At 44.9% G+C, this 1,153,433-nt stretch overlaps 5 protein-coding genes across 8 annotated transcripts in view; 1 reads left to right on the top strand and 4 right to left on the bottom strand.

Annotated features, from left to right (window-relative positions):
* Positions 1 to 237, bottom strand: part of LOC115098500 (thioredoxin H-type-like) — a 159,600-nt gene extending 159,363 nt beyond the window's left edge. The window contains exon 1 of the mRNA XM_029615072.1: positions 146 to 237. The gene's annotated coding sequence lies outside the window, so the exon portion shown is untranslated. The remainder of the gene's footprint in view (positions 1 to 145) is intronic.
* A 26,722-nt stretch (positions 238 to 26,959) lies between these two features.
* On the bottom strand, positions 26,960 to 43,562 carry LOC115098479 (thioredoxin-like). The gene is made up of 5 exons (XM_029615013.1): positions 43,425 to 43,562; positions 33,920 to 34,018; positions 32,652 to 32,711; positions 31,998 to 32,063; positions 26,960 to 27,363 (listed from the first exon to the last, which is right to left on the bottom strand). The coding sequence occupies exons 1-5, from the start codon at positions 43,536 to 43,538 to the stop codon at positions 27,298 to 27,300; spliced, it is 405 nt and encodes a 134-aa protein (XP_029470873.1). The 5' UTR covers positions 43,539 to 43,562; the 3' UTR covers positions 26,960 to 27,297.
* A 126,821-nt stretch (positions 43,563 to 170,383) lies between these two features.
* TXN (thioredoxin) lies at positions 170,384 to 221,714 on the bottom strand. The gene is made up of 5 exons (XM_029614951.1): positions 221,477 to 221,714; positions 201,488 to 201,592; positions 190,891 to 190,950; positions 181,161 to 181,226; positions 170,384 to 170,887 (listed from the first exon to the last, which is right to left on the bottom strand). Exons 1-5 carry the CDS (start codon positions 221,498 to 221,500, stop codon positions 170,822 to 170,824), a joined length of 321 nt encoding a protein of 106 aa, XP_029470811.1. The 5' UTR covers positions 221,501 to 221,714; the 3' UTR covers positions 170,384 to 170,821.
* Positions 221,715 to 221,872: 158 nt separating this feature from the next.
* SPO11 (SPO11 initiator of meiotic double stranded breaks) lies at positions 221,873 to 580,423 on the top strand. 4 transcript variants are annotated; one of them, XM_029614938.1, is made up of 15 exons: positions 221,883 to 222,115; positions 270,961 to 271,093; positions 289,648 to 289,795; positions 321,776 to 321,889; positions 344,422 to 344,510; positions 356,630 to 356,696; positions 413,725 to 413,833; positions 426,671 to 426,754; positions 473,496 to 473,532; positions 480,312 to 480,421; positions 518,529 to 518,628; positions 537,673 to 537,710; positions 567,316 to 567,392; positions 575,327 to 575,438; positions 580,185 to 580,423. In XM_029614938.1, exons 3-15 carry the CDS (start codon positions 289,650 to 289,652, stop codon positions 580,302 to 580,304), a joined length of 1,203 nt encoding a protein of 400 aa, XP_029470798.1. In that variant the 5' UTR covers positions 221,883 to 222,115; positions 270,961 to 271,093; positions 289,648 to 289,649; the 3' UTR covers positions 580,305 to 580,423. The 4 variants fall into 4 exon arrangements, with proteins under 4 accessions (XP_029470810.1, XP_029470798.1, XP_029470789.1 ...); XM_029614929.1 differs by lacking the exon at positions 270,961 to 271,093 and having other exon boundaries at positions 221,884 to 222,115; XM_029614950.1 differs by lacking the exons at positions 270,961 to 271,093; positions 575,327 to 575,438 and having other exon boundaries at positions 221,873 to 222,115; positions 580,185 to 580,335.
* A 12,142-nt stretch (positions 580,424 to 592,565) lies between these two features.
* On the bottom strand, positions 592,566 to 1,126,598 carry SVEP1 (sushi, von Willebrand factor type A, EGF and pentraxin domain containing 1). The gene is made up of 50 exons (XM_029614894.1): positions 1,125,785 to 1,126,598; positions 1,037,963 to 1,038,218; positions 1,031,288 to 1,031,464; positions 982,514 to 982,672; positions 974,449 to 974,628; positions 954,999 to 955,178; positions 928,255 to 928,452; positions 914,086 to 914,204; positions 912,691 to 912,820; positions 908,378 to 908,485; positions 906,787 to 906,918; positions 892,168 to 892,362; positions 887,900 to 888,021; positions 871,403 to 871,511; positions 866,682 to 866,873; positions 864,517 to 864,747; positions 861,136 to 861,297; positions 859,664 to 859,825; positions 853,977 to 854,138; positions 850,101 to 850,192; positions 836,675 to 836,771; positions 834,545 to 834,658; positions 823,641 to 823,754; positions 809,102 to 809,303; positions 803,176 to 803,333; positions 802,523 to 802,724; positions 800,632 to 800,807; positions 792,120 to 792,244; positions 772,985 to 773,108; positions 771,106 to 771,276; positions 764,188 to 764,361; positions 763,643 to 763,762; positions 760,043 to 760,219; positions 756,369 to 756,453; positions 749,655 to 749,846; positions 747,726 to 747,893; positions 714,955 to 715,627; positions 702,384 to 705,181; positions 693,286 to 693,511; positions 689,942 to 690,097; positions 655,796 to 655,859; positions 654,439 to 654,612; positions 644,316 to 644,489; positions 641,466 to 641,639; positions 638,481 to 638,657; positions 628,906 to 629,076; positions 604,814 to 604,909; positions 603,154 to 603,249; positions 598,260 to 598,353; positions 592,566 to 594,477 (listed from the first exon to the last, which is right to left on the bottom strand). The coding sequence occupies exons 1-50, from the start codon at positions 1,126,274 to 1,126,276 to the stop codon at positions 594,447 to 594,449; spliced, it is 11,061 nt and encodes a 3,686-aa protein (XP_029470754.1). The 5' UTR covers positions 1,126,277 to 1,126,598; the 3' UTR covers positions 592,566 to 594,446.
* Positions 1,126,599 to 1,153,433: the final 26,835 nt, after the last annotated feature.

The raw sequence follows: 1,153,433 nt of genomic DNA, 5'->3' as shown, positions 1-1,153,433 counted from the left end.
CGGTCTCAGGTAAACTGGGTGTCAAGCCAGAAACCAAGGAGCAGGCCCTGCCTCAGTGATATGACTTAACTTTCACCAAAGGGGTCCCCAAGCAATTGCCCTGCTTGCCCTTCCCCCGCCTCACACACACTTAAAACCGAGCTACCTCTTCCTTGCTTCCTCAGCATTCCCCCCTCCCCCCACCTAACATTAGGCTCCGCTGTCCCGACTAGGGGGCACCGGAGAAGAGAACATTATTTTCCTTTTGAAAGCCGCCCCTGCACAGCTTTGAGAATAAACCCCCCCACCCTCGCCCTTCCCCCAACCTTAACATCCACCCCTCCCCAAACGTTTCCTCCCTCGTCACACCTTGCCTGCCGCCGTAACACGCACACTCACTCTCTCCAGGAGGAAGCCGAGGGCGGCCCTGCGTCTACAGCCCCGCCCACTCCTGTTGCCATGGCAACAGGAAAGTTCCGCCGGGACAGGAGGGCAGGGGGCGCTGCCCCGATCGGAATTACGGTGGCCCTGCTGCCAGCCGCTGAGCAGAGATGTAGAGAGATGGGTGGTTCAAAACTGGCCTTAACGTTGCTGGATTTGCACTTGCCTGGGGCAGCCGGCGGGGTCTGATAAAATACTGGCCAATTGGCAACTTTGTTCAGAACAAAGAAAAAGACAACATCTGGTGCTCAACCCGTGTGTACACGCTCTCCTAAGGCCAGGGTTGCCAGCTTTAACTCAGTTTATTGTCCAAAGTCACTCCAAAACAAGCTCAGGCATGCTGCTGCTGCTGCAGTTGTTCTCAAGGTCTCTGTGCTCCTCAGGTCTCATTGCTGAAGCTTTCCACTTTGCTGCAGCTGTTCCTGGGGGCGGAAAAATATTTAGAAAACTTAAGCACTAGCCAAAAGTTTTTAGGAGCTGGGATTTTTTTTCTTTTTTTGTTTTGCTTCTAATATTTTTTTTCGTTTGCTCTTTATTTTATCTCTATATTTCTGGGGAGGGTAAGGGTTCTGCTTTTCTTTGTATTCTCCCTCCAGGCACTTTCCCCACCTCTCATACACCCTCCAGATACTTTTCTCCTCTTTCCCCCCACCTCCTTCCTCCAGGTACTCTGTCCTCCTAGCATTCTCTCTTAAGAACATGCCATACTGGGTCAGACCAAGGGTCCATCAAGCCCAGCATCCTGTTTCCAACAGTGGCCAATCTAGGCCATAAGAACCTGGCAAGTACCCAAAATCTAAGTCTATTCCATGTTACCGTTGCTAGTAATAGCAGTGGCTATTTTCTAAGTCAACTTAAGTAATAGCAGGTAATGGACTTCTCCTCCAAGAACTTATCCAATCCTTTTTTAAACACAGCTATACTAACTGCACTAACCACATCCTCTGTCAACAAATTCCAGAGTTTAATTGTGCGTTGAGTGAAAAAGAACTTTCTCCGATTAGTTTTAAATGTGCGACATGCTAACTTCACGGAGTGCCCCCTAGTCTTTCTATTATCCGAAAGAGTAAATAACCGATTCACATCTACCTATTCTAGACCTCTCATGATTTTAAACACCTCTATCATATCCTCCCGCAGCCGTCTCTTCTCCAAACTGAAAAGTCCTAACCTCTTTAGTCTTTCCTCATAGGGGAGCTGTTCCTGTTACGGTCCCGGGCCGTGCCCCGGTCTCTCCACCTACCTCGGGGGCGGCCCGGGCCATTTCGGGGCTTCCTCGGGCCTGCAGGCCCTCCAGCGCGTCTCTCCCTCCTCGGGAGAGACGCCGACAGTCCGGCGCGGCTGGCCCTGCCCCCTGACGCGCATGCGCGGGGAGGACCTCCTCTTAAAGGGGCCAGCGCGGGAAAACCCTCTGTTCTGCTGTGGATGATGTCAGACGCTCTCAGGGTATAAGTACCCTGCATCTAGATCACTCCAGTGCCTTGCAACAAGGTTCCTGGTCTTCGGCCTGCTGTTGCTGCGTTCCTGGTTTGCTCTTCGTCCCGCTTCTGCCTTGCCCTCCTTGCTGGATTGATTCTTCTGGAATCCGACCCCTGGACTGGCTTTGGACCACTCTCTGGACTTCGACCTCTGGTTTGGCTTTGGACCGCTCTCTGGACACCAACCCCTGGACTGGCTTTGGACTGCTCTCTGGACACCGACCCCTGGACTGGCTGCGGACCACTCTTTGGACTCAGACCTCTGGACTGGCTGCAGACCGCTCTTTGGACTCAGACTCCTGGACCGACTTTTGGATTACCTACGACCTGGAGTCATTTCTCACAACTTCCCCCTTTTTCTGTTTATTACTTCTGTTGCTATTTCATTCATACCTTTAAGGACATATTTCTAGAGTCCCAAGCATTTCTTCATAGATTGTTTGTTCTTCCACCTCTCCCATCAGTTTCATCGGATCAGTGTATGAGGGTGGTCCCAGGGCATTTTCTTTGCAATTGCTGTTTCTATTAGCCTCTTTGTCAACCCTCGTACACAGAGGATAATACAACACCCTAAGGCTACTAGAATTCCAGCTACAATTGCTGAAGAGGTCAATACTGAGGCTGCCAGGTGTTTCCATTTCCCAAACCAGTCTTTTAACCATCCCGTGATCGAAGTATCAACTCCAGAGTTTTCTTCCATTTCCTCTGCTAGGATAGTAAAATCGTGTGAGGCCCTGGTGATCGTGCTGTCTGGGACAGTGTTATTGGGGATATAAGTGCAACATTCTTCCCCTATCATTACACACACTCCACCTTTATCAGCTAACATCATGTCCAGGACCATTCTATTTTACCAGGTCATTCTACTGGTGGCCTCTAAGTGTTCTGCAATTCCTCCTACTGCGTCCCATGTGAAGTTAATAAATCTCTGCTGATTGTAGGAAATGTAATTAATCCAATCTACATTCTTATTTATTGTTGTCCACCAAAAGAGGGCGGACTCAAACCCTGCTGCTATCTGGTTCCAGGCCTTGTATTCATCTTGGGCTCCTCTTGGGCCCCCCAATGGAATCTAAATATATCTTGTCATCAAAGGACCCCTTTACCTTGGTATCCCTTTCCAGGCTTAGTAGATCTCTCTGCTCTCTCTTGGACCCCTCTCCTTCTTTCTTAAATGCTAGGGTTGAAGAGAATTTCCAATAGTACAACCATACAAGTGTCAGACCAATTGGAGGGCAATGTAGGTCTTATCATTCTTCCTCCACAGTACCACCACAAGTCTGCTCTGGCTATTTGCAAATTGGAATAATTTCCAACCTCCTTCCACCCTGTTACATTCAAGGTGGTGGTACAGGTACCCAGTTCTCCTATTTGTTGGGTATACATTGACCCCTGCCGTGAGAGGCAGGCAGTGTGGAGGTGCCCGTCGCCCCTGTTTCGGTTTCAGGGCAGGGAATAGGAGGGCCAGAGACTTACAAATGACGTTATTCCAGGCCGTCTCATCCTGATATAAAGCCAGGATACATTCCATTTCTTCTGGGTTGTCATCCCAACCAAAAGGAAATGGCACTATTTGTGCTGTCAGTTTCCCAGAAGTGCAAGCATAACAGTCGCTTTTGTTCAAGGTTTTCACAGTATATTTTACCCACTCCATCCAGGCATTTATTTCTCCACATCCTGTCTCTATCTCAAGAGTTTTCTTAAATCATTAACAGTCATAGACTTTACTACCTTGGGGTCATTTAGGGGTGGTTCAAATGGCTTAACCTCAGGCATGTCTCCCCATGATTGGTTTCTTATTGGTTCCACTAGGATAGTCTTAACCTCTCTGGTGGGTCAGTCCCTGTTACATATGCTCCCAACCCATATGTTCTCTCTACCCAGTCATTGAGTAAGTCATATGTATCTATTTCTCTTCCAGATTTCCGGTTTTATGGTTAATATTAGAGGGTTGCAGTTTAAATTCTCACAGTCATGACTGACACTTCCCCTTATTAGACTTATTGCCTTTCTTAATGTTTTTTCTCGTGCATATGGGGCTGTCCAACTATTAAATCCTGTCATCCACCACACAGCACCCCAGCCTTCGCATGGTGGTCCCCTGGTTAGAAGGGTTGAACGCCCTGGCATTGCTTCTTCTGGGCACATATATATCTCAGAACTAATCATTGCCTTCTGGTTTTCTAAGGCAGTGGTTCTCAACCAGTATGTCGAGACACACTGGTGTGTTACCAAGGGGTGGAAGGTGTGTCACCAAAAATTTGACATGGCAAGCCTATGTTTTCTGTAACAGGCACATGTGCTTGCTGCTTGAGGAGAGTGCTGAGTAAGGAGCTGGTACTTAAAATTCCTCATCACTGCTCCCTGTTGCTGCTTTTCCCTCAACCCTGGCAATGACTGCCACCACCAATCTAAGCCAGAAATGTTGCAGGCATGCTGTATTCTGCCACACCTCTCTCCCCCCCCCCCCCCCCCCCCCCCTTTCCCAGTTTCTTCGCATTTCAGTTTTTCTCTGTATGCTTGTTTATAATTTATGGTCTTTTATTCTGTATTAGATAAGAATCAATCTGCTTGCTGCATGTTTGACAGAGGGGAGGGATTCTGCTAACTAGGATGTAGATTTTGTGCAGGAATCTAGAGCAGCGGTTCTCAACCAGTGTGTCACCAAGCACTGGCAGGTGTGTCGCGGCTCCCATTGTCCCACTGCTCCACTTGTGCTTCCCTTCTCCTCAGGGGCGGGGCCAAAGAATGGAGAGACCTGTGCACCACCGCCAGAGGCGGGGCCGAAGAGCGGAGAGACCCTGCGCACCGCCGGAGGCCAGGCCGATGGCGGCTGGAGAGGCTTTGCACGCCGCCGGAGGTCAGGCCAGTGGCGGCTGGAGAGGCGTTGCACGCCGCTGGAGGTCAGGCCACCAGCGGCTGATAAGCGGAGGCCAGGCTTATTGGGCCAAACAATGAGAATAGGCTCCATGTGAGCTTGTATGCGTCTGTGTGTGTGTGTGTGTGTGGTAGAATGGATGCCTGGGTGCATGAGTGGCAGCTTTGTGTGTGTGTGTGGTAGAATGGGTGCATGAGTGAGAGCTTGTGTGTGTGTGTGTGTGTAGTACAATGGGTGCATGAGTGGCAGCTTTGTGTGTTTGTGTGGTAGAATGGGTGCCTGGATGCGTGAGTGGCAGCTTTGTGTGTGTGTGGTAGAATGGGTGCGTGAGTGGCAGCTTTGTGGGTTGTGGTAGAATGGGAGCAAGAGCATTTGTGTGTGATTTAGAGCTTGTATGTACATGACAGAGCATGAGTGTGATTGAGAGTGAGACTGGTTAGAGGTGATTTGTTTCTGTGAGAGAGAGACAGACTGGTCAGAAAGATGACTGGTGTGTGTGTGTTTGTGTGTGTGTGAGAGAGAGAGAGACAGACAGACTGATCAGGGAGGTGACTGGTGTGTGTATGAGAGAGAGACAGACTGGTCAGGGACGTGACTGGTGTATGTTTGGGAAATACAGAGGGGGTAGATTTTCAAAGAGGTACACGCGTAGGATACGCGCGTACCCCCCGAAAACCTATCCCAAATCCCCCCCGCCGTGCCGAGCCTATTTTGCATAGGCTCGGCGGCGTGCGCAAGTCCCGGGGCTTGCATGGAGAGGCATGCCAGGGGGCGTGTCGGGGGGGCGAGGCGGTCGTGACGCGGCGTTTCGGGGGCATGGTGCAGGCGACGCGATGTTTCAGGGGCGGCGCCGCGGGCGTGTTTTTGGCCCGGGGGTGTTCCGGGGGCGTGGCCGCGCCCTCCGGAACAGCCCCCGGGTCAGGTGATGGTGTGCCAGCAGCCCGCTGGCGCGCGCAGATTTATGTCTGCCTCCAGCAGGCCTAAATCCAGCGATAAAGGTAGGGGGGATTTAGATAGGTCCGGGGGGGTGGGTTAGGTAGGGGAAGGGAGGGGAAGGTGAGGGGAGGGCGAAAGAAAGTTCCCTCCGAGGCCGCTCTGATTTCGGAGCGGCCTCGGAGGGAACGGAGGCAGGCTGCGCGGCATGGCGTGCGCAGCTGCCCAAAATCGGCAGCCTTGTGCACGCCGATCCCGGATTTTAATGGATACGCGCGGCTACGCACGTATCTATTGAAATCCCGCGTACTCTTGTTCGCGCCTGGTGCACGAACAAAAGTACGCGCTCGCACAAAATTATAAAATCTACCCCAGACTACTCAGGGAGGTGACTGGTGTCTGTGTGAGAGAGAGACTGGTCAGGGAGGTAACTGGTGTGTGTGTGTGTGAGAGAGAGAGTCAGAGATTGGTGTGTGTGTGTGTGAGGAAGATATACTAGCTAGGGAGGTTACTGGTCTGTATGAGACAGAGACTGGTTGTAACTGGTTGTGGCCCTAAGGAAGAGGATTGTGAGGACAGACCTTCAGTAGTCACTGCTGCTTCTGGTGAGTGCTATTGGCCTGCAAGGGAAAGGAGTAGGAGAGTTGATGGAGAGGTAAGTAAAGGCAGCTTTTTAAGTTTATTTTCTTGATTGACTGCCATTTTAATTATTGGGTATTATGTGATGTGTCTGCTGTTTTGAAATATTTTATTGATATTTGGACAATTTTTAATAATTTTTATGAGTTTTTAATTGTTGGATGTTATTCTGTTCATCAGCTGTTTTCTAACATTTTTTTTAATTCTTTATTGAATTTTCAATAATGTTATTACAAAATAATTTGCAATATGAAATTTCAGAATATGCATATACTCCAATGTACTTCACAAATAAGAGTAATTAAAGAAGAAAGGAAATATCTTATACTTACATATACATATTCTATATATACTATAAAAAAAAAAGAGAAGCAGTTACATTTTTATGAGCACTATCACAAGAAATTACTAATAGAAAAAAGTAAGTTGTTCTCTTTTTAATTTAATCAGCCGGTGCAACATTCCCAAGTAATGACTTAAGATAATCTGGCTTGGTGAATTAATAATTATGCCCTTTAAGTATAACTAAACATTTGCATGCATATCTAAGTTGAAATTGTCCACCTTTTACAATTACTTCATTTCTTAATGCTAAGAATTTCTTCCTTCAAAATTGTGTTACTCTTAACGAGATCTGGGAAGATCCAGATATTTTGACCATAGAATGTTTTTTCTCTATTTCAAAAGAAGAACTTCAGGACATTTTCTTTGTCAGAGACAAAAGCAAATTTTGCCAACATAGGGCGTTATTTCTAAGGCTATCGCACGCTTGCGCAGGGGACATCGGGGCCGATTCCGTGAAGATGGCGCAGACAGTGAAAAGGTAAGGAGCCTTTTCGCTGCCTATTTCGCGCCGAATAACTACACCTTTTACGATGTAGTTATTCGGCGCGTCACTGGCAGCGATCGCCGGCTAGCACAGGACCGCCCCCCCCCCCCCCCCCCCCGTTTTGCCCCCCGCCCCCTGTTACCACTGGATTTTCTAAGTTCTGCGAACTTAGAAAATCCACCCTCTTTTTTCAGTATTCAACTCCTCCTGTGATTTCTGAAGAAACTCCAAAAATATCTAGAGGTATCCCAGCAATAGATTTGTGTTTATTTAATTCATCATTACTCATCATTATTTGATCTGTATCTTTTTTCTTTGTTGTTGTATTTATATAGAAAGCTTTTACAATCGTGGGCATACATTGCTCAGGTATCTTTAGTATCTGTATAATATAATTCCTAAATAGTTCTACTGGACTCAATTTATCCAGAATAGGAAAATTAATAACCCTGAGATTTAAAGAACGAGAATAATTTTCTATATTTTCAAGCTTTTTCTGAAATTCAACTTCTGATTTTATTTGTTCAGATTGTATTTTTTTCAGCTTGAATCAAGCGTTCCTCCATATTATTAATTTCCTTTTGCTGAGATTCTATAGTTTTGGTGTTTCTTTTCACAACTTTATTGGTTTCATTAACTGCTTCTGTTAATTTCATAATAGATGAATCCAGTTTGGCCATATAATTCCATAACGTATCCATAGTTATAGGGGCTGGTCTTACTATTACATCTCTAGTATTTTTTACTTTAAGTTTTTTCTCAGTATCTTGACATATATTGTAATCTGAACCTTTATCATCTTTTGATGTACTCTCTTCAGTTGGAATTAAAGGAAAACTGGCAGCTCCTCTTGAATCTGATGTTGACAAAGATATTTGCAGGCCTATTTCACTAGGTATCTCTTTAGTTCCTTTTATTACCTCATCACCCTTCTCCAGGTTTCTTGAGTCAACTTGAGATATATCTGGTTTTCCCTGGGGTGTCACCCCTTCTTTTCTAGGCGGCGATGGCATTTCCGGTGCCCCCGGACTTAAAGTGATGTCTTCGACCATTAGAGGTGGTCCCTGGTCTGATTCTGCCCCTATCGTGGTCTCCTCAACGGGGGCTATTTGAGGGGCTCCTAACCATTCTGCCACAGTCCTTTGGCTCTACTCAACAATTGGGGTACTAGAGGAAGGCCTTATTTTGGCCTTTCTCTTGGTGTGGGGCATTCTACCTCACACCTTGAAGCAATAACAGGATCTGGTTACGGAGAGAAGAACGTTTCCTTACTTATAATAAGACTGCTTCTCTTGAATGGAGGACTGAGGAGTTTAAGTAATTCCAGTATAAGTATAAAGTTATGCCTACCAGAGGCTGGATCTATTTCGAATCAGTCAGGAAATCAGTCTATTTAATCAGCGATAAAAGGAATCATAGTTTCTGAGCTCTTCCAAGCAAATCCAGGCGAATCCAGTCAAAGCCGCGCGCCTACGGCAGCTATGCACCAAAGGAGGGCCACTTTTAACCACCGCTTCCGGCCCCTCCTTATGACATTCTCTCAATCAATTGGTCGGTGCTTGTACTCATCAGGGCAGACTCTGGTCTACCCCCGGACTTTCCTCCACCGCACCTGCAAACACCCGAAGCAGCAATGTAAAGGCAACGAACAGTTCAGAAATAGATTCTAGTCTCACCAGGTAATATTCTCCTCTGCCTCCTTGTAACATTTATTAGTATAGTTTTACAATTATTTCTAAGTGGGTATCTATAGCAGCTTGGCTTGCTCTGTTTTTCTAATAGGAGATGTATTAGTGTTTAGGGCCTGGTTAAATATTTGTAGTGGTAAATTACTGTCTTTTCATAAGGAGGGGTATTGTGCCTGCCAGTAAAGAGAGTTTGTTTTGCTTTTACTGAGATGTCATCAGAACCAGAATATCATTTTTTGTTTGGTGAGTTCTGCTCTGCACCGATTTTTGGGGGTCGAGGGGGTTCCCAAAGATGCAGAATGTATATTTACATTTTGCCCCATGATGATCACATGTTCAGTGTGTCACGCATGTAAGAACCATCTGTCAGGTGTGTCCCGGCTGAAAAAAGGTTGAGAACCACTGATCTAGAGCAGTCTGGCTTGCTTTGTTTTTCCAATAGTAAGTGTACTGTGTTCTATATTTACAGTCTTACTTTTTTCATAAGTAAGATTGTTGCTGTTCAAGTCCTGGGTGTTAGTACTCTTATGGTATGGCTGGTATGCTATATTTATTTTATTTATTTATTTATTTATTTGTGTGTTTTTATATACCGAAGTTTGGAACAGGCCTTCACTTCGGTTTACAGAGAAAAACAACTTGTTACAGCAAAATTTCATAACATATGAAACATATACTCATATATTCATGGCATAAAAACCAGTGTTACATTCATGATATATTCATAACATAGAACATTGAAAGTCATAGCATATATGGAACCAGATATAAATATCAATTATAATGTCTAGATAGCTTGTATATAAATTGATCTTTAATTTTACTGTAAGTAGCTTGTTATAAAATTAAATTTTACTATGCAGATTTACTAAAAAGCTTTAACTTTACTATAATTAATATGGAGATATTATGATATTTTATAGTTACATTAATTTTATTAGCAGATGGGTTGGAAATTGGATATGTTTTACTTTACAGGCAGATTTGTTACATTTAACTTTGTTAGCAGAAGGGTGGATATTAGGTACAATTTTTCTTTATAAGCAGATTTGGTAAATGGTGGTTAATGTTGGGTTTGTAATGTTTAATTGTCTGGATTTTTTTCAGTGCTAAGGTTTTTACTCTTGTGAGTATTTGGCTGAGATTTTGTTAGTCAATGCCGTCTTTGTAGGTTTGTTTAAATAGGAATGTTTTGAGTTGTTTTCTGAATAGTTTCGAGTCGTTTTGTAATCTTAGGTTTTCAGGTAGTGAGTTCCACTGTCGAGGTCCGGCTATTGAAGCTGCTCTTTCTCTAGTTGTAGTAAGTCTAGCAGTTGTTACTGGTGGTATGGTGAGCAGAGCCTTGTTCGCTGATTTGGTGACGCGCTGTGGGATATGTTTCTGGAACATGGTGTTTAAGTATTCTTTTTCATTGTTGTATATGTCTTTGTGTATTATGGTAAGTAGCTTGTATTCTATGCGTTTAACTACGGGCAGCCAATGTAGTTCCTTGAGTACTGGGGTAATGTGTTCCGATCTTTTGTGGTTGGTGAGGATTCTCGCTGTGGAGTTCTGCAGTAGCTGGAGAGGACGTGTGGTTGATTTTGGTAGACCTATTAGTAGTGAGTTGCAGTAGTCGAATGTTGAGAATATTAATGATTGAAGAATGGTTCTGAATTCTGGTTGGTTTAGGAGTGGTTTTAGTCTCTTGAGTATTGAGAGCTTGTAGAATCCTTCTTTGGTTTTCATGTTTATATGTTTTTTTAATCTCATTTCAGGGTCGAGCCAGATTCCTAGGTCTTTTACGTTTTCATTAAGCTTGATCATGGATTTATCGATTTGGTTTGATACCTTCTGTTGGTTGAGTTTTTTGTTTTTTTTCAAGCAGTATACATTCGGTCTTTTCTGTGTTGAGGCATAGATTCATGTGATTTAGAGTGTTTTTTATTGTGGAGAGATGAGTGGCGGCTAGTTTGAGGGCATTTTCAACAGTGTTTGTTATGGGGATGAGTAGTTGAATGTCGTCTACGTACATATAGTAAGTGATGTTGAGGCTTGACAGTAGGTGGCATAATGGGAGTAAGTATATGCTGAAGAGAGTGGCGGAAAGGGCTGAGGTACTCCGGTATTGAGAGGAATTATTTCAGAGGTGGCGTTATTAATGTTTACTTGGAATGATCTTTTAGCAGGTTTTCATGGTATTTCACAAAGTGGTTGGCAGGGAAGGACTTTGAAGTACTATTACTGAGGGGAAACCAAAATATGAATATATTTATGGTGAGTTGAAAGGGGAAATTTCCTAACTCTGCTATGTATAAACTCCAGACAAGGTCAGAACTTGCTGAGATTGACAATGAAATGCATGAGAGTTTGTCTGTTTCGAAAAAATGTGTGCTGTATATGTATATCCGTCCCAGATTTCTCACTGATACAGTAAGCAAAGATTAACATTTTTGTGAAAAAAATTATTAATATTTTATAAGCAGTTATTAAAGTTGAAAGAATATTTTATCTTTCTCCTGCATTATTTTCAAAAATAAAATATCTAGGAATTTTTTTTTAATATATCTGTTAAATGTAGTGTGTAATGTGTCATGCACTTGAGTATCATCTGTCGGGTGTGTCATGACAGAAAAAAGGTTGGGAACCACTTTTCTAGAACAAAGGTTCTCAGTCTATTCCTCAATATCTACCCATCCAGTCTTGTTTTCCAGGATATCCACAACTGATATAAGAACATAAGACATTGCCATACTGGGTCAGACCAAGGGTCCATCAAACCCAGCATCCTGGTTCCAACAGTAGCCAATCCAGGCTACAAGTACCTGGCAAGTACCCAAAAACTAAGGATATCCCAGACTACTGATGCCAGTAATAGCAGTGGCTATTTTCTAAGTCAACTTGATTAATAGCAGGTAATGGACTTCTCCAAGTCCTTATCCAAACCTTTTTTAAACCCAGCTACACTAACTGCACTAACCACATCTTTTGGCAACAAATTCCAGAGTTTAATTGTGCATTGAGTGAAAAAGAATTTTCTCCGATTAGTTTTAAATGTGCTACTTGCTAACTTCATGGAGTGCCCCCTAGTCCTTCTATTAGCTGAAAGAGTAAATAACCAATTCACATTTACCCGTTCTAGACCTCTCATGATTTTAAAGACCTCTATCATATCCCCCCTCAGCTGTCTCTTCTCCAAGCTGAACAGTCCTAACCTCTTTAGCCTTTACTCATAGGGGAGCTGTTCCATCCCTTTTATCATTTTGGTTGCCCTTCTCTGTACCTTCTCCATCGCAACTATATCTTTTTTGAGATGTGGCAACCAGAATTGTACACAGTATTCAAAGTGTAGCCTCACCATGGAGCGATACAGAGGCATTATGACATTTTATATTTTATTCACCATTCCCTAATTCCTAACATTCTGTTTGCTTTTTTGACTGCCGCAGCACAATGAGTCGACGATTTCAAAGTATTATCCACTATGACACCTAGATCTCTTTCCTGGGTGGTAGCTCCTAATATGGAACCTAACATCGTGTAACTATAGCATGGGTTGCATGGCCTCCATTTTATGTAAATCTACCTCATGTATATTCATTCTAAATGTCCTAAAAACCAAACAGACTGGACAGGTCCCGAGGACTGATTTAAGGACAACTGTTCTAGAAGTAGGAGGTCATTACATGAGACTCCAAGGAGGTAGACCAGGAGTAGGCAATTCCAGTTGAGTTCCCAAGCCGGTTGGGTTTTCAGGGTATTTACACTGAATTTTCATGAAATGCATTTGTATGCACTACCTTCATTTCTTGCAAATGCATCTCATGCATTGTCATTGAAGATATCCTTGAAAACCTGACTGGCTTGCGGCACACGAGGATCAGAGTTAACTTCCCCTGGGAGAAACTCAGGCATAGCATAAAAATATATGTATTAACAGAAAGAGTGGTGGATTCATGGAATAATCATCCAGTGTAAATGGTATTGGCCAAAACAGCAGAATTTAGGAAATCATGGGTTAAACACGGAGAATGTATGGATGCGACGAGGAAGTGTTGGCAAAGCCTGAGATTGGTTAGGCTGTGCAGTATTGCATCAGGAATGTGCAGACTGGATGGGCCTTATCTGCTATCATTTTCAAAGTTTATGGGTAAATCTCTTTTAAGTTAACTTATTCTCTGCCATAAACAAAATCACACATCCAACATATTGGACTACAATCATATCTGACTCCAGTAGGTGGCAGCAACTCTCCACAGTTCCTTAGTGGTATTGTAGTGTTATATAGATGGATATCAGGGTACAATTGTCAACATCTAGAACAGAAAAAAGAAATTTCAGCATTATAACATAGAACAAATCAAATCTCATACAAAATGAGAATGCAGAAAATCTCCCCTGTAAAGCTGAAGCAGGTCAAGCCAATAAGACTATATCTAGTCTGGGCACTGATTTTGGCAGAACTGCTAGACAAATAGGGAAAAAACTTTCAGAAATCTCCCCACAAAAATCGAAAATGCAAATTCCTTTATGCTTCAAGTAGAAGAAAAAGAAAATCAGAGATACAGAGCCAGAAACTGTTAGCAAACAGAGGGCATTGTGAGTAACCATCTCAGCTGGTTACTCACAACCAGCAACCTTTAATCTGGATAGGCAGCAGCTCTACTGATCAGCCAAAAGAAGACACTTCTTTCGACTGTAGTCGAGTCAGGTTTGGGTAACTTTATTGGCATGACAATTTTACAAGTATTGCCAAAGAAATATATAGAGTGACTAAAACAAAAGGGTAATCTAAACAGTACCTTCCCCACCCCCATGGAAAAGACTTTCTCCTGCTGTCCTGGCTATGACTGGTGGGGTGTTAAAGGTTGCTGTGTTGCAAGGCCTCTAGATGGAGCCTTAGAGGTTGTACTGCTCAATGCCCTCTTCAGTACTGGTTCTCCTATACAGGAATGGGTTCCGGAACCTACCCAGCAAAGTCTCCAAGGGGTAGGGAGGAGAAGCAGGAAAAAATTTAGGATAATCGTCTGGAGGGCTGATGTTATCTTAGAAATAAACAATTCCTGATGAGAAGTTTAACAAGTTTATTTTTACCAAAAAGAAAAGGATTAGAATTAATCTTGTAAACAATACAAGTATTCAGGTCCTTTAGCATGAACCATTGGAATAATATTTCAACAAATTTTGGTTTGGCCAACGTTCTCTCTACCTAGCTTGATGGAAACTCTACCTGGGCAACAACATGCTAAGTGGAGAGAATGTTGGCCAAATCTCCTCTTGGAGTGAGCGTCCTCACTCCGACGGCCAGCAAATCTGCACTAGAGACCACTGTTCTGTCCGTAGGTCTCATGTGGAATGCGAAAGTGGCCCCCAACCCCCGACGCTCATACCTAATCCCCACCCCGAGTTAGTAGGTAGCCCTCCCATAGGGATTCAAATACCTATGTAGGGCATAGGCACTATGATTTGCGAATTTATCGCACGCGGTAAAGTGCTTGGAAAATGAGGCCCTATGTTTGATACCTTTCTTTCATGCAACTGGAAACATATCATCTCATCCCCCACGCACAAGATAGGCAACTGCCTGGACCTAGTATTTGTTAACCCCTCAGGCTTTCACATAAATTATCTTACACTAACATATCTGAAATCCTTGGAGTTACCACTTCCTTATCAACTTCGCCCTCAAACCCAAATCTTGCGATCAAATCGCTCATGGAAACAGTATCACAATCATGTAATGTCATATAGACCCTGTATCTCTTGCAACCAACCTCACTCTGATCCTAGACAAAATCTTCTGTAATTCACTAAAGAACTCTTAGATCTCTGGAACTCCTCCCTTATTTCAACAGTCGACAAACTGGCCCCTCTGAATCCATACTCAACTAAAAGAATAAAATCCGCACAATGGTACAGTACAACACTTCAAACCCTAAAACGTGAGCTGAGAAAATATGAGAGAAAACAGAGGAAAGACGCAACCCACATAAATAAAACCCTGTACAATGACAAACTGACATCATATCAAGAGGCCATTAACGCCACAAAGAAATCCTACATATATAAAAAACAGTCAGCCTCATGAAACAGTCCCAGAGAATTATATACCTCTATTAAGAAGATAATCAAACCAAGCTCGACCTCTTCCACTCTTCCTCCCACCAACCCAGAGATGAACATTGCTGAAATGTTTGCCACTCACTCTACCAACAAAACAGCAATTGTCATTAGCACCTTTAACAAGTCAACTTACGAAGAAGCCGACTGTGATCCGAAAATTCAAGGCCCAACCTGGGAATGCTTTGATGACATTACAACCGAGGATACCACTAAGATCATTGACAACCTGAAACCTCGTCCAACCTCCTTAACCCATGCCATACATCCCTACTCAAATTGATCAAACTGGATATTGCTTCGTTTGTCACTAAATTCATAAACTCATCACTATAACATGGCGTCATCCCTGATATCTTAAAACAAGCCATAGTCTGACCCATAATTAAAAAACCAACAGCGGATCCAACTATCACATCCAACTATTGCCCGGTATCCACCCTATCTTTCATGGCCAAAGGACTAGAAACCTCAGTTCTCCACCAAATCTGCGACTTCATTAATTCAAATAATATCCACAATCAATACCAGTTCACATTCAGGAAACACCACAGTACCAAATTGCTACTTCTAACCAGCTTTGATACAATGAGATGCGGATTCGATTATGGCTCCTCGTTCCTCTTATGCCTACTTGACATCTCTGCCACATTCGACATGGTAAACTATTCCATCCTACTTTCAAGATTGTGCTCCTTCGGGATCACTGGTTCGTAGCTGGCCTGGTTCTCGTTTTACCTTAGCAACAGGACACAACAAATCCAAACTGAATCTTCACCTTCTGTTTGACACCTTTGAGCTCTGGAGTGCCCCAAGGGTCTGCTGTCTCTGCTGCACTGTTTAATGTTTATCTAACCTCACTTTGCCGCACCCTCAGTGACCTTGGAGTACACTATAAAATCTATGCAGATGATATCCTATAGTTTTATTCCTCTCAAGGAAACATGGGTTCTGACTGAAGCTTTCCTTAACAATTGCCTTACAATGATCCAGAAATGGCTACACAGTAATAAATTAGCTCTCACACATCTAAAATGGAAATCATTGTGTTATCATGCCATCCAGTCGTCAACACCCCCAACCATATCACTTTTGATTCTCATTCCATCTCCGTCTCCCAAAGCGTACAAAACTTGGGAGTTACTATCAACCCCTCTCTCTCTATGCGCAACCATATAATAAAAATTACCAACTCCTCCTTCTATAAACTATGCCCTGCTACATCACCTCAAGCCCCTACTCGAATATGCGGATTTCAAAGCGGTCCTTCAATCCCTTCTATTCTCAGGGATTGATTACTATAACGCTGTCCTGATACGCCTATCTCTATATGCCACTTGCCCACTACAAATCATACAAAACTTGGTAGCAAGACTCCTTACTAGTACTTCTAGGCGTGATCACATCTCTCTTGTTATCAAAATTCTCCACTGGCTTCCCATCTCCTACCAAATACAATATAAGCTTACAGTGATCATCCACTCTGCGATACATAACTTAAACTTCCCATGGCTCTCCTCAACAATCAAAATCCAGGCCCCCCCTCCCGACAGCTCAGATCATCCATCTAGATGCTACTAGTCTCCCTGCCTACAAAGCTTACCCATCCAGAGGAAATGTGCATTCTTCTCTGCCAGACCACTACTGTGGAATAGCCTACTAAAGGCAATAAGATATCCCTGAGAATGATCTTTCTTCAAAAGAGCCCTATAAATGTTACTCTTCAAGACAGCATTCCCCCCCAATCTAGATGACAATTGACTATCCACAACTTGTCCCCCTTCAGCTGATGCTACCTAGTCTTCCACCCCTCCCCTCTGACCCCTTAACTCAACCAATCTCATGCCCTTGATGCTTACCTTTCTTCTCCCCCCATAAGAATTTTGTATTGCCCTTCCCATTTTTCCAGTTGCTGTATATGTTTTATATTGTACCCTGCTGAGAACATCTATTTGTTCATTTTTGTACTCTGTTCTGAATGTAGGAAGGGCGGGTAACAAGTGCTTTTAAATAAATAAATACATACATTTGGTCCAAACATTTATTTTTAAACTATTTTTCCCAGGGGTTACATGGACTTGCCTACTGGGATTCACTTTTCTCTCCAGGACCCTCTCTCATAAACAAGCGAGAGGCAGAGGCTATCCCAGTATCCCTTGCTGCTGTCCCTGCTGTGCTCTGTGCTCTGATGGGGAGGGGGCTGTGCATCCTGAACCTGGGAGTTTGTCACTGCTGCAGGAGCTTGGTAAGTGCCCTCTGCTGCTTGTCTCCCCCCTCCCCCCACTACCTTTGTTTTAAATTATCTTAGTTTTGTTTTATTTTAATTTAATTTATTTTATTTTACTTTTGTGTCTGCTCCCAGGGGTAATAGGGTTCCTCATCCACATTACCCAGGTAGAGAGTCCATCAAGCTAGGTTGAGAGAACATTGCACAAATCTCATCTTGGAGTGAGTTTCCTCACTCCGAAGGCCAGCAAATCTTCACAAGAGACCACTGTTCTGTTCGTACGTCTCACTTTGAATGTCAAAGTGGCCCCTAACCCCCTACACTAATACTTAACCCTCACCTCGAGTTACTAGATGGGCCTCCCATAGGGATACAAATACCTGTCTAGGGAGGGGGCACTATAGCAAGTGTCTCTCTCTCTCTCTCTCTCTCTCTCTCTCAAGCCTTTCCACATAGCTGATATCGCAATTTGTGATACACATGCTTATTAGCATAAGGTACACCGCTTTTTGGTATCGCATGCATGAGGCCCTAAGTGTGTATGTATGTGTGTCTGTCTCTTTAGTGATGTCTCTGTTTCAGTAGAGATGTGTTTGTGTCTCTCTGAGTGGCATGTATGTGTGAATCTCTACGTGGATATGTGTTTTTTTCACGGAGTGGGTGTATGTGTGTCTCTCTGAGCAAGGGTGGTGGTGTGTGTGTGCATCTCTCTTTGAGTGGGGGGTTATTGTTTTTCTCTAAGTGTTTATGTATGTGTGTCTGTCTCTTTAGGGATGTCTATGTTTAAGTAGAGATGTGTTTATGTCTCTCTGAGTTGGGTGTCTGTCTTTCTCTCTGAGTGGCATGTATGTGTGAATCTCTATGTGGATATGTGTTTGTATGTGTGTCTTTCACTGAGTGGGTGTATGTGTGTCTCTCTGAACAAGGGTGGTGGTGTCTCTCTTTGAGCAGAGGTGTGTACCTCTGAGCGAGGTGTGTGCCTCTTTGTGAGCGGGGAAGTATGCATCTCTCTGAGTGGGGTGCATGTGTGTGTATCTGAATGGGGTGGATGTGTGGGTGTGCCTCTCTGAGTGAGTGTGTGTGTGTTTGTCTCTCTCTTTGAGTGGGGTTTGTGTTTGTATGTGTCTCTGTCTCTGAGTGGGGGTTTCTGTGTGTGTGTGTGTGTGTGAGTGTGTGTGTCTCTCTCTGAATAGGGAAGTGTATGTGTGTCTTTCACTCTGAGCAGGGTTTGTGTGTTTGTGTCTCCCTTTGAGCAGAATATGTCTTTGAGGATATATGTCTCTCACTCTGAGTAAGGATGTTTGTATGTGTATGTGTGTCTCTCACTCTCTGAGCAGTGCATGTATGTATCTACCTCTAAGTAGGGTGTGTGTGTATGTATGTATGTATATTTGAGTCTAAGTGGGGAGAGAGTGGGTATCTCTCTCGCTCTCTCTCTGTGCAAAGGTGTGTTTGTATCTCTCTCTTTATGAGTGAGTTGTATGTGCATGTCTCTCTCTTTGCGCCAGGGTGTATATGTGTGACTTTTTAAGAGTGGGGAGTGATGGGATTGAGTGTAGGTGTCTTTGTGTGGGGATGGGAGTAGAGGGTATTTGTGTCCTCACTCTGTCCCACTCACACCTCCTCATACACTCTTACTCTCTCTACTTCCCTCCCCTTTCTCACCTCTTTTCTCCGACCCAGCAGTGGCCAATCTTTCATGCAACAAGAGCCAAGAAATCAGAATGCACAGTACAAACAGCCTCATGTTTTCAACAGACAAGGGGTGTGGAGGAGAGGAGGAATATTCCATCCAACAACATCTCTCCTTCTGTCAATCCACCCACCCTGTCCCCACCGGTTTCTCTCTCAGTCCCATCCTGTTCTCAGCAGTCTCTCTCTCAATATCCCCACTAGTTCCTCTCTTTCTCAGTCCCCCAACCCTGGCCTACCAATCTCTCTCTCTCAATCACCTCACAAGTCTCTCTAAGTCCCTTCACCCTGTCACCCCAAGTCTTTCAGTCCTCCCACCTTGTTCCCAGCAGTGTCTCTTTCAATTCCCTTACCCTTTCCCCACCTCTCTTTCTCAGTCCCCCACCCTGTTCCTACCAGCGTCTATCTCGGCAGCCCCAGCATAACATTCCCTACACCACACAAGAGCAATGACAGAGGCTCAGTGGCTCCAAAATTAACATCCCTTCCCTACCCCATGTGCTCTTTTTCTCCCCTCTCATCCTCTGCCCACCACCCGTATCTCCCTGCCCCCACTCCTCTTGCTTTCTCTCTCTCTCTCCTTCTGATCCCTCCCCTCCAGTGCCCTCTCTGACTCTCTCGCATACACCTCCACCATTACCCCGTCTGACTCTCACACACCAGTCTCCACTCCCCCAACTTTTACTCCTTTTCAAGTTACTCCCACCAAAAGCATTCATGCTTACACTATCCCACCTCCCATGTGCCTCTCAAATACTTCCCCCTTCAATCACCATCTCTAACTCTCTCTCCACTCCACATCCATCATCCCTCTAACTTCTAATCTCCCTCCACCCTCTCGCCCACCCCATCTTCTCTTCTGGCTGTTACCCTCTCTCTCTCTCCTTTCATCACTTCAAGCTCTCTCTCTCACCCTCCCTTTCACTTCCACTACCTACAGCTCTCCATTACCCATCCTCACCCTCCTTCCCTCTCTATTCATTCCTTGGCTCCTTGGCTGTCACATCTGCTTATCACCACCTCTGCCCCTCCCTGACACTATTTCTGGTTTTTCATCTCCCCCCGCCACCACCATCACCATCACCACCACCAAATCACCATCTCTGGCTTTCATGCACACATATCCCTCCCCTGGTTTTCTTACAATCCCTCTAGCCTCTACTGTCTTTCCCTGTCCTTTTGAACTCCTTCGAACACCCCCCCCCCCCAATCCAATCCCTGGCTCTCTCATGCCCCTTCACTCTCCCCACATGGCTCTTATACAACACCCTATTCCACTCTCCATCCCTCTACTTCCCCCACCCAAGCCAAGGTCCCCTCATCCCTGTTGCTGAACAGATGGCAATGTGGACTTTGGGGAAGAATAAGGTGCCAGACAATCCAATTTGCTTTGCTGACTTCAGTGAAATGGGGAGGAAAACAATGCCCCCCCCTCCCCCCATCCCTCCATCTTCCCCACCACTCCTCCTTGTGCTCTTCCCCACAATTCTTGCAATATTATTCACCCCTTTTCACATCACTGTCCTCAGAAACTTCACCTCCACTAACATTCACTTCAGGCATTGTTCCCCCAAGTATTCATTATTTATATTCACCCCCTTTCTGTAAGCATTTAGTGCCCCCCCCCCCCCCCAATCCCTTGCCAGAAATTATTCTAGCCTGACTGTAGCTCTGGGTGACTCTCTACTCCAGGTAGCAGGTGGGCTAGGGGGTTTGGCAGGATGGTGAGGGCTGGAGCAGGTAGCTGGCTCTTCTTGGCTGTCCTGTCAGCTCCAGCCACGCCCCCTGTCCTCCACTGCTGCTAATTGCAGATGAAGTGGGGGGGGGGGGAGGAGGAAATAGAACAGAGAAAACCCTCTGATCTCTGCTCCATCCCCTCCCCTCTGTCTCTTCAGCAACTAGCAGCACTGTGAGGTCAGGAGAGGGGGGCTGGAGCAGCATGGCTCTTCTCTGCTCTGTTGTATTGTGCGCGCTTCCTGCTCCAGCCCTTCCCTTCCTGTCCTCTGTAGTGCTGCTCAGTTGCCACACGGCCAGGAGGGCAAGAGCCCCATTATGAACATGAAAGCGCCACAAACAAATTGGCCACCCTTGCTCCACCCCCTCTAACAGTGAGTGCTAGAAGCTGTGTGTTAAAACTGTGCACTGAAATGCAGCACACAGTTCCTTAATATACAGGTTAAAAAATATTTTACTCCAGATGTAGTAAGCTAATGGTACGCTAATGCATCGCGAGTTAAAAATGTACACTGACTGTAAGATGTGCACATAAACCAGAGATAAAATGTGCGCTCAGCACAGACTGAATGCATTTTAAACATATGGGAGTCTCAGCTGTAATTTATGTTTACAAAAGTCATGTTTTCTGTTCATAAATCCCGATTAAAGGTCCCAGTGGCAGAATTTTGGCTTCTGCCCGTAGAATGTCACAAGTATGAGAAACTTTACTCCACCTCTAACCAGGAATAAAATTTCCAGTGCTAAGAAAACCTGGCACATCTCTCCACATTGGAAGGTAATAGTTAATGCATTCATTAGCATGGGATTTCTATAAGATGGCCCTACACAGAACGCACAGTTTTACAGATGCATATTTTGTGTGTAAAACTCCTTGCTGCACTGGGAGTAACATTTGCACACAACCAAAAGTAAAACTGTGCTCTGCTGAATACACCTTATTGATTCAACCTCATAATAAAGATATGGATAAAAAAACCCAAATCTTTAGTGATTTATTTTTAATTGTTCTGGAATGGTCTTGTGTGAAAGTGTTGTCTGATTATGTGATTAAACTATTGGATATTTAGTTCTGCTATGGCATAATTACAAATGAATTGTTTTGGAATTTTGCCTGTGATAACCACAGGCTTACCAGTCTGATTGATAGCTCTCTGCTTCAACGGCAGGGGAAAAAAAACAAAAAAAAAAAACAAAAAACTGATGCTTCACGCATATCCTGCATAGCTTCAACGACAGGGGTGAAGAAAAAAAGGATTCGCAATCACAAAGCGAGGAGTAGCTGGCTTGTTACGGCGGTTACTACCCCAAACCAAATGTGCCTGATACTTCACTTTAAATGCATATCCAGCATGGCTCTCTGCTTCAACGGCAGGGGAGAAGAAAAAAAAACCAACAAGGGCTGTACAACATAGTCTAGGTAAAACAAATAAGCATGGGTGTAGCTTGCTTATTGCGGCGGTTACTGCCCCTACTACCCCTAACTAATCAAGCTAGATATTTCACTTGGATGCAGCTCCATCACTGCTCTCTACATTAATGGTGGGGGTGGAAGGGGAATAGAACAAGGAGCTAAGAGAAACAGATAAGAATGAGAGAAAAAATGTGTGAGGCTTGCTGGGCAGACTGGATGGGCCATTCGGTCTTCTTCTGCCGTCATTTCTATGTTTCTATGTTTCTATGATAGTGTAGGGCCCCACTTGGATCCTTATGAAGGTGTGGCCTTGTATTCATTTAGAAAAGGAGAGAGGAGCAAACTATGTACACCAAAGCACTCTCTTGTGAGGCTGCTGCAATGGTTGTTTCTTGTGTCTGTTATCAGAAAGATTCTTCTAGAAGAATTGTAGATTTTTGATTTGAAAGTCTAAGGCAGGGGTCCCCAAACTGTGGGCCAGATTCTGCCCAGAGAGTTCAAGTTTCTGACTCACCATTTTTTTCCTTTTGGTAGCTGGATCCGGCCTGCAGAAGAAAGATTTTTTTCCTTGGGGGGTTTTCCCCCTTTAGGGGCAGTGGCAGCAGCAAGATTGGTGGGGTTTCCCAGGCCCCACCAGCGGCACCGAAATTCAATGAAAGAGAGGCTGGAGGGGTTTCCCAGGCTCTGCCAGCAGAACCAAAAGACGACAAGTGTGACAACCGATGAAAGGCTGGCAGGGAGGCCTGGCCCCACCAACAGAGTCACGATGCTGGAAACAGGTGCTGGTGAGGAGGCTAGGCCCCATCAGAGGAGCCAGGGTGCTGGAAACAGAGGCTGACAGGGAGGCCAGGCCTCATCAGTGAAGATCAAGGTGGGTGGGGGATATGTGAGATGGAAGGGAATAAATTAGAGGGAAATTGGGAAGGAGGTGAGAGACAGAGTATGGGGTAAAATAAGGGAGAGTCCATGAAAGGAGGGAGGTGGACAGTGAAGGGAGGTGATGGGGGTGAATGAGAAGGGAAGGAGGTGAAATGTGAGTGAAGAGAGAGGATGAGTTGAAGTTAATAAGGGCAGCGAAATTAACCTGAGTGAAGGGAGAGGATGGGGATGATAAAGAGGGGAGAGTGAGGGAGGGAAGGGAGGTGAAAGATGGAAGTTAAGGAGGGGAAGTCAATCAGAAGGAATGAATGGATGAGAGGTGAAAATAAGAAGTATGGGGTGAAAAGGAAGGGAGGGAAGTAAAAGACAAAGGGAGGAGATGTGTGAGAGTGAAAGAAGGGTGTGAGGTGAGAGTGAAATATGGAGGAGAGGAGGGTGTGGGAGGGAGAGCAACAAACACACACACACACATCTATACCTCAGGGGACAGAGTTGCCTTCTTTAGAGAAATCTATAAATATTATAACTGACATTTATGGGGATCCTCAGCTCAGCTTTCTTCCTTTGCCAGCATTTCAAATCAATGATAGGGCCTTCTCCACTTTCTACCCCCTTGGTAGTTTGAAGTGTTCTTGATGGTCCTTCCTCTGAAAGGTTTGGAGACCACTAGTCTAAGGAGGTGGAGGAGTGTTATTTTCCAATCCCCTCTTTCCTGGCTCAATTCAATGTGACATGTATTTGTGGAGATTTAAGAGATTGTTTGATCGATTTTACCTTTAGAGGTCAGAGAAGATTCTTTACTCTGGATCTTCAAATATATTTTTCCACCCATTTTCACTTTTTGTTTGAGAACTTTTTAATTTCTCATCCGGTATCCAGAGTAAGCAGGAGAGAGAAGTGGCAACCACAAGGTGCTTATTTACAGCAAAATAACCATCCAGTATACACCAGAAAGTCAAGGAGGTACTTAACCAGTTGAAAAGAGAAACAGAGGGAGTGGAAGCAAAGAAAAGAATCCAACTAGCACTTCAGTATTACTCCGGTACCTTTTACAAGGAACTCTAATAGTATCCGTTGCACATTGTCCTGATAGCTGGTGGAGGCCCTAAATTTTGGATAAGAATAAGCGGGACCCCAGAAACAGATGAGGGATCACACAGTTGCTGATTTGTTTCTGGATTATGGATTTATCGATGTCAGATTCCTTTTATTGCATAAGTGCTTCAGTAAAGGCTTTATTTTAGAAAACCGATCAAGTATCCCTCTGGTTCTTTTATGTGCATTTAATAACTAATGCACCTAATGCCTTGGGTCCTGAAGGATATCCTCTCCCATCCCCTGACAAAGAATCCACTGGATAGGGCTTGAAGAGAATGTATTAGGCCTGTGTATGTGACTTAGCCCCAGCATCTGTTGTAACTGACCCCGTGGACCTCAGGGTTACAGTAAAGTGGCTTTTGCCAGACCTTAACAAAGCTTGATTTTGATTTTACAGCCCTTTGGAGTGGGATGTACAGTATATATAACATTCATTATTTCAGGTGGTCGCAGCAACAATCTCAAGTCTGTGCTGCTTTGCAAGCCCTTCAGCGGCAGTTAGGACCCACCCATGTGTCAGGGTTGGTACAACCCCCCTCACTCTGTTCTCGCCCCCCCCCCCCCACCACCACCACCACTCTAGATCCCTTTCACCTGGCTGTGGCTAGCTGTGCTTCCTAACTCTTTCTGCTTTAGCTGAATGATGCACTTACTGATCTTCTATAGCCACGCCTCTCCTTCTGTACAACAGATTGATAACTCTCGTTGGTTACACAGCAAGGTTGAGAGTCTAGGCGTACAGTAGATAGATTCACTGAGATAAAACGGAGAAATGTGATAGCCACCAGCCTTACCAAGATCAAGTAGTGCAATAAAATTGCTCTTTAAAAATAAAAAATTCAAAGAGTCTCCTGGATTGGCAGGATTGCAGTTGTTAAAATGAACAATCTCCCTCCGCTCATATTTTTTTATATGTTCCACCCAAATTTTTTTATTTTTTTTTTTTTTTTTTTTTTAGAAACTCAAAAAATGAATTTCTAGCTTTTATTTGGCAAGACAAAAAAAAAGTTAGAGTTGGTTATTTGGCCCTGGTGATTTGCATGTATTACTGGACCATGCTGCTGAAGAGAGTCATATTCTGCACTAATAATAGGATCTCAATGGAAAGAGAACTTCGCGTTGTCAAAACCTTTTTGCTAAGCCTCTTTGGCCTGTAAAAAGTTGAGCAAATTGCTCGCTAAATTTCCCCCTTTCATTTCTGTGGTTTTGGTTGTTGTCTCGGCTATGAAGAAGTTATCATCCTTGCCCTTTCCTCTCTCTCTTCGCTTTGGAGTAATCCTGACTTTCCTTGTCATTTTTCATAGATACATTTTCCACTGTGGTTCTCAGGATGTCTGTGTAGAACTAGCGAACGCTTTGGGGATACTTCCTTTTTTTTCTTTGCATGCTATTTAGGAGAAATTTGATCTTAATAATATTCCTATTTTTCAATATTTACGGCTTAAGGAGTGGGCCATTAAAAAACCAGTGAAAACAATGTGTGGTGGAGGGGGTGACAGTTTTTGAAAAATTGGACCGAAATGCTTCTAGGAATAAAAGTTTGATTTCTTTTATCTATAAAATATTATTGAATGCTGCTTTTAAGGTACTTGATAACCTCAAGGAGGGTTGTGTTTTGTCTGAAAATGAATGGGAAGGTTATATAAAGGGAATTCCATTGGTACTTCTATCCTGGATAATAGGCATATCATTTTTTGATTGTTGGCCCTATGCCCCTGTGAAATTATATAAAATGGATTTTAAAAAGGATCTTCTTTGTTGGAGAGATGTGGGGGATGGGGATTTTATGTTTGGCGGGAGTTCCCTGTTATCACAATATTTTGATCAGAAATTATTTGGTGGTTTTATAAGATTATCAAAGTAAGAATCGTTCTGGACCCAGCGATGGCATTGTTGAATTATAATTTATCAGCTCATTATGCTGATGCCGTTAAGCATCCTACATTCATATGTTCATATGTTGGTAGAGGAAAGGCATCTTAGTGCTTTGCTTTGGAATTCACCATCCAAACCCTCTTTATCCTTGTGAATTCAAAATTTGTGGCATGTCTGTGATATGGAACAGTTAACTCATCAGGTTATGATTCCTAGCCTTAGTCTCAAAAATCTGGAAGCCCTTTTTGGAGTCAATTAGTGAAAAAGACCTGGACCCTTGATTAGATGTATTGGCTTTTTAAAAATTGGTTTTGTTTTGTATGTATTGCTTAAAGTTAGACACAGTCTTATTGAAGGACTTGTCTATGTGAGGGAAAGGAGGAAGGGGGATTTTTTTCTTGAGGTTAATTTTTTTTTAATTTTTGGGAAACTTTCTTGCTTTCTCTGATTGTTCTTATTATTGTTAAGCTTCCAAATAAGGCTACTTTATTTATGTAACTTTTTTTTTTTTTTTACTATGTTTATGCCTATTGTCCTGCTTGTTTTCATCATGTTGGTATAACATTTTTTCAAAGAAAAGAAATACAGAAAATTATTTTTGTGGTGAAGACGAAAGCCATTTTAAAATCACAAAGGCATTGCATCTCAATATAGAAACTACATCTCTGGGCTGGCCTGTGGGCAGCGCTGCACGCCGATACATTGTACGACCTGGGTGTGATTACCAGTTTGGGTCTCCTGCGCTCCAGGTCAGCCGGGAGCATAGGAGACCAGAGTCCCGGGAGGGAGGGGAAGGGGATGTGTGAGGGGAGGGGTCATATTCATTGCACAATGGCAACACCTAGTGGCCCGAGTTAGGGCTCATATTTGCAGGATGCCAGAAAGAGCTGCAGTGTGTGGCCCCTCCCCCAGCTGAGAACTATCACTGCCGTGACTGGACTAAAGCAAGACGGGAAGGGATATAAAAGAAGGGAAAAACCGCCAAGCAGTCATAGATAAAGACTCAGGGCACCAGATTCCAGCCTTGGTTCCAACTGAGCCAGAAAACCCAAGCAGAGAAGGAAGAAACAGCCAGGCTCAATAAAAGGAAACTGTATTTTCTTCCTTGACATATATCACTGCATTTTCAGCTCAATACACCTGTTTACCTCTAATCTCTTTTTAAACATGCAGACAAAAGAAATGATGAATAGCATTTTCAAGAAATTATACAATCACTTGCTTCAAAATGTATTGAATTTATCCCATATCCAGTTCCATCAACATTCCACATCTAAAAAGCGATCAGATTTCTATTTCTTGTGACTACTTTGTAAGGACGAGAAAATAGTGAAAGGGAATTTGCCCGCCTTTCGCTTGGAACAGAGAGAGCATTTCATTGCAGGCAAATGGACGCCGCCCTCGGACTCCAGGATCACTGCAGTCTCCTGAGTTCGCTTTCCAGCTCACTTTTTTCCAATGGTCCTTCGAATTCAGACACCTGTAGAAACATAACAATGTGTGAGATCACCTGGTCATTTTTACAGCAGCATGAAGCGCCCCATGGAATGGTTTCTCAGCACCCCCCCCCCCCCCAAATCTCATTTGCTCAGAAGAGTAATTTTATTGCATTTTGCAGTATATAAGAATGCATAAATAAATACTGTAAATAAGAGCAGTTCTCCTGCTGGTGGCCAATTTGCTTTCTTATCAGATCATGTGGCTCCCTAGGATTTCAATGCAGGGATTTTTTGCCATAATAAAGGCAAAATTTGGGGGCAGCAGGCCTTTTAGCAGGGTCCAGTGCGAGGGACCACATAACTCCAGTTCCTCCATCCCTCCACTGGCTCCCTGTACAATGGCGTATCGAGTTCAAGATTGCAATGCTTATTTATAAACTGTTGAATAATTTGGACAATGCCTGGACAACCTCTATCTTATGGATTTATATACCACCTAGAACATTAAGATCATCTCAATAATGGGAAACCGGAGGTGCCTTCTATGTGCCATGCCCATGTTGTAGACCCTTGGGGAAAGGCCTTCTCCGTTGTTGGTCCTACTTTATAGAACTCCCTTCCTTGTTCACTGAGGGGTAGATGTTCAAAAGTTTGCGGGGACATACATGTGCGCGCGCTACCCAGTGCGCACACATGTACACCCGATTTTATAACATGCGCGCGCAGGGGCACGCATGTTATAAATCAGTCGGCGTGCTTAAGGGGGTGCACTCTAGTGCTCTTTGCATGCGCCAACGCCGCAGGCTTCCCCAGTTCCCCCTAAACTGACCTTCCCACCCTTTCCCCTAACCTTTCCCCCCCCTAGCCCTACTCTAACCCCCTCCCCCCCCCCCCCCCCAATTTCTTATCTAACCTTTTGCACGCACCGGCACGCAATCCTTCAACACAGCGGCAAATAATTTTCCCCACAGTTACAAAATGGGAAATGCCCTTTAGTGCAGCTGGTGCTTTATTTCACAATAGCGCAGAGCCATTTACTGCAAGGGCAGCCAGCTCTCTTTTAAAATCCTGCTTTTTGTGAAAACATTCTGCTGCTTAAGTTCCTAAAATGTTTTCCCGACCTCTACTAGTATTATAGAGACATTTATTATGAAAATATTTAATATCTTACACCCGGCCTCTCGGGAGAATCCTCTAGGATCAAAACATAAAAACCCTCTGAAGAATCAATCAGACAAGCAGTTTAAGAGATCTGCGTGTAAGTGTCCCCATTAAAACAGGGCACAGCATCCACTTTGGACAGGGCAGATACTTCAGAATTGCTTCAGCAAACAAAATGAAAAAACCCCATCAAGATTCATATTTAGATCACAAGTCTTCACATGGTATTTTACAGTCAATCATGGGCACTGTGGGTGCAGGAGGGCTTTCACATTTAAAACTGCCTCAAAATTCTAATAAAGAAAGAATTAAAAAAAAAAAAAAACTGCCTCAAAGTTTATTTCATATGAGATTGCATAAAGGTTGATTAATCATGCTTAACCATTTTTGAAAAAGCAAGACATGATTCAATGCATGCTCAGGAGTGAAAATATATCAAAAATGCTATAATTTTTGGGTAAGATTTCAGGGCCAGGGATATTTATGTGGGACACAAAATTGTAGGGGGTCAAACTTGAGGAATAATAATTAAAAAAAGTTATGAATGATCAGGTTCACAGACAGGAACCAAGGTGTCAATACATTTTTGCAGAGATCTCTCTCTTTACACAGTGAGTTTCTCTTTAAGAAATGTTAAGAGAGAGAAGGGCATAAAGCATGCTCAGTTGGATGCTATTGTTTTACAGCAGCTTGCAGCTTGCAGAGATCTTGCAGAGATCTTGACTCTCTTTACACAGTGAGTTTCTCTTTAAGAAATGTTAAGAGAGAGAAGGGCATAAAGCATGCTCAGTTGGATGCTATTGTTTTACAGCAGCTATATTCAAGGGCAAAACACATGCTCAGTAGAGATGTGAATCTGAATCGGTTCCGATTCACATCGTGAATTTTTTTTCTTTCGGCCCGATCGGGTTTTTTTTAATCTGCTGCACCTGAGCCGATAAACAAAAAACCCACCCCGACCCTTTAAAACAGCTCCCTTAGCTTCCCCCACCCTCCCGACACCCCCCCCCCTCAAAACATTTTAAAATTACCTGGTGGTCCAGGGGGGGTCCCGGGAGCGATCTCCCGCTCTCGGGCCGTCGGCTGCCACTAATAAAAATGGCGCCGATGGCCCTTTGCCCTTACCATGTGACAGGGTATCCATGCCATTGTCCAGCCCCTGTCACATGGTAGGAGTAATGGACGGCCAGGGCCATCTTTAAAAATGGTGCGGGCCATCCAGTGCTCCTGCCATGTGACAGGGGCCGGCCAATGGCACGGATACCCTGTCACATGGTAAGGGCAAAGGGCCATCGGCGCCATTTTTATTAGTGGCAGCCGACGGCCCGAGAGTGGGAGATCGCTCCCGGGACCCCCACTGGACCACCAGGTAATTTCAAAAGGCTTTGGGAGGGTGAGGGAAGCTAAGGGAGCTGTTTTAAAGGTTCGGGGTGGGTTTAGGGGCTGTTTTGTGTGCTGTTTTTCCCGCCATCCCTCAAAACGATAAGAGAACCCCACGAACAATTTTGTGGGGTTTTCCTATCGGTTTCGGGGAGCCCCCGATTTCTGACAACTTTGAAAATATCGTACGATATTTTCAATCGTCAGAAATACAATTCACATCCCTAATGCTCAGTAGTTGGAATAAATGCATATAGCCAGCAGGAAGGTGGGGTTTTCTCAGTAATGCACAGTCCTCCAATGAGGCAGAAATCTGTGCTACCAGCAGGATAGCTGTAGGCTAGAGGCCAGTGGAAATATGAGTGGGTTGCAGGATTCAAGTTGTGGGAACTTTCCTTTTAGATGGATTAATGGACTCCTAAAGCTGTGGAGCTAGAAGAATACTCCTAAAAAAGATTACTTCAAAAACTGGACCCTATCAAGGAAGAAAGTTACAAGTAAGAAAAAGTCTGAACTTTAAGGAGAGGGACTGTGGAATTAGGAAACTCGTCCCTAGATTTATCAAAATGCTAGAGATGTGTATTGTTTTTTTGGGAGGGTTTTCGGTTCGTGGTTTGGTTCAGGTCCCCTGCAGGTAATTTTGTTTCTTCCGCATTCGGGATTTTTTTTTTTTATGGAATTTTCATATTTCGTGTTAGTACGCATGAACGGGACTTAATGTGCACTAACATGGATTTAGTGTGCACAACATCCCAGTAGTGCGCACTAACTGCACTGTAGTATGCAGTAACTACATGTTAGTGCGCATTAAGTCCTGTTAGTGCACCCTACCTAGTTTTCTACTTCCGGAGTTACTGCGCCTTTATAGGACTTAGGGCACACTAACTGGTTGTTACCAATAAGTTAAAAAGTCTCAATTGGGGGGCAGTGTTTTAGCTAGAAGTATGATTCTGCATTCCCATTGGCTATATCCTTCTAAAGAGACAGTTGGAGACAGTCAATGGGAATGCAGAACCATAACTCTAGCTAACGAACTACTCCCCAATTGACACATTTTGTAACTTATTAGTAACATTTTTTGTTAGTGCATTCTAACAACCATTTAGTGCATCCTACATCCTATTAGGTCGCACTAACTCTGGAAATAGAAAACTAGGTAGTGTGCATTGACGGGACTTAATACACACTAACATGTGGTTACTGCACACTACAGTGCCGTCAGTGTGCACTAAGCCTGCATAAGGTTAGTGCGCACTACTAGGACCTAGTGCACACTAACACCATGTTAGTGCGCACTAAGTCCCATTAGTGCGCACTAACACAAAATACGAAAATTCCACAAAATTTTGTGGAATTTTTTTTCGCATTGGGGCATTCTCGAAACATGACAAAATAGACAATTTTGTTGCCATTGTTTATTTCATCAAAAACAAATGCACATCTCTAATAAATATAACAGATATAGCGCCCGTGATTAAAAAAAAGGGGAGGGGCTAATTTCCCCTGCTCCCGCGTTACATAGGTAATTTCCACAAGGTGCGATAAATGTATTGCACCTGCGCTATTTCTGCGGGTGCATTACCAGGAAAAGGCTTTTATTGCAAATGCCGTTCGAAGAGGGAGGGGGGTAGAGAGAGAGACCAATATGTCAATCTACTATTTTTACCACTGTAAGAGGGTGCACTTTTCTCAGTGGGGTTTGGGGCGGTGGGGTAGATTTAGGATGGTGGTTTTACATACAGAGTAGGAGGTACAAACAAGGAGGTACACATCACTGAAGATTTTCTGTCATTTCAATTGATGAAAGGTATAAGAGGAGTTGATTTGTACAATGCACGTACAATGCCTGCGCTTGCATGTTATAAAATCGGGCGTACATATGTGCGCGCCAGGTAGCGCGCATACATTTGAAAATCTACCCCATTGTATTTTAACCATTGTACATTGACTACAGCCTCTGAATAAGCAATTTAGAAATATGAATACATAAATAATCCCAGTGTTAAAAAGAGGGATCTTCATGTGCTGTTTGTTTTTATCTTCCAATCAAATTACTTAAGTCCCTAATACTAGTAGCAGTACTGCTGTTTTGAGGCAGTACCCCTCAAGGTGTCCCTTGACTGTCAGTACGTACCATTATGCCATTCTTGAAGATTTGAACAGTTGATACATCTTTAACATGGTTGTATTGTGCCACCTCCTACAAACAAAGAGAAATGTAAACTGTTTAGATTTGTGCTAAATGATATAGAAACCAAATAAATGCATTAAGATGAGCAAGCCAGGGCTCTCACACACTTTTGTGCAGTTCTATCTGTTGATGTGTGTGCATGCTGGGCAGTAAATTGTACATCTTTCACACTGAATCTGTGCCATAGTATTATTAAGCATTTGTATAGCACATCCCCGATGTGCACTGTGTACTGCTCTCATTCGATTATGGATTTATTTTTTTTTTTAATTTCTGGATTTCTTTGGTATGGCAAATGTTCCTCCAAAGACTGGCACTGAAACTGCCTTATTTTTCCCATGCCAGGTGCTGCGTTAAGAGGGGGAGATGGTAGGCAGTGGGGGCAGTAGCTTAAACAGTAATAGCACAAGAGGAAATCAGAGATGTTGCCATTGGATCTCAGCTGGGGGTAGCCAAGGTGGGGGTTTTTTTTTGTTCTTCCTGGGGAATACATCGGAGCGGGCTGTGTGACCAGGTTACATGTTGGCCGCCTCACACAGCTCAAGATGCAGGCACCTGAGAAACAGAAATTTGTAATTCAATATATCCATAGCTTACCGGCACTTGGTTTTGATTGGCTTCGAAAAACTTTGCATTATGGCAAATAGTACACAAATTCTAAAAAGAAAAAAAAAAAAGAAGGCATTGTTCTTGAGACTGTGAGGAGCCTTTAAAAAAGAAACATTTTGAAATCCCATCCCTCATGAGCTTATGCTACAATGACGCCTTGTGCACCAGCTGCAAAAAATAGAGCTAACTTGAATAAGAGGAACTAGTGCCTATAGACAGTGTTTTTTCTTTGGTCAGGAACTGGTGGATTGATTTTTGTAAAGCAACTTCCCATAGATTGTCATCAGAATGAAAAGAAACTGGCAGTTGATTTAGTGCTGTAAATGAGGGCACACTGTTTCCTTATGGGACAATTGGCACAGTCCTCCAGAGAGAATGTCAGCCTGTCTCTATGATACTGAAGATCAGAGTGTCCTATATGAAAATCATAGAGTCTGAGAATCTATTTTTCCTTCTGTCCCCAAGATAGACAAAAAAGAGAGTTGTGTAAAAAAAAAAAAAAAAGTCATCTCTCTACCCAGTTTTTATAGACTATATATATATATATATATATATATATATATATATATACATCCTTTTTCAATTTTATTTTGCCTGGGAATTTCAATGTTATAACAAAAAAGGTCAATGAAAAAATGACTTTGATATAACGCACAGGTTTCAAAATCAGTGGAAAAGTCAATTTTCCACCGATTTCTTTTTTTGTTCTAACTTTGAAATTCCCAGATAAAATAAAAACTGAAAATGAAGGTCCCTAACTACATAACAAAGTTATTGGTACCCAAAACTGAGATCAGCAGAAAGCAATTTTTGTGCTGAAAAACATGATTTTTGTCTCCACCACCTCCAGTGAGAGGCCGTTCCATGAATCCATCACCCTCTCTCTATAGAAATATTTCCTAAGATTACCCCTGAGTCTATATATCAGATGAGTATTCTTTGACTGTGATGGGGCAGGTGTAAAACTAATTTACTCCAAATTCTTCCACTGAAGGCAGCTGTGTGTGTGCCTTTCCTCATTCTCACTTGCTTCCCACTGTCCCTTTGAGCTCTGTTCATGCAGCAGCAGAAAGCTCTGGATGTAAGCACACACATCCTGCTAGAGATCCCAGCACAAATGGTGCTGCCACTAGGCCATTCAGCTGGCCTGTACCATGGCAGACAATTTAGAACAGCTGAGGAAGTGTAATTAAGCAATTATATGCTACAAGTTTAGATGCTGAACGTTAAACACCCAAATATGCATATCAACTCACAGCAAAATACTGTGCATCCTTCTTGCTTTCATCATTTCCATCCAACGGGTAGTGCACAACCACAAGTGCTGTAGTTCTCAGTGCAGAATTGAAGTCGTCCTAAGCAAATGAAAAAGCAGGATATTATACAAATGCCAGTCCAGCACTGTAAACCACTATTTACTGCCTCCAGATTAACACTTTTGTTTCTTAAAAGTGCCTGAAAGAAAAAGAAAGAAAAAACCAAGCAATGAGGAACCTTATATTTCAGCCAGCCTCAAACTTGTAAATGAGAAAGGCGTCCTCCATGCGCAGGGTAACATTTCCAGGATCTGCGTGGGAGATGCAGGGAGAGCTCTAGACAATCTGCTACCTGAGGCGAGGGATGAGGTAGTGCCCCTTCCTCCCCAAAGCTGGCAGAGGAGTCCCCCTCGGAGTCTGGACCTTTCACTGATTTGAAATGATGGGGAAGGGAGGAGAAGGCCGGGGTTAGGGTTCCCAAACGAGTGCCACCCCATAAATCGGATTGGGCACATGGATAAACCAAACCCCTGCCCGATCCGATGCAGCTGTCAGCTTGATCCTCGGATTTAATCCACATCCCCACCACCCCCAGCCAGCAACAGAAGTTGAGTTTAAGCAAACATGCATCTCCTTTATTTTAATTTTTTAAGTGTATTCATATGTCTATACTGCCAATACCGAGACCCTAGGCCTAGCTCTTACTGCAAGATTGTCCCCATGATAGCAGGAGAAGATGTTGCTTAAAGCCTACACCATTCGTCTCCCCAAAACCATAAAAGAACCTGCAACCTAGCAGCTGCCAGTAACTCCATCCCGCTGGTGGCTGATAAAAGAGTAACAGTTGGCAGGCTATCAGCAGACTCCATCCCGATGATGGCTGAAGAAAGAATGAGGACCAGCAGGCTGCAGCAGAGCCCATCCTGCAGCAGTCAAAGGAGTAGGGGAACATCAGCCTCTAGCAAACTCCATCCTGCTGGCAGCTGAAGAAGAGGCCAATTAGAGAGGAGGAGGCCCTGAGCCTCTTTGTGTGTGTGCGAGAGAGCCTGCGTGTATATGTGTATGTCGGAGAGTGTGAGAGAGAAAGCCTGCCATGTGTGTGTTGGAGAGAGAGCGTGTGTATGTGTGTGTGTGTGTGTGTAAGTGAAGGAGGAAAGAGAAAGCTTGTGTGTGTAAAAGATCTGTGTGTGTGAGAGAGAGAGCCATTGAGTGAGCATGTGAGTGTGAAGGTGTGCATTGTGTGTAAGTGTCAGAGTGAACATGTGTGTGATTGGGAGAGAAAGAGAAAATAAAGTTTGTGCACCTTCTCCCTCCCCTTCCCTCACTAATCTAGGACAATATAGTGTGACTGGAAATCAAATGTTCCCAGGTATGGAGAGTGGAGGATTTTTTTTTTTATCCCTATTAGTTTTAATTATTGGATGTTATTTGATGTATTTGCTGTTTTGAAATATTTAGTTTGATCAAATTTTTTTTTAATTTTAATATGAATTTTCAATTCTATTCAGATGTTTTGAAATATTATTTTTATTAATATGGTTGGTGTTTTATATTTATTGATTTTTTTTTGTTTAATTTTTTATGAGGAATGTTGATATTTCTGGTTTTCCATTGTTGCACAGCATAATCTTTTTTTGTGGCTCCCAGTTCAGTTTTGATCTGTAATTTCTTTTTATTCTTTATCGTCTCTTTATTCAATATGGCTGTTTCTGAGGTGACAACAGAATTTGAAAGTTTGGTGAGGTTTTGTTGGTGAATTATAAGGCTCAACATCATGTCTATTGTTGAGAAACTTTCTGTGGGTGCAGTTTGTGTTACAGAAGTGGAGATGCAGGATTTATATTGAGATTCTGTCCCTTCTTGTAGAGACTTTAGACTTCAGTCTCATATCGACATAGAAGAATTGAAATAACGTAAATGGTTATTTTACTGGGAGGCTGAAATATATATTTTTTTAATTTCACAGAAGGTCCTTGGGTCTTTTTATTATTGTATCTTTTATATGCTTCAAGATGCAACTGCAAGAATACTCACTGGAAGCAGAAAATATGACCACATTACTCCCATGTTAAAGTTGTTACAGTGGTTACTCGTAAAATTCCATATTCAATATAAAGTCCTATGTGTCATTCACAAAATTATTAATATTAAAGATTCCGACTGGTTGGATGCTTACTCTACTCTTTCACATTCCACAACATAATTTCAGATCAGCAAATAAAGGTTTATTAAGAGTACCATCAATCCAAATCGCACATTTAAGTGAAGTTAGAGACAGGTCCTTTTCAATTGCAGGAACCAAATTATGGAATAATACGATGCCTAATGAATACAAGTGCAGAGAGATTTTAAGATCTTTAAAAAGGACCTGAAAACTTGACTTTTGAGAGCAACTCAACACTCTTAACAATTCAGAGATGGAGTCAATGGTACAAATGTGTGGAAGCAGAGATACCTAAGGAAAATAATTGTAGTGTCATTTGTTTTATTTGAATATTTTAATCACTTTTGGGGTTTTGTTGTTGTTTGATTTTATGCATATTAAACTGCCATGATTGTAAACCATAGCAACAGCACACAAACAAACAAACAAACAAATACATATCCAATTTTATAGCAGGAGTGGGGGTGGGGTATGATGTGTGTAAATGTCACTTTGACTTGCCTCCCTGTTGCCATCCCAAATGCTTCAGTCTAAAAATACCACTACTTCCTTTTCAGTCATCACCTTCCCTCCCCTCCCACCACCCCTTCCCTTCCCTCTGTCACTCATCCCCTTTTCTTCTCATTCACTCCCCCTCCTTCCCCTCCCTTTTCCCCTTCCTTTTTCCCACTCATACTACTTTTCCTTCCCTTTCCTCACTCTCATCCTCCTTCCCTCCCACTCACCCCTCTCACCCCCTCTCCTCTCACTCACTCCCCCACTTTCCTTCCTTCACTCACCCCTTCCTTTCCACTTATCCCCACCTCTTCCCTTTCTCTCACCCCTTTCCTTCTCTTCCTTTCATTCACTTATACCTATTCCCTTCCCTTTTAGTCACACCCTGTCATGTGACTCCCCCCTCCCCCCAGGTCATCCTCGTCATCATCTTCTTTCTGCCGGCTGGGTGCAGGTAGGGAGTTACACTTGTAAGTGAGCCCAATGCCCTTAAGTGGATTTTCAGCCTAAGCTCACAATTTCCATAAATGTGGCCACATAAAACAGAGAGACATTTTGGGGAGGGGAGGGGAGTGGAGGGAGGGGGTAAATAAGTATATTTGGATTTGAGGGTTCTGGGAGGGAAATAAAAGCCACAAAAGTGAAGTGGGCGGTTAAATGATGCTTTGTGGATGGAGCAGAGTGGTAATGGAGCGTCTGCAGAGGCTCTGCCACCTGTATTCCCTGAACCTTTTTTTTTTTTTTTGTGCCTGGCCAAATATCTATTTATTTGTTTAATAAAAGTTATGAATTACTTTCCAGATTCCTTTCTTTAATAATGTCTCAAGTACTAGAGATGTGAATCGTGTCCTCGATCGTCTTAACGATCGATTTCGGCTGGGAGGGGGAGGGAATCGTATTGTTGCCGTTTGGGTGTGTAAAGTATCGTGAAAATCGTTAAAATCGTGAGCCGGCACACTAAAACCCACCCCCGACCATTTAAATTAAATCCCCCACCCTCCTGAACCCCCCCAAATGCCTTAAATTACCTGGGGGTCCAGCGGCACACTAAAACCCCCTAAAACCCACCCCGACCCTTTAAATTAAATCCCCCACCCCCAAATGCCTTAAATTACCTGGGGGTCCGTAGCCTTAAATTACCTCCGTAGCGGCGGTCCGTAGCTAAATCGGGGGAAGGGGGAGAGCAGGAAAAGCGGCACACTAAATCGTGTGGTCTTCAGCCGGCGCCATTTTGCAAAATGGCCGCCGCAAAATGGCGGCGGCCATAGACCAAAACGATTCGACGCAGGAGGTCGTTCCGGACCCCCGCTGGACTTTTGGCAAGTCTTGTGGGGGTCAGGAGGCCCCCCCAAGCTGGCCAAAAGTTTCCTGGGGGTCCAGCGGGCGTCCGGGAGCGATTTCCTGCCGCGAATCGTTTTCCGTACGGAAAATGGCGCCGGCAGGAGATCGACTGCAGGAGGTCGTTCAGCGAGGGTTCCGACCCCCGCTGAACGACCTCCTGCAGTCGATCTCCTGCCGGCGCCATTTTCCGACCCCCGCTGAACGACCTCCTGCAGTCGATCTCCTGCCGGCGCCATTTTCCGTACGGAAAACGATTCGTGGCAGGAAATCGCTCCCGGACGCCCGCTGGACCCCCAAGAACTTTTGGCCAGCTTGGGGGGGCCTCCTGACCCCCACAAGACTTGCCAAAAGTCCAGCGGGGGTCCGGAACGACCTCCTGCGTCGAATTGTTTTGGTCTATGGCCGCCGCCATTTTGCGGCAGCCATTTTGCAAAATGGCGCCGGCTGAAGACCACACGATTTAGTGTGCCGCTTTTCCTGCTCTCCCCCTTCCCCCGATTTAGCTACGGACCGCCGCTACGGAGGTAATTTAAGGCATTTGGGGTGGGGGATTTAATTTAAAGGGTCGGGGTGGGTTTTAGTGTGCCGTGTTTTAGTGTGCCGCTGGACCCCCAGGTAATTTAAGGCATTTGGGGGGGGGGGTTTGGGAGGGTGGGGGATTTAATTTAAAGGGTCGGGGGTGGGTTTTAGGGTGTTTTAGTGTGCCGGTTTTCCTGCCCTCCCCCTTCCCTCGATTTACGATTTTTTGACGATAAATCGGGGGAATTGGTATTGTATCGTGGCCCTAACGATTTTGACGATTTAAAATATATCGGACGATATTTTAAATCGTCAAAAAACGATTCACATCCCTATCAAGTACTGGCTGTATTTCAGCCTTTTCAGACTCCCACACAGCAGTTTTATCTAGTTATGTTCAAGAAGGGTTAAGGAAAACATTTGTAGCACTTGTTAAGCCTAATTTCAGTCTAGGAAGAACCCTGACTGGCATGGAGAGAGTGCTGATGTCATTCCTGAGGTTGTCCTTTTGGAACGCTTTCACACACACACACAAACTCTAGCAGGTAGGAAAAATGCACCCTTTTGCTCCAAAAACTCTTGAGAGAGGAAGGATTTGAGAGGACTGCCTACTGGCTCTGTGATGGTGCTGTGCACTGCTGTGCAGAGGGACCTAAACCTGATTCCCAGGTTAGCTGGAGCTGAGGATACCACGGAGGCAGCATTACCCTGCAGGACAGGGAGGGAGACATAGCCAAGGCACAATAGTGACACCTGATGGTCAGGTACAGGGGCCCATGAATGCTCGGCTCTGGAGGGAACTCTGGTGCATGGCCCCCTGGCCAAAGTCTGTTGTTGTAATAACTGGAATTGGGTGAATTTCTTATTCAAAAAGGTGGGTAATAAATCCAAATATTAAATATATAAAGTAAATTGGGAAGGAATATAAAATGGGGGTGAATTCCCCAGGTACTTTTGAATGAAGCTTCAAGTTTAGGCAAAAAAAAAAAAAAGACTGCGAGTGATGAACCGCAGGGGCTGCCTCGTTTTACAGCCGCCCAGAGATTTTCCTGCAGCTTATCCCATTGCTTTTCTATCTGTATGTTATCTAGCTGGTGAGAGCACCCAAACCAGGGGTTCCCAAACCTATTCTGGGGACTCCACGGCCGCCTACAGGTTTCAGGATATTCACAATGAAAGTAAATTTGCATATACTTGGTGTCCGATGTATGCAAATTTATCTTAGGCATAATCAATGTGGAGAACCCAAAAACTCGACTGGCTGTGGGGGTCTCGAGAATGGATTTGGGATGCCCTGACAACAAACTGGCTAAGAGGAACATAGAGACACCCCCCCCCCCCCCCCCCAGCCTTTGGAATTAGTGAACCAGTCTTCCAGAAGCAAAGGGGAACTGAGCTGGATGGTGACCCTCAAGTTAACCTTTTTATTCAGTGGGAGGGGAGAGTTGTGAGTTCATAACCGGTGGGCCATTTAATGCAGGTTGGAAATGAGTGCTGCCTTCTCTTATACTGGGCATGCGTCACAAGCTCCACGTTGAACTTCACCGAGCATACTTACTGTGGCGACTAGTGAGATATTAACGTGGGTAGGCAAAGGAAATGTTTTTAGGGGAGACTGATAGCAATATATACTTTCTGTAGCCTTTTCTCCCCTGTAAGGATTCACATTCCCACCCACTTCTCACAGAAGCCAGGTGGACTCTGGCTGGCAGCCTCACAGCTGAAACAGCCCAGAAGTTTCAGCTAATGTGCCCCTTTAATATTGTGTGGCTGGGTTCCCCCTGGAGTACCACAGGGGCGGCCTGTGCAACCACACAACTCTAAGACCAGCCCTGTGCATATTAATTGCAATACTTTCCAAAAGTACAAAAAAAGGTTTTCTGGCTTCCTTGTTCAAGGGGTTTTCCCATCCTAAGCTTTGCAGTCTTTCTTGTCTGTCTTCTGAATCATTTTCCTGCCACACCCCAATTTTAGCTTTCCTTATGTGTTGCCTCCTTTCTCCATCTCTCCTCCCTCCTGCACCTCCAGGGAAACATTTTCTGAAAACTTAGATGCCAGCCACATTTTTTTTTTTGTTGGGGGGGGGGGGGGGGGAGGGGTGAACCAGAGGAAAATTTCTTTTTCACCATAACTTTGCTTATTTGCTCTTGGTTTTTGTTTTGTCTAATTTTTGCTTTTCTAAGATGTGTCATGTTTTGCTTTTTGTGCTCATGTTTTTGTCTTGCTTATCTCAGTCTTTTTTTTCCCCCCATTTTTGTCTTTATGCTCTCTCCAGCCTTTTCCCTACCCTTTCTCCCTTCTGCCCATTCCCCTTTTTCCTGCCTCACCACATCTTTCCTTGGACCGGCAGCAGCACAGTTTCTCTCCCCAGGTCCTGGGCAGCTGCAGCAACTTTTTTGGGCTCAGGGTGGTGTCAGGCACCAGACCCCCAAATCTTTCTACCCTTCCCACCTCCATTGCCAATATTCTCTCTCTCATCTCACTTTGCTCTTCTTCACCTTCTCTCACCTTTCTCTCACTCGCAACTTACAGCTTGCCTTTCCCACTTTCTGTCTCTCAACTGTATCTAAGCCCTGTACAGTCTATGTCCCTTCTCAGTAAACCACAGTCCTCCATATTCCTCTTTCAGTTCCTTCACTTCCCCCTATTTGTTTTCCCTTCTCTCTTCCCCACTGCTGTCCCCAGCGTCACTCATCCTCCTCCCCCAGCGTCCCTTTAAAGCCTCACTCATCCTCCTTTAGTGTTGTCTCTTCTCCCTTCCTAGCCTCTCTCATCCTCCCCAGTGTGCACACCCTGGGCCCCTATCCCCCTTCCCCAAACCTCCTAAAATTCCAAAATATTCAGAAAAAAATGTATTCAGTGGAATGACATCAGAAGAAATAGTTTAGAAAAGCAGTTAATTAAGATAAAGGAAACACACCCAGTAACATAGTAGGTCTGCCCAGTTACTGCTAAGGATATTTCCCAGATGTCAGCTGTAGAAGCTTGACGCTGTAGGATATCACGCCTTATCCATGTCAGTTTCTGTGGTCTTCCTCTCTGGTTCACCATCATCCCAGGTAGATGAGCAAACAAGTTCCCATACACAAACACCCAACTGCACTCCCCTCTCCCTCATCCCATCTCACCTCCAAGCCCTGCAACAATCCAAGCAATTATCAAAAACAATGAGGTCTTCTATGTCCCCGTGACCTTGCTGAATGGTAACCCACTTGGTTGTTTTGTTTTTTTTTTGGGGGGGGGGAGGGGGCATTGTGGTCTACTGATGATGCTGATGATGAAGGCTATAAAGAGCTAAATTAAAATTGTATATGAGTCATGTCAACTGGGGATGGCCTGAGGAGCTATGACTTTGTTCTGTCATTTTTTATTTTTTTTTATATATAAACCGCTTTGAGCATTTTGAATGAATGGAGCAGCCTATATATTTTAATAAATAAATAAAAGGATACTGCTGGTATCAATGCGATCGATTACCCCATGGCTTCTGTGTCACTAGGTTTACTTGACCTCTAAATCTGTTCCTACCGTTGCCTTCCATATCTCACCTAAATACGTCCATGTTCCATTGCCAGTGCTGCCCTTCAACTCTCCACTGGTAGGCTAGTCCTGAATTTAATTCAACATCCAGGCACTCTTACCAGCAAGCTTTAGCTTCTCCAAAACAGGCAAGGCTGATGTTCAAAAATATCCAGCCTCCCTGTGCTCACTGTTGCTTGGGATTTAGCCAAGGTGTCTCCTTGCAGATTGTCCCAGCCTTTTTTTGAAGTCTGAGGCAGCTTTACCACCCCTGTTTAGGACTGGAATTGCCGCGCTGGGCAGGTTACTCCAGGCTGCTTAGAAACCTGATTCTGTTGTACCCCTGCTGTTAGCAGTGTCACTGCTGAAGTGTGCAGGTTACCCCAGGGTAGTGAAATGCAGAGATGGTACAACTGCATCAAGGAGGATGTACAGAGCAGCAGTGGTAGTACAGCTGCATCAGGCTTCCAGGCAGGCAGGGGTAATCTGTAAAAGCAGACCATGTTTAAAACCCAAACTTCAATGAGCATGAGGCAGCTGGATAATTTTTGAACAACATCCTTGCTAGTTTTGGTGGCTGCATGGAGGTTACAAAACTTGGTGGTGAGAAATTAAAAGAGGACTTGGATGTTGAATTAAACATGGGACTTGTAAGAAATGCCACTTTGTTCTTTTTATTACTGGGTTAAAAAAAATGCAGGGATTGCAACTTGTAAGAGGACAAGATAGCAATATAGAGAGAGAGGTGATAAATTTACAGATTTGAAGGAAATATTAATGTCAATCTTGCTGGTAAATAAAATAAAAGCAGCAAGAGAAAAAAAAAGAATGAAAAAAAGACATTGGCACAAAAGTAAATTCAGCACCATTTCAAGTATTTGTAAATCAGTTGGTACTATGTTGCCTATTGAAATTTGTAATAGCGCAGCTTTGGGATTATCATAACCAACTGAGATAGATGCTCTGGACTCCACGCTTGCATTTGAGTCTAAATTGCAGATCCTGCCGTGCCCATTTGAGAGAGAAATCAAGTATTTGATGCCCAATGCATCAGATGGTTTAGCACAGACTAAAAGCGTGTTAAGGGGCAATGCTCCCATAAACCCCTGGCGCATTGCTTCTTATGTTTAGATGAGATCCAGTAAAAAAGGGTCACATTTTGATTTCATAGAGGGCACTACTTCTTCCCTAGTGCAGAAAGTTAAAGACATTTATTTCATTGGCGGAGTCTCCAGCATTTTAAGGCTTGAATGAAAGAGCTATTGGGGGAGACATATTTAGGCATCCCATTACAATAATGTACTTCTCATTACCGCAAAAGACATTAAAGATGCCTAGCAGCATCGCCCAAGATCTCGGCTCCTGAAGATCTGTGTCAGTGTCAGTGCATCGCCTTTCCCTCAGACTGTTTTGTCCCTCCCAGTGCACCAGAGCTGCCCCCCCCCCCTCCCCCCATCTCCGGCTTACCAGGTTGCGGACCGGCGTGACGGAGCACTGTCCGTCCTGAGCCTGGCACCCGCCGAGGGCTGCCAGGGCGCCGGCGAGCAGCAGCAGCAGCAGAGGCTGGGACTGGGGATTCATGACTGAGGCGAGCAGCGAAGATCCTGAGATACAAATGCCGAGCGCGCCCGGGACTGCCAGCTTTATAGAGCGAGCGGGTGGGGGCGGAGCCAGAGAGCGGCGCCGGGAGGGAGGGGAGGGAGCCCGAGGGCACGGGGGGGCAGAAGAGACCCGAGATCATGGGACGCGGAGAACCAAGTGCCCCGGGATAATGGGAGCCCAAACAAAGGGGGAACGGGGGCACACAAGAGAGACCCGGGATAAAGGGCCTCAGGGGCACATTGAAACATGACGGCAGATAAAGATGGTATGGCCCATCCGTCCATGGCCCTTGGATAACAGGAGGCAATGTGTGTATTGTGTAAGTGACTGAGAGCATGTGGGTGTCAGAGCCTGTATGTGTGTGTGTGTGTGAGCGCCTGTGTGTATGTTTATGTGCCTGTTAGAGCCCATGTGTCACATATAGGCTCTCACAGGCACGCACACACACACATAATATACCTGTGAGGGAGAGGGAACCTGTGTATGTTAGAGAGAAGGGAGTGTGTGAGAGAATGAATCTGTTATTCTGCATGTGTGTGAGAGAGAAGATAAAATGTGGGCATCCCTACCTCCCCTAATCCATGACAATTTCAGGGTGATTAGAAATCAGAAAATCACAGGTATGGAGAGCAGGAGATTTTTTTTAAATCTTATTAGTTTTAATTATTGGGAGTAATCTGATAATTCTGCTCTTTCGAAATATTTAATTTCCTGGTTGGGGGGGGGGGGAATAGAACATTTTTTAATTACTGGATTTTTTATTCATCAGATATTTTGAAATATTTTCTTGGTGTTTGGGAAATGTTATTCTATTCCTTAGCTGTTTTGAAATATTCTTTTTAACAATATGATTTCACTATTATGATTGCTTTATATTTCTTGATTTTATTATTTAATGTTTTATGAAGAATGGTAATGTATCTGTTTTCCCATTGTTGCTCTGCTTATAGAGGTTGGCTTGTTGTGAATTCCAGTTCAGTTCTCAGCACGTTTCTGTTTATACTTTCTGATCTCTTTATTCTGTATTTGGTCAAGATCTCACTGTGTTCTGCATATGCGACCAAGGTGAGGTATTTTGCTAGCATGTAATTTCTGTGTAAGGATTCTCTAGCATCCTGGTTTCCTAATAAGAGCTTTTATTGGTGTTCTAGAGTCTGATGTAATATGTGCAATGTTGCCTTTTCTTAGATAAGGTTGTCAGGGTTGTTCTGGTATGGGAGGTTTACTATATTGTAATTGTAATTCTGTTAGTTCCTGGCTTTCTGAGGGCCAAGCTCACACCCAATACACATTACAAAAAGTCTAATTTCAAACAAGTTCCAAGTGTCTTTTTTGCAGAGCTTTCTGGTTGGCACCACAGCAGTGCATGTAAATATAATATGCATGTTGCAAGTGTATTGCTTCAGAATACTGTACTTGTGAATGTTCTTTTCATGTAAAATTTGTTATAAATGCATAATTTAATTGTGTGTGGCTGTAAAGCGTGTGGGAGTGTATGTGTGTGTGTGTGTGGGGGGGGGGTAGCATATGTAAAAAGGCTGTAAGGTTTACCTAGGGTACCTCCTATCCTTCCCTATCCATGGATTCGGGGAGGGGGGGGGGGCTTGTCAGTTTTTAAAAATATAGGCTGCAGGACGGAGCTGGGCTTTATTTGATAGGCACAGGACAGACACTGAATGAATCGGGAGGGAGGGTGACACAGTAATTTTTCACACAGGGCAGCAAAAAAGCTAGCAGCAACCCTGTTTAGGTGAATATATTTAGCAAGAGACTTGTGTCCCGCTGAATATCCATGACAAATTATCTGGCTAACATTAGTCAGAAACTTGTACACTCACTACTTTTCTGAATATTGACCTTTTTAGTTTTTACTCCTAGTGCTAGTCAATAGGCAGAAGGGATCTGGTTCTGGGACCTGTGTGTGGGATTTATGTGCAGAAAACATGCTTTGCACATATGACATGTTTCTGCACATAGAATATGATTTGTGTGCACAAAACACATTTTGTGTGCTGAAAACATATTTTGAGGATAGTTTTTATGTGTAGAAAGTACACGTAGACCTCAGCTCAAATTTTGAAAGAGGACTTAGGTGCTTTTGCATGCACTTTTACATGTACAACACTCCAGGCAGTTTTCTAAAGCGTATTTACACTTATACTGCTGCCCCGGCAGCCTTGGCCGTTTAATGGGTGCCAGAAGAATTGGGAGGCTTGGGGTTGTTTTGGGAGACAAGGAGGGTGCTGATGAGAGGGTGGGAGGAGCATAGGGAGAGAGGAAGGAGTTCTTATATATTAGGACAAGCCATTAAGCCCGTTAAAACGGGCTACATTAACATTTTTTTTGGATCATTTCCTTCCCCCTCATTCTCCCTCCCACCTCCCCCACTCTCTCCCCTCAGTCACTCCTCTCTCTCCCCCTCCCCCCTCAGTCACTCCCCCCTCCTCCCTCCCTCAGTCACTCCTATCTCCCCCTCCCCCAGTCACTCCCCTCAGTCACTCCCCCCTCCCCCCATTTACTCCCCCCTCCCCCCAGTTACTACCTCTCTCCCCCCCCCTCCCTCCTCCCCTCAGTCACTCCTCCCTCCTCCCTCCCCTCAGTCACTCCTCCCTCCCCCTCCCCTCAGTCAGTCACTCCCCCCTCCTCCCTCCCCCCAGTCACTCCCCCCCTCCTCCCTCCCCCCAGTCACTCCCCTCCTCCTCCCTCCCTCCTCCCCTGAGTCCCTCCTCTCTCTCCCCCCTCCCTCAGTCATCCTCTCTCCCCCCTCCCTCCTCCCCTCAGTTCACTCCCCCTTCCCTCCTCCTCCCTCCCCCCAGTCACTCCTCTCTCCCTCCTCCCTTCAGTCGATCTCCGCCGAAGACCCGGAGCGGCGGCGGCATGCGCGCGAGGGAGGGACAGACTTCCTGGAAGTCTGTCCCTCCCTCGCGCGCATGCCGCCGCCGCTCCGGGTCTTCGGGCCGCCGCTGCCGCCGCTCCTGCCCAGGTCTTCGGGCCGGGGCCGCCGCTGCCGCTCCCGCCGCTCCGGGTCTTCGGGCCGCCGCTCCTGCCGCTCCGGGTCTTCGGGCCGCCGCTCCTACAGCGCCATTTTTATTTTTAAGAGGCACACTGTGACCGACGTGCTCGCATGCGCGGTAGAGCTGCTCTCTACTGCGCATTTGCGGCACGTCGGTCAAGCTTCGTTTATTAGGTAGGATTTTACTTGGCATCTTTGAGGGAGAGGAACTGGACTACCATCTTGGTCTGCCTCCATGTGGCCACCGGTCCAGCTTTCTTCTTTTTATTTTAAATCTGTTGGTACTTATACATCATCATTCTATGAATAGAGCCACATTATCTTAAAGTTATTGGGTACATATAGGTGCCAATATTAAAAAAAACAACAACCCTCCTAAATGTATGCTTGTAAATTAGGTGCCTAAAGCCTAGGTTCATCATTTTGCTATCATTTTTGCATGAATAGCACCCGCGATTAGAAAAAAAACAGGGTGCAGTTAGGAGTTTCCATGTTTTTGGCTGCTCTTGGTGATAGAGAGAAATAAAGAGAGAGACTCTTTATAAGGCTCTCATATTTAGTCATCTATTTATATCACTATAGGAGGGTCGTCTAGTAATTTGAGGTGAGGCTTGGGTGATGGCCTGGACCGGATGGTATACACCCCAGAGTTCTGAAGGAACTAAAAAATGATATTTCAGACCTATTAGTAAAAATTTGTAACTTATCATTAAAATCATCCATTGTACCTGAAGACTGGAGGATAGCAAATGTAACCCCAATATTTAAAAAGGGCTCCAGGGGCGATCCGGGAAACTACAGACCGGTTAGCCTGACTTCAGTGCCAGGAAAAATAGTGGAAAGTGTTCTAAACATCAAAATCACAGAACATATAGAAAGACATGGTTTAATGGAACAAAGTCAGCATGGCTTTACCCAGGGCAAGTCTTGCCTCACAAATCTGCTTCACGTTTTTGAAGGAGTTAATAAACATGTGGATAAAGGTGAACCGGTAGATATAGTATACTTGGATTTTCAGAAGGCGTTTGACAAAGTTCCTCATGAGAGGCTTCTAGGAAAAGTAAAAAGTCATGGGATAGGTGGCGATGTCCTTTCGTGGATTGCAAACTGGCTAAAAGACAGGAAACAGAGAGTAGGATTAAATGGGCAATTTTCTCAGTGGAAGAGAGTGGACAGTGGAGTGCCTCAGGGATCTGTATTGGGACCCTTACTTTTCAATATATTTATAAATGATTGGAAAGAAATACGACGAGTGAGATAATCAAATTTGCAGATGACACAAAATTGTTCAGAGTAGTTAAATCACAAGCAGATTGTGATAAATTGCAGGAAGACCTTGTGAGACTGGAAAATTGGGCATCCAAATGGCAGATGAAATTAAATTGGATAAGTGCAAGGTGATGCATATAGGGAAAAATAACCCATGCTATAATTACACAATGTTGGGTTCTATATTAGGTGCTACAACCCAAGAAAGAGATCTAGGTGTCATAGTGGATAACACATTGAAATCGTCGGTGCAGTGTGCTGCAGCAGTCAAAAAAAGCAAACAGAATGTTGGGAATTATTAGAAAAGGAATGGTGAATAAAACGGAAAATGTCATAATGCCTCTGTATCGCTCCATGGTGAGACCGCACCTTGAATACTGTGTACAATTCTGGTCGCCGCATCTCAAAAAAGATATAATTGCGATGGAGAAGGTACAGAGAAGGGCTACCAAAATCATAAGGGGAATGGAACAACTCCCCTATGAGGAAAGACTAAAGAGGTTAGGACTTTTCAGCTTGGAGAAGAGACGACTGAGGGGGGATATGATAGAGGTGTTTAAAATCATGAGAGGTCTAGAACGGGTAGATGTGAATCGGTTATTTACTCTTTCGGATAATAGAAAGACTAGGGGGCACTCCATGAAGTTAGCATGGGGCACATTTAAAACTAATTGGAGAAAGTTCTTTTTTACTCAACGCACAATTAAACTCTGGAATTTGTTGCCAGAGAATGTGGTTAGTGCAGTTAGTATAGCTGTGTTTAAAAAAGGATTGGATAAGTTCTTGGAAGAGAAGTCCATTACCTGCTATTAAGTTCACTTAGAGAATAGCCACTGCCATTAGCAATGGTTACATGGAATAGACTTAGTTTTTGGGTACTTGCCAGGTTCTTATGGCCTGGATTGGCCACTGTTGGAAACAGGATGCTGGGCTTGATGGACCCTTGGTCTGACCCAGTATGGCATTTTCTTATGTTCTTATGTTCTTATGTTTTGGGGCCAGTTTTGCATGCACAGTCAGACTTACAAACAGCACAGTACCCATCAGTGAAGATTTAATGTGATTTGGAATGAGGAAATGTACACAAAGATGAGATTTCTACAATGCACTCTCACCTTAGCTTAATAAAATTGCTAAAAGTTAGGCCCCTAAATTTAGGTCAGTTATTCATTTGCCTAGATTTAGGCCCCTAAATTAGATGCCTAGTTCTGAAAATCAGTGCTAGGTTCCCAGCCTATTTCCCCTCCCTAGCTCTTTCTCCAAAATACCCACTTTTTAGGCTCCTAAATTTAGGGTCTCAGCACTAGTACATTTTCATAAGGGGTCAGTTTAGGAGGCTTAACTCTAAAAGTTAGGGACCTAAACTCTTTGAAAATTGGCCCCATAACGTTCAATGACTTCATAACATGCCCTAAATTCACTGAAATTTCTGTGGCGATGTTGAACCCTACTGCAACAATAATAATACAGAGTTGAAACCAAAATCTTTGGGGTATTTTTTATGCCAGGGCAGTTTGTAAGTACAACCATGCCTATCAGACTGTGTGTTATTTGGTTTCAGTACATTTCCTGGGAGCTGAAGGCATTTGGACCTTGGCCTTGTGCCTCACAACATACCCCGGGGGCTGCAGGACCTTGTTTATACATTTTAGTGATTGATGCCAGCCTGTGGGTCACAGTTTCAGCCCTGCTAGGTTAAAATACTGGTGTAATGCAGGACCAGAATTGTCCCAAATTATGACCCTCATTGAGCAGCTTTCAAAAGGCAGGTGGTAATAGGTAACTGCTCAAGGTGTACTGTATGCAGCTTGCTGCCCTAATGTATCACCTGCCAAAAACAAAATGCTTTTCAGCAACAGTAGGAGATGAGACCCCACGACTTTTCTCATGTGTGTATATTTATTTATTTATTTATTTTTAATTTTTATATACCGAAGTTCTAGTAGGGACTACAAATCACTCCGGTTTACATAAAACGAAGAACTGCTCAACAGATAGCGGAGCTTTACATGGAACCGTATAACATATGGAACAGTATAACTGGTTGACAATTTAACATAGTGCTAAAGTGATAATATTTTAACTGGTAATAAATAAAGAAATATAATATTATATATAAGAAGTATAACTATTTAACGTAGCAATAAATATAAATATAAGCAATGCCTAATATATATATGAAATAAAGTGAATTAATTGTCCAGTTGCAGATTCTTAAAAGTAGTACTTTTAAGAATCTGCAACTTTTAAGAATCTGTATATGTGGAAACAGTGTACTTAGTAGGGTTCAGAGCCAAATAATCAATTAAAATCATTACATTTGCACTCTTAATCTTGCTTTTTTTTTTTTTTTTAAACATCTATTCTGATGGCAGTGTTCCCACATAGGAACAGGTGCTATGGCTTGTCATTTATTCCCATTATTCATTGCATTTTCTGCCTCTTTCTGTCCATTTTTGTGGCTTTGGGATTCTGCAGTTCTTGGGAACGAGATTTGCAAAACAGAATATGTTAACTTGAAATAAGGCACTTTGAGAAAGTGAACTTGAGGCTGTATCTGCTAAAGTTTCTTAGAATGTGTGCAGATGTTTTTCTTCCTCCTCCACCTAAATGTTTTGATAACTCGAAGAATGGAGACAAGCTGGAGGGGCACCATTGTTTAAGTTTGTATAAAGTCACTTTGCTATCCTGGGAACAGAAGACGGCAGTGATGCTATCACAAAACCGGCACGCAAACTACCTTGACATACAAGTTTCTTCAGGGATAAATCCGCTCAGATTACCTGCCCAAGATTATTTCTTGCTCACGCATAATGCTTTAAAAAGAAGGAAGGAGGGGGAAGAGTAAGGAGGGATTCAGAAATTGTTAACTTCTTGTCACCACTCTCAAGCTGCTATTCAGGCAGAGGGGCTCAATTCAATTTCTAAGTTAAAAACAAAATCCATTCTTCCAAATCTGGATGCGTTCTCAAGCTTTTGAAAGTTATGGGGTAGATTTTCAAACCGCGCGAATTGGCGTACTTTTGCTGGCGCATCAGGCGCAAGCAAAAGTACGCGGGATTTTAGTAGATACACGCGGAGCCGCGCGTATCCGCTAAAATCCTGGATCGGCGCGCGCAAGGCTATCGATTCTGTATAGCCGGCGCGCGCCGAGCCGCGCAGCCTACCCCCGTTCCCTCCGAGGCCGCTCCGAAATCGGAGCGGCCTCGGAGGGAACTTTCTTTTGCCCTCCCCTCACCTTCCCCTCCCTTCCCCTACCTAACCCACCCGCCCGGCCCTGTCTAAACCCCCCCTTACCTTTGTCGGGGGATTTACGCCTCCCAGAGGGAGACGTAAATCCCCGCGCGCCAGCGGGCTGCTAGTGCGCCGGGACGCGACCTGGGGGCGGGTACGGAGGGCACGGCCACGCCCCCGTACCGCCCCGGGCCGTAACCACGCCCCCGGGCCCGCCCCCAAAACGCTGCTGACACGCCCCCAAAACGCCGCGCCGACCGGGCCCGCCCCCGACACGCCCCCCTCGCCAAACCCCGGGACTTACGCGAGTCCCGGGGTCTGCGCGCGCCGGTAGGCCTATTGAACATAGGCACACCGGCGCGCAGGACCCTGCTCGCCTAAATCCGCCCGGATTTAGGCGGATTTAGGTGAGCAGGGCTCTGAAAATCCGCCCCTATATGTATTAATAAGGCCTCACATTCTGATGAAAACCAACATGGTTTGGGAGTCAAACACTTCCATACTTATAGGATACCCAACAGATTGAAAATTATATTGGATCCTCAGAGAAAGAGAAATTGTTCCATGTGCAACAGTCAAAGTGACACTCTCCCAATGACAGAATGCTTTTGGAGGGAGATCTTTCAAACCCTGGGAAGAAAAGCTGAGGGAAAGTAAAACAAAACCACATTACACCCACCTTTAAAGTGTACTTGGTTGGGGAAGGTTTCAGGACACTGGAAAACATAAAAGAAAATCTTCAACAATAGCTTTATTATTTGTTCACAAAACATGGCCAAGGACAACATCAAATCTGTTGTAATTACTGATCAAAGAACGAGAGTATATGTCTATGGACAAAATCAAAGATTATGCATCTGAGAATATGAAAGGAGAATATGCGGTCAGTGACCTTCGTCGATCATAACCATCTTACTCTTATCTTGTAAATGCATATCGGCCTCTATGATTGTAAATAATGTATTCAGGTTATCATTTATTTAAATAATTCCTGCTCCCTCCTTGATTTTAAATGCATATTGACATCTACGCCTGTAAATAATGTTGTTCAGGTTATCGTTTGTTGTTTAACTTCTCACCCACTCCCCCTCATGTTTCCCAGTTTCTCCTTGTTAGCTTTTACACTCTTTTTTCCCCATATAAATTGTTTCATTGTAAAGCCTCTTGCTACGTTATGTTATATGTAAACCGATGGGATGTTCACAACGACTGTCGGTATATAAAACTGTTAAATAAATAAATAAATATAATAAACTAGTAGTAAAAGCTCATTATAAGGACAGGGAAATATTGTGAAGTGCAGGAAGTGCATAATTGAGATATGTGGTAACAGAGGGTGCATGCTGAGCTCGGGTGTGGCAGCAGAGAGTAGATTCACAATTCGGAGAGAGAGGCAGAGCTCAGTTTCCATAGGTGGCAGTGGAAAGTGGATTGGACAATAGAGAAAGAGAAGGGTAGAGCTGGGGAGCAGGGTAGACTTCGAGAGTACAGGGGGAGAGGGGACAGAGCTCAGTTTTTGTACAGAGAGTACAGGGAGGAAGAAGGATGGAGCTGAATTTGTCCTGTGCCTGCATTGCAGTGATGAAGGCACGGGACAACTTTCCTCTTTATTATAGTTAGACTAGTAGAAAGGCCGGTCAAAAATTACAGAAAAAAAGACATGTGCATACTTCCATTCAGTCCCCTCACCCCTGGGAACACCCCTACTCATCCATCTTCCTGACACTCTTATCTATCCCAGCCCAAAGTATGTGTGAGATTCGTATTCCACAAGGAAGCTGTTCCCTGCAACCACCACACTTTCTGTGAAGAAACATTTCCTAAGGTTACTCTTGAATGTACCATCTATGAGCTCATATGATCTCTTGCTCTATAACTTCCTTTCCAAGGAAATATACTTGCTTCATGTACATTATTCATACCTTGGAAGTATTTGAGTTCTTTTTTTTTTTGGGGGGGGGGGGGGGGCAGTGTTCACCTGGACCCTTGTAACACCTCCCCCCAAAAAAAACCCACCCTGAGTTGAAAGTGCTCCTCTTACAGTGGAAGATTTATAGAGTCCCTAAAAGAGGCTCTTTCTCTCTCTTTTGAGAGACTATGAGTGGTAGGGATATTTTAAAATGATACACGTGCACCTGCACACACAATATAAAACTGAGCATATTTTTGTTTGCGTGCCCCAATACGCATGTTATTGTTTATGGGTGCATGCATGCTCCTTTTAAAATGTACTTGTGAGTGAGTAAATTATTTTATTGCACTGTCACATGGGTAGCCTTATGGTTTAAGCTGTAGAGGCTTCTACTGCTAAGTTGTTTTGAAAATAACAGTTTAAAAATTCACCCAGAGTAGATTCACTGTTTAAATAAAAGAAATACAAAAAAAATAAAAGACACTTCTGTTTAGTAAATATAATTTATTAAACTGGCAGATGGGCAAGGTAAGTTCTGTTCTTCTTTAACTACTGGAAACAATTTTAGTTATTTTACATGTAAAACATTTCAAAATGTAAGTATCTTGAATGTAAAATATTTTTTAAACCTTCAAATGTACTTAGTAATATTACTTTAATATTTTCAAAGATATATTTTTTAGAAACTGGTTTCTACAAGGAATTGTAATCTACAGATAAGTCTGAATCATTTTCCTTTTCCTTTTCTTTAAGTTTACTTGTTGCAATGTTCAAACTTTAACTGTAAGAATTGATTTTTTTTGTGTTATTTTATCATTTCAGGTTTCTTTAGGATACTTTAGTAATTCAAGGATTTCATTCAGGTAAGTAGGCTCTAGATTCTTGTATCTAATCCTTTATTAATATGTCTGTTCTGTAATGGTGTCCTCTCTCACTGTTCTCGTGTATTAAGAACATAATAATTCCCTCTCAGCTCTGCTCCCGGTAGCAGCCTCCACGCCTCTTCGCCTCTGCCAGGGCTCCCGAGGCCCATTAGGGGCAGGAGCCCGCCCGCTTTCGTTTTAGCGAGCCGTGCAGAGAAGGCGGAGCAGAAATCCAATTTTAAAAGAAAAAAGGAAACAACTAAAAAAAATCTAAAGGAAGCGACCCAGAATCTCACGCGGTGAGTGTTGCCGCGCCCCCGACAGGCACCCGGCCTATCAGAAGGAGCCATCCGGGACTTTAAATTTTATGAACTCCCCAGCGTCGCGCGCCAGGCGTCGCGCGCCCGAAGGAGCGCGACCTAAGGGGCTTGCCCCTTAGTTTGCCCCTTTGTGAGCCTCTGGTGAGGCTATGGTGAGACTCTAATAGTAACTCATACCATCACTACTTGGCCCTGCCACACTATCCAAATCCAATCACACCTGTACTAGTCAAGCAAGCTTCCAGCGTTCATCCTTCCACACCAGCAATCATCCAGCGCTCATCCCTCCACTCCAGCAATCATCCAGCGCTCATCCCTCCACTCCAGCAATCATCCAGCGTTCATCCTTCCACTCCAGCAATCATCCAGCGCTCATCCCTCCACTCCAGCAATCATCCAGCGCTCATCCCTCCACTCCAGCAATCATCCAGCGTTCATCCTTCCACACCAGCAATCATCCAGCGCTCATCCCTCCACTCCAGCAATCATCCAGCGCTCATTCCCTCCACACCAGCAATCATCCAGCGCTCATCCCTCCACACCAGCAATCATCCAGCGCTCATCCTTCCACACCATCGGTTGTTCATCAACCTCATCAATCCTCTTCACCGAAATCACGAATCAATCTCGCTAATAACCAGCTTTTCCAGTGACTATAAGCTTCAATGTCTATTGGTCTCCTAATTCCAATTCTCCATCAAAGGTCCATTTTCATAAGAAATCCTTCAGTGATTTCACGTCCACCTACCTATAAATCACTCATTCCCATCATGATCTCCCCCCTTACACAGACGCTAGGCCTAGCTCTTTTCTCTCTGATTTTATTGAACGCCCAATCTCTTACTAAAAAAACACTAATACTCAATGACCTTTTACTGGACACAAATCCAGACCTCTGCGCAATAACGGAAACATGGCTTAAAAATACGGACACCGCACTCATAAACCAACTTCCAACTGAAACCCATGATTTCTTCTCTATCCCCAGACAGAAAAAAAGGGGTGGGGGTATTCTTCTCACAGCCAAAAAAGAGCTGAGACTTACACAATTCCCAATATACTCTCCTACAAAAATTGAAGCCGGCTTTTTCAAATCAGACCTTCTGCAAATCATCCTAGTTTACGCCCCGCCGGGACTTCTGGATTCTGACGCCTCTCCCATTCTAGAATTAATAGCGACCAACCTAAACCTTGAGTCTCCAGCCATTATATTGGGAGATTTTAACTTACATGTTGACAACCCCTCTCCCTCTACAAACTGTGAAACTTTCCTAAATGCCATGACCGCCATGGGATTCAAGCAGATAATCAACAATCCCACCCACAGAGCAGGACACACTCTGGATCTCATTTTTGTAAACTCAGGCATCTCACACTCAGCACCACCCATATGCAAATCAGTCCCATGGTCAGACCACGCATTAATCTCCACCACATTTTCGCTGGCACAGTCAAGCAACAAACTCGATCCTCAACCTCAATTTACTTACAGAAATCTTTGTTCATCCGATGAACTTCACGAACACCTTGTCCTAGAACTCCCTCATATAGACATCGCTACTCCCAACTCAGCTCTCCACTCCTGGTCCAACATCACAGTATCGGCAGCAAATAAACTCTGCCCACTGGCAACAAAAAAACCGAAACAAAATGCACCCAAAAAACAACCCTGGTTTAACGAAGAACTTCAAAAACTCAAACATTCCCTCCGACAAAAAGAAAGTAAATGGCGTAAAGCACCATCACCGTCCTCCCTCTCAGCTTACAAACTCGCCCTTCACATATACAAGAGCACTACATTAAAAACAAAAAAGGACTACTACGCTCACAAGATCCATCACCTCATCTTTGATTCAAAAGCCCTTTTTACTTACGTCTCGAACTTAACTCAAGTCAACCCTCCAGACATTCCACTCAACCAAGCGCACAAAAAAGCAGAGGAGTTGGCCATCTTCTTCAGTAACAAAATTTCTAACCTACAATCACAGCTGAAACCGAATACCCTATCTCCACTCAGCACATACCTCCATCACTGCAAAAATATTTCTATACAAGCCTTCGAACCCATTGCAACATCAGAGACCAAATCAGTATTGAAGAGAATGAAACCCTCATCTCACCCATTTGACCATATCCCTTCCAAACTACTGCTGCTAATTCCAGATACCATCTCCAAAACCTTGACTGACATTATCAATTGTTCCTTAGCCCAAGGAATCTATCCAGACGACCTGAAAATTGCTTCTATCAAACCTCTATTAAAAAAACCTAATTTAAATCCCAAAGATCCCTCCAACTTTCGCCCAATCTCCAACCTCCCTTTTATAGCTAAGGTAATGGAAAAATTAGTCAATACCAGATTATCAGAATACCTTGAAGACAACAATATATTATTCCCCACTCAATATGGCTTCCGAAAATCCTTAAGTACAGAATCACTTCTCATTTCCCTGACAGATTACCTAATCATGGGCCTTGATAAAGGTCATGCCTACCTGCTGATACTCCTCGACCTATCGGCCGCCTTTGATACTGTAAATCACTCCCTTCTCCTAAATCAACTAGCAAACATCGGAATAACAGGCATGGCACTTGCCTGGTTCAAATCATTCTTGGGAAACAGAGGATACAAAGTCAAAATACATAACAAAGAATCACAGTTTTATCCTTCCACACTAGGAGTCCCACAGGGCTCCTCTCTTTCCCCCACACTCTTTAACATTTACCTCCTCCCCTATGTCAACTCTTAACCAATCTGAACCTCAAATACTTTCTATACGCAGATGACGTCCAGATTGTCATCCCCATCAAAGAATCCCTCACAAATACTATTAAAATCTGGGAAAACTGCCTTCAAAAAATTGACAACCTCCTCTCCAGTCTAAATCTAATCCTAAATTCTTCAAAAACCGAACTCCTCATAATTTCCCCCGAAAACAGTAACCTCGCCTCTAATCCACCAAGCGGCTTTCAAACAGCACAAGTAAGAGACCTAGGAGCAATCATTGATAATCGGCTAAATCTAAAATCTTTTATTAATCAAACTACTAAGAACTGCTTTCATAAACTGCACGTCTTAAAAAGAATTAAACCACTTTTCCACTTCCACGACTACAGAACAATCCTGCAATCAATAATCTTCTCTAAACTAGATTATTGTAATTCCATTCTATTAGGTCTACCGTCTTCCCACACTAAACCCCTCCAGATGGTTCAGAACACGGCGGCCAGAATTTTGACAAACACAAGAAGAAGAGACCACATATCCCCGATTCTCAAAGACTTACATTGGCTACCAGTTCACTATAGAATCTTATATAAGTCCATTACCACCATCTACAAAGCTTTCCATCAACTCGCTCCACTTAACCTCCAAATCCCATTTAAAAAACATACCTCCGACAGACCAATCAGAGAGTCCTACAGAGATTCACTACAGGCTCCTCCTGCCAAAACCTTTCACCATAAGACTCTCAGAGACAGGGCATTCTCCACAGCAGGACCTACTTTGTGGAACTCCATCCCACCAGAACTGAGACAGGAACCCTGCCTTCCAACATTTAGAAAAAGACTTAAAACTTGGCTATTTAAACAAGCCTTCCCAGATCCGAACTAAATGATAGCAATTTTACAAGAGATAGTAAATTATACAAGGAGACTTCACAGTATAATGTATATAATGTAAATAATGTAATCCTTACAGTTCGGCTCTCTTATTCTTATCTCTCCTCCAAGTTTAAGACCCTTGTTGTAATGTAACTTTTGATCTCCTTGCACTTGTTTATGTTTCCGTTCTCTGTTTGTCACCCCTTGTTACATGTAAACCGGCATGATGTGGTTTCTAACCATGAATGCCGGTATAGAAAAAAACGCAAATAAATAAATAAATAAATAAATAAGAAATTGCCAATCTGGGTCAGACCAAGGGTCCATCAAGCCCAGCATCCTGTTTCCAACAGGGCTCAAACCAGGCCACAAGAATCTGGCATGTACCCAAACACCAAAACAATCCCATGCTACTGATGCCAGTAATAGCAGAGGCCATTCCCTAACACAACTTGATTAATAGCAGTTAATGGACTTTTCCTCAAGAATTAACCAACCCTTTTTTAAAGCCAGCTACAATAACTGCACTAACCACATCCTCTGGCAACAAGTTCCAAGGCTTAATTGTGCTTTGAGTGAAAAAGAATGGGCCAGATTTTATAACATGCGCGTGCAGCCGAGCACGTGTTATAAAATCCAGGGTCGGCACGCGAAAGGGGGTGCACAATTGTGCAACTTCCATGCACCAAGCCGAGCAGCCTTCCTCCGTTCCCTCCGAGGCCGCTCCGAAATCGGAGCGGCCTCGGAAGGAACTTTCCTTCTGCCCCCCCCCCCCCCCCGCACCTTCCCCTCCCTTCCCTTATCTAACCCGCCCCCCAGCCCTAACTAAACTCCCCCCTGACCTTTGTAGAAGAAGTTATGCCTGCCTCTAGGCAGGCGTAACTTGCGCACGCCGGTTCTCCATCCCCCGGCCCAGTGGCTGTTCTGGAGGCCTCGGTCCCACGCTCAGAACGCCCCCAGGTTGGCGCCCCGCCCACTGCCCCCCCCCTTGTTGTGGCGCCTGGCTGTGGTGGGCCGTGGCCAGGCCCCCCTACCTCAATTGGTTCGCTGGCTCGGGGACACACCCCCCCCCCCCGACGAGGCAGACCATGTGCGGCTCACGGCGCACATTCTCCAGCGTCCCTGCAGGCAGCATTGGGCAGAGCGCAGCAGGCTCCGCCCTTTAAAGGGACAGCGGCACGAAAGCCAGGCCGGCTCCGGAAGATGACATCATCAACCCGGGAGATTTAAACCTCTCCCTGGGTTCAGGAAGTTGCCTTTGCAACAATGTCTAGTGGTTTTGCCTTGCTTCCCTTGTGTTCCTGACTTCTGGCTTAACTTCGGACTGATTTGGATTCTCCTGCTCACTGCCTGCCCCGAACCCTTGGTTGTATTCCTGACTTCTGGCTTGACTTCGGATTGTCTTTGGTTTTCTCCTGCTCGCTGCCTGCCCTGGATCTTCGGCCTGGACGTTTGAGTCTGCACCTTGCCGCCGGCCCCGGACCTCTTGCCTGGACTTTGACTCTGTACCTTGCCGCCGGCCCCGGACCTCTTGCCTGGACTTTGACTTTGCACCTTGCCGCCGGCCCCGGACCCCTGGCTTGGACTTTGACTCTGCACCTTGCCGCCGGTCCGAGTTTGGCTGAGTACGCGCCATATACGCCTCAGGGTCCCTTCCATGCGTCTCGCCCCCAGATATATTGGGCCCTTTTTTATCAGTAAACGCCTGGGACTGGTAACCTATCGTCTGCGACTTCCTGCCAGTCTTCAAATCCATAACTCCTTCCACGTCTCCTTGCTGAAGCCATTGATTTCCTCCTCATTCCATGCTGCTCCGCTCAGGCCTCCTGCCGTGGATTCGGATGATGACCTCATCTACCAAGTACGAGAGATTCCGGATGTCCGCCGTAACCATAGACGGTGGGAGTATCTGATTGCATGGGAAGGCTTTGATCCGGAGGAAAATTCCTGGGAACCATCCTCAAATATCTTGGATAAGACCTTACTTCAGAAATTCGATACTACTCATCCTGGTAAACCTGGTCCTTCCAAGAGGGGTCATGAGGGGGGTACTGTTGTGGCGCCTGGCTGCGGTGGGCCGTGTCCAGGCCCCCCTATCTCGATCGGTTCGCCGCCTCGGGGACCCCCCTGACGAGGCAGACCATGCGCGGCTCATGGCGCATATTCTCCGGCGTCCCTGTGGGCAGCATCGGGCAGAGCGTAGCAGGCTCCGTCCTTTAAAGGGACAGCGGCAAGGAAGCCAGGCCGGCCCCGGAAGATGACATCATCAACCCGGGAGATTTAAACCTCTCCCTGGGTTCAGGAAGTTGCCTTTGCAACAAGGTCTAGTGGTTTTGCCTTGCTTCCCTTGTGTTCCTGACTTCTGGCTTGACTTCGGACTGATTTGGATTCTCCTGCTCACTGCCTGCCCCAAACCCTTGGCTTGTATTCCTGACTTCTGGCTTGACTTCAGATTGTCTTTGGTTTTCTCTTACTCGCTGCCTGCCCTGGATCTTCGGCCTGGATGTTTGACTCTGCACCTTGCCGCTGGCCCCAGACCTCTTGCCTGGACTTTGACTCTGTACCTTGCCGCCGGCCCCGGACCTCTTGCCTGGACTTTGACTCTGCACCTTGCCACCGGCCTCGGACCCCTGGCCTGGACTTTGACTCTGCACCTTGCCGCCAGTCCCGAACCTCTTGACTGGACGTCGGCTCCACGCCTAGCTGCCAGCTTCAGACCTTTGGCTTGGACCCCTGACTGTACCTTGCTGGTCTCCCGTAGGGGTAGGTCTGTCGTCGTAACCTAGCCATTCTCTATAGCACCTTCCGGAGGCGAGTTCATCGGGGCTGTTCCTCAGTGAGTACCATTCTTCGTTCCGGACTAAGGGTCCACATACCGTAACACCCCTGGAACGCCCATTTTTTCAAGCTCCAGGACTTACACGCATCCTGGGGCTTGCGCGCGCCGCCAAGCCTATGCAAGATAGGCTCGGCGCACGCAGGGGGAGACAGGGGTTTTTGGGGGTTATGCGCGTATCTTACACGCGTAACCCTTTGAAAATCTACCCCAATTTTCTCCGATTAGTCTTAAATGTGCTACTTGCTAACTTCATGGAGTTATTTAGTGTTTGAAACAAAAGGATTTGCTTTTGTGTGTGTGTTTCTATCACTTTAACAATATGTTAGTGTGCACGTATCTCCAGTTCCACCAAAGTAGCAGCTAGGGGATAGAGTTTGTAAGTGCTGATAGAGAGTGTCAAATCAGAGTCACCCAGAGATGATGAGAAACTTTAGTAGCTTGTAGATGGGGCTAGCATTCATAGCTGTTGAGCATAGGCACCCTTGTATCTTGATCATGTTGTCTCAGGAGCAAACAGATTATTCTTCAGTCTGCTACTCCAACTTTAAATAAAATAATAAGAGATATTATCTCCCTGCAACCATAAATCTTCCACAATCAATGTGTTGCCCTGGTGTGCATCCTGCCGTCTTGTTGAACTAATTAACTAACAAAACAAAAGATAATTATAATATCCTTGGCTAAATATAGTTAAGAGTTGAGTGCGAGTGAGGTATGGGAATAGTAATATGCAGTGAGCATGGCTGAAGACATATGATCAGAGAAAAATCGGGGTTAAGATGAGTACACTGATTTGTTTCCTAATTCAGTCACATGCACACTCTTTCTCCCTGTCACTGCTCAATTATTATTGTTCCTTTAAGTTTCTTTTGTTTCAATATATCTCCAGGAAACTAAATATTTTGTTTCCCTCTATAAAACGTTTTATACAAAGATAGGTTATCAATTGTTATACAGGATTAAAATATGTACTTATAAACAAAGAATGTTAAGATCGCTGGCCACGGAGCCCCCCAGCTGATTCTCTTACCTCCACAACAGAGGCAAATCTGGGGATCCTGGCAGTGGCGGGGAGCCGCTGCCAACTCTGGTTTCCCTTCTCATGCAGCCCTGGGCTGCCCACTGACATCTCCAGTGCGGCTGGAACACCACCAACTTCCTGCTGCACTGAACTGCCCCTTAGGTGCGCGCGCGGCCTTCTACTGATATTTAAAAGGCCCACGGCGGGAATATGCCACCGGACGAAGCAGAAAACCTACGAGAGAGTCGGTTGGCTCTTAGATGATTGAGGGGATGAAAGGGACGATAAGGCCATCGCAGAAAGATTAAACAAATTCTTTGCTGTGGTGTTTACTGAAGATGTTGGGGAGATACCCTTCTGGAGATGGTTTTCAAGAGTGACAATTCAAGTGAACCGAACCAAATCATGGTAAACCTGGAAGATGTGGTAGGCCACATTGACAAACTGAAGAGTAGTAAATTACCTGGACTGAATGGTATATACCCCAGGGTTCTGAAAGAACTAAAAAATGAAATTTCAGACCTATTTCAATTAATTTGTAACCTATCATTAAAATCATCCATTGTACCTGAAGACTGGAAGGTGGCCAATGTAACCCCAATTTGGTGAATAAACATGTAGACAAAGGTGAACCAGTAGATGTGGTATATTTGGATTTTCAGAAGGCTTTCGACAAAGTCCCTCATGAGAGATTTCTAAGAAAACTAAAAAGTCATGGGATAGGAGGCGATGTCCTTTTGTGGATTGCAAACTGGTTAAAAGACTGGAAATAGAGAATTAGATTACATGGTCTGTTTTCACAATGGAAAAAGTTAAACAGGGGAGTGCCTCAGGGATCTGTACTTAGATTGGTGCTTTTTAATATATTTCTAACTGATCTGGAAAGGGGTATGATGAGTGAGGTGATCAGATTTGTGGATGGCTCAAAATTATGCAGAGTAGTTAAATCTCAAGTGGATTGTGATAAACTGCAGGAGGACCTTGTAAGACTAGAACATTGGTTTTCCCAATGGCAGATGAAATTTAATATGGACAAGTGCAAGATTATGCATTTAGGGATAAATTACCCTTGCTGAAATTACACAATGTTAGATTCTATCTTAGGAGATACCACCCAGGAAAGAGATCTAGACTTCATAGTAGATTGAAATCGTCGGCTCAGTGTGCTGCAGCAGTCAAAAAAGCAAACAGAATGTTAGGAATTATTAGGAAAGGAATGGTTAATAAAACTTTGAATGTCAGAATGCCTCTATATCGCTCCATGGTGAGATCACACCTTGAATACTGTGTACAATTCTGGTCTCCACATCTCAAAAAAGATTTAGTTGCACTGGAGAAAGTGCAGAGAAGGGCGACCAAATGATAAGGGGCATAGAATGGTTCTCGTATGAGGAAAAGCTAAAGAAGTTAGGGCTGTTCAGTTTGGAGAAGAGACGAATGAGGGGGGATATGATAGAGGTCTACAAAATCATGAAAGGACTTGAACAGGTTAATGTAAATTGGTTATTTACTCTCAAAGATAACAGAAGGACTAGGGGGCACTCCATGAAGTTAGCAAGTAGCTCATTTAAAACAGATTGAAGAAAATTCTTTTTCACTCAGCACATAGTTAAGTTCTGGAATTCATTGCCAGAGGATGTGGTTATGGTAGTTAATGTAACTGGGTTTAAGAAAGGTTTGGATAAGTTCCTCGAGGAAAAATCCATAAACTGCTATTAATCAATAAGCAACAGTAGTTTGAGATTTATTTAATGTTTGGGTACTTGCCAGGTACTTATGACTTGGATTGGCCACTGTTGGAAACAGGATGCCGGGCTTGATGGACTCTTGGTCTGACCCAGTATGGCATATTTTACGTTATGTTACCTCCATGAATCCTCCAATGCGGTGATGCTAAAAATTAAATGTCACCACCATGGCCCCTACTGCCCTCGGGAAACAGTGCGGCAGCAATATGCTCACCAACCAACCACTGCGGCTCCCACCCCTCGCTGCCTGTCTTCCTCCTGCCTTCACATGCTGCCAGGAGCTCCTCTCACTCCTGCAGGTCAGAAACCCTTTCATTTTTAAATGTGGCTTGTAGCTGCTAATAACAGCAACATGCTGCACCTCTCCCTGGCCCTGCAACCTTAAAAAAAATTCAGCAGCCACACTTCCATGGACCTCCCAGGCTCTCCCAAGCCTAAACCAGCATTGGGCCCATCACAAACCAGGGACCCAGACTCCATAGCAATAGGCCCCTGCATCTCACCAGGACTCCAGGATCTCAGTACCCAGTACAAGGCAGGTAAATATATATATTTTATTTCCCTTTTTAAAGCATCATCACTTCATTTTGTCTATCGGTGATGCCTCTTGTTCCCTGTGCATTCCTTTGGCTCTGGCCACTGCCTTGCCCCACTGTTTTGCAACCTCAAGATAATCAGATATGATCACCCCAACATCTCTTTCAGGGTACAATCTACAGATGGGTTTATTTTGCACATTAATCAAGCAAAGAAAATCCCAATCTAACTTGTTCATAAATGAACAAATCGGGAGAGCATGAGATCATATAATGCATTGACTCCTTGGTATCGTATCAGTGTGTTAAAACTTACATCCAGAAGACCAGGGTTCAAGTCCCACTTTTGCTCCTTGGGAGTAAAGTGACTTGGGCAAGTCACTTTACTCTCCATTGCCTTAGGTACAAACCTAGGACTAGATTCCTCAAAATATTGTATGCGATAGGAAGAGAGGTGAGAGAGAGCCTATCTACAAGGCCCTTGTAGTAGATAGCTATTTATGCTACTATAGGAGGCCCACCTAGTAACTCGAGGTTTAGGTAGGGGTTAGGGGCCACTTTTACATGCAGAGTGAGACGTACGAACAGAACAGTCCAGTCTTGTGAAGATTTGATGTCCTTCAGAGTGAGGAAACTCAGACAACGATGAGATTTGAACAATGTTCTCTTAACCTAGCTTGATGGACTCTCTACCTGGGTAACAGGTATGGTGTCACCCCCTTCCCCAGCCTAATAATGCCCAAAACAGAATTTGTGAAAAAATCATAACTTGCATTATGGGCATATCGAATGATATCACACAGCTTAACACTAATGAAAAAAGGTGTAGTTATTTTCGGCATTAAAACTGCGATATCATGCATTATGGCTTCACAATTTGCGAAGCCAGCCCACATTTACAAACTTCCCACCCCCAACTCCTCCGTAATCCCTCCCCTTTTAAAAATTAGCATTGCATCATGCGTTATGGTGCTTTTCGCATGCGTTAAGGCAAAGATCTGCAATCACACGAGATAAGCATTTGAAAATGACCCCCTTAGTAATTAAGGGTAGTTGGCACTGCATCAGCTAGTTATCCCCATGTTTATTTATTTCCCAAACTGTAAACATTGGGGCCCTTGTTGGTTGCTGTCTGAGTCCAATTTCCCTTTTCTCATTGCTGTTGAAGCAGAGAGCAATGATGGAGTTGCGTCAACAGCATCAAGGCTTATTTGTTAAGGGTAGCAACTGCCACACCAGCAGGTTTCCCTCCAGTTACCCCTATGCACTCTTTTCTTTATTTCCAACCTCTAGACTTTAGGGATCCACAGTGTTTATCCCATGCCCCTTTGAATTCCTTGACTGTTTTCGTATTCACCAGCTGTTCCGGAAAGGCATTCACCACCCTCTCTGTGAAGAAATATTTCCTGACATTGGTTCTGAGTCGTCCTCCGTGCCCCAACCCTTGAGAAGGTGGTTACGAGGTTGGACATTGTGTTCAGATTAAACTATCTAACTGCTTTGAAAAGACATAGACTGCATACATTTGAGCAAATATGGGATAAATATGTCATTTGGAAAAAGCAGCCTTATAAAGCCTATTTTTCTTAGTTTACCTAGTTATTATGCCTCGTTAAATATAGGTACACTGGAGTTTATGATTATACAAGATGACAATGGTGTTATGTTGCTTTTTGTTTTTTTTATTCCTTAGATATTTGTCTTTACAAGCCACTTATTTACTTCTTTGTGTATCCTAACCAAATGAGTCTGTTTTAGAGGGGATTATATTAGCAAAATACCATATTGTGTTATGTTTATATATATTTGAGGCTAACTTGAGCTTTTAATTGTATTTCTGCATACGTTTTTACTTTTACCATTCAGGTGTTTGTCTTTTCTTTTCCTTTCTTTTCTTCTTTCTTCTTCTTCTTCCTTTAAAGGGAGGGGGCTTAGGGGGTATTTGGGGGACAGTGAAGGGAAGGGTTATTGGTGATTTTGGGATGTTTAAGAATATTTGTATGTATGCATTTCTATGAACAAACCTATGCTATGTATATGTCTAACTGGCACTGTGGTTTTGTTTGGTGGAACGTTTTGTTTGAACATTTGGAAAAAGATTAAATAAAATTGTTAATTGAAAAAAAAGGTTGTCTTTACTAAATAGCTGTTGTGTTCGTGCCTATTTTCGTCGTCGCTCCACCCTCTCTACCTTTGTGGCGACTCCCTTCGGCTCAGACGGACAGATGCAACTGTGGCTTCTCTCCACCTCTTGGTCCCGGAATCCCCGGGCTGGCTTGATGCTACGGATCCGCCATGTTCCTGATGATGTAAGGGCGCGCGCACGTGCTCCAGACTTGTACCAGCAAGGGCGCGAACCTCAGGGGCGTTCCCCCGTACTGACGTCATCCGTTTTCAATTTAAAAGGTCTTTGCTAACTACAAACTAGTTAGCAAGGAACTCCATCGGGACTTGCTTTGGCAGTCCACGCTACTTGCAACAACGATCCAAGTCAGCAAGGGGAAATCTTTCTCCACTGCTCGGCCTTTTCAAACTTAGCAGGAGTACCCGCTCCTTGGGGGCTCTGCTCTCTCTATTCTTGATTTCAGATTGTTGGACGGGATCCAGAACTCGCTCCTCGAGGGCCTACGTTCCCGAAGACTCAGAAGACTCCTATTGCCTGGAGGCGATCACAGACATGAACACAGTGAGTCCTGTTACAGACAGGAACCGGTACTCGCTCCATGAGGGCCATTGTTCCTAATCGCTAAGGCTCCCTTCAGTCTAAGACGTTATCGCAGGTATGGAGATCTTGATTTACCATTGCAGATTGCAGATAGGAACCAGTACTCGCTCCATGAGGGCCTATGTTCCTAAAACCTTTCTCATACTCTCTTCTTCCTCAGAAGATATCGCATACCTATATCTTATGGATTACTATTACAGATTAACAGATAGAAACCGGTACTCGCTCCACGAGGGGCCTACGTTCCTAAATCTCTCCTAGCCTCTCTTCTATTCCAGAAGCCATCTCATACACAGTTATTGTGAGTTCTATTTCAGACTGCCTATAGGAACCAGTACTCGCCTGCGGCTCCTGTTCCTGATTACTGAAGACTCTCTGTTGCATATAGAAGACATTAGATATCTACAATTGTGAGCGTACCATCTACCACTGGTTATGCTCTGCATACCCTGTCTACTCACTACCTATAGTCTCTCCTTATAGCTCAGCAACTCAGAGATCGTAATTCCAGTATCAGAGGGACTTCAGCCCTGCCGGGCATATCAGCTCACTACTGCCACCTCTGGTGGTTCTACTTCCAGTCTAATAAAGAACTATCTGTGTTTGTCTCAATACTCCAGCCTAGCCGGTGGTCCCTCTCAGGATCTCCACTTGAGGGCGCTGTCATCTGCCATCGGCCCAGGGATTCACTATTTCTACTAAGTGTACTTCTTACACTAATAGAGCGGTATTATCATCTGCCACTCTGTGGGAGCCAACCTACATCAGACCATACGCCTCTCTCTGTGGAAGCTGATCCATATTAGATAGCTATCTTCCCGTGGGGATCATACAGGTTGCTGGCTCATCTTTCTACAGGAACTAAGCACTAACAGATTGGTACTCCTTAGCAAGATCCGTACAGAGTGCTACTCCGCCCCCTGGCGGGGGATCGCTAACAGATTGCTAACTCCTCCTTCAACGGGAGTATCCAGCAGCCAGATTCATAACAGATTGCTAACTCCTCCCCTCTGGGGGAGCGGATCCATAACAGATTGCTAACTCCTCCCCTCTGGGGAGCAGGTCTCTAACAATAGCCAGGTGAAAATGTAATTAGAATACTGTCCACATGCAGCAATTGATTTCTTCACTCTGCTGTAGAAATACTATACTAGAATACAGAGGAGCCTCTGACACTGGCAATGTTTTGGCAATGTCCACCTGCTTAAGGGGCTAAACAGTGCTGTGACTGTAACAAATAAAATAGATTATCAAAATCTGTCGAAACATAGCAAAAAAATATAGAGTCAATGCCCCCACTCATGGTATGGCAATCAGACAGCAATCTCACATAGCCAAGATGGCTCCAAGGGACCAGCCATTTTAAAATCCAAAAGGGATCCAAGCCAGCCAAAATGATGTCATCCAAGTTCCATCAATCAGATCTAATGGTGGGTAATACAAAGGAAAACAATAAAAGAAAAAAGGAAAACAATTCTAATCATCTAATAAAAAACAGACCAATTTCTTTGGTCTAACCAGGGGGAGCAACAGTTTTCATTTTGTAAATCCACCTTTGTAGCCACAGTGCAGTGTTTGAATGCCACAGAGGCATTCAAACACTGCACGGAGCGGCAGTAGCCACAGAGGCATTCACGGAGTGGGTTACCAGTGGCCAGTAGTTATTGTTCCACCTTCACGGAGCGGAAGGATGGAGGGCTGCTATCTCCAAAAAAAAATAAAAAAAACAAACAAAAAATAATAACAGGGGTGGGTAAGAGTATGGGGTAAGGGTGTGGCCTGCTTGTTACAGCAGTTGCTACCCCTAATTGAGCTGGATGTCACTTGGATGCAGATACGGCGCTGCTCTCTAAATTGGTGGTGGGGTGGAGGGGAATTAGGGCTGGAGGGTACTGGAAGCCAATAGTAACAGGTGGGAGAGAGAAAAAGGGAAATAAAAATGGATAAAGTGCGTAGCTTGCTGGGCAGACTGGATGGGCCGTTTGGTCTTCTTCTGCCGTCATTTCTATGTTTCTATGTATGTTTCTATGTTCAGGTTGAAGCACAACTGAATCGTAGTTATCACCACAAATATTCTTTGGTTTCTCAGGAATCACAAATGTCAGATAAACAGGAGAATGTTGAAATTAATTCCAATGCTCTACAAGAGGAGCCTCAACTTGCCCCCTGTGTATTCCACTCAGATGTTTGAGGATTTATACTTTTATGATATGTTTTGTTTACCCAATATAAAGTACATGACAAAGCACTATTGCAAATGACAAAGGCACCGTTGTACCATTGAAAATTTTTAAAAAACCTACTTCTGTTTACAAAATTCATTGGTAGATGATTAAAATCAATGCTATCATCACCTTCACTAAATGTGAGTTTTAGCATGCTGGTATGATACCAATGAGTCAATACATTATATGGTTGCTTGCTCTTCCTTTGTTTGAGGTTTGTTTTGTGCATACCATGACAGGAATAAACCTTGCTTGTAATCCGGGGTATGTTGGGTACAATCTCAGTTTCTCAAAATACTGGTTATGTAATATCTTAATACTTGCATTGTGCCAAAGAGAACTTACTTCTGGAGTTCGTAGGGTGCAATGCTTATAGGTAACATATCAAGGTGCGCTTGGAAGTTCTTTTTAATCAGGCCAGTGGCACCCAGTATAACATTCAGCCATATTTTCTTAGTCTCTGATTGTATCTCTGAATATCTTAGGGTCTTTTTTTCTCTCCAGACATTGTACAGAAGAGTCACTTGGTACTGTTTGCAATGCTGTTCTTCTATTTTTTTCTTCACCACAATATCTTGCCTTTTTACATCAAATCTATTATTGGTTGGAATGGGAATGTCCCAGGTGATTACAATTTTTTCATTCTCTGCAATTCGGTCAGGGTCATGATCCTAGTATTTTTCTGGTACAGCAATGTTTTAGTGTTTATATAGTTGCCAGTTGATGAGCCATGCTACCTTATTGTGCCTCTCTAAGGCCTTCTGATATGTACACGTCACACCCAGCAATAAGACGTGTAACCATTACCTGTTCTGATTTACAGAATCTGCATTTTTATGTGTTATTGGTCTTTTTTTTTTGTTGACTGTGAACCATTTTGTCCTTAGTCCATTGTCCTGTGCTCCAATGATCAAGCACTCATCTGTAGGTTTAAGTTCACCTATTCTTAGCAATTCCTGTGTCAGATTTTGATCTTCGTATGATTGCTAAAGTAACTCTTTGTATTTCCCTCTGTACTTGTACTTTTGCCAGTTGTTTTCCTTGTTTGCTAGTCTAAGTTTTTTAAGACTTTTCTTCTCTTGTTTTGCAAATTCTGCCACTTCTTTTTCCATGTATGCTGTTCATCGGATGCTTTTCTAAGTTTAAGGATGGAAACTAACTGTGGCTCTTTACTTTTGTATTTTCAGCTCTTCTTAGGAATTTGGGCCTATTGATGCTGTTCACTATGCCTGAAGGTCTATAACAGTTGCTCTGTTTATGCATTCTATGTCTATAAGGCCCATATCTCCTTCAACTCTTGGGATGCAGATTCTCTGCATATGTTGACTTTTATAAATTAGCTGGTGGCCATGGAGGAGTTTTCTAGCTTATATCCAATTGGTCAAGAGCCTTCTGGGGGCAGTCTACAATTCCAAAGCTGCAGTATAGTGCAGGGATTGCAAGTTGATTCATGGCTTTTATCTTATTCTGTGCCGTTTATGCATTTTTCAATAACAATTTCAGTCTCCTGTAGTGCTCTTTGCTGAACTTTTCTCTCAGTGGTTTGTACTGGATTCATTGTTGCACCTTCATTTACTCCTAGATATTTGTATACACCTTCCTTTTCTGTTTTGCTTAGTTTTCCTTTAAGGAAGGGTCACCTTAGCACATTTGTACAGGATCTTGATGTTAGGGATGACAAATTGTCCATCTTCATAATTCAAATGGAGTCTGCCACGGTTACATGTACACATCAGTATAAGAAAATGTACACATTAGTATAAGAAAATAGAAACATGATAGCAGAAAAAGACCTTATTGTCCATCTGCCCAACTAATTCAGCTCTATAATTCCCATCACTTCCTCAAAGATCTCCTGGATATATCCTATGCTTTCTTGAATTCAGATAGTCTTACCTGCCTCATTGTATGTTGATCTCCTGGGTTTCTTCACCCCAAGTGCATGCCTTTAAACTTTTTTGTATTAAAGTTTAGTTTCTAAATACTTGACCATTCCTCAGGCTTTTTTAAGATTTTGCCTAACATTTATACACTATCTGTAGTATCTACCCTGTTACAGATCTTAATATCATCTGTAAAAAGATAACCTTTTCTACCAACCTGTAATATGAAAATATTGAACAGAACCAGTACCAAGCCTGATCCCTGAAGCACTCCAATGATAACCATGCTGTCCTGGCAGTGAGCTCCACTTCTCACTAGGGGTGTGAATCGTGTGATCGATCGTCTTAACGATTGATTTTGGCTGGGGGGGGAGGGAAATCTGATCGTCGTGTTTTGGGGTTTTTTTTAAAATCGTTAAAAATCGTAAATCGGAGGAGGGTGGGAAAACCGGCACACCAAAACAACCCTAAACCCCCCCCCCCCCCACTGGACCCCAGGTAATTTAAAACATTTTGGGGGGGGTTCGGGAGGGTGGGGGATTTGTTTTAAAGGGTCGGGTTGGGTTTTAGGGTTGTTTTGGTGTGCCGGTTTTCCCGCGCCCTATTTAACGATACAATACAAATGCCCCTGACGATAAATCGGGGGCATTTGTATTGTATCTTGCACTCTAACGATTTTGGACGATTTTAAAATTATCTGACGATAATCTTTCAAAAACGATTCACATCCCTACTTCTCACTACCCTCTGTTGCCTATTCAAACAGTTTTAACTTAGTCAACTATCTTAGGTTTCACTTAAACTGTTCAGTTTATTTTTGCACCTCCTGTGTGGGACAGTGTTAAAAGCTTTATTAAAATTCAAGTATACCTTATCCGGTGCACACTCCTAAAATAATTCTTTGGTCAGTCAGGGAAGACATTGGTCAGATTTGTTTGATATTATCTCCCTTTGGTAAAATCCATGCTGTCTTGAATCCTGTAACCCTGTGGATTCAAGATACTCCATTGAACTTTCCTTTAGTAATGACTGCATTTATTTATTCACCCCTGAGATCAGGCTTAAGTGGCCTGTAGTTACCAGCCTCTTCACTATTTCCACTATTATGAAGAGGAACAACATCTGCTCATCTCCAGTTCTCTGGAACCACTCCTTTCTCCAAGGAATTATTGAATAGAACCATCAGTGGACCTGCCATAAACCTTTGTGCTCCTTTGCACATCCTAGGACACTCCCAGCCTCTGGCGGACCACAAACAGACCAGGTTTTCATGAAATCTATATTGAATAATAATTGTGATAGATCTACGTGCACACAGGTTTTCATTTGTTTTTATTTGGTTCAATATGTGTCTCAAAGAAAGGGGCTTTCCAATTTGATTGGCTCTCGCAAAGTATCACGTGTTGAATGGATCCAATGAGCAACATGTTTCTGTTCATCAAAGCAAACAGATCTGTTTAAATGCCTTCCTGTGGCATATCTGGTGCCTTCAGAAGGGCATGGTAAATGGGCACATTTGACCCTTGAGTACAATCTTCAAATTTGTTTCCCTCAAGGCAGGCACCATTGGTGTGCTGAAATACAGCTGTGTCAGGATTTGGGATTTACTGGGTCTTCATGAGAAAGGCTTAATGAACATAAATGTTATGGTTCTGCGCTGCCTCCCCTCCACCGGGGGACCCTGGCAAACTCTGCTCGGAACCGTACCCTCCAGCTCATTTATGGTCCCTGGCCTCTGCCGTTGCAACATGTGATTGACGTTACGTGGGCGCCAGTTCGATTTACGGATGTATGCTTTGACATACCCGGTATATAAATTATGGTATAAAAGAATTTTCAGGAATTTTGTGTGATGATGACACTGGAGAAAAAAGCTGATGTATATACGCCATTGAAGTTTTGGATATCAATGGTCTACGTTTGATTACATTGGAGAATTATATTGGGAAATTCAACTTTCGCGCATTTATAACATAAGTCCCTGAAGAAGCCCCATGAGGGGAGAAACAAAGATCCTTTGTTGGACAATGATGGAAATTTGGTTTGGAGAGTAACAACGATCATGGCGAATATGATACAATGAAAATGAAGTTATTGTAATCTGACATATGCAAAGCATTATAACTTGTTATATTGACTGTTAAAAATTTAATAAGAATTTCTTGCAATCACTATGTTCTGGAGATGTTTTTAATATGTTTTTAGGTGAGTGTGAATGGGTTTGAATGTGGTAGTGAGCATTTTATTGTCTAGATAGAGTAATAAATTAATAAAGTTTGCACATTATTCTAAAAGTGTAGTATTCTTTGTTGAATATAATTGTGTATTTAAAAGGATACATTGTAATTGCATTACCCTATGCGTATATTTACCTATTTGGAAGACATGAGCATATTAATGAAGGTGAGTGCTATATGTGTGTTGACATATAATTGAACTTATATGCTGAGTTTTTTTCAACACCGTTTCTAAAATATACATTTGAAGATATATAAAGACTGATTTTATGTGAAAATCATTTTAAAAATGGTTTATAATGGAATCATGATTATAACATAGCTCATTCCTGTATGAGATAATGGTGATTTGAACCTCATATGAGTATCCTTTTCATATTATTTCATTGTTTGTATGACTGACTCACTTTTCAATTTATTGATTATTCTATAACAGACTTAGACGTCGAAAAGATTAATGTCTTAACTATCAGAATCCCAGTTTTATCTATCAAGCCACAGCCAAATGGTCCTACACATCAATAGATCTAAGCAAATAACAGCATCCAATGCCCCACCTCAAAATCTTCACACACTCCCTCCAAAGTACATACAGGAACATCAAAGCAATGGAAAATACCAGATAACCTTAGAAAAGCCAGCAGCAAAATAGTAGATAAATACTGTCCTGACTAAGAACTGCAGTTGGAACACTGAGAATACTGTCCACGTTGTAATATATATAAAAGTAATTCTCCATAGACTAGCATTAACTACCAAACCAGAATTTAAAAAAATGGATCTAATAAAACACATCTAAATCAGCCTGGTTTGATAAGGAATATAAAATTTTAGGACAAAAAGTAAGAAAAATCTATAACAGAGCATCAAAGAAATTTATTCAGCAGCTGTTTTCATGATCTTAAAGACTATAAGACAACCCTAAAACAGAAAAAGATATAGAATATATGAAGAAAAAATATCTGAAATTTAGGAAGCCATAGACAACAATTCCTTCCAGGACATGTGGAAGGGTCATAAACCTAAAACAAAACCTGATATAGTAACCCAAAATGGAAAAATGTGGACTGAGCATTTCTAGCAGCTCTATAAAGAGATCAGACCTGATGATCTCACACGCAAGAGAAATTAAACTGCTAAAAAGGGCAATCTAAGAATATCAACCACCACTACACATCTCTGTCAATACAGGAAATTAAAGAATGCCTTCAGACACAGCATAAGAACATAAGAATTGCCATACTGGGTCAGACCAAAGGTCCATCAAGCCCAGTATTCTGTTTCCAACAGTGGCCAATCCAAGTCATAAGTACATGGCAAGTACCCAAAGATTAAATAAATCTCAAGCTACTATTGCTTATGAATTAATAGCAGTTTGTGGATTTTTCCTCTAGGAACTTATTCAAACCTTTTTTAAACCCAGTTACACTAACTGCTGTAACTACATCCTCTAGCAATGAGTTCCTGAGCTGAATGAATTCCAGAGCTGAGTGAAAAATAATTTTCTTTGATTTGTTTTAAATGAGCTACTTGCTAACTTCATGGAGTGCTCCCTGGTCCTTCTATTATCTGAGAGAGTAAATAACTGATTTACATTAATTTTTTTAAGTGTTTTCATGATTTTGTAGAATTCTATCATATCCCCAATCAGTCATCTCTTCTCCAAACTGAACAGCCCTAACTTCCTTAGCCTTACCTCATAGGGCAACCATTGCCACTTATCATTTTGGTAGCCTTTCTTTGCATTTTCTCCAGTGCAACTATATCTTTTTGAGATGTGGCGGCTAGAATTGCACACAGTATTCAAGATGTGGTCTCACCATGAAGCGATACAGAGGCATTATGACATCCATTGTTTTATATGCCATTCCCTTCTTAATAATTCCTAACATTATGTTTGCTTTTTTGATCGCCACAGCTGTTGTGATCCGCTGCCCGCGGGCCACCTCCCGCGAGCAGACTCACTCACCCACACCTTGCTTCACCCGATGCGACGGGACGCCGTCGTCAGGCCTCCCATGCGGCTGGGGCCGCGGACTTGATCTCTTCCTTGCGGCCCGGAGGTCGCCCCTGCTCCTTGTTCTCGCCGCAGCTGGAGCCGGAGCCGGGCCTTTCCCGCCTTTCTTCGCGGCATGGAGCTGCCCCGTGTCAGCCTTCGTGGCAGGGAGCCGCGACGCCATCAAGGGGGTCCTCGTGGGACAGCCTGGAGGCTGCCCCGAAGCCTGCCTGCCCGTTTCCTGCTTCTCAGCGCCGCTAAGGCGGTGCAGGCCGCTGTCCGCGGTCCTGCACAGCCAGCTTCCTGCTCCTTCTTAGGCGCCGGCCCGCGCCTTTCTGCCTGATTTAAAGGGCCAGCCACAGGAAGTGTGGCTGACCCCACCTCTAAGTGGACTTACTGTTTCAGCCCTATAAAGGGCTGCTCCATCAGTCTGTTCATTGCCTTGCATCGGAGTATCACCCTTCTGGAGGGTCCTGCCTGCCAGAGCTCCATCAGGCCTTCCTGTCTTCTCCATGGAGTTCCTGGTCAGTTCCTGTTCTTTTGTCTTGTCTTCGTGCCTGAGGTTCCTGTCCAGATGTCCTGTCCAGATGTCCTGTTCTAGATGTTCTGTCCAGATGTCCCGTCCAGATGTCCCGTCCAGGTATCCTGATGTTCCTGCCCTGATCTTCGTCCTGATGTCCTGCCATGATCCTCTACCACCTGATGTTCCTGCCTTCCCAGATGTTCTTCCCTGCGTCTTCGAATGTGCTCCTGGCCTTCTGACCTGTTGGACCTAGGAGTGGCCAACAGGTGGGATTCGTCCCTGCGCTTGGAGCTTCCGTTCCCGCCAGCCATCGGAGCTTCGGATGCCATTGGTCCTGACATCGGAGTTCCTCCTCGCCTGGATCTTCCCTGCACATGTCCCGCTCTCTTCGTGGTCTGTGACCAGCCTTCGGGCTGTGTAGGGCGCGCAGTGGGACAGGGTGGTCCGCAACTCAGTCCCGCGGGTGGGCTGAGTAGGGCACCCTGAGAGACTGTGCAACTGTCCTTCTGCCCAAGTGTCTTCTGTGATGTCTTCGTAGTTCAAGTCTTGCTACAGTTCCTGCCTGGTTCCAGTACCCGAGTCTTGCTACAGTTCCTGCCTGGTTCCAGTACTCGAGTCTTGCTACAGTTCCTGCCTGATTCCAGTACCCGAGTCTTGCTACAGTTCCTGCCTGATTCCAGTACCCAAGTCTTGCTACAGTCCCTGCCTGGTTCCAGTACCATTGTCCTGTCTTCGTGTCAAGGTCCTCGACTGTCCTCTACCTCAGGCCAGGCCTGCTGCTCCATGCTGTTCGCAGCAGGTCCGAAAGGGCTCAGAATGGTCGGAGGACCATTCAACTTCCAACATCCTCGGATGTTGGCCTTGAGAGCTTGCAAGCCTGGTAGAGGGTCAGCCCGCCAGTCACGCTGGAATATGCCGTCAACCCTCGGGTCGGTCCTGGGTTCGCCTGGGGTCGGGCTGAGGCCCAAGGGCACACTAAACAACGCAAGGCCTCGAGGCTGCAACAGAATGTAAGGCCTTCAAGGTTGCAACAGTATGCAAGGCCTTTGAGGCCGACCATGACAGTATGCAAGGCCCTTGAGGCCGACCATGACAACAGCATATTGAGCCGATGATTTCAATATATTATCCACTATGATGTCTAGATCTCTTTCCTGGGTGGTAACTCCTAAGATAGAATCTAATATTATGTAACTATAGCAAGGATTATTTTTTCCTATATGCATCATTTTGCACTTGTCCATGTTAAATTTCATCTGCCATTTGGAAGCCCAATCTTCCAGTCTCGCAAGGTCCTCCTGCAGTTTGCAATCCACAAAAGGACATTGCCTCCTATCCAATGACTTTTTAGTTTTCTTAGAATCCTCTCATGTGGGTCTTTGTCAAACGCCTTCTGAAAATCCAAATACACCACATCTACCGGTTCACCTTTGTCCACATGTTTATTCACTCTTTCAAAAAAATGTAGGAGATTTCTGAGGCAAGACTTCCCTTGTGTAAATCCATGCTGGCTGTGTCCCATTAAACCATGTCCCTCTAAATGTTTTGTGATTTTATTCTTTATAACAGTTTCCATAATTTTTCCCAGCACTGAAGTCAGGCTTACCAGTCTATAGTTTTCTGGATCATCTCTGGAGCCCTTTTTAAATATCGAGGTTACACTGGCCATCTTCCAATCTTCAGGTACAAAGGATGATTTTAATGATAGGTTACAAATTAATTGAAATAGGTCTGAAATTTCATTTTTTTAGTTCTTTCAAAACCCTAGGGTGCATACCATCCGGTCCAGGTGATTTATTTCTCTTCAGTTTGTCAATCTGGCCTACCACATTTTCCAGGTTCACTATGATTTGGTTCAATTCATCTGAATCATCATCCTTGAAATCTGTTTTGGAATGGGTATCTCCCCAACATCCACTTCAGTAAACACCGAAGCAAAGAAATCGTTTAATCTTACCGCAATGGCTTATTGTCCCTAAGTGCCCCTTTAACTCCTCAATCATCTAAGGGTCCAACGGACTCCCTCGCAGGCTTTCTGCTTCAGATATATTTTAAAACTTTTTATTGTGAGTTTTTGCCTCTATGGCCAATTTCTTTTCACATTCTCTCTTAGCCTGTCTTATCAATGTCTTATATTTAACTTGCCAATGCTTATGCTTAATCCTATTTTTTTCTGATGGATCCTTCTTCAAATTTTTGAATGAAGATCTTTTGGCTAAAATGTTTTAGCCATGTTGGCAATCGTTTGACCTTTCTTCCACCTTTCTTAATGCAAGGAATTAATATGGACTGTGCTTCTAGATGGCATTTTTTAACAATGTCCACACCTGTTGCACACTTTTTACCTTTGCAGCTGCACCTTTCAATTTTTTAATCTGTTTTCGGATTTTATCAAACTTTCCCTTTTGAAAGTTTAGTGCTACCGCCGTGGATTTACTTACTGTCCTCTTTCCACTCATTAATTCAAATTTGATCATATTATGGTTACTATTGCCAAGTGGCCCCACCACCGTCACTTCTCTCACCAAATCCTGCGCTCCACTGAGAATTAGAGCCAAGAAAAGCATATAGCCCCAAAAGGATACTAAATGTAATGCTCAAATACAGCAAACGCTAGTAAAATTATTTAATCTGATGCTATTTTCCAGCCATTTCCCTAAAACATGGTCTGAAGGGTTATTTGCATTCATAAATATGGCCCTAACACCAACTCTGACAATTATGGATCTGTGTCAACAGTAACATCAGCAAGCTGTTCTTTTTATTTGTATTTATTTTATATATTTGAATTTATTATCCTCCTTTTTGGAATACAAAATGTACTCAAGATAGTTTATTATACATTTAAATAGTAGCAGATGAGCAAAAGGCCATTTGCAGCTTTACAATAGTGTATACAAATGAATCTGAAACTTCTAATGAGCAACAAAAGTATGCACAGAAGTCAGATTGAATTCTTTTCAATTAAAAAAAAGCCACTGACCACATCTTCACCTTACAGACATTGGTTAAACAGAAAAAATGTGTTTAAATGATTACATACTCCCTTTGTGATATTAGAATACTTCCTGGAACCAAAGTTTTCAAGCACAAAGGGATTACTGTACTGACACAGATGAGGTCAGACTAAGTGTTGCACAGTTTGACAAATCCCAGAAGCTGCTGCAAAGGACTGGTATTTTACCTTTCTAGCTGCCTTTGTATTGTTTCTTTAATTATTGTTGTTCTCCAGGTGTCTCTTAAAAAATGTGTTCACGGGTTTTGTCATTACTAGGTATAGCTGTAAAACCAGTTTCTTTCAAGGAAGTAAAAAAGCTTTAATCAAGAATGAGAAACTGAATGCTGGGCTTTTTTTTTTTTTTTTTTGAAAGATTATCTTTCACCCACTGTTGTCTTTTATTATTTCCTTCAACACCAACAGCACCTCCTTTGGCTCTAAAATCCATCAGCCTTGATCTAGGGATGGGTGGAACCAGTCTGTCCAATACCAGGATTCCCTTCCTCTCCACACTCGAGATTTAAGATACAAACCAGGACTAGAATAGAGCAGGGACAGACATCCAAGGTTCATGACTGAGTCCAAAGCCTAGTACTCCAAGTTTAATGAATGTGATTAATTCTCATATTGCAGCATACTGAGCTGGAATTGTTATGCTACTATTGATTTTAGTAGAAACTTTAATTTTATTTATATATTTATCTAAAAATGTATATAATGTGTAACCAGTAAAATACAATACAATCAGTTTAACATACACAATAAAATCACAACAAAAATCCTATAATACACCAATACAGACTGGACAAACAACCTGCTGACTGCTAACCCTTCAACCACACATCGAACCTTCTCATTCTCCTTCAGTTATATACTCCACCAAATTACACCCCCACCCCCACCCCCTGTTCATCCTGATCAGTCCCCTCACTCAAACTCTTAAAGAAATTTTTGTCTTTTTTTAAATTATTGTTTATTCTGCAATAACACAAAATATTGAGAATATAGCTCTGACAATCTCTGATTATATATTTGTCATAATTACAGAAATATATAACGTCACCATATTTATGGCAAGAAAAAAAAAATATATTCTATGTATGTTCTATTGCAGACTTTTGCCCCTTTTATATCCCCCTCCAAAAAGCAACAAAAACAAAACCAGCAGCAATCTCAAAAAGGACCCCCTCTTATCCCCAACCACTTACCCTCCTGAAATCTTCAGCACGTACACACTCCAAAATATTAGCAAACATTTACCATTCCCAGAATATCAATTAAGAGTGGAGGGTGGTTTCAAACTTGTGGCAGTTCACACTAAAGACAGTAAGCCTGCAAAAGCTATCAAACCAGGAGATGAAGTCAGGAGTGAATATGGTGAGCAGAGTTACACCTGCCTGATATCTGACACATCCTATATCATGATGAATCAGATTTTACATTTTAATCAAACCCACACAAAAGTTACTCAGGGATAGATTATTTGTTATTGTCAGAGTTGTTTCCAGTATTCTCAATATTGAGAAATTACTACTTACCTGATAATTTCCTTTTCTTAGGACAGTCAGATGAATCCAGAACAAGTGGGTTATGCACCTTTACCAGCAGATGGAGACTGAGCTAACTGACGTCACAGTACTTATACCCCTGCAGTGACATCAGCCTGCCAGTATTTTCTTCAAAAGCAAACTTTGGACAGACTAGCAAAAAACTTGATTAAAAACAGATAACCATGTAAATACTCAGCCAACAGGAAGCACTGAGCTCAGGCAAGAAATGTATAATCACTAGTCTAGGGACTGGACTAACACATACCAGTAATCCCTATAACATATAGTCACACAAGAGAACTATAGTTCAATCATTCGGCAGCCAAGGGAGTGAAGCTGGGTTCATCTGACTATCCTAAAGAAAAGGAAATTATCAGGTAAGTAGTAATTTCCCTAATCCCTAATCCCTAACTTCCCTAATCTCTCCCCCCCTCCCTGTTTCCAGTCCCTGACCTGACACCCCCCCCCCCCTCCCTGCTCACCTCTCCCTGCTCCTCCTCCCACCGGATATACTATGTTAATAATCGCCTAGGATAAATCTCTGTTTAAGTCTCGCTACTCTATGGTTTTTAGTTGATTATTTTATCACTCTCCAGTTGTTATCGTTTTTAAATCTTTCCTGTCTTCCATCGCCCATGTTTTTGCTCCCTGTTTAATGTAACTATACCTTCTACTGAGTTGTTAATTGGTTTCCCCTGTTCTAATGTAAACCGGTACGATAAGACCTTGTCTTGAGTATCGGTATAGTAAAAGAATTTAAATAAATAAATAAATAAATGATTTCTCATTTCCTAGCATCCAGTCAGATGAATCCAGAACAAGTAGGATGTACCCAAGCTACTCCCAAATAGAGTAGGAAGCTGCCCGTGGTCCTGTCTAAATCACATGTGCAAAGGCTGTGTCCTTCCAGGCCTGCACATTCACATAGTATTACATGGAAAAAGTGTTAAGGAGGACCACATCACAGTTTAGCAAATGTCACTGGGAGAAAGCAACCTAACTTCTGCCCATGACTCTGCCTGAGCCCTAGTGGAATGAGCCCTAACCTGACTAGGTAACGGCTTGTAGGGGTGTGCATCCGTTTTCGACGAATTGGCGATCCGCAACGTTTTTTGTCCTATCCGTTAAATACGTGGGGAGGCGAAACGCATCGCGACTCCCCACGTATTTAACTTATTATCCGTTTAATTCAGTGTGCCCCATGGCGCGCGCTTTTCTTCGCCCCCATTAGCTACTAGTTACCTATGATTTTCACAAAATGGCAGCGCCCATGCCCTACATTCCGGTATCCATGCCAACCTGTCCGACCCTTTCCTGTGAGTCACTGTGAGTCACTGTGACCCTTTCCTGTGAGTCACTGTGACTCACAGGAAAGGGTCAGACAGGTTGGCATGGATACCGGAATGCAGCGTATCCGCGCTGACATTTTGTGACATGCACTGAATGCAGCCAATCGTGCTGTCATTCAGTGCTCTCTGTCAATTTTACTGATGAGCCAGCACTATATAAACATCAGCACGAGGAGCTATGCACTTATTTCCAGCGATGCTGTGGGGAGGTGGGCTGGGTGTAAGAGAAGGCTGCACTGAGTGATAGGCTAGTTAAGCTAGTTAAGGAAAGAAAAAGCTAATTATTCTTTGTTTTGCTCCAGTGCCAGGGCAGCTAGTCCTGTTTTTTTCAAGCTGTTTATTTTGGTGATCTCTGACTGAGAAGAGAAGCTGTGCTAGGTCAGCTAGGTCAGCCCAACACCATTTAGGGTGTTGGGCTGGCTTGGAGAGATATATTATTTTCAATTTCATCCATTTTTCTGGAGTGACAAAAATTCCAGCTTTTTTAAACTGATTTTTTTTAATTCAAATTACATAGTCTCTCTGTGCACTGGGCTTTACTGGGCAGTTTAACAGACTGAACCTAACTATTGGGTGGGTCTGTGCAGTCAAGTGCCCAGGGAGTCTGCCTCTTTCGTGCTTACAAGCAAGCAGCTTCTGTGTGCACGCCACACACATTAGTGCACAGCCAGGCACCGTGACAGTGGGCAGTGGGTAGTTTTAACAGACTGAACCTAACTATTGGGTGGGTCTGTGCAGTCAAGTGCCCAGGGAGTCTGCCTCTTTCGTGTTACAAGCAAGCAGCTTCTGTGTGCACGCCACACACATTAGTGCACAGCCAGGCACCGTGACAGTGGGCAGTGGGTAGTTTTAACAGACTGAACCTAACTATTGGGTGGGTCTTTGCAGTCAAGAGCCCAGGGAGTCTGCCTCTTTTGTGCTTACAAGCAAGCAGCTTCTTTGTGCACGCCACACACATTAGTGCACAGCCAGGCACTGTGACAGTGGGCAGTGGGTAGTTTTAACAGACTGAACCTAACTATTGGGTGGGTCTGTGCAGTCAAGTGCCCAGGGAGTCTGCCTCTTTTGTGCTTTCAAGCAAGCAGCTTCTCTGTGTGCACGCCACACACATTAGTGCACAGCCAGGCACCGTGACAGTGGGCAGTGTTACTACTCAGTGACATTAAATCCATAATGTCAGGGAAAGAGAGATGTAGTCGAATAATTGGGACTGGCAGAGGAGGCACCTCAAAAGACACTAGTGCAACACCACCAGTACAGCTAAAAAGGCAACTGTCACAATCTAAACCCTTTTGTAGGGGATGGCATTTCCATGCCAAAAAAAATGAAATCTGACCATGATGCATCGTCATCGCCCCCACTTGTTTCTGGCCCTGTAGTTTTGGAGGTGAGGGAAGGGGAGGCAGAGTCATGCCAGACAAAATGTAGACACCCAAAAGCAGCAGGGGGACAGAAGTCTCGACTAACACTTAGTGTTGTCAAGGTAGCACAGTCACTGTTTGTTTCTGATTCAGATGAAGTATCTTCTTGTGTGGGATTCTCATGAGAAACGGAAGAAGTAATAGCTGACGAATCTTCGGTAGAATCAGTTAGTCCTGTCTAGCCTCCACAAATGTGCAGCAGGGGAGAGATGAAAGTGATAATGAGGAGGAGGAAGAGCAGTCAGCACAGGCACAGAGGGTGACTGAGGCCCCCTCTGGCATTGCTTCTCAGGGTGCACCCACTACCTCAGCTCCAGTGCCAGCATCCACCCCCAAGGTGTTAGAGAGGGGAGGATCACGAAAGACATCTGCGATCTGGAGACACTTTAAAGTGATGGAAGACCAGCGTTATGCTCGGTGTAATTACTGTGCCAGGGATATTAGCAGAGGCAAGCAAATGGGACATCTATCTAATTTTGGCATGAACCATCATATGAAGAGGCAACACCCAACAAGATTACTGCCATCTGGGGATGGTGGCAGTACCAGTCGGGGGACCCCTTCCAACCAGTGTGCAGTGGTAGGAAAGCAGCAGAGTCAGCCCACGCCCTCATCCCTTTCTAGCAGTCAGGTGGCAGGCCAGCAGCCCCCTGATATGTGGCAGAAGTGACAATCTACCATGGAGGAAATGGGGTGGAGTGCGGTAACGCTATCCCGGGGTAGGAGGCAGGCAGCCTCAAACGTTGTAACCAGGACCATTGGGGAAATGATTGCCCTTGATGATCAGCCCTTGCAGTTAGTAGAGAATGTGGGTTTCAAGCGTTTTTTGAAGGTCGTACTTCCAAATTACAAAATCCCCTGCAGAACCACATTTAGTATAAAGGTCATCCCCAGCCTGTACAAGCAGTGTCGCAGTCGCATGCAAGCACTGCTAGCTAAGGCAGAGGGAAGAGTGCATTTCACCTGCGATATCTGGACCGCCATGAATGCTGCACACTCTTACCTCTCTCTGACAGCACACTGGTGGGACATGGCTGAGGCAGGGACAGCCAGCAGCTCTATTACTGAAGAAGTATCAGGGTGGAGGTGGGCTTTACTGCACACCCACCTGACGGACCAGGCCCATACTGCAGCCAATATTCTAGCATGCATCAGACAGATGCTGGAGGGCTGGCAACTACACCAGCGAGACAGGAAAACGCAGGCAGGGTTCTTTGTCACAGACAATGGTGCAAACATGGTTAAGGCAATAACTGAAGGGCGCTTTAAGAACATCCGATGTTTTGCACACACTCTGCACCTGGTAGTGAAGTCAGCTCTGGGCTTGGAGTCCAATGACAAAGAGAATGAATACTTGCATAGGTTAATACAGAAGTGCAGGAACATAGCAGCACACTTCCACAGAAGTGTCAAGGCGGGGCAGGTTCTACGACAAAAGCAGACTGATTTGGATATGCCTCACAAGCGTCTCATTCAAGACATTGCCACCCAGTGGAATTCCACCTTTATGATGCTGGAGAGGTTACTGGAGCTGCAGACACCCCTTCATGAACTTTCTGGTACAATGGACATAGGTGTGCAGAATCCCCTAGGGCATCATGATTGGTTAGTCATGAGTCAGCTGGTAAAAATCCTGCAGCCCTTCAAGGATGTCACGGAGGAGCTGAGTTCCAGAAGTGCCACCTTGGCTGACATCATCCCTATAGTTAATTTCCTGGATGAACATTTGGAGGCCTATAAACGGGAAGAGGGAATGACAGTTGAGGTGCTGCAGTGTCTGGACGTTTTGCAGCAGCAAGTGAAAGACAGATTAAGGCCTTTAACAGACGACCACACATACATGCTCGCCTCAGTCTGTGATCCCTGTGTGAAAGGGAAACTCGCCCTACAGTCCAATTGTCTGTCATTTGTGAAGGAGTTGCTGTTAGCAAAAGTCTGTGAACAGGTGCGCCATAGACAGAGACAGATTAGGCTTGAAGCAGAGGTGGAAACAGCAGGCATGTCAGAGAGTTGTGCTGCAAGCCCAAGCAGGAGCAGCACTGTGTCAATGACAGATAGTACCTCCTCCTCCACATCAGAACGTCCAAGGCATGTTGCCCATAAAGATTCATCAATTGTGCAACGGGCAAGAGAGAAAGCAGCTGGCATGAGTGACTCTGAGCCCGCCCAAGCAAAGGAGACCCTAGCACAGCTGTCAGTGACACGGTATCTCTCAGAGTCGATAGAGAAAATGCAGACAGATCCGCTGGCATATTGGGCACACAAGTCCACTGTCTGGCCACACCTAGCCAAAGTGGCTCAGCAATATCTGTTATGTCCACCAACCAGTGTGCCCAGTGAACGTGTCTTTTCAATAACAGGGGATATCATGAGCCCTCACCGCTCAAGGCTGGCACCAGAGTTGATGGAAATGCTAGTGTTTTTGAAAGTAAACCTGCCTTTGCTTGGGTTTCCAAATTTTCCCTGTGAATGGCAAGATGATTGAAAGTAATTCAAAGCCTTGCAGCAGCTCCAACTGCCTCCTATGCTCCAGATAATATAAGCACTGCAGCTCATAGGAAAGGGAACTCTCCCCGGGTGTAGCCTGCCTGGTTCTACCCTCTGACCCATGTTGAACCGCTGTTCCATTTTGAAATCAGCCTCTTTCTATGCCAAGCTGTACTCTGACTGCTTTCCGGCCTACCTGTCTTTTGTCAAGGATATTCTCACACTACAGTACCTGGGAATCCCGGGTACACCCAGCCTGATTTTAAAAGACCAGCGAGAGCCCACTGGACCCCAATGGAAACCCCCCACTTTAGGGGCGAACCCATTCTAGGGAGCCCTTTCCTGCTCATAGGAAAGGGAACTCTCCCTGGGTGTAGCCTGCCTGGTTCTACCCTCTAACCCATGTTGAACTGCTGTTCCATTTTGAAATCAGCCTCTTTCTATGCCAAGCTGTACTCTGACTGCTTTCCGGCCTACCTGTCTTTTGTCAAGGATATTCTCACACTACAGTCCCTGGGAATCCCGGGTGTGCCCAGCCTGATTTTAAAAGACCAGCGAGAGCCCACTGGACCCCAATGGAAACCCCCCACTTTAGGGGCAAACCCATTCTTGGGAGCCCTTTCCTGCTCATAGGAAAGGGAACTCTCCTCGGGTGTAGCCTGCCTGTTTCTACCCTCTGACCCATGTTGCACCGCTGTTCACATTCACCCTCCTCTGTCTCGGCCTTGAAAACTCTCGTATGTATATCAGCTACATCCACCGGATTTTAAAAGACCAGCGAGAGCTCATTGGATGCCAATGGAAACACCCCACTCTAGGGGTGAACCCATTCTAGGGAGCCCTTTCCTGCTCATAGGAAAGGGAACTCTCCCCAGGGCTCCTGTTTGAATATTTGCTACTACCACCAAAATCGGCACCTGCAGATGCTCCACTCCACCCAGGCATAGTTCATCATGTTTCAGGTCCTAGCACTCGTGTTAGACTCCCTGGTCCCTGTTTCAAGATGGGTTGGGTGCACAGTATGCACAGTTGACAGTCCCACCACATGCTGAGCCTCATCTTGTCTTGCCTCCTTGTCTTTCCCTTATCAAACCACAGGGAACTGACTACCTTGGCTCTGCCAGCCTGTCTTGCCCCTATCAACTTTCTGCCACTCTGCCTTGCTGCCAATCACCAGATGACTCACTCAACTCCTTGTGGTGTTATTGCCACTATCATGGTTCTTCAGTGTGTTGGTGCTAGTCTTTCTGCTTGCTATGTTCCCCCTTCATTGTGCTGTAGGATGTCAATGCCACTTGTTTTACCGCTTTGCCTGTTATGCTGCCTTCAAGGGTTCATGCATCTGTTATCGGTGTTCTCTATTGAAGCTGTGGTGTGTTTTTGACACTCTTGCTGCACTCTTGTCTCTTCTGGTACCCCTTTGCACCTTTACAGTGCCTTAGGCTATTCATGCCACTTTGGTGCTACTTTGCCACAGTCTGAGTACCTTGGAGCTCTTTTGTTGTTGTGATGATTGCTCCCCAGAAGTTTCATCAAAATTGATAATAAAACCCCAATTCTGCAGCCAAAAATAGGCTGGAAATCCTTCCCCCATTGACTTTAATGGGAACCAGAAAACGAATTCACATATCAACGTATCGGGGGCGCCATACGTCCGAATGCAACGGAAATGACCCCCGACGAATATGTATCATGAATGCAACGAAAATGTTTTGACTGCACATCCCTAACGGCTTGCCAGCATCAACATTTGCTGTCGTGACTACCTCCTTAATCCAGCAGGCTATTTTAGTCTGCGAGGCCAGTTGTCCTTGTTTAGTACCACCATAAAGGACAAACAGGCAATCCATTTTCCATAAAGGCTCAGTAACCACCAGATACTGGATGATATTTCTCTTGACATCCAAGGGTCGCAACAAGCTATACTCCGTTACGTCTCACTATCTGTACAGAGATGTCAGGGAGATGGATCGATTCAAGTGAAATTCAGTGACAACTTCAGTAAAAAGAAAGGAACAGTACACAGCTGTATCGCCCCTGGAGTCACCCGGAGGAAGGGCTCCCAGCAAGACAAGGTCTGCAGCATGGAAATTCTCTGTACAGAACAAATTGCCACAAGAAACATTGTTTTCAAGGTCAATAACCGCAAGGACAGGTTACGCATCAGTCTAAATGTAGGACCCGCTAAGAAATCCAAGACAAAATTAAGACTTCATAAGGGTACTGGAAACTGCAATGGAGGTCAAAGATGTTTCATTCCTTTCAGGAAATGGGCCACATCAGGATGAGCCGACAAGGAACCACCATTCACCTGGCCCCTGAAACAGGCGAGAATCGCTACTTGTATCTTTAAGGAATTAAGGGCCAAAACTTTATTCAAGCCATCCTGCAAAAATTCCAAAATGAGCAGGATTAATGAGGAAGAGTACCTTGATCCTCACACTAGGCCTCAAACACTCGCCAAACTCGCATATAGGCCAAGGAAGTGGAGAACTTCCTAGCTCTAAGCAAGGTGGAAACCACTGCCACCAAGTAGCCATGTTTCAGCAATCGAGCCCTCTCAATGGCCTTGCTGTAAGACAAAACCAAGTCGGATCTTCATGAATAACTGGACCCCGACTTAGCAGATTCCTATGTTCTGGAAGTTGAAGGGGCAAGTCCCCCCGTAGCTGACGCAAATCCGCATACCAGGGCCTCCTGGGCCAATCTGGAGCAACCAAGAGCACCATCCCTCTGTGGCGCTCGATCCTTTGGATCAATCTGTTCAATTTAGGTTATGGAGGAAAGGCATACAGCAACTTGTCTTCTGGCCACTTCTGCACTAGATCAGCGATCCCCATTGACTTCGGATCTCTCCTGTGACTGAAGAATTGCTGAACTTTCGCATTGCAAGAAGTCGCCGGAGATCTAGGAACGGAGGACCCCAGTGATACAGAATCAGCTGAAACACCTTGTCTGACAAAACCCATTCTCCTGTGCCCAGGGAGGAAAAATATCCTGGGGGTGGAGGGGAATCCCACAGTATTTTGACACCCCCCCCCCCTTGCGGCAAAATATCACTGCGACATCCTCTCATTATTTTTCGTCATGGAAAAACTTTAAGAAAACATAACAAAGCAGGGCACTAAAAAACATGTGATGGTGATCCACTTCACATGGGGCAGCCATCATTTTAAAGAGCATAAAGGGCCAAAATTACACCCCTCAAAGAAATAATTCCCCCCTCAGGGGATCTCCTGAGACCTCTGCTCACTCCCCTGCTACCTCTTGAGGCAGTGTGGACCCTAAAAAATTAAAATAAGTACACTATAGTTGCATAGTGAATCCCCATCCCCCTTCCCAACCAAAGCCTCCCTTTCAAATCCCCCCCCCCCCCCACACACACACACCAGCTGCCACCCCAGCCCCCAGTCCTCCCTTCCCAAAACAGACCAGAATCCCTGGTGCCTAGTAGGCCTCCCTTCCACTCTACTATCACATGGCCTGTCAACGTCATTTTGAAAGATGGCGTCAACCAGTCCAGAGCTAAGGGGTGCTCCAGGCCACTGCTGAACCACCAATGACTTTTTGAGAAAGTACGAGGTGGGGATGGGGGCCTGGGGTTCCCTAGACCCTGGGTCCTCTTTTGATGTAAGGGGAGGAGGAAAGCACCCACTAGGCACTAGGGATTATTTCCTATTTTGGGAAGGGGGGCCGGGGGGAGGGGCCAGGAGATGTCAGCTGGTGCAGAGAGATTTGAAAGAGGGGAATTTGGGTGGAACAGGGGCATTTCAGACAAAAGGGGAGGGGGTTGGGAAGGGGCAAAGTATTGCTTAGCAACTATAAAGCTTTTAGGGTCCATGCCTTAAGAGGCAGTGAGGAGGTGAGAAGACGGTCTCAGGGAAATCCCATGGGGAAATTTTCAACTTTGGGAAGGGTGTAGTTTTGGTCCTCCAGGCCCTTTAAATTTACCACGGGAGCATTGGGATCCATGCTAGCATACTGATGCCTCCACAGTAAAATATATACACCTCCTTCAAAAGCAATAAAATTACGAGGCAGATTTATTTTTAAGTCAGCCGCGTTATTTTATTAGCATAGAATTAGGTATGCATCAGCTGCTTTGTGTGAATTTTGAAAAATTATACTTGCAAATTGCATGCAACGCAGGTAACTATAATGGGGCATGTTTGGGGCCTAAATACCATGCGATATTGTGTGATAAGACTATAGCCCATGAAAAGCAGCATTTATTGTGTGATAAACACTATTTAATGCACATTACAGAGTTATCATGGCTTAGTAAATTTAGGCCTTGATTTGAGCTATTTTTAGGATATGTTAATTCATTATTTCTTTTAGATTTTTAAAAAATATCATGTATTATTGGTTTTGATGTTTTGTATTTGTTTTATACAATGTTTATATCTTTAGGAATGTAATTTGTTTAAAATAATGTCATTTTATCTTGTTATGTTTTAATTTATAGAAAGACGGTCTATCAAATAAGAATTACCATTACTATTAGCATAGAGCACTTGGTCATAGATGCACCTGTGTTGAAGTACTACAATGTCCCCAAGCCTGTTGTGATGCAGAGAGATGCCAGTAAAAATGGGCTTAGATGTTTTTTGATGCAAGAGGGTTAGCCAGTGATCTTTGCTTCTAGGGCATTTACCCCAGTTGATGAGAATTATGTACAAATCAAAAAGGAATGTTTGAGCATTGTGCTTGCCTGCCAACATTTTCATTACCTCTATGGCTGCAAAATAATTACAGCAAAAACTGTACATAAGTCACTGACGACAAACTTCAAGAAGCCTTTATTGTGTGCTCCTAAGCATCTTATTTATTTGATTGAATGATTTATATTTCGCCTTCAAAGCATATTGCATTCAAGTATTGTAGTTTATCTTGCTGCATTACAACCTTGCTGTTCTTTATAAGCCAGACTGAAATGAATATCAGTGATACATTTAGCAAAGTTACAGCCGAATAGGATCCACAGTCCAGTGCAGGGCTTGCACATCTCTGGGTTGGCTGGGTGCAACAGAAATAATTGGACATTGCACAAATCAATCAAACAGATTATCTGAATGTCAGCAGACCAGAGAATGCATCAGATGATACAGCATACTGCAGGAGAAGAGACCTTACAGGTATTGAATTTTGTTCTCCTGAATGGTTGGCCAGAAAAGAAGGAGAAGTGCTAGCTACCTTAAGGAAATACTGGTCATTCAGGGATGAAATCTGTATATAAAATGACATTCTGTTCTAGGGATGTGAATCGTGTCCTCGATCGTCTTAACGATCGATTTCGGCTGGGAGGGGGAGGGAATCGTATTGTTGCCGTTTGGGGGGGTAAAATATCGTGAAAAATCGTGAAAAATCTAAAAATCTAAAAATCGCAAAACCGGCACATTAAAACCCCCTAAAACCCACCCCCGACCCTTTAAATTAAATCCCCCACCCTCCCGAACCCCCCCCAAATGAGTTAAATAACCTGCGGGTCCAGCGGCGGTCCGGAACGGCAGCGGTCCGGAACGGGCTCCTGCTCCTGAATCTTGTTGTCTTCAGCCGGCGCCATTTTCCAAAATGGCGCCGAAAAATGGCGGCGGCCATAGACGAACACGATTGGACGGCAGGAGGTCCTTCCGGACCCCCGCTGGACTTTTGGCAAGTCTCGTGGGGGTCAGGAGGCCCCCCACAAGCTGGCCAAAAGTTCCTGGAGGTCCAGCGGGGGTCAGGGAGCGATTTCCCGCCGCGAATCGTTTTCGTACGGAAAATGGCGCCGGCAGGAGATCGACTGCAGGAGGTCGTTCAACGAGGGTTCTGGCGCCTCGCTGAACGACCTCCTGCAGTCGATCTCCTGCCGGCGCCATTTTCCGTACGAAAACGATTCGCGGCGGGAAATCGCTCCCTGACCCCCGCTGGACCTCCAGGAACTTTTGGCCAGCTTGTGGGGGGCCTCCTGACCCCCACGAGACTTGCCAAAAGTCCAGCGGGGGTCCGGAAGGACCTCCTGCCGTCCAATCGTGTTCGTCTATGGCCGCCGCCATTTTTCGGCGCCATTTTGGAAAATGGCGCCGGCTGAAGACAACAAGATTCAGGAGCAGGAGCCCGTTCCGGACCGCTGCCGTTCCGGACCGCCGCTGGACCCGCAGGTTATTTAACTCATTTGGGGGGGGTTCGGGAGGGTGGGGGATTTAATTTAAAGGGTCGGGGGTGGGTTTTAGGGGGTTTTAGTGTGCCGGCTCACGATTCTAACGATTTATAACGATAAATCGTTAGAATCTCTATTGTATTGTGTTCCATAACGGTTTAAGACGATATTAAAATTATCGGACGATAATTTTAATCGTCCTAAAACGATTCACATCCCTATTCTGTTCAAAGGACCAAAGTCATTATACCCAAGTTACTGCAGAGTTGGTAACATACATATTCTTGCCATATCAGTGGAGAAGCATGTTATACGCAATCACATAATACTCTAAACTGGCCTAATATGCAAGGTGAGTCCAAAGACTTTGTCAGCAATTGTTCTGCCTGCAATGAAAATGCACACAAGCAGCAGAAGGAAATTATAAAGTTGTATGACATACCAAGATAATAAAAAATGGTAGGTATATCACATAGGCATCTGATCAATATATAATAATGAAGAAAAGATGCCCTAATATGCTATACATTATTTATTAGAATACAATTCAATTCCCATAAAAATTACACACAACATGAATACACATGTACATTGTAAAAGTAATCCCATCCCACAACAAACAAATAATCATGCATATGTATATTAAAACAACCACCAATTTCCCCAGACCTAACTAGGACTTGAGTGGAATTATTTACATTTTTCAGGCAGTTAAAGATTACCAAGTTTTTCTATATGCAAGCAGATACTCATGTGGCTTCTAAGTCTGTCAGATGTTCATAATGGCTTCCATCTGATCCACAGGATCCATTTATAACTGTATTTGAAAAGCTGGTTTTAAGGGATTTAGCAGCATTGGAACAATCAGGCCAGTGTTTTCATTTAAATCTTACTAAACCTCAATGATTGGCTATCAATGATCTTAGAAGGGACTCTACAATAGTCATTAAGCCCGCTGACAAAGGGGGGTATAGTAATCCAAAATAGAGCCCAATATGTGGCAGAGGCACTTCATCAATTGGAGATTTGAATTTTTACCATCTGTTATCCAATGACCCTACAGAGGGTATGCAAATTGAGATTTTTGGGATTATTAAAAAAGCAATTGGTCTTAAAATGATAGATAGTAAATTGGGTGATTATTTATATGAGCAAGATACGATCACTCCAGCATTATATTTGGTACCAAAATTCACAAATCTCTTTCTTCACCTCTTGGCCGCCCCATCTCAAAATGCATTGACTGTTTCTTATAACCTTGCATATCCAAAATTGAATCTTATGTGAAGGATACTACAGACTATATTAGACAATTATCCCAGATTCAACATGTACAGTTAAACTTGTGGTTAGTCACGGTGGATATTTCTGCCTTATACATGAGTACACCACAGGATATAGCTGGGTCTATTATTGAGGAACTTCTGGGACAGGCTCAGATATTGCCACAGAAAGCAGAATTCTTAAGTCAGTTGGCAGTCATTACTTTTCGGAAAAGTGTTTTTAGCTTTGAAGGTGACCTTTATTATCAAGTCAAAGGTATTCCATGGGGTCATCCATGGCCCCATCAGTGGCCTGTCTATATGCTGACCGCTTTGAACGGCAACATATATATGGGACAACATTTTGAAAACATGTGGTTATTTGGAAAATATATATTGATGACATTTTTTATATGTGGTCGGGATCACTGGAACATATACATCAATTTATAGAACGGATTAATACTCTTGATGTAAAATTACAATTCAGTTTCCAATATCACCAACAATGTATCTCATTTATGGATTTGCAGATCTATAAGTGACAAGAGAGGTTGGATACTTCAATCTACAGAAAAAGTACAGACAAATGTATACTACTCCATTATGATAGTTTTCATCCGCAGGGCTTAAAGAATAAGATTGCTTCATCTTTGTTCAACTATTGATGAGTTTAAATGTCGCACAGTAGAGTTGATAGAAAGGTTTAAAAAATGGGGCTATAGTCATGCCTATATTAAGAGGGCTTATAAAAGAGTGTTATATGTTAACCGAGATAATTTATTGATATAAACCTCAGCTCTCTAGATTTGTAAGCAGTATTCCATTTGTATTGCATTCAGTAAGCATCAGGTCCATTATTTGTCAAAATTGGGCCATTTTGAGTCATAATCATTTATTTAGAGAACTCCCCATTTTTGCCTTGAAAAAGAATCACTCTTTACGTGATCAACTTACTTCTGCAGTTCTGCCTCCATTATCACAAGGATCTTTTGAGTTGACGGGTCATTTTAAAAGTAAATCCTGTTCTGTTTGTCCTTATGTTTGTGAATATTCTAGTTTTTTTGTTTTGGTTCTGCGGTAGGAGTATAGATTTCCAGCTAGGTATAATTGCCTGACTTCAAGGTGCTATATGCTATAGAGTGTCCATGCAGCCTTCTTTATATTGGTCAGACTAAATGTTGCATTTGGGTGCGGATTCTGGAACATTTGAGTTGTATCTACACAGGAAGAGATACTGTGCCATTAGTCATTTATTGGAAAACTGAGGGTCATCAGATTGACGATTTAAGGTTTTTTTGTTACAGCATGGTGGCAACATTTCTAAAATTCTGATGGAGAGGGAGCGAAGATTCATTTTTGAATGGCAAACTTTGGAACCTCATGGATTGAATCAGGAGTTAGAGTGGAGTATTTTTCTGTAATTTGTTTTAATCTTATTCATTCAGGGGCAGATTTTCAAAGGGGTACACGTGTAAGATACACGTGTACCCCCCGAAAACCTGCCCCAAGCTCCCCCTGCGCGTGCCGAGCCTATGTTGAATAAGCTCGGCGGCGCACACAAGCCCCGGGACGCGGTAAGTCCCAGGGCTTTCCTGGGGGGCGTGTCAGGGGCGTGTCGCGGTGGCGCTTCATCTGGGGATGTTTCGGGGCGTGGCCAAGGCCTCCGAAACTGCTCCCAGGCTGGGGAATCGCACGCTGGCCGGCTGGCGTGCGTAAGTTATGCCTGCCTCAGGCAGGCGTAATTTTTCGAACAAAAGTGTGGGGGGGTTTAGATAGGGCTGGGGGGGTGGGTTAGGTAGGGGAAGGGAGGGGAAGGTGCAGGGGGGTGGAAGGAAAGTTCCCTCCAAGGCCATTCCGATTTCGGAGCGGCCTCGGAGGGAACGGAGGCAGGCTGCGCGGCTCGGCACGCGCAGGCTGCCGATTTTGCACAGCCTTGCGCGCGCCGACCCCGGATTTTAAAGGAATCGCGTGGCTACGCGCATATCTATTAAAATCCAGCATACTCTTGTTTGCACCTGGTGCGCGAACAAAAGTACGCGCGGGCATAGTTTTTTAAAATCTGCCCCTCATTGTTTTGTAAAACATTATTCTTTTGTGATTTGGCTAAATAGGGACTTGTCTGTGGCCACTGTTAGTCGTATGTTCTAAAAAGAAGTGGGACATATTTGCCATTGAAAAGGCAGTGTTCTTTTCTGCATGTCTCAGCATTTTTTGACTGAAATTTGTTTAGCCGGTCGTTTTGGCTGAGATATTTGAAGACTTTAGTCATTGCACTTTACCAATGGAAGCATTGGTTTGTGTTCAGGTAATGAATTGCTTGTTTACCTACATTTAAACCAATTTATGTGATTGAAAACATGGGAACATGGGTTATAATGATTATTTTGGTTTGTTGTAGGTACTGCCTTTTTCAAAAAATGAAGGGATGATGGCTCATTAAAAAGTCAGCATATATCCATTCGTGTATGATCAGCATTTTTATTTATTTATTTACAAGAATTTACTACTCTGCATTCTTTCCAAAACAATTGTTAAACAAATCTTTTTCAGATGAGACCTCTTCCTGGTGTTGCGCGCCTACTCATGGGCCTAGCCGCGAGCAGGTGCTTACCTCTGCGGTGGGAGCCGCCGACGTCTTCACCGCTCCGCAGCCCGGAGGGGCCTTCATTCCCGGTCTAGCCATGACAGGGAGACACCCCCAGCTGCCTTCCCACAGCTGGAGGCCGCCGTCGACATTGGGGCCTGCCCAGAGGCCCAGCTCCTGCTCCTCCACGTTGTGGCAGGGACGCCACCATCCAGGGCCCAGCTTCCTGTTCCTGTCCCTCCTAAGGTGCGAGGCCGCGCCTCTCTTCCTTTTTAGAATATGCTAATTCATTATTTAACTATTAGATTTTTAAAAAATATCATGGATTATTGGTTTTGATGTTTTGTATTTGTTTTATACAATGTTTATATCTTAAGGAATGTAATTTGTTTAAAATAATGTCATGTTTTAATTTATAGAAAGACAGTCTATCAAATAAGAATTACCATTACTATTAGCATAGGGGTAGATTTTCAAAGGGTTATGCACGTAGGTTACGTGTGTAACCCCCGAAAACATACCCCAAACACCCTCTGCGCGCGCTGAGCCTATCTTGCATAGGCTCGGCGGCGCGTGCAAGCCCCGGGACGCGCGTAATTCCCGGGGCTTTCCTGGGAGGGCTTGTCGGGGAGCATGTCGCGGCAGCGTGTGATTCGGGGGCGGGGCCGCAGGCATGGTTCCGGCCTGGGGTGTTTCGGGGGTGTGGCTGAGGCCTCTGAAACAGCTCCTGGGCCGTGGAATCGCGCGCCGGCCAGCTGGCGGCACGCACGTCTTACGCCTGCTTCTGGCAGTTGTAACTTTTAATACAAAGGTAGGGGGGTTTAGATAGGGCTTGGGGGGGGTGGGTTAGGTAGAGGAAGGGGAGGAGAAGGTGCGGGGGGGTGGAGGGAATGGAGGCAGGCTGCGCGGCTCGGCGCACACAGGCTGCCGATTTTGGGCAGCCTTGCGCGTGCCGACCCCAGATTTTAAAGGATTCGCGCGTATCTTTTAAAATCCGGCGTACTTTTGTTTGCGCCTGGTGCGTGAACAAAAGTATGCGCGGGCGTACTTTTATAAAATGTACCCTATAGAGCTCTTGGTCATAGATGTACTGAACAAGAGGACGTTCGGAGGCTCAGGACAGTGGCCCCGGTGTCCATGCAGGGTCTGTAGAAAAGAACCATCCACCTACCTGGTGAAATGACATTTGAAATGACAGGTACCAGCGCACCGTGGATACTGTATATACCCTGTATACCGCTCTATACAGCAAAATGCATTGCGAACGCCTAGCACTTCATTGACGCGCTTTGGAGGCTCGTTTGCCGCCGTTTGGATTTGCTTCTAATTTGAATACTGAATCGAGCGGCTTGTTTATGTATTTATTTATTTATTTAAAGGCTTTTATATACCGATGTTCATGTACTAGTACATGTACTAGTATATACCGTGTCGGTACATACATGTACTAGTACATACATGTACTAGTACATACCACGTCGGTTTACATTGAACCAAAGTGAGCCAAAGTGAACCAAAATGTGTGCGCATCAAACGAGCGGGCGCCTGGCACTGCCGCACTTTTTCTTACGTGTCTGTACTGTATTGGCCCGATAAAGGGCCAGTGCAGGTGTGGCCCTCCTCAGACTCCTCCCCGGGCATTTCCTACAGAGCCCTACAAAAGGGCTCAAACTTCATTCACTCTTCGCCTTGGCAAGGAGCTAATCCTCCTGGAAGCTTCTCCTCTTTGGACTTCTCTGCATTCTGCTCCTGCCCGGCATCTTCGTTCCTTATCATCTCCTGATGTCTGAGTCCTGATGTCCAAGTCCTGATGTTCCAGGTCCTGAGCAACCCGTACCTCCGGAGGTTCCTTGATTTTAAAGTCCGAGTTCCAGATTCCAAGTTCCATGTTTTAATTCAGAGACTGTTCCTGTTCTGACTCCAGAGGATCCAAGGGGTACACCTCGTTCCTGGCCTATGTTGTGTCCAGAGCTTGACCGCTCCTCTCGTGGTCTGCAACCAGCCATCCGGCCGTGTAGGGTGCATGGAGGACAGTGTGGTCCACGACCAGCCTACGGGCTGTGTAGGGTGCCTGAGGGACCTTGTTCACCATGTCTTGTCTTCTCTTCTTCGGTTCCAGTCTCTCCCAGATGAGGTTCCGTCTCACCGCAAGGGCATACCCCACTCGTTCCACAATGGGGAGCGCCCCCTAGCGCTCCCTCCTTCGGATCCAGAACAGCTGGTAGTCGTGCGGTTGAGGTATTTGGAGAACTTGCTGTGTATCTTTACTTTTGTGAGCAATAGTTTGTTAGGGAGTAATGTATGGTGTGCACGCTTATATATTTTTTAAAATAAATAATATTATTAAAAAAAAAGTAATATTGCTAAATGTGTTTTATTGTTTCTTGTAGGGGTGACAGTTTTGAAGTATGGTGATGTGATATGTAAGATTTTTTGAAGCACCACAATGTGATTTATTTACTTGTGTTTATATCCCGCACCCTCCAAAGTTTGGGGTGGGTTACAAATGTACATACATAATAGAGCTTAAAAACAGTAACTAAAAGACAGATTTACATTACATAAATATAAATCTTAATAAAAATGGGTTTGAATATTTGGTTTGAGTAGTTTTTGTGGGGGTCAGTTTGTTGTTTTTCAGGATAGAAAATTAACGTCATCTCATTAATTTTCTTCACAGGTGTTTTATCATTGGATCACATTGTAGACATATTTTGGTCCAATGCAGTTTATATTTGGGCAGATTTCTACATAACTTTGTATGCCAATTGATCTGATATGTTAACCTATGTTGTATTTGTTTGCTGTATGTGGATTAATGTGTGGGTAGGTTTAGTTCCCTGAAGAAGATGGCTGTGTCAGCAAAACTAGGATCCTAGTTGGGACTCGGGAAATTGGGTGATGTTTTAATATACATAATTATGATTGTTTGTTGTGGGATGGGATTACTTTTATGGTGTACCGAGTGATGGTATACAAAAACCAATAAATAAATAAATTAATTGGGTTCATGTTGTTTGTAATTTGTAGAGGAATTGAATAATATTCTAATAAATAATTTATAGTATATTGAGGCGCCTTTTCTTCATTATTGTATGACATACTAATACAGCCTTGCCATATTGTCAGCATGGACTTTTTCAACTATCTGGGAAAGAGTTCCTGTTGATTGCTGATCACTATTCAGACTTCTGGGAAAGCGAACTGCTGTTATACTTTTCTGCGGAAGCCATGATCTCACATGTTGCAAGATACAGTTTGCACATTATGGTCAACAAGATCAAATGTTTTTGGGTAATGGGCCTCAGTTTGCATGCAAATAATGTAAACAGGTTGCTACTGATTAGGAGTTTGAGCATGTTACTGTTTCACCACGGCACTCATAAGCTAATACCAAAACTGAATCTGCTGGGAAAAGTCTGTGCAAAAAGACAAAAAAGGATGGCAAAGACCTGTGGAAAGCTATAATCTATTGGAGAAACTCACCAAAGAAAGGCATGGATTGCAGTTCGGCACAGTACCTGATTTCAAGGACACAGTGATTGAAGAAATCATTGCTAGTAACCAATAAACTACCTGAGCCCTGGGTGATACAAGGTGTAATGAAAAGGTTGGCAAGCCTTTAAGTCAACTTATGATGTATCTGCTAGAGATTTTCCTGAGTTGAATATTGGTGAGCCAATCTGCATGAAACCATTATCAGGAGATTTAATGAGCCAATGGAAACTAAGTACCTGCATGCACTCATATCCGGTGCTCATTGAAGGAATTCTTCCTATGTCATGTGGATCTTTGAGTAGCTGAGCATTCAGCTTCCCAAGGCTGTTGTGGCAGTACATACAAGACCTGTTATAAATATTTTGCTGCCCTGTGTAAACAATTACTGTGCTGCCCCCTTCCCTCCACCCCGCCCCACCTTGATTTATTCCGTATCTGTCCTGGGCCTACAAAAAAAAAAAAAAACAAGTTCCTTCCAACAATCAATATTTTTAAAAACTGATACCCACCACTCCCTCCCCTCCCTGGAACCCATGGTCAAACGAAAGGTATTAGGTACTCTAGGCAAACCTTATAGCCTTGCACACCCACCGAGACACACACAATTAAATTATGCATCAAGCAATAAAATTAAGAGATATAAAACATTATTCATAATATTAAAACCATACTAATAGAAAGAATTAACATGCCAAAATGGCTGACAACATCCAATAATTAAAAAAAACTTACATAAATGTATTCTAATATTTCCCAAACACTAATAAAATATTTCAAAACATCTGGGGGCGGATTTTAAAAGCCCTGCTCGCGTAAATCCGCCCGGATTTACGCAAGCAGGGCCTTGCGCGCCGGCGCGCCTATTTTCCATAGGCCTGCCGGCGCGCGCAGAGCCCCGGGACTCGCGTAAGTCCCGGGGTTTTTTGTCGGGGGCGGGGCTGATCGACGCGGCGTTTTGGGGGCGGGACGCGGCGTTTCGGGGGCGGGCCCAGGGGCGTGGTTTCGGCCCGGGGCGGTCCGGGCGCATGGCCGTGCCCTCCGGAACCGCCCCCGGGTTGCGTCTCGGCGCGCCAGCGGCCCACTGGCGTGCGTGGATTTACTTCTCCCTCCGGGAGGCATAAATCCGTGGACAAAGGTAGGGGGGGGGTTTAGATAGGGCCGGGGGGTGGGTTAGGTAGAGGAAGGGAGGGGAAGGTGAGGGGAGGGAATGGAGGCAGGCTGCGCGGCTCGGCGCGCGCCGGCTGCCCAAAATCGGCAGCCTTGCGCGCGCCCATCCTGGATTTTAGAAGATACGCGCGGCTACGCATGTATCTACTAAAATCCAGCGTACTTTTGTTTGCGACTGGTGCGCCAACAAAAGTACGCGAACGCGCATTTTTTTAAAATCTACCCCCTGATGAATAAAAAATGTAATAATTATTTCCCCCCAAAACAATAAATATTTCAAAACAGCAGAAACATCAAATTATACCCAATAATTAAAAGGAATAAAGATTTTAAAAATCTCCTGATCTCCATACCTGGGATCTTTTGATTTCTGGTCACCCTGCAGTTGTTGAGGATTGGGGGAGGTATGGCTGCACAAACTTTATCTGCTCTTTCTCACACACACACAAAATAACATAATCATTCTCTCACACACTCTGTTTCTCATATACATGCCTATGCTCTTGCACATTTTCCTTCTCTCTCGCATACACAGGCTTTCTCTCCCTCACAGACACATTAAGCGTGCGTGTGTGCCTGTGAGAGCCTATAGTGACACATAGGCTCTCACAGGCACATACACATTCACAGAAGCTCTCATAAATGCACACACACATACAGCCTCTCACACAGACACACACACATATACACTGGCTCTCACATAGGCACAGACACATATGCATGAACACAGATTCTCACAGATATACATGCACACACAGTTTCTCACAGAGACACACACACATGCACACAAGTGCTTACCCAGACATACACACACAGGCTCGCACACAAACACACACACAGCCTCCTCCTCTTCAGGCCATGGTGGGATGAGCACCACCGCGGCCCCTACAGCCTCCTCCTCTTTTCAACTGTGGTCAGATGAGCACTTCCATGGCTCCACGGGCCTCCTCCTCATGTTGGGATATGGCTGGCCTTCCTGTGCTGGGGGAGAAACGAAAACTCTGCACCCACAGGAGAAGTTTTGCACAGGCACACAGGTTAAAAGGAATACTGCTCGCGGCCTCTCCTGATTTTTGGCTGCCAGCAGGTTAGGGTCCACCAAAAGTCAATGGCATCTCCTGATTTTTCGCCACTGGTGGCCCGTGGCTTTTCCTTTTTTCAGCTGCCAGCAGGTTGAGTTCCATCTGCAGCCCCACAGCTGCTCACCGAGGTGTGCCACCCCATGCAAATGCATGGTATGCAAACTTGGTTGTGTCAGCCCTGAGGATACACATAGCTCAACTAAAGAGTCAAGCAATCCTTCCTGTGCAAGTACATACCCAAGGATGGATAGTAGAGAATCTAATGAGAGCTTATTGAAGAGAACCCTGAGCAAACAGGTATACCTGTTAGAAATCTGGGGTCAAGCATTTATTTATTATATTATTATTAAAGGCTTTTATATACCGACTTTCTTGATACAAATCAAATCAACTCAGTTTACATAGAACTAAGCAGTAACTATAACTAACCAATCAACAAGATTTAAAGGAGTAAAAAGTTACATTATAACAAGGATGCCTTAAACTGGGAGTAGGAAGTAAAGAAACGGAGAACGAGGATAAAGAACTATATGCATGGGAGGGAGGCAAGGAGCCTACCTCAAGGTAGCTTGTAAGCGTGATTTAGCATTAATTTATTTATATAGGTGAAGGAAAAGTTCTAAGTCAGGCTGTGGCCAGGAGAGATAATAGTCCACTGATGTGAGACACAGATTAGCAGCTGCATTCACAGAAAAGCCTTGTCTAAATTCACAGTGATTGACACTCAAAGGCTCCTAAAATACCTAATCTGTAGGACATTTTATAATAGAAAGATATGCAAATACTGAATAAAGAAAAGGGAGATGATGAAACAGGTTGATGGTGTCTTGTTATATTTCACTGGTTTCTATTTCCTGTCTCTGTTACTTTAACCTTCTGTGTTGCTTGCTAGGTAATACAACATTTATTAATTGGTATGTTCATAGATTCTGTCCCGCTGTATACGCTGCTGCTCGGTCTCGGTAATATAACATGGTACCTGTTCAGTAGCAGTTTTCAGTTGTCTTTATTTGCATATATGAAACAACTGTAGTCATGGACTTGTAGTTTTGATTTGTCAAAGAAATGTTGGGATGCAAGTCTAGATCTACACTGGGGGATAAGACCAGTCCTGAATCAGCCTATCCTGAAAACAAGAAGCACTAATTCTAAACGCTTTGGCAGTTATTTTTAGTCCTGTGGTAAGGATAGTCCTCCTGCTTGCAGCACAGTGAAGTTTTCATCACAGGCAGGAGGAAAGTATATTTTGATGGCATCAGGTCATTAAAGTCTCAGTGCCATGTTTAACCTTTCAACTGGCTGCTTTCTAGAATATATAGTCCAGACTCTCAGAATAAAACCTACAAGTTCTTGCAGGTGGTGTGATGACAGCTAAACATCCTACGGTCATCTAGTAATTGTAGTTAAAAAAAGAAACAAAAAGTAATAAAAGCTCAGAAAGAATTCAGTTTGCAATGCATATAAGGAAGTGAGATCTGATATTTCTCAAATTACTAATGGGAAAGCAATATCATTACATGACGGGAAAACTAGATGGCAGAATGTAAATTCAGTCTTCAGTTAACTCCCCTCCTCCTACCCCAGGAGAAGCCTCCCTCAGAAAAGGACCCGCAACTTCTAATATGTCTAATATGGTAGGGCTGCACTAACAGGTGATGTCTGAGAGTGGTGTTGGGTGGGCAAGTGTATTTGTAGATGGGATGAATATATGTGTGTGGGGCAGGGTTAGTGGGTAGGGTATATGTGTATGTACAACTGGGGTATGAGTGGAGTAGGGAGGAGCAGAGGCAAAACCTTTTTTTCATTTATTCATTTTGTAGGTCACCATTCTTCATTTGGTTTGTTTCAGATGGAAAAAAAAAGTTTCATGTATTCATTATATTTGTTCATGTGTTCCCTATTAAAGTCATTATGGGGAAGCAATGCAGTGTCTTTTGGGCTCTCAAATTGGGATTTTCCATTCAGTTCTTATGAAACATGTTTGGTGACATCAACAGAAGGGATAAGAGCACGCCAACACACCATGACTGTGTCAATGTGACACAAGTGGCAGGAATAGTCAAAAGCACCATAAAGGAACAAAACAGTACCAGCAGTGGCAGGAATTCTCCAAGGCACTACTCAGGCCTCGTCAGGGATTTCCTCTCTCTGGCTTCTTTCTCCCTAGAGTTTTGTACCAATTTGGTTGATGCCCTTTACTCCTCATTTGGAGAAGCAGTGAGAGTGGCCAGAACATCCCGGGGCTCCGAAAGAGGGTTAAAGGACACCAACAAGTGTGGTAGAGAATCCCCCAAGGCAGCACAAGAGGGGTAAAGTAGCACCAAGAGTGGTGTGAACTAGGGATGGAAAGGGGGGAACATTTTTTTTTGTTTCGTTTTTGAGGGCTTTTTCCCCACAAATTTTGTTTTGTGCAATGTTTATTTTGTTTCTTTAGTTTTTAAAAAAGAAATAAACATTGAAACCCACCAACCCCCAAAAATAGAAAAAAAAAAAAAGAAATGTGCCCCCATCCCTCCCACCTGGAAAAATGCTGAGTCAGGATCCTCCTCAGCTCTCACTTAACCAGTCTGGGTGGGATCCACAGATGATGCTTAGGCCAGGGCCCGGACCCAAGCCTGACCCCATAACCCAGCCCAGAAGTCGAGTCCTGATGCCTGGCCTCTGCTTAGACCAAGGCCTGGACCCAGACCTGACCCCAGGGCTTGGCCAAACCCAGGCCCTTCATCGGGTCATGACCTATGCTTAGGTCCAGGCTTTAGGTCTAGGCCTAGGCCTAGGAACTAAAGTCATGCTCAGGCTTAGGCCAGGAACCCTGCTTTGGGTCTTGGCCTACTCCTTAGGCAACTCATAGGTTGTATGACTGTGCCATTGAGCTGCTTCCTAACTCTGAACCTCCTCATGGCAGGGTGTACCCACTATCAGTCCCGGAGACCCAAGCAATAATGGAATATATCAAGGTGAACTTCGACCGGGGTTCATTTGTCCCTCTACCTCCTCGGCCGGGGTTGTCGTCCTCTTCTTCTTCTCAAAAAGATGGCACCCTAAACCCCTGCATTGATTACAAAGGTCTGAATGTAATTACAAAGAAATATCTGTACCCTTTATCGCTTATCGCTGAGTTAGTTGATCGTCTCTAAGGATCAAGGGTCTTCACTAAGCTGGACCTCCACGGTGCCTATAACTTAATCTAGATTCAGCCTAGGGATGAGTGGAAGATGTCATTCAATATACAAGATGGGCATTATGAGTACCTAGTAATGATTTTTGGGTTATATAATGAACCTGCCATACATTTGGTATTCCAGAGACTGCAAGACAACAAACTACGCGAAGCTAGAGAAGTGTCTTTTCAAAAAAAGAGAGTCTTCCCTTCCTAGGGTACATTGTGTCTAGCAAGGACTTTCACATTGATCTGGATAAAGTCAAAAGTATCCAAGATTGGCCGCAACCCACCGACCTATGTGCCTTGCAAAGATTCTTATGCTTTGCCAACTATTACCAGCATTTCATTCCCAGCTACTCAAAGATTACAGCTCTTCTCACGGTTCTCACTGCAAGGGAGCTGATACTAAAGTATGGTCTCCAGAAGCCATTGCCGCTTTCCACGAATTAAAAGATGCCTTCCTACAAAAACCCTGTCTCTATCATCCTGATCCCACTCGCCCCTTTGTAGTTGAAGTAGATGTGTTTACTCTGGGGGTAGGGGCAGTGTTGAATCAGCACTGGAGAAGGGTGTCCTCCATCCATGCTCTTTCTTTTCACAAAAATTCTCTCATACAGAGCATAATTATGGGATCAGTATCAGAGAAATTCTGGCCGTTAAGCTTGCACTTGAGGAACGGCATCACTAACTTGAAGGAGCACATCATCCCATTACTACACTGATCACAAAAACTTGGAACAGCTCCATCATGCACAATGCTTAAACTCCTATCAGGTCCACTGTTCTCTCTTTTTTGCATGTTTCAACTTTGCGCTACGGTACTGACCACGCACCAAGAACATTTGAGCGAACACTCTATCCCGGTCTTTTCTGACAGAGAATACTCCGGAACCTCCCAGACATATTATTAACTCAGCTCAGATTCTCCTGGCTGCCACCATGCCTGTCCCACCAGGGGAAGATGGTTGTCTCATGCAAACTCTGAGAAAAGATATTAAGATGATCCCATGACTCCCTTGTGCAGGTCATCCTGGATGGGCCCAAATTCTTGATATGTTCCAGCAATACTACTGGTGGCCCCAGAAGCAAAAAGATGTTCAGGCCTACGTGGACTCCTGTTCCACCTGCATTCAGAAAAAACACTTGGCGGGATGCTGCCAGCCCCAGGGAACAAGACCCACTTGTCCACCGATTTCATAGTGGACCTCCCTCTCTCTAGTAGCTGTACAATCATTCCGCTACCTGGACGCCCCACGGCTCTGGAGTTAGCTTGATTTTTCACCTACCATATCTTCCATCTATACAGCCTGCCCTGGAACACTGTCTCAGACCGAGGGTCCCAATTTATGGCCAAATACTGGTGTTCCCTCTGTAAAAAATGTAACATTGCCTTGGATTATACAATGCAAGATATTACAAAAAATGTGATTTTAACCCCCACTTTCAACTATGAAAGAGATGTGATATATCTGTTCACAAAAATCTTTGAACCAAAATAATTATAAAGTGGAAAAGTGGTAATTTCATATATTGACCACTTAAAGCACCATCCTTATGGTTGCCATCTGGTCTAACTTGATCTTATATTCATTAACTAACCATTTTGGATTATACAATGGCATACCACCCCCAAGCGAATGGACAGTCTGAGTGGACCATCTGCACTCTGAAGGGTTTTCTTAGGGCATATGCAAATGACCATAAAGACAACTGGGCATCTCTTCTGTGGTGGGCAGAATTCTCCCACAACTCCCATATCTGCACCGCTAAGGGGTTATCTCCCTCTCAAATCACTATGTCTTAATATATGTCTTAATATAAGAGTGTGACCTATAACCACACTATATGTATGTATATGTATCCATAGGTTAAAAAAAAACCCCTACCTCGATGCAATTACTCTATGTTTTCTATACAAAATAGTGTGTTCAATAATCACACTATCTCACCATACATGAAGTAAACCTATGTGATACCCCGGGTGAATGTCGGTATATAAAAACAAACAAACAAATAAATAAATAAATAATTTGTATATGGGAGGCAACCATCACCACCGCTACCCATTCTGTTGACCGTTCTCTCACCCATGGCCCAGCTGATTGCCCAGGAGCTTCAAGAACTCTGGGTACACAAAAAATGACATGTTCCAGAAGGCAGCCAATAGGGTCAAAAAGACTATGGACATACACCGAAGACCAGCACCACAGTTCAAGCCTGGAGACAAAATTTGGCTCAGCAACCATCACATTCGGCTCCAGATGCCCTCCGTGCACCTTGCTCCCTAATACATCAAGCCATTCTCGGTCCTACGCCAACTGGGTCTAGTAACTTACCAGCTATAGTTATCTGCCACTCTTGGGATCCACAACGTATTCCATGTTTCATTACTAAAACCCCTAATCCTCTCTTGGCCCTTCAGGAGACCACCGAAACCCCCAGAAGTTTCTTCTGAGGACAGCGTTACCCTACCAGGTAAAGGAAATTTTAAACATTAGACAATGTGGAAAGAGATAGAAATACCTTATCTCATGGGAAGGGTGCAGTCCGGAGGAAAACACGAGAGCCTGCCTCCAACATTTTAGATAAGATTCTCCTGAAAGAATTTCACACCATGCATTCCAATAAACCTAAACCCTCAAGGGGGGGGGGGGGGGTTAGAGGAGGGGGTATTGTGTTTGGAGGTTCGCGGGTCCATCGCGTGGACTGCTGCTCTTTCCTCCAGCCCTGGACCCCGGATGCTGGCCACCAACATTGAGGGAGACCACTGTGCTCCATCTGCCTCCTCTGTGGGCTTCCCATGGACTCGCGCCAGGCCCCTGATCCTGGCCTGCTGCCAAAGCTGCTCCTGCTTTAGGCCCCTCCTAGAGGTGTATGCCAACAACGTCCCACTTAAAGGGCCCATGGCGTAAAAACCCCGGAGGCGCCTGAAGATGATGTCACACACTGAGGCCTATAAGAGACCACTTCAGCAGTACTTCCTCACCTTGGCAATAGGTTGTTTCCTTTTAGAAATGCATTGCCTCTACATTCCTGGTTCCTGACTCCTGCCCCTGGTTCCTAATTCTTGCTGTATGCTCCTGAGTTCCCGTGTCTTGCTCCTGGTTCCATTGGCAGTCTGGTTCATCTTGTTTCACATGATGTCTGTGTTCAAATAATGACTTCGAGAAGACTAGGATGTCATCCAGGTAAACTACCACATAGGAGTACAGCAAGTCCTGAAAGATCTTGTTTAACATAAATTGGAAGACTGCGGGGGAGTTGCACAACCCAAAGAACATTACTAAATATTCATAGTGTCTGTCACAAGTGTTAAAGGCAGTCTTCCACTCATCGCCCTTGGGGATACTAATCAGGCTGTACGCCCCCTGAAGATCCAGCTTGGTAAATACTTGTGCACCCTGAAGAATTTCAAAAAGCTCGGAGATCAAGGGAAGAGGGTATCGATTCTTCTTAGTAATAGAATTAAGTCCACAATAATCAATGCAGGGATGTAACGACCCGTCCTTCTTCCCAATGAAAAAGAATCCAGTCCCTGCAGGTGGGGAAGAGGGGTGAATGAAGCCTTGGTCCAAGTTTTTCTTAATGTATTTGGTCATAGCTTCTGTTTCTGGAGCAGAAAGTGGGTATACTCTGCCCCTGGGTGGAACTTTGCCGGGGATCCTGTCTATGAAACAATCATAGGTGCATTAAGGTGGCAGGACCTCAGCCTGCTGTTTACTGTTTACTGAAAAATTCAGCTAATCCAGTATACTGTGGTGACAGCCTGGAGGTCCTGTAGCAACTGACCAAGCTGCAGATACCACAGGCAAGACTTTAGTGCGGTAATGCTCATGACAACTAGATCCACATTTGGCAATTTGCAACATGGCTCAATCGATGCAGGGGTGATGTAACATGAATCATGGCAGGCCCAGGATAATTTAATTGATTGCTTTAAGCAACATGTAAAGGTTGATTTGCTCTCCATGCAAGATCCCTGTTTGCATGGTCATTGGTATTTGTGATGTTTGTAACCTATCCAGCAGGGTTTCCCCGTAAACAGAAGAGATCGAAAGCAGAATGTCCAAGGGAACCGTGGGTATGCAGTAATTTTGGACTAGAGCCTCGTGGATAAAGCTGCCTACAGAGCCAGGGTCCAGAAAGGCAAGTGCATGAACAATAATGTCCTCAAAGGACAAATGCACTGGAACTAACAGTTGTAGAGAGATGCAGGGATGACCTAGGGTGGCCTCTCCCACCAGGCCTATGTCCTTGAGTTTCCTGGCTTGTTTGGAGAATGACTTGTAAAATGTCCTGATGGAGCACAATATAAGCTGAGGTTAAACTTACAGTGCTTTTGCTTTTCTTCTCAGACAGCTTAAAACTATCTACTTGCACGGCTTCTACTAGTACAGATCCTGATTCTGGTGGTGAGTGGACGGCTATAGGACGCTGGAAATTTAGAACAAGATGAATGGAGTGGTGAGCTGAACTTCTCTCTTTGGCCCATTCCTGAAACCTCAGGTCCAGTTGTATAGCTAGGCTAATCAGGCCCTGCAAGGTATCTGGTATATCTCGGGCAGCCAGCTCATCTTTAATATGCTCTGAGAGTTCCTATCGGAAAATCGCAATCAGGCTGTCACTGCTCCACTGAAGTTCAGTGGCCAGAGTGCAAAAATGCACCATATATTCTCCTAGACCCCCGGATGCCTTACCTAATCTGTAAGAGTTCAGATACATTGGAAGTCTTGTGCCTGGGCTCATCGAAAATCTTTTGAAACTCACACAGAAAGTGTGCCAGATCCCCCAGGATCGTTTCATCCTTTCCCAAAAGAGTGAGGCCCAAGCCATTGTGATGCCGCCCAGCAAAGAAAGAATATAAGTCACTTTGACTCAGTCTGTCGGAAACAAAGGTGCTTGCAACTGGAATTGCATCCGACATCGATTGAGAAAGCCTCTACAACTTAGGAAATCCCCATCATACTTCGGAGGCGGAGGCAGGTGAAGCATGGGCATAGCTGGCTGCAAGGCCGATGCTGGGGCCGTAGTTTAACCTCAGCTTATATTATGCTCAATCAGGACATTTTACAAGTCATTCTCCAAACAAGCCAGGAAACTCAAGGACATAGGCCTGGTGGTAGAGGCTGCGCAGCAATGTCCTATTGTGGATCTCTGAAAATAAGAATGCTTAAAGCCACTAGCTGTAGGGAAGTCTTTTTTATTAACTTCACTCACTTTACTGAAAATTTATGGCCATGGTTTCTGAGCTGATTTTGCTGCTGTTGGAGCTGGTGTGCTAGGCCAGCGATGGTGGAGGCAGGAAGTGAGTCCGCCGAGCTCATGGCCTCGGCAAACTGTAATGGATAGCAGGTGTGTGATCCCTAGTGCTGCAGCAGAGTTGATACAGCCCTGAGGGTGAACCCCCGAGGCCTATGCCAGCAGCTGGCAACTGTATCCTGTAGCAGGTCAGTCTGGAGCTTCACCTTTACCAGCTTGCCTCCCCGACGGGTTGAACTCTAGGGTTCTGGCGGCTGGCAGGACTGAGGTGGTGAAAACTAGAGTCCAGAGATACACCAGGGTCAGGGCAGGCTGTGGGCTAACAGAGTCTGATACTGGCCAAGACTGGGGCAGGCAACAAGGAAGAATAGTCCGGTCCAGGCAAGAGGTCAGATCCAGATGGGGAGCAGGAATAAAAGTTCACATAAAAATAACATAGTGGATGTGGTGAATGGATAGAATTAATAGCCATTCTCAAGAGTAAAATTTAGAATTGTATTCCTATGCCAGATAACTCAAACGGATATTTGGCAAGCAGGAAGGTGTTTCAAAAAGTCTGGTAAGTTTAATGAATGTCAAAAGGTTTCAAAAATACCATTCAACAATATTGTCATCGCTTAGCATGGTTTTACATTTTTACTTATTTTCTTTTTCTTGTAGGTACTGCAACATTTCAGAAATTATCAGGAAAGTATTTTGTTTATTTGCTATGTTCTGAAAAAAAACAAAAAACTTTTACATATATGAACAAGAGTCCTTTTCTTATTTCTTATTTTTCCAGGTCCTGCAAAAAGTCTCTGCTTTTATACTTGTAGATAAATAGTTCTGCTACCATATTCACTCAAGTGTCGTATTTCTGTCAACTTGGTGCATTGTCTATGAACTGAGTGTATTTTGTGGCCAGAAAATGTTAATTGATAATGGTGCACCAGACTTAGCTCACTGATCTTTTTTTCTTCAGCACCAAGAAGTTCTCTCGTGATCTCCAGGAACTGGATCCAGTCAGTACCCGTCTCCAGCTTCACAAGAACACAACACACAGCTCCCAGCTCTCTCTCTCACTCATAAAGGGGTGGAAGCTAGATCCGTTTACCTTTTGTATACAAAAGCAACTTTGGCAGTTTCTCAGTCTCACACAGACAAACTAGTTTCTCAAAAACTCACACTCACTGATCCACAATAAATGTCCCAGCAGAAACACTCTCTACTCCATTTTTGTTTTTTTAGGCTACTTGCAAAAATTTGACCTCTTGCTTCTGTTTTGTGCTCCTCCCCCTTTCCTGGGCTTTTTTCTTATCCACCTGGACCCTTTTTCTCTCTGCAGGAGATAGCATTACAACTAAAACTGCTCCTCTGCAACATTCAAAAGAGAACCAAATGTGCTTGCAGCCATTTTCTGCTAGCTCCTTCACCTCGCAGACAGAGGCACAGCCATGATGACCTGCTACAAAATACAATCCCTCCTACAGGGACTGCTTCTGGCCACCAATGCAAGTGCATGAATACAATTTTTCCCCTTATTTACAATTGTAACTCACCTCAAATACAAGTTGTAAGCATGCATAAAACAAATGCCAAATAAATAAAATAAATATAGGAAAAATACCAACACTACAGATGCAGAAACGTACTGAAACGAATTTTAAGAAATCTTATCTCCCTCATATACTTCTTACAACCTCCTGTCATTGGGTAAACCAATATTATCTATGCTCTATTCCTGCATTGCTGACTTCTAAGGCTGTACTTGCCACCTGTTTGCAAGCCTGGCATTATGATAGGGTAATAGGGGCCACCACCTCCCTCTCCATCAGTTTCCTGTGTTCACCCCCCCCCCCCCCCCCCCCCCCATTTCTGCCTCTTTTGTTGTTTTGTTGTAAACCCAGATAATCCAAGGACTCAGACAGCTAAAACAAAAGGAGTAAACAATAACAGGTTCAATAAATGTCACTTTAAAAAGGAGTGAATATACTTTGTTATATGATGATTTTTTTCCCCATTCTGTTGTGCTCATTGCGCCACCTTGTGGTGCACAGTACACAGCTTCCATACTGGACTCTGATCCCTTGACAGGCAGAGTGCATTTTATGTAACTCTCGCCGCATTGTTCTCCCCTGGATTAGACACCTGTTATGCCCAGGAAAGGAATTATCTTATACAGAAGATAAGCAATGCCATGCTGAGTCGATCATTATAGATCAACATCCTGTCTCTGATCCTGGCCACCTGGAAATACCCAGCAATTTCCCATACGAAAGTCTGTTTCATTTGCTCTCCCCAAGAATTAAAAAGTGGAGAAACCAAAGTCTGTCTGGCTAGTCTAAGCCTTGTTTACACTCAGTGATACTTCTAGTCTTAAACCACATTTTCTGGCAACAAATTCCATAGCTTAGATATAGATATACATTGACACAAAAAAACATATTCTTAAATTTATTTTAAATCTGTTACCTGTTAATTTCAGGATATGTCCTCTAGTGGTATTTGATAGAAAAAGGTTATTTACACTATCACTCTCTTCCCTACCACACATAATTTTATAAACCTCTGTTATGTCCTCTTAATCATTAATCCTTTGTAAGAAAGAAGAAGAACCTAAAAGATGTCACATTTTCAAAAGTTTTCTTTAGTTCTGTGTCTCTGATTCACCCTTTTTTGGTTGGGGTGGGAGGTGGGGAGTCGAGGATGGGAGAAGAGGGATTTAGACTTATAGCAGATCTTTCACGTGGCATTATTCATCACTAGTGTACCAGGAGAAAAGCAAGTTTGCTTACCGTAAATGGTGTTTTTCTGTAGATAGCAGGATGAATTAGCCATGCTGTCTGGGAAGTGTCGCGTCGCAACCCCAAGTAGGAGGAGTTTCCTCTGTTAGTCACAGAGCTTTGACACTGTGCAGCTGCGTGGTAGTGTTCCCGCGTGATTCCCTCTCCTCTTCAGTTTCTTTGTAGCCAAGTGAGAGGTAAATTAAAAAACTATGTGTCCTCTGTGTGACTGTCTAGGGAGGAGGGAGGGATCGCATGGCTAATTCATCCTGATATTTACGGAAACACCGTTTACGGTAAGCAAACTTGCTTTTTCCCGTCGATAGCAGGGCTGAATTAGCCATGCTATCTGGGAGTCCCAAGCTCCCGGGTTGTGTCCATGATTATAAGTCTTTGAAGGTTTGGACAGCAACCCTTGGAGTAGTAGACAGTCTCATATGTTTTGAAGTGTCGATAAGACTGCTGTGCCTAGTGCTGCATCAGAAGTCATTTGTTGTTGCAGACAATAGTGGGATGTAAAGGTGTGGATTGATGACCAAGTTGCTGCTTTGCAGATATCTATTAACGGAACTTTGTTCAAGTGGGCAATTGATGCTGCTGTGGTGAGGATCTGGTGCACCTGAGGCTTGTTTTGAAGTTTGATGGAACGTTTATTGTAACAAAAGAGAATGCACTGCGATAACCAACTGGTGATAGTTCTCTTTGACCAGGATCATTTGGATTAAACGAAAGGAACAGTTGAGAAGGTCTCATTGAGTCCTTTGTTTATAATAAACTAGAGCCCTTTTACAGTCTAAGGAATGCAGAAGTTTTTCACGCTCATTGTTATGAGGCTTTGGCATAAATATAGGTAGAGAATTGGTTTGATTGAGATGAAATATAGAGACCACCTTAGGAAGGAAGGTAGGGTGAGGGCGAAGTGTCACCTTGTGTTACCGGGGAGCACTAGGAGAGCGGTCCCCATTAGAGAAAGTGTGCCCTTGGGCCCTGGCACGATCCCTCACCAAGGGTAGGTGTAGCGTGGGCCCGACCCTCAGCCGGACCTGCATGCCTCTGGAACCAATATGTGGAGTATTGGTGATGAACAGTCCTCTGACCGTTCCCGGCCCTTTCGGACCTGCCGCTGGGATGGCAAGAGGCAGCAGGCCGGACTCAAGGCATGGGCAGACGAAGGTTCAAAAACAGACGACGTAGACTCTAAAGCAAGATACTGTAGACATAGACTCTGAAACAAGTAGGAAGGTTGAGACGTTGGCATGGTCCCTCAGGGCGCCCTACACAGCCAGTACCACTGGCCTGGTCACGGACCACCCTGTCCTACACCCGCAGGAGCGGGACCAGCGCAGGAAAGGAAAAGCGTTGCATAAACAGTCCAGGGTAATGTACTGCACACCGGCAGTCTAAAGCGAGTTACTGCACACCGGCAGTCTGAAGCAGGTTACTGCACACCGGCAGTCTAAAGCAGGAGGCTGCACACTGGCAGTCTAAAGTGAGGTTAAAACATCAGGTTCAGGAACAAACATCAAGGAACATCAGGAAACATCAGGACGTGCAAGACACCGGAGACCAAGCTGAAACAAATAACGAAGGCCTGATGGAGCGCTGGAAGAGGAGACATCCAGAATCGTGTAACTCCAATGCAAGGCCAAGCAAGAGTGCTGGAGCAAAGCTTTTATACCCCAGGAGCAGGCAACTCCCTGGGAGGAGTCCAGATGGGCCATCCCTCGCTGGCTCTATAAGAGTGGAGAGGAGCTGTGGGCCCGCCCCTTAGGAGAAGGGCGTGGCCCACACCAGAGCATCCAGGCTGCAGTGGAACAGGCCTTGAGTAGGCCCCAAACAACACTGAAGGCCTCCCAAGCCGTGGAGCAGGATCCGGACAATTGCTCCGGCAAGGCCCTGGCTTCGGAGCGGCCTCCAGAAAAGGTGAGATGCCTCCTGTGGCGCAGCTACAGGAGGAATCGTAACACCTTGTCATGGTAGAATTCCAAATAAGGGGAGTAGTGAACTAAAGCTTGGAGTGCACTGACTTGTCTCGCTGATATGATGGCCACCAATAAGACTGTTTCCATGTCAGGTATTTTATGTGGCTTGTGTCTAATGGTTCAAAGGGAGGAAGCATTAGTTGTTCCAAAACCATGTTCAGGTCCCATGGCACCGGTGGTTTTGTTACCGGTGGTTGAAGTCGTAGCATGCCCTTCATGAATCTGGAGATCAGCGGATGATTAGAAATTGGTAGATCATTATGAGGGTCATGAAACGCTGCTATAGCACTGATATGTATTCGGACTGAAGTGATGGCTAAACCCGCTTCGTAAAGCGTGTGCAGATACTGCAGCAGTTGAGTGGCAGTGGCTGAAAATGGGTCTATGTCCAATTTTGGCAGCGATACCATTTGTCAGTATAGTTGCATCTGGTTGAAGGTTTTCTGGATGCAATAAGGATAAGGATAATAAGGCCCAGGTGGTTTAATATTTTCCATTCAATCTCCACGCCCTGAGATGAAGTGATTGATGCATTGGATGAAGGAGGGAGCCTCCTTCTTGTGTTAAAAGATGTGGAAGATTCTGCAGCGGTATGGGTAGGCGTATGGAAAGTCGCATGAGATACACATACCATGGCTGTCTCGGCCATGCTGAGGCAATGAGTATCATGTCTGCCACATCGTGAATGCATTTCTGAAGAGTCCGAGAAATTAGTGGATTGGGAGGGTAAGCATACATTAAGCCTGGCGTCCATGGAATGAGAAAGGCATGCGGAGCGAACCGTAATTTGCTTGGATAAATGGAGCAAAATGTCTGAATTTGTCTGTTGGCTTCTGTGGAGAAGAGGTCCATTGTGGGGAATCCCTACTATTGGAAAACGCTTAATGCCACCTCTGGATTTAAGGTCCATTCGTGTGGGTGGAAAACCCAGCTTAAGTGGTCTGCCATTACATTGTCGAGATCAGGAAGATAAGTGGCTTGGAGTGATATATGGGCTTTGATTGCCCAGTGAAGTATTCGAGTTGCTTCCTGACACAGTGTCCAGGAACCAGACCCTCCTTGCTTGTTTATGTAAAACATGGCGACTTGGTTGTCGGTGTATACCATGAGATGTGTTCCTTGGACTTGAGCTGAGAAGGTTTGAAGCGCTTTCCAAATGGCCCGTAATTCTAGGAGATTGATTTGGTATATGGTCTCCTGAGGGGTCCATACACCTTGAGTTTTCAGGTCACCTAGGTAGGCTCCCCAACCCTTCCTGGAGGCATCCATCATTAATGTCAACTGATGAGGGGGTAAGCGGAAGGGGGCGCCTGAGGATAGATTGCTGGGGGAGCGCCACCAGCGAATGTCCTCCTTCATTGGATTGGTAATTTGAACTTTGCAGTTGAGGGGCTGCAGGAACTGTGACCATTGAGTCTTTAGGCCCCATTGAAAACATCGCATATGCAGTCTGCTGTGAGGAACCACATAGATGGCTGCTGCCATATGTCCCAGAAGTTGAAGAACTTGGCAAGAACTTGGCATGAAGAATTGGCAAATCCCAGGGTTTGAAGACAGTTGATCGTGCGCAACATATGTGCTCGCAGCGTAGATGGATCCGATGCTACTATTAACCAGTCATCTAGATGGGGGAATATTTGGATCAATAGTTGCCTGAGATGAGCCACTACTACCGCTAGGCATTTTGTGAACACCCTTGGAGCTGAGGATAGACAAAAAGGTAAGACTTTATATTGGTAATGTGTGTTCTGAACTTGAAAACAGAGGTAACGCCGGGAGGATGGGTAAATGGAAATATGGGAGTATGCATCCTTCAGGTCGATGGAACATAGCCAATCATTGGATTGTATCAGTGGCAAGATGTTCTTGAGAGAGATCATCTTAAATTTCTCCTTCTGGATATGTTTGTTGAATAGCCGTAAATCCAGAATGGGACGGAGACCCCCCCCGACTTCTTTGGAATAAGGAAGTATTGGGAATAGAATCACTGATTCTGTTGTTGAAGAGGGATTATTTGTATAGATTTTTGAATTTGCAGATTGGCTAACTCTGCGTTGAGGGATGATGAGTGGGAATATATAGTCCATATTGGAGTAATGTGAGGAAGGGAGGGAACAGTTAGGAAATTCAGGTGATAACCTTCCTTGATGATGTTGATTACTAGAGATGTGAATCATTTTTTGTGTTCATGTCGTTCTTCGTTTTTCAGCCGCCGCAGGAAATGTCGTTTTTTTGCGGTTCAGGGTTTTTTTTTTGTGAAAAACGATTGAGATTTTGCCATTTTTTCACGAAACTTTTCGGACTAGTGCGCACTAATGGGAGTTAGTGCATGCTAATTCCCCGTTAGTGCACACTAACTAAAACCATTAGATTTTGTTAGTTTTTGTTAGTGCATGCTAATGTGAGTTAGTGTGCACTAATCCGAAAAACGAATTTTCGCAAAAAAACAGGAAAATCCCGATCATTTTTTTGGGCTCCCCGAAACATGACAAATTGGACAATTTCATTGAAATTTGACAATTTGGCAAAAACGAATGGACATCTCTATTGATTACCCACTGTTCTGATATAATGGATTCCCAGGTGTTTAGGAAGAATTGAAGATGGCCTCCTATAAATTTTGGTGGTGGTGGCATCTCAAAAAGACGGTGGTGGTTTTTGTTGAGGTGCAGGTGTTTGCTTTGTTACCTTTGTTGTCTAGATCTGCCTCTTGATGGTATAGTCTGGGAGGAATTTCTGGGTGGAGCATAAGGTTGAGGTCTAAATTGTGAATATGGTCTAGATTATGGTCGTGAATAATACCATCTACGGTAAGAAAGATAAAACCTCTGTTGGTTTTTATGTGTATCGGAGGGTGTCGTGAGGGAGAGTACAGCTGCACTCTGCTCTTTCAAATGAGAAACTGTGTCCCCGAACTTGTCTCCAAACAAATTGTCACCCCCACATGGAATGTCGGCCAGTTTGTCATGTTCATCGGGCCGAATTGCACTCGCCTTCAGCCAAGTGAGACGTCTGGCCATTATGGCAGAAGTGGAGGCTCTTGCCGATGACTCAAAGGATTCATTTATAGATCTGAGTAAATGTCAAAGATCCTCTTCTATGTCCAGAAAGGGCTGAGGAAGAGTGTTGTTCTCTGCTAAACAAATTGGGTATAATTTCTGAAGAGATTCATAAAGGTACTGCATTGTATAAAACTGATGGTGCTGTAATCTAGTAGCTAACATAGATGAGTGATACACCTTTTTCCCAAAATCATCTAGACATTTATTTTCACAGCGCGGCAGGGCGTTAGAATGTAATTTGGTACGTTTTGCCTTTGATAGAGCTGATTCCACCACAATGGAGTGATGAGGAAGCTGAGAAGTTTCGTAAATGGTTGAGTTATGCATTTTATATTTGATGTCTATCTTTCTAGAAGTAGCAGTTGTAGAAAAAGGTGTTTTCCAGATGTTAAGTAGGACGTTGTCGAGGACCGAAAGTGGTGGTAAAGCAGTCAGCTCAGGGGGAGTTTCAAAGATTTTCAGGCTCCCCATCATTTCTTCCCTGGGATCAGGAACCTTCCCCATTTCTACTTGAAGGAGGTTACCTATTTTTTCAATACATTTTGCGTAGGTCAGGTCCTCCAGGGAAAATATGGCTCCGGTAGACCTTCCGGCGGGTCAGATGGCATTCCTGTTGAAGAGTTTGAGGAATAGGTAGATAACTGAGAACTAGGGCTTAGTGGCTGGACCGGTGTATGTTCTACATTTGGGTCTGATGGTTCAGTAACTGGTGGTGGAGGCGGAGAATCCTGAGGAGAACCTGATGGTGATACTTGTTTTGATTGCTCTAGATCTTTAAAGAAGGAACTCAAAACTTTAGAAATTTTTGTCATCGCAGAAGCAGCTAAGGTACCTTGAGGAGGGATGTGTAACCATGTCTTAGAGGCTTTTGTTGGAACGGCAGCCAACAAGATATCCTCAGGCGATGTCCTTTTGAGCTGGGTTCTTGGTTGAATGACCGGAGATGGTCTAAAACATTTTGTGAATGGAATCTGCAATGAAGGAGAGCGTCTCTTGGACCAAGATACGGAGGAGAGACTAGAAAAGGAGCGCTCACTCAATGGTGTTTCACCTGAAGAGTGGGATTCTGGAGCAGATAGATTCTCCACATCAATATCTGGGCTTATATTGGAGGCCCTTGGTGAGTCATGAGAATGTTTTCTCTTTTCTGCTCTTTTTTTTGAGGAATGCATTGATGAATGTGTTTGATGCGTCATATGATGGCACTTTTCTTGTATGGTTTGCTTTGGCGGTGCATCATGTTTCTTTTTTGCACCGTGCGCCGATGATACGTCGTGCGTCGATCCATGCACCGTTGATGCGCAGTGCACCGTTGATGCGCCGTGCACCATACGTGTGCCATGGGTCTGCTTTGTCAGCGCTGAAGAATGGGGTTGACCCGACCCAGAGGCCTGTGAGCCGGACGATGCATCTCCCGATCCTTTTTTATGTGGTACTGCCGCCGGAGGCCCGGCTTGTTTGGAAGGCCCTAAGGGTGTGTGAAATGCGTTTCAATTCAGAAGGTCCTAGGGAGGAAGCCCTTTTTGCATGGGCCTTACACTTCTTTGCAGGTCCCAGTGAAGAATGTGCTGACGTCAGCAGGGCATAGGAGCCATCCTCTTGCGCTCCATCTTGGCTGTTCGCTGACGCTGGGCCCGTGGAGACATGCGGCCACAGTCTCTACATGACGCTTGGCCATGGTCTGGGCCTAAGCAAATGTAGCAATAATTATGTCCATCGGTGATGGACATAATTTTGCCACATTGGCAGTATTTAAAGCCTGATGGCTTTGAAGCCATCTGGGATGAAATTTGAGAAAAAACACGAAAAAAAATCACTGAAGAAAAAATTCCTGAGGAAAAAATCGATGTGAGGAAAAAACCCTGCGTGCGATCGGTTCACGGAAAAAAAGAAACTGAAGAGAGGGCCTACTTGGGGTCGTGACACTTCCCAGACAGCATGGCTAATTCAGCCCTGCTATCGACGGGAAACATCATCTTCTGAATCGCAACCCTATTAAAACTTTATTTTGCAAAATCTTGAAGACATTTTTGTGTTCAAAGTTTGTTTCTGTTAGTAATAAATCATGGGGGGGGGGATTATTTTGTTATGTGGCAAAAAAGTTTTGTCTGGTTGTAATCATTTTCAGTTAGAACCCAATTTAGGCACCAAATTTATTTATTTATTTATTTTATTTATTTAGGGCTTTTTTATACCGACACTCATGATACCAATCATATTGTATCGGTTTACAATAAACAGCGGTAAAAACTGTCAAGAATGCTTTATGTTTTTATTTTTATCTTTCTTTTTTATTTTTACCAATAAAACATTCCTTTGAGGGAAAATTATTTCTGCTTCTTTATTGTTGGCTGAAACCACTAGAAAAATATTCCTTTAAGGGGACTTGCCCATTCCTTTATTGATGATATAATCCACTAAGACCAGTACCCTCATTTGCACTCCACATTGGGGGCAGCCAAAAACTTCAAATACATTTTTTATTTCACTGTAATGGCACTGCGGTGCTCTTCATTAAGCAAATCAAATTGGCATAACTGCTTATATAAAAGAAGCCCGAAACACCCAAAGAGTCATTGCTATTAGTGACTGTGTTTAAATGGCCGCAATGTGCCACTCTTAAGCCGGTTTAGACAACGATGCTATCCGGGAGGTCATGCTTGTGTCTTATATATTATTTAAAAGCGGTTGATGTTTGTGTCTTATATATTCTTATATATTATTTAAAAGGGGTTGATGCACAGGCCTTTTTCATATTATTAGTGTCTATTAGTAATAATACCAAAAGCAGGAACATGTTTAGTCACCAGCAACACAGCTCTTCCAGACACCTGTACTCCCCTCTACACCCTCTGACTGAAAGCCCCAGTGCAACAAACATCAGCTCCAGCAACTGGGAGGCAGCATGGGGTATCATCGATGAGTAGGACCTGGATTAAGGAATGATGGGAGGGACAGTTTCTATTTAGGACATCATTTTTTAACATCACCCATAAGAAAGGCAGCAAATACACCAATTTTTCAAAGTGGATATATATGCACGCGTATACTTTGAAAATTATGCCACCAAATCTACCCACAGAAATTACTCCTGCTAAAACATTCATACAAATTTTCTGTAAAAATGTACACTCATACCTTTTAAAATCCAAAAGCATGCACCAAAGTTCCCAGCCCAGGTCCCAGTAATGCATTTGCTCAGTCTGCATAAATTTCCATGCCTACATGGCATATGCACTTAAGTTTACCTGTATATTGGGCAGGCAATTTTGTAAAAGTCAGTTTTTACACATAAAACACTGTTTTATCTACAGAAGTTTCTTTGAAAATTATTCTTAGTTGACTACACCAATTTGTTACTTTCTGCACAACATCCTTTGGCAATATGAACCTGAATTCAACATTTTTCAAACATAAAAGCTTTTTGTATGAAACAACTAGAACAGAGGTGGCCAACTTTGCCACATACAGGCCTGGTTTTCAGGAAATCCACAATGAATACACATGAGGGATTTGCATACAATGGTGGTAGTGCACACAAATCTCATGCAAATTCATTGAGGATAGCCCCGAGAATCCGGCCTGTTTGCAGCACTCGAAGGTCAGGTCTGCCTCCCTCTACTGTAAAGTGTCATAAAACCCCAACCCATTCAGAGCGCACTTTTCACTGCCAAATCAATTACTGTACATGAACCTTTCTCCTCAATGTGGATAGTGTCATAAACAGAAATATGCATAGCCTTTATTTCAGAAACAACAAGTGATGAAAACCTGCAGGGGCATGGCTTTAGGAATGCTTTCTAACACATTTGTAGAAGGGAGTGGTGGGGATTTTTAAATTGCATATTGAGTACATGCTATGTTTCAGTATGATTTTTCCTCATTCTTGAATTCATAGGGTAAGAGGAGGGCAGGGAGGAGAATAGCATGGAAGACATCTTTATGGGTATTTAACCTTAGATAGGACTCTGTTGTGGCATTTTCTGTAGCAAGGCAGTTAAAGGCTGTTGGATATTGGTGATCTCTCCGTTCCAAAAGACTTCCTTCCCCTCAGCAGTTTGGACCAGAGCATAATTGAAGCAGTATTCTAAATTGCTAGGTGACAGCATAATATTCTGTTCTAAATTCTAACTCTAGAAAGTAGGCAAGGAAGAATGGGCTACATAACAGATACAGACCCACGCACGCACACACACACACACACACACACACATACACACACACAAAAGACACATCAACAATAGCAGATTAGCGCACAAATATATTAAGTTTAGGCATCCCCTGGTCAAACTGTATGATTAAATGAATCCCTAAGAAAATATAAGCTGACAATTTCTATAAAGTAAAAGTTAAACATGACATCTTTCAGCAAGTTAATGCAAATGTATTATTTACAATGAGCCTGATTTTAAAAAGCATTTACATGCGTAAAACTAGGTTTTACATGAGTAAATGCACTTTACTCGAGTATGTGTGCTTTTGAAAATTGCTACAATATGTGCCATTGAATTGTCCATAGGATTTGCTCGTGTAAGTGCACTTTACACACGTAAATGGCTTTAGAAAATTGCTCTGACAGTAGTTACATTTACATGTGTAAATCCTTTGAGAATTACCTCCAATGTGTTAAAATCAGCAAATAGTAAACAATGAATATGGCAAGTGGAAACATTTGTACACCCTTCCAGTTAATTCATTACTACTTTTTTTTTTAAAGTTCTTAATAAGGCTCAAAATGTTAATTGACTTGTTAGGCCTTCAATTAGTCAGGAAAAGACAATTCAGAACAAGTACACTGATCCTTCTAACTTCTCAGGGTGTGTTTACTTATCATAAGCGATATTTGTAGATAGCAGGATGAATTAGCCATGATGGGTGACATCAGACCATGCCAAACAGATTCATCTCTCTAGCTCAATTTTTACTACTGAGCATGCACGGGAGTTCCTGTGCATGTGCTGCTTTATGAGATCCACAGTCCATATGTAGAGCTTAGCTTTAGCTATGTAGTCAATTCTCCAGGGACCTAGGTGGGCATTAAACATGGCTAATTCATCCTGCTGTCCACAGGGTACAATGTTTATGGTAAGCAAACATGCTTTCTCTGTCAACAAGCAGGACTGAATTAGCCATGACATGTGGGGAGTCCCAAGATGAGGATTGCACTGTGGAGCACCTACTGAATAAGCAACTTGTCTTCCCTGTGGAGAGTAAATGACTGACAGGCCGATACAGTAAAATGCGCTCCGGCGGAGCGCACTCTTAGCCCCTGGTTGGACGCGTGTTTTCGACGCGCTATTTTTACCCTTTATACAATAAGGGGTAATAGCGTGTGGAAAACGTGTGTCCAACCCCCCCCCCCCCCCCCCCCCCGAAACTAATAGCGCCCGCAACATGCAAATGCATGTTGATGGGCCTATTAGTTATTCCTGTGCCAAGCTGCACATTTTACTTATTCCTGTGCCAAGCTGCACATTTTACTTTCAGAAATTAACGCCTGCCAAAGGCAGGTATTAATTTCAGCCGGCACCGGGAAAGTGTACAGAAAAGCAGAAAAAACTGCTTTTCTGTACACCCTCTGACTTAATATCATAGCGATATGAAGTCGGAGGCCCCAAAAGTAAAAAAAAATTAAAAAAATAAAAAAATAAAAATTTTAAAATTTGCCCGCGGCCCACAGGTTGGAAGACGGATGCTCAATTTTGCCGGCATCCATTTTCCGAACCCATGGTTGTCAGCAGGTAACCGACGCCGGTAAAATTGAGCGTCGGCTGTCAAACCCGCTGACAGCTGCCGCTTCTGTCAAAAAGGAGGTGCTAGGGACGCACTAGTGTCCCTAGCGCCTCCTTTTACCGCAGGCCCTCATTTGAATATTTTTTTTTCTGAATCGCGCGCCCAGGAGAGTGGCCTGGGCGCGCGTTGGGAGAGCGGGCGTTCGCCAGCTCTCCCGCGGGGTTTTCTGTATTATCTTGCCAATGAGCAGGCTGCACAAAACTGTTTGTTAAAAGTTACTGTCAGTCTTTGAGAGAGTACTCAGACAGTAATGGGATGTGAAGGTGTGCACAGACAACCAAATTCCAGCTTTGCAGAAGGGGACGTGACGTCATGCTGTGAGATGGCAGCTTAATCTGTAAGCTCCCACTGACTCCCGACTAATCCGCAGACATCTGCGTCCTACCTAACTAAACAATGCACAAACTGGTACAGCGGGCTTGTCCTAACCCAGAGACATGACGAGCAAAAAGAAAAATCCTGACTTTCAGCAATTCTCCTACCAAAAAGAAGGTAACAAAGATACGGTCAGCCTACCCGAGCGTGAGGACGGGGATCAAGATGGCAGCGAATCGCGCGCCGAAAACCCCAAGCTACATACTTTACACCCCGCACCTCCTGACGAACAAATGTCAGAACACCCGACTAGGGCTGAATTCCGGGACTGGTTTGCCGGTCTGAGAGCCAATATTAAAGCATACCAGCAAGAACTCCTGGCTCATGTCGAAGAAATACGGCAGGACCTCACGTCCCTGGGGCACCTAGTAGACGACATCGACGTGCATCTTGAAGGCCAGGCTGAACAAATAAACACAAATAAAAATTCATGCAATGCTCTCCGTGCTGATAACGCTCAACTAACAGCTAAACTCGCTGACCTGGAAAACAGAGCGCGCAGGAGTAACCTCCGCTTCCGGGTCTTCCCCGAGACGTCGGTGCCGGAAGATTGTCATGCCTTAGATCGAAAATTTTGCTTATTTATGCTGCAGGAGACGCATAAGGCAGATGGATTTGTGCCTCCTGAAATAAACTTTGATCGCGCGCATAGGGCCCTGCGCTCCCCACAGCCCAATCGCCCACGCGATATCATTGTCTGCTTCACAGAGTTTAAAATCAAAGAACGGGTAGCTGCGGCAGCGAGGGAGAGGAATGAATGGACTTGGGGAAACCACAACATTGCCATATTCCCAGATCTCTCATTGGCAACCCTTCAAAATCGGCAATCCTTTCAAGAAATCACATCCTTTCTTCATAGTAAAACTGTGAAATATAGATGGACACATCCATTTGGAGTCTCCTATTTTCTTGATGGTATCACACATAAATGCTTGATCCCTGAAGAGGCCATTCCTAGCCTCAAGGTTCTTGGCTTTACTGTCTCGCAGACATCACAGAAACCTTCCAGATCCACTACTGTCTGCCCTCCCTACCCGGCTTGGCAGCGGGTGGGAAAGCACAACAGCCGACTGCACAGGCAATCCGGGCGTTCTTCTACCAGCCAAGGCCCTACCTAAATTTTTCTCATGTATTCAGTATGAGAAACTCTGGGAGCGCCGGGCTCAGTGCCACTAAGCCTTTCACTTTTCAGGAATATATTTTCTGGTATATATGTAAAAATGTTTCATTGTTTGTTGGACACGGTTGTGCTGTTTAATTCAGTTTTGTTTTCTAAGCTGTAGGTTGGTGGGAGTTGGTGGAGTACCAACTCTCTCCTTCGTGACCACTCTCACTCCCCCGCTTTGGGATGGGAGTAGACCTGCATGGAGGGTACAGCAGGCAGTATTCTTTGGGTTTCCAGGACTGCTATAGTCCTCACAGTGTTCATGCTAATTTTATTGTTACCTTGGTCCTTGGTCTGTCACATCTCCACGCTGCATATTTTTTGCTAGTGGTAGGTCAATTCTTATTTCTCATATCATATCCCCATTAATATATTTCTACGGATCGTTCTCCAGGATTATGATACTTTCACACCATCTGGGGGTACCATAGTTTGTATTCTCTGTTTAATCCTTGGAGCTGATATATTTAACATCTTTCTCATAATTTACCTATTAGTGTTAGTATGGCTATGCTAAAAACTATCCATAAATACCAAAGGCCTTAATGTTCCTCAAAAGCGCTCCCTTTTTTATAAGGAGATAGCAGTTTCCACACCAGACATTGTATTTGCGCAGGAGACGCATCTCACTAGCAGGTACGAATCTCTCATGAAATCATCTAAATTTAACCACCAATTTTACTCTGCAGCTAACAAGTCTGCCAAGTATGCGGGAGTGGGTATCTTGTTTGCGTCGCACCTGGTTGTTTTTGAATGTAAGAAGTGCATCTCGGATCCTCAGGGTCGCTATCTATTGCTCTGTGTTACTATGTATGATTCTGACTTCACATTTCTTAATTTGTATGCTCCTAACAGGGAACAGGCTATTTTCTTTAAGCATCTTCATCACATTATAACTCACCATGCTTCTGGACATTTAATACTGGGGGGTGACTTCAATGTAACCGTGTCCCCCTCCTTAGACACCTCTAAGGGGCATTCCCATACAGCCATGGTCATACCAGAGCTCTTAAAGACCTCTTAACTGAGCATCACTTAGTAGATTCTTGGAGAACTACCTTCCCACACTCACGGTCCTATTCATTTTACTCCAAGCCGCATGATTCCTACTCGCGAATTGACTACCTGATGGTAGACAAAACTCTCTTACATTTGGTCCGCAACCCTGATGAGGGTATAGTCTCCTGGTCCGACCATGTGCCAATTTCTTTGACACTCCAATTACCCAAGAGGGATCATGGCTGTAAATTCTGGAGGCTTAATGACTCTCTTTTACAAGATCCTTCTTTTGTACAGGCCTCTACACGGGTAATTTGTGATTTCTTAATGCTGGCTCAGTTACCTCCCTGATTATGGTGTGGGATTGCTTCAAATCATATATCAGAGGTCACTTTATTTCCCACTCATCCTATATTAAAAAAACAGAGAGAGGCGGTCTGTTCCCTACTGTGGGCTAAGATTGCAGAACTTACTCACCAGCATGTCCAAACAGGATCCAAGCAGATACTAGCTCAGCTTACTAAAACTAGAGATGACTTGCACAGACTAGATTTAGATCATATCACTCATGTATTAAATCTTACCAGACAATTCATTTTGAGGGGGGAAATAAAGATGGCAGGATCTTAGCCCATCAATTAGCAAACCTTCAGAACCATATCTTTAAAATTAAAAATGAGAAGGGTCAAGTTGAATCTACTAATTCGGCCATCACGCAACAATTTCTTAAATTCTATCAAGAATTATATTCTGCTGAATCCTATATTCAGCATTCAGACATAATCCAATATCTCCAATCTCTCACTCTGCCCCATCTCACATTAGAGATGCATGATCGATTAAATGCTAAAATCACAACCCTGGAAATACTCGTCGCCATAAAAAACCTTACAGTGGGAAAGGCGCTGGGACCCGATGGTCTAACAGCCAAATTCTACAAATCCTTTAGCTCTATTCTAGCACCACACTTACAGAGTCACTTCAATTTTTTATGGGGGGGTGGAGCATTGAATCCAGATTCTAATACAGTAGGGATGTGAATCGTGTCCTCGATCGTCTTAACGATCAATTTCGGCTGGGAGGGGGAGGGAATCGTATTGTTGCCGTTTGGGGGGGTAAAATATCGTGAAAAATCGTTAAAAATCGTTAAAAATCGAAAAATCGGCACATTAAAACCCCCTAAAACCCACCCCCGACCCTTTAAATTAAATCCCCCACCCCCCAAATAACTTAAATAACCTGCGGGTCCAGCGGCGGTCCGGAACGGCAGCGGTCCGGAACGGGCTCCTGCTCCTGAATCTTGTCGTCTTCAGCCGGCGCCATTTTCCAAAATGGCGCCGAAAAATGGCGGCGGCCATAGACGAAAAAGATTGGACGGCAGGAGGTCCTTCCGGACCCCCGCTGGACTTTTGGCAAGTCTCGTGGGGGTCAGGAGGCCCCCCACAAGCTGGCCAAAAGTTCCTGGAGGTCCAGCGGGGGTCAGGGAGCGATTTCCCGCCGCGAATCGTTTTTGTACGGAAAATGGCGCCGGCAGGAGATCGACTGCAGGAGGTCGTTCAGCGAGGCGCCGGAACCCTCGCTGAACGACCTCCTGCAGTCGATCTCCTGCCGGCGCCATTTTCCGTACGAAAACGATTCGCGGCGGGAAATCGCTCCCTGACCCCCGCTGGACCTCCAGGAACTTTTGGCCAGCTTGTGGGGGGCCTCCTGACCCCCACGAGACTTGCCAAAAGTCCAGCGGGGGTCCAGAAGGACCTCCTGCCGTCCAATCTTTTTCGTCTATGGCCGCCGCCATTTTTCGGCGCCATTTTGGAAAATGGCGCCGGCTGAAGACGACAAGATTCAGGAGCAGGAGCCCGTTCCGGACCGCTGCCGTTCCGGACCGCCGCTGGACCCGCAGGTTATTTAAGTTATTGGGGGGGGTTCGGGAGGGTGGGGGATTTAATTTAAAGGGTCGGGGGTGGGTTTTAGGGGGTTTTAGTGTGCCGGCTCACGATTCTAACGATTTATAACGATAAATCGTTAGAATCTGTATTGTATTGTGTTCCATAACGGTTTAAGACGATATTAAAATTATCGGACGATAATTTTAATCATCCTAAAACGATTCACATCCCTATAATACAGCAGGAATCACCATCATAGCCAAACCAGGCAGAGACCTCGCTTTATGCACATCATACCGCCCAATTTCATTAATAAACTTAGATCTCAAAATACTAGCCAAAATTCTAGCTGATAGGCTGAATTGTTTCATTGCACAAATTATTCACCCAGACCAGGCGGGTTTCATCCCTGGATGCATGGCCAGTGACAATGTCCGTAAAATCATCAATATTATATGGGGTACTACCCACCAAAAGAAAGCACATTTACTACTGGCCATAGATGCCGAAAAGGCCTTTGACATGATTCACTGGCCTTTTCTATTCCAAACCCTTCAAGCAATGGAATTTGGGCCCTTTTTTCAAAACTAGATTCAGGCTCTTTATAATTCACTATTGGCTAGCCTAACGGCCGATACACTACCCCCTTTCCAGTAAGATGAGGCACGAGTCAGGGATGCCCTCTTTCCCCCTTATTATTTGCTATTTTTCTTGAACCCCTAGCCATTAATATACGGATCAACCCGAAAGTACAAGGCTTTTCTCTAAACTCATATGAATACAAAATGTCTCTTTTTGAAGATGACATTATAATCTCAGTAAGTAATCTCACTGCATCCCTCCCAGAGATAGAAGCTGAACTGGCCCATTTTAGTGCCATATCTGGATTCAAAATCAATTGGGACAAGTCAGAGATCTTGAATATCTCCTGTCCACAGGATATGGTCAATGGATATGGACAATGGACAATGGACAGGATGGACAGTGGACAGGATATGGAAAATGGACAGGATATGGACAATGGACTCTGAAACTTCTAGGTTAAACGTCCAGGTTAAAGCACCTTTTTAAGCTTTAACCCGTACGCCCTTTGGCAATACGTTGTAATACGTTATAACTTCTTCCCGCCTTATCTTCCTTCCAGCTTGTTGCAAGCTTCCAAGTTCTTCTCCCCCTGTTGATTGTAACTTTGACTTATTCCTACCTATTGTTATCTTCGTTCACTTGAATTGTTACTCCAGTTATACCCCTTGTTAAATGTAAACCGATCCGATATGGTTATTTACTATGAAGGTCGGTATATAAAACTGTTAAATAAATAAATAAAATATGGTCCATACCCTGCAAGACTCCCACGCTTTTAAATGGCGCCCTCTAAACTTAAATATCTAGGGGTTTACATTAGCAATAACATATCAGATCTCCTCCAGCTCAACTACACCCCCCTCATTAGGAAAGTTGATATAGACCTAGATAAATGGAACTCTCTCCCTCTCAAGTGGTTGGGCAGACTGGCGACCATCAAAATGAACTTACTTCCTAGGTTCCTATACCTTTTTCATACTCTGCCTGTTTTTGTCAGTAAAGCGACATTGCTACAATGGCAAAGGAAGCTGCTATGTTTTCTGTGGTGCCATTGTCCACCAAGAGTAGTGCAAATGACTCTTTACCAGCATAAGACCTCAGGAGGACTGGGCCTACCTAACCTGACCTGGTACTATGCAGCTGCACAGCTCCGCCCTATAGTCGATTGGCATTGTATGGACATCCCCAAACCGTGGGTGACACTGGAGCAGGAATGGTCAGCTCCGGTGCCTCTCGCTTCTCTCCTTTGGCAACCTAACAAGACCTGGCATGCAAATATATCCCTGACACCTTGCACGTGGCAAACTTTAAACTTATGGAAACAATTGAAATTTAAGTTAGTAGGGAACCATGACTATTTCACTCTGACTTTTCTATTTCACAATACTTCCTTCCCTGCCGGTCTCCCCAACTCGGCTTATACCCTTTGGTATAAGCCGAGGCATTTTGTGTCTCTCACACATTATGCAACAAGGATCCATTCTTCCATTTTTGACGCTACAAGAGAAATATCAACTACCCTCCACGGAATTCCTTTCTTATATGCAACTCCGTCATTTTATACTCCACATCCAGGCCAAAGGCCTCTTGTCGCCTTCGCGTTCTCTGTTTGAAGGATACTGTGCGATTCCTAAAGTACTTAGAGGCCTTATTTCTAAACTCTACAAGATTCTAGTATCTCGACCGTTCACTAAATATGCCCATATGATAGCCTGGGAACTCGATTTGCAACGATCCATCTCTGAAGAGGAATGGTCTATCATATTCTCAAGAATCTCCCATGGAAATATTTCAACTCGGATTATCGAAGCCAATTACAAAATACTCTATCGCTGGCATTTAACACCAACTAGACTGCATCACTGCTACTCAAGTGTTGACTCCCAATGCTGGCGTAAATGCCAACAGCCTGGAACATACTTGCATATTTTATTTATTTTATTTATTTATTTAGAAGATTTATATACCGATGAACGTTGGGAACATCGCATATGTGGTGGGACTGTACCTTCATTCAACCTGTTTGGGCATATGTCTCAACGTTGCTATCTGATCTACTTCATATTCCCTGTACTCTCTCCAAAGAACAGGCAATTTTATTTATCTTTGATGATACCTTCACAGTGCCTACACAAACTCTTATACAACAAATCTGCACGGTTACTAAGATGGAGATAGCGACCACAAGGAAAAGACCCCAACCACCCACCTCAGACGAAATCCTGCGACGTTTAGATGGAGCATGCACTCTCTACCGATTAACAGCGCTGAAATACTATCATCTCTCCAAATTTAATCTGGTTTGGCAACCCTACATTTCCTGGAGACATCTGATCTTTACATCTTTTAAATGAAGTTTTTCAACCTCATATTGACCCTTGATCACACATAATTGGCAGCTGGAGCGACAGATCAATGACTTGACATTTACTTGTTGTGTATAGCATGATAGGGGGAGGGGGGATGATGTACACTATTTCATTTTCAATTGGATGATGCTGTTTGATTCTATGTCTATTGCATATCTTGTTTATCAATGTTTATATTTCACAGCAATAAAAATTGCAAATAAAAAAAAAAAAAATTCCAGCTTTGCAGATGTCTTTGATAGAGACAGATCTCAGATGAGTCACTAATGTAGCCATGGCTCTGACCTGATGAGCCTTGATAAAATCTGTAATCTGTAGACCAGCCAGCACATAGCAGTGCACATTGCACAATATATCTGCTAGCCAAATGGAAATAGTACGTTTGGCAACTGGGATCATAGGCTGTGTTCCTCTTCAAGTAGTGAGCTAGTGCCCTTTTGCAGTCCAGAGTGTGAAGGGCCTTTCTTCTTTATGCACACGAGGTCTTGAATAGAACGCAGGCAATCACTTGATTCAGATGAAAAGTAGAAACCAGCTTGGGAAGAAATTTCGGGTGGGTGTGGAGCACCAGTCTGTTGTGGAAGAACTGAAGATCTAGCTTGTGGAAAAGCAACGACTGAAATTCGCTGACTCTTCTGGCTGAAGTGATAGCCACAAGAAACACCACTTTCCACTATGGGAAACTTCAGTGATGCCGATCCTAATGGGTTGTAAGTGGGTTTCACCAGTTGTGCCAAGACAACTGACATGGTATCTGTTCCCCTTTTTCTTTAAAAAATGAAAACCAATAAACTTTGTTCCATTCAGAATTATTTTAAATTGTTTTAAATCATTTTTGATCTAAAAAATGACCAGTGCACAAGTTATATCTAAAAGTGAAGCAGGGTCTAGTTTTAAAGGCAACATTTTTTTTCTTCAATTGTCAGGTCTGGGAAGCCAGCCAGCGCTTTAAGAGTGATTTATGTCCCAGGCACGGCAGAGTTTCCAGACATTACTTTACAATTAACACCGGACCTAGATAAATAAATAATTCCGTATAACCTTTTGCACCTAAGAAGAAAGATGCTGTAACGTAGTATTGCATTTATTACAATATATTTTAAACATTAGGAGTATTAGAAGCTTCACACACATAAATGTATACATTAAAAATTAGAAAAGTAAAAGTCAACTGTTTCTTTTGTCAATTAGATGGAATTTCTATACTAGATGAAAGCACACAGATGTCTTGACGTAGTGTACTTGAATTTATAAGTAATATTTTTCTGCACATTTATTAGTAACTCACGAGAATAAAGGAAGGATTGCTATGTTAGCCAGTTACTTGCTAATTGTAAATTGTTAAAAGTATACAGCAGAAAAAGGTATATACTAGGGATGTGAATCGTTTTCCATATCGTCTTAACGATAGAAATCGTGTGGCAGGGCAAGAAAATCGTCTTAGGCACGATTTTTTAGTTAAAAAATCGTTAAAAATCGTTTTTTCCGATTAGTGCGCACTAACTGGGAGTTAGTGCGCACTAACTGAAAATGATACAATTTGACACTTTTCAGGTCAGTTAAGGTCAGTTTAGGAATGAATATGTATTCCTATTGGCTGCCCTCTTATTTATTCATGTTACCAAGTTTCCTACTGACAGTATATGGGGGATGGGAAATGGAAACAGTTGGTAGCTTGACAAAACAAGTAATGTGATCAGTCAATGTGACTAGAACTTGTGCCCTAACCCTGATACCAGGGGTATTGTGATCTTCCTGCACACAGTGCCCTATCCCTATTAATACCAGGAGTGTTGTGATCTTCCTGCACACAGTGCCCTATCCCTAATACCAGGGGTGTTGTGATCTTCCTGCACACAGTGCCCTATTCCTGATACTGGGGGTGTTGTGATCTTCCTGCACACAGTGCCCTATTCCTGATACCGGGGGTGTTGTGATCTTCTTGCACACATCCCGGTATCAGGGATAGGGCACTGCATGCAGGAAGATCACAACACTCCTGGTATTAATAGGGATAGGGCACTGCATGCAGGAAGATCACAACACTCCTGGTATTAATAGGGATAGGGCACTGCATGCAGGAAGATCACAACACCCCTGGTATCAGGGATAGGGCACTGTGTGCAGGAAGATCACAATACCCCGGAGGAGTGAGGGTCAGGCAGCTCCCCCCTGTCTGTGAAGCCAGCCTCTCACTAGTAATGCAGGGAGGGAGCTGTCTCAGACTTCACCATCCTCCCCCCCCCCTCACCCACACACCATTCACTAGCTGGGACATGGGGGAAGTCAGGAGTGAGGGTCAGGCAGCTCCCCCCTGTCTGTGAAGCCAGCCTCTCACTAGTAATGCAGGGAGGGAGCTGTCTCAGACTTCACCATCCTCCCCCCCCCCCCCTCACCCACACACCATTCACTAGCTGGGACATGGGGGAAGTCAGGAGTGAGGGTCAGGCAGCTCCCCCCTGTCTGTGAAGCCAGCCTCTCACTAGTAATGCAGGGAGGGAGCTGTCTCAGACTTCACCATCCTCCCCCCCCCCCCTCACCCACACACCATTCACTAGCTGGGACATGGGGGAAGTCAGGAGTGAGGGTCAGGCAGCTCCCCCCTGTCTGTGAAGCCAGCCTCTCACTAGTAATGCAGGGAGGGAGCTGTCTCAGACTTCACCATCCTCCCCCCCCCCCCCTCACCCACACACCATTCACTAGCTGGGACATGGGGGAAGTCAGGAGTGAGGGTCAGGCAGCTCCCCCCTGTCTGTGAAGCCAGCCTCTCACTAGTAATGCAGGGAGGGAGCTGTCTCAGACTGGTATCAGGGTTAGGGCACTGTGTGCAGGAAGATCACAACACTCCTGGTATTAATAGGGATAGGGCACTGTAAGAGATGACTGTAGTAGATTGAATAAAGATCTGATGTTTCTGCTCTCCTCACACCAAACAAAAACAACACACAAGCAGAGAAGCCCTTCTTACAAAGCTGAGGTAGTGAGTTAAGTAGGAGGAAAAGTAAACATACTGGTGCCAGTGTGGCTACTTAAAAAATACACTTACCAACAATCAATTACATATATTTGAACTGTGTACAGTTCCAGCCAGGACCACCTTTCTAAAATGCACAGTGATTGGCAAATTCAACATGCACTAGCATTTCAGGTGCCTGCTAACAAAAATAATAAACAAACAAGTTCTAGTCACGTGAGTGCTGATCATTACATTACTTTTTTTGTCAAGCTTCCAACTGTTTCCATTTCACATCCCCCCAACCATTACCTCAGTATTAGCCTTGGTAACATCAATAGATAAGAGCACAGCCAGCCAATAGGAATACATACATACATATTCATTCCTAAGTGACCTTTACTGACCTGGGAAGTGTGAACACTTTGTTTCATTTTCTGTTGGTGTTCGTTAGTTTCCAGTTCCATTTCCCATCCCCCCAACCATCACCTCAGTGGTAACCTTGGTAACATCAATAGATAAGAGGGCAGCCAGCCAATAGGAACACATATTCATTCCTAACTGACCTTCAGTGACCTGGAAAGTGTTTATTTGTATCATTTTCAGTTAGTGCGCACTAAATCGAGTTAGTGCGCACTAACGGGGAGTTAGTGCGCACTAACTCGAGTTAGTGCGCACTAACACGATTTAACGATTTTTAACGATAAATCGTTAGAATTTCTATTGTATCGTGTTCTATAACGATTTAAGACGATATAAACATTATCGGACGATAATTTTAATCGTTGAAAAACGATTCACATCCCTAGTATATACCGTACATTCAGGATATTTGGGGCTACTGCAGTCCTATTCTGATCACAGCATACCTGAGGCTTGGGCAAAGAATTTTAACTCTTGGTAAGCATTTCTTTGTAATTGTTCTTTTTGTTATCAACCAACTTGATCTGAATTAATTTGATTTAAACAGACTTGGGCCTGGATTTTCTAAGGTCGCAGACCTTAGAGAATCCAGTGGTAATGGGGGGCAGGGGGGGCGAAGCGGGGGGGGGGGGGGGCGGGCCTGCGAAAGCCGGCAGCCATCGCATCAGTGCGGTGCGCTGGCTGCCGGCTTTCGCACCGAATAACTACATCATAAAGGTGTAGTTATTCGGCACGAAACTGGCGGCGATAAGGGTCCTTACCTTTCGCCGCCCCGACTCCTCCTCTTCCAGGACCGACTCCGCCCCATTTAGTGATCGCACACGAAAAGGGACTTTTCGCATGCAAAAAGTCTCTTTTCGCATGCGATCGCTTTTGAAAATGACCCCCTTAGTCTGAATTTATCTGATCTAATCAATTAAATTTATCAATTGAATTTAACTGTATACTTTTCTTATGCAAAATAAAAATATATTCTTCTTTAGAGAATATGTGTCTGACTCATATACATATGAGTGGTTCTGATTTCTTAATAATTAACTGAGCTCAATAAATGCATTAACTCTTAGGAGCTCTAATGTGTTAACTTATGTGACATGATGTTTCTAATGCCAGGAGAGTAACTTTTAATGGGTAATCCGTTAATAACGATTCTCCCCTTAGAGACATCTATCAGGAAAAGGACCCGAGACACAACGTTGAGGTCCCATGGCACAGGAGGTTTTGTGTGCTACAACGCTTTCATAAACTTGGAAACCAAGGGACGAACAGAATTTGAATTATTCGCTACCTGAAGGAGATATGCAGTTATAGCACTAATGTGTACTTTTCACTGATAAAATGCTGAGACCTGATGAAGATAAGAAAAATAAGTAATGAAGCAGTATTGTGCTTTAGGGCCATAGACAAATGGGTCCAGGGCTCCAGTTTAACACCATGAAGAAAAATGCTTCCATTTAAAACTGTATGCTTTTCTGGTGCATGTCTTCTAGTCCAAAATCACAATGTCCTCATCCTTTTTGGAGAGTGCCAGAGAGAAAACTGCTGAGCATTCAACATCCAGGCAATCAGGTTAAGAGAAGCAAGGTTCATATGAAACAGACAACCTCTTTCTTATGTCAGTGACAGATCAGTTCCAAGAGGAATCAGAGGATGGACTGATAACTTGATGACATAGGAAAACCATACTTGCCTGGGCCAAACCGGAACGATGAGCACTCAGCCCAAGACATGATCTGTCTTTGAGAATGCTTTGAATAGCCTCCGCCACTAATGGAAATGGTGAAAACACAGAGTAGATCCGCATCACATTGTATTAGAAAAGCGTCCAGTGCAAGCCTGAATTTGCTTTAAGGAACAGAACAAAACTGGCATTCATATTGCTTTCGGAAGTGAATAGATCAATTGACAGATGATCCCACAGGTTAGACTGCAACTCCAGAGATCACTCGAGGGATAGAAAGATCCTGCTAAGACAGTCTGCTAAAGTGTTGGTAACTCCAGGAAGGCAGACTGCTTGAAGCAAAGCTCCATGTCTGATCACCCATTCACAGATCCTTTGAGACTCCTGGCAAACACACCCAGGATTCCTTGCCTCCATGTTTGTTCCCATAGACCATAGCTACCTGATTTTTCCACAGGAGTGACAGATAGAATATCAGTGATAATATTCTAGGAACCTGGCAACCTTGCCACACTTTCAGGAACTCTACGATCTAACTCCCAAGTATCCCCAGCATTTGCCACCTGGAGATGTGGGAGATGGGTGAATGGTGGGGGTGTATACATGGCAGACTCTCTTAAGATCAGTGCAAGGGTATTAGGCACCCTAGGCAAACTTTACAGCCTTGCGCTTTCTCCTTTGTCGCCCTCACCACACACAATTAAAAATTGAACATTTATAATAAAAGATTGTACATGAAAAAGAACATTCATAGTCTTCTGAGGTAAAAATATCATAAGATGTATATTATTTTTACATGCACTACTGTGATACTAACCAGAAAACTCTGCAAAAAAGCCACTTGGAACCCATATGGTATCAGGCCTATTGCAAAGTGTGTTCAGTATGGACTTGCCTTCAGAAAGACATGAGTAAACAGAATTACAATTAGAAAATAGTAAACCTCCCATACCAAAACAGCACTAAATGCCAGCACTCAAACTGTAACAACCGTTATGTATGAAAAGTTAAAACTGCAAATATTACACCAGATCCTAAAACACCAATACACTTCCTATTAGGAAAACAGAACAAATTAGACTGCTATAGATCACTACAGGTAAATTAATTGGTAGCAGAATATCTCACCTCGTTCACACATAGAGAACACAGAGAGACCCTGACCAAATATAGAATAGAGAGATCAGAAAGTATAAATAGAAACATGCTACGAAGAACTGAACTGAAACCCACAACAAGCTACGTGCAGAACAACAATGGAAAAAAGCAAAACATTATCATTCTGTTGCGTTCGTGCCTGTTCTCGCCCTCGCTCCACTCTCTCTACCTTTGTGGCGACTCCCTTCGGGTCTGACGGATAGATGCTGCCGCAGCTTCTTCTCGCCACTTCTCCCCGGCATCCTCGGGCTGGCCTGACGCTGCAGATCTGCCATGTTCCTGAAGACGTAAGGGCGCACGAATGCGCGTGCGCTCCAGAGTTTGTACCAGCAAGGGTGCGAACCTCGGGGGCATCCCCCCGTAGTGATGTTCTCCTCTTCCAACTTAAAAGGTCTTTGTTTGCTACTACGAATCGAGTTAGCAAGGGGAATACTTCTCTGCTGCTCTGCCTCCACAAACTTACCAAGGGGTACCCGCTCCTTGGGGGCCCTGCTCTCTCTTCTTGATTTCAGATTGCTAGACGGGATCCGGTACTCGCTCCTCGAGGGCCTACGTCCCTGAATGCTCAGAAGACTCCTTACTGCCTGGAAGCGATAGCAGACGTGAACGTTGTGAGTTCTATTACAGATAGGAACCGGTACTCGCTCCACAAGGGCCTATGTTTCTAATCCCTGAAGACTCCCTTCTGTCTAAGACGTTATCGCAGGTACGGAGATCGTGAGTTATTATTGCAGATTGCAGATAGTAACCGGTACTCGCTCCATGAGGGCCCATGTTCCTAAAACCCTTCATAGACTCTCTTCTATCTCAGAAGCTATCGAATATCTATATCTGGTACATTACTATTTCATATTGCAGATAGGAACTGGTACTCGCTCCACGAGGGCCTATGTTCCTAAAAACCCTCCAAAGACTTTCATCTATTCCAGAAGCCATCTCATACACAGATATTGTGAGTTCTTATTCCAGACTGCATATAGGAACCAGTACTCGCCTACGGCTCCTGTTCCTGAATATACTGAAGACTCTCTGTTGCATACAAGCCATTACAGATATCTACAATTGTGAGTATATCATCTACTACTGGTTATTTATTTATTTTATTTATTTAACATTTTTTATATACCGAGGTTCTAGAGACAAAATCACTAAGCACTTCGGTTTACATATAACTATTGAAATGACTAACTTGAGTCTTACAGAGAACAGGAAAGACAGAACTTGGATATTATACATTTAAACTCATAATGACATAGAACCTATAAATAACAGGAACAGTAAAGGATTGGTAGTAAAACATGTAACAGGTGATTGTATGAGAAAAGAGCAATATGAGCTATTATCTGTGGTTGTTTGGGAATGAAAAACATGAAAATATGCATCAGTGGGTAGGAAGGATTAAGATCGAATTAGGCGTAGGCTAGGGAGAAGATCCAAGTCTTGAGTCTTTTTTTGAAAATAATTGGACATTGTTCAAGTCTAAGTTCTGAAGGGAGAGAGTTCCAATGATTCGGGCCGACTGTAGAGAAGGCTCTTTTATTTGAGAATGATTTAATTGGAGGTGTTTTTAGAGAGCCTTTTTGGGCAGCTCTCAACGGGCGGGAGGAAGAATATAGTTGTAAAGGAATCCTGAGGTCAAGAGGGGAGGATTTATATATAGATTTGTGAATGATAGAACAAGTTTTATAGAGAATTCTATATTTAATTGGGAGCCAATGGAGTTTCTTTAGAATTGGAGTGATGTGGTCCCTTTTCTTTGATTTTGTCAGAATCCTAGCTGTGGCATTCTGTAGCATTTGTAGAGGTCTAAGGGAAATCGCTGGGAGACCAATTAAAAGGGCATTGCAATAGTCAATCTTTGAAAATATTATCGCTTGCAGAACTGATCTGAAATCACGGGGGTGAAGTAGGGGTCTGAGTCGTTTTAGAACTTGAAGTTTGAAGAAGCAATCCTTCACTGTATTACTGATGAAGCTTTTGAAATTGAGTTGGTTGTCCATGATGACTCCTAAGTTTCTGACCATGGGAGAAAATGAAGGTGGTGAAATTGGGTGAGAGTTAGAGAGTTGGTAGTTGCCATCATGGGTAATGAGGAGGAATTCAGTTTTATTAGTATTAAGAATTAAACAAAGGTCCGTAAGGAGATTGGAAATGGAAGTAAAACATGAATTCCAAAAATGAAGAGTTTCTTGTAGAGATTTGGTAATTGGAATAAGTATTTGGACATCGTCCGCGTATAGGTAATGGGTTAGATTCAGCTTAGATAATAAGTGACAAAGGGGGAGCAGGTAAATGTTAAATAAAGTTGGAGACAAGGAGGATCCTTGAGGGACTCCTAAAGTGGATCGGATGGGCTGTGATTCATTGTTGTTAATTTTGACTTTATAAAACCTGTCTTGGAGGAAGGATTTAAACCAATTGAGAGCGGTGGATTTGATTCCAATCTCTGTTAGTCGGTCAAGGAGCGTATTATGGTTCACAGTATCGAATGCAGCTGATAAATCAAGAAGGATAAGAAGGCAAGGTTGTTTTTTCTCACGATTGAAGAGAATGTTATCAGCTAGGGAAATTAGTAGGGATTCAGTACTTCGGTTTTTGCGGAAGCCAAATTGTGAAGGTGCGAGAATGTTGTTGTCATTTAAAAATTCAGAAAGTTGATGATTTACTATTCTTTCAAGGATTTTGGCAATAAAAGGGAGATTTGCTATTGGACGGAAGTTAGCTAAATTTTCAGGAGATAGATTTGTTTTTTTTAAAAGAGGTTTCAGAATGGTGAGTTTGAGTGGGGTAGGCACTAAGCCCTGCATTAAGGAGGCATTGATGATTTGAGCTATTGGTTTAGAGATAACTTTGGAACATGCTATGAGAAGGTTGACAGGAATTGAATCAAGGGGGTGGTTATGTATCCAGCATACCCTGTCTACTCACTACCTATAGTCTCTCTCTACAGCTCAGCAACCCAGAGATCACAATTCCAGTATCTGAGGGACTTCAGCCCTGCCGGGCACTTCAGCTCACTACTGCCACCTCTGGTGGTTCTACTTACTGCCTAATAAAGAACTATCTGTGTTTGTCTCCATACTCCAGCCTAGCTGGTGGTTCCTCTCAGGATATCCTCCTGGGGGCGCTGTTATCTGTCATCGGCCCAGGGATTCATCAATTTCCATTTAGTGTTTATTCCTTACACTACTAGAGCTGTATCATACAGACTGCCACTCTGTGGGAGCCAACCCACAACAGATCATTAACTCCGCCTATGGAGTATTACAAATTGCTAGCTCCTCCCCTTGAGGGAGCAGCATTGATCAGATTGCTCATTCCTCCCCTCTGGAGGAGTTAATCCATAACAGATTGCTAACTCCGCCTCCCTGGCAGGGTAATCCATAACAGATTGCTAACTCTGCCCCCCCTGGCGGGATGATCGCTAACAGATTGTTAACTCCAAGCATCAGATCCTGAACAGAGCATCAGATCAATAACAGATTGCTAACTCCTCCCCTCTAGAGGAGCAGATCGATAACACATTCTTTATAAAACAAATAATAAAATCAAGAAATCAATCATACTAATGATGCATTAGAATTAGGGCATCCCGACAGTGAGGTTCCAATAATAAGAAAAGTAGTCCAAGTGCCTGTAACTAAAAACTCACCTGAGCTAAAAAATTCTAACTTATCCCTATCAATTAAAAAGCAGAATGAAAATACAAACAAAAAACAAACTTTGAAATGTTTGTATGCTAATGCCAAGAAGTAAGATGGGAGAATTAGACTGTGTAGCAGTGAATGATAACATAGACTTAATTGGCATCTCAGAGACATGGTGGAGGAGGACAACCAATGGGACAGTGCTATACCGGGGTACAAATTATATCGCAATGACAGAGAGGAGCACCCGGGAGGCGGTGTGGCGCTTTATGTCCGGGATGACATAGAGTCCAACAGGATAAACATCCTGCATGAGACTAATTGCACAATTGAATCTTTATGGGTAGAAATCCCTTGTGTATCAGGGAAGACTATAGTGATAGGAGTATACTACCGTCCATCTGATCAAGATGGTGAGACTGACAGTGAAATGCTAAGAGAAATTAGGGAAGCTAATCAAATTGGTAGTGTGGTAATAATGGGAGACTTCAATTACCCCAATATTGACTGGGTAAATGTATGGAATAAATGACATTTTTATGGAGCAATTGGTTCAGGAACCAACAAGACAGGGAGCAATTTTAAATCTAATTCTCAGTGGAGCACAGGATTTGGTGAGAGAGGTAACGGTGGTGGGGCCACTTGGCAATAGTGATCATAATATGATAAATTTGAATTAATGACTAGAAAGGGGACAGTAAGCATTCCACAGCTCTCGTGCTAAACTTTCAAAAGGGAAACTTTGATAAAATGAGAAAAATTGTTAGAAAAAAACTGAAAGGAGCAGCTACAAAGGTAAAAAGTGTACAAGAGGCGTGGTCATTGTTAAAAAATACCATTCTAGAAGCACAGTCCAGATGTATTCCACACATTAAAAAAGGTGGAAAGAAGGCAAAACGATTACCGGCATGGTTAAAAGGGAGGTAAAAGAAGCTATTTTATCCTAAAGATCTTCATTCAAAAATTGGAAGAAGGATCCAACAGAAGAAAATAGGATAATGCATAAGCGTTGGCAAATTAAGTGTAAGACATTGATAAGACAGGCTAAGAGAGAATTTAAAAAGAAGTTGGCTGTAGAGACAAAAACTCACAGTAAAAACTTTTAAAATATATCCAAAGCAGAAAGCCTGTGAGGGAGTCAGTTGGACCGTTAGATGATCGCGTAAAGATTAAATGATTTCTTTGCTTCTGTGTTTACTGAAGAGGATGTTGGGGAGGTACCCGTACCAGAGAAGGTTTTCATGAGTAAGGATTTAGATGGACTGAACCAAATCACGGTGAACCTAGAAGATGTGGTAGGCCTGATTGATAAACTGAAGAGAAGTAAATCACCTGGACCGGATGGTATACACCCCAGGATTCTGAAGGAACTCAAAAATGAAATTTCAGACCTATTAGTAAAAATTTGTAACCTATCATTAAAATCATCCATTGTACCTGAAAACTGGAGGATAGCTAATGTAACCCCAATATTTAAAAAGGGCTCCAGGGGCAATCTAGGAAACTACAAACCAGTTAGCCTGACTTCAGTGCCAGGAAAAATAGCGGAAAGTGTTCTAAACATCAAAATCACAGAACATATAGAAAGACATGGTTTAATGGAACAAAGTCAGCATGGCTTTACCCAAGGCAAGTCTTGCCTCACAAATCTGCTTCACATTTTTGAATGAGTTAATAAACATGTGGTTAAAGGTGAACCAGTAGATGGAGTGTACTTGGATTTTCAGAAGACGTTTGACAAAGTTCCTCATGAGAGGCTTCTAGGAAAAGAAAAAGTCATGGGATAGGTGGCGATGTCCTTTCGTGGATTACAAACTGACTAAAAGACAGGAAACAGAGAGTAGGATTAAATGGACAATTTTCTCAGTGGAAAGAAGTGGGCAGTGGAGTGCCTCAAGGATCTGTATTGGGACCCTTACTTTTAAGAACATAAGAACATAAGAAAATGCCATACTGGGTCAGACCAAGGGTCCATCAAGCCCAGCATCCTGTTTCCAACAGTGGCCAATCCAGGCCATAAGAACCTGGCAAAATTTGGAAAATTTGCATTTTCAACAAGTTCAACAAATTAAGGCTGAGTTTGAAATGCAGAGGAAAATTGAAAATATTGAGAATTATGCACGTGTCTTGAATCTCAGAATTGTCAATTTTCCTTTTATAAATAAGATCTCTCCTATAGAATTGTTTAGGATGTATATTGAGAAAATTTGGAATATAACTGGTCAGAGTATGTCCACTATTGTAAGGGCATTTTATATAAGTAATACAGTTAAAACAAAGGATCAGGTTCATTTTTCTTATATGTTCATGGTTCCATGAATCGCCTACAGGCAAGTTTTTGTTCATTGTAAACCGGTTTGATTTGTATCTAATGCAAGAAGATCGGTATATAAAAACTAAAAATAAATAAATAAATAAATAAATAAATAAATTTGACACAAGATAATGCTGTAAAAGATTGCAGAGAAAATTTTGACTCCACTATAGATTTGTCTGATCTCCTAGAAAAATCTCAAGATGAAATTGTGGTTGAAAAAACAGGTACTATGTTGGTAACTTTTGCATTTATTTCAGACAGGGATACTATCTTAAAAATTTTTTTCCGCAATAGGTTAAAAACCTTTTACGGGAATAAAATATGGATTTATCCTGATTTAGTAAAAACCACACAAGCTAGAAGGAAGCAGTTTCTCGAATTAAGAGCTAAAGTAAATGGGAAGGGTGGTCATTTTATTCTCTGCTACCCATGTAAATGTACAATAAAACTGAATGGAAAGAATTATCAATTCATTGACCTTCAGCATCTCAGAACCCTTCTGGGAGATTGAAGGAATGTCAGTTAGTATAAATGAAGGGGGTTAGGAACCTACATTTTTTTTTTATACTTATTGCTTAAATAATTGCTCATGGGGTAGATTTTGAAAAACTGCACAATCGCGTACTTTTGTTTGCGCAGCAGGCGCAAACAAAAGTACGCTGGATTTTATAAGATACGCGCGTAGCCGCACGTATCTTCTAAAATCCTGGATCGGCGCGCGCAAGGCTGCTGATTTTGGGCAGCCGGCGCGCGCCGAGCCGCGCAGCCTGCCTCCGTTCCCTCCGAGGCCGCTCCGAAATCGGAGCGGCCTCGGAGGGAACGCTCTTTCGCCCTCCCCTCCCCTTCCCCTCCCCCTCCCCCTCCCTCTACCTAACCCCCCCCCCCCCGGCCCTATCTAACCCCCCCTACCTTTATCCATGGATTTACGCCTCCCGGAGGGAGACGTAAATCCACGCGCGCCATCGGGCTGCTGGTGCGCCGAGACCGGACCCGAGAGCGCAGCCATGCCCCCGGAACGCCCCGGCCCGAAACCACGCCCCGGGCACGCCCCCGAAATGCTGTGCCCCGCCCCCAAAACGCCGCATCATTCGGCCCCGCCCCCGACACGCCCCCTTCCGAAAACCCGGGACCTACGCGCGTCCCAGGGTTCTGCGCGCGCCGGCGGCCTATGGAAAATAGGCACGCCGGCGCGCAAGGCCCTGCTCGCGTAAATCCGGGCAGATTTACGCGAGCAGGGCTTTGAAAATCCGCCCGATAATGTTTAAATGCTTCTCTAAATTTTTCTTTAAAATCTCGGATGTATGAAAAGTGATTCTTTTGAAATATGTAGTATGGATTTGAAAATATGTATAGAGTACTCCACCTATAAAAGTCATTATAGCAAGTAATGTATTGTATTTACATGTTAAAATCATAAATAAACAATTAAAATGATCTGGAAAGAAATACGACAAGTGAGGTAATCAAATTTGCAGATGATACAAAATTGTTCAGAGTAGTTAAATCACAAGCAGATTGTAATAAATTGGAGGAAGACCTTGTGAGGCTGGAAAATTGGGCATCAAAATGGCAGATGAAATTTAATGTGGACAAGTGCAAGGTGATGCATATAGGGAAAAATAACACATGCTATAGTTACACAATGTTAGATTCCATATTAGGTGCTACCACCCAAGAAAGAGATCTAGGCATCATAGTGGATATCACATTGAAATCGTTGGTTCAGTGTGCTGCGGCAGTCAAAAAAACAGAATGTTGGGAATTATTAGAAAGGGAATGGTGAATGGTGAATAAAACAGAAAATGTCGTAAAGCCTCTGTATCGATCTATGGTGAGATCGTACCTTGAAACTGAGTACAATTCTGATTGCCACAGCTCAAAAAAGATTTAGTTGCGATGGAGAAGGATTAGGCCCTCGAGGAGAGAGTATCTGGTTCCAGGGAAAGCTCTGAGAGAGCGAAGGTAACTCACAGTTGTTTGTAGCAGTGAAAGCTTCCAGGCAGTAGAGAATCTTCAGAGTGTCCAGGAACATGGGCCCTCGAGGAGCGAGTACTGGTTCCTATCTGTAATCTGAAAATAAAGAAAAGAGCGAGGTTCCTGAGGAGCGGGTACCTCTGGTAAGTCCGAGAAGGCAGAGTAGCTTGGATCGAAATCCCTTTCATATCCGTATCCTTGCTAACTCCGTTTGTTAGCGTTTTCAAAGATCTTTAATAATTGGAAGCAGATAACGTCATCTCAGGGGGACGCTCCTAAGGTTCGCGCCCTTGCTGGTACAAGAGTCGGGACACACGCACCCTAGGCATCACAACAAGATGGCGAGTTGCAGCGTCGAGTTGGTCCAGGTACGACAGAGGGTAGCGGCATGGAGACGCCGAGGCATCCAGCCGTCCATCAGACCCAGAGGGAGTCGCCACAGAGGTAAAGAGGGCAGAGTGAGGGCGTCGAGCAGCGACGGATGCAACAGTAGCCTTCCTCTGAATGAATGTATGTGTGTGTGTGTGTGTGCATGACTGGTAGCCTTCCTCTGAATGAATGAATGTGTGTGTGTGTGTGTGGGGGGGGGGGGGGGGGGGGTGAATGTCAGCCTTCCTCTGAATGTGTGTGTGTGGGACTGTCAGCCTTCCTCTGAATGTGTGTGTGTGTATGTGGGTGACTGGTAGCCTTCCTCTGAATATGTATGTGGGTGACTGGTAGCCTTCCTCTGAATGTGTGTGTGTGTGGGTGTGTGTATGTGGGTGACTGGCAGCCTTCCTCTGAATGTGTCTGTGTATGTGGGTGACTGGTAGCCTTCCTCTGAATGTGTGTGTATGTATGTGGGTGACTGGCAGCCTTCCTCTGAATGTGTGTGTGTGTGTGGGTGACTGGTAGCCTTCCTCTGAATGTGTGTGTGTGTGTGTATGTGGGTGACTGGCAGCCTTCCTCTGAATGTGTGTGTGTGTATGTGGGTGACTGGTAGCCTTCCTCTGAGTGTGTGTGTGTATGTGGGTGACTGGTAGCCTTCCTCTGAATATGTGTGTGTGTGTGTATATATGGGTGCCTGGTAGCCTTCCTCTGAATGTGTGTGTGTATGTGGGTGACTGGTAGCCTTCCTCTGAATGTGTGTGTGAGTGTGTCTGTGACTGGTAGCCTTCCTCTGAGAGAGTGTGTGTGTGTGTGTGTGTGTGTATGTGGGTGACTGATAGCCTTCCTCTGACTGTGTGTGTCTGTGTGCGATGGGTAGCCTTCCTCTGTGTGAGTGTGTGTGACTGGTAGCCTTCCTCTGAATGAGTGCGTGTGTGTGTGTGACTGGCAGCCTTCCTCTGAATGAGTGCGTGTGAGTGTGTGTGTGACTGGCAGCCTTCCTCTGAATGAGTGCGTGTGTGTGTGTGTGTGTGTGTGACTGGCAGCCTTCCTCTGAATGAGTTCGTGTGTGTATGTGGGTGACTGGTAGCCTTCCTCTGAATGTGTGTGTGAGTGTGTCTGTGTGTGTTTGTGACTGGTAGCCTTCCTCTGAATGAGTGCGCGCGTGCGTGTGACTGGTAGCCTTCCTCTGAATGAGTTTGTGTGTGACTGGCAGCCTTCCTCTGAATGTGTGTGTGAGTGTGTGTGTGACTGGTAGCCTTCCTCTGAATGAGTGCGCGCGTGCGTGCGTGAGTGACTGGTAGCCTTCCTCTGAATGAGTTCGTGTGTGTGTATGTGGGTGACTGGTAGCCTTCCTCTGAGTGTGTGTGTGTGTGTGTATGTATGTGGGTGACTGGTAGCCTTCCTCTGAATGAATGAGTGCGTGTGTGTGTGACTGGTAGCCTTCCTCTGAATGAGTTCGTGTGTGTGTGTGTATATGTGGGTGACTGGCAGCCTTCCTCTGAATGTGTGCGTGCGTGTGTATGTGGGTGACTGGTAGCCTTCCTCTGAATGTGTGTATGTGGGTGACTGGCAGCCTTCCTCTGAATGTGTGTATGTGGGTGACTGGTAGCCTTCCTCTGAATGTGTGGGTGACTGGAAACCTTCCTTTGAATGAGTGTGCGCGCGTGTGGGTGACTGGTAACCTTCCTCTGAATATGTATGTGGGTGACTGGTAGCCTTCCTCTGAATATGTGTGTGTGTGTCTGTGGGTGACTGGCAGCCTTCCTCTGAATGTGTGTGTGTCTGTGGGTGACTAGCAGCCTTCCTCTGAATGTGTGTATGTGGGTGACTGGTAGCCTTCCTCTGAATGTGTGCGTATGTGGATGACTGGTAGCCTTCCTCTGAATATGTATGTGGGTGACTGGTAGCCTTCCTCTGAATATATGTGTGTGTGTGTGTGTGTGACTGGTAGCCTTCCTCTGAATGTGTGCGTATGTGGATGACTGGTAGCCTTCCTCTGAATATGTATGTGGGTGACTGGTAGCCTTCCTCTGAATAGTGTGTGTGTGTATGTGGGTGACTGGCAGCCTTCCTCTGAATGTGTGCGTGCGTGTGTATGTGGGTGACTGGTAGCCTTCCTCTGAATGTGTGTATGTGGGTGACTGGTAGCCTTCCTCTGAATATGTGTGTGACTGGAAACCTTCCTTTGAATGAGTGCGCGCACGTGTGTGTGTGTGTGTGACTGGTAGCCTTCCTCTGAATATGTATGTGGGTGACTGGTAGCCTTCCTCTGAATATGTGTGTGTGTCTGTGACAGCCTTCCTCTGAATGTGTGTGTGTCTGTGGGTGACTGGTAGCCTTCCTCTGAATGTGTGCGTATGTGGGTGACTGGTAGCCTTCCTCTGAATGCATATGTATGGGTGTGGGTGGGTGACTGGTAGCTTTTAAATCTCTGTTAGCGATTTGCTAGGGGGGTTAGCAATCTGTTGTATATCTGCTGCTCGAGTTAGCAATCTGTTATGGAGAAGATGCTTGATGGGAGGAGGAACCTGTAGAGAAAGCTCTGTGTAGCAGGCTCCTGGAGAGGGAGGAGTCAGCAATCTTGTAGTGTCTCAGATATCTTCTTGCTAAGGAGTAGCAATCTGTAATGAATCTGATACAGTTGTGGGTGGATCCCTGGGCCAATGGCAGATGACCACACTCTTGGGAGGATACCCCGAGAGGGCCCACCGGCTAGGCTGGAGTATGGAGACAGACACACATTAGTTCTTTTATTAAGCAGGTTATTAGAAACCACCAGAGGTGGCAGTAGTGAGCTGATATGCCCGGCCAGGCTGTAGTCCCTCAGGTACTGGAACAATGATCCCAGGATGGCTGAGCTGTTGAGAAACTGTAGAAAGTGAGTAGGCAGAGTAAGCAGAGTTCATGAATAGAACTAGATGACAAAACTCACGTAAGATCTCAAGTAAGCTCAGGAGCTGGAAAGGAGTAGGCCCGCGAGGAGCCAGTACCTGGTTCCAGGGAAAGCTCTGAAAGAGCGATGGTAACTCACAGTTGTTTGTAGCAGTGAAAGCTTCCAGGCAGTAGAGAATCTTCAGAGTGTCCAGGAACATGGGCCCTTAAGGAGCGAGGGCCGGTTCCTATCTATAATCTGAAAATAAAGAAAAGAGTGAGGCCCCCGAGGAACGGGTACCTCTGGTAAGGCTGAGGAGGGAGAGTAGCTTGGATCGAAATCCCTTCCGTATACCATCCTTGCTAACTCCATTTATTAGCGTTTTCAAAGACCTTTAAATATTGGAAACAGATGATGTTATCTCAGGGAGACACCCCTGAGGTTCACGCCCTTGCTGTTACAATAGTCAGGACGCACGCACCCTAGCCATCAGGACAAGATGGCAGAGTTGCAGCGTCAAGCCGGTCCAGGTATGCTGGAGGGAAGCGGCGTGGAGACGCCGCGGCATCCAGCCGTCCATCAGACCCGGAGGGATTCGCCACAGAGGTAAAGAGGGTGGAGTGAGGGCGTCGAGCAGCGACGGACCCAACAGTAGCCTTCCTCTGAATGTGTGTGTATTTGTGAATGGTAGCCTGCCCCTGTGTGTGTGTGAATATTTGTGAATGGTAGCCTGTCCCTGTGTGTGTGTGTATATATTTGTGAACGGTAGCCTATCCCTGTGTGTGTGTGTGCGTATATTTGTGAATGGTAGCCTGTCCCTGTGTGTGTGCGTATATTTGTGAATGGTAGCCTGCCCCTGTATGTGTGCGTGTATTTGTGAATGGTAGCCTGTGTGTGTGTGCATTTGTGAATGGTAGCCTGCCCCTGTATGTGTGCGTGTATTTGTGAATGGTAGCCTGTGTGTGCGTGTATTTGTGAATGGTAGCCTGTGTGTGTGTGTGCATTTGTGAATGGTAGCCTGTGTGTGTGTGTGCGTGTTTGCGTGAATTTGTGAATGGTAGCCTGCCCCTGTGTGCGTGTATTTGTGAATGGTAGCCTGCACCTGTGTATGTATGTGTGTCAGTATATTTGTGAATGGTAGCCTGCCCCTGTGTATGTGTGCATGTGTGTGAGTATATTTGTGAATGGTAGCCTGCCCCTGTGTATGTGTGCATGTGTGTGAATGGTAGCCTGCCCCTGTGTGTGTGTATGTATGTGTGTGTGTGTGCTTATGAATGGTAGCCTGCCCCTGTGTGTGTATGTGTGTGTGAATGGTAGCCTGTCTAGGTGTGTGTGAATGGGGGAGTCTCTTCCAAAGGGATGGGCTCCACCTTCACCAGGATGGAACCAGACTGCTGGCACTAACCTTTAAAAAGGAGATAGAGCAGCTTTTAAACTAGAACAAAGGGGAAAGCAGACAGTGCATAGTTCAGAGGGAGGTATCTTCAAAGGATACTAATTACACATTAGAATTAGGGCATCCCAACAGTGAGGATCCAATAATAAGAAAGGTAGTCCAAGTGCCTGTAACTAAAAACTCACCTGAGCTAAAAAGTTCTAACTTATCCCTATCAATTAAAAAGCAGAATGAAAATACAAACAAAAAACAAACTTTGAAATTTATTTATTATTTATTTATTGTTTTTGTTATACCGAGTTTCATGATAGGCATCACATCAACCCGGTTTACAAATAACAAGGAGTGTAAAGCATAACGTAACGTAAAAAACAATATTTTCAATAAGAACCTTGAACTTTAAATACAGTGAATCAGAAATGTTTGTATGCTAATGCCAGAAGTTTAAGAAGTAAGATGGGAGAATTAGAATGTATAGCAGTGAATGATGACAGACTTAATTGGCATCTCAGAGACATGGTGGAAGGAGGATAACCAATGGGACAGTGCTATACCAGGGTACAAATTATACCACAATGACAGAGAGGAGCACCCGGGAGGCAGTGTAGCGCTTTATGTCCAGGATGACAGAGTGCGGTAATAATGGGAGACTTCAATTACCCCAATATTGACTGGGTAAATGTATCATCGGGACACGCTACAGAGACAAAGTTCCTCGATGGAATAAATGATAGCTTTATGGAGCAGTTGATTCAGGAACCGACGAGAGAGGGAGCAATTTTAGACCTAATTCTCAGTGGAGCACAGAATTTGGTCAGAGAGGTAATGGTGGTGGGGCCGCTTGGCAATAGTGATCATAATATAATCAAATTTGAATTAATGACTGGAAGGGGGACAGTAAGCAAATCCACAACTCTTGTGCTAAACTTTCAAAAAGGGAAACTTTGATAAAATGAGAAAAATTGTTAGAAAAAAACTGAAAGGAGCAGCTACAAAAGTAAGAAGTATGCAAGAGGCATGGTCATTGTTTAAAAAAATACCATCCTAGAAGCACAATCCAGATGTATTCCACACATTAAGAAAGGTGGAAAGCAGGCAAAACAATTACCGGCATGGTTAAAAGGGGAGGTGAAAGAAGCTATTTTAGCCAAAAGATCTTCATTCAAATATTGGAAGAAGGATCCAACAGAAGAAAATAGGATAATGCATAAACGTTGGCAAGTTAAATGTAAGACATTGATAAGTCAGGCTAAGGGAGAATTTGAAAAGAAGTTGGCCGCAGAGGCAAAAACTCACAGTAAAAACTTTTAAAATATATCCGAAGCAGAAAGCCTGTGAGGGAGTCAGTTGGACCGTTAGATGATTAAGGGGTTAAAGGGGCACAGAGAAGATAAGGCCATCATGGAAAGATTAAATGATTTCTTTGCTTCGGTGTATACTGAAGAGGTTGGTGGGGAGATACCCGTAACGGAGAAGGTTTTCATGGGTAATGATTCAGATGAACTGAACCAAGTCAATGTGAACCTAGAAGATGTGGTAGGCCTGATTGACAAACTGAAGAGTAGTAAATCACCTGGACCGGATGGTATACACCCCAGGGTTCTGAAGGAACTAAAAAATGAAATTCAGACCTATTGGTAAAAATATCATTAAAATCATCCATTGTACCTGAAGACTGGAGGGTGGCTTATCCCAATATTTAAAAAGGGCTCCAGGGGCAATCTAGGAAACTACAAACCAGTTAACCTGACTTCAGTGCCAGGAAAAATAGTGGAAAGTGTTCTAAATATCAAAGTCACAGAACATATAGAAAGACATGGTTTAATGGAACAAAGTCAGCGTGGCTTTACCCAAGGCAAGTCTTGCCTCACAAATCTGCTTCACGTTTTTTAAGAAGTTAATAAAGATGTAGATAAAGGTGAACCAGTAGATGTAGTGTATTTGGATTTTCCGAAGGCGTTTGACAAAGTTCCTCATGAGAGGCTTCTAGGAAAAGTAAAAAGTCACGGGATAGGTGGCGATGGACTTTTGTGGATTACAAACTGGCTAAAAGACAGGAAACAGACAGTAGGATTAAATGGACAATTTTCTCAGTGGAAGGGAGTGGGCAGTGGAGTGCCTCAGGGATCTGTATTGGGACCTTACTTTTCAATATATTTATAAATGATTTGTAAAGAAATACGTTGAGGGAGATAATCAAATTTGTAGAGGATACAAAATGTTTCAGAGTAGTTAAATCACAAGTGGATTGTGATAAATTGCAGGAAGACCTTGTGAGACTGGAAAATTGGTGATGCATATAGGAAAAATAACCCATAATGTTAGGTTCCACATTAGGAGCTACCACCCAAGAAAGATCTAGGCGTCATAGAGGATAACACATTGAAATCATCGGTTCAGTGTGCTGTGGCAGTCAAAAAAGCAAACAGAATGTTGGGAATTATTAGAAAGGGAATGGTAAATAAAACGGAAAATGTCATAATGCCTCTGTATCGCTCCATGTGAGAGCACACCTTGAAAACTATGTACAATTCTGGTCGTTGCATCTCAAGAAAGATATATTTACAATGGAGAAAGTACAGAGAAGGGCAACCAAAATAAAGGGGATAGAACAGCTCCCCTAGGAGGGAAGACTAAAGAGGTAAGGACTTTTCAGCTTGGAGAAAAGACAGCTGAGGGAGGATATGATAGAGGTGTTTAAAATCATGAGAGGCCTAGAACGGGTAAATGTGAATCAGTTATTTATTCTTTTGGATAATAGAAGGACTAGGGGGCACTCCATGACGTTTATTTATTTATTTATTTAAAAACTCTTCTATACCGTTGTTAAGTTAATTCACCATCACAACAGTTCACAGAAAGGCACAATAAGAAAAACTATAATTGGTATAGATTACAAATTAAACATGTGCCAATATAGAACGGTAACATATTTTAATAATAGAAACTAGTTAAGTAGAAGTTAGCATGTGGTGCATTTAAAACTAATCGGAGAAAGTTTTTTCACTCAACACACAATTAAACCCTGGAATTTGTGTCCAGGTGATGTGGTTAGTGCAGTTAGTATAGCTGTGTTTAAAAAAGGATTGGATAAGTTCTTGGAGGAGAAGTCCATTACCTGCTATTAATTGAGATGACTTAGAAAATAGCCACTGCTATTACTAGCAACAGTAACATGGAATAGACTTAGTTTTTGGGTACTTGCCAGGTTCTTATGGCCTGGATTGGCCACTGTTGGAAACAGGATGCTGGGCTTGATGGACCCTTGGTCTGACCCAGTATGGCCATGTTCTTATGTTTTTATAAGTTCTTGGAGAAGTCCATTACCTGCTATTAATTGACTTAGCAAAAAGTACGTGAATGAAGAGTGAGTGGCTCGCGGGAATGAAGGCTACTACCTGGAGATAATACCCTTATTCAATAATCACACACATAGTTAATGCAACTCCAACATTGCTCTAAGTTTCAACGGCAAGAGGAAATGTGGAAAAAAGGATTTGCATTCACAAAAAAGCGAGAGTAGCTTGCTTGTTATGGCGGTTACTACCCCAAACCAAATAAGCCTGATACTTCACTTTCAATGCATATCCAGCATAGCTCTGTGCTTCAACGGCAGGGGAGAAAGACCAATACTTCACGCATATCCAGCATAGCTCTCTGCTTCAATGGCAGGGGGAATGAAGAAAAGTGGATCTATATACAGACAACAACCAACAAGGACTGAATAACATAGTCTGGGTAAACAAATAAGCATGGATGTAGCTTGCTTATTGCGGCGGTTACTACCCCTAATTAAGCTAGATATTTCACTTAGATGCAGTTCCAACACTGCTCTCTACATTAATGGTGGGGGTGGAAGGGAAATAGAACAAAAAGGTTAATAAGAGCCAAGAGAAACAGATAAGTATGAGAAAAAAAAAAAGTGCGAACCTTGCTGGGCAGACTGGATGGGCCGTTTGGTCTTCTTCTGCCGTCATTTCTATGTGAATGGTAGCCTGTTTCTGTGTGGGTGTGTGAATGAGACCCTGCCTCTGTGTAGGTATGTGCATGCACCACGTATATGTGAATGGTAGCCTCCCTCTGTAGTGGGTGTGTGTATATATGTGAATGTTAGCCTGCTTCTGCGTGGGTGTGTGCATGCACCACATATATGTGAATGGTTGCCTGCCTCTGTGTTCCTGTGGGCATGCACGTGTGTCAGAAACATAGGCAGGCTACCAGTCTGTGCGCCCACGTATGTCTGAATGGTAGCCTGCCTGTGTGGGTGTGCATGCATGGTGGCCTGCCTGTGTGTGTGCACATATGTCTAAACGGTGGCCTGCCTCTCTGCGCAAGTGAACAGTGGCCTGTGTTTTTTGTGTGCATGTGTGTGAATGGTGACCTGCCTTTAGCTGCTTGGGTGAGCGAGTACGCATGAAGAGTGGCCTGTTTCTCGGTTCGCGGCTATGTGAGTGCACTTGTATATGTATCGTGCACGTGAATGGTGGCATGCCTGTGGGAAAGTGTATGTGTGTGCGTGTATGAATGGTGGCCTGTCTCTGGGTGCATCTGTGCGTGTGCCTGAAGGGTAGCCTGCCTCTGGGTGTATGCATGTGAACAGCAGCCTGCCTCTGGGTGGGTGGGTGGGCGTATGCGTGCGCGTGAAAAGCAGCTTACCTCTGCTTGCGCATATTTGTGCTCATGAACAGTAGGCTGACTCTGGGAAAGTGCGCCTATAAGGTAGCCTGCCTCTGGGTGCATGTGTGAACAAGAGCTTGCCTATGTGCATGTGAATGGAAGCCTGTGTGTGAGCATGAAGGGTATCCTGCCTCTGCGTGTGTGTATAATTGTGAACATGTGACTAGTAGCCTGCCTTGGGGTGGGTGGGAGTGCATATGCGCGTGTGTGAAAGGCAGCTTGCCTCTGGGAGCATGCATGCATGCACACACTCATGAAAGGTTGCGTGCCTTGGGGTGGGTAGTGGCGCACATACCCGTGCATGAAAGGTAGCCTGCCTATATATGTGTGAGAAAGGTAGCCTGCCTTTGTGTTCGTGCATTTGTGAATGGTAGCCTGTGTGTATAGATGTGCACATGAATTGTAGCCTGCCTCTGGATGCGGGAATACGTGTGCACGTGAATGGGACCCTGGCTCTGTATGCCTATGTTTGTGTGCACACGCATATATGTGAATGATAGCCTGCCTCTGTATGTATGTCAATGGTCACCTGCCTGTGTTGCTGTGGACCATGTGTGTGTGTCAATGGTAGCCGGCCTCTGTGTGCATGTATGTGTGTGCATGAATGGCAGCCTGCCTGTGGGTGTGTTTCAGAATGCATGTGAGGTGGCCTGTGTCTGGGGGCGTGTATGCGTGTGCATGAATGGTCGCCTGCCTCTATGCATGATTGGTCACCTGCCTGTGTATGTGAATGGTAGTGGCCTTTATGTGTGTGCGGTAGCCCACCTGTGTTTGAATGAAAGCCCACCTGGGTGCATATGTTTTTGAGTCAGAGGATGGTAGCCTGTCTTGGTGCATATGTGCGTCTGCAATGCAGCCTGCCTGGGTGTGTGTGTGGGTGCGCACGCATGTGAATGGTAGCCTTCCTATATGCGTAGGTGTGCCTGCACTTCTGTGTGCGAATGGTAGCCCAAAATGGATGCACAAAAAATGTACCAACACCTAAGCTGTACATGAAGAACGCCCACACTGGACGTACAGACAAGAATGGATGCACACACCGACGCATGTGCCAACACCCTGCAGCAAAACATGCAAATCTATCCCACGCTAAAATGGGAGAAGCCTGGGAGCGGGGTCTAGTCAAATCCTGCTCAACCTGCCATGCCTGTACTATCTCACTTCACAAAGCTACCTAGATATGCAAGTGGGCCAGCCGAATTCCACAGAATCAGACCCTTCCCATGCTTTCCTTTTCGCTTTTTTTTTTTTTTTTTGTAAAGTAAAAATCTTGTATCTGAGCTCAGCCCTCCCTGAGAGCAGGAATGGGTTGCAGCTGGGGGGGGGGGGGGAGAGGGAAAGAGGACTAAAGCCTTCCCTACAGACCTCTCTTGGCCTGCGACCACTAATTTGAATTTAGGTCCACACCAATCAAGGCTACCGGCCTGAAGGCACCCTACATTAACGCAGGAGGCAAGTGGTGCTACATCGACCTCTCTTCTTTCTGGGATCTCCTTTCCAGGTGTTTTTTTTTTTTTTATTTTTTTACTCACAGGCAATCCCAAAGGAAATGCATATGCACCATGTACTGGAGACTGAGAATAGTGGCAGGCTCATATCAGAGCATGATGATATTGCCTTGTTCAGACTCTAGCTGCTGGCAGAAGTATATAAACACACTCGTTGGGACTGACTGCCCCAATACTGAGGAAGCATGGTTTCTTGTTTTCCTAAAATAGGTATATTGGTGGTTTAGAGGCTAATGTAATGTTTGCAGGATCACTTTTTCAGAGTTTTAACTGTGCATGCTGGCGGTTAATGATGTTTTGGAATGGGAGGATTATTACATTCTAATTTAGTTTGCTCATAGCTTTCTGAAGACCAAGCCCACACCCAACATGCATTACCATAGTCCCAATACCATATTTGTTACAAAGGTCTTTTTGGCACTGATGTAGAGTTTTCTGGTTGACACTACAGCTGTGCATGAAAATATAAAACATACATGCTGTTATATTTTTGCAACAAAAGTGTACATTGAATGTTTTTTCTGGTAAAATCTTTTATTGAAAATGCCTAACTTGAAATTGTGTGTGGAGAGGGCCATAGTAGGGGGAAGACTAGGCACACAGCTTTAAGATTCATGGAGGGTGTCTGATATACGTGCCAGTACTGACTCGGATTTGTAAAAATACAAATTAAAAAAACCCAAACAAACCCATTTAAAGGAAAAACAGAATGAGAGGTCAGAACACTAATTAAACAGGGTTGCAACACCCAATGGTGACACACTGGCAGGGGTGCCCATCCCACCCTGGTGAAGAGACCCCATGCAGTGTTGGCATGTGGTAATGCACTGGCAGAGGATGGAGGTGGATCCTGTAGGGGAGGCAGATGTTTTGTGCCCCCAAATGAACTGGAGGCCCACACTACACCTATGTAATAAAAAAAATAAAATATGCACAATTTCTACAAAGCAGATTTTGCTTTGTGATTAGGGTGCTTGAGGTGTAGATTGAGATGGAAAAAATGCATATTCTTCATTTTAGAATAGGGTTGTAAACCATAACAAGATGGAGGAAGATTAGAGGTCTGAATAATTTCTAAATGTACTGTATGCTTTCATACATGTACTTCAGAACAGATCATGCTGATGAAATAGCAACTCAAAACTTTCAATGAAAGATCCTTCATTGTTTTACTTTAATGGTTCTAATGGACTTTTTACCAAAGCCTTTAATACAAAGTTTAGGGTCTATTGAGGAACAATCACTTTATTTTATTTTTTTTTAAGTGAATGAAATCTCATTACCCTACATCGAAAACAAATAGCTGGATGGAATATTACTATCTTTACTTTGATTCTACCTCTTCATAAGAAAGGGTTGCTACTTAAGACATTAAGAACTGAGTGTTAAACTTTTCTAGAAATTGCAGCCTGCTAGGATTAGACCAATAGATTTTGCACTGTATGTCTCAGAACTCCAGCCATGTACATAATACTGGAGATATTGAATTCTCTTACTTTTAAAAGATTAGACATCAGTGAGGGAGTAGTCTCACTTGTTTAATTTTGATCTTTCAAGAGACATACCATAATAGAATAGTGACTGGTCCTCCATTGCAATTGGTCCCGGTTTCAGAAGACCTCAGGGTCATAGAAACTGCAATTGCTTACCTGTAACAGGTATTCTATGACAGCAAGATGTTAATCCTCGCTTGTGGGTGACATCATCTGATGGAGCCCAGCCCAGAAATCTTTTATCAAAGGTTCTAGAAGTTTTGCCCAACATGCTGCTATGTGCATATCCATGCAAGGTCCCCCCGGAAGGAGAATCCAACTCCTTGGAGAGACAGGATTCCTAAGGACAAACATGCTGCTGTCCTAGGAGAACACCTGTTACAGGTAAGCAACTGCACTTTCTCCTAGGACAAGCAGGATGGCAATCCTCACATATGAGTGAAAGCAAAATTGCTTACCTTGTAATAGGTGTTATCCCAGGAAAGCAGGATGTAGTCCTCACATATGGGTGAGGTCACCGACAGCCCAGAGCGGGAAATCTTTCTGTCAAAGTTTCTAGAAAATTTTGACTGGGCCTGAGAGGCCACTGAGCATGCCCAGCATGCCATGATATTCTCTGCCACAGGTGTCTCTCTTCAGTCTCATATGTAGCAAAAGCTTAAGCAAAAATAAAATAATAAAAGGAAGGAAACCCAACTCCACGGGGTGGCGGGTGGGTTCTGTGAGGACTACATCCTGCTGTCCTGGGAGAACACCTATTAACAAGGTAAGCAATTTTGCTTTAGCCCAGGACAAGCAGGATGCTAGTCCTCACATATGGGTGAATAGCAAGCTAGAGGCTGAGTCATTTTGTAGTGAAGCAACAGTGAGGTATTGTTGCTGAATATGAGTCAGCCGAAGATCACAGTAGGTTGGTTGTAGGAGTTGGGATTATACTGGAAACAAGTTCTTTAAGACAGATTGTCCGTAGGCAGAATCTTGTCGTCCCTGCTTGTCCAAGCAGTAATGAGCTGCAAAAGTGTGAAGAGAACTCCATGTTGCTGCTTTACATATGTCAAGGATTGGCACTGAACGATAGTGTGCTACTGAGGTTGACATTGTTCTTACTGAATATGCCTTTACTCGCCCTTGGAGAGGAAGGCCCGCTTTTTCATAGCAAAACTGTATACAATCTGCTAGCCAATTGGATAGTGCGCTTATCCACTGCTTTAACTGGTTTGTTTTGATCATAAGATACAAAAAGTTGATTGGATTTCCTGTGGATTGCAGTGCGGTTTAAGTAAAAAGATAGTGCACGTTTACAGTCCAAGGTATGTAAGGATCGTTCGCCTTGGTGAGAATGAGGTCTTGGAAAGAATGTGAGTAAAACTATGGATTGGTTCAAGTGGAATTCCGTAACTATTTTAGGAAGGAATTTTGGATGTGTACGGAGAACTACTCTGTCATGTAGGAACTTTGTATAGGGTGAGTACGTGACAAGTGCTGTAACTCGCTAACCCTTCTAGGTGATGTAATGGCTATGAGGAAGATAGTCTTCCATGTGAGAAATTTAAGGTCACAGGAATCTATGGGTTCAAAAGGAGAACGCATGAGTTGTTAAAACCAGGTTCAGGTCCCATTCTGTGACTGGAGGCCGAATTGGTGGTTTAAGTTGAGTTAAACCTCTCATAAACCTACTGACAGGAGGTTGTATGGATATTGGTGCATCTCCCATCTTGTGATGTTAAGCTGAGATTGCACTTAAATGTACTCTTACAGATGAAGTCTGGAGGCCAGATTCTGAAAGATGGTATAAGTAGTCGGGCAAGTGAAAGGATCAATATTCTTTTGTCTGCACCACAAAGTAAATCTCTTCCATTTGGAAGAATAGTTCTTTCGTGTGGAAGGTTTACGTGAAGCTAGAAGCACTTGAGATACATTGGATGAAAGATTGAGTGGTTGTAAGATCAAGCTTTCAACATCCATGCTGTCAGGGATAGGGATTGAAGGTTGGGATGGCGCAACAGACCCTGATCCTGAGTTATGAGAGTGGGAGCTACTCCCAGGCGAATTGGATCCCTGACTGAGAGGTCTAGAAGTGTGGGAAACCATACGTGTCGAGGCCAATATGGGGCTATGAGTATCATGGACCCCTTGTCCTGTTGTAGCTTCACTAGAGTTTTGGTTATGAGCGGTATTGGAGGATAAGCGTATAGAAGGCCTGAGTTCCAAGGACGAGCAAAGGCATCCTTGGGTGGCTGGTTCTTCTATTGGTGTAGAGAACAGAATTTGTCTACTTTGTGATTCAGATGCGACGCAAAGAGGTCTATTGCTGGTTGTCCCCAACATTGAAATATCCTGGTCGCTACTGAGGGATCCAGGGACCACTCGTGTGGTTGGAACTGACGACTGAGTCGATCCGCCACTACATTGTGAATGCCTGCCAGATAAGTGGCCCGGAGAAACATTGAGTGGTTCAGGGCCCAACCCCAAATCTGTGCAGCTTCTTGACAAAAGGAGATACGAGTCCGTACCTCCCTGTTTGTTGATATACCACATGGCAACTGTATTGTCCGTTTGGATGAAAACAGTTTTGTGTGAAAGGCAGTCCTTGAACGCATGCAGCACAACGTATAGCTCAAAGCTCCAGGAAATTGATTTGAAATGTTGCTTCGAGTGTTGTCCAAATATCTTGGGTTTGGAGAGTGTCTATGTGAGCTCCCCAACCCAAGGTGGATGCATCTGTAGTTAACGTTATCTGTGGGACTGGTTGCTGGAAGGGTAGGCCCTTGCGCAAGTTGTCCTTGTTTGCCCACAATAGTAGAGATGAACGTAGCTGGTGGGTGACTTCAATTGGAGAATGCAGTGGTTGAATGGCTTGGATCCATTGTGATCGTAAAGTTCATTGGGTTACTCCCATTGCGAGACGTGCCATAGGAGTGACATGAACTGTGGAGGTCATGTGGCCTAGTAAGGTTAGAAATGAATGAGGCTTTGCTGGTTTCTTTGAGTAAAGTGAGTTTGCCAAAAGGGAAAGTGTGTCTGCTCGATCCTCAGGTAGAAAAGCCCTTGAGAGGATAGTGTTCAATTCTGCTCCTATGAATTGAAGCAGGTGAGATGGAGTAAGATGGGATTTTTGGTAATTGATGAGAAAACCCATGGAATGGGAGGACAGTAATTGAGAGAAGTGAGAGCTTGTTGTAGAGATTGACTTCTGATGAGCCAATTGTCTAGATATGGAAACACATGGACACCTTGTTTGTGCAAGTGTGCTGCTATTACTGCCAGACATTTGGTGAACACTCTGGGAGCCGAGGCAAGGCCGAATGGCAATACTCTGTATTGGAAATGTTGTTGACCCACCATGAAGCGCAGGTACTTGCGATGGGGAGGGAATATTGGAAGATGAGCATAAGCATCTTGAAGATCCAGAGAACAAAAGCCAATCTCCTTTTTGAAGAAGTAAAAGCATGGTGCCTAGAGAAGCCATCATGAACTTTTTTCTTCAGAAAATTGTTGAGATTTCTGAGGTCTAGGATGGGACGAAGGCCTCCGGTTTTCTTTGGAATGAGGAAATAACGGGAACAGAATCCTCTGCCTCCGAGACCAGGGTACCGGCTCTACCGCTCTGGCTTTCAGAAGGGTAGATAATTATACTTGTAATTGAAGCATGTGATTTTTGCTGAGATGAAGTTGACTTGGTGGAAAATCTGTGGAATTGAGAGGAGAAGAAATTGAGTTGGCATCCGAGATATTATTGATAGGACCCATTGGTCTGATGTTATTGGTATCCAATCGTTGTAAAATGTGGATATCCAGTCTCCCACTGGAAGTTCTGGCTGAGGGTTTGAGAAAAGGCCGAGTTCTCTGGATGTGGTTTCAAAAACCAGCAGCAGGTCCTGGCTGTGGAGCAGGTTGGGGCCTAGCTGCCCTCTGCTGTCTTGGTTGCGGCCTTTGTTGTGTTCTAGAAGGCCTGTGTCGAGATGCAGGAGGGTAATACCTCCGCTGCCGGTAAAAAGATCTTCTGGTGTCCTTCCGTTGAGGCCTACACCCAGTGTGCGTAGGGGGATCCTGTGGGAGGGAAGAAAGCTGTGTTTCCGTGTATTCTTTTAGCTGAGACAGCATCTTAGATCCTAGATCCGAAAAGGTTGTCTCCCAGGCAGGGGAGATCCACTAACTTATCCTGAACCTCTGGTCTAAGGTCTGAGGCCTTAAGCCATGCCCATCTCCTGGCACTGATGCAGCCACCCTTGAAGCTGTTTCGAAGCCATCATAGGCCGCCCGGACCTCATGTTTCCGGCCTCCAGACACTTGTGGATGATGGCCTGGGCAGTCTCCTGCTATTGAGCAGGGAGAGATGGGACAAATTCTTGAATTTGTTTCCATAAATTTAGTTGGTACTGGGTCATGTAGAGCTGATAGGAAGAAATCCTAGAGTTCAACATGGCTCCTTGAAACACTTTACAACCCAGGGAATCCAGAAATCTATGGTCTTTGCCTGGGGGGTTTGATGAATGTATTCTTGTTCTTTTTGACCTCTTTTGTGCCGATTCCACCACCACTGAGTGGTGAGGAAGTTGTGACTTCTGGTATCCAGAAGTGGATTGCACCAGGTAGGTACTGTCCATTCTCTTGTTTACTGCTGGGCCAGAGCAGGGATGTTACCACAGACAATGTTGTAATTGTAAGAGAACATCATGTATTGGAATGGCTACTACCTGTTTTGGAGGGTCGACAAACTGGAGTACCTCCCAGGTTTGTTGCCTGGTATCCTGCTCTGTTTCTAATTTAAAGGGGATGGAGTCTGCCATCTCCTGTACAAAAGTGGTGAAAGTGAAATCTTCTGGAGGAGATTGCTTTCTGGGATGGGGTGGTGATGGGTCAGACATAAAACCTTCTGATGATGTGTCTGAGCAGTGTCACTCCAAATATCATACTCTGGAGTTTGCTGTGGAGGTACTGAAGTCCTAGGTGGGGGAGGAAGGTCAGAAGGTCCTGGTAAAGGATCTTCAGAAGAGGAGTCCTCCGGCTTATCCTCTCTTGGATTAGATGGTAAAGAATCCAATAAAGCAAAATTGCTTACCTTGTAATAGGTGTTATCCCAGGACAGCAGGATGTAGTCTTCACATATGGGTGACATCACTAACTGAGCCCTAGTGCGGGAAAACTTTCTGTCAAAGTTTCTAGAAACTTTTGACTGGCCCAGTGAGGCCACTGAGCATGCCCAGCATGTTATGATATTCTCTGCCACAGGTGTCTCTCTTCAGTCTCTTATGTAGCAAAGAGCTTTTGCAAAAAAAAAAAAAAAAAATAAAAATAATAAAAAGGTATGAGACCCAACTCCACGGGGTGGCGGGTGGGTTCTGTGAGGACTACATCCTGCTGTCCTGGGATAACACCTAATACAAGGTAAGCAATTTTGCTTTATCCCAGGACAAGCAGGATGCTAGTCCTCACCTATGGATGATTAGCAAGCTAGAGGCTGAGTCATTTTGTAGTGAAGTGTTACTGAAGCATGGCTGCTAAAATAAGTCAGCCGAAGATCACAGCAGGTTGGATGTAGGAGGAGTTTGGGTTAAACTGGAAACAAGTTCTTTAAGACAGATTGTTCATAGGTTGAATCTCATCATCCTTGTTTATCCAAACAGTAATGAGCTGCAAAGATGTGAAGAGAACTCCATGTTGCTGCTTTACAAATGTCAAGAATTGGCACTGAACGATAGTGTTCTACTGAGGTTAACATTGCTCTTACTGAATGAGCTTTTACTCGCCCTTGGAGAGGAAGGCCTGCCTTTTCGTAACAAAATTATATGCAATCTGCTAGCCAGTTGGAAAGGGTATGTTTTCCTACTGCTTTGTTTGGATCATAGGAAACAAAGAGTTGATTGGATTTCCTGTAGACTGCAGTGCGGTTTAAGTTGGAAAGATAGAGCACGCTTGCAATCCAAGGTATGCAAGGGCCGTTCTCCTTGGTGAGAATGAGGCGTTGGAAAGAATGTGGGTAAAATTATGGATTGGTTCAAGTGGAATTCCGTAACTACCTTGGGAAGGAATTTTGGATGTGTACGGAGTACCACTATCATGTAGAAAATTTGTATAGGGTGAGTATGTGACAAGTGCTTGTAACTCACTAACCCATCTAGCTGATGTAATGGCTATGAGGAAGATAGTCTTCCATGTGAGAAATTTAATGTCACAGGAATCTATGGGTTCAAAGGGGAACGCATGAGCCTTGATAAAACCAAATTTAGATCCCATTTTGTGATTGGAGGTCTAATTGGTGGTTTGAGTTGAGTTAAGCCTCTCATAAATCTATGGACAGGAGGTTGTGTAGAGATTGGTGCATCTGCTATCTTGTTATGGCAAGCAGAAATTGCACTTAAATGTACCCGTATAGATGAAGTCTGGAGACCAGATTCTGAAAGATGGTACAAATAGTCTAGTAAAGAAGTTGTAGGGCAAGCAAAAGGATCGATGTTTTGCTTGCACTACACAGTACATCTCTTCCATTTGGGAGCATAGTTCTTTCGTGTGGAAGGTTTACGTGAAGCTATAAGCACTTGAGATATATGGGTTGAAAGATTTAGTGGTTGTAATGTCAAGCTCTCAACATCCATGCTGTCAGATAGGGATTGAAGGTTGGGATGGCGCAATCATCCCTGATCCTGAGTTAGAGTGGGAGCTACTCCCAGGCGAATTGGATCCCTGACTGAGAGGTCTAGAAGTGTGGGAAACCATACTTGTCGAGGCCAATACGGGGCTATAAGTATCATGGACCCCTTGTCCTGTTGTAGCTTCACTAGAGTTTGGTTATGAGCGGTATCGGAGGATAAACGTATAGTAGGCCTGAGTTCCAGGGGCGAGCAAAGGCGTCCTTGGTTGGTTCTTCTGTTTTTGTAAAGAACAGAATTTGTCCACTTTGTGATTCAGGTGTGATGCAAAGAGGTCTATTCTCGGTTGACCCCAACATTGAAAGATCCTGGTCGTTACCGAGGGATCCAGAGACCATTCGTGTGGTTGGAATTGACGACTGAGCCGATCCACTAGTACATTTTGAATGCCAGCCAGATAAGTGGCCCGGAGAAACATTGCGTGTGCTAGGGCCCGGGCCCAGATCTGTGCGGCTTCTTGACAAAGGAGATACGAGCCCGTGCCTCCCTGTTTGTTGATGTACCACATGGCAACTGTGTTGTCCGTTTCTATGAGAACAGTTTTGTGTGAAAGACAGTCCTTGAACGCATGGAGCGAGTAACGTATAGCTCAAAGTTCCAGGAAGCTTATTTGAAATGTTGCTTCGAGTTTTGTCGAAGTGCCCTGGGTTTGGAGATTGTCTATGTGAGCTCCCCAACCCAATGTGGATGCATCTGTGGTTAAAACTATCGGTGGGACTGGTTGCTGGAAGGGTAGGCCCTTACGCAAATTGTCCTTGTTCACCAACCAAAGTAGAGAAGAACGTAGTTGGTGGGTTACTTGAATTGGAGAATTCAATGGTTGGACGGCTTGAATCCATTGTGACCTTAAAGTCCATTGAGTTACTCTCATGGGTAGTAGTGCCATAGGAGTGACATGAACTGTGGAGGCCATGTGGCCTAATAAAATTAGAAACTGATGATCTGTCGCTTGATTGTTTGAGTAAATGGATTGTGCTAGAAGGGATAGTGTCTCTGCTCGATTGTCGGGTAGAAAAGCCCTTGATATAGTGTTGTGTTCAAGTCTGCTCCTATGAATTGAAGTAGGTAAGACGGAATAAGGTGGGATTTCTGATAGTTGATGAGAAAACCCATGGAGTGAAGGAGGGCAATCGTCCGATTTAGAGACGTAAGAGCTCCTTGTTGAGACTGACTTCTGATGAGCCAGTCGTCTAGATATGGGAATAACATGGACACTTTCCTTGTGTAAGTGTGCTGCTAGCACTGCTAGACATTTTGTAAATACTCTGTGAGCAGAGGCTAGTCCGAATGGTAAAACTCTGTCTTGGAAATGTCGATGGCCTACGATGAAGCACAGGTACTTGAGATGAGGAGGGAATATTGGAATGTGAGCGTAAGCATCTTGAAGATCCAGATAAAGCCAATCTCCTGTGTGCAGAAGTGGTAGCATGGTGCCTAGAGAAACCATCCTGAACTTCTCTTTTTTTTTTTAAATTTGTTGAGATTTTTGAGGTCTAGGATGGGACGTAGGCCTCCCGTTTTCTTGGAATGAGGAAATATCTGGAGTAGAATCCTCTGCCCGGCTGTGTCTGGGGCACTGGTTGAATAGCCCTGGCTCTCAGAAGGGTGGATAATTCTATTTGTAATTGATGAAGTTGAGAATTTTGTTGTGGGCAGGAAGTTGGTGGAAATTCAGGTTGTAGCCTCGAGAGACTATGGAGAGTACCCATTGGTCTGATGTTTTATATTTCTACTCAAATTGGATAAATATTACTCTGCCTCCTACTGGCAGGTCTGGCCTGGGGTTCAGGAGGTGGGTCTGTTCTCTGGTCTGATCTTCAAAAACCCACTGCTGGACCAGTTTGTGGAGGAGGTTGTGTGCGGGTTGTTCTGGGCTGTCTAGATTGTGAACGTTGAGTAGGTCTAGAAGGCCTAGTTCTAGCAGGTTGGGCGTAGTACCTCCTTGGTCTGTAATAAGACCACCTAGGGTCTCTTTGAAGAAGGCGCCTAGAGGACTGTGTTGCTGTCTCTTGTGGTAGTTGGGACAACTGTTGTAGGGTCTCTGTGTGATCCTTAAGCTGTTGAACAGCATCCTGGACCTTTACCCCGAACAAATTGTCTGAGACATGGCAAATCTACAAGCTTTTCTTGTACCTCAGGCCTGAGGTCTGAGGCTTTTAACCATGCCCACCTGCATGCTGTGATTCCTGCTGCTGCTGTTCTTGAGGCAGTGTCAAAATTGTCATAAGCAGCCCTTACCTCATGCTTCCCTGTTTCTAGGCCTTTGGTGACTATGGCCTGTGCTGCTTCTTGAAATTGTGCAGGTAGAGAATTTATGAATTCTTCCATTTGTTTCCAGAGATCTCTCTGATACTGTCATATACAGCTGATATGCAGAGATTCTGGAAGATAGGCGTGGACCCTGGTAAATTTTCCTGCCAAGGGAGTCGAGGAAGTGATGATCTTTCCCTGGAGGGGTTGAAGAGGGTGGACAGACATGCTTTGATTTTTTTCTGGGCAGATTCTACCACCACAGACTGGTGGAGCAATTGTGGTTTTTGAAATCCTGGTGCTGATTGCAGTAGGTAGGTTGTATCCACACGTTTGTTTATTGCAGAAACAATACATGGGTGCTCCCAAATACAGTGCTGCAGGTCTAAAAGCACATCATGGATGGGAAATCGCCAATACTTGTTTCAGCGGGTCCACAAACTGTAGAACTTCTAGTGTGTGTCGTCTAGAATCCTGTTCAGATGAAAGTTTGAACGGAATTGTGTCTGCCATGTCTTGGACAAAACTGGAAAAAGATAAGTCCTCTGGTGGGAATTTTTTTCTTGATTCAGGAGGTGAGGGGTCTGACAAAGTCCTCAGAAGAGGTGTCTGTCCCTTGATCATTCCAAGAATCCTCATCATGATCCTGGTAGGGAGTCTTTGGGGTTGACTTGGGTTGCTGGTGAATACCTGATGGTCCAGGTAATGGGTCATCGATGTAAAGTGATGGAGGAACTTGGTGTGTGGGTTGCTGTGGAATTGTGTCGATGACTCTGATATTTTTGTAGGAGACGTTGGAGAAGAGCTAGATCTTGAGGCTCAGTCTCCTCTGTCGATGGTTGCATCGATGAAATAATAGGTGGCATCAATGCAAGTGTGGATACTGATCTTCTCGGCATCGACACTGTTGATGGCGGTACCATTGTCATCGGCACCGATGTGCATAGATCGAAGTCGATGCCGTAATTATTCTAGGCGTCGCCAGAGTCTCCCCTCCTGTCGGTGTCAAAATTGACCCCGGCATCGGTGGTACCACCGGCATCAATGCTGTAAGCATCAGCATACAAGTCGGTACTGAAAGTTGGTCCCTCATAGCCTGTGAAACGGCTTGTTGGATTAGATCGGACAATTCCGGCCACACAACCGCTGGAGTCAGAATGGTTGTGGGCGGTGGCATAGGCTAAGACATGAGATACTGCGCAGTGCCCTGTGGAGAATCTGGTACAGGTACCTGAATCAAAATAGGCCGAGGCATTGAAGGCTCCGAGGTTTCCTGATGCTTAGGCTGCTTTGCCATCGATCCTTCCTGGGAAGCAGATTCTGACATCGAGGGGCTTCGATGTCAGTGTCTACGTTTAGACTTGGTTTTATCGATGGATTTTGTCAACGTTGAAGACGATGAAGGAGACGAACGATCCCCCGCCGGTCCCAGGTGAGGTGTTTTAAGAATTAAGCGCTTAGTCACTCCAGCCGGAGATGACTTCGATGACTGTGAGGGGGATGGTATCAGTTGCAGGCTAAACAGATGTTCCATTTTTTCTAGCCTGGCCTTCCGGTGTCATCTCCACGCATTGTGGACAGTTATTTACTTCATGTTTGTCACAGAGATATAATACACATTCAGTGTGTGGGTCGGTGATTGACATCCTTCTGGCACAAACAGGGCATTTTTTAAATCCTGTCGCCATTTTTCTTCTTTTACTCGATCGACAGCAGTCGATGAGATTATGAGGAGAAAATTTTTTTACTAACAAGTAAAATTGAGACTGGGTTACTTACCAGCCTGTAAGAAAAAGAACCCAAGAGAGATTTTGAGATATAAGTCATACTATTGATATTCTCCAAGTCAAATTTAAGTGTTGAGAGAATCTCAACGGCTCCTGTACCGCGATGCTGGCAGCAGCGTGGAAAAACGAAGACTGAAGAGAGACACCTGTGGCAGAGAATATAGCATGCTGGGCATGCTCAGTGGCCTCACTGGGCCAGTCAAAAGTTTCTAGAAACTTTGACAGAAAGTTTTCCCGCACTAGGGCTCAGTTAGTGACGTCACCCATATGTGAGGACTAGCATCCTGCTTGTCCTGGGATAAATCCTGATATCTTTTCATAAGTATGTTATGTAATGCTGACTCTGTGGATCCTGGAGCCCCAGGAAGAAGTGACACCATTGGTGAAGGCTTCAGCATCGAAGATATTGGTGTCGATGGTTTTCTTGTAGTCACAGATTTTTTTCCCTTTTTTGCATGTGTCGGTGTGAGGGTGAAGATGGGCATAGACATTGAAATAGACATCGGTCAGCAGTGGAATCGATGTCACTGGCATCAGTGTTTCCCCCGGCATTGGCGATGTCACCGGTATCTATGCTGCCATAGTCATCGGTAAGGTTACCGGCGTCAGTAACGTCACCAGCGTGGTTTCCAGAAGTTGGTCTTTTAGGGCTTGCATTACTGCTTCCTTGATGAGGATCGACAAGTCCTGTGGAATGGGTGGAACGGCTGGTGCCGGTGGAGGAGACGAGATCTCCTGTGATGGCTGTATAGGTTGTACCGAAGTAGGCCCGGACGGTAGTGGTGTATCTTTGCCGCTTCACGCTCGGTTTCCCCGGGGAGGGAGGTAACGATAGTGTCGGGGCATGACTATGTCTATGCTTAGGTCTTATTTCGGTTACTGACCTTATCGATGCTGTCGACGGTGTTGGCAATGCTTGATCCCCAGATCCTTCCAGTCTACGTTTCTTCAGCAGGACTTTTTTTGTAACTCCTGCTGGGGATGATTTTGTCAAAGGTGAAGGAAGGAGTTGTAGGTGAAAAAGAAGCTCCATTTTTTCTTGCCTAAATTTCCTTCCCTTCGGCGTCATTTCTTGACATTGGTGGCAGGACAAAATGTCATGTTTTTCACCCAAACAGACGACACACTCTAGGTGTGGGTCTGTGACTGACATGGTCCGATTACAAAATCGGGCATTTTTTAAAACCTGAAGCCATGTCAGTATCGACAGCCGTGGATGAAAACAGAAAATTTGAGAGAAAATTTATCGTTTTTACTAATGTAAAAACGCTATCAATTTCTCACCGTCCGGAGATCCCGTATGGGAGAAAATCTTTGGAAAAAATGACTGTCAGAAGTGAGTAAAGAAACTCACAGGGCTCCTGTCTCTGCGATGCTTACAGCAGCGTGGAAAAACGAAGTCTAGAGTGAGACCCCTGTGGCACAGAATATCATAGCATGCTGGGCATGCTCAGTGGCCTCACAGTGCCAGTCAAAAGTTTCTAGAAACCTTGACAGAAAGTTTTCCCACAATAGGGCTCAGTCAGTGACGTCACCCATATGTGAGGACTAGCATCCTGCTTGTCCTCTGATAATATACACACAACAGCAGACCAATTCCTCTGTTGGTTCTGGGTATAGCTGTAAGTTAATGAGTTTATGCCTTCAGCGTGCTTATTTTGTCTGTTGATTTTGATGAGTCCTCTATACCAGTTTCATCACAGGCAAGCTGAGATGTAGGCATCTGCAGATCTGTACTTGCATGTGAAAATGGTGGCTTTACTCCAGATGTAAGCTCTGAAAGTTCTAGGGAAAGACTTAAACAGCTCCTGTCTTGAGGAAATCCAGGCAGCATTTGCCCTTCCTAGTGATTGCTTCTGTCTGAATATCTACTCAGAAAGATAAAGGGAGAGTATTTGACGAAGCATTAGCAATTGCTCAGAGGTGTTATGATTATGACTGCTGTGCAGACTCCTCACAACCAGAGGCCCCTCCCCCCATGAGCACACTCCGCTAGCTGGCCCGGTCTTCCTTGCCTATCTGCTCTATGTCCAGAACTCCATATTTTACCTCACCTAGCCCATGCCTCAGTCCTTTGGCAGAGTTCCTTCAGGCTCCCTGCTTTAGTCTTCTATTCCTTGCTTTGTGTGCCTGTGGGCATCCTGCTTCCCCACCTTGGTTGGTGGCCTATAGGTCTTTGCTGATCTTGCAGTGTAGGTATTCAGCCATGCCTGCCTTCTTGTCCCCTCCGTCCCTGAATTCCTCTGTTACTGCCCTATTATGCTCCTGCTTCCTTGCCTTGCTGCCTTCAGCCATTGTGTGGTTTCATGTTCAGTGTAATCCTTGTCCTGTCATTGTCTGTCTTACTTGCCCTGGATCCCCTCCCCCAGCTCACGCTTACCTGCATGATATCCTGATTCCACCCATACCTGCATTCAGTTCCAGTATAGCAGACCATACTTACCTGCATTCACATCCACACCTACTGTACCAGTGTTTCCTAAAGTTCACCCTTCTCTACCAGCACCCAGCTTCAGGAATTCTTATGCACCTGGCTCTGGAGACTCTACCCAGCCTCACCAGATCTGCTATTGCTCCCATCCTCCTGTGTCACGTGTGCAGGTGGTATTCACCACACCAAGCTACAGCCCAAAACCATAACAGAGGATCCTCTATCTTAACTCAAATTTCTTATAGGCTCTACCAACACACTTGCTGGAGTTGAAGCAATAAATTAAGGGCTCACTACTCTAAAATATTGCCAATACTTAGCCCCACCCCAACAGATGAGAAAGTGTGGTATGAACTGCATATTTTAATCAATCTTTACAGAACAGAGTACGGTAAATAAGAAAAAGCAACTGCACCACCAATACTCTTCCATCTGCTAGGGGGTAGAGAAGACTGGCTTTAACTGTCACTACATTACTTACTACTAATGTCACAGTAAGTCATGTGCTCTACCTCAATCTGCTGGAAGGGGAACATAACCCAATTTATCTGGACTGGTAGAGTAGGATGAGAAGGAAATTAAGCTTTACCGGTTTGTGTGGCTTCCAAGCACAAGTAGACAGAAGTAATTTAGGATACACGTTTGACATTTTGTTTTACCAAAAATGCAAAGTTAAAATGATTTGGATGCATAGTATTGCTATTACATGATCAGCCTGAGTAAACAGGAAAAAAGTTACAAGCTATTGGATATACAAGTGGCATGTCAGACTACTTATGGAGTTCAAGCCTTCAGTTCATTAACTTTCGCTATCAGGGTATCCTTGTTTGCTCCACGAAATTCATGAACCTATAAGACAAAATATATAAATTCCTGCCATTATGGAAGGCATTAAGATAAACTAGAAGCAACAACTTTACCTAACCGGAGGCCCCAGTTTACTGCAGATTTATCAATTATGTGGAAAATTGCATAATTCTGCATAGTTACATTTAAATTGATATTTTTATTTTATAAAAATAAAAGTTGCTTTCTGGTACATGGCCAGTTTATTTAGCTCTATTAAAAATTGATCTCTTCTCTTTCCCAGATCAGAGGGAAAATTTAGGGAGGAATGGAGGACAGAAGAAAATGAGGGATTCAGGAAAGCCAAAGACCTTCTGAATACTTCCATACCTTTTACTTCCCTTTCCCACCATTTCACTTCAGTTCACTCCCTCTGCTACTCTTGTGAAACAGGATGGCAGCTTTGCGCCACCTCAGGTACATCCCCCTCCCAGCATCTGCTATCATTGCTTTGAACCACATGCCATTCAGATGCCAGCAGGGAGAATGCACTTAATATGCTGCAAGGCTGCCATCCTCCTGTTTTACAGGAGAAGCAGGTGAGTGAGGAGTCGGGGGGGGGGGGGGGGTAATGGTTTAGAAGAGAAGGCTATATCATGCCATTGCCATCAATCAATGGAACACATCCAAGAGCAGTTTACTTAAGACTGGTCAGTTCTGCAGCAAGGCCAAATACTACCCTAAAGCCAAATCCCATTAGATACCACTGTAAACAAATGGTACAGCTTTACAGAATATACACAGTTGAGAATTTTGTATGTTTGAAAACCATGTCCACATGGGCTACTCCTTAATTTCAGTCTCTTATTAGAGCACCTCTTGTTGCATATAGTAATGAGCTGCTGAGCTTTAACATTGCCTTCTCAGCTATGGAATTTATGTCAATTCAAAAAGCTCAATGTACCCAAAATTTGACCTCTGGGAGGTGAATATTTGAGAGTCTAACAGTAAATGTCAAATTGTTTTGGGGCAGGGTAGATTAAAATTAGTCTGTAAATCTTTTGCATGACAAAGCAAATGCACATGGGCCTATACATGTGCATGAGTAGAGATACTGAAATTTTAAATCACACACACACTTCAGTTTGTATGATTTAATACAGTTTAAGAATGCTCCTACTTTTAAAAGTTACTCAAGTAAACCTTCTTAAAGTATCTTACATAGGGCTTTGCCAGCTTTAATGCACATATAATGGAGAAACTACTTACCTGAATTTTGTTTTCCTTAATGTAGACAGATGGACTCAGGACCAGTGGGTTTATGCTCCCCTACCAGCAGATGGAGACTGAGCAAGCTGACTTCACAGTATAACACCCTGCAGTGACCCCAGCCTGCCAAAGCAATTGTGGACAGACTAGAAAAAGTGGATTAAAAAGACATGATTAAGAACAGATAACTAGTACTGTACTTGGAACAACCATAGACACTGACCTCAAGATTCTAGGTACCCCAAGCTAGGGATTGGATGGACACCAGTAATCCCGAGGGAGCCATAACCCCACGGGAGGACTACTGACATTCATGCAGCAGCTGAGGGTGGTAAGCAGAGTCCATCTGTCTACATTAAGGAAAATGAATTTCAGGTATGTAGTTTCTCCATTTCCTAGCATGTAGAAAGCCTCAGGACCAGTGGGTTGTACCAAAGCTACTCCCCAACAGGATGGGAGGCTGCCTGCAGTCAACTCCGCACCTGCAAAGGCTGCATCCTCCTGGGCCTGCACATTCAGCTGATAAAACCTGGAAAAACTAGGGAGGATCATGTCTCAGCTCAGCATATATTGAATGGAGTCAGTCTAACCTCCACCCATGATACTGCCTGAGGACTAATGAATGAGCCCTAACCTGAGTAGGCAACAGCTTTCCAGTTTCCACATATGTAGCCATGACCACTTCCTTAATCCAACAAGCTATGGTAGCCCATAAAGCCAGAACACACTTACTCCCACCATGGAGAACAGGCAATCCATCTTTTGAAAAGACTCAGACCTCCAGATACTGCATGACAAGACACTTAACATCCAAGGAGCACAAAAGGCAAAAAAAAACTCTTCCACATCCCTTACCTTATCCAGGGAAGGCAAGGAGATGAACTGATTCACATGAAAGTAGAGACTATCTTGGGCAAGAAGGATGGAACAGTATGCAGCTGTAACAGTCCTGGAGACACCTGAAAGAACTGCTCTGGCAAGACAAGGATTGCAGCTCAGAAGTCTGATGTACAGCTGAGTGACCAAGACGGCAGCATGAGAGGCTGCTCGGAAAGCTGCTCTCTTGAATTAACTTACTTCATAGAAATGCCTGCAAAAAAGAAGGGTAAACTGCAGGTGTACCCTCCTGAACCTGCATTACCTTCTGGCCAGAAGATTACAGCTTTTGCTGCCTCAATGTCTGAGAAAACAGGGGAGGAACTCCCCACTGTAGTTTAAGGGGGAGCATAATCTCTACCAGGGAGAACCACACTAAGCCCCCATGGATTTTCATCCTCCTCCAGCCCCAACATGGGCCAACTTCCAGGAAGTGGCGCAGTTTGGTGATGTCAAGGAGCCGAAACTATGCCAGTAATGCAGCTCTCCTCAAGCCCATTGGGAGCAAAGGAGGAGTGGATAACGAGAGGAATTATGCCACCTATATCCCCATTAGATTCCGCAGAGGAGGAGCGCAAGATTCTGGAGGTATAAAGAATGGAGGCAACAGGATTATCGATGGTTCGAGTGGGGGTAAGTTACAACTTCCCCCTAAACCGAATGTCATTACCCTGGATAAGTTGTGGGACCTGGTGGCTAGCTTGGGACAGCTAGTCAGATTGTGACTCAAAATTTCTAAAGATGGAAACTGGTTTACATTCTTTATGCCAGAACTTTGGAACCCAAATAAAAGATCTAGAAAATAAGCTGGATACAGTTGAACAAATGAGTCAAATTCAGGCTGTGAACGTTAAAGTAATTAAGGATATTGGAATGCATTCCAAATGATTGGAAATGCTTGAAACCCAATCTAGACATTTAAACTTAAGACTGCTTAATTTCCCCAGAATGTTGGGAGAAGGTATTCAATTTACTCTGAAAATTTTTCACTGAATGTCTAAAATTTGAAGAGTCACAGCTACCGATAATCAATAAAGCTTTTTTCTTAATGAAATCTATGAGAAAACCAGGAGGTGCTCACATAGGAATTATGGACAATTTAACACAGTTTATTGAAAGTTCAGACATAGAAAAGAATTTATTGAATTCACATCCCAAGTTCTGGCATTAGGATACACTTTTGTATTAAGGTATCCTTGTAGATGTAATGTTAAGCAAAAGGATGAGAATTTTGTTTTCACTCTTGTAGAGCAATTAAAATCATTTTTGTATGCTAGAACTGTTAGTCCATCTGGACCAGATCCCACATAGCCATCATTAAACAGAGCCGGCATTCTACGTTAAGCCAGTTTCTTTAATGTTAACTCCCAATAAGTTTTGGTCACATTTTGTTTTAAGCCTTGTTTAAAGCATGTAATGTGAAGGATCTGTGATTGAGTATCCAATGTAATATGAAGTATCCTTTGTTTGCTTGGAAACATTTTATAAAAACCAATAAAGTATAAATTGAAAAAAAAAAAAAAAAGAAGTCTGACGTACAGAAAATATAGCCACCAGTCAACAACCATAAAGAAAGGCTACGCAATGGCTGGAATGTAGGGCCTGCCTAAAAGTCCAACATCAAATTAAGACTCCACAATGAAACTGGTAACCTCAAGGGAGGCCCAAGGTGCTTCACTCCTTTAAACCAAAAAAACCACAGGCTACATCAGAATGAGACAAGGAAATATTCACCAGGCCTCTGAAACAGGCAAGAGCTACAACCTGCACCTTCAAGGAATTAAGGGCCAAGCCTTTATTTAATCCATCCTGCAAACAATTCAGAATGAGAGGGATCTTAACTGAAGGAGGAAGAACACCCCACTCCTCAAGTCAGGCCTCAAACTTTCCAAATCCACACAAGCCAAGGAAGTGGAGAACTTGTGAGCATGGAATAGAGAGAGTGGCAATCACCGCAGAATAACCACCATGCGAGCCCTCTCAAGGGCCAAACCGTAAGTCAGAGTCAAGTCTGATCCTCATGAAGAATGGTCCCTGCTGAAGTAGATCCATGTGCAGTGGAAAAAAGAGGGAGGCCTCCACCAGGAGTCACCAAAAATCCACTTATCATGGATGCCTGAGCCAGTCCGGCACCACCAGGAGTTCTAACCCCACCGTGGCTTTCAAGGGCCACGGAGGAAAGGCATAAAGCGATCAGTCTTCCGACCAGACTTGTACGAGAGCATCTATTCCCCGGGACCATGGATCTCACCTGTGACTGTAGAAGCAAGGAACCTTTGTATTTTGAGAAGTTGCCAGCAGGTTTAGGAACAGAAGGCCCCAGCTGTCCACAATCAACTGAAACACCTCAGCTGACAACACTCACTCTTTTGGGTCCAGACTCTCCCTGTGAGGAAGTCCACTTGTCTTTTCCTGCAATGTGAGAGAGGCAGAGATCTGCAGATGACTTTTGCCCATTCCATCAGCTGGTTTATTTCCTGCAACACTTGCTGGCTCTTGGATCCTCCCTGGCAACTGATATAGGCTACCGTCGTTATGTTGTCTGACATGTGAACCACCTGATTCCACAGCCTGTAGCTGAACTGCAAGCATACCAGCCGTACTGCCTGGGCCTCCAGGTGAGTGATGTTCCAGCGGGACTCTTCGGCATTCCAGCACCCCTGGGATGTTAATACAGACCACGCCAGTGAGGACAAGGGAACTCCCTTTCTCAGATCCTCCTCCTGCAACCACCACTGGAGGCAGGAGTAGATTTCCATTGGCAAATGGAGCTGAACTGCATAATCCTGAGACTGCAGGTTCCAACGAGATAGAGGGTGCTAAAGAGAATGCATATGCACCCTTGCCCACAGCACCGCTTCCAGGGAGGCTGCCATCAAGCCAAGTACCTGTAGGTATAACCACACCATCGGGTGTATAGTGTACAATTGACATCAATCTCTGGATCCTAACTTCTGGTAGGAAAACTGACCTGTCCCATGTTGAACCAGACCACCAGAATCTCTAACTAGGATGGTTGAAGATTGCTCTTGGTCAGGTTCACCACCCAACCGAGCTCCTGCAATGAAGTCACCTTGTGTCACCAGGCCACTCTTCCTGAGACTTGACTCAGCCAGTTGTCCAAATACAGGTGCACCAGGATTCCTTCTTTTTGCAAGGCCACCACTATCACCACCATAATCTTGGAAAACATGCTGGGAGCAGTGGATAGACCAAATGGCAGTGCCCCAACACCACAAAGTGTAGAAAGCAGTGTTCCAATTGGATGGAAATAGAAGGTAAGCCTGACAGATCTGAGGTAGAAATTCCCCAGACTGCACTGCTATTACACAGTGTAAGGTTTCCATTCGAAAATGAGTCATCTTCAAGTGACTATTGACCCTCTTGAGATCCAAGATGAGACGAAAGGAGCCCTCCCTTCTTGGGCACAACAAAATTAATGGAATAATCGCCCCATACTTTGAGATGTGGGCACCAGAACCACAACCCTCAGTCTGAGGAGCCTTCGAAGCATGAACTCCACTGCCTGCTTCTTCTGTGGGGAATGGCAAGGGGACACCATGAACATGTCCCAAGGAATGCTGTGAAATTCTAGTGCCTACCCTTTGCATATCACCTCCAGGACCCACTGGTCTGGATATGATCTCGACCCACCTCTGATAAAAGATGTCCCCCTATTTTCTGTTCTGAAGGTTGTCGGCAAACCTTCCATGGGAAGCTCCACCACCCAAGCCTGCTTGGGACATAAGGACAGACCTACTGAAAGGAAAAGCCTGCCGAAAGGTTGTTCCTCTGTAGGGAGGAAGATGCCTGGAACCCTGGCATATACCAGAGCATCCAGTTTATGAAAATGCAAGCACTCACAGCTGGATCCTGGGAGTACAGGCCTTCTGTCAGACCCCCTTAAAATTTGCCTCTGGGGCATCCCATTCCAGATCAGTCAATTCCTGGATGGCATCCATCACCGGGAAAAAACAAGAGGCTTTATGTAAGGAAACCAAAATGGGATTCTTCCTTGGCTCTGACATAGCTGAGTGTTCCTGGTTCAGATACTGTTTCAAGGTCTGGGAAATCAGGGCCAGGCGTTCATCTCTATGAAAGAACCACATGGTTAGATACAGTTCTAGCCCTGGAGAAATTCAAGTTTCTCCTTTCAAAAAGCTCAAAGCAATCCCCCATAGGAAGATGCACAGCCATCATTTAAGTGTTTTTATATACCAGGATATGTTGGGAACATCTTCCCGGTTCACAGATAACTGAACATAGCAACAGGCTTTACACAGAACGACCAACAAGGTGAACGTTAATAAAGATAACCACGATAAACAAGAGCAAGTAACAATAGGCAATAATGAGGACTAATCTGCTGGAGACTGAGAATACTGGCAGGCTGGGGTCATTACAGGGTTATATATAGTGACAGCTTGCTCTGTCTCCATCTGCTGGCAGGAGAGCATAAACCCACTGGTCCTGAGTCCATCTGTCTAAATGCTTGGAAAGTGAATTAACACACTGCGAGGGACATTCCCAGTTTGCCCAGTCAATATAGGTCTTACAGATCTCTCTGGTTCTTTATCCTGCATGTCCCCCCCGTTAACCCAGACCATTCACCCTATCCTGTAAGCCTTAAAAAGTAATATCTACCTGACAGTGGGCTCAGGGACAATGGGACAAGGAAGAGTCGGGATAGAACAACCACCATCTGGAAGCCCGGGCAGTCAGACTAGCCTGCCTATGCTTCAGTTAGACTCCAGGGCGAATCTGTCATGTCGGACAATGCCAAAACAGTGGCCTACATCAATCGACTGAGGAGCCAGATGTCCCTGGAAATAGACCCCCTAATGGCGTACCTCTGCCAGTAACTGGAGGCAGATGGGGTAGTCCTGGGAAATCTGGTTCCATTGTGACAGTAGGGAATGTTGTAGTGATTACATATGGGCCCTTGCCCATGGTATGACTTCTAGGGTTGATGTCATGAGTCAGAGGACTTTTAGGTAGTCCCATACTGTGGGGAGAGCACCATTCGGTTCTCAACTGGTCCAGTTTCCTTCTCCTTGTAGGGGGAAGAATGACCTTGTCCTGTTGGGTGTCAAACCAGACTCCCAGGTATTCCAGAGATTGGGAGGGCTGCAGACAGCTCTTGATTGTGTTGACAACCCATCCAAGGTTCTCCAGGAGATTGACTGGTCGTCTGATGACTTTCCTCTGGAGATTTTGCCCTGATCAGCCAATCGTTCAGATATGGGTGAATGAGGATTCCTTCTTTCCTCAGTGTTGCCACCACTACAACCATGATTTTGGTGAACATCCAAGGGGCTGTAGCTAGCCCGAAGGGTAGCGATGGTCCAGGATAGTGAAGTGTAGGAAGCGCTGATGATCGTGATGACCTGGATGTGCAGACAGGCTTCTGAGATGTCCAAGAGTCAGAAATTCTCCCGGCTGTACCACCCTTATAACTGAGCGTAGGGTTTCCATGCAGAACTGACTTTAGGTCCAGTATGGGCCAGTACATTCCCTCTCTTGAGGATGATAAAATAGATTGAATAGTGTCCAGTATTGTTGGTGCGAGGGCACCGGTGTTATAGCCTTTAATGCGAGCAATTTGGTTAGTGTGGTTTCCAATGCAGTCCTCTTGGAAGGGGAATGGCAGGGAGATTTCACAAATTTGTCTGGAGGGATGCTATGGAAATCCAGAAAGTATCCCTCTCGAATAATGGTTAGGACCCACTTGTCTGACATTATCTTGACCCATCTTTGGTACAAATCAGTCAAGCCTGTCCCCTATGGCTTCTTCCTGTGGATGGGTGTGTTGATTCTCATTGTGGAGTATGGCTGGGGCCTTGACTTGAGCCAGTGTTTGTTCCGAAAGGACTGGCCCCTGCCTGCGGGGGGGGGGGGGGGGGGGGGGGGGGGGGGGAAGGTGCTTGGTATGTATTCTTGTATGGTCTGAAACTGATACTCTGCCCCTGGATGTTTGGGGAGAGGGGCGTTGGCTTCTCTTGATCTTGTCCTCCGGTAACTGAGGTACTGGAGATTCGCCCCATTTGACGGCTAACTTCTCCAGTTCACTTCCGAACAGGAGGGTTCCTTTAAACAGCATTCTCGTGAGTTTCATCTTGGACTTCGTGTCTGTTGACCAGCTTCGGAGCAAGAGTTCCCTTCTGGCTGCCACAATGATGAGACGCCCCTGGCTGAAGTGCACACCAGATTGGAGGTCACATTGTGAGGAAAAATATTGCTGGTTCTAATGTTTCGGGCGTGGTTGTGTTCCTGGCCTGTGACAAGCATGCGCGTGTCACCATAGCACAGCAGGCAGTGATCTGCAGTGACATAGCTGCTGCCTCAAATGACTGTTTAAGGATGGACTCCTGACGTCTGTCTTGGGCATCCTTGAGTGCCGTTCTTCTATCGACTGGAATGGTAGTGCGCTTTGTGACTGCGCAGACCATGGCGTCCACTTTGGGAAACCCCAGGGGTTTTGGCTGAGGGTTCCAGTGGATATAGGGCTTGTCCTCCAGGGCATTCCATTCCAGATTGATCAGCTATTGTACGGTTTGCAGCAATGGGAAATGGCATGAGGCCTGACCAGAAAAGGTTTTGTCTTTGGCTCCGCTGAGGCACTTGTGTCCGGGATGGCCAGCTCCCAGACACGAGGTCTGGTAGTTCATCTTTGGAGAAGAAATGCATCATGGTTCGGTATGGTTCTGTTCCTGGAGTGATTTCCCCTTCCTCCAGGGAGACTTGGTCTTCCTCAGAGGTGTCCATGTCCCCTAAGGTTAGGCTTCTGTCTGGAGGAGGCATGTGTCTGGGAGGCTGAGAAGGGCCTGGGAGGTTTGGGTCCTCTAGTGGAGGCTGTGGCTTCGGTGGTGCCGATTGTGCCTGGATGAAGGTTTGCAGACCTTTAAAGAATTCCTCCCAGGAAAAGGTTCCTGGGTCTATATCGAACCCAGTGGTATTCTGAGAGCCCTGTCTGGAGAGCTGAGCTGGGGATAGAGAGGTCCAGGGTACTATCAGTGGATCTGGATTCCTGTACTGGCTGGGGGGACCTTGCCCTGGTTCTCCCAGAGCAGTCTTGCACTGTAGGCACAGGGCAGTAGCCTCTTCATGCTGCGTAGCTCTTGTGGCAGGCTAGGCAGAGGGCTTGTGCTTTGGCTTTTTTGGCTGGTGGTGCCATGGTTTGTGCATGTAGGGGCATTCAAACCCGGTCTGTGCGTTTGAGTGTGCCAGGAGACTTAGATATGTGCTCCGGGTGTGCAGGCCAGTATGTGTGCGTGCCGCTGAACTCGTGTGCCTGGCACCTATGCACGTGCTGCTGTGCGCACATGTTATGCGCCCGGCCTGCCGTTGTATGCATGGCTTAGTTAGGTCTCCATGTGGGAGGACCCTCGAGCCGGATCGGGGTCTAGCCTGGATGAGGCTGCTCAACCCGATGGGAGAGACGCCCACAGGGGTCTGTCCCATCGGGGGTGGGGGGGGGAGAAGAGGGAAATACCTTCACCACTGTGCTCTTGTCTTGCACCCGCTACCTCTCAGCCACTCCCTCCTGGGGGCTAAGTCCACGCTGGGAACTGGCTTACCTCTGAAGGATCTCTGAAATCACCTCAGGAATTCGACTGGGGAAGGGGCCCTTAGGTATCACTGCAGGAGAGTGGGGCTCATCTTGTAGAGGTAAGATTTTGAATTTTCTTTCTGGTTTGGATTTCCTAATGCTGAGCAAGTATGTAGAGTCCCAAACTGCTAAGGAGATGGAGAAATACTGAAGGGCAGAGCTTCCTACAGGGGTATATGTAGTGCTGACGTCAGACTGAAATCTGACTCAGTCTCCAACTGCTATCAGGAGCACATTATACCCACTGGTCCTGAGTCCATCTGCTACATGCTAGGAAATGTTTACTTTTTACACTTAAATGAAGCTCTACCATTAGTGATAGTCTACAGTCCAAATTATAGGGTAGTTTAACGGGAAGATGACCAGATTCTTTAAGAAAAAAGTTTTAATTTAAAAAACAGGTAAGGTCAGCAAGTTGCTTTGAGACCAGAGACCTTGCCACTATGGATCCTAATGAACAAAGTTGTGCATTCTAACTTTGTTCTTCACTTCTTCCATTTGCCATTTAGTGCTTGTTCGTGCCTAGCTTTAAAATGGAACTGAACAGTCCTAACATTTTTGAATGAAGTAACATTTACCTACCTTTATAGTACTCTTGTAGAATAGGAATGTTGGCATGCATGCAATTTCACAAAATGCAGCAACATCCTGAAAAAAAAAAAAATTAGACAGTTCAGTCTGGGCATGCCAGTCAAGTACAGTTATGCTATTGTGAACCTGTGTGCTCTCCTAGCAGCTAGTACATCACATCTGAAGAACTTTGAAGACAGAAAAACAAGACATGCCCAACAAGGAGTAGGGTAACATTTAAAAACCTTTCTATACAGTTTAAGTAATGCACCATCACAACGGTTTACAATTAGGCATGAAATAAGTTTGGTTTCTAAATTATCCAGAGGGTGCCAATAAATTTTCAGTTACATGTTTCAGTAATATACTTTAATGGAACGTGGGTTGGGATTTCCATTTATATGATTAATAAGATAATCATGTTTTATATTGTCCTAATTTAATACTCAATTGAGAAAAATAATAAAGTAAAAAATTCTGCTTTGGGTGACTTTCAGCTTATTCAACGACCTCACTGTGAAAGGCTTTTTTGAAGAGCCATGTTTTTAAACTTTGTTTTTTTTTTTTTGAAGAGTTTTAAATCTTTCATTAGTCTTAACTCGATTGGTAATGTGTTCCATAATATTGGCCCTGCTAAAGATAGTGCTCTCTAACTTGGGTCAGTTTTGCTGTTTTGACCGAGGGTATGGTTAGTAGAGCTTTATTGGCAGATCTGAGATCTCTGCAGTGTTTAGCCAATCAGCATTTGATTAGTTTATGAACTGTGCATAGCGTTTTAAATTGCACTCTGTTCTATCAGCAAGTGTTTGGGTGATATGATCTCTTCTGCCTTTTCCAGTAAGTATTCTGGCAGCCGGGTTCTGCAGTATTTGAATATATCTCTCTCTCAATTTTGTCTCATATTGTATTTATCTGTACCTGACAAGATCTTTTAAGGTAGGATGTGAACCATTCAATTGTTTTGTAATCCTATTTCTAGTCTTTTCAGTAGTATGCTATGGTTTACTGTGTCAAATGCTGCTGATAGATCTAAAAGTATCATAATATAGTGTTTTCCGCTGTCAAATCCGTGTAGTACGTTAACTGTTAGAGAAATTAGTAATGTTTTGGTGCTATACTGTTTTCTGAATCCATGTTGTGAGGGGTAGAGTATGTTATTGTCTAGATGTTCCACTAGTTGCTTTTGAACCACTTTTTCTATTAATTTGGCAAGCATAGGTAAGTTTGAAACAGGTCTATAGTTAAGACATTTGGGTCACTTTTTCTTTCAGTATTGGTTTTCTTATTGCATTTTTAAGTGAGTCTGGCATTACTCCTTCGCTAAGTGATAGATTAATTTTGGCTATTGTGTAGGAAGTTATATCAAAAAGGTTCAGCCCACGAATGCAAGCATAAAACAGGACAAAATTAGAGCTTGCAGAGATAATGCAAGATGGATTGCACCATCTAGCTGAATGCTGCAAGTAGTAATTTTGAAAAGGATTTGCACTCTACAATGTAGAGATGAAATTTGAGACTCCAAAATTTTGCCCCACACAATTCCTTGCACTTCTTCCGCTGCCATTAGATACTTCATACTGTTGAAAGAGTGAAATTTAGACTTGGAAGCTTGTCTTTTTGGCTTCAGTTATTTTGGAAATTGTGTCTCTCTGTTCTAAGACTAGCAGCTTTAAAAAAAAATTCTCCCTTCCAACCTTCCCTTTCCTGTTTCTGCTACTCCTAAATTGGCTATAAACTGAACACCTAGGCAACCTAGATTTCATCTGTAATGTTTTGTAGACTCTAGAATTCTTGCTCTAACCTACTTTGTGGTATGTAAGCCACACAGTGGTGAGAAAAATTGCTTCCTTGCTATACAGAAGCCACTGAAACGTCCCTCCATCTCACACAGGCCTGGATTTAGGGACATGCAGCTACCTCTGGCATCACTTTTTTTTTTTTTTTTTAAGATAGGCCCAGAGTGTTGCCACTGATGCATGCTTAAATCCAGGCATTCTGCCTCACATCATCCCCCTCCCCCTCACTTGCTGCAGTACAGGTCCCACAACAGCTGTGACAAAACCAGGAAATTCAGTGCAGGGCTCCTGCAACCTTTGTGCTCATCTGCCCTGTGACTCCTTGCTATCTACCCTTACATGGTTTCCCTGTTACCATGGAAACCAACACCTGTGGGTGATGTATTCAGTAGCTCTGTAACATGAGGGTGGCAGGAGACTATGCTAAATTTCCTGGCTCTGCTTGCTGCTGCCTTTGTGTTGCCTACACCATGATGTGATGGAGGTGGTGGACAAACCTCTCCCTATTGTCTATAGGAGCTGGCCACTTAAATCCAGCCCAGATCTCACTTTGGAAGTGTACAAAATTTTTGCATTGACAATTTACAGACTCAAGCATATTAACTCATCTTGGCTGAAATATTTGTCTTGCTTCCAGAAGTTCCTGGAGCCAATTGCAAAAGATACATACTATTAAAGACCAGATAGAATGCACCTTCCTCCCAGGAAGGAGGAAAGTTAGGTGTGGCAGCCTTTGTATTATAGCACGTTTACCATAAGCTGGGTTCTGTATAGACAGCAAGACAAATTAGACAAAATGTGGAGACATCCAATGATGGCAAAAAAAAAGACTATGCTCACTAGCAAAAGTTTACCAAGCTAGGGAGGTGTGGTTTCCAAGCCTGTGCTGCCTTGTGACCAGCTTCAGAACTTACATTTAGCAAGGAAATCAACTTTCTAGGGAGGCAGGTGGGCATTATGTTATTCCTGTCATCTACAACACTCCATTTATAGTAATGAAACTTGCTTTTTCCATCAACAAGGGCCGACTTAGCCATGAGGAATCCCAAGCTGAGGGATGTGTAATAGAATGCTTACAGAATAAGCAACCCAGACCCCTGTGGAGAATTAACTATTGCAGCAGTGGGATGTGAATGTGTGAACTAACCAAGGTTCAGCTTCATAGATGTCTTCAATGAAGACTGCTTTTAGGTGAGTCACTGAGTTAGCCATGGCTCTCACCTGATGAGCCTTGACAGTGATCTGAAGGCAATCCAATGCATAAAACTATGCTACAGTCTACTAGCCAGTTATACAATCTGCATTTGGCAACAGCAATGCCTAGACTTAAGTTTCTCAGTTTTACAATCCTCACAATGGAGGTTGAATTCTCATGTAATAGGTCAAAGTCTATTTACAGTCCACTGAATAGGAGGGGCCTTCCCTCCTTTGTGTATGATATCTTAGAAATATGGGCAAAAAATAGCTCAATTCAAAAGACAAAGCAAGTTTGTCTACTGTAAAAGACAGTTTACTTACCGTAAACTTTTCTGTAGAGAGCAGAATGACTTAGCCATGCTGTCTGGGAGCCTCCAGCTGAAGGTTGCGAGTGCAGCATGAAGACGTCCTTGCAGAAAGCTGGGTGGTTTCAAAGAGGCTGAGTGACTGGCAGCGCTCAACCTGGTCCACAGCAGCCGCTCTAATTTGGTCCTTGAGTGGACTATGGACCTTCCCTATCACTGCATCTGCTACAGCTTGCTGGTCTAGGCAGTAATGAGCCATGAAGATATGGAGGGAAGAGCATGTAGCTGCCTTACATATGTCTTGGATCGGGACTTCATGCAGATGGACTACTGACAGCCATTGCTCTAACTCAAGGGTCTGGAACCTTTTTGGCTGAGAGAGCCATGAACGCCACATTTTAAAATGTAATTCTGTGAGAGCCATACAAGACCAAATTAGTTTACTACATCCCCCCACCCTCCTGACCCCCCCCCCCCAAGACCTGCCAAAAGTCCCTGGTGGTCCAGGGCTCGCAGACAAATCTTTAATAAAAAAGTAAAAATCTAACAAACCCCCCCACCCTCCTGATGCCCCCCCCCTAAGACCTGCCAAAAGACCCTGGTGGTCCAGCAGGGGTCCGGGAGCGATCTCCTGACTTGGGCTGTCGGCTGCCAGTAGTCAAAATGGTGCCAACGGCCCTTTGCCCTCACTATGTCACTGGAGCTACCGCCGCCATTGGTCAACCCCAGTGACATAGTGAGGGCAAAGGGCCGTCAGCACCATTTTGACTACTGGCAGCCGACAGCCCAAGTCCAGGAGATTGCTCCTGGACCCCCGCTGGACCACCAGGCAGGTCTTGGGGTGGTCAGGAGGGTGGGGGGTTTGTTAGATTTTTACTTTAAAGATTTGTCTGCGAGCCAGATGCAGCCATCAAAAGAGCCACATCTGGCTCACGAGCCATTGGTTCCCGACCCCTGCTCTAACGAGCTCTTGGTAAACTAGCTAGAGTCTGACCTTTTAGCATAACAGTATTGGATGCATTGCAAAATGCATGTGGAAAGAGTCCTTTTAGAAACTGGGAGACCTGGAGCGATTGGGTTGAAGGAAACTAGCAGTTGTGAGGCTCTGGTTTCGGACTGCGTTCCGTTTATAGTATGCCAAGACTTATTTGCAGTCCAGTGCATGTAGCTGCTGTTCCCTTCCATCTGTGTGGCTTTGGGAAGAAGGTTGGCAGGGTGATTGTTTTTCATATAAACCAGAGACCACCTAAGACAAGAATGAAAGGTGGGTCCGTAAGGTCACTGTCATGATGATATTCCAAGTACGGCAAGTAATTAACCAGTACTTCAGACTCTTGTTGCAGAGGTCAGGGCCTCCAAGAATAGCACCTTCCAAGAGAGATCTCAGGAGAGCAGATTGAGCTGCTCTAAAACTAGATTGAGATCCCAGGGGACTGGGTCTGAGATACAAGATGCCCTTCATGAAGTGTGAGACTAGGGGATGGTTAGAAATTGGAAGTCCCTGGCAGAGGTGGTAGAAGCCATAAGTCACACTGACATGCACACCAAAGCAGTTGCCAGTCCCGCCTGAAATAGGGAATGGAGGTACTCAAAGCTGTTCTGGGGAGCAAAAGAATGGGTCCATGCTCCAGGCAGTGCACCTTGCTGTGTATTTTAGCCATTTTCCTTGATAGTTACATCTGGTGGAGGACTTCTGGATGATATCAAAACATCCTGGACGCCTGAGGGCAGTTGTACCGTGATTCAATACTGCCCTTTCAATCTCCACGTCATCTGCAACAGATTAAGCAGGGTGCCCCTGTCCTACAACAGTAGATCTGCACCATGGCCCAGCAGAATAGGCTGTTTGGTGGAGAGATGTAGCAGATAAGTGTACCATGGCTGTCTGGGCCACACTGGAGCGATCCGAATGAGATCTGCACTTCTGTACAGTCCATGAAATGAGTGAAATTGGTGTGTAAGCATAGAGGAGTCCTCCCATCCATATGAGGAACGCATCTGGCACCAGATGTTTCTGGCTGGGGTACACTGAGCAGAGCGCCTGCCCTGGCCGAGCTCCCACTCATGGGGGTGGAAGATCCTGCTTAGCTTGTCTGCTGGAGTTCTCCACCCCTGGTAGGTCACCTTAAGGGAGACTGAGTACTCCTCTGCCCATTCCAGGATACGCATTACCTGTGCACAATATCCAGGAACCTGACCCTCCTTCCTTGTTTAATGAAGAACATAGTGACCTGGTTGTCCATGTGAACTTGAGACCCCATTGCAGTCATTGTATATGTGAAGGGATGAGGGGTACCACAGATGGCTGCCGCCATGTCACCCAGCAAGGTCAAGAGCTGTTGGGCTGAAGTGTGAGTAGTCATCTGGATGACCAGGGTGTGCAGCATGTGGGCCCTGTCTACCGAAGGAATGCTCATCCCTGTGTGGGCACAGATGAACTGGAGGTTTTGAGTTGGTTGAAGGCTGGACTTCTCATAATTGATTAGACCCAGCCCTTCCAGGTACTGAATTGCCAGTAGGTTGCTTTCTAGGGTGCTGGATGCGCCACCAACCAGTCATCAAGGTACGGGAACAATTGGATTCCCTTCTTCTGGAGGTGGACCATTGTTACCACTAGACATTTAGTGAAGACTAGAGACAGACAAGACACCAAAGGGAAGAACCTTGAACTGGTAGTACCAACTGTTGACATGAAAAACAGGTATTGCCAGGAAGAGTGGTGCATAGATATGAGTAAGCAACCTTGAGGTCCAACAAGCACATCCAATTGTTGCTTTGTACAAAGGGAAGAATGGACTTTAGCAATCTTGAATTTCTCTCAAGAAATCTGTTGAGGGCTCTGAGGTGCAAGATGGTGTGCAGCCCCCTCATTTCTTGGGGGATGAGGAAGTACTGGGAGTAGAACCCCCAATCCAACTGTGAACTGGGAATCAGTCTGATGGATTGATGTTGGAGCAGTGTAGAGACCTCTTGTAGGGAGCAGAGGTTTCAAGGTGGACTGATGCTGGCTCACTCTGTGGGGAAGATTGGGTATGGTCCTGAAATGCAGACAGTAGCCCTCCTTGGCAATGGAGGACCCAACAGTTGGAGGTGATAGTTGCCCAAGAGGTGTAAAAGTGAGAAATCCTTCCCTGTACATGTCGCAGTAAAATTGGCCCTGGTGTCTCAATCCCTGTTGGGGTTCCAAAGTAGACAGAAGCCAAAGACAGCAATGCCGACGGGATGAAGAGAAAGTTCAGGTGATACCCTTGAGAGATTATGGCCAGGACCCATTGGTCAGAGGTGATTGTGAGCCGTTTGTTGAAATGACAGACCTCCCTCTGGTACATGCGGCAGTAGAAGCTGGCTGCTGCTCTCTATGCAGGAGTCAAAAAACCAGAAGCAAGGCCTGGCTGAGGAGCTGCTTGTGGTTTTTGCTTATGAGGTTGTCTGGACTGGGCTTTTTGGAAAGGCCTCGTAGAGTGAGCTCTAGACAGTGGTGGGTAGGACGACTTTGGGTGATGGGATTTTTTGGAGTCCTTCCTACATAGTTGTTTGGTCGAATATTCAGAAGTAATCAGAGAGTTGGCGAAGGGTCTCATGATGCTCCTTGAGTTGTGCCACCGTTTGCTGGATCTGTTCAAACAGATTGTCAGATCTTGCCTTGCATTGGAGACAATCTGTCCTGGACTTCAGGGCACAAGTCCAAAGACTTAAGCCAGGCCCATCTTCTTGCAGAAATAGCAGCTGCGGAAACCCTGGAAGCAGTGTCGAAGATGTTATAAGAGGACCTTATTTCATGTTTCCCTGCTTCAAAACCTTTGTTAACTAGGGCTTGCAGCTGTTCCTGGAATTGCTGAGGAAGAGACTCCGCAAAGTCCTGTATTTGTTTGAATAGGACCCCGCTGTACTGGGTCATATAAAGCTGGTAAGATGCAATCTGAGAGATAAGCATTGATCCCTGGAAGGCACGCCGACCAATGGCATCCAGGAATTTCTGCTCATTGCCTGGAGGGAAGGAAGAATGGGGCTTTGAGTGTTGTGCCCTCTTTTGGGCAGATTCCACCACCCAGATTGGTGATCCAGTTGAGGTTTTTGGAACCCTGGAGCTGGCTGGATCAAGTATGTGGTATCTGCTTTTCAGTTGACTGGTGCTACTGAACCAGGGTGTTCCCAATTCTTCTTGAGAAGATCCAAAAGAACTGACAGGGGTGGAGGTGATTTCTTTGGGAGCATCCAGAAATTGTAACAGCTCCATCATTTGATGTCTATCGTCTTGCTCAGTCTGTAATTGGAAGGGAACCAACTCAGACATTTCCTTCACAAAATTGATGAAGGATAAGTCCTCTGGAGGAGAACGCTTCCTGCTTTCAGTAGCAGAGGGTGGCGATGATAAATCTGTGTCTGGAGATGAATCGTCACCTGTCCCTCTAGAAACCTAAGAGGGACGGGACGAAGGTATTCCAGAAGGTCCCAGGTCTAAGCTCTGAAGGCAGCGAGGGAGCTATTGGAGGCACCGATGGCTGAAGCATTGGCAGGACTCCCGAGGGAGGAAGACTGAACGGTGTTTCTCCTCCCGATGACAGAGCAAGTGGAGAAGGCACCGGAGCCATTGGTGGAAAAGCATCTATAAGCGCTTCCATTCGAGAACAGCAGTGCCAGAGCTGCCGGAATGGGATCTGTTCTGCAATCTGTGCTGGGGTCAGCATCAGAGGAACCTGGAACGTTTGCATCGCCTTGTCGATAAGAACATAACATGCCATACTGGGTCAGACCAAGGGTCCATCAAGCCCAGCATCCTTTTTCCAATAGTGGCCAATCCAGGCCATAAGAACCTGGCAAGTACCCAAAAACCAAGTCTATTCCATGTTACCGTTGCTAGTAATAGCAGTGGCTATTTTCTAAGTCAACTTAATTAATAGCTGGTAATGAACTTCTCCAAGAACTTATCCAATCCTTTTTTAAACACAGCTATACTAACTGCACTAACCACATCTTCTGGCAACAAATTCCAGAGTTTGTGCGTTGAGTGAAAAAGAACTCTCTCAGATTAGTTTTAAATGTGCCACATGCTAACTTCATGGCATGCCCCTAGTCTATTATCCAAAAGAGTAACACAGATTCACATTTACCTGTTCTAGACCTCTCATGATTTTAAATGCCTCTATCATATCCCCCCTCAGCCATCTCTTCTCCAAGCTGAAAGTCCTAACCTCTCTGGTCTTTCCTCATAGGGGAGCTGTTCCATTCCCTTTATCATTTTTGCCTCCTGAACCATCCGGTCCAGCTTCAGAGACCTGGAGCAACCAGCCCTGGAAGGGAAGGAGGCAGAGGTGTAGCCGGAGGGACCGCCGTTAAAGGTGGAGTCACGGCTCCCAATACCCGTCTGGGTGAGGGTTGTCTCTGTGACCTGGTCTCAGATAGGGTTGATGTCTTTTCTGGACGGGGTTTCTTCGATGGCGGCTTGGACGATGGAGTGGTCGATTTTCCTTTGATGGTCCGAGGCTTTCGGTGTCTATGCAGATGCTTCGATCCCCTCTGTCCTGAGGGGGAGTAGAGGTAGTCGATGGCTGGGAAGTAGTCGACGCCGGATGGTCACCGGCCTGTGCCCAATGCTGGCGCGAAGTGGACGGCAGTTCCGACGTCGAAGCAATAGACTGCAACGGAGTTTGAGAACTGAAGAGAAGTTACATTTTCTCCATTCTGGCTTTGCGACCTTTTGGTGTCATTAAGGCACATTTGGTGCAAGTCAGGACATGCTCACACCCGAGGCACATTACACAGACTTTATGGGGGTCTGTTATGGACATGGTGCGAGTGCAGTCATGGCACCGACTGAACCCTGATGCCATGGCCTTTGAAAAATTGAGCCGCAGTGCGGTTGACAGCCAGTAGGCCATGAGGGCCAAACTTGACGGGAATAGACTGGAATCTGGTAAAACACTTACTGGAGTACCGCAGAAGCAATTTGAGAGGGACCCCTGTGGGGTTTGAAAGTTTGCAGTAATTCTGAGAGGAAAATTCCTGTCAGGAGTCTAAGAGCTCCTTAACCCACTTGGCTACTGCTGCATGGAACAAAGACTGAAGGGGGACCCCTGATGGTTGCAGGTTTAGTGCCATACTGGGCATGCCCAGTAGGTGCCAGCCAGTTCTAGAAACTGACAAGTGTTCAGTGACTGGACTCCATCCTGTGATGTCACCCATATGTGAGGACTACCATCCTACTTGTCCTATGAGAAGATACACTTAAGAGCCATTGACCAGCTAAATATCCCTTGCTTTAAAAAGGCATAGTTATGCCATAGCTAGTTACAAATTTACTGCAGTTTTTTTTTGCAAAGGAGGTTTTTTTTTTTTTTTTTTTAATGGATTCTACATACCCATGGTCTGAAAAATTAGGAACAGCATGTCATCCCAACACAAAACCACATGCATGACAGAAGTAATTGTCCAAAATTAGCATACCTGAGCTTCATCCACATCAACTTTGAAGAATAATACATCTGGGTTCTGTTTAGCCAGTTGCTACAAAGACAAAAGTGTGAGAAAAATTTAGACACAAGACATCTTTTATTCCAGGTTTAAAAACTGGAAGTTTTCTTGGTCTTATCTGAAATGAACAATTTCTGGCTTTGGACTATACTTTAGCTATTGAACTCAATCCTCTGTGCCATTACTTTGTAACACCAAGTATACAGTAATAGAGACATGTTTTCAGTTTAAAACTGTTTTCACCTTTGAAAAATAACCAGGAATTTATGGGTGAAAATTTGTTTAGACTGATCTTCACCCCAATTTTAGATTGACTAAAGAGCATCTCTAGAGTTACTGATAGTGTTTCAAGGCCTCTTACTATTGCTGGAAGCTAGTGCAAGCCAAACTACATTCTGCATTTCAAGTCCAACCTCATCAGCAAAACACCCACTCTCCAGTGCTGCTTATGTGATGTTTCAAGTCCTACCTCTCCCTCAACCAGCCAAAGTGCCTGCTGTTTGGTGCTACCTGTGCTGTGTTTGGTGGACTGCCTGCCCCTCCTGGAAGCACTTCCCAAGCTGGCTCTAGTGCTGCATAAGAGCAGGACATGCAGAGTATAGGAACCACAAAGAATGCTGGAGTGAGGAATCTGGGAGCTGCCACTAAGAGAAGGCATGTGTTATAGTGGGGGCAGAAAGTCTTCATGGCATCAAACTGTACATGTAACTCAGCTCCAGCTGAACATCAACACATCCCATGCTGTTTGCAGATTCATCTGGAAGCTTTCCAGTGCAGATTGTGAGGAGATAGTCCTCTGTTGCTGAAGGCAGGCTCTTGTCCATGCTATGTCTAGCAGAGCTCCAACAAATACCTAGATCAGAGCTTTCCAAAGTGTGTGTCGGGACACATTAGTGTGTCGCCTGTAGTGTGGAGGTGCGTCACCCGGTCCACAGGGCCGGCGGAAGCAGGGAACTATAGCAGGAAGATCGGCGGGCAGTGGTGGAGCTTACATCACCACGGCCCGAAGAAAAGGGTCACGTTCACTCCTCCTCCTTCCTGCCTGTGCAGCCCTGGAAGAAAAACGTTGCCGGAGCCGCGTGGGCAGGAAGGAGGAGGAGCATCTGCTGCGTACAGAAGAGCAGCATTAATGGGCCGTTGCGGATCCCACGTCGCGACGGCCCGAGAAGAGGAGGAAACCCGATAGCAGGGCCGCTGCGGATCCCACGTCGCGGCAGCCCGAGAAGAGGAGGAAACCCGATAGCAGGGCCGCTGCAGATCCTGTGTCACGGCCAGGGAAGATCAGGGCCTCTGAAGAGCCCATCCTTCGGCAACCCGTGCAGAGGGACAGCATGTGCCAGTGAGAGCCTGTGCTTGAGCAAGAGAGCATGTAGGAGTGAGAGAGCCTGTGTGTATGAGAGAGAGGCATGTGAGAGAGAGCCTGTGAGATAGCGTGTGAGAATGAGAACCTGATTGTGTGTTTGAGGGAAGACAGATGGAGAGAAAAGAAATAGAAAAAAAAGACCCTGTAAAAGGAATTGGCAAAAAAAACAAGAAAGGAAAGGTGGAAAAAATAGCCTGTGACCAACCGATTAGAAAACTAAGATCAGACAGCAAAGGTAAAAAAAAAAATTACTTTTTAGTGATTGGCACATGTAATCTTTGGGAATGTGCAAGAGTAGCACTTTCTCTATGCCGATCTCACAATGTACGAGATCAGCATGGAGGAAGTGGAAGCCTGCAAATATTTATTATGAGAGGTTGTGTTGTGAAACATTTTATTTATGTATATATTTAAGGAAACATACATAAATTGTTGAAATACATTTTGTTCGTTTAACCTTTAACTTCTGGTTTGCTGGTAGACTGAATTACTGTGTCACGAAATTATGTTTGTCTAAAAAGTGTGTCACCAACATGAAAAGTTTGGAAAGCTCTGACCTAGATGGTCATGTGCATTGATTGTGGCATCTTCCTGCAATGATTTCTTGACCAGCCAATACTCCAGTTAGAGACATGCAGCACCATTCTTTTTTTAAACAGGTGTACTGCCACCACAGTAAGACATGACTGATGCTGGGCCAAAAGGCAGTACAATACTGGAGGATACAGCCTCCTACATTTATTCTGAGAAATTTGTGACAAGGAAATTTGGATGCAAGTATCCTCTAGAGAAAGCATAGCCAGTCCCCTTTCTGAAGGGCAAAGTGTCCAGGAAAGTCTAACTTTTCAGAAAGTTGTTAGAGGCCCTTATGTCTAGAATGGGAGTGTAATCTTGTTTTCTTTAGAATCAGGAAAACAAAAAATGTCTGCTCCATTTTTCAAAACCTCCTAGAGGGCAGGTCTGGAATGGCTGTTGAGAGCTGAAGGGTTGATGTATCTGTACTACCACTTAATTAAAAGGGATGCTTCTCTGTACACAGCACATCTGCAAGTCCTCCCTGGATCTCAGGTCAGAAGTCTGAGGCCTGCAGCCAGATGAGTCTGCAGGCACTAATCTTTAAAGTAGAGACTTAAATGTTTCAAAAACAAAAAGGTCAAGAGGATCATGTGTTTTCTGTATGCCATTCCCTTTTCCCCAGTGACTGGAGGGTGCCCTGCTGCTTGAGGAAGTTGCTTAGCCACCCCCTGCATCTGCTTCAATACGTCCTGCAAGTACTGGCCTCTGAAGAGCTGATAGGTGATTGTGGGCATTTAGCATAGCCCATTGAAACATCTTCCTCCCATGAGTATCCATGGTTCTAGAATCCTTTCCCCAGGGGCATTGAGGGATGGCTCAATCCTTTTAAAAGCTTTGACCATTGAGGGATGGCTCAATCCTTTTAACAGCTTTGACCAACACAGATTGGTGGTAGCTGCCCATTGAATTTGGGAGCCTTCTACAAACTGGAGAATGTCCAGCTTGTTATTTCTGTTTTCATTCGCTGTCAAGTAAAGGGAATGGACCCTGTCATTTGTCTAATAAAACCAGTGAATAGATCCTCAGGAAAGGACTTCTCTATGAGAAAGTTTGAAGACCCATTGATCCTTCTGTCTGCAGCATCACTAGATCTCTAGCCATATCTCCAAGAAAGTTCAGTCAGACCCTGACTTCCCGACGAGCAGACGAGGCCTCAGAGGGGTGTACTTGTCTACTTGGGTCTGGAACGCCAGTGTCTCAGGGAACAGTCCATTGGAGGAAGAAGAGAGATTGCCATCAGGATAACCACCAGACAGATTCTTCTCTGGGAATCAGCACCATTACACAGCTGCTGGGCAGCTGAGGGGACATGAGCAGGAACATCTCAACTTCCATCTCATGCTGGTCCTGATGCCAGAGTACCAAGGACTTTTACACTGCCTTGAAGGCCTCCTGAATCTTTTGTCCAGCTCCTCAAATGATAGTTAATGCAAACACCAACTGGGAGGCAGCAGAGGTGGCCATGTCTTCTTGGGAAAGAAGAGGTGTATTGATGGCTAATACTGGGATCACTGAGACTGGTGTGGTTCCTGGGCCTTCAAAGATGAGCTCTCCTCAGCATGGGATGCTTCAGGAGGGTTCTTAGTCACTGCTGGCCTGTCTGCTCCTGGCATCATGTGCTGATTGTGATTGCTTTTAACACTTGACAGTGTGAAGAGGTCCTATCGGGCTGATACAGTAAAATTCATGGGAGAGCCAGCGCTCCAAGCGAGCGCCCGCTCTCCCAATGTGTGCCATTCGATTTATTTTATTTAACATTTTTTATATACAGAGGTTCTAGAGACAAAAATCACTAAGCACTTCGGTTTACAGACAACTATTGAAATGACTAACGTGAGTCTTACAGAGAACAGGAAATAAGAACTGGGATATAAAACAATTAAACTCAAAATGACATAGAATCCTTAACAGAGTTAGTAAAGATTGGTAGTCAAACCTGTAACAGGCGATTAAATGCGACTAGAGTATTATGAGAATAAATCTATGGTTGTTTGGTAGTGAAAAAACATGATAATTTGCATCAGGTGTGTAGGACGGATTAAGTCCGAATTAGGCGTAGGCTAGGGTGAAGAGCCAAGTCTTGAGTCTTTTTTTGAAGTAATTGGACAATGTTCAAGTCTAAGTTCTGAAGGGAGAGAGTTCCAATGATTCGGGCCGACTGTGGTGAAGGTTTAGTATGCAAATGAGGGTCCGCGGTAAAAGAGGTGCTAGTGCCCTAGTACCTCCTTTTTGACAGGAGCGGAGACTTTTTTTTACCAGCATCACCCGCTGACAGCCATGGGTTCAGAAAATGGATGCTGGCATAATTGAGCATCCATCTTTCAACCTGCAGGCTGCCGGCTGATTTAAAATTTATTTTTTTTTTTTTAAATTTTGGGGCCTCCAACTTAATATCGCTATGATATTAAGTCTGAGAGTGTACAGAAAAGTAGTTTTTTCTGCTTTTCTGTACACTTTTAGTGCCAGCAGAAATTAACGCCAGCCTTTAGGCAGGCGTTGCTTTCTGTATTGCGTGGGAATAACTAATAGGGCCATCAACATGCATTTGCATGTTGCAGGTGCTATTAGTTTCAGGGGGCTTGGCCACACGTTTGACGCGCTATTGGAGAAATTACTTACCTGATAATTTAGTTTTCCTTTGTGTAGACCAATGGGTATAGTATACTCCTGATAGCAGTTGGAGACTGATCAGATTTCAATCTGACGTCAGCCCCAGTACATATACCCCTGCAGGAAGTGCAGATCTTTAGTATTCTCCTCGAAAAGCAATTGCGGATATATATATATGACTGACTAATTTGGCTAACTTGATTAACTTTATAACTTATAACTTGGTTAACTTAATTAACTTGAACTGGATGAATTGATTATAGCTGGAGACTGCCAGTGCCCTCAACCGAGAAATGTTGACACCTGGTAGGATGGGTGTTCTAGTTGGAGAGAAGTGTGGCTTACCCGTGAATCACTCGCTGTTCAGTGATGTCCCTTGAGAATTCCATGAACGGCAGCTGTGGGTGGGATGCTGAGTCCATCTGTCTACACTAAGGAAAACGAAATTCAGGCAAGTAATTTCTCCATTTCCTAGCGTGTAGCAGATGGACTCAGGACCAATGGGATGTATAAAAGCTACTCCTGAACTGGGTGGGAGGCTGCCTGTGACCCACTTAGTACTGCCCTTCAAATGCTGTGTCCTCACAAGCCTGAACATCCAGGTGGCAAAACCTGGAGAAGGTGTGGATGGAGGACCATGTCACCGCCAGATCGATCTCGGTGGGTGACAGCATCTTGGTTTCCGCCCAGGACATTGCCTGGGCTCTAGTGGCATGGGCCTTGACTTGTAAAGGCGGTGGCTTGCCTGCTTCTATGTAGGCCGCCTTGATTCAGCAGGCTATGGTTGCTCACGAGGCTGCTTCCCCTTGCTTCTTCCTGCTGTGAAAAACGAATAGATGGTCTGTCTTTCATACAGATTCCGACCTTTCCAGGTATTGACTAGGAGTCTGCTGATGTTGAGTTGGCATAGACTGCGAGACTCTTCCGAATTCTTATGCTCATCTGGTGATGGTAGTGAGATGGAAGTGAGATACCACTTTGGGGAGAAACGACGGAATTGTGCGTAACTGGATAGTTCCTGGGGTGAGTGAGGAATGGCTCCTGGCAGGACAGTGCTTGTAGCTCGGAGATACGGTGGGCCAAACAGACTGCCACCAGGAAGGTGGTCTTCAATGTTAATAGTCTGAGAAACAGGCTGCAAAGAGGTCTGAAAGAGGCTCCTAAGAAATCCAGGACCAGGTTGAGGTTCCAAAGAGGGACCAGCCACTTTAGGGGTGGTCTGATCTGCTTGACTTTCAGAAAGCAGGAGACATCCGGGTGAGAGGCTATGCTGCTGCTCTCGCTCTTGGTTCCGTAGCATGACAATGCTGCCACCTGTACCTTGGAGTTGAAAGAATCCTCTCTGTAGCCTGTTCTGCAGGAATTCCAAAACCGCCGGAATTTTGACTGAGCGTGGGACAATGTTGCGGTCCTTGCACCAGGCTTCGAATACTCTCCAAATCCTTGTTAGGGATGTGGAGAACTTGCGTGCTCTGAGTAGGATGTCAATTACTGCCCCCGAGTATCTGCTCTTCCTCAGGCGAGTCCTCTCAATGGCCAGACCGTAAGATTAGATCTGGATCCTCGTGGAGGATCGGTCCTTGTTGGAGCAGGTCTCTGTGTTGAGGTAGAGGGAGGGGGCTCCCTGTCAGCAGTCTTCACATGTCTGCATACTACGGTCTTCTTGGCCAGTCTGGGGCCACTAGAAGTACTGGGCCCCTGTGGTGTTCTCTCTTGTGGATGATTGCACCCAATAGGGGCCATGGCGGGAAGGCATATAACAGTCTCCTGTGGCCAGGTCTGTACTAGGATATCGATTCCCTGGGACTGAGGTTCCCATCTGCGGTTGAAGAAGCAGGGCACTTGGGTATTGGACTGGCTTGCCAGGAGGTCCATGGTTGGTGTTCCCCAATGGTTTACTATCAATTGGAATGCTGTGGTAGGCAGCCTCCATTCTCCTGGGTCTAGACTTTCTCTGCTGAGGTAATCCGCAGCAACATTGTCTTTCCCAGCGATGTGGACAGCTGAGATCTCTTGAAGGTTTGCTTCCACCCATGACATTAGGGGGTCTATTTCCAGAGACACATGTTGGTTTCTGGTTCCTCCCTGGCAGATGTAGGCCACTGTTGTGGTGTTGTCTGACATTACTCTGACTTGTTTGAGTGTGATCGAACCATAGGCAGGATAGTCTGACTGCCCGGGCCTCTAGGCGATTGATGTTCCACCCCGACTTTGTTCTGTTGTCCCTGAGCGGTCAGCTCCTGGCAGTGTGCTCCCTATCCTCGTAGGCTGGTGTCCGTGGTGAGCAGGATCCAGGATGGTGAGGATAGTCTTGCTCCCTGGCTCAGATGGTCTTCTGGTAGCCACCATCGTAGTTGGGTCCAGATTTTGTCTGGGAGCTGAAGGTGTACAGTGTAGTTCTGGGACAATGGATTCCATTGTGATAGTAGTGAGCGCTATAGGGGTCTCATATGAGCTCTTGCCCATGGCACTACTTCCAGTGTGGATGCCATGAGGCCAAGGATCTGTAGATAGTCCCATGCTGTGAGGCAAAGCTCACTCACAGGGTTTGCAACTGGGTCATCGATTTCGATCTCCTTTGTCAGTGTCAGGGTGACCTTTTCTTGTTTGGTGTTGAACCAGATTCCCAAGTATTCTAAAGATTGGAGGGCTGCAGACAGCTCTTATGTTGACCACCCACCCAATGCTCTCCAGTAGAGTTTTGACTGTTGGTCGCCTGGTGGCTCTCCTCTGGGGATTTCACCCTGATCAGTCAATTGTCTAGATAAGGATATATGTGGATTCCTTCCTTCCTCAGTGTTTATGCCACCACCACTATGATCTTGGTGAACGTCCAGGGTGCTGTGGCTAACCCAAATGGTAGTGCCCAGAACTGGTCATGGCAGTCCAGGATCGTGAAGCATAGGAAACGCTGATGCTCTTGATAGATCGGAATGTGTAGGTAGGCTTCCGACAGATCCAGGGATGTAAGGAACTCTCCCAGTTGTATCGCCCTTATTATAGAGCATAGGGTTTCCATGCAGAAGCAAGGAATCTTCAGGTGACAGTTGACCAACTTGAGGTCCAGGATGGGCCTGAATGTTCCCTCTTTCTTAGGAACAATAAAAGATGGAATAATGTCCAGTATTTACTTGTGGAGGCACTGGTGTTATAGCCTCTAAGGCTAGTAATATGGCCAGTGTAGCTTCCACTGCCATCCTCTTGGAAGGGTCATGGCAGGGGGATTCCACAAACCTGTCTGGAGGGAGGTGGTGGAAATCCAGGTAATATCCCTCTCGAATGATGGCAAGGACCCACTTTGTCTGAAGTTCTCTCAACCCATGTTTGGTAGAATAGGGCAAGCCTGCCACAGCCAACCCCTCCTTTGGATGGGTTGGCTGTGGCCTGGGCCCGAGCTGGCTCCCCTTTTGTTGTGCTTGTTCCGAAAGGACTGGCTTCAGCCTGTGGGACAGGCCGCTTGATATGGGCTGAAGCGCTGTGATCCTCTGCCCCTGGAAGTTTGGGGGAAGGGTTGCTGGTTTTATTCCTGTCCTCCAGTAGCCACGGCTGTGGGACTCGCCCCATTTGTTGGCTAGTTTCTCTGGTTTGCTTCCGAACAGGAGGGTTCCCTTTAAGGGCTTCCTTGTGAGTCTCGTTTTGGAAGATGCATCGGCTGACCAGTTTCGGAGCCAGAGTTGTCTTCTGGCTGCCACGGCGGATGACTCCTCTAGCTGTGGTGCGCACCAGATCAGAAGCAGCATCTGCAAGGAATGCTACTGCTGGTTCCAGGGCTTCCCTGGGAGTGCTCTTCCTGGTCTGTGATAAGCAGGCGCGTGTCACCACGGCACAGCAGGCCGTGATCTGTAGAGACAGATGACAAAGGACTGTTTGAGGATAGATTCCAGATGTCTGTCTTGAGCATCCTTGAGTGCTGCTCCTCCCTCCACTAGGATAGTAGTGTCCTTAGAGACCGTGCAGACCATGGCATCCACTCTTGGACATGCCAAGAGATCTTTGGCAGCTGGGTCCAGAGAGTACATGGCTGCCAGAGCATGCCCTCCTTTGAATGTAGTTTCTGGGGCATCCCATTCCAGGTCAATTAGTTGCTGGACGGCTTGTAATAGTGGGAAATGACGGGAGGTCTGACGGAGTCCCTCTAGTAGGGGGTTAGTCTTAGGTTCCCCTGAGGCACTTGTGCCTGGGATAGCAAGCTCTTTTAAGCTGTGTGTGACCAGGTCTGGAAGCTCGTCCTTTGTGAAGAAGCGTCTCATGGTTTGGTGGGGCTCTGTCCCTGAGGGAATCCCCTTCCTCCAGGGGTTTTGAACCCTCATCCGAGTTGTCCGTGTCCTCGAAGGTGGGGCTTGTGGACAGTGGGATCACTTCCTTGGGCATAGAGGGTCCCGGGACATTGAGGTCCTCTTGTGGAGCTTGTGGCTGTATTATAGGAGGCCCCGGTTGCATGGCCCCTTTGAAGAATTCCACCCAGGAGATGGATGCTGGGTCTAGACTAAGGGGTGCCATGTCCCTGGGGACACCTGTTTGAGGGGGTCCCACTGTGCAATGCTAGATCTGGCATACTGTTTGAGAGGCTGGAACCCGGTACCAGCTGGGGAGGGCCATGAATTGGATCCCCTAGGGCCTCTTCGCACTGTATTACACAGGGTCGTGGCCTCCTCATGCTGTGCAGCTCTAACGTGGCATGCTGGGCAAAGGCCCTGAGCCTTGAGTTTCTTTTCCGGTGGTGCCATGGCTTGTGTGTAAAATAAAGTTGTGCGCATAGGTTTGGTGTGTGCTCAGGGACTATAACCCTTTTGGAAGTTCTTTGTATTCAGGTGATACCTTCAGATGTCAAACACCCCCAGGCACATGACTGATGTATCATGAGATCAATGACAGACAATCCTGGCACACCAAGGGCATTGTTGTAAGCTGGTCTGTTTAACCATGGCTGGCCAGAAAACAAGGGCAGCAAAATCAAACTGACTGGGAGAGGTCTATGCTTGCTGGACAGAGAACAGAAAGGAGAACCAACTACCCTGGGAACTACAAGGAGATGAAAGAAAACTACAGGACTCCGTGAAAGAATGATCCTGTAATTCCCTCCCCCCAAAGAACAAGCAGCAGGATAGGAAATAAAGCCTGTGGGTTCTGTACAAAAGGAGAATGAAGGGGCATCCACAAGGCCACTTGGTATAGTGGTATGCCCACTGAGGCACAGTCAAAGTTCTAAAAACTTGAAGATCTGTATCAGGCTCCATCACATTTTACCCACATGAGAACTGCTATCCTGCTTGTCCTTGGAGAAAACATCTATTGGTACAAAGCCACTTATTAGCAACTTTGGACATGTAACATGTACCACCAATAGACATTGAATTAGGACTCAATAGTACAGAGAAAAGCCAATACATACCTGAACACAGCAAGTGGGGGCAGGGGGGAGATAAATGTGCCAAGGAAGAACAAGGTAAGAAGCTGGAAGAGTGTGGGAAAAAGTGAAAACTGATGTAGAAGGGCAAAGGCATGCAAAAGCCTTAAAACAAATCAAACACACAAATTTAATGAACTCAAATAAGAGTAGGAAAATATTTAAACCACTTGAAGTACCAGCTTAAAATTCAGAAGAGAACTCACATTTTCTTCCTCCTGCCCACCCAGCTTCTCCTTGGCCCATTAGACAATTCTCTAGCCCCTTCTGGCAGCAGCCACCACAGCACTCTATTGCCTAGGCCTACTCCAGTATCTCTTCTGTTGGACACCAGAGCCTGAGATTCCGGTACCTGGGATTTTTCTAGACTTGATGCTACACATATGCAAACAGCAGCAGAAAAAAGACACATCTATCCCCAAGCCCTATTAGATGGATATTGGATGAGTGATCCAACGAAAGACCCACAGATCTGCAGGACAAGAAGAGAATTGCCAGATTAAATAACTTGAAATGCAAGATGAAAATAACCAAAGATGCTCCACATGCAGAACTGTGAAGCAACCATGGGGCACAAATTACTTTATCACTAGACATTTTCTACCTTAACTTACTTCAAAGATAGGAGCAATATTTTTGCATGGTCCACACCATGTGGCAGTGAAGTCTATCACCACAAGTTTGTCACCAGCATCCTTCAGTGTCTGGTGGAATTCATCCTGTGACAGGGAAAAAAATAAAAACAGATATGTCAACTGGAAAATCAAAGTTTACACTGAGTACATCACAGCAGTTTCTTTCACATACTATTAGAAGAGCATAGGACACAAGCACAGCAGACAGTGGGAAATAGAAGTACACCATGCAAGCAAACTTAAAAATACTTGATGTATTAATGTACAGTACAATGTATTTCATTATACAAAGTTCTCCCACTACAACTTCTTACCACTGGCAAAGCCACCACCATATCCACTGGAACAGTTTCTCAACCCTTTGTAGGCCAGGGACCAGCAAGTTCTCTTTAAGTCATGGAAACCAGTTGTAGTGCTGATGGGATGTGGTCTTCAAATAAAAAATTTGCAGGGGGATATATTCCCTCAGTCTGATCATGGGAGAGCTCTGCAACTGGTTTGTCTCTAGACAACTATTTAGCAGGCTCAGCCTTAAACACCTCCAACTCCCACATAGCAGCTAACTCCTGGTAGGTGGAGGCTATAGATCCCATAAATACAGTCTTGAGTCAGTTAACATTGGTTCTCAGTCAGTAGTCTAACTTATTTTTCTGCTATCTTTAAAAAAAGGCAGACCGAGTTTCTCAACTTCAGATCTTGTACTCCTATTTGGTTACTGTGTTCCTAATAAACATCTTTTTCATTTTAAGAAAAACATGCAAAAGATTGTATATTTAGCTGCTTTGCCCCCAAATATGGGATATTTAACGATCTTAGATTATATTTTTCCAGAGATTTTCAGGATAAAAGCAAATTTGCTTACTGTAAACTATTTTCCTTAGATAGCAGGATGAATTAGTCATGCTGTCTGGGATGTCCACTAGAGGGCAGCCTTGGAGCTTCACAAAGATCACAGCTTTGCTCTGTGTGGCTGCTCTGCCTTTCCTGCATGGCACCATCTTTCTCAGTCTATAAAAAAGCCGATCCTGCAGCACATGGTTTTCCTGAGGCTGTCCAGGAAGGCAGGCCGGTCAGCATGACTTAACTCATCCTGCTATTTACAGAAAACACTTTACAATAAGTTTGCTCTTTCCCCTACTATAAAGCAGGCTGAATTAACTATGCTATCTGGGAGTCCCCAGCTAGTATTGCAGAATGGAAGTTGCAGTCCAAGCATGGCATTGGCTATGTGCCTGAGAGCTCAGCCACTCAAGTCCTAGCGTGGACAGCCTTATAGCTTGGGAAAAAAAAAAGGTGGAGTACTGCATCCAAAAAATCCCGTTTATCCAGACAGTAATGCAACATGAAGACCACGTGGCAACTCTGCAAAATGTCCAGTAATTGAACATCATGAAGATGGGCCACCAAAGCAGCATCACCCTCACTTGATGGGCCCTCTGGATTGCTGGTGAGGGTCTCTGACCTCAGGAAGTAGCAGAAAGCTATGCACTGCAATAACCAGTTGGATAAGAGTCCATTTGGCTACAGGATGGCCCAGAGCATTTGGGTTGAAAAATTAAATTGGGAAACATTTATCCGACTGCATTCGCTTGTAATAAGCCACAGCACATTTATGGCCCATCATCTGGAGCAATCACTCTCTCGTTGGTATGTGGTCTTAAGAAAAATGCTGGCAGGTTTAGTCTGGTTGAAGTGGAAATCAGATTCTACCTTTGGTAGGAAAGAATATGTGATGTGTCCGAGTCACTGTCATGATGAAACTGCAAGTAAGGGGAATAGTGAACTAAAGTCTGTAGCTCACTAACTCACCTGGCTAAGGTTGCCACCAGGAAAAGTACTTTCCATGTAAGGTACTTCATGGGACAACTCTAAAGATTCAAATGGGGGCAACATAAGCTATTTCAAGACCAGATTGAGGTCCCACAGCACTGGAGGCTTAGCCACCGGTGGATGTAACCTGAGGAGTCCTCTCATGAAACATGTGACCAAGGGATGGTGCGAGACTGGTAGGCCATTGTGTGGGTGATGAGGAGCAAGTTTGCTTACCGTAGATAGATTTATTTATAGTTTTTTTTTATACCGATTTTCCTGCATAAAATGCATATCAAACCAATAGATGAATTGGCCATGCTGTCCAGGCGGGGGGTGCTGGTCTCACCAGCTTGCCAGGGCTCAAGGTGGTTTCAGGAGTCAAGGAAGAGAGCACCTGCTCTTGCGATACTCCTCCAGTAACTAAGCTCTCCAGAGTTGACGCCATTGCTCCCGCAAAGAAACCTTCAATTCGAGGTTGAGAGGTATTGACAGACAGGGAATCAACCGACCCCCTTAGTCTTCCCTCTGTGTGTGGCATGCAGAAAAGAAGAAACCCTCTCCTCGAACAGCGTCTTAGCAGACCTACTCGATGGTGGCCATCTTGCCCCCACACTCACCTTTTGATCATGTCTGATGAGTTTTATTATGTGCTCAAAACAGTGGAGAAAAACATGCAGACTGTTCCTTGTTTGGTTCTTGTGTTAAGAGGTGCCCACTTCAAGGATCTTTGTGCCCATGCTAGCATCAGCTGCTGTGAGCTTATCCAAGCAGTAATGGGTGGTGAACATATGCAGCGAGGACCAGGTTTCAGCCTTGCAAGTGTCCAAAACAGGCATGTCATGCAGGTGGGCTATGGAAGCCACCATAGCACGTACCTGGTGTGCTTTAGGTGATGTAGCTAAGGATTGAGCATTTCTGGTAGCCAAGTTGTATGTAGTTTGTGTTTCAAGTTGATAGTGTTCTCTTGGAAACAGGTAGGCCTGGAGCATTAGGGTTAAAAGAGACAAATAGCTGAGATACTGTCCTTTGTTTATAGTAAGGCAAGTGAACACTTACAATCCAGTATGTGTAGTCTACATTCTGCAGGATTGCTATGAGGCTTAGGGCAGAAGGTTGGAAGAGTGATAGACTGGATGAGGTGGAAGACGAAACCACCTTTCGGAGGAAGGTAGGATACGTGCATAACGTGACTATCATGGTAGAATTCTAGATATGGAGAATAGTGTACTAGGGCTTGTCTTGCAGAGCTAAGTGCTACTAGAAAAGAGTATTTTCCAAGAAAGGAATCTGGGATGACAAATATCCAGAGGCTTGAAAGGAGGTAACATGAGTTCTAGCACAATATTTAAGTCACAAGGAATGGGGGCAGCTTCCGGATCAGTGGGTGTAGATGTAAAACACCTTTCATAAACCTCAAAATTAGGGGGTGAGAGGATATCTGTCATTGTGCAGAGAGTGATACAGTGATATGGCACTTAGGTGGACTCTGAGGCCGTGGCTAGCCTTTTTTGGTAGAGTAAATGAAGGTATCCCAATAGTTGTTCTGGAGGACATGTGAGTGGGTCCAGACTGCTGTCAGAGCACCAAGAGGCATATCATGTCCATTTCCATCTGTAATTCTTGTGGAGGGCTTTCTAGAAGAGATCAGGATATCCTGGAGCTGAGGTGACGTATTCCAAAGCCTAGACCTGCCTTTCAATTTCCATGCTGCGAGACTCAGATGAATGGAGTGGATGTAGGAGTGAGCCTCCTTGGGTGAGGGTTTCCCAGGGGGGGATCTGTTCCACCGATAGCCATGGTATACATACCTGATCTGGCTGTCTGGGCCACGCTGAAGCAGTCAGAATGAGATCTGCGTTGGCTGTGATGCACTTCTGGACAGTGTGAAAAATCAGTAGTATGGGGGGGTAATATAGCAGACCATCCATCCAGTCTGAGAAATGTGTCCTGCACTAGTCTCAGGGAGCTTGGATATACTGGGCTGAACCTTGCAGATGCACTCCATAGTCAAGAGATCGAAGCATGGCCAGCCCCAGGCTGAAAGTTTGAGTGCCACATCCTGATGAAGTACCCATTTGTGGGGTTGAAAAATTCTGCTCAGTTTGTCTGCTCTGGCATTGTTTATGCCAGGTAGGTGGTTTATGGACCTCTTGTTTGCCCATTCCAGGATTTTTATTGCTTCCTTGCACAGAGTCCAGGAACCAGACCCTCCTTTATGTAGAGCATGGCCACTTGATTGTCCGTGTGGATCATGACAGTTTTCCCTTCTAGTGTTCTCTCGAAGGCTTGGAGAGCATTTTGAATTGCCCTCAATTCCAGTAGATTGATTTGCTGTGCACTCCCAGGCAGACCATAAGCCCTGAGTTTGCAGGCTGATTAGGTGAGCACCCCATCCTTTGGTTGACACGGTGGCGAGTATATATGATGAGCTTGGGGCTGCAGTGGGGCTCCCACTGTGAGCTGGTGTCACCCACCAGCCCAAGTCCTGCTTCGTGCTGGGCGTGATTGTGACTGGTGCAGAAAGACGGTTGGAGAACTGATTCCATTGTGTCTTCAGACCCCATTGTAGACTCTGCATGTGGAGACTTGTGGGGAACCACAGATAGCTGCCACTATAAGTCCCAGGAGTATTAAGATTTGGCAAGCAGGGGCAGTGGTAGACTGCCATAGGTGGTGTGCGAGTGTTGTCAAGTTGATCGCTTGCACTTTGGGAAGGAAGGCCCTGTCCATTGAGGTGTCAATATGGGCTCCAATGAACTGCAAGGCTCGAGTGGGTTACAGATTAGATTTTTTGTAGTTGATTAGGCCCAAACTATCCAAGCATTTGATGGTAGTGATGAGATTGTCTTGTAGGAGAGACTGGTTGGGTGCTACTAGCAGCCAATCATCCAGATAGGGGAATATTTAAGTTCTTTTTTTATACCAACATTCATGGCACAAGTCATATCGCATCGGTTTACATCAAACAGAGATGGATTAACTAAAAAAAAAAAACTAGTCCATTAACGAAGGGAATGAAGAGCAGGGGGTTATAACTAGGAATTAGAAATACAGAAATTGAGAAACATATCAACATGATACTATAACGAATGCTAGTGTGTCTGCTGAGTAACATCTGGATTCCTTGTCATAGGTGAGCCACTGCTACACATTTGGTGAAAACTCTGGGAGCTGAGGAGAGGCCAAATGGGAGAACCTTGTATTGAAAGTGGCAGCCAGTGGCCATAAAGCAGAGATATCACCAGGAAGCCAGTTGCATCGGTAGGTGGGAGTAAGCATCTGAGATCCATGGAACACACCCAGTCATTGGGTTGACTAAAGGGAAGAATGGACTTTAGGAACGTCATCTTGAATTTTTCTGTCAAGTGCTTGCTGAGCATTCAGATCCAGGATGGGATGTAACCTCCTTTCTTTGGAATGGGGAAGTATTGGGAATAGAATCCTGTGTGAAACTGTGGTACTGGTAGTTTTGTGGATGCATTGCTGATCTTTAAGTGCATTTGATTGTAGTGTGCAGCTAGGTGTCTTGTATGAACTAGGTGTGGCATGGGGGGGGATGGATTAGAAGTTGAGGGAGTAACCTTCCTTTATTTTCAAAATCCAGAGGTTGGTTGTAATGGCTACCCATGCAAGTAGGAAATGGGATAATCTGTCTCCAACTGGGAGTGGTAGTGGTGGGTTTGGGTTCCCTAAAAACAGTGATGTCGGGGGATTTGGATCTTGTGGTGTTTGAGATTGTTTCGGGTTCCTCTGATGCTGTCTGGCCCCCTGTGTTTGTGAAGACTGAGGGCAAAAGGTAGAGTAGTATGGTAATTGTGAGGCCAGATAAGGCCTGACGGGCTGACATTTATATGACTGTGGTAAGACTGATAGCACCTGGAGGATGACAGGTCAGATAGAGAAGTTAGACATAACTGCCTGTTTTTGTTTTTAATTGGGCTGTCTCCTGGAATTCATCAAACAGATTATCTGTTAGGCAGGGCAGGTTTGCTGCACTGGATCAGGGCCTAGCCCAACTGAGGCCGCTCAACCCGATCGGTGTGGCAATCTGAGCTCTTAAGACTGGAGACCTGAATTCAAAGAGTTTTTCTTACCTGGCCTCTGTGCTTACCGATCATGTGCCAGACTGTCTCCAGCTGCAGGGGGAGAGGAATTACCTTCACCACTCTGCTCGTTTCTGCACCTGCTGCCTTTCAGCCACACTGGGGGCTAAGTCCATGCCGGGAACCAGCTACTGGACCAAGGCACACCTCTGAGGGATATCTGAGATGACCTCAAGAATTTGACTGGGGGAGGGACCCTTAGGTATCACTGCTGGAGAGAGGGGCTCTATATTCCTTAAGGTAAATTTGTTTCTTCTTGCTGTAATTCCTAACACAATTCTAGTGTGTGGGATAGTGTCTGCATCTGCTAGAAGACAGATACTGAAGAGTTGAGGTTACTGCAGGGGTATATCTAGAGTGACGTCAGCTTTGAAATCTAACTCAGTCTCCCATCTACTAGCAGAAGAGCACAATACCCACGGGTCCCGAGTCCATCTGGCTACATACTAGGAAATTTAAGAATGTACTTTGTAAATCACTCCTTTTCCAGTTTACAGCAATTTGGTTATGACAACCTGACTCCAAATAGTGCCATGATTTAACTAGTATATGTGCATTTAACATGTTAATGCAATATCAGATCCTCCACCTATAGTATCTGTTTAGTTTAGAAGTGCTTAACTTATATTATTCATACTAGATTGCTATGTTAAGTTACTTTTGCGGTCATAGTTCAGATAAAAATTATATATATAATTCAGCTGTACATGATAAAGGAAAGTAATTACTGCAGTAATAGAATGTCTTATCAAGGAGAGGTTGAGTTACACCTGTCAATTCTGCAGTAGTTACTTTCCTTTATTTGGCATGTACAGCTGAACCTTTCATGGCTGTGCCACATATTGCATCACATTTGCAAATGTTTACTTTACACTTGCTTTTCCCTAAAGCCAAGCACTGGAAACTCCACCTGATGCTGCTTACCTCATGACTTCCAACAGCAGCTGACGTTAGAGACAGTTTAAAGATTGGCTACTCCAATAGACTGATTGCCTTAGCTCTTGGGTGGGGGGGGGGGGGGGAACTAATATAGTACCAATGTTGTTCTTACTAATGTGACAGGGTTTTACAAGGTGATATGACTTCAGGGTCATCTCGTGGAATATGTTAATTGCATCCAATATCTCACTTAAGCTAAAAGCAGCAGCACTGAGGAACTGGAACACAAGCAGAACAGAAAAACTAGAAATTAAATTCTATTTCTATGGGAAAGAATTTCAAGGAAGTTAAACACCTCTAAAATGAGTCACTTTCGGATTTTTCCCTCTTATCCTCCCATCTTTGGCTCCCCCTTTAGAAGACATGCACAGATAGCTTTAAGAGTCCCTCTAACAGTGCTATTACCTCTCTGGCAGACTCGTGTACCACATCTTTAGTACACCCAGGTCACAACTGGTAGTGATAAAATCAGAATCCCCTCACCCCAGTCTTAGTAATGGCCTGTCAAAATTAAGGGAGACCTTATGCTATTTAAGAAAGCAAAACCATAAATTAAGCAGAAAGCATTTAGATATTCTCAAATTAAATCAAAAGTTTAACACTTAAATGCCCCAGAATTCTAATAAATCTTTCCAGAACACACTTGGTCAGCCCCACAAATAAGGCTAACTAAAAATGGGAGTGGCTTCAGAACCAGGTTTCATTTGGAATTAGCTGAAATCCCAGTCAGAGGATGCCAGAAAGGCATTCTTATTCCACTACACTACTTGCCTCTGCCCTTAGGTACCCCCCTCCCCCCAGGCATAAACCCCATTAGTGCTATGCACTCAATTACACCTTGCAGCTTATAGTAACAGTCACTGACAGCAGATAAAAACCGAAATGGTCGAGTCACTTATGGTAGCAACTACTGCTCTGGGCACATTGCCGCCCCCCCCCCCCCCCCCGATGTCTTCTGTTGAGGGTAGTAATTGCTGCTCTGTGCATTTTACCTGTTCTCCCCCCCCCCCCACCATGCAGAAATGCATCACTTAAAGTTAATATAGATTACTTTAGTTCTTCATTCCTATCACCTAACCTCTTAAGGATCTGCCAGGTTTATCCCATACTCTTTTGAACTCCAATACTGTTCTCATCCTCATCTCTTCTAGGAAGGCATTCCAGGTATCCACCACCGTTTGAGGAAACATTTTCCAGTGTTGGATCTTAGTTAACTCTGGAAGTATATTGTGACTCCCTAGTTCTACAAGTTTCCTTCCAAACAGAAAAGAGCTAAAAGGTTTGGGCATCATTAACACCTTTTAGGTATTTCAATGTCTGTACCCTCTCTCCTGCACCTTCTCTCCTCCAAGATATACATATTTAGATCCTTCTGCCTCTCCCCATAGGTCTTCTGATATAGATCCCACACCATGTCTGTCCTTCTCTGGACTTCTTCCAGCCTACATCTTTTTGGAAATACAGTCTCCAAAACTTAACAGTACTTCAGGTGAGGCCTCAAAGACCTGCACAAGAGCATAGCACCTTTTCCTGCTGGTTATTCCTCTATGCAGCCCTGCAACCCTCTAGCTTTAGTCACCACCTTGTCATATTGCTTAGTGTCTGGGATGTCTGAAGGCAATGGCTGCCCCAAGATCTCTCTCCGGTTCATGCATATTAGTATTTCACCCTCAGCCACATACAGCTCTTTTGTATTACTGCAACCCAAATGCACTACACTGCTTCCAAAACAAACCATTCTTAAAGCTTTCACTCTTCATTCTCTACGTACCACATTTGTTGTGACTTAATTGTTTTTAATGTATTAAATGTTTTCTGTGAACCACTTAGATCTACTAGAGCTTGTATAGGTGTATAGAAAAAATTTCAGACATGTCCACTCTGTTGCAGAATTTAATCAGCTGCAAAAAAGTTTGCTTACCACAAACAGGATGAATTAGCCATGCTGTCTGGGAGCGTCAACGCAACCGGAGTAGACAGCTTCCCTCAGTGTCAGTTTTCAACTCTGTGCATCTGTGAGGTTGTCTGCCCACGCGAATCAGTTTCTCTCAGTCTTTGTAACCGAGCGAGGTGTATGACCAAAAAGTGTATAATAGAAAAAGGGGACTGTCTAGGGAAGTGGGAGGGATCGAATGGCTAATTCATCCTATCTACAGAAACACCGTTTATGGTAAGCAAACTTGCTTTTTCCCCGTCGATAGCAGGGCTGAATTAACCATGCTGTCTGAGTCCCAAACTCCTGGGTTGTGTCCATATAGGTTGTAGTTAAAGAATTAGTATCACAACCCTTGCAAAAGTAGACAGTCCTAAGGCTTTGTAGTGGTTGACAAGGCTGCAGTTCCCAGAGCAGCGTCTGTTGTAGTCTGTTTGTCAATACAATAGTGTGACGTGAAAGTATGAAGAGAGGACCAAGTTGCTGCTTTGCAAATGTCCAAGAATGATACTCGTTTAAGATAAACAATTGAGGTTGCTGTCGCACGAATTTGGTGCGCTTTCGGTTTGCTTATGAGTTTGGTGGAATGCTTGTTGCAATAGCATAGCCAGTTTGCTATGGTTTGGAAACTGGTTGACTTGGGTTGTTCTGCTTGAAAGAGGAACAGATGGCCTGGATGGAGATAGTTCTTTGCTTGTAATAAGCCAAAGCTCTTTTGCAGTCCAATGAATGTAGGAGCTTGTCCCAGTCATTGAGATGAGGCTTTGGTTTGAAAATGGGTAATGTAATGGTTTGATTAAGATGAAATGGAGTAACTACCTTAGGTAGGAATGATGGGTGAGGTCACAGTGACCTTATGGTAAAATTCTAAATAAGGAGAATGAACTAGAACTTGTAGTTTGCTAACCAGAAAAAAACTGTCTTCCAGGTGAGGTACTTGATGTGACAGGAATCCAAAGTTTCAAAGGGTGGAGCCATAAGTTGTTCTAGCACCACAGATCCCATGGTACCGGAGATTGTGTCGTTGGTGGTTTTAAATGTAGCATGCCCTTCAAACCTGGAAATGAGGGGGATGATTAGAAATTGGAAGTCTGTTATAATGATAATGATGAAATGCTGCAATGGCACAGATATGTACTCGAACTGAAGCATATGCTAAACCAGAAAGTTAGAGCGTATGGAGGTATTCTAGCAGCTGAGCTGCTGTTGATGAGAAAGTGTTTAGTTGACTAGGTGCACACCAGTCTGCATAATGGCACCATTTTCCTGCCTAATTAAGTCTAGTAAACTTTTCTAGAGGCAATTAATATATTTTCTAGATACGAAGGGAGGCCTAAGTGGTTTAATACAGTCCTTTTAATCTCCATGCTGTCAGATGGAGGGAGTGGTACATTGGGTGGAGGAGGGTGCCTCCTTCCTGAGTCAATAGGCATGGGTGATTTTCCAGTGAAATCAGAGGGCATATGGAGAGACGCATGAGATACACATACCAAAGTTGTCTTGGCCATGCCAGCGCCGAGGATCAAGTCCAAAAGTGCTGAATGCATTTTTGGATTGTCCTGGAGATGAGTGGAATGGGAGGGTAGGTGTACAGAAGGCTGCCTATCCACGGAATGAGGAAAGCATCTGGAGCGTATCGGAGACTGCTGGGGTAGATTGAGCAAAAACTTTCCATTTGACGGTTTGTGTGGCAAAAAGGGTTTCCCGACCAACCCATTGTTGGAAGATTGTCAGGGCTACTTCCCGGTTTAGAGTCCATTCGTGTGGATGGAATACTCAGCTTAAGAGATCTGCTGTGACATTGTCTAGCCCCAGCAGGTAAGTAGCTTGAAGCATAATTCTCTTTGCAGTTGCCCAATGTAGGATGTGAAGTGCTTCCTGACATGAACCTGACCCTCCTTTGTTTATATAGAACATCACGACCTGGTTGTTTGTGTTGATCAGACTTTTTCCCGTGAGGTGTGAAGAGAAGGCTTGTAGAGCTCTCCAAACTGCTCGAAGTTCCAGGAGGTTGATTTGGAGTAAACATTCCCAAGCAGACCAGCGGCTCTGAGTTTAAGTGTAGAAGGTGGGCTCCCCAACCTTTGTAAGGGTGAGTTGGAGGTAGACGGAAGGGTGCTCCTGACAAATTGACTGGAGTCATCCACCACTGAATGTCTGTTTTCATCTGATTGGTGATTCGTACATGGGAGGAAAGAGGTTGTTGGAATTGTGACCATTGACTCTTTAGACCCCCATAGAAGTCATCTCATATGGAGTCTTGTGTAAGGAACCACATGGATAGCTGCCGCCATATGTCCTAAGAGGTGAAGGACTCTACGAACAGATGTTTGTTGTTGCTTGTACAACTTCTGAGCTAGGAAGGTTGAGAGTGAACCTCCTGTCCTCTGGAAGGTAGGCCCTCACCTCCAAAGTGAGGAGGAATGCTCCAATAAACTGCAGTGTTTGGATCAGTTGCAGACTTGATTTCTCGTAATTTATCAGGAATCCCAATGGACTGTAGGCAATTTATTGTCTGACTTGTGAGCTTGAAGGGTATCTGGATTAGAAGCTACTAGTAGCCAATCGTCCAAATAGGGAAAGATTTGGATCTATTGTTTTTGAAGGTGAGCCACCACCACCGCTAAATGTTTGGTGAAGACCCTCAGGGCTGAAGAGAGGCCAAAGGCAGGACTCTGTATTGGTAATGTTCCTTGAGGGCCTTGAAACAAAGGTAATGCCAGGAAGGGTGCGTAGGTATATGGGAGTATGCATCCTTGAGGTCTATCGAACATAGCCAGTAGTTGGGTTGTAGGAGAGGTAGAATTTTTTTTTAGGAGGGGGTCATTTTGAATTTTTCCTTTTGAAGGTATTTGTTGAGGTTTTGGATATCTAGGATTGGGCAAAGTCCTCTGAATTGTTTTGGAATGAGAAAATAAAGGAAATAGAACCCCTGGTTCTTTTGTGATGGGAGAAGTTTGAATGGAGTTTTGGGTGCAGAGAGTGTGTAACTCTGCTTGAAGACACATGGATTGGGATGATGTTCCAACGAGAAGGAACATATGGAATCCTTGGAAGAATAATGAAATTTAGGCGATAACCTTTTATGATGTCTAACAACGATCTGTGGTGATGGTAGCCCAATTAGTATAGAAGTTCAACAGCTGACCTCCGATGAAAGGCGGTGGAGGTGGCTCTGGTTTGCTCAAAAAGTCGGTGTCTGCTTTTGAGGTGCCGGAGTTGGTTGCTTCCGAGGACATTGACGAGGACATCCACGTGATTGTTGAGCTGGAGCCAGATATCACTGCTGCGAGTAACCTTGTGGGTAATAGGACTGGTAGGGCCGGAAGGTAGGTCTTGGGAACGACCTTCTTCGGAAGGTAAGGAAAACTTTCTGTAGGATGATTGAGAATCTGTGGGTGTTTTGAGTGCCAGCCCTGCAGTTTTATGCTATTTGGTGAGAAATTCACAGAAACTGTTGCACACCTTAAAGTTGTCCACCATACAGGGAATATCAGCTAATCTGTTGTGCATGTCTTCCCTTATTGAACTAGCTCTTAACCAGGCCATTCTGCAGGCTGCGATTTGCAGAGGAATGTGAGGAACATTCGAAAGATTCATATACTGATTGCAGTAAATGATGTAACCCTTCCTCCATATCAGTAAATGGCTGAAGTAAAGAGTCATCAGGAGCTATGCAAAGGGGGTGTAAGTTTTGCAGAGTTTCAAACAAACACTGGATCATATAGAACTGATGGCGCTGAATTCTTGTAGACAGCATGGAGGAATGGTAGACCTTGTGACCAAAATCCATGGATTTATGATCCTTCCCTGGAGGGGAGGTTAGCATGTAATTTAGAGTGTTTAGACTTAGAGCCGACTACAATCAAGTTATGAGGTAATTGTATTGAGTCATATATAGTAGAATTTCTCATTCTATATTTTTCAAATCATTCTGTCTGGATGCAGGTCCTGCTGAGTATGGTTTTTCCCACATTTTGTATAGAACAGAGTTTACCACATCATGTGGGGGTAAAGCTGTTAGGTCTGGTGGAGTATTGAAAATTTTTAAAATGCCAAGAACCTGACCTAGGATCCGGAATTTTTGCTGTTTGTATTTTTAAGTGATTCCCCGTAGGTTAAGTCTTCTAGGGGAATAGGGCTCTGGAAGGCCTTCTGGTGGGTCTGAAGGCATGCACGTAGATGAACTGGGAAAAGATGTGGAAGCGTGAGAAAGTGGGCTATCTGGTCTCGCTGGAGTTGGAGACAACACCGGTGTAATAGGTTGTGACTGCCCAGGAGAAGCAGTCAGTGAAGATGGGGTCACTGGTCTTGGATATGTAGATTATACATCTTCAAAAAAGGTATTTAATGCTTGAGATATCTGTAGCATTGCCTTAGAGGCAAGATGAGTATGGCCTGAAAGGAAGTGGTGTTTGGAACAGCTGGTAGAGGAGGCACCGTGAAAGGCACCATATGCTCCTGGGTGGTTTTTGGAGTGGGATGCATTGTAGATGCCCTGCTGGAAAGTGAAATACCACTGCATGTGATGGATCCCTAGATGAATCAGAGTCGAAAGAGAGCTCCACATCTACCTCTGAATCTGGCCTTTAATCCTTTCCTGAACATCTTTCTGAGCTCCTCCTCCTTCCACTGGAATGGTTGTTTGCTTGGTCACAGTACATACCAAGGTATTCACCTTTGGGAATCACAACTGATCCCTTGTCTTTGGATCCAAGGGGTACAAATCTGCCAAAGTGGCATCCCCTTAAAATTTGCCTCCAGGGTGCTCCTCCCAAGACTAACTCTTAAAATCAGACCAAGGGGGGGAAAAACAGGACGCTTTGCATAAGGTGATCAATATAAGATCTTTCTTTTGTAAGCCCATAGCTTTTACCCTCATCCACAGCAGGTGCCTTCAGTGTCTGAGTCAGACTTGACAAATCTCTGAAAAAAATGTAGGTGAAATTTATCCTTCTAGGAGAGGAATCCAAGTTTCCATTGGGGTCTGACATCTTTATCCACATCCCCCTGAACTCCAGGGTCAGCCACTTGTGATACTTGCCTGCTGTAGCTGACAAGTAGGAGACCCAGGCACACGAATCCTTAGGAAGCTAGTTCACCTCCACTGGCCCTGGAAATGTTCCATCTAGGAATAGGAGACTGGATCCATACCAGGGCCTATAGGCCCAAACCAGACACTCTCCAACCTTCCCCTCGGAGATGCCTCTATCTCCAGGTGGGAGGGGATCCATCTAATGTGTCACCACAGCCCTAGGGTATGTTTCAACATCACCAAAACCCATAGCAGCCAAGTCATCTCAAGCAAAGACAGAATCTGAGCTGTCTAGTCCCATGGTTTGATGGTTTGTTGATTCAGTTAAAGCAGGCAATAAGTTATGAGACAGCCAAATCTGAGGAAACACTTAACAGTAGTCAAGAATATAGACATGCCTATAATGTTGCAAGGAAAAGACTGAGATAGTGATTGAGCACACTAGCAATATTGCTGGATATGTAAGAGTGGAATGCCCATTAAGTTAACTTTTAGTGATATAAAAAAATAGTGGAATGGTTAAGTTGATTAAAATTTTAGGTGTTATAAAGCAAGTTTGCTTACTGTAAACTGTTTCCTGTAGATAGCAGGATGAATTAGCTATGCTGTGTGGGAGGCCCCCTGGCAGCCCAGTGTGGGAGCTTCTTAGAAAGTTGAAACTTTGCTCCTGTATGCCTGCATGGTGCCTTCCCATGCAACAGAGTCTTCAGTTAATTTAGATAGCAAAGAAACAGGAGTGTATAGGAAGGTAGACAGAGCATGCAGAAATAGAAGAGACTGTCCAGGAAAGTGGGTGGGAATGCATGGCTAATTCATCCTGCTATCTATGGAAGACATTGTTTACAGTAAGCAAGCTTGCTTTTTTCTGGCAAACAAACAGGCTGGGAGATGAAGCACAGGATACTCAGTTTGGGGGGAAAAAAAGCATATATGTTTGGATCTATGTAGGGTTATTTTTGCAGTGTATCCCTGCAAACTGTGGAAAGTCTTAAGAATTAGTCGCATGATGTATCTTCTGACCCATGATTGCATCAGATTTGGTATGGTGCTGAAGGCAGTAATGAGAAGTGAATATATGTAGTGAAAACCATGTCGCTGCTTTACAAATGTCTTCCAACATGATGCTGTCTAAGGTGGGCAATCGAAGCAGACAACCCTCAATCGATGGGCTTTAACCTTTGAAGATAAATGCTCAGACTTGGTATAATAGCAGAAGTGGATGCATTGAGTTAGCTAGTTCACTAGTGTCTGCTTAGTCACTGGTCCTAGGGTATTCAGGCTGAAGGAAAGAAACTTGGGAGCACCTCTTCGGGGAGTTAGTCCTTTGCTTATAATAGGCTAACACTTACAATCCAACATGTGCAGCAGATCTTCCCAACTGTTTGAATGTGGTTTAGGGAAGAAAGTTGGCAACATTGATTGATTAAAATGAAGAGCTGAAACTACCTTTGGAAGGAAGGATGGATGAGTTCATAAGGTGACCTTGTCATGATAGAATTTTGTGTAAGGAAAATAGTGAACTAATTCCTGAATTAACCTCTGCTCAACGAGTCTGATCGTTACCAGAAATATTTTCCATGTGAGAAATTTCAGTAAAGATGTTTGCACTGGTTCAAAAGGTGGGAGCATCAGCACTTCCAAGACCACATTTAGGTCCCAAGGTAGTGAAATGAGGTGGGTGAGTGGATATGGAGGCTCCTTGTATTGAAGGATGATACGCCACTATGGCTCAGAGGTACACTCTTATGGAGGAAACAGCTAGACCAGAAAGGGACCATAAATGCAAGTATTTAAAGTAACTGTTCCAGTGAAGAATGAAGAGGGTCAAGTGCTACTGACCTACATCAGTGGCGATACCTATGTCCTTTAGCTACATAATCTTATCAAGAAAACTATTTGAGGAAAAAAAATGTTCTTAATCTCCATCGGAATTTGAAGATGGCTTAATGCTTCCTTTTCAATCTCCATGCTGTCAAGTGAATGGAGTCTTGCATGGGGTGAAGCAGTGTTCCTTCCTCCTGCATTAGGTCTTCTGTTTAGAAGGATTTGCTGTTGTATGGAGAGCTGCAAGAGGTAGGCATATCAGAGCTGCCTGGGCCATGTTGGCACAGAGGATGAGATCCAACTTGTCCACTATGCATTTCTTTCTCAATTACTCGAGTTATTGGTGGGATTGGAGGGAACACGTACAATGGGTTTCCAATCCATTTGAGCAGAAAAGTGTTTGAGTTGTTCTGCTCTATATCCAAGAGAACGAAGACTATCTATAGCTTTCTGTTGTACTCTGTTGCAAATAAGTCTATTGGGGCGTCCCCACCTTTGGAATAGGGAGTATGCTACATGTCAATGAAGCACCCATTTGTGGGGGTGAAAAATTGAGGCGGTCAGCCTCCGTATTTCTTACTCATGGCAGGTAGGTTGCCTGCAGTTGTATTGAGTGATTTAATACCCATTCCAGTGTCAATGCCGATTCTTTGCACAGAATCTTTGAAATGACCCACCTTTATGTAGAACATAGCCACTTAAATGTCCATGTATGCCATCACTGTTGTGTTGAAGTATGTGAGAAAGCATGGATTGCATATTGTATGGCACCTAGTTCTCGTAGGTTGATCTGGAATGATTTTTCGGTGGGAGACCAAAGGCCTTGTTTCTTGAAGTGCAAGACGTGCATGCCCCATCCCTTCGTGGAGGCATCTGTAGTTAGTACTATCTGATGAGTCTGGATTCAGAAATGTGCACCCGACTGCAAGACCAAGTGCGCAACACATTGCCAATTGCTCCTCTGGAGGGTCTGAGGGGTATCCCAAAGAACCAAGGGACGAAGAGAGGATATGGAGCCCTGGCTGAACTGCTGACATCTCCCCCTGGTGAGGGAGGAGAGTACTCCAGGGGCAGGTCTCCTGTGGAGGCAGATTAGGTGCAGCCTTGCGTTGATTCTCCTCCAAGAAGAGAAATTTAGATAGATGTTGGAGATCTGGACATTGCTTGGCATACCAGTGTCCCGACTGTCCCTCTGGGGAAGTCTGGGTGGTACTGCTGCCTGGAGTGTCAGGTCCTTGAGGTCGGGTTAGTACATATTCTGCCAAAGGTGATGACTTGTGGCACTTCTGGAGAGGTTCCTGAAGGTGCTGTGTCTCCCTTCTACACCAGGACACCGACAGGTTGGAGAAGACTGGACCAGAGATCGAGAAGAGCCAGAACTTGTGATCAAAACATGTTCTTTGTCAGAAAAAGCTAGATCTAATTTTGGGAGGATGCCTCCTTGAGGTTCTGGCATTGGTGTGTCATGCCGAGCTGTGTTGTATCTGCATCGATGGGCCTGACGTGTTACATTGAGTCTAGGTATCCCTGTGCTTCGGTTTGCTGCATGGGTGCATTGTGTCTTATGCTTCGGCTCCAACGCATGTGTGGAGTGCCATTTTTGCTTGATCCCAGGTGATGCATCCCGACAGCAGAACACCTCAGCTGAGTGCATCAGTTGTCCCATGCTGGCACATCTCCTGTCACTCTCTGCACCATGTGAGGGTGCTGGGTCAGGCTTCTTCCCTGAGCCTCGAAGCTGTGCCAAGGGTCCCACGGAGGCAGCTCTTTTGGACTGTTTGGGTCTGTAATATGGGCCCTGGGGAGGAGTGGGCTAACAGGCTCTCTGACACAGGGGCATAAGAGCCGGCATTGTCCTGAGTTGCGCTATTTTGGCAGCGCACTGCCGCTGAGCCTGGGAGAACATGTGGCTGCAGTCCCAACAGCTGGACATGTGCTCCAGCCCTAAGCAGAAATAATTGTGCCCATCTGTGTGGACAGTTTTGCTACACTGGCAAAGTGTGAAACCCAGTGGCCTGGGAGTCATTATCTGGACAAATTCTTAAGATCACGGATGAGAAAAAAAGAGGAAGGATGCAAGAGAGTCTCAGTGCAAAACTGAGACGAAGATGGCATTGCGCGGGAAACCATGTACAGCCTCCACACAGAACAAAGCTCTGTCCCCTAGTGAAGCTCCGCCTCAGCCATCCTGCAGATAGCATGGCTAATTCAGCCTGCTTATCTCCAGGGGAAAAATAAAAATGACTAAAACTTCCCTACTCTTTTTTCATGAGCTCAGCCCTCCCTGGCTGAGAACACGACTGAGTCACCGGCTATTGGGCAGAAGGGGCACAAAAGCCTTCACTGTGAGCACTCCCACGTTTGCTACTACCTTTTTGTCTACACCAAGGTCAGGTTCCCAGACTTAAATTACACAAGTGACCAAACAGGTGGCACCACAGGAGCTCAAGCCATGCACCTGCATTTTTTTTTAAACCACAAGTAACCCCCACAGTAGGGAGACTGATAATACTGGCAGGGCAGGGCTGGGCTGTGTGTCAGTGACATCAGCTTTACTCTGTTTCTATCTGCTGGTAGGACTGGCCAGCTTGAGTGCAAAAGAAATAAGCTTGAGGGTCAGCATGTTGTGTACTAGATGTGGCAAGACTAAGTGGGAAGCCCTGTTCTATGTAGCATTTAACAGACAACCAAACTATTTCCCAAATCAGCTACTGGCAGGTTCAGAGCTAATATGAAGTCAAGACTCCAGAAACAGGGCTTCATGGATGAAGCAGACTTGTATAGGAAGGCATTATCCATGCATTTTCTTTCCAAAGAAAAATATAATTTAAGAAAAAAAAAGTTTTGCGATTTGGACAGAGAAGCTAACATTCAAAGGCATTTAGCTGATAACATGCAAGTTTTGACTATTCCCAGCACTTATCCAGTATAGGTCAGCCAACTAAAGTTTAGCCAAAATGGGAAGGAGGTTTGGGAGGCATTCTGGGGCAGGGTTGAATTATTCAGTTACCTGCAGAAATAGCTGAGGTCAAAAGTTTTGAAACTTATTCCTTGAAAAGTTTAGCATTAACCAGCTATAGTCAAAAGAATATAGTTTGTTAGCTGGCAGGCAGGCAGGCAGGCCCCCCCCCCTTTCCACACACGAAAAGTGGCCTACCAGTTCTTGTCCCCAGACAAGAATAAAATAGTGGTTGGTACCATCTCCCCCCCCTGCCCTGTTAAGACATATCAAATGAAGACCCCCACCTCCAACTTTATCCCTCCCTGGTACCTTGAAATTCTTAACCTTCAGCAAAAGTCTCAGTAACTGTTAAAGCAATCCCAGCCCTTTCAGTGCTATGTGAACAATACTATAAAAAGCTATCAGTATTGCTATTCACTGAAATTGTTAGGACCATGCTTTCAACATCCAAACAGCACTACACAAGATAGTTATGATCCATACACATCAGCAACCGCTTCACGCTAGTATTTACTTCAGAATGTCAGGAACTACTTAAAGGAAGCATAGCCTGCAAAATAACTCCAGGGTCTACGTAGGGGTAACCCGCAACTGCTAACATTCCTATGACCCAATAAATAAACCTTCTCATGTTCCTTCTTAGACACTCATACAAGTGGAAACAGCAGTAACTTGAGACCCCATGCAGCTTTTCCTTTGAAACCAGGAGATAGGAGGCGAGGTGCAAGGCTTTTAATGGAATTCAGAGTTTAAAAAAAAACAGTTTTTGGGTAAGAGCAGAGGAGTATAGGCATAGAGGACAGACAAGTTGCCAGGTTGGCGCTACGTGACTCTTTAACAGCCGGGAAAGCGCCCCCAGCACACCGGTGCTGTTGTAGTTTCTTCCCATCCTGCCGCAGGCCCAGCTCAATAGAGATAAGCGCACAGGTAACAGAGTACCTTGCTCGTCGAATAGGTCTGGCTACCGCCGAGGTCTTCAAACCCCCCCCCCCCCCCCCCCCCCCCCCCCCACTTAAGACACACCCAGCCTCCTCCTCTCCAGAGAGGAAGTCCCGTAACGGCCCGCAGAGAGAACCCCGCCCTCCCCGCACACTTTCAGCTTAGAGCGCAGGCCTTTAAAAAATAGCCGAGCCCCCCCTCCCGCCGCAAGAAACGGCTCCTATACTCACTTTCGGCCACATCTTGGCAGGTAGTTAGCAGCGGACGAAAGCAGCAACAAGACATAAGCCAATAAAATCGGAGAAAAAAAAAAAAGAGGAAAGGGAAAATGCAGCAAGCGGCACCACCCCTTACAAATAACTCCCTACCTTTAGCCAAAAGAACAACCTATAAAGCCTCCGCAGAGCGCACCTGCTCTTACCAAGGTCTGAATGTGCTTCACCATTTTGATGTCTGTGATTAGTTTGAAGGATGGAAGAGTGGTGTGCGTGGACAGTCTCGGGTCCTGCCACAGTCTGCTGAGAACGATTTCCTGGTAGCTTTGGCGTCTCTAGCAGCGAGATGGTTATGCGCCGCTCCGCTACTTATAGTATCCGAGGGGGCGGGGTGGGGTTAGCGACCGATCACACGCAGCACCAATGCCTGCGGCCGTGTGGAGGCAGCGGTTAGGGAGAAGGGAGGGGTAATGTGCTCGCGCGCGTGCTCGTGCCTATTGGCTGAAATGAAACCTTCACGTTGTGTGCTCGCGACGTTGTGTTGACGGAAGGGGGGGGGGGGGGGGGGGAATGGGTCACGTGAACTAATAGGGAATTTTTCTGGAGGCACTGGTGAGTTCTTATTGGGTGGGGGTAGTGCCTGAGAAGGGACATCTTACAGTTGTGAAATAGTAGGACTTCACGGAGGGTTGCGCTGCTGAGGGGGCGGCGCTAGTGTGACCGTTATCTGGGCACCAAGGCTCACCTGATCGTTCCGCTGAGTCACCGTTACTGGGAAGTGTCGCGCGCCCACGTAGCTGGATGTATTCAGTTCCCGAGCTGAAGTTGTTTCATTCTTTTAACAGGTCTGATTAAAAAGGGTGGTTGGACTTAGGGACTGTAATTGTTTGAACATGGATTATAAAAGTGGGTTAGAGAAAGCTGATTTATTTCCTTTAGAGTAGGGAAAATAAAATAAATTGGATGTAAAAGACAATTTTAAGCGAAACTGATTTCTATTCTAATATGTAGGTGTTACCACGTCCTTTGGACCTAGAGAGCAATTATTTACCTCCTGAAATTTTAGAACATTTTCAAAATTGTTCAAAATTCGTTAAGATAAAGTGAAGCTTAGGAGGGTAATGAGCCCTGCCTAAGGTTACACGTTGTGACAAAAAAAAGCAGACTACAATTTGTCCATTCTCCAAGGACAAGCAGGATGGTAATCCTTAAACGTGGGTGACATCATCAAACTGAGCATGCCCTATATCACCCATCTATGGAGTTTGGGCTTTTTGGCCTAGTGGAAAACTTTTTTGCATTTTTGTGATTTTTTTTCTTACTGTTCTGTCGCCAGATTCTTCTAGGTGCCTTCCCATAGTGTCCCCAGTCAGGGTTTTCAAGGTCTTTGGATAAGCTTACCTTCATGGTAGATTCCCCTGTGGTGGCGGTGTCTCAGTGCCTGCTGGTCATCGATGCCTGTCACCACCGTTCTGGCCTTCGGCCCCCTTGTTTCGCTCCATCATGGCCCTGACCGGTTTTCACCGATGCCCCCATTGCCCACGGACCATGTTGATGCCTGGGGGCATCGCATGACATCTGAGGTTGCCACTTGTGTGACCAGATGACTCCGAAGGGATGTCAGCTTTGACTTGACAAGATGAAGCACCTCTTCGGGTCGAAGACGTCCAAAGCATCGCCAGTGGCATTGATATCTGAGTTTCGCCCACCCATCCCGACCCCTCACCCTTACTCTACCCATCCCCATTCCTCCCTGATCGCTTCGAATTACCAATGCAGAAGTAAATTATCTTAGACTACTGTTAACAAACTCCTGTAAGACATCTGTACAATTAGGAACTAGGAATATTCCATAATACCATATTTTAGACATTGTCTTTTTTGGCTTTTTATTTCTCCTTTAAATGCTATTTAGAAAAGCTCAATCTAAAACATTTAGATTTAGACATATAAGACTTTGTTGTGCCATGTATATTTTGCTCTTATGTTTTAAATGTTATGTTTTAAATGTTATTCAAAAAAGTTATTCAAAAAAGTTATACAATATGTTACTCAAAAAAGTTCTTTGTTATATGTAATTGCCCACAAGCAAGCTTATTCAACTGTTCTCTGTAAACCGATTTGATTTACATATAATGTAAGAAGAGCGGTATATAAAAACCATAAATAAATAAATAAATAAATATGTAAGGACCTTGGAGATGCACCGATGAACACCACTATCGACATTGGCGAGATGGTTGCTTCCATCGAGGTCGCCGGGGCCTATGGGCTCTGGTTAATCACTGTCGATCTCCTGATCGAGGATACCAGTTTCATCGTCTTTATTTACATTTATTAAAATTTATAGATGGCCTAACACAAAAGGCCTAGACGATGAGCAAAGTAACATTCATAATAATAAAACAAGTCAAAACAGAAAAAAAATGAGAAAAAACAAAATCATAAAAGGTATAATAAAAAAACAGGCAAAATAAAATAAAACAGACTAGCGATAATATTAAAATAAGTCAAAAAATGTAAAAATAAGCTAAACTGAAAAGAAAAGTTTTGACTTCTTTTCTGAAGCTCTTAACTGAATCACATTGATGTCAATCGGAAAAGAGTTCCAGAAGGTGGGCTCAGCAACAGAGAAGGCACACTCACGGGTCATGTGCAACTTTTGGAGAAGGAAACTCGTGCAGACCACACTGAGAAGATCGTAATGTTCTTGTAGGTTGATAAATTTCAGAATTGCATTGGCCCAGTGGCATGTCTGGTCATTTAGTAGTTTAAAAATTAGCATTCCCTCCTTATATTTAATTCTTTCATGTATTGGAAGCCAGTGTAAGTCAAATCAAAGTAGATGTGATGTGATCATTATGCTTTAAACCTGATAGCAGACGTGTGGCCGAATTTAACAGCAACTGTAATGGTTGAACAGAAGTGTGAGGGATGCCTGAATATAGGCTATTACAGTAATCTACAATGGGGAAAGCAGATGCCTGTAATACCATATGGAATTCAGGAAAGTGAAGTAGCTTTTTAAGGCTGGCAAGGACATATAAGAACATGCCATACTGGGTCAGACCAAGGGTCCATCAAGCCCAGCATCCTGTTTCCAACAGTGGCCAATCCAGGCCATAAGAACCTGGCAAGTACCCAAAAACTAAGTCTATCCCATGCTACTGTTGCTAGTAATAGCAGTGGCTATTTTCTAAGTCAGTTAATAACAGGTAATGGACTTCTCCTCCAAGAACTTATCCAATTCTTTTTTAAACCTAGCTACACTAACTGCACTAACCACATCCCCTGGCAACAAATTCAGAGTTTAATTATGCATTGAGTGAAAAAGAACTTTCTCCGATTAGTTTTAAATGTGCTCATGCTAACTTCAAGGAGTGCCCCCTAGTCCTATTATCCGAAAGAATAAATAATTGATTCACATTAACCCGTTCTAGACCTCTCATGATTTTAAACATCTCTATCATATCCCCCCTCAGCCGTCTGTTCTCCAAGCTGAAAAGTCCTAACCTCTTTAATCTTTACTCATAGAGGAGCTGTTCCATTCCCTTTATCATTTTGGCCGCCCTTCTCTGTACCCTCTCCATCGCAACTATATCTTTTTTGAGATGCAGCGACCAGAACTGTATTCAAGGTGCGGTACGGAGGTATTATGGCATTTTCCGTTTTATTCACCATTCCCTTTCTAATAATTCCCATCATTCTATTTGCTTTTTTGACTGCCGCAGCACACTGAACCGATGACGCCTAGATCTCTTTCTTGGGTGGTAGCTCCTAATATGGAACCTAACATGTAATTATAGCATGGGTTATTTTTCCCTATATGCATCACCTTGCACTTATGCACATTAAATTTCATCTGCCATTTGTATGTCTAATTTTCCAGTCTCACAAGGTCTTCCTGCAATTTATCACAATCTGCTTGTGATTTAACTACTATGAACAATTTTGTATCATCTGCAAATTTGATTACCTCACCCGTCGTATTTCTTTCCAGATCATTTATAAATATATTGAAAAGTAAGGGTCCCAATACAGATCCCTGAGGCACTCCATTGCCCACTCCCTTCCACTGAGAAAATTGTCCATTTAATCCTACTCTCTGTTTCCTGTCTTTTAGCCAATTTGTAATCCACGAAAGGACATCGCCACCTATCCCATTACATTTTACTTTTCCTAGAAGCCTCTCATGAGGAACTTTGTCAAACGCCTTCTGAAAATCCAAATACACTACATCTACTGGTTCACCTTTATCTACATTTATTAACTCCTTCAAAAAAGTGAAGGAGATTTGTGAGGCAAGACTTGCCTTGGGTAAAGCCATGCTGACTTTGTTCCATTAAACCACGTCTTTCTATATGTTCCTTGATTTTGATATTTCGAACACTTTCCATTATTTTTCCTGGCACTGAAGTCAGGCTAATTGGTCTGTAGTTTCCCGGATCGCCCCTGGAGCCCTTGTTAAATATTGGGGTTACATTAGCCACCCTCCAGTCTTCAGGTAAAGCCTATAGAATCCCTGAGATATAACCTGTTTTATTTGGCGATGAAATGAGAGAATATTATCTTAAGAAACACCAAGATTTTTTATATGGTTCTTAATTGGAAAAGTAAAATTGTTCAAGGTGATGGTATTTTCATTGAAGGATGAGTATGGGCTATGTATATCTAGAAATTCTGTTTTAGACATACTTAAAGCGAGTTTGTTATGCTTTAACCATTTTTGAATTGTAGAAACACAGATGTTCAGGTGTTCTAATGTATCCTGCTAAGAAGGGCGAATGTGAAGGGCAAACTGGATGTCGTCAGCATAGAATTTATAACAGGGGAATCCAGAATGAACCCCCTGCTACAGGACCTGCGTCCAACGGCTCACCATTTTCCCCTCCTACAAGCAGCACAGCAGTTGATCAATCTGGAGTGGAATGCACCAGACGCTTCCTTCAAAGGGGGTCGGGCTTTGTCTAGCATGTACCCCCTAGACCCGGCAACCAAGGAGCTGCTGGCGTGCCCGATGGTAGACGTTATAGATAGCGCAATTGTGAAGCGCACCACCATTCCGGTGGAGGGAGGGGCGGCCCTCAAGGATGCACATGACCGGCGCATGGACGCCATTCTGAAACAAGCCTTTGAGGTGGCAGCCATGTCCCTACGAATTGCGACCTGTTGCACCGTGGTGACACGTTCCTGCTTATCAAAAGCCAGGAACAACACCCCGGGAGAAGAAATGGAATCAGCCCTCTCGTTCCTCACTGACGCTGCCTCCGACCTAGTTCGTACAGCAGCCAAAGGAGTATTATCCTCAGTGGCAGCCAGAAGATACCTCTGGCTACGTAATTGGTTGGCCGACTCCTCCTCCAAGACTCGCCTCACGAGAATGCCCTTTAAGGGATCCCTCTTGTTCGGCAGCGACCTTGAGAAATTGGCTAATAAATGGGGCGCCTCTCCATTACCCCGTCTACTGGAAGACAGGTCCAGGAGGGCCCAGCGCCCTTTTCCTAGGCCATCCAGAGGTAGAAACTCTCAGCGCTTCAACCCTTACAGCAAGCACCTCGTTCTCAGATCAGGAACCAGTCCTTTCGGACTAAGCACAACAAGAGGAGAACCGGCTCGGGCTCTGGTCCCGGCTGCACCCCACAATGACAATCAGCCGACCCATCTGGGGGTAGCAGCCATAGGGGGCAGGTTAACCCTCTTCTACCGCAGGTGGGTCGAGATTACCTCGGACCAGTGGGTCCTCGCCATCATCCGAGAAGGGTGATGGCGAGGACCCACCAGACAAGTTTGTGGAATCTCCTTGTTCACCCCTCAAGAGGGCGGCACTAGAAGTTACCTTGCGGAGGCTCCTATCCTTAAAAGTCATAATCCCAGTGCCTGCATGGGAGGAAAATTCTGGGCATTATTCCATTTATTTCATAGTACCCAAGAAGGAAGGCACTTTCAGGTCCGTCCTGGACCTTAAGTCAGTCAACCGGCACCTACGGGTCCCCAGCTTTCGCATGGAAACCCTACGGTCTGTCAAGAATGCAGTACAGCCAGGGGAGTTTCTCACATCCCTAGATCTGTCGGAAGCCTACTTGCATATCCCAATCCATCGGGATCACCAGCGCTATTTATGCTTCAAAGTCCTGAATCAACACTTCCAGTTCCGAGCTTTACCCTTCGGGTTAGCCACCGCGCCGCAAACCTTTACCAAGGTCATAGTAGTAGTGGCGGAGTCACTCAGGAAGGAAGGAATCCTCGTCCATCCCTACCTGGACGATTGGCTGATCAGGGCAAAGTCCCCGGAGGAGAGCCACCAGGCAACCAACAGAGTTATATCTCTTCTGGAAAGCCTAGGATGGGTAGTAAACTTGAACAAGAGTTCCCTACAGCCTTCTCAGTCGCTGGAATACCTAGGAGTCCGATTCGACACCCAGGAAGACAAGGTCAGTCTGACCGCCAAGAGGAGAGCAAAGCTCCGGAATCGTCTGCAGGCCCTGCTGAGCGCCACCCGGCCCACAGCTTGGGATTACCTACAGGTCCTTAGCCTTATGGCATCCACGCTGGAGGTGATACCATGGGCGCGGGCTCATATGAGACCATTACAACGCGCCCTCCTATCTCGGTGGAGCCCACGATCACAGAACTACACCGTACACCTACCTCTACCAGCCAGAGTGCGGAATCAGATACGGTGGTGGTTGCAGCCCGGCCACATGAGCCGGGGGTCAAGAATGTCCTCCCCAACCTGGACCCTGCTCACTACAGATGCCAGCCTGAACGGATGGGGAGCACACTGCGAAGAACTCACTGCCCAAGGGTGGTGGAACAGAGAAGAGTCGGGGTGGAACATCAACCGACTAGAGGCACGGGCAGTCAGGCTAGCGTGCCTGCGATTTGCCCACAGACTTCGAAACAGAGCGGTCAGAGTGATGTCGGACAACGCCACCACGGTGGCATACATCAACCGACAGGGCGGAACCAGAAGCCAACAGGTATCCCTAGAAATAGCCCCCCTGATGACTTGGGCGGAAGCAAATCTCCAGGACATCTCCACGAGGATCCAGCTCAATTCTCTCTTACGGTCTGGCCATTGAGAGGGCTAGACTGAAGAAAAGAGGATACTCGAGGCCGGTAATAGATACACTCCTCCGAGCACGCAAGTTCTCCACATCACTAACATATATCAGGATCTGGAGAGTATTTGAAGCCTGGTGCGAAACTCATGACACCAATCCACATGCCGCTAAGATCCCTATCATTTTGGATTTCCTGCAAGATGGACTTCAGAAGGGTCTGTCCCTCAATTCCATCAAGGTTCAGGTGGCAGCGCTATCCTGCTACGGTCCCCGGAGTGAAGGCAACAGCATTGCCACACACCCAGATGTTTCACGTTTCCTGAAAGGAGTCAAACATATTCGCCTGCCACTGAAGTGGCCAGTGCCTCTGTGGAACCTCAACCTAGTTTTGGAATTTCTAGCGGGACCTGCCTTCAGACCCCTTTGAGGCCTGTCCCTCCATTTGTTAACCTTGAAGATGGTGTTCCTGCTGGCCGTATGCTCAGCACGCCGCATCTCAGAGCTACAAGCGCTGTCCTGCCGTGATCCGTTTCTCAGAATCACTCCAGAGGCTATCCATCTTCGCACGGTTCCTTCCTTCTTACCCAAAGTAGTCTCACACTTCCACCTCAACCAAACCATATCCTTGCCTACCACGGAAGGTTTGAAGAAGTCGGAAGAAGGTCGAATACTACGCCATCTTGACATCGGCAGGCTGCTGTCCAGATACCTGAAAATGTCAGAAGCAGTACGAAAGACGGACCACCTATTCGTCCTGCACAGCGGGAAGAAGCAAGGGGAAGCGACCTCACGGCCAACCATCGCCCGCTGGATCAAAGAAGTTATCAAGACAGCCTACGTAGAAGCGGGAAAACCACCACCTCTACGGGTCAAGGCTCACTCTACCAGAGCGCAAGCGGCCTCTTGGGCAGAAACTAGGATGCTGTCGCCTGCAGAGATATGTAAAGTGGCGACGTGGTCCTCCCTCCATACCTTCTCCAGATTCTACCATCTGGACGTCCAGGCCAGGGAGGACACAGCATTTGCGAGGGCAATCCTGAACGGACCTCGGGCAGCCTCCCGCCCAGTCCGGGAGTAGCTTTTGTACATCCCACTTGTTTTGAGTCCATCTGCTACACGCTAGGAAATGTAGAGATTACTTACCTGATAATCTCGTTTTCCTTAGTGTATGCAGATGGACTCAGCATCCCGCCCGGCTGCCGGCATACATGGGGATTCACCGACTCACGGTAAGCCATGTTTTTTATAATAGGCCATCCACCCTGTCGGGTGTCGACGCCTTCCGGTTGAGAACACTGGCGGTCTCCAGCTACTATCAATCGGTCAGGGTAATCCTGTTCATTTAATCGATTGGTCAGTTACACATATATCCATAAAGCTTTTGCAAGGAAGATTACTGAATTGCTGCACTTCCTGCGGGGTATATGTACCCGTGCTGACGTCATTTCCGTCTCCAACTGCTAGCACGAGCACACTATACCCACTTGTTTTGAGTCCATCTGCATACACTAAGAAAAACGAGATTATCAGGTAAGTAATGTAAGTAATCTCTACATTGATGAGGGTCTAATAGCTCAAATTTCTCTAGATGATCAGTAAGTTGACATAATATAGTTGATTCAAGAATTTTGGTAAAATAAAATAAGGCAGAGATTGGCCTGTAATTAGCGGGGTCAGTGGGATCCAGGGTATTTTTTTTCAAAAGAGGGCATACAACAGCTTTTTTCAGAGAAGTGGGAATGACTCCTTTATTAAGAGATAAATTGATCAATTTGGAGAAGGTAGGAGCTAAAATCTTTCATGTGGGAAAGAGGATTTGCATTCAGACAACAACTAACAAGGACTGAACTACACAGTCTGGGTAAACAAATAAGCATGGGGGTAGCTTGCTTATCACAGCGGTTACTACCCTAAACCAATTAAGCCTGATACATCACTTTGAATGCATATACAGCCTTGCTCTCTGCTTCAATGGCAAGGGGAAATGTGGAAAAGAGGATTTGCATTCAGACAACAACCAACAAGGACTGAACTACACAGTCTGGGTAAACAAATAAGCATGGGGGTAGCTTGCTTATCACAGCGGTTACTACCCTAAACCAATTAAGCCTGATACTTCACTTTGAATGCATATACAGCGTTGCTCTCTGCTTCAACGGCAGGGAGAAACGTGTAAAAGAGGATTTACATTGAGACAACATCCAGCAAGGCATGGATCTAGGCAGTCTGGGTAAACAAGCATCGGGGTAACTTGCTTGATGCGGCGGTTACCATTAAGCCTTATGCTCACCTTGATGCAACTTCAACATTATTCTCTGCATCAATGGTGTGGCAGGAAATTTGAATCAAACAGTTTCCAACAAGGGCCCTGAACTTGGTGGTCAGTGAAACAGATATGTTTGGGAAAATAAGTGTGGGAGCTAGCTGGGTAGACTGGATGGGCCGATTGGTCTTTTTCTGCCATCATTTCTATGTTTCTATGTTAGATTTAAAAAGCGATGAAGAACAGAGAAATTGAAGACCAAAGTGTCATCGGATTTAGCTATTACATTTTCAACCTCTGGAAGAAACAAAGTCAAAGATTTCCCAGAGGTTCGAGATTTGAGGAGAGGGGCTAGTATGCCAGTTGGGGACTGATGAAAAGGAAATACAGATTTTTTTCAATTTTTAAGTTAAAGAAGATGGAAAAAGACTCAGCACTGGGAGTGTTAAGCATGGAACTGGGTTAGGTAGCCTCTTAGCTATATTAAACAGTACTTTAGGATTGTACCTTACTTCACGAATTCTTTTGGAGAAATGCTCCTTCATGGCAAGATTGGTCTGAACTTGAAAATCTTGTAACAATAAGCAGAGGATTTGGGCACGCTCAGGGTAGGAAGATGCGTCTCAGGTCCTGGTGGCTTCTAGAAAACCTTTCACTAGAAAGTCCTATGGACTGAAGTGGAAGAGGTTTTCCGTGTGGTGTGAGCAGAAAGACCTAGATTAATTCTCCTGTCCCACACAAAAACTACTTGATTACCTTCTACACCTATCGGAGGCTGGCTTAAAGACTGTCAAAGTTTCTAGAAACTTTCTAGAAACTTTGACATACGTTTTTTGCATCGGGCTGCATCTGATGATGTCATCCATGTGTGAGTGCTAACATCCTCTTGTCCTTGGAGAACACCTGTTACAAGTAAGCAACTGTGCTTTACACAGGTTTTAGTAGTTTCTCCTGCCCGCTAAGCCATCATATGTCTATTTCTAGGCTTTGAACAGGGGTGGGGTGGCCTTTGGCCCATCCCTTTTGAGGACATTGCTCTGTTCTCCGGTGCCTCCTGGTGGGGATACTGAAGACTAAAAGAAAAGGGTGGAGACAGTCAACAATGTGAACCAAGGGTGACTTGCTGAAAAGTAATGATGGGCTTGCTTTCAAGAGTGGCTCAAGGCAATCTGCCTGAGGTGAGGGATGAGATGGTGCCCCCCAAGGCATGGCATAGGTCAAATCAGTGAGAAGGCAAATGGGGAGACCGCTTGGAGTCTGGCCCTTTTGGTAATTTGAAATGCTGGGGAAGTGGAGAGACAGGGATGAGGGTTCCCAGAGGAGTGGCAGATAGTGTCAGTGACAAAACTTTCTAGGAATCTGGCAACCTAGCCACATTCTCAGGAATCCTACCAACTGTCTCCCATGTTTCCCCAACATCTGTGCATTGGGGAAGTCGGATGGGTGAATGGTGGGGATATGTGTGTGTTGTCCTAGGTCAGTGATGGCCAACCTTTTGAGCTCAGTGTGTCAAAATTCATAAAAAAAACCGAGCATAACTCGGGTGGTGTGTCACTTCTAGAAAAATCCATAATTTTGTGATATTTGTAGCTCTAATCAATAACAAAAAGTTATAATTTTAATATATATACTGTATTTATTAATAAAGCAAAAACAAATAATTCTTGACCTTACCTGCTTAGTGACTTTTTTGTTGCTGAATTTCATTAGCTAAATCTTCAATTGAAGGTTGGTATTTCGTACACATTAAGTCCAAGCAAGCGTTACAAACTTCATCTGTCAGTCGGTTTCTTTTATTGGCTCCCATTCATTTTCACACCACTCCCTCCCAATCCCCCAGGCATGCACACATTCATTCTCACACACACAGACCCCCAGGCAGGCACCCATGCATTCACACACATACACCCCCAGGCAGAGTCCCATTCATACACACGCACACACTAAAGGCAGACCCCCCTCTCTTTTGCCAGCAATTTCGGAACCTCTCTCATTCCTCTGCTGCCACTGTCACTGCTGCCACATGGCTATTGGGGAGGCGCCGATTGCTGCTACTGACACTGAAGCCCATTCTGCTGCCTCCTCTGTGCAAGCCCCGTGGGCTTCCACTTTCTCCATGCTGATCTCGTACATTGTGAGATCCGTAGAGAAAGTGCTATTCTTGCACATTCCCAAAGATTACATGTGCCAATCACTAAAAAGTAATTTATTTTTTTTTGCCTTTGCTGTCTGGTCTTAGTTTTCTAATTGCTTGGTCACAGGCTTTTTTTTTCCCACCTTCCCTTTCTTATTTTTTTGCCAATTCCTTTTATGTTGTCTTTTTTTCTGTTTCTTTTCTCTCCATCTTCTTCCCTCAAACACACAGTCAGGTTCTCATTCTCACATGCATTTCTCTTTCTCACACACACACAGGCTCTCACTGGCACATGCTCTCTCTCATAGAATCATTCATACACACAGGCTCTCACTGGCACATGCTCTCTCTCATAGAATCATTCATACACACAGACTCTCACTGGCACATGCTCTCTCTCATACAATCATTCATACACACAGGCTCTCACTGGCACATGTTCTCTCTCATACAATCATTCATACACACAGGCTCTCACTGGCACATGCTCTCTCTCATACAATCATTCATACACACAGACTCTCACTGGCACATGCTCTCTCTCATACAATCATTCATACACACAGGCTCTCACTGGCACATGCTCTCTCTCATACAATCATTCATACACACAGGCTCTCACTGGCACATGCTCTCTCTCATACAATCATTCATACACACAGGCTCTCACTGGCACATGCTCTCTCTCATACAATCATTCATACACACAGGCTCTCACTGGCACATGCTCTCTCTCATACAATCATTCATACACACAGGCTCTCACTGTCACATGCTGTTTCTCTCACACACACAGCTCTCACATGCTGTCTCTGCAAACATTCAGGTCCTCACTCTCACACACAATCTCTCAATTCATCTCATACACGCACACATGCACACTCTACAGATCCTCAGCCTCTCTCTCACCTCTGGGCCTCCTCTTCGCGGGTCGCCGCAGGATGGGCTCTGCAGCGGCCCTGATCTTCTCGGGCCGCTGCGACTTGGAATTCGTGGCAGCCCGTAAACGCAAATGCTGCTCCTCTTCTGCATGCGCTGATGCTTCACCTCCTTCCTGCCCACGCGGCTCCGGCAATGTTTACTTCTGGGGCCGCACAGGGAGGAAGGGGGAGGAGCATCAGCTCGTTTAAATGCAATCTTTGTCTTGAGCCTCATCGCTGCACCGCATGAGCCTCCCTGTGCCCGGAGGCATTGGTGGAGGGGTCCGGAGGGTAGGGGGATACTAAATAACAAATTTTAAAGGGTCGGCGCAGCTGAAAAAGAAAAGGCTCGGCACAGCCGATAAAAAAAAAAAAAAAAAATTCCCGAGAGTCCTTGAAACGCTGCGCCTGTCAGCAAAAACGTCTTGGCGTGTCACCTGTGACACACGTGTCATAGGTTAGCCATCACTATCCTAGATGATCTTTACAGCCTTGTTCCCTCCTCCTCCCCCCAGCCCTTCCCACACACAATTAAAAATTATGCATTAATAGCAGCTTATATGAAAAAGGACATCAAAGTACAGTCTTTGAGGGAAAAAAAAATCAGTTACAAAAACATGTATATATTTACATGACTATTTATTTCGATTTTTAAATTCCGCTTTTTGGCATTTCAAAGTGGATTACATTTAGGTACTGTGGGTATTTCCCTATCTCCAGAGGGCTTACAATCTAAGGGCCAGATTTTCAAAAGCATTTACTCGAGCAAAACTGGTTTTTGCTCGAGTAAATACACTTTACTCAAGTAAGTGGGCTTTTCAAAATTGCTACAATATATGCCATTGAATTGTCCATAGGATTTACTCAAGTAAGTGCACTTTACTCCAGTAAATAGCTTTTGAAAATTGCTACGATAGTATGTCACATTTACATGCGTAACTCCTTTGAAAATTACCCCCTAAGTTTGTACCTGAGTCAATGGAGGGTAAAGTGATTTGCGCATAGTCACAATGAGCGACAGTGGGACTTGAACCCTGGATTGTAGCCCACTGCTCTAACCACTAGGCTATTCCTCCACTCCACTACTGAGGTACCACCCAGAAAGCACTTCAAAAAAGACTCTTGGAATTCATATGATATTCAACCTTATGTAACACATGTTGGGTGTGGGCTTGACCCTTAGACAGCCATAAGTAAATTTAATTTCTTAGCGATTAGACAGGTGGATCCAGAACAAGTAAGTTATGCACCTCTGCCAGCAGATGGATGGAGCAAAGCTGACATCACAATTTATATATCCCTGCAGTGACATCAGCGTGCCAGTATTCTCCATCTCCAGCAGATGGTGGATGTGCATCTCCCTATGGAGGATTGTTTAAAGTTTTCAGAAGGAGAAAAGAAGAAAGAAAATGAATTCTCCCAGTTCTCCTGTGGTGATACCATATGGTCCCTCAGTTGAGAATTCCTAAGATGATATATATTGGATTTTCCCTCAGATGAGTGCCCTGGTTCGGCAGCTGGTTTTCAACTAGCATGAACTTAACTGTAAAAGACAGCTGAAAGGCAAGTGGGTGCAGGAAGCCGAGCGTGGTAGTGATGGTAATTGCCCTGAGCTCAGGTAAAGAAAAAAAAAATAACAGAAGGAGAGTGTTTTGTAGGGATTCCTCTGTCCTTTGGTTTCTGTGCTTGGCATGCTAATCCGACGTTCATTCCCGCCTCTGAGAGAGTTTAGGGGACGTGAGCAGCCTGGTGGATTGAGCAGCCTTTTTGGGCTCTTAGACTTATCACTGTGCACCGCATGATAGGCCGCAGTGGCATTTTCACACATTTTCCTGCGCATTAGGCTGCCCTCTTCAGCACCATCAGTTCGTGCGAGTGAGTCTGGTTGTGTGTCCAGTTTTTGGACGCTTAGTTGGGCACCTGCTTGTGCATCTGTTTGATACCGGTGTGTAATTGAGGCGCGCGCTGACCTATATGCATAATTTATTTATTTATATTTATTTAACATTTTTATATACCGACCTTCATGAAAGAAATTCATATCAGATCGGTTTACAAATAACATGAGGGGAATAACAAAGTCAACCATATAACAAGAAATGAAAGTTACATATAACAAGGGGTATTAACCTGGAGGGCTAGGATAGCCGGAGCGATAGAAGGCATAACTGAACAAGTTAGATAATACAATAATATGATGAGAAGAGGCATAAGTGTATAGGCTACACTTGTCAGAGAGTTTTGGTAGGAGTCAGTGTCTGAATTAGTGAGGAATTGCTGGATCTGTAGGTTAAGTGAAGGCCTGGATGAAGAGCCATGTCTTAAGTTTTTTACGGAAGGTAAGCGGGCATGGTTCTAATCTGAGTTCTGTGGGCATCTTGTTCCAGATGGCTGGGCCAGCTGTAGAGAAGGTTCGTTCTTTGGTTGATGATAGGCGAGTAGATTTTGTTGTAGGGGGTTGCAGGGTGCCTTTATATGCTTCTCGAATCGGTCTGTCTGATGAGTATAATCTGAGCAGCATTGAGGGCGCTCATCGAGGTACAGGGTTGTACGCTTAAATTTTGGATGTCTGTTTTTTGCAGCGTGAATATAGCTGGATGCACACCTTTCAGTTGCCTGTTAAAGCGTACTCTCAGTCTGATGGCGCCTATAGCTAAGAAACCTAAGCACCTTACCCTCTGTAATACTTGTCATATTCAGGCATCTCAGCCTGGCGTTCCCTCTAATTTGTGCCAGCGGTGCTTGGAGGTTCAGGGAGAATTGCCTTCATCTGATTTTACTAAGCCCAGTTCTTCCCAGCCTGATGCGGGCCTTGGTAAAGATGTGTTAGAAGGGGCGCCTGACTTTGGAACTTCCATAACTGGTTCATCAGCGGAGGAAGGTAGTTCAGTAGGCACAGGACAGATGCCTCCTGGTGTTGGCATTGATCCTTTTGCCTTTTCTTGGGTGCAATTTCCTCCGGAATTGGAATTGTTGGGTTCTTTCATAGAGTTGAGTTACCGGCTCTGATTTCCCAGACATTAAAGATGCTGGGAGTTGCTGGGACTGAATCTATGTCTGATCCAAAGAAAGATCCCATTTTGATTTCTTTGCGTAAAACCTCTTGTTTTTTCCTTATTATGGAGGCCGTTCAAGAATTGATTGTTCTTGAGTGGGGTGCCCTGGAAGCTAATTTCAAAGGGGGGGATAAGTCTTGGAAGGACTGTACACCTTGGATCCAGCTGAGAGAGAGCAATTATGTTTTCCGAAAGTGGATGCACTTGCTTGTGCTGTCGCCAAGCGGACAACTATCACCGTAGAGGAAGGAGTGGCCTTGAAGGATGCGCACGATAGGAGGATTGAGGCCATCCTTAAGCAACATAAGAACATAAGAACTTGCCATACTGGGTCAGACCAAGGGTCCATCAAGCTCAGCATCCTGTTTCCAACAGTGGCCAATCCAGGCCATAAGAACCTGGCAAGTACCCAAAAACTAAGTCTATTCCATGCTACTGTTGCTAGTAATAGCAGTGGCTATTTTCTAAGTCAACTTAATTAATAGCAGGTAATGGACTTCTCCTCCAAGAACTTATCCAATCCTTTTTTAAACACAGCTACACTAACTGCACTAACCACATCCTCTGGCAACAAATTCCAGAGTTTAATTGTGCGTTGAGTGAAAAAGAACTTTCTCCGATTAGTTTTAAATGTGCCTCATGCTAACTTCAAGGAGTACCCCCTAGTCTTTCTATTATCTGAAAGAGTATTTGAAGCAGCAGCAATGACTTTGCAGACAGCTTTTTGTTGTTCCTTGGTGCTCGCTCTTGTTTACTTCTCTCTCAGGAGGTTGATGAATCTGGTGTGAATTCCAGGGCAGTGATGGAGCCAGCAGCCGCTTTTTTGGCAGATGCGGGCTGTGATTTAGTCCACACCTCAGCCACAGGTGTGGGTTCTGTAATAGTGGTCAGGTGTCAGTTATGGCTGAGAAATTGGTTGGACGATGCGATCTCCAAGAATAATCTTACAAAGCTACCCTTTAAAGGCTCGCTATTGTTTGGGAGCATGTTGGAGAAAATGGCCAATAAGTGGGGCGAGTCCCCTGTTCCTTGGTTATGGAGAATAAGAAGCAGATGCCGCGCTCCTTTAGCATGAGAGGTCGTACTAGGGGATCCAAGCGTTTGACCCTTTAGAGGAGTGACTGGACACAACATTTTGGTAGGTCTCAGTCCTTTCATCCCAGACAGCCCAGATGGGGTGAACGCTTGGGTAGTGGAATCCCCCAGATCTCCCAATGAAGGTGTGCCAACCCACCCCCCTAGGGACAGGAGATAGGGGGTCAGCTTTCTATCTTTTATCAGAGGTGGGTCGAAATTACATCAGACCAGTGGGTCCTGGAGGTGATTCGTGATATGTACTGGAGTTTCGCAGTGTTCCTCGGGACGAGTTCATGGTTTTTCCCGCAGAAGAGGCAAGCAGTGGAGTGTACATTGTCAAGGCTCCTCAGTTTGAGGGCTATGGTTCCAGTACCCACATCTCAAGAAAATATGGGGCGATATTCCATTTATTTCATTGTGTCCAAGAAGGAGGGCTCTTTTCATCCCATCTTGGATCTCAAAGGGGTCAGCTTTCATTTGCGGGTAACTCATTTTCACATGGAAACTTTGCGCTCAGTGATAATGGCTGTGCAGTCAGAGAAACATAGAAATGACGGCAGAAGAAGACCAAACGGCCCATCCAGTCTGCCCAGCAAGCCACGCAGTTTATCCATTTCCCCCCCCCCCCCTTTTTCTCCCTCCCACCCGTCACTGTTGGCTTCCAGCACCCTCCGGCCCCAACTCCCTTCCACCCCTCCACCAATGCAGAGAGCAGCGCTGTATCCGCATCCCAGTGAACATCCAGCTCAATCAGGGGTAGCAACCGCCGCAACAAGCAGGCCACACCCCTGCTCCATACTCTTACCCACCCCTGCTTTGTTTGTTTGTTTGTTTGTTTTTTTGGAGATGGCAGCCCTCTGTGAAGGCGGAACACCAAACACTGGCCACTGGCATCCCGCTCCGTGAATGCCTCTGTGGCTACTGCCGCTCCGTGCAGTGTTTTGCTGCCTGAAGGTGGAACACCAACTACTGGCCACTGGCATCCCGCTCCGTGAATGCCTCTGTGGCTACTGCCGCTCCGTGCAGTGTTTTGCTGCCTGAAGGTGGAACACCAACTACTGGCCACTGGCATCCCGCTCCGTGAATGCCTCTGTGGCTACTGCCGCTCCGTGCAGTGTTTTGCTGCCTCCTCTTTATTTACGCCCACTAGACTTGATGGATCCACAGTGTTTATCCCACGCCCCTTTGAAGTCCTTCACAGTTTTAGACTTCACCACTTCCTCCGGAAGGGCATTCCAGGCATCCACCACCCTTTCCGTGAAGAAATACTTCCTGACATTGGTTCTTAGTCTTCCTCTCCCTGGAGCCTCAGCTCGTGACCTCTGATTCTGCTGATTTTTTTCTGACGGAAAAGGTTTGTCGTTGTCTTTGGATCATTAAAGTTTTTCAAGTATCTGAAAGTCTGAATCATATCACCCCTGCGCCTCCTTTCCTCCAGGGTGTACATATTTAGATTTTTCAATCTCTCCTCGTATGTCATCCGATGAAGATCCTCCACCTTCCTGGTCGCCCTTCTCTGTACTGCTTCCATCTTGTCTTTGTCTCTTTGTAGATACGGTCTCCAGAACTGAACACAGTACTCCAGGTGAGGCCTCACCAAGGACCTGTACAAGGGGATAATCACTTCCCTTTTCTTACTCGATATTCCTCTCTCTATGCAGCCCAACATTCTTCTGGCTTTTGCTATCGCCTTGTCGCATTGTTTCGCAGACTTCATATCATTAGACACTATCACCCCAAGGTCCCTCTCCTGCTCCGTGCACATCAGCCTTTCCCCCCCCCCCATCGAATACAGTTCATTCGGATTTCCACTCCCCATATGTATGACTTTGCACTTCTTGGCATTGAATCTCAGCTGCCATATCTTCGACCACTCTTCCAGTTTCCTTAAATCCCGTCTCATTCTCTCCACTCCTTCCGGCGTGTCCACTCTGTTGCAGATCTTAGTGTCATCCGCGAAAAGACAAACCTTGCCTTCTATCCCGTCCGCAATGTCGCTCACAAAGATATTGAACAGGACCGGTCCCAACACCGATCCTTGCGGTACACCACTTAAAACCGCTCTCTCTTCAGAGAAAGTTCCATTTACCATCACACATTGTCTTCTGTCCGTCAACCAATTTGCAATCCAGGTCACCACCTCGGCACTCACTCCTAAGCTTCTCGTTTTATTCACCAGTCTCCTGTGCGGAACCGTATCAAAAGCTTTGCTGAAATCCAAGTAGATGACATCGAGCGCTCTTCCTTGATCCAATTCCTTGGTTACCCAGTCAAAAAAGTCAATCAGATTTGTCTGACAGGATCTTCCCCTGGTGAATCCATGTTGCATCTGGTCCATCAATTCTCCGGACTGTAGATAGTTCACTATTCTCTCTTTCAGCAGTGACTCCATTACTTTTCCCACCACTGAAATGAGGCTAACCGGTCTGTAGTTACCAGCCTTCTCTCTGTTCCCACTCTTGTGAAGCGGGACCACCACTGCTCTTCTCCAATCTCTTGGTACCACTCCTGTTTCTAGGGATCTATTGAACAGGTCACACAGCGGACCCGCCAGAACATCTCTGAGCTCCCTCAGTATCCTTGGATGAATCCCATCAGGCCCCATGGCTTTGTCCACTTTCAGGTTCTTTAGCTCTTCCCATACATTTTCTACTGTAAAAGGATTTTCATCTATTCCACTTCCCTCCAGTTTCTTGTTGTGTAGAGATGGTCCTTCTCCAGGGTCTTCTTTAGTGAACACAGAGCTGAAGTATCCATTTAATATTTCTGCCATTTCTTCGTCTCTCTCTCCACACATTGATCATTACCACCTTTCAATTTCACTATACCACTTTGATTTCCTTGGATCTGTTCAAGGCATACCTGCATATTCCCATCTAGCTTGAGATCAACGTTTTCTGCGATTCGTGGTTTTGAGACGTCATTATCAGTTTTGAGCGCTGACTTTTGGTCTGGCCATCGCGCCCAGAACTTTTGCCAAGGTTATGGTGGTGGTAGCGGCAGAGTTGAGAAAGGATGGGATTCTGGTACACCTGTACTTAGATGACTGGCTGATTTGGGCCAAGACTAGAAGAGAGCCTCCTGGTGTCATGCAAGGTGATCTTGTTGCAGGAGCTCGGTTGGGTGGTGAACCTGGCCAAGAGCAATCTTCAGCCTTCTCAGTCATTAGAGTATCTCAATGTTCAGTTTGATACGAAACAGGGCAGGGTATTCCTGCTGGAGGATCGTATTCCAAAGTCAATTGCGCATGTGCGTCTATTGATGAACACAATACACCCGACAGTGTTGCCCTATCTACAAGTGCTTAGATTGATGGTGGCGAACCTGGAAGTGGTGCCATTGGCGAAGGCCAAAAGTGGTCTCAGATTTTCACTTGAATCAGTTCATTTCCTTGCTGTTTCTGGATAGGGCGAAAGATGCAAAGGAATATTGCATGTTGAGACCCTTGGAAGTTGAGACATATTGTGAAGTATTTGGAGGTTTCTCAATCTCGCAGGAAGACTGATTACTTCCACTATGGAGGACAAACAGGCAAACAGGGCGAGCCGGTTTCGCCGGCTACAATAGCTCGCTGGATTAAAGAGGTAGTCACAGCCACATATTTATTTATTTATTTATTTATTTATTTATTTTTATATACCGGAATTCCTGTATACAATACAAATCAATCCGGTTTACAATAAACAATAAGTTACCCTGGTTGGGGCGGTCCGACCTGGGCTTATTACAAGGAACATTGAAAGTAACCATAACATTTAACAATTTACATTTGACATTATTCGTGTTTTGAAACCGTATGTGTGTTCAACTTTTTACAAGGAACTTTAGTAGCATATACAGTATACAAGTATACAGTTATACTTGTATACTGTATACATATGTGGATGCTGAGCAACTGTTGCTTAGTCAGGTTAGGGCTTTATTCCAGTAGGGCTTAGGCAGTGTCATGGGCAGAGGTTAGATTGTTGTCTCCTGTCAATATTTGCCGAGCTGCGACGTGGTCTTCCTTGCTCAGCTTTTCCAGGTATTATTTGCATGTGCAGGTCCAGGAGGATGCAGCCTTTGCTCGTGTGGTTTTGAATGGACCGCAGGCAGCCTCCCGCCCTGTTCGAGAGTAGCTTTGGTAAATCCCACGTGTTTTGGATCCACCTGTCTAAATGCTAAGAATTGAGAAATTACTTACCTGATAATTTCCTTTTCGGGTTGTGCTGTTGTCCTCCTGCATGGCTGCGTGTTTCCAGGGGATACTGGTAAGTGTTAGTTCAGTCCCTAGATTAGTGTTAATATATTCTTTGAGCTCATTGTTTCCTGTTGGTAGAGTGCTGGAATAGTTATCTGTAATTAATCAAATTTTGTTAGTCTGCCACAGTTGGCTTTTGCAGAATACTGGTGGGCTGATGTCACTGCAGGGATATATATACTGTGATGTCAGCTTTGCTCTGTCTCTATCTGCTGGAAGAGGTGCATAACCCACTTGTTCTGGATCCATCTGTCTATACTAAAGAAAAGGAAATTATCATTTAAATAGTAATTCCTCATTACACTATCATAAACCTCCTATACCAAAACAGTGCTCATTGTCAGCCTTCAAACAGGGACAGTGTTGCCTTCCTATGAAAAAGGCAACATTGCAAATATTACAACAGGGCCTAAAGTACCAAAACACTTGCTATTAGGAAACAGAGCAAGCCAAGCTGCTATGGACCCCTACTCACTAGCAGAATACTTGACCTCAGTACATGAGGAACACAGACAGATCTTCACCAAATACAGAATTAAAAAAGTGACCATGAAGCATACATAGAAACCTGCAGACAAAAACTGAACAGGAAACTGCAACAAGACAGACTCTGTAAGTAGTGCAACAATGGAAAAACTGAAACATTACCATTCTTTCACAAAATATTAAATAATAAAATCAAGAAATATAAAACAATCATAACAGTAAAACCATACTAATAAAAAAAATAAATATTTTTAAAACATATGAAACTGAACATCTAGAGGCCAATTTTCAGTAGGCTGTTTAGTGGACAATTTATCCGGCTAACTTGTCCCGTATACTTGCTTAAAGTTATCCGACTAACCATAGCCATATAACTTTAAACATAACCAGATATTCTTTGAATATCACTGGTTATGTATAAAGTTATTCAGCAATTGTTAGGGAGCGCTAGGAGAGCGGTTCCATTTCCGAGGAGATTGTGTGCCCTTGGGCCACGGCACAACCCCAGAGGGTTCTAAGGCGGTACCGAGACTGGTGAGACATGACCGAACCTGGGCTGAGACCAGGAAGCCAGGCCCCTGCCGACCTGCACAGCCTCAGTGAGACCAGCCATGCAAGGTTGGTCTCTGAGTGGTCCTCCGACTACTCCAAGCCCTTTCGGACCTGCCGCTGGGAACAGCGAGGGCAGACGAAGGCTCTGGAACATGAAGACTCAAGACAAGGAACTTGGAGACGTGAAGACACAGATGAGAAGCTTAGGATGTGAAGAGTCAGACGAGAGGCTTGAGCACGAAGACTCAGACGAGAAGCTTGTGCACGAAAACTCAGGATCAAGGTTCAGGAACAAAGTCTAATACTGGGTTGAGTCTACAACGCAGCGCACCCTATACAGCCTACCACAGGGCGGACCAATGGGACTGGTCACAGACCACGTTTGAGTGTGAAGCAGACTCCAGACGAATACGTAGAAGAAGAAGCCGGAACATGGCGAAGATTCAGTAGAAGCCTGCACCGAGACGTGCCTTACACAGCCGCCCATGGCTGGTCACGGACCACGTTGGAACGGAGCAGGTTCACTCAGAGTCTTGGGCATGGATGGAGCAGCCACAAGAACATCTGAGGGCTGAGATGAGATTCAGGGTAAGGGACCAAGACGAGACTTGGCTTCAGGCATGAGACACGGGACCAAGACGAGACTTGGCTTCAGGCGAGTGTTGCGTCCGTCGGTGCTAGACGGCTTCGCCTCATTTTCTCACCTTGTTCACGGCTCCTCCCGCTTCCCTTGGGAAAATGTCTGCTGCCGTGTCTATAAGCCAACCTCTCCGGCGTCCCCGGAACGGCTATGGTGCTGCCTCCCGCCATGCTCCTCCCAAGGGCCTACTAGGGTGCACGCGCACGCCACCCACGTCTCTATTCCAGCATTGGCGTGAACCTCGGGGCATTCCCCTCTACTGACGTCACACCTTCCGGGTATGTAGCCTGTATTAAGTTGCTAGCTCATTGAGTTAGCAAAGGATTGGTCTTGGCCAGTCTAAGCTACTCTGCCGCTTCCGTGCTGCCACTGGAAGCTCTCTCTCTGCCCTTCGGGGTATTGCTAACCTGGGTACCCACTCCTTGGGGGCCCTCTGCTTTATTTCAGGTGCCTTACAGGGATCAGGTACTCGCTCCTCGAGGGCCTGCTCTCCCTGCCTCGGTTCCGCTACCAACTTCTTCAACCTGGTGGAATCGCATACCAACAGCAACCATCTAGTGAGTAATCTAACTCTCAGTCTACCTCATCCACAGTGCTACCTTGCTGGGAAACCTACACTGGAATTCCCCTATACCAACGGGGTGAGAAGGGTCCCCTCTGCCGAGGGTCCTAAGACTGCTACATCCAGACTACCTCACTACTGCCACCTCTGGTGGTTCACTTCAAGCTGTTTAATAAAAGGACTATGTGTTTGTGTGTCTGCGTTTAGCCCAGTACTGTGGCGCCTCACGGGGCTCCACCCCATGGGCGTGGTCATCTGCCTCAGTACCCAAGAATCCACCCAAACACCGCTTAACCATAACAGCGAGGATGACCCTCTTGTGCTGTGAATGAGAAGACAGGCCCAAGCCACGAGGTGACGAGACACGACATGGCACGCCAGAAGGGGTGACAATGAGGAGCCAAGGGTCCAGGAAGCAGAAGCGGAGATGAGGCATCAGGAAGGAACATCATACAACATCAGGAGACGACGAGGGATATCCAGAAGAGACCAGGAACAAGAAGAACGATGAAGGATCCCACAAAGACCAGGAAAACCAGCAGGAGCGAAGACGAGTCCTGGAGAGGAACTAACTCCTTGCGAAGACAACTAAGGACTGGAAACTGGGCCCTTAAATAGGGCTGAAGATCTGGAAACGCCCTGGGAGGAGTCCAGGTGGGGCCCGGGACATATACGGCCGCAGGCCCTTTAATTCTGTGAAGGAGGCATGGCCCGCGCCTTAGGAAGACAGGAACAGGAAGAATCAGAACCATGGTCAGCGGCTATGCTGCTGCTGAGCAGTGCAGGGAGAAGCTGGGCCTCTGCGCAGGCCCAGCTGATAGCAGCAGCATCCAGACCGCTGAGAATCAGCTGAGGGCGGCCCCTGCCGTGCAGGCAAGTCTGGGGACTGTGGCCTCTGGGCCGCGAGGCTGAAGAGGGTGTCTGTGGCACTCCAAAGCCCACCTTAACCCTTTTCCTTCTACCCCCTCTCGCCCGTACCTTTATCTGGAGTTGGTCTTCTGGATCATGATAGTCTCCTCCTGCAATCCGGGACGGCCGCTTCTGCCATTGCAGGCTACTACGATGGAAGCGTCCGCCTCCATCACAGTATCCTATCAATGGCAGAAACATCATCAGTAGCGGCAGTCCCTCATCGCAGTAGGAGGCTACCATGATCCTGGAGAACAACTTCAGGTAAAGGTACGGGACGAGAGAGGAGAAAGGAAAGGGTTGATGGGTGGGGGGGGGGGGGGGGGGCTGGAATCTGGAGCCTGCAATATGTAATTTTTTTAATTGCTCGCACTCCTGCCTTCTCCTCACACACATGCTCTCTTTCTTAATGCACGCCCTCCTATTGTGATACATGCTGTCCCTTATACCCTTTCTCTCTCTCCCCTACTCACATGTATGGGCACACTGTCATGCACTCCCTCCCTCTCTCTTACATACACACACACACACACACATGCTGCCTCACTCATACACTCACACCAGGGTCTCTCTCCCATCTTCCTTCTGCTGCCAGCTGGATGGGCTTTATTTCATTGGCTACCAGCCCTCTCTCTCTCCTTCTTTACCTTGGCTGTGATGGCCCACTAGACCTCTCCCTCTCTTACACCACTGCTGCTGTGTGCCCCCAAGAATGCCAGGCCTAATTCCTCCTTCCCTTCCCTACTCACACACACTCTTTCCCTTTCCTTCCCATCCCACAACCTCCCACACATCCAATCTTCTTCCTCTTCTTATTGGCAAATTAGGAAACTGTCAGTATAGGTTGTCTTTCTGCTGAGGGTAGAAAAGAACCCCACTGGCGCACAGATCTTCTTTATGTTCTCTCCCTCCACCTACCCCTCATATTCCCTCCCTCACATTCACTCCCTTCCTACCTTTCCCTCTCATTATGTCCCTTCCCTCATATTCCATCTCTTCTGCCTTCTTTTCCCTTCCTCAATCATTCCACTCTCAACATTCACTCACCCCAGCTGGCTTCGGATCAAGCCGACAAGTGGGCAGTTCTCTCAAAGTTTTTCAGGAAGACTTCTGGGTCCTTGCCAGCCTTCATTTTAAATTGGATGTGAGGAACTGAAATTGCCTGTGGTATCCTGCTTAGAGCAGTCTGCACAGCTGAGTTAGCACTGTATGTTGCTGCGTTAATTGTTTTTGCAGCTCCCATTGCCCATGAATATGCACTTGCATAGTGTTCTGCAACTGCTGCTTCCCCATAGCCAGGATCTGGATCACTTGCTCCATCTTTTCTGCTCCCTAAGCCAACTCTAGACTGGATATTTCTCTGCAGGAGTGGGAAAACAAAAAATCTGCTGGCCTGTCTGGCCCTGACTCATTGCTTGACCTCTCCTACTGTGGTGGGGCTACCCCTCTTGGGCTGTTACAACTTCAGTGGGCAAGTAGAACTGAGAGGTTCTTGGAGAGAAAAAAAAACCTCTTATGGGTTTTTTTTTCTGCTGTTTCAAACTTCTGTGCTTTGCCCCTCTAGCAACACTTTTCTTCTTTCCCAAACCTACTTCCTTAAGTAGGGCACATACAATAAGCTTTACCACTTTCTTGTCCAACCCCAGGGAGACTTTTTTTTTTCTCTGTCTGTGCCAAGCTTAGAAAAAAAATCCCTGACCTGACATCGTATGTGGTAGCTTGAGTGGTAGGCAGTTTGATAACAGCCTGAGGAAACAGGAGGCAGACTCTGGCTGTTCATTTACAATGAAAAAAACTCAAAAACAAATATGGCAGCACACCTTCATGTCAGCAGTCAAAATAATTAATACAGCTCACCTTACTTCAGGTACAGCACAGTCTTTAAACTTAGCAGGTCCTTATGTACGATAGCTCTCTCTCTCTGCTCCCTGGGGCCTCCTTCAGTCCCCTGGGCTCTGGTCTCTTATCTCTCATCTGCAGTGATCCACTATAGCCCAGTATCCCTTGCTGGGTTAGGACTTAAGGAGGACCGGAACATATAGCTGTGGCCAGTCCTTTAAGGTGTTCTGAGGGAGTTTATGTACTCCCTCACACTCCCTACCCCCCACCATGTGTGGCACCCATCCTTTTAGTTTTTGGGTTTTTATTTGCTCCTTTCTAAAAAAAAAAAAAAAAAAGGAAAAAGATTAGAATGTGAGTTTTGAGCTGGGAGGCTGCCAGCCATTGGTGCAGAACTGCTGGTGAGGCCATTTGGAAGGTGAATGCATGTTGAAACTTCTTTTATTTATTTATTACTTTTGTATACCGTCATTCTGTGGCCAACCATAACTGTTTACAAAAAATAAAATAATAAAATCAATAAATCATAAATTAAAATTAAAATAAATATCATGACAAGGTAAAAACAGATTACAAGAATTAAGATAATATAAGAATTAAGATAAGTTATGAGATAAATCATAAATAACATAAACAGATAAAAGATATATGCCTTATTCTCTGCCATGGGAAGCTTAACAGAGAGAATGGCTTCTTCAGCAAAGTGTGGGAAGAAGACCCCGCTCTGTAACAAGTATTAGACAAAGAAGTTGCACAGGACATGCACAGAAAAACTGCCACTTTTGCATGGAGCAAAAGGGGTTTCATGTTGGCCAGTCGTAGGGTAGGCCCGTGAATGGCTGCACTTACTACTGAGGCCACAAGCACTTTGCAAGAGCGCCATATGGCAGGGACACTGAAACGACGCTCTTCCTCCATGCTCGCCATGTCGGCCTTAGGCGCATCTGCACACAACAGCACACACCTTAAAGGCTCCATGGCGGGAAATCCTCAGCTGGCGCAGCATGATTACATCACGTGGCTGGGTATTTAAACCCAGCTGCACCTCCTGCTCTCTGCCTTCGAATGGGTGTCCTGCTGTGGCAGTATGTGTTGCTCTGCATTCCTGTTTTCAGCCTTGCCTCGTCCATCCTTGTCTTCTTCTCGGCTTGACATCCTGGTACTAACCTTTTGCTTTGGACAATAGTTTGGACAATAGTTTCCAAAGCAATTTAAATTGCTTTCAGTAGGCATTTTCAGTGGTTTCTGGTACTGAGCAGTTAGAGCAGGGGTCAGGAACCTATGGCTCGAGAGCCAGATATGGCTCTTTTGATGGCTGCATCTGGCTCGCAGACAAATCTTTAATAAAAAAGTAAAAATCTAACAAAATCCCCCACCCTTCTGACGCCCCTCAAGACCTGCCAAAAGTCCCTGGTGGTCCAGCGGGGGTCCAGAGCGGTCCGGGAGCGATCTTCTGGACTTGGGCTGTCGGCTGCCAGTAGTCAAAATGGCGCCGACGACCCTTTGCTCTCACTATGTCACTGGGGTCGACCAATGGCGGCGGTAGCCCCTGTGACATAGTAAGGGCAAAGGGCCGTCGGCTGCCAGTAATCAAAATGGCATCGATGGCCCTTTTCCCTTACTATGTCACAGGGGCTACCGCCGCCATTGGTCGACCCCAGTGACATAGTGAGGGCAAAGGGCCGTCGGCGCCATTTTGACTACTGGCAGCAGACAGCCCAAGTCCATGAGATCGTTCCTGGACCCTGCTGGACCACCAGGGACTTTTGGCAGGTCTTGGGGGGGGGGGGGGGTCAGGAGGGTGGGGGTTGAAGTAAATTAATTTTGGAGGTCTTGGGCATCAGGAGGGTGGGGGGTTTTGTTAGATTTTTACTTTTTTATTAAAAATTTGTCTGCGAGCCCTGGACCCCCGCTGGATCACCAGGGACTTTTGGCAGGTCTTGGGGGGGGGGGGGGGGTAGGAGGATGGGGGGTTGTAGTCAATTAATTTGGCAGGTCTTGGGGGCGTCAGGAGAGTAGGGAGGTTGTAGTAAATTAATTTGGTAGGTCTTGGGGGAGTCAGGAGTTAGTATGGCTCTCGCGGAATTACATTTTAAAATATGTGGCGTTCATGGCTCTCTCAGCCAAAAAGGTTCCCGACCCCTGAGTTAGAGGGTAGCCAGAGAACAGACTTCAGACTGGATTCTGGCAAAATCTTTTATAAATCTCTTTATTTGTAGAAAGTAGCAGCCAAAGAAAATGTACTGTTCTATACAGTTCAAAGAGATGTGACAATGTAACTTACAGTTCAGTGCAATTTTCTTTCTTGAAGCTTTCTTCTCCAGGGGCCTGCCTAACTCCTCTGGGCCCTGCTCTCTTCTCCCCAGCTAAAGGGAACCTCCTTGGCCCAGAGTCCCTTGCTGGATGAGTTCTTAAGGAAGACTAAGCCAGATAACTGGCCGGTCCTTTAATGTGTTCTGAGCGATTTTCTTATAATCTCCCTCACAGAGTCACAGTTCGGTTCCTAAATCTGATCCAGTTTTTATAGAAACAGGGAGAACTAAGTGGTCCCAAAAAGAGCATAGGGATGACTAGTTGTTTTGCTCTGGATCTAGGGATTCCATGGAAGCTTTTAGGATTCCAAGAGATGCTGGGAGTGGGGAATAACTAGAAGAGTGAAACTTCCCTCCAGAGGGAGAGGATGGATCTTCAAGGGTCCCCTTTTTTCATAGGGAGGAACTTTCCTCCTTGATAACACAGTCCTTGCAGACTCTGAATATTGTGGCTGATAAGAAGGAGAAGATGGCCTTCTCAGCAGAGGACCCAATTATGGTCAACATCATTCCTCTATCCTTCTTCTGGCCTCTGCCACCCTATCCTCCTTTTCTGAAATAACTTAGAAAAAACTGTCATGTTTCTTTGTACTTAATATTGGAAATAGGTTCTAAACTGATATGAATCTTGACATCAACTTTGATGTCTTTTCTAGAATTAACTAATCACAGCTTTTTTACTTTCACCTAAAAAAAAAAAAAATGGGTCAGATTATTCATTTACTGTAACACACCTCTTCCTTCTGGGTTTTCAGAATGTCCACAGTGAATATGCATGAGGTATATGTTACGTAGGGGGTGGTTTAGTGTGCCCTTGGGCCTCAGCCCGGGCTCAGACCTTCAGGGCCGAGCCGAGGGTTGACGGTGGCTCCGCATTGCTAACAAGCTGACCTTCTGCCAGGCCTGCAAGCTCCCAGAGCCAACAACATGTGATGTTGGTAGGGGAACGGTCCACCGACTGTTCCGAGCCCTTTCGGACCTGCCGCTTGATCGGCAAGGAACAGCAGGCCTGGCCTGAGGTTGCAGGCAGACGGAGGCCTTGACACGAAGACAGGACTATGGTCGATGCGACGGCATCACAGACAAGAAACTTGACAACAGCTGGGTTGATGCATCGGCATCACGGACGAGAAACTTGATATCCAAACAGGCAAACACACAAGGCAAACACAAGGCAAACACTGGCACTGTCTCTCAGGGCGCCCTACTCAGGCCACCCGCGGGACTGAGTCGCAGACCACCCTGTCCCACTGCGCGCCCTACACAGCCCTTGCAGGCTGGTCACGGACCACGAGGAGAATGGGACAGCGCAGGAAAGGTCCAGGCAGAGAGGAACTCCAATGACGGAGCCGGTGTCATCCGAAGCTTCCCCCAAGGCTGGCAGGGATGGAGGCTCAGGAGCACAGGGACACTTTCCACCTGCAAGCCACCTCCTTCTCGGGCATACACCATCCGAGAGCTCCGGCTTACAGGAACAGAAGGCTCGAGAGCACCAGACGAAGACACAGGGAAGAACATCCTGGAAGGAAGACACATCAGGAGGTGAAGATCATGACGAGACATCAAAACATGGACCGGGACCTCAGGCGGAACATCAAGACATGGATACGTGGTACAAAGCAGACGAGATGAGGAGCTCCACGAAGAACAGAAGACCTTACAAACTCTGGCAGGCAGGAGCATCCAGAGGGGAGTCACGATGATGCAAGGCAAAGACAGACTGAAGTTGAAGTCCTTTTATAGGGCTGCAGACCAGCGACTCCCTGAAAGGAGTGTAGCAGGCCCACACCTAGCTGGCCCTATAACTACGGAGAAGTGCTGCGAGCCGGCCCCTAGGGAAGGGCGTGGCTCAAACCAGGAAGTCCATGCAAACACAAGCAGCCTCAGGCAGGCCCGAAGGACATCGAGGCCTCCCAGGCCCTGGAGCAAATCCTGGACAGTTCACAGGCGAGACCCTGGCTTGGAGCAGCCTCCAGGAAGAGGTAAGGAGCCTCCCGTAGCCCCACTACAGGAGGGTTCATAACAGTATATTTGCACATACTGCCTCCTTTGAATGCATATCTCTCGCATGAATTCATTATGGATATCCTGAAAACTGGCTGAGTGTGTCCCAAAGACTGTTTTGAGAAACCTGGGCTAAGAGATTGTCAAAACTGTTGTAATGTATCTTAACTTTAGAACATGACCAGAAACAGTGCAAATAATCACAAGACAAAGCATCACATTTCAGGCAATGGGAAGTTGGACAGAGCCCCATCTGATGAGCCTTATCCTTTGTATAGTAATATTGCCACAGGAACTTATATTGTAATTCCCGGTGATTGGAATTTTCCGAGATCTTGGTAATATTTTGTAAATACACTTTCACATCTTCTGGAGTGATGTTGAGCAAGGGGCTGGACGCTAGGGGTGTGCATTCGGATTGACCGCATTAGTAAAACGCAACTCATATTTTTTTTTTACTTAAAAAATTGATTCGACATAAACGATCGGATTTCCAACATATCGAACATAGATATGTTCGATATGTTGGAAATCGCGATTGTTGAGCCAAAATAAAAATATAAACCCCCTCACCCTCCTTAATCCCCCCCCCCCGACTTACCACAACTCCCTGGTGATGGAGCGAGGAGTGAGGACGCCATTTCTGCAATCCTTGGCGAGAAGCATGTGACGTCGGCGGCACGTCGAGTGACGCCGGCGTCACGTGATTCCCGGCTCGTTCGCGCCGGACGGCTCGTTCGGCCCAAAAAGAACTTTTGGCCAGCTTGGGGGGGCCTCCTGACCCCCCCAAGCTGGCCAAAAGTTCTTTTTGGGCCGAACGAGCCGTCCGGCGCGAACGAGCCGGGAATCACGTGGCGCCGCGTCACTCAGACGCGACGTCACGTGATTCCCGGCAAGTTCGCGCCGGACGGCTCGTTCGGCGCGAACAAGCCGGGAATCACGTGACGCCGACGTCACGTGATTCCCGGCAAGTTCGCGCCGGACGGCTCGTTCGGCCCAAAAAGAACTTTTGGCCAGCTTGAGGGGGTCAGGAGGCCCCCCCAAGCTGGCCAAAAGTTCTTTTTGGGCCGAACGAGCCGTCCGGCGCGAACTTGCCGGGAATCACGTGACGTCGCGTCTGAGTGACGCGGCGCCACGTGATTCCCGGCTCGTTCGCGCCGGACGGCTCGTTCGGCCCAAAAAGAACTTTTGGCCAGCTTGGGGGGGCCTCCTGACCCCCTCAAGCTGGCCAAAAGTTCTTTTTGGGCCGAACGAGCCGTCCGGCGCGAACGAGCCGGGAATCACGTGACGCCGCGTCACTCGACGTGCCACCGACGTCACATGCTTCTCGCCAAGGATTGCAGAAATGACGTCCTCACTCCTCGCTCGATCACCAGGGAGTTGTGGTAAGTCTGGGGGGGGGATTAAGGAGGGTGAGGGGGTTTAATTTTTTTTTTGCACATATGTACATATACCCAACTCATTGGATTTTTTTTATGTCCATATTGGCCGCAAGTGGGACCCCCTTTCGGACATAAAAAATATGAACATAAAATTTTGCTCTGCACATCCCTACTGGACGCCCACTTGTGGGCTATAACCTCCAACAGTGGAGATTGCTTACCTTGCTCCACTGCTCTCGCTAAAAGAGAACATTTAGATTTCCCCGGAGAGGGCCTAAGAAATAAAGATTCTAGGAATCTATATTCTGAGGGAGCATGCCTTAGAATCCCTTTAGTGGTAATGTAATGTCGGACCTGCATATAATTAAACAGTTCCGTATTCAATAGTTTATATTTGTCCTGTAACTCTTGAAACGTGTACAAGCGGCCCAGTGACCAATTTATGAATTGTCCAACAAACTTCACCCCTATCTCCTCCCATCTCCGAAAGGCCAAGCTGGAGAGCCCCGGTGGGAACAACGGATTACCACATAATGGTACCATGGCCGTCTCCAAACACGTGGCGTCTCTGGAGGCCCTTAAACAGGCCCATGCTTTCCTGCCTGCCTGTAGAAGCAAAAACTGTCTGGCATAGATAGGAACTTCCCCCAGTGGTATTTGTATAAGCGCCGACAGCTCCCAACCGTTGAACCATGCTCGCAAGTGTTGGTGAGAGGAATGATAAGAGGTGCCCCCAAACCAGTCTTTAATGTGGCGGAGCATACAAACCAGATTATATTTTTTGAGATCTGGGCACGCCAGTCCCCCCTTAAGTAAAGGCTCCTGCAACCAGCGTAGAGCAACTCGTGCTTTACGGCCCTGCCATAAAAATTGTCGTAGAGCCCTATTTACCATCAGGAGATCCTCTCTATGTAACCACACCGGGAGCATCTGCAGAAGGTATAACCATCTAGGTAACTCAATCATTTTAAACAAGTGTAGATGTCCCGTAAAGGAGAGGGGTAAATGGGACCAACGTGTCAGTCGTTCCTTAAGGTTTTTCAACATAGGACGCAGGTTAGTATGATATAGTTGGTCTATGTTCGATGGTACCAGAATACCTAGATATTTAATGTGTGATGTTGCCCAGCGTAGAGGAAAGGACGGACCCCATGTCTGTGCTAAAAGACCAGAAACCGGCATAGCTTCTGATTTCTCTCTGTTAATTTTGAGGCCTGAAAAGGACCCAAACTCAGATTGGTATTGTAAGACTAGGGGGAGGGATAGCATTGGTTTTGTCAGAAATATAAGTAAATCATCGGCAAAAGCCGCGATCTTAAAGGAAGAAGTATCAACTTCAAGGCCATGAATACGAGGGTCAGATTCAATCTTCCGCAACAGAGGGTCCAGAGACAGGATGTAAAGTAAAGGTGACAATGGGCAGCCTTGTCTAACTCCCCTGCTCGGTGTAAAGTGGGGTGTTATGGAACTGTTAACCAGAAGGTGAGATTGTGGGGCTAAATATAGAAGTTTAATGTATTGTAATATGTGGCCGGTGAATCCAAATCTGCCCAGTACTGAAAAAAGGTAAGGCCAGGATACCCTATCAAAGGCCTTTTCTGAGTCAAAACTGACGGCCATAGAATCTAACTGAGAGTACCTACAGTAGGCCATGGCTGTAGTCAGATTTACAATATGGGAGCTGGCAGACCTGCCTTTAACAAACCCTACCTGATAAGAGGAAATCAAAGATGGGAGGACTGCACTAATTCTAGTGGCCAGTACATTGGCCAGTAATTTTAAATCACAATTGAGGAGTGAAATCGGGCGATATGATGCTGCCTGTGCCAGGTCCTTACCCGGTTTCGGTAGTACCGTAATATAAGCTTTGTTAAAATCCTTTGGGAAGGCCCCCGTCTCCAGCCCCTTTTGGTAAAATGCACACAACGGATCAGAGATATGGGTGATTAAAATTTTAAAGTAGTCGTATGAGAATCCATCTGGTCCTGGTGCTTTGCCTGCTTTGCTGTGCTGAATAACCTTTGTAAGTTCAAATGGGGTAATGGGCTTGTTTAGCATGTCCAATTGAGGTGCAGTAAGAGTGGGTAGGGATAGATCCGTAAAAAACTGGGCTTCCTCCTGGACCCCACCCTCCCGGTCTTCCAAGTACAAGTGCTCATAAAATAATTGAAAGGTCTTCCCAATATCCTTATCGTTGATAGCCCATGTATCTTGAGGAGTTTTCAGTTTATCGATATGTGTTTTACTACGTCTGACTCTAACCAGATTCGCCAGCATTTTTCCGGTCTTATTACCAAAACGGAAAAAATTATGTTCCGCACACTGATAGTATTTCATGGCCCTTTGTTGTAGAGTACCCTGCAATTCCCCTAATACTGTGTGGTATGCTCGTGTCGTATCTACCATCCTATTATGGAGCATGCGTTTCTTCGCTTGATTCAATTTTTGTTCTAGATTTAAAATGGAGGACGTAAGCCTTCTATTTCGTGCATGAATATATGAAAGAATTTCCCCCCTCATTACTGGTTTACTAGCTTCCCAAAAAAGGCTAGGCTCTGACCTGTGAGCGTCATTCGTGTCGCAGTACATGGTCCATTTCTCCTGGAGGAATTTCTGAAAATCGGTGTCACTTTTCAAATAAGTGGGAAATCTCCACCATCTATTTGTGAGCACAGGCATGCCAAAACAAATATCTGCCCAAATCAAAGCGTGATCCGAGACACAGGCATGTCCTATAGTGGCTGCTGTGACAAAAGGGAATAGCGTCCTATCCCCAAAAATATAGTCAATGCGGGAGGAAGTCTTATGAGCTTTAGACTCATGGGAATAATCCCTCTCCTCAGGGTGTAAATTCCTCCAGTAGTCCAGTAACTGTAAGTGTTTACAAAATTTACCTAATGATGAAGCTGTGTACGACCCAGACCCATTACCCCTACCCAAAGATCTGTCCAGACTGGGGTCCATGACCTCATTAAAATCTCCTGCAATCAGAAGACTTCCTGCTTTATGTTGTAAAATTTGGCCTGTGAGATGATGCAGGAATGTGGGAGAGCAGGTATTGGGACCATACACATTGCAAATCGTGATTTCCTTGCCATGCAGTGTTCCTTTAATGATCGAGTATCTGCCCTCAGAGTCCTTAACTTCCGAAATAAGTTTAAAATTTAAGGATTTGTGTATAAGAATCGCAACCCCCGCTTTTTTTCCTGAAGCGGGAGAGAAGTGAATTTGCCCTACCCAATCTCTACAAAGTTTGGCACTTTCCACCTCCGTGAGGTGAGTCTCCTGGATGCATGCTATATCAATATTATTCCTTCTCAAGTGTTGTAGTACCTTTGTACGTTTGATCGGGTTCCCCAATCCGTTTACATTCAAACTGGCCAGTCTAATCCTAGGCGAGGTCATGACTGCATTCTAAGGCTATTCATGGAAAAAGTACAATGAATTGTGAAACATTCTACCAAAGAGCCTCCCAGCCCAGACTCTTCGGCCCATCTTACATCTCCAACAGAAAGAAAATTCCCTTTCCAAACAGTAAGCCATGGTTGCGTAGAGCTAGTTTCTCCCATATCCCCTCCCCCCCCCTCCTTCCCCGACCCATCCCTTAACTACCCAAAATGTAATTTCCCTTGAACTAGGGAAAAAAAAAGTCACTGAACATGTGACCAGGCACCATCCCTACAATGTACCCTTGTTGGGACCCCGGATGGGTTCCGAACTTTTCCATGCAAGCAACCAACCCTGAAAGTTTACTATGAAAAGTAACTGTGAAAATGTAACTGTAAAAAATGAGCTGTACACCCCCCAAAGAGACCCAAAGGGCTTGAAACCGTGTAGTACTCAATATGTACACCTTAACCCACAGTGAGAGGTATACTCAAAGGACCGATACTGATTGATGAAGGTATAACATCACCTACCATAACAGAACCTGGGCTGACCCGTACATCAGCATAACAAAATTGTGCAATCTTGTCCCATAGCTTTAACAGGTACCCTTCACTGAGCCCCATCATATGATCGTGAGTTCCCCCACGACCTCGCAATTTGGGATATGAGAGAAGACAACCCGTTCATAAAACACACAAATACCCCCATCAAACCATCTTTCACTGATGTCCATTCGAACTCGCTCCTGCTGCCAGGTAGTGATCTGAGCCGCGGAACTGATGCTTTCTCAGCTCCCGTCTCTATGTTAAACTTTGCCAACGTCCGGTCCATGGAATGAAGAAAAAAGAAAAAAAACATTCAAAACTGAGTCCAACCTCTGGAACGCATAACACCAACGTCTTGTTGTAATTTTGCCAAGTTGATAGTCTGAAAGCTTTTCCCGCCAATTTGCTGCGTCGAGCTCAGTCCCCTGCCATGCCCGCGACAAATGCCTTCGCAACTGTTAACTCCTTAAAATTATGTACTGTCCCAGCGTGCCAAATCCGCAGCGTAGCAGGGTATTGTAGCTGAAATTTGATGTTTCTCTTGTACAAATCCGAACAGAGCGGACTGAAGGCCTTCCTTTTCACTGCTAATTGGGAAGAAAAGTCCTGAAAAAGTCGTACCGGCGTTCCTTGGTAGTTCAAATCCTTCTTCATCCTTGCAGCCTGCATTAAAGCTTGTTTCTGAGCCCAATTTAAAATGCGAGCAATAACAAGGCGCGGCCATTGGTCATTGTCCATGCGTCTGCCCAGTCTGTGGGCCCTTTCGATGCAAAGCTTTCCTTCTAATTCTGGGAGCCCCAGAGCTTCTGGCAGCCATTTTTCTAAGATTTGTGGCAACGACCGCTCATCCAGCGATTCAGGTAAGGCAGTCAATCGAATGTTATTACGTCTAGCCCTGTTCTCCAAGTCATCCAATTTATCCCTTTGATCTCGCGTCTGGGTTTCTAGATTAGCGACTTTCTGTGTTAAGGCATTATTTTCATCCTCCAGAGACGATATACGCGATTCAGCCTGCTCAATTCTAGGCAGGAGGTCTGCAATTGTTTTCTTCAGCTCCTGAAATTGTCCGGTCAGTTCGATAAACCGGGAGTCCAGAGCACTGACCACCGCTGCTGTTATCTGTTCAGTAAGGCCACCGGGAGGTGCACTTTGTGGAGGGGTCTGCGAGTCGCTCGTTGAAGGAGAGGGGGCTTGCCGATCCGGCGTGGATGCGGCCGCCATTTTAGATGGCGCTTCCTTGAGTTTGTCTCTGTCCTTTTTCCCCCCTCTCAAGGGCATAACAGATGTTGTTTTGGACATGTATCGATCGATAGACATTTAGCTTCGCTCAGGGCCGATTTTTGTCCGTTTTCGAGAGGTATAAAAGGTTATATGAATCGTTGTTGTAGGAATGGTGCCCGGAGCTGAAACGGTCGCGTCCGTTCAGCTACACCACATCACGTGACCCCCTGTAATGTATCTTAAAAATAAAATGTTGAAGGGAGGGGAGTTTAATTGCTCTGATCAGATGTGCCAGCAGAATTTACAGGGATCTTATGGGTAATCTTTTTACCTTGAGAGCAATTAATAAAACAACAGGCATAAGCTAAGGCAATAAAGAAATGAATTTTTCTTAATTTTTCTCAAGGAAGTAATCCCATACTGTATCAGACCAATGGTCAATCAAGTGCAGCATCCTGTCTCTGACAGTGGTCAGAAGTACTCAACAGATTCTAATCAGGAAATCTATTCCCTAATGCTAATATCTAGAGGGGCAATCTTCTAATCTACCTGGCTAATAGTTGTTAATTGACCTGTCCTTCAGAAGTTTATTTGATTTATATTCTGCTTTTCATGGTGGATTACATTCAGGTACTTTAGGTTTTTCTTTATCTCCAGAGGGTTCATTTATTAAGCATTTTCCCATAGACAGAAAATATGAGAAAAGCCATAGTAGAAACTTAGATTATGAATCCTCTGGGGACAGGGAAATACAGTATCAGAATGTAATCATCTTTGAAATGGCTAAAAGGCAGAATATAAATTAAATAAAAGTAAAATAAAAGTAAATGAAAATAAAAATAGTAAATCAGGCCCTAAGTTTGTACTTGTGGCAACGGAGGGTAAAGTGACTTGCCCAAGGTACCACTAGACTTAACTATTCCACTCCAAAACCATTTTTAAAATTAGCTATACTGCTGTTCTTGATCACATCCTTTGGGATAGGAGGCAATGTCCTTTTGTGGATTACAAACTGATTAAAAGACAAGAAACAGAGAGTAGGATTAAAAGGTCAATTTTCTCAGTGGAAAAGGGTTATCAGTGGAGTGCCTCAGGGATCTGTACTTGGACCGGTGCTTTTCGATATATTTATAAATGATCTGGAAAGGAATAGACGAGTGAGGTTATCAAATTTGCAGATGATACAAAATTATTCAGAATAGTTAAATCACAAGCGGATTGTGATACATTGCAGGAGGACCTTAGACTGGAAGACTGGGCATCCAAATGGCAGATGAAATTTAATGTGGACAAGAGCAAGGTGTTTGATATAGGAAACAATAACCCTTGCTGTAGTTACACGATGTTGGGTTCCATATTAGGAGCTACCACCCAGGAAAAAGATCTAGGCATTATAGTGGATAAATCTTTGAAATCGTCGGCTCAGTGTGCTGCAGCAATCAAAAAAGCAAACAGAATGTTAGGAATTATTAAGAAAGGAATGGTTAACAAAACAGAAAATGTCATAATGCCTCTGTATCGCTCCATGGTGAGACCACACCTTGAATACTGTGTATAATTCTGGTCGCTGCATCTCAAAAAAGATATAGTTGTGATGGAGAAGTTACAGAGAAGGGCAAACAAAATGATAAAGGGGATGGAACAGCTCCCCAATGAGGAAAGGCTGAAGAGGGTTAGGGCTGTTCAGCTTGGAGAAGAAACGGCTGAGGGGGGATATGAGAGAGGTCATTAAAATAATGAGAGGTCTTGAACGAGTAGATGTGAATTGGTTATTTACACTTTCGAATAACAGAAGGCATAGGGGGTACTCCATGAAGTTAGCAAGTAGTACATTTAAGACTAATCGGAGAAAATTCTTTTTCATGCAACGTACAATTAAGCTCTGGAATTTGTTGCCAGAGGATATGGTTAGTGCAGTTAGTGTAGCTGGGTTTAAAAAAGGTTTGGATAAGTTCTTGGAGGAGAAGTCCATTAATTGCTATTAATCAAGTTGACTTAGGGAATGGTCTCTGCTATTACTGGCATCAGCAGCATGGGATCTTCTTAGTGTTTGGGTACTTGCCAGGTTCTTGTGGCCTGGTTTGGCCTCTGTTGGAAACAGGATGCTGGGCTTGATGGACCCTTGGTCTGACACAGCATGGCAATTTCTTATGTTCTTAACAAATTCTACAGCTTAATTGTATATTGACTGAAAAAAATGTTCATTGTCTTAAATTTGTGTTAAATCTGATAACCAGTTAGTTTCATGGAGTATCCCCTAGTCCTAGTACTCGTACTCTCTGTGGTCAAGTAGAACAGGAATCAGCCACACAAATGGGTGACATCATACGGCGGCACAGAGACAGAAAAGCTCTCTTAGAGCTCAGAAAAATCATGAATCTCCTCAATGGCGGAGAGTAAATGAATTTCAAAACATACCCCTACTGCACCTACAAAATTATTTTATCTGACAAACTAACCATTTTGTTTGTTACTTAGGCCCATTACATGATGTACCTAACAGTATAGCCTGTGCCTGAATGTTTCCAGGGCTAGCAAATCCAGAAGCTACACACAGAGAATTTTAAAGTTTTTCTCAGTGCTCTGGGTCAGTAAAGTGGAATCCATCACCAGCTGAAGGGCTGTTATCTAAATCAAAAAGGTCAGTCCTATCATGTTAAATCCTAGGTTATTTGACAATTTCAGGAAGAAAGCTTTTCAGAGTTTTATGCTAAGTGCACAGATATTTTCTTACCAATTGTATTTGATACAATAATTGCACAATTGTATACAAAAGCTAAAACCCTTTCTTCAGTCTATTGAGGAAGGAAATTATTATCCACTCCTACTACTTGATGCTGAAGAATGCATACGCCAACTTCTGTGATTGGTCTATAAATTCTTTGTATCTCAGTAGCTTCTATTGGAATGTGATGCATGGCCTGATTGTGAGCCAGCAGTATATGCGACGATGTTCATGAAGGGTTGGCTGATGTTCTTTGTTCAGAGGATCACTTGTTTAGAGAGAAGCTCAGAGAAACTGTTGCTCAGGTAAAAGAATAAAATGTAGCAGTCCATTCCCTCTCTACAGGATCTGAACAGCAATTCCTCTTTGAGATGCTTCTGCTATACTTTTAAAAGACCGTACTTCCAGAGAACCTCCTTCAGGTCTTTTCCGAGATACCAGCTTCCGCCTCTTCTGACTTAACAACTTTTGGATTGTCTTCGACAGCGGGAGTGCCATTAACCTAAAGCAGCACAACAAATCGAGCCCAAACCTGGAAAGAGATTTTGATCTCTTCAGAAGTCCAACTGCCCTCTCCATTCAGGAGAATCCAGGCCTTTCTGGAACCCACTTGGGTTCTCAAGATTGTGGAATAAGGATCTCATTGCTTTTCTCCCAGCTACCATCTCTTCCTCATAGTTCAGCATTCAGTCCAGATCCATCTCACTTAGCAGAGTTCCATCTGGAAGTGAAATTGATTATTAGCAGAAGGCAATAGAGCCGATTCTTGCTTTTCCAATACATCCTCAAGAAATCTGGAGAACTGCAATCCATTTTGAATCTGGGAAGCCTGAACAAGCATCTACTCCGAGAGAGATTTAAAATGAATTTCCTCAACATGATTATTCCCTATATCCAAAAGCTGGAATGGATGTAGGCTCTCAGTCTGAAAGGTGCTATACTGACATACCCATCCACTGTACCCATTGGATTCAGGGTGGACTCTTCCCAATACAAAGTATTTCCCCTTGGACTCTCAGTGGTCCTGAGGGTCTTCACCAAGTGCCTAACTGTAGTAGCAGCACACTTATGATGTCATCAAGTCCAAGTCTTCCCATACCTAGATGACAGCTTTTACAAAAGTTGGCATTTATGGTGAATTTCAAGAAGATTAATCTAATACTGATCCAGAAAATAGAATTTATTGGAGCATGGGATAGGTTTACTTAAGGAGAGAGCTTTTTCCGTCAATAAGCAGGCTGAATTGACCATCTGAATGGGTGACATCATCAGGGTAGCACCAAGTAGAGCTGTCTTTCAAAGCTACGGCTGCATGCTTGGGAGTTTCTGCACAAATGAGTTTTCTAGAAGTCTCCTCAGTTGTATATTTTCATCTGCACTTCAGATGGATGTTGAATCTGTCTCTCTGATTCCTCCTCAGATTTATTCAATTTTTTCTTGCTTACACAACCCCACAACAGTACTTTTCAGTGCTATTATGGCCTGGAAGAAGACTGGGGGGTTTAGGTTTTGTAGTTGTGGCCATTACGGTTGACCATTACAGATTGTTGTATTCGGAGTTAGCAGTCTGCTAGGGAGTTAGCAATCTGATGTAAATCTGCTGTTAGTTAGACTGTGAAGTAGCAATCTGTTATTAATGGCTCCTAAAGGAGGAGGGTCAGCAATCTTGTAATGCCTCAGATATCATCTTGCTAAGGAGTAGCAATCTGTAATGAATCTGATATAGTTGTGGGTGGATCCCTGGGCTGGTGGCAGATGACCACACGCCTGGGAGGATATCCCGAGAGGGACCACCGGCTAGGCTTGAGTATGGAGACAGACACACATTAGTTCTTTTATTAACAGGCTTTTGAAACCACCAAAGGTGGCAGTAGTGAGCTGATATGCCCGGCAGGGCTGTAGTCCCTCAGGTACTGGAACAGTGATCCAGGATGGCTGAGCTGTTGAGAAACTGTAGAAAGTGAGTAAGCAGAGTAGGCAGAGTTCATGAACAGAACTAGATGACAAAAACTCACATAAGGTCTCAAGGGAGCTCAGGCGCTGGAATGGTTTAGACCCTCGAGGAGTGAGTACCTGGTTCCAGGGAAAGCTCTGAGAGAGCGATGGTAACTCACAATTGTTTGTAGCAGCGATAGCTTCCAACCAGTAGAGAATCTTCAGAGTGTCCAGGAACATGGGCCCTCGAAGAGCGAGTACCGGTTCCTATCTGTAATCTGAAAGAAAGAAAAAGAGCGAGGCCCCCGAGGAACGGGTACCTCTGGTAAGACCGAGGAGGCAGAGTAGCTTGGGGGGAGTAGTTTGTAGGTAGCGAGACACATTCCCATACCCAACCCCTTGCTAACTCAGATGGTGAAATAGAGACCTTTAAATATTGGAAGCGGGTGATGTCATCTCAGGGAGATGCCCCTGAGGTTCATGCTCTAGCTGGTACTTCAATCAGAACGTGCGCGCCCTAGGTCTTCAGACAACATGGCGGATCTGCAACGTCGAGCCGGTCTGGGGATGCCGGAGGGAGACGGCATGGAGACGCCACGGTAGCCAGCCGTCCATCAGACACGGAGGGAGTCGCCACAGAGGTAAAGAGGGCGGAGTGAGGATGTCGAGCAGCGATGGTCGCAACACAGATGGCCACAACTACAGTTATTTATGCCTGGGCTCGTATCACAACCAGGTAAATTGTTGTGATTGTGGTAGTGATGTCAAGCGAGCAGAAAAAATAGCTCAACTCCAGGCAGAAGGCACCTCAGCCCAATTGTCAGCCTCCTCATCCCTGGAAAAGGTTGGATAGCTCCTCTAATCAGCTCAATCCCCTTGGGCCAGCTACAACGCTCTCATGTGCCAGAGTGCCATCCAGCCTCCACAGGCAGACTGCCTGATATAACCAAAGCAAGTACTCAACTGAGCCCAGGGTAACTCTGAAGGGGTCGCATCTTCTGATGCCTGTATCAAGACACAGCTAAAAAAAAGTGCCACATGCGTTGAAAATCACACACAGGGCACTGACGACACATCCTGCACCAAAAAGAGCGAACTCAGCGCCAAAGGTGATGCAAATAGCATGCATGGCTTACAGGATGGCACATTTAATGCACATGATGCACACGCTGGCTCTTGAGGTGCACGCTATGGCACATGTGGCAAAGAAACTGCAAAAATCAGCACATAGAGCACACAGGCCTCTTACAACGCCAAAAGAATAAAATAAAATTGGATTACAGCTTGCATTCAACATTGTTAAGCAACAAGATCCCTTACTCTTACACATCCTGTGAAAGAACACCAAGTCAAAGCAACAGCAGCTTCCCTTCTACATCTGGGAAATGTGCCTATTGAAGACATTTGTATAGCTGCCACCTGGTCATCTGTCTATACTTTTATATCACACTATTGCCTGGATGAGCAGGCTAAAGCAGATGGATCAGTGGTAAGAGCAGTTCTGCATCATGTATCATCATATATCATCCAGTAGTATACTGTGCACAGAGGATTCTGGGTTGTTAAAAAAAAAAACCCCAAAAAACAAGAGACATAGAGGAAGGAAAATTGATAACCAATAGTAATCTTTTTAATAAAGTTGAGTTTTTGTTCACAACACTCAGCTTGGGACTCGTCTCCATTCAGCATGGCTAAATTCAGCCTACTTATCGATGGAAAGAAGCAAATTTTCTTTCTGTAAATGGTGTTTTCCGTAGATAGCAGGTTGAATTAGCCATGAATTCCCACCCTTCCTCCCTGGACACCATCTCTGCAAGACTTCTTTCAATTTGATATTAACTGAGGAAACATATTGAAGGATAATTCCCATAGGAACTGCCATGCATGCTCAGTAGGGCAAAAAGCCTTAGCTTTGAGAGACAGCTCCACCTAGTGCCTCCCTGATGATGTCATTCATTCACACATTCTGCTATCTATGGAAACACTTTTTATGGGAAGCAAACTTGCTTTTTTTCTCAGGAAGTAATTGCCGTTATCTCCTGAATTTTGGCATCTTTTTCCTTCACCTGCTTGATTTGCCTTGTGGTCCCTAAAAAAAAAACTTGCATCCTGAATATGAATACCGGCACCTTTTATTTCCAGAAAGATAGCAAGGGTAGACTTTGCAGGTGTGTTTAACTAGGGACTGTAATAGTAGATATGTCATCATTCACACTTCTTTTTTTTTAAATTGCAAGTTTGAATAGTGTCCAACTTAGGACTTCCTTCATTAAAATAAGGTAAATGTCACAAAACATTTGCAGGGTACTTTGCAGGTTACATGCTGAATAGTTTTCTCATGAATTTTTCCAACTTATAGTATTTTATTTGTGGTATTAACCTTGTAACACTACTTTATCCATACTAACTTGAATCTTAAGCAGCCTGAAACCATTAGTGTATGTCTAAAATATATCCTTATTCTAAGCAATACTGCAAATATGCGCAGTTTTTCCCTATTTCACTTCCCTATGGTTTCTCCTTTAACAAAAATACAAATTGGTTTTACTGGTTTTGCTTTTATATCATTTTAAATAGCCACACATTCACTTAACTTTTTTAGTTTGATTTGTAGGACCCATACGCAAGGAGTTTGTATATCAATCAAACTCATAATTGGTCACAGGTCACATTACTTTATTTATAACTCCAATATTTTTTTGTATTTGCTTTGGTTTTTGTAAAAGTCACTTGTAATTAAAATACTGCCAAGCCTTAGGGAAATTCAATGTTAACAATACATCTCTCATGGAAAAGTCCAGAATGATCAGTAGTATCAATGAGACACAATCTCTTCCTCCATATATTTTCCAGATATAGTAATACTTATCTCATAGTAATACTTATCTCATAGAAGACATTGTTCAAACATTACTATATCTGGAACTCGTTCAAGTAATCTACATGGAACGACTGTTTTCCCCACTGGAACTGTGGTGGTCATGGCAAGGGATATGCAGGCAGGATCTATGATGTGTCTGGGAACATCAGGAACATCCTCTGGTTCAAAGGATCTTGATAATGCATCAGCACAGAGGTTCTTGGGATCTGGGCGATAATGTAGGACAAAATTGAATCGTTCAGAGCGTCCATTGGGCTTGTCTAGGATTCAAGAGTTGAGCTTCTTTCAGGTGCTCAAGATTCTTAAGGTCCATGAAAATGGTAAATTTATGTTGCGCCCCTTCCAACCAGGGGCGCCACTCTTGGAGCGCCAACTTGATGACGAGAGGTTCTCGGTCACCCATGGTGTAGTGCTGCTCTGTGGGAGAGAACTTGTGGGAGTAGAATGAACAAGGTATTAATTTACCCTTTGGAGAAAACTGACTTAAGACGGCTTCCTCTCCTATTGTGGAGGCGTCGATTTTGACGACGAATGAACGTCTTGGGTCTGGATGCTGAAGACAAGGACTGGAACAGAAGACTTCTTTTAACGTCTGAAAGGCGGCTTGTGCTTTGGGTGTCCACACATGAGTGTTAGCCCCTTTCTTGGTCATCGCGGTGAGCGGATCAGTTAGGGTAGAATAGTTGGCATTGAAGCTCCGGGTAATAATTAGTGAAACCAAGGAAACGTAAGACCCGTAGGCCTACTGCCTGGGGCCAATCTCGGATCCCTTGGACTTTCTCTGGATCCATGGAGAAACCTCGATCGGATATGATGTACCCTAGGAAGGGTAAGCGATTTTGCTTGAAGAGGCATTTTTCTAACTTGGCATATAGATGATTTTCTCTTAGACGTTGGAGGACAATCCAAACATGATCTCGATAGGATTCAAGGTCCTTGGAAAGATCAAGATGTCGTCAAGATATACAACTACAAATGAGTACAAGACGTCTCAGAGGATTTCGTTCACAAGGCGTTGAAAGACCGCTGGGGCATTGCATAGCCCAAAGGGCATCACTGTATATTCATAGTGACCATCCCTCATATTGAATGCGGTTTTCCAGATATTTTCGGGTTGGATGCGTACCAGATTGTATGCACCCCTCAGATCCAACTTGGTGAAGATCCGTGCCCCTTGAAGGTGGTCAAACAGCTCACTGATAAGGGGCAGAGGGTAACGGGGTGTGGGTTATGGCGTTGAGCCCTCTGTAATCAATACAAGGGCGTAGACTGCCGTCCTTCTTATCGAAGAAAAAGCCTGCTCCAGAGGGAGAATCAGAAGGACGAATGAACCCTTTTTCTAGGTTCTCTTTGATATACTCAGACATGGCTAGGGTTTCTGGGTGAGTCAATGGGTAAGTTCTGCCCTTGGGAGGCGTCGTGCTCGGCAGAAACTCTATGGAGCAATTGAATTTGCGTAATGGAGGCAAGGTATCCGCCTTCTGCTTCGAGAAGACGTCTTCGAACTCAACATACTGTGTAGGCAAACCAGATAGAGTGGTAGACTTCATGCCAGAGACTGCTGGGGATACTTGATGTAGGCATGTCTTCTGGCATTTGGAACTCCACTGCACCAACTGCAGGGAATGCCAGTCGAACTGGGGTTCGTGGATCTGGAGCCAAGGCAGCCCCAGGATGACTGGATGTGTGGAACGATTTAACACATAGAAAGACACTTTCTCCTCGTGGAGAATGCCCACGGTAAGACGGACAGCCACTGTTCGATGGGTGATGAGCCCTGGAAGAAGTTCTCCTTGAATGGAGGCGATGCGGAGGCTCACATCTAATGGCTGAAGAGGAATGTTCAGAAGCTTGACGATGTCATCCATGATGAAGCTGCCACTTGCTCCTGTATCGACCAGAGCAGTGGTGGCAAAGGAGTGGGCCTGGATGCCCAGAGAAACTGGAAGCAGGAGTTGGAGGTCAGTGACGGTAGCACCTAAGCTCGGGACCCCCACCGGGCTCAGGTGTTGCAGTTTTCCTGACGGGCCGGACAGTACTGCCGAAGATGTCTGGAAGTACCACAGTAAAGGCAAAGACCCTCCTTCCTCCGATGGAAACGTTCCGTCGGAGTCAATCGCCCACGGTTCACCTCCATAGGTTCCATCACGGGAGAAGGTGGAGGTGCTGGAAGCTTGGCTGGAGGAATCTGGACATGCGTGGGACGTGGTGTAGGAGAGCGGGAAGCCTTTACTTCTAGGCATCTTTGCCAGAGACAATGGTCGATCTTCCCGGTGAAGGATATCATGTCCTCTAGAGACGTGGGAGTCTCACGGATGGAGAGTTCATCTTTGAGAGCGCTGGAGAGTCCATCTATGAAGATGGCTTGCAGACAATCTTCTTGCCACCCGAGCTCAGTAGCCAGGGTTCTAAACTCCACCGTATACTCAGAGAGGGTCTGAGACCCTTGACGGAGATAGACTGTGGTTGGCTACAGCTTGGTGGCCTGGGTCTCCGAAGGTCTGCTTGAAGAGAGCAATAAACTCAGGTAGCTTGGAAAGCATAGGATCAGAGCGTTCCCATAAGGGAGAAGCCCATGCCAGAGCCTTCCCTTCCAGGGGGGAAAGGATGAAGGTCACTTTGGTTGATTCCTTCGTGAACAAGGATGGTTGCAGTGCAAATTGCATGAAGCACTGATTGAGGAAGCCACGACAGGAGCATGGGTCCCTCTCGTATTGGGGAGGTGCAGGGAGCACCAACGATGCTTTGGGTAGCATAGAGGCCGATAGGCCCACAGCATTGGCCAGAGCTATATCTCGCAGCTGGGAACGAAGCTCTTCCATTGAAGAGGCTAGCAATTCCAAAGCCTTGCGATGTTCTTGGATTGTGGTGGCCAAACCCAGTAGGGCCCTGGAGGTGGGAGACTCCGCCGAGTCCATGGCCTTGGCAACCTGTTGCGCTTGGAGGTAGACCCTTGTCCTGGAGCAGTGGAGAATGGCTCCCTGGTAGGGACCAGGAAGCACCTGCCCCCAGGGGGCGGAGCACAGGAGGAGACAGAGGCTAGGATGAGCTTCACCACTGGAAGCCCGAGGTCCCCCCGGGTGGAGCCCATAGGGAACCGGGCCGCTTGGACTTAGGTGGGCCTCGCAGGGTCTCCTGGAGAGGTAGTAGAGAGGCGTGCCCACAATCAGCAAGGGAGCGCGGTCGGACTTCATGCTGTTGGCCTGGAGAGGCAAGGAAGGCCCAAACAGCGGAGGTGATGAGAAGGCAAGGGACAGATCCAGAATCAGGAGACGTGGTCAATGGCAGCCGAGGTCAGAATCCGAGGATCAGTCCAAGGAGTATGCAACGAGGCAGAGGTCAGGTTCCGGAGGTCAGACGAGGTCACAAGGCAGGCAGATGTCAGGATGCAGGCAGCGGACAGGATGGTCGAGGAACAGGCCGAGATCAGTATCAGAGAGACAGTCCGAGGGTACTACCTGGGAAGGCGGACAGCAGACACAGGAACAGAAGGACACTGGAACAAGGCTGGAACAGAAGGACACTGGAACAAGGCTGGAACAAGACTATGAACAAGGAGGCAAACTAGAACACAATACAGTGCCGACTCGATTGCCAAGGCCTAGAGGAGCTCGCAGCAGCCGCTGGGGAGGCCAACCCGTGACTTGCAGAGGAGCTAGCAAGGAGAGCAGGCCCATTCACGGGCCGGATGCAGACGGAGTGTGCAACATGGGCAAAGTACAAACTTAGATTGTGAGCCCCCTGGAGATAGGGAAATACCTCCAGTACCTGAATGTAATCCACTTTGAAGCACTGAAAAAAGTGTGAAAGTGGAATATAAATCTAAATAAAATAAATAAATAAGACATTTATGTGCATAAAAGTTACATGTTTGTAAGTGGCTCTTTGAAAATAGCGCCAGCAGGTAAATATGTATATTTTAAGAGTTGGGGAGGGAGAAAAGATTTATGCATTGACTTCTGGATTTACAAAAGCCTGTGCAGAAGTTTACATGCAGAAATTATACAATACTAGAAGCAGGTGTAACTTTTTGCATGTAACTTGTGCGCCAATTAGGGGTCTTTACTACAGCATTTTCAAAGTGATTTTATGTGCATAAAATTGTTTCAAAAAATAGTGGTAAAGCCCACCCATAACAGGTGCATGCAGACTTTGTGTGCTGTTTATAAATTACCCTCAATGTGTACAAATTTTGCATCTTGGATTTTCCAGGGAAATCTCTCCCATTGTGTAGAATAATCACTCTTGACCATTTATACAAAAGCTTTACCTCAGATCCTCAGAAAGACTGTGGAACCATCTGACTAGCAATTTTCTAGAAACATCAAAGGGTTGCTGGAAGAAGAAACCCATTGATGTAGTCTTTGATCTATTCTATTTGTTACTCATTCCACACAATAGACTCCATCTCTGCAGCCTTTTAAAATGTGGTTGCTGCTAGCAACCTTTATATGGTATGACCACAGTTAGACCTACTAGACATACAGAGAGCTATTGAGAACAAAATTTGAGTTCTTTACCTGGGTGACTCTAAGATGTGAAATTCAACAAGCATCCATCAACAGGTTTTATAGATGCCTTTCTTTTTGTCTTTTTTGCAAAATACAATCTTTGCTAGTTACACTTTAGTAGTAATTAGAAAAATTACAATTTGGCTTATGTTTTCCGTAAATTTCATGATTATTTTCCAACATTAAGCAGGCTGAATTAGCCATGCTTTCTGGGTGATGTCTTCCAATGGCACATGGTGAAGCTGTCTCTCCAAGCTTACAGAGCTTGTGCTGTACTGAGCATGCACAGTCGTTCCCATGCATTCCTCTGATTCCCCTCAGTTCTATTTTTTTTCACACTTCATATAGACGTATGCAGCCTACTCCACTTTTTTCTCCTCAAACTTTCTAATTTTGCTAACGCGAACCCCTTGCAGCACTTTTAAGTGCTACTATGTCCAAAAAGATGCCTGGATTCAAATATTGTCAATGTGGACGGTTAGTTTAGCAGTTAGTTTATGTGGACTCAATTGGTAAAATAACAGCCTTACCTGGATCAGCCGAGAAGACAGCAATCCTGCACACTGTAATGGGTAGCCCCGATCCACCAAAGTGGACGGCAAGCGAGGTAAATCCAGAGGCAGTCTGAGTCCCAGGGCAGGCAAGGCAAATCCAGAGACAATCCAAGGCAGGCGGCAATCAGGGTAATCCAGAGACAGTCTGAGTTCAAGGGCAGGTAGCAGGCAAAGTAAATCCAGAGACAATCCGAATCCAAGGGCAGGCGGCAAACAGAGTAATCCAGAGACAGTCTGAATCCAAGGGCAAGCAGCAGACAAGGCAAATCCAGAGACAATCCAAATCAAGGGGCGGGCAGCAGGCAAGGTAAATCCAGAGACAATCCAAATCAAGAGGCGGGCAGCAGGCAAGGCAAATCCAGAGACAGACCAGGTCCAATCGAGAAAGAAGCGAACACCGAAGATAGCACCAGCACAAGCAAGCCTGTAGTCGAGGCAAGGGCTTATGCGGGGCTGTCATTTTAAGTACTGTTTTTTTCCCGCACTAGGCGCGGAGAGTGCCGGAAGGAACACTGACGTAAGGGGAGGGACCCAACCATGTCAGCCTGCGCGGTGTGCTGCAGCGTGCGGCTCTGCCGGACGCGGTCCTGATCATGTCGGAAGGTCGAGGATAAGACAGAGGTACGGGTTTGTCTTCTAACAGTACCCCCTCCACAAGGGTCTCTCCCCCATCTCCGAGGCCTGGGTTTCAGGGGAAACCGTAAATGGAATTTGTGAATTAATTGAGGGACCTGGATGTTCTTGGTTGGATCCCAGGAATTCTCTTCTGGGCCGTAGTTTTTCCAGGAAATTAAATATTGAAATGACCTCCCTTTTCGTCTGACATCCAATATCTCCTTCACCTCATATTGTGTGTCTTCTTCCACTAGGACAGATGACTGTCCACATTAAATTTCATCTGCCATTTGGATGCACAATCTTCCAGGCTCACAAGATCCTCCTGCAGTTTATGACCATCTGCTTAAGATTTATCTACTTAGACTCCCACTCCTAATGTATCTAAGAGGGTTGGATAAATTAATGCAGGTATATGACACAGAGTTTCAGCTAACAAATTTATGATGATTTGTAATTTCTTTGAATCTGCTTTAATATTTGGTTCTCCCAGTATTCCTATAATATATAGAAGATATTTTCTCTACTTGTTGAAGATTGATGATGAAGAAGATGATGATGATGTTATAGTTTCCTTTTTTCTTAAACATTGTTTTCAATGTAATATTGATGAAACTTCAATAAAAATAAAATTAAAAAAAAAAGATTTATCAACTGTGCATAATTTTGTGTCATCAGTAAATTTGATCACCTCACTCATCGTACCCCTTTCTAGATCATTTATAAATATATTAAAAAGCACTGGTCCAAGTACAGATCCCTGAGGCACTCCACTGTTTATCTTTTTCCACTGTGAAAACAGACCATTTAATTCTACTCTCTGTTTCCTGTCTTTTAAGCAGTTTGCAATCCACAAAAGGACATAATTTCCTATTCCATTGTTATGGTTTTGAGGTGTTGGAGTGGATTCCTGGTTACTGAGATGGTGAGCATCAGTGAAGAGTTTGGCTTTCTCGGCGGCCTGACCCAGTCTCTCCTTGACCTGATTCCAGAGATGGCGAATTGTCTGTGCTGTAGACTGGGCTGCAGGTGAGGGAACGGAAAGCGACACTGGTAGGGGTAGGTGTGGCTGGCGACCGAATTCTATGGAGAAGGGAGAGACGTCGGTGGCAGAGGCAACATGGGTATTGTGGGATAACTCGGCCCATGGCAAGAGGTTGGCTCAGTTATCCTACTGATCATTGACGTAGGATCTTAGGAATGTCTTCAGAGAGCAGTTTGTCCTCTCGGCCTGACCATTCGCTTGAGGGTGGTAGGCCGAAGTCAGATTCAGGGTAATATCAAACTTTTTACATAGAGACTTCCAGTACTTGGCAGCGAACTGTGGCCCACGATCGGAAACAATCTCTTTGGGTAATCCATGTAAGCGGAATAAATTATTCAAGAAGAGTTTTGCCAGGTCAGGAGCCGAAGGGAGGCTCTGTAGTGGAACAAAGTGGGCCATTTTTGAAAAGTGGTCGATAATAACCCAGATGACAGTGTTGCCCTTTGATGGGCAGATCGACGATGAAGTCAGTACAGATGCTTGACCAGGGTTCGGTGGGAACCGGAAGAGGTTGGAGGAGTCCCCAAAGACGACCAGTTGGACGTTTTTGCTGTGCACAGATGGGGCAGGAGTCCACATAACTGCGGGAGTCCTTAACCATGTTAGGCCACCAGTAATGTCTTCTTAACATCTCAAGGGTCCGAACCCGGCCGGATGGCCGGCCAACTTTGAGTCATGGTCCCAGCGGAGGATGCACTCTCGGAGACGGCATGGGACCACTGTCTTTCTGGCTGGCACTGTGTTGGTGACTGCAAGGGTTATGCAGGCTGGGTGGATGATGTGTCTAGGAGTTTCAGGCGTATCTTCTGGCTCGAGAGAGCATCCACTCGGTTGTTCTTTGCTGCAGGACGGTAGCGGAGTTCATAGTTAAAACGTTCGAAGAACAACGCCCAGTGAGCCTGTCTGGGATTCAATAGCTGACCTTCCTTTAAGTGTTCGAGGTTCTTGTGGTCTGTAAAGATCGTGAATTTATGCTGTGCTCCTTTTAACCAGGGGTGCCATTTTTGAAGGGCCAATATCACAGCTAAGAACTTGCGACAGCTGCCTCTTTCCCTCTGCAGTCAACTGTCTCCCTCCCTCCCTTCTCCCCTATAGCTGCCAATGCAACTCTGTCTGAAGCCACCGCCACTGTGACTCTCTCTCTATCATTACAGCACAAAAATAAAATAATTTTATGTTGTAATGACTGAAAATTGTGTAGCAAATTAACCTGAAACTGATGAGAAAAGGGACTACTTGAGATCTAATTTTCACTGTGACACAGGATCTGGTGCAAGAAGTAATAGTAGTGAAGACGCTTGGCAATTGTGATCATAACATAATTTAACATACGCACTGAAGGTAGGACATTAAGGAAAACTAGTGCCAGTAGCATTTAACTATAAACAAGAGACTATGATACAATAAGGAAATTAGAAAATAAACTAAAAGGAACAGTTGCAAAGGTTAAAAGTTTGCATACTTTGTGGACACTATTTAAAAACTAGAGATGTGCGTCGTTTAAGGTTTTCGGGTCGGGCGCCTCATGGAAAATGTTGTTTTCCTGTGGCACTTTTTTTTTTTTTGGCGATTTTCCACAAAAAAAAAACCCCACCCCAACCCTTCAAATTTACTTAATTACAACTCCCCCCCCCGCACACACACACAATCACGATGCCCCCCAAGACTTCTTAAAAGCCCTGGTGGTCCAGCGGGGTCCCGGGAGCGATCTCTCCTTCTCGGGCCGTCGGCTGCCACTAATCAAAATGGTGCCGGTGGCCCTTTGCCCTTACCATGTGACGGGCTACCGGTGCCATTGGTCGGCCCCTGTCACATGGAAGGAGCAATGGATAGCCTGTGCCATTTTCTAAGATGGCGCTGGCCGTCCATTGCTCCTACCATGTGACAGGGGCTGACCAATTCTCCTCCACAGAACAAAATTATACCATAAGGGACCGTGAACTCCTAGCAGTAAAACTTGTTCTCCAGGAATGGCGTCCCTGGCTTGAAGGGGCGGAACACAAATTTACAATCTTTACTGACCATAAGAATCTGGAACACCTAAAGGAGGCCCAGTTACTTAACCCAAGACAAGCCCGTCCGACGCAGGTCACAGTTCAGGAAGGTTCTCCAGGCAAGACAGGCAGTGCCTGTGGGTCTAGTCGGGTGGAAGCCGTGAGTGGATTCCCAGCAGGCTGGTCTGGTAGTCACAGTAGTCCAGAAGAGAGTGTCCGAGTGAAGCGTAAGGGTCAGAGCCAGAGTATCAGTCCAGAAGTAGTCAGCCAAAGCAGGGGTTGATACCAAGGTCAGTCTGAGCGTAGTCAAGGCAAGCGAGGGTCAGTTCCAGGCGGCAGACAGGAGAATGGTCAGGCAGGCAGAGGTCAGTTCCAGGCAGCAGACAGGAGAATGGTCAGGTAGGCACAGGTCAGTTCCATGCGGCAGGCAAGAGAATGGTCAGGCAGGCAGAGGTCAGTACCAGAGATCAGTCCAAAAGGGTATTACCTAGGAAGGACGCAGGAACACATGGAGACTCAGGAACAGGAAGACGCTGGAACGAGGAGATGCTGGAACGAGGAGATGCTGGAACGAGGAGATGCTGGAACGAGGAGACGCTGGAATGAGGAGACGCAGGAACTAGGAGACACTGGAACAAAGAGACACTGGGACAAGGAATGCTGGAACACGGAGTAGGCAAACAAATAACACCACAGTGTCGACCCAATGCAATGCTCGGTGGGTGACCTGCCGGACCAAGGCTCCAGCCTCCGCGGGAAGGAGCCAATGGGCGAAACAATACTCCGGAGACAGCCGGCCGGGATTGGGATCTGGGGCGAGCATTCTTGAGGCAGGGATGGAACGACCCGATTCCAAGACAAGGTCCTGGGGGACTGGGCCTCGCTTTTATATGAGGTTTACGTGATGTCATCGGGCTGCGCCGCGGAGCTGGTTCCTGCCCTTGGCCCTTTAAAGGGCCGGGTGGTCTGTGTGCATGTGCCTAGAGGCGGGGCCGGCGCCAGAGATGATGCCGCGCCCCAGCGTGGAGCTAGGCCGAACGTGGAGGGCCTGGGAGATGCCGCCACGGAGCGCCGCAGATGGGAGGCACTTGCAGCGGCAGCAGGAGAGAATGGCCTGAGGCCCGACAGCGCAGGAGCAAGGTGAGCAGGCCCGGGTGCGGGCCTAATGCGGACAGGACGCGCAACAGTACCCCCCCCCCCTTCTAGGCCTCCCCCTTACTGGCCTGGGTCTCTCAGGATGGTTGCGGTGGAAGTCCTGGAGTAATGTATTGTCTAGAATGTGGTGGGAGGGCTCCCAGGAGTTTTCTTCTGGTCTGAAGCCCTCCCACGACAGAAGGTACTCCCAGTGGCCTCGCTGGCGTCGAACATCCAGGACCTCCTTGACTTGCAGGGTATGCTCTGTTTCTGGTGTGTGTTGCGTAGGTAGAGGAGGCTTTCGAGAAGGTCAGGAGAGAACCAAGGGCTTAAGTAGCAACACGGGAATGTGTTGTGAATTCCCATGCACACTGGAAGTTGAAGTTGGTAGGTGACTGCTCCCATGCGTCGGACGATGGGGAAAGGTCCAGTTAACTTGGGGGCTAGCCGTTGGGACGGCAATCGTATCCGGATGTTTGGTACTGAGGCAGACTTTCTGACCCGGCCAGAACAGGGGTGTAATCCGACAATATGTATCTGTGAAGCGTTTGGCCCAGTCAGCTTCTTGGCAGAGTCTCTCCCTTACTTGGTTCCAGAGCCGGCGTATGGTTTGTGCTGTAGATTGGGCTGCAGGTGAGGGTACACTAAATGGAACTGGCAGAGGTAGGTGTGGTTGATGGCCGTAAAGGGTGAAACTTCCGTGGCAGAGGCAATGTGAGAATTATGGGATAGTTCTGCCCATGGCAAGAGGTCAGCCCAGTTATCTTGTTGGTCGTTGACATACGATCATAGGAAGGTTTTCAAAGAGTGATTGGTCCTTTTGGCCTGGCCATTTGCTTGCGGATGGTAGGCAGATGTTAAGTTTAAAGTTATATTGAACTTTTTACATAGGGACCTCCAATATTTAGCAACAAATTGGGTCCACGATCAGAGATGATTTCTTGTGGTAGTCCATGTAAGCAAAATACGTGGGTCAAGAAGAGTCGAGCTAAGTCTGGAGTCAACGGAAGTCCAGGTAAGGGGACAATCATTGGCCCTTCCAGCTCCACCCCATTTTAATGGGGATCCACGTCTCTGCCAAGACTTTCTCAACCAATGTTTTATGCAATTCGCACTACAGCCTGCGTTGTTTCCAAGTGAAATCACCAAGATCACCTTCATCCTCTCACTTCTTGAGGGGAAAGCCCTGGCATGGGCTTCCCCACTTTGGGAGTGTTCTGATGACATCATCCATTACCTCTCCCACTTCATCTCTGTGTTCAAGTGGACCTTAGAGGACCCCGGCCGACAGACTAATGCGAATCACCAGCTCCTCCACTTCCGTCAAGGCTCGCATTCGCTCACCTTATTCACTGTAGAATTCAGGACATTGGCCACAGTACTGGGGTGGCAAGAGGACTGTCTACGGGCAATCTATCTGGACGGCTTGTTTCCTGCCCTCAAGGATGAGCTGGCTGCTCGTGAGATTCCCACATCTCTGGATGACCTGATTTCCCTGGTTGGTAGAATTGATCGCCTACATTAGCGACACCAGGAGGTACAGATCTCCTGGCCTTCTGCCTTACACCCAGCTCGTGCCATGAGCCCCAGTTGAAGGCCTTAGCGGCACCTCCTCCATCACCAGAGGAGCCGATGCAGATCAATTGCGGGCGCCTGTCTCCTGAAGAGCACCTTCGACGTAAGAAGGAAGGTCTTTGCCTATATTGTGGCAGTTCCGGACATCTCCTGCAATCCTGCCCAGTACGTCCGGGAAACTGCAGAGCCTGAGCCTGGCAGGAGTCCTGAGCTTGGGCGCTACTGTTACTGGCTCCCAATTATTACTCTCGATGTCCCTCTTCAGGGAATCACGCTTCTTTGCCACTACCACCTTTGTGGACACTGGGGCGCGTGCCAACTTCATCTTGGACGATATCGTCACACTACTCCAGATCCCTCTCCAGCCTCTGAAAGTACTGCTCCGCATTGCATCTATCCAGGGAGAGCACCTTCCTGGTGGTATTACTCATCGCACTGTACCCTTCCGCCTCTCCATGGGTACCCTCCATGAAGAAGAGATCTCGCTGTATGTACTGAAGCGTTCTACGCACCCGGTAATCCTAGGACTTCCTTGGCTCCAAGTACACGGACCTCACTTCAACTGGTAATCCCTGCAGTTAATCCAGTGGGATTTCCAGTGACAGAACCGCTGTCTGTGACAGGTGTCTTCAGTGGTCACTGTTCTGAACTTTACAACCCTTACCAGGTTACCTACTCCATATGCTGATTTCAAGGATGTGTTCTCCAAACAAAATGCTGACATCCTGCCTCCACTCCAAGAATTTAATTGTCCCATTTGAGCTCCTACCAGGTACCACGCCTCCCAAGGGCAGAACCTACCCTCTCTCTCTACCCGAGACCAAAGCAATGTCTGAATACATTTAAAGAGAATCTGGATAAAGGATTCATAAGACCCTCCGATTCCCTGGCAGGAGCCAGATTCTTCTTTGTGAAGAAGAAAGATGGCAGTTTACGTCCTTGCGTTGACTACCGTGGGCTAAACGCCGTCACCCGAAAGGATCGCTACCCTCTGCCACTCATTAGCGAACTTTTTGATCGCCTCCAAGGAGCCCAGATCTTTACAAAGCTAGATATCCGAAGGGCATACAATCTCGAAAGGATCCAGGCAGAGGATATCTGGAAGACCGCTTTCAATACTAGGGACGGTCACTACGAGTACGTAGTAATGCCGTTCGGACTTTGTAATGCCCCAGTGGTCATTCAGCGTTTGATGAATGAGATCTTCCGGGACCTACTATATTTCTTTGTCATGATATATGTAGACGATATACTGATCTTTTCCAAAGACCTGAAGTCCCACCGCTCACATGTTCAAACAATTCTCCAATGTCTCAATGGCAATCGTCTCTACGCAAAATAAGAGAACTGTATCTTCGAACAGTCTTGTCTCCCATTTCTGGGCTACATTATCTCCAATCGTGGTTTCACCATGGACCCTGAGAAACTCCAAGGAATTCGAGATTGGCCCCAGTCAATAGGCCTCCACGCCTTACAGAGGTTCCTTGGATTTACAAACTATTACAGGAATTTCATCGCTAACTACTCCATGCTAGCTGCTCCAGTCACGACCATGACTAGGAAGGGTAGTAACCTTCAAGTCTGGAGTCCCAAGGCACAATCTGATTTCCACGCCTTAAAAGAGGCCTTCTGCACCGGACCTTGTCTACGTCACCCAGATCCTAACCGCCCCTTCGTCGTCGAGGTTGACGCCTCCGCTGTTGGAGCAGGGGTGGTCCTAACCCAGTATTCCTCCAAGGGGGTCTTAGTACCCTGCTCCTTCTACTCTCACAAGTTTTCTCCCGCAGAGCAAAACTACACGATTGGGGACCATGAGCTCTTAGCTGTGAAACTGGCCCTTCAAGAATGGCGCCCCTGGTTAGAAGGAGTACAGCACAAATTCACGATCTTTACAGACCACAAGAATCTCGAACATTTAAAGGAAGTCCAGTTATTGAACCCCAGACAGGCCCGCTGGGTGTTATTTTTTGAGTGTTTTAACTTTGAACTCTGCTACCGTCCTTCAGCCAAAAACACCGAGCGGATGCTCTCTCTCACTCTCTCGAGCCTGAAGATACACCTGAAATCCCTAGGCACATCATCGACCCAGCCTGCATAACTCTCGCAGTTACCAACACGGTGCCAGCTGGGAAGACGGTGGTCCCACGCTGTCTCCGAGTTGGCTGGCCATTTCGGCCGGGCTCGGACCCTTGAGATGTTAAGAAGACACTTCTGGTGGCCTAACATGGTTAAGGACTCCCGCAGTTATGTGGATTCATGCCCCGTCTGTACACAGCAAAAACCACCGACGGGTCGTCCTTGGGGACTCTTCCAACCTCTTCCAGCTCCCACCGAACCCTGGTCAAGATTCTCTACTGACCTCATCGTCGATTTACCCCCATCAAAGGGCAACACTGTCATCTGGGTTATTATTGAGCACTTTTCAAAAATGGCCCTCTTCATTCCACTGCAGAGCCTCCCTTCAGCTCCTGAACTGGCTAAACTCTTCCTGAATAACGTATTCCGTTTACATGGATTACCCAAGGAGATCATTTCCGATCGTGGGCCACAATTCGCTGCCAAATACTGGAAGTCTCTGTGTAAAAAGTTTGTTATCACCCTGAATCTGACTTTGGCCTACCACCCTCAGGTGAACGGCCAGGCCGAGAGGACAAACCGTTCTCTAAAGACATTCCTAAGATCCTACGTCAGTGATCAGCAGGATAACTGGGCCGACCTCTTAACATGGGCTGAGTTATCCCACAATACCCACATGGCCTCTGCCACCAACATCTCTCCCTTCTCCGTTGTGTTCGGTCGCCAGCCACGCCTGCCTCTACCAGTGCCACTCTCTGTACCCTCGCCTGCAGCCCAGTCTACAGCACAGACAATTCACCATCTCTGGAATCAAGTCAAAGAGAGACTGGGTCAGGCTGCTGAGAAAGCCAAATGCTTCACTGATGCTCATCGTCACACTGCACCTTTGTTCCGGCCAGGCCAGAAAGTTTGGCTCAGCACAAGACACATTAAGTTACGCCTGCCTTCGCAACTTTTGGCTCCCAGGTTCATTGGGCCCTTTCCAATCCTCAGACGGATAGGCACAGTGACAAATCAGCTCCAGCTTCCCCTTTCCATGGGTATTCACAATACCTTCCATGTCTCTTTATTGAAATCATTGGTCATGACCTGGCCCTCTTGAAGGCCTCCTGCTCCTTCCCAGCTCACCGCAGAACCCGAGGAAGTCCTCCAGGTAAAGGAGGTTCTTGACATCCGGCGAAGAAGAGGACATTGGGAGTACCTGCTGTCGTGGGAGGGCTTCGGTCCGGAAGAGAACTCCTGGGAGCCCTCCCACCTCATATATGACAAAAACCTCCTCATGGAGTTCCAGAGGACTCATCCTGACAAGCCCAGGCTGGTAAGGGGGAGGCCTAGAATGGGGGGGTACTGTTGCGCTTCCTGGCCGCATCTGCTCTGTGGCCGGGCCTGCTCACCTCTCCCTTCCATCCACAAGCCTTGGGCTGTCCTCAGCCGCAACTGCAGCTAGCTCACGGCGTCCCCGGCTCCCCCCTCACCGTCTCCGATGCCGGCCTCACAGCTGAGCTCCTGGAGGGGCTCTGCATCTTCCTGTTCCTCGGCCCCGCCCCTAGGCGCATGCTTGGCCGACGTCACCCTATTTAAAGGGCCAAGCACGGGAAATCCGAACCTGGTGCTCCCTGATGACATCATGCTACCCAGGTATATAAGGCAAGTCCCGTTCTCCTGAACGGTGCCTTGGCAATCGGGTCGTACACTCTGGTGTTCCGTAATTTGTCTTCCAAGCGTCTCTTGTTCCACCGTCTCTTGTTCCAGCGTCTCCTTTGTCTCCTGTTCCAGCGTCTCCTGTTCCTTCATCTTTCCATCCCTGGTAGTACCCTTCGGACTGATCTCACGGTACTGACCTTTGCCTGTTCTTTGACTATTCCTGATTGCTGCCTGACCTGACCTCTGCCTGACCTGACTACTCTTGATCGCTGCCTGGAACTTGACCTCTGCCTGATCTGACTACTCTTGATCGCTGCCTGGAACTTGACCTCTTCCTGACCTGACTACGCCCGGATTGACTACAGGTACTGACCCCTGCTTCAGCTGACCATTCTGGACTGATACTCTGGCCTTGATCCTCGCTATCCACTCGGACACTTTCTTTTGGCCTCCTGCGACTTCCGGCCTTCCCTGTTTGGACATTGACTGTGCACACTTGTTCGTGGTGGGCACTCCTCTGAACTTTCTCTCTAGGAGACCCTGCGAGGCCCACCTAAGTCCAGGCGGCCCGAGTAACCAAGGGCTCAACCTGAGGGAACCCCAGTTTGCTCTTAAGCTACAGCTCTTAAGCTACAGCTACAGCTCTTAAGCTACAGCTAGCCTCTGTCGCCTCCTGTGCTCCGCCTCCTGGTTGCAGGCGCCCTCTGGGTCCGACCAGAGGACCGTACCAATCCTACACCAGGCCAATGGTCCACCTCCAGCACAACTGATTCAGCCAAGGAAAGTCTTGTCTCACAAATTTGCAACATTTTTTGGAGGGCATAAATAAACATGGATAAAGGTGAGCCAGTTGATATAGTGTATCTGTATATCCAGAAAGCATTTGACAATGTCCCTCATGAGACTTCTTAGGAAATTTAAAAAGTGTCCTATAATGGATTTCCAACTGGTTAAAAGAAAGAAAACAGAGTAGAGCAAAATGGTAAATTTTACCAATGGAAAAAGGTGAATAGTGGAATGCTCCAGGGATTTGTTCTGGGATCACTGCTTTGTAATATAAATGACCTGGAAATGGGAATAACAAGTGAAGTGATCAAATTTGCCGATGACACAAAATTATTCAAAGTTGTAAAATGACAAGAAGATTTAGAGAAATTGCAAAAGGATATTGTAAAATTGGGAGACTGGGAATGCAAATGGCAAATAAAATTTAATGTGGACAAATGCAAAGTGATGCAAAGTAACCCAAAGTTGTCATCTTGGAAAAAAAATGTAGGTAGTACATGGCTTGGTTGATGTGAAAAGCTTTTAAAATCCACCTTTCAGGTACTAGGCACTTTATTTATAGAACACTTTACTACTTGATATTGGTCTGAAGTCAATTACCTTAAGTTTAGGAAATTAGCCAAGGCCTGACTGTTTTCAGAAGCTTTTAATTGTTAACCTACTTGCTTTCTTTTGGATTGATGTGAGCAAACCTGTGGTTTGAGGGTAGTGTTTGAATAACGTTCTTAGATATTTGATAAGTATTAAGATTGTTATTGCTTGGGGGTTCATTTAAATGTTTTATTATATTAGTGTGGGTCCGATCGACGATTCCCACAGGCCTGGAGACAAACTAGTCTGATTCCAGCCTTGTTTAAAACAGTATAACATTATTACAGCTTCACACATGCACAGTAATAGACTCTCTTCCCTTCAGAACAGTATACTCTCTTTACTTACGGTTCAGTACTGCTTCCCTCAGTACTCACAGTTCAGCTTCATCTCAGTTCAGTGTTTGGGCAATGTTATGTTATAGGAGCTGTCTTCCTCCTGGAGACCTGGGCCTGGTCTGGTTATCTCCACCTGGATCCCAGCTCTTATTCCCCAGTCTCTGGTTATGCTCTCAGCCTCACCCAAAGAGCATACTTTCCTTAAGGAATTAAAGGTGGACCAAGTATCCAGCCTCGTCCTGCACATGGAAATAGGGGAAATACTAGGGACACTGCCACACAATTAGGTAGTTGTTCTTTATATTTTATTATGGATGTTAATTGTCTGTTTTTATTGTATTTGTCGAATCATTGAATTATGTATGCTTTTGATTGTAAACCAGGTGGATTTTTTTTTATAGGTGGTATATCAAGTATAATAAAAATAAAAATATTTATAGAGAAGAATAATCCAAATTAAAGGTGCACAATGCTGGGTTCCATATTAGATGTCACCACCTAGGAAAAGGATCTTGGGACATTATGGGGGTTCCTTAAATGTGCTGCTACATCCTTTTGTTTTACTGATATTTTTTATTTATATGTGTCTTGAAAATGTTGCTATTATTGTGCTGAGACGTTTGTATTCTTATCTAATTAGTCCTGTTTTGATTTTACTGAGATGCTTTGTATTCTTAGTCCTGTTATTAAGAACATAAGATACATACTAGGTCAGAGCGCAGGTCCACCTAGCCCAGCATTCTGTTTCCAACAGTGGCCAATCCAGGATACAAGTACTTGGCAAATACCCAAACAGTAAATAAATCCCATGCTACTAATACCAATAATAAACAGTGGATATTCCCTTAGTCACTTTGATTAATAGCAATTTATGGGCTTCTCCAAAAACGTGTCCAAACCTTTTTTAAACTCAGCTATGCTAACTGCCTTAACCACATCCTCTGGCAATGAATTCTAAAGCTTAATTGTGTGTTAAGTGAAGTAGCACATTTCAAACATTTGTTTCAAAAGTGCTACTTACTAACTTCATGGCGTGACCCCTAGACTTTGTATTATCTGAAATAGTAAATAACCGGCTCACATTTAGCTGTTCTAGTCCTCTCATGATTTGATAGATCTTTATCATATCCCCCTAATCCATCTTTTCTCCAAGCTGAAAAGCCCTTATCTCTTTAACCTTTCCTCATATGGGAGCTGTTCTGACATCTTTATCATTTTGGTTTCTCTTCTCTGAACCTTTTCCAGTGTAACTATATCTTTCTTGAGATGTGGCAACCAGAACTGTATATAGTACGCAAGGTGTGATCTCACCATAGAGCAATACAGAGGTAATATGACATTCTCTGTTTTAGTCACCGTTCCTTTCCTAATATAGTAACTTAGGGATAGATTTTAAAAGGTTGCTCGCGGGCGTACATGTGCTCGTGCTACCCGGTTCGCACACATGTACGCCTGATTTTATAACATATGCGCGCGCATGTTATAAAATCCAGTATCGGTGCGCGCAAAGGGGTGCACAATTGTGCACCTTGCTTGCGCCAAACCCACTTCGAGCCGCGCTGCTTTCCCCTGTTCCCTCCCAGGCTGCTCCAATTTCAGAGCAGCCTCGGAGAAAACTTCCCTACCCCCCCCACCCCACCTTCCCTTCCCCTACCTCCCCTGCCCTTTCCCCCCTACCTTTTTTGATTTCTTTTTTGTTGCTGACTCCCAAGCTTCTCATTTTGTTGATGAGTCTTCTGTGTGGGACCGTATCAAAAGCTTTACTAAAATCCAAGTAAATTACATCGAGCGCTCTTCCCTGATCCAGATCTCTAGTCACCCAATCAAAGAAATCAATTAGATTCGTCTGAGATTCGACTGACTGCTGGCACGCGATCCCAAGCACAGCAGCAAATGGCCACTGTGCCTCGAGCCTCTGGCCCCGTCCCTGCCCTGCCCCCTCCGCACCCCTTTTTGCAAGCCCCAGGAATTACACGCGTCCCGGGGCTTTACGTGTGTCGTCTGGCCTTTTTAAAATAGGCCTGGCGAGCGTAATAAAATCCGGCCCATAGTAACATAATAATGACGGCAGAAAAAGGCCAAAATGGTCCATCTAGTCTGCCCAGCAATCTTCCCAAGGCAGTCACTGCTGCTCCGTGCAGGTTAAACCCATGTTTCTCTTAAGGGTAGTAACTGCCGCTCCATGCCTGTTAAGCTTTTTTATTTATTCCCATCCTCTAACCTTTTAGGGATCCACAGTGTTTATCCCATGTCCCTTTGAAATCCTTCACAGTTTTAGTTTTCACCACTTCCTCTGGAAGGGCATTCCAGGCATCCACCATCCTCTCAGTGGAGAAAAATTTCCTGACTGGTTCTAAGTCTTCCTACCTGGAGTTTCAAATTGTGACCCCTAGTGCTAGGACTTGGATTAAACTATTATTTAGTGATTATTTAGTGATTATTTAATGATATACAGATCCTAATTCCAGTTTCCAATACATTAGAGAATGCTTTTCAACTAATTTCACTCTATCTTAATGTAATTAAACAATTGCTAAATCATTTGAAACTTAGTATTAACATTGCAAAGATTGAAATAATAGTACTTGAAAGAAAAATGTCACCATACAATAGCAATTTGACATTTAATTATGAAAACTGCCAGATCAAGATGTCACCATCAATTAGAGATCTTGGTATTCAAATAGATCAAGAAATGACCTTCAAAAATCACATGGCCACCAAAACGAAAGAAGGATATTATAAACTGCTGATACTGAGGAGATTAAAACCCCTACTAAAGTCAAAAGACTTTAGAACAGTACTTCAGGCCTTAATGTTTTCATCAGTCGATTACTGCAATGCTTTATTGCTTGGCTTACCATACTCAACAATCCGACCTTTGCAAATAATGCAGAACGCAGCTGCACGAATACTGACAGGCGCAAACAGAAAAGAACACATCACTCCTATACTCAAGGAGCTTCATTGGCTTCCAATTGAACAGCAGGCACAATTTAAGTCACTATCGGGCCGATACAGTACAGTGTGCTCCGATGGAGCGCACTGTTAACCCGTCATTGGACGCGCATTTTCCCTTACCCCTTATTCAGTAAGGGGCCGAAAACGGGCATCCAACCTGCCGAACCTAATAGCACCCTCAACATGCAAATGCATGTTGATGGCCCTATTAGGTATTCCCACGCGATTCAGAAAACAAAATGTGCAGCCAAGCCGCACATTTTGCTTTCAGAAATTAGCGCCTACCCAAAGGTAGGCGCTAATTTCTTTGGGCACCGGGAAAGTGCACAGAAAAGCAGTAAAAACTGCTTTTCTGTGCACCCTCCGATATTAAGTTGGAGGTCCTGAAGGGTAAAAAAAAGGTAAAAAAAAAAAAAAAAAATTTGAAGTCTGCCTGGGGCTGTCGGATCGAAAACCGGACGCTCAATTTTGCCGGTGTCTGGTTTCCAAGTCCGTGGCTGTCAGCGGGCTCGAGAACCGACGCCGGCAAAATTGAGCATTGGCTGTCAAACCTGCTGATAGCCACCGCTCCAGGCCAAAAGGAGGCGCTAGGGACGTGCTAGTGTCCCTAGCGCCTCCTTTTGCCTGTTTCTACTGCCGGGCCCCATTTAAATACTGAATCGCACGCACTCTCCCGCGGACTTTACTGAATCGGCCCGTATGCATCCTACACAAAGCAATACACGGGGAAAAGGTGAAATGGCTGTACGCCTTAATACGACTACATACACCTCAAAGAAATTTACGATCGGTCAATAAAGGTCTTTTATCCATTCCCTCAATGGTATCACTAAAACTAACGGCAGTAAGAGAAAGGGCTTTATTTCTGGCCGGCCCAAAAATCTGGAACAGTTTACCAATGGAGATGCGATTGGAAACAAATATTGCAACTTCTAAAAAAAAATGGTTAAAACCTGGCTGTTTCACCAGGCATTCAATGAAGGCGACATTACTTGAGTATTACAAATCCATCTTGGAAAAGTCGATGAGTAAGAATGTCTGCTGAATGTCATGCACTACATTTTTGAATGTTTAGGACTTTTATTATAAAAATGTATAAGAAGTTAAATTTTTAGCAATATTGTTTTATTGTCTGTGATAATATTTTTATGTTTAATTTTGCTGTATGTATGATGTAAACCGATATGACGGCCATGCTAAATACCGGTATAGAAATCTTAATAAATAAATAAATACTAAATTGTTTCCAATGGAAAAGGTTTGTTAACGACCATGGATCATTAAAACCTTTCAAGTAGCTGAAGGTCTGTATCCTATCACCCCTGCTCCACCTCTCCTCATAAGTCATTCAATGGAGTCCACCCACCATTTTGGTTGCCCTTCTCTGGATTGCCTCCATCCTGTCTTTATCTCCTTTGAGATACGATCTCCAGAAGTGAACACAGTACTCTAGGTGAGGCCTCACCAAGCACCTATACAAGGGGATTATCATTTCCCTTTTCTTACTAGATATTCCTCTCTCTATGTAGCCTAGCATTCTTCTGGCTTTGGCTATCGCCGTGTCACACTGCTTTGTTGACTTCAGGTCATTAGACACTATCACCCCAAGGTCTTTCTCTTGCTCTGTGCATATCAGCCCTTCAACCCCCAACGCATATAGTTCTTTTGGATTGTCATACCCCAGATGCATGACTCTGCATTTCTTGGCATTGAATCCCAGCTGCCATATCTTCAACCACTCTTCCAGCTTCTGTAAATCCTGTCTTATTCTCTGTACTCCTTCCGGCATGTCCACTCTGTTGCAGATTTTAATATCATCCGCAAATAGACAAAGTTTACCTTCTATCCCATCTGCAATGTTGCTCACGAAGATGTTGAACAGAACTGGTCCCAACAGCAATCCCTGTGGCACTCCAGTTAACACCATTCTCTCTTGAGAGTAGGTTCCATTTACCATCACCTGTTGTCTTCTATCCATCAACTAGTTTGTAATCCATGCCAACACATTGGAGCTGACTCCCAAGCTTCTCATTTTGTTGATGAGTCTTCTGTGTGGGACTGTATCAAAAGCTTTACTAAAATCCAAGTAAATTACATCGAGCGCTCTTCCCTGATCCAGTTCTCTAGTCACCCAATCAAAGAAAGCAATTAGATTCATCTGACAGGACCTTTCCCTGGTGAATCCATGCTGCTTCTGATCAAGCAACCCACCGGATTGTAGATAGTTCACTATGCTTTCCTTCAGCAGAGTCTCCATTAATTTTCCCACCACCGAGGTGATGCTAACTGGCCTGTAGTTTCCAGCCTCTTCTCTGTTCCCACTCTTGTGAAGCAGGACCACCACCGCTCTTCTCCAGTCACTAGGCACTACATCCTTTCCCAAAGATCTATTGAACAGGTCACACAGTGGACCTGCCAGCACATCTCTGAGCTCCCTCAGTATTCTGGGGTGAACCTCATCGGGCCCCTTGGCTTTGTCCACTTTCAGTTTTCTTAGCTCTTCCCATACATTATCTTCTGTATATGGAGTTTCGTCTACTCCACCAAATTCCTAAAATTCTGATTGCTTTTTTGACTGCGGCAGCACACTGATCCATTGATTTCAATGTGTTGTCCACTATGATGCCCAGATCTTTTCCTGTGTGGTAATTCCTACAACATGGGTTACTTTTCCCTCTCTGCATCACTTTGCAGTAGCCCACATTAAACTTCATCTGCCATTTGGATGCCCAGTTTTCCATTCTCGCAAGGTCTTCCTGCTTGTGATTTAACAACTCTAAATAATTTTGTGTCATCTGCATATTTGATCACCACTCATTCCTCTTTTCAGATCATTTATAAATATATAAATGATAATATATATATATATTTCAGATTGCTGAGACACTCCACTGTTTACCTTTCTTCACTGAGAAAACTATTTATTCCTATTCTTCTGTTTCTGATCTTTTAGCCAGTTTGCAATCCACAAAAGGACAAATCCTCTTATCACATATCTTTTTAGTATTCTTAAGAGTCTGTCCAGGGAGACTTTGTGAAACACCTGAAAATCCAACTACACTAAATCTACTGGCTCATCTTTATCCACATGTTCAAAAATAAGTAGCAGGTTTGTGAGGCAAAACTTCCCTTGGGTAAATCCATGCTGGCTGTGTCCCATTAAACCATGTCTATCTATATGTTCTGTGATTTTGTTCTTTAGAATAGTTTATTTATTGATTTATTTCAAGTTTAATCATGTTCTGCATTTTACCTAGTTTAGTCCTGTAGTTGATAGATATCAAGTTTAGTCCTTACTGAAGTCTCCTTCAGAGATTTACCTTTTGAATATGTTGTACCACACCTTGGATGAATTTTTTATTCAAAAAGGGGGGTAATAAATCCAAATTAATAAATAAACAAAAGAGCTTTTGAGAGATGAGACCATGGGGAGAGGGAAGAAGAGTGAGGATTAGGGTAGGGTTTGCATAGGGAAGAGGACAGGGAGTAAAACACTCAGAAAGGGGCCATGGGAGAGAGAAAGAGGGAAGGGACAATGGGGGCAGGAGTGTGCAGCGGTCAGAAAGAAACCATGTAGGAAGGGTAGGAGGGAGGAAGAGGCCTTGAAGAGGACCAAGGAAGGGGACCACAGGAGAGAGAGGACAGAAGGAGCTATAGGTGGGGCAAGCAGGGTAGTAGGAAAGGAACTTGAGGAGAGATCCCAGGAGGAAGACAGAAGGGACAGAACCAGAAATGGGGCTGCAGGAAAGAATGAGCAGGAGGAGGAACACTCAGGAAGGGTCTGTAGGTGGAGGGAAGCAGGGCAGGAGAGAACGCTGTTGGTAACAAGCCATGCTGGAAGTGAGGACTCAAAGGTGGGCAGGAGGAAGAGTTTATATCAGAAGCCATTCCTTCTTTAATATTTTTATAATTACAAATGATTCTGGAATGCATATTATTATTTGTTATCACATTACTTAGTTTTTCATATGGAATTTAACTTCCTGCAAAAATTAGAGATGCATGTGGGAGGTCTGCAAAATTTTAGAAGGTTGGGAAGGTTGGGAACCCCTATGCTAGTGTCCTTTATTTATTGTGGACTTTGTATGTTGACATTTCTTGTTAAATTTGAATATAATTCTTTATGTAAACTGCTTGCATTTGCTTTATAAATGGTATATCAAATACAATAAACGTTCAATGAAACTGAATCTAGAGCAGATTTCTTTTTCTGTTCTGGGTTCCTTCAAGAAGTTTTTGATGAACAGTTTGATGAAACTTGAAACTTTTTCATTTGTTTGATTAGCCCATTTTGAAATGGAGAATGGGTGACTGAACAGGACACAAAGCAGTAAAATTCTGCCGAAATCTTGTTTCCATGCTGGAAAGACTATATTGTAAATATTCTTGTATTCACTTTTTTCTTTCTTTCTCTAGGAATGACTTTTGCAATGAATCAAGATTTTTTCAGTTTTATAGACCTTCACAGGAGTTCTCTGCTGGATTGTTCTTGGAAGAAAGAAGAGCCTGGAAAGGGGGAATTAAGCAGAGATGCTACCAGTCAGTTACAGGAGACGATAACAAGGTAGATAGATACCTAAAAGGAGATATTCACTTTCCAGATCAGATGAGGATGACTAGTGACACCAGTCATGAACCCTTGAGAAGATCAGCTGCTTTTTCAGCTAATCAAATCAGAGAATGATGTCTTTGTGATTGCCATGTATCTCACAAAAGAACTTGTGAGGATGGTTGATTGGGTTGTTTTTTTTTAAGCTGCATTCAGATAAAACTCCCAGCAGAGAAATAAAAAAAGTCAGGATCCTTTCCTCTCCCTTGTCTTTGCACTTTCTCATGCTGATGCAATAAAGTGCTCTCAACCTAGTGCACAGGTTAATCCGTGGTTGGACGCGTGTTTTGGATGCATTAGATTAACACTCGATGCAATAAGGGGGATTAGCATGTCCAAAATGTGCGTCCAAACAAACGTGTAGCTAATAGCGCTCATCACATGTAAATGCCATGTAGATGAGGCTATTGGCTATTATCCCAGGACAAGCAGGGTGATAGTCCTCACATATGGGTGACATCACTGGACGGAGCCCTATTAAGGAAAACTTTCTGTCAAAGTTTCTAGAAACATTCGACTGGCATACTGAGCCCACTGAGCATGCCCAGCATGCCATAATCCCTCGAGCCACAGGGGTCTCCCTTCAGTGTTCATTTTTCCACGCTGCAGTTAGCATCGCAGTGAAGGAGCCTTGTGTGACTTTTCTCACACAAAATATTAAGAGAAAACAAGTTTAAAATTTCTCATTTAATCCCCTTCATAGGGGTCTCCCTGTCTTCACCGGCCGGTGAGTACTTGTGTTTTCTCGGTCGATTCCAGTTAAACAGAATTTTTCTGTCAGAAGGGCCGTCGACGGCTGTCCAGCCTTCATAATGGCAACAGGTTTTAAAAAGTGCCCGAACTGCCCTCGCACAATGTCCATCACCGACCCACATGTCGAGTGTGTGTTGTGCTTGGGTGAATCCCATAATGTCTCCACCTGACCACAATGCGCCGAAATGACGGCCAAGGGCAGGCGGGCCTGTCAGGAAAAGATGGAACATCTCTTCCATATTCAATTAATACCATCGACGTTCACATTGACTCAGCCGTCTCCAGCTGGAGCAGCTAAAAAAGTAGTCGTTCGAAAGCGTCGCCCTGACGGCTCCGGTGACTGATTATCACCGACTCCATCCTGGTCATCGGTGAAATCTACATCGGTGCTTGAGAAGAAAAGCACCGACCATTGGGAAAAGCATTGCCATCGTCATCGACGGACGTCGACACCTGATGTCGCATCGATTCCGGTAACCCCATCGATGCCAAAGCAACCACTGCCGAAAAGGTCTCGCATGGAAGAGCCATCGATGCCCTCAATGCCTCTCACTCCAAGGTGTTCCCCACCGGTAATGGTGCCAGGTACCGAGCCACCACAGGGACCTGTGGAAGTGCCGGTTCCGCCTGCTCTGCCACCCCCTATAGCTGCTCTGACCTTACCAGCAATATGGGAGGAACTGGATGGTTTTATCCGCCAGGCAGTTAAAGACACTCTCCGAGACCTTCAACCTTCCATGCCATCCGAGCTGGCACCGATGCCTGTGCCGATGCCATCAATGCCGATGCCGACGCCAGACCTTTCAATCTTCGCACCAATCCTGTCGAAGCTTGATGCCCTCATTGGTGCTCTCCCCGTACAACCAAAGACACTGCAAATACCAATCCCCGTGAGTGAAGACAAAGCCTCTGGGGTTTCTCCCATGCCTGAACCTGTTCCAGGACCATCTGGGATTTCTCGGCCGAGAATTCTGGTGTCTCCATCGATGCCCTTTTCTCCTCCATCGATGCCACCGCAAAAACCATAGATGCCTTTGTTTATACCTCACTCTACTCCCCCACGACCCCTTCATCAGACACCTGGGATTAGGGAGACATGGATTCCTCATCAGAAGATGTACTGTCTGAGCCATCCCCACCTGAGGAAAGTAGGAAGTCACCTCCAGAGGACCTCTCCTTTTCAAACTTTGTGAAGGAGATGACTGATACCATCCCCTTTCAACTATTAGCGGAACAGGACACCAGTCAGAAGACCCTAGAAGTTCTGAAGTTTGTGGAGCCTCCTAAGGAAGTTCTAGCAATTCCAGTACATGAAGTCCTGGTGGACTTGCAGCACAGACTGTGGGAGCACCTGTGTTCAATCCCACCGGTGAACAAGAGGATGGATGCCACCTACCTGGTACAACATATCCCAGGTTACCAAAAGGCCCAACTCCCACACCAATCTGTGGTGGTAGAATCCAGCCAAAAGAAGTTGAAGAGGATACGTCCCCACTCATCGACGCCTCCTGGCAAAGAACAAAAGTTCTTAGTTCTTAGACATTATGCGCAAGAAGGTCTTTCAAGGCTCAATGCTTGTTTCCAGGATAGCGTCATATCAACTATATATGACTCAGTATCAACGCAACCTCTGGAAGCAGATGCAGCAACTATCTGAGACTTTACCTCAACAGTATCAAGACTCAGTTAATGACATAATACATAAGGGCCTAGAAGCAGGCAAACATGAGGTCCGTGCAGCCTACGATAGCTTTGAAACCTCATCCAGGATGGCTGCAACTGGAATCAGTGCACGTAGGTGGGCCTGGCTGAAGACCTCTGACCTCAGGCCTGAGGTTCAGGAAAAGCTAGCAGATTTGCCTTGTGCTGGTGACAACCTTTTTGGAGGAAAGGTTCAGGATGCAGTAGCACAATTAAAAGAACACTCTGAAACTCTGCGCCAGCTCTCTGCTGTTCCAACAGAAATACCAGCTTCTGCACATAGGACAGTACGGAAAGACAACAGAAAACCCTATTACCAGTCACGGAGGTATTATCCACTAGCAGCCCATGGTAGGGCTTCTAGACCAGCACAGAGAAGTCAGCCTATTTATTTATTTTATTTATTTAAAAGCTTTTATATACCAATGTTCATGTACTGGTACATATCACGACGGTTTACATAAAACCAAAGTAGGAAATTACATCGAACAATCGAACATTATGTCAAACAAGAGGGTACAAGTAACAGGTTGTCAAACATCATGAGAACTTATAGATAAATCTGCGAACTTATGGTTGGAGCTGGAGACAACTTAGGATTAAAATTAAAATTGTTATTACAAATATCAAATAAATAAAATTTAACAATCAACAGAGTCGGAAATAACAACTGACTTATTAAACATCGGTGTAGATTGATGTAAAGTAGAGCTAAACAGAGGAATTAAGGGCTACGGCATCAGGGTTCTAACGTGATGGGGTATGACATGGGTGAGTCAAACCCTAGAGAGAGACCTTTAAGTGAATGCTTTTGTAAAAAGCCAAGTTTTTAGCTTTTTTCTGAACGTTCGATTACAGGTTTCTAGACGAAGGTCCGTGGGGAGGGCGTTCCATAGGGTAGGGCTAGCAGTCGAGAAGGCTCGTTTCTTAAGTAGTGACTTGGCTGGAGGTGCGTATAGAGTGCCTAAGTTGCTGGTTCTGATGGGTCTTAGTGATGCGTGGGGACGAAGTGGGTCGCTTAGATCTAGCGAAGTTTGGGAGTGAATGGTCTTGTGGGTTATGGTTAGTACTTTGAAAATGATTCTCTGTTTAATAGGGAGCCAGTGAAGGTTTTTTAGAATAGGTGTGATGTGTTCACCTGTCCTAGAGTTAGTTAGAATCCTGGCAGCCGAGTTCTGCAACATTTGTAGTGGTTTGGTTGTGATAGCTGGTAGGCCAATTAGCAGAGCGTTGCAATAATCAATTTTTGAGAATAGAATTGTTTGGAGGACTGATCTAAAGTCCTGAAAATGGAGGAGAGGTTTCAGCTTTTTCAATACGTGTAGTTTGTGAAAGCATTCTTTCGTTGTGTTTTTGACAAATTGTTTGAGATTCAGCTTATTGTCGATGGTGACGCCAAGGTCTCTGACATGTGTGGGTGGGATCCAAGATGGTGTGCTTAGATTGCTGGTGGCCTGAAGGTTGTCATCGAAATTGATCAGCAAAAGTTCCGTTTTTGAAGTATTGAGAACTAAGTTGAGGCTAGTGAGTAGGGAGTTTATGGACTGTAGACACTTGTTCCAGAAGTTGATGGTGTTGGATAAAGATTCAGTGATTGGCAGCAGAATCTGGACGTCATCGGCATATATAAAGTGAGTGATCTTTAGGCTTGTGAGCAGATGACAAAGGGGGAGAAGGTAGATGTTAAACAGGGTTGGGGAGAGAGAGGATCCTTGAGGGACTCCGAGAGTGGACTTGACCGGGTGAGAATCCTTGTTGCTTATTCTAACCTTGTATGTCCTGTTGGTAAGGAATGATCTGAACCATTCGAGGGCTGATCCAGAGATGCCAATGTCAGAGAGCCGGGTGATGAGGATCGAGTGCTTTACGGTGTCAAATGCTGCAGAAATATCTAAAAGAGCCAGGAGGTAGGGGGTCTTTTTTTCCAGTCCGGAGAGGACTCTGTCTGTCAGTGAGATTAAGAGGGATTCTGTACTGAGGGATTTGCGGAATCCGAATTGGGTTGTTGTGAGAATCTTGTTGTCTTCTAGGAATTCTGACAACTGTTTATTAACTATTCTCTCCGTGAGTTTGGCGATAAACGGTAGGTTACCGATGGGGCGAAAATTGGCTGGGTCTGCTGGGTTCAGGTTGGGTTTTTTGAGGAGAGGTTTGAGGGTGGCTATTTTTAGTGTGTCTGGTACTTCTCCTTGTGTTAACGAACGGTTGATGATCTCTGCTAAGGGCTTTGCGATGATGTTTGGGATGGAGAGTAGAAATTTGGATGGAATGGCATCTATCGGATGGTTGGAAGGTTTCATCTTTTTGAGAATAGATTCAATTTCGAGTGAGGGAAGTGAGTTCGAAGGATTCTAGGTTAGCTTTCTGGCTGGAGGGAGGAGAGAAGAGAGAGGGAGGTTCTATGTTAAGCATAGCCAGAGGTGCTATTAACTTCAGGATTTTGTTTTCGAAGAATTGTGCAAGTTCAGTGCATCTGGATTGAGCTTGATTGTCGGGGATAACTGGGGAGGTGGGTTTAATGAGCTCTGAGACATATGAGAACAGTGCTTTGGCATCAAAAGAAAAATTGTGAATTTTGTGGGCATAAAAATCTCTCTTTGTGCGAAGGATGTTTTTTCTGTAACTGTGCATCAGGGTTTTGTACTCATTTAGTGTAGCATTGGATGGTCTCTTCCGCCATGCGTGTTCTTTTTTTCTCAGTTCTAGTTTGATGTTTTTTAGTTCTTGAGTGAACCATGGTTTTTTGTTTTTACGTGTTGACAACCAAGGGCATCTAGGCCTCAACCTCCGCCTCAGACTGGCCCTGCATCAGGATTTTGAGAACCCACCAGAGGACAGCAGCCACTCCACCAACTCGATACCAAATCTACGAGTGGGAGGTTGGGTCTCTTTCTTTCAACCCACTTGGTCAAACATCACAGAGATCAAAGGCATGGTTACCAACTGGATTTTCTCACAGTACCAAAATTCTCTCCACCAAAGTCTCTTTGGATACACAAACATCATATCACTCTCCTGAGCACAGAATTATCCACCCTTTTGAGAGCCAGGGCTGCGGAACCAGTTCCCCGACCTCAGCAGGGCAGAGGATTCTACTCCCGTTATTTCCTCATTCCAAAGAAAACAGGAGGCCTACGTCCCATCTTAGACCTCCGCAATCTCAACAAATTTCTACGGAAAGAAAAATTCAGAATGGTCTCCTTAGGCATCATGCTTCCCCTTCTTCAAGCAGGTGACTGGCTCTTTTCTCTGGATCTGCAAGATGCTTACACTCACATTCCAATATTCCCTCCTCATCGCAAGTTTCTGTGTTTCCTGGTGGGTCATCAGCATTTCCAATACTGGGTTCTGCCATTCGGACTTGCCTCAGCACCTCGAGTATTCACAAAGTACCTAGCTGTAGCAGCAGCTCATTTGCACAAGGAAAGTGTACACGTTTTTCCTTACCTGGACGACTGGCTCATCAGAAGCCAGTCAAACCAAGGAACTCTCACCTCTCTCAGGCTCACAATCAATCTGCTCCATTCATTGGGATTCCTAATCATCTACCAGAAATCCCACCTCATACCATCTCGCCTACTGCAATTCATCGGAGCAGACTTGAACACCATAATATCAAGAGCCTTCCTCCCAGAGGTCCAGGCAGAGACACTCTGCTCATTAGCGAACTCTCTGCGCAAAGAAACAGGCGACAGCACATCAGTTTCTAACTCTGCTCGGCCACATGGCCTCCATAGTTCATGTCACTCCTATGGCCAGATTAGCCATGAGAATAACCCAATGGACATTAAGATCACAGTGGATACAAGCCATTCAACAACCACTGTCGTCTCCAATTCAAATAACCCACCAGCTACGTTCATTTCTCCTCTGGTGGGAAAACAACAACAACTTGTGCACAGGCCTACCCTTCCAACAACTAGTTCCACAAGTAACTTTAACTACAGATGCATCCACCTTGGGTTGGGGAGCACACATAGGCAATCTCCAAACTCAAGGTATTTGGACAAAACTCGAAGCAACATTTTAAATCAATTTCCCAGAGCTTCGAGCTATACGTTATGCTCTACATGCGTTCAAGGACTGCCTTTCACACAAGACTATTCTTATACAGACAGACAACACAGTAGCCATGTGGTACCTGAACAAACAGGGAGGTACGGGCTCGTATGTCCTATGTCAAGAAGCCGCACAGATTTGGGACTGGGCCCTTACGCATTCCGGGGTAGATTTTTTAAAAAAGCGCGTTCGCGTACTTTTGTTTGTGCACCAGGCGCAAACAAAAGTACGCTGGATTTTATAAGATACGCGCGTATCTTCTAAAATCCTGGATCGGCGCATGCAAGGCTGCCGATTTTGGGCAGCCGGCGTGCGCCGAGCCGCGCAGCCTGTCACCGTTCCCTCCAAGGCCGCTCCGAAATCGGAGCGGCCTCGGAGGGAACTTTCTTTCGCCCTCCCCTCACCTTCCTCTCCCTTCTCCTACCTAACCCACCCCCCCGGCCCTATCTAAACCCCCCCCTAACTTTATCCACGGATTTACGCCTCCCGGAGGGAGACGTAAATCCACGCGCGCCGAGACTCGACCCGGGCGCGGTTCCGGAGGGCGCGGCCACGCCCCTGAAACGCCCCGGGCCGAAACCATGCCCCCAGTCCCGCCCCTGAAACGCCGCGCCCCGCCCCCGAAATGCCGCATCATCGGGTCCCGCCCCCTCGACACGCCCCTGACATGCCCCCTTCCAAAAACCCTGGGACCGATGCACATCCCGGGGCTCTGCGCGCGCCGGCGGCCTATGGAAAATAGGCTCACCGGCGCGCAAGGCCCTGCTCGCGTAAATCCGGGTGGATTTACTCGAGCAGGGCTTTTAAAATCCGCCCGTCCATGTTTCTCCGGGCCACTTATCTAGAAGGCATCCACAATGTTGTTGCAGATCGCCTCAGTCGTCAGTTCCACCCCCACGACTGGTCCCTGGATCCTTTGGTAATGACCAGAATATTCCAATGCTGGGTCCAACCAACCATAGTCCTCTTTGCATCCAAACTGAATCACAAAGTGAACAACTTCTGCTCCCTATTCCAGCAGACCAACAAGTACGCCAGGGACGCCTTTGCTCGCCCCTGGAATTCAGGTCTTCTATACGCATATTCCCCGATTCCACTAATAACCAAAACACTAGTAAAGTTACAACAGGACAAAGGGGCAATGATACTCATAGCCCCGTATTGGCCTTGACAAGATTGGTTTCCCATACTTCTCGACCTCTCGATCAGAGAGCCAATTCACCTGGGTACAGCTCCCCAGGCTAGGATCAGGCAAGATCATGCAGGATCAGGGCAGGTTGCACCATCCCAACCTTCAATCCCTATCTCTAACAGCCTGGATGTTGAAAGCTTGATCCTACAACCACTCAGTCTTTCAACTAATGTGTTTCAAGTGCTGGTAGCTTCACGTAAACCTTCCACACGAAAAACCTATCGGTCTAAGTGGAAAAGATTCACCATGTGGTGTGCACAGAAAAGTATTGACCCCTTTTCCTGCCCCACATCATCTTTATTAGACTATCTCTGGCACCTTTCAGACTCTGGTCTCCAGACCATGTCAGTAAGGGTACATTTAAGTACTATCTCAGCTTACCATCATACAAATAGGGGATGCACCGATATCAGCGCAACCCCTTGTCAGTAGATTTATGAGAGGTTTAATTCACTTTAAACCCCCTATACGGCCACCAGTCACAGAATGGGACCTTAATGTAGTACTAACAAGACTCATGCATTCTCCTTTTGAACCCATGGATTCCTGCGATATTAAATTTCTTATATGGAAGGTTCTCTTCTTAGTAGCTATTACATCTGCTAGAAGGGTTAGTGAGTTACAAGCACTTGTCACATACTCACCCTATACAAGATTCTTACATGACTGAGTGGTACTCCCCTAAATTCCTTCCCAAGGTAGTTACGGAATTCCACTTGAATTAGTCCATAGTCTTTCCCACATTCTTCCCAAGACCTCACTCTCACCAAGGTGAGAGGGTTTTGCACACCTTAGACTGTAAACGCGCACTTGCATATTACCTAGTCCGCACTGCAGTCCATAGGAAATCCACTCAGCTCTTTGTTTCTTTTGATAAAGCAAAAGCAGTGGGCAAACAAATTCTAACTGGCTTGCAGATTGTATAGAATTCTGCTATGAAAAAGCAGGCCTTCCTCTTCAAGGGCGAGTAAAGGTGCACTCAGTAAGAGCAATGTCAACCTCAGTAGCACACTATCATTCAGTGCCAATAGCTGACATATATAAAGCTGCTATGGTAATCACAAATTGAGAGAGTATGGACTCCCTACTCTTCACATCACAACATACATAGGGAACCTTATGTTATTTTTTTATATATAGCATTAACAATCACAATTTACTATAATCTTATAACTATTTTGTTGTTGTCAATATTACTAGTTAATAACATCCATTAACACAATACATACAGATTATTTTTTATCATTTTATTAATTACATCCATTGATGTTTATAATGGCCATACAGTAATACAAAGACATGTGCAACCTAATGTACATAAATAGCAACAATATATTCACATCTAAAACAATATATCCCACTACATTCACTCATCCACACACACTCCCCACCCATTAAAACCCATTTTTTTCATTTTATTAGTTCACCACACGTTATTAACTTAAAGTGCTTAACATAAACTGTTATTGAACCCTAAAGGATCAATGGATCCTTTAGGTTTATTGGACCCTAAAGGATCAATGGATGTAATTAATAAAATGATAAAAAATAATCTGTATGTATTGTGTTAATGGATGTTATTAACTAGTAATATTGACAACAACAAAATTGTTATAAGATTATAGTAAATTGTGATTGTTAACCTTTTAGGTACCAATGTTCCACAAGTGGAACATTTTTTCATATACTTTTAATTTCTTGCAAATTTTTTTATACCATATTTATACCATATTTGGGTCTAGTTAACTAAAATATGTAAAAAGGGGCATCAGGAAATAATTCCTTCAATGAACAGGATCTAAAAGGTTAATGTTATATATAAAAAAAGAACTTATAGGGTTCCCTATGGATGTTGTGATGTGAAGAAAGCTGCAACATGGAGTTCTCTTCACACCTTTGCAGCTCATTACTGTTTGGACAAAGAAGGAAGACAAGATTCAGCCTACGGACGATCTGTCTTAAAGAACTTGTTTCCAGCGTAATCCCAACTCCTTCCGCATCCAACCTGCTGTGCTTTCAGGCTGCCTCATTTTTCCAACAGTACACCAGTTGTTGTGCCCATTGCACAAGTTGTTTGCTGTTGGTCCAATACAAGAAAGACTCAGCCTGTAGCTTGCTAATCACCCATATGTGAGGACTACCATCCTGCTTGTCCTGGTATAAAGCAAAGTTCCTTACCTGTAAAAGATGTTATCTCAGGACAGCAGGATGTAGTCCTCACGAAACCCACCCGCCACTCCGCGGAGTTGGGTCCGATATGTTTTATTATTTTATTTTTCTAACGCTTATTGCTACACATAAGACTGAAGGGAGACCCCTGTGGCTCAAGGGATCATGGCATGCTGGGTATGCTCAGTGGGCTCAGTATGCCAGCCAAATATTTCTAGAAGCTTTGACCGAAAGTTTTCCGTGATAGGGCTCCGTCCAGTGACATCACCCATATATGAGGACTACATCCTGCTGTCCTGGGATAACACCTATTACAAGGTAAGCAATTTTGCTTTACCCTGATGCAAAAAAATCTCTGTGTGACCAGTGCACACATTTTAACATGGCAACTTTAACACCAGCCCTGGAGCTGTTGTTAAGTCTTGCCTCACGATATGACTTAACTAAAAAACAAAAAAATACTGCTTTTCTGTGGTTCCTCCTACTTAGTATCATTGCGATACTAAGATCTACTCCTTGCGATGATTAAAAATTATTTTAAAAAAAACCAAAAACTGGGGGCAGTACACAATATACATACTCCAAGCTGTGTATATTATGTCGGTAAATTATCTGCGGTGGGATAAAATGGATGCTTGTATTGAGCATCCATTTTCCTAACCCGTACACAGCCATGTCTCCTGAGCGCCCGATGCTTTTGAGGACTAGGGATGCACAATTTATCCCTAGCATGTCCTTTTTAGCGCAGCACCTCATTAGAATATTGCATCATATGCCCAGGAGAAGTGGATGTGCGTGAATTGAAAAAAACAGGCGCCCAGTTTGGACACACATTTTTACGTGCATGATATTGTACCGGCCCCTCTGAGTAGTTTTTAACTTTTTCTTCTTGCTGGGATTGATGCGTATTGCTTGACAGGTCTTTGTCAAACACACTCTTTTATAAGTTGCCATTGCTACTGAAGCCTGAACTGCTGTGGATTGTGCCTTTACCTCTATAAGATTTTTGTGAGACCAGCTATAACAAAATAGATGACAGTATGAAGGGAAGGACATGTTGATATTCGCTTACACTTATTGATGGAAACAGTGCTGTCATTTGTAAAGTTTCTCACCTAGTTATATAATAAGAGGACAGTTTTCAAAGGAATTGCCTGAGTAAATAAGCAATTGTCCTGATAAATTCTATTGGCTGAACTGCCCTCCTGTTAGCAGGTAGTAGTAGTAGTATGTATGTGCTTTCCCAGTTTGCATGTTTTTAGCTGCTGGCAAAAGGTTCAGGTTCAGGAGTAGGGAAGAAAAAGTATACACAGGAATTTCATTTACAAATCCCCTTGCAGAATTTGCACTTATAGTAAAACAAGTGCAAAGTCTGTGGGTACTTTTGTACTTTCAATCTTTGGCGATCCAAATTTTCAAAGGGAAAATCCGTAGACAGTTTTCCTTTGAAAAATTAACTTCCTCAGGTCAATCCCAATGAGTGGTTATGCACCTCTGCCAGCAGATGGAGACAGAAGAAAAGCTGATGTCACAGCTAGATAGTCCTGCCCCGACATCAGCCTGCTGGTATTCTCCATCTCCAGCAGATGGTGAACATGCATTTCCCTTCAGGGGATTGCTGTTAGTGAAAAAAAGAAAAAGAAAAGAAAAAAGAAGTTGGAAATGAAATATCGGATAGACAAGATGTCTGTGTAGCATTGTTTGCCTCTTGAGGTGATACCATGCCTTTAGTCTGCTAGCCTTGACTGGCATTGACCTAAATTAAAATTAGCCGTTGCAGGCTAAGAGAGGCTCGGCGGTGAAGGCTTTAGCCCTCCCCCATAGCCGGGACCCATTCCTGCTCTCAGGCAGGGAGGGCTGAGCTCAGGTAAAAGTTTTTTATTTAAAAAAAAGAAAACAACAAAAAGTAAGAAAGCAGGAGAAGGGTCTGTTTCCTCGGTGTTCAGCTGACCCTCTCACTTCTCTGGGGAGTTCTGTGAGGTAAGGAGACAGTGCAAGCATGGTGGATTGAGCAGCCATTTGGCTAGGTCCCGCTCTCAGGCTTCTCCCATTTTGGCATGTGGTAGACTCTGGGGTAGTTTCACTTTTTTTTTGCTGCAGGCCGTCAGCACATGTGTGCGATCTATTCTCATCTGTGCATACAGTTTGGGTGTTCTTCCTTCTGGACGCAAATCTTGTGCGTCCAGCTTAGGCATTGGTCCTGGGCATCCAATTTGGACGTCCAGTTGGACGAGCAGCCTAGGCATGTGTGCTTGGATGCACATTTTTTTTTTGTGTGTCCAATTTGTGTATGGCTTATACATGCAGGTAATCTAGGCATAAGCCATTATCGGTCTGCACACTTACAGCATGGTGCCCATGGTGAAGAAACCTAACGTAGATTTTAAAAGTGTTGCTTGCGCAAAAACAGCCCCATACACGTGTGTCAAGAATAAGGAAGCAGAAAAGGGGTGGGGTGGGGCCAAGACTTCTGTGTGTAACCCCTGAATTTTGCAAGGCTGACCATGGCAATGCGCACCTTGATACCTGTGTAACTTTACTACTCGTCCTGATAAAGGCACAAGTCTGGAGATTTTGTGCCAGAGGGATCCTGAACATCGGGGGGAGGGGGGGTTGGGGGAGAGACCCTTTTAAAGAGACAATCTGACACTCTATATATCTCCCACTGTAAGAGGGGCACGTTCAGCTCTGGGTGGGTTTTGGGGGGGCAGTGTTACATTGCTCTGCCTAGGGCGCAAGGGTCTTGTTGTGTCCATCGGTCTCAGATGGCTTCGACCCTTGTGCCTCACCTTTTTCTCTGCTCTCCCCGCTAGCCTTGGGAAAATGGCTACCGCTGTGTCTGCAAGCCGTGTTCTCCAGCATCCCCGGAACGGCTATGGCAAAGCCTCACACCATGTTTCTCCTAAGGGCCTCCTAAGGTGCGTGCGCGCGCACATGCCACCCATGTCTTTATCCACGTCATGGCGGGAACCTCGTGGGCTTCCCGCTCGAGTGACATCACGCCATCCGGGTATTTAGTCTACGCTTGTTTGCTAGCTCGTTGAGTTAGCAAGGATTTGACTCGTCCGGTCTAAGCTACTCTGCTGCTTCCTTGCTGCCGCAGTTAGTGTATTCTCTAACCTGGGTACCCGCTCCTCGGGGGCCTTTTGCTTTATTTCAGGTGCCTTACTGGGATCAGGTACTCGCTCCTCGAGGGCCTGCTCTCCCTGCATCGGTACCTGTTACCATCGACTTCTGCCTGGTGGAATCATCAACCTTACAGCTACCATCTAGTGAGTAATCTAATTCTTAGTCTGTCTCATCTATAGCTCTGCCGTGCTGGGAAACCTACACCTGGATATTCCTATACCATCTTGGTGAGACGGGTTCCCTCTGCTGAGGGTCCCTGGACTGCTACTCTGGATCACCTTACTACTGCCACCTCTGGTGGTATACATCAGCTGTACAATAAAAGACTATCTTTGTGTTTGTGCATCCTGAGTCTAGCCCAGTACTGTGGCTCTCCACGGGGGCTCCTCCCCGTGGGCATGGTCATCTGCCACAGTACCCAAGAATCCATTCAAACACCTCGAAACCATAACAGGTCTGTAGACCCTTGTAATACTGCTCCTCCCTAAAACCCACCCTGAGTTGAAAGTGCCCCTCTTACAGTGGAGATAGAGTGTCAAATTGTCTCTTTAAAAGAGTCTCTCTTTCCCCCCCCCTTCCCCCCCAGTCACTTGTATGAGTACATGCATAAAGGGTCCGCACATACACATGATAGGGATACAGTGGCCAGTAGTTGGTGTTCCATCTTCAGGGAGCGGAAGGATGGAGGGCTGCTATCTCCAAAAAACCAAAAAAACAAACACAAAAATAAAAACAGGGGTGGGTAAGAGTATGGGGTAAGGGTGTGGCCTGCTTGTTACAGCGGTTGCTACCCCTAATTGAACTGGACGTTCACTTGGATGCAGATATGGCGCTGCTCTCTAAATTGGTGGTGTGGTGGAGGGGAATTAGGGCTGGAGGGTACTGGAAGCCAATAGTAACAGGTGGGAGAGAGAAAAAGGGAAATAAAAATGGATAAAGTGCGTAGCTTGCTGGGCAGACTGGATGGGCCGTTTGGTCTTCTGCCGTCATTTCTATGTTTCTATGTTTCTATATTTTAAATGATATGTGTGTACTTGCATGCATTATATAAAATTGAGCGTGCTTTTGCTTACCTGCCCAATAAGCACGTTTATGGGCGCACGCGTGCTCATTTTAAAATATACTTGTTTGTACTTGTAAGCGCCTGTCTGTTTGTGGTGCATGCTACATTAGAGCCATTCAGATGGAGCTTTCCTTAAGCCTGTGTCAGTGCTGCCTGGACGCTCGAGGAGATTTACCTCCTTCTGATTTTGCTGGCAATGGTCCATCTCCTCAGTCTGAGGGGAGTGTGACTGAAGGAGACACGGCACAAGTGTCATCTCCCTTGACTGATCCATAGGTCTAGTCTCTCAGGACATCAGGTTTGGACCTATGGGGACTTGGAATGGACTCATCCTCCTTTTCCTTGGTAGAATTCTTCCAGGGATTGCAGACATTCCTATAAGGCCAGTCTTCTGAATCAGCAGTATTTACTAAGGTAGTTCCATGTGTGGTGAGTGCTCCTCTGCCTGTCTCTACGGTCAAATGCCGTGGTGCAGAGCAGTCTGACAGAGCTTGAATGCAGGTGGATCATGATGGTACCGATGATGATAGGAGTAGCTCTTCTAGTGAGGAAGGGGACATTCCACCATATTTGGAGCCATATAGAACTTTTCTCTGTTTCTTTCAGAGAGATGAGTTGCTGGGTTTGATCTCTCAGACCTTGAAGACCCTCGTAGTGACTGGACCTGAATCCTTGGGGTCACAGAAGAAGGATCCTATTTTGGTCACCCTGTTCAATGCTTCTTGTTTCTTTCTCCTCCTGGGTGCAATTGAGGAGTTGATTAATCTGGAATGCAGTGTGCCAGAGGCATCTTTTAAAGGGGAATGTGTCTTGGCGGGTTTGTACCACTTGGATTCACAGGCCAGAGAGCAGTTATGTTTCCCTAGGGTGGATGCCTTAGTGTGATCTGTCACAAAATGTACCACCAACACAGTAGAAGGAGGTGCAACACTGAAGGATTAAGGATTGAGGCTTAAGGCTTGAGGATTGAGGCTAGCCTAAAGCAAGCCTTTGAGGCAGTGACAATGAACTTGCAAATTGCTTCTAGTTGGTCCTTGGTAGCTTGGGCTACCTTGCATTTTTGTCAAGAATCTGATGGCACTGGATCTGATCTTGGACCTATGATAGAATCGGGGGCCACCTTCTTGGCTGATGCGGGCTGTGACTTGGTATGCACAGTCACTAGAGGAGCTGCTTCAGTTATTGTGGCCAGGTGGCAATTACGGATACACAACTGGTCCGCAGATGCTATTTTAAAGTCCAGTCTTACTAAGCTGCCCTTCAAAGGCTCACTTTTGTTTGGCAGTGAATTGGAAAAACTGGCAAGTAAATGGGGAGAGACCCAGGACCCTTGATTGTCAGAGGACAAGAAACCATTGCCAAGTCTTTTTGGGCGACTGGCCGCTCTCAAGACTACCAACATTTTCGACCTTCTAGGGGAGGTTCTTCCCAGAGATCCCATTCCTTCCACAGGTCTCAGTCCTTTCGACCCCAAGGACCTCGAAAGGATGCTGTAGAGAAATAGCTCATGTTTTACCACTGAATCACCAATATGAGTCATAATAGCCAAGAAACTGACAGGCCTCAAGCACTGTCACAGCAAGAGAAAGACTTTTACCCAGGTGAACTTTAAAACTGCACTGTCTCAGTGGAAAATGAAGAACTTTTGTCCTGTTTCACTGAAGGATACCTTATCAAGATATGCCTGTATGCATGTTCCTGTGTCAATAGGAACAAAGCAGACAGAGAGACAACTTAAGTCCATAAGCAGGAGTCACAGATGAGCCAAGGCAAGTCCACAGGTCACAAAGACCCCCATCCTTGGGGCAGTTGGAGATGGAGAAAAACACTGGCAGAAAGCTTGGCATACAGACATGGCGGTTCTTCCCCTGAAGAAATGGGGAGGGGGAAGAAGACCTGCAATGTGGCAGGACCCTCCCGAAATAATGGGGGGGTCCTGCAATGTGGCAAAAGACCCTCCACCCACCATGTGGCTATGCATGAACTTATGCAAATTCATCTGCTGGGAAGTATAAGACAGTGGGGCAAAGAAGAAAAAGAGAGGAGAAAGGCTGAAGTGAAGGACCCCCTGAAGGAAGAAAAGGAGAAAAAGAACACAAACTCTGGGAGAAAACCCAGAGAGTGAATCCTGAGAAAGTGAGAAGCTGTGCCGAAGCATCCCTGCAAGCGAAAAGGGGGGGGGGGGGCAGAAGCAGACCAGCACTCCCTGCTATCGAGAAGGGAGAAGAGTAGGTGTGGCCCGAATGAGGAGAGAGGAGATGCCTGCTCAGGTGTGGAGAGTGACATGGAGCCTGAGATGGTGAGGGGCAAGAGCAAGCCCAAACAGCTGGCCAGTACCAAAGCCAAAAGCAAATCTCCTTCTGAGACCGCCTGCCTTCTCTGCCAGTACCAAGCCCAGGAAGCAAGTCCTTCCCTGCACACATTTTATAGCTCTCCAGCTGGAGCCTGCTTCAGAGGTGAACAGAGGTATCGCCTGAAGTTGGAATCAGGGGGTAAGTAAGTTAGCCATAGGTGTTAACTTATTAAGCAGACTAAGGATTATGGCATTTCTGTCATCACCCATGATACAGAACTTTCTTTAGGGAAAACAGATGCTTAGTGGTCAGGATGTTAGAGACAGGAATTGCTGTTATTTTCTAAATGCTATATCCTGCCAAATCTGACAAATAAAAGTCTATTTCCGAGGAGACTACACGTTGTCTTTTCCTGACTTAGGATCGCAAGAAAGGTGGGAGGGCAGCTGGCTTGTGTCTTGCAGCAGACCGATCCCTGCACCCCTAAACTTGCTTACAATGCAGGCTCCAGAGGTGGAGTCCCTCTTCCTTCCCAATGAAGGTTTGCAAGCTCACCTGGTGGTGCAGGAGATAAGTGGTCGCCTATTCCGTTTTTATCATAGGTGGGTCCAGAATACTTCGGATCAATGGGTTCTCGAAGTGATTCAGGACGGATATGCTCTAGTATTTCTTCGCATTCCTCCGGATTCCTTTTTGTCTCTCCATGCAAATCCCCTCAGAAGAGAGTTGAATTGGAAGCAACATTACAGCGGCTGTTGAATATGAAAGAGATGATTCCTGTTCCCAAATCACAGCGAAATACGCGCTGTTATTCCATTTATTTTGTCATGCCCAAGAAGGAAGGGTCATTTCGGCCCATACTGGATCTCATGGGCATCAACCAACGTCTATGAGTTACACATTTCAGGATAGAAACGGTGCGCTCTCTCATAATGGCCGTTGAAGCAGGGAGCACCTCACATCTCTGGATCAGACGGAGGCGTATCTGCATATTCCCATCTGGCAGGAACATCAGCAGTTCCTCCGATTTACTATCCTGGATCATCATTACCAGTTTCATGGTGGTGGTAGTGATGGCCCTTCACAAGGAAGGCATTGTAGTTCACTCCTATCTGTACATCTGGTTGATTTGAGCCAAGACAGTATAAGAGAGTCTTCGCACTTCCCTTAAGGTAGCTTCCTTGCTGCAGGAACTAGGCTGGGTAGTGAATCTGGCCAAGAACAATTTGCAACTCTCAGACCCTGGAGTATCTTGAGCTTTGATTCAATACAAAGCAGACCAAAGTTTTTCTGCTGGAGTCTCGGATCCACAAGTTGATGCTGCAAGTTCAGTCTCTGCTGAACTCTGTTCGTCCAACCGTGTGGTCTTATCTACAGGTCCTGGGGTTGATGGCTGCCAGAAGTGGTTCCCTGGGCAAGGGCACATATGCGCCCTCTTCAGTGCACATTGCTCTCTTGTTGAAGTCTACAGTCGCAGAACTATGCAGTGAGGCTGTTCCTTCCGTTAGAAGTGAGATCCCAGTTGGACTGGTGGTTACACGCAGATCATCTCAGGAGGGGAATTTCCCTGACAACGCCTGATTGGTTGGTACTAATGACAGATGAGAGCCTCCAGGGCTGGGGGCTCACTGTCAGGAGTTGGTTGTGCAAGGGCACTGGAATGCAGCAGAGCGGCAGTGGAACATCAACAGACTGGAGGCATGAGCGGTTCGGTTGGCATGCCTACGGTTCACCGAGCAGATAGAGACTTGGGCAGTCTAGATAATGTCAGACAGTGCAAAAACAGTGGCTTACATCAATCATCAGGCTGGAACCAAGAGTCAACAGGTGTCGGAGGAAAAAGATGTGCTCATGATGTGGGCGTAGTAGCATCTCCTAAGCATATCCAGCTCTCACATTGCCGGAAAGGACAATATCAGAGCCATTTTTCTCAGCAGGAGAAACTTGGACCCAGGAGAATGGGAGCTGGCGGATGAGGCCTTTCAGCTCCTGGTGAACCAATGGGGCCTACTGGATCTAGACCTGTTGGCGACCTTAAACAATGCAAAGGTCCCACGCTTCTTCAGTCACAGGGGACACCCAAAAACGATGGCCATTTGATGCTCTTGTTCAAGAGAGGCCATGTGGTGCCGTTCTGTATGCATTTCTGGCCTCTAATAGGTAGGCTGGTCCAGAATTTTGCAAGTCAAACCAACACAGTTATTTTAATGGCTTCGGATTGGGCTCAAAGGCTGTGATATACCGATTTCCAGAGACTTCTCGTAGGCAGTCCCCTCAGGCTACCATCACGGTCAGATCTGTTACGAAAGGGGCCCATTCTGCACAAGGATCAGGGTCAATTCTGTCTTACGGTTTGGCCATTGAAAGGGCTCAGTGGTTGAAGCGAGGTGTTTCACCTGTGGTAATTTCCACTCTTCTTCAGGCCTGGAAATTTTCTGCTCCTCTAGCCCAGTGGTTCTCAACAGATGTGTAACAAGGTCATGGAAGGTTTGTCACAGACCCAGCAGAATGCTGCTCTTTCTTCATCAGTCTGGACAGGAGTTGGCTGATTTCACCTTTATTGGGTATGAGAGGAAGCTACTCTTGCTTCTTTCTCCTCTTCCTGGCCCAGTGGGAGGTTATTCCTTTCTCTTTCGCCCAGATCAGAGCGAGATATTACCAACTCCTGTTCATATGGGCCTAGCAGGTGTTATGGATCTGTTGCTGAAGACTCCTGATGTGGGAGGAGTTAGCAATCTGTTAGTGTTCAGCTCCCATAGTGGGAGGAGATAGCAATCTGTTAGGATCTACTCCTCAAGAAGGGAGGAGTTAGCAATCTGTTATGATTCGGTATAGACTGCGGAGATAGCAATCTTGTAGAATCTACTCCTGTGGAAAGAGGAGTTAGCAATCTGATATGCTCAGTTCCTGTAAAGGAAGTAGATGACAATCTTTTATGAACTGTTGCTGAAGGCCCCTGATGAAAGGAGTAGCACTCTGTACCAGCGGAGTGCTTGGAGAGGGCACTCAGCTGTAGATGTGAACAGGTTATTTACTCTTTCAGATAATAGAAAGACTAGGGGGCACTCCATGAAGTTAGCATGTGGCACATTTAAAACTAATCGGAGAAAGTTCTTTTTCACTCAACGCACAATTAAACTCTGGAATTTGTTGCCAGAGGATGTGGTTAGTACAGTTAGTATAGCTGTGTTTAAAAAAGGATTGGATAAGTTCTTGGAGGAGAAGTCCATTACCTGCTATTAAGTTCACCTAGAGAATAGCCACTGCCATTAGCAACGGTAACATGGAATAGACTTAGTTTTGGGGTACTTGCCAGGTTCTTATGGCCTGGATTGGCCACTGTTGGAAACAGGATGCTGGGCTTGATGGACCCTTGGTCTGACCCAGTATGGCACATTCTTATGTTCTTATGAGGAAGGTAGATAGGTGAATCCTTGGGCCGATGGCAGATGACAGCGCCCCCAGGAGGATATAGTTTATAGTTTATTAGATTTTTTATACCGCCGTATTGGCATTAGCCTTCACAGCAGTTTACAATATACACATTGGAAATACAGTAAAACAGTTCAATAAAAGATCACAGCTGAGAGGGACCACCGGCTAGGCTAGGTTATGGAGACAGACACGGATAGTTCTTTTATTAGACAGGATAGTAGAACCACCAGAGGTGGCAGTAGTGAGCTGATATGCTCGGCAGGGCTGAAGTCCCTCAGGTACTGGAACAGCGATCCCAGGGTGGCTGAACTGTAGAGAGATTATAGATAGTGAGTAGACAGGGAATGCTATGTTCACAGCCAGAACTAGATAACCAATCTCACATAAGGTCTTAAAGAGGCTCAGTAGCTGGAAAGGGTTAGGCCCTCGAGGAGTGAGTACCTGGTTCCAGGGAAAGCTCTGAGAGAGCGATGGTAACTCACAAATGTCTGTATCTGTGATAGCTTCCAGGCAGTAGAGAATCTTCAGAGTGTTCAGGAACATGGGCCCTCGAGGAGTGAGTACCGGTTCCTATCTGCAATCTGAAATATAGAAAAGAGAGCAAGGCCCCCGAGTAGCGGGTACCCCTGGTAAGTCCGAGGAGGCAGAGTAGCTTTGGACAATTGGTATCCGAGTCCGTAGTCTTGTCCTTGCTAACTCGATCTGTTAGCAAAAGTTGAGACCTTTTATATTGGAAGCGGATGACGTCAGTTCAGGGGAACGCCCCTGAGGTTCGAGCCCTTGCTGGTACATTAGTCGGAGCGCGCACTCCCTATGTCATCAGGCATCATGGCAGATCCGCAGCATTGAGCCGGTCCGTGAACGCTGGAGGGAGACGGCACGGAGATGCTGCGGCTGCAGCCGTCCATCAGACCCAGAGGGAGTCGCCACAGAGGTAGAGAGGGTGGAGTGAGGGCGTCAGGCAGAGACAGACGCAAGAGTACCCCCCTTCAAAGGGCGATCTCCTCTTCGGGTACAAGGTTTAGGTTTCACTTTTTTTTTTCCCTTTCACCCACCCTCTTCAACATCTACCTCCTTCCCCTCTGCCATTTGCTCACGAGTTTAAAGCTCAAATTCTACATATTTGCAGACGATGTTCAAATCCTGATCCCTATATCCAAATCCATTACAAAATCACTTAAGTGGTGGGACAACTGCCTACAAGCAATACATCTCCTCCTCACTGACCTCAACCTGATACTGAACCCCGCCAAGACGGAACTCCTTCTTAATTCACCTGACGATGGTGCCCCCCAACAACAATCCCTCACTAACACTCTAATCACACATGCAAGAGATCTGAGAGTTATAATTGACAGCCAGCTGAGCTTAAAGAAGTTCATCAATCACACAACAAAAGAGTGCTTCTATAAGTTACAGGTACTGAAGAGACTTAAGCCACTACTGTACTTCCAAGACTTCAGAACAGTACTCCAGACCGTGCTGTTCTCTAAGATTGACTACTGCAATGCTATTCTTCTAGGTCTCCCATCTTCCACCACCAAACCTCTCCAGATGCTCCAAAATGCAGCTGCGAGAATTCTAACAAACACCAACAGGAGAGAGCATATAACGCCTATCCTCAAAGATTTGCATTGGCTCCCTATAAGCTACAGAATTCTTTTCAAATCACTCACCATCCTCCATAAAACTATTCATCACCTGGTCCCGCTTGACCTACAAATCCCACTTAAACTGTACCACTCTTCCAGACCCGTCAGGGAGGCTTACAAGGGATCTCTATATGCCCACTCCTTCAAAGCCACCCATTTCTCATCTACCAGGGACCGGGCCTTCTCGTTAGCTGGTCCCACCATCTGGAATGCCATACCTCCAGATCTTAGACTGGAACCCTGCCTACAGACTTTCAAAAAAAATCTTAAGACGTGGCTGTTCAGACAAGCCTTCCCCAACCAGGGCTAACAATAGACACATAGCATCAGCCACATCTAGATAAGATCATAACCCTCTTGCACTTACTTCTTCCTCATTGTAATTAGTTCATGAGTTATCTGTCCCCCTCTATGCTCTTCCTTCCCAGTTACATACCCCTGTTTTATTGTAACTTTAAACTTCCATTAGTTAATGTTATGTTAATTCTTTGTTCCTTGTAAACCGATATGATATGATATTTTTTCATGAATGTCGGTATATAAAAATGTTAAATAAATAAATAAAATAAATAAAGGATGCGCGAGGTGAAACCAATGAAGCATCTCTTTATCCAAGATATTGGTCTGAGGCTCCCAAGTGATCAAATCGTGGCCGAAGCCTTCCCAAATCTGAAGGTATTCAAAATTCTTGCCTCTGTTACGAACATCCTGTTGCGTTCGTGGCTGCTCTACACCCTCGCTCCACCCTCTCTACCTCTGTGGCGACTCCCTCCAGGTCTGATGGACGGCTTGCTGCCGTGGCATCTCCATGCCGCTTCTCCCTGGCGTCCCCAGACTGGCTCGACACTGTGGATCCGCCATGTTCCTGATGACGTAGGGTGCGCGCGCGCCGAAGTATGTACCAGCAAGGGCGCGAACATCAGGGGCGTCCCCCTGTATTGACGTCATCCGCTTCCAATATAAAAGGTCTTCACTTTTGCTTACGATTTGAGTTAGCAACGACAAGGTCACGAATTTGGACTTGAGCAAGGACATGAATACGGACAAGTATACGGACTCGCTACAAATTCGTCCAAGCTACTCTGCCTCCTCGGACTTACCAGAGGTACCCGCTCCTCGGGGGCCTCGCTCTCTTTTCTCTATTTCAGATTGCAGTTAGGAACCGGTACTCGCTCCTCGAGGGCCCTTGTTCCTGAATGCTGTGAAGATTCTCTACTGCCTGGAAGCTATCGCAGATACAGACATTCGTGAGATACCACCGCTCTCTCAGAGCTTTCCCTGGAACCAGGTACTCGCTCCTCGAGGGCCTAACTCTTTCCAGCTACTGAGCCTCCTTAAGAATCTATGTGAGATTGTCATCTAATACTGGCTATGAATACAGCATACCCTGTCTACTCACTATCTATAGTCTCTCTACAGTTCAGCAACCCTGGGATCGCAGTTCCAGTATCTTAGGGACTTCAGCCCTACTGGGCATATCAGCTCACTACTGCCACCTCTGGTGGTTCTACTAACCTAATAAAAGAACTATCTGTGTCTATCTCCATACCCAAGCCTAGCCGGTGGTCCCTCTCAGGATATTCTCCTGGGGGCGCTGTCATCTGCCATCAGCCCAAAAATTCACCTATTTACATTCCTTTCCAGCTGAGTACCCTCTCTAGCACTCCGCTGGTATAGATTGCCAACTCAGCAGTCTATATCATAACAAGATTGCTAGTTCCGCCTACGGAGCATATCAGATTGCTAAACTTCTCCTTCCATGGGACCCAGTCCCTAACTGATTGCTAACGCCTCATGGTGACTCATAACAGATTGCTGACTCCTCCCCCTACAGGAGTATCCAGCAGCAGATTTACAACAGATTGCTCACTCCTCCCACTTCAGGAGCTGAGCATAACAGATTGCTAACTCCCATCTGCTTGCTCCTCCCATCAGCAGAGGAGATTCTAACACATCCAGAATCTCTTTGATCTTGATTTAAGTCGTCTTCTGCAAGGTGACAGATGGATCTTGAGATTTGGAAGAATCTTTCAGAGTGTTATTGATGATATCACCAGCAATGGGTAGATCTGCTGTGGACGTCACTGAGGAATTCAGTGGAAGTGTTAATGTTGAAGAATGTCCAAAATCCACTTCTATAGATGACTCTCCAGTAGAGGATGCTGGATGAGAGATGATAGTATTTAGCAGCAATGGCTAACTGCTATAGACGCCACTGAGACTTGAACAGAAGTGACGAAGTTAGGGTACGACCAACCCCACATCCAAAGGTAACTCTTCAGTGAGTAACGGAATAAGGTGTGGAATTCAGCAGCAATAGCTCAGCTGCTATGACATCAGTGAACCTTCAGCGAAAGTGGCCAGGTTGGTGAACGTCCAACCCCACTACTAAGGGTAATCTCTTCACTTATGAACTGGATAAAGTGTTGAATTCTGCAGCAATAACTCAGCTGCTATAATGTCACTGAAACTTCAACAGAAGTGGCAAGGTTGGGGTACGTCTAATCCCACTTCTAGGGTAACTTCTTTAGCAAGTCACAGGATGAGATGTAGAGTGTCATCTAGCCATGGCGAGCATAGCAACCGCTATGAATATCAGCAGCCAGTAGTAGAAATGCTGTGGACGTCATAAGATCTTCAAGAGAAGTAGCGATGTAAAGGAACGTCCAAGGCCCACTTCAATTGTAATACAATAATGGATCTTCTAATTTGATGAAGGGACTCCTCAGGTTTTCCATAAAACGTCTGAGAGTAAAGTTGCCTCCTGCCCCTGAGACCTCCAGGGCAGGGTACCGAACCGTCGCTGGTTCAGAGGTCACAGATACTGGGAGAGAGAGTGGAGGAGATAACACCGTATGGCCCAAGAACAGTCTTCCCGCGGGACTTAGGCCCGTCCGTTTCCCGGACGTATGGAGCATGTAGAGACATCATGGCCGGGCTGACCACAGTACATGCACAGGCCGTGTTTCTTCTAGAATCTTCTCTCTTTTGAGGTCAAGTGACCATGACCAGGTTTCATCGGTTCCTCTTTATCAACAGCAGGAATTACTGGACCCATCCGAGGTGCAGGGGTACTGGCCTGTTTCAACCCGGTTAACACTTTAGGCCAGAGTTCCTTCACCTTGTCTCGGAGCCGACAATCCGAGTAGCTAAGGCTATCAATTCTTCCAGGGAGTCAGGTGTCTGACGAGTGGCCAGCTCATCTTTCAAGCGGGTATCCAGGTCTCTGCAGAAGAGAGTCTTGAGACATCTGGGGTCCCAGCAAAGTTCCGCTGCAAGAGTCTTGAATTCTATGGCAAATTCAGCCAATGATCTGTTGCCTTGCTTCAAGTCCACTAAAGCAAATCCGGTAACAGACATATGAGCAGGGTCATCAAACATGGATTGAAACAAGTCCATAAATCCTTCTATGTCCTGCAAAATAGAGTCCTTGCGTTCCCACAAGGTAGATGCCCACGACAAGGCTCTCCCATCTAAATACGACAGGATGTAGGTGGTCTTAGAGAGATCCGTGGGAAACAATGAAGGTTGTAAGGTGAAATGCAAGCTGCACTGGTTCAAAAAGCCACGCATCTTCTGGAGTTCTCCTGAAAAGCGAATATGAGCCGCCAGTGGAACAGCAGTCTTTAAAGTTACCTCCTGTAACTGACCTTCTTGGGTAGAAACTGTGCCTTGTATCTTCTGTGTGTGAAGCTGGTGGAATGCTGCAGTAAGTTTCTCCAAGGTTTCTTGCTGTTCTGGGATGTGTTGAGCCAGGCCCGGTATAGCCTGCAAAGCGGAGAGGTGTGCCGGGTCCATGGGTTACTGACATCCCATTTCTTAAGCTGGATTCCCAGGAGTACTGCTTCTCCAATTCGAAGCCGGATCCACTGGAGTTAGCAATCTGTTATGGATCTGTTGCTGAAGACTCCTGATGTGGGAGGAGTTAGCAATCTGTTAGGGTTCAGGTCTCATAGTGGGAGGAGTTAGCAATCTGTTAGGAACTACTTCTCAAGAAGGGAGGAGTTAGCAATCTGTTATGATTCAGTATAGACTGCGGAGATAGCAATCTTGTAGAATCTACTCCTGTGGAAAGAGGAGTTAGCAATCTGATATGCTCAGTTCCTGTAAAGGAAGTAGATGACAATCTGTTGCGAACTGTTGCTGAAGGCCCCTGATGGAAGGAGTAGCAATCTGTTAGGAACTACTCCTCAAGAACGGAGGAGTTAGCAATCTGTTATGATTCGGTATAGACTGCGGAGATAGCAATCTTGTAGAATCTACTCCTGTGGAAAGAGGAGTTAGCAATCTGATATGCTCAGTTCCTGTAAAGGAAGTAGATGACAATCTGTTATGAACTGTTGCTGAAGGCCCCTGATGGAAGGAGTAGCAATCTGTACCAGCGGAGTGCTTGGAGAGGGCACTCAGCTGTAGAGGAAGGTAGATAGGTGAATCCTTGGGCCGATGGCAGATGACAGCGCCCCCAGGAGGATATCCTGAGAGGGACCACCGGCTAGGCTAGGTTATGGTGACAGACACGGATAGTTCTTTTATTAGACAGGATAGTAGAACCACCAGAGGTGGCAGTAGTGAGCTGATATGCCCGGCAGGGCTGAAGTCCCTCAGGTACTGTAACAGCAATCCCAGGGTGGCTGAGCTGTAGAGAGACTATAGATAGTGAGTAGACAGGGTATGCTATGTTCATAGCCAGAACTAGATAACCAATCTCACATAAGGTTTTAAAGGGGCTCAGTAGCTGGAAAGGGTTAGGCCCTCGAGGAGTGAGTACCTGGTTCCAGTGAAAGCTCTGAGAGAGCGATGGTAACTCACAAATGTCTGTATCTGCGATAGTTTCCAGGCAGTAGAGAATCTTCAGAGTGTTCAGGAACATGGGCCCTCGAGGAGCGAGTACCGGTTCCTATCTGCAATCTTAAATAAAGAAAAGAGAACGATGCCCCCAAGGAGCGGGTACCCCTGGTAAGTCCGAGGAGGCAGAGTAGCTTTGGACAATTGGTATCCGAGTCCGTAATCTTGTCCTTGCTAACTCGATCTGTTAGCAAAAGTTGAGACCTTTTATATTGGAAGTGGATGACGTCAGTTCAGGGGAACGCCCCTGAGGTTCGCGCCCTTGCTGGTACATTAGTCGGAGCGCGCGCACCCTACGTCATCAGGCAACATGGCGGATCCGCAGCATTGAGCCGGTCCGTGGACACCGGAGGAAGATGGCACGGAGACGCTGCGGCTGCAGCCGTCCATCAGACTCGGAGGGAGTCTCCACAGAGGTAGAGAGGGCGGAGTGAGGGCATCGAGCAGCGACGGACGCAACAGCAGGACTCCAATTTTATCTTCCTCTGCCTGGCCTGGCTGTTAAACTGCTGATGCTCTCTTCACCCCATGGGGCCTGGACATGAAAGCAGGAGCATCAGGAAGAGGGGTGCGTGCCCTATAGATCCACTGCTGACTTCTGCTTCTACTGCCTCATCTTCTTCCTCTCCTCAATGCTTCTTACTCTCATCTGCTGCTGGTAAAGCAGGAGGGAGACTCTGGATTAGACTGAAGGCTTATGCTGGCTGAGAACCAGGAGGAGGGGGAAATATGCTGGGCAGGAAGGCCTTGGGAGATAGGGAGTCAGGAGTCTGCTGGGTAGGAAGGGGTGGGGGAAAGGAGGTTGGGGTTGCTGAGTAGGGAGAGGTGGAGGAAAGAGGGACTGGGGGCTGCTGGGCAGGAAAGAGAGATGAAGTGGAGGAACAGATGGAGGTGTGGGGCCTGCTTGGGGGAGAAGGGAGGTCGGGATGCTGAGCAGGAAGGGGTGGGAACAGAGGTGGTCAGAGATATGCTGGGTAGGGAAGGGGAAGAGTGAAGGGCAGGGAGAGTTGAGCATGGGAGAGAGAGGAGGAATAGGGAAGAGGATGCAGAGGTTGGGGATGTCAGAAATGTTGGACAGGGATATGAGCATGTGAAGGGACGATTGAGTATTTGGGAGAAGTGATAAGTGATGGGAGCATGGAGTGGAGTGACAGACTACAAGTGCCATACAATGTTAGTTTTGAGAATAGGCATTTTGTCTCTCTTTGAACTTTGCATAGTATAGGAGGAAATATATTTCTGTTCTGGTTCTCCAGTTTTGCACTGCATGCAGAAGGTCTTCTTGGGGTTTCTATTCCAGTTTTTGTTTCTGCATTTGTAAATTGTGGTATTTTATTCTACATTAGGTGAAGGTAGGACTGTCTGTATTCTGCATATAGGGATTTGTTTCAGTCTTATTTGTTGTATTTTCTCAATATGGTATTCAACTGGTAGTGAACTGCTGCCTTTTCATAGGTAGGACTAATGTTTCATTTCTTGGAGTCAGTGTTGTGAATGGTCCCTTACCTCCCGCAGCCATTCGGGGTTGTTTCCTTCATGGCAGGTGTGCCGCCGTCGCCGGGCTCCTCCCCGGCTGCCTCCGGCCCTGCGAGGTGGGGTCGAGCTGCCAGGAGCTCTCCCTCGCAGCCGGGACAGCTGCTGCTGCTCCTGTGCCTCCCGACACGGCTAGGACCGTCCTTGGGGTCCTCAGACAGCAGGGAGCCGTCCTCAACGATGCCGGGGTCTTCAGCTGGCAGGGAAGCCATCCCTTCCGGTGCCTGCTGCTGCCCGGGTCCTTGCCCGGCAGGGAAGCCATCCCTGCCGGTGGCTGCAGCTTCCTGCTCTTCCTGCAGCCTGCCATCTCTCCACCTTCATGGAAGAGCTGCCCTGCTGTCTGCCTTGCTTCTCCTCGGACCTTCCACGTGGCTGGGGATGTCACCAGCCTGTCCTCTCTTCTCCCAGCTCTCCTTAGGCGCGGGCGCGTGCCTCTCTCCTTCTTTTCAAGGGCCAGCCAGGTGGGGCCCCCTGCTGGCTCCTTCCTGGGCGTTGTCCTCTTCAGCCCTACAAAAGGGCTCAGTGTCCATTCCAGTGTTGCCTTCGCAAGGAGTTAGACGCTCCTGGGATCTTCCTGTCCTTCGCTCCAGGAGTCGTCCCTATTCCAGCTCTTCTTCAAGGTCCTGTGTTTCCTGTTCTTCGTTGGAGCTCCTCGTCTTGTCCAGTTGTCCATGTTCCAGTCCAGATGACCGCCTACTGTTCCTGATACCCATGGTCAGTCTTGTCTGTCTTCCAGTTCCTGCAATCCGTGATCCAGTCCAGATGTTCGTCTCTTGTTCCTGATGTCCGTGATGTTCTTCTCCTGTTCCTGAAGTCTGTGTTCCAGTCCAGATGTCCTGAACCCCAGGTTCCTCATTGTCACCCTTCTTGGAGTGCCACGTTGTGGTCCGCGACCAGTCCCACGGGCGGGCTGTGTAGGGTGCCTCGTGGTACAATGCCTTCCTCACTTCTGCAGCACAAGCCTCTGGGAGACTTTCGCTTGTATCCTTGTCCCTAGTCTACAGAGTCCCTTGTGCTTGCTCCGTCCATGCCAAAGACTCTGCTAGTACCTGTGCTGTCCCAGCGTGGTCTGTGACCAGCCAATGGCGACTATGTAGGGCGCGCCCCGGTGCAGGCCTCTACAGCTTCTGAGACGTGTTCCTCTTCTTCTCACCACATCTTGCCTAGAGGCTCTTCGAGTCCAGCGTGGTCCGCGGCCAGCCCCGTGGGTGGGCTGTGTAGGGTGCGCTGTGTCGTAGTCTCAAACCAGTACTTTACTTGACTCTCCTGAATACTTTGAACTTTGCTTGACTCTCCTGAATATCTTGAACCTAGCTTGAGTCTTCTGAATACCTTGTTCCTGAGACTCGTCTGTGCATCCAAGTACCTTGTTCCTGAGTCTCGTCTGTGCATCCAAGTACCTTGTTCCTGAGTCTTCGTCTGAATCTCCATGTTCCGGTCTTCGTTGCCCTGGCCTCCATCCAGCCTGCCGCTTCATGCCGTTACCTAGCGGCAGGTCCGAAAGGACATGGAACGGTCGGAGGACTGTTCCTAAGACCACCATTGCGTTGATGGTCTCCCGAAGCATGCAGGTCCGGTGGAGGGTCAGTCTCTTCAGTCATCCTTGTCTCCGGTCCAGCCTCGCTCCTGTCCAGCCCATGCTTGGACATGCCTCACCTACCGCCGCACCTCTTCAGAGTTCCTCTGGGGTCGAGCCGTGGTCCAAGAACACACAAACCCCTGAAAGTGGAACCGCTCTCCTAGCGCTTCCTAACAGTGCTGCTGAGATATGGCAGGTTTGATAGACATGCACAGAGTGGAATTTGTTTGTATTATTTTACAATGTACCTGGTAGTAGAGGGAGTTTGTGATGGTGTTATTGAGATGACACCAGAATCAGAATATCTTTTTTGTATGGTGAGTTGTACAGGGAATGTCTTAGTTCTGCTCTGCACCCATTGTTAGGAAGTGGGAGATTCCTGTGGATGCAGAGTATATGTTTATATTTAGTCTCATGATGGTTATGTGTTCAGTGTGTCATTCATGTGAGCATCATCTCTCAGGTGTGTCTTGATAGAAAAAAGATTGAGAACCACTATTCTAGCCTATGTTAGAGTGTGGAGAGTCTTTGAGGCCTGGTGTTCTGAGTGAGGTACTCAACTGCTCAAGGTGGATATTCCTTTGATTTTGGAAATTTTTCAAGACAGTTTGTTAAGGTTTTGGCCCTTAACACCTTGAAGGTTCAAGTTGCAGCTCTGGATTGTTATAGGGGGAGAGTCAATGGAGGGCCTTTGTCTTCCCATCTGGACGTATCCCATTTCTTGCATGGAGTTTAGTATCTTCGCCATCCGTTGCAGCTTCCAGTGCCTCTGTGAGACCTTAACTTGTTCCTCAAGTTTTTGGCAGGTCTGACTTTTCAGCTGCTGTGTACTCTTTCCTTGTGGCTGCTTACCTTGAAAACAATTTTTCTGGTAGCAATCTGTTTGGCACGTTGGGTCTCTGAGCTGCAGGCTCTTTCCTGCCATGAACCTTTTCTCTGGATGACTCCGGGTGTGTTTCAACTTCAGACTGTGCCCTCTTTTTTTTATCAAAAGTGGTTTTGGGCTTTCATTTGAATCAGTCCATTTCTCTGCCTGCCTTGGACAAGGATAGAGATGAAGCTGAATACAGCCTTTTGCAGTTCTTGGACATCAAGCGTCATTTACTGCAGTACTTGGAGATGACTAAGGCTGTTTGGAAATCTGATAGCCTATTTGTGCTCCATGGTGGAGGTAAGCAGGGAGCACCAGCAACACGAGCAATGATTGCCCGCTGGGTTAAGGAAGTCATTATGGCACCCTGTATGGCTGCTGAGGTTGCCTTACCAAAACAGATTAGACCATAATCCATGAGGGCTCAGGTAGTATTGTGTGTGGAACTTCATTTATTGTCGCCTGCTGAAATTTGCCCAACAGCAGCACGGTCATCTTTGCATACTTTCTCCAAGCATTTCCGCTTGGATATTGGGGCTAGGGAGGAAGCCGCATTTGCTTGGGCGGTATTAACTGGACCACTGGCAGCCTCCTGCCCTTTTCAAGATTAGCTTTGGTATATCCCACTCATTGGGATTGACCTGCCGGAACGCTGAGGAAGGAGAAATTACTACTTACCTGATAATTTCCTTTCTTCTAGTAAGGGCATGTCAATCCCAGAACCAGCCTCGGCTGCCGATGTTTAAATTTGTGGTTATCCTTTTTTCGGGCGAGCTGTGCAGAGTATGATTCCCGCTCTTCATTCAAAACTGGTAAGTGGCTTCTCTAGCCCTTAGTTTGCAAGATATGTTCCTTCTTTTGGCTGAGCTCAGTGTTTCTGTTGGTTGAGAAACATGAATGGTTGGTTGTTGATAATAATGTTATGTATAATCAGTTTTGTCCAAGGTTTGGCTTTTCCAGAGAATACTGGCAGGCTGATGTTGGGGCAGGACTATATAACCGTGACATCAGCTTTTGCTCCATCTCCATCTGCTGGTAGAGGTGCATAACCACTCGTTGGGATTGGCCTGCCTTTACTAGAGGAAAGGAAATTATCAGGTAAGTAATAATTTCTCCTTACTTGTACCTACAAACCTGCAAGCTATCTAGGCAGTTGAATAATTTTCCCCAAGGTGACCATTTCTGCCTGTAAGACATTGGCAGACTTACAGGAGAGGGAGAAATAACCTTGTTCACTTAAGATTCCTTATTTTAATACACCAACACAATTTTTAACTTAAAACTAACTGTATCCCATTGAAAATTCAGTGGAGGATTTGTGGCCCTCCACTTCCCCAACCTGATGCCAGCATCCCTCCCCGTTCCACCCTCCTACTTCTCCAAATTCTGGCATCCTCTTCCTTCCTTCCTGGCCATCAATCCCTCTGCCTCCCTCTGACCCTGCAGCTTTGCACAGAGCATATGCTTTATTGCAAAGTACGTGTTAAGAATGCCCCCTTGTGATCAGAACCAGAGCAGCACAAACTGACAGAGGTATACCACGAGTTTGAAGGCTATATTATATGTATTATATATAGATAGATCCTTGTGTCTGGCTTCTTACTGAAGATTAAGAAAGTATGCTATAAAGTACATTCCATTATACCCTTCCTTATTTTAGTTCTCAGGTTCTCAGAGCAATAGAGAATATAATCCAGGGAATAGTTACAAGTCTGTCCAGAAATGAACCACCTTTCCTTACTTTGGACAACAGATGCAGCTGGGGAAACATAGAGTAGGTATTTTTTTTTAATAATGAGGCTTTTCCATTGAAAAATACCATAAAGCATGAAGAAAAATGTACTTGTAACAATTCTCTGGGCCATCTTAGGAAATCCAATCTTAATGTTTCTCAATGAGCCTGACTACACTAAATTTAAGTAAAGCTTACTAATGAAATGCTTCCATCTTAGGAACTATTAATACCTTAGATGCAACAGTTGAAAAATGTTTTGTCTATGATCAGTTTAAACTTCAGTAACTGTTTCCTTTAATGTCAGATTTTTCTAGATGACACTATGAACATGGTGAGTACCTGGCATAACTCCAACAGGTCATGGCTGACAAAATAAATAGCCCCTCTAAAACTGAGAAATGGGAAGCACAGACATAAGGTTCCATGCTATACCCATACCCTGACTCTAAAAAAACAAGAACTATGCAGAGCTGAATTCTCATGGTTCAGAAACCTCACTCGTCAAAATTACGAAGTTTATTGACATGCTTTTGCTATATAGAACAGCTACCAACTCAGCCAAAAAAACCTCTATTATTGTAGCTGGATTAATGTGAACTATTTTATATAGTTAGACAACGTATCAACCCAATCCTGAAGACTGTGATGTACCCACCTGCAGATTCAACCCCAAATTTCTGAGTCCTTCACAGATTTTTTCACAACCAAAACTACAAATTTTTGTACAACTTTGTTTTGTTTATACTCCATACCCCCATGACATCCATGTATAAATGCACGCTGGTCAGAGTTTGGCTGCATATCTCTGCCTGAAGTACTCCATATAATCAATAAATACATCATTCCCTGTACGTACCGGATCAGTCCAGACTCCTGGGTTATGCCTCTGCACCAACAGATGGAGACAGAGCAAAACTTGTCAGGCTCTGTCATATATACCAGGGTGCCTCCCACAGCTTGTCAGTATTACTCTGTCTCCAGCAGATGGCCGGGTGCTTCTCCCACATTCGGATTTGATTGAAAAAAAAAAAATAGAAAAAGGGGCACTGAGTGTAGTCAGGGTGTTTGTCTGGTGGGGGCTACCAAAGGGCTACCAAAATGATAAAGGGAATGGAACAACTCCCCTATGAGGAAAGACTAAAGAGGTTAGGACTTTTTAGCTTGGAGAAGAGACGACTGAGGGGGGATATGATAGAGGTGTTTAAAATCATGAGAGGTCTAGAACGGGTAGATGTGAATCGGTTATATACTCTTTCGGATAGTAGAAAGACTAGGGGGCACTCCATGAAGTTAGCATGGGGCACATTTAAAACTAATCGGAGAAAGTTCTTTTTTACTCAACGTACAATTAAACTCTGGAATTTGTTGCCAGAGAATGTGGTTCGTGCAGTTAGTATAGCTGTGTTTAAAAAAGGACTGGATAAGTTCTTGGAGGAGAAGTCCATTACCTGCTATTAAGTTCACTTAGAGAATAGCCACTGCCATTAGCAATGGTTACATGAAATAGACTTAGTTTTTGGGTACTTGCCAGGTTCTTGTGGCCTGGATTGGCCACTGTTGGAAACAGGATGCTGGGCTTGATGGACCCTTGGTCTGACCCAGTATGGCATTTTCTTATGTTCTTATGGTGTGTGGTTTTATTCCTCATTAAAAAAAAAAAAAAAAAAAAAAAAGAAAGAAGAGGAAGAAGTGGCTTTTCCAGACAGTCCTCTGCTCCCAGGGGGTTGTCAGGTCCTGAGGGGACCATCCCCCCTGGTTGAGCACTTGCTGGGGCTAAGGGTCGATGACCCTAGGTTCTGGTGGAACAGCCCAGCCGGGGTGATACCGGGGAGCCCAGCTCACTCACCCCAGCCGGACCGCTTCAGAACCACAACGAGGGACAGCTTCAGGTAAATGAAAAGTAAAGCGGTGCGGTTTTTCTTTTTGTCTTTTGTGTTCAGCTACTCTCCAGGTTAGTGTCAGCTGCGGCTGCCGCTTCGGCGTCTCCCTCCCCTTTCTCCCCTTTTATTTTGCAGTTGTTTTTCGTTTTTTTTCACTAGTGCCGAGCATGCCACGTGGATCGGCATGCTCGGCCTGAGGTTCGAGTGCCGCTCGCCTCTCTCGGGACGGGCTGTGTTCAGCCTGCGTCCCGGGGGGGGGGGGGGGGAGGGGCCATCGGTCGTGCTTAGAGGGGTCGTGGTACGGCGTCAGACTTTCGCCCTCGCCATCAGGGAGCGGCCGGCTGCCCTCCCCAAGCAAGTTCAGAAAACCGCAGGTAAATCCGCCATTTTACCGCTGGCTCCCTCACGAAAATCACGGGAAAGTCGGCCATTTTGACGACGGCTCTGAGCGGGGCTCCGATCGTGGCGGGCCCCTGGGATTCTCCTCCTCCCCTCTCCCCCTGCGCTCAGTCCCGCGGCCTGTTTCAACGATGGGAGTGGGGGGGGGGGGAGGGCAAGGGGGGGACACATCCACAGACTCTGAAGGGTCCGACAATTCTTTTTCCTCTGCTTTCATCCTGGCCATGCATAGGGCCTTTAAGGCCTGCAAGGCCCACAAACGACACGCAGCCCAATCGCCAATCGGGGGGGCCTGAGGGGCCATCTCCCACAGACCAGCCTCATCCTCGGTCAGAGGGTTCGGACGGGCGGTCCAGAGCCAAATGGGCGTGCGGGCTCTGCCGCATAGAGCCATGGCGTTGAAGGATCTTCAGGATCGCAAGTTGGAGATCCAGCTGAACAAGATTTCGAGGTCTCCGCTCTGGGGACCCGAGCGGGAATTTGTAGTAACTTTGCATTACGGGACTGTCTTCAGTGGGTGCAACAACTGCTCGCCAACGAAGGGCTGTCAGAGGAAGAAGTCAGACAAGCGGGGGTCTAGAGGCGGTCGTAGCGTATAGTGCGGATGCACTGTATGACCTACTAAGGACTTCGGCTCGCTCCATGGTCTCTGCGGTCTCTGCCAGACGGCTGTTGTGGTTACGAAACTGGTCAACGGATGGAGCCTCCAAGTCTCGGCTGGGGTCCCTCCCTTTTAAGGGCAAGCTCCTGTTCGGTAAGGAATTGGAGGACATGATCCAATTGTTGTGCGAGAACAAGGGATACCGACTCCCGGAGGACAGGTCGCGTACCAAGGGGTTCTTCTCCTCAAGATCTAGGTTTCGGGGAAACCGTAAGCCTCGTTCCTCTCGCTCCACTGCGCCTTCATCCTCCTTTCAAGCGGGGTGGAGTAGACAGCAGTCCCAGTCTTTTCTGGGAAGACAATTTGGTAGACCCATTTCCTCCTATTCGGCTCCCGGAGGTAAGTCGTCCCAATGATGTCCAGCCGGTCCATCCCTCCGTTCCGAAGGTAGGCGGCAGACTGTCTCCCTTTTACGAGGTATGGACCACAGTCATGACGGACCAGTGGATGCTCTCGATGATAGAACACGGCTACACGCGGAGAAGAGACAACAGACTTTGCTCCGGTTGGTAGACCTGAGGACAATTGTGCCATACCAGCCTTGGAGCACTGAAGAGGACACTACTCCATATACTTCGTCCTTCCAAAGAAGGATGGCACCTTCCGGCCCATCCTAGACTTGAAGGACGTCAACAGGTGTCTTTGAATACCACGATTTCGTATGGAGACCCTGAGGTCCGTGATTGCCTCAGTAAGGCCGGGAGAGTTTCTGGCTTTGCTAGACCTTATGGAGGCGAACCTGCACATTGGTATCAGGAAGGACCACCGGAAGTACCTCAGGTTCTATGCCTTGGGGAAGCATTTCCAGTTCCAAGCGTTACCGTTCGGCCTCGCGACGGCTCCCAGGACCTTCACCAAGATCATGGTGGTGGTGGCTACGCAGTTGCGCCGGGAGGGCCTGCTCATTCATCCTTATCTCGACGACTGGCTGATTCGAGCAAAGTCCGAGGTGCTTTGCCGCTCGGCGGTTCAGCGGGTATGACAGTTATTGCGCGCCCTCGGTTGGGTGGACAATACATCCAAGAGTCACCTCGTCCCCTCCCAGTCTCTGGAGTTCTTGGGGGCTCTTTTCGATATGCGACAAGGCAAGGTTTTCTTTCCGTCAACCGCTGTCACAAGTTGCAACACCAGGTCAGGGCCACTTCGACATTGGAATTGGTGCCGTGGGCCTTTGCTCACATGCGACCCTTACAGTCGGCGTTGTTATCCCGCTGGAGTCTGGTTTCCAAGCAATCCGGCGGCCGTTACCGCTGACAGACCTGGCACGGGCCAGTCTGCAATGGTGATTGTGTTCGGACAATCTCCTCTGGGGGGTGTCGCTCATAGCACTGGAGTGGACAGTGGTCACCACGGATGCGAGCCTTTCCGGTTGGGGCTGGTGTGCCAGCAGAAGTCGTTCCAGGGGCTCTGGTCCACGCTCGAGTCTCGCTGGTCGATCAATCGCTTGGAGACAAGGGCGGTACGATCGGCACTCCGGGCATTCCTGCCCCTGATACAGGGAAAGTCTGTCAGGGTCTTGTCAGACAATGCGACAACGGTAGCCTACATCATCCATCAGGGGGGGACTCTGAGTCTCCCGGTGGCGCTAAAAGCTTGTTTGCTGTTGCAGTGGGCGGAGCGTCACCTCCTACACATCGCGGTGTCCCACATAGCAGGGGTAGACAACGTTCAAGCAGACTTCCTGAGTCAACATCAGCTCAATCTCGGAGAGTGGGAGCTGTCGGACAGGGTCTTCCAACTGATCTGCGACAGATGGGGACAGCCAGCCATGGACCTGATGGCCACCTTCCGGAATGCCAAGACTCCAAGCTTCTTTGCCCGGCGCAGGGAACCAGGGGCGGAAGGGGTGGATGCCTTGGTGCTTCCTTGGCCGACGTCGATCCTTCTTTATGTTTTTCCCCCTTGGCCTCTGGTCGGCAAGGTTCTTCGCAGAATAGAGCGTCATCCAACGGAGGTCACCCTGGTAGCTCTCGAGTGGCCATGGCGTCCGTGGTTTGCAGACCTTCTAAATCTAGCATTAGAGGAACCCCTGTGTCTTCCGGCGTTACCGAATCTACTTCATCAGGGCCCTGTTTGTTTCGATCAGGTAGATCGCTTTGTCTAGCGGCATGGTGTTTGAGAAGCTCCGTTTAAGAGACAAAGGCTATTCGGATGCGGTGGTCGCCACCCTACTGCGGTCTCGTAAAACCTCCACTTCATTATCTCGGGCATCCGGATCCGACGTTCTAGCCTTCCTTCAAGGGTCTGTCCTGCAGCTCGTTACGGGTACAAGTGGCTGCTCTCGGTTGTTTACATGGTTCGGTAGACGGGGGGGGGGGGGGGGGGGGATGCTGGCCTCACATCCGGATGTTGCCCTTTTTCTAAAGGGGGCAAAACATCTACGTCCTCCGTTGCTTGTTCCTTGCCCCTCCTGGAACTTAAACGTGGTGCTTAAGGCCTTATGTGCGCTGTCATTTGAACCACTGAAGAGGGCGACCCTGAATGATCTTACGTTAAAGACGGTATTTTTGATGGCTATTGCTTCGGCTAGGCGAGTCTCGGCACTTCAGGCACTGTCTTGTAGGGACCCTTTCTTGAGGATCTCTGAATCCAGAGTTAGTCTCCAGACGATTCCCTCCTTTCTACCGAAAGTCGTTTCGGCATTTCATTTGAATCAGTCCATAGAACTTCCAGCGTTTGTCCAACTCGATAGGTCGGATCCCCTCTCCAAGGATCTGAAGAAGCTGGATGTGCGTCAGACCCTTCTGCGCTATCTGGAAGTGTCTAATGGTTCCGGGTTTCGGATCCTCTTTTCATCCTCTGGCATGGGCCTCGGAAGGGTAATATGGCTTCTAAGACCACCATTGCGCGGTGGTTGAAGGAGGCTATTAATTCTGCATACCTTTTAGCTGGTAGGCCTTTGCCTTTAGGGCTGAGGGCACACTCGACACGCTCTCAGATGGCTTCCTGGGTGGAGTGTCACCAGATTTCTTCTCAAGACGTTTGCAGAGCAGCGACATGGAAATCGTTGCATACATTTGCACGCCATTATCGGCTGGATGTCCAGGACTCCAGGGAGGGCAATTTCGGAGCAGGCGTGTTGAGAGCGGGCCTCTCCGGGTCCCATCCCAAGTAGTTCTGAGCTCTGGTACATCCCAGGAATCTGGACTGATCCGGTACGTACAGGGAAAAGAAAATTAGGTCTTACCTCTGTTAATTTTCGTTCCTGTAGTACCAAGGATCAGTCCAGAGTCCCGCCCGCTTCTGCACTAAGTCGGAGAGTCCGCTTTTTTTTTTCCTATTGCTGTGCTATTTGGTTTTCGGATCAAGATTCTTGCTGGGTTTAGTGATCCGAGGGTTCCCCGGTCGAACTTCATGTATGTAGTTAGTTTTCAGCTGGGGGGTTATTCCGCTTTGACATTACGTAATACTGACAGGCTGTGGGAGGCACCCTGGTATATATGACAGAGCCGGACAAGTTTTGCTCTGTCTCCATCTGCTGGTGCGGAGGCATAACCCAGGAGTCTGGACTGATCCTTGGTACTACAGGAACAAAAATTAACAGAGGTAAGACCTAATTTTCTTTGGTCCTCCTTTAAACCAGTATTTCACCGCTCTGCTCAAACTAGTATGCCATGAAATCATTGAACCAGTCACAAAAATGATCAATCTGTCATTAAATTCTGGCTGTCACCATCACTGAAATAAGCCTCCATTAGTTCCCTGTTAAAAATAAATAAATAAAAACAAACAAACAAACAAAAAAAACCCTTTCATACCCCACTGACTACACAAATTTCAGTCCCGTTTCCTCATTGCTATTCTTAACCAAAATAATAGAAGCTGCTATCCTAAAACAACCGATTGAATTTTTTGCTAACAACTCCATATTACAGCAATATCAGTTCAGATTTAGAAAATTTCACAGAAATTAAACATTATTTCTTTCTAGTACCAATTCTATTCTCAGAAGCATTGATTCTGGGACCTCATACATGCTAATATTGTTAGACATCACAGCAGCCTTTGATACCTTGATCCACAGTATCCTTCTCAATCGTGTTACTGATATTGATGTCTAAGGAACAATGATTGCACGATTCAAGTCTTACTTAACCAACAGATCACAACAACTTAGAATTAACGCATCTTCTTCTTCATTGTACCCCATTACCACCAGGGTCCCGCAAGTTTCAGCTCTCTCTGCCGCCCTATTCAACATCTATCTTATCCCAGCTGGGGATCCAGGTCTTTCCATACCTGAAAGACTGGTTGGTCAAGAGCAACACTCAAGCTGAAGCATTGCGGTTGCTACGCTGGACCATTCAGGTATTGGAGCACCTGAGGTTTTAATCAATTACCCGAAATGCTATTTACGTCTGTTGTCACGGTTGGATTTCATAGGAGCTGTGTTGGATGCGACGCAGGTGAAGGCCTTTTTGCCCCACAACAGGGTCTGTGCATTGCAGACCCTGGCAGGGGAGATCTAGGAGAGCCAACTAGTGCCAGAATGACGCATGTTGTTGCTTCTGGGGCATATTGCTGCAACCGTCCATGTCACCCTGTTCACCCATCTGCATATGCGCCGGGCCCAGTAGTCCCTGCACTCTCGGTGACAGCAGGTCACCCAAGATATCCAGGTCCATATCCAGGTTTCACCCGCTCACAGGGATTCACTGGCTTGGTGGAAATCCCCATCCAATCTGGAGCAGGATATGCCATTTCAGGCTCTTCCAACCCAGATTATTCTTACCATGGTTGCGTCTCACCTAGGTTGGGAAGCCCACGTCAACGGCCTTCACACCCAGAGTCTCTGGACCGCCCAAGAAGCCTGGTGTCAGATAAACTTGAAGCTGCGAGCGATCCGGTATGCACTGTGGGCCTTCCGGGATTGCCTAGCCAAGCATGTGGTTTTCATTTGGACAGACAATCAGGTTGCCATATGGTATATCAACAAGCAAGGGGGTACCAGATCCTTCCTCCTCTCTCAGGAGGCATTGCAGATCTGGTCCTGGGCTCTGGCTCAGGGGATGTTGCTCCGGGTGGTGTACTTGGCCGGAGCACAGAACACCCTGGCAGATACGCTGAGTCATACCTTCCTACTCCACAAGTGGTCCCTGAAGCAGGAGGTGGCATATCAAATCTTCCGTCTCTAGGGAACCCTGTACGTGGATCTATTTGCCACCCCCTGCAACAGGAAGATTTCTCAGTACTGCTCCCTGTCAAGGACAGACAGACAGCCAACTACGGATGCCTTTATCTTCCAGTGGGGAATGGGACTCCTATATGTGTATCCTCCACTCCCTTTGGTAGTGAAGACTCTCTTGAAGCTTCGTCAGGACCAGGGGACCATGATCTTCATAGCCCCCCACTGGCCGAGTCAGGTTTGTTTTTCGCTCTTGTGGGAGCTCTCCCAGCGGGACCCAATCCGTCTTGGGACTGCCCCGGACCTTCTCATGCAGGATCGGGGCAGGCTGCACCATCCCAACCTCCAGGCTCTCTCCCTCATGGCCTGGATGTTGAGCAGTTAATCTTGCAGCCTCTTGACCTCTCAGAGGAGGTGTCTCGTGGCTTCAAGAAAGCCTTCCTCGAGGAAATAATAAGCATTGAAATGGAGGAGGTTTACTGTCTGGTGCGAGCAGAAGAATCTTGACCTCTTTCTCCTGCCCGATCCAGGACCTCTTGGTTTATATGCTGCACATCTCGGATGCTGGGCTTAAAACCAACCCTGTTCAGGTGCATCTCAGTGCCATAGGGGCTTATCACCAGGGGGTGGATGGCTTGCCCATCTCAGTGGGGCAGTTCATGCGTGGGTTACTTCAGCTGCAGCCTCCCATACGAACCCCAGCGGTGTCCTGGGACCTTAATATAGTGTTGGCTTGGCTGATGAAACCACTGTTTGAGCTGCTGTGCTCCTCGACGCTCAAGTATTCGACCTGGAAGGTCATATTCTTGGTGGCAATCACATCGGTGCACAGGTTCAGTGAGTTGCACATCTTGGTGACTTATCTGCCCTACATGAGATTTTTCCAGGACAGAGTGGTTCTGTGTACCCACCCTAGATTCCTACTGAAGGCAGGGACAGATTTCCATCTTAACTAATCCATCGTCCTGCCTACTTTCTTCCCTAGGCCTCATTCCAACCTAGGGGAAAGAGCGTTGCACACACTCGATTGTAAAAGGGGCGTTGGCCTTCTACCTGGACCAGACAGCAAGCCATAGGCAATCTTCCCAGCTCTTTGTCTCTTTTGTCTCCAACAGGCTGTGGGTGGCTGTGACTAAGCAGACTCTTTCCACCTGTCTAGCGGACTGCATCTCCTTTTGCTTAGACCAGGCAGTACTGCAGCTGGGGGGGCCACGCAATGGCTCATTCGGTTAGAGCCATGGAGACCTCAGTGACTCACCTGCGGTGTAGTTCCAGTGGGAGAGATCTGCAAGGCTGCAACATGGAGTTCTCTCCACACCTTTGCAGCTCATTATTGTCAGGACAGGGACAGCCGCCAGGATAGCAGGTTTGACCAGTCTGTCCTTAGGAATCTCTTCCAGCTGTGAACCCAACTCTTCCTGCCTAAGGCCCATTTTTGGGTTCAGACTGTCCCCGCTGTGACCACTAGCACCTCCTCTGATGTGTCCATTGGCACCTAGTTTGGTGTCTGTTAGTCTTATTGATTTTTGGGTCCAGTCTATAGCTAGGGATTTACCCATATGTGAGGACTACTATCCTGCTTATCCTAGGAGACTGAAGAGAGACCCCACGCAAGTGTGGCAATTGACAGAGGTATTCCTCGTGACAGTGTGGTCTTACCATAGCTGCTAGTTTTGATGGAAGCCACCCTGGAGGTGGTTCCATGGGCAAGGATGCATATATGTCCTCTTCAGCGCATACTGTTTGCACAAAGTCTCAGAACTACTCGATGCAGCTTCAGTTACCATTGTAGGACAGCATCCAATTGCAGTAGTGGTTAAAAGCGGATGATCTAAGGAAGGGCATTCCCTACAGACCCCGGACTGGCTGATACACACAATGGATGTAAGCCTCCGGGGTTAAGGGGCTCACTGTCAGGAGTTGATAGCACAGGGGCTCTGCAGTGCAGAGGACTCTGGGGCATCACTTGACTGGAAGTGTGTGCCATTCAGCTGGCATGCTTGTGGTTTGACAACCGCTTGCAGGATCAAGTGGGCTGAGTAAGGTCAGACCTTACGACAACAGTGGTTTATGTCAATTGCCAAGGAAGCACTAAAGGTAAGCAAATGTCGCAGGACATAACCCAGCTCAGGGACTGGGTGGAGGTATATCGTCAGGAGATCTCCACCTTCCAGATGTCAGGAATGGGCAATATAAGAGCTGATTTACTCAGGAGGCAGAGTCTGGATCGAGAGACTGGGAAATGTCAGACAAGGTGTGCCAGCTCATAATGGCTCTCTGGAGTCTACTTTTTTTAGACTTCTCCAGATGGTACTAAACTCCACAGCAAGAATTCTCACCAACGCCAAAAAAAAAGACCACATCACCCCGATCCTCCAGCACCTCCACTGGCTCCCCATTAAATACAGGATACAGTTCAAAAGCAGCATGATGATGCATAAGGCCCTTCACAGCTTATCCCCACTCAACTTAACCTTCAAACTGCAACTACATACTTCAGATAAGCCGACTAGAAGAGCATATCAAAATAGAATGATTACCCAGCCCGCAAAATCCTCCCTAAGAAAACGCGCTCTATCAACTGCGGGCCCGTCCCTCTGGAATTCCCTACCACCAGACCTCCGCCTTGAGCCGTGCCACACTACTTTTAAGGCGAAACTAAAGACTTGGCTCTTCCTGCAAGCATTTCCAGAGAGCTAAGAACTAGAAGATATAACAACCCCTGCCCTTTGGTTCTAATGTACTGCCTTATTTATCCAAGATTATAAATTGCCTTATTTATATGTTTAAAGTTGAGACTAATTAGTTTTGTTTTCTTATTACTTAGATCGAGTATTCTGATTTGTTCCATGTAAATGGCCATGTTAACTGTTCCTTGTAAACTGTTCCATGTAAACTGTTCCATGTAAACTGCCACCCGGCAGTAATTATTACTGTTCTCTGTGAACCGGAGCGATATGTATTGTATACAGGAGCTCCGGTATATAAAAAAACCATAAATAAATAAATAAATAAATAAATAAATAAATAAATAAATAAATATCGCATAGTACAAATGCGGGAATGGCCAGAAGGAAAGCTTCTGTATTCCTTTTCCCCATGACCCATGTTGGGCAGAGTGATTTAAAGGATCAAAAGACTCTCGGTATTGGTGCTTCTGGTGGCTCCAGGTTAACAATTGTGGAATTTCCTGGTGAACTCTCCTTCCAGTTTACGATCCACAGGGACCTGCTACAACAGGGATCTGTTCTTCAGAAAGATCCAGCTTGATTTTATCTTATGGTATGGCCCTTGAAAGGGCTCAATTGTTGAAGCGTAGATTTTCCACTGCTGTGTTTTACATTGCTTCAAGCGTGGATGTTTTCCATTTCTTAGCTTACATTGGAGTTTGGAGTCTGAGGCTTGGTGTAAAGAACGAAGTGTGCTTCCTTGACCATGAAGATTCCGCTCAATTTGGAATTCTTGGCCCTTAACTCCTTGAAGGTGCAGGTGGAAGATTTTGCCCAGTTCCAGGGTCAGGAACATGGTAGACTCTTGTCAGCCCATTTGGATATAATCTGTTTTTCTTAAATTTTATTTTTTTTAATTTTCAGCTTATACAAGTAAGATAATCCTTACTATAAGTAAATGAAAATAGCATATCAATGAAAACAGAAAAAGAAATTAACATTCTCTGAAAATACATCATAGATGTGCTTTTCCTATTCAAGTAAACTTAATGAGACAGAGGGGCACATATATTTAGGGAGATGAAAGGTAATCTTACAAGAAATTGGCTTAACGTGGCACAGGCAACCCTTTACTTATGAATCTTCTGACCTAGGAGTTGCCAGGAGACAAAATACAGAAACTCCTAGCATTAATAAGGGATTTAAGTTGTTCCAGGAGGAAAATAACCAAAGCATTTATTTTGGGAACGAACAATACACTTACAGGGATATCTTAGAACAAAAGAAAAACCCAAAGCAACAATCTGTGATTTCAATGTGAGGAAATCCCATCTCCTTCCTGGGTAGTTCTGGCAAAGTCCGGATATATATGGATATATATGAACTTCTTGCCCATAGAAACTAGCAGTAATATTTGTAAAATACCTTCTCATTACCTCATTATTCCTTTTCAGAAATAAATGAGACTAAAAGAGTAACATGTTCAATTATTTCATCCTTAGAATCTTCCAAGAATTGAGTTAGGTTTTCTAACTCTTCTGGATGGTTACAAAAAATAAACTTATTTATACAGGGAATTTGACCATCTTCAAATTTTAAGATCTCTTGAAAGTATCTTTTCAAGGAAATATAGGAGTCCTCCCCCACCACTTTTGGAAAATTTAGGAAACGTAAATTCAAATGTCTTGTATAATTCTCCAGGTTTTCTAACCTGCGAGAGGTATTAGTAACATCTTTCACCATTTTCACACTGCACATTTGAATTTTAGTAAACGAGGACTCCATTGACTCTAATTGAGCTTTAATGGTGTTACTTTGTCCTTCTACCTTAAATTCTAAAGTTTCTATTTTAGAAGATAATTTCCCCACTTTTGCCTGTTGATCCCTTAAGGTACAGCCAAATCCAGCTACTAGGTCCCAAAGGGCTTCCAAAGTCACCACTGCTGGCTTTGGAGGGAGATAGAGCAACTCACCCCCCAGACGCAGAGCGGTGGGCTCCACCTCCGCTAGTTCTTGTGCCAAACCAAACACAGCTGTTATGGTTACGAGTGTTTTGGTGGATCCTTGGGTGCTGTGGAGATGACCACGCCCACAGGGAGGAGCCCCATGAGGAGCGACAGCACTGGGCTAGACTCGTACTACACAAACACACAATTTGTTCTTTATTTAGACAGCTTGAAGAGAGCCACCAGGTGGCAGTAGTGAGGCAGTCCGTAGTGCAGTTTCAGGGACCTCGGCAGAGGGAGCCCTTCTCTCCTATATGACATCAGGAGGTTCTGCAGCAGGTCTCCCAGTGAGGAGATACTATGGAAGATATATACTGAGAGTTAGAGTACTCACTAGGTGTCTGCTGTAGCTGTGCGATTCCACCAGGTATGTTGTAGATAGTACAGGCACCGAGGCAGGGAAAGCAGGCCCTCGAGAAACGAGTATCTGTTCCCTGTAAGGCACCTGAAAGAAAGCAGAGGGCCCCTGAGGAGCGGGTACCCAGTTTAGCAGTTATCCCGAAGGACAGAGACAGAGCTTTCTGCGGCAGCACGGAAGCGGCAGAGTAGCATAGACAAGAATGGATTTGAGTCCTTGCTAACTCGACGAGCTAGCAACTTAGTGAAGGTAATATATCTGGATGGCGTGACGTCAGCATGAGAGAACGCCCTCGAGGTTTGCGCCAAGGGTGGTACAAGACATGGGTTGCGCGCGCGCTTGCACCCTAGTAAGTACCTGGGAGGAGCAATGGCGGGAGGCTGCACCATAGCCGTTCTGGGGATGCCAGAGAGGTGGGCTTGTAGACACAGTGGTAGCCATCTTTCCCAGGTAAGCGGGAGGAGCCGTGAATAAAGTGAGGCAAACGGGGAGAAGCTGTCTAGCACTGACGGACGCAACAGTACCTTCCCTCAAAGGGCGTCCACGCTGTCTCCTACCAGGTCTTGGTTTTTGAGGATGCAAATGATGGAAGTCCTGTAGCATCTCTTTATCCAGATTATTAGACATTGTTGTCCAAGAGTTTTCTTCAGGGTCATATCCTTCCCATGACAGCAGGTATTCCCATACTCTGCCTCGTCTTCTCACATCGAGAACGGCGTCTACTTTGTATTCGATATCTTCTTCTGCATCTGTAGGTGTTGCTTCAGGTATCTTGCTGGAGAACTCACTAAGGATCAATGGCTTCAATAGTGAGACATGGAATGCATTGTGGATCTTTAAAGTAGATGGTAGCTTAAGACTGTAGGTGAGATTGCCCAGTCATCAGAGAATGGGAAATGGTCCAACGAAACGAGGAGCGAAATGAGCTGAAGGAAGCTTAAGTCTTAAGTGCTTTGTAGAAAGCCAGATTTTATCACCAGGCTTGAAGTCTGGAGCATTGCAGTGATGAGCATTGTATCATTTCTTTGCTCGAAGTCCTGCTTTAACAAGCATCTCTTTTATCGGAATCCAAAGTTGTTGGATATCTTTGGCAGTAGATTGAGTTGCCGGGGACGAAACTGATAATGGAAGTGGCAGTGGTAGTTGTCCGTAGACCACTTCGAATGGTGTTGATCCAGTGAATGTTGCTGGATGAGAAAAATGGCAAATTCTGCCCAGGGCAGCATTTCACTCCATTCATTTATTTATTTTATTTATTTATTTATTTAAGTGTTTTTATATACCGGGATACGTTGGGAACATCATCTCGGTTCACAGATAACTAAAAATAGCAACAAGCTTTACAGAGAACAAGTTACAACGTGTAAGTTAATAAAGGTAACAATGAATAGTTTGAACAAGTAACACAACAGGCTTTATAGCGAACAAGTTACAAAGTGTAAGTTAATAAAAGGTAATCATGAATAATTGGAATAAGTAACACGATGAGCTTTACAGTGAACAAATTGTAACGTGTAAGTTAATAATAGTTAACAATGAATGATTGTAACAAATGACACAGGAAATCGTGCTTTAACAGGGAGAAAGGGGCAAAGTGCAAAGAAATACAGCTGGAACAGTTAATAATAGTTGAAAATGAATGGTAGCTGGGAATATAGATTTGGGTAAGAAGAGCAGGGTGGATGGGAGTTGGCTGCGGGGAACTAGCTAAACATACTGGATAATTTGATGATATTTCAAAGGAGCGGAAAGGTGGTAATAAAGAGATTATGAGGGGGGATTAGGTGAATGCCTGTTTAAAGAGCCAGGTCTTGAGGTTCTGTTTGAATCTTTTTTGACAGGATTCTAAGCGGAGGTCTGGAGGCATTCTGTTCCAGAGGGCGGGTCCGGCTAGGGAGAGGGCACGTACCCTGGTGGATTTAAGTTTGGACAGCTTTGGAGAGGGAGTGTGCATTGTGGCAAGGTGTTGAGCCCTGGTGGGTCTGTTATGGGTGCGGATTCGTAGGTGATCTTTGAACCAGGGCATGTCATGGTTGTAGGTGGTTTTGTGGATAAGGGTAAGTGTTTTGTAAATGATCCTGGAGTTGATTGGCAGCCAGTTTAGGTGCTTGAGGATGGGGGTGATGTGATCTCCTCGGTGGGCATTGGTGAGTATACGCGCTGCTGAGTTTTGGAGCATCTGTAAGGGCCGGAGGGCGTTCTTTGGGAGGCCAAGGAGTATGGCATTACAATAGTCAAGCTTGGCAAGAATGGTAGCTTGCAGGACTGTGCGGAAATCATTGATGTGGAGCAGGGGTTTCAGTTTTTTGAGTGTGTGGAGCTTGAAGAAACCCTCTTTCAATGTTGAGTTAATGAATTTCTTCAAGTTATGGTGGTTATCAAGGACGACGCCAAGGCTTCGCACTTGTTGAGTGAATGTGGAGGTAGGAAGAGGTGGGTTGAGGGTGGAATAGTGGTTGTTGTGGGGAGGTGAGATGAGAAGGAGCTCCGTTTTGGAGGTATTGAGGGCTAAATAATTGTTGGCGAGCAGGGAGCTGATGGCTGCAAGTGCGGCTTCCCAAGTTTTTAGGGCCATGGGTATGGTATCTGTTACAGGAATGAGGATCTGAACATCGTCAGCATATATGAAGTGTGGGAGGCCGAGTCCTGATAGCAGTTGGCAGAGGGGTAAAAGGTATATATTGAAAATGGTGGAGGAGAGGGCGGAGCAGATTGTAGCAGATTGACAGGTTTCGATTGGCAGGGCCCACTTTTTACTCTGTATTGCCTGTTGGAAAGGTATGATTTGAACCAGGAGAGGGCGGTGTCAGTTATACCTATTTCTCTTAGTCACTCGATTAGTAGGGTGTGATGGACCGTGCCGAATGCTGCGGCGATATCCAGAAGGGCAAGGATATATGATTGTCCTTTGTCAAGGGCCTTTAGGATGTGGTCAGAGAGGGAGGTGAGTAGGGTTTCAGTGCTGTGGTGACGGCGAAAGCCAAATTGCGATGGGAATAAGATGTGGTGGTCATCATGATAGGTTGTTAATTGCCTGTTGATGACTTTTTCTAGTATTTTTGAGATAAAGGGAAGATTGGAGATTGGTTGATAGTTGGCTGGGTCCGTTGGGTCAAGTGTAGGTTTTTTAAGGATGGGTTTAATTATGGCTTGCTTGAGTAGGCTGGGTAATGTGCCAGAAGAGATTGAGCAGTTAATAATGTTGGTGATAGGTTTGGAGATGATGTTGGGGTTTGAGAGAAGGGTTTTGGTGGGGATGGTATCGGTGGGGTGGGTTGCGGGGTTGATTTTTTTAAGAATGGTTTCTATCTTGGTGTATGTCATGGTATCAAATGAACTGAGGGTGGCGGATGTGTTGCTTAATTGTGTGGTAGCGGGGCTGTGTGAGGGAGCTAAGGGGTTGTTCAGCGTAGTAATGGGAAGGGTATTACTTGTGTGAGGGGGGGGGAAGCGTGACATGATAGTGTCAATTTTTTTGTGAAAATTTTTGTGCGAGTTCTTCGCATTTAGTGGGGTGATTTGTGTCGGGGGGGGGGGGAGGGTGGAATTGGTTTTGGTGAGGGAATCAGCAAAATTGAAGAGGGCCCGTGTGTTGAATTGGAGGTGGTGGATCTTCTGGGCATAGAAATCCATCTTGGCTTTGTCGATGGCCTCCTTATAGGAGTGGAGATAGGATCTGAAGGTGGATTGGAGGGATGCGGAATGCTCTTTTCACCATTTTTTTTCGAGTTTTCTGAGATGGCGCTTCATGGCTTGGAGCTTGGGGGAGTACCAGGGTTTCTTTTTGGTATTGGCGGGGTTGATTTCTCGTGTTTGTTCAGGGCAGAGGGTGTTGGCTATGCTGCTAGTTATCTGATGCCATGAGGAGAGCGCGGATTCTGCGTCAGTGAGATCTAGCTTGGATAGCTCATCGGTGAGGGCAGCAATGAGCTCTTCTGTTGAGCAGGATTTTCGGAAGTGAATAGTTTCCTTGGAAGGTGTGATGGAAGGAGGGAGTTTGATGGAGCATGTGGTTTCGATGCGAAAATGGTCAGACCAGGAAATAGGTTGAGAGGAGGGGGGTTCAGATTGAATCCTGGCGTTGGTAAAGATGAGGTCTAGGGTGTGGCCTGCCTTGTGGGTGGGGTTAGATATAATTTGTTTGAAGCCTAGGGCTAGTAGTGAGGTGACTAGGGAGTTGCATGTGGGAGAGAGGGGGGTCTTGTCTACATGGAGATTTAGATTGCCGAGGATGATAGTGGGAGTGCCCATTTCTTGATACTCTCCATCATTCTGGCGAATGTTCACGTAGGCACAAATGAACTGCTTGAGTGTCCTGTTCATCCTTTCTGTTTGCCCGTTGGATTGAGGATGGTATGCCGAGGTGAAGTTGAGGGCAATATCGAACTTCTTACATACTGCCTTCCAGAAGTTAGCTGTGAATTGGGCTCCTCGATTGGAGACTATGGGGCGGATTTTCAGCGCCCTGCTCGCCTAAATCCGCCCAAAACCGGGCGGATTTAGGCGAGCAGGGCCCTGCGCGCCGGTAAGCCTATTTTACATAGGCCTACCGGCGCGCGCAGACCCCGGGACTCGCGTACGTCCCGGGGTTTTCGGAGGGGGGCGTGTCGGGGGCGTGTCGGGGGGCGGGCCCGGTCGACGCGGCGTTTCGGGGGCGTGTCGGCCGCGTTTTGGGGGCGGGTACGGGGCGTGGCTACGGCCCGGGGGCGTGGCCACGCCCTCCGTACCCGCCCCCAGGTCGCGGCCCGGCGCGCAGCAGGCCCGCTGGCGCGCGGGGATTTACGTCTCCCTCCGGGAGGCGTAAATCCCCCGACAAAGGTAAGGGGGGGGTGTAGACAGGGCCGGGTGGGTGGGTTAGGTAGGGGAAGGGAGGGGAAGGTGAGGGGAGGGCAAAGGAAAGTTCCCTCCGAGGCCGCTCCGATTTCGGAGCGGCCTTGGAGGGAACGGGGGGAGGCAGCGCGGCTCGGCGCGCGCAGGCTATACAAAATCGATAGCCTTGCGCGCGCCGATCCAGGATTTTAGTGGATACGCGCGGCTCCGCGCGTATCTACTAAAATCCAGCGTACTTTTGCTTGAGTCTGATGCGCAAGCAAAAGTAGGCTGTTCGCGCGCCTCTTAAAATCTACCCCTATGTGCTTAGGTAAGCCATGCAGGCAGAAGATGTGCGTAATGAATAGCTTGGCGAGCTCCATGGCGGTGGGTAAGCCTGGGAGAGCCACAAAATGAGCCATCTTCGAGAACCGATCTACGGTTACCCAAATGTTGTTGTTTCCTCTTGAAGATGGTAAGTCTACCACGAAGTCTGTGGCAATATGTGTCCATGGTTCTTCTGGCACTGGCAAGGGTTGGCGTAGACCCCAGGGACATCCCGGCGGTGTCTTCTGTTTAGCGCAGTTTGCACAGAAAGTGACATAGGCGAATATGTCTTCCTTCATGGTGGGCCACCAATAAAAAGTTTGAAGTTTAGACAGGGTTCTACATTGACCAGGATGTCCTGAAAGTTTAGTCGTGAGTCCAAGCCAATAACTTTTTTCTGAGGTTCTTGGGTACAATTGTCTTTCCTGCAGGTACTGAGTGGGTAGCTGCCAATATGACCTTCTCTGGGTCAATAATGTGTTGCGGTTCTTCTGGGATGTCCTCGGAGAGGAATGAGCGAGATAGAGTATCAACTCTGATATTCTTATCTCCAGGGCAGTATTTGAGCACAAAGTTGAATCTATTGAAAAACAGAGACCGTCTCGCTTGTCTATGATTCAGGTGCTGGCAGAGGTACTCCAGATTCTCATGGTCTGTGAAGACCATTACTTGATGTTGCACTCCTTCGAGCCAAGGGCGCCATTTTTCGAATGCCATCTTTATAGCCAGAAGCTCCTTATCTCCTATTCTGTAATTTTTCTCTGCAGGACAGAAGCGATGGGAGAAGAATGAGCATGGATGTGGAACCTCTGAATCACCAGCCTGGCTTAATACAACCCCTATGCCAACGTCTGAGGCATCGACCTCCACGATGAAAAGCTTGGAAGGGGTCTGGGTGTCGAAGACACGGCTTGCTTGACAAGGCATCTTTTAGTTTCTGGAATGCAGCAACATTGGCACCTTTCTTCGTCATAGCTGTAAGCGGCACTGTGAGTGAAGAGTAATTCTTGATGAAGGTCCTGTAATAGTTGGTGAAACCTAAGAAGTGTCTGAGAGCTTTTATCCCGGTGGGTTGCGCCCATTTCTTGATACTCTCCAGCTTCTGTGGATCCATTTGAAAGCCTTGATTGGAAATGATGTAGCCTAAGAAAGGCACTGACTCTTTGTGAAATTCACATTTGGATAGCTTGGCGTAGAGATGATTCTCACGGAGCCTCTGTAGTACTCTCTTAACATCCTCCTGATGAGTGGTCATGTCTTGAGAGAATATCAAGATGTCGTCCAAGTAAATAACAACGCACTTATAGAGGAGATCCCGGAAAATGTCATTCATTAAATTTTGAAAGACAGCCGGGGCGTTGCACAGGCCGAAGGGCATCACTAGATATTCAAAGTGACCATCCCGAGTGTTGAAGGCCGTCTTCCACTCATCACCAGCTCAAATGCAAAGTAAATTGTAGACTCCTTTCAGATCCAGTTTGGAAAAGATTTGAGTTCCTTGTAGTCTGTCAAATAGCTGTGAAATCAGAGGCAGGGGATAACGATCCTTTATTGTTATTTCGTTGAGGCCCCTGTAAGCTATGGTCATAATGTTCCATCCTTTTTGCCCACAAAGAAAAAGCCTGCGCGAGCAGGGAACTTGGATGATCTTATGAAGCCTTTTTGGAGGTTTTCCTGAATATATTTGGACATGGCTTTATTTTCTGCCACGGACAGGGGGTACACCCTACCTTTGGGTGGCTCCGTATTAGGCTTCAGATTAATAGTGCAGTCATAAGGTCTGTGAGGTGGAAGTACATTTGCAGCTTCTTTTGAAAAGACATCTTGGAAAGATGCATATTGAGGCGGCAACCCCGGCATTACTGAGGTGGTAGGCATACAGGGTAGTGGAGCTACCTCCATCAGGCATTTACTATGGCAGTCTGGATCCCATCTTGACAGTTCCAGTGTAGCCCAATTGAATTGAGGCATATGTTGCTGCAGCCAAGGTTATCCCAGTACTATAGGGTGCATGGCCTTCTCTAAAACAAAGAAGGAGATGGTCTCCGAATGGAGGGCATGGTCCGTAGACACACTAGTTCGGTGTCTAGTGTTACTTCACCTGGTAAGGGTTCTCCATGGATGGACGAAATAAGTAGTGGAGGCTTCATAGTGGAAGTGGGGATCCATAGGTGCTCCACTAATCATTGTAGAATGAAATTGCTTCCTGCCCTGGAGTCCACTAGGGCAAGAGTCTGGTACGCTAAGGGTCCGCAGACCAAGGATACAGGAAGAGAGAATGGAGGAGAAGGAGTGGTAAGACCCAAGAAGAGTCCTCCCGCAGGACATAGTTGTGCCAGTTTCCCAGACATATAGGGCAAGTTTGGACAGCATGACCAGCTTGTCCACAGTACATACACAGCCCGAATTTCTTCCGCGTTCTTCTCTCTTTTGATGTCAGATGGCTGCGGCCTAATTGCATAGGTGGTTCTTCGCTGGCTGCTGGGACCAAAGGAACAGGCCTGGATGTGGACGTGACTCGAACTTCACTCAGAAAGGGTCTCCTGGGAGTCTTGGTCTCTTGAACCTTGTCGCGAAGTCGGCGATCAATCCTTGTTGCCAATTTCACTAGTTCAGCCAAGGTCTCGGGCATCTCACGAGTGGCGAGGTCGTCTTTCAGACAGGAGTTCAGTCCTTCAAAAAAGAGGGTCTTCAGGCATCTCGGGTCCCAGGATAATTCAGACGCCAGTGTCTTGAATTCAATAGCGAAGTCAGCTAGAGGTTTGTTCCCTTGCTTCAGGTGAACCAAAGAAGATCCTGCAATGGTATACCGGCAGGATCATCGAAAACTGACTTGAACAGTTCGAGAAATCCTTCAAAGTCATGAAGAATCGGATCCTCTCTCTCCCACAGCGAAGAGGCCCAAGACAATGCTCGTCACTGGCCGTCCAGTGCTCCTACCATGTGACAGGGGCAGGCCAATGGCACGGTTACCCTGTCACATGGTAAGGGCAAAGGGCCATCGGTGCCATTTTTATTAGTGGCAGCCGACGGCCTGAGAGCGGGAGATCGCTCCCGGGGCCCACTGGACCACCAGGTAATTTTAAAATGTTTTTGGGGGGGTCGGGAGGGTGGTGGAGGCTAAGGGAGCGGTTTTAAAGGGTCGGGGTGGGTTTTTTGTTTATCGGCCGACAGCCCGAGCGCGAGAGAACGCTTCTGGGACCCCCGCTGGACCGCCGGGTAATTTTCAAATGTTTTTGGGGGGGTCGGGAGGATGGTGGAGGCTAAGGGAGCTGTTTTAAAGGGTAGGGTGGGTTTTTTGTTTATCGGATCAGGCGCAGCCGATAAAAAAAACAAACGATCGGGCCGGATGAAAAAAAATGCACGATTTGAATCGGAACTGATTCTGGTTCCGATTCACATCTCTTCTTCCTTCATTATTTCCAAGGCCTTGCTCTAACAAAGCAGAACAATCACATTGTACCTTAAACTGCAGAAGAACTATTCTGTTTTACATGGAAAGAACTAAATCTTACAGAATTTTTTCTCAACTTTTTTTCCTGTAATTCAAATAAGCAAGGGTTACTAGTTTAAAAAACAAACAAACCCTTTCTACTTGGATTTTGAATTGTATAACATAACAGCTACAACTCTACAGGTATTTGCCTTCCAAGCAAAGTAAAACCTCATCAAGTACAAGCTGCTACACCTTCTGTACTGCAACTGTGCTTTACCTCAGTTCAGGAAATCTGCAAAGCAGCAACCTGCCATTCATCACATTTTTGTCAACAATGTTTAGAGGACTCTTGTAGGGACAATTCCTTTGGACAGACAGTACTGAAGAATCTATTTAACTAAATGCATAAACTGTCTCCATCCTCTTTTCAACTGAATTGAATGTCTCAGCATTCTTCAGTAATCTTCCATGTACAACCCTCAGCAAGGGAGTCCCTACTTGGGGGCTGAATTTGACCCTGCTTGTCTACTGAGATAGTAAAGCTGCTTACCTCTAACAGGTGTTTTCTGTAAACAGCAGGTTAAATCAGCCACATAATACCACCCTCCTTTGAAAGGTGGAATAGAAATCAAATAAATAAATAGAGTCGGAGCTTGCTAGTGAAAAGATTGAAGAGGCTAGTGTGAGGCAGCTGCATGGAAACTTCTACAAATGCTCAGAAAAACTATGTTGTGAGCTCTTAGAGCACTTCTGTGTTGGTGCCATCAAATAACATCATTCACTTGTGTAGCTGATTTGATCTGTCTACAGAGAACACCTGTTATAAATAAGTAACTTTGCTCTAATTGTAAGTATGTGTATCTCTTCCTCATGTACATGCTATCATTATTGTCTGTGGCAGGTTTAAAGATTCTGTGGGTCTACAAATGGTGTCTCATTGCACTACAAGAAAAGTAAGAAGTGATTGTTCTAAATCAGCACAAAGGTTTGGTAAGTGAAAGCAACAGGGATAAAACTATTTGGAAAAGAAATCGTTATCATCTGTGTAATGTACACTGTTTTCTAAGTAGAGACAATTAGCAGTAATAATTGGCCTCAGGGGGTTGCAAATGGTGTGGTGGCAGCAGGTGCATCTTTGAAAGGGATGTAGATTGAGCTGTCAAAAAAACAATAGGTGGTGGCAGAATTCTTATGGTCATCTACTTGGTAAATGTATATATTGGTGCTTCTTGCTGTTTCAGTATAGAGCTGTAAATTCTCTAGCTATGGCACTGCTCAGCCTTTATCGATTAAACATGCTTTATGTGACTGTATTTTGAAATTCCATATGTAGCTCCCCAGTTCCAGTTACAGGTGTGTTCTGAAGAATGTCACCATGGAATGCATATGGTTTCATGCAGAGGGTATGATGTCATCTTAATCAGAATGGCCTAACTGGATTAAATTCTGATTCCCCCGATGACATGTCTTTTTCCAGAGAAATTTTGAGGATCATCTGAAAATTTTTCAGAAAAAATAACTTAACAATCATCATCATCAGCAAATGCCATCTTTGATATAAAGGTTGGCAACTGTTTGCCCCAGATCTCACTACACTTAGTTTTCAGATCTTGACTATTTTTGATACATTGATCTTAACCATTTTAATTGCTGTTTCTTGCCATTTGTTCATTTAAAAAACTGCACAGTAACACAGTAAATTTAACTATATTTTAAGGTGTTCTTATTGGGAAACTAGCAGAAAGTGGCTATCAAAACTGATGAACTAACATAGCTTTTCCACATCTGCCTTAAGTTCCCTCTCTCCTACCTCTGCATCTGTTCTCTGGCCCCTGCACAGACTGCTGCAATCTTCTGACTGTTCCTCAGTCCCCCACTCCCTAAGTAGCTCTATGAGTTGCACCTTTCTGCTAGCCTGTGCAGGCTGCTCTCATCTCCAGAGCCATGTTGTTACAATGATGGGCTAAGAGAGGCTTTCCATGTTTTCCCTCAGTCCCTGACTTTCCCTCACCTATCTCTGCATCTGTTCTTTGTCACTCATGCAGCCTGCTACTGTCCACCCAGTATACCCTCAGTCTCCCGTTCAGTGACCTCATCCACTTGAGCCATCCATCAGGTCAAGCAGGCTGCTCCAACCCCCATAACCGTGATGTTGGTCTGCCGGCCATGGGGATCCCTTGACCCCCAGAGCAGTATGTCTATTTCCCATCTGATATGGGTTGCTGCCCTCATGCGTTGGTGTTTATGAGACTATCAAGGCCTTGCAAGTAGCATGTTCACTGAATGCACCATACACATGCCTGTGTGCAGTTCCTAGCTCGTACATGCTTACACTGTAGGAGTAAAACAGACACCCTAGGGAACAAAAAGAACCAATGCAGCCATACTGCAGATGATTAATAAAATAATGATCTTGAACTGCATATTCCTAGGGTCCCATTAATATGCATGCCAAATTTCAGGGTTGTAAGTTGTTTTATCATTATAGATTATGCTACTGAAAAAATAAATAAAAAATGATTCAGAGCTGGTACCTGAGATTTAATAACCAATATGAAGAGCAGGTTGCAAATGCAGCTAGAACTACAAATGATTATGCGGAACTGACAGTATATGAAGTTGAACTGTCTTTTATTTTCTGTAATTTATGATATGATCATCTCCCAAAAGCCAGTCAGGATATTAGGTTGTCTTCCTTGCTATTTTGTGGCCTATTTACTCCTGAGAATAAAGCAGAATTCACTACTGCATAATAAGTGTATACAATTCATTTTCCCGCAGATAAGCAGGCTGAATTAGCCATACTGCCTGGGAACGTCCTCTGGTCCTCTAGGTGGCGGAGCTCCTCAAAGCACACAGGGCTGTGCTCCGTGTTCCTGTGTGTGACCTCTCCGCCAGTACGGGAAGGTAATGTTGGTAACAGATGGCCATGTGCTCTTTTACATATGCCTGGGACCTAACCATGATCCATCCAGCTGCAGGGACTGAGGCCGTATGTCCCCAAGAGCGCGCAGGCAGTGGGCAGTGAAGTTAGAGAAGCTGAAGGAAGCAGCAACAGGATCCTTCACTGCAGAATCAGCTCAAGGAAACACTCAGTCCTCTCCAGGGCCCAGTCTGGAACTCCTGAGAGCCAGGACAAAGAGGGCCTCCTCAGCAGGCCCATCAGGCGACTTAAGGGCCCCGCGGAAGAGCAGCAGCTTCGAAAACCCAGACAAGTCGCGGATGACGTTGATGCACTGACGCATCAACGCACCCACCCGATGCATCGACGCGATGCACAGTGCCATGCTGACACACATGCGTCAAATCATAGGAATCACGATGCAGGATCGAGGCACCAGAGAGCGTCGGTCAACGCATCCATGCACCAACACGAAGACCAATCCCTGGAGCACTATGATGCAGCGAAGAGTGCATCGAAGCAGAGGAGGCCCACAGACAATCGGGTCCCACGAACTTCTCCAGTGGATAAGGGCTTGTCGCCCACAGCTCAGCCACCAGCCTCGCATAGAGCCCTGTTCCAGATCTGGAGCTCTTGTTCTCAGACGTGGAACCAATGTCAGTCAGTGGGTTGACTGGGTCTTCCCAGTCATCCAGGGTCTTCTCCGACCTATCATCAACATCAAGGGTAAGCAAAGGGTCACATTTGCAGGGCCCCTGCATGGAACAGGCGCCGGTATGGCCTAGAGGCCCAGATTTGGACATTCTGCTGGTGGCAGTGCCTCCCAGAGGGCCTCCAAGGGAACCCTCCCTTAGACCACAGGGAACCCTGGTTTCCCAGGCAATGACACAAATCTCGCAAGTACTGACACAGTTTTTGTCATCGCTGGAACAATGTCACGGGCAGGGAGAGCACTCTCCCCGCAGGGCTTCACCTTCACTGGGTGAGGGCACCGACTGGTCAGTGTTAACCCCTCTCGAGATGCACCGCAGGAAGTTTCTGTGTACAAATCATCCTCTACATCTCCTGGCTCTTTGACGGGTTATTCCACTGACCTAGGGGAACAGCCTCGACCCATCTCCCTGCTAGAAGACCTCTCTTACTCCAAGTTCGTGGAGAAGGTGGAGAGTGTCTTACCGTAGAAACCAGGAAGGTGCCAGACCCCCGAGTGGAGATCCTGGGGATACTTAAGATTTTCGAGACACTGGCAGAACCAACTGCGTTGCCCTCACATGCGGTCCTGGATGAGTTAATGACCAGGGCATGGCAGCTTCCCTTGTGAGGATCAGCAACATCCCGCAAAACAGACCTGAAGTTCACCTTTTTATAGTGTGGTCCAGCTCCCCCACGCTTCCATTATGGTGGAGACAGCCATGAAAAGGGCAAAGAAATCTTGGCTGCACTCTAATACCTCTCCAGGGAAGGGCAACAAGTATTTGGATAGTTTCGTAAGACGCATTTCTCAGGCTGCGATGCTGAATGCCAAGATTCAGCAGCACCAGTTTTACATCACCCAATACTTGTATGAGTGCCACCAATCTCTGAAGCCTGTGGTGACGAGTTCTGACCCGGATGGCAACCCGTCAGTCCAGCTTCCTCCACGCACTATTTATGAGGCATTTGATACCTCAGCCAGAATCTCTGTGGGTGCTATCACAGCCAGATGTTTGGTGTGGCTACTGGCCATCCAGGGAATCGCAGCCACAGCAAACACAGGGCCGTGGATGACCACGCAACCCACGTCAGCCACGTGATCCTGAGAACCCAACCAGCTCCAAGACCCAGCAGGGGATTTAGGAGCACCCGAACCATCCCCATCACCAATGGTGGGAAGAAGATTCTCCCATTTTTACCAACTCTGGGAAGAAATTATGACCATCAAGGAGAAGATCTCCAGACTGCTTTACTAGGACTGCATCCGCTGGCTTCCCATCTCCTTGCGGAATCAGGGATCTTATTTCCCATACTTCCTCACTTCCAAGAAATCGGGAGGATTTTACCTTATCCTGGGCCTGCAGATGGTCCTCAGATTCCTTTGCAATGGAAAGTTCAAAATGACTTCCCTCAGATACATCCTACCCCTTTTACAACCCAATGACTGGAGGAGCATGCTACATCCTAGGGAGGTGTATGTCCACATTTTCATCCACTGTACCAGTGGACAGCACCCCTACTTCCAGGTCAATGGACACCATTTCCATCACAAGGTACTCCCATTTGGACTGGAGTCGTTCCTAGGAGTCTTCACCAAGTGCCTAGCAGTGTTTGTGGCCCACCTCAGGAAAGCAGGGAATAAAACTGTTTCCTTGTCTTGTCAACTGGCAGCTGGTTGCCCCTGACCCATCCCCCCTGTCACGATGGACAAAGGCCATGAACAGGGGAAGGGATTTCCAGTGGATGTGCCCTACGCTGACCGCAGACACCTCGAGCAACCCAAGAGCAGTCAGATTCAGCAGTGCCACAGATAGTGTCCGTGATCCGTTTCGGCCACTCCAGAAAGTACCGACTAGCACAGGAAGCGACCCTCATCCCATGGACAGAAGGGCTGCTATGCGCCTTTCTTCCATTCCCGCTCACGTCAAGGTCCATCCAGAAGTGCATCATGGGCAGAGCCAGTCTCATTCTCACGGCTCCGACTTGGCCCAGGCATCCGGGGTACGCCTACTTAGCCCATCTATCCAGCAAGCAGTCAGTGCTCCTTGGACATGCTTGGACCCTGCTGCCAGAGGACGGAGGATCCCTGTGCTTTCCCCTCCAACTGACAGCGTGGAGATTGAGAGGACAGTATTAACATACCTAAACCTACGCTTCCAATTCAAGATGTACTGGTGTCCTCCAGGAAGTACTCCACTAGGAAAAACTAACAAGCCAAGTGGATCAGATACTCGAAGTGGTGGGGTGAACAAGGAGTAGACCTCTTTTCCTGCCCTCCATAATGTCTGCTGGAATAACTTCATTCCCTATACCAGGCAGGATTGGCAATGGCATATGTCAGAGTACACGTCAGCACTATCGCAGCTTACCACTTCACTCATGATGGCTCCCCAGTGTCGTGCCACCCGCTCGTCTCTAGATTCATGAAGGGAATTCTTCGGCTGTGGCCACTGGTGCAAAAGCCACCCGTGGGATCTCAACCTAGTTCTAGAACAGCTGATGCTTCTGCCCTTCGAGCCTATGGACAGCACACATAAGGTATCTCTCCTAGAAAGTTCTCTTTCTAATTGCTCTTATTCAGCAAGGAAGGTCATTGAGCTGCAAGCATTGGTTCACCTCAACTAGACAATCACCTAACCAATCTTCTTCCTGAAATGGCATAAATCTGAAGCAGAAAGACGGCTTTACACGTTGGATTGCAAATATACCTTAGCTTACTAAAGTGGCGCACACATTCAGAGTCCAGGGCCTCCCAACTCTTTGTCTCCTTCAACCCGGACTCCCCATCTCCAAGAGAACACTGTCGCCTGAATTTCCCTGTTCAGTTACGACAGAAGAGCAGAAACTTGTCTCACCAAGTCAGAGCAATGGCGGCCTCCATTGCCCACCTAACAGGCCGATACAATAAAGTCCGCTCTCCCGTCGCGTGCACTGGCCACTCGCCGGTGCGCATGATTCAGTATTTAAATTAGGCCCGGCGGTAAAAACGTCCCTAGCACTTCCTTTTTGACAGGAGTGGCGGCTGTCAGTGGGTTTGACAGTTGACGCTCAATTTTGCAGGCGTCGGTTTTCGAGCCTGCTGACAGCCACGGGCTCGGAAACCGGACACCGGCAAAATTGAGCGTCCGGTTTTCAGCCCGACAGCCATGGGCCGAATTCAAAATTTTTTTTTTAAACTTTTTTTTACTCTTTGGGACCTCCGACTTAATATCGCCATGATATTAAGTCGGAGGGTGCACAGAAAAGCAGTTTTTACTACTTTTCTGTGCACTTTCCCGGTGCCGGAAGAAATTAGCGCCTACCTTTGGGTAGGCGCTAATTTCTGAAAGTAAAATGTGCGGCTTGGCTGCACATTTTACTTTCTGAATCGCGTGCGCATACCTGATAGGGCCATCAACATGCATTTGCATGTTGAGGGCGCTATTATGTTCGGCGGGTTGGACGCATGTTTTCCGCCCCTTACTGAATAAGGGGTAAGGGAAAATGCGCGTCCAATGACAGGCTAATAGTGCGCTCCGTCAGAGTGCACTGTACTGTATTGGCCTGTAAGTGAGGTGCCCATACAGGTCATATGCAAAGCCGCCACGTCACTGTATACCTTCACTTCACACTATTGTCTCAATCAGCAGGCAGCGGAAGACTCTGTGGGGAACAGAGCCATCCTTCTAGTAGGAACAACTAAACAGACTGTCCGCAACAGTGTACCAGGTTGAGCGTACCTCCTGCAAGAACTGGAATGGACTGCGCACCACTTCCAGATACCAAGCAGCGGCTCATCCTTCCAGCTGGGGACTCCCAGGCAGTATGACTAATTCAGCCTGCTTATCTGTGGGAAAAAAGCAAGTTTGCTTGCCGTAAACATTGTTTTCCATAAATAGCCGGGTGTAGCCATGCTAACTCACCCGCCTCCCCGGCCAGTCTCTTAACCGTACAGTACAAGCTTGGATAATAGACTGAGGCAGGCTGGGAGCCGCATGGGAGAGGTCACACACAGGCACACAAAGCAGAGCTTTGTGTGCTTTGAGGAGCTCCGCCACCTAGAAGACCAGAGGACGTTCACAGGCAGTATGGCTAATTCACCCTGCTATCTACGAAAAAACCATTTATGGTAAGCAAACTTGATTTTCCAGTCAAAAAATATTTTTAACTTTTTAAAGTAACTGTTACATTTAAATTAAGATTCTTAAGAGATGGCTTTAAAAAAAAAGAGAATGTGTCACTCCACAGCAGTCTGCTTTGCAGATCCAATCAGTGCTACATAGGTGGTTTTATTAAAATTGGAGTAATAGTGCCATATTTTTTCCTGTGACCCATAAGCAAGGGTTACCAGTTAAATAAACAAACCTTTTCTACCTGGATTTTGAACTGTATAATGTAAGAGCTACAACTCTACAGGTGTTCACCTTCCAGACAAGTAAAAGCTCATCAAGTACAAGTTGCTAGAACCTCCATGCAGTAGTATCAATTAGTAACATCAAGATGGAAATATTCAGTAAAGCTGTTCTTAAAAAAAAAAAATTCTACTGAGACTAATTCTCTGCACCGAGGCACTGAGGCAGGCCAATCCCCACAAGTGGGTTATACACCTCCACCAACAGATGGAGATGAAGTAAAAGCTGATGTTATGGATATATAGCCCTGCCCCAACAACAGCCCAACAGTATTCTCCATCTACAGCAGATGGTGGACATGTATTTCCTTACTGGGGATTGCTTGTAGTTAAAGAGGAAGATTAAAAAGAAAAGAAGAAAATTATTGCACCTCTTGTAGTCCTGAGGTGACACCAATGGGTCCCTCCCTCAGTTGAGTGCCCATAGTCCAGCAGCCTTGTCAGGCATGGACTTAAAAGAGGTGAAGGTTGAAGGTTGAAGGATAAGGTTGAAGGATGAGGGAGATGCGGTGGTGAAGGCTTTCGCCCTCTCCTCCCATAGCCAGAGACCAGGTCATGCTCTCAGCCATGGATGGCTAAACTGAGGTAAAAAAAAAAATATGAATAAAGAGAAAGAGTAGGATGGTTTTCTTCCCCTATTACTTTTTTACCGGGTCTTTCTCCCTTGGCATGATTGGTTGGTATCTTTTCCTTCTTCTCGGGGGAGTTTAGTGAGATGTGGTGGCGGTGCAGGCACAACTGGTTGAACAGCCTCTGGCTAGGCTTTCTTCCCAGGCTTGGTTCTTCGAGTCGCATGGTAGCCTGCGCTGCTTGTTTTGTGCATGATTGCCTCATGGCTGTATGACGTAGATACACATGTGCATGCTTATTAGAGCACACAGGGTCGTTGCCTATATATGTGGAGTGCCTATTTGAGACTTAGTGCCTATTTGAGCACCAGAGTGCATATTGAGTGCTGACTTGTGCAACTGCTGAGCGCCTATTTGAGTGTCCGCTGAGTGTTTATTTGAGTGTGTACAGAGCATGAGTGCCTATTTGAGCATGAACGGAACATGAGCGCTGTTTGAATGCGTACGAAGCACGAACGCCTGCTTGAGCGTGTTCGGAGTGCTAGCACCTATTTTAACACGAACTGGGCGCCTATATGAGCACATGAGGAGCTCTTGTATGGAGCGCTCCAGAAGCAAATCTTTGGGAGTGCGCTTTGGCAGATTGTACCCCCTTGGACTGGTAGTGAGAGAACGGTTACATTTTCTAGAGGTGGAAAAGCTGGTGTGTTCCGAGTCTAAGCAGACCTCCTTTCTAATAGGAGGAGGGGCAACTCTAAAAGATGCTCAGGATAGAAGAATTGAAGCAATCCTTATGCAGGCCTTGAGACCATGGCAATGAATTTGCAAATTGCCTTTTGATGCGCCTGGTGGCTCTGGCGAGTCTATGCCTCTCTCAAGAGCCTGAGGGACTGGAGTCAAATAGCGGGCCTCCTTAGTTTTTGCGGGTTCTATGAGAGTGGCTAGGCATCCGCTGTGGTTGCAAAATTGGTTGACAGATTCAATTTCTAAGTCCAGTCTCATGAGGTTACCCTTTAAGGGTTCTCTTTTATTTGAAAGTGAGTTGGAGAACATATTACAGAGACAGGAGAATCCCAGTCACTCATTTGCCAGAGGATAAGAACCCAGCATTGCGACCTTTTGGGCAACAGACCATGCTAGAAGCTACAGGCATTGTCATCCCTATAACGACTTCTCTGAGTTCTCGATTTTTTGATGTCTCCATCCTTTCAATCCAGGAAGCCTTGGATGAATGCAGGCTCTGGGAGCGGAGCGCCTCGACTGTCTCGCTTTTATCAGAGCTGGGTCCACATCATGCCTGTCCAATGGTTCCTGGAAGTGTTAAGAGAAGACTATATTCTAGAATTCTTTGCATTCCTCTGGATGCCTTAGTGGTCTCTCCTTGCAACTCCCTACTGAAGAGGGTGGCAGCGAAGACTTCCTTAAGGAGGCTGTTGGACTTGAAGGTCGTATTTCCTGTTCCCAAATTGCAAGAAAATATAGGCCACTATGCCATTTTTTTTGTTGTAAGATAAAAGGAGGGTTCTTTCTGGCCCATCCTAGATCTCAGAATCAATCGTTTGTGGGTGATTCTTATCCATATGGAGAATCAATATGCCACAACAAGGGCAGTACAATCAGGAGAATTCTCCCATCTCTAGTTCTGAAGGAGGTATTTCTATATATATTCCCATTCGCAGGGAACATCAGCGATTCCTGTGTTTTGCCATCCTGGGACGTCATCATCAATTTCAGGCCCTGGCTGTCTGGCTGACCATTGTACCTTGGACCTTTTCTAAGGTCATGGTGGTAATAGCAGCGTCCTTCCGCAGGGGCAGTATCTTGGTTCCACATATCTGGATAGCCAGTTGATTTGGGACAATGGCATAGAAAAGAGTCACCTAGCTTCTTGTGCAGTAGTCTTATGACTGCAAGAGCTAGGCTGGGTGGTGAATTTGGCCAAGAGCATCTTGTAGCTGCTTCAGACGCTGGAGTGTCTTGGCGTCTGTGTCGTTTCTTAGCAGGGCTGAGTGTTTCGGTCAGGAAGTCACATTTAAAAATTGGATTGCTACAGTTCAAACATTGTGAATGTCTGTTCACCTGGCAACCACATTGGAGGTTTTTCCCCTGGGCAAGGGCACACATATGGCCTCTTCAGCACAACTTCCCAGTGGGATCCATTGTCTCAGGATTGCATGGTGGGGATTCACTTGATATTAGTGGTGAACTCCCACTTGCAGTGGCGGCTGCAAGCGGATCTTCTCAGGAAGGGAGTTTCCTTAGAGAAGCTGGAATGGCAGTACAAGATCGCTGGAATGCAGAGGAGCATCAATCGACTGGAAGCACCTGTAGTTCGGCTGGCATGCTTGAGGTTCACTGAGCTTCTAGAGGCTCAGGCGGTCAGGATACTGTCAGATATTGCATCCATGGTGGCTTATATCCTTCTTCAGGCCGGATCAAAGAGCTTTCAGGTATCTGAGCAAATGGATTAGCAGAGCAATATCTTCTGGACATATCCATCTTCCACATTGCCGGAAAGGACAGTGTAAGGACTGTCTTTCTCAGCGGTCAGAGCTTGGTCCCTGGAGTGTGGAAGTTGTCTGCCGAAAGCCTTTCACTCATGGTGACAAGCTGGGGTCACTGTTCTGGATTTACTGGCAGCTTCTGCCAACGCGCAGTTCCATGGTTCTTCAAACGCATAGGATCCGTAAGCTCTGTGTATTGATGCTCTTGTTCAAGTGGGGCTGCACTCCCGTCATGACCACTATTAGGTAGGGTCATGTGAAAGTTCACAGGCCATAACAAGACTGTGCTTCTGATGACTCCAGATTGGTCCAGAGGCTGGTGGGCAGTCCTCGTGTAGATGGCAATCTGGGTTAATTTTGTCCTTCAGTTTTTGCAGCATGGTTGTTCTGCTGCAGTGATTTCAGCTTGCTCCAGGCTGGAATGCTTTCTATGTCTCTGGCTTATGTTGAAGTATTTTTGTGGCCTGGTGTGAGGAGCCAGGTTCTCAGCATCTCATAGTGGAAATTCCATTACGTTTGGTCATTTCAAGTGGCAGCTCTCGCCTCTTATAGGGGGCAAGTCAATGGAGGGCCTTGGTCTTCCCCTCCAGATGTATCTCAATTCTTGAAGGCATTGAAGAAACTGTCATCTCTGGCAACTACCGGTGTACTTGTGTAACCTTATTCTGGTTCTAGATTCTTGGTGGGTCCTGTCTTTCAACCACTATGTAGCCTCTCCTTGAAGCTACTTTCCTTGAAGACAGTTTTTCTATTTGTGACTCCAGGGGCGGAGCAGATGTGCCTTTACCTCCTGTTGCCCAAAATGGTTTTAGAGTTTCATTTGAATTGGTCTAATTTTCCTGCCCAAGCTGGACAGGAATAGAGTTGAGAGTGCATTTTGTGTCTCGCATACCTTGGATGTTGATTGGCATCTGAGGTGGTGTTTGGAGGTTACTAAACATATCAGGAAGTCTGATTAATTGTTTCTGTTCCATAATGGAAGTGAATAAGGGGAGCCGGCAATGTAGGTATCTATAGCCCGTTGGCAAAAGGATGTCATCACGACTGCCTGTGTGGATGCCGAGATTCCTTTTTCTAAGTTACTTAAAATGCATTTCCACTAGAGCTCAGGTGCTAATATGGGTGGGTCCTTGGTTCTTTAGGTCCTCCTTTCATACCTTCTCAAGCCTTTCCGCTTGGCCATTCAGGCTCTGCAGGGCACAGCCTTCGTGCATGTGGTGTTAACTGGACCACGTGAAGCCTCCTGTCCTGTTCAGGAGTAGCTTTGGTACATCCCACTTGTGGGGATTGGCCTGTCTGAGTGCAGAAGAAAGAGAAATTTCTACTTATCTGATAATTTCCTTTCCTCTAATAAAGGCAAGCCAATCCCTCAACCTGTCTTCAGCTGCCAGTTTTTGCCTTTGGTTCGCCCTTTAGGTGCGGACGTTGCAGAGTGCTGTTCCTGTTATTCATTGGAGGACTGGTAAGTGTCTTAACTGGCTATTTAGTGAATGTTAACTCTTTTGTCTGCACGCAGTGTTCTCTATTAATTGGAAGCATGAATGATTATTTGTTAACCAGTTTCTAGTATAATCAATTTGTCCACAGTTTGGCTTTTTTTCAGAGAATACTGGCAGGCTGATTTCTGGGCAGGACTATATATCAGTTATGTCAGCTTTTATTCTGTCTCCATATGCTGGTAGAGGTGCATAACCCACGTGTAGTGATTGGCCTGCTTTCATTAGAGGAAAGGAAATTATCAAGTAAGTAGTAATTTCTCCATTTCAGTGATTAATATTTTGTTTTCCATCTTGTGTCATTATTTTCTTTGTTACATGTGTAACTGAGTAAAGTAATTTAGGAAGCAGCTGTCCTTATAATTGAGTTTATACCACCCACAGCATATTTTTGTAATTATAGAGCAAGATGTGTATAATAAAATGATTACTGTACAATGTCATTTTTTTCCACTCTGATTTATTTGACATTTTTGTCTGAACTATAAACTGTAAGTAAACTCTGCATTCCCATTAAACTGTTTCAGTGTTTAATTCTGATGTCTTATGCTGCAGCTTTCATTCTTAAAGTACTCTCCATAATATATAAGCTGGTTCAGAGCAATACATATGCAACTAAAAGGTAATATTTCCTTCATATTTTTAATGTAAAATTAGTATATACCAAGGGGTTTGGTCTTAGGTTTTCAAATGTTTTACATATTCTTATGTTTTTTTATATGTTCCTATTTTGTAAGCAGTTATTTCTCCTGGTTTCCATAAGTTATGTGACTTTTCTCTTTTATACATTACCCTTACTTCTGTAAGCCCGAAACAACAGTTTTGAAGAGAGGGAGGTAGCTGTCCCTTTAACCCCTGAACTACTAAGGTTTTTCTTATGAAAATTCCCACAACCCAATAACCATGGAACAGTTTGTGTCTTTTTTTTTTTAATTACTAGCAAGACATACATCACAGCTTTCCAATGGAACACAACACTTGGGATGTAAAAAGAGTTCATGGATATGGTTAATTTTTTTTACAATAACTTTTATCAAAGTTTTTCTTCTATTTTTATAATTCTCCCCACTTCAACCCCATGGCTTAGCCATTGTAGTGACAGTCCTTTGAGCAGGAGCCTCAGACCATAGCTCCCTTTGGAGCTGAACCTGTCCAGTAGTTGTTGCTGCTTTGTGATGAGTAAGACTCCATTCCGCCTGGGGCTGCATCATCCCTTTCTCCGAAGTGCTCCTAGCTTCTAGGAGCTGGATCTATGAATGAAACCTGGATCTCCCACACAGCACATACTACCACTACACTATTGGGCTAGCTCACAAATATTGTTATGTAAAGCTGCATCTGTCTTTGTTCAACAAACCTTTTTCCCTCCCCTTCATCAGCCTCTCCACCCCCTTCCCCCCCGCAATATAGATTTGAAACAGCAGTACAGGCACTGGATATGGACATGCCTTGTTAATAATGTCTTTGTTGAAAAAATTTGGATTTTGTCACGGTTGTGAGCCCTTGTGCTGTGGTGTGGTTGGCGCAACCTGATAATTTTTTTCGTCTAATGAAGGCAGGCCAATCCCCCAACCTGCTTTCGGCTGCCAATTTTTGCCTTTGGTTTGTTACCAGGCCCACTCTGATTGCTGGCAGACATGCCCCAGACTGGGACCGAGTTAGACCTTCACCTTTATGAGCCCCTTTCCCTGCAGGTTGAGCCTTTAGGTTCCAGGGGTCGGCAGGGCTTAGGTCAGTGTCCCTCAGGGTAGTTAGAGAGAGAGAGTCCAGAAACGGGCTGAGTTCAAAGCTGGCAGAAAGTAGACAGTTAATGGGAACAGGCTGAGGGTCAGGGCAGGCAGTAAGCAAAGAGTAGTCCAGGTCCATAGCAGAGGTCAATACCAGGTGGCAAGCAAGAGAATGGTCTGGGTCCATAGCAGAGGTTAGTAGTAGACGGCAGGCAAGAGAAGCACTAGGACAGGACAAGGCAGGAAGCTGGGGGCAAGGCAGGCTGGAGCTGAGGCAGGGCTAGATCATGAACACGACAGGCAGGATCAGGAACAAGGCAGACAGTATCAGGAAGCAACATGCATTGCAAGGCTGCAGGAGAACTTGTTGCTGAGGTGCCAGACTGGAGTGCAGCTGGGGCTTAAAAACCAAGCCATGCTGATGTCATCAGGGAAGCGCCGGCTTGAGGTTTCCCATCAAGGAGCCTAGAAAAGGCGCCGCACTGCATGCACCTAGGAGGCATTGATGGAGGTCGGTGGTGTCATGGCTGCGTTTCTGCTGCTGAAGAAGCTGGCAGTGCTCGGCGGTGGGTCAACCAGTCACAGGGCTATCCCACAACTGGCCCATCATTGTAGATGTTAATGGATAGTTCTATGCAACGCCAGCAACATGGTGATAGAGTCTGTGTTGTGGCATCACTATAAGTATTAACAAAGTGCTATCATAATCCAATTTTATTTAACTAAATAGCAACCCTTCACAATAGTATTAATACTTTTATAGCACTGCATTTGTGTTGTGATTCTGCCCTCATGGGCAGCCTCTTACCTTCTGTCTGCCTGCCCTGCAGCCTGGAGGCCACAGTCCCTGGTCTTCCTTGTGGCTGGAGCTGCTCCTCAGTGTGCCCTCTGTGGCTTGAGAGCTGCTGACAATGCTGGGCCTGTTCCTTGGCCCCGTCCTGCTTTTCGGCATTAGCAGCAGCATGGCCGCTGGCCATGGTCCTGCACAACTTCCTGCTTCCTGTTCCTAAGGCGCGGGCCGCATCTCTTCACAAGATTTAAAGGGCCCACGGCCGGATATGCCCTGGGCCCCACCTGATGACTGTTTCCTGTCTCAGCCATATAAAAGGGCTTCTCCAACACTCCTGCCTTGCCTTGCATTGGAATTAGTTGCTCCTGGAAGTCTCGTCTTCCAGCGCTCCGTCAGGTTTCGTTCTTCGTTGGAGCTCCATGTCTCGTCTGCTTCCTGTGTTTGTGGCTTCCTGATGTTCCATGTCTTCATGTCCTGAGGTTCCTAGTCCAGGCTTCCTGATGTTTCACCTCCTGATGTTCCAGGCTTCCTGATGTTCCACTTCCTGATGTTTCTGAGGTTCCGCCCTCCTTCGCTTATTGTGAGTCCTCCTGACCCTCCAGCTTCTCTGGTTCTCCAGATGTCACCTTGCCTCGTCATTGGAGTGTCGTCTCAGCTGGATTCCCTTCCTGCGCTTGTCCCGCTCTCCGCGTGGTCCATGACCAGCCTCTTTAAGTTGTGTAGGGTGTGCAGTGGGACAGGGTAGTCCGCGACCAGCCCATTGGCTCCGCCCATGTAGGTGGGCTGTGTAGGGCGCCCTGAGAGACAGTGCCAATCTCTGAACCTTCCAAGTTCCTTGTCTCGTCCAAGAGCCTTCCAAGTTCCTTGTCTCGTCAAGAGTCTTCCAAGATCCTCATCCACTTCCAGAGTCTTCTCGTCTCGTCTTGAATCTTCTGTGTCACAAGGCCTCCGTCTGCCCTCATCCTCAGTCCTGCCTGCTGTTTCTTGCTGATACCTAGCGGCAGGGCCGAAAGGACTGGGAACGGTTGGAGGACTGTTCAATAACCAACATAATGTTGATGGCTTTCCAGAAGCTTGCAGGTCCGGCAGAGGGTCAGACTGTCCTCGCCCATGCTGGGACACACCTTGCCAACCCCCAGTGCTGTCTTGGAGTCTTCTGGGATTGTGCCGAGACCCAAGGTCACACATTCCCCCCAAGTTGGGATTGCTCTCCTAGCGGTCGCTAACATAACAATTTTTACTGATGTCCAATAAGTGCCTCAAGTATGTTGTGAAGCATGAGTCCAGAAGTTGAATGATTTTAACTATCTGAGAAGAGTATTGCTTGGACATCAGCTCACACCATGGAGGACCTTATTAAACAGAAACAGTAGATAAAAGCTGCATGCCTATTTTGTCTGCCCAGTTTTCCTAGGACAAGCAGGATGGTAGTCCTCACATGTGGGTGACATCATTCAATGAAGCTTGGCACGGAAAACTTTCATCAAAGTTTCTAGAAACTTTGACTGGCAGACTGAGCATGCTCAGCCTGCTGCTATCCGTCCAAGCGAGGTCCCCCTCAGCCTCTTCTTTTCCGCGGTGCAGTAGCCTCGCGGTGGTGGAGCTCCAACTCCTTGAAATTGTATTCAAGTTTTTTGGGTGTTTTGTCTGCGTTGGGTCCCCTTTCACGGTCGGTATCCCTTTGTTTCGGTAGGTACCCTTGTTTTCAGTCTTTTTTGTCGATCTTCGCAGTCGATTCCCGACTTTTGCACAATGGTGCCTGTTGGCTATCGAATGCACGCCGGCCTCTCTTTTTGATGGGGTATTCAGGTTTTCGACAGTGTGCTCAGTGCCCACGGACCATGTCCATCACGGATCCGCACAAGGTCTGTATCCTCTACCTGGGGACCTCACACGACATCCGCGGGTGCCATTTGTGTGACCAAATGAAACCCAAACGGTGTTGAGCACGTCTAGATAAAATGGAGAAGCTCTTCAGCAATCCAAAATCTTCCACTCCTGCTTCACTGTCCTTGATGCCAAAGGATCGTGGGGAACCATCTCATCTCTTTCCCTGGTGATCCCACTATCCAACACCCCTATGGATCGGGGAGAGTGAGATTGATCTTCGGTAGTCTCTCCCCTTGCACAGACCTCGGGGTCATCATCATCCTCAGCACCTGGAAAAGACCGGGCCGAGTGTCGGAAGTCCAGGAAGCATCAACACCGGTCACCGTCTCGACACGGTTCCGGTTCCGGAGCGGCATTAGTTGATGCTGAGCCGCCATCAAAGCGGCACCAGCCACCGGAAGCCCCATCCTCCAGTGCCCCCGATAGTCCGAGGTGTTCTCCACGGACTACAGTGCAGGACGCCGTGCCACCTCGAGACCCCAAGAGTGTGCCAGTGACGCCTCATCCCCCTCCATCAGTCCTGAGCAATCAGGACTTCCAGGAGGAACTGGACCACAGGGTGCAGTCGGTGGTGCTCAATGCATTCCAGAGCATTGAGCTGCCGGTGCTACCGACCCCATACCGGTGCCCGAGCCTCCGCCATCGATGCTAGCACCCCTGTAGTGTCTGGACGTCCTTCTTGGCGTCCTACTAACGCAACCGATACCCGAGAGGCCCTCTATGCTTCCTCGGCCACGACACCCTCCACTAGAGCGATCCTGATTCCCAGGTCCTCCGAGGAGGATGAGGCCTCGGGGACTGGTCACCCTTGCCCACAGTTCCCCGGGCTGCCACGGTTCCCCGGGCTGCCGCGGTAAGCCTGAGTTCCCTCAGGCTTACCGCGGTTGATGTCCCCCTCGATGCCAGGCGTTCCATTGATGCTGTTGGTGCCCTCGCGGCCTCCGTCACCCTTGGGGCCCAGGTCCGCTGTCCCTTATGATCCCCGCCCTGTATTCCCAAGCCCAAGTGAGGAGGACAACCCCCTCTCGGAGCCTTCCCTGCCCAAGGAGCGGCGTCGATCTCCACCCGAAGACCTGTCATTTGCGAGCTTTGTAAGGGTAATGGCAGTGGCCATCCCCTTCCCACTCCTGTTGGAGGAGAATACCCTATACTGTATCCAAAATAACACCATATACATGGAAACTTTGATGTGAAAATTAAATTTTTAAATTTTTAAAATTTTTTTGGGTAGTAAGAGACCTCATATATGAAAAAAGAGAGTTATGATATAATATACTCTCGCATATCTCTGAGAAATGGTTCCTGCTTAATGGACCCCACGATTTCACTGATAGATTAAGTTACCCACTTCCATTTTATAATCATTGGTCTCTAAATCTCACCAGTTTAGTAAAAATTTTTCTTTTTTCTTTTTCTTGGATTAACAAGCAATAGTATTCTTCTCTTTAGATTTAACAAGCACTGTTCACTTTCATTTTCTTTGGTCCTTGACAAACATTATTCTTATATTTATTTGCTGAGCGATTAAATGCTATATCTAGCAAAAAAAACACTTATCGTATCATGCTGGAGGCTGAGTGAATAGATGCTGGAGAAGTGATGCACAGTCTGCTGCCCGCCTGCTTCGTCAGGGGCAGTCACTATATCTTTGGCTTTTGCTCCAAGAGTTGCTCAAACAGTCCTGCTCGTTTCAAATCCGCTACAACATTTCCCAAATGCGAGGAGGATGCCCGTCATAAGATGCTGGAGGTCCTCCAGTTCATTGATGCTCCCAAGGAAATCATGGCAGTGCCCATCCATGACATCTTTAAGGAGCTCCTCCTCCTCCATATGTGGGAACATCCGGTGTCAGTGTCCCCGGTCAACAGGAAGGTTGATACTACCTATTTGGTCCAAAGAAAGAGATCGGAAATTGGTCAAGCGTAGCCACAGATGTGAAGGAAACAAAACAGTACTGATGCCTTGGAAAGTAAAGTTTTTATTCTAATTAATCCAGGTTAAAAGTAATAATGCCCAGCTCTGGCAGAGTTTTGCCTTTCGGCTGCGTCAGGGGCTTATTTATCCAGATAGCTATCTTTATGCGGTGCCACACTATCAGGTACATCGAAAGATAAAGGAAAAAGCAGATACTGACATCTCAATGCAATTGTTAAGGTTTAACACATTTGCATAATCTGTATAAATAAGCCCCTGACACAGCCGAAAGGTTTCGGTCCTGTTTTGTTTCCTTCACTACCTATTTGGTGCAGCAGGCCGTGGGCTTTGAACGGCGGCACCTCCCCCACCAGTCGGCAGTCATGGGGTCTGCCCTGAAGAAAGCTAGACGTTCCCGGACGCACACTTCCACCCTTCCAGGGTGCAAATACAAGGAACTTGATGGCATAGGGAGGAAAATGTTTCAGGGGGCCATGCTGGTGACATACCAGCTGTATATGACCCAATGCAACCACAATCTGGAAACAAGTCAGGGATTTTGGAGGGCCTTCCCCAGCAGCAGCAGGAATCTCTTGCAGCTATTGCCGCGCTGGGCCTTGAAGCAGGTAAGCACGAGGTGAGGTCCACCTATGATGTGTTCGAAATCGCAGCCTGTCTTGCCGCTGGAGGCGTTGGCGCCAGATGGCTGGCTTGGCTCTGAGCCTCAGGACTCCGGCTGGAGGTTCAAGACAGGCTTGCAGATTTCCCCTATACAGGCGAGAACCTGTTTGGGGACAAGGTGAAGGAGGCCATGGTGCAGCTGAAAGATCAGCATGATACTCTTCAGCAACTCTCCACCAGCCCCTCAGAAGGCCCTTCCTCTGCCAGGAAGACCTCCAGGCTGGGCTCTCACAAGCTTTTTTACCAGCCGAGGAAATACTATCCTCCAGCTGCCCATGCTTGCCCGCCTCGGACCAGTTCCAGGGGTTGCAGCCGGCAGCAGCAGGCTCCGAGAATCCAACCAGCCCCCCCAGCAGGCCCCATCTACAGGCTTTTGACTGGCAGCGAGGGGGCACGAGCCAGACACCAGTTCTCCTGGCAGTCAATCCTCCAGTCAGTGGCAGGCTCCTTTGCTTTGCCCGCCGTTGGGAAGTGATCACTTTGGACCGTTGGGTCCTCTCCATTGTCCGCCAGGGCTACCGCCTGAACTTTAGCACGCTCCCAGAGACCGCTCCCCCGTGTCCATCATGGGGTTTGCCCACCCATCAGGTTGTCCTTCAATCGGAACTTTCCGCCCTTCTAGCAGTGGGCACAGTAGAACCAGTCCCCCATGAACAGCAGAGCCACGCCTTCTACTCGAGGTAGTTGCTCATTTCGAAGAAGAATGGCGGCTTGCGCCCCATTCTCGACCTCAGGGCGTTAAACAGGTTTCTTGTAGGAGAAAAATTCACAATGGTTTCTCTGGGCACGCTCATCTGCTCCTCCGAAAAGGAGACTGGCTTTGCTCCCTCGACTTAAAGGAGGTTTACGCCCATATTGCAATTGTCCCCAACCACAGTAAGTACCTTGTTGCCAGATAAACTTTCTGGAGCTTCAGGTGATCCTGTACACCTTCCAGGTGGGGACGGCACATTTTCAGTACAAAGTGTTGCCCTTTGGGCTGGCATCAGGACCTCGCGTCTTCACCAAATGCTTGGCGGTGGTGGCTGCCTACTTCAGGCATTGCTCGGTCCATGTCTTTCCATACCTGGACGATTGGCTAATCCAGAGAGACACCCGCTCCGGGGCCTTGCAAGCGTTGGCTCTGATGGTTCAGACCCTGCAGATGGGATTCGTCATCAACTTCCCCAAGTCACATCTCTGTCCATCTCCACAGCTAGACTTCATAGGTGCCAGGTTGGACATGGCACAAGCAAAGGCTTTCCTGCCCAAGGACTGGGCAGTCACCCTCTCCTCGCTGGCCACCCTTGTTCACAGCAGCAAGAGGGTGCTGGCCCGCCTACTGCTCCGCCTGCTGGGCCACATGGCAGCCTCCATCCACGTGACCCCCTTTGCCCACCTCCACATGAGGAACCCTCAGTTGGCCTTGCAGTCCTAGTGTTGGAGGCATCCCAGGATCTGGAGGCTCCAGTTATGGTTACGGACCCCCTCCATCTCTTCCTGACCTGGTGGGAAGCCCTCCCCAATTTGGGAACTGGACTCCCGTTTCAGCCTGCAGCGCCCCAGATGATCCTCACCACCGATGCCTCACTTCAGGGGTGGGGGGCCCACACGGATGGCCTCCATACTCAGGGCCTCTGGACTGCAGCTGAACCTTGTTGCCAGATAAACTTTCTGGAGCTTCAGGTGATCCGGTACGCCTTGTAGGCCTTCCAGGACAGGCTGTCCTCCAAGGTCACCCTCTTCAGAATGGATAACCAGTGGAGATGTTGTACATCAACAAGCAGGGCGGCACAGGCTCATTCTTACTCTGCCAAGAGGCAATGCAGGTCTGGGATTGGGCCCTTTCCAGAGGGATGTTTCTATGTGCCACCTACCTGCCGGGTCACCTAAACACACTGGCAGACTGCCTCAGTCGGTCCTTCCAGCCACATGAGTGGTCCCTGAACCCTGTGGTGGCAGCCGACTTGTTCCGCTGCTGGGGTACTCCGGACATAGACTTGTTCGCTTCCCCCCGCATCATAAAGTGAGCAGATTCTGCTCCCTGATTCCGGGGAAGGGCCATCCGGCCTGCGATGCCTTCTCTGATGAAACTGCAAGAGGACAGGGGAACCATAATCCTAGTAGAACCCTCCTAGCCAAGGCAGGTGTGGTTCCCTCTTCTCCAGGACCTATCAATGAGTGCACCTGTCTCGCTGGGGATGGCTCCCAACCTCATATTGCTGAACCAGGGCACTCTGCACCACCCAAACATCCGGGCCCTGGCCCTTGGATGTTGAGTGCATGATCCTTCAGACTTTGCAGCTCTCGGATGGTGTGACCAGGTTCTTGATTGAGTCCTGGAAGTCTTACAGCTCAAAGTGGAAGCGTTTCTCCATCTGATGTGGTGGTCATGGACTGGACCCTTTCTCCTGTCTGCTCCCCTGCCTACTGGATTACATCTGGCACCTGTCCGAGTCTGGTTTCTAAACCAGCTCGGTCCGCGTGCACCTCTGTGCGCTCAGTGCCTACCCACCAGGGTGTCGTTGGTGTGCCCGTTTCAGTCCAGCCTCTTGTCAGATGCTTCATGCAGGGCCTTGTTCAACTAAAGCCCTCGCCTCGACCTTTGGCCACCCCATGGGATCTCAACATTGTCTGGCGAGGATAATGCGGCTTCCGTTCGAGCCTCTTAAGTCCTGTGACCTGATGTTCCTCACCTGGAAAGTCATGTTCCTGGTGACGATCACTTCCGCTTGCAGGGTCAGTGAAATCCAGGCCCTGGTTACATAAGCTCCCTACACGAAGTTCTTACATGATTGTGTGCTGCTGCGCATCCCAAATTTCTACCTAAGATGGTGACTGCTTTCCACATCAACCAGTCCATCATCCTTCCCACCATCTTCCCAAAGCCTCAATCCCACCAGGGGGAACATGATCTCCACATCCTGGACTGCAAGCGGGCGCTCGTTTTCTGCAAGGATCGTACAGCGGCCCATAGGCAGTCCTCCCAGCTTTTCATGTTGTTTGACCCTAGTACACTGGGAACAGACATGGGGAAGCAAAACTTGTCAAACTGGCTAGCAGACTGCATTGCCTTCTGCTACGAGCAGGCAGGCCTTCTGCTGGCTGGCAGGGTGAAAGCTCACTCTGTGTGGGCTATCGTGGCATCAGTGGCCCACCTGCTTGCGGTCCCTGTCGTCGAAATTTGCAGAGCCGTGACCTGGAGTTCTCTCCACACGTTCGCTGCTCATTACTGCCTTGACGGGGTAGTTATCAGGACAGTGCTTTTGGCCAGTCTATCCTGCGCAATTTTTTCCAGTCCTGAACTGAACTGTCTCTGATCGTGCTCTTTGTGGGACCAGACTGCCCCTTGTGGGACCAGACTGCCCCTTGTTTTCTCCCACAGAGCCTTGTTCAGCTACTGTGGGTCTCCCTGGTTGAATGGGGCAGTCTGGAGCTCTGTAATCACCCACATGTGAAGACTACCATCCTGCTTGTCCTAGGAGACAGTGCAGTTGCTTACCTGTAACAGGTGTTCTCCTAGGACAGCAGGATGTTAGTCCTCAGGAATCCCGCCGCGTCCCCACAATGTTGGGTTCACCTTCGATTTGTTGTGATATTTTTTTCTCGCTCATAAATTTTGCTATATTACAAGACTGAAGGGGGACCTCACGTGAACGCGCAGATAACAGCAGGCTGGGCATGCTCAGTCTGCCAGTTAAATTTTCTAGAAACTTGATTTGGCACACTGAGCATGCCCAGCATGCCCTATTCCACGCATTCACATGAGGCCCCACTCCAGTCTCTCTTTTTCTGTGGAGCTGTAAGCTTTGTGGTGTGAGTAAGCTCACGTTGGCTTTCTTGGCCTTTGTGGAAAACTTCTCTTTTTCTTACTTTTTTTGTGGATTTTCTTAGTGGTGTTCGATGCCCTAACACCCACATAATCTCTCTTCCACTTCCTTTCTCCTCCCCACCCCCTAAATCCTTTCTCCTACCTTTTGTTTTTTTTTATTTTGCTGGCAGTCCCTTCCCCAGTTCAGCGGCAAATGGCCGCTGCACCGGCCGCCTCCAGCCTCACCCCTCCCCACTCCCTGGACCGCACCTTTCCTTCGGCCTGGCACTTCTGCGTGTAGTGGGAGTTACACATGCAGCCGGGCCCCTTCTAAAATGCTCGCAGCGCACACAAAGCCCAGCCACACACATAACCACTGGATTTACATGCGTGGGGGATTTAAAATTCACCCGATTGTGTTTATGTAATACACAAAACTTTAAATCTTCAAAGGTGTGATTGGCAGCAATACAGTGTTCAACCATGGGTTTCCCTTCAATATTCCTTTTGATAGCTCTTTTATGTTTCATAATTCTCTTGTTAAGTGCTCTAATGGTTTTATTTATTTATTTTGAACTTTTATATACCGACATTCATGTGCAAACAGTACATATCATATCGGTTTACAGCGAAATGAGGGAAACATAAAACGAATGCTTTACATCAAACAAGGGTCTTCCTATGGTCTTCCTATGGTCTTCCTGATATATAACAGGCGGACAAAAACTAGCTTAGATAATAAGATGTCATGATGGAAACTTCTCCTCAGTGACCAGGAGCTAATGGACTGAGGTGAAAGTGAGAAGCAAGACCTGTCTACGAGGTAGAGTCTGGTTTAGAGTTCGGAAAACTTGACTGAAAAATTGACTAAAAAACTTGACGGAAAATGTGACTGAAAACTTGACTGAAGCAAGACCTGTCTGCGAGGTAAAGTCTGGTTAAGTTCGGAAAACTTGACTGAAAAAGTATTCCTGTTATAATGGGAAAGGCAGATGGATCCTGAATTTACTGAAAGGCTTGAGAGAAGAGCCAGGTTTTGAGTCTTTTTTTAAAGGTTGTCAAAGATCTTTCTTACCGGAGGTCTGGCGGGAGAGCATTCCAATGCGAAGGGCCAGCTGTGGAAAGAGCTCATTTCCTTAAGGAAGATTTGATTGGGGGGGGGGCATAGATTGTGTCTCTATAGGCAGATCTGATCAGTCTGGCGGAATTGTGGTGACGAAGGGGGATATTTTGATCCGCTGGGGTGAGATTGTGTATGGCTTTGTGTATAATCATTAGAACTTTATACTGGATTCGGAATTTGATTGGAAGCCAGTGAAGATTACGCAGGATGGGTGTGATGTGCTCTCTTTTGTTGGTCTTGGTCAAAATCCTCGCCGTAGCGTTCTGCAGCATCTGCAGGGGTTTGATGGTGTTTGCTGGTAGACCGATCAGAAGCGAATTGCAGTAATCTATTTTAGAAAAAATGATGTTTTGAAGAACAGAGCGGAAGTCTTGAAAGTGTAGAAGGGGTCTCAGTGGTTTTAGGACTTGTAGTTTGAAAAAACAGTCTTTTGTGGTGTTATTGGCAAATTTGTTTAGGTTCAGTTGGTTGTCCATGATGACTCCGAGGTTTCTCATATGGGAGGAGAAGATAGGTTGAATGGTGGGCTGATTGTTGGGGGCTGTTTTGGTGTTGTCCATGGAAATGAGGAGGAGTTCTGTCTTATTGGTGTTAAGGACTAAATTGAGGCTTGAGAGAAGGTGGTTTATAGATTGAAGGCAGTTATTCCAGAAACAGAGGGTTTTGTGGAGTGAGTCCTTAATCGGGATGAGTATTTGCACATCGTCGGCGTATATGTAGTGAGTTAATTTTAGATTTATTAGGAGCTGGCAGAGAGGGAGAATGTAGATGTTGAAGAGAGTTGGGGAGAGAGAGGAACCTTGGAGGACTCCCATGGTTGAGCTAACAGGGTGGGATTCCTTGTTGTTGATTTTGACCTTGTAGAATCTGTTGCATAGGAAAGACTTGAACCAACTGAGTGCGGTGCCCTTGATGCCGATGTCCGCTAGCCGATCCACGAGGATTGAGTGATTCACCATGTCGAAAGCAGCTGATAAGTCAAGGAGAGCAAGAAGGCAAGGTTGTTTTTTCTCTAGACTCAGGAGAATAGTGTCTGAGAGGGAAGTTAAGAGGGCTTCTGTACTTAGGGACTTACGGAAGCCAAACTGAGCTGGGGCGAGGATTTTGTTTTTGTCCAAATAATCCAAAAGTTGTTTATTGACGATTTTTTCCAAGAGTTTAGAGATGAATGGAAGGTTAGCTATAGGGCGGAAGTTGGCTGGATCGGCCGGTGACAGGTTGGGGTTTTTCAGAAGAGGTTTGAGAATGACGAGTGTGAGGGCGTCAGGCCTTGTGTTAGAGAACAGTTAATGATTTCTGCAATAGGCTTGGCAATGATTTTTGGGATGGAGATCAGAAGATTTGAAGGAATCGAGTCCGTTGGGTGGGATGAGAGTTTGAGCTTCTTGAGTAGGGTTTCTGTCTCTAAAGATGAAGTGGTTTCGAACGTTTTGAGGCTTGTGCTATGTTGTAAAGAGGTGGCATAAAGTGGGGTAGGCTGACCATTGTTGTTGGTGGTTAGCGGTGATATTAGGTTGAGGATTTTTTTCTCAAAGTATAAGGCGAGCTCTGTGGCCTTGCTAGCTGCTTGGTCGTCTGGTATAGTTGGGGGAGATGGTTTGGTGAGGGCCGAGACATATGAGAATAATGCTTTAGAGTCGAAGATGAAGTGGTGGATTTTCTGTGCGTAGAAGTCTCTCTTAGTTCTAAGGATAGAGATCCTGTAGCGGTGAATGAGGGATTTATACGCAGCTTAGTTCTCTGAAGACGGATTTTTTCGCCAAATGTGTTCTCCGCTTCTTAATTCTTGCTTGAGAGCTTTCAGTTCTGGGATGTACCAAGTATTCCTGTTGTTTGGGTTGGAGCGTAAGACTTTGGTAGTTAATGGGCAAGTTAGATCTGCTACTTTATTAGTGATCTTGAACCAGGAGGAGGTAGCCGCATCTGCATCTGAAAGGTCAAGATGGTCTAATTCTTTGGTTAGTTGGAAGCTGAGGTTGTCCGTGTTGCACAGTTTTCTAAATTGAACCGTGGTTTTATGAGAGGTTTGTGGATTGGACTGATTTAATTTCAAAACTGTGGAGATCATTCTGTGATCAGACCACGGGACTGGTGAGCAAGTCGGAGTTGAGGAGGTAGAGAGGCCTTCATTTAGGAAGATTAGGTCCAAAGTGTGTCCTGCTTTGTGACTGGGGCCGTTGATAATTTGAATCCCATAAAACTGAGCGTGGTGAGAAATGTTTCGCAGTTGGAAGAGAGCGGAGTCTTGTCAACGTGCAGGTTGAAGTCTCCTAAGATTATAGCGGGGGCATCTGTGTTGATGTATTTAGATATAAGCTCAATGAGTGGGGACGGGTCTGATTCAAGGAGCCCTGGAGGGGCCTGAGTAAGGCCGATTTGAAGAAGATTAGATTTAAATATGGAGAATTCAAGGTTGGAAGTTGAATTTGTATAATGTAGGGTTAATCTTAGCTCTTTTTTTGCGGCTAATAGAAGACCGCCCCCTCTTTTTTTAGGTCTGGGGATTGAAAAAACGTCGTAGGTGTGTATCGGAAGTTGGTTGATTAAAGCTGTGTCCTCTGGTTTCAGCCAGGATTCGGTGATAGCGCACAAGTCAGGTTTGGCTTCTAGAAGATAGTCGTAGAGGAGGTGAGATTTTTTTGTGAGGGATTGTGCGTTAAGAAGGGTTAATGAGAAGAGAGTGAGGCCCAGAAGTTGATTCAGCGGTGAGATAATGATGGGAATCAGTTTTACCTATATACCATTTTTCACATGGACATATAGCTACATAGATAACACCACTGCTTTTACAATTTGTAAAGTTCTTTAGTATGAATGGGTTTTTTTAGCCCGATTTAATAATACTGTTTGTTTTAAGAATGACTTTGCACACAGAACATGACCCACATGGTCGATGACCAAGTGGTCTAATATCTCTGGCTTGAATACTAGGAAGTGCTGATGGCACAAGCATATCTCTCAGGTTTCTTTCTTATTTGTTCGCTATCATCAATCTTTTGTTTTCAAAACTCTTGAGGCTTTCTAACACTTATCCAGTGCTTTTTTAGACTTTTGATATTTTTGTTGACAGACGATATTGTTAGATTGCTCTTTTCTTCTTTTGTTTTAGAAGATCAGATCTATTCTGTCCTAATGCTCGCTTATAGCTGATATCAATGTGATGGATTCAATAGTTTTTATTAATAAATTTTAATTTCATCTCCCTAGATCTTTGATTGAAGATATCATCCTTAGTGCATAATCTACAGAGCCTCAAGAATTATGAGAACAGAAGATTGTTTATTTGTGCTTTACAATGGCAGCTGGTGTAATCTAGTAATTTATTTGTGTCCATAAGCTTACGATAAATATCAGTGTAAAATTTACCTTCATTATATATTTCCCGTTGATAGCAGGGCTGAATTAGCCATGCTGTCTGGGAAGCGTCGTGACCTGAAGTAGGCGGAGTCTGCTCAGCTAGTAACAGAGTTTTGACTCTGTGCGACTGCGCGGTGGTGTTCCCACGCGGTTCCCTCTCCTCTTCAGTTTCTTTTTTTCCACGAGCCAATCGCATGTGGGGTTTTTTCCTCCTACATTTTTCTCCTCAGAGATTTTTTTCTTCAGCGATATTTTTGCCGTTTTTTTCACATCCTTTTCATCTCCAGATGGCTCCAAAGCCATCTGGATTCAAATACTGTCAATGTGGCAAAATTATGTCCATTATCGACAGACATAATTATTGCTACCTCTGTTTAGCCCAGATCGGGAAGCATACGGCAAGGGAGATGCGTAGATGTAGACAAGCGTCTACATCGCAGGACATCTACGCGCGATGCCACCACGGCGCCACCACGATGCAGGGCGCCGCCTTGAAGCAGGACGCCGCCACAAAGCACGCCGCATATTTAAAACATGACACTTCGAACCACGGTGCGAAACAGGCCATATACTCGAAGCATACATCAACACTGGAAACATCTACCACGCAAATATCTACTGGGCATGCTTCAGTCACACAGCCTCAAAGCAAAATACATCCTTCCTTCTTGGAACATACTCCTTCCAAAATGACAGCAAAGAGGAAGCATCAGGAGCACTCCCCTGCTTCCTCCACATCTAGCTGAGAGATTGAAGTGGAACTTCTCTCTGCTGCTGCTGCAGAATCAGCTTCCTCGCAACAATCTCCTCTCAGTGCATATTCTTTCTCAACTCTATCGGCACTACCTACACCAAAACACGTACATGCAAATCCCAGCATTCATAGTGGGAATACTTCACCAGAACATATTGTGCTACCTGGCATTCATCCTCCACATAAAAGGCAAAAATTGCATATCCCTCCACAAGGAACCCTTGCAGTGTCTGCAATGTCAAAAATATCAGAAGTATTGTCAACATTCTTTCGAGCCCTGGACCTGAGGGAGGCCTCTTCCTGGGCCTAACCTCACCAGCGCCCCCACTAACCCTACCAGTGGTGCTAACATCTGCGGATGGTGAGTTCCACACGTTAGCCCTGGTAGACTCCGGTGCTGGTGGCAATTTCATTGTGAAGAGTTTGGTGGAGCACTTAAGGATTCCACAGGTCCGTGTTCCAGCCCCATTGGTCATCTCATCGATCCAAGGCAAACCCCTCCTGGAAAAAGTGACACATCTCACTGAGTCTGTCCAACTGAGAGTTGGACCCCTTCACCACGAACTGATGACCTTTCACATCCTGGAGCACGCTATACACCCTGTCGTCTTGGGACTTCCCTGGCTCCAAGAACACTGCCCCCAATTCGATTGGAAAACTTTGCAATTGGTCCAGTGGGGACCACGACAAGTGTCTCCAAGCAATGGTCCCTATTCAATGCTCCACTGCTCTCCTTGGTCTCCAAGGTTTGTCTGCCCCTTGTGTTACTTGCTCAAGCATTTCTTTTGAACAAAAAGTCAAGCCTACAGAAGCTTCAGATGAATTCCAGTTCCATAGAGACCATCCGGCTAAACCCGGGCCCCCGAGGAGGCGCCCTAAAGAGGGGGGTACTGTTGTGTCCCGCGGCCGAAGATGGACGCAGCCACGCCCCCTGCCTCGCTCGCGGCGGCGGCCCGCCGTCAGCGGCATCGAGGAAGCTGAGTCAGGGCCATCTTGCCCTTGAGCCAGCGTGGGCCTCCGTGTTGGCTGTTGGCAGGAACAGCACCTTGCTCTCCCCTCGCGGCATCGGGATACCTTCCTCCTCAGCCCGGATCCAAGATGGCCGCCATAGGCGCGAGGTCACACCCCCTCAATGGATTTAAAGGGACCTGATCCCTTTAACTATCCACAGCTGTTCCTTGTGAGCCAGAGCAGAGGAAGTATAAAAGGAGGCTTCCTCTGCTCATTCCTTGACTTGGCAGCATCCTTCGTTCGTCAGGTCTGCTTGCTTCAGTGAGTCTTCCTGTGCTTTGGATCCTCGTTCCTGTCTTGTCTTGGTGTTCCTGGTTCCTGACTTTGGATTGGCTAGTGGTGATTCCTGGTATTGACCAGATTGGCAAGCGGTGATTCTCTGGTGTGTGACTTCAGACTGGCAAGTGGTGATCCCTCGGTGTGTGACCTCGGACTGGTAAGCGACGACCCTCTGGCACTTGACCTCGGACTCCTTCTTGACCACCGTCTCCAAGGGCCTGCCTAAGTCCCAGTGGCCCGGGTCCCTATGGGCTCCTCCTGGGGGGACCGCGGTCTTCCAGGGGTGATGCTCCAGTCAGCCCTTGCACCGAACTCCCTGACCTCTCAAAGGTCCACCTAAGTCCCAGCGGTCTGGGTCCCTACACGCTCCTCCTGGAGGGACTGCAGACTTCCAGTGGCGAAGACACAGTTCCTCTCTTCTCATCTCTGCGTCCACCTCCACAGTCGCCTCAGTCTCCAGTGCCGAGGGTCAGCTGGTCACATCTCCTGCTCAGCCTCACCACCCGACGGGAGTACCTACGGATCTTCTCCCAAGGTATACCATCCTCCCATTGGTCCAAGGGTTCACAAGCCCGAGCATAACACTAACATTGTGTAACTATAGCATGGGTTATTTTTCCCTATATGCATCACCTTGCACTTGTCCACATTAAATTTCATCTGCCATTTTGATGCCCAATTTTCCAGCCTCACGAGGTCTTCCTGCAATTTATCACAATCTGCTTGTGATTTAACTACTCTGAACAATTTTGTATCATCTGCAAATTTGATTACCTCACATGTCGTATGTCTTTCCAGATCATTTATAAATATATTGAAAAGTAAGGGTCCCAATACAGATCCCTGAGGCACTCCACTGCCAACACCCTTCCACTGAGAAAATTGTCCATTTAATCCTACTCTCTGTTTCCTGTCTTTTAGCCAGTTTGTAATCCACGAAAGGACATCGCCACCTATCCCATGACTTTTTATTTTTCCTAGAAGCCTCTCATGAGGAATTTTGTCAAATGCCTTCTGAAAATCCAAGTATACTACATCTACAGGTTCACCTTTATCCAAATGTTTATTAACTCCTTCAAAAAAGTGAAGCAGATTTCTGAGGCAATACTTGCCTTGGGTAAAGCCATGCTGATTTTGTTCCATTAAACCATGTCTTTCTATATGTTCTGTGATTTTGATGTTTAGAATACTTTCCACTATTTTTCCTGGCACTGAAGTCAGGCTAACCAGTCTGTAGTTTCCCGGATCACCCCTGAAGCCCTTTTTAAATATGGGGGTTATATTACCGATCCTCCAGTCTTCAGGTATAATGGATGATTTTAATGACAGGTTACAAATTTTTACTAATAGGTCTGAAATTTCATTTTTTAGTTCTTTCAGAACTCTGGGGTGTATACTATCCGGTCCAGGTGATTTACTATTCTTACGTTTGTCAATCAGATCTACCACATCTTCTAGGTTCACCGTGATTTGGTTCAGTCCATCTGAATCATTATCCATGAAAACCTTCTCCAGTACGGGTACCTCCCCAACATCCTCTTCAGTAAATACCGAAGAAAAGAAATCATTTAATCTTTCCATGATGGCCTTATCTTCTCTAAGTGCCCCTTTAACCCCTTGATCATCTAACGGTCCAACTGACTCCCTCACAGGCTTTCTGCTTCGGATATATTTAAAAAAGCTTTTACTGTGAGTTTTTGCCTCTACGGTAGTCAGTCGAAAAGATCCAGGAGGGCAAGTGCAACAAGATAAGACCAATCTTCTTAGATGTAAGGACGCCTTTATTAAATGAACAATCCAATGGTAAAAAGTTAAAATATGCCCTTTAAATTATGCCTGACTCAGGCCAAGTTTCGCCCAATTGTGGGGCTTCATCAGAGGCTACAGAAAAATTATATACACAAACAAATTTAATAATAATCTAAAGTAAAAGATATATATAGAGACACAACACATAGAATAACATTTGAAAGAAAAGGGGTAGATTTTAATATGTGCACGCGTCCATGTGCGCGCGCTTCCCAGCGTGCACATATGGACACACTGATTATATAACATGCGCGTGTTAGCGATGCAATCCAGGCTTCCCCCTGCCTAACCTTCCTTTCCCTTTCCCTCTCCTCCTCTCCTCCTCACCTCCTAAACCTAACCTACCTGGCCGGAATTTTTTTATTTTTTTACTTGCTGCTCCTCCGGAGCAGAAGTAATTTATGAGCGCCGGCCTTCTGCCAGCAAACGCTTCCCCAGAACAGCGGCTAATGGCCAATATCCTGGCCGGCCTCAGTCCTACCCTGCCCCTCCTCGCCCAGAACACGCCCCCCCAGCCTGCTCCCTTTTCAAGGCCAGCACTTATTTGCGTAGAGGGGTTTCTCACAGGACAAGCAGGGGGTAGTCCTCATATAAGGGTGACATCACAGGATGGAGCCCAGTCACAGAAAGTTTCTAGACCTTTGACTGGCACCTACTGGGCATGCCCAGCATCGCACTAAACCTGCAGCCAGCAGGGGTCCCCCTTCAGTCTTCTTTTTTCCGTGTAGCAGTAGCCATGCGGGTTAAGGAGCTTAACAGAGATTCCTGACAGGAATTTTCCTGACGGAATTACTAAAAACTTTCATACCCCACAGGGGTCCCTCCATCGAATTTTTTACTCTGCGGTACTCCAGTAAGTTTTTTTTTATTATTATTTATTTCTTTATTAAAGTTTTAAAACTTTCAGAACAAAGCCATCAAAAATGTAACGTATCAACAGTAACCAACCCTAACAGCAGTGCTCATCCCTCCCTTCCCCCCTCCCCTAACCCCGGCTACTGGTGAAGTCCCCCTTCCCCCTACACACCCCTCCAGTCATTTATACTAGGTCAATTCCCGTCGAGTTTGGCCCTCGCAGCCTACTGGCCGTCAACCGTACCAAGGCTAGATTTTTCAAAGGCCATGGCGTCGGGGTTCCGTCGGTGCCCGGACTGCACTCGCACCATGTCGCACATGCGAGGGTTATGTCCATAACAGACCCGCATAAAGTCTGTGTAATGTGTCTCCGGTGCGAGCATGATGTCCTGTCTTGCACCAAATGTGCCTTAATGACACCAAAAGATCGCAAGGCCAGAATGGAGAAAATGGAACTTCTCTTCCGTTCTCAAAGTCCGACGCCGTCTATTGCATCAACGTCTTCTGAACCGGTACCGTCCACTTCGCACCAGTATCGGCCACCGTCCGCTGACCGGCCGCCATCGACGACTTCTCGTCCTTCGACTACCTCTACTCCCCCTCAGGACCGAGGGGATCGTAGAGAAAAACATTGGCATCGACACCGCAAGTCTCGGACCATCGAGGAAGGAAAATTTTCGACTTCGCCATTGTCCGAGCTGCTGTCGAAGAAACCCCATCCAGAAAAGGCACCGAGGCAACCCTCACCCAGACGGGTATCGGGAGCCACGACTCCGCCTTTAATGGTGGTCCCTCCAGCTATGCCTCTGCCTCCTTCTTCCCTTCCGGAGCCAGGGCTGCTTGCTCCAGATCTCCGTGAAGAACTGGACCGGATGGTTCAGGAGGCCATCGATAAGGCGATGCACAAACTCCAATGTCCCCTGGCGCCAAAATCTGTGCCGTCGTGGAACCGACCATCAATCCCATTCCGGCAGCATTGGCACCGCTGCTCTCGAAGATGGAAGCGCTCATAGCCGCTTTTCCACCATGGATCCTGGGTCACCGATGGCTCCGGTGCCTTCCCTGCTTACCCTGTCTTCGGGAGGGGAAACACCGTTCTGCATTCCTCCATCGGGAGTCTTGCCGATGCCTCAACCACAATCCATTGATGCCCTCGATGACTGCAACGGTGCCCTCGATGCCTTCATCAGTGCCTCCAGTACTTCCCTCGATGCCTTCAGATCCTAGACCAGGACCTTCAGGAATACCATCGTCCCGTCCTTCTCAGGTTCCTACAGGGACAGGTGCAGATCCCTATGACACATGGACTAACGATTCATCTCAAGACGCCGATGATTTACCATCGCCACCTTCTCCTACTGAAAGTAGAAAGCGTTCTCCTCCAGAGGACTTGTCCTTCATAAATTTTGTGAAGGAAATGTCTGAATTGGTTCCCGTCCAATTGCAGACCGAGCAAGATGATAGGCATCAAATGATGGAACTGTTACAATTCCTGGATGCTCCCAAGGAAATAACCTCCATCCCCTATTCACCAGGTTCTTTTGGATCTCCTCAAAAAGAACTGGGAACACCTTGGTTCTGTTGCTCCAGTCAACAGGAAAGCTGATTCCACTTATTCGGTCCAGTCAGCCCCAGGATTCCAGAAACCTCAGCTGGATCACCAATCTGTGGTTGTAGAATCGGCCCAAAAGAGGGCAAAACGATCAAAACCTCACTCGTCCTTTCCCCCAGGTAAGGAACAGAAATTCCTGGATGCCATTGGCCGGCGTGTCTTCCAGGGATTAATGCTTATCTCCCAGATCGCCTCTTACCAGCTGTATATAACCCAGTACAACAGGGTCTTATTCAAGCAGATATAGGACTTTGCAGCGTCCCTGCCTCAGTAATTCCAGGAACAGCTTCAAGCCCTGGTACACGAGAGCTTCGAGGCAGGGAAGCATGAAATCAGATCCTCTTATGATATCTTCGACACTTCTTCCAGGGTATCTGCAACTGCTATTTCGGCAAGAAGATGGGCCTGGCTTAAGTCATAGGACTTGCGCCCTGAAGTACAAGACAGATTATCTGATCTTCCCTGCATAGGCGACAATCTGTTTGGTGAACAGATTCAGTGGACGGTGGCGGAACTCAAGGACCATCATGAGACCCTTCGCCAGCTCTCTCTGATGCCCTCTGAGTATTCCTCCAAACAGCCTTTCAGGAAGGATACTAAAAAGTCATTCTTCCGTCCAAAGAAGTCTTATCCACCACAGTCTAGGACTTGTTCCACGAGACCTTTCCAAAAGGTCCAGTCTCGTCAACCGCGAAAACAAAAGCCACAGGTAGCTCCTCAGCCGAGCCCTGCTTCCGGATTTTGACTCCTGCTTAGAGAGCAGCATCCAGTTTCCACTGCCTCAGATACCAGTGGGAGGTTGATTGTGCCATTTCAACAACAGGTGGCACACAATCACCTCAGACCAGTGGGTCCTTGCCATAATCTCTCAAGGTTATCACCTGAACTTTCTCTCCATCCCACCGGACTCCCCACCTCTACCGACGTGGAGAACATCCGACCACTCACTAATCCCCAAAAAATCATGCAGCGTTCGTCCAATTCTGGACGTACGTCCCCTCAACAAGTACCTCCACTGAGAAAAGTTCAAGATGGTAACCTTGGGTTCCCTCCTTCCTCTTCTGCAAAAAGGAGACTGGCTCTGCTCTCTTGATCTCCAAGACGCGTACACACACATTGTGATAACTCCATCTCATCGCAGGTTCCTGAGATTTCTGGTAAGCCCCAAGCACTATCAGTACTGAGTGCTACCATTCGGCCTGGCATCTGCACCACGAGTCTTCACCAAGTGCCTCGTAGTAGTAGCAGCCTTCCTCAGGCTCAAGGTGTTCACGTCTACCCCTATCTAGACGATTGGTTAATCAGGGCTCCCACTCAGCAGGCTGCTCTGTCGTCCCTACGTCTTACTTTACACACTCTTACTTCACTAGGATTTCTAGTCAACTACGCAAAATCCTGCTTAGTCCCATCTCAAACTTTATCATTCATTGGGGCAGACTTGGACACCTTGCAGGCAAAGGCATTTCTGCCTCGACAGCGAGCTCTCACTCCCATCTCTCTCGCACACCAGCTACAGTCTCAGCACCGCACGACTGCATGCCACTTCCTCATCCTGCTAGGACACATGGCATCCTCAGTACAGGTTACCCCAATGGTCCGCTTGGCCTTGAGAGTCATGCAGTGGACTCTAAGATCACAATGGACTCAGTCCATCCAACCTCTAACGACCACTGTCCACATCACCGACTCGCTTCGTCAGTCTCTAGCCTGGTGGCAAAATCAGATCAATCTCCTTCGAGGCCTGCCCTTCCAGGCTCCAGACCCTCAAATAATTCTCACCACCGATGCTTCCAACCTTGGCTGGGGAGCCCATGTCGCCGATTTGCAGACACAAGGGACTTGGTCTCCAGAGGAAGCCAAACATCAAATCAATTTCCTGGAGCTTCGCGCAATCAGATATGCTCTCAGGGTATTTCAGGATCACCTTTCCAACAAGGTCATCATTCAGACGGTGGCCATGTGGTACATCAACAAACAGGGAGGGACGGGCTCCTACTTACTGTGTCAGGAGGCTGCGCAGATATGGGTGGAGGCCCTCTCCCATTCAATGTACCTCAGGGCCACCTACTTGCTGGGAGTGGACAATGTATTGGGGGACAAGCTGAGTCGTGCCTTTCAACCACACGAGTGGTCCCTCAACCCCACTGTAGCATACTCAATATTCCAATGTTGGGGTTACCCCCGCATAGACCTCTTTGCGTCACTTCAGAACCACAAAGTAGAGAACTTTTGCTCTCTCACTCACAGCCAACACTCTCAGCCAAGAGATGCGTTCTCCCTCTCATAGGCAACCAGTCTCCTATATGCATTCCCTCCACTTCCACTTCTCTCGAAGACTCTCATGAAGTTACGTCAGGACAAGGGATGCATGATCCTGATAGCACCTCACTGGCCTCGCCAGGTGTGGTTTCCAATTCTTCAGGACCTCTCCATTCACAGGTACATTCCCTTGGGAAAGGACCCGCTTCTGAACACTCAGAATAATGGGTGCCTATGCCACCCCAATCTTCAGACCTTGTTTCTGTTGGCCTGGATGTTGAAAGGTTAATTCTTCAGCCACTTAACCTTTCGGAGCCAGTTTCCCGTGTCCTGATTGCTTCACGGAAGCCTTCCATGAGAAAATCTTATCTTTACAAATGGAACAGGTTTACATCATGGTGTTCTTCTCAATCCCTTGATCCCTTTATCTATTCCACCACAAAGTTTCTAGACTATCTCTGGCACTTGTCAGAATCAGGTCTAAAAACCTCCTCCATCAGAATGCATGTCAGTGTGGTAGCCGCCTTCCATAGAGGTATCGGGGATGTTCCTCTTTCAGTACAACCCCTATTAACATGTTTTCTGAAGGGCTTGCTTCACCTCAAGCCTCCACTGCGCCCTCCGGCCCCTTCTTGGGACCTCAATCTGGTTTTTGGGAAGGCTGATGAAGCCACCATTCGAGCCTCTCCAATCCTGTGATCTTCGCTATCTCACATGGAAAGTGATTTTTCTTTTGGCAATAACATCTGCTCGCAGAGTTAGTGAGTTACAGGTCCTAGTTACCTATTCGCCTTTCACTAAACTTCTGGAGGAACGGGCAGTACTCCCCACCAGAGGCTCTGCATACCCTTGATTGTAAACGTGCTCTAGCATTCTATCTAGACCGTACAATTGCCCACAGGAAAAGCACTCAATTATTTGTCTCTTTCCATTCCACCAAATTGGGGCAGCCTGTGGGTAAGCAGACTCTCTCCTCCTGGTTAGCGGACTGCATATCGTTTTGCTATCAGCAAGCAAGCATTCCACTTCAAGACTGTGTTAAAGCACACTCTGTGAGGGCCATGGCGACTTCAGTAGCACACCTACGCTTGGTGCCACTTCCTGACATTTGTAGGGCTGCTACCTGGAGTTCTCTCCATACCTTTACAGCCCATTATTGCTTAGACAAGGCCGGAAGACAATATTCCATCTTCAGCCAATCTGTCTTGCGCAACCTTTTTACAACTTGACGTACCAACTCCCTTCCGCCTACCCGTTAGGGTTCAGGATGCCCTCTACCAAATTCCTCCCCAATCCTTGTGCCCATTGCACATCTTGGGTACATTTAGTGCATTTCTTGGACATCCTCAGTTAGGTACTCACCCATATGTGAAGACTACCATTCTGCTTGTCTTGTGAGAAAGCAAATGTTGCTTACCTGTAACAGGTGTTCTCACAGGACAGCAGGATGTTAGTCCTCACGAAACCCGCCCGCCACCCCACAGTGTTGGGTTCGTTTTCTTATTTTATTTTTCGGCACTTCCTGTAGCTTTAAACAAGACTGAAGGGGGACCCCTGCTGGCTGCAGGTTTAGTGCCATGCTGGGCATGCCCAGTAGTTGCCAGTCAAAGTTCTAGAAACTTTGACAAAAGTGTTCCATGATTGGGCTCCATCCTGTGATGTCACCCTTAAGGGAGGACTAACATCCTGCTGTCCTATGAGAACACCTGTTACAGGTAAGCAACATTTGCTTTGCGCGTATGGCCGGGCCTGTTTGAAAATTCACCCGGCGCATGTAAACCCTGGGATTTACGCATGCAGGGGTTTTAAAATCTACCCTAAAATGTGTAGGTTCATACACAATTGTAATATAGGTTTGCAGACAAAGAAGCTAGATGCATGCAAAAGGTACATCACATATTTGCAAACAAAAAATAATTAAAAAGAAACAAAAAGAAAAATTGAGACCCAAAAATAATACATTCATAAGGATTATTGTTAATTTAAATCAATTGAGATATAATATGATCTATTGGAAAATAGAAGGAAAAGGAAAAGAAAGAGAAAAAAAGAAGAAGTGGAAATCTGAATATAAAATATTAACTGAGACAACATACATACCTTACAAAGTACGATCTTTTCTTTTCGTTTATTTTTTAATTAATTTTTGTATGTAAATATGTGCTATACCTTTTGCATGTATCTTGCTTCTTTGCAAACCTATATTACGATTATGTATGAACCTATACAATTTTTCGTTCAATTGTTATTATATGTGTTGTGTCTCTATATATATCTTTTACTTTAGATTATTATATTAAACTTGTATGTGTTTACATATTTTTTGTAACCCCTGATGCAGCCCCATGATTTGGCGAAACTCGACCTGAGTCAGGCATAATTTAAAGGGCATATTTTAACTTTTGACCATTGGATTGTTCATTTAATAAAGGAGTCCTTACAACTAAGGAGATCGGTCTTATCCTCTGGATAAAGGCCAAGTACCTAGGGCCCCATCCCCTGTTGCTTGCAATGAGGATGAGGGTCCCTATGACATCTGGGGGGAGAATACCTCGGAGTCCTCCAACGAGGGTTCTGAGGGTCTCCCATCAGACCCTTCTCCTCCAGAAGAGCAAAGGAAGTCTCCCCTTGAGATCTTAACCTTTGCAGAGTTTGTGAAGGTGATGGCGGAAGCCATCCCATTTCAGTTACTGACAGGGGAGAATGCCAAGCACAAAATGTTTGAGATCCTATAGTTCATGGAGCCTCCTAAGGAGATCGTGGCAATTCCGGTACACGATAACCTTAAGGAGTTGCTGCTGAAGATATGGGAACACCCCCCTCACAGTGCCTCCTGTTAACAAGAAGGCAAACGGGGTTTACCTCATCCAGAAGGCTGCTGGATTTGATAAGCTTCAGCTCCCCCACCAGTTGGTGGTGGTCGAACCTGCTCTCAAGAGAGCCAAGCATTCTTGCACCCATTCCTCGGCACCCCCAGGGATGGAACACAGAGCGATGAATGTTCTTGGGAGGGAAGTGTTTCAGGGGGCCATGCTCATTGCCTGCATATCTTCCTATAAGCTCTACATGAGCCAGTACTCGTGGGACATCTGGAAGCAAGTGCAGGAGGTAACCAAGCAGCTGCCTCAGCAGCAGGACACCCTCATAGCGCTGGTGCATAAGGGCTTGGAGTGCTGGAAACACAAGGTCCGAGTGATCTGTAATGTTTTCGAGATGGTATTGAGGGTTTCTGCAGTGGGAATTGGAGCAGCAGAATGGCATGACTGTGTGCTTTAGATATCTGACCGGAGATACAGGAATGACTTGCCGACATGCTGTATACTGAGGAGAATCTCTTTGAAGATAGGGTGAGGGTCATGTTGGCCCAGCTCCAGGACCACCATGAAACCCTCCAACAACTCTCCGCCAGCACTATGGACCCATCGTCCTCTTCTAGAAGGTCAGTGAGATCAGGACCAAGGAAGTCTTTATTTCACCAGAGGAAGTACTATTCTTCAACTCTCGCGCCTGTCAACAGCATCAGGGCTCCCGCAGCTGTCGCAGGCAGCAGAGAGTCCTTAAGCTACAGCCAGTGCCTCAGTCAACTCTAGGAACAGTGCTTTGAGTCATAGGGAACATAGGCCAGTCGCCCATACCCAGGACATTGGACCCTCTGGTCGAGGGCAGGCTGTAGTTCTTTACGAACCAGTGACCCAGTCTAACCTTCTTTCCATCAACCGTCAAGGGTACCAATTGAATCTATTGGGTGTCCTGCCAAATTGCATTCCGAGCCCATTATGGGGGCCAGTAGCACATCAGCAGAAACTGGTAACAGAGTTCTCCTCCTTCTTAATGACCAGAGCAGTCAAGCCTGTCACACCAGGGCAAAGAGGGCGAGGATTCTACGCCAGGTACTTCCTGATTCCAAAGAGAACAGGAGGACTCTGCCCCATCCTAGAGCTACTACTACTACTACTACTACTTCTTAACATTTCTATAACACTACACGACATACGCAGCACTGTACAAACATACAAAAGGACAGTCTCTTCTCAACAGAGCTTACAATCTAATAAGACAAACATACAGGACAAGAGACTTGGGGTATAAAGCAAGACAGTGTTTAAAAAGAAAAGAAAGTTAGTTAAGAAGACTAAAAGCAGACAATGAGGCATAAGATTTAAAAGTGGTTTCAAAAAGGTAGGTCTTTAGATGGTATTTAAACATGGCAAGAGAGGGAGCATAACGCACCAGTTCAGGAAGACTATTCCAAGCACACAGCACAGCCAGGTGGAAAGCATGGAGTCTGGAATTGGCAGTAGAGGAGACGGATATCTAAGGGTCTTGAACAAATTTCTAAAAAAAAGAATAGTTCAAGATGGTTTCCCTGGGCACCTTGATCCCTCTTTTGCAAAAGGGACTGGCTATGCTCCCTCCATCTAAAGGATGTGTACATGCACATCTGCAGATCGAGATCTTCCGCAGTCATAGGAAATATCTCCAGTTTGTGGTGGGAAATTTATTTATTTAAAATCTTTTCTATACCGTCGCTAAGTTATATACCATCGCAACGGTTTACATATAGGCACATATTTAATGTAGGTAAAAGTGTACTATAGTACATTCTAACAGGTGCCGTCAAAGGTTCGGTTACAATATATCATTAGACAAAATAATTTTTAGAGAAGTGGGTCATGACCGAGTGTACTGAAAGTACTTTTACAGGTAAATTTATCATACATAGTGTTATCAATATGCTAGTTATGATGTGGGGTTCATAGACTACTCTACTGTGTTGTCCTAAGTACTGTGTGTCGGTGCTTATCTGCTTATTCCTGAATAATTTCTATTCTCCCGTCTCCTTGTAAAATGCCTGTTTAAAAAGCCATGTTTTTAAACTTTTCTTAAATGCCTTGAGATTACTTTGTAATCTGATCTCTGGAGGCATTGTGTTCCAAATTGTGGGTCCTGCTAATGATAAGGCCCTTTCCCTCACTTGGGTTAGTCTTGCTGTTTTAACTGAAGGGATGGTTAGGAGTGCTTTATTTGCTGATCGAAGATTTCTGTGTGGGACGTGTACCCGAAATTAGCTCTTCTAGTACCGGGTGTTGCCATTCGAGTTAGCATCAGCCCCACAAGTCTTCACAAAATGCCTGGCTGTGGTGGCAGTGTACCTCTGCAGGCTGTGGGTGCATGTTTTCTGTTATCTGGATTATTGGCTGGTCAAGAGCACATCTCAGGCAGGGGCCATCAGATCAATGCACTTGACCATCTGGGTGTTGGAGTCATTAGGGTTCGCCATCAACTACCTAAAGTCCCATCTCGGCCCATCACCTCACTTGGACTTTATAGGAGCTCTGCTAGACACGGCTCAGGCCAAGGCCTTCCTGCCTTATCAAAGGGCTGGGCAGAGATCCAGCAGAGCCAGGAGGTGTCAGCCTGGCAGATGTTGAAGACTGTTGGGCCATATGGCCACAGCCATCCATGTCACTCCCTTGGCACAATTACACATGTGCAGAGCACAATGGACCCTGAGGTCACAGTAGTAACAGGCCACGCAGAACCTCCAGGATTGCATCCGAGTCACCTCATCTTTCTGGGACTCATTGTCCTAGTGGAGGGTACTTTCAAATCTGGAAAAGGGATCTTTTTTTGAAGTCCTCTTACCCAAATTGTCCTAACCATGGATTCATCCACCCTGGGCTGAGGAGCTCATGTAGATGAGCTCAGCACCCAGAGTCTCTGGTGTCTCTGGTCTGCTCAAGAGTTGTTATCAAATCAACTTCCTGGAGCTACGAGCAATCAGGTACGTGCTATGGGCTTTCAGAGATCGGCTGTCCAGCAAAGTTTTCCTAATCCAAACTGACAACCAGGTAGTGATGTAGTAGGTCAACAAGCAGGGAGGTATAGGATCATACTTCCTGTGTCAGGAAATGATCTAGATCTGGTCAATGGGCCCTGTCCCATATAATGGTGCTCAAGGCCATATACCTGGCCGGATCAGAGAATGTCGTAGCGGACGCACTGTGTCATGCCTTCAGACCCCACGAGTGATCACTGGACCAAGGAGTAGCGAATCGGATATTCCGCCTCTGGTAGATCAAATTGCGTCTCCTTGCAACAGGAAGGTGCCTCGGTTCTGCTCCTGTACTGGCCGGATGGCAAACCAGCCTCAGAAGCCCTTGCCCATCATTGGGACAAGGCTCTTCTTTTTTTATTTTATCTTTATTGAATTTTACAATATTAAACAAAGTGATAATTTGTACAGCAATAGAGAGTACAAATTAGGAAAATAAATTCCATAATAAGAAAATTGCAATAAGAAAAGGTAAATCTTGCATAAAAATAAAATTAGAAAAAGAAAAGGTAAAACAATCTCTCATCCATCACAGAGGGAATAAAGAGGAGGATAAAGGTAACATATTACCAGGTAAATCAAATGCAGCGTAAGACACCCCACCAAATATAACAAGATCTTCTGATACTATTAATTAATAGCAGGAACTGTAACTCTAACATTCAAAAGCTCCTGCAGCTGCTCTGGAATGAAAAAAATATAGGTATTATCCCATAGCTTGATTATACATTTCAGGGATAATGCAATGAGAAACTAGCACCTAATGAGAGAACTTCAGGACGCATATTCAAAAAGGCTTTCCGACATTGCTGAGTAACCCAGACAAGGTCAGGCTATACCCGATCTGTACCACCCATACAGGAAACATTTAAATTCTTAAACCTTGTTCCAATGTATCCGCCCCTGGGGCGACAGTTCAGTTCTCTGTAAACCGGTGCGATATGTATTCTATACAGGAACATCGGTATATAAAAATTAAAAATAAATAAATAAATAAAGTAACTTCTCATAACCAAACTTAAATCTTACTCAGAAAAAAAAGACACCAGCAGAGTAATTCTTTCGGACACTTCAGTGTTAGAGTTTTCTAAATATTCAGTCAAATTAGAAATGTTTCCTTCATTATTTGAACTGAGGTAGACTCTGTCTCTGTAAGAGGGACACAATCTTCCTTATAGCAGGAATTTGATCTAAAGAGATCTTTAAAACTCCAGCCATATATCTTTTAAGGGTAACCAAAAATGGCTCACCCAGTATCTTAGGAAAATTTAATAAACGTAAGTTCAAATGTCTCAAAGGATTTTTCATAAGTTCCAGCCTTCTCAAGGAATGCATATGTTCATGAATAATTGCAGCATTAGAGGCCTGTAAATTTTTAACATCATTCCCGAATGCCTGGATAGTAGAAAAATGTTCTTGAAGAATCTGCTGGTAATCCTTTGCAACTAAATAAAGTTTATGTGAAATAGTTTCCAGTCATCGTGTTTGTTCATTGAAGGAAGAGGTCATACCTGCTATAAGGTCCCAAAGGGACTCTAAAGTGACCACTACTGGTTTCAAAATATCCAGGGAAAGCCGAACAGCGCACTCTCCAGCTCCTGCAGCACAAGCACTCCCCTCTGTTATTACCGGAGAGGCAACTCCGCGAATCACACCTCCCAATGCAGAGACACCAAGCTGTTGGGCAGGAGAGGAAATCAACACCCGATCAGGCAAACTTCAGACAGCTCCATCTGACTGAGGCAGCCCCAGAGAAACACTTCTCGGTGTGCTTGAGGGAGAGGCCAGTAGCAGCAGAGGATCAAGAGGGCTCAGCGATATCTCCCCAAGTGAAAACAGAGCTCCTCTCTCTGTTTGATCAGCAGGGCAAGAAGTAAACTCGTCGATGAATCTCTGATCCGCCGAAACACAGGGTTCAGATGGGAAAACCCTGATTTTTCCCCTTCCTTTTGTGTGGCATAGTACAAGCAAGGAGATATTTTTAAAGAGAAAATCTTAAGGAAGTAGCGGAGCAATACAGAGTAGTGTCCTCTCGCGTGGCCATCTTGGTTCTGCTCCTCTCAGGACAAGGCTCTTCTATACACATATCCTCCGATTTCCTTAGTGGTGAAGATTCTTGAAGCTTTGTGAGGACAAGGGGATATGATCCTCATAGCTCCTTATTGGCTGAGACAGGTTTCCACTCCTACAGGAGTTGTCCATCCGGAGACTGATCAGCCTGGGGACTTCCCCAGATCTCATCACGCAAGATCGAGGCAGATTGTGATATCCAAATCTCCATGCCCTGTCCCTCACAGCCTGGATGTTGAAAGGTTAATTCTGCAACCACTCAATCTCTCAGAGGATATTTCTCAGGTCCCGGTGGCTTCTAGAAAGCCTTCTACTAGAAAGTCTTATAGACTGAAGTGGAGGAGGTTTTCCATGTGATGTGAGCAGAAGACCCTAGATCCATTCTCCTGCCCCACACAAAAACTGCTTGATTACATTCTACATCTATCAGAAGCTGGCTTAAAACCCAACTCCATTAGAGTCCATCTCAGTGCAATTGGCGCATACCACCATGATGTAGATGGTACCCCCATCTCCGTACAGCCTATAGTTGGACAATTCATGAGGGGCCTGCTTCAATTGAAGTCTCCCCTAAGGCCTCCCATTGTGTCTTGGGATCTCAACGTGATGTTAACTCAGCTGATGATAGCTCCTTTTGAGCCACTCTGCACCTGTAATCTGAAGTACCTGACATGGAAGTTCATATTTTGGTGGTGGTCACCTCAGCATGCAGGGTCAGCAAGCTCCAGGCCTTAGTGAATTATCCACATTACACTAAGTTTTATCATGACAGGGTAGTCTTGCGTATGCACCCTAAGTTCCTGCCTAAGGTGGTAATGAACTTCCATCCTAACCAATCTATTGTCCTACCAACATTTTTTCCCAAGCCCCATTTGCACCAAGGTGAACGAGCACTGTACAGTTTGGACTGCAAGCTAGCCTTAGCCTTCTATCTGGAGCAGGCAGAAGCCCATAGACAGTCCACCCAAGTTTTAATTCTTTTATAGGAATAGGTTGGGCGTTGCCATTGCCAGCTATTCAATTGGATATGCCAAGGCGGTACTGCATCTTGGAGGTCATGTCAAGGCTCATTCTGTCAGAGCCATAGCAGCATCAATGGCCCACTAGTGAACAGTTCCCAAGGAGGAGATCTGCAAGCTGCGACATGGAGTTCTCTCCACACATTCATATCTCACTAATGTCTGGATGAGGATGGCCGATTTGGCAGTAGGTTCAGCCAATCTGTCCTTCGGAATCTGTTTGAGGAGTAGAACACAACTCTCTCCATCTAGGGCCCCTTGTTTGTGTTCAGGCTGTCTCACCCTCTGTTACCAACAGCACTGTTGTTGTGCTCGTTGGCACCTGGTTGGTTGGCTGTTGGTCACCTTTTGTGTTGGGGAGCAGTCTGTAGCTAAGGATTCACCCATGTTTGAAGACTATCATCCTGCTTGTCCTCAGAGAAAGTAGAGTTGCTTACCTATAACAGGTGTTCTCTGAGGACAGCAGGATGTTAGTCCTCATGAAACCTGCCCACCACACTGTGGAGCTGGGTTTGTCTTAATTTTTCATTTATATATAATTCTATGTTATAAGACTGGAGAAGAACCCTGTGGGCATGTGGTATAATGTATGTTGAGCATACTGAGTGTGCCAAGTCATAGTTCTAGAAACTATGACTTAAGTTTTCTGTTTCGGGGCTCCATCTGATGATGTCACCCATGAGTGAGGACTAACATCCTGCTATCCTCGGAGAACACTTGTTACAAGTAAGCAACTGTGCTATCTCTGAGATCCAATATTGGGTGAAGATCCCCTATTTCTTTGTATTAAGAATGTACCTCAAATAGAAACCTGTCCTCTTCTGCAATTGAAGGACAGGTTCTATTGTGTGTGATATCAGAAGGGATTCTAGTTCTAATTCTAATCTGAGGAGCTGCAGTTGTGAACCTGAAGAGTTTCCTTGAAGTTTAGGAAATAACCCTGCTTTATAATTTTTAGAACCTATTTGTCAGTGGTAGGGGTGTGCATTCGTTTGCAACGCATTGGCAATCCGCAATGTATAGGTCCATATTCGTTGTATTCGTGGGTTCGTGAAGCGTATCACGATCCCCCACGAATACAAACATATCATTAGTTTTATTCTTTTGTCTCGCTTGCAGTGATTTCTTAGCGGCCGTTTGAAATAGGTGAACGCCATGTGGGTGTATCCATAGCAAAAAAACCAGCCCTTTCCTGTGAGTCATAAGTGACCTCACAGCCCTGTCATAGAGTGGGTCAGACAGGTTGCAAGGAGACCAGAATGCAACCTATTAGCGCTAAGCATTTTTCTAATGCAGCAAATCGCCGCTCTCTCACTCAGTGCTCTGCGACGCTGTTCCTGATGACCCAGTACTATATATACGTTAAGCACGCGATGTGCCATGCTCTTTCTTTGCAAGGGTGGTCTGGGGAAGTGGTCTGTGGAAGGTGGCTTAACTCAGAGCTAGTCTGAGTGTCTCAAATCTGTATTTAATGGCTAGCTACATCGATAGAAAAAGATATTTGTTCGATTTGGCTGCAGTGCCAGCTACTAGCCCTGTTATTTTTTACTGCAAATTTGTTTATTGATCTGAGACGGTCTCTCTGTGCGACTGAGAGAAGCTGCTAGCACTAGCAGTGGTATTTTGCTGCTCATTTTACCCCCTGGGGTTGGTTGCAAGCAGCATTTGGGTGTTGTGGGTGGGAGATATATTCAATTTGTAGCTAGTTTGATAGAATTGCCATTGTAACAGGTATTTCATCGATTTTGCTGCTGTGGCAAGCCAGGCTATTTTGTTAACTGGCATAACTGTAGTTTATTTTTATTGAACTCACTGTCTCTCTGTGCTCTTTTAATCCAAGAAGGCATTGCACTGGGCATCAGAAACAGTGGGCACTGGGTAGTTTTGCAGACTCGAGTATATTGGGACAGCGGTGGTCTGTGAAGCCAAATCCCCAGTGGGCCTCTTTTGTACTTACCACTTTGTTGAGTGTACATACATTACATTAGTGCACATCAAGGCACTGTGCCTGTGGGCAGCCAGTTTTGCAGACTTACATATATAGGGACAGCAGAGGTCTGTGAAACCAAATCCCCAGTGGGCCTCTTTTGTAGTTACAAGCTTGGTGTGTGCACATACATTACATTAGTGCACATTTTTGGGTCTCTTTTGTAGTTATAAGCTTGGTGTGTGCACATACATTACATTAGTGCACATTTTTGGGTACTTGCCAGGTTCTTATGGCCTGGATTGGCCACTATTAGAAACAGGATGCTGGGCTTGATGGACCCTTGGTCTGACCCAGTATGGCATTTTCTTATGTTCTTATGTTCTTAAGGCACTGTGCCTGTGGGCAGCCAGTTTTGCAGACTCAAGTATATTGGGACAGCGGTGGTCTGTGAAGCCAAATCCCCAGTGGGCCTCTTTTGTACTTACCACTTTGTTGTGTGCACATACATTACATTAGTGCACATCAAGGCACTGTGCCTGTGGGCAGCCAGTTTTGTAGACTCAAGTATATTGGGACAGTGGTGGTCTGTGAAGCCAAATCCCCATTGGGCCTCTTTTGTACTTACCACTTTGTTGTGTGCACATACATTACATTAGTGCACATCAAGGCACTGTGCCTGTGGGCAGCCAGTTTTGCAGACTCAAGTATATTGGGACTGCGGTGGTCTGTGAAGCCAAATCCCCAGTGGGCCTATTTTATACTTGCCACTTTGTTGTGTGCACATACATTACATTAGTGCACATCAAGGCACTATGCCTGTGGGCAGCCAGTTTAGCAGACTCACATATATTGGGACAGCGGTGGTCTGTGAAGCCAAATCCCCAGTGGGCCTCTTTTGGAAAAAGTTCTTCTAATTGAAATCCCTAGTAGGCAGTGACATTAAATCCATAATGTCAGGGAAAGCTAGACATGGTCGAGTGATTGGGACTGGGAGACGAGACACCTCAAAAGGCAGTGCCAGTCCCCATTAAAGTTAAAAAGGGACCTGTTTCCAGCCGGACCTGTTTCCATCTGGAAAAAAATGAAATCTAAAGATGATGCATCGCCACCACCTGTTTCTGACCCTGTAGTTTTGGAGGTGAGGGAAGGGGAGACTGAGTCATGCAAGACAAAATGGTGACACCCAAAAGCAGCAGTGCGACAGCAGTCTTGACTTAGTGTTGACAATGTAGCGCAGGCATTGTTTGCTTCTGATTCCGATAAAGAATCGTCTTGTGTGGGATTCTCATCAGAAATGAAAGAAGTAATAGCTGACGAAAGTTTAGGAGGATCCGTTAGTCCTGTCTTAGCCTCCACTTTAGTGCTGCAGAGGATAGATGAAACTGATGATGATGAGGAGGATGAGGAGGAAGAGCAGTCAGCGCAGGCACAGAGTGTGACTGATGCCCCAGGCATTCCTTCTCAGGGTGCACCCACTACTTCAGCTCCAGTGCCAGCATCCACCCCGAAGGCTATAGAGAAGGGATCACGAAAGATATCTGCGATCTGGAGCCACTTTAAAGTGACGGAGGCCCCGCGTTTTGCTCGGTGTAATTACTGTGGCAGGGCTATTAGCAGAAGCAAGCAAATGGGATAGCTATCTAATTTTGGCATGACACATCACATGAAGAGGCAACACCCAACAACAGAACTGCCATCTGGGGATGGTGGCAGTACCAGTCAGGGGACCCCTTTTTCCAGGCAGCGTAAAGTGGTTGAAAAGGAGCAGAGTCACCCCATGCCCTCAGCCCCTTCTAGCAGTCAGGTGGCAGGCCAGGAGCCCCCTGCCATGTGGCAGAAGCGACAACCCACCATGGAAGAAATGGGGTGGAGTGTGGTAACGCTATCCTGGGGTAGGAGGCAGGCAGCCTCAAAAGTTGTAACCAGGAGCATTGGGGAAATGATTGCCCTTGATGATCAGCCCTTGCAGATAGTGGAGAATGTGGGTTTCAAGCATTTTCTGAAGGTTGTAGTTCCAAATTACAAAATCCCCTCCTGAACCACATTTAGCAGAAAGGTCATCCCTAGCTTGTACAAGCAGTGTTGCAGTCGCATCCAAGCGCTGCTAGCTAAGGCAGAGGGGAGTGTGCATTTCACCTGTGATATCTGGACCGCCATGAATGCTGCACACTCTTATCTCTCCCTGACAGCACACTGGTGGGACCTGGCTGAGGTAGGGGCAGGCAGCAGCTCTATTAGTGAACAAGTATCAGGGTGGAGGTGGGCTTTACTGTACACCCACCTGACGGACCAGGCCCAAACTGCCACCAATATTCTAGCATGCATCAGACAGATGCTAGAGGGCTGGCAACTACACCAGCGAGACAGGAATCCTCAGGCAGGGTTCTTTGTCACAGACAATGGTGCAAATATGGTAAAGGCAATAACCGACAGGCACTTTCAGAACATCCAATGTTTTGTACACACTCTGCATCTGGTAGTGAATTCAGCCCTGGGGTTGGAGTCCAAGCACCAAGAGAATGAATACCTGTAGGACTTAATACACAAGTGCAGGGACATAGCAGGGCACTTCCACAGAAGTGTGAAGGCGGAGCAGGTTCTCCGACAAAAGCAGACTGATTTGGACATTCCTCACAAGTGTCTGATTCAAGACATTGCCACCCGGTGGAATTCCACCTATATGATGCTGCAGAGGTTAGTGGAGCTGCAGACATCACTTCATGAACTTTCTGGTTCAATGGACATAGGTGTGCAGAATCCCCTAGGACATCTTGATTGGTTAGTCATGAGTCAGCTGGTAAAAATCCTGCAGCCCTTCAAGGATGTCACGGAGGAGCTGAGTTCCAGATGTGCCACCTTGGCTGACATCATCCCTATAGTTAATTTCCTGGATGAAAATTTGGAGGTCTTTAAACAGGAAGAGGGAATGACAGCTGAGGTGCTGCATTGTCTGGACATTTTGCAGCAGCAGGTGCAAGAGAGATTAAGGCCTTTAACAGAAGAGCACGCATACATGCTCGCCACAGTCTGTGATCCCTGTGTGAAAGGGAAACTCACCCTACAGTCCAATTGTCTCTCATTTGTGAAGGACCTGCTGTTAGCAAAAGTCTGTGATCAGGAGCGCCATAGGCAGAGACAGATTAGGCATGAAGCAGAGGAGGAAACAGCAGCGGGCACTTCAGAGAGTTGTGCTAGCCCAAGCATCAGCAGCATTCTGTCAGCAACAGCTAGTACCTCCTCCTCATCCACTTCAGTTCGCCAAAGGCATGTTGCCCAAAAAGATTAATCTTTTGTGCTACAGGCTAGAGAGAAAGCAGCTGGCATGAGTGATTCTCAGCCCACCCAAGCAAAGGAGACACCTGCACAACTGTCAGTGACATGGTATCTCTCAGAGCCCACAGAGGACATGCAGACAGATCCGCTGGCATATTGGGCACACAAGTCCACTGTCTGGCCACACCTAGCCAAAGTGGCTCAGCGATATCTGTCATGTCCATCAACCAGTGTGTACAGTGAACATGTATTTTCAATGACAGGAGATATCATGAGCCCTCACCGCTCAAGGCTGCCACCAGAGTTGATGGAAATGCTAGTGTTTTTGAAAATAAACCTGCCTTTGCTTGGGTTTCCAAATTTTTCCTGTGAATGGCAAGATGAATAAAACGCTGTGCCTGTCCGTCCACTGTCCAGGATGTACGTCCCTACAAGGGCCTGACCTGAAACGCTGTGCCTGTCCGTCCAGGTCATACGTCCCTACAAGGGCTTGAGCTCTAATGCTGTGCCTGTCCGTCCAGGATTTACGACTCTCCAAGGGTTTGACCTCGAATGCTATGCCTGTCCTTTCAGGCTTTATGTCCCTACGTGGGCTTGACCTCGATCCACGAATGCTGTGCTTGTCTGTCCAGGCCTTATGTCCCTACAAGGGCTTGACCTCTATCCTCGAGTGCTGTGCCTGTCCGTCCAGGCTTTAGGTCCCTAAAAGGGCGTGACCTCTATCCACGAATGCTATGCCTGGCTATCCAGGCTTTATGACCCTACAAGGGCTTGACCTCCAGTGCTGTGCCTGTCCGTCCAGGATTTATGTCCCTAAGAGGGCTTGACCTTTATCCTCGATTGCTTTGCCTGTCCTTCCAGGCCTTATGTCCCTACAAGGGCTTGACCTCTAATTCTGTGCCTGTCCGTTCAGGCTTTACATCTCTACAATGGTTTGACCTCAAATGCTATGCCTGTCCGTCCATGATTTATGTCCCTAGGTGGGCTTGACCTCTATCCTCGAATGCTATGCCTGTCCATCCAGTCCTTAAGTTCCTACAAGGGCTTGACCTCTAATGCTTTGCCTGTCAGTCCAGGCTTTACGTCTCTACAAGGGTTTGACCTCGAATGCTTTGCCTCTGACCAGGCCTTATGTCCCTACAAGGGCTTGACCTCTATCCTCGAAATCTGTGCCTGTCCGTCCAGGCTTTTTGTCCCTACGTGGGTTTGACCTCTATCCTCGAATGCTATGCCTGTCCATCCAGTCCTTAAGTTCCTACAAGGGCTTGACCTCTAATGCTTTGCCTGTCTGTCCAGGCTTTACGTCTCTACAAGGGTTTGACCTCGAATGCTGTGCCTCTCCGTCCAGGCCTTATGACCCTATGTGGGCTTGACCTCTGTCCTCGATTGCTGTGCCTGTACATCCAGGCCTTATGTCCCTACAAGGGCTTGACCTCTAATGCTGTGCCTGTCTGTCCAGGATTTACATCTCTACAAGGGATTGACCTCAAATGCTATGCCTGTCCGTCCAGACTTTAGGTCCCTATGTGGGCTTGACCTCTATCCTCAAATGCTGTGCCTGTCCATCCAGGCCTTATGTCCCTACAAGGGCTTGACATCTATCCTCGAATACTGTGCTTGTCCATTCAGGCTTTATGTCCCTATGTGGGCTTGACCTATATCCTCGAATGCTATGCCTGTCCATCCAGGCCTTATGTCCCTACAAGGGCTTGACCTCTAATGCTGTGCCTGTCTGTCCAGGCCTTATGTCTCTATGTGGGCTTGACCTCTATCTGCGATTCCTGTGCCTGTCCGTCCGGGCTTTATGTCCCTAAAAGGGCTTGATTTCTGTCCTCGAATGCTATGCCTGTTTGTCCAGGCTTTATGTCCCTATGTGGGATTGAGCTCTATCCTCGAATGCTTTGCCTGTCCGTCCAGGCTTTATGTCCCTCAAAGGGCTTGACTTCTATCCTCAAATGCTATGCCTGTTTGTCCAGGCTTTATGTCCCTCAAAGGGCTTGACTTCTATCCTCAAATGCTGTGCCTGTTTGTCCAGGCTTTATGTCCCTACGTGGGCTTGACCTCTATCTTCGAATGCTTTGCCTGTCCGTCCAGGATTTATGTCCCTACGCGGGCTTGACCTATATCCTCGAATGCTATGCCTGTCCATCCATGCCTTATGTCCCTACAAGGGCTTGAGCTCTAATGCTGTGCCTGTCCGTCCAGGATTTATGTCTCTACAAGGGTTTGACCTCGAATGCTGTGCCTGTCCGTCCAGGCCTTATGTCCCTAAAAGGGCTTGAGCTCTAATGCTGTGCCTGTCCGTCCAGGATTTATGTCTCTACAAGGGTTTGACCTCGAATGCTGTGCCTGTCCGTCCAGACCTTATGTCCCTACGGGGGTCGTTACCTCTATCCTCGATTGCTGTGCCTGTCCGTCCTGCTTTATGTCCCTAAAAGGGCTTGACTTCTCTCCTCGAATGCTATGCCTGTCTGTCAAGGCTTTATGCCCCTATGTGGGCTTGACCTCTAATGCTGTGCCTGTCTGTCCAGGCGTTATGTCCCTACAACGCTTGATCTCTGTCCTCAAATGCTGTGCCTGTCCGTCCAGGATTTATGTCCCTACGTGGGCTTGACCTATATCCTCGAATGCTATGCCTGTCCATCCAGGCCTTATGTCCCTACAAGGGCTTGAGCTCTAATGCTGTACCTGTCCGTCCACGCTTTACGTCTCTACAAGAGTTTGACCTCGAATGCTGTGCCTGTCCGTCCAGGCCTTATGTCCCTACGTGGGCTTGACCTCTATCCTCAAATGCTGTGCCTGTCCATCCAGCCTTATGTCCCTAAAATGGCTTGACCTCTATCCTCGATTGCTGTGCCTGTCCATCCAGGCTTTATGTCCCTAAAAGGGCTTGACCTCTAATGCTTTGCCTGTCCATCCAGACCTTATGTCTCTACAAGGGCTTGACCTCTATCCTTCAATGCTGTGCCGGTCCGTCCAGGATTTATGTCTCTACGTGGGCTTGACCTCTATCCTCAATTGCTTTGCCTGTCCTTCCAGGCCTTATGTCCCTACAAGGGCTTGACCTCTAATGCTGTGCCTGTCCATCCAGGCTTTATGTCCCTAGGTGGGCTTGACGTCTATCCTCGAATGATGTGCCTATCTGTCCAGGCCTTATGTCCCTACAAGGGCTTGACCTCTATCCTTGAATGCTGTGCCTGTCTATCCAGGCTTTATGTCCCTACGTGGGCTTGACCTTTATCCTCGATTGCTGTGCCTGTCCGTCTAGGCTTTACGTCTCTAAAAGGGTTTGACCTCGAATGCTGTGCCTGTCCATCCAGGCTTTATGTCCCTAAACAGGCTTGACTTCTATCCTCGATTGCTGTGCCTGTCCGTCCAGGATTTATGTCCCTAGAAGGGCTTGACCTCTATCCTCGAATGCTGTGCCTGTCCATCCAGGCTTTATGTCCCTACGTGGGCTTGACCTCTATCCTCGCATGCTATGCCTGTCCATCCAGGCCTTATGTCCCTACAAGGGCTTGACCTCTAATGCTGTGCCTGTCCTTTCAGGCTTTATGTTCCTAAAAGGGCTTGACCTCTAATGCTGTGCCTATCCATCCAGGTTTTATGTCTTTACAAGGGTTTGACCTCGAATGCTGTGCCCATCCAGGCTACATGTCCCTACATGTGCTTGACCTCTATCCTCAAATGCTGTGCCTGTCCGTCCAGGCCTTATGTCCCTTCAAGGGCTTGACCTCTATCCTCGAATTGTTTTCTTAATGATCCACATAGAAAATCAGCTGGCCATGTCCTCACTACAGATCCTGCACATCTGGTATTTACTTCTTCTACTCTTACAGTTGTTCAGTCATGTGATGTGGGGTCAGTATAAGAATGCTGAGTCCAATGAGGCCTACCTTCTGCAAAAATTCTAAACCAAGCTTGTCAAACTTAGGCCAAGCAATTCCATTACAGTGCTGGGATTGCCTAATGCCTACTATTCTTCTTTCTTGGTCTTCTTGTTGTTGTTGTATCTACTGTTGTGGTTGTCGCATTTATTGCATCATTATAGGACATTTTTCCTTCGATAAGCAGGCTGAATTAGCCATGCTGTTTGGGTGACATCATTGACGGCACTCTCACGGACTTTTCCCAGAAAGCAAAGCTTCGAATTCTGCTTCATCTGTGTGGTTCTTCCTGCGCATAGCGCGTCAGTCTCCTCAGTACTTTTTTTATCTGCACTCAGGCACGGATGTGATTGTCTTTTCTCCCTCACGTCTCCTTACGGGATTTTTCAAAATTTCTCTCTTCGCTTCAGGTGATCCCACAAAAAGCACTTTTCAGTGCTATCAGAAGATGTTGAAGAAACTGGGCTTTAAGTATTGCCAGTGTGGACACATAATGTCCGTCACTGACAATCACAACTATTGCTACCTGGTTCTTGGCTCAGACCATGACCAGGCCTCCTGCAAAGACTGCAGACTGATGTCTCCAGAGCAATGAGACAGAGAGCGGAGAAGATCGTCCATCTTAGGGAAAAGGAGGAAGCTTGCTCTGATACCTTTGCATCCTCCTTGTGGCGCTCCACTCACTCCTCACCAGGACAAAAATTTAAGTCCCAAGAAATCCATAGAAGGGCATCTTCGGTGGACCTGCAGGCAAAGTAGATTTCCAAGCAAAAGAGACTTGGTGACAAGGTTGCCTTGGCACCTTCCAAATCCATGTCGAGTTCCTTGAGCCAAACCAGATTGGAATTAAACATCAGCGCATCGACAGAGCCGTCGGATGCTTCGAAGCACCAACCTGACCAGTCGTCTGCATCATCCTCTCATCATCTCCACAACGCATCCGCTCTGGCCTTGAGTAAGTCGTCTGGAAAGAAGGACCGCATCGCACACAATGCACAGATGCAACCGCTGAAGCCTGCACCAACACTTCGTGCTTTGGCACCAGCTAAAGTGCATGGTGTACTGGTGCACGCCAAATATCGCACCACACATGACATGATGCTTGGGCCAATTCTGACAGTGCATTTGTCACCTGAAAAACCAGGGAAACATAAATTACCTGCGTCAATTACTGAAAAGTATTCACCACAGGAGGGCAGAAGTCTGCATGCCAAGAAGAGGAAATGAGATCTGATGCCATCCCCTCCGAGTAAGCAGACATACCCGATTTTGGACATTTTATCACAGCCGCCTTGGATGTTACCCCCTAAGCTGGTTTTCCTTGGCTCAAGATCATCTTCTTCCCAGGAGGGTCACACGGTCTACTCAGGTTTAACCTGTAGATCCCACTTGCACTGTTTTATCCTTCAGGGATAGTTCTGCCAAAGGGCTCCTGGGTTTCAAGTGGGAATCTTTTGGAAATCTTGTCCGCAGCTGTTTGCCTGCAGGGCACTCGTTCCCCACCTGTGGAGGAAAAAGATCAAGCAGTGTTACCAGGTCCATCTTTGTCCCAGTCCCAGCAATCCATATATCACATTTCCATTATTGTACGGGATGTGTTTTCATCTTGGTACCCAAGGTTGTCACCGCCTAACCTCCCGGGTCCAAGCAGAGAAGGTCTTCCCAAATGTACACAGATTTCTCCAGAGTCAACAGCTTCTTATTCTCCAGATAAACAGGTCAAGCCCCAGTTTTCTCCCCCATCAGTTCCGCAGGACTCTCTGCTGGATAGATCACCGTCTAGCTCCATGGGCATTCCTTCTGACCCACCAGAAGAACCCCCTGATCATTCTTCACTGCCAGAAGATCTGACATATTCCAATTTTATAGAAAAGCTAGGAGGGGTACTGGGTATAGACGTAAAGAAACTTCTAGATCCTTGAGAAGAGATATTTGGAATCCTAAAGAACCTGGAATTACCAGTGAAACCATCTGCTCTATCCTCCCATTAGATTCTTGACACCATGCTGTTCAAAATGTGGGAATCTCTTCATTCCATCCTTCCTGTTTCTAGGAAATTGGACCTTAAGTTTAGGTTACAGAAGTTGCCAACTTATGGAGTCATTCAACTCCCGCACGCTTCTGTGGTGGTGTAGTCCACAATGAAGCGGGCTAAGAAATCCAAATTGTATGCATCAGTGCCACTGTTACAGGAACATTAACTTCTTGATGATATGGCCAAGAAAAATTTTCAGAGTGTGAAGCTGACATCCAAAATACAACACCATCAGTTTTATATAGTACAATACTTATATGAGTGTTTGCATTAGTTGAAACCATTCCTATGCTCTGAAACTGGCCAACCAATCACCCCCCAACCCTTCTATGACATGGAAGAGGGTTTGAGACATCTTCTGAGAGTGGTCTATGAATCTTTTGAGATCTCCTCCAAGACATCTGCACTGAAATTGCGGCATGGCGCTTGGTATGGCTTTGTTCCAGCTCTATTGACTTCTTGACAAATTGGCAAACCTGCCGTGTTCAGGAGACAACCTTTTCAGTGACGGTTTGAAAGACACCATTGCACAAATTAAGGAACAGAAATTGGCGGTACAGTGAATTTCATCAATATTAGATTCCCAATCCACATCTTGTAGAGATTACCAATTCATTGGAAATCTGCTTACTACCAAAGAAGGCCATTCAAGCAATTTCCGTCTTATATAAAGAAAGGCTATCAGCAATTCCAACAACCTCATCAGCACCCTCAGCAATCACATCAGAGGCCATGTCAAAGAGACCGAAAACAGCAGAAACCTCCTCAGTCTTTTTAAAGATAGCGAAGCCACCACCTCACCTGCCAGTGGGAACCACTGGACCACCAAGTAATTTGAAAACTTTTTTTTGGGGGGGGTCGGGAGGGTGGGGGAAGCTAAGGGGTCGATCTTTAAGGATCGGGGTGGGTTTTTTTGTTTATCGACTCGAGCGCAGCCGATAAACAAAAACCCAATCGGGCCGGACAAGAAAAATTTTAAGATTTGAATCGGAACCGGAACCGATTGGATTCTGGTTCCGATTCACATCTCTAGTTAATAGTCTCCCCGAACCAGATTTCGTTAGGGAACCACCTGGAAACAACAATCAAATGCCTCTAGTCTCTGAGCTTCCTCATAAACTATGAGAAATTGGTACCCTAACCAACCCAGATACTTCAGTTCATAAGAGCACAGATAGACTCAGTTCATTCCCAAGCCTTCCTCCCATGTGACAGAATACAGAAAATTCAGAGTCTCTGCACAGAATTACTTCCCAGACATGACATCACAGTGCATCAACTGCTTGTGCTTTTTGGACATCTGGGCTCGACCATTCATGTACTATCTCACACCCATCTGCACATCAGATGTTTACAATGGGGGCTAAAATCTCAATAGTTCCAGTTTCTCGACCCTGTGACAAAAAAGATAACTCTCTCAAACTACATGCGCAGTGACATTCATTGATGGCTGCAACCAGATGTACTGACCATGGCGCCCCCCCCCCCCCCTACGAGAGCCGACCTACACTCTCATTCTCACCACAGATACATCCATGCAAGATTGGGATAAGCACCTTTTACAATATAGGACTCAGGGTCTCTGGACTCTGATGGAACAGGCCTACCAAATCAACCTCCTAGAACTCAGAGTGATGAGATACGCTCTAAAAACCTTTGTTCACCTGTTCAGAGGCCACACCTTAATGATCCACATAGAAAATCAGGTGGCCATGTCCTATATAAACAAGCAAGGAGGATCGGGCTCCTGGCTCCTTTGCCAGGAGGCAGTCTGAATGTGGGAATGGGCAGTGAAAAACTCAGTGACCCTGCATGCGACATATTTGCCTGGGATAGTGAACACGTTAGCGGATCATCTAAGCAGAGTGTTTCACCTCCACAAATGGTCCCTGAATCAATTGGTGGCAGAGAAACTGTTCCAGAGATGGGGGTCTCCCTAGTTTGGACCTTTTCAACACCGAGAACAATCGGAAGGTCAGGGATTTTTGCTCATTACACCCCAGCTGCCTCAGGAAGTCACAGGATGCCTTTCTTCTATTTTTTGTCAACAGGTCTTCTATACACTTTCCCTCCAATACCCTTGATCTCCAGGACAGTTCAAAAGTTCCTTCAAGACAAGTCTCGAATGAACCTCATTGCTCCAGCGTGGCCAAGACAACATTAGTACGTGTGTGTAGTTCAGTATTCAGAAGTCTGACCCATCCCTCTGGGTCACGAACAGATCTCCTAACACAAGAAGGGGACTCTCTCATTCATCCTCTCCACGCTTCTCAAAACCTGACCACTGGATATTGAACGCGAAATATTGCCGCAGTTAGCTTTCTCGCCCAGCATTCAAGACATCATCATAGCAGCAAGGAAGCCTTCAACTAGAAGAAATTACTCCTTCAAATGGAAAATATATGTAGCCTGATGCAAAGAAAACCATGTTTGCCTCTTTTCTTCATCACCGGGGGAATTTCTTACTTACTTCCTGCATCTCTCACAATTGGGCATGGCCACATCGTCTATCAGAGTCCACTCAAATACTATATAGCTGCTTACCACAACAGGGACGAAGATGCTTCAGTGGCTTCCCATCCGTTGGTGTCTTGTTTCATGAGAGGACTTCTTAACCTCCATCCTCCAGTTAAAAACCACCGGTGCCTTTAGATTTAAATGTAGTCCTGTCTGCTCTCATGAAGGATCCTTTCGAGCCCCTACAGTCAGTCCACTTAAAGTTCCTCACTTGGAAGGTGTTATTCCTCGTGGCTATCACCTCGACTCATCAAATAAGTAAGCTACAGGCAGTGCATTTCTTGCCCTATTTACAATGTTACCATGACAAGATGGTACTCAGAACACATCCCAAATTCCTCCCAAAGGTGGTATCCGCTTTCCACATCAATCAAACTATTTCCTACCCACCTTTTTCCCTAAGCCACACAGTAACAAGAGAGAAGCGCTGCTCCAATCTTTGGATTGTAAAAGAGCTCTAGCTTACTATAAACAAAGGACTCAGCCTCACAGGCGATCATCACAGCTGTTCAGTTCCTTTAATCACAATTCATTTGGTGTCGCAGTCTACAAGAGAACTATCTCAAACTGGATCACAGATTGCATTCACTTCTGTCATGAATCCACACACGTGCCCTTATCTGACTCAGTCAAAGCCCACCAAGTACGGGCTGCAGCGGCCTCCATTGCTCATCTCCGAGATGTATCAGTCGAGGACATTTGCAGAGCAGCTACATGGTCGTTTGTCCATACTTTCACCTCTCACTACTGCCTGGATCAGCTGGTCACTTCGGATAGCAGATTGGGACATGCAGTGTTATCAAAGGTGGTTGGTCGGAAGGACATGTTCACGGAGAAAACAAGGTAAAAAAAAAAGGGAGAATAAGTGGGGTGGAACAGAAGGGGCGAATCAGAGCAGGTATCTTGACCTAAAGATCCCCCCTCCCTCTCAGTAACATTTTTTCTTTTTACTGGAGCTTGGGACTCCTAAACAGCATGGCTAAATCAGCCTACTTATCAATGGAAAAAAGAAATTTGTTTACTGTAAACAGTGTTTTCTGTAGACAGCAGGATGAATTAAACATGCATACCCTCCCTCCTCTCTAGACATGTTGGGTCTAACTTTCCCATTCGCGTCACTGCCATTTAGCTTTTCAAAAGCATTGAGGAGACTGATGCACTATGCGCGGGAAAAACCGCACAGATGCAACAGCATTCAAGACTTTGCTTTCTGGGAGAAGTCCACAAGAGCACCGTTGATGACGTCACCCAAACAGCATGGCTAATTCATCCTGCTATCTGTGGAAAACACAGTTTATGGTAAGCAAACTTGCTTTTATAATACTGGTAGGATTATATCTTCTGTTGCAAATAGAAGTATGGTCTTCGGTAACAATATTGACTGTACCATCTCTGAGAGATCCCTTTGTGATGAAGAAGAAAGAGAATAAAGTGCTATACTTTGATTCTTTATAGCTTCTACAGCTTCTTTCACCTTGTTACCAAACAAGCTTTCTCCAGTCCATGGTGCATCTGCTTCTGTGAGGCCTGAAGCTTTAAGCCATGCCAATCTTCTTGCTGCTATGGCTACCATTGATGTTCATGAAGCCATGTCATATTTAGTCATATGCTTGGGGCACTCTACTGTGTCGTTTACTATGTCTTTGAAATTTTTCAATTTCTTATCATATATATATTTAGAGAATTATTAGAATTAAACCAGCTGCAATTGGTGAGACTCAGTCCTTGATTGTAAGCTAGTTGCTTGAAAGATGTTCTTTCCTGTTAAATCTAGTGTTGCGTTCATGGACCTTTAGGCTGAGGCAGGATTGGTACAACCTGTGGGGAGGAGCCCTGCAGGTTCCCACCATCAGCAGGCAGACCGAAATGAAGCAGAGACCCAGCTGGGACATTGTCTATATCGGCCCTCATTCCCTTCAGTTTGAGCCTTTGGGTGCCAGAATTGGTAGGTCTTAGGTGGGGTCTTTGCTGGGAGCAGGAGAAGTAGTCTTTGGATAGCAGGGTTGTTGGCAAGCGACGATCAGGTGTATCAAGAGGCAGGTAGAGGTCAGTGGCAGGCAGCGGTCAAGTGAGATCCAAAGTCAGGCCGAGGTCAATCCAAGTATCTGTCTGGAGGGAAGAAGGCACAGATAGGCAGGGAGTACAGGTGAGGAGAAACACAGAAGACAAGGAACACTGAAGACAATGTAGGGGCTGGAGACAAGACACTGATGACAAGCTGGACTGAAGACAGACGCTGAGCCAACATGCTCTACTCCAAGTAGTGGGGACCTGTTGCTGAGGCGTGTTGTGACTGGAGCATTGCTCTTAGATAGAGCTCTGTTGATGTCATCAAGAGGGCCTGTGGGGGGTTTTCCCGCCGTGGTCCCTATAAATGTAGATGAGAAACGCACACGCATAAGGAGGACACACTGCGCAAAGGTTTGTTGACGATGTCCCTGCCATGTATGCTAGTGGCGTCTCTGCCACATGTGCTGGATCGTAGCATGGGCTGGGCCAGAGGTAAAAGCGACAGTCCGTGGGGTAGTCCGTGGACCGCCAAGCATAACATCTAGAAATCTGGCATCTTTCCCCGGAAGTCAGCTGGAAAATGTTTTGGTCTTTTTTGCCCTCTTCATTGCTAACTTGGCAATTAATGATTGTACTTTTGTGTGCTTACGCATTTTTGCAGTCTGCATTTATTGTCTATTTTTTTTAGCAACTGGTGATATTGTGAAGGCTGATTTCCACATTTTAGTTTGTACGTTCATTAAGGTCTCATGCATTGGCATTGCTTTAATTGCTTTGGTGGATGCATACATTTTAATATGCCCTGCATTTCTTTGGCTTTATCCTCATCTTCTTCCAGGCTAAAAGGAATAGATTCTGATATAATTTGTAAAAAGGTAGGATGTCATATCTTCTGATGGCGTAGAACTCCTGCTTAGCTCTGGAGATGAATCTGATATTTCAGATGACAGAATCATGGATATAAATTCCATAATCTTCTGAAAATTATCTATGACTGAGGAATCTTGTTCTTCATTCAGTTTTGTTTAGGAATGTTTTGCTTTTCCTTTCTTTGTAGTGGATGTAGATGGCGTGGATTTGATCTCGTCCACCAACTTCTCTAGGATGGGCTTTTGTAAACTGTCCACTGAATCAGAAACTTCCTTCATATATTTTTTTCACATAGTTGACCATAGTTTCAATACAAACATATGACATTCAGGTAATAGTGGCTGAAGTAGCACGGACATCCATTACTAATTGAAATCTCTAACTATGCTTCCAGCACTGATGGCCGTGGCACACTGCTTTCCGTGGTTTCTTCATGGCTACCTTGATTGCTTTCTCCTTACTTCTTCTGGTCCTTGATGCTGACTTTTTACTAGCAATTTGATGCTTCGATGCCGAATGATTGGGACCATAATTCTGCACTGACAGCCCTCTACCATACCTATATGTCGGCAGCAATGGCTCTGAGCCGTACTTCTGTTTATGTCTCTGCATCATGGTGCCTTGGCACCAGTTCATTTGTGCCATGGTATTGCCATGACGCACTATGGTGATTCATCACTGACTGCTCTGTGTCATGTTGTCTTGGCACAGATGTTGTTTTACTGGCACTATCATTTTATGACACGGTTTTTTTGATGAGGCTTCTGATGAAGATGTAGATTTATGCTTTCTTGAGGATTTTCTTTCTGATGAGTTTGACAGCTCATGTTTGAGCTTTAGATCCCTGTACACTCGGACCTGCAGAGACATTTTTCCACAGGGGCCACAGTTTTCCATGTCATAGTCTGGTCTGAGATATCTAAGGCAAACCGTGAAGATCCTTAGCAGCTATTTTATGGTGACATTCCAGGCACAATTTGAAAAAGTTCATCCCTTTTTTCTCAGACTTTTCTTCCAGTGTTGTCATTCTATTACCGATGTGATGATGCGTGACAGAGAACTTTGTACAATCATTTGCGATTGTGGACGAAATAGACTGAATTTAAGTGCATGGCAACACTGACCCAGGAAGACATGCTCATGCTTAGAAGCACTTCTGGAATATTCTGAGCAATAAGAAATCAAATTCCATTCTTGGTGCCATTGAATGACTTCATCCGTTTGTGTGGCTGTATTATGCTGCTTGTCCATGGAGAAAATAAAAAACACACTGGGCCGGATTTTATAAATTTGTGTGAGGGCGTACTTTTGTTCGCGCATCAGGTGCGAACAAAAGTACGCTGGATTTTATAAGATACGCACGTAGCCGCACGTATCTTATAAAATCCGGGGTTGGCGCGCGCAAGGGGTGCACGTTTGTGCAACCTGCGCACGCCGAGCCATGTGCGCGTTGTCTGTTCCCTCCGAGGCCACTCCGAAATCGGAGCGGCCTCGGAGGGAACTTTCCTTCACCCTCCCCCACCTTCCCCTCCCTTCCCCTACCTAACCCACCCCCCGGCCCTATCTAAACCCCCCCTACCTTTGTTGCCAGATTTACGCCTGCTAAAAGCAGGCGTAAATCTGCGCGCGCCAGCAAGCTGCTGGCGCGCCATCACCCAACCCGGGAGCTGGTCTGGAAGCCTCGACCACGCCCCCGGGCCGGCGCCACGCCCCCAGTCCCGCCCCAAACCGCCCCTGACCCCGGACACGCCCCTCCCCCCGCCCCTTTTACGAAGCCCTGGGACTTACGCGCGTCCCGGGGCTCTGCGCGCACCGGCGGCCTATGCAAAATAGATGCGCCGGCGCGCGAGGGCCCTGCGCTCGTAAATCCTGCCTCACCACCCGACGGGGGAACCCGAGGAGCCATCTCCTCAGGTAGTACCAACTCCCCCTCAGTCCAAGGGTTCACATCTCTCCAGGTCATAACAGATTGACAAGTCCATGAACCCGGCAGAGGCTTCTGCCTGCCATACCATTCCCGGGATGGCCCAACGGATGATGGACCAGCAAAAAACCCTGGATGCCCTTGTCTCTGCAGTGGAGAACCTGAACCAACACTTCGAGGCTTTAGGGCGCATGAGCCCTACCTTGCCATCTCCGTCTATGGCTCCCAGGGCCCGTTCGGTGATTCGCCTGCCTATACCACCACACTTTTCTGGAGAACCCCGGTCTTGTAGGGGTTTCATCAACCAGAGCAATATGCACTTTCGTCTGCAGCCGACCCTCTTTCCCGACGACGCTACTAAGACAACCTTCATTCTCTCTCTCCTCGAAGGGAAGGCCCTAGAATGGGTTTCCCCCCTGTGGGAATGGGAAGACCTCGTGCTGTATAATTTGAGAGAGTTCTGGGAGCTTTTCCGAATGAGTTTCGGTGATCCCACTTGGGAGGTATCTACCAGGCCCAAACTCCTCCAACTGCGCCAGGGCTCGAGCACACTTGCTGAGTATGCCATTGAATTCCGGACCCTGTCTTCAGAGCTCGGTTGGGACCCAGATTGCTTGAGAACTATCTTCCTCCAGGGACTCAGTCCAAGGATGAAAGATGAACTCGCGGGTCGAGAGCTACCTAGGCCCCTGGCGGGGCGCATTGATAGATGCCATCAAGAACATTCCCAGGAGGTCCAGATGGCCAAGAAATCTTCAAACTACTTTAGATGCCCTCGACACTCATCTTCCCCCAAAGGTTAACAGGGAGCCTCCCGAGCAATGGCCGAAGAACCCATGCAGCTGGGCCGAGGGAAGCTCTCCACTCAGGAACGTCGAAGATGAATAAGAGACGGACTCTGCCTCTACTGCGGCGCTGCGGGTCACCGACTAGCCGCATGCCCGGTGTGGCCGGGAAACTCCTGGGCCTAGGATCTGAAGGAGGACTCTTCCTGGGCCTAACATCACCTGCACCTCCACTAACTCTACCAGTCGCACTAACATCAGGGGACTGCAAATTCTGTACTCTAGCCCTGGTAGACTCGGGAGCGGGGGGAAACTTTATCATGAGGAGTTTAGTGGACCATTTAAAAATTCCACACCTTTGTGCCCAGGCTCCATTGGTGCTTTCGTCCATCTAGGGTGAGCCCCTCCCGGGGCGGGTGACACACCTCACGGAAGCTTCTTCACGTCGAATGGATTTCCTTTCACATTCTGGAACGTTCTATACACCCCATCGTCCTGGGGCTCCCCTGGCTTCAAAAGCATTGTCCCCATTTTGACTGGAAAAACCTTACAACTGGTCCAATGGGGGCCGACTTGTCAAGGCAATTGTCTCTGACCGGTAGTTCCAGTGCAGTGCTCGACCTCCATCGCAACTCTCCAAGACCTGCTGACACCCTACACAACTTACACGGATGTCTTTCCCAAGCGAAGGGCACAGACGCTCCCGCCTCATCGGCCCTTTGACTGTGCCATTAAACTTCTTCCCGGTGCAGAACCCCCTCGGGGACGCACCTATGCCCTCTCACCCTCGGAGACTCAAGCCATGTCTCGCTACATCAGTGAAAATCTGGATAGGGGATTCATCCGCAAATCAACGTCCCCAGCGGGGGCTGGCTTCTTCTTCGTAGCGAAGAAGGACGGAACCCTCCATCCTTGCCTTGACTACCGGGGCTTGAATGCCATAACGATTAAGGACCGGTATACACTTCCCCTAATCTCCGAGCTATTTGACCACCTTCAAGGTGCTAGGAGCTTTACCAAATTGGACCTCAGGGGAGCCTACAACCTAATCCGTATCAAGGAGGGGGACGAATGGAAGACGGCCTTCAATACCAGAGACGGCCACTACTAGTACCTAGTAATGTTTCAAAATACCATGAACGAGATCTTCCGAGACTTGCTATACCACTGTGTGGTCGTGTACCTCGACAATATCTTAATATTCTCCAAATCCCTCTCTGCTCATCGTCAACACGTCACCCAGGTACTACAGCGATTAAGAGAAAACCAACTCTACACCAAGCTTGAGAAGTGCTTCTTCGAGCGGGAAGCGCTCCCATTCTTGGGATACATCGTCTCCAGCAAGGGATTTAGCATGGACCCCCAGAAATTGAGGGCTATTCGAGAATGGCCCCAACCATCTGGCTTAAAATCACTTCAGCGATTCTTGGGTTTCACTAATTATTACCGTTCATTCATTTTCAACTACGCTTCCATTGTCGCACCCCTAACAGCCTTAACCCGGAAAGGCGCTGACTCCAAGCACTGGCCCCCCGGAGCTGTAGCCGCCTTCCTCCGTCTAAAAGAGGCGTTCCTTCGCTAACCGTGCCTTCATCATCCTGACCCTCAACATCTGTTCATTATTGAGGTGGATGCATCCTCTGAAGGTGTAGGAGCCGTTCTTAGTTAGAACTCAGCCCATCACACGTTATACCCTTGCTCCTTCCTCTCTCGCCAATTCTCCCCCGCAGAACGAAATTACGCCATTGGTGATAAGGAGCTCCTGGCCATCAAAATGGCCTTCAAGGAATGGCACCCTTGGTTGGAGGGAGCCCAACATCAGATCACTGTCTATACGGACCATAAAAATCTAGAATATCTGCATCGGGCACAACGCCTCAATCCCCGACAGGCTCGATGGGCACTATTCTTTAATAGATTCAATTTCGTCCTGCGCTATCAGCCGGCCACCAAGAACCTTAAGGCCGACACACTGTCTCAAGTCTTCGAGACCATGGATACTCCTGACTCCTCCCAATTCATAATCGAACCATCGCGAGTACTACTATCTGCTACTACAACAATTCCTCCTGGAAAGACCTTCATGCCACCTCCTCTGCGGAAGCAGGTTCTAGCGTGGGCCCATGACTCCCGCTGTTCGGGTCATCCAGGACAACATCGGACCTTGCACACCCTTCGCCAATACTATTGGTGGCCCAAGGTCAATAAGGATGTTCGATTATAAGTGGAATCATGTCACATGTGTGCCCGTCACAAGAGAGTTCCAGGGTCATCACCAGGCTTGCTCCAGCCCTTGCCGGTGCCTACCAAACCCTGGACTCACATCTCGACGGATTTCGTGGTCGACCTACCCTTGTCCTGTGGCAACACCGTCATCTGGATAGTTGTCGACCGATTCAGCAAAATGGCACATTTTGTACCACTCCTAGGGTTGCCTTCTGCACCCCAGCTAGCCCAGTTATTCGTCCAGCATATTTTCAAACTTCATGGATTACCCAAAAGCATCCTGTCTGACCGAGGACCCCAATTTACTGCGAGGTTCTGGAGGGCACTCTGCAGAAATTCGATGTCACCTTGGATTATACATCTGCATACCACCTGCAAACCAACGGTCTGGTGGAGAGAACTAATCAAACGCTCAAGCAGTTCCTTCGCATCTATGTTAATAATAAACAAGTCGACTGGGCAAACCTGCTCCCGTGGGCTGAATTTGCTCTCATCTTGCATCCTTCCACTGCCACTGGTTCAACCCCATTCCAGTTGATCTATGGGAAGCAACCTCGACCACCACTGCCTGTTCCCATTACTGTGACGTCTCCGGTGGCCCAACTCTCCGTGGATGAACTACATCAACTCTGGATCTCCACCCGACACACCCTGCGCAAGGCCAATCAAATGGCGAAGAAATATTCTGACTGCCGACGAAGACCTTGTCCTCCTCTGTGACCCGGTCAGAAGGTATGGCTGAGTACACGATTTATCTGGCTAAAATTACCTTTGGCGCGACTTGCCCCTCGGTTCATTGGTCCATTTCCCATCCTCCATCATATTGGGGTGGTGTCCTATCAGCTTCAGCTACCTCCATCGCTCAAAATCCATAACACCTTCCATGCCTCCCTTTTGAAGCCCTTGGTGCTGTCCTGGCCTTCTAGCACATCTCCGACACCCCAACTCGGCACTTCAGAAGTTGACACCACCTACCAAGTCCGAGAGGTGTTGGACATTTGGAAACATAGGAAGAGATGGGAATATTTGCTAGCCTGGGAGGGGTTTGGTCCCGAAGAAAATACATGGGAACCCCTTGCCAATATTTTGGACCAGAACCTACTTGCCCAGTTCCATCTTGACCATCCGTCCAAACCCAAGCCTTCTGGGAGGCGCCCTAAAGGGGGAGTATTGTTGTGCTTTCCGGCCGCGGGCGGCCGCAACCGAAGCCCCTACCTAGATTTGCGGTGTCAGGGCCACCGCGGCTGCGTCAGGGAAGCCCATTGGAGTCCCCGCTCCTCGGCACGGGTCCCTGCGGAGATTGCCAGCAAGGGAGGCACCCCAGGCCTCCCCTCGCGACGTCAGGTCGCTCTGCAGACGTCCCTGGGAACAATATGGCTGCCCTGCTCTTAGGCACGAGGCCACGCCTCCTCAGAAGATTTAATGGGGCCTCGTTCCCTAAATTGCCTTCACCTGCTCCTAATGGGCTAGGCGCAGGGAAGTATATAAGGAGACTTCCTCCAGTCACTCCTTGACTTGGCAATGAGTCTGCTCGCTTCGGTGAGTCTCCTGGAGCCTTGGGTCCCTGGTTCCTGCTTCTACTTGAATGATTCTTTGGTGTGTGACTTCAGACTGGCAAGCGGTGATTCTTCGGCGTGTGACTTTGGACTGGCTAGCGGTGATTCTTTGGTGTGTGACTTCGGACTGGTAAGTGACGACTCTCTGGTACTCGACCTCGGACTACTTTGACGGATCGTCCACCTTCAAGGGCCCACCTAAGTCCCAGCGGCCCGGGTCCCTACAGGCACCTCCCGGGGGGACCACGGGCTTCCAGTGGTGAAGATCCAGCTGGCCCTTGCACCGACTCTACACCTCTTCGACCTCTCAAAGGTCCACCTAAGTCCCAGTGGCCCGGGTCCCTACAGGCTCCTCCTGGGGGGACCCCGGGCTTCCAGTGGCGAAGAACTGGCCAGCTCCAACTTCGACTCCTCCTCGCCACCCAACGGGGGAACCCGAGGAGCCATCTCCTCAGGTAGTACCAACTCCCCCTCGGTCCAAGGGTTCACATCTCTCCAGGTCATAACATCCTGTAGTTAGCAGTAATACAACGGAAATCTCTCTTGCACTGGCAAGGATAAGTTCCTGCAGACTTCTCTTACTTAGCAGTATTTCAGTATCAGCAGTCTTACTTCTGTAAGAACTCCACATAGAATTCAGACAATGAGGAAATTTCAGCAGACAAGGAGTGTGGTACTAATTCCCGACTACCACAAGATCTCCTTCTGTCTATTCCCTCTCTAGATCCTCCTTGGATACCAAGAAAATCTCTCAAATTCATATAGTCTAGGATCCCCACCCTCTCAGGACAAGAGATATGGGGAAAGAATCTGAGCCAAAGTAGGCTTATGAGTTATGTGAAACACTACCTTTTTTTGAAGACACCTCCCATTGCGTAGCGTCAGGGAACATACATTCACTGTAACCTCATTCATTTAGAATATATGCATATAATAAGGGACACTTTGGTAACAATGTTAATGTCTATTTTCCCTTTTAATTGGCTCATTATCTTTCCTATCCTGGTCTTAAGCTGGACTGGATTTTATGCATCGGCTTATTAAGCCTGTAAATAGGATGGCAATATTATTTGGGGGGGGGAAGGTTGGCAATTTTTCTTGTCTCCCCCCACCTCTCCACACGTGCACTTTGGATGCTATCTCACTTGCTCTGCTACCACTGTCCCCTCTCCCCAGACGGTGGTTCCATCAACAATCCTCAAATGCAGTGAATGTGAGGGCTAATCCTGAGCGCATAAGTCCTGTCCTATTTGGGCTTTCTACAAGGGTTGGGACCTGTGAGCACAGGCTTAGTTATGCTCACTGCTGAAGTCTAGAGGTGCCAAACATATCTTGGAGGTTTTCTGTTGGGGAGGAGGGCAGCATAGCGCTGGCACTAAATCGGTGCCTAGGGGTGGCAACTGATCAAATCTGTCCTTGAGATCAAAACTTAAGTATTTTTATTTTACAGGGTATTGAAATGTAGAGGGCAAGTTTCAAAATATTTTACCCAGGTAAAATTGAGAAGCTAAAAATCTCCCTCTCTGTCTGTGGTTAAAAGTACCCATGATGTTATTTTACCTGTGTAGCAAAGGAGTGGAGCCAGCAATGGACAGGCAGAGGTTTTATTTTGGAATCCCCAAGTATACTTTATGGTGTAGACTCTAAAGCAGGTGCAAAATCTGCAAGTACTGAAGTACTTGCAGCACTAGCCATACCTGAATTTTCAAAGTGAAAGTCAGCGGGAAGTTTCACTTTGTAAATTTATTTGCAGGATTGTGTAAATTTTAAAAATTGTTCCCAAACATTTTATCTTATAGCATTTCCCCTCAAAAACAAAAAGATTGTGCTAACAATTGTGTTGAAATGTTTATCTTGACAGAGACATTTATTACACTAATGTACAGTTGTTTGGTAGCCAGTATATTGTGGACAATATAATCAATGATGTTTCCTGTCTGCTAAAGATATCTAGGAGAAGTCTGCACATAGTAAGTGGAAGCTTTTAAAGTTTTTTTTTATAATAACTTATCTGGATAACAACACTATTAAAATAATTGTAGTGTTCTATTAAAAAAAAAGTCACGATTATTTGCTTTTAGCTGATATACATTCCAATTTCAACGGGAGGGTATGTGGAGTGGAGGAGTAGCCTAGCCTAGTAGAGCAGTGGACTATGAACCAGGAGACCAGGGTTTGGGTCCCACTGTTGCTCCTTGTGACCTTGGGCAAGTCACTTTACCCTCCATTGCCTCAGGTACAAACTTAGGCTTGGATTTATCAAAATGTGATATGAAAAGGGGTGTGTTTTATGGTAATAGGCAGTTTATCACAAAGTGTACTATCTTTGCGCTTTGCATAGGTATTGGTGCAAACTGTGATAACTTTTTTGCACTTTGTGATAAGTGCCAGAATTGTATTTCCTACATACAATCACTGGGGGGGACAATTTGTAAGCTGCTGGAGAGCCAGCCTAGCTATATGAGAGAGAGAGAGAGAGAGAGAACCTAGCCATAATGCCCTCCTAGTAGGTAAGTATTTATACCTCTATATGAGGCCCACCTAGTCACTCGAGGTGAGGTTTAGGTATTAGTGTAGGGGTTGGGGCCACTTTAACATTCAAAGTGAGAGGTACAAACAGAACAGTGCTCTCTTGTGAAGATTTGATGACCTTCAGAGTGAGGAAAGTCACACAAAGATGAGATTTGTGTAGTGTTCTCTCAACCTAGCTTGATGTTACCCAGGTAGAGAGTCCATCAACCTAGCTTGATGTTACCCAGGTAGAGAGTCCATCAAGCTAGGTTGAGAGAACATTGCACAAATCTCATCTTTGTGTGAGTTTCCTCACTCCGAAGGTCATCAAATCTTCACAAGAGAGCACTGTTCTGTTCGTACGTCTCACTTTGAATGTCAAAGTGGCCCCTAACCCCTACACAAATACCTAAACCTCACCTCGAGTGACTAGGTGGGCCTCTCTCTCTCTCTCATCTGCAGGGGAGAATTGGTGAGAGAGGAAGGAGCAAGGGTGTAACGTGTGATGGGCTGAGTTCTGACTAAGAATAGCTCCTACACCTTCGGAGGATGCATCCACCTCAATAATGAACGGACGTTGAGGGTCAGGATGATGAAGGCACGGTTGGTGAAGGAATGCCTCTTTAAGACGGAGGAAGGCGGCTATAGCTCTGGGGGCCAGTGCTTGGAGACAGCGCCTTTCCGGGTTAAGGCTGTTAGGGGTACGACAATGGAAGCATAATTGGAAATGAATGAACGGTAATAATTAGCGTAACCCAAGAATCGCTGAAGTGGTTTTAAGCCAGATGGTTGGGGCCATTCTCGAATAGCCCTCAATTTCTGGGGGTCCGCATAACCCCCAACCTACCCTCTCTAACTCACTTTTAAGGATATCACAAAAATCTGAATCTTCTTCACAAAGAAGTGCAAGCACTTCTGAACCAGAATGCCATCAAATCGCTGCCTCAAGGGTTTTACTCCCAATACTTCCTCATCCCTAAGAAAAGAGGGGGCCTCCAACCTATTTTAGATCTTCGAGCTCTGAACAAGTTTATCCAGAAAGAGAAATTCAAAATGATGTCTCTCAAAACCATTCTACCATTTCTGCAACCCAGCGATTGGATGTACTCTTTGGATCCCAAAGATGCCTATGCCCATATTCCAATGCATCAGGCCTCATAGTGGTACCTTTGCTTTCAAGTGAACAGGACACACTATCAATTTGGCCTATCCTCAGCTCCCAGAGCATTCACAAAATGCCTAGTGGTAGCTGTGGCCGTCTTCACAGAAAGAACCTCAAGATTTTTCCCTATCAGGATGACTGGTTTCTTCAAAACCGAAAATGCTTCTTTCATACCTTCAGTAAAACAAAATCTGCTTGGACAAATTGGGATTCATAATAAATTTCAAGAAGTCACAACAGGTTCCCACCCAGGTCTTCCAGTTCATAGGAGCGTTAATAAACACCAAGCTCTGCAGAGCCTTCCTTCCAATGGATCAACTCCAGACCTTTTGTGAACTGGCTTCCACATTAAGGAGCCAATCAACAGCTTCAGTTCATCAAATTCTCACAATGTTGGGTCATATGGTGGTTGCTTTATACGTCGTACCACACACCTGTCTTCATATGCATCTGCTACAATAGGGACTGAAAGCTCAATGGTCTCAACACAACCAACCAATGTCTCGCCAAAATCTCATAACTCGCTGTATGACATTGCATCTAAATTGGTGGACTCTCCCCCCAAGTTTTATGGATGGGAGCACTTTTTTGACCAATGGAATACGAAATCACCATTACAAGAGATGGCTGGGGTGCACATGTTCTACACCTAAAACCTCAGGGAGTTTGGTCATGACAAGAAAAGAATTTGCAAATAAACCTGCTAGAGCTGAGAGCGATAATGAATGCAATCCACACCTTCCTTCATATTCTCACAGGGAAGACAGTGATGGTTTACACAGACAACCAAGTAGCCATGTTTTATATAAACAAAGAAGGAAGGTCCAGTTCACGGATACTTTGCAAAGAGGCAGTGCTAATACTGGAATGGATATTAAACCACTCCATTCAGTTGCAAGCAACATATCTTCTGAGAATATGGAAGACAGAGGCCAACAGGCTCAGCAGGATATTCCACCCTCACGAGTGGTCATTGAATCAAGAAGTAGCAGATGGACTATTCAGAAAATAAGAAACACCCTACATCGACCTCTTTGCAATGGAAGCCAATGCAAAGCTCCCATGGTTTTGCTCCATCTACCCCAGCACTCACAGGATTGCCCAGGAAGCATTTCTACTTCCTTGGACAGAGAATCTATTGTACGCATATCCATCGATACCCATGTTGGATTGGGTGATCCAGAAGTGCATAGCAGACTAATCAGATCTTATTCTCATTGCACCAGCATGTCCCAGACAACCATGGTATGCCTACCTCATACACTTGACAATTCAGGCACTGATACACTTGGGAAATTGACAAGGCCTTATATCATAAGAGGAGGGCATGCTACTTCACCCTCTATATTCTTCTCTGCATCTGATGGCTTGGAGATTGAAAGGAAGGCCTTAAGTCATCTAGCTCTACCATCAGACATTGAACATATCCTTATCTCTGCTAGGAAACCGTCAACACGAAAGAATTATGTGGGAAAATGGAAAAGATACTCTAATTGATGCTCTACTTTAGCAAAGAACTGCTTCATAGCTCTCTGCAACAAATTCTTCAATATCTCCATCTCTTGTACTCTTCTGGTCTTGCGCCTGAGCACTACTGCAGCATATCACCTTTCCTTGCATGGAAAATCCATTTCTACTCATCCATTGGTATCTCAATTCATGAGGGGAGCTATAAGACTACATTCCCCGATCACCAAATCGACGGTTCCCTGGGACATTAACATAGTGCTAGAAAGATTCATGCACCTGCCAATTGAACCTCTACATTCTGTTTCAATGAAATTCCTGATGTAGAAAGTCTTATTTCTAGTGGCCATCACATCAGCAAAAAGAATTAGCGAGCTACATGCTTTAGTTCTCTACTCTCCAAACTTGCAATTCTCTCATGATATAGTTCCCTTCAAACCAACCTGGCTTTTCTCCCTAAAGTGGTCTCAGCGTTTCATCTGAACCAAACAATCACTTTACCAATTTTTTTCCTAAAGCCACATGCTTTGGAAACAGAAAAAAACCCTTCACACCTTGCACTGTAAAAGAGCTGTGGCTTACTATACTCAGACGGGCGGATTTTAAATGCCCTGCCCGCGTAAATCCGGCCGGATGTACGCGAGCAGGGCCCTCGTGCGCCGGCACGCCTATTTTGCATAGGCCTCCGGCGCGCGCAGAGCCCCGGGACGCGCGCAACTCCCGGGGCTTTTTAAAAGGGGCGTGTCGGGGGCGTCGCCAAATGACGCAGCGTTTCGGGGGCGTGACGCGGCGTTTGGGGGGCGGGCCCGGGGGCGTGGCGCAGGCCCGGGGGCATTCCGGGGGCGTGGCCGTGCCCTCCGGAACAGCCCCCGGGTCAGGTCTTGGTGCGCCAGCAGCCCGCTGGCACGCGCGGATTTACATCTGCCTCCGGTAGGCGTAAATCCATGGATAAAGGTAGGGGGGGGTTTAGATAGGGCCGGGAGGGTGGGTTAGGTAGGGGAAGGGAGGGGAAGGTGAGGGGAGGGCGAAAGAAAGTTCCCTCCGAGGCCGCTCCGATTTCGGAGCGGCCTCGGAGGGAATGGAGGCAGGCTGCGCGGCTCGGCGCACGCAGGCTGCCCAAAATCGGCAGCCTTGCGTGCGCTGATCCCGGATTTTATAAGATACGTGCGGCTACGCGTGTATCTTATAAAATCCAGCGTACTTTTGTTTGCGTCTGGTGCGCGAACAAAAGTACGCGATCGCGCTATTTTTTAAAATCTACCCCAGAGAACTCAGTCCTGTAATTCATAATTGTTTCTCTCCTTCAACCTGAATGCGCCAGGTTTGCCAGTCTCTAAGTGGATATTGGCAAATTGGTTATTCCAGTATATTAAATTCTGTTACTCGTCCCATAAGGATAGACTTCCAGATGGAGTAAAGGCTCATCAAATCCGAGCTATGGCAATCTCCATAGCTTACCTAAAAGATGTACCGATTTTTGATATCTGCAGGGCAGCCACCTGGTCCTCCCTGCACACCTTCACATCGCACTACTTTCTTAGACAGCAGACCCAGACAGATGCAGCAATGGGAGAAGTGATATTAAGCTTCGCTACTCAAAAAGAAGCTGTCCACAATTAAGATTAATTCTCTCAGACAAGCCTCTTCCTCTTCATAGAACACTATAAGAAGTGGAATTTCAGTAAGCTCTAGAATTCATAGTTGGGGACTCCCAGAGAGCATGGCTAATTCAGCCTGCTTATCTATGAGTAAAAAGCAAGTTTGCTTACTGTAAATGGTGTTTTCGGTAGATAGGAGGAAATAGCCCCACCCTCCTCCCTGGACAACTTTCACCTTCATTCTGACTTTGTCTTTCTCCATTCCCTGCACATTTATGCTTTATGTTAATCGACGAGATGAGGAGATTCACGTGGGAATGGCTGCACAGGCGTACAGAGCACAGCTTTGTATATGTGGGGAAAGTTATGCGTCGGGCCACCTGGAGAATGTCCCAGAGAGCATGGCTAATTCATCCTTCTATCTGCAGAATACACCGTTTACGGTAAGCAAACTTGCTTGTTCCTCAATATTGTGATTAATAGTTCTCCTAAATTATTCAGTTATACATAAAGAATTGCATTGTATATCTTTCTATAGGCCTCTCCATCGTTTATTAGCAGGTAAAGGCATCTTTTAATGCTAGGTTTGCCTCTTTCATTTTATTTATTTATTGTGTTTATATTCCACTTTTCACAGTGCTTCAAAGTGGATTATATTCAGGTACTGTAAGTATTTCCCTTTCCCCAGAGGGCTTACAATCAAACAGGTCTATCCTGTAAAGTGCGTCCGCGGTTTCCCTGTCCCTAACCGGCTCTCTACTCACTTTCCGGCCGTGTCAGCCCTTCCTGCGATCCCGAATCCCCTTTAACCTATTCCTACCGCGTCCTAAATTCCCCGGGCAACCCCTTCCGCACGCGGGATGCATATTGCATGCAAACGAGCGAATTAGCTATTCCCTAGCATCCCGTAACCTGCGCCCCGACTATCGCTAGTTTTCCCTGCCGTTTGTCGCGCGTTTAACCTGCTAACTTACCGCCTACCCTGACCCCTGCGGTAGAGGCAGGGGTAAGGGTAGATGGCAAGCTTTCCCCCAGCCCCCGCTCACCTGCCCCGGCCGCGATCATGGGTGTCGGTCTCTGGGGCAGCCCCAGTCCTCTCCCCTCCTCCCGAAGCGCAAAAAAAAGCGAAAAAAACTTAAAAGCAAAAAGTAAGTCGCTTCGCCGCCTCACTCTTCCCTCCTCCCGGAGCAGGGCGCGAAAAGCAGCCTGCTCCGGGAGGAGAGATGACAGCAGCGAAGCAACTTACTTTTGCATCCGATCGGACCCAACAGCGGCGAAGCCAAGAAAAAAGCGAAAAAACCAAAAGGTGACCCGACTTACTTTTGCAGCCGTCCGGCCATCTGTAGAAGATATCGTTGCTCCCCGGGAAGATGGCTGCCAGCACGGGGGAAAGCGGCCCCTGTGCATTCAATTGGCTGCTCAAGACGTGACGTCAAACGTCGTGATGTCACGTCTTGAGCAGCCAATTGAATACACAGGGGCCGCTTTCCCCCGTGCTGGCAGCCATCTTCCCGGGGAGGTAGGGGAGCAACGATATCTTCTACAGATGGCCGGACGGCTGCAAAAGTAGGTCGGGTCCGGGTCGGGTCAGGTCAGGGTTACCTTTTGGTTTTTTCGCTTTTTTCGCTTTTTTTTTGGCTTCGCCGCTGTCGGGTCCGATCGGATGCAAAAGTAAATTGCTTCGCCGCTGTCATCTCTCTCCCCTCCTCCCGGAGCAAGGCTGCTTTTCGCGCCCTGCTTCGGGAGGAGGGGAGAGAGATGACAGCGGCGAAGCAACTTACTTTTGCATCCGATCGGACCCGACTTCCTGGTATCTGTCATTTCAAATGACATTTGAAATGACAGATACCAGCGTGGCGTGAAGCCTTAGGCCCGCGCACCCAGGATACTGTATAGGCGCTCTATCCAGTAAAATGGGTTGCGCGGGCCTAAGGCTTCACGGACGCGGTTTACATTTAAATAAAATTAGTGTTCAGGATCGAGCGGTAGGTGAGCTGCACTGTGCGTGTGGCAACCACGGGTGCCGCAGGCACTAACGCAGCTCTTCCTACCGCTCGGTACTGGATAGACCTGTAAATTTGTACCTCAGGCAATGGAGGGTAAAGTGACTTGCCCAAGGTCACAAGGAGCGACAGCAGGACTTGAACTCTGGTCTCCTGGTTTGTAGCCCACTGCTTTAACCACTAGGCTACTCCTCCACTCTGTTTGTTTAAAAAGTTGTAAGTACAAAACAAACAATATACAGTGTGCAGTGATCCTTAACACCCACCACATACAGTACAATACACTTGAAACATTTTTAACATTGAATGTCCAAAGTGTCTTTTATGCAAACATTCAGGTAGGTAATTATTTATCTAAAAAAATGTGTCACAAGACAACAATTTTGTATTTCAGTTCTCACGTTCCCCAACACAGACTGTGTTTCATTTAGCTGCGTCGGGAGGGATCTCAATCTATAATATGGTACAAATACATACAGATATTAGGACAAAAAGGCAAAATCGAACACAACTGATCAAAATAGATGACAGATAGACATAAATGTTACACTTACCAAAACTCAGACACTTGTCATTTACACATTGAATGGCTGTTATGAACCCTCCTGTAGCTTGGCTACGGAAGGCTCCTTACCTCTTCCTGGAGGCCGCTCCAAGCCAGGGTCTCGCCTGCGAACTGTCCAGGATTTGCTTCAGGGCCTGGGAGGCCTTGATGTCCTTGGGGTCTGTCTGAGGCTGCTTGTGTTTGCATGAACTTCCTGGTTTGAGCCACGCCCTTCCCTAGGGGCCGGCCCGCAGCACTTCTCCGTAGTTATAGGGCCAGCTAGGTGTGGGCCTGCCAAACTCCTCCCAGGGAGTCGCTGGTCTGCAGCCCTATAAAAGGACTTCAACTTCAGTCTGTCTTTGCCTTGCATCGATGTGACTTCCCTCTGGAGGCTTCTGCCTGCCAGAGCCTTGTAAGGTCTTCTATTCTTCGTGGAGATCCTCGTCTCGTCTGCTTCGTACCACATATCCATGTCTTGATGTTTCGCCTGAGGTCCCGGTCCATGTCCTGATGTCTCACTATGTTCCTCCGCCTCCTGATGTGTCTTCATTCCAGGATGTTCTTCCCTGTGTCTTCGTCTGGTGCTCTCGAGCCTTCTGTTCCTGTAAGCCGGTGCTCTCGGATGGTGTATGCCCGAGAATGAGGTGGCTTGCAGGTGGGAAGTGTCCCTGTGCTCCTGAGCCTCCGTTCCTGCCAGCCTTGGGGGAAGCTTCGGATGACACCGGCTTCGTCATTGGAGTTCCTCCTCGCCTGGGTCTTCCCTGCGCTGTCCTGTTCTCCTCGTGGTCCGTGACCAGCCTGCAAGGGCTGTGTAGGGCGCGCAGTGGGACAGGGTGGTCCGCGACTCAGTCCCGCGGGTGGCCTGAGTAGGGCGCCCTGAGAGACAGTGCCAATGTCCATGCCTTATGTGTGCTTGTTTGGATGCCAAGTTCCTCATCCGTGATGCCGATGCATCAACCCCGCTGTTGTCAAGTTCCTCGTCCGTGATGCTGATGCATCAACCCCGCTGTTGTCAAGTTCCTCGTCCGTGATGCCGATGCATCAACCCCGCTGTTGTCAGGTTCCTCGTCCGTGATGCCGATGCTTCAACCCCGCTGTTGTCAAGTTCCTCGTCCGTGATGCCGATGCATCAACCCAGCTGTTGTCAAGTGTCTTGTCTGCGATGCCGCCGCATCGACCATAGTCCTGTCTACGTGTCAAGGCCTCCGTCTGCCCTCAACCTCAGGCCAGGCCTGCTGCTCCATGCTGTTCGCAGCAGGTCCAAAAGGGCTCAGAATTGTCGGAGGACCATTCAACTTCCAACATCCTTGGATGTTGGCCTTGGGAACTTGCAAGCCTGGCAGAGGGTCAGCCACCGTCAACCCTATGCTCGGCCCTCAAGGTCTGGGTCCGGGCTGAGGCCCAAGGGCACACTAAACACCCCCTACATAACAATGGCACTTCTAACAGATGTTCCGGTACAATGTATCTAAATAGGTCATTAGCAGCAAAAGCACACAAAGGACTTAATCACAGGATGACATGCTGTCAATCAAAAATGAAAGGGAGATAACTTAGATGGATCCGTCACTATTTGGAATACAAATTATAGTAAAGAACATCATAACTCAACGTATGGCATAGATTAAATTTTCACCCACATTGAAATTACAAGCTGAAAATGGGAGACAAAAGCAAAAAAATAGCATTGAAACGAACCAGTGTAGTTGGCAATTCATATGAATATGTGCTTTTTTTTTTTTTTACATGCAGACCATTCAATATTATTATTGGAGGTTACAGTATTCAAGATATGTATCCACTTTTGCTCGTGTTGTACTAAAAGACTTGAAAAATCACCCCCCAAGTAGAGGGAGAATATATTTCAAGTACACAAAAGCAAAGTTGTGAGAGAGAATGCTGTTTTATCTGCCAGTGTTGTACTAAGAGGGCATTCTCACAAATGAGCCGAATAAAAGAGCAGTGGTCATATATCTGTCCAGATGCAGCACGATGTTTGGCCAGTGTAACCAAGATGGCAGGGGCATAGGATGGCATATATTACTCCCTTAGATGAGCAGTCAGAAGAAAAATGGAGGGGAAAATTATTTTGGGAATTGGGATTAATAAAAGTGAAGAGGGTCAGTGAATAATCGCAGGCTTTACAGTGACTGCAAGGTTTAAGGCCAATAGGCAGCACTGGAGAAGACCCCACTGGATGAAACTCAGATGAGACTAAGAGATCGCATAAGTTGTGGCCGCAACAAAACGTAAAACAGAGGTGTTTGTGAAAAGAAAGGAGAGGTGCCAAGCTGGACTAATGACAGCGAAAAATTGAGCATATATGTTAAGATATAGATGAATATGATAAGAAAACAAGTGAAACATCATCAATGTCCTGGGGCGATTTAAAAATTAATAAATCATGTTTAATATATAGCATGTGCTTAAATGCCTGCTTGATGACTTTATTAGGATAACCACGATGCAAAAAGTTGTTATACATAACATGGGCTTGAGTTAAAAAATCATCACATGTGGAGCATAACCAACATAGCTGAAAAAATTGTCCAACAGAGATATTGTCCCGGAGTGAATGAGGGTGACAGCTAGCATATGAAAGCAGGGTATTCTTGTCAGTAGGTTTTCTGAAGATGATTGTGCAGAAGAATGTGTCAGTTTTATGAATAGCGATATCCAGAAAATAAATATGAGAGGGATATGCTACAGAGGAAAAATTAAGATGGTCATTACACAAATTTAGCCAGTCCTGAAACATTAGAACTTGAATGATAGTGCCCTTTCAGACCAAAAATACATTATCTATATAGTATAATCAATAGACATAAAGGCCAAAAATCAAGCTGGTACAAAAAAGAGGCTTCAAAATTAGAAACGTAAAGGCAGGCAGTGTCAAGGGCCATGATAGCCCCCATGGCCGTGCCTTTGATTTGCTGAAAGAATCTGTTATTAAATGTAAAATAATTATTTGTTAATGCAATATGTATAAATTCACTCAGAAAGAGCACTAAAACATGTGGACATCGGTCTGATTGGACAAAGCTCTATTGACAATATCAGTGGCCTCCAGTTGAGGAATATTCATGTGCAACTATTCAATGTCCAGTGTAGCCATAATGCAGTCTGAGGACAGCAGAGTCAATTGGTTAATAGTGATAACATAGTGACCGGAGTCATGTTTATAGGAGGGAGCTTTGAAGATAATGGGCTTCAAGAAATAATCAACAAAATGAGAGAGGGATTTTAGTAGGGAACCTATGCCAGAGACCATGGGTCTCCCAGTGAGGTTGAGTTAAAGATTTATGAACCTTAGGAAAAATATAGAAAACAGGTGTGTGTGCATTTGTTTCTGTAAGAAATGAGGCTTCTCGAGCAGAAATTACGTGTGCATCAAAAGCCTGTTGGATAATGGCTGCAATTTGGACCTGAAGCATCGGTGTGGGATCTTCAGCTAACGGTGTATAATAGGTGTGGTCAGACAGTTGACTTTTAACCTCCATGACATAGGTCTTTCTATCTAGAATAATGATCCCACCCCCCTTATCAGTGGGTTTGATTATAATTGAATCATCCATAGTCAGGGATATAAGAGCATTATGATCTTGATGAGTCTGAAAGAAAAATTGATGTTGTATCTCAAAGTTCTGGAGATCATATAAAACTAACCATTCAAAGGCTAACAGTGAATCGATGGGATCAGGTGGTAGCCATGTGGATTTTCTGGTCATCCTAGAGGTATCTGGAGGAGAAGCATGCAAGGTGAAGAATAATTTTATGCAGAGTAAATGAGGAAAGCGTTGAAGGGCCATACATGTTTCAAAGGTGTCATATCGTGGAGATGGAATGATGGATAATCCTTTTTCTAACAGAAATTTCTGATAAAGTAAAAATTTGGGAAGATAAATTCAAAACCAAAGAAGCCAGAGGTATTATTGCCAGGGATCTTTTGGCAGAAGATGTTGATGTTGCAATCTGGTGATCCTTATCAGAAGTGAGGGACTCGGAGGATGATATTGGTTACAGGACCACTGCGGTCTCAGTGGATGGTATTCCTGATGTGAATACCCAGAAGACTAGATGCAGCTCCAAAGGCTGTGCATGGAAGTTTGACCCCTGAAGAGTTTTCTGAAGAGGAAAGTTAAGTTTCTTTTTTGGTCTTGAAGGTCTGGGTACTCATGAATATATGCTTCCTCTTGCATAATCTTGCTCATTGCAAATACATTTTCTATTTTTTCAAATCTTTAAGATCTTAGCGAAACTTGGACAAATTAGATTTGAATTCTGTGAGCTGTGTGATAAATAGATCATCTGATAATTGCAATTTAATAGAGTCAACTTCCATCCTGAAGGATGGAAATTGATTCTTTGCTGGTTTCAATAATTAATATCAGATCAAAAGTGCATTTATTTAACATTTGATTTCATCGGGTAAGTATATACAGGCTGCGAGTGATATGCTGAACTCTGCAGTATTCAATAAGTGTTCCTGCATGTAACTTGGCTCAAGTAGCTCTTTATTGTAAAGTAATGGTGTCAGTCTAGGAGGCAGGAGATGCTTCTGCTGCCGGTTTAACAAAAAAACAGTGCCTCAGAAAGCAGAGATGCAAAAGTCTCTTCGGATTGAATGAAGGTGTCACATGGTGTTGGATCTGCCATTCAAATAACCACCAAAATAGCACTGGCGTGTAGAAGAGGTAGAAGACTAAACCATCAATTAGAAGCCCAATATTTGATTTGTTAAATATTTGTTCTGTATTATAGATTGAAGCCCCTTCCGATGCAGCTAAGCGAAATATGGTCCGTGTCAGGGGACCATGAGAAGAGACATCAAAATTCTTTGTCTTGTGACAAATCTTTGAGATATATAATTACCTACTTGAATGTTTGAATAAAAGATACTTTGGACATTCTACTGTTTGACCATCTGTTGTGTTATTTGGCTTCTGATTAATGATTTGGTCTTCCACTTCTTCTATGTAGCAGTAGCAAGTCGTAACATAATTAGTATAAGTTCAAAATTGAGACCACTATAGAGCATAATTAGGCCTCAGAAATGCAGCAAAATCAAGGGAATTATAATTGTAGATCAATAATACCGAATTGTGAACATTGGTGGGTAAAATCTGAATATATAGGTTCCAAATCTCCAGGAAGTTCCACCTTCATATAACCAAATGGCCTGTTGCCTTTTTCTATTAATAGTAAATTATGAAAGTTATTCCCCATTTCCCAGAGTGACAGAGCTTCATCAGATTTTCACATCATGAGAATTTGGCATTTTAGTTAATGAACCCATTGAAATTCTTTTTGTGTTTATTTAAGAAGAAAAATATTGATTGACCTAGAAGTAACATTTCAAGGATAGTCCTGTGTCTGGGACAAATGGTTTCAGGGAAGCTCTTGACTTAATTTTTTTAAATAAAATATATATTGTTGTGAGATAACTCACAACTAATAGTTAAACACTTTTTTCATTTTACTTAAGGCATAAAATCTTATTTGTTACATTCTATTTTCCCTAGCTGTCCACTTCCAAGGGATGCGTTGCTGGTGATTTATGCTATATAGAAGACGGCACTAAAGTGAATTGTGCTGGTAATGTCACGGTATGTGGGACTTACGTATAGAAGAGTTCTTCTGACTTAAAACAAGAGCACCAGATAGATTCTTCAAATGATCCACTTGCCAGTATTTTAACTCCATCGCCTTCTATTTTCTGCCTTTCTCCTAAGCTTTTTCGTTTAATAGATTTCTTCACCTACATTTTTTAAATTTGGAATAAACTCTGTGATCCTTTTATGATAAGTATTTTTTTCCCTTCCTTTTCCCTTTATCCTTCCCCTCAAGTTATTTTTAACAATCTTCAGTCCTCCTTCCTCTGTCCTATAACCACATTTGACAAGACTCAGTGTAATGGCTGTATGGAGTAATATTTTATAATTGGAGGGTTTTTTGCATTCTCTGAGGACAAGCAGGATGGCTGTCCTCACATATGGGGGTGACATCATCGGATGGAGCCTGGCACAGAAAACTTATGTCAAAGTTTCTAGAACTTTGACCAAGCCTCATTGAGCATGCTCAAGCATGCAATATAACAGCAAGTGGAGTCCCCTCAGTCTCTTCTTTTCCGTGGAGCCTTGTGTTTTGCGGTCAGATGAGACTCACTTTTTGCACAAATTCTAAATGCTTTTTACTAGTGCTGTTTTGTGTCTCTATCTTTCAAGTTTTCTCACGTGGTCGACGTGGGGGCCCCCAGTTCTCCCTTTAGTGTCCTAGATAGGTTTATCAGCATATAGGGTAAGTTTATTTTTGTTATCGATCCCCCAAGGTGGTGAATCTCTCTGTGCTCACCAGGCATCAACTGCCGCCGCCATCAATTTTGATCTCGTCCCTTTTGTTTTGCGACGATATATCCACATCTAGTTTTAAGCATTGCCCCAGGTGTACGAGGACCATGTCTATCATGGATCCCCATGATAGATGGGGCATCACACGACTTCTGGAGTTGTAGCATATGTACCAAGGTGACCCCGAAGGGATGTAAGATCTGGCTTGACAAGATGGAGCACCTCTTCATGCTGGAGAAGACTGAACCATCAGCATTGGCACTGAGGGACCTTGGAGTTGCACCAATGGACATTGAGCTATCAACATCGGTGAGGTCACTGGTTCCATCAATGTCGAAAGCTGACAGGGATGCCGCAGACTAGCCTTCATCGGGCTCCTCCATATCGAGGATGTCAGGTTTATCGTCCTTGACCTTGGTACCAGGGAAGGACTGATCGAAGCATCGGCATCGGTCCCCATTGATGCACAGTGCAGGCATGGGGATGCATAAGCTTCTGCTGTGATGCTACCGAAGCAACCCTGTGGAAAGGAGAGCCAGTTGTCCATCGATGCCAAGGCACCTATGATGCAATGGTCTCCACTTGTCCTGATGCCGACCACCAATCCTCCTCTCAGTTCCGAAGAGGATTTGGTTACACCTCCTGGATCCCAGCCTGTCCTGGCATTGGCAATTTTAGAGCAGAAATTGGAGAGGTTCTCACAGGTCAAGCAGGATGGTAGTCCTCACATATGGGTGACATCACAGGATGGAGCCCAATCACGGAAAACTTCTGTCAAAGTTTCCAGAACTTTGACTGGCCCCTACTGGGCATGCCCAGCATGGCACTATCCCTGCAGCCAGCAGGGGTCTCCCTTCAGTCTTCTTTTCTCCGCGCAGCAGTAGCCTCGCTTTAAAGGAGCTCTGAAGAGATTCCTGACAGGAATTTTCCTTACGGAATTACTAAAAGTTAAGTTGCCCCACAGGGGTCCCTCTTCTGCCTTTTATAACTCCACGATATTCTGGTAAGTTTTGACCCGTTTCCTGTCTATTACCGTCGAGTTTGGCCTTCGCGGCCTACTGGCCGTCGACCATAACATGGCTAAATTTTTTTCCATGGCCATGGCGTCGGGGTTTCGTCGGTGCCCGGACTGTACCCGCACCATGTCTATCACAGACCCCCATAAAGTCTGTGCTCGCGTCCTAAACACATTACACAATGTCTTGACCTGCACCAAATGTGCCCTAATGACACCGAAGGGTTGCAAGGCCAGAATGGAGAAGATGGAACTTCTCTTCCGTGCTCAAACCCCGACTCCGTCCATCGCATCGACGTTATCAGAACCGGCACCATCGACTTCACGCCAGCATCGACCACCAACCGGTGAACGACCGGCATTGACGACTACTTGGCCATCGACACCCTCTACTCCCCCTCAGGATCGCCATCGACACCATAAGACTCGGACCATCGAGGGAGCGAAATCATCGACTTCGCCATCGTTCGAGCCACTGTCGAAAAACCCCATCCAGGAAAGGCACCGACCATTCCTGCGACCGGGTCTCTGAGGCAACCCTCACCCAATCGGGGATCGGGAGCCGCAACTCCGCCTGTAACAGTGGTCCCTCCGGCTATGCCTCTGCCTCCTTCTTCTGTTCCGGAGCCGGGGCTGCTTGCTCCAGGTCTCTGAGAAGAACTGGACCGGATGGTCCCGGAGGCCATCGACAAAGCGATGCAACGTCTTCAGGTTTCTCCGGCACCAACACTGGCACCGACTGTGGAACCGATCATCGACCCGATTCCAGCAGCGCTGGCACCGCTACTATCCAGGATGGAAGCCCTCATGGCCGCTTTTCCATCGAAGGATCCCAGGTCTCCAATGGCTCCGATGCCCTCCCTATTGACAGCAACATCGGGAGGAGAAATACCATTCTGCATGCCTCCATCCAGAGTTATGCCTCAGCCATCGATGCCTATATGTCCCTCACCATCGGTGCCAATACGTCCATCGGCACCCCCGAGCCATCCATTGATGTCCTCGATGCCTATACTGATGCCTTCGATGCCATCGTCGGTGTCTCCGATAATTCCTCCGATTCCTTCGGAGCCCAGACCTGGACCTTCAGGTATCCAACCACCCTGTCCCCCTCTACTTCCTAGAGGAAAGGGTGTTGACCCTTATGATACCTGGGGTGATGATACCTCATCAGACACCGATGACTTACCTTCACCACCTTCACCTACTGAGAATAGAAAGCGTTCTCCTCCAGAGGACCTCTCATTTATAAATTTTGTGAAGGAAATGGCTGAATTGGTTCCTTTTCAATTGCAGACAGAACAGGATGATAGGCACCAGATGATGGAGTTGCTCCAATACCTGGATGCCCCCAAGGTAATAACCTCTATTCCCGTTCATCAGGTTCTTCTTGATCTTCTCAAAAAGAACTGGGAAAATCCAGGAACAATTGCTCCAGTACACAGAAAAGCTGACACTACTTATTTAGTAAAATCAGCCCCAGGTTTTCAAAAGTCACAGCTTGATCACCACTCGGTCATGGTAGAGTCTGCACAAAAGAGGGCAAAGAGGTCAAAACCTCACTCATCTACCCCTCCTGGTAAGGAACAAAAATTCCTGGACAACATTTGACACCGAGTATTCCAAGGGGCCATGCTCATCTCTCGAATTGCTGCCTATCAGCTTTATATGACCCAATATAACAGGGCCATATTTAAGCAGATACAGAACTTCTCAGACTCCCTGCCTCAGCAATTCCAAGACCAACTACAAACCCTTGTAAGAAAAGGTTTAGAGGCAGGCAAGCATGAGATCAGAACATCTTATGACATTTTCTACACCTCTAGCAGAGTGTCTGCAGCTGCTATTTCAGCGAGACGGTGGGCCTGGCTCAAGTTTTCTGACCTTCGCCCAGAAGTGTAGGAGATAATCTGTTCGGCGAACAGATCCAACGGACCGTTGCTGAACTAAAAGACCATCATGAGACCCTAAAACAGCTCTCTTCGATGCTTTCCGACTTCTCTTCAAAGCAGCCCTTTAGAAAGGACTCCAAGAAGTCGTTCTACCGTCCAAGAAAGTCCTACCCACCACCAGCCAGATCCCGTGCTACGAGACCTTAGCAGAAACCTCAGTCTCGCCAAACCAGAAAACAAAAACCACAAACAGCTCCCCAGCTGGGGCCTGCTTCCGGATTTTGACTTCCACTTGGAGAGCAGCAGCCAAATTCCTCTGTCGCACATACCAGTGGGAGGTTGACTGTGCCACTTTCACAAAATATGGCATTCAGTCACAACCGACCAATGGGTATTGGCAATCATCGCTCAGGGTTACCATTTGAACTTTCTCGCCCTGCCACCAGACTCCCCACTTCTGCAGACGTGGAGAATGTCCGACCACTCCGTTCTTCTGGATCAAGAGGTTTCCCTCCTTCTCCAGTCAAGAGCAATAGAACCCATTCCATACTCTCAGCAAGGCCTAGGGTTCTATTCCCGGTACTTCCTAATCCCCAAAAAATCGGGAGGAGTCCGTCCTATTCTAGATCTACGGACCCTCAACAAGTACCTCCAGCGAGAAAAGTTCAAGATGGTCACCTTGGGCTCGCTTTTACCTCTTCTACAAAGAGGGGACTGGCTCTGCTCTCTGGACCTCCAGGACGCATACACCCACATTGCGATAAGTCCAGCTCATCGCAAATACCTGAGATTCCTAGTAGGCCTCAAGCACTATCAATACCGAGGGCTTCCATTTGGCCTAGCATCTGCTCCACGAGTCTTTACAAAATGTCTCATAGTCATCGCAGCATTCCTCAGGACACAAGGTGTTCACGTCTACCCCTATCTGGATGACTGGTTAAGCAGGGCTCCCACTCAACAAACTGCTCTGTCGTCCCTCAATCTAACCCTACACACTCTAATTTTGTTAGGATTTCTCGTCAATTATGACAAATCCTACTTAGTCCCATCTCAAACCTTATCATTCATTGGGGCAGACTTGGACACCTTACAGGTAAAGGCTTTCCTGCCTCGACAACGAGCACTCACCATCGTGTCTCTTGCTCACCAACTGCAGTCTCAGCATGCTGCAATTTCTCGTCCTCCTGGTACACATGGCATCCTCAGTCCATGTAACACCAATGGCCCGCTTGGCCATAAGGCTCATGCACTGGACTCTGAGGTCTCAATGGACTCAAGCTATTCAGCCTCTGTCAACCATTGTCCACATCACCGACTCACTCCGTCTGTCCCTCGCCTGGTGGAAAAATCAGAACAATCTCCTCCAGGGATTGCCCTTCCAGGTTCCGCATCCTCAAATCATTCTCACCACCGACGCTTCCAACCTCAGGTGGGGAGCCCATGTAGCCAATCTGCAAACACAAGGCTCTTGGTCTCCAGAGGAAGCCAAACACCAGATAAACTTCCTGGAACTTCAAGCAATAAGATATGCTCTCAGGACTGTTCAGGATTGCCTGTCCAATCAGGTCATCCTAATTCAGACGGACAACCAGGTGGCCATGTGGTGCATCAACAAACAGGGAAGCACAGGCTCCTTCCTTCTATGTCAGGAAGCTGCGCAGATTTGGGCGGAAGCCCTCTCCCATTCGATCTACCTCAGGGCCACCTACTTGCCGGGAGTGGACAATGTACTGGCAGACCAGCTGAGTTGCATCTTTCAACCGCACAAGTGGTCTCTCAACCCCTCAGTAGCAAACTCCATCTTCCAACAATGGGGTTATCCTCAGATAGACCTCTTTGCGTCCCCTCAGAACCACAAAGTGGACAACTACTGCTCCCTCATTCGCAGCAAACACTCTCAGCCCAGAGATGCATTCTCCCTCTCATGGGCAACTGGTCTGCTTTATGAATTCCCTCCACTTCCTCTTCTCTCGAAGACTCTCGTGAAGTTGCGTCAAGACAAGGGAACCATGATCCTGATAGCACCTCACTGGCCGGGCCAAGTGTGGTTTCCAATACTTCAGGATCTCTCCATCCGCAGGCACATTCCCTTGGGAAAGGACCCACTCCTGATCACTCAAACGACGGGAGCCTACGCCATCCCAATCTTCAAGCCTTGTCCCTGACGGCACGGATGTTGAAAGGTTAATACTTCAACCACTTCATCTTTCAGATCCAGTTTCCCGTGTCTTGATTGCTTCGCAAAAGCCTTCCACGAGAAAATCTTACTCTTACAAATGGAAAAGGTTCACGTCATGGTGCTCTTCTCAGTCCCTTGACCCCTTTTCCTGTCCAATCCCGAAGTTTCTGGACTATCTTTGGCATTTGTCGGAATCAGGTCTAAAGACCTCTTCCATCAGAATGCATGTCAGTGCGCGGTACCCACCTTCCATAAGGGTATCGGGGATATTCCTATATCAGTTCAACCCCTTGTAACACGCTTTTTAAAAGGCTTGCTCCATATCAAGCCTCCATTACGTCTTCCGGCCCCTTCTTTGGACCTTAATCTAGTTCTGGGTCGGCTCATGAAACCACCATTCAAGCCTCTTCACTCTTCTGAGCTTCGATATCTCACATGGAAAGTGATTTTCCTTTTGGCAATCACTTCAGCGTGCAGAGTTAGTGAACTGCAGGCCCTAGTTACCTATCTGCCTTACACTAAACTTCTGCAGGACCGGGCGGTACTCCGCACTCACCCTAAATTCTTACCTAAGGTAGTCTCGGATTTTCATCTAAACCAATCCATCATACTACGTACCTTTTTTCCCAGGCCCCATGCCAACCCAGGAGAACAGGCTCTGCATACTCTTGACTGTAAACGGGCTCTAGCTTTTTACCTAGACCATACAGCGGCCCACAGGGAAAGCACTCAATTGTTCGTCTCTTTCCACCCTAACAAGTTGGGAAAGCCTGTGGATAAGCAGACTCTCTACTCCTGGTTGGCGGACTGCATATCCTTTTGGTATCAGCAAGCGGGCATTCCATTTCAAGACCATGTTAAAGCACACTCTTTGAGGGCCATGGCGACTTCAGTGGCACACCTACGATCGGTGCCGCTTCTTGACATTTGCAGGGCTGCAACCTGGCGTTCTCTCCACACCTTTGCAGCCCATTATTGCTTGGACAAAGCTGGAAGACAGGATTCCATCTTCGGCCAGACTGTCCTTCATAACCTGTTTTCAACATGTCATACCAACACCCTTCTGCCTGCCCGGTGGGGTTCAGGATGCCCTCTCCCAAATTCCACCCCAGTTGTTGTGCCTGTTGCACGCCTTTGGGTACATTTGGTACAGGTTCGGGCATCCTCAGCTCGGTACTCACCCATATGTGAGGACTCCCATCCTGCTTGTCCTGTGAGAAAGCAAATGTTGTTTACCTGTAACAGGTGTTCTCACAGGACAGCAGGATGTTAGTCCTCATGAAACCCACCCGCCACCCCGCGGTGTTGGGTTCGTAACGTTTTGTTATTTTATTTTTTGGCACTGCCTGTAGCTTTCAAATAAGACTGAAGGGGGACCCCTGCTGGCTGCAGGGTTAGTGCCATGTTGGGCATGCCCAGTAGGGGCCAGTCAAAGTTCTGGAAACTTTGACAGATGTTTTCCATGATGGCTCCATTCTGTGATGTCACCCATATGTGAGGACTAACATCCTGTTGTCCTGTGAGAACACCTGTTACAGGTAAGCAACATTTGCTTTTTCAGGTAGCTGTGGGCAGAGTGATGTACAGCCTTGGTGTTGGAGCACTGATTGCACAGACATCGGCACATTCATTCCTCGAGCCTCTGCGTGAAACCCTGCACATGCTTAAGGGCATGTTACCAACCCCATCCCCAGGGTTGGTTTCTGGGGCAGCATCAATGCACTGTGGGGCACCGACACCACCATCAGCCAATCCGGTTGTCATCCTCAGTTCCTCTGAGGATGAAGCCCCCCTGATATCAAAGGTGGTACTGGGTCAAAGCCAAAACAGCCAGTCGAACCAGTGCCTAGACCACTGGCAGGGGGAACCTATGAGCCCTGGGAGGATGACTCCTCTGCGGCTTCCAGTGATGCTTCAGATGGGCTCCCTTCAGAACCATCTCCAGATGTTCAAAGGACGTCCAAACCAGAGGACCTCTCCTTTGCAGGTTTTGTTCAGGTGATGGCGGAGGCCATCCCATTTCAGTTGATGACTGAAGAAGATACTAGGCACAAAAAGCTAGATATCCTCCAGTCCCAGTGCACAAGAACCTTGTAGAGTTACTGATGACGATATGGGAACACCCCCTCACAGTGCCTCTCGTTAACAGGAAGGCGGATTTGTTTTATCTCATCAAAAAGGCTCTCAAATATGACAAGTGTCAGCTCCCCCAAGAATTAGTGGTTGTCAAATCTGCTTTCAATAAGGCCAAGTGCTCTTGGACCTATTCTTCAGCACCCCCAGGGAAGGATCAGAGAGTGATTCTTGCTCTTAGGAGGTGTTATCAAATCACGATGAACCTAGAAGATGTGGTAGACCTGATTGACAAACTGAAGAGTAGTAAATCACCTGGACCGGATGGTATACACCCCAGAGCTCTGAAGGAACTAAAAAATGAAATTTCAGACCTATTAGTAAAAATTTGTAACCTATCATTAAAATCATCCATTGTATCTGAAGACTGGAGGATAGCAAATGTAACCGCAATATTTAAAAAGGGCTCCAGGGGCGATCCGGGAAACTAGCCTGACTTCAGTGCCAGGAAAAATAGTGGAAAGTGTTCTAAATATCAAAATCACAGAACATATAGAAAGACATGGTTTAATGGAACAAAGTCAGCATGGCTTTACCCAAGGCAAGTCTTGCCTCACAAATCTGCTTCACTTTTGTGAAGGAGTTAATAAACATGTGGATAAAGGTGAACCGGTAGATGTAGTATACTTGGATTTTCAGAAGGCGTTTGACAAAGTTCCTCATGAGAGGCTTCTAGGAAAAGTAAAAAGTCATGGGATAGGTGGCGATGTCCTTTCGTGGATTGCAAACTGGCTAAAAGACAGGAAACAGAGAGTAGGATTAAATGGACAGTTTTCTCAGTGGAAGGGAGTGGACAGTGGAGTGCCTCAGGGATCTGTATTGGGACCCTTAATTTTCAATATATTTATAAATGATCTGGAAAGAAATACGACGAGTGAGATAATCAAATTTGCAGATGACACAAAATTGTTCAGAGTAGTTAAATCACAAGCAGATTATGATAAATTGCAGGAAGACCTTGTGAGACTGGAAAATTGGGCATCCAAATGGCAGATGAAATATAATGTGGATAAGTGCAAGGTGATGCATGTAGGGGAAAAAACCTCATACTATAATTACACAATGTTGGGTTCCATATTAGGTGCTACAACCCAAGAAAGAGATCTAGGCGTCATAGTGGATAACACTTTGAAATCGTCAGTTCAGTGTGCTGCGGCAGTCAAATAAACAAACAGAATGTTGGGAATTATTAGAAAGGGAATGGTGAATAAAACGGAAAATATCATAATGCCTTTGTATCGCTCCATGGTGAGACCGCACCTTGAATACTGTGTACAATTCTGGTCGCCACATCTCAAAAAAGATATAATTGCGATGGAGAAGGTACAGAGAAGGGCTACCAAAATGATAAGGGGAATGGAACAGTTCCCCTATGAGGAAAGACTAAAGAGGTTAGGACTTTTCAGCTTTGAGAAGAGACGGTAAGGGGGGATATGATAGAGATGTTTAAAATCATGAGAGGTCTTGAACGGGTGGATGTGAATCGGTTATTTACTCTTTCGGATAATAGAAAGACTTCGGGGCACTCCATGAAGTTAGCATGGGGCACATTTAAAACTAATCAGAGAAAGTTCTTTTTTACTCAACGCACAATTAAACTCTGGAATTTGTTGCCAGAGGATGTGGTTAGTGCAGTTAGTATAGCTGTGTTTAAAAAAGGATTGGATAAGTTCTTGGAGGAGAAGTCCATTACCTGCTATTAAGTTCACTTAGAGAATAGCCACTGCCATTAGCAATGGTAACATGGGATAGACTTAGTTTTTGGGTACTTGCCAGGTTCTTATGGCCTGGATTGACCTCTGTTGGAAACAGGATGCTGGGCTTGATGGACCCATGGTCTGACCCAGTATGGCATTTTCTTATGTTCTTATGTTACTATGTGTGATAGTTGTGGGTGGATCCTTGGGCCGGTGGCAGATGACCACGTCCACGGGGGAAGATCCCGAGAGGGACTACCGGTCAGGCTCAGAGTTGGGAGAGAAACACACACAAGTTCTTTTAGTAAACAGTTCTTGTGAAGCACCAGAGGTGGCAGTAGTGAGCTCGAAGAGCCCGGCTGGGCTGTAGTCCCTCAGGCACTGGGACAGCGATCCCAGGAAGGCTGAGTTGTAGAGAAACTGAGATAGTGAGTAGGCAGAATATGCAGAGTTCAGGAACAGAACCTTGATGTTTAACACTCACACTCTAGTCTCTTAGAATAGCCCAGGAGCTGGAATGAATTAGGCCCTTGAGGAGCAAGTACCTGGTTCTAGGGAAAGCTCTGAGAGAGAGATGGTAACTCACTGCTGTTGTAGGCAGCGGTGACTTCCTGGCAGAAGTTCTGTTCAGTAGCAGGTCCGGCAACGTGGGCCCTCGAGGAGCGAGTACCGGTTCCAGACTGCGTCCTGAAAAGTAAAAGAGAGAGTGAGGCCCCCGAGGAGCGGTTACCCCTGGTAAAGTCCGAGGAGGCAGAGTAGCAAGGTATGCGGAGAGCGAATCCCATCCGCAGCAATACCTGGAGGCAGCTAGTTATGTATCCCTTTGCTAACTCGGGGGATCATTTATTAAAATGCGATAACGCGTTTTCGCATGCGAAAAGCCCCGTTAACGCATGCGATAGGCCCTTACCGCATGCGATAGCACCATATCGTATGGTGCGATGCAAATTCAGAAAATAGGAGGAGTTAGGTGCGGAGAGTGGGCTGGGTTAGCCTGTCTGCAAAGAGCTATCGCTCAGCTGTAATGCCAATTTTAACAACACCTCTTTGAATTAGGCTGTGCAGTAAGGTTTCATTGCGATGTCTCCTGTAAGGCCTAGGAGAGAGAGAGAGAGAGAGAGACTGGTCATAATGTCATTCCCATAGGTAGGTATTTGTATCCCTATGGTAGGCCCACCTAGTAACTCGAGGTGGGGGTTAGGGGCCACTTTGACATTCTACGTGACACGTACGAACAGAACAGTGGTCTCTTGTGAAGATTTGATGACCTTTGGAGTGAGGAAACTCACTCCAAGATGAGATTTGGGCAATGTTCTCTCAGCCTAGCTTAGTGTGTTCTTTTCGTACGTGTCACGTAGAATGTCAAAGTGGCCCCTAACCCCCTACACTCTTACCTAAACCCCACCTCAAGTTACTAGGTGGGCCTACCATAGGGATACAAATACCTACCTATGGGAATGACATTATGGCCAGTAGGGATGTGAATCGTTTTCCATATCGTCTTAACGATAGAAATCGTGTGGCAGGGCAAGAAAATCGTCTTAGGCACGATTTTTTAGTTAAAAAATCGTTAAAAATCGTTTTTTCCGATTAGTGCGCACTAACTCGAGTTAGTGCGCACTAACAGGAGTTAGTGCGCACTAACTGGGAGTTAGTGCGCACTAACTGAAAATGATACAATTTGACACTTTTCAGGTCAGTTAAGGTCAGTTTAGGAATGAATATGTATTCCTATTGGCTGCCCTCTTATTTATTCATGTTACCAAGTTTCCTACTGACAGTATATGGGGGATGGGAAATGGAAACAGTTGGTAGCTTGACAAAACAAGTAATGTGATCAGTCAATGTGACTAGAACTTGTGCCCTAACCCTGATACCAGGGGTATTGTGATCTTCCTGCACACAGTGCCCTATCCCTATTAATACCAGGAGTGTTGTGATCTTCCTGCACACAGTGCCCTATCCCTAATACCAGGGGTGTTGTGATCTTCCTGCACACAGTGCCCTATTCCTGATACTGGGGGTGTTGTGATCTTCCTGCACACAGTGCCCTATTCCTGATACCGGGGGTGTTGTGATCTTCTTGCACACATCCCGGTATCAGGGATAGGGCACTGCATGCAGGAAGATCACAACACTCCTGGTATTAATAGGGATAAGGCACTGCATGCAGGAAGATCACAACACTCCTGGTATTAATAGGGATAGGGCACTGCATGCAGGAAGATCACAACACCCCTGGTATCAGGGATAGGGCACTGTGTGCAGGAAGATCACAATACCCCGGAGGAGTGAGGGTCAGGCAGCTCCCCCCTGTCTGTGAAGCCAGCCTCTCACTAGTAATGCAGGGAGGGAGCTGTCTCAGACTTCACCATCCTCCCCCCCCCCCCCTCACCCACACACCATTCACTAGCTGGGACATGGGGGAAGTCAGGAGTGAGGGTCAGGCAGCTCCCCCCTGTCTGCGAAGCCAGCCTCTCACTAGTAATGCAGGGAGGGAGCTGTCTCAGACTTCACCATCCTCCCCCCCCCCCTCACCCACACACCATTCACTAGCTGGGACATGGGGGAAGTCAGGAGTGAGGGTCAGGCAGCTCCCCCCTGTCTGTGAAGCCAGCCTCTCACTAGTAATGCAGGGAGGGAGCTGTCTCAGACTTCACCATCCTCCCCCCCCCCCCCCCTCACCCACACACCATTCACTAGCTGGGACATGGGGGAAGTCAGGAGTGAGGGTCAGGCAGCTCCCCCCTGTCTGTGAAGCCAGCCTCTCACTAGTAATGCAGGGAGGGAGCTGTCTCAGACTTCACCATCCACCCCCCCCCCCTCACCCACACACCATTCACTAGCTGGGACATGGGGGAAGTCAGGAGTGAGGGTCAGGCAGCTCCCCCCTGTCTGTGAAGCCAGCCTCTCACTAGTAATGCAGGGAGGGAGCTGTCTCAGACTTCACCATCCACCCCCCCCCCTCACCCACACACCATTCACTAGCTGGGACATGGGGGAAGTCAGGAGTGAGGGTCAGGCAGCTCCCCCCCTGTCTGTGAAGCCAGCCTCTCACTAGTAATGCAGGGCGGGAGCTGTCTCAGACTTCACCATCCTCCCCCCCCCCCCCCCTCACCCACACACCATTCACTAGCTGGGACATGGGGGAAGTCAGGAGTGAGGGTCAGGCAGCTCCCCCCTGTCTGTGAAGCCAGCCTCTCACTAGTAATGCAGGGAGGGAGCTGTCTCAGACTTCACCATCCTCCCCCCCCCCCTCACCCACACACCATTCACTAGCTGGGACATGGGGGAAGTCAGGAGTGAGGGTCAGGCAGCTCCCCCCTGTCTGTGAAGCCAGCCTCTCACTAGTAATGCAGGGAGGGAGCTGTCTCAGACTTCACCATCCTCCCCCCCCCTCACCCACACACCATTCACTAGCTGGGACATGGGGGAAGTCAGGAGTGAGGGTCAGGCAGCTCCCCCCCTGTCTGTGAAGCCAGCCTCTCACTAGTAATGCAGGGAGGGAGCTGTCTCAGACTTCACCATCCACCCCCCCCCCCCCCTCACCCACACACCATTCACTAGCTGGGACATGGGGGAAGTCAGGAGTGAGGGTCAGGCAGCTCCCCCCTGTCTGTGAAGCCAGCCTCTCACTAGTAATGCAGGGAGGGAGCTGTCTCAGACTTCACCATCCTCCCCCCCCCCCCCCTCACCCACACACCATTCACTAGCTGGGACATGGGGGAAGTCAGGAGTGAGGGTCAGGCAGCTCCCCCCTGTCTGTGAAGCCAGCCTCTCACTAGTAATGCAGGGAGGGAGCTGTCTCAGACTGGTATCAGGGTTAGGGCACTGTGTGCAGGAAGATCACAACACTCCTGGTATTAATAGGGATAGGGCACTGTAAGAGATGACTGTAGTAGATTGAATAAAGATATGATGTTTCTGCTCTCCTCACACCAAACAAAAACAACACACAAGCAGAGAAGCCCTTCCTACAAAGCTGAGCTAGTGAGTTAAGTAGGAGGAAAAGTAAACATACTGGTGCCAGTGTGGCTACTTAAAAAATACACTTACCAACAATCAATTACATATATTTGAACTGTGTACAGTTCCAGCCAGGACCACCTTTCTAAAATGCACAGTGATTGGCAAATTCAACATGCACTAGCATTTCAGGTGCCTGCTAACAAAAATAATAAACAAACAAGTTCTAGTCACGTGAGTGCTGATCATTACATTACTTTTTTTGTCAAGCTTCCAACTGTTTCCATTTCACATCCCCCCAACCATATTGGTAACATCAATAGATAAGAGCACAGCCAGCCAATAGGAATACATACATACATATTCATTCCTAAGTGACCTTTACTGACCTGGGAAGTGTGAACACTTTGTTTCATTTTCTGTTGGTGTTCGTTAGTTTCCAGTTCCATTTCCCATCCCCCCAACCATCACCTCAGTGGTAACCTTGGTAACATCAATAGATAAGAGGGCAGCCAGCCAATAGGAACACATATTCATTCCTAACTGACCTTCAGTGACCTGGAAAGTGTTTATTTGTATCATTTTCAGTTAGTGCGCACTAAATCGAGTTAGTGCGCACTAACGGGGAGTTAGTGCGCACTAACTCCCGTTAGTGCGCACTAACACGATTTAACGATTTTTAACGATAAATCGTTAGAATTTCTATTGTATCGTGTTCTATAACGATTTAAGACGATATAAACATTATCGGACGATAATTTTAATCGTTGAAAAACGATTCACATCCCTAATGGCCAGTCTCTTTCTCTCTCTCTCAAAAATGGTCCACCCAGTGGTCTTATGCAGGAAATACAACAGGTCTGACATCTATCACAAATTCTGATAATGTTATCACAATGCACACTAACTTAGCTTTTTGCATAGGTAATTAGCGCAAATTGCGATAAACTACATTTTTGCATAAATCACGCCCCTTTTGCTATCGCATGCGATACTTACTGCATTTTGATAAATCCAGGCCTTGATTAGTTAGCAAAATGAAAGACCTTTAAATATCCGAAGATGATGACGTCATCTCAGGGGGACGCCCCTGAGGTTTGCGCCACTGCTGGTACTTGAGTCAGGGCCGCACCGCGTGCGCGCTCTTAGGCCTGAGGAGTACATGGCAGAAGGTAGCGTCTAGCCGGTCCGGGAATGCCGGAGGAGGTCGGCAAGATGACGCCGCGGCAGCCAAACTTCCATCAACCCAGGAGGGAGTCGCCAAAGAGGTAAGGAGGGCGGAGTGGAGACGTCGGGCAGCGACAGTCGCAACAGGAGGAAGGTGTTCCAGGACACTATCCTTATTCTCTAAGGACAAGCAGGATGGCAATCCTCATACATGGGTGCAGTGGCGTACCTAAAGTATTTGACACATGGGTGCAGTGGCATACCTGAAGTATTTAGCACCCCACCCCCCAAGTATTTAGCACCCCACTTCTCCATACCCTTCCCCCAGTGATCTGTTTCCAGTCTCCCTCACACAGACTCCCTCTCTCTTGCACACACTTTCACACAACTGTGCACACAGGCTCCTTCCATTTATCTCTCCCTCCCGCATACACACCACTTTACACAGGCTCTCCTATCACACACAGTCACACACCCTCACTCCCATACACACACACACACACTCCTAGTCTCTTACTTACATACACACTCACACTCTCTTACACATATGTAAGCTCCTAATTTCTTACATGCACTCACACAGCCTATCCTCTCTCAGTCACATAGGCTCTTGTATGTTCATTCTGTTCCTCTCCCTCTTCAACTGCCTGCAGCTATCTGGCCACTCTTTTCACTGTCTTCCACCAAGGGCCGATGCAAGGGTATTAGATGCTCTAGGTGAAACTTAAAGCTTACTGCCCCTGCCCCATCCCAGTCACCATGCTCCCCACATACAACTGAATACTATGCATTTATCATAATAGATTTTACAAGAACATTTAAGGTACAGTATTCTGAGGTAAAAATATCACTTGCAACATATATATTATATTTACATGCAGTGGTGTAAAACCCATCAAAAAGTAAAAAAGACCCTTGTAATTAGTATTGTGTTTATTGTAATGTGTGTTGGGTATGGGCTCTATTCTCAGAAAGCCACAAGTAAACAGAATTACAATTTCATTACAGTAAATCTCTTATACCAAAACTGCAATAACTGCCAGCACTCAAACATTAACAACCCTACTTAAGAAAAGGCAACACTGCAATTATTACACCAAGGCCTAAAACACCAACACACCCACTATTAGGAAACAGAAAAAGCCAAGCTACTATAGATCCCTACACAGAACCTACATACGAGAAGAATACATCAACTCAGTCACACATGCAAAATACAAACAGACCCTTGCCAAATGCAGAATAAAGTGACTATAAAGTAGTAATACAAACTTTCAGATAAAAACTGAATTGCAAACCACAACAAGACAGGCTAGATATGCAGTGCAACAGTGGAAAAACAGAATTCCTCATAAACATCAAACAAAAATAGGAAATATCCAATGGGAGTACTGAGAGGAGAGGATCACCTTACTGGTGGCTGAAAAGAATCGATAAGTACTGCTTGGGGAAATTTTTAGAGCTTAAAAGTTTTTGGAAGAAGTAAACTATTGGGGTATATCCTTTAGTGTATTTGTATGTCTGTATTACATAGCTAGTGAGAAGGCAGGCAAAAATCAGGAGTTTGTGTGTTAGTATTAAATGGCTAGTCAGGGCAGGCAAAAAACAGGAGTTTGTGTGTTTCTCTTTTCCGCTCTCCCACCCTTCTCCCATCCACCCCAGCTCATCCTTTAATTTATAGGCAGGTGACACTTTCACACTAAAAAAAAAAAAAATCAGCCTTTTAACTTAAATTCAGAAATTCCCCATGCCTTATCATGAGCTTAATCATTCCCTTGAAGGTCACTCCCAGATAAATAGTGAATACACTAATACATTTTAAAAATCCTAATTGTATGCATTCCTACTCCCATAGCAACCTAAACGTAACTAGGAACTGAACAAATTAAAGATGAAGGCAGCAGTCCAGCAGCAAGAGGGGGCCTCCCATTCTTTTGCATTGAGTGTCACATGTATGATTTTTTTCCCACCGGTGTGAAGTTGTATGTGTGCACCAGGTGCAAAGACCTCCTGTCTCTCAAAGATAGAGTCCGATTTGTGGAGGCTAGAGTGGCAGACCTGGAGGAGCTGAGGCAGACAGGTATATAGATGAGACCTTCAGGGACATAGTAGCCAGTCTGGCAGCCCCAGTGCAGCCTTAGAGAAGGAAAGTCTCCTGAGCACCTGGTGCAGCTGGAAATGATCCTGTAGCAAATACCTGCTCTCCAGGTGCTGCATTGTCCTCTCACACTGAAGATGTGTCTCCCAGGGCTACTGCTCAGGAAGGAAAGGTTAGGTTGGCCATCATAACTGATGATTCAGTTATTATAAATGTAGATAGCTGGGTGGCTGCTGGGTGTGAGGATCGCCTGGTAAAACCTACCTGGTGCAAAGATGGCTGACCTCACGCATTACATAGATAGGATTTTAGACAGTAGTGGGAGTAGCTGGCTGTCATGATACATGTGGGCACTAATGACATAGGAAAATGTGGGAGGAAGGTTCAGGAAGCCAAATTTAGGCTCTTAGGTAGAAAGCTGAAATCCAGAGCCGCTAGAGTAGCATTCTCTGAAATGCTCCCTGATCCCCAGAGGCAGCAATGCTCCGGAGTCTCAATGCATGGATGAGATGATGGTGCAAAGAAGAGGAATTCAGTTTTGTAAGGAACTGGGGAACCTTCTGGGGAAACCAGGCTGCTGGCACTAACCTTTAAAAAGGAGGTAGAGAAGCTTTCAACTAAATCAAAGGGGAAAGCCAACAATCACTCAGCAGTGCATGGTTTGGAGGGAGGTATCTTCAAAGGAAACTAGTGAACCATTAAGAGTTATGACATCCCAACAGAGAGGTTCTAATTATAAGAAAAGTAGTTCAAATACCTATAATTAAAGACACACCTGAGCCAATCTATCCCTGTCAACCAAAAAGCAGAATGTTAATACAAACAAAAAACACACTTTGAAATGTTTGTATGCTAATTCCAGAAGTCTAGCCCACCACGATTTGACGACCCCCACGGTAGGCCCCCGACGCGACCGAGAGCTCGACTCAGCCAACCGGACCCACCTCCACGGCAGGCCCGGTCCGGACCTACCTATTTGCTAGGCCACACTCCAGACCCAGCCCCGGCCAGCCGGAAGAAGGCCCAGCAGCTGGAATCCCGCCCACCGACGCTCTCGAGGCGGCGCCGAGGGACTTCTACAAAAGGGAAGGGAACGCGCCTAGCCCACCACGATTCGACCACCCCCACGGTAGGCCCCCAACGTGACTGCGAGCCCGACTCAGCCAAACGGACCCACCTCCACGGCAGGCCCGGTCCGGACCTAACTATTTGCTAGGCCGCTCTCCATACCCAATCCCCGGCCAGCCGGAGTAAGGCCCAGCAGCTGGAATCCCGCCCAACGACACTCTCGAGGCGGCGCCGAGGGACCTCTACAAAAGGGAAGGGAGCGCGCCTAGCCCACCACGATTCGACCACCCCCACGGTCGGCCCCCGATGCGACCGCGAGCCCGACTTAGCCGACCTGACCCACCTCCATGGCAGGCCCGGTCCGGACCTACCTATTTGCTAGGCTGCACTCCAGACCCAGCCCCCGGCCAGCCAGAGGAAGGCCCAGCAGCTGTAATCCCGCCCAATGACGCTCTCGAGGCGGCGCCGAGGGACCTCTGAAGGGAGCGCGCCTCTGGCGCCGTGTGCCTGTGTCGCGCACCTCTGGCGCCGTGCGCCTGCGTCATGTGCCTATGGAGCGCAACAAAGGGGCATGCCCCTTTGTGTGCCCCTTCGTGCGCACCAGAATGCTGTCAGTACTAATGTTCCACCCCTCGAACCTCAAGCAGACGTTTTCTCACTCAGTGACAGGCTCTCACTCAGCATTCCAACAGACAGATCCTCTCTTATCAACGGACTTCCTTTTAGCAGTCTAACAGACGGATCCTCTCTCAACAACGGACTTCCACTTAGTATGCCAACAGACGAATCCTCACTCAGCACTCATCCACCTCCCAGCTCTCCAGCAGACGGACTCTCACTCATCACTCAGCTACTTTACCCCACAATAAGAGAAGCATGACCCTAGGCTACCCAATCCCCATCTTACAACACAGCCCTCTTAACATTGGAAAATCTCCCACGCATCACCGGATATGCTCCAACAGAACTCTCATCCCAATCATGATCTCCCCCTTCACCCAACTCGTAGGTCTCGCACTATTCTCATTGACACTCTTCAATGCTTAATCTCTTACAAAGAAATCACATATTCTCAATGATTATCTCCTTGACTCAAAGCCAGACATCTGCGCTATAACGGAAACCTGGCTCAAACCTACGGATATAGCCTTGATAAATCAGCTACCTACACATGTTTACGATTTCTTCTCACTTCCCAGACATAAGAAAAGAGGTGGAGGCCTTCTCTTAGCTGCCAAAAAAGAACTGAGGCTAACCCTACAACCAGCCAAGGCTGCATCTAAACTAGAAGTAGGCCTTTTCAAATCAAACTTGCTTCAAATCCTCCTCATATACGCTCCACCAGGACTTCTAGACTCAGACGCCTCCCCTATTGTAGAAACCATAGTTAAGTATCTAAACTTGGATTCCCCAGCTATGATCTTAGGGGATTTCAGCCTGCACATTGATTCAACCCCACTCTCAACCAACTGCGAAGCATTTCTCACCTCCCTTATGGCCATGGGCTTCAAGCAAATCATCAAAAAGTCCAGTCATAAAGCTGGCCACACGCTGGACTTTATCTTCATTAACTCTGGTTTCACACACTGCACACCTCCCAAATGCGTCCCAGTCCCCTGGTCTGACCATTCACTGATCACCACCCTCATGATGAAAGAAAGTCCTATTTCTCACCCCCTCCATTCTACATTTCACTGCAGGAGATCGTGCTCTTCAGATCTCCTCAGTGAACACCTAGCCAAAGAACTTCCCAACCTAGATGTCTCAAACCCTAACTTGGCCCTACTCTCATGGCACAGCATCACTGAAGCAGTAGCTAAAAAATTATGCCCTCTGTCGACCAAAAAAATCAATCCGGCTTTAAAAAATAAACAACCTAAGTTCTCCAATGAACTCCGAAAACTTAAGCAAGACCTCAGACAGAAAGAAAACACATGGCGCAAGGCCCCCTGCCCCAGCACGCTAGCTGCCTACAACTCCGCCCTCCACTTCTACAGGAACTCAACACTTCGAACAAAAAGAGACTTTTATGCTCTCAGAATTCACGACCTCATATTTGATGCTAAAGCCCTATTCTCCTACGTATCTGAACTCACAAAAACCACCACCCCGTCCATCCCGGACGACCAAGCACAATCTAAAGCCAATGAACTTGCGACCTTTTTCCAGAGCAAAATCTCCAACCTCCTAACACATCTACCCCCTGCTCTACCCCTCCTCTCATCTCCTTCTCTTCTTTTTCAAATAAGGGAGCATCACTTGAATCATTTGAACCCGCATCCGCCATGGAGATTGAAACCATACTAAAGAGAATGAAACCCTCTACCCACCCTTCTGACCAAATCCCGACTAAACTACTCCTATTGGTGTCGGACACTATTTCCAAGCATCTGGCTGATATTATAAACTGCTCTCTATCACAAGGAATCTTCCTTGACGCTCTAAAACTCACCACCCTCAAACCCCTTCTTAAGAAACCAAACCTAGACCCCCAAGGACCCCAACAATTTCCGCCCTATCTCCAATCTACCTTTCGTTGCTAAGATCATGGAAAAATTATTCAATGCTCAACTCTCAGATTATCTCGAAGTCCATAAAATACTCCACCCAACTCAATAAGGATTCCGCAAATCGCTAAACACCGAAACCCTCCTCATCTCCCTCACAGACCACCTCATCATGGGCCTGGACAAAGGACACTCCTTCTTGCTAGTGTTCCCCGACATCTCGGTGGCCTTTGACACGGTGAACCATTCCATCCTCCTAAATTGATTAGCCGACATTGGGATAAAAGGAACAGCCTTCAGATGGTTCGACTCCTTTCTCAGTAGTAGAGGATACAAAGTCAAAATCAACAACAAAGAGTCCCCACACATCAATTCTTCACTAGGAGTACATCAGGGCTCTTCCCTGTCTCCCACCCTCTTTAACATCTACCTCCCTCCCCTCTGCCAACTGCTAAAAAAACTAAAATTAAAACACTACCTATACGCCAATGACGTACAAATTCTGATCCCGATAAATGAATCCCTTACGAAAACACTTAAGTTCTGGGACAACTGCCTCCAAGCTATCAACCTCCTTTTCACCATCTAAACCTGGTACTTAACTCTGCCAAGACGGAACTCCTCCTCATATCACCTGAACACAGCGACACCCTTCAGCTGACCCACCCCAACACTCTAATCACACAGTATTAAGCGGTTACATCATATAAGCAGTTTATTATAATATAAGTGTCAAAAGAGGTTGTGGCATCCAAACCTCCAGGCCCTGTTGCTCACAGCCTGGATATTGAGAGGTTAATTCTGCAACCACTCGATCTCTCAGAGGATGTGTCTTTGGTCCTGGTAGCTTCTAGAAAGCAATCCATGAGGATGTACTATGGACTGAAGTGGAGGAGGTTTTCTGTGTGGTGTGAGAAAATCTGTTCTCCTGCCCTCCCACAAAAACTGTTTGATTACCTTCTACACCTCTCGAAATCTGGCTTACAGCCCAACTCCGTTAGGGTTCACCTGAGTGCGATTGACGCATACCACCAGGGTGTGGAAAGTACACCCATTTCTGTACAGCCTATAGTTGCAAATTTCATGTGGAGCCTGAGATTTGTACAATGTTCTCTCAACCTAGCTTGATGGACTCTCTTCTCGGGTAACATCAACTAGGTTGAGAGAAAATTGTATAAATCTCATCTTTGGTTGAGTTTCCTCACTCCGAAGGACATCAGATCTTCACAAGAGTGTACTGTTCTGTTCGTACATCTCACTCTGAATGTCAAAGTGGCCCCAAACCCCTTCACTAATACCTAAACCTCACCTCAAGTGGCTAGGTAGGCCTCATATAGGGGTATAAATACCTACCTGGTATGAGGGCATTACAGCTAGATTCCTTCTCTCTCTCTCTCTCTCCCTCTCTCTTGGTTGTAGGTAGAAATTGTGGCACTTACTGCAAAATGAGAAAAAGTTATAGCATTCTAGTGTAATACCTATGCTAAGATAGTGCACTTTGCGATAAATAAGCTATTACAATAAAACATGCTCCTCTTCCAATCACATGTGATAGTTTGATGAATCCTGGCCTAAGTGGCTAAGCTTAGCAGAAGATCAAACAAAGTAAATCCAGTGTTGTAAGTCTCACAAACATAAGCAATACACTAGAAAAAGTGACAGTCTGGTTTAAAAAGCAGCTTCAAATTAACAATTCTTCAAAGAAACGGAACTTCATATACATAATGAATTAGGACAAATGGCAGTCCCGTTTGAAAAACACTGCTGACGTGAAACTTCAAAGTAACGAATCTTCACAAACATTTCATTATGTTTGCGCCTACATGAACAACGTTTCATTTTTGAATGGCAAACTTTAATGCTTCAAGGATTAAATTCAGCTATTGAATGGGAGGTTTTTTTATAAACTAAAGAAAAAAGATGGTTTCTTATTTTTTGAAATTATTTTTCTCCAATAAGAGCTTGATGTGAGAGTACATATTTTGATCACCCTGTTTTACTTATCTATACATATGTTTGTTGATGCTGGGGATACATAAATAAACAAAAAAATCACATCAGCACAAGCTTAGTTGGCCTCGCTTTGAAGTCCTGCATAATTTGACAGCAGCAGGATAATCCTTAAAAAGATCAAAGAGCCTGAGCCCAGCAAGTCTCAGTTTGGGTTCCCGCATTGGTTTCATAGCAGGAGGAAGGCTCTGGTAAGCTCCGTTTGGATAACTTTCTTTTTTTTTCCTTTTTTCTATAGTGTTTGTAGAAGGGATATTTTGTTGTTATGTTTTTATTTTATTATGTTTCTGCAGATATAGATGTAAGTAAACCATGCTAAAATTGTACAAATACCTGCTGTACTAGTGGAAGTGAATGCATTTTTCATACTGACGCTGTAAGTTGTATTACTAAGTTTATTTTTAATGTCTTTTTTGTAATATGTTCTGTCTGGTTTTACATGATATTTGTTTTTTATAGAGCATAATCTGACTGAAAGCTTGCCCCTGTTGATGCCTTTTGGGGCGAAACAATAAAGGCCTTTGTCAGATTTTTGTTGAAGATTCGTTACTTTGAAGTTTCCAGTCAGCAGTGGTTTTCAAACTGGACTGCCATTTTGTCCTAATTCATTATGTATATGGGGTTCCTTTGAAGAATTGTGAATTTGAAGCTGCGAGGAGTCAGCCCTGCTTTTTAAACCAGACTATCACTTTTTCAAGTGTATTGCTTATGTTTGTCAGACTTACAACATTGGATTTACTTTGTTTGATCTTCTGCTAAACTTAGCCACTTAGGGCCTCATTTTCCAATATCGCAGTGGTAACGCATGATGGGGCGTGTCCCATGCAAATAAGGTATTTTTCGTGCAGCGGGGAAACATCGCATGACACAATGTTTTCGCCATTTGCGGAAATGGATTCGCCATTCGGGAAAACATCGTGCACCGCGATAAAACAACCAATGAATCTTCGCAGAACACGAAAGTGTCCAAACAGCCTATTTCCACAAGCAACATGTTATATGAGAGAGAGAGAGAGAAAGAGAGAGCGAGCGAGCGCCTTGCTATATTGCCTATGCCCTAGACAGGTATTTGTAGCCCTATGGGAGGGCCACCTAGTAACTCGAGGTGGGGATTAGGTATGAGCGTAGGGGGTTGGGGGCCACTTTCACATTCAACATTAGACGTACGGAAAGAACAGTGGTCTCTAGTGAAGATTTGCTGGCCGTCGGAGTGAGGAAACTCACTCCAAGAAGAGATTTGGGCAACGTTCTCTCCACCTAGCTTGATGGACACTCTACCTGGGCAACAACAAGCTAGGTGGAGAGAACGTTGCCCAAATCTCTTCTTGGAGTGAGTTTCCTCACTCCGACGGCCAGCAAATCTTCACTAGAGACCACTGTTCTTTCCGTACGTCTAATGTTGAATGTGAAAGTGGCCCCCAACAAGAGCACCAGGAGCCAATAAGTTCACATACTGCAATCGCAAGGGCTTCTACTCCCTCAGTATACAGGAGGTCTATGATGCCAAGGGAATCATCATAGACACTGTGGTCAGGTTTCTTGGATCCAGTTACGATGTCTATATCGTCTCGCAGTTAGGAATTAATGACTGCTTCCAGGAAGAACACATCACTGGGGGCTGGCTTCAGCTGAGAAATACCACCACATAGCAACTAATCTCTTCATTTTTTTCTCTTTCATATCTAGGTGGACTTACAGAATTGGCCCAGATGGATCGCTCCAACCTCTGCCAGTGAACTGGCCTGCTGCTGAACATTAAGTGATATCTAACAGCTCTTCTCTGACTTCCTCCCTACAGGTGACAGAGGATATCCACTCAAAACCTGGCTCATGATTCTGCTAGCTAATCTGCAGACCGCCAAAGATGGTCGCTACAACAGGGCCCACTGGCAAACCAGGGCAGTCATCAAGATAGTCTTTGGGCTACTCAAAACACATTTCTGCTGCCTGGACAGATTGGGGGGTGCCTTCTCTAAAATCCCACTAAAGTCTGTGAGATCTTTCTTCCCTGCTGCATGCTTCATAACATTGCCAAAACCAGAGGGCTGCCTCCTCCAGTGGGATTAAAACATCATCGGGATGAAGAGAAGGTGGTGGAGGAGGAGGCACACAACCTGAGTCAGGAGGAATTGTAGGAGATACATTGCTAGACTCAACAACAGGCTGCACAGGAAAGGAATACTCAAATACAAAGACACATTGTGGTTTTCTAGCACAACATAGCACAGAAACCCTTCTCTTGGGTTTTGATTCTGAAGTCCAATATTTGTTAGTCTTTAGATCACTTGATCCTATTGAGTAAACTTGAGGCCCCTGGTATTTCTTCAGTTGTCTTATCATGGTTCTCCTCATTTTTTACAAATCATTCCCTGTACGTACCAGGATCAGTCCAGGACACCTGGGTTGTGACTCCGCACCAGTAGATGGAGACAGACTAAAACTTGTGGGCGGAGCCATATATGCCCCTGTGCCAGTCACAGCCCCTCAGTCTTTCTCTGTCTCCAGTAGATGGTGCAGGTCCAGTCACAGCCCTGCCTGACCTGATTCTGGTGGTTAGTTAGGTTTGATTTTTGGGCTAGTTTTGTTAGGCCTAATTGTTTTATACTAAATTGGGTTTTTTTAATTCTTAGTCCCGGGTGCCCTGCCTCCCAGGGGGGTTGAGAGGTCCTGAGGGGACTACCCTCCCCCGGTTGAGGCCGCTGCCAGGGCTGAGGGCCCGGCTGTTTTCAAGTGGCAGCGTAGGGGGTGACACCGGGGAGCCCGGTTCACTCACCCCCATTGGCACAGGGCTCCAGGACCATGGACAGCAGTGAGTACTTACAAAAAAAAAAAAAAAAAGGTTTTACTTTTCTCTGCTTGTCGGCTCTCCTTTTCGTCACGGCTCCGTCCTCTCTTCACGGGGGGGGGGGGACCGCTTGCCGTGGGGGCGAATTTTTTAACTTAATTAAGTTCTTTTGGGGCGTTTTTCGCCACGTTCGCGCCTCATGCCGCGCGGGTCGGTCTGCCGAGCAGGCGGCTCGGCGCGCGTGCCTCTCTAGGGACGGCTTTTGCGCTTCATGTCTCCTGGGCGGGGAAGGGCCGTCCGGGCCGCGTGGGGAGAGCCGTTCCCGGGCGATCCGCTCGCCGCCACGTGTAGCAGCAGCGTCGGGGGGGCCAGAGGAGCTCTTTCCGGCTAGCGCGGGAGTGGCGGCCATTTTAAATTCGGCCCTCGAAATCGCGCGGGTGCCGGCAGAAAATGGCGCCTTCCCTCCTCCGCTTTCCCCGCGACCGGGTCCGACGGGGGGGGGGGGCCGCTCCAGCGGGGGTGGTGCCCCTAGAGACGTTAGTTCTGGGCAGGAGTCCTCGGCTTCTGGGTCCTCTTCGTTTTCCACGGATTTTGTATTGTTACGCAAGGGCCTTAACCATAACAGCCGCAGGCATAGGCAGGGGTCGGAGGCCGTTTCGGGGACCCACAGGTCGGGTCCCAAGCGGAAGAAACGCAAGGAGTCCTCGGATACCAGGACGTGAAGAACCCCGCGGGGAGTCCCGCGGGGGGGCTCCACAGGACACAGATAGTGAGTCCTCCGTCTCGGATGAGGTGAATTCCCACGAGCAGTCCCCGAGGGGGACCGAGGGGACGCCATGGGGCGGTTCCACCCCGCCCGGAGCGGGCGAAGGGGCGCAGGCTGTGGAGGCCGACGATCCTAAAGTGGTCCGCCTCTTCCGCAGGGAGGAACTAGCCCCGCTTATCCCAGCTATTCTGGCGGAGCTGGGCCCGCCGGTGGTCGCTAGACAGGAGGCCAACATGGATCCGGTACGCCTGGGGCTCACTGGCCCCGCGGTGGTTTTCCCTTCCATTTCTCGTCAACGGATATTCTGTTTCAGGAATGGGATACCCCGCAGTTAGGCCTCAAGGTGACAAAGGCCATGGACAAGCTTTATCCTCTGCCGGAGGAAGCGTTGGAGCTGTTAAGGATCCCGAAGGTGGATGCAGCGGTGTCGACGCTGACCAAGAAGTCGATGATCCCTGTCACAGGAGCCACGGCCCTCAGGGATATTCAGGACCGGAAGCTGGAGGTACAACTCAAGAAGATTTTTGAGGTATCGGCTTAGGAGTCCGGGCCGCCATTTGTACCAACTTTGCGAGGAGAGCCAGTTTGCGCTGGGCTCAGGTCCTCCAGGCAAATGCGGGTCTCTCGGAAGAGGAAGCCTCACAGGCGGATCGCTTAGAGGCAGCGATAGCATATGGGGCGGATGCTCTCCACGATCTCCTTCGGACTCCTGCTAGATCCATGGTCGCGGCGGTCTCTGCGCGTCGTCTCCTATGCCTTCGCAACTGGGCGGCGGATGGTTCCTACACGGCTCACCTCGGTTTGCTTCCATTTAAGGGAAAGCTATTGTTCGGTAAGGAACTAGATGATTTGATGCTTTCCTTGGGGGAGGACAGGGCTTTCAAATGGTCTGAGGACAGGGCTAGGTCCCGGTCCTCGTCCGGTAGGCCCCGTTCTCGTGGAAGCAGAAAGTCGCGCCCTCGGAGATCCTCGGGTCCCGCATACCAGTCGTATCCTGCTCGCTCCTCCCCGTGGTCGCTGTCCTTTTGTGGCAAAGTTCCGGTAGACAGGGGGGAACCCCGTCGGGCGACGGGTCCAAGGTCTCGCAATGAGATGAGGCTGACCCATCCCTCGCCTCTGCCCCAGACCGTAATTCACAACGTCGGGGCGAGGTCGACGTGGTTTGTCGAGGAATGGGTCAAGGTAACCTCGGATCACTGGGTCCTTGATGTGATAAGACACGGCTATGCTCTACACTTTGCTCGAATACCGTCAGACAAGTTCCTGTTGTCGCCCTGCAAGCATCCAGAGAAGAGAGCGGCCGTGCTCGGGACCCTCGGACAGTTGCAAAACTTGGGGGCCATTTCTCCCGTGCCTCCAGATCAACAAGGCACGAGACGTTACTTGATTTACTTCATCATTCCGAAGGAAGACGGCACGTCCAGACCAATCTTGGACCTGAAAGCGGTGAACAGGTGCCTTCGGGTCCCCCGTTTCAAGATGGAGACAATTCGTTCAGTAATTGCCTCGGTGCTGCCCGGCAAATACCTGGCCTCGCTAGATCTCACGGAAGCGTACCTCCATGTGGGGATCCAGCCATCTTTTCAGAGGTTTCTCAGGTTCTGCATCCTGGGAAGGCATTATCAGTTTCGGGCGCTCCCCTTCGGACAGGCGACGGCTCCTCGTACGTTCACAAAGGTGATGGTCGTGGTGGCAGCTCAGCTTCGGCGAGAGGGTTTCTTGGTACACCCTTACCTGGATGACTGGTTGTTCCGGGCCAAGTCCGAGAGTCAGGGTCGGTTGGCTGTGGACGGAGTCCTCCAGCTGCTGCAGTCTCTGGGCTGGGTCGTCAACTTTTCAAGCATCACCCTGTTCCCACCCAGTCCTTGGAATACCTGGGAGCCGTCTTCGACACGAAACAGGGCCGAGTGTCCCTGTCCGGAGAGCACGTGCGCAAGCTGCAGTCTCAAGTCAAGCGGTTATTGTCTCTTCGGCTACCGTTGGTTTGCGACTACCTGATGGTTCTGGGGTCTATGGCGTCAACGCTCGCGTTGGTCCCCTGGGCGTTCGCTCATCTACGTCCATTACAATCCTCCTTGCTATCCCGTTGGAAGCCGGTGTCAGGGGAATTCCACCTTCCGCTGCGGCTTACGGATCAGGCGAGGGACAGCCTACTAGGGTGGCTAGTGTCGGAACACCTGACTTGTGGGGTGTCCCTGTTGGTTCCCAACTGGACGGTAGGGACCACAGACGCCAGCCTCTCCGGTTGGGGCAAGGTTTGCCTAGGCAAGTCGGTACAGGGCCGGTGGTCCGCGACTCAAGCGCAGTGGTCCATCAATCGGCTAGAGACCAGAGCGGCTCGCCTGGCACTGCAGTCCTTCCTGCCGTTGATACGGGGAAAGGCGGTGCGGATATTGTCGGACAACGCAACCACCGTAGCCTACATCAACCGTCAGGGCGGGACACGGAGTCCACTGGTAGCGGAGGAAGCGCAGCTCTTGATAGGCTGGGCGGAGTGACATCTCTGCAATATCGCAGCGTCCCACATTGCCGGAGTCGACAATGTCCAGGCGGATTATCTCAGTCGTCTTCACCTGGATCCAGGGGAGTGGGAGCTGGCGGCGGACACCTTCCTTCTCATCTGCAGCCGACGCCGGGAGAGAGGGGCCGAGGACATCGACGCTTTGGCTCTTCCCTGGCCGTCGGACGTGTTACTGTGATGGGAATGATCCTGCGGCGCATAGAGCTGCACCTGTCCAAAGTGATCCTAGTGGCGCCGGAGTGGCCACGTCGTCCGAGGTTTTGCCGATCTCATTCAGTTGTCGGTGGTCGCCCCCCTTCATCTCCAGGGGTTCGCGGGGCTCCTTCGCCAGGGTCCCGTCTGTTTGGAGGATGCGGATCACTTCTATCTCGCGGCATGGCTTTTGAAAGGCAGCGCTTGAAAAGCAAAGGTTACTCAGATGCGGTGGTGGCCACGCTGTTGGGATCTAGGAGGCAGTCTACGTCTCTGGCGTATATCCGAGTCTGGGTGATTTTTGAGACCTGGGGTCTGCAGCGTGGGGTGGTCCCCACTTATCTCAGAGATCCTAGTTTTCTCCAGGCTGGTCTCGCCAAAGGGTTGGCGTGCAGTTCCCTGCGAGTACAGGTGGCGGCGCTTGGTTGCTTGTGAGGTAAGGTTCAGGGGTTCCCCCTGACCCTGCATCCGGATATTTCCCGTTTTCTTAGGGGAGCAAAGCCCCTCCGTTCCCCATTGCGTCATCTCGGTCCGTCCTGGAACCTCAATTGGGTTCTTTTTCCTTATGCTCGGCACCGTTTGAGCCCTTCAAGCGGTCAACGGTTAAGGATCTCACGTTGAAGACCGTATGCCTGGTGGCGATTGCGTCGGCTCGCCGTGTTTCGGAATTGCAGGCCCTGTCCTGTAGGGAGCCTTTCTTGCGCATTTCCGATTCGGGGGTTTCCTTGCAGATGGTTCATTCCTTCCTGCCTAAAGTCGTGTCGGCTTTTCATTTGAATCAATCGGTCGAGCTTCCTGCTTTCGCGGTTGGAAACTCTTCGGACCCGACATCGAGAGAATTGAGAAAACGGGATGTGTGGAGATCTTTTCTTCGCTATCTAGAGGTCACTAATTCCTTTCGGGTGACGGATCATCTGTTTGTATTGACGTCGGGTCCCAAGAAAGGTTCTGCGGTGTCCCGCACGACCATCGCCCGGTGGCTCAAGGTGGCCATTGGCTCCGCGTGCATTCTGCAGGGCAACTCACCGCTGGTGGGTCTTCGGGCTCATTCGACGCGGTCTCATGCGGCGTCTTGGGCGGAATCTTCTCAGGTGTCGCCTCAAGAGATTTGCAGGGCGACTACCTGGAAGTCGTTGCATACCTTCATTAAACATTACCGGTTGGATGTTCAGGCTACTGAAGCTGGGGGTTTTGGAGAGAGGGTACTCCGAGCGGGACTCTCTGCTTCCCACCCTCGGTAAGTTTGCTCTGGTACATCCCAGGTGTCCTGGACTGATCCTGGTACGTACAGGGAAAGGAAAATTAGTTTCTTACCTGATAATTTTCGTTCCTGTAGTACCAAGGATCAGTCCAGGATCCCGCCCGCAGTGCTACGCTTAAGTAACGGAGAGTCCGCTCATTGTTGTTGTCCGTACGCTGACCCCTTGTTTAGTCGCTCTCCTGGTTGGGGAGTCTGGTTCCTGTAGGGGTGTTGGAATTTTTTTCCGTTTACATTGCAAGTTTTTGTATGGTTAGCTATGGTTGCCTTATGGTATTTTCTACTTTGACATTACGTATGACTGAGGGGCTGTGACTGGCACAGGGGCATATATGTCTCCGCCCACAAGTTTTAGTCTGTCTCCATCTACTGGTGCGGAGTCACAACCCAGGTGTCCTGGACTGATCCTTGGTACTACAGGAACGAAAATTATCAGGTAAGAAACTAATTTTCCTTTCTTATAATGTTATTGGTGATGCCAGCTCAAGCGCAATCCTTTTGTCTACAGGTGCTCTGCAAAGGTCTACACTTCCCCTCTGCAATATAATATCTATTTATTGCATTTATGTGATATTTTGTCATAGCTGGATATTTCCTTTGTTATATGCAGGGCCAGTGCAAGCTTTTTTACTGCCCTGTGCAAAAAATTACTATGCTGCCCCCCCCCCCCCCCCCCCCTTGTGCCTTGTTCATTCATTGTCTGTCCCAGGCCCACCCAAAAAAATCCCACCTCTCTTCAGTGATACAGACTTTGAAAACTGATACCATCTGCCCCCACCCCCTGGGTATTAGGTGCCCTCTGTACTTGCCAGGTACTTGTGACTTGGATTGGCCACTGTTGGAAACAGAATGCTGGGCTTGATGGACCCTTGGTCTGACCCAGCATATCTTATGTTCTTAAGCCTCTCGCCCTCAGCCTCCTCCCTCGGCCACCTCCACACACACAGTTGGGTTATGCATTTATAATACTTTACATGAAAAATATCAACGTATCATATTCTGAGGTAAAAATATCACATTACATTTACATGCACTGCTGTGATGCTAACCAGAAATCCTGTAAAAACACACTTAGAACCCATATGGTATTAGGCCTATTGTAATGAGTGTTGTGTATGAACTTGACCCTCCAAAAACCCTAAAACATTAATATACTTTCTATTAGGAGAATACCTCACCTCAGTCACACATGCAGAACATATATAGACCCTTACCAAATACAGAATAGAGCAACCATATAGTAGAAATATAAACATGACAAAACCTGAACTGAAAACCACAAGAAGCCAGTCTTTATGAAGTGGAACAATAAAAACTAGAGCCATCACAATTCTTCAAATATCAAACAAAATTAAGAAATAAAATAAATATTTAATCATAATAGTAAAGACATGCTAATAATAATATTCCAAAAACAAATGACAAACAAAAAGATCAAATAATTAAAAACTCACATATAATTTTTTTTAAATGTTCCAAACACCAATACAATATTTCAAAACAGAAGACATATTAAATAATACCCGAAAAGTAAAACTAAAAAGGATTTTAAAAATTCACCCTCTCCATACCTAGGAACTTTTGATTTCCAGTCACCCTGCGATTGTCATGGATTAGTGGAGTGGGGTGCACATAATTTCTCCTCTCTTTCTTATATTTACACACACACACACAAAACTCATACACACAAACGCTTGGTCTCAAACAAACCTACAGGCATCTCTAGCTTTTCTTTGGTTGGGATCTGCCAGCAGCCCCATTTCAGCTGCTGGCAGGTTGATATCCACCTGTAACCCCATTCTCTCTCTCACTGTCTCTCTCTCTCTCACACACACACACCCAGACAAGCTCCCATTCACACTCAAGCTCCCAGTCACATCCATCCAAATGCGAGGCAGACTTCCATTCTCACACACACACACACATCCTGCCCATCCCAGCAAGACTCCCTTGCATGCATGTGCAAACACATACACATACTCATACACATGCAGACCTGCCGTCAGCTTGCAAGTTCAGAATATAGGAAGTGTTAGTGAATTACCGTGGGCCAGCACTTGAGGAGGAGCTGCAGGATGGGCTTCTTCCTCCGCTGGTGAAATGGAGCCTGCTGGCGGCCACTAAGGCTTTCTGATTTTTCCGTTGCCTGTGGGATGGAGTCCGCCAGCTGCCACAATGGTCTCCTTCTTCTTCCACCAGGTCCATCGACGGTAGCAAATGTCTCTCCTTGCTCCCAATGCCACCTTCAGGTGTGCCACCCTGTGCAATCGTACGGTTTGCACACCTGGTTGTGCCGGGCCTGGTTTTATGCAGATGACATCCAGTTTTATTTTCCTGTAGGATCATTCTTCGATGCTGCTTTAGATAAACTCTCTGGATGTGTGCCAGTAATTAGCTGGTTGCCCAATAATAAATTGGTTTTGAATGTGAACAAAATAGAGATCTTGTTTCTCTCCTGCCAAAAAATAGGGAATGCTTTTTTCTTGCTATGCTCTTGATGGTATAGGTTTAACTAGACCTATACCATACATAGGTATAGGTCTAGATACATAGACCTATACCTATGTATGGTATAGGTCTAGATAAACCTATACCATACATAATATGGTATAGGTTTAAAATATTCTCTGGGTATTGTATAATTCTCACAAGACAAGCAGAATGGTAGTCCTCATATATTGGTGACATCATCAAGATGGAGCCCAATCTCTGAACACTTTTGCCAAAGTTTCCAGAACTTTGACTGGCACCTAATGGGCATGCCCAGCATAGCATCCACACTGCAGCCAGCAGGGGTCCCCCTTCAGTCTTCTTTTTTCCGTGCAGCAGTAGCCACGCGGGTTAAGGAGCTTTTCAGAGATTCCTGACAGGAATTTTCCTCACGGAACTTTGAAAATTTTCAAAAGATTTTACCCCACAGGGGTCCCCTTATCGATTTCTTTGGTCTGTGGTCAAACGGTAAGTTTTTTGCCTGTTTGCGGTCGATTCCCGTCGGGTTTTTCCCTCGTGACCTACCGGCCATCGACTGCACCGCGACTAAATTTTGTCGAAGCCATGGTGTCTGGTTTCCATCCGTGCCCTGACTGTACTAGAACAATGTCCATCACTGACCCTCACACGGTCTATGTGATGTGCTTAGGATCCGGCCATGATGTCCTTACTTGCACCAAATGTGCTCAAATGACACCAAAAGGTCGCAAGGCTCGACTCTATAAGATGGGTCTTCTCTTTCGGCCAAAAACCCCGATTCCATCGATAGCTTCGATGTCGTCTGAACCAGTGCCGTCTACGTCGCACCAGCACCGGGAATCCGCTGCTGTCTGACCGGCTTCGACTCCATGGGTGTCAACCCCCTCTGTTCCTCCTCTGGAAAAACCCTGGGGGGAACATCGAGAAAAACATCGACACCGTCATCGTAAAGCTCAGGCCATCGATATCGCTAAACCCTAGACATTGACGTCGTCTGAGCCTCTGACATAGAAGCACCGTACAGAAAAGGCTTCATCCTCTTCTGTCTCTGGATCGCCGAGGCGTTCCCCACCTGGACAGGTGCCGGGATCCGCCATTCCACCTTCACTGGTGGACCCTCCGGCTACGCCAGTGCTTCCTCCCACTCTTGAACCGGGTATTCATGCCCCAGGTTTCCGTGAGGAATTGGGTCAGATGATCCGAGAGGCCATCGGCAAAGCACTCCAGGGCTTCCAACTTCCATCAATACTGGTACCGGTTCCTCCTCTGGTCACCGATCCGATGCCCATGGCACTGGCACCGCTATTGGCAAGATTGAACAAGATAATCAGTACCCTTCCACCGGTGGAACCGAGGGACCCGACTCCTTCCTCGCCAATTCCCTTGTCATCGGAGGAAGATAAAGAAACACCCCTCTTCATTCCACCATCAGGAGTGCCGCCACTGACATATCCACCGATGGAATCAGTGACATCCATTGATGTCACTGATTCCATCGGTGCATCCATCAATGCCTCCCTCGATGCCAACCATACTGCCATCGATGCCCTCGATGCCTCCATCAATGCCTTCGATCCCTCCTTCGGGACCATCAATGCCCAGGGCAGGGCCTTCAGGAATAACCCCGTTACTTCCTTCTGAAGAACATTTGAGAGCTGGTGATGACTCTTATAATCCTTGGACTGATGATTTGTCCTAGGATTCTGATGATAAGAACATAAGAACATAAGAAATTGCCATGCTGGGACAGACCAAGGGTCCATCAAGCCCAGCATCCTGTTTCCAACAGAGGCCAAAAACCAGGCCACAAGAACCTGGCAATTACCCAAACACTTAGAAGAACCCATGCTACTGATGCAATTAATAGCAGTGGCTATTCCCTAAGTAAACTTGATTAATAGCCATTAATGGACTCCTCCTCCAAGAACTTATCCAAACCTTTTTTGAACCCAGCTACACTAACTGCACTAACTACCTTCTCTGGCAACAAATTCCAGAGCTTTATTGTGCGTTGAGTGAAAAAGAATTTTCTCCGATTAATCTTAAATATGTTACTTGCTAACTTCATGGAATGCCCCCTAGTCCTTCTATTATTCGAAAGTGTAAATAACCGAGTCACGTCATCTACTCTTTCAAGACCTCTCATGATCTTAAAGACCTCTATCATATCCCCCCTCAGCCGTCTCTTCTCCAAGCTGAACAGCCCTAACCTCTTCAGCCTTTCCTCATAGGGGAGCTGTTCCATCCCCTTTATCATTTTGGTTGCCCTTCTCTGTACCTTCTCCATCGCAACTATATCTTTTTTGAGATGCGGCGACCAGAATTGTACACAGTATTCAAGGTGCGGTCTCACCATGGAGCGATACAGAGGCATTATGACATTTTCCGTTCTATTAACCATTCCCTTCCTAATAATTCCCAACATTCTATTTGCTTTTTTGACTGCTGCAGCACACTGAGCCGACGATTTTAAAGTATTATCCACTATGATGCCTAGATCTTTTTCCTGGGTGGTAGCTCCTAACATGGAACCTAACATTGTGTAACTACAGCAAGGGTTATTTTTCCCTATATGCAACACCTTGCACTTGTCCACATTAAATTTCATCTGCCATTTGGATGCCCAATCTTCCAGTCTTGCAAGGTCCTCCTGTAATGTATCACAGTCTGCCTGTGATTTAACTACTCTGAATAATTTTGTATCATCCGCAAATTTGATAACCTCACTCGTATTCCTTTCCAGATCATTTATATATATATTGAAAAGCACCGGTCCCAATACAGATCCCTGAGGTACTCCACTGTTTACCCTTTTCCACTGAGAATATTGACCATTTAATCCTACTCTCTGTTTCCTGTCTTTTAACCAGTTTGTAATCCACGAAAGGACATCGCCTCCTATCCCATGACTTTTTAGTTTTCGTAGAAGCCTCTCATGAGGGACTTTGTCAAATGCCTTCTGAAAATCCAATTACACTACATCTACCGGTTCACCTTTATCCACATGTTTATTAACCCCTTCAAAAAAATGAAGCAGATTTGTTAGGCAAGACTTCCCTTGGGTAAATCCATGTTGACTGTGTCCCATTAAATCATGTCTTTCTATATGCTCTACAATTTTGATCTTGAGAATAGTTTCCACTATTTTTCCCGGCACTGAAGTCAGGCTCACTGGTCTATAATTACCCGGATCGCCCCTGGAGCCTTTTTTAAATATTGGGGTTACATTGGCCACCCTCCAGTCTTCAGGTACAATGGATGATTTTAATGATAGGTTACAAATTTTAACTAATAGATCAGAAATTTCATTTTTGAGTTCCTTCAGAACCCTAGGATGCATACCATCCGGTCCAGGTGATTTGCTACTCTTTAGTTTGTCAATCTGGCCTACTACATCTTCCAGGTTCACAGTGATTTCGTTCAGTTCGTCTGAGTCATCACCCCTGAAAACCATCTCCGGAACTGGTATCTCCCCAACATCCTCATTAGTAAACACGGAGGCAAAGAATTCATTTAGTCTTTCTGCAATGGCCTTATCTTCCCTAAGAGCCCCTTTAACCCCTCTGTCATCTAATGGTCCAACCGACTCCCTCACAGGTTTCTTGCTTTGGATATATTTAAAAAAGTTTTTATTATGAGTTTTTGCCTCTATGGCCAACTTCATTTAAAATTCTCTCTTCGCCTGTCTTATCAATGTTTTACACTTACCTTGACAATGCTTATGTTTTATCCTATTTTCTTCAGATGGATCCTTCTTCCAATTTTTGAAGGATGTTTTTTTGGCTAAAATAGCCTCTTTCACCTCACCTTTTAACCATGACGGTAATCGTTTTGCCTTCCTTCCACCTTTCTTAATGCGCGGAATACATATGGACTGCACCTCTAGGATTGTATTTTTAAACAATGTCCAAGCCTGTTGAACACTTTTAACCTTTGCAGCTGCACCTTTCAGTTTTTTTCTAACTATTTTCCTCATTTTATCAAAGTTTCCCTTTTTAAAATTTAGTGTTAGAGCTGCAGATTTACTTATTGTCCCCCTTCCATTTATTAGTTTAAATTTGATCATGTTATGATCACTGTTGCCAAGTGGCCCCACCACCGTTAATTCTTTCACCAAATCTTGCGTTCCACTAAGAATTAAATCTAAAATAGCTCCCTCTCTTGTAGGTTCCTGAACCAATTGCTCCATGAAGCAGTCATTTATTACATCCAGGAACTTTATGTCTCTAGCAAGTCCTGATGTTACATTTACCCAGTCAATATTGGGGTAATTGAAATCTCCCATTATTATTGCACTGCCAAATTGGTTTGCTTCCCTGATTTCTCTTAGCATTTCATCATCTGTCTGACCATTTTGTCCAGGTGGACGTTAGTATACTCCTATCACTATACTGTTACCCAACACACATGGGATTTCTACCCATATAGATTCTACTGAGCATTTAGTCTCTTGTATGATCTTTATCCTGTTGGACTCTATACCCTCCCGGACATAAAGTGCCACACCCCCACCAAGTTGATCCTCCCTATCATTGCGATATAATTTGTACCCAGATATAGCACTGTCCCATTGGTTATCCTCCTTCCACCAAGTCTCTGTGATGCCAATTATGTCAACCTCATCATTTGCTGCTAAACACTCTAACTCTTCCCATCTTACTTCTTAGACTTCTGGCATTGGCATACAGACATTTCAAAGTGTGGTTTTTGCTTGTTTTAACAACCTGCTTTTCAGTTGTTTGGGATAATTCGGTAATCATTAGCTTTGGTGATTTTTTACATATAGGCATATGAACTATGTTTGCTTTTGATGGAACCTCTCTGTTGGGATGCCCTAACTCTCCTGTTTCATTAGTATCCTTCAAGGATACATTTCTCCGAACCATGCACTGCTGAGTGACTGTCGGCTTTCCCCCTTGTTCTAGTTTAAAAGCTGCTCTATCTCCTTTTTGAAAGTTAGTGCCAGCAGCTTGGTTCCACTCTGGTTAAGGTGGAGCCCGTCCTTTCGGAAAAGTCTCCCCTTTCCCCAAAAGTTTTCCCAGTTCCTTACAAAGCTGAATCCCTCTTCCCTGCACCATCGTCTCATCCACGCATTGAAACTCTGGAGCTCTGCCTGCCTTTGGGGACCTGCACGTGGAACAGGAAGCATTTCAGAGAATGCCACCCTGGAGGTTCTGGATTTCAGCTTCCTACCTAAAATCCTAAATTTGGCTTCCAGAACCTCTCTCCCACATTTTCCTATGTCGTTGGTGCCCACATGTACCACGACAGCCGGCTCCTCCCCAGCACTGTCTATAATCCTATCTAGGTGACGCGTGAGGTCTGCCACCTTCGCACCAGGCAGGCAAGTTACCAGGCGGTCCTCACGTCCACCAGCCACCCTGCTATCTACATTTCTAATAATTGAATCACCAACTATGATGGCCGGCCTAACCCTTCCCTCCTGGGCAGTAGCCCTGGGAGATTTGTCCTCAGTGCGAGAGGACAATACATCACCTGGAGAGCAGGTCCTTGCTACAGGATCACTTCCTGCTACACCAGGGTGATGTTCTACTGGGAGACCTTCCTGATCCAAGGCAGCACTGGGGCTGCCAGAATGGATTTGGGACTTGGCTACTATGTCCCTGATCTACCTTCCCAGCCCTCCCATCCTGATGAAAGGAAGCGTTCTCCTCCAGAGGACCTGTCCTTTATTAATTTTGTAAAGGAGATGTCTGAAACAGTCCCATTCCAGCTTCAGACAGAGGAGGACTCTAGACACCAGATGCTATAGCTTCTACAATTTCTCGATGCTCCAAAGGAGATCATGTCCATCCCTATTCATGACATCCTTTTGGACCTTTTGAAGAGAAACTGGGAGCACCCTGGCTTGGTGGCACCTGTTAACCGAAAAGCAGATGCCACCTACTTAGTTCAGTCAGCCCCTGGCTTCCAAAGAACTCAGTTGGATCATCACTCGGTGGTTGTAGAGTCAGCCCAGAAGAGGGCCAGATGCTCCAAACCTCATTCATCCATTCCCCCAGGGAAAGATCAGAAGTTCCTGGATGCATTTGGTATTCCATGGATCAATGCTCATCTCTCGCATTGCATCCTACCAACTCTTTATGACCCAATATAATAGGGTCTTGTTCACGAAGATTCAAGACTTTGCTGAGGCCTTACCTCTGCAGTTCCAGGACAACTTCATGCCCTAGCACAAAAGGGCTTAGATGCCGGCAAGCATGAAGTAGATCAGCGTATGACATCTTTGACACCGCTTCCAGGGTGTCGGCAGCCAGTAACAGTGCAAGGAGATGGGCCTGGCTGAAATCTTCAGACCTCAGACCAGAGGTACAAGACAGATTGGCTGATTTGCCCTGTGCAGGCGATAATCTTTTCGGTGAAAAGATTCAAGAAGCATTGGCGCAGCTCAAGGACCACCAAGAGACTCTGCGCCAGCTATCCCCCAGCGTCCAGGGTTCGGCCTTCTAAGCCTTACCAAAAAGGCCAACCTAGGCAGCCTAGAGGGCAGAAGTCACAGCCAGCCACTCAACCAGGTCCAGCAGCAGGTTTTGACTCATTTCTAGATAGCAGTACCCAGCTTCCACTTCCGGCCATTCCGGTCAGCGGCCGGTTGTGCCACTTCTCCAGCCTATGGCACACAGTCACCACAGATCAGTGGGTACTTGCAGTAGTGTCCAAAGGTTATCACCTCAACTTTCTCTCTGTTCCACCAGATTCCCTGCCTCGGCTGATGTGGGGAACGTCCGATCATTCACCACTCTTGGAGCAGGAGGCACTTGGTGAAGGCGCATGGGGCAGATGCTAGGCCGAAATACCTCGAATAGAACCCTCTATTCCAGGTATTTCCTGATACCAAAAAAGTCAGGTGGGCTGTGCCCAATATTGGATCTTTGCACTCTGAACAAATATCTACAAAGAGAAAAGTTCAAGATGGTGACCTTAGGTTATCTACTTCCCCTTCTTCAAAGGGGAGACTGGCTCTGCTCTCTAGACCTTCAGGACGCCTACATGCACATTTCAATTACTCCGTCACATCACAGATTCCTGCGATTCCTAGTAGGCCCAAACCACTTCCAATATCGAGTGTTACTATTCGGCCTAGCATCTGCCCCATGCGTCTTCACCAAGTGCCTTGTGGTGGTAGCAGCCTACCTCAGGAGTCAGAGTCTACCCCTATCTGGACAATTGGTTGATCAGGGCTCCCTCTCGGCAAGGTGTACTGACGTCCCTTCACTTCACTTTACATTCCCTGATCTCCCTGGGTTTTCTCATAAACTATCAAAAATCCAGATTAGTTCCTTCACAAACTCTATCATTAATAGAGGCCGACTTGGACACTCTAAGAGTGAAAGCTTTCCTACCTCAGGATCGAGCTCTCACTCTCGCTTCTCTGGCTTTTCGACTGCAGTCTTGACAACATTCAACATCACGTAATTTCCTGATAGTATTGGGTCATATTTCTTTTCCAGGCCCCACTCAAACCCAGGAGAACGGGCTCTGCATACTCTTGACTGTAAACGTGCTCTAGCTTTTTATCTAGACCATACAGCTGCCCACAGGAAAGGCACCCAATTGTTTGTTTCCTTTGATCCCATCAAATTGGGCAAACCTGTGGGTAAGCAGACTCTCTCCTCCTGGTTAGCGGACTGTATTTCCTTTTGTTACCAACAGGCAGGCATTCCACTTCAAGACCATGTTAAAGCACACTCTGTCAGGGCCATGGCAACATCAGTAGTGCATCTACGCTCGGTGCCGCTTGCTGACATCTATAAAGCTGCTACCTGGAGCTCTCTCCACACCTTCGCAACCCATTATTGTTTAGACAGGGCTGGCAGACAAGATTCCATCTTTGGCCAGTCTGTGCTACGCAACTTATTTGCGAACTGAGGTACCAACATCCTTCCGCCAACCCGGTAGGGTTCAGGATGCCCTCTACCAAATTCCACTCCAGTTCTTGTGCCTGTTGCTCGTCTTTGAGTACATTTGGTGCATTGCTTGGGCATCCTCAGCTCGGTATTCACCTATGTGTGAGGACTACCATCCTGCTTGTCCTGTGAGAAAGCAGAGTTGCTTACCTGTAACAGGTGTTCTCACAGGACAGAAGGATGTTAGTCCTCACGAAACCCGCCCGCCACCCCGTAGAGTTTGGTTTGCTTACAATTTATTTTATTGTTCGCATGTACTTTTACTATAAGACGAGACAAGGGTGACCCCTGCTGGCTGCAGGGTTGATGCTATGCTGGGCATGCCCAGTAGGTGCCAGTCAAAGTTCTGGAAACTTTGACAAAAGTGTTCCGTGATTGGGCTCCATCCTGATGATGTCACCGATATGTGAGGACTAACATCCTGCTGTCCTGTGAGAACACCTGTTACAGGTAAGCAACTCTGCTTTCCACAAACTCTCTTATGGGTGAGAAAGCTACCAAGAAGCATTTGTAAAGCCACCAACAGGCTTTACAAGAGAGACAGCTAACAAATTGGTTTGGCTCTTGACTGTTGGCCCTTGTGCACCATTTCGTATTTCGAAAAAAAAGCATATCTATATGTAAGAGGGTGGACTTTTTCTGACCCATGGAAAATGCCACATCCCCTTGCAAATATGCTGTATGCGACTTCAGCTGGTCTGAATGCCCTCAATATGACAGAGGTTCACTAGACTTAGCCTGTCTGATATCAGCATTGTGTCCTTGTGCAATGGAGGAACATCACTCTCTCATTAGGTGGGGTGTCCTTACTGAGTGGCAGCATAGGGTCAGTATCTCCAAAGATAATGCTCAGAGGAGAGTTGAAGGGTTCTAGGAAGTGTAGAAGAGGGAAGAGATAGAGGGTCCAACAGGCTAGGGATTAGTGTATACTGAGGTACAAGAGGTAGAGCATTCTTCCAAGAATGGTCACCAGAATCTGAGTCTGATTTTTGCTAAAAGCAGTCTTAGACTTTTTAAGGATAGAGAAAATGACCTAGGAAGAAAAGATTTTAGCCAACTAGCATCTACTGGGGTGAGCCAAGGTGGAAGTGGTACATGTATAAAGACTTGACCTATTTCGGGGTCAAGAGGTGAAAAGAAACAATTTTTTTGGTTATTTTTGGATAGAGATACTGTTGGAACACTATACAGAAGTGTTTTATGTTTGAACATTCATTTCTCAGTCATCAGTCAGTAAAGCATTTAATTTTTTATAACAGTGCTTGTGTACAGAGCTTCCTTTTGGAGAAATTGATGAGCAGAAAGAGTCTTTGTGAGTAAAAAATCATTTTCCCGGAGATAAGCAGGGATGAATTAGCCCTGCTGTCATGGGGACATCCTCCGGGCAGCCAGGTGGCGGAGCTTCTCTAAGCACATAGAGTTATTAGTTGTGTGTGCCTGCGTGTGGTTTGGTTTCCCGTGCGGCTCCATCTTGGCCCAGTCTTTTTCTTCCGTGCTGCAGGTCGCACACAGAGCGCTTCTCTTCTAAAAAAAAAAAAAAAAACCGAGAAAGAAATGCTGCAGCCGCCTGGCTTCAAATTCTGCCAGTGCGGCAAGATCATGTCCGCAACCGATGGGCACCTCTGATGTTACCTCTGCGTCAGTCCAGACCATGATCCTACTGCATGCAGGAACTGCTGCCGCATGTCCCCCAGGGCCCAACGTCAATGGGTCTTGAAAATCACCAAGCTCAAGGAGGTGCCTTCGGGAGTTTATGCCTCCACCACCACTTCAGCCCAGTCCTCTCCTGGACCCAGTCGGGACCATCCACCTTCAAAAACTAAAAGAGCATCCTTGGTGGGGCCTTCGGGCAACTCTGGGGTCCAGCCGATGAGCACCCCCACCGGCCCTACACAGATCATCGGGAGTCGCGCCAGCCCTGCCTCCGAAGGCACCAGCACTGGTCAGCTCCGGCGCCCCAATGCCTCCCTCCAATGCACCACACCAATCCGATGCGCATATGTCAAAGCACCGTGCACATGGCCGGCCATTGACACACCCTTCCTCCAAGCACAGGAAGCCCTCAGCAGTCGACGAACCAACAGAAGACAGTGTTGGGGGTGACGCATCATGCATCACCAGTGAAGTGCTCGACACAGGGATTCATACCACCACCTGCCCCGAAACGTAAACGGTCCGTTGACAGTGGAATCCCACGCGCTCATGTTGTGGACAGATCGCTGCAGTAACTCCTTCTGCGAGAAGGGTGACATGATGTCCCGGTCTGCTCGGATGTCGATCCAGACTCCGAATATGGATCCATGGGTTCTTCTCTCTCCTCTTCGGTCTACTCAAACTTGTCCTCAGTGTCTCGGCGCAAATAGTCAAGTCCCCACTTACAGGAGCCTCTGGCCAAGCATCAGAAACATACTTCTGTGGTGGAGAAGGCCATTAGTCATCAAGGGCCAGACTCGGATATTCTTCTTGCTGCGCTGCCCCCGAGGGGGCTTCCAAAGCAACCTCCTTCTGCCCCTACACATGACACCTTAGCCTCCCCGGTGATGTCACAAATTTTGCAGATATTAATACAATTTCTCTCGTCTGTGGAGCAGCAGGCCATTGGACAACATACCAGCAGGACTCGTGAAGTTTCTCCCCGTGAGGCCCCGCTCTCACCCCGTCAAGGGAGCATTAGCCTTGAACCATGCTTCATCAGTCCGCCTCCTCAGGGCTCTCCACCTCGAGACGTTTCTCTTCCCCAGTCTCCATCCACATCTCCAGGCTCCTCGACTGGTTATCCTTCTGATCCTCCAGAGAACCAACCTGAGCCGGTTTCCCTCCCAGAAGACCTGTCCTACTCTTAATTTGTCAAGAAGGTGAAGACCAAGCTCAACGTGGAGACCAGAAAAATACTAGACCCTCGGGTGTAAGTTCTTGGCATTTTGAAGATTTTTGAGATGCCGCCTGAGCCCACAGCTTTGCCTTCCCATGCCATGTTGGATGCCATGATGACCAGGGCTTGGGAGTCTCCCATCTCCGGGCCAGCAACATCGCGCAAAACTGACCTCAAGTTTCATATGAGGCAGCCCCCCTTTTACAGTGTGGTCCAGTTTCTCCATGTGTCCATTATGGTCGAATCAGCTATGAAGAGGGTGAAAAAGACAGAGCTGCATTCTAACACCCCTCCAGTGCAAGATTGCAAATACCTGGATAATTTCAGCAACACTTCTTTCAAGCAGATTTGCTTAATGCCAAGATTCAACAACACCAGTTTTATATCACTCAATACCTATATGAGTGTCTCCAGTCTCTTAAACCGTTAGTCACTGCGGCTGCACCAGATGGCAACCTGCCTGAGGAATTCCATGATCTGGAGGAAGGGCTTAGACATTTACTCCATACCATCTACGAAGCGTTCGATACATCCACATGGTCCATAGCAGAAGCCATGCCACCATACAACTAGCATGGCTTCGGGCCAGCGCCATCAGAGAGGATGTTCACAAGAAACTGGCCGATCTTCCCTGTCTCCCAGACAACCTTTTTGGAGATAAGTTGTGCGAGATAGTGACCCAGTTAAAAGAGCAAAATGTGGAGGTCATTTCTCTGACATCAACAACAGACCCTTCCTCAGCAAAGATGTACTACCCGGCCTACTGGAAGCCCTATTTTCAAAGACTATATACATGCCCTTCTGCCCACAGCCTTATCCACCACCAAGGATGCAACCTTCCCAAATATCGCAGAACCGTCTCCGGCAGCATACTCCACGTCATCCTCGCCCTCCTCCTAACAGTAACACCCCTAAAACCTCTCAAGGTTTTTAGAAATGTCTGGGCCATCTCCACTGCTGCCTGTGGGAGGGAGGCTTTCCCATTTCCTTGATTCTTGGGAAGCGATCACTTCCCGACAGTTGGGTGCTCGAGATCATCAAGAAAGGCTATACCCTGAATTTCAAATCCACACCAACCCTCCCCCACCGGGTACAGCCGAAATGGATCGACTCGCAGACCAGCCACTGCTTCGGGGAAGAGGTCATCAGGCTGCTTCTCCAACATTCCATCCGTCGAGTTCCCATCCCTCAGTGGAATCAAGGGTTCTACTCCCAATACTTCCTCTTTCCCAAGAAATCAGGGGTCTTTGTCCAATCCTGGACCTGAGAGCCCTCAACATGTTTCTAACCAGAGAGAAATTCAAGATGACCTCTCAAGTCCATACTTCCCTTCCTATAGCCCAACGATTGGATGTATTCTATGGATCTCAAGGATCTCCCATATCCCTATGCACCATACGTCCTGGCGGTACCTATGCTTCCAAGGTGCTCCCGTTTGGTCTCTCATCGGCCCCGAGGGTTTTCAGCAAGTGTCTATCAGTAGATGTGGCCCACCTAAGGAAACAGGGAATCCAACTGTTTCCTTACCTCGATGATTGGCTGCTGGTAGCCCGGGATCCCCCTGCCCTAGGCAGCAGCCTGCTGACAACAATTCAGTGCCTGGAGAATCTGGGCTTGATCATCAATTATGAGAAATCTCATCTGCAACCAGCTCAGGCCCTACAGTTTATTGGAGCCTATATCAGTACAGAGTTAGGCAGAGCTTATTCTGGGTCATATGGCAGCCTCCATCTATGTAGTGCTGTGCACGCACTTGCACATGCATTGTCTACAGAGGGGCCTGAAAACGTAGTGGATGCAATTCTGACACCCCTTGTCCTGACAGATCGTCCTTATGCCAAGCATGAAAAAGGACTTGAGCTGGTGGCTGGCCCCGACGGTACTCACCATTGTGGCTCCCATTCGTCCACTGGCTCACCAGCTGGTTCTCATCACAGACGCCTTCTACAAGGGATGGGGTGCCCACCTGGACCAGGTTCAGACTCAGGGCCGCTTGTTGAACTGGGAGAAGACACAACAGATCAATGTTCTGGACTAAGCGCGCAAGTTATAAAATTGGGCGTACATGTGCACGCGCCGGGTAGCACGTGCACATGTAGTCATAATATACAAATTTTTCCAGATGTATCACGTGAAACACAAAAACACAAAAAAAGAAGGAAGCATTTTCTCTCCTTAAAGGAGAAAGTGCTGCAATTAGGTACGGGCCCACAAAACAAAAAGGTAGGCGATCTATAAAAGCCGTGAGGAAGTAAAAAAGAGAAATAGATGCCTGACATCCGTCAATTAAAATTTATTTCGAAGGAAACAATAAAACACTTTAAAAAGCCTGACTCAGGCCGAGTTTCGCTCCTGTCTTGGAGCTTCTTCAGGGGCTTAATATGCTTTATATGAGTTATACTGTTTAGCTTGAGGGAAAAGGATGGCACTTTTTTCTCATTCAGATTTCAGGAGTCATTGGATGCAATGTCTAGGAACAGCTGATATTAGAGTATGAACAATACTCAGCATAGATCATAATGAACAGCTTAATGAAGTAGGATGAAATTCTTTTTGCTCTTACTGTCAATTTAACAGTATTGGATGAGCTGTACAACATGAGGTGATATATTTTTTTCAATAAATCCGGTTATATGCTAATGATGAAACTTTTTCCATGGAGACTGAACACAGCACGCTGCACAGACAAAGATATCTTGAAGCAGCATAAGTCCAGAGGGAACTTATAGCAGCTGATGCCTTGTTGGTTTTATCAAAGAAATAACTACAGACAATTCATCATTAGGATATAACCGGCTTTATTGAAAAAAATATATCACCTCGTTGTACAGCTCATCCAATACTGTAGAACTTTCAGTAAGAGCAAAAAGAATTTCATCCTACTTCATTAAGCTGTACATTATGATCCATGCTGATTAATGTTCTTACTCTAATATCAGCTATTCCTAGACATTGCACCCAATGACTCTGCAAATCTGAAAGAGGAAAAAGTGCAATCCTATTCCCTCGAGATGAACAGTATAACCCATATAAAGCACATTAAGCCCCTGAAGCAGCACCAAGACAGGAGCAAAACGCGGCCTGAGTTGGGCTTTTTAAAGTGTTTTATTGTCTCCTTCAAAATAAATTTTAATTGACGGACATCAGGCATCTATTTCTCTTTTTTACTTCCTCAGTGCTGCAATTAGATACAACTTTCTTTCTTAAGTTCCCTTTAAATGTTTGGTTTTCTTGCAGAATAATAAGTTTGTGTTGTAAAGATTTTTCTTTGTTAACAGGTTAATTTATATTATTATCTTGTATTATCTTGTATTATTTTTCCTTCCTTTTAGATATTGAATAAAATTCAATAAAAATTAAACTAAAAAAAAAAAAGAAAGATTAATGGCTGCTGGATCATAATTTTTTTCAGATTAAGTAATGTTGCCATTTTATTTACATTAGCATAGGTAATGTGTCTTGTTTTTGTTGTTTTAGGCAGTCCTTGTGCCATCTAATGTTCAAGGAATTAAAAGTATCCTTTAAGAGCAGACTCAAGTTGCTTGCACGGAAGAAACAAATGTAAAAGCAGAAATCTTTCTAAATTAAACAATGTTTCTTAGCATTCAGACAGGTTAATCCACATCAGTGGGTTATGCACCTCTACCAGCAGATGGAGACAGATCAAAGCTGACATCAAGGTGTATATATATATATATACTCCTACACTGACAGCCTGCCAATATTCTCCATCTCCAGCAGATGATGGACGTTCATTTCCCTACTCGGGATTGCTTAAAAAAATTTTTTAAAGGAGAAAAGAAGAAGGAAATGAATTCTCCTTGCTCTCCTGTGGTGATACCTTATAGTCTGTTCCTCAGTCAAGTTTTCCTGGGGTGATATCTGCGGATCCCTCCCTCAGTAGAGTGCTTCTGTCCGGTAGCTGGTTTTCTGGCATAGACTTAGCTATAGAGAGGGAAACAGCTGAGAGTCTAGCGGGTGCAGGAAGCCAAGCATGGCGGTGAAGGCCTTTTCCCTTTCCCCACAATAGCCAGACACTGACTCTATACTCGGCTGGGATGGGCTGAGCTCAAGTAAAGAGTAAATATTAAAAAAAAGGAGTGAGGGATTCCCTTCCCCTGGGCTTCAGCATGCCGATCTGATGTCCATTTCCACCTCTGAGGGAGCTTGGGGATTCGTGGCAGCTTGGTGGGTTGAGCAGACTTTTGGCTAGGCCCTGCTCTCAGACTTTGCTTAGACACCGCATGGTAGGCCACAGTGACCTTCTCATTCTTTTCTATGCACAAGTCTGCCATGAAACAGTGTCTGATGTCAGTTCGCATTTGCGCGCCCGAGTGGGTGCTCAGGTAGGGCGCCTAAATTTTGGTGGTCCATAGTGTGCCCTTATTGGATAGAGCTTGTTTTTTTGGTGCCCTGTCCAAGCTTGTTTTTGCAGGTGCACCGTTGGGTGCACAATTGTCAGTTGCCTTTGGGAGCATGCTGCTAGTGGGTATTTATTCATGGCACCAATAGCAAAGAAACCTAAGTGCCTTACCCTTTGTGCTACTTGCCATATTTCGGCATCTCAGCCTTGCATCCCCTCTAACTTGTATCAGTGCTGCTTGGAGGCTCAGGGAGATTATCTCCGGCTGATTTTGCTGCGCCCGACCCTTCCCAGCATGATGCAGGAATGGGACCAGAGGGAGACCTGTCAGAGGTTTAGCCTGATTTTGGGGATCCCCTAACTGGTTTGTCAGCAGGGGAAGATAACTTAGTGGGCACAGGACCAATGCCCCTTGATTTTGGTATGGATCCTTCTATCCTTTCTTGGGTTGAATATTTTCAAGGACTGCAGTCTTTTTTTCAGGCACAGTCAGCAGAGCCAGCCAAACTTAAGGGTTCAGTATTGTAGACTGTGGATCCCCGCATGCCTGGTGCTGCAGGTAAGCATCGGAGTACTTCTAGACCTGCTGTGGGACATACTGATAGGGACCCAAGGATGTAGGAATTCCTCCGGGATTGGAACCATATAGAACAATGTTGCCAGCTCTGATCTCCCAGACACTGACGATGCTAGGGGTGCCGAGTACTGAACCCATTTTAGTTTCTTTGTGTAAAGCATTATGGATGCTATTCAAGAATTGATTAATCTTGAATGGGGCACTCCAGAAGCTAATTTTAAAGGGGAATGAGCTTTGGAAGCACTGTACCTCCTGGATCCAGCAGCAAGGGAGAGCAGTTGTGCTTTCTAAAAACAGATGTGCTGGTGTGTGCCGTCACCAAGCAGATGACTATCCCTGTAGAAGAGGGAGCAGCATTGAAGGATGCACAGGATAGGAAAATTGAGGCTATCCTTAAGCAAGTCTTGAGGCAGTGGCAATGAATTTGTAGATAGCCTCTTGCTGCTTCCTGATGGCTTGCTTCTCTCTCAGGAAGCTGATGAGTATGGTTTGAATTCCAGGTCAGTGATGACACCGGCAGCCAACCTTTTGGAGGTTGCGAGCTGCAACCTGGTCCATACTTCTGCCAGAGGGGTGGCTTCAGTGATAGCAGCCAGGCATCAGCTATAGCAGAGGAATTGATCGTCTGATACAATTTCAAAGTCTAATCTACGAAATTGCCTTTTAAAGGATCACTCTTGTACAGGAGTAAGTTAAAAAAAATTGCCAATGAATGTTGAGTCCTAGATTCCTCAGTTACCAGAGGATTAAAAACAGGAGTCATGCTTGTTCGGCGAGAGAGGTCATGCTAGGGTTTTCAAACATTTTTGACTCCACAGAGGAGCAGCACCTCAGAGGGCTCAACCTTTGCATAGGTCTCAGTCCTTTAGTCCCAGGCAGCCCAGACGAGATGCGGGCTTGAGCGGCAGTGCCTCCCAACCCCCTTCAATGAGGGTATGCCAACCCACCCCTGGGAACAGGAGATAGGGGGTTACCTGTCTCTCCTTTTATTGGAGGTGGGTTTTGGAGGTGATAAGAGATGCTATGCTCTGGAGTTTCTCAGCGTTCTTCAGGATATTTTTGTGGTGTCTCCCTGCAGCTCTCCGCAGAAGAGGCAAGACTCCTCGGCCTGTGGGCCATGATCCCAGTGCCCATGTCACAAGAAAATATGGGCCAACATTCCATTTATTTCATTGTACCTGAGAAGGAGTGTTCCTTTTTCGCCATCGTGGATCTCAAGTGAATCAACTGGCTTTTGCAAGTGACTCGTTCCCACATGGAAACCTTATGCTCACTGATAATGGCAGTACATTTGGGGGAGGTTTTTACATGTCGGGATTGTCAGAGGTGGACTTGCATATTCCCATCTGGCTGGAGCATCAATGGTTTTCTGCATTTCACTGTTTTGGGGTGACATTATTAGTTTCCAGTGCTACACTTCGGTTTGGCCACCACACCCAGCACCTTCTCCAAGTTCATGTTGTGGTAGCAGAGGTGTTGAGAAAGGATGGCATTCTTTTCCATTTGTACTTAGATGATTGGCTAATTTGGGCCAAGAGCATGAAAGCGAGTATTCAGGCCTCACACAAGGTGATCTCCTGGCTACAGGAGCTATGGTGAGCAGTGAACTTGGCCAAGAGCATTCTGCAGCCATCCCAAACTCTGGATTATCTCTATGTTCGTTTTTGACACAAAGCAAGGCAGGGTGTTCCTGTCAGAGATCCGCATTCAGAAACTGATGGCACAGATGTAACTAGTGACAGAAACAATATGCCCGATGTTGTGGTCTTATCGACAGGTGCTTGGGTTGATGGCAGCCACTCAAGCACTCAAGAGGTGCTTCCGTGAACAAGGGCACATATGCGTCCTCCTCAGTGCACACTGCTTGCACATTGGAGTCCAGAGTCTCAGGGCTACTCAATTCAGCTTCAGTTTCTGGTGGAGATCAGCATCCAACTGCACTGGTGGTTGCAAGCGGATCATCTAATGAAGGATGTACCCTTATGGACACCAGATGGACTAGTACTCACAACTGTTGTGAGCCTCCAAGTTTGGGGGTTCACCATCAGGAGTTGATAGCGCAAGGGTGCTAGAGTACAGAGGATTATCTGTGGAGCATCAATCAGCTGAAAGCATGTGTCATTTGGTTGTCATGCTCGTGATTCGTCAACTGCTTGCAGGGTCAAGTGGTCCAAATGACTTTGGAGAATGCGACAATGGTGGATTACATCAATCATCAGGGAGGAACCAAGAGCCAGCAAGTGTCGCAGGAAATATCCCTAATCATGGAATGGGTGTAATTACATCTTCAGGAGAGCTCAGCCTCACACATTTTAGGAAAAGACAATGTAAGAGCAGACTTCTTAGCAGAGTCTGGATCCAGGAGAATAAGAATTGTCAAATGAAGCGTTCCAGCTCATAGCAGACCACTGGGGACTCCCATTTCTAGACTTGCTGACGAAATCACACAATGCAAAGGTTCCTCACTTCGTCAGTCGCAGGAGAGATCTGAAGTCTTTGGGTATTGATGCCCTCGGGCAGGAGTGGCTGGAAGGAAAGCTTATAAATCCCTTTCCCCAGTAGCCCTTGTTGGGCAGAATGATTCGGAGGATTGAGAGACACATGAGGATAGTGTTTCTGGTGCCCCAGATTGGCCCAGGAGGCTGTGGTATGCAGATCTGCGGAAGCTCCTGGTGGATTCTCCTCTCCAATTACCGGTCCACAGGGATCTGCTTCGGCAGGGGCTTGTTCCATGTAAACCGCCATCCCGGCGATAGTTATCTCTGTTATCTGTGAACCGGAGTGATATGTATATTATACAGGAACTTCCGGTATATAAAAACCAAAAATAAATAAATAAATTCATGAAGATCTGGCTCAATTTTGTCTTACAGTATGGCCCTTGAAAGGATTTGGTTGCTACAACGTGGATACTCCACAGCTGTGATTTCCACCCTGCTTCGAGCACAAAAGTTCTCCACTTCCTTAGTCTTTGTTCGGATTTGGCGAGTGTTTGAGGCTTGGTGTGAGGAATGAGGGGTTCATCCTTGTTCAGTTAAGATCCTTCTCATTTTGGATTTTTTGCAGGATGAGTTGATTAAGACTTTGGCCCTTAATTCCTTGAAGGTACAGATAGTGGCTCTTGCCTATTTCTGAGGTCAGGTGAATGGTGAACCCTTGTCAGTCCATCCCGATGTGACCCAGTTCTTAAAAGAGATGGATCCTCTTTGTCCTCCCTTGCAGTTTTCGGTGCCCTTGTGGAGTCTTACTCTGGTTCTGGATTTTCTAGTGGGTCCCACCTTTTGACTGCTGCTTAACCTCTCCTTGAGGTTACATACTTTCAAGACAGTGTTTCTTTTGGTGATTTGTGTTATGCCACTGCGTAGTTGGTGGACCCTTGGACCAAGATGAGGTCGGTGTTTCCTGTAGGAGGGCTTCCCACAGGCCCTCGTCGTCGGGAGGCAGACGCTGGAGATGGAGACCCAACCAGACCTTCACCTGTACCAGCCCACGTTCCCCACAGGTTGAGCCATTGGGTGCCAGGGTTGGCAGGACATAGGAGCGGGTCTCCAGACGAAGATGGTCTGAAGATGGGAGGCGAAAGCAGAGTCGAACATGCCAGAGGTCGAGGCCGGCGGTGGGCAGAAGGATCCAAAGATGGGCCAGAGATCAGGACAGGCAGCAGGTGAGGCAGAATCCAGGAATGAGCTGAGTCAAAACCGGAGAAGCAAGCCGAGGGTACGAGGAAGCAGGAACACACGACAACAGAGTAGGAAGACATGGAGGCAGGAGCTGGACAACACGGAAGCAGGAGCTGGAACACAAGGAGGCAGGAACGCAGAGCAACCAGTAACTCAGGTGAGTAGGACCTGTTGCTGAGGCAAATGTTGGGCAGCAGGAGCTGCCTTAAGTAGTGCTGGGGTTGATCATTACATCCGGGACCGCAGGAGGCCTTTCCTGCCGTGGCCCCTTTACATTGGGGGCGGAGCTACGAGGGTGCACCTAGCAGGAGCTTGGGTTGGCGGCACAGCGGCAGCATGGTCAGCTCCCCGCCGTGTTTGGAGAGGGCAGCGGTAGCAGCCTGGGGAGCTGTGAAGAGGACTCGGACTGGCTTGGGGGTAAGCGTAGCCGGCTGCGAGGTTCCGCAGCTGGCTGCCGTAACAATTTGTTCTACGTATAGAGTTTCCAAACTTCAGGCCTTGTCTTTCAAGGATCCATTTCTTTGAGTGACTCCTGGTGCGGTACAGCAGCAAACTGTTCCCTCCTTTTTTGCTGAAGGTGGTCTCGGATTTTCACTTGAAATCAATCAATTTCCCTGCTGACACTGGATAGGGAGAGAGATGTGGATGAATATCACCTGTTATGGACCTTGGACATCAAGCAGCATATCATGATGTATTTGGAGGTTTTTAAACCTCTCCGGAAGACAAACTAGCTATTTATATTCCTCAGTGAGTATAATCAGGATGAGCCAGCGTCTCAGGCTATGATAGCTCACTGAAGGAGGTTATATCAGTTGCATATGCAGATGTTGAGTAGCCATTGCCTAGTCAGGTTAGGGCTCATTCCTCTAGGGCTCAAGCAGTGTCATGGGTGGAGATTACATTATTGTCTCCTGTCGAGATCTGCTGACCTGCGACATAGTCCTTTTTACACACCTTTTCCAGGCATTACCATCTGGATGTGCAGGCCTGGGAGGATGCAGTCTTTGCACATGCGGTGTTGATTGGACCGAGGGCAGCCTCCCATCCTGTTCGAGAGTAGCTTTGGTACATTCCACTGGTGTGGATTAACCTGTCTGAATGTTAAGAAAGGAGAAATTACTACTTACCTGATAATTTCTTTTTCTTTAATGAAGACAAGTTAATCCACCTTCCCGCCCTTGGCTGCCAGATGGTGGTGTTATTATCTTCCTAAGTGGCTGCATCTCTGAGGATTACTGGTAAGTATCTGAGCTCCATGTTTTCTTGTTAACTGAGTGTTTGAATGGTTGTCTGTTAATAGTTATGATCATGTATTGTTTAGTTGTCTACAGTTGGCTTTTGCAGAGAATACTGGCAGGCTGATGGTGGTGCAGGAATATATATACTGTGACATCATCTTTGCTCTGTCTTCATCTGTTGGTAGAGGTGCATAACCCACTGGTGAGGATTAACCTGTCTTCATTAAAGAAAAGGAAATTATCAGGTAAGTAGCAATGTCTCCTTCTCTCAACTCATTTTATTTTTACCCTGAAATAGCATGATGGTAACATTAAAACTGAACTATGAATACCTGCATCTGACTCAGATGCCGACACATTCTAGAATCATTCATTGTTTGATTTAATTGGTAAATTTGTGCCATACTGCTGTTATCAGCCTTAATACTGGAGATTTAAATTCCAATGCCAAATTTATCCTAATTATTGAAAAGGATGCAACATTCCAGCGCCTGCTGGATGATGATTTCTGCAATAAAGTGTCTCCCTGTATAATGATTACGGTATGTATTTGTGCATTTGAACTGTACATAACTTTAAGATGATGTACTAACAAGGATAACTATAACATATTGCCAACTTCTGGATTTCTGCATTCTGATTGCTCAAGCAGCAGAGGCTACATGGTGATACAGGACATATCCATTGTCTCTAGCAACCCTGAATTTACTGGAGAAAAAAAATAATGTCCAATATTTTCAGCTCTTTTTTATGTTAAAAATATACTGATTTATAATAGTAATGATGGGCTGTATATTGTACTTTTCTTTTTTTTTTTTTTAATTCTTTATTTATGAATTTAAGTTTACAACACAAACCATTCATATTTGCATTCAATTCACATTGAATTCTTAGGAATCAGAAAAAATAGTAAATTCCCTATCAAATTTTAACATAACATTTCCCCAACATAAATTTTAAATTACTCAATCTCCTGATTCCATGTTACTAAACAGATGGGGAGCCTATAGAGCATATCTTCTAACTAAATATATCCAAAAAGAAAAACAGACAGAATTAATACAGATTATTCATTCATTACATTTCCAACATTCAGGACAAGGTCTGAAATTTCTGAGGTTTCTGCCCCCCCCCCCCTCTCTGGTTTCTATGCTCTTCCAAAAATCTCTCTAAATCAATTGGATCAAAATATATATATTTTGTACCGTCCACATACATAATGCATTTACTGGGGAATCTTATAAAAATACGAATACCATAAGTTCTAGCCTCATTTGCTAAGCTGATAAACTTTTTTCTCTTTAGTTGGGTTTCTTTCGCCACATCTGGATAAACCCATATCTTCTGACCCAGATAGAGAGAGGTTCTTTTTTGCATAAATAGTTTCAACACTTTGTCCCTTTCCAAAGAATGGGCAAATTTCACCATTAAGGTCCCTCGTTTCTCAATCTGGGCAGTGTATGAGGTTTCTAATAATTCTGTTATGTTGAAAGTTATCTCTTGTGGAGGCAATTCTATATTTACATTTAGATTTCTCTCTTCCAAAAAATAAGCATTCGTAATTAAGGGAAAATTGTCAGGTGTCATTAACAAAACTCCCTTAAAATAATCTTTGAGCTGTTCTTTTGGAGAAATCATTATACATTTGGGAAAATTAACAAATCTTAAGTTACAATATCTAATTGTATTTTCCAAATTTTCCATTTTTTTTGATAAAATACTTTCTCCCTTTATTATCGATGTTTGAACTTCTCTCATTGTCTTTAATTCTTCTTTTACCTTTACTAGAGATACTTCGTTACTTGTCACCAAAGGGTTTATATTTAACAGCGTAGACTGCATATCTTTTATATTAATATTTAAATTCGCTATATTATTCTGCAATGATACTATTGCTGACCACAACATCTCTAGAGAGACATGCTTAGGGCCCCCAGATTTAGCATTAGAAGCAGAAGGTACATTAAATACATTTGAAAGACCTTGTCCAAGAGCAACCCCAGTGGGATGGGAGAGCATACTTCCTTCAGATATCATAACTTGGCCACCGATGTTTTCACCATTTCGCGTCACTCTTTGAATAGGAGGAACACTTCCTTCCTGTTCTTCCGGTCTTGCTAACCCCTCACCATTGTCCTCCTCAAATGGGTTCAACCCATTGGTCGAATTCCGTACTATGGGTGAGCCTAGGGCTCTGGTGGTTGCAATAGACATTGGTGGTGCGGGTGTAGTTGGGACCCCAGGACTTAGACTGACCTCTCCCGATAGTATGGATACATGCTCCATATCCTCTACTATAATGGGACTCTCTGGGGTCTTATTATCTGTAATTGAGTAGAGACCTTCTAGTGTCGTTTGTACCAGGTTAGGTCTGGCTGGGGTTGAGGCATCCTGCCTTACCTTGCCTTTTCTTTTTGTATGCGGCATCATTCATTTACTTAAAATTGTAATAAACAAAACTTAAGGTCTCTACTCACTCTTCTGTCGTATTCAAAAATTTCTGGTTTGGAGAAGAGGGGATGATGTTCCGTCCGGAGCCAAGAGTCGTGGCAGCCTTCCAGCCTTCGCCGGCCTAAGCCGGACCAAGCCGCGTGCCCCTTATATTGTACTTTTCTGAGTTAATGAATTGTCTTTCAGAGGAGTTCAGAGCTTATAACTCACAGACAGTTGTGCTAGTTGTTCTCTTTAGAAATGAAACATTAGTCCCAGATGAAACTGCAAATTATTTTTCTTTGAGTTTTTCAATGTCGATTTCCACCTATAATTTAATCACCAGTAATTCAATCAGGTGTGAATTAGCCATAACATGAGTGAAATCATGTAATGGCACCAACATGGACCGAGTTTTCAGAGCTCAATAAAGACTGTACCGAGCATGCGTGGAAGTTCTTGTGTATACATAAACTGCTTTGTGAGCCCATCAGTCTTTTTTCATCCAAGCTACCACACAGAAATATCCCAGTCTCTCTCAAAATTTTTTCATCTTTTTGGCCTTGTTCTTTTTCACCATCTCATTCCTTCTTTAGTATTTTTTGCCACTACATTAGAAATCCCTCTAAAAGAACTCTTATGTTTATTTATGTATTTGTTTTACTTATAGCCCGCAATATCCAAACAAGTTGATCTGTGCGGCGCACATAGGGGTAGATTTTAAAAGAAGCGCGATCAGCCTACTTTTGCTTGCGCATCAGACTCAAGCAAAAGTACGCTGGATTTTAGTAGATACGCGCGGAGCCGCGCGTATCCACTAAAATCCCTGGATCGGCGCGCGCAAGGCTATTGATTTTGTATAGCCGGCGCGCGCCGAGCCGCGCTGCCTAACCCGTTCCCTCCAAGGCCGCTCCGAAATCGGAGCGGCCTCGGAGGGAACTTTCCTTTGCCCTCCCCTCACCTTCCCCTCCCTTCCCCTACCTAACCCACCCGCCCGGCCCTGTCTAAACCCCCCCCTTACCTTTGTCGGGGGATTTACGCCTCCCGGAGGGAGACGTAAATCCCCGCGCGCCAGCGGGCCTCCTGCGCGCCGGGCCGCGACCTGGGGGCGGGTACGGAGGGCGCGGCCACGCCCCCGGACCGCCCCGGGCCGTAGCCACGCCTCCGTACCCGCCCCCAAAACGCTCCCAACACGCCCCCGAAATGCCGCGACGACCGGGCCCGCCCCCCGACACGCCCCCCTCCGAAAACCCCGGGACGTACGCGAGTCCCGGGGTCTGCGCGCGCCGGTAGGCCTATGTAAAATAGGCTTACCGGCGCGCAGGGCCCTGCTCGCGTAAATCCGGGCGGATTTACGCGAGCAGGGCTCTTAAAATCCGCCCCATAATAATCACACATTGCACAGAAATAAAAACATAACTGTAAAACATACTAGTAGCATAAAATTATATAACATGTTTGTTTAAAAAAGGTATGTTTTTAAAGATTTCCTAAAAAAAATTGTATTTATTTTATTTTATTTATTTACGGGTTTTTTTATACCGGTATTCGTGGGTACATCATATCGGTTTCCAGAGAACTTAACAAAATTACAAAGAACAAGGGAGGGGAGAACAGGAGGTCAGGGGACACAGACCGCTGTATCCATAAGGAACAGGAAAAAGTGTCTTTATGAACAAAGGGGATAAACTACTATACAAAGGATGTGCAGGGCAGTCTGTTATGAAGTAAATACAAGATAGAAAATGTAATGTGGAACAGCATAAAAAATATAATACAAGATGATGCATGAACGGGGAGTGTTGGCGGTAATGGGTGGGTGGTAGGGTGTGGTGCAAACATAGTACAAGGTGAGGAAGGGGATAAGCTGGGGGAAGGAACAGAGCTAAGCGAGAAAAGTGCAGACTAAAGGGGGTAAATTATATAAAGGGAGGAAAACTAAAGGGGAGGATGGGAAGGGCAGGGGGGAGGAGGGAGGGGGTGAGGAGGGAGCGGGGAGGCGGAAACTATTCTGGGTACCCTTGCTTGAAAGCCATGTCTTAAGTTTCTTTTTGAATTTTTGTGTACATGGCTCTAAGCGGAGGTCAGGGGGCATGGAGTTCCAGAGTGCGGGGCCTGCAATGGAGAGGGCTCATTGTTTCGTGGAACTAAGGTGTGTGGTCTTAGGTGAGGGAGTAAATAGGCAACCTTTATAGGCGGATCTCGTGGGTCGTTCAGAGGAGAGGAAGTGAAGGGAGTTTTCAAGCCAATGGATGTTGGGTGTGTGTAGGGTTTTGTGGATGATAGTGAGGGTTCTGTAGGTTATGCGTGAAGGGATGGGGAGCCAATGGAGTTCCTTGAGGACCGGGGTGATATGGTCGGATTTACGGGTGTTGGTAAGAATTCTAGCTGCTGCATTTTGTAGCATCTGTAGGGGTTTGATGGTGGTGAAAGGGAGGCCAAGAAGGAGGGCGTTATAGTAGTCCAGTTTGGTAAGAATAGTAGCTTGGAAAACAGTACGGAAGTCATGGAAATGAAGCAGGGGTTTAAGTTTTTTGAGAAACTTTTTGAGAAAAAAAACTTTTTGAGAAAAAAAACTTTTTGAGAAACTTTTTGAGAAAAAAAACTTTTTGAGAAACTTTTTGAGAAAAAATCCGTCTTTTATAGTGGCATTGATGTGTTTTTTCAGGTTGAGTTGTTGGTCGATGGTAGCACCGAGATCCCGTACACTGTGTGGGAAGGTGATCAAGGGGAGGAGGGGATCACTGCATAGTGAGGGCAATATGTTATTTTGAGAGGATATGATTAGTAGTTCAGTTTTAGACGTGTTTAAGACCAGGTGAAGATTGGTGAGGAGGGTGTTTATGGCAGAGAGGCAGTTTTCCCAGATCTTGAGAGATTTGGATAGGTATTCTTGTATAGGGATAAGGATCTGAACATCGTCTGCATAAATATAGTGTTTGAGGTCAAGGTCAGAGAGGAGTTGGCAAAGGGGCATAAGGTATATGTTGAAGATAGGGAAGATCCTTGGGGGACACCTTGAGTTAAATGGATAGGGGTGGATTCCGCATTACCAATTTTGACTCTGTAGGCTCTTTTATCGAGATAGGATTTAAACCAGAGGTGAGCTGAGCCAGTGATGCCAATTTCTGATAGACAGTTCATTAGTATATTGTGGCTTATGTTATCAAACGTGGACGATATGTCTAGTAGGGCGAGAAGGTAGGATTGGCCCTGGTCAATACCTTTAAGGAGGGTGTCAGAAAGAGAGATTAAGAGGGTTTCAGAATTGAAGAACTTGCGGAAGTTGAATTGGAACAGGAATAGTAAATTATGATTTTCTAAATAGTCGTATAATTGTGAGTTAACTACTTTTTCCATGACTTTGGATAGGAAAGGAAGGTTTGAGATTGGTCGATTGTTGGAAGGGTCGGTGGGGTCAAGGGTGGGTTTTTTGAGGAGAGGTTTAACAATGGCCTGTTTCAGTGAGTCTGGGACTTTGCCTGTGGAGAGGGAACAGTTAATTATTTCAGCTAGGTGTTTGGAAATAGTATCAGGGATCGATAAGAGGGATTTAGTGGGGATGGTATCGGTGTGGTGGGAGGCTGGTCTAATTTTCTTTAGAATGGATTCTATTTCCTTGGATGAGGTAAGGTCGAGAGTTTCTAGTTTGGTGTTGTGGTTTTTTGGAAGGGGGTTCGTAAGGGGGCTGGTTGAGGGAAAGCCACGCAACAGGTTTCCAATTTTATCTTCACATTTACTATTGGAATCCTAGTCAGAGATGGGAGGGGGAGCTATCTTTGTGAATTCTGCAACAGTCGTAAAGAGGGCCTTGGCGTTATACTGGTATGCATGAATTTTGGTTGCTTAGCAATTGCGTTTGGTCTTAAGTGTGGAATTTCTATAGGTGTGTAGGGCGGATTTATATATGGCTGATTGGGGGTGGAGTCTTTGCGCCAGCTTCTCTCTTTTGTTCTGAGGTTGAGTTTAAGTTTTTTTAGTTCCGTGGTGTACCATGTTTTCTTGAAATTGTGGGTGTGGTGTATTATTTTATTTATAGTGGGACATAGTTCATTAGCAATATTATTGGTAAGGTTATTCCAGAATGAGATTGCTGCGTCGGGACTGGAGAGGTCTAGTTTGTCGAAGGTGTTGGAGAGGGATGAGACTAGGTCTTCTTTGGAACAGGGTTATCTGAATTGAATGGTATTACTGTGTAGGGATGTGCAGCAGGGACGGATTCGTCCCATTCGGTATTCGTATTCGTTGGGACCCAAATCCATTGCATCCGTTCTCGGGGAACCCCGATCCATTCATTAGTTACATATGTATTTGTTTCCAAAAAAAACCCCCATCCCAACCCTTTAAATTTAATTAACTACAACCCCCCACCCTTCTGACCCCCCAAGACTTGCCAAAGGTTCCTGGTGGTCCAGCGGGGGCGCCATCTTGTACTCCTACCATGTGACAGGGGCCGACCAATGGCATCGGTAGCCCCTGTGACATAGTGAGGGCAAAGGCTATCGGCACCATTTTGAATACCGGCAGCCGACGGCCTGAGTGCAGGATATGGCTCCAGGACCCCCACTGGACCACCATGGACGTTTGGCAAGTCTTGGGGGGGGGACTTCTGACACATAGGTATGTGTGGGGAGCTGATTTAAGAGCATAGAGTCTGTGTGTTTAAGCCAGGATTCAGTGATGGCACAGATTTCTGGCTTGCAGTCTAGGAGGAGATCATTGAGGATGGGAGCTTTTTTTGTTAGGGATTGGGCATTACAGAGTATGATCGATAGGGTGGAGAGGCTAAGCAGCTGAGATAGGGGGGAGACCATGATGGGAATCAAGGATCTGCATTGTACGGGGGGGGGGGGGGGGGGGGGGGATATGGAAGGGGTGGTATAACGCTGGGTGGGGTAGTGGATGCAAGGGATGGTGTATGTTATCATATTGGGAAGCAGTGCCAGTAAGTACAAGAACTGTGTAGGAACTGCTAGTAGAATGGGATGGAGATTCAATATCCACAGGAGTGAACAGACGGGGGGACTGGATCGGTATATCGAACCAGGTGCCAGCAGGTTAGGGGGGAGGTAAGTCTGATCTAGGTGGGCCGGCGCAGGATGGCCTGAACTAAGAGGACATAGGCTTCAGATGGTAATATGCCAGTGAAAAAGACCCAGCCAAGGATTGGCGGCGGTAGTGAGGATGGAAGAGAGAAGATGATGGTGCGCACGAAAAGATAGGGTAGAGAAGAGGGCATGCAAGAGTGACTTGTTAAGGGTACTATTCCTGAACGAGGGTGGGGGAGGTGTGCGCAGCTGTTTTACCTGTAGTAAGAACGGGTTAGCATGTGCAGTTTGAAGCAGATACTTTATAATACTTACAGTGTATACAGCATCAGAGAGTGGGATAATAAGCTAATGAGCAGTGGGAACAGGGAGTCATTTTAAGGAGGGGCAGGGGGAGGTAGGAAAGATGGTAAGATGAGGTAACACTAAAGGGCTGCACTAAGGGGAGCACAAAGGGGCAAGCCCCTTAGTTGCGCTCCTTCGACGCAAGATGCCTGGCGTGAGACGCCCAAGGACGATGTCCTACTTTTAAAGGTCCTCTCGGACCGGATGTGAGGTGCACTGGGGGGGGGGGTGTCCACTGTCGGCATCGGGGCCAGTTCGGGGCCATGGGCCATGTGCAGGTAGGCCATGGGTTGGGGCTCTTCCATTTTCTTCCATTTTCCTCAAATCATTAAAAAAGCTTTTGATAGTGTACGTTAATACCTTACAGGTAGATTTTAAAAGTGTTGCTCACGCAAAAATGGCCCCGTACACGCATATGTGAGCTGCATGATTGCAGTGCAAATTTTAAGAAGCCGGGAAGTATATGCGTATGTACTTGTGTATGTGTCAAGAATAAGGAGGCGGAAAATGGGCATTCTGGGATAGGGCCAAGACGTATGTGCATAATTCCTGAATTTTGCAAGGCCGACCATGGCAACAGGGAAGGTCCAAAGAAACAGATCGGAAATTGATCCAATATTGCAGTAGTGACCAAAAGAAAAAGAGGATCCGGGGAACCAAGATGGCTGCCGCACCGTGAGCACGGGAACTCCCTAGCTCTGAGGTTTTTCCTTCTTTGCTGCTTTCCTTGCTTGAATTTCCTTGTATTTTTCAAATGCCGCATTCGAAAAGGAAAGCCAAGATTCTCGAGGCACTTACCTCAACCTCTGATTCTTCACTTCGACAACCTCGAATTATGGAAGCTTTTCGTGCAGCACAGCAGACGCCGGAGAGCAGGGCCGCTGGCGTCGGAGATGGGGAGCGGCCGTCCGACGCCCTGGCCGAGGAGATGTCACTCAGCCCCGGAGCACCAGCAATTCCACCCTTGCATTACAAACCTCTGGGTGAAGAGGTTAAGGAACAACGGGACCCAGTGCTACAGTCATCACCATCTTTTTGCCTTGAGGTTTCCCAGAGAGGAGAGGGGGGAACCCCTATAACCTCGGAGAGCCCATTGATTCAGGGCTCCAGGGACACCAATGGCGCGGCTGGGCAAGGGGAAGCCGGCAGGGATGGACCTACGCAGCAAGGAGGTAAGGAGCCTGAGTTGCAGGTGGTCTTACCATCAATGAAAATGCCGGAGAAAATAACGCTTACAGAAATTTGGAAAGTGCTGACAAAAATAAGTACTGCGATAAATGATTTAACTACAGCTGTAAAACGTAACATGGAGGGAACTCAAATTCTGGACAATAAAGTCCAAGTTGTTGAAAAATCTTTAAATAATATGGAAACTGAGATAAAGGGAATAAAGGATATACAAGTAAACCTTATAAAATCTGAAGGTATAATGATGAGGAAGATGGATCAGCTAGAAAACGAAATAAGGAGAAATAATCTTAGATTACTGAATTTCCCTAAGACCAGGTGGGCAAACCCCAAGGATCTTTTGAAAAGTTACCTGGTTAATATTCTGGACTTTTCAGAAACTAATATACCAGAGTTCTCAAAGATATACTATCTGCCTGGGAAAGAAATAAACTTACAGCAAGAAGAACATTGCTTTTGATAATTTCTCAGACTTTTTGGAAAAGTCATTTGAAGCTAAAGTTGAATTGAGAGCTACCCTGCTTGTGACGTTTATACATGCTAATGATAGAGATAATGTCTTAAGAAAGTACTTCAGGAAACATGCACAGCTTTTTTATGGGGGTCAAGTAAGAATTTTCCTCGATATAACTAAAAGAATACAGGAGAAAAGAAAAGTATTTCTATCAATGAAAAACGAGGTACTTCTTAGAGGTGCCAAATATTACTTAAGATTTCCTTGCAGGTGTATCCTAATACACCAAAATGATAGGTATATTTTTTCTGATCCTGATCAGCTACGTGCATACTTAGACTCACACTCCTAATAATGCTGCAGTAAAAGCTGGTCAATATAGTTATCTGCTGTGCACACGGTGTTTCAGTTTTACTGTCTATGATGGCTTATTTGTTTTTCCTATGTCTCCGCTTGGAATTAATGGTTCTCCCAATTATTCCTATAATATTTTATGTGAATTTGCCTTTGTAAATGTTGTTATGTTAACTATATTTCTTTTTTTTCCTGTTAACATTGTTTTCAATGTATTTGAAATTGAAACTTCAATAAAAATAAAATTAAAAAAGAAAAAGAGGATCAATGAACACCAGGAATTCTTTATTGAGCACATGATACAAGATTCCTGTAATTACCCTAGCTGCCCCATTCAAAACCAATTGCAACAGCCTTAGGTAACCCTACATATAAAGCATTGCAATAATCTATTTTACTGATTATGAAAGACTGGACCATAGTCCAAAAATCCAATATAAAAAAAAAGATTTAAGCTGCCGAACCTAACATAACCTAGTAAATGCTGCTTTAGCCATCTGTTATGATGCATTAGAATTAGGGCATCCTGACAGTGAGGTTCCAATAAAAAGAAAAGTAGTCCAAGTGCCTGTAACTAAAAACTCACCTTAGCTAAAAAATTTGAACTTATCCCTATCAATTAAAAAGCAAAATGAAATACAAACAAAAAACAAACTTTTAAATGTTTGTATGCTAATGCCAGAAGTCTAAGAAGTAAGATTGGAGAATTAGAATGTATAGCAGTGAATGATGACATAGACTTAACTGGCATCTCAGAGACATGGTGGAAGGATGATAACCAATGGGACAGTGCTATACCAGGGTACAAATTATATCACAATGACAGAGAGGAGCACCCAGGAGGCGGTGTAGCGCTTTATGTCCAGGATGGCATAGAGTCCAACAGAATAAACGTCCTGCATGAGACTAAATGCACAATCAAATCTTTATGGGTAGAAATCCCTTGTGTGTTTAGGGAAGACTATTGTAATAGGCGTATACTACCATCTACCTGGCCAAGATGATGAGATGGACAGTGCAATGTTAAGAGAAATTGGGGAAGCTAACCAAATTGGAAGTGCGGTAATAATGGAAGATTTCAATTACCCCAATATTGACTGGGTAAATGTATCAATGGGACATGCTAGAGAGATAAAGTTCCTGGATGGAATAAATGACAGTTTTATGGAGCAATTGGTTCAGGAACCAATGAGAGAGGGAGCAATTTTAGATCTAATTCTCAGTGGAGCACAGGATTTGGTGAGAGAGGTAACGGTGATGGGCCGCTTGGCAATAGTGATCATAATATGATCAAATTTGAATTAATGACTGGAAGGGGAATAGTAAGCAAATCCATGGCTCTCGTGCTAAACTTTCAAAAGGGAAACTTTGAGAAAATGAGAAAAACAGAAATAACTGAAAGGAGCAGATACAAAGGTAAAAAGTGTGCAAGAGGCGTGGTCATTGTTAAAAAAAATACCATCCTAGAAGCACAGTCCGGATGATTTCCACACATTAAGAAAGGTGGAAGGTAGGCAAAACGATTACCAGCATGGTTAAAATGTGAGGTGAAAAAAGCTATTTTAGCCAAAAGGTCTTCATTCAAAAATTGGAAGGATCCAACTGAAGAAAATAGGATAATGCATAAGTGTTGGCAAGTTAAATGTAAGACATTGATAAGCAAGCTAAGAGTGAATTTGAAAAGAAGTTGGCCGTAGAGGCAAAAACTCACAGTAAAAACTTTTTAAATATATCCGAAGCAGAAAGCCTGTAAGGGAGTCAGTTGGACCATTAGATGATCAAGGAGTTAAAGGGGCACTTAGAGAAGATAAGGCCATCGCAGAAAGATTAAACAATTTCTTTGCTTCTGTGTTTACTGAAGAGGATGTTGGGGAGATACCCATACTGGAGAAGGTTTTCATGGATAATGATTCAGATGGACTGAATCAAATCACGGTGAACCTAGAAGATGTGGTTGGCCTGATTGACAAACTGAAGAGTAGTAAATCACCTGGACCGGATGGTATACACCCCAGGGTTCTGAAGGAACTAAAAAATGAAATTTCAGACCTTTTAGTAAAAAGTAGTAACCTATCATTAAAATCATCCATTGTACCTGAAGACTGGAGGATGGCTAATGTAACCCCGATATTTAGAAATGGCTTCAGGGGCGATCTGGGAAACTATAGACCAGTTAGCCTGACTTCAGTGCCAGGAAAAATAGTGGAAAGTGTTCTAAATATCAAAATCACAGAACATGTAGAAAGACATGGTTTAATGGAACAAAGTCAGCATGGCTTTACCCAAGGCAAGTCTTCCCTCACAAATCCGCTTAACTTTTTTGAAGGAGTTAATAAACATGTAGATAAAGGTGAATTGGTAGATATAGTGTATTTGGATTTTCAGAAGTCATTTGACAAAGTTCCTCATGAGAGGCTTCTAGGAAAAGTAAAAAGTCATGGGATAGGTGACGAAGTCCTTTCGTGGATTACCAACTGACTAAAAGACAGGAAACACAGAGTAGGATTAAATGGACAATTTTCTCAGTGGAAGGGAGTGGGCAGTGGAATGCCTCAGGGATCTGTTTTGGGACCTGTACTTTTCAATATATTTATAAATGTTCTGGAAAGAAATATGAGTGAGGTAATCAAATTGCAGATGATACAAAATTATTCAGAGTAGTTAAATCACAAGCAGATTGTGATAAATTGCAGAAAGACCTTGTGAGACTGGAAAATTGGGCATCCAAATGGCAGATGAAATTTAATATGGATAAGTGCAAGGTGATGCATATAGGGAAAAATAACTCATGCTATGGTTACACAATGATAGGTTCCATATTAGGAGCTACCACCCAAGAAAGAGTTCTAGGCGTCATAGATAGCACATTGAAATAGTCGGTTCAGTGTACTGTGGCAGTCAAAAAGCAAACAGAATGTTGGGAATTATTATAGAGGGAATGATGAATAAAACGGAAAATGTCATAATGCCTCTATATCACTCCATGGTGAGACCGCACCTTGAATACTGTGTACAATTCTGGTCGCCCCATCTCAAAAAAGATATAATTGCGATGGAGAAGGTACAGAGAAGGGCGACCAAAATGAAAAAGGGGTTGGAACAGCTTCCCTATGAGGAAAGACTAAAGAGGTTATGACTTTTCAGCTTGGAGAAGAGACGGCTGAGGGGGGATATAATAGAGGTGTTTAAAATCATGAGAGGTCTAGAACGGGTAAATGTGAATTGGTTATTTACTCTTTCGGATAATAGAAGGACTAGGGGGCACTCCATGAAGTTAGCATGTGGCACATTTAAAACTAATCGGAGAAAATTCTTTTTCACTCAACGCACAATTAAACTCTGGAATTTGTTGCCAGGGAATGTAGTTAGTGCAATTAGTGTAGCTGAGTTTAAAAAAGGATTGGATAAGTTCTTGGAGGAGAACTCCATTACCTGCTATTAATTAAGTTGCCTTAGAAAAATACCCACTGCTATTACTAGTAACAGTAACATGGGATAGACTTAGCTTTTGGGTACTTGCCAGGTTCTTATGGCCTGGATTGGCCACTGTTGGAGATAGAATGCTGGGCTTGATGGACCCTTGGTCTGACCCAGTATGGCATGTTCTTATGTTAATCTAGAATCTTGAGTTATTTATTATTATTATTATTTATTACAGCAATTTCTATTTTGCCTAAACAGGGGACCCTTACTAGGCAGATAACAGATAAAATAAATCAAATAAAACACATAAAAACAGTTAAAATATGAAACAGTAAAATATAAACAACATTCTATGATAATACTAGGCAAAGAGAAAGTAAAATGGCTTTCAGCTGCTTCCGAAAAGTGACAAAATCATCAATGGCTTTGATTGAATCAGGTAGGGTGTTCCATAAAGTGGGACCAATCACTGGGAAAGCACGATTGCATGTCTCCATTAAGTGGACTACTTTAATGGAGGAAACCTCAATGAGCAATTTATTTTGGTAATGCAGATTACGACCAAGAGAATACTTTTTTTTTAGCAAAGATAGTAAATAGATTGGTTCTCTGAATTTTAAAGCTTTAATTATTAATGTCAGGATTTCAAATTCAATACGTTTGGTAACAGGCAGCCAGTGCAGGTCATACAGTACTGGGGAATTATCACTAAATTGCAAACTTCTTATACAATAGGAATTGTTGCGATCCCTCCCGTGGCCAGAGCCACAGGAGGTCATGTACCTTTGCAGCGTGGTAGGCCTCATCCCCAGACTTTCCTGGCGGCAGGAGCTGTCGCTGTTCTGCAGGCCAGAGAACGCAGAAGCCCCGTACCTTTGCGGCTGGAGCTGCCGACGCCTTGCTTCTTCACGGCCCGGCCGTCATCTTGCCGGCATGGCAGGAGCCATGCCGGGTCCATCCGATGCGGCCTGGAGGCTGCCGAAGCTGAGACCTGTCTGGCTGTGCCGCCCCCGGACATCTCCTGCGTGGCAGACGTCGCCAAACTCGTCGGGCCTGCCCTGAGGCCTGCTCCGTCTCCCCCTGCTCTCTGTTGCACAGCGGCAGCATGGCCACTGTCCAGGGCCTTGCCCCTTTCTTCTTAGGGGCGGGCCACGGGATCTCTCCTGATTTAAAGGGCCAGCACAGGTGTGGCCCTTGTGGAACTCCTCCGAGGGTGTTGTCTCTTCTGCCTACTTAAGGACTCTTCGTTCATTCACTCATCGCCTTGGCAAGGGATCAGTCCTCCCTAGGACTTCTCTGTCTTGTTCCTGCCTGGCTTCCTTGATGTCTTCATCTCCTGAACCTGATGTTCCATTCCTGATGTTCCGGTCCTGATGACCCAGATTCCAAGTAACCCGTACCTCTGGAGGTTCCTGTTTTTATTGTTGAGGTTCTGGCCCTCAAGGTTCCTAGTTCCGACCTCAGAGGATGCAGGGGTTGCTCAATCCTTTCCTTGTGTCTTGTCCTGAGCATGCCCATTCCCCTCGTGGTCTGCGACCAGTCTTCTGGCTGTGTGGGGTCTTGGTCCAAGAAAGCAAAGAGGTAGGCGATCTATGATACCGTCAGGTGAGCACAAAAGAAATAGATGCCTTAATCTTTTTCAATACTTTATTGATGCAGAGACATTTCAAGTGAAATGCCCGACTCAGGCCGAGTTTCACAGCTTGTAGCCGCTGCCTCAGGGGCTCCAAACTTTAAATCACTGATACTGTATAATCCACTTTGATTAAACAATATGCCATCGATGAATGAACAACTTGAATGCAAAAAGTTCAAACCCAGATTTCTGTGACAAACCGCAGCCTCTGCTTGTAATAGATCATCTATTACAAGCAGAGACTAGGTCTCTGCTTGTAATATTCAAGCACTCAAGTTGTTCATTCATCGATGGCATATTGTTTAATCAAAGTGGATTATACAGTATCAGTGATTTAAAGTTTGGAGCCCCTGAGGCAGCGGCTACAAGCTGCGAAACTCGGCCTGAGTCGGGCATTTCACTTGAAACGTCTCTGCATCAATAAAGTATTGAAAAAGATTAAGGCATCTATTTCTTTTGTGCTCACCTGTGTGGGGTCTTGTCCAGGACCTTCCATTGGATCCCCCCAAATTTATTTTTAGGGGACTTCTTCTTCGACCTGCTAGAGGTGCCAGCTTTTTGGAATTCCTACGACCTGCTGGAGGCCCCTGCATCCAGACTTCCAGTTCTTCGTCATTCCAGGATGGGGTTCCACGACCTGCAGGAGGCGCCTTCACCCCTCCTGGTATTGCTGTTCAGTTTGATCCCACCCTGGATCCCCACCCTTGCTCTTGTTGTTCCTTGCTCTTGTTGGGCTTGTTCCTTGCTCTTGTTGGTCTTGTTCTTCTTTCCTGCTCTTGTTCCTTGTTCCTGCTCTTGTTCCTTGCCTTATCCTTGCCTTGTTTCTTTGCTCCGTTGTTATATTCTTGTTGTTCTCTGCTCCGTTGTTGTACATGTGCTCTGCTGTTTGCTTGTTCCTGTGTTCCGCTGTCCCTTGTTTCCTTGTGCTCCGCTGTTCCTTGTGCTCTTCTGTTTTGCTTGTTCTTTGCTCCGCTGTTTCTTGTCTTGTTGTTTGTTCCGCTTTTTCTTGTTCGATTTGTCTGTTCCTGTTCTTGTTCCCATTATGTGTTCCCTGGTTCTATGGTCTCTTCCACTTTTGTTTCCATACGACCTGCAGGAGGCGTCTGTACCGTCTCAGTTCCAGTTGTCCTTCCTGGATCCCCCGAAGAAAGGGAGGACCCTTTTTGAGGGGGGGTGGGGTACTGTTGCGATCCCTCCCATGGCCGGAGCCACAGGAGGTCTCTTACCTTTGCGGCGTGGTAGGCCGCATCCACAGACTTTCTTGGCAGCAGGAGCTGTCGCCGTTCTGCAGCCCGGAGGCTGCAGAAGCCCCGGATCTTTGCGGCTGGAGCCACCGATGCCTTGCTTCTTCGCGGCCCAGCCACCATCTTGACGGCATGAGTCTCTCTGATGCAGCCTGGAGGCCGCTGAAGCCGGGACCTGTCTGGCTGTGCCGCCCCCGGACCTCTTCTGCGTGGTGACTCCGCCAACATCGTCGGGCCTGCCCTGAGGCCTGCTCCGACTCCCCCTGCTCTCTTTTGCACAGCGGCAGCATGGCAGCTGTCCAGGGTCTTGCCTCTTTCCTCTTAGGGGTGGGCCTGTGGCTTCTCTCCTCATTTAAAGGGCCAGCGCAGGTGCGGCCCTTGTGGAGCTCCTCCGAGGGTGTTGTCTCTTCTGCCTACTTAAGGACTCTTCGCTCATTCACTCATCGCCTTTGCAAGGGATGAGTCCTCCCTAGGACTTCTCTGTCTTGTTCCTGCCTGGCTTCCTTGATGTCTTCATCTCCTGATCTTGATGTTCCATTCCTGATGTTCCACTCTTGATGTTCCAGTCCTGATGTTCCGAGTAACCCATACCTCTGGAGGTTCCTGTTTTTGTTGTTGAGGTTCCGGCCCTCAAGTTTCCTAGTTCCGACCTCAGAGGATCCAGGGGTTGCTCAATCCTTTCCTTGTGTCTTGTCCTGAGTATGCCCGCTCCCCTTGTGGTCCGCGACCAGCCTTCCGGCTGTATAGGGCACTTGGAGGACAGTGTGGTCCGTGACCAGCCCACGGGCTGTGTATGGCGCCTGAGGGACTGTGCTCGCCCATCTCGTCTGTTCCAAGTTCCAAGACTTCGTCTCGTATGTAAACCACAAGATACTTAGAGCGACTCTCACAAATTGGACTAACAGGCAACACATTACAATGGTTCTCTTCCTATCTCTCTGATCGAACCTACCAAGTAATAATCAACAACAACCCATCAAAAATGATCAACCTCCACACTGGTGTCCCCCAGGGTTCAGCGTTATCCGCCACCCTTTTCAACATATACCTTCTCCCCATCTGCCAACTACTCCAAAAACACAAAATAACACACTTCCTATATGCTGATGACATACAGCTTCTGATCCCCATAAAAAAATCAATTGAAGAAACCTACAAGAAAACCTCAGATCTATTGATTTCTATCAAACAACTCCTAAATTCCCTAAAACTCATAATCAATTTTGACAAAACCGAAATTATTCTGATGGATAAAAAACAGAATCCAACTCCTCCACCCCTGTTAATTCCAGACAAACATATGACATCTATAATTCCTACCACCCACACCAGGAACCTTGGAATTATCATTGACAAAGACCTTTCCTTTAAGAACCACATCTCAAATAAACCAAAGAAGGTTACCACAGACTCCTTACCCTAAGACATCTTAAACCATTTCTCAGCATTGATGACTTCAGAACCGTCCTTCAGCTTCTTATCTTCTCCACCTTTGACTACTGTAACTCCCTACTAATGGGAATACACTTCTCTTCCCTCAAACCACTCCAAATACTTCAGAACTCCGCTGCGAGAGTCCTAACTGGAACAAAAAGAAATGACCATATTACACCCATCTTATCCTCATTTCACTGGCTCCCTATTACTGCACGAATTGCATACAAATCCATGACTATCATCCACAAAATCCTTAACAACGATCATCAAGGCCTAAACACCCTTAACATAACTCTTCAAAACTCCTCAAGAAATCTACGATCCAATAACGCAAACTACTTATTAATCCCCACCATCAAAGATGCTCATCTAACATCAAGAAGAGAGAGAGCCTTCTCCATCGCCTCCCCCAATCTTTGGAACACTCTACCTGAAGACCTGAGAACGCAACACAACATTAAAACCTTCAAAAAAGACCTAAAAACTTTACTGTTTCGCAAATTTTTCACGGACCCCCAATAATCTGCCCATACCTACTCTCAAATGAACTAAGAACTACATTTCCTATCTAACTCATTTCCCTCCTCTTCCAACCTTACTTTACTTACTAGAATTGTTATTCTATGTTTTTACTTTAATGTTCACAATGTTATAATAATATCTCAAAATTTCCTTGAATATATTTGTTCACTATGTAAACCGTTATGATGGCTTCACCGAATAACGGTATAGAAAACTCTTCAAATAAATAAATAAATAAATAAATAAGTATGTTCCAAGTTCCAAGACCTCGTCTCATCTGTTCCAAGTTCCAAGACCTCATCTCATCTGTTCCAAGTCCAAGTTCTCGCCTCGTCTGTTCCAAGGCCTTCAGCTAACCTGACCTCTGTCCGGCCTGCCGCCTCTGCTGCTCCCTGTGGCAGGTCCGAAAGGGCTGGGAACAGTCGGAGGACCGTTCAGAGACCACCATAGCGTTGGTGATCTCTCCAGGGCGTGCAGGTCCGGTGGGGGTTCCGGCCCTCCAGATTCCTCGTGTCCACCCAGAGGTACTAGTCTCACCACAGGGGCACACATCGTGTCTCGCGCTTAGGAGCGCCCCCTAGCACTCCCGTCCACCGAGCGCAATAGGAAGTCTCCCACAAAAAACATATTTCTTGTCTATCATCTTTCCCACCATGTCAACTCACTCTTAAAACCACAAGGATCGATTTTAAGAGCCGCGCGAGTGTCCATACGCACATGGTTCCCAGCGCGCGCACGTGGACGCGTCAATTTTATAACATGCACACGCCAGCCGCACATGTTATAAAAATGACCATGCCGCCTGTGCGGGTGGCCCACGACTCGTGTGTGCAGGCAAGGGGATTTTATAACCTATGCATGGCGACGCGATCAGCTGGTCCCTAGTTCCCTGCCAGTCCAGTTTAATTAAGGAGCAGACTGGGAGGGAACTTCCCTAACCCTAACCCTACCCTTCCTACTTTTTCCCCTCTGCTCCCTGACACCTAACCTTAACTAGCCCCTAGTTTTTTATTTTAATACATACTCCTCCTCCAGAATAGTATTATCTTCCACATGCTGGCAGGCTGCCAGTGAGCACTTCCTCGGGTCAGTGGCTAATGGTTCTGTCCCGAGCTGCCCCCCACCCCGTCCCCCCTTGCCCAGACCACACCCCCTGGGCTGCCCCTTTCAGCAGGCCTGGCACTTCGGCACATAACAAGGGTTATGTGTGTGGCTGAGACCATTGTAAAATGTGCCGTTGCACGCAAGGCCCATCCACATGCGTAACCCCCAAAATTTACGCGCATGGCCCTTTTAAAATTGGACCAACAGTTTTTTTCACAGCTGCTTAGCTACTGTCACACTTCTGCTAAACAATCTTTAAATTTCGTTTCTGGTAATACATTATCTGGACCATATTTTATGCATAATTGCAAATCATCAGTGTAAATGAAATATCTCACTCCCAATTTCTGGAAAACCTCACCAATTGAACTGAAATAAATATTATAAAGAAAGGAAGATAAAGACGAACCCTGTGGCACCCCCGATTGTATAATTTGTCACAAAGAGACTTTATCTCCTGTCCTTATACAGTGGGTTCTATTGAACTGAAAGGATGTAAACCATCTCAGTGTTCTAACAAAAACTAAAAATCAAAATGAGTGTGGAAAATTCCAAGGCCAAGAAGCCCATGGTAAGTATCTTCAAGGCTGTATCTGTGAGCGCTGGATGTCATCATGAATACGTATGCCATCTGCTGTCGCTGCCTGGGCCTGGAGCATGATTTCTCCAACTGCAACAGTTGTGAGTGGGCATTGCTTATGGTGTAGTAGCACTGCATCTGGAAGATGGAGGCCCTAAAGAAGGTGCTTATGGGTAAGAGCCTGAAGTCTTGGCATGAGTTTCGGCAGTGAAACTGCTGCTCAGCTAGGAGTGAGGCATTGTTGGACTCTTGTTGCAAGAAGTTGAGATGGAATTTTTCTCCATCTTGATCTTGCAAACATAAGAAAGTGCCACCCCTGTGATGCCGGTTGCTGGATCTGACTCAGATCAGGGATTGAATGTAGCACATAAGCTGTGCCGGATGAAGTACTGAGAAGAATACCAAAAATGTTATAAGCCTTTGGGGCTGACCCTCTTTGGGCCAACAAAAAGATCAATGCTGTCAGCATAGGGCTCTGCCTGAGCAGGCCCCTTCTCAATGCCAAGGTGGGAGATAATCTTCTTGGCACAGGTCTTTTATTCTGTGAACCTTTCCCATGGCACCAAGTCATTTGTTTTACCTTGCCTTGGGTGCAACCAGGGTGCCATCCCATGTTCTCAGTGTGGAAAACACACTCTAAGGTGCAGTGAACCCACTTGGTTCAATGCAGTGGACCAAGGTGCCTGTAGTTGTGTTGGAACTGAGGTCTTCCGTGCATAAACCCAGGAATACCACTCTAAGGCTAGGCTGCAGCAGGGGGTGCAGCCAGCACTGTCCATGGATCAAGGCACCGTTCAAAAGAAGTGTTGATGCGACCAGTGTGGAGTGCCTCAAAACCAGTCACTGCCACTGCCTAGAATTCCTCCATGGCTGTACAGACAGCCCTTAGTGTTGTGGTTCCCGGCCACGGCAGGCCACGGCTGGTCCCCTCTACCTCCTCCGACGCGAGCCTGTGCTCCCCTCGGTCAGTGCGGTGTGTCCCGCTCCAGGGCTGGCTGACCGCGGCCTCCCACGTGGCTCTAAACACCACCGTCCTGCTTCCTGCAGAGCTCTCCCTAGGCACGTGCGCACAGGAGACTCCACCTCTTAAATGAATCATGGCAGGAAACTTCAGTCTGGCCCCGATGGATGATGTCAAGACTGAGGGGTATTTAAACTCTGCCTCAGTCTCCAGTTCTTTGCCTTAGCAACAGGTCGTCTCCTCGGCGTGCTAGTTGCTGCATCCTGACTTCTTCTGTTCCTGCCTGCAGTTCCTGATCCTAATTCTGATCCTGATCCTGGTCATGATCCTGATCCTTCTCTGCTCCAGTCCTTTGCTCCTGAAGACCAGTCCCAGCGTTCCAGTTCATGCTTTCCTGCCCGTACCAAGTGTTCCTGAATCCATTCCTCTCCTCGTTCTCCAGTTCCTGTGTTTGCTTCTCGGCTTGATCTCCTGGTTCTAACTTCGGCTCGTCCCTCGTTCACGCTTGTCTGCTGCCCGTCTTGATCCCTGGCCTGGTTCTCTCGTCTTCGTCTGCTTGCTGCCTGCCCTGGATCTTCGGATTGGACTCTCGTTCTGCATTTCTGCTGCCAGCCCTGACCCAGATTCCTGACCTCACCTTCGTCACTGTCACTTCCATCTCGTTGAGGCAACCCGCACCTAAGACCTTCCGGCCCCCAAGGACTCAAACTGCGGGGAATGAGGGCTGGTATAAGTGAAGCTCCAGTTGGATTGATGTCACCTGCACCACCAGCCGACGACGAGAATCATTGAGGGCCATCCCTCCGTGGTAGCGCTAACCCTCGTCCCGGTCCAAGGGTCCACAAGCATAACACTTATTGATGATGAACTAATGTGGGTTTCTGAAAAGAATGTTTCTCCTCCAACTCCAGCACAGAAGGTGCCCCAGTCCATGGGGGCCCAGATATGTTGGTGCAAATGAAGAATTTCTTTGTCTACTTTAGTCCTGGAGACCAGAGAGAATAAAGTTAGAACCTCTTCTGTCCAAAATGAAGGCAATTTTCCCATATAGTTGTTACTGGTCTGGCAGTGGACCCTAGGTCTGAGGTAGAGTTAGCACTACCTAGGAGAGTAAACCCTCTTAGGTTCCTACCATCGGAAGGCGAGGCCTGGTGATGTAGATGTGGAATGAAGACTTCACCCTGGAAGCTCGCGATTCCCCCAGGAGGAGCCCATAGGAACCCGGCTGCTGGGACTTAGGAGACTCCCTGGAGACCGAAGAAGATCTGGATTCAGGCGCCTCCTGCAGGTCGTGTAATCCAGATAGCTGACGCCTCCAGCAGGTCGAAGTCAATTCAAGTTTAGATATCTGGAGAATGGTCCAAAGCCGGTCTGAGAGTCTAAGCCAGAAGAATGGTCGGAAGCCGGTCCAGGTGTCGAAGCCAGAGATATGGTCGGAAGCCAGTCCAGGGGTCAAAGCCAGAGGAATGGTCGGAAGCCGGTCCAGGGGACGAAGCCAGAGTTAAGGTTGGAAGCCGGTCCAGGGATCGAAGCCAGAGGAATCCGTCCAACGAGAGGAGAACCAGGAACAAGGACCAAGAAGAACAGGAACCAGACGAGCAGGCAGCGGACCAAGAACTCGAGGCACAGGAACTCACAGGACCAAGAGCCAAGATACCAAGGCAAGGTCTGAAGAGCAGACCTTGCCTTAAATACAGGAGACCAGGAAGGAGTCCCAGAGAGGAGCCATGACCATTTCCTGTAATGGTCCCTTTAAATTACCCCAGCAGCCGTGCGTGCGGCTCTAGGAGACCCGGCGGGGCGGAGACAGCAGAAGAGGCGGCCATCTTGGAAGTGGCACAGCCACGAAGAAAACATCAGCGGCGGCTGCCAGCTCCCGCAGATGAGTGACCGGCCCCAGTCGTGGACCGCTGCGGCCAGCGGCCATAACATAGTAGTGCCATGCTATGCCCCACACTAGTGCATGCCTCTCCTCAAGAGCTTCTGGAGTTTGGGAGTAAGTCAGCACCAAAACATGGTAGATTCTTCTCATTTAGGGGAGTCTCCTCATGAGTTTGAAGGAGAAGTGGACTTTATTCATTCTGAGTTATTGCCAGGTATTTCTCACTTGGACTAATAGAAATCGTTTCCTCAGTCGAGGGTCATGGCTTAGTGTTTCTCGATGGTTGGAAGAAGAGAAAGATATGATGGGGAATTCCTTCTGATTTTTTACTAGACTTACCTCAGCATAGTTCTCCAGAGGATCTCTGATACTCCAAGTTTTTACATAAGCTGCTAGGATGGAAAAAGACCCAAGAATAGATGCTTTTAGGCTTCTTTAGTTTTTTCAACCTCCAGCAGATTCCATGTGTATCGCAATTCACAGGTTCCTTAAAAACCTCCTAATGAGGATGTGGCAGATGACAATATAGTGCCTGTCGGTGGCTTGAAAACTGGATTTAAAATACAGGTTCTAAGCTTCCCCAGATTTTGAGGTCATTCAACTTCCACACCACTAGGTAGTGGTAGCATCAGTGTTGGAACATGCTATGCACACTTGTGATCATTCCAGCATGCCTCCTGGGAAGGACCAATAGTATTGGACAGATTTGGGAAGGATGTCTTTCAGGGTTCCATGCTGAATACCCGGATTGTGGCTCATCAGGTCTATATGATGCAGTATCCATATGAATGCATACAAAAGCTAAAGCTCTGGCTGATTCAACAGACCTAAAGCAAGCGGACTTCTGCCACAGTGGAGGAAATGGAATGTGAGAAACACCTCATCCATTCCATGCATGAAGCTTTTCATACTTCTGTGGTTAGTGCAGTTAGTGTAGCTGGGTTCAAAAAAGGTTTGGATAAGTTCTTGGAGGAGAAGTCCATTAATGGCTATTAATCAGTTTTACTTAGGGAATAGCCACTACTATTAATTGCATCAGTAGCATGGGATCTTCTTAGTGTTTGGGTAATTGCCAGGTTCTTGTGGCCTGGTTTTGGCCTCTGTTGGAAACAGGATGCTGGGCTTGATGGACCCTTGATCTGACCCAGCATGGCAATTTCTTATGTTCTTATGACTTTAGCTGCTTCTGTAGGAGCCCAGTGGCTCACATGGTTGCAAGAAAATAGCCTCTGAGACAATGTGCATGATCATCTTGATGTGCCCTGAACAGGGAACAATTTATTTGATGACAAAGTTCAAAAATAGCTCTTATTAAAGAACATCAATCCACAGTGCAGTCACTATCAGCTGCAATGAGGGACCTACCAGCTCCCACGCAATGTAAGTATTTTTCCTATAAGTATTCATTCTTTCAAAAATGCCTCTTCTGCTCTTTTCAAGATCATCAGGCTTTTCCCACCCTTCAGTAACAGTAGCTACTCACCCAAGGTTAACAGGTGTCAGCCAAACTAAGGAACAGACACAGCCTAAGTCTGGAACCTTTTAACAGCTTTGAGACCCGCTTCCTCCAGTGAGGGGAAGGGGTTCTGTTCTTCCTCTCAGAATAGGTTCTTATCATCAGAGATAGTTGGGTCCTGAAAATTGTGAAGTATGGCTACCTCTTATTCTTCTCTTGTCCTTTGCCAATCCAACAGCTTCAATTTTCATCTCCAACCCTTCTAAATCTTGAGTCACTCCTTCAGCAGAAGGCGTCTCAAGATAGTGACTAGGGATTCTATTATAGATATTGCCTAATCCCCAAATAATCAAGGGGCTTGAGACCTATACTGGACTTGTGTAGTCTGAACACATTGTTGGTGTGGGAGAGGTTCAAGGTGAACCTTCCTCAAGACAGGTCTCCTTTTCATTCAACTAAGGGATTGAATGCATACTCTGAACATAAAAATTGCCATGCTGGGTCAGATCAAGGACCATCGAGCCCAGGAAGTATCTGGAAGATCCCATAAAGTAGATCTAATTTCTGTTATCACTCCTAGGGATAGCAATAGCTTTACTTAGTCTACCTGGCTAATAATGTGTTATGAACTTTTCCTCCAGGAACTTGTCCAAACCTCTTTTAAATTCCACTATGCTAGTTGCCATGATCATGTCTTCTGGCAACAGATTCTACAGATTTATAGTGCACTGAGTGAAAAAAGTACTTTCAATGATTTGTTTTGAGTCTGCTGGTGGTTAGTTTCATGGTGTTCCCTTGTTTTGGTATTATTTGAAAGTGTAAATAACCATCCTTTATTTATCCATTCCATCCTACTCATGATTATGTAAACTTCTATCATGTCCCCTCTCAGTTGTTCTTTTTCAAGCTGAAGAGCTGTAGCCTGTGTAGCCTTTTATCATAGGAGAGATGTTCCATTCCCTTTCTCATTTTTGTTGCCCTCATTTGCAACTTTTTTAGTTCTGCTATGTTTTTCTTGAGATGGGGCGATCAGAACTGCACACAGTGCTCAAAGTGCAGTTGCATCAATACAGAGGCAAGATGATATTTTCTGTTTTATTCTCCATTCTTTTTCGGATTATTCCTAACATTCTACTTGCTTTTTTTTAACTTCTGCTGCACACTGAGCCAAGGATTTCAGCATATTGTCCAAAGTCCTTTTCCTGGGACAGAAATCTCCCAGTTCAGAATCTAGCATTGTCTACCTGTAATTGGGATTATTTTCCCTTATTGGCATCACTTTGCACTTTCTTCTTCCATTCAGTTGCCCAGTTGTTGCGTTCGTCGCTGCTCAATGCCCTCTCTCCTCGCCCTTCTTACCTCTGTGGCGACTCCCTCCGGGTGTGATGGAACGGTTAGCTGCTGCGGTGTCTTCATGCCATCTCCCTCCGGCATCCCCGGACCAGCATGACGCTGCAGATCCGCCATGTTCCTGATGACGTAGGGCATGCACGCGCTCCAATTGATGTACCAGTAAGGGCGCGAACCTCGGGGGCATCCCCTGAGATGACGTCATCCGCTTCCAATATAAAAGGTCTCTACATTTGCTAACAGATTGAGTTAGCAAGGACAAGCATACGGACTCGCTACGGATTCGTCCAAGCTACTCTGCCTCCTCGGACTTACCGGGGTACCTGCTCCTTGGGGGCCTCGCTCTCTTTTTCTTTATTTCAGATTGCAGATAGGAACTGGTACTCGCTCCTCGAGGGCCCATGTTCCTGAACACTCTGAAGATTCTCTACTGCCTGGAAGCTATCGCATATACAGACATTGTGAGTTCCTATTTCAGATCGCAGATAGGAACCGGTACTCGCTCCTCGAGGGCCCATGTTCCTGAACACACTGAAGATTCTCTACTGCCTGGAAGCTATCACAGATACAGACAATTGTGAGTTACCATCGCTCTCTCAGAGCTTTCCCTGGAACCAGGTACTCGCTCCTCGCGGGCCTAACCCTTTCCAGCTACTGAGCTTCTTTAAGACCTTATGGGAGTTTTGTCATCTAGTTCTGGCTATGAACACAACATACCCTGTCTACTCACTCTCTATAGATTCTCTACAGCTCAGCAACCCTGGGATCCAGTTCCTGAGGGACTTCAGCCCTGCCGAGCATATCAGCTCACTACTGCCACCTATGGTGGTTCTACTAACCTGCCTAATAAAAGAACTATTTGTGTCTGTCTCCATACCCAAGCCTAGCCGGTGGTCCCTCTCAGGATATCCTCCTGGGGGCGCAGTCATCTGCCATTGGCCCAAGGACCCTCCTATCTACTTTCCTTTACAGCCGAGTGCTCTCTCCAAGCACTCTGCTGGTAACAGATTGTTAACTCCTCACGGAGTCTCTAACAGATTGCTAACTCTTCCTCTCTACAGGAGTCTAGTTATAACAAGATTGCTAATTCCTCCTACCACGGGAGCAGATCCATAACGGATTGCTAACTCCTCCCCCATCAGGAGTCTTCAGCATCAGATTAATAACAGATTGCTAACTCCTCCCCTCTGGAGGAGCGAACCATAACAGATTGCTAACTCCTCCCCTCTGAAGGACCAACCATAACACTAGTCTCCTAGTCTCACAAGATCCTTCTGCAGTACCACACAATCTGCTGCCATTTTAACAAATTTGAATCAATTTTTTGTCATCTGCAAATTTGATCACCTCACTTGTCATCCCATTTTCCAGATCATTTATGAATTTGTTACACAGCACAGGTCCCAGTATCAATCCCTGCAGTACCCCCACTAATGATCTTTCTCCATTTTGAAAACTGGCCATTTAGTCTTACTCTCTGTTTCTGCTTATGTTCACATCCCTATTCACCCCATCCATCAGAAGTTCCTCAGATTAGAGGTGAAGAACACACATACTACCAAAATGAAATCTTTAAGATTATGAGAGGTCTTGAACGAGAAGATGTGACTCGGTTACTTACACTTTCGAATAATAGAAGGACTAGGGAGCATTCCATGAAGTTAGCAAGTAGCACATTTAAGACTAATCGGAGAAAATTCTTTTTCACTCAACGCACAATAAAACTTTGGAATTTGTTGCCAGAGGATGTGGTTAGTGCAGTTAGTGTAGCTGGGTTCAAAAAAGGTTTGGATAAGTTCTTGGAGGAGAAGTCCATTAATGGCTATTAATCAATTATACTTAGGGAATAGCCACTGCTATTAATTGCATCAGTAGCATGGGTTCTTCTTAGTGTTTGGGTAATTGCCAGGTTCTTGTGGCCTGGTTTTGGCCTCTGTTGGAAACAGGATGCTGGGCTTGATGGACCCTTGGTCTGACCCAGCATAGCAATTTCTTATGTTCTTATTTTATTTGTATTTTATTTATTTAAAAGTTTTATATACCGCACAATGGGTAGGTAAACTATCCGTCTAGGCGGTTCACATATTCAGACATACATAATTTGGTCACATATTAAAACATAATTACAATACTTAGTACAAACAAGATTGAACAAATTGAAGTTATATACTGTAATGTTGTGTGAAGATTTTAATATAGATTATATGCACTGGAGAAAAGATGAGTTTTTAGTAGTTTCTTAAATTCTGAGCAGTTGGCTGTCAGTCGGATATGTTCTGGAAGTGAGTTCCACATTATTGGGCCGGCTACAGAAAATGCTCGTTTGCGGGTTAGAGATAAAGTAGCAGATTTTATTGTTGGTATTTCTAAAATACATTTATCTAAGGAACGGAGTTGCCTAGTCGGTCTGTAAATTCTTAAAAGTGAGCATAGCCAAATAGCAGTATTATAGAGCAGATTATGAATTGTGGATAGAATTTTGTAGGTTATACAATATGGAATGGGAAGCCAATGCAAATATTGCAAAACAGATGAAATATGGTCTCGTCGAGATACATTACACAACATTCGGGCTGTGGTATTCTGTATTAGCTGTAAAGGTTGTATGGTTGATTGCGGCAAGCCAAGATATAGTGAATTGCAGTAATCTAGAGAGGATAGGATTAAAGCTTGGGTGACCGAGCGAAAATCTTTTGGAAGAAGAAGTGGTTTAAGTTTTTTTAGCATAAATATTTTGTAAAATGATTTTTTACAATGTCCGATATGTGATTTGTCATAGCAAGTCTGGAATCGATGAGTATACCCAGATTTTTTGCATAAGGTTTTATAGTGATAGTTTGATTCTGAAAAATAAAATTCGGAGGTGGTTGAAAGGTTGAATCCGGTACAGTTGATAAATAAATTAATTCTGTCTTATTTGTATTTAATTTCAGCCTGTTGTGTGAGAGCCATGTTTTTATTGTTGATAAATATAAATCTAGTAGTGAAAAAGTTTTGGACCAGGATTCTGTAAAAGGTATAGTGAACTGTATATCATCTGCGTAAATTTTGAAATTGAGGTTCAATCCTGCAAGGAGACGACAGAGAGGTAATAAGTAGAGATTAAACAGTAAAGGTGACAGCGCTGAGCCTTGTGGAACGCCTTTCTCAGTGGCGTACCAGTCCGAATGATATTGACCAACCATGGTTCTCTGTTTACGATTTGATAAAAATGAAGAAAACCATTGTAGAGCAAGCCCTGTGATACCAATCTGCGATAAAATTGAAAGTAGGATTTCGTGATTTAGCATATCAAACGCAGCGGAGATATCAAGTAGTACCAGTAGATAATTTGTATTAGAATCAAAGCCTCTGATTGTATCGAAAGATGATGTGAGTAAAGATTCTGTACTATGACCTTTTCTGAACCCATGTTGGTTATTGTGTAGGATGTTATTTTCATCAATATATTCTGATAGCTGGTGTAGTGCTACGGATTCTATAATTTTTGCAATGGATGGTATTGAGGCAATTGGACGATAATTTGTTAAATCTGTAGGGTCTTGGTTTTTCTTTTTGGGAATTGGTAAGATGTTCTTGTTTCAAGAAAAAGCACTTTTCCCTGTCTAAAGGCACATTGCTGATGGCCTGGTAAGCAAGGTTGGTCCTTGTCCTACTCAGACATATGATTGCTGTGGTGCATGTGACTCCTCTGACTGCATATGTTGGGCCTTAATTAAGGCATCTTAAGCTAATGGAATCAACCCTATCATCCATTATCCCACCAAATCTAGATGACAGCATCTCTTCAGTGATGAATAAATCTGAAAGTTCTAAATGTAGGTCTCTTATTGTGCTTTTCATCACATCAAGTAACTCTGTCTACTGACATCTCCACCAGGAGCTGGGGAATGCCTACCTTGTGGTATGTGTTGGGAACATTAACTCCTAAAAGTGTAAAATGGATGGAAGGTTCTTATGTATGTTGTGTGGATTGAATTAATGCACAGTTATGTAAAATAAGATAATGTTAAATTGTTTCCCTCTTTCTTTGTTTAGCACTTACTGCTTGTTATTGAACATGGGAGTTGAGTTGATATTATAAAACACACCTTGTTTTTCTCTCTCTCTCTCTCACTCTCTTTCTGTTTACTGCTTTCAGTTTCACATTTTGATCTGCCCTGCAACTATGCAGCAGCAGCTACTAATGAAAGTAGGCATTATTGTTTTGCATAGATGTTTTGTTTCTCAAATAAATACTAAAGTGTTGTTTTGAACTTATTTTTAAATGGCATGTTCATTCTTTTTACTGGACTACTTACTTTGAACACAAGGATGGCAACTTTATAATGAGCTTGCATGTGCCCACACATGCTGGAATTTTAAATCGTTCACACAAGTGTATGCTCATGATTTAAAATACACCTAATGCATGTAAGTGTGTGTTCCTAATTTCATTGGTAAACAATTTTCTGGGAACATTTTGTTTCCTCCACAACCTTCGGCGAAACAAGTAGATTTTAACAAGCTGAACACAAATATGCATTTATTATGTCTGTATCACGTACTGTTTGCCAGAAAAGTGTGAAATACATTAAGGGGTAGATTTTTAAAAACTGCGCAATCGCTTACTTTTGTTTGCGCAGCAGGCGCAAACAAAATTACGCTGGATTTTATAAGATACGCGCGTATCCTCTAAAATCCTGGATCGGCGCGCGCAAGGCTGCCGATTTTGGCCAGCCGGTGCGCGCCGAGCCGCGCAGCCTGCCTCCGTTCCCTCCGAGGCTGCTCCGAAATCAGAACGGCCTCGGAGGGAACTCTCTTTCGCCCTCCCCTCACCTTCCCCTCCCTTCCTCTACCTAACCCACCCCCCGGCCCTATCTAAACCCCCCCTCCCTTTATCCATGGATTTACGCCTCCCGGAGGGAGACGTAAATCCACGCGCGCCAGCGGGCTGCTGGCGCGCCGAGACCCGACCCGGGGGCGGCTCCGGAGGGCGCGGCCATGTCCCCGGAACGCCCTGGCCCGAAACCACGCCCCTGTGCCCGCCCCCGAAACGCCATGTCCCTCCCCCAAAACGCCACGTCGTTCGGCCCCGCCCCCCGACATGCCCCCGTCCAAAAACCCCGGGACCTACGCGCGTCCCGGGGTTCTGCGCGTGCCGGTGGCCTATGGAAAATAGGCGCGCCGGCGCGCAAGGCCCTGCTCACATAAATCCGGGCGGATTTACGCGAGCAGGGCTTTTAAAATCCGCCCGTAAGCATTGTTACGTGTCTGTAGCGGCATAAGCTATAATGGCAGTGTTGGCACCAGAAAACAAAACTAAAATGTTTTGCTGCAGATTTTCGTTTGTATTCACTGTCCGACGCTTCGCAGATGAGAGTCCAACAATAGTCACCCAGCATGGAGGGGTTCCACTTGCCTTGATACTGTTTCTCCATTTTGACATTGTCTTGATGAAACCTTTCACCATGTTCGTCACTCACAGCGCCAAGGTTGTCTGGGAAGAAGTCCAAGTGGGAATGAAGAAAATGTATCTTCAATTACTAGGGATGTGAATCGTTTTTTGACGATTTAAAATATCGTCCGATATATTTTAAATCGTCAAAAATCGTTAGAGGCGATATACAATAGGAATTCCCCCGATTTATTGTCAAAAATCGTAAATCGGGGGAAGGGGAAGGGGGAGGGCGGGAAAACCGGCACACTAAAACAACCCTAAAACCCACCCCGACCCTTTAAAATAAATCCCCCACCCTCCCGACCCCCCCCCCCAAATGTCTTAAATTACCTGGGGTCCAGTGGGGGGGTCCCGCTGTGATCTTCCACTCTCGGGCCACGGGTGCGTTAATAGAAATGGCGCCGGCGCTACCTTTGCTCTGTCATATGACAGGGCAAAGGTAGCGCCGGCGCCATTTTGGTTCCTGTCCCCCGACGTCACGAGCGCAGGAGATCGCTCCTGGACCCCCGCTGGACCCCCAGGGACTTTTGGCCGGCGCCATTTTGCAATACTGCAAATACGATTTGAGTGCAGGAGGTCGCTTCCGGACCCCCGCTGGACTTTTGGCAAGTCTTGGGGGGGTCAGGAGGCCCCCCCAAGCTGGCCAAAAGTCCCTGGGGGTCCAGCGGGGGTCCAGGAGCGATCTCCTGCGCTCGTGACGTCGGGGGACAGGAACCAAAATGGCGCCGGTGCCACCTTTGCCTTGTCATATGACAGGGCAAAGGTGGCACCGGCGCCATTTCTATTAACGCACCCGTGGCCCGAGAGTGGAAGATCACAGCGGGACCCCCCCCCACTGGACCCCAGGTAATTTAAGACATTTGGGGGGGTTCAGGAGGGTGGGGGATTTATTTTAAAAGGTTGGGGTAGGTTTTAGGGTTGTTTTAGTGTGCCGGTTTTCCCGCCCTCCCCCGATTTACGATTTACACGATTTAAAAAAAAACAAAACCTCGACGATCCGATTCCCTCCCCCCCCAGCCAAAATCGATCGTTAAGATGATCGATCACACGATTCACATCTCTATCAATTACATGTTGCATTTCATCAATTTGTATGCCTGAAGCAGATTTTCAACCTGTTTAACATAGTCTGCTGCCTTATAGTTGCCTAGAGAGTTACAAACAACATTCTTGAAGGCTGTCCACGCAACACATTCTGTACCTTGCAAAAGACCATCAAAGTGGCTGTCCATCACAGCTCAGATTTGTGGGCCAACGAGAACTCCTTCTTTTATCTTGGCATCATTTATGCGTGGAAACATTTTCCGCAAATAATCAAAGGCTTTACTTTGCTTGTTCATTGCCTTAACGAAGTTTTTCATTAGCCCAAGTTTGATGTGCAATGGTGGAAGAAATATCTTACTTGGATCCACCAATGGGTCATGCGCAACATTCTTCTGTCCTGGAACCAACTTCTTGCGGAGAGGCCAGACTTTTCTGACGTAATGCACATCTCTTGCTCGACTTTCCCACTCACAAAGGAAGCAACAATACTTGGTGTAACCAAGCTGCAGACCCAGTAAAATTGCAACTACCTTGAGATCACCACACAAATTCCAGTTGTACCTCGAGTACTCAATGTGGTTCAGCAGTAGCTGCATGTTCTCATAAGTTTCTTTCATATGAATGGCATATCCGACAGGTATTGATGGGTAGATATTGCCGTTTTGCAGCAAAACAGCCTTCAAACTTAAGATTGATGAATCAATAAACAGTTACTATTCTGTTGGGTCGTGGTCACATCCGAGAGCACAAAGCAATTCATTGATGTTGCAGCAAAAGGTCAGACTGTCTACTTGGTTGAAATAGTTTGTCAAATCTTCATGACGGCTGCGAAATACTGAAATTTTCATTTCAGATGACCCAAGTAGCACCGCCTGACTCTTTGATAAAGCCAAATCTGATCAGATCATTCAGCTCTGACTGAGATATTAAATGAGAATCGCTGGAGGTTGATGGCACAAAGTCAGGATCAGCCGTAGCTTCCATCTGCGACAGCTCGCCATCATCGCTACTTCCTCATCCTCAAGTGTCCACACCTCTGGTGGTTTTGGAACAGGAAGACTGTCATCATGCAGCACTGGTCTCATTGCCGATACAAGGTTAGGGTACTCAATAAACTTCCTGTTCTTTGATGAGTATCCTGACACATTCATCATGCAGAAGTAACAGTCAATTATATGATCTTTCTGTTCCCTCCATATCATTGTGATGGCAAACGGCATGGATGGTTGCACACCTTTCAGCCAAGCTTGCAGACTACTAGCGCAAGATGCACAACATATATGAGGAGCCCTTGCTCTGTTCTGGTCACCAATTTTGCACCCAAAGAATAACTCATATGCCTTCTTAATGAGTGCAGTCATAATCCTTTTCTGTGCTTTCAGAGTAAACTCACCACAGAAGTAACAAAACATGTCATGGCTATTACAACATTGGTGTGACATTTCATAAAGTATATGAAATTAAATCCACAAGCTTTAAACTCAACAGTTTTAGCGATACGATTCACTCATTCACACAGACGTTGCTTAGAAGACTACTCATTGTTGCTGCTTATATAAGGCTGCATCATCATGGAAACAAGTTGGAATCTTGCAGCCGAGCTGGAGCTTGCCCAAGCAAGTTCTGGCATGAACAGGCAGTTTGTTGGTGTATTTTAAAAAAAGTTAGTCTCTGTTACATGTTACATTGCTTATGGCCGTCAAAAATACGACATGAATTTTAAAAATCATAAAAACTAGTCCAGCAAGAAAATATATGTATGCGAGATTGTTTTAAAATTTCACAATTATTGTAACACAAAATTGGCCATTTCTCAAAAACCTTACGTGATGTACAAATTTTGAAGTAATATCTGTCATCAGCATCATAAAATCTATTTGGAACACCAAAAAGCCTGAAGGGAACAAAAACATTGTTTACCAGTGTTTTAAGTGGTTACACGAGTAAATGTTATTTGCCTATCTTCCTTTGGAATTTGTCGGCTTTAATGCGCGCAGCAAAGCAGGTTTTAAAACATGCATGTGTGAAGGAAATAGCTAATTTGCCCAATCTCTCTTTAGGTCATCCAGACCCCTCTGATTCTTCTGCCTGCACTCCCGCAGTTTACCTAGACTTCTCACCCAGTCATTTTAGGATTAAAAAGAGTTTTCTTCAGACATACCTCAACAGCAGAAGCAAATAAGCGTGAGTAATAGCCCGATGTGTGCTGCAAGCATGGGATTTAAAATGGAATTTACGCACATAAATGTAGCACCCCCCTCCCTGCCAAAATGCCCCTGATATGCCATTACTCCACCCCTTTTATCCATGCATTGGGTTTTAAATATATCCAAAGCAGAAAGCCTGTGAGGGAGTCAGTTGGACCGTTAGATGATCGAGGGGTTAAAGGGGCACTTAGAGAAGATAAGGCCATCGCGGAAAGATTAAATGATGAAATGATTTCTTTGCTTCAGTGTCTACTGAAGAGGATGTTGGGGAGGTACCCGTAATGGAGAAGGTTTTCATGGGTAATGATTCAGATGGACTGAATCAAATCACAGTGAACCTAGAAGATGTGGTAGGCCTGATTGACAAACTGAAGAGTAGTAAATCACCCGGACCGGATGGTATACACCCCAGAGTTCTGAAGGAACTAAAAAATGAAATTTCAGACCTATTAGTAAAAATTTGTAACCTATCATTAAAATCATCCATTGTAACTGAAGACTGGAGGATAGCAAATGTAACCGCAATATTTAAAAAGGGCTCCAGGGGCGATCCGGGAAACTACAGACTGGTTAGCCTGACTTCAGTGCCAGGAAAAATAGTGGAAAGTGTTCTAAACATCAAAATCACAGAACATATAGAAAGACATGGTTTAATGGAACAAAGTCAGCATGGCTTTACCCAGAGCAAGTCTTGCCTCACAAATCTGCTTCACTTTTTTGAAGGAGTTAATAAACATGTGGATAAAGGTGAACCAGTAGATATTGTATACTTGGATTTTCAGAAGGTGTTTGATAAAGTTCCTCATGAGAGGCTTCTAGGAAAAGTAAAAAGTCATGGGATAGGTGGTGATGTCTTTTCATGGATTGCAAACTGGCTAAAAGACAGGAAACAGAGAGTAGGATTAAATGGACAATTTTCTCAGTGGAAGGGAGTGGACAGTGGAGTGCCTCAGGGATCTGTATTGGGACCCTTACTTTTCAATATATTTATAAATGATCTGGAAAGAAATACGACGAGTGAGATAATCAAATTTGCAGATGACACAAAATTGTTCAGAGTAGTTGAATCACAAGCAGATTGTGATAAATTGCAGGAAGACCTTGTGAGACTGGAAAATTGGGCATCCAAATGGCAGATGAAATTTAATGTGGATAAGTGCAAGGTGATGCATATAGGGAAAAATAACCCATGCTATAATTACACAATGTTGGGTTCCATATTAGGTGCTACAACCCAAGAAAGAGATCTAGGTGTCATAGTGGATAACACATTGAAATCTTCGGTTCAGTGTGCTGCGGCAGTCAAAAAAGCAAACAGAATGTTGGGAATTATTAGAAAGGGAATGGTGAATAAAACGGAAAATGTCATAATGCCTCTGTATCGCTCCATGGTGAGACCGCACCTTGAATACTGTGTACAATTCTGGTCGCCGCATCTCAAAAAAGATATAATTGCGATGGAGAAGGTACAGAGAAGGGCTACCAAAATGATAAGGGGAATGGAACAACTCCCCTATGAGGAAAGACTAAAGAGGTTAGGACTTTTCAGCTTGGAGAAGAGACGACTGAGGGGGGATATGATAGAGGTGTTTAAAATCATGAGAGGTCTAGAACGGGTAGATGTGAATCGGTTATTTACTCTTTCGAATAGTAGAAAGACTAGGGGGCACTCCATGAAGTTAGCATGGGGCACATTTAAAACTAATCGGAGAAAGTTCTTTTTTACTCAATGCACAATTAAACTCTGGAATTTGTTGCCAGAGGATGTGGTTAGTATAGCTGTGTTTAAAAAAGGATTGGATAAGTTCTTGGAGGAGAAGTCCATTACCTGCTATTAAGTTCACCTAGAGAATAGCCACTGCCATTAGCAATGGTAACATGGAATAGACTTAGCTTTTGGGTACTTGCCAGGTTCTTGTGGCCTGGATTGGCCACTGTTGGAAGCAGGATGCTGGGCTTGATGGACCCTTGGTCTGACCCAGTATGGCATTTTCTTATGTTCTTATGTTCTTAACTCCATGCAGTCTCATATATGTGTGTATATAGCTATGTGGAGAACTACTACAGTATTTTATAATCTGATTACACGTGAATACCTCAGTGCATTGAAAGCACATACTTTTCCTATCTATTTTATAAACATACATGTATATATTTTATGCACAAAAGAAAAATAACTTACTTGCATAAAACCCTGATTTATATATGGAAGCTGGTATATTTTAAAACATGTGCATGTAATTGAAATCACCAGTTTGCCCATACCTCCACCAGTTCACCCATTCTGTCTACTGCTCATTGAGACTCTCCTAATATTTTATCCAGACCTCCTACTCAACAATAGCAAACAGACAAGACTAATATTAATTGCATTACATAATTATCAGATGTAAAATTGCGCAAATAAGTTACTAAATGTATTAACGTAAATCTCTTATAAACTAGCAACTTACTTGAGTTCCTCTTGGCCCTGCTCTAGAACATCCTAAAATGGCCCATTTTGGTAAATGTGCATACGAAAGCAAAATTATGTATGTATTTTTAATGTTTATAAAATAGCATATATGTTAGTTCAAGCTACTTAAGCGTGTATATGCTACTTTTATGCAAGTTACTCCTTTTGAAAATTACCTCCTATGCATACACAGCTATTCCTCTAATCACCAGGACTGTCCAGAAGGTCCTTTGGGTCAAGGCAAAGATAATTCTTGTATCACAAGCCTGGCCACAGCAAGTGTGATATCCATATCCGTCCATTTGTCATTTCAGACTCTGGATGCATTGGGAATGTCTCAGACTGTCATAACACAGGAGGAAGGCAGGGTCTGCCATCCAAATTTGCCATTGCTAGCCTTCACTGCAAGGATGTTGAGCACACAGTAGTCTTCTCCTTACTTCTCCTCAAAAAGGTGGAGGCTGTTCTGATTTTTAATAGGACAACTTCAACCAGAAGATCCTACAGTTTCAGATGGAAGAGGTTCTCAACTTAGTGTAGGACCAGCTTTTGGATACCTTCTCTGGTAGTTCAAGGACTTTCTTCAGTACTTATTCTGCCTCTCGTCCTAATGCCTTAGCACATTTTCAGTCAAAGTTCATCTCAGTGTTATTGCTGTGCATCACCAGCAAGTGGAAGGGGCTCTGATCTCTCTTGGGACCTCAGTGTAGTCATAGCTCAACTAATAAACCTGTAAGAGAGCCCTGGTCTATTATCTACCCAACTTCACCATCAAGCTTCTCAACTATTCATGACCTTTGATCCCAGTAGATTGAGAAGGCCAGTTGCTAAACAACTCTGCAGTTGATTAGAGCAGTGGTTCTCAACCAGTGTGTCGGGACACACTGGTGTGTCACTAAGGGGTGGAAGGTGTTAAGTACTAACTCAGCTTCCGGTGTGTTACCAAAAAATTGACCTAGAAAGCCTGTGCTTTCTATAACAGTCACATTGCTTGCTGCATGAGGAGAGTGCAGAGTAAGGAACTGTTACTTAAAATTCCTCATCACCGCTCCTTGTGGATCTCCCAGTGGCCCTTCCTATGTTCTGTCTAGGTCTCCTAGTGACCTAGCTCTCCTGTGTATCCCTTGCCCTGCTCCCTGTTGCAGTTTTGCCCTGTCTTCTTTCTTTGTCCTCCCTGACTTGCCAGTATGCTCCTTGTTCCTGTGAGTACCCTGTTGCTGACCTGGTGCATTGCCCTCCAGATGACCTGCCAGCCACCAGCACCGGATGCTCAACTCAAAGGGAAGATGGTTGGTCAGGCAGAAAATCAATGCCAGTTCTGCCAGCTCCTGATCCCTGCAGAAGATTTTTTTTTTTTTATTTAAATTCTTTTAATATACCGATGCTCAAGACCAGGTCTTATCGTACCGGTTTACAATGAACTAGGGGGAAAAACCAGTTAACAATGGAAGCAAGAAATTACATTATAACAGGGAATGTGGAACTAGGTTGTTAGAGAAAAGGATAGGTTAAACAATTTCTAACTGGAGAACAAAGCAAATAAGCAGAAACGTGAGTGTTTACATGGTAAGCATTATATACAAAATTACGTGGTGTGTAATATAAGGCAAGTTATATTAAAGTGCAGTTAGTCGAGAAATAGTTCCTTTTTTGAGTTGCTGAAGGAGGACGCAACCGCGGGGTATGTAACTGTGGGGGTGATCCTGCGGTTTCTTCAGGGGTATGCTTGGGCGAACAGCCAAGTTTTTAATTTTTTTCTGAAAGTGATATGGCAATGTTCCTGGCGGAGATCTGGCGGAAGAGAGTTCCAGTGATGTCTGTACCTGTACAGAATTAGGTTTTTGTTGAGTTTTATAATAATTTTAAAGTTAATTAAAAACTTTAATTTTAAAGTTTTTTTTATAATTTTATTGTATGTTTTATTTAAATTTTTATTGAAGTGTTTTTTTTTAATTAATATTATGTCACCTTGAATCTCTGAAATGGGGCAGTTGATAAATGTAATAAATAAATAAAACTAAATACTTTTTCCTTTTTGTAATTGAAAATTTTATACTTTTTGCTGTTTTTATTTTCTCATTTTGTCTAGGGAAAAGGAATCCCAGATCTGAATACAAGGCTGTTAGTACGAAAACTCTGGGATACATTTCATATTCCTATTTTTACACTTGTGGATGCAGATCCATACGGTAAATTATTATAATTATTTATAAAATGGGTCATGTCTGGCCATATACATAATCAGACTAAAAAATATGTATATATGTTTGTGTATAGATATATATTGAGATACATATTCAGTAAGCCAGCATGTGGACAAGTTATCTTTCTAAAGTTAGCTGGATAATTTGTCCCTGATATTCAGGTGGATAAATGTCCTGCTGAACATGCTTATCTAAAGTTATTTGGCTATATGTTGCTGAATAACTTAATAAAAAAAACCTTTCTAGCTATGTTTGAATATAACCAGTTATGTTTTTATGTTATCTGGCCTTGTTTGGCCAGATAACTTGCTACTTAGATATCTTCAAAGATATCCAATTAATTAGCACTGCAAAGTTAAAAAAAATGTAAAGTGGGCCTGTTACCCAATTCCATCCCTCCCACCTTCATTTATGAAAATTTCATAAAAGACCCCTTCCCCATTTCATTGTTAAAATTGTTCTCACAGGACAAGCAGGATGGTAGTCCTCACATATGGGTGACATCATCAGGATGGAGCCCAATCACGGAAAACGTCTGTCAAAGTTTCCAGAACTTTGATTGGCCCCTACTGGGCATGCCCAGCATGGCACTAACCCTGCAGCCAGCAGGGGTCCCCCTTCATTTTTCTTTTTTCCGCACAGCAGTAGCCTCACGGTTTAGGAGCTCTGAAGTGATTCCTGACAGGAATTTTCCTCACGGAATTATTCAAAGTTAAATTGCCCCACAGGGGTCCCTCCTCTAACTTTTCTTCGACCGCAGTACTCCGGTAAGTTTTTCTCCGTTTTCCATCGTTTACCGTCGAGTTTGGCCCTTGCGGCCTATTGGCCGTCGACTGTACCGTGGCTCTATTTTTTTCAATGGCCATGGTGTCGGGGTTCCGTCAGTGCCCAGACTGTACTCACACCATGTCTATCACAGACCCCCATGGAGTCTGTGTAATGTATTTGGACCATGAGCATGATGTCCTGACTTGCACCAAATGTGCCCTCATGACACCAAAAGGTCGCAAAGCCAGAATGGAGAAGATGGAACTCCTCTTCCGTGCTCAGTCCCCGACTCCGTCCATTGCATCGACGTCATCGGAACCGGCACCATCAACTTCGCACCAGCATCGACCACCGATCGGTGACCGACCACCATCGACGTCTTCACGGCCATCGACACCCGCTACTCCCCCTCAGGATCGAGGAGATCGCAGGGAGAGACATTGTCATCGACATCACAAGACTCGGACCGTCAAGGGAGCGAAGTCATCGACCTCGCCACCGTCCGAGCCACTGTCGAAGAAACCACTGACCATTCCTGCGACTGGGTCATCGAGGCCATCCTCACCCGATCAGGGTTTGGGAGCCGCGATTCCGCCTGTAAAGGTGGTCCCTCCGGCTGTGCCTCTGCCTCCCTCTTCTTTACTGGAGCCGGGGCTGCTTGCTCCAGGTCTCCGAGAAGAACTGGACCGGCTGGTTCAGGAGGCCATCAAAAAGGCGATGCAATGTCTCCAGGTTCCTCCGGCACTGACACCATTGGCGCCATCGATGCCTGCACCGATGCCTTCCATGCCATCATTGGTGCCTCCGGCAATTCCTTCGATTTTTTTCGGAGCCTCGCCCGGGGCCTTCAGGTATCCAACCCCCTTCTCGTCCTACAGGACAGTCTGCTGATCCTTATGATACTTGGGGTGATGATACTTCAACAGACACCGATGACTTACCTTCACCACCTTCTCCTACTGAAAGTAGAAAGCGTTCTTCTCCAGAGGACCTCTCATTCATAAATTTTGTGAAGGAAATGTCTGAGTTGGTTCCTTTTCAACTTCAGACGGAACAGGATGACAGGATGACAGGCACCAAATGATGGAGTTACTCCAATTTCTGGATGCCCCCAAGGTAATCACCTCTATTCCCATTCATCAAGTACTTCTTGATCTTCTCAAAAAGAACTGGGAAAATCCTGGATCAATTGCTCCAGTTCACAGGAAGACTGACACTACATACTTAGTTCAGTCAGCCCCAGGTTTTCAAAAATCTCAGCTCGACCACCACTCAGTTGTGGTAGAGTCAGCTCAGAAGAAGGCGAAAAGGTCAAAACCTCACTCATCTGCTGCTAAGGAATAAAAGTTCACTCATCTGCTGCTAAGGAATAAAACCTCACTCATCTGCTGCTAAGGAATAAAAGTTCCTAGACAACATTGGTCGATGAGTGTTCCAAGGAGCCATGCTCATCTCCAGAATTGCTGCCTACCAGCTTTATATGACCCAATATAATAGGGCCATCTTTAAACAGATACAGGAACTATCTGAGTCCCTACCTGAACAATTCCAAGATCAGCTACAAACCCTTGTTAACAGGTTTTGAGGCAGGAAAACATGAGATTCGAACATCTTATGACATATTCGACACCTCTACCAGAGTGTCTGCAGCTGCCATTTCAGCAAGACGGGGGGCCTGGCTCAGATCTTCTGACCTTCGCCCAGAAGTGCAAGACTGGTTGTCCAACCTGCCGTGAGTGGGAGATAATCTGTTCAGTGAACAGATTCAACGAATGGTGGCTGAATTAAAAAACCATCATGAGACCCTTAAACAGCTCTCTTCGATGCCGTCAGACTTCTCCTCAAGGCAGCCCTTCAGGAAGGACTCTAAGAACTCTTTCTACCGTCCAAGGAAGGCCTACCCACCACCAGCAAGGTCCTGTACTATGAGAACTTATCAGAAGCCTCAACCTTGCCAAGTCCAAAAGCAGAAACCACAAGCAGCTCCCCAGCCAGGACCTGCTTCAGGCTTTTGACTTTCGCTTGGAGAGCAGCAGCCATATTCCTCTTCCAAACATACCAGTGGGAGGTGGATTGTGCCACTTTCTCAACATGTGGCAGTCAATCACAACCGACCAATGGGTATTGGCAATCATTGCTCAGGGTTACCATCTGAACTTTCTCGCCCTGCCACCGGACTCCTTACCTCTTCAGACGTGGAGATCGTCCGACCACTCCATTCTTCTGGAACAAGAGGTCTCCCTCCTTCTCCAATCAAGAGCAATAGAACCCGTTCCGTACTTGCAGCAAGGCCTAGGGTTCTATTCCCGGTACTTTCTGATCCCCAAAAAATCGGAGGGTGTTTGTCCAATCCTGGACCTATGTGCTCTCAAAAAGTACCTCCAGTGGGAAAAGTTCAAGATGGTTACCTTGGGATCGCTTCTACCTCTTCTACAAAGAGGAGACTGGCTCTGCTCTCTGGACCTCCAAGATGCATACACACACATTGCGATAACTCCAACTCATCGCAAATACCTGAGGTTTTTAGTAGGCCCCAAACACTATCAATACCGAGTGCTTCTGTTCGGCCTGGCATCTGCACCACGAGTCTTTACCAAATGTCTCGTAATTGTCGCAGCTTTCCTCAGAAAAGAAGGTGTTCACATCTACCCCTATCTGGACGACTGGTTAATCAGGGCTCTAACCCAACAAGCGGCTCGGTCGTCCCTCGATTTGACTCTAGACACTCTAATTTCACTAGGATTTCTCATCAATTACGAGAAATCCTATTTAGTCCCATCTCAAACCTTGTCGTTCATTGGGGCAGATTTGGACACCTTGCAGGCAAAAGCTTTTCTACCTCAACAACGAGCGTTAACTCTCGTGTCTCTCGCTCACCAGTTACAGTCTCAGAATACTGCAACTGCACGCCAATTTCTCATCCTCCTGGGTCACATGGCATCCTCAGTCCATGTCACACCAATGGCCCGCTTGGCCATGAGACTCATACATTGGACTCTGAAGTCACAATGGATTCAAGCTGTTCAGCCTCTGTCGAACATTGTCCACATCACCGTCTGTCTCTCGCTTGGTGGAAGAATCAGAACAATCTCCTCCAGGGATTGCCCTTTCATGTGCCAGATACTCAAGTCATTCTCACCACCGATGGTTCCAACCTCGGGTGGGAGCCCATGTGAACGATCTGCAGACACAAAGATTTTGGTCTCCAGAGGAAGCCAAACACCAGATAAATTTCCTGGAGTTTCGAGCAATGTGGTATGCTCTCAGAGCTTTTCAGGATTGCCTTTTCAATCAAGTCATCCTGATTCAGACGGACAACCAGGTAGTCATGTGGTACATCAATAAGCAGGGAGGCACAGGCTCCTTTCTTCTGTGTAAGGAAGCTGCGCAGATTTGGGCGGAAGCTCTCTCCCTCTCGATGTACCTCAGGGCCACCTACTTGCCGGGAGTGGACAATGTTCTAGCAGACAACCTGAGTCGTGTCTTCCAACCGCACGAGTGGTCTCTCAACCTCTCGGTAGTGAACTCCATCTTCCGACAATGGGGTCATCCTCAGACAGACCTCTTTGCGTCCCCTCAAAACCACAAAGTGGACCATTACTGCTCCCTCATCCCCAGCAAAGGCTCTCAGCCCAGAGATGCATTCTTCCTCTCATGAGCAACTGGTCTGCTTTATGCATTCCCTCCACTTCCTCTTCTCTCGAGGACTCTCGTGAAGTTACACCAGGACAAGGGAAACATGATCTTGATAGCACCTCACTGGCCACGCCAAGTGTGGTTTCCAATACTACAGGATCTCTCCATCTGCAGGCACATTCCCTTGGGACAGGACCCGCTTCTGATCACTCAAAACAACGGGAGCCTACGCCATCCCAATCTTCAGGCCTTGTCCCTGATGGCATGGATGTTGAAAGGTTAATTCTTCAACCACTTAACCTTTCAGACCCAGTTTCCCGTGTCTTGATTGCTTCACGGAAGCCTTCCACGAGAAAATCTTACTCCTATAAATGGAAAAGGTTCACATCATGGTGTGCTTCTCAGTTCCTTGATCCCTTTTCCTTTTCTTTGGCATCTGTCAAGTCGGGTCTCAAGACATCTTCTATTAGAATGCATGTCAGTGCGGTAGCCGACTTCCACAAAGGTATCGGGGATGTCCCTATCTCAGTACAACCCCTTGTAACACGCTTTCTGAAGGGCTTGCTCCACATCAAGCCACCTCTACGTACTCCGGCCCCTTCTTGGGGCCTTAACCTGGTTCTTGGTCGGCTCATGAAACCACCATTCGAGCCTCGTCACTCCTGTGATCTGAAATATCTCACATGGAAAATGATTTTCCTTTTGGCTATCACCTCAGCTTGCAGGGTAGTGAGTAACAGGCCCTAGTTACCTATCCGTCTTACACTAAACTCCTGCAGGATCGGGCAGCATTCCGCACTCACCCTAAATTTTTACCTAAGGTAGTTTCGGAGTTTCACATTAATCAATACATCATACTACCTACCTTCTTTCCCAGGCCCCATTCCAATCCAGGGGAACAGGCTCTGCATACCCTTGACTGCAAACGGGCTCTAGCTTTTTATCTAGACCGTACAGTTGCCCACAGGACGAGCACTCAGTTATTCGTCTCGTTCCACCCCAACAAATTAGGGCAACCTGTGGGTAAGCAGACTCTCTCCTCCTGGTTGGCGGACTGCATATCTTTTTGCTATCAGCAAGCAGGCATTCCTTTTCAAGATCGTGTTAAAGCACACTCTGTGAGGGCCATGGAGACTTCAGTAGCACTCCTACGATTGGTGCCACTTCCTGACATTTGCAGGGCTGCCACCTGGAGTTCTCTCCATACTTTCACAGCCCACTATTGCTTGGACAAAGCCGGAAGATAAAATTCCGTCTTCAGCCAGTCTGTCCTGCGTAACCTATTTCCAACGTGACGTACCAACACCCTTCCACCTACCCGGTGGGGTTCAGGATGCCCTCTAACAAATTCCACCCCAGTTGTTGTGCCTGTTGCACGCCGTTGGGTACATTTGGTGCATGTTCGGAGATCCTCAGCTCGGTACTCACCCATATGTGAGGACTACCATCCTGCTTGTCCTGTGAGAAAGCAAATGTTGCTTACCTGTAACAGGTGTTCTCACAGGACAGCAGGATGTTAATCCTCATGAAACCCACCCGCCGCCCCGTGGTGTTGGGTTCGTAACGTTTTATTATTTTATTTTTCAGCACTGCCTGTAGCTTTCAAATAAGACTGAAGGGGACCCCTGCTGACTGCAGGGTTAGTGCCATGCTGGGCATGCCCAGTAGGGACTAGTCAAAGTTCTGGAAACTTTGACAGAAGTTTTCCGTGATTGGGCTCCATCCTGATGATGTCACCCATATGTGAGGACTAACATCCTGCTGTCCTGTGAGAACCCCTGTTACAGGTAAGCAACATTTGCTAAATCAGGCTGCCCGCTGCCCGCTGCCACCCTTCACTCACCCACAATCCCTAAGCCTTGGGCCACTTCTCCTCATCCCCCTGGACCCTTCTCACCCTTTCCCGACCCTAAGAACCCCAGTCAGGAGTGAGGTATGCACTTACCTGCTTCTGGTGCTTCCAGTGCTGCTCCTTCAGATACAGTGCTGGAAGAGTATGCTACCCGCAATTTACGTTTGCTGTCCTAACCCAAATTACAGTAGGAATCAGTGAAAAATTGAAAGATACCTAGGAACTTTCACTTTGCAGTTACCCTGAGATTGTTGTGGATTAGTGGGTGGGGAGAAGGCCAGGGTAGAGGTATGCACACAAACTTTCTCCTCTCTTGCATACTGTAACAAACTCATATACATACATACTCATTCTCACATGCTCTCACACACCACTCTCACTTCTCTCTTCCAAACAGTCAAGCCCACGTATTTCTCTCTTTTCCACATACATGCCCACTCCCACAGTCCCTCATACCCTCACACTCACATGGCCACTCTCACGCAGACTTGCCTATTCACACACTCATTTCCTCATATACACATACATGCTCACTTTCACACACTTCTCTCCCTCTCTTTCTCCCACTAACTTGGACCTACAAGTGACAGCAGCCTCCTCCATTAGTCAATGGAGCTCCTGTTTCTTCCTGCCTTGTAGGGTTATGCTGCCTCGCTCTTTTCTATTCTGTAGAATATTAATCTGACATTGCCCTGCTCCAACTTCCTGCTTCATGGAAGAATGCTCTGATGCTGCCCCATCCCTTCTTTGGGCTACACAGCTGCCTTCTTCCTGTCCACATGGGTCTAGATGACTTCCTCTTCTGAGCCCGCATAGGCTATGTTGGGTCAGATCAAGGTTCATTGAGCCCAGCATCCAGTCTCTGATAGTGGCCAGTCTGGGTCACAAGTACCCGGCAGATCTGTTTCAACACTACCATGCTGCACCTATTCCAGCAGAATGTCAGCAGCCTCTCTCAACCACAACAGAATGGTTGTCACAGGCAATGGCAACTATAGCAAGTCATCTAACAACTGCAGAAGAAGGAAGTATGAGTCAAAGAACGTATGAGCATTGTAAATAACCCTATTTGATTTTATAACCCTATATGTTGTCAAATAACCCTATCTGATTTAATAACCCTATATGTTGTTAAATTCCTACAGTATCTCTCTATTCTCCCAGTTTGATCTTCCTTGTTCATTGTAACTGCTTCTTCATTTGCACAGGTTCCAGTTGTAATTTTTTGCAGGCCCCTTGTTCTACTGTAAACCAGCATGATGTGATTATATCATGAATGCCGGTATATAAAACCCCTAAATAAATAAATAAATAAATAAATAAATAAAATGTAGGAACTTTCTCACTAAAATTACTCCAGTGATCACTACAGCTTCATTATTTCTTTCATCACTGTCTATAAAATACTGCAACGCACAGTCTATAAGGCAGAAAACACCAGTAGTTGTTGACCTACTTGATGATAAAAAAACCTGATCTTTTATTATTCACTGAATCATGGTTAACTGATACTGACACGGTTGTTATAAACACTATGGGGTAGATTTTCAAACCGCGCGATTTGGCGTACTTTTGCTGGCGCATCAGGCGCAAGCAAAAGTACGCGGGATTTTAGTAGATACGCGCGTAGCCGCTAAAATCCTGGATCGGTGCGCGCAAGGCTATCAATTCCGTATAGCCGGCGCTCGCCGAGCCGCGCAGCCTACCCCCATTCCCTCCGAGGCTGCTCCGAAATCGGAGCGGCCTCGGAGGGAACTTTCTTTTGCCCTCCCCTCACCTTCCCCTCCCTTCCCCTACCTAACCCACCCACCCGGCCCTGTCTAAACCCCATCCTTACCTTTGTTGGGGGATTTACGCCTCCCGGAGGGAGGCGTAAATCCCCGCGCGCCAGCAGGCCGCTAGCGCGCCGGGACGCGACCTGGGGCAGGTCCGGAGGGCGCGGCCACGCCCCCAGACCGCCCCGGCCCGTAACCACGCCCCGGCCCCGCCCCTGACACGCTCCCGACACACCCCCAAAACGGTGCTGCGCTCGGTCCCGCCCCCGACACGCCCCCGACACGCCCCCCTCCGAAAACCCCGGGACTTACGCGAGTCCCGGGGCTCTGCGCGCGCCGGTAGGCCTATGTAAAATAGGCTCACCGGCGCGCAGGGCCCTGCTCGCCTAAATCCGCCCGGATTTGGGCGGATTTAGGCGAGCAGGGCTCTTAAAATCCGCCCCTATATGTCCACCTGATTATACTGCCTTCTCTATTTCTAGGACGAATCAAAGAGGGGGAGGTGTTTTAGCGTTAATTAAATCAACACTTTGTCCAGTACAAAAGTCAGTTTCAGTAACAGAACCGTTTGAATTTTTAATTATAAATATGAATTCTCTAAATTTAGCATTGTGCTATTGTCCTCCAAAAACAATAGAATACAATCTATCTACTTTTCTGGAAATCATTACTTCTCTCCCTTTACTACCCCAAACCAAATGTGCCTGATACTTCACTTTCAATGCATATCCAGCATAGCTCTCTGCTTCAACGGCAGGGGAGAAGAAAAAAACTGATACCTCACGCATATCCAGCATAGCTCCCTGCTTCAACGGCAGGGGAGAAGATAAACAACCAATAAGGGCTGTATAACATAATCTGGGTAAAAACAAATAAGCATGGGTGTAGCTTGCTTATTGCGGCGGTTACTACCCCTACTACCACTAACTACTCAAGCTAGATATTTCACTTGGATGCAGCTCCATCACCGCTCTCTACATTAATGGTGGGGGTGGAAGGGAATTAGAACCAAGAGCTAAGAGAAACAGATAAGTATGAGAGAAGAAATGAGGGAAGCTTGCTGGGCAGACTGGATGGGCCATTTGGTCTTCTTCTGCCGTCATTTCTATGTTTCTATATATGTTTCTATGTTTCTATGTTTCTATAAATTTAAATGAAACAATTTTAATGGGCGATTTCAATTTACATATTAATTCAGAAAACCTTGCTACCTTCACTACTGTTTTTCTCGAAGCCATGTCAGGTTTGGGCTGGCATCAGTTAATTAAAGACCCCACTCATACAAGAATAAACATTCTCGACTTAGTATTTTTTAACCCTTCACACATAACAATTCCAGTTGAAGATCTTGTCATTCAACCCATACCCTGGGCGGATCATTATTTGATATCTTATATCATTAAATTTTTAGAACCTAAAAGGAAAAATAATACGGTTACACATATAAAGAAAAGGTAATGATTCAGATGGACTGAATCAAATCACGGTGAACCTAGAAGATGTGGTAGGCCTGATTGACAAACTGAAGAGTAGTAAATCACCTGGACCGGATGGTATACACCCCAGAGTTCTGAAGGAACTAAAAAATGAAATTTCAGACCTATTAGTAAAAATTTGTAACTTATCATTAAAATCATCCATTGTACCTGAAGACCGGAGGATAGCAATTGTAACCCCAATATTTAAGAAGGGCTCCAGGGGCGATCCGGGAAACTACAGACCGGTTAGCCTGACTTCAGTGCCAGGAAAAATAGTGGAAAGTGTTCTAAACATCAAAATCACAGAACATATAGAAAGACATGGTTTAATGGAACAAAGTCAGCATGGCTTTACCCAGGGCAAGTCTTGCCTCACAAATCTGCTTCACTTTTTTGAAGGAGTTAATAAACATGTGGATAAAGGTGAACCGGTAGATATAGTATACTTGGATTTTCAGAAGGCATTTGACAAAGTTCCTCATGAGAGGCTTCTAGGAAAAGTAAAAAGTCATGGGATAGGTGGCGATGTCCTTTTGTGGATTGCAAACTGGCTAAAAGACAGGAAACAGAGAGTAGGATTAAATGGGCAATTTTCTCAGTGGAAGGAAGTGGACAGTGGAGTGCCTCAGGGATCTGTATTGGGACCCTTACTTTTCAATATATTTATAAATGATCTGGAAAGAAATACGACGAGTGAGATAATCAAATTTGCAGATGACACAAAATTGTTCAGAGTAGTTAAATCACAAGCAGATTGTGATAAATTGCAGGAAGACCTTGTGCGATTGGAAAATTGGGCATCCAAATGGCAGATGAAATTTAATGTGGATAAGTGCAAAGTGATGCATATAGGGAAAAATAACCCATGCTATAATTACACAATGTTGGGTTCCATATTAGGTGCTACAACCCAAGAAAGAGATCTAGGCGTCATAGTGGATAACACATTGAAATCGTCGGTACAGTGTGCTGCGGCAGTCAAAAAAGCAAACAGAATGTTGGGAATTATTAGAAAGGGAATGGTGAATAAAACGGAAAATGTCATAATGCCTCTGTATTGCTCCATGGTGAGACCGCACCTTGAATACTGTGTACAATTCTGGTCGCCGCATCTCAAAAAAGATATAATTGCGATGGAGAAGGTACAGAGAAGGGCTACCAAAATGATAAGGGGAATGGAACAACTCCCCTATGAGGAAAGACTAAAGAGGTTAAGACTTTTCAGCTTGGAGAAGAGACGACTGAGGGGGGATATGATAGAGGTGTTTAAAATCATGAGAGGTCTAGAACGGGTAGATGTGAATCGGTTATTTACTCTTTCGGATAATAGAAAGGCTAGGGGGCACTCCATGAAGTTAGCATGGGGCACATTTAAAACTAATCGGAGAAAGTTCTTTTTTACTCAACGCACAATTAAACTCTGGAATTTGTTGCCAGAGGATGTGGTTAGTGCAGTTAGTATTGCTGTGTTTAAAAAAGGATTGGATAAGTTCTTGGAGGAGAAGTCCATTACCTGCTATTAAGTTCACTTAGAGAATAGCCACTGCCATTAGCAATGGTAACATGGAATAGACTTAGTTTTTGGGTACTTGCCAGGTTCTTATGGCCTGGATTGGCCACTGTTGGAAACAGGATGCTGGGCTTGATGGACCCTTGGTCTGACCCAGTATGGCATTTTCTTATGTTCTTATGTAGAAGTCAGTAGAGGTACTCACAATAGATGGTTCCTGGAGAGAGAGAGAGAGACCCGAGAAACAGGTCTAGTAGTAGTCAGGCATGTAGGTCCTTTGAGGAGTGGATAGCCGGGAATGCAGGAGAGCCCCTGAAGAGCAGGTACTCAGAGTGTTAGATGCCAAGACCAAAGTCAGGAACAGGAAGTCCTTGAATGAGGTGGATTCAGCAAAACGGAACTCCTTGCTAACTCGAAGAAGGCAAGGGCCGGGCAGATTAAATACACTAGCAGATTGACGTCATCGGGAGGGGATGCCCTCAAGGTTCCCGCCATGATGTGTTCAAAGGAGGCCCTTGCGTGCGCCTAAGTAATTCCAAGTCTAAGATAGCGGTCGGCAGCCCCACGCTGTCCCGGGAATGCCGGAGAGGTCGACAGGGATTAGCAGAGACCGCCATTCTTCCCAGACATAACGATGCAGGGAAAAAAGAGGTGAGCTTGAGAGGTCGCAGCCGTCTGCGACCAACAGGCATAACAGTACCTCCCCTTCTTAGGGCCCCTCCCCGGGGTTTTTGGCTTCCTGGGATGTGACCTGTGGAATTGTTGGATAAGCTCCTTGTTGAGGATGTTACATGCAGGCTCCCAACTATTTTCCTCAGGACCAAATTCTTCCCAGGAAATAAGATACTCCCATTGTCTGCAATGTTTTTCTCACATCAAGGATGTCTTCCACCTGATTTGTGATGTCTTCTTCGGCAGAGAGAGGCTGGGGTTCAAGTGTCTTCCTGGAGAATTTCAACAAAATGAGTGGCTTCAGAAGGGAGATGTGGAAAGCATTATGTATTCTGAGTGCCGGTGGTAGCTTCAAACTGTGCGTGACTGGACACAGGTGGCGGAGAACTGAAAAAGGTCCTATGTACCTAGGCGCAAATTGAACCGATGGTAGTTTAAGGCGGATGAAGCGGGTACTAAGCCATACCTTGACTCCAGGTTGTAACTGTGGAGCGGCTCTGTGATGGGCAACAAAGAACTTCTTGGCCTGTTGTCCAGCCTTCTGGAGAAGTCGTTTTGTGTGTTCCCACAACTGATGTAATTCTTGCGCTGATGCCTGGGCTGCAGGAGAAGCTACAGATGATGGGATTGGTAGCTGAGGTAGCGGCTAACATCCGTAAATTAGTTGAAAAGATTATGACCCATTTGAAGCAGACTGATGAGAATTCAGTCCGAATTCTGCCCAGGGGAGCAAGTCAGATCAGTCGCTTTGTCTGGAATTAACAAAGACCCGGAGAAACTGTTTTAGTGTGTGGTTTGTTCTCTCCGTCTGTCCGTTGGCTTGTGGGTGGTAAGCTGATGTAAGATCCAATGAGATGCCAAATTTCTTACACACAGGGATCTCCAAAACTTAGCCATAAACTGAACCCCTCTGTCCGAGAGAATATGCTTAGGCATGCCATGTAGACTGAAGATGTGATGGATGAACAAGCTTGCTAATTCCGGGGCAGACGGTAAGCCGGGTAGTGCCACAAAATGTGCCATTTTAGAAAAGCGGTCAACGGTGACTCAGATGGTATTATTGCCGTTGGACAAAGGCAAATCAACGATAAAGTCTGTGGCAATGTGTGTCCATGGTTCACTAGGAGCGGACAGTGGTTGGAAGAGTCCCCAGGGATGGCCAACCGGAGGTTTCTGTCTTGCACAGGTAGGACATGACTCCACGTAGGCCCGTACATCTTCTTTCATACTGAGCCACCAATAGTATCTTTGTAAGGTAGTGAGTGTTCTGGGCTGTCCAGGGTGGCCTGCAAGCAGTGAGTCTTGGGCTCATCTGAGGATTTTCTCCCTGAGAGACTGAGGTACCACTGTCTTTCTTGCTGGAACCGTGTGTGTGATTGAGAGAAGTACCCTAGTAGGGTCAATGATATGTCGTGGTGTGTCTGGGACGTCCTCTGGAGTGAAGGAATGGGAAAGAGCATCTGCCCGGGTATTCTTGTCCGCTGGATGATACTTCAATATGAAATCAAATTGATTAAAAAATAGAGACTAGCGAGCTTATCTATAATTCAAGTGTTGCGCATGACATAGGTATTCAAGATTTTTGTGGTCGGTTGTGCACCTTAGAGCCATGGGCGCCATTCTTCGAACGCCAATTTGATGGCAAGTAGCTCCTTGTCTCCTATCCCATAATTTCACTCGGCAGGAGAGAAACATCAAGAGAAGAAGGAGCAGGGATGTAAAGTGTGGGTGTCACTGTGTTGACTAAGGACAGCATCAACTCCGACGTCCGAAGCATCCACCTCGACAATGAATGGTCGTCGGGGATTTGGATGGCATAGACATGGTTCCTGAACAAACACTTCTTTAAGTTTCTGAAAGGCGTCAACAGCTTCTGTAGACCACTGAGAGGGATTGGCTCCCTTCCGCGTCATGGCTGTAAGAGGCGCGGTCAAGGTGGAATAGTGATGAATGAAGGACCTATAGTAGTTCGTGAATCCGAGAAATCTTCGCAGAGCCTTAAGGTCAGTCCCAGATGCTTTTGTTTTTTTGCAGGTCCATTTGGAATCCCTGGCTGGATACCACATAGCCAAGAAAAGGAATGGATTCCTGGTAGAAAGAGCATGTCTCTAATTTGGCGACATCTACTTGATGGCTCTGTAGGTTTTGAGAGAAAACTAGTATATCTTCGAGATACACTACTACACAGCTGTACAACATGTCCCTGAAGATTTCATTCATCATGTTTTGAAATACAGCTGGGGCGTTGCAAACGGCACGACTAAATATTCAAAATGGCCGTTGCGGGTATTAAATGCTGTTTTCCATTCATCGCCCTGGTGTATTCGAACCAAGTTATATGCCCCTCTGAAGTCTAGCTTTGTGAATATTTTGGCCCCTTGGAGCCGATCAAATAGTTCAGAAATCAATGGCAATGGATAGCGGTCCTTCAATGTGATCTCATTCAAGCCGCAGTAGTCTATACATGGGCAAAGGGATCCATCCTTCTTACCCACAAAAAAGAATCCGGCTCCAGCTGGAGATTTAGAAGGCTGAATAAAACCCTTCGCCAAGTTCTCTTGAATATAGGCTGACATAGCCTGGGTTTCCGACAGAGAAAGTGGGTACACCCTTCCTCTGGGAAGTTTGGAATAAGGTACTAAGTTGATGGCACAATCAAAGGATCAGTGAGGGGGCAGAGTATCTGCTGCCTTCTTAGAGAATACGTCTTGATAGGATGAATATTGCTGAGATAGGCCCAGAAGGGAGGTGGTAGTGGTTAGACATGGCATGGGAGTGACCACTTGTAGGCATTTTCCATGGCAATTCTTCCCATTGGGATAGTTCCAAAGTGTTCCAATCAAACTGGGGTGAGTGCGTCTGTAACCAAGGTATCCCAAGTACTACCGGGTGTATAGCTTTATCCAAGACTAGGAAGGAGATAGTCTCCGAGTGGAGCGACCCTGTGCAGAGAGAATAGGTTGAGTAGAATAAGTGGCCTCACCAGGAAGTGGCTTGCCATGTATGGATGATAGCAGCAGTGGCGTAGGTATCTGGACAGTGGGGATTCGTAGGTGCTCTACGAGATGTCTGAGTATGAAGTTTCCCCTGGCACCGGAGTCTACTAGGGTTAATGTGTGGAATTCGAGAGTATTCAAAATGATGGAGACTGGAAAAGTCAGTGGAGGAGATGGAGAAGTTAGACCTAGGAGGAGTCTTTCGGCGGATCCTAGTTCTGTGAGTTTCCCGAACAGATAGGACAGGAGGGGACTGCATGGCCAGATTGCCCACAATACATGCAGAGGCCTAATCTTCTACGATAATGCCTCTCCTTGGCTGTTAGGTGTCTGCGGCCTAGTTGCATGGGTCCTTCCTCCTTGATACTGGGTAAGGCCATGGTCTGCGTAACCGGTGTGGGACGAGAGCATGAAACTCCTGGTGTCATCTTCTTAGGACCCTTTACCTCTTGCGAATGCTCACGCAGACGCCAATCAATTCATCCCGCAAGATCAATAAGAGAGTCCAAGGTATCAGGGAGCTCACAAGCTGCTAATTCGTCTTTGATGCGATAGTTAAGATCTTCCAGAAAAATAGTCCGCAGACAGCCCAGGTCCCAAAGTAACTCAGAAGACAACATAATCAGTCAGAGGTTTGGTACCTTGTTGAAGGTGTAGGAGTGCAGATCCAGCGATGGTCTTACGAGTGGGGTCGTCAAACACAGAATGACATAGAGTGAGGAAACTTGTCAAATCACTGAGGATTAGATCATTATGCTCTCAGAGAGGAGAAGCCCAGGCCAGGGCTTTCCTGTCTAAAAGAGACAGGATGTACGTAGTTTTGGACACTACGTCTGGGAAATAGGTAGGCTGAAGGGAGAAGTGCATACAGCACTGGTTCAGGAAGCCTCTGCATAATAGGGGATCACCTGTAAAATGAGTGGGTGCAGGCAAGGGCACAGAAAGTCTTACAGGTCCAGCAGGTGAAGAGGCAGTAGCCTTGTTAGGCAGAGATGCAGCGTTCAGTCGGGAACTTAACTAATTGAAGGCATTAGCCAGAGTCTCTAATGTCCTTTGCTGTTCCTCCAGACTCTGGGCCAGGCCAGGGATGGCCTGGAGGGCTGAGACCTGAGCCGGGTCCATGGAGTTAGCAACCTGTTATGTTTTTGTAAGAATGTGTACCCTGGGCTGAGATGAGAGGTGTCTACGCCCACAGGGAGGAGCCCTGTGAGCCTCACCGTCAGCAGGCATAGTCTCAGTGGCATGGGACACAGCTAGAAGTAGAGACTTTATTAGGAAGGAAGGAAAGGTAATGTCCACAGAGTTGGAAATGTAATAGTGCAGTCCTGAGCAATGGGGAATACCCAGAGAAAAGCCACAGGTGAGAAGATCCAGTAGTGGCCCGCGGAGCGGGGTATGCCGAGGATATCTGTACAGTAGATGTTGAAGAACTGGTAGCGATGCCGTAACCCGGAAGTGGCTCTCATAGTTGATGTGTCGATACCCTGCAGCGCAGGAAAGCTGAATAGCTTCTATTGAAGAAAGGCGGTAGTGGCCCGAGACTCGGGGTACACCGCGGGAAATCCTCAGTACAGTTCATACAGTAGAAGTCAGTAGAGGTACTCACAATAGATAGTCCTGGAGAGAGAGAGAGATCCAAGAAACAGGTCTAGTAGTAGTCAGGCAGGTAGGCCCTCCGAGGAGCGGATAGCCGGGAACACAGGGTAGCCCCCGAGGAGTGGGTACTCAGAGCATTAGATGCCAAGACCAAAGTCAGGAACAGAAAGTTCTTGAATGAGGTGGATTCAGCAAGACGGAACTCCTTGCTAACTCGAAGAAGGCAAGGGCCGGTCTGATTGATGTCATTGTGAGGGGATGCCCCCGACGTTCCTGCCCTGAAATGTTTAAAGGAGGCCCTCGCGTGCACGTGCGTGCCTAAGTAATTCCAGGTCCAAGATGGTGGTCGGCAGCGCCCATGCTGTCCCGGGAACGCCGGAGAGGTCAGCGGGGATTAGCAGAGACTGCCGTTCTTACCAGATTTGACGGTGCAGGGAAAAAAGAGGTGAGCATGAGAGGTCACAGCCATCTGCGACCAACAGGCATAACATTGTGAACTGAAAGAGAGTCATTTGTGGTCCAGTGTGGGGTTGAATCCAGAATGAGCCAGGAATAGAAGCATCATTGATGGTTCAGTATGGTGGGTACTTTCCAGTTGGATATAATACCTGTCCATGGTTGCCACCTCTGCCTGTGTCTCTCTACATAGGGCATGGGGCTTGTTGATTCTGTGATTTCTGAATTTGAGGATGAGCTTCTCCCTGGTTAACATTCCTAGTCTGCTCCTGTACTGATGAGTCAGGTCCTTGTAGTACACCGACAATATCATTGAATAAAGCTCTAATCCAACTGCAGTGATGCTCTCCCTTGCGGACACTGTGGACTCTCTATGAAACCAGCACCGTTCTTTCCTCTCATGTTCCATCTCAGTGTGTATAGCCATCCATCCCGCTATCACACTGGCCTTGGTGAGTTCCAGTGTGATGGTGGAATTGTCTGTCATTGTATCCATGATGGTGGTGGTAACTCTGTAGGTAGGTCAGTGTCGTGATCTGGAGCCTCCATCACCCACACTGGCACCTGGAGAACTGCTACCTGTACTGGTGCCTGGTGTAACTAGTACATCCTGGCTATCTGTAATGAATGTGTCTGGCAACGGGAAGAGCATGACCATCTAATTGTCTGCCAATGTGCTGGTGAAGGGAAGACTTCAATAGTCCAGAAAACCTCACCAGCTTTCACTGATTATGTCCACTCCATAAAGCTTGCTTATGTTTAGACAGAACAATACCTGATCATGTACTGGACACATGATAGCAAACACACCGAATCAGCACAAGTTTGAAACTTGTAAGCAGTAGGCCTATCTTTAAGGCTTCAGCCCTGGCTACTTTGCAGCTTTCTTTTTTCCTTTCTTTTTAAGTTTCATAATTATTGTATTTTTTATTTAAAAAAGCAAGAAAAACATATTCCACTGGTTCCCAAACCTGTTCTGTGGGACCTCCAGCTAGTTGGGTTTTCTAGATATCAACAATAAATATGCATGAGATAAATTTGCATGCAATGGAGGCAATGCATGCAAATCTTTCTCATGTATATTGCATGTGGATATCCTGAAAACCCGACTAGCTGGGGGTCCCTCAGGACGGGTTTGGGAACTTTTGACTTATAGTATACATTTTTTGAAAAATGAAAGATACAGGAAACAATAGAGAGTAAAGATAATCAAGTTATCACCATTATCAATGTTACCAGTCTACAAATTACAAATAAAAGAGTACTCAATACCCAAAAAAATGAAAACAAACTTACATTAATGTAACAAATAGGAAAGAAGGTATGTATCTTAATAGGCCATTGACATTCGATGAGGACCCTCTCACAAGGAGACTTGGATGGAATCATTAGTGGTAGAGGAAAGTTGGCAGCTGGTTTCTGTACAATCTTGGTACTCAGGAAAGCAGTTAGCTGAGAAGGTTCATAAAATATCTACCTGACTGAAAGATATTTAATCACACATTTACAGGGAAAATTGAGAGAGAAAAGTCCCCCAATGTACAGAACTCTATGTCTTAATGAAAGGAATTGGTTCTGCTTTTTTAATGTGGTCTTGGCTACATCTGGGAATATTCTTACTTTCCAGTTTATGAATTGGTATTTGAGAAACAGTCAAAGGACCCTGCCCCTATCTGGATCTAACATGAAATTTGCAATTAATGTAGTTTGAACAGACTTCTCCTCTTCTTCCCCTGTATTATATTTAGAAAATCAAATGAGAGTTATGTATTGTATAACTGAGACTACTGTCCTTTTTCTTGATAAAAAGAAGACAATAATAGGCTCTAGATATTGGTGGAAGAGACTGTTAAGGTATTTTCAATATTTCAGACATACATCTCCAAAGCATTTCCAATGGTGGAGACGTGACCAGACGTGACCAAAATTAATGAACCTCAATGTTCAGCATCTAACCATGTCATAATTTCTTTCAGTTTTCTTACATTTTTCTTCTACCAAATCCAATCACTTGTTATTGACTTCCACATTACCTTCAGGCTCATATGTCTTGGCAGTTGAGTTGTGCAAATGAGCAGATAAATTATGCATTTGCAATATAAAGGATATCTCCAAGCCTGCAATTACATCCCACAAATTGGTAAAACTGTTTTTTGGTTTAATTAGAGTTACATTTAAAACTGGGAAAATCATTTGTACGTCTTTCATAAACATTTGTAATTCAATTACCATAAACATATACAAAGTGGACAAGCAGAATAAAATATTAATTTACCTTTGTGTAAAGCAGGCATAGAAATAATGTGCATCTACAAGTACGGATCTGTGGTAAGTAAAATTAATTTCATGGTTTACCATTTGAATATAATTATCACTCTATGTATGTGTGTATGTATATATGTGTGTGTATATATATATATATATATATATATATATATATATATATATAGTTATGGTTTGTGGATATGTGGACCCCTGGCCCGAGGTGCGAGTTGGGGCTCCTCCCCACAGCCTGTGGGGAGGAGCCCCACGGGTCCGCACTGTTAGGAGGCAAGGTATTAATGCCGAAGTAAGCTCTGGGCATAGTTGTGGGGAGATCCCCAGGGACCAGGAGGTGACCCTCGCAGGGTGAGAGACAGACAGCACTTGGAGTGAGACCCTGTAGAGAGGGAAGTGCCAGACAGACCGCGGAGTGGAGAGTGCAGGAATAGCCAAGCCGTAGGTTCTCTGGGAAGACAGCCCTGGGAGGCGGAGCAGCAGTTAGTGCGTGTAGACTAGAAGGTACAGGCCAACCCATGAGGCAGGGAAGCCCGGACCACGTCTCAGCTGCTTAAGGAGACAAGATCCAGGAAATTGGAGGTGAACCGGTTGACTAGTAGAAAGGCAAGCCCGAGGATCAGGGCAGCTTACAGTAGTCCAGTATCCCGAGGCAAGCCTCGCTGAGCGAGGAAACTCAAGATAGTCTCTTGAATGATGAGCGCAACCCAAGTTGCGGGAGAGCACGGCCAGTCTTGAGGAACATGGGCGCAACTCCGAGGAGCGGGGAAGGCTAGTTGAGGAAGTCACAGGTTGCCGCGGTGTTCCAAGGGAGACCTGAATAGTAGGAGCCAGCAGCAGAGTAGAACCCAAGAGGCACAGGGCCAGCCCGAGAAGCGGGGTAGGCCAGGGGAGTGAGTCCCCATAAGAGCGCACATGATCCCCGAGGAACGGATGCCAGACAGGGTCCAAGGGCATGGCAGGTAGCGGCGGCATCTCAGGAACACGAAGCAGAAGTTGAGGACACATATGGGACTTGTTACCAAGTCTGCTTGCTGGGAGCAAAGGTGGAGCTTAAGTACAGGAGTGGTTGGCATGGAACTGCTGAAGGAGATCTTGTCTAGGATATTAGCCATGGGTTCCCAGCTGTTCTCCTCAGGGTCAAAACCCTCCCGTGAGAGGAGGTATTATCATTTCCTTCCATGCTTCCAGATATCCAGGACCTCCCAAACTTGGTACGTGACATCAGCCTCTGAAGACAGTGGAACAGGGTCTGGTGGCTTCTTGGAGAATCCAGAGAGAATCAGAGGCTTAAGTAGAGAAACGTAAAAAGCATTGTGAATCTTGAGTGATGATGGCAATTGTAACCGATAGACGACAGATCCCAGACAACATAACACTGAAAAGGTCCAATGTATCTTGGGGCAAAACGGGCTGATGGCAGCTAAAGGCGAATACATTTCATTCTGAGCCATACCTTATCTCCAGGTTGAAACTGGGGTGCATCATGGTGATGGGTGTCGAAAGCCCTTTTTGATCTCTGAGTGGCCTTTTCGAGCAGCTGTTGGGTATTTTGCCACAGTTGATGAAGTTCCTGAGCAGTTGCCTGCGCTGCCGGGGAGGCGACAGACAGTGGAAGTGGAAGCGGTGGCAAAGGTTAGCGTCCATAGACCAGCTGGAAAGGTGATGAACCCGTGGAGGTGGAGACATGGGAATTTAGTGCGAACTCTGCCCAAGGCAGGAGGTTGGCCCAGTCATCTTGCTGCAGACTCACATATGCTTGCAGGAATTGCTTAAGGGTTCTGTTGGTCCTCTCGGTTTGGTCATTGGCTTGAGAGTGGTAAGCCGAGGTAAAGACCAAAGAAATATAAAATTTCTTACAGAGATTTCCAGAAGCGTGCAGTAAATTGAATCCCACAGTTGGAGAGAATATGTCTGGGAACACCGTGGAGCCGAAACACATGCTTGAAAAATGGCTTGGCCACCTGAGGTTCTGTAGGGAGACCTGGTAGAGCCTCAAAATGCGTCATCTTAGAGAAGCTGTCGACTGTGACCCATATGGTGTTATTTCCATTGGAGGCAGGCAAATCCACAATAAAATCTGTGGCGATATGGGTCCAAGGTTCACTGGGAATGGGGAGTGGTTGTAGAAGTCCCCAAGGTTTCCCTGCCAGAGGCTTATGCCGAGTGCACGTGAGACAGGACTCTACATATGCTTGAGTATCCTTATGCATGGTAGGCCACCAGTAGTAGCATTGCAGAGTGGAGAGAGTCCTGGACTGACCTGGGTGTCCAGAGGTCAATGAGTAGTGGGCCCATTATAGAACCTTTGGTCACAACGGACGAGGAACCACGGTCTTACCCGGAGGCACTGGGAAAGTGACAGACAGAAGAACCTTTGCGGGGTCAATAATATGACGTGGGATATCTGGCAGATCCTCAGTGATGAATGACCGAGAGAGGGTGTCAACGTGGCCATTCTTTTCTCACAGGACAAGCAAGATGGTAGTCCTCACATATAGGTGACATCACAGGATGGAGCCCTGTGCGAAAACTTTTCTGTCAAAGTTTCTACAAAGCTTTGACTGATACTGGCACACTGAGTGCACTGAGCATGCTCAGCCTGCAATTATCCCTGTGAGCCACAGGTGTCTCCCTCAGTCTTTTTTCCGCTCTGCAGTAAGCATAGCAGTTAGGAGCTCTGTGAGAAATTCTAACACTTAAGAACATAAAAACATGCCATACTGGGTCAGACCAAGGGTCCATCAAGCCCAGCATCCTATTTCCAACAGTGGCCTATCCAGGCCATATGAACCTGGCAAGTACCCAAAAACTAAGTCTATTCCATGTTACCGTTGCTAGTAATAGCGGTGGTTATTATCTAAGTCAACTTAATTAGTAGCAGGTAATGGACTTCTCCTCCAAGAACTTATCCAATCCATTTTTAAACACAGCTATACTAACTGCACTAACCACATCTTCTGGCAACAAATTCCAGAGTTTAATTATGCGTTGAGTGAAAAAGAACTTTCTCCGATTAGTTTTAAATGTGCCACATGCTAACTTCATGGAGTGCCCCCTAGCCTTTCTACTATCCGAAAGAGTAAAAAACCAATTCACATCTACCCGTTCTAGACCTCTCATGATTTTAAACACCTCTATCATATCCCCCCTCAGTCGACTCTTCTCCAGGCTGAAAAGTCCTAACCTCTTTAGTCTTTCCTCATAGGGGAGCTGTTCCATTCCCTTTATCATTTTGGTCGCCCTTCTCTGTACCTTCTCCATCGCAATTATATCTTTTTTGAGATGCGGCGACCAGAATTGTACACAGTATTCAAGGTGCGGTCTTACCATGGAGCGATACAGAGGCATTATGACATTTTCCATTTTATTCACCATTCCTTTTCTAATAATTCCCAACATTCTGTTTGCTTTTTTGACTGCCACAGCACACTGAACCAACAATTTCAATGTGTTATCCACTATGACGCCTAGATCTCTTTCTTGGCTAGTAGCACCTAATATGGAACCTAACATTGTGTAACTACAGCATGGGTTATTTTTCCCTATATGCATCACCTTGCACTTATCCACATTAAATTTCATCTGCCGGGGCTTATTGGGGGAGCAAGATGGCCGCCAAGTGAAAGGCTGCGAAGGACGCTCGCTCCGTGATTTCTTAGAAAATTTTGCTTTTACAAGATGCCACACTCAAAGAGAAAAGCCAAGCTCTGAGAGGCGATAGCTTCATCTTCGTCGCTGATCTCTGAAGCTGGCCAAACATAGATTGAAACATTTTTCGCCGCCGAGGCAGCAGGAAAAACGCCGGTGGAAGCAGCCGCTGCAAACGCCGATTTTGGGCGGATTTCGGCCTTACTGGCTGAAGAAGTAACCCTTAGTCCCGGCGCTCCAATAACCACCCCCCTCCCCGGTTCCACCTGAAGCTGTGCTTGGAGGGGTAAGTACACCCGAACTACAATTAATGCCTGGAACTTTTGCAATTGAAAATATTATGAAGAGTAACTTACCCCAAGCCAGTAAAAACGAGGAAGAAAACGCTATCAGGGAGATAGGGAGTGGGGAAACTATAGGGGGGGGGGGAGAAACGGCCCAGAGGCCTCTGCTAGGAATGTACACTCCTGCTGAATTGCCGAAGACGATAACACTGGAGTCGCTGTGGCATGCAATAAAAGGCCTGGAGAAGGCAGTTATTGATTTGACAAATATTACTCTACAATCTAATAGTAAAATACTGAATCTTGAGAAAAATTTAATGGAACATACTAATATCCTACAAGGAATGGAACAACGTATGGAGAAAGTGGAAAAAGCTCAATTTGAGACTATGAGAGTAGAGAATATAAGTGTGAAGAAACTAGAGAACTTGGAAAATCAAATTAAATATCTGAACCTTCGGGTTTTGAATTTCCCATACATAAAAGAGATATCTGCATACGATATGCTGAAGGAGTATATGATAAAGATTCTGAAGATTCCGTCTGAGGGATTACCAGTGATTTCAAAAGTATACTATTTACCGAATAAGGAAGAAAAAGGGAAAGAACCACCTCAGGAAGAAGAAAATGTATTGAATTTGACTCAGATTCTGGAAATGTCCACTGAAATAGAAGTTAAGAGAAGAATGACCTTACTTCTTCAATGTACTTTTTCTTCAGATAGGGATCTTATATTAAAGAGATATATGAGAAATAGAGAGGAAGTATATTATGGGAGTAAAATTTGGATATACCCGGACATATCTCGAATGACACAAGAGAGACGTAAGAAATTTTTGGCATTCAGGTCTGATGTTGTGGCCAAGGGCTCCAGTTTTAGTCTGAGGTATCCCAGCAAATGTGTAATTAAGCATCTAAATGCGAAATATATTTTCTTTGAACCTGCCCAATTACAGAGGTTTCTTGAGCCTAGTAACCCCCAGAACCTGTAGTTATCGTAGCTAATACAGAAGTTTCTGTTGCATTCTCACGACGGTCAAAATGCTTTTGCAAAATATGTAAAAATTTCTTGTAAACCGCCATGTTTAATGTCTCCCCCAATTTCTTGGAAAAGTAGATAAAAATGTTATGAATGACTGAGTAAGAGATAAAAAGTCTTATTGTTTAAAAAATTATATGATGGATGTTAATCTACGCATTGTATTATATTTGCTGGAAGTGAATATTGAAAATTAATAAATATTAAATTAAAAAAAAAAATTTCATCTGCCATTTGGATGCCCAATTTTCCAGCCTCACAAGGTCTTCCTGCAATTTATCACAATCTGCTTGTGATTTAACTACTCTGAACAATTTTGTATCATCTGCAAATTTGATTACCTCACTTGTCGTATTTCTTTCCAGATCATTTATAAATATATTGAAAAGTAAGGGTCCCAATACAGATCCCTGAGGCACTCCACTGCCCACACCCTTCCACTGAGAAAATTGTCCATTTAATCCTACTCTCTGTTTCCTGTCTTTTAGCCAGTTTGTAATCCACAAAAGGACATCGCCACCTATCCCATGACTTTTTATTTTTCCTAGAAGCCTCTCATAAGGAACTTTGTCAAATGCCTTCTGAAAATCCAAGTACACTACATCTACCGGTTCACCTTTATCCACATGTTTATTAACTCCTTCAAAAAAGTGAAGATTTGTGAGGCAAGACTTGCCTTGGGTAAAGCCATGCTGACTTTGTTCCATTAAACCATGTCTTTCTATATGTTCTGTAATTTTGATGTTTAGAAGACTTTCCACTATTTTTCCTGGCACTGAAGTCAGGCTAACCAGCCTTTAGTTTCCCGGATCGCCCTGGAGTCCTTTTTAAATATGGGGGTTACATTAGCTATCCTCCAGTCTTCAGGTACAATGGATGATTTTAATGACAGGTTACACATTTTTACTTATAGGTCTGACATTTCATTTTTTAGTTCCTTCAGAACTCTGGGGTATATACCATCCGGTCCAGGTGATTTACTACTCTTAAGTTTGTCAATCAGGTCTACCACATCTTCTAGGTTCACTGTGATTTGGTTCAGTTCATCTGAATCATTACCCATGAAAACCTTCTCCAGTGCGGGTACCTCCCCAACATCCTCTTCAGTAAACACCAAAGAAAAGAAATCATTTAATCTTTCTGCGATGGCCTTATCTTCTCTAAGTACCCCTTTAACCCTTTCGATCATCTAACGGTCCAACTGACTCCCTCACAGGCTTTCTGCTTCGGATATATTTTAAAAAGTTTTTACTGTGAGTTTTTGCCTCTATGGCCAACTTCTTTTCAAATTCTCTCTTAGCCTGTCTTATTAATGTCTTACATTTAACTTGCCAACATTTATTCATTATCCTATTTTCTTCTGTTGGATCCTTCTTCCAATTTTTAAATGAAGATCTTTTGGTTAAAATAGCTTCTTTCACCTCCCCTTTTAACCATGCCGGTAATCGTTTTGCCTTCTTTCCACCTTTCTTAATGTGTGGAATACATCTGGATTGTGCTTCTAGGATGGTATTTTTTAACAATGACCATGCCTCTTGCACACTTTTTTACTTTTGTAGCTGCTCCTTTCAGTTTTTTTCTAATTATTTTTCTCATTTTATCAAAGTTTCCCTTTTGAAAGTTTAGCACGAGAACACTTAAACGTTTACTTCACAAACAGTTTTCCCTGCACGGGTCTCCCTTCGCGTATGTTTATTCGACGCTCGGTGAGTACTATGCTCTGTTTTTTCAGTCGGTTCCTGTCACCTCCCTGGCCTGCCAACTGACTGCGGCCTTCCCTCTCCCTATGTTTTCAGTTAGCCACACATAGCCTGCGAGTGTCCCTCTGTGACACTCTGCCTGGTTATTAGCGCTAGTGGGACAGGGACTTCCACGGTTTCCGTTGCCGCCAGGGCCCCTGTCGATTTCAGGTCCTTTGATTTCCTCGGTACCCTCGCGCAGTCGATGCCCCCATCACTACCATCGGTACCCCGTTCAGACCATCCTGGATTCTTAGATGCCATTGGTACCCCTCCCCCTGCGGTACTCTGATACCATCGTCTCTGCATCATTTCTATCAGTGCCATCCATGTTTTCATCCATGGCACTGATTTTTCCTTGGGTTCCTCAGTGCCATCATTGCCTGGATGGATGCTATCGATGCTCACCTTTGTGTCGTCGGTGCCATCCATGCCTGGGTCGATGTCATCATCGCCCAGGGCACTTTCATCGATGCCAGGGTCATTTCCATCGGTGCCCAGGACACTTCCATTGATGCCCAGGTCCATTCCATCGATGGGCATCGATGCTAGGGTCGATTCCGTCGATGGGCATCGATGCTAGGTCAGTTCCATCGATGGCATCCATGCCAACATTAATTCCATCAGTGCCCATGTCTGTGCCATCGATGCCCATGTCGGTGACATCGATGCCATGGACACCTTTGGTGCCCGAGTCAATCCAATCAATACCGTCAATGCCTGTGGCCATGCCGTCGATGCCCATGGCCATGCCACCGATGCCATCGGCGTCCACCTCTATACATCAATGCCCTCGATGTCCATGTCATTTCCATCGGTGTCTTCGACATTCTTATGGATGCGGTCATCGACTCAGTCGATGCCGGTATCATTTTTCCGATGCCAACGATGGTTTTTTTCGATTATTCGATGCCTCATTGTTCCCATAGATACCTACGCTGATGTCGTCAGTGCTTCCGTCATTGTCATCATTGCTCTGCTCGAGTCATTGATGTTTTTTCATGTATATATTTTTGACTTTATCCTCGAGGCCACTTCGGCCACCATCGACACCATCAATACTGACATAGCACCGCCACGTAATGCCCTCGCCTGAACACAGTGCTCCATGCTTTGGGTTCTTATTAAAGCCCCATATTAGCCTCTGACACTACATAGTGCCAGGAGCAGTGCAGGCATGCTGACAGTCCGTCATCAGTCGCCATCCAAGCCCGCGAGGGCATCCATCTCGGTGCTGGGGAAAGACCTGGCCGAGCACCATGGCATGCATTGTCACCGCCATCGATGCCATCCAGCACATCGGTGCTATCCTTCTCGATGCTGGAGAATGCTCGGGCCGAGCAACATCACCACTGCCATTGACACTGTTCCACACAGTATTGGCAGTCTTTGGTGCTCCAGAAACACCGGAACGAGTTCCGAAGAATTCTGCACTGGCGTCACGAGACATCGAGCCGCTGTGATGAGGGCTGGGTCCACGAGCTATTAATTGGCTCTCCTGTTCCCGAGGTGTGCCCCACCGACATCGGTGCGGGATTATGGCCCTCCACTAATTACGATGGTAGCACCAGCCACGCTCAGCCTGTCTCGCCTATACCTGCGCCACCATACCAGGCATCAGAGTTGAGACGGGCGTCTACTCCCTCGATGACTCCTGAAATCCACGGAGCCAGCAATCTTCACCGGCTCATCCTTCAGCGATCCACGTCGGATGTTAAGTACCCGCTTCTGTGGCATTCCCATTGAGATGTGTTTTCTAATTCGAGCCACATGGTTCAAAAAGTTCTAGGTCATGTACCTTCCAAGAACCGTATTAGTGTCACATATCGCTATGCCAGCTATGTCAGCCACAATACCAAGAGAACCTCTCTATCTTTTCTTTGGGGGTTGCATCACGACATCCTCCCTTTTTCAGCAATGAGGCTCTGTACTGATTAATGCTCTGGCTTCTGGTTCCTGATTCAGAACCAAAGTTCCAGGTGCATTCGCTGATCTGCTAAACACGAGATCAAGCAAATACTGCCTCAAGTGCAAGTCCACCTCGAAGCCTGACGACAGGTCTCAGTGTCTCCTTGTACAGCACACAGAAATGCGGATAAGACTTTACCGCTCACGCTCCCGTGGGAGGTTACATGATATCCAGAGAACATCAGCCCCTCCAGTTGGAACCTCCTGGTTTCCCAACTGGCCGGATATCAGAGCGGCCACCCCACTTTGTACCAAGGTTCCCGGTACACTCCCTCAGATGCTACAAAGCGCAGAGGGAGGGAGGGGGGTTGGGGAGTTTTAATTACACTATTCTTTCTTTCTGCCCATCCTGGACCTCAGAAATACCAACTTTCTTCAGAAGGCACAGGTAAAATGGTATCTCTCGTCACCATGCTTCCATATCGCAGTAAGTACATTACCTCTAATCTTTCTATGTGCTTCATGGTGAGTCAACAATATTACAATCCCAAGCTCTGCCAGATGCACCAGCTTCGGCAATTGGGGTATTTCATTGAATCACTATCGGTGACTGCTGTTTCTCTACGGAGTGCAACATCATTCATGCTTTCCTTGCATAGACAGCTGCATAACCACAGTCAGTCCACGCAAGGAGTTCTGACTTCTTCATGACTCACTATAAATTTACTATAAATTTACTATCTGGGATTACTGTCACTGCGATAAATCCCTTATACAACACTTCTGGACACCACAGTCACAATGACCTTCCTGTCCAGCAACTGCGCAGACATTCTAATAAATTCTTACATGTCCCTGCGTGTATATCCCATAACCTCAGCCCCTCAATTCTTCATTGTCGGGCTATGGGGTTTTTTCACTATGCACTTTCCTCATAGATCCAAAACTGCTATGGGTTAGATTCAGTGAAATTCCATTATCAGTGGGTCTAAGCTGTTCAACCTCTTTTGTCCCTCATCTATATTACAGATCTAGAACCAAAACCTAGTCTGATCCTGCTCATGCTCGCATTTACTCAGGGTTGTAAGTTTGACCTGAAATCTTCTCAACCCAATATGCGTCTATTCCGCTCCAGGCACAATTTTACATAAACTTCCTGGAGCTTGTAGCCATGAGTTATACCCTTATGCCTTCCAATACTGCCTCTGCAACAAATCTTTGTGCATACAGACAGACAGCATAGGAACAATGTGCTTTCCAACACACAAGCATGCACAACATTTTAGCTGCTCTGCAAGGAAGCTGCGCAACTCTACCCTTGGTCCTTGCTCACTCTACGCATCCTCGGGCCACTTATCTAAGAGACTTACTGAACACACTAACAGACCTTCTCCATATAGTTTCCATCTTCTCGAATGGTCTCGGACTACATGTGTGGCGAGAAAAATCTTCTGGTGCTGAGATCAACCGAACTTGCCCTCTGCGTCCGAATCGAACCATACGGTGCACAGATTCTACTCCCTACACATGTTTCCAATGCGTTCCCATAGTCACCTTTCTTCCATCAAGGGCCTCTTAAATGCATCTCTTCCACTGCCTCTCATAGCCAGCTCTCTTCTAATGCTGAACTGGGACGGGGTTCACTGTTCCTCAGACCCACGTTCTGGCCGAGACCAGTATGCTTCCCATACTTCTCAATCTATCACACCAGTAACCAATTCGCCTTCTCACCAGTCAGTCACAAATCATAGACTCACTGATGATCTCAAGTACTGCTAGCGTCACAAAACCTTCCATACATAAATCCTACCATTCAAAATGGCATGATTTACCACATGATGCATACAAAAAGGTATTACCCTTTTTCTTTTTTCTACACCAATCTTTTCTCTTGCTCCCTCGGATTCTGCTCCCCCGACACCCTCCACATAGATACATCTCTGTTCCAGTTGGTGTATCATTTGGGAGTGGGGATACCCAATTAACAGTAAACCCCTTCTGAGTCAGTTTACCATGGATTATCCACTGATCAAGCCGCCTCTATTTTTACTAGTCACGAAATGGAACCTATATTTCGTGCTTATAAGTCTCATACGTTCTCCGTTTGAGTCTTTCCATTCCTCTCATTTCACAGTATGGCATGGGAAATGTTTTCCCTCATAAATGTCATTTCGGCCAACAGGGTCAGTGAGTTACATACCTTGTTACACAGTCATTAGACCCTGCGTTCCTCCGTGACTGAGTGGTTTTATGTATTCAACTTCATATCCTGCTTAAGGTAGACGTTGCATCTCACTTTACTCAGAATATACTCTGCCCATTTTTCCCAACACCTCTCTCTCACCAAAGTGAGAGGGTTTTTCCATTCCTTGGACAGTAATAGTGTACTTGCATTCTATCTAACTCTTGAATTCCACCTAACTCTTTCCTTCTGTGGCAAGAGTCAACTTGAGAGTTCCACTGGGCAAACAGACCTATTCCTCCTAATTGACAGTCTGTATCTCTTTTCCTACCAACAAGCAGGCATTTCATTACAACACTGTGTGTAACCCCACTCTGTTTCATCCGTCCCAGCCTCAATAGCTTCTCCTCGGCCGCTGTTGCTTGTACATATTTATCAGGCTGCAACCTGGCGCTCTCTCCATACCTTTGCAGCATTATTGCTTAGATACGACTAGCCGGCATGCTCTATGTTTGGCCAGTCCATCTACTCTTATTCTTTTCAAATCAGGCAAAAAATAGAGACTAGCGGGCTTATTCAGCATTTAAACATTGGGCATGATGGAGGTGCTCCAGATTCTTATGATTGGTGTAAATGATTATGTGGTGTTGGGCACCATGAAGCCAGTGGTGCCATTATTCTAAGGCTAGCTTAATTGCGAGGAGCTCCCTATCTGCAATTCCATAATTGCATTCATCTTGGGAGAATTTCCTTGAGAAGAAGGCACATAGGTACAGGGTGACCTTGGAGGAGTTCTGACTTATGATGGCTCCTACCTCCACCAAGGAGGCATCCACTTCGATGATGAAGGGGCGTGTAGGGTCCGGATGATAGAGACATGATTCTCGCAGAAAGGCATCTTTTAGGTCTCGAAAGGCCTTCACAGCCTCAGGTGAACAGAGCTTGGTGTTAGCCCTTTTCACATGAGGGTAGTGAGAGGAGCAGCGATCTTGGGGTAGTTGGCAATGAAATGTCTGTAATAGTTGGAGAAGCCCAGGAACCTTTGTAGAACCCATAATCCACTTGGCTGGGGTCAATCACGGATACTCTTGAATTTCTCTGGATCCATGGTGAACCCATAACTGGAGGCAATGTACCCTAGGAAGGGAAGACTCTCTTTCTCAAAAAGACACTTATCAGTTTGTCATATAAGTGATTGTCATGGAGGCGTTGACGTACTCAGCGAACATCTCAGCAATGAGAGATAAAATCCTAGAAAAGATAAGGATGTCATCTAGGTATACCATAAAGGAAGTCTCTGAAGATTTTGTTCATCAACTTTTGGAACACTTCTGGGGCATTACATAACTTACGCTTTTCTTAAACAAGAACTGTAGCATTTGGGTCCCCATTTGGAGAGCTGCAAAGAGGTCCAATTGAACTGTAGGGAATGGAGTTGAAGCCAGGGTAGCCCCAGAACCATGGAGTGGATTGCCATATGTTCAACATGTAGAGCACCAATGCATAAGGGCACTGGAATTGTGGTGAGTGTAATCTTACCAGGTAACGGGTCTCCATAGATGGAGGAAATTATTAGGGAAACCTTCTTGGAAATGATCAGTATGTGCAGGTGGTCCACCAAAGCCTTCATTAGAAAGTTCCCACTGGCACTGGAGTCCACAAGAGCCAGGGTGAAGAAACTCTGGTCATCAATGGAGATAGTTATGAGAATGGTCAATTGGGGAGCCGGAGTCATGAAGCCTAGGATCAGCCCCCTACTAGACCCTAGGCTCATAAGTTTCCCAGTCTGATCGAGCATTATGCTGTACAATGCCATAAACTGCCATAGTCGAGACATAGCCCAGAATGGCAACACCAAAGGCATTCTTCTGGAGAGAGGTGTCCTTGTCCCAACTGCATAGGTTCCACAGTGTGAGCCACAGGATGTGAATGCGAGGTTGGTGGAGATAACAGCCATGGCAAATGGGGAATTGAGGAGGTGGTCCTTTGAAGTGGCCAGAGCTCCCTGGCCTGCTCCTGAAGATAGCAATTTATTCTGCCGGCCAAGTCAATGAGACTCTCCAAAGACTCCAGGAGGTCGTGGGCTGCCAGCTCATCTTTTATTGGGGATGAGAGCCCCTCAAGGAAGATAGGACACAGAGATTCATCCCTCCAATTGAGTTCTGTAGTTAGGTTCTGGGATTCTATTGTGTAGTCTGCTAGGGTCCAGTTTCCCTAGCGTAGGTGGAGGAGATCCGCGCTTGATGTAACCTGGTGGCCAAGGTCATCAAAGACCATTTTGAAGGTTGCGACGAATTGCTGGAAATCTCGAAGGATTGGATCAAGTCATTCCCAGAGTGGTGATATCCACACTAGGGCTTTGCCATCGAGACAGGAGAGAATGAATGTGTTCTTGATAGCATCCTCTGGGATTAGTATTGACTGAAGAGAGAAGTGCTTATAGCATTGGTTGAAAACCCCCTAACATTGCTTTGGATCTCCAGCACACCAGGGAGGTACAGGCAAAGGAATAGAGGGGCGACATAGCTGCAAGAATGGGTGGAACCACCGTGGGTGGCGTCGGTGCAGCTGGCATGGCCGTGGATTCTGCCAGGCATCGAGACATTCCATTGAAGCTGCCAAAACTTCAAGGAAGTGCTGTTGTTCCTGGATCTTGTGAGCCAAGCCCGGAATGGCCTGAAGGGAAGTGACCTCCACTGTGTCCATGGGCCTTGGCAATCTGTTGTGGATATGGACCCTTAGGTCAAGGTGGAGTTGATGCTACCTGCAAGGAGGAGCCCCACAGGTCCCCACCATCAGCAGGCGGAGCTGGCAGAAGCAGAGGCCCCACTGTAGTTTTGCCAATACCAGCCTATATTCCTCTTAGGTTAAGCTCTTGGGTGCTGGGGCTGGCTGGTCTTAGGTGTGGGTCTCTGAGAAGATGAAGATCCATACAGATGAAGTCATTTCAGACCAGCACAGAGAAGGAAGTGAGGTCAGGGCAGGCAGCAGTCAACAGGGTGAGGTTCAGGCTCTGGTTGGAGACAGGCAGTGTTCTTGCAGAGTCGTGGTTCTAGCAGCGGTCTGGGCAGGCAGCATTCAGTCAGAAGCTGAACTAGGCAGTGGTTAGGGGCAGGTGGAGGTCGAGCAGCATCGAGGTCCAATTCAAGTTCAAGCCAGAAGTCCAATCAAACCAAAGCCAGAAGTCCAAACCGAAGAGACAAGGAATGAGGAGGGGGGAAGGAGAACAAAGGACCACTGTGCAAGATGAGATACTGAAGACAGATGAAGGAAAGACTGACCACGAAGACACGAACTCAGGAGATGACCAAACTGCCAAGGAACCAAGAAGAGAACACAGGAACAACACAAGGTAGAAACCAGAAAGCAGGAACCAAGAACGCAGGCAATGCACTTCTCCAGAAGGAGTTGACCTGTTGCCAAGGCAAGGAAGGACTGCTAAGGTGGTCTCTTATAGGCCTCTGCCGGTGATGTCATCTTAGTGCACCTTTGATGTTTTCCTGCCGCAGATCCTTTAAGAGGGATGACATCAGCACGCATGCACCCCTAGGAGGGGCCTGAGGCAAGAGCAGCATCGGCAGCAAGGCTGGAGCAGGGACCTTACTCGCAACCAAGGAAAGTTGGCCTGGTGGTGGGGAGAGCAGCAGGGAAGGCAGGCTGAGTACAGTGATATATCACACACTCATGGGGAGGCCTCCCTTGGTGACAAAGGCGGGTCTCCAAGGTCCAGGGCTGGAGGTAAGAGCGGAGGTCTGTGGGACTGGCGTATGGACCGCCAATTGCAACAGATCTGATTTTAAATTGTAATAAGACAGTTCTTCTTTGACTAGGTAAACCTGCATTAGCAATGGTGATAGCAAATGTAATGATCAATAATCTTCCTGTTGCTTTAAGTGATGAAGCTTGTAATTTAGGTGTATTATTGGATTCTTATTTGACTTTAAATTCATAGATTGAAAAAGTAGCCAGGACTTCATTTTATAAAGTAAGTACTGTTAGACCATTGTGCCACATTTTACCTTCCCAGGATTTTTGGATTATTGTATAGGCCATATTGCTTAACAATTTAGGAATTAAATATTTTGGCAGACTGAAGTAAAGTAAAGTAAAGAGAATTGCAATAGTCTGTCATAGATTTAGTTCAAAATGCAGTAGTTTGCATAGTTTGTGGTCTACAATGGGTCATGAGTGTAATGGCAACCAATGGGAGAACAAATTAAGTTCAAAGTAAGGCTATTTACACAGAAAAGTATTGTTTGTCAGACAGATCGAAACAAACTAAACAAAAGATATAGCCCATCACCTGTTCAATACTGAATAACTCAAAAAACAGAGAACGGTGATTCTATTAGATTTTATCTCCCTTGTAGAATTCTTAGGTGCTAAAATTAGATTATGATCTACCTGCATTTATTAATGAAAGTGGCAATTGCCATTATGCCAGCTGGAAAACACTGTATATCACCAATTTTTATCATGTACCAGCATATCTTCGTAGTGAAATGTATACCAACATTATTTTTAAGTCTTTTTTTGCTTGTATTAAAATCTTATAAAAAGCTGCCAGATGCCCCTGAAGCAGCCGTTGATACACAGTGAAGCAATACTGCAAAATATTCACCCTTGGCCGAAAAGATTTTGAAAAGGGGAGTAATTTTCTTAATTTTATTTGCTCACAAATTCTAAAAGAAATTTAAAAAAAATGCAGATAGTTAGGCAGTTAGGACCATAATGATTATATAGAGTCCAAATACCCAATCAAATAAATGAGTCTTTTATACAATATAAATCTTCGTTTATTAACTTACACAATTCCTCATAAAAAACACACACACATTCACACCTCATTCATACCTTAAAATAAACCATATATATGGAAAAATACCTATACAATGTGTCTCAACAATAAATTCATGTGTATTATATAAATATTACGTACATATAAAGTGTATATGTTCTTTACACCTCACATATATGTAATAACAATTTCTCACAGGACAAGCAGGATGGTAGTCCTCACATATGGGTGACATCATCAGGATGGAGCCCAATCACGGAAAACATCTGTCAAAGTTTCCAGAATTTTGACAGGCCCCTATTGGGCATGCCCAGCATGGCACTAACCCCGCAGCCAGCAGGGGTCCCCCTTCAGTCTTCTTTTTTCCGCGCAGCAGTAGCCTCGCAGTAAAGGAGCTCTGAGGAGATTCCTGACAGGAATTTTCCTCACGGAATTAATAAAAGTTAAATTGCCCCACAGGGGTCCCTCCTCTAACTTTTCTCAGTCCGCGGTACTCTGGTAAGTTTTTACCCGTTTCCCGTCGATTACCGTTGAGTTTGGCCTTCGCAGCCTACTGGCTGTCGACCGTACTGCAGCTCGATTTTTTCGATGGCCATGGCGTCTGAGTTTCATCGGAACCCGGACTGTACCCGCACCATGTCTATCACAGACCTTTATAAAGTCTGTGTAATGTGTCTAGGATGTGAGCACGATGTCTTGACCTGCACCAAATGTGCCCTAATGACACCGAAGGGTCGCAAGGCCAGAATGGAGAAGATGGATCTTCTCTTCCGTGCTCAAACCCCGACTCTGTCCATTGTATCGACATCATCGGAACTGGCACCGTCAACTTTGCGTCAACATCGACCACCGACCGGTGACTGACTGGCATCAACGACTTTTCGGCCATCGACACCCTCTACTCCCCCTCAGGATCGAGGGGATCGCAGGGAGAAACATCACCATCGACACCGTAAGACTCGAACCATCGAGGGAGCAAAATCATCGACCTCGCCATCGTCCGAGCCGCTGTCGAAGAAACCCCGTACAGGAAAGGCACCGACCATTCCTGTGACTGGGTCACCAAGGCAACCCTCACCCGACCAAGGATCAGGAGCCGCGACTCTGCCTTTAACGGTGGTCCCTCCAGCTATGCCTCTGCCTCCTTCTTCTGTTCCGGAGCCGGGGCTGCTAGCTCCGGGTCTCCGAGAAGAACTGGACCGGATGGTTCAGGAGGCCATCGACAAGGCGATGCAACGTCTTCAGGTTCCTCCAGCACTGACACTGGCACCGCCTGTGGATCCGATCATTGACCTGATTATGGCAGCGCTGGCACCGCTGCTATCCAGGATGGAAGCGCTTATGGCCGCTTTTCCACCGATGGATCCCAGGTCTCTGATGGCTCCGATGCCCTCCCCACTGACAGCATCATCGGGAAGAGAAACACCGTTCCGCATCCCTCCATCGGGAGTTCTGCCTCAGCCATCGATGCCAATACGTCCCTCGCCACCGACTCACCATCAGTGCCAATACGTCCATCGGCACCACTGAGTCATCCATCGATTCCCTCGATGCCTGCACCAGTGCCTTTGATGCCATCATCGGTGCCTCCGATAATTCCTCCGATTCCTTCGGAGCCTAGACCGGGACCTTCAGGTATCCAACCACCCTGTCCCCTCTAGTTCCTAGAGGGACAGGTGCTGATCCTTATGACACTTGGGATGATGATACCTCAAAAGACACCGATGATTTACCTTCACCACCTTCACCCACTGAGAGTAGGAAGCATTCTCCTCCAGAGGACCTCTCCTTTATAAACTTTGTGAAGGAAATGTCTGAATTGGTTCCCTTTCAATTACAGATGGAACAGGATGATAGGCACCAGATGATGGAGTTGCTCCAATTCCTGGATGCCCCCAAGGTAATCACCTCTATTCCCATCCATCAGGTTCTTCTCAATCTCCTCAAGAAGAACTGGGAACATCCTGGATCAATTGCTCCAGTCCACAGGAAAGCTGACACTACCTATTTGGTGCAGTCAGCCCCAGGTTTTCAAAAATCACAGCTTGATCACCACTCGGTCGTGATAGAGTCTGCACAAAAGAGGGCACAGAGGTTGAAGCCTCACTCATCTGTTCCTCCTGGAAAGGAACAGAAGTTCCTAGATAACATTGGTTGCCGAGTATTCCAAGGGGCTATGCTCATCTCCCGAATTGCCGCCTATCAGCTTTTTATGACAGGGTCATTTTTAAGCAGATACAGGACTTCTCAGAATCCCTGCCTCAGCAATTTCAAGAACAATTACAAACCCTAGTAAACAAGGGTTTTGAGGCAGGCAAGCATGAGTTTAGAACATCTTATGACATTTTTGACACTTCTACCAGAGTATCTGCAGCTGCTATTTCGGAGAGACGGTGGGCTTGGCTCAAGTCTTCTGACCTTCGCCCAGAAGTACAAGACCGGTTATCTGACCTGCCTTGTGTCGGAGATAATCTGTTTGGCGAACAGATTCAATGGACGGTGGCAGAATTAAAGGACCATCATGAGACCCTAAGACAGCTCTCTTTGATGCCTTCCGACGTCTCCTCAAAACAGCCCTTCAGAAAGGACTCTAAGAAGTCATTCTTCCGCCCGAAGAAGTCTTACCCGCCACCAACCAGATCACGTGCCACGAGACCTTATCAAAAACTGCAGTCTCGTCAAGCCTGTAAACAAAAACCACAGGCAGCTCCTCAACCAGGACCTGCTTCAGGTTTTTGACTTCCACTTAGAGAGCAGTAGCCAGATTCCTCTGTCGCACATACTAGTGGGAGATTGATTGTGCCACTTCCACAACATGTGGCATTCAATCACATCCGACCAATGGGTATTAGCAATCATTGCTCAGGGTTACCATCTGAACTTTCTCGCCCTGCCACCGGACTCCCCACGTCTACAGACGTGGAGAACATCTGAACACTCCATTCTTCTGGATCAAGAGTTTTCCCTCCTCCAGACAAGAGCAATAGATCCCATTCCATACTCTCAGCAAGGCCTAGGGTTCTATTCCCGATACTTCCTAATCCCCAAAAAATCGGGAGGCGTCCATCCTATTCTGGACCTACGGGCCCTCAACAAGTACCTTCAGCGAGAAAAGTTCAAGATGGTCAGCTTGGGATCGCTTCTACCTCTTCTACAAAGAGGAGACTGGCTCTGCTCTCTGGACCTCCAGGACGCATACACCCATATTGCGATAAGTCCAGCTCATCGCAAGTACCTGAGGTTCCTAGTAGGCCCCAATCACTATCAATACCGAGTGCTTCCATTCGGCCTAGCGTCTGCACCACGAGTCTTTACAAAATGCCTTGTAGTCGTCGCAGCCTTCCTCAGGACACAAGGTGTTCACGTCTACCCCTATCTGGACGACTGGTTAATCAGAGCTCCCACTCAGCAAGCTGCTCTGTCGTCCCTCAAACTAACCTTACAAACTCTAATTTCATTAGGATTTCTCATCAATTACGACAAATCTTACTTAGTCCCATCTCAAACCTTGTCGTTCATTGGGGAAGACTTGGACACCTTGCAGGCAAAAGCTTTTCTGCCTCGACAGCGAGCGCTCACTCTTGCACACCAGCTGCCGTCTCAGCACTCTGCGACTGCACGCCAATTTCTCATCCTCCTGGGACCCATGGCGTCCTCAGTCCATGTCACACCAATGGTCCGCTTGACCATAAGACTCATGCACTAGACTCTGAGATCTCAATGGATTCAAGCTATTGAGCCTCTGTTGACCATTGTCCACGTCACCGACTCACTCCGTCTGTCACCTGGTGGAAAAATCAGACCAATCTCCTCCAGGGATTACCCTTCCAGGTTCCAAATCCTCAAATCATTCTCACCACTGACGCTTCCAACCTCGGGTGGGGAGCCCATGTAGCCGATCTGCAGACATAAGGCTCTTGGTCTCCAGAGGAAACCAAAGACCAAATACATTTCCTGGAACTTCGAGCAATCAGATATGCTCTCAGTGCTTTTCAGGATCGCCTCTCAAATCAAGTCATCCTGATTCAGACGGACAACCAGGTGGCCATGTGGTACATCAACAAGCAGGGAGGTACGGGCTCCTTCCTTCTGTGTCAGGAAGCTGCACAGATATGGGCGGAAGCTCTCTCCCATTCAATGTACCTCAAGGCCACCTACTTACCAGGAGTAGACAATGTGCTGGCAGACATGCTGAGTCGCGTATTTCAACTGCACGAGTGGTCTCTCAACCCCTCAGTGACAACCCCTCAGGAATTCTGGGACAGTATCCACATCACCCATTTTTCAACAATGGGGATATCTTTGCGTCCCCACAAAACCGCAAAGTGGAAACCTACTGCTCTCATTCGCAGCAAACTCTCTCAACCCAAAGACACATTCTCCCTCTCGTGGACAACCGATCTGCTCTATGCATTCCCTCCACTTCCTCTTCTCTCAAAGTCTCTCGTGAAGTTACATCAGGACAAGGGAACCATGATCCTGATAGCACCTCACTGGCCACGCCAAGTGTGGTTTCCAATACTTCAGAATCTCTCCATCCGCAGGCACATTTCCTTGGGAAACGACCCACTTCTGATCACTCAGAACGATGGGAGCCTACGCCATCCCAATCTTCACGCTTTATCCCTGACAGCATGGATGTTGAAAGGTTAATCCTTCAACCACTTAACCTTTCTGAACCAGTTTCCCGTGTCTTGATTGCTTCGCGGAAGCCTTCCACGAGAAAATCTTACTCTTACAAATGGAAAAGGTTCACGTCATGGTGCTCTTCTCAGTCCCTTGACCCCCTTTCCTGTCCAATTCCTAAGTTTCTGGACTATTTCTGGCATCTATCTGAGTCAGGTCTAAAGATTTCCTCCATCAGAATGCATGTCAGTACGGTAGCCACCTTCCATAAAGGTGTCGGAGATGTCCCTATATCAGTACATCCCTTTGTAACACGCTTTTTGAAGGGCTTGCTCCATATCAAGCCTCCACTACGTCCTCCGACCCCTTCTTGGGACTTTAATCTGGTTCTGGGTCAGCTCATGAAACCACCGTTCAAGCCTCTTCACTCCTGTGACCTGCGATATCTCACATGGAAAGTGATTTTCCTTTTGGCTATCACTTCAGCTCACAGAGTTAGTGAATTGCAGGCTCTAGTTACCTATACGCCTTACACTAAACTTCTGCAGGACCGGGCGGTACTCCGCACACACCCTAAATTCTTACCTAAGGTAGTTTCGGATTTTCATCTTAATCAATCCATCATACTACATATCTTTTTTCCCAGGCCCCATGCCAACCCAGGAGAACAGGCTCTGCATACACTTGACTGTAAACGGGCTCTAGCGTTTTACCTACACCGTACAGCTGCCCACAGGGAAAGCACTCAGTTGTTCGTATCTTTCCACCCTAACAAGTTAGGGAAGCCTGTGGGTAAGCAGACTCTCTCCTCCTGTTGGTGGGCTGCATATCCTTTTGCTATCAGCAAGCGGGCATTCCACTTCAAGACCATGTTAAAGCACACTCCGTGAGGGCCATGGCAACTTCAGTAGCACACCTTCGCTCGGTGCTGCTTCCTGACATTTACAGGGCTGCTACCTGGAGTTCTCTCCACACCTTTGCAGCCCACTATTGCTTGGACAATGCCGGAAGACAAGATTCCATCTTCGGCCAGTCTGTCCTTCATAACCTGTTTACAACATGACGTACCAACACCCTTCCACCTGCCCTGTGGGGTTCAGGTTGCCGTCTACCAAATTCCGCCCCAGTTGTTGTGCCTGTTGCACGCCTTTGGGTACATTTGGTGCATGTTCGGACATCCTCAGCTCGGTACTCACCCATATCTGAGGACTACCATCCTGCTTGTTCTGTGAGAAAACAAAATGTTGCTTACCTGTAACAGGTGTTCTCACAGGATAGGAGGATGGTAGTCCTCACGAAACCCACTGGCCGCCCCACGGTGTTTGCTTCGTAACGTTTTGTTATTTTATTTTTTGGCACTGCCTGTAGCTTTCAAATAAGACTGAAGGGGGACCCCTGCTGGCTGCAGGGTTAATGCCATGCTAGGCATGCCCAGTAGGGGCCAGTCAAAGTTCTGGAAACTTTGACAGAAGTTTTCCGTGATTGGGCTCCATCCTGATGATGTCACCCATATGTGAATACTAACATCCTGCTGTCCTGTGAGAACACCTGTTACAGGCAAGCAACATTTTGCTATATTGCATATATATTCTTTGTGTGCCCTTTTAAATAATTTCTTCCTACTACTAACTACAATATTATTTCCTCTTCAAGATCTTTTTCATTAAAGGCTTTTTTGTATGGAGTTCTTTTCTCATCTATTTCCAACAATGAATTCACACATTCACATAAGATCCTCTTATTATATTTCCTCTATAAGATCATTTCCTCATTTAATTCTTTTTCATTAAAGGTTTTTTTTCATCGAGTTCTCTTCTCATATCTTTCTCACAATATTCTCATATACGCATAAATTCCTCTTTATATTCCTGGTTCCTCTTCACACTTCCTTCCCTACAAGGAGCCTCGTTTCACCTTTAAGGCATCATCAGGGGAACAATACCATCTACAAATAAAATAAATATTTGCTAACTTACTAGTACTAATAAAGTACACATGCATACCAGCATGCAAATGATGCCACATTGGAATTTTATAACGTGCGCACAGGTGTGCGCACGTTATAAAATAATAAAATACACCAACTGTGCGCATAAATGCTCCTAATTTTAAGAGGTTACATGAGCACAGCTAGCGCGCGTGTCTTTCATAGGACTTTGTCAGCCTTTATGTGCGTATGTAAGCAGATTTTAAAACACGCTTGCATGATCCATTTTCCCAATTTTTCAATTTGTCCACCATTTTGTCCAGTTAATATTTAGGTCTTTCAGACCCTCTGTTTCTTCATCCTGTATGCCACCCAGTTGACCCGAACCCCTCATCCTTTCCTATAAGCTTTAAAACTTGAAACCTACAGACTTGCTCCTCATCAGGAGCAGCAGTAAAGTTATGCGGAGATCTCCAGTATGCCCCTCGGTGTTAGGTTTTAAAATACGGAGTTATGCCTGTAAGTGTTGATCCCACCCCAGAATGCCCATGCCAAGCCCCTTTCTACCCCCTTATTCCTCCCGAGTGCATGGATACATAAAAGTCAGATCTTCAATAGAATGTTGTGCTTCTAGCACAGCGATTCTCAACTGGTGTGTCGTGACACATCAGTATGTCGCCAAGCACTGGCAGGTGTGTCACAGCTCCCGGTGTCCCACTGCCCCACTTGTACTTCCCTTCTCCCCAGGGGCAGGGCCGAAGAGCGGAGAGACGCTGCGCACTGCCGCCAGAGGCCAGGCTGGTGGTGGCTGAAGAGTGGAGAGCTGTGCACTGCCGCCGGAGGCCAGGACAGCAAGGCCAAAGAATGGAGAGATGCTGTGTGCTGCTGCCAGAGACTAGGCTGGCGGGGCTGGAGAGACGTTGTGCGCCACCGGAGGTCAGGCCAGCGGTGGCTGATAAGCAGAGGCCAGGCTTATTGGGCCAGACAATGAGAAGAGGCTTCATGTCAGCTTGTGTGTGTATGAGTGGCAGCTTTGTGTCTGTGTGGTAGAATGGGTGCCTGGATGCGTGAGTGGCAGCTTTGTGTGTGTATGTGTGGTAGAATGGGTGCCTGGGTGCATGAGTGAGAGCTTGTGTGTGTGTTTGGTACAATGGGTGCGTGAGTGGCAGCTTTATATGTGTGAGTGGTAGAATGGATGCCTGGTGTGTGAGTGGCAGCTTTGTGTGTGTGTGGTAGAATGGGAGCCTGGGTGGTAAGTGGCAGCTTCATGTGTGTGGTAGAATCTGTGCCTGGGTACGTGAGTGATAGCTTTGTGGGTTGTGATAGAATGGAAGCAAGAGCATTTGTGTGTGTTTGAGAGCTTGAATGTCAGTGACAGAGCATGTGTGTGATTGAGAGAGAGACTGGTCAGAGGTGATGTGTTTCTGTGAGAGAGAGACAGACTGGTCAGGAAGATGATTGGTGTGTGTGTGTGTGTGTGAGAGAGAGAGAGAGAGAGAGACAGAGACTGGTCAGGGAGGTGGCTGGTATCTGTGAGAGAGACAGAGACTGGTCAGGAAGGTGACTGGTGTCTATGAGAGAGACAGAGACTGGTCAGCGAGGTGATGTGTGTGTGTGTGTGTGTGTGTGTGTGAGAGAGAGAGAGAGAGAGAGAGATAGAAACTGGTCTGGGAGGTGACTGGTGTGTGTGTGAGAGACAGGGACTGGTCAGGGAGGTGACTGGTGTGTGTGTGGGAGAGACAGAGACTGGTCAGGGAGGTGACTGGTTTGTGTGTGAGGAAGAGAGACTAGTTAGGGAGGTTACTGGTCTGTGTGAGACAGAGACTGTGTGTGTGTGTGTGAGTGACTGGTTGTGGGCCCTAAGGATGAAGACTATGAGGACAGAGCTTCAGCAGCTACTGCTGCTTCTGAAGAGTGCTATTGGCCTGCAGGGAAAGGAGTAGGAGAGTTGCTGGAGAGGGTAAGTAAAGGTGGCTTTTTAAGTTTATTTTTCTTGATTGACTGCCATTTTAATTATTGGGTATTATGTGATGTGTCTGCTGTTTTGAAATATTTTATTGATATTTGGACAATTTTTAATAATTTTTATGAGTTTTTAAGTGTTGTATGTTATTCTGTTCATCAGCTGTTTTGTAACATTTATTTGTAAAGTTTTACAATTATTTCTGTGTGGGATCTATAGCAGCTTGGCTTGCTCTGTTTTCCTAATAGGAGGTGTATTAGTGTTTAGGGCCTGGTTAAATATTTGTAGTGGTAAATTACTGTCTTTTCATAAGGAGGGGTATTGTGCCTGCCAGTAAAGAGAGTTTGTTTTGCTTTTACTGAGATGTCATCAGAACCAGAATATCTTTTTTTGGATGGTGAGTTGTATGGGTAATGCCCTAGTTCTGCTCTGTACCCATTGTTGGGGGTTGAGGGGGTTCCTGAGGATGCAGAATGTATATTTATATTTTGCCCCATGACAGTCACAGGTTCAGTGTGTCGCGCACGTGAGAACCATCTGTCAGGTGTGACCCGGCCGAAAAAAGTTTGAGAACCATTAACTTGATAAGTGTAAGCAAAATAAGATAATTCTAGATTTGAATCCTTTGTATTCAGCCATGTAAAAAACTGGGATAACCTTTTGGAACCACTAACCCACAGCATAATGATATTATCTATGTACCGCTTCCATAGTTTAATCTAATTGTTAAACGGCAACATGATAACCATTGTGCTTCAAAAGTTCCAACATATACATTCACCAAATCTGGAGCCATTGAGGCCCCATGGCCACATCTTTTGTTTGAGGAAAATAAAGATTGTCAAAGCAGAAGAAATTTATTTTTTATTTTTTGTTTTAAAACTTACTTCAGCCCTGGGGCTGAAGTAAGTTGCGTATGCTGGCTGACTGCCAATGCGCGATTCACCGCACATCGGCAAATGGCAGCTGTGCCGAGAGCCTCTGACCCTGCCACCGCCCCGCCCCTGGACTGCCTTGCCCACGCCCCACCCCCTTCCCGCCTTTTTAGTAAAGCCCCAGGGCTTATATGCGTCCCGGAGCTTTACGTGAGTCGCCGGGCCTTTTAAAATAGGCCCAGCGCGTGTAAGCCCATTGCTTTACCCAAACCCAATTACATTGTTTGTATACCAGTTTAGGATAAGTGCTCATTTGTTCCTCCTGATGACTGTTGGCTCATAGGTAAGACAGATGCTTCTTTTATTCCTTCTCTGGCTATGTGTTTCCAGCAAACGGCATGGACTCGGGGGGGGGGGGGGGGGGCAGTTGTGGGGGATGTGACAGCATCACTTACATGACAAGTGGCTTGTACATGTAGGTCTCCAAGCTATTGTGCCAGGTCCCGGCTTTCTCTCTTTATGCTGGAGAGGCCTGCTATTGTGGCATACCCAAACTATGCACTAGCCACAAAGCCACTACACACTTTCTATGGGTTCTCAGTAAACAATTGGCTTTTCCAATCCTCCCATTTGGAGCAGTTGAAATGTCCACACTGCAGGGATTCCCAGATCAGGTGTGCCCTGCTAGTGATTGGTCAGTCACAGTTTGTCTTGACCATCACACAGATAAAACAGAGCTTTGGCCCTAGCATATTAATTGTGGCCAGGTCAGACAAATGTATATCTCTGGGGGACATATGCAGAATAGCCAGGAACTTGCTCAATCATATCAAGAGGTAAATGTTTTTCTGATATGACATGTGTGGCAGCTGGAATGTACAGCTTCAGGGTTTGATGATTTCTAGAAATGGGCAGCGATAGATTGGTTGTGAGTGACATGCATATATTTGGTAGGAACCCCAGATGCAGTTTCCCATTCTGGAAGATCTGGCACACCATAAGCAAGTGCTATAGTGAGGGAATTGTGCAGAATAGAGAATCCCCACAGTCCAAGAGCAGACAGCTATGAGGCCTGCTGTTGCTTGGAACCAGGCAGACTTCATCAGACTGGCTGCTACCCCTCTAATGGCCAGGGTTGTGAATCTGTATAATACCAATTAGCTAAGAGTGATCAGATGATCCTTAGCTAACAGGTATATACTGTGTGCTGGCAAGAAAAAGGCCCAGATAGTCCATGTTGAAAGAGTGCATTCAGGGGGGGACCACCTAAGGGTCAAGGCATCAGAGTTCAAGCAAAGGCTCAGACAGTCCATGTTGAAGGAGTTCACTCAGGGGGGATAGGCTGAGAGCCAAGGCAGCAGAGTTCTACAAGGAGGCAGCAGAACCAGGACTAAAGAGCGCAGCATGGAGGCTGAGGCCCAGGAGAAGACACCGCAACATAGAGGCAGGAGTCCCAGGAAAAGACATGCAGCATGGAGGCAGGAGCCCCAGGAGATGACACTGCAGAATGGAGCCAGGAGCCCCAGGAGAAGACACCGCAGCATGGAGACAGAAGCCTCAGGAGAAGACACTGCAGCATGGAAGCAGAAACACCAGGAAAAGAGACATCAGCATGGAGGCAGTAGCATGATGAGATGAGATGAAATGTAACATCAGATACCAGGGAAGGCTTGGCATGCATTGTAGAATGTGTGTCAATACGCTCGTTATGTTGTTTATGGATGTAGCCATAGTGGTTAGAGCTTGCATGTGGGTGGCCATCTGAATCTGCAGGGCCTGGATCTGACTGTTGATAGTCCTTCTCAGGCACCCTAGCTCTGCCCAAATGTGGTGGAGTTGTACCCCATGCCTCTTTTCCAGCCAGTCCAGCTGCTCATACATCGAATGCTCTGCCTGTGCTGGGTGTGGTAGGAACTACAGTTTGGGCCTCCAAATGGTATGACAGAGATGGTTGGCTCTTCCTGCTGGGTACCTACTGCCTCCTGCTGGTGACATGGTGTGCTGGAAGTTGGTTGTGATGGCTCAACTGCCTCCCATTGCAGGTTGGGGTCTTCTATAAAGCCTGATAGGTTCAAGCTTACATTGAGAAGCCTTGTTGAGTCAAGGGGTGCCAGCATCTGCAGCTGCTCAGGAGACTGGTGCTGCTGCTCCTCCTTGCTGAATTGAGTCTGTGCATCCAACTGTAAGGGGGCCAGGAAATGTGGTACTGTGCTGCTGGTCCCTGGGACTGTGCTGCTGGTCCCTGGGACTTGATGGATGGGACCAGCGGAGTCCTGGGCGAGAGCTGTGGAAACAAAGAAGAAGACAAAAGTACCAATGCAAAGAAGTACACTTATACCGTTTGGCATCAGATGCACACTTTCCATCAATCAATGTGAGCATATTATGCCAAATGATGTGGACATTTGTAGCAGCCTTGACATTTACAGGTGAGATGAACTTACCAGCTCCAGCTTGTGTGGTGTTCAGTCACTTATCCAACCCCTTGAAGACATCCAGACATTGGATGAGGTTTTCTTCCATCAGTGTCATGATGATATGACAAGGGGCTCCTCCTTCAGTCTGTCGCAGATATTTATTGTGGCTTGCCATCTTTTCAGTTGGGCCTTGATGTCCTGGTACCTGTGGGCCACCTGCTCCACACTCCATTTGACGCTGCTGTGCCTGGATATGGCCTGGGCAATCATTCACCAGATCTGGCCCTTGGATGCCCTCGATGTCTTGGCTGCACGGTTGCCGAAGAACATTGCATAGTTCTCAAGGACCCCTGCGACTATCATGTCATTGTCCTCGATACTGAACTTCAAAGCCCTCAGCTGAACATGCTTTGCTGCCTGGCTGCGAGAACGGGGTGCCACTTCCGCTTCTGGAGAGGTGTCCTCCCTTTCCTCACTCTTGCTCCCACTCCCCACTCCCCATTTCTTCATCCTCCACCCCCTCCCCCAACTTCTGCACCTGCCCTATCAATTCCACTGCCCTCTCTATTCCCTAGCCTGCCATCCTCCTCCCTTCATACCTGCCTATCCCCTTCCTCCTTCCTCCTTCCTCCTTCCCCCTCCCACCTACTCCTATCCCTTCCCTCCTGCCTATCTGTACTCCTATCCCTGTCCCTACTCCTCCTAGCACTCCTACCTTCATCCTCCCTCTCCCCTCTTCTCCTGACACCTGTCCATTCCTCTATCCCCACGCCTCTCTTGCTCCCCACTCTTCACCACCACCACCACTCCTCCTTACCACCACCATGCCTCACTACCACCTCCTCACCACCACTCCTCTCCATCCTCACCACCACCATGCCTCACCACTCCTCCTCCTCCTCAACACCATGCCTCCGCCTCACCACCATCACTCCTTCTCCTAACACAAAGACAGATAAATAGGACATGCTAACAAAAATTTTCATTCCAACAAAGAACATAAAATACCAAGGGAAAGGGAAACAGAGGATATAAAAAAGCAAGACAACGCACTCAGGTAATCGATAGAAATAAGCTACTCCCACTAGACCACTCACCTACTCTCCTCTCCTCTCTCCAAATGCCTGACACACCCTCAGAGAGGCAGCTGCAGGAAGTCTGTATATATAAACCAAAAAAATAACATGTAATGCGGTAAATGTTGCATACTGCAGTAAATATTGGGCGACACACTAAGGCATCACGCAATGCGAAACCTACTGCGTATGGCACTATTTCCCTATGCGATGTAGTAAATCTAAATTTTACATAACCATGCCCCTTTTCCTAACATGAATGCTACTGCGCCATATTTCTGCTATATTTATAGCAAAATGATTAAGCCTTAGATTGTGAGAATTCTGAAAGAAGGAAATGGCTACAGTACCTGAATGTAACTCATCTTGAGCTACCAGTGAAAAATTGGGCGCTGAAAAAATATTTATGGTGCTACTGAACAAAGTTTAGGTAAGTTAAATGCTAAAAACTTCTTTGAAGTGTGTTTGTCTTTTGGAGGAATTTTGAAAAATTTAATAGAAAAGATTTTAAACATAAAACTTTTTTGAAGAGTTCTGTCTTCAACTGTTTCTTAAAGATGGTAAAACATGATTCATTCTAGAACTGCTTGGGCACGGAGTTCCATAGTTGGGTGCCAGCTACTGCAAAGTTTTTCTCATGGAATTTTGATAGTTGAATTGACCATGTTGTGGGGATGTCAAGGAAACAGCAGCCAATGGATCTTAATTCCTAGTTGGTCGATACATTTTCAGGAGCAAACTGATGCCTGGTGGGGTGTCATTACTGAGTGCTACAGTGAAGTGTACTACAGTGTACTACAGTGAAGGGACTGTAGTACATGCATGATATGGTCATTGTGGGCAGTGCCAATCCATATCCGAGCAGATGAGTTCTGAATCAGTTGTTATGCCTCTAAAGGGCCCAGAATACTTTCTTGTCCAGGGACCTAACAACCCTAAGGCCACTACTGGTATAGAGGATATGTGCTTATGGGATTTTTGTGTAAAGAATATGTAAGTAATAGAGAGCCCTAAAAATGTTGCTTCATATTGTTAAATGCAGTGTATTTTTTAATTTGATTTATTAAATATGTATTTCTTCTGTCATTTGATTTTTAAAGACAGTCTTTATAATCTACATATTTGTAATAAACTGAATCTTAAACAAAGCATTCTTTGCCTTGTACTTTAGTCCATGTCCTTTGAAGCCCATAATCTGACTGTCCCATCGACAAGGTGGCTTGGACTCCTTCCATCAGATGTAGAAAGGTCAGTGTCTTAGCAGGAATGTAATGAAATGTTTTAATAACAAATAAATATAATTTATCCCAGGACAAGCAGGATGCTAGTCCTCACATATGGGTGACATCAGTAATGGAGCCCTATGTACGGAAAACTTCTGTAAAAGTTTCTATGAAACTTTTGACTGGCACCAGAGTGCCTACTGAGCATGCCCAGCATGTCATGATATTCCCTGCCACAGGGGTCTCCCTTTAGTCTTCTTTTTTCCGCGAAGCAGTTAGCCTCGCGGGTATTAGGAGTCCTGTGGGATTCTCCACAATATTTTCCTCACGGAAAGCTTAGAAAAACTTAACCGCAAAGGGTCTCCCTTCAGTAGTTATCGTGGTAAGTTTTTCTTACCGATCGCGGTTCCGTTCCGTTTTTCTCTCAATTTTTCTCTCAATTTTTGAGCCTGAGTCACAGGCCGTCGACGGCTGTCCGGCCACAATATGGCTACAGGCTTCAAAAAATGCCCAAAATGCGCCAGAAATATGTCCATCACAGACCCTCACCAAGACTGTGTCCTCTGCCTTGGTGAAGGGCATGATGTAAAAAATTGTCCCTTATGCGCTACGATGACCTCGAAAGGTCGACGTCTTCGGCTCGACAAAATGGAACAGTTGTTTAAAATACAACTGGTTACGGTTCCATCTACTTCCACACAATCGTCTCCGGCTGGGTCGATTAGGAAAGTCGTCATGAAAAAGCATCATCCAGGTGAGTCGGGAGATGCTCCATTTTCCTCCCCCTCACCATTGTCCAGAGCGTCAACGCCGGGCAGCGAAAAAGCCCGCGAAAAGGATAAGCATCGCCATCGGCATCGCGGGCCGCATACGGCATCCACTGCCCCGATACCCGGCGAACCATCGACTGAGGACGGGACACCGGTTAAGAAAGCCCGGCTCCAAAGTAAGGCTTCTGAGCCATCGACGGCCCGATCCTCGCCGATTTCGGCGGAAGGAATCGTACCTCCTCAGGGCCCTGAGGATGTACTGCTATCGCCACCACCGCCTCCCCCCATGGGTGCTCTGTTCACATCATCCATGCGGTTGGAACTTGACGTTTATATACACCAAGCGGTTAAGGATGCCTTCATCGAGGCGATGCCACGACCTCCTACTCCGGTTCTGCCATCGACACCGGTCATCGTGCGATCTCCGATTCCATCGCCAATCTCCTCGAGGCCGATGCCGAGAAAATCACCGCTCTCCTCGATGACGCCGGTTCCATCACCGGTTCCGCCCATGCCGCAACCAGCGGTTCCATCGATGCCGATGCCTCAGCTGCCATCGATTCCAATGCGGCCACCGACTCCCATAACACCGTCGATGCCTACTCATGAGTCCATTTTTCAACCTTTAATGGACAAGCTGGACTCCCTGATCCATTGCTTCTCATCTTCACCACAACCTCTAGGTGCTGATGGACATCAGGAACCATTACCAGGTCCCTCAGGTGTCATGCCACCCCTCAGACCTCAAACTCCACTATCTGAAATCCCAGTTCAGCCTACTAGGCCAACAGGGCATCCTCTGGACACTAGTGACCAAGAATTCTCCTCTGAAGAAGATATTCTCTCTGAGCCTTCCCCACCAGAGGATAGAAGAAAGTCACCACCAGAGGATCTTTCTTTTTCAAACTTTATAAAAGAAATGTCTGAAACAATCCCTTTCTCCCTCCTCTCAGAGGTAGATAGCAGGCAAAAAACCTTGGAGGTACTTCAATTTGTGGATCCTCCAAAGGAAATTCTTGCTATTCCTGTTCACGAGGTCTTACAGGAATTGATGTATAGAATATGGGAGCATCCTGGGTCTGTAGCAGCAGTCAATAAGCGTGTGGATGCCACTTATCTAGTTCAGCCCATCCCAGGTTTCCAAAAAACTCAATTGCCGCATCATTCAGTAGTGGTTGAGTCGGCCCAAAAGAAGGCCAAAAGATTAAAACAACATGCCTCCATACCTCCTGGAAAAGATAACAGTTTCTTGGACAATCTTGGCAGGAAAATCTTCCAAGCTGCCATGCTGGTATCCAGAATAAATTCTTACCAGCTTTTTATGAATCAATACCAGCGTGACCTGTGGAAGCAGGTTGAGTCACTATCAAACCAATTACCTGACCAGGAGGGATTCCAAACCCTCGTGCATAAAGGCCTAGAGGCAGGTAAACACGAGGTTCGGGCCACATACGATTCCTTCGAGACAGCCTCCAGATTATCTGCATCAGGAATAACAGCTAGGAGATGGGCCTGGTTAAAATCATCAGAGCTGAGACCAGAGGTACAGGAGCGCTTGGCAGATCTACCTTGCCTAGGGGAAAACCTCTTTGGCGATTAAAGTCAAAGAGGCGGTAGCAACTATCAAGGACCATACAGAAACCCTTAAACAGCTGTCTCAGCTGCCACAAGAGGTACATCAACCTTCAAGGAGGCCTCCAAGAAGGGAACCAAGGAAGCCATATTACCGCCCTAGGCGGTATTATCCTCCAGCAGCCAGGCCCAGACAACAAAGACCTGCTCAACGGTCTCAGCCTCGCCAAAGACCTGCTAGGCCTCAACAGCCTCCGCCTGCGGCGTCCACTTCTGGATTTTGAAGTACAAACAGAGGGCATGAGTCATTCCCAAAATCCTTATCCACAAGTACCTGTCGGGGGCCGAGTTGCTCACCACCTTCAAACTTGGACCTCCATCACGACAGACCAATGGGTACTCTCAATTATATCTCAAGGGTACCGCTTGGACTTCCTCACTGTACCAAGAGACAATCCTCCTATTCCGTCTTGGACAGTGTCTCATCATTACACAATCCTGCAAGCAGAATTATCCACCCTCCTGACTGCCAGGGCCATCGAAAGAGTTCCCAGGCCTCAGTGGGGCAGAGGATTCTACTCCCGATATTTCCTCATTCCAAAGAAAACCGGGGGTCTACGTCCTATCCTGGACCTCAGAAATCTCAACAAATTTTTAAAAAGTAAAAATTCAGGATGGTGTCCTTAGGCACCATGCTACCTCTTCTTCAAAAAGGAGATTGGCTCTGCTCTCTGGATCTTCAAGACGCTTACGCTCACATTCCCATCTTTCCTCCTCATCGACAGTACCTGCGATTTCTGATACAAGGTCAACATTTCCAATACAGAGTGCTGCCATTCGGCCTTGCATCAGCACCTCGAGTATTCACAAAATGTCTAGCAGTAGCGGTGGCACATCTTCACAAGCAAAAAGTGCATGTGTTCCCCTACTTGGACGATTGGCTCATCAAGAGTCATACACAAAGCGGAGCTTTCACATCTCTCAATCTCACAATAAGATTGCTTCACTCCTTGGGATTTCTCATCAATTACGACAAATCCCATCTCACGCCGTCTCACCAGTTGCAGTTCATAGGTGCAGATCTCAACACCATCACAGCAAAGGCCTTTCTTCCAAAAGACCGGGCTCAAACGCTCGTTCTCCTGGCACACTCTATTCGCAATCAATATACAGTCACAGCTCATCAGTGCCTCACCCTACTCGGGCACATGGCCTCAACAGTTCACGTCACTCCCATGGCCAGACTGACCATGCGACTAATGCAATGGACACTCAAATCTCAATGGATTCAAGCCATTCAGCCACTATCCACTCACATTCAGATAACACCAGATCTGAAGTTTTCCCTTCTCTGGTGGACATCGCCGATCAACTTGCTCAAAGGCCTACCGTTCCAGCAACCAGTTCCACAAGTGACTTTAACTACAGATGCGTCCACCTTGGGATGGGGAGCGCACATTGCTCATCTAAAAACACAGGGCAGGTGGACAAACAAGAAGCCTCCTTTCAAATAAACTTCCTGGAGCTTCGAGCTATACGCTATGCTCTATATGCTTTCAAGGACTGCCTTTCACAAAAGACTGTTCTGATCCAAACGGACAACACAGTAGCCATGTGGTACATCAACAAACAGGGAGGGACAGGCTCGTACCTCCTTTGTCAGGAAGCAGCTCAAATATGGGACTGGGCCCTAGCACACTCAATTTTACTACGGGCCACCTACCTAGCAGGCGTCCACAACACAGTAGCGGATCGCCTCAGTCGGCACTTCCAACCACACGAGTGGTCTCTAGACCCGACCCTGGCAGCCAAGATATTTCAACGTTGGGGTCAACCGTCAATAGATCTCTTTGCGTCCCATCTGAACTACAAAGTGAGCAATTACTGCTCTCTCCTCTGGCAGCAGAACAGCTTACCAAAGGACGCTTTTGCTCGCCATTGGAGCTCAGGCCTGTTGTATGCGTATCCACCAATACCACTCATAACCAAAACTCTGGTGAAACTTCAACAGGACAAGGGGACCATGATACTCATAGCCCCATATTGGCCTCGACAGGTATGGTTCCCCACACTGCTAGATCTCTCAGTCAGGGATCCAATTCGCCTGGGAGTAGCTCCCAATCTCATAACTCAGGAACAGGGACTGTTGCGCCATCCCAACCTTCAATCCCTATCCCTGACAGCGTGGATGTTGAAAGCTTGATATTACAACCATTCAACCTTTCAACCACTATATCTCAAGTACTAATAGCTGCACGTAAACCTTCCACTAGAAAGAATTATTCCTACAAATGGAAACGGTTTACTTTATGGTGCACTCAGAAAGATTTAGATCCTTTCACTTGCCCCATACCCTCACTACTAGATTACCTGTACCATCTCTCAGACTCTGGTCTTAAGACATCATCTGTAAGGGTACACTTAAGTGCAATCTCAGCTTACCATAACAAGCTGGAAGATGCACCTATTTCTACACAGCCTCTTGTCAGTAAATTCATGAGAGGCCTAACTCACATTAAACCTCCAGTGCATTCCCCAAGCATTCAATGGGACCTGAACGTAGTTTTAACCAGGCTTATGCGTTCTCCCTTTGAACCCATAAATACCTGTGACCTTAAATTCCTTACTTGGAAAACGGTAATTCTCATAGCCATTACATCAGCTAGAAGGGTCAGCGAACTACAAGCGCTAGTCACATACGAACCTTTTACAAAGTTCCTACATGACAGAGTAGTACTCCGTACACATCCAAAATTCCTTCCTAAGGTTGTCACGGAATTTCATTTAAACCAAACAATAGTTTTACCTACATTCTTTCCTAGGCCTCACTCTCACCAGGGAGAAAGAGCCTTACACACTTTGGACGTTATCAAATTTGCAGATGATACAAAATTATTCAGAGTAGTTAAATCACAAGCAGACTGTGATACATTACAGGAGGACCTTGCAAGACTGGAAGATTGGGCATCCAAATGGCAGATGAAATTTAATGTGGACAAGTGCAAGGTGTTGCATATAGGGAAAAATAACCCTAGCTGTAGTTACACGATGTTAGGTTCCATATTAGGAGCTACCACCCAAGAAAGAGATCTAGGCGTCATAGTAGATAATACATTGAAATCGTCAGCTCAGTGTGCTGCAGCAGTCAAAAAAGCAAATAAAATGTTAGGAATTATTAGGAAGGGAATGGTTAATAAAACGGAAAATGTCATAATGCCTCTATATCGCTCCATGGTGAGACCACACCTTGAATACTGTGTACAATTCTGGTCGCCGTATCTCAAAAAAGATATAGTTGCAATGGAGAAGGTACAGAGAAGGGCAACCAAAATGATAAAGGGGATGGAACAGCTCCCCTATGAGGAAAGGCTGAAGAGGTTAGGGCTGTTCAGCTTGGAGAAGAGACGGCTGAGGGGGGATATCATAGAGGTCTTTAAGATCATGAGAGGTCTTGAACGAGTAGATGTGACTCGGTTATTTACACTTTCGAATAATAGAAGGACTAGGGGGCATTCCATGAAGTTAGCAAGTAGCACATTTAAGACTAATCGGAGAAAATTCTTTTTCACTCAACGCACAATAAATCTCTGGAATTTGTTGCCAGAGGATGTGGTTAGTGCAGTTAGTGTAGCTGGGTTCAAAAAAGGTTTGGATAAGTTCTTGGAAGAGAAGTCCATTAACTGCTATTAATCAAGTTTACTTAGGGAATAGTCACTGCTATTAATTGCATCAGTAGCATGGGATCTTCTAGGTGTTTGGGTAATTGCCAGGTTCTTGTGGCCTGGTTTGGCCTCTGTTGGAAACAGGATGCTGGGCTTGATGGACCCTTGGTCTGACCCAGCATGGCAATTTCTTATGTTCTTATGTTCTTATGGACTGTAAGCGTGCGTTATCCTTCTATTTAAACCGCACAACAGCCCAAAGGAAATCCAGCCAGCTGTTTGTATCCTATGATTCAAACAAACCAGGTAAAGCAGTGGGAAAGCATACTCTATCCAATTGGTTAGCAGATTGCATACAATTTTGTTATGAAAAAGCAGGCCTTACTCTTCAAGGGCGAGTAAAAGCACACTCAGTCAGAGCAATGTCAACTTCAGTAGCACACCTTCGCTCTGTACCTATTCTGGACATTTGTAAAGCAGCAACATGGAGTTCTCTTCACACCTTTGCAGCTCACTACTGTTTAGACAAAGAAGGAAGACAAGATTCAGCCTATGGACAATCCGTCTTAAAGAACTTGTTTCCAGTATAATCCCAACTCCTTCTACATCCAACCTGCTGTGATCTTCGGCTGATTCATTTCATCAACAATACTTCACTGTTGCTTCACTACAAAATGACTCAGCCTCTAGCTTGCTAATCACCCATATGTGAGGACTAGCATCCTGCTTGTCCTGGGATAAAGCAAAATTGCTTACCTTGTAATAGGTGTTATCCCAGGACAGCAGGATGTAGTCCTCACGAAACCCACCCGCCACCCCGCGGAGTTGGGTCCGATACGTTTTATTATTTTATTTTTGGCTAACGCTATTTGCTACAAACAAAGACTAAAGGGAGACCCCTGTGGCAGAGAATATCATGACATGCTGGGCATGCTCAGTAGGCACTCTGGTGCCAGTCAAAAGTTTCATAGAAACTTTTACAGAAGTTTTCCGTACATAGGGCTCCATTACTGATGTCACCCATATGTGAGGACTACATCCTGCTGTCCTGGGATAACACCTATTACAAGGTAAGCAATTTTGCTTTATATACTGTTGTGTGGACAAGTCCATCTCAACGGTTCACAAATTTAATGCAATAAAAACAAGAAGAATAACTAGAAAAGGAAAAATACATATTATCATATTATAAATTATCTCTAAAAAGCTAAAATTTAAAAATATAAGATTAACAAAAAGTTAACAATAAAAGTACTACAGATTAAAAAGGATTAAATAGTAAAAGTTAAAAAGTTAAGAAACTGCTAAAAAACAGTCACTGCCTAAAGACTCCTATGTTCCCTTTACTCATCTGCATATGCTTGTAGGAGGGTTATGGGCGCCAGGCCTATTTTCAAAAGGCCCGGCGGCGCACGTAAAGGCCCGGGACACGTGTAAGTCCTGGGGCTTGAAAAAATGGGCAGTCCGGAGGCAGGGTGGGGTGGGGCAAGGAGGTCTGGGGCAGGGCGGGGCCAGGGGCCTCTACAAGGCTGCTGGGTTGGGGGATCGTGCGCCGGCAGTTGGCCGGCATGCACAAGTTACGCCTGCCTCTGGCTGCGCTGCATGCGGCTGCGTACGCAGGTTATAAAATCGGGCATACATTTGTACGCGCTGGGTTGCACACACAAATGTACGCTGCGCGTGTACCTTTTAAAATCTGCCCCTACATGTTTGTGGTCAAGAGAAATATAATGACTTCACACAGTTCGGCCTTCCTTGGAAGGCATAAGAGCAATCCTAAAAGGTTGAATATATTCAAATTACCCTTCAACCCTTAATCCAACTGGGATGCACAAGAAAGCATTATGATTTCAGAGAGAGGGGTGGAAGAGTGGAAAAAGGGAGACATTATCCCTTTCTACAAGGGATAATGTTGCCTACTTCCAGAACAAACAACATTTTCATCTTGTTTTCAGATTAAATATACCCCAAGATGCTTTAATTCCCTTGACTGAAATGGATAAAAAAAAACTTGCCAGTATGCAGAAGAGACCTTACATTGCCTGCCAACCCATTTGGAAGAAAGAAGTGGGTATATTCAGTATTTTAACATCCTGCATTATTTTTAATAAAATAGATTATGTATAATCTTGTAAACCGATCCGATATGGTTATCTACTATGAAGGTCGGTATAGAAAACTGCTAAATAAATAAATAAATAAATAAAATATAATGGATTATGTTTACAGTTCTTTAACAGGATTTTCAGTGTTTAATTTCCCACTGTCATTTGGGTTAGGATGTAGCATGTTCATCTCTAAACCAGCCGACCATGACTTGAATATATTTTCTCACAGGACAAGCAGGATGGTAGTCCTCACATATGGATGACATCATAGGATGGAGCCCAATCACGGAACTCTTTTGTCAAAGTTTCTAGAACTTTGACTGGCACCTACTGGGCATGCCCAGGATGACACTAACCCTGCAACCAGAAGGGGTCCCCCTTCAGTCTTCTTTTTTCCGCACAGCAGTAGCCACACAGGTTAAGGAGCTCTAAAGAAATTCCTGACAGGAATTTTCCTCACGGAACTTCTTCACATACTTCATAATTTAATACCCCACAGGGGTCCCCCTATTGATTTTTCACTTCCACGGCTGTCCGGTAAGTTTTTTACCTGGTTCCAGTCGATTCCCGTTGAGTTCTGCTCTCGCGGCCTACTGGCCGTCGACCGCACCGCGGCTAAATGTTTTGAGAGGCCATTACGTCAGGGTTCCGTCGATGTCCCGACTGCGCCTGCACAATGTCCATTACAGACCCTCTCAAGGTCTGTGTAGTGTGCTTAGGTCGCGAGCATGATGTCCTTACTTGCACCAAATGTGCCCTAATGACACCAAAAGGTTGGCAAGGCTAGAATGGAGGAGATGGAACTTCTCTTTCAGTCACAAACCCTGACTTTGTCCATAGCCTCGACGTCGTCCGAGCTGACACGTTTACGTCAGGAGAAGGACCAAGGAGATCGTTGAGAAAAACATCGACATCGACACTGTAAGCCTCAGACCATCAACGCAGGCAAGCCCTCGACATCGCCATTGTCTGAGCTGCTGCTGAAGAAAGCCTGTCCAGAAAAGGCACATCCCTCTCTGTGTCCAGGTCACTGAGGCAACCCTCACCTGGACAGGTGATGGGAGCCACGATTCCACCTTCAATGGTGGTCCCTCCGGCTACACCTCCACCTCCTCCTCCAGAACTGGGGGTTCACGCTCCAGGTTTCTGTGAGGAATTGGATCAGATGATTCAAGAGGACATCGGCAGAGCGATGCAAGGCTTCAAGGTTCCTCCGATGCCGGTGCCGATTCCTGAACCGGCTACTGATCCAATTCCTGTAGCGCTGGCACCGGTACTGACGAGGATGGAAGCGCTGCTCGTCGCTTTTCCTCCGATGGATCCGGGGGCACCGATGGGCCCGGTGCCCTCCTCCCCAATTCCTCTCTCATCGACAGAAGAAGGAAAAACACCGTTATTCCTTCATCTGTTGGGAGTCCTACCGATGCCTCAGCCATCGATGTCACTGATAGCGTCTTTGCTGCCATCGGTGTCTCCGATCCGTCCATAGATGCTCTCGGTGCCTCCATCAATGCCTCCGGTGACTCCCTCGATGCCCTCAGTGCCTAAACCAGGACCTTCAGGAATACCAACATTCCGTCCCTCTGAGGATCCTAGGGGTGCTGGTGATGAACCCTATGATCCATGGACCGATGACTCGTCCCAGGATACCGATGACTTACCATCACCACCCTCTCCTACTGAAAGCAGGAAGTGTTCTCCTCCAGATGACTTGTCTTTCATTAATTTTGTGAAGGAAATGTCTGAATTGGTTCCATTCCAACTTCAGACAGAACAGGATGCTAGACACTAGGGATGTGAATCGTTTTTGAACGATTAAAATTATCGTCAGATAATTTTAAAATCATCCTAAATCGTTAGAGTGCACGATACAATACAAATGCCCCCGATTTACCATCAGGGGCATTTGTATTGTATCGTTAAATAGGGCACGGGAATTATTTGGGGGAGGGCGGGAAAACCGGCACACCAAAACAACCCCTAAACCCACCCGACCCTTTAAAACCAATTCCTTACCCTCCCCCACCCTCCCGAACCACCCCAAAATGTTAAATTAACTGGTGGTCCAGTGGGGGGGTCCCGGCACGATCTCCTGCTCTCGGGCCATCGGCGCCATTTTGGCTGCCACTAATTAAAATGGCGCCGATGGCCCGATAAAAAAAAACAACCCACCCGACCCTTTAAATTGACCCCCCTTAGCCTCCCCCACCCTCCTGACCCTTTTTTTTTAGGGAGGCCCGCACCGCTAAAAAAAACCCCACCCGACCCTTTAAATTGACCCCACCCTCCCGACCCCCCCAAAACCTTTTAAAATTTACCTGGTGGTCCAGGGGGGCCTCGGGGGGCCTCGGGGAGAGATCCAGGGAGGTCTCGGGGAGAGGAGAGATCAAGGGGGGCCTCGGGGAGAGATTTCCTGTTCCCAGGCATCAGCTGTTCTAAAAAAAAAAATGGCGCCGATGCCCCTTTGCCCTTACCATGTGACAGGGTATCCGTGCCATTGGCCGGCCCCTGTCACATGGTAGGAGCACTGGATGGCCGGTGCCAGTGCTCCACCTCAAGCCTCCGCTGCGCCATCCAGCCCCTTCTTGGGACCTCAATCTAGTTTTGGGTCGGCTCATGAACCCACCATTTGAGCCTCTCCAATCCTGTGATCTTCGCTATCTCACATGGAAAGTGATTTTTCTTTTGGCAATCACATCCACTCGCAGAGTTAGTGAGTTACAGGCCTTAGTCACCTATCCGCCTTACACAAAACTTCTGCACGACCGGGTAGTACTCCACACTCACCCTAAGTTTTTGCCTAAGATAGTATTGGAGTTTCACATTAATCAATCCATTATACTACCTACCTTCTTTCCCAGGCCTCATTCAAATCCAGGAGAACAGGCTTTGCATACCCTTGACTGTAAACGGGCTCTAGCATTCTATCTAGACTGTACAGCTACCCACAGAAAATCCACTCAACTGTTTGTTTCTTTCAATTCCATCAGATTGGATCAACCTGTGGGTAAGCAGACTCTCTCCTCCTGGTTAGCAGACTGCATTTTCTTTTGCTATCAGCAAGCAGGAGTTCCACTTCAAGACCGCGTTAAAGCACACTCTGTCTGGGCCATGGCAACTTCAGTAGTGCACCTACGCTCGGTGCCGCTTCCTGATATTTTTAGGGCTGCTACCTGGAGTTCTTTCCATACCTTTACAGCCCATTATTGTTTAGACAAGGCTGGCAGACAAGATTCCATCTTCGGCCAGTCTGTCTTGCGCAACCTATTTGCAACTTGATGTACCAGCACCTGTTGCACGTCTTGGGTACATTTGGTGCATTTCTCGGACATCCTCAGCTTGGTACTCACCCATATGTAAGGACTACCATCCTGCTTGTCCTGTGAGAAAGCAGAGGTTGCTTACCTGTAACAGGTGTTCTCACAGGACAGCAGGATGTTAGTCCTCACAAAACCCGCCCGCCACCCCACAGTGTTGGGTTTGTTACGTTTTCTTATTTTATTTTTTGGCACTTACTTTATCTTTTAAACAAGACTGAAGGGGGACCCCTGCTGGTTGCAGGGTTAGTGCCATCCTGGGCATGCCCAATAGGTGCCAGTCAAAGTTCTAGAAACTTTGACAAAAGTGTTCCGTGATTGGGCTCCATTCTGTGATGTCACCCATATGTGAAGACTAACATCCTGCTGTCCTGTGAGAACACCTGTTACAGGTAAGCAACCTCTGCTATCCATGGCAGGAATGACTTAAACTGACTGCAAGCTATAGAATTGAAGCACTGTTGGAAAAAATATTTAAAAATAATTCCAAAAAGCTTGCCAGAACTACATCTACCTTACCCTTTCTCTATTTCTATTATTATGCTTTTATTCTTTCATTGTTTACTTTTTTTGTTATTTTCTTGGGAAGCACATATCAATGTATTAAAGTATTTCCTTATATAAAAAGGGGTATTGGACACCTTCAATGGACTGTATGGTGGCATATCACTACTCAAGCTTAAGCTATAACTAGGTTATACTTAAGTTGTGTGCCTCCAATATAATAACACTTACCCTCTGATTTTTAGTAAATTTTAAAATGCAATGCATTACAGACTTTTTTGCAAAACACATTTATATCTTAATTATAGTCCATAAGACAGCAAGAATCAGGATGCCAATTATTTTTAGGAAAAAATATTAAGACAGGGCCTACTTTATTAGCATTTTCTTGAATAATTGAAATGTTAACCCCTGGAGCTTGACTAAATTCCAGTTATAGCCCTACTAAAATGTTGAGTCCTGATGCATATACAGTACAGTTTCTTCTGCTTTGCACCTGAGAAGTGACTGCATACTGCCTTAATCTCTAATATAAAATATAAAATCCCCAAAGCTATCTGCAAATAAAACAGTGTAAGCATTTATAACCAGAAAATGGCATTTCAACAAATGGGGACCAGCTGACCCCATGTGGCATTTGTGAGACAGTTTAGCACATCAGACTTATAGGTTTAGAGAAGATAAATATTGATAATTCTGTTAAAATATCTTTGGGCCCCAAAAAGTAAAGGATTATAGTTCCTATTTTATGTGGCTAGGCAATATCCAGAAAGTAACTTACAGAAATTATTATTTATCTCAATTAGGTATATGCTATATTTATTATAGACTGAAAATAATGTGTTAAGAAATTATACTATAATATTATTTACATTTATTTACAGATGGAAATTATGGCAGCATCTAATATGAAGGCAGAAATTCAAGCCTTGACCTCACTGTCTTCTGATTACCTTTCAAGAGTGTATTTACCAAACAAGTTACAATTTGGTGGCTGGATCTAAATGTGAATTATACAGGGATGAACTATTTTCTGGCATCTAAATCTTTTGAGTGTAGTTTTGTGATCTAATAAAAACTGGCATAAAGTTATTTAAATGAACAAAGTAAACTTTTTTCTGTGGTTGAGCTTATTTATGTATTTATTTATTTGGCATTTTTATATACCGATATTCATGTAACAAGCATCATCTCCATTTACTGCAAAAAAAAATAAATTTAGGGGTAGATTTTAAAAGAAGCGCGCGCGCTTCCTGGTGCGCACACATGGACGTACCGATTTTATAATCCACGTGCGCATGTGCAGGTGGCGCGTGCAGGGGGGGGCCTAATATTACAAATATATGTGCGGCGACAAGATCGGGCCTGTACCGGCCGCCTCCAGCCCTGCCCCCTCCCCACCCTTTTGGCCCAGCACTTCTGCGCATAATGCGTAGCTGGGCCCCTTTGAAAATGCGCATGGCGCATGCAAGGCCTGGCCACGCGTGTAACCCCATTTTTCACATGCACAACTTTTTGCAAATCTACCTGTAAATGAACAAAAGTGGAATTCTTCAGATCCCTAGCAGGGCTCTTGAGATTGGGTCACAGTTGAGTAATTATGCTTTAGTAAAAGTAAGTATAATTACTGACCCTGCATTTGAGTTTGAAGGATAGTAAGAAAGTTTGGTATGTGCAACTAATGCAGCTTAACAGTGTTGCTGTGGGACCTGAGCTAGATAAACTTAACTAAAGTTTGGAGCTTGAATTATTGATACTGTGAAGTTTCCTTCCCCTATTAAGAGTGTCTGAATAAAAAGGGTTGTGTTTGGAACCAAACTGAAACTGAAATGAATTAGATTATACTAACCTCTGAATTATCTACACTGCTGTTCCTATCTTTTCTTTTAAGGAAGAAAGCTTTGGCAACCCTGCAGAAAATTTTTACAAACTTTAAAGCAAGGTTTAGCCTCTGTAAGGAGTTATAGTGTTGTAGTGCTAGCAAAGACCTGGTACCCCTGCATGAAGGAACTTATGGAAATTAAAGAATAGCTGACTTTTTCTTGTGAATGCAGAACTTTGTATTAAATCCAAAGAAGCTAGATTAAGGTGTGTTTAAACAAGTATACCTGTTGCTATTAGTATGATTAGATGAAGAGAATCTGGCTCGGGGAGTATTAAATGTTGGTATTGATTTTTGCCACTTTTTTATATTACAAGAAATGTGCAGTCTTAATCTGGATCTAAGTAAGACTAGCCTGATAAATGCTGTAATCTATTTTGCTTTAAACTTCAGTTTTGAGTTAAAAGATTGCTTAAAGGCTATAGAGAAATTATGTGCTCCTCCTATTTTGTTCACTACATGAAGAATTAGATGAATAAAATGTTAATAAGTGGTATGATAGCGAGTCTCCTCTTTCAAGCCTTACAAACGGGAAGCTTTTGGTTGCCAGGACTTGAGTTATTAGAGAGAAAGAAAAGAAAATTGGTTCTTACCTGCTAATTTTCGTTCCTTTAGTACCACGGATCAGTCCAGACTGCTGGTTTTGCCTCCCATCCAGTAGATGGAGACAGAGAAAAAGTTGAAGAACACCCCTTTTTAAACTGGTGTGCCACCTGTGTCGCTTCAGTATTAATATTACCAAAGCAGAATAACCATTTTAACCAGTTGGCAGATCAAGCCAGGACAAGAAGAACCCAAGAAAACTATGTACATATGAGCAAAAATCTGTAATCTTCTTCTGCAGCAATTAGGAGATCCAATAGAAATGCTGTGAAAGAAATCAATGAACGGACTCTCCAAGAAAAACACCCCCCTTGATGGGCGGGCATCTGGACTGATCTGTGGTACTACAGGAACGTAAATTAGCAGGTAAGAACCAATTTTCCTTTCCCTGTACGTACCCGGATCAGTCCAGACTGCTGGGATGTACCAAAGCTACCTTAACTGGGGTGGGACATGGAGAGTCCCGCTCGAATGACACTGCTTCCAAAACAGTTGACATCCGGTGCCTGGACATCCAAATGATAGTGATGGCAAAAGTATGCAGAGACTTCCAGGTTGCCGCTCTGCATATTTCTTGCGGCGATACCAACTGGCTCTCTGCCCAGGAAGCAGCTTGTGACCGAATCGAATGTGCCTTTAAACCATCTGGAACCGGTCGCCCACGGCAAAGATATGCAGAAGCGATAGCCTCCTTCAACTAACAGGCAATGGCAATCTTAGACGCTTTATGTCCTTTTTTAGGGCTACTCCATAGAACAAAAAGATGATCCGACAACCGAAAGGTATTAGTGACCTCGAGGTAATGCAGAAGAACCCTTCTGACATTTAACCGCTTCAATTCTCTGGTGTGAGGAGTATCCCAATCAGAGACTGGAAAGGCCGGAAGCTCCACAGATTGATTTAAATGGAACGCCGAAACAACCTTCTGGAGAAAGAACAGAACTGTTCTGAGCAACACCCCAGAATCAGAAATCCATAGAAAAGGCTCCCTACATGAAAGAGCTTGAATCTCAGAAATCCTCCTAGCGGAACAGATAGCCACCAAAAACACCATCTTGAGAGTTAAATCCTTTAAGGTGGTCTTCTTGAGGGGCTCAAAAGGTGAATCACATAACACCCGAAGCACCAAATTCAGACTTCACAAAGGACAAATGGCATGAACCGGAGGGTTCAAGTGCTTTGCTCCTCTAAGAAAACTGTACCACATCAGGGAGCTCTGCCAGAGACACACCCTTCACCTTGCCCCGAAGACAACCCAAAGCTGCTACTTGCATCCTTAGGGAACTAAAGGATAACCCCTTGCTGAGACCTTTCTGTAGAAAAACAAGAATCTGTGGGTCAGAAGCCTGATGAGGAATTACTCTTTGCTTACTATACCATGAGTCAAAGACCTTCCACACCCTGATGTATGTTAAAGAAGTAGAGGTCTTCCACGCTTGTAGGAGAGTGGAGATAATATCCTCAGGGTAATCTTTCTTTCCCATCTGCCTCCTCTCAGAAGCCAGGCCACTAGACAAAAGCGATCCGCCTGGTCGAAAAATACAGGATCCTGACACAGGAGGTTTGGTAGATGACTTAGTCATAGTGGACCATCGATAGCCAGATTGACAAGGTCCACGAACCATGTTCTCTGAGGCCACTCCGGAGCTACTAGGATAACTGTTCCCGGGTGAGCTTCTATGCTCTTCAGAACCTTTCCCACCAGAGGCCATGGAGGAAACACGTAAAGTAGAATGTCGTCGGGCCAAGGAAGTACTAGGGCATGGAAGTACTAGGGCATGGGGCCTTTGCATTGTGCTGAGTCACCATCAAGGCCAAATGCTTCCCCGGACAGCTACCATTCTCTGGGGTCCAGCTTCTGATGGCTGAGAAAATCCGCCTACACATTGTTGACCCCCGCTATGTGAGAAGCCGCCAGTAGAGTTAGATGCCGTTTCGCCCAGGCCATCAATTTCTCCACTTCTAAGGCTACAGGACGACTCTTGGTTCCCCTTTGACGGTTGATGTAGGCTACTGTCATTGCATTATCGGACAAAACTCGTACTGCCCGACTGCGGATGAGGGGGAGAAGCCTCTGCAACGCCAAGCATACTGCTCTTGTTTCCAGGCAATTGATGGATCATTGCACCTCCTCCTGCAACCACTGGCCCTGGGCAGACTGGCATTGGCACACGGCTCCCCAACCAGAGAGACTGGCGTCCGTAGTTACTATCACCCACTGAGGCACCTCGAGATCCACACCACGCCTCAAGTGGTCGAGGACAAGCCACCAACCAAGATTAGACCTGGCGGACTCCATGAGTGGCAAGGGAATTTGGAATTCCTCTGACATCAGATCCCAGCGGGAAAGCAATGCTCTCTGCAAAGGCTTCAAATGAGCAAATGCCCACAGGACCAACTCCAGAGTAGACGCCATGGAGCCAAGAAACTGCAAGTAATCCCAGACTTTGGGAACTGGCTGTGAAAGGAGATGATGAACTTGTGATGTCAACTTGGTTATCCGGTCTTCCCGGGTATTGAATTGCACCTCCAAGAAGTCCAGGACCTGGGAAGGGAGCAGATGGCTCTTGGACTGATTGATGACCCATCTGAGGGAGTGCAGGCAGTGTAAGACTTTGTGTATTGCCAGCCTGCAAAGATCCTCTGACTTCACTCAAATGAGCCAATCATCCAGGTATGGATGAACTAGTACTCCCTCCTGCCGGAGATCTGCCGCCACCACCACCATCACCTTTGCAAGGTGCAGGGAGCTGTCACCAAACCGAACGGCAGGGCACGGAACTGGAAATGCCTCCCGTGGATCATTAACCGGATGAATCTTTGTTGCTCCTTGCAGATCTCGATGTACAGATATGCTTCTGTGAGGTCCACAGAAGCCATGAACTCACCACTGCACACCGCTGCAATAACTGAATGCAGGGTTTCCATCCGAAAATGTGGCTCTTTGAGAGCTTTGTTCACCTCCTTGAGATCCAAAATTGGACAGAAAGAGGCCGAGCAAATTCTAAAGCATAGCCGTGTTCTATGATGTTTAGAACCCTCTCGTCCAACGTTACTTTGACCCACTCCTCATAAAACAGAGACAGCCGACCCCATATGACTGGAAGCAAGGAATGGGTTGGCATTGTCTCATTGAGAGGGTTTGGGTCCTGATGACCCCTGATTGAACCCATCACGGGTTGGTCTATGCCCACGAAAGGAGTGAGACCAAGATTGAGATCTCCCTGACGACTGTCTCTGCCCGTAGAGGGTGCCCTACTCTGGCAAAAACGTCTCTGACCCTGAAAGCGAGAGCGGGAAGGGAGAAAACCTTTAGGTCCTCTAGGCTCATCCCCAGGGAGTTTATGCACCTTATTCTCCCCTAAGAACTTAATCAGTTGCTCCAGATCTTCACCAAACAGAAACTTGCGCTTGAAGGGGAGCGCCCCCAGCTGAGACTTGGACAAAACATCGGCAGATCAGTTGCATAACCACAAAAGCCATCTGGCCGAAACCGCAGACACCATTGTCCTGGACAACATACGGAGGAGGTCATAGAAGGCATCCATGCCATATGCCCCCACAGCCTCTTAACCCTCTGCCTGCTCCACCTCCTGAGGAGAGAGATCTTGCACACTGAGGAGTTGTTGAACCCACCTCAGGCTCGCTCGTTGCATGAGACTGCTGAAACCTGCAGCCCTCACATCAAGCGCAGAGACCTAGAAAATTCTTTTGAGATGGACCTTGAGCTTCTATCTTGAAGATCTTTAAGCGCCGCTGCTCCTGCCACCAGAATAGTTGTTCTTTTGGTGACAGCTGAAACCAAAACATCAACCTTAGGAAGCTTCAAGAGATCCAAGGAGTCCTCAGGCAGCGGATAGAGCTTGTCCATAGCTTGACCCATGCGGAGGCCAGATTCTGGAGTATCCCACTCCTGGAACATCAGCTGTTGGAGCATAGAATGAAAAGGGAACGTAGTAGCTGGACCACACAACCCAGTTAAAACAGGATCCACCATATCATGACATGGGACATCCCGAGGAAGCGAAATCTCCAGCTCGGCGAGAAAATGTGGAATTAGCCGGTCGAGCTCATCCCTCTGAAACAAGCGTATGACCCTCGGATCATCGCCATCCAATGGCAAGGGCTTCTCAATATCTTCACCCTGATCCACCGCGGTGAAGGGTGAGGGGGGGGGGGGCGGAGATATTGGACCCTAGAGCCCAAGTCCCCTCGAGGAGGGTCACTGGGACCCCAGACCATCTGCAGTCTCACTGCCCCTTGTGGATCCAGCCGCCTAGGGACCATCGGGGTGGAAGACTGTCCGCCTGCCACCACACTGATGCTTCACCCTGCTGGGATTGGCTCGTGAGATACGCCTTGTGCATCAAAAGCACAAAATTGGCGGTAAAATTTGGTTGACCCCTGACCTCCCCCACTCTCCCACCAGGGGTACAGGGTCTTCATCATATCCCTCCAAAAAATGAGTCCTGTGGACTTCCAGGGGTCAAATCAGCAGGAGAAAGGGAAGGAGGGAGATCTCCTCCCCCAGCCGCAATGTCAGAAGCAGGAGAAAAGGAGCTCAAAATGGCCACCGTTCCTGCGCTCAGCAGGAGCAGGGCAGCCACGGTCTCCTGCCTGTCCAGCCATTTACCCGCACCATGGGACCTAGCCACTGCAATTGGAAGTACATCCGATGTCCCCTCCCCACCGGGGAGGCATCGGGAACAGAGGCCCACATGGGAGAGCTGCGACGTGGACTCCCCACAGGCCAAGTGGCTCAAGGGACATGGCATGGCCGCTGAAACAAACAAGGCAGTCGGCAACAGAGCCAGGGAGATGAAGGCGCAGGAATTTCGGAGCACTGCCACCGAATGTGCGATCGCAGTGGCTGCAGAAAGAAAAGCACCCAACTTTTTTTTTTTTAAAGAAATAGCTGCACCAGCTTTACCAGAGACTCTCCGGGTCCAGAATCAGGAAGGGGGAGGGACCAGTCCACCAGTTTTCACCCCCAGTGCCTCACAGACTGCAGGAGCAAGCAGGGTATCCAATCCCAGGTCCGGGTACCTGCTACCAGGGGGGATAGTCCCACCCAGGACCTGCCAATCCCCTGGGAGGATTACGCTTGTTGTCCTGCCTGATCTGCCTAAGGAAATTCTCTCCTATCTCACTATTATTAAAATCTTTTTTTTTTTTTTTTTTAGAATTTCAAGACCACAGGTTTTGCACCATCTCCATCTGCTCGAGTCAGAGAAATACTGAAGAGACGCAGGTGGCACACTGGTTTAAGAGGGGATGCTCTCTTCAAGGTTTTCTCTGTCTCCGATCTGCTGGAAGGGAGACAAAACCAGCAGTCTGGACTGATCCGGGTACGTACAGGGAAAGAGCTGTTAGAAAACCCATTCAGAATTCAGGAGCGGGAAGGTAGCTCAACTTATGACTGACTGTCTTTCCCCTGCCATTGCCAAACTCGCTGCCATACTAACTATTCACTGTGTCAACACATAGAACCAAAGCAATTTGCTACATCCCCTTGTGGACCATGTAGAGCTTCCGTTACAGATAAGTATGGGAAAACTTCTGCTGCCTCATAACCTCACATTTTTTTCAAGGATTTGTCTCATTATTCTTTTCTTCAGTTTTGGTAGATATTTACTTTTTTTATTTATTTCTTTTTGAGTCGCATACTGTAAAAGTATGCCAATAGGAGACTCTTTGCAAGATATATATTTTTGTTTCTATTATATTAACTTTTGCCTTTCTAAGTTTAAAGACAGAATCCATTTCATAGAGACAGGCAATTAACTTCTGCCCTTAGAGATGTATCTTGTATGACAGCAAATATATACAAAGAGCTCAGAAGTTAGAAGCAAAAGGAAGACACTGAAAACAAAGGGTGGAATGGGTCAGTAAGATGAATCTGTGTTTCACTGCTCCAGATATTGCACAAACAATTATATTATAGCAAGGTGTGACTTGCCAGCATGAAACAGAATTTAGCACAGCATGAGATGTCCAAAAAAGTAATTACAGATATAAAAGTCAAGGAAGTATTGTGGACCTTTTATTAAACACACCATGATTACCAATGAAGGTCTGACATTGACAATCTTGTCATCCAATCAGATTTGAAATGAACTCTAGCCAATTGATAACAACTTGCTGACATTATAGAGTGTCTCTCTGATTGTCATAAGCCTCAGTCAAAGCTAATGAGATATGTGGAAGGCCAATAATCAGATACCTATGAACTGGCTAATCAATGAAAGAGGCCTAGCACCAGAAATCAACCATTCATGAGCATGATAGTGATCAATGACAAGCTAAGCTGTGCCTACGACGACTGCATGCAAAACCATCGGCACAAGCCATTACAGAGAGTCCTAGCAGCATACCCTGCTAAAGAGTTCAATCTGGCCAGCTAAACTTCAGGTGATATAAATCTTAACTGGGGGTTAAAGAACTAATCAGCTTCACAACTTTAGATAGTAAACTTTGTTAATAAATTCTGGGTGAATTCCTATTTTAAGTGATAGTCCAGAGCTTGTGGAATTATTGGACAGAATAGAATTACTTAGCCTATAATTGGTTTGTACATAGTTACAGAGCCTGAGAGGTGGAGGTTTTCTCTAAGGGGGCCCATTCCTACATTACAATTAAAGCTAATTAGCCTAGAGATTATTTTGAGGCAATAGGAATCCAAGATTTTGAGATTAGGCTTCAGATTTCTGTTCCTTGCATTTATTCACTATAATCTTAGAATGGCATGTTTTCAAATGTCTAGGAAAGAAGGAAAAATTAATGGGCAACAATTGTAGAGACTAATGATAAAAAGCTTCTTCCGACAATTGAGGAAGGAGATAAATTTAAAACTATAAAGTAAGAGGAAAAATATTCAATTTTCTAAACTCACAGAATAATGTTTATACTGGGTGTTTTTTGTTCAGTGAAAGAGGAAGTACAGCTTCTGTTGTGTTCAGTAACATTTGTAGCTTTTTTTTTTAATTTGCACTTTATTATAATTTTCAAAAAGTATACATAATTATACTCTCAGGAAAAAAAGAGATATGAGAAATACATACCAAATATAAAGATAACATCAAAAATACATTTAAACAAAGAAATTACATATTCTCTAGGAAACGTTGAGAAATGGAACCTGTTAAATCACAGGGGAGATTTAAAGAAGAAAAAATTTAAAGTAACTGGCTTAACGATTGGTGGCTACCTCTTAACTATCAATTACCAACATTTATTGTGGGGTTGTGGCCACTAACCTTGCATTCAAAAAAGATTTCAGCTGTTCAATAACCATAAATGCAAAACTTTCTCCCTTACCCTTAATTAGACATCTACAGGGATATCTAAGTAGAAAAGTGTAGCCTAAGGCCACAACCTGGGGTCTTAGTTTTGGACGAAAAGATCCTTCCTTTTTGGGTACCACGAAGTAGATTGAATGATGACCCGAGCCCTCCGGAGGGGATGGAAAGGATGGCCCCAAGGTCCAGGAGTCTGTCCAGAGTCTGTCGTACAATGAGCTGTTTATGACGTGGTCCGCAGGGAGAGCCGCTATGGAGCCGGGACAACGCCGCGGGGAGCGGGAAAATGCGTCCCCTTCGCCTTCGACCCCGTCAGTGGCAGCAGAGGAATGTGACATTTCTGCTGCAGCAGCCCCGGGGAATGTGCGTCTCAGGGCCGCGGGTCGGACCACGGCGAGGGGGGGGAGAGGTTGAAACCTCCAATATCCACCCCCAAGACGAGAAATCCAGGTACCTAGGAGAGAGGTTTTTTTTTTTAAACAAAATTCACAATAAACTCAACCCCCAGAAACTTACCCCATCGGAGAGAGAACTGAGAGAGGGAGAGAAGTTAAGACAGAACTGTCTGCAAGCCAATAGGCACTCCCTATGCTTTTTTTTTTTTTTTTTTAAATAACTTGATCCATCTTAAGCACAAACAAAGAGAAGAAGTAAAGAGGATAAAGTGTCCCCAAGACAGGGGAAGCCAAGGTTCCCCTATTCCTATCTGCTGGAGTCAGAAAGATACTGAGGGGTAGATTTTTAAAAAAAGCGCGTTCGCGTACTTTTGTTTGTGCACCAGGCGCAAACAAAAGTAAGCTGGATTTTATAAGATACGCACGTAGCTTCTAAAATCCTGGATCGGCGCGCGCAAGGCTGCCGATTTTGGGCAGCCGGCGCGCGCCGAGCCGCGCAGCCTGTCACCATTCCCTCCGAGGCCGCTCCAAAATCGGAGCGGCCTCGGAGGGAACTTTCTTTCGCCCTCCCCTCACCTTCCCCTCCCTTCCCCTACCTAACCCACCCCCCCCCGGCCCTATCTAAAACCCCCCCCTACCTTTATCCACGGATTTACGCCTCCCGGAGGGAGATGTAAATCCACGCGTGCCAGCGGGCTGCTGGCGCACCGAGACTCGACCTGGGGGCGGTTCTGGAGGGCGCAGCCACGCCACCGAAATGCCCCAGGCCGAAACCACGCCCCCGGGCCCTCCCCCGAAATGCCACATCCCGCCCCCAAAATGCCACGTCATTCGGCCCCGCCCCCGACACGCCCCCTTCAGAAAACCCCGGGACCTACTCGCGTCCTGGGGCTCTGCGCGCGCCAGCGGCCTATGCAAAATAGGCGCACCGGCGTGCAAGGCCCTGCTCGCGTAAATCTGGGCGGATTTACGCGAGCAGGGCTTTTAAAATCCGCCCGTGAGGATTTATGGAGGGTGCACTGGTTTATATGGCAGCACCCTCTGAAGCCTTGTCTGACTCCATCTGCTGGACGGGGGACATAACCCACCATCTGGACTGATCCTGGTACGTACAGGGAATAAAATATATACTCTCTGGGCCAGATTTTATAACATGCACGCGGGCGTAGATTTGTTTGCGCAACCCGGCGCGAACAAATCTACGCCCGATTTTATAACATGTGCGCGCCCAGTGGCTGTTCCGGAGACCTCGGTCCTGCCCCAGAAAGCCCATTTTTTCAAGCCACGGGACCTACGCGCATCCCGGGGTAGGGGTAGGTTTTCGGGGGTTGCGTGCGTATCTTACGTGCGCAACCCTTTGAAAATCTAACCCTCTGTGTTTGTGCATCTGAGTCTAGCCCGGTACTTCAGTTCCCTATGGAGCTCCTCCCCGTAGGAGATACCATCACTGTTGCCCCTGAGAATCCAACAAATACCTCGATATCATAACATGTAGTAGCAGGTTACAATATCTCCATTTTTCTGAAGATATTCTGGTGTCTTGCCTTCCACTGGTATCAAGATTTATTAAAGTCCTCTTTCAGCTTCACCTTTTTAAAAAGGATCTGTTAACATAATAGGACCTAAATCTAGTTTTTCAAAATTTATGAGTTCTCTATTTCAAACCTATGGCATCTAATATCAAGTTCCTTACTTGAAAAGTCCGCTTTTTCTTAGCAGTAACTTCAGCTTGCAGAGTGAGAAAATTCCAGGTTCTAGTGGTAGACGCTCCATACACAGACCATTATAAGACTAGAATAGTATGAAGAACTCATCCTGTTTCTACCAATAATAATCTCTTAATTCCATTTTAATCAATCTATAGTTCCCCCTTCATTTTTTCTCAGACTTCTAACGTGGCAGAGTAATTACTCCACACCTTAGAATAGTAAAAGAGCTCTACTTAGAAAGATGAAAGATTACTGGAAGTCTTCTAGATTTTCTTTTTCAACTGGAAATCCTCATTTGTTTGGATCATGAGAGAAAACTACACTTTCATCCTGGCTCTCTGATTGTATTACCTATTGTTACAAAGATGCAGACTTAGCTCTCCCCAGTATACTCATCAATTTAGAGTGACTGCATCTTCAGTAGTAGCTGTATGCTGAGCTTCTATCTAAGACATCTGCAAAGCAGCTACCTGTCTTCTGTTCACACATGTTGAAACATTATCGTCTAGAAGAAGAATGTACAAGATTGTGCTTTTGGGCAAGCAAATAATAGCTCTTCAAATAATAGTGTCAACTCTCCCACCATCCGCTATTCAACTGGGTTGAATATTCCTCTTAAAGAAAAACAGAATCTATTCATGTGACCCTCAGCTTGAGAATCCCCATTTGTGTGCCTACATTTGTTCCTCAACTTTATATATATATGTCACCTTCACCAGAGAAAGCAAAATAGCTCATCTGTGACAGGTTTTCCCTGTAGACAGCAAGACAAACAGCCACACAAGTGAGATGATGTTCCTGCTTCTCTTGCTTACAAAGGGTGTTCTCCACAGACAATAGGACATCAGTCACACAATCCCACCCTCCTCCCCTTAGAATTGAAGCTCAGCTAGTAAAAGGACAGAGGAGACTCATATAGCCAGTGTGCAGAAACTTCCATGCATGCTTTGAAATACTTCTGTTTCTGAGCTCTGAGAGAGAGCGAGCATATATGTGTCAGCATTGTCAGATAACATCATCTCACTTGCGTGACTGATTTGTCTTGCTATCTACAGAGAACACCTGTCACAAATGATCAATTTTGCTTTATATGCCACCTTGACCAGAGAAAAGTTGAGATACTACTTCATATGGCAACAGTAAAGAAAGCAAAGGACAATTTAATTACTGAAAGCCAACAGAGCAGTTGGGTAGAGCCTTTATAAGGCTAATGGACATCATAAAATTCAAAATAAGTGCAATTGCTAAGATCCTTTACTCATTGCACCACCCAGCCATCATGGACTGACCATCCAAACTCAGATTTGTGAGCCAGTCATTCTACCAAATGCTAAAAGAGAAGAGTAACTTGAACAAAAGAATCAATGACTCAATGAAATAAAACAAACAACACATTTTTAATTAACTTTTATAAGCCCCAGCAGAGGGCCAGAAGAATGCCACTGACCTATGATTTATTTTGTTTCATCAATACTTTTCTTTATATTCTTTTCAAATGTCTGTGATCTCAGACTTCTTTATTCCCAATTGCCAGCATCAGAGCTGTAACTAGAAATTTCTGTGTGGGGCATAGAGTAAGTCTGAGTCCATCCACTCTCTGTTAACTTATGATAACATATCACCGACTTTATAATTTATTATTGTGCAGCAGCTAACTGCACCATGGCAGCTTTTAAGAAACATTCAAACCACGGAGTGTACTGAATCTGACTTGCCACTTTGATGCATTAAAGAACAATTACATGGTAAAAAGAGACCACTGTCAAAAAGTGTGAAGGAGTTAGTTCTATAATTCTTGGTTTCCAATTAAATTGGGAGCCACTAAATTTAACCCATTAAAAATTAACTTTAAAGTACTGTAGTTACTCCTTTTGGCCTCTATAAGGTTGTGGATAGTTATCAGTAACTCAAGAGCCAATATAATAAGACAAACGTCAGTGTACACGTCTTAATGCACATGCTAAAAATGTTTTTAACTCCTGATGCAGTAACTTAATGGTATGCTAATACACTGGGAATTAAAAAATGTGCACAAACCCAAAAATATGCATAAAGATAGGCTTAGTACACATAAAGACATGATTTTTGTGCATAAATCAGATATGCACAGAAACATGATTTGTACACACAAACCATTTTTTCTGAGCATAAAATATGATTTATGTACACAAAAAATATGCACAAAGCATGTTTTCTGCATATAAAATTCCAGCTACAAGTTCTGTCACTGGAACTACAGTTTCTGCCCATAGACTAACATTAGCCCTGAAACTTTATTGCACCTCAGAAGAAAACATAAAACAGTGCAGCCCTCTGCACTGGAGGATAATAGCTAATTGTATCATTAGCATAGGGTTTGCATGAGCAGGCACTAACCTGTACATACATTGTTGTGTGTGCGCGCACATTTTTTTGTGTGCAAAATTCTTTGCTGCATCATCAGTAAAGGTTTGCCCAGAAAAAATGTGCGCACAACTGTGGATTCAACTGTGTGCTCTGCCGAGTACTCTTTATTTAATCAACCCCTCAGACTAGTGAACAATTGCTATCACTGCTCTTTTTCTTCAAGGGCAGCAACCACTAGTCCTTTGCATGGGTACAGTTAAATTCAAGTTTTTTTGGTACCAAAATTTGGTATTATTTTCATATTTTGGAAGATAAAAAATAGTACTCCCAAATTGTTAAAAAAAAAGTATATTTTGGAAGTCGACTACTTCTGTTGTCTTGTCTTTGACATTAAAAAAAAAAAAGCCCTTTCCAATTCAGTTTAATTGGAAGCCCATGCGCTTTACCTATTTATCTGGGGGTTTTTTTTTTCTGTGAATGGATATGCATGCTGATTAATCCTCTGTGTTTTGAATCTAACATTTTTAATGGGACGTATTTTGTACTGGAAATGCTGTGTGTGTTTCGTATAGAAAATGTTATAACAACTATTGCATGCGAAACTGAACACTCTACATCATGTCACTTGGCAGTACCATGTACTGTATATATCCACTAGTGGCAATAACCAAAATATATATAGGTATCTCTTCAAACTTGTACATTTTCAGTAGCAGCATATAATTAACAATATACTTTTATATATGAAAATACAGATGATTTATTTTAAAATGGAAAGTATAAGAAAAATATATCACAGATAAAACATTCTTCAAAAATAGTTTGTATTTGAATTAAAATGTGTTAATTAAGAGTTCCAGATGAGGTTGGGAGGAAATTATTCATTTTCTTTGTAGGAATTGTTTGTCGGTTGTTAAAAGGGATAGAACCCAGGCCGCCTCCTCCTGCAAGAACAAAGCAAAGATTAGAATTATGGTTGTATGGCATGGCCTAAAATAAAGAGATCTCAGCTGTTTGAAGCACATCAAAAAAAAGGATATTGCAGGAATAATAACAGACTTGAGCATTGACAGAGCAGCTTAAAGTGCAGTACCTAGTTGTTGGAGCTTACACCTGGTGCAGTATGGGTATACTGACTCTATTACCAAAGGTTTGAAGGGAGCAGTGAGATCTTACTTATCTTTAAGGTGACAAGGTAGATGGACACTTTAGGGCTCAGGGTGTTGCCTTACAAGTTGCCATGTGGCCTGTTTGCAGCTATTGTGAGTTCTAGAATTGTGGATTTTTACTTATTTTCTCATGGGGAATGGAATGGCTGCTTTATGCAGCCTATCTGGCAGAAGTTTTAGAGGGATTCTGGAGTCATTTTGGGAGGAAATGATGTACAGCTCTAGTATATACCTACTTTGCTGCACAGAAGCACAAAACAGAGAAGGTATTCGGGTATTTATCATGCCGATACTTTTTTCACCTATTTATTTATTAAATTTTCAATGACTATTCAAAAGGAAACACTCTTTGTAAAGGAAATATATGGAAATCAAAAACAAGATAATTAACAGACTTAGGGGTAGATTTTTAAAGATGCGCGTGGAACCCGGCATCATGATCCATAACGCACATGGATGCGCTTATTTTATAACATGCGCAAGTGGGTGCATGCATGTTATAAAATACATGGGCCGCGGGTACATACGTGCCAGATTTTATAATCCGCGCGTGTATGTGCGGGCGGCCGGCACAAGGGGGGATAGATAATTGCAATTGCCGTGCAGTGATGCATCGAGGCCTTCCCCAGTCCCTTCCAATTAAGGAGTGGACTGGGAGGGAACTTCCCTACCCCATACCCTAACCTTCCTTCCCTTTCCCCTCTCCTTCCCAATCCCTAAATCCTTATTCTTCTGATTTACGCGCTTTGGGCTTTTAAAATCCGGCCGTAAGCTTTTGAGCTAAAAGTCATGCAGTACTGCATTTAATGAAAGCAAGCAGCCAAAGTGTTGAAAACTATGAGAGTCTGACCTAGAGACTTGATTTTGTTCTCCAAAATGATTGACAATGTGTTAAACAGAGTGTAGATTTTGGGAGGGGGAGGGAGATTGGGAAGATTCTTATTCCATTCTGAGTAACATCAGCCAGGAAAATGTAAAGTCTGCTAGTCCAGGTTAAGATGAGGCACCGTGCCAGCTCAGTAGGGAAAGACAACATATGGACAATACAGGCTCAAATAGAAGTCAAAGAGGATCACACTTAAATTAAATTTTAAAACACGCACATGGATGTCAATGTGCGCGCGGTTCCCGGGCATGTTACCATGAATGCCGACTTGCGCGTATAAGGGGGGGTTTGGGTAGATGTGCGCAGCGACGCAATAGGCCCTTTCCCCGGTTCCCTCCTAGCTCACTTCAGTAAAGGAGCGGACTGGGAGGGAACTTCCTAAACCCTGTAGCTAACCTGCCTCCCTTTTCCCCCTATTCGCCCCAGCCCCTAAAATCCCGCTAACTACCATTCTTTTTTCTGTTTAAATACTTACCTGCTCTCCGGAGCAGCAGTGACTTTCGCGGGCCGGTTGGCTGCTGGCGCGTGCTTCATCGGGACAGCGCCTAATTGCACTGTCCTGGCCCACTCATGCCACGCCCAAACCCCGCCCCCAGTCTGCCTCTTTTCCTGCACCCAGTTCTTCAGCGCATACCGGGAGATATGCCCGTGGCCGCAGGCATTCCAAAATCCCCGTGCCGTGTACGTGGCCCGGCCACGCGTGTATCTCCCGGTTTTCACGCGTGACGGGTATTTTAAATCGGGCCATTAGTGCCCCATTAGGGTTTACATTTGAGTAGTACAGTAAGGTAAAAATGTGACCCAGGCCCTCAGGGCTACAGGTGTAAATTCATGGTCAAGTGGTACATAATTCTGTGACACAATTGCATATAATTGTATATGCAGAAAAGACAAACTAGTACTGCAAATCTATTCAATTTTAAGAATGCTCCTTTAAAATCACATTTCTCCTATTATATCTGAATTATAGTTTTCTTTTTTCAATTTGGTTTTCTTTACCGTTTCTGAAATTTTCAGTTTCATTCCTTTTTCTTTCTCTTGATTCCTTTTCTCTATTCTTTCTCTTCTCCTATTCCAGTCTCTCACTACAGACTTTTTTCCCTCTCAAGTGTGCCTCTTTCCCTCTCAACTACTTCTGTTCTCCCAATTTCATCTGTTTTCCCTGTCTTCCAGTCTATCACCACTTGGGCCTCTCTCATCCCTCAATTTGCCCCTCATGTCGTCATTTCATTCATTCTTATCCCTCCAACCCCCACTTTCCCTCTCCATGTCTCCTTTCTGTTGTCACTTTTCCCCTTGTTCTAGTCATGCCTACTATTTTTTCCCTTTTTCTCATACCCCTTCTTCCCTCCCCTTTCCTCTCTCTCATTCCAGCTTCACATTCCCAAACCACAATTCAACATTGCATCCCTTCCCCCAAGGACATTACAACCTGCACCATACCCCTAGATGCTATATCCTAGATCTCTCTCATGACCCCTCAACACTGCCTCTTGCACCACACCCATTGCTTCACCCCTCCCAAGGCTACCTTCTGGGACATCTCTAACACTGCCTCCTCTTCCCCATTCTGATGTTACCTCCCACATTACCCTTTCCAACACTGCCTCCCCTGCCTGACATTACTTCCAGCACTGCAATTCCCTCCTCCCTCCACTTGCAGCAGCCTCAGTTTGCACTTGCTGCTGTTACCAGATTCTTGAATTGCTGACAGGAATAAGTACTGTCAGCATCGTGCAGCCAGCCATGACAATGTAGGCGTTCATTGTGGCATGTTAGAAGAAGAGGGTGAGAAATGTCAAGTAACTGGTGAAGGGGAGAGAAAGGTTTTAAGCAATCAACATGGGTAGTGGGGGGGGGGGGGAGTAGGAGTATAGGAGACTGTGAAGTGGCCTAGTGAGGGGGTGGGAGAGAGGATCTGAAATATCCTAGCAGATGAATGCTGAAGGGTGTACAGAAGCCCAATGGGGAAAGCAAGGTGGAGGGGAGCATATGTCTGTCAGCAATTCATGGGAAGTGCATAGGTCATCGGTCCAGCAGGTGATTCTCAGAGATAGAAGCAGCAGATTCACTGGTTTCCCACAATTCTGTAGAAAACAAGAAATTTAGCAGCAGAAGCCATGGAATTCTGGGAAACTAGGGGCCCAGGAGATGACATTGGTTTCATAAAAGGCCCCATCAAAAAGAGATTGGATTTTATGAGCATATACTATTGGGTGCAATTTTCAAACTGCTCACATTGCTGCAAAGAACATGGCTATTTCTTACCCATGGTCTTTCCACTAATTTTCAAAGCGCGTGCTTTAATTTGGAAAATTGCCACAGGTACAATTACCAGTGGACATTTGCCCCTGCTTTTTCTATGGATACTTTTGACATGGAAAATAACATGCGTAGATTTAAAAATGAAATCTGCATGCATTATTTTCCTCCTCTGACCCAAACATGCTCCCTGGAGCACCTCCTCCTTATACAGCTAAAGGTACGTGGAGTGCACTGTGGAACCCCAGACGTACTTTTAGTCAGGTTGGCTAATTTCAAACAGCCATTTTAACCAGGTAAATGAATTTTGAAAATTGCCCTCTATATAGTCGTATGCTTCTGGTAATTGGCCCAATTTGATATATAGGCAGGAAGCGAAAGCTTGTTTTAACTAGTTTGTTACAGTTACCTGGCACAGTCTGGTCCTGTCCAGGCTGATGGACAATGACATCGATTTGGTCGTATGCATTTACCTCCATTTAAGCATGGAGACTGGCAAACCGCTGGACAAAAGACACAAAAGCTTTATTGTCTTAGGAAGGCACAGAATGAAATAGCATGGGCTTAAAGCATATTGTGAAACTAAGATGGCAGTTACTTTTATAATATTTGGAAAAACGTGTTTAAGAATTTAATATTTAAATAGATTAAATCTAAGAGGTTAATATTTAAATATATTCTTCGCATAGTGTGTAAAAAATATTTGTATCTATATATATATATGCATGCACACACAGACACACAAGTAAAAACACATGATAAATCATGGATATACTCCCCCCCCATGCTTGTGAATCCTATAGCAGGAGCAAGGAAAACAGCAGCTGTGTAGATTCACAGGGAGCGGGAATCCGGCTCCGTGGCTCCTCTACCTCCTCTCTTGGGCTTCTCTACCCAAGAAATTTGTAGGGCTAGGGATGAAGCAGCTGCTGGGACCAGGAGCATCCTTTTTTTGAACCTGTGCAAATGTCTTGGTAACGACATCTCTGCTGCTCAAGGGCCATAGAGAGGGGATTCCTTTGGGCCTCCACTGCCTGCCCTGTAGCTATGGGCCACAGGAAGAGGATCCCTATGACATGCTGCTGTTCAAGTAAACCATCCATATGTTTGTACACAACTTTATCAAACAACAATGAATAAGAAGTAAATGATAAATGCTGTAAGTTGTGGATAAATGGACTGAGCTTGAAGGAATTGACATTATCTTTTTACACAAGAAAAGGACCATATTGATTGCATTTGCATGGATATGCATTCATTATTTTTGAAAAGTAAAAAAGTATAAATCAAAATTGAATTGGATTAAAGAATATAAATTAACATTAAAAAATAGGGCACACGGAGGTGGTTGGGACATATGATTAAAATCACAGGACTCTAAGAGGTGTAATGCCCTATTGAGTTTAAAAATCTGTTCTGAGGTCCCTCCTCCTCTTTTTACAGTACAGTGCACATAAATGGCAATTATATAATGACACAGAGTCTTACAACTGCACTCGGAAAGATGATAATGTATTGTTCAGTGACCGAGTGGGAGGATGTCTTCTTTGGAGGGTACTAATCCTTTTCAGATGTGCAACTGCTTCTTCTGTTCCATCGGAGGCCATTTGTAGGTCATTTCTTTTACTGTACAATATTCATCCTCTTGGTGGTAATCACACTTTTTTGTGAATATGCTATAGCCCCTGCTGTTTTGATAAGATATTAAGATTTTGTGGATACATTCTATAATTTGAAGATAAGAACTCTTGAGTATTTATTTATTTATAACTTTTATATTCCAACATTCAAATGAATATCACATCGGTTCACATACAACTGGGGAGCCAAAAAACTAGTAGGGAGAAAGGAAGGATAAAGTTACAATTAACAGGGAATCGTAAGGAACGGGGTGAGAATGCGGAACGGTCAGGAGACCAAGTGAGCGTAATAGCAGGAAGGATACAGCAAACTTAAAACTTTGTTGAGATAGCAACTATATTACATAATATATTTACAAAAACTGTATGACAGTCAAAAGCACTAGCTGCTGCAGCAAGTTGTAGTGACAATGTATAATATTTGGGGTTTACCAGAGATGGCTATAGGAAAGTTAGGTAGTGAAAGGGTTACATAGTTAGAGTTATGGAAACTGGGGGGTGAGGACAGAGACTAGGATGGGATTAAGTGAATGCTTGTTTGAATAACCAGGTTTTTAACTTTTTTTTAAAGGTGTTTGGACAGTGTTCCAAGCGTAGGTCTGGCGGCATCGAGTTCCATAACGTAGGACCTGCGATGGAGAAAGCACGTTCTCGGGTGGAAGTGAGCTGGGTAGATTTGTGTGAGGGGCAGTTAGAGACCCTAGGTAGGCGGATCTGGTAGGCCTGTTGGGGATATGAAACTGGAGAGAGTCATTAAGCCAGAGAATCTCATTATTGTGTAGGGTTTTGTGGATGATAGTTAGGCTTTTATGAAGGCTTCTAGCTGGGATAGGAAGCCAGTGGATGTCTCTGAGGATTGGAGTGATATGGTCAGATCTATGGGAGTTGGTAAGAATTCTAGCTGCTGCATTTTGCAGCATCTGCAGAGGTCTGGTGGTGGACGCAGGCAATCCTAGAAGTAGGGTATTGCAGTAGTCTATTATTGAAAATAGTGTAGTTTGGAGGACAGTTCGGAAGTCGTTATGGTGTAAAAGGGGTCTTAATTTTTTCAGAATGTGTAATTTGTAAAAGCAGTCTCTTGTAATGTTGGTTATGTGTTTTTGGAGATTGAGGTGGTCATCCAAGGTGACCCCAAGGTCTCTGACATGTTGTGAGAAAGGGTGAGTCGGGAGCGGAGAAGTGGGAGGGTGGCGGGCAGGAGAAATGTAGAGTAGTTCAGTTTTCGAGGAATTAAGGGCGAGGTTAAGGTTGGTGAGAAGGCTATTGATTGAGGATAGGCATTTATCCCATAATTTAAGGGCATTTGTTACAGAATCGGTGATAGGAAGAAGTATCTGGACATCGTCCGCATATATATAGTGTGTAAGTCCAAGATCTGCAAGTAATTGGCATAGGGGTAATAAGTAAATATTGAAGAGGGTAGGGGAGAGGGAAGAGCCTTGGGGAACACCATGTGATAACTTGACTGAGTTAGATTCATGATTGCCTATTTTGACTTTGTAGAATCGGTTGTCTAAGAGGACAACCTGTTCAGGGCTGAGCCCGCGATACCGATATCTGAGAGGCGATTGATAAGGAGACTATGGTTGACGGTATCAAAGGCCGCAGAGATGTCTAGCAGGGCCAGGATGTAAGATTGGCCTTTATCTAACCCTTTGAGAATTGTATCGGTAAGAGATATTAGCAAGGTTTCAGTATTGAAGAATTTTCGAAAGCCGAATTGAGAGGGGAAAAGCAAGTTGTGACTATCGAGATGTTCTATGAGCTGAGCGTTAACTACCCTTTCCATGAGTTTTGCTATGAATGAGAGGTTGGATATCGGTCGGTAGTTGGCCGGGACTGCAGGGTCCAAGTTAGGTTTCTTTAGAATGGGTTTGAGGGTGGCTTGTTTCAGTTCATCGGGGACCTTACCTAGGGTGAGGGATCTGTTAATAATTTCGGAGTTAGGTTTGGCTATGGCGTCTGGAATAGCAAGGAGCGATTTTGTAGGGATGGAATCTTCGAGGTGGAGGGAGGATTTCATTTTCTTTAGGAGACTAGTTATTTCTGCGGCAGAGGTGAGTTTGAATGAGATGAGAGTGTTACAGGATGATTTTTGGGTGGTAAGGGGGAGGGGGGGTTGTGGGGAATTTCGAGATAATATTGGTGATTTTGGTGTGGAAATAGTTAGCTAATTCCATACACTTGTTTTTGGCATCTGTATCTGAGAAAGGGGGAGGTGTTGAATTTGTGAGGGAGGATACATACTTAAAAAGGGCTTTGGCATCATATTGGTAGTTGTGTATTTTCTGAGCGTAGTAGTCTCTTTTTGTTTTCAAAATGGAGGTGTGGAGGGTGTGTTTGTAGGAAGCCTGGAGAGCCGGGGAGGGGTTCTTACGCCATTTCTTTTCCTTGGCCCGTAATTGGAGTTTAAGGGCTTTAAGTTCAGGGGTGAACCAAGGCTTTTTAGGGTTTGAAGGTGTTATTTCTTTGGTGATAATGGGGCAATTTTCATCAGCGATTTGTTTAGTGATATTCTTCCAGGAGCTGTAGGCAGTGTTCTCGTTAGTGAGATCTAGATTCTGTAGGTTCTTTGAGAGGGCTAGGGACAGGTCCTCTAGGGAACAAGACTTCCTATATTGTATACTATTGTTTTGTTTGTTGTTTGAGGTGACCATTTTGTTTGTAGAGAGGGTCGTTTTTATGAGTGCATGGTCGGACCATGTTATGGAGGTGAAGTTGTGAAGAGGTGAGAGTTTGTGAAAATCAGGTCGAGGGTGTGACCAGCTTTATGAGTAGGACTGGAGACAATTTGAGTGAAGCCCATGGCTGACATAGATGTTAGGAAGGCCTCGCATGATGGTGGTAAAGGAATGCAGTCAACATGTAGATTGAAATCTCCCATGATGATAGCGGGGATGTCTATGTCTATCCGATCTGCAATGAATTCGATGAGTGGTGATGCGTTAGCATTGAGGAGGCCAGGAGGGGTGTAGACAAGGCATATTTGAAGCTGTGGAGATGTGAGGAGGCCGACTTCGAATTTATGTGCTATGTTAACTTCCTGAGGGATCAAATAACTGCCCACTAGCACAGCTTTTAGTCAACAATGCAAAAAACGTGCTTTTAATATCGCTTCTCAGCCAGAAAATTTGAGCAAGGGTTGGGGAAACTGGCTAACGCAGATTGCAGAAGCATCCCCCACTCAAAAAACATCCTAATAGTCCTCCATCGAGGAGAGTGTACTTGTAGCATGATTCCCCACACTGTTGTATGGCTCTGTTATCTTATTACATGTTGATGTGAGGCAAAATCCTGAATATTTTTATATATGAAACACACCAGAAAAGTGCTGATAGATGCCCCGAGATACTAAAATTGCACTGCTTCTGGATGTCCAGTTACTTTTTTGTTCTATTTACTATTTCTTTCCTTTCCTGCAATAGTATAATGTGTTGTGAGAGAGCCTTCATCATCAATAGGATTGCTTGTCATAATCCTCTGATATTCTGTATGCATATAATAAAACATACGCCCCACAGATCTCCTGTATTACTGGGTCACATGTACTAAGGATTCTTCCAATTTTGTGCCTATAAGGAAATGCTTATTTCATCTCGCTCCTATGGTTGATGTACCATGTATACCTTATTCTCCTGTAAAATGAAATAGAAACAGCATTACCAGTATGGCAACGTGAACCAGTCCAACCTGCTGGGCATGAACATTCATAAGGTCCTACACAACGACCCCCATTCAAACAAGGCAGGATGCAAATAGCTAAAAAAAAAAAAAAGAGAGAGAGAGAAAGAAAATAAAAGCATTTATCTTAAAATATTATTTTATAATTGTTCAGTTTTTATGACTGAATATTCTATGAATATTATTATTTATTTATTTATTTTGAATTTTTCTATACCGGCGTTCATGTGACAGAGACATATCACGTTGGTTTACATTGAAACAGTCGTTGAATGATAACAACATTACATGAAACAAGGGTTCTGCAACTGGGATCCGATGGTAATATCTGGGGATAATACAATCTGATATTTTAACATTCAAGTAAAGCAACCAACCCTGTTTAAGAGTGAATAAAAAGTAAAAATAAAGCAAAGATTACAGATAAACATTAATATTAAAATTAACAAATAAGGAATTAATAATGACAGATAGAAAGTAACGAGCAAAAGTTGATTAACACAAATAAGGGAGTGCATTAAGAAGTGTTATCAAAAACATTATGTTATCAAAAACATTTATATTATTAATATAAATATGCTATTATTACTGGACAGGCATTTTTATCCTGATCTCAATCCATAAGAACTGGCCACAATGTAAGTACTGTATCAAACACATTACTCCAGTACTTAAACATTTCATCAATAAGTGCATGCATAACCTTGCAAAAGCAGGGGCTATTCAAAATTGCCCCTAATTTTGTATTTTGCATATGATGGGAAGCAAGTTCAAATGTCTGAGGGACTCGCAGCAGTTCTCAAAGGTGAAGCACACATGCACTTTCCCTTTAAAAATTGGCCAGAGATCTGCAACTGCTTTTCCCCTACAAAACACTATAAGGAGTTCTGAAAATGCAAAACTATGTACATTGCTGCATTTCCCAAACCTATCCCTGCCCTTGGGAAGGCTTTCACTCCATATGGGTGAAAGTGCACACGTGGTTGAATAGTCTGCATACTTTCACCAACCAGAAGGGAGCTCAATTTCCACAAAGCTCTTTTATCCGGATGAATGGCTTATGAAAATTAACCTCCCCATACATATGTATTACATATGGGGTAGATTTTCAAAGAAGCGCCCGGCATCCATGTGCGCATGCTACCCGGTACGCATACATGGGCGCCCCATTTTATAACATGTGTGCGCATGGGGTCGGCAGGTGCAAGAGGGTGCACACTTGTGCATTCTGCGCTCGCCGACACCCGCGGGCTTAGTCAGTTCCCTCCCAGTCCACTCCAATTTCGGAGCAGACTGAGAGGGAACTTCCCAAACCCCTACACTAACCTCTCTTCCCCTTCCCTACCCACCCCCTAGCCCTAACGTAGCCCCACCACCCCAAAACTTTATCTTACCTTTTGAGCCTGCCTGGCACCCTGCCGGCACGCGATCCCCCGGCACAGCGGCAAATGCCTACTGTGCCGGGGCCTCTAGCCCTGCCCCACCCCCAGATCACCCCACCCCCTCTCCGAAGCCCGGGGACCTACACGCGTGGTCGAGCCTTTGAAAATAGGCCCTGCACACATAAGGCCACTTACGCGCCTAGGCCTTTTAAAATCTAGCCCTATGTGTATATTTTCAGTATGACTGTTGAGGTACATACGTTCTTCACAGAGACGCCCCATCCATCCCTCCGGACAGGAACATGCATTTGGCCTCTGACAGACACCGCCGTTCTGACAGGGAAATCTGCATACAGCTGCAACAAGACAAGAACAGCAACAAATGGGTGGTAGACTGGACACAAGGAGCTTAAGACCTCAGAGGCTGCAAGGGAGCCACATACTGAGGTCAATATTCAAAGCCATTTAGATGGATAACTAACGTTTAATTTTGATTATTGACCTTGATATGTTTAAAGCTACAAATATTCTTGATTGAAATCACAAATAACCCTAGTAATGACAGCAATAATTGAAATTCTCCGCAGTCAGGATATGAATTACATTTAAAGTTTGGGAAACTGCTAATTATAAATCAAATTTGGATGAATTATTATGCTTCTAAGAAGTCAAAGTAATAAGATGCTCATTTTAAAAGATATACAACTTTTGGAAGCCAGGTATGAATTTCCATCCATGGGCCTGACACGATGGCTCAGTGGCAGTATTATAACTGCCATGCAGGAGACCCAGATTGGTTCCTAAGCCTGGCTGCTGTTCCTCAGATGATTTGGGGCTGGGATGTTGTGGAAGCAGTCTTTGTCATCACACAGTGGCAATACCTATAGACTAGACTTAGGATGCACACATACCAGATTCTGGAAGGAGCCTCATTCTAGGGCTCCTGGCTGAGGATAGTCACTGTGATGGCTGTGCCTGATAGGAGAGGTAGAAAGTTTTAAAAAAATGGGGGGAATCTCTGGGTAGACGTATTTGAAGCTTCATGGTTTCAATTAAGCTGGCATCCCAAACGGAAATTGACAGACCACATTAAAGGATTTCCAGTCTCTTAATTTTGGATGTCATTTTGATGTAACCACCACCTTCCCCTGCCCCAATTTCAAATTGCCTATCTGCCTCCCCTATGTGTCAGCATGGGTAAGGCTATATGAACAAATAAAAGTCTAGTTTGAAGCAGGTAGAGTTTTTAAGTAGATCTAGGGAAAACCTGAAGCAGATCTGTTGATTTAAAGAAATGTACTCTGAATTCCCACAAATCTATTTTTGGTTTCTTGCAGATCTAATGCAGATCTTGCTGCAAATTTTCTTTTTTAAAAAAACGTATTGAACAGATTTGACAAACAAACAATATTTTGTAAGTTTTCCAAATCCAGTGACAAATATTTTCAAAGTGATTCATATAGGGGTAGATTTTAAAAGAAGCGCATGCGGACATGTATGCCCGATTTTATAACATGCACGCGCTTGATGGATCCTTGGTCTGACCCAGTAATGCATATGCTATATTATGTTACTACACATGATGCACCAGTGCAATCATGCACAAAGCCTAGATATACTTGATGCATGCGACATTAGTGCGCTTGACTTATGTTGCATCAGCATCTACAAAGCACAGGGCCTAGACCCATTCAACGCATGACCCATTGATGCACAGTAAAAGGACACATGTCATCGGTGCCTCCTTGATGCAACTAGTACAAACGCAGTTGACATACAAACCTTCGATGCACTTCTGCTCTGAACTGACTGACAATGCATTTAAAGCATTCCTCTTTGAAATCCTTCAAGCATTTGATGCTTGTGATGCAAAAAGGCTTCTATAGTGCCAAAAACGGCACAACGAACCCTAGGCACAGGGCATCATGCTGAATTACCAACACAATTATATACCTGCTCAGGTGCACAGGGAGATTTATTGCCCCTGCCATCTCCAATAACTAGAGCCTTCACTCTTCATGGTTATTGGAAGTCTCTCTGCAGAATCTGGACCAAATATGCTCCCTAGTTTGTACCACTCATCTCCAATATGCCTCCTGTTCAAGAACAGAAACCCATTCTTGTCTACAACGAGGATGTTCTACCACCCACATAAGGTGAAAGGACATGCCAGTCCCTTGACTTCATAGCAGATATATGAGATTTTTTTACTTCTAAGGAGACAGAAGGAACTATCCAAGCTCTCCTCTCCGGCACTGCATCAACATGTGCATGAAAGAGAGAAGACCCTTCATATGATTAGACTGCCAAAGGGCTTTGGCTTTCCTCAAAAAGAGGACCTCAGCTGCATCATTGAGCTTAACAGACTTGGAGTAGCAGTCGCCAAATGTGCTTTCTCAAACTGGATAGCGGAATGCATTCAGCACTGCTACACAACAGCAGGTTTAAAAATCACTCTGTTGAAGTTCAGTAAATGAGAGCTATGGCCTCTTCCATTGCTCATCTATGAGAACTATCTCTCAAAGACATCTACAAAGCTGCAACTCGATCATCAGTTTACATTTTTACATTCCATTACTGTCTGGACAATCTCTCATGAACTGTCAGTAAATTCAGACAGGCAGTTTTCCATAAACTGTTTTCACAGTAATCTACTCTCCACAGTGAAGTCCGGTTTGCTTACTCAGGAAACTCTGCTACAACCCTCAGCTTGGGACTTCCCACATCACGCTAATTCAGCCTGCTTATCAATGAAAAAGGCATGTTTGCTTACTGTAAATGGTGTTTTTCCATAGATAGTAGGATAAATTAGCCATACTAAATACCTGTCCACTTCTCTAGAGAGCTGACTACCTAGCTAGATTAAGCTCTGTTATCGAATGAGGAGGCTTGCAAGGCAATGCCCATCTGGAACTCCTGCACATGATCAATGGAGCTTAAAGCTCTACTAGCTAGAAAAGGCAAGCCTGTTTGGTGCCACCCGATGATATCACCCACATGTCTGGCTAATTCATCCTGTTATCTAAGGAAAACACTGTTTATGATAAGCAAACTTGCTTTCACTGAGTCATCAAGAACCATTTTCAGTTCTTTTCAAAATGTCTCCACTGGAAAAGCAATTAGCATTCCAGATGAACTGACGTAGAAGAGAAGAAAGAAAACTACAAAAGGAATGAGATGTGGGAGAGGCAGACTGACTTACAGGCTTAATGGGAAACTGAAAGAAAAACCATAATTCTGCCTACCTGCGACACTGCAAAATTCTTTGTAATAAGTAAATCTAACCTGCTTTAAACTGCTCCCATAGAATATTCATGCACTGCTAAATACAAGTCATTAGAAAAGGAATTATTAAATACATCACATACATTGGATGCGATTACTTTCTGTTTATGATATCCCAAATGACAAGCTACATACAGAAAGAACCGATCAGATCACACTGGATGTGGAATCATTGCTGAAATGCAAGAAGCAGTCATGATACATTTTCAAATATCTGCTTAAATATATATTTAAATCACAGATTATTATTAATATAACAAATCTCTCAGCATTTATTATTTATTATTATTTCATTAAGGGAAGAGGAGTAGCCTAGTGGTTAGAGCAGTGGGCTATGAACCAGGAGACCAGCGTTTGAGTCCTCCTGTCACTCCTTGTGACCTTGGGCAAGTCACTTTACCCTCCATTGCCTCAGGTACAAAACTTACAGGCCAATACAGTACAGGGTGCTCTGGTGGAGCACATGGTTAACTGGCATTTAGATGTGTGTTAACTGGCATTTGGACACGCATTTTCGACACACTAGCTTTACCCCTTATTCAGTAAGGGGTAATAGCGCGTCGAAAACGTGTGTCCAAACCCCCCCCCCCCAGACTAATAGCGCCCGCAACATGCAAATGCATATTGATGGCCCTATTAGTCATTCCCGTGCGATACAGTAAGTAAAATGTGCAGCCAAGCCACACATTTTACTTTAAGAAATTAGCGCCTACCCAGAGGTAGGCGTTAATTTTTGCCAGCGCCAGGGAAGTGCACAGAAAAGCAGTTAAAAAAAAGTTAAAAATTTAAAAAAAAAATTTAAAATCAGCCCATGGCTCGCGGGTTGAAAACCGGATGCTCAATTTTGCCGGCGTCTGATTTCCGAACCCGTGGCTGTCAGCGGGCTCGAGAATCGACGCCGGCAAAATTGAGTGTCGGCTGTCAAACCCTAGCACGTTGGCTGTCAAACCCTAGCGCCTCTTTTTACCGCCCGCTCTCCCGCAAACTTTACTGTATCGGCCTGAAAGATTGTAAGCCCTCTGGGGATAGGGAAATACCTGCAGTACCTGAATGTAAACTGATGTGATTTCTCAGATCGAATGTCAGTATATATATATTAGGGATGTGAATCGTTTTTTGACGATTTAAAATATCGTCCGATATATTTTAAATCGTCAAAAATCGTTAGAGGCGATATATAATAGGAATTCCCCCGATTTATCGTCAAAAATTGTAAATCGGGGGAAGGGGGAGGGGAAGGGGGAGGGCGGGAAAACCGGCACACTAAAACAACCCTAAAACCCACCCAGACCCTTTAAAATAAATCCCCCACCCTCCCGAACCCTCCCGAACCCCCCCAAAATGTCTTAAATTACCTGCGGTCCAGTGGGGGGGACCCGGTGTGATTTTCCACTCTTGGGCCACGGGTGCGTTGATAGAAATGGCGCCGGCGCTACCTTGGAGGTAGAGGGCTTGCGAGCCTTAAAAAGAGAAGAAATTACATCCTCCAGATAGCCTTTCTTACTCAACTGCCTCTTCTCTAAAGCAAGGCCACAAGACTGAAGCAATTCGCTTGATGAAAAATATAGGACCTTGACACAGAAGATTTGGTAGATGAGTTAATCGAAGTGTTCCATCCAATGCCAGGTTGACTAGGTCCGCAAACCATGGGTGACACTGCTACTCTGGAACCACCAGGATCACTGGGCCTGGGTGAGCTTCTATTCTTCTGATCACCTTACCTATCAGGGGCCAAGGAGAAAAAACATAAAGGACACCTCGTGGCCAAGGAACCAAGAGCACATCCATGGCTTCCACTCTGTGCTTTCTTCTGCGGCTGAAGAATTGCTGTGCCTTGGCATTCAAGTGGCTGGCCCCACCTGCAGGAGATTAAGTCCATAGCACTGCTCGACAGCTCCCATTCCCCTGGGTCTAATTGTCGCCGGCTGAGAAAATATGCCTGTACATGGGTGGTCCCCGCTATATGGGATGCCGCTAGCATCATCAAATGTCATTCCGCCCAAGACATCAACATCTGTGTTTTGAGAGATACCGATTGGCTCTTGGTGCCACCCTGCTGATTGATGTAGGCCACTGTCGTTGCGTTGTCCAACAAAATCCAGACAGCCCGGTTGCGTAGAAGTGGAAGAAAGCTATCCAGAGCCAGCCTCATCGCTCTTGTCGCCAGACATCCTCCTCTGGGGACCAACAACTCTGAGTCGCTTTTGATTGGCATACAGCCTCCCCATCCAGAGAGACTAGCATTGGTGGTCACCATTATCCACTTAGGGACCTCGAGGTCCACCCCACGTTCCAAGTGGCCCTGAGCAAGCCACCATGAGAGACTGGACTTGGCAGCGTCCGGAAGGGGGAGCTGGAGATGAAACTGTTCCGACAATGGGAACCAACGGGAGAGCAACGTACTATACAGGGTCTCATGTGCGTGAATGCCCATGTGACCAGTTCCAAAGTTGATGCCATGGAACCAAGAACCTGTAGATAATCCCAGACCATGGACACTTGAGTTTGCAACAGGTTTTGGATTTGGACACGCAACTTGAAAATCCTCTTCTCCAAAAGGAAAACTTTGCCCAAGCGAGTATCAAATTGGGCCCTCAGAAATTCCAGAAACAGGGAAGAAGCCAGATGACTCTTGGCTAGGTTGACAACCCATAGCAGAGAGTGCAGGTGGAGTACCACTGCCACCATCACCTGAGAGCACAATTCCTCTGATTTCGCTGTAGCCAGTCTTCCAAGTAGGGATGGCCCAAGATCCCTTCTTTTCGCAGAGCAGTTTCCACCACGACTATCACCTTGATGAAGGTCCATGGGGCCATGGCAGGGTGCAAAACTGGAAATGCTGACTGAGGATCATAAACCTGAGAAACTTCTAATAGTCCCTGCGTATCCTGATCTGCAAGTCGGCCTTTATTAGATCTAGAGAAGCCAGGAACTCTCCCTTTCGCACTGCTGCGATCATGGATCGAAGAGTCTCCATCCAAAAATGGGGCACTTTCAGGGCCCGATTAACCTTTTTCAGGTCCAGGATTGGACAGAATGTTCCCTCCTTCTTCAGTACCACAAAGTAAATAGAATACTTTCCTTGGCCTTGCTCCTCACGGGGGATGGGAACAATAGCCCCTAGCCCTTGGAGCCTCTGGATGGTTTGCTGGATGACTTGTTTCTTTGCAGGGGAGACACACAGGGAGACACCAGGAACAGGTTTCTGAGCAGACCAGCAAATTCTAACTCATAACCATGTTCTATCATGCTTAGAACCCACTGGTCCAATGTGATCTTGGTCCACTCCTGGTAAAAGAGTCAACCGGCCCCCAATAAATGGAACTGAGGAGTGGGCCGGTGGCATCTCATTGTGAGGACTTAATGCCGCCGGTGCCTTGAGTGGTGCCTTCTCAGTTTGGTCTGCGGTCACGAAAGGATTGAGACCAAGGCTGTAACCTTCGAGGCCTGTCACTGACCTGCACCTGGAACTCTGCACTGATGGAAGTGCCGTTGGCCACGGAAATGAGAGCGAGCTGGGAAACCTTTCTGAGCTTGTGGCTTGTCCTCTGGGAGCTTGTGCACTTTATTATCCCCCAGTTGTTTTATAAGCTGCTCCAGGTCCTCTCCAAAGAGGAACTTTCCCTTAAAAGGAAGCGACCTGAGCTGGGCCTTCGACAAAACATCCATGGCCCAATTTCTGAGCCACAAAAGTCTCCTAGCTGAGACCGCAGAGGCCACAGTCCTGGAGGAAGTACAAAGGTCATACAAGGTGTCAGCGCCATAAGCCACAGCAGCCTCTAACCATTCTGCCTGTTACGCCTCAGGGGGCGAGAGGTCTTTGGCGCCCTGCAATTTTTGCACCCATCGTAAGCTTGCCCGCAGCATATAATTGCTGCAAACTGCCGCCCATATGCCAAGAGCCGAGACCTCAAAAATCCTTTTGAGGTGCACCCCCGGTTTACGATCCTGAGGATCTTTGAAAGTTGCCGCTCTAGGACTGGGATGGAAGTCCATTTCGTGACCGCTGAGACCGACACGTCCACCTTAGGAACCTTCAACAGCTCTAACATGTCTTCCGGCAATGGATGCAGCCTGTCCATTGCCCTGCTGACCTTGAGGCCCGTCTCAGGAGTATCCTACTCCCAGACCATGAGCTACTTTATGTCATGAAAAGGGAAGATCATAGTCAGACCCCATAAGACCGCCATGACTGGATCCACCGTGTCCGGGCTTGAATCCGCTACCGTGGGTGCAATGCCCAGCTCTGCCAGGACATGGAGTATCAGAGGAGCCAACTCATCATGCTGAAACAAGCGAACTACCTTGGGGTCATCCCCTTCCAGGGGAGCTCCTGGGCCCCCGTCATCTTCTACATCGGGACCCACTGAGGAGGAGGAGAAAAAGCACCACGGCCATCCTCAGGGTCCAAGCCCTCCGAGGGGACCTCTGGAGCCGCCTCTCGTGGCCCAGGAGGGTGAACTTTGCGGACACAAATAGCAGTGGCGGCTCCGGTTTCCTGGGTAGCTTCTTAGATGGGTCTACCAGCATCCTAATCCCTGGAGCCCCTATCTTCCAGGCACTGCTGGCCAAAAAGGCCTGATGCATTAATAGGACAAACTCCGGAGAATACCCGGAGGGACCCACTACATCCCCTGTTACTGGGTCCTGATCATTGTCAGAGCTCCCCTGAGGCCCCCTGGGCCCTATTGGGGCTTAATTCAGCAGGAAAGAGCTCCGGAGGAAAATCCCCTTCCCCTGCCAATCTCTCTTCGGATGTGCAAAAGGCTCCCAAAATGGCCGTCGTTCCTGCGCTGAGGGGGAATGGATCGGCTTGAGGCTCCCTTGCAGCCAACACCTGCCTGGCGCTGCGCTGCTTATCTGGAGCTACTATGGTGATAGAGGAAGGCACCTCTCCTTTGGGGAGGCAACTGGAGCAGAGTCCCACCCCGGTGTGGCTCCCATAAGGCATAATCGGGTAGCGGCGAGCCCTGCCGAAAGCGCTGAAAAATGGGGTGGGGGAAGGAAAACAACTGAAAAACAGGAAAACCTGCTGCCGCTCTTAGTGCAATCCCTCACATTGGCGGGCTCCCCACCCCTACCCCCCACGGAAAGCAGCCCCTGCTCCGCTCCCCACAGTGAGGCTAGAGGAGCCCAGTAACCAAAATTGTTTCTTTTTTTTAAACGAATACCGGCAGGGAAAGAAAATAAAAGATACTTCCCTGGGACTTGGCAGATGCTGCAGGCTGAAAAAGGGGGAGGGAGCTAGTCCCCTAGCTATCACCCCTGGCACAGAAAGGAGCAAAATATTGGGGTCCCCAACCCCTGCTTGTTCCTGCCTACAACCAGGAGGGATGGTTCCACCAGAACCTCACAACCCCCTGGGAGACCTGTTTTCCCTGTCAGTTTTTTTTTCAAGCTCGGGGACAGAACTGCAGGTTTTGCACCAATTCCATCTGCTGGAGACAGAGAAATAATGAAGAGTAGCAGGTGGCATGCCAGGTTATGAGATGGTGCCTGTGAAACTTTCTCTGTCTCCATCTGCTGGAAGGGAGGCAAAACCCAGGAGTCTGGACTGATCCAGGTACATACAGGGAACTACCCTTTATTCAATTCTTGATCTAGTTTCATTTATGCATTTATCCTTAAGTGTGTCTTCTTTGAACCTGCAGCGAGTGAACCCAATTCAAATGCCCGTGCTATCACAGAAAAGCACAGCCTGCTCATGCTGGTGCTCCACAGAGAAGCCCAATATACAACAAAGCCTTTGAGGTATTAGACAGCACAAAGAGCTTTCTTTTAATGCATGCTTTTATATTAAGCAGCACCAGTCCTGACCAGCAGAAAGGCTTCATGGAAGAAATGCCAAATAGGGAGTCTAGGTGAAGATCCTATTGCCATGCAGTGGTTCAACAGAAGAAAGCTGTGCTGCAGAACCAAGTCTCACGATCCCTAAACCAAGCTTAAGTATCATATTCTCTAGTGATGCCTACTGGCCACCTCTTCAAAGCTTGAGCCAAATATTTCTAATTGAGCTTTCTCGGTCCACTATTGCGGGGAGGAGGGGCAGGGTCAGCTTTATCTTAAAGATACCTCTGGGTGCGGAAATCAGGGAAGGGATATTCTTCTCTCACACCCCACCCCCAAGGATGTAGGAGCTAGATGGAAATTCAGAATGCAGCAGGAAGCCATAAAAGCAGCACTTCTTCCATTCAGCTGTGAAGGGAGGGCCATCTCCTCTCTCCCAGTGGCCCTTTCCTTAAGTGTAGGGGTGGGCTGGCTGTGAAGGTATTTTCCAAGCCTAATCCTGCTGGCCCTTGCACCGTTAAAGGGGCAGGTGACGTTCTTCCCACTCAGAAAAGTGCTGTTGAGACAGAGAGGAGGTGCCCCATTTATCCCAGCGCCTTTAGGCACCTGCCTATATTACCCAGTGGGAAATCTGGGCATTGGCCCAGTCACCCATTCCATTGGTGGAATGGGTGACTTGGAAAAAAGATTCTTCAATGATTATCTACTCATTTTAGCAATGAAGTGTAAGTGACTTGTGAATATTGTTCCTACAGTTCCTCAGTTTCAGATTTTGCCAGTCTTAAGCAAGAGCGTTGGGGCTGCAGGAGAAAGAAAAGATCTTTAGATATGGATTAAAAAAAGGAGAAACAGAAAATGAAAGACTCCAGTCTTTTTACATTAAAATTTGTTGTAAAGAGATGAGAATAAAATCCAATGCTAGTAAAGTAAACATGAAAACCATCTTGCACTTCATTTAATGAAATCAATGACTGCTATCTCCAGTTACATTTCCTGGCATGGCTTTACAAAAATGCATTACCCAAATTATTAAAACCTTTTAAGTGTTTGCAGGGAGCAAGAACATACACACAAAATAGACATATTGCAATTTGCTAAAAGCTTACAGTCTGTAGCAAGGATTTGCTTTTGCCCTTGCCATTTCCAGTAATTTTGCTGATTTCATAAGAATTACTGTATGTATGTGTTTATATATAAACACACTCAAATATATATTATATACTGACATTTGATCTGAGATATCACACCAGTTTACATTCAGGTACTGTAGGTATTTCTCTAGCCCCAGAGGGCTTACAATCTAAGTTTTGTACCTGAGGCAATGGAGGATAAAGTGACTTGCCCAAGGTCACAAGGAGTGACAGCGGGACTCAAATGCTGGCCTCCTGGTTTGTAGCCCACTGGTCTAACCACTAGACTATTTGTTACGAATGGGCTCAGGCCCGGAGTCGTGATCACCACTAACAGGGGTGTCTCAGGGTGGAGAAAGGCAGGACTGCAGAAGAGTCTAGATGCTGGCTGATGCAGGCAGGAATGAGTGAACCCTATGGGCAAGTGGGAAGGTGGAATAGACAGACTGAGTCTAATACTGGCTGGAGATACCTGATACCAGATGCATGAAGGTAAGAGTGAACTTGAAGACTGGAACAGCATGGAAGTATGTGTGAATGTGAATGTAGGTAAAGGTGTACAGGAAACTGGAACTGGGTGCTAGTAAGGATGAACTCAGGAAGCGTGCAGGTATGAGTGATAATGACTGGAGGTATAAGTGACTGAATTGAGGAAACAAGACTGACAGAGAACTGGACAGACAAACCAGGACAGCACTAACATTGAACATGAAACACATAAGCCCGAAGGCAATAGAGCGAGGCACAAGGCCCGAAGGCTACAGACAGCAGACAGAGGGCCCGTAGGCCACACATATACAGCAGGCAGCAAGCTCGTACGTTACCGACAGCAGGCAGAGGCCCGTAGGCCACAGACAGCAGGCAAAAGAGGCTAGCGCAGGGAGCCCAGGCGAGCTCGATGCTGAAGCACCGATGGAACTGCTAGGCAGGGTTATAAAGGAAATTCTGGGGTATAGAGTAGACAGGAAGGAAGGAGTGGGCCAGCCAGAAGAACATGCTCGTGGGGGACCTCTGGTGGTGAGGCGGCTGCATAGCAGCCATGGTCGTAACACTATTCTTCCTCCCTATATATATATATATATATATATATAGCTACACATACATATATATGTATGTGTATGTATGTTTGGATAGTAGGGATGTACATTCATTTGCAACGAAATAGAAAATAAAGACGATATTTCCTATTTTGTTGCATTTCGGGGGGGGCTGACAAAATGAAAGGAAAGGGCACATAAAAAAAAATCCCCAAACCCACCCCAACCCTTCAAATTTAATTAATTACAAACCCCCACCGTCCCCCCCCCCTCCCCAAGACTTGCCTGAAAGCCCCCGGTGGTCCAGTGGGAGTCCCGGGAGCGATCTCCCCCTCTCAGGCCGTCGGCTGCCAGTAATCAAAATGGTGCCGGTGGCTCTTTGCCCTTACCATGTGACAGGGGCTACCGGTGCCATTGGTCGGCCCCTGTCACATAGTAGGAGCAATGTAAGGCCCATGCCATCTTAAAAAATGGCATGGGCCTTACATTGCTCCTGTATTAGGTAAGGGTCTGTGTGTTGTGCATGTGTGACAGAGGTGTAGTGACAGAGGTGTAGTATTTTGGTTAATGTTTAGTATCTCTGTAGGAATTTGTAGCAGTCCAGCTTGTTTGCCCATTCAGTGGTGTATTAGTATTCTAGGGCCTGGTGTAATGTTTGCTTGCTGCCTTTTCATAGATAAGGTTGCTGCTATTTGAGTCCTGAGATTTACTGCTGTTATGGTATGGTAAAGCTCTAGGTGGGTTTTTAAAATATTTTTGTAGGGGTTTGTGTTGATCACAAAGTACCTGCCAGTAGAGGGAGTTTGTTTTGCTGTTACTGAGGTGACACCAGAATCTGAATATATATATATATATTTTTTGCATTTTGGGTTATAATGTGAGCAATACTAGTTCTGCTCTGCAGCTGTTGCAAATCTTAAGTTCTTATGATTATTGATGTTTTATTGTAGTTATGACAGACAGCGTTTTTGGAAAGAATATTCATAAGAATACACTGATTTTGTTTTATTATGTGATTGGATCTGATAAGTGTTTTTTTATGATGTTTATTTAAAAACTGCAATAAATATAAAATAAATTAATATAGATCACTAAGCTATTTTAATGTTGGTAAGTGCTTGAAACAATTGAATTAAAATATTTTAAAGTGTCACTTATGATGCATGATGGCTGTTGCAGACAACTTAGAAATCCATTGTCAGAAACACTCTAAGAGCCTGATTTTCAAAAGTATTTACATGCTTAAAAATGGGTCGTGTAAATGCACTTTACCCATGTAAATTGTCTTTTGAAAATTGCTACAATATATGCCATTGAATTGTCCATAGGATTTACCAATGTAAGTGCAATTTTGAAAATTGCTACAACAGTAGTTACTTTTATATGTGTAAATCATTTTGAAAATTATCCCTTAAGGCATTATTTATCGAAAAGTGTACTAGAAGGGCCCCCAAAAAAATTCAGTTCTGGTTGCGCCACTGGTGCGAAGGTGGCAGACCTCATGCATCACATACTGTCATACTGTAGATAGGATTTTAGGCAGTGCTGGGGAGGAGCTGGCTGTCTTGGTACATGCGGGTACTAATGACATAAAGTGCATGAGGGAGGATCTGGAAGCCAACTTAGGATTTTAGGTAGAAAGTTGAAATCTAGAAACTCTAGGGTAGCATTCTCGGAAAGGACCCCAGAGGCAGGCAGAGCTGCAGAGTCTCAATGCGTGGATGAAATGATGGTGCAGGGAAGAGGGTTTTAGGTTTGTTAGGAACTGGGCTTCATTTTGGGAAGGGGGGTGCCTTTTCCGAAAGGATGGGCTCCACCTTAACCAGAGTGAAACCAGGCTCCTAGCCCTGATCTTTAAAAAGGAGATAGCGCAGCTTTTAAACTAGATGAAGGGAGAAAGCTGACAGGGGCACATGGTTCGGAATGATGCATCTTTGAAGGATACTAAGAGAACAGGGAAGCTAGGGCATCCCAGCAGAGAGGTTGCAATAAATGCTAAAGTGGCACAGATGTTATTAAGAGCCAAGACTCCAAATTATCCCTGTCAACTGATAAGCAGGTTGTTAACACAAATAAAAAGCATACTTTGAAATGTCTGTATACAAATGCTAGAAGTCTAAAAAATAAGATGGGAGAGTTAGAATGAATAGCACTGAATGAAGACCTAGATAATTGGCATCTCAGAGACCTGGTGGAGGGATGATAACCAATGGAACACACTGATACCAGGGTACAATTTATATCAAAATGATAGGATGGATCAAATTGATGGAGGGGTGGCATTGAATCAAAACAAGATAAAAGTTCTGCAGGAAACAAAATTAAATGTTGACTCTTTATGGATAGACATTCCAGGTGAAAAGGGGAATAAAATAGCAATGGGACAGAATCACCATCCACCTGGCCAGAATGAACAGACAGCCAATGAAATGCTAACAGAAAAATTAACAAAATCAGAAGCACAGTAGTAATGGGTGATGTCAATTACCCTAGTAATGACTAGATGAATGTCACATCAGGATATGCTAGAGAGGTTATGTTCCTAGATGAAATAAATGACTGCTCCATGGAGCAGCTGACACAAGAACTAACATGAGGAGAAACTATTTTAGACCTAGTCCTTAGTGAAACACAGGATTTGGTGTGTTAGAGGCACTTGCCAATAGTGATCAAAATTTTATCAAATTCGACTTAACTGGAAGGAGGACACTAAAGAAATCTACTGCAATGTCATTTAACTTCCAAAAAGGTGACTATGGTAAAATGAGGAAAATGGTTAGGAAAAAACTGAAAGGAGCAGCTGCAAAGGTTAAGAGTTTACATCAGGCATGGACCTTGTTTAAAAATACCATCTTGGAAGCCCAGACCAGATGTATTCCATGCACTAGAAAAGGCAGAAGGAAGGCTAAACGAGTACAGGCACGATTAAAAGGTGAGATGAGAGAGATTATAATAGCTGTAAGAATATCTTTCAAGAAATGGAAAAGGGATCTGAATGAAGAAAATGGGAAACAGCATAAGTATTGACATTGATAAGGAAGGCAAAGAGAATTAGAAAAGAAGCTTGCTGTGAAAGCAAAAACTCATAAACCTTTTTCAGGTACATTTGAAGTAAAATGCCTGTGAGGGAGTCAGTTGGACTATTAGATGATTAAGGAGTAAAAGGGATACTTAGGGATGACAAGGCAATAGCAGAAAGACTAAATTATTTGCTTCAGCTTCACTAAGGAAGATGTAAGAGATACTCATGCCAAAAATGATATTTAAAGGTGATGTTTCAGAGGAACTGAAACAAATTTCAGTAAACCTGGAAAATGTATTAGGGCAAATTGACAAACTAAAGAGTATCAAACCACCTGTACCATATGATATACATCCCAGAGTGCTGAAAGAACTGAAAAATGAAATTGTGGAATTGATTTTGGTCATTTGTAAACTATCATTAAAATTGTCAATGGTACCTAAAGACTGGAGGGTTGCCAATGTAACTCCAATTTTTAAAAAGGGATCCAGGAGGGATCCAGGAAACGTGCTCATTGTTCCCATTTCTGTACCATGAAAAATGGTAGAAACTATCATAAAAGAACAAAATTACCGAACTATATATATATAATTATGCATAGTTTAATGGGACAAAGCCAACATGGATTTAGTCAAGGTAAGTTTTGCCTCACCAATTTGCTACAATTTTATGATGTAAATAAATAAGTGGATAAAGGTAAGCCAGTTGATATACTATATCTAGATTTCCAGAAAGCATTTGACACAGTTTCTCATGAGAAACGTCTTAGGAAATCTAAATGGTACATTTTCCCATGAAGTAAGTTGAATAATAGAGTACCCTGGGGAACTGTTTTGGGACCACTGCTTTTTAATTTATTTATAAATGACCTGGAGATGAGAACAATTTATTTAGCTATTTTATTTACAAAATGTATATGCTGCCAATCCAGAGTTCTCGGCGGTTTACAATAAAACATACATGGTGCAGTCAGAGACATAGTGGAAAAACACGTACATCATCATAACATAAATAAGTAATGGCAGAGAACAGTAATTTTTCCTTTAAATACTTCAATCTCTAATCACCTGATTGAGAAGATAAGATTTCAGTCATTTTTTTAAATGACTTCAAGCATTCCATCATATGCAGCTCACATGGCAGAGTTCCACAATGATGGACCAGCAAAAAAAATATCTGTTCAGGCATATCCATAAGATGACCATGCCACATGGAGGGAATGTCAAGGAGGCCCTCTTTGAAGATCCCAGTAGCCTTGGGGGATTATAAAGCTGCAACATTTGGTTGATCCAAGAGTGAGTCAATTTCCAAAAGATTATGGATTAGCATAGCAGCTCTATATTTATTTATTTATTTAAAAGCTTTTTTAGACTGGTATTCATGGGTACATCATATCGGTTTACAGAGAACTTGAATCATGATACAAAGAACAGGGTGAGAAAAACTTGTGAGAGGTAAAAACAATATATTACAAGGCATACATTTGAGGTAAAGGGTGAGGAAAGAGACTTGGAGAAACATGATTGATTACAATGCCATATGCAAGGGGAAGTATATACAAGGCGATGTGAGAGCAAAAAAAGTAAATGAGCAGAGAATGGGACATTACAAGGGCTTAGGTTGGAGGGGGGTGTTATTCTGGGAAGGCTTGTTTATAAAGCCAAGTTTTTAGCTTTTTTTTAATTTTTGGGAGGAGGGCTCTAGTAAAGGTCTGGTGGCATGCTGTTCCAGAGGTTGGGACCAGCAATCGAGAAGGCCTGTTCTTTTGTAGTGTTCAAGTGGACCGTTTTTGTGTGTGTGTGTGTGTGTGTGTGTGGGGGGGGGGGGGCTGTATATGGTTCCAAGGTAAGATGTCCTGGTGGGGCGGTTAGGAATGGAAAAGCGAAGGCTGTTGTCTAGCCATTGTATGTTACTGTTGTGTAGAGTTTTGTGTATAATTGAGAGTGTTTTGTAAAGGATTCGGGAGGCTATAGGGAGCCAATGGAGTTCTTTGAGGACTGGAGTAATGTGTTCTGTTTTGCGGGTGTTGGTTAGAATTCTAGCAGCTGTGTTTTGCAGAATTTGGAGAGGTTTAAGTGTTGATGCGGGGAGGCCTAGGAGTAGAGAATTGCAGTAGTCGATTTTTGAGAAGATTATGGCTTGAAGGACTGTGCGGAAATCATGGAGATGAAGGAAGGGTTTTAGTTTCTTGACGACATGAAGTTTGAAGAAACAGTCTTTTAGGGTTATATTGATAATTTTTTTTAGGTTCATTTTGTTATCTATGGTTATACCAAGGTTGTGGGCATGTTGCTGGAAAGAGGTCAAGAGGGAGAGAGGGGGCTGTTGGTGGGCGAGTATGTTTGGTATTTCTGGGTAGAGATTAAGATGAGTTCCGTTTTATTTCATTGAGGTAGTTTTCCCAGGTCTTTAGAGATTTGGAGAGGGATTCATGGATAGGAATTAGGATTTGGACATCGTCCACATAGATAAAATGGGGGAGGCCAAGGTCAGAAAGGAGTTGGCAGAGGGTAGAAGGTAAATGTTGAAAAGGGTGGATGAGAGGGAGGAGCCTTGGGGAACGCCATGATTAAGTAGTGTGGGTGAGGATTCGGAATTTCCGATCTTCACTGTTTAGTGTCTGTCTTCAAGGTATGAGTTGAACCATTGTAGGGCAGTTCCTGTTATGCCAATTTCTTTGAGGCGGTTGATCAGGATGTTATGGTTGATGGTATCAAAAGCTGAGGAGATGTCAAGTAATGCGAGTATGTAGGAGTGTCCATGGTCTAGACCTTTGAGGATGGTGTCTGTGAGGGAGAGAAGGAGGGTTTCCGTACTGAAGAATTTACGGAAACCAAATTGGGAGGGAAATAGGAGGTTGTGGTTTTCTAAGTGTTTGGTGAGCTGGGTGTTGACAATTTTTTCCATAACTTTGGCAATGAAAGGTAGGTTGGAAATGGGCCTATAGTTGGATGGGTCAGTGGGGTCAAGGTTGGGTATTTTTAGGATGTGTTTAACAACAGTATGTTTTAAGGAGGGAGGGACTTTGCCGCATGTCAAGGAGCAGTTTATTATTTCAGCCATGGGTTTGGCTATGGTACTGGGGATAGATAGGAGTGATTTGGTGGGGATGGTATCAGAGGGGTGTGTGGAGGGCTTTTGTTTCCTTAGGAGGGTTTCAATTTCTGATGCAGAGGTTGTGTCAAGGGAATCTAGGGTGGTGTTGAGTTTCATATGGGGAGAGTGTTGATCAAAAGCCAATTAAGACTTTTTTTTCAACACAGGTGTAATGTGCTCTTGTTAGTCATCCTGAAATTAGGCGGGCAGCCAAGTTCTGCAGAGCTTGTAATGCAAGCAGGTGAGTTGAAGGAACATCTAACAGCAAAGCATTACAATAGTTCAAAGTTGGAAATATTAGGCTTGCATTATCAGATGAAAATTATGAGCATTTAATAATAAAGCAAAGTTTAAAATAACCTGAATGTACAAGTGCACTGATCTGGGTGGGCATTCGTAGATTAGTATCCAGAATAACCCCTAAACTCTTCACACTTGAGGCTTTAAGAATAATAGTTTTTCCAAACAAATTGTCTGACACAAAATTGCTCAAAGTTGTTAAATCACAAGAGCATTGTGAGAAACTGCAAGAGAACCTTGCAAAACCTGGAGACTGGACATGCAAAGGAAAGTGAAATTTAATCTAGGCAAGTGCAAACTGATGCACTTAGGTTAGAGTAACCCAAAATATAGCTACACAATGCAGATTTCTCATTAGGAATCACCATTTAGGAAGAGGATCTAGGCATCATCGTTAATAACATGTTGAAATATTCTGTGCAGTGTGCAGCAGCAGTAGCCAAGAAAGTAAATAGAATGCTAGGTATTAGGAAAGGAAAGGAGAATAAAACAGAGAATAATCTGTATTGCTCCACTGGGTGATCCCATTTTGAGTATTGTGTGCAGTTCTGGTCATCACATCTCAAAGATATAGCAGAATTAGAAAAGGTACAGAGAAGGGAAACCAAAATGATAAAGGGGATGGTACAATTCCCCTATGAGGAAAGGTTAAAGAGGTTAGGACTCTTCAGCTTGGAGAAGAGATGGCTGAGGGGAGATATGATAGAGGTCTATAAAATGAGGAGTAGAATGACGTGAATCAGTTATTTACTTTTTCAAAAGGTTATATAGAGTAGGGGACACATTGAAGTTAAGTTGTATATTTAAAACTAATAATAGAAAATAATTTTTTTACTCAATGCATAATTCAGCTCTAAAATTTGTTGCCAGAGATATGATGAAAGCTGTTAGTGTAGCTGCATTTTAAAAAGATTTGAACAAGTTACTAGAGGAAAAGTCTATAAATCATTATTAAGGTGGAGTTGCAGAAATCTACTGCTTATCCCTGGCATAATGTTGTGAGTCCCGGCTGCGTGGGTGCCATGACCGGGCCTGCTCACCTGGCATTACCGTCCACTAGCACAGGTTTATCTGCTGCCACTAACCCACGGCGTCCCTGTCGCTCACTGCGGCCTCCCTCGGCGTGTCCATTGCTACAGGCCTCACAGCGGAGCTCCCGTCCGGGCTCCACGTCCTTGGCCGGCTCGACCCCAACCCTAGGCGCACGCGCGGCCGACCTCACCAGTTTTAAAGGGCCCAGTGCGGGAAACCCTCGAGAGGTGCACCCCAATGACATCATCAGCCTTCCATATATAAGGCAGGGCTCAAATCCCTGATCCCTGCCTTGGCAATCGGGTCGACACAGTATTGTGTAGTGAGTTTGCCTTCGTGTTCCAAGTGTCTCCTGTTCCAGCGTCTCCTGCTTCAGTGTCCTTCTCAGGTAGTATCTATCTGGACTGATTTCTTGGTATTGACCTCTGCCTACCTGACCATTCTTCTGCCTGTTACCTGGAACCGACCCTCGCTTGGCACGACTACGCACGGACTGACTCTGGTATTGACCCCCGCTTCGGCTGAACTTATTTGGAATGATATTCTGGCATTGACCCTTGCGCTTCACTCGGACACTCTCTTCCGGCCCCTGGTGACCTCTGGGCCTATGCACTTGGATAACAACCACGGCTTCCATGTGGCTGGACCTGCAGGCGCTGTCTGCCTCTTCTGGAGGACCTCTCTGAACTGTTGTCTTCCTGAGGTCTCCGGAGCTTCTGGTTCTGATCTAGTCCACTCGCTCTGCATCAGTCGCGCACCCTTGCTCATGGTGGGCACACCTTTGCTCGTGGTGGGCACACCTCTCCGATATCTCTCCGGGAGACCACTGGAGGCCCACCTGAGTCCAGGCGGTCCAGGTACCCAAGGGCTCAACCTGCGGAAACCCCGGACTGTTATTGGTGAAGCTTCAGATACCTCTGTCTCCTAGTGTGTTCTGCCTCCTGGTGGCAGGTGCTCTCTGGGTCCGACCAGAGAGCCGTACCAATCCTGCATCAGAACCAAGGGTCCACCTCCAGTGCAACAGATAAGCAGCATGAAAATCTATCTATCCTTTAGGATCCTGCTATATTTTTGCGACCTAGATTGGCCACTGTTGGAAACAGAATTCTGAGCTTGATGGACCCCCTTTCTGACCCAGAATGAAAATTTTATGGTCTTATGCTATGATTGAAAATTAGTCCCAATATGACAAAAATGAAAACTGCAAAATAATTTCAGGTAAAGAATACTATTCTCATATTTTCTACTTCTTCACTACTTCACTAATTTTAAAACTAACGTGCGTGTACCCATATATTCACATATTGGCGCACAAGTGGGGATACGCTGCAATTTTAAATCGCATGCACACTTGTGTGATAAAGGTCAAGGGTAAAACAAACGCACGGGCCACATGTATGCATGTATGCTGGCTTGCGCCAACAACCACGGCCATTTTATAGCATATGTGCGCACAATATAAAATAGGTTTACCTCACGTGCATGTGCGCAAAAGTTTATAATGGGCACGCGCATGTGCGTGAAAATGCCTCCGCTGCAACGTAAGTAGGAGGATTTTAGGAGATATATGCACCGATGCATTTACAAGTTTGCTCAGTTCGCCCATGTAAAGGATAGGACTTCCTATGTACCCCTCCCCAGTTAAATATTCTCTCTTTTACTCTGTTAGCCACAACCCTTAAAACCCCACTGACTAGCCTCAGACTATTACCCTAGAGACTGTTTGGAAAGCACTTATTTCTTTGCAATCATCAAGTGTGACTTTGTCTAATATTATGCCAGAAATGCAACAACGTGTTAAACAAATAGATCCTTTAATGATAATTCATACGGATAAAATAAATAATTTGGAAACTCAAGTAGCACACTTACAGAAAGGGCAATCAGGTCTGACTCAAGGAGAGTTAGTTAGTTTTAAGAAAAATTGAGACCATAGAAAATGAGTTGAGATATAAAAATCTCCGAATACTGAATTTCCCATATATAAAATTTATATCACCTTATGAACAATTCAAGAAATATATGTTGGAAATTCTATTCATTGCACAAGAGGCGATACCATCCATTGCTAAAATATATTTCTTGAATAAATAAAAGAAAAGGAGAAGAAAAAGAGCAATGTAAGACTACAGAGATTGTTCAATTAATTGAACAATCTTTAGAAGAACAAGTAGAGTCACATGGAACCTTGTTGATTACATTTGTGTTTCCTTCAGACAGAGACACTGTATTGAGATTATTTCGTAGAAATAGAGAAAAGCTATATATGGCTCAAAAGATCTGGGTCTATTCGGACATAACTAGAGTTACTCAACAGCGTAGGAAGGAATTCCTAGCTATGTGTCAGGAGGCTAGAGCACTCGGTGCTATAATTATGATTAGATACCCTAGTAAGTGTGTGTTAACTTTAGATAGTACAAGATATGTGTTCTTTGAACCAATGCAAATACGTTCTTTTTTAAACTCACATTTACATTGGAATAATTAAGATGCTGTTGTGTTCTGCAGCTGTGGACGGCCACGACCGCGGTCCCCTACCTCGCCGTGGCGGCAACCTGCCGCAGCAGCTCCCGACATAACTGCTGAGCCGGTGCCTGTTGCTTTGGCGCGGGTCCCCGGTCTGACTGCCGGGTGGGGAGCCGTCCCTTCTTCCCCCTCGCGGTGTCCCTGCAGCCTTTCCTCCACGGAGGAAATCCAAGATGGCTGCTGCCATCTTTAGGCGCGAGGCCACACCTCCTCATTAGAATTAAAGGGACCTGATCCCTTTAACCATTTACAGCTGTTCCCTATGAGCCAGAGCAGAGGAAGTATAAAAAGAGGCTTCCTCTGCTCATTCCTCGACTTGGCAACGTCTCTTGTAGCGCTGTTTAAGTCTGCTTGCTTCGGTGAGTCTTCTTGCACTTTGGATCCTTGTTCCTGTCTCATCTTGGTATTCCTGGTTCCTGACTTCGGATTGGCTAGCGGTGATTCCTGGTGTGTGACTTTGGACTGGCAAGTGACGATCCCTTGGTGTGTGACCTCGGACTGGTAAGCGACGACCCTCTGGCACTTGACCTTGGACTTCTTCTTCACCATCGTCTCCAAGGGCCCACCTAAGTTCCAGCAGCCCGGGTCCCTACGGGCTCCTCCCGGGAGGACCGCGGGCTTCAAGGGTTGAAGCTCCAGTTAGCCCTTGCACCGAATGCTTGACTCCTTGACCTCTCAAAGGTCTACCTAATTTCCAGCGGCCCGGGTCCCTACGGGCTCCTCCTGGGGGGACTGCGGGCTTCCAGTGGCGAAGACACAGTTCCTTCCCTCGACGTCACGACCCTTCGTCTGCCTCCACAGTCGCCTCAGTCTCCAGTGCCGAGGGTCAGCTGGTCACATCTTCTGATCCTGCCTCGCCACCTGACGGGAGAACCTACGGATCTTCCTCCTAAGGTATACCATCCTCCCGTCGACCCAAGGGTTCACAAGCCTGAGCATAACAGATGCTATCAAACCTATCATAGGTAACAGTTTTAATTTTGTTGATACCCTTTAATTTGTGTTAACATTGATTTCCTGTATCAAGGAGCTCCTGAATATATCTTGGGTCTTTCCTGATTTGCTTTTAAAGGTCATATTAATATTACTAGAAGTTATTACTACTGTATATACATGATGTATCATGATGTTTCTTTGACCCTTCATTTGATATGCTTTTTTTGCTGTCAAAAATTGTTAAAATGCATAAATATAAAAAAAAAAAAAAAGAGATGCATAGGTTGGGGAACTATCATCTGTAGTAGTTCCTTACCCAACCCCAGACAGTGAGGGACCAGACTTTGGTTCCCCCTGGGCTTCCTCGCAATGCTGGCACAGGCAAGACTCCAGTTCAGGCTGCGCGGCTCTTATGTGGCAGGCTGTGCAAAGAGAGTGACTTCTGGCCTTCTTGGGCGCCGGTGACATTGTGTTTGCACGCGTGCAGTTGTAAACGCGGCTGTGTGTGTAGTTATGTGCATGGGTGCGCTCAGTTGTACGCATCTAGTGCACTCAGTTGTGCGCGCCGATGTGCGCATAGCTATCCACACAGCTATGCATGCATCTGTATTGGATGCGCGCACGTTAGGTGCATCGGCCACCCAGCTTGCCCCACACCTACCGCCGGTCAAGAAGGAAAGATGGCGCCGACAACCCCCGCATGTAATCTGGCACCCCCCAAGGGTCTCCACGTGTGTGGACCCTTGCACTGGATTGGGGCCTAGCCCAACCAAGGCTGCTCAACCCGATTGGTGCTCCCTTTTAATCTCGCCAAAAGAAGAATTCGGTATGGCAATCCGAGCTCTGGAGGCCAGAGACCTGAATTTAAAGATTTTTTCTTACCTGGTCTCGGTACTTACCGATCATGTGCTGGACGATCTCCAGCTGCGGGGGGGGGGGGGGGGGGGGGGAAACCTTCACCACCGTGCTCGGTTCTGCACCCACTGCTTTTCAGCCACACTGGGGGCTAAGTCCACGCCAGGAACTGGCTACCGGACCAAGGCACACCTCTGAGGGATATCAGAGATCAACCTCAGGAATTCTCGACTGGGGGAGGGACCCTTAGGTATCACCGCAGGAGAGCGGGGCTCGATCTTCTTTAAGGTAAATTCTGTTTCTTCTTGCTGTAATTTTTAAGGTAAATTCTGTTTCTTCTTGCTGTAATTCTTAACACTATTCTAGTGTGTGGGATAATGTCCGCATCTGCTAGGAGACGGAGAGATACTGAACAGCTGAGGTTACTGCAGGGGTATATCTAGAGTGACGTCAGCTTTGAAATCTGACTCCGTCGCCCATCTGCTAGCAGAAGAGCACAATACCCACTGGTCCTGAGTCCATCTGGCTACACACTAGGAAAACGCACTTTGCGTATCTTTCCTAGCACTTTGTTGGCTTTTACACGTGTATGTAGTCGGTTTTTAAAACATGCTTGATGAGGGACAACACAGTTTTTCCAATTAGTCTACCAGTTTGTCCAGTTAATATCAAGGTCTTCAAGATCCCTCTGGTTCTTCAACCTACACACACCCCAGTTGACCCAGACCCCTTACCCTGTCCTGTAAGCCCTAAAGCTTGAGATCTACAGACTTATTCCTCATCTGCAGCAGCAGTAACATTAGGCAGATAACAAGCTGATGAGCTCCGTGGTCTCCGGTTTTAAAATATGGAGTTATGCGCCTCCGCTCCGGAACACCCATGCCCCGCCCCTTTTCCACCTTCTTATTTTTGACACGTGCATGAGTATATACGTGGGTACTTCACGGCTTTTTTAAAATCTGTGTTGCTCGCGCTCGGTCCACATATTTGCAACGTTTTTAAAATTGACCTCACTGTTTCCAAATGTCTTCTGTTGCTTCAAATCCACGATTGCCATTCTCTATAGAGTAACGTGCTTGTTTCATTTAGAAATGCTGCCACGTGATTTTTGCCCTCAGTAGGCTAGATAATTGTTTTCAGTTATGGATCACTAAGTTATGCTGCAGAACAGCATGTGCATTACCAGCCACTGTTCAGGTTCCTTACATGCTGCTTCATAATACAAATCCCTTGGGCTGATCCTACTACGCATCTTCTAGGGTACTTGATAATTGAATATTATTGGCTTTAATGTAAAAGTAAAACTAACTTCATTAAAAATTATTTCTTTCAACTTGTTGTTTTACCTCTGCAAACTGGGGGTTGTGACCAGGTTTGATTGTCTAAACAGACGCTTCTCATGCCTCCTTCTAGCATGTACCCACTGTAGCAAGAGTACGTCACCATGTCTCCATACTGATGAAAAGTACCACGAATGAATCCATTCTCTATGTGACGTGGAGGTCCACAGGAGACTTCTGCAACCAGAATAAAAAAAGTTACAATGAGACTCTGTCAGGCCATAAACCCTAATGCTTTCTCAATAATTCTGATATAGTACACTTTCCTTATTTTCAGAGTAGAGGTTTCTAGTAGTCTTATTGGCCTAGGAAAAACCAGAATTGTTTGCAGGTTGTGAATCCTTCCATTGGATTCCCATAAGAAGTATCCAGGGGTAATGTTTGTATAAGAGAGTTTGAGGCCACATACCTTCTCTTTTCAGATGTGATCCCAACTGTGTCACACACAAAGAAGGGACCTATGTGATGTGGAAGGCCCACATGGAACATCCTTTTTTTTTTCATAATTCATAATTCTTGTGTTAATCTAATAATTACTGTGCCTGAATGTAACTTGCCTTGAGCTACTAATGAAAAGGGCTTGAGGAAAATGCGCAATAAATAAACAATAAACTATCAGTCCTTATTTTTGGAGAAAATGCACTTCTATGAATGTCCATTTGTTTATTTATGCTGGTTACACCTAACAAAGTCTGAAGCTAAAGTCATTTTTAATTTATATATGGATAAAGTAGTATACATGCCTGTATTTAAAATGATTTGACTGAGCAGGAGAGAGGGAGATGTTAAGAATATTTTCTTCAGAACAGAACAGACCTCTCCGATATGTGAAGGACTTGGTTGAGAATAGGTGCTTTAACTGTTTTGTCCATACTTAGTACTTCCAGGAAGGGAGACACTTTCAATGGATTTTGCTGGAGCTGGAGTCTAGAGAGCAGCAATCTTGATACAGCAAAAGATATTGAAAAAGGGTTTTGATATCTCACACCCATAGGGACAGTCTAGGGCTGAGAAGCCTGCTGGAGTTGCAGGATGCACTGTAAAGGGCGGTCCAGAGATTTTCACTTTCAGGAATGGGATTGTGAGAGTTGTATCAGAACATGAAGTTGCTGGGGCTTGTGGTCTCAGGAAGAACAAGAAGAAAGTAGCTCATGGGAGGTACGGTCTCAGGAAATGTTAGACTAAAGAGAATTAGGAGAAAGGGACTGACCTAGGGTTGCCAACTATCTGAAATTTTGTATAGATTGTACAGATTTTCGGAGTACTGTACGGAAAAAGGAGGAAGGGCTAAAATGTTTGGAAATGTCCTGATTTTAGCACCATCCCAGGAGGCAGGCTTACATCCAATGGGGTCATAAACTTCTTTATTGTGTCTTCAGGGCTGGAACCCTGGTAGCTTCAGTCTCTTTCCCCAGGGTGTGGATCCTTTGTTTTTTTTTTTTTTGGGGGGGCCCAAGTGCTAAGGGTGACCTTTCCTCTCCCAGGGACAATAATGGAAGGATCTCACTACTTTCCGTGTCTGTGTCTCCTGGGAGAGAGGTGCGTGTCATCCCTGTGTGCTACTTTGGAGTTACTGGTTTAGGGTCAAAAATGAGTCTTTACTGCTTAAACACGGTAAAATATGGCACAGCACATTAATCTTCAGCATCACAGAATTCCTTTTCCTTTACTATCTTTCTTCCCTCTATCTGCGCAGAAGTAACTTGTACCAGGGCAAGGGAAACTACTACCACCCTCCAGGGCTTGGAAAAAGTAGATTTCCAAGGTGGGCAGGGTATCCTTTAGCTGGTGGGAACCCCTCCCCCCCAACACTGCAAAAAGACTTAAGATTGACTCTGTACAGAGAGTCCAATTCTCTTTCTCTCTCCAGGAGTGACCTCAGTTTTAAAGCTGTTCTTACTCAGTGTTGTCCTTCTAATATTTCTTGAATCTCTCAAGCTTTTTTGGAACCCTGATGGGAGGGATCCCCTGGAAACAGGTGGTTCATCTTGCTCCAAATGCAGGAAGGGGGAGCCCAAACTTCCTCCGGGATCTTGAACTAAAGTCCTTTCCCCTTGCAACAAAAACTAACAATGGAGTGCCTCCTTGCAGTGAGTCACCACCTCCTCCATCCTCATTGAGGGTATGGAGGGCAGGTCTTCCTTAACCTGTACAGCACCAGACACAGGGTTCCCTGTGCCCTGAGCCCAGGTGGTGCACGGCTCCTACCACTTAAAATGCAAAAATCCCAAAAATATACCCAGAGGGAAATTCCTAACCAGCCAGGGAGTAGACTGGATAAGGAAAACCCTCCCGACCCTGGTCAGTCTCCCCAGGCAGGGTTTGCCTGGCTCCTCTGACTGGGACTGAAAACACAACTCAGGAAAAAGCTCCTCTCTACCTCCTGACTCTAGAAAACCATAAGGGAGTGCCCCCAGAACCTCTGGAGTGAGCTGCTTAACATTAACAAACCTCTCAAGGACAACTGCCATTCCAGACCCCTCAAAGGGACGGACTGCATTTGAATGGCCATATTCAACAAGCCATTTAGCGGATAAGTTATCCAGCTAAAGTTAGCTGAATGACTTGGGGTTTTTTTTGTATATTCAGCGGGATAAATGTCCCATTGAATATACTTTCCTAAAATTAACCAGTTACATGTAGCCAGCTAACTAAAAAATCTAACTGGCTATGTTTGATGCCCAGTAAAGGCGGCCTGCAGCCCGATTTCCTGTGTCCTGCCCACCCCCAAATTTAACGGATGTCTTATTGGGCTGTGCATCACCACACCACATCCCCTCTTAATTATTAAAAATCCTGGTGTCCTCTGCTGGCCCTACCCCCACCCCTTTTCTCGTTGCTGCCAGACACTCCCACCCACCCCAGTCCAAAGATGTGACGTAGCACCCTTCCACCCCACTGGACCCTCCCTATCCACCCAAAACCAAAAAAAAAAAAATCCATGCTGGTAGCATGGTACAAGCTTACCCACTTCTGGCACTAGGACAGCTTCTGACATCATCTGACCTGGAAGTGTAAACTGTGTGTAGCTTGCGCTTCCAACAGAGCTTGTGTCAGAAGCTGTGCTGGAGTGGGTAAGTTCATTCCCTGCTCCCGGCAGGGACATTTTTGGTTTTTGGGGGGATGATCCAGGGGCTGGTGGGGTGCCGCACTGCATCTTTGCACTGGGGGATGGGAGGGTCTGGTGGCAGCACAAGATTTTAATATATATATAGAAACAGGGAAGGAGGTGGGGAGGAGGGTCAGTAGCAGGCCCTAGAATGCGGGGTGGAGTGTGCATGGCTCAATAGGACATCAATTTAATTTTGGGGTGGGGGGTGGGAAGCAGGAAATCACGCCTTACAGTCAGGCAGTTTGGCTCTTTTTGGCAATTTGACAATGTTCCTGGATAGGCCATGAACAGTGCAGTGTGGTCTGACAGAGCTCAAATGCAGGTGGATCAGGATGATACCAATGATGACAGTGGGGGCTCTCCTGGTGAGGAAGGGGATATTCCTCCAGATTTGGAGCTATATGGAAGTCTTCTACATTTCTTTCAGAGATGAATTGCTGGGTCTGGTATCTCAAAGCCTGAAGGCCCTCGGAGTGGCTGGGCCTGACTCCTTGAGGACGCAGAAGAAGGATCCTATTTTGGTCACCCTGTGCAAGGCTTCTTGTTTCTTTCCCCTCTTGGATGCAGTCCAGAAGTTGATCTGGCATGTAATGCACCAGAAATGTCCTTTAAAGGACGACTCATCTTAGTGGATTTATACCCCTTGGATCAGCGGGCCAGAGAGCAATTGCATTTCCCTAAGGTGGATGCCTAGGTGTGTTCTGTCACAAAACGAACCACCATCCTGATGTTATCCTGAAGCAAGCCTTTGAGGCAGTGACAATGAACTTGCAAATTGCATCTTGTTATGCCTTGGTAGCGTGGGCTACCTTGTGGTCTTGTCAAGAGCCTGGTGGTGTTGGATCTGATTTAGAACCTATGGTAGAACTGGGGGCCACCTTCTTGGCTGATGTGGGCTGTGACTTGGTGCACACAGCCACTATAGGAGCTGCTTCAGTTATTGCTGTCAGGCGATAGCTGTGGCAACTGGTCCACTGATACTATTTCAAAGTCCAATCTAAGCTGCCTTTCAAAGGCTCGCTTTTGTTTGGCAGTGAACTTAGAAAAATGGCAAGAAAATGGGAAGAGACGCAGATCCTGTGTTTGCTGGAGGATAAGAAGCCAATTTCCTGGCCTTTTCAGTCGTGTGGACGCTCTTGAGACTTCTGGCGTTCTTGGCCTCATAGGGGAGGTTCTTCCCATAGAATTTGGTCATTTTGCCCCCGAGGTTCTCGAAAGGATATGGGCTCTGGAGGCGGAGCCCCTTGGCCTTCCTAATGAAGGTTTGCAGGCTCACCTGGTGGTGTGGGAGATAGGTGGTTGTCTATCCCAGTTTTATCACAGGTGGACCCAGAAAACTTCAGATCAATGAGTTCTTGAAGTGGTTTGGAATGGCTGTGTTCTAGAATTTCTTCATATTCCTCTGGATGCCTTCATGCTATCTTCATTCATTTTCCCTCAGAAGATGGTAGAAGTGGAAGCGACTTTACAACAGCTGATTCTGAAAGCAGTGATCCCTATTCCTGAATTGCAGCAAAATATGGGCTGATATTCCATTAATTTTGTCATGCCCAAGAAGGAAGGGTCATTTCGGCCCATACTGAATCTCAAGGGTTTCAACTGATATCTACGAGTCACACATTTCAGGATGGAAACAGTGCACTCTGTTATAATGGCAATTCAACCAGGGAAGTTCCTCACATCTCTGGATTTGATGGAGGCATATTTTCATATTACCATCTGGCAGGAACATCAATGGTTCCTCTGATTTGCCATCCTGGACTGTCATTACCAGTTTCAGGACTTGCCTTTTGGACTAGCCACAGTGCCCAGGACCTTTTCTAAGGTTGTGATACTGATTGTGGCGGCCTTTATAAGGCCTATCTTGATGATTGGTTGATTCGAGCCAAGACATTGGAAGAGAGTCTTTGCATTTCCCACAGGGTGTTTTCCTTGCTATAGTAACTAGGGTGGGTGGTGAATCTAGCCAAGAAGGTCAAGAACAATTTACAGATGTCTTAGACCCTGGAGTATCTCTAGGTTCAATTTGATACAAAGCAGGACAGAGTATTTCTGCCGGAGTCTCTGATCCACTCATTGATGCAGTTCACCCGACCATGTGGTCTTATCTACAGGTCCTGGGGTTGATGACTGTCATATTAGAAGTGGTTCTCTGGGTGATGGCGCCGGACTGGATGTAAGCCTCCAGAACTGGGGGCTCACTGTCAGGAGTTGGTGATGCAAGGGTGCTAGAATACAATGGAGCAGCTTTGGAACATCAGACTGGAAGCATGAATGGTTTGGTTGGTGTGTCTGTGGTTCACCGAGCAGCTAGAGGCTGGGCAGTCTGAATAAATTCAGACACTGCGACAACGGTGGTTTACATCAATCATCAGGGTGGAACCAAGAATCAACAGGTGTTGGAACAGATATATGCTCTCATGGTATGAGTGGAGCAGCATTTCCTAAGCATATCTGCCTCTCACATTGCTGGAAAGGACAATTTCAGAGCTGATTTCCTCAGCAGGAGAAGCTTGGACTCAGGAGAATGGGAGCTGGAGGATGAGGCCTTTCAGCTCCTGGTAGACTGCTGGAGCCTACCGAATCTAGACCTATTGACAAACTTCAACAGGAAGGTTCCATGCTTCTTCAGTCACAGGCAGGACCCAAAAGTAATGGACATAGATGCTCTTGTTCAGGAGTGGCCACAGGGTGCCCTGCTATATACGTTCCCACCTTGGCCTTTGATAGGCAGGCTGGTCAAACCAACACAGTCCTTCTAGTGGCTCAGGATTGGGCTCAAAGGCCATGGTAGGCCAATCTCCAGAGACTTCTGGTGGGCAATCTCCTCCAGCTACCATCTTGGACAGATCTGTTATTTCAGGGGCCCATTCTGCACAGGGATCCGGCTCGGTTCTGTCTTATGGTTTGGTTATTGAAAGGGCTTGGCTGTTGAAGAGCGGTTATTCACTTTCTGTAATTTCCACTCTTCTTTGGGCCTGGAAATTTTCTACTTCTCTAGCTTACTTTAGAGTTTGGAGAGTCTTTGAGGCCTGGTGTTCTTAGCGAGGTACTCAACTACTCAAGGTGGATATTCCTTTGATTTTGGAATTTTTAAAGGATGGCTTGCTTAAGGGTTTGGCCCTTAATACTTTGAAGGTTCAAGTTGCAACACTAGCTTGTTACAGGGGAAGAATCAATGGAGGGCCTTTATCTTTCCCATTCGGACATGCTCCATTTCTTCCAAGGAGTTAAATATCTTCACAACCTGTTGCAGCTTCTGGTGCCTTTGTGGGATCTTAACTTGGTCCTTGAGTTCTTGGCAGGTCCGACTTTGACTGTTGTGTACTCTTTCCTTTCAGCTGCTTACTTTGAAGACAGTTTTTCTGGTAACAATCTGTTCAGCACCTCAGGTCTCTGTGCTGCAGGCTCTTTCCTGTCGTAAGCCTTTTCTCTGTATGACTCTGGGTGCGGTTCAACTTTGGACTGTTCCTTTTTTGCCCAAGGTAGTTTTGGATTTTCATTTGGATCAGTCTATTTCTCTGCCTGCCTTAGACAAGGAAGAGATGAAGCTGAGTATCGCCTTTTGCATTCCTTGGACATCAAGTGTCATTTACAGCAGTACTTGGACTACGACTGTCCAGAAGTCTGATCTCCTGCTTGTGCTCCATGCCATGGTAGAGGTAAGCAGGAAGCACCAGTGAAGCAGGCAACAATTGCCCACTGGGTTAAGCTGGTCATTATGGCAAAGAAGATTAGACTGCATTCCATGAGGGCTCAGGCAGTATTGTGGGCAGAGGTTCGTTTGTCGCCTGCTAAAATTTGCCAAGCAATGACATGGTCATCTTTGCGCACCTTCTCCAAGCATTACCACTTGGATGTTAGGGCTAGGGAGGACGCAGCTTTTGTATGAGCAGTTTTGACTGGGCCACTGTCAGCCTCCTACCCTTTTCGGGAATAGCTTTTGTGCATCCCACTCATTAGAATTGACCTACCCAAAGTTAAGCAAGGAGAAATTACTACTTGCCTGATAATTTCCTTTCCTTTAGTGAAAGGTAGGTCAATCCCAGACCCACCCTTGGCTATTGGAACTGGATTTTGTGGTTACCGTTCTTAGGGTGAGCTAGGCAGTGTATGATTCCTGCTCTTTGTTGATAACTGGTAAGTGGCTTCTCCTTAGTGTTGTGAGTCTGCCCACAGCATGCGAGCAGACTCCCTACCTTCTGCCTCTCTGGAACGCAGCCAGCCACGCCGCTGTCATAGTCATCCCGTGGCAGGCCTAGCTGCGTTGCTCCCGGCTCCCCCCGTGGTCCTAGCGCCACTGATGTTCCCCGTAGTCCGGTGGCCGCGGCCGGCTCCTGCTCGGTGCAGGCAGCCCAGCTCAGCCGCTGAGACCGCCGCTGTCGTTCCCCCTCCGTCTCAGCCGATGCCGCGGTCGGGGTCCTTCGGGCAAGTGGCAGGGGAACCGCCTCTGCCACTGCCTGCATCTACTTCAAGCGGCAGGGAAGTCGCTGTCCACTTCTTCGTGGCAGGAACGCCACCAGCTTGGCCTTCCATGTGGCAGGGACGCTGCCACTCTCTCTTCAGCCCCTGCTCTCTATAGGTGCGAGTGCGCGCCTTTCCTTCTCTCTTAAAGGGCCAGAGGCGGGAAAAGCCCCGTGGCCCACTTTGATGACATCACTAGCCAGCTCCTGGATCAGCCCTATAAAAAATGCCCTACTTCAGTTCATCAGGGCCTTCGGATCGGGTTCCACTGTTGTCTGTGCTTCATGACCAGTCCAGGTCCTCCGTGGTCTTCTGCTTTGACGGCTTCGTCTTCATCTTCCTGATATCCTTCATCTGTGTCTCCAGATGTCTTCATGTTCCTGATGTCCTTCGTCTATGCTTCCAGATGTCTTCGTACCTCCTGATGTCCTTCATTCATACCTCCTGATGTCCGATGTCCTACGCGCGTATCTTATAAAATCCAGCGTACTTTTGTTTGCGCCTGCTAACCCAGAGATTGTTCCATGCATCCATCACCCTTTCTGTAAAGAAATATTTATTTGTACAGTCTTATATTCCCCAACTTCCATAAAGACAGTCCAGTGCGGATCACAAATCGCATCAATAATCATATAAAATAACAAATTATTTTTTATCTTTCTTTCATTTTTTTTACTTTTTGAGGATTTTGTTTGTTCGTTTTTTATTTTTGGTGCTTTTATTTTTTTCATTTTTCATGTTTTTTCATTTTGGGAAATAGTGTGCCCTATTAGAAAATAATACACACTATTTTCAAATAGCACACCCTGTTTATTACTAGCAAGCTCTATTTTGCTAACAGTGTGCTCTGTTTGCAAACAGTATGCAGTATTTGCAAATAGGGTGCACTATATACTAACAGTGTGCACTATTTCCAAAAATAAAAAATGCAAAACATTTTTGTTTCATTTGAAATGAAACAAAAACAGGCTAATTAGTCATGTTTTACACTTTTTTTTCAAATGAATACAGATCCCTACTCCTGAGTCTACCCCCTTTTGAGGCAGATTTTCAAAGGCTACGTGCGTAACATACGTGCGTAACCTGAGAAAATCTGCCCCTGCGCGCGCCGAGCCTATTTTGCATAGGCTTGGCGGCGCGTGCAAGCCCCAGGACGTGTGTATGTCCCAGGGCTTCAAAAAAGGAGCAGGTCCAGGGGCGTGGCGATGGTCCAGGGACGGTCCCGAGGCCTCCTTTGTGCAGGCCATGCCGGAGGTTCGCTCGCCAGCAGTTGACCGGCGCGCGCAAGATACGCCTGCTGGCATAAGAACTAAAATAAGGTAGGAGGGGGGATTTAGGTAGGGCTGGGGGGTGGGTTAGATAGGGGAAGGGAGGGGAAGGTGGGGGGGACCGAAAAAAAAGTTCCCTCCAAGGCCGCTCCAATTTCGAAGCGGCCTTGGAGAGAACGGGAAAAGCCATCGGAGCTCCCCTTGGGCTCGGCGCGCGCAAGTGCACATTTGTGCACCCCCTTGCGTGCACCGACCCCAGATTTTATAACATGCGTGCGCGCATGTTATAAAATCGGGCGTAGATTTGTTCACGCCGAGTTGGGCGAACAAATCTACGTCCGCACATAAGTTTTAAAATCTGGTCCTTTATCTTTATCTCATGACCCCCTCATTCCAGTGCCTCTTTTCTGTTGAAAAGGGCTCATCTCCTGTGCATGGAAACCTTGGAGGTATTTAAATGTTTCTGTCATAATGTGCATCTATGAGTTAGGGTGAAACATTGTGAAAAGTGGTATTTCTAGTGAATAAATCACAAAGGACAAGCTCCATACTTTGTTTTTGATATGAAGATTTTCATACATTTTTAACTGAGTGATAAACCGGATTTGAAGTTATGCATCCTGCAGAAGCAAGTCATTAGTCTTGCTGATCCACCCCAAACAGTGCTGGAGTATTACCATTTCTTAATTTCATCTAACATATATTTTGCCAACATTCAGCACTATTCATTTACATACTTTCACATTTTGCACTTGTCGATGTCCAGGTTTCATCCGGATTACAGGTCATCACAGCTAGGCCTTGTAGTCGATAGCCCTTTTGGCACTGAAGAGACACATTCTGGCCAACATAAAACTCAGTTTCAGAGAGAACAGCATTCTCTGGTATTATGAAAGGGACTGGACAAGGATTTGCTGCCAATGAAAAGAAATGGTTTTTAATGCATTGATAAAAATGTGTTCTTTGAGAAACAAAATTAGATATGTTTTGTCTGTTTTCACTTTTCTTCAAGGTCAGTGTTTTTCTATTATACATGCATATATAGATGTTAAATCCTATATTGGAACATCACTGATCAATAGCTGGGCTTTGTATAATAGGTTTTATTGCAAATTTTTCTAAATACTCTCACTTCTTACGCAATATAAAGTAGGCTTCTTTTTCATCTGAGTATGAATGTGCATCATAAGAATAAGATCCTTCAGCATGCCTAGTTATGTGATTATATAATGGTTTGTTGAGGGTTAGAGGCATTTGGTTTCTTGTTGTGATTTGCAGTGCCCTATTGGATATTATTGCACAGATACTACACACTGCATACTAGCTTATGCCATAATATAGAATACATAATTTATTTTTCATTTTAAACAGTTTAAGTACTATAAAATAATTATACATTTCAACAGATGACATTTTGTTTAGTTATAATAAAAATTTCCATTGTTGAAGTGAATTGTAAGAATGGTGGATTTTGCTTTGTAGTCTGGATCATAAAAAACACACTAAGAAAATAATGACACTTTATACCCTATGGGGCAGATTTTAAAAAAGTACACCTGTGCGTACTTTTGTTTGCGTGACCGGCACAAACAAGAGTACGCTGGATTTTAATAGATACGCGTGTAGCCGCGCGTATCTTTTAGAATCCGGGGTCGGTACGTGCAAGGCTGCGCAAAATCAGCAGCCTGCGCACGCTGAGCCGTGCAACCTGCCTCCGTTCCCTCCACCCCCCCCCCGCACCTTCCCCTCCCTTCCCCTACCTAACCCACCCCTCCGGCCCTATCTAAACCCCCCCCACCTTTGTTTGAAAAGTTATGCCTGCCCAAGGCAGGCGTAACTCGTGTACGCCGGTGGGCTGCTGGCGCGCCATCACCCGACCCGGGGGCTGGCCCGGAGGCCTCGGCCACATCCCCAGAATGCCCCCGGGCCGGCACCACACTCCCCTGGAATGCCCCCGAACGTCACGCCACCCCCCCGACACGCCCCCTAGCAAAACCCCAGGACTTACACGTGTCCCGGGGCTTGTGCGCACCACTGAGCCTATTCAACATAGGCTCAGCGCGCGCAGGGGGAGCTTGGGGCAGGTTTTCAGGGGGTACGCACGTATCCCTTTGAAAATCTGCCCCATGTGAGTATGAAAAGCTATATTCTCTGTATCATATATGCACAAACAGTTCTTATGACAACATCTGACAAACAAAACACAGGTTATATTATAAATTCTTATATTCAGTTAGATACCAAAAGTTATCTTTTGCTACTGCTTTTTATGCATATATTTACAGTGACACTTCCCTCACATGTTTCTAGGTGCAAGACAGTACCAGGAAGTCGGGAACTCAGTACTGGAGATTCAGTCTTGGGTCTTTGGGATGGCTAATGGAGCTCTCCTTACTCAATCTGAATCTTCAGCCTGTCTCTCTTAGCTTTTATGCTATATTTTGGGATTCTTGCTAAACTATTCTGTGTGAAGTTGCAGCTGTTCTGTCTCTAACCTAATCTTAGTTATGTAGGAAATGACCTTGTAGCTGGTCTGAGAGTTCTGAATTCAATTTGTGACCTTGAAGCTTGCAGACTTCAAGTTATAGGAAGGGAGAGGAATGGTTGAGACAGAAGAGCAGGGAGAAATAAGGGGGGGGGGGGGGTTACCAACAGCCCACAAGCCTATAATTTCTTTACGTGCTGTGTTTATCTGCATGCCAACCTTGTAAGAACATTTTTATTATCACATTTTGTACTAACCTCTGATCATACTTTCACACATACATGGGGCCTATCTGATTCCTATCCGTACATCTAGATAATCTTCATGTCCTGTTTCACCTCACACTAATACAATTGTATTTACATCCACACAGTACCTCTCAACCTGATGAGTTACCAATATGTAATCTTATCATGACCTTTAATACTTATAATAGAGATACTATATTTGGAATGGTGATGCCATTGAAGCCTCTGGCAATAGTTTGATTGGATTCCTGGAAGTCTAATACCTTGCACTGAAAGTTATATCTATGAGATTAGTAATTATTCTTCTGGAAAGATCTGTTTCACAAATTTCAGGCAATTGGAGGCCTTCAAGTATGAAATGTACATAATAGACATTCTGACAAACCCCATTCTTAAATGTGTTAAAACTCCTATTTTAGGAATATATCAGAAGCTGATTTTATAGACAAACTATGCCTCAGCCATAAACCAATATAATAAATAAAACTCCCAGCTACACATAGGAAGAAAGATAGCTACACATAGGAAGAAAGATACGTGCACCTTACATATTTTGGTGATTCCAATATGGATCCCAAAACTAGTATTATTTAATATCCTTAGACTTTAATAAATATGTCAGCCTCTCAAAGGCTGCAGTTTCTTTAGTATGAAGTTCTTAGTGGTTGAACTGAGATTTGGATATCCAATGATAGGCTATTGAAGACCTAAGAACTTTTATCAATCTCCTACCATTTGAACTTTTATCAATCTCCTACCATTTGAAAAAAAAATTCCCTCCCAATTGAAAAACCCCTATTTGATCTGACTTGCTCAATCTTTTTTGCTAACAGTCACTTTATGAAATTAAATATTCAAGGTAGGAAACAATTTAGATAAGGAGCTTTCTTGCCCCCTTTACCCTGCAAAACCTGAAACAAAAAAAATCTGACAAAAAAACTAACACTGATGCAAACTATGTCAATTTGCCATATTAAGCAAGCACATACGTTTGCATAGGGGGATGGGGTGGCTCCAACTTCCATTTTCTGTGCATTCTGCGAGAGACTCCCCTTCCAAGCTGAATCCTTCACTGCAGGAATACACCACTCTGCTGCCAACTGTGAGGTTCTCATATGTAGCCTTCCCAACCACCTGCAGAGCTGGTGCGGCACAAGTGGTCTCTACAAGAAAACACAATCACTACTGCCCTCAAATTATCAGCTGAAAGCTTGCCATCTACTGCTAGAGAACAAGAATCCCCACTCTAAATAAAATCTTAGACTGCATTTTTATGAACAAATATTAAGCAATCATGGTTGGTAGGCAAGTGAGAGATCAAATCACTACATATATTATAAGGCAAAAAAAAAAAAAATCTGTTTATTACATAGTCCATTCAATGTTTCAGTTACAACTGGAACTTTGCTCAAGGTTATTCCAAACTTTGAATGACTTGCAGGCCAATACAGTAAAAATCGCAGGAGAGTGGGCGAGCGCCCGCTCTCCTGGCGCGCGCACAGTCCACTCTCCTGTCCGCGCGATTCAGTAAATTAATTTATTTAAATTAGGGCCCGCGGTAAAAAGAGGCACTAGGGACACTAGCGTGTCCCTAGCGCCTCTTTTTGGACAGGAGCGGCGGCTGTCAGCGAGTTTGACAACCGACGCTCAATTTTGCCGGCGTCGGTTCTCAAACCCGCTGGCAGCCATGGGTTCGGAAACCAGACGCCGGCAAAATTGAGCGTCCGGTTTTCAACCCGCGGGCCCATTTTACATTTTTTTTTTTAAATTTTTAACTATTTGTAACTTTTGGGACCTCCGACAATATCATGGCGATATTAAGTCGGAGGGTGCACAGAAAAGCAGTGCACAGACAGTGCACAGAAAAGCAGGTTTTACTGCTTTTCTGTGCACTTTCCCGGTGCCGAGAGAAATTAATGCCTACCTTTGGGTAGGCGCTAATTCCTGAAAGTAAAACGTGCGGCTTGGATGCACATTTTACTTTCTGAATCGCGTGGGCATAACTAATAGGGCCATCAACATGCATTTGCATGTTGCGGGCGCTATCAGTTTCGGGGGGTTGGATGCGCATTTTCGGCACGCTATTACCCTAACTGAATAAGGGGTAAAGCTAGCCTGTCGAAAACGCGCATCCAAATGCGCCGGAGCGCACTGTACTGTATCAGCCCGAATGTAATAATGAATCTTTCTTTGCTGTGTTTTCTATATAGGAGTGCCTAGTCTTACCAGGCTACTAGTTTTGCTTTCTCACAAACCTTTTTATAGTTTAGAATCAAGAGTGTACATCACCAGCTTGTTTGTGTATTTTTTCTCTTGGAATAAGGCTGATGAGTTTGTACTGAGTAAAATGGATAGAGGCTGAACATATATTCAATGTAAGAAGGGACAGGCAAAGGCAACTGGCTTTACTCTCTTGCATTAATGAAAATGTAGCTGTGATTTCATTGAGATCAGCAGCACTTTATATTTCTATGCATGCAATGGGATAAAACTAAGTCTGGCTCAGTTTGTCCTAGATAATGTACAGCTAAATGGTCACCCTACATGAAGGCTTTCCAAGCCTGTCCCGGAGGACTCGCACAGCCAGTTGGGTTTTTCAGGATATCTATATTAAATATGCATGAGATCATTTTGCATATACTGGAGATCTATTTCAGTATATGCAAATTGATCTTATGCATATTCATTGCGGCTATCCTGAAAACGTGACTGGATGTGGGGTCATCAGGCCAGGTTTGGGAAACCCTGCCCTCCATGAAACTTTAACCAGTTTTTTGGGTTCGGTAGAAGATACTTTTAATGGCAGTTAAACATATATAGATTGAACACTATTTGTTAATAAATGGGAACTGGCATTGTTACAGGGAGCTGGTGCCAACTACAATTTGAGATAATAATAGACCGGAATACTCAAAGCACCAGTACTATCTAGTTTTTAAAAATAAATGTTTACATTCTTGTTTCTTCTTGCTAGTGCATCTGTTTGGATGTTATACTTAGGTCTCCATTCTTTTTCTTGTCCTTGCATTTCATGTCTTATATGTTCACATTTATTGTAATAAATGGTGAACATAGGACCATGCCCCGTTTTTAGAAATCTTTGGCCATTCCTCTCATCAATAGCCCATGCTTTGCCTGCATCATCATGCTGCCCACATGGGTTTCTCATGAGCGTCATCTTACTTGTACCTCACTTTACTACGAGCCATAATTGTACAAGTAGCTAAGTAGAAGGGGCTGTTACAATCTTTTAAACAGTATCATCTCCACAGTGATGAGATAGCATTTGGAATGAAGAGAAAGGGATCCTTATATTCTTAATTGTCAAGGGACTTTTGCAGAACAAATTTCTGGATAGCTCTGCTATCTCAAGAGATACTAAAGTACATATAAGTTCTAGATTTCATGGGCATTTGCAGAGTTAAAACAAGACAGATGGCATATTGTATTCAACTGTGAAGACCAAAGCCTAAAGCCTCTTAACTGCATTTTGATGTCTCTTAAAGCAGCAGTGCTACCATAATTCAAAAGCCTGTCAACAAAGGAGCTAACTTATTAAACTGCAGAAAAATCAAAGGTCAGCTGGCAAAGTGTTATGCCATGCCTTGGTTGGCCATCATTAACACAGATAACAAGATACATACACAATGTTTGTATGGCCATCATTAACTCAGGTTACAAGATACATACACAATCAGCTTAGGCTGGAGGCAAGTCTTTTCAGAAGTATATTGAACTTCTCTCTGCCACATACTAGTTTTGTTTTTTTCAGTCCTTCTGCAGAATCTACAATATTTTGGCTGATTGCAAGGAAAATCTGCAAGGCTAGTGTTATTTACCTTTACAGTAAGGGAAGGGTTTACTCCAGGTTCCATTAGCAAGACATGTGATGTTTTGTGGCCCAACCAGGTGAAATCCAAAATTACACACAAAGGTTACATTACTGCGATAAACATTTCCTGTTGCAATGGACAGTGCATTCTCTACGGAAGAGTGTGGCTCACAGGATACACCTAGCATAGATGGGGGAATAGTAAAATCATTATAAAGTGTTTAGAAAACTTAAGTTTTTACAAAATGTTTTGGTTTACCTGCTAAAATATTACAACAATTAAAACGAGGGAGCAGCATACACTGTACTGTGATATAATTGAATATACTGTAGTATGTTTGGAATTATTTTACAACAATATACCATGAATGTAAAGTAATTTAAAAAAGCACTTCTAAATAAAGCTCTTCCAAATGTACTATGATTAAATTAAACTTACAGCTTTATTATGCAACCAATTTATATCTGGCCAATAACAATTTTACTAGGACTTCACACAGCAATGTTGTTATTTTCTGGTGTCATACAAAAATCATGATAATCACATTTGTGTTTCTATTATCCATGTCCATCTTGGATTGCATTTGCTTAATGATATTTTCTTTTATGGTAGCATGGTTCAAGAACAAGTAAAACTGAAGAAAAATGACGTCTGAACAGCAACCTTATTATAGTATTTAAAACAATAGTACATAATCACAGTGAGCCTCTGCTGTTTTTGGATTCTGTTTACTGTGCCTGGATCTTCACAAAGCATTAATTATGAATTATTCCACGTCACTTATGGAGAACACACTTTTGAAAGTTTTGCTCCTTCAAGAGATGCCAGCATACATAAATGTTTTTGATTTCATGGGTATTTTCAGAATTAAAACAAGACAGATGCCATATTATATTCAACTGTGGAATTACTGACGTCTGAGCAATCATTTTATCATAGCATCCAAAAGAATAGTGCATATTCAAAGTATGCCTAAAAGCAGTAAAGGATATATCATGATATCATAAGTAAGGCTATAGATTTTAGATTTTAACTGATAAACACCGGTAATACGCCTCTGAGGCAAAAAAAACCCCTCATGGGTATTTATTGGGTAAACTCCGGAAAAACACCATTGCCCCCCAGTACTGCTATCACTCCCCTTGCCTGCTTGGGTCCTCCATTCTGTTATGTATTTTCTGCACTGATGATTCCTCAGCTACACAAGATTTTAGCAGCTGATCCGCCCCCTTGGAGGGATTTCTGGATTTTGACCTTGATCTGAACTCTGACTCTGACTGTACGCTGCCTGCCAGTGACCACTGCCTGGCCACCAACTCTTGATTCTACTCTGCCTGCCACTGCCTGGACACTGACTCTGATTGTATGCTGCCTGCCCTGACCACTGCCAGTCTCTGACTATGCTTGTACTCCCTCTGTGCTGGACCCTGGCCTGCAACTCCTTCGACTTGATGGAGTTTCACTTCACCAGCAGAGGCCCACACCTAAAGTACCCAAGGACTCAACCTAAGGGGAATGTGGGCTGGTAAAGGTGATGCTCCAGTGAGGTCTCTGCTACAGCCAGTTCCACCAACTGATAGTGGGGACCTGCGGGGCTCCTCCCTGCAGGTTGCGCAAACTCCACCTCTGTCCAAGCGTCCATGCCCTCAAAAACAAGGGAGAATGTGAGTATTGTTTTGTTATGGCAATATATTTGAGTTATGGAAATGTATATATTTAATAGGGATGTGCATTCATTTTGAAACAAAAATGAAAAACTTGATGAATGAACCTGTTTATGTTTTGTTTCAAATGAACTGTGTTTTTTCCCCAAAAAATGAAAAATTTAAGATTTTTTTTGTTTTCGAGAAACAGTATGCTATATTAGCCAATAGATCATACTATTAATAAATCGGCCTAGTCCTATTGACAGGCCTAGTCTGAAGCTGGGTTCTGTCACTGAGGCCCAAGCCTAGACACAGATGTGATGCTCAGTCATGGCCAGATTCCATTGCCGAGACCAGGCTGGAAACCTAGATCCAGGCCTGTCAGCAGGGCTCAGCTGGGGCTGGATCCCATTGCTGAGGCCAGGTCCTGTTGGCAAGATCGAGGCCTAGACTAAGGCCTAAGCCCAGGACCACCATCTGGCATCTTCTTTCTTTTTCTGTCAACAAAAAATGAGCCATCTACTGGAGAAGCTTTCCTTTTAGTGGAATCTCCTGAAACCAAGCCCTAGCTAACTATCCCCATGAAGACCTTTGGGTTTATCTTCCAGGAGCCTGGGAGTTTTGAACTCCCCACATTGCTTCACCATCTTTTTCCAAATCCTTTTCAAACAGAAGATTCCCCAAAAAGGGAAGCTTCTCTAGCTGAGACTTACAAATTGAGTCTGCCACCTAATTCCTCAGATATAACAAATGGACCATTACCATCATCGAAGCCATGCTGCCTTCGATGGCCCAAACAAAATCATACAAAGCATCCACCAAGAAGACCTTGCTAAGCTCCAGCTGCACAGTTTCCTCTAAACTTGTGCCCGAATCCTCTGCCACCCCTTCCTGGAGACAATGGGATAAATAGAGTCAAGATCTAAGCATTACAGACTGCTGCTTGGATCACCTGCCCACAAGCATCAATGGCCTGTTTTAGAACAGATTCACTCTTCAGATCTGAGCATGTCTCTGAACAGTACTGCCTTCAACCGGGATAGTAGACCTTGTAACTGCCCAGACTAGAGCATCCACCTGTGATGCCCTCAACTTCTCTCTCTCCACCTCAAGGAGCAGATACAGCTTTTCCAAAGTTGTACTTCCTTTAAACAATATCTGTGGAGACTTCTACTCTGAGATCCCAAATGGCCTTGTGAAATGGAAAGGCTCTGGCTGGCTTCTTCAAGGCCACCATGATGCGTCCTCTACCAACTTTTCCTTCTCTGTCTTTACTTCCGCAATATTCAGGACTTTCAGCTCTTCTTTCCTAAACAAACTATTAGAGGAATCATCTTCCTCTCTGGGAGAGTATTCCCCTTCATCCAGCTCATCCACAACATCATTCTCATGCTAACAAGGATTCTCCTGAACGCCCTCAATCACAAAGATCAAGCTTCTTCCTCCTCGTAGTCATCTCTTGCTCTTTTTTTTAAGTGTCCTGAGGAACTCCCCTTCTGAGCCCTAGATGAGGAAGTACCTGCTTCAGCATTTTGGCCCCATGCAAAAACCTGCTGCAGTATTAAAAAAAAAAAAAACATAAAAAAACAAAATCAGGTGATAAAGTTGAAACAGCCACAGATCTCAAGATTGAACCTGGAGCCAAGAAATCCCTCAATAAACTAGCAATCTCTGCCAAAATGAGTCCCCAGCACCAGAGGTCTTAAAATGTCTCCCATGTGCAGCTTCAAAATGGCCACCACTCCCACGGTTGAGAGACCCAGGCTAATGGGAACAGGTTGTGGCCTGGCTGCTGTGGACCTTCCCTAGAGTCATTGACCTTTGCCGCTGGCCCCGCACCTCCTCTTCTCTACATTGTTGGCACACTAAGGAGCTCTCTGGACTGGTGATGACCACTGGCTGCACAAACACTCCGATGCTTGCTGTCTTGCCATGCCATGTGCATCAATTACTCACCTCACTGGCTGCCCGGGTCTCTCACAATCTTCTGCAGCTGGCTGCCTACACCAGAACAACTCAGGAGTATTGAATGCTCCTTCTTTCTCAATGTCACACTTACCTTTTTTCTTTATTTTTAACTATATGCCCACATAATCAAGCTTCTGGAGAACTGAGACACCATCACCAGTCCCTTACATGCAGCAAGGGAGGGGGCGGGAATAAGAAGGATACAAGGGGCAGTAAGAGGGTCCAAATCAATCACAGCTGACACCTAATCTCAGCCTTCCCTTACCCAGGCCCTCAGGCCCAGAAGTCTCCTGGCATCAGCTAAATTGTCACCCTAGGAGCAGCCCAAATCTTCCAAATTCCTTTCATCCAGCCTACACCAGGCAACGGCATGGGAAACTCTCCTACCATCTGCTGGAGACAAAGAATATTGGCAGACTGACTGCAGCACAGAACCCTTTATAAGGTGATGTTCTCTGTCTCCATCTGCTGGCAGGGGAGCAAAACCCATATGTTTGGACTAATCTAGCTGGATGAAGGAGGTAAGCATTTTCCATAGGATGAGAATCTCAAGGATAAGAGTTCATTATATGAAGCTGGAGGGAGGGAAGCTCAAATGGAATGTGAGAAAATACTTCTTACTGAAAGAATGGTAGATACCTGGAACAGATTTCTAGTGGAATTTATGGTATCCAAAACAGTGCCAGAACTCAAATATGAATGTGGTAGACATACAGACTTTAGTGGAAAGAGGAGGGAGATAGAAAGTTACAGCGTGAGTATGGACTCTGATAGCACAGTAGGCAGGCACAAATGGGCAGACTGGATGGACCAATTGGACCTTATATTCTGATATTTTTCTATGTTTCTGTGTTTCATAGTAACATAGTAATGACAGCAGAAAAGGCCATCTAGTCTGCCCAGCAAGTTTCTTATAGTAGTATCTGCCACCCTGTGCAGGTTATCCCCATGTTTCTCTTAAGGGTAGCCACTGCTGCTCCAAGCAGTTTTTCTCAAGCTTATGATAACCCATAAAAAATTTACTGTTAGCAACATTTTTACTGGGTGATGAGCCTTCTTGAAAATACAAAATGTGTTAAAGGAAAATTGGTTCTTACCTGCTAATTTTCGTTCCTGTAGTACCACGGATCAGTCCAGACCACTGGGTTATGCCTCCCTTCCAGCAGATGGAGTCAGAGAAAAAAAACTGAAAGGCACCCCCTCATAACCCAGTGTGCCACCTGTGATCCTTCAGTATAATCTTTACCATAGCAGAATGAACTTATCATAAAACCAATTTCAGCAACCAATGGCTATATCAAACCTTAGCTTAACCAAAAAACTGTGTGAACTATGTACAAGGAGGGAGACTTTGTTAGTCAACTAGAATCTTGGGTGTCTCATCAAAATACACTGTAGTACGGAATAAAAAACAGACAAATAGGAAACCAAACGGACTCTCCAGGTGAAGATACCCTGGGCGGGCGTCTAGACTGATTTGTGGTACTACAGGAACGAAAATTAGCAGGTAAGAACCAATTTTCCTTTCCCTGTACAAACCGGGATCAGTCCAGACCGCTGGGAAATACCCAAGCTGCCCTAAAGGGGTGGGACCTGGAGAGTCCCGCTCGAAGAACACTGCTGCCAAAACTGTTGAATCCAGAGCTCGGACGTCCAAATGTTTGGCAAAAGTGTGAAGGGATTTCCAGGTAGCTGCCCTACAAATCTCCTGCGGCAAAACAAACTGGCTTTCAGCCCAAGACGCCGCCTGAGATCTGATCGAATGAGCCTTCAAACCTTCTGGGACTGGTCGTCCATGACAAATATAAGCCAAAGAATGGCGTCCTTCAACCATCGGGCAATAGTAGCTTTGGATGCCTTCTGACCTCTCTTAGGACAACTCCATAAGACAAAAAGATGGTCAGATAACCGAAACGCATTGGTCACCTCCAAATATCGAAGCAGAATTCTCCGAACATCTAACCTCCTCAAATCCTGAGCCTGAGGGGACTCCTGATCCAGGTCCGTGAAAGCCGGAAACTCAACAGTCTGATTCAGATGGAACGCAGATACTACCTTTAGTAGAAAGAAGGGTACCGTTCTAAGGGACACCCCTGAATCTGAAATCCGCAGAAAAGGTTCCCTACAGGACAACGCCTGAAGCTCAGAAATTCACCTTGCAGAAGTGATAGCCACTAGGAAAACTGCCTTGAGCATTAGATCTTTTAAAGTAGCCCGTTTGAGAGGCTCAAAAGGAAGGCCACACAACCCACGGAGAACCGGATTCAAACTCCAAGAAGGGCACACTGGACGAACTGGGGGATTCAAATGTTTAGCACCTTTCAGGAAATTGCCACGTCCGGATGAGCTGCAAGAGCTATCCCATCAATTTTACCCCTTAAGCAGCCCAGAGCCACCACCTGAACCTTGAGGGAACTACACACTAATCCTTCCTTCAAACTCTCCTGCAAAAATGCGAGAATATGAACAATGGAGGCACGCCGCGGGGCCACATTCAACCCCCAACACCAGGAATCGAAAACTTTCCACATGCGAACATACGTAAGTGAAGTAGACGCCTTTCGTGCTTGTAGGAGTGTGTAAATGACTGAATCCGGATAACCTTTCTTCCTTTACTGCCGCCTCTCATAAGCCAAGCTGCTAGACAAAAACGAGCCACTTGATCGAAAAATATTGGACCCTGATGAAGAAGACTGGGGAGATGACCAAGCCAGATAGGCCCGTCCACCGCCAAGATGATCAGATCTGCGAACCACGGCCTCCGTGGCCACTCTGGGGCTACGAGAATGACTGACCCTACGTGAGCCTCTATGCTCCTTAAGACCTTGCCCATTAACGGCCAGGGAGGAAACACGTAAAGCAGAATGTTGTGGGGCCATAGAAGGACCAGGGCGTCCACTCCTTCCGCTCCATGTTCCCGTCTGCGGCTGAAGAACCGGACCACCTTTGCATTTCTCTGAGTCGCCATCAAGTCTAGGCGAGGCACTCCCCACCGACAAACCAAGAGGGTCATTGCCTCCTTGGAGAGTTCCCACTCCCCGGGATCCAGCTGTTGACGACTGAGAAAATCTGCCTGGACGATGTCAACTCTGGTGTGCCTCTCCTTTCTCTCTTACTCCTACAGCCTTGCCCACTAACTTACTTAAGTGTACATCCCCGTTCTCTCTCACCACACCTATCGTCTTATTGGCAACTACTCATATCTATTGTATTTCAACTGGACATAAGACTTCTATCCTATTTCTTTCTCTCAGGCCCAGCTTCTCTCTTTTCCAATTGTGTTTTATAAAACTCATTCTATTTATTTACAGACATAAGTTCAGCGAGAATTTGCTATGTACCACTATTTGATTTTTCCCTTCCATTGTTTCCACTGTTACCCCTCCTCCCCTATCCCGGTTAAATAAGTTTATTGCAAAGCACTGTTGCATATTTTCGTTAACAAGTTTATTGTAAAGTTTATTGATTATTGTAAATGTTTATTGTAAAGCACTGTTGCATATGTTTGTTCTAGTTCGCACAGCTGCAATGTTTCTGTTATCTGTGAACCGATGTGAGGTTACTATACAAATGTCGGTATATAAAAACTGCAAATAAATAAATAAAAATATGTGAGAAGCCGCTAGGCGGACAAGATGGCATTCCTCCCAGACCATTAGCCTGTCCGCTTCCTCGGCTACCAGATGACTTCTGGTTCCCCCTTGCCGATTGATGTAAGCCACCGTCGTCACATTGTCGGACAACACTCGCACCGATCGATGATGCATGAGGAGGAGAAAACTGAGCAATGCCAGGTGCACTGCTCTGGTTTCCAAGCGATTTATGGATCACTTCGTCTGCTGATCTGTCCATCACCCCTTTGCGGCCTGTGACTGGCACATAGCCCCCCAACAGGAGAGGCTGGCGTCCGTCGTCACGCTCACCCACTGAGGTTCCTCCAGGGCCATCCTTCTCTGCAAATGGGCCGGGATCAGCCACCAATCAAGACTGGACGTGGCGGGTTCCAAGAGAGGCAATGGGACTTGGAACTCTTCCAACTTCGGGTCCCAGCGAGAAAGTAACACCCTCTGCAAAGGTCTCATATGAGCGAAGGCCCAGGATACTAACTCCAAAATAGATGCCATAGAACCAAGCACCTGCAAGTAATCCCATGCCCGGGGCAACGGTAGGGACAATAGTCTCCGAATCTGCACCATTAGCTTGACGATCCGCTCCTGCATGAGAAAGACCCTGCCGACTGACGTGTCGAACCAAGCGCCTAAAAAGGTCAGAACCTGAGGTGGGACTAACTGACTCTTGGCAAAATTGATGACCCATCCGAGAGAATGAAGACGGTGCAAAACCGAATGAACCGCTGTCCTGCAAAACTCCTCTGACTTTGCTCTTATGAGCCAATCGTCTAGGTAGGGATGGACCAAAATCCCCTCCCACCTGAGAGCTGATGCTGCAACCACCATCACCTTGGTGAAGACGCGGGGAGCCATTGCCAAACCGAACGGAAGCGCTTGGAACTGATAATGTTTGCCCAGGATCATAAATCTTAGAAACCGCTGATGACGCTCTCGGATCCCTATGTGCAGATACACCTCCGTCAGATCTAACGAAACCAAAAGTTCACTGGAGTGGATGGCCACAATGATGGATCAGAGAGTTTCCATACGAAAATGAGGCACCCGAAGCGCCCTGTTCACCTTCTTTAGATCCAAGATCGGACAGAATGAGCCTTCCTTCTTGGGAACCACGAAGTATATTGAATATCTGCCGGTCCCGCACTCCGCTGGTGGAACCGCGGCGATGGCTCCCAGGGCCTTCAACCGACTGGGTGTCTGAATTACCACCGACCGCTTGGCGTGGGACCTGCAGGGAGACATCATAAACAGGTCTCATAGTGGGCGAGCAAAATACAAAGCGTAGCCATGTTCTATGATGCTTAGAACTCACAGGTCCGACGTAATCTTGACCCACTCCTCGAAAAACAGAGAAAGGTGGCCGCCAATCACCAGAACTGAAGAGTGGGTCAGCACATCTTCATTGAGAAGACTTGGCTCCTGCCAATCCCTGAGGACCTCCGTCCTGGGTAGGCCTGCGGCCACGAAAGGAATGAGCCCAAGTCTGCGACCTCGCAGACGGCTGACATGGAGAAAAGGAAGAGACTCTGCCCTGATGAAAATGACGCTGCTCCCGAAAATGAGCATGAGCCGACGCGAAGGTCTGTGAAGGTCTAGGCTTGTCCTCTGGCAACTAGTATACTTTGTTGTCTCCTAGGGACTTGATAAGAGCTTCCAAATCCATCTGCTTTTTTTTTTTTTTTTAAGAAAAGACCCAGGGGAAATAACAAAAAACTGACGTCCCTGGGACAGCAAAGTTGGCACAGGTCGCACCCGAGGAATGAACTCTTCTCTGAGTGATAGGGGGAGGGACTGGCCCACCGGTAAATCCCCCTACTCACCATCCAACAGGACCAGCTCTGGGCAATCCGGCTCCCGGTGTCACTAACCCCAGCTGCAACTCTACCAAGGAGGAGCCTTGGGAGTACTAGCACTACTTACCTCCTGACTGGAAACCTTTTTTTTTTTTTTTTTAAATCAGCCTAATGTAGCCAGAGAGAACAATTTTAAAGGAACCACAGCCTAATACTCCAATTATATTATTACATTTTTTTTTAAAGGTTCAGGACCACAGGTTCTGCCACCCTATCTGCTGGAGTCAGAGAAATACTGAAGGATCACAGGTGGCACACGGGGTTATGAGGAGGTGCCTTTCAGTTTTTTTTCTCTGACTCCATCTGTTGGAAGGGAGGCATAACCCAGCAGTCTGGGCTGATCCGGGTATGTACAGGGAATGTGATTGGACTTGGCCTTAGAAACAGTCCCGTGCTTTTTCCCTTATGTCTGCATATCAATACCCCAGCCTGTAAAGGTCAGGGGCCAAATTGGTTATCATCTGAATCCAATTACCCTTCCCCTCCCCCCAACCTCTGATAAAGTGGAGTGTGATGTTGTAGTTGTGTCAAAAGCATCAAGGCTTACTGGTTAAGGGCAGAAATCCCTTGCTTTCTGTTAAGGGTAGTAATTGCTGCTCCATGCAAGTTACCTGCCTGTATGATTTTTTAAAATACTGCCCCTCTGCTTTTTTTTATAATTGTTCTGCTTTTTCCTATTTTGAAAAGAGAGAGGTACAATTATCAGAATGTATGCAAATGAAAGACAGATTTCAGAATGGCCTAGTTTTCCTTATCAGATGGATTTCTGTTGATGGATATGCTTGGCAAAAATAATTTAGTGGAGAAGTATAAATGCCTCCTTACACTCCCTGGTAGCTGAGTCCACTCAGACAATATATAAGACATTATCAGGCACTATGAAACAACAGGGATAATTAAAGAGCCAAATTTAAGAATTGGGCAAAATTGTGTGCTCCATTGTGAAATAGTGCAGACATATAAGGCTCATTATTTCTTCATTGCTGTGTTGTAGTGAAAGACGGCAGTGTAGCAGGCAGTCACCTGTACTTACTCACACATGCCGGTGCCGATGGACTCCACTGTTTATTAACATGGCAGATTCTTCGACTTGGTCCTTGAAGTTCAAAACCCTGATTGCAGCTGTAGGTAACCTCATCTCCAAAGAGGTATTGGCTTCCTTGCATTATACCATTTTGTAGAAATTCTGGAGGCCCACAGGATATTCCTAGTATAGGAAAATATGTAATTATGTGTATATAGAAACATAGAAACATAGAAATGACGGCAGAAGAAGACCAAACGGCCCATCAAGTCTGCCCAGCAAGCTACGCACTTTATCCATTTTTTTCCCCTTTTTCTCTCTCCCACCTGTTACTATTGGCTTCCAGTACCCTCCAGCCATAGTTCCCCTCCACCCAATTTAGAGAGCAGCTCTGTATCTGCATCCAAGTGACATCCAGCTCAATTAGGGGTAGCGACTGCTGTAATAAGCAGGCCACCCCCTTGCCCCATACTCTTACCCACCCCTGTTTTTATTTTTGTTTTGTTTTATTTATTTTTTTTGGAAATAGGTGGGTTTTTTTTTTTTGGAATAGGTGGTTTTTTTTGGAAATAGGAAAAAAAATAGGTGTTTTTTTTTGGAAATAGGTGTTCTCAAATATGCATTTGAGAACACCTCTAAAAGCATTTGGCACAAGGCATCAAATGTACATACACATGAGGCTATGCATCATCAATTGAACAGTGTTCATTTAAAAGTTTGAAAGCTAAGAAGTACCAGAAGAAGGTTTCCCAAACTTTTGTATGGACAATGGTGTCTTCTCTGATTAGACAAGAAGGTAACACCAGAATTGACTCTTACCTGCTTGCAAGGGAATTTCTGGATTATGGGCAGGGTTTACAGATGCAATCATTGTTCGTGATTTAGCAGCCCATCTCAAATCTTAACTTATTAGAAGCATCTATGAATTTCACAATTGTAAGCATTTTATAATCATCTTTTTTATTAAAAAAAAAAAAAAAAAGTGATTCTGTGAAAAGGTTTGCTGTTTATAGTGGCAGAGTACGACTGCCATTCCTCTGTGCACAATGGCACTGTATTGGAAAAAAAACAAACAAACATGTAGGAGGCATGTCAACCAATCCAGTGATTATTTGAGGTGAACATCCTTTAGCGCTTTATAATTAAGAGAAACCCACAGGGCTTGATTCACTAATGGTTTTCTCCCATTCTGTGTCTATGGCAAAAAAAAGATTAGTGAACCAGAGCTAATGTAACATTTCCCAAGGTTGGTGCTATGAAAGACTAACAGAGTCAATATAATTAAAAGCACATCAGCTTTCATCATTCACAAAAATCCATCACGATTCTGAAACATACCCAGCAAATATTCATTTCTGTAACTTACTTCTACACTCTGGTTTTTTCCCACTCCACAGTTTGTTATGCTGGCATGTCTGTTCAGCTTCACCCTATCCAATGAGAAAAGCAAACGTCATAGCACATATTTAGTGCAGATCAAATCCTGAGACCCACTCTGCTGGCAGGGATTTAAACCTGCATGCATCTATTGCAAACATCAGAAGCCTTGCCAAGACTACAATCTTCATTAAGCATGGAAAGCTTTTTCCTGCATCCATTACATTAATAAGGACGTATCTGATCAAGGTTAAAAGCAAATGCCAAAGAACGTTTCTGATGAACGGGCTTTGGCTGGGAGTGTAGGACTTTCAGGAATAAGGACTGGTAAAACCAGGCAACCACTCGATTCTATAAAGTTCCTGAGCCATATAAATTGTTGAAAATCTGGTAAATATTCAGCATCTGTGCATTTTTTCTCATGCTGTCGAATATATTCAGGCTAGTTTGACGGATATTTGGCTCTGTTCTGTGGAGATGAATTCCTGGTCATATTTTTTTCTTCTGCAAACCTCTTAATTTTGCAGTATGAAGTCCTAAGAGTTTCGTGCAGGCTTAGGAAAGGTGTTTTACCTAAGACAACAAGGTCAAAAACCTCAGATGAGCTAAAGTAGCAACCAACAATAAATATGTAGTTACAGCCCCCTTCGTATTAGTACAGGTTTAATAGTCCTACAAATCCTTTCCATCTCCAGCCAGAGATTACAATATTTAGGCTATAAGCAACAGAAGAGTGATTAAATAACAATCTAATTAAATAAGAAAGCCTCATCACTAGCAGTTTTAGTTAGGAGGAATTATGAAGAACATTTGCAATAACAAGATTGAAGCTCATTAATTAATAAAATAGTTTGCTGACTGGAAAATCATTTTGTATGTAAACTCAGCAATTCTGATATAATTTGTACATAAGGTACACACAGTGTATTTATTCCTCATAATACTTATTACATTTCTACATATTTGTGAGCAACGGGCACAATTTGCTCACAACAAATTTGGCATATGACTGGTTCCTATTGGAAGAAAGTCATTTAGTAACTGTCAGTAAAGTAGTTCAGCAGATATTTAGTAGAAAAAAAGATATTCAGGATGGTCTGAAACACGATACTTGTGAGAGGCAGTAGGAGAAGCCATTACAGGCCCTCCATTTTACCTACTAACCAGTCTATAAAGGCTGATTAACCAGTTTACATATTCACATTTTATTTGTCTCTAGAATGTATTTACTTGCACCTTGGGAATGAATAACTCTCGGCTAGAATGTTGCTGAAGCCACCTGCACACATGTATTCCAACAGGGGTGATTTAATAACAATATGAAAAATCCCTCTTATCCTCATCTTTTACTGTATCCCAAAATCCTCCCCCAATCAAAATGTTGAACAAACTTCTATTCTCCTCAGTTTTAAAGGGTCAATGACATTTTTTTCTGGCTGGAATAGAGGCTCTTGAATTCTAAAAATTAATTTGGTTTCCCTAATGCTTACAATATCCTATAGAACTTGCTCAGCATCTTTTGTCCTAATTGAAGCAAACATTTCCCTTCATTTAACAACTTTAATCTTTTCTCTCACACACTCATTCATACTTTGCATATCCACACTTGCACTGTACACACTTTCTACATGAATTTAAAGCATTTTCCATAATCCCTCTTCTTGGCTACGCAGAAGGCACAGGACTATGAAACCTCAGTACTGTATACATATAAATATAAATATTGTGATGTTATGCAGCTATATTACCAAATATAACTCACCTACACTGAATACACCTAGCACTAGGCAGCACTACTGTCTCTAGACATAAATGTCACTCATACCCTTCCTTCCTAGCAGATGTATACCAGACAGAATTTACCACTCATATTTTTTCTTACATACATGTCACAAACACAGGTGAAAACCAAAAACTAATACCAATCACAGAAATATAACAAAACAAAATTTTTATTTATATAAAAGAAGAAATAAATGAAAATTATCAGGCTTATGGCATGGTGAGGTGGACAGAATGTGGTAAGGTTCCATATTTTCTCTCCAACTGTTGAAGCCGCTGCTGAGTTGGCTAGCGACCTTCTGCTTCTCGTTCTCCTGAGGCTTCTACTGTTGTAGCTGCAGGAGCAGCATGTACTTGTATGGCTGCAGAAAAATAGCACCATGACACAACTACTTAGATTCTGCCTATATAAATATTATGGTTACCTTAAATAAAATTGCTACAGAAAAAAATATAATAATAACCAGTAGATAATCAAAGGGAGTAGCCAAGGCAGGAAACAGTATCAAGGAAACTACCAGAAAGATAGTAACATTCAAATATTTCCCAAAGTGGCAGCATTGTAATAAATGCCAGACAACCATGTAGCAAACAGGAAAAGAAAAGTTTGTAACTCTTCAAGTAAACTTATGTACAGGACACTAAACAGTTGAATGACAAAGCTCTGTCTCCCCACTTTAGACCTAATAAACATATACAAAATGACAAACTTGCCATGAAATATAGATAGGACCAAAGAACAATCAATATGTAAACCGGAGTGAAGGCTACTCTGCTCTACCTCGGTATATAAAAAATGCTAAATAAATAAAATAAATAAAATATAAGACAATGTAGACCTACAGTATTAACATACACGATAAGCATAGGCAAAGAGTATTAATATACATGAATAAGCTATGTTTCATATTTGGTACCATGTGAATATGTGTGTCATTGGTTTTAATATGTTTATATATGTATACGTTTTATGAATGTTATTTGTAATCCGCATTGGACTATTAGCTCTATTGGAAGCTGCAGAATGCAAGATGTTTAACTAAAATAAATAAACAAATAAGTAAAATGATATGAACAAAGCGGCCATGTTGTCGTATGAGATTGCACTACAAATAGACAAAATATGAATAATCACTTGAAGCCAGGCATAGACATACAGCCATGCAAGCATTTGAAACAACAGAGTTTGCAGCTGTAGGAAGACTGTCCGGTAATGACTGAGGAAACCAGCGGCTCTAATTATGTTCTTTATGTTTATTTCATAAATTGTTCTTGAGTAACTTTGAGGTCTCCCTTTAGTTTCCTGAGAGTTAAATCACTGATGCAATGGTCTGACCTAGAAAACTGTTCCCTCAACTCAAACCTACCCCTACCCTACTAATCTTTTTACTTACAGCTCTTAGGACTTTACACCTATGCTGTGATTCAAGCTATAACTCATTTTTCACTGTCCTGTTGAAGGGAACGTAATTCTCAAAAGGTACAGTACTTACAATATCTGAATGCAATCCACTTTGAAGTGCCTAAAAGCAGGATATAAAGAAAAAAACAAGAAAAGGTTGTCTATATGCACCCAGCTGTACATGATCAGTCACAGTTTCATGGTATGAGATACCCTGGGGCCTGGATCCTCCTATAGCCATTGGGTGCAAATATCATACACAGATGACCTTAGATGATGTCCAGGAGGCAGGCATCCCAGTTGTTCCTTCCTTTCAAGCACTAAACTGCAAACAAAGGCAAGGAAAAAATATTAGCCAACATAGGCCTAGATTTTCCAAGACACCGTGGTGTCGTGAATCAGGCAGTGCAGGGGGGGGCGAAGTGGGGGGCGGGCCGGCTTTCGCACCCAATAGCGCCATCGTAAAAGGTGGTGCCATTAGGCTCGAAATTGGAAGCGAAAAGGCTCCTTACCTTTTTGCCGTCCTCGCAATCTTCGTAGCGTCCGCCCTAGTGCCGCCCCGACTCCTCCCCTTACAGTGGCTACTCCTCCCCGATCTAGCTATCGCACGTGAAAAGTCCCTTTTCGCATGTGCTAGCTTTAGAAAATAACCCACCTAGTTATTTATTTAGAGATTTAATCTTTAGTACAGCTTTACACAACTTTTAATGACAATCATAGAACAGTATGATTAGCTATGTAAAGACAGAACATGTTATAGAAACATAGAACATGATGGTAAGCAAAAACTATTTGACCCATCTAGCATGCCCTTCCAAATTTCCTGCTTGGCTTTATGTTTCCCTTCCTCTCCGTCAGAGATGCACTGGGCTTATCTCATGCTCTCTTGAATTCCAGTACTGCCCTGGTCTCTACCACCTCCTCAGGAAGGTTATTCCATGCATCCACAACCTTTCTGTAAAAAAAAATTCTTTAAATTACATCTGAGGCTACCTTCTTTCACCCTCATCCTTCATTTCAGATCCTTCTTTGTGTTGAAAGAGGCCCACTTCCTGCACACTTATCCCATGGAGGTATGTAACGGCTCTATCATATCTTCCCTTTCCCTGCTTTCTTCATGGGTATACACATTTAGATCTTTGTCTTTCTCCAAATGCTTTATGAAGAAGAACAGTGACCATTTTATTAGCTTCCCTCCATACTGACTCTATTTGGTTTGTATCCTTTTGAAGCTGCGGTCTCCAGCCTTGTACACAGTACTCCAAATGAGGTCTCACCAGAAAATACCATCTCATTTTTCCTCTTTCCCAGTGCACCCAAGCATCCTTCTGGTTTTTGCCATTGCCTTATCTACATGTCTGGCCACCTTATGATCAGCAGATATGATCACCCCCACAAGATCCTTTTCCTGTTTTACATATAAAAGAACTTCACTCCCTACAATGTACTGCTCCCTTGGGTTTTTTGCAACCCAAATGCATAATCCTGCATTTTTAGCATTGAATCTTAGCTACCAGGCTCTAAACCATTCCTCAAGCTTCACTAAATCCCTCCTCATGTTTTCCACACTTTCCTTTTGCAGAGTTTAGTATCATCTGCAAAAAGGAAGACCTCTCCTAATAGCCCTTCTGCAATATTGCTTACGAAAAAGTTAAACAGAGCTGGACCGAGGCTTGATCCCTGCGGTACACCGCTCATACCCCTGCTTTTCTCTGCGTGAGTTCTATTACTACATTTTTGTTGCTCGTCAATGAGTTTCTTACCCAGTCAGTCACTTTAGGGCCTATATCTAGGGTGCTGTGTTTATTTATAATTCGCCTATGCAGAAACGTGTCAATGGCCTTGCTGTACTTTCCCATTATCTAGCTCTCTGATCATCCAAGCAAATTCACATGCATGGTTTCTACCAAGACCTCCTCTGGTACAAACCATGCTGCATTGGTTCCAGTAATCCGCTGGATTCCCGAAACTGCACGATCCTCTGTTTCAGCAGTGATTCCCTTAATTTACTAGCAAGTGAGGTCGGACTAACCACTGCCCTTTGGTTCAGACTCCCCTTCCACTTTGGTGAAGAGGAACCAGTTCTGCCTGTCTCCAGTCCTGCAGAATCACTCCTGACTCTGCAGAAGCATTTGTCAGAACAGCTGCCCAAACTTCCCTCTTAATACCTTCATATATATCCTGTCCCGTCCCATTGCTTTATCTACTTTTAGTTTTGTTAGCTCTTCATGCATATAGTTTTCTGAAAAGTGTTTGAGATTTACCTCCTCTACAAACAGGAACAGAGGCTTTCTGTGATCCTTCTCCTGGCACTCTCAGTGAACATGGAATAGAAACGTTTGTTATGCAATTCCATGTTCTCCTTCTCAGCCTCTACATTTTCCCCCCTTCACCTTCAAATCTTACAATCTCATTTTTTTGCATTTTCTTCTGTCATCAATATACTTTTAACATAAAGTCTTGACCCCCTGTTTTATCACATTAGTTATTTTTCATCTCTTAGCTTTTCCAGATATTGTCGTCTTTTTTCTGAAGTCTCTTGTAGCTTATAAATGTTACCTCTTTCCTTATCTTTTCAGCCACTTGTTTAGAAACCCACAGTGGCCTCTTTTTTCCTCATACCTTTATTTACCTCTTACTTATTATTGTCTTTTAGTTTTGCCCTCTGCTCTTCTACTTTGCCTAACTTATTCCATCCAGTTAATGCCTCCTTGAGGTATTCCTGCATTTTAACAAAGTTAGATTTTCTGAAATCCTTGCCTTTGAATGAACCATCTCGCCCTGTGTTCTAATACTGAACCACCCCATTCTGTGATCATTGGATCTCAGGGGATCTCCCACTGTGACATCTTTATGTCATTTACACATAATCCCCCTTTTACATTTTGTTCAATCTATGATTACTGTAATATTAAAAGTAAAGTACTTACAAAAGTAGGCAGAAAGACGCTCCAGAGTACCTCTCCCAGTTTTAAATATTGATCTTAGAGCCAGGACCATCAGAAGAGGCAGGCAAGGTGAGTTCCTAAATGGGGCGCCAGGAAGGTGAGGGGAGGGTATGTGTGTGAGGGTGTCATGATGCTGCTGACATCCTGAAAGTGTCACTGTGGTGAAGTTATGGCAAACAACACACAGGGATATATTATTTCAAAAAATTCTCTGCCAACTAAACACAACTATACACTCAGAGAATTCTCGTGAATTTCAATACACTATTGTACAATAATTTTTATTAGCATTGCAAACATGTAAACATATACACAATTAAAACTTGTGAATACCAATCATACCAAACACTCACACATTAAAATCTAAAACCTAATGACACAATATAATACTTCTTACAGTACATCAGATTAAAGTGCAAAAATAATACATCTCAAATATTTATAATACAGAAATACTTTTCTTCATAAAGTTTCCAATATTCTCCCACTTCTTTCTTCAGGAAACCAAGCCGCTTATTATCGCTTTTCAGGGATCTGGATTTTATATTATATGTGCGTGCTAATTCTCTGCAAGTAGCACCTACAAGAAACTACGTTTTTTATGACACGTGATATCCGTTGTTCCCTGTGAAGCGTTGAAAACTTTGGAAGAGGCTGCATTTAAAAGCTGATATAAAGATATTGAATTTTGAACGATATTTGGTATCTGATTGAGAGAATAAGACAGGTGATACACCGTAGTTATTAAGAATGAGTCCCTGATGAAGCCCAGGCGTGGGTGAAACAAGGATCCTTTGTTGGACTGCATATATGTGGATGGAGTGTTGGAGGGCAAGTTGCCCCAGATACAAGTAAATTAGATAAGCTGTGGATTAATGCAAACAGTTTCTTGTGGGTGCTACTTGAAGAGAATTAGCATGCACATATAATATAAAAATCCGGATCCCTGAAAAGGAATAATAAGCGGCTTGGTTTCCTGAAGAAAGAAGTGGGAGAATATTGGAAACTTTATGAAGAAAAGTATTTCTGTATTATAAATATTTGAGATGTATTATTTTTGCACTTTAATCTGATGTACTGTAAGAAGTATTATATTGTGTCATTAGGTTTTAGATTTTAATGTGTGAGTGTTTGGTATGATTGGTATTCACAAGTTTTAATTGTGTACATGTTCACATGTTTGCAATGCTAATAAAAATTATTGTACAATAGTGTATTGAAATTCACGAGAATTCTCTGAGTGTATAGTTGTATAACTGTGGTGAAGTTAGGCAGCATAGACCAGCCAGCTATATTTACTACTTAACACTTCTATAGCGCTACTTGATGTACACAGCACTGTACAAAAAATATATGAGACGGTCACTGCTCAGTAGAGCTTACAATTTAATCAAGACATACATACAGGGCAAAAGAAACTTTAGGAATTTCATTTATTAAGAAAATGTTAAAAATTAATGCGGCAGTAAGTGGGACAATTAGGGATTAAGATTTAAAAGCAGCCTAAAAAAAGGTGGGTTTTTAGATGGCATTTAAATAAGGCAAGAGAGGGAGCATGATGCACCAGCTCAGGAAGTCTATTCCAAGCACATGGTACAGCCATGTGGAAAGTACGGAGTCAGGAACTGGCAGTGGAGGAGGAGAAGGGCATAGATAGGAGAGACTTACCTGATGAGCAGGGTGCACAAGGAGGGATGTAGAGAGAGAGAGAGAGATAAGAAAAGAGAGGTAATGAGGAGCTTCAGAGTGAAGACTTTTGTAGGTGAGTAAGAGCAGCTTGAATTGTATGTGAGATCGTATAGGAAGCAAATATAGTGACTTGAAACGAGGGGCTAGGTGGGTGAAAGATAAGTCACGCAGCTGAATTTGAATAGATTGTAGTGGAGAGAGATGGCTCGCTGAGACCTGTGTGGAGGAGGTTGACATAGTCTATGCAGGAGGTGATGAGAGATTGGAAAAGGGTTCTGGTAGTGTGTTCAGAAAGGAAATCATGGATTTTAGTGATGCTATAGAGATAACTGGTGCATCTTAGCAGTGTTTTGTATATGTGAAGAGAAGGAGAGAGTGGATTTGAAGATGACTCCAAGGTTACAGGCTGAGGGGAATGGGAAGGATTACAGTGTTATCCACGGAAACAGAGAAAGGAGGAAGAGGGGAGGTGGGCTTGGATGGAAAGGAGCTCTGTTTTGCCTATGTTGAGTTTAAGATGGCAGTGGGACATCCAGGCAGCAGACAAGCAGGTTGAGATCTGGTACTGGATTCTTGATGAATTTCTGGGCTAGAGAGATACATTTGGGAATCAGCAGCATAAAAAGGAAATCAGAACACCAAGGGATTTAGAATAAGGAGAGAAGAGAAAATGGCTCAGGACAAAACCCTGAGGTACACCATTGATAGTGGGATGGCAGTAGACGAAGATCAGCCAGAGGAAATGCTAAAAGTGTAATGGGAGAGGTATGAAGGGAATAAATAAAGGAATGTGTGACACTGAGGAAATCCGTCCTTAAGTTTAAAAGGAAGTAACTAATCTCTGAGAAGTTCAATTTCCAAAGTGGTGTAGCCAACAGGTTTATTCAAGTCTTCACAAATGGTACAGTCCCCCAACAAGGTCCTGTTTCGCCGATGGGGCTGTGTCGGGAGGGCCATACAATATAGGATCAATATGCCGAGTACATAAACTCATAACGAATGCTTCAAAAATAGAATTTCTGATGTGAACTCTGTTTTTGGAAACAAAAAGAAATTTAACCAGAGATGACTTCACCCCAAAACATTCAGTATCAAGATGACATTATAAATTCAGGGGCCATCAGTACAAGTATTAAACATTTGCTGCAAAATGTGAAATTGCTCTGAACCGTTCAGTCAGTCAAAAAATCTGCAGTGCATACAAGCTCTGTATGGGGGTCCCCGAGAGTAAGTGAAGGAAATGGAAGGTACATTTAGACCACAATTTGAAAATCAGCATTCTGTGAAGACGCAGTAGGTGTGTCATCTTCCATATGAACAGAGCTAGGACAGGAAAGTGTCCTGATATCCAAATGAGGACAGAGTATCAAGGAGTAGGTGATGATCAACAGTGTTAAAAGAAGAACAGGTCAAGGAGGATAAAGCCTTTGGTTTTAGCCATAAACAGGTCATTTGAGACTTTGGCAAGGGCTGATTTTGTAGAGGGTGAAAACCAGACTGGAGTGGATCAAGAATAGCTTGAGATGAAAGAACATCAAGACAGCTGTGGTGAACAGCATGTTCAAGTAGTTTGGAAGCAAAAGGGAGGTGAGAGATAGGAAATTAGTTGGCAGGGCATGTAGAATCCAGTGAAGATTTTTTGAGGAGTGATGTAATCACAGCAGGTTTAAAGGCAGCAGGAACAGTAGCAGTGGAAAGTGATAGATTGAGGATGTGACAGATAGAAGGAATAACTGGAATGGAGACAGAGCTTAGGAACAGGGCGGGAATGGGGTCAGAGGAATAAGCAGTAAGCATGGAAGAGGAGAGAAGATGGGCAGTTTCCTCTATTTATTTATTTTATTTATTTGTTCAGTTTTATATACCATCATTCGGTGCAGCCATCATAACGGTTTACAAAAATCAACAGAGAATAAACAATTAAAACATAGTTGCATAAATTAACAGTGGGAGAGATGAAGGGATGGGGGAGAGGTTGGTGGTGAAAAAGGGAGGACAAGGAAAAAAAAGGGAAAAGGATTATGGTAACAGTATTGGTATTTATTCATCTTCGGGATGGACTTCTAGCATTGTTAATTATAAGTTCATATTGCTACTACAATGGTTGATGCCAGATGTAATTTCAGTATCTCTCTATTGTGACTTCAGTCAGACAATGTAGTGGTAGAAAGGCAAGATGAAACACTAGTGGAGATTCCTGAAGGTGTTGGTGGTGACTGAACAAAAGTGAGGGGGAGGGTGGTTTAGAGTGAAAGTTATCAGATGATGGACTGAGAGATGAAGAAATGAGGTAGAGAAGACTGAGAGACAGCAGTTGGAGAAAAGGACTAGGTCAAGGCGGTGGCCATGTTTGTCAGTAGGGGTGGCAGAGCAGAGCTGGAGATCAAATGAGAGATTAAGGAAAGGAGTTTTGAAGCTTAAGAGTTAGAGGGGTATTGAAAATGGATGTTAAAGTTGCCAAGAATAAGAGAAGATGGGTCAAGGAAGAAGGAAAGCCAGGAATCAGTTAGCGAGAAAGGAGGAGAGGGATTTATCAGGGAGTCAATAAATGACAGCTACCTGAAGAGGTAGTGTGGTGAATAGGTAGATGGAGTGGGCCTTAATCCAAGAAAAAGAGTGGGACAAAGATGAAAGAAGGGGTTGAAACCAACTGGAGGAGGACAGCAATAGTTTACCGTCATCACTGAGGCCTACTGTGCGAGGTGTGTGGGAGAAAAGATAACCTCCATGACAGAGCAGCAACTGAAGCAGATTCCTCAGGGGAAAGCCAAGTCTTATCAAGGAAGGAGATGAAAAGGATGAAAGATATGAGGTCATGAGTATAGGCACGTTTTGTTAGAAACTGAGTGTGCATTCCACAGGGAGCACAAGAAAAGAAGAGAAGAGAGAGGGAGAAGGGGAATAATGAGTAAAGGTTTGGTATGTACTGATGGGGTGAAAGTTGCTTTGGATGGCTAGGAGTGAGACTGTTATCCCCAGCTAAGAATAGGAGGCAGCATAGGAGAATATGTAGAAGAGAGGTAGAGGTGTATCACTGGAGGGGGCAGGGATAGAAGCGGTTTGCAGGAAAATATCAGCCCGGGGGATTTTTTCAAAACCGGCCCATGGGGCATCTGACACGCCTAGTCAACTCTGAAGCCTGAGAGAATTAAGCCTAAATACCTCCAAAATAAATTTCACATTTTTTCTAAATAACTAAGAAATAGAGCACACTCTAGACCAGCAGTAAGTAAATAAAGCTGTAGATTCCCATTCCATCCATGTAAATCAGCTAGGGTCACCCTACAAGTCTGCTTAGCAGAGTACCTTACATTAATCACACATGCAGAACACAGACAGATCCTCACCAAATACAAAATGAAGAGATAATAAAGTATACACAGAAACATGCAGACAAAAACTGAAGTTGAAACTGCAACAAGCAAACTCTGTTTGGAATGGAAAAACAAACATCATTCCTTCTTAAACATCAAACAATAACATCAAGAAATATAAAGCATCAATCATAATAGAAAAACCAAACTCATATAAAGAATAAATATTTCAAAATAGCTGATGAAAAGAACATCTAATGATTGCAAACATATAACAATGTTTTTTTAATTTCCCAAACATTGATAAAATATTTCAAAATAGCAGATACAGCAAAACCAAATAATTAAAATTAAAGCCAAAAATAAATCCCCTGCTCTCTGTTTCTGGAAACGTTAGATTCCAGTCACTATGAGATTGTCATGAATTCGTAAGGGGTGGGAGATATGCACAACTTTCTTCTTTCTCTAACACAATGTTCATTCTCACACAAACTCCCTTATATTCTCTCACTCACATGATCACTAGATCACACGCTGTCTCTCATACACGCTGTCTCTCATACATGCTTACTGGCTCACACAAGCTCTCTCTCTCACAGACATGCTCACTATGTGACACAGGTTCTTGTTCACACACATGCTCACTGGCTCAATCGCTCTCTCATGTACATGTTCACTGGCTCAATCAGTCACCCTGAGATTGTCGTGGTTTTGGGGAGAAAGTAAAACACACACACACACACACACACACACACTCTCTCTCTCTCACACACACACACACACACTCTTACACACACATGCTCTTTTGTTGCCCTGTACAAACAATTACTGTGCTGGCCCCTCCTCATTCTGTTTTTTTTTTCTAACTTTTAATTTGGTTTTTTTTTTTCTAATCAGGGCCAGCGCAAGGGTATTAAGCACCCCAAGTGAATCTTACAGCTTTGTGCCCGGCCGTCCTTCTCACCATGGCCCTCTACATACACATTTTAAAATTATGCATTTACAACAAAAGACATTACATAAAAAAAGGACACTCAAAGTACAGTCTTTTAAAGTAAACATATCACAACAGTCTATATATATTATATTTACTTGTATTGCTGCAGTGTCAACCACAAAACCTTGCATAAAAGCTAAAAAGACATTTGGAACACGTATGGTATCAGGACTATTTTAACGCATGTTGGGTGTGGGCTTGGTCATCAGAAAGCCATGAGCAAATTTAATTTCAATTACAATATAATGAACCTCCCATTCCAAAGCAGTCCTAAATGCAAACATTATGCCAAGCTCTAACACACCAACATGCCTCCTATAAGGAAAACAGAACAAGCCAAGCTGCTATAGATCCCTACATAGAAATGACAAGTTAGCAGAATACTTAACCTCAGTCACACATGCAGAAGAAAGACAGACCCTCACCAAATACAGAATAAAGTGACTAGAAAGTATAAATGGAAACATGCAGACAAAAACTGAACTAGAAACTGCAACAAGCCAGACTCTATATGTAGTGCATATGGAAAAACAGAAACATCACCATTCCTCAGAAAACATCAAACAATAAAATCAAGAAATATAAAGTATCAATTATAATAGTAAAACTATATTAATAATAATTAATATTTCAAAACAGCTGATGAACAGAACATCCAACAATTACAAACTTTTTATTGTAATTTCCCAAACAGTTAAATATTTCAAAACATCATTTAAAAAAACCCCCTCATTCTCCATGTAGGGAACTTTTAAATTCTGGTCAATATGAGATTGCCGTGGATTAGTGGGAGGGGAAGGGAGGTGCACAAACTTTCCTCTCTCATATACACACATTAATCCTCATGCTCACATAGATATACACAAACGCCCTTTCAAAACTTGCACATGCTCACACGCATACACGCTGGCTTCCTCCCTCTCTCTCAGGCACACACATATACACACACACACTGGCTCCTTCTCTGTCAGGCATACAGGCATGCTGGCTCCCACTCACTCCTGCACACATACTCACATACACTGGATTCCTCTCTGTCAAGCACATATACACGTGTTTCCTCTCTCTCAAGCACATACACAGGCTCCCACTCTCTCAGGCATGCAGAGTTGGAGCCTCATATGCACATTTCCTCTCTCATATGCACATTTCCTCTCTCAAGCACACACATACACACACTGGCTCCCTCTCTGTCAGACATACAGACATGCTGACTCTCACTCACTCCTGCACACATACACTGGCTCCCTCTCTTGTCAGCACACATATACATGTGTTTCCTCTCTCTCAAGCATACACAGGCTCCCTGTCTTTCAGGCATGGAAGCTTACACACATTCATACACACACTTCCTCTCTCTCAGGCACACATGTTTACATTTGGCTCAGCTTGACTCAGTCTTCATGCTCACTGATTTCAGATAGCGAAGGATGTAGTGCTAGAGCCCTGAGCTCTGTGAAGAGGCAGAAGGAGGGAAAGGATCACAGGTCCAGGCAGGGGATCGAATCGGAGGACTGCAGAGTAGAATGGCAGGGTAATAATCGGGTGTTCACAGGGATGGGCGATCAGAGGTGGAATCAGAGATGAGTGGGTGGACATGGGCGTAGCAGGCAGCAACAGAGTCTAGGGGCAACAAAAGCAGAAATGTGTCCCTATACTCTCCCTGTGCTCCGTCTTGCTTTATCCCCCTTTCCCATGCATCCCCTTCATATTTTCTCTCTGGCTTCCATTTCATTCTTTTCCCTCTGTTCCCCCTTTTTTCCAAAGCCCCAAACTAAAATTAAGAAAAATAAGGTGCTGAAATCTGGAGAGCTTATCCCTGACCCTGGCTGCTCTCAGTGCACAGCTTAGTGTTTCAGGAGGACCCCATCACTCTGTCCCTTCCCCAGAGTTTGCATGGAGTGCCAGCAGGCAGGGGGCGCACGAGAGCGACAGCATCTCCAGCAGATGTGCAGAGAGCAGCCGTCCTAAGACATCTGCTCTTCTGCTAGCTGCCCACCCCCAAGTTCTTAGAATACAGGATCCTTTCCACCGACGTGGAGTTTCAGTCTGGGTTAGGTGTGGAGCATTTTCATCTGAGCTCATAAGCCAAAAAAACCCACAGCCTCCATGCTTCAATTCTTGTGTATGTGTGTATGGAAATGTTGAAAAACAGGATTCTAGCACAAGCCGTATACGCAAAAAAGCAAGGTGAGGGCACGCAATTTTGACAAACGAGCGTGCGTTGCACCCATACATTCCCAGTTTTCCAGTTAGTCCACCAGTTTGTCCTGTTAAGACCCCTTTGGTTCTTCATCCTGTGCGCCCCCCCCCCCTCCCAGTTGACCCGGACCCCTCGCCCTGTCATGTAAGCCCTAAAACTCAGGATCTGCAGACTTGCTCCTCCTCAGGAGCAGCAGGAAAGCTACGTGAATATCCAGCGAATGCGTGCTGCGGGTTTTGGAATTACCTACATAAGTACTGGTCCCGCCCTGGAACACCATTGCCCCCCCTCTCTTTTGCCCCCCCTTACTCCTCATGCGCACACAGGTACGTACGTGCGGCTTTTTAAAATCCGCGTTGCTCACACGCAGCCCACGTACGCGCGTTGTGGGTATTTTTGCGCAGGCAACGCTTTTAAAATCGATCCGAAAGTTAGCAGCAAGAGAAATAAATATTGTAGCAATAGAGAAATCATGTTCAGGCTCCCAGAACAATACCAGATGTAATAACGTGCAGAACAAAAATAAATCCTATCTTTAAAATATAAAAACTTAGGAGAGGTTTATATTTTAGACGCATGATTTATTTTGTTTCCACGCCATTGTCTTTATGCTGTTTTACAAGCTTTAAAACACTTTCTGAAGCTTTTTTTGCCTCCATACAATCATATTTTATTCCTCCTCCTGACTGTGCAAACTTGTTCGCCCATCAGTTTGTGGCCTTTTAGTTCGGCATGCAAAACATGTTTCTCTCACAAGCAGAGATGTGTACAAAAAAATTGTGAAAGAACTTGGAATTATGCCTTTAACATGAAAATGGAACATGATGCCTTTCCAACCCCTCAAAATAAAGTTCCAGTAAATCAGCCCACTTGCTATACAATACTAAGTTAATGTTAAGCAATTGCTTGGCTGCAGTCCAGGTGGTTTTCACTGTTCCAGTCTGAACAAGCCAGAGATGGACACAGACTGCTAAAAGACTAGTTATCTTCAGATAGTCCACGGTTGGCTGTGGAAACCTGTGGACAGCTCCATGCAAAGCCATGGAGTTATCTGTGGATTATCTGCATGCTGCAGGGGCTCAGTTATTTATAGATTTGATTTATATTCCTTTAATCGGGCTCTTCAAAGCGGATTACATCCAGGTACTGTAGTTTTTTCTCTTTCCTCAGAGAGCTTACACTCTAAAAGGCTCATTCACTAGGCCATGTTAGGCCATTTATCGCATGGCAAATGCTGTTTTTTTTGTGTGGTAAGCAGTCTAACATGGGGATAACACATGATATATAAATATCAGACGTTATTTGAGCCTTGGTATGCACGTGATGGGACAGAGGTTGGGCAGCACCATCTTGGAAAGTGATGGCTGCCAGATCTGGAGGGTGTATTTTTAAACAACTGGATGCAAATCTTGGTAATGATATAACAATTCTAACAGAAAAAAACCCACGTTATTCTAAATGCCAATGATGTGTCACGTATAAACAACAACCCTCATTCGGGAACCAAATGTTTGCACTGAGTCGTGTTACATTCTATTCACTTGAATTAATATGGGATTTGTAACCCATTATAAAGTGAATTGCTCACCACTGAATGTGTATACCATTATAGACATTCGGAGGTGAGCAATTCATTTTATAATGGGTTACAAATCCCATATTAATTCAAGTGAATAGAATGTAACACGACTCGGCGCAAACATTTGGCTCCCGAATGAGGGTTGTTGTTAATACGTGACACATCATTGGCATTTAGAATAACGTGGGTTTTTTCTGTTAGAATTAGACCTGGAGGGTGGGCTAGGATAAGATTCCACCAGACCTCCACAGCAAGGCAAATTTTCTCTTGAAGTGGGGAGTTCAGGAGTGGGAGGATGGGTTCATTGGACCACCAGGGATCATTTTGTCTGTGCAGGGGGGCTGAGGGTAGGGGTAAAGGCTTCTGGGGGCTGGACTTGTTTAGTGTACAGGGTTTGGGGTTGGGAGGCTGGGCTTGCGCTGATCTTAAAAAGTGTATTTTTTTTTTTAATTTAGCTGCAATGATGCCACAGTCTTGGGGCCACCATCATGTATTGTTTCTGGGGCTTTTGCCCCTGCAGTATTTTTCCCCTGCAGTATTTTTCCCCACAGGAAAATACCGTGGGCCATGATATTTTCCTGTGTGGAAAAATATCGTGGGAGTCATAAAGCAGCAGGGTCATTTACTATAGCTTTGGACACCCTGGTATTTTTCTCACAGGTAATTGAGTAGAGTATCTTATTGGTGACTTTTTCTTCTTTGAATGATTTGAATCAGATATTGAAAAGGTATTTCAATAAATACCCCATTACTTATTATGAAAAAACCAATTAAGATATTCCCAGATTTAGCAATATCCACACAGACAAGATGGAAAGCTTTTTTAGCATTCTGTCAAGAAGTAGTTACAATGGGTTATTCATTTACCCTTCGTTTTCCATGCAAGTATTTAATTAAGAAACAAAATGCTTTATTTATTTTCTTTGCGCCTGATCAGTTAAAGAGTTTTGTAGAACAAAGAAAACTAGCTACTTCTTCCCCAGTGATCTAGTTTATTAATAAATGAAAAGATTGTTTGGGATTGTTTCTAAACATCAAAATCACAGAACATATAGAAAGACATGGTTTAATGGAACTAAGTCAGCATGGCTTTACCCAAGGCAAGTCTTGCCTCACAAATCTGCTTCACTTTTTTGAAGGAGTTAATAAACATGTGGATAAAGGTGAACCGGTAGATATGGTATACTTGGATTTTCAGAAGGCGTTTGACAAAGTTCCTCATGAGAGGCTTCTAGGAAAAGTAAAAAGTCATGGGATAGGTGGTGATGTCCTTTCGTGGATTGCAAACTGGCTAAAAGACAGGAAACAGAGAGTAGGATTAAATGGACAATTTTCTCAGTGGAAGGGAGTGGACAGTGGAGTGCCTCAGGGATCTGTATTGGGACCCTTACTTTTCAATATATTTATAAATGATCTGGAAAGAAATACGACGAGTGAGATAATCAAATTTGCAGATGACACAAAATTGTTCAGAGTAGTTAAATCACAAGTAGATTGTGATAAATTGCAGGAAGACCTTGTGAGACTGGAAAATTGGGCATCCAAATGGCAGATGAAATTTAATGTGGATAAGTGCAAGGTGATGCATATAGGGAAAAATAACCCATGCTATAATTACACAATGTTGGGTTCCATATTAGGTGCTACAACCCAAGAAAGAGATCTAGGTGTCATAGTGGATAACACATTGAAATTGTCGGTTCAGTGTGCTGCGGCAGTCAAAAAAGCAAACAGAATGTTGGGAATTATTAGAAAGGGAATGGTGAATAAAACGGAAAATGTCATAATGCCTCTGTATCACTCCATAGTGACACCGCACCTTGAATACTGTGTACAATTCTGGTCGCCACATCTCAAAAAAGATATAATTGCGATGGAGAAGGTACAGAGAAGGGCGACCAAAATGATAAGGGGAATGGAACAACTCCCCTATGAGGAAAGACTAAAGAGGTTAGGACTTTTCAGCTTGGAGAAGAGACGACTGAGGGGGGATATGATAGAGGTGTTTAAAATCATGAGAGGTCTAGAACGGGTAGATGTGAATCGGTTATTTACTCTTTCGGATAGTAGAAAGGCTAGGGGGCACTCCATGAAGTTAGCATGTGGCACATTTAAAACTAATCGGAGAAAGTTCTTTTTTACTCAACGCACAATTAAACTCTGGAATTTGTTGCCAGAGGATGTGGTTAGTGCATTTAGTATAGCTGTGTTTAAAAAAGGATTGGATAAGTTCTTGGAGGAGAAGTCCATTACCTGCTATTAAGTTCACTTAGAGAATAGCCACTGCCATTAGCAATGGTAACATGGAATAGACTTAGTTTTTGGGTACTTGCCAGGTTCTTTTGGCCTGGATTGGCCACTGTTGGAAGCAGGATGCTGGGCTTGATGGACCCTTGGTCTGACCCAGTATGGCATTTTCTTATGTTCTTATGTTTACACGCAATATTAAGTTATTGTGCTCTCCCTTTAGTTTCTTAGCCACTATGTAGAATTTCATGTTTGCTTTGATATTGAATGGTATTGGTTAAATTATAAATGGATGATGTACGGACATATTAGACCAATATGTAATGAATATTTAACAATCCATGTATTATCTATTGCAAACTATTGATTTGTTTGTAATTAGTGAAAACTATAAATAAAGAATTTAGAAAAAAAAAAGAGAATTGCACTGATATATACAGAACATAAGAACATAAGAAAATGCCATACTGGGTCAGACCAAGGGTCCATCAAGCCCAGCATCCTGCTTCCAACAGTGGCCAATCCAGGCCAAAAGAACCTGGCAAGTACCCAAAAACTAAGTCTATTCCATGTAACCATTGCTAATGGCAGTGGCTATTCTCTAAGTGAACTTAATAGCAGGTAATGGACTTCTCCTCCAAGAACTTATCCAATCCTTTTTTAAACACAGCTATACTAACTGCACGAACCACATTCTCTGGCAACAAATTCCAGAGTTTAATTGTGCGTTGAGTAAAAAAGAACTTTCTCCGATTAGTTTTAAATGTGCCCCATGCTAACTTCATGGAGTGTCCCCTAGTCTTTCTACTATCCGAAAGAGTAAATAACCGATTCACATCTACCCGTTCTAGACCTCTCATGATTTTAAACACCTCTATCATATCCCCCCTCAGTCGTCTCTTCTCCAAGCTGAAAAGTCCTAACCTCTTTAGTCTTTCCTCATAGGGGAGTTGTTCCATTCCCCTTATCATTTTGGTAGCCCTTCTCTGTACCTTCTCCATCGCAATTATATCTTTTTTGAGATGCGGCGACCAGAATTGTACACAGTATTCAAGGTGCGGTCTCACCATGGAGCGATACAGAGGCATTATGACATTTTCCGTTTTATTCATCATTCCTTTTCTAATAATTCCCAACATTCTGTTTGCTTTTTTGACTGCCGCAGCACACTGAACTGACGATTTCAATGTGTTATCCACTATGACACCTAGATCTCTTTCTTGGGTTGTAGCACCTAATATGGAACCCAACATCGTGTAATTATAGCATGGGTTATTTTTCCCTATATGCATCACCTTGCACTTTTCCACATTAAATTTCATCTGCCATTTGGATGCCCAATTTTCCAGTCTCACAAGGTCTTCCTGCAATTTATCACAATCTGCTTGTGATTTAACTACTCTGCACAATTTTGTGTCATCTGCAAATTTGATTATCTCACTCGTCGTATTTCTTTCCAGATCATTTATAAATATATTGAACAGTAAGGGTCCCAATACAGATCCCTGAGGCACTCCACTGTCCACTCCCTTCCACTGAGAAAATTGCCCATTTAATCCTACTCTCTGTTTCCTGTCTTTTAGCCAGTTTGCAATCCACGAAAGGACATCGCCACCTATCCCATGACTTTTTACTTTTCCTAGAAGCCTCTCATGAGGAACTTTGTCAAACGCCTTCTGAAAATCCAAGTATACTATATCTACCGGTTCACCTTTATCCACATGTTTATTAACTCCTTCAAAAAAGTGAAGCAGATTTGTGAGGCAAGACTTGCCCTGGGTAAAGCCATGCTGACTTTGTTCCATTAAACCATGTCTTTCTATATGTTCTGTGATTTTGATGTTTAGAACACTTTCCACTATTTTTCCTGGCACTGAAGTCAGGCTAACCGTTCTGTAGTTTCCCGGATCGCCCCTGGAGCCCTTTTTAAATATTGGGGTTACATTTGCTATCCTCCAGTCTTCAGGTACAATGGATGATTTTAATGATAAGTTACAAATTTTTACTAATAGGTCTGAAATTTCATTTTTTATTTCTTTCAGAACTCTGGGGTGTATACCATCCTGTCCAGGTGATTTACTACTCTTCAGTTTGTCAATCAGGCCTACCACATCTTCTAGGTTCACCGTGATTTGATTCAGTCCATCTGAATCATTACCCATGAAATCCTTCTCCATTACGGGTACCTCCCCAACATCCTCTTCAGTAAACACCGAAGCAAAGAAATCATTTAATCTTTCCGCGATGGCCTTATCTTCTCTAAGTGCCCCTTTAACCCCTCGATCATCTAACGGTCCAACTGACTCCCTCACAGGCTTTCTGCTTCGGATATATTTTAAAAAGTTTTTACTGTGAGTTTTTGCCTCTACAGCCAACTTCTTTTCAAATTCTCTCTTAGCCTGTCTTATCAATGTCTTACATTTAACTTGCCAATGTTTATGCTTTATCCTATTTTCTTCTGTTGGATCCTTCTTCCAATTTTTGAATGAAGATCTTTTGGCTAAAATAGCTTCTTTCACCTCCCCTTTTAACCATGCCGGTAATCGTTTTGCCTTCTTTCCACCTTTCTTAATGTGTGGAATACATCTGGAGTCTGATTTACTTCTGTTCTGTGCCAATGGAGGAAATAAATGCTTGATGAGTCAGGTCCATTAAATGTTTAATGAAGCATGAACAGCAGCAGCTAACCAGTGCATGCACACAAAGGGGTGAAACAGAAGTGAATCAGCTTGTCCCTTGTGACCTGCAGCTATAGCAATTCTAGGCTGTCGGTTCAGTTTCCTGTTCCCAGGCAGAAGGCTAGGTTTCCAGTTCAAGGGCAAAGAGTTCAATGCAACAGGATTCCCTGCAAAGAGCCTTAAAGCTTGAGAAACCGAGATCTCATCATGAGGTAAAGGAGGGCCTAGTAGTAGAGAGATTACACTGGGGAACAATTTTTAACATAATTCCTGTTGAGTTCGATTTTTCAGCTGTTTTAGACTTAAATGGGCCTGCTGATTTCAAAACTGCAGTTAGTTTTCTTCTATCACGTCAAGTTTTTATCTCTACAGCCTATCTTAGGCCTGGATTTATCAAAATGCACTAAATATCACATGCGATAGGATGTAATGGTAATAGGCTGTTTATCGCAAAGTGCGCTATCTGGATAACATTTTCGCACTTTGCGGTAAGTGCCAGAATTGTTGTAATTCCTACCTACAAACACTGGGGGGGGGGGGGGGGGGGGGGGAGGAGGGGAGAGATGTTTTCGCAAATAGCGTTTTCAGTATTTTAAGCTGCTAGTGGAGACAGAGCATAGCCTACCACCACTGGGGGGAGAGAAAGAGAGAGAGAGAGATGTATGTTTGGTAGCAGAACTTTACTACTTGTACACAATTTGACTTACAGTAACAATATAGAGCCTTTGTATGAATAAAATAACTCTAAATAAACAGTATATTCAGGTAATTTTTTCTTTTATTTACTTTGTATGTACATTTTGTATGATTTTGGGGACAAAGGGAGGCTATCCTGTACCTTAAAACGTTGTCGTGATAGAGAAAAACTAGGGTCATTTTTGGATTCAGATGTCAAAAGATAGTTAAAAACAAGTGTCAGATCTAACTCAACAAAGACTGTGTTCCCCAGTGTTGTGAGTCTCTCATTCTCTCTTCTTTCCCGAAGAATTACCTGAAGAGGGAATGCCTGCATCAGAGGAAGTGAATCTAAAAGATCAATTCCATTGATTCTTCCTCATGGCTATTGTTTCTTTCATTCATGATGACAGAGAGACATGACGCTACATCTGTCTAATTCTCCAGTGCATTGTCGGGTTTTCAGGATATCCACAATGAATATGTATTAGGCAACTTAAACACAAAAGGGCAGTACATGCAAATCTATCTCATGCATATTCATTGTGAAACCCAACTGGCTAGGGGTTATCCAGGATGAGCTTGTGAAACACTGCTCTAATGGCCTAACTGTATTTGGAAGTTGACTAATCAAATGACACTTGCCCAGAAAAAGTAGATATGTAGTGGAGACCCTGCTGTTGGTCATTCAGCATATACAGCTTTCTTCCTTGAATCCTTTTTTGACTCAACCCAATTCTCGGGACACACCTAGCCAGTAAGCTTTACAGACTATCCATAATGAATATGCATTGCCTCCATTGTATGCAAATCTATCTCATGCATATTCACTGTGGATATCCTGAAAACTTGACTGGATAGGTGCTTTCTGCAAATTGGGTGGAGAATCCCTATTTTATATCTTTTGGTCTCACTGAAGTAAATATTCAAAATAACAAACGTTATCCGTCTAAATGGCAAATTTGGGATTTTCTGTCACTTATTGGACTAAATTATAGCCAGATAAAAAGGGGGTATTCCAGGGGTGTTCTGGGAGGGTTTGAGTTATCTGGCTAACTTAGCTGAATATCAGGTATATCTGTTGTGCTGACGAAAAGGGGTGTGCACCCTTTGCCCGAGGGGGAGTTGGTGCTGCCTGAGAGGGTGAACTCCCGCAGATCCCCACCGTCGGGAGGCGAGGCCGAGCTGACGCAGGGACCGGCTGGAGCTTCACCAATACCAGCCCCGTTCCCCGCGGGTTGAGCATTTGGGTGCATAGGGCCGGCTGGTCTTAGGTGGGCCCCTGTGAAGACGGTGGATTCACAGCTAGAAGAGTCATCCAAAGTCAGTCAAGCTCAGAAGCCAGGGGATTGCCGATAGCCAGTCCAGAGTCAGAAACCAGAGAGTCGCCGATAGCCAGTCCGAGGTCGAAGCCAGAAGAATCACCAAAAGCCAGTCCGAGGTCAGGAGCCAGAAGGTTCACCGAAAGCCAGTCCAAGGTGAGAAGCCAGAAGATCCGCCTGCCAGAACCAGAGGATTGGAGCTGGAGCAGGAACAGGACTCGAAAGGCAGGAACAGGATTCGGAAGGCAGGAACAGGAAGCAAGATACCAACACAGCTCAGAAGACTCCACCAGAGTGAAGCAGACTCGTTGCCAAGACAAGGAACAGGAAGAGGAAGCTTCTTCATATAGTCTCCGGTCTCTGACATCATCTACTTAAATAAATAAATAAATAAACAAATAAATAAATAAATCTAGGGGGCTGGACAGTTGTTCGCAGCTGGCCCTTTAAGGCCAGGAGGAGGCACAGCTATGCACCTAGGGAGGGACCGGCCCGGAAGGAGCTGCAGTTGGCGTCGGCCTGCAGCATTGAGCCGTGAAGACAGGGTCCGGGTCGGCTTTCCAGCCGTGGGAGATGGCGCTGCCTTGGCGGTGGCAGCTGCAAAAGAGGACGGGGCTGGCTGTGAGTGGCGGGGGCATCTTCCTGCTGCGTTCCCAATGCCTCAGAGACGGTGAGAGGGGCCGGCCACGGATGGCCACAGCCAGTGCATCTAACAATATCTGGCTAAGTTAACTTTAGATCCGATTCAAAGCAGGCCTAAATTTATCTGGCCTTGTATGGCTGGATAGCATGCTATTTATCCATATAAACCCTGCAATGGTTGAACCTGGATAGTAGTTCCAGAGGCCATATCTCAAATCTTAGTTTTTTTTAAACCAGTTCAGTTTTAGCTGGTTAAAGATGTCCTTTTAGAATTCTCTGTGGGAGGGGAAGAGATTACTTTCAAGGCTTTTATTTCTCAGTTTATTGTCCTGTGTACAGCACTGATGATAACAGCACAGATAAGCATTAGTCATTAACCAAGGAAACACAGGTTTTGGTGGTTTCCAACAATACTTTCTAGTGATAGGTTGGAAAATGATGAAATAGAGTTTTTTTTTACAGCAGTTCAATTCACTTTTCGAAGGAACATGTGTTTTCAAATAAATTTCTGACCTCTCAGTCTTGTTTAAGCTAAGATGGTAAAGCCAATTGATTTAGTCTCTAGGCTGATGGTTTCTTCCCTCCCATGGTATAAGGCAAGTGGATTGCTTCCCTCCCAATGTAGGTGAAGTATCAAAGATGGAATTCCTGTTACAGTCATTTATCTCCTGCCCACTCCCCGCTGTCTCCTCACACTCCTTAGTCCCCTCACAGTACCTGAATGGCACATGTCCTTCTCCTCTTCTCCTTTTCACTATCAGAATGATACATGTAGGTCCTCTTCTCTAAATCTCCAGTAGATGTTCCTGGGCCCTACTGTGGATCCATTCCAACTCCTTTTCTCCCTTCTCTTCTTTTTCTCACCAGGATGGCTGAAAGTCATCCTTCTACTTGGATCTTGATGATCTCAGGTTCCTGTTATATGAAGGGAACCTCTCCCATTTGATATCAGAGCAAAAATTATATGAACTTAATTGAGTCCCTAGTTAACAGGTATTCCAAACTTAAATAAATCAATTTACATATATAAATTGGATTGAGAGGGTGGAAGAAAACTCCCATCAAAATAAAATGGCTCCATGAATACATCAACTCAGTATAAAAAATCAGAAGACAGCCAAGAGATGCTACCTCTACAAAAGAAAACAGGGAATCCACACAGTAAGATGATGGTACGGCTTTGTAGACCAGAGGAAGAAACCCATTACCAGCTTCCACAGGGGGGAGCTATACATCCTCAAGATTACTATTATGTCTCCTCCCCACACTAATGGTGTATCCTGAGCAAAAGCTAGTAGGGAGATTACCGGATCCCTACATTCGGATATCTTCAAAAGATATCCGGGTAAATAGTGCTTTAGGAAAAAAAGGGGCCTGTGCCCGATTTCCTCCCTCTCCCCACCAAATTTAACAGATCCTCTATCAGGCCCTGTACGCCCCTCCCCATACCCTCTCCTAAATCACAAATACCCCAGGGACTGCTGCTAGCCCTCCACCCTCCTTGCTTAGATTAGAAAAAAGTACTGCCCTCATGCCCTCACCCTGCAATCTCAATCTTTTCCCCGCCACACCTCCCACTCATCCCTGCCCCTTCCCCCATCACCCCCCCCCCCCCACACCACCCCGATGCCTAAACTCCCTGCTGGGAGCGGGGTCTGCACTTACCTGCCCCTGGAGAGATCCAGTGCAGCTTCTGTCAAACCTGCTCTAGAAGCATAAACTACACTCAGTTTATGCTTCCAGCACTAGAAGCAGCGTTAGCAAGCAGGTAAAGAAACCCAGAACATAAGCGTGACATCAGTTGGAGCAGTGTAGCTGGAGGGTTCCCTCAGTCTTACTAGCCAAAGACACAGAAAAGCCGCCAGCGGTGCATATGTGGCCATTGTTTGGATACTGCCAGTGCTGCTCTATGCCACCTGTCCTGACATCTCTCCTGCTCTACCTCGTGCCAACAGCTGAGTAGAAGCAGGTAAAGGGGCAGTAAAGTTAGGAGAGAAATGAGAATGGTGGGGTGGAGGGTGTAGAGGAAAGAGAGCATGGTGGAGTGGGGAGAGGAGTTGGCGGAAGAGTATGTATGTGTTTGGGGGGGGGAGGGGAAATCGAGCATTGAGAGGATGCAAGAGAGTGTGGGACAGACAAATACACATGCCCCCCTCTCACCTACCCCCAGAACATATATAACACACCTATCCCTAAACATTTCCAATTATAACATCCTTCCTTATGCTCCAGAGAGCAATTGTAACACAACTTCCCTTACCTCAAGAGCAACCACAACACATACATATATACCCCCACCTCCAGAATAAGTGTAACACCACTTTTCAGAGCAACTGTAATGCTGGACGAGATGCAGGCTCAGCACAACCAGGTGTGCAAACGGTGCAATTTCACAGGGTGGCACAGCTGGTGGGGCGACGTCGAGAGCAGTGAGAAGAAGAGGAGGCCTGTGGTGCCGCTGGTATACCCAATCCCACTGAGGTGGAAGAAGGAGGTCCATGGTTCTGCTAATGGACCCGATCCCACTGGTAGCAGAAGAGGAGGCCCACGGTGCTGCCGGTGGACCCGATCCCACCGGCGGCGGAGGGAGCCCATGATGCCACCGGCAGCAGAAGCAGGAGGCCACAGCAGAGGAAGCCCATTTGGCAGCTCCTCTTCTGGTGCTGGCCTTGTGGTATTCAACACTCATGGTGCTAGAACTTTCCATATTTTTGCGAGATGAGAAAACAGGAAGTGCTAGCACCGTGAGTGTTGAATTACCTTGGGGCCAGCACTGGAGGAGGAGGAGCTACAGAAAGGCTGCTCTCCACACAGAAGGAACAGGCTGGCAGCAGCGGAGGATGAATGACCCATGGACCCTGACTTCCTGGGTCTGCATGTGTGTGAGTGAATGAGAGGCTGCCTGTAATGAATGTGTGTGTGTGTGTGTGTGTGTGTGACTGGTAGGCTGCCTGGAATGAGTGGGTGTGTGAATGGGAGACTGCCTGGGATGGGTGTGTGTGTGTGTGTGTGTGTACGTGTGAATGGGAGGCTGCCTGGAATGAATAGGTGTGTGAATGGGAGACAGATGAGTGTGTGTGTGAATGGTAGGCTGCTTGGGATGAGTGGGTGGGTAAATGGGAGCCTGCCTGGTGTGTGTGTGCGTGCATGTATGTGCGTGTGTGTGTGTGCACATGCTTGCATGTGTGTCTTCCTGGGATAAACAGGGTGTGTGTGTGAGAATGGGAGCCTGCCATGGATTTAGGTGGGTGCAAATGGGAGCCTGCCTGGGATGTGTGGGTGTAAATAGGAGCTTGTCTTGGGGGGGGGGGGGGTGAGAGAGAAAGAGACAAAGAGAGAATGGGAGCTGCTTGGGTTGTGTTTATGTGAGAGAGAGAATGGGCTGCAGGTGGATCTCAACCAAAGAAGAGCTGGAGTCACCTGCTGAGAGAGCATATGTGTGTATGTGTATAAGAAAGAGAAGAGAAAGTCTGTGTATCCCACTCCCACGACAATCACAGGATGACTGGAAATCAAAAGTTTATTTATTTATGTAAAAGCTTTTCTATACCGTCGTTAAGTTAAATCACCATCACAATGGTTTACAAAAAGGTACAAATGGCTATTCAAGGTTAATTGGTATAGATTACAAGTTATACATGTGCCAACGTGGAACGGTAACATAATTTTAATAATAGAGCTATGAGATAAATAAAGTTTAAATGTTGGTTGAAAAACTGCTAAAACGGTTCAGGTTTAGTGTTAATATGTATTTTGTGATGTTTAAAGAAGATACTGATTACTTGGTGCTTACTTAGATTTTACTTGTTTTCCTCCTTCTCTTTGTCTTTGTAAAAAGCTCGTTTGAAAAGCCAGGTTTTTAGATTAGTTTTAAATAGCTTCAGGTCACTTTGCAATCTGAGTTCGAGTGGCATGGAGTTCCATAGAACAGGTCCAGCCAGCGACAAGACTCTCTCCCTTACTTGAGTGAGGCGCGCTGATTTAACAGAAGGAACAGTTAGTAGAGCCTTATTAGCAGATCTCAGGTTTCTGTGTGGTACATGTACGCGCAGTGCTGTGTTAAGCCAGTCGGCCTTTTCATCGTGGATTAGTTTATGAATTATACACAGTGCTTTGTATTGTATTCTTTGTTCAAATGTTCTCAGGTATGGAGAGCATGAATTTTTAAAATCCTTTTTAGTTTTATTTTTCAGGTGTTATTTGCTGAGTCTGCTGTTTTGAAATATTTTACTTGTGTTTGGGACATTTAAAAAATATTGTATGAGTTTTTAATTATTTGATCTTTTATTCATCAGCTTTTTAAAAATATTATGAGTATGTTTTTAGTATTAGGATTATGTATTTATTTTATTTCTTGATTTTATTGTTTGATATTTGAGGAATGGTGATGGTTCTGTTTTTTCATTGTTGCACTGCATACAGCGTGTGGCTTCTTGTGATTTCCAGTTCTGTTTTTTTTCTGCATGATTGTATTTCTACTTTATGATTGCTCTGTTCTGTAATTGCTGAGGGTCTGTTTATGTTCTGCATGTGTGACTGAGGTGAGGCATTTTCCAAATAGGAACTGTATTGGTGTATTCAGGCTTTCAGAGGGTCAAGCCCACATCCACCACACATCACAATAGGCCTAATACCACATGGGTTCCAAGTATCTTTTTTACAGGGATTTCTGGTTGGCATCACAGCAGTGCATGTAAATATAAAGTAAGGGATATATGTACCTCAGAATACTGGACTTTGATATTTTTCATGCAAAGTATAAATGCGTAACTCTTAACTGTGTGTGTGGAATGGGGTGGGGGGAGGTCGCGTTGTGCAAGGCTATAAGGTTCGCCCTTGCGCCAGCCATTGCTGGGGGGGGGGATTTTTTTAAAGTTTGTATCACTGAAGGGAGGTGAGCTTTTTTTTTTTTTGTGAGCCCGGAACAGAGAATGAATGAACGGGGGGAGGGGGGGCGGGCAGCACAGTAATTGTTCGCACAGGGCAGCAGAAAACCTAGCACTGGCCCTAACGAGATGACTGAGCCTTAAGGACTTCACATGAAGAGAGGAGAGAAGAAAAGACTACCGAGTTACAAACTGGCAAAGACAGCGGAGTGTGGGGGAGGGTCACTGCAAACTGCTGGAGAAGCTTTGCTGTTAGAAGGGACTGGGTCATGTGAGGTGAACTGAAGCTGCTGCATGGGAGGTAAAGCAGCACTGCCTAAGGTTGACAGAGGCATTTAATAAACAGTCTCAAAGGACTAAGTTAACCTACAAAGGAGAAGCATGTTAAAAAGAAATAAGGACCAGGGTTATATTACTGGGTTATTGGTCTTTCACATGGAAGTGAACTGACGTAGCTGCAGGAGTGTAAAGTGAGCTTTCAGTGTGGACATACTGGAGTTTAACAGGAGGCCAGACTGAAATGAGTGGAAGCTGTTTCCCCTAAGTCCTCCAGGACTTTGAGCCCAGGAACCTGCAGAGACGAATTGGAATGAGAAGTTTGGACAGTGTTCTAAAGGAGACAATCCAACCGGTGGGTGAGTACTTCTGTTGGGAATGTGGACCCTTGAGCCAAGGCGAGATTCTCGCTACCACCAGGGAAGGACCCCTGCTGGTCCTTGTCGTCGGGAGGTGGCTTCGGAGAAGAAGACCCCACAGGACCTTCACCTATATCAGTCCTCATTCCCCCGCAGGTTGGGCCCTTGGGTACCGGGACTGGCAGGAGTTAGGCGTGGGTCTTCCTCTCTGTCAAGGCATTGGACTGTGAGTCGAAAGGCGGAGGCAGTGTCGGACGGGCCCAGAGTCGAGGCGGGCAGCAGACGAGCAGGAACAGGAACAAGCCAGAGGTCAGGGCAGGCAGCGTACAAGCAGAGACGAAGGCCAGGCCAGAGATCAGGGCAGGCTGAGATCAAGCAGAGACGAGGTACCAGGCTAGAGTCAGGGCAGGCGGAGGTCAAGCGCAGTCAACGAAGCAGGGTCAGAACCAGAGAATCAATCCGAGGAGACGAGGCAGGAACTGGAGGCAAGGAACAGGAATGCAGGAACCAGGAGCAGGGACCAAGGCAGGAACACAGGAACCAAAGCAGGAATCAGGAATGCAGACAACTTGCACTCAAGATGAGTTGCTGAGGTGAAGTGGTGGTGGCAGAGCCGGGTATAAATACCCAGCGTGTCTGACGTCATCTCCTCGGAATGAGGAGAGTTTTCCCACCGCTGGCCCTTTAAATTCCCCGTAGGGACGCGTGTATGCGTGCCTAGGGGGCCGGACAAAGAGCTGAGCGTCGGTTGCGTGTGGAGGTGCCGCGAGAGCAGGCTGCGGCATTCGGCGGGAGGAGGCAGTGACGGGGGAAGCCGGCATGGGCTTCCTGCCCATCCAGGTGAGGGGACCCGGCCGCGGCCGGGAACCCTAACACTTCACACACACATGTGCGCACGCACACACACAAAATCCAGAGCAACTATAACCCACATGTACCTTGAGCTCCTGTAAACCATCCACACACTAACACTAGCAATCAAAAAAACATTTTCTTTTCATAAAACATGCTTTTTAAGTTGCATCACAATTATAAACTTGTCTATATTAAGTCAGACATTTTAAATGGGCATATATATATATATATATATAAATTAGATCTGTGGCACTAAAGTGACACTGCTCACAAGGAAGGATGCATATGTGGATTTCCCTAAATACAGTGTGAATCACTAAAGAGAGTCAAAATCCTGTGGGGCAACCGTGGGCAACATTGAGGTATTCACAGACTGCCAATACCCTCAGAACATCTGCAGTTTCTCAGTAGACTGCATTGTAAATTAACTAGGGATGTGAATCGTTTTTCTGACGATTAAAAATATCGTACGATATTTTCAAAGTCGTCAGAAATCGGGGGCTCCCCGAAACCGATAGGAAAACCCCATGAAATTGTTCGTGGGGTTCTCTTATCGTTTTGGGGGAGGGCGGGAAAAACGGCACACAAAAACAACCCCTAAACCCACCTCGACCCTTTAAAACAGATCCCTTAGCTTCCCCCACCCTCCTGACCCCCCCTCCAAAACTTTTTAACGGTACCTGGTGGTCCAGTGGGGGTCCCAGGAGCGATCTCCTGCTCTCGGGCCGTCGGCTGCCACTAATCAAAATGGCGCCGATGACCCTTTGCCCTTACCATGTGACAGGGTATCCGTGCCATTAGGTGGCCCCTGTCACATGGTAGGAATAATGGATGGCCGGCGCCATCTTTAAAAATGGTGCGGGCCATCCAGAGATGTGAATCGGAACCGATTCCGGTTCCGATTCACATCTCTAAAATTAACTGCTTTTTCTCAGATATGAGTACATTTTCAAAGGGGTTCCGTGTGGAAAAATAGCATACATGCACACGTGCTATTTTAGCAACATTGAAAGTACGCCCATATTTTCGGATTTACATGCATGTTTTACTGGAGCAAACAAGGGGTGCTCTGGGGCTGAAGGGAGGGTCAAGAAGTATGCAGAAGTTGCTGTTTTATAAGAGATGTACACATATACGTTAGCCAACTTGTTCGTACAGTTTTACACCTGCTAATTGACTTGCGCAAGTGAAATCAGACTTGTGGTCTTCTGGTTTTCGGTGGGAGGTCCAGGTGAACTGGGGGGAGTTCAAGGTGAAATGTAGAAGGTGTAGGTGAAATGGAGAGGGGCTGGGTGAACTGGCCGAGGTATCAGCAAACTGGTCATTTCAAGTATGCGCACAAGTCTTTTCAAATGGTGTACGTGCAGACTTTAAAATATATATTCCTCTGTGTGTATATCAGGGGTTTTACGCATACATGTTATATAGTCTTTTTGAGTGTAAACTATACACGCCTATTTTTATAACATAGGTCACTAAAGTAAGTGCTCTCATTGCATTTCACATTTGTGCAGACTTTCAGAGCAGAATTAAAGCTGTATTTTATAAACCGTGCATCAATCCACCACAAAATTTACAACATACTAGGACACATTTCAGCGCATCCACTTACACGTGCAAATGCAGTGCTGCGAACAGGTTGGAAAGTCATTAAGAGAGTGACTTGCTGTACTATGCATTTTGACGGCAATTTTCAAAGGCTTTCCCCAGGTAAAATAATGTTTTGCCGCAGAAATGGCCCAATTTGCGAATAAACGTTTGTGTGTATGCAGGCATTCCCGGGGCTGGAGCTGGGGCTGCATTGTGAATAGTAATCACATACATTGTCCCGATAAATGTTCATGTGCTTAACAGCAGGTATAATTGTGTTTGGGTAAACTTGGTGGGAAAATTGTCAAAGTGGATTTATACATCTAAGCCTGCTTTGAAAACCAATGCAACAAACCTGTCAAACTACCGGCCCATTTCTAACCTTCCCCTCATCTCCAAAGTCATGGAAAAAATTGTCAATGCACAGCTGTCTGACTATCTTGAAGACCACAACATACTTCATCCCGCCCAATTCGGCTTCCGTAAGACTCGGAGCACAGAACACCTCTTACTCTCACTAACCGACACCCTCCTCAAGGGCTTGGACCACGATCACTCTTTTATCCTCGCCCTCCTTGACATTTCGTCCTCCTTTGACTCCATCAATCACAAAATCCTCCTTACCCGCCTTTCTGAGATTGGCATTTCAGGCACAGCCCACCACTGGTTCGCCTCTTACCTTCATAATAGAAGTTACACAGTAAGAATGACAAACTCAGAATCCTCACACGTCCCCCTCACCCAAGGCGTCCCACAGGGCTCTTCTCTCTCCTCTATGCTCTTCAACATATACCTAGTACCCCTCTGCCACCTGCTCACCGACTTAGGTTTTTCATATATGCAGATGACATCGAAATCCTCATCCCCATCCAGGAATCCATTACCAAATCCCTCAAGTTCTGGGAAACCTGCCTCGCTTCCATTAACGCCCTCCTCTTTAACCTTCACCTTGCCTTAAACTCCGTCAAAAGCAAACTCCTAATCATCTCAAAGCACGCACACCTGACCACTCAACGCCAGCGACCCCGCCTCCTCCTCCACTCTGCTCCCCTACTTTGTGCGAGACCTAGGGGTATCCTTAGACCATCAGCTTAACTTCAAAGACCAAATCAACACAATCATAAAGGGTGGATTTTACAAACTCCATATCCTCAAAAAACTTAAACCGTTACTTCACTCCCAAGATTTTCGCACAGTCCTGCAAGCGACACTGTTTTCAAAAATGGACTACTGCAACTCCTTGCTTCTAGGCCTTCCCTATGCTACCATCAGACCCTTGCAAATGCTACAGAATGCCATGGCAAGAATCCTCACAAATACACGGAAATCCGAGCACATCACTCCTATACTGAAGAAACTCCACTGGCTGCCCATCTCTTCTCAAATCAAATACAAAATCCTTACCATTATCCACTACTCAATGCACAATCACCATCACCCCTGGCTTGAGGACCCCATCCGCTTACACTCTTCCAATTGTCCCACCAGAAACACGCAATCTGGCACCCTCCACATCCCCTCTCTCAAATGTACCCACCAGACCTCCACCAGAGAAAGAGCCTTATCTAATGCAGCACCGTCCCTCTGGAACTCGATGCCAGCTGAATTCCGACTAGAACCATGCATTAGGAAGTTCAAAACAGGGGTTAAAACCTGGCTCTTTAAACTGGCCTACCCTGACCCGGATCCTACGTAGACCCCACCTTCCGTCCCTCCTGCCCCCCCCCCCTTTCTTCCTCTCCCCCCCTTAAGTTAATACCTTCCAGTGTACATAATGCCATTTTCTTTTGTGAATATACTTTTCTTCATAGATGTATAAGCCTCTTCTAATCTGTATAAAGTTGACCGTAGTGTTACATTGTAAACTGGCATGATGTACCCACGAATGTCGGTATATTTAAAAGCTTATAAATAAATAAATAAATAAATAAATAATTGCCAGCAATTACCCCTTGTAGGCACTATGAAGTCGATGCAATAAGACGCACGTTAGAACAGGCGCCTTCCTAACTCACGCACAGCCACATCCCCTGGGCATCCGATGCAATAGTAAAATGAGATGCTGCCTTAAAAAGGACGTGCTAGGGAAGAATTGTGCGACCCTAGCACTCAAATGCATCAGGAGCCCAGCACTGCAACCAGCGCGCATCCGTTTCATCCCACTTCAGGCTGATTTCGCCACTTGCTATTGTACGGATATGTCATGCATTTATGGTGTGCAGGTTTGCTGTGGGTATAAAGTGTGCATCCAGAATTTTTTTTTTTTCATCAAGTCGTAACATGCTACCTTTATTTTTAAACACTAATGAGAGTGTCACAACAATACTAAGCAGGAGGAACCACAGAGGTCAGTAATTTTTTATTTATCATGAGCCCTTGACTCTCAAGACTGACTTAACGCCAGCTCCGGGGTTGGAGTTAAATTTGCCGTGTTAAAAAGTGTGTGCTGGGCACCCGGTGAATAGCTAACAGCCTCATCTACATGAAATTTACATGTGATGAGCACTATTGGCTACACACTTAGTTGGGTGTGCGTTTTAGACATGCTAATCACTTTCTTGCATTGGGTGCTAGTCTAGTGCTTCCAAAACAAGCATCCAAGCGAGTGTAAATCTGTCTGTGTGCTAGGCTGGGCCCACTTTATTGCACTGGCCCATGTATATATAGGCAGTTTAATCAGAGATGACTTACTTGCAGCTCATAACCAGTGTTGCACTGATAGAGAATAGCGTCTTTGTAGAGATATCTTGTTCCCAGCAGGATTCCATGCTGGAGAGGTTCTGGTTTCCCACAGGAGACAGGAGAACAGACATCATCAGAAAATGGTGGCGCCCAGCTCCCATCAGGCTAAACAGTGGGATAAAAAAAATATCATCTTCATGTTAGAGTTCATTAATATTGTAAAAACGCAAAAGACTGTAAGAGAATCATTTTTCATCATCGTCAACATCATAGTTCCATGTCCACCCCACCAACTTAGGTCAGCGATGACCGTTTGTGGGCATGGGCCCAAGCACAGTCTTGCATGCTTAAATCATCAACTGTGGACATCCCCTCCAACAAACAGGTGAAGCATCATCTGCTCACTGCCACTTATGTAGTTCAAGTCTTGGGTTTTGTTAAGAGATCCCCACTTTGGAAGGCAGTTTACATCACGGAGGGCATATACATTTAGAGACTCCCCCTGGCTTGAAAGGCTTTTTTAAAAATAATAAAATCTCACCCTTATGCTTAAAGTAAGTATGAGGCCGATATGCAGAAAAAGCTGAGCCACTAAATTTAAGATGATTTTCAAAGGATTAGACTCCTAACTTTTGGAGTTAAGCTCTTAAATTGGCCTTTTTGAAAATTTACTAGGGCTGAGTCCCTATATTTAGACTTCTAGAGGTCCATATTCAAAAGCATTTAGCTGGATAACTAACAAGTTATCTGACTAAATGAAGATTTGGGCAATTATCTAGCTAAATTCTAATTGGATAATAAGTTAGCCGGATAAATTAGGGAGCGTTTTGGAGGCATTACTGGAAGGATTTGAGTTAGCCAGACAACTATGGATCTCATAGGGCCTCATTTTCCAATATCGCATGCGATACCAAAAAGGGGTGTACCTTATGCTAATAAGCATGTGTATCACAAATTGTGATATCAGCTATGTGAAAGACTGTTATTGCAAGTTGCACTATTAGCCCAATTTGGGCTACATTGCAGTTCATGATGTTTCCAGACAGGCCTGAGAGAGAGAGAGAGAGAGAGAGAGAGACTGGCCATAATATCATGGCCCATAGGTAGGTATTTGTATCCCTATGGGAGGCCCATCTAGTAACTCTAGGTGAGGTTAAGTATTAGTGTAGGGGGTTAGGGGCCACTTTCACATTCAACATGAGACGTATGAACAGATCAGTGGTCTTTTGTGAAGATTTGCTGGCCTTCGGAGTGAGGAAACTCACTCCAAGATGACATTTGGGCAATGTTCTCTCCACCTAGCTTGAGGGACTCTCTATCTGGGTAACAACAAGCTAGGTGGAGAGAACATTGCCCAAATCTCATCTTGGAGTGAGTTTCCTCACTCCGAAGGCCAGCAAATCTTCACAAGAGACCACTGTTCTGTTCGTACGTCTCATGTTGAATGTGAAAGTGGCCCCCAACCCCCTACACTCTTACCTCATCCCCACCTCGAGTTACTAGGTGGGCCTCCCATAGGGATACAAATACCTGTCTAGGGAGGAAGCACTATAGCAAGGCTCTCTCTCTCTCTCTGCATACTGAAATAGGCCTGTCTGGAAACATCATGAACCACAATAAACCTTTACCAGCCTCTAGCACACAACATAACACAAATGAAAGAGGTTTAGTTATTGGCTGCGCTAACACTGCAGCTGTTTCATGGCACACAATAAATCCTCCCTACTTTACATTTGCTCCACCCCCTGAATCCAAAATTTGCATTCACAAATCACATTAACGGCTGTTAGCAGGATTTGCGGAATTATCACCCTTGGTAACTCCTTGGAAAATGACCCCCTTAGGGACCTAAATTTAGAAGGTCAGCTTTTATTTGCATATTGGCCTCCAAATTTTTAAGGGGCAATTTTGAGTAACCTGAGCAGGTGTAAGGTCCATGGGTACTTTATTACCTACGCACTACTCAGGTAGCTTCCCTTTGTAAGTGAGCTACTAAGTATGCATGTGTAAAGGAGCCCACAGACTAGGCATCTGCTATTTTTGCAGGGTCACTTAAAAAACTAAATTTCTGTGCATATATTTCCTCTTCGACCTAGCTTTCCACCCAGTGCAAGCCATTTATGCTGCAGCCAGATGTAGCCAATCCGAGAGGGAAATTTTCACCCTGGAGGATCTAGCCTTAGTTTCCCAGCTGGATCACTTTTAAAACTGCCCTCTAAAAGAGTAATTATGTAACTCCCTGCCTAGTGGTAAAGTCCACGAGTAAGATGCACGGGCCTACTTTGCTGAGGATTTTCAGAGGGAATTTATGCACATAAGATCACTATGGAAATCCATCTTTAACTGGCCAGGTATGCACAAAATTGTCCACACGCAAAGTTACACATGCTCCAAGCAAGATGTAATTTGTGCGTGGTAATTTTTTGTCTAACCCAGACAGGCCCGAGAGCAGGTCTAAAGTTATTCAATAGAATATAGCTGATTAAGTGGCAATGTGCAGCTTAAAAAAACATAGTGGGCCTATTGATCCTAACCCTCCTTCTTCTCACCTGAGATCCAAATCCTGAGCCTACTGCCCACACCACCCCATCCCCTTTCATCTATTCCCGGTCTCTCCCCCTCTCCTCCATGCATGTGCACGTTCTAGGCCCTCACCCCAACCCTTACACTCCGAGCCTCCTGGTACCTGAGTAAACTTGAATCTGCAGCCTACATCATGGTAGTGGCCTACTGTAACCCATGCCCTGTGCTTCTGGCATCACTAAGCATCTATGCTGGAAGCTGAATATAGCCGGTTAAAACTGAAGTTATCCGGCTCATGCTAGCATTTGGGGTGGGGATACAAATTACATGCATACGTTTGTATTTTTGAAAGTATGCAGGTAAGTTACACATTCACATGATATGCCCTACTTGGAGCAGTTGTAACTTTGCGCATGGATAATTTTGTGTGTATGTGGCCAATTAGGGAAGGATTTTCAAAGTGAATTTATGTGCATAAGTTCGTTTTGAAAATGCTTGGTAAAGTTGGCACGTACATTGTACACAGACCAAACCACTATGACTGTTCGGATGTAACTAACTATTTATGTATTTATTAATGTTATTAACTATGTAGAGTATTGTTCCTTTTACAATGGGCAAGTTCATAGCCCCGGTTTCCTATTCAATTATTCGTTCTCTCGCAATGTTCCATGTAACGTTCTTTTGCATTGTTTTTTGTTCATTGTAAACCGGTCTGATATGTAATTTTTTACAAGAAGGTCGGTATATAAAAAACAAAAAACAAATAATAAATAAATAAATAATAAATGCACACAAATCCATTATATTCTAACGATCAGATTCTGTACCTGGCATGTAGAAGTACTTGTTCCAGAAATAACATAGCCTTCTGTGCATGATATTGTGATCGTTTTGTTGATGGTAAACTCTGTGTGAGAGACAATTATGTTGACCGTATTTGTTGGCAGTGAGCATTTCCTAGGAGTACATGAAATACTCTCAGAGGACCACTGCCCATCTTCCAGACAAGTGCGCGTCTCATCTTCTGAATTCATCACATACCCTTCCAGGCATCTGAAAAACAAGAATACTTGAGTGATGTTTAATGGCCATTATCCAGTAGCCATATGTAGACTTTCATACGTAAAATGAGGGTGCAATGGTCCTGAGCTGGAGGTGAAAGCCAAACTCTGTGCTTGATGATCCAGCCCTGAACAGATTGCATTAATGCTATTGTGAGATATTAGGTTTGGATATATGTGCTTAGAAAAGGGAAACTATGAAACTTATTCATGAAAAGCAGATTTTAACTTTATAGCTGGGTTTCTAGGAATCATCTCTCTTTCTAATTTTCTCCATCCTCAATTTTATAAATTAATTTATTTTTCTTACATTTACATAATATGAATGATAGCCATCCACACTTAAAATTTGTGTCTATATGCTTAAAAATACAGCATAATTATGAACATCCACATGGGTGGGGGTTAGGGTCCACATCAACATTTATGGTAAAACTACTAGCGTGAAAATCAGCACTACAAATCAGAGGTCCAAATTCAAAAGCATTTCTCTGGCAAAGCTGGGGCTTAGCCAGATAAACCCAGGGATTTTTAATTTCCTGCCAGACAAACGTTATCTGGAAAACTTGAGGGAGCTTTGAGTGCATTCCAGAGTCAGCCCAGCTTATCCAGATAAATTAGCTGGATAGTGCTGATATGGATAACTTATCTGGCTAAGTTATCCTGCTAGTTTAAGACAAAATTATCTGGGTAATGTTTAACACAATAACTAGAACCTTAATCAGCTACATTCAGCATATAGCCAGTTAAGTAAAAATTAAAAAAATTAAAAAAGGCAAGCAGGGTGAACCCTAAACCCTGAAATAATCAAAACAACGCTGGCACTAGTGCCCTATCCCTCCCAACCTCCCAAATTAATGAAAAATAAGTAATGGGCCATAGCATCCTGAGGACCCCTGAGATATTTCAATTCAAACTGGGCTCTGGGCCCTCTCCTCCCCCACCCCACCCTTCTGGCAAACTGACAAACCCTACTGCCACCCTCGCAGAACCCTCCCAAAACCTGAGTTTGGCCACAGAGTGGAAGAATCCAGACCAATGCTGTGTGCAATGGGAGCAGTACCACTTTGGCCAACCTTGAGGATTTGAGGAGATTCTAGGGGGCTTGGGAGGGTTACAGAGGGAGCTGTCACTTTGTCAGAAGGGTGGGCTGGAGGAAGGAGAGGACCCAGAGCCTGGTCTACTTAACTTTAATTGGTAACATGCTGCTTGTCAGTTTCTAAATGTGGATCTCTTTGAGGTTGGTATTTGAGGCCATCCAAAACCTTCCCCCCCCCCCCCCAAAAAAAAAAAAGACAGCGACAGAGCCTGGGTGTTGTTGGCTGAGTTGAGCCGAGCCCAGTTGATGCCTACTTGGTAGGGCTGCCAACTGTCCAGACATTCACTGAACAGTACAGAAGTTAAAGACTATATCAGGAAGCCAGAGGGTTAAAATGTCTAGAAATTATTTGCATTTTAACCCTACAGTCCAGCATAGCAACTATGTTGGCTCCTGCGTCTCCTAACCAAACCTGAAGGAGCTAACCTCACAGCAATGGTAGCACTACATAAACACCAGGATGTTGCCTGTGCATTCTCCTTCACCCTGCTGCAGCAAACAGCACTGGCAGGGACTTGTTAGCAAGACACACAGGCTACGTGCACCCAAGTCACTTCTTAAGTTGCTGGCGCTTCCTTTCCTGCCCGTGGTGCAATAAGAAAAGGCTCAGCAGGGCTGCCAGTAACTTTCTTCGCACCTGTAAGTGCAACAAGAAAAGGACCGGGGGTGGGGGTGGGGAGCACCTCCCCTCCCTCCCACGGCACTACAACAAGTGGCCCAGCAAGGTCATGAGCATGCCGAAGAAGAGGCTTAGTGTGTATGTGTGTGTGTATGGGGGTGGGGGAGGGGGGGAGCAAAAGCATGTGTGTGTTTGTGTGAGTGTGTTAGCAAGAGTCTGTGTGTGTATGTGTGTGTTTGTGAGGGAGAGAGTGCCAGTGAGTGTGAGAATGCCTGTGATCAGTAATTATCAACAAAATGAAATCCAGAAATGTTTTTCTTTTCAAAATAGCTCAGCTTATCTCTTCCGACTAACCCGGCAGTCATCTGCCGGTGATGTTGAATTCTCTTGGCGTCTGTCCCAGTTGTACAGTCAGGGGTGACCCGAAAGGAAAATTATGTTTCTTACCTGATAATTTTCGTTCCTGTAGTACCAAGGATCAGTCCAGACTGCTGGGTTATGCCTCCCCTCCAGCAGATGGAGTCAGAGAGAAAACTGAAAGCACCTCCCAGATATACTGGTGTGCCACCTGCTATCCTTCAGTATAAAGTATAACAAAGCAGAAGATAGGCAAAACCAAATCCTCCGCCAACTTAGCCACTAATGAAAAACATGGCAACTGTCTAGATCAAGTAGTAAAACTCTCCCATGCCAAAAACCTGGCAAACATCAACGTAACTTCAAAAAGGCACCACCCTCTAAAAGCAAAGAAAAAGGGATAGGTACCTACCTTGTTGAAATATCGAAAAGCTATGTATAGAAACTGGTTATTGGAGCGGACTCTCCTGACACTCAACATCGGGCGGGCGTCTGGACTGATCCTTGGTACTACAGGAACGAAAATTATCAGGTAAGAAACATAATTTTCCTTTCCCTGTACGTACCAGGATCAGTCCAGACTGCTGGGATGTACCCAAGCCGCCTTAATTGGGGTGGGACCCAGAGAGTCCCGCTCGAATGACACTGCTGCCAAAAGAATCAGCTGATGCTCCCCTAACATCAAGCCGATAATGACGAGCGAAGGTATGCAACGACTTCCACGTGGCTGCTCTGCAAATCTCCTGGCTAGAAACTAAACGACTTTCTGCCCAGGAAGTTGCTTGAGAACGCAGTGAGTGTGCCTTGAGCCCCTCAGGAACAGACTTACCACAGCCAATGTACGTGGATGCGATCGAACTTTTCAACCAACGAGCAATAGTTGCTTTTGATGCCTGTAGGCCCTTCTTGGGCCCCTGCCATAGGACAAACAAATGATCCGACCGTCTGAATGCATTAGTGACCTCCAAATATCGCATGATCATGCGCCGCACATCTAGACGCTTCAAATCGGAACCGTGCGAAGACTTTAGGTCCGACGCCGAGAAGGAAGGCAATTCCACCATCTGATGAACATGAAAAGCCGATACCACCTTCGGCAAGAACGAAGGAACTGTACGCAGAGACATGCCGGCATCCGAAATACGTAAGAACGGTTCCCTACAAGAAAGTGCCTGAAGCTCCGACACCCGACGGGCTGATGCAATGGCCACTAGGAACACGGACTTGAGCGTGAGAGGGGCCGAGTTGAGACCTTTGAGCACCAAATTCAAATTCCAAGAAGGACAAGGGGGTCTAAATGGGGGACGCAAGTTCCGAACGCCACGCAAAAATCGAGCTACATCCGGGTAGCACGCGAGAGAGAATCCGTCTACCTTACCCCTCAAACACCCCAGGGCCGCTACCCTGAACCCTCAGAGAGCTGTACGCCAAACCCTTTTCCAAGCCCGCCTGCAGGAACGTAAGGATATTCCCTACCGAGGCCCGGCGCGGTGGAACTTTAGCTGCCGCGCACCAGGCGTCAAACACTTTCCACACTCTGGCGTAGGCTAGCGTGGTGGAGGGCCTTCTCACCCGCAGTAGGGTGGAAATGACAGGCTCTGAATATCCTTTCCTCCTCAACTGCTTCCTTTCATAAGCCAAGCCGCCAGACAGAAGCGGTCCGCCCGCTCGAAAAATACGGGTCCCTGGCGAAGCAGGCCCTGAAGATGACTCAACCTTAAGGGTCCGTCCCGCGCCAGGTTGACTAGATCCGCGAACCACAGTCTTCTTGGCCACTCCGGGGCCAAAAGAATCACTGGCCCGCGATGGGATTCTATGCATCTTAACACTTTGCCTATTAGAGGCCACGGGGGAAACACATAGAGGAGGATGTGATGAGGCCATGGAAGCCCCAGGGCATCTACCCCCTCCGAACTGTGTTCTCGCCTTCGACTGAAGAAACGCGCTGCCTGTGCATTTTGCCGAGTCGCCATCAGGTCCAGACGCGGAATTCCCCATCGCCGGGTGATGAGACTCATTGCCTCGGCCGAGAGCTCCCACTCTCCGGGATCCAAGTATTGACGACTTAGATAATCCGCTTGTACGTTGTCGACGCCCGCTATGTGGGTGGCCGCTATGCGGGAGAGATGACGTTCCGCCCAGGACATTAACAACGACGCTTCGTCCGCTACCGGCCGACTTCTCGTGCCGCCTTGGCGATTTATATACGCTACTGTGGATGTGTTGTCTGACAGAACTCGCACTGCCCGCCCTTGTACCAACAGGAGAAGTTGGCGCAAGGCGAGACGTACCGCCCTGGCAATAAATTGTCTGGGATTAACCACCAAGCTAAGCTGGAATGAGCCGGCTCCAGCAGCGGCAATTGGGTGCCGTAAACTCCTGATTTCTGGTCCCAACGGGAGAGGAGAGCGCGCTGTAAAGGACACATATGAGCAAATGCCCACGGCACCATCTCCAGAGTAGACACCATATGACCAATGACTTGTAAATAATCCCAGGCCGTGGGCAACGGGAGATCTAGTAAGGCCTGCACCTGAAACATCAGGTTCTCTAGTCTCCGCTGAGTGAGGAATACCTTGCCTTCCAAGGTATCGAAACGCGCCCCCAAAAATTCCAACTGTTGACTCGGGACCAACTGGCTCTTCGCAAAGTTGACCACCCAACCTAGCGATTGAAGTTGCTGCACCACCGACTGGACTGCCCGCTTGCACGCCTCCCGCGACTTCGCCCGGATTAGCCAATCGTCCAAATAGGGATGCCCCAGAATTCCTTGGCGTCGCAGATAAGCTGCGACTACTATGAGAACCTTGGTGAATACCCTAGGGGCTGTTGCTAGCCCAAACGGAAGGGCGCAAAACTGGAAGTGCTCCCCCAATACTGTGAATCGTAGGTACCTCTGGTGACGTTCCCTGATCCCGATATGAAGATATGCCTCGGCTAGATCCAAAGAAGCCAAAAATTCTCCCTTGTGGACGGCCGCAATAACAGATCTGAGCGACTCCATACGAAATCGGGGAACGCGCAAGGCCTCGTTCACTCTTCTCAAATCCAAAATTGGGCGAAACGTACGGTCTTTCTTTGGGACCACGAAGTAAATGGAATACCTGCCTGTTCTGGTCTCCTCCGGAGGAACAGGCAATATTGCTCCCAGAGCACGTAACCTGTGTACCGTGTGGGCGATAATCTGCCTCTTTTCCTGAGACCCGCAGGGGGAGATCATAAAAAGATCCCGGAGGGGACGAGCAAACTCCAACTCGTAGCCGTAGTGAACGACGTCAAGGACCCACTGATCCGATGTGACCTTGACCCATTCCTCCCAAAACAGGGACAACCGACCTCCGAGGCGGGGAAGGGAGGAATGGGCCTGCGCGCCTTCATTGCGAAGGCTTTCCGGCGGGTAAGTTCTGCGAGGATCCCAGACGCTGTGGACGTCAGCCTCGAAAGGAAGGAGACCAAGGCTGAGACCTGGGGACCTGCTGTTTCTGCGGGAAAGGGGCCCCCCTTCCCATGCGAAACCAGCGTTGGCCCCGAAATCGGGACCGTACATTTCCAAAAGAATGAAAAGAACGGGGCTTGTCCTCCGGTAACTTGTACACCTTGTTCTCCCCCAAGTCTTTGATGAGCTGATCCAGCTCCTCACCAAACAAAAATTTTCCCTTGAAGGGAAAAGAGGCGAGGCGCGATTTTGACGAGGCATCCGCCGACCAACGCCTAAGCCACAGCAAACGCCGAGCAGCGACCGCCGATGACATGGTGCGGGCCGAGGTTCTCAACAAATCATACAAGGCATCCGCCGTGTAAGCAACCACCGCTTCCACACAGTTGGCCTGCTCAGCCTCGGCTGGTGGGAGCTCCTGTGTGGTAAGCAATTGTTGAACCCAGCGGAGAGTAGCACGCTGAACCATACTGCTACATGCCGCTGCTCGGACCCCGAAGGCCGCTATCTCAAAAATGCGCTTTAACAGAACCTCTAACTTTCGGTCTTGGAGATCCTTCAAGGCTACCCCTCCCGTGACAGGAATGGTAGTATGCTTAACCACAGCAGTCACTGCCAAATCCATGGAAGGGAACTTAAAAATATCCAAAGAATCCGCTGGCAGGGGATACAACTTATTCATTGCCCTGCTTATGCGCAGGGATGCCTCCAGCACCTCCCATTCTTTGGACACGATCTGTAAGACCTTGGCATGTAAAGGAAAAGTCTGCAGGGGGGCCCTTAGACCTGCCATAGCTATGTCCCCTGTGGAAGTGTCAGTGTCCTGCTGCGGCGCTGGGATTTCTAACTCCTTCAAAACATGAAGGATTAAAAAGTTAAGTTCGTCTTTGCCAAAGAGGCGCAGAATCTGGGGGTCATCGCCTTTGAGCGCTCCCTGAGCGTCAGAGACCTCTGTCCCTGTGCCATCCGGAGACCATGTGCCATCCGGAGACCCCTGGGTAAAATCCGGGGCTCCCGGACCTTCCTTTCCCCCTAGGGAATAAATTCTAGCAGCATCCGAACCCCCTGCTTTGTCCTGAGACCCAGACCGGCCTTGCTCAGGGGAAACTCTGGGGACCGTAGGGGGAGGGGGTTCATCCGGCTCCCAGCCTGCCTCCGCGTCTAAAAACGCCTGATGCATTAACAGACAAATTTGGAAGAAAAAGGCACTTTCCTTTTGTTGGAGCCCCCCGTGGGCTGGTCCCGAGGGGGAGGGACTCGAGGAGCCTCCAAATCCGACTCACGGCACGGGCTTAGGGCAGGAGGAGAGTTAAAAGAAAAATCCTCCTCCTCCGATGCCGAATCAGCAGGCTGCCGCGTGGTCAAAATGGCCGCCGGCTCCCTAACAGTGGGAGGCGGGGCTAAGGACCGCGCGGCTGCTAGCCTGCCTAATCGCTCCGAGGAAGGACGAGAAGCCGTGCTGCGGGCTGCGCTCGGCCCTCGGGAGGGTCCCTCACCCCCGGGAATGCAGTGGGAGCAGAGACCCTCCCTGGAGAGTCGCGCCCCCGCCTTGCCACAGGCCGTGCAGGCCGAAGATCGGGGCATCCTGAAGCTGCAGAAAAGGGCGCCCAAAAGTAAGTAGCTGGGTCTGGGAGCAGTAAATTCGTGCCAAAAAAGCTGTCGCTGCGACTGGCAAATTCGCTGGGTGAAGAAACCTCACCCCCTCCGGAGTCCCCGGTCAGCGCGGCAGGCTAGGGCTACAACGGACCGCAGCCTGTTTCCAACAGGGCTTACGGGTCCTTAATCTTTAATTCTAAATTTAATTAACTTTTTTTTTTTTTTTTTTAAATAAACAAGGCCCTCTTCAGGTTAAAACACCTGGAATAAAGCAGAGATAGATGGGGGAGGGTGACCGGACCACCGGTAGGCTTTCCCCCGGAACCAAAAGGGACACAACACCGGGAAAAAGAATGAGAGCAATGCTCTCACAGCCTGCCTCTATGCTGCAGTGAATAACACGCTGCGCTGAACCAGAAAAAGGGACAATAAACGAAATAAACTAAAACTTTTTTTTTTTTTTTAAACTAGTTAGAGAACCAACTAATTGATCTAGACAGTATAACTAACAAGTAATAATTAGTAAATGACACCTGAAAGATTTTTTGTCAGGATAGACAGGACTGCAGGTTATGTCTCTCAATCTGCTGGAGTCAGAGGAAATACTGGAGGATAGCAGGTGGCACACCAGTATATCTGGGAGGTGCTTTCAGTTTTCTCTCTGACTCCATCTGCTGGAGGGGAGGCATAACCCAGCAGTCTGGACTGATCCTGGTACGTACAGGGAACAAATGTTGCGTCCATTCAGCTGTTCAAAGTATTTAAAACGGCAATATCAGTCTGCTTGATTCAACTGAGAAACCATAAATACCCCGACTGTACCAATTTAGCCAACCCTATGTAAATCTTTTGAGCTATTTTGAAAAGAAAAAATGTTCTGGATTTCATTTTGTTGATAATTACTGATCACAGCCGTCAAGCCGCGAATGATGTGTAGGCCGGACGGTTCAGGTCCTTCAGATTGAACACGTCGGCAGGCTTGCTGATGCGGCGTTTATACACCAGCTGGGTGTTCTGTCTTTTCACTATACCTACTACATATTTTTCCCGAGCCACGACATCAGAAAATATATAAGAGGTGTCTTTTTTGTTTGGTTATGTGCACATAAACCATGTTTTCTGCATAAAATATGATTTATGTGCATAAACCATGTTTTGCTTTGTGATAGGCCTTTTCTTTGTGCACTTTTTCTGGTTTGTGTTCATTTTTTAACTTCTGGTGCATTAGCATACCATTAGCTTACTTCAGTGGGAGTTTAAAAAAAAATTACCTTGTGCATCAGGAAATTATGCACTGAATTACAGTGCATAGTTTTAATGTTCACCTTTTACATCGGCCTCAGCCTTAGCACAGCAAGAGGAAGGAGCAACCGCAAAGAAAAGGATTCCAGGAATGTCTCCAACACCCAAGAATCTGACGGAAAACCTCTTCAGGCAATCCTTGCATTTAAAGTAGCTTAATGTGAAAGAAACTGAGCAAGGGAACTTAAACAATAGCTTCATTTTTTTTTTGGCAAAAGAGAAAGAGAGAGAAGAGAGATATTGTTATAAATGGTGTCATTTTCCAATCAGTGAGCTGCTTAAGGAGATCAAGGTTCCAACACAATCTTTTTTTTTTTTTCTTTGCCAGAGTTTATCCATTATTTGGGACATTTAAAATTAAGCCGCTGTCAATAATTTCCATGAATGTCTACTCATGGCTTTAAACGTCTTCCTGACTTTTCAGATGCATCGCATAAAAATAATGATTATCTTACCTGAACTGAACCTTGCTTCCATAGGTATGTAAATCTCCTAACGCCAGTGCATTAAGGACAGAAGGGGGCGGCCCACAGGAAATTAGTTCACAGTTTGGATATGGTTCACTCCATGTTCCTTTTTTGGTACACACCAACTCTGAGCTTCCTTGTAAAACATAACCAGTTGCACAGTTATACAGTATGGCGTTCTCATCCAAGGAGCTGCTGCCATTGATAAAGGCATTTGGGATTGATGGTGCAGAGCCACAAGATATCCGGCCACAGTAAGGAAAACCAGAACTCCACTTGCCAGCAGCCTCGCACTTTATTGATGTGGGTCCAAGAAGTTTAAAGCCTTCATGACACTGAAATGTTACAACTTCTCCACAGCTGAAGTCCTCACCAATAATCACCCCATTTTGAATTATCGGAGCGGGGCACGTGCAAGGTAGACACAGAGGTGGTTTTCCACTCCACAAGCCATTAGATAGACATTGACGTTGTGGGCTCCCATGCAGCTCATACCCAGGAAAGCACACATATCGTATGTACTCATCATAGCTAAAGTTGGACCCATTCAAGAAAGCATGAGAGATGTCTTCTGGAGGTCCACAGTTCACTCGTTCACAATAAGGAAACTTTGCATCCCATGTACCGTCAGCTTGGCAAGTAAGTTTAGGCAATCCATGTAATATATAACCCTCATTACAGTGATATTGTGCTTGTTGTCCAAAATCATAACCTGATCCAATTACTTCCCCATTAGAAATATTAACTGGTGGTACACACTTGATAGGTGTACAAACGGGAGTGACTGTACTCCAACTTCCATTTGCCAGGCAGATTGCAAGTCTGTCTCCATCCAGCAGGAAGCCTTCATTGCAACTGTAATGAATATGTTTTTGAAATGTATATTCATTTCCAATCACATGACCATTTTTCGGAGTTGGTGGATGACTGCATGAAATGGGAATACAAATAGGTTCATTTCCATCCCATTGCTTATTGTCTTGACATGTTCTCTTCCTGGGGCCATTTAAATGATAGCCAGGATCGCACTCATAGTGCACCACACTCATGTATGTGTAATTTTTAGCCTCCACAGACCCGTTTGAAAGTTGATTGGGGATGTTACATGATATTACCTCACAATATGGAGCTACACTAGTCCACTGCCTGTTAGACAAACAAAGACTTGTATCTGAGCCGATGAGTTCATAACCTGGATTACATCCATACTGCACCGTGCTGCCAAAAGCATTGTCAGTAAAATTTATAAAACCATTCTCTGGAGCTGTGGGGAGTTCACACTCTATGGATGTACAGACTGGTGCACTTCCATTCCAACTTCCATCCTCCTGGCAGACTAAAACAGAATTGCCAACTTTTTCAAATCCTGTGTAGCAAGTGTAGAATATAAGAGTTCCAAATGAAAAGTATGATAGTTCGACATCTACTTCTTTCAAGGGTGGTTTCTCTGTATCCTTTCTGCTACTTGATACTAAGGAGGATGAAAGATGAGAGCTTGAAGAATGAGAGCTTTTTTCCCCTGTATCTGCTTGCCCGAAGACACGTTTTCCATTTCTGATTTTCACATACTGCCCAAAGTCTATATGGGGAGGCAGGCCACAATCTATTGATAGGCACATTGGAGTAGAACTAGACCATCCTGAGTCCTCACAAGTCTGCATGGCAAGGCCAGCTAATTGAAATCCTGGCATACAGCTATAGATGATCATTGCACCATAGCTATAATCTGCACCTTCCACAAAACCATTGTCTATGGGATGAGGGGGATCACAATTTATGGTCTCACAAAATGGAACATCTGCATCCCATTCTCCTGTTTCCAAACAAGTCAGTATATTCTTCCCTTTAAGTCTGAACCCTCTGTCACATGAGTATGTTATAGTTTGCCCATAATGAAGATTTAGGTAAGAAAATTTACCATTAGAAATTTCTTTAGCTTTAGGGCATTCAATTGGCTTGCATATTGGTGTTCCTCCCAGCCAATGGCCATCTTCTTCGCAGAATATAGTTGAATTTCCTATTAATTCAAAACCAGGCTTACATGTATACAGTGCTGTACTGAGATATGTAAGGCCCTGAACATCTACAATGCCACTCTGGATTTCTTCAGGTTGAGGGCATTCTACAGGAATGCATTCTGGTAAAGGAGAAGTCCATGAGCCATCAGCAAGGCACTTTATTTCAGGGTTTCCCTTTAGTAAAAACCCATCCACGCAAGAGTACTTCACAATGCTACCAAACTGAAGAGATGAAAATGAAGAATCTCCAAACGGAATGTATGGAGGCATTTGGCACACCACAAGTCGGCAAAATGGGAAAGAATCATTCCATTGTTGGGATGGCAAACATTTCAATACAAAGGAACCATGCAAGACATATCCTTCTATACAAGAAAAGTATACAATGCCTACTTCATTGGCCATCTCTCTGAGGACCAACTGGTTTGCTAACAATGGTGGTTCTGGGCATTTTGCTGGCATACAGACTTGACTTTGTTTTTTGCTCCATTTCCCAGTTTTCTGGCATGTCCAGGAGGCATCTCCTTTCAGTTCATAACCCTCATCACAGAAAAAATCTACTTTAGAGCCTACTTCAAAGATTTCCCCGTTGCTGTATCCATGCGGGATAGGTGGAGGCTTCCCACAACTAAGGAGAACACAAGAGGGTGGAGATTCACTGTACCACTGGCGATTTGCTTGGCAGACACGTACAGAACTTCCAACTAACTTATATCCAGGCTTGCAGTGATAAGTTACTTCGTTTTCAAATACTGTCCCGGTTTTGAGCTGCAAAATAAAAAAAAAATAGAAATAGAAATATATCATAACGTCATAAAGGAAGTAATCAAATAAGGTATTTTAAAAATATATGGTTAGCACTACTTGCAATGCAAAAGCAAAACTTCTGCATAAAACTAATTTTTAACAGTGAATTTAGTGAACATGAAAGGTGACATTATTAGAAACCAAAGCCCTCCATTTATCCATAGAAGAGGTCCAGCACGGAAAGGATCAATGCAAGCTTCCCTCCAGTACCTTTCCACTGCACTTCATTACTGCTCTGGGAGTAAGATGGTAATCCAGCCTCCAGGCCTGCGAGGCTTTTGATCTCTGTGCTGAGATTGCCTGCAAGGATGCCTGCTAGTATCAAATGGTTATGATGGTTTTAGTGTTGGAGACACCTGTCCACTGTAAACTGAACTGAGATCATAAACTCATTTTGTGTGAGGAGGGGGGTACTTTTATACCCATGTACCTTTAGCCAGTTTTCAAAGAGAAATACCTGGGTAGTTCCCCCCCCCCCCCCCCCCGCAAACAAAAATGGCTAAAGTACAGGAGCGCAGAAGTACCCATGGGTTTTACCTCTGCTATTTGTGCAGGTGGGATTCCAGGGGAGGAACAACCTGTGTATGACTGAAAATTCAATTACACGTGTGCAGTTTTCTTCCCCGATCCAAGCGTGCCCCTGAGGATTCCTCCTGTAACAGTAGCTAAACATAACCACACTGTGAGTCTACAAAGCTATATTTAGCTGCTCTGCCTGCAATAAACTTCAAATCCAGTGGCTTAGGTGCTTAACCCTGTGGTAAGGTGCTGGATCCCTTTGAAAACCATCAGGTTCGTATAGGCTAGAAAAATGACTTTTGGATGATAACTGGTATTAATTTTTGGCCACCATTGACCCGAGCCACCTGTTTAAGAGTGTGGCATCTCTGGCTTAGCTTTCCAATGGTTTCGATCTTTCCTATCTGAGCAGTCTCAGCAAGGTACATAGGTGAGGGAATAAAACGTCAGCGTGACATGACATCTCAACCGGCGTACCCCAGGGATCGGCTATGTCAGCCATATTATTTATCATCTACATGGCTCCTATCTGCAAGTCGCTTGCTGGTCTCTGTGAGGGATAGCCAGAGGTCCATGTTCAGCCGCCACGCGGCTCTGTTAGTTAGCCGGTTATATATATGCTAGATTTATATATATATATTCAGCAGCGCAGCCGGTATAACACGCTAACTTTAGGACAGCCCTTTGGCCCGACTAGAGTTGGCGAGATAAATCAGCCGACTTAACTGAGGATCAAGTTAGTTGTTTAATTTATCCGGCCAACTTGGCTCTTCCCCAATCTGCCCATTCTCCGCCCTTATCTTAGCAGGCTAAAAACGTAACCGTCTAAGCCACTTATCTGGCTAAGTGGTACCCACTGACCATAGCCGGATATTCCTCAGCAATAAATAAAAAAGGTCACATTCTAGTCATGGTTTTTAAATGTGGAAAATACCCTCATACCAGGGCTAGTGCACATTTCCGCCCACCGGCGTCTTTTACTTTCATGTACTACCGCCAATTTGGCTGCCCTATTAAGTTGCAATCATGGGGTAACCACTTTTTGTTTAAACCATGATATACTGCCGCACCTCTTAGCAGTTTAATACATTTCTCTTTATATTCATTTCCCAATGTTGTCTTTACAAAAAAATTTTTTTGAAAGGTTTTAAATATTTTTAAATGTTTTTTTTCTTTTATATTTTCCTAAAGATAACTTATTTGCTTCTTCAACCTCAATTTTAATCTAAGAAACCCTTTTACTCTCTCATTTTCAAGTTAGAAAGTGCTAAGAAAAATTTTTTATCTCGCACTTATCTTATTCACTTTCGTGAGAGTCAGAGTTCCAGTGTTCTGCCGTGTTCCGCCTGCTCAAAAGAGCCAAGACACCGTTGGTGTTTCAAATTTCCTTCTTCGTCAGGGGCTTGACAATTAAGTGGACAGGCGTTTCCTGGATCAGATTCACGCGGCGAATCTGATCCAGGAAACGCCTGTCCACTTAATTGTCAAGCCCCTGACGAACAAGGAAATTTGAAACACCAACGGTGTCTTGGCTCTTTTGAGCAGGCGGAACACGGCAGAACACTGGAACTCTGACTCTCACGAAAGTGAATAAGATAAGTGCGAGATAAAAAATTTTTCTTAGCACTTTCTAACTTGAAAATGAGAGAGTAAAAGGGTTTCTTAGATTAAAATTGAGGTTGAAGAAGCAAATAAGTTATCTTTAGGAAAATATAAAAGAAAAAAACCATTTAAAAATATTTAAAACCTTTCAAAAAAATTTTTTTGTAAAGACAACATTGGGAAATGAATATAAAGAGAAATGTATTAAACTGCTAAGAGGTGCGGCAGTATATCATGGTTTAAACAAAAAGTGGTTACCCCATGATTGCAACTTAATAGGGCAGCCAAATTGGCGGTAGTACATGAAAGTAAAAGACGCCGGTGGGCGGAAATGTGCACTAGCCCTGGTATGAGGGTATTTTCCACATTTAAAAACCATGAATAGAATGTGACCTTTTTTATTTATTGTTGTTGACCAGTCACATTGTTGCCAGTTTTTTCTAATATTGGATATTCCTCAGCGGCACTTGGCTGGCTATGTACCATTTTGAATATCAGGCTCCCAGTTTTTTATTCCCTAATGTCTCTTCTGGTCCAAGGCTGTGTCTGTCCTCAGTCAGGCAATGGCTGAAACAGCAAATTGTTGCTTAATTTGTCTAAGACTGAGGTTATTGTTTTACATTGTTCTGACAATAATATAGTGCCTGATACTCTTCATGCTGACAGCATTGATAATCCTTTGTTCTCAAGTTCAAAGTCTGGGTGTCTTTAGTGACTCCAACCTGACCTTCTGGAGTCAAATTAAGTTGGTAGTTAAGAAACAGCATTTTTTAAGCTGCATGTTTTAAGTTCCCTAAAGCACTTTTTATAAGGATCTGATTTTAGAACAGTTGTGCAGGCCATCATTTTACCATTGCTCGATTATTGGAAGTTGATTTATGTCGGATTGCATGCCTTATGCCCTGAAAGCCCTGCAGATATTGCAAAATGCCACAGCACAAGTGATTTCAGGAAGGAAATTGAGGGAGCATATTATGCCACTATTGAATGCATTGGTTGCCAATCAAGTTGCATGTGAAATGCAAGATTGCGCTGTTGGGGTGAATATTAAAAGCATTACTCACACTGAAAGGCCTATATATGTGTATATCAAAAGCCGGAAATCACACGCATATATGCACGGGCGCAAGTAAAAAACAAAAAAAAGATGTGGAGTTAGTGCGTGTTGGAGGGGTTTCTAGGGTGGGCTCAACATTTGCGCGCATAAATCCGTATTTTAAAATACGGCGGCTGCAGCGTGTTATCCGCATATATTTACTGCTGCTCCTGATGCAGTGTAATTCTGAAGAGATCACTTTTTAGACATAACAGAATAGGGTGAGGGGTCCAAATCAACTGTGGGGTGTGCTGGCAGAAGAACCAGAGGGGTCTGGATGACCTTGAGATAGACTGGGAAAACTGGTGGACTAATTGGTAACACTGGCAATATCCTCCACATGAGCATGTTTTAAAATCTGCTTACCTGCGCGCATTAAAGCCAACTAAGTCCTAAGGAAGATACAAGAAATACATTTACTTGAGCAATGGCTTATAATTAGGGGCACACTTACGTGTGGGTAGGCATATTTTAAATCGTACGTGCACAACTGCGTGCATGATTTAAAATTCCAGCGCATGTCTGCTCACGTGCACATATGCACGTGTATGGGCATCTGTGTGCTGGTTTTAAAGTTACAATCCCTGTTTTTAAGCTTTTTCAATCTGATTCTCTTCCTTGGGCAAACGCTATGTTGAAAAGTTTTAATCCTACAGGCTACCTATGAACATCGCAATGAGGTCTTCTAGATGTTCCAGCAGTGTGGCAGGTGCGCCTGGCAGAGTTTAAAGAACAGACTTTTTTTCATACTGTTGTTCTACCCTAGTTATATAAAATTTTTATGAATATTTAATTTGTGCATCACCTAGGGATCAGTGTTGGTGACTAATACTAATCAAACATTAAAATCGATGATCTAGGGTTGAAAGGCTCTGCAGGCCTGTGTCAATCCTGAGCTATCTAGTGCCCTCTAAAATTAATAATATTATCCCTGCTAGAGAACTATACAGTTAAAGATCTGCATTTTCAGTTGACTGAATATATAACTCTTTGAGTTTAGCTCTAGAAGGAGGGGAAGTTTTAAAGAAGAGGCATGGATTGGGTAGTTTTAGGCACTAATGGTTATACTTTGGGCTCTGGTAATTGGGGGGAGGAGTAAAGCAGAGGGAAGCCCACATTATGGCTCTTATTCTTTTTTAGGATCATGCCAGGGGGCAGATGTATCAACATTTTGTTCAAGTTAAGCTCCAGGCTTTGCCCTGGCATTTTTCCCTTTGAAAATACTGGGATATTTTCATTTAGAAATTGGGAACAACTTTTGCATTGGAGTACCACTTTGATAGATCTTCCCCAAAGTGTTGGATGCACAAATTCCAAAATTACTGGGTTAATACTAATTAGGCATGGAAAGCTTGAAATATGGGTCATCAAATGAAGCATCATTAGCAAAACCAAGAAAAAAAAAATCACAGGCAGGGCTGGCCCAGTGCCTCAGCAGTGCACCGTAGAAAATCTGGGTTTGATTCTCAGGCCTTCCACTCCCAGGGTGGCCGGGGATGCAGCTGAGGCAGCGTTCACAACCCATGAAAGTGAGGGAGTTTCAGTCAATGTTCAACAGTGACATCTACTGGCGGGAACTAGGGTGCCAACGTACCTGGTACCAGAGCAAGCCATGGCCCGTGGCTCCTGGCCAAGTACAATCACTGCAATGGATGAGCTAATGGAAACTATACATATACACTTACATTATCAAATCCAGAGGATCAAGGAAAGAGTAACCTTTCAACGTGCACAGCAGAAAAACAAAGATGCATTCTGAATCAATAGGATTTTATTTTGTAATGTGTCTCATGATTTTACTGCAACTACTACTACTACTTCTCCCTTCTCTATCACTACTCATTGTCCACAGTGCTGTACAAAAGCATGTAAGAGAGTCTCATTTCTATAGATCTTACTCAAGACAAAAATACAGGGCAAAAAGAGACTTTGGTTAGATTACCTGTGAAGCCAGTTTTGGCTACAAAATATTTTAAAGCCATTATTTTAGCACAGGCCCAACTCTAGGATTTTAGATTTGGAGATCTGGAAGATACAAAGTATAGATAGGGATAGGAGGAGGGCAATGTTAAAGATCTTGTTTTTGGAAGTTTTAGAGCAGGCGTAAATAAGTAAAACAAGGTGGGGGAGGGGGATTTAGGTAGGGCTGGGGGGTGGGTTACATAGGGAAAGGTGGGGGGGAGCAGAAGAAAAGTTCCCTCCGAGGCCGCTCCGATTTCGGAACAGCCTTGGAGGACACGGGGAAAGCCATCGGGGCTCCCCTTGGGCTCGGCGCACGCAAGGTGCACAAGTGCGCACCCCCTTGCGCGCGCCGACCCCAGATTTATAAAAGCGCACACAAATGTACCCCAGGCGCGCTCTTTTAAAAAGTTGCCCCATTGTTTTTTGCTAAAACAATCCTTTTAAAATATTCTGTATTAGTTCTACACTACAATCCTTTATCTATGCTAGTGCTAGACTTCTTCCATTGTCTCTCTAAGTAACAACAACCTCACTTTAAATCAGCTAACTCCCCAAAATACCACGGAGCTCTCAAGCCTTTATCACTATTCCCATTTTTTTTTAAATTCTGCTTTTTTGTCACTTTCAAAGTGGATTACATTCAGACCGTGTAGGTATTTCCCTACCCCCAGAGGGCTTCCAATCTAACCCCTAGATGCATCAAGCTGCAATGTTTTATTGCAGGAGGGGTCCCACTATCGCAGAGGGGTGTGGCTGAGATAATGGGACCCCTTCCCCTAAAAAGCATCGCTGCTGTGAGGCGTGCTCTTTTGTCTCACAGCCAAACACCTACTTTTTTTTTTTCCTTTCTGAGGCGGGCGGGGGGGGGGGGGGTGGTTTGCAGTGGGGTGGTGCTCAAGACCTCTTTGCTTTAAATTGGGGGGGTGTCACTGTCACTTAGGGGGGGGATGGATTGTGGAAGGCTGTCGCTGACACTGGGAAGTGGGGATATCGACCGTCAGGGGGCCATCATTGTCACTTGGGTGTGGGAGGAGGGGGAGGAACCATTGATGTCGCTTGGGAGGGGGGGGGGATCGGGGGCCGGGGCCACATTTTACTTTTGTGCTTTGGAGAGGTGCAAGGCAGGCTGGGACCGTTGCTGCATGGGTCTTTTTTTTTTTTACATTTTGGGTGAGTCGGGGCCACCTCAACTGGCGGCCCTGGGTTGAGATGGGGGTCAGAACTGACCCCTGCTCAACCTCCCTGTTTGCCGTGACTTTTGTTTTTCCTGCCCCTTCTAATGTGTGGCGGAATCCTCGGGACCCACGTCAGGGAGTCGCGGAGGAGTAGCCTAGTGGTTAGAGCAGTGGGCTACAAACCAAGGTTCAAATCCCGCTGCTGCTCCTTGTGACCTGGGGCAAGTCACTTTACGGAGGGCGCGGCCACGCCCCTGGACCGCCCCGGGCCGTAGCCACGCCCCGTACCCGCCCCCAAAACGCTGCCGACACGCCCCCGAAACGCCGCGACGACCGGGCCCGCCCCCCAACACGCCCCCGACACGCCCCCTCGGAGAACCCCGGGACTTACACGAGTCCCGGGGCTCTGCGCGCGCCGGTAGGCCTATGTAAAATAGGCCTACCGGCGCGCAGGGCCCTGCTCGCCTAAATCCGCCCGGTTTTGGGCGGATTTAGGCGAGCAGGGCTCTGAAAATCCGCCCCTTAATATTGCCATGATATTAAGTTGGAGGGTGCACAGAAAAGCAGTTTTTACTGCTTTTCTGTGCACTTTCCCGGTGACTGAAGAAATTAGCACCTACCTTTGGGTCGGCGCTAATTTCTGAAAGCAAAATGTGCGGCTTGGCTGCACATTTTGCTTTCTGAATCACGTGGGAATACCTAATAGGGTCATCAACATGCATTTGCACGTTGCGGGTGCTGTTAGGTTTGGCGGGTTGGACGTGCGTTTTCGGCCCCTTACTGAATAAGGGATAAGGGAAAACGCGTGTCCAATGGCGGGTTAACAGTGCGCTCCGTCAGAGCGCACTGTACTGTATCGGCCCGTAAGACTTTAAGCCCTCTGGGATAGGGAAATGCCTACAGTACCTGAATGTAATCTGCTTTGAAGTGCCAAAAAGCAGAATATAAAAATCTGATACATTAAATTAATTAATTACTTAAATCATGGATTCCTAACCTGCTTTTATTTTTTGATCTAGCATTAACCAACGTGCAATTCAATTCTCTTCCTTCCTTTCCATAACTCCCTTCAGATTACCCAAGATATTATAAGCACCTTTAAACAGCCAGAGTTAACCCACTTTCCTTTTCTCCCCTGGCTACTACTCTACCCCTTTCTTAAACAGCTCACAATTCCCCCTCCCCAGCATATCAATTCTATCACCTTCCATAATCACTTTTCTCCCCGACAGCTTCCTAAGGGGATCCCCAAGAGGCAGCCCTCTTGGACTCTCCTCTTCAGCAGCCACAGCGGCTTGCCTTATCAGGCTAAGGCTCCAGGCAATAATGTGGCTCCAGGTCGGCAGGGCTTGCTGCACTGCATCAGGCCGAGGGGGGTGGGGCTAACGAGTCTGCCACTATTTGACAGGCGACCCAGGGGCATCTCTCACGCTCTCACAACTATGTGCTGTTGCTCGGGGGTGCTCTGGGCCCCGTCAGTCTCACGTATTACCTCTATGGCTGTGCTCTCTGTCTGCAGCCGCTCACTGGATTTCACGCTAGTAACCGGATTCTCCAAACCCTCTGCAGTTACTACTCTTTCACCTCCCTCTAATTCTTCAAATCGCAAATATGATTCATCTGAATCAAACAGGTTCTTGAAAGATCTTCTCTGGACACCGGTGAGAATGAAACAGAGAGCACTGTGTGGCTTTGCTGATTCCCTTCTGGCGCCCCCAACCCTGCTGCTGCCATCGACCACCGAGTCTGCCACCATCAGCCCCTGCACCGTACTAACAATGGAAGATGAACAGGTGGCTCCAGTTTCTGTATGAATTGTTGTGGAGCCGCAGGTCCAAAAGGACTCCCCCCCCCCCCCTCCTGTCTCTCCCTCAAATGTCAAACCATAATTTAAGTGAAGGTCCCCCAAGCATAAGGCCACCCCTTCCCCTTCCTCCCACTCCCATATCCCCACTCTAACCCTCCCACCCTAGCAAGACCCCCCCCCCCCCCCCCCACCAATCCCCTTACCAGGACCGGGAGCTTGGAACTACCACCCAGCTCTTCTCATATCCAGCACTGCTCTCACAGCAACACTGGTAGCATAAGCTTAAACTAGATATGGACTTCTTGGGGGCAAGGAGGATTTTTGGACCTGTAGGCCCACAGTGATTGATACACATTTTGGAGGATACATTTTAGCTGGCAAGGCTGGCATTCATTTTACTAGGGTAGGGGTGGGGGCACTGGGTTGTCAGGAGCCTTTTTTTTTTTTTAAATTCATGCATATTTTAACAGGCTATGTTCTTTGAATATTGCTAGTTAAGCTAAAGTTACCCGGGAGCACATTCCCAGATCACTTTGAAACCTAACTGGTAATATTCAAACTTAGCCGGTTAGGTCTGGGTGGGTTTGTCTGGATAAGTTTATTCAAGGTTATTCAGTAGGACACTTATCCTACTGAATATCCCTGATAACTTTTCCGACTAACTGCAGCCAGATAAATTATCCATTTTCCAGGTTTCTGAAAGGTGACCTAAATCTTAATATTTATTTATTTATTTATTTATTTTTAATTTTTATATACCGAGGTTCTTATAGAGACTACAAATCACTCCGGTTTACATATAACGATAAACTGCCCAACAGAGATAAGGGGCAGTAATAGGGTGAGATAGTAACAGAGATAGCAGTAATAGGGTGAGATGAATCCTGAGTTTTCTTTCTAAAGTATGGTACTGACATAAGAAGACATTAATAACAAGCCACAAAAGGGAAGAGACCCATCTGCAGAGAAAACTTAAATCACTTTTCCCTAAACCTTACACTGTCCTAAATGTGCCATATGCAATATCTTTCACATAAATAGTGGAAGAGCTTTCATACATTTGAATCGTCCACAATACTTTTTATGGAGATCCTCCCATATAATCATGAGTCTGTGCACTTTCGCTTGATTTCTTACACTCAGTGCAAACAAAATTGATTTGACTTCCAAATTGTAACAAATTTTCCCATATTTTTCACCTCTCAATTTTTTTTAATGTTTTAAGAGAGATAATAAAATTTTACTTAACTTTCCAGAGATATCATTCATTTGAAGTAATCTGTACTCTATCTGGAAAGTTAAGTACGATTTTATTATATCTCTTAAAGCATTAAGAAAAAAAGAGGTGAAGAACATAGGACCTGTGGTTTGGAAGTCAAGTCAATTTTGTTTGCAACGAGTTTAAGAGATCAAGCAAAGATATACGGATCCATGATTATACTGGTGCATCTTCATAAAAAATACTGAATTGCTGATATAAGAGTATAAGATTTTCCACTTTCTTCTAGCCTTTGAGTATGCATGCGCTTATTACTTCCATGTTTAACTTCAGCCTCATTGGATAGGCACTTACCTGAAGCAAACCATTTTCTAACTGTGGTGGTTCTCCACAAGACACTGGATGGCAGGTGGGCATGCGACCACTCCATTCTCCAGTCGCTTCACATGTCCTTTTCTTCTCCCCCTTTATGTAAAACCCCTTATTGCAGCTGTAAGCCACCACTGCATCAAAGCTGTAGTTGACACCACTCACATAGCCATTTCTAATGGTCGGTGGCTCTCCACAGCGAACTGGGATGCACTGGATAATTATTGGAGAAGGGTTCCACTGGCCACCTCGGATGCATTCAATTTTAGCAGAAGTATTCAAAACAAAGCCTTCCATGCACTTGAAGCTGACAACTGTACCCACAGCAAACTTTGCTTTGTCAAGTGACTCCAAGATGCTGTAGGAAACTGCTTTTGGCTTCTCACAGAAATCAGCAATACACCGGGGAGTTTCTAGATCTTTGGGTGGTACCCAGTTCCCTTGAGCATTGCAAAGCATCTGGGCATTGTCAACCAAGCTGTAACCATCAGAGCAGTAGTAGATCGCTATATCCCCAAACAGTCGATGGCCACTTTCTGGGGAAGCATGATCCACATTTGGAGGTTCATCACAAGAAACAGCTAAGCACTGTGGGATGCTCCCACTCCATTTACCAGAAGCCAAACAGTTCAGGGTTTCGGGACCAATTAAAGTATACCTAGGGATTAGAAGGAAAAAGATTACAATGTTGGTTAGAATACATAATCTGTCAAGATAATCCAATGTTCAGAAATATTCTTGTGTTATTGCTGAAAATGACGGAAATATTTACTTTGAAAAAATAAAAGCTAATAAAAATTGACATGTTAAAGCTGAGTTTGACCATACTCAGGGCCTGATTTAATAAAGCTTTTCTTCCATTCTGTTTTTATAGGAAAAGACCTTGATAAATTAGGTCCTCAGATCCTTAACTGATTATCGGTATCCTTAATACAAGTGCACAATAGTTAAAGAAAATGTGTTTTCCATGATAATGATATTAAAAGTGGTGCTTATCACAAAGAATGAGCAGGGCCGGCTTTAGTGGGGGCAAATGAGCAGGGCCGGCTTTAGTGGGGGCAAGCAGGACAATTGGTGATCAGCAGCAGAATATCAGGTTCTCCAGAGTATTGGCAGGTGTATTGGCTTCTATTCATGTTTTAAAACTCCTAAAAGTTATTCAGAAGATCCCATAAAAGACATTCGCAGAGTGCAGGAGGCAGGCTTGGCCTGTATTTACCATTATATTGGGCTTTACACCACCTCTGTTCCTGCCCACAACTAACAATTCATCCTGCTAGATATGCAGCTTTTATTCTCCTTCCCAAGGCTTCTACTCCAGACAGATTTATTCTAGCTCAGAGCAGAGTAAATCTTGGTACAATCCCTTTTCGCCTGCATAACTTTCATTTCTTCCCAAGTGAGGAAAACTGAATTATTTTCTATTCGCCCTATGAAGAAATCAGGGGAGCTATTCTAAAATGCACTTTCTTTTTACTCAATCCATTGTGATTGGAATGGAATCCATATCTGGGAGTCTGCACTAGGGGTGTGCATTCGTTTTTGACGTATTGGCAATCCGCAATGTATATGTCCCTATTCGTTGTATTCATGGTGTCACGAAACATATGGCGAACCCCCACGAATACAACGTATCTAATGAATAAACCCCCCACCCTCCTGACCCCCCCAAGACTTACCAAAAGTCCCTGGTGGTCCAGCGGGGGTCCTGGAGCGATCTCCTGCACTCGGGCTGTCGGCTGCCGGTATTCAAAATGGCGCCGATAGCCATCTTGTGCTCCTACCATGTGACAGGGGCCGACCAATGGCAGCAGTAGCCCCTGTGACATAGTAAGGGCAAAGGCTATCGGCACCATTTTGAATACCGGCAGCCGACGGCCCGAGTGCAGGAGATCGCTCCAGGACCGCCGCTGGACCACCAGGGACATTTGGCAAGTCTTGGGGGGGGGGGGGTCAGGAGTCCCCCAAGGTCCCCGACAATGGATGCAATGGATTTGGCTCCCCACGAATACCGAATGGGACGAAGCCGTCCCTACTGCACATCCCTAGTCTACACAGAAAATATTTTTGATTTGTTTCAGATTTTTGATTCAGTTTCCTGTTTGTTCAATTTGTATCAAAAGCTCATTCATTTCATTCAGGTATTTCATTCATTTCCATGCAAGTCAATGGGGAAAGTATTGCATCCTAGTTTTGACTCTAACTTTGGGGTTTTCCATCCAAGTTTTATGAAACTTGTTGGCAGGCATCAGCAGCAGAGGCAACAGCACCTCAAGACACCAGGAATGACATAGATACCCCATGGTGCCAAAAGAGGGACATAAAGCACCCACAGTGGCATGAATAGCTCAAGTCACTGTGAGAAGAGGAAAGTGGCACAAACAGTGGCATGAACACACCAAAGCACCGAAAGATGGGCAAAGAGCACCAACACTGGCCTAACAACCACAATGCCCATAGAGTGAGGGGTATGGTAGGAAACACAAGGGCATCCACATCCTGTTTCGGCATACTGCCAGGTTTCTGACCCGTGGGGCTGGAAGCTGGCGAGGTTGACTGAAGCAGGATAAGAATCTGGTATTTTCTGCCTATACCAGCCATCCTCCCCTTGGGTTGAGCCCTCAGATGCTGATGGGCAGCTGAACTTACATAGGAGCAGACCCTCACACAGTAGGTACTGGAAGGCACCCACAGGAATGGGAAAAACCCATAGCAGGAACAGGACAGGAGGATGCCCAATGAAACAAGACAGATAAGAAAATAAGACAAAACAGGATAGGACAAATAAGACAGGGCAGAACATGTGGCCTGAAATTGAGGCCAACATAAAACCAGAACACAAACACAGAACCAGAATTTAAAAGGGAAGAGAGCATGACAAAAGCAAAACAGGACTAAGGCTAGGTTCCAAACGCTGGCAGAAAAAGTAAAGACAAACAAGGAACAAGAATTCAAGGCAAGACAAATAAGACCAAGGACTAGAAACAAGAATGCAAGGCAAACCAAAATATGAGGCTAAGACAGACCCAAATGGACCATGACTAAAAACAAATCTAGGACTGAGACCAAGCTGTGGCACAGAGGATGGTGTGAGCCTAGCTTATATATGAAGCAGCACAGAACATGGCCACCAGCAGGACCATCAAGACATAGAGCTTGGATGATTAGATATCTGGTATGCAAGATCCACTGAAGGCCTCTGCTGGCAGGAGGCAAGAACTGCCAACAGACCCTTACACACCTGAAGTTATGCTTGCTATGTACACTAAGAACTTAATGCAAGAGTCACACTCAGAAGAATCAGTACAGTGTCACTGTCTCTTTTACACAGAGAAAGCAAGTTGCCCCTCTGTCACAGTCACTGGCTACTTTTCATAAACTTCAAGAGAATATCATTCTAGCACAAACTTCAAGAGAAAATCATTCTCTCTTTCCATTTCTTCCAGACACTGACACAAGCTGCATGTCTGCTGTACAAGAAAACTGCAGTCTTAGCCTGCTAATGCATAGTTACACTGTAGCCCTCTAAAAGAGAAACTATAGATTCTTCTGCTGCTAGGAAAACAGCTAGGACCGAGTGAGTGACACTAAGAGCACACCTTGCTTTAACTCTGAAATCTGAAGCAAGGAGTTTCAAAATCTCTGCTTTCTCTCTCTGAATTCCAATAAAGGCATATGTAAAAAGAAAATGATCAAACTTTCTGCTCTTAGTTTCACTTTCACCTAAAAAATGATAAAGTCAATCCATATCAATGGTTAAAAAGAGCTGAAACAAAACGGGTCCCTGTTCCTATCTTCTCCTATTCCCACCCAGCTCCACTATGACTAACTTTGCTTCCCTTATAGATTTTAATTAGACAAACAAAATGAGATGAAAAGGATTCAGATTTTTAGGGGAAATATGCCCAATCGGTTCGGATGACCCAAATCAATCTGAGAATTGATTCATTTGGATCAAATTTCACATTCAGATCATCTGAACGCTTGTTTCTATCCACAATTGATAAAGATTTGTGGCCCAACAGGGTTTGTTTGGATAAAGAAAAACAAACAAATCAGGGAGGTTTCCTCTTTGCCAAAGCAGTAAAACAATACTGTTTTTATTAAGAAGGAAAAACGGAGCTGTAATGTAAGCAGCAGCAGCAGCAAATCCACTCACACAGAAACAGGAAGCAAGCAAGTTCAGAAGTCCTAGGAGCTCAAAACAGTTCTGCATTAGCTAACTCAATATATTCCAATAGGCATGTGCTGGGGAAAAAATTCATTTTGTTTTTTAATTTTGTTATCGGGAGATTTTTTTCCCCACAAATTTAGTTTCATTTAATGTTTATTTCATTTTCTAAAGTTTGCAAAAATAAAATAAACTTTCAATAAACAAAAACATAATTTAAAAAAGGGGGGGCTTCCCGAGACATTCCTAAAGCCCTTCCTTCCCACCTGGAAAATATGCCAGGCCCAGGATACTCGCCGACCCCCACTTAGCTGGTCCTGTAGGGCATCTGATGTCAAGGCCCAGGCCGAAGCCTCGAATTTGCATAAGCCTAGACCCACAGTAGATGACACAACCTCAGTCCCACACTAAGGCCTAGCTTGGATGCTATGTCCCAATACCAGGAACTAGGATGAATGCTGGGGCCTCAACCTCTGCCTAGAACCACGTCCAAGTCCAGGATCCGGCCTGGAGGCTGGGTCCTGACAGCCTGGTCTTGGCTTTGGCCCAGGCCTGATGTCAGGAGGCCAGGTCCTGACCCCTGAGCTTCAGCCCAGGCCTGGGTCTGATGCCAGAACCAGGACTGGAGGCTCGGTCCCAACATCTGGGCCTAGGCCAAGGCCCAGGTCCAGGCCTGATACAGGGGCCAGGCCTCTGCATCATGTCCCAGACATGACACATGGTCTGGCCTGGCCTGGCCAGTTCTCAATGCCTGGGCCTCAGCCTAAGCTCAAGCTCAATGCCAGGGCTCCGTCCAGAGGCCTGAGTACCAGTGCTGGAGCATTGGCCCAGGCCCAGATACTGGAGGTTAAGCTACAGAGGTCCTCTTCTTTCCTCATATGTTCATCCACTGGGGATGCATTAGAGTATTGTCGTACATAAATAAGGCAACCTCCACTGAGGAGGCAGGCTCCAGAGTTAACTTACTCTGCCGCATCCTCAGCAGACATCATTTTAAAAAGACAAGAAGAGGACCTCTGTGGTCTGGTCTCCAGCCTCCAAGCCTGTTTCTGAGTCTGGGCTTAGGCTGAGGCCCTGGCATCGAGACCAGACATCTGGGTCAGGCTCCAGAATCAGGCCTGTGCTCAGGCAGAGGCCCAAGTATCAGGACCCGGCCTCTGGGCTAGGTCTTAGCATTGGCACAGAGCGTAAGCCAAGGCCCCACCATTGGGACTAGGAATCGAGGCTGGACTGCAGCATTGGAACCATGGCGAACATAGTAAGTGGGGACTGGGAAGTTTTCTGACCCCAGCAAATATTTTCCAGGCCTGGGCCTTTGTCAGGTCTCGGCTGAAGCCCAGCATCGGGTTTCGATCTAAGCCAAGATCCTGGTGTCATGTCTGGGTATAGGCCATGGTTTGTGCATTGGGCCTGGCCTATGCTTAGGCGAGGCCCTGGCCTCATGCCTAGGTGTAGGCCTGATGGGTGAATATTTATTTTTTTCAGAATGAAACATGAAAACCAACAAAATGTCATCAGATATTCAATCGTTTCATAAGAACATAAGAAAATGCCATACTGGGTCAGACCAAGGGTCCATCAAGCCCAGCATCCTGTTTCCAACAGTGGCCAATCCAGGCCATAAGAACCTGGCAAGTACCCAAAAACTAAGTCTATTCCATGTTACCATTGCTAATGGCAGTGGTTATTCTCTAAATGAACTTAATAGCAGGTAATGGACTTCACTGTGAAAACATAATGAAATGAAATAGGAAATGGAGAAATTACTTACCTGATAATTTATTTTTCCTTAGTATAGACAGATGGACTCAGGACCAATGGAATATGCTCCCCTGCCAGCAGATGGAAATGGAGTCAGATTTCAAAGCTGATGTCACCCTAGATACACCCCTGCTGTGACTTCAGCCCTTCAGTATTCTGTTCAAAAGCCACTGTGGACATACTATTGAAAAAACTTGATTAAAAACTGATTAAAAATGGATAACCATAACTGTACTCAACCAATCATAAACACTGTGCTCCAGTAAGAATATAGATGCCCTGATCTAGTGACTGGATGATGGCTTACCCGTAATCTCTTGGAATCGATATCTACTCCAAGGGCAGATACTTGGCTCTGTTCTTGGGCAGCCATGGCCGGGATGCTGAGTCTATCTGCTACACTAAGGAAAATGAAATCATCAGGTAAGTAATTTCTCCATTTCCTAGCGTGTAGCCAGATGGACTCAGGACCAATGGAATGTACAAAAGCTACTCCCGATTGGGGCGGGAGGCTGCCCGCAGTTCAGTTAACATCGCTCTTGCAAAGGCTGCGTCCTCTTGGCGTGTACGTCCAGGCGACAGAACCTAGAGAAGGTGGGCAAGGAGGACCACATTGCCGCTCAGCAGATATCGAAGGGAGACAGCAATCTAGCTTCTGCCCATGAGACCGCCCGAGCCCTAGTGGAATGAGCTTTAACCTGAGGAGGTTATGGCTTTTCTGCCTCCACATAGGCTCCCGTGACCACCTCCTTAATCCAGTGAGCTATGGTAGCCCGCAAAGCTAGTTCACCCTGCTTCCTTCCACAGTGAAGGACAAGTTTCAGAACCGGTCCGTCTTTCGGACTGGTTCTGAAACTTCCAAATACTGCACCAAATCTACTGACATTCAAATGACCAAGGAGTTGGAATTCTTTTGCATCCTTGTGCTTATCTAGGAATGGCAATGAAATGGACTGATTCAAATGAAACTCTGAGAGTACCTTGGGCAAGAAGGATGGAATGGTACAAAGCTGTAATGCTCCTGGAATCATCCGGAGGAACGGTTCCCAACACGACAATGCCTGCAGTTCAGAGATGCAACGCACTGAGCATACAGCCACCAGAAACATAATTTTCAAGGTAGATAAACACAAGGAAAGGCTGTGCAGCAGCCGAAAGGAGGGCCCTGCCAAAAACTCCAATACTAGGTTAAGATTCCAGAAGGGAACCAGCTACCGTAGGGGTGGCCGGAGGTGTTTCACCCCTTTTAGAAAATGGACCACATCTGGATGAGCCGACAGGTGGGTTCTGTTCACCTCGACCCTGAAACAGGAGAGAGCCGCTACCTGGACCTTCAAGGAGTTAAGGATCAAAACTTTATTCAAGCTGTCCAACAAAAATTCCAGAATTAGTGGGATTTTGACTGTCTGAGGGGGGACACCGCGTTCCTTGCCCCAGGCCTCAAATACTCTCCAAACCCGCACATACACTAGACACATAGAGAATTTTCAAGCGCAGAGTAAGGTGGCAATTACTGCTGCAGAATATCCTCACTTCATCAGGCGAGTGCTCTCAGGGCCAGACTATAAGACAGAATCAAGTCGTAACCTCGTGAAGGACCGGTCCCTGCTGTAGCAGGCCCCTGTGCAGTAAGAGGCACTGGGAGGTCTCCACCAGGAGTCTCTGCATGTCCACATTCCATGGATGCCTGGGCTAATCTCACATAAATACTAGTAGGACTAATCCCCTGTGGTGCTTGATTCTGCAAATGACCCTGCCCAGCAGGGGCCACGGAAGGAAGGCATATAGCAATTCTTCTGCAGGCCAGGTCTGAACAAGAGTGTCAATCCCCAGGGACCACTGATCTCTTCTGCAACTGAAGAATCGGGGAACCTTTGCATTGTGGGATGCGGCCAGAAGGTCAATGGATGGCAGACCTCAGTGATCTACTATCAGCTGAAAGGCTTTGGAAGACACTGCCCACTCTCCTGGATTCCAATTCTCTCTGTTTAGAAAGCCTGCTCTGATGTTGTCTTTTCCTGCGATGCGGTAGGCTGAGATCATCTGTAGATGTATTTCTGCCCATTCCATAAGGAAATCTATCTCCTGTGACATTTGCTGGCTCTTGGTTCCACCCTGGCAGTTGACGTAGGCTACCAATGTTGCACTGTCCAACATCACGTGGACTGCTTAACCCTGGAGTCTGTGGCTGAATTGTAGACACGCCAATCTGACTGCCCGGACTTCCAGGTGGTTGATGTTCCAGAAGGCCTCTTCCTCGGACCAACATCCCTGGGCCATCAGTTCCTGACAGTGAGCTCCCCAGCCCCGGAGGCTCGAATCTGTTGTGAGGACCTGCCAAGTTCAGGGTGTACAGGGGTACACCCCTGCTCAGATAAGCTTCCTGCAGCCACCACTGTAGCCGAGAGCATACTCCCATCAGTAAGTGGAGGCACATCGAATAGTCTTGAGACTGAGGGTTCCAACGTGACAGTAGTTAGCGTTGAAGTGGCCGCACGTGTGCCGTCGCCCACGGTAATACTTCCAGGGTTGCCACCATCAAACTGAGAACTTGGAGATAGCTCCACACCAATTGGCAAATCGTGCCCATCAACTAACACACTTGGGACATAAACCTCCTTATCTGCGTGGTCAGAAGGAAGACCTTGCCTTGCTTGGTATCGAACCAGGCTCCCAGATATTCTAAGGACTGGGAGGGCTTAAGACTGCATTAGTCCAGGTTTACAATCCAGCCAAGTTCCTGAAGTAGGGAGGTCACTTTGTTGGTCACCTGGAGACTCTCTTCCACAGACTTGGCCCAGATCAACCAGTCGTCCAAGTACAGGTGCACCAGGATTCCCTCTTTTCTCAATGCTGCTGCTACAACCACCATAATCTTGGAAAATGTTTTTGGGGCGATGGTTAGGCCAAAGGGCAGTGCCCAGAACTGATAATGGCAACCCAATACTGGAAAGCATTTGAAATGGTACTCTTGATGGATTGGAATATGTAGGTAGGCCTTGGATAGGTCCAGGGAGGTTAAGAACTCTCCCAATTATATGGCCATTATCACAGAGCGTAGGGTTTCAATGTGGAAATGATTGTCAGTTGACACTCTTGAGGTCCTGGATGGGGCAAAAGGAAACTTCCTTCTTGGCTATGATGAACTAGATGGAATAATGCCTCATATTTTCCCGGGACCCAGGTACTGCAATTATAGCCCTCATCCTGAGGAGCCTTCAAAGAGTAGTCTCCACTGCCTGCTTCTTGTGCTGGGAGTGGTAAAGAGAAATCATGAATATGTCCTCAGAAGTGCTATGAAATTCCAGCGCATATCCTTCTCCTATGACCTCCAGTACCCATTTGTCCGAAGTGATCTCGACCCACTGTTGGTAGAAGAGGGACGGTCAATCCCCTATCTCCTTGACCCAAGGGTGGGTCAGCAAAATTTCACTGGGGGTTCGGGACAAATCTGAACCCAAGCCTGCCCCTCTCTTGGGCTGTCAACTATGAAAGGACTGAGACCTCCCAAAGGGCTGAGAAATCTGAAATGTCAAATTTCTGTAGGGAAGAAAGCATTGGGAGCCCATGGATCGACCCCTCATAGGCAAGGGGTGCTATAACTGCTTTCTCTTACCTTCTGGTAGCTGGGGAACTGGAGATTCACCCCATTTACTGGCCAGCTTCTCCAATTCGCTTCTGAAAAGGAGTGATCCTTTAAAGGGCCTCTTTGTAAGATTTGCCTTGGAGGTTGCGTCCGCTGACCAGTTCCGCAGCCATAGATGTCTTCTGGCTGCCACCACTGAGGCCATTCCTCTGGCCAAAGTACGGACTAGATCTGAGCCCGCATCGGCAGGTCCCATAACTATTCTACAATTCATCCCCGAGTCATCCACCTCCTGAGAGAGGAGTAGGCACGAACGAGCTACCAGGGCACAACAAAAAGCAATCTGTAAGGTCATTTCTACTGTGTCAAAAGCCTGTTTGAGGATGAACTCCATCCATCTATTGTGTACATCCTTTAAGGCCACTCCTCCCTCCACTGAGATAGTTGATCAATTAGAGATGGCACAGATCAGCGCATCCACTTTAGAGGAACACAAACGCTCTCTCACAGCCGGATCTAGTGGGTATAGTGCTTCTAACGCTTGTCACCCTTTAAAACTTGCTTCTGGGGCATTCCATTCCAGGTCAATCAACTCCTGGATGGCTTCCAGTACTGAAAAGTAGCAATAGGCTTTCCATAGGGAAATCAGAATGGGATTCTTCTTTGGTTCCATCATAGAGTCCACCCCAGAAACTCCCAGCATCTTCAGGGTATAGTTCTAAGCCAGGGGAATGTGCCCATCTTCCAAGGAATCCATATCTTCCTCTTCATCTGTGCCATACAGGTCCCTGCCATGGATACCGTTGGTGAGGCGGGGCATGCCTCGAGCTCTGCCGATAGGACTGGAAGAAGAAGGGCTTACCAGCTGAGGTTCCATCTGGACAGGGGCAAGTGAGGTAGCTGACTGCACCTATATGAAGGCTTGAAGGCCCTGGAAAAATTTCACCCAAGAGAAGGCAGCCAGGTTCATGCCTAGCCCAGGAGGTACTAGGGTAAGCACCGACAAATTTCCCTCTCCCACGAAGTACTCAGATCCAGGGTACCTCCAGTTAAGGCTGTGGCTAACCCATCCTCTGAATGGAAGGAGCCGGGCTTAGCAAAGTCCAGGGAGGCCAACTCTCCCTAGGCTTCCTCACAGTGCTGACAAATGTTGGAATCCAGTCAGACTGTGAAGGCTTAATATGACAAGCAACGCAGAGAGAAAGGTGCTTATGTTTCCTGGCTGCCGGAGCCATTGGCAGTGGTAACTGAGCATTCTGTCAGCTCACGCTTAAAGTTTTATGCACACACATTTCGGGAGTCTAGGCGGGACACGGCGAGGTGCACGCACAGTCCGTGCGCCTGGCTTTACCTGTATTCTGCGCTTAGTAGGTTGTGCGTGTATGTGTACGCACAAGGTTATGCATGCAGCGTGTTTGCAGAGCCGACACACTGCGCGTACCGACGTTCTATGGAGGGAATATGGCACGTACAAAGATGTGTGCATGATGGCACCACCGCGGCCTACCATGCAGTGTGCCGATCAAGCCTAAAGTGAGGCCTAGCCTACCCCGAGGCCGCTCAACCTGCTCGGAAGCCCACTTCCCTTTACCCCAATGGGATTGGGAACGACGTTGGTATGGTGCACCAAGCAAGGAGACCGGAGGAAGTCTTATTTATTTATTTATTTGTTGTTTTTTTATACTGATGTTCGTAAAAAACATCACATCGGGGTACAAACTTGTTAGCAAATGCACAGTTTAAAGCATTTGAATAAAATAAAAACAAAGTATGAAATACATAAAATCCTTAATAAAACATTATAATACATAAAATATCCATTAAAATCTTATTGAAAACCTCTCCAAACATCTGTGAATAGGGAGGTAAATCTTTCTGTTTTTTTTTTTACTTACCTGGGCTCAGCACTTACTGGCCTAGTACAGAGATCGTCTCCGGCTGCGGGGGGAGAGGGCTTTGGCTGTCACCACCGCACTTGACTTTCTGCACCTGCTGCCTTTCAGCTGCTTAAGCAGCAAATTCCACGCCGGGAACCAGCTACTGGACCAAGGTACACCTCTGAGGGATCTCAGAAATCACCTCAGGAATTCTTAACTGGAGGAGGGACATTTAGGTATCACCGCAGTAGAGCAGGGCTCAATTTTTTCTCCAATTTAAATGTAGAACTTCTCCTTCCAAAAAGTACAGTAATCCCCATAGGGAGAGGTACATCCACCATCTGCTAGAGATGGAGAAATACTGAAGGGCTGAGGTCACTGTAGGGGTGTATCTAGGGTGACATCAGCTTTGCAATCTGACTCCGTCTCCATCTGCTGGCACGGCAGCATAACCCATTGATCCTGAGTCCATCTGGCTACATGCTAGGAAATATTGTTGTTATTTCCTATTTCATTTCCAACAAATGCACATCCCTACAGTCCAGCATTGTGACAAGAAATATATTTCTAACAAAAATAGGTCACTATAACATTGAAAAAAAGTCTAATTTGGAGCCATGTCTCACCACTTTGAACATGCAGTTCTGTGATTGTCACCGTACATCATTGCACTTGAAAGGCAGCATTAACAATCCCTACCTACAGTACAAGTATCTCAACACAAAATCTACATACGTGTCTCCGCTGGCTCCCCATCCCTCTTTCTAGCAATCACTCATACAAGTATAAACTATTTGGACTTACTTTGTACACATGTATTTATTTAGTCCTATTTGATATTCTATCTTATCCATATACTGCACAGTCACATCCATCATTTAGACATGAATACCACTAAGCCAGGGGAAAAAAAATCACAAAAAAAGCTATAAGTAAAACACAAAGAGCAATATTTATTTTTTTGAAAAATAAGGGGCAGATTTTAAAAGCCCTACATGCGTAAATCCAACTGGATTTACGTGCACAGTGGGGTTACATGCGTCGAACCTATTTTGCATAGGCCCGGCGACACGCGCAAGCCCAGGGACGTGCGTATTTATTTATTTATTTATTTGGTTTTTTTTATATACCGAAGTATAGCGTTCTGCCTTCACTCCGGTTTACATGATAACAACATAATACATACACTTAACTTAGAACGCGTATGTCCCGGGGCTTGAAAAAAGGGGCGGGGAATGGGCAGTCCGGGGCAGGGGTGTGGCCAGGGGCCTTCGTGGGGCCGCTAGGCCGGGGGATCGCACGCCGGCACTTGGCCGGTGCGCACAACCTACGCCTGCCCAGAGGCAGGCGCAACTTGTAAAACAAAGGTGAGGGGGGGGTTTTTAGGTAGGGCTGGGGGGCGGGTTAGGTAGGGGAAGGGAGGGGAAGGTGGGGGGGCGGAGGGAATGGGGAAAGCCATTGGGTCTCCCCTAGGGCTCGACGTGCGCAAGGTGCACAAGTCTGCACCCCCTTGCGTGCGCCGACCCCGGATTTTATAACATGCGCGCGGCTGGGTTGCGCACACAAATGTACGCCCGCGTGTACCTCTTAAAATCCGGCCCTAAGAATTTATTGCCTCTTGTCAAAGGGAGGCCAGAAAACTGGACGAGGGGCTTCAAAGGCTTAGGTGGGGGTGAAGGAACTCCTTCTCTTCAGGGAGGACTCTTCCTCCTTGTGCTGCTCCTGGAGATGGAGCATGAGCACGTCTAGAAGAGGCTGAAAGAGAATAAAAGATGCCTGCATACCAGACAAATCAGCAAGCAGCAGGTGCCAAGAGGGAAAGAAAGTAACATATATATTATAATAAACCATTAATAGGAGATTATTTTTTCTTTCCAGAACAAACCTCAGGGAATACAAGCATTCAGAAATGCACATATCTACTGATGGCATGTCTGGACTGTAGACAGCAGAACTTCGGCGAGGCTGCTGCGTACTCTGTGTAACCACAATGGCAATGTAAATACGGAATGTATAATAACAAGGTACCAAATATAGACCTAGATTTATCATTTAGCTATAAATTTCGCAAGAATAGCGCACGTGATAAAAAAAAAGGGGTGTGGTTAGGGTAATTTTCGAGATACTGCAATGTGTGTTAAATTTATCACACCTGTGATACTTTCACATCACAAAGTGAGAAGTGCCCAGACAGGCTTTTACCACTTTTTGGGCTGCTGGAGACAGAGAGAGAGAGAGAGTAAACTATTTATACCACTGTAGGAAGGGCAACTAGTAACTCGGGATGAGGTTTTGGTGGTGGCCTAGGTTTTGTGGGACAGATTTACATGCACAGTCAGAGGTACAAACAGCACAGTACACATCAGTGAAGATTTGATGTGATTTGGAGTGAGGAAAGGTACACAAAGATCAGATTTGTACATTGTACTCTCAACCTAGATTGATAGCAGCTAGGTAGAGAGTGCATCAGACTAGGTCGAGAGTACATTGTACAAATCTCACACTGCCCCCAAAACCTAGGCCACCACCAAAACCTCACCTCGAGTTATTAGTTGCCCCTCCTACAGGTGGTATAAAAAGCTGACTAATATGTGTGCCTCCCCAGAGGCTCTCTCTCTCTCTCTTGAAACGGGCTTTGTGATTTTTTGCGCAAATCCCATTTCGGGCATTACGCACAGCATAACGCCAGGAAAAAAGTGTAGTTATTTTCGGCATTAAAACCCACGATAAAGTGTATTATGCTATCGCATGCAACGCTAAGCACCTCTCATTTCAATTTACTCCGCCCAAACTCCTCCCATTTGGGAAAAATTTAAAAATTTGGATACGTATCTCGTGATGTGTTATTTATCGTGGGTGTTAAGACCTTATCACGGGTGTTAGGGCTCTAACGCCCGCGATAAGGCCATTACGAGATTTGAAAAATGACCCTGATAATTACAGAAGCAAAAATATGTACGTGACAACAATGGGTAGTCATGAGAAAGGAGAAGGGAAAAAAGAACTCAATGGCAAAAGGGTAACAGTTAAACTAAGTTCAGTTGAGTTTAGTTTATCTTAATATACCGCCTTTCACCAAGTAAAGCAAAGCAGTTAACAAAACTATAAACTTATTAAGGATAAGAAGCATAAAGAAAATACAAGTGCAGGATGCATGGAAGATACAAATCACACAACATAACCAAGAAAGCAACACGACAGGCATTGCTCAGGGAAGCAAGAAACGGCTCATGATTTTCCATTGCAAGCAACAGAGAACCATTGTCACAACACTGCAAGGACACACCACCATAGAACACACACAGGTACAACAGAGAGGGACAGGATGAAGGAGCAGGCACTCTGTAAAAGCTGGAGCAAGGAGACCTTCTAACAAGAGAGAAGGTGGCATTCCAGCAAGCAAAGCAGAGATAGAAACCATACAGAGAGGGTCATTTTCAAAGTTATTTCTACAGTTAAAACAGAGCTTTGCCTGTGGAAATGGGCTTTTACATAATTGCCCACTCAATATAAGAATAAAACTATTGGCATAGGCCTGTATACACCTATTTTTGCTCACATTTTGATATTTTCAAAAGTATTTTTGCTCACATTTTGATATTTTCAAAAGTATGCATGTATTTTCTCTTGAAAATGCTATGCACATATATATTAGCAGGTATAAATGTGCTTGGGTAGTACTGGTGAGATAATTTTCACTTATTTTCTCTTTGAAAACTGGTGTAAAGTCTGTGGGTAAAATGTACCAACAGATTTTGTACCAGTATGAGTAGTTACAAAATTTATCCAGAAAAGTTAATTGCAGCACGTACATCTATTCCATGATGAAAAATAGCAGCCATATACGGGGAAATCTTCTCAGGACAAATCTGGCCAAAGTTGGTTCTCTGGGCACTTGTAAGGTTCTCCCTCAGCTATTGGGTAAACCGTTTGCCATCCTGGAAGAAGGGTGCCCTGCTCTGACCCCTGAACTAAAAGCATACATTTCATGGGATCCGGGATGGTCTATAAAACATTCAGAAAAGAAAACGCTTGTTAGTGGAATGTGCAAAGTATTAGTGTAGAGAAAAGACTAATTTACATTTCAGCAGAACATACTTGATCTATCAACAATGTATTTAGTCTCTACTACTCTTATATAGAAAGATAGGAGAAAGATACTAAAATTACTGGAGTTGGCAAAAGCATCCATCAAGGCTGGGAGGCCATATTTCAACACTGGTTCCAGTAGTTTAGCAGCAGGAAGCAGGGTAGATGCTGGTTGGAGATCATGAAGGTGCTGGCCATCTTGTTTCTCAGTTAAACAATGAGCATGATCATATGACACCTGTGTTTTTATATTATATCTAGTATCACACTTAGGGCAGCTCTTTAAGAACATAAGAAATTGCCATACTGGGTCAGACCAAGGGTCCATCAAGCTCAGCATCCTGTTTCCAAAAGTGGCCAATCCAGGCTACAAGTAACTGGCAAGTACCAAACACTAAGCAGATCCCATGCTACTGATGCCAGTAATTCTGGGGAAATCCTTGCTCGGTGGTTTTTTTGTACGGTAGCTATATTCAAGGATAATCACTTTTTAGTTATCCCTCTTGCTAGCCCCGTATATTACTCTTTATTAGTCACACTTTATGTTCATTCTTCTTTTTTTCTCTTTCTCTTTTTTACTTTTACTTTTATTATCCCTTCTCCCTGGCTGTTTATCCGACCCAACCATTAATTTTTCTTCTCATATACGTATCTAGGCTGCCGCCCTCATTGCTTCTTATGGGTTCGGATTCGCCTGCCTGACATTGGCCATGTTTCGGCACAGCGTGCCTGCTTCAGGGACTGCAGGAGAAAAATCTACTGTGTCAGGTCCGGGTTCACAGTGTAAAAACGTTTTTTTCTCTCTTATGCTGTATGCTTAGAGTAAGCGATGCCTTCAGTTCATGATTCCAACTATAGCTACCGTACAAAAAAACCACCGAGCAAGGATTTCCCTTGAATAAGTGGGTGTTGCAGAATAATTCTATAAAGGGAAAGAGGTTCGTTGGTGAATACTGATGCCAGTAATAGCAGTGATTATTCCCTAAGTCCACCTGATAAATAGTAGGTAATAGACTTACCATGCTATATCTGTTTCTGCTGTCTAGACACAGCTGAAAAGGCTTCTGTGCTCTTGTGTGATTCTAAATAGCAGGGCCTAGAGAACAGCTAACATTTTTTTAGGTGTTTGCAAATTAAAACTTTTGACAACTTATCTTATGTGGAGTTCTTTAAAGAAACATTCCAAACTGTAATATCAAAGTCCCAAAGTTATGATCCAAAAAATCCCGACACGGGCTGTGTTTCGAAGATCATAGTTGCATCAGGGGATTATCATAAACTATAAAAGAGACAAAATAATTAGTAATTAGAATAAAGCCAGCATTTAGCATTCCAAGAAGCAAGACTTATATACCACCATTTTCATCTTCCACTTAATTGTTTAGCACCAAGTTTGATTCTGACCCTGGAAGGAAATGATAAAAAATTATCACCTCTACCTTTTTGGGGGAAAAAGAATACTCCACCAATTTTTTGATAATGTCATAGGTATCCATCCCAAAAAAACTTAAATCACTGAATTCCACTTGATCTCAGCGTTGAGACCATATGGGATAACAGTATTCAGTTTATATATCCAAAATTGTTCACGAAAGTTTACCATTGTTTGACAGACATGTTCTCTCACGTGGAAGATAAAAATGATGGTATGTGCAGTCTTGTTATTTGGGGTGCTAAACACTGGGTTTATACTAATTACTGACTGTTTTTTGTCTTTTATGGTTTATGATAATGCCCTGTTGCAGCTATAATATTCGAAACACAGCCCGTTTCAGGACTTTTTGGATCATAACTTTGGGACTTTGATATTATAGTTTGGAATGTGTCTTTAAAGAACTCCACACATGATAAGTTGTCAAAACTTTTTATTTGCAAACACCTAAAAATTTTTTTTTAAATATCAAAAGGTTCAGACCAATGATTAGGTATAAAATAATAAAGTCCTTTTGATGATAGTCCACTATCTGTAATAATATATTTCTCATTATTTTTGTTGACTGTATATGCCACAGTTACCTCTGTGAATGCTGACATGCATCACTGTTCAGAGCAGTGACAGCAGAAGATGTGTTGGACATCCTACTCTAGAAGGTACTTCTCCCATCCTCTTCCACCCATCGAGTGTTGAGATCAAGGGCAAGAAATGGTTATTATATTTTAATGTTGTGTCTACAATTTCCAGTTGTTGCGCGTCCCGGCCCCGTGGGTGCCGCGACCGGCCCTGCTCACCTCATGCTGCCCTCTACTAGCTCCGGTCTTGCTGCTGCTGTCAGCTCCCAGCGTCCCCAACGTTCACTGCGGCCCTCTCCGGCTTCCTCCACGCCACAGGCCTCGCAGCGGAGCTCCTGTTGGGGGTCCGCGTCTTCGGCCGCCCCTAGGCACGCGCGCGGCCGACATCCTCAGCTTTAAAGGGCCAAGTGCGGGAAAACCGATTCGGATGCAGAATGATGACATCACGCAACAGCCCTATATATAGCGAGGCCCTATCCCCAGGACCTTGCCTTGGAAATCGGGTCAACACCATGGTGTACTAGTTTGCCTAATCCTTTGTTCCAACGTTTCTTTGTTCCAGCATTTCCTTGTTCCAGTGTCTGCTTGTTCCAGTGCCTCCTCGTTCCAGCGTCTCCGTGTGTTCCAGTGTTCCTGCGTCCTGTGTCCTTCCTGTGTCCTTACTCAGGTAGTACCTTCTCGGACTGCTCTCTGGTACTGACCTCGGCCTGCCTGACTACTCTCTTCATCTGCTGCCTGGAACTGACCCTTGCTTGCCTTGACTATGCTCGGACTGACCTTGGTATTGACCCCTGCTTTGGCTGACCACTTCTGGACGGATACTCTGGCTTTGACCATTGCGCTTCAATCGGACACTCTCTTCTGGCCTACCGTGACTACCAAACCAACCTGCTTGAAATCTACCCGTGGCCTTCACCCGACTAGACCCGAAGGCGCTGCCTGCCTCGCCTGGAGAACCTTCCTGAACTGTTACCTCCTTGAGGTCTCCGGAGCGTCCAGTTCGGGTCTGGTCCATCCTCTCTGCATCAGCCGCGCACCCTTGCTTGTGGTGTGCATACCCCTCCGCTACCTCTCCGGGAGACCATCTGAGGCCCACCTAGGTCCAGGAGGTCCAGGTACCCAAGGGCTCAACCTGCAGAAACCCCGGATTCTTACTGGCGAAGCTCCAGTTAGCCTCTGTCTCCTCGTGTGCTCTGCCTCCTGGTGGCAGGTGCTCTCTGGGTCTGACCAGAGGGCCATACCAATCCTGCACCAGGCCAAGGGTCCACCTCCAGTGCAACACCAGTTGATGTTGGTTCAATGTTTCCTTGATGTTATCTACCCATCATCTATATGGTGTTCCTCTGGCTTTCCATTAATTTTGTTATTACATGTAAACTTTTTGGGATGTCTTATTCCAGGATATTCTGGTAAGATAGACAAAATACATTTTTTTGCTGTCTAATACATTGTAACACAGATTTTAAGACAAGTCTCTTCATTTCTGATTTTACTTCTTCCAGTCACTTCTAGTGCTATTCTTAGACATCTCATTTATGTTATTGGTTTCCATTCATGTCTGGCATTGATACTATAAAGTTGGTATAAATATAGTCTACATAAGATTGGCTTTGGTACTTGTTGGAGCAAGGGTGCCATCTTTCCTAATAATTGATTTGCTTTAATGAATCTTGTATTGATTCCTGAATCTTTAACTTTCCAGCTTCTGTTATAATCACTCCAAAATACATAAAGTCATGTTTGTTGGTTTGGCTGCTCTCCTGTTTTTCATTACATTTACATATTCCTTCTGTTTTCCAAGTATCATCACTTTTGTCTTATCTATAGTGAGGTTCATATTCAAAAGATTTGTTCAGCTGACTCTGGGAGGCAACTGGACAAATATCTGGGGGTTTAAATTACCCCCCTCCCCTCACCAAGCAGGTCTAATTGGGAAATTGTTGCTCACACACAATTTACCCACATAAAAAGAGGCGGGGGCTGGAGGCTTTCCTGGGGCAGGGCATAACTATACCCAGTCAGTGCTGAATATCATCACTGACCAGCTAAAGATATGCAGATAAGGTTGAGGAAAAAGGCTGTCCTAAAATTATCTGGATCATTTTATCCAGATATATTCAGTGGTAGACTTATCTAGATAAGTTACCCGCTCACTGGCTCTTTGAATATGGTCCTCACTGATTCCAGTGTTGTGCTCTTTACATAGGGAGGGTAATATTACAACTCCCCACATAGTGGTACAGTCTGCCTGTACACAGCACTTGCAGTGTTTACTGAGGATTTTCAAAACAAAACTTATGTGCGTTAAGTTCTCGTTGAAAATTTGCGGAGAAGTGACTGGGTTCGTGCAGAGATTCACTCATGCTCAGTTGCACCTCCTCTTCAGAGGGCATAACTTGTGCAAGTGTCCTCACTCACATTCTTTAAAAAATAGACATGTAAGTGCTAACTCCACCCTCGGTATGCTGCTTCTCATTTTGCAAAAATGTGCGTATGAAACCGGCTTACACGTGCACTTTTACATGAACGGAGCCCTGGCCAATTTTGTAATTGGCATCTATGTGCCTAAAACCAGATTTTATGTGTGTGAATGGCTTTGAAACTTAGCCCCTCTGTATTCAATGTATTCAGGTGGATCCGAAGTTCTTGTCCGTTTTCTATTATTATTACAACAGGTCATCTGCCAAAATTGATGGTATCATCTTCCAAGGGGGTTTGCTTTTTTTTTTTTTTATTACAGATTTTGCAATGTAATAACTTATCTTTTTATATAATTACAGTTTGGCGAATTCTGCATATGTACCAAGGATACTCTCTTTCCAGATCCAAGGAAATGGATCCCCTATGTGGCTGAATCATCACTTGGCTGTGAGTGCATCTTTTAATTAAATTGGACAGTCCAAAAGCCTAAAAAGAATGTAAAAAGCTTTGAAACATATACTATAAGAGGATGAGGATTATGGCAGGATCAGTGTTAACATATTATTCTTGCTATATTTTTTGTTTCGTTAATGAGGTTTTTATATTTATTTAGCTGTGCTCTATAAGTGCCTAGAGTTTGGGTATTTTTATTTTTTTCTCCAGATCCTTGCTGTATTTTTTGTGAAGTTAGCTCCAAACTCCTAAGACTTCATCTCTGCTACTTAAAATGTGCTTCTCCCCCTCCCCTCCCCCTCGGGCAATCACATCCGCCTACAGACTTGATGAGTTGGTTCCTTGCTTCCTAAATGCGGTGCAGCCATTTCAGAGTATGAGGTAAGTAAATGCCATACGCACCACTTTAGACAGATTTTTTTTTTATGATTGATATTATGAATGTATATGAAAGATGTACAAATGTACAGTAACCAGAGCTGAAGCTTTGACGGTTGGCACGAATGTTTCAAACTGATGCTAATTCAATTTTTTTGTGCCTATGATCAATGTTAAGTGATAAAGAGCGTAAAGTGAAAATGCACAGCCTGGGCGCACACCTGATGTTACCACACTACTGCTGTCCTTGTAAAAACTCCGACATTATTTTAATCACATGCTCAGTGACGCCACACTCTGCCATAACTGATCCTGGTACTTCTCTATTAACTTCATCAAATGGCTTCTCCTGGTTTACAGAGGCCACCTTCAGACTTTTGCTGTGTTCAGCGTATCTTTCCTCTAGTCATCTGAGTGTAAAGATATTGTACAACTCTGATTTTTCTTGAAACCCATTTGGGATTCTGTTGCTTTTATTTTTTAAGATTGGAAAAGTGATGGCTATCTGTCAGTATTTTGGTGTTTTCTATTGGATCCATGCTGCTTGAAATATTTTATAAGGTCATTTTATCCCTGTTTCTCCTGGGGCTTTAATCATTTCTGATAGTTGTCTATGCTGGGTGCATATTTATATCAGAAGTGGAAAATGCTATTGAATGTGAACCACAAAAAAAAAAAAAATGCATCCAGCATAAACAAACTATCAGAAATGATTAAAGCCTCAGGAGAATCTATTCTATCAGAATAGCAAGTTCAAGCTCAGCCACCTTTTGGTCTCTTACTTCTTTATTTGTTGTTATTCCTGAGGTTCGTTTAGCAAATCATCAAAACAGTGTCTCCAGCTTTCTAATACTTGCTCCAGTACTAGGCCAGCCAATGTATGCATGATGGCTGTGTCATAGAAGGAGCTGGATGGATGAAGGCAAAACCTCCTGCTGGATGTGCAGGTTAGATGATGCAGTGATGGAGCTAGTGTGTGACAGGTGAAGTTTCTATGGTCAGTAATGCTAACCTTCTTGGCCTTGTGTGGAAAGGAGTTAAAAAATTGTGAGGACATGGAGGAATGAATACTGCAGTGTGTGTGTGAGGGGAAAGTGGTTAGTGTCCTGCAAAGATTGTCCTTTCACGGCGGGGATAGTGAGTGAAGGATGCAGAAAAAAGAATGTGGATGGGCAAACTTTTTCTGTGCACATTTAGACATACATTCTGTGCACATTTAGACTCACATTCTGTGCACATTTAGACACACATTCTGAGCACATTTAGACTCACATTCTGTGTACATTTAGACATACATTCTGTGCACATTTAGACACACATTCTGCGTACATTTAGACACACATTCTGTGTACATTTAGACATACATTCTGTGCACATTTAGACACACATTCTGAGCACATTTAGACTCACATTCTGTGTACATTTAGACATATATTCTGTGCACATTTAGACACACATTCTGTGTACATTTAGACATACATTCTGTGTACATTTAGACACACATTCTGAGCACATTTAGACTCACATTCTGAGTACATTTAGACATACATTCTGTGCACATTTAGACACACATTCTGCGTACATTTAGACACACATTCAGTGCACATTTAAACTCACATTCTGTGCACATTTAGACATATATTCTATGCACATTTAGACACACATTCTATGCACATTTAGACACATAGCAGCAGTTCCTCATGCCCTGCAGCTTTGTAAGGAATTGGCGGTAAATTGTTTCCTGACCATGATAAACATTATTGCATGTGTGAATGCTGGCATTTCCCCCCTTGATTCCAATGCAAATAGCTGTGGCAGAGACGCAAATGGAGATACAAATGCAGGCAGATATTTTTGACGTTTTTCTTTTACAGTGTGATGAGATCTTGGCCCAAGCAGGCTCAGCATGGTTATGCATAGGGAAAGAAGGTGGCTAATGCATGCCACGGCATAGAGCAGGGTGAGCGTGAAATGCCTCATTATGTGCTCACTGTTGCACTGTCTATCACAGTGGGCCTCCCATGCAGCCTCTGCTTCAACTTTTTATTAGTTTCCAAATGAATTGATCCCTCTATAATGTATCACTCAAAATGAGGCCTCCCCATTGTATAAGACAGAGTCATGTTCTTTTCCAACAAGGCTAGGCAGAACAGTTGAGACTCACTGAGGGACTTGGTGTTCTGTACTTTCTTCCAAGTTGACTCTTTTTTTTTTTGTAACAACGTTTTATTAAAGTTTGCAATAAGAGAAATACAAACAGACTAGGAGGTGCGTGGCTCTTCAACACCCCCCAGTTTTCAAGCCATCAAACTCTCACTGAATACAACCAATAAAATATTCTCCCCCCCCTTCCAAAGTTGACTCTTTTTATTACGTTTCACTTACTATGTTCAAAATAGAGTGCAACAGCCTGATAGCAAAGAATGCAATAGAGTTAACTGCCATAGCATGTGCAGCAAAAAAAAAAAATGTGCAGTAGCAAGTAATATTCTGACTGAGGAACTACAAACACAGTGGGGCTGCAATCATGTGAAGAAATTTTGCAGGTTTGTATTTCTCGGAGAACAGGCACTGGAAAATGACTTAGCTAGCAAGTGAGCTTTGCCTGAGAGTCAGTTGCACTGGACCCACTGGCTTCTTTTAGATATTTTTTTTAAAACAGAATTCAAATTTATATTTAAGAAATCATCAAAATAGGTAATTAGCATAGTGAATGCTCTGCAGGGCTCATTTAAGCTTCTGAAGAAGCTAAATCACTCCATCAAATGATGTGGACGGATTTGAATCACAGCACCACTCTCCTCAAACACAGGCCCACTCTTATTTTCCCTCGGAAGAAAAGGGAATGAGGGATCATGGAAAGTGATTTTTTGAGAGAGAAAAGGTTTTTGCATTCAGCCAGCAGAAACATGAACCGAGAGAGAGACAAGAGAGAGATGGGGTGATTTTTTCTGTTATAAACATAAACCCAGTGGGTAAGTCAGAGCTCCCTTTCTCCCGGGTACTGCGCTCTGCTGCAGTACAATGTCAGCTGTTACCTGTCTTGTTATTGAAAAAAAATCCTCTGACTGGCCTGGCAACCTGTCTGTTTGGTTGTCTGACAAATTTAATTTCCTACAGTTCTCTGCTTAATACTTTCTAAATCTTCATTTACAGCTCTGACAGGTGATATGTCATTTCTAGTATCATGAGCCAGCAGTTGCAGTTGTTTCCTGCCATTCAGTTTACCTCAGGCAGTCATGCGATGAATCATTCTGCCCTTAATTGCAGAGATGCTTGCATTGTGATGAGCTGAGAAATTACTACTGCTATGTAATCCACTTTGAAACACTTGAAAAATATAAAGCAATAAAATAAACAAATACTACTACTACTACTAATCACATCTACAGTGCTATTTGAAGTAGCTAATCTGGGAGAACGAGAGGCTTTCATAATTGTAGCTGTTATTGTAAGGTTTCAAAGGCTCAGATTCCCAGATAGCTGGAGGCCGTATAATTGTACTTACACGTGGTGCGCCTCATGCCACAAAGTGTCCTAATAAACCTATAGCTTTTATAACTTTATTATTGTTTTTTTTGTTCTGCAGATAATAGTAAAGCTGAAAACCTTCTGCCATGAACTGCTGGCACTTTTAAGACTTATTAAGTGACTCAAATGGCATCCTACGGGATGAAATGCATGGTTAATATTGGGAAAAAGAGATTTAATTGACTACAATGTGCTGTTACAGATATAGTATTGCTACAGTTAACATTATAAATGTTACTCTGATTGGTTTCCCAACTAATCAGCAATTCATGCCAGAAGTCTATCCTAATGGCATGTTTTGAAAATGATTCTGCTTGCATTCTCTTTAAAGCCATCCTCCAGCTATGAAGGTTTTTGCACAGATTTCGTTTATAAGGCTGGAGAGGGTTTCTTTTCATTTTGCCATTGAGCACCACTGCATTTTATCAGAAGGCCCTGTCACATGTCATAAAATATTCAAGACTTTCCTTTTCCTGTATTGGTTAGTTATCAAAAGATGGGTGGGCAAAAACGGGAAATGATTTAGCTGACTTTTTCTTCTCTGTTGGAAGATGGCGCCTAGCCCCCAGATCTAAAGCTGTCACAGCTGAAAGAATGGGAGAGTCCAGCAATTCGTAGAGAATGGGAACCAGCTGGTTTGTTCCACTCAGCACAGCAGTGTGTTTCTAAATGCTGGAGCATATGTGGACATGCTTGGTCGTATGTTAAAAATAGGAAAATTGGTTCTTACCTGCTAATTTTCGTTCCTGTAGTACCACGGATCAGTCCAAACTGCTGGATTTTGCCTCCCTTCCAGCAGATGGAGACAGAGAAAAACTTGAAAAGCACCCACTACTATAGCAGTGTGCCACCTGCTATCCCTTCAGTATAAACAGTATCAAAGCAGATAAAAAAACTTTGCAACCAACAGCTAATCCAATGGTCAGATCAAAAACTGGGGAAAACGAATATGACCAAAGAACTTTGTACATAAAATGAGCACTCTGAAAATTGAATTCATCAAATTACACATATTTGAATAGTTTGCTTCCCATTCGAATGCCTGCAGATAAAATAGATACAATCTAGCGGACTCTCCCTTTTCATTGTATCTTCATCCCCGGGCGGGCATCTGGACTGATCCGTGGTACTATAGGAACAAACATTAGCAGGTAAGAACCAATTTTCTTTTCCCTGTATGTACCCAGATCAGTCCAGACTGCTGGGTTGTACCCAAGCTGCCCTACATGTGGTGGGACCTGGAGAGTCCTGCGCGAAGCACACTACTGCCAAAACATTCGGCATCCGGAGCCCGGACGTCTAACTGATAATGCCCGTCGAAGGGTTTGAGCCAAGAGGTGCCACTTTTGAGGAGATCCGCAGGGAGAGACTAGAAACAGATCTCGCAGGGGCTGAGCAAATTCTAACACATAGCCGTGTTCTATGATGTTTAGAACCCACTGGTCGGACGTTAGTTTGACCCACTCCTCGTAGAATAGGGAGAGCCGACCCCCTATCACCAGAATGGAGGAATGGGTCAGCGTTATCTCATTGTGAGGACTTGGCTCCCGCCTGACCGGGATGGACTCCGTCACGAGCGGGCCCTCGGCCCCGAAAGGAAGGAGCCCAAGTCTGGGGCCTACCCGAAGATTGACGCTGACTGTAGGATGGTCTGGTCTGCCGAAACAGGCGCTGACCTCAAAAACTAGACTGCGGCAGCCCAAAGGGCTAGAAAGGCTTAGGCTTATCCTCTGGAAGCCTGTACATCTTATTATCCCCTAAAGATTTAATAAGCTGTTCCAAATCTTCTCCAAGCAAGGATTTTCCTCTGAAAGGAAGTGCCCCCAGCTGAGGCTTAGAAGATATATCAGCCGACCAGTTATGGAGCCACAACAGCCTTCGAGCCGACACCCCCGATGCCATGGTACGGGACGAAGTAAACAGGAGATCAAATAAGGCATCTGCCCCATACGCCACCGTTGCCGCCAGATGATCTGCCTGCTCCATTTCCTCCGGGGAAAGGTCTCGGGCACTCAGCAACTGTTGCACCCAACACAAGCTCGCTCGCTGCATCAAAACTGCTGCAGACGGCTGCCCTGACCCCCAAGACCGACACCTCAAATATCCTTTTCAAGTGCACCTCGAGTTTCGATCCTGTGGCTCCTTAAGGACAGCCGCCACCGGTATCATGGTACGTTTTGTAACCGCTGACACTGCTGCATCCACCTTGGGGACCTTAAGGATTTCCAGGGAATCGTCTGGGAGTGGATATTTATTTATTTATTTATTTATTTATTTATTTAAAAATATTTCTATACCGTCTTTACAAACAGTGTTTAATCAAAACGGTTTACAAATATCAAATAAAAGGGATAAAAACTAATAAAAACTAAAGTAAAGGTTACTTAAAGATAACTTAGTTATAGAAGATATAAAAAATTACAAAAATTATTCATTAACATAAAATAAATTGAAATAAAATAGGTAATTTAAACAGATCAGAAAGTAAGTGAAAAGAATCGGGATCAGGTGCCAAAACTGGGAATATGATGCATTATTTGGTGGGTGGTATATGAAATGCAATTTGAAATAAATGTGTTTTTAAAGATTTTTTGAATTGTTTGGAGTTGGGTATGGATCTGATGGAATCTGGTAATGAATTCCATAATTTATCCATAGCGTGCCCCACACGTAGGCTTGCCTCCGGGGCATCCCATTCGTGAAACATGAGCTGCAGCAACATGGGATGGAAAGGAAAAGTCTTAGTCGGAGGACGAAGACCCGACAGGACCGGGTCCACCGAATCCGGAGCTAGGGCCTCTGGGGGGGATTGAATTCCTAGCTCTGAAAGGACAAACGGAGTCAGTGGCTCCAGTTCATCTCAACGAAACAAGGGGAGGAAGCCAGGATCATTGCCCTCAACAGGGGCCATCAGCTCCGCATCCCCATCCGCGTCCCCCTGCAAGGGGGCTGCAGCTGCAGAGTCACCCGCAGGGTCGGGCTCACCAGACCCCGACGATCCTCGAATGTCCTGGATCCTTGATACATTTGAGGATCCGAGCGAGGAAGCTTTGTAGGAGGAGGAACTGGCCTTGTAAGACCCAGATCTGGCACCCCCATAGGCATAAGGCTAGCTAAATAAGCCTTATGCATGAGTAACACAAAATCCACAGAAAATGAGGGCTGGCCCTTTAAGTTCTGCTGCGGAGGTGAAGAGGAGAGCCCAGGAGAAGCTGGCCTCAAACCCCGATGGGAACCGGGGCTCCTATTATGGGGAGAAAGCGTGGGAGGGGAGTCCCCTCCTCCTGCCGCAATGTCACAGAAATCCTCCGAGGCTCCCAAAATGGCCGCCGTTCCCCTGCTCCATGGGAACGAAGCAGGCCGACTGCTGACCATGCGAAGGCTTACCCGCACCACAGGACCTCGCAGCAGTCCTCCCCCTAGTCCCCTCTTTAAAGCCCGAAGAGCCTTCTCCACCGGGGATGAGGTGGGAGCAGAGACTCTCGCAGGAGAGCCTCCTCGCTGGCTTCCCACAAGCCACACAATGCGATGCACGCAGCATCGCTGAGGTGCAGAGGCAGGGGAAACGCCGAAATTAAACCCTCCGGAGCCCGGGAGATCACAGAGAAAAAAACTAAGCACTTAGGCCAGGGGTCTCACCAGAGGATCGCCCTGTGCCAAGGGGAGAGGGACCGGCCCACCGGTAAATCCCCCCCAGTCACTCACCAGTGCTCCAGGAGAACAGGCTGCGATTAAACCGAAGAAACCAAAAAACACCGGCAGCCAAGCCTGCAACTGGGGAGAAAGCCCTGCTGACTTCTCCCCGGGAGACAAAGTGCTCAGTGCTCTCTCTTTTCTGTTTTTTTTTCCTTAAAAGAGCTGCTTTGGTCTAACCATAGGCACAGAAAACCTGGGTTGCTGCTGCTTTTTTTTTTTTTTCCAAAAAACTAAGGATAGTACCAGGACCGCATCTGCTGGAGACAGAGAAATACTGAAGGGATCGCAGGTGGCACACTGGCATAGTAGTGGGTGCCTTTCAAGTTTTTCTCTGTCTCCATCTGCTGGAAGGGAGGCAAACCCAGCCGTCTGGACTGGTCCGGGTATGTACAGGGAAGTCTGTTTGTAATAAAAGTTTCAATAATAAAGTGAGCCAAAAAAAAAAAAAAAGAGCTCTGTGAGAAACTATTTCCTGATGTCAAAATCCTGCTGTGAAGTCTGCAACCATAGAGACCCTTCAGTGCAGTTACTTATTGTTATTGTTAGAACAATAATGGAAACAGTTAAAACGGCAGGACTTCTGCTAAGTCTTAAATTAAACCCTTTTGGGCAGACGTTCAGCAGTGCTCTTTGCGCATGTTATGGCTGTTTCCCCTTTCCAAAAGATGCAGAACATTACAGTCTTGGACTGGTTCAAAACTGTGCAGGAGAGCAGACTCTTCTGGTTTTTTCACTGTCCCTACATCTACAGTTTCCCTCTGTTCCTAAGCCTGGTCCTAAAAGTCTATCTGGTAGCAGGGAGGATGCCAAAAAAAAACACCAGGGAACCAATTTGTTAACAAACTTGGTAATATTTAGAAAGTAAAGATGACCAGATGTACCATAAAGAAAAATTAAGCAATAATTTACTATTAAACTAACATTTTAGTTTATAAAAACTTCTTTGTGGTTAAACAGCATACAAAAGAACTGGTTACTTAATTATCTGTAATGTCTTCCTGCTCTCTTCTGTGAATGCCCCCCTAAACTAATGTGACATCGTTAACATGGGAAAGGCGTGGCTTAGTGGAGTAAATGGCTGGGAATTGAGAGACCAGGGTTCAAATTCCACTCTTCCCACAGACACGCCTTGGTCAAATTACTCTGTCTCCTGTTGCTTCAAGTATCCACTTAGTCTCTCATTAGATAATTTAGTTGTACCCTACTGACAATGTGCTGTTGCAATGGTAATCCTGCTCAGTACAAGAGGAAGCCCAGAGTCAGACATCTGCTGAATGTGCTTGGCTGAGGAGCCAATGAGAAGACATCGCAGATGTTGGCTTCTGTGCCGACTGCGATGACTTACAACCTCCAGACTACTACTCATCATTGAGGAAAAGCACCAATCATTTGTACACCGAAAGCGCAAGTGACTCCACTGGAGCATCTTATGGATGTCATTATGGAAGAGAAACACTCTGCAGCTCCCAAGGGAGATGAATTTGGAGCATTTGCATGGCATCACTTTTGTTTAGTGGGAGATTCACAGAAAGGAGCTGCCAGATGCCACAGGTATTTAAATCACCACTTCTCTTTCATTCTGTTTAACCTAGATAAGAGTTCTTATGAACTGAGCTGAAGTGTTGGTGTAGTAGTAAGCTATTGATTTTTTTTTTCAGTATACCTTTCTAATTTATGAATGTGCTGATATCTGTTGAAGGGTGTGATTGGTCATCCTGTACCGGAGCACTCTCTGTCATGAAATGTTTGCAGTCTATTAAAAAATTGACTGCACAACTTATCTGTCTACATTAGCATTCCTATGACCGTGTAACCCCTCTTCTCAAGTCACTACGTTATCTCCATGTCCATTTCCATGTACAGTTCCAACTTCTCTTACTAGCCCATGAATGCATTCACTCTCCCGCATCTCTCTTCTCTCTCCCTACACCTTTCCTCATGAGCTTCATTCATTTTGCAAGTAACTCTTATCTTTGTCTGTCTCCTCCTCTGCCAACTTCCGACTCCTCGTGTTCCACCTTCCTGTGCCAAATGCCTGGAACGGACTTCCTGAGTCCATGCATCATGTTTCCTCTTTAACCATATTCAAATCCAGTTGAAAAACACCTCTCTTTTAAGCTGCATTTAAATCCTAAGCACTTCTCTACAAAAAATACACTTCTCCTAGACTCTTGTTTGTTATGTGTGTTTGTCTTGACTAGACTGTAAGTTCCACGAAGCAGGGGCTGTCTGTTTTGGGCATCTGAACAGAGATGCATATGTCTAGTAGTGCTTTTGTTACGCGCCCCGCCTGCGGCCGACCCACGCACAGGCCTGCTCACCTTCATGGTTCCACAGCGGGTCTCGGGACGACCTCCCTCGTGGTAGTTGCCAGCCCTGCCAGGCCCCGGCATCCCGCGGCGGTGGTCGCCGGGCCTTCCACTGCGCACCAGGCCTCACCCCGAGGTTAGGCGCCCTCTGCCATGTTAAATACAACCCTATGTGCGCGCGGACCAGCCGGACTCATGTAGGGCCAAGGGCGGGTCTTAGCTCCGTGGCGCGCCCTGATTCATCCCTCGATATAAGGAAGTTCCCGTCTATGCTTCCTTGCCTTGGCAATTGGGTCAGTTTGTTCTAAGATTGCCTCTGTGTTTGTTCCTGCTCTTGCCTGTTCCTAGTCTTGTTCCAGGGTCCTTCTGTTCCAGTTCTGATCCTGACTTGTTCCTGCGTCCTAGTTCCTGCGTCCTGCTTGTTCCTGTGTTCTTCTGTCTGTCTACCCAGGTAGTACCCTCGGACTGTCTTACTGGTACTGACCTCAGCTTGCTCCTGACCTGCCTGCCGTCTGCCTCAAAGACCTCAGCTTGCTCCTGACCTGCCTGCCTGCCTGCCACCTGCCTCAAAGACCTCAGCTTGCTCCTGACCTGCCTGCCTGCCACCTGCCTCAAAGACCTCAGCTTGCTCCTGACCTGCCCGCCTGCCTCAAGACCTCAGCCTGCCTTTGACCTCGTCTGACCTCTGGTACCTGACCCCTGCTTTACTGACCATTCCTCAGACTGACCTCTGGATCTTGACCTTTGCCTGCCTGACCTCGTCTCCAGATTCTGGCTCTGTTCCTCACCTTGCCATCACCAACTCGGTTCTGCTTCTCCTTGTTCCATCCAGTCTCCAACTTCAAACCCGATTGCGCTCCCCCTGTGTCCGTGGGCACGCCGGACTTTCATTCGCTCAGGAGACCCTGCGAGGCCCACCTAAGTCCAAGTGGCCCGGGTCCTTACAGGCTCCTCCCGGAGGGACCTCAGGCTTCCAGTGGTGAAGCTCTTCACAGCCTCTTTCTCCTCCAGTGCTCCGCCCCCTGGGGCAGTTACCTCCTGTTCCCTTTCAGGAGGCGTTCCTTCACTGTCCCAGGACAAGGGTCCACCCTCGAGCGCAACAGCTTTAGTAGCAGTAGTAGTAGTTTGTGGAAACTCTTTAAAAAGGTCATATTCAGTAGCCCACATAGCACTGAAGTCTGCAGGTACAAAGTCTGGCAGACTTTAACCAGAATTTTTAAAGTGAAATCATGTACAGGCCCACTTTGAAAATTCCTGGGTTGTGCTGCTGAGCATATGCACATACATGCAGGAAGCTACACCTGCTAACTGTCTATATATACTTTTACGTGCATACATTCACAAACACAACGGAGCAAACAAGCTTCTCTCCCTGACTCCACCCCCCCAGAATGTTTCCCGCGGATATGGGAAAAGGATGCGTGAAATCATGTTTCGGGCGAACCTTTTCCCTGCACAGCGCCCTGGTTGATTTTCAGGAGGTGATTTACATGCTCAGACCGGGGTTTGCATGTGAGAATGACCCTTTAAGAGTGTTGCCAGCAGCTGAGCATCATTCTGTTTTAGACCGTAATAATGACTGCCTGACATCCTTCCTGCTAGCAGCTAAATTCTGACTGTGGGCACTCACAGTGTAAAGGCACCCTGAAGTGAGACATTTGGGCATGCTCCAGAAGAGAGAAGCACTACACAGCCTGACACTGACTGCAGAGCAGAACTGATCAGCTACAATAGCAGCTAATAGGACCATAGGCTAATTCTACTCTCTAACCAAGCAGGTCTGCTGTCCACCCTTTTAATACCAGTGTCAACTGCAGACTTCAGTAGAACTGATTTACCACGGAATCAAGCTATTCATTTTGAGGGTAATAATCAAACGGTCTGCATGGAAATACTTTCTGCCTGCGGGCTTTGTACCAATTCTAAAAGCTGAAGTCCACATGTACTTTAGCTTCGAAAATTGCCACAAGCATGAACTGCATTGCAGGTTTCCTTGGGCGTGCAAATGGGAAAGAATCTAATAAAGAAAGATGATGACGATGAGGGGGATGATTATGAGGAGTACAATGTCCGCAAGGTCACCTGCGCAGACTAACGTGCACTTAAAAGGTACGCCTACCTTCAGTTTCGCTAAAAGGGCAGTGAGGAAGCTTATGCATGCTTTTAGCTGGGAGAAGGGTGGGCAAGTTTCAGGCAGAAAGTTTCAAGGCAAAACACTTTTTATCCACAGAAATTGCATTTTACAAGGCTCTGGATATTCATCGCCAATGGATATTCATCATCCATATCTGGATAATTTCGCCTAAGAATCCGATTCATGTGCATGTTTTGGTTAACTTCATCGCAGAGGACCACAGTGCACATCCCTGCCATAGCATATGGGAGTTTTATCACAGGCCAACCTTGTGTCAGATAGCAGTGCAGACGAGGTCCCCTGAATACTGACTGGACCAAAACATTCTGAAGGCACCTACCCTTCCTTACACGTATAAGTGACTCTGCTTGCAAAAGTAAAGTTATTCCCGGTGATGATGGCATCTTTCACCTCTGGAGGAGGTCCACAAAATACAAGCTCGCAAACTGGGGCCGCGTCACTCCATCTGGCTGAAGCTTCGCAAGTCCGAGTGGAGTGCCCCTGAAAGCTAGGAGAAATGAAGAAATTAGTAAACTGCATTTTCATTGGAAAACCAGAGAGACGGTTACTGTTTGCTAAAGCAACTCATTATTCACGCTCTATCATCAGGTCGGGTTCCAGTCTGTGCAAGTTTATTTAAAAAAAAAATAAAATTCTACCATTTCAGCCCACATAGAGGGAAAAAGACACAGATATGACACTTCTGAAAGATAACATTTTCTAATTTTTAAACAGACCACAGGTTCTACAGAAGCTCTGAGATCTTATAAATTGCACAAATGGAACAAACTGTCACACGTGTGATAACATCAGCACCATAGCACTGAAACTACGCTAACAAGCCTGGTTGATGAAAATCAGCTCTACCTTGACCATGGACGACATGCTTTTCTAATGCTCCTTGACCTCTCTACTGCTTTCAACATGAAAGACCACAATCTCATCATCTGAATAGCAAACATTGGACTAGCAGGTCCGTCTTTAGTGTCCACACCCAATCAGTCTCCACGGGACCAGCCCAATCAAAACCCCATCCCTTTTCTTGCAAAGTCCCTCAGGGCTCTAGCTTGTCATCCACCTTATTCAGTATCTACATGGCCCCAACCAGCCGCAATCATCAGGGACTGCCAAATCACACACTACTCCTATGGCGAAAACACCCAACTATTAGCCCCATTCTAACTGGGTAAATGCTGTTTAGTGTGCAATAAAGGTTTAGTGCGGTACCTAACTCAAAATAATGCAGGCATGGTAATGAGCTGCTTTACATGCATACGCTTTGCAAATGCATGCAAAGCAGCTCATTACTAGGTAATTGAATGCTAATAATACAACACAACTGCTTGCTTAAAAATGCAAGCTGGATTATTTTCCAGGAAGTTAGCTTTCCCTGGGAGCATCAAGACACTAACATGATTCTCAAAGCTCTCGGGCTAGTTCTTAAAGGGTCATCATGGCCCAAAAGACCCTCCCCAAAATGTGTAACCCCCCTGGGGTACTTCTGAGACACTCACTGCCTCTATAAGTGGCCCTCATGAGGTAAACAAAAAATAAAAACCTTTAAAATACACAGCGATGTACTGTTAGCCTACCCAGCTCCCCCCTTTTCAAGAAAATCCCTCCCTGGCTTCAAAGGCTCCCCCTGACAGTAGCATCCATACCCCCTGATCCCCAATACCTGGTAGTCTATTGGGTCCACAGATCACGCCTAAGCTCTGGACCCAGAGCTTGTTTTCTTCAAAATGGCACTGACCAGCTGGGTACAAGAGAAACCCCTATCATGATGGAGTATCTCGTGTATTGTACAGCTGGTGCCATTTTGAAGAGAATGAGCTCTGGAAATAGAGGGGCGTGGATGTTATTGCCTGTGGGATGGCCTTTGATGCTAGGGGGGGAAATTCATGAAAAGGGGGGTTGGGAGGGCTTTGCTGCAAGTTGTAAAGGTTTTTTTGCTTTATCACAAGGGTCTCCTGTAGAGGGAGACTCACATAACCTTTGGACCATGGTGGCTCCTGGGCAAAGGGATTGCCATTGCAAGTAGAATATACATTGAATAAATAAATATTGTATCTGCAGCATTCCTTTAACTCTCTTGTTGGAAAAGCCTGCTCTAAATAGGCAATGACTTGACTTAACTCGACATTATCTGAATGCAGAAAAGGAAAGCAAATGCAGAAAAAGAAATGATGATGTCATTATCGAATGTCACCAACTTGATCAGCATTCTCTGGGTTAACACAAGTACATTTATACTGTAATTTCATATTACCTGTAGCCATCATTACATGTATACGATACAGTAGACAGGTATGTAATTCCAGTCATTGTGAAATTTCCATTAGATATGTGCTCAGGAGGGGGACAGGTCACTAATTCACAGGAAGGGGGAACATGGCTCCAAGTGCCACTGGCAAGGCAGGACGCTTCTGTATCACCGGTCAGCTGGTATCCATCATTACATCTAGAGGAGAGGAAAAAGGAATGCAATCTTCTCAGCACTCCCTTGTAATTAGCGCATAGTTGGCAGAATTTGGGTTGTTATCTTGACAAAGTTTAATTAATCCTTCCACTTTAAGTTTTGAGTCCAGGATCAACATTACAGCTGCCTGCTAAGAGGGAGTTCTTACGAAAGAAAAATAGTTTTGCCCCAGAAGAAGGTGTCTGAAAATGTGTAAATCAAACCTGGCAGCTTCCTCACATGGAGTATGGCAACTTACACTTGAATCAGTGACTGGTGAAAGTAAAAATAATTTGGCTCTGGAAGCACCCAGCCTGCACCTGAAGAGATGAATAGGGGGTAGCTAGCTTTCATACTTTACCAGGAGATGGCAACTGGCAAATCTCCGTTAATAAGAGAAGATAAGAGAATTAACTACATATTGGACAAATGCTATTAAGGGTTTCACCTAAATCAGCAGATTGTAGACCTACAGAAATAATGTGATGACATAAGCAGAACCAATAGTTTAGCCATTAAATACTCAGACTATATGGTTGAAATATTTACAGTAAGAACTTGTTGACTGAAGGAATACATGGTTTCTTCAGTGTTAACTAGACTGTATAAATTAACAAGCTTAACCAGATATGTTAGGAGATGCAGTTTAAAAATATTTTTAAACATTTTAACTACACCCTGTTTGGCTTCAATTAATATTAATAACAAGCACTATGACATGACATTTTCTTTCCCACATCAAGTGGGTTTCTGTTCTACTGTGCTGTGTGGCTGAGCGGGTGTGGAGGATTGGATTAGGGTTTTGAAGGATGTGTGAGAAGAATGTGCTTGTATTTTGATTCATTGTATATTTAGAGGTCAATATTCAAAGCTGGCCATTTAAGTAACTTGGGGGGTCAATTTCCAAGCGGATCGCATGTGATACCAAGATAGGGGCGGAGTCGGGGCGGCATCAGCCCTGGAAGAGGAGGAGTAGGGGCGGCACCAGGGCTGACGACGTGAAGACTGCGCCAGGTAAGCACCTTTATCGCTGTCAGTTTTGTGCCGAATAACTACCTCTTTTATGGTGTAGATATTCGGCGCGACGCCGGCAGCGACCGCACCGCGGAGGTGCGATCGCTGCCGGCTAGTGCAGGACCGCCCCCCCGTTTCGCCCATCACCCCCGTTACCACGGGATTCACTATGCCTTGCGGCATTAGTGAATCCAGCCCTTGGCCGGATATAACTTATCCGGCTAAGTTACACGGTATATTCAGTGGCACAGCTATATTCACACTTAGCCAGATAAGTTAACTGGCTAAGATCAGGTCTAACTTAAGCCTGGATTCATTATTCTATGCAGAATGATGAATCCTGTGAAAACGGGGGGGCGAGGGGGCAAAGGGGAGGCAGGCCTGCGAAAGCCCTCAGCCTTCGCACCACGGCAGTACGATTTCGGCGGCCACGGTGCGCCGGCTGCCGGCTTTTGCACCGAACAGCGCCACCGTGAAAGGTGGTGCTATTCGGCGTGCTACTGCCGACAATAATGTTAGTAACATTATCGCCGGCAGCGAAGCCTCCGCTGACTCCGCCCCCTCCCTGCCACGACTCCACCCTCAATCTAATTTACATGCTATCGCTCGCGAAAAGGGCCTTTTCTGTGTGCGATAGAGGCTTGATGGACCCTTGGTCTGACCCAGTATGGCATTTCTTATGTTCTTATGTCACATGTTCTTATGTCATATGTTCTGGATGGCACATTAACATTTAGGTCATGACTCACCAGGTTCGTTGAAGGAGATACATCGGTGGCTCCATGCTGATATATAATTGAGCTTTGATCTTCCATTTTTCTCAACACCAAAATAGAAATATTCTCTCCACCCCCAATGGATATGGGTAACTGAGGGAGAACTTGATCTCCAGGGCTTAGTGATACTCCATTGCATTCCTCACTTAAATTAGCAGCTTTGCTTACCTGCTTAAAATGATGGTCCAGAGGGCCTTTCACTGGAGTCAAGCTCAAAGGGGCTCCAAAGGTTTTCCCCTTTCATTTTTCTGCCCATACTTGGAATAACCAAAAAGCTCCAAAGGGGTACACTCCTTTGGCACGTGGTTTTGGCAGCGTCTGCCACCGCAAGCTGAAATATGGTAGTCGGCATTTGATAACGTCGACGGCACAAGGAAGGGGAGCCATAACTTCTCCCCTCACACAGGGATGGAATCCAGCAGGGGACTGGGGAGCATCAGCACCCCCACTCCAAAGCCCTCTAGTGGTCTCAAGTTTGAGGCTAAGTAATCTGCTTTTTAAAGCTTGGACTGTACTGATGTGTAACTGGCATCCTCAATGGAATTTTGTGAATACAAATATTTTGAAAAACATTTTTTAATTATGAATCATGCATGATCATACATACTATGTTACTTAGTCTGATCATCATGTGCAATTGGGTGAACTGTGTTAGTGTGCGGTAGCTGTGTAATTTTTTGCAGTAATTTTTGAAACTATTTGAGATTGCTATGGTATTCTGCAGACACCGCACGACAAGCTACACTGAATGTAGAGTTACTAGGGCATGCCTTTTATAGTGGATTGGATCACTGCACTTCTATTTAATGTTTGGATATTTGAAAAGAAGTTGGCCATAGAGGCAAAAACTCGCAATAAAAAAGTTAAAAAATATATATCCAAAGCAGAAAGCCTGCGAGGGAGTCGGTTGGACCGCTGGATGATCAAGGGGTTAAAGGGGCACTTAGAGAAGATAAGGCCATTGCGTAAAGATTAACCAATTTCTTTGCTTCGGTGTTTACTGAAGAGGATGTTGGGGAGGTACCCATTCCGGAGAAGGTTTTCATGGGTGATGATTCAGATCAACTGAACCAAATCATGGTGAACCTGGAAGATGTGACAGGCCTGACTGACAAACTGAAGAGTAGTAAATTACCTGGACAGGATGGTATACACCCCAGGATTCTGAAAGAACTAAAAAATGAAATTTCAGACCTATTTCAATTAATATGTAACCTATGAATAAAATCATCTGATGTAGCTGAAGATTGGGAGATGGCCAATGTAACCCCTACATTTAAAAAGGGATCCAGGAGTGATCTGAGAAACTATAGACCAGTGAGCCTGACTTCAGTGCCGGGAAAAATCGTGGAAACTGTTAAAAGAATAAAATCACAAAACATTTAGATAGATAAGGTTTGTTTGGACACAGCCAACATGGATTTACCCAAAGGAAGTCTTGCCTCACAAATCTCCTACATTTTTTTGAAGGGGTGAATAAACATGTGGACAAAGGTGAACCAGAAGATGTGGTGTATTTGGTTTTTCAGAAGGCATTCGACAAAGGCCTGCATGAGAGGCTTCTAAGAAAACTAAAAAAGTCATGGGACAGGAAACTAAGTCTTTTTGTGGATTCCAAGCTGGTTAAAAGACAGGAAACAGAGAGTAGGATTAAATGGTCAGTTTTCAATCTGGAAAAAGTTATTAAACAGTGGAGTGCCTCAGGGATCTGTACTTGGACCGGTGTTTTTTAATATATTTATAACTGATCTGGAAAGGGGTAAAACGAGTGAGGTGATCAAATTTGCGGATGACACAAAATTATTCACAGTAGTTAAATCTCAAGCAGATTGTGATGAATTGCAGGAGGACCTTGCGAGGCTGGAAGACTGGGCTTCCAAATGGCAGATGAAATTTAACGTGAAGAAGGGCAAAGTGATGCATATAGGGAAAAATAACCCTTGCTGTAATTACACAATGTTAGGTTCTATCTTAAGAGTTACCACCCAGGAAAGAGATATAGGTGTCATAGTAGATAATACATTGAAATTGATGGCTCAGTGTGCGATGGCAATCAAAAAACAAAACAGAATGTTAGAAATTATTAAGTAGGGAATACTGATAAGGGGGCATGAAAAGGCTCCCCTATGAGGAAAGGCTAAAGAAATTAGGGCTGTTCAGTTTGGAGAAGAGATGACTGAGGGGGGATATGATAGAGGTCTACAAAACTATGAAAGGACTTGAACAAGTTAATGTAAATCGGTTATTTACTCTCTCAGATAATAGAAGGACTAGGGGGCACTCCATGAAGTTTGCAAGTAGCTCATTTAAAACTAATCAAATAAAATTCTCTCTCACTCAGCACATAGTTAAGCTCTGGAATTCATTGCTAGAGGATGTGGTTGCATCAGTTAGTGTAACTAGGTTTAAAAAAGGCTTGGATAAATTCCTAGAGGAAAAATCCATAAACTGCTATTACAGTAATTAATAAGAATAGTAGCTTGTGATCTATCAAGTGTTTGGGTACTTGCCAGATACTTGTGACTTGGACTGGCCACTGCTGGAAACAGGATACTGGGCTTGATGGACCCTTGGTCTGAACCAGTATGGCAACTTCTCATATTCTTATGTTCTTATTGGTGACTTTTCAATTAGTTTTACTGGTTTAATGTAGTCATGTGCACTTGTATGGCTTTTTGACACTGTTTATTGTGGATGAACATAAGAACATAAGATATGCCATACTGGGTCAGACCAAGAGTCCATCAAGCCCAGTATCCTGTGTCCAACAGTGGCCAACCAAGTTACAAGTATCTGGCAATTATCCAAACATTAAGGGGTAGATTTTCTAAATTTGCGCGATCGCGTACTTTTGTTCGTGCACCAGGCGCAAACAAAAGTACGCTGGATTTTATAAGATACGCGTATAGCCGCGCGTATCTTATAAAATCCGGGGTTGGCGCGCGCAAGGGGGTGCACATTTGTGCAACCTGTGCGTGCCGAGCCCAGCGCGTGCTGCCTGTTCCCTCCGAGGCCGCTCCGATTTCGGAGCGGCCTCGGAGGGAACTTTCCTTTGCCCTCCCCCCACCTTCCCCTCCCTTCCCCTACCTAACCCACCTCCACGGCCCTATCTAAACCCCCCTTACCTTTGTTTCATGATTTACGCCTGCTAAAAGCAGACGTAAATCTACGCGCGCCAGCGGGCTGCTGGCGCGCGATCACCCGACCCGGGGGCTGGTCCGGAGGCCTCGACCATGCCCCCGGGCCAGCGCCACGCACCCGGCCCCGCCCCCGCAACGCCTCATCATGCCCCCGAAACGCCGCGTCATTTTAGACGCGCCCCCGACACGCCCCTTTTAGAAAGCCCCGGGACTTGCGCGCCGGCGGCCTATGCAAAATAGGCACGCCAGCGCACGAGGGCCCTGCGCGCGTAAATCCAGCCGGATTTACGCGCACAGGGCATTTAAAATCCGCCCCTAAATGAATAGATCCCAAGCTACTAATCCTTATTGATTAATAGCAGTTTATGGACTTCTGCTCTATGAACTCATCCAAACCTTTTTTAAACCCAGCCTCACTAACTGCTGTAACCACATTCTCTGACAATGAATTCCAGAGCTTAATTATGCGCTGAGTGAAAACTAATTTTCTCCATTTTGTTTTAAATGAGCTTCTTGCAAACTTCATGGAGTGCTCACTAGTCCTTTTATTATCCAAAAGAGTAAATAACTGATTCACATATACCCGTTTAAATCCTTACATGATTTTGTAGACCTCTATCATATCCCCCCTCAGCCGTCTCTTCTCCAAGCTGAACAGCCCTAACCTCTTCAGCCTTTCCTCTTAGGGGAGCTGTTCCATCCCCTTTATCATTTTGGTTGCCCCTCTCTGTACTTTCTCCAGTGAAACATAAGAACATAAGAAAATGCCATACTGGGTCAGACCAAGGGTCCATCAAGCCCAGCATCCTGTTTCCAACAGTGGCCAATCCAGGCCATAAGAACCTGGCAAGTACCCAAAAACTATATCTTTTTTGAGACGCAGTGACGAGAACTGCACATATACTTGTGTTTCTATTGCATCAAGTTGATTTGGTGGAGACCTTTTATGATTCCACTTGATTGGTTCCTATAATTCATCTGACTTATAGCAGGTGTTTTAAAACCTGTTTATATGAAACTTGGATTCCTTCTCTAATTTCAGAAAAGAAATACCAATGCAAATTTCAATGAAGAGGCATTCTCCTGGTCCCCCCATATCACGGCTGATGTAATTTTGCACACACATTTTTTTTCATTTTCTTGATTTTGAAAACAAAGAAAAAGAAAACAGTTCTGCGGGACTAAGTGATTCATCAACTGCAAGTATAGTTCTTTTCAGTCAGTGCATTGCTAATGCACTCATGATAACCTTCTAACATCACCTTTATTTGCTATGGATTCTGAACAAGTTTTTGTGCTCTTGATCAAAGGAATACACGGATTAAATTGTACCCCCTGTTATATTGTAAACCGGTACGATAAGACCTGGTCTTGAGTATCGGTATAGTAAAAGAAGTTAAATAAATAAATAAATAAATAAATAAATAAATAAATAAATAAATAAACATTTCTTTCTGTCTTCCATGATCAGGTAGGCAAATGCCCCAGATCATGGAAGAACGAAGAACCCTTGCAGACATATTCTGCAATGTAAAATGCATAATTTACTCAAGAACATTACCAAATAAGGAGTCAAAATAATTCAGTTTCCCTACCTGAATGTCACCTTTTTCCCAAAAGTAAAATTTGAGCCCTCAATAGCACCATTATCTGGAGAAGGTACACTGCCACAGGATACAGCTTCAAAATAAAAAGAATATACAATTTGTCAGATTGCATATTTCATGATATAAGAATAGAGCGTCAGCCTGACTCAAATCAGCAATTACAAGGGGATTTAAGCCACACAGATAGACTTACACACATAGGGGTAGATTTTCAAATAGCGCGAATTGGCCTACTTTTGCTGGCGCATCAGGTGCAAGCAAAAGTAAGCTGGATTTTAGTAGATACGCGCGGAGCCGCGCGTATCTGCTAAAAACCTGGATCGGCGCACACAAGGTTATTGATTTTGTATAGCCGGCGCGCGCCGAGCCGCGCAGCCCACCCCCATTCCCTCCGAGGCCGCTCCGAAATCGGAGCGGCCTCGGAGGGAACTTCCTTTTGCCCTCCCCTCACCTTCCCCTCCCTTCCCCTACCTAACCCACCCGCCCGGCCCTGTCTAAGCCCCCCCTTACCTTTGTCGGGGGGGGCTTAGACACGCCCCGTGCGCCAGCGGGCCTCTTGCGCGCCGGGACGCGACCTGGGGGCGGGTACGGAGGGCGCGGCCACGCCCCCGGACCGCCCCGGGCCGTAGCCACGCCCCCGTACCCGCCCCCAAAACGCTGCTGACACGCCCCCTAAACGCCGCAATGGCCGGGCCCACCCCCGACACGCCCCCCTCGGAGAACCCCGGGACTTACGCGAGTCCCGGGGCTCTGCGCGCGCCGTTAGGCCTATGTAAAATAGGCGCACCGGCGCGCAGGGCCCTGCTCGCCTAAATCTGCCCGGATTTGGGCGGATTTAGGCGAGCAGGGCTCTGAAAATCCGCCCCATAATACATATATAAATATTAAAATTTCTATTCTACAAGTTTTCGGAGCTGTGTAAATGATTGGCTATCTGAAGATATTAAGAAGCCCATGGCAATTTTTTTCATATGGCATAAAAAGATATTTAAGTCAATTGGGGAATTTCTGGGATTCCTCCAAATTTGGCAGAACAGAGAGGTACGGTGTCTTCGTTGATTAATTTATATCCAAAAGGAGAAGGAATTCTCAAACAGGCTGCAGGAAAAAACAGAATGAAAAGCAGGAGGCCCAATAGTGGTGTTTCAATTTCAACTAAAGAATGATTTTAAAAATCCTTTTTTTTTTGTAGGCCTTCTGCTCTCAAGGGAAGGGAGTGCAAGCTGAAGTCATGGTATCCTCCATTTTACAGACTGAAAATTTCAGTTATTTGTGGATTTGGTTTGCATTGCTTTGCTGTATCTGGAACTTAAAGCACTCTGTGCAAGGAAGCACTGTATTCTTTCCAAAAACTTTCTGAGAAGATTAAGATCTAGGTATTGTGCACTCCAGCCCCTTAGGGGCTACTAAGGCCAGTGCATCCACTTTCTGGAGCTGACAAGACTAGTGCTCCTCTGCTTTGGGGCTGCTGAGATCTACACTCCTGCCCTCTGCCAAGGCTGACCTGTGCTCCAGCCTTCCAGGGTTACCAAGGGCTGCATGCATGCTCTGTGCTGATCCTAAGTGTAACCTGGGCACTTTTCCAGGTTACCATTAAGTAGTGCAGTTAGAAAAATAACAGCAGCCATATTTTTCGCTGTGCCGGGGATCACGCGCCGGCAGATGGCCGGTGCGCACAACTTGTGCCTGCCCAAAAGGTAGAATAAAGGTCAGGGGGGTTAGAGTAGGGCTGGGGGGAAAGGTTAGGGGAAGGGATGGGAAGGTCAGGCTAGGGGGAAGGGAAGTTCCCTCTCAGGCTACTCCGATGTTGCGCGCATACGCGCATGTTATAAAATCAGGCGTACAACCAACCAACCTCAAACCCTCTCTCACTAATTCCTGCTGAATATTTATCATACTATTACTATTCACAACTGTCATATTTATTCATTTGATTACCTATGTACCGTTTCATAGTCTTATTTTTTCACTTGCTATTCTAATGTATCAATAGGCTGAAATGTAAATATTGTGCTGTTCAATTTCTCCCCTTCCATCCCAAGTTTATTTTCCTTGTTTTTTGTAACTTTCCCTCTCCCTTTTTCTGATTCACTGTATTTAAAGTTCAAGGCTCTTATTGAAAATATTGTTTTTTACGTTACGTTATGCTTTACACTCCTTGTTATTTGTAAACCGGGTTGATGTGATGCCTATCATGAAACTCGGTATAACAAAAACAATAAATAAATAAATAAATAAACATGTGCACGCGCCGGGTAGCACACGTACATGTGCGCGCGCCAGGTAGCGCGCGCACATGTACGCCCGCGCACAACCTTTTAAAATCTACCCCAATATGTTTATCAGAATATTGCCTTTGCTTTTATTGCATTTATTATAATCATTGCTTTTACCAAAATACATAAACATAAATATATATTTATGTCTATATATCGTTATCTAATATATATATATATCTCAAAATACAGTATACATATTATTGTATATTTATTTGTCTTATTTCTACTGAGCAACAAACAGCACTAAAAAGGAAAAGGTAAAAATATTATTACACAAGCTATCATTTAGAAGCAATTCAATTGCAACAAAATGCAGTTGCCTGGTAGGTTTTAGGTGGCTCTATTCGGGATCATGTTACTCCCATGTTGAGAATACTTCATCGGCTATCTGTTAGATGTAGGATACAATTTAAAGTCCTCTGCCTGGTATTTAAGGCTTTTTTTTACAGGACAATCCATTGACCTTGGCTGACTTGCTTTGTTTGTATTGCCCCCAGAAAAGCTGTGTTGTTCAGGTAAATACATGTGATGCCTTTGCTGAATTCTGCCTGGTTGCAGACATGTTCTCATGCATTTTTAGTCATTGGTCCAGTGAAATGGAATGAGCTCCCTGACAATATCTTTATTTTAGGAAAATGCTCAAAACATTATTATTTGGGTAAGTGTATCCCCATTGATTTGAACAATGATTTTTTGAGTGGACAGAATTAACTGTTGCGGTTTTTTGTTGTGTGTTTTAAATGATGATTTATATACTTCTGTAAACCGAATAGCAAGGGTCTCCTGTTATATGCGGAATATAAATATTTCGAAATAAGTACATAAATAGATAAATAAATAAATAGAATATTTGAAGTAGTTAAAATACAAACAAAGTATGAGCAAATGCAGGAGAATCTTATGAATATAGCCAGTTAAGCTTACAGTTATCTGGCTAAATGCACCCAGATAACTTTAAACTTAACTGGCTATAGTCAAATATAACTGATTAGGTTTAAAAGTTAACTGGCTAAAGGTAGCCAGATAACTTCCACCATGGATATTCAGCGGGATGTTTATCCCGCTGAATATCCCAGTTAACATATCTGGCTAACTTTATCTGGATAAATAAGTCATTTTAAGAATTTTTGAATATTGGCCACTTGCTGTCTATTTTACATTTCAGGGAATAATAATTATCTTAAGATTTTCAGATAACAGCCTCTTTTGTCTGTATTCTCTTGTTTAAAAAAATGACAATATCTGTTCACTAGAAATTAGACGACCAGGCCGGTTTTAATAGGTTCTTCCCTCTTAATCATTTGCATACACAATTACAACTTTTCCATCAGAGAATATGTTTGAACACTATATATGCTTGTATTACCTTAAAGAATACTGTACCTTGACAATATGGTATTGTACGGCTCCACTCCCCAGACTCAAGACATATGATTTTAGTATCTCCCATAAGTTGGTATCCTTCCCCACAGGAGAAGGTCACGTCACTGCCAACAGTGTACGTGTCTCCAAAAGCACGCCCAAACTCTGGATGTCCTGCACGCTCACATTTTATGGGTTCTGAAGTGAAAGTAAAGGGATACAGAGATTTTGTTTTACTGTTATGTGAAATACTCCATGACATAATATTAAGTATATGTGTGTAGTAATGGGGTATATTTTCCTATGATCTAGCCAACTTGTTTAAGAAACTCCTACACTTAAGAAGAGCTTCCTAAATTAAAATTATCTTAGGTGACTAAATGATGCTGTTCAAAAAGTGGGCAATACCTGTGGTGAGATCAGGTTAGGGGAGGAAGGTTACTCATCTGGGGCTGATTTCAGTGACAGGCACCTTCCAGGTGTCCAAACATAGGTGCAGGGATAGCTGGCCTAAATCAAGGTGGAACCCCTGTGCCCCCAAACCAGCATTCAGCTCCCCATTCATCTTCCTGAATTTCCACCACTCTCCTCTGAAAATATTTTATAAATTATAAAAAAAAAACCCCAAGAATAAATAACAATGGTAGTGTATTTTTTTTATAATGTCTGCATCTTTTGTAAATACTTGGCGTATACTTATCGGGGTTCTGTTCTCTTCATGTCAGCGTACATTTGTATTATTATGTAAAAATAAAAATAACATCTTTCTTTAAAATAAACCAAAAATTAAGACCGTCCCCTGAGCTGACACTGCCTACCCTGTTGTGTTTGGCGATTCGCATGCTGACCTCATGTTGCGACCGTCGCTTCCCGACGGCTTCACTCCGCCTACCTTTCCTTTTCTGCGGCTCCTCCTGCTCTTCACGGACGCCTGGTTGCCGCGGCATCTGCCTGCCGTCCTCTCCGGCGTCCCCGGACCGGCTTGGGCGCTGCCTCCCACCATATTCTACAGGTACCTTGGGGCGCGCGCGCCGCGTGGCCCTCATTCTTATTTCCTCATTGGCGCGTTCCTCAGGGGCGTCCCCCTGTGATGACGTCACGCTGCCCGGATATTTAAGCCTACAGTTTATTGCTAGCTGTTGAGTTAGCAAGGGGGATTCTTACGGATGGGATTCACTCTCCGTACTCAGCTACTCTGCCTTTCCAACTTCCATTGGTCTCTTTCTGCTAACGGGGTACCCGCTCCTCGGGGGCCTCTTTTGCTTCTTTCAGGTCTTTATCAGGTAATCGGTACTCGCTCCTCGAGGGCCCATGTTCCCTGACCCGCTGCCTGCATCTATCTCCTCTTCTACTTGGAAGAATTTGCTACAGTCACCATCAGTGAGTACTATCATTCATTCCTCAGAGCTTTCTCCCTGGAACCAGATAATCGCTCCTCGAGGGCCTGCCTCCGTTCCAGCGCCAGTGCCATCTCCTACATGGAACCGCTGTGTGAGTAGTTTGCCAACAAGTCTCCCTGCTCCCAGGGATCTGGTACTCGCTCCTCGAGGGCCAGCTCTCCTTATCCCGGGGCTTCTCCATATTTGGGACTCTGTGAATGTTCTATTGTACTCATTCTCTCAGTTCTCTCCACTACAGCACTGCTACCGGAGGAACCGCTGTTCCAGTGCCTGGGGAATACTAGTCCAGCCGGGCTACATCTTCTACTCAATACTGCCACCTCTGGTGGCTTCTCAAACTGTCTAAATAAAGATAAATCTGTGTTTGTGTGTCCAGAGCTAAGCCTGACCTGTGGCCACTCATGGGACTTCCCCCCGTGGGCGTGGTCAGCTGCCACAGTGTCCAAGGGTCCACCTGAACCTCACTAATTATAACACCTCCCCAGTCAGGCTGTTCCGAAAGGCTTCCATCGCAGCGAGCTGCCACCGCTTTCCTCTGCCGTGAGATGCCACATTCCAATGTGGCAAGATGCTGCTAGCTCTGCATGCAGCGGGACATGCCGGACCCATCCCAATGTGCTCCTTCTTAGGTGCACCTGCGCCCAATATTACTCCTGTTAAAGGGTCTGTGGTGGGAAAAGCCCCTTGGCGCCCGCTGATGACCTCACACACTAAGCCCTCAAGCTCTGCGTGTTGTTCTCCACCTGATTCCAGTCTTCTGTCATCGTCCAGCTTGTCTTCAGTCTTCAACCAGCTTGTTCTTGTCCTTGCCTTCCTGCCTGCTCATCCGTCCTTCTTCTCCTCCTTCGAACTGATACTCGGTTTTAACCTTGGCTTGGACCTCAGATCCGCCTAACCGCTGTCTGCCTTTGACCATTGCCTGGACCTTGGATATGGCTGACTGCTGCCCGCCTATAACCCTAGCTACTACGTACCTTCTCTTCTTCCATCACCTAAGTCCTGCTGGCTCCAGCACCCAAAGGCTCAACCCGAGGGGAACGAGGGCTGGTATAGGTGAAGGTTCTGAATGGTCTCTGCTTCACTGGGTCTGTCTGCCAACAGTGGGAACCTGCAAGGCTCTTCCCTGCCTCGGACCAAGAGAGAAGACTCTCAGCCACTGAAGCCCTGTTCTCAAATTAAACCGCCACCACAGGTTGGTGCTGCCATCTTTCTCATTTCCTCAATGCTTCGATCTCAAATTAACCTCCACCCCACCCCCGCAGCCCAGTGCTGTTCTCCCTTCCACCCTCAGTGATTTAAATAGCACCCTCTGGCAGGCTTCTGGAACTCTCCTTGGGTGAAACTGTGCAAAATTACCCTTCCACAATATTGGTAAAATTATGAATGTTTATTTATTTATTTTGATATTTATCTACTGCCTATTCATAGCACTAAGCAGCTTACAACCTTAACATTCAAAGACAAGTAAAACAAATAAAACAGGGTGAAAATACAAGAAACCTTTACAAAACATAACAGAAAACAGCATTACTCTCCTTTAATCCCCGCTTTATCAATGACATCAGCATTGATGGAAAAGATGGGGTTTGGGAAACTTTTTTTTAAAGTTTGCGTACATTCAGTCACTCGCAATGATAGAGGCAATGAGTTCCATAGCAATGACCTGGCAAAACAGAAATGTCTCTCTCCTGGCAACCAGCCGCACTGTGCCCTCTCTGTGCTGATGTAAGGGCATGAGTCGGGTTGTATATGCAAAGCAGTTGTCTAGTCCAAGGCAATGAATCCAACTTTTGTTGCTCTACATGCATTGTGTGGAGGGGTAGGTTTAGGGTGGGGAGACAACAGTGTGCATGGAAAAGGTAACTACAGGAAAAGTAAGCACAGATCTCTCCGGATAGGTTTTCTCACAGCAGTAATCCAAGCAAAACTACACACATAGCTTTACTCTGATTGCTGGTGCAAACTCTGCGGGTACAAACTACCCACAGAGTTTGCACCAATGCAGGTAGTTTAATTATTACCCCCATAAGAAATAATGCAGATTAGAAGAAAAAAAATGAAAGGAGGCCTACGAATAAGAACAAATCAGAAAGTAATAGATCAAGGAAACAAGCCATCTGATTGGGCAGAGGAGCTAATGCTGCTGCTTTAAATCACACATTTGCCAACTTTTGAAAACAGAGCTCCTAATGCCCTGCTGGGGTTGCAGTAGAGGAATTACCTGCACAGGATTTCCCATTCCCTGTGTAAGGAGGGATGCAGGAGCAGACGTAAGATCCATTGGTATTAAGGCAAGAAGCATGCTCATCGCAATCTGATCCAACAGCACATTCATCCACATCTGAAAGGAAGGCAGTGACTGAATGGGTGAACCAGGAAGATCACAAAGATTTACTCTTAAGTAGAGCACTTAGCAATTGTCGAAAGAACATACAGGGCCCTTAAAGGAGTATTTCAGCCAACTCGGAGCACTGGCTATGTTGAACTGCACCCCCCCAGTTCTACCGTGCCATGTACCCCTTACTTGTGAATGAGGGCTCATGACCCCAGATCCCAGCCCTGGTTGCAATTGAGATGAAAGTCACAAGGAGCAGCAGGAAACTGCTGGATCTAGTTCCATTCCCCCCCCCAAAAAAAAAAACCAAAAACAAAACATGAAGTATATTTATTATATATAATTGTATAGCACTGTTGCTATGGACTCCCATAACCCACACGGTTACAGTCCGAGTTGAAGGCAGTCCATCTTTAAACAATATATCTCACCAAGACACGAAGGCGAAGTCTCGCTCCAGCTCCCAGTGTCTATGCAGAACATCCTGGAATGGCCCAGTAAATAATAGCCATTGTTACACTGGTAGGTGACAGTGCTGCCAGCGTAGAAGTCCTCAGCAGAATAGAAGCCATTCTCCAAGAGCGGAGGCACGCCGCAGCTTATCCCTGCAGCCAAGACATGAAGCATGGAAATCGGTTTATGAGATGGCACCGGCAGGGCCTTCTGCCTCGTGCTGGTGTAGCTGAGGAAGCCTTAGTGTTGCAGCTGCTCCTCGTAGCACAAAAACACTTTGAGAGCCACTTCCACGGCCGTTTCCAGGCATACAGGAGGGTCTTTGCCTGGGTAAATTGATCTGCATAGCAATTTCCCTCCTCCATCCAGCTGAAAGTACCCGCAGCTTTCCGTAGTGCTCACGCTTTTAGCCAGATAAAAGAGTGGCATTCTTGTGGGGTTTTAGGTTGGGGGAGTAAAACAGTGGGTATGCATTTGATTTTCAAATGTATCCATGTTATTTTGCTCCTGCTGGGCCACCTGCAAAGCTGTTTCAGTGGGCAAAATGGTGCTTTCCTTGTGGAAATGGGCTTGGACAAAATTGCCCACCCTATATGCATGTAAAATTACACACGTATGTCTGATATGTGCATTCATTTATCCGCAGTGAGCAGAGGCGTTCCCAGGGAGGGCGAGGGGTTTGAACCATTGTGCATACTTTTGCATTTTCCAAAGTATGTGTGTATTTTTCAGTGGAATAATTTCAAAAGGAAATTATGAGCATACTTTCCCTTTGATAACTGTGTAAGGGCCGTGGGTAATTGCCTTTAAATTTATGCAGTCAGTTACCATGCTGGGAAGCATTTGTGCAGCCTTCTGCGTAAACCATGGTTTTAGGAAATTAATTTAGACCTACGTTTTTCATCACAACTAAAATGCAAGAGTCATCTCTTGAATGTGACTTTGGTAGAACAATGGTTTCCAAACCATAAGCACATTATTTAAAATAGAAAATATACAGAGAACTGGTAGCTTTTCAGTCCACAAGAATTACAGTGGCAGTAGCTATGAGATGGAAAAACAAGGCCTGCAGCGACAAATTTCCAGGATAATTGAGGAAAATATTAAGTTAAACATAAAGGGATGAATATTCAAAGCCTTGCACAGGGGTTGGGCATGTAAAATCAGCATATGCCTCTGTGCATGGTAAGCAAAACTGAGAAGGATGGGAGTATGTGTATACTATCGCTGCCATGCGGAAAAGTGTGTGAATAGAAAGAGTGATTCAGTGGTGTTCCGAGGCAAGATCTGGAAGTATATGCACATTTATATCAAGTTATGAAAATTAAGTCTGACCTCTTTTGTCTGCAGTTTATGGGTCGGTGTCTGGATCAAATGGTGGAGGGTGTGAGTGGGCAGGTGAAGGTTTGAGTCAACTGCTGTATGTCTCAACGAACTAGTTCTTGGAAGTAAATGCACAGTAAGCATCTGTATGAAGCTTAGGGGGTTCAACTTGACCAAAATCTCATTATAGAATCCCACATCTCAAGAGTTAGTGAAAGCCTCCTTTATGCACCTGCGCCACATTCAACTACCTTGATCAACATAACCTTGCTTCTATAATTCATGCATTAATCACCAGCCACTACTGAATGGACTTCTCTCAGTATAGTCTCAAATGCCTCCAACTCCAACGCAAAACACTGCGGCTAGAATCTTGGCAGGGGTCAAAGTATCGGATCTCATGAGGCCCATTCTACACAAACCACACTGGTTCCCAACAGAATCCAGGATCAAATTCAAAGCCCTCTGCTTCGTCTTTAAGTGTGTGAATAAACAGGCCCCAGAATAGCACTTCCTTCTCCTCGCCTCCTATACTCCCACCAGAGTACTCCGATCCTCCCAAAAGGCCCTTCTATCCTTTGTCGCTTCAAATCCACAAAACTGTGGGCCTTCGGCTGCTATGCTGCCAAAATCTGGAATGAGGCACCTCTACCCATTCACCTTGAACCCTGCTACCTCGCAAAAGGCATGACTGTTCAAATTAGGCTTTCAGCCCAGACAGTCCATTAATAAGGAATTAAATTCCATTTTCCTTGGATATTTATGCTCTGATGACTGCACACAATGCTATGACTAATCTAACTGCTAATGTACTTGCTAGTCTATTAGAATTGATTGTAATCCACTTTGAGACCAATTCCTTTCATAACTGAGATATGTATATACATCAGCTAGCTTTATAAAATACCTGCCTCTGTGCATAAACTGAGGGTGCATGTTATACTTATTTAACATGAAAAATATATGCGTGCAATTTTATAAAATAGGAGGTCAGTATTCTAAAGCCATTTAGACGGATAACCGAAAAGTTATTCCTCTAAATGGCAAAACCAGCATATTAAAAGACTTATGCGCATAAAGTCTAGCCGGGCAACTAGTTATGCGGCTAAAATTTAGGAACATAAGTCAGGGGTGTTCCATAGGTGGGTGGGAGGCGTTTCTGGGAGGTGCGGAGTTAGCTACATAAGTTAACCATATGTGACTAACTTTAAGATAGTCAGGTATATTCAGAGGTGTGAATACACCACTGAATATACCCTGCTAGTTAGCTGGATAAGTTTATCAGACTAACTAGTCCAGCCAGTCAGCAGATGAATATTGGCCCCTAGATGTATAAACTGTGCAGATCCCGGTATTAAAAATATATGCATGTACTGAAACATATGCATATACTTTTCAGACAATGATATGCAATATTTTATAAACTGTGTGCCCCCCCATTACACAGTATATAAAATACAGGTGCAACTTTAAGTGTACTTACTTACGTGTATTTGTGCTAGTTTTGCACACTTTTGAAAATTAAACTCATAAATTGAAATCTACGATTCTTTGAGCAAACTAGTGAAGTCAAGTCTGAATGAACATTAATAGAACATCACCTCTGGAACTCCCTTCACAATACATCAGCATCAATACTCATGAACAAGGGTCACAGTGTTGCCTTGCCACATTAAGCAGACCTACCAGCAGTACCACAAGTTACTGTTCCTGTTCATACCCCAGATCAATCCAGACAAGAAGGTTTTGCATCCCTACCAGCAGATGGAGGCAGAGAACTAAACACTTTTCAGGCACAGCTACTTAACCAAGAGGAAAAAGACACTGGAATGCAGGAAGGTTTGAAGAAATGCTCCCTGCAGTGTCAGGCATCTTCATGGGCTATCCCTCAGGCGATCCCTGTTCAGCTCTAGCCCCCAGCTTCCAGGGGTCAGAAAGCCAGGCATCCTGGTTCCCTCTGTCCGCCTGAGGTCTTCTTTCCCAGGTCTTCAGCCAGTGTTATGGAAGTATATATTTCTTCTCTCTGTATTGGATTTGTTGCATGCTGCACTGTTGCTTAAAGACAAGAAATAAATAAATAAAAAGAGAAAAGGGACAGCTCAGCTACTCAGGTGGCACTTGACTGGAGCATTTTCGCAGCAGACTGCACGGGGAAGAAGAGGCAGCGAGTGCCTCTGGCAACCAAAGTTCAGGGCAGTCTTCCCAGGAGCTGATCGCACCAAGAGCAGGGTTCTCTCTCGCCGTGGCAGGTCGATCGCATGTTAGTACCGCGTGTGCGCAAGTTGGTGCCGGCCAGGGACTGCAGGAAATTTTGCCAGGCCTGTGGATCAAACCATGTGCACCTCAATGTTGCTGCACTCTGTAGTAATTGTGCTGCGAGGGAGGAAGAGACCTCCTCAGGAAAGGCAATCGACAAGAGAGATACCCGCTGCCAGGGGCCAGTCAGGATTCATTTGGGGGGAGATTTGGCCGCAGCTAGCAGGAAACATGCCGTGTAGGCAAGCAGGTAGCGCCTCAGAGGCCGTGATTCCCCTCCTCCGCGCTCTCTAGCAGTTCACCCCAGGGAGGAGGAGGGAAGTAGTGGTCTGTGAGGGGAACCTGAGCCAGATGAGGGGGCAGTGAAATGGAAGCTTTTTCCACAGATTTAATGTTAATGCTACACAAGGCCTGTCTGGCCAGAAGAGCAGCATGGAGTAAACAGCTCCCAGTCAAGTCTTCCAGCAGGGCGCGAAATAGTCTAAATGATCACCACCCAAGGATGAAGGAGATCGTCTCCGCTGGTTGGGCCTTGCCCATTCGGTGGGAGATGTGGAGTTGAATGGATCAGAGGATTTCGAGGATGGACTGGGGATCCAGGGAATATTCTTTGGGATGACCCTGGGGATCTGGTGGAGGACACAGCTAGGCCGGATGGTGATGGAGTCAAGGATTTGTCTGATCCAGAGGAGATGCTGATGGTGGAAGGAGATGACCCTCAGGTTATCCATCTATTCTGCAAAGAAGAATTGAGACCCCTTATTCCCCATGTTCTGAAAGAGCTGGATATTAAGGTGCTCCAAGAGGAGTCAGATAATGAAGGAGTGGACCCGGTGCTGGATGAGCTGCGAGGCCTGCCTAAGGCTTTTCCATTACCTAAGAAGATTAAGTAGCTGATTGACCGGGAATGGGAAGCTCCAGAAGCAGGTCTTAAGGTCACCAGGGCAATGGCAAAATTAAATCCTTTCTCGAGAATATTTTGCAACTATCGGTGTTGCTGAAGGATGACACTGAGGTCTCAACGATCATCAAGAAGACGACCATACCGGTGGTGGGGTTGGCTGCATTTAAGGTAGCTCAGGACCAAAAGATGGAAATCCAGTTGAAGTGGCTGTTTGAGGTTTCGGTGTTAAGTCTGCGAGCAGCTATCTGCTAGCCTTATGCAGAGGGCCTGTTTACGCTGAGTCCAGAAGGCTCAGGAATGGCATATGTGGCAGATGCCCTGTATGATTTGGTCCAAACCTCAGCCAGAAGCATGGTCTCGGCAGCGTCGGCATGCCAGCTGCTGTGGTTACAGAATTGGTTAGCGCATATGTGGTCTAAGTCACAGCTGTGCAATCTTCCCTTTAAGGGAAAACTCTTATTTGGGGAGAATCTGGAACAGTTGATGAAGCATTAGTGGGAATCAAGCTACCAGAAGATAAGAAGAATATCAGGAAGACTTTCCCTGTTCTTGCCCGGTTTCGGGATACAAGAAGATTTTGTCCCTGCAAGGGCTCAGTGGCGACCCTACAGAAAAGGGATCAGGAAGGCAGCAGTCCTTACAAGACTCCCACAGACCCCCCCCCCCCCAGGGACAGTGCCAGTCAGGGTGCTATGAGTGCTAAATCCTCCTAATGAAGCCAGGGTGGTCCACTCCAGCGTGGAAGCTGTCGGCGGACATCTAACATGTTTATACAAGGAGTAGACCAGGATCACCTTGGATCAATGGGTATTGGAGGTGATAAGAGAAGGCTAAGTATTAGAATTTTTGTGCTTCATCAGAGAGGCCTTCATAGTGTCTCACTGCGCATTCCACAGCAAATAAAATGTGGTTCAGGATATGTTACAGCATCTTCAAGCGCTGGGCGCAATTATCCCAGTTCTGGCGAAACAGCAGGGTTGAGGGAGGTACTCGATCTATTTTGCGGTTCCCAAATAGGAGGGTACCTTTCAGCCCATCTTGGATCTTCAGAAGTTCAATGCGGCTCTGCGAGTTCCATGCTTCTGGATGGAGACGTTGCGAACAGTGATAGTGGCAGTCCAGCAGGGGGAGTTTCTGTCTTCATTGGATTGGACAGTGGCCTATTTGCACATCCCCATACGCACGGAGCTTCAGAAGTTTCTTTGCTTCAGGGTGCTGGGGCAGCATTTCCAGTTTTAGCCTCTTCCTTTTGGGTTGGCAACAGCTCCGTGGACTTTCACGAAAGTGATGGTTGTGGTGGCGACTGTGCTGTGGAAAGAAGGGGTTCTGGTTCACCCTTATCTGGATGATTAGCTTATCCGAGCAAAGTCAGAAAGAGAGTGTTGTCCATCAGTTCAGAGAGTTCTGGGGATGTTGTGGTTTCTGGGCTAGGTTATCTGACACCGGCCCAGTCCTTGGAATATTTGGGGGTGAGATTCGATACCTGAATAGCAATGCAAAACCCACTTGTCTAGATTTAACTGTGATATTCCAGAAACGAAAATTAGCAGATAAGAACCAATTTTCCTTTCCAGTCGAGTCTCAGCCTAGAGAGTAGTAAATAGTGGGCTTAATCCATGGCAGGAAAACCTTCTGCTGATAGACTTAAAATAATAGACATTCTCTCTCTTAAAATTAAAAAAATGTCTGTAGGGCTGGCCCAAGGGCTCACTGGCAGAGGATCTGTTCTGGATTCCCAGGACAGGACTTCACTCCTTGGGTTGACCAGGACTGGGGATTCTGTGAAGGTAGATTTTCTCACAGCCCTGGGTAGGGTAGACAGGGAAATCTTAGTCAACGCACTTCAGTGATAGCTATAAGCTAGATTCAGGGCTCATGATTATGGAGTCCAGAGAGAGCCACAGTAAACAGGCCCTGGCCAAACATCACCATGGCGATGGCTGGGGCTAAAATAAATAGGAGGAGATACAAAATAGTGGTTTCACATCAAAGCTCACAGTGCATACATACAGGTTGCTCGTATTCAACTGGAGGTAAAATAGAACAAGTGGAAACTGCCCAGCCACAAAAAATGCATAGACAGTAATTTGTAATAAGAAAACATTGTTCAATAACATTTCTATCAGTTAATAGAGAAATCAAATATTTTTAATTCTATTAAGTTTTATCAACCCACATACCAACACATTGGGTTGCACAAACAGCTACTCTACTTTATACAGTGCTCTGTATGCTGTCAGTACTCTAGAAAAATATAATAAAAACTATAAGAACCAAAGTAACAATGCTGTGCAGAGCTGCTGCACCGTATAATTTGAGAAGCAGACAGGCACTAAGAATGGCTAAATCCTGATTATGCTTTATTGCACCCAGATGTGCGAGAATCCTTCCAACAAGATGGGTATCCACTTACTTTCACAGCGGGGAAGAGGCTGGCTCCATTGTCCCAGGTTCAGACATTGTTGAATAGATCCCCCTACAATCTGGAAGCCTGGGTCGCAGAAAAGACTGATCTTTGATCCTGGTTTGAAATCCGTAGTGGAAGAGTGCAGGTGAGGTATAGAGCCTTCCAAAGTAGGGCAATCTGTGTGCAAACCAAACACAAATACTTACCCAAACTAATAATTTCACTTTAAAGATGTTTAATCCATTGACACCCTGCCACCTGATCATTCAACTGACTTCCTTTTAACATTCACCTAAAAATGTGTCCATGGCCTTGCTACTGACCACTTCTCCCATCTTCTTCCCTTCTTGCCTGGTACTGAGCTCTTTGATCCATTCGTCCCCAACTACGTATCCTCTTCATGTGTCCCTGCATCAAGCAGGCTACTTCTCTTTTCTAGGCTTTCATTCTCCTTGGTTCCCATCCTGTGGAATAGGTTTCCTTCAGACACCCAAGATAAACCCTTTTCTCTCTGCTTCGGAATGAAACAAAAACCTTTCTATTCCAACTATCGTATCCTAACTCATGCATCATCACCACCAGATTATTCACTTTGCACCATCTCCACGGACAGGATGATTTTCAGAGTGATTTCCACAGGAAGAGTGCCCTAGCTGTCCCTCACCACAGAGCGGCCAGAAGTATATCCAGGCCTTCAAATGCTGCGCACTTTTAATTGGATTAAAAAGAGGTATTCTTGGGGGTTGGTGGTGGGGGTGGGTGTGTTTAGGTCAAGGGATCTGGATTTTCAAATGTGTATGCACACTTTTATCCCCAGTCAGCTGCACATGTAGCTGGTGCAAAATACAGGCACAAACTGCATGCATGTACCTTGCAGCCACTAGCTGTCAAAGGAAAACTACTCATGTCATTTCCCTTTTAAAATTAGCCACACATTTCACATGAATGAAGTGCACATATTCACTTGCAACACAGGGGTCTACTCAAAATTGCCTCCATTACTGATCCTATGATATAAAGTACAATAAACTAAGAGCCAAAACAATAATAATAATAATGATATCATCTCAGGCTACAGGGGTGTTTAGAGACAGTTACACAAATCCACATTACTTTCCTGGCTATACTGTTTAAAAATGGGTTTATATTTTCTGACCTTATTGATTGATAAAGTCATTTTTTTAAAATGCATTCCTGCTCTGCAAGCAGTTTCACTCAATTGACTTTCCTTCCAACATAACTCTTTGGCTGTACATTCCTTTTAGAAATGTCCTGTTATTATTCTGAAAATCTGAAAGCCCTTCTGCTGCCAGCATCCCTAAACATGGTCAGTCAATTACGATTCTACAGCAAACAGCACAAGAACTCCTAACATCTGCTGCAGGGTAGAATGCTTGAGGGAGGTCACCTCCACGTTCAAAGGGCAAACAGCTTCAGTGGATCAGAGCAATCAGAGCTGGAATATGAGCTTCCAAAGGGAAGATGAAAATGGAAACTACATTCTAGCTATCACAAAGGACAAACAAACAAAACAAGTATCCATCATCCATCTTTCAACATCTTGAGAGTACAGGAAATCATTAATCTGGGTGAGGTTGTGATGAACTCTTGTTACAAAACACTGGAATTTCAGTAATGAAAACTCAGTGTTCCAGCTCTGAAGTTGTCTAAACAATATATTTTAAGCAAATGGAATGTTAGTGAGTCTGCACACGCGGGGGAAGGAGGTGAGGAGCAACGGAGAGGGTGAAGGCTTTGAGTAGGGAGGGTTTAATGCAGGCTGTCCAAGTTCAGAATATGCATCATAATAATCCCTGTACGTCCAGGAATAAAGCAGAGGTTTCTTTATGCTGGATAGCAGAAAATGTAAGGAGAAAGGCCTAACCAGCACAGAATATGCTCTTGGAATCTATCTTCACTCTTCCAACAACCCCAGTCAGGAAATCTGGCCAGGCCAAAACATTTCCTTTCTTGAGTTCTTCTGGACATGACGTAGCGAGAGATTTCACCTAATAATTCAAAGAAGATATTGGGTTAATTAGAAGATAGCTAAAGAACATACCCAAAAAAGTAAAACAAGTGCAAACATTTGAAACAGATATATAAAAACACAATGTAAAAATGTGATTCCCACTGAGTACTGCTGGAGAAAAATATTGACTCAAAGAAACAGAGACCAACTAGGAGCAATATTATCTCCAGAGGTCAATATGTACTCATGATTTGATATTCTGTGGCCTATTTATTTACTAAACTATGCTAATGCATTAATGTGTGGAAATAACACAAGGAATGCACATGAGAAGGGCATAGGAGCACTTGTGGTCCACTGGCACCATTTTGAAAAAAGGAACCAGTGGTGTAGGAGTCAGTGGCAGGGGAGGGGTCACGGATGTGAAAAAAACAAAAAACAAGACCAATGCCTTGGAAAGTAAATTTATTGAATTCAGTTTAGAAAACATAATGCCCGACTCCGGCCGAGGTTTGCCTTTTCGGCTGCATCAGGGGCTGTAAAAATAATTTAATATTTATTGACAATATATTTAAAAATCATTCAACTCAATTATATCAAATAAAAACTTTACATTAAGATCAAACTTAGGGCAGGATTCATCATTCCTCGCGAAAAAGGGGGTGGGCCTGCGAAAGGCCGCAGCTGTTCACACTGCGGCGATGTGATTTCGCCGGCCGTGGTGGGGCCGGCTGCAGCCTTTCGCAGCTAATAGCGACACCTTAAAAGATGTAGCTATTCGCCGCGCTACTGCCGGCGATAATGTTCCTCACATTATCGCTGGCAGCGGTACAGCAGCCAACTTCTCCCCCTCCCCACTCCTCCCCTCCCCCTAATTTGCATTATATCACATGTGAAAAAGGAAATTTGGTTCTTACCTGCTAATTTTTGTTCCTGTAGTACCAAGGATCAGTCCAGACCGCTGGGTTGTGTCTTCCTTCCAGCAGATGGAGTCAGAGAAAAAAGCTGAAAGGCACCCCCTCTTACACTGGTGTGCCACCTGCGATCCTTCAGTATAATCCATACCATAGCAGAATGAAACATATCATAACCTCAACATAAGAACCAATGGCTATATCTAATAGGGATGTGCAGAGGGACGCCATTCGTTGCATTCGGGATTCGTATTCGTCGGGGGGCAGATACGTTGCATTCGGCAAGGGGGCCCTCCGATACGTTTATACATTAATTCCTATTCGTTTCCCCGCTAAAATTAAATTAACTACAACCCCCACCCTCCTGACCCCCCCCCCCCTCCTGACCCCCCCCCCCCCAAGACTTACCAAAACTCCCTGGTGGTTCAGCAGGGGGGCCGGGAGCCATCCCCTGTACTCACACCCTCGGCTGCCAGTTTCAAAATGGCGCTGATACCCTTTGACCTACTGTGTCACAGGGGCTACCGGTGCCATTGGTCAGCCCCTGTCACATGGCCATCGACACCATCTTGTGTTCCTACCATGTGACAGGGGCTGACCAATGGCACCGGTAGCCCCTGTGACATAGTAAGGGCAAAGGCTATCTGCACCATTTTGATTACTGGCAGCCGACGGCCCGAGTGCAAGAGATCGCTCCCGGACCCCTGCTGGAGCACCAGGGACTTTTGGCAAGTCTTGGGGGACCCTTCTGACCCCCACAAGACTTGCCAAAAGTCCAGCAGAGGTCCGGGAGTGACCTCCAAGCACTCCGGCCGTCAGCCCCTGTGACATAGTGAGGGCAAAGGCTATCGGCGCCATTTTGAACACTGGCAGCCGACGGCCAGAGTGCAGGAGGTCGCTCCCGGACCCCCGCTGGACTTTTGGCAAGCCTTGTGGGGGTCAGGAGGGTCCCCCAAGACTTGCCAAAAGTCCCTGGTGGTCCAGCGGGAGTCTGGGAGTGATCTCCTGCACTCGGGCCGTCGGCTGCCAGTAATCAAAATGGCGCCGATAGCCTTTGCCCTTACTATGTCACAGGGGCGACCGGTGCCATTGGTCAGCCCCTGTCACATGGTAGGAGCACAAGATGGTGCCGATGGCCATGTGACAGGGGCTGATCAATGGCACCAGTAGCCCTGTGACACAGTAGATCAAAGACTATTGGCGCCATTTTGAAACCAGCAGCCGAGGGTGTGAGTGCAGGGGATGGCTCCCGGACCCCCCGCTGGACCACCAGGGAGTTTTGGTAAGTCTTGGGGGGGGGGGGGGTCAGGAGGGTGGGGGGTTTGTTTAAATTGGCTCCTTTAGGCGGCCGAATAATTTGGCGAAGATTCGTTGTATTCGTGGGGAATCAAAATACGTTTTGCTTCCCCACGAATACAACGAATAGGGTCCTATACGTTGCAGATTCCCAATTCATAGGGAACGAATGCACACCCCTAATTTCAAACCACTCAATGAAAAAACTGCATAACCTCTGGAACTTATGTACATGGAGGGAGTACTTCCATATGCAGCGTGAATGCTGTCCACTTGAGAAGATTCTGCAGAATGAAAACGATACCGAACGGACTATCCAGATTCCATGGGCGGGCGTCTCGACTGATCCTTGGTACTACAGGAACAATAATTAGCAGGTAAGAACCAATTTTCATTTTCCTGTACGTACCAGGATCAGTCCAGACCGCTGGGATGTACCCAAGCTGCCCTAAATGGGGTGGGAACTGAAGAGTCCTGCTCGAAGAACACTACTGCCAAAACAGTCACCATCCAGAGCACGGACGTCCAAACGGTAATGCTTAGCAAAAGATTTCCATGTAGCCACTCTGCAAATTTCCTGTGGCGAAACAAACTGACGGATTGAATGCGCGTTCAAACCATCCAGTACTGCGCGCCCAAGACATATATATGTCGAAGTTATGGCTTCCTTCAACCATTGGGCAATAGTGGCTTTAGTTGCCTTATGTCCTTTCTTAGGCCCACTCCATAAGACAAACAGGTGATCAGACAAACGAAAAGCATTAATGACTTCCAGACAGCGAAGCAGAATCCGCCGCACATCTAACCTTCGCAAGTTGCAAGCCTGAGGTGAATTTCGATCCAAATCTGTTAAGGCAGGCAACTCCACGGTCTGATTCAAATGAAACTCCGACACGACCTTCGGTAGAAAGAAGGGCACTGAATCCGAAATCATGAGAAAAGGCTCCCTACAGGAAAAGCTTGAAGCTCAGAGATGCGCCATGCCGAAGTGATAGCCACCAGGAAAATCTCCTTAAATGTCAAGTCTTTCAAGGTGGCCTGTTTCAAAGGCTTAAATGGAAGACCACACAAGCCATGGAGAACCAGATTCAAACTCCAAGAAGGAAAGGCAGGACGAGCCGGAGGGTTCAAATGTTGTTGAGAACAGTGTTTTAGTGCGCCCATGGGCCTCAGCCCGACCCAGACCTTCAGGACCATGGCTGACGGTCTACCCTCGGCCAGGCCGGCAAGCTCCCATGGCCAACATCCGAGGATGTTGGAAGTTGAATGGTCCTCCGACCATTCTGGGCCCTTTCGGACCTGCTGTGAGCAGCATGGAGCAGCAGGCCTGGCTTGAGGTTGAGGGCAGACGGGCCTTAACATGAAGACATGACTATTGAGTGATGTGACGGCATCTAGATGAAGGCACATGGCTGATGCAACGGCATCCAGGGGCGAAGACACATAGCTGATGCAACAGCATCCAGGGGCGAAGACACATGGCTGATGCAACGGCATCCAGGGGCGAAGACACTTGGGATCGAGGCATCCAAGACGAAACTCTTGACATCCACAAAGGCAACACAAGGCATGGACATTGGCACTGTCTCTCAGGGCGCCCTACTTAGGCCACCCATGGGACTGAGTCGCGGACCACCCTGTCTGTTACGTGCCCTACACAGCCCTTGCAGACTGGTCACGGACACGACAGGAGCGGGACAGCACAGGAACATACATCCGGGGCATGACGGCTCAGGAGCACAGGACAACCATCCACCGGCAGGCAGTCCACTCAGGAGTACTGCATCTGAGGGACCCCCAGCCTACCGGGCCAGAAGGCTCGAGAGTGAAGACGAGGCGTGGCGTGGGGAAGAACATCCAGGAAGGCAGGGACACTGGGAGGAAGAAGCTCACGAAGACACCTGGACATGGACCTCAGGCACGGAGACATGACATGGTAGAACAAGAAGACATCATGATGAGGAGCTCCACGAGAAGAAGACCTTACAAGGGCTCTGGCAGGCAGGAGCCTCCAGAGCGAAGACTCACGATGATGCAAGGCCAGGAAGAACTGACGGAGCAGCCCTTTATAGGGCTGGTACAGGAAATAGTCCCAAAGGTGGGGCCAAGACACTTCCTGTGTCTGGCCCTTTAAATTGTAGAGGAAGACGCGGCCGTGCGCCTAGAGAGCAGGAAACAGGGGCTGTGCAGGACCATGGCCAGTGGCTTGCACAGCATCTGTGCGTAGGACGTCAGCAGAGGCAGGGCTGAGCCTGAGCGCAGGCTCCAATGTCGGCAGCGGCTCCAGCCGCTGCAGGAGGCCCCAGGGGCATCTCCAGCCGCTGCTCCAGCCCGGGGCTGCGGCCTGAACGCCGCGAAGAGGGAATCGGCGTCGGGGGCGGTCCCAGCCCTGAAGAAGGCCGCGGCTCCAACCGCGGAGGCCAAGATGAAGCAGGGCGGCCTCCTGGCCGCGTGGGCAGGCCGACGGCAGCGTCCTGCCGCGTCAGTGAAGATGGCAGTGTGGGTGAGTCAGTGAGCCTGCTCGTGGGGAACACCCGCGGGCAGCATTCATAACAAATGTTTAGCACCTCTCAGGAAACGCGTTACATCCAGATGAGCCGCCAAGGATGTCCCGTCAATCTTTCCCCGCAAACATCCCAGGGCCATTACTTGAACCCTGAGAGAACTGCACACCAAGCATTTCTTCAGACCCTCCTGTAAGAATGCCAGAATATGGACAATTGAGGCATGCCGCGGGGACACATTTAACCCGCTACACCAGGAATCGAAAACCTTCCAGACTTGAACATAGGTGAGCGAAGTAGACGTTTTTCACGCCTGCAGGACGGTGGAAATAACCAAATCAATATAACCTTTCTTCTTCAACTGCCGCCACTCATAAGCCAAGCTGCTAGACAAAAGTGATCCACTTAATCTAAAAATACTGGACCATGTCGAAGAAGATTCGGTAGATGACCGAGCCGAAGAGGACCGTCCACCGCTAAGTTGATCAGATCTGCAAACCACGGCCACCGTGGTCACTCCGGAGCCACGAGAACGACTAAGCCTGTGTGAGCCTCTATCCTTCGCAAGACTTTGCTCACCAACGGCCAGGGAGGAAAGACATACAGCAGAATGTCGCATGGCCACGGGAGGACCAGAGCGTCGACACCTTCTGCCCCGTGTTCCCTCCTGCGACTGAAGAACCGAGCCGCCTTCACATTTCTCTGAGTCACCATCAGGTCCAGGTGAGGAACACCCCACCGACGAGTCATGAGATGCATTGCTTCCTCGGAAAGTTCCCACTCTCCAGGATTTAGATGCTGGTGACTGAGAAAATCCGCCTGAACGTTGTCAACCCCGGATATGTGAGAAGCTGCTAGACGGACCAGATGGCACTCCACCCAGAGTATTAGCTGGTCAGCCTCCAATGCCACTGGATGACTTCTGGTTCCCCCCTGATGATTGATGTAAGCCACCATTGTCACATTGTTGGACAACACTCGCACTGATCGACGGCTCACCAGGGGGAGGAAACTGCACAACGCCAGATGTACTGCCCTGGTTTCCAAGCAATTAATGGGCCACTTCGCCTGCTGCTCTGTCCATCGGCCCTGTGCTGCCCTCAATTGGAAAACCGCACTCCAGCCGTAGAGGTTGGCATCTGTCGTCAGGATCACCCACTGGGGATCCTCCAGGTCCATCCCGCACTGCACATGGGCTGGAATCAACCACCAATGGAGACTGGACCTGGCAGGTTCCAAGAGCGGCAATCGGATCTGGAACTCTTCCGACTTCGGGTCCCAACAAGAAAGTAACGCCCTCTGCAAGGGTCTCATATGAGCAAAGGCCCAAGGGACTAACTCTAGAGTAGACACCATAGAACCAAGAACCTGCAAGTAATCCCTGCGCCGTTAACTTGTCAATTCGCTCCTGCATGAGAAAGACCTTGCCGACCGATGTGTCGAACCGAGCATGCAAGATGTTCAGCACCTGGGACGTGACTAATTGGCTCTTGTCAAAATTGACGACCCAACTGAGGGATTGCTGCTGGTCCACTACCGACTGAACCGCTTCCCTACAAAGCTCCTCTGATTTTGCGCGGATGAGCCAATCATCCAGATAGGGATGAACCAAAATCCCCTCCCGCCTGAGAGCCACAGCTACTACCACCATTACTTTGGTGAAGACGCGGGGAGCTGTCGCCAATCCGAACGGGAGCACCTGAAACTGATAATGCTCGCCCAGAATCATGAACCTGAGAAACCGCCGATACTGTTCGCGGATCCCTATGTGAAGATATGCTTCCATCAGGTCTAAAGAAGTCAAATATTCACCAGAGTAGATGGCCGCAATGACTGAGCAGAGAGTTTCCATGCGAAAAAGGGTACCCGAAGCGCTTTGTTTACCTTCTTCAGATCCAAGATCAGGTGGAAGGAGCCCTTCTTGGGAACCACGGAATATATGGAGTATCTGCCGGTCCTGAACTCCTCTAGTGGGACCTGGACAATGGCTCCCAGCATTTTCAACTGGCCCAGGGTTTGAGTCACCGCTGTCTGTTTCGCGTGGGCCCCGCAGGGCAACATCAAGAACAGGACCCGCAACGGGCGTGCAAATTCCAAAGCGTATTTGGATCACTCCAGGATCCCGGCCTCCGATCCACCAGATCCCTCTTCGCTGGACCTTCTCTTTGTGGATATTGATGGGGATGCTCGAGGCAGGCGTAACTTGTGCGCGCCGGGCCGGCTGCCGGCGCGCCATGTTCCGGTCCAGGGGCTCGTCCGGAGGCTGTGGCCATGCCCCCGGAACGCCCCCGGGCCGGAACCACGCCCACGGCCCTGCCCCCGGATGACGCGCTGGCCACGCCACACCCCCTGCCACACCCCCCGATGACACGCCGGTCACGACACGCCCCCGACATGCCCCCCCCCCCAGGAAAGCCCCGGGACTTATGCGCGTCCCGGGTCTTTCCGCACGCCGGAAGCCTATGCAAGATAGGCTCGGCGCGTGCAGGTGGGGTTTGGGGTAGGTTTTCGGGGGATACGCGGTAACCCTCTGAAAATCTACCCCGTAACGTTTTTAAAAATCTGGCCCTTAGGGGTACATTTTCAAAAACAGCGCATGTGCGAACAAAAGTACGCTGGATTTTCTAAGATACGCGGGGTCGGCGCGCACAAGGGGGTGCACATTTGTGCAACCTGTGCGCGCTGAGCCCGACGCGCGCTGCCTGTTCCCTCTGAGGCCGCTCCGAAATCAGAGTGGCCTCGGAGAGAACTTTCCTTCCGCCTCCCCTCACCTTCCCCTCCCTTCCCCTACCTAACCCCCGGCCCTATCTAAACCCCCCCCCTACCTTTGTTGGCAGATTTACGCCTACCCGAGGCAGGCGTAAATCTGCGCGCGCCAGCGGGCTGCTGGCGCGCCATCACCCCGACCCGGGGGCTGGTTCGGAGGCCTCAGCCACGCCCCCGGGCCTGCACCACGCCCCCTGGATCCGCCCCGAACCACCCCCTGACCCCCGGACACGCCCCTGGACATGCCCCCTCCCACCCCTTTATGAAGCCCCGGGACTTACACACGTCCCGGGGCTATGTGCGCGCCGGCGGCCTATGCAAAATAGGCGCGTCGGTGCACGAGTGCCCTGCACGCGTAAATCCAGCCGGATTTATGTGCGCAGGGCTTTTAAAATCTGGCCCTTAGTGTATAAAATCCATTTGGTAAAACAGAAAATTATATACACACATAAAATACCACAATATGAAGAAGAGGTATGAATGCAACAATAGTCAGCACCGATATTAACTCGTTCTACTTTATATTCCTAATAAATAATATTGAGATTGTAGAATCATGAAGAATTTTGTGTTATTTATTTAAGATTATTTAATTAGCAGAGTTTAAAATTAAATACTCAATCTGCATGTTTGTTTCATTTTTAGCTTACAGTGACACTCTTATACAAATGTGTATGTGAATACATTTGTATAGTATGGATTAATAAGGTAACTGTTGTCCTAATATTTGATTTCTCTGGATTTGTCACAATTCTTTTTTTTGTTTTTAAAATATATGTGTTGTATAATTTTTCCTCTGTTCTTATCAAATACATGTGATATGTTGTTCCTCTTCTTCATATTGTGGTATTTTATGTGTGTATATAATTTTCTGTTTTACCGAATGGATTTTAAACACTAAGGCCTGGATTTATCAAAATGCACTAAATATTGCCTGTGATAGGACAAAGGGGTGTGTTTTATGGTAATAGCTGTTTATTGCAAAGTGTGCTATCTTAGCGCTTCGCATAGATATTACCACAAACTATGATAACTTTTTTGCACTTTGCGATAAGTGCCAGAATTGTTGTATTTCCTATGTACAACCACTGAGGGGACCACTTTATGCTGCTGGAGATCCAGCCTAGCTATCAGGGCCCTTCTACAACCACTGGGGGGGTGGGGAGAGAGCCTAGCCATAATGCCCTCGTACTAGGTAGGTATTTATACCTCTATATGAGGCCTACCTAGTCACTATAGGTGAGGTTTAGGTATTAGTGTAGGGGGTTAGGGGCCACTTTGACATTCAAAGTGAGACGTATGAACAGAACAGTGCTCTCTTGTGAAGATTTGATGACCTTCGGAGTGAGGAAACTCTCTCTATCTCATCACAAAGCACGATAAAGCCCTATCCCATAGCTTTACGCAAATGAAAAAGGTGTAGTTAAAATACACATTAAAGCCGTGGGATATGGCTTCATGCTGCCAACCCACTTGGCCCCAAACTCCTCCCCTTTTTCTAATTTGCATCGCACTATGCGTTAAAGGCTTTTTTTGCATGCGAAAACACCATATAGCAGTTTGATAAATGACCCCCAAAGTTTGATCTTAATGTAAAGTTTTTATTTGACATAATTGGGTTGAATGATTTTTAAATATATGGTCAATAAATATTATATTGTTATTTTTACAGTCCCTGATGCAGCCAAAAGGACGAAACTCAGCTGGAGTCGGGCATTACGTTTTCTAAGCTGAATTCAATAAATTTACTTTCCAAGGCATCGGTCTTGTTTCTGTTTTTTTCACATCCGTGGCTACTCTAGACAGACTTCTGTTTTGTTTTTTAGGGGAGGGGTCACTCATGCCCTCACTACACCACCATAATTTCATGCAAGCTTTGGGGGAGGGTCTGAAGGGTGGAAGACTGGAGGATATCCTTTGTCAAGGGGTGGAGCTTCTTAACTAGGGGTTTGGCCAGAAGGGTGCATCCTAATTTTTATTTAACAGGGCCTGATTTGGAAAGGGGTTTTCCCCATTCTGTGTCTATGGGAAAAATGCTCAGTAAATCAAGCCCTCAGCGATTTCAGAGGACCACATATACAAAGTTTTGAGAAGCAAAATTGTTATAGAGTAAATTATTTGAGAAGCTGAAATTTTTACAGAGTAAATTATCTGCTTGTAGCCAGAATTTTTTTATAAATTTAAATTTTTTTGTTTTTAATTTGAGTATTGTTTTATACACTGTGGGGCAGATTTTGAAAGGGGTATACGCGTATGATACGCGCGTACCCCTCCAAAACCTGCCCCAAGCTCCTGCTGTGCGCGCCAAGCCTATGTTGAATAGGCTCGGCGGCGCACGCAAGCCCCAGGACACATGCAAGTCCCGGGGCTTTCCTGGGGGGCGTGTTGGGGGCATGTCGGGGGCTTGTCACGGAGGCGCGTCATCTAGGGGCAGGGCCACAGGGTGTGGTTCCGGCCTGGGGGCGTGGCCGAGGCCTCCGAAACTGCTTCTGGGCCGGGGAATTGTGCGCCGGCGGCCGGCCTGGCATGCACAAGTTAGGCAGGCGTAACTTTGCCAACAAAGGTAGGGGGGGTTTAGATAGGGCTGGGGGGTGGGTTAGGTAGGGGAAGGGAGGGGAAGGTGTGGGGGGGGTGGAAGGAAAGTTCCCTCCGAGGCCTCGGAGGGAACAGAGGCAGGCTGTGTGGCTCGGCGTGCGCAGGCTGCCGATTTTGCGCAGCCTTGTGCGCGCATGTATCTATTAAAATCCGATGTACTTTTGTTTGCGCTGGTCGCGCGAACAAAAGTACGCATGGGCACAGTTTTTTTAAATCTACCCCTGTATTTATTTGTAAAATCTTAACAACTTCCATAAAGATAGTTTAATAAATATCACAAATCACATAAAATCATAAACAAGTAAATATACATAAAATAATTATACAAAGGCAACATAATAAACACAATTTTACACTTATAAAATATTCAAAACTGAACTTAAAAATCAAATACTTGTTTAAAAAGAATTGCTTTAAGCTTTTTTCTAAAATCCAGCCAATAAGCATCTCTTCACAGTACACAAGGTATAATGTTCCACTTAGTGGGGCCTATGAAAGAAAATGCCCTAGCTTGAGTCTTACATAAGCGATAATGGGGGGCTGGCAAGTGCTGGGGTATGCCGTACCAACAGCCTTTGAAGGCAAGAAGAATTTTCACCATACTGAGTCTTGTGAATAATTCTTAAAATTTTAAACTAGACTCTCTGCTGCACTAGCAGCCAGTGCAATTCCTTCAAACTCGGTGAAATACTTTCAATCGGTCTTGTTCTAGTAATTACCCTGGTTGCTGTGTTCAGAACTAACTGAAGAGCATGAACTAGATTTTTCAATAGCCCTGCAGATAATGAATTCAGTAGGCTAGCTTAACTAAAACTAAGGCTTCCACTGCTGTCCTAAAATCATAGTGCTTTTACGTGATATGTTTTCAAAATGTGTACATTTTTAAATTTTGGGTGAACTGTTTGTAGTCTGGTATAAATAAAAGGGGTGTGCAGGCCAAAAATTATCATTTTGTGTCATATTGTGCTGTTTGGGGATCAATTTTCATTGTCATTAACGTTTTCCCCATTTTTTTCCATTTTGGGAACCAGAAGCCTCTGGATATCAGGCCCACCGGCAGGCACATGGGGCAAACACAATCAGGGGTAACCAACCCCCTGGATGCCCGGCTCCACTTGAGGGATGGCCCGTGACGGTGCCTAACACCTCAAGGAGCAACACACTAAACTAGCTCAAATAATCTTTTTTTTTTTTTTAATTTTTTTATCTTAATCCTAGACTGCAGGTTAGCATCTCTACCATCTGCTGGAGTCAGAGAGATACTGAGGGTCTGCAGGTGGCACTCTCTCTTATGTAGCAGTGTCCAAAGTTTTGTCTCTGACTCCATTTGCTGGTAGGGATGCATAACCCCACTGGTCTAGAAGCATCTGAGTATGTACAGGAACACAAAATTTTGTGGGTTTTTTCTATCATTTCCTTTTGAAAATGACATAGACAATGTCAATGGCAATTACTGTCTCAAGAGTGTAAATGAAAGGATTTCTTGGCTCTGTCAATCCAATTACTGCATTTTTGCATATATACCCCATATACATGTAAACCCCACACCTGTGTATTGCCCTCATAAATTAGTCCTAGCGGATGTAGATCGATGTATAACCTGCACCCGTGTAAAGCCCACACTTATACCAAACACTAACAAAGCTGCATTTGCTTGATATATATATATCAGTAAAAATATCAAGGGATGTTCATTAGTTTCTTCCATTTTGGTGGAAGAAAACAGAATGTGTGTATTTTTTTATATGTGCATATTTATGTGCATATTATCCAGTATTTCCATGTGTACTGTAGTACCTAAGGTACATGAGTAATGTAAAAACGAATATAACCCGCATCCTTGTTTAGTCCGCTTCAGCGACTGTTTGAATGTAAAAATGTGTACACCCCGTGGGTTATATGCGTGAAAATGTGTCAGTCTCACAAAAATACCAGACTTTGATTTTGTTCTTCTTTCTTGACAGAAGTTTTGTACAGCCTGTCCAGACATCGTTCATCTTCATACTCATTCCTATTTTATACTATATTTATTCCAGGTAAAACCTATCAGGCATAATTTGTGACCATGTCATCCTTATTGGGAAAACAACACCATCACAGGAAACTAGCTATCCTTGAATGTGGCCATGCCATAATTTGATCTGAAATTTGCTTTAATTTAATATTGTTCTTAATACAGAGGTGTTGTTATTTTTTACTGGGGCCATCGGGACACTAATGCACATCCCAATGATCTCAGGATGTGCCTTAAAGGGCCTAGCTGCCTGAAACTAACACCCCCTGACAGAGTCAATCCCCCCTGGGGGTCTAGCAAGACCCTGCTCACTCTCCCACTGCCAAGAGGTGATGCCAATCCCAAAAGAGAAAAAAATAGAATAAAACCCATGTGGCAATGCCCCACCCCCTCCCCAAACCCCTCCCCTTTTCAGATCACCCTGCCCCATGCAAAGCCTTCAATTGATAACAGGATCCCACCTCATGTGCCCTACAGCCCCCTCCCCAGACCCCCCTTCCAAAAAAATAAGACACTGGTGGTCTAGCAAGGCACTCCTCCTCCCCCCCACCTCAAAAACAGTCCTGGTAGTCTAGGGGCCCCCAGCCTCCCCCCTCCACTTCATAGAAGCCTCAGTGATAGCCTGGTGCATTCCCCCCTAGCTCCAGGCTGGTCAAAACCATTTTCCAAAATAGCACCACTGTTCCTAGCAAAGCACATCCTAGAGCAGGGGTGGGCAATTCTAGTCCTTGAGGGCTGCAAACCGGTTGGGTTTTCAGGATATCCTTAATGAATATGCATGAGAGAGACCTGCATACACACTGCCTCAGTTGTATGCAAATCTTTTTCATGTATATTCATTAGGGGTATCCTGAAAACCCAACTGGTTTGCAACCCTTGAGGACTGGACTTGCCCACCCCTTTCCTAGAGGCAAAGGCCAGTAAGCAATGTTTTGGATCATCATGTGGTGACAAGCATGGAGCTAGAAAGCATGCTGAGTTACCAACAAGGCTTCTATCAAGCAGAGTCCCCCTAGACAAGTAGGATTTGTTTTTGAGGTGAGAAAGAATCAGGAGTGTCTTCCTACTGGTGGGAGGCTTTGTAGGTCACAAGAAGCAGCAGTGGGATTTGAACACTGGTTTCTCTGGTTTACAGCCTGCTGTGCTAACCACTAAGCTACACCTCTACTTCCCTTACTTGGTGTACAGATAAAATTTAAGACTCTGACTGTGGCTTTTACAATTTTTGTTTAGGGAGTGTAGCCTGAGTATTTGAAAACAACTAGGTTATGTGTGGCAATCTTTCACTTCAGTCACAAGGTGAACTGCTATTGTCTGTTTCTTCTCTAAAAACTATATGGGTTATCAAGCACATGGAATCCATCCTGTTCAGGTATAAATCTGCTTTTACAGAATACATTGCCTCAGAGAATATATCTATATCTAGCAGATGACCTGGAAGTAGATATTGAAAACCGATCCTTTTTTCTAAGTTAGCCAGATAGACATATCTAGTTAACTTAAACAGGATATTCAGCTGCACGGCTAAGCTGCTGAATATCCCTGTAGCAACTGCTACTTAGGCGGATAAGTCACATCTGTCCAAATATAGACGTGCTATTGAGCAGAGTCTAACTTACCCAGATAATGTATCCGTCTAAGGCTGACTAGCACTACTTAGCTAGATAACTTATCCGGCTAAGTAATGCCGCCCTGGTCCACCCACTGCCAGCCCATAACTTATCTGGCCTTTCAGATATCCAGATAAGCGACTTATCCAGCTATGTAGCGGCGGCTGAACATAAATGGATATTCATCAGCCACTACATAGCTGGATAAGTCATACTTATCAGGCTATCTAGTATTTGAATATCGACCTCCTGATGTTTAGATTATTTCTGAATCAATAATCATTTATCTATTTATTTATTTATTTATTTCACACTTTTCCATCAAGGCAGCTCAGAGTGCATCACAGCAGGTCAAAAATATACAACAAATACAGAGTAAGATTATAACATACATAGAGTCTGATCTGAGGGAAGGGACATGATAACAGTGTATGTAGATGCATGGCCTCAGACTGTGGTGCAATTAGGGCAGAGATCACTTTGGGCAGGTGGCCGGACATAGCTGATCATTTCTTCACTTTCTCGGTGAGATGAGGGAGGGGGTCACAAGCCCTAAGAAGCTCTTGCTTCTGGCTCCAAAGAACTGACATATGCCAGGTGTGAGCTGTTCCAGGGGCAGTGGCAGGGGTGATAAAAGTGTCAAACTGTAACACAAATGTGCTAAGGTGAGCTCAGGGAGGACAGAAACCTCCCGAGGGGCAGAAGGGCAAAAGCTCACTTGATTTTGATTTTCAGATATGAATACAGGCAGAGGCTTTTAACTTTGATTAGGTATGTATTTTTCTGTTTTGCAGAGTTTTAGGTTATAGAAGAATCAGCAATTAGGATGAATATTTATCTGGTGTTATTTTATTTGTATTTAAGCATTTTGTACTTTACATTTTAGTAAATTCAGGATGCTATATATTATTTGTGGAATGCTAGTCCTACTGTAATTTATATTTGTTATGCCTTAATTACTATGACATTGTTTTTATGTTTACTTGTAATCCTAATGTGGGCATTTTGTCAGAAAGACAAGAAAGAAAACAAAGGCAATAATTAAATGTAATAAATATTCAGGGATATGAAAGGGTCCATTAACAAGACTGAAATAATATAAGAAAATTGGTTCTTACCTGCTAATTTTCGTTCCTTTAGTACCACGGATCAGTCCAGACTTTGGGTATGCCTCTCTTCCAGCAGATGGAGACAGAGAAAAACTTGAAGGGCATCCTCTCTTAACTTGGTGTGCCGCCTGCATCCCCTCAGTATAAAGATTATCCAAGCAATAAACACTACGAATTAACGAATCAAGCAAAGTTAACATTTTAGAACAGTAGAACATATAACAGGAAAGCAACCTTTAACCTTCTTCTTTAGCTGTCTGAAATAAAACTGGAATATGAGCGCGGACTTTTCAAAGAGTCCGCGCTCATATTCCGCTCCGTATCTTGGGCGGGCGTCTGGACTTATCTGTGATATTCAGGAACGAAAATTAGCAGGTAAGACCCAATTTTCTTTTCCCTGTACGTACCTGGATCAGTCCAGACTGTGGGATGTACCAAAGCTTCCCTATAAAACAAATCGGAAGGCAGTCCCACGTAGCCAACGCAAAAAACAACAAAGGGACTACCATACACCGTGGAAGATTTTATTAGAGGTGCCCGACTCGAACTGGTTTTTGACAGATCGCTGTTTGAAAGTTTATTGCAACAATCAATTCACAGATTGGTATATTGACTCTTACTGTGGTGAGAGTATGTTTACAACATAAAGCCCCTGATGCAACCTTGTTGGCGAAACTCAGTTCGAGTCGGGCACCTCTAATAAAATCTTCCACGGTGTAAGGTAGTCCCTTTGTTGTTTTTTGTCAAAGCTTCCCTATACAGGGTGGGACGCCGAGAGTCCCGCGCGAAGAACTCCACTGCCAAAATTAGAGACATCTGGAGCCTGAACATCCAAGCAGTAGTGATGCACAAACGTATGACGTGTTTTCCATGTAGCTGCCCTACAGATTTCTTGTAGCGAAACGAGCTGACATTCAGCCCAAGACGCCGCCTGTGAAAGAACTGAATGGGCTTTCAGACCCTCGGGAACGGGTCGCCCTTTACAAATGTAACCGGATGAAATAGACTCTTTCAACCAGTGTGCAATCGTTGGTTTAGAAGCTTTTTGACCCTTCTTGGGACTGCTCCACAAGACAAACAAATGATCTGAAAGTCTGAAAGGATTTGTGATCTCCAAGTAACGCAACAGAGACCGCCGGACATCCAACCGATGAAGCTCTCTCGCGTGCGGGGCATTGGATGATAAACTAGGAAAAGCCAGGAGTTCAACTGATTGGCTTAAATGAAAAGCGGAGACCACCTTTGGCAAAAAGGAAGGCACAGTACAAAGAGAGACTCCCGAATCAGAAATTCTCAAAAAAGGTTCCCTACAAGAGAGAGCCTGCAGCTTCGAGATTCTGTGTGCTGAACAGATAGCCACCAAAAATACCATTTTCAACGTGAGGTCCTTTAATGTGGCCTGTTTTAAGGACTCAAAAGGCGGACCACACAACACTCTAAGCACTAAATTAAGGCTCCAGGACGGGCATACCGGATGGACGGGCAGATTCAAATGCCTCACCCCTTTGAGGAAACACACGACATCTGGATGGGACGCTACCGAACTGCCGAGAAGAGAACCCAACGCCGCCACCTGCAGATGGAGGGAATTAAAGGACAAGCCTTTAGATAAGCCGTTTTGCAAAAACGCCAAACTCTGAGGCACGGAAACCTGTCTGGAAAAGATGCCTTGATCTCTACACCAGGTTTTGAAGACTCTCTAGACCCTAACATAGGACAGAGAGGTAGATATTTTCCTGGCCTGTAGTAGGGTAGTAATTACTTCTTCCGAATAGCCTTTCTTCCTTAACCATCTCCTCTCAAAAGCCAAGTCGCTAGACAAAAGCAATCTGCCTGGTTGAAAAATAAAGGACCCTGACGTAGCAGATTTGGAAGATGGCCGAGCCTCAGGGGCCCGTCCACCACCAAATTGACTAGATCCGCAAACCACGGGCGCTGGGGCCATTCCAGAGCAACTAAGATCACGCTCCATGGATGAACCTCTATCCTACAGAGAACCTTGCCCACATACAGGAAACACATACAGGAGTACCGTGGTCGATCAAGGAAGCACTAGCGCATCGACTCCCTCTGCTCCGTGATGTCTTCTGCAGCTGAAAAAACGAGGAGCTTTGCCATTGCCTCACGTTGCCATCAAGTCCATGTGGGGGGATCCCCACCGGCAAGAAATAAGACCCATCACTTTGTCGAAAAGTTCCCACTCCCCTGGATCTATGCGCTTTTGACTCAAGAAATCCACTCGGATGCTGTCTATCCCGGCGATGTGAGGCGCTGCAAGAAGAGCAAGATGTTTTTCCGCCCAAACCATGACCTGCTCTGCTTCTTCGGCTATGGCTTGGCTCTTGGTGCCGCCTTGATGGTTGATGTTAGCTACCATTGTCGCATTGTTGGACAGAACCTGGACTGCCTGATCGCGTAACACGGGGAGGAAGTGCTTCAGAGCTAACCGAACTGCCCTGCTCTCCAGGCATTTGATCGACCAGCTCGATTCCTCTGCTGACCATTGGCCTTGGACTGAGTGGTACTGAGAGACCGCCCCCCAGCCAGAGAGACTGGCATCCATGGTCACTATTGTCCAAGCCGGGACTTCGAGATCTAGGCCGCACATCAGATTCTGCGGGGAAAAGTCACCATCCAAGACTGGATCTTGCGGGATTGGTGAGCGGTAAAGGGAACTGGAATTCCTCCAACTTGGGGACCTAACAGGAAAGCAATGCTCATTGTAACGGTCTCAAATGAGCAAAATCCCAGGGAACCAACTCCAAGGTGGATGCCATGGATCCGAGGACCTGTAGATAGTCCCAGGCTTTGGGGAGTGGGAGTGACAACAAGTGTCGAACCTGTCCCATAAATTTGGTTATCCGGTCCGGTGGAAGAAATACCTTGTCTACTTTGGTATCGAACCAGGCATCCAGGAAGTCCATCGACTGAGATGGGATAAGGTTGCTTTTGGATTGATTGACTACCCAACCAAGCGACTCCAGGAGACTGACCACCTTCCTGATTGCTTCCATGCAGAGGTCCCTCGACTTTGCCCTGATGAGCCAGTCGTCCAAGTAGGGATGAATGAGGAGACCTTGTCTTCGCAGAGCTGCTGCCATCACAACCATTACTTTGGTGAATGTGCGAGGAGCAGTGGCCAGACTGAACAGTAGAGCGCAAAACTGGAAATGCCTGCCCAGGATCATGAAGCGAAGAAATTTGTGATGGTCTTCGCGGATAGATATGTAAGTAGGCTTCCATCAGATCCAGGGATGCCAAGAGCTCACCTTTCTGCACCACTGCGATAACGAAGTGTAGAGTTTCCATTTGGAAGTGTGGTATCTTGAGAGCCTTGTTTACCTTCTTCAGGTCTAGAATAGGGCGGAAGGAGCCCTCTTTTTCTGGGACCACGACATAGATGGAGTACCGACCCGTCTTCCATTCAACCTGGGGGACAGGTTGCATGGCGCCAAGGGACAGCAGACGGTCTAGGGTCTGTCGGATGATCTGGGCCTTTGCGTGTGATCCGCAAGAGGATACCATAAAAAATTCTTGGAGAGGCCGGCGCCATTTTGCAATACGGCAATATGGCCATACGGCCGGCGCCATTTTGCAATACGGCCCTAGTGCATGAGGTCGCTCCCGGACCCCCGCTGGACTTTTGGCAAGTCTTGTGGGGGTCAGGAGGCCCCCCCAAGCTGGCCAAAAGTCCCTGGGGGTCCAGCGGGGGTCCGGGAGCGATCTCCTGCGCTCGTGACGTCGGGGGACAGGAACCAAAATGGCGCCGGCGCTACCTTTGCCCCCCCCCCATGCGTGCAGGTGTCCCACTCGTGCGCATGGGGGGCGGAGTTTATGTAAAAGCCGCGCAGTGATGCAAACAGGCCTACTCCAGTTCCCTCACCCTAACCCTATCCTTCCTCCCTCTTCCCCTCTCCTCCCCGACCTCTAAACACCACCTACCTACCCTAATTTGTTTTGTCCCTGAACTTACCCGCTTCACGGAGCAGGAGTAAGTTCTGCGTGCCGCCCAGCTGCCGGCCGTGCTTCCCCGGCAAAGCACCTAATGGCACTATCTAGGCCAGCCCCTGCCCAGACCCTGCCCCCAGCCCCCCCCCCTTTTTCAGCCTGGTGGCTGGGCCATTTCGAAAATGCGCTCAGCGCACGCACAGCTTGGCCACGCATGTATAGCGCCGGGCTTTTAAAATTGAGCCCTAAGTGTCTGCAGAATGTTCCGGTACGTTCTTTCAAAAATATTCACCTCTGATGGAGAAAGGGTATGATCCCAAATGTTGACCTGGCTTATTGAGCCCACAAAAGACTCAGCTGGGTTGAATCCTTCTCCCCTTTGGTCTTGGTCCTGCGCAAGTACTAACACACCGCCACCTACGTATAAAAGAAATACAGAGCACATTACAATTTCTTCTTCTGTAGCTTGATAAAGTCTGACTGAACTTACTGAAAATGCACATAATACTGAAACTTTTAAGTTTGCTTGATAACTATTATAATATTGATAATTTCAACATAATGAGGAGATTTATTTGCTTTGCTTCTACAGATTTGTATGGTTATTATTAATGGAGTTCACTGCACAGAACACAGAACAGCTTAGCATCACCCTCACTAAGGTTGCAGAATCTTCAAAAGACTCCCAGCTGACCACAAGAATTGCTGCCCACTGACCGTACAAACCCATGGCCAGTTGTCCTCTCATCAATTATAATGCAACCTTTAGTAAATAATTCCACTGGTCAACAAAGTTTTTGTTTCCTTCAGGCTTTTTGGTGTTCCAAATAGATTTTTTTGATGCTGATCACAGATATTACTTTGAAATTTGTACATCACATAAGGTTTTTGAGAAATGGCCAAGTTTATGTTACAATAATTGTGAAATTTTAAAACATAATCTTATGTACATATATTTTCTTGCTGGATAGTAGTTTTTAAGATTTTTAAAATTCATGTCGTATTTTTGACAGCCATAAGCAACATAACATGTAACAGAGACTAACTTTTTTTTTTTAACTCTTCATGAATTTTTAACTTTACAAACATAACTAAGGGGGTCATTTATTAAAATGTGCTCAGGCCTTATCACCTGCAAAAACACCATATTGTGTGGTGTGATGCAAATTTGAGAAGGAGTAGGCTTGCCATTCTGTGAATGTTGATTTTTAACTACACCTTTTTCAGTGGTGTTAAGCCATACAATAGCTTGTGTTATGGGGTGGTAAGGTGTTAGTTTCCTAAAAGGCCTGTTTTAGTAGATTTGGAGTACCAACCTAGCCATTGAGAGAGAGAGAGAGAGAGAGAGAGAGAGAGAGAGAGAGAGAAACTAACCATAGTGTCATTGCCCTAGATAGGTATTTGTATCCCTATGGGAGGCCCACCTAGTAACTCAAGGTGAGGTTTAGGTATTACTGTAGGGGGTTAGGGGCCACTTTGACATTCAACGTGAGACATACGAACAGAACAGTGGTCTCTTGTGAAGATTTGATGACCTTCAGAGTGAGGAAACTCACTCCAAAATAATATTTGTGCAAGGTTCTTTCAACCTAGCTTGATGGACTTTTTACCTGAGTAACATCAAGCTAGGAGGAGAGAACCTTGCACAAATCTCATCTTGGAGTGAGTTTCCTCTCTCTGTAGGTCATCAAATCATCACAAGAGACCACTGTTCTGTTCGTATGTCTCACGTTGAATGTCAAAGTGGCCCCTAACCCCCTACACTAATACCTAAACCTCACCTCGAGTTACTAGGTGGACCTCCCATAGGGATACAAATACCTATCTAGGGAACGGAAAGGACATAATAGCTAGTATGTAACTCTCTCTCTCCATCTCTCCCCAATGGTTGTATACAAGTATGGCATTTATCACAAAGTCTGAAAATGTTATCACAATTTGTGTTAACTTAGCTCTTCATATAGGTAATTAGCACAAATTGTGATAAGCTGTATATTAGCATAAAGCACACTGCTTTTGCTATCACATTTTGATAAATCCAGGCCATAGTTTGTTACAGAAATCCATGGATAATCACAATCAATCTCAGCAAAATCAAAATGAAATCAAGGTATAATATCTAATCCACTTCCCAGCAAAATACAAGGGGGGAGGAGAACACAATTTAAAGGGAGAATTTAGAAAAAAAACCCAAAACATAGCACAGTCATCCAGCGCTACCTATTTTTCATGTGCATATCGGGGAAGAAGTGGTAAGTTTTTTGTCTCCACAAATAACTTTAACTGTTCAAGAGAGAAAAAAATAAAACATTCATCCCCTTTTCTGATTACACATTTACAAGGAAAATGAAATAAAAAAGAAAAACCTAGAGCAACAATATCTTGGCTGAGGGTTAAGAACCCTCTTCGCCAAATTTGGGTGATTGACGCTAAATCAGGAAATTTTTTTACAGATGAATCAAAATAAATAACAGAGTACTTCTTGAAGTAATTTTTCATTACAACATTTAAATCACAAGAGGAGATAAAAGAAACTAATAAGTTCCTCTATCAATAACTTCCATTGCTGAAGAAAACGCAAGTTAAGATGTCTGGCATTGTTCTCCAAATGTTCTATGCATCTTACAAGAACTTCTCGATCTTTAACTGTGGCAACTTTGAATTCTTGAGTTTTTTTTTCATTTTCTTCTATACCAGATACTTTAGTTGACATCAAATTAACCTGCGATTGTATTTCCAGAAAATGTTGTTGGCATTTAGAAACAGAGTGATCTATTTATTTATTTATTTAACAGTTTTAAAAGTTTTAAATGTTCTATGCATCTTACAAGAACTTCTCGATCTTTAACTGTGGCAACTTTGAATTCTTGAGTTTTCTTTTCATTTTCTTCTATACCAGATACTTTAGTTGACATCAAATTAACCTGCGATTGTATTTCCAGAAAATGTTGTTGGCATTTAGAAACAGAGTGATCTATTTATTTATTTATTTAACAGTTTTTTATACCGACCTTCATAGTAAATAACCATATCGGATCGGTTTACATTTAACAGAGGGTATAACTGAAGGAACAATTCAGGTGAACAATAAATAACCATAGATAGGAATAAGTCAAAGTTACAATCAACGGGAGTCAAGAACTTGGAAGCTTAAAAACAAGCTGGAAGGAAGATAAAGGTAAGTATTAATTATGAAAGATACGATAGAGAGAACGGGTTAAAGCTTGAAAGTGCTTTAACCTGGAGGTACCAGAGTCCATAGTTCATGAAAATAAATGCCAAGGCCGGATGAGAGTGGAAGCCATTAGTGATTGTCTGGAGGATCGGAGAAGGCTTGGTGGAAGAGCCACGTCTTGAGTCTTTTTCTGAAAGTTAAGAGGCAGGGTTCCAATCTGAGGTTTGCAGGGATGTTATTCCAAATAGATGGGCCTGCTATCGAAAAAGCTCTGTCTTTGGTCGTGGAGAGACGTGTGGCCTTAGTCGGAGGAAATTGTAGAGAGCCTTTGAGAACCTCTCTAGTTGGTCTGTTAGAGGAGTGGAGTTTGAATGGGATTTCCAAGTCGAGTTGAAGTTGATGATGGATGGTTTTGTGAATTAGGGTGATTGATTTGTATAGGATTCTAAAATTTACTGGTAACCAATGTAGGTTACTGAGGATGGGTGAGATGTGTTCGCCGCGGCTGGGGGATTTTAAAACCCCCGGCTTACCGCTGACGTGCAGGTAGGTTCCCCAATCGTGTGCTGTTTCTCTGAGAGGGGCGGAGCGGAGGAATCGGCCGCGTGGCCGGGGCTGGAGCCTCGGGGTGCTGGGCGTGTTTTTAAGGCCTTGCCCCGACGGGCTTCAGCGCCGGATGCGCAGGCCTAGCTGCCTTTTGTTTCTATCTTAACATTTAAGGTATTTATCTTAACATTTAATCTATCTTAACATTTAAGGTATTTAGTGTTGTCGCAAAGCCAGCCACAAGATCCCATATAGCATCTAAAGTCACTACCTCAGGGCGAGACGGAATCTTAAAGGACTCACCGATGGAGATAGTACCTATTATGGTTGTTGATATCCCCATATTAGGGTTCTCATTCATCACTCCGTCATCTGCAGTGGTACCTGAAGGTCCTGTACCAACCAACCCAGCTGGAGAAACCACCGAGGGTGAAGCCAGCTTCGGCGTTAAAGCGCTCTGAAACATTCCCTCTACACTGAGCCCGGAGATGAGGTCATCTGCAGGTGCCCCAGAGGGGTTCTCCATGCTCGTCCTCTGCAACGGTGGCTGTCTAAGCTCTAGACAAGGATACCTCCTCTGCTGGCGCGAGCAGCTCTCCCAAGCTGCCCCGCATATCAGGCTCCTCAGCTCCCGGGTTGAGCGCTGGCGAAAACATGAAGCGGGTAATTTCCAGCTGATGGATCGGGGAGGGGAAAGGTTCAGAGGGGTATACCTGCACCTTTCCCTTGCATTTAGGAGGCATTTCAAACAAAAGAAACTCATTTTTCCAAAGGCAAAGCTGGAGCTGCTCATCCTCACGTCCTCACTGTGCCGCCATCTTGACTCCTCCTCCAGCTTACTTGAGACTAACTTTTTAAAAAATACACCAAGAAACTCTGCCTGATCATGCCAGAACTTGCTCGGGCAAGCCCCAGCTTGGTTGCAAGATTCCAACTTGTTTCCATGACGACGCAGCCTTATATAAGCAGTGGCAATGAGTAGTCTCCTATGCAACATCTGTGTGAATGAGCAAATCATATCGCTAAAACAGTTGAGTTTAAAGCTTGTGGATTTAATTTCATATACTTTATGAAATGTCGTGCCAATGTCGTAATAGCCATGACACGTTTTGCTACATCTGTGGTGAGTTTACTCTGAAAGCACAGAAAAGGAGTGTGACTGCACTCATTATGAAGGCATACAACTTATACTTCAGACTCAAAATTGGTGACCAGGACAGAGCATGGGCTTCTCATATATGCTGCGCATCTTGCAGACAACTGAAAGCTGTGCAACCATCTATGCTGTTTGCCATCCCAATAATATGGAGGGAATAGAAAGATCATATAACTGACTGTTTCTGGTGTTTCTGGTGCCAACGTTGCCATTATAGCTACTGACATGTAACTATGCTTAATGTATATCGCACTTTTCTGGCAAACGGTACATGATACAGACATAATAAATGCATATTTGTGTTCAGTTTGTTAAAATCTACTTGTTTCACTGAAGGTTCAGGAGGAAACAAAATGTTCCCAGAAATGTGTTTACCAGTGAATTGTAAAATTTTCACTAAACCCTTTGACACCTGTAGGGTATGTACCATATGGTCTGGGTGATTTGCTACTCTTCAGTTCACCATGATTTGGTTCAGTTCATCTGAATCATCACCTTTAAAAACTCTCTCTGGAACAGGTATCTCCCCAACATCTTCATTAATAAACACCAAAACAAAGAATTAATTTAGTCTTTTCCTGATGGCCTTATTTTCCCTAAGTGCCCCTTTAACCCCTCGATCATCTAATAGTCCAACCAACTCCCTTACAGGCTTCCTGCTTCAGATATATTTTTTAAAGTTTTTATTATGAGTTTTTGCCTCTTTGGCCAACTACTTTTTAAGTTCTCTCTTAGGGCTGGATTTTCTATTGTCGCACAGCTTTGTGAATCCCGTGGTAATGGGGGGCGAAGCGGGTATGGGCCTGCGAACGCCGGCAGTGATTGCACCACTACGGTGTTATTGCTGCTGGCTTTCGCACCCAATAGCGCCACCATGAAAGGTGGCGCTATTGGGTGCTCTACTGGCAGCGATAACGTGGCTTAACTTATCACCGCCAGCAAAGTTACTGCCGCATCCGCCCCGACTCCTCCTCTTCCGGTCCCGACTCTGCCCCTATCAAGGTATTGCACGCGAAAAGGGACTATTTGTGTGTGATACGGATAGAACATGACCCCCTTAGCTTGTTGTATCAGTGTTTTACATTTAACTATCAATGCTTATGTTTTTCCTATTTTCTTCAGATGGATCCTTCTTTCAATTTTTGAAGAAAGATCTTTTGGCTAGAATAGCCTCTTTCATCTCACCTTTTAATCATACTGGCAATTGTTTGGTCTTCCTTCCACCTTTCTTAATGTGTGGAATACAACTGGACTACACTCTTAACCTTTGTAGCTGCACCTTTACATTTTTTCTATCTTCCACATTTTATCAAAGTCTCTTTTTTGGCACTTTAGTTATAAATGAAGAAACAGTAAAACAATTTATCTCTCCCTCTTAAAGTAGCACTATAACAAAATAGAAGGCTTGTCCTCCTCACTCTTCCATTATTCCAGTTCTCTGTAGTCAAGGGCCTTGATTTTTTAGGCCTTAGCTTCAATCCCTTGATTTTCTGCTAGTGGTTCACGCAACATATCTCATCAGTAACAAGAAATTCCTTTTACAAACTACAACTTCTGAAATGCCTTCGTCCATTACTGTTTTTTCGAGATTTTCGTACTATCCTTCAATCTATTATCTTTTCAGGTCTTGATTACTGTAATTCTCTTTATCTAGGTCTTCCCGATATTATCATCCAACCATTACAACTAGCCCAGAATGCAGGAGCACGTATCCTATCAGGTACTTCCATTAGAAATCACATCACTCCAGTGCTTCAGACATAGCATTGATTACTAGGGATGTGAATCGTGTCCTCGATCGTCTTAACGATCGATTTCGGCTGGGAGGGGGAGGGAATCGTATTGTTGCCGTTTGGGGGGGTAAAATATCGTGAAAAATCGTGAAAAATCGTGAAAAATCTAAAAATCTAAAAATCGCAAAACCGGCACATTAAAACCCCCTAAAACCCACCCCCGACCCATTAAATTAAATCCCCCACCCTCCCGAACCCCCCCCCAAATGAGTTAAATAACCTGCGGGTCCAGCGGCGGTCCGGAACGGCAGCGGTCCGGAACGGGCTCCTGCTCCTGAATCTTGTTGTCTTCAGCCGGCGCCATTTTCCAAAATGGCGCCGAAAAATGGCGGTGGCCATAGACGAACACGATTGGACGGCAGGAGGTCCTTCCGGACCCCCGCTGGACTTTTGGCAAGTCTCGTGGGGGTCAGGAGGCCCCCCACAAGCTGGCCAAAAGTTCCTGGAGGTCCAGCGGGGGTCAGGGAGCGATTTCCCGCCGCGAATCGTTTTCGTACGGAAAATGGCGCCGGCAGGAGATCGACTGCAGGAGGTCGTTCAGCGAGGGTTCCGGCGCCTCGCTGAACGACCTCCTGCAGTCGATCTCCTGCCGGCGCCATTTTCCGTACGAAAACGATTCGCGGCGGGAAATCGCTCCCTGACCCCCGCTGGACCTCCAGGAACTTTTGGCCAGCTTGTGGGGGGCCTCCTGACCCCCACGAGACTTGCCAAAAGTCCAGCGGGGGTCCGGAAGGACCTCCTGCCATCCAATCGTGTTCGTCTATGGCCGCCGCCATTTTTTGGCGCCATTTTGGAAAATGGCGCCGGCTGAAGACAACAAGATTCAGGAGCAGGAGCCCGTTCCGGACCGCTGCCGTTCCGGACCGCCGCTGGACCCGCAGGTTATTTAACTCATTTGGGTGGGGTTCGGGAGGGTGGGGGATTTAATTTAAAGGGTCGGGGGTGGGTTTTAGGGGGTTTTAGTGTGCCGGCTCACGATTCTAACGATTTATAACGATAAATCGTTAGAATCTCTATTGTATTGTGTTCCATAACGGTTTAAGACGATATTAAAATTATCGGACGATAATTTTAATCGTCCTAAAACGATTCACATCCCTATTGATTACCAATAAAATTCAGAATACAATACAAAATCCTTACCATTATCCATTCACTCATTCATAACTCTTCTTCTACTTGGCTCTGTTCCCTACTTTGTATTTACAAACCCACTAGACATTTGAGATCCCTAACAAAAAATTTCTTAGACATCCCTTCACCTCAGCAAGCACGATTAGATATCACAAGGAAAAGGGCCTTTTCAGTAGCAGGTCCCATTCTCTGGAATGCATTACCAGATTCATTAAGATCACTATCCAACCCAATTCACTTCAAGAAATCCTTAAAGACTCATCTGTTTCAGATTGCTTTCAAAATTGTTCCAATTAAACATTAACCACTTCACACTCAATATAACAATCCATTTCTCTCATTTTCTCTTAACCATAAGATGGCACTTGTCTTGATCTTGTTATGTCTGATTTGATGTGATTTAATAAATTATGAACTTTGTTTTATTGTATTTTTTATTTTATTATAAGATTTTTTAATTGTTATTTTATGATTTATATTTTTTGCACACCATTTTTACTAAACTTTGTAAAAGCAGTATAGAAACATTTTAAAATAAATAAGTAATAATAAATAAATCAAAAACTTTTATTGTCAGCTTTGTACAAGCAGTCTCAGGCACTGTCAGGCTGAAAGTATAAATAATTTCTATGCTACAAAAAACAACTCAACCTCTTGGGATATGATGTATTAAAGGCTTCTCTCATTTTTTTATCTGGAAAAAAATGCTTAGTAAATCTGAAAGGATCATTTCTGTGAAGTGTCTTATGCATGAACCATATAATCAGGAAGTGAGAGGATATTGTGCTAACAGCAGCAAGAATTTCATCCTGGAACAGATGCTCCAGACTTGGGGAATGTAACTGTGCTAGTAGATAATCGAGAATACAAAAGAGCTGCTTGAGGCACAAGATAGCAAGTGCAAAGAAATACAGTACAAGTAGTGTGATCACAACATATAAGAAAAAAGGAATCCTAGCCATAATTAGAAAACTGGGAAAAAAAACCTCCTCTACATTACCAGGAATACTTGTGTCTACAGATAGGCCTGTGCCACCATCGGATAATTTCCCATCAATGTACACTTTCCAAGCTCCATCAGTGCTCGTCCAGGTGACTGCAATGTGATGCCATTTTCCATCATTCACAGAGGGGCAATCTGTTATCCTCTCCTTCCCATTCACATAAAGGACCCAGCTGCACAGGGAAGACAGCAGGACATGAATGCAATCATATTTACCATATCTTTTTTTTTTTATGTCTGTTTGTACTCAGAATGGATAAAGACTCAAGAGTCCATTTGTGACAGGACTTCAGTGACATTTTGAACTTTTTAAACCAAAAATATCTCCATGTGTTTAAACTTTGAAAAATTCATAGATTCTTCAAAATAAAAAATAAACAAACAAACAAACATCACAACTTCTCAAACATATAGAGAGCAATTTAATAATTGTGGGTGTTTTGGGGTAAAGTCTGTGTGCACCTTTTACACATAAACATTACCCCAAATTTTCAGAGCAAACATGCGCCTATGCACTCCTTTTGTTGGAATTAGCTAAATAAAATTCTAAAGAATGTGTAGCAGAATTGCAATAGCAAAGACTTCAGTTACCTGGATTAGCAAACAGCTCTGCTACTATTCATTTTTCACCATGTGCTAATCATTATTTTGCTCATCATATATCAAATTCTAATTAAATGAAAACCACAGGTCAAAGGTGATGACTAATTAATCTTAATTCCTCAACTCAGCATTGCAGAGTTGATTACAGGACCCTCTCATCCATTGACAAAGTATTTCAAACTGGGGGCCTCATTTTCCAATATCGCATTAAGGGGCGTTTCCCAAGCAAATGAGGCTTTTTTCGTGCAGTGGGGAAACTTCACGTGCCGTGATGTTTTCGTGAAAACATCTTCGTGTGTGCGATAAAACAACCAACAAATCATTGCAGTTCACGAGAGAGAGAGAGAGAGAGAGAGAGAGAGAGAGAGAGAGAGAGAGAGAGAGAGAGAGAGAGAGAGAGAGAGAGAGAGAGAGAGAGAGACTTGCTATAGTGTCTCTTCCCTAGACAGGTATTTGTATCCCTATGAGAGGCCCACCTAGTAACTCGAGGTGGGGATTAGGTATGAGTGTAGGGGGTTGGGGGCCACTTTCACATTCAACATGAGACGTACGAACAGAACAGTGGTCTCTTATGAAGATTTGCTGGCCTTCGGAGTGAGGAAACTCACTCCAAGATGAGATTTGGACAATGTTCTCTCCACCTAGATTGTTGTTGCCCAGGTAGAGTGTCCATCAAGCTAGTTTGAGAGAACATTGCCCAAATCTTGCCAAATCTCATCTTGGAGTGAGTTTCCTCACTCCGAAGGCCAGCAAATCTTCATAAGAGACCACTGTTCTGTTCGTACGTCTCATGTTGAATGTGAAAGTGGCCTCCAACCCCCTACACTCATACCTAATCCCCACCTCGAGTTACTAGGTGGGCCTCTCATAGGGATACAAATACCTGTCTAGGGAAGAGACACTATAGCAAGTCTCTCTCTCTCTCCCTCCTCCCCCCTCCCCCTGAAAGAGGCTGTCTGGAAACATTGTGAACTGCAATAAACCTTTACTGGCCTCTAGTGCACAACATACTGCAAATGAAAGGGTTGTAGCTATTGGCCGCATTAGGAGCTGTGCTAACACTGCAGCTGTTTTGCTGCACAGGATAACTCTTTCCTACTTTACATATACTCCGCCCCCTGAATACAAATTTGCATTCGCAAATCACGTTAACGGCTGTTAGTGCGATTTGTGGAATTATCTCCTGCGGAAACTCCTTGGAAAATGACCCCCTGGGTCTCAAAGAATCATTAACTCGCAAACATGCCAGTAATCTGCAAAAGGCCAATACTGCGGCCTAGTTTACCCATTGTAGTCTGTGAGAAGAAATGCATTGTCACTTCCATTCTCTACTGCATAAGAAACCGGTGTTCCATAGTTGGTGGTGTCAAAGGACCTCATCCAGAATGCACAGGAGATGGCACTGAGCGATGGGAGAACGTTGTCAAGCAAGACATAGCCATAGATCCCAGAGACTTCAAAATCCAGGTTAAAACCTGAGGACTGTTCTGCAACAAAAAAGATTCTTCAGTTTTACATTGGTTGCTAAAATGAAATCCCTAGCCCTCAGCACCACTAAAGCCTGAAATCACATCTGTTGTGAACCAGAATCTGTTAGTAATAGTCACCAGTTTTATGAACATAAATGGGCTTTTCAAAATTGCCTGCGTGTTTGTGTGCATAAAAGTACCTGTGTAACTCTTATATGCATATTTTTAGGCGCACCGGAAAGAGGCATTCGGGGGGGGGGTGCAGAGCTGGAGACAGTGCCTAAGTCTGATTTGAAAAATTGGGCTCATCTGCGAGTACTTTCTACTGGCAGACTTCAGCCCTGTATGCGCAGTTAGAAAATTAGGTTCCAAATGAGGACAATTACGCTGAGATTGAACTTTCTGACCCAGAGGCCTTAGCAAGGCAGTGTACGCAGCTGACGATACCTTTCTGTCAAACTGTATATACCTGTTTCACACCTTCTGCCGGTAAAGCCAGGTGCACATTTGCAGATGTAGGAATCCAGGGCATCCACACAGGTGGCTTGATTCAAGCAGGGGTTGGACTCACACTCATTGATGTTTATTTCACAGCTCACCCCGCTGTAACCTGTTGTGCACTCGCACCTGAAGAAAACCACAAAGCTTGATCACTGTCATGCTCACTGATGCAGGCAGAGCAGTACTGTCCCATGATATGAAAAACAAGTGCAGATACCACCATTCTATTTAAATCTTGATTGCAATCAGATCATCAACAGCTACATTCTAGCACTAAATATTTTCATGCTATCAGAGACTGTAATGTTTTGAAAAGTCATGGTTTTTCTTTCCCAGTGGCTAATGCTGTATCAATAACATTTTTGTGATGCTTTCCTCAATCGAGATTCCTTCGTCACATGTTCTTTAATTCTTCTGGCCAGTACAACATGAATGAGATTGGCTTACCCCAATGCCTTTCTTTTCCCTTCTGCTGATACTGGAATAAAATGCCCTGTGATGTAGATTACCCACTTTGGTACTGTGCATCAGTGGCATGCATTCAAGGCCTTCAAGGGGTTCAGTGAATCCCCAATCCATAGGCATTGCTAGGGGCTGGCAAGTGCCACCCCAATTTTATACATCAGATCGGGAAGGGAGCACCAGGAGTTGTATTTAACCAAACATGTATTTATTTATTTATTTGTGAGTTTTTCTATACCAAAGTTTGGAACAAGCCTTCACTCCGGTTTACAGTTGCAACAACTTTTACAGCAAATAACGTTAAAAACAGTGCTAACAATATAACCGTGCTAACAATATAACCGTCATAACAAAGTAAACAAAATATGATGAATTGTAATTGAGCATCAATATAACTAATCACAAAGAGTGTAGAGGATGTAAGTATGTAGACAGTACATTAAGATTTACAAGTGAATAGGGTGGAAAGTGCAGTGTATTCAAATCATGGAGTGTGAGAAGTGCATGGTTTTATATGTGTGGTCGTGTTGTTGGGATTTGTGTGTCTGTGTTGTTTAACCAATGCCATCTTTGTAGGCTTGTTGAAATAGCCATGTTTTTAGTGATTTTTTGAATATTTTTGCATTGTTTTGCATCCTTAGGTATTCTGGTAGTGTGTTCCATAGCAGGGGTCCAGCTATTGATAGAGCTCTCTGTCTTGTGGAGGTTAGTTTGGCGGATGAGACTGGAGGTATTGCATATAGTGCTTTATTTGTGGATCTTGTGTTTCGTTGTGGTTTGTGATGATGAAGGGTGGTTAATTCAGTGTTGTGCATTGACTTAGGTAGGATCAATAGTATTTTGTATTCTATCCGTTTTTCAACTTGTAGCCAGTGAAGTTCTTTTAGAGTTGGTGTGATGTGATCGAAATTTTTTGTACGGTGAGAATTCTTTGCGGTGGCATTTTGAAGGATTTGGAGTGGGTGTGTGGTATTTTTGAGGAGTCCAATGAGTAGGGCATTGCAGTAGTCGAAGCTTGAGAAGATCAGAGATTGGAGTATCATTTTTTGGGGTTAACATCATCTCCTGCTGTTACCGAGCACGCAGGGCGCGGTCGCCTCCATAGCAGTTGGTGAGCCCTTGGGCCACGGCAAGACTCAAGGAGGAGCCCCAAGCCACACCGTGGGAGGTGAGCCGGTGCAGGCATGGTGAGCCAGGCAGGAACAGAAGCAGGGGGTAAGGAGCGAAGTCTGACCCTCAGCCGGACCTGCACGCCCATGGCAAACAACACTGGGAAGTTGATTGATGAACGGTCCTCTGACTGTTCCAAGCCCTTTCGGACCTGCCGCTGGGTACGGCATAGGGCGGCAGGCTGGACAGAGGCGAGGGCAGACAGAGTCCTTAGAACTGAAGACATCAGACGGGGGCTGAAGCAGACATCCAAGACAGGGCTGAAACAAGACATCAAGGCAGGGCTGAAGCAGGATACAGGCACTGTCTCTCAAGGCGCCCTACACAGCCAGCACGGCTGGACTGGTCACGGACCACCCTGTCCTACAATCGCGGGAGCGGACACGTGCAGGGAAGAGGAAGCGGAGGGTACTGCACTCCTGGCAGTCAAGATAGGGTAGGTTGCTGCACTCCTGGCAGCCTAAAGCAGGATTTGCTGCACTCCTGGCAGCCTAAAGCGGGGTTTGCTGCACTCCTGGCAGCCGAAAGCAGGAAGAAAAAGCAGGAACTGGATCAGGCACTGGAACGGAAACAGACATCAGGTAACATCAGGAACAGACATCAAGGCAGAGACAGGACAAGGAGCCATCAAAGCAAGGCTGACCACAGAGGACCTGGATCAGGAACGGTTACAGGCAACTGTAGAACCCAATCCAATGGCCCACTGGAACTGAAGAGAAAGTCCTTTTATACAGCTGAAGTGGGCAACTCCCTGGGAGGAGTTCACCTGGACCGCCCCTTGCTGGCCCTATAACAGAGGTGGAGAGCTGCGGGCCAGCCCCTAGGGAGAAGGGCGTGGCTGAAGCAGGAAGTCCAAACGCAGCCAAGCAAGCCACAGGCAGGCCTCAGGAACAGCTAGGCCTCCCAGGCCCTGGAGCAAATCCTGGATGGAACACAGGCGAGGCCCTGGCTTCGAAGCGGCCTCCAGTGGAAGGTGAGATACCACCTGTAGCGCAGCAACAGGGGGGATCGTAACACCTGCAGCCACAGGGCTAATCTCACAGCTCTTACTGCTGCCCTGCGGACACAGGAGATGATGTTTGAATAATGGCAACTCTTGTTGCTGCCCACCCCATGATGTGGCCGAAGCAAAAGAGAGGACATGGTGGCTACCAGCAGACCTCGTCCTGCTGGTGGCTGAAGAGTAAGACAGGATCGGCAGGCCGCTATGAAACTCATCCCACAGAGGCCTAAAAAAAGGGAGGAAGCGGCGGCCACCAGAGGACCTCATCCCACAGATGGTTGAAGAGAGAATGATCCAGTAGTCCCATCATGCTGGCAGCTGATGCAGAGCCCAGGCCATGTGCGTGTGTGTGTGTGTGTGTGTATGTGTAAGAGTCTGTGCATGTGTGTGTGTGTGGGGGGGGGGGGTGAGAGACTGTGTGTGTGTGTGTGTGTGTGAGTGAGAGAGAGAGAGGCTGTGTGTAAGTGTGGGTGAGAGGTTGTGTGTGGGTTGCTGAGAGGTTGTGTGTGGCTGGGTGAGAGCCTATGTGCATGTGTGAGTGGGTGAACGAGTGAAAGGCAGTGGATGAGTGTGTTGGTGAGAGCCTGTGTGTGCATATGACTGTCTGTGTATGGATGGATGACTGCCTGTATGTGTGGATATGGGTGGAGGAGTGTGTGTGCGTGGGTGTGTGTAGGTGGCTGTGTGAGTGAGAGCCTGGGTTTGTGAGTTTGTATGTGTGGTGTGAAAGCCTGGATATGTGTGTGTGTGTGTGAGAGAGAGAGAAGCTGTTTGTGTGTGTGTGTGTGTGTGTATGTGTGTGTGTGTGCATGTATTTGTGGGTGAGAGGCTGTGTGTAGCTGGGTGAGACCCTGTATGTGTATGTGTATGTGTGTGTGTGTGTGTGGTGGGTGTGGGAAAGGTGGTAAATGGGTGAGTTGGTGAGAGTCTCTCTCTCTCTCTCTCTCACACATACATACAGAACCTCTTTATGTATATATGACTGCCTGTGTGTGGAGGTAGATGACTGCCTGTGTGTGTGTATACGTGTGTGTGTGTAAGCCTGGGTGGGTGTGGGTAAGCCGGGGGGTGTGTCTGTGTTTGTGTGAGCCTGGGTGAGTGTGTATGAGAGCCTGGATGTGTGTATGTATATGAGTGAGAGCCAGTATATGTGTGTGTGTGGAGGACAGTTTATGTCTGGGGTGTGTGTGTGTGAGGGGGTGAGAGAGAAGATAAAGTTTGTGCAGCCCTCTTCCCTCAATCCTCAACAATCTCCTTGGCTAGAAATGAAAACATCCCAGGTATGGAGAGTGGGAGATTTTTTAATCCTTATTAGTTTCATTATTGGATGTTGACTGATGTATCTGAAGTTTTGAAATATTTTATTGTTATGAGGTTTTAATTATTGGATGCTCTATTTATCAGTTGTTTTTAAATATTTATTATTTTTATTAGTATGGTTTTACTTATATGAATAATGTTTTATATTTCTTTATTTTTGCATTTGTTCAGCTCTTATTCTGTCTTTGGTAAGGGTCTGTCTGTGTTCTGTATGTGAGAGAGAGGTGAGGTATTCTGCTATTGTATAGTTTCTGTGTAGGGGTCTATAGCAGGCCATCTTGTTCTGTTTTTAATAGGAGGTGCATTGGTCTTCTAGGGCCTGTTGTAATATTTGCAGTGCTGCTCTTTCCTAGCTAGGGTGGTTTGTTCTGTTTGAGACCTGGGAATTACTGTTTTGATATAACAGATTTGTTTTTTGGGGTAAACTGTATTCTTGGCAGATTGTAATTAGTTTTTATTGGATCTATGTAAGTATTATCCAAAAATATTTTACATGACATACTGAAACAATATAGGACCCGTCTTTAAATATGAATGTCTCTGATCTGATATCTGAAGAAGGAACCTATGTAGTTTTAAAAGCTTTGGTACAATATTCTTAAGTACATATATTTTTTATTTTACCGGTATTTTATAGCTTGTTCTGTTTTCCAATAGGAGAAGTATTGGTGTTTTAGAGCCTAATATAGTGTTGCCTTTTGATAGGTATGGGAGATTTACTATATTGTAATTGTTTATTCATGGCTTTCTGAGGGCCAAGCCCTCACCCATTATTTGCTACAATAGGCCTAATGCTATATGGGTTTCATGTATCTTTTGTGTCTAGGGGAGAAGTCATTGAGGGAGCGAGATTGTTGGGAGACTGGAGAGGGGTTGCCGAGCGTGGGAGTGGAGAGGGGACTAACAGTGAAATTACTGGTGACTTGGTGGGGGGGCAAGATGGAAGGAAAGAGGGTGCTAAGGGAGCACTGCATGCCACTGCTGTGTCTTTATAATAACAGAAGGCTTCCATGCAGCTATGTAGGCTATGAGGTTGGGACTTAAGTATGACATTGAGACTTGTACCGTGCATGTAGTATAAAGATGGAACGGCTGGGTTAGTACATAAGACCCTCCAGCATTTTCTGCCTTTCTGTCACAGGCATAGTGTATGGGGTCAGAGTGACATAAAGCATTAAGCAATGACTAGACACATCCCCTTGGCTGCTATAGGTATGCATGTGTGAGGAGAAACAGGGAATGGGGCAATGAGGTGTCTGTTCTCCCACAGTGTGAGCAAATTAGTATCTTACAGCTTCATGATCAGTTCTGATGTCAGTAACTTGCATGCAAAATTTGCAAGACATTTACTGAGCCTTTAAATAGAAATTCTGTATTTCTCACTGAAGATAAGGCAAGTAAGTCAATGGAAGATGTATTTTCACTTTTGATAGATTTTTAAAAATAGATTTTAAAGTGATTTCTGAATGCTTATTCAGGAAAGGTGAATGGACAGTAGTTAGAATTGATGTCTTAACAATTGGCACTACTGCTAATATGTTTCAGACATGTGCTAATACAGCCTCTTTGTGTGTCTGCTACATGTGTCCACTATATGCAGAGGTATTTTTCTGTGAAGGCAAAATAAATCCTTAGGGACTATAGGCCTGGACTATACAAAGCAGACCCAAGATGGGACCACCACTGTACACATTACAAAATTTAATTTTGCTGAAGACTTTTCCTTGATAATGAGCCAGTAAATATGGGTCACAAATGCTCATTGCTATTTGTACAAAAAAACCATTAGAAGACATAGAAAGATTTCATGTGCAAGGTTATAAAGGCATCTGACTGGTTGAGGTCTTCATCAGACTCTACAGATTTTGTTTTGTAGGTCAGCACTGTACCACGCAGTTACCCTAAATGTGCCGTCTCATATCAGAACAGTATAAGTCACCTGAAGCTGTCAATGTCATCAATGCATCTGGCGCCATTTTTGCAGGGTCTGCTGTGACATTCATCGATATTCTTTTCGCAAAGGAAACCAGTAAAACCAGATGGGCAAAGGCACTGGAAACCACCTTTTTGATCCTCACAAACGCCACGGTTTAAACAGGGGTCTGACAAGCATTCATTAGCTTCTGTTTCACAATGGATGCCTAAGACCAGAGAAAGTGAAAGGAAAAAAAAATCTGTGAAAATGAGGCCATGAACTAAGTTTGTAAACAATGAAGTTCTTACTGATGAAACCTCTAGGAAACAATGGAAGAGATCAGAGGCCGGCCAGCAGATCTGAGTGGATCAGAGATCAAAACCAGAAAAAGTGTTTTGCCACTGTAGAGCGATGGAACCCCCCATCCCCACCACGCCTCCCAATTTCTTCTACTCTACCTCTAGACCAGTGGTTCTTAACTTTTTTTGGGTCACAGACCCCTTTGAGAATCTGATGAAGTTATAATCCTCCTCTAGAAGAATGCACATAACCACATACACACAAAATTTCTTTTGCACTTCCGACTCCATGAAGCTAATGAGAATGATGTGACCTCATCCCTGCCACTCCTTCCACCTTCATTCTCTTCTCTTTGCCAGATACTATAGAGTGATGTGACCCATCCCTACTTACTCCACCTCCCTCTTGCCAGACACTGGTGGTGGTAGTAAAAACAGAGAAACAATCCGAGCATGCGTGGAATAAGTACAGAGCATTCTTAGTTGGGAACAAGTGAAGGAAAAGTAAAAAATCTCGTGAGGTCTACGGTATTGCAAGAGGAAGGAAACTGGGCCCGCTGCGAGAGCCTTATGTTCCTTTTCTGCTATAAGGTTTTGTATTTCTGTGATGGGATCCCATCTCTGCCCTTCCTGCCACTAAAGATCTTAGCCCCACCACTCCTGCCTCTCCTCCTGAAAAACACAATACAGCTGTAGGAACCCCATTTCCACCACTTCTGCTACATCCCTTCAACCTCCCCCCCTTCCCCCCACCACCAGTCACAATTGAACATCAGAAAGTAGTTCAGAAATTTTGCAAAATAGAGACCTGAAAAACACCCATTTCATTTTTAAAATGTAAATTATCGCTCATGAAAAGTGCCAGATTGACATAACTCATTGGAAAACTGTTATATCACCTCATTTAGCCTCAATCCAAGCAGGCGAATTGGAAACAATGATTTCTCAATAGGATTCTGCTTTGACATCTGTACTGGATGCTTTTTAGCCCCTCTTAGGCAGACTGAATGTTCTCACAAAAATCCCAACCATGATTAACACTTGCTCTTAGAATTAGATGATCCCTTCGAAAAAATGAACGTCGGTGTAAATATCGAACTTATGAACTTACAAGCAACTACCGCCACCTTAAATAATTATAGAGTTCAAACTTTGGAAGCAAAAAAAGATTTTTATTCTAAGTGAATTAGGGAAATTGGCTATAATCCTTAAGCTCTTTTTAGGTTGACCAAGAACCTACTAGTCCCTCCACCTCGACAATGGCTAAGCAATCTGTATTGTTGAATCTTTCTCAAAGCATTTTTTGCTCAAAGCTCACGATCTAACATTTCTTTGTGGTATATAAGCTCTGAAGATACCTTTAATGCCACTTGGTCTATGTTCACCAGAACTTCTAGTAGTGAGGTTTTGCAAAACATTGCTAAAATGAACAATGTACACTGTCCATCAAGTAATTGTTTAATTGCTCTTTTTAAAGCTGCTAAAGACACTATAACACCTACTCTTTACCTCCATCATTAATTTATCGTTAAATCGAAGACAATTTCCCTAAAGTCTCAAAAAAAGCTACAGTGCAACCTCTTCTTAAAAAAACTTAATCTTGACATTTCGGATCCTAACTACAGACCAATTTCATCTTTACCTTTCTTTTCTAAGCTCCTGGAATCTATTGTTATGAATTTACTAACTACTGCATTAACTGAGCTCAGGCAAATGACTGTAATTAGTGTATTAACATTTGATATTTTATTTTGTAACATTTTGGAAATTTGAAGGTTTTATGTTCATTGCTTAGGCCTTCTGAGAAGTGATCAATACATTTTAATAAATGTAAATGTAAGATTTCCTGCACAGTGCTCTGTCACAGAGCCAATTTACCAGGCAGCACTGAAAATGCAAGAAAAAACAGGAGCAGGCATGCCAAATTACAATATAAATGTAATTAAGCCATAATGTTTCAATCCTAGTACAGTCTCTGATGAAGGTCTCATATTAGAATAAAAAAATTAGATTATGAATTAATTACATTGTATTATTATTCAGGTAATCTGAGTTCCTGGCCTGGCCCTTCTTTACTCTGTATTATTTTGCTGCTATACTCACCTTCTCCATTATTTTCTGTTTTCACCTGGAAGTGCCTTTTTCTTCTTGTATTCTACATGCAGTACTGAGTACGAGCCATAAAAATGTGCTGCAGCCAGTTTCTGTGTTTCTTTTATAGGAAAATTATTTCTTGCATAATTGTAACATTTACATATTTCAGTCTGAGAGGGGTGATGCATCAAGCTGCACTAATGCCTTATCACGCGTTATATCGCATATATCGCACAATATACACAATATTTCGCATCTTCCTGCCCAAATACCCTCCCCTATTACAATGACTTTCTTTCCATGCAATTTGCATTAATGAATAATGCAAATGTATATAAAGAAGGTCATGCGTAGTCAGTCAATTTGATGTAAATATTTTATCGCGGCCAGCCGAGAAGGTGGTCAGCCGCGATAAAATAAAAACACTCATTTGAAATGCGTTAGATGTGCAGCGGGAGGCCCAGGAATCTAAAGCAGGACCTGAGGCTTCCACTGCACATTTAATGTACAAAGAAAAAAAAATAGCAGCAAAACAGGAAGATTGAGTGTCAGCATCTCAACCTGGGGTCGCCAGTTGAGGTGGCCCCGACTCCCCCCAAAATGTAAATAAATAAAATGCATCTGCGTGGCCCCGGCCCTGGCCCTGATTCCAGTGACATAGCTGGGATAAGGTGAGGTTAACGTCATTTTGAAAAATGGCACTGACCTCACCTAAGGTCAGCGCCATCCCGACGTGGGATCCGTTGTTAGGTACTATTGGGGTACAGAAGGGTGGGAATGGTGGGTTGGGGCCAGGACACTATTTGGGGGGGCCCAAGACTTTTTTTTAAATCGTGGGGGCCAGAGATGTCACCTGGGGGATGAGGGAAGGGATATTGACTATCAGGAGCCGATGTCACTGGGAGAGCAGAGGAAGGGGGTATTGACTATCAGGGGGCCAGTGATGTCACTTGGCAGGGAGAAGGGGAGGGGTCTGGCGATGTCACTTAGTGGGGTGGGGTTGGGAAAGGGAAGCCTGGGTCTTTATTTTATTGAGGGGATTTGGGGGGGCCAGGGCCGTCGCCATGCGGGTGCATTTTTTAAATTTACATTTTGGGAGGAGTTGGGACCACTTTGACTTGAGGCCCTGGGTTGAGATGGGAATCAGCACCAACCCCCGCTTAACCACCACGTTTTGCAGATATTTTTATGTTTTTGGGCCAGCAGCCCTTTAAGGCAACGGACATCCCATGAAGCTGGGGCTGCCATTGCATTAAAGGGACACTCACCGCATTCATTTGTCCTGCGGTGTTTGACCACAAGAAAAAAATACGTGCCAAAAGCTGTGATGATTGTTTGGGGGAGAGGTCCCACTATCGCAACAACACCCCCCTCGCGATAGTGGGACCCCACCTGCGATAAAACATTGCCGCTTAGTTAGTCCTGGGGGAATTCTGCACTACTGCGGAGTGCAGAATATCCCCCCTGCGCAGAATTGCCAAATTCTGCACAGAAAATGTCAGAGGAGATCCAGGCATGTTGTGGAGTGCACCATTCGTGTCAAAGATGAAGGCCCCCGGTGCACCGTTCGCAGCAAATATGAAGGCCCCCACGTGCATTGTGACCTGCTCCACTTGTGGCGAAGATGAAGGCGCCGGTGAGAATGAACGTGTGTAGAGAGGTGAGCGTGTGTGTATGTGTGTGTGTGAGGAGGGGGAGGGGAGAGGGGTGTGAGAGAAGTGAAGGGGAGAGGGAGGGGAAGAGGTGTGAGCAAGGGAAAGGGAGGATGGGGAGGAGAAGGGGTGTGAGATAGGATAAAGGAGGATGAGAGAGAGGAGGGGGGTGTGAGAGAGGGAAACAGGATGAGAGAGAGGAGGGGGAGGGGTGTGAGAGAGAGAGCAAGAGCAGGAGGGAGGGAGAGAGAGAAAGCAGGGGAGGTGAGAGAGAGAGTGTATTGGAGGGGTGCTTGAGTTTGGATGCCAGAGAGAGGGAGTCTAATTGAGGAGATTGTGAAGGAGTGTGTATGTGTGTGAGAGATTGGGAGCTGGTGTGTATGAAAAAGGGATCCTGTGTATGTGAGGGTGCTCGCCTGAGTGAAGGGATTGTGTATGTGTGAGAGGGAGCCTGTGTGAAGGGGTGCGTGAGAGAGAATCATAGGTAGCCTGTGTGAGAATGTATGTGTGAGAGAGAAAGGGAGCTTATGTGTTTGTGTATGCAACAGAGAGGGCCCTGTATGAGGGTGTGTGTATGTGCACTAGAGAGAGGGAGCATGTGTGTGAGAGAGGAAGGAACAGAGGGAGCTTATGTGAGGGGCAAGAGTGGAAGGGGTCAAACTCTGGGAGTGGCGAGAGTGGAAGGGGTTGAGCCTAGAGATGGAGGTGGGCAGGTGGAGGAGTTGAGACCTGAGAGAGCAAAGTGGCCAGGGGAGTAGGGAGAGAGAGTAGAAGGGACACTCTTACAGGAAATTTGGTTCTTGCCTGCTAATTTTCGTTCCTGTAGTACCACGGATCAGTCCAGACTCCTGGGTTTTGCCTCCCCACCAACAGATGGAGACAGAGAAGTTATGACCGACTCTGCCCTATACCCTGAGGTGCCACCTACAGTCCATGCTAGTTTTCGTTCCTGTAGTACCACAGATCAGTCCAGACTCCTGGGTTTTGCCTCCCCACCAACAGATGGAGACAGAGAAGTTTTGATCGACTCTGCCCTATACCCTGAGGTGCCACCTACAGTCCATCAGTATTTAACTGTATCAAAGCTGAACAAGATAAAACTATCATAACAAGTTAACGGCTCCGCAAGAACCAGGAGAAAGAAACTGTAACCTCGCTCAACCTGCTCACAAATCCTAAGACAAACAGAACCTGTGAGTGTGTATAAATATTTGGAAAATGAATCTGCAGAAAAAAATTAAGCACTGAACGAGCGGACTCAAATACTGAAAATGGGCGGGACTCTGGACTGATCCGTGGTACTACAGGATTGAAAATTAGCAGGTAAGAACCAATTTTCCTTTCCCTGTACGTACCTGGATCAGTCCAGACTCCTGGGATGTGCCAGAGCTCTTCTAGTTGGGGTGGGACCTTGAGAGTCCCGCTCAGATCACAGCTTCACCAAACTGTTGCGACCGTCACTTCCCGATGGCTTTATTCCGCCTACCTTTCCTTTGTTGCGACTCCTCCTGCTCTTCACGGATGCCTGGCTGCCGCGGCATCCGCCTGCCGTCCTCTCCGGCGTCCCCGGACCGGCCTGGGCGCTGCCTCCCGCCATGTTCTACAGGTACCTTAGGGCACGCGCCGCGTGGCCCTCATTCTTATTTCCTCATTGGCGCGTTCCTCAGGGGTGTCCCCCTGTGATGACGTCATGCTGCCTGGATATTTAAGCCTACAGTTTATTGCTAGCTGTTGAGTTAGCAAGGGGGATTCTTACGGATGGGATTCACTCTACGTACTCAGCTACTCTGCCTTTCCAACTTCCATTGGTCTCTTTCTGCTAACGGGGTACCCGCTCCTCGGGGGCCTCTTTTGCTTCTTTCAAGTCGCTATCAGGTAACTGGTACTCGCTCCTTGAGGGCCCATGTTCCCTGACCGGCTACCTGCATCTATCTCCTCTTCTACTTGTAAGAATTCACTACAGACACCATCAGTGAGTACTACTATCATCCACTCCTCAGAGCTGTCTCCCTGCAACCAGGTACTCGCTCCTCGAGGGCCTGCCTCCGTTCCAGCGCCAGTGCCATCTCCTACGTGGAACCACTGTGGGAGTACTTTGCCAACGAGTCTCTCTGCTTTCAGGGATCTGGTACTCGCTCCTCGAGGGCCAGCTCTCCGTATCTCGGGGCTTCTCCATATTTGGGACTCTGTGAATGTTCTATTGTACTCACTTTCTCAGTTCTCTCCACTACAGTACTGCTATCGGAGGAATCGCTGTTCCAGCACCCTGGGGAATACTAGCCCAGCCGGGCTACATCTTCTACTCACTACTGCCACCTCTGATGGCTTCTCAAACCATCTAAATAAAGAAATATCTGTGTTTGTGTGTCCAGGGCTGAGCCTGACCTGTGGCCCCTCATGGGACTTCCCCCCATGGGCGTGGTTAGCTGCCACAGTGTCCAAGGGTCCACCCAAACCTCACTAATTATAACACAAACCCCCCCAGTGCCTGGGGTCTGGTCATCCAACCAGTAATGCCTCACAAAGGTGTGCAAAGACTTCCATGTAGCCGCCCTACAAATCTCTTGTGGCGAAACTCATTGACATTCTGCCCACGATGCTGCCTGTGAATGGGTAGAATGTGCTCTTAGCCCAACCGGGAGCGTCCTGCCTTGAAGCAGATGCGCCGAAACAATAGCCTCCTTCAACCAGTGAGCAACCGTAGCCCTGGACGCCTTGTGCCCTCGGTTGTGACCACTCCACATCACAAAGAGATGGTCCGACATGTGGAAACTATTGGTAACCTCCACATAACACAACAGAATGCAACACATGTCCAGCTTCCTCAGGTCCCTCTACTGGGGATCAGCTCAATCCAAGTCAGGAAAGGAAGGGAGCTCTACTGATTGATTCAAATGAAAGGAGGACACAACTTTTGGGAGAAAAGGATGGAACCTTTTGTAACGAAACTCCCATATCCGTAATTCACAAAAAGGGTTCCCTGCAGGACAATGTCTGAAGCTCCAACACCCGATGAGCTGAGGAAATAGCCACAAGGAAAACAGTCTTTAATGTAAGATCTTTTAGTGTCGCCCTCTTCAATGGCTCAAAATGTGCCCCACACAGAGCTTTGAGAACCATGTTCAAGCTCCACAACGGACAAGGGTACCTGATCGGCGGACATAAATTATTATTATTATTATTTATTTCTTTTATATACCGACATTCAATCGAGATATCACATCGGTTTCCAGATAACCAAGAGAATAGGGCGTAGTCCGCCCTATTTTACATTATAACATGGTAACCAAAAAAAAACAAAAACAATTATAACATAAATGTTTTGCTCCTCGGAGAAAACGTGCCACATCCGGATGCGTAGCTAACGCTGCTCCGCCGACCTTATCGTGGAAACAACCGAGAGCTGTCACCTGTACTCATAATGAGCTGCATGAAAGGCCCTTTGCGAGACCAGCCTGCAAGAACGACAAAATATGTGAAACCGAGGCACCAGCAGGAGCCACCCCCTGATCAATACACCACGACTCAAAAATCCCCCAAACTCTGAGATAGGCCAGAGAGGTAGAGGGTTTCCTAGACTGCAAGAGGGTAGCCACAACTGCATCAGAGTAGTCCTTGCTCTTTAGACACTGCCGTTCAAAAGCTATGCCTCTAGACAAAAGCAATCTGCCTCTTCTAAACAAATGTCCCCTGACGAAGAAGGTTCGAGAGGTCTCGCAGCCGGAAGGGTCCTTCCATAACCAGATTGACTAGATCCGCAAACCATGGATGCCTCAGCCATTCTGGAGCTACCAAAATCACCTCCGACGGGTGAGATTCTATGTGCCTCAGCACCTAGCCAATCAGAGGCCATGGAGGAAACACGTACAGTAGAACATTCTTTGGCCAGGCGAGGACCAGGGCATCCAAGCCTTCTGCTCCTGGCTCTCAGCAACGACTGAAGAAACAAGGAGCCTTGGCATTGCGAAACGTTGCCATCAGGTCCATGCTTGGCCTGGACCACCTGTCGCAGATGAGCTTGAACGCCTCTTGAGACAGCTCCCACTCCCCGGGATCGAGCCGGTTGCGACTGAGAAAGTCGGCCTGAACATTGTCGACCCCAGCGATGTGAGAGGCTGCAATGCTGACTAAATGCTGTCCCGCCCAGATTATGAACCGTTGAGCTTCGCTTGCCATCGGACAACTCTTGGTTCCTCCTTGTCAATTGATATAAGCCACTGTAGTCGCATTGATGGACAGGATCCTGACCGACTTCCCTTGCAGACTCAGTCGAAGGGCCTGCAGAGCTAATCGCACTGCTCTGGTCTCTAGACGATTGCTCGACCACTGGGATTCCTCCCTCGACCACTGGCCCTGTACCAATTTCTCCTGACACACCGCTCCCCAGCCGGACAGACTGGCGTCCATGGTGAACACCATCCAATCAGAGACTCCAGGGATACCCCGCGGCTCAAGTTGTCCAGGTTGAGCCACCAATCTAGACTGGAACAAGTAGTCTGTAAGAGGCAGAGGAAGATGAAATTGCTCCGACATCGGGCTTCAACAGAAAAGCAATTCTGATTGCAGAGGTCTCATATGAGCAAAGGCCCAGGGAACTAACTCCTGAGTGGACACCATCGATCCAAGGACCCGCAAATAATCCCAGATTCTGGGAGGATGCTTGGAAACAAATCCCGAACCTGTTCCTGCAGCTTGTTGATGCGGTCCCCAGTCAGAAAAACTCAGCCTTGTCGTGTGTCAAACCAGGCCCCCAGAAATTCCCAGGACTGAGAAGGAATCAAGTGACTCTTGGTGAAGTTGATCACCCATCCGAGTGATTCCAACAGCTGAAGAACCCGATGAACTGTCAAGCGGCAAAGCAACTCCGACTTCGCCCAAATCAGCCAATTGTCCAGATATGGATGAACATAGAATCCTTCCTTCCGGAGCTGCACCGCCACCACAATTATCACTTGGTTAAAGGTCCTGGGTGCTGTGGCCAGGCTGAATGGCAGGGCACGAAACTGAAAGTGGTCTCCTAAGATGGCGAACCTCAGGAATTTCTGGTGGTCGGACCGGATGCCGATGTGCAGATATGCTTCTGTGAGATCTAGAGATGCCAAGAATTCACCTTTGTGCACCGACATGATGACTGATCTCAGAATTTCCATGCGAAACCGTGGAATCCAAAGGTATCTGTTTACTCTTTTTAAGTCGAGAATGGGCTGGAAGATGTCCTCCTTCTTTGGCACCATGAAGTAAATGGAGTAACGGCCCTTTCGCTGTTCCACGAGAGGAGCTTTTACAATTGCTCCAAGTTTGAGGAGACGCTGCAATGTGTCTCGTACCACCTGGCGCTTCTCGACGTAGGAGCATGGGGAGACGAGAAAATGATCTCGGAGGCGCCGAGCAGAATCTAATGCGTAACTGTGCTTTATCACATTGAGGACCCACTGGTCGGAAGTCAAAGTGGCCCATTCCTCGTAAAACTGAGACAGTCTGCCTTCCATCATTGGAGTAGAGGAATGGACCAGCCTCACATCATATTGTGGATTTGACTCCACCGGAGGACTGCTGGGCTCCTGGTCTGCCGAAGTGCCAGCCTCGAAAGGACTGAGACTAGGACTGGTTTCTTCCCAATGGCTGTTGAAAAGAAGATCTGGAAGACCAGGATGAACGAAATCTTCGATTTCCCCGTAAGCACGAGCGAGACGGAAAAGAACCCCTCATCCTCGGCCTATCCTCTGGTAGACGGTGTATCTTGTTCTCACTCAAGGACTGAATCATGTCCTCCAGGTCATTTCAAAAAAGGAGCTTTCCCTTAAAGGGCAAAGAGTCCAATTGAGCTTTGGAGGAAATGTCCACTGACCAATTTCTCAACCAGAGAAGCCTGCAGGCAGAAACCACTGAAACCATTGATCTAGTTGAAGTACGTAAAAGGTCATAAAGGGCATCTGCACTATAAGCGACCTCCTCTTTCAGACATCCCGTTTGCACCGCTTCCTCTTTCATCAGGGAAGTGCTATTTTGCAGTTGATGGACCCAGCGAAGACTTGCCCTCATGGAGAAACTACTACAAATGGTAGATCGGACACCAAGCGCCAACACCTCAAATATCTTTTTGAGCTGCATCTCCAGCTTTCGATCCTGGAAATCTGTGAGCGCCATCGCCCCGTCACAGGGATAGTGGTCATTTTAATGACCGCCGACACCGCCGCAACCACTTTAGGGATGCGGAGAAGGTCTAAGGCCTCTTCTGGCAAGGGAAACAACTTGTCCATTGCCTTACTGACCTTCAAGCCCAGATCAGGAGTATCCCATTCTCAGAACAGCAAATCCATAACAGAAAGATGAAAAAAGAAGGGCTTGGTTGGACCCCCAGGGCCCACTATGATGGGATCCACAAAACCCATCTGTGAATCCTCCTGAGGGGTCTCAATACCCAATTCTTTAAGGATCGCAGGAATTAGTGGGCCCAACTCATCCCTGCGGAACAGATGGACCACCTTTGTGTCATCTCCTTCAACAATTTGAGGACCTCTGTGAGCTGGAGGTAGATCCTGGTCCTCCTCCAGATATTTTCCCTGATGAGACGCCCCGCTAGGCTCCTGATCGTCATGCTCTGAGCACGAATCATCCCACAGATAGGGGGATAAGATCCGAAGCGGTCTCTTAGCCTTCTGATTCCCCGCTCCCGCCGCAGGCCAGGATCTTTTGACACCTTGACTCCCTGAGCCACTGGTCCCCTGGGCCGAACGCCCCTTAGGGCCCTCTCCTGAATGCCTCTGAGCTGCTCTTCTGGCCTTAAAGGCCTTATGCAGCAACAAAACCAATTCAGATGAGAAAGAAGAGGAGGAGTCTGATGCACCCTCAGGGTTCTCCTCCGTCGGCCCAGGTAATTTCTTTGCTGGACAGCCCCCCTTGGGGGCCGTAGGCTGCGGGGAAAATGGAGGGGAAATCCTTCCCCCCTCCGTGGTTCGCGTTGCAGCGTGAAATGTGACCAAAATGGCCTCCGTTCCCGCGCTGAGCAGGAACGGGTCTGAAGGCTGAGGCCGCAAGTGCCCAGACAATGTTGAGCCCCATCGCAGCCGAGAAACAACTCCCCCGACCGCCACCGATGTGCTTTCCCCTCCGGGAAGGCAGGCAGAACATAGCCCGTTGCGCAAAAGGCGCGCATGCGTGTCCCCACAGGCATGGCAGGCCGCCCCTCGAGGCATCGCAAGCTGGCTGAGGAAAAATAAAAAACATTTTTGTGGCGGCAGTGGCAGAGAACAGGCGCCTAAAATCGTAGGAGCACTCTTACTGACATCCACTCTGGGAGGAAAATGGGTCCTGACTGTCCTGGGGTGAGTGAACCGGGCTCCCTAGTATCATCTCCAACTAGGGACCATGCTGGAAACCAGGGTTTTCAACCCCTATGCAGCCGAGCTCGATACCAGGGGGATAGCCCCCTCAGGACCTGCTGACCCTCTGGAAGGCTAAATGTAACTGCTCCTGCCAGCTTCTGACGAAAGGCTTTTTTTTTTTTTTTTTTTAAAGAAACACTACACTAATAAATTAGAAGCCAAATTCCTGACTACCCTTTAACTTTCTTTCTTTCTCTTTTTTTTTTTTTAAACTAGCTACAGACTGTAGGATTTTGCACCTCCACCATCTGCTGGAGACAGAGAAATACTGACGGACTGTAGGTGGCACCTCAGGGTATAGGGCAGAGTCGGTCAAAATTTCTTTGTCTCCATCTGCTGGTGGGGAGGCAGAACCCAGGAGTCTGGACTGATCCGGGTACATACAGGGAAAGTGAATTTCTAGGGAAATTCTGCTCAAAATATTTAAAATTCTGCATCTACACAGAAACATAGAAATGACGGCAGAAGAAGACCAAACGGCCCATCAAGTCTGCCCAGCAAGCTTTCACACTTATTTTTTCTCATATTTATCTGATACTCTTGGCCCTTAGTACCTTTTTGGTTCTATTTCGCTTCCACCCCCGCCATTGCTGTAGAGAGTAGTGCTGGAGCTGCATCTAAGTGAAGTATCTAGCTTAACTGGTTAGGGGTAGTAACTGCCACAATAAGCAAGCTACTCCCACGCTTATTTGTTTACCCAGCCTGTGCAATTCAGTCCTTGTTGGTTGTCTGAATATAATTCCACTTTACTTCATTCCCCCCTGCCGTTGCAGCAGTGAGCTGCGCTGGATATGTATTCCAAGTGAAGTATCAGGCTTAATTGATTTGGGGTAGTAACCGCCGTAACAAGCAAGCTACACCCATGCTTATTTGCTTATCCAGACTATGTAATTCAGTCTGGTTGTTGTCTGAATATAAATTATCTTTTCTTCGTTTAAGTAATAACTTTTTTCTATATTAATTTAAAATGTAATAACTTAAACACTGTCATGTAAATTTTGTTATTTTGACCAATATCAAGTTTGCAGAATTTTTAAGTTTTTGTGTGTAGAATTTGTAATTTTTTTGTGCAGAATTCCCCCAGGAGTACTTAGTGCATCCAGGGGTATGACTGAAATATGTATATGTTACAGTTATGCAAGAATATCTTTCTCATAGGAGTACTAACCAAGTCAATAAATATTCATAAGACTCTTCGGAAAATCCATCTAGGCCAGGTGACTTTTCATTCTTAGCTGCATTTAATGCAATTTCTTATTTCTTGTATAGCAATGGATGCATTTAGACCAGTCAGTTGATTCTGGGTTAGCTTAGGTAGCTCCAGATTATTATAGTAAGAATCAATCCCCTCAAAGTTAACCTCTTCCCCCTTATATAATGACAAGCCGTAAAGCCCGTTAAAACGGGCTACATCCCTCTGTCTCTCACCTCCCCCTCATTCTCTCTCCCCTCACTCTTCACCACCCCCCTCCCCCACCCACTCCTCTCCACCCTCCCTCTCCTCTCACTCAGTCCCCCCTCTCCCTCACTCCCTCCCACTCAGTCCCCCCTCTCCCTCCCTCCCTCCCACTCACTCAGTCCCCCTCTCCCTCCCTCCCTTCACCCACCTCCATTTCCTCCCGGCGCCGTAAGCGCGACTTCCCGCAACCCTCACCCGGCTCCATTAACTCCTCCCGCTCCTGCCGGCAGATCTCGGGGGGGGGGGCGCGGGAGTGACACCCCCCCGAGATCTGCCGGCAGATCTCGGTGGGGGGGCGCGGGAGTGACACCCCCCCCCGAGATCTGCTGGCAGATCTGGGGAGGAGAAGCAGCGGCACCGCGCGCGCGCGCGCGGCGCCGCTGCTTCTCCTCCCGCTCCTGCGGCCCCACCGCCATTTTTTTTTTCTGATCGACATCCTTGCCCGCACATGCGCAGTAGAGCTGCGCTCTACTGCGCATTTGCGGGCCGTCGGTCACAGGCCATTTATAAGGTAGATTCATAGTATTTGTGAAAGATTTCCAATATGTCTTTACTTGGGTTAAAGATCTTGCCTTCAGTGTCTTTAAATGTAGAAATAAATTTAGCTTCTTCCAGAAAATCTTATCAAATCATGAGAATTATTGTCATCAATCTGCCAAATTTATTGTCAGAGTGAAATAACAAATGAGGTTGATTTTCAAAAGGTTTGTCTGGGTATGATTTACCTGCTCCTCAGCTAAATTTTGTCCTGGTAACTTTGCACCTGGACAAAATTTAGCTGGATACTTAGAGACAGTAATGGATGCTTTCTGGAGGCATAGCTATATTTTTGTCTGGTTGATAAAATAGTTGCCCTATAGTTACCCAGGTATATTGAGTGCCAGACTTATCCAGCTAAGTGCCACTGAATAACTGAGTAAAGATAGCTTGAGTATCTTTCCTGCTCACCAGCCTGCTGAATATTAACCTCTGTTGTCAGTGTGCTGATGAAGTAAAGTGTTAAATGGTGACCACGTCACCAGAAATTTCCATCTATTTGCCCAGGTAGATTGCATAGCCAAAGTAGTTTTATCTTTTTTTTTTTTTAGCTATCTCTCCAGTTTCACAATATTTTTAGTTGCTTCCTTCCTCTTTCCAATTGTAACATATAAGCATTTAAACATTGCTAGATTTAATTAACAAACTAAGCGTTAAGGAGCATGAAACCTTTCTTAAGAGATCCTCATTCTCCTCCAGTGCAAAATATTTTTTAAAAAGTTGTTTAAAAGCAAAAGATAAAAAATATCCCACGAGCTTGCTCGCAATATATCATTTGAGAATTGAGCCCTGAATATGCAAAATATCAAGTTGCTATAGTTATCCAAAATGACTTGCCATTTGGTAGCCTACATAAAATGAATCTCAGTCCAGTTCCCACATTACTAAAACCTGCCAGCAGTATCTAGTACCATTATGGGCAATCTCAGCAAAGAAATCAAAAACTGAACAGGCATGGGGACTTAATGACCCTCTCATCCTTAGAGGTGGTGTCTCAAGGGACAGTGACTGCCGCTCCCAGTGTTGTACCTCTTCGGTGCACAACTGGAGGACTTTGCTTTCTGGTGCTGAATATCTGGCACTTTTCACAAGTACTAAATCCATATAAGGTTTCTTAAATATGCAAAGACTGCTCACCTGTGAATCCATTTGCACAGATACAGTGATAAGCATCAATCCCATTGACACAAGTTCCCTTATTGAGGCAGGGGTCGGAGCTACATTCATTTATATCTTCTTCACACAGCTGGCCTAGAAAATGCAATTAGTTTCCTTATCATGAACGTTATTAATTGATACAATTTTGCCACAAATCATTTAGAACTGACCTTATATATAAAGATCTATGCAATAAAATATGAAAGCCCATACAGTATTTTCAAGAAAGATAGTACTGTTGGTCATTTATTTCTTTATTATTTCTTTCTTTATTTGAGTGTTTTATATACCGTCCTCTATCTCAGAAATTTGCACACTTATTTTTATATACAAGTGTAAGTCCACTCTGGTGTGCATAGCCTGAACAGCTGGGGCCATAAAAGAATTTATAAGTTCTTTGGGGCAGGGACCCCGGCCAGCTGTAGACACTGTCTCTTTTCTCCCCAAGGCGAGGTTCCTTTGTTGGTTGGGGGGGGGGGGGGAGTTATCTTTCAAGGCCCCAAGTGCTAAGGGTATCTTCTTTAAGTCTGCGGAGTACCCCATAAGGAAGTTCAAACTGTGGGCTCATGGTGCAAAAACCACTCCAGACGTCGAGGTGGTGACCAAATCAAAGTTTATTTTCAGATAATAAATAGTGTAGTGGCACAATCCACTTTGGCATTAGCTCCACAGGTAAGGTTAACTTGATTAAAGTTCCTTTTCTAAATCTATGCGAGAGATTTCCTCACATGGACCACAGGTATCTCCACCCTCCAGGGTGTGGAATAGTGAAGGCCTTGGATAGAGAAAGTTCCCCTTTTTAGATGGCCGGGATCCCCTTCAACCCCGGATGACAATAGATAAAACAGTCTTGGCTCAGAGATTTGAAAATCATCTTCTCTCCCCAAGGGTGAAGACTGTGTGGATATCCTCATTGATGACAAAAAAGTTCCTACTCACAGTTTAAGTCCCCTGGATTGGTTTTCTAGTATCTGAATCCCTGATGGGTATGCATCCTTCTCAAACAGCAGCTCCCGATGTTCCCTTCAGGTAGGAAGGGGCAGCCAAACCCTTCCTCCTGAGTCGCAAAGCAAAGTCTCTTCCCTTATAAAGCAATGACCACCAGAGGGTGCTAGCACTGGATCACCACCTCCTCCGTCCTCATCGAGGTGTAGAGGGGCAGGTCTTCCCTAACCTGGCCATCCCCAAAAACAGGGTTCCCCAGTCTCTGAGTCCAGGTGGTACACAGGGTTTCACCAAGTCTCCTACCAAGAAAATTTTAAAACGCCCAAAAATATATTCAGAGGAATGGCCTAACCAGCTAGTGAGCAGAGTGGCAGGAAATCCTTCCGACCTTGGTCAGATTCCACAGGCAGGGCCTGAAAAATACAAATTAGATTAAGTTCCTTAACTACCTCCTAATTCTCCAAAAACCATAAAGGACTGCCCACAGACTCCCACTATGGGGCTGCTTAAAAAACCTCTCAGGGGGACGGCCAATCCAGAGACCTCAAAAGGAAGTGCTGCATGGGAATGGTATCCTCCCCCTCACTGACCTGCCTGCTCTAGCTTGAAAATAGGACTTACCCAGGGCTTACTGGTAACCAAATATGGCTATCGGTTACAAGTTTTCAGTTCAGACAGGTAAATGCATTAACAAAACTATGTACTTAGCAAAATGCTTGAATTAATTGGCCCCTGAATATCTTTTCCAACAGCTGTTCACCTGCTCTCCCATGAGGGAACTTTGATTCTCTCAACAGGCCCTTCTATATTTCCCTCCACTGACTTCCCAAACCTGTCCTGGGGGACCCCCAACCAGCTAGATTTTCAGGATATCCCCAATGAATATGCATGAGATAGATTTGTATACACTGCCTCCGTTACATGCAGATCTATCTCATGCATATTCATTGCGGATATCCTGAAAACCCAACTGGTGGAGGGTTCTCCAGGACAAGTTTGGGAACCTCTGAGCTAGACGAACATGCATGAGCTTTTACACATTTGGCTGCTTTTCACCCAAAATATGGAACATAAACTCTAGTGCTGTGCCTGAAAATTTGTTACCTCACCTTCCTCAAAGAAATCAATGTTTGGCTTCCCTTATACCCGGGGAGAGGAAGTGAGGGCTGCCCAAAGAACCCCCACCCCATAAGCTGTTTCCTCCCGTGCCAGTTCATCAAGCCAGTAATGCTTCTCAAAAGAATTCAGAGATGACCATGTGGCCACCCTGCAAATACCTCCACCCATGACATCGACTGCGCCCTGATGGAACGTGCACACAGCAAATCCGTAGGTTTCTTGCTCCTGAGCGAAAAAGCTGAGTCAATAGTCTCCTTTATCAAGCAAGCGGGGGTAGCCTTAGAGGCTGCTTCTCCCTTACATGGACCGCCGAACAGGACAAGCAATTTGTCGGACTTGCGAAAAGTGTTCGTAACCTCTAAGTACCGCAGAATTAAGTCTCTGCATGTCCAAACAACTGAGGGGCCAACACTCGGATCCACAGTCCTCTTGGGAAAACGCTGGGAGAGAAATCATCTGATTGATATGAGAAACAGAATTCACCTTAAGGAGGAACGTCGGTACGGGCCAAAAAGACATCACACTGGACGAGATCATCAAGAAGGGATCCCTGCAAGACAAGGCCTGCAACTCCGAGACCTGCTGCACGGAACAAACAGCATCAAGAAGTGCTGTCTTCAGTGACAGATCCTTCAACAAAGCCTGTTTTAAAGGCTCAAAAATGACCCCTGTCAGAGTTTTCAGCACCAAATTAAGATCCCACGGAGGCACAATGGGCTAAAAAGAGGAACACATCCGGATGTTCCGCTAAGGAACCAGCCCCCAATGGATCCCGGTAGCATGAGATGGCTGCCAATTGTACCATTAAGGAATTCAAGGCAAGCCCTTTGTCTAGGCAGGTCTGGAGAAAGGCCAGAACACTAGAAACACTGGCCCACCAGGAAGACTCTGACCTGGAACCACAAAATTGCGCAAACAACCTCCATTGGTTTAACCCTGCAGTAGTTATGGCTGCAAACTTTTAAGATCTCTGTTTTTTTGGCCTCTCATTATTTTGGCGCAAACTGCTTATCAGTACAGGTTGAAGGACCACTTCCATTGAAGTGGGGATTTACAGAGAATTTATCTGTTATTTTAGACTGTGTAGTCATCGCTGCCAGAGATGGGTCTCTCGAGCTCAAGACAGGTCTGAACAACTTGCTGGCCACACAGGATCTGGTGCAAAGATTTTTGTTCCAAAGTGTTCTGATGTCAAAGGAGCTACATCATCACCTTTGTAGTTTATTAAGTGCCTTAAGATCAATGCAGCGAGATGTTGTGGTAATTATCTTTTGGGAGTGGGGGTCCCTACTCACACTTAATGACCTCCACTACTCTTACGAGAGGGGGATTTGGGAGCAAGGGGGGGGAGGAGAGGGGAGGGTTAAGGGGGATTTCCCTAGGATTTTTGTGGGGAATTCTTTTTTGAAGATACCATCCTTCAGAATATTTATTAATAAAGGCTACGGATCTGTGGAGTCTGACGCTGTTGCAGATGCTGGGTCACATGACTGAAGGCAGACCCAGACCTAGGCTGGGGGAGGGGGGCGGGGTCTGGGATGCAATCAAGTATTTTCATCCTGTATAATATATCTGACTCATTTCAAAACATAAATGAATAATTCGGTAGTATGTTATATAACTTGGAATGTGGCAGGCTTTGGTTCCATAGTTAAGTGGTGGTAAAATCCTCCAGGCCTTACAAAGAGCAAAGGCAGATAAATCAATGTTACAAGAAACCCACCTAACACAAAATGAGCACCAGAAACTTAAAAGGCAGTGGGTAGGAGAAATCGATTCTGCTCAGACAAGATCATGGAAAGCAGGACTAGTTATTTTGGTGGGGAAAAAAATACCTTTTCAAGTAAATAAGATTGCAGAAGACCCAGAAGGAAGATATGTACTGATAACAGGTATGCTTTATAGGTGCCCTATAGTCCTAGCTAATCTGTATGCTCCAAAGTCCATGATCATAGTTTCTTTATTAAGATATTTGCTATTTAGGCTGCATTTGATCAAACAACCCTGTTAACTGGAGGGGATTTTAATTGTTTGCATGATCCTGTATTGGACAAAACAGCTCCAGGAATAGGGCAAAGCCAGAAGAAATTACTGGATATACCATACTTATGTCAAAATTTGGATCTTGTAAATGTTTGGAGGGTATTATGCGCTATGTCCCAAGAATACCCTCATGTTTCAAGAGCACATACCACGTGTTTACGTTAGGATTGCCTACTAAAAAACAGTGCTGCATTCTCCCAAGTGAGCAGAGTGGAAATAAAGACTGCGTCCCTCTTGGATCATTCTATGGTGTGGGTGGAGGCAGAGGGTTTTCGTCCCCCTGACTTTCATAAGACTTAAGTTTCAGAGATTATTTAATAAAGTGTTGGGAGGCGTTTGTGGAGTCGAACGAGGGGGCTAAAAGAAAACCCAGTGCTCTACTGGGAAACTGCCAAAGCAGTGTTAAAAGGATATATCTCCTTTGTGGCATCTAGGCAGAAAGCTATTAGTCCGGATATCTTAAATTTAAAACACCAATTGCAAAAAAAGAAAGGCATCACATGAGCAGAATCTTGGTAATAGTAATAAAACTAGGTTTCTAGAAGCCCAAACTGTCCTTAATACCTTACTCCTTGAAAAAGCAAAACAGGGTTTGATGTATTATCAATATAATTAATTTTACTACGGTAACAAAGAGGGGAAACTGTTGGCAAACATCACAAAAATGTGGAGTGGCCCTTGGTTTATAATGACCATGAGTATGGCCTAAGATCAATTAGTACAACTAATACAGAAATATATAGTTTTCACTTATTAAGGTCAATTATATTCAGCTCAGCCGCCAGACCCTGTAAAAGTCTGAGATTAACTGGTGATTGGTTTACCTAGACAGAGGACCAGATTTGAATCATCCTATCCAAGCGCTGGAACTTCAGACAGGCATCTAGAAGGTGCAATTTATGAAATCCCCAGGCCCATATGGTTTTCTGGCAGAGTTTTACAAACTATTGTTGAATCAACTCCTCCTTCCACTGGGAAATATGGAAGAGGAATTCACAACAGTAGCCTTACCACCTTTCTTCTCTAATAAGGTGCATATTACTATAATTTTAAAATCATGGAAGGATCCGGAGTGCCCAGGGTCTCACAGACCAAGTTCCCCATTAAATTTTGATACTTATAGCAAAAACCATGGCAGACAGGCTGGAGAAATATCTACCAACTTTGACAGGTGAGGCACAGGTAGGCTTTGTAAAAGATAGAAGCTCAGTATTAAATGTGCTACTAACCTCGAAGGAAACCAATACTTGGCACAAGACTCCCTCTCTTATGTTGAGTTTTGAAAACCGAAAATGCCTTTGACATGGTAGATTGGATTTTTATGAAGAAAACTCTGCGCACATTTGGTATAATGGGCTATTTTTTGCAGGTTGTACAGGCTCTATATTGCAGAACCTTAGCCTCAGTAATGGTACATGGGTCGCTCTCTGAACCATTCCAGATAAATTGAGGGAAAAGGCAGGGATGCCTGATATCTCCAGCCCTTTTCTTACCATCCTTACTCTTCTTAAGAAGATCTTAGATAATACTAGTATTAAGAAAGTCACTACTGGCCCACGGGTCACTTGTAAATTTAAAGTAACCCCTTTGCGGATGATATCCTACTCCGCATTACAGATCTGGTCCCTTCTTTTGAGCATTTAATAATGGAATTTAAGGAGTATGGTATATTGGCAGAACTTACAGTGAACCTGAACAAATCTGAGGCCTTAGCAATGCAGGACATGACAGTGATTGTTTGGGCCATCATTTCCAATGAAATGGGCAGGGAAATCGATAAGGTATTTAGGCATTAATATTTACAAAAATGTAACCCAGTTGCATAGGGTTAACTATACGAGACTATATGATGACACTAAACAATTGCTTTCCAACTGGGGAGATTTATCTCTCTCATTGGTAGGATGGGCCAATTTATTCCACATGATATTTTTGCCAAATTGGCTGTACTTGCTTCAAACATTACCGCTTTAAATATCTTACTGCTAAAAATATAAGCAAAATAGAATCATTGGTCCGGCTCTTCCTGTGGAGACATCAAAAACTGCATATTGCTTTATCTACTCTGATGTAGTAATGGGAAGAGGGAGAAATAGGTCTAGCAAATTTGAGGTGATATAATGTGGCGTGTCTACTCAGGCATATAGGGGACTGAGTAATAAATACTTCATTTTACACCTCCTGAGGTCTGGAACAAGAGCTGTTTTTCCCTTTAGACCTCAGATTTCTTTTGCACGGCACTGCTTCTCAGCTCCCAGAGCGAATCCAATAGAGTGAACTGATTAGACTGCTTCTCAAAGCTTGGCGATGGGTCTGCCTTCAACTGAAATTGAATTACAGGATTTCTCACTTTCTCCCTATTGCAGGAAATTTGAATTTCCAACTGGGAATGCGATCGGCTATTTTTACAAAATGGGCCTCATTAGGCTTACAAACTGTGCGGCATCTTTTGGAAACAATGTTCAAGATGGTTGTTTTTCGTGTGTCGCAAGACACTTTTAATTTGGAGCAAAAGCATTTCTTTGCTTACCTGCAAGCTAGGCCTATGAGTGCTCCAAAATATGCAAGGTCTTAAGCAGGACAATAGATAATTTCTCTTAGACCTTTTTGACCAGGAAGATCCTTCTTGCCACAGTTTTTTGGGATTTTATACATTTTTTTTAAAAAACCTCTCATAAATCCGTTGATTATCAGTCTGAAAGAAGCCATTGGTGGGGCTGAGTTGGTTATTGATCTCACGGGTAAAAATTATGTGAACTATTTTAAACATCTTAAACTCATTAGCAATATGGATTTGAAAGAAAACCAATATACATTTTTACTATGTTTTATATCCCGCAGAAACACACTGAAGATATGTGTCTGACCGTGTCGGACTTGTATACAAAATGTGGCAAAAGCCATAGGCACTCTTGGCCATCAATTCTGGACATGTCCCAAAATCCAGAGTTTTTGGCAGAAAGTTTTGGAATTGATCTTTTCTGTTACTGGAACACGGATGCCTTTAGTTGTAGGGATGGTATTTTTTGATCTACGCACAGTGCCCTTTCACAGTAGATTTGTATGACTATGATGTAGAAAGGTGTTTCTATTTACAAAGAAAGCAGTTTTGCAGACATGGCTAGTGCCTGAGTCACCTATAATAACACAGTTAAGGAATGTCATCTTTCGTTTCTGCCTTATGGAAAAATGTATATTTAAATATGATATGTCAAAAACCAAGACTGCATTTTTGTGAACTTGGAGTATGTGTATTTGCAATCGCTGCCACATCAAGCTCTAAGCAGATTGCACCAGGTAGTGAAAAGGACATATGTTTTATTTTTTCTGAAGGATGGTAATAGTTTGGGGATGGGAAAGAGTATGGGAGGGGGTGGGGGGAGGTACATTTCTGGGATGTCCTTGGCAATGGATAAGAACTCACCGTTGCTGAGATTGTTTATTTAATGTTGCAAAAAAAATGAAATAAAAAGATCGGAACATAAAAAGTAACGCATTTCAGCATACGTGCACAAGTTACACTCTCTGAAGAAGAGTGGCAAGTAAATCTCTGCACATAAACGGCCACTTGCCTGCAAATTTTCAAAGCAAACTTATGTACAGACGTTTTCATTGAAAATCCTCGGTAAAGTCTGCTTGTACAGTTTACATGCAGATTTTACCGCTGTGCGGGGAGTCATCAAAGTATCCTCCTTATGCATGCATCATTTATACCCCATGTATCTCACCTGCAATCTACCTCGTATCTGTATGAATGTGTCACTTAGGCGCTCAATTTTTTTTTTTTTTGGGGGGGGGGGGAGTAGGACTTTCCCTCTTTGTACCTAATACACCTTGTGCCTACCCTTAGAAAAAAGAATGGAATATCAAATATTTTTAAATAAATAAACTAAGTGCGCTGATGCCTATAATACATGCACATCTCATTCCAGTACTTGAACTTTGGTTTTGCTCCCCTTGGAAAATGACGTCTGCTGAATATATCCCACTTAACATGGCACACGCATTTCTCAGGAATACCAACTGTCTTACAATAAACTTCCTTCAACTGACAGGGGATGTTAAAATATTGGCCAACATTTGTTAAACTAATTTTCTTCCAAAAAAGTAGGAGTCACTGGCTGGGCAAGGAAATTCATTAGGTGATCATTAGTTCAAAAAGGCATGGGGTAAACACACCTAGGATTGGAATAAAGCATTGGGGGTAACCTTCACGAAGAGGCAGTTACAACCCTGAATATGTTGCTGGGCAGATTGGACGGGCCATTTCTGCGTTTTTTGTAATGCTGTCATTTACTATGTTACTATGATCAAAAGTGGATCAGAGGAACAGCAAAAGGACAACTACCATTACTTATCATTTCTATAGCACTACTAAATGTGTACAGAGCAGGAGAACATCTCCTGTTCCTGAAAGCCATATTCAGGCCCGTGCATCTTCTTAGCTCTTCCCTATCCACTGATAACCAAGATATGGAGAAGCAGTAACGACAGAAAAATCATTTTACAAGCAACAGAAATCTGGCAAAGTTCCTGCCATGATATCTGCATAGAATTATTTATATCACTGTGTTCAGTAGAGATGTGAATCGTATCCTCGATCGTCTTAACGATCGATTTCGGCTGGGAGGGGGAGGGAATCGTATCGTCGCCGTTTGGGTGTTTAGAGTATCGTGAAAATCGTTAAAATCGTGAACCGGCACACTAAAACCCCCTAAAACCCACCCCCGACCCTTTAAATTAAATCCCCCACCCTCCCGAAACCCCCGCAAATGCCTTAAATTACCTGGGGGTCCAGTGGCGGTCCGTAGCTAAATCGGGGGAAGGGGGAGGGCAGGAAAACCGGCACACTAAAACACCCTAAAACCCACCCCCGACCCTTTAAATTAAATCCCCCACCCTCCCGAACCCCCCCAAATGCCTTAAATTACCTGGGGGTCCAGCGGCGGTCCGCAGCTAAATCGGGGGAAGGGGGAGGGCAGGAAAACCGGCACACTAAAACACCCTAAAACCCACCCCCGACCCTTTAAATTAAATCCCCCACCCTCCCGAACCTCCCCCCAAATGCCTTAAATTACCTGGGGGTCCAGTGGCGGTCCGGAACGGTCTCCTGCAATTGAATCGTGTTGTCTTCAGCCGGCGCCATTCTGCACCGCCATTTTGCAAAATGGCGGCGCAAAATGGCGGCGGCCATAGACCAACACGATTCGACTGCAGGAGGTCATTCCGGACCCCCGCTGGACTTTTGGCAAGTCTTGTGGGGGTCAGGAGGCCCCCCAAGCTGGCCAAAAGTCCCTGGGGATCCAGCGGGGGTCCGGGAGCGATCTCCTGCCGCGAATCATTTTCTGTACAGAAAATGGCGCCGGCAGGAGATCGACTGCAGGAGGTCATTCAGCGGGGGTTCCAGACCCCGGCTGAATGACCTCCTGCAGTCGATCTCCTGCCGGCGCCATTTTCCGTACGGAAAACGATTCACGGCAGGAGATCGCTCCCGGACCCCCGCTGGACCCCCAGGGACTTTTGGCCAGCTTGGGGGGCCTCCTGACCCCCACAAGACTTGCCAAAAGTCCAGCGGGGGTCCGGAACGACCTCCTGCAGTCGAATCGTGTTGGTCTATGGCCGCCGCCATTTTGCAAAATGGTGGCGCAGAATGGCGCCGGCTGAAGACAACACGATTCAATTGCAGGAGGCCGTTCCGGACCGCCGCTGGACCCCCAGGTAATTTAAGGCATTTGGGGGGGGTTCGGGAGGGTGGGGGATTTAATTTAAAGGGTCGGGGGTGGGTTTTAGGGTGTTTTAGAGTGCCAGTTTTCCTGCCCTCCCCCTTCCCCCGATTTACGATTTTTTGACGATAAATCGGGGGAATTGGTATTGTATCGTGGCCCTAACGATTTTTGACGATTTAAAATATATCGGACGATATTTTAAATCATCAAAAAACGATTCACATCCCTAGTGTTCAGTCAGGGCAAGATTCACTACCATTCTTGATCCTAAACTAGACTGAGTGATATAGAAGAAGTTAGAAACTTCTTTCTGAAATCCCACTCCTACCATCTCAGTCTGCTTGATGCATTGCTTTCTTCAAGACAGTCATTATGCAGTAACTGCAATGCAATTACCAAAACACAGGCAATACATTCACCTTGCACAATTTTTAGACAAGAATGTATTTATCTGCATTTAGAGTATTTGTTTGCAAATGTTTCATTTGTGCTGAGTGTACTTGAGCTATAAAATACTTCTATTACACATTAGAGTTGCATGGGTAAAACCAGACAAATGCTATAATAAAATGAAGTTATTGGCACCAGATCCTTAGTCATGTACATTAATTCTCTGAGTTGCAGTTTCATGTTAAACAGACGTCTCTTGTGGTTTCCTCTGCTTTAGGAAGACATTTCTCAGGAAATCTGCAACCACAGAACTGTTGGAAAATAAATCCCGCTAAAAAGTTTGGATATTTTATTTGTATCACAAATGACAAAACCAAGCAAACTATATAAACCTCAATTATCCAAAACAAAGTTCAAACCACTAAACAGAGATGCAAATAAGAAAGATAAACTGAGTGTTGGGATGCTGTCTGGGGAATGGGTTTTACCCTGCCAATGGAGCACAATGAAAGAAACTCAGTCTAGATTGACATGTCTCCTTAGAGAGTTGTGAGAGCTCATATCCAGTAATGATATCATGGTCATGTTCACATGTTGAAATATATGAAACTATCCCTAGGGTGCAAAGTCATAATGAAGGAGATTGAAACAGACTTTTACCTGTGTAGCCTGATGGGCACTGGCATGTAAACTCCCCAATACCATCTTTGCAAACTCCATTGTTCTGACAAGGGAGTGATTTACATTCATCAATATCAGTTTCACACTTTGAGCCTGGAAGACATCACAGAGGATTATCACACTTGATCATATGATGAAACACAATGTAATACAACTTAAAATCACTGGGATATATATATATTCAAAACATTTACGCATGTAAAACTGGAAGTTACGGGCATATGCAGCATGTGCCTGCGTAACTAGTGTTTCGCAAGAGCCTGCAGTCTGCATATACTAGCAGTGTCGTGTGTAAATATGAAAGGATATAAGGGGGCAGTTTAGGGGCAGGGCACAAGCTCGTATTTTGTAAGTGGTATACGCTCATTTATTACCAGGCTTGTCTGTACACTTTCACACCTGCTAATTTAAGTCCTGGAAGTGAAATTGCACTTGTGCTTTATTTGCAGTCTGAGTTGAATAGTGATGGTGGTGGGAGTGGAGGGGTTAGGGTGAACCGGGTAGAGGTGTCAGCAAACTGGTTAATGGCAAGTATGAGCACAGGTAAGTAAGTTCAGAAGTGTTTAACTCCACATATAACTCGGGGTTATTACATGCACATCTTTCATTATTAGGCGCATAAAATACAGGCACATATTTCTATAGAAGGGGTAGAGAAAGTATGCGTTTTCCCACATTACAAATATACAGCATGGACTTAAACATACACATGTACTTTCAGGGAAGAAATACTCCACATTTTATAAATGGTGAGGCTCCTGCCGCCCAGTTTATAAAATACTGCTGTAACTTTGGATTCACACACACACACACGTATGTGCTGACTGACTCATGCAATTCCCTCACAGAGCACTAAAGTTAGAGTGGAATGAAATGACAGTCCATGTACAAATGAAACAAAATGCTGACCTGCCTTGGTTTAGGGAGTGATAGCTCTGATAAAAGCATATGTAGGCTTTGGTCAGGTCAAGGCAAGGAATAGTAAAGGGGGCTCAATAAAGGGGCCCCCCCAATGCGATAAAGGGCTGGAATGGAGAAAGGGTCGTGAGGAGAAGGGAAGTGAGTTGGAGGGGAAGCCCAGTATCTCAGCTCTGGTCTCTGAGGTTTCAGGACATCCAGCATAAATATTTATACAATGTAATCACCTGCAGTGGCTTTAGTTAAAACAAACATAGTGTTAATTATTTACTGAGTGCACTTTGACGAGCCTGAAATCAGTACCTACTCGGGGCACTGGAGGCCTAGAGATGGCCATTCCAGCCATAAATGCACCTCACAGCACAATATGCAAGCAATGCTGACACTCTTCTAGTCCCTGTAGATTTGTTCTTTTTGAATACTTTCCTAATGGGATTCTGTAATATTCTAATTCTGAAAGGCAGAAGACCTTGACACAGTGACGAAACGGGAGGGCTGTCAAACTAAACTAATTTTTTTTTTCATTTAGTTGACGTTGAATTTTATTTTTTGTATTGTGAAAGACACCATTAGCAAGTCTTAAACAGGAGGAAAGATTCAAGATCAGTATGACACAGTGCAGGCAGCATGTTAGATGGAGTCCAATAAGAGGTGTCTATTTTCTTGTCTAATTACTCATAGAAACATGGGCTAAACAGGCAGGACCAGGCAGACAGAGAGACACTCACAGACAGAGGCACAGGCATAGGCACCACACACACACACACACAGGATCAGGCACCTACACATAAACAGGTCCCTCAAACACAAACACACATAAAACACACAAGCAGACACATACACTCATCCCCCCCCCCAAACACACAGGTACAGGCCCCAACACAGGCATGCATGCAGAGGTAGACACACACACACAGGCAGAGAGAGAGAGAGAGAAACACACACGCAAGCAGAGGCACACACACACATATACACAGGCACACATATACACAGGCACCCACAGGCGCGTGCGCGCGCACACACACACACACACACACACACACACACACAGAGGTTGTTATAGACCACACTACTCAAGAAATGCTGGGCTCTTTTCGCTAGTACTTTTATAAAAATATATCTTACAGAAATTACTGTAACAAATGACAATAGGGGCTAAAAGGCCAGAATAATCTCCTCTATTCTATGTACCTTTATAGCCTGGTGTGCATAGGCAAATGTATCCACTTCCAATTTGTTTGCAAGTCCCACTGTTATGACATGGATTTAGAAAGCATTCATGGAAAACCTGTCAGAAAAGGGAAAGCTACACTTAGAGGCTGCAGAATAGCATTTATGTATCACAAAGAACAATATATTTTATACATCCCAACACAAATGATCAGTCTCTGTATAATACCAGTATATAACCTGAGGGATACTTCTCTCTCATGGGCTCTGTGGTATAAGGATTGATGAACAATTCTGATTCCTGTACGAAGAGCCAGGAATCACTATTAAATAATAAGAAAAACTTCTATCTCTTTATGCAGTCTATAATCTCTGACTCCCTATAAAGTCCAGTAACTCCACTTTCAGAAAGTTTCTGCCATTCTCTGCCTATGGCAGACAAAACTTTTGAAAATTAAGCTCCAGAACTTTTCAGTCTTAATAAATAGATTGGAGTAATTTTTTTTTTAAAAGCTTTGTTGGGAATTGGGCAAACAATAAAGAGTTATGCATGTAACTCATCTGTATGCATTCAATTAAAGATGATGAGCTGCCTAAATGTGACTAACTTCATTACATTCATAAATTTACCTGCACAAACTAGGGCTATTCTGCATGTGTGATGGGGAGGGACATTGCACAACCTGAATTTTCCAAAATTTACATGATATATGGTATGCTGTTTGCATGCAAAACTTTGTATCCTTCTAGGCAAGAAGTTATGTTTGTATATATGGCCACATAGCAACATGTTATTTGTGTGTATTTGACTACATAACATCAGATCTTCAAAGTCAACTTCTGTGTGTATTTTATGTTTAAAAATCAGGTTGGCTTTTTTACATCCCTGAATCTGTGGTCAGGCACACTACTGAACATTTCGCTCAGTCTGACTCACAGCAGGGCAAAAATATAGATGACAAGAGTAACATGCTTTGTTTTGGCTCATCTGTGCCATTACTACCATTACTTGAGCTGAAACCATCAAGATCCTTTTTGTAAAATAAAGTTTGTGATCTTAAGGTCAGGGAAGAGTGAGTGAAGACAGGGAGGTGTCTTTCCTGGAGTGTGAGAAGAATAGGGCGTACAAAAGATGGAACAGAGGATGTGGCAGAGGTGGAAGATGAGGAGGAATGAAAAAATATAAGCCTCATGAAAAGAGATCATTGAGAAAAGAAGAACAATACCATGCAAATATAATGGAGAAATTACTTACCTGATAATTTCGTTTTCCTTAGTGTAGACAGATGGACTCAGGACCAATAGGCTATGCTTCCCTGTCAGCAGATGGAGACGGAGTCAGGTTGCAAAGCTGACATCACCGTACATACACCCCTGCAGTGACCTCAACTCTCCAGTATTCTCTTCAAAAGCCACCGTGGGCATTCTACTGAAAGGACTTAACTGAAAATATGACTAGAAATATGATTAAAACCTGATTCAAAAACAGATAACCATAACTGTACTCAAACACTGAACTCTAGTAAAAATATAGGTACCCTAATTAAGGGATTAGATGAACACTTACCCATGGATTCAAGGCCCATTCCATGGGGCAGCCCGTGGCACAGAACTTGAGCAGCCGTGGGCGGGATGCTGAGTCCATCTGTCTAAACTAAGGAAACAAAATGATCAGGTAAGTAATTTCTCCATTTCGTAGCGTGTAGCCAGATGGACTCAGGACCAATGGGATGTACAAAAGCTATTCCCGATTGAGGTGGGAAGCTGCCCGTGGTCCGTTCAACACTGCTCGTGCAAAGGCAGCATCTTCTCGGGCCTGTACATCCAGGCGATAAAACCTGGAGAAGATGAGCAAGGAGGACAATGTCGCCACCTGGCAGATATCAACAGGAGACAGCAGTCTGACCTCCACCCATGAGACCGCTTGAGCTCTAGTCGAATGAGCTCTAATCTGAGAGGGTAATGGCTTTCCAGCCTCCACATAGGCTCCCGTGATCACCTCCTTTATCCAGCGAGCTATGGTAGCCCGCGAAGCTGGTTCACCCTGTTTACTTCCGCTGTAAAGGACAAAGAGGCTTTCGGACTGGTTCTGAGACTTCCAGATTCTGCACTAAAAGCCTCTTGACATCCAAATGATGGAGGAGACAGTATTCCTCTGCGTCCTTGAGTTTATCTAGGAATGGTAATGAAATGGACTGGTTCAAATAAAACTCCAAGACTACCTTGGGTAAGAAGGATGGAACAGTACGAAGCCGCAATGCCTCTGGAGTCATCTGGAGGAAAGGCTCCTGGCATTACAATGCTTGTAGTTCAGAGATTGTTAAAATCCGCTATGCTGATGGGAGGAGCAATCAGATAGAGGCGTAGCAATCTGATGTATTCTGTAGGCGAACTTAGCAATCTGTTGAGGATCTGCTAGGGAGTTAGCAATCTCTTATGCTTCGATTCCTGAGAGGGGAGGAGTTAGCAATCTGTTATGTGTGAGCTCCTCTGGAGGGAGGAGCTAGCAATCTGTTATGGTTAAACTCCTATGACAGGGAGGAGTTAGCAATATTGTTAGGAAAGCTCTGTGTTAGAGCTAGGAGTAGCAATCTGTTGTGTACTAGCTCCTGAAAGAGAAGGAGTTAGCAAGCTGTTATGAATCTCCGTACGGAGTTGGCAATCTGTAGGAATCTGCTCCTGTGGAAGGAGAAGTAGTAAAGTGATATGCTCAGCTACTGTAGAGGGAGTAGTAACAAACTGTTAATGAATCTGTTGCTGAAGATTCCTGGTAGGAAAGGAGTAGCCATCTGTTACCAGCGGAGTGCTTGGAGAGGACACTCAGCTGTAGAGGAATGTAGATAGGTGAATCCTTGGGCCGATGGCAGATGACTGCGCCCCCAGGAGGATATCCTGAGAAGGACCACCGGCTAGGCTTGAGTATGGAGACAGACACGTATAATTCTTTTATTAGACAGGTTAGTAGAACCACCAGAGGTGGCAGTAGTGAGCTGCTATGCCCAGCAGGGCTGAAGTCCCTCAGGTACTGGAACCGTAATCCCAGGGTTGCTGAACTGTAGAAAAACTATAGATAGTGAGTAGACAGGTATGCTGTGTTCATAGCCAGAACTGGATGACAGTTCTCACATAAGGTCTTTAGAAAGCTCAGTAGCTGGAAAGGGTTAGGCCCTCGAGGAGCAAGTACGTGGTTCCAGGGAAAGCTCTGAGAGAGCGATGGTAACTCACAATTGTCTGTATCTGTGATAGCTTCCAGGCAGTAGAGAATCTTCAGAGTGTTCAGGAACATGGGCCCCCGAGGAGAGAGTACCGGTTCCCATCGGCAATCTGAAATAGAGAAAAGAGAGCGAGGTCACTGAGGAGCGGGTACCCCTGGTAAGTCTGAGGAGGCAGAGTAGCTTAGGTAGCGAAACCCTTTGCTAAATCGATCCATTAGCAATTTCAGAGACCTTTTATATTGGAAGCGGATGACGTCAGTTCAGGGGAACACCCCCGAGGTTCGCGCCCTTGCTGGTACATCATTCGGAGCGCGCGCGCCCTACGTCATCAGGAACATGGCAGATCCACAGCGTTGTGCCACTCCGGGGACACCGGAGGAAGAAGGCAAGAAGACGCCGCGGCAGCAAACCGTCCATCAAGCCCAGAGGGAGTTGCCACAGTGGTAAGGAAGGCGGAGTGAGGGCGTCGAGCAGCAATGGACGCAACAGAGTTGAGATGTGCTGAGCATATAGCTACCAGGAACAAAATTTTCAAAGTCAATAAACACAAGGAAAGACTGTGCAGCAGCTGAAAAGAAGGACCTGCCAAAAATTCCAGCACTAAATTAAGATTCCACATGGGAACTGGCAACTACACAGGAGGCCCTTCAGAAAACAAGACACATCTGGATGAGCCAACAGGGAGATCCCATTCACCTCACCCCTGAAACAGGAGACAGCTTCTACCTGCACCTTCAAGGAGTTAAGGTTCAAACCTTATTTCAAGCTATCCTGCAAAAATTCCAGAATAAGTGGGATTTTGACCATTCGAGAGGAGACACCACGTTCCTCGCGGCAGGCCTCAAATACTCTCCAGACTTGCACATACTCTAGGGACGTGGAGAACTTCTGAGCATAGATTAAGGTGATAATTACTGCCGCAGAATACCCCTAATTCTTCAGGCGAAGCCTCTCAAGGGCCAGATTGTAAGAGAGAATTGAGTTGGATTCTTGTGAAGGACCAGTTCCTGCTGTAACAGGTCCCTGTGAGGAGGGAGGCACAGGGGGTTCTCTAGCAGGAGCTGCCGCATGTCCACATACCATGGAAGACTGGGCCAATCTGGAGCTACTAGCAGGATTAGACCCCTGTGTTGCTCGATTCTGTGAATGACCCTGCCCAGTAGGGGCCATGGAGGGAAGGTGTATAGCAACTCGTCTTCCGGCCAGATCTGAATGAGAGCGTCAACTCCCAGGGACCACAGATTTCTTCTGCAATTGAAGAATCGAGGAACCTTCGCATTGTGGGATGCAGCCAGCAGGTCGATTGATGGGGAGGCCTCAACGATCTAGAAACATAGAAATGACGGCAGAAAAAGACCAAACAGCCCATCTAGTCTGCCCAGCAAGCTCCCACACTTATTTTACCATATTTATCTGTTTCACCGACCACCACGTTCAGGGCCCTTGTTAGTAACTGATTCGAATTTTCCTGCCACCCGCTACCGTTGATGCAGAGAGAAATGTTGGAGTTGCATCAAAGGTGAATCGAAAGACTTAATGGTTAAGGGTAGTAACCGCTGCATCAAGCAAGTTATCCCGATGCTTGTTTCCCAGACTGCACAGATCAATGCCTTGTTGGATGTTGTTTGAATGTAAATCCTCTTTTCCACATTTCCCCCTGCCATTGAAGCAGAGAGCAACGCTGTATATGCATTCAAAGTGAAGTGTTAGGCTTAATTGGTTTAGGGTAGTAACCGCTGCAATTAAGCAAGCTACCCCCATGCTTATTCGTTTACCCAGACTGTGTAGTTCAGTCCTTGTTGGTTGTTGTCTACTATTCGTTGAAATACTTTGGCCAACAATTTCCACTCTCCTGGATCCAGACTCTCCCTGCTTAGAAAGTCTGTTCTGACATTGTCTTTTCCTGCGATATGGGAAGCTGAGATCATCTGTAGATGTAGTTCCACCCACTCCATAAGGAGGTCTATCTCCTGTGATAGTTGCTGGCTCTTGGTTCCTCTCTGGTAATTGATGTAGGCCATTGTGGTTACGTTGCCCACATCACGTGGACGCCTGGCCCTGTAGTCTGTGGCTGAACTGTAAACATGCCAATCTGACTGCCTGGGCTTCCAGGCGATTGATGTTCCAGAGGGCATCTTCTTCTGTCCAACGTCCTTGTGCTGTCATTTCCTGACCGTGGGCTCCCCAACCTTGAGGACTTGCATCTGTCGTGAGAACCAGCCAGTGTGGGGAGGACAGGGATACACCCCTGCTCAGATGAGCTTCCTATAGCCACCACTGGAGGTGGTGGCAGACTCCCCTCGGTAAGTGGAGACAAGCCAAATAGTCTTGAGACTATGGGTTCCAACGTGATAGCAATGAGCGCTGAAGAAGATGCATGTGTGCCCTTGCCTATGGCTCTATTTCCAGGATTGCCGCCATCAAACTGATAATTTGGAGACAGTGCCATACCGTTGGGCGTATTGTGTTCACCAACCGATGCACCTGTTATGTCAACTTCTGTATCGTGTGGGCGGAAGAAAGACCTTGCCTCGTCAAACCAAACTCCCACATACTCCAAGGACTGGGAAGATTTGAGGCTGCTCTTGGAAAGGTTTATTAACCAACCGAGTTCCTATAACAAGGAGATCACCTTGTTGACACCAGGAGGCTCTCTTCCACGAGCTTGGCCCAGATCAGCCAATTGTCCAAGTATGGATGCACCAGGATCCCATCTTTTCTGAATGCTGCCGCCATGATCACCATAATCTTAGAAAAGGTTCTGGGGGTGGTAGCTAAGCTGAAGGGCAGCACCCAAAACAGATGATGACCCAGCACCACAAAGTATAGGAAACAGTGATCCTATCGGATTGGGATATGTAGATAGGCCTTGGGTATGTCCAGGGAGGTTAGGAATTCTCCCGGTTGTACAGCCATTATCATGGAGTGTAAAGTTTCCATGTGAAAATTACTCACTCGCAGGTGATGGTTGATGCTCTTGAGTACAAAGAAATAGATGGAAAAATGCTCCATATTTTCCTGGGGCATAGGTACTGGGATTACAGCCCTCATCCTGAGGAGTCTTAGAAGTTTAATTTCCACTGCCTGCTTCTTGTGCTGGGAGTGGCAGGGAAACACTACGAATACGTCCTGAGGAGTGCTGTGGAATTCCAGTGCATATCCTTCTCATATGACTTCCAGAATCCATTTGTCCAAAGTAATCTCGCCCACTGTTGTAAAAGAGAGACAGACTGCCCCTGAACTCCTTGTTCCAAAGGTGAGTTGGTAAAATCTCATTGGGGGTTCGGGATGAGCCCGAATCCAAACCTGCCCCTCTCCTGGGCTGCCGGGTATGAAAGGGCTGGGACCTCTCAAGGTGTCGATACTTCTGAAATGTCAAATTTCTGTACGGGCGAAAATGCTGGGAACCCCTGGAACGTCCCCTCATAGGCAAGGGGTGTTGTAGTTGCCTCCTCTCATCTTCCAGTAACCAGGGGACTGGAGATTCACCTCATTTACTGGCCAGCTTTTCCAACTTGCTCCCGAATAAGAGTGAGACTTTAAAGGGCATCTTTGTAAGATTAGCTTTGGAGGTTGTGTCAGCTGACTAGTTCCACAGCCATAGCTGTCATCTGGCCACTACCATTGAGGCCACTCCTCTGGCCAAAGTACAGACTAAATCAGAGCGTGCGTCTGCTAAAAAGGCAGCAGCGAGTTCCATAACCGCTCTGGAATTCACCCTTGAGTCATCAATCTCCTGAGAGAGAAGCAGACATGAACGAGAGACCAGAGCTCAACAAGAAGTGATCTGTAAGGTCATTGCTACAGCATCAAAGGCTTGTTTAAGGATAGACTTGATCCGTCTATCACAAGCATCTTTTAAGGCCGCTTCTCCCTCTAAGTTGTTCGCTTAGAGATGGCACAGACCAGTGCATCCACTTTAGGGAAATCAAATGTTCTCTTACCACTGGGACCAGAGGATACAGAGCTTCCAACGTCCTGCCCCATTTAAAACTTGCTTCTAGGGCATCCCATTCCAGATCAATCAACTCCTGAATGGTATCCATCACTGTAAAATAGCAGGGAAATCAAAATGGGATTCTTCTTTGGTTCTATCATAGAATCCGCCCCAGAGACTCCCAGCATCTTCAGGATCTGGGAAACCAGGCTGACACTTCACCTCTGTGAAAGAACCGCAACAAGGTCCGATACAGTTCCAGCCCAGGGGAGATTTCCCCAACTTCAAAGTAATCAGGATCCTCCTCTTCATCTGTGCCATCCAGATCCTGCCAGGAACACCTTTGGTAAGGCGAGGCATACCAGGGGATCTGCTGGTAGGAATGAGAGGTTGAGGTTCTGTCCGGACAGAGCAAGTGAGGCAGTAGACTGCGCCTTTACAAAGGCTTGTAGCCCCTGGAAAATCTCCACCCAGGAAAAGGCAGCCATGACTAATCCAGGAGGCACTGGGTTGAGAAGAGTTGAATTTCACTCTCCCATGATGACTCAGTCAAGGGGATACTGAGGGCTGGCGTACTTCCAGGGAAAGCAGTGACCACCCCGTCATCCAAATGCGAGGAACCTGGCTTCGCAAAGTCCAAGGAGACCAATTCTCCCTGGGTTCCCTCACAGAGCCGACACAAGTTGGAGTCCAGGTCCGACAGTGAGCCACTAGTATGGCAACCATTGCAGAGAGTAAGGCGCTTAGGTTTCTTGGTTGGTGGTGCCATTGGCAGCAATAGTTGTGTGCTCTGTCGGTTCACACTTAAAAATTTATGTGTACAAATTTGAGAGTCCGAGTGAGGCACAGCAAGGCGTGCACACAGCCTATGGCACAGCTCTTCCAGTATCGCGTGCTTTAAAAGATGTGCACGTAGGTACGTGCCCGATGTTACACGCACAGCGCATATGAAGAACCAATGCACTGCATATACTGATGTCCTATGGAGGGCAATATGGTGCACACACAAACGCACAGAAAATGATGCCGCCGTGGCCTACACGTGGTGTGCCAATCAAGCGAACAATGGGGCCTAGCCCACCAGGGGGCTGCTCAACCTGCTCGGAAGCCCAATTCCCCCTACCCACAACAGAAGCAGGAATAATGTCAGTAAGGTGCACTGAGCACAGAGACCGAGGGAAGACCTACCGAAACTCCCTCTAATTGTGTCTGAACCAGGAAGTAAATCTTCCTCTTTTTTTTTTTTTTTTACTTACCTGGGCTCTGGGTACAGAGACGGTCTCCAGCTGCGGGGTGTGGGGGGAAAGCGCTTTGGCCATCACCGCCATGCTCAACTTCCTGCACCCGCTGCCTTTCAGCCACCTAAGCAGCAAAGTACATGCCGGGAACCGGCTACCGGACCAAGGCACACCTCTGAGGGATCTCCAAAATCACCTCAGGAATTCTCAACTGGGGGAGGGACCTTATATCACTGCAGGAGAGCGGGGCTCAATTTTCTTCAGTTTAGAATGTAGAATTTATTCTTCCAAAAAGTACAGCAATCCTCCTAGGGAGAGGAGGTACGACTACCATCTGCTGGAGACGGAGAATTTTGGAGAGCTGAGGTCACTGCAAGGGTTGATGTACGGTAACATCAGCTTTGCAACCTGACTCCATCTTCATCTGCTGACAGTGAAGCGAAACCCAATGGTCCTGAGTTCATCTGGCTATACACTACGAAATAAGGGATTACCAACAAAATACATAATGGGGCTGTAACTGCAACTACAGATTTTGGTGATTTATATAAAGTGCTCAGCAATCAGTCTTGTGGTTCATATATATATGGAAAGGGAGGATTTTAATACGCCTGCCTTGGTGTTAATTCAGTGAGTACTTTTCACGCTTTGACTTTGCACCAAATGTCAAAGGGTATCCTGGGTACAAAGCAACTGCTCGCTTTTACACTTGCTTTAAGTACAGACAGAATTTAGCTGGAAACCAGTGTTTGCAGGTTTGAAACTTCAGTCTCTGCCTAATAGCACGTGCCCCGTAGAAACCTGCACGCACTTTTAGCTGGCTTTGTCACTTGAACTGCTCAGTAAGATCGCTGTACTACCATGGACAGTGAGGCTCACATAGCCATGACTGCTAAAAAAAAGCAATTTTAACGAGGTCCATATTGAAACACCATTTAGACGGACAACGCAATAGTTATCCGAGTAAATGGCTTACCTGTCTATATTCAGCCCATGTCCAGCTAAAATTTAGCAGGGTAACTAGTTACCTGGTTACAATTTAGCCGGAGAAGTTGGGGGCATTCTGGGGGCAGGCAGGAGGCATTCAGGAGAGGAGCAGAGTTAGCCAGATAAGTTAACTCTGGTCAGGCTGTAGGGCTATCCTAAAGTGAGCCACTTATCCATAACCAGCTAACTTTAATATAGCTGGGTATATTTAGTGGTGCGGCTGCGCTGCTGAATATATACCGCTAGTTTGCTGGCTATGTAAAACCAGCTAACTAGCACAGCCGCACTGCCATTCAATATGGACTCCAAAATTAATAGGTGGTAATATAAGGCTGCTTATTAATACATGAAAACAAATATGGGCAATGCCCAAACCCATCCTAGTGATGCCATAGTTATCCTCAATGAGAGGAATTTTCATGTATGGTATCTCCAATATATGTACATTTATCTCATGCATAGGCATTGTGGTTAGCCAGAAAATCCTGCTGGCTACGGTATGACCAGGACAGTTTTGAAGCCCCTTCTGGAGCAGAATGGATTGATACCCTGTCATATATTTATGTGGCACCCTGTTCAGAATAAAAAAACTTATAATCATTAACTATACAAAGATGGATAAACAATGGGTTTAAGACAACAGGGACTGAAAAATTAGGTCTGTGTATAAACCAGCTTGAAGAGATATGTTTTCAGTTTGAACCAGAAGATTACCAGGGGACTGTTTGATGGATTTTCGGAGTTACACTGTTCCAGTGATAGTAGGGAAAGAGAGAATACATTAAATCAGGCAAAAGCTTTTTAAAGCAGGAAATGCAGGCAAGTGTACCAGACTGAGAGCAGACAGAGAGTGAAAGGGTTTTGAGATAGATGCAACTGGGAAGTAAGGTGGGGCAGATCCATGGATGCATGTGAAATGAGAGTGTGAACAATTTGACGTTGGCATGAATTTTGACAGGGAATCAATGCAATGAAAAGCGCAGCAGAGAAGATTATGGCAATGATGAGAGACATGGTAGATTGTCCAAGTGGCATTATTTTGGAAAAGTCGGCGTTGTTGAACAGCAGACGAGGATGGCATGAAGAAGCAGTCAAAAGTCAAATGTGAGAAAAGAATGGACTTTACAGGCATTTTATATCTGTAAGCAGAAGGCAGAGCATCAGTACCAACCTGCATAGAGGTAAGGGAAGGAGCATGTCACCAGTCGAGCAATATAACAGGCTGAATGCATTCTGCTGCTTTACAAGTTGTTGTAGGGCAGGGATTTACATAGCAGAGGTCTTCAGGAAGTGCCATGTGGAGACTAGATTAACATTAACATTAATATCAATCAACAGTGCTAACTTTTAGTAGCTATATTGGGCCTTGAGAAAACTGGAATCTTTGTATTTTGCAATACATTTGCAAAGGAGGAACAGCCTAGTGGTTAGAGCAGTGGGCTATGAACCAGGAGACCAGTGTTCAAGTCCTGCTGTTGCTCCTTGTGACCTTGAGCAAGTTACTTTATCCTCCATTGCCTCAGGTACAAAACTTAGATTATAAGCCCTCTGGGGATAGGGAAATACCTACAGTACCTGAATGTAAACTGATGTGATATCTCAGATCAAATGTCAGTAAATAAAAAAACAATGGTGTAGGGAACAGAGTTTGAAACCACAAGGGTCCCTTCCTTAGGGGTAGATTTTCAAATAGCGCGCCTAGGCGTACTTTTGTTGGCGCTCCAGGCGCCAACAAAAGTACGCTAAAATCCTGGATCGGCGCGCGCAAGGCTATGAATTCTGTATAGCCGGCGCGCGCCAAGCCGCACAGCCTACCCCCGTTCCCTCCAAGGCCGCTCCGAAATCGGAGCGGCCTTGGAGGGAATCCTCTAACGCCCTCCCCTCACCTTCCCCTCCCTTCCTCTACCTAACCCACCCGCCCGGCCCTGTCTACACCCCCCCCCTTACCTTTCTCCGGGGATTTACGCCTCCCGGAGGGAGAAGTAAATCCCTGCGCGCCAGCGGGCCTGTTGCGCGCCGGGACGCGACCTGGGGGCGGGTACGGAGGGCGCGGCCACGCCCCCGGACCGCCCCGGGCCGTAGCCACGCCCCCGTACCCACCCCCAAGACGCTGCCGACACGCCCCCTAAACGCCGCGACAACCGGGCCCGCCCCCCGACACGCCCCCCTCGGAGAACCCCGGGACTTACGCGAGTCCCGGGGCTCTGCGCGCGCAGGTGAGCCTATGTAAAATAGGCTCACCGGCGCGCAGGGCCCTGCTCGCCTAAATCCGCCCGGTTTTGGGCGGATTTAGGCGAGCAGGGCTCTGAAAATCCGCCCCTTAGTTTGATTAACAAAAGTGTAACAGAAGATGTTGGCAAATAAGGACCAGCAGTCTGCCCTTTCTCTTTCTTCTAGATCAGTGGTTCTCAACCCTGTCCTGGGGACCCCCCCAGCCAGTTGGGTTTTCAGGATATCCACAATGAATATGCATGAGAGAAAATTTGCATGTTATGGAGGCAGTGTTTGCAAATTTTTTCTCATGCATATTCATTGTGGATATCCTGAAAACCCGACTGGCTGGGGGGGTCTCCAGGACAGGGTTGAGAACCACTGTTCTAGATAGTACATCTTTAGCTTTCTGAAGGCTCTCTCTATATGGTCTGTAGTACAAATGCAACATTTTGTTGCCCTTCTTTGAACTGCCTCTACCTCAACAATGTCCTTTTGGAGATGTAGGGTATACAGCTGCACACTATGGTCTGATGGTGGCATCTCATCCTGTCAGCTGTCCAAAACAGCAAGAAAGACCTGACGAGACTGAGAGGCCATCCCTCCAGCTGACGAAGATGGCAGAGAAGTGAATATGAAGTGGGATGATCATGGGTTGGAAAGAGAGGGGAGTGCTGAGAGAAAGAGAGAGGGGAGGAGAGAGAGATAGCTGTGGAGAGAATGGGAGAGAAAGAGGGAGGAAGAGAGGCAGCTGTAAAAGAGAGGGAGGAAGGCAGCTGAGGAGTGAGGAAGAGGAAAGAAGATAGGCGCTGACTGAAGAAAAGGGTAGAGAGGTGACTATAGAGAAAGAGAGAGAGAGTGAAAGGGAGCGAGAGGTTACTGCTAAGACAGGGAAGAAGAGAGGCAGATGAGAAGAAAGGGAGAGAGGAGGCAGCTGTGGATGAATGGTAGAGAGGTGGCTGCACTGAGGGAGACAGGATGCGGCTGCAGAGAGAGGAAGAAGGGGTAGAGAAGTGGCTGTGGAGTTTATGAGATGCACGGCGAAAAACAGCTTTTGACTGGGTCGTAGTCACTGAAGCCTTTTTTCATGTCAGAACCTCAATGCGTCTCAGTCTGCTAAAAACTGTAGATACTGTGAAATGCATTAAATGCTCTAAATCTTATATTGTAACAGTAATATCAATGCACGTTTAGAGGGCAATTTTCAAAAGCTATTTCCACAGGCATAACAGTGCTTTATCTGCAGAAATGGCCTTTACATAATTGCCTGTCACTTTACGGATAAGAGCACACAGGTAAGGCCTACAGGCAAAGGCCTTCCCGGGCGGTGGGGGTTGGGAGGGATTTGAATTTATGCTACTACTTTTGCATTTTCCATTTTTCTTGAAAGTGTGCCCAGAAATCTGCAGGTGTAAATGTATGGGATAATTTCCAAAGCGAAAGTACATGCATACTTTCCCTTTGAAAACTGGTGTAGAGTCTGTAGGGTAATTGCCTTTAAATTTATGCAGGATGCCCCCTCAAATTGTAAAATTCCCATTCAGATTTTGCTTTGCTTATGAAGCTAGTGGACAATGCGGACTGAATGTTTCAGAACTGTATTTCATTCCCAAGAAAAGCCTTGATTTACTGGCAGCCCTTGTTCCCCCTTTCTCTGGCTCTGCAGGTATAACTTTAATCAAATGAAGAAGACCCAGCAGACGCTCTTTGCTCTGGCTTTAAGAAAGGCCAAACTACTGCAATATGCTGACGTTCCTGCAATGGGCACTTAGCATTGACACGATGCAATCATTACCACATCCAGCGTTTCTTCTAGCTGATCAGAGCCAACATTAATGAAAAAGCCATCTTGTCCTTGCCTGACTGCTGACTTCGTACTGCTGTCGGATATTTTCAGGGGCAACCGGAATCCTTACACTTTCCTCCGCTGCTGAGAAACTAGAGCCAAAACCTTGAAACAATTAAGGAGGGGGGAAAAACACATTAAACTATTATGTCCTGACAACAAGTGACATTTCCTTCAAACAATGCTCTCCCTGGATGCACAGGAATGGATACCGAGATGATTGCACAGTACAAGAGAAATGAAGGGTCGACCATTCAGCTGGAGCAGAGACTCCCTGGGTGCTTTCCAACAGAGCTGTAATGCGAGAGAAAAACAAATCTTTGGCAAAAAAAAAAAAATGTTACTTTTCTTTTTAACGGTATTTAGGGCTACCAACAGGAAAGAATGATCTGGCCCTGGTTTTACGCCATTGGCTGCAGGGATCTGCAGTTCTGATTTCCCCTATTACAGTCCTCCTGTGCTAAATTAGCCAAGTTGCCACCAGACCCTCTAAGTACATGAACAGCAAATCTCATTTTCCTTTTGATCAGATCTTCTACCAGGATTCTGCCCAGGGCTGAATTAAAATTTTGGGCACCCATAGGCGACAGAGGTGGGAGCAGGCATTTCCCCTCCAAAGCATTCATAGGATGCAGGGTAGAGTGAGAGGGTCTACTCCTATCTCATCTTAAAGTCATCAGAAATAGAGGGGAAGGGTGTGAGGGACCTCAGATTGCCCCATCTAGATGCTCCCCTCTTCAGTCATCCCCCATCACCGCCAAGCTGCTTCGTACCTAGAGCGGAAGTGTCCTGGCCTGGGGGCAGCAGCAGCAGCCACAACAACAATTTTAAAAAATTCAATTCAGTGCAGGCCCTCCCAGCTGCCTATCATGCACTCACAGGACTTGAGGTGGACGCCCACCTCCTCCTCCCATACGGGCTTCCTGTTACTATGGAAGCTCATCCTAGGGGTGGGGCCACTACAGGGCCTTGCTTGTGCGCTGGGCAGCTCGGAGGCCCCACAGTGACTTTCCATTTTGAATTTGCTGCTGCTGCCAGGTCGGGACGTCACCACCAGGTAACAAGCAGCTCAGAGGCAGGCAGCAGCAATGCTCGAGAGCCTATCAAAAATGTGACACCAAAGGCAGTTGCCTATGCTGCCTATCCCTAAATCTGGTTCTAGTTATCTCCCATCATCTCATGCACACTTTCATGTGAGATCATATCTTTCTCTCTGGTCTTAACAGTGAAAGGATTTATTCATTCAGGCATCAGTATTCAGAGAGTTGGCAAGTGGCAAATTTATCTGGGTAAAATTTAATGCTCTTTATTTAAAACACATTTACCACCTCCTCATCCTTCAAAAGGTTGCCCATAGCGGTGCACAGCATTATGATAATGTATATAAAATAATCAACACATAAAAATAGAAAATTAAAATCAATTCCGAGAAGAACATTAAATACGAAGACTAGAAAACCATGCCCAGTTTTAACATAATTATATTTCAAGCTATTGAAAAGAAATGATTGTCTTTTTACCAATGAAACCTCTCATCTCAAGAGGTAGCAAAACAGCCAACTTCCAGCCAGACATAAAATTAGCCTTTTCAGCATCTCACCTTTACATCTTAGGGAAAAGGAACATTTTTCATTGTTGTCTAAAAGTCCCTAGAGAGAGTTCTTATCTAAGGCCATCAGGGATGCGATTCAAGAATTTTGGGGCTGTCACTGAAAAACATTTTGTCTCCTAAATGCAACCTGCCCGCCTCTTTGAATGCTTGCAAACAAAGCAAAGGTGCTTGATGAGAGCACAGGCCAGGAGCCGGCACATGCCCTTCAAGCTGTAGTTTATGATATTAGGGGCCGTCCTTCCTCGATGCTTGAAACACCAGGCAGAGACATTTGAATTGGGCTCCCCAATCTATTGGGAGCCGGAGTAATAAACTTAAGGAAACAGCGGAGGTCCCTCTAGGGTGAGGCTCTTGCGGTTACGTTTTGAACCTTCAGCAGCTTAAAAGTTAGCTTCCGTGGGAGGGCCTACATAATGTTAGCTGCGGTAATCGAAATGCAAAATCACTGCAGCCTGGATGACCGCCCTGAGCAACTGCCTCTTTAATGTCTGAGGTTTCCTGGCCAGTCCTCATTTAGCAAAAGCTAAAACCTTTTCCCAGATATGCAGTGGAACTAACCAGGGAATGACTACTACTGAATATTCATGGATACAATTCCATAGGTAACTTTACCTGGATAAATTTAGAATTCATTTTTCAGACCAGGCATGTGCTGGAGGGCACATGATATGTGCGCTCACTGGCTAAAGTTTAGCCCTGTCCCGAGAAAGCCTCCATGCCCCTTTTGCATGAAGGTAAAGTTTGTGCGCACATAATTTATCCGGTTAGCAGGGGGAGGAGGAATATTTAATTTTTTTTTGTGCTTGCATTAAGCTTTTCAATACTGACCTCTCCGTGTTCTTTTCTAAGCTCTTCCTAAGAAACTCCTCATAGTTCTAGCAGTAATTTTTCACATTTTCAGTTCTTCTTTGTACTTATTCTAGATCATTTCCATCTTCGATGATCCAACTGCCTAGCCATTATATTCTTGAATGTGTTCTACTTTCATTCCTTCAACAAATATTTATATTATAAATGTTATATTTACATGGGGTTTTTCTGCTAACTTGCATATGGTCAGGCAGATTAGCCCATTTCTCGAGCAAAAATAAAATCCACTCAGACAGAATTGATTACCGTAATGGTTTATACCAGGGGTTACTGAAAGAGTATTAAGCAGTTGCAGTTGATACAGACCACAGCAGCAAGGTTGTTGTTAGGAAGGAAAAGCAACGATCATGTTACCCCACTGTTTAGGAAATGTGATTGGCTACCAATCGAAAGTAGGGTTTTTAAGCTCCTATGGCTTGTCTTCAAGGTGCTGCATCTTGGTAACCCTAAATATTTAGCAAATCTGGTGACATGTTATAATCCCCCCATAAGCTCTTTGTTTGTCACAGCAAGCATTGCTAAATGTATCTTGTTTGATGGAGATGAAAATAATGCAGCTTCTACTAGCTAAGGGCTTTTCAATATTATATACTGTCTCACTGGAACTCAGCTCCTACTGAATTACACCAAGAATTAAAATATTTATCTTTTTGCAAGAAAAGTAAGGCTTGACATTTTTGCACAGGTATTTAGTTAACCTTTTTTATTGGAACTCTCTTTATGAACTCAGTAGGGAGTTTTAGTGGTTTAAGGGTTGAAAGAATATAAGGAAACTTTTTTGGGGGGATGTGAATGTTATATTGTCTGATAGTAAAAACAGTGGTTATTTTAAATGTACAGTAGTACTAAGAAGGGTAATGGATTTTAAAATGAAAAATTTACAATTAAATATGTAATACTGTTTATTTTAATTATTGTAGCTATGTATACTTTAGGTTGTGCACAATTTGTAAAATTATAGCACACTGTGGGCTCTACTGAAAGAGCGTGTAATTAAGTTAAATTAAAATATAAAATAAATATTGGTATTCTTTTTGCTTATTACAGTAATGTTCAAGTTCAAGCCCATTTCATACACATTACAAGTTATACATAATCAATTTATCATCTCTTGTAGGTCTTCTTTCTTAGATGCCAGAACTACTGTACTATCAGCATAATTAAAAAGCTCATCAGGCTTAAGCAATTGATGTTTGTTCCTTCTTGTGCCAAGATTATATTCTCAGAATAAATGACTGAACGTGATACCAAAGACTCTACAGAAACATGTCTACTTCTGCCAATCACAATCATAAAGCCATGTCATTTTTTTCTAGGTTTTTCGAAGAGCCTTTGTTCGTTGGCTGTATGCACTAATATACCAAACCAAGACGTTCTTCATAAGGCAATACAAATGGGCAATCTTACTTGAACAGTCTGCAATGGACCTGGCGCCAGTGATGGTAGTGGTGCCATAAAATGGACACGACAAGCAGTAGGACTTCCCGGGGTCCGGTTGGTAGTAGTCTCTTGGACATGGGTAACAAGGCACTAAACCAGAGCGGGAGAACTCCCCAGCTGGGCAGGCCACTGTAAGTACAAAACAGACCTCTTACAACAGGTGGCATGGCTTTGAACATAAGCAAGTCACTTTCTTCTAGCAGTGGAACTGCTAATGGTGTGAAACCTCTACAACAGAGCATCCATGGTTAGTGCAGGCTCTGCATTTTCAAATAAATAAATAACAAAATATGGGACATCAGAAAACATGCATTCCTCTTGGAAACCATTCAAATACAATAACAGGTCCAACCTTTGCAAATAATTTAGAAAGATCCATACAAATATCCCTGGATAAGGGGTCTTAAGCAGCAAAAGGCTTGATGTGCTAAATGGTTGCAATAAAGCACATTAGAAAGGTGAGTTTCTACATGATTTTAACGCAATAATTTTTACTACAACTCTAGTGGTACAGTTAACAGTTTGTATTAAATCCGGCATTAGCACAGATTTTTGCATTAAACACACTTAGGGCCGGATTTTAAAAGGGTGACGCGTAACTCTTTTAAAACTCCCCTGCGCATGCCACCGAGCCTATTTTGCATAGGCTCGGTGGCACGCGCAAGCCCTGGGACGCGCGTAAGTCCCAGGCTTGCAAAAAGGGGCGGTCAGGGGCGTGGTGTCGGATTGGGGCGTGTTCGGGGGCATGTGGGCGGTCTGGGGGCGTGGCCGAGTGCCCCGACACAGCGGCCTGTTTCGGGGCCTGCCGCACCGGCATGCGTAAGTTACTACTGCCCGGAGGCAGTAGTAACTTTTTGGATAAAGGTGGGGGGGAGGGGGGTCTAGATAGGGAGGGGGGTGGGTTAGGTAGGGGAAGGGAGGGGAAGGTGCAGGTAGGTGTGCTATTCTCTCCTCCTGGCTAGCGGACTGCATATCCTTTTGCTATCAGCAAGCAGGCATTCCACTTCAAGACCGTGTTAAAGCACACTCTGTGAGGGCCATGGCGACTTCAGTAGCGCACCTACGCTCAGTGCTGCTTCCTGACATTTGCAGGGCTGCTACCTGGAGTTCTCTCCATACCTGTACAGCCCATTATTGCTTAGACAAGGCCGGAAGATGATTCCATCTTCGGCCAGTCTGTCTTGCGCAACCTTTTTGCAACTTGATGTACCAACACCTTTCCGTCTGCCTGTTAGGGTTCAGGATGCCCTCTACCAAATTCCACCCCAGTCCTTGTGCCTATTGCACATCTTGGGTACATTTGGTGTATTTCGCGGACATCCTCAGCTCTGTACTCACCCATATGTGAGGACTACCATCCTGCTTGTCTTGTGAGAAAGCAAATGTTGCTTACCTGTAACAGGTGTTCTCACAGGACAGCAGGATGTTAGTCCTCACGAAACCCGCCCGCCACCCTGCGGTGTTGGGTTTGTTTTCTTATTTTATTTTTCGGCACTGGGCACGCCCAGTAGGTGCCAGTCAAAGTTCTAGAAACTTTGACAAAAGTGTTCCATGATTGGGCTCCATCCTGTGATGTCACCCATATGTGAGGACTACCATCCTGCTTGTCCTGTGAGAAAGCATAATACACATTATTGCATGATTTAACTACACTTTATTCTTTTGAGAGAGAGAGAGAGAGAGAGAGAGAGAGAGAGAGAGAGAGAGAGAGAGAGAGAGAGAGAGAGAGAGAGAGAGAGAGAGAGAGAGAGAGAGAGAACCTCTATAGTAGCACACCTACTAGTCAATTATTTATACCACTGTAGGAGGGTCAACCAATAACTCGAGGTAAGGTTTTGGTGGTGGTGGTCTAGGGTTTTTTAGGGTAGTTTTACATGCAGAGTGAGATGTACAAACAGCACAGTACACATCAGTGAAGATTTGATGTGATTTGAAGTGAGGAAAGGTACACAAAAATGAGATTAGTACATTGTACTCTCACTCTAGCTTGATAGCAGCTAGGTAGAGAATGCATCAAACTAGGTTGAGAGTACAATCTACAAATCTCATGTTTGTGTACCTTTCCTCACTCCAAATCACATCAAATCTTCACTGATGTGTACTGTGCTGTTCGTACATCTGACTGTGAATGTAAAACTGCCCCCCAAATCCCTAGACCACCACCACCAAACCTTACCTCAAGTAACTAGTTGACTCTTTCTCTCTCTCTCTCTCTCTCTCTCTCTCAAAATGGTGTGGGGTCTGCACCATAAGCCATGTGAGATGAGACTGATGGACCTCAATATATATACCCTAGAAGAATGGAGAGATGGGAGCGATACCATACAGACATTTAAACACCTGAAAGGTATTAATGCACAAGAAGCAAACCTTTTTCAATGGAAAGTAAATTTTAAAAACAAGGGGTCACGATGTGAAGCTCCAAGAGGATAGAGGCAGAAACATTATCATGAAGTATTTTTTCATGAAGAGGGTAGAGGATGCCAGGAATGTCCTTCTGGTGTTGATGGTGGAGACAAAAACAGTAATGGAATTCAAAACACAATGGTATAAAGACAGAGGATCCCTGGAGACATGGTAACGAAGCAGAGGGTAACCAACATGGGAGGGGGTCTTTTACTCCTGGTCAACAAAAGTTACCACATGATACAACAAAAAGTAGTTCTTGCACCATGTTATGAGGTGGCCTTTTACAAATCTTGTCTTTTACAGATTTGTTTAGTATACATGCCTCCAGGACTTCTTGACCATAACTGTTCTCCACTTATTGAATTTTTTTCATCTATGATGGATCCAATTATTCCTGCACTAATTATGGGTGATTTTAATTTAATTGTAGATATTTGGCCACGTTCGCCTAGCTGTGAGACATTTATTAATACTTTAAAAGCCTTGGGTTTCTCTCAGCTTATTAATACTCCTACCCATAAAGCAGGCCATACTTTGGACTTGTTGTTTGTGAATGAGGCTTTTGAAACTACTACTATTCCTAATAGTTTACCGGTCCCTTGGTCTGACCATTATTTGATTATTGCTGTAATTTTGTTAAAAAATCCTCAATTGAAAATCAGCTCCAGTGATAAAATGGAAATTGAATTTAAAAAATCTTGTTCATTAGAGGAACTAACAAGTAATCTTCCTGAAGCCTTAGAAAAAGTGGATTCCTCAAGCACTGTAGAGGCAGTTACATCATGGAATCAGGCCATGGCTGACCTAGCAAATAAATTATGCCCTACGATTAAGAAACTGATTCCTTTAGGGGCTAAATCTAAACCTCCTTGGTTCTCTGCACATCTCAAAACACTCAAACGGGGACTTAGGAAATTAGAAAGAGTGTGCCGTAAACTTCAAAATGATTCTTGTTTAGCTAGCTATAGGTCTGTCCTCCTTCAATATAGAGAAGCCATTAATTTAGCAAAGAGAGATTACTATTCTGACCAAATCCATAAATTTCAATTCAATCCCAGGATATTATTTTCATATGTAGCCGAGCTTACTAAGATGAGAAGCTCTTCTTGTTCTTGGAGTAACCTGAAAATAAAAAGCAATGAATTTGCATCTTTCTTTAAAAACAAAATCCAAAATGTGTTAAAGGATCTTAATTCCCAGTCATCTCAGAATATTATCCTTACTACTAATCCTTCGGTAAAGTGGTCAACGTTTGATTCTGTTTCATCTATTGAAGTCATTAATCTCATCAAAAAGATGAAGCCTGCCAATCATCCTTTAGATGAGATGCCCATAAAATATCTTAAAACAGCTCAAGACATTATAGCCAAAACAGTGGCTATGATTATAAATATTTCACTTGAAGAGGGACTATTTCCAGAATCACTGAAATGCGCTTCAGTGAAACCTATTTTGAAAAAAGCTCAGTTAGAGCCTGATATTTTAGCAAATTATCGCCCTATTTCTATACTCCCCTTTTTGGCCAAACTACTTGAGAAGGTGGTGAATATGCAACTGATGGAGTACTTAGAAGATAATCATTTGCTATTTCCTTCTCAATATGGTTTTCGGAAGAACCACAATACAGAAACTCTTCTAATTTCATTAACTGATACCATCCAAAGAGGGTTTGATCAGAACATATCCTATCTATTAATACTCTTAGATATTTCAGCGGCATTTGATACCGTTAATCATGAAGCTCTTCTAGTAAGACTCCAAGAAAATGGCCTGATAGACACGACGTTAGCCTGGTTTAGATCTTTTCTTACGAACAGATCTTTTATGGTCAAATTGGGAACAGTAGAATCAGATAGAATAGATCTAAATACAGGGGTTCCTCAGGGCTCTTCATTGTCCCCAACCCTATTTAATATCTACATGGCTCCCCTTTGTAGGTTTCTTGCAGGGTTGGGCTTAGTACATTTTTTGTTTGCTGATGACGTCCAAATTCTTCTTCCCATTAAGGGTTCCCTTCATGATACATTGAAACTATGGGATATGTAATATAATTCGATCAAACAGCTTCTTACCCACTGAATTAAGTATGAAAGCTTCAGTTAAAGCTATCACAAGAGATAGCTTTTACAAATTGCAAATACTGAAAAAAATGAAACCGCTTCTCCACGCAAATGATTTTCAGACGGTATTGCAGGCTTTGATTCTGCCAAAGTTGGATTATTGCAACGCCTTACTACTGGGTGCTCCAATTTCCACAATTCGACCTCTGCAGCTGGTGCAAAATGCCGCAGCACAGCTTTTATCTAATATTAAGAAATTCGATCATGTTTCTCCTGTTTTGATGAATTTACATTGGTTGCCTGTTCAGTTTCGAATTAAGTATAAATGTCTTACTTTAATTCATAAAGCGGTTTATGGTCATAATACTGAATGGCTTAATGCTTCGCTTCATCTTCATGTCCCACCTCGTAATCTTAGATCCTTGGGGCAGGCTCTTTTGACAATACCATCTCCTAAATTAACCCATCTCGCTTCAGTTAGTGAAAGAGCGTTGTTGCTACCTGGACCGAAGATGTGGAACTCATTGCCAGTCTCCATTCGGACTAAGGAAAATATTAATAGTTTTAAAAAATTGATAAAAACCTGGCTCTTTGAACAGGCTTTTAATCAAGCTGACTGATACTCTTTGGAATTTGTTGCTTCATTTACTTAGCTGATTATTTATATTTTAGTTTTTTATGTTTTTTTTAATTTTTATTTGTTTTATTAGGAGTGTTTTTTTATGACAGTTATTGTTAGTAATGTTTATTATGATACTTATTATGTATAATTATGTTTAAATAATTTAATTTATGACATTTTAATTTTGTTATGAAGATAGTGGTAATTATGATTACCACCTCAGGATAATAAGTGCTTTTAGGAATTTTTTTGATGCCACTGAATGAAATTGTTTTTTATTTATTGCCTTTTGATTTGTCATTGTAAACCGACTTGATATGAATTTGAATCCCGGTATATAAATTTGACTAAATAAATAAATAAATAAATAAATAAATAAAATAATGGAGCAGCAATTTAAGCCATAACAGCAGTGGTATGACTGCTTTGTGCATCCGGGAATACTTGAGGGTAACCTGCACGGAGCAGCAGTTACAGACAAACAGCACTGGGCAGACTGGATGGACTTTATCTGCCATTATTTACTATGCCACAATGTTTCCCTCTTTTCAGTCTCCACAAACCTCCACATTCAGAGATGCTCACAGCTCCTCTTCTCACAGTCGTCATGCTTTTTGGGCAGGTGATACAGTTCTTGGAACCAAAATCTGGCTGGTAGGTAGTCAGTGGACATGACTCACAGGTTTCTAGACCATTAGAGGAGTAAGTTCCTGGCTTGCACTGGGCTAAAAGGAAGAACAGAAAGAAAAAAATATCCACAGTAAGTCATCTGTGGGAAAAATGCATTGGTTGGTAGATGATTAACAGAGAAGTGGTATGGACAAGGAGAGGACAGCCTTCTTCAAAAGTCAAAGCGCTGGTGAACAGTAAGCTTTTTTACTACATTCTTATTTAAGAGGGATGTTTGCCATGGAAATAAAATGGAAGGAATTACTTACTTGGACAGTTTTTAGAAGAATGAGACTAAATAATGTGAAAGCCAAATGAGAATAACAAGACATGTAATTCTTGTATTAGAGCTATTGTCCAAACATTGCCTTGGAAAGAAATAACAGTAAGGCTGTGGTGGGGTGTGGAAATCCATCAGTGGAGTAGGGGAACACACCAGCCATAGGGGGAACTTAAGAGGCCGATATTTAGCACCATTTGTCCAGCTAAGTTCAGACTTAGCTGGACAAATGGTGGGATTAGAGAATCCACTGTGCTGACCAGTCCCATGATAGCTGGATAATGGGTTACCTGGATAAATGTTATTCAGCTAGCTTGGGAGCAGGACAGGAGCATTCCATCTCAGAGTCATTTATCTGGCTAAGGGGGTTATTTTCTAAACATTTATCCCACACGATAAAGCCCTAACGCACGCGATAAACCCCTATCACATACGAATAGGGGCTTTTCGCGTGCGATGGGATGTTAAATAGCTGGAAGAGAGGAGTCGGGGCGGGGATGGGGAGGAGTCGGCCGCTGCTCCACTGCCAGCAATAATGTGAGGGACATTATTGCCGGCAGTAGCGCGGTGAATAGCACCACCTTTTACAGTGGAGCTATTTGTGTGAAAGGCTGCAGCTGGCCGCACCACAGCCCACAAAATCGCACTGCTGGGGTGCGAACGGCTGCTGCCTTTCGCAGGTCCGTCCCACCTTCGTGTACCCCCCCCCCCTTTTTCGCTGGATTCATCATTCTGCGAAGAATGATGAATCCAGCCCTAAGTTAGCTGGATAAACACCAGTTTTCAGTGTAATCTGGCTAACACAGCTGGATAACTTTAGAACAGCTGAACAGTAATCCTAAAGTTAGCTGGATAAACTTATTCAGCTTTTAACATAGTGGGTATATTCAGTGGCACACCTTTACCTGTATAAAATGCTTTGATTATTGCCCCTATGTATAGTGATTCTTTTAGTTCTTATTTTGTACAGTAAGCAATGCTGTATATTAACAATGTCTTGTTTTTGTGAATTGGTGTGTATGTTCATGATCGACAGTTCTTGCTCTCTCTCAGGCATGGAGGTTCTATGCCCCCTGGAGCTCCCACCTTTACATTCAGAGATGCTTTTGGAATGCAGGTACTCGGTATAGGCACCAGCAGGGCAGCTTTTGCACTCCACTTGCCCTTCCTCGTCCTGATATGATCCAATCCAGCAGCTTTCACAGGTGATGTGTTCCAAGGAATAATAGGTGCCCGGGGGACAGTTCACTGCAATAGCACAAAAGGTGAGGATAATGATGAAAGAAGGACATCAGACATTTTTTTAAAGATTGTTAAGGCAAAAAATACATTTCAAGTGGCTGTAGCATTCCCACAATTGCCAGGGGTGTGTTTAATGAAATCAGTTTTCCTATGACAGCTTGATTTAGAAAAGATCTGTTTTTATATTCCTGGTGACCTGACATGACATGATAGCAAGATGAGCTAGTCTTGCTTCCTGTGTCACCTTCTTCAAGGGAAAACAAACTGTGATTGTTAATGGCTGCCATTCAGAAGAGCTAGAGCTAGGACAAGGAGTCTGAAAATCTGGTCTTCAAGAGCCATGAACATCTGGTTTTCAGGATAAACAAATTAATGAAAATGTATCATCTTACCCTAAGCATATGCTCTTATATAAATTTCGAAAGGAGGGGGGATATAGAAAGGAAATACAAAGATCAACATCATAGTCAAGTATAAGTACATGTAGGGACAGGAAAAGGAACAGTCAGGTCAAAGTACAGTATGGTAAGGGACCATAGTAAGGTAACAATAAGGTAGCAGTTAACAATCAGTGGGAGTAGTTATGTTCTTAGTTGTCGATGTTAGCTGTTCATGCTGTTATGTTGTCTTTGGGAGCTGTGCATGTTTAATTCTGTTTGGGAGGTCTGTTGCAAGGAGATTGTTGGTTGACCATGGGTGTCTTTGTAGGCTTTGATGAACAACCATGTTTTTAAATCTTTTTTGAATGTTTTTAGGTTGGGTTGCATTCTTAGATTAGTCAGGAGAGTGTTCCATAATTTGGGACTGGCGAGGGAGAAAGCTCTTTCTCGGGTTGTTGTGAGTTGTGCTGTTCGGATAGAGGGAATTTTCAGGAAGCCCTTGTTTGATCGAAGGTTTCGATGAGGCGTGTGAGGCATGAAGTTTAATGGCTGACCAGTTTGTTTGGTCTTTATGTATTAGTTTGTGTGTAATGGTCAGGGTTTTGAATTCTATATGGTATTTTATTGGTAGCCAATGTAGGGATATAAGGATGGGTGTTATATGTTCTCGTTTTTTTTTCTGCCTGTTAGGATTCTAGCTCCAGTGTTTTGTAGGATTTGGAGTGGTCCGAGGTTGGAAAATGGTAGGGAGTTGCAGTAGTAGTAGGGAGTTGCAGTAGTCGATGTTGGAGAAAATGAGCAGTTGAAGTATGGTTCTGAAGTAATCTGAGGTTAGAAAAGGTTTTAGATGTCTTAGGGTTAGCAGTTTGTGATATCCCTCCTTAATTTTGGTTGTGATGTGGTTCTTGAAGGATAGTTCGTTGTCGATGATTACTCCTAGGTTGCGTGTCTGTGTGACTGGGGAGATTGGGGCTTTTTGGTTCTCGAGCATGAGGGGGGGTGGTGGTTGGGAGCTGGGTTTCCGTTCCATGATTAATATTTCATTTTTTTCAATGTTTATTATGTTTCATTTGGGTTAGTAGTTGTTTGATTGTGGATAGGTATGAGGCTGTTTTCTTGTAGGCTTCTTCCAGTGAATTGTGAATTGGTATTAGTATTTGTATGTCGTCGGCGTAGAGGAAGTGTGTAACACCGAGATCATTTAGGAGTTGGCATAATGGCAGTAGGTATATGATGAAGAGCGCTGCAGATAGGGCGGAACCTTGAGGCACTCCAGTGTTTAGATTAATTTTTTTGGATAAGGTGTTGTTGATTGATACTTGGTAGTTTCTATTGGATAGGTATGATCACAACATACTTTTAAATAGACTAGAAGAAATAGGATTAGGCAACAGAACGATTAGCTGCTTTAGATCATATCTAAGCAACAGATATTTTCAAGTTCAAATCAAAGATTCCATGTCAGAAAAAATAGACCTTCAAACAGGAGTACCACAGGGTTCTGCCCTGTCTGCTACACTTTTCAACATATACCTGCTGCCATTATGCCACCTGCTAGCCGGGCTGGGAATCACGCACTACATATACGCAGATGATATCCAATTCATATTACCCATTGACGATACAATTGAGAAAACACTAAACATAGCGAACATGTATCTAGACATTATCAAACAACTATTAAATCAAATGGAGCTAGTAATTAATATAGAGAAGACAGAATTCCTTCATTTAGAAAGAAAAAAAAACATGGAGATCTCACACAACCCAATCACACTCAATAACAACAATCAAATAACATTCGCAGAGAAAGTACGGAATCTAGGAGTAATAATCGACACTGAACTAAGCTTAAAACAACATATATCCATAAAAGTAAAGGAAGGATACGCCAAACTCATGGCCCTCAGAAAACTTAAACCACTTCTAACAACCGCCAACTTTCGATCAGTACTACAAGCACTAATATTTGCAAGCACTGATTATTGCAACACCCTTCTACTAGGTTTACCATACACCACCATAAGACCTCTACAAATATTGCAGAACACGGCTGCAAGAGTATTAACTGGAAAAAGGAAAAGAGACCACATTACGGAAACACTGGCTGAGTTGCACTAGCTACCCATTGAACAAAGAATACAGTACAAAACACTATGCACCATACACAAATTAATACACAACGAAAACACAGACTAGCTTAACACAGCCCTCCGCGTACACATACCCAACAGAAATCTAAGATCAGCCAACAAAGCACTTCTAACCATTCCATCAGTCAAAACAGTGAGATTTTAGAGGAGGGATTTTAGAGGAGGGATTGATCAGTCATTGATTGATCAGTCAAAAAAGTGAGATTTTAGAGGAGGGATTGGAGGTCTGCTAGGCAGCAGAGGCAGGATCTTTGCCATCCCCCAAATTCTGTATAAATCCAAGGTTGCATATAACTCTGCTTCCTTGGTGACACTATATTTCCCAAGACAAGCAGCTATAATCAAACAACATTAATTAAAACTATTGATCAGGTCATGAATATTTCAGGACTTTAACTTGCTCCCCGTGCTTCTCTAGGAAGAACCTTGTGATTCTCTCTGCCAGGCCCGGCAGCTTCCAGGGCCTCAAAGACTAATAGGGATCATATAAAATAAATACAAATGATGACTAAACCGAAACATTTTCAGGTGATACAAGGTGAAAACTGGCTTGTGTACTACAGAAGCACTGCACTTGTTTTTAATGTGCTTCAATGCCATCAGCCAACGACCAAAACTGTCAATCTTCCATTTACTGCAGCATGTTTTAGTACTAAAAAGGGATATAGACAGCTGTGAGACACTTCTCTTACCACACATTCGGCCTTTCAGGACTGAGCCTGGCCTGCAGAACAGGAAGGCCCTTTCACTTTCCAGTGAGTTACTGTCAGCGACAACCAGCTCCGATGCAAACTGGAAAGTGTACATGGGTTCTTTGTTGAGGGTCCTTTTGAGTCTGTTTGTAATTGTCTCCAATGTCTTAAGAAGCCGGCGCTGGTTCTCCATTTCCAGTGTATCATTCCTTTCTTCTGGTAATGGCACTGCTTGCTGAGGGAGAAAAAAAATGCAGCAAAGAATCTCAAAACTTATAAACTGAGAGCCACAAAATTTAGCACTTATTGATTTCCATCCACAAATTCTTAAAAAATTCACTTATTGAAGGAATCTTTTCAACCTAGCGAACTCAAAATAGTTGATTAAGTTTTAGTAGCTTTGCAAAATCAATGGCACTAAAAATGAGTAAAGTGTGCAGGTAAAAAAATACCCACAGACTTTGCACCAATGCAGGTAGGTTTAAAAAGACCCCTTAAATGCCTGCAGTTTTAAAGCATGGCCAGTGGTTACAGCCATGGCCTGAGAAACAGGGAAATCTGAACTCAAACTGCACCCTCCCCCTCTCCACTTGTGACTTGTGCAAGTCACTCAGGGCCGGAATGCCAAACTTTTGGGGGCAGCAAAATCCTTCCAACGTGAGGCAGAGGTGGTGCTTTACCAGATTTAATACTGCCAAAAAAGGGAGCACTTTGCTGGAGCCACTGCTGCCAATAGGAGGGAGCATTGTGTTGGTGCTGCTGCCAATAAGTAATTTGGGGAGGGGGGTGTATGACCAGAGGTTTGCCTAGGGCACCAAATACTCTTGCACTGGTCCTGAAGTCACTTTATCTCCCATTGCTTTACATACCTACTTCCACTTATCTTGGAAGCTCTTTTAGGAAGGGACTTATCATACCTGAAAAAATGTAAACCACTTTGAACTAAAATTGGAAAGGCAATCTAGAAACAAAAATATTGTTATTCACATATTTATACAATTATTATACAAAACGTTTGCAGTGATGTTAGAGATATGTCAGAGGAGGCAGGCCACAAGAGACAGCCGCTGGAGGATACTAGTAAAGGATCATCTCGTGTGCAGTGATAGTACAAGGCACCGTCTCCTCCCACTAGCTATTGTGGCCTCCCTGCTGCCACATCCTGCTGTTCCAGTCCCTAGTCTCCTGTTCTCCACCGGGATAGACTGGCAGCTGTAGCTTTGCCCCTTGGAGCGATGTCAGAGGTGACATGCCATAAGAGACAGACGCTGGAGGACGGTGAGTCATCTCCAAAGAGGGAAAATTCAAAGCGGCTCACCCTTAGGATTGCCCCCTCTGAAGGTCCACACAGGTTCTCACTCTCTCACACATACACTTACACACTTGTGGGGACGGGGGGGGAGAAGTGCCATCAACCATTTTCACCCAAGGCGCCATTTGCCTTAGAGCCATCCCTGCCCATGACTGAATATTGGCCTCTAAATCAGTGCAAATATTAAGAAAACTGATGGGTATACCACTGCTATGGTTGTTGTTTAATTGTACAGTGGCATCTCCTGTCCATGGCCTTCATTTTTCAGTCCCTCTCTCTTCAGTTAGTTGAGCTCCCTCAAGAGCATGCATAGTTTAGCATGATCACGCTATTTTGCTTCCCCTCAGTAAGAAACAGCTGAAGTTACCAAGGGGGTCATTTTCCAAGCGGATCGCACGCGATAAGGGACGTTTCGCACGCGAAAAGTCCCTTATTGCATGCGATACCAAGATGGGCTCAGAGTTGGGGCGGCGTCAGCCCCAGAAGAGGAGGAGTCGGGGCGACATTGGGGCTGATGCCGCGAAGAATGCGCCGACAGTGAAAGGTAAGCACCTTTATCGCTGCCGGTTTCTTGCCGAATAACTACATCTTTTATGGTGCAGTTATTCGTTGCAACGCCGGCAGCGATCGCACCGCGGAGGTACGATCGCTGCCGGCTAGCACAGGACCACCCCCCCCCCCCCCCCCCGTTACCACGGGATTCACTATGCCTTGCGGCATTAGTGAATCCCGCCCTAAATGTTAATAAGCCCAGAACCACAAACTGGTAGGCACTTGCCAACTTCTACATTTAAATACATAATTGGCTTGGCTCTGGTCTTTTGATGCATGATAAGCATTATTTTTTCCTTACCAGTGATATTAAAAATTAGTTTTATTTTCTGGTCTGTCATTGGCATGTTACGTCTTTTGTGTCTCTTCACCCGCAGAGGGGCAGCTTTGGGGAGACTGGAGAGGTGTTTCTGTATTTGCTCTTCCTGTATTACATCTAGGAAATCATCATAAGAATAATCCAGTCTGTTCACAGCACCCCAACCGCCAGGGCCTGGAAATCATTAAACAAACAAAAAAAAAACAAAAAACACAGTAAAATGGAAGAAAAATCTGAGAAATCTAAATGAAAGTTATATCAAGAATGTTTGATTTGAAAGCAATTTCGCTAAAGTAAATTTTTTTGGCCAGATGTCCTGTGTGCATTTTGAATGTACAAACACAGATGTCATTTTTATTACAAATATACTTGTCTTTTGAAAGTTAAAAAAAAATAGCCATCCTCTTATTATTTATTTATTTAACATGTTTTGTATGCCGTATATCAGTTTTGCTATCATAATGGTTTACAAGGCAGGAAAATTAGGAGAGTAACAATAGAGTTTTAACAAAGAATTTCAAAGATAAAGTTATTCAAAAGTGACAGAAGTTTACTACTGAATTTCATTCTGTGCAGGGTAATGTATTTAAACCAAACACTGACTTATAAATATCTCTGCTGCAAGGATGTCCGGACAGCAGCATGCATTAATGTTAAATTGTTATTTATTATTAGGCTTGATAAATCTCAATTCTTACAAAATATATCAATGCAATGTACATTAATTAAACCTACTCTTTGCAGATTGAGAAACAATTTAATCTTCTTTCTGTACCTGCACCCAAGCAAAACAAGTTGGCAACCTCTCACTCTTGTCCCTAAAGAAAGGCATGACCAGGTCATCACTATACTACAGGGATGTGCAGAAGGAAAACAATTGTTTTGATTCTTATTCGTTTCGCCAGGACCCTAATTCATTGTATTCATTTTCATGGGAAAAATCCTGATTCGTTTTCCATTAAAGTCAATGGGGAAAGTATTTGCAGCCTATTGTTGTCTGCAGAATTGGGGTTTTCTTATCAATTCTGATGAAACTTCTGGGAAGCAATCATCAGAATGAGAAAAGAGCTCCAAGGTACTTAGACTGTGGCAAAGTGGCACCAAAGTGGCATGAATAGCCTAAGGCACTTTAAAGGGGCAAAGGGATACCAGGAGTGGCAAGAGTGCTTTAACAGAGGTGCAAAGCAGCAGCGAGAGTGTAAAAAACACACCACAGCTTCAAAAGAGAGCACCAATAACAGTTGCATGAACCCTTGAAGGCAGCACGACAGGCAAAGTGGCAAGCAAGTGGCATCAACATCCTACAGCACAATGAAGGGGAACATAGCAAGCAGAAAGACTAGCACCAACACACTGAGGAACCATGAGAGTGGCAAGAACACCACAAGGAGTTGAGTGAGTCATCTGGTGTATGGCAGCAAGCAGAGTGGCAGAAAGTTGATAGGGGCAAGACAAGCTGGCAGAGGCGAGGTAGTCAGGTCGCTGTGGTGCTGATAGGGGAAAGACAAGGAGGTAAGACAAGACGAGGCTCAGCATGCAGCGCGACTGTCAACCAGGGAATACTGTCCATCCGACCCGTCTTGAAACACGGACCAAGGAATCTAACACACGTGCTAGGACCTGAAACATGATTAACCCCTGGGTGGGGTGGAGCGTTACTGCTGTGCACAGGGCCGGTGCAAGGGTATTAGGCACCCTGGGCAAACCTTACAGCCTGGCGCCCTACCCCCACCTCCCCATACCAATTTTAAATTATACATTAAACACATATTTTACATGAAAAGTGACATTCTGAGGTAAAATTAATATATAATTTCATGCACTGTTGTGATGCCAACAAGAAAACTTTGCATCTTGGAATTCATATGACATCATACCTATTGTGATATATTTTGGCATGGTCCTCCCGTATCAACACAGTACTATCTGCCAACACTCAAAGAATAACAACCCTACCTATGAAAAAGAATACCACAAATATTACACCAGAATCTAAAATATCAATACACCTCCTATCAGGAAAACAGAACAGGCCAAGCTACTACAGATCCCTATAGAGAAACCACATGCTAAAAGAATGCTTCATCTCAATCTTTGCATGCAGAACACAAACCCTCACCAAATACAGAATAAAGCCACAAAGTATAAATAGAAATGTGCAGACAAAAACAGAACTGTAAAACGCATCACGCCAGACTCTATACAGTGTAACAATGGAAAAACAAAAATTTCACTATTCCTCATGAAATAAATCAATAAAATCAAGATATATAAATCATTAATCATAATTATCAAATCATACTAATAAAATAATTTCAAAACAGCTGATGAATAGAATATCCAATAATTAAAGACTCATGCAAATTTTGAAAGCTTTACCAAACACTAATAAAATATTTCAAACAGCAGACACATCACATACTATCCAATAATTAAAATGGTAGTCAATCAAGAAAACTGAACTTTAAAAGCCACCTTTACTTACCCTTTCCAGCAGTTCTCCTAGTCCTTTCCCTTGCAGGCCACACCAGAAGCAGCTGTAGCTGCTGAAGCTGTCCTCACTGTCCTCTTCCTTAGGGACCATAACCAGTCTCTTCTGTCTCTCTCACACACACACCAGACACACCCTCAGGACCAGTTTCTGTCTCTCACACACCAATCATCTCCCCAACCAGTCTCTCTCTCTCTCTCTCTCACACACACACCAGTCATCTCCCTGATCAGTCTTTCTCACACATACACACGTCACCTCTCTGGCCAGTCTCTCTCAATCACACAATGCTCTCGCTCTCTCTTACTTACACATAGACTTTCAATCACATACAGGCTCTCTCTATTTCACTTACACACAAGCTCTCAATGACACACATGTTGTATCTCACTTACAAACAGGCTCAATCACACACATGCCCTCTCTCACAGCCACAAGCCAGCCAAAAACATGCTCCATCTCTCTCTCTCGCACACACACACTGACACACACAAGCACCCTCCCTGACTCACATATACACCACACATACAGAAGCACCCTTCCTATCTCATACATGAAGCATCTTCCCTGTCTCACACACAGAAGCACCATTCCTTTCTCACATACTCACCACATACATACACACAGAAGCACCCTCCCTATCTCACATACATGAAGCACCTTCCCTGTGTCACACACAGAAGCACCATTCCTTTCTCACATACACACACACACAGAAGCACCATTCCTTTCACACACACACACACACACACACACACACACACAGAAGCACCATTCCTTTCTCATATACACACATATATACACACACACAGAAGCACCATTCCGATCTCAAATACATATATACACAAAGGCCCCCAGCTAAACAGCTCGTCTCCAGCGGCGGCTGGCAGCGGCCATCTTCATTTCTTTGGCCTAGTCTTGGGCTGTGCCGGTTTTCATTTCTCCGACGGCGGCTGGCAGCGGCCATCTTCTTTTCTTCGACCCGGCGCCCTCAATGGCCCGGAGCAGAGGAGGCCACGTGATCTGCTAGTCCGGCCCACCAGGGAAAGCCCAATCCCCCGATAGGCCAATCTGCCCCTACTTTATCACATGGCCTTCTATTTCTCAAACACCGTGGCGCGAACCAAAAGAATGGAAATGTATGATATGTTGCATTCGTGGGGGATCGCGATACGTTTTGTGGACCCACAAATGCAACGAATAGGGACCTATGCATTGCGGATTGCGCATCCGTTCAAAACGAATGCACATCCCTACTATACTAATCCCCAGACCCAGGGCAGGAAAAGCAGGGATTATTGTATGTGAAGACTGAGACAAACTGGCAGCGCTATGAGGAGTAAAGTTGCACTATGTCTGAAATACATCAAATAAAACCAAAACACTGCATAAAAAAATCATTGAGGTCAATATTCAAAGCTTTTGTGTGGGTGTCTTTTCAAGATACCTGTAGAATACCCAAGTGTTAAATATTTCTTCTCACCCACTTCCACTGAATGCACAACTATTGTGTGCATAACCTTTTGAGTGCACAAAATATAAGTGTAGGGGTGGCAATGGGGATAGGGGATGAAACAGATATTCAGTGCTACACAGCTAAAGGTATGCACATCTGTCCGGTCAGTCTGAGTATATTTAGCAGCAGACTTATGTGTCTAAGGGGGTTATTTTCTAAACCTTTTCGCGTGCGATAGGAGGTTAATTAGCTGGAGGGGAGGAGTTCGGCGGGGAGGGGAGGAGTCAGGGCGGGGAGGGGGAGGAGTTGACCATGGCACCGCTGCTGGTGGCGCTATTTGTGCGAACAGCTGCGGCCTTTCGCAGGCCCGCTTCCCCTTCACCCCCACCTCCTTTTTCGCTGGATTCATCATTCTGCGAAGAATGATGAATCCAGCCCTAAATCTGCTAAATATCCGAGAAACGTTACTGACGTAACTTTCCCTGGATAAATTTGCCACTTTTTGTCTTACTGAATATTGATCTCATTTTTATTCTCTATTTTTAAAAACATTTCTATGATTTTTTTTTTTATAAAACTATTTATAATCTCATGCTCACAGCATTAAAGCTATGGGACGGAGGGGATTTCCTCCACCCCATTTTATTTGCATTCCGACATGATTATAGTTTGCTGATGGTCCCATGATTTAATTGGAAATGGATGCACAAACAATATAATATCCCCCTCTGTGCTGCATTAAACTATTCATATTACCAATTGCAAAACCATTCTCGTAGTCATAATTATATTCCAGGCATTGTTTTTGGGGCAGATCCTCCAGTCGGCAGTCAACGTCATCAACATCGTTGCAAAAAGATGGAACCTGTAGGCAAGAAAGAGAAGAGTCATTAGAAAGATTTAAATCAGCCCCAAATGTTTCGCTCCGTTTTCCAGCACTCACTTTCTTGAGTCTTTACCTTTTATTACCAATGACAAAGCATCGAGGGGCGTGAGAGTAAAGAGGAGGGAAGAAGAGGTGCATTTGGTCGCAAAGCTTGATTGGATGACCTGCTCCTTGTCTCTAATCAGTGCAGTGTTGCTGCTGAGCACAGTGGAATGGAAGCTAAGCCCTCTCGTCTGTCGCTGCAGAGGGAACATTTTCCCACAGCACTTTTTTTTAATCTATTTATTTACAAACATTCGATATTCTGCTTTTTTTTTTTACCAGGAATGGTCTCAAAGAAGATTGCAATCAATTTTAAAAGACTAGCAAGTACATTAGCAGTTACATTAGTCGTAGCATCGTGAGCAGTCACATTGGCAGAGTGTCCAGCCATAGGAACTTCATTTGTTATTAAAAGACTGCCTGGGGGGGGGGGGAGGCCTAATTGAACAACCTGGCCTTTGCTATTTTTTTTCCGGAAGGTGAGGTAGCAGGGTTTAAGGTGAATGGTAGGGGTACCTTGTTCCGGATTTTGGCAGCATAGCAGCTGAAGTCTCTGAGCCTTGGCAGGTCAGTTTGCAGAGTTCAGCCGGGGGAGGGGGGAGGTAAGAAGGGCTCCCTACACCTCCACCAGATCTCTGGTGGAGGTGTAGGGAGCAAGGAGACAGGAGAGATTCAGGGCCTATTTATTTACACCATGAAAGGAGAAGCAGAGGACATTCAATGTAATCCTGGTTTCTACAGGGGCCAGTGAAGTTAATGTAGAATAGGTCTTATATAGGATGATGCTTTGGGTGCTATCAAGATTTCAGCTGTGGTATTTTGCATGAGTTGAAGGCGTTTCAATTTGCATCAAGAGATACTTGGTTTCAGGCACATAAGTGGCTCTTTGAAAATAGTGCTGCATGTAAAAGTGTGCATGGCACATGATTTTGCATTAACTTTTACATGCATACTAAACAGGCATCCTGTGTTGGGGGGTGGAGTTGGGGCAGCATTGAGATTTACATGCACACCTCCCATTTTCTCTAGAGCAGGGGTAATTTTGTGCGTGTATGCCACACGAGGGTCCATGCATAACCGCAAATTTTCAAAGCAGGTTTATACGCTTAGATCCACTTTGAAAATTCTGACTTAAGTCTGCAGGTGCAAAGTATCCACAGCAGACTTCAGCCTATGAGGGCTGTTCCCTACTTTCCGCTGGGTGCATGACTGGCAGTGTCAGAGCGTTCTCATGGACCCACAATGTTATCAAGAAGCAGCGCACACTTAGCTGGCTTCTTAAGAGCTAAGTTTACAAATGATACCTACCTAGAGGTTTCCCCGCAGGCTGGAAGGGCAAGCAAGAATAGAATTTGTTATTGAATATAAATAAATAAGAAAGTTTAAGAACTGCAAGTAGGTGTTAAAGAAGAATTTTATTTCAATGTGGAACTGGCAGGAAAAAGAAGTATGTGATTAGTAAGGTATACTTCAGGAGTATACCTTTTAAGTGAATAGGTTAGACATTAAAACTTATACAAAAGCAGAAAATAAAATAAATAAATAAAATAAATACACAATAAATTACACAAATCAAAATTGTAAGACTCAAGGAGCTCCTTAAAAGAGAGATTTCTTAAAACTTTATATTTTATTTTACTGAAACTTATTACGCCATATCTCTCTATTTTCTTATAGATCTGTAAAACATCATATACATTTTACTTCTAGTATTTTTAGTTACCAGTAATTCCCTTAAACTATTTCCTAAAATAAGAAGGTGATTCTTTCTGAAAATATTTTGCTTTCTTTTCCAGGTTAAACACGTTCCAGTGGATCTAGATTCAGGTAAACTATCTTTCCTTTTATTTGTTACTGTGTCTGTTCAGTATTAGAAATAATATCGTTATAATAAAGCTGCTGTCCAGTGCAAAATGTGTCAGGTGCAGAAAAATCACTCACAAGTCTGATGTTAATATCCTACGGGAACAAATTTCTTGATTCCTAGTCTGTGTCCTTGATTCTGTCTGCCCTCTTATTCCAGAGCCTGCTACTCTATCTTTAAAACTCAATAAAAGAAGCTGCTACTCTGTCCAGAATCTAGTCAGCGTCTTGCTCAAATATAGGTGTATTTCTTAAAATTCACTACATGCGACACAAAAGAAAAGGTGTTTCTCTATTCTCAGCTTTTATTTCAGCTATGTTCAGCTATAACTTCCCTAATTTTGTTAAGATTTTTTTTTTAACAATTCTCAAATATTTAGGCAGTCTAGCACATTTAATAACTGTTGTAATGTTAGATTGTCACAGCTACTTGGTCTCCTCTGGGGCAGTTTCTCCAAATGGGTTTGTTTTGCACATAGCATGCCAGAAATGAATCTCATTCATATGCCAGGGTATGTGGGAATGATCTCAAACTCTCAAATTTACTATTGCCCTTCTGGGTATTGGCATTGTGCCAAAGAGCCTCATTCTGGAGTTCATTGGATGCAATTTTTATAGGCATCTGAGATTGATTTTTTTCTTCTAAAACTTCAGATTTACTAGGATTATTTTTGCTTTATGTAAATATTCACAGATATGAGACAAAGGAAGATAATGCCAATCTGGGAACATGTAAATCACAAATACAAACCTGTAAATATTTGCATTTGAACCAGGCCCAAAAAGATCAGAACCAGAAAAAATGCACAGTTTCAAACAGAGTCAAAAATGATTTGAAATTATCCAGGCTTGTCCGATTTGAGCTCTGATTGTCCACATTTCCCCAATTTGAATGGGGTTTGTATTTAATGGAAAAGATTTGCCCAATCATAAATATTGTATGTTTAATTCCATGTACTGTAAATGTTTTAGCTGAGCGATGTTGAATCAGGCACAGACAGCAAAGATTAGTCACAAATGTTCTTAGTCATTCTCTGGCTGATTTCCAATTCCAACTCTCACAATTCCCCAGGAAGGCTCCAGACCCATTTACTTCTGTCTTCAAATTACAGTAACTTTTCATTTAAAAACATTATATTTTTTTTTACTAGTAACAACTAATGAATAACACATTGGGCTGGTCTAAATCTTAATTTGGAATGCTTATAATTCCATCTGCCTATAGGTGTATAATGGATGATCCAAATTTACCGAGGCTTTATTTGGGAGCCAATAAATCTAAAAGTAAATAAGTCAAATTCTGCTGTTGCCCTACGCAAAAGAAAGGTTCTATAAAACTGTGAGAGTAAAAGATCCTCCACTATAGAAGGGCTGCAGAGTCTTAATTTCTCTACTCATTAGACCAGGGGTCGGGAACCCATGGCTCGCGAGCCAGATATGGCTCTTTTGAGTGCTGCATCTGGCTCGCAGACAAGTGTCGCCATACTTCGCGGTTCCCCGCTGACCCAGCTGCTCCCCGGTCCTCCGCCGCCCGGGCTTAAAATGCTGTCAGCCCGGGCGGAACGCGGCAGGACAGCTGGAGTCAGCGGCACCGGCGTGCTCTCTTCTCCCCCCCCCCCCCCCCCGCGGCCCGGAAGAGGAAGTGGAGAGCATCGGGTGCCTGCGCGGGAAGAAGAGACCACACTAGCGTGGTCTCTTCTTCCGCGCAGGCACCCGATGCTCACCACTTCCTCTTCCGGGCCGCGGGGGGGAGGAGAAGAGAGCACGCCGACTGGAGTCATCCGGGTGCCTGCGCGGGAGTCATCGGGTGTCAGCCGGGTGCCAGCGCTGGAGTCATCGGGTGCCTGCGCGGGTCTTCCCGCGCAGGCACCCGATGCTCTCCACTTCCTCTTCCGGGCCGCGGGAAGAAGAGAGCACGGTGCTCTCTTCTTCCCGCGGCCCGGAAGAGGAAGTGGAGAGCATCGGGTGCCTGCGCGGGAAGACCCGCGCAGGCACGCTAGTGTCCGATGGGAAGAAGACTGCAGCGCGGCTCGGAGGAAAATGAAAATCTTCAACCGCGGCCGATGGGACTCCGCCTTCGCCTCCGCGAGGGCTGAACATGAAGGAGGTTAGCGTTGGGAGGTGGCTGCTGCTGCCGCGAGTTCCCGGGGGGGGGGGGGGAGAGAGAGAGTGAATGAATGAGCGAGCAAGCATGTGTGTTTGAGATCCTGTGTGTGTGAGTGAGAGATTGCATGTATGTGAATGATTGAGAGCCTGTATATGTGAAAGAGAGTATGTCTGTGATTGAGATCCTGCCTGTGAGAGAGAGAGCATGAATGTAAGTTTACCATTGGGAACCTGTATGTGTAAGTTTGTAATTGAAAACCTGTTTGTTTGAAAGAGTATGTGTGTATGATTGAGATCCTTTGTGTGTGAGAGAGATCATGTGTATGTATGATTAAGAGCCTGTGTGTATAAGTAAGAGAGAGATCATGTGTGTCTGTGTCTGATTGACAGCTGGTTTAGGTGATGGAGCATGTGAGTATGTGATTGAGAGCCTGTGTTTAAATGAGAGAGAGAGACCATGTGTGTCTGTGTGATTGAGAGCTGATTTAGGTGAGGGAGCATGTGAGTATGTGATTGAGAGCCTGTGTTTAAATGAGAGAGAGAGAGACCATGTGTGTATGTGTGTGATTGAGAGCTGATTTAGGTGAGGGAGCATGTGAGTATGTGATTGAGAGCCTGTGTGTAAATGAGAGAAAGAGAGGACATGTTTGTAAGCATGTGAATGAGAGTCTGTGTGTGAGAGAAAAAGACAGCATGTATTTATGTGATTGAAAGCCTGTGTGTGTGTAAGCGTGAAAAGATAGACAGCATGTGTGTAAATGTGTAATTAAGAGCCTATATAAGTGAGAGAGAAAAAACATTTGTATATGTGAGTGACTGAGAGCATGTGTGTATAGGTGTGTCATTGAGAGCCAGTGTGAGAGAGAGCGCTGTATGTGACTGAGAGAGGAGAAAGTTCCAAGCAAACCACCCCACCTCCTGCTAATTCAGAACAATCTCAGGACACCTGGATATCAAACGTTCCCAGGTATGCAGAGCAAAAAAATTTTTGTATCCTTATTATTTTTCATTACTGGATCTTTGTGTCTGCTATTTTGAAATATTTTGTTGGTATCTGGAAATGTTTTATATGAGTTTTTAATTATTGGATATTCCACTCATCAGCTGTTTCGAAATATGTTCTTTTTGTTAGTACAGTTTTACTGCTGATGATTTTATATTTCTTGATTTGTTTTATAAGGATGGGTGATGTTTCTTTTTTCCTTTGTTACACTGCATACAGAGACTCTGGCTTGTTGCAGTTTCCAATTCAGTTTTTGTCTGCATGCTTCTTGTTATGCGTTTTGGTCTCTTTATTCTATGTTAGGTGAGGGACAGCACGTGATTCAGGTGAGGTTTTCTGCTGGCGTGTAGTTTCTGTGTAGGACTCTATAGCAGCCTGACTTGGTCCGTTTTCCTAATAGGAGATGTATTGGTGTCTTAAGGCCTGGTGTAATATTTTCAGAGACTTATTGTACTTTAAAAGTGTGATCTTACATAAAATGCACACATTTACTTGTATTTAGTTTTAAACATATTGTATGGCTCTCATGGAATTACATTTTAAAATATGTGGCGTTTATGGCTCTCTCAGCCAAAAAGGTTCCTGACCCCTGCATTAGACACTGTACTGAAAGCAGTTTATAGTATAATCAGTGGTTCATGTTCCACTTTTCTTTGCTTGGAATTGGTGATATAAGCAAGGCTAGGGGGCTGATGTACAAATCCCATGAGAGTTCCTGTGGGTTATTTATTTTTATTTATTTAGGCATTTTATATACCATCGCTCCAAAAGAAGATCACAACGGTTTGCAACATCTGCATGCGTATTCATGGTCAACGATTTATTTAGCATTTTTTATATACCGAGGTTCTGGTAACAATGTTACTAATCACTTCGGTTTACATATAACATGGAAATGACTTAACAAGTGAGTCTTACAGAGAACAAGGAAAAAGAGGAACTTGGAGAAAATTGAAATAAATAACACATTATAAAACATCAGTTTAAATAACAGCAATCTTATATACTAGCGATTAGAATGAATTAATCATGAATCAAGTGGTTGAAAATTTGCAAGAGAGATTTGCAATTAAAGATTTGCAATTAAAGATTTGCAATTAAATTCTAGTATTAATAATCGAAGTGGGATAAAATGAAATTGTTCAGTAAGGGATGGTGTTGTAAAGTTGTAAACGATCACATACTATGTCTCAACATTCACCTTCTAGTCTGATACCGCAGCACATACATTACTTCATAATCATAGATATTACACTAGCTACTATATAATCTATACCATATTCATGCATTTTCTTGGTCGACTAACAGCAAATACAGCTTGAGCTTCTAATCTTATTAATAATACATCATCTCAGATCATGCATTACTTATTGCTCGCTCCATTAAAATTATCTCTGGTACTGATGTACCTGTTATCAGTGTATTGGTCTTTTACATTAAATCATACGCTTTTGTAAAGAGCCATGTTTTGAGTTCATGCTTGAAATTCTCTCTGTTATCTGACGTATTGACTCTGGAAGAGTGTCCCACAACTTGGGGCCTGCTATGGAACACATTCGGTCTCTTATTTGCATTAGGTGTGTGCTCTGAGTGGAAGGTACGATTAGCAGTCCTTTGTTTTGTGTTCTTAGGTCTCTCTGTGGTGTGTAGTGTTGAATTGTCACTCCTAATAAACTTGGGTTAATATTGTTGATGATACTGAATATTAGAGATAATACTTTATAGTGAATTCTGGATTGTGCAGGTATCTGGAAGTTTCAGAACTGGTCTGGAGTTCAGGAGAATAGGTGAGAGCCGCACTTCTTTTCTCACCTATTATCCTGCACCTCTCCGCCCCGCCCCCTGCTCCCCGCCCCGCCACTCCCCTTGCCCTCCAGGTCATTGACTGAATTTCCCCCTTCTTAACTCACTCCCCCTATTATATTTTTGTACATAATCTATAATATCATTTAACTATGTTTTTGCGTTTAACTATTTGTACAGCATAACCTTGGTTTCCCTTACACCGCTACCCCTCTTCCCCTCTCCCCCCACCCCGTTTCATTGTAAAGCCCCTTCCTTCTACCCCTTCCCCTCCCCCCCTCACTAGTTCTTTTATCAGTTTCATTGTAAAGCCCTGTTGGCCACTTTTTTGTTCTATGGAAACCGATGTGATGTTTTCTTAACGAATGTCGGTATACAAAAAACTTTAAATAAATAAATAAATAAATTTGAATGACACAGGAGGCAGTAATCCTCCATGTCCCTGTGCTTATCTAGGGAAGGCAATGAAATGGACTGATTCAAATAAAACTCCAAGATTACCTTGGGCAAGGAAGATGGAACAGTACGAAGCTATAACACTCCTGGAGTCATCCGGAGGAATGGTTCCCAACACGACAATGCCTTGCCGCTATCAAACCGAGAACTTGGAGCTAGCTTCACACCGTCGAGCGTATTGGTTCATCAACTGACACTCCTGGGACATCAACTTCTATATCCGTGTGGTTGGGAGGAAGACCTTGCCCTGCCTGGTGTCGAACCAAACTCCCAGATATTCCAATGACTGGGAAGGCTTGAGACTGCTCTTCTCCAGGTTTACTACCCAACCAAGTTCCTGAAGCAAGGAGATCACCCTGTTGGTCACTCGGAGACTTTCTTCCATGGACTTGGCCCGGATCAACCAGTCTTCCAAGTACGGATGTACCAGGATTCCTTCTCTTCTCAACGATGCCACCATGACCACCACAATCTTGGAAAATGTTCTTGGGGCAGTGGCTAGGACAAAGGGCAGTGCCCAGAACTGATAATGGTGACCTAGTATGACAAAAGGTAGGAAGCGTTGGTGTTCTTGATGGATTGGAATATATAGGTAGGCCGTACAACCAGGAGGTTAGGAACTCTCCTGGTTGTACGGCCATTATCACGGAGCATAAGGTTTCCATGCAGAAATTACTTACTCGTAGGTGATGGTTGACACTCTTGAGGTCCAGGATGGGTTCAAAGGAACCTTCCTTCTGGTTAAGATTAAATAGATGGAATAACGCCCCGTATTTTCCTGGGGCATTGGTACTGGGATTACAGCCTTCATCCTGGGAAGCCTTAAAAGAGAAATCTCCACTGCCTGCTTTTTGTGCTAGGAGTAGCAAGGAGACATCATGAATACGTCCCGAGAAATGCTGTGAAATTCCAGCGCATATCCTTCTCGTATGACTTCCAGTACCCACTTGCCCAAAGTGATCTTGACCCACCTTTGGTAAAAGAGAGACAGTCAACCCCCTATTTCCTTGTTCCAAAGATGGGTCGGTAAAATTTCATTGGGAGGTTCGGGACAATTCTGAACCTGAACCTGCCCCTCTCTTGGAATGAGTTCTTCCAAAGGGCCGAGACCTCTGAAATGTTGAGTTTCTGTAGGGGCAGAAACATTGAGAGCCCCTGGACCAGCTCCTCATAGGTGAGGGGTGCTGCAACTGCTTCCTCTTATCTTCCGGTAGCCAGTAGAGATGTGATTCGGCTGAACCTTTTGGTTCGGCATTTGTTATCGGCCTACCGTGAGAAATTTTGTTTTCCCGAGTTCGGGCTGATTTTTTTCGGCCGCCTCGATTTTCAGGATTAGTGCATGCTAATGAGAGTTAGCGCGCACTAACCCTGAAAAATGAATTTTCCCGAAATTTTGGGAAAATCCACTTCGTTTTTCGAGGTGGCCAAACCAGGCCGCATGCACATCCCTATTAGCCAGGGGACTGGAGATTCACCCCATTTACTGGCCAGTTTTTCCAATTCATTTCTGAATAGGAGTGATCCTTTAAAGGGCATTTTCATAAGGTTGGCCTTGGAAGTTGCGTCAGCTGACCAATTCCACAGCCATAGCTGTCTTCTGGCCGTTACCACTGAGGCTACTCCTCTGGCTGAAGTACGGGATAAATCCGAGCCCGTGTCTGCTAAAAAGGCGGTGGTGGATTCTATAGCTGCTTTGGGTTCACCCCTGAATCATCCTTCTCCTGAGAGAGAAATAGGCACGAACGTGCTACCAGGGCACAGTAAGACGCAATCTGTAAGGTCATTGCTACTGCGTCAAAGGCTTGTTTAAGGATAGACTCCAACCATCTATCGTGCACATCCTTTAAGGCCTCTTTTCCCTCTACTGGGATAATTGTTCATTTAGAGACAGTGCAGACTATTGCATCCACTTTAGGGAAATGTAAACATTCTCTCACTGCTGGATCCAGTGGGTATAGAGCTTCTTTTTTTTGTAATTTTATTTTTATTGCATTTCACTTTTAACACAAACATTATTTGTGACAGAAATCAGAGCTACATAGAGAAATCAGTTTAATCCAGCTACATACATCTTAGTCCAAAGAACATTAAAGTAATATACCCCATTAATATAAGAAATCCTCGGGGGAGGGGCACAAAAAATACCAAGGGTGAATAGTAAAAAATGCAGCAGAAGGAAATCTGAGGTTGCCGATTTGATTGCCATACTGCACTGATTATTGACACTTGGGGTGTGTATCTAAAAAGAATCGCAATTGCGACGGTTCAAAGAAAATGTAAGTGGAATTATGAAACTTTAAATCACATTTACATGGGTAAAGCAAGGTATACTTAGAGCAGATTGTCAAAGCCTCAGATCTCATGGCTAGGAACTTTCTTCGCCTTTCCTGAGTAACCCTGGTGATATCTGGATACAGCGGGTATAAAGCTTCTAATGCCTGACCCCCTTTAAAACTTGCTTCTGGGGCATCTCATTCCAGATCAATCAACTCCTGGCTGGCTTCCAGTACTGGGAAGTAGCAAGGAAATCAGAATGGGATTCTTTTTTAGTTCCATCATAGATTCCATTGCAGGAACTCCCAGCGTTTTCAGGGTCTGGGAAACCAAGGATGACAATTCATTTCTATGAAAGAACCATAACATGGTTCAATACGGTTCTAATCCTAGGGGATTTTCTCCTTCTTCCAAGGGATCTTGATCTTCACCTGTGCTATCAGGGTCCCCACTAGGGAGAGGGGGCCGGTTGGGTTCCGTCCAGACAGGGGCAAGCGAGGAAGTAAACTGTGCCTGTATGAAGACCTGTAGTCCCTGGAAATATTCTACCCAAGAAAAGGCCACCGGGTCCATGCCTGGCCTAGGGGGAACTGGGGTGGGCCTAGCCAAGTTTCCCTCTCTAATGGAAGACCCAGCCAAGGGGTTACTCAGATCCGGAGTACTTTCAGTTAAGGCTGCCAATCTATCATCTGAATGAGAGAAGCCAGGCCCAGCAAAGCCCAGGGAGGCCAAATCCTCACAGTGTTGACACAAGTTGGAATCCAGGTCAGACTGAGAAGCCCTAATATGACAAGCAGCACAGAGACCAAGGTGCTTATGTTTATTGGCTGCCAGTGCCATTGGTGGCGGTAAATTTGCATTCGGTTGGCTCGCACTTAAACATTTATGCACACAAATTTTGAGTGACTAGGCGAGATGCGGCAAGGCGCTTGCACAGCCCGTGTGCCCGGCTTTTCCTGTATCCTGTTTTTAATTTATTGAGCGTGTAAGCATACGCACGACATTATGCATGTGGCATGTGTACAGAGCCGATGCACTGTGCGTACCGACATCCTATGGTGAGCAATATGAGACACAAAGATGCGTGAAAGATGGCACCACAACAGCCTACCACGTGGTGTGCCGACCAGGCTTACAGTGGGGCCTAGCTCACTAGGGCACTGCTCAACCCGCTCGTAAGCCCACTTCCCTATGTCCCAACAGAATCGGGAACGACGTCGGTATGGCGCACCAAGCAAGGAGACCAGAGGAAGTCTTACCAAAACCCCTCTTTCCTGAAGGTAAATCTTCTTCCTTTTTATTTTTTTTTAAACTTACCTGGGCTCAGCGCTTACCAGCTAAGTACAGAGATGATCTCTGGCTGCGGAGAGAGAGGGCTTGGCCATCACCACCACGCTCAGCTTCCTACACCCACTGCCTTTCAGCTGCTTGAGCAGCAAAGTCCATGCTGGGAACCGGCTACTGGACCAAGTCACACCTGTGAGGGATCTCGGAAATCACCTCAGGAATTCTCAACTGAAGAAGAGACCTTTAGGTATCACCACAGAAGAGCGGGGCTCAATCTTTTCTCCAATTTAAAAGTAGAATTTCTTCTTCCAAAAAGTACAGTGATCCCCATAGGGAAAGCATGTCTACATCTGCTGGAGACGGAGAAATGCTGAAGGGCTGAGGTCACTGCAGGGGTGTATCTAGGGTGACAACAGTTTTGAAACCTGACTCTGTCTCCATCTGCTGGCAGGGGAGCACAACCCATTGGTCCTAAGTCCATCTGGCTCTTAAACCAAATTGATAACCCAACCTATGATAACTTTCACTTCCGCAGACTAAATGGAAAGCTGGGGATTTCTTAACAATTTGCAAAAAAGAACAAACTTAAACCCTACAAAGTAGAAATAAACCTGCCCAATGAGGTTCCAATACTAAAATCTCCACTTCTAAATAATGGTTTGATCTATAGCCCACACGGCACACTCCAAAAAGACTGCTCACCTCTAATCGAAATCTTCACTAAATCGTTTCCATCTCCAGAATCAGCTCATCATAGGAGACTTTAATCTACATGTAGACAGCATACCTAAATCTACAGCATGTGAAATCTTTCTAGATACTATGGAAGCCATGGGTTGGTCACAGTTTGTATCCAATCCCATCCATAAAGCAGGACATATCCTTGACCTAATTTTCACTAATTGAAATAACTGCATAATCAACTCTTCTCATAAAATATTGCCTGGTCTGATCACCAGCTAATAAAAGCTGAAATAACTCTCCTCACCACACAACAAACAAATTCACATAGCAATTCTGTCACCTACAGAAAAAAGACAGAAACTGAAACACTCGAAGACATTATTAAAAATAAAGTAACTGAGTTCGATCACAATAATGTCTCCTCATCTTTTGACTCCAGGGATAAAATCATCAATAAAATAGCAGATACCTTATGCCCAATCCAGACAAACATTTTCCAAAATGAAGGCAACACAACTAAACAAAAGAAACTTTGGTATACTGAAGAACTAAGATACAAACAGACCCTGAGAAATTCCAAAAAGCAATGGCGAAAATGCCAATCTACGGAATCCCTAGAAAAATACAAATCCCTAATAACAAAATACTGTGAACAAATTAATAAAATAAAAAATGAATACTGCGCAAAACAGATTCATGGTGTAATATTTATTCAAACTACTCTTTGAAACAGTGAAAAACCTAATCAAGGATCCATCCTCCTCCATCTCAAATAACTATGACTTTACAAAAAACGCATGCAATGAATATTCTAATTCATTGTTAAACAAAATCAATACACTTAAATTACAGTTCCTCCACTGCTTACCAACAAAAGCTTGAAGAAAAATGTGGTCAAGTGAAATGGAATTCATTTGACCCAGTATCTAAACTCAAAGTAAATCAAATCATCACTAAAATGAAGCCCGCTACCCATCCACTAAACCCTATCCCTCCAAGTGTACTGAAAACTGTAAATAGTATAATAACCTCGATATTCACAACCATAATAATCCACTAGCTGGCAGAAGGATTGGTTCCTGATAGGGCAAAACAAGCTGCGAATAAACCGATCAATGATTGGGACAATTACCAACCTACCTTTCATCGAGAAAATTCTAGAAAAAGCAGTTTTATCACAACTAGAGAACCACCTAGAAGACAACAATATACTATACCCAAACCAATTTGGCTTTAATAATGAATCATATATCCCGGTACTAATAGATTTAGCAGCGGCATTTGACACAATTAATCATACACTGCTATGCCACCAGCTGAGAGAAATTGGAATAGACAGAAATGTTAACAAATGGTTCTCCTCCTTCCTAAAAGATAGGACATTCCGACGGGATGGTTAGGAGGGCTTTGTTTGCTGATCTGAGATTTCTATGTGGTACATGTACCCATAGCGCTGTGTTGAGCCATTCTGCTTTTTCATCATGAGTCAGTTTGTGTATGGTGCAGAGTGCTTTAAACTGTACTCTTTGTTCTATCGGTAACCAGTGTAGTTCAGCTAGTGTGTCAGTGATGTGGTCTCTTTTCCTTTTACCTGTGAGAATTCTTGCTGCGGAGTTCTGCAAAATTTGTAGTGGTCTTATTGTCTTGTAGGGTAATCCAAGTAGCAGTGCGTTGCAGTAATCCGTGCTTGAGAATATTAGTGCTTGTAGTACTGTGCGGAAGTTTGATGTTGTCAATAACGGTTTAAGTTTCCTTAGGACCATTAGTTTGGCATATCCTTCTTTAACTTTCAGTGCTATGTGGTGTTTAAAATTTAGCTCTGTATCTATTAGTACGCCAAGATTACGCACTTTTTCCTTTAATTCCACTTTTAGGTTGTTTTTGAGTGTTATTGGTGTTTGAATTATGTTTAGGTTTTTCCTTTCTAAGTGTAGGAATTCAGTTTTGTTGATATTTATCACCAGTGGCAACAGGTAAATATTAAAGAGTGTTGCAGACAGTGCAATATCAGAAAAAGTAAAACTACATACCGGAGTGCCGCAGGGGTCTGCACTGTCTGCAACACTCTTTAATATTTACCTGTTGCCACTGTGCCATCTACCCGCTGGTCTTGGGATCATTCACTACTTTTACGCTGATGACATTCAACTTATATTACCCATTGATGACACATTAGAAAAAACGTTAAACCTAGCCAATATTTATCTTGACATAATCAAACAGTTGCTAAACCAAATGGAACTGGTGATAAATAAATATTGACAAAACCAAATTTATTTATCTATTTATTTATTTATTACATCTTTTATACCGATATTCGTGAGGACATCATATCGGTTTACAGTGAACTTAAAGGATGGAAATTACAATGAACAGGGAGAGGGGGAGGGGGAACAAGTAACTAAAGCAAGTGATGAAATGAAAGCAACATCGCCACAGGCAACAAATAAGATGGTAAAATTGTTTTAACAAAAAACTATTAACGATTATGTACAAAATAATACAGTTATGTACAGTTTGGATGGGAGTGGTTAACTACAGATCTGTGATTCAGCAGGTGCAAAGTACATAATGGGTAGTAAGAGGAGGATGGGCGCGGGGCTGTTAGGTAACTTGGGGGAAGGCTTGCTTGAAAAGCCAGGTCTTTAATAGGGATCTAAATTTTACCGGGCAAGTTTCTAGCCTAATGTGGGTAAGTAGAGAGTTCCAATGCTTTGGCCCGGCAATAGAGAGGGCCTGCTCTCTAGTGCAGGTGAGGTGTGCCTTCTTTAAGGACGGCACTTGGAGGGTCGCTTTATTGGAAGTTCTAATGGGACGATTAGAGCATAACAAGCGGAGGGGATCATCAAGCCAGTTCGAGTTGTGTGTGTAGGTGGCTTTGTGGATGATGGTGAGGGTTTTAAAGAGGATACGGGAGGGGATAGGAAGCCAGTGAAGGTCTTTCAGTACAGGAGAGATATGGTCATATTTGCGTGTGTTACAGATAGTTCTGGCTACTGCGTTCTGCAGCATTTGAAGGGGTTTTAAGGAGGACAGGGGTAAGCCAAGGAAGAGTGAATTGCAATAATCCATTTTTGAAGAGAGGGTGGCTTGAATAACAGTTCGGAAGTCAGTTGCACAATTTTTCAGTGATAAACTAGAGAACTTAAGAACTTGAAAGAATCTATTACTTAGATAAGATCTAAACCATGTGATTGTTTTGTTCTGTAGTTCTATTTCACCAGTCTCTTAATTAGGGTTTCATGGTTTACTGTGTCGAAAGCTGATGATACAAGAATGTAGTGTGTTCACTATCAAACCCTCTTAGGATGTTGTCTGTCAGTGACAGGAGTAGTGTTTCTGTGCTGAAATGATTACGAAAGCCGTGTTGAGATGGGTATAGACTGTTGTTGTTTTCTAGATGCTCTGTTAGTTGTTTTTAAACTGTTTTTTTCTATTAGTTTTGCAATTAGTGGTAAATTGGAGACTGGTCTGTAATTGTTTAGTGTTAAGGGGTCCATGTTTTTTTTCTTTATTATTGGTTTGATAATTGCTCCTTTTAGTATATCGGGCATATGTCCTTCTTCCAGGGACAAGTTTATTATTTTTTTTAGTGTTGGTGCAGCGATATCTGATAGCTTTTTTAGATCCATTATTGGTAATGCATTTATTTTATGTGGAGCAGGATTTAACTTTTTTAGCATATTCTCTACTTCAATATTTGATATATTTGTGAACTTGAACCATTGTGTGACATCTCTTGAGCACATTTTAATTTCTTGTTTGGTTGTCTTAGGGATTTTGGTTATTAAGTTCTCTATTTTATCACTGAAAAATTGTGCTATTTCATGCAACGATTCTCTGGTAGATTTTTAGGAGAGTTAGTTTTATCTTTGGTGAGATCGTTAACTATGTTAAAAAGGGATCTTGCGTTATTTGTGAACTTTTCTTCCAATATGCAGACAACATACAATTCTATATCCCATTCGACAAAATTTGAAAAAACTGTGCCGCCTCTGTCAACATATATGAAGACCATGCAACTTTCTCAACTGAAATTATCTCTACACCCCCAAAATCTGAAATTGTGAAGTTATGGAAAGATAACATGATAATCAAACTGCCAATCCTAGACCTAGGAATCACTAATATTACTCCCTCAGATCAAATAAGTGACCTTGGAATTCAGATCAATGAGAACTTCACTATGAAAAAGCATATAAACAAATTAATCAAAACAGGGTACTACATCGACCAAAACCCTTATTAACAATAAAAGAATTCCATGCTGTCTTTCAAACACTTATATTTTCAAACTTAGACTACTGCAACTCACTTTTACTACCATCAAGCCTACTAAAACCACTACAGTTACTTCAAATGGGGGGTTTAATGGTCTTGTTTACGTGCAAGTTTTCTGCCCATGCAAAAGAGCTGATAGAAACCTTGCAAACAAACCTGAGCTCCCAGGATAATTGAAAAAAGATTACAGTCACTTTGCATTTTAGAGAGAACCATTAAACTGAATGTCCCCAATGCTGGGTAAACGTAAAAGTCATCAAATAAGTTGGTGCGTCATGCTCCCTCTGTGACCCTATTCAAATTCAGTCTAAAAACCCACGTTTTTGAAGCTGTTAAATCTTAACCCCTGATTATCCCACTGACAGCCTTACTGATTCTAACCATTTTCTTAATAAATGAAATTTCCAAAGTCTCTTTTGTCCTCTATATTTGACTTGATTACATTATAAACTCTATGGAGCAGGTACTATTTCTTATGTGTATTTGTGTAGTATTGCATATGTTGGATAGTGCTATAGAAGTGCTAAACTGTAGTAATGGTAAATATAAATAAACTCTACTAACCTACCATTTTACCAAGAGTATTTTGGAAAGCATCAGCAAAACTTTTTAGAAAGTTGGTGTCATCACATCGAGTTGCCTTGTAAAGCATTTCAAATGACTTGTATCCATGATTCGCCAAACGATTTACTGAAAGACATGGAACAAAATAGTTCTTTCTGATTATTAGATGGTTAATAACATCAAAGCAACTCCTGCTTCTGTAGCAGTTCTGACAATCAAAATGGGCATTTCCTACCTATTAGCCTTGGACTTTCAAATCCTCTAATTGGAAAAGTAAGCTGCCAGGAAATTAGGTATTTAATTAATTTAGTTTAAAAAAAAATTATAGCCCGCATATACCCAAAGTTCAAAGTAGGGAACATTTGAATATATATAGAGAAACTCAAACATACAGATGACATAATTAACATACCAGAATCAGAGAAATAATAAATCTTGATGTTAAAATGATATCTTAAATATAGCAAATCAGTTCCTTGAAGCGCACTGTTTAACTCGTGGCTGGACGCAGGATTTGGACATGTGTCCACAACCTCTTATTCCATAAGGGGTTTAACGCGTCCCAAACGCACGCCCAACCCCCCCGCGAAACTAATAGCACTCATCACATACAAATGCACGCTGATGAGACTACTAGCTATTCTGCCCAGATCAAAAAAAAAATGTGCACCCGACCCACTCATTTTTACGCTCAGAAATTACAGGCGTTAATTTCTATGTAATTTCTATGCAGCCCAAAAAAGTGTACAGAAAAGCAGAAAATACTGCTTTTCAGTACATCCTACGACTTAATATCGTGGCGATATTAAGTCGAAGGAACCAAAAGGTTTAAAAAAAAAAAGTGTGCTGGCGGTCAGGTTAGGAAAAGGGATGCTCAATTAACGATCGTCCATTTTCCTAACCCGTGGCTGTACACAGGCTAGGCAAACGGATGCTTGTAAAATTGAGCGTCCCTTTTCCTAACCCGCTGACAGTCACCTGACAGCCACATCTCCTGGGCACCCACTACGAAAGAGGCGCTAGGAGATCACATCTGTCCCTAGCACCTCCTTGGCAGCACGACCCCCTCATTTAAATATTCTATTGCGCCCCCAGGAGGTAGTGCCCGTGTGCCTGAACTGAGTGTGTTCCAGTCCCAGCATGACTAGTAAGTTAATTACAGTACTACAACTTGTATAATTGGCTTACATTACTTTATTATGCAGGGAAGATGCCAACATCCTATGTGCAGCAAGAAGAGATGAAACCACAGTGTAATGTTCTACTTATGATATATGTATCCAAATGGTCAATTTTTAATATACATCGAGTAATTCATATATGGCAACTCCATTGTATATAGAATGATACTTTTTAACGGGTCCCCCGACACGGACCCCGTGTTTCGCCAAGCAGGCTGCGTCGGGAGGGACAAATTTATATGACACCCTATGAAGTTATACTGCCTGTAACACTGGTTGGTGTCATATAAATTGTCCCTCCCGACGCAGCCTGCTTGGCGAAACACGGGGTCCATGTCGGGGGACCCGTTAAAAAGTATCATTCTATATACAATGGAGTTGCCATATATGAATTACTCGATGTATATTAAAAATTGACCATTTGGAAAGTTTTCTGCACTCATTGTGTATGTACTGATATTGCTGAGTGCAGTCCGCTCCAGCAGTTTGCATTTTCGGCTACTTATGACATACAACATACTGGGCAGTGCCAATTTTCCCACAATTAGATTATCACAAAGCACTTATAGGGATGCTCCCGATCCCTACCAATACTTTCACCCTTGGCTAACCAATAATTTCGGGCCATCTCTGACTGGTGCCATCTCTCAAGGCTGGGAATGGTCAGCTTGGCCCTATATTGTATTTGGGGCTTAGCATGTGCTTTGGAGCTGGATTGGAGTTGGTGGTGAGAGGAGAGGTATTTGGTGGAGGTCCCTGGCTAGATCCCTCTGGCCAGGAGAAGAGAGGGACGGAGGTGTTGGAGAGTCTGATTCTGAGAAGATTTTTCTGGGGTCTTTGGACTTGAATGCAGCTTTAGGAGCTGATCCCCCTGCCTGAGGGAAAGAGAGTCTGGGCGCGGTGCTTGCCCTCTGCCCACTTGAAGTGGGGTGACTTTTGCATCTGTTTGGGAGACGAGAAGAGAAGCTTTTGAAAGAAGCAGTTTGGTTGTACTTTTGGAAATTTGGGGACTTCGCCATCCAAAGTCCAGAGCTGAGGATTTTCAGAGAGACTGAGACTTGGCCTTTTTGCCAAGAGCCCACTAGCAGTCATCCCGGAGCGTGGGGTTTTGAAAAAGTCCTTACCCCATCCTACCAATCTATTTTCCCAGCAAATAAATATCTGAGAAACAGAATCCCTTAAGAGAATTTATATCTTCTGAAAACATGCAAAATGAGGATTCAAGATATAAATGATAACATTTTTCGTTCCCAAAGTTTTCTTAATCCATAACCTCTGGTGAACGGGAACAAATGTGCAGAGCTGCAACACTATTAGAAATAAGGCTCTAAGTTCAAAGTCAATTATGGCTAAAAAATAAAAGCAGGGGAATATAGCTGTCACCCCTTAAAGAAACCCCACGTATAGTTTATTTTTAGGAAATCTTAACTTATGAGAGGAAACCCTTTTGACCAGACGCGGTTGTCAAAGGAGAAACAGCGAGTCACGGCCAGCCACGATGGAGCCTATGACCCACCCTCGTTTTGTCTAGTTTCAGAAAGTCTGACTCACAACAAAATTACTTACTGTTCAGCTACTTTTTCACAAAGAAAAGGAGTAGGCTTGTGGCCTATTTCAAAATCTGTAACCTAGTAGGAAATGTTTTCCTCTGCCCACCCCCCATCACCGCTTGCGTCCAAACCCAGACATCACAGCAGTAGGCCGAGTTTTCCTCCGAAATCCAGGCACCCTGAGTCTGATCCACTAAGTGTTGCCACTGTGCAACAAGCGTGACTCTAATCCCACTCGGGGATGTGAGTGCTCCCTCTGCGGCACTCCTAGCCCAGGCTGACTGAAAGAGCAGAGGCCGGGCTCTGAAACTGAAATTAGATTTCCCACATGGCGGTAGGGTGCACTACCACTCAGCCATCAGGCCAGCCCCCTTCCTTCTCCATTTGCTTGGCTCATGCTCTGCTGCCTGACTTACTGAGCAGCGCAGAGCAACAAATTGTTCACCTTCATTTCTAAGTGGGGACCGAGGACGGGACTTCCGCTGAGTCCAGAGTTGAAATTCAGAGATGCCCTGGGACTGGCAGCAGATGCAGGAGCCGTAAAGAAGCAATGGATAAGCCTGGAGTTTTCACGGACATACGCTGCTCGTCAACCGGGCCGTGTGGGCGTTACTTGGATAACGTGCAGGGAGCACAATAGGCAGGGAAGTGGCTAATCAACCATTACTTGTGGCATCATTAAACAAACTTCCAATTTTAGAGAGTATTAAATAATGAACAAATACATAACTTTTTCTCTCAAATACTTTTCTTAAGCAGTCATAAGTGAAGGACTGGGTTTCGGTAAACTGTCAGTGACGGAAGTGCTTATTGCAATATGCCTGAGCCAGTTCAGTATCGCTCCTCTGCAACGGTTACACAATACAACATTCCTGAATTCTAACACTTCAAAGTTATAAATAAGACACATGAATCAAGCATTTCTTCATTGGAAAGGAAGTACTAGAACAAGAGGTCAAGAAGTGAGGCTTTAAGAGAGCAGACTGAGGAATAACATAAGGGAATATTTCTTCACAAAAAGGGCGGTCGATGTACAGAACAGTTCAGATTTCAAGAAAACTTAGGATAAGTCCAGAGGATTCCTTATTGTAAGGAAATGAAGGTAAAACTGGAGATTAAGCGAGCTCTGTGGTATTGCACCAGAAAGTAAATTGGACAGACTAAATGGGCTTTACTGTCCTTATCCACCATCATAGTCTATATTTCTGTAATGGCTGCACTGCCTCTACCACAACTCAGCAGCCCAAACAAGATGGAATGGGCATTTGTAGGAAAAGAAAATCTAAAAGCACACATTAATTTTAAAAGTAGAGAATCTAAACCCCAGACCATTTAAATAAATTAATAAAATGAAATCACAGGGGCTTGAGCCCTGTTCCAGGAAGAGGCAAAAGCCTGAATCAACTGACTCACCTTGAAAGACCTCTGTGTTACCCATATCAAGCTAGGCCTAGATTTTAGACACTGTTTTAACAATTATCCTGAAAACTTACATTTCTACATTCTGTATAAGATTAAAAAAACAAAAAAAAAAAACTTACATGAGCAATCTGGCCAGCTGGTGGAGTGGGGTGGTTTCCAGACACCTTCCTCATACACACAATAGTAACTTCCAGCCAACCCTTCAGGATAAGAATAGCCTTCCTTGCACTGCAGCGTGCAGTTAATACCCACTTTGTCCTTTGAGCACACAAAATCCCCATTCACCGGAGTATAGAGGATCTCACAAGGAGAACCTGTGTTAAAAAAAAAATTTAAATTAAATTAGCAAATGGCTGTGAATAATCAAGCATTGGTATTGGTCAGAACGCATTATGTGACCATGCATCAAAGTCCTTTCATGTACAGACAGCAAAGCATGAGGCACTAGCCAAGCACACAGCTAGGATTACCACCCAGCTCTATGTCATAAGGGATCAGTTCATCCAGTTCTGGTTTTATCCTATTTCGTGTAACCCTAGGGCCAGCTACAGCCATACGTGATAGCTTCACAATGCCCTCTACACAGGTTAAGGGCCGCTGTGCCAGGGATCGCGAGCTGGCAATCGGCCGGCGCTCGCAACTTACTTCAGCCCCAGGGCTGAAGTAAGTTTAGTGGTAAAAGAAAGAAAAAAAAATAAGGTAGGGGGAAAGGGCGGGGGAGGTAGGGGAAGGGAAGGGAAGGTGGGGTTGGGGGGGTAGGGAATGGGTGAAGCAGTGCGGCTCGGAGCGGGCTCGGTGCGTGCAAGGTGCACAATTGTGCACCCCCCTAGCGCGCGCCGACCCCTGATTTAATAACATGTATGTCGCACGCGCTCCTTTTAAAATCTACCCCTAAGTGTTTAACTAAAACAGCATAACATAATTAGGGACTTTCGTTTGCAGTATTGACTTTATTTTTCCCAGTAATTTATTGGTGTTTATTACCATCAAAACAGAAACAAAAGAAATCAGTGGGAAAAAAAATGACTTGCCATTTTTCTGGGTAAATATTATTTTAGTGTTTGTTGTTATAAACATTGATAAATTCCTAGGAAAATTAAAACCTGAAACCGTAGGTTCCTTCTTTACAATATACAATCAAGAAAGAATCTGTTTTCAAAACTTTATAAACATGACATTTTTTTGGTCCCAGTTCAATTAAAAATGGTATCAGGGGGCCATTAAAGGGCACTTCTTGGGTGCTGAAGTCATTCAGTTCATACATTAACGTGTTTTTAACACAGAAGTCATTTGCTATTGCTTACATGAAGTACAAAAGTATTTTATAAATTGTTTCATAAAATGTAAAACGGAAGCAAAATGGAACCATAACTGAGCCTAAAAAAGGAAAAGGCAGAATATAAACTAAAATAAGCTTTAAAAGAAACCCCAAAGTGCCTGGATCTAGCAATTTGACCATAACTGAACTAATACATTGTTCATGACCTGTACCCAAATTGCCTTTTTAAAAAAAAAGGGGTGCATAATGTACTTGTACTGTGTCTAATGACTGCTGCCAATGAAATAGGCAGGAAAATGTGTACAAGTTGTGTTTGCTTTACCAAACAGAATGAATGCACTTGGAGGATGGACAGGCTGCGCTTTTCTTTAAAGCTTTGGTCCCATTTCACACTTGCTGTGGAATGGCTGAGCATCAGTGAAATCTGCACAAACTGAGGAATTTCTGCAAGTACAGACTTCCACTGCTTGCCTGTTACATTACCATAGACAGAGGAGTACCGCGGTCAGAGATCCGTGTGCCCAGGCTTTCTCTGGCTTCCTTTGCCTTGTGGCAATCAAGTGTTCTGATTCCCCTCTAGCTCAACTAGTTTTGGGGGAATTTCCGCTTTTCATCTTTCTTTGCCCAATCCAGCACTCTTTTCTTTTTCTGGATTGCTCCTTCTCATTTTCGCAATGTGCCTGGTTATGGATTACTTGCACTGGCAGAGCAGAGGTCATGGTCACTCTTCATCCTAGCACTTTGGGGCCTGTTGCTACTCGAAACCTCAAACCCACCAGAAATCCCTACAAAGCTTTACTGCTATTCAGTGGCAATTAGAGAGCTTTACTTTGGCTCAAAATGAAAGAATACTAAGGAATGGAATACTAAGTGATGTGCACGGTTAGAATTAGTGGTTCAATCAGTGGGGAAGAGAAAATTTATTTATTTATTTATTTAAACATTTTTATATACCGGCATTAGTTGTGGACATGTAAAACTGGTTAAGCTTAGAAATTACATTTTAACAGGGGAGTCAAAACTGGGAGAGGGGGTAAGAGGTAGCTAAGAAAGGACAGAATAACAAAACGTGTTTCCTCGAATTGAGGGGAGAGAGTATAACAAAACATAGATCCTCAATGTGAGGAAAAGATGAGTAGACGCAAAGTGGTCTACTTTGGAAATAGAGTGAGGTCCTTTATTCTGGGTAAGCTTGCTTGAACAACCATGTTTTCAATTTCTTTTTGAAGTTGTTCATACATGGTTCAAGGCGTAGGTCAAGCGGTAGTGTGTTTTACTCAGGGCAGTGTGACTGCACTAAGAGGATAATATTCAAAGGGATTTCAGCAGGTTAAAGTAATGCCTTATCTGCAGTTCCCTGTACATACCCGGATCAGTCCAGACTCCTGGGTTTTGCCTCCCCTCCAGCAGATGGAGACAGAGAAGTTTTAACGGACTCCGTCCTATACCCCTGAGGTGCCACCTAGAGTCTGTCAGTATTTCTCTGTCTCCAGCAGATGATGGAGGTGCAAATCCCTTTAGCCTGGATTAACTAGTATTCTCTGTGGAATTAATTTGGTTTTTAGGTCTTGGTTTTGATTAGGGAGTTAATTTTGATTGCCTTACATTTAAAAAAAAAAAAGGACAAAATGCTTAGGATGAACCTCCCAGGGGGTTGTCAGCTCCTGGTGGGACCATCGCCCCTGGTAATAGAGGCTAAAGAGCAGAGGGTTGAGGACCCGATTCCCTGCCCTACACAGCAGCTGAGGTGATACCGGGGAGCCCGGTTCACTCACCCTCAGAGGGGGAGACACACAGCTTCCGATAAAAAAAAAAAAAAAGGTAATCTTACTTTTTTATTTCTGTCGGCCGGTCCAGGGTCCTCTTTGTCTCCCCCACCCCTGATTTGCCGACGTTGCGCTGCAGTCTGCTTCCTCCCTGCCGTGCTCCCGGGCTATTTTTAGTCCCTTCACAATGCCGCGTGGTGCGGCCTGTTCGTCGTGTGGAAGTGCTCTCCACAGCCAGGATATGCTCTGACTGCCTCTCAGGAAGGGAGGGCTCATCTGGGCAGGCAGCAGCAAAAACTTCCCACGGGGGGATTCCCGACTTCGGCAATAGCCTGAGAGGCTCGAGGTTAGCAGTAAGCCCTCCGATCTGTTCTGGCTCAGCACGGGAACGGAGGCAATATTACAAGTTTTCAGGGCTCAGGAACAAGTTGCGCTGGGGGAGGGGAATTCCCCTCCACCTCTTTCGCCGCAGCCTGGGGCCTCGGGGGGGGGGGCGTTTTCCAGGAGGATCAGGAGCATTTGTCAGGAAGGGACCCCCGGGGGGGGGGGACGGTTTCTCAGAAGATTCTTCATCTTCATTCTCCTCTGACTTTGTACTGCTGCTCCACAAGGCCTTTAAGGCTCAGAAAAACAGCAAAGAAACAGGGTAGCAGGGGCTTTCGGGCAGCCTCAGGGGCTTCTCATCGCAGCAAGGATGCCGGCTCGACCCATAAGCAGCCAAAGTCCCCACCGACGGTGGGAGCCATGAAATCTAACCGCCCTCTATGATCTATTTCGGATCCGGTGGACACTACGTCTTCGGACACCCCTCCACATGATCCACAAGGACTTGATGCAGACCCGGACCCAGATACCCAGACCCAGCCTTCCAAGCACGCAGGAACACCTATGGTTGAGGGAGATGACCCCAAGTGCGTTTATTCCGTAAGGATGAGTTAGATCTCTCATCCCGGCTGTTCTAGAGGAATTGGGGATTGAGGTCCCTCTGGAAGATTCGAGTATGGGGGTAGTGGATCCGGTGATTGTTGGACTCTGGGGCCCAGCAAAATCATTCGCCTTCCATATGTCGGTTACTGACCTGATGTTTCAGGAGTGGGACACTCCAAATTTGGGGATGAAAGTCAGCTATCTCTGCTATGACAAAGAAGACCACCATCCCTGTGACGGGAGCCACTGCTCTTAAGGATTTGCCGGATAGTAAATTGGAGCTGCAACTTAAAGATTTTTGAAGTCTCAGCACTCGGGCAGCCATGTGCAGTAGTTTTGCGTTGAGAGACAGCCTCCGCTAGGTGCAGCACTTACAATCGACTGCATCTTTTTCTGAAGCAGAGGCAGCGCAGGCCAGTCAGCTGGAGGCTGCGGTCACTTACAGTGCTGATGCGCTTTACGATCTTCTTCGTACTTCAGGGAGAAACATGGTTTCAGCTGACTCTGCCCATAGACTCATCTGGCTCAGGAACTGGTCCGCGGATGTTTCTTCCAAAGCTCAGCTGGGATCCTTACCTTTCAAAGGAAAGCTACTCTTCGGTCAACAATTGGAGGACCTGATTAAGTCTCTTGGAGAGAACAAGTTCCATAAGTTGCCTGAGGACAGGCCTAGGATGAGGGGATCCTTTTCCCAAAGGGCCAGATTTCGGGGAAATCGTCGTTTTTGTTCATCTCAATCTTCCGGGTCCTCGTCTCATCAAGGTCTTGCCCGGCAACACTCCTGGAATCAGTCCTTTCGCATCTGACATCCTGGTAGTGACAGAGCCCCACAAGCACATGTTGCTCTCAAATCTTCACAATGAAGTGAGGCCGGTTCACTCCTCTGTACCAAAGATAGGGGGAAGGCTGTCTCCCTTTCTAGAGGAGTGGACCAATTTGACCTCAGATCAATGGGTCCTAAATATAATAGAACACGGCTACACTTTAGATTTTGCTCGGCCGCTGCAGGAATTCTATCTGGTTTCCCCATGCTCTTACAGTCAAAAATGTCAGGCAGTACTAGACACCCTACGACGTCTGCAAGAACTGGGAGCCATAGTTCTGGTGCCCGCAGGAGAACTCAGGCAAGGTCGATACTCCATCTACTTCGTAGTACCCAAAAAGGAGGGCACCTTCCATCCCATCCTCGATTTAAAGAATGTCAATCGCACGCTGAAGGTGCCTCGGTTTCGCATGGAAACTCTTCGCTCGGTGATAACGTCCGTCCACAAGGGAGAGTTTTTGGCACCTCTAGACCTAACGGAAGCATACTTGAATATACCCATCCGTCCGTACCATCAGAAGTATCTGCAGTTGCAGTCCTCGGGCATTATTTTCAATTTTGTGCACTGCCCTTTGGGCTGGCGACAGCGCCCAGAGTGTTTGCCAAGGTGATGGTGGTTGTAGCAGCGGCACTTCGAAAGGAAAATATATTGGTGCATCCCTATCTGGATGATTGGCTGATTTGAGAAAAATCAGAGGACCTTTGCCGGACGGCAGTTCAGAGAGTGTTGCACTGGTTAAGCTTGTTGGGCTGGGTTGTCAATCCCGACAAGAGTCATCTGGTTCCTTCTCAGTCCCTGGAGTTTCTGGGTGCTCGATTCGACACACTCCTGGGCAAGGTTTTTCTTACCGAGGAGAGACGCAACAAGCTTCTCGCTCAGGTGGAATCTCTACGGTCCATGCCTCGCTCCAGAGTCTGGAATTATTTACAAGTTCTAGGTTCAATGGCCTCCACTCTCGATCTGGTCCTGTAGGACTTTGCTCATATGCGTCCACTTCAATCAGCCTTGTTCTCCCAGTGGAATCCACTCTCCGAGCAGTTTTATCTTCTCCTACCGCTCACAGACTCGGCGCGTTCCAGCCTACTTTGGTGGCTCTGCCCGAACAACTTGCGTCGGGGGTGGACTTGGAAATTCCTTTTTGGATAGTGCTGACCACCAATGCCAGCCTCTCCAGTTGGGGAGCAGTATGTCAAGGGAGAGTGGTGCAAGGACAATGGATGAGAATGGAATCCACTTGGTCGATCAATCGGTTGGAGACCAGGGCGGTGCTGTTGGCTTTGCAGACCTTCCTTCCCTTAGTAGAGGGAAGATCGGTAAGAGTACTCTCAGACAATGCGACAGCGGTTGCCTACATCAATCGTCAAGGTGGAACCAAGAGTCGTCCGGTGGCAACGGAAGCTCAACTTTAGATCAATTGGGCGGAACAGCATCTGTACAAGAGAGCGGTCTCTCACATTGCCGGGGTGGATAATGTGCAGGCCGATTTTCTCAGCCGCCACCAATTGGGCCCAGGGGAGTGGAAGCTCTCTGAGGAGGCCTTTCAGCTCCTGTGCAACTGCTGGCCAGGCCCGCCATGGACCTGATGGTAACGTATCGCAATGCCAAGGATCCTTGATTCTTCAGTCAGCAATGAGAGACAGCAGCAGAAGGGATAGATGCTCTGGTCCTTCCCTGGCCAAGGGACATGTTTGCACTATGGCCGCTGGTGGGCAAGATTCTGCGCCGCATCGAGGTTCATCAGGAAAAAGTGATACTAGTGGCGCCATAATGGCCAAGGCGCCCATGATTTGCGGATCTCCTGAATCTAGCAGTAGAGGGTCTGCTGAGGTTTCATCCATCTCCGGATCTCCTGCATCAAGGGCCCGTTTGTTTCAGAGAGGCAGATCGCTTCTGTCTAGCAGCATGGCTTTTGAAAGGCGGAAATTAAGGAGCAAGGGTTACTCAGATGCGGTGATTGCCACGCTTTTACATTCCTGTAAAGCTTCTACTTCTATGGCCTACGTTAGAGTTTGGGGTGTTTGAGGCCTGGTGCCTGGACAACCAGGTGGAGCCGTCCAGGGCTTCCATTGCAGATGTTCTGGCCTTTCTACAGGCAGTTCTAGCTAAGGGATTGGCCTTTAATTCTCTGCGAGTTTAGGTAGCAGTCCTGGGTTGTTTTCAGAGTAAAGTGAGGGTGTGACTCTAGCATCCCATCCAGATGTAGCTTGTTTTCTGCGTGGCAATAAACATCTGCATCTTCCAATTCGGAACCCTTGTCCCTCATGGAAGCTGAATCTGGTTCTCCGCGCCTTCTGTAATGCACCCTTCGAGCCGTTGAAACGAGCGACCCTAAGATCTGACATTGAAGATCGTCTTCCTCATAGCTCTCGCCTCAGCACGACGTAATTCGGAGCTTCAGGCCTTCCAGAGAGCCCTTCTTAAGGATTATGGAGGAAGGGGGTTTCCTTGCGGACAGTCCCCTTTTTTCTCCCAAAAGTGGTATCCTCCTTTCATTTGAATCAGTCGGTGGAGCTCCCTTCTTTTGCAGGTCTGGATTTGTCTACTTCTTTTTTTTTTTTTTTTTTTTTAATCAGTTTTATTAGTAAAGCAGAAGAAGCATGAAAAATAAACAGTATGAACTATTGATACAAACAAATATGTGCTTCTACATTGTGATATAAAGAGCATAAAACGCCAGTGCCCCACTGCTCCACTTAAAGTGTTTGGTACCAAAGGAAACCCACTCACCCCTCCCTCCCCCCCAACAACATGGGTAGAATCACAGTCCTGGAATTCAAAATGTGGTGGCAGTGGCTAAAGCGTGCATGAGAATGAAAATGGATATCTATTCATTTCCAAAAGGTACAGATTGCGCGAAAAAACCAGTGTCCATAAGGCCGGCAGGGAGCACGGCCTGAGTTTGGAATCCTATCTCCGTTGGTCTGAGTATCAGCGCTGCGTTGCCATCCAAGACTGATAAGGCCCCCAAATTTTGATGAATGCAGGTAGTCTATCGTGATGGACCGCTGTAAGCCTAGCCAATTGATAAGTGTGGTGTAATTTGGCTTGGACCTCTGGTAGACTAGGCACTAAGCAGTTCTTCCAATGATTCGCCAAGGCCAGGCGGGCTGTAATGAAAACTTGTTGTAAAAAGCGCTGGGCAGCCTTGTGGACAGTTTCCAAAGGCAAACTTAAAAGAACATGCCAGGGCTGGACTGGCAATGACACATTCAGAATAGAAGAAGCCCAGGAAAAAATCATCTGCCAATAGGTAGTAACCGCTGGACATTGCCACCAAATATGATAATATGTTCCTACTGCCCCGCATTTCCTCCAGCAACGGTCTGACATAGCCGGATTCATTTTATGAAGCCTATCAGGTGCATAATGCCAGCGATATAGCATTTTGTAGCAGTTCTCCTGTAGCCGTGCTGAGATGGAACACTTATGTGCGGAAAGGAATATGAGGTCCCATTCTGTGATAGATAGATCCTGCAAAAAGTCCTCACCCCATAGGGTCTGCTGCCGAAAAGGAGGTGCCTCCCAGCCAGCCAAAAACTGGTATACTTTAGATATAAGCCCACGTATAGTGTTGGCTTGCTTACAATAATTTACAAAAAGAGAACCTGTTATTCGCAGATCACCTGCCCTAAGTGCTCGTTTAGTTATATGGTACAATTTGGCATACAACAAAAAGTCCACATGATCCAAGGCATATTGGGAGCGCAATTCCTCAGGAGACATAAGAACCCCCTGTCTGTGCAAATGGTCTAGCTGGGAAATGCCCACCTGCATCCATTTATACGCGACCTCTGGAACGTGAGGCCTGGGAAGCAGCGCGTTACTGAAAAGATGGGTCAATAAATTATATTGTTCTGGACCCACCAGTGCCGGCTTCTATCTCGCCCATACTCTAAATGTGGTGGTTAGGGCGTAAGGTAAGTATGAGACCCCTTGCCACGTAGGTTTTGGCTGCCAAGGTAGGGCCGAAAGGGGTTGTGCTCCTGAAAAAGTGCGCTCGAATAAAGTCCATTGTGGAAGCATTATGGTACGATGCAATATAACAAGAGCCCTTAACTGGGCCGCACAATAATACCATTCTAAGTTCGGAACGCTGAGTCCCCCTCTGATTTTTGGAAGATACAATGTGCCACGTGCTACCCTGGGCGGACGTTTCCGCCAGATAAAACCAAAAATAATGGCTTGCCACTTTTTAAGGATAGATGGAGGGAGATAGATGGGGATGGTCGTGAAAAAGTAAAGGAGCCTCGGTAGCACATTCATTATAATAATGGCTATACGCCCCATCCATGAGAATGTGCCCTTCGCCCATTTCCCCAAATCCCCCTGAATGGTCTGTATTAGTGGCTTGTAGTTGAGATCAAAGAGCTGGTCAGCCTGCCTGCCGATACGAATGCCTAAATACTTCAGCGCCTTGGGTGCCCATTTAAAAGGAAAGAGTGCCCTAAGTGTAGCGGCCGCATCCTCTGGTAAATTGATATTAAGTATTTCTGTCTTGTCATAATTTACCTTGAGCCCAGAAACCCCACCGAAGGCCTGTAGTTCAGATGTAATCCCTTGCAAGGAGGCGAGCGGATTGGTCAAAGTTAACATAATGTCGTCCGCAAACAACGAGATTTTAAAATGATGATTACCCCTAAGGACGCCACTGATATTGGTAGCCGCTCGAACTCGCGTCGTGAAAGGTTCTAAAAAGAGAGCAAACATTAATGGGGACAGCGGACAGCCCTGTCTAGTGCCTCGGCCAATTGGGAAAGCGTCTCCATATTTGCCATTTATTTTAACCCTTGCAGCCGGGTGGTCATAAAGCTTGTTTAACCATTGTGTAAAATAATCACCGAATCCCATACGCCTCATCGTTGCAAAAAGGAAGGGCCAGTGAACAAGATCAAAGGCCTTTTCAGCGTCGAGTGAAAGGAGCACTGTGGGCACATGGGCGTTACGCACATAGTCTACAAGATCGACTATTCTACGTACGTTGTCGGCAGCTAGACGACCCGGGACAAAGCCCACTTGATCAGTATGGACAAGCTCTGGTAAAACGCTATTTAATCGAGCCGCAAGTATACGAGCTAGGAGTTTTAGATCTAGATTAATCAGTGAGATTGGCCTGTAAGAGCCACAAACACCAGGGTCACGGCCTGGTTTGGCGATGACAGAGATGCCCGCTGTGTTAGCATCTGTAGCAAAGTTGCCAAGGGTTCTGAGTGAGTTGGACATATCCGTGAGAGGGGTCGCTAGGATGTTGGATAGTTTTTTATAGTATGTAGCAGTGAACCCATCTATTCCTGGTGCTTTTCCTACTTTTAACATTTTGATTGCTGCCATAACCTCTAGAGTGGTAATAGGTTTCTCTAGCATTTCAAGATGTACAGGAGGTAGGGTCGGCAAAGTGACAGAATCCAAGTATTGCTGTATGGCATCGTCAGGAATATCTTTCACTGCCGTATAAAGGTGGGCATAAAAGTCAGTAAAAGCTTTCCTGATGTCTGTCGAGGATGTTGCAGTAATCCCTTGCTGAGTCTGAATTTTGGCCACCAGGGTTAATGCTCTAGCCGCCTTTAATTTCTGAGCTAAGAGTCTGCCCGCCTTATTTCCGCCCTCGAAATATTTCTGTTTTACCATAGAGAGATTATGGCTGATTGCGGCATCATCAAGGGCACTTAAGGAATCTCGCACCCGCACTATCTGCTGGTATGTCTTTTGGGACAGCGTGACTGTATGGCGCTTAGTTAGCTGGTCTAATTCCTGCAATAGCGCCTGCCTACGGCTGTTCCTCTCAGTATTACAGTATGCGGCACGGGCAATAAGGAAGCCTCGCGCGACTGCTTTAGAGCAGTCCCACAAAGTGGTAGGCTTGATATCCTCTGTGTTATTGAAATCAAAATACTCTTGCATATGTTTAGTTAAGGTTTGGACAAAGGCTGTGTCACGAAGCAGGGCGTCATTAAGCCTCCACGTTCTGAGACCTGGATCTGTATCCTGCCACACGGCTTCAATCCAGATAGGGGCATGGTCAGACCAGGTGATGTTATCGATACCCACCCTACCAATGGCATTCTGAAATGTGTGTGAGACAAAAAAATAATCAATGCGGGAATATGTGTTGTGCGGTTTGGAGTAAAAGGTATATGAACGGGATCGTGGGTATCTCTGGCGCCAAATGTCTGTCAGACTCCAGGTCTCTAGAAAGTCTCGCCATGCTTTTCTCATACCCTTGGATGTGGAGCCGCCCGTGGATGCATCTAAATGAGGCGCACTAGTGGCATTAAAATCTCCACCCAGCAGGATTTCTCCCTCAGCATATTGTTGAAGTAAACGACCCAAAATCCTAAAAAATGGTATCTGATTGCCTTGCGGAAAGTATACATTGAGAAGTGTGAGAATCTGGTTCCCCACCTTAATTTTGAGCAAAATAAATCTCCCATGCGGATCAATATGTTTGACAAGGACTTCATGGATAAGAGTCCGTGCAAGCATGATGCCCACGCCCATATACTTAGCCTCTTTGGAGCTAGCTGCCCAGTACGTTCCCGGGTACTGTGAAAAGGTAAGAAGGCGCTCATGGCACTTTCTGATATGGGTTTCCTGCAGGTAAACGATGTCGGCGTGGAGGGATTGGAGCTCTCTTTGCAAGAGGGACCGCTTTCTTGGGGTGTTTAACCCCTTAACATTTAAAGATATTATGCGGGTAGCCATCTGAAAATGGAGATGGTGTACATATCTGCTAAATACACAGACATTCCCTGCCAACTATATCCCAGTGCAATAACCTGTACCCAAGCTGTACTATAACCCACGTCGCTCAGTAGTGAACTAAATAGCCTACCAAATACCACAAATAGTCCAACATAGAGAATAAGGAAAGTGAAAACCTCATGTTGCGATCCCATATTGTAGCAGCCAACCCGTGCTCAACACGAGGGTTGGCAGCACCAGAGGAAGCTAATCCGCCCCGACTGAAGCAGACCCCGCAATCCCCCCCCCCCCCCCCCGCAGGCACACAAAAGTTATACAAAAGCATATTTAAACTATGAGCACATAAAAAAACAAGAATAACACAGTTATATTATAACAATAACTATAACTATAACAAAATAACCATCTTAGAAGAGCATACAAATCCTTAAGCTCCCCGCTTAAGGTAAACCATTAGACACGGACGTGTCCTCCAGCCCGCTCCGACAAGGCATGCCCAAGCGAGCAGTCAGCAGACTAACATCTGGTCCCCAGCAGAGGTAGAAAAAACTATAGATCCTCAGCCTTGTTCCGGCACCACAGCGGCAGAAGCGGACGGTTGCCTACGCAGACGCTTCCCGCCTTTACCAGCTCTCTGCCAGCGCGGGTAAGCAGTTGATTTAGGAGCCTCCGCCGCCATCTTGGGGGCCTGAAAACGAGCCGGTAACTGTGCTTGCTTGAATGCATCTGTCGCTTCTTCTAGACTGCGAACTCGGTAGGTGACTCCCTTCACCTGAAATTGGAGGCCGAACGGGAAAGTCCACTTATATCGGATCGCGCTGTCCCGCAAGCCGGCCGTGACCTCACGAAGCTCGTATCTTCTTTTCAGGGTGAGCGGCGACAAGTCCTGGTAGATCTCCAACAGGTCAAAGTTTTGAGTTTTCTGGCTGCTTCATAAATTTGCATTTTCTGGCCAAAATCATGGAAGCAGACCACTAGATCACGCGGTCTGGAATCCCTGCGTAGCCCCAAAGAGCGATGTGCCCTATCCAAGCGAATGGAGTTAGAGGGAGTAGCAGTAGGATCTCTACTAAGTCCGGCAGTTTGTAAAATAAACGAGCAAATCTGCTGTACGGTGTCCTCAGCATTTTCGAACTCTGCCGTGTCAGGGACCCCTCTGATACGCAAGTTACTTCTGCGATTGCGGTTTTCAAGGTCCTCGACCTTATCAATCAGCTGATGGAGCTCAGATTGCGTCTCGACCTGTTGAGTGAGCATGTGGTTGATGGCTTCTCCTTGCTGGTCAGCCCGCACATCCAGCTCGTCGACTCTGTTGCCAAGGGCGTTGAAATCCTCTTTCAGGTCGGCCATGGCTGCTATGAGCTCTGATTTATGCTGTCGCAGGTCAGCCCTGAATTCGACAAACCACGATCTGATTTCATTTCGGAGGTCCGTTTCTACTCCGGAGGTGCCCACAGTTGAATTATCCCCTTGGGGGAGATCTGGAGCCGGTTCCATGGCTTCAGGAGCTGTGTTTATGGGGTCTGCCGCTGCAGGCCCATCCTCCGGCGCCACGCGGTTGTAGGCAAACTGCTTTAAATCCGCGGTTTTCCTTTTAGATGCCATAAATAAGTGGATATCCAAGTTTATAGCTCCCCCGTGCTATTTCTATAATAATTGCCGGTATTAATAAGCGGTAATAGATGGTGAAAAGTCCTGCGGGGGACGGAGCTCTCGAGTTATGCGTCTGCTCCCATCAGCCGCCAAACAGCGCCCCTGGATTTGTCTACTTCTGAATCTAGGGAATTACGAAAGCTGAACGTGAAACGGGTGTTGTTGCGTTACTTGGAGGTTACGAATAGTTTCCATTTGTCGTGTTGTGGAGTAGTCCCAGGAGGGGTCATAAAGCTTCAAGAGCCACTATTGAACACTAGCTAAAGGAAACTATTGTTTCGGCATATCTAGTTCAGGGCCATCCGATTCCAGTTGGTCTCAGAGCTCATTCTATTTAATCGCTAGCGATTTCATGGGCGGAATGTCAGCAGGTATCGCCGCAGGAAATGCGTCAGGTGGCTACATGGAAATCTCCGCACACTTTTGCCAGGCATTACCACCTTGATGTCCGGGTAATTTAACTGTAATTGAGATTACAGTTAAATTAAATTAAATTTAAATCAAATTAATTTAAATTAATCAATCTAAATTAATTAATTTAAATTTAATTAAATTTAATTTAACTGTGATCTACTTAATTAATTTAAATTAAATTAAAGCAATTAAATTAAATTAGTTTACATTAATTTGAATTAATTTAAATTGAGACTTAATTTAACTGTAAGCAACTTACAGTTAAATTAAGTCTCAATTTAAATACAGGTTATCGAGAAGTTATAATCTCTATATCTGTTTTATATATGCTATGACTTTCACTGTTTTATGTTATGAATATAACTGTTTTTCTTATGAATATATGAGTATAGGTTTTACATGTTATGAAATTTGCTGTAACAAGTTGTTTTCTCTGTAAACTGGAGTTAAGGCCTGTACCAAACTTCGGAATATAAAAACACACAAATAAATAAATAAATACATAAATTAATATTTGTTCTTAAAACCTCAGGGATGAATACCAAAGATAAGTGCCCACAAGAGAAATTGAGTGTGTGTGTGTGTGCAGTTTTGCTGGGATAATTTTCAAAGCTTACACACATATGTTCACTTTCGTGTAATTCAGATGTGTGACAGTCCACAAATTTATGCACCCTGTTATAAAATTATCCCCTTAAATGACAATTTTTAAAAAGCCTTTTTCCCAGATAAGTGAAAATGTCCCTCCCTTAATGCAGCTAACAGCATGCACAGAGCACAGCAGGGAGCACACATTTAGCTGGGTTCAGGGGAGGCATTCCCAGGGGGGCGTGTTTCGGGAAGGATGAAAAAACTGCACATGTGCATTACATTTTAGGACGTATGCGTGCTACTTCCCAGCCAAATTGTATCCACCCAAAAAGCAGGTGCAGACTTCAAGGTCCAGTTGTACACATGGGCATCTTGCAAAGGGAAATTGTGCATGGACTTTGCAGCTGGATGGGCTGTTTTGAAAATTGCCTCAATAGTTTTTGTACAAAAATGCAAGACAAGCCTCATTCACCACATTCTATTATCAAAATAACTGCACCAAAATGGGATAAACCATTGATGGCAAAGCCAGTCAAGAATTTCTCATCAACAGAATGACATCACGAGGAGAGTGGCAACCTATACCTCTGATGATGATTTGGAGCTCGCAGGTCCTGTTGTTGCCCGATAGGTCAGTGGCAGTGTACTGGACTTTTGTCTCTCCCTGGGGAAAAAGATCTCCAGATGAATGAGTCTTCCTTATAATCAAGGAGGCTCCTGAAAAGAATAAGGAAGGTAAAGTTTTTGTTTTTCATGCATTGATTCTATTTGTTTCCTCTAGATTTAGCTGATACCTTTTTGTTAGTAGCTCAAGGTGAGTTGCATTCAGGTACTGTAGGTATTTCCCTGTCCCCAGAGGGCTCACAATTTAAGGGCCCCATTTACTAAGCATTTTTTCTATAGACTGGAGTAGAAGAAAAGCCTTAGTAAATGTAGCCCTATGACAATTGAGAGTAAAATGATTTACCCAAGATCACAAAGAGCAACAGTAAGATTTGAAAGCTGGTTTTCCCAGTTCTTAGATTGCAGTTCTAACCACTAGACTCCTCTTCCAGGCCAAAATTCTTCTACCTATACAGAAAGTAGCTACGACTGATGCACTGCCTGCTGTGCTAATAAGGCTCAAGTGAGCTATATCAAGAGAACCTCAAGAGATGTACTACAGAGCACCTTACATCCCAAAACTCCTATTATTGACTAAATTCAAGGACTTTGACCCTTGTTCCATTATCTGGGAAACCTTTTATTTGAAAGTTGTGTGGCTTCATATGTCCTGCTACCTGAAAAGAGTTCCATTATCCGAAATTCTTTTATCAAAACCTTCCAAGCATCCAGAACATCCATTATCTGGAAAAATCCATTATTCAAAACAAGCCTGATAGAAGGTGCTATATTGAAATTAACTTGAGCATCCTTAGTAAGCCATGATAATGCACACTACTAGGCACAAACTCTTGTCTGCTCTGTCAAATCTCCCTGAGACTAGCAGAGGCCTTCTGGCCCCCTGGAACCAACATGGGCCTACACACCTTTGTGCTCCCTTTTATAACTCATAAGCAGCTACCAGGACTCTGAGCTCCCAAACCCCCACCCATGTGATTTGATAAACTATTTCACTCATTCTGGAAAAGATTTTTGTAGGGTTGTGTGCTTTCTGACCAAATAAGTGAGAGTCTGAGGCCTGGGGGCCTGTGTTGGCCTTTATATTATGTTTGATCCTGATCAATTCACCTTAATAAATGTTATTGTACTTCCAGATGGATTGAAGCAGGACAGAAGTGCTTTTCGGATATGTTAAAAAACAAAATGGATAACACAAAATTATTTTATGGATTTATTTGTGGTACACTTAGCATTTGCCAACAGACTAGATGCCATATTGATCTGTCTGGCGAACGTTCACTGTTGCTGAGGATATTGTGGATCTCCATTCTTGTACAGAACCCAAAGAATGTACAAAGCTGTGATGCCATCTTGGGGTCCTGCACAGATAAGACTGGAAAATCATTCATTCTTTGTTCTTATGGTTCAAAATGTTATAAGAATCCCACTGTGGAACAACAACCTTGTAAGTAACTGTAACTGAATCCACAGTGATATGTTATTGGATGTAATTCCCGTTTGTTTATATCCATTGTTTAATGGGTTTGTGTGTACAGTTTAAAGAACACCTCACCTGAGTTGTCTGAGAACTCTGGCTCCTCCCACGTTGCACTGTATTCATTCTCTGTGGTCTGGACTGGAGGGGGTGATCTGCACCTGTCAATCACCGGGGGCTCTACATCTGAAGAAATGAGGGACATTTCAAAAGTGTCAAAATAAGCTGAAACGAGCATAAAGCACAGTGGCTCCTCAGCAGCCGGAAAGTGAGGGGACAGCCGGGAATCAAGTAGAGTCTGCAATAACGAACTGGGTAAGGCGACTGGGCAGACTAGACTGGCCCATGGTCCTTTTCTGTCATCATATTTCTCTTTTTAATCACACCACCTATTCTCATGCATTTCATTTTGACTATTCTTCAAATACATTAAAACGTTCAGTAAGCAATGAGCCTTCACCGTCACTTCCTACATACACACACAGATGTTCATTATGCCTAGCTCGATCACATCTGAGGTCTAAGATAAAGCTGAATCTACTTTAGCTTTGTGTGTGTGAAATTCACATCAAAGAAGTAGGATATGCTGGCAGAATGACTAGACTCTTTCATCTTTTGGGAAAAAGAAGAATATGCAAAATATATTCTGCTTTCATGATACTTTTAATCTATTAAAAAGCAGCAGTATATGAGCAATATAAAGGCAAAACTCCTGAACCGCTCTTTGGGCGGTTTTTAGTATGCCTTAGGTAAAGGTGCCCACTTGTGGTATAGTTGCCCCATTTTTGGCATAATTTTCTAATGTTTATTGAAGGAAATTCTCAAAAGTATGTGGGCAGATGCAAAGAGCATGAATCTGTTAACCGTAGATTTGGCACCAGTTTTCAAAGAGAAAGTAGGCACATGTAGTTTTCATCTGAAAATTGCCCAAGGAAAAAAGACTCACACAGATTTCCATCTTCTTTTTCTGTGGATATATTTTCTGACCAAAAGAACGCGCATTGTTTTTAAAATTCTAACCTTTGGGCCTCATTTTCTTAGCCACGATAATTTTTTTCCCAGAGGGGAAAATACTGAAAGACTTGCAAAGTGGTAGTACTTGGTACTGCCACTGTGTGAATCCCGTGGTATTTTTCCCAGTGGCAAAATAACACCAGGAAAAAATACTGCATTGGTAAACTGCACGAAAAAAAATCATGAGACAGCAGCCCTGGGACTGTGGGACTGTCATGTGTTAAAGGGGCAGATAGCCCAAAGTAACACTCCCCCTTCCAAGGTGGTAAAAAAATCCTCAGGGTTCTCCATAGATCCTCCTGTCCTGCCTCTCCGCCACCCCTGGATGTGGCTGTAGTAAAAAAAAAAAAAAAAATTTAGAAAATGTGTTAAAGTCCAGGTATGGTCGCACCCCAAGCCCTCCCTTTCCAGTAAATATTCTGCCCCCCCCCCCAAGGTTAGACCCCTCCACCCCCACGCTAGCCCACCATCCATACCCTCCAGCTCTTTAAAAGTGAAGGCCTGATGGTGTAGTGGGGGCTCGGTGTACCCCCTATGCTGTGGGCCCATTTGCAGCCATTTTTCAAAATGGTTCTGGCTGCCCCTATCAACTCATTATAATACATACAGTGCTGGAGGCAGAACAATGAAGTATTTCAAATACCTGTGTTAGGCCATTTACCACACAATAAACAGCATTTACCATGCGGTAAACGGTCTTATGCGGCTTTGAAAATTACTCTCTGTGCTTGTTGTCCTGGAGCAAAATGCAGAGAGCATTGAAGGTGGTGACACGGTGCAATTGGGAAAAGATGGCCCTGGGTGACCAGCACCTGCAGGTGTTGGGAACATGGGGTTGAAGCAACTGTTGCAGCTATCAGCCCCGAATTACAAAGTTCTCTCCAAGACAACTTTTAATAGGGCATGTGATCTCCACCCCTGTGCTCTCAGTGCTGGGCGTGGATGCAGGTGCAGCTGGCCAAGGCAGAAGGGAGCAGATTCCATTTCATGAGTGACATCTGGAGCGGCCAGAACGCTATGCATGCCTGCCTCCCTCTCCCTGATGGCACACTGCCGGCAGCTCGATGAAACGGGGCAGGCAGAGGCAGCTCTAACAGGATACAAGTGAACTGTGCTGAATACCCAGGTGATAAACTAGAGCCATCCCTCAGCCCATATCGTAGAGGTGATCAGGGCAGGGGGATGATTGGGGGGGGGGGGGGGCTGGCCAGGCTGGAGAGAAAGGAATTTCATTCAGGTTTTTCATTACAAACAGTGGCAGCAACGTGATCAGGGCAATAAAGGATGGGGGGGTTACAAGGGGATCTGATGTTTTGTGCACTTGCTGTACCTGGCAGGAAGGGATACCCCTCAGACTGTGGGGCAAGGAAGGCAGCAGCTTTGTCCTGCAGGATCCAATAGAGAGGTTCAGGAAAATAGTAGGGCATTTTAAGCAGAGTGTGAGGCAGTGGCTACAGCAGATGCAGGAAACAATGGGGGCATCTCTAAACCATGCTATTCAAGATGTGGGCCCCAGGTGGAATTCCATCTACCTCATGATGTAGATGTTAGTGAAGCAGCTGAAACCCTTTCATGAGTTGTCTGTGGATGGTGAAAAAAGTTTGGATCACCACTGTTACTGCTGCTGCCTGACCTGCTCCTCCTGCCCTGCTTCTCTTTTGGGTGCTTGTGGGAAAGGAGCTCATGTGGTCAGCTCTTTTTGAAATCTGGTGGGATAGGGATAACTGGGGATCATTCCTGCTCCTAGAAGACCACTGGTGCTAGAAGATAGGCTTTGATGGGGGGGGGGGGGGGGGGTGAAGGTCCTGGGAGAGGTGGGACCTGAATTTGACCTTGCACTATTTTGTCTATACTTAAGGGACAGAGTTTGCTTATTAATAACGTTTGGGAGCCTTTACAAACTTCAAAGAGGTTGGGGTGAGTGTTGAGGATGCGGAGGTCCGGGGATCCACACAGACCACCAGAGAGGTTTGGTGACTATAGATGAGTGCCTTTGGACAGGCTGCCCCAGTTGGTGCTCATAATTATTGGTGCTCATAATTATTGGTGCTCATAATTATTTTACCAACCGCTATTGTATTTTATTTATTGTCATTTTTTATTGCCATTTTTCATTGATATTTATTGTTGTTTATTTATTAATTATTTATTAATTGTTATTGCATTTATTTTCATTTATTAATTGTTATTTATTAACTGTTAGCATTGTTATATATATATATTTTATTCTGTTTCTTGGATTAACTATGTTCATTGTAAACCGCTAACTTGAAGCGATAGTTACTGTTCATTGTAAACCGGGGTGATATGTATATTATACAGGAACCTCCGGTATATAAATCCTTAAATAAATAAATAAATAAAATAAAGTAGTGCTCCGCCATCTCGGCAGCAAAGATAATCATATCTCTTTGAATTGTAAATATCTTTTTTGCAAAAACAGGCTTGTGAAGCCATTTTCACACACCCTTTTTACAAAATCCAACATTAAGGAGCTGCCGTGCATCACAGCAGCTCATTAATGTTGAGTTCAAAATATCTTTTGTGCATAGTGGACTATTGTAAAGGGGAATTCACAAAAACATCCTTCATGCATAAAAATAAATGAAAAAATGTTGCCATTGTTGAGCCTTTTTTAGGCATTTTGTGCTTTTTTGTGCATGAAGCTCACTTTTGCAAAATGACATTTTAAGAACATAAGAACATAAGAAATTGCCATGCTGGGTCAGACCAAGGGTCCATCAAGCCCAGCATCCTGTTTCCAACAGAGGCCAAAACCAGGCCACAAGAACCTGGCAATTACCCAAACACTAAGAAGATCCCATGCTACTGATGCAATTTTGCTAACATAAAACTCCAGAAATATAATACACAACATAAACACCCTAACACAACTATCGACAAAAAATAACACACTAAAAACTCAACATTATATTAACTTCAGACATAAAAATAAAAAAATGCTACAAAAATCAACAATAACCAAATTATAAAACCCCAGTCATAAGACATTTATTAATTTTAGGAATAGTGCCACAGAAATTCATTAGTCAAGGGTCCAGTTTTGCAATCAATTTTCATCAAAAAACTTACACACCAGCAGGATCGGAGGTACTGTGATTAAACCAGATTGACCACTAATAAACTGAATTGGCCTCTGGTTTTCACCTGTAAATGACCATATGCAAAATGTCTTATTCTGCCCTAAAACAGCATACATTTAAACAATCTGTGAAAGCCTGATATTTAATACAAAGACATTTGGTGGGAGTAGGGATGTAAAAAAGGGGGAAGAAAGGAAGATCACTATAACCTCATTCTGGGTCAGTTTTATGACTCTAACTCTTTCTTATCTCCTATTTCTGAATGAGGCTTACCGATGACCTTGATGTTAAACGTACAGTTGGCCTGGTTCCCTGATTTGTCCATCGCTGTGTATGTTACAGCAACTTCACCAATTGGGAAAAAGTGGGGAGGTATGAAAGCTGGAGAGACCTGAACTGATACCTGGGGGAGAGACAGAAGATACAGTTAATACAATAATCTTCTGTATGATAATTGCAATTGCTCGCTATGTTGCAGCTTTCATTATTTATCCAGTCTGTTGATTCATTACAACTATCCTTAAAATGCCAGAAACTTAGTGACTCTCCCTGTCTTGAGCTCTGAAAGCAACTTTCCTAACTAGTAACTACTGGAACTACTGGAACTACTGGAAGTACCCAGCAGATTTTATTAGGAAGATCCATTCCCTGAAGAAGCAGAAAACTCATCGACCTGGTTAATAATTGTTAAGGGTCTTGTTCTTCTGTTCAAACCTTTTTTTAAATCTAACTGTATTACTAGTCTTGGCCACATCCTCCAATGTAACTGTTCATTGATAGCAAAATTATTTTTGTATATTTCTTTTAAATCTTCTACCAGTTAGTTTCATGGCATGTCTCCAATTCCTGGTACTACCTGAAAGGATGAGTAACTGTTCCCTATTAACTTTCTCAATACCACTCATGATTTCAGAGATCTCTTCTCCAAGCTGAAGAGCCCTAACCTCTTTAGGCCTTCTTCAGACGGGAGCTGTTCCAACTCCTTTACCATTTTTATTGCTCTTCTCTGTATCTTTTCCACTTCTGCTACATCTTAAGATGTGGTGAGCAGAACCACACACAATAATCACGGCGTGGTCGCACCATGGATCCATTATGGAGGCATTATAATAGTGGCAGTTTTGCTTCCCACATGATTCCCAACATTCTGTTTACTGCACAGTGAGCCGAGAATCTCAGTGCATTGTCCACAATGACTCCAAGGTCATCTTCCTGAATGAGTAACTCTTAAGGTGGAATCCATCATTGTGTGCATATATTTAGAATTATATTTTCCTATCAGTTTGCGCTTGTCCACATTAAATTTCATCTGCCATTTAGATGCCCTGTTCTCCAGCCTGGTAAGGTCCTCCTGCAATTCCTCACAATCAGCTCATGCTTTAACCACTTTGAATAATTTTGTATCATCTGCAAATTTGATTACCTTGCTCATAACTTCTTTATCTAGACCATTAACGAATGCTAGATAACACAGGTTCCAGTACAGATCCTTGGGGCACTCCACCACCTCTCTCCATTGGGAAAACTGGCCTTTTAGTCCTACTCTTTGTTTCCTTTCATTTCTATAATGCTACTACTATACATAGATTTAATATGCATTATTGAATGGGAATTCATTTTAATACAATTCTAGTGCTCTCTTCGGAAGTGTGGTATTACAACTTTTACCTCATCCTCAGAGTTATCTTTCGGTGTTGGCAATTCCCAGTGGATGTTTGCAGAGTTTTGATGTTCCAGAGTCTGGGCCTGAATATCATCTGGGCAGCTGATAGCAGGAGGCTCAATGTCTAAATCACAAAAGATAGGAGTCAGCCTCAGCACTGTGGTTTTATAAATATAAACAGGGTCAATCATTCTGTAGAACAAAATACTTGGCGTAATATCTCTTCGGACTGAAATGGCAACTGTTTCATCCTTCGCTGCTGCCTGACAGAGGTCATTTTTAGATTCATAATAGCTATGAAATCTTCATATACTTCAAGTGACTTTTTACTGAATTTCTTTATTCATGCTGAAACATAAGGTAGACGTTAACTGAAAGTTCTATGATGATGCTCACGGCAAAACTTGTGTTTCCAGGTTGTGCACCAAAAAACTGTCATTACAGACAAGGATTCGGAGCTGAGCAGCTCTGAGATCCAAAGCACACTGAAACACATTCCCCTGCCAAACTCTAAATCACAGGGGCCTTCTATTCTGCAACAAAACATTATGCCACAAGAGTAAACCTCCTGGGTGGGAGCAGTGGAATATGCTTGCAACGGTCCGAATACTTCCACTGCGGGATGAAAAAAACAAAATGCTGTGAGCCAAATATCTCCAGACATTGAGAGGGGGAATTTCAAAGGCATTTCCATGGGTAAAATGATGTACTGTCCAAACTCACTCTCTCAATATGCAGACAAACTTTCACACATACTACCTGTTCACACATAGCTTTACCCAGCCTGAGCAGAAGTGTTCCTGGGGAAGAGCTGGAGAGCGGTTTGGACTCATCGGCATAATTCTGGATTTTCCAAAGCATGCATAGAAAATTTCAAGAAAAATGTCTGCACATATTATTGCAGGGGGAATTTTCCAAGCAGACTTATAGGCATACACTCGCTTTGAAATTAAAGTAATTCATGTGTGTTTTTGATGTTTAATTTATACACCTAATTTGGCCCCTCTGAAAATTGACTAGAGGTGGGTGGGTTTTATTTTGTTGGGTTAAATTTTGGATTATATTAATAAAATGAAGGCCTTTGGGGATTGGGTGGAGGTGGATGGTTTTGTTACATATCAGTTTTGGTACACTGCCTAATGAGGAATTGATTTTTGTGACCATTTTACATGCAGAGTAAGATGTACGAACAGCACAGTACAACTCAGTGAAGATATGATGTCATTTGGAGTGAGGAAAGTCTCACAAAGTTGAGATTTCTACAATGTTCTCTCGCCCTAGCTTGATAGTACCCTGGTATAGAACCCATCAAGTTAGGGCGAGAGAACATTGCAGAAATCTCAGCTTTGAGACTTTCCTCACTCCAAATGACATCTAATCTTCACCAAGGTATACTGTGCTGTTTGTATGTCTCATTCTTCTTGTAAAACTGGCCCCAAAACCCTAAACCACCACCAAAACCTCACTTCGAGTTATTAGCTGGCCCTCCTCTAGTGATATAGTTGAATATTGAAAGGTCTCCCCAGAGGCTCTCTCTCTCTCTCCCTCCCTCCCTCCCTCTCCCTCTCTCCTTCTCCCCCTCCCCTCCCCTCACCCAGAAATGGCCAAAATGCAATTTGCAATCTTTATTGCAAATTTCATTACGGCCGTTCCAGGCATTTTACACAACTTAATGCCAGGAAAAAAGGTGTAGTTATTTCCGGCATTAAAAGCAAGCGATAGTATGCTATATACTATCTCATAGTGAAAAAATGCCCTTCATTTTCATTAATCCCACCCAAACCCCTCCCCGATCCCATCCCCTTGAAATGCGATACCAATGGCTCTGCTGAATCTCTGTCACATGGTCATCAAGGTGATAGCCCTTTGATGAGACAGGAAGGCTTTGGCCTGAGCCGTGTCTAGTAGGGCTCCTATGAATCCAATTGAAATGAGAGACTGAGATGGGGCTTTGAGTAGTTGAGAATGAACCCTAGTGACTCCAACAATTGGATGGTCAAGCACATGGACCTGGCGGCCCCTGCCTGAGATTTGTTCTTTTCCAGCCAATCGTCCAGTTAAGGGGAAACATGCACTCCCAGCCTGTGGAAATGCACCGCCACCATGGCCAGGCACTTAGTGAAAACTTGTGGGGCTGATGCTAGCCTGAACAGTAACACCCGGTACTGGAAGTGCTGTTTTCCCACTACAAATCGGAAATACTTCCTGTGATCAGGGAAGATCGCGATATGAGCATATGCGTCCTTTAGGTCAAGGGAGCATAGCTAGCCCCCTTTTTGTAAAAGAGGGATCAAGGTGCCCAGAGAAACCATCTTGAACTTTTCTTTTTTTAAGAAACTTGTTCAAGGTCCTTAGGTCTAGGATGGGACGGAGTCAACCTGTTCTCTTTGGAATCAAAAAATACCTGAAGTAGAATGCCCACCTGTTATCAGCGTGGACCCTTGAACAGGGACAAGGATTGGACCCACTACCGGGGGAAGGCCCCCAATGGACCTCGTCACCAGGAGGCGGTGCAGTAGGAGACCCGGCTGGGGCTTCACCTATACCAGCCCTCGTTCCTCTCAGGTTGAGTGCTTGGGTGCCGGGGCCAGCAGGACTTAGGTGCAGGTCTCCTGGAGATGAGAGGTCCAAGAGAAGAAGCAGTGTCAGGGAGTCCGGGTCGAGGCTGGCGAAGATCAAGGGTAACCGTGAACAGTCCAGAAGTCGGGGCAGGCAGCAAACAGGCAGCACGATGAACCAGGCCGGAAATCAGGGCAGGCGGCAGACACACAGGAACCAGGAATCAAACCAAAGGTCAGGACGGGCAGCAGAGAAGCAGAATCAGGATACCAAGCTGAAGTCAAGACCAAGAAGACAATCCAAGGAGCGGGGTACCAGGAAAAGGAACAGGCAGGAACTCAGGATCAGGAACAGGCAGGGACTCAGGATCAGGAACACTGGAACGCAGCAACAATGTACTCTCATGAGCTGGACCTGTTGCCAAGGCAAGGAGCAGAGAACTGAGCTGGGCTTAAATAGCTCGGTGCGATGATATTATCTTCAGGGACTGGGCCGAAGTTTCCCGCCGCAGCCCCTTTAAGAAGTGGCAAGCCCCGTATGCGCCTAGGGAGGCGTGTGCAGGTAGGAAGTCAGCAGCATCTAGGACCGTGTGGAGCGAACGCTGCAGCTGGATTCGGGGCAAGGCCAGCCCGCGCAGCACAAAGGGGAGCCCGGAGTCAGTGCCTGCCGAGGCAGGTAAGGGAGCCCGGCTGCGGTGAGCCGCAGCCAGGATTCCCAACACCGCCTTCTTTGCCCTGGTGCTATGGGCTCGACCACCCTGGCCATTAAAAGGGAGGAGAGCTCCGCTACTGGTACCTCCTGATACGCTACCAGCCCCCAAAACAAGTACGGAGGACAATTTGGCGAAACACACATTAGATTCAATTGGTACCCTTGATAGACGATGGAAATAATCCACTGGTCCGAGATTATACTGGGCCACTGGTTCTCAAAGAACTGCAGCCTACCCCCGATTGGAGGGTCCACCATCCTAGTTATAGGCGACTGGCCTACGCTCCCCATGACTCAGTCAAAACCCCATCCCTGGAGTTGACTGAGATGCTGGCTGGGGCTTGGGGTCTCTCTGCTGCCTGGGGCGACCATGGAAGCCCTGATGGTGTTCACAGGAGCGAGGGGGCGGAGGATAGTACTTCCTTTGGTGGAAGAAAGACTTTCTTGACCCCAGTCTCGCCAGCCTCCTAGAAGAGGAAGATGGTTCTGGAGTGCTAGTGGAAAGTTGTTAGAGGGTTTCATGGTGGTCCTGAAGTTGAGCCATAGTGTCTTTCACCCTACCTTCAAAGAGATTCTCCCCAGTACATGGCACATCAGTGTGTCTTTCTTGTACCTCTGGTTGGAGATCTGAGGCCCACAGCCATGCCATTCTGTGGGCACCGATTCCCACTGCAGAGACTCTCGATACCATTTTGAAAACATCGTGGGTCGCTCAGACCTCATGTTTTCTGCACTCCATGCCCTTATGCACCAGTGATATGAGGGTGTCCTGCTGCTGTTGAAGCAGCTGCTTGACCACCTCCTGCACCTGCTTCCTAATGTTCCATGAGTACCAGCTCAAGTAGAACTGGTAGGTAACGATGTGGGCAAAGAGCATGGTGCCTTGAAATACCTTCCTCACAAGAGCATCCATCGCTCTATGGTCCTTCCCTGGGGGTGCCAAGGAATTGGTTCAAGAGTGTGTGGCCCTCCTGAGGGCATCCTCCATTAATAACTGAAATGGGATGGCTTCTGCCATCTCCCTCACAAATCTTGTGAAGGTCAAGTCCTCAGGTGGAGATTTCCTTCACTCCTCTGCTGGAGAAAGGTCTGATGGGAGAACCTCGGAAGAGGGGTCCAAAGCATTACCCCCCCCCCAGGAAGTCATGAAGTTCCATTTAAAAAAAAAAAAAGGATTACAATATTTAATATTCTTAATACTAATAGTAATTTAGGCAGCTATAAATCGGGGCAGGGATCGAGCTAAGAGAAGCGCCTACTGCTGATTAATTCTGCATTTATTCAATGATGTATTTATTTACATTATATCTTACAAGGTTTCTTGGTAACAGATTTCATAAATAAAATTCTGCATGGAACACAGCCCTAAAGCCTACATGTTTGGAGAGTGCGTGGGAATATTCTGGAAGTGAGGTAAAGGATGGTACACTGTGGAAGGTAACACAGAAAGGTGCTTTGTCCATCGTGATCTGCTGTTTTTGTTCTAAATAATTCTAGATTTGGTTCCTCCACATTTGATTAAAAGAACAAGCAAATGTGAAGGCTCAGGGAATGTAGAGACAAAAGATTTGAGGAAATCAAGGTAATAGAAATTGGGTCCTGGACACTTCTAGATGTAACATTCTTGCCTTCCTTGACATCTCCTCCGCATTCGACACCGTTAGCCATCCCATTCTCCTACAGCGGCTAACTGAAATCGGTATTACAGGTGTTGCCCACAATTGGTTCAACTCCTACCTTAGTAATAGAGATTACAAAATCCAGCTAGGAAATCACGTATCCAAGGCCATCCCCCTCAACCGAGGTGTCCCTCAGGGATCCTCCCTATCCTCAACCCTATTCAATATTTACATTCTGCCCCTCTGTCACTTCCTCTCCAGTCTAAACCTCCCTCATTACATATATGCTGATGATGTTCAGCTGCTTATACCCATCACTGACTCCCTAGCAAAAACCATGGACTTCTGGAATGAAACCCTCCAGTCCATTAACAATCTCCTTTCCTCCATCCACCTTGCTCTTAATACCAATAAAACTGAAATTATGCTCATCTCACCCCAAAGCCAACCGATCCTCCCCCCTTTTCCTCAGTTCCAATTTACTCAACAAGTCCGTGATCTGGGTATCATTCTTGATGGTCACGTCACACTAAAGAAATTCATAAATAACATTCTAAAAGACGGCTTCTTTAAACTCCACACACTAAAAAAACTCAAACCCTTATTACATCCCCCCGATTTCCGTACAGTTCTCCAAACCACAATCTTCGCCAAAACCGACTACTGCAATTCCCTACTCCTCGGCCTACCTAATAATGCCATCCATCCCATTCAAATCTTACAAAACACCACAGCCCGGATCTTGACCAATTTACGTAGACATGACCATATTACACCTGTTCTAAAAGACCTACATTGGCTTCCAATAGCCTCCCGCATACAATATAAGGCTCTCTCTCTCATCCACAAAGCCCTATACAATCCCGAAATGAACAGGTTCAATGAATCCTTCCGTTTACACCAGTCTAATAAGCCCACCAGACTAGCACATCTAGCAACCATGCCTATCCCCTCTCCTAAACTCTATAAACTCACTTCCACAAGAGCCCGTGCACTATCGATAGCCGGGCCGACCCTCTGGAACAAAATGCCTGTTGAACTACGGCAAGAAGAATGCCTCAAATCTTTCAAGCGGAAGCTCAAGACCTGGCTCTTTGCAAAAGCATACACTTAATTTTTCACTATACCTCACCACTGTTCCCACTCTCCACACTCCTCCCCTGTTTCCCATTCTACCGCCCCACTCTCCCCTCCCTCTTCTCCGCCACCTTCTTTTCTTTCTCTCTGCCCCCCTCTTTCCTTGCTCTCCTCCCTTCTCTTCCCCATCTTATCTCCTAGCCTGATTAAAATTAACCTCATAGTTTTCTTTCTTTTGTACATATGTATATAATTGCAATTCTTGTATATAATTTTATTGCAAAACTTCCCATATTATTGTTCCCCCCTCTCGTTAATGCCTTGTTATCATGTTTTTTACTGTTCAATGTAAAGCGCCATGCCGTGCGTTTGTTTTTGCGTTACAATGTGAACCGATATGATATCCTGGATGAATGTCGGTATATAAAAATTTTAAATAAATAAATAAATAAATAAATAACATTTCTGAATGGGGGGGGGGGGGTAACCTGCACAGAACAGCAGTTTCTACCCAAACAACTTGCTGGGCAGACTAGATGGGCCATTTACTATGTTACTATGTTATATTATTGCTGCTGCTGCTGCTAGAAGTAGGCCCCATTTTCATAAGAGGGCAGCTGAGCACCTGATTTAAGGCACCTTAATATGCTAATGCTGTCTAGTCTGGATTACTGTAATATTTTATATAGAGGGCCCTTCATTTTCAGTTTTATTTTACGTTCCCCAAGAATTTATCAGTATTTATTATAACCAACAAAGAAAACCAAGATAAAATCATTGGGGGAAGGGGATTGGGGGAGGAAGTAGTCATTTTTTCCACTGGTTGGCTATAATTAACACTGATAACCTCACACCATATAAAACCCATCCTATATATTCTACACTGGCTCCCCTTGGAAGCCAAAATAAAATTCAAAATTCTTTGCCTCACCTTCAAATGTATGAACAGATTTAACCCCAGAATACCTTTCGCAGCTCCTGACACCCTACATCCCTTCTAGAGAACTCTGTTCTTCACAAATGGCCCTTCTTGTCACCCCACTGTTGACTGCTGCAAAACTCTCCTGCATGAGGCAGAGAGCTTTAACTGTTAAGCTCCCTGACTGTGGAATGAGATTCCATAGCCCATTCACCTTCTGGAAGAGATCATAGCGCGGTTGGGTCACCAATCCCACCCGCAATCCGATCCACTATAACACCATTCCACCTGCTCAAACCCTTGAACGGCCCATCCAGTCCTTCCTCAACTGATTACAAAGTAACACCAATCTTCAAGCTCTGACCCATTCATATAAAATGAGTTTCTTCCCTCTTCTCTACCAACAATCCCATTAACTGCAAAGGCATCTTGCAACCTCAGCTACACTATACTCTTCCTTTAGCAGCCTGTCACAGCAGATGACAATCACATATCTGAAAATATAAACGAAAGGCTCCAGAACCTAGTGGCCTCCTACTCGGTCAAATTCACCATCATACGGTCGTTACTTCAAGACCAGTTTAATTATATAATGTGTATGATCCTGGTTTTCTCTCTTGTTTCTTGGTTCTTTCAATAGTTCTGGTTCGTTGTTCAATGTCCAATTGTTCTGTTTATTGAACTTCACTTTGAGAGATTTATGTTAATTGGTAAGGCACTCCAGTCCATATGTGTTTCTAAATGAATAAATAAATTCCCAGGGACAATAAAATAAAATAAAATGAAAGTCCCAATACTGACTGAGTAAATGTAACATCAGCACATGCTAGAGAGACAGAGTTCCTGGATGGAATAAATGATAGCTTTATGGAGCAAATGGTTCAGAAACCGATGGGAGAGGAAGCTCTTTTAGATCTAATACTTAGTAGAGAGCAGGATTTGGTGAGAGAGGTAATGGTGGTTGGGCCACTTCACAATAATAATAATAATAACATGGTCAAATTTGAATTAATGATTGGAAGGGGGACAATAAGTAAATCCATAGGCTCTAACACTAAACCTTCAAAAGGGAAACTTTGATAAAATCAGAAAAATAGAAAAAATGAAAGGTGCAGTTGCAAATGTTAAGTGTACAACAGGCATGGACATTGTTAAAAAATACCATCTTAGAAGCGAAATTCATATGTATTCCATGAATTAAGAAAGGTGGAAGGAAGGCAAAACAATTGCTGGTATGGTAAAAGGTGAGGTGAAAGAGGCTATTTTAGCCAAAAGATTTTTTTTCAAAAATTGGAAGAAGTATCCTTCTGAAGAAAATAGGAAAAAGCATAAGCATTGGCAAGTTAAATGTAAAACATTGATAAGACAGGCTAAAAGAGAATTTGAAAAGAAGTTGCCCATACAGGCAAAAACTCATAATAAAAACTTTTAAAAATATATCCGAAGCAGGAGGCCTGAGAGGAAGTCATTTAGATCGTTAGATGATTAAGGGGTTAAAGGGACACTTAGGGAAGATAAGGCCATCGCGGAAAGACCAAGCAAATTCTTTGCTTCCGTGTTTACCAAGGAGGATGTTGGAGAAATACCTTTTCCAGAGATGGTTTTCAAGGATGACAATTCAGATGAACTGAACCAAATCACGGTTAGCTTGGAAGATGAAGTAGCCAGAATGACAAATTGAAGAGTAGCAAACCACTTGGCTTGAATGGTATACAACCCAGGGTTGTGAAGAAACTCAAAAATGAAATTTCAGACCTATTACAAGTAATTTGTAACCTATCATTAAAATCATCCTTTGTACCTGAAGACTGGAAAGTAGGCAATATAACTCCGATATTTAGAAAGGGCTTTAGAGATGATCCGGGAAACTATAGACCGATAAGCCTGACTTCAGTGCAGGGACAAATTGTGGAAACTTATAAAGAATAAAATCAGAGAACATATAGATAGACATTATTTACTGGGACACAGCCAGAATGGATTTACCCAAGGAAGTCTTGCCTCACAAATCTGCTACATTTTTTTGAAGGGTGAATAAGAATGTTGCTATAGGTGAATCGGCAGATGTGGTGTATTTGGATTTTCAGAAGGCATTTGACAAAGTCAATCCTGAGAGGCTTCTAAGAAAACTAAAAAGTCATAGGATAGGAGATTATGTCCTTTGTGGATTCCAAATTGCTAAAAAGACAGGAAACAGAGAGTAGCATTAAATAGTCTGTTTCACAGTGGAAAAAGGTAAACAGTGGAATGCCTCAGGGATCTGTACTTGGACGGATGCTTTTTAATATATTTGTAAATGATCTGGAAAGAGGTACGACGAGTAAGGTAATCAGATTTATAGATGACACAAAATTATTCAGAGTAGTTAAATCACAAGTGGATTGTGATAAATTGCAGGAGGACCTTGCGAGTCTAGAAGATTGGGTGTCCATATGGCAGATGAAATTGAATGTGGACAAGTGCAATGTAATGCAGCCTGTTGAACACTTTTAACCTTTGCAGCTGCACCTTTGATAGACCCTTGGTCTGACCCAGCATGGCAATTTCTTATGTTCTTATGTTCTTAAAGAAAAATGACCCATGCTGTAGGTATACAATGTTAGGTTCTATTTTAGGAATTATCACCCAGGAAAAAGATCTGGGTGTCATATTTGATATTACATTGAAATCGTCAGCTCAGTGTGCTGTGGTAGCCAAAAAAGCAGCAGAATGTTAGGAAGGGAATGGCAAATAAATAGGAGGAATGGCAAATAAATAGGAGGAAAAGAAGCACAAAAACCCAAGTTTTGATGTTCAAAAACACAGACTTTGATGAAATGGGGAAGTACCTGGAGGAAGAACTAAAAGGCTGGGAAAACGAGAGAGATGTGGATCAACAGTGGACCAATCTAAAAGGAGCAATCACCAAGGCAACTAATCTATATGTTAGAAAAGTAAAGAAAAGCAAAAGAAAAATGAAACCTATCTGGTTCTCAAAGGAGGTGGCTGACAAAATAAAGGCTAAAAGAACAGCATTCAAGAAATATAAAAGATCCCAAAAGGAGGAACACAAAGAAGAATATCTGGTAGAACTGAGGGAGACGAAGAAATTAATCAAGATGGCAAAAAGTCAAGCGGAAGAGAGGATTGCCAAAGAGGTAAAGAGTGGTAACAAAACATTTTTCAGATATATCAGTGAAAAGAGAAAAGTTCAAAATGGTATAGTGAAATTGAAAGGTGGAAAGGATCAATGCGTGGAGAGAGACGAAGAAATGGCAGAAATATTAAATGAATACTTCAGTTCTGTGTTCACTAAAGAGGACCCTGGAGAAGGACCGACACTAGTTAACAAGAAACTGGAGGGGAATGGAGTAGATGTAACTCCATTTACAGTAGAAAATGTATGGGAAGAGCTGGTGAAACTGAAAGTGGACAAAGCCATGGGGCCTGATGAAGTTCATCCCAGAATACTGAGGGAGCTCAGAGATGTGCTGGCGGGTCCGCTGTGTGACCTATTCAATAGATCCCTAGAAACGGGAGTGGTGCCGAATGATTGGAGGAGAGCGGTGGTGGTCCCGCTTCACAAGAGTGGGAACAGAGAAGAGGCTGGTAACTACAGACCGGTTAGCCTCACTTCAGTGGTGGGAAAAGTAATGGAGTCACTGTTGAAAGAGAGAATAGTGAACTATCTACAGTCGGGAGAATTGCTGGACCAGAGGCAGCATGGATTCACCATTGGAAGATCCTGTCAGACAAATCTGATTGACTTTTTTGACTGGGTAACCAAGGAATTGGATCGAGGAAGAGCACTCGATGTCATCTACTTGGATTTCAGCAAAGCTTTTGACACTGTCCCGCACAGGAGACTGGTGAATAAAATGAGAAGCTTAGGAGTGAGTGCCGAGGTGGTGGCCTGGATTGCAAACTGGTTGACGGACAGAAGACAATGTGTGATGGTAAATGGAACTCTCTCTGAAGAGAGAGCGGTTTTAAGCGGTGTACCGCAGGGATCGGTGTTGGGACCGGTCCTTTTCAATATCTTTGTGAGCGACATTGCGGAAGGGATAGAAGGTAAGGTATGTCTTTTTGCGGATGACACTAAGATCTGCAACAGAGTGGACACGCCGGAAGGAGTGGAGAGAATGAGACGGGATTTAAGGAAGATGGAAGAGTGGTCGAAGACATGGCAGCTGACATTCAATGCCAAGAAGTGCAAAGTCATGCATATGGGGAGTGGAAATCCGAATTAACTGTATTCGATGGGGGGAGAAAGGCTGATGTGCACGGAGCAGGAGAGAGACCTTGGGGTGATGGTGTCTAATGATCTGAAGTCGGCGAAACAATGTGACAAGGCGATAGCTAAAGCCAGAAGAATGCTGGGCTGCATAGAGAGAGGAATATCGAGTAAGAAAAGGGAAGTGATTATCCCCTTGTACAGGTCCTTGGTGAGACCTCACCTGGAGTATTGTGTTCAGTTCTGGAGACCGTATCTCCGAAGAGACAGAGACAAGATGGAGGCGGTCCAGAGAAGGGTGACCAAAAAGGTGGAAGGTCTTCATCAAATGACTTATGAGGAGAGATTGAAGAATCTAAATATGTACACCCTGGAGGAAAGGAGGAGCAGAGGTGATATGATACAGACTTTCAGATACTTGAAAGGTTTTAATGATCCAATGACAACGACAAACCTTTTCCATAGGAAAAAAATCAGCAGAACCAGGGGTCACGATTTGAAGCTCCAGGGAGGAAGATTCAGAACCAATGTCAGGAAGTATTTCTTCACGGAGAGGGTGGTGGATGCCTGGAATGCCCTTCCGAAGGAAGTGGTGAAGACCAGAACTGTGAAGGACTTCAAAGGGGCGTGGGATAAACACTGTGGATCCATAAAATCAAGAGGCCGTCAATAAAGAGTGGGTGGCTCGCCAGAATGACGGCTACTGCCTGGAGATAATACCCTTATTCAATAAACATACACATGGTTACTGTGACTCCAACATCACTCTAAGCTACAACAGCAAGAGGAAATGTGGAAAAAAGGATTCGCACTCACAAAGTGGGGAGTAGCTGGCTTGTTACGGCGGTTACTACCCCAAACCAAATAAGCCTGATACTTCACTTTCAATGCATATCCAGCATAGCTCTCTGCTTCAACGGCAGGGGAGAAGAAAAACTGATACTTCACGCATAGCTCTCTGCTTCAACGGCAGGGGAGAAGAAAAACTGATACTTCACGCATATCCAGCATAGCTCTCTGCTTCAACGGCAGGGGAGAAGAAAAACTGATACTTCACGCATATCCAGCATAGCTCTCTGCTTCAACGGCAGGGGAGAAGAAAAAAGGATTCGCACTCACAAAGCGGGGAGTAGCTGGCTTGTTACGGCGGTTACTACCCCAAACCAAATAAGCCTGATACTTCACTTTCAATGCATATCCTGCTTCAACCGCAGGGGAGAAGAAAAACTGATACTTCACGCATATCCAGCATAGCTCTCTGCTTCAACGGCAGGGGAGAAGAAAAAACTGATACCTACACGCATATCCAGCATAGCTCCCTGCTTCAACGGCAGGGGAGAAGAAAAACAACCAATAAGGGCTGAATAACACAGTCTGGGTAAAACAAATAAACATGGGTGTAGCTTGCTTATTGCGGCGGTTACTACCCCTACTACCCCTAACTAATCAAGCTTGATATTTCACTTGGTTGCAGCTCCATCACTGCTCTCTACATTAATGGTGGGGGTGGAAGAGAAATAGAACCAAAGAGCTAAGAGAAACAGATAAGTATGAGAAAAAAATGTGAAGCTTGCTGGGCAGACTGGATGGGCCGTTTGGTCTTCTTCTGCCGTCATTTCTATGTTTCTATAATGCCTCTGTATCGCTGAGTGGTTAGACCGCACCTTGAATACTGTGTACAATTCTGATTGCCACATCTCAAAAACGAAATAGTTGTTCTGGAGAAAGTACAGAGAAGGGCAACCAAAATGATAAAGGTCTTAGAATGGCTCCCCTATGAGGAAAGGCTAAAGAAGTTAGGGCTTTTAGCTTAGAGAAGAGATGGCTGAGGGGGGATATGAATGAGGTCTTTAAGATCATGAGAGGTCTAGAATGAGTTAATGTAAATTAGTTATTTACTCTTTTGGATAATACTAGGGGCACTCCATGAAGTTTCAAGAAGCAAATTTAAAACAAATCAGAGAAAGTTCTTTTTCACTCAAGTCACAATTAAGCTCTGGAATTCATTGCCAGATAATGTGGTTAGTGCAGTTAGTGTAGCTGGGTTTAAAAAGGTTTGGATAAGTTCCTGGAGGAGAAGTCCATAAACTGCTATTAATCAATAGGGAATAAGCACTGTTTGTTGCCAGCAACAGTAGCATTATGCTAGAAACTATTATTCAGATTGTGATGATATGTGAACAGATGCAGGGGCAGATTTAGTTCTCTGCTGCCACAAGGCACTTATTTAGCGCCACGTTCCTCCAATCCCCAGCCCCTGACCAGCCCCCCCCCAGCAGCAAACCTTCCAGAATTGCGATCCTGGATCCAGCTACCAGCGCCGGTAACAATCCTCACAGGGACATAAACACAGGTCCTGTCCCTCTGCGCTTCCCTGCTGGGGGTCGAGGCCTGCTGTGAGCATAGGCTTAGTTCCTGCACTTGCTTCCTTATGAGGATCACCAAGAGCAGAGATTTGGCAGAAGGGCAGTGGCCATGGCAGCAGCAAGTAGGGTGGGAATCCAGAGTGGTGGGGGAAGTGGGAGAAGGGAATTTGCTGACCTCCCCTTCCAACTTTTGCCTTCTTAGGCAAAGGCCTAGTAGGCCTGTGCATAAATCCAGGCCTGAGTGGATGATACAGAGGAGGTAGTTGGGGGAGGATTATATTATCATTATACAATACGATGATGCACTTGTATATTGTGATTTTATATGTTGTAAATCGCATCAAGCAGGTTTCGGAGTGGCAATATATAAATATTAAAATCATCTAAAGTCATCAAGAGGTGAACAGAAAAAATTGAATTAACATCAATTAGAGGAGATACTGTCACACTGATATTGCTAATTATGCAGCTGAGTTTTACTGTCTAGGGAGCCATGGACCAAGAAAAATCAGAAGGTCCTTAATCTTCCTGCATACAGAATAGCGGAGCTTTAAGGAATGCATCTGTTTTTAGCTGACTACCATGGATGGCTTCTCTGTCTGCATGTTCCACAATAATAAAGTGTTATGAAAAATCCACACTGCGGCAGTATTTCAGATTTCCTTTTTTTTCCCCCTGCTTATTAGGGAAATATAATTTTCTTTCTCTACCTTCGCAAGCAGCTTTTTGGAAATTTTCACTCCACTTCCCAGAAGAAAGGCACCTCATTTCCTGTGCAGTTCCAGATAAGATGAAGCCCGGGTGACAGCTCAGCCGGCATAGAGTCCCAGACTTGGCTGGCTCCTGTCCACAGTCTGATGGGGATATCAGCACATTCTTTGTTTTCTGAATGACAGGGCAGTGGATTTCTGAGGAAAGCAAACATAAGAACATCAATGAATACTAATTAGAATGGGCCCGATTTATATAAAATGTTTATTTTCTGCTAGGCACAGAATAGGAAAAGAACTTGGATGATAAACCAGTCAACCATAGTACAAACAATTAGAGAACACCACCAGCCTTTTACATTATTTCAGAAGTGATATTTATACCTATGGAGACCCAAAATCATTCACATTAGCTGAACTGTGTAATGTAAAAAAATGAATGTTTTCAAAGAAACAACTGAGCATTAACTTTGCGATGCAGCACCATCAACTGTATGTCTTGATACAAGATAATATTAACAGGATTAGGCAGTTTACAACTCGTTTCAATCCCAAGGTACACCTCCAATAACGAAAATGTTGTGTGGAACACCAATGCCCAGGAGCAGACAGTGCAGGCATGGACAGGATTCATATGGCCAGAAGAAAGACTAGAAAAGCACTGAAAGCCCACCAGCCTCCCTTCCAAATTATAAAACAAAGGAAGAGAGGGGCTAGATATACATGAACCCATCACAATGGATCAGATCCTTCTTTAGACAAGTGCAGGAGAAGGGAGAAGTTGGTGTGGTGTGGGCAGACGCCACAGTTAGTTACTGTGACTGCTATACGTGGCTGCCAGAGCTCCTCTATTGCAGCGGCTCCTGACACTCAGCAAGTCACACCCAAGGCACAGTGCAGGGGCATCGCCAGAACTGAATTTTTGAGAGGACCTAAGGTTAACACGGTTGGGAGGACACTGTGCTAGCCTTCATCCTATGTCGGGTCTTCACAGAAGTAGCTACAAAACACTTTAATTTCTGGCAACACTCTGTATTGCTTTTCTTTTCACTCTCTCCTCATCCTGGCTACTTTATGGAAGTGTTAATCTCTCTTCTATAGAATAATTATGAAAGGGGGAGGAGTCTAGATGGCGGCCTAAAGCCGGCTCTGCTCTGCTCGGCGCCTCTCTGAGGTTTGTTTCTGCGATTTTCTTTACCTCTAAAATGCCGGCGAAGAGAAAGGGGAAAGTTAAAATCTTCCCCTCGGAACCCCCTTTTCATTCCAGGCAGCGAATGATCGAGCAAAGCCTGGCTACAGCTACACATGTGGGGCCAGGAGATATGGCTGCTGTAGTGAGCGGAGGAGAGCTCACCACAACCTGGGAGGAGGCATCCCTGAGCCCGCTTTACGTCAGGCCTCCACCGTCGGAGCAGAAGGGGCTAAGCAGCTTGTCGGGCAGAGACCTGGAGGGGGTTTCTCGAGTCCCTGACAGCGAGGGAGCAACTGCGGAGAGCACTCCTGGACCAGAGGGGCTGGAGACCATAATGGGAGGATCAGCTGTGTTTCTCCCGGAGGAAACATGTAACGGAGCAAACGGTGGAGATGAAGGTGAGAGGCTGGTGGTGCCTGAAGAGAAATCCTTCGCGTTGATTCAGAAACCAGCCATACTTACCCTTGATTTAATATGGGACCTTGTTACAAATATGGGTAATGCTACCTCACAATGTTCTCTTAAGATTTCTACACTATCACAACAACTAGAGACAGTATGCAAAAATAATGTATTCCAACATCAGGAAAATCAGAAAATGTGTAATCATATTGAAGAGGAGATAAATGTAATTAAGGGAGTACAAAGTACTTTAATTTAAGATGGTGATATCCTGAATAGAAGGACTGAATTTGTTGAAAATAGGTTGAGACACCTAAACCTGCGTTTTCTAAACTTCCCAAGAGTGTTTGGGGAACTACCACGTTTTACTTTAAAGAGGTTTTTCCTTGATATTCTAGAATTTTCCTTGGAAGTGATTCCCCCCCCCCCCCCCCTTGGATAAAGTCTATTTTTTGCCATGTGTTTGGGATTTCAAACGCAAGCACCAGCTGTTAATTTGGACAATTTAACAGATTATTTGGAGTCCTCTAATTATGAGGTGATAGAAAGAGCTACACTACTGGTTTCCTTCTTAACTGATAGTGATTTGAGTGATGTTATGAAGAAGTACTTCAAGAAATCTAACATCTTATTTATGGGACAATCTGTGAGAATTTTCCCGGACTTGTCCAAGACTACACAAGAAAGAAGGAAGGGCTTCTTGGCTTTGAGGCAGGATACCCTGGCCATAGGGGCATCCTTCTTTCTAAGATATCCATGCAAATGTCTGGTCACCGGAACACCTTAAAAAGTTTATTGAGTCTAGGAAAATGTTACCATCTGGAGTAAAAATTATTAGTGGCTGTGTTATACTATGTCTTTTCAAGTATTATGTTTCCACTATATTGAAAAAAGGCTCCAGGGACGATCCGGGTAACTATAGACCAGTGAGCCTGACTTCAGTGCCGGGAAAAATAGTGGAAACTATTCTCAAGATCAAAATCGTAGAGCATATAGAAAGACATGATTTAATGGAACATAGTCAACATGGATTTACCCAAGGCAAGTCTTGCCTAACAAATCTGCTTCATTTTTTTTGAAGGGGTTAATAAACATGTGGATAAAGGTGAACCGGTAGATGTAGTGTATTTGGATTTTCAGAAGGTGTTTGACGAAGTCCCTCATGAGAGGCTTCTACGAAAACTAAAAAGTCATGGGATAGGAGGCGATGTCCTTTCATGGATTACAAACTGGTTAAAAGACAGGAAACAGAGAGTAGGATTAAATGGTCAATTTTCTCAGTGGAAAAGGGTAAACAGTGGAGTGCCTCAGGGATCTGTACTTGGACCGGTGCTTTTCAATATATATATAAATGATCTGGAAAGGAATACGACGAGTGAGGTTATCAAATTTGCGGATGATACAAAATTATTCAGAGTAGTTAAATCACAAGCAGACTGTGATACATTACAGGAGGACCTTGCAAGACTGGAAGATTGGGCATCCAAATGGCAGATGAAATTTAATGTGGACAAGTGCAAGGTGTTGCATATAGGGAAAAATAACCCTTGCTGTAGTTACACGATGTTAGGTTCCATATTAGGAGCTACCACCCAGGAAAAAGATCTAGGCATCATAGTGGATAATACTTTAAAATCGTCGGCTCAGTGTGCTGCAGCAGTCAAAAAAGCAAATAGAATGTTAGGAATTATTAGGAAGGGAATGGTTAATAGAAATGGAAAATGTCATAATGCCTCTGTATCGCTCCATGGTGAGACCGCACCTTGAATACTGTGTACAATTCTGGTCGCCGCATCTCAAAAAAGATATAGTTGCGATGGAGAAGGTACAGAGAAGCAGGGCCGGCGGAAGCACTAGGCGAACTAGGCGGTCGCCTAGGGCGCCAGCTTCCCGGGGGCGGCACTGCCCCGGTAAAATTAAGAGAGCCGCGCTCAGCCGCTGCCCCGGTAAAATGAAAAGAGGTGCATTAAGCCGCCGCCCCCCCGAAGCCGCTGCCGGCAGCCCGCCCCAAAAGACCCATCTGACCTCCCCCAGTGGTTCGTGTGCTCCCGGTCTCTCCCGCTGCTCTTCCTTCCCTGCTGCCGTTGCCGCCGGGCTACCAGCACGTTCAAGCCCAGCGGGAACGGCAGCGGTGCAAAGCTGTGGCATCCACGGCTGCCCTTTTCTTCCTCCCGCCCCCCCCAACCCGGAACAGGAAGTGATGCGCGGGAAGGAGAAAGAGCGGTGCCGCATGAAAAAAATAGCGGCGACAGCAGCATCGGTCCCCGAGCACTTGAAGCAGCCGGTAATCGGGAAAGGAGTCAGCAGCATGAGCCTACCGCGGCCGATGGGATTCTTCCTTCTTGGCCTGCGGGGGCTGGAGGAGGAGGAGGAGGCTGTTGCAGCTACCATTTGTGCTGGGGGGGGGAAGTGAGTGAGAGAAAGAGAGAGAAGCAGCCAGCCTGCCTGTGTGTGATTGAGAGCATGTGTGTGTGATTGATTGAGAGAAACTGGTCAGAGAGCTGATGTATGTGTATATGTGAGAGACAATGAAAGTGACTGCTCAAGGAGATGACTGATGTGTGAGAGTGTGAGACAGTCAGGGATGTGACTGATGTGTGTGTGTGTGTGTGTGTGTGTGAAAGAGAGAAAAAGCATGGAAGTGAGAACTCTGGGTATGTGAGAAAGCATGGGAGTAAGAAGCCTGGTGTTGTGGGGGTGTATGTGAAAGAAAGCATTGGAGTGAGAAGCCTGATTATGTGAGAGAGAGCATGGGAGTAGGAAGCCTGTGTGTGTGTGTGTGCATGTATGAGAGAGAGACTGGTTGGTAAGGTGACGGTGTGACTGGTGTGTATGTGAATGTGAGAGAGAGAGAATGTGATTCAGGGAATGAGAAGCCTGTGCACCTGGAGAGCGAGCATGGAAATGAGAGAGAGACTGGTGTATGTGTGTGTGTATGTGTGTGTGTGTGTGTGTGTGTGTGTGTGTGTGTAACAGAGAGAAAGTGATTATGGGAATGAGAAGTCTGTGCATGTGAAGAGAGTGAGCATGGGAGTGAGAACCTGGGTGTGTGTGAGACACAGCATGGGAGGGAGAAGTCTGTATATGTAAGACAGAACAGGTGACTGCTGTGTGTTTGTGTGTATGTGAGAGAGAGAAAGAAAGTGATTATGGGAATGAGAAGCCTGTGCATGTGAAGAGTGAGCATGGGAATGAGAAAGCTGGGAGTGTGTGAGATACAGCATGGGAGTGAGAAGCCTGTATATCTGAAAGAGAACATGGGAGTGGGAAGCCTGTGTGTGTGTGTATGCATGAGAGAGATCAGGTGACTGGTGTGTGTGTTTGTGTATGTGTGTGAGAGAAAGAAAGTGATTATGGGAATGAGAAGCCTGTGCATGTGGAAAGAACAAGCATGAGAGTGAGAGACTGGTGAGTGTGTGAGAAAGAGAAAGTGATTATGAGAGTGAGAAGCCCATATATGTAAGTGGAACACGGGAGTGGGAAGCCTGTGTGTGTATGGCATGAGAGAAACTGTTCAGGAAGGTGACTGGTGTGTTTGTCAAAGACTGTTTGGGAGATGATTGGTGTGTGAGAGACAGAAACTGGTCATGGGGGCATGACTGATATGGTGTGTGTGTGAGAGACATGGGCCTTAAGGAAGAGGACCATGAGTATAGAGCTTAGCCACTACTGCTGCTTCTGGTGTGTGCTACAGCCTGCATGGAAGAGGAGTAAGAAAGCTGCTGGAGGGGGTAAGTAAAGATGGCTTTTTAAGTTTATTTTTCTTGATTGACTGCCATTTTAATTATTTAATATTATGTGATGTGTCTGCTTTTTTTGTTTGAGCAACAAGTATAGCTTTGGTTTATGTTTATTTTATTTATTTTTATTTATTTATTTATAAACGTTTCTATACCGTCGATAAGACAAATCATCTGAATGGTTTACATGGCATAAAAATGTCAAATAAGTGTTCTGTTATAAATACAGACTTCGTTATTTTCATTAATGCACAATGTAAGTTAATTGTGTGTGGAGGCGGGGGGGGGGGGGTGGCATAGCTGATGTTTCGCCTAGGGCGCCTAATACCCTTGCACCGGCCCTGCAGAGAAGGGCAACCAAAATGATAAAGGGGATGGAACAGCTCCCCTATGAGGAAAGGCTGAAGAGGTTGGGGCTGTTCAGCTTGGAGAAGAGATGGCTGAGGGGGAATATGATAAAGGTCTTTAAGATCATGAGAGGTCTTGAACGAGTAGATGTGACTCAGTTATTTACACTTTTGAATAATAGAAGGATTAGGGGGCATTCCATGAAGTTAGCAAATAGCACATTTAAGACTAATCGGAGAAAATTCTTTTTCACTCAACGCACAATTAAACTCTGGAATTTGTTGCCAGAGGATGTGGTTAGTGCAGTTAGTGTAGCTGGGTTCAAAAAAGGTTTGGATAAGTTCTTGGAGGAAAAGTCCATTATTGGCTATTAATCAATTATACTTAGGGAATAGCCAGTGCTATTAATTGCATCAGTAGCATGGGTTCTTCTTAGTGTTTGGGTAATTGCCAGGTTCTTGTGGCCTGGTTTTGGCCTCTGTTGGAAACAGGATGCTGGGCTTGATGGACCCTTGGTCTGTCCCAACATGGCAATTTCTTATGTTCTTATGTTTTCCTCAATTTGTCTGCCTCCCCCCAGGATTGGGGTCTACTGGATACAATGTGTAGTATGGGAAATGGTTTCCTTTTTTCTTCTTATAGATTTGTTACCTAACTTGAGGTATCACATTTGTGTAGCAAAGTGTTATCTTTGTGAAAAAATTTTGAAATCTCAATAAATAATAAATAAAAAAAAAGAATAATTATGAAAACAGGCTTCCGACCAAGCCAGACATTCCTGAAGTTTTAAGTTGCTTTACCTGCCAAAAGTAAATAAAAACTTTGATGGCCTCAAATCTTTACATGACTAGCCCAAGGGTAGTATTGACTCCCTATTCATTAACTTCCTTAAACATATAGATACATAGAAATGACGGCAGAAAAGGACCAAACAGTCCATCCAGTCTGCCCAGGAAGCTTATGGTAGTATCGGCCATGCCATACAGGGGATTGCATCTGCTGTGGCATACAAGTTACCCCCATACTTAGTTTCCCAAACCATTGAAGTCAAGGCCCTAATTGTTACTGAGTCCAATTCCTTGTTATCTCTTATCTCTTGCGGTTGATGCAGAGAGCAATGTTGGAGTTACACCACAAATTTAAGACTTACTGGTTAAGGGTAGTAACAGTCACATTAGTAAGTTACCCCCATGCTTATTTGTTTTCCCAGACTGTAAAATTCAATGTCCTTGTTGATTGCTGTCTGAAACTAATTCCCCTTTTCCTCTTCTCCCCCTGCCGTTAAAGCAGAGAGTAATAATGAGTTGCATCAACAGTATGAAGGCTTATTGGTTAAGGGTAGTAACTGCCACACCAGAAAGTTACTCCCATGTGCTTTTCCACATTTCCATCCTCTAGCCTTTAGGGAGCCACAGTGTTTATCCCATGCCCTTTGAAATCTTTCACTGTTTTTGTTTTCACCACCTCCTCTAGAAGGGCATTCTAGGCATCTATCACCCTCTCTGTGAAGAATATTTCTTGACACTGGTTCTAAGTCATCCTCCCTGGAGTTTTATTTCATGACCCCTAATTCTACTGATTTCTTTCCAACAGCAAAGGTTTGTCGAATGTGCATCATTAAAACCTTTCAGGAATCTGAAGGTCTGTATCATATCTCCCCTGCACCTCATCTCCTCTAGGGTATACATATTTAGTTCATTCAATGTCTCCTCATAAGTCATTTGATGTAGACCTCCCACCATTTTTGTCACTCTTCTCTGGACCACCTCCATCCTGTTTCTGTCCCTTTTGAGATACGGTCGCCAGAACTGAACACAAAGGTGAGACCTCACCAAGGACCTGTACAAGGGGATTATCACCTCCTTTTTCTTACTGGTTATTCCTCTCTCTATGTAGCCCAGCATTCTTCTGGCTTTAGCTATCGCCTTGTCACATTGCTTCGCCGACTTCCGATTGCTAGACATTATCACCCCAAGGTCCCTCTTTTGCTCCGTGCACAACAGCCCTTCATCCCCCATCTCATACAGCTCTTTTGGATTACCACAACCCAGATGCATGACTCTGCACTTCTTGGTATTGAATCCTAGCTGCCATATTTTTGAGCACCGTTCAAGCTTCCTTAAATCACGTCTCATTCTCTGTTATGAGCGAGCTCCTCTGGAGGGAGGAGCTAGCAAGCTGGTTGTCAATGACACCTCAAGAGGGCGGAGTTAGCAATCTGTTATGGATCTGATGCCAGAAGGGTGGAGACATCAGATAGGAGTTAGCATTCTTGTAGGAAAGCTTTGTGTTAGAGCTAGGAGTAGCAATCTGTTGTGTACTAACTCCAGAAGGAGGTGGAGTTACAAGCTATATGAATCTGTTGCTGAAGACCCCTGGAGTGCTTCTCCAAGCGGAGTGCTTGGAGAGGACACTCAGCTGTAGAAGAATGTAGATAGGTGAATCCTTGGGCTGATGGCAGATGACTGCACCCCCAGGAGGATATCCTGAGAGGGACCACCGGCTAGGCTTGAGTATGGAGACAGACACAGAATTCTTTTATTAGACAGGTAGTAGAACCACCAGAGGTGGCAGTAGTGAGCTGCTACACCCAGCAGGGCTGAAGTCCCTCAGGTATTGGAACCACTATCCCAGGGTAGCTGAGCTGTAGAGAAACTATAGATAGTGAGTAGATAGGTCTACTGTGTTCATAGCCAGAACTAGATGACATATCTCACATAAGGTCTTTAGAAGGCTCAGTAGCTGGAAAGGGTACCCCTGGTAAGTCCGAGGAGTGGGTATCCCTGGTAAGTCTGAGGAGGGTTTCGCATAGGTAGCAAAAACCTTTGCTAACTCAATCCGTTAGCAATTTCTGAGACTTTATATATTGGAAGCGGCTGACATCAGTTCAGGGGGACGCCCCTGAGGTTCGTGCCCTTGCTGGTACATCATTCGGAGCACGCGCGCACATGCCCTACGTCATCAGAAACACGGCGGATCCACAGCGTCGTACTGTTCCAGGGACGCCGGAGGAAGATGGCAAGAAGACGCCATGGCAGCAAACTGTCCATCAGGTCCAGAGGAAGTCACCACAGTGGTAAGGAGGGCGGAGTGAGGGCGTCGAGCAGCAACGGACACAACATTCTCTCCACTCCTTCCAGCAGGTCCACTCTGTTGCAGGTCTTATTATCCACAAACAGACAAAATTAACCTTCTATCCCTTCCTCAATGTCAAGCACAAAAATGTTGAACAGGATCGGTCCCAACACCAATCCCTGTGGCACTCCAATTAACATAAGAACATAATGACCATACTGGGTCAGACCAAGGGTCTATCACGCCTAGCATCCTGTTTCTTTCAGTGGCCAATCCAGAATACAAGTTCCTGGGAAGTACCCATGCTACCGATGCCAGTAATAGCAGTAGCTATTCCCTAAGTCAACTTGATCAAAAGCGGTTAATGAACTTTTCCTCCAAGAACTTATTCAAACCTTTTTTAAATCCAGCTACACTAACTGCACTATCCACATCCTCTGCCAACAAATTCCAGAGCTTAATCGTGTGTTGAGTGAAAAATAATTTTCTCCAATTAGTTTTAAATGTGCTACTTGCTAACTTCATGCAGTGTCCCCTAGTCCTTCTATTATCCACAAGAGTAAATAACTGATTCACATCTACCCATTCTAGACTTCTCATGATTTTAAAGACCTCTATCATATCCCCCCTCAGCCATCTCTTCTCCAAGCTGAACAACCCTAACTTCTTTAGCCTTTCCTCATAGGGAAGCTGTTCCATTCCCTTTATCACTTTGGTCACCTTTCTCTGTATCTTCTCCAGTGCAACTATATCTTTTTTGAGATGCGGTGATCAGAATTGTACACAGTACTCAAGGTGCGGTCTCACCATGGAGCTATACAGAGGCATTATGACATTTTCTGTTTTATTCACCATTCCCTTCCTAATAATTCCTAACATTGTTGCTTTTTTGACTGCCGCAGCACACTGAGCCGACGATTTCAATGTATTGTCCACTATGATGCCTAGATCGTTTTCCTAGGTGGTAGCTCTTAATATGGAATCTAACATTGTATAATTACAGCAAGGGTTATTTTTCCCTATAAGCAACACCTTGTACTTGTCCACAATAAATTTCATCTGCCATTGGGATGCTCAGTCTTCCAGTCTCACAAGATCCTCCTGCAATTTATCACAATCCGCTTGTGATTTAACTATTCTGAATAATTTTGTATCATCTGCAAATTTGATAACCTCGATCATCATATTCCTTTCCAGATCATTTATAAATATATTGAAAAGTACTGGTCCAAGTACAGATTCCTGAGGCACTCCACTGTTTACCCTTTTCCACTGAGAAAATTGACTATTTAATCCTACTCTCTGTTTCCTGTCTTTTAACCAGTTTGTAATCCACGAAAGGACATCGCCTCCTAATCCATGACTTCTTCGTTTTCTTAGAAGCTTCTCAAGAGGGACTGCAATCTCCCCAACATCCTCATTAGTAACAACCCTCTCTCTTCAGAGTAGGTTCCATTTACCATCACACGCTGTCTTCTATCCATCAACCATTTTGTAATCCACACCACCACCTTGGTGCTCACTCCCAAGCTTCTCATTTTATTCACAAGCCTTCTATGTGGGACCGTATCAAAAGCTTTGCTGAAATCCAAGTAGATCATGTGGAGCATTCTTCCTCGATCCAATTCTTTAGTCACCCAATCAAAAAAATCAATCAGATTTCTCTGATAGAACCTACCCCTGGTGAATCCATGCTGCCTCGGGTCCAGCAATCCTCCTGAGTGTAGATAGTTCACTATTCTTTCCTTCAGCAGAACTCCATTACTTTTCCCACCACTGAGGTAAGGCTAACCAGCCTGTAGTTTCCAGCCTCCTCTCTGCTCCCACTCTTGTGAAACGGGACCACCACTGCTCTTCTCCAATCACTCTGCATCCCTCCTGTTTCCAGGGATCTATTGAACAGGTCGTGCAGCGGACCAGCCAGCACATCTCTGAGCTCCCTCAGTAGCCTGGGATGAACCTCATCAGGCCCCATGGCTTTGTCCACTTTCAGTTTTCCTAGCTCTTCCCATACATTCTCTTCTATAAATAGTGTTTCATCTACTCCACCTCCCTCCAGTGTCTTCACTAGCAACAGTCCTTCTCCAGGGTCTTCTTTAGTGAACACTGAACTGAAGTATTTGTTTAATATTTCGGCCATTTCTTCATCTCTCTCCACACATTGATCCTTTTTATCTTTCAGTTTCATTATTCCACTTCGGACCATTCTCCTTTTTCTGATATATCTGAAAAATGTTTTGTCACCTCACCTTACCTCTTTGGCAATCCTTTCTTTCACCTGACTTTTTGCTTTCTTGATTGCTTTCTTCATCTCCCTCAGTTTCACCAGATATTTTTCTTTATGTTCCTCTTTTTGGAATCCTTTATATTTCCTGAATGCTGTTCTTTTTGCTTTTATTTTATAAGCTACCTCCTTATTTCTCTTGCTTTTGTTTCCTTTTCTAACATACAGATTAGTTGCCTTTGTAATTGCTCTTTTTAGTTTGGCCTACCATTGTTCCACCTCTTTCATTTTCTCTGTCTTCCAGTTCTCCCTCTAGGTACTTCCCCATTTCAACAAAGTCCGTATTTTTGAAATTCAAAACTCGGGTCTTCATGTGACTTCTTCATATCCTATTTTCGATATCAAACCGTACCATTCGATGATCACTGGTGCTGAAGTGGGCACCCACTCAGACATTAAAGACATTATCTCCATTAGTGAGCACTAAGTCAAGTATAACCCCCTCCCTCATGGGTTCCATTACCATTTGTTTGAACAGAGCCCCTTGCAGGGTATCCACTATCTCCCTACTTCTGTTAGATTCCACAGAAAGGATTCTCCAGTCTATGTCCGGCAGATTAAAATCTCCAACAATCAGCACTTCTCCCTTCTTTCCCACCTTTTGGAGTCTTCAACCAGATCTCTGTCTAGATCTTCCATTTGAGTCAGAGGCCTGTAAACAGGGTGCTCATTTTCAGACAGCCCCTTCACAGGAAGTAATTGGGTTTTGAATTTTTGCTCTGTCAGTGGGTCAATGTGACACCTGCATGGGCTGCTGGTGTCGGCCAGTGCAGGAGCGCTCTATTTTGCTTTGATACGGCAGAAAACTGCCTAAGGAAAAAATAAAGGAGCATTCAAAAAGATCAGCAACACGTATTTCTCTGAAATTAAATCATTAAAATACATATACATACATACACCAAACTGAAAGGGGACTGTTTGCTTTATGGAAGAACACACATTTTTTTAGAATGTCTTTGTCTAGCACTGCTGCTCTGACATCCTCCAACAACTCTGGAAGGGCAGAGAATGAAATAGCTGGGACAAGGCAGCCTGTAATCTGAGCACTGGGAATGTATAAACTTCAGAAGAGGTTCCAGAGCCAATCTGATGAACCTTTGGAAAAATACACTGGAACCATGGAACTGGTTTCCACCCTTTATCTTTTAAAAAAAGACAGGCCAGTTGCTGGCAGAAATCTGCAGCACATGCAGGCAAAAATCTGCAACAGATTTTCCCATATCAGCTGCAAAACTTCTCTGAGATCAGCAGCTAAAAACAAAAGGAATGGGTTTTTGCTACAGATTACAGGGAAATCCATGAATTATAAGTGAACTCTGTACAACAAAATGGTGCCAGCCACAGGACCAGCGGACACCATTTTTACATACCGGCTGGTGGGGCAGGAACGCCTGGAGATCATTCCTGACCATTTAGGCATTTTGGACTGCTGAATGGAATAAAATGGGTTCAGGGGAGGTGTTAATTTTTAAAGTTTGGATTGTCAGAAGAAGTGTGGCTTTTTTTTTTTTTGGAAGGGAAGAGGGAGCCCAGGACAAAAACAGAATGACTGACAGAGTCTGTGTGTGTGAGAGAGATTGTGTGAAACTGACTGAGCAAAAATGAGACTATGTGAGAGAGAGATACTGAGACACAGAGACACAGTATGAGAGAGAAAAAGAGAGAGAGAGAGGCAGAAAGTGAGACTGAGGACATGAAAGACTGACAGATAGACTGTTTCTATTGTGTGTTAGTTAATGGAAAAAACAATAAAAATCCATCATTAAAAGAAAACAGAATGAAGAGGGGGCAGCAAAGTAACTATTTGCACAGCGCAGTGAAAAGCTAACACCAGCCTGACTGAAAACTTGAGGTTTGTCCTGCAAAGTCCCATTTGGTTCATAGCTGTGCAATTTGGCTAGTTAGCTAGATAAAACTATCTGGCTAATTTAGGCCTGGATTTTCCATTCTCGCAGAGAATGATGAATCCCGGCGGTAAGGGGGGGGGGGGCGAAGGGGGGGCAGGCCTGTGAAAGCCGGCAGCGATCGCACATCACAGTGTTATTGCCTCTGGCTTTCGCACCCAATAGCGCCACCGTGCAAGGTGGCGCTATTGGGCGTGCTACTGGCGGCGATAACGTGGTTTACCTTATCACCGCCAGCGAAGATACCACCACTTCCGCCTCCTCACCACCCCGCCTCCTGCCCTCCCCGCCCCTCGCTTGCTATCGCTTGCGATAAGGGACTTTATTCACAAGCCTTCTATGTGGGACCGTATCAAAAGCTTTGCTGAAATCCAAGTAGATCACATCGAGCGCTCTTCCTCGATCCAATTCTTTAGTCACCCAATCAAAAAAATCAATCAGATTTCTCTGATAACTTCTGGATAACGTCTGAGTTATCTGGGTAAATGCTTCTAAATATGGACCTCCAAACTAATTTCACTGTCCCATGACTAATCGTGCAAAAACAATTATAAATTTATAAACTGTAAACATCAAAAAACAGAAGACCTAAAAAACCAGTATCTAAGTTAGCATCTGAAAAAAATAGGCCCACAATAATTCTGTGTGGAAAGCCTGTCGAGTTATTCAAACCACATCTAAAATCAAATGCAAATATTACAAGCATGCCCTGCTATTTATGACTTTATATTTTAAATTGAAATTGATTTGAAATATAACTTTTGATAGAATTTTCTCTGCTATTATATTTTCCAGCTCAGCAAAAAAAGTAGATATGTATATAAAAAAGATTGCAATGGTTTGTCATCCCCATTAGCAAAATGAAATGGAAAGATATTTCCGTGGGCTTTGCTGGAGATAAAGCAACTACATCTAGATTATTCACATCATGAATCGTGACAACAAAAGCAAGCCTTTCTGTCTCTGATGCACAGAGCCAGCACAGCACTGCTTGCAAACCATGTCTGGCCATGTGCCTGAAGGGTAAGATCTGGCACAGTGATGCATTCACCACTAGAGAGCGGTAATGCCATACCCTCAATGCTGGCAAGCAAAGCCTACTCTCCCGCTCCACCTGCAACATTGGGAATGTGCAGCTAAAATGATGAGCCAGGTTCTGCAGCTGTGAGACTTTGCTTATCCCCTAAAATACCACTGCCTCTGAAGGTTTCCTGGAGTTTCCATTCATCTTTGAACACCCCCCCCTCCACCCCGCCCCAGAGCATGTCAAGACACCTTTCTCCACTTTTAAAACCCAACTACAAATTAATTTTGTTAGCCAGGTATTATAGAGCCTCTCCTACCATCAGCATGCTGTTTCCTCCTTGGTTATTCTTCCCTTCCAGCCATTGTCACCTACCCACCCCAGAGTATCTCCCATTCTTTTTCCACTGTCAGTCTCCTGCTGGTGTACCTGATAGCTCACCCAACTCAATCCAAAGAAGCTGATCCAGACCTTTATTGCCTCACTGCATGTATGGATTTGTCCTGTTTTCCCTGAGAAAGAATGTATCATATTAGTTCCTGAATTTGAGTTCAAATTCATTTTGGAGATCCAAAATGGCCGCATATCAGTGAGGAGCTGCTGTAGGAATATGTAGATGAAATTTACTTTTGATTTGGTATTGTTTATGGAATGGAAAAGGAAGGCCAAGGCTCAGATTTATCCCTTTGAACCCTTGCCAGTGGTTTTCATCTAAAGAGCAGCAGTACATGTACAGGTGTCAACCCCAATGGCTTCAGCAGCTCAACTGAAAGAGGCAGTTTGAGACTGGATGGGGAGGGAAGGTTTCATCAATGGACCTGAAGTGTCCCTAGTGTCGGAGGAGGGCATTTCTCCTTTGCAACAGGCACTGAGCTCCTCCCTAGCTCTTGATGCTGCAGCCCTGTCTGAAAATGCAGCTTGTGTGACACCAATGGGAGGAAGGCCAGGGAGTGTTTGCTTGCTGCCTTAAAAATTTTTAATTTCAGGAAAGAAGGAGGAATTACATGGAAATCAAGCATTTTTATGTAGAGATACGATGAATATAGAGGAAGAGGAGTAGGATAATGGATGCTCTTGAGCAGGTTGAGTTTTCTTTATCCACTATCGCTTTTGAGGAGTGGGATGAGATGATTTTGTTGTTGGCAGATGAATTAACACCAATTCGGCAGCACTTGATAAAAAAAACACTCATATAAGAAGAAACCGTGGTATTCCCAAGTACTTGGAAAGGAGAAACAAAAGCTCCGTCTTTTAGAAAGGAAGTGGAGAAAGAACAAAAGTAGTGGGAATTTGGAAAGTTATAGGATACAATTGGAAAAATATAGAGGTGCTATTGAAAGGGCTAAAAAAAGCATTTTTTATGAAAAAAATTCAGGATGTAAAATTTAATAGCCAATTTCTGTTTGTTACAGTCAAGTATCTAACATCAGCAGGTGATCGAATTCAGGCAAACACTGAACTGCCAAAGCTTCCCTAAAGAAAACTGAAGGTATTTGTGCTAAATCTCCAACTTGTACTGATGTATAGTTAGTTTGCCAGTCAATAATAGCATCATAATGGAATGTTTTTTATTCAATATCATCACTAGAGGTACAACAGATTATAAAAAAAAATGAATCTGGTATATTGCCAGTTGAATCCGATTTAAGTCAATTCCCTAAAGGCGATTAGTGAAGTAATTTCACTGAGAATTACAAGGTTGGTGAATATTTCATTGACAACAGGCATTGTCCCTGATCAACTGAAGAGGGCAGTAGTGCACCCTCTGCAAATTTAATGAATTATCATCCCATATCTTCACTGACCTTTTTGGTAAAGGTTACTGAGAAAATAGTGTATAGATAGCTGAACAGGTATCTAGAAGAAAACTCCCTCTTGAATCCCAATCAGTATGGGTTTAGGAGCGATAACATGAAGTTGCTACTGTTATCTTTGTCAGTTACATTTTTGAGGGATTTTGAGCAGGTTCAAAGGTTCCTATTGGTGCTGCTCGATATATTGGCAGCATTTGAATCAACTGATCATACTCTACTGCTACATCGGCTGTCTGAATTCGGGATATCTGGAGTTTGGAAGACTGGGTTTTCCTCATTTCTTTCAGAAAAAAGCTGTCAGGTAATCTCTGGTATGGGAACTTCTAAATGGTTCGATATTAAAATGGGGGTTCCACAGGGATCTTCCCTGTCTGCTACCCTATTTAATATTTATATTGCACCGTTATGCCAGGTACTGGGAAAATTGGGGGTAGAATACTGGATGTTTGCAGACAATATTCAATTTTGGTTTCCAATTAAGGATTCTCTGAAGGAAGCATTTGAGAAGCTTGATATCATATTTGTCAATCATAAAAATATGGCAAAAAAGTGTTTAGATGATGCCAGTGTGTCAAAGATGTCATTTGAAGGAATTGATCTTGAACTATCGTCAGTTGTACGTAACCTGGGAGCCCAGTTGGATTGTGAATTAATTATGAAAGATCACATGTGTAAGCTGGTGAAAATCGGGTACTTCAAGTTGCGTATATTGCATTGATTAAAGCCATATTTCGGGTTTGATGATTTTCGGTTAGTTATGCAAATGATGGGACTATATAATATTGACTATTGTAACTCACTTCTTCTAGGGTTACCAAAAAACATGATTAAATCAGTACAGTTGATACAAAATTCCGCATCCAGAGTATTTTGTGGAGTGGGGAGGTATGAACATATTATGCCTGTACTTAAGGACCTTCAATGGTTGCCAGTATATTTTAGAATCCGTTTTAAAGTGTTAGTAATAATACATAAGGTACTCTATAAACTGGAAAATGGATGGTTGAAATCAAGATTACAATGGAATGTGCCGCAAAGGGAATTACGGTCTGTGAATAAAGGACTTTTAGTGACAATTCAGAAGTTATCCGGCTAAATGAAGATTTGGGCACTTATCCAGCAAAATTCTAGCTGGATAATAAGTCATCCAGATAAGTTAGGGTCATTTGGGGGGCATAAATGAGAGGAGTTCAGTTAGACAGATAAGTTATCCGGCTAACTCTGGTTAGCCTGCAGGGCTGTCCTTAAAGTTAGTCAGATAAACTTATCTGGCTAACTTTAAGATAGCTGGATATATTCAGCAGTGCCATACAGCAGCTGAATATGACCTCCTTGGAACTCGGAAAATTCATATAGAACAAGTGTTCACAATTGGAAGAGCATGAAAGTACTATTACAAAGGACAATTTAGTCTTGCATGAGAAACTGGAGGACATGGAAAATGCTGTCAGAAGATGGAAATTGTGTTTTATTAATTTTCACAGATTGAACTCATTGTCTTATATAATGAGTTTACGACATTATATGAATCAGATTTTGTCCATTCCCACTGAGTACTCATATATAAGATCTACTCACTGCCACAGAGCCAAAAGGTTGGTTCAGGAGCTGAGGCTGTTAAATCACCTGGACTGTCATTTGACAGTTCAGATGTTTCTACGTTATTGATGAAATTTGATGAAGTAGTGATATCTCTTTTTCTACCTTGTTGGTGAATTTTGTTTTAGAATCTGATACAGCATTGGTGTTTAAGCTTTCCCTTTGGCATAGAGATAAGTTACAATTCTAAAATCAGGGCCTTCCCTGATGTAGAAAAAGAGACTCAGAAAAGAAGGCAGTCTTTTCTGATATTTATACCTCAGATATTGCAAATGGGGTACTGCTTTTTAAAAAATACCTTTGTAAATGTATAATTATTTATCCAGGTACTATACATATATTCTTTGAACCCCAGCAGCTCGCTGGCCTGTTAGAAAGCTGCATTTACACTCTTTCAAGTTCAGGGTAGCTGTAGATAATATGTTATATTCAACTGCATGCCATTTTTGTCTTGTTTTTCTTTTTTTCATTCAGTTCCTCTTAGAGATGCAGTGTATGAGTTTCTCATTTAAATTTTGGGCTTAATACACTGATTAACCTTAGTATATATATTTATTTATTTTAGCCTTAAGTATGCTATATGGATATCTTTTTGTTTCCTTGTTAATTACTTATTTTTGACTCAAGAAGAAATTTTTGTATTATATTAAAACTTTATAAATATTAAATATTACAAAAAAATTAATCTGTGCCCCAGACGGGAGAGGAGAAGATCTGGTGCCTGTTTGGGAGCAAAGTGCCAATCTCTCTGTTGGGTTTAACAACAAATGGGTCAAACAGATAGTGTGGTATGCCTTTAAAGGGTGAGGTATTGTGACTATATAATCCTGAGTTTGAGTTTGGTGGGAAGAGTTGGGGAGATTGCAGCAATCCACAAGAGGTATGGTATGCCTAGGGCGACTCTCCCAAAGAAGAGAGCTCTTCAGGGGCTTTCTCCCTCAAGGAGAAAGGCCCTAGGCTAGAGAGATATGTTTCTGCCCACCAGAGAAACAGATGAGGGACCCATCCTGGGTCCTGGATGGAGATGGCAGTGGTCCAGAAGCTTATGGAATGAAGTAAGTCCCACCATTGTGGAAGATCTGGGAGCGAGGTGGTCCAGGGAGGCATGAGTTGGGGAATCTGGGGATCTCTTTTCCTAATTTCACATGCATAAAGAAATTTAACAATTCACTGTGCCAAATAGCTGCTGTTCCATAGAAGTGTCCCATTTTCTTAATTACAGCACTCAAAACATTGTCAAAACTATTTGTGAAACCCCAGGTAGAGGTTAGGTGGGCTCTCCCACCCAGAATCTTTCCAGGGAACTCCTAAGTGATATTAGGATCTCATTTGGAAGGCTTGTCAGATATGCATTTCTTTCAGTTAAATTTTTAAATATGATATATATTAGATCTGTTTGTTTTGAAATGTTAATCCTCTTATCAGGAACATCTTCTTCCATACACTGGTTGCCACTCAGAGCAAATAATTTGCTTATTTCCACTGTGTCAAGGCAATGCTGCTTGGGCAATTCCCGGGCCTCCACAGAGCTGGATTTAAGACTCTGACATCCCAGGGCTCTGATAGCAGGAGGCAAGGCTCCCCCATGGATTGAAAGAGGGAATTATCCCCCTGGGGTTTGTTTACCCAGGATACATCTGCCCAAGTCCTTTCTCATCTGCACACCTCTGTTCTCTGATGGCTTCTTCCCAGGTCTTCCTCTCCTCTCACCTCATCTCCATCACATGGCAGCAATGAAAATAAGATTAGCATGAGATCTGTGAGCTGGTATGCTCTCCAAGCTCCAAGGCCCTGTGGTGGCTCCACCCCCTTGCCCCACATGGACTTCCTGATACTAAGGAAACACAAGGGTCAGGATCATTGTAGAGCTTTGACCTCTGGGACAGCACCTTACAAATTTGGTGTTGAAGGCAACAGCCTATTTAAAAAAAAAAAACAACTGGGTCTGTACATCCCCTCTCTGCAGTCTGCTCATTCACAATTGGCAGTAGCAAGGCCCTCCATTTCAATCATGTGTCTGGAGACCCCAGTCCTAGCAATCCTGTAACTACTGCCAGGACTTGACTCATTGTTAAGTAAAGAGACCTATGGTCCTTTCATTAACATGTATACTCCTCCTACAGGAGGACATATTGAGACTATCAGAGTAAAGAGTAGACTGAACCATTTGCTATTGCATCCCCGTTTAGGAGTGGGCACAATGGTGTAGTCCAGGATGTTGATCAGAGAAGCCTGAGAATGTTCTGGTCAGAGTTCAGAGTTGAGACCCTGGAAACGGGAGTGGTGCCAAGTGACTGAAGAAGAGCTGCGGTAGTCCCAGTTCACAAGAGTGGAAGCAGAGAAGAGGCTGGAAATTACAGTTAGCTTCACCTCAGTGGTGGGAAAATTAATGTAGATTCTGCTGAAAGAAAGGATAGTGAACTACCTACAATCTAGTGGCTTGCCTGATGACAGAACAGATTCACCAGGGGAAGGTCCTGTCAGAAGAATCTGATTGATTTCTTTGATTGGGTGACTAGAGAATTGGATCAGGGAAGAGTGCTCGATGTGATTTACTTGGATAGTAAAGCCTTCGACACGGTCCCACATAGAAGGCTCGTGAACAAAATGAGAAGCTTGGGAGTGAGCGCCAAGGTGGTAGAATGGATTACAAACTGGTTGACGGATAGAAGAAAGAGTGAGGTGGTAAATGGAACTTACTCTGAAGTGAGAACGGTGTTAAGTGGAGTGCCACAGGGATCGGTGTTGGGACTGGTTCTCTTCAATGTCTTTGTGAGCGACATTGCAGAAGGGATAGAAGGTAAAGTTTGTCTATTTGCGGATGTTACTAAGATCTGCAACAGAGTGGATACGCCAGAAGGAGTGGAGAGAATGAGGCATGATTTAAAGAAGCTTGAAGAGTGGTTGAAGATATGGCAACTGGGATTTAATGCCAAGAAGTGTAGAGTCATGCATCTGGGATGTGGTAATCCAAAGGAAATGTATGCGATGGGGGGTGAAGCGCTGCTGTGCATGGAGCAGGAGAGAGACCTTGGGGTAATAGTGTCTAGCGATCTAAAGATGGCAAAGCAATGTGACAAGGCGATAGCTAAAGCTAGAAGAATGCTGGGCTGCATAGAGAGAGGAATATCTAGTAAGAAAAAGGAAGCGATAATTCCCTTGTACAGGTCCATGGTGAGGCCTCACCTGGAGTACTGTGTTCAGTTTTGGAGACCATATCTCAAAAGGGACAGAGACAGGTTGGAGACGGTTCAGAGTAGGGCGACCAAAATGGTGGGAGGTCTCCATCAAATGACTTATGAGTGTTACGCCCATTGGTCGCAGACGGCCGCGACCACTGTTGCTCACCTCTTGCTTCACGGCTCTGACTCCACTAGGAAGACTCGTGGCCTCCGCCAGTTATCGCCGGCCTGTCCACCCCTGTTCCAGGGCCTCCCTGGACGGCGTGGACTCTGCCAACTGCTATCTTACCCTCGGAACTCCTTAGGCGCGAGCACTTTCGGGTCAGTCTTATCCACGTCATGGCGGGAACATCGGGGGCATCCCCCCCGGATGACGTCATTCATCGTGGACTCTTTAGCCAGCTGGCCTGTCTGCCTACAACTTAGCAACGAGTTCCCTCATTGCTGAATCCGCTTCTCTCACTATGGACACGTTCCAGCTCCTGCTTCCTCGGCGTGAGACGTCCCGGGTACCAACTCCTCGGGGGCCCCTTTCTCGTCTCTGGCTATCTGCTCCTCTGAGGGCCATGCGCCTAGGACCGCTGCCTGCCCGCTCCATGGGGCCTTCTCTGGAACCATCTCTACTTCCTCTGTGAATACTTCGCTTGCAGACCATTACCATATTCTCTTTACTGAGGAACCCTCATCGGTGTATCCCGCTATGTGGACCACTACCGCATCATCTTTACTGAGGAACCCTCATCGGTGTGCCCCGTTCTGCGGACCACTACTTATCATCTCTACTGAGGAACCCTCATCACAGACCACTACCGTACCATCTCTACAGAGGGATCTTTCCTCCTGGGTATACCCCACTCCACAGACCCTGTGGAACCTCTGTGTCTGTGTGACTTTCTTGCCTGCACTCCCTGCTCCGCAGGCAGTGCCTCTCTCTCTCTCTCCAGTACCTGCTGCCCTGCACACCTAGCAGCTGAGACCTCGCCTCCCAGCGGTGAGGCTCACAGGGCTCCTCCTCGTGAGCAGTACCATCTCTCACCTTGGACCAGGGCTCACAAACTCACAAATCCTAACAATGAGGAGAGGTTGAAGGACCTAAATATGTATACTCTGGAGGAGAGGAGGAGCAGAGGAGATATGATACAGACCTTCAGATACTTGAAAGGTTTAAATGATGCACGATCAACAACAAACCTTTTCCACTGGAAAGAATTCAATAGAACTAGGGGGTCATGAAATGAAACTCTGGGGAAGACGACTCAGAATCAATGTCAGGAAATATTTCTTCATGAACTGGGTGGTGGACGCCTGGAATGCATTGCCAGAGGATATGGTGAAGGCAAAAACCATGCAAGATTTCAAAAGGGCATGGGATAAACACTGTGGATCCCTAAAGGCAAGGGGGAGGGGAATGAAGTAAGAAGCTTGGAGGTAACTTGCTGGAATGGCAGATACTACCCTTAACAAATAAGTCGTCACATGGGGGTAACTTGCTGGTATGGCGGATTCTACCCTTAACAAGCCTTCATACTGTGATGCAACCCTATCATTGCTCACTGCTTCAACGGCAGGGGGAAAAATGGAAAAGAGTAATGGGTTTCAGTCAACCAACAAGGACATTGAACTGTACAGTCTGGAAAAACAAATAAGCATGGGGGAAATTTGCTTGATGCAGCAGTTACTACCCTTAATTAAAAGGTCTAAAACCATACTTCTGATGCAACTCCAATATTGCTCTCTGTTTCAACTGCGGGGGGGGGGGGGGGGGTAAGGTAATTCAACCCCAAACAGTAACCAACAAGAGCATGGGGGTAACTTGCTTGATGTGGCGGTTACTACGCTTAACTAAAAAGCCTAATACTACACTTCTGATGCAACTCCAACATTGCTCTCTTATTTCTACGGTGGGGGGAGGGGGGGGGGGAAACAGACAACAGTAACAGTAACCAACAAGAGCCCTGATCTTGGCCGTCTGAGTCACTGATAAGTATAGAAAACTGGTAACTTTGCTATGGGAGCTTGCTGGGCAGACTGGATGGGCTATAAGGTCTTTTTCTGCCATCACTTCTATCTTTCTATGTTTCTCTCATCTCTAGGCAGGAGTTTGGGGAAGAGGGAATATTTGCCTTCTATCTCCAGAGTCCTATAGTAGTGTACAGAGGGTTACACAGGAAAATCCCTGTGGTTTGTGCTTCTTATACTGCACTAGAAGTTGTTGTTCCAGAGAGATCAAAAGTGGGGAGAAGAGTATTGCCACTCTGAGGGAGTAAACCTCTTTCCCTGAGTCTATTTTTTCATGACGGAAAGAGGACCCTGATCTGAGTTAGGAGGAATGAGAAATGAGTGTCAGCAGCCTGTCCAAAGTAACTGGCGGTGTAGAAAAGGAAAGGCAAAATTTGCCCATCCCATGCTCTCATCCAGTGATCCAGCAGTCCAAAAGAGAGAAAGGAATGCAAGAGAAGGATTCAAGTGTTTATAGAATCAAACACAGAAAGATTTTTGGGAGTTATAGAGCCCAGCACCTGGCCAAGGGAGCCTTAAACCCAGGAAACAGAATGAAGGGATCTCAGGCACATATAACTGCAAAGATTAGTAACTCCCTTATCAGTGCCTGATGGAGGACTTCCTTGTTTAGAAATTGTACCAATTACAACTTTCAAATCTGAATGGTTTAGCAAAGACTTTTATTTTGTGTTATGTGGCTCTTTGGTTATATACTATCTAAAAGACTTGGGCCCCGGAGGTTAAACCTCCCTCTCTCTTCAAAGAATCCATGCCAGTGTTTTGCTGGCATCTAGTGTGCTCCCCAGTCTTCGAGGTATACCAGGAAGGGATGTTATTGATATCGTCAGGATAAAACCAGACACCAGTACAAAGTCCACCAAGCCCATAGTGGCTCAGCTTGTTGTCACTGCTGGGCCTACTGCCAATCAAGCATTGATGAAGGATACTTCCATCATTATCACCTCAGAGACACCCCCCCCCCCCCCACATAGTCACTATTAAAAACCAGTCTGCCCAGCACTTGATAAGAATGTGGCTGTTCCCCCCAGTCATGCCTAGAAAGTCCACTAAGACGACAAATGGTTTGCCTGAGTGAGAACGATGGTAAAGCTTCTCTCACTGTCACCACAAAGAGATCTCACCCTCTCGTCTTTGTTTCTGAGGCAGTAATGTCTTCAGACAGATGGATGCCTCAGATGCTGCATATGATGGCAGTCACCCAAGTGCTGCCAGAGCCCACAGAGGAGTCAGCTGTCCTCCAAATTCTATCAGATGGGATGGAGATTCCCTCAGTGAACTCAGGTATGTCCAAGAGCAGCATGCAACAGGGACAGGAGAACATCAAGACTGTGCAAGTTGAACATACCCTGTCCCTGCTGCCAACATAGTAGTAGGAATGTGCTTTAACTTGAAAGAAAACAGGAAATTTAGTTCTGAAAACAAAACAAACATAAAAACAATATTTCATTCGTTTTCAATTTCATTTATAGTTTCGTAGCCAGCTCCTAGTCCCATCACGTCACCAACACAAAAACCTGCACCTTCCACTTTTAAAAAATTCTTCCTCTAGGCCCTCTCTCCATTTTCCCATCAATGCCTATTCCAGAATGGTACCAGTTGATCCGAGGCTGGTTCCATTTTTTTGTATGGCAAACACTGAAGATGGTACTGGCCTTGGTTAAGCCGACACCATTCTGAAATAGGCACCAGTCGGACAGGTGCAACTGGGGATTGGAGGTTTTCTTTTAAGTAAAAGGCTCAGATTTTTGTGGTGGAGCTGAGCAGACAAAATATTTTATAGAGTCCTTATACCATTTAAAGGGTCCATTTGAGAGAGCTCTAACACTAAACTTTCAAAAGGGAAACTTTGATAAAATGAGGAAAATAGAAAAAACTGAAAGGTGCAGCTGCAAAGGTTAAAATGTTCAACAGGCATGGACATTGTTTAAAAATACAATACTAGAGGCGCAGTCCATATGTATTCCACACATTAAGAAAGGTGGAAGGAAGGCAAAATGATTACAGTCATGGCTAAAAGGTGAGGTGAAAGAGGCTATTTTAGCCAAAAAAACATCCTTCAAAAATTGGAAGAAGGATCCATCTGAAGAAAATAGGATAAAACATAAGCATTGTCAACTTAAGTGTAAAACATTGATAAGACAGGCGAAGAGAAAATTTGAAATGAAGTTGGCCATAGAAGCAAAAACTCATAATAAAAACTTTTTAAAATATATCCAAAGCAAGAAACCTGTGAGGGAGTCGGTTGGACCATTAGATGACAGAGGGGTTAAAGGGGCTCTTAGGGAAAATAAGGCCATTGCAGAAAGACTAAATGAATTCTTTACTTCCGTGTTTACTAATGAGGATGTTGGGGAGATACCAGTTCCAGAGATGGTTTTCAGGGGTGATAATTCAGAAGAACTGAATGAAATCACTGTGAACCTGGAAGATGTAGTAGGCCAGATTGACAAACTAAAGAGTAGCAAATCACCTGGACCGGATGGCATGCATCCTAGGGTACTGAAGGAACTCAGAAATGATATTTCTGATCTATTAGTTAAAATTTGTAATCTTTCATTAAAATCATCCACTGTACCTGAAGACTGGAGGGTGGCCAATGTAACCCCAATATTTAAAAAAAGGCTCCAGGGGCAATCCTGATAACAATAGACCAGTGAGCCTGACTTCAGTGCTGGGAAAAATAGTGGAAACTATTCTCAAGATCAAAATCGTAGAGCATATAGAAAGACATGGTTTAATGGAACACAGTCAACATGGATTTACCCAAGGGAAGTCTTGCCTAACAAATCTGCTTCATTTTTTTTGAAGGGGTTAATAAACATGTGGATAAAGGTGAACCAGTAGATGTAGTGTACTTGGATTTTCAGAAGGTGTTTGACAAAGTCCCTCATGAGAGGCTTCTAAGAAAACTAAAAAGTCGTGGGATAGGAGGAGATGTCCTTTTGTGGATAACAAACTGGTAAAAAGATAGGAAACAGAGAGTAGGATTAAATGATCAATTTTTCTCAGTGGAAAAGGGTGAGCAGTGGAGTACCTTAAGGATCTGTATTTGGACCAAGGATTTTCAATATATATATATATATATATATATATATATAAATGATCTGGAAAGGAATAAGATGAATGAGGTTATCAAATTTTGTGGATGATACAAAATTATTCAGAGTAGTTAAATCACAAGCGGATTGTGATACATTACAGGAGGACCTTGCAAGACTGGAAGATTGGGCATCCAAATGGCAGATGAAATTTAATGTGGATAAGTGCAAGGTGTTGCATATAGGAAAAAATAACCCTTGCTGTAATTACACAATGTTAGGTTCCATATTAGTAGCTACCACCCAGAAAAAAGATCTAGGCATCATAGTGGATAATACTATAAAATCGACGGCTCAGTGTGCTGCAGCAGTCAAAACAGCAAACAGATTGCTAAGAATTATTAGGAAAGGAATGATTAATAAAATGGAAAATACCATAATACCTCTGTATCGTGCCATGGTGAGACCGCACCTTGAATACTGTGTACAATTCTGGTCGCCGCATCTCAAAAGATATAGTTGTGATGGAGAAGGTACAGAGAAGGGCAATCAAAATGATAAAGGGGATGAAAGAGCTCCCCTATGAGGAAAGGCTAAAGAGGTTAGGGCTGTTCAGCTTAGAGAAGAGAAGGCTGATGGGAGATATGATAGAGGTCTTTAAGATCAGGCGAGGTCTATAATGGGTAAATGTGAATTGGTTATTTACACTTTCAGATAATAGAAGGACTAGGGGGCATTCCATGAAGTTAGCAAGAAGCACATTTAAGACTAATAGGAGAAAGTTCTTTTTCACTCAACGCACAATTAAACTCTGGAATTTGTTGCCAGAAGATGTGGTTAGTGCAGTTAGTGTAGCTAGGTTCAAAAAAGGTTTGGATAAGTTCTTGGAGAAGCCCATTAACGGCTATTAATCAAGTTTACTTAGGGAATAGCCACTGCTATTAATTGCATCAGTAGCATGGGATCTTCTTGGTGTTTGGGTAATTGCCAGGTTCTTGTGGCCTGGTTTGGCCTCTGTTGGAAACAGGATGCTGGGCTTGATGGACCCTTGGTCTGAACCAGCATGGCAATTTCTTATGTTCTTATGCAGCGCAACACAACAGACAGGGAGAAAACCTACCTTCACAGCGTGGCCACTTCCCGTCCCACTGGGAGTTTCCTTGACAAGTGAGTTTGGAACTCCCTTCTAGCTGGTAGCCTTCATGGCAGGTCACATAACACTCTGTTTTATAGGAGGCATTGCTTGTGGAGCAGTTCACATATCCATGTTCGGGTGCATGAAGTTTTGGGCATGTTCGCACTGTGATGTAGGAAAAACAAAAGAAAAAGGTTATTCTGCTAGATACATTTGCTTTCTTTTTATCTTCTGCTTACTGTCATCCCACATGAACCTAGTACGCAAGAATACTTCAGTAAATAAGCTATTTTGTAATGTCCAAGGAAGAATACAGGATATCCACTGAAGCTAACCAACGACAGGGTGCAGTGTAGTTCTCTGAGGTAAGGGGGTAGGGTTTAAAGAAAATTGCTGAGATCCAATCCCAGAAAGTAGGCTTCTCAAGCTATGATGCTGATTCTGGTACGAGACCTTCCCGCTTTTATCCCAGTGGATATCACTGCTGTTCATAAAACTCTTGTGCAGGATGAATAAGACATTCTCGATTAATCAGCAGTGGCTCTCTCATTCATAAGAGCAAGTTGTTCCACACTAAACATACATATCCTTTACAGTCGCCTCTGGGAATCTGTGTACAGCTGTGAATACTGTAGCCACAGGCCATGTAGTCTGCACACATATCTTTGTTTTAATCTGGCCGAGTTGCCTGCAGGCACTACAAAAGTGCTGGGAAAAAAAGAGCCAGTGCACTGGGGCAAAGCCGGTCTTCCTGCCATGAGGTAGCACCTTCTGCTCCTCTTTTTCCCAGAGAACATGCATTTATTTATTTAATACCGTACAAATCATCTGAAGCCACAAGAATGGTTTCCAATAAAAACAAAATATTAAAACACAATTAAACAATTTAGCACAATCTGCATATACTAAACGTATGCAAATAAAAGTGAAAACCTCTGGCTCTGCTTTTTTTTTCAGGACTTCCTACATTTTGCTAGATTGCTGGAGCTCTAGAGTGCAAGTGAATGATTGTCGGGTTGCGGAAGCAGAAATGCCCAACTATATATAGCACTTTAGTGTGCTTTCTAACCTGGCAGAGTTGCTAGCCCCAACGAAATAACAAAACACAGTCAGTTACACTCAGCTAGAGAGAAGTTCGGAATTAAAGTTGTGCATCCCACAATCCATTCCTTTCCACAGATAACTATTGTACCAGATTGACACACTGTGCACCCTGCAGTGCTTCAAAACAAACAAAACAAAATACATAAGGTAAGCAACCCATCCAGGGCCAATCAGAGGAGGGCAGAAGAGCCATTGAACCTGGGTCTTAAACTTTAAAAAGGGCCCACAAAAGCTTTTTTTTTTTTTTTGGTGCTTTATTTTGTTTTCATGTATTGTCATTTTTTAATTTTATTATGGCTAAGGACCCCAAAAACTGGAAGTCACCCAGGCCCCTCTGGACCTGTGACAAGGCCTGTATCCATCATATATTGTTTAATAAAATAATTGCGAAAATCATGAAGCTGCTTCTCTTCAATTCCCCCGAATCCACAAGGATCAGCTGTTGGGAACGGTGTCACAAACTGCCCGATACAAAATATTATCTGACAGGTGCATGTAGCCTGTACGCAGGGCCGGCTCTTCCATTAGGCAGACTTTTTATTCAGTAAAATATCTTACTCGCCTGTACATTATTATGCTCCAGGTGATTGCCTAGAGCACAGCAATTTGGGGGCAGCACCAGGGGCCTCCCTACACATAGGCAGACAGGGCCAATGTCCCAAATCTCAGGGTGCAGAGAACAGCCTCTCTGCTTCCAGCTCCAGCCCCTCCCCTCCCAGGCAGCACGCAGGGAACAGAACAGGAGGAGAGACAGAGCAGAGCAAAGAAGTGCCACTGCACTAATCCTAATCCAGCCCCTCCCCTCCCAGGCAGCACACAGGGAACAGAACAGGAGGAGAGACAGAGCAGAGCAAAGAAGTGCCACTGCACTAATCCTAATCCAGCCCCTCCCCTCCCAGGCAGCACGCAGGGAACAGAACGGGAGGGGAGCCAGAGCAGAGCCACTGCACTAATCCTAATCCAGCCCTTTCCTCTCCCTCCTCCATTCTTGCCATTCCGAAAACAGGAGGGGAGCGGGTGAGGTTAGAGCGGTCAAAGCAGAGTAGGTTCAGATCATTTTACTGGCATTACAATGTACATATGTTGCCAAAGTAATACAGAGCATGGTTAAAATAAAACGTAAAAGAATACAAAATAGTGAAAATAACTGTAAAATAAAATTGGAAGGTATAGAAAGGACAATAGCCGGATTCTGGTGCTGGTTAGGCAATGTTTCTGGCCTAGTGTCAGGATAAATATTTTACTGCTAGAGCTGCTGTTTCTCATGTTTTCCCTCAGTATTATACAGTTTTTTTTCTGCTTGTTCTTTTGTGGGAAGTCTTTGATTTTCTCTGTCGGTTCTAGGACATGTGTATGTCTGATATATTTGTATTTTTCACAGCACAGGAGGAAATGCATTTCTGTTTCTATTTCTGCACTGTTGTATTTCATAGAGAGTCTGGCTTCTTGGAGTTTTCAGTTCATTTTTTGTTGCCATATATCTACGTGTAATTTGTGGTCATTTATTCTGGAATTGGTGTGCCTTTTTTGTGTTCTGTGTGAGTGACCAACATGAGGAATTCTGCTAATGCGTAACTTTGTATAGTCCAGCTTGTTCTATTTTCCAAATAGGAGGTTTATTGCTAATAATATATTTGGGTATTTAGTCTGCCTTTCCAAAGAATGCTCAAGGCAGCTTACAGCATTACTAGAATTCAGTTACATTAAGTCCCTGTCCAAAAAAGCTTATAGGCTAAATGGGTACTGTTGTGATGCTGCTTGTGGGTTAGGCCCACAAGTAGCCTCTTAACTTGCAGCAGAGCCCGGAGGCCGCCACTGACGCCTGCTATCTCCGTGGCCTAGAGGCTCCCGCCATCACCGCCACTGCCACGGCGGGGAACCGCCACTGTCTGGGTCTCCTTGCAGCCTGGCACCACCCCTTCCTAATCTTCACGGCCTGGAGGCCGCCACTGACACCACCATCTCTTTGCGGCCTAGAGGCAGCTGCTGAAGCTCCTCTTTTGCGGCCCAGAGGCCATCGCGGAGCTCCTCTTCTCGCGACAGAGAGCCGCCATCAATCTTCTGTCTTCTCGCAGCAGGGAGCCACTGTCATTAGGGCCTGCTTCTTCTTCGTGGCTTGGACGCCGCTCTCCATGGTCCTGCCTCCTCCTAGGCACGCGGCCACGCATCTCTTCAGGATTTAAAGGGCCCGCTGTGGGCAGGGCCCTGTGGCTCCTCCTGATGACGTTCCTGAGGCATCTCCTCTTCAGCCCTAACAGAAGGGCCTCTCTTCAGTCTGTCATGGCCTTTGCAAGGAGTTAGTCAGCTCCTGGATTCTCCGTTCCAGCTCTTTGATCCTGGAGACCTCCGTGATTCTTCCTCGCTTCTTCAAAGCACTCTGTTCTTCGTGAGAATTCCCTTGTCTTCGTCTGTGGTTCCTGATCCTTCGTCTTCATCTTTGTCTGCATGTCCTGGTCTCTCGTTGGATACTGTGTCCTCATCCATCCCATCTTCAAGGTGTTCCTGTCTTCAGATGCTCCACTCTCTGGATGTTCCTAGTTCCGATGTTCCCGCTCCAGAGGTACCTGATGTTCCATGCTCCATGTTGCAGACGTCCCAGATGTCCTTATCTCCAGAGGTCCCTGACGTCCAGTTGTCCCGATGTCCTGATGTTCCGATGTCCTGATTTACCAGATGTCCTGATTTACCAGATGTCCTACGTTCCTGTCTTGATCCTGAAGTCTTCTTCACCAGGTCTTCATCCAGATTCCAGGTTCCTTTCTTCCATCCTTCCTGGCATGCCTCTGTTGTGTTCCGTGACCAGCCCATGGGGGGCTGTGTAGGGCGCTTCGTGGCACAAGGCCTACCTTCACGTTTGCAGCGCCAGCCTCCAGTAGACCCTTGCTTTTAATGTTCCTGAATCTGAGTTCCAAGTCCTGAGTCTTGTATCCTGTTCCCAGTTTTCGGAGTTCCCTATGCCTGCTTCTGTCCATGCCCAAGACTCTGTCAGAACCTGCTCCACTTCAGCGTGGTCCGTGACCAACCACTGGCGGCTGTGTAGGGCGCGCCCCGGTGCAGGCCTCTCCTGAATCTTCATCATGTCCTGGCTTCAAGTTCCACTGCTTCATCTGGAGTCTGCTTCGCCTCCAGCATGGTCCGCAACCAGCCATAGACGGCTGTATAGGGCACGCCGCAATTCAGCCTCACCCAGTACTTTCTCCTGAATCCTTGCCTGAAATCTCCTAGTATTCTGAATCCTCGCCTGAGACCTCCGAGTAACCTGAAACCTAGTCTGAGTCTTCTGAGCATCCTGTATCTCAATCCACATCTGAGCATCCTGAATCCTGGTTCTAGTCCTTGTCTTGTCCAAGTCTCCAAGGATCCACATCTTGTCCAATTCTCCAAGTATCCTCGTCTCGTCCAAGTCTCCAACTATCTACGTCTTGTTCCTGTTCCAGTACCATCCTCGACCTCTGTCCGTCCCGTCGCATCTGCCGTTACCAAGCGGTTCGGGTTCAGCAGGGGTCAGGGCTCCTGGTCTTCAACCTGTCCGCCCGTCCTTGGACATGTCTTGCCAGCCTCGGCACTTCTTCAGAGTTCTCAGGGGTCGTGCCGTGGCCTAAGGGTACATTATCTTCCCGGAAATGGAACCGCTCCCTAGCACTTCCCCAACAGGTACCTGGCATAGCAGATTACAAAACTTAATTTGTTATCAAAAAAGAAGCGGAACTGTGGAGTGGAGTGTGAGGGGAGGGGGCGAAGAGCAGGGCCATGGCCAGATGTAACCTGTCGGGGGAGGGGGGGGCAGGAACTCTCTCCCAAATACTTCCTCCTCCTTACCCCAGTGCTCCTCCATCCCCAGCCTCCACAAGCATTCAACCTCCATTCATCTTTTGCTCCACTTCCTCAGATGACAGACAAAAAATAGCAGAATGCTATTCTAGGTCTACCATAAATTAAACCACAGGGAACAGATGCAAAATAGAGTTGAAGTAGCACAAGTTTTGAAACTTGTGAGCAGTAATGCCACTCATCAATATTTCAACTCTGGCTACTATGCTAATACTAATTCAACCCCCTTTTTTATTTCTATTCTATGTGCTGCCTTCACTGCTCCAGGATCACACTCTCTCCTCCTGTGGCTGCTTTCTGTTCTGTCTGCTTCAGGTTTTCCTCGCCCCGCCGCCCTAGGCTGCCTAGAGAACACCCCACCTGCTCTTCCTGCTGGGAAAAATAGTCATGCTATTCTAGTGCATTGCCAGCATTTCATAGATAAAATGTTTGATGTTTGAATTCTTGGAGTGCATGCAGCTTGGCTATTAGGGTTGTGAGTGACTTTTAAGCAAGATTTTATATTACTTCACAACATGCCTGGTTTTAGAGGGAGTTTGTGTTACTGTTATTGAGGTGACAAAGAAATGTGACGATTTTTTGCATAGTAAGTAGTAAGGGGAACATCTTATCTTAGACCAATCAGCCATTTCAGAGATTACCTTCAGTCAATGTGGTATGGATTTCTTTTCATTTATAAATTTTATGTATTTCTTGATTTATTTATTTTTTTGCAGTCTATCCCCAAAAATCACAAATGAGATGTTCATTAGGCATTATGGCTTTACAATTATAATGAACTATTGTTAGCAATATTCAGAAACCTGGAGAACAAACAAGTTATTCAGCTAAAGTGAGCCAGATAACTTGCCCGGGATATCATGATTGTTGACTTTAATTATCAAAATCTCAGGTGAGGGGGCTGAAAATTAGGGCGCAAGGCTGAAGGTTCAGAGTGTCTAATACCCTTGCCCTGCCTATTGAACATAATTTGTGTCATCAGAGCCAGGATGGACCCATTGAATTGGCTTCTAAGTGAGATAGATGTGTTTGTCCGAAGCTGAAATGAGAGAGGTCTGACAGACTCAATTCAGGTCACACTGAGTCAGAATTGAGAACAAATAGTACAACCATCATTTTCTTTCACCCTCTCACTTCTCAATTTCTTTGGGTTTGGAGACATTACAAATATTCTCTCGACTGACTCACTCGGCTCTAATTTATACATCAACCTGCCAATAAGTTAACAGGGCAATATCTCCTTCTCCCTGGCTCCTCCACAAATCCCTCCCCATCCGTAATGGTAAACAATTCTTTTTTTAATAAAAATGTTCCTAAAACTCCCCAGTATGAGAGGAAGTTCCCTCTGAATGTGGGTGCAGCTTTCGCTGATTGGTAAAACTTTTGATACAGTTACATGGGCTTCAGACGGTAAAGAAACCCTGCCAGCATTTTCCTCAGGGATAAGCTGTACACCTTTCCAAGAAGACAAATTATAGTGAAGTGGTATTCCCATCTTGCCTGCTTTTATTTACACAGTTCATAAAAGAATGACTTTATTACAGTACTTGATCTTACTACAGACATCTGGAAGAACTTGCAACTACCTTACGTTATCCTCAAAACAATCCTTCTGCAATGGCAAACAACTTCACGGGCACTGCTCCTACTGCTACCCCTGCAATGTGGAAATTCAGGGAGAATTTCTGGGATCACTGAGTAGTTTTTCCACTTCCCCGGTTGCCTCTCTTATGCTGTTTTACATTATACTTGCACACCACCTTCCTCAAACAAAGGTTTGGCTGAAAGGGGTTTACAATAGGACTTTTAACTGGGTTTGGGGTTTTTTTTTTCCCACGAACGGATTTGAGCTATCCCTCTCTGATCTTTGAGCTTCTTTATCCGGAGCTCATACCAGGGAAACAGTCGGTTCTATTCCGCATCATGCCAGCTTCTCCTCCCTGTACACTGTAGGCTCACTCCGGACCTCTCCGCCATAAGGGGTTGCTCTCTGCAGGGGTGTCCCTGGGGCATACCATTACCTAACCACAGGCTCACACTGGCGTCTACAGCAGTGTTTTTAACAGTCTGCTTTCAATCAAATTTAATTTCCCCACATTGAAAAGTAGGGAGGCCTTGCAGAATTGGTACCTATTACTAAACTCTAAGGATCTGAGGGGGATGTTGTCCCTTAAATAATGGGAAATCTATTTGCTAAGCAAAAGGATTTAGCATTGCCCAGGCAATCATTCTAAGGAGGTCATAGGAAGAACATTACAAAAATACTACATTGGCTAGTATAAAATTATAGGCTTTATAACAAAATCATCCACCTTTTTCCCCAATTAATCATGTTAAGAAAATCATGGCAACCTTCCTTTCTTTTTTTTCCCTGTAGTTTCTCATTTTAAATTGACCAGAAAACAAATGCATAAAATGTCATATCAAGCCAAACAGAAAATGTGACCAGTTCTCTCAGGTCTCAATCAAATGAAATCCAGCTGTGCAGGGAGCTGCAAATCAGTTTCAAAATAAAACCCTGTTATACTCTCCGATAAACATGCTAGACAAAAATAAAGGGCCGACTACAAAATAAGGCATGGCAACACAGAATATCACAACTGGCCACTACTGGAAATGCTATCTGCTTTCTGACTGCTTATTTGCTCTTTCCTAGGCAGAAGCTCCCAGTGCTCTCTTTGCACCTGGCAGCACGCCTCATTTTTGGACTTCCTCTCGGAATGCAATGTTGAGTCACTAACCACAGACACACTGCACTGGGTTAGCAGTGCCACGGTGCAGCTCATGCATAGAATTATACCATTACAGCCGCACTTCCACGACACTTACTAGCAAGTGCAGCTCGTCACGTCAGGAAGAAAAAAGAAATAGCTATTTGGGGGAAAAGTTCCCTCTCTAGAGGAGCAAGAATCTTCTGTTGTGCTCTTTCAAGGACACCCATTCTACCAGAACTGCTCCCTGCCAGGGCGCTGCAGTAGCTGGGAGAGAGTAACCAACACATAGATCCAGGAAAACGCCGCCAGACAGGGATGTTAAGATGCTTTGAAAAGGGTTTTCCTATAAAGCTATTATTACTGCAAGGTGACATGATGAAGGTTGCTGACATGATGAAGCAGGCTAAAATGTAGGTCATAGGTCAAAAAGTATGTCAAATTTAGTCTTAAGTTTCATTCTTGCCTTCTGGGCTCAATTTACAAGAAATCATATGACTTACACGAGCTCCAGCTACATTAATATGTACGAGATAGAATTTTAATACCATCCTATTAAGAGGATGCTGTGTTAATGTCAGCCAATTAGGAAAATGTCATGAAAACAAACTAGCTCATTGGTCTGTAAACTGGATTTAATCTATTGGGCAATCAATGATCTCAGAGACCACTTCTGAATTGCCTTGCTGGTAATCTCACACTCTCCCAGAATATTCCAATAAAAGATCTTTACAGAAGTTGCACTATGATTTCGTTATTTTCGTTAAAACCACAACAGCTGAGTGCATAGCAATTTACTGGGATAAAAAGGCTTGGCTGAAGACTGCCCTTTCCTGGGCTACAAAGATGTGTGGGCTTCCCTACCACACTTAATTTCAGCCACATTAAAATGAGGCTTTCCCAGGAGAGGAAAACAGTAGGCATTTATTCAATTTTCAAATGTCGGCATGCTATTTTGCCATCCCCTTAACTGCCCCGTACAAACAGTGGGTGCAAAGCATGAGGCCACTTTTAGCATTCACACTTTGTGGCTGCTACTTTCCAAAGAGACGGCATACTTGTGACATATACCAGTTAAAAGCACCTGCACACGCTGCAAACAATAGGTGAGTCGCCAGAGAACTCTCTACAAAAAATCCCACAGATAGCCACACATTATTTAATCTTCAAGCTTTTCACCTAGAAAAATGTACTGACTGATCAATTCTTTTAGATTAAGGAGATTATACTAATTTTGGGTGCACATGGACGAGCAACAGTGACAGATCAGGGGTTTCATGAAAGGGGTATATTCACACGGATGCATTAAAAAAAAAAAGCCTCTCAGCGGACTTTGTTTGCCAATTGTGATCTATTTGAAAAATCTAAGGAAGAGGAAGGTCAGATTCTAGTGTGTATGATAAATATTCTACTGTAGGGTTTGTTTGTTTAGTAATATGTTGGGGTAGATATTCAAAGCACATTCTGTGCTATTTAGCAGGATAAGCAGGACTTTTGTGGCTAAGTAGCCGGACACTGAATATGCGCCTACATTTAGCGGCCGCAACTTAGTTGTATAAGTCCCTTATATGGCTAAAAGTTACACACCTAAAAAGGGAGCATCTACTGGGCAGATCGGGGGCAGAGCGAGTTAGCCATATAACCTATACAGCTAGCTACCAATATTCAGATAAGTTAACGTCTTAAGTTTAGACGTCCCATAGAGCAGGTCTAAACTTAGCCAGGTAGACTTATCCAGCAAAGTTCCAACATATAAACATATATTCAGCAGCTTTGCCATGCCGCTGAATATACATCAAAACTTAGCCGATTTAGTTCTACTTTTGATGGGCAGTTCCACTAGTAATTATAATAAAGAAATTAGCATTTTCTCCCAGGTATCCTCACATGCTCTTATAGAAGCTAAGTATTAATTACCTGTTGTGATATTTTTTGTCATATTATGATTCATTATATTAAAGTTAATTATACAATACTGTAAAACAGATCTAATTTAAAAAAAATTTACATTTTTCTTTAACTGACCCTAGTACTTGCAGTTATTAGAGGAGAAAAAGATCCTGCAGATATAACTATCCGATATGGACTTGCCTTGTATGGTATGGTTGTTTTGTGCTTCCTAGGAATATCCCTAATGGGTACACTGAACCTGCAAATGTATACACTCCTCTTCATGTTATAAAGTACCATGAAGGTCATCCCTCATGGGGAGACAGTGGTACATGAGCAGTAGGAGTAACATCTTGGATCTAAGATACATTATTGGTTACAGTTCCAAGGGGTATTAACACAATCTTTAAACATTACATTATGATATGAAGTGTAATGTTTAAATATTATGTTAAGTTGTTATTAAAGGTCATGGGGCACCAGAAGGTGACCTGGGAAATAAAAAAGTTCACTGTTCTTGTTCAGACTGTGTGGCTGAGTTTTTTTCGGGATGCAGCCTAGTTATACCTAAATACCGGTAACCTATACGTATCTGCGTAAAATGTGACACACGTAAAGTTTACTCTCCGTTCCTGAACCGAGTGAATCAAAGTGCTGTTGAGTACAGTAAACAGCATGTCGATGCAGGGAAGAACTATTCTCCTATCCTTTACAGATTTATCTAGCCTCAGCTCACAGAAGACCTTTATATCTCTGGACACTCATTATCCAGAGGAACAAACTCTCCAGATCTTCTGTCTCTCTCTCCCTTTAATCCACCAGGCCAGAACTCCAGGAAATATCTTATCTCTCATCAATCTAGAGAAAGACTCCTCTCACTTCACTATCCTGGGAAAAATCCAGACTGGACCTGTCCCTATAGTGATCTCTGCATACGCTCTACTGGCTGGAATCATCTACTAAATCCAGTGGCGTGTACAGGAGTGTGCCATTAAGTTAGTCAGGCAAAGGGCCATGAAAGAAAGAAAGAGAGAGAGAAGCCTAAACCTATGGGCAGAGGAGGATTTGCTATCTCCATGAGTGTCTGTATGGGAAACATTTTTAAGGATTTCTCTCTGGGAAAGTAAAGGTCAAATATGGCCGAGTTTTGTTGTCTGATGTGACATCTTCTCAGATCAGACAAGCAGAAAGATGTTTCAAAGTGAAATATATTGGTTTTCTTTTTTTAAAAGTGTGTTTATTTTTCTGACCTTTCCTAAACAATGTTGATAGACTACTGGGGTAGGCAAATGGGGGAGTGAGAAGTCTTCAGTTCTCCATCATGTATGCAGACCTCTGGAAATGACTATCATAAGATGACTGTAGTCACATAGCTATAGTCTGATAACTTACTAACATAATCTTTTTTTTTCTGTTTATAACCCAATTTTTGTGAAATAATCTTTTATAGATTATTCGTGTAAATATTGTCTGTGCAAACCTTTGCTGCTATACTTAGTTTAGGACTGTCTATTCTATTAATCAGCCTTGTCTCTGGTTTATCTTATGCTCTCTGAAGATACATTTTGATTGGCATGCATGCCAAAATTGTAATAATTAGCTTATTCTAAATTATACTACAGCTCAGCTGTAATTTACAGTGGTTGGAGTGAACTTACAAGGCGGGTGCCTCACCCTCCTAGAAGAACTGGCAAACAGTGTAACTGAGGCTTGGTTTCATTTCATTGGCTTTGTGAGGCATCCAAGAAGTATCTGGATTATAGTTCAGAGCAGATATTGTGCAATTCTCCTCCCTGGAAGTTGCTAGAAACAGGAGCTGGCTTTTTTTTTTTAGCAGTTTGGAGAGAATGGGAGCAAATTAAAATCATGCTGTCTCTGCCAGGTGGATGGAAAGTAGCAGGATTCTGTTTAGAGAGTAGTATTTCCTTTGCCTGCAGGCTGTCTGGTGATTCACTATTTCTCAAGTTTGAGATTGTGTATGTAGGGGTGTCTCATCTCCCTCCTAAGCCATATCTATGTGGTGGCAGTAAAAGGGGGTCCAATCGTTGGACCAGATTATGTACTTTAAAAAAAAAAATCATGCTGCCCATATCACCTCTTACTGGAGGGGGTTCAGCATTCGGACTGAAGATCTAATCATTCTTGAGAGGCAGACAAGATGATTGGTGATCATGACAACCTTCCCCTCACCTTCACCCCATTCCAGACCTAAAAGTCCTTCAGCTTCCCCCCATGCCTCTCACAAACAACAACAACAACAACAAAAAGCAACTTTGGCTCAGCAGAGAAAAGAGGAGTCTTTGATTTTGGTCTGAACCAAGTGCAAACATTGGTGAAATGACCCATGCAGAGGCTTGTAGCGACTCCTGTGACACTCAAGGATGTTTTTATCTTCTGGTTCATTGTCCAAGTCTGGAAATAAATCACACAATTTCATTTACTTGTTTCTATTGAGTCCACTCTGGAAGTGAATCAGACTTGTGTCAAATCATTTAAGAAACCGAATCTTTATCTGATTGTGATAGGGCTTAGTGAGTTAGGCTGGCTTTGATCCAGATAATCCATAGTAAAGAGTACAAGCTCTCAGTCATCTTGGCAGATTTAACAGCTAAAATATCTGACTCTGACTTTTTACCATTCTTAACCACCTTTGTATAGCACATAAACAAAGAATGATTGGGTAATCAAAAACTAAAATTAGTAAAAACTTTTTGTACTAATCAGAAACTAAATCATGAACTGCTATGCCATGTTCTTGCAAAATTAAAAGCTGCAGTTAGAGTGCAAATATTCTCCCATGCTCATAAGTAGGATATCAGGAGCCAAGTAGCTACTTTTATAAAAGAGAAAGGGAGCATGACTAATCATTTTCTAAGAGACCCTCAAGAAAAGCATTTGCAAATTCTCAAATTTGAGCTTTGATACACTTTGGGCTTCTGCGTGATTTTATTTTTGATTTTATATCATTTGGCTTGAGGCTGTTTTATATTATTTTGTGGTTTTAATGCCAGTGGTTGGCTAGATTGTACACTGCTTTGCATGGTTTTCTGGGAAAGGAGGGATCTAATACATTTTTTAAATAAATAAAAGTGAGGTGTGTGCCGCCTGCTTTCGCAGTCCTCATCACAAGCCCATCACCGCCCCTTCCTGTGGGGTTCCCATCTGAAAAGCGAGGAAGGGCTGGCCTGCCTCGGGGACTGGGAGCAGAGGGCGGCTCACAGGCCTGTGCTACGTAGAGCTTTCCTGCTGACTCTCAGGCTGATACAGTACAGTGCACTCCGACAGAGCGCACTCTTAACCTGCTCTTGGACGCGTGTTTCCCTTACCCCTTATTCAGTAAGGGGAGGAAAACGCGCGTCCAACCCGCGGCACCTAATAGCGCCCTCAACATGCAAATGCATGTTGAAGGCCCTATTAGGTATGCGCGCGGGATACAGAAAGTAAAATGTGCAGCTGAGCCGCACATTTTACTTTCAGAAATTAACGTCGACCCAAAGGTAGGCGCTAATTTCTTCCGGCACCGGGAAAGTGCACAGAAAAGCAGTAAAAACTGCTTTTCTGTGCACTTAATATCATGGCGATATTAAGTCAGAGGTCCCGAAGAGTAAAAAAAAGTTTAAAAAAAAAAAAAATTTTGAATTCGGCCCGCGGCTGTCGGGCCGAAAACCGGACGCTCAATTTTGCCGGCATCCAGTTTCCGAGCCCGTGGCTGTCAGCGGGCTCGAGAACCGACGCCAGCAAAATTGAGCGTCGGCTGTCAAACCCGCTGACAGCCGCCGCTCCTGTTTTTACCGCCAGGCCTAATTTAAATACAGAATCGCGCGCACTGGCCACTCGCCGGTGCGCGCGCCGGGAATGCCCGCTCTCCTGCGGACTGTACTGTATCGGCCTGTCTGTTTAGCCAAGCACTGCCCTGCACACCCAGCCGGGGGAAGGGAAAGGGGGTAGAAGTGTGATGACAGCAGCAGCCCAAGTGGTGGTGGGGAAAAGAAGGAGTGTAAATATAGGTTAAAGAAGTTGGATTTTTAAAAATAATTCACAAGGGCTGTTTTGTATGTTTTGAAGTCACCATGTTTTTCAGTGAGCCTACTCATTTTATCCAGCACAGAGTACACTGAACAGCAGCAGCATACAATCCCATCAGTAGTGAAGAACAGACGATAAAAATGTGGAAGGCCTCAGAGTGGATTTACGAATGTACTGGAGCTGCTGAAATGAGATTAATGCATGGCAGACTATGCAACTCAAAAAAAAAAAAAGCAATTCTGAACTGCCTTTTTTTTTTTTTTTGGCTAAAACTGAGTCTAATCCACTGATGTGTAATATATTGTCCAAGCAAATGCGTTCTTGAAGCCATAACATGATTACTGCACCACAGCACCGTGTCTAATTCTGTTTACTCAGTCACATTCCCTGTATGGTTTGATTTGTCTGTTAAAACCAAGCTAGCCTGGAGCTGCTGCTCTTGAAGCAGTGCACACTGAAGCAGTGTGGAGAGCATTTCAAAGCTTTAACGGGGCAAGATTCAAAATTCGTTCCCTGGGCCCATACTGATTTAACTAGGTAAAGGGGCTTTTTAAAAAAATCTCGGCCAGCTTCCAGCCATTTATAAGTACGTGATGTATGGAGGTATTCATGGTGGGGAGGCAACAACGAGCCCAGTTTTGCTTTGAAGGATAAAAAGTACCCACAGAAAAAGTGGGTGCAAATTTCTCCTGGCATTTTCTTTTTTTCTTGGGGAAATTTCCAAGAGGGAAGTAGACTTGTATTTTCCCTTTGAGAACTGGCACAGGGTCTACATGGATTAAAGTTACGAAGAGAGAACCGTGTTAAGTGGAGCTCCACAAGGATCGGTGTTGGGACCGATTCTGTTCAATATCTTTTGTGAGCGACATTGTGGAAGGGATAGAAGCTAAAGTTTGTCTGTTTACGCATGATACTAAAATCTGCAACAGAGTGGACATGTTTGAAGGAGTAGGGAGAATGAAAAGAGATTTAAGAAAGCTTGAAGAGTGGTCAAAGATTTGGCAGCTGGGATTCAATGCCAAGACGTGCAGAGTCATGCATCTGGTGTGTGGTAATCCGAAAGAGCTGTATGTGATGAGGGATTTAAGACTGATGTGCATGGACCAAGAGAGGGATCTTGGGGTACTAGTGTCTGGAGATCTAGAGATGGCGAAGCAAAGTGACAAGGCGATAGCTAAAGCCAGAAGAATGCTGGGCTGCTTAGAGAGAGGAATAACCGGTAAGAAAAAGGAGGTGAAAATGCCCTTGTACAGATCCTTGGTGAGGCCTCACTTGGAGTACTAGGTTCAGTTCTGGAGTCCATATATCAAAAGGGACAGAGACACGATAGAGGCGTTCCAGAGAAGAGCGACCAAAATTGTGTGGGGACTGTATGTGAAGACCTATAAAGAGAGGCTGCAATACTTTAGAAAATCGCGCTAATGGGGGGCGGGGGGTCGACACGGGGGGGGGGGCGGTCCTGCGCTAGCCAGCAGCAATCGCACCGCCGCAGTGCGATCGCTGCCGGTTTCGCACCCAATAGCGCCACCATAGAAGGTGTAGCTATTGGGAGCGAAATAGGACGTGAAAAGGCACCTACCTTTTTGCCGTCCACGGCGTCTTCGCGGAGTCAGCCCCGGTGATGCCCCAACTCCTCCTCTTCCGGGGCCGACTCCGCCCCGATTTAGGTAGCGCAGGCATGTGCTACCTTTGCAAGCTATCGCAGGCTTGCGCTGTTGGTGCAAGCCTGCAATAGCTTTAGAAAATGAATCCCCTTTTCTGTTGGAAAAGAAACAGTAGAACTAGGGGTTATGAAATGAAACTTCAAGGCAGATGACTCGGAACCAACATTAGGAAATATTTCTTCAAGGAGAGGGTGCTGAATGCCTGGTATGCCCTTCCAGATGAGGTGGTGAAAACGAAAACAGTCAAAGAATTCAAAAAGGCATGGGATAAACACTGTGGATCTCTAGAGGACAGAAATGAGAAAAAGCGTGCAGAGTGGTAAGTTGCTGGTGCAGCAGTTACTGCCCTTAACAGAAGGCATGGAGATTACTACCATTAACCAATATGCCTTGATGATTCTAAATCAACTGAAACATTGCTCCCCACTTTGATGGCAGGGGAAAAGGGGAATAGGATACAGACAACAACCAAGAGGGCCCAACTTCTATGGCCTGAGTACTGATATTTATTTATTTAACATTTTTATATACCGCAATTCATGTAGCAGAGTTACATATCATTTCGGTTTACATTAGAACATTGAACAGGCATGTAAGAATGCAATTACATAGAACAAGGGAGATAAACTAGGATCAAAGTAACTGGGGAGTAAAGTGCAACGAATAAATAGACAAGTAATAGTAGTCTGTTGTAGAGATTAAATTAATCTGGTTAAAGATCTAGGTGTATATTGCTGTGACAAAGTCTCGGTACATGGAGAACATATCAGGATTGGTAGTTTGCGAAGTTGGACTCTGAACTTAAGCTCAAAATCTAATGGAGTCTGGTGGAATTGGTTGTATGAATGATAAGTGATATGCAGACATAAGGGGAAAAGCACAGGACTGCTTCTACAGCCAAGTCCATAATCAAAGCGCGTCAATCAACACTGTCTGAATTTTCAAGAAAGGTCATCACCTAGTAAAAAAATGTTGCTAACTGCAATTTTTATGGGTATCATAAAGCTTGGGGAGAACTGCACAGAGCAGCAGTTACTGCCCTTAAGAGAAACATGGGGGTAACCTGTACAGAGTGGCAGTTACTACCTTAAGAAGCTTGCTGGGCAGACTGGATTGACCATTTGGTCCTTTTCTGCCATGGTTTCTATATTTCTATATGTTTCTAAGTACCCATGGACTTTGCCACTATGTGGGTAGATAGGAAAATAGTCCTGTAAATGAAATAGGTATTATGTATTTTCCTACAACATGATAGCATGACAGTCTTCCTACATAAGTCACTGTATTGTTAGTTGCCTTCTTAGAATTTGAACACAGGGAGAATCAAAATGGCCACGATGAGAGAGGTTGTGCGTGGGGGAGCTCTCTTTATCTGAATTTCTCCGAAGACATGCCCCATACAAAGAGAAAGGGCAAGCTCAGGATGGAAACCCCGACCACCCCGACTCAAACCCTTTCTCAAACAAACATAGAGAACTTTTTTGCGCCGACGGCAAATTCAACCCCGGAGGGGAGATCTGCTGCAGCGTTGGCCGGGGAGCTTGGGCTGACGCCGCTGGATATGATGACATCTCTGAGCCCCGGGGCTCCCAAAACCCCTTCACCTCCCCAAACAGACCCGATGCAGGAACGGGGACTGGACACCCGACCAGAGATGCCGAGTGTTTCTCAGCCCCTAGGGAGGGAACCTTCAGAGGCGGAACGGCTCGTCAATGCAGTCGGAGGAGAAAGTTCACTACACCACACGGAACAGCGTTTGCTGGTATCGTGTGCAAAGAGAGATCTGGAACTACACCCAACAGCTTTTTTACACCAGGAGGCTGAAGGACTTTCGGTGAACCCCAAAATGGGAAAGGAACACCGGAATGAAAGTGGGGTAAGAGCAGTTTCTTTTATTCCAAATGAGAAAAATTTTCAAAATGTGACTCTAGAAACCGTATGGAAGATGCTCACGTCCTTGGAATCCGCTATTGGAAATTTAACAAAGATCATGACAGACACTCAGCAACAAGTTTGCCAAATAGAAACTTTATTAACAACACACTCAAATAAGATACAAGAACTGGAAAAGCAAGTAACCCAGATACAAACAACGCAGAACACCCTAGTTCAAGGTGAATTGATTAATAGTATGAAAATCGAATTCTTGGAGAACGAACTGCGAGCAAGAAATTTAAGGATTTTAAATTTCCCACATATTGCTCTAATTTCACCATTAGAGCAATTTAAGAAGTATTTGTTGGAAACTCTGATGATAACAAAAGAATTAATACCAACTATTACAAAAATGTATTTCATCAAAACAGAGAGAAAGGAAGGACAATGTAATCAACCCCCCAACTTTGAAGCTGGAAATTTAACAGAATTTCTTGAACAGCCCTCGGAAGAACAGATAGACTACTGTGGGACATTATTAGTGAGTTTCTCACTAGTTTCTGAGAGAGACATGATTCTGAAACTTTTTTTGAGAAACAGGGAAAAAAAGCACTTGGGGTATAAATTATGGATGTTCCCAGACCTGACGAAAATAACGCAGCAGAGAAGGAAAATATTTTTGGCTATGTGTCAGGAGGCCAGGGATATAGGTGCGCAGATTACCATATGATACCCCTGTAAATGTATCCTTAGATTAAATAATGTGAGATACATTTTTTTTGATCCCTCACAGTTGAGGATATTCCTAGATACACATTCTTCAGGTCATTTAAGCTCTACCTGAAACTTGGTTATGGGATTTAAATGTAAAATTGTCATCCCTCTCTTGTTTTCCTAAATGTATTCCACAAATTTACTCCCTTATTTTTAAGGATTCTCTCCCTAAATTTCCTTATAACGGGTCGGACTAGGTTGAAATATATGTTTACGTTTTCTTGAATAAGTTAAGATATACCTGTGGAGAATGTTAATTTGAGATTCTTTCCTGTAATATTCCTAAAGACCCTCTTATTGATATGTATGTAATGCTATCAAAATTGTTTGAAAAATGCAATAAATATAAAATAAAAAAAAAAAAAAGAATTTGAACACAGATGTAAGCAATTGGAAGCTGAACTCGGACCTGGGTAAGTTTCAGCCAGTCGAGGTCAGCAAAATTTTGGGATTTTCCCCAAAATCCGCAGAGAGAATCTGTCAGCCTTTCACAAGCAGATTTGAGGAAAACATTGAAAAGGATTCAAACAAGTTTAATAAATTTGCTTTAGAGTTCTGAAAAATCTGATGGGTCCACCAATTTGCCAAATATTAGAAAAGCCCTAAGGAAATGGCTGTAATGGTTTTCAGAGTTTCGAAAAAAAAAAAAAGATTAATTGAAGCAATCTGACAAACCTTCCAACAATGCTCCAGGTTCACTGAATGGTTTGAGGAACCTATCTTGAAATTCACACATTTCTAAGCACGGAAACTCTCTTAAAATTCTTCACTGTGCATTACCTGGCAACAACAAACTGTGCTCCTTAGAATTATTCACAGCAGCAGTGATTTGAAGTTAATTCTTTTTAAATTCCCTTCCCCTCCTTTTTTCTTTTCTAAAATTCCCCTTTGGCTTTCTGGCCTCAACAACTGTCCTTGACCTAATAAGAGATTGGAATTGTTTCAGAACTGTTAGGTTACGTCAGAAGGGGCTACATTAGTGCCTAAAGCATTCTGCAGGACAAACCGAAAATAAATACATCCTTCCAACAATGTCATACAAGATATGCTGTTGACCTTAACATTTAAAACCATAGCAGTGTGAAAAAGGATTTTATTCCAAATACTCTACCCTAAATATGATATAAAACTGCTCAAGTAGCTGGGTAATCTTTCTCTCTTTCGCAGCATGGCTGCATGGACATAGAACATGCAAACGTCAACAGTTTTGTTTGTTATTTTGTTACTGGAAAACTCCATTTCGGTTTAGCACTCTGGCAGAGAACAGTGAAGAAAAAAAAAAAGATTTCCTCCAGATGCTCAAAAGGAAATGAATAAAATGTTAAGACAACAGCTAGAGACAGAGGTCTAACTCCTAGGACACACCAGAGCCAAATGCCCTGAAAAAAAGCCTGCTCTTGCTTTATTATTTTATTTTTAGCAATCCAGATGACTAAACTCACATAAACGGGTGCTCACTCACACAGCGGGAGGAGAGTTTGAATTATGAAGCCCCGGTTTCTGCAGAATCTATTGCTTTTCGCTAGCCAGCAGGATATGTGCATGCAGCATCTGTCGTACCTCTGCAGGAGGCCTCCGAACCTGACCACAGGCCATTGGGCTGACAGAGCCGGATGCTGCTTCCCACCAGGTCGAATCCTGTTTTACAGCGGATTCCGCAGGCTGCGTCAAAGTGGTTGTTGCAGGTGTTCTGGATGAAGTAACCATTTTCAGGAGCCTGCAGCTCTGGACAGTGCACAACTAGTGGTGGTCATGCCCAACAGACACACACACACACAAAAAGAAAATCAAAGAAAAATGGTTATGGTGCGCTGAATGAATTTCTTTTGTATTTAACATGAAGGAAAATGAGGCAAATCTAATGCACTAAAAAAAAGCATCTTATTTAGTTTAATTAGGTGAAAAAAATGATACTCTGGGTCATTGCTTTCCCAAACTTTGCCATATGTACCTTTATTTTGGTAAAATGAAAGATAACAATGAGTAAGCAGATACACAGTTTAAAAATTATGATTTATCTGGAATTGTAATTTGCTAATGAGTTATCATGTTGCCTCGAGTTTATTACTCAATAACCAAATGACTTTTGCCATAGTACAAGAGTACATAACCAATCAAGATGGCCTTAGTAATAATGAATCAAATTTTAATGCCACAAAAAGCACCACTGGCTTTATTAATTTTATCCACAGATTTTTTTTTTAATCCTGTTTCTCTCTACCTTCAGGCCTGTATCCGTTACTGATTAAAATAATTACCACAATGGCAAGGTGCATGCCTTGACAACTTGGGAGGTTCAATTTCGGTTTCGTCGGCCATATCATACATTTTTATCCCTTCGCTTCCCTAGTATTTCCAAACGCCATTTTCACTGTAGCAGCTACCGCACGAAACCTCAGGAAGTCAAAAGCTTATAAAGAATAAATATATGAACTATTTCAGAGCCTCCAGGTCACCCTCAGCTTCATATTGACACCCTGCCTTCTATAGATTGCCAAGAGATTAGTCCCATGAAGTGATGCGCTCGTATTTCTGTCAGAAATACGAATCGTTGTCCTGCTTGGGAGGGGCTGCAGGGTCTGTGTTTCCTAGCGTCACTCTGGCACTTGGGCAGCAGCGCAGGGACTGGGGGCTAACAGAAAGGCAGATCAGAGGGAAGGTCTCTTTTGTAGGGGAGGGCAGGTAAGAGGGATTCCCCTTTACTCAATGTTACTGTCAGTCACAGTGTCTCTTGAGTTTATGGCTGGGCATAGGGTACAGAGGGCCTGCTGCCAGCATCTGTTTCTGTGGCCTGGATAAAGAAATAACTAGAAATATACAGAGCGATACAGGCAAGAGAAGACAACAAGTACACAGAGCCGTCTTGTCTCCGTGCCACAAGCCCAGTGTGTTCTCTAAATATCCAGTTATTTTAATATATATCAGATACCCTTTAACACAGGGCTTCCCAAGCCTGTCCTGGGCACCCCACAGCCAGTCGGGTTTTCAGGATATTCACAATGAATATGCATGAGATACATTTGCATATCATGGAGACCCATATCCAAATTTATCTCATGCATATTCGCTGTGGATATCCTGAAAACCCGACTGCCTGTGGGAGTACCCAGGACAGATTGGAGAAGCCCTGTTTTATTAGCAAAGGATCTGAGGTTTCTCTCTAAGGATGAGTTAAGGAAAGTGCTGCAGAACGGGATAATTAAAGAGAGGAATTGCTAGAGAAATGATCTTTAGGCAGAGCTTTGGTAGTTTCTTTGGACTGCACTTTTCCTGAACGGTCTCCCGATTTTGACCTATTGGTTGCAGCCGCTGGCACCAGACAGCTGAACGCTTCCCAGTGCTCCATCCCGAGCTCTCTGAGGAACAGAAAGTCATGCTCGAGCCATTGCTGCCCCACTTCCCTCTTTAACCTTAAACTTTAGGATTACACAGAGGGGTAGATTTTATAAAAAAGCGCGCAGATTTCAATAGATACGTGCGTAGCCGCGCGTATCTGTTAAAATCCGGGGTCAGCGCGCGCAAGGCTGCCCAAAATCTGCAGCCGGCCGCGCAGCCAGCCTGCGTTCCGTCCGAGGCCGCTCTGAAATCAGAGCGGCCTCGGAGGGAAATTTTCTTTCCACGCCCCCGCACCTTCCCCTCCCTTCCCTTCCCTTCCCCTACCTAACACCCCCCCCCCCCCCCCCCGGCCCTATCTAAAGCCCCCCTACCTTTGTTGCACAAGTTAAGCCTGCCCGAGGCAGGCTTAACTTGTGCACGCCGGGCCGGCCACCGGCGCATCATGGTCCAGTCCAGGGGCTGGTCCAGAGGCCGCGGCCATGCCCCCTGGAACGTGCTGGCCGCGACACGCCCCCGACACGCCCTGATGATGCGCCGGCTGCGACACACTCCCCGACACGCCCCCCCCCCGGGACTTACGCGCGTCCTGGGACTTTGCACGCGCTGGCAGCCTATGCAACATAGGCTCGGTGTATGCAGGGGGGGTTTGGGGTAGGTTTTCGGGGGTTACATGCATAACCTACGCGCGTAACCCTTTGAAAATCTACCCCAGAACATCTTTCATCCAAAGAAAATCATAGTCCCCGGACCATGCTCCTTGATCTGTAAAAGCTACTGTTACCCGGAGTTTGGGGTCTGCTTTTTGCCTCTCGCCTCCCCAGTGCTCCATGGTCACAGCTGTCTCCCTTTTCCTCCTCTCCTCGGCCCGACCCAGACCCCCTTCCTGCCACGTCTCAAGCTTACTCCTTCGGAGCCTCTCCCCCCTTCTGTGCAGGTCACAGCCTCAGCCGAGTTGTTTGAACCTCGCAGCGCTTTGTAGATTATCTGCGGAGCACTGCAGGGTTCAGAGCTGAGGCTGCGCACCAGGTGGGACGGAAAGGCACCAAAAAAAAAAAAAGAAAAGCAAGTTGGGAAGCTGCCGCGCCGCACTGGAGATGGCTTTGGTTGGGCTACAGAAGGTGGGGGGGGGATCCTAGTCCATGAAACTCAGCAGTTTTTTGTTTTTTTTTTTAATAATTCAAACAGAGCCACTTGGCTCCACCCAGTCTGCCCATTTGAACTTGCCTACCCTGCTGTCACAGGTCTTATTCAACCTGCGGCCTTCTCCCTTCCCTCCCTCTGTCCCTGCCATTGTTTTGGCTCCCACAATCTCAGCTGGAAATCCGTTCTTGGTATCCGCCACCCGCGCAGTGAAACAGGAGTTTTGAAAAACTCCTTTGAAGGTTCCCTCCTTTCGGGGGCACATGATGACCATTCATCCTTGACGTTTTCATTTGATGGAGCTCATTACTTTCTGGGGCTTTATTAAGTGCTTTTTTTTTTTTTTCCTTTATTGATTTTTTACAAAATTACAAAGCTACACTTTGCTCAGAAACACGGAAGCATATTTTCTTATTAACATCTTAATACAATAAGAAGGAACATTTTTTTAGAAACTTAGACCACGATCTTGTTAAAGGGGGGGGGGGGAGAATTAGAAATCATTTAGGGAGTCTCAAAGATATATTCAAACAAATAGTAATCAGCTTAGCAAGCTTTATTATTCTTTTACCCTCTCTTATTTATAACTTGGGTTAATTCACATGGTCTTCCCTAGGAGAGGAGATTATCAAGGCTTTCTTTCTCAAATCTAGAAACACTCTTAATTGTTCCGGAGCAAAAAATATAAAGGTATCTTTATTATTTATTAAGTGCTTTTTATAGTTTATTAAATTTCTATAACATTTATAATGAAAGAAATCAAGAAATCTTGGAATACATGTCAATATAAAAAAAAAAAAAAAGAAGAAGAAAAGGCATACAAGAAAAAGACATTATACATAGTGGGGCAGATTTTACAATCTACGCACACATGTTATAAAATCCAGGGTTGGCGCGCGCAAGGGTGTGCACAATTGTGCAACTTGCGCACGCCGAGCCGTGCAGCCTGCCTCCGTTCCTTCCGAGGCTGCTCCAAAATTGAAGCAGCCTCGGAGGGAACTTTCCTACCGCCTCCCCCCACCTTCCCCTCCCTTTCCCTATCTAACCCACCCCCCAGCCCTACCTAAATCCCCCCCTACCTTTATTTGAGAATTTACGCCTGCCAACTTGCGCTCGCCGGCCGGCTGCCGGTGCACGGTCCCTCGGCACGGCGGCTGTTCCGGAGGCCTCGGCCCCGCCCCCGCAACGCCCCCGGGCAGGCGCCCCACCCCCGACCCCACCCCGGAACGCCCCTTTTTCGAAGCCCCGGGACATACGCACGTCCCAGGGCTTGCGCGCACCGCGAGCCTATGCAAGATAGGCTCGGCGCACGCAGGGGTAGGTTGGGGAAGCTTTTCGGGGGTTACGCACGTATGTTGCACGTGTAACCCTTTGAAAATCTGCCCCAGTAATTCCAACTATTTAGTCCTCTTTAAATGGGAAGTCATCTCAAGAAAACAAACAAGGTAAAATGTCCAAACAAATAGACCTATGGAGACATTTTTACTTTAATAACCAGGTTAATTATCCGTCATATAGGCTAAATATGAACCCCTCATCCCCCTTTATCTGTAAGAAATACTTCCAAGTGATCAGGTTGAAGAAAAACAAACTTGTTTTTTTGATAGGTAATGAGACATTTGCAAGGAAATTTGAGGAAGAATGTGGCTCCTAAGGCCAACACTCTTCCTCGCAATGCCAAAAATTGCTTTCTCCTCACCTGGGTGGATCTCAAGACATCCGGGAAAACTTGGACTGTTTTACCACAGAATAAGAAATTTTTATTTTTAAAATATATCTGCAAGACAAGATTCTTTTCTATTTCTAAACCAAAGACCACTATCACGGTGGCTCTAGTTGCAATATCATCTCCAGAAGCTTCTAGAAAAGATGTCAAATTGGGACTATTATATCCATCCCTTCTTTCCTTGCCTATGCATGGAAAGCAATGTAGATACAATTTCTTTGGAACTTCCTCAGGTCTATGCCACATTACTACATAAAAACTGCTGCTTGCCAACGCAATGAAAATAGGGGCTGAGGATGCCATTTGGTTTTGGACCAGAAAAGGCAAAAGGGGAGAGTCCTGCAAGGAACAGTGGTTGGTGAAAACTATTTGATTTATCAGTGTTTCCTCAGGTTTCTGTGGCAGCTCTACTACTTATTACCTTTCACGCAACTCATATGCATGAAAGATGTTAAGCTCCCTCGGGCACGCTTAGCTCACACTCTGATAGATTTTATTCCTGTCAGATTAATGCCAGGGCCAGGCAATACTGATCAATTGTTTTACAGAAGAATGTTTTAAGGTTCTACACATTCGGCTCACGTCAGATGATGCACTGGTGCAGGATGGGCTGCTCGCAAAGCTAACTTCTCAAGCTACTTTCCCACAACAGGAGCCAAAATTTAGCTGAAATTCAGAACAGATTCAGATTTCTTAAGCCTCTTGATGTCTGGAGCTATTTATGTTTGTATTCAAACCAATCATTCTACTAGGGGGGTCCGGTAATTTCTCTCTTTTCTTTGTAAATCAAAAATATTCTACACTAGCAGAACGCCTGTCATAAAAGAATTTGATAGTTCAAATCTTTCACAGTGCGGTGCACTCAGTCCATTACCTCTCATCTTCCTTTCCCACTGCCAAGTCTCTGTTTTAAGTCTTTCACTCTCTAGTAGAATTACTGGGTATAGAGGGCAGAGTATTTCATTCAGGTGCACGCGTGACTGTGTGTTGTGTGTTTGTGTATGGGTGGGTGCAGAGGGAGGCTCTGTGCATTTATGTCTGTGAGTGAGAGAAAATGTGGCTGCATGTGTTTGAGTGAGATGGGTCTGTTTATGAGTGAGATAAGAAGGCTGTGTGTATATATGCATGGATATGTTTCAGTAAGGGACGTTGTGTGTTTGCGTGTGTGCGAGTGAGGGAAGGGTGCTGTGTGTGAACTCCCTCGTCTGCCTTCTGCTAATGCCCATTTGTGGTACACATGGTCACTACATTGAGCCCCTTCCCCCACCCAACCCAAGCAGCACAAAGCAGCTTCTTAGCTCTAATCCCCCATTGCTCATTTTCTCTCACCCTTCAATTGCTCTCTCTCTCAACCCCCAGACCCCATTGCTTCTTCTCTCACACACTATTGCTTTTTCTGTCACCCCCCCATTGTTAACTCTTTATTGCAGGGGTAGGCAATTCTGATCCTCAAGAGTCAGTCAAGTTTTCAGGATATCCTTATTGAATATGAATGAGAGATTTGCATGCACTCAGTTGTATGCAAATTTGTTATCATACATATTAATTACAGGATATCTTGCAAACCCAACCAGTTGGTGGTCCTTGAGGACTGGGATTGCCCACCCCTGTTTGAACCCTCCCTACTCCCACTACCACCACACTGCTGTTAGATGTAAGGGGTCTTGATACCACTGCTACCCACAACCTTTCCTCTCCTGCTGCAGTCTGTCACTGATGCAGATGCTTCAAACTACCAGAATGACCTGTCTCCCACTCACAAACTGGCCTTCTCCAATGCAGGCCCCGCAGTGCCTCCAGAGCCTCATAGCCTGAAACTCTGTCTCTTGCCAGTGCAGCCTATCACCACTGCAGCCGCTATAGTCTGACTCAGCCCAGCTCCCTTCCACTAAGAGTGAGTTTCTTCTGCTACTATACGGACCTGGTCAGGCACAATGGGGGGGGGAGGGGCAGGAAGCTCAGTGACATCACTGTCAGCAGGGTCCTTGATTTTGAGCTGCAGTTTTGCACCGAAGGGGCATTGGAGGCAGGAGAGATCTGCTACCTCCTCCTGATGGCCAGATGTCATCTGCGCCATTCAAAGATGCTCATGTGGCAATCATGTTTCCCGGCGTTTGCTTTGAGCAGTAGGAAACCTCCTACAGTGTTACAGACCCACTGGCACTGGCTTTCATTAACCAGGATTCCTGCTTTTGGATGGAGTCTGCATCTTCCTGGATCTCAATATTTTGAAACCCCAGTTTGCTCAAGGGAAAAGTAAGCAGTTGTGTGGAAGCCTTGGAATTAAGGATAAGCTGAAGTCTGTGCCCTTGAGAGATGGAGATAAAGTAAAACACAAGGCGGAAAGTTTGAAAACTAAGGGCCTCATTTTCTAAAGTATCGCAGACCTACGATACTTTAGAAGATGAGGGGCGGGGGGCTGAAATGGGGGGCGGGCCTGCGCTAGCCGGCAGCAATCGCACTGTCGCGGTGCGATCGCTGCCGGTTTCGCACCCAATAGTGCCACCGAAGGAGGTGTAGCTGTTGGGAGCGAAATAGGACGCGAAAAGGCACTTACCTTTTTGCTGTGCGCGCTGTCGTCGCGGAGTCGGCCCCGGTGACGCCCCAACTCCTCCTCTTCCGGGGCCGACTCCGCCCCCATTTTGGTATTGCACGCGAAAAGGGACATTCCGCGTGCGAAACGTCCCTTATCGCGTGCGATACGCTTGGAAAATGAGGCCCTAAATGACATAAAAGCACTGAAGTGCTGAACTTCACATTGCTTTCCTTCCCTGCGCCCAGAGTAAGAGTCTTTTATTTATGCTTTTGATGTTATTTTTATATACTTTTATGTAATTTTTAGATGTTTTACTTTTAGTTTGATTTTATTTTATTCTTATTTTATTTGATTTTGAATATATTGTAAACCGTTTTGGTCAAATTTCTGTTTGTAAAGACGGTATAGAAATCTTTTTAAATAAATAAATAAATAAATAAATGAATGAATGAATGAATGAAATAAGAGTCTGCAGAGTGAACAGCAGATATCACAGCCCCACAGTGCAGCTGGACTGTGAACAGCTTTGCGTGAGCCAGTGTTTCAACAGATCTCAGTTAGAGTTGAAAGATAAACAGATGAAAAATGAAAAACAGGGCTTTAGTCAAAGGCATACATATAGATCAGCAAGAAACTAGAAACTGGCCAAAAAAAAAAAAGTGTAGTCATGGATTGCAATTCACAACCTTGTTCCAAATATGCAAAGATCATTGGTTTGGGACACAGTTTGGGACTGCAACCCATGATAATAATTTTTATGGCCCCCCTATTCACCAGAAACAGTTAATATTACCGTCTCTCGGATCGTTTAAACACCAAACAATAGCCATTTAACATACGGTCGGTTTTTTTTAAAGCAAGCTGTGGTTTCATTGGCCGTAGCTTACCTTCGCAGGCTGCACCCAGCGTGCGGTGCCCCGCCTTGCAGACGCAGTCTTCTATGGAGTCGCTCCCTGGAGGAGAGGTGTGATTTTCATCAGGGCAACGGATGCAGGTGCTGACCCCACCGGGGGAACCTTCAGGCTTATATGTTCCAGATGGGCAAGCTGGCGAAGACAACCCCCCCCAAAAAAATAACCCAAGCAACATAAATTATTGGTACCTATGATCAGCCTGTCTCAATTTTCACACAATTCTCAGGAAAAGAATTTAAAGTAAAGAGCAGGAAATTCAAAAACTAGGACAATGATATGGACAATAATGGTTTTGTCTAACGAGAATGTAAATCCATTCACACTTACAAAACAGTCAGAAACCGCATTCAGTAGTGCCTTACCCCCAAAATAACAGCATTCCATAGCACAACCACCTCGCAACGTGTGGTTTTCACATTAGGATCCCAAATTAAGAGGCAGGAAAACGTGACCACTGTCAACCTGAAGGACATTAAAACTTGTGGATACATATTGGGGCTCATTTTCATAAGCATCTACCTGCATGCAAAACGGTTTTATGCGTGCACGTGTGTTTTTTGGAAAGTTACTCCAGGGGTCGGAGGCATAAAAGTAAAGCGAGGAATGAATTTCACGCGTGCTTTTACACGTACTGTAAGGAGGCGTTCCCGGGGGCGGGAAAATGATTTACACGTGCACTTTCAGTTTTTGAAAGTACGCACGTTAAGTGCTCACATGGACAGTCACACTTGCTCCCCAGCAGGTATAAATGCGTGCGCCCATGCCATGCTAAGGTAAGCAGAATCCCACTCATTTTCAAAGCAGTTCACTTCGAAAGTCAGGGCTGACGTCCGCTTACGTGTAGGCTGCAGCCTTATGCAGGCTGTTATAAAATGACCCCCCCATGTGTAGGACTGCACTGGAATCCCAGCAAAGGAGTGGCCTTGACAAAGGGCTTATGCACTTAGAGAAGAAGAGAAGAGCAAAGCACCTGTGCCACAGCGCCCCTACGTGAGGCTGCTGCATTGGTTGCTTCCTGGGTCTATATCAGACAGAAACCTCTAGAGGAGTTGTGGATTACCAAGCTGAAAGTCTAAAGGAGAAGAGTGTTCTTTTAAGTTCCCTCTTTCCTGAAGAAACTCTAGGCCCAATTCAGCGGGTCATGGATTTTTGGAGATTTGTGCGACTTTCAAATTGATTTTACCTTTTGAGATTAGAAAAGATTCTTCATTTTGGAACTTATTTGAAAGGAAGATTTTCTACTCTTCCTTTCCCAATTTTCTTTAAGGGAAATGATTTTTTTTTTCCTCCTAGTTCCATTTTGGAGAAAGAGAAAACAGTGCCTCCGAGGCTGAACTGTTAGTTGAAGGAGAGGATAGCCATCCAGCAGAGGCAGGAGAGAGGAGAACGGGTGGCACCCACAAGGTGCTTACTCATCTGGTGTACAGAGGAAAGTGAAGTGGGTACCTAGCTGGTTCAGCAGAGAAACTGAGGAGTGAAAGCAAAAGAGAGGATCCAACCAAAGCTTCAGACACTCAAGTACTATTAAAAAGGAGCTCTAAACTGGAGGGAGTGTCCAGGTATAGTGTTCTGATATTCCTGAAGTTTCAGAGGGAATAGCTGGGAGAGTCTCTGATTGCAAGAGGGAACAGCAGGACCCCAGTAACAAAGAAGAGGAACCATACAGTTACTGACTGAAGTATTTATTTCTGGATGTGGATTTATTAAGGAGAAAGTGTATCCTGGGTCAGATCTTTTTTTTTTTAAGGAGTGCTTCAGTAAAGCCTTTATGTTGGAACACCAGTCAAATGTCTCTCAGGTTCTTTTATTGCACTTGGAAACTGACACATATAATGTCCAAGGTCTTGGAAAATATCCTCCCTTGGGCATCCCACCAATGGAGGAGAAACAGAGAAAGACACAATATTATGCTGAGACTTAGCCCTGGTAATGAGTGTGATTAGCCTGATGACTTAAATAAGATTCCTTGAATTCAGGGTTATATATGAAACAATATGCAAATACACTTCACCTGCACGGTGCTTGCCGCTCGGACATCAGGTTACTCTGTTACTGCTTCAGCAGATTATTACTGCTTCCTGTACGGGTGCACAAGAAGAATTCATAGCACCACAAAATTGCTCAAATCACAGCTGGCCAGAGACCCAATGGAGACTGAAGAATTCAGAAAAGCATTCAACAATAATGCAAAGAAAGGTAGTATTAACATCTGTTTCTGCTCCAGGTCTTAAAGAAATAAGCGCCTAGATAAAATGATAGGATACTAATGTGATATAGACTGCTTGTCGGCACCCTTATGGGAACAATCCAGGCGTGCTTCATCTTCAGTGGAACACTGCCAATAAAGGACAAGAAACTGACAATTTAAGGAGGTTGCGGAGAGCATCTATTTTTTAAAGCATTTTGCTTTTCTGAACTGCAATTGACCCCCATAAATACAATATATTTCTCCCCGTCAGTTTTTGGCTTTTGCAAGTTCTTGTAATAATTTCCAGCAAATGCAAACGTTCATAAGATATCTGTGGTTTATGTCGGAAACTGCACTGACATTCAAATACCTCAAAGGTATAAATAATGCAGAGGACATAGGCATTTTTCTTTCGGTGGAAATGAAGTTCTAAAACAAGAAGAGATCAGAATATGAGGCTGGAAGAGGGCAGACTCTGGAGTAACATAAAGAAAGATATTTTTCACAGAAAAAGCAGTGAATATATGGAACAGCCTCCCAGTGGAGCTGGTGGAGGCCAAAACAGTAACAAAATTTAAGAAGGCATGGAGATAAGCAGGGAGGACCTTGCAATGAAATGAAAGGAAAGCCGGAAAGCCGTTGTGCTCTACGGTAATGCAGATCTTATGATCCTTAGTTGCGGTCATACTCAATGTTTCTTTCCTTTAGACGAATGCTTCTCAGCCCAGTCCTCGGGTCACACCTAGCCAGTCAGATTGTATGCAAATCTCTCTCATGCATATTCATTGTGGATATCCTGAAAACCTGACTGGCTAGGTGTGACCCGAGGACTGGGCTGAGAAGCATTCGTCGAAAGGAAAGAAACATTGAGTATGACAGCAACTAAGGATTGTAAGATCTGCATTACCGTAGAGCACAATGGATTTCCGGCTTTCCGTTCATTTCATTGCAAGATCCTCTGTGCTTATCCCTATGCCTTCTTAAATGTTGTTACCGTTTTAGCCTCCACTGGCTAGGTGTGCCCTGAAGATTGCATTGACAAACACTGCTTTAGACCATACTGATTGCATTGTCAAGGTCAAGTATCCTTTCCCCAGGCCATCCTACTTCCTTTTTCTTTTTTAAAGTTGTCTAGTGAATTTTGTACTTGTGAAAAATGTCAGCGTGGCAATGCTGGAAATCAAAGCATTACCTTTATTCCCAGACACTGTGCAAGGTGCCGCATCCCTCCTTTAGAGGGAGCACCTCTAAGAGTGAGAGTTGCTGCCCACTTTGAACCTTGGCTGGGGGTGGGGGAATGTGGAGGGAGGAGCGAGGCTTACAGCAGAGGGAGCCCCAATCAGGCAGCAGTTCCTGATATAATCCCCCTCTTGGTTTTGTGTACTGAAGAAAGGGCTGTTAAGCTAACGTCCCAGACCTCTTGTTCTCCCTGCCATCTCACAACAATAACAACCACAGGGTTGCTGGAGTGCCACCAGTGGGGAGGAGGTATCATCTCTGGGACCTTAGGTGCAGTGGTGGGGTTCAGAATTCAGTCGGTCACTCCCAAGCACCCTCTCAATCACAGTTCAGCAGATACTCAATTAAGGAGAGTTCTCAATACGTTGAGGTCACACAGAGAAAACACAGCCAGCAGTCCAGCAGTGGTGTTCAACAAAAGCAGGTTTACTTCAACAAGATCCAAGCCAAAACGGAAAAATCATTAACAGAAGAAGCAGATCAACAACTCCTGGTGCTGAAGTTTCTTTGCCCAGAGTTCCCTTCCTCTTAGCGCTTTTCTCTGGATCTGAATCCATGTCCAATATACCCTCCACCTTGAAGGGTGGGAAAATTCTCTCTCACAATCATAAGCAAGGGGGTAAAATGGAAAAAAAAACCCCTCCTTACTTCAAACTGGATATGAAGGAAATATTCTAAACCAGTAGTCTCTGTCCACACTGTTATCTGGTCGCAGGGGTGAGGTAACTGGAAATCCAGCCCTTCCAGCATTAGGTTTAGTGTTTTTTCAATTGTTTCGTCTATGGGCAAGATTAGTTGAATGTCATCTACGTAGATGTAGTGTGTGATACCAAGTCCTGCTAGGAGGTGGCATAGGGGTAACATAGAGATGTTAAATAGTGTCACTGATAGTGCTGAGCCCTGAGGTACTCCTGTTTTTAGCTTGATTTTGTCTGATGTCGTGTTTTTTATCTGTACTTGAAAAAATCTATTGTTTAGGTAGGATCTGAACCAGTCCAATGTTTTGTTTTGCAGACCTATTTCTTCTAGCCTTTTTACAAGTATGGAGTAGTTTACTGTGTCGAATGCTGCTGACAAATCCAATAGTATCATTATGTAGTGTTTACCACTATCAAATCCTCATAGAACATTATCTGTGAGAGAGATCAGCAGTGTCTCGGTGCTGTAGTGTTTTCAAAAGCCATGTTGTAAGGGATAAAGTATGTTATTGTTTTCCATCTGTTCAGCTAGTTGTTTCTGTACCGTTCTTTCTATTAATTTAGCAAGGAGGGGTAGATTTGAAACTGGTCTGTAGTTATTTAAGATATTTGGGTTGCAGTTCTTTTCTTCAGTAGTGGTTTGATTATTGCACCTTTTAGAATATCTGGCATTATTCCATCGTTAAGTGATAGGTTGATGATTTTGGCTATTGTATGGAAGGCTATGTTGGCAAGTTTTTTTATATCCATATTAGGTATGGTATCTATTTTATGTGGGGCAGGATTTAAGTTTTTTATCATGGATTCAACTTCGATGTCAGATACTTCGTCAAAGGTGGACCATTGTGTCACATCTCTTTTGATCATTTTGATTTCCTGTTTTGTTGAGTTAGGGATCTTATTTCTTAGGTTTATGATTTTTGCCTAAGAAATAGTTTGCTATTTCGTTACATTTGTTCTCTAGTGGGGTTTGAGGTGCCTCGGTTTTGTCGTTTGTCAGGTTTTTTTTACAATGTTAAATAACGTTCTTGGGTTGTTTGCAAATTTTTCAATTTTTGTGCTGAAGAATAATTTTTTTGCGTCAAGAATTACTTTTTTGTAATAAGCTAGTTACTTCCTAAATTTAGTCAGACTGAGGATTTACATTTAATCCATTCTTTTTCTCTTTTTCTCAGAGTTCGTTTGACCTCCTTTATCTTCTCGTTATACCATGTGTTTGATTGTCTAGACTTAGTAATTTGAATTAGCTTTGTGGGATTTATATCATTTGCTAATTTATTTGTTATTGACAGCCATGCTGCTGTTGCGGTTTCGCAGTCTTTGTGCTTGAAGTGTACTCATTTTTCTTCTAGTTTATTTTTTAATAATTCAGTGTTGAATGGTGGGCGATACTTTATTTTACTTGGGACATTTTTCTGTATTTCTTTAGGTTCTAGGCATTTAATAGTGGATTCGATTAGAAAATGATCAGACCATGGAATTTGGTTGTATATCGTGTTCATGTGTTCAAGGAAGCTATGGTTGATATATGTTAGGTCAAGTGAGTGTCCTGCTTTGTGTGTGGGTTTATCTGTAATTAGTGTGAAGCCTAATGCTGTCATTATATCGTTGAGTCTGGCATGTATTTGTTAATGGGGAAACATCCATGTGAAGGTTAAAATCTCCCAGTACGATGGTTGGTTTGGAGGTGTTTAGGTTTAATGTGAAGTACTCGATTAGAGGGGAGATGTTTAGATCAAGTAGGCTGGGGGGGCAGTAAATAAGGCAAATTTGCATGTATTCTGTATCAAAGATAGCAATTTCATGGTTTCTAGGGGCGTTGTAGGTACCAATTTACTTTTAAATTTTTTTTCAATAATTAGTGCTAGGCCACCTCCTCGTTTGTTTATTCTTGGAATCGAGAATATATCATAATTTCGGTGAGCTATTTGGTTTTTTAGGATGATGTCTGATTTCTTTAGCCATAATTCAGTTATTGCGATAAAGCTTGGTTTAGTATCATACAGTAGGTCGTTAATTATTGGGAATTTCTTCGTTATCGATTGGACGTTTACTAGTAGAAAAGTCAGTGTCAATAATTTCTTCAGATTGAGATGTAAAGTGTTTGGTTCCGCAGTCTTTTTTACTAGAATTAGGTTGCTTAATTTTGTGTTCCTGGTATCTCTAGTTTTGTATTTGTTTTTTGTTTTTCTAGAGTAGTTGTTTCTATACTTACCATTGTTTAGGCAGGTTTGGATTGTATATGTTGTTTCGCCATCTCTTTTGCTTACCGCTTCCCTCATGTCCGTTTTGGTGTTTGATTCATTCGAGTTTGATCTTCGGATGGTCTCCGGGAGGTACGAAGGGGTATACAAAGGGAATTGAATTCTGCTAGAGATAGAGCAAGAGGTACCAACTCCGGAAGGGTGTTCCAGGCACATGGCGCCACAAGACAGAAAGCGAGGAGTCTGGAGTTAGCAATGGAGAGAAAGGCACAGATAAGAGCACTTTGCCTTATAAATGAAGATCACAAGGAAAGATGTAGGAGAGATAGTGTGAAGCTGCAGAGAGAATGCACTTGATGTAAGAATCTCAAAGACAGCTGGAGCTGTGGAAGAAGTACCTTAAGGTACTGATAAGCAGCTAGAAGTGGCAGCAGCAGCTGTGATGCTGATGATTATTAAAAACTGAAACAGAAGGCACAGAGAAACGCAATGAGAAGTCTAGCCTAGTGGTTACAGCAGCAGGCTACAAACCAGGGTTCAAATCCCACTGCTACTCCTTATGACCTTGGGCAAGTCACTTTACCCTCCATTGTCTCAGACACAAGTTTAGATTATAAACCTTCTGGGGATAGCAAAATACCTGCATGTAATCTACTTTGAAATGCTAAAAAGTGGCAAATAAATGCAAGACGTAGTTTGAGATAATGCAAAAGCAGAAAGGGAGCCAATGCAATATCATGAGAAGAGGGATAACATGGTTACAATGATGCTAGAAGAAGATAAGGCACACAGCTCAATTCTGTATAGACTACCATCATATGCAATGGTTTTCTCATTCTTTTTCCTTCTGTTGTGATATATCTCCACCTTGCTGACTATACAGCTACGATAGAGTATATGTATCCCATAACAGAAGTAGACACACAAGATCAAGAGCAACACCTGGGAAAGAAAGACAATCACATGACACAAGGACTAGAGACAAACTCAGGTCTCAATGTAATAAGTGCACTGTGTGCATATGTTAATGAGCGGTTGTGCACACATTTTTGTAAGTACAACTTTACTCCCAATTTAACAAGGAGTTTAGTGCACAAATTAATTTATACACACACAAATTAGCACTCTTCAGTGCAAACTCCATACTAATCAAGACCTTAGCAATTTCTGCCCAGTGCAAAGTTGTGCATAGGTATAATACATGTATTCATACGGCCAGATTTAAAAAACTTAGCACGTAAAACCCAGGAGTTTACGTGCGTGGCCAGGCCTTACACTTGCCCGGCGAATTTTCAAAGGGCCCAACCACTCATGTATGTCGCCCGGCATAGCAGCCATTTGCCGCTATGCCGGGGCACAACTTGCTCCTGCTCGGAAGCAGAAGCCAAAGGTAAGACAAGAAATTTGGGGGTATTTAGGAAGGGATATGGGGAGGGCAGGATAGGGGAAGGGGAAAGGGAAGGGAGGTTAGGCTAGGGGGTTGGGAAGTTCCCTCCTGCTCCTTAATTGGAGCGGACTGGGAGGGAACAGGGGAAGGCCCCGATGTGTCACCGCACGTAAATGCAGATTTCTACCCCCCTTGCGCATGCCGACCCGAAGTTTTATAATGTGGAAACTTAACTCCTGGTCAGAGGTGGAGTAAAGTGTTTGGGGCTAGTGTTAGTCTATGGGGTTGAACCTGGAGTTCATGATGCTGGGGTTCTTTACTTGGGATTATGCATATAAAATATGTTTTGCACACATAAATCATGTTTTATGAGCTGAAAACATGCTTTGTGTGCATAACATGTTTTCGGTGCATGGTTTATGTGTGCTAAATGCATATATTTTTGTGCATACATTTTCAGTTTAGTGTTCTTTTTTTTTTTTTTTTAATTCCCAGCGCATTAGCATACCATTAGCTTACTGCTCATGAGTAAAGAAAATGTGCAATGGAATTCAGCACACATCTTATTACACCAGGGCCTGACATGGAAAAACTTAGGCAAGAAAATAAAGAAACCAGAAAAGGGTGTTTCAGGGTGCAGCTCTGGGAGAGGGAGGGACTGAGCTCCACTCAGACCAGCCCCTCAAAACGAACATAGCATAAGAGCTTAAGAAATGCCATACTGGCATGCAAATCTATCTTATGCATATTCACTGCGGATATCCTGAAAACTTGACGGGCTGGGGGTCAGTCAGGTTTTCTTGGGGGTCCCCCAAGACAAGTTCTCTCCTTCCGCCTGTCCTTTATTTCCATCTTTTAGTTCTTTCTCCCTTCCCCCTCTATCCTTTCTTGCCTGCCCCTCTCTCCCCCCTCCCCCCCCATTCATTGTAATTTTCCTTTCTTCAGTTCATTGTAAACCGGCGTGATGTGTTCTACGAATGTCGTTAAATAAAAGTTCATAAATAAGTAAATAAATAAATAAATAAATAAATAAATAAAATAAGTTTGGGAACCACAGCTCCATGATTTCTCCTCTCAGCCATCTCTTCTGCAGGCTGAAGAGCTCTAACCTGTTTGGCGTTTACTCATAGGGTTGCCCTTCTCTCTACCTTTTCCAGCTCCACTAGTTTTTTTTGAGGTGTGACCACCAGAACTGCACATAAAAATCAATGCGTAGTTGCCCCATGGATAGCTGCAGAAGAATTATGAAATCCTCTGGTTTCATTTTCCACTCTTTTCCTAATAATAACATTCACTTTGCTTTCATGACCACCACCACTACACAGTGGGCCAAGGATTTCAAAGCATTCCTCACAAGGACTCCAAAAGTCCTGCTCCTGGAGTGGTGACACCCGATATGCCACCCAGCGCGTGTACCTGGAGTCTAAAAAAAGGGGCAGAAGAATTCAAACTGGGGGAATTTTGCGGCTGATGAAAAGGAAAAAGGAATCTGGTGGCCTGAAGGAGGCCCTTCTGAGGATGACTCTTTCTTTGGGAAGAAGTGGACAGGGATGAAGAGTACAGGTGACAGTAGGCCTCTGGGAACTTATTGCTGAAGGATTCTTTTGACTGAGGAGAGCAGTAGCTGCAGGGTTTGTTAGCCTACTTTCTTAAAATCCCAACCCTGGGTAAACAAAGGGCAGTAGATTTAAACTCCATCACTGCACAAGACCCTGAGCTGAGGACCCTGAGCTCTGTCCATCGGAACTGCCCAGGATTCCTGGGGATCTTCACAATAGCACTATTTCTCTTTTCTTCCTTTCATTATTGCTTTGATATTTTCTTAAGTATCACCTATTACCTCTTGCATTGAACACAGCCAGACTTTCTTTTAATACTTTAAACACCACCACATTATATAGTTCTGCTTTTTCCTCTCTCACCATGACTACTTTTCATTATGAAAATCTTTTTTTTTTTTTTGTTCAGCCAAGGGATCTCCACATTTCTTTAGCCTTTACCATTCAATGCTGATAACCATGCATTGCAGCTTGAAATGTTAGCATTTTAAAGCAACACTTGAACGCATTTGCAATCCTGAAATGCTTTGAGAGAAATACATTATCCTACTATTATATAGCCATATACTAAACAGAAAATCAAAATGTCATGAAAAATGTTTTTTTCTTTTCTACACTTTGGGGCCAATTCTTGATTTCATGCCCTTAATTGCCTCTATCTCCCTCCTGGGATTTATGAGGGCAATTTTCAAAAGCCTTTTACCAGAAAATCCAAAAACCTTTTGTCAGAAAATCTCTCACCTTTATCCTGTAGGGGTTCCACAGTGGTGTCCGATGACCTTAAATCTGCTCTCATCCACAGCAATAGAAATCTCAGAACTCTGCAGTTTATTAGTCCACCAACTGATGAAAACTGGTGGCCACAGGATTTCTGCTACACTGACTTTCATCCTGTGGTGAGCCACTCACGAAAGCTGATGGCAAAATTAGTTTTCATAGTCTCCAATGGACACATGGGCAGGGGCTTTCTGAAGTGCACATATAATGGTCAGGAAATCATTTATAAAGGTCATAGGAGTTGTCCTTTGGAGGTCTCATTCTTAGCAGTTACCGGAGAAAATCTGAGACTTGAATCTTCGCCCCCACTGTCCACCTAAAGTACGTCTAGGTAACTCACTGGCTACACAAAATTTAGGCAGCTAAAGAGGCAGTGATGAAAGCATTCTGGAAACGTGGTTACATTTTAGCCCGTGAGAACTGATATTCAGCACAACCTGGCTATAATTAGCTGGGTGAATCTGCTCAGAAAAATACCTGATGCAAATTAGCCAGATAATTTTATCTGACTAAGTTCCATTGTATACCTGGGAAAAGTTATTCAAGTAATTTTCCCACTTCCCAGCCCGCTGATTATCAGCCTCCCACTATTTAGGAGGTAGTAGATGATGGTAACCCTAGCACATTCCTCTATTCCACGCAGTGCTAACAATGATTTTTCCCTAAGGTAATTTTACAAAACCCTGCTAAACCAATTACATTTCCAGAGAAACTGGGAACACAGAATAAGTAGTTACAGTGTGTAAAAAGAAAATGCACTGTTAACTTTTTTCCCCCAACCAAAAAAAAAAAATGTTCTTGATAGCAAACTAAATTGTGCAGGGGAAGTGATTAAAGTAAATCTGCTTGCAGATCTGGATTTGCCAAGCTTGGTCTTTTGTAACTGGAAACAGGCATACTGTATTCAGCACAGGCTGTCTGTAGTTAAAGTACACAAGTAAGTTCTGGTTTCCACCACTTTTAAAACAACTAGCAATTAAGTGTTTCATGTCTATTAGTGGTATACTGTTTGCAACACTTGAAAGAGAAGAGTCGACAATATGAAGGAGACTCCATGGGTTATTGTGGGCTAGCAGTAATGCGGAGCTTAGAGAAAGGCCCAATTAAATTTTCTTGTCCAATGCTTGTATAACCGCAAGCAATTCACATAGGGTGTAATGTTCAACAACATTTCTAGTTCTAATCAACCTAACAGCCGCCTTTGACACTGTGGACCACACCCCTGCTGTGCCAACAGCTAAGCAACATTGGGAACCACGGCTGTGTTCTCAGATGGTTCTCCTCCTTTCTGTCTAATAGAACATTCCAAGTCAAATTGGGCAACCACATCTCTGATACTTTCCATTTTGATAGAGTTGTCCCTCAAGGCTCAGCACTCTTGGCAACACTTTTCAATATCTATATGATCCCACTGTGTAAATTACTGGTAGAATTAGGAATTAACTTCTTATATGCTGACATTCAATTTTACATTCCATTCTCCAAATCATTTGAAAATACAGTATCGACACTTTCAACATATATGAAAGCAATGCAACAGGAAATAACACAACCTAAACATTATACACCAAAAAGACTGAAATCATTTGGTTAAGCAAAAACACTTTGATAGTAAAACCACCGGCTCTAGACCTGGGAAATTTCCAAATTACTCCATCAAATCAAGTATGGGATCTAGGTATCCAGTTTGACGAGAACCTTTACACCAAGTTGTAAATAGATTGAAACCTTTATTAACATCCAAGGACTTTCATACTGTCTTGCAAACCCTAATTTTCTCAAACCTAGACTACTGTAACTCATTAGTACTCGGCCTTCCAACATGTCTATTAAAACCATTACAATTATAACAAAATGCCTCAGCAAGACTTTTGTTAGGAACTAGAAAATGTGATCACATTACACCCTCGCTGATCTCGCTGCACTGCCAGTACAAGCTTGAATACATTTTAAGGTATTAACACAAATAATCAAAATCATGAATTCCAATAACACCGGTATGATAGGAGTGGCAATACAACCATACACACCTCAACAAACACTAGGATCTCAAAATAAAGAACTATTGACTGTTCCCACAATACAGAGCACACACCTGACGCAAGTAAGTGTGCATTTTCCATTGCAGGTCCAAAGCTATGGAACTCCCTACCTGAGATGCTACAATTAATTACAGACAAAAAGAGATTTAAATGTGAGCTAAAAACATGGCTATTCAAAAATGCATATAACCTAACTCAAAACACCTGAATATAGAAAGAAACAATGACAAGAAGGTCAAAAGATACTAACCGAAGCATGAAGAGAATGAAAGAATTGATACAACATAATAACTAAAATGTGAAATCCATTATATTGTTCTATTTCATTGTACTCTATTTTAACTTTCTTTACTTCTTGACCATGTCTTAAACCTCGAGTCAACAATTTGATTGATAGATGTCAATGTCTATTTATGAAAACGACCTCCGTTACCCGTTAGGACATGTGGAATTATAACTATGAATGTTAACTCTTGTAAACCGTTGTGATCTTTTACATGGAACAACAGGATATAAGATGTCTACATAAATAAACATTTACAAAATGAAAACCCAATTCCATGAGCTTGAATGGCTAGTCTAAAACTAACCCACTGCAGTGCGCGTAAACAGACACTCGTAACCCAATTTCCCATGTAACGTTACGCACGCTTACCTTGTATACACAGCAGATGGTAAATTAAGAAAACATGCTGCTTATGGGAACTTTAGGAGAAATGCAATTTCAATAGCAAAAGGTCATTTTGATGAAATTTCCCAAAGTGGGAGGATTGAAGCAAAGTGCACACGAAGCTTTTACTTGCAGGCCTTGCATTAATTTTTATAGGAAAGCATGATGGGAACTTTAAAATAAGCGCGTGTCCATTATATGCAACTATGTGAGTGCGAGTGCACATGCGCACCAATATTACATCGTCCGCACAAGTGCACACATTGTTATGCGCGTAACCCTTAAAAAAGCCCCTTGCGCGCGCCGAGCCTATTTTGTATAGGCTCGACGGCGCACGCAAGCCCCGGGATGCGCACAAGTCCCGGGACTTTGCAAAGGGGGCATGTCGGGTGGGCGGCGCGAATTTCGGGTCGGGGCGGGGCGGGAGGCTGTCAGGGGCGTGCCATCACCCGGCCCGGGGGCGTGGTCGAGGCCTCCGGACCAGCCCCCGGGTCGGGTGATGGCGCGTATCTTATAAAATCCCGTACCGGTGCGCGAACAAAAGTACGTGCGCGCGTAGATTTGTAAAATCTACCCCATTATATAAAATACACCTATTTGCTCATATGTGCTCCTAATTTTAAGCGTTTACACGAGGAAATGTTAATCGTGTATTTTCTTTAGCACTTGTCGGCTTCTGCATATGCAAGTCAGCACATTTTATTACACATATGCACGAAAGGAAATTACCAGTTTTACCAATTAGTCTGCCAGTTAGCCCAGTCTATCTCTAGATCATCCAGATCCCCTCTGGTTATTCAGCCTGCACTTCTCCCAGTTCACCCTTACCCTTCACCCAGTCAGTAATCGGCTATAAAGAGTTTTATTCTGACTTACACCTGATAAATAGCAGAAGTAAATATGTGCAGGTACAGCCGTACGTGCGCTGCGTTCAGAGGTTATAAAATCGCAACTTATATGCATAAATGGTGGCCCCCACCCCACAACACCCCTGAACTGCCCCTAGCTGCCCCTTTTTTACACGAGCAAATTTATTCGCTCATGAGTACTTGCACATGTACGTGCGAGGTTTATAAAATAGCATTTGTGCGAATATGTGCTATTTGCGCGTCTATCTGCTATTTTGTGCAAGCACATCTCTTAAAATTCACCTTTCTGCATGTACGTTTCCTCCAAAAAGCACCCTTCAAAAAAGCACTCACAGTAATTTGCCCATGCTTTTTTCCTCTGGGTACTTTTGCCCTTGGAAATAAAATGTATAGATTTAAAAATGTAATCTACGCATGTGTAACTCCGTTTCTGTGGATGGGCTGAATCCTAACGGGTCCATAAAAGAATTTGTATCCCGGAGCTTAGTCCACTGTCATTTTCACAATCTTCTTGACCCAAGGAGTGGGTTCTTTTCTACCTGGGGAAGGATGAACTTCAAGGCCCAGGCGGTTTGTGAAATTCCCTTTCCTCCTATGAGTTACTGTTCCTTCTTTCAGATGGTGTTCAAAATTAAAGTTTACTTTGATTTTCTTCAGAATAATTAATTCCCATCAATTAGCAATAACTGGTCCAAAGTACATCTCTGCTCAATCTGGTTTCTTTAACTGAACCCCTTTCCCCTCTCTATCTCACTGTAAGTGTCCTCAGTCTTGGGCTAGAGCTTATTCCTCGGGGAATGAGAGAACAAGATATCCTAGCAGGGCAGGGAAATTCTTATATGTGAGGAAGATCCTCTTAATCATGATTCATATCTGAGTTTCACGAGAGTCCAGTTCTTCCAAAAGCCCAACCTGTGCCCTGTGTCCCCAAGGGATGGAGATGCCAGGGATGGGTCTCCAAGGGTCTTGTCACTTCTCTCTGTCCTTCATATTCCAGACTCCTCCTGATGTGACTTCTCATAGGGAAAGGTCTATTGCTGGAAGAAACCAGGCTATTACAGCCCAGTTTCAATGTGAGGAAGGGTGGTGCTGAACCTCCTCACAAACTAAAAGGGGAAAACATTTTCAAAGCCTAAAACCTTCCTTTGAGGAAACAGGATGCTGGGCTTGATGGTCCCTTGGTCTGACCCAGTATGGCATGTTCTTATGTCCTCATGATTTCTCCACTGCTTCTTCTTTAACATTGAAAGGGTTACAGCAGACTGTCTTTCCCCTGGCCACCAGATCCAGGGATGTCCTTACTCCAGTAGAGTCAGGTTCTCACCTCAGTCAAAATCCAAAAATCCTCAACCTCTCAAAGTCTCTTTGCCAAAAAAAACTGGAGACGTATTCTGAAAGACCGAGGGGCACTGAAAGGGATCTTCTCTTAACATCCCCAGTTAAGCCAGGAGGCCTTAACTCAAAACAGAGATAACTGAAACAGCTCCCCACACTCCAAAATCTGAACCAAAATGACCATGATCCCTACTTTCCTAGCCCCCTCCCCCATTCTGAACTGAATCAAAGCCACCTCTCCAAATCCTGTTGAGATGGTATCTCCCTTCTAACGCACTAACTCAAGGGCAGGGATCTAGGGCCATCTAGTGGAGACCTAAAGGGTCTCTACACATTATTTCCCTCCCCCAACCAAAATATTCCCTTGGCACCTCCTACTTTTCCCTGGCTAAAAATCCTCGCATTGATCCCCCATGCACAGTTTTAGCTGGGTAAAGGCTTGGCTATTTCCAGACAGTCAGCTTCACTGGGTAAATGGTTTATTTATTTATTTGCTTCTATTCATAACTCGCTCACTATTAAAATTAGAAATCCCTGGGTGAGGAGCAACAAGTGTAAAACTTACAAGCATAATATCAGAGAGTCAGTATAAAAGAGCAATAAATGAAAAATGACATTAAAAAAACATATTTAAAAGCCACACTTTCACTGCCTTCCTGAATTGTAGCAAATCCTGGCATCCTCAGTTCCAATGGCAGACTATTCCACATTTTGGGCCTGATCGATGAGATTCATGTAGAGGCCAAACAAGCATCTTTTAACCAAGGAATAGTAATGAGCAGAAATGAGCGCAGACTCCGGCCAAGGTTAGAAAGTTCAAGGGAAGTCTTAAGGTACCCTGCCCCCATCACTCGTAATGTTTAAAAGATCAAACATAACAGCTTAAAATGAATCCTATAAAGCACCAAAACCCAGTACAGATCTTTTAAAATAGGGAACATACCAGCCCCCTATTTATCCCCAGTAACCAATCGTGTCATAGCATTTTGGGCTAGCTGCAGACAATGCAAATAAATACCTTTTTGGAAGCCCACTAAAAGACTATTGCAGTGGTCCAGGCGGGTCGAACCAAGGCTTGCACAATTTTACACACGTCAAAGGATTGCACTTGATTAATCATCCCTATGAAAATTTCAGTCACCCTTGTATCCTAGTAGTGATTAGCAATAGCTTGTTTTAAATAGTCTTGTGATGGGGCCTGTGCAGTTTGGTCTTTTTTTTTTTTTTTTTTTTTAATTTCTGTTTATAAATATACTTTTATTTGAGAGAGAAAAATGTATGCTTCAGTTTTACGGTATAAAAGATTACGGCTCAGAATGCAGAAGCTGGGGCATTCCATGAAGTTAGCAAGTAGCACATTTAAGACTAATCGGAGAAAATTCTTTTACACTCAACGCACAATAAAGCTCTGGAATTTGTTGCCAGAGGATGTGGTTAGTGCAGTTAGTGTAGCTGGGTTCAAAAAAGGTTTGGATGGGTTCTTGGAGAAGAAGTTCATTAACAGCTATTAATCAGGTTTACTTAGGGAATAGCCACTGCTATTAATTGCATCAGTAGCATGGGATCTTCTTAGTGTTTGAGTAATTGCCAGGTTCTTGTGGCCTGGTTTGGCCCCTGTTGGAAACAGGATGCTGGGCTTGATGGACCCTTGGTCTGACCCGGCATGGCAATTTCTTATGTTCTGCTAGTTTCTTAAATTTTTTTCTTGCTCTCTTTTTCAGATAAAAGAGTGGTGGAGGTGGTTAAGATAAATGGTATTGCAATTAAGGAAAGCACAGGACAAGCACAAAAGATCCTCATGGGTGGTTGGGTGACAGTAAAGCTTGAGGCCAAACAGAGTTTCCAATATTGCAGTAAATAAGGAAAATGGACACACTGGATGGGACTCCTTTGCAGACTACGGTGCTAATAGTACAGGATAGTACTGCTGGGCAAACAGGTGCTAAATTTAGTGCCGCGGAAATTTTACAAGGCAGCAGCACACAAAGGAGAATTTTAAAACCAGAGCGCAGGTGCACACGTACGCGCACGTGCCGGCTCGCGTAAAAGGACGCGGTCATTTTATAACATATATGCGTATATGCGCACATGCTATAAAAGTAGGCTGAACGCACAAGCCTGTGTGCACAATTTTATAATGGATGAGAGCTTGTACGCACAAATGCCGCCTCTAGCACATAAATGGGGGATTTTTAAAAGGCACGCACACCGACGCAACTTCCCTACCCCCCTAGTTAAATAGCCTCCCTTTCACCCTGTTACCCCCAACCCTTAAAACCCCGCTGACTAGCCTAGGTTTTTTTTATTTTCTTACTTGCGCCATCCAAAGCAGAAGTAAAGTTACGCGAAAGGGGACCTCGACGAGCGTTTGTGCGCGTAAGTATTTACGTGCTGGATTCATTCAAAACTCCAGGAATGTCCAGGCCCTGCCCGGACACGCGCACAAATACTCGGGCGGCTTTTAAAATGCGCTTGGCGTGCGCTGGCACGAGATACTCGCATGTCTCCCGGTTTTCACACCACGCAGGGTCTTTAAAATTCACCAGTAAGCATATGCAGTGCCGTTGAGATGCCATTTAAAAGAAGCTCTGACTGCAAAGGAAAGCACATAGAATTCAGGTGGCAACAGCAGAGCTTGAAAATACAGCACTGTTTTCAACACTAAGGCTATCGAGCTACTTTGAACATAAGAACATATGATATGCCATACTGGGTCAGACCAAGGGTCCATCAAGTTCAGCATCCTATTTCCAACAGTGGCCAATCCAGGCCATAAGATCCTGGCAAGTACCCAAACATTAAATAGATCTTAAGTTACTATTGCTAATTAATTAATAGCAGTTTATGGATTTTTCCTCTAGAAACTTTTCCAAACTTTTTTAAATCCAGTTACATTAACTGCCGTAATCACATCCTCTGGTAAAGAATTCCAGAGCATAACTATGTGCTGAGTGAAAAAGAATTTTCTTCCATTTGTTTTAAATGAGCTACTGTACTTGCTAACTTCATGGTGAATCTGGGCTGTTAGTGCCAGTGTTAACACATTGTGAACCAAATCGACCTTGCAGTATTTTCTACCAACATATTCTATTTGAATATATAGTTCTATACCTGTGATCTATCAAAAAAGACGTCATAAGGCTTTCTAAATTCATCCGCTACTACAAGTGAGTGCTGAGATAAAGGACCATAACTAAGAAATTTTTTTTTGAAGGTGTTTAGGGTGAGGAAATGAAGGCGGAATGAGTGGAGGGAAGGAAGAAATATTTTATTAGCACAGATTCTGTCTTCCATGTAAAAAAAAAGAACACCCAGTATTAGTTCTGAAATCTATAAATCAACTGACCTCTTTGAATGTTGTATTTGTAGAATCCTGCTGCTTATTCCATGATTTATGCTCTGCATGAATTAGTGCCCACTGTGTAGCAAATCAAAGCAATTATCCTAACAAAATCTCTAAAGCAAGGTCATTTGTTTTCTGTGTCAGAATGTGATTTGTGTGTTCCATGGCAGGAAGCCAGCAAGAAACCCTTAGGCACAAATTGTGTCTATAGAGAAGGCTACATTATACGCTTTCTAAAGGGAAGAAAAAAGAAATACTGCTCTTGAAACACAGCTCTCCTAAAGCTATTTACATACTCATCATAAATCTCAATAACTTTTTAAAAATAGGAAATAAAAGTATTTAGAATCATGCCTCAGTAAGGCTGGGATTTGTCTAGAGATTACCTATTTTAATTGTTCCAGATTGTTAATTCATGCTAGTCTTGCAAAATCACCCATTTTTCCCTCAGACCACAATTAATTTAAAATGCATCTTTTGTTTGCAAAAAGAGAAAAAATATGAATTGGCATCTCCCAATAAATATGCAGGATAAAACTTTAGTTTAAGACTGATTTTAGCTTGGCCAACAATTATTTTTTTGTTCTAACCTGGCTAGATTTTTCTCCCAATTCTTTACAGAAGACATGTAATAGCAGACTTATTGTGCTGTGTACAGGATACAGCGTTCAGCACTGTGGACTGAACAGAACTGTGGGAATAAACATTTCAAAATTTCTGATTTTACATAAGAGGCCAGTTTGTAATTTTAACAAATATCACTGGCAGTTTGAACCTTTTAAGTGCTTAGTTAGATGGCCGAGGATCAAATATAGCCACCTTTATGCTCTAATGGGAGCGTTTTCTCACTAGTCCAATCCTTTTTATTAGCCGCTAAAGGCAAATTAATGTTGCCTACTCTGCAGTTGATTTTCTGGCATTTCTTAATCACAGTGGCAAAAATGTTGAATTTTGTGCTCTTTTACTCAGCTTGTTTCTAGTTTGCCCTGTATCTCATGTCATCTCCTACCTCATGATCCCCATTCAGTTCATTCACAAACCACTCATTCACCTTGTGGCCACCCCCACAAACCCCTCACTCACCCCAGTTCATGCCCTCCCCAACCCCAAGAAGCTCACACTTTCCCCAGTTCTCTCACTGCCCCCTTCACATGGTTCATGCCCCCTGACCCCCTTAAGCCCAAGTTCACTCCCTCCCTGTCCCACCCATATTCCCTCGCTCACTGGCTCCAATGACAGTGAAAAGGAGGAAGAGGGCAGTCTTGTAGCGCCTTTTGGCACATTCCTCCCTCCTCCCCTGCTGGGGCCCAAGCAACAGGATGTGCTTTGAACCAGGTGGCAAAAAGTGCCTGGCATTGCTCAGATTGTCCGGTCAGTAATAGATATACAGATTAAAACTGAATACATATAGGGGTCAGTTTTAAAGTGCACGCAGTTCCTGGCCTGCGCAGATGGAGGCGCTGATTTTATAACATGCACTCTCCGGCCCGTGCATGTCATAAAATCCGATAGCCGCACACACATGCTAGCTGGATTTTAAATTCCGCGTGCGCATGTGTGGGTGGCACACAATTCGCGCGCGCAGGGAGCGGGAATGTTCAAATTACGTGTGGCAACGCAATCGGCCTTTTTCCAGTTCCCTCCAGTTCCCTCCCTGCACTCAGAGACAGCCACCTAATTTGGCCGATTAGTGCTGAAAATTAGTGCTAGGCAGCTACGTTCCTTCCCCTGACCTAATCCTGTCTCCAGAAATGCCTGGAATTTGAGCGGCTAAATTTAGCTACTCAGCAAGGTTACATTTTCAAAGGCTTTGAACTAGCAACCTGACTTTGTAGTTAGGCAGCGAAGTCCCTTTCAAAATGCACCCCATACTGCACAATATCCAGAGGTGGTGAAATTCTGTGATTCCAGCTAGTTATATTCAATACATTTTACCTACTTTCACACTATCACATACTAGTGTCCCCTGCATGTCTTTTGCATTTATTAGCAGCAATTGTAACAGTTCTAACCATCTGGCATATGTTATGGGCATATTATTATGAAAACTAAGGACATGCACTGCAAAAAAACAAAACAAAACAATAAAACTAAAATAAAACAGAACTCACAAGTTTTAAATTACAATCAGGGCTGACATTTCATAATGTGTGGTACAAAGATATCATCTATTTTAACTTTTAACTTTTACCCTAAGCCACTGCATGTGCCTCGACTTTTGTCAAGTTAAATGACACTGCCTGCCCCACATTGCTGACTAAAAAGAGTTGAACAATCCCAGATGTTCTGAATCAGCACAGGCTGTGGCTGTGGGGTCATGACTTCGATACTAGGAACGTTGCATAATGGGGGATGCAAAAATTATTTGAGGAAAACATATTTCATTTAAAACGATTACAAGCAGCCATGAATTATTTCATCCGTCAGATTTTTCTTATCTTTCTACAGTCAGACCAAAATAAAGGGGTCAATATTCAAAACTGGGAGAGAGAGAGAGAGAGAGAGAGAGAGAAAGAGAGACTTGCTATAGTGCCCAAATCTCATCTTGGAGTGAGTTTCCTCACTCCGAAGGCCAGCAAATCTTCACAAGAGACCACTGTTCTGTTTGTACGTCTCATGTTGAATGTGAAAGTGGCCCCCAACCCCCTACACTCATACCTAATCCCCACCTCGAGTTACTAGGTGGGCCTCCCATAGGGATACAAACACCTGTCTAGGGAGGAGGCACTATAGCAAGGTTCTCTCTCTCTCTCTCTCTCTCTCTCTCACACTCACACTCACACTCACTCAAAACAGGCTGTCCAGAAACATCATGAACCACAATAAACCTTTACCGGCCTCTAGCATGCAAGTGAAAGAGGTGTAGTTATTGGCCGCACTAACACTGCAGCTGTTTCGCGGCATACAATAAATCCTCCCTACTTTACATTTGCTCCGCCCCCTGAATAAAAAATTAAAAATTTGCATTCACAAATCACGTTAACGGCTGTTAGCGCGATTTGTGGAATTATCACCCGCAGTAACTCCTTGGAAAATGACCCCCTAAAGCTCAATAGAAGTATGTGCCGAAATCGCAAAAGAATAAGACAGAGGGGAAAAGAGAGAACACCACAAGCCTGAAAACAGCAGATATGAAAAGCTAAAGTCTTTAAAAAATTTATTTCAGAAAGACCCCGTTTGTATACCTCAAATTTTGAATGGGGGCTTAGTGAACTCCCTAAATGATAGAAATTCTCAGACAAAATGTTATTTCTGCCACTTGCTTAATGGGCAAGCAGTTTTCTAGATTTCTTTATACACTTCTTTGTTTTTCAGTATCAGCACTGCAACCACCATGCTTGCAAAGGGATAGTAAACACCAATCAAGAAGCCCCACCAACTCAGTTGGTCCTGCCCCGCCTATGCCATCATTCACCTTGGCTTAAACTCATAAAGACAGGATATTACACCTGCTTAGTAGTGGAATGCATAAAAAGATCTTTTGTTTTTTATTCTATTTTTAAATATGTTTCATTTCATGTTTATTTCAGGTTCTTTAATTTAATAAAACAAAACATTTGACAAAGTTCCTCAAGAGAGGCTTCTAAGAAAACTAAAAAGTCATGGGATAGGAGGCGATGTCCTTTCATGGATTACTAACTGGTTAAAAGACAGAAAACAGAGAGTAGGATTAAATGGTCAATTTTCTCAGTGGAAAAGGGTAAACAGTTGAGTGCCTCAAGGATCTGAACTTGGACCGGTACTTTTCAATATATTTATAAATGATCTAGAAAGGAATACGACGAGTGAGGTTATCAGATTTGCAGATGATACAAAATTATTCAGTGGTTAAATCACAAGCGGATTGGGATACATTACAGAAGGACCTTGCAAGTCTGGAAGATTGGGCATCCAAATGGCAGATGAAATTTAAATTTAAAATGTGGACAAATGCAAGGTGTTGCATATAGGGAAAAATAACCCATGGAATAGTTACACGATGTTAGGTTCCATATTAGGAGCTACCACCCAGGAAAAAGATCTAGGCATCATAGTGGATAATACTTTGAAATCGTCAGCTCAGTGTGCTACAGCAGTCAAAAAAGCAAACAGAATGTTAGGAATTATTAGGAAGAGAATGGTTAATAAAACGGAAAATGTCATAATGCCTCCGTATCGCTCTATGGTGAGATCCCACCTTGAATTCTGTGTACAATTCTGGTCGCCGCATCTCAAAAAAGATATAGTTGCAATGGAGAAGGTACAGAGAAGGGCAACCAAAATGATAAAGGGGATGGAACAACTCCTCTATGAGGAAAGGCTGAAGAGGTTAGGACTGTTCAGCTTGGAGAAGAGATGGCTGAGGGGGGGATATGATAGAGGTCTTTAAGATCATGAGTAGATGTGACTCGGTTATTTATACTTTCAGATAATAGAAGGACTAGGGGGCACTCCATGAAGTTAGCAAGTAGCACATTTAAGACTAATCGGAGAAAATTATTTTTCACTCAACACACAATAAAGCTCTGGAATTTGTTGCCAGAGGATGTGGTTAGTACAGTTATTGTAGCTGGGTTCAAAAAAGGTTTGGATAAGTTCTTGGAGGAGAAGCCATTAACAGCTATTAATCAAGTTTACTTAGGGAATAGCCTCTGCTATTAATTGTATCAGTAGCATGGGATCTTCTTAGTGTTTGGGTAATTGCCAGGTTCTTGTGGCCTGGTTTGGCCTCTGTTGGAAACAGGATGCTGGGCTTGAAGGACCATTGGTCTGACCCAACATGGCATATTCTTATGTTCTTATGCAAAAAGGAAAAGAACAGACCTTCCCCTCCCCTGTTCCAGGCCTTCTCCTTTCCCCCTACCATCCTTAGAGTCCACGTATCCAATCTGTGGTGTCTCCCATGGCAGAATAAACCGCGCGCAATCTGCAGTTCCTCCTGCACCTCTGGGTCCAATCTTCAAAATGGCACTGGCCAGCCCTGCCCCATTTCGCCTTGGAAGACATCACAGATTACAGGATTTCTTTTCATTTCTGAAACTAAAAGAAACAAACCCTCCCTCCCAGAATTTGGGCAGGGTTGGGGTTTTTTTTTTTCATTTTATTTCCAACAAAAAAAATAAAATAGGTCTGTTCATTGCATTTTTCATTTCATTCGAAAACAAATACACATTCCTTTTACTTTGGTAAGATTTGTATTCTAATGCTTAGCCACCGGAATTTACATGTGCAAACTATCAACCAGATGTGTTTTTCTTGCACAAAAACTGCTTGGAGCTATTACACTTAAAGCTAAACAATGAATAATCAAAATAATTGCTTTTTACATTCTTTTAACAATCCCTTTACTCAATCATGTGATATGGAGCAATTGTTAGTAAGAAAAAGATAATGCCCAGAAAATAGAAACACACAACAGGCTATCTAGTCTAGCTTTTTATTGGGCGATCATTTTAGGGTCAAATTAATTCTAGGGTTAGCCAGCTGAATTGTGTTTAAACACAGTTCCCTGCATAACTGCTCTAAAAAGAAACACATGCTAGCCTATTTATGCAATCAATGGAGTATGTCAATAAGACTCTTTAGAAAGCAATACGCTTTCTCCATTGAGAGGCTGAAATTACGAGTAATAGCATTAAACCGGACTTAATGTCAGTTCACTAATGTTACAATAGTAATTTATTTCATAACCTTTCTGTTCTGTAAAGTAACATTTGAATACTGTCTCAACAGAGAATGTGGCTTGTCATTTGGCTCTATTAGGTACTTTCAAGTGATGCAGATTGGCCACTGTCAGAGACAGAATGTCTGATTTCATGGATCATTGGTCCGATCCAGCATGGCACTTTATATTTCTCAACTGCTTCTCATATATGGTGCTGCAAACAATGGGGCTTATTTACTAACCTGTGGCAAAATTTTATGTTTCCATGAAATTCACTAAACTGCAGTAACTCAGTACCGCAGTTTAGTGAATTCCAAAGTGGTGCCAAGAATGTGCACTGTTGGTGCCACCACCATGCTTGCAAAGGGATAGTAAACACCAAGCAAGAAGCCCCCCAATTCAGTTGAACCTGCCCTGCCTATGCCATCATCCACTTTGGCTTAAACTCATAAAGGCAGGATATTAAGCTACATAAATAATTAAATCATTGAAAATGGTGCCATTGACCCAAGGATCTTCTTTGCCCCTCACATGCCAGCATCGATGGTGCAGGAGTGACTGAAGGTCACTGCTGCCCCTGCGGGACCCTTGAGATACAATAACTTTTCAGAAATAATGTGACTTTCAAACATTATTATAGGTTGCATTACTCCATTTATTATTAATGAACTGCTCTAAATGCATTTGCATATGATATAGCTCATTAATTGTAATGCCCCCTTACCTCAAGCATTTCTGGCAGAGCTTCCTGCAGCATAGTGCATCCTAGGGCCTGATTGAAATACTTGCATTTCCTGTAGCCCTTTTATGGACCATGCAGCCAGCATTTCCTGTGGGCACTGACTAATGATGTCATCCCAGCTCTGGGACTTATTCTGATTTCCCTATTGCACTCCCTAAGAAAACCAAGACTATAAGTACCTGCATGCAGGGGATTAAAACCAGGACTGGATTAACCTGTACGGAAAATCTGGAGCCAGTTGGCAACCCTAATCCTTGTGCCTGCGTGAGTGTGACTGCCTGCTGTCGCCGGAGTCCTAGCTGGTTTGCCAGCTGGGCAATACCAATCTCCCCATAGCCCAAAGGACTCTCACTCTGGGACACTAATTTACAGGTATTGCACCTGATTTCAGCAGATATGACACACATCATTTCCAGATAGTGCATGCTAACACTTTTTAGCCTGTGGCAAATGCCAATATTAATATTTCTCACGCACTAAAATGTTATCACAGCTTAAAAAATAGGGGCCAATATTGAGAGATCTAAGAAGGTGGACTAGGCTAGTGTTCCATGTCTAACTTGGCATTGGGTCTGTAATTTCCTAAATCTTTTTTGTTTTCCTTCATCTGCTATGGTGAAAAGTTGACCCCAAGAATTTCCATCAGAGTCTATATCTCCACTTGCTTCAAGTCCAATAGAGATCATACGTGGTGTGGACATAGACTCCAGATGTCCCAGTGATGACTTTGGAGGCTTGGAGGAAGTATTGGTGTTTTTTCTAGGCAAGGTTTCACTAAGTCCCTGGGACTGTGAGTGGCCTGCAACTACAAAAATAATGCTGTATCAGAAGAGTTGCATGCAGGATTGGTTTTAGGGAATGCCACTGAAAATGCTAAATCAGTGGCATAGCTCTCGGGTTTTGATCCTGTAGTCTTTCTGGAAGGAGGAATGGGAGACCCAGTGGGTATCTGGGGCATGGTCAGCAGATGGGCTAGAACTGAAAGAGCTGAGTCGGAGGATATTACGAGTAATTTCTTTCAGTTATCTCAGCGCTACAGGTCAGTCCTTGTTAAGCCCTGCCAGGTGACTTTGGATGTTATTTGGGCGGCTTTTGTATGGATGGAAAATTCACAAGGGGAACAGGTTAAGGAAATAAATAAATACAGTGGAAGGATTGCATGTTTAAGTCTGATCCATGAGCTAAAGCTGCAGCATCACAACAAACATATTTGGTCCTGGAGGAGAAGGTGGGGAAGCTCCAGGATACAGACATCTGTTTTCATAAAAAAGACAACAAGACCCTGCATATTAAAATCGAGAACTTGGAAAATATACTGAGGAGATGAAATTTCAGGCTAGTTAACATTTCAAAATGATCTGATTTGGCTTTGATGATGTTTAAAAGGTACTGATTGAGATTCTGGACAGACATCACCTCTGATGGCTGAAGTTCATTATTTGCTATCTGCTGGAAAGGTGCTGAACAACTGGGGAACCATGTGTCTTTTGATTCCCTAGAAATATCAGCCTTGCTTGGAAATTTGATTGCGAGTCAGTGACAAGGGCTACGTTAATAATTAATTTTGTCTTGAAACCTGACTGTAACTGGATCTTAAAACTGTTTATTCAACATTAAGATTTTCCTTTTTAGATTTAAAAGTTTGAGTTTTTCCTGATGTAGCTAAAAATACACAGAAAAGGCACAAGCTTTTTTGTGTATGAGAGAGCAAATTACTCATTTAGATGGTCAATTTTTTCTTGTTTCTTGTAAATGACAGTGATTTATCAAAAGACTCATTATATATTTTTGATCCTATGCAATTAACAATATTCCTGAGTAATAAATCCATACTTTTTTATTTAGGGATGCTCCAGATATGCCTTTTGAAATGAAATGAAGATTGCTAGCTTGTCAGTGGTATTGTATTTTGATTTGGGGTTGGGTTTTTTTTCCTTCATCAGGTTTTTGGTTTGGCTCTTTCTCTCCTTTCTGAGGGTTTGAATGAAATAATCAGGTGGATTTGGGATTTTATGCTGTTTGTTTCTTTTATAACATGACTGTTTTTTTGGGGTTTTTTGCCATTCTTTCCCAAGTTTTCTTAGAAATTATTTATGAAATGTATAAATAATAAGAATTAAAAAAAAAACATAAGTACCGACATCATCTGGAACCCCCAATACACCAGTATCCAAAGCAAAAACCAAGATATATCTCCCACCACTAAATGCAAACAAAAAGACTTAAGAGACTGATAGATTGTAGAAAAAATTATTTAGGTAATTTAGGGCCTGATTCATCAAGGTATTTTCCCATAGACACAGAACGGGAGAAAAGCCTGTTGCAGAAAGCTGGAAGAAAAAGGGCCTGGAGCAGCGCGGGCTTGAAAAAGCGTCAGCATCCATTCCCCTGAAACACGATGTGAAGCGACACGGGCAGGAGCCTTGCCTTCTCCCGCGCAGAACAAGAAACTGCGGATGCAAGAGGAGCTGCTGCGCGCATGTTATAACATCGGCACACAGACGCGCCTGTGCTTCTTTCAAAATCTGCCCCACAGTAAATGAATGCAACCTGGTTTCACACATACTTTTATGCAAACTGGAAGTGTTCCAGGCACATGACTTATGGGCATACTTTTGTATTTTTTGAAAGTAACGTATAAGTTATCACGCACACGTAACTGCATCGTTCCACAATGCATGTTATTTTTTTCCCCTCCATTTTCATGAAGGCTTTCCCGAGGCAGGGTTAGGCCACGGGAGGCAACAATGTGCATAGTTTTTGCTGCAAATAGTATGCACAGAAAAAGCAAATCTCTGTGAGGCCTTTCGTCCTTAGGCAGTTTGCAAAGGGAAAGTATTCTTACACTTTCACTTTGCAAATTGGTGTGAAATTGGCGAGTATAAGTACCCTTGGACTTTGCCCCTGCCCGCACAGTTTTGAAAAGTGCTCCATGTATTAGGTTGGCATGAATAACATACATATAACAAAACTCTCCACATTTTTCATGCATAATATCCATTAAAGAGAGGTTGGCCCCTTGCCCCCTCTTCTGTATATAGTATTTATTCTATTTTATTTCACTTTATTTATATATTTATTGCTCCGTTCACCCCTTCTTTATTTTCCTACTCCAAGTTAAGGCTTCCTTGTTATAATGTAACTGTATGCTCCGTATCTCTTGTTGATTGGTTAATTGTATATTCTGCTTAGTTCATTGTAAACCGAATTGATTTGATTTGTATCAAGAAAGTCGGTATATAAAAGCCTTAATAAAATAAAAATAAATAAATATAGAGAAAATCCAATGAGCAACAGAGACATGGATAAGGAAACACCTCCTATTTTCTTTTTTTTAAATTAACCCCCAACAAATAACGTGTAACGCCTGCTCGGCATACACAAAAGTGAATCCCCCACGCTGAGAGGGGCTTCTCCTTAGGAATTCAAAACAGTGGTGGGTAAGATGTTGGCTTGGACCAAGCTCAGAGGAACGCGGCAGGTGTTTCTCTGCAAGAAGGGGGGAAAAAAGAAAAACTCCCTCTTGTGCCTCTGTGATCATGTAACTGCCCCCCCCTCCCCCCCGAGTGGAATCACGGTTCCCCTTTTCAAACTTCTTCTAATCGCCTTGTCGTCATTGGACCCCCCCATCCCGGCGTGGATAGACGGAGATTCACACACAGTGGTTTTATGTTTTCAACTATCAAAACTTTATTTTGTTTTCTCCACAGGGGTTCCAGAGTTAAATTTAGAGTAATCGCACACACAAATGAGCCACAGGATACTTGCCGCAGAAATACAAACAGACTTAGACACCCAGATCCCAAATCTTGAGAGCAGCAAAAAAAACTCCAGTTTGGACTGCATTAATACGACAGGCATTCATGTGAAAGCCCCGAGTCCATCGGTGTGTGATTTTCCTTGGTAGGAAATTGTTCCGCTAACTACTTGTGTCTGCTTTTCCTCCAGGGACTCTTGATAAAAACTAGGCCTTGGGACCTGCTAGAAAAGTTAGTCCTGTTGCACGCACACCAACATCCATGGCAAACCTGTGACCACCCCTCTACAGTTTCCTTCTACACTCTCGAGGACCGATGCAATAAATGTGCGCTGAACACTCAGCGCCCGCTTTCCTAACGTGCCCCCCAGGCACCCCTCCTGGGGGCGCCATGCAATATTTAAATTAGGGGTCGCGTTGTCAAGGAGGCGCTAGGGTCGCTTGCGTGCCCCTAGCGCCTCCTTGAGAATGGGAGCCCGTGAGCATCGGCCGTCCGCCAGTTAGGAAAACGGATGCTAAATTTATTGGCGTCCGTTTCCCTAAACGGCGCACAGCCAGGGGTTCAGGAAACGGATGCTTGTTTAACTGAGCGTCCGTTTCCTGCACCCAAATGCTGGCCCTTTTTTTTTTTTTTTAGTTTTTTAAAGATTTGTTCCTCCTACGTAATATCGCAACGAATTTCTGAGCGCAAAAATGTGCGTCTTAGATGCACTTTTTTTTTTTTTTTTTGCATTTGGAGTGAATAGCTATTAGCCTCATTCTCATGCATTTGCATGTGATGAGCGCTATTAGTTCCACTCCGCATTGGACGCACGTTGTGGAGGCGCTAATCCCCTTAATGCATAAGGGAATTAGGTAGCGCCTATACAACACGCGTCCAATTGCGGGTTAAACAGTGCACTCGGCTGAGCGCACTGTATTGCATCGGCCCCTTGGTGTTACTCACTCCCAGAGATAGCAATAGCTTTCTTTAGTCTACCTGGTTAATAATATGTTATGGACTTTTCCTCCAGAAGCTTGTGCAAACCGCTATGCTAGTTCATTTCATCACATCCTCTGGCAACAGATTCCACAGCTTGATTGTGTGCTGAGTGAAAAAAGTGCTTTCTATGATTTGTTTTGAATCTGCTTTTTGTTAGTTTCATGAAGAGTCAGCTTGTTTTATTATTATTTGAAAGTGTCATGGACTGGCAGGCTGAAGTCAGGGAGCACCTCCACAGAGGCAGTACAGGGCTACAGGACAGAACTGAAGCTGGTCTTCTGCCTAACCAACCCACTCCCCCCCCATAGGTTGAGCCTTTGGGTTCTAAGGGCCGGTAAGTTTTGTCTCCTATGGAGATTCGGAGCACAGACTTGGAACTGAGTACAGGCTAATAGCTGAGGACAGGCGTAGGCTGGACGAAGCAGGTCAAATGGGACGAGCAAGGCTGGCTGAACAAGGCAAGGCTGGCTGAAAGCTGGGGGCAGGCACAGGCTGAGAGATGGATACAAGTTCTGGCTGAGGGCTACATACAGGTACCGGCTAAGGACTGGACACAAAGCACAGGCTGGGGGGGGCTGGACACAAAGCACAGGATGGAGAGCGAAGCCAGGGACTGGCTGAGGGCTGGAACCAGATACTGAGTGCAGGCAGGGGCTGGATACCGACAGGGCTGAACCAGGGACAAGGGCATGGACTGGGAAACAGAGAAGGACTAAACCGGACTGGAAAGGACAGGACTGGACTAGACAGGGAACAAGAAAGCCCAACAGGACATGAGACTAAGCAAGGTAATTCTAGTAGGTCCGGAGGCCGTAAGATAAGGCAGAAAAGCTCAGGAGGGCACACAGCATGCCAAGAAGGCCTGAAAGTGCCCAGAGCAAGGCAAGAGGCCAAGAGAGGCCACAGAGCAAGACTAGAGGCCAAGAGAGGCCACAAGACAAGGCAGAAGGCCCAGATAGGCCACAAGACAGAACCAGGAAAGAGTGGCCAGGTCAGAGAGCTGAGGTGTCTCAATTAAGAGGCACTGAGTGAGGCATTGAGCAGGCTGGGTTAAATAGGACTGAGGTTTGGGCATAATAGGATCAATTGCAAGATAGTGAGCAAGGCTCGCTGAGGACTCCTGGTGGAAAGAAGACTGTGCAGCAGGCTGAAGCTTAGCACAAGAAGACTATACAGCAGGCGAAACCTTGACAGAAAGGATAAATAATCGGCCTTTATTTACCCACTCCACACCACTCGAGACTTTATAAATGTCTACCATGTTCCCACTTAGTCATCTTTTCCAAGCTGAAGTGCCCTAGCCTGCATAGCCTCTCATCAAAATAAAACTGTTTCCATCCCCTTTATCGTTTTTGTTGTCCTTCTCCGCACCTTTTCTAGTTACGCTATATCTTTCTTGAGATGAGGCAACCAGAATTGTACACAGTACTCAATGTGTAGACCCACCATGCTTCGATACAAAGGCAATATATTTTCCGTTTTATTCTCCATTCTTTTTTAGATCATTCCTAACTTCTATTTGCTTTTTTGACTGCCGCCTCACCAGGGATTTCAACTTATTGTCCACCAGAATATCAATGCCCTTTTCCTGGATAGTGACTCTCAATACAGAACACAATATTGTGTACCTGTAGTTGAAATTGTTTTTCCCTAGGTGCATCAGTTTGCACTTTTCTATATTAAATTCCATCTGCCATTAAGTTGCCCAGTCTTCTATTCTCACAATGTCCTTCTGCAGTTCCTTGCAATCTGATGCTGTGTTAACAATTTTGACCACCTCATTTGTTGTTCCCTTTTCCAGATCATTGAAGAATATGTTAAACAGCACAGGTTCCAATACTGTTACCTGTGGTACCACTACAACCTTTCTCCATTTGGAAAATGGACCTTTTAATCCAAAGCTCTGTTTCCGTCCTTTTAACCGGTTACCAATCCACAATAGGACACTGCTTCCTGTTCCAAGACTTTGCAATTTCCTGAGGAGTCTCATGGGGGACTTTGTCAAATGCCTTCTGAAAGTCCAAATATACTATAACAACCAGTTTACCTTTATCTACATGTTAATTTACACCTTCTAAAAATTCTAAAAGTTTGGTAAGACAAGACATCCCCTTGCTAAAAGCCATGTTGACTCTTCCCCATTAAGCCATGTCTATCTATATGACCATGGATTTTGTTTTTAAGAATGACTTCTACCATTTCGCCCAGCACCAATGTCAGGCTCACTGGTCTATAGTTTCCAGGATCAGCCCTGGAGCCCTTTTTAAAAAACTGGCATCACCTTGGCCACCTTCCAGTCTTCGGGAATTGTGGCTTTTTTAAATGAAAGGTTACAGATTATTAGAAGCAGGTTAGCAATTCCATGTTTTAGTTATTTTAGAGCTTTAGAGTGAATGCTTTCTGGCCCCAGTGATTTGTTATTCTTTAGTTTGTCAATCTGATATACTACATCCTCCATTATCACAGATATTTGTTTTAGTTGCTCAGAATCTCCATCATTAAAGAAGATTTGAGGTGTGGGTATGTTCCCAACATCCTCCTCCTCTGTAAAGACCAAAACAAATAATTCATTCAGTTTGTCTGCTATTTCCTTGTCTGCCATGAGCATCCCTTTTGCCTTTCAGTCATCTAGTGGCCCAACTGACTCCCTCACAGGCTTTCTGATTCCAATGTACTTGAAAAAGTTTACTATTATTAGTTTTTCCCTTGCTGGCAAGCTTTTTCCAAAATCTTTTTTGGCCTGTCTAATCACTGTTTTACATCTAGCGTGCCAGTGCTTAAGTTCTGCCTATTTTCGTCATTTGGCTGCCTTTTTAGCTTTAACTGCCTCCTTTACGCACCATTAAACCACACTGGCAGTTCTTTGGTCTTTTTAAATGCATGGAATACATTTTATCGGGGCTTCCAAAATGATTTTCTTAAACAATATCCACACATCATGCAAATGTTTAACCTTTGCAACCTATCCTTTCAGTTTTTTAAACTAATTTCCTCAATCTTTCATAGTCTCCCTTCTTAAAATTATATAATACTGTAATAATTTTTACTTAATGTCCTCCCTCCAGTGATTATGTCAAATTTGATTGCATTATGATCACTATTGCTTAGCGGCTCCACCACAGTAACCTTTTGTACCAGACTGTGCATTCTACTGAGAACTAGTGTAATGCCCCTTTCGTTGGTTCTAGGAGCAGCTGCTCCATGAAGTAGTCATTTATGTAGGGTCCTTCGTTTAAAGTTTTAACTTAATTTTACCCATAAATTCCTGTTTTTTTCCAAAATGGCAATCAGTTTAAAGCAATTTTTACCCTAATTTTATGCTGATTAAAGAGCAGCTCCAAAGCTGCATATACAGTGTCACAATGTGTTCAGCAACTGCTGGAAGCCAGAGTGAGTCAAAGCACCTGCAGTGTTTCAAGTCCCGACCATCCACTAGCTAATGCGCACACCCTCCAATACCACTGATGTGGTGTTTCAAGTCCCGCTTTCCTCTCCCCTCAGGTCACCAAAGTGCCTGCTGCTGGTGCCACCAATGCACCATTTGAAGTGAGCCATGTCCATCAGAAGCACTTCCTAGCAGGCTCTCTGGCCCCACACAAATGCAGAAGTGCAGAGCATGGGCGCCTCAGTAAACACGCTGCCAAAGGAGAGAGGAGAAGCCTGGAGCCACTACTAGTAAGGAAGAATGCTGTTGTAATAGGGCGAGGGGAAGAGGGAGATTCTCACCAAAGTAAACTCTGATAATTACCCAGAAAAATAATGTCACATTTTTCCACTGATTTTCTCCTGTTTTTGTTCTTGACATAATAAACCCTGATACATTCTTGGGAACATTTTTTAAAATAAAAAACGAAAATGAAGGTCCCTACATTTATGGCAACTAGAAACAACTTTTCTAGCATGTCCCAATGAGATACTGGCCCAGTCAGTTTTGGAGTAACTAAAATCTCCCATTATTATTGTGCTGCCAAATGTATTTGCTTTTTTTAATTTCAGCTAGCATTTCACCGCCTGTTTCTTCATTATGGTCAGGTGGCAGGCAGTATACACCCTTTGCTCTGCTCTTACACATCACACATGGAGTTTCTCTCCATAAGGCTTTCCATACTGTATTTTGTTTCCCTTGGGGTTTAATTTTGGTTTAGCATTTAACAATGTCAATCTATCATGCCAATCTAAGTGTTTGAAAGTATTGTATATCATTTCTTACACCTGTGAATAAAGCAATCTTCAGACCTTATTTTCAAAAGCATTTACAAGCTTGAAAATGGGGTTTTACACATGTAAGTGCACATTACCGTGCAAGGGAGCTTTCGAAAATTGCTACAATTTGTGCCATAGAATTGACCATAGGATTTACCCACATAAGTGCACTTTACAAGGGTAAATGGTTTATGAAAATTACTATGATAGTATGTTACATTTACACATGTAACTCCTTTGAAAATTCACCTGTCAGTGTTTAATGTTTATGAAAGCTTCCTTTGTAGCCGTTCCCATAATTATAAATCTGTGTTAATTGGGATGCTGTCATGAAGATCCCTGTCAAACCCAGTGCATGGATCCCAGTGATACAAGTAAAGTATCAAGTAGAGTATCAAGATCAATTAAGAGTCTGTAGTATTGCAGTAGAGAAGGAAAATCAGCATGTTAGAGGGACCTCACTGTCCTCATCCGCCACCATTTTCTTTATTTCTATGTCAATTAGGAATTGAGGCCTCTCAAATTATATATCTCAAGAATACCTATCAGCAGTCTACTTCAAAAAGGAGAAGGATACACAGTGACAGACGCAAAAAGATACAATTACAGTCCCAGGCAGCAAGTTCAAGAATGAATAGGAGCAGCTTAAGGAGCAAATCCCAGAAAGGCATAGATCTGAAGGCTAAAACTCCTTGGCCAGGACCGGTGCTAGTTTTTTTGCTGCCCTGTGTGAAAATTTACTGTGCCTCCTCCCCCCCCCCCCCCCCCCAATTAATTCAGTGTCTGTCCTGGGCCTATCAAATAAAGCCCAGCTCCGTCCTGCAATCTATATTTTTAAAAACTGACAAGCTCCCCCACTCAGAACCCATGGATGAGGAAGGGTATTAGGTACCCTAGGCAAACCTTACAGCCTTGCACACACGCCATCTCCTCCCACACCTTTCAGGGACGCACACAATTAAATTATGCATTTATAACAAATTGTACATGAAAAAAAAACATTCAAGAGTACAGTTTTCTGAGGCAAAAATATCACTTTCAACATGCATATTATATGTACATGCACTGCTGTGGTGCCAACCAGAAAACTCTGCAAAAAAGACACTTGAAGCTCCTATGGAATTAGACTTTTTGTAATGTGTGCTGGTTGTGGGTTTGGCCCTCAGAATTACCATTACAATATAGTAAACCTCCCATATCAAAACAACCCTAACTACCTTATCTATGAAACGGCAACACTGCACACATTACACCAGGCCCTAGAACACCAATAAAACTCTCATTAGGAAACCAGGCTGCTATAGATCCCTACACAGAAATTACATGCCAACAAAATACCTCAACTCGGTCGCATATGCAGAACACAGAAAGACCCTGACCAAATACAGAATAAAGAGATCAGAAAGTATAAACAGAAATGTGCTGAGAAGAACTGAACTGGAATCCATAACAAGCCAACCTCTATATGCAGAGCAACAATGGAAAAATAGAAACATAACCTTTCTTCATAAAACATTAAATAATAAAATCAAGAAATATAAAACATTAATCATAATAGTAAAGTCATATTCATAAAAAGAATATTTCAAACCAATTAATGAATAGAATATCAAAATTTCCCAAACACCAAAAAAAAATTAAAAAATCTAATGAATAAAAAATCAAATTAAAAATGTTCTATCCTCCCCCCCCCCAAAAAAAAAGAAAACTTCAAAAGAGCAGAATCATCAAATTACACCCAATAATTTAAAAATCTGTTCTCCATAACTGGGATCTGATTTCCAGTCATCCTGAGATTGTCATGGACTGAGGGAGGTAGGGCCGCACACATTTTATCTTCTCTCTCACACACACACGCGCGCACAGGACTGGTGCAAGAGTATTGATGCCCTAGGCAACCTTCAGTCTTGCACACACATCCCTCCCCCTTGCCAACCTACCTATCGATGGACGTTCTAGCACATTACTTCCTCCTACCGGCAGCAGTGGTTCCAGCAGTATTAGATCTGGCACAGCACCACTCTTTGCCTCACACTGACAGGATTTTGCTGCCACCCCCTCCCCCTCCCAAATGTTGGCACTCTAGGCCACAGTCTAATTTGCCTAATGGAAGCTTCGGCCTTGCATGCACAATAACACATTCATTCTTTCACACACTCCCTCTCTCTAACATACAAAGGCTGCCTCTCCCTCACCCTCACAGATACATTATATGTATATGTGTGTGTGTCTGTGTGAGCCTGTGAGAACCTATATGTGACACATAGGCTCTCACAGGCACACAAACATACACAAACACACAAGCTCTCACACAGACACACACATAGGCTCTTACACAGACACACACGCACGCACACATATGATCTCACACAGATACACACATGCACACACAAACAGGCTGTTAGACACACACAGGCTCCCACTCATTCGCACATACATACAAGCTCACACACACACACACACACACACACACATGGTCTCCCTTTATCATCAGGCCGTGGTAGGATGAGTTCCACCTCGGTCCAGCGGGCCTCCTGCTGTCTTTGGGCCTCGCACAGCTTCCACTCCCTCCCCCCCCCCCCCAAGCAGGAAAATCGGTGGGCCATATAGCCCAAAGATAGCAGGAGGTCCACGCTCTCTCTTTTTTCAGCTGCTGGCTGGTTAGGCTACACCAGTAGCCCGTGGCTGCTTCTCCTGCCGCCAGCCTGCCGCCTCCCCGGGTGTGCCGCTCTGTGCAAATGCACGGTATGCACACCCGGTTGCGCCGGGCCTGCTCTTGGCTGTCAATAGTGTATCAATCCTGGTTGACATGGGCACAGGTAAAGAATGGTCTTCCTGCAAATGTCTTAAAATCACTGCAAATTATTCAGAATGCCACAGCAGTCCTTCTCACAGGCACTAAACTTGAAGAGCAAATCACTCTGGTTCTACTTTCTCTCCATTGCCTCCTTATTTACTGCAGGATACCATATAAACTGGCCATCACTATTCACGATTTGCTAAATCATGTCAAATCACCCTGGACATTCTCTGTCCTGAAAATACCCACGCCTACCCGTAATCTTCGGACAGCTAATCAAAATTTGCTTGACGTTCTTTCTCTCAAGTTTGTTCGCCTGACCGAGACTCGTGAGCCCGCTCTTTCTACTGCCAAATCACTTTTGTGGGATTCTTTGCCCATCACAATTCGGAGCATCACTGAAGCAAAAATGTTTAAGTGGGCATTGAAAACCTTTTTACTTAAGCAAGGATTTGAGATTTCAGATTAGCCTTTTCTTGCCCCATCACTATTGTCATTGTAATTGAGGCTGTTTTAGATACCATTGTCACCTTGGTATCATTTTGACTTTGTTTTGCTTGTCTTGTATTTCTTTTATCTTGTTTGTTTGCTCTGGTTTTAATACTGTGTACATGAAATTGTAATCTGCCCCTGGAGTGTGCGGGATATAAATAATTATAAAAAACACATCAAAAAAAGCAAATGATTATATTTTTATCCATGACACCTTTCCTAGATGTTCTTCTTGCCCCCGCACCAGTACCCATTTCCAGAATCCCTTCTCCTCGGAGGGTAGGATAGTCTCTTTGTAGTTCCAGCATGCAAAGACTGGGAAAAGGTGGTAAAACTCCTTGTTCAAAAACACGAGCTTCAAAACAGATAAATCCAAAAACTTCTTTAGAAACGTCCAAAAATCTCAAACTCTTCACCATTGTAATTGACTCTGAGCAAAGGCAATAAAAGATAAAACCCAGTCCTTCCAGACACCGGGGGTTTCCCTTCCTTCTGGAACTGGTTCCAAAAAATCCAGACTTCCAATAATCTTCAAAAACTCCAAGATGCCTCAACAAATCGCCTTTCCTGAGATCCAGGAATGATCTCAAGCTCCTTACTCTCTTCAATTCCTCCTTCTCTCTAATTTATGAGTGTGCTCCAAGGGATTTTTATAATCCCCAGGAGCCTCCCACAAAAAGTTGGGGTAGCTCAAGGGCAGAATTGCAAAATGCAAAAAAAAAACCCTCTAAGGTGGAAAAATGGGGAAATACTTTAGTGACAGGCAGAGGTGGGTAACACTCCCCCCATCTCAAAAAGCGAGGAGAAACAGAAACAAGATGCTGGTTTGATTCTTTTTTCATATACTACCATTACCCTAATAACAACAATAACACAAACAAATACACATTCACAAACACATTTGGGAGAGGGTACCCCATATTTGATTTACCAGTTATCTGTATAATATTTTGGGTCTTGTTTATACTATTGGTTCCTACTGCTATGCTGGCCATAGTACCGTATCCTTTGGGAGAGGGTAGGGGTACCGTATCCTTTGGGAGAGGGTAGGGGTACCCTCTCCCAAAGGATACGGTACTATGGCCAGCATAGCAGTAGGAACCAATAGTATAAACAAGACCCAAAATATTATACAGATAACTGGTAAATCAAATATAGATTAATAATCCCTTGAAGAAGATTACTTACATATATCATCAATTTAGTAACACTTCCTGTTATTCTATTTACCTATACTAGAGCAGCAGGCGCTATCCCACACTTTACAGAATATCCTGTATCTTTATAGGAACTTTAGATGGCAGAGATCATCCACTAGAATTCATCACTGTATAATAATGGCAGCAGGAACCAACAAAGTATTACACATATTAACTTTCTCCTCATTAATATTTTTGTCTGATCTCCTTGGGGAAGACCATAAAGACAGGCTCACAGGGCCCCTTCTAATCACACTAGAGTGAGGAACAATAAATCACACATCATCTGCCCATCACTCACACAGGGAGAATCCACCAGTTAGGAGGAGAATGTCCCACTAGAGGCGTACCCTTGCTAGCAATGGCAGGCAACAATATCACAAACCACAGTTCTTTCACAAACCTTTATGTATTCTCTTGGAGAGAATACCACACACCTTAGTTAAACATATTTAGAATCAGACAGCTCATGGAGGCTGGGATCGCCACAGATATTCACACTATTTAGTGTGAACATCTTCTAACTTCTACTACTTGCACTACGACAAGCTCCAGGGAGAAATGTATACTCAAATTGGAGAGTGCTTTTTAATTGCCATCACTATATGAGTGCAAAATTCGGGGAAAGGAGACATGGAAAACAAGTATGGGAAAACCGTCAGATCTCCAGATTTGGAGAAACCCAACCCAAACACATAGATAGTGCAGAACATAAGACAACCCCACATCAAATAGTGATGACCTGAGAGCAGTGATGCAAGAGTTCAAATAAGTATATACTGAGCACTTTAATTTTTTTAAATGTGTTTTTTAATATATTATTTGATATAAACATCATTTCCCTTAATTAAACCATTTACATTAAGTAAACTGTAATAAATCAACTACATCGTCTGTAGTAATGAATGACTAATAGAACCAACATAAGAATAGCCAATGCACAACAATTATAATGTCATTATCTGATAACACACATATAACTCAAAAAAATTATTCCCACTCTCGGCAATCTGGGATTATCACTTTTTTTTTATAACTCTTTATTAATATATTTTCACAGCAGAACAAAAACCAAGCATTTTGTGACAATATGAGACAATATTAAAAAGAACATATACATCATGAAGAAAACAATCATACAAGAAAAATATTATCCATAAAAGGGGAAGTGAGGATTAATGGAGCAAACCCCCTCCCCAAAAAGCAAAAAAGACAATAAGAGAGACTGCAAATAATTCTAAATTCTGCCATATAGCAGGCAATATAGATACTGGAGTAGAGGTAGTGATCTCAACTAATCTATTATCTAAGAAATTCCTTAAATCAACAGGATCAAAATATGAATACCTATTACCATCCAATCTGACCATATATTTGGAAGGGAATCAAAGAGAAAATTCACCTCCTACACCAAGAACCCTTTCTCTCTGTTGGAGAAAAGTTTTCCTCCTATTTTGTGTCTGCTTACAGACATCTGGGAAAATCTGGATTTTTTGACCCATGAAGAGAGCATCTTTAGGGGAGAAATATAATCTCATTATCAAATTTGTTTGATCAAGTAATGAAACAGACACCAGCTGAGTAACCCTCTCATTCATCACATCTTCCAGCTGCTGAAGAAAATCAATTAAACAAAGAGAAGCAGATAGTTGAAATGGATCAGCATTAGACCAGAATATTTTTTCGCCTTTACAGAGATACAGAGCAACCTGGTGAAAGTGGACATATGAATATCGGAGAGACCCAGAACATTTTTCATATATTTGAAATACACTCGGACCATTCAGAGAAAAACGTGGGAAGTTCAGAAAATGGAGATTAAGTAATCTCCCTCTATTATTGTAGAGTTCTAAACGCTGATGAACAAAGGACATGTCTTTAACTAACGTTGCCATGAATTCTTTTGTGACAGAAACAAAAGATTCCAAATTCTTAATCCGTTGGGATTAACACTTTAAAATTTAAATCCATGTAAACAGCAGCAACCCCGGTCCTACAGCTCTCCGAAGGCGCTTTTGAGCCAGATTCCAGTCGCTGGAATAGGGCTGAACATGATCAGAACCAGTGCAGCCTCGGTGTTGACTCCTCCGGATAGCCCACATTTGCCTCCAGGACCATTGCTGCACAACAGCGACATCACTGCAGGACTATGCGCTTGGGTTTTTGAAACGTGTGACATTCTGCACATTCAGTGGCAGCCACCATTGTACACCCTAGGAGAAACTGCTGAAGTGTTCCATGATGACTGAAGAGCCTCACTCCTTACGGCACTGCTCGAGGTCAAACTTTTCCCTGGATTTCGGGGAAAACCGCCACCAGCTAGATAGATGACCGACTCATTGGCAGACATAAGCCATCCATCTGGCAGCCGGTCAGCCTTGGTGTCATCTTCATCTTGTGCATCTGAAAACTCTGACATGGTCACCCAATGCTGTATCGCCAGGTTTCTTTCAGTTTCACCAAGCCTTCTCTCATGCTCCTCACTCCATTGCTTGAGGATGTGGCATGTAGTTGGGGTATCCGCATGTCCCAATGGTGGGGCTGACTCCCCCCTAGCCCACGATCGCAGGCTAATGCTGGGTGGTTGTTGGGTGATGACACCTTTGGTCTCCAGCTGCTCATGCACTCCCTGACCTTCTTCCTGGTCTTTTAGCGTGCATCCATCATCTTCCCTCTTAGTTGGCGGGAAATCCACCATCTTGTCCAGATTCAGCAAAAATTGGAAAAATTCTCCATGTTCTCAAAAATGTCCCTCAGAAATGGAATTTCTTCACCAGTAATTTTCACAACAGTCACATCCTTTGGTCCCAGTTTGTGCACCATTGTAGTAGGACGCCCAGTTGGCTTACTAGTTGAAACTGGGGAGCTTCAATGTTGGGCTCTATTTAGCAGGGGGAGGGGAGCCCTTTGTGTGATCATGTCGGTGGTTATCCTCTTTAAGTCCCAATTCACTGGTCTAGTCACTGGGTAGGGGGTGTCCTCCAGGAAAGAAAAGGAGACCAAAAAATAATAAATACATAAACTTACACTTTCCACTCACAGTCTCAATGTCCCCTGTGGAAGAATCACAGAGTCTAGCAATGGTGTTAAACAAAAAATCAGTTTGAAAATCAAAATCTAAGCTAGAGTATAAAAATGAGAAACATCATAAAAAAATAAGTTAATTTAACCATTGCCTCTTTATCCACAACATCCCTCCTAAATGTTCTTCTTGCCCCATGCCCCATTATCCATTTCCAGAATCCCTTATCCCTGGAGGATAGGATAAGTCTCTTTGTAATTCCAGCAAGCAAAGGCTAGGAAAAAAAGTGGTAAAACTCCTTGTTCAAAAACACGAGCTTTCAAAACAGATAAATCCCAAAACTTCCTTAGCAATGCCCAAAAGTCTCAAAATCTTCACACTCTTCACCCTTGCTGTTGACTCTAAGCAAAGGCAAAAAGGATAGAACTGAGCCCTTCCAGACACTGGGATTTTCCCTTCCTTCTGGAACTGGTTCCAAAAAATCCAAACTTCCAATAATCTTCAAAAAATTCCAATACTCCCAAACAATTCGCTTTCCTGAGACCCAGGGATTATCTCAAACTATGCAGCCAGGCCATGAAATGTTGAAGGAGATCCAAGTATATAAATCCTGCTTGATTTTGATTTGCAAAGGAGAAAATTTTAATGAAAAAAAAATTCTAACTTGTTAGAATCTTTTCTAATGTAGACACCAATATACTTCAGTGGCCCATCATCTGAAAGGGAAATCAATCTGAAGTGGTTTTTTTTAGTATGTAGAAATAGATTCAGTGGTAACAGCTGCATGTTATCAATGTTTGTTCGCTAAACAGAGAGTTTTCCAAAATCAGTTATCATTTGTCTTAGAATTTTTAAGGATACAACTGAGACTGAGATATATAAAAGAACATCTGCAACAAAAGGACAATTTTATGATCTGTTTCATTAACTGGGAGACCCTATGTAGGAGGGCGATTTCTAATTGGAATGACCAGGGGGATCATGGACTTTTTTTTTTTTTTTTTTAATAAAATTTACTAGAATGGTATTAGAAAGAACATCTTTAACCTTCCATCAAGATCTGTCACTTCTAGTGGAAGCATAATGACCAAATTCACAAATTTAAAAAAAATGGTTTTATATGTTGACATTTATCATGGTACTACGCATTGTAGATAAACTTGTTGATAGTCTGGTATGTCACTTTCCTTGTAGGGAACAGAGGTTTTCTTCAACTAGTTGTTGGATATGATCATCAATGTGCTGTAGTGTTTTTGTTACAGATCAGGAGTTTGGAGGTTGCACTGTTTACATTTCAACTGTAGTTATGAACTGCACTTTCCTTTCCTGGTACCTATCAGCTTTTTCTTCTTCTTTGTAGCTGTGATGGTAAAGATGGCTCATTACATTATTGCAAAATATTTAGGAATGGGGTTTAATATTTGTTGGTTGATGGTGTGTGTCTTTTTTTTTTTTCAGTCACCCAACAAGATAAGGCTACTGGAGGAGAAGAGGGAATCAGAGAATGGAGAGAGGCTCCCTAGCCAAACAGCAACCACAGCCATAAAACAGCCAGCAGGAAAGCAGCTATATTTAAATGTTTAATTTTGCATCTGCTTTACTTCTTATGCTTATTATTAGATGTACGAGCCGTTTGTGTCCTGATATTTATGACGGATGAAATTCGAACGATGAGTTGTAGGTGAAGTGAGTGAGAGAGAGAGAGAGATGGAAGTAAAACTATACTTAGATGAGAATATTACAGATACTGTACGTGTTGTGAGATGTGCTGGACATGTTACGGTCAGGATAAAGGCAACTGCAGAGATCGCCAGGTCTTCAATAATTTAAAGTGCTCCATCCTCCCAGGACGTCAGTGGAGGGGAGTAGGACAATTCAGCTGAAAAGGCAGGAATATGAGAGAAATAATCATTTTATTTTGATGATGCAGATGTTACTCAGTCACTCGAGGGTGGCTAAAAACTGCAAAAGACCTTGAAACTCTTGGAGAAATGGTAGGAATGTGATCCTAGGAGGATTGTTTGCTTTACTAAAGCACATGTAATTTTACTACTCAAAGCATTTGGAAACCAGGTTCAAATAGATTTCAAATTGCAGCTACCACTGAATGCTTCTATAAGTGTTTTGAAAGTGGTTTGTAAGAAAATTAAATAAGAAGTGGATTGAAGGTTGAAAACTCATAGATTCTGACATATTTCTGAATTCTTGTAGAAGCAAAATTCCTTAAACAAGCTTTGGCACTGCAGTACCATCAGGGCCGCATGAGTGGAGTATTGGGACCTAACACATAGTGAAATAAATGCATGATGTTGGTAGTGTTTTCTGTATATGTATGTATCTCTGTTAGGAATTTCGAATGGATGCCTGTATAAAAAGTCCTCTTGCTATTAAATTACTAAAGCTTTGCTTAACCATGTCTCTATGTGACTGAACTGGTAACTGGGACAAAAAAAAAGAAAGGTAAAAGAGCTATAGACTAAGACAAAGGCCATGAAGAGTCAAGGAGAATAATAATGTAAAGCCAATGAGAGAGCTAGGTAAAATAGAAAAGATTGAAAATATTAATTTTTGGAAGTAAACTTTCTAAATATTAAATAATGTAAACTATGAGGTAAATTTTCAAAGAGTTACATGTTTTTTCATATACATGTGCATAAGAAGCCTGCACTCACATAATCTGTATTTTATATGTGGGAACTTCACGTCTTGCACACACATTTACACACGTAAAAAAAGGAATGATCTATGGGTATTCCAGGGTGGGACTAACGATTACATGCGTAAGTTACCATTTTAAAAACACACTCGTACTGTTTTTAAATTGCACTTACTTGCGTAATTTTACATCTGCTAATTGTCTAGTGTAATTAATAATAGACTATTTTATTGGGATTACTGGTTGGAGGAGAAGTCTGGTGAACTGTGGGGTGCTCGGCCTGAAGAATCAGGAGGGTCTTGATGATCTGAATAACCGGGTGAACTCGTGAAGTAGTTTGTTAATTTCAATTATGCGTGCATATTTTAAAATATGCTGATTTATATGCGTAAATCAGCTTTTACGTAAGTCCTAATTTATTTTCACACATAAAATATACACACATATTTTTAAAATAGACAGGAAAAGTATGCATGTACAATACATTTAAATACTAACCTTCAATGCAATGCATGCATTAGTGCATAAGCATACATACACGTGTATGTTCCAGGGTAACGATATGCATATTTTATACTACACATGTGATTATAAAATATTAGTGAAGTTCTACACATGCCCCTATCCGTGTGTATTTGCTCCCACTGTAGTAGTCTGAAAGTTACCCTCCAAATGTATATTCTGGTAAATCTGTCACATACTTTTGAAACGCCTATTAACAAATCTACCCCTTAGCTGACACAAGAAACTGGACCAAATGATTATAAAGCACTTTAAAACAGGGTAACTACTATATATATTAAACTAACTAATAGAAAATAAATTGGTGTGCCTACATAAGCTATGCCATACTGGGTCAGACCAAGGGTCCATTAAGCCCAGTATCCTGTTTCCAACAGTGGCCAATCCAAGTCACAAATACCTGGCAAGTACCCAAACAATAGATAAATCTCAAGCTACTATTGCTTATTAAATACCATCATAGCAGTTTATGTATTTTTCCTCTAGGAACTTATCTAAACCTTTTTTAAACCCAGTTACACTAACTGCTGTAACCACATCCTCTCACAATGAATTCCAGAGCTTAACTATGCGGTGAGTGAAAAAGAATTTCCTTTGATTTGTTTCAAATGAGCCACTTGCTAACTTCATGAAGTGCCCCATGGTCCTTCTATTATCTGAGAGAGCAAATAACCTATTTATATTAACTTGTTCAAGTCCTTTCATGATTTTGTAGATTTCTATCATATTCCCCCTTACTCGTCTCTTCTCCAAACTGAACAGCCCAGCTTCTTTAGCCTTTCCTCATAGGATAGCCGTCCCATGCCCCTTATCATTTTGGTCGCCCTTCTCTGCACTTTCTCCAGTGCATCTATATCCTTTTTGAGATGCGGTGACCAGAATTGCACATAGTATTCAAGATGCGGACTCACCATGGATCGACACGGTGGCACTATGGCATCCTCCGTTTTATTTGCCATTCCCTTCCTAATAATTCCTAACACTGTTTGCTTTTTTTTTATTGCCACAGCACACTGAGCTGACAATTTCAATGTATTATCCACTATGACGCTTAAATCTTTTTCCTGAGTGATAACACCTAAGACAGAACCCTGAAGCATGATGGTGGAAATGGCTGTTCAGCTTGGAGAAGAGACGGCTGAGGGGGGATATGATAGAGGTCTTTAAGATCATGAGAGGTCTTGAATCGGTTATTTACACTTTCGAATAATAGAAGGACTAGGAAGCATTCCATGAAGTTAGCAAGTAGCACATTTACGACTAATCGGAGAAAATTGGTTTTCACTCAACGCACAATAAAGCTCTGGAATATGTTTCCAGAGGATGTGGTTAGTGCAGTTAGTGTAGCTGGGTTCAATAAAGGTTTGGATAAATTCTTAGAGTAGAAGTCCATTAACTGCTATTAATCAAGTTTACTTAGGGGCGGATTTTAAAACCCCTGCGCCGGCGCACCTATTTTGCATAGGCCGCCGGCGCGCATAAAGCCCCGGGACGCACTTAAGTCCCGGGGCTTTCGAAACAGGGGGTGTCCGGGGGCGTTCCCGAAACGACACAGCGTTTCGGGGGCGTGCCGAGGCGTTTCGGGGGTGGGCCCGGGGCCGTGGCGCCGGTCCGGGGGCGTGGTCGATGCCTCCGGACCACGCCCCCGGGACCGGAGGACGGAGCGGGGCTGCCGGCGACGCGCGCAAAGTTACGCCTGCTTTGAACAGGCGTAACTTTGCCGACAAAGGTAAGGGGGGGGTTTAGATAGGGCCGGGGGGGGGGGGGGGGGGGGGTGGGTTAGGTAGGGGAAGGGAGGGGAAGGTGGGGGGAGGGCGAAGAAAAGTTCCCTCCGAGGGCGCGCTGGGCTCAGCGCGCGCAGGTTGCACAAATGTGCACCCCCTTGCGCGCGCTGACCCCGGATTTTATAAGATACGCGCAGCTACGTGTTTGGGTAATTGCCAGGTTCTTGTGGCCTGGTTTGGCCTCTGTTGGAAACAGGATGCTGGGCTTGATGGATCCTTGGTCTGACCCAGCATGGAAATTTCTTATGTTCTTATGGAGTGGGCAAGCTAATAAAAGGTTATGTAAACAGATACATCATTTTGAGACCAGGTATACAAGTTAGAAGGATGGGACTGGAAGATAGGCCTGACATTGGAAGGAGGAGGAGTAGGTATGCAGATATATAATTCTTATTTTATAGACTTCTCATGCAGTATATCAGAAGGGACAAAGGAAGTGACTGGAACCAGAGAGGGTAAGAAATAGCTAGAGATCAAAAAGTCCTCAGGGATCTAGCTTCCTGGAGCAGACAAAAGAAAAGGATTGGGGGTCATGACTGATGCACAAGACAAGCAACAACATTTTCCCTATCAGCAGAGTCAAAATATAAAATTGTTCACTGTATCTCCCTGGCTTTACAGAAAAGTCAATTTTATTCCTATTGCATATCTCATTCACTGAAAGTTTGCTCTTACAGCAGCTTTCCTTCCTGTAAAAAAATGAGATGAAAAAGTGAGTGGAAATGAGAATTCCTTACTATGGATGGGATATGTGATGTGTTAGATCTGTGAAGCATGTGACCTCTTCTCAAAAAGATTATTTCTTGCCGTTACTGAAAAACACAGCAACACTTAAAACTACACTGGGTGCCTTTGTTTGGTTGATAAGTTTACCTTACAGATCTTCCCATTTTACAAGAAGAAAACTGCAATCCCATCTACTAGAAAGGTTTACATTATGATATATTGATACATGAAAAAGTTGCCATTTGAATCAGTATTTTAAACGTAATGTTTATTGTCATATTTTTATTCTCTACTAAAAATATTTAAATAGAAAAAAATAAATATATACTGGAACAAAAACAACCTAAAACATTATTTGATATGAGACAGCAAGATAACAATAAGGCAAAGCCCATGGCAAATGCTCCGCAAATGCAGTTAGTATCACTGTGCTGCTAGATGTGTCAACAAAACATCAATTCCAGGATCTCTTCAGAAACAGCTGCTAATTTATTGGTAAATTTCAGTGAAATTTTTTGATTCTCGGTCCATTTCTGTGATTCTCTTTAGCTTCACTGAAACATGTTGTGCTTCCTATATTTGACAAACTATTTCAAGTGCACCATCCAGTTTTAAAAGGCCTATAATCCCACATCTCTGGGTTTCCATGCGCCCACACAAGGATGCAACAGCTTGATTCTATCACAAATAATGTGGCCTTAAATATGTCAACTTGCACACGCTGCGGCTTTCCCCATGTTGAATTATTTTCAGTGTGTGTGTGTGTAAGGGGAGTCCCAAATCTGCCCTGTAGTTTACAGTCAGTGGTCTCAACAGACCCTGCCCCTTTTGGTGAGGTCAGGATAGGTTGGAGTGGTTAGGGAAGGGCGGGGGGGGGGTTAGTCTGATAACACTTCTGCACCCATGTGATACAGGAAGAGTAGGAGAATGAAGATGAAGCCAGTCTCCCGACTGCAGCCTGAGGACGCCATATTCCCATGGACTGCTGACAGTGGGATCTTTCCTTTCACAGGGAAAGTGCCTGAAGTCCAAGTCAGGGGTACCCAGTACTTCCAGGAAGGAAAAACAGTCCTGGGGGTTCACCAGGGAGAACCCTAAGAGGCCTGAAGATGAGAAGAAGTTACCAGGAAGCAGAGGTGTCTGAAATTCCTCATCTGCATTGGGAGAAGGTTCGGTGAAGAGTTCACAGCCAGAAGTGGGAGCTTTGAGAAAAGGAAACTACCCAGCTATGGAAGGAGTCCTGAAGAGTTTCCAGTTGAATGAGAAGTCTTACAAAAGCTCACCAGAGTTGGAGAAGCTGCTTTGAGAAAAGGGGAGAGCTGCCTTCAAAGTAGGGAAGACCCAAGGAAGAAGAGTCCCCATTCCAAGAGCTGACCTGTTTGGAGAGGGCAGTGTACTGTTGTTGTCAGCGACTGAGATTTATCTTTTGTGATTTGTGGACTTTGTTCTACTGCTTGGTGCACTAGCCATTGGTGTATTGCTATTTTGTACTTTGCTTTTACCTGCCATTAGTGCCAGTAAAAATTTTTTATTTTGAACAATAGCTTGGGAGTCCATGTGGCGTTTTTGTGACTTTTACTGGGCTCATGAGCAGAAGAGCCCCTAAGCTTGAAGAGTTAAAACTCCACCCCACCCCACCCCACCCCCGTACAGGAACACCAGGAGGTCCGCGCTAGGCCAGGAGCCACCCCCATGAGCCCTTGTGCCCAGCAACAGATCGGGACAAGGGCTCCACATGTTTCCGTACAGAGTATGCAAGTCCCTATGGGCACTGCTTTCCCAAGGATTTCTCACCATTTCGAGTACATGACAAAACAGTTCTGAAAACAGGAGCTTATGATTTGAACTTATGTGTTCATTATGCAACATACTGACAATCTGAAAAAGGCACAGAAGTGGATACTGACCTGTGCATTCGTGCTGCAGTCCCTTTCCATAGTACCCTTTCTCGCAGATGCATTCGAACTGGCCGGTGTGAGTGCCACATTTACAGCTGGCCATGACATCGCAGCAGTCTGTCCCCGCCTCACACAGGTAGGAGCAGTGGGAGAGGTCTTCTTGGATATAACTGCCGGAGGGCAGATCTGCCAATACAGCGCCACAGAGAAAAAGAAACACACCTGTAAGCATTTACGGCAAAGCTGTGATCAGCAGTGCATGGGCTGTCTGGTACAGTTATTCTCTTAAAGAAAAATGAAGAAAGAGGCTTTTATTTTTGCAAGTGTTTTTCCCATTTGCCATCTATGGTCCAAATTAGGGCCATGAAAATTCAGCTTCTGGAAATGCATCTCCGTGTAATTTTTGCCATGAGCAGAACTGTATTTTTTAAACAACTCATTTTTTTTAAATATGGCATTTAAATATGAGGCACATTCTTTTACATTGTCTCCCAGCCTAAATTTTACAATAATTTTATGTTCCAATTTCATAATTCTTTTGTTAGTTCAAAATATATATGAAGACCACCCAAAAAGTCATGCAAGAAGATAAAATGGTGGCAGTGGCTTCAGCCGGCCTGAATGTCCTTGCTGTGTTGTTGAGCGTCTCCAACAGACCCTGCCCTGTTGTGAGGTCAGTGTAGTGCATGTGTTTTAGGGAAGAATGACACTGCCCATTGAGAGGGGTCTTAGGAGTTAATAAAACCCCAGCACCGGTGTGTGACGCAGGAGAGAATGGAAGAGCAATTTTTGTGAGGATGCCAAGATCTGGAGTTCTACAGAGTTTCTATCTCCCCAAGGAGTGGTGCCAGTGGGCTTTATCCCTTCCACAGAGAATATACCAGAGGAGGAGGAGGAGAAGAGGTGCTTTTGATCAGGGAGGTTGGCTGGTACCTAGGGAAGGTGGGGGGGAGGAGAAAATCTGGGATTCCAAGGTGTGCTGAAAGAAGCGAGCCTGTGGAAATCCTGAATCTAAGGAGCCCAAGAGAGAGAGGGGAATTCTTCAGAGTCCGATGGACAAGCGTACTGAGGGGGGTCTAAGTCCTGGGGATATTCATAGAGTTGCTGACTAACCTAACACATCAGCCATGTTCTCAACTAAAAGAGAGATGTACGAAAGGAAGGAACAGAGGAGAAGATCTGCTTACCCAAAAGATATTGGGAGGGCCCAGGGAGGAAGGGCAGCTGCCCCTAAGACCTGACTTGTTTGGGAAAGTCTGTGATGAAGTGTAAGAAGAGACTGAGAGTTATTTTTGTACTTTGAACCTTCTGTTATTGGGCTGGTGAATTGTTCTCTGGTGTGCCAGCTATTTTTGGACTTTGGTTCACCAGTGCCAGTAAAGGCTTTTATTTTGAATGACAGCTCTGAGTGTCAGCCTGGTGATTGTTGCTGGAGTGACTTGACTGGTGTGCAGAAGAGCCCCAGAGCAGAGACAAAACTCTAAAGGCCTTGAAAAGTACTGTATCTGTTTTCCTTCTACGTGTGAATCCCAGGAGGTCATGGGGCCTTGTGTGGTCTGTCACCCTCTCCACGTGCCTAAGACCTGCCTGAGATGGGGGCTACATGTGCAACGTGCATCCCAAAGCATTATATGGCTTTAATAACACTTAGCTCAATAGGAAATACAGGATAATAAAGACCAGTTCAGTTTATAATAGGGGCTAACAAGTAAGATTGAGACTGGTCTGATGGCCTAGCAGCAGCAGCAGCAGCAGCACCAGGATATCTTCCTGTTATAGTTGATGGGTCTTTTTCCAATAGTCTGTCAAGTTGGCACACATCTGAAAGAAAACCCTGGAGCAATCTTAGTCCCAGTCAAGAAAGGGAATGAACCAGCCAGAGGAGGAATATTCAGCTCACGTCCTAAAATGATTAGTGATTTTGCTCAGCCACTTTTATTTTTATCCTCTTGGTTTCTGAATTGAAAAATATGAACCGCAATCTAAAAAATGGAAGCACGACTGAAAATACATAGATCAGATCAAAATCCATTTCTAACTAAAGTAATTACTCATCTGTTCTTAATGTTCTGTCTTTCTCTTCCTTCCAATCTCAATCTCCGTACTAACATCCAGGTCCAAGCTATTTAACTGTGGTAGGATCTGAGCAACTAGGGAGGGAGGAGAAAATTATTTCTTGAACATCTCGTTCAAATGAAGAGTGCTTTTAAGCAACTTTATACATTTCATTGTTTTTCTTCGGTGAACTTTCTTGGGGTGATAAAATTAAGTTATGATTTCATGTTGTTCCAAGGAATAACAGTTATTGCCAAGAATACGGGTGAGGCAAGGGTCAGTCAGAAAGGAATTTTTTAAGGGCAAATATATTGTGCTGTGGGAGCCCCCAAGTACTTTCTAACCTCTCCCTGGAACAAATGATATGAAATTGCAGGGAGGAAGAGAAAATACATCTTCACCAAGAGGGTGATGCCTGGAATAGCCTAGCTGGAAAGCTGAGGTAATGGCAACCACAACCAAGCCAGAATGTAAACATTCTTGGGGTAGTAGCAAAGATATGTGAGGGGTATTAGTTAGAATAAATAAGAAAGGGTATTTGAGTATTTGCTCAGTCATATGGAATTTTAGAGGGCCAAAGAGAGGAAAATACAAGTCAATGGACAAAGAGTAATGGTATAGCTACATCGGGTTTCTCTCCTTGTAGGCCAACCTACAAAGAGCGACCATGGAACTGCTTGGTGTTTCGGACAACAGCCCCACTAGTTTTGGTGGCTGCTTAGATTATTACAAAATTTGGTGGTAAAAAGCTTGGTGGTTGATTAAGCATGGGACTTGTAAGAACCAAACTGGAAGATAACATAGACTGGAATAAACTATTAGTAGATGGGACAGAGGCCAGCACTGTAATGGAATTTAAATATTTGTGAGACATATAAAAAGAGCAGTGGTAGGAACAGGTTGAGAGCCTGAATGAAAGACATGTTGGGGGGAAGGAGTTAGAACTGGTGCTGTCTCAAGTGTGGAGTATGGGAATTTATATGCTCTTTTACCCAAAGTGGTAGAGAACCAGAAAGGAAGACAACTGGGTGGGCCACTTGGTTCATATCTGTTTGTGAGCTACTATGTTACTATATATATATTGATCAGGCAGACTTTTAAAACAGAAAGGGAAAGAACTTTGTGGTGGAAAAATATCATTATAAAGCTATATGTACACCATCCTAACAGACTATGGCATGAAGAAGAAAGAATGGAGATTGCAGACTTCCATTGATCATCAGTTAATATATATGGCACAACATCTGTGACAAAAGGTTTCTTGCTCATACGTCAGCAATGGAACAAGATCCTTGTTGGGAAAGGGGGAGGAAGGAAAGAGATATATATGCCAGAGAGGGAAGGAAAGAAGGAGAAAGGATCCTATGCACTTATCCCATGCTTTCCTGGATTCTGTTGCAAGGTACATACAGATTGTGAAAAAATGATCATAAAGATTATGAAATCAAATAAAGACTATAAAGACCATCTAGTCCAGCAATTCTCAACCAGTGTGTCGCCAAGCACGTGCAGGTGTGTCACAGCTTCCCGGTGTCCTACTGACATGGTTGTGCTTTCCTCCCTCTCCTTCATCACAACAGTGATTGAAAGCTTGTATATAAGAGAGTGTGTTTGTGCAAGTTTGATTGTCAGTAGGTGTCTAAGTGAGACAGCATGTGTGTGATTGAGAGACAGAGCATGTGTGTGATTGAGTCAGAGATTGGTCAGGGAGGTGACTGATGTGTGTGTGTGTGTGTGTGTGTGTGTGTATGAGGAAGAGAGACTGGTCAGGGAGGTGACTGGCGTGTGTGAGGGAGAGAGAAAGATTGGGCAGGAAGGCGACTGGTGTGCGTGAGAGAAAGAGACTGGTCAGGGAGGTGACTGGTATATGAGAGAGACAGAGACTGATCATCGTGTCTAATTGTGGTGTACGCATGTGTGTGTGTGTGAGTGACTGGTCATGGGCCCTAAGGAAGAGGACCATGAGGATAGAGCTTCAGCAGCCACTGCTGATTCTGGTGTGTGTTTTTGGCCTGCAAGGGAAAGGAGTAGGAGACTTGCTGGAGAGAATAAGTAAAGGTGGCTTTTTAAGTTTATATTTTGTGATTGACTGTTATTTTAAATATTGGGTATTATGTGACATGTCCGCTGCTTTGAAATATTTTATTGGTATTTGGACAATTTTTAATAATTTTTATGAGTTTTTAATTGTTGGATGTTATTCTGTTCATCAGCTGTTTTGAAACATTTATTAGTATAGTTTTACAATTATTTCTGTGTGGGGATTTATAGCAGCTTGGCTTATTTGGTTCTCCTAATAGGAAGTGTATTGGTACTTAGAGCCTGGTTTATTATTTGTAGTGTTGCCTTTTCAGAGGTAGGGTTGTTACTGTTTGAGTATGTTCCATAATACAGGTGTAACTTTGTGCAGGTTAGTTTGTGTACATTATTGCAGATCCTGGGGCTATGACCTGGATTTATCAAAAAGCACTAAATATCGCCTGTGATAGAAAAAGGGGTGTGTATTATGGTAGTAGGCAGTTTATTGCAATAATACCTATTAGAAGAGCTAAGTTACTGCAAATGGTGATAACTTTCAGATAAGTGCCAGAATGTAGTATTTCCTACATACAACAATTGGGGAGATGAGAGAGAGAGACTAACCATAATGCCCTTAACGCATGCGAAAACACCTTACAGCATTTTGATAAATGACCATATATGTTAGATGTTATATTTCTCTTTCCATTTCTCCAGGTTTGCACACCATGAAGAGTGGCTTTTTTGTTTTTCCATTCCAGTTTCTGTCTCTATATTTATAATTTGTGGTTTTTCTGTAATTGGTGAAGGTCAGTTCTGGGCGTGTGACCAAGGTGAGGTATTTTACTAGCATCTAGGCATTTGTATCAATCTTATTTGTTGTGCTTTCTCAATAGGACATGCATTAGTGGTAAATTACTATCTTTTCATAAGAAAGGCTATTACACCTTGTAGTAGAGGGAGTTTGTTTTGCTTTTACTGAGATGTCACCAGAACCCGAATATCTTTTTTTGTATAGTGAGCTGTACGGGTAACGCCCTAATTCTGCTCCATACCCATTGTTGCGGGTCGAGGGGATTCCTGAGGATGCAGAATATATATTTACATTTAGCCCCGTGACAGTCATGTGTTCAGTGAGTCATGTATGTGAGAACCATCTGTCAGGAGTGTCCCGGCCGACAAAAGGTTGAAAATCACTGATCTAGTCTGTCCAATTTTATTCCTATTGCAGTTGTTTGATATACTGTACGGTCAGTGCTAAAAGAACTATTGAAAGATGTATTTGCCTGGCCCTCCCGATGCAGCCACCCGTGAAACATGGACGTGTTGGGGGACTGAGTCTTCTTTCTAACAGGACTGTATTGTACAGCCATGACTGCGCTATTTAAAATATGGATTGTGTTTATTAAAACCTCTCTTCAGGATTTAAAGTTGGTCCTAAGCATTCTTGCAGATCTGAAGTTCCTTGATGTCACATTCTTCTTCTCTGGATTTCCTACTGCAAATCCATAGATCTCTGGATTTCTTTTCACTTCTTTGCACCTATGGATTCTCTGAGCCTATTCTATCTTTTATTGAATTCTGTTACTGTTTTTGCCTCTACATTGGGAGACTATTCAATTTATCAACCATGCTTTCTCTGAAGAAATATATTCTGTTATTTCTGAGTCTACCCTCTCTGAACCTCATATCATGATCTTTTGCTCTTGAACTTAAATTCCACTGAAAAATCTTTATGTCTTGTGCATTATTTATACATTTAAGGTATTTGAATATCTCTCTTATATCCCTATCTCTCTCCTCTCATCTAGGATATATATAATAGGTCCTTTAATCATATTTCTCTGGGCATTTAATGCAGATTCTGCTCCATTTTTTGTCTGTTATCCTTTAGGAGGTACCACTCCAGAAATGGATAAAATACTGCAGATGAAGTTCTTACAATGACATGTATAGAGGCGTTATCACCCTTTTTTTTTCTACTGGTCATCTCTCTTTCTATGTACCCTAGTATTCCCCTGGCTCTGGTCACTGCCTTGTCACGCTGTTTTACAACCTTGACATCATCAGCCCTGATCACCCTGAAATCTCTCTCCTATATGGGTGAAGGACTGAAAGAGGAGGACTACAAATGGAAGAAGGAGTGGGAGATGAGAAGGAACAATATGAGCTACATGAAGGAAACATGATGGAGAGGGAAGCAAAAGGAGACTGACAGAGAGATGAAGCGGAATTGGAAAGGAGACTGAGGCATGGAACAGAATGAACGATATCATAGAAATATCCCTTGGACTCTAGCTAAAAATGGGTTTGGTCATTCATTCTGCTCACTCACATGTGATCATTCATTCTGCTCACTACTTAAACGCCCAGCCTCCTCTTCCCTAAACACAAAAGCTTAATGCCATCCTTGTCATATGCATATTTAATCATGTTTAAAACCTTTAATAAATTAAAATCTGTCCAATTCAGAGGAGTCCAGCAACAGTACAGAGGCAAGAGAAAACCTGGAAAGATGTTGGTGAAACTGTGTCGCATGGTTTTGAGCTGCATTCTTAAGAAGAACTAGATTGGGTAGCAAGAAGCCATATGGGCTGCAAAGAGCAATACCTTCATGAAGAGCTCTGCGGGCCAGAGCCTCAAATTCTGCAAAGCTATGAAGCAGGTAACAATGTTCCTCCTTTGGGTGAGAGGCCATATCATGCAGCTCTCGGATGTTGCCCTGCCATATTCCAAAGGTGAAGATCTCCACTCCAAGGTCACGCAGGGTCGTTGCAGTGGGTCTAGGGTCACCCCCATTAGAATAACCATCGGTAATGAGAAATATCACCTTTGTGGCATTCCCTCGAGAGTGGCGCAGTATTTGCTGCAATGAACAATAAACACTATATCTCAGAGAAAGTGCAATATCAAACTAAAATGGACAATTACAGTTTAAACCTCAGTGAATCAGGCTTTCTATATTCCCTATGCGGGATTCTGCTGCTAACTCAAAAGACATGAACAAATAACGCAAAATAAACAGAATAAGAACATTTTTATTTGAAAAGCAAACTTCACTGGGTTTGACTCAAAGTTGTAGAGCATTAGAGCTAGGCTTACGCTTCCAGCTCTGCTGCTGCCGTCAGTGTCACTAGAACTGCCGAGAATAGACAGGAGAGCGCCTCACTCCCGGCTGGGGTTTTCAGAGTCCGGGAGGGGGTGGCCTGGGACAAAAGGTTGTGGGTGGGTAAAAGGTGAGGGGCAAGAGAGAGACAGATTTAGAATTAACAACAGGGAAGGGTGTTTTGGAGGCCAGGTGATCTGTGGACCCCGCATCATATTTTTGCACAGTGGAGGGGGTTTAGGGGATTGCGACCGGGCAGAGCCATTTCTGTCATATCAGGGGAGAGGGTTGGAATCGAGCCTCAGATCTGCACGGCACTTGTTTTCTGTTTTTTTTACTTAACAGTGCCTCTTAGTCTTAACTGGATATCTTTGAAGATACCCATTTAAGTGGAATGAAATCCAGCCACACAAGGCCAGATAACAGGCCTGCCCCAGACGCATACATTTTATCCGGCTAGATTTTAGATGGATAAAGACTAGTCCTGCTAAAATCGAGCCAGATAGATGGCCCAATATTCAAAGACTTGCCATTTAGCTGGATTACTTGTAAGTTATCCAGCTAAATGGCTTTGAATATTGACTCCATCATGAAGTAATACAAAATCCTGCAAAAAGAGACTCAGAACCTACATAGCAAATGTGCCGTACTAAAACAGCATTTGTAATTCCATGAACTCAAACAGCAACAAACTTACCTAGAAAAAGACAGCAATGCAAATATTACATCAGGCCCTAGAACAGCATTACCAGTGGTCTAGTGATTAGAGTGAGAACAAGGGAAACCAACTTTCAAATCTCACTTCCCCCATTAATGCTCCTTGTGACCCTCAGCAATTCACATTATCTCCTGTTGCCTCAAGTACAAACTTAGAGGCATATTTATTCAAGGTTTTTTCTAATTATGTTCTTAGTAAATACAGCCCTTAGATTTTAAGCTCTTTTGGAAAGGTACTTATTGTCTTAAATTCTAAAAATGCTGTATGCTGCTATGAGCAATTGAACATTATTTGGAAAGGCAGGGTAAATATCCATATTTATTATTAGCAATATACCTCTTGTTGGGAAAACAAAAATGTGGACTACCACTGGCTTCTACATGGAAACTACACACTAGCAGAATACCTCACCTTGGTCACACTTGCAAAACAGAGATTCTAAACATATTTAAAAAAAATAAATAAATAAATAACCACAAACTAAAAGCAGAAATATGCAAAAACTAGATTGGAAATCCCACGATTCCAGACTCTGCATGCATGTGCAAAATATAAAGATATCAGAGATACACCTTTCCCAAAGCTGTCAGAGAAAATAAAACATTTTCCACAAGAGAATGAGCAGAGAAAACTGTATAATAATGAGCGAAATAGGAGAAACAGCAGCTATAGCAGCAAAATATGTATTATGCTATCAGACCAGAAATGTAATGGGATCAGGTACAATATGGATCAGCACCAGATCCCGGGATCTGACAATGGTAACATGAAATAGACTTAGTTTTTGGGTACTTGCCAGGTTCTTATGGCCTGGATTGGTCACTGTTGGAAACAGGATGCTGGGCTTGATGGACACTTGGTCTGACCCAGTATGGCATGTTCTTATGTTCTTACTTGCCCTTGTTATTGTCTTTTCTATACCTGTAATGTTTTCTTATTGTTATGATCACTAATGTGTAAATGTTTTCCCTTTTATTTTACTCACTTTATATATTACTTTGGCAACATGTACAGGTTGTCATGAGAACAAACTCATCTGAATCTGTTCTATCTGCTCTAGCCTCACCCCCTCCCCTTCTGCTTTCTGCATGACAGGATGGGAAGGGGGAGAGAAAATAACATGAGGGGAAAAGGCTAGATTAGTAGAGTGGCTCCTGTTCTGCTCTGTCCACTCTAGTCTCATCCCATTCCCTTCCCTCCTGTTCCCTGCATACAACCTGGGAGGGGAGAGGCTGGAGCAGCAAGCAGAGGAATGTACTCTGAGCACTGGCCAGTAGAGTCACCGGGCAGAGCCCTGAGTGCTCATGAATAGCAAATCTCCTGCTGCCAGCCCCAAAATTGTTGCGCTTCAGGCAATTGTCTAGTCTACCCAATGAGAGAAATCTAGAAAAACATTTGACAAATGTATTTAATTTTAAAATTATATGCTACCTATGTAACTTGTTATTCTAGATGGCTTAGACATCTTAACATTGGCGAGGTCCATATTCAGCCGCTGAGTGGGTATATATAACCAGCTAACTAGCGGTGTATATTTTAGGATAGCCCTATCCCCCGACCAGAGTTAGCCGGATAAGTTATCCGATTAACTCCGAATATCAGTTACGTGGTTAACTTCTCCGGCTAACTCCACTCCTCCCTGGAATGCTCCCGACTTATCCAGATAAATTCTAGCCAGGTAACTAGTTATATTATTAGCAATATCATTTGTTATAATGCCTTATTAAAAAGCTTTCAGTTTTTTTCAAAAATTTCTTATGTCCGTTTCCTCCCACAGCTCCTCAGGGAGGCTGTTCCAAAGAACTGGTCCTGCGTATGAAAAAGCTCTTGACTGAGCCATACTTGATCTATATTTCTTTATAGAGGGAAGGCTTAATAAATGTGGTCCTTCAGATCAAAAAGCAACTTGCGCATAGTGATTACCATCTTAAAAGTGTACACACCACGAACATGGTAGCCAATATAATTCTCGTAAAGTGGGATATGAGAATGAATTGGAAATCCCATTAATAATCTTGCTATTGCATTCATTATTAATTACATTGATCTCATCACTTTTTTTTTTTAATTCTTACACTATTGCAATAGTCAATTTGACCAAACAACAGCGACTGTAAAACAGATCTGAATAGTTCTACTGGAAGTAAAACCTTAAGCGGTCGCAAGATCTTTAACCTGTAAAAAGCGGCTTGAAGTACTGTCTTAACCTGAGTTTTCATAGTTAGAATCCATGGTTATACCAAGATTCCTTGCTTCATGTACTATGGGTATTTGAAAACCTAATTTTAAAAGGCCTGCGCGCGTAATCAAACGCAAATTCAAATAACCTAGACACACTCATTTCTCATTTCAGGCATAACATTTCTAGTTACCGTTACTAACTGATCTGTAGATCAAATGATTATCTAGTCCTTATTGTTGCGACGGGCGGTCGCAGGACCCGCGACTGGCCGGTCTTACCTCTCACGCCACGCTGTCCCAGAGCTAGCCCTGCTCCGGGGAAGGACAGGGGAGGCATTTTGGAGGGCCTCCAGGCGCCTCCGGCCGGCTCTTCCTCTTCAGGCCTTTCCTGCCGCCGTCGATTCTCCCGGGTCAGGGCCTTAAGGTGCTCGAACGCGCTCCTGCCCTCCTCTTAAAGGGCCAGCGGCGCGAAAGGACTGCTGGCTCTTCTAAATGACATCAGCCCCAGATCAGTATATAAGGTGACTCCTGGCACTCCCTTCCTTGGGCATAGTTGCTTCCCTGGCTCGTCTGTCTCCTGCTCTCTATGAACTTGTGCTTGGTTTTCAACCTTTGCCTGGAACTCTGACTACTTTGATCGCCACCTAACCTGTCCCTTTCCCTGGACCTTCAACTACTCGGATCGCCGCCTGACCTGACCTTCCGCCTGAACTCGACCACGTCTGACTGACTACTGGTAACTGACTCCTGCTTTGCCTGACTATCCATGGCCTGATTACTGGCTCTGACCCTTGCATTGGCTGACCACACTTCCCTGAATCTGGCCTTTATCCTTGCTATATATTCAGAGACTCTCTTCTGGCTTCTCAGGCACCCAGGACTTCTGGCCTGAGTATCGACCGCACGCCATTGATTGTGGTGGGCACACCCCTGAACTTCCTATCAAGGAGATCCTGCGAGGTCCTCCTAAGACCAGGCGACTCGGGTATCCAAGGGCTCAACCCGGGGGTACCTAGGGTTGCTAGTGGCGAAGCTCCAGCTAGCCTCTGTCTCCTCCTGTGCTCCGCCTCCTGGTGGCAGGCGCTCTCTGGGTCCGACCAGGGAGCCTACCAATCCTGCACTAGGCCAAGGGTCCACCTCCCGGCGCAACACTTATTTCTGCATATTTCCCTTTACTCCATACAACAGAAATAAAATCGCCCATCATAAAATAAAATAACCCACTTAACAATACCCCCAAATTAACATCATTTTACAATTTTTTAAACTTACTTGAACAAGGCAAGTTATTACTTCCAAATCTTATTTAACACTAAATTGACCAGATCTATTATTAACATCAAATCCACACACTATAGTCCCAGGCCCACTAGGGGGCATACATAGGGCAGACCTGCCTAAGGGCCCTCTGCTTATATGGGCCTTGTAGTCGCTGGTCTATGACATCACTGCTCAGCGGCAAATCAGGAACCAATTCATTTGACAGGATAACCTGGTAGCCAGCCTCTTAGCAGCATTCCAGTGAGCAGCAGCTGGGGAAATGGCAAAGGCACATTCACCGGTGGCCTAATGGCTCTCCCTTTATATGGACCTTGTAGTCGCCGGTGTATGATGTCACATTACTAATCTGAGGCCTAGATGTCATACCAGAATACAACATGAAACCTAGACTGTGTACCTGAAAAGAAGGAAAACAAGGATGATTTCTGACAATAAAGTTAATTAATTCAGAAAGTACTGGATCACAGCTGACCTACAGCACTCTGGTCTTTTTTAAATTTAAATCCAAGCTGTTTGGTTCATCCAGCTTTCTATTGCAACATTACAATTAGTTAAATACTTTACTGCCTCATGTAATGAATATGCCATGAGAATAAAAACCTGGATGTTGTACATACAGTTTCTCCAATGCACTCCCAAAACTCAACATAACCTTCCCTATTGAGTGTGTGTGTGTGTGTGTGCAGCGGACAACTTCAAGCCCTGCGATACACCAGATGTAAGTTCCTTGAATGGGGAACAGTCCTCACCAGATCTTACTTGTTGGAATCAATATGCCAAGAATCAACATAACCAACGTAACACTATCACAACAAGACCAAGGGACTTTAAGCCTCTAATCAAGGTGTGAAAGGTAAAATCATACGTAATAAAATACATATAATCAATACAATATAAGACCATCATACATCTAGAAAAACACCTGTAAATAAGTCAACACAGCAGATACTCATGAGTATCAGGAAAAGGGAATGAGGAGAAGAGGCTGACAATAAAATGAGAGGGGGGAGGGAGGGAAAGGAGCTCTTAGCTATCCCCATTGAATGCCATCTTAAAGAGGTGTGTTTTTATTGCCCTTTTAAATTCGTTAATATCTGTTAAACTGAGTACTGACAGCAGTAAGGAGGTCCACAGGGTTAGGCCCTGCAATGGAAAATGCTCTTTCCCATGTTACAGACGGCCGAGCTGCTCCCTCCTGAACTGACGGAGGAGGAGATTATGACTGCAAAAACAAATCAAATAAATATAATGAGGCGTCTCTAGTAACCAAAGTATAATACACTGATGTCATGCCTTTTCAATGGAAAGTCTGTTGACATGAGGTCAACATTCCCAAATAATTTTCTGAGAAATATCAACAGTTTCTTGCCAGCTATCCTGTGATGTTATTTATGATGGATCAGGCTGCCCATTTAGCAGCCACAGAGTAGTAATCAATGTCTCACCCCCACCTGCAAGGGGAAATGAGACAGATGGACTTATATGTCTGCTCTGCTGCTGTTTGCAAAAATGAAAGTTCCCACCATCAGAAAGAATTCTGTTCCAAGACAATATATTGGAGAAACAAATGAGTCAAAAACTCATAGTCCAACAAGCAGACACACCACCTGATCAGATGCTATTTCTTTTATCAAAGTTCTCCTTGAATTTATAAAATGCTACATAACCAAAAACACCAGATGCTTACTTTACATCATACCATGTTTCTCAGGCCACCCACGAATACCATTTGATTAAAAGGCTGTGCCTGTAAGCAGATAGTGCGGACCCAAAGGCCAAGTGCTGACTCACAGGCTAAGAGTCCAGCAGTGAAACCGATGCCATGACCTCTAACACTGGGCAAATCAGCAGCTGCTCCCTGTGATAGGTAACATTCGCCCCTGAAAATCTTGAACAGTATTCCTATGAATCTGGCAAGGTGATACATCGGGTAGGTACAGTTAAAGCTGAGAATTGCCAGAAGACTGCACACTATCAACGCAGGAAGAAGCCCTTTTCAGAACTGCAGGCACAGCTCTCTTGATTTGGAATTTTGTCACTTCCATTCATCAGAAGTTAAAATGTATTTTTGCGTGTAGTATATTTTATAGGAGTCCAATTGTTATAAAGAGGGACCAGAGTACCAGTTTCAAATATAATCATCTAAAGACAGCATTTTATAGTTTGTTGTTTCCAAAACATTTGATGAAATGAAAGTCTTGATTGATGCTAAGCTTCCACATTAATAATAATCATAACAATAGCTTGGTTTTATTCAATGACCAGTGACTTAGCATCACTATAATATCACACTTATACCTCAACAGATTAAAATGGACGTCTCATCAAAGCAGTCATTACAGTACTACACCTGTTGTTGGGTCTTCTCTGACTAACCACCAGTTTAGTTCCAAAATGACCACACAATAGAGATTTTATTAATAATAACAAGTGTTCTAAACATCTGTTTACTATACAGCCCCCCTGGAGTTCTTAATAATCTTTCCAATTTTCTTGAAACACTTATCACTCTCCCCTGCGACTTAGAAAATACTATTCTTGCTGGTGATTTCAATTTACATTTTAACAATCAACAGAATCACCCCTCTGTTACACACTTAACTGAAGCGTTAAATGGATTGAATTTTAAAGCTATCATTAATGAGCCAACACATAAACATGGAAATACTCTAGATCAAATATATATTAACCATCCACGACATGACTTCACCGTGGATATCACCACAATACCATGGTCAGACCATTACTTGATAAAAGCAGTAGGTACAATCAAAATAACTAACAAAAACAACAATAAAACCAACTCACATGACCAAATAGAACTCTGTCGAAAAAAACTCAATACTGAACTCTTCACTGATACGCTTCTACCAAAAATCAACCAAAACCCACATTCAAACATATCCGATATGCTAAATTATTGGAACAACAGTATAACTGAAACCCTAGATATTACAGCACCATTAAAACAAAAAAAAAATCCCCAACAAAGTTTCATCACGTTGGTACAATGAATCACTTAAAAAAGTTAAATGTAAACTTCGTAGTCTAGAAAGAAGATGGAGAAAGAATCCGATCCCTGAGAGAAAACATGAATACTACACTTTACTACAAAAATACAAAAAAGAAATAATAAAAACAAAAAAATCATTCTATTCTTTAAAAATAAAGAATGCATATGGAAATCCAAAGGCCCTATTTTCAATTGTCAAAAATCTCACAACAGTACAAGAAATCAGACCATTACACATATCAAATACCTTTTGTAATGATATAGCCAAATATTTCACAACCAAAACAAGAAATATCTCAACTGAATTTGAAACCCTTCCTATTCCAAAACAATCAATTCCCCAATTGGACTTTTCTTTTTCAGAATTTACAGAAGTAACTGACACAACGATTATGAAGATATTAACAAAATCCAAGCCTTCAAAAAGCCCATTTAACCCATGCTCTGGAAACCTACTCAAAGAATTAAAAGATCACTTTGCTCCGTCAATAACAAAAATAGCAAATGCCTCCTTATCCCAAGGACTTTTTCCAGACTCTATCAAGAGGACATCTGTTATACCAATACCAAAAAAAAATAATCAAGACCCACTAGATTTAACTAACTACCGCCCAATAGCTACTCTATCTATAGCCAAAATCATTGAATCTGTTGCCCTACACCAAATTTCAAATTATATTGAAGATCATAATATACTCCACCGTAATCAACATGGCTTCAGAAAAGCACACAGTACAGAGTCCCTATTAACATCGTCATTTGACACCATTATAAGAGGATTTGACTCTAACACAAACTATATTCTTGTTTTGATTGACATATCCGCTGCATTTGATACTCTGAATCATACTATTTTACTAAACAACCTCCAACAAATTGGTATTACTGGGACAGCTCTTCAATGGTTCACTACATTTCTATCTAACAGGCCACAAAGAATTACTCTAGGAAAACACAAATCAGAATGGTTCACAACCGAAACTGGAGTACCACAAGGATCATCACTTTCTGCTCTTCTTTTCAACATATATCTCTTACCTTTATGCCACCTTCTTGATGGTCTCAACATAAACTTCAAAATATACGCTGACGACATCCAGTTCATTATACCATTTTCTAATACTTTGTCAAACACATTCTCCTTGATGCAAATATACTTAACAGCCATAAAAACCTGGCTGTCCCACAACAGGCTAAAATTAAATGCAGCCAAAACCGAACTAGTTTATCTTTCAACGGTACCTGACTCCATTCACAAACCTCCACAATTCTTTCTCTTTGACAAACAACAAATACCCATAAAACCCTATGCAAAGAATCTTGGAATCTTCATCGACTCAAAATTATCTCTCTCAAAACAAATATCAGAAACAGTTAAAAAATGCTTTTTCAAACTACATATGCTCAAAAAACTCAAACCTCTTTTAACCTTATCTGACTTCCAGACTATCGTTCAAGCGCTAATTCTAACAAACTTAGATTACTGTAACACATTATATTTAGGACTGCCATTATCATCAATATATCCACTGCAACTCGTTCAAAATGCCACAGCAAGAACAATATATAACTTATCCCGTAAAGAGCATATAACACCCATTCTACAACAATTACACTGGCTCCCCATAACTCACCGTATTAGATACAAATTTTTATCTACCATTCACAATCTATTATATAACGTTGACTCGGTCTGGCTCTGCTACATCTTACGCATATACAAGCCCTCAAGACAGCTACGATCCATGGACAAATGTTTGCTAGAAGTACCAACAGTCAAAACAGTCAGCTTAGCTCTAATCCGCAAAAGAACCTTCTCTGTTGCCGGTCCAATCTTATGGAACTCTCTCCCTGAAAACCTCCGACTTACATCAAACCATAAAGAATTTAAGAAAATGCTAAAGACATATTTATTTAAAGAAGCATACAACATACCATAAAACCAATAACACAATATACTGATAGATCTTTACTATGTCTAATTTAGCTGCTTATGTCTATTTTAACCTTCATATGTAAATTTCCTATGCTTTATTTTTAACTTATGTATGTAAATTTGTAAACCGCCTAGACGGACATGCAAATGTCTTATTGTTTACGGTATATAAACATTTTTAAATAAATAAAAATAAAAATAGAAGTGCGTGGTGAAAAACATAAGCTAAGTCCAGCTACCTTATGCCGTTGTAATACTCAAGATATCCAAAGGGGCTACGTTATTGGTATATAAAAAAAAAAAAACCACAGAGAGCCATTACAGCAAGCCCCAAGTTCGTTCTTTATATAAGCAGATCTAGGGCCTGATTCACTAATCTTTATTTTTTTCCCCATAGACACAGAATGGGAGAAAAGACTTGATGAAGCGGTGTTTGGAGAATTTCATCTGGGTCCGTTTTCCGTTAAAGGGACTTGCTCATCAAGTACAACCACAACAAAATAGCTACGCCAAAGAATAATGACACAAAGGTGGAAAAGAAGGACATGCCAGCTCCTGAGTGCCTTTAATCCAAGACGGCCTTAAACTGTTCCAGGGCTAGGAAAGCAGGCCGGGAAACCAGCAGGGAGCCAGTCAGACATCCCAGATGCAGCTTACAAACACATTTCTCAGCACGGCCTTCCAGCGCTGCAGCTGCACTTGCTCGGAAGCGGAACCTTTGCTCTAAGAGGCAGAAGATGAGGACAGAAGAAGCAGCACAAAGAGTAGCAGGTACAGACATCCTATTTTTAAATCCCAATTTATTCTCCCTAACTTTAGCTTCTGTGTGTTTCTCAGGAGCCTCCTCGGCTCCCAGATGCTTCTTGACCCCCTTCAGATCTTCCCACACCAGCTCACATGCGATGTGTTCTTGCAGTACTCAGCCAGCAGCAGTGATGGGGGAAGGGTCTTGCACTATGTTTATCATTAGTCCAGTTCTATTAAGAGATCCTCACAGACAACTCTTTAGGAAGTTTACGGAACTGAAAAAAAATAAAAATGTATGGGTTTTGTGCCATTCCAAACACGCGCGTTTTTTAGAAGTGTCTGGATTTATTTCCTCTTCACAATGGGACTGAAACTAGCTCTTCCATAAACCCACTCAGCTCGGTATTCTAAAAGGCTTGCCTAGCTAGCTTTGAATGTAGGCAGAAAAACCCACTAGCAGCCAAGTTGAGCTCTGACAGCTCCTAGGGAAGATTGTGCTGATGCTTGCAAATTTCTTGCTCCATTGGGAGGACTAGTTCCAAACAACCAGGATAATAAAAGATGTCTGAACCTCATTCAAAAGCATGTTTGTATTATTAAAATGTGTTACACTTAATGATCGCAGCAAGACACAACTGAAAGAGACAACACGAGATTCAAATTACAAATGCACATTTTTTTGTCACAGGTATGAGAACCCATTCCAGCCACCATCGAACTAGAAGACAGGGAGCCCAGATTACAGAAAGGTTAGAGAAAGCATTTAATCATTCTCTTGACGTCAATGCTATTACAGTATATAAGCTCAGGCTCCGCTTCCTAGTGTCACCTTTGCAACAGGTCTCCTCACTGATCGAGTACTCGTTGCCTTCAGAGATTCGTCTCACTTCCTGTGTTCCTGTTCCTCATTGTTCCTGGTTCCAGTCTCCTTGTTTCTACCCTTGCTCGTACCTCGGATTGTCTACATGGACTTTGACTTTGCTTTGCCTGACTTCACCACTGACTCTTTCCAAGCCCGGACCTCTGCATTGCCTGACTTCACCATTGACTCTCTCCAAGCCGGGACCTCTGCATTGCCTGACTTCGCCATTGACTCTCTCCAAGCCCGGACCTCTGTTTCGCCTGATTACGCTACTGCCTGTCTCCAGACCCAGACCTCTGCTTCGTCTGACTACGCTATTGCCTATCTCCAGACCCAGACCTCTGCTTTGCCTGATTACACTATTGCCTATCTCCAGACCCAGACCTCTGCTTTGCCTGATTACACTATTGCCTATCTCCAAACCCAGACTTCTGCTTCGCCTGACTACGTCATTGACTTATCTCCGTGATCAGATCTCAGTGTCGCTTGCCACTGCTTTCGGATTGCCACCAGCCCTGACTCAAGCCTGTTCTCTGACGCCTCTTCAGCTTACCCCCTGGATGTGGTTTATTCAGGCTTCGGCCTGCTCTTACTCGAGCACCCCCTGTCTGCTTCCGTTCCATTGGTGGTCGAGTTTCCAGGACACTACCTCGTCCAGAGTAAGACTGTACCATCTCTCACCTGCTGTCTCTAGGCTGAACCAACTCTCTCCTCGAGGCCCACCTAAGTCCTGCCAGCCCCGGCACCCAAAGGCCCGCAGGGAATGAGGGCTGGTATAAGTGAAGCTCCAGCGGCCTCTATCAGCCCACTCCGCCTGCCGACAGTGGGGACCCATAGGTCCCTACCTATGGGTTGCATCAACCCCACCTCGGCCCAAGGGTCCACCTCCGACGCAACAAAATGTTGCCATAAGATATTCCCTGGTGTCAATTTTTGGGTTAATGCTATATCTATGTTTACTCCCTCCTCATGTTCCAGTTCTCCCCTCTTTACAAGCTTTCCCTCCTGATGCCACTGATCCTCTGTCTCCTTCCCGGTGTCTAGATCTGGATCAGATCTGTGTAGGTTTGATGTAGATAATGAGCATATAATAAGGCATATGGGACTGGCTGAGTTCTGAGCCATGGAATACATTATCAGCCTCCTCATACCTTTCTCAAAATGCAAAGTTTTTTCAGTGACATCAGTCCCTTACAGAAAAAGAAGGAAGTTGCTTGCTCCAAGACATGAGCATAAACTAAGGGCAAGAAGCCAAAAATATTAGCCCACATTTCAGTTGTAATACGTTTCATTTGCACACTCCATTAAGCATTTATGTGACCTAGTTCCACAGGATATAGGGACTAGCTAGGTAGAACAATATTAGGTAATGGTGCAGAAGCAACCAAATATTGCAGAATGCATATCAACTCCATTTTAACATAATTGTTACTGTAACATAATTGTTAAAGGAGAGGAAAATTTAATACAAAAATGTGCACAAATACCAACTTGTACAAATTGTCATCCCACCTGTTTATTTTTATTTGGCAATTTGTTACTCCTCCAGTCAAAGGACGTTCTATACAAAGGATCAGTGAACACCAGGAGCTCTTTATTCTGCATAAAACATCGTAAAAAGCCCGACTCAGGCCAAGTTTCACTCTTTGAGCTGCTTCAGGGGCTAATCGCCGCTCAAATAACGCCGCTAACACTTTACTGCAGTAAATTTGATGGCTTTGACTGTCTAAAAGCTGTTGTATAAAAACTGTTGTCTAACCAGCTGAATTCCTGTCCGGCCGAAGTGGAGCTAGTCGCCGAAGTGTTAGTGGCGTTATTTGAGCGGCGGTGGCATTTGTTTAAGCATTTCTTAAGAGGCTGAACTGCTGTATGGAGACAAACCACCGGCATTACACATAATAGCCCCTGAAGCAGCTCAAATAGCAAAACTCAGCCTGAGTCGGGCTTTTTACGATGTTTTGTGCAGAATAAAGAACTCCTGGTGTTCACTGATCCTCTTGTGTTGGTCGCTACTGCAATATTGGATCAGTTTCCGGTTTGTTTTTTTGGACATTCTATACAAAGTACAATATACTTTACAAACCATAGTCTTCTAGTACAAAAGAAAATTCATATACAAAACTTGACAAAAATCTATTACCCACATACACTCCATATAAAACAACACATAATGAAAATCCCAATTTGAACAGATTAGACACAAATCACAATAAGTACTAGGCAGATTACGGACCTCTGAAGTATAAACTTATAAACGTTATTGGGAAGGTATTAGTGTTAATATACTGCACCTAAGCTCTGATTCTCAACATAATCTTCATGGAGCAGTTTATAGGGACCTGATCTTGCAAGAATAGACTGTTGGTAAAACGTCAATCAATCCTCAGGCTCTAAAGACTGGAGGGATGCTGAGACTTGAAAGACTACTGGCAATGACTGACCAAATACAGAAAGGACAGGAAAACTCACAACTTTTATCCCATGAAAGTAGAGGTCATGGTGGATGAAGTTATCTCACATTTCCCATGGCTTAATAGGAACAAAGTGCTTCATAGAAGTTATAGAAAGATCAAATCTGTGCAAACAACCTAAAAATGAAAAATGAAGGGCCAAAATAAATTGAGCCCTTAAATTAAGAGCCTAAACTCTGTGCCATTTTCAGCTGAACTTAGTAACCTATGTTTTCAGCTGAAAAGTCACATAAATTCGGGTACCTAAAAGTTAGCGTCCTAAATTAATGTCCGCTACTCATTTTCCTAGATTTAGGATCTTAAATTAGGTGCCTAGTTCTGAAAATGCATGCTAAGCTCCTAACTTTGTTTCCCTGCCCTAACTCCGCCCCTGCAGCCACCTACTTTTTAGGCTCCTAAATTTAGGAGCTTAATGAAACTAGGGATCTAAATTTAGGAACTCAGCCCCAGGAAATTTTCAAAAGGGACAACTTAGGAGCCTAACTCTCAAAGATAAGGGTCTAAACTCTTTGAAACTTGGCCCCTTACTGGCTCATCCCCTTTGCATACTTTGCCTTGAACTTGACTGCCTTATCAACAGTACTTCAAATCAAGGAGAAAGAGTCCATCGCTTCTCAGAACAGACTATACAGAGCCCACTAGTGCGGCAGGGGTGGGGTGGGGAAAGGGCTGCTCATTTACCTTATATAATACAGTCATTTTAAGCCTTTAATGCTCCACAGCCTGAAATACACAACAGTACAGAAAAGGGATGCTATATACCAAGACCCACAGTGCCTGCAGCTAAGAATTTTTGTTTACATGTTTTTTCTCCTTAAATAAAACTTTTAGAGTTTTGTATATTTGTTGTGTGCTATAACTTTGTGTATGCCATGTATTCAGAAGTGCTATGCACAGTAGAAAAGAACGAATTAGTGAATCATAGGCTGATGTGCTGTAAATGTTGCGTGAAAGAGGGATGTTACGTGATATATGTACACATTTATGGGATAGAGCAAGGGTAGACAAACCACAGCCCATCGATCAAAACTGGCCCATCTGCGTCTTTTTTTCTGGCCTGCCTACCTCTGCTGAAAGCTGTATTATCTCCAGTCTAGTCACACTCTGACCTACCTGCTCGATGTCGTCATTTATTTATTTAAAAATATCTAGGCCACATTATCCAAGGTCCAAAGTGGCTTACATCAAGCCATTTACAAATACGGTAAATACACACAAATTCACATACACGCTTGAGAATGGAATAAAGCTACTACCCTTGGGTAGAAAATGTCTTGCCAAAGGCATTGAGCAAATAATAGTGATAGGCAAAGGTCCAATCATCAGGGATGAGAGACCAATAAGAGGAAGGACATGAAAAGTTCAACTAATGTCCAAACAGTTCAAAGTTTAATTTATATCTTAAGCATCAGAACATTCAAGTTTCCAAAGGCACTGGCCAGAGAATTCACCAAGTGTTGCTTACCTCATTATAATGTCCTGACTAATTCAAATTAAAAGCCTCTTTTAAAAAAAAATGTTTTATAATGAGAAATTCAACCAGGAAAATGTGCAGTAAACTTGCATAGTCCATTAACTTCCAATATAGTTCTTTATTTCATAGCGGCAAACTCCGCTGTTATATAGTGAGATTTCATCAAGCATGATATAGTACGTCCCCCGACACGGTCCCGACACGGTCTCACTATATAACAGTGGAGTTTGCCGATATGAAATAAAGAACTATATTGGAAGTTAATGGACTATGCAAGTTTACTGCACTTTTTCCTGGTTGTATTTGGATTGCTGAGTGCAGTTTGGCTCTGTGTTGCCTGGAATTATAATGAGAAATTACCACTTACCTGATAGTTTCCTTTCTTTTCGGACAATCGGATGAATCCAATATGCACCTCTACCAGCAGATGGAGAAGGAGCAAAATTATTTCACAGTATATATACCTTGCAATGACATCAGCCTGACAGTATTCTCTTCAAAAGCAACTGTGGACAGACTAGCAAAAAAACTATTAAAAACAGATAACCATGTCAATACTCATACAACAGATAACACTGAATTCAGATAAGAATGTAGAAACATTAGTCTAGGGACTGGACTAACACTTGCCAGTAATCCTTGAAACAGGTAGTCACATAGGAGGACCATACTAGAAACTTCCAGCAGCCAAAGGAGGGAAGCTGGATTCATCTGACTGTCCTAAAGAAAAGGAAATTATCAGGTAAGTAGTAATTTCTCATTTCTTAGTGACCAGTCAGATGAATCCAGAACAAGTGGGATGTACCCAAGCTACTCCCGAATAGCATGGGAGGTTGCCCGTGGTCCAGTCAAAACTGCAACTGCAAAGGCTGCATCCTCCCAGGCCTGCACATCCAGACAATAAAACCTGGAAAAGGGGTGTAAGGAGGACCACGTCGCCGCTCAGCAAATGTCGATGGGAGACAACAATCTAACTTCTGCCCATGTCACTGCCTGAGCCCTAGTGGAATGAGCCCTAACCTGACTAGGTAATGGCTTGCCAGCATCAACGTATGCTGCCATGACAACCTCCTTAATCCAGTGGGCTATGGTAGCCCACGAGGCCATTGCCCTTTGTTTAGGACCGCTGGGAATAACAAACAGGTGATCTGTTTTCTGCAAAGGCTCAGTAACCTCCAGATACCGGATGATATGGGTAGCAGCAGACAATACTCCCCTACGTCTCTCTCTCTCTCTGTGTTATAGTTAATGAGGTTTGGGTGGACCCTTGGACACTGTGGCAGCTGACCACGCCCATGGAGGGGAAGTCCCGTGAGGGGCCACAGGTCAGGCTCAGCTCTGGAAACACAAACACAGATAGTTCTTTATTTAGACAGTTTGAGAAGCCACCAGAGGTGGCATTAGTGAGTAGAAGATGTAGCCCGGCTGGGCTAGTATTCCCCAGGGCGCTGGAACAGCGGTTTCTCTGGTAGCCGTGCTGTAGTGGAGAGAACATAGAAAGTGAGTACCTTAGAACATTCATGGAGTCCCAAGTATGGAGAAGCCCCAAGATAGGGACAGCTGGCCCTTTTTTCAATTCCTTGAAAATTGAATTTACTCTCACTTTCTTGCTTACACCCTCAAGGAGCAAGTACCAGATGCCTGGAGGTAGAGAGACTTGTTGGCAAAGTACTCACACAGCGGTTCCACGTAGGAGATGGCACTGGCGCTGGAACGGAGGCAGGCCCTTGAGGAGTGAGTACCTGGTTCCAGGGAGACAGCTCTGAGGAGTAGATGATAGTAGTACTCACTGATGGTATCTGTAGCAAATTCCTCCAAGTAGAAAACGAGATAGATGCAGGCAGTGGGTCAGGGAACATGGGCCCTCGAGAAGCGAGTACCGGTTACCTGAAAGCGACCTGAAAGAAGCAAAGAGGCCCCCGAGGAGCGGGTACCCTGTTACCAGAAAGCGTCCAATAGAAGTTGGAAGACAGAGTAGATGGGTACGGAGAGCGAATCCCATCCGTAAGATGCCCCTTGCTAACTCAACGGCTAGCAATAAACAGTAGGCTTAAATATCCGGGCAGCGTGACGTCATCACAGGGGGACGCCCCTGAGGAATGCACCAATGAGGAAATAAGAATGAGGGCCACGCGGCACGCGCGCCCTAAGGTACCTGGAGAGCATGGAAGGAGGCAGCGCCCAAGCCAGTCCAGGGATGCCGGAGAGGACGGTAGACTGACGTCGCGGCAGCCAGGCGTACATCAAGAGCAGGAGAAGTTGCAGATAAGAAAAGGTAGGTGGAGTGAAGCCGTCGGGCAGCGACAGTCGCAACACTCCATCCAGAGACGGCAGGGAGATGGACTATTTCAAGTGAAATTCAATGACTACCTTCGGTAAAAAGGAAGGAACAGTATGCAGCTATATCACCACTGAAGTCAACCGGAGGAAGGGCTCCTGGTAAGACAAGGCCCGCAGCTCAGAAACTCTCCATGCAGATCAAATTGCCACAAGAAACACCGTTTTCAAGGTCAGTAACCGCAAGGACAGGTTACGCATCAATCTAAACATAGGACCTACTAAGAAATCCAAGACCAATTTTAGACTCCAGTTTACTGGAAACTGCAAGGGAGGACAAAGATGTTTCACTTCTTTCAGGAAACGGGCCACATCAGGATGGGCCAAGCCATTATTCACCTGGCTTCTGAAACAAGCAAGAGCCATCACTTGTACCTTTAACCTTCATCCTACCAAAATAGTTTACAACACAATCTTACCAACTGGGGTCCAAATGGACCCCTTGCAGTTTTGTTAATTGACCATGAAAATCACTGTCATTGAACATGCCTTATTATTTATTTCAATATGGAAAACCGGATTCGGTGTCATTATGTTCCGATTGCTCTATGTGATCAACCTCATCATCAGAGTTGTCTGAATCTTCAAAATTAGAGTAATCGTTATCCTGGAAAATTGCTTTCAGAATATCTGCAGTAGAATACCGAGCCTATTTCTGCCTAGAAGACCCTCTTGTAGACATTTTTACCGACTGAAAATGCAAAGAATCAGTAGTTATACATTTTAAAATTGTAAGTCACAAATTCTGGGGGTTTTTTGGAGCCCAAATAATACATAGCTGCTGTAGGAAGAATAAAGTAAAATAATACATAGCTGCTGTAGGAAGAATAAAGTAGAATAGTTTAGAATAACATTTGAAGCAGACTTACCGTAGGCTAAGTGACAAATTCCTAAAATGGCGGCTGAAAATAATTTCTGGTGTATATATATAGCGGAAGCACATAAGTGCATGGGGTCCAATTGGACCCCAATTGGTAGGATGAAGATTAAGGAATTAAGGACAAAACCTTTATTCAAGCCATCCTGCAAAAATTCCAAGATGAACAGGATCTTGGCCAAATGAGGAAGAGTACCTCCATCCTCACACCAGGCCTCAAACACTCTCCAAACCTGCACATAGGTCAAGAAAGTGGAGAACTTTCTAGCTCTAAGCAAAGTGAAAATCACTGCCACTAAGTATCCATGTTTCAGCAATCGAGCCCTCTCAAAGGCCTACCTTAAGACAAAATCGAGTCAGATCTTCGTGAAGAAATGGACCCTGAAGTTGAAGGGAAGAATCCTCCAGAAGCCACCACAAATCCGCAACATGGGCCATGGAAGAAAGGCATACAGCAACTTGTCCTCCTGCCATTCCTGCACTAGGGCATTGATTCCAAATGAACATAAGAACATAAGAACATGCCATACTGGGTCAGACCAAGGGTCTATCAAGCCCAGCATCCTGTTTCCAACAGTGGCCAATCCAGGCCATAAGAACCTGGCAAGTACCTAAAAACTAAGTCTATTTTATATTACTGTTTATAGTAATAGCAGTGGCTATTTTCTAAGTCAACTTAATTAATAGCAAATAATGGGCTTCTCCTCCAAGAACTTATCCAATCCTTTTTTAAACACAACTATACTAACTGCACTAACCACATCCTCTGGCAACAAATTCCAGAGTTTAATTGTGTGTTGAGTGAAAAAGAACTTTCTCCGATTAGTTTTAAATGTGCCACATGGTAACTTCATGGAGTGCCCCCTAGTCTTTCTATTATCTGAAAGAGTAAATAACCGATTCACATCTACCCATTCTAGACATCTCTTGATTTTAAACAACTCAAACGTATCCCTCCTCAGCCTTCTCTTCTCCAAGCTGAAAAGGTACAAGTAGTGGCTCTTGCTTGTTTCAGGGGCCAGGTGAATGATGGCTTGGCTCATCCTGATGTGGCCCGTTTTCTGAAAGAAGTGAAACATCTTTGTTCTTTAGTCTTTCCTCATAGGGGAGCTGTTCTATTCCCCTTATTATTTTGGTCACCCTTCTCTGTACCTTCCCCATTGCAATTATATCTTTTTTGAGATGCGGCGACCAGAATTGTACACAGTATTCAAGGTGCTGTCTCACCATGGAGCAATACAGAGGCATTATGACATTTTCTGTTTTATTCACCATTCCCTTCCAAATAATTTCCAACATTCTGTTTGCTTTTTTGACTGCCGCAGCACACTGAACCGACGATTTCAATGTGTTATCCACTATGACACCTAGATCTCTTTCTTGGGTGGTAGCATCTCTTCTGCGACTGAAGAATCGCAGAACTTTTGCATTGCAAGAAGTCATTAGGACGTCTAGGAACAGGGGACATCAGGATCCAAAATCAGCTGAAACATCTCGTCTGACAAAGCCCATTCTCCTGAGTCCAGACTGAAAAAGTCTACTCTTATTTTGTCTTTTCCTACGATGTGTGAGGCTGAAATCATCTGGAGATGCATTTCTACTCATTCCATAAACTGATCTATCTCCTGCGACACTTGCTGGCTCTTGGTTCCTCCCTGCCGATTGATGTAAGCCGTGGTCATTGCATTATCCGACATTATCTGGACCGACTAACCCTGCAACCTGTTGCTGAACTGCAAACATGCCAACTGGACCACCCTGGCTTCCAGTCGATTGATGCACCAGAGAGTCTCTTCTGTATTCCAGCACCCTTGCGCCATCAGCTCCTGACAGTGAGCTCCCCAACCACGGAGACTTGCATCTATTGTCAGTTCTAACCAGTCTGGTGGTGCTAGGGAAACACCCTTCCATAGATGATACACTGCAGCCACCACTGCAACTGGGAGGAGATGTCCATCAGCAGGAGGAGCCGAATTGAATAGTCCTGAGACTGCAGATTTCCACTGGGATAGTAGGGAGTGTTGAAGAGGACGCATATGCCTTTGTCCACAGGACCATTTCCAGGGTCATCGCCATTAAGTCAAGTACTTGCAGGTAGGACCATATGGTTGGGTGCAGAGTGTTCAATAACAGATGGAGCTGTGTCATCAAATTCTGAATGTGTGCTTCTGGCAGGAAAACCTTGCCCTGCCTCGTGTTGAACTGAATTCCGAGGTATTCCAACAACTGAGCAGGCTGCAACAGGGAGATCACCTTGTGGGTCAGCCACTTAAGCAGCTAAGTCCATGCTGGCTGAAAACCAGCTACTAGACCAAAGCACTCATCTGAGGGACCACAGAAATCACCTCAGGAATTCTCAACTGGGGGAGAGACCTTTTGGTATTACTGCAAGACAGCGAAGCAATGCAATATCCTTAATTCTCCTTTTAGAAAATGAAGCAATCCCCAGTAAGGAAATGCATATCCACCATCTGCTGGAGATGGAGAATATTGGCAGGTTGATATCACTGCAGGGGTATATGTATAGTGACATCAGTTTGCTCCATCTCTGTCTGCTGGTAGAGGTGCATAACCCACTTGTTCTGGATTCATCTGACTGGATGCTAAGAAATGATTTTTAAAAGTTTTAAAACATATCTTCTTCCAAAGAACAGGCAACTAATTCCATAGCATTGGGCTTAGAAACTGTAAATAACCAATCTCATGATTCTGCTAACTAGACCACACAGGCCAAGGGTAGGGATGTGCATTCATTTAAAATGAAAGTGCAAAACATGACAAATAAAGCTAACTCTTTTCATTTGGGGAGCCCCTGAACCAAATTGGGGACTCTCCTGAATGAAACAAACCTTATTCGTTCATTTTGTTTTAAACAAATGCATCAGGCCTAGGTCTAGGCCCAAAGCCGGGACCACGCCTACAGCATAGGGCGAGGACCAAAGCAGGAGCCTCGGTTTATGCCCTAGACAAGGCCCCAGCTTTGGGCCTAAGCCGAGACACCGGCATTGCATTTGGGCATAGGCCGAGGCCCAAAGCAAGGACCACATCCTACGCCTGAGCACGACACACAAAACCTGGCCTCGCCAAGACCTGTGAAAATTTAAAAAAACAAAGCCTTACCTAATCCATCAAGAATTCGTCGAAGGTCTGGTCCCAACACCAGGGCCTTGGTCTAGGCCAGGGCCTGCACCCAGGCCCAATGCCAAGACACGACCCGGAGACCAGGTCCCAACACTGGGGCCTTGGCCTAGACCTAGGCCTAATGCCGTGACCCAACCCAGAGGCCAGGTTCCGATGCTGGGGCCCTTGGCCTGATGTTGCAACCTGAATCAGAGGCCAGGTGCCAATGCCGGGACCTAGGCCCGGACCCAGGCCTGATGCAGAGGCCTTGACCAAGAGGCAAGCTCCCAATACCTGGGCCTTGGCCCAGGGTTAGGCCTAGGCCTCAGAACCCAGGCCTGGGAGCTCCTCTCACATCACACCTATACTTAGAAACCTACACTGGCTACCTATTAAATACAGAATCTTGCACAAAGCGCTCACCATTATCCACAAATCCATACACAACCAACTACCGCTAGACCTCCAGTTCCCACTTAAACCATACACATCTGCAAGACCTATCAGAACAGCACACAAAGGAACCCTTCAAGTCCCCCCAACCAAATCCTCCCGTCTAACTGCTACGAAAGAACGGGCATTCTCCACAGCAGGCCCCATAATCTGGAACAACCTGCCGACCGACCTAAGACTGGAACCCTGCATGATTACTTTCCGAAAAAAACTCAAGACCTGGCTTTTTCTCCAAGCCTTCCCTTAAGCCTTAAGCCTAACATTGCAACAGTACTTTCATTCAGCCCAATAGACCAAATGACTGACCCAACCTCTGTATAGACATACGTTCGCATCCTCGAGTTTTTTCTGTCCTTTACTTCCTGGCTATCCTAGCCTCCAAGTTCACTCTCCCTGTTATTTGTAACTGCGCTTCGGCCTTCCTGTTATATGGTTTTGTTCAGTTAATCCCCAAGTTTGATGTAAACCGGTCTGATATGAAGCTTGTCATGAAGTTCGGTATAGAAAAATGTTAAATAAATAAATAAATGTCCTCTTCTTTCTTCATTCGTAAGCACAATGACGGTGTCCAATGGGGTTGCGTCAGAATTAATTAACTCCAGCGCATTCACCCCAGCGACGGCGCCATTTTGATGTACAGTAATTGGGATATATGTTCAAAACAAGTAGACCTGGTAAGTATATGTTCAGCTGAATTCTGAATTATCTGCAAGGCTCACAGAGTGGAAGAAGATAGATCAAGACAGATGGAATTACAATAATCTAGACCTAATACTAGCAGAGATTGCTAATTGTATTGTTATGAAACATGTGAAGTCTAAAAAAGGAGCTTTGCACCACCATTCTTACTTGAGCTTGAAATGATAGCTCAGAATGAAATATGACTTCCAGGTTTCTGACCTTGTTGATGACAGGTTTCATACAACCATCAAAGTGAAAACTGTAAGGAAGTGAAGGAAATCACTGAAGGTCCATCATCACACCTGTCAGCATGTCATCAAGGGTGACATTTTGAGCCTTTGCTGATGACGCCGGGCAGTCGAGATTGGCAGCTGAAGATGATGTCATCTTGCATTGATGTCTTTTCTTTGCTGCAAGCCAATTAGAGGCAGGAGGAGGAGAAGCAGGAGCCTCCTTGTACTTAGCAGCCTCACTCTCAATCGTGGCTTGCCTGCTCCTATTAATGAATTCCTCCCCTATTTCAGCCCTGAAGGTGAAAAATGCTGCTGTGGGGTGGCAAGGGAAATGAAGACCGACTCAGCAAGTTAATTCTGAGGCTGGACAGAGATAGGGAGAATCTTTTTTTTTTTTTGGCCTGGTCCTGCTGGAGAGGAAGGAAAAAGACAGTAGATGAGTAGCACTGAGGAATGGTGGGGGAGGAGAAAGACAGACTCAGCATGTTAATCCTTAGTTAGACCAGGATAGGGAGAATTTGTATTTTGCCTGGTCCAGCCTGAGGACTAATATGCTGGGGGAGGTAGGGAGAAAGAAAGTAGCACTGTGGGATGGGGTGAGGGGAAGCCCCCCATTGGAGCTCAAAGGGGGACAACCTGGCTCCTATTGCACATGAGAGGCAGCAATGTGGCCCTGTTAAAAAAAAAAATTGCCCAACCGTGGGATAGAGAATAAATTAAATATAGCGCTACAAGCAGTCAATGTGAGTGATTTATGTTTGCTGATGTATCATTGCTGTATGACAATAAAATCTGCACTTTTTGATCTTCATAGAAACCTAGAGACCTATTGTGTCATGGATGTGTGTTGCATGAGAACGAAAACACATGCCAAAAAGGGTTCGCATGTACTTAGTCAACAGGGAAAATTCTGGGCCCATGGTTGCCCTTCATCCTACATGTGACCTTGGTCGGTCCATTCAATAGAAAAGCTATTGTGCCCATAGCTGGATGGATAGAAGGACACACTGAATCAATGCATAAAAACCTTTATCAGGGCTGGTACAAGGGTACTGGGGGCCCTAGACAAACCTTACAACCTGGCTCCTCCCTCCCCGTTACCTCCCCACACACAATTATAAATGATGCATTTATAACAGATTTTACATGAAAGAGACATTTTGCGGTAAAAATATCACTTACATGTATATTTATATGAACTACTGTGGTGCAAACAGAACATCCTGCAAAAAAGACACTTGGAAGCCATATGTTATTAGGTCTATAGTCATTAGAAGAACAGGTGAAAAGAGTGCAAATCAATTTTAAATTTTTGTTAACCAACAAGCAATTCTTCTTCAAAAAAAAAAAAAAAAGCCTAACAATTTTAGTTAAATGTTTAAGCATCAGGCAAGGCTATCAGCAAATTAACTCTGCTGAAAACTCAGTTTGATGCCTATATATTTAACTAAAATTGTTAGTTTTTGGGTTTGTTTTTTTTGAAGAATTGCTCGTTAAGTTAAAAAATTTAAAAATTGATATTCACTTTTTTCATCTGTACTTGTGTTGACTATTTATGTAGTGACATATGGGTCCCTTTTTGTTTAATTAGGTCTATTGTAACGCATGTTGGGTATGGGCTTGGATCTCAGAAAGCCATGAGTAAACTGATTTACAATTACAATATAGTAAACTTCCCATACCAAAACAGCACTAACTTTTAGCACTCAAACAGTAAAACCCTACCTATAAAAAGACAACACTGAAAACATTATACCAGGCCCTAAACAGAACAAGCCAGGTGCTATAGCTCTCTACACAGAAACTACACGCTAGCAGAATACCCCACCTTTGTCACACATATAGAACACAGACAGAACCTCATTAAATACAGAATAAAATAGATATAGAAAAATGCAGACAATAACCAAAGTGGAAACTGCAAAAGTAGATGCTGCATGCAGTGGAACAATAGAAAACAGAAACATCATCATACCTTATAAAACATCAAATAATAAAATCAAGAAATGTAAAACAGTCATAATGGTATAACCATACTAATATAAAGAATAAATATTTCAAAACAGCTGATGAAGAGAGTACCCAATAATTAAAACCTCATATACACATTTTTAAAAAGTTCTCAAACACCAATAAAATATTTCAAAACAGCAGACACATCAAATAACACCAAATAATTAAAACCAATAAGGATAAAAAAATTTCCATTCTCCATATTTGGGAACTTTTGATTTCAATAACCTGCAATTGTTGAGGATTAGCGTAATGTTGGGAATGCAGAGTTTCTCCTTTCTCTCACATACATACTCCAATACATATAGACTTGCTTACTTCTACATGCTTATTTTCTCTCCCCCACTTCTACATGCTTTCACACATACACACACACACACACAAACATACTCTCTCACACACAATAAACACACACACATGCTCTCACATGCTGTCCCACAAGCATACACAAACACATGCTCTCTTGCTCTCACATTCTCTCTCACATACACAAGCTCTTTCTTGCTCTCACACACTTGCTCTCTCTCACACACACACACACAAAAAAAGTTCTTGCTGTCATAGAATTCCTCTCTCACATGCTCTCACAAACACATACACACAAGCTCACTCTTGCTTTCTCACACACACACACACACACAAGCTCTCTCTTGCTTCACACATGCTTGCTCTCACATGTTCTCTCTCTCACACATACAAGCTCTCTCTTGCTCTCACACAAATGTGCTCTCACATGCTCTCTCTTTCATACAGACCCACACACACACTCTTTCTCTCTTGCTTTCACACACACTTGCCTCTCACATGCTCTAAGATATACAATCTCTGTCTTGTTTTGATACACTTGCTCTCTCTCACACACATACACTTTTTCACATGATCTTTCTCACACACTCATACTCTCTCTCTCTCTCTCTCTCTTGCAATCACACACACTTGCTTTCTCACACACACACACTTTATCTCTCATATGCACTCACATACACTTACTCTCTCATATACATTCTCACACACATGCATCCATCCATACACACACACATTCACACACTCTTGAAAATGTTCTCACCACATGTACTTTCATACATGCTCTCACACATACTCACTCACTCACTCTCCCAGAATGTGCTGGCAGCAGCAGCCTCCTCCTTGGTCCCCCATGAAATTGGGACACCTCCTCTATTTCCCTTTTATGGGACTGACTCTGCTCCTCTCTTTGGCTGCATGGATCCAGCTACTGTTCCTGCTATTTGACCATATGGCTCAGTGGCAGCTCTTGCTCTTCTTCCATGACAGGGACCAGTTCCTGCTCTTCTCTTTGTCCATGTAGGCCTGGCAGGTGCTACTCTTCCTCATCAGACATGGAGGCCAGGCAGATGTTTCTGCTCTTCTTCAGCCATGCAGGCATGGCCCCTGCTCTTCTCTTCGATTGGGAGGGCCTGCTGAGTGCAAACGCTGCTTCTGCTCATTGTCCTTTTGGCCTGGTAGCTGCTCCTACTCTTCCTTGGCAGTGGGCCGGGACCCTACTCTTTGGCAATGCATCTGGAGAGTACTCCTGCTCTTTTATGGCGCCTGCTCCTCCACTGGGAGGGCATGCAGCATGCCAATGCTGCACCTGCCACTGTGAGCTATGTGGGATCAGCTGACCCTGCTCTGCTGCAGCCTGCTGTTTTCTTCTGGCCCTGCAGGGCCCATGACTCTTGCTCCACCTGGCTATACAACTGGGCCTCTTTCCTCCACAACTGGCACACGTTTTCTTCTGGTCGTGCAGATGGGAAGAAGGAGGCCCAATTGTCACAATTCTACCAACAAAAACAGTTATGACCTGATTTTCAAAAGCATTTTCATGCTTAAAACTGGGCTTTGCATGTGTAAATGCACTTTACCTGTCCAAGTGAGCTTTTGAAAATTGCTACAATATATGCTATTGAATTTTCAATAGGTTTTACCCTCATTAAGTGCACTTAACGTGGGTAAATGGCTTTTGAAAATTATTACATTAGAATGTTATACTTGCGTAACTCCTTTGAAAATTCACCTGAATGAGTTCTTCCACATCTGAGCAGAGCTGTTGAAAGCACTAGACTGCCACCCCCAAACTTGTAACGCTCTAGGCAGTCATCTAGTTTGCCTAGCACTTCCATTGGCCCTGACTTTTCTACCATGTCTACTAGAAAGGACCGAGTCAGCCATTCATTTTATGGGAACACAATGATGTTTTGGCTGTAACTGCTGACAAATTATTTTGATAAATTGTATTGTATAATGAAATGTCACTAGAATTTCACAAAGCACGGCAATGGTATACAGATCACAAGTAAGAAGTTTAAAATTATGAACACAATAAACTACTTAACTGCATCTTCCCCCTTGCAAAAGGTATTTATTTTTCCAGGAGTAATGAATACACCACGTGCTTTGCATAATTTGCTGAAATTACATGCTGAAGAATATTTGTGTGATACAAGATGGAAATGTGCCTTACCATGTTAAACCCCACTGCAACTTTCATAGGATCAATTTTATTTAAAACAAAATTCAGTGGAGGAACAATGGGCCTCAGATGAACACAGAAACACCATGAAATTGAGAACCATAGGAGAAAATTCAGCACATAAAATGAAGTGCCTTTTTGCAAGATCAGTACTTAACAAATGACATTAGATGTTATTTATTTTTTAAAATAATATCGGGCCTATGCAAAATAGGCTCGGCACGTGCAGGAGGAGTTACACCCATAACCCTTTGAAAATCTGGCCCATATTGTTTTAAAAAGTCACAACCACATCTATTCCACAAGAATAGCATTTCAAATATAGCTGTGTAATAGAAGTCACTGAGGTCTTTTCACTGTGTTACATGACAGCACATGCAAGAAAGACAGAAGGGGAGCAATGTTTCAGGAATTTTAGGTAGGTTATGATACAACTATGATTCTGAATGCGGGTCAAGTTGTAAACATAAAACGATGTATGTTATACTGTATTCATTGCTGTAATCATAAACTAGAGCTGAAGAGATCTATTGCAACCCAGCTGTCTCAGAAGAAGAAAATAACGTTGATCTTAAAAGTTATTTTTTCCATGATGAGGACCTTGCATCTGGATTTTGGGTTTGGACTGTATACTCTGCTAAAGAGATTCATTTTATACTAAGTATGAAAAAAATGCAAGCCCATGACATTTCTCCAGAAATGAACTCAGGGAAAGAAATAAGAGCCCAAGGACAGAAAGCAGGAAAAAGAATACAAGCTAACTGCAAATCAGAAAGAGTAGGTATGGAGCCAGGGTTCACTGTTTTTCTTTCCACAGTTAAAGAAGGTAAATATACGATTAGGAAGTCATTTTCAGAAGGAGTTACACAAGTAAATGGTACACATATGGTAGCAATTTTCAAAAGCCCATTTATGAGCTAAAAGGGGAATCTTCAAAAGCTTATGTGCAGAAAAAGACCTTATATGCATGTACGTGGCCCGTTCTCATGTAATGACTATTTTTAAAAAGGGCCACATATGTGTGTATATTAGGGATGTGCAGAGCAAAATTTTATGTTCATATTTTTTATGTCCGAAAGGGGGTCCCACTTGCGGCCAATATGGACATAAAAAAAATCCAATGAGTTGGGTATATGTACATATGTGCAAAAAAAAAAATTTAAACCCCCTCACCCTCCTTAATCCCCCCCCCAGACTTACCACAACTCCCTGGTGATCGAGCGAGGAGTGAGGACGTCATTTCTGCAATCCTTGGCGAGAAGCATGTGACGTTGGTGGCACGTCGAGTGACGTGGCGTCACGTGATTCCCGGCAAGTTCGCGCCGGACGGCTCGTTCGGCCCAAAAAGAACTTTTGGCCAGCTTGGGGGGGCCTCCTGACCCCCCCAAGCTGGCCAAAAGTTCTTTTTGGGCCGAACGAGCCGTCCGGCGCGAACGAGCCGGGAATCACGTGACGCCGGCGTCACTCGACGTGCCGCCGACGTCACATGCTTCTCGCCAAGGATTGCAGAAATGGCGTCCTCACTCCTCGCTCCATCACCAGGGAGTTGTGGTAAGTCGGGGGGGGGGGGGGGATTAAGGGGGGTGGGGGGGTTTATATTTTTATTTTGGCTCAACAATCGCGATTTCCCACATATCGAACATATCTATGTTCGATATGTGGGAAATCCGATCGTTTATGTCGAATCAATTTTTTAAGTAAAAAAAAAATATGAGTTGCGTTTTACTAATGCGGTCAATCCGAATGCACACCCCTAGTGTATATGTGCATTCGAAGTAAAAACTAAACGTAGATAAAAGGGGCATGCTGGGGTGGGACTTGCAAGAACATGCGCAATGAGCTACTTTAAAAGCGACATACATACAAACATCATCAAAATTACAGGAATACATTTACTCCTGGCACACACAACTTCACACTTTCATTTAGAACTTGGCATTTAGCGAGCTGGCTTCTCCCAGCAGACACAGGGGTGGAAGGCAGTGTACCAGGAAAAGACCAGGACCTATTGGGGGCTAACTGGGAAAAACAGGTCATAAGGGAGTCACTGGGACAGACTGGGTTACAAGGGGGAGGGGGAGGAATTTATGTACCTGGGATAGACAGGGTCAAAAGTGGGGGGGTGAAGTGAGTGTACCTGGGTACTTGCCAGGTACTTGTAGCCTGGATCGGCCACTGTTGGAAACAGGATACTGAGCTTGATGGACCCTTGGTCTGACCCAGTATGGCATATCTTATGTTCTTATGTTCTTATGAGTGTACCTGGGGATAGACTGGAAACAATGATTAACTTCAAAAAAATCAAACTCCAAGAGAAGGCACAAATAATAATGCATTTTTTTATAGATGATTTATTAACGTTTTACTTGTGGAGGAAAAGATCTCAGAATCTGAGCCAAATTGTCATAAGACCTGAAAGGCTCTTTATCAATCACAGGTCTAAAAAACCTCCAGTTTTATAAATGTGTTTAAAGTGCAAATAAAATTATGTGCGAAGTCTCAAATTTGCAGTCTCAGAATATAAACATAAATAATTCTTCCTGTCATGGCTCTTACATATACCAGTGCACAGATTATGACAGTTTGGCTCAGATTCAGAGGTCTTTCCCTCCACAAATAGAAAGTTAATAAATCACATTTATAAAATACATTATTATTTGTACCTTCTGTTGGAATTTGATTTGTTGGACGCTAATCATTGTGCACTCCTGTGGTGCCAACCAGAAAACTCTGCAAAAAAGACCTTTGGAACTCCAGTAGAATTAGACTTTTTGTAATGTGTATTGGTGTGAGCTTGGCCCTCAGAAAGCCAGGAACAAACAGAATTACCATTACAATATAGTAAACCTCCCATACCAGAACAACCCTAACAACCTTATCTATGAAAAGGCAACACTGCACACATTACACCAGGCCCTATAACACCAATAAAACTAATCCCTTCACAGAAATTACATGCCAACAAAAATACCTCACCTCGGTCATATGTGCAGAACACACCAAATACAGAACAAAGAGATCAGAAAGTATAAACAGAAACGAGCTGAGAAGAACTGAACTGGAACCCACAACAAGCCAACCTCTATATGCAGAGCAACAATGGAAAAACAGAAACATTAACATTCTTCATAAAAACATTAAATAACAAAATCACAAACTATAAAACAATCATAATAGTAAAATCATATTCATAAAAAGAATAAATATTTGAAACAGTTACGGGTGAATTTTAAATCCCCCGTGCGTGTAAAATCCAGGAGGTTACTCGCATGGCTGGGCCTTGTGCGCATCGAGCCCATTTTAGAAGGGGCCCGGCTGCGTGCGTAACTTCCGTTATGCGCAGAAGTGCCAGACCAAAGGAAAGGGGCAGTCCAGGGGGTGGGGAAGGGCGGGGATGGAGGCGGCCAGTACAGCGGCCTTTTGCAGCTGTGCCAGGGAAGGGATTGATGGCGTGCGCAAGTGGCTACTGCTCCAACAGAGCAGTAAGCAACTAAATAATAAAAAATAAAAGTAGGTAAAGGGTTTAGGGGGTGGGAAGGACAGGGAAATAGGGAGGGAGTATGGGCAGGGGGATAGGGAAGTTCCCTCTCAGTCTGCTCCTTAATTGCAGCGAACTGGGAGGGAACTGGGAGAGGCCCGTTCTCGTCGCTGCGTATAATTTTCTTAAGTCTACCTCCCCTTGCACACGCCGCCCACACATACACGCACAGATTACAGAATCCGGTGTGCATGTGCACGCGACCTGCTGATTTTATAACATGCACATGCCGGCGCGCGCACATGGACACGCGCTTCTTTAAAAATCTACCCCTTAATGAATAGAACATACTAAATTTCCCAAACACCAATAAAATATTTCAAAACATCTGATGAATAAAAAATCCAATAATTAAAAAATCTTCTTTTGCCCCCCCAAAAATTAAATATTTCAAAAGAGCAGAATTATCAAATTACACCCAATAATTAAAACTAATAAGGATTAAAATAAAATATCCTGCTCTCCATACCTGGGATCTTCTGATTTCCAGTCACCCTGAGATTGTCGTAAATTGGGGAAGGTAGGGATGCCCAAATGTTATCACACGCATGCACAGTAACATATTCATTCTCTCACACACTCCCTCTCTCTACACAGGCTCCCTCTCCCTCACAGGTACATTATGTGTATGTGTGTGTGTGCCTGTGTCAGCCTATATGTGATACATGGGCTCTCACAGGCACACAAACATACATACAGGGTCTCACACAGACACACACACATAGGCTCACACACAGACACACACAGACACACACATACACACACATAGGCTCTTACACAGAGACACACACACATGCACAAACACACAGGCTCTCAGAGACACACGTTCTCAGTCACTCACACACATACACACATGATCTCCTGTTATCTTCCGGCCGTGGTGGGATGAGCTCCACCATGGCCCCACAGGCCCCCTGAAGTTTCGGGCTGTGGCGGGATGGGCTCCACCACAGCCCCGTGGGCCTTCCTGATTGGGAGGGAGAAGAGCGGAAGCTGTGCGCACGCACACATGCAAATTGCACACGGCCTTTCCAATGAACTGTATAGGAATAATTCCCATGGTACAGAAAACCTAGATATACACCAGTAGGCAAGGCCAGAGAGAGGAGTCACTAAATAGTGTGGTCTTTCAAAAGGGTTGCTTACTGTCTCCAGGTGTTGAGAACAGGAAGATCCAGCCTTGGAATTTAGCCATAGCATTCTGGGACTAGCAGATATGACTTTCATAATGCTTTCCCTTAGAAAAGATAACCTACAAGACCCTGCGTGCCTTGGGGTACAGCCTGGACTAGATCAACCTGATTAGAAATTCTGGATCCATCTGGCAACTCAACTCTTGGATGCTCAGCTATCTATGTAAGGGATTGGCCATTTGTGTCCCCTTAAAAGATTATTTGGCCCCATACTAACATCCATATGTGCTTTTAGCTGGTCTGAGTACTCTCAGTAAGAAAGAGGTTTCAGCAGGCCTAGCCTGTCAATTGTCAGCATAGTAGCCATTTGGAATGGAGGTGCTGCACTCAGGGTATGGTCCCTGAGTGCCAGCATATGGACGGTATCTTCACAGAGGAGGCTCAGAGAAGAGGGGAGAAGAAACTTTGTAAGTTAGGACTTGTGGGAGGTATAAATGAGATTAAAAGGGTCCAACAAGCAGGGGAGTAGTATAAGGGGAGGTGCTACAAGTAAGGCAGCCTGCCAGGGAATGGTCTGCAGAGTCTGAATCTGATTCCACTGCAAGGTGCCTTGGACTGGAAGGATAGTGAACATTATATTGAGGTTAAGATTGCACCTAAGTTTCATCTACTGGGATGGCTCAGCATGGAAGTGCTTGCTGCCTGTCCCAAAGACCTGTCCAGTGTAGTGGGTCTGGAGGTAATAGAAATGTGGGATCTTGTAGTTTATGTATGCATATAAATATTGAGGCAACACTATACAGAAATGGTTCCTGGTTAAACATTTATTTCCAAGCCATCAATCAATAAAATGTCTACCATACCAAAGGTGTGCAGAGTATAATATTGGAGAATTCAAGTAAGGAGCTGGAAAAGTCTCAGAACTTCCCAAGTACATTACGACAATTATTTGTTTATTAAAAATAATTATATTCCACTTATAATGGGATCCATTGCTAGGCAGATTACAGCATATTAAAACAACTGACAACAGAACATAATTTAAAATCTAGAATAAAATTACAAGGAAAAAAACCCACATAATTACAAAAAGGCTTCCTGATACAGTAATACCATCAGCTGTTTAAAGAAAACCTTTATATAGAAAGGTGGTGCAAGCTTGTCTGGCACAGCCGATGATAACTCGGGATTAGCGCGGGAAGGAGCAGGATTTGAAGGGGAACAGGAGGGGGAGGGGAGCAAAAGCAGAAGAGTTATAGGAGGAATAGATACAGGGTAGTGAGCGGGAGTAACGGTGGAATGAGTTGGGGTATGGTGATTGGCAGCAAGTAAGGAGTAACGTGGCAGCAGTTTGGTGCCATTCGAGCCGGAGCGGCGTGGTGAAAGGGTGCACAGGGCTCGCGATCAGGAGTGTGAGACATTTAGGTATACGTATAAAATAGAAAGCGTTAAATACAATAGTAAGAAACCCTTCAGTCAACTCTCAGTTAGCCGGGGACATTGTTATTTGCAGCCCATCTGACCTGCTGTTGTGTGTTAGGGCACGGCGCCGGCCAGCGCGTCTGAGAGGAGCGGATTACTTCATACATAGCGGCCCCCCAGTCCCGCTGCAGGGAGGGTAGATATCATCGGTGGGGACAGATGATGAGAAAGGGTAGGATGAGAGGAGCACGTGCGGCCAGGCCTCTGGACAGCAGACGGGGCAGAGTAACGGCAGGGCCTCATTTGGCGGGACCAGCTGGTTCCCCCCTGGCTGTGCAGCCTAGTGAGTCAGGCATCAATCCCTTCGAGGCCAGCTCGGGAGAAAGTGGGCCGGAGGCAGGACTAGCTGCTCGGCACAGGTGGGGAGGATTTCTTGCCTTTATATTTGTCTATGAATGCGTCGGGTGGGACATTCAATTCCCCACCTAGGTCATTTCCCGGGGAGGGTGTTCAGGGCATGGTCAGGAGGGCAGAGTTTCGATGGGAACGTAGAGGAGAGTGAGGTTTCTCAGTGGAACGGGCAAAAGGGTCAGGCATGGGGATTAGGGGGGGGCGCAAGGGAGCGAGAGGAAAAGGTCAGAAGGAGGCAGGGGATCCGGGGATGGGTGGTAGGCAGATATCTGTTTGCAGACATGGGGAGGGGAAGTTCCAGGAGCTGGAGTTGACCAGAAGGGGCATGAGACAAACGGAGAGGAGTTAGGTGCTTAAAAGCGGTCCCTTAGTTGGGCGAGGAATGCGATCTCCTAAACCGGGCCCTCATGCTGGCGGGCAGCAGAGAGCGTTTACCACCCCAGGGACGCGACCCGGGGGGCATTACGTAAGGGATGAAGGTAGGTATACTGGAAAATATGTGGAGCGGGCGGCGTTAGCTGGGGAAGGGAGAGTGCAGCATGGTTTTAGGGGATGGCCCTCGTGGCAGAAGGAAATGGGGCGGGTGAAGGAAAAAAGGGGTTGCTTGGGAGGCGGGAGGAAAGTGAGGGAAGGGGTGATGGGAATCGGAGACATGAGACCGAAGTTTCAGGTAGGGATTTGGGTATGGGACAGACAGGGTTTGGTGGCGAGGTTTCTGCGGCTTGTGCATATGTATTTTCAGATGAGGAAGATACGGAAGCACCATCCACCTCACAGCACGAAGCTTGGAGAAGTAGGGCCCTGCTGGGTATGCCAGAGAGGAGTAGGGCGGCAGGTGATTTCGGGAGGACAACTGGGAGAGAGTGGGGGCGCAGGAGAGTTGCAAGGATCAAGGGAAAGAGAGGAGGGACGAGGAGCCCACAGGAGGAAGAGAAGACGGAGGTCAGCAGGGACTAGTACAAGCTCGTCATCGACTTCCACATCATCTTCCTGAATGCAGAGGACTGACTATGGGGTAGATTTTCAAATAGCGCGAATTGGCCTACTTTTGCTGGCGCATCAGGCGCAAGCAAAAGTAAGCTGGATTTTAGTAGATACGCGCGGAGCCGCGCGTATCTGCTAAAAACCTGGATCGGCGCGCACAAGGCTATCAATTCCGTATAGCCGGCGCGCGCCGAACCGCGCAGCCTACCCCCGTTCCCTCCGAGGCCGCTCCGAAATCGGAGCAGCCTCGGAGGGAACTTCCTTTTGCCCTCCCCTCACCTTCCCCTCCCTTCCCCTACCTAACCCACCCACCCGGCCCTGTCTAAGCCCCCCCCTTACCTTTGTCGGGGGATTTACGCCTCCCAGAGGGAGGCGTAAATCCCCGCGCGCCAGCGGGCCTCTTGCGCGCCGGGACGCAACCTGGGGGCGGGTACGGAGGGCGCGGCCACGCCCCCGGACCGCCCCAGGCCGTAGCCACGCCCCCGTACCCGCCCCCAAAACACTGCCGACACGCCCCCTAAACGCCGCGACGACCGGGCCCGCCCCCGACACGCCCCCCTCGGAGAACCCCGGGACTTACGCGAGTCCCGGGGCTCTGTGCGCGCCAGTAGGCCTATGTAAAATAGGCTCACCGGCGCGCAGGGCCCTGCTCGCCTAAATCCGCCCGGTTTTGGGAGGATTTAGGCGAGCAGGGCTCTGAAAATCCGCCCCTATGTGCTGGAATGCAGCCAGCCAACACCCCAGACCCATTAGCTGATTGGTCTAATACATCCTCAAATGAAATGGACTGCACTTATCTAGAAACAACACTTTGAATATGTTCTGATTGGTCAGTATGAAAGGTATAAAAGGATATGCACATTACTGGAACTTGGAGTGACTGGGTGAATATACATTTGTTTGGACCTGTCGCTCCCCGGAACAAACTATTTCCTTGTGCTTTGTTCTGGTCCCTGTCCCTGTCCCTTTCCTCTTTGACTCTGTCTTTCTCTCATTAAAGTTTTATATTATATATTGCTGCAGTGTTTCTTTAGAATTAACAGTACCTTTCCAAGAAAAACAATTTTAAATTCAAAAGGACTATTATAGGCTTTTCCATCAGAGTCTGGGTTGGTGATACCTGCCTGGAGCCAATGGGGGGCAAGGGATTGAATACTAATGAGCCTTTCTAATAAAGTATAAAACTTGAAGATAATTTTTGTTGTTGTTGTTGTTTTGGAGACAGAAAGATGGAGAAAGGAGGGATACAGAAAAGTAGCCATGAGGTGATACTTAATTGCAGCCTTCAGCTGACTGTTCATAACAAATTGAAAGCAGCTTCGGTGGCTGAAAGTGTTCTTGCAGTCATTATCTTAAGAAAATACATATCCATTAGCATTAAGACAAACAGCTGTTATTATTATGTAGCAAGAGAAAAGAAGGTGATTTGCAGATATTCTCTTATTTTTGTTTTATTTCAAGCTACATGAACATTATAAAGAACAGTACCAGTTGTAGAGAATTTTGGAAGATTTCTCATGATTTTATTTAGAGAGGGAATATTACTTTTTTTGTGTGTGAGAGTTTGGATATTTTATCCTAAGACCAGTTGATCCTGAATCTACCCAGGGTGCTGGACCCAAAGCATTAGCAGGGCGGTATTTCAGCACAAAGTCAAATCTGTTGAAGAACAGGGACCATCTCGCCTGCCTATGGTTTAGGCGCTGAGCGTGACGGAGGTACTCCAGAATAGTTAATCTTAACAATTAAAGAATCATGTGAGATTTAAATGAGAACTTATGCTAATATTCTGGCCAGAATTTAGGTGGGAATTTTGAAATCTTTTTTGAACTGAACTGAGAATTGGGCGGGATAGTGGTTTTTCATTCTAACTTACAAAAATCTGATTTTCTTAGTTTTGAATGCCAATACATTTTTCTTTTACTATAATGCCATGTGCTTCTGTCTTCAATAGAGAATAAGAATCCTACTGTGTTATATAAATGTGCATGCACTGAATTTGTTTGCATTACTTGTAATAGTAATACAGTGGTTACCCAATATTGAAAGATAGCCACATAAGACTTATCTGGGATATTCGGCAGCACAGCTGGCTGGAGAAGAAGGAGCATGGCAAGGACAAGTCTCCCAGGGCTACTGCCTAGGAGGGAAGGGTTAGGTCGGCCATTATAGTTGGTGATTCGATTATTAGAACTGTAGATAGCAGGGTGGCTGGTGGACGTGAGGACCGCCTGGTAAGTTGCCTGCCTGGTGCGAAGGTGGTGGACCTCATGCGTCACCTAGATAGGATTATAGACAGTGCTAGGGAGGAGCCAGATACATGTGGGCACCAACAACATAGGAAAATGTGGGAGGGAGGTTCTGGAAGCCAAATTTAATGTGGGAGGGAGGTTCTGGAAGCCAAATTTAGGCTCTTAGGTAGAAACCTGAAATTCAGAACCTCCAGGGTAGCATTCTCTGAAATGCTGCCTGTTCCATGTGCAGGTCCCCAGAAGTAGGCAGAGCTCCAGAGTCTCAATGTGTGGATGAGATGATGGTGCAAAGAAGAGGAATTCAGTTTTGTAAGGAACTGGGGAATATTTTGGGGAAGGGGAGGCTTTTCTGAAAGGACAGGCTCCACCTTAACCAGAGTGGAACCAGGCTGCTGATGCTTTTAAAAAAGAGATAAAGCAGCTTTTAAACTGGAACAAGGGGGAAAGCTGACAGTCAGTCAGCAGTGCATGGTTCAGAGGAATGTATCTTTGAAGGATACTAATGAAACAGGAGAGTTAGGGCATCCCAATAGAAATGTTCGAATAAAAGCAAATGTAGTCCATGTGCCTTTAAGTAAAGAATCACCTGAGCTAAAGAATTCCAAATTATCCCTATCAAATGAAAAGCAGGTTGTTAATACAAACAAAAAACACACTTTGAAATGTCTTTATGGCAATGCCAGAAGTCTAAGAAGTAAGATGGGAGATTGACATAATTGGCATCACAGAAACTTGGTGGAAGGAGGATAACCAATGGGACAGTGCTATATCAGGGTACAAATTATATCACAATGATAGGGAGGATCGACTTGGTGGGGGTGTGGCACTTTATGTCCAGGAGGGTATAGAGTCCAACAGGATAAAGATCATACAAGTGACTAAATGCTTAGTAGAATCTATATGGGTAGAAATCCCATGTGTGTTGGGTAAGAGTATACTGATAGGAGTATATGTTGCGGTCTCGGTCGCCACGGTGGCGTCCGAGGCCTTACCTTCCCTTCCGGTCCCGGAGTCTCGCCGCCTTCCGCGGACTCGGGACCCCGACCGCAGCTCCTCCCTGCCGCTCCGACCCTGCACCGCAGCTCCCGCTCTCTGCTCCGACCCTGCACGGCCTGCAGGGCCTTCAGGCGCCATGCGCCGGCTCCCTCTCCGTCGCCGGCGTCCTCCCGCGGCTAGCCACGCCCCTAGGCACGCGCGCGCGGTTCAGCCCTGTTTTTAAAGGGCCCAGCGCGGGAAAGCACGGCTCCTCCCTTTCCTGACGTCAGACGCTACAGGGCTATTTAAGCCCTGCAGTTCCTAGCCTTCCTTGCCTTGCAACGAGGTTCCTTCACCCGAAGAGCTAGTTGCCGTGACTTCGACTTCTGTTTGTCTTCAGCCTGCCTTGACTCCGGTCCGTGACTTCGACTCCTGTTTGTCTTCAGCCTGCCTTGACTCCGGTCCGTGACTTCGACTCCTGTTTGTCTTCAGCCTGCCTTGACCCCGGTTCGTGACCCCGTCTTCTGCTTGCTCGCCGCCTGCCAAGACTCCGGCCCGTGTTCCACTCCTGGGTTCCATCGGCCTCACCTAAGTCCCAGCGGTCCGGGTCCCTACGGGCTCCTCCTGGGGGGACCTCGGGCTTCCAGGGCGAAGACTCCTAAGTCCTAGCGACCCGGGCTCCCACAGCTCCTCTGGAGGAGTCACGGGTTTCCAGGTGAAGCTCCTATTGCCCAGTGGGAGTTCTGCCTTCCGACTGTACCCTCGGGTCGGTCGGCCTAAGGATCCACATCCGGATTTCCTTCATCACAACAGTTTGCAAGGCCATGGATCCGGCAGACCTCGCCGGGCTACAGGCCATTCCGGGTTTGGCCCAGCGGTTAGTTCAGCAACAGCAGGTCCTGGATTCCCTGGCTGCAACAGTAGAGCGGCTGGCCGCTCGCATGGATGCCGAGCCACCCGCACCTGTTCCGGTACCAGCACCCGCTCCAGCACCACTGGTAACCCTCCAGTCCGCTACACAGCTTCCAGCACCCTCTCGCTATGCCGGGGATGCCAAGGCGTGTCGAGGGTTCTTAAACCAGTGCTATGTGCGCTTTGCCCTACTGCCTAACCAGTTTCCTACAGATGGCACCAAGGTGGCGTACATTTTTTCCCTTTTGGACGGAAGGGCCCTGAACTGGGCTTCTCCCATGTGGGAGAACAATGATCCAGCGCTGGGGGATTTGAATCGTTTTGTGGAAGACTTCAAAGCGGCTTTTGATGAGCCAGCACGACTGGCGTCCGCTACCTCAGAGTTACTCCAGCTCCGGCAAGGAACGCGGACTTTGGCGGACTACGCGCTGGAATTCCGCACGCTCGCCCACGAGGTAGGCTGGCAGGATGAGGCTCTCCGGGGCGTGTTCCTGGAGGGATTAGCCGGTCGTATTAAGGACGAGCTAGCGGCTCGGGATCTGCCGGAGACTCTGAGTTCCCTTATTGATTTAGCGGGCCGAATTGATCGGCGTTTGCAGCAGAGGACGAAGGAGGGACGTCCTTTCCGACGCTTGACGTCCGTGACTCCCAGGATCTCAAATTCGGGGTCACGGGGAACTGCACCTTCCCCAACAACTTCCTCTGACGAACCTATGCAAGTGGGCCGCTCATCATTGTCACCCGAAGAAAGGCAGCGACGCCGCGACTTGAGGCTGTGCCTGTACTGTGGCGGTAAGGGCCACTACCTAGCACAGTGTAAGGAACGAGCGGAAAACTCCCGCGCCTAGGTGTAAGGGAGGAGTGTCCCCTAGGCTGCCTTAGCCCTGCTCCTCAATGTACCATACCGGTAACCTTGGAATATCCTGGTGGTTCCTTCCTCACGCAAGCCCTAGTCGACTCCGGGGCAGGAGGCAACTTCATTACTAAGGATCTGGTGCAACAGCTGAATCTTCCTACACGATCCAGGACCCCGGCCTTACGGGTAACTTCTATTCAGGGTACTCCTTTGTCAGGGTGCATTTCCACAGAGACCTTGCCGTTGATTTTGCAAACAGGGTTATTGCACACAGAGGAGATTTCGCTGCTAGTGTTGGAGAGAGCCGTACATCCGGTGGTCCTTGGTTTGCCCTGGCTCCAGAAACACTCTCCTGTGATTCGCTGGAAGGACTTTCAAATTACCCAGTGGAATTCTGAGTGTTTCCAATCCTGCCTCCAAGCGAAAAGATTCCAACGGATTCCGCTGGCTCTCACTTCTCCGGTATTGCCGGCTCCATATGCCGACTTTCTGGACGTCTTCTCCAAGGAAAGAGCAGAACTGTTACCGCAACACCGACCTTTTGACTGTGCGATAGAGTTGCTCCCAGGTACTACTCCCCCTCGGGGTCGGGTGTACCCATTGTCTCAGCCGGAGACCCGGGCTATGTCGGAATACATCACCGAGAATCTGGCTAAGGGCTTCATCCGCCCTTCAAAGTCTCCCGCCGGAGCGGGTTTCTTTTTTGTTGCTAAGAAGGACGGAGCCTTGCGGCCTTGCATTGATTACCGTGGGCTCAATGCTATCACCAAGAAGAACCGGTACCCGCTTCCTCTCATTCCAGAATTGTTGGATAGACTTCAAGGAGCCCGAGTTTTCACGAAGCTGGACCTCCGCGGCGCATACAATCTGGTCCGAATCTGTCCCGGGGATGAATGGAAGACGGCGTTCAATACCCGGGACGGCCATTATGAATACCTTGTCATGCCGTTTGGACTATGCAATGCTCCCGCTGTATTCCAGCACTTAATGAACGAGATTTTGCGAGAATTATTGCACTCCTGCGTGATCGTCTACTTGGACGATGTTCTTATACATTCCCCGGATCTTACCTCCCATCGGCAACATGTGAGACAAGTACTTCAGGTCTTACGAGACCATCATTTGTACGCAAAGTTTGAAAAGTGTCTCTTTGAGCAAGAGTCGCTACCCTTCCTCGGGTATATTGTGTCCTCCACCGGTTTCCGGATGGATCCCTGTAAGGTGTCCGCCATCAGGAAATGGCCCTGTCCTGAGGGGCTAAAAGCGTTGCAACGTTTTTTGGGGTTTGCTAATTTCTATAGACACTTTATTCCCCAGTACTCTCGCTTGGTGGCACCTTTGACCGCGTTGACTCAGAAAGGGGCTAACACCCGCCTTTGGCCTAAGGAAGCTTGTGAGGCTTTCGAACAATTAAAGGAGGCGTTTCTCCGGGATACTTGTTTACGTCACCCGGACCCCACACGGCCATTCTTTGTTGAGGTCGATGCCTCTAACATTGCTGTAGGGGCGGTCCTCTCGCAAGCCTCTACCTCCGGACATCTCCTACCCTGCTCCTATTTTTCCAAGAAATTCTCGTCAGCCGAGTGCAATTATGGTATTGGGGATAAGGAGTTGCTGGCTGTCAAACTTGCGCTGGAGGAATGGAGACAGTGGTTGGAGGGCTCCCTTCATCCGGTCACGATTTATACAGATCACAAGAACCTGGAGTTCCTCAACCAGGCTCAAAGACTTAACCCCCGACAAGCACGCTGGTCCCTTTTCTTTAACCGTTTTGATTTCATTTTGAAGTATCGGCCCGCCTCGAAGAATGTACGGGCAGATGCGCTCTCTCGTTTCGAGATTCAGGAGGGGGAGGAGGACCTCCCACAACACATCATTGATCCCGCTAAAATCCAGGTAGCCAGTACCACAGTTTCCACCCTAGGACGAGTGGTGGTTTCCCGCAAAGACCGCAGGAGGGTGTTAGCCTGGGCCCACGACTCCCTTTCAGGGGGTCATGCCGGCAGGGAGAGGACGCTCGATCTGCTCAACCGCTATTACTGGTGGCCTCGAATTCGCCAAGATGTGCGAGTATATGTAGATTCATGCCCAGTATGTGCCCGGCAAAAACCACCTAGTGGTCGGCCCTGGGGGCTCTTGCAGCCGCTGCCTATTCCCGCGGAACCATGGTCCCACATAGCCACGGACTTTGTCGTGGATCTGCCACCTTCGGACGGTAATACGGTGATTTGGGTAACCGTAGACCGTTTTTCTAAAATGATTCATCTGGTACCCTTGCCTAAGCTACCCTCTGCGCCTGAACTCGCGCTTTTGTTTACCCTACACATCTTCCGGGCTCATGGACTACCACAGAGTATCGTATCGGACAGAGGGCCACAGTTTACGGCCCGTTTTTGGCGTGCCCTTTGTAAAAAATTTGGGGTCCAATTAAATTTGTCCACGGCATTTCACCCCCAGACTAATGGCCAGACAGAGCGCATGAACCGCACTCTGAAAACCTTTCTCCGAAGTTTCGTCTCCAAAAAAGGAACTAACTGGGTTTCTCTTCTGCCTTGGGCTGAGTTCGCATAAAACAATCATACCCATGCTGCCACGGGACAAACACCGTTTCAGGTCGTTTTTGGACGTCACCCAAGGCCTCCAATACCGCTTCCTATTTCCATCCCATCACCAGCGGCTTTAACCACAGCACGTCAAGTACATCACCTCTGGAAGGGAATTCAACGCAAACTGACCACTGCAGCAAGAAAGGCCCAGCAGTTTACTAACCGTCTTCGACGTCCAGCGCCAGTTTTTCTGCCGGGTACCAAGGTGTGGTTAAGCACCCGGAACCTCCAATTACCTAACCGTTCGCGTAAGTTGGCCCCCAAGTACTGCGGGCCTTTTCAAGTTGCGGAGCGTATAGGAACACTGTCCTACAGACTTCGCCTTCCGTCTTCACTTTGCATTCATAACGTGTTCCACGTCTCCTTGTTGAAACCAGTGGTACTTTCCCGGTTCCACCGTCCTTCCACCGACGCACTATCATCATCTACATCTAAAGAGAATACATATCAGGTACGAGAGGTGTTGGACGTTCGCTTCCATGCCCGTCGCTGGGAATACCTGCTGGCATGGGAGGGGTGCGGCTCCGAGGAAGACTCATGGGAACCAGCTCGGACATTTTGGACAAATCATTGCTAACTCAATTCCATCTGGACAATCCCGGGAAACCCGGTCCCCGACGGAGGGGGCGTAAGAGGGGGGGTACTGTTGCGGTCTCGGTCGCCACGATGGCGTCCGAGGCCTTACCTTCCCTTCCAGTCCCGGAGTCTCGCCGCGTTCCGCGGACTCGGGACCCCGACCGCAGCTCCTCCCTGCCGCTCCGACCCTGCACCGCAGCTCCCGCTCTCTGCTCCGACCCTGCACGGCCTGCAGGGCCTTCAGGCACCATGCGCCGGCTCCCTCTCCGTCGCCGGCGTCCTCCCGCAGCTAGCCACGCTCCTAGGCACGCGCGCGCGCGGTTCAGCCCTGTTTTTAAAGGGCCCAGCGCGGGAAAGCACGGCTCCTCCCTTTCTTGACGTCAGACGCTACAGGGCTATTTAAGCCCTGCAGTTCCTAGCCTTCCTTGCCTTGCAACGAGGTTCCTTCACCCGAAGAGCTAGTTGCCGTGACTTCGACTTCTGTTTGTCTTCAGCCTGCCTTGACTCCGGTCCGTGACTTCGACTCCTGTTTGTCTTCAGCCTGCCTTGACTCCGGTCCGTGACTTCAACTCCTGTTTGTCTTCAGCCTGCCTTGACCCCGGTTCGTGACCCCGTCTTCTGCTTGCTCGCCGCCTGCCAAGACTCCGGCCCGTGTTCCACTCCTGGGTTCCATCGGCCTCACTTAAGTCCCAGCGGTCCGGGTCCCTACGGGCTCCTCCTGGGGGGATCTCGGGCTTCCAGGGCGAAGACTCCTAAGTCCTAGCGACCCGGGCTCCCACAGCTCCTCTGGAGGAGTCACGGGTTTCCAGGTGAAGCTCCTATTGCCCAATGGGAGTTCTGCCTTCCGACTGTACCCTCAGGTCGGTCGGCCTAAGGATCCACATCCGGATTTCCTTCATCACAACAGTATACTACCGTCCATCTGGACAAAATGGTTAGACAGATGATGAAATGCTAAGAGAAATCAGGGAAGCTAACCAATTTGGCAGTGCAGTAATAATGGGAGATTTCAATTACCCCAATATTGACTGGCTAAATGTAACATCAGTACATGCTTGAGACATAAAGTTCCTGGATGAAATAAATGACTGCTTCATGAAGCAACTGGCTCAGGAACCAACAAGAGAGGGAGCTATTTTAGATTTAATTCTTAGTGGAACGCAGGATTTGGTGAGAGAGGAACGCAGGATTTGGTGAGAGAGGTAACGGTGGTGGGGGCCACTTGGCAGTAGTGATCGTAACATGATCAAATTTGAACTAATAACTGGAAGGGGGACAATATGTAAATCTACAGCTGTAACACTAAATTTTCAAAAGGGAAACTGATAAAATGAGGAAAAAGTTAGGAAAAAAACTGAAAGATGCAGCTGCAAAAGTTAAAAGTGTACAACAGGCGTGGACATTGTTTAAAAATACAATCTTAGAAGCACAGTCCAGATGTTTTCCAAGCATTAAGAAAGGTGGAAGGAAGGCAAAATTATTACCGACATGGTTAAAACGTGAGGTGAAAGAGGCTTTTTTAGCCAAAAAAAAAATCCTTAAAAAATTGAAAGAAGAATCCCTCTGAAAAAAAAATAGGAAAAAGCATAAGCATTGTCAAGTTTAGTGTAAAACATTGATAAGGCAGTAGAGATGTGAATCGGAACCGGTATCGGTTCTGATTCCGGTTCCGATTCACATCATGAAATTTTTTTCTTGCAGTCCGATCGGGTTTTTTTTTTTTATAGGATGCGCCCAAGCCGATAACCAAAAAATACAGCCGACTCTTTAAAATGAGTTTGTTAGTATCTCCCCACCCTCCGGGCCCGCGCCATTTTTAAAGATGGCGCCGACCGTCCATTGCTCCTACCATGTGACAGGGACCAGCCAATGGCACGGATACCCTGTCACATGGTAAGGGAAAAGGGCCATCAGCGCCATTTTGTTTACTGGCAGCCGACGGCCCGAGGAGGGAGAATGCTCCCGGGACCCCCGCTGGACCACCAGGTATTTAAAAAAAAATTTTGGGGGGGGTCCGGAGGGTGGGGGGATAGCTCTATTTATTTATATTTTCTCAATTGTTGCTGCTCTCCAGTCTTAACAATAGTTACTGTTAATGTAATTGCATATAATACGCCTATTTTAGTTACTTTGTCTTTAACTATTTATTTTCAACTGTTACTTGTAAGGGCCCTGCCCAAAGTTTTTGTTTGATGTACCGGTAAACCGATACGATGTGTGAACGGCTATCGGTATAGAAGAGACGTTAAAATAAATAAAATAAATAAATAAACTCATTTTAAAGGGTCAGGTTGTGTTTTTAGGTTGTGTCCTTTCTTCTCTCCCCCCCCCCCCCCCCCAATAATGATAATAAACCCACTAAATTAATTGTGGGGTTTCCTATCGCTATTGGGAACCCCCGATATCTGACGATATCTGATGATATCGTCCGATATTTTCAATCGTCAGATAAATGATTCACATCCCTATAAGGCAGGCTAAGGGAGAATTTGAAATGAAGTTGGCCATAGAGACAAAAACTCATAATAAAAGCTTTTTAAAATATATATAAGGATGTTGTCCAGGTAGACCACTAAGTAAGAATACAGGAGATCTTGAAAGATTTCATTTACCATATTTTGAAACATAGCTGAGGCTATACAGAATCCAAATGGCATGATGAGATATTCATATTGCCTGTTTTGAGTACTGAATGCTGTGTTCCACACGTCCCTTTGTCTAATGCAAATAAAATTATAATCTCCTCTTAAATCCAGCTTGGTGAAGAACTTGGCACCTTGCAGGTGGTCAAACAGTTCTGAGATGAGGGCCAGTGGATAGCAGTTCTTTCTAGTGATGGCATTGAGACCTCTGTAATCAATATTTATTTATTTATTTATTTGTGAACTTTTCATATACGACATTCGTAGAACACATCACGCCGGTTTACAATTAACTAATAGAAAGGAAAATTACATCGAACAAGGATGGGGCAAGGGGAACAGGCAAGAAGAAGGGAAGAAGAATTGGGCAGGGAGCGAGAAAAGATTAAGGGAGAGATAAAAGAAGTGAGAAGAGAGAGTAGAGAGTAACCATAATAACTTATTAAAATCACATCATGGGAGGGGTACATAAAATAACTGGATTAGCCATACACATAGATCCAGGATGCAAGGCGATTTCTGCAAAGCAGGGGGGGGGGGGAGCACTGACTAGGTTTGGTTGGCATCCGGGTAGGCCTGCTTGAAGAGCCATGTCTTGATACCTTTTTTGAAATTGTATAAGGAGGGTTCTAGACCGAGATCAGTGGGAAGGGAATTCCAGAGGGAGGGGCCAGCAATGGAGAAGGCTCTTTCTCTGGTGAGGGTAAGGTGTGCAGTTTTGAGGGATGGGGTGTGGAGGGTGCCCGCAAGGGAGGTTCTGGTGGGGAGGTTGGAGGAGCGGAAGCGTGGCTTTCCTCGAGCCAGGAGAGATTGTTTTTGTGAAGCGTATTGTGTAAGATGGTAAGAGTTTTGTATTGAATGCGGAAGGGGATGGGTAGCCAGTGCAGATCCTTTAGTATGGGGGTGATGTGGTCCCTTTTTTGGGTGTTGGTTATGATTCTCGCCATAGCGTTCTGCAGGATTTGTAGGGGTTTAATGATGGAGGACGGGAGGCCTAGGAGGAGGGAGTTGCAATATTCCAGTTTAGATAGGATGGTCGTCTGGAGAACTAAGCAGAAGTCCTGGGCGTGGAGGAGGGACTTAAGTTTTTTAAGTATGTGGAGTTTGTAGAAGCCCCCCTTTAGAAGAGACTTAATGTGGGGTTTGAAGTTTAGGTGTTGAAGTTTAGGTCTCTTACAGAGTGCAGTGGGGTATGGGCTGAGGTAGTGTTATGAGAGGTGGTATGTGCTGTGTTGACCAGTTGCTTAGAGATGATGAGGATTTCTGTTTTTGATGCGTTTAGTGCAAGGTGTAGGTTGGATAATAGGGAGTTGATAGAAACAAGGCAAGATTCCCAGAACTGCAGGGATTCCTTGAGTGTTTTTTGAATAGGGATAAGGATTTGCACATCATCAGCATACAGGAAAAACTTCAGGCCTAGGTCACAGAGTAAGTGGCTGAGTGGCAAAAGATAAATATTGAATAGGGTAGAGGATAGGGAGGATCCTTGGGAGACACCTTGTGTGAGGGGAATGCGCGAGGATTCAGACTTATCAATTTTTACTAAGTATTCTCTATGGGTGAGATAGGAGGAAAACCATGATAGTACTGTGTCGGAGAAACCTATCTCTGCCAGACGGGAAATAAGGATTTGGTGGTTGACAGTATCGAAGGCTGCTGAGATATCTAGGAGGGCGAGTAGATATGATTTACCTTGGTCCATGCCTTTGAGGATGGTGTCCATAATTGTTAGTAAGAGAGTTTACGGAAACCAAATTGTGAAGGGTGTAGGATGCAATGGTCTTCGAGGAAGTCTGTAAGTTGAGTGTTAACTACCTTTTCAAGGATTTTGGAAATGAATGGCAGGTTGGAGGTAGGCCGGTGGTTTGCTGGGTCAGTGGGGTCGAGGATAGGTTTTTTAAGGAGAGGCTTGACGACAGCAAGTTTAAGAGAGTCTGGACTTTACCAAATGTAAGGGAGCAATTAATTATGTCAGCGATAGGTTTTGCTATAGTTGAGAGTCCTATCCTTTTTGCCTACGAAGAAGAAGCCTGCTCCAGCAGGGAAGGGGACAGCTGGATAAAGCCCCTTGCCAGGTTTTTCTCATAGTTGCTCTTGGCCTTGGTTTTAAGAGGTGTCAATGTGTAAACCTTTCCATGTGGGGGCACTTTGACAGGAGGAGGAGTATGCCACAGTCATAGGGATGATGCAGTGGAAGAGTCTCCGCGCGTTGCTTAAAGAAGATGTCAGCATATTCTATATACTGTGGGGGAAGTCCCAGCAAGGAGGCTGCTAGGGTCAAGTGGACGGGAGGTGGAAAGTATGCAAGGAGGAGCAGTAGGAGACCCACTGAGCTAATTTCAAGGAGGACCAGTAAATTATTGGTTGATGCTGCTGAAGCCAGGGCAATCCCAAAATGAAGGGGGTTTCCAGCTGGAGGGATTACATGAAAGGAAATGATCTCCATGTGAAGAGACACAGGAATTGTCACCTCAGTGAGTTAGCCAGGAAGAGGATCCCCATAAACAGCGGAAATGGTCACTGGTTGCTTCAAGATGATGGTCGGTATCCAATGTTGGTGGATAGTGCTTAGTCTATATAGTTCCCAACTGCTCCAGAGTCTAAAAATGCCTCCATGTAGAACTGGCCCTATATGGTGGAGATAGAGATGGGGACCAGTATTTGGGGGGAAGATGACACCCGACCTAGGATTGCCCCCTCAGTCAATCCCAGGCATGCTTGTTTCCCTGCTTCTATGGACATGGCACAACTGCATCCTGGAAAGTTTTTTCACTGGAGAGATCTTAATTCTGCCCAGTTGCATGGGTTCTTCCAAGGTTCTGTGATCCAGAGCAGGGAATGAAGTCAGAGGATATTGAAAATGAAGCACCCAAGGGATTGGATGCTGTTCAGCTTTATTTTCTCATGCCCTTTCCTGAAAACAATGAACAATACACCCCACCAAGAAGATTAAAGCATCTAGAGAGGTGGGAATGTCTCGGCCAGTCAACTCGTCCTTAAAGATGGCAATAATACTGTTCTCTCCCCAATGCAACCCAGCAGTTGAGAACCCTGATGGATCAAAGCAGGTCGGCAGCCAAGGCAGATGTTCGGACGAGTTCCTCAAAGACTAATCGGAACTGTTGGAGGACGTCTTGAAGACTCTGGAGCAGGAGATCCTCACTTTCCCATATAGGTGTTATTGTTTGTAAGGTTTTGGGTGGACCCTTGGACACTGTGGCTGCAGACCACACCCACGGGGGAAGTCCTGTGAGGGGCCACAGGTCAGGCTCAACTTTAGGACACACAACACAGATAGATCTTTTATTAACAGTATCGAGGAGCCACCAAAGGTGGCAGTAGTGAGTAGAGATGAAGCCCGGCTGGGCTTGTAGTCCCTCAGGGCTCTGGAACAGCGATCCCACAATGGCTGTGCTGTAGTGAAGAGAAACTGAGATAGTGAGTACAATGAAGTATATGCAGGGTTCTGGAATAGAGCCTTGTTGGTTGAGTACTCACACAGCGGTTTCTCTCAGTAGGAATCACAAGAGCTGGAGTAGAGGCAGGCCCTCGAGGAGCGAGTACCTGGTTCCAGGGAACAGCTCTGAGAAAAAAGTAGAAAGTAACTCACTGATGGTGTAGGCAGCGATATCTTCCAGGCAGAAGTGAAGTCCAGGCAGCGAGTCCGGGAACATGGGCCCTTGAGGAGCGAGTACCAGTTCCAGACAGCAACCTGAAAGAGAACAAAGAGGCCCCCAAGGAGCGGGTACCCCAAATAGAGTAAGTCCAATAATGGAGAGGCAGAGTAGCTAGGTATGGAGAGCGAATCCCATCCATAAGGAGTTCACCAGTATGAATACCTGACCCTTCTTAACTCGATTAGCTAGCGGGATGCGTGACATCATCACAGGGGGATGCCCCTGAGGTTCACGCCAAAAAAGGTATTTGAAGAAGGGCCGCGTGGTGCGCGAGCCCTAAGGCAGCTGGTCAGCATGGCGGGAGGCAGCACCCAAGCCGGACCGGGGACGCCGGAGAGGAAGGCAGGCAGACACCGCGGTAGCCAAATGTCTGTCAACCACGGGAGGAGTCGCCAGAGAGGTAAGGAGAGCGGAGTGGAGACGTCGGGCAGCGACAGTCGTAACAATAGGGGAAGCCCAGGTTAATGCTATGCCACCAAGCAAGGAGAGACTATAGGTTACCTTAGAGCAATCAGTGGGAAAGAGACTGGACTGCAGCTCAAAATGCATATGGCACTGGTTGTTAATAAAACCACGGCATTCTATGGGATTGCCCATGTAGCAGGGAGATGCCGAGAGTTGAGTTACCAGTCTTGAAGAGATGGTAGCACTAGTGGGAGGTGGAGCCATGAGAGGCAGAGCTGGTGCAGGTGTCAGGGTATCCATGTAGTATGCAAGCTTCTCTAGAACCGCAGTAACCTGGTCAGCATGTCTTGCTATTCTTGGAATCGTACGGCTAAGCCCGAGAAAGCCTGTAGCAAGGACAAGACTGCTGGGTCCATTGCCTCAACAATCTGTAAGATACATGGACTCCTGTTGCTGTGAAAGGTTGGCTCAACCTACAGGGAAAGCCCTGTAGGTCCCCACCAACAGTGGCAGACCTAGGCTAGGAAGAGACACATCTGGAACTTCACCTATACCAACCCCTTTCCCCTTGGGTTGAGCCCACGGATTCCGGGGGCCGGTAGGTCTTAGGCAAGAGTCTCTTAGGAAGTGGTGGGAGCGTAGGTTCAGAGTCAGGCTAGGGACCAAGATAGATGGCAAGCAAGAACGATCTATATTCAGGTTAAGGTTAAAGGCAGGCAGCAGGCAAGAAGGGTCAGGTTTCAGGTTGGGGTCAGTGGCAGGTGGCCGGTAAGAATAGACAGAGTCCAGATTGAGATCAAATCCAGTAGTCAGACCAAAGACAGGAGCTGGAGACAAGAAGAAGGACTGACACAATAGGGCAGGATGGAGGGTAAAAGCTGGATAAGATGAGACTGGAAGGAGGAGGCAAGCTGGGCTGAAGAGATGGGGCAGGCTGGGCTGGAGCAGCGAGGCAGGCTGGGCAGGAGAGACAAGGCAGACATAGGAATAGTGCCAGGAACATGGAACAAGGCAGCAACTCATACTACATAGGTTATGCAAGCGACCCATTGCTGAGGTGAAGAGATGACATTCTGGGAAGCCCTTAATAGGGATGACGGTGAAGTCATCGGGGGGCACTGTGGGCACTTTCCCACCATGTTCCCTTTAAGGGGAGGAGAATCCGGCATGCGAGCACCTAGAGGAGCTTCGGAGGTGAGTAGCGATGGTGGCATCTTGCCGTGGAGCGAGCAGTTGGTGGCATCCTGCCACAGGAGGGAGCAGCCGACTGGTCGTTGGCATCAGGTGAGTGCTGTAGCTCCCAGGTAGGCTCCGTGAGCCACAAAACATAATAGCAACACCCACTGGTTGATCTTAAAATGTATGCATACTGGGTTCCAGAAGGAGCCACAGTCTGTAGTACTCAGGAACAGTCACTATAATGGGTGAGCTAGAGAAAGTAAAAAAAATAAGGGGATGTTAGGATTTACAGCCAGGCCCCGTGAAGCTCCATACTCACCCTGATGCCAACAAATGAGTCCCAGGACACTGGCGATGTTCCTCCGAGGCAGAGATGCCACAGTGTCTAAACTCCACCAAGCATGGGCCCACACGCTACTGTGCTGCCTCTTCTTCAGGACCGCCTAAGGCATGCACAACTTCCCCTCTTAAAGAGGCCATGGCAGGAAAATCCCTGCAGCTCCTTCTGATATTTAAGGGCTCTTCTGACGTCTCTCCAGCGTCTCAGCAACGGGTCTCTTCCTGTAGGAGACTGTTGTCCTGTTTTCTTCCAGCCTTGCCTCATCCAGCCTTTCTAGTCTTCTCCAGCTTCCTTCCTCCAGTCTGCCTTGTTCTGCTTCGTCTTGTTCGACTCATCCAATGTGTTCTGTGCATTTTCATCCTCCTTGGCCTGACTCTCCAGATTTTTCCCATCTGCCTTGACCTGATCACGTTTTGCTTGCTGCCTGGACCTGACCTCTTGCTTGGATCTGATCATGTCTGTTTGCTGCCTGCCTCAATCTCCACTTGGTTTTTGGACTCTCATTCTTGCCACCACCTAAGGATCCACTTAAGACCTGCGGGCTGCCAATCTGAGAAGAAGGCAGCTGGTATAGGCAAAGCTCAGTCAGTCCTGACACAGGGCATGTCCACCAGCTGAAGGGGTGAGCCTAGGGGGTTCACCTGCTAGGCGCTGCCAATCACCCCTTGACATCAAGGGTCTACTATCTCCAGATCCTCTGCCGGCGTTACACCTCATAGTTGCAAATGAAGGCTCAATGCATTGTTGCCCAATAGAGGCTGGTGTCAATTGAACTGGAGCTCAAAGAAACAGGACGAAATTGCCAGATCAAAAATACAATTTTAAAAAATTCAAAGCAGATTTTGTCAGAAATAGATGTATTTTCTTTCTATTTTTTTTTTCAAATACACAAGTAGAAATCCAGTAGATTTCCCCAGTAGATGTGAGGGGAAACGTTTCAAAATGCCATCAGGCTGAAATCCATCTGGTTTAATTTCAACTTTAAACTGTTTATATGTCTTTGCATTTAAGCCCTGGCTTCCAACTGGTTCAGAATCCAAGCTTTTATTATATTATAATCATTTTTAAGAAGGGACATATGTGATCTGAAAAGCTCACCTACACCACTACCTTAGAATAATTCTTATGCTGATCCACTAAAAAGTATCTCAATCTGCAAAGAATCAAGACTCTGACACTCTGCATCATAAAATTAGGATTATTTTCTGTAGTGCAAAAATGTAGTGCTTACATAAAAAAAGTCCCACAGTTGTACAAAACTTGTGCCCTTTATCTATATAATACTCTTGTTGTTGTCCGTTTGTTCGCAACTGGTCGGGTATGCATGTGTGCATCAGTGTGCATGTGCTGCCCACCAGCCACTGAATACCAGATCTGAAAATAATAAAAAAAAAGAAACAAATTCAGGCTCTCTGCCCCAACTTCACCAAAAGCCCCCAGCCCTCAGGAACCCCCACCCCCTTCTCTAAGACCTGGGCCTTACCAAATCATGATCTGGCACAACTTCCAGGTGCAGGAGCCATCTTCCAGCACTCTGGCCTCTCCTCTGGCTTTGCAAAATGGCCACTGGCCAACCTGAGAGCTGGCACCATAATGTTCTACAGCAGAATCTGCCATACAATATATTTCCACTGTCCTCATGTTGTTAGTGCAGTTAGTGTAGCTGGGTTTAAAAAAGGTTTGGATAAGTCCATTACCTGCTATTAATCAAGTTGTCTTAGGGAATTGCCACTGCTATTACTGGCATCAGTAGCATGGGATCTACTCAGTGTTTGGGTACTTGCCAGGTTCTTATGGCCTGGATTGGCCTCTGTTGGAAACAGGATGCTGGGCTTGATGGACCCTTGGTCTGACCCAGTATGGCAATTTCTTATGTTCTTATCATTGGTTTTAGCCTTTTTTGCTAGTTTAGGGGGTTATTTTCTAAACATTTATCGCGTGCGTTAGGACCTTATTGCACACGATAAGGCCCTAAAGCACGTGATAAACCCCTATCGCAAGCGAAAAGGGGCTTTTCGCGTGCAATAGGATGTTAATACTGGAGGGGAGGAGTCGGGGAGGGGAGGAGTTGGGGCAGGAAGGGGGAGGAGTCGGCCGCAGCACTGCTGCCGCCGATAATGTGAGGAACATTATCGCCGGCAGTAGCACAGCGAATAGCATCACCTTTCACGGTGGTCGCTATTTGCACAAAAGGCTGTAGCCGGCCGCACTGCGGCCAGCGAAATCGCACTGCTGTGGTGCGAACAGCTGCGGCCTTTCGCAGGCCCGCCGCCCCTTCACCCCCCTCCCCCTTTTTCGCTGTGAAGAATGATGAATCCAGCCCTTAGTTTGTTTTATTCTTGTTGCTTGATTGTTTATAACACTGGTTTTATTGACTAATTAATATTTTATTAATTCTTTTGACTTGTCTTGGGCACTCCCACGGAAAGGCGTGTGCAAAATAAAACTGTTCTGTATATGTTATAGATTACCTGTAGAACCCGCATTTGCTAAGATCACAGAGCAGCAGATGCTGCACACCTGCTGTTCCACACAGCGATAAAAAGGATTAACAGAGCCTGGCAAACAACTGAGGCAAAACATTAACCGTGTAAGAGAAGGAACAGGGGAGATATGATATTGATATTCAGTTACCACACACGGTGCATGGAAATGCTATTGCTCATAATTTCAGCTTTGGGACAGAGAGACTCTGTCTCCATTTCATACATAATCAGAAGGAATTTGGCTTTCTCTGGCACCTTCCGTGCAAAGGCTTCACAAGTCATGGGAAGCTGCTGCATCCATTAGATACACCGTGCAGCGTCAAGAAAATAACAGGAAGAAAAATGAAGGAAAGCAGACAGAGCTTAAGTTGATGGAATTCATGGTTGGCTTGTCACTCTAAGTGTCTCATTAATTTACATTTTAAGAACTCTGAGGTCAATTTTCAGAAAAGCAGCCAGCAGACAAGTTAGTGGATATTCAGTAGTATAAACATCCCACTGAACATACTCACCTAAAGTTATCTGGATAGACATATTTAGATAATTTTAATTCTAGCTGGCTATATGTTTGATCACAGCTGGTTAGGTTAAACATTACCTGAGTATACGTACTGGATAATTTGTACCTTAGCTGTCTATATTAAAGTTGGTTAAGTGGTGAGAAAAAACATTTTTTTAAATAAATCATTTCCCACCCCACTAGAGAACTAAAACTGCTATTGGGCATTACATTCTGTCCCCACCCTCCTCAGCTCCCCAAAAGATGTTAAAAATTACAGGTCTATTGGCCTGAGGAGGATTACCACTCCCTTTCTGCCGAATTCAAGAAATATGTGCAGTCTCCAGGCCCCTTCTTCATGCCACCCTCGCCCCTTCCCATAATATTGATGCCACCCTCCCACCTTACCCATCACCGCTATAAAGACCTAGAGTCACTGGTGTTTGTCCAGCTAACATGGATGCCTTTGTTTCCTAAAAATTAAGTGCCTGATTGATTAAGGTATTTCTCCCATTCTGCATCTGTAAGAAAAGACTGTCCTGAAACAAGCTGTAAGGCAAGGCTACCCAGATCTGTCCCGAGAACCTCACAGCCAGTCAGGTTTTCAGGATATCCACACTAAATATGCATGAGATCTCCAATGGATCTCCAAACTATGAAAATGTATGGGCATCTGTGAGGCTCAAATTCACAGAGCCTGATGGAACCACATAAAAATCCCAGCCTGAGCTATGGAGTAGAGCAGGGGGTTGGAGCACATCAGTGAGGCACCAACAGAGGAAGGTGGGTGTTTTTTTAGTGTTTGACCGATAAACACAATTTAATCTTGTTTCACATCAAGGGTGGGGGGCGTTTAGTGGTTAAAACAGAAGCCCTAGTCATATGTTAAAAACATAAGATTATAAGAAGCTGCCATACTGGGTCAGACCAAGGGTCCATCAAGCCCAGCATCCTTTTCCAACAGTGGCCAATCTAGGTTAAAAGTACCTGGCAAGTACCCAAACATTAAATAGATTCCATTCTACTAATGCCGGTAATAAACAGTGGCTATTCCCTAAATCAACTTGATTAATAACAGGTAATGGACTTCTCCAAGTCCTTCTCCAAACCTTTTTTTAAACCCATCTACACTAACTTCCCTAACCACATCCTCTAGCAACAAATTCCAGAACTTAATTGTGCATTGAGTGAAAAAGAATTTTCTCCGATTAGTTTTAAATGTGCTACTTGCTAACTTCATGGAGTGTCCCCTAGTCCTTCTGTTATCCAAAAGAGTAAATAAATGATTCACATTTATTCATTCTAGACCTCTCGTGATTTTATAGATCTTTATCATATCCCCCCCTCAGCCTTCTGTTCTCCAAGCTGAACAGCCCTAACCTCTTTAGCCTTTCCTCACAGGGGAGCCATTCCATCCCTTTATCATTCTGGTCGCCCTTCTTTGTACTTTCTTCAGTACAACTATATATTTTTTGAGATGTGGCGACCAGAATTGCACACAGAACGCAAGGTGTGGTCTCACTATGGAGCGATACAGAAGCATTATGACATCGTTCGTTTTATTCACAATTCCCTTCCTAATGATTCCTAACATTCTGTTTACTTTTTTGACTGCCGCAGCACACTGATCTGATAATTTCAATATATTATCCACTATGATACCTAGATCTCTTTCCTGGGTAATAACTCCTAATATGGAGCCTAACATCATGTAACTACAGCATGGGTTATTTTTCCCTACATTCATCACCTTGCATTTGTCCACATTAAATTTCATCTGCCATTTGGATGCCCAATCTTTCAGTCTTGCAAGGCCTCCTGCAATTTATCACAATCCGCTTGTGATTTAACTTCTCTGAATAATTTTGTATCATCTGTAAATTTGATTACCTGACTCGTTGTATTGCTTTCCAGATCATTTATAAGCACCGATCCAAGTACAGATCCCTGAGGCACTCCACTATTTACTTTATTTCACTGTGAAAATTGACAATTTAATCCTATTCTGTTCCTTGTTTTTTTTTTTTTATTTTTTTTTTATTCAACTTTACAAATTATTTGAAGATACACCCAGTCAATATGCATTAACAATATAAACTCATATAGAACAAGAGAAAGACAAACAATCTATATTTCTGCATATTCCTTTGTGTTACTCTAATTCAAAATTAGCAGAAATTACAGAACCTAATCGTTAAGAAACTAAAGGGAGCAAAAATATTTAAAGTCTAAAAGAAAACCCTTAAGATTTGTGTCTAATCCGTTTCTACTCTTTTATTCTCCCAAGAGATAGATATCAAGATTCAAGGTATGAACGCAATTGCTCTGGGTAGTTAAACAAGTATTTTGTATCTTGGTTTATAATAACGCATTTACATGGAAAACGCAAAAGAAATTTACCACCTCTTTGAATGACTCTATCCTTCATGGCTAGAAATTCTTTCCTACGTATTTGAGTATTTAAAGAAACATCTGGAAAAATCCTTAACAGAAAACCGTGAAATTTGGAATTCTGATTTTTAAAATACAATTTAAGGATATTGTCTCTCTGTGAGATATCTCCAAATTGTATTACCAAAGTAGCACGCTGTCTAATTTCCATGTCAGATGATTTTTCAATAAGTTCAGACAAGTCTGTATCCTCTCTTTGCTCCTCTAAACCTGGTACTAATGGATCATTACTTGGAACTTTCTGAGATAAGTAATACATCCTGGTTATTGTTGGTAAAGTACTTTCTGAGAATTTTAACACTTTCAGGAGGTAGCTCTTAAAGAGCTCTCAAGGTGACAACAAATGTGTCCTAAGAAAATTTAAAATTCGTAAATTGGACCTTCTAATTTGATTTTCCAATTGTTCAATTTTACTTGATTGCATCCTTTCAGATTTAATCAGGTTCACTTGAACTTTCTCAGTTTCTTCAACTCTCTATTTCATGTTGACTACTACCTCTTCCAATTTCTCTGTCCGAGATTGTAATATTTTACCATTATTGAGACTTTCCTGAACCAAAGTTGACAAATCATTTATAGATTTTTGCATTATATAAACCATTTTACCTATCCCCTCCAAAGTAAAATTTGAGGGGATTGTAAAAGATATCCCAGACAATGCTTCCCCTTGAACTCCTTCCATCTCTTTTCCTTTAAAGACAGATTTAGAACTAATATCAAGTATATTAGTGTCAGTAAATAGAAAATGATCTCCTTCTTTCCCCGTTGGTGGATCTGGGGTTAAGGGAGCACCAGGGCTCAAAGATGTTCCATAAGTCAGGGAATTAAAGCCCTGCTCCTGGGCTTCAGTTCCAGCGACTTCTACCTCTGGTGTAACTATAACGGATTTACCAAAGATATCCTGTATTTTTGGCTGGTTATAATTCACAACGGGTGTTGAAGTTGTTACTTTCCCTTTCCTCTTGGTATGGGGCATACTCAAGAGGAATAGGTCCCAGCTATTAATCAGAAAAAGTACCTCTTTTTTTTTGATTTGGACTCCTTGGAGACACAATCGATCCAATCAGGTTCCGCAATGGCTGTAAGCTTGCTCTCCCAACTCGCCTTTTTTCACAGAAATTTTTACTGTCCCAGAATCTCCTACGGACTCCTACGAACTCCGATGAAGCCCGACAAAGCCCGCGCCCCTCAGGCGCGCGGCTTTGGCGACGCGCCGACGGCGAACGCGCCGTCCAGACGCCGTTCTTATGGGCGTCTGCCTGGGCTCCTCCCTCTGACGTCAGAGCCTGGAAGAGGGTTCACCCGACCACTATCGCCAGCAGCCTACCGCTCCAGAAGAAAAGTCCAGCAGTAAGTATCCAAAGGAGAAAACTCTCGCAGAGCAGGACACCGGCAGGCAAGTAAAAGAAACAAGCAGCAGCAAAGAACTCCTTCCCCAGACGCCGTTCTTATGGGCGTCTGCCTGGGCTCCTCCTTCTGACGTCAGAGCCCGGAAGAGGGTTCACCCGACCACTATCGCCAGCAGCCTACGGCTCCAGAAGAAAAGTCCAGCAGTAAGTATCCAAAGGAGAAAACTCTCGCAGAGCAGGACACCGGCAGGCAAGTAAAAGAAACGAGCAGCAGCAAAGAACTCCTTCCCCAGACGCCGTTCTTATGGGCGTCTGCCTGGGCTCCTCCCTCTGACGTCAGAGCCCAGAAGAGGGTTCACCCGACCACTATCGCCAGCAGCCTACCGCTCCAGAAGAAAAGTCCAGCAGTAAGTATCCAAAAACTCTCGCAGAGCAGGACACCGGCAGGCAAGTAAAAGAAACGAGTAGCAGCCCTGTTCCTTGTTTTTAACCAGTTTGTAATCCACAAAAGGACATTGCCTCCTATCCATTAACTTTTTAGTTTTCTTAGAAGCCTTTCATGAGGAACCTTATCAAACACCTTCTGAAAATCCAAATACACTACACCTACCAGTTCACCTTTATCCACATGTTTATTAACTTCTTCAAAAAAATGAAGCAGATTTGTGAGGCAAGACTTCCCTTGGGTAAATCCATTCTGACTGTGTTACATTAAACCATGTCTTTCTACATGCTCTGTGATTTTGATCTTTAGAATTGTTTCCACTATTTTTCCTGGCACTGAAATCCGGCTCACCAGTCTATGTTACCTGCTATGATAGATCAATTGAGGGTTAATGTTTTGTGGAAGTTTTGCAGAGTGTTGTGGGACTAGCCTCCAGTTAATGAAGTATTTGTGCCCTAAAAGATTATATCTGATATAGTCCTTAAAAGGAATGACAAACAGGCCGATACAGTACAGTGCGCTCCGGTGCGTTTCGACGCGCTAGCTTTATCCCTTATTCAGTAAGGGGTAATAGCGCGTTGAAAACATGCGGCCAACCTCCCAGAAACTAATAGCGCCCGCAACATGCAAATGCATGTTGATGGACCTATTAGTTATTCCCATGCGATTCAGTAAGTAAAATGTGCAGCCAAGCCGCTCATTTTACTTTCAGAAATTAGCGCCTGCACAAAGGTAGGCGCTAATTTCTGCTGGCACCGGGAAAGTGTACAGAAAAGCAGTAAAAACTGCTTTTCTGTACACCTTCTGACTTAATATCATGGGGATATTAAGTCGGAGGTCCCAAAAGTAAGAAATAATTAAAAATAAAAAAAATTTAAAATTTAAAATCAGCCCGCAGCTTGCGGGTTGAAAACCGGACGCTCAATTTTGCCGGTGTCCAGTTTCCGAACCCGTGGCTGTCAGCGGGTTTGAGAACAGACACTGGCAAAATTGAGCGTAGACTGTCAAATTCGCTGACAGCCGCCGCTCCTGTCAAAAAAGAGGCGATAGGGACGCTCTAGTGTCCCTAGCGCCTCTTTTTACCACGGACCCTCATTTGAATACTGAATCGCGCGCACAGGAGAGCGGCCTGTGCACGCGCCGGGAGAGCGGGCGCTCACCCGCGACTTTTACTGTATCAGCCCGAAAGTGATGAGCTGTGTATATTCATTTTCCAGTCAGCATATTCAGGGAATGCTGGGTAAGATGATGGAAGAAGCGATAGGTCTAATCCTAGATGTAGGGCCTACGACAAATCAGTCTGTATGGGGGGTCCCTCCAACAGACACACTTGTGTGCTTCTCTCCTTCCTCCAACTCTCCAATATGATCTTCTCCCTCCCCCTCCCCAAGTAGAATTATCAAGCCTCAACTACCACCCCGGCACAATCCCCCTTCTGTCCTCCCCGTCTGCCCCCCTCACTTTCCCATTTTTGCCAGTTCAAGCCATAGTCCCGTCACCCCGTTCCTCCTCTACCCCCTCGCCCCCCCCCCCCTCCATGGTGCAATTCTCACCCCCTCCTTCTTTCCTGTGGGCAGGAGGAAAGCAGTGTTTCTTACCGTCATCTGCCTCCTCCACCTCTGCTAGGTTCAGCTCTGGCAAGACTATGGCGCCTGGCATGCTCGGACTTCTGACTGAAGCCTTCAGAGGAGAAGGCGTGTGCAGGTAAAATGTGCAGCTCTCCTGCCGCCAACAGAAGGGAGTGGGAAGAGGATTGATTGGAATATCACGCCAGAGGGGAAGAGGATTGCATGGTACCAGAGAGCACTGAAGCTTGGGACTCTCCAAAGCATGAGGGCCTGGGACAATGGCCCCAGTTTGCTCTACCTTTGGGATGATGCTAGGCCTAGACAGAGATATTCCTGACTGAGCGTGTAAAGCACGCAATAGGGTACCTAAAAAGGCATGCACGCCCAAAAAAATGTACAAATGTATTATAGCTGAAGCAGAATCTGAAAGGGCTTTTTTTTTTTGGCCCAGTAGTTCCTCCTTGCCCCTTTTTCTTCTCAGCATAAGAATACAGAATCGATGCGCAACCATTCTGGGAGGGATCAAAATACACGACCAAATGGAAAAAGAGATCCAGTTCTTTGAAAGCGAAGACAGTCACATGGTGTGTTCATTCAAAAACCAACCATCATCCAATCCAAAGGAGGTATTAACGTTTCTTCAAATGAATGGAAGTACAACTGTCCAACCATAACCAACATGAACTACTCTAAGGGGCAGAGTCTCTCGCACTTAGTCTAATAATGGGAGGACATCAGCATGCATGAAACCTCCAAAAATAAACACACGCCATGTAGAAAAAGGCAGGCACAAATTCAATGGAGTTATACAATCGCCGGTACAACTGAAAATGAAGTGTAAAAGCTGTTTGCAACAAAAAAGGGCACAACTGTAAATGATTAAGCTCTCATATCCCTGAAGCAGAATTCTTTCCATGCATGGCTTGTGCAGGGTCACTGGACTGTGAAGTTTGAGCTGTTGAATGGTGAAGTCTTGGAACCAGCTTGGGGAAGTATTTTTATTATTTTATCTGAAGAGGAAATTATGCTTTAACATGTATGAAAACCATAGACGTGTTTTCCCATGCAATGGAAAATTGACAAACAAAAAGTGAAGAAACATTAACCATTTGGGATAGATGATTAAAACATTTGGGTTTTGTTTTTTAATCAGTGTTCTTAATTATGATTGTCCCTCTGTCCATGCACACAGTTTTTAATTTTGGGGTACTGCTGCTCATTTTAAAAGCTTCTGGTGCCAGAGTCCCAGTAGAGGCCGGTCTCAACTAAACTGGAAGGTAAAAGCTGCAGAAGGAAGCTGTTGTGCCAAAACTGAAATAAACAGACGTAAAGATCTCCCAAGCCACAAAGCATGAATGGCCAGATGAAATGTATTATGAGGACAAAAGAGACAAAATGAGGAAAACCCACGAGTGTGCCTGGCCCCAAAATAACGACGAGTCTCATGAGCATGGGTTCACATATAACCTGTGTCCAAATACAAGTCTCTGGATGGGGGAGAGTGCAAGAAGCCTACAAGTCAGCTTATTTTCACATTTTCGGCCTGTCCCCTACGAGATGATGGAATATATCTCTATGTGCCTCTGGGCACCCTTCTTTCAATTTAGAAACCATTAGACTGAGCTGAACCATTCTTTGTGCGGCAGCAGCGGAATTCTGCACCTTTCTAAGATTCTGAGTGATTTGAGGGGAAAGGCAGAAGGGGGCAGAGGTGACAATTTCCCCTTAAAGAACTACATGGGGAGGTGGGGAGTGAATTTAAGTCCTCATAATAGGAAGCCTGATATCTGAACTTGAAGCATAAGGACTTTTATTTGGATTTAATGAGATATCGGTCGGTTCCTGGTTATCGACCGTTTCTATGGCAACACAATATTTCGTCATGCATATATTTTTACTAAGATTTGATTGTGATGAATAAAATGTTGGGTAAAAGTAGTGCCCTGGGAGAACATCTGACTTTTGCACCTTTCGCACGGGATGAATGGGGAAGAAAAGGAAAGGAAACTTGAAAGTAGGTCCATGTATGCCTCAGGGAACCCCCGTTTCTTCCACACAAATGACTCTTGATGCTTTGTGCCATATCTGAAGTAAGGTGAGCGATATTGTTTTGTGTTACCTGAAGTGAAGGCGTGCGGCCAGATTGTTCGAAGTTAATCTCACTGTAATTAAAGTGCACTTAAGCAACAGCCAGAGCCTATCTGTTATGTCTTTGGCTGTTATCAAGCCATTCACCGCTCAAGCTGCCACACTTGCCTTCTGTGATTCTCCTCACCTGAACTCCCTGCCTATCTGTCCCTTCTCCCCTTTGGACGGATACCTGGATTGACCTTGGCCTGATCTCAGGTTACATTTTTCCACTGCCTGCCACCAACCACTGTCTGTTTCTTGTCTCGCTTGACTGCCACCTGCCACGACCCCTGCCTGCCTCTCGACACACCTGATTGCTGCCCTCTTATGACCCTGCATTAATTGCTTATCGCTGCTTAATAATGAGCCCATTACTTGAAAAGAGAGGAATTTTGGTTGGTTCTTGGTTATTGACTGTTTTATGGGAACGTGATACTACCTCACTCGCACATTTTTGCTTGGATTTGATTTTCATGAACCAAATTTGGTGTAGTGCTAGTGTTCTGGGGATACATCTGACTTCAAATAAGTATTGGTAGAGATATTGATTTCTACATCCATTGGTAGGAACAGAGGTCATCTCGAACGTCACACTTTCCATTGGGTTAAACGGCACAGCTTTTGCTCAAGAATTGTATTTCTTGCGAGTTCTGGAAGATAAAAAATTCCACAGAAAAAAAATTATGGAGGCAAAGAAAACTCCTGTGGAAACGTTACCCAATTATTAACTGCAGGACTTTCGACTAAAAACCACATTGCATTTTTTGCACATTTTTACTTTGGTAATTTATAATGCTATCAGAGATCACTGGTGGAACTGACCACCTCAATATATTTCTTAATGCACGGGAGGTTAACAGCTCAAGATGCTCAGCACTTTTCCTCTTAGGTGATCAATTGGAATGTATCAGTACTGTCACATGGTCAATACTTTTTTTTACTGCAAGCTATCGCATTAGTATTAGTACAAAGGACAGCTTAGGTACCTTTTTTTTTTCACCCTACAGAACTAAATAAATGAACTGGAGGGTTTATTTTGGCATTTTTGTTGGCTATAAAAGAAACAGTGCACACAAATAGCTATTCAACCTCAAGAATTAGGCTGTCAAATCCATTTAAGCCATTGAGTGCCTGAACTTTCAATTTGGAGCCATGTGGAATTGAACAAAAGGCATCCAGAACAGACGAGTTGTACTAAAACACGAAAATAAAAGGGAATTATGACAGCTTGGCTTACGCTATAGACTTTTGCTCTGCAGACATGGTAAATTCAAACACATGTGCATGCATCATAATGGCACTCAGCCTTTTGAGAAATTCGAAAACAGGAATTCTGAAAGAAAACCATCCACTCTGTGTTCTCTGCAACACAAGGCAAACAAAAATACTCAACCCCTTAACCATCATTGTTAGCATTTTCTCTTCTCATCACTTCATCCTAGCATATTTCTCTATAGTCCACATGCATAAAGTGCTGCAGAGACAATGCTATTGGTTCTCACTGGTGCTAGCTAGAGATTTAAATTACATTTTGTCAAGACGGTGATTTTCTATCTGTCTGCTCTAAGTAAATGCTTTGTCTTCCATGCTCCTAGTATAAAAGTCCATTCAGGAATCATGTCTGACGATCCATTTTAAATCTAGCCACTAATACATGCCTCTTCATTTTTCCAGTTTGTAGACACACTTCTCTTCGGGCACTGGTTTTTGTGTGGTGAAAGGGCAAAGCTGAGGAGAGAGGTCTAGGCAGGGGATGTGTGAAATGTATATGTCTGAAAGAGACAGTGAAGCATGGCAGATTCAGAACATATAGCAGGGCTGATCAAAAAAGAAAACCACTCAAAATATAACCCAAACTAAAAAAAAAATACAGAAAGCTTCAGAGAATACTGCTTCATTGGTTGACCTGCTTCACAGAGGGAGCCATGCTGTGTAAAGATGTGTGCACATTTGCTAGAATGAACTGCATGCATTCAAGCACATTCTTATTTCTTCTCGGGTGTACAAGGGGTGCTGGAGTGCATCACGTGTGACATGCTGTGACATACAATGAAAAGCCAGGAAGGAGCTGCCCTTGCATAAAAAAGGTCATGCTTATCAATGGTTCAACATAATTACCTAATGACTCTTACAGTTATATTTTCCAAAGATTAAAAATAACCAGAGCTACATGTACAACTGCTAACCAGCTTCTCAGGAAAAACCAGAGAGAAGGAGAAACATTTATTTATTTATTTGTTTTAATCAAAGATATATCTTTATTTATATAACTTACACTTCAAAAGTTGTTTCTTCATCAGTCATGAAAATTAAGATCAAATCAGGCATTCATTAAATGAGTGCACATGATAAATTTTCAACAAATTACTTTCTGATTTTTGTAACAGGACAAACAAAAAATCCCCCAGTTGTTCAGTCCCTTTCCTCGGAATTCTATATTTGTAACTTTCTACCATGACAGGGGTCCATTTTCTGAAGTAATCTTCTTTGGGAGTATTCTTTTGGCTCTGCTGCTTTTTGGACTCCATTTTAACATTTGAAAGGAAAGTTTCCAAATCTCGAGTCCTGCTACCCACTCGGATTTTCACTGGCCTCTGGCCTACAGCTACCCTCTTGATAGCACAGGTATGCGGTCTCTGCTGGAATCTGTGCAGGCATGAAAAACCCCCACCCCCCTGCTGGCTATATGCATCAACTACTGGGCACGTGCATTGCTCTCAAGTATGACTGCTGCAAAGCAACAGCATCCAACTGAACATGATCTGTGCCCTTCTTTCTTAAGGTTTTTTAAAGAGAAACTCACTGTGAAATTACAGTCCATGAGGATTACATAGTAACATAGAAATGACGGCAGAAAAGATCCAAAATGGTCCATCCACTCTGTCCAGCAAGCTTCTTTTGTAGTATCTGCCACGCCGTGCAGGGTACTCCATATTTCTCTTAAGGGCAGAAAGTGCTGCTCCATGTAGTTATCCCCAAACCTTATCATAACCCATAAAAATTTACTGCTAGCAACAATTTTACCAGGTGATAAGCCTTTTGGAAAATTCAGACAGTGCTGTTTGACGTGCTTTGCTTATGGACTTGGCCATGGAGGCAGTCTTGTATATTTTCCCAGACAGTGCTGTTTGACGTGCTTTGCTTATGGACTTGGCCATGGAGGCAGTCTTGTATATTTTCCCATTACATCTGCACATCGGTTCCCCAGACCATAAAAGTCGGGGCCCTCATTGGCTGATGTCTGAATCCAATTCTCCTTTTTCCCCCTGCCGTTGAAGCAGAGAGCAATGTTGGATTTGCATCAACAGTATCAAGGCTCATTGGATATAGGTAGTAACTGCCGCACCAGCAAGTTACCCCCCCCCATGCATTTCCATCCTCTAGCATTTAAGGATTCACAGTCTTTATCCCATGCCCCCTTGAATTCTTTCACTGTTTCGTCTTCACCACCTTCTCTGGAAGGGTTCTGAGACGTCCTCCCCGGAGTTTCATTTTTGTGATTTCTTTCCAACTGAAAGGTTTGGCGTTTATATATCATTAAAATGTTTCAGGAATCTGAAGGTCTGAATCATATCTCCCATGCACCTCCTCTCTCCCAGTCTTTCTTCCTAGGTCTTCTGATACTGACCCCCACACCGCCTCCATCGTGGCTCTATCCCTTTTGAGATATGGGCTACAGAACTAAACACAGTACTTCAGGTAAGGCCTCACCAAGAACTTGTAAAGGGCATCATCACCTCCTTTTTCTTACTGGTTATTTCTCTGTCTGTGTAGCCCAGCATTCTTCTGGTTTTAGCTATCACCTTTCACAGTGGTTTGCCATCTTCAGATCGCCAGACACTATCACACCAAGATCCCTCTTTTGGATACCACATCCCAGATGCATGACTGTATTTCTTGGCATTGAATCCCAGTTGCCAGATCTTTGACCACTCTTCAAGCTTTCGTAAATCACTTTTCATTCTCTCTGCTCTTTCAGGCTGGCCATTCTCCCATTCAAAACTGCTGATGTCCCAACAGTACTATTTAGAAAGTTCTTTCATGGTATTTTGTAATAGCTGTATGAATGCATAATAACAGATCTACTGGATTTAAATGATCCTTTCTGATCAATTAACTGCAGGTGATAACATAATCATCCATCCATATCAGAGGCTGTCTATTCTCTTGTGACTTTCTGATGTCAGCCAATTCTGTTTCAGAGAACTTCACCATGAAGTCTCTTCTGATAAACACTCACATTAGAGTCAGGTATCTGATTATCCTACTCACTAACATCCTCTTACTCTTGATTAGTAGGGATATACTCTGCAGCTATGGGATTTAGTTCAGAGTGAAAAGTGTCATCCCTTTCACAAAGAAAACTGTCTTCCAGTGACACATTATCTTCTTCCTCTTCTGATATACCTTCTCTTTGCATCTGTTGAGTTACTTTCCATGTAACTGTAGTTTCAGGTTCCTTGTCTTCTTCAGCAGAGATGTATCCACATGGGCACAACATATCTAGATGTCCTAAGGAGATCATCCCTTTTTTCACTCTGTTTATTCTCTATGATGTGCATTCCAGTCTTGGGTGCTTTCAGATCCAACACTAAAAACCAATTTGAATCTGCAAGTAAGACAAATGTTTCCTCTATTTGTGGTAATAAGCATCCTTTATGGTAAGGTTGTTCAGCCTCTATAATCCACCACCATTCAAAGAGTTCCATTCTTTTTTTCAAACTAATACTGCTGGAGATGCATATGGGCTCACTCAGGGGCAGTGGAATGCTTTTTTGATTTGGGGGGAGGGGGCAACCAAGCTCTGTCCCTAGTTCCACCCCTACTCCACCCATAGCTCTGCCCCCACTGCCAATTTCGTACTTTATGTTTACAGTTAATGACTTTCTTTCTTAGTGCATTCTTTGCACAAATCATAGATTAGAATTATTCATTCCCAGACCTACCAATAAAATGCTTTTATGCTAGAAAACTGCTAGGATCTTTATTCTGCCTGGGGGAAGGGATGGTCTGTCCCTGAGACTGGATAGACTGGGAACTGGGTGGACCACCTCATTCCGACGCCTATGCAGTGTTACCAAGTCGTACTTGAAGAAAGTCACTAGATCTACTGTGAAAAATCTCCAGATTGGGTAAAAAGTAGCTGAAACCATGTTGTTGCACAGTGGCTGGTGAACCTAATATTGGTGGGGAAAAAGGGATAGCTCACACTCACACACTCTCTTGCTGTTTCAGAAACTGACAACACATACTCACATTTTCTCAGTCACCCACAATTTCTGAGACATGCTCAGACACTGACCCACACTCTCGCATGCTCTCAGATACAGACACACTCACACACACACGCGCGCGCACTTCTACTGCTGCTCCTGTGCTCACTTAAAGGTAAATTTTAAAAGACCTATGCACACCAAAGCCGGGAGATACGCACAGAAGTTGGGCCAGCACGCACTGCGCAGATTTTATAAAGCACGAGAGTATGCACATATTTCTCGGTACGCACACAAAATGTTTTTTGCAAAAAAGGGGTGGGGTGTGGGTGTGGTCTAGGCATGGCAAGGGCATTCTTAGATTTCTCAATGAAATCTGAACGTATGTATTTATGCACACAAACGTGTTCTGAGTTCCCCTACCGCGTAACTTTACTTCTGCTATGGATGGCGTGTAAGCCCTGGAAAAAAAAAACTAAAGAGGTTAGCGGGATTTTAAAGGTTGGAGATAACAGGGTAACAGGCTAGTTATCTGGGGAGGGTAGGAAGTCCTATCCATTAACTGGGCAAACTGGGAACGAACTGGGGAAACTGGTAATTGCGTCGGCGCGTGTGTCTACTAAAATCCACACACTTATACGGCAGAGGCGGCATTTGCACGCACATGCGCAAGTCCATATAAAATTGTACACACATGTATGTGCATACAGCCTATTTTATACCATAGGCGCATATGTTATAATATGGCTGCATCCTTTGGTGCAAGCTGGCATACATGCATACATGTGTGCCCGCATGGCTGTTTCAAAGTTACCATCCCTGCAAGTATCCCCTCCTCTGGACTGACTAAGGGCATTACAGCATCATCAAGTAACGTTCCTGCTCTTGTTGTCATCCCTTACCCAGCCTGCAGCAGCCACCTTTACCCTTCCTTATCCCTCTTCAGGCACTCACTCTCTCCATTCGCTCTGTCCATGGTGAGATGGTTGGCCATTGCTCTTCTCTGAGATCAGCCCAGCCAGCTCACATGGAGACCTGACAAGTAGGGCAGAGAATAGTTCCGAGCTGCACAGCAGCAAGAAAAAAAAAAAAATATTACCAATGATAAAACATATCCCTTGCCTAGTCTCCTGTTCTTCTGCTGTTATCAGCCTGTCAAAGGGTGATAATAAAGTTACAGTTCCTGCTTTTTTTTTGGCTGCTTTGTTCTCCTTCTAGCAGAAACAGCTTGTCTGTGATATCATCAGAGTTTCCAGGGCTGGGGTTGGAGAGGGGAGAGGCTGAACCAGCAGAGCCTGTTCTGAGGAGTGTGAGAGCAGGACCAGCAGGCACAGAACTCTAGCCAGAGGAGCACTCTAGCCTCTCTTGCATTCTCCTAGCCAAAAGAGGTCTCCCTCTTTTGCACTTTTCAGCTTCCAGATATACTCAGTAAGTAGGAAGCCTGATGGAAGTTTAGGAAAAGGGAGCAATCGTTGCAGGTGACTATTCAAATTTTAGGAGGGTAATACTCTCCTTGCTGTCTCTTTAAAAAGAGTATCATTAGTTAGACAAATTTTATAAGTGACACCTGCAACATGTCCAACATCTAAATCATGCTTAAGAAATGTATCTCCAAATTCTGCCAGTATCTTTTTCTCAATGTGCTCATGATAGCTGGTAACCAATGCAGAGTTACCCAAAAAAAACGTCAATGCAAGGTTTTCTTTTCCAACTTTGCTACTAATCTTAACATTAGGGACAGATATGGGCTTGACCCAGGCCATTGCTTCTCCATTGGCTACAATTTTGTGTGGATAAAGGACAGCATCCTTTAGTGACATGTTCTTGAGCTGTACTGTAACTCTGGCACAGCTGACCCTAAGAACTGTCACAAATTTATGAAAAACTTGTGAACAGCTCTTTATTTTTCTACTCATGGTTTCTTTCAGATTGCCACAGTGGCTGACTGGCATAATGGGGGGGGGGATTCATATGGGATGCTGGACACATAAACCTACCACCAGCTTATCTCCAGAGCATCTCACCTTTTTCTTTCTATTATTTTTCTTTCAAAAATATATAGGCACATATCTACTAATTAGCATCTGGAAACTAACGTGCATATTTTGCCAGCACTACATTTGGAACACTTTTCATAAATTATTGAGTGCACGATTACATGCTAGATACAGAAAAAGACATCAGCGGTACTAGAGTGCTATGATCTTTTCCATCTTAAAGCCATGCACTGTGCCATATGGAAATATAATAAAGATGAGCATTCATTTTACTCAAATGGGTAAAATGGGTTGAATGCAGTCATTTTCGGTTCATTCTGAATAGAACAAACTGAAAATGGCCTTTTCTGAAAATACCTGAAAATTATTGAGTATTTTCAGTTTATGCAAAAACAAAAACCCACAAAAAAGCTAGAACAGGTTTCTAGAAGGCCCTCTGCCCCCCCCCCCCCCTCCTACTCCCAGGAAAGCCCCATGGCCCAGCCAAAGCCTCCCCAACCCCACTGATGCAAAGGAAAAATGTAACCCAGAGCCAGGGCCTATTTGCCTAGACCTCCCGGGCCTCTCCCCCCGCCCCCCCCCCCCCCAAGGAGAAATGTTCCAGGAGGGAGCCATCCTCCCTGGCCCCCAAATACCCCCTTCCATGAGGTCCTTATGATGTAATTCTCCCCATCCATTGGATAATAAATTTAAAAATGGCACCAACCATATGGGGGAGAGGTGCTGAAATGGCATTATTTCTCCATGGGTCTATCTCCATGTGGCTGGCACCATTTTAAAATCTGCTATCTGATGGACAGGGGTGAACGGCATCGCTCCTGCCCTTTTCTTTATAAGGACCCCACAGAACGTTGGGGTTGAGGAGGAGGGTTTCCATGGGCGATGGATGGGAGAGACTCAGGAGGTCCAGACAAGTAGGCCTGGACCCTGGGCTCCATTTTTACCTTGCAACAGATGTTTGGAGGGACCCAAGGAGACCCAGTCAGGTAGCCCAGGTCCCGGACTTTCTTCAAGGGTTCAGATGACCTCCTAGATGCCTATTTAGGAATATTTTTTGTTTTTGTGGGGTTTCTTAATGATTTTTTTTAATTCAGAAAAGAAAACAAATATTACACAAATCAAAAAATGACCCCTCCCCAAGAAATGTAAAAATGAACTAAAATATTTTTTTTATTATTGCAACACATACCTAAAATATAATCAAAGCTTTTTTTCCGCCTCCCTTCCACCTACCATTGCCCCTTGGCAAATGAAAGGAGGGAAGGAGATGGATTAGGGAGCAGAGTAACTCTTCCTTGCTCTGCTTTGTCTGTTCCAGCTTCACCCTTCTCCTCCTGTTCTCTGAAGGAAAGGGGAGAGGAGGGGATGGAAATAACAGGAGGGGAGGGGCTGGATTAGAGATCAAAGTAGCCCTGCTCTGCTCCAGCCTCATCCCTTCCTTGCTGCCTGGGAGGGGAAGGAAGGGGATAGAGCAGGAAACCAGTGTTGCCCATGCACAGTGCTGGTAGTGCAGGAGCTGAAGAGTGAGAAAAAGCATCAAGGGATGGGGGGTGGGGTGGGTTAGGAAAGGTACCATCATGTATGAATTTGGGAGGAGGAGGGTGGAATGGCAGAGAGAGAGAAAGAGATAAAAGCACTAGTTCAGGAGAGAGGGGAGAAAGAGTAAAGCACCAATGGTGTCTCTTCTCTCTTTTAACCTCCTCCACCCACCGGTGCTTTTCTCCCACCTCCCAACTCTTGCTTTTCTTCTATCCTATCCATTGGTGCTTTTCTCCCCTCTCTTCCCTCCTTCCCCTGCTGATGCTTTTACTATGCTGTGACAGTGGCAGAGGAGGCACCAGCAGGTAACAGCACTGCTCTTTTATGCCTCCTGCTGGTGGGCTAGAGGACAGGAAGGGGGAGGATCATGCCACGACTGAGCTCTGTGGCAGCTGCAGGAGGCATGGCTACTGTGGGGCTACAGGATTCCCCCAAAGCAAGGGGCCCTTCCTCTCGCCCACAAGGATAGTCCTCCATCTGAGTACCAGCACTTTCCTCTCTAGAAAAAACACAAGAACTGAAAGCAATTACTGTACATTTTTGCTTCCCTAGCCAGTGTCTTTAATGATCTCCACCTGAGGTAAGACCCCCAACTAGGATGAACTTTCAGGCTTCATGTCACCACAGACCTAATATTCTTATAATCCAATGGTTTTCAGAATATACTAAATACAAGTTTGCTCAGGTACTGTAGAATACCAGGTCTATCTACTGAATTACACATCATCATCAGGCATTGCCTCAACACTTACATAGAACAATCATACAGGCCGATACAGTAAAGTGCGCTCCGGTGGAGCGCACTGTTAGCCCGCGTTTGGCCATGTGTTTTAGACGTGCTATTTTTACCCCTTATACAGTAAGGGGAACAGCACGTCGAAAACGTGCGGCCAACGCCCCCCCGAAACTAATAGCGTCCGCAACATGCAAATGCATATTGATGGGCCTATTAGTTATTCCTGCGTGATACAGAAAGTAAAATGTGCAGCCAAGCCGCACACTTTACTTTCAGAAATTAACACCTGCCAAAGGCTGGCGTTAATTTCGGCCGGCACCAGGAAAATGTACAGAAAAGCAGAAAAAACTGCTTTTCTGTACACCCTCCGACTTAATATCATAGCGATATTAAGTCGGAGGCCCCAAAATTTTAAAAAAATCAAAAATTAAAAATCTGCCCAAGACGGATGCTCAATTTAGCTGGCGTCCATTTTCCGAACCCGTGGCTGTCAGCGGGTTCAAGAACCGACACCGGTAAAATTGAGCGTCTGCTGGAAAACCCGCTGACAGCCGCCGCTTCTGTCAAAAAGAAGACGCTAGGGACGCGCTAGTGTCCCTAGCGCCTCCTTTATCGCGGGCCCTAATTTACATACCTGGGCTTTCTGAATCGCGCGCCCAGAAAACTGGCCTGTGTGCGAGTCAGGAGAACAGGCACTCGCCGGCTCTCCCGTGCGTTTTTCTGCATCGGCCTGATAATGAATTCAAAAGTATCATGATTCCTTCTTATGCTATCACCCTTCATCCATTCAGGATTTTTGAGAGGGAAGTACAGTCAGTTCAGTTGTGTGTATGTGTGTGTATGCGCATGTATGTGTGGGGCCTGTGCCTGTGTGTCTGCTTGAGTGTGCATCTGTGTATATGCATTTGCAGAAGCCTGTGTGTGTGTTTGTGTGTGTGCGTGTATGTGTCTCTGCCTGTACCTTGTATGTGTGACAATACCTGCCTGTGTGTCTGCTTGTGCCTGCTTGTGCATGTGCTTTTGAGTGTGTGCTTGTGCCTATGTGTCTGCCTGTGTGTGAATTGGGAGAGCTTCTGTGTGTGTGTGTCTTCTCTTGTGCCTGTGTGTGTAACTCTGCCTATGTTCATATGTGTGTCTGTCTGCATGTGTGCGTGTGTGTAGGTGTGTGTCTGCTTGCATGTGTTTGTTTGGGGGCTTGTGTGTGTGGGTGCCTCTGCCTGAGTGCTTGTGTGTTTGTCAGCCTGTGTGCATGTGCAAGGCAGTATCTGCATGTGTGAGCCAGTGTATGCAAGCCTGTGTATGCTTCTGTAAGCTTGTGCATGCTTGTACAAGTGTGTGCTTCTGTGTGCTTGTGCGAGCTTGTGTGCACTTTTGCAAGTTTATGTGTATTTGTGCACGCTGTGGGAGTTTGTGTGCACTTCTGCATGTGCGCCTATGCCTTCCTGTCCCTCTTTATGGGAGTGTGAGAGACAGGGCTTCAGAAACAGTGCATATTAGTGAACAGAACCTGGCGTTGCCCAGCTGTCTAGTCAATAATAGCCGATGTGTGTGCTCTTTTGTGTGTGTGTGCCTGTGGGTGTATGTGTAGATGTCTCAGCTTGTGTGTGTGTGTGTATGTGTATGTGGAGGGGCATGTGCTTGGTGTGTGTGTGGTGGGTGTCTATGCTTCTATGTCTGTGAGTCTGCCTGCGGATGAATGGGTGCCTTTGTCTGTGTGTATGTGCCTGTGTCCGTGTGTGTGTGAGCTTATGTGCATGTCTTGTGCATGTGTGTGTATGTGAGTGCCTGTGTCCCTGTGTGTGTGAGTCTGTGTTTGTGTTTTTGTGACAGTGCTTTGTAGACAGAGCATATTGTCTTTGCACAGTACACCTTTCACTGTTCTGGGCACCACCTATTGGCCACCTACAGATCAACTTACCGACCAATTGACTGATAGACCAATGCAAACATATGTAACAAGAAACAGAGCCTTTTCGGTTGTCGGCCCGATTTTATGGAACACTTTACCCGATCCTCTAAGACAAATACCAAGTCAAAAGGAATTTAAAAAAGCATTGAAAACTCACTTGTTCCAGAAAGCATTCAGGGATATTGAACCATGTAGTCAGAGTAAGTAGCACTAGGTGCGGTACTTTCTAGACATAATTTCTATTATGGATCAGTTGATATTTTAAAATATTCTTTATTTTACTTGTTTTAATTTTCTGTTCTTTAAGTTTTTAACGTAAATGCCAATTCCTCTTCCTTTACGTCACCTTAATTTTTATGTTATTGATAATAATATATTGTATTTTTATTCCTACTTTGTTGACATTTTGTTTAACTATTTTATTTTAGTTATCTTAGATTTAAACCTGATTTAGTTTTGTTTTCATAATTATATTACTATAAACCGCTTTGGTCAGTATTATTACTGGTAACACAGTATATAAATATACTAAATAAATAAATAAATAAATAAATAAACAAACAAACAAACAAACAAATAAATAAATAAATAAATAAAGTTAAAGAGGATAATTTTGTTACATCACAGATAAGTGCACATATTACACCAATAATCAAAAGGAACGTATGGGCATAAGCTCACTCTGAAAATTATCCTACTGGCATACATAAGTTACAGAGCATTTACATTTCCCATGTAACCTTATGCATGAACTTTTTAAAATTGTAAAGCATGCATGCAAGTGTCCTTACCCTGACCCTGGGAACACCTTTGCACAGCCTGCGAAAACTTAGACATGAACATGGCACTCATGGGTGGGCAGTTTTATAAAACCCCCATTTCTGCACTAAAAACAGTGTTGTCCATGCAGAGATACATTTGAAAATTCCCCCCAAAGTGCTAAAGTAATAATTGCAAGGCATACAGTACAAACAGAGATATGAGGGGAAGCAAAATGTAATTTGTGTCTAGATTTGTAAAAATGCTGAAATGTCCTCTAGCAATAGCACAATTATGGCTCTTGGGAGTAATACTCAACTGGATTATTTAATTATTTGTGTGTTTATTTCTTGGGTTTTGTTAGCTCATGCCTAATCAATGGATGGGACTTCAGCACTGCTTAATACGCTCCCATATTCTTCTTGACTGTCCTGCTTCCCATTCTCCAACAAGAGCTCAATTCCTTGATAATACAGATAAATGTATGGTCCCATATAATTCCAAAGAAAGCGAAAGAACTGTAAGACAGATGGAAAGATGATACATGCCTGTGCTTTGTGGAATGAATGTTTTAAGGACAACAAGGTTGTAAAGAGTGGTGTAGATTGCAAAGTTGGTATGGTGAGAAAATGTACACATTGGTTTATGGATATTAGGAGAGCTGCTGTGTTCTTCTGGACACTGATTATTTTCACACACAGAGCCTGCTTTTCTGCAGGAATCTGGGACTAGTTTGTCTCAAATAAATCTGTGCTTGTATTAGCAAGGAGTTAAGGACTTCCAAAATGTATTTTCCACGTTCTGATCTATTTGTTAAATTTTAGTCATCAATTGAACAACTAGGAAAGTTTACCAGCCTACAAAAGGTAACGATTCTAAGAGGCGACATATCCATGTGTGAACTACTCCATGTAACGTAATGGAGTTTCCTGTGGGTGCAAATTATTAGGCTACAAGGGAAAGGAACGAGAGACAAGGATGTAGAAAGAGAAAAAATAAGCAAAGGTACACAACATAATGGCTTTCTGAATAGCAGGGTGGAAGAGAAAGCATGCTATACATAAAATGGGACAATCAGCTCATTGATTTTTTAGTTTTATAGTTATAGTTCTTGTTTCATTTCTGTTTTTGTTTCTGTCTTTTGTACCTGTTAATATTTTTCATATTGTTTAATGTCATTTTGTTTTACTGTATCTCCCACCTGAGTTCTTTGTAAACCGGCATGATGTGTTTCACGAATGTCGGTAAATAAAAGTTAATAAATAAATAAATAATAAATAAATAAAATAAATGTGAAAATATTTTTTACATGATCTACAAAAAACAGACACAGGTAGGCAGGGGCACAGACATACATATTCATGTGTTTCTTTCTTGAATGCCTGGGCAGTGTTACAAAAGAAACAGCCAAGGGAAGATGAATCAAATCATGGACACTGTTTGAATTTTCCAATACGACTGTTGGAAACAGCAAAACCTAAAAAAGATGTTGGGAGTCACTACAACTGACCTGTTTATAGAAAACTCATTCAAGTGTAATTCTTCAGTTCAATTTAACCTATAACACAATGATTAAAAACTCATTTGCAGAGCTAGGTAAATTAATATGTTGCGCAGATCAGAATACAAATGAGAAAAACATCAAAAGGAAAGACCTCAATGGTCTGTTTTACCTAAGGGCAGTGGAATGACTTTTTAATTAGGGCATGTGCATTGCCCCCAACTGTCATCCTCTTGCATACATTCTTCATGTAAAGCATACAATGCTAATTTTGAAATCAAGTCAACACACTAATCCCAGCGGCTTCCAGCATTGCTCTGATAGCAATGCTGAAAGTGTAAACTACCAGCATTACTGACAGAAGAATCTTCCCTGAACTAAATTAGTCTAAACAAATCAAAATTAATCTAAAAGGATCATTTTAATTCTCTTGCTGAAAAAAAAACCAAACCAAAGGCTATGCTTGTTCCTGCTGCAATAGGAAAATAACAAAGAGAAACTACCGGTACTTTACTTTTTTTTTCTCAGCTTGCAGCCAAGCTGCAGATAAACCTCTCAGCCCATGGCTACATCCCTGTTTTCCCGATGTCTTTAAACAAATGCATCGTTATCTCTTATACTTAAATAAAATGCTCATTAGAATTCAAAACCTTGCCTCTTAATGGCTCCAGGCAGTATCTCCCACTCCAGCTCTGATGAAAAAGTCTACAATTGCTCTTTTTAAAATATACAGTAAACAGTATTTCATAGAAAGTAAATCATAATAAATTTTAATATCGCTTCCTAGCCAGTAATGTCCACTAGGTGTGAGTGTAATCAAGCAAATAATACATCACTGGCTTCTAGTCAATGTGGCCTCCTAAAGAGGATTTTCCCAGAGACATCACAAGATTCAGTATTTAAATGAGGCCCGGCGGTAGAAACGGGCAAAAGGAGGCGCTAGGGACACTAGTGCGTCCCTAGCGCCTCCTTTTGGCCCGGAGCAGCGGCTGTCAGCGGGTTTGACAGCCGACGCTCAATTTTGCCGGCGTCGGTTCTCGAGCCCGCTGACAGCCACGGACTCGGAAACTGGATGCCTGCAAAATTGAGCGTCCGGTTTTTGACCTGACAGCCGCGGGTCGACTTCAAATTTAAAAAACATTTTTTTTTTACTTTTTTTACTCTTCGGTGCCTCCAACTTACTATCACCATGATATTAAGTTGGAGGGTGCACAGAAAAGCAGTTTTTACTGCATTTCTGAGCACTTTCCCGGTGCCCGAAGAAATTAGCGCCTACCTTTGGGTAGGCGCTCATTTCTGAAAGCGAAATGTGTGGCTTGGCTGCACATTTTGTTTTCTGAATCGCGCGGGAAAACCTAATAGGGCCATCAACATGCATTTGCATGTTGAGGGCGCTATTGGGTTCGGCGGGTTGGACGCACGTTTTCAGCCTCTTACTGAATAAAAGGTAAGGGAAAACGCGCGTCTAATGGCGGGTTAACAGTGCGCTCCATCATAGCGCACTGTACTGTATCGGCCTGAAAGTGGCCAGGGCTATCTCCTTTGAAATGTAATTTACTCTGGCCAGGCAAGGAAAAGAACAATTTAATAAGCCACTAGCTTGCAATGCATCTGATTAATTAACATGCAATTGCATTTGCCCATAATTTTCTTTTTTTACACATTGTTGCAGATAGTATATACTAATTGCTATTAATGATTCATAGACTGAGTTCTGTTTCATCTCCAAAATTCCTACAGAATGATCAGAACATAATAGATGCATACTCCTATCTACAACAAGCCAATACAGATTTCCAATAGTTGTGCTCTCAGGCAGGTTGACAGCATGTTGAGCTGCATGAATAACAACAGTTCTTCTTCTCAAAGTAAAACTCACTATTGTTATTTCTCATATACCTCCAACAGCACACCAGCACTTCGTGACAGCTGTAAAAGTGATATTTGCTGATTCTCCTACGTGACAAGGGCAGAACTCCAAATTCCTAGTGACCTGTAAATTGCATTTCACAGAATCTTGCATGATTGGCAGTCCAGATTATTATTAATTATTATAGTAATGCAGTGGCAACTTTAGAAGTTGGTATAGTATACAGTGATTATAATGACTGCAGTTAAACATTCTATAAGATACAACTCCACAAAGTTAGATTAATCCAAGGGAAGTCTTACCTCACCCATCTGCTACATTTTTTGAAGGGATTAATAAAGATGTGGATAACTGTGAGCTGGTAGATATAGTATTGTGACGGCGGCCGGCCACAGCACCCCACAGCCGACCACAATCACCTCCCAGGCAGGTCCTGGTCTCCGCCACCGCTCCGTTGTCCCAAGGCCTTCTCTTCCTCAGCCCCGCCACCGCTGTGCGGCCAGCCGTGTCTGACACTAGGCTCACATGGCTCCTCCCCCTCCTTAAAGGAACTGCGCTGGAAGACCTTCTGCAGAACCCGGATGCACAGGGCCCCGCTGGTCCTATTTAAGGCAGTCCCTGCTGCTCTATCGATGCCTCAGCAACAGGTCTCACTCTCTGGAGTCACTAGTTGCTCTGCAGTTCCTACCTCCGTGTCTTCAGTTCCAGCCTCCGTGTCTTCAGTGCCTGCCTCCGTGTCTCCCAGCGCCGTCTTCATGTGTTTCTGCTTCCTCCGACCCTCGGCTTGCTTCTCTGATTTTGACTCGGCTCGTTCTTGGATTCTGTTTTTGCCTGCTGCCTGCCCCGACCATCTGCCTGTTCACCATTCTGCTGACTGCTGCTTGCCTCAACCTCTGGCCGCTCTTGCCGCCAGCCCTGACCACCGGACTGTCTAACCTGCCTATGTCTCTCACCTCCAGACCAGCTCACAAGAGACCCGCTCCTAAGTCCTGCCAGCCCCGGCACCCAAGGGCTCAACCTGCGGAGAACGAGGACTGGTAAAGGTGAAGGTCCAGTTGGGTCTCCATCACCTACATCCGCCTACCGATGTCGAGAGCCTATAGGGAGCCTCTAAAGGCAGCACCAACCTCGCCTCGCCAAGGATCCACATCTCGACGCAACAGTATTATCTGGATTTTCAGAAAATAAAAAGTCATGTGATAGAAGGCAATTTCCTATTTTGGATTGCGAGCTATTTGAAAGATAGGAAACAGAGAATAGGACTTTAAATGGTCAGTTTTCTCAATGCAGCAAGGTAAATGATAGAATGCTCCAGGAATCTGGACTGGGACTGGGGTTTTTAAACATATTTATAAATGATCTGTAAAAAGGAACATCAAGTGAGGTGATTAAATTTGCAGACGACACAAAATTATTCCAAGTTATTAAATCACAAGTGGATTGTGACAAACTGCAGGAGGATCTTGTGAAACTGGCCATCCAAATAGCAGATGAAATGAAATGTCGCCAAGTGTAAAGTGATGCAAATAGAGAAAAATAATCCAAATTGTAGTTATATTGTTGCACTGGGAGTGGACCCTTGGCCTGGTGCAGGATTGGTATGGCCCTCCGGTCGGACCCAGAGAGAGCCTGCCACCAAGAGGCAGAGCACAGGAGGAGACAGAGGCTAGCTGGAGCTTCACCAATAGCAACCCGGGGTTCCCTCAGGTTAAACGTTTGGTTACCCAGGCTGTCTGGCCTTAGGTAGACCTCGCAGGGTCTCCTAGAGAGAAAGTTCAAAGGAGAGCCCACCACAAACAAGTGTGCACGGTCGGTGCTCAGACAAGGAAGTCCAGAGGTCGCAGGAGGCCAGAGTAAAGTGTCCGAGTGTAAAGCGAGAATTAAGGCCAGAGTCTTGGTATGGATGGTCAGCCAGGCAGGGTCGGTAGCAGAGGTCAGTCTGGACGTAGTCAGGTCAAGCAGGAGGTCGGGTTCCAGGTGGCAGACGAGAGTAGTCGGTGTTCCAAGCAGAGGTCAGGGCAGGCAGCGATCAAGAAGAGTCGGAGTTCCAGGCAGAGATCAGGTCAGGCAGCAATCAAGGAGCAGTCAAGAACAAGCAGAGGTCAGTACCGTGAGATCAGTCCGAAGGGTACTACCAGGGATGGAGAGATGAAGGAGCAGGAGACGTTGGAACGGAGGCAGAGGAGACGCTGGGACAGGAGACACAGGAGACGCTGGAACAGGAGACACAGGAAGGCAAACTTGCTATCACTAACGGGCCGATACAGTAAAAATCCCTCTCTCCTGTGCGCGCGATACAGTAAAGTAATTTATTTAAATTAGGGTGTCCCTAGCGCCTCTTTTTGGATAGGAGCGGCGGCTGTCAGCAGGTTTGACAGCTGACACTCAATTTTGCCGGCATCGGTTCTCGAGCCCACTGACAGCCACGGGTTCGGAAACCGGACCCCGGCAAAATTGAGCATCCGGTTTTCAACCCGCGAGCCGCGGGCCCATTTTAAATTTTTTTTTTTTTTTTTTAAACTTTTGGGGCCTCTAACTTAATATTGCCATGATATTAAGTCGGAGGGTGCAAAGAAAAGCCGGCAGAAATTAACGCCTACCTTTGGGTAGACGCTAATTTCTTAAAGTGCAGCTTTACCCCTTATTCAGTAAGAGATAATAGCACATTGAAAACGCGAGGCCAACTCCCCCGAACCTAATAGGGCCCGCAACATGCAAATGCATGTTGCGGGCCCTATTACGTATTCCCGCGCGATACAGTAAGTAAAATGTGCAGCCAAGCCGCACATTTTACTTTAAGAAATTAGCGTTGAAAACGCGCGTCCAATTGCGGGTTAACAGTGCACTCCGCCGGAGCACACTGTACTGTATCGGCCTGTAAGTGATCACCCCGATTGCCAAGGCAAGGAAATGAAGTGAAGCACTTCCTTTTATACTAGACTCAATCTGGGTGTGCTGCGGAGCTAGGGCCCGCCCTTGGCCCTTTAAGAGGGCGGTCAGTCCGCGCGTGCGCCTAGGGGCGGGGCCGACGCCAAGGAGGACGCCGAGCCCCACCGTGAGGCCTGGCTGGAGCTGGGAGACGAGACGTCGGGGAATGCCGCCACGGAACACCATGGCCGGGAGGAGCTGGCGGCAGAGGTGAGGGAGGCCGTCCCGGGACTGGCTGGTGTGGAGGAAGGGTAAGCGGACCCGGGAGCGGGTCGGGCATGAGCGGGACGCGTAACATATATGATGTTAGGTTCTATATTAGGAGTTACTACACAGGAAAAGGTGCTAGGTATCATCATGGACAATATATTGAAATCCTCAGGTCAGTGTGCGGCAGAAGTCAAAAAAGCAAACAGAATGTTAGGAATAATTAGAAATGGAATGGAGAATATCATAACAACTCCATTTCGATTCATGATGCAACTCTATCTAGATTACTGTATGCAATTCTGGTCATCACATCTCAAAAAAGATATAGCTGCATTGGAAAAGGTACAGAGAAGGGAGACCAATTCATATGATAAAGGAAATGGAACGGCTCCCCTATGAAGAAAGGCTAAAGAGGTTAGGGCTCTTCAGCTTGTCGAAGAGACGGCTGAGGGGAGAAAAGATAGAGGTCTGTAAAATAATGAGTACAGTGGACCAGGTAAACACAAATTGGTAGTTTACTCTTTCAAAAATTAAAAGACTAAGAGATACTTTATGAAATTACTAAGAAGCACATTTAAAACAAATCAGAGAAAATATTTTTCTGGTAAAAGCAGATAGAATAGCTGGGTTTAAGAAAGGTTTGGACAAGTTCCTGGAGGAAAAGTTCATAAACTGTTATTAACCAGCTAGACTTAGGGAAAGCCACTGCTTATCCCTGGGTGTAAGCAGCATGGAATCTATGTACTATTTGGGGTCTGCTAGGTACTTTTGACCTGGATTGGCCACAGGATACTGGGCTTGATGGACCTGCGGTCTGACCCAGTATGGCTGTTCTTATGTTCTTAAGTTTACCCCATATATCCTCAACACTATGACTAGTTGCTGCCCAATAATAGGGACGTTATGCCAACAGCACATTTCACTATAATATTTTAAAACTCTTGCTACAGAAGGAGACAGGTAATATTCCCCAGAACGAGGGAGGAGATATTCTGTAGTCTAGACATTCGTACAGAAGGCTAGAAGCCAAATGAACGTCTTTGATATGCCTTCTAGGCACAGCTCTGGAGTGGAGGCGTAGCCTAGGGGTTAGAGCAGCAGGCTATGACCCAGTGTTCAAATCCCACTGTTGCTCCATATGGCCTTCAGCAAGTCCCTTCACCCACCATTGCCTCAGGTACCAAATTAGATTATAAGCCCTGTGGGGATAGGGAAATACCTACAGTACCTGACTGTAATGTGGTTCGATGTACACTTTAAAGTACCAAAAACTGGAATATAAAAATCTAAATAAATAATGATCAAAATATTGGGCTTGATTAACTCATCTCTTTCTGTATCACCTTACCCAACTCTATTTGGATCATCACAGTTATAAACATTTAGGTCTGAACTTTCTGGGTCAAGAATGGTGTCAAGTAAATTCCTTGCAGCAATAAACAAACTGTTGCTATAATAGTAACAGGAGACAGTTTTGCAGAGTCTTCAAACCACAACAGAGAAGAGGTTCAGAAGGTTACCTCACAGAAAGTGATGATTTTTTTTACCCCTCCCACCACAGGCAAAACATATGATTTGACCACAAAATGCAAAGTTGTTTCCCTGGATTTTATTTGAATTCACACAAGGAATACTTTTCCTAATTAGTCATTGAATTCTTGGCAGACTAATACCTTTCATCGAGTCATGAAAAGAATTATCCAAAAACGATCTTACACTTGGGCTTTCAAGTCTGCATAGGTCCATTCTTCAAATATGACCCACAGCAGCCCACAGGTTGTGATTAAAGAATACCCTGGAGAAGGTCTGTTACTGGTTATCAAGATCGTAGATGGGGCTGGAGCAGATGAAACTACAGAAGAGAATGTATGGAAGGAGCTAGGCAAACTGAAAATGGACAAAGCCATGGGACCAAATGAGATACACTCCAGGCTACTGAGAGAGCTCAGAGATGTTCTGGCAGGTCTACTGAAGCATCTGTTCAACAGATCCCTAGAAACGGGAATGGTGCTGCAGGATTGGAGAAGAGAAGTGGTGGTCCCGCTTCACAAGATTGGTAGCAGAGAGGAGGCCAGAAACTACAGACCAGTTAGCCTCACCTCAGTGGTTGGAAAAGTAATGGAGACTCTGCTGAAGGAAATAATAGTGAACTATCTATAATCTGGTGGGTTGCTGGACCAGAGGCAGCATGGATACACTAGGGGAAGGTCCTGTCAGACAAATCTGATTGATTTTTTTGATTGGGTGACTAGAGAATTGGATCGAGGAAGAGCACTCGTTGTGATCTATTTGGATTTCAGCAAAGCTTTTGATACTGTCCCGCATAGGAGACTTGTGAATAAAATAAGAAGCTTGGGAGTGAGTGCAAAGGTGGTGGCGTGGATTACAAACTGGTTGACTGAAAGGAGACAAGAGTGTAATAGCAAATGAATATACTCCGAAGAGAAAACCGTGTTAAGTGGAGTGCAACAGGCTTCAGTACTGGGACCGGTTCTGTTCAATATCTTTGTAAGCAACATTGCTAAAGGGACAGAAGGTAAGATTTCTCTATTTGCAGATGATACTATGATATTCAATAGAGTGGGCATGCCTGAAGGAATAGATAGAATGAAAAATGATTTAAGAAAGCTTTAAGAGTGCAAAGACTTGGCAGCTGGGATTCAATGCCAAAAAGTGCAGAGTCAAGAATCTGAGGTGTGCTAATCCAAAAGAGATGTATCTGATGGGGGATGAAAGACTGATATGAACAGACCAAGAGAGGGATCTTGGGGTGACAGTATCTGGAGATCTAGAGATGGCAAAGCAATGTGACAAGGCGATAGCTAAAGCCAGAAGAATGTTGAGCTGCTTAGAGAGAGGAATAACCAGTAAGAAAAAGAAGGTGATAATGCCCTTGTACAGGTCCTTGGTGAGGCCTCACTTGGAGTACCATGTCCAGTTCTGGAGCCCATATCTCAAAAGGGACAAAGACAGGATAGAGGCGTTCCAGAGAAAAGTGATGAAAATTTTGTGGGGACTGTATGTGAAGACCTATAAAGAGAAGCTGAAGGATCTGAATATGTACACATTTGAAGAGAAGAGGTGTAGGGGAGATATGATACAGACCTTCAGATAGCTGAAAGTTTTTAATGATGCACAACTGACAAACCTTTTCCAATGGAAAGAAATCAGTAGAACTAGGGGATCGCAAAATGAAACTCCAGAGAAGACGACTCAGAACCAACATCAGGAAATATTGCTTCATGGAGAGGGTGTTGGATGTCTGGAATGCCCTTCCAGAGAAGGTGGTGAAGATGAAAACAGTGAAAGAATTCAAAGGGGTATGGGATAATCACTGTGGATCCCTAAAGACTACAAGATGGAAATGAAGAAATGAGTGCATGGGGGTAACTTGCTGCTGTGGTGGTTACTACCCTTAACCAATAAGCCTTCATACTGTTGATGCAACTCCATCATCGTTCTCTGCTTCAATGGCAGGGAAAAAGGGAATTGGATTTAAACAGCAACCAATGAGAGCCCTGACTTCTATGGTCTGGGGAAACAAATAAGCATGGGGGTAACTTGCTGATGCAGCAGTTACTACCCTTAACAAATAAGCCTCATACTTTTGATGAAACTCAACATTGCTCTCTGCTTCAACGACAAGGGTTAACGGGGAATTGGATTCAAACAGCCCTCCAATGAGGGCCCAATTTTTACAGATTGGGAATCTGCTAAGCATTGGGGAAACCTGCACAGCGCAACAGATGCTACCATGGGCTTGGTGGGCAGACTGGATGGACCATTTGGTCATTTTCTGCCATAATTTCTATGTTTCTCTGTTTCTATGTGACTTTATCTTGGTAGCTCAAGCCCCTCATCATCACTGGACAATTCGTCTGTTGTTCCAACAAAAAGTTTCAAATGCTGCAGACAATCCAGTTTTCTCCAGGACCAATAAACCCATTCGAACTTTGCACTACAGAAAGGAAGGTATTTTAATTTGCCACATGACTTGGCAATGTAGCCAGAAAGAGACGAGAAAGCACAGCTTGTCAGACACATCATGTTTCAGAGACTTCCCCTAAGAGGATGCTTTTGACAACCACATGTTTACATGTTTGACTATATCATATCCCCTTTCTTCTACTGAAGAGAAAGATGAGAAGCAATTTACCGTAATGAAACTTTTCTAAGTTCTTCTACACTCAAAAGAAACATGAAGTCTCTTATTTGTATGCGATTAACTTCCTATTAACCAAAAAAAGCAATATAAATTTAATAGGCAATGCCAGCAATAAAAAAGTTCATTTTTTAAATAATTTCTGAAATGCTCACGTTATGTATAAAGAAATAAAATGAGGCACAGAAAAGACTTACTAAGGCTTTTCTCCTGTTCTGTATTTATGGCAACAACAGTGTACGGTTCTCCACTGCTCAGCTTTCCTCTTGGACCATTTTTTTATATTATGTCACTGCTCTCTGTTTTCATCTCTTTTGCTCTCTATGGGGCCCTCCAGTATCAGTTTAAAGATGGAACTATAATGTTTTCCAAGGGAAATAATATATTATTTTTAAGTATAATCAGTCAATCAATTAAAATGGCTAAACATCCCTAAAGAAGCTGAGCAGAGGAAAAAAGCAGAATGAGAATGAATGGCAATAGCATTTGCTTGAATAGACTATTTTCAACCATAAAGGACCATGTATGTACAGATATAAAAGGACAGCTTTTGTTTGGTTTTGGAGGGATTTGGCATTGCATTATTAGGGAGGGGTAAGTAATAAAAAAGGTACTACAAGGATATGCTAAATGCTGGCCACTACAACAGAATAAAACCATGCAGTTCCCACATAAGACCCCATGGGGATAAAGAAGAGAAGCATTTCCTCCCAGCCTGCTTATCTTTATTCTCAGCTTCCAAAAGCTCCTACATTTCCCTCTTTACAACAGGGTTGATGTAATAAGTCACGCTAAGCCTAGTGAGGGTTTTAACTGGCTTTTCAGGGCATATTTTCCCATGCAAAATTAACCCTGGTACTTAACAGGATTATTTGCATACAAAAAGCACACACTAAAAGGCAGGTTTAAAAGGCTTTCTAAGGTCAACACGTCTTCATGCAAATACCATCTTAATGACCCTATTAAGCATTACCTTTCAATGCAGGAGGGAGTGTTAAGGGTCAGACAGCTTTGTGCCCATTTCTCTAGCACCCAAAAATAAGCTCCTGGGTCAGAGGTGGTGTAAAACTGCTTGAGCTGTGGGCTCAAGGCTGAAGACAGCTCAGCATCACCTGCTGCCATTGGGGACACCCCATGATCACTCCCAGCCAGATGGGGGAAAACTCTGCGCATTCACCATGGGTAGCAGTGAAAACCTCTTGCCCACCCCCCACAAAACAAATGTAGTATTTACATGGTTCCCTGTTCCATTAGACATGGCAGGGACAGGAGAGAGCAGCCGTCTTGGGCCTCCTCTCCGGCATGTGGAAAGGCGTTTCCTCTCCTGCCACTGCCATCCCACCCACCCCGTGATGTGGATCCCGCTTCCCCCGGCTCCAGAGACTGAGCCCTGCCCGCCGCCGCTGCTCTACCCCTCTCCTTCCCAGCTCCAGGGACTGAATTCATTCAGCAGTGCCACTCCCTACCACTATTTCCCCCCTCCTTCTCATCGGCTTAGAGCTCGGCCCTGGCCCACCGATCTCGAGGACAAGAGAGACGGAGGGAGGATCTGCCTGCCTGAGCCTGACCCCCCCAAGCCTTTGCTTGTTGCTGGACGTCCTTTACAGAAAGCCTACGGTTACAAGTTACTCTCCCCAGCATAAGAACTGTTCAATGCTAGGGAAAGGAATAATAACAGAAAAACATGATATTCATTGAAGAACCACTACGAAAACAGTTAAATATGTTTAATTATGACTGTAATAAAACTCATGACTGTCACTTAGTATTGAGTGCACACATATCGTGTGACTTGCATTTTATAGAAGCGTCTGCTTGTTTTAATCATCGGTCGTCAATACTCAATTCTATTAATGACAACCTTTTTTTTTTTTAGCTTTTTGTTATTGCAAATAAAAAGCACTTATCTGAGGAACTATTCAATTGGTCTGGTACGATTTACAATACTCAATCAAACCGAATTGATTATTGACGACCCGATGATTAAAATAAGTAACAATAAGTGGACGCTTCTATAAAATGTAAGTCATACAATATGTGCACTCATCTAAGCAATGATGGTAGGGAAAGGAATAAGGCATTCCATTTTTTTAGTGTAGATTTGTAGTTCAATGGTATACAAATGGCCTACGACTAAAAACATGCGCTTTTTCCGTTTAGCATGGTTTGTTTGTTTTTTTGTTTTAAACTTACAGGGCATTTGCATGCCATCAGCTTGCTGCATTCAGCAGTACCGCAGGTTCTACCGCATGAACAAAGTAAACCCTGCGATAAAACTTAACGGGTTTCATTACAGTGGTCCTTAAGAGGCAATTTATCTAAATAAAATATGGTTAGCTTCCCCGCCCCTCCCTAAAAAAAGAAAAGTTCCCTGATTCAAAATTCAGGGAATTTATTTAATTGAAAAGTTACAAATCAATAAAGTATTTTGAACTAAAATTTAAAATACAGCAGTCACCTTCTGGGTAAAGGCCCATCAAATCATGCCCAACAAACTCTTGGTACATACCATCAACACAATCACGTAAATAACCATCATAATCACACCTAAAAACCAATAACATAAAAATATATTTTTAAAAATACAAACCCTCAACTACAATGAAAAGCATATTTTCCAATACTAAAAATGCTAAACCAAATTAAAGAGATCAAAAAGCTCCCCATAATACTTCAGCCAACCCTCTTTATCGCTTTGGATGGATTGTCCCCCCGCTCCCCCGTCCCGTTTCGGGAGCTGCGGGAGCCACCTGCGAGGGGGAGGGGGAGCGCTCTTACCGCCGCCTGCTGGAGGGCGCCCTTGGTGTAGGTGCCGCCTCCCTTGTAGGTGATGGCCGGGATCTCGCGGCCGAGCAGGGCGCACTTGTGCTGGCGGGGCCGGCTGCTCGAGATGTAGTCCACGCGGGCCAGCACGTGGCTCTTGGAGGAGAAGGTGACGATGGCCACGCGGGTGGCCGTGGGCACCACGGGGAAGTCGGAGAGCAGCTTCTTGACGAAGCGCAGCTCGCTGCGGAAGTTGGCCGGCCCCACGCTGGACGACTCGTCCACCAGGAAGACCAGCTCCAGGCGGCCGCTCCGCTCCCGCAGCCGCCGCACCTGGCGCTTGAAGTACTGGCCCAGCTTCTCCACTTTGTTCTCCGTGCTGTCCGGCGGCGGCGGCGACCTCCTGGCCTCGGCGAGCTGCAGGGCGAGCGAGGAGGAGCCCGGGCTCCAGCCCGAAAGCGGCGAGCAGCAGCAGCAGCAGCAGCACAGGGCGAACAGGAGCCACATCGCGGGCGCCGTGCTGGTGGAGGAGGGAAGGGGGCTCGGATTTTGCTGGAGGAGGGGAGAGGGGGGGTCTCTTTTGCACCTTTACTGATGTCTTTTTTTTTTTCTTTTGCCTGGGGGGGAGGGTAATTTGTATTCCGTCTCAAGGCAGAGAACTGCACAGGCTGCTGAACGGTTTTCTCTCTCTCTTTCTCTCTCTCTCTGCCTGGACTGTGATTTCAGTGATACTTTCCCCCTCTCTCCTCTCCCTCTTTTAAACAGTAAAAATGTCTGAGGGAAGGGGGGGGGGGCAGTCACGGTGAGTTTCTTCTCTTCTCCCCCCCCCCCCCCCCTTGGGCTGAGTTGCTGAGATTGTGTGTCACCAGAGCTCCCGATCTGTCAGATTGTCAGCCTTCGCACCCCCCCCCCCCCCCCCCAACAAAAAAAAAACCCAAGAAGAAAACATCAGCAGCACCAAAGAGCCTTGATTGATCCCATATGTCTGGCGTGAGCTGCAGAGGCCTTCGTGGGGGATGGAGCCAGATACCAGAAGTGCCATTGTAATTGGAAACATTTTGTATTAAGAACAACCGACACAGGGGTGGTGGGTAGGGGGAGTTCCAGTCATCTTTAACACCTTCACCTTTGATTTCAGAGGCTTTGTATAAATTTACAGAAAGTGCCAGAAGAGGTGTGTGTGTGTGTGTGCTTTGTGTCTGTTGTTTTCATTCCAATGACAGATGCACAAAGAATGAGATAATCTTTGCTGACTCTATTCAACTTGCAGTTTGTATACCCGGTATGACAGAACATGAGATTTATTTTGTGTGAAGTATATTTTCTTTGAAAGAAACCAGAAGTCTGGCATGTTGTAAGGTAGCTCAAATGAAAAACTTTGTGGTTGAGTTTCTTCTACTGATAGAGTAACTATCAAAAAGTGCCTGGCAATGCTCCTGTAGTCTGGTCTATAAAAGCCTTTCAGTGTGTGTGTGAGTGTGTGTATGCCTGCATATGTTGATGGATGCATCTGCCTGTCTGTGTGTGTGCCTCTGTGTATGTGCTTCTGCCTCTGTGTGTATGGGGGCCTGTGTGTTGGGGGGCTGTATGAATGTGTGTCTTCCTGTGCCTGAGTATGTGTCTGTGTGTGTCTCTGTGTCTGTGTGTGTCTCTCCGCTTGCCTGTGTGTGTGTGTATGCATGTGCATGCCTGTGTGTGCTTGTGCAAGCTTGTGCACACTTGTATGTGCTTGTGCAAGCTTTCATTCGTTTGGGCGAGCATGCATGTGTAGGAGCATGAAAGATGGAGCTTCTCATACAGTATATTAGTGAACTCAGGTTGTCTGGTCAATAATAGCCTGTGTATTTGTGCGACTGTGTATGGGAATTTATGTGTATATACCTATGGATATGTGTGCATGTTCCTGTGTGTGTGTAGGTGGGGGCTTGTGCCTGTATGTGTGTATGGGTGCATGTGTGTGTGTCTGTGTGTCTGTGTGCATATGTGTTAGGGGGAGCTTGTGTGTATACATATGTGTGTTTGTGCCTGTATGTGTTAGTCTATGCCTGTGTGTGTTTGTGACAGTGCTTTGCAGGCAGAGCATATTGTCTTTGCTCAGTGCATTTTCCACTGTTCCGGGTGCCACCTAATGGTCATAGATAGATATACAGAGAAACTGAGTGCAGAGAAGATTATCAGTCCACATAATCTTGTCAATAACTGGAATTTATTACTTCATACCGCAACTCTAATGTTATATAGTACACATTCAACTTTTAAGAGGGTCTCCTGACACGGACCCTGTGTTTCGCTGCAAGGTTGCGTCGGGAGGGACAAACAGATGAAGGTAACAAATCTGTAAATTAAACATAGAAAATTTTTAAAGGGTGGGACCACACATAAATGGGAGAAGCCAGTACAATAAACAAAACATAACGTACCTGTATCAGTAGTACATCCAAAAAGAACAGAAGTGAAAGTAGCCAATCCGGTCATAGCAAAGGAATTCAGGTAAAATAACTCCACTCAATCTCATTATTCAGGTCGTGCGGAGAAAGACAATCCAAAGTGTAAATCCATTTCTGCTCTTTGCGAATGAGAATTTCAGAGAAATTCCCACCACGAGAAGGAGGTGGTAACACGTCAATAATAAAGAATCGCAGTTGAGAAACAGTATGAGATTGAGATAACCAATGAGTAACCAAAGGGGCATTCTCACGTTGGTTGTTAATATTTGACCGATGTTCTATAATACGTGTTTTAAACATACCTGTAGTTTTCCCAACATACAGTTTTTGGCAGGGGGAAATAATAACATAAATAATGCCTGAAGATAAATAATTGGAGACACTACGTAAATAAAAAAACACTTTATAGGAAGGATGTATAAAAGAAGAAATTGATAAAAAAAAAGGGAGCATACTGAACAATGACCACAAGTTTATGACATCCCAAAGATTGGGGCACAGGAGTAAATGACCGGAATTCAGAATGAACTAAGAGGTCGCTGAGACTCCTACTGCGATGAAAGGTAAACCGGAGAAGATAATTGAAAGTATCATGTAACGAAAGTAATGACCAATAGCGCCGAATAATATTAGTAATTGCACGACTATGAGCTGAAAAAGGCAAAATGCAGTTAATAAAGCCTTCAGAAGATCGTGTTTATGGTAAAAAAAAAAAGTAAATCACGATTAACGTACAATGCACGTTTGAAGGCGTTTTTCAAAACATAAGGATACTCCCCTCTCTCTAAACCGGGAAAACATCTGCTTAGCTTGACTCACAAAACCCACCTTTGTTGAACAGAGCCACCAAAGCCTTAAAAGCTAACCCACTGGAATATTCCTTTTCAGAGTTTGTGGTTGATGGCTGTCAAAAGCCAAAAGGGTGTTACAATCCATATCCTTGCAAAAAATAGAGGTGGTGAAGCTATCATTATTAAAAGAGATGAGAATATCAAGAAAATAAATTTGTGAGTCAAGCTAAGCAGATGTTTTCCCGGTTTAGCACCTCTGAAGAGGCTTTCAAAGCCGTTCTCACAGATGTACCTTTCTTCTCGGATTCTACTTCAACACATTCTTCTGCCTCATGGTTAGATGCTATTAATCTGCAGAAGCACTTGACTCGTGCTGAATTACATGCCTCTACATTTATTGAGTATTGTGTTAAAAGGATACCAAGGGGCCTTAGGATGCAGAAGGAACCTCGATTACATGTTGAAAATAAAGATTTTTTGACACGCTGGAATCAAATTCTTAATAAATGCTCATTTGATTTAATGTTGCTAATTATTGAAACTACGAAACAACTTGCATCTATGCTATAGGACGAGCTCTCAGTGCAAACTGAGGCCATTAAGAGCATTTCATCTATAGAATTGTTTGACCAGCAGATGTTGTACTTTCAATCTAATTTGGAAAAATTTAAGAGTGACTTGAAAGCAGCAAAGTTCAGGAAATTCCAGCGTGTCGAACTAGACTACTGGAAGGACTACGTATTTTCATGGATGTCTGCCAATCGTCCTTCAAAGAAATCTGTCACCTTTGCCCAGTCATCTTCAGACAACTCATCAGGCGATGAAATCACATCAACTATGAGTCAGGAAGACCGTTCGGCAGCCTCTGGACAATCTTCATCTGGCTCCTTGTCCTTAGCTCCAGTTCAATCCCATTCTACATCCCTTTTTTTGGATTCAGTTCAGACTAAAAAAATCACTCGAAACCCCCGATCTCGGGGCTGCTCTTTACCCCCCCCCAGGTGCCGCAGACAACTCGCATCACTGGACAACACCAATACTTATCCAAACCCTGGCAATAATTCAACATTCATCTGGGTTGGTGTTCAATTTATCATCACGTGAACTCTCGGTTGTTGAAAGTCTTGGAGAAAGGTCTTTCATTTGTACCCACAGTCCTGCACAATCGTTTTGATGTACAAATACATTTATATCGATTTTTTCGTATTTTAAAATTGAAATGGTTCTTTTCTGGCTCATCTTCCCCACAAGACGGCTCGATTTTGTATAAAAAATCTAGGTGGTTACCACCTGGCCCGTTCGATCCAGTCCTTGTGACTTTTGAAAAATTGGTACGATCAGAAATTGATAAACTGAGTTTGAACCACCGCTATACATATTTCAACATCTCTAGAGAAGAAAGATTGGCAATTAGGTCTCTAGCAAACAACCAGAATATTGTTGTTAAACCTGCTGATAAAGGGGGCGGAATAGTCATTTTGGATAAATCTATGTATTTGGAGGAGGTAACACGCCAAGACTTGGCTTTTTATTGTACTCTCCCTTCTGATCCTACTCCAATTTTGCAAAATATTAGTAACGAACTAGCTGTGCCCGGCCACGCGTTGCAGTGGCAGAGTCAGGTTCTTTCCCCCCCTCCCCCTTCCCCTTGCTCATATACCTCAGTCACACATCGTCCTCCCCCTTGGTCACTCACCCCCCCTTTCCTCCCCTGTCCCCACTCCAGCTCTCTCCCCTCACACTCACCCCTCCCCTCTGTGTCTCTCCACTGACACTCACTGCCCCCTTCATTTACCCTCCCCTCACTGTCACCTCTCCCCACCTACTCCCTATCCTTTTGTCAGTGACACCGCACCCTCTCTCAATCTCCTTCCCTGATTCTGATCCCCTCCGGCTCGCAATGCCCTCCCAGCTGCCCCCCCCCCCCCCCCCCACGTCCCTCTCCCTCTTGTGCGGTTCTGCGTGGCCCACTCCCAAAGGCACGAGGTCAGCGAGGATCCCTCCCTGTTGTGCACGTGAGCTGTACCAGATCACCACCGCAGCTCCTCCCAGGTGTTGAATTTCGGCCGGCCGACACCACCACGCCCGATATTGCTGCCGGTCCGCCGGTGCAGCTGCTCCTAGCGCCATGTTGGTCCCGCTGTGCGCGACGTGCACCGCTGCTGCCCCTCCCAGCACCATGCTGGTCCTGCTGAGCCCGACATGCGCTCCCGCCCGCGCATGCGCAGTACAGCAGCTTCATTTCCCAAGGTAGATAGCGTGTGTTGCATGTCTGTCCAACAGATGTCGCTGTTTTCCCCACACACATGTAAAAACATGTTTTTTTCTGTAACCGTGTGACATCTATGTAATCTAGATAGAGAAGAACCTTGCCGAAAGTGAAAGCAAGGTTGTGTCCAAATTTGAAAGCAATTGGTGCAGTAGCTGAGCCTGGTGAAGTTGAAAAAACAGAACAGAGCAGTAAAGGTTACAGTTTGTTTTTAGTTTTTTTTTTTACCCCAAATGAACAGCACCAGCAAAGAATAGTTTAAATATGCAAGCATGCCTTCCTGCCCCCCCCCCCCCCCACCCGGCGAAATAGAGCAACCCACGTTACAGCCCCCCTCTCAGGAGATGTGGAGAATCAGTGGGCCCCCCCCTGTGAAAAACGTGCGGCGGAAAATAATAACGGTCCCCCACCGTGCTCCTCCCCGGCTACATGTGTAAACTGCCAGCTGGTGGCGAGGGTGTGTGCTAGGGTTTGTTCCACCGGCTGCCATGTCGCAAAACTTCACCGGTGAAAGTGGTGCGTCATGATTCCTGACCTAGTAAGGGCAAATGTCCGCTGGGGATATGGCGCCGACGGGCTGTTGCCCTTACTATGTCACATGGTGTACCTACGTCATTGTTGTCTCCGTATAGCATAGTAAGGGCAAGGTCCGCCGACGCCATTTTGGTTGCTGGCATCAGATGGCCCTACTGAATGCAATGTGTCCCGGACCTTTCCTGTGGTGCCGGTGGAGAAGCACGGACTTGTATCAGGTATAGTGTGTGATCGGAGTGCAGTGCGTGGGTGGGTGGAAGAGTGTACTTTAATTTAAATTCGGAGGCTGTGTGAAATGCGTGGCTTTCCAATGTAGCAGCCAGGAATTCGTGTTTTGGTGTGTTTTGGGAGGGTGGGTGAAGTAAGTGACATTGGCAGGTGTGTGGGTGGGAGTGTGTGGTGTGATGAGTGTGGATTTCTGTGTGTGGGGTGGGGTGTGGTGACAATAGCCCTGTGTGGGGGTGGGGTGTGGTGTGTGAGTGTGTGTGAAAGGTGTAAGAGGTTACGCTTGCGCTGACGGCCACCAGATGTCACTGTTTTGTGTAAGCAATTTTTAAACTTGTATTACCTGTCACAGGTGTGACCTATATGTAATGTAAGTGTATAAGATCCTTCCCGTATGGGAAGTGAATGTTGTGTGCAAATTTGAACGCATTCGGTTAAGCGGTTGGCGAGATTAGCGACGACGTACAAACTATTTAACATTTTTATTTATATAGATTGGTGCAAAATGCAGTGGATAGTAGATTTGTTTCTTCGTCCATTTGTCCCGCTGAGTCGTTCATATGTTAGGGATTCATCACATCTTATTACAATCTTATGTGATTTACCTATCCCGTCTGGCCCTTTCTTTTTGGTTACACTTGATATTGTGTCTTTGTACTCCAATATCCCTCAGGAGGATGCATTGATAATTATTGAGCAGATCCTTAACCTCCGGACCAATGTTACTCAGGTTCCTACAGAATTTTTGATTGCTCTTACTTCGTTGGCCTTAACAAAAAATTATTTTCTCTTTGATTCTACTTTCTTTCAACAAATTAAGGGTACTGCCATGGGTGCCACTATGGCTCCCAGCTTGGCTTGCCTATACGTGTCTGATTTTGAAGAAAAATGTATTTACCCTTCATCCTGGTTTACGTCTATTTATCTATGTATTCGGTATATAGACGATATCTTTCTGATTTGGACTGGAACTGACATACAATTTTTTCTTTTTCTGGATGGCTAAACAGATGTAACTGTCATTGATAATTTAATTTCAATATTCATTATACCCAAATTTCTTTTCTTGATATTCTCATCTCTTTTAATAATGATAGCTTCACCACCTCTATTTTTCGCAAGGATACGGATCATAACACCCTTTTGGCTTTTGACAGCCATCATCCACAAACTCTGAAAAGTAATATTCCAGTGGGTCAGTTTTTAAGGCTTTGGTGGCTCTGCTCAGCAAAGATGGAATTTGTGAGTCAAGCTAAGTAGATATTTTCCTGGTTTAGAGAAAGGGGGTACCCTTATAATGTTTTGAAAAAAGCCTTCAAACGTGTGTTGTATGTTAATTGTGATTTACTTTTTTTTACCACAAACATGATCCTCTGAAGGCTTTATTAACTGCATTTTGCCTTTTTCAGCTCATAGGCGTGCGATTACTAATATTATTCGGCACTACTAGTCACTACTTTCGTTACATGATACTTTCAATTGTCCTCTACGGTTTATCTTTCATCGCAATAGGAATCTCCGCGACCTCTTAGTTCATTCTGAATTCCGGTCGTTTACTCCTGTGCCCCAATCTTTGGGATGTCATAAACTTGTGGTCATTGTTCAGTATGCTCCCTTTCTTTATCAATTTCTTCTTTTATACATCCTACCTCTAAAGTGGTTTTTCATTTACATAGCATCTCCAATTGTTTATCTTCAGGCGTTATTTATGTTATTATTTGCCCCTGCCAAAAACTGTATGTTGGGAAAATTACACGTATGATTAAAACACATATTATAGAACATCGGTCAAGTATTAACAACCAACGTGAGAATGCCCCTTTGGTTACTTATTGGTTAATTCAATCTCATACTGTTTCTCAACTGCGATTCTTTGTTATTGATGTGTTACCACCTCCTTCCTGTGATGGGAATTTCTCTGAAATTCTCATTTGCAAAAAGCAGAAATGGATTTACACTTTGGATTGTCTTTCTCCGCATGACCTGAATAATGAGATCAAGTGGAGTTATTTTACCTGAATTCCTTTGCTATGACCGGATTGGCTACTTTCTCCTCTGTTCTGATTGGCTGGCGTTTTTTCGCGCCAATTTGACAGCATTTAAAGATCACTTTGCTCCCTTTGCCTATGCACTCCCTGTAAGTTTATACTACTACTGATACAGGTACGTTATGTTTTGTTTATTATACTGGCTTCTCCAATTTATGTGCAGTCCTACCCTTTAAAATTTTTCTGTGTTTAATTTACAGATTTGTTACCTTCATCTGTTTGTCCCTCCCGATGCAGCCTTGCGGCAAAACATGGGGTCCATGTCGAGGGACCCTCTTAAAAATTGAATGTGGAGTTGCCGTATGAAGTAATAAATTCCAGTTATTGACATGATATTTGTGTGGACCGATAATCTTCTCTGCACTCTGTTTCTCTGTGGTTTATATGCTGAGCACGGAGTTTACTCTCCCTTGCATTTTGTGGATTACTTCCATAGACAGACACAACTATATGATCGATACAAGCCTTTTAACCCCCATAGGGTTAAAAATAAAAGTTGGAGGATAACTTTTTTTGTTAAATATAAAAGATGGAAAAATGCAAAGAGCTCCTGTCTCTTAGAGAAAAAGTCCGATCTCTGGAGGCTAGAGTGGCAGACCTGAAGGAGCTGAGGCAGACAGAGCAGTATATAGATGAGACCTTCAGGGACATAGTAGCCAAGTCCCAACTCCAGTCTGGCATTGCTGGTGCTGCCTTGGAGGAGGAAAGTCTCATGATCGGAGGGCATCAACCTAGTGCTACTGGAAATGATCCTGCAGCAAGGACCTGTTCTCCAGGAGGTGCATTGTCCTCTCGCACGAGGATGTGTCTCTCAGGGCTTCTACCAAGGAGGGAAGGGTTAGGTCGACTGCCATAGTTGGTGATTCAGTTATTAGGAATGTAGACAGCTGGGTGGCCAGTGAGTGTGAGGATCACCTGGTAACATGCCTACCTGGTGTTAAGGTGGCGGGCCTCACGTGTCACCTAGATAGGATTTTAGATGATGCTGGGGAGGAGCCGGCTGTCGTGGTACATGTGGACACCAACGACATAGGAAAATGTGGGAGGGAGGTTCTGAAACCAAAATTAGGCTCTTGGGTAGAAAGCTGAAATCCAGAACCTCCAGGGTAGCATTCTCTGAAATGCTCCCTGTTCTACATGCAGGTCCCCAGAGGCAGACAGAACTCCAGAGTCTCAATACGTTGAGACAATGGTGCAAGGAAAAGGGATTCAGTTTTGTAAGGAACTGGGGAACCTTTTGGGGAAGGGGTAGTATTTTCCAAAGGGATGGGCTCCACCTTAACTAGGGTGGAACCAGGTTGCTGGCGCTAATCTTTAAAAAGGAGATAGAGTAACTTTTAAGCTAGAACAAAGGGAAAGCCGACAGTCGCTCAGCAGCACATGGTTCAGAGGGAGGTATATTCAAAAGATACTAATGAAGCATTCAAGTTTGGGCATCTCAATAGAGAATAGTAGTCCAAATGACTCTAATTAAAAACTCACCTGAGATAAAAGATTCCAATTTATCCTTGTCAACTGAAAAGCAGAATGTAAATACAAACAAGAAACATACTTTGAAATGTTTGTATGCTAATGCCAGAAGTTCAAGAAGTAAGATGGGAGAATTAGAGTGTCTTTCAGTGAATGATAACATAGATTTAATTTGTATCTCAGAGACATGGTGGAAAGAGGATAACCAATGGGATAGTGCTATTTCGGGGTACAAATTATATCGCAATGACAGAGGAGCATCTTGATGGTAGGGTGGCGCTTTATGTCCAGGATGGCATAGAATCCAACAGAATAAAGATCCTGCATGAGACTAAATGCAGAATCAAATCTTTATGGGTAGAAATCCCTTGTGTGTTGGGGAGGAGTATAGTGATAGGAGTATACTACCTTCCACCTGGCCAAAATGGTGAGACTGACGGTGAAATGCTAAGAGAAATTAGGAAAGCTAACCAAACTGGTCGAGTGGAATTAATGGGAGATTTCAATTTCCCCGATATTGACTGGGTAAGTGAAACATCAGGGCATGCTAGAGAGATAAAGTTCCTGGATGGAATATAAGTTTTATGGAGCAACTGGTTCAGGAACTGAAGAGAGGAAGCAATTTTAGATCTAATTCTCAGTGGAGCACAGGATTTGGTAAGAGAGGTAACAGTGGTGGGGCTGCTTGGCAATAGTGATCATAATATGATCAAATTTGAATTAATGACTGGAAGGGGAACATTATGTACATCCATGGCTCTGGCGCTAAACTTTCAAATGGGAAACTTTGAGAAAATGAGAAAAATAGAAAAAAATGAAAGGTGCAGCTACAAAGGTAAAAAGTGCAACAGCTGTGGATACTGTTAAAAAAAATATTATCCTAGAAGCACAGATGTATTCCACGCATTAAGAAAGGTGGAAGGAAGGCAAAAGGTTAAAAGGTGAGGTAAAGGATGGTATTTTAGCCAAAAGATCTTCATTCAAAAATTGGAGGAAGGATCCATCAGAAGAAAATAGGATAAAGCATAAGCATTTTGTTACGAATGGGCACTGGTTAGGTGTGGTTAACACCACCTGCGGGGGTGACTCCAGGTGGAGAGAGACAGGGATTGCAGGAAAGCCTCTGATACTGGCTGGAGTAGAATCTGGTGCAGGCAGGAGTGTGTAAGGCTGGGTACTGGCTGGGACTATGGAGCTGAATGTTAACAGAAGGGTGCCTGTGGAAGTGGGAGCTGGCTGGAGGGAGTCTAATACAAAGTGCGTGGAAGTAAAGGTGAACTTAAACACAGGAATAGCATGGAGGTATGTGTGGAAGTGAATGTATGTAGAGGTGATCAGAATACTGGAACTGGGTGCTGGTAAGGATGGACTCAGGGTTGCATGTAGGTAAGGGTGATACTGACTGCTGGTAGGAGTGACTGGACTAAAGGAACTCGAGGAAACAAGACTGATAACGACCAGACAGACTAACCAAACATTACAACACTAAACATAAAACACACAAGCCCGAAGGCAGCACAACGAAGCTGAATGCCCGAAGGCAACAGATCAAGGTATAAGCCCAAAGGCAGCAGGGCAAGGCAGAAGGCCCGAAGGCCACACAGAGGCAGGCAGACGGCCCGAAGGCCACACAGAGGCAGTAGGCTAGAGCAGGGAGCCCAGACGAGCTCGATACCGAAGCACTGAGGGAAATGCTAGACAGGGTTATAAAGGAAGTCAGAAACATAGGGGGTCATTTTCAAAGGAGTTATGCATGTAAATGTGACATACTATTGTAGCAATTTTCAAAAGCTATTTACTCGAGTAAAGTGCACTTACTTGAGTAAATCCTATGGACAATTCAATGGCATATATTGTAGCAATTTTGAAAAGCCCACTTACTTGAGTAAAGTGTATTTACTCGAGCAAAAACCAGTTTTGCTCGAGTAAATGCTTTTTAAAATCTACCCCAGAGAGTAGACAAGGAGGGTGGACTGGGCCAGCCAGAAGAACATGCTCATGGGGGACCTCTGGTGGTGAGGCGGCTGCGTAGCAGCCATAGTCGTAACACATTGGTAAGTTAAATGTAAGACATTGATAAGACAGGCTAAGAGAGAATTTGAAAAGAAGTTGGCCTTAGAGGCAAAAACTCACAATAAAAACTTTTTAAAATATATCCAAAGCAGAAAGCCTGCAAGGGAATCAGTTGGACCGTTGGATGATCAAGGGGTTAAAGGGACAGAAGATAAGGACATCACAGAAAGATTAAATGATTTCTTTGCTTCAGTGTTTACTGACGAGGATGTTGGAGAGATATCCGTTCCGGAGAAGGTTTTTATGCGTGATGATTCAGATCAACTGAACTAAATTACGGTAAATATGGAAGATCTGGTAGGCCTGATTGATAAAATGAAGAGTAGTAAATAACCTGGACCGGATGGCATACACTTCAGGGTTCTGAAATAACTAAAAAATGAAATTTCAGACCTATTAGTACAAATTTGTAACCTATTATTAAAATCATCTGATGTCCTGAAGATTGGAAGGTGGCCAATGTAACCCTGATATTTAAAAAGGGATCCTGGGTTGATCCGGGAAACTATAGACCGGTGAGCCTGACTTCAGTGCTGGGAAAAATCATGGAAACTATTATAAAGAATAAAATCACAAAACATTTAGATAGACATGGTTTGATGGGACACAGCCAACATGGATTTACCCAAGGGAAGTCTTGCCTCAGAAATGTACATTTTTTTGAAGGGGAGAATAAACGTGGATAAAGGTGAACTGGACAACCGGTAGATGTAGTGTATTTGGATTTTCAGAAGGCATTTGACAAAGTCCTGCATGAGAGGTTTCTAAGAAAACTAAAAAGTCATGGGATAGGAGGCGATGTCCTTTTGTGGATTGCAAGTTGGTTAAAAGACAGGAAACAAAGTAAGATTAAATGGTCAGTTTTCATAGTGGACAAAGGTAAACGGTGGACTGCCTCAGGGATCTGTACGTGGACTGATGCTTTTTAATATATTTATAAATTATCTGGAAAGGGGTACAACGAGAGAAGTGATCAAATTAGCGAATGACATAAAATTATGCAGAGTAGTTAAATCTCAAGCGGATTGTGATGAATTACAGGAGGACCTTGCAAGTGGAAGACTGGGCTTCAAAATGGCAGATGAAATTTAACATGGACAAGTGCAAAGTGATGCATATAGGGAAAAATAACCCTTGCTGTAGTTACACAATGTTAGGTTCTATCTTAGGAGTTACCCCCCAGGAAAGAGAACTAGGTGTCATAGTGGATACTACATTGAAATTGTCGACCCAGTGTGCTGTGGCAATCAAAAAAGCAAACAGAATGTTAGGAATTATTAGGAAGGGAATGGAAAATAAAACGGAGTATGTCATAATGCTTCTGTATCACTCCATGGTGAGACCACACCTTGAATACTGTCTGCTATTCTGGTTACCACATCTTAAAAAGGATATAGCTGCACTGGAGAAGTGCAGAGAAGGTCGACCAAAATGATAAGGAAAGGCTGAAGAAGTTAGGGCTGTTCAGTTTGGAGAAGAGATGACTGAGGGGGGATATGATAGAAGTCTACAAAATCATGAAAGGTCTTGAACAAGTTAATGTAAATAGGTTATTTACTCTCAGATATATAGAAGGATCAGGGGGCACTCTATGAAATTAGCAAGTAGCTCATTTAAAACAAATCAAAGAAAATTCTTTTTCACTCAGAGCATAGTTAAGCTCTGGATTTCATTGCCAGTGGATGTGGTTACAGCAGTTAGTGTAACTGGGTTTAAAAAAAGGTTTGGATAAGTTCCTAGAGGATAAATCCATAAACTGCTATTACTGTAATTAATAAGCAATAGTAGTTTGTGATCTATCTAATGTTTGGGTACTTGCCAGCTTCTTGAGACTTGGATTGGCCACTGTTGGAAATAGGATACTGGGCTTGATGGACCCTTGGTCTGGCCCAGTATGGCATATCTTATGTTCTAACTATACTCCTGGGGGACTTTTGCACAAAAACAAATTTTAAATTCTGCGCACAAAAACTTAAAATCCTGCGCACAAAAACTTAAAATTTGCAAAATTCTGCAAACTTTATATTGGTCAAAATAACACAATTTTCATGACAAGTCTTTAAGTAATTACATTTTAAATTAATACAGAAAAAAGTTATTACTTAAAGATGCAGAATTTTAAATATTTTGAGCACAATTTCCCTAGAAATTCACTGTAAGAGTGTCTCTTCCAGTCGCTTTCCCTACTTCCCTGGCCACTTTGCCCTTTTAGGCCCCAACTCCTCCACCTGCCAATATCTCTCCCCTTCACCTCTAGGCTCAACCCCTTCTACTCTATTGCCAGTCCCAGAGTTAGACCCCGTTCACAGTTCTGGCCCTCTCTCTTGCACACACTCCCACACATGCTTCCTTTCTTTCTCACACATACATCCTCACACAGGCTACCTATGTCTCTCTCTCCTGCACCCCTTCACACAGGCTCTATCTCATACATACACAATCCCTCCACACAGGCTACCACCCTCACATACACTCGATCCCTTTTTCATACACATGAGCTCCCAATCTCTCACACACATATATACTCCTTCACAATCGCCTCATATAGGCTCCCTCTCTCTGGCACCCACACTCAAGCATCCCTCCCACCCCCTCTCTTACTTCCCATGCTCTCTCTCACACCCTCCTGCTCTCGCTCAGCCTCTTCTCTCCCACACCCTCTCCCCTCATATAGGCTCACTCTCTCTGAAACCCATACTCAAGCATCCCCCCCTCCACTCTCTTACCTCCCATGCTGTCTCTCACACCCTCCTGCTCTCGCTCACCCTCCCCTCCCCCACACTCCCTCCGCCAGGACTATAACTAAAATTTATCATAAAATTGGCTACCACAGTATAGGGTTTCAGGGTTCCAATCCCTCTGTTCTCAGTAAACGTTGACAGCTGATTCGGGCGTCATCATAGCTTATGCTGGAACCTAGGAGCTACTGAAAACTGTGAACCATAACCATAGTAACCTGGGTGCCTCATGCCACACTGACAGAAAGTTACTGAAAAGTAGTTAGCACAAGTGAGAGGATCCCAGGAGTGTGACTGTTGAGAGAGACAGAGCAGAAGGGTGTTGATGCCTCAGGTCTACCAGAGCCTGCTCAGCAACTTTAAAAAGTAGTAGTAGAGAGGAAGGCACACACCAGAGAGTATATGAGTATTGTATGTGAGACTGTATACAGAGTGTTTTAGTGGTGGGGAGTCAGTATATTCCAGGTAAGAGACAGAATAAAGACAGTAATCCTGTAATATCAATAATTGTGGCTGCAGCACATGTGATTTTAGCAGCCATTGATAGAAAATTAATGTGCTACCTGAACCTGATAAGAGTGATTGTGAAGTGAATTTCTGTTCACACATCCAGTTATACCACTCTGTATACCTCTGCTGTATCTCTGTTTCTCCAGTTTCAAGGGGAACAGGAGAAATTAAAGTCCATGAGAAGAGTTTATCTCCTGAGTGAACCTCTGCTAAATGATTATTGGATTCTTGGTGAAAAAAGAGACTGCCTCAGTAATCTGTGACAAGGTATCTGGCAAGCTAATATTGGGTTTAAGGAACAATTTTCCTAAACTGCTGTTAGGGCTGGTAAGGTAAATGAATACCAGAATTCCACTGTAAGAGCTGTACTAATGAAAAAAAAAATGGAGAGTGTAGTATTTCACAACTTCATCTACCACCCAGTGTGAGAATGTTACCCTAATATTAGGGAAACAAATCAAACTGTGGAACTGTTTAGTGCTCAAAGTTTAACTCTCAGAACTGTGAGTGTGCTAATTAAAAAAACATATAAGTGTAGTGGTGTGATATCATATCTGTACTACAGAGCAGAGTATAATTCTATTCTATAGTCTAATCCCAAAAGGGATGTAGAAACTGACAGCCTTATTGGCATGTATGAGTGTGAGAGTATGTGTTTGCTGCTAAGCACACTGAAAACACTTGCAATCATTCCTCTGTGCATAGAAAGAAGAGAGGGAAATTCAATTATTTTTTATTTCACTCACTTAGCTATCCGACTTCACTAAGGTTTCTAGACCACAGCTTGAGGGAACCAACTAGAATACTTGAGGAAGATACTTTTGATGCCAGGGTAATTAGGAACTCAACAATTATAGGCCCGATTTTTAACCCAACCCGCTCCCGAGCGCAAAAAACAGGGGTTATGTGTGTGGCTGGGTCTTGCGCGTGCTGCGCACATTTTAGAATAGACCCAGCCGTGCACGTAATCCGTTACACACACAAGAGCCAAGCCTCTATCAAGGGGCGGGGAAGGGGCGGAGCTGCAAGCCACCGGTACAGCGGCCATTTGCTGCTGTGCTGGGGATCGTGTGCCGACACCCTGTCGGCGCACACAATTTATACCAGCTCAGGAGCTGGCGTAAGTTCAGAAATAAAGATATCTACTAAAGGTAAGGCCTTCAAAGGGGTTGGGGAGGAGAGGGGAAGAGGGAGGGAGGGTAGGAAGGGTAGGAAGGGGGGGAGGGAACTAGCGAAGGCCCAATCTCATCACCGTGCATAATCTGGGCAAATCTCCCCCCTCTATGCGCGCCGGCCCAGATTTTATAACATGCACGCGATGGTTCGCACATGAAGGTGTGCACGTATTTTTTTTTTTTTTAAATCTACCCTTATTTTTGTTATTTAAAGCTTAGTTAGGCACAAAATCAAGCAAATAGACTGTGCTTCCCAATTGGACCCGAGTATCAGGGCCCCTTGAGTGGCTCGAGCTACGATCCCTAACTTCGGTACAGTCAGCATCGTTATCTAGCATTGGTGGAGGGGGACAAAGATCAACAACAGAGCAAAAGAAACAGCTAAGTCTATTAGTTCCACCATCAACAAAATCTAGCTAGACTTCAAAAATTAAGACTATCACCTCTTAAGCAAAGGATCACAGAGAATAGATGTACATTCTCTCACTCATTAACCTAGAGTTAGCAGCTATACAAGAGAGAAGTAAAACTAACAGAGAGAAACAGAGGTTAATGCAAAAATGAAGAGACGGAGAGACTTACATAAATATATATGGAAAATAATCCAAAGAAACACCAATACCAATAGATAAGGAAAGAAAGTTTAACACTTATCTTCATCAGAAGTCATAATTCTCATGAGAAAAACATGAAGTTATCACAAAGACTTCTTTTTAAACATTTGACAAATCACACATTTAAAAGAGAGTAAAGTAGTTTGTTTTAAAGAGGCCAATTTATCTGATAAATGCTCTTACATTAAAGAACTAATTCTTTTCGTAGGTAAAGTTGCAGATATCTGAAGGAATATAAAGAAAAGAAAAGTGTTAACTGCTGATATTGACAGTGCGGATACTATTGCAAAATGCAAACTTGTTAGAGTGTAAAAATATATTTTAACACTTAAAGGTTGTTTATATATAATTTCAGTCCATCTGAGTTATTGCTGTCAAGACTCTTGTGTTCCCCTCTCTACACCTGGGAGACTGTCTGGGTGGGTTCTGTTCCTTATTTCTTCTTGAGAAGACCCAGATGGAAGTAGAGTAATATTATTTTTCCTCTCTCAATTGGTACTTTGGTAACATCTCATAGTGACTCCCTTATTGACATCTGAAAACCCCAGTAGTTGCAATATTCACCACGGCCACAGAAGTGGGAGAGTCATTATCTCAAAGTGTCCGATTGCTGAGATTTAGATTATGAGCACAGCAGCAAACTACTGAGGTACAATCTTGGACCCACCGGAGTTGGCAGCTCAAGAATTTCAAACCAGCATCTGATGTAGACAGACATTTAAAACTAGTTACTCGTAATGTTGACGTGTGAAAAGTATTTTGAATCTCTTTTTTTTTCATTAACTTTGTTAGAAAGTGGTACATTGCATCATATTGCGTTAATTTGAAGCAATTTCCTCTTCTTGCTAAATTATCTTGTATCAGAGTAATCCATTTAGAAAATAGGGCAAATCAGCAGCAAAAACCTCCAACCATTGTACGGTGCATAAATAGTACCGTTTATCAGGAATGTACAGTTATTTGAAATAACAGGAAATGTCAACAACATGCCATTTGCAGTGGTTTTGAAAGAGAAAAAAATGAACAATTTATTTTTCATTTCTGTTGCTTTATGCATACTATGGGCCAGATTTTCAAAGCCTACGCACATAAATTCAGGTGGATTTACGCCCACAGGAGGCGGGTTACGCACACTGAACCTATTTTGCATAGGCCCGGAGACGCGCGTAAGCCCGGGACACGTGTAAGTCTTGGGGCTTGAAAAAATGGGTGGGGCGGGGGCAAGGACAGAGTGGGGAAGTCCGGGGGCAGGGTGTGGGCATGGCCAGAGGCCTCTCCACTTCTGCTAGGGCCGGCATGCGCAACCTACACCTGCCCAGAGGTAGGCGCAACTTCTGCTATAAAGGTTAGGGGGGGTTTAGGTAGGGCTGGGGGGTGGGTTAGGGAGGGGAAGGGAGGGGAAGGTGGGGGGGGGGTGGAAGGAAAGTTCCCTCCGAGGCCGCTCCGATTTCGGAGTGGCCTTGAAGGGAACGGGGAAAGCCATCGGGGCTCCCCTAGGGCTCGGCGCGGGCAATGTGCACAAGTGTGCACCCCCTTGTGGGCGCCGACCCCGGATTTTGTGACATGCGCGCGGCTGTGCGTGCATGTTATAAAATTGGGCATAGATTTGTGTGCGCTGGGCCATTTGCCACTGTGTCCGAGATCGTATGCTGGCAATCGGCCGGCAGGCGCAAGAGGTAAAATAAAGATCAGGTGGGGTTAGAGTAGGGCTAGGGGGGGGAAAGGTTAGGGGAAGGGGTGGGAAGGTCAGGCTAGGAGGAAGGGAAAGGAGGAGGCCAGCGCAGCTCGGCACACACAGGGTGCACAATTGTGCAAGCTGACCCCCGATTTTATAACATGCGCACGCCTGCATGCGCATGTTATAAAATCAGGCATATATGTGCGCTTACTGGGTAGCGTACGCACATATAGGCTGCTCGCGCTTCTTTTAAAATCTACCCCTATTTGCATATAGTGCAAATTAAGAAAAACCAAAAATGAAATTAAATTTAAAAAACGACACAAAATTAAATAAGGAAACAAATCACCCATATTATTTATACCTGTAAGCTACATGTGCCGGGTTGTCTCTCCATTAATAATGTTGGTTTCAGCTGTGCATCTTGGGAATGTGATTTCTCTGCTGCTAAGTTTCTGTAATGAGATAATACTGTATTTTTACAGAAGGATTTTTAGAAATCCATGCATGCAGGTTAAGATAAATGTGAACATTCAAGCCCTTGTTATGCAGGCTGCCATGGTGTCAGAGATGATTACCTCAAGATTGTTAGAAGAACAGATCTCATGCCAGTGTGAGGCTGCTCACATTTCTTTTTCTGTGCTATGTTCATGGTCTAAAAACAATCTCCTGGCTGGACAGTCCAAAGTAAATCTTGCTGTGGATTTACTTACTTTAAGTTTTGTTAAGGGTTGTGGAAAATGAAGGTGCGGATCTGCTGGGGTAACAAATTATAATCAGGGGTGGGATCTCCATAGCAAATTTTATAATTGGGTCTGCCAAAACCTGTCCCCAGCCTTCATTCACACACAGCGTCTGGCTAATCCTGGCACACAAAGTAGACCAGTCGCAGCAATTGGCTTAATGTCGGTGCAGCCCCGCTGGGTCCTGCACCTGCAGCATGCATACACTTACACTTGGTCGTTCTATCAGACATTCATCGCTTGACCTGCTTTTGGCTTAGTGTTTTTGCTTGCCATTTAGTTGTTTTCACTTTTAATTTTAGGGAATAGCTCTTACAAACAAACAAACAAACAGGTGAACAACAAACACATAACCAACATCAATATGCGTATGATTTTATTTATGTGCCTTAATGTAAACCGTTGTGACGGTCCCCACCATACGATGGTATAGAAAAATGTTAAAATAAATAAACAAATAAATAAATAAATACTCTACTTACTTATATGATTTTAAATAATGCAACATTTATTTGTGCATTTGCTTTTCATTTCAGCGACGTGATTATTCTATATGATTTTCACATGTATTTGGTATTTTAATTTTATTCCTATACTAACTTATTGTTTTTTGTTTGATAAGTTTTAATTTATCATTTTATTTGGTTGTTCCTCACCTTGAGCACATCAATGGAAAAGTGAGGAATAAATAAAAAAAATGTATATTCAATATAGTAATACAAAAAAACTTTCAAAAGTTATATAATTCATTATCTAAATATCTTTGCTCTCTGAATGTTTTGTTTGTTTTTTTTTAAATATTGTTTTCATTCATTCCTCTGTTTTCATCTTTTCTGCCCTCTTCTGGTTCCTTCCTTTAATGTATTGGTTTGCTGTGAGAACTGAATACATTGAAGTGGAGGGATCATGCATGACTGCTGACCCAGTAGCAGGATGACATGTTCTCTGATAGCAATCTAACAGTGTGGTGATTTATCTGTGGGCTCTCCCTTGCATTGCGGTGGATATTTTGCAGAATTTGAGAGCTTTTGGAGAAGTCTAATGTTGGGTTGTCTCTCTGGAACTGAACAAGCAGCATGGACAGCTGTTATGACTGTACAATTACCATGGAAGGATTAGGGATGGAGATCAAAATGATTGACAGATGATGTTACTAATGAAATTCATGGTGGGAAAGCTGACTCTGAGAGACGCTGAGAGTTTGAAGTGTGTATGTATAAATATTGTAGCGTCTGCACAAAAGGTTAAAGCCCTGCTAAAGATCCAGGAATGCAACTGAAATGTTAGCTAGGTGCTTTAATATGCAAATTCTTATTAGATATATATTTTGATTATTTGTGGTATACCTGTTTCAAGTTTCTAAATGTATTGTTTGGTAGTTTGTTTTGCCTTGGCTACATATTGATAGAGCAGTAATATTGAATTACTTTTCTTATAGATTTTAGATATTTTTCATTTGTAACAATGCATGCATCTGAAGTAGAATCAGTAACAGAAGAAAGCCAGGGTTGTTAGAAGAAACAGGAAGTGATGAGCCGGAAGGAGTTAGAGAGTGCTAGTGATTTGGCCAGAGTGGCAGAGAGAGAGAGAGAGAGAGAGAGAGAGAGAAGTAGTCATATGCCATTGTTGAAATAAAGTTACATTTTCAATAGTATAGTGCTTCTGTAACTTCCTAAACAACATTACTTGAAACTTGGTGGCAATGGAAAGTCTGCGAGGAAGACCTGAAAGAGACAGGAAGAGAGTCTGGAGTAAGGCCCAGATTTCAGCACAGGAGGAGCAGCGGGGGAGGGGGCTAAAGCCTCCAGCTCAGCTGGAATTCAATAGTAGGAGCCTGGCACCGACTTGGAAACAACAGCAAGTTATAAGTGCAGACAAAAAGAGCATGAAGGTAAAGCTGTTTATTACCTAGTGCTAGCGGGCAACAGAGGCAGGGAAATCAGTGCAACACTGCTGCCAAACCTCGGAACACTAAAAAAAGAAAAAAGCTTCTGGAAACATTTGCAAACTTTTGTTACCCACAGAAAAATGAGACAGTAGAGCGATAACAGTTTTTCACTTGTAAGTGAGAGGAAGGAGAAGGCATAGATGCCTATATTATAGCACTAAATCCCTGACAGTCATCCACATGTAATTCTGGAAATACGAAAGACTCCCTAATACAGGGTAGGATTACATGTGGAGCATCAGACTCTGCCTTAGTGGGCACAACTATGGAGAGAAGGCAATTGCAACCTAGGTAGCTGCCTCCAAATTGAAAGAACAGTAGAACTCTGTGAAATACGGATCAAAACTATCTCTACAGATTCAGGTGCAGAACAGCTCCATAAAGTCTCTGCGAAAGATGCCAGGAAGCTGGAAGATATCAGGCCATCAACAAGGGCAACCAGTACACTTCAGTTACTTCAGGTACTGTGGGAAGCTGCATGAATGGAGAAATACTGAGTCTTAGGAAGAAAAATCATTTCAGGAGTGTTGCAACCGTCCCTTCCCGACGGCTTCACTCCGCCTACCTTTCCTTCTTTGCACCTCCTCTTGCTATGGATGGACGCCTGGCTGCCACGGCGTCTGCCTGCCGTCCTCTCCGGCATCCCCGGACCGGCTTGGGCGCTGCCTCCCGCCATGCTCCGCTGGTACCTTAGGGCACGTGTGCCGCGCGGCCCTCACTCTTATTTCCTACTTGGCGTGAACCTCAGGGGCATCCCCCTGAGATGACGTCATGCTGCCCGGATATTTAAAGCCTACGATGTTTGCTAGCCTTTGAGTTAGCAAGGGGTATCTTATGGATGGGATTCGTTCTCCGTACCCAGCTATTCTGCCTCTCCAATTTCCATTGGACTCTTAACGCTAACGGGAACCTGCTCCTCGAGGGCCTCACTTGTTTTTCAGGTCGCTATCAGGAAACCGGTACTCGCTCCTCGAGGGCCCATGTTCCCTGACTCGCTGCCTGCTCCTACCTTCTCTTCTGCCTGGAAGGATTCGCTATCTTCAACACCAGTGAGTACTACCATCTTCACCTCAGAGCTGTTCCCTGGAAGCAGGTACTCGCTCCTCGAGGGCCTGCCTCCATTCCAGCCCTAGTGCCATCTCCTACATGGAACCGCTGTGGGAGTACATTACCTTCAAGCCTCTCAGCTCTCAGGGATCAGGCCCTCGCTCCTCGAGGGCCTGCTCTCCTGAGCTCACCTGAGCTCACCTGAGCTAAAAAATTGTAACTTATCCCTATCAATTAAAAAGCAGAATAAAAATACAATCAAAAAACAAACTTTGAAATGTTTGTATGCTAATGCCAGAAGTCTAAGAAGTAAGATGGGAGAACTAGAATGTATAGCAGTAAATGATGACATAGACTTAATTGGCATCTCAGAGACATGGTGGAAAGAGGATAACCAATGGGACAGTGCTATACCGGGGTACAAATTATATCGCAATGACAGAGAGGAGCAGTCGGGAGGAGGTGTGGCGCTTTATGTCCGGGATGGCATAGAGTCCAACAGGATAAACATCCTGCATGAGACTAAATACAAAATTGAATCTTATGGGTAGAAATCCCTTGTGTATCAGGGAAGACTACAGTGATAGGGGTATACTACCGTCCACCTGGTCAAGATGGTGAGATGGACAGTGAAATGCTAAGAGAAATTAGGGAAGCTAACCAAATTGGTAGTGCAGTAATAATGGGAGACTTCAATTACCCCAATATAGACTGGGTAAATGTATCATCGGGTCACGCTAGAGAGATAACGTTCCTGGATGGAATAAATGATAGCTTTATGGAGCAATTGGTTCAGGAACCGACGAGAGAGGGAGCAATTTTAGATCTAATTCTCAGTGGAGCACAGGACTTGGTGAGAGAGGTAACGGTGGTGGGGCCACTTGGCAATAGTGATCATAATATGATCAAATTTGATTTAATGACTGGAAAAGGAACAGTGTGCAAATCCAAGGCTCTCGTGCTAAACTTTCAAAAGGGAAACTTTGATAAAATGAGAAAAATTGTTAGAAAAAAACTGAAAGGAGCAGCTACAAAAGTAAAAAATGTCCAAGAGGCGTGGTCATTGTTAAAAAATACCATTCTAGAAGCACAGTCCAGATGTATTCCACACATTAAGAAAGGTGGAAAGAAGGCAAAACGATTACCGGCATGGTTAAAAGGGGAGGTGAAAGAAGCTATTTTAGCCAAAAGATCTTCATTCAAAAATTGGAAGAAGGATCCAACAGAAGGAAAATAGAATAAAGCATAAACATTGGCAAGTTAAATGTAAGACATTGATAAGACAGGCTAAGAGAGAATTTGAAAAGAAGTTGGCTGTAGAGGCAAAAACTCACAGTAAAAACTTTTTTAAATATATCCGAAGCAGAAAGCCTGTGGGGAGTCAGTTGGACCGTTAGATGATCGAGGGGTTAAAGGGGCACTTAGAGAAGATAAGGCCATCGCGGAAAGATTAAATGATTTCTTTGCTTCGGTGTTTACTGAAGAGGATGTTGGGGAGGTACCCGTAATGGAGAAGGTTTTCATGGGTAATGATTCAGATGGACTGAATCAAATCACGGTGAACCTAGAAGATGTGGTAGGCCTGATTGACAAACTGAAGAGTAGTAAATCACCTGGACCGGATGGTATACACCCCAGAGTTCTGAAGGAACTAAAAAATGAAATTTCAGACCTATTAGTAAAAATTTGTAACTTATCATTAAAATCATCCATTGTACCTGAAGACTGGAGGATAGCAAATGTAACCCCAATATTTAAAAAGGGCTCCAGGGGCGATCCGGGAAACTACAGACCGGTTAGCCTGACTTCAGTGCCAGGAAAAATAGTGGAAAGTGTTATAAACATCAAAATCACAGAACATATAGAAAGACATGGTTTAATGGAACAAAGTCAGCATGGCTTTACCCAGGGCAAGTCTTGCCTCACAAATCTGCTTCACTTTTTTGAAGGAGTTAATAAACATGTGGATAAAGGTGAACCGGTAGATATAGTATACTTGGATTTTCAGAAGGCGTTTGACAAAGTTCCTCATGAGAGGCTTCTAGGAAAAGTAAAAAGTCATGGGATAGGTGGCGATGTCCTTTCGTGGATTGCAAACTGGCTAAAAGACAGGAAACAAAGAGTAGGATTAAATGGGCAATTTTCTCAGTGGAAGGGAGTGGACAGTGGAGTACCTCAGGGTTCTGTGTTGGGACCCTTACTGTTCAATATATTTATAAATGATCTGGAAAGAAATACGACGAGTGAGATAATCAAATTTGCAGATGACACAAAATTGTGCAGAGTAGTTAAATCACAAGCAGATTGTGATAAATTGCAGGAAGACCTTGTGAGACTGGAAAATTGGGCATCCAAATGGCAGATGAAATTTAATGTGGATAAGTGCAAGGTGATGCATATAGGGAAAAATAACCCATGCTATAATTACACGATGTTGGGTTCCATATTAGGTGCTACAACCCAAGAAAGAGATCTAGGTGTCATAGTGGATAACACATTGAAATCGTCGGTTCAGTGTGCTGCGGCAGTCAAAAAAGCAAACAGAATGTTGGGAATTATTAGAAAAGGAATGATGAATAAAACGGGAAAATGTCATAATGCCTCTGTATCGCTCCATGGTGAGACCGCACCTTGAATACTGTGTACAATTCTGGTCGCCGCATCTCAAAAAAGATATAATTGCGATGGAGAAGGTACAGAGAAGGGCTACCAAAATGATAAGGGGAATGGAACAACTCCCCTATGAGGAAAGACTAAAGAGGTTAGGACTTTTCAGCTTGGAGAAGAGACGACTGAGGGGGGATATGATAGAGGTGTTTAAAATCATGAGAGGTCTAGAATGGGTAGATGTGAATCGGTTATTTACTCTTTCGGATAGTAGAAGGACTAGGGGACACTCCATGAAGTTAGCATGGGGCACATTTAAAACTAATCGGAGAAAGTTCTTTTTTACTCAACGCACAATTAAACTCTGGAATTTGTTGCCAGAGAATGTGGTTCGTGCAGTTAGTATAGCTGTGTTTAAAAAAGGATTGGATAAGTTCTTGGAGGAGAAGTCCATTACCTGCTATTAAGTTCACTTAGAGAATAGCCACTGCCATTAGCAATGGTTACATGGAATAGACTTAGTTTTTGGGTACTTGCCAGGTTCTTATGGCCTGGATTGGCCACTGTTGGAAACAGGATGCTGGGCTTGATGGACCCTTGGTCTGACCCAGTATGGCATTTTCTTATGTTCTTATGTTCTTATGTTCTCCCTATCCGGTGGTTCTCCATACCTGGGCTTTGTGCATATTCCACTGTACTCATTATTCTCAGTTCTTTCCACTACAGCACTGCTACTGGAGGAGTCGCTGTTCCAGCTCCTGAGGGATACTAGCCCAGCCGGGCTACTTCTGCTGCTCTGGTGGCTTCACCACATTGTCTAATAAAAAATCGATCTCTGTGTTTGTGTGTCCTAAGTTGAGCCTGACGAGTGGCCCCTCACGGGACTTCCCCCCGTGGGCGTAGTCAGCTGCCACAGTGTCCAAGGGTCCACCCAAATCTCACTAATTATAACAAGGAATCAGTATCCCAGAAAACCACCTAATATGAACTTAGTACATACTTTAAGGAAATTTTATGTGTCCAACAGACAAATCCGCCACATAGGGAAATACACACATTACAGAAAAAGGGAAATGACAGGACAGCCCTATTTGTAATAACAATGCTAGAATGCAGGCTGATAAAATTCTAGGTGGATTGTTTGCCATCTGCTATGTCATTTTGATGAACCCACAAAGATGTCAGAAAGTTCTGGTAAAGTACATGTAACGAGCCTTTGGTTTCATTACCAAAAGGCCCTAGTCAAATCGTTTGAGCTAGGAGAGGTACCAGTCCCTCCTTTGAGGCTGCTGGAAAGGTCGGGACTATAAAAGCAGCTTGCAGCAGTAAAAGAGGGGCAGTGCAGCTTGATTTTTGGAGTTAGAGGAAGCAGGAGAGTTTAGCCTCCGTTGGATTTTTGGGCCTACCTTTTCCCCAGACTCAAGTACCACCTGTCTGTAGTCTGGGGAAAAGGTTGGGAAGCTGCTTTTCCAGTCCACTCCTTGACTGTTTGGGTTTCTCTTCCAGGTTGTATTTCAGTATTTTTCCAGTTTTATTTATAGGAAGTGTTGTGAGACCCCTGATTTTTAGCCTAGAGAGAGATTATGGGGGAAGTCTCTCCCTGGATGCGTCAGAATAGGGAAGACCCGCTACTCTTCACCCTCAACGAGAACAGAGATATAGTGGTGGCCCTCTGCAAGAGTATTTCATTGTTTGTGGTCAGTTTTGGGGGGGGGGGGAGTGATTTTTCTGTTAAAAGATCTGGGAAGAAGACTTTGCTGGCCCGTTCCTGCCCTGAAAGAGGAACATCATGAGAGCTGTGTTCCTGGATGGATTCTTGTTCCATCATAGATCCTGAGTGTGAGAGAGACATTCTAGAGAACTGTAAGTAAGAGCAAATTAAGATATTAAAAGGATTCTTCACCCTAGGGAAGAGATATTTTGAGACTCTGCAGAGACTGAAGTTTTTCTAATTTTCTCACTGTTTAGATGCCCGTCCCTCCCAACAAGAATACCCTACCCACTTGGGAGCTTTACTTATCCTAGCCCTGGAGGGTATTTCCATTGTCCTAGTGTTACGCTCAGGCTTGTGAACCCTTGGCCGACGGGAGGATGGTATACCTTTCGGAGGATCCGTAGGTTCTCTCGTCGGGAGGCGAGGCAGAGCAGAAGACGGGACGAGCTGACCCTTGGCACTGGAGACTGAGGTGGCGGCGGAGACAGATGAAGAGACGAGAAGAGGAGCTGTGTCTTCACCCCTGGAAGTCTATGGTCCCCCCAGGAGGAGCCCGTAGGGACCCGGGCAGCTGGGACTTAGGTGGACTTTTGAGAGGTCAGGTGTCGGTGCATGGGCTGACTGGAGCTTTGCCCTGGAAGCCCCCGGTCACCCTGGGCCACTGGGACTTAGGTGGGCCCTTGGAGACGGTAGTCTTGAAGGGGTCCTAGGTTGAGTGCCAGAGGGTCGATGCTCACCAGTCTGAAGTCGTATACCAATCACCGTAAGCCAATCCAAAGTCAGGAACCAGGAACACCAAGACGGAACAGGAACAGGATCGAAAGCTCAAGGGACTCACCGAAGCAAGCAGACTAGACAGCGCTGGAGGATGTTGCCAAGTCAGGGAATGAGCAGAGGAAGCTTCCCTATATACTTCCCCCTGTTCAGGCTGATCAAGGACAGGTGAGGCTTGTTAAAGGGATCAGGTCCCTTTAAATCTCTGAAGGGGGAGCGGCCTCACACCTAAGGATGGTGGCGGCCATCTTGAATTTCC

Source organism: Rhinatrema bivittatum, chromosome 1, assembly GCF_901001135.1.
Source record: "Rhinatrema bivittatum chromosome 1, aRhiBiv1.1, whole genome shotgun sequence".
Classification (NCBI taxonomy): Eukaryota; Metazoa; Chordata; class Amphibia; order Gymnophiona; family Rhinatrematidae; genus Rhinatrema; species Rhinatrema bivittatum.
This window is presented reverse-complemented; position numbering and strand designations above follow the sequence as displayed.

Excerpts from the sequence above, each read along its gene's own strand:
- TXN (XM_029614951.1), bottom strand. The coding sequence starts at position 221,500 with ATGGTGAAGCACATTCAGACCTTG. Across the intron at positions 201,593-221,476 it reads TGAAGCACATTCAGACCTTG|GATGAATTCCACCAGACACT; the intron begins GTAAGAGCAGGT and ends TCCCTGTCACAG. Across the intron at positions 181,227-190,890 it reads TTGATGTGGATGAAGCTCAG|GATGTTGCTGCATTTTGTGA; the intron begins GTATGCTAATTT and ends TTTTTTTTTCAG.
- LOC115098479 (XM_029615013.1), bottom strand. The coding sequence starts at position 43,538 with ATGAATCCCCAGTCCCAGCCTCTGCTGCTGCTGCTGCTCGCCGGCGCC. Across the intron at positions 34,019-43,424 it reads TCACGCCGGTCCGCAACCTG|GACGACTTCAATTCTGCACT; the intron begins GTAAGCCGGAGA and ends TCATTTGCTTAG. Across the intron at positions 27,364-31,997 it reads TCTTCAAGAATGGCATAATG|GTGTCTGAATTCGAAGGACC; the intron begins GTACGTACTGAC and ends ATGTTTCTACAG.
- SPO11 (XM_029614938.1), top strand. The coding sequence starts at position 289,650 with ATGACTTTTGCAATGAATCAAGATTTTTTCAGTTTTATAGACCTTCAC. Across the intron at positions 289,796-321,775 it reads TTACAGGAGACGATAACAAG|TTCTCAGGTTCTCAGAGCAA; the intron begins GTAGATAGATAC and ends TCCTTATTTTAG. Across the intron at positions 356,697-413,724 it reads AATACATATGCAACTAAAAG|AGACATTTATTACACTAATG; the intron begins GTAATATTTCCT and ends TTATCTTGACAG.
- SVEP1 (XM_029614894.1), bottom strand. The coding sequence starts at position 1,126,276 with ATGTGGCTCCTGTTCGCCCTGTGCTGCTGCTGCTGCTGCTGCTCGCCG. Across the intron at positions 859,826-861,135 it reads AAGCATCTCTGAATGTAAAG|CCCAGTGCAAGCCAGGAACT; the intron begins GTGGGAGCTCCA and ends TCTTCCTTTTAG. Across the intron at positions 854,139-859,663 it reads GAGCATCTCTGAATGTGGAG|TGGCCTGCCCAGCTGGGGAG; the intron begins GTTTGTGGAGAC and ends TTGTACTTACAG.